Below are 1,009,959 nucleotides of genomic sequence, written 5' to 3'. Positions count from 1 at the left end.
TAAATCCCCAACATCTTTGTCATGAAGGCTGTTGCTAAGCCATGCTATGTCAATAATTAAACAATGGACACTTTTGACCAAAACTGCCTGCACGCAAGTTTGGATCATGTATCTGTCTCTGTCCTTTGCAGCTTTGTGTCAGTTTCAGATTTTATAAAATTATTCTATTATCTTTATCCAAATCACTCCCTCTTATTTATTCTGCCCCCCTTTCTTTCATCTGAGGGTTCTGAGGAAGAAGGCATCTAAGCTGTTCTGTATTTGTATGGCAAGTCGCTCTTACCCATTCCAGGAATCACCTCATTTCCAAAACCCAGTGTCCTCCAGGCACCGCAAAATACCTGAGTTCCTGCCTTGATTCTATTTCCTGCTTCAGGAATTTGCTTACAGCCTCAGTCTTATCCTGCCTCTGTGCCTTGTTGTGATCTTTTCATGGTATTGGAGACTTTCTGTTTATCTTTCTCCTGGCAAAAGAAGACCTAGTACCCAATGGTAAACCATAAGAGACCAACATCTGTTTGCCAAGACTTCTGAACATTAGCTAACCCCAAGGTCCCCCAACTGTCTTCTGCCTCCTATTGGGATACTCACTATTTCTACTGAGAACCATACTCAAAACCATAATCAAACATTATTATTCTCTTTTATTTAGAACATGCCAAATGCATGAATAAGTACAAAAGATCGGGAAGACCCTACCAGAAAGGTAGGAGAAAACAGATATATTAGGACCAAGAAGGAAAACAATTTCAAAGAGAAAAATTGTCAACAATGTCAAATGTTGCAGAGAGGTTGAAAAATTTGAGCTCTAAGCAAAACACTACTGTGTTTAGTAGAGTGTCTGTGATATCTGCAGAGAGGCTTTTAATCCCCATCTTCAGTTCATTAGGGCACAATTACTGCACATCTTGAATACCAATTTAAAGCTGTATCCTTTATTGGATTGAGTGGATATGTGCTTGGTGTACAGCTACATAGACCTATCCCATCACATGCAGGTTTCCTATAGCAGGTGAATAGAATAGAAAACTTGAAATTACTGGCCACCTACAAATGACAGAATGAGTAGCTTCCATTGCTTACAGAAGAAAGGGAAACTCAGAGATCTTTCCTCTTATTTTATAGAATCAGGAAAGCCACAGGATTGTGAGAGATACAAAGGGTCCTTAGGACATCTCAGATCTACATGCAAAGGAAAACGCATAGCAGGAGTTCCTAACTGCAGGATCAGCATCACAGGCTCTGGTCTCTAGAAGATGCCCCCTGGAAACAGTGGCTTCCAGCTGGGTCATTATGGGTTAGAGAGGGAATGTAGCAGATGCTGATCACTTTCCTACTGGGCAGCATCTATTCTCTTCTTTGATGACACCAATCATCTTTTAAATAAAAGTGCCCTGCTCACCTAGCCAAGAGTGAGAAAGTGACTCAAACAGAACTATTGGAGTTTTTCCCAGAATTCTGAATCTTGATGCCAGTGTTGCAAAGACAGGAAAAAAACAACAACAAAAAATACCAGTTGATGTTCAGTCTTTGCTATGCTGGACTCTTGAGGTTGTCCTGGCTCCTTTCTCTTCCTAAAGCTCCCTCTCTACCTCTCTGCTTATTTTAAAAGCTTCCCTCAGTCCTACCAACATATTTCTTTCCTGTGTGATAGTCAGAGTTGGTTCTGTTGCTTGCAATCGGGGAAACCTGATTGACATAAACAACAATCCAAGAACTAGACTAACAACCCCTTTTATTCTCCCAACCCCAAACCCCACTTCCCTTGAGGAAGCCTGGAAAACAGGGACCCTGAGCACGTCCCCCACTTTTTTCCTCTGGTGTTAGGATTAAAGCAACTGCTTCTCCTCTGAAGTTGATTCTTTGCAAGCCACTACTCAGCCTTTTTTTCTCATGCATTATGGCTAAAGCCACAGCAGAAGACGGAAAACCTGAAAATTATTTGAATGTAAATTGAACTGAATTTGTAATGAGACAGAAATAAACACAAACACATGTTATCTGCAAAGGTTGGTAATGAAGTAAAGTTAGACCACACGACACACACACAAAAAAACATAATTTGTTCCAGAGAGAAATGTAGTGACAGATTTGCCAGAAACCCCAACTATAATGATCATGATCATTTTTTCTGGCCATCAGAGAAACAGCAAACTCTGAACAAATGCTGAGATATATTGCATTACTTTCTTTTTGTATCACAGTCAGACATTTCTGTTTATAGTTATATTTTTCAGCAGACCTTATTAATTAGCACTGCCTAAGCCAATCACCTAAACCTAAATCTGATTAACAGTCTGCAACTGTGGTAGGCCTTGGGACATGACAACTTTTCATGAAAGCTTTACCCTAAACTTCAATATCTGTTTGATCAGTGAACATCCAGAAGGCATACCCAGTTCTCAAGTTAATTAAAGGGTGTATGGTTTATCTTCCCAATAAACAAGTAAGCTTTGAGAAGACAGAAACCATGGTGCAGTGAAAAAAGCATAGACTCTGGAGCCAGATAGACCTGAGTATACGTCCGTGATTCACACTCTGCCATTTAACACCTGTATAAATACAGGCAAGTTACCTACCCAGCTATGCCTCTGTTTCTTCATCAGAATGTGGAGAAAACAATCAGTACCTAATTATTGAATATTTTACTCTATATTAGTTCCCATTTTAATTTATTTGGTTTCTTTTTCATAATGCCTGCTGTAGTGTTCTGCACACAATGGACATGACATAAACAGCCGGCACCATCCATTCTATAAGTATTTATTGAATACTATGTGCCAAGGACTGCAGTTGATCATGGGACACACTCATGAAAATAGCAGCTTTCAGTCAGCCTACATTCTCCATCACTGGGAAATATGGCTGTTGCTAGCTCTTCATTCATGGCCTTACATCATATAATACTGTCATCAGAATTAACTGGAACTTGCTCTCCCAGGTGAGATTCAAAGCATTCAAGAAGGACTCCAATTGATCAAATTTGAGTGAGGTCCCCACCCTGTTCCAATCAATTCTAGGAGTTAAACTTTTTTACTGACTGTCTCAACTTGGATCTGGGACAATCAGCAGTCTTTGTAACAGGACACAATTGGAACCACTGGGAATATTACCAATGTTTAGACAGGATTATGATTATCATATGTTCAGATATGACCAGACAACTTTAAGGAACTAAGGTGGACTTTATGGACCCAATAAAGCCCCTTGGAAAAAAATTGGCCTAGTACCTGGCTTTAAGGGTTTCCCAGCCTTACAGATTGAATAAGGAAGAACTAGGAAGATTAAAAATATTTTGAGGACCTCAAGAAGAGAGAAATTCACTCAAATTTATAGGAATTACAGGCAAAGTCTGATAGTAAGTTCTTGGCTTGGCTTCTTAGACTGGAAAGGCATTTAAAAGTTCAATCTGGGATTCCTTATTAAAAGTTCTATCAAAGCATATCTAAAAAAATTCTATACAGTCAATCATTATTTTCACTGTAATTTTGTAAATAATCAGGCCAAGCTTAATGAGACTGGTCCTATTTTGCAAACAAACTGGTTTTATTTTGATTATCTTTGATCGAAATGGGAGGCAGCTGTAGGAGAGAAAATTAATGTTTCAGTGGAAACTATACTGTACCCATTATCAAATTCTAGTCCTGCTCATTGTCTTTGAGACTTGCTATCCATAAACTACTCTGTTCCTGAAGCCCTACAAACTAGTGATAGATATAAATTTCATAAGACAACATCCATAACCTCTTATTTGTGGGCCAATCAGAGAGTTCACTGAAATGCTAGATGCCATAGACAGAGACATTCAGACTGCAAAACAGAAAATATGCTTTTAGCTCAAATCTAGAAGTCTTATCAACTAACTGCCTTCTGGACTTAGACTGAGCTTACAGTTTGTTCTAGCCATTAACCATTATCTTTCTTTGCTTATTTCAGTTCATTTTGTTCATGGGGGCCTTGGCCAAGGAGCGTATTCCAGTCTTCTTGTAATGTCCTCTTGGGTCATCACTGTGATCTCCCTCATGTTCTGTCTTCTCTCAAGGGTCTTAAATGCATGTTCATAGCCACCAACAGTATGCCAGATGGTCTCACTGTGACTAGAGTGACAAAAACAAAATGAACAACAAAAAGAATATTTCTTTAATGAGCCTGACATTGTGAATTATGGGTTCCACCCTCATAATTTAACACTCAGAAACATAATACTCAAAGACATAACACTCAAAGACAAACTAGCTATGATGGTGACAGAGAGTTGTGCTTATGACCAAGTTTTGGTCAATCTCTCATAGATGAGAGGCTGACTAAAAAGGGGAATTGTTAAAAACATTTAATTGGGAGGCCATTAGGATGAAACCACTCCAGTGCCTTGGGTTCCTATGTAAGCAAATGGAACCCCAACATAAACAGTAAAATAAAATTTAATTTTAAACAATGAGAAACTGCTAACTAGTCTCTGAGGACATTCCACCAGATTATATCCAAATAAGGCAAATGCCTAGCTGTAGCCAATCAAATAATTTATTTATTTTGCTTCTGCATTTGGCCTATAAAAGCCTACTGCTCATGCTGCAAAGTGAGGTTTTTCGAACCTTTTCTGATTCTGAGAGCTGCCTGATTCATGAATTATTCTTTGTTCCAAAAAAAACCCTGTTAAATTGAATTTGTCTAAAGTTTTTCCTTTAACAGCCATAACTACAAAGCAAGCGCAGAAAACTAAGGAACAGTGTGGGACTTAGAAAGGTTAGAGAAGAGATAAGACTTTAATTGGACCTCCAAGGATGATTTAAATAAGATTTGATTTAGTGAGAAAAAGAGGAAAAGGCACTTCAGAAACACAGCATGATGGGTGTGTTTATGTGAGAGGGTAGGGAAAAGTGATCCGAGTGCAAACAGACCTTACTGGAACAGTAAGGAAATTGTGGATAGAAAAGATGAAAACACGATTGGAGGCAGACTATGAGAACACTAAGAAACAGGTAGAAGAGTCTGTTCTGAATGTAATAGTGAATAGGGGGCATATAAGTTCTTAAGCAAGGGAGGGACACAAAAATGAATTTGGAAGGATTAATATTTACAATGGTGAAGAAACTGATCATGGAAATGTTATCTAGGAAGTTAGCAATGAGGCCCTGAAACAGTAGATTAGATAACAATTACTGATTTTTTGACAGATTGGATATGGAAGCTCTATTATTTCAGCAAACAGAAATTCAAAAATAGTTTCAGGGTTTCTATAATTAAAGTGATACAACTGGAATGTATTGGATGGAAGGGAATGGAGCCAGTCTGGTTTGGCTTGGTGGGAGTAACAAATTTCACTTTGATGTATTGAATTTGGGGAGATGATTTTGGGAGATGGCAGGCCTTCTGAAGGAAGATGATCAATAGACAGCTGGAAGACAAGCTGAAACTTGAAAGACAAGAGGTATTAGATGAGCTTTCAGGTAAAAGCTTAAAGTTTAATTTTAAGAAGCCAAAAGTCTGTTGATACTTTCATGTAACAAAAATGTATTGAGTCTTTACTAAATGTAAATGTCTGGACTAGGTGTTCTGTCAATACAAAGAAGGGTACAATTCCTGCCTTTCAGCCATTTCCCTTCAGTTGTGGGGATATGACAGGGAAACACATTACTATGATACAAAGCAGCCTAGGGCTTGTTTGTGTTTCTTAATATTTTCTAACTAAATGTGAGATTTACACTAAAGACAACATGAAAAAGTGTTCCCAAATATTATGGGACAGCAAAATTTGTTTTCAAGGGCTGACATGGCAACTGAGTTTGACATTTCCTGGAGAAATGTGCACTCGAGACTCTCTGAGTTTGGGCATTTTTAGGTAGCCTGTGATTGGCTCCAACAGCTTTTCAGATTTGTTATTATCTTTCCCAACATCCATGTGTGTAAGCTTCTTGGATAAAGATAGCTTTCATTTATGATACTTGTAATTTTTAGAATTAAATGTTCTGTGTCATTATCTCTTTTAATTATTGGAATAGCCCACACAAAGCAAGTCTCAAAATGATAAGCAACTAAGTTTAGATTACACAGACAACCTTTTACTCATCTCTCCATTTGACACATACTCATTAAGCACCTACTTCCTTCCAGACACTGTATTAGGCCCTAGAGATAGATAGTCCTTGGCCCTTACAGAACTTACAATCTGAAGGGCAAACACATGAACAAATTAATTACAGTACAGTGTTATACTTGTTATTTTAGGATAGGGAGCCAAGGGAATATGTATCAAGAGGATTCTAATCTGGTGTGTAGAGAAAGCTTCACTGAATAGGTAAGTGACCTTTAAGCCGAAACTTGAAAGACAAGAGGTATTACATGAGCTGTAAGGGGACAGAGTATTCCAGGCAAATAAACTAGAACATGTGTCTGCAAGCCTGGAAGTGAGAGGGGAACTGGCTAATTAAAGGAAATGGAAAAATTCTGTGTATTTGGATCATGGTATTGGCAGAAGAGAGTGGACCAGCTGAGCCCACAGGTTACTGAGCCAGGTTTACAACGTAGGCCTGTTGGATGCCAATGCTGCTCTCAACATCTCTCAGCAATGCCTGTTGAGGCTTGTAAAGAATCCAGACTCAACTGCTATTTTCACATGTCCCAAAAGCCAGAAAGAAATGGATTTCTCATTTCAGGATGATAGTGTAGTTTGACTGCACACGTCTGTAGTTTTGAATAGCAAGAATTAGTGTTTGAATATTGCTAATTCTGGAAATTAGGGCTTTCCATAAGCAACTCTGCTTTAAGATTTAGAGAAGTGAATTCTTGTGGGTTATAGGGGAATTCAGAGAAGATATGTCTGCTGGTTTCTCAAACTGATCATTTGAAACAACTTGCTGCCAGTGTTCTCTGTATAAATGACTATTTTAAGTTGGAAGTTCTAGTTTATATTATCGCTTTGTGAAAATTACTCACACTTTTAGAAGTGGCTTTTTTGAGAGCCGAGATTATCTATCAGTAAGAGAATCATATTCAGTCATTCTGATATCTTTGATCTAAATAGAGGGTTTAATTTGTAATGTTAATCTGATACTTTTTATAAGCTATACCTTGAAAGTATAGGTGTATTAGTCCTTTCTCATACTGCTTTAAAGAACTACCTGAGATTGGGTAATTTATGAAGAAAAGAGGTTTAAAGGTTTAATTGACTCACAGTTCCATAGGCTTAACAAGAAGCATGGATAGGAGGCCTCAGGAAACTTACAATCATGGCATAAGGTGAAGGGGAAGCAAGCACCTTCTTAACATGGTGGCAGGAGAGAAAGAGAGTGAAGGGGGAGATGCTATACACTTTTAAACCATTAGATCTCATGAGAACTCCCTCACTATCATGAAAACAGCAAGGAGAAATCTACCTCCATGATCCAATCACCTCCCACCAGGCCTCTTCTCCAATTTAACGTGAAATTTGGGTGGGGACACAAATCTAAACGATATCAATAGGTAAGAAATGATGCACCATATAGCACTATTCTATGCATTATCATTTAAAAATAATCAATACATAATTAATAGTGAAGATATGAAGATCTGTGCTTTTTTTTTTTTTTTTTTGAGATGGAGTCTCCCTCTGCCACCCAGGCTGGAGTGCAGTGGTGCAATCTCAGCGCACTGCAACCTCCGCCTTCCAGGGTCAAGCGATTCTCTTGCCTCAGCCTCCTGAGTAGCTGGGTTATAGGAGCTCGCCACCACACCAAACTAATTTTTGTATTTTTAGTAGAGACGGGGTTTCACCATGTTGGCCAGGCTGGTCTTGAACTCCTGACCTCAGGTGATCCACCCACCTCAGCCTCCCAAAGGATTACAGGCATGAGCTACCGCACCCAGCTGATCTGTGCATTTTTAAGAGCAATATTTATATTCAAGATTGAATTTTCATTTTACCCTTATAATTAGTGAATGGATCTAACAATGCAAATTCTCAAGGCAACTGTAGGGAAGACAAAGAAATTTCAGTCATTAATCATAATGTGAAACTAGACATAGCACAGAAAAAGAATTGAAATAAAACTCACTGAACCAAAAATAATCCATATTGGAAAATAAAGATTTGCCTAGTCAGATGTGAGATGGAAGTGATATTTGTTTTTCTGAGCTGTATCCTGACCTAAAATAGAAAGTAGTACTGAACAAAATACTATATATTTCCCTTCTGGACCAGTAAGTTGAGAATTAAAAGAATATGCTTCATATATTAGGAGCACTTCTCCAAAAAGTCTTACGTAATTTGAGTTTAAAGTTAAGGTGAAGTGATTATTCCTATTGGCATAGTTAAATAATATATTATGAGGATTAAATACAGGCAAAGATTTATACCCTAAGGGTAAATATAATATAAAATAAAAGGATGGCTATAACCTGAGGTTATTGAAATAATAAAACATATGATAAATGGATTATTCAAAGATTTCCATCATCAATCAGTTCTAGAAATGTTATCTTTGAAAAATCTTTTGTTTCCTAGAAGTGATTTCTAATTAAAAGTTTGGTTTATGATGGAAACATCATAAATGTAGAAGAGCTTGAGAAAATTGGGACTTGCCATAAGTAGATTTCCTCTGAAATTCCTGATAGCTATGGTGCTAAAGGAATAATGCACCAAGATTTATTTGCTTTGTTCCTCCATCTGTGAGGGTCCCTCGAATTCATATATTCATGGTTAATCTTTCCTTATTCGTTTTCCTGTCATTTAGACCTTTCCCAAATGCCTGAATTGTTTCCCCAGATATGTTTCCCAGTTGAAACCTCTGTGTCCAACTGCACAGCTTCCACCCTGTTCTCCATCAACCCCACCCTGGAAGACAGCCACCACCCTCTGTTTCCTGCCCATAGCCAGCACCAACCAACCCCATGCCATTCTGGTCTACAAACAACTTCTGGGACTTCTTTTCCTCAGTTTTTATAATGTCATTTCCTGGCTCGGCTTCCACAATTATTCTCATTCTCATTCTCTCTCTTTCTCTCTCCTCTCTCTCTCTCTCTCTCTCTCCCCCTCTTTCCCCGCCCCCCTTCGCCCTCTCCATCAACAATTGATTCTCCAAATATGGATGAACTCTGCATGACCTTTTGTGTATTCATTAGGTGAATACACCTTTTGTGTATTCAACAGACAAATATTTATGAAGAGATTGACAGCATTAGATTTGTCTTTTGGAAATACCACCCTGGCTACAGTGTGAAAATTGTCTTGGATTGGGTGTGGCAAGAGACCCAGTGGGGTTGTCTGTAGAGCTTGTTAGCTCTAACAGGAGAAAATGATTACTTGAAACAGGGTTCTGGTAGTGGAGATGAGTGAAACAAATGATTTTGCAACCTGTTGAAGGGGTCTATCCCCCATTCCTACCTGAACAGGACTTCCCAGGCTTTCAGTAATTGTCTCCTAAAATTTGGACCTCTAAGGTCCCTGGAGAAAACGTCTCTAAGATATACTATCTTAGAGATATATGACCAACTACTCTAGCTGTGTAACTTGGGGAAAGGACTTAAACCCTCCATGCCTCAGTGTCTTTATATGTAAAGTAAGCCTTCTAATATGACTTGCTACATAGGATTTTTTTAAGGTTTAAGTGAGAGATGCTTTAAAGTGTTAAGCACAGTGCTTGGCCCACAGTCAGAGCACAATAAATGTTAGGCACTGAACTACTGCTACCACCATTCCTACAACCGAATCTTTCTTTCTTTTCTTTTCTTTCTTTTTTTTTTCTTGAGACAGAGTCTCGCTCTGTTGCCCAGGCTGGAATGCAGTGGTATGATCTTGGCTCACTGCAAGCTCCACTTCTCGAGTTCAAGCCATTCTCCTGCCTCAGCCTCCCGAGTAGCTGGGACTACAGACACCCGCCACCATGCCTGGCTTATTTTTTGTATTTTTAGTAGAGACAGGGTGTCACCGTGTTAGCCAGGATGGTCTCGATCTCCTGACCTCGTGATCTGCCCGCCTCAGCCTCCCAAAGTGCTGGGATTACAGGCATGAGCCACCACACCCGGCCAACTGAATCTTTCTTTTTTTTTTTTGTAGTTAAAAAATTTGGAGATAATGGGTATTTTTACCTTTGAGTTGAATACATTTATTTAATTATAAGTTTATATGTAATTTCATTTTTTTTGTTTTTGTTGTTTTTGCTTTCTTTTTTTTATTATACTTTAAGTTCTAGGGTACATGTGCACAACGTGCAGGTTTGTTACATATGTATACATGTGCCATGTTGGTGTGCTGCACCCATTAACTCGTCATTTACATTAGGTATATCTCTTAATGCTATCGCTCCCCCCTCCCCCAACCCCATGACAGGTCCCGGTGTGTATGTTCCCCTTCCTGTGTCCAAGTGTTCTCATTGTTCAATTCCCACCTATGAGTGAGAACGTGCAGTGTTTGGTTTTTTGTCCTTGCGATAGTTTGCTGAGAATGATGGTTTCCAGCTTCATCCATGTCCCTGCAAAGGACATGAACTCATCCTTTTTTATGGCTGCATAGTATTCCATGATGTATATGTGCCACATTTTCTTTTCTTTTTTTTTCTTATACTTTAAGTTCCAGGGTACATGTGCAAAACGTGCAGGTTTGTTACATATGTATACATGTGCCATGTTGGTGTGCTGCACCCATTAACTCGTCATTTACATTAGGTATATCTCCTAATGCTATCCCTCCCCCCTTCCCCTACCCCACAACAGGCCTCAATGTGTGATGTTCTCCTTCCTGTGTCTAAGTGTTCTCATTGTTCAATTCCCACCCATGAGTGAGAACATGCGGTGTTTGGTTTTTTGTCCTTGTGATAGTTTGCTGAGAATGATGGTTTCCAGCTTCATCCATGTCCCTACAAAGGACATGAACTCATCCTTTTTTATGGCTGCATAGTATTCCACAGTGTATATGATGTGCCACATATTCTTAAGCCAGTCTATCATTGTTGGACATTTGGGTTGGTTCCAAGTCTTTGCTATTGGAATAGTGCCACAGTAAACATACATGTGCATATGTCTTCATAGCAGCATGACTTATAATCCTTTAGGTATATAGCCAGTAATGGTATTGCTGGGTCAAGTGATATTTCTGGTTCTAGATCCCTGAGGAATCACCACACTAACTTCCACAACGATTGAACTAGTTTACAGTCCCACCAACAGTGTAAAAGTGTTCCTATTTCTCCACATCCTCTCCAGCATCTGCTGTTTCCTGACTTTTTAATGATTGCCATTCTAACTGGTGTGAGATGGTATCTCATTGTGGTTTTGATTTGCATTTCTGATGGCCAGTGATGATGAGCATTTTTTCATGTATTTCTTGGCTGCATGAATGTCTTCTTTTGAGAAGTGTCTGTTCAGATCCTTTGCCCACTTTTTGATGGGGTTGTTTGTTTTTTTCTTGTAAATTTGTTTGAGTTCTTTGTAGATTCAGGATATTAGCCCTTTGTCAGATGAGTAGATTGCAAAAATTTTCTCCCATTCTGTAGGATGCCTGTTCACTCTGATGGTAGTTTCTTTGCTGTGCAGAAGCTCTTTAGTTTAATTAGATCCCATTTGTCAATTTTGGCTTTTGTTGCCATTGCTTTTGGTGTTTTAGACATGAAGTCCTTGCCCATGCCTATGTCCTGAATGGTATTGCCTAGGTTTTCTTCTAGGGTTTTAATGGTTTTAGGTCTAACATTTAAGTCTTTAAGCCATCTTGAATTAATTTTTGTATAAGGTGTAAGGAAGGGATCCAGTTTCAGCTTTCTACATTTGGCTAGCCAGTTTTCCCAGCACCATTTATTAAATGGGAACCCCTTCCCCATTTCTTGTTTTTGTCAGGTTTGTCAAAGATCAGATGGTTGTAGATGTGTGGTATTATTTCTCAGGGCTCTGTTCTGTTCCATTGGTCTATATCTCTGTTTTGGTACCAGTACCATGCTGTTTTGGTTACTGTAGCCTTGTAGTATAGTTTGAAGTCAGGTAGCGTGATGCCTCCAGCTTTGTTCTTTTGGCTTACGATTGACTTGGCAATGTGGGCTCTTTTTGGGTTCCATATGAACTTTAAAGTAGTTTTTTTTTCCAATTCTGTGAAGAAAGTCATTGGTAGCTTGATGGGGATGGCATTGAATCTATCAATTACCTTGGGCAGTATGGCCATTTTCATGATATTGATTCTTCCTATCCGTGAGCATGGAATGTTCTCCCATTTGTTTGCGTCGTCTTTTATTTTGTTGAGCAGTGGTTTGTAGTTCTCCTTGAAGAGGTCCTTCACATCCCCTGTAAGTTGGATTCCTAGGTATTTTATTCTCTTTGAAGCAATAGTGAATGGGAGTTCACTCATGATTTGGCTTTCTGTTTGTCTGTTATTGGTGTATAAGAGTGCTTGTGATTTTTGCACATTGATTTTGTATGCTGAGTCTTTGCTGAAGTTGCTTATCAGCTTAAGGAAATTTTGGGCTGAGACAATGGGGTTTTCTAAATATACAATCATGTCATCTGCAAACAGGGACAATTTGACTTCCTCTTTTCCTAATTGAATACCCTTTATTTCTTTCTCCTGCCTGATTGCCCTGGCCAGAATTTCCAACACTATGTTAAATTTGAGTGGTGAGAGAGGGCATCCCTGTCTTGTGCCAGTTTTCAAAGGGAATGCTTCCAGTTTTTGCCCATTAAGTATCATATAGGCTGTGGGTTTGTCTTAAATAGCTCTTATTATTTTGAGATACATCCCATCAATACCTAATTTATTGAGAGTTTTTAGCATGAAGGGCTGTTGAATTTTGTCAAAGGCCTTTTCTGCATCTATTGAGATAACCATGTGGTTTTTGTCTTTGGTTCAGTTTATATGCTGGATTACGTTTATTGATTTGCATATGTTGAACCAGCCTTGCATCCCAGGGATGAAGCCCATTTGATTATGGTGGATAAGCTTTTTGATGTGCTGCTGGATTCGGCTTGCCAGTATTTTATCGAGGATTTTTGCATTGATGTTCATCGGGGTATTGGTCTAAATTTCTCTTTTCTTGTTGTATCTCTCTCAGGCTTTGGTATCAGGATAATGCTGCCCTCATAAAATGAGTTAGGGAGGATTCCCTCTTTTTCTATTGATTGGAATAATTTCAGAAGGAATGGTACCAGCTCCTCCTTGTACCTCTTGTAGAATTTGGCTGTGAATCCTTCTGGTCCTAGACTTTTTTTGGTTGGTAGGCTATTAATTATTGCCTCAATTTCAGAGCCTGTTATTGGTCTATTCAGGGATTCAACTTCCTCCTGGTTTAGTCTTGGGAGGGTGTATGTGTCCAGGAATTTATCCATTTCTTCTAGATTTTCTAGTTTTTTCTTTTTTTGTGTGTGTATAGGTGTTTATAGTATTCTCTCATGATAGTTTGTATTTCTATGGGATCGGTGATGATATCCCCTCTATCATTTTTTATTGTGTCTATTTGATTCTTCTCTCTTTTCTTCTTTATTAGTCTTGCTAGCAGTCTATCAGTTTTGTTGATCTTTTCAAAAAACCAGCTCCTGGATTCATTGATTTTTTGAAGGGTTTTTTGTGTCTCTATCTCGTTTAGTTCTGCTCTGATCTTAGTTATTTCTTGCCTTCTGCTAGCTTTTGAATGTGTTTGCTCTTGCTTCTCTAGTTCTTTTAATCGTGATGTTAGGGTGTCAATTTTAGATCTTTCCTGCTTTCTCTTGTGGGCATTTAATGCTATAAATTTCCCTCTACACACTGCTTTGAATGTATCCCAGAGATTCTGGTATGTTGTGTCTTTGTTCTCACTGGTTTTAAAGAACATCTTTATTTTTGCCTTCATTTCGTTATGTACCCAGTAGTCATTCAGGAGCAGGTTGTTCAGTTTCCATGTGGTTGAGCAGTTTTGAGTGAGTTTCTTAATCCTGAGTTGTAGTTTGATTGCACTGTGGTCTGAGAGACAGTTTGTTATAATTTCTGTTCTTTCACATTTGCTGAAGAGTGCTTTACTTCCAACTATGTGGTCAATTTTGGAATAAGTGCAGTGTGGTGCTGAGATGAATGTATATTCTGTTGATTTGGGGTGGAGAGTTCCGTAGACGTCTATTAGGTCTGCTTGGGGCAGAGCTGAGTTCAAGTCCTGAATATCCTTTTTAACTTTGTGTCTTGTTGATCTGTCTAATGTTGACAGTGGGGTGTTAAAGTCTCCCATTATTATTGTGTGGGAGTCTAAGTCTCTTTGTAGGTCTCTAAGGACTTGCTTTATGAATCTGGGTGCTCCTGTATTGGGTGCATATATATTTAGGATAGTTAGCTCTTCTTGTTGAATTGATCCCTTTATCATTATGTAATGGCCTTCTTTGTCTCTTTTGATCTTTGTTGGTTTAAAGTCTGTTTTATCAGAGACTAGGATTGCAACCCCTGCCTTTTTTTGTTTTCCATTTGCTTGGTAGATCTTCCTCCATCCCTTTATTTTGAGCTTATGTATGTCTCTGCACATGAGATGGGTCTCCTGAATACAGCACACTGATGGATCTTGACTCTTTTTCCAATTTGCCAGTCTGTGTCTTTTAATTGGGGCATTTAGCCCATTTACACTTAAGGTTAATATTGTTATGTGTGAATTTGATCCTGTTATTATGATGTTAGCTGGTTATTTTGCCCCTTAGTTGGTGCAGTTTCTTCCTAGCATCGATGTTCTTTACAATTTGGCATGTTTTTGCAGTGGCTGGTACAAGTTGTTCCTTTCCATGTTTAGTGCTTCCTTCAGGAGCTCTTTTAGGGCAGGCCTGGTGGTGACAAAATCTCTTAGCATTTGCTTGTCTGTAAAGGATTTCATTTCTCCTTCACTTATGAAGCTTAGTTTGGCTGGATATGAAATTCTGGGTTGAAAATTCTTTTCCTTAAGAATGTTGAATATTGGCCCCCACTCTCTTCTGGCTTGTAGGGTTTCTGCCGAGAGATCTGCTGTTAGTCTGACGGGCTTCCCTTTGTGAGTAACCCGACCTTTCTCTCTGGCTGCCCTTAACATTTTTTCCTTCATTTCAACTTTGGTGAATCTGACAATTATGTGTCTTGGGGTTGCTCTTCTCAAGGAGTATCTTTGTGGCATTCTATGTATTTCCTGAATTTGAATGTTGGCCTGCCTTGCTAGGTTGGGGAAGTTCTCCTGGATAATATCCTGAAGAGTGTTTTCCAACTTGGTTCCATGCTCCCCGTCACTTTCAGGTACACCGATCATACATAGATTTGGTCATTTCACATAGTCCCATATTTCTTGGAGTCTTTGTCAGTTTCTTTTTACCCTTTTTTCTCTAAACTTCTCTTCTCGCTTCATTTCATTCATTTGATCTTCCATCACTGATAACCTTTCTTCCAGTTGATCGAATTGGCTACTGAAGCTTGTACATTCAACACGTAGTTCTCGTGCCATGGTTTTCAGCTCCATCAGGTCATTTAATGACTTCTCTACACTGGTTATTCTAGTTACCCATTCGTCGATTTTTTTTCAAGGTTTTTAGCTTCTTTGTGATAGGTTCGAAGTTCCTTCTTTAGCTTGGAGAAGTTTGATCATCTGAAGCTTTCTTCTCTCAACTCTTTAAAGTCATTCTCTGTGCAGCTTTGTTCCATTGCTGGTGAGGAGCTGCATTCCTTTGGAGCGGGAGAGGCACTCAATTTTTAGAATTCTCAGGTTTTCTGCTCTGTTTTTTCTCCATCTTTGTGGTTTTATCTACCTTTGGTCTTTGATGATGGTGATGTACAGATGGGGTTTTGGTGTGGATATCCTTTCTGTTTGTTAGTTTTCCTTCCAGTAGTCAGGACCCTCAGCTGCAGGTCTGTTGGAGTTTGCTGGAGGTCCAGTCCAGACCCTGTTTGCCTGGGTATCAGCAGTGGAGGCTGCAGAACAGCGAATATTGCTGAACAGCAAATGTTGCTGCCTTATCGTTCCTTGGGAAGCTTCATCTCAGAGAGGTACCGGCCGTGTGAGGTGTCAGTCTGCCCCTACTGGGGGGTCCCTCCCAGTTAGGCTACTCAGGGGTCGGGGACCCACTTGAGGAGGCAGTCTGTCCGTTCTCAGATCTCAAACTCCATGCTGGGAGAACCACCACTCTCTTCAAAGCTGTCAGACAGGGACATTTAAGTCTGCAGAGATTTCTGCTGCCTTTTGTTTGGCTATGCCCTGCCCCCAGAGGTGGAGTCTACAGAGGCAGTCAGGCCTCCTTGAGCTGAGGTGGCCTCCACCTGGTTCAAACTTCCCGGCCACTTTGTTTACCTACTCAAGACTCAGCAATGGTGGGTGCCCCTCCCACATCCTCGCTGCCACCTTGCAGTTAGATCTCAGACTGCTGTGCTAACAATGAGCGAGGCTCTGTGGGCGTGGGACCCTCTGAGCCAGGCACAGGATATAATCTCCTGGTGTGCCGTTTGCTAAGACCATTGGAAAAGCACAGTATTAGGGTGGGAGGACCCAATTTTCCAGGTGCCATCTGTCCAGCTTCCCTTGGCTAGGAAAGGGAATTCCCTGACCCCTTGTGCTTCCCAGGGGAGGCGATGCCTCGCCCTGCTTTGGCTCACGCTCGGTGGGCTGCACCCGCTGTCCTGCACCCACTGTCCAACAAGCCCCAGTGAGATGAACCTGGTACCTCAGTTGGAAATGCAGAAATCACCCACCTTCTGCATCTCTCATGCTGGGAGCCGTAGAGTGGAGCTGTTTCTATTCGGCCATCTTGGAACCACCCCCAGCTGAATCTTTCTTAAGCCACAATTCTGAACACTGCTTTTTATGCCTTCAGCTAAATTTACTATTTGTTAACTCATATTTAGAAAACAGAATTAAGTAGTTTGGGAGCTAGAAGTTCAGGCTCAAACAATTTATCAGTGCTAGATCCAGAACTAGCACCCTAGGCCTTGACACCCCTGTTTATGGATGTTTTTCTGTTTATGTTTGTTTTATTTGTTCAACCAAAATTTAAACAACTTGAGGGCACAGCCCCTCTCCTTATGATTTCCCATTGCTCAGAAGGAAGCTTTGCACCTAAACGCACACTGGTAATGCAGAAAGGAAATCTGGTGCTTTAGGTTACAAATTAGATTAAATGGATTTATGGGCTAAACATTTTCAATTCTTGCTTGCCATATAATGAGAGAAATTAAAGCCCATTAAATGATTAATACTTTATCTAATGACTATCCTCCCAGGAGTTCAAAGTCTTTTTGAAATAATGCTCTAACATTCAGTATTCAACTATTCCTTGAGCACTTCTGAAAGCAGCAGTAATATAGTTAGGGTACCTCTGAGTGTACTGATATGAGTACTTCCAAATGGGTTCTTCCTGCTTACTGTGACTCCACGAGAGAATCAGGTTCATTTGATTCCTTTGTTCTTACAGTCCCCCTGTGAAACCTGCGTCATCACAATACAGAGGCCTGCATCTTACTGCACAAGTGGAGAGGCCATCTTCTAACATGTTTAACACTGCAGGTTCCCTCAACCCATCAGTGTCATCTCAGAAGGATCCCAGTGGAATTTTGTTACTTCTGGGACTCTTTCTTTTTTCATTTTACATAATGTGTTCTCTTCTGTGCCATTGTCCTTGTTACATAAAACTAAGCATCCCTCCATATATGAAGGAAACAAAACCAGTATCTCAAAGACATATCTGCACTCCCATGTTCAGTGAAGCATTACCCACAATAGACAAGACATGGAAACAATGTAAGTGTCCAAGGACAGATTAATGGATAAAGAAAATGTGATCCACACCCACACCCCCACAACACACACACAATGGAATATAATTCAGCCATAAAAAGAAGGAAATCCTGTCATTTGTAACTACGTGGATGAAACTCGTGGGCATTAAGCTAAGTAAAATAACTCAGAGAGAGTAAGACAAATACTGTATGATTTCATGTACATGTGGAATTCAAAAAGTTGAACTCACTGAAACTGAAAATAAAATGATGTTTTCCCAGGGAAAGGAGGTGGGGAAAATGGGAGCTGTTTATTGAAGGGTACAAACCTTCAGTTATGTGATGAATAAGTTCTAGGGATCTAATGTACAGTATGGTGACTATGGTTAATAATGTTGTATTGTCTACTTGAAATTTACTAAGAGAGTAGATCTTAAATAGTTTTGCCACACACAAAAAAGGTAGCTATGGGAGGTGATGGATGTGTTAACCAACTTAATTGTGACAATCATTTTACCATATATATGTATATCAAATCATCATGTACACTTTAAATTTATATAATTTTATTGTCAATTATACCTCACAAAAGGGAAAAAATGTAAACTTAAAATATTTTTTGAATTAAAAAATTAAGCATTTCTCCTTAGTGGCCTGATTGGAATCTCAGAATGTTTACTTTCCCACTGATCCCAATCAGGCAGGTGAACTTCACTGACTCAGTTGCTTAGGACCCAGCAACTTCGGGGTCATGGTTTTTGAGACTCTCGGTAAGGAAATAAATATATTTACAGTATCTGCTTGGGACACTTGTAGATCACAGTCCACTGCCTTATTTTTAACAATATTATCCATATATCTGTTTTTATACCACTGACCCATCTATCTTTCTTATTCTCATGAACTGAATTTTAAATTTTTTTCTCACCTATTTTTAATAATTTCCCCTGATAAAACTTTGCGGTTAAAAAAAAATTCCTGCAATATCCCCCAAATTAGAATAGCAATGAAAACAAGAAAGTAAAATTACTATCATCTTATTCTTATAATATCTAAGTTGTGGAATACCCTATTTTCTTAGAATCATAAAATTTTAGAATGGGAAATGTCCTTAGAGAATTTGACAGTTACAATACAGTGCGGAGTAACTAGAATGCTTTATGAATGGCTCATTCTAATTCAGTAAGGAAATTTCATTTCATTTGTCAGGAAAGGTATCAACCCCTTGGAAATGGCCAAGAGAGATTGCCAACTGTCCATCAGATTAATATTGCAAATGTCTAGCAGACTCTCCAGGGATTAGCTGATTCTATGGGGTGTGTACCTTTGATTGCTTTTGACAAGGCCATTTTATAAAATCTGTAGTGATATGGTATTACCCTTGTAGAAAACCGGTAAGAATACAAGTATTTCTTGTGTATAGCAAAGCAAATGGTTTCTGTTCATGGTGATTTAATTTCTCCAGTGGAGAATATGAGTATCTGTAAGCCAATTTCTCATTTGAATCTGTCTCAGTATCTTACGGATTTTCTCATTAATCAAAGAATTAAATAGAATCTTTGACAATGTTCATTTTGTATCTGTATGGAAATTATGATTTTGTCATTTTGAAAATTATGCTTTAAAACAACTTTGTTCTGAAAATTTTGTTTAAAATCTATTAACTGAGGCTCATGCCTGTAATCCCACCACTTTGGGAGACTGAGGCAGGTGGATCACGAGGTCAGGAGATCAAGACCATCCTGGCTAACACGGTGAAACCGTCTCTACTAAAAATACAAAAAATTAGCCGGGCATGGTGGCGGGCACCTGTAGTCCCAGCTAGTCAGGAGGCTGAGGCAGGAGAATGGCATGGAACCTGGGAAGCCGAAATTGCAGTGAGCCATGATCACGCCATTGCACTCCAGCCTGGGTGACAGAGCGAGACTCCAAAAAAAAAAAAAAAAATCTATTAACTGATTTTCTGTCTTTAGTAAACAGTATACTTTAATATGGTAAACATTATTATATCTTAAGGAATTTGTAATATTTCAGAGTTTTTATGATAGGCACCAATTTATAGCTATGTAACTATCTCGGAGACGTGGTAGCAAAATGACTAAGCAGATGGGTTTAGAACCAGAGTGCTCAGTAAAAATCCCAGCTCTCCCCTTTATCAGCTGTGAGCTATATAGCCAGTTATTTAAACCCTTTCTGTTTCAGTTTCTTCATCTTTACCATAAGTTTGATGTGAGAATCAAATGAATAAATATATGTAAAGCACTTGGAACAATTGCACAGTGTTTTACTGTGTTTTGTATTGTCATTCTCAAAAGAATCACAGATGAGTTTAACTTCTGAATGCTCAATCTTGCCATGGGGAGAGAGAAAACCTCTCAAGAATGGGGAAATTTTTTGCCTGTCCAGACCTGGGTGAACAAGTCTGTCTAACTTGAGGTTTCATTGAGTAGCCAGTCCCTTGAGGTTCTCACCCTGAGCTAGATTCCAACTTGTCCTCTGTGAGAGTTCTGCATTGTCACCTTGGCTAGTCTGAACTAAAATTTCAATAATTCTCCTTTTTGTATATTTGCAGTTAGGATGGGTCAAAAGGAGACTCTTGCAAAGTTTTTGGAAGGCAGGCAGGAGGCAGCAGACGTTTTGTAGTTGACACATCTGTTGCTAGTCCACTGACTCATCTTGCTGGTGTGGGGCAGCAACTGGGCCTACAGATGCTTTACCTGCCCCTGAATCTTTCCTCAATTTTTCTTGAAGGTTGTATGTTTAGCTCTATAACAAAGTTCCCAGCTTCTGCAGGATACCTTCATCACCAAGAGCAGGTTTCAGTCCATTCCTACGAGGTTCCAGCCTATTAGTGAGCTTTTCTTCCTGTCTGCACTGAGAACTTCATGCTCCAGCATCAGATTTGTAGCCCTCCAAGACGGCTTAACCAGCCCCCGTAATTGTATAAACAAATCCTGCTTTAATAAATCCCTTCATATATATACACATATCTCCTACTGACTCTACTTCTCTTGTTAAACCTGACTGATGCAGAATTTGGTAACAGGAGTGAGGAAGCCAGGAAGAGTGCATTCAACTGTTTATTCATTCACTCAATACAAATGGACCATATTACATATATACAGGTTAAATATCACTTATCAGAAATGCATGGGACAAGAAGAGTTTCGAATCTGGCGGTTTTTCAGATTTTGAAATATTTTCACATGCATAATGAGATATCTTGGGGATGGGACCCAAGGTTAAACTCCAAATTTACTAATGTCTTATACATACCTTGTATACATAGTCTGAAGGTAATTTCATATGGTAGTTTTACCAACTTTGTGCATGAAACAAAGTCTGTATTGTGTAACTAGGTGTGGAATTTTCCATTTTCCACTTGGAATATTATGTCGCTGCTCAAAAAGTCTCTGAGTTTGAAGCATTTTGGATTTCAGATTTTTAGATTAGGAATGCTCAACCTGTAATTATATAATCTGCCTTTATCACCTGAAAACATATCATGAACATTTTGTTCTATGTGAATACTTAATCTATTTTTAATGGGTAGATAGTCCTTTGTAATTATGAACCATAGTTTATTTAATAAAGTACTTAATATGAGCATTCAGATTGCTTCGAATGACAAGCCCACCATAAACATTTCTGTACGTAGGTATTTGCATACTTTTCTGATTATCCTCTTAGGATAAATTCCAGAAGAGAAATTGTTTAGTCAAGTGATATGCTCAATTAAGTTTTTTATTTGTTTGATCAGAATAGGTGTTCCGATTTCCTCCCCTACCAGCTGTGTATGAAATGACTCGATTCTTCAGAACTTCCTTGATATTTTAAATCAAGGCACCCACAATGAATTGCAGTGGTTTGTTCTGTGAATTAAACTGGACTTACTATTGCTTTTAGAGGTCTCTAAATGCTGTCTATTAAGCCAATTGGCTGCTTTCCCCTTCAGGTGACATCTCCATAGCCAGCTTTTAAACTCTTAGGGTCAGTGACTGAAGCCAGAGCCTTTCCAGTTCTAGTTCCGCTGCACACCTCCAAGAACCTCCATCAGGGCCATCCTCCACCATATAAGACTATGCTTAAAGCAAGCAAATAGGCCAATGCTAGCTGAGGAAGTTTTCTGAAAGCAGCTTGCTTGTGGGTAGTGCTGATGTGCTTTCATTCACCACTGTTTGCAAAGTACTAAAGTAATTGGAGATCTTTAGCAGGAAATTCTGCTGACTGAGAGAGGATGAAGTGCTGAAATCCTTTTAACTCCCACAGCACTTACTCAGAACCATCTGAATGCATTTAAAGTATCTGTTAAAAGATGCTAAGAGGAGTTTGAAAGTTATCACCAGAGCCTACCCAGATGGCAATGCTCACATAACTGTTTATTTTTCATCCTGTTTAAAAGAATATTCTCACAATGCAGGTTTAGAGGTGATGAGGAACCTCAGAATGACATAATCCATTTTAACTATAAACCATAAATATCCATTAAAATCTCATCCCACCCATACTCTCTTTTTCTTTTCAAATGTGAAAGAATACAATCCTCCTCTTTTCAAAAAAAATAACTGTGAAAGCTACTTCACTACAAGTATAGCAGTTGAAATGGCTTTGGCCCATAATCCATGGCTTTTTCTGGTTAATCTTTCTTCTCTGCTTTTTGGTTCAGGAGAATAAACTACATCTCCTTTCTGTAGATATTCACATACAAGAGAAGGGGTACAATAGCACTGTTATGGTGAGTAAAGTGTTAAGGAAGTACTGGTTAATCCATGAGGGATGAGCCAACAGTATCAATGCAATAGGTTTGAGAGGTTTTATATCTTCCTTGGAGATCAAAAGAATACTAGAACTGGCGGACTAGGAGATGAAAAAGTAATTAAAAGAATGGATATGTGACAAAGACATAGTAGCATTCAAAGAACTCTATTTCAGAAATGTGAAACAGAAGGAATTTTTGCAAGTAAAATTTATTTAAAAGACTTGAGAAGTGTCCCACTTCTGAGTGGCTTCTTGAGTGTGAGGTTGCTGTCTAATTAGCAAGATAAATTTCAGGGCATATAACTGCATGGGTGTGTTTGTATACTGGTAGCCATTTAGGTGAAAGTGTCCCTTCTTGTTAACAAGCAAAGTTCCTCTGTCATTTGGAATCATCTGAAACATTTTTTTGGTTTCTCTGGAAATTTTATGGTCTCTATTATCCAAATGATTCAGAAATGAAATGTTGTTTGCCCCTGAGAGCTTTCCTACTGAGCAGTGTGTCTACAGATTGCAGTCTGACAACAATATCAACTAGTTTTAAGAGAGAAAAAAATTGAGTCGCTAGAAATAAAGGGAGTCCTTCATCCTCAGACATACTGGGCCAGGCAGTCAGTATTCAGCTCTGGATTCAAAGCCCTTGCTTGGTAACATTGTCCTGGTGTCCTGGTTGTTTATGGCCAATGATCATTTGAATCTTCAGGAGTCTGTAACATTGTTTAAAAAGGCTTGAGGAGAGGAGTGGAGCAAGATGGCCAAATAGAAAGCTCCACCAATCGTCCCCCTACCAAGACACTAGTTTTTGTTTTTGTTTTTGTTTTTTGTTTTTTGTTTTTCCAGATGGCGTCTCACTCTACTGCCCAGGCTAGAGTGCAATGGTGCAATCTCAGCTCACTGCAACCTTCGCCTCCCAGGTTCAAATGATTCTCCCGCCTTAGCCTCCTGAGTAGCTGGGATTATAGGTATCCACCATCAAGCCTGGCTAATTTTAGTATTTTTGTAGAGATGGGGTTTCACTGTGTTGGCCAGACTGGTCTTGAACTCCTGACCTTAGGTGATCTGCCCGCCTTGGTCTCCCAAAGTCCTGGGATTACAGGCATGAACCACCGTGTCTGGCCCAAGGACACCAATTTAACAACTATCTATTAATACATTTAAAAAGCACATTTATATGAACCAAAAATAGGATAAACACTCACAGTTGTTGATTTTAACTTCGTATCACTGAAAGAGGCACTGAAGAAGCCAGGAAAGACAGTCATTAATCAGTAACACCACTCCTCCCCTTTTCCTCAGTAGTGGCTACATGGCACAGAGAAAGAGTCTGTGTGCTTGAGAGAGGGAGGACACAGCAATTGTGAGACATTGCATTGAACTCAGTGCTGCTCTGTCATGGCAGAAACAAAACTGGGCTGAACTCTGCTGATGCCTGTCCACGAAGGGAGTATGTAAACCCGACCTAGCCAGAGGGGTATCACACATCCCAGTAGTCAGAACTTGAGTTCCAGTGAGCCTCACCACCATGGCCTAAAGTGCTCTGAGGCCCTAAATAAACCTGAAAGGCAGTCTAGGCCACAAACACTGCAATTCCTAGGTGAGGCCTAGGGCTGAACTGAGCTTAGAGCCAGTGGACTTAGGGGGCACATGATGTACTAAGACATCCTTGGGGTGCCTATGGGAGTGCTTGCACCACCGTTCCCCCATCCTCAGGCTGCACAGCTTATGGCTCCAAAAGAGACCCCGTCCTTCTGCTTGAGGAGAGGAGAGGGAAAAGTAAAGAGAACTTTGTCTTGAATATTGGATACCTGCTCAGCCACAGTACAATAGGGCATCAGTCAGAGTTGTGAGGTCCCCTTTCCAGGTCCTAGCTCCTGGACAACATTTCTAGACACACTCTGGGCCAGAAGGGAAAAGACTAAACAGCCCTTGGACCCTGAATAACCAGCAGCAACACCCAGGTAGTATGCTGTAGGCCTTGGGTGAGACTCTGAGGCATGGTGGTTTTAGGTGTGACCCACCACATTCCCAGTTGTGGTGGCTATGAGAAGAGACTCTTTCTACTTGAAAAAGGGGAAGGGAAAAGTGAAGGGGACTTTGTCTTGTTCCTTAGGTACTAGCTCAGCCACATGAGAGTAGAGCACCAAGTGGGCTCTTGGGGGCTATGGTTCCAGGCCTTGGTTCTTAGACAGCATTTCTGGACCTGCCCTGAGTTAGAGGTAAGCCCACTGCCTTGAAGGGTGTCATAGGCCTGGAAGCATTCATCACAAGCTAACTAAAGAGATCTTGGGCCTTACACGTACACTGATGGTAGCCTGGCTGTACTCCCCATGGGCCTGTGGTGATGGTGACCAAGGGGAGAGGCTCCTCTGCCTGTGGAAAGGGGAGGGAAGAGTGGGAAGGACTGCGTCTCATGATTTGAGTGTCAGCTCAGTCTCAGTAAAAGAAAACACCAGGTAGGCATCTAAGGGTTTTTAACTCCAGTCCCTGGCTCCTGGACAGCACTTCTGGAGCCTCCTGGGCCCTAGGGAAACTTAATGTCATGAAGGGGAGAACACAACCCTGGCTGGCTTCATCACCTGCTGATTGTAGAGCCCTGGGGCCTTGAGTGAACATTGGCAGTGTCCAAGTGATAGTTACAGTGGGCACTGGGAAGACCCAGTGCTGTGCTGGCTTTAGGTCTGACCCAGCACATTCCCAGTGGTAGTGGTCAAAAGAGTGCTTGGATTACAACATCCATAGTTCTAGGCAGCTCACCACAGAGACAGAGACTCCATTCATCTGGGAGAAAGTAAGGGAAGAGAACAAAGTCTCTGCCTGGTAATCCAAAGATTCTTCTGGATCTTTTCCAAAATAATCAATGTGGTACCTCTAAAAGACTCCAAAAAGTACAACATTGTTGGGCTTGGGGTGGCCCCTAATGCAGATACAGCTTTTATTAAAACACCCAAGTCCTTTTGAATACTTGGAAAGCCTTCCCAAAAAAGGAAGAATACGAAGAAGGCCAGACTGAGAAGACTGCAATAAATACCTAACTCTTCAATGCCTGGACACAGACAAACATCCACAAACATCAAGACCATCCAGAAAAACATGACCTCACCAAATGAACTAAATAAGTCACTAGAGACCAATCTTGGAGAAACAATGATATGTGACCATTCAGACAGGGAATTCAGAATACCTGTTTTGAGAAAACTCAGTGAAATCCAAGATAACATAGAGAAGGAATTCAGAATATTGTTCAGATAAATTCAACAAAGAGATTGAAATAATTTAAAATAATCAAGCAGGAATTCTGGAGTTAAAAATGCAAACGACATACTGAAGAATGCATCAGAGTCTTTTAATAGCAGAATTGATCAAGCAGAAGAAAGAATTAATGAGCTTGAAGGCAGGCTATTTGAAAAAACATAGAGGAGACAAAAGAAAAAAGAATAGAAAACAATGAAGCATACCTACAGGATCTAGAAAATAGCTTTAAATGGGCAAATATAAGAGTTATTGGCCTTACAGAGCAGGTAGAGAAAGAGATAGGGGTAGAAGGCTTATTCAAAGGGATAATAAGAGCTTCCCAAACCTAGAGAAAGATATCAATATTCAAGTACAAGAAGGTTATAGAACACCAAACAGATTTAACCCAAAGAATACTGCCTCAAGACATTTAAAAAACAAACTCCCAAAGATCAAGGATAAAGAAAGGATCATAAAGGCATCAAGATAAAAAGAAACAAATAATATACAATGGAACTCCAATAAGTCTGGTAGCAGATTTTTCAGTGGAAACCTTATAGGCCAGGATAGAATGGCTTGACATATTTACAGTGCTGAAGGAAAATATCTTCAGATATGAAGCAGAAATAAAGACTTTCCCAGAAAAACTAAAACTGAGGGATTTTGATCAATACTAGACCTTTCCTACAAGGAATGCTAAAGGGAGTTCTTCAATCAGAAAGAAAAAACTGTTAATCGGCAGTAATAAATCACCTGAAGATAGAAAACTCTCTGGTAACGGTAAGTACACAGAAAATCAAAGAATATTATAATACTGTAGTTGTGGTTTGTTAACTACTCTTCAGTAGAAAGACTGAAAGTAGAAAGATGCACCAATCAAAAACAATAAATGCAATGACTTTTTAAGACTTAGACAATAAAATAAGATATAAATAGAAACAACAAAAAGGTAAAAAGCAGGGGGATGAAGTTATGGCATAGAGTTTGTATTAGTTTTCTTTTTGCTTGTTGTTTGTTTATGCAAACAGTGTTAACTTGTTATCAACTTAAAATAATGGGTTATATGATTGTATTTGCAAGCCTCATGGTAACCTCAAATCACAACAGATACACAAAAGATAAAACGCAAGAAATTAAATCACACCACCAGAGAAAAAACACCTCCACTAAAAGGAAGACAGGAAGGGAGGAAAGAAGAAAAGAGCAGATCACAAAACAACCAGAAAACAAATAACAAGATGGCAAAACTAATTGGACTAAAGTCTCCAATTTGATTGGAGAGTTTGATTGGACTAAACTCTCCAATCAAAAGATATAGAGTGGCTGAATAGATTAAAAAACAATGATCAATTGCCTATAAGAAACACACTTTACCTATAAAGACAAACACAGACTGAAAATAAAGGGATGGAAAAAGATATTCTATGCCAGCGGAAACCAAAAAAGAGCAGAAGTAGCTATACTTATATCAGACAAAATAGCTTTCAAGACAAAAGCTGTAAGACAAGACAAAGAAGGTCACTATTTAATTATAAAGTGGTCCATTCAGGAAGAGGGTATAATAATTGTAAATACATATGTACCCCACACTGGATCACTCAGATACATATATATATAGCAAATATTTTTAGAGCTAAAGAAAGAGGGAGAGAGACCCCATTAAAATAATAGCTGAAGACTTCAACACCCCACTTTTAGCATTGAACAGATCTTCCAGACAGAAAATCAACAAAGAAGTATGGGACATAATCTGCACTATAGATTAATGGACCTAATAAATATTTACAGAATAGTTCATCCAAAGGCAGCAGAATACACATTCTTTCCCTTAGCACATGGATCATTCTCAAGGATAGACCCACAAAACAAGTCACAAAACAAGTATTAAAACGTTCAAAAAATGAAATAATATCAAATGTCTTCTCTGACTACAGTGTAATAAAACTTGAAATCAATAATAAGAGGAATTTTGGAAACTGTGCAAACACACAAACATTAGACAATATGCTCCTAAATGAGCTGTAGGTCAATGAAGAAGTTAAGAAGGAAATAGAAAAAAAATTTTGAAACAATTGAAAATTGAAATACAACATACTAAATCCTGTGGGATACAGTGAAAGCAGTAATAAGAGGTAAATTTATAGGTATAAGTGCCTACATCAAAAAAGAAAAAATACTTCAACTAAGCAACCTAACAATGTATTTTAAACAACTAGGAAAGCAAGAGTAAAACAAATGCAAAATTATTAGAAGAAAAGAAAAAATAAAAATCATAGGAGAAATAAATTTCAAATAAAGTAAACCACTTAAAAAATCAACAAAACAAAAAGTTGGTGTTTTTTTTTTTTTGTTTTGTTTTTTTTCTGAGACCGAGTCTCACTCTGTCCTCCAGGCTGGAGTGCAGTGGCGGGATCTCTGCTCACTGCAAGCTCCGCCCCCTAGGTTCATGCCATTCTCCTGCCTCAGCCTCCCCAGTAGCTGGGACTACAGGTGCCCGCCACCATGCCTGGCTAATTTTTTGTATTTTTAGTAGAGACAGGGTTTCACCGTGTTAGCCAGGATGGTCTCAATCTCCTGACCTCGTGATCCACCTGCCTTGTCTCCCAAAGTGCTGGGATTACAGGTGTGAGCCACCACGCCTGGTCAAAAGTTGGTCTTTTAAAAAGATAAACAAAATTGACAAAACTATAGCAAGACTAATGGAGAAAAAAAAGGAGAAGACCCAAATATATAAAATCAGAGATGAAAAAGGAGACATTACAACCAAAACCACAGACATTCAAAGGATTATTAGCAGCTGCTATGAGCAACTATATGCCAATAAATTGGAAAATCAAGAAGAAATGGATAAATCCCCAGACACATGTAACCTACCAGGATTGAACCACAAAGAAATCCAAAACCTAAACAGACCAATAACAAGCAAGGAGATTGAAGCTGTAATAAAACATCTCCCAGCAAAGAAAAGCCCAGGACCTGATGGCTTCATGCTGAATTCTACCAAACACTTAAAAAGGAGCTAGTACCAATTCTATTCAAACTATTGCAAAAAATAGAGGAGGAGAGACTACTTCAAAACTCATTCTACGAGGCCAGTATTACCCTGATACCAAAACCAGACAAAATCTATACATCAATTAAAAAAATACATAGGCCAACCACTGATTAATGTTGATACAAAAATCCTCAACAAAATACTAGCAAACTGAATTTAACAACACATTAAAAAGATCATTCATCATGACCAAGTGAGATTTATCCCAGGGAAGCAAGAATGGTTCAACATATTAAAATCAATTGATGGGATACATCAAATAAACAGAATGGAGGACAAAAACCATATGATCATTTCAATTGAGGCTGAAATAGCTTTTGATAAACTTCATCATCCCTTCATGATAAAAGCCCTTAACCAATTGCGTATAGAAGGAACATACCTCAATATAATAAAAGGCATATACAACAGACACATAGTATCATACTGAATGGGAAAAAACTGAAAGTCTTTTCTCTAAGATCAAGAACACAACAAGATTGCCCATCTTCACCACTGTTATTCAACATAGTGCAATCAAGCAAGAGAAAGAAATAAAGGGCATCCAAATTGGAAAGGACAAAGTCAAATTAGCCTTTTTGGCAGATAATATAATCTTACATTTGGACAAACCTAAATACCAGAAAACTTTTAGAACGGATAACAATTCATTACAGTTGCAGGATATCAAATCACCATACAAAAATCAGTACCATTTTTATATGCCAACAGTGAACCATCCGAGGAAGAAATCAAGAAAGTAATCCCATTTATAATAGCTACAAATAAAATGAGAAATACCTAGTAATTAAGGTAACCAAAAAAAATGAAAGACCTCTACAATGAAAACTATAAAACATTGATGCAAGAAATTGAGGAAGACACAAAAAATGGAAAGATGTTCCATGTTCATGGATTGGAAGAATTAATATTGTTAAAATGTTATACTACCCAAAGCAATCTACAGATTCAATACAATCCCTATCAAAATACTAATGCCATTCTTCACAGAAACATAAAAAACAATTCTAAAATCTATATGGGACCACAAAAGGCCCAGAATAGCCAAAGTTATCCAAAGCAAAAGGAACAAAACTGAAGGAGTCGCATTACCTGACTTAAATTTACACTACAGTGCTACAGTAACCAAAATGGCATGACACTAGCATAAAAACAGACACATAGATCAGTGGACTAGAGAACACAGAGATAAATCTATACATTTACCGTGAACTCATTTTTGACAAAGGTGTTAAGAACACACTTGGAGAAAGGACAGTCTCTTCAATAAATGATGCAGGGAAAAGTGGATATCACTATGCAGAAGAATGAAACTAGACCTCTACCTCTCACCGTTTGTAAGAAACCAAATCAAGATGAATTAAAGACATGAATCTATGAAACTACTAAAATAAAACATTAGGGGAAACTCTCCAGTACATTGATCTGGGCAAAGATTTCTTGAGTAATATCCCACAAGCAGAGTCAACCAAAGCAAAAATGGAAAAATGGGATCACATCAAGTCAAAAACCTTCTGCACAGCAAAAGAAACAATCAACAAAGTGAAGAGACAACATACAGAATAGAAGGAAGTATTTGCAGACTACCCATCTGGCAAGGGATTAGTAAACAGAATATATGAGGAGCTTATACAATGCTACAGGAAAAAATCTAATAATCCAATCAAAACTAGGCAAAAGATCTGAATACACATTTCCCAAAAGAAGACATATGAATGGCAAACAGGTATATAAAAAGGTGCTCAACATCACTGATCATCAGAGAAATGCAAATCAAAACTACAATGAGATATGTTCTTTTTTTTTATTATACTTTAAGTTTTAGTGTACATGTGCACATTGTGCAGGTTAGTTACACATGTATACATGTGCCATGCTGGTGTGCTGCACCCACTAACTCGTCATCTAGCATTAGGTATATCTCCCAATGCTATCCCTCCCCCCTCCCCCCACCCCACAACAGTCCCCAGAGTGTGATATTCCCCTTCCTGTGTCCATGTGATCTCATTGTTCAATCCCCACCTATGAGTGAGAATATGCGGTGTTTGGTTTTTTGTTCTTGCGATAGTTTACTGAGAATTATGATTTCCGATTTCATCCATGTCCCTAAAAAGGACATGAATTCATCATTTTTTATGGCTGCATAGTATTCCATGGTGTATATGTGCCACATTTTCTTAATCCAGTCTATCATTGTTGGACATTTGGGTTGGTTCCAAGTCTTTGCTATTGTGAATAATGCTGCAATAAACATACGTGGGCGTGTGTCTTTATAGCAGCATGATTTATAGTCCTTTGGGTATATACCCAGTAATGGGATGGCTGGGTCAAATGGTATTTCCAGTTCTAGATCTCTGAGGAATCGCCACACTGACTTCCACAATGGTTGAACTAGATTACAGTCCCACCAACAGTGTAAAAGTGTTCCTATTTCTCCACATCCTCTCCAGCACCTGTTGTTTCCTGACTTTTTAATGATCGCCATTCTAACTGATGTGAGATGGTATCTCATTGTGGTTTTGATTTGCATTTCTCTGATGGCCAGTGATGATGAGCATTTTTTCATGTGTTTTTTGGCTGCATAAATGTCTTCTTTTGAGAAGTGTCTGTTCATGTCCTTTGCCCACTTTTTGATGGGGTTGTTTTTTTCTTGTAAATTTGTTTGAGTTCATTGTAGATTCTGGATATTAGCCCTTTGTCAGATGAGTAGGTTGCGAAAATGTTCTCCCATTTTGTAGGTTGCCTGTTCACTCTGATGGTAGTTTCTTTTGCTGTGCAGAAGCTCCTTAGTTTAATTAGATCCCATTTGTCAATTTTGGCTTTTGTTGCCATTGCTTTTGGTGTTTTAGACCTGAAGTCCTTGCCCATGCCTATGTCCTGAATGGTAATGCCTAGGTTTTCTTCTAGGGTTTTTATGGTTTTAGGTCTAATGTTTAAGTCTTTAATCCAACTTGAATTGATTTTTGTATAAGGTGTAAGGAAGGGATCCAGTTTCAGCTTTCTACATATGACTAGCCAGTTTTCCCAGCACCATTTATTAAATAGGGAATCCTTTCCCCATTGCTTGTTTTTCTCAGGGTTGTCAAAGATCAGATAGTTGTAGATATGTGGCGTTATTTCTGAGGGCTCTGTTCTGTTCCATTGATCTATATCTCTGTTTTGGTACCAGTACCATGCTGTTTTGCTTACTGTAGCCTTGTAGTATAGTTTGAAGTCAGGTAATGTGATGCCTCCAGCTTTGTTCTTTTGGCTTAGGATTGACTTGGCGATGCGGGCTCTTTTTTGGTTCCATATGAACTTTAAAGTAGTTTTTTCCAATTCTGTGAAGAAGGGCATTGGTAGATTGATGGGGATGGCATTGAATCTGTAAATTAGCTTGGGCAGTATGGCCAGTTAAAATGGCTTTTACCCAAGAGTCTGGCAATAACAAATGCTGGCAAGGATGTGGAGTAAAGAGAACCCTCATACACTGTTGGTGGGAATGTAAATTTGTACAATCACTATGAAGAACAATTTGGAGGTTCCTCAGAAAACTAAAAATAGAGCCACCATATGATCCAGCAATCCCACTCCTAGGTATATACCCAAAAGAAACGAAATTAGTATATCAAAGAGATATCTGTACTCTGATGTTTATTGAAGCATTATTCACAATGGCCAAGATTTGGAAGCAGCCTAAGTGTCCATCAACACAGGAATAGATAAAGAAAATATGGTACTTATACATGATGGAGTACTATTCAGCCATAAAAAAGAATGAGATTCTTGTCATTTGCAACAACGCAGATGGAACTGGAGGTCATTATGTTAAGTAAAATAAGTCAGACACAGAAAGACAAACTTCACATATTCTTATTTATTTGTGGGAGCTAAAAATTAAAATAATTGAACAAATGGAGATAGAGGGTAGAAAGATGGTTACCAGAGGCTGGGAAGGGTGGTGGGGGGTAGGGAGGAAGTGAAGATTGCTAATGGGTACCAAAAAAATAGAAAGAATGAATAAGACCTAGTATTTGCTAGCACAACAGGGTGACTGATATGACTCGGATCTGTGTACCCACCCAAATCTTACGATGAAATGTAATCCCCAATGCTGGAAGTGGGGCATGATGGGAGGTGATTACATCATGGGGGTGGTTTTCTCATGGTTTAACACCATTCTTCGTTAGTGCTGTTGTTGTGATAGTGAGCTCTCATGAGATCCAATTGTTTAAAAGTGAGTGGCACCTCCCCCATCTCTCTTGTTCCTACTTCAGCCATGTAATGTGTATGTTCCTTCTTCACTTTCTGTTATGATTGTAAGTTTCCTGAAGCCTCCCTAGAAGCTGAGCAAAGGCCAGAATCATGCTTCTATACAGCCTGCAGAACCGTGAAGGAATTAAAGCTGTTTTCTTTATATGTTACCTAGTCTCAGGTATTTCTCTATAGTCATCCAAGAATGGACTAATACAGAAAATTGCTACCAGGGGTGAGGCATTGCTATAAAGATACCTGAAAATATGGATCCCAGTTTGGAACTGTGTAAAGGGTAGAGGTTGAAAGAATGTGGTGGGCTCAGAAGATAGAAAGATGAGGGAAAATTTGGAACTTCCTACAGACTTGGTAAATTGTGACAAAAATGCTGATGCTGAGATGGACAATGAAGTCTAGGCTGAGGAGGTCTCAGAAGAAAATGGGGAACTTATTGGGAACTGGAATAAAGGTCACTTTTGTTATCTATTAGCAAAGAACTTGGGGGCATTATGCCTCTGCCCTAGGGATCTGTGGAAATTTTGACTTGAGAGTCATGACTTAGGATATCTGGCAGAAAAAATGACTTAGGATATCTGGTAGAAGAAACAACCTATGCTCATATATGTGAGCAAAGAAATGACATAAAACTGGAACTTATATTTAGAAGGTAAACAAAGCATAAAAGTTTGGAAAACTTGCAGCCTGACCATGTGGTGAGGAATTCAATCAGGCTGCAGAAATTTGCATAAGTAAAGAAGAACCGATAGCCAAGACAATGGGAAAAAGGCCTTGAAGGCACTTCAGAGACCTACACAGCAGCCCCTCCCATCACAGGCCTGGAGGGCTAAGAGGGAAGAATGATTTCATGGGCCACGCCCAAGGCCCTGCCACCCTGCACAGCCTCAGGACATTGCTCTCAGCATCCCTGTCACTTCAGCTCCAGCCTTGGCTCAAAGAGGCCCAGGTACAGCTTGGGCCACTGCTTCAGAGGGTGCAAGCCATAAGCCTTGGCAGCTTCCACGTGGTGTTAAGCCTGTAGGTGCACAGAGTGCATTAGCTGAGGCTCGGTAGCCTCCTCCTAGACTTTAGAGAATGTATGGAAAAGCCTGGATGTTCAGGCAGAGGCCTACTGCAGGGGTGGAACCATCATGGAGAACTTCTACTAGGGCAGTGCAGAGGGTAAATGTGGGTTTGGAGGCCCCACACAGAGTCCCCACTGGGACAGTGCTTAGTGGAGCTATGAGAAGGCCACCATCCTCTGGAACCAGGAATGCTACCAACAGCTTGCACTATGAACCTGGAAAAGCCACAGGCACTCAATACCACCCCTTGAGAGCAACTGTGGGGGCTGTACCCTGGAAAGCCACAGAGGCAGAGTTTCCCAAGACTTTGAGAGCCCACCTCTTGCACCAGTGTACCCTGGATGTGAGACACTGAGTTAAAGGAGATTATTTTGCAGTTTTAAGAGTTAATAACTGCCCTGCTGGGTTTTGGACTTGCATGGGCCCTGTAGCCCCTTTCTTTTGGCCAATTTCTCCCTTACCCAGTGCCATAACCCCATTGTATTTTGGGAGCAACTAACTTGTTTTTCATGTTACAGGCTCGTAGGTGGAAGGAAATTGCCTTATCTCAGATGAGACTTTGGACTTTGGACTTTTGGCTTAATGCTAGAATAAACTAAGACTTTGGGAGACTGTTGGGAAGCCATGATTGTATTTTACAATATAAGAAGGACATGAGATTTTGAGGGGCCAGGGGCAGAATGGGGTTTGGTGTCCTCACTAAATCTCAAGTTGAATTCTAATACCCAGTGTTGGAGTGGGGCCTGGTGGGAGTTGATTGCATCATGGGGGTGGAGTTCTCATGAATGGGTTAGCAAAACCCCCACGGTGCTGTTCTCATGACAGTGAGTGACTTATCATGAGATCTAGTTATTTAAGAGTGTGCTTCCTGTGAACAATTAAATTGTTCTACAGAATATGCAGGTAGCTTCCGCTTTGCCTTCTGCCATGAGTAAAAGCTTCCTGAGGCCCCCTCAGAAGCAGACTCTGACATGTTTCCTGTTTATCCTATAAGGCAATTAAACCTCTTTCTTTTTTTTTTTTTTTTTCAGATGGAGTCTTGCTCTGTTGCCCAAGTTGGAGTACAGTGACGTGATCTCAGTTCACTGCAATTACCACCTCCTGGTTTCAAGGAATTATCCTGCCTCAGCTTCCTGACTAGCTGGGATTACAGGTGTGCACCACCATGCCTGGCTAGTTTTTGTGTTTTTAGTAGAGAAGGGGTTTCACCATGTTGGCCAGGCTGGTCTCAAACTCCTGACCTCAGGCGATCCACCCACTTTGGTCTCCCAAAGTGCTGGGAGTGAGCCACCATGCCAGTCGTCTCTTTTCTTTATAAATTATCCAGTCTCCGGTATTTCTTTATAGCAGTGTGAGAATGGACTAGTACAGTGACTATAGTAAAAAATAATTTAATATTACATTTTAAAATAATTAAAAGAATATAATTGGATTGGGCCAGGCATGGTGGCTTACACCTGTAATCCCAGCACTTTGGGAGGCCGAGATGGGCAGAGCACCTGAAGTCAGGAGTTCAGGACCAACCTGGCCAACGTGGTGAAACCCTGTCTCTACTAAAAGTACAAAAAGTAACTGGGCATTGTGGCATGCACCTGTAATCCCAGCTACTTGGGAGGCTGAGGCAGGAGAATCACTGGAACATGGGACATGAAGGTTGCAGTGAGCCAAGATTGCACCACTGCAGTCCAGCCCAGGCAACAGAGTGAGATTGTCTAAAATAAACAAATAAATAAATAAACAAAAGAATATAATTGGATTGTTTGTTACATAAATTATAAATGCTTGTGGTGATTGATACCCCATTTACCCTGATGTGAATATTATGCATTGCATGCCTATAACAAAATCTCTCATGTAACCATAAATATATGCCTACTACATCTCCACAAAAATTAAAAATTAGAAAAAAGATTTGTAGAGAGAAGAACATGAGTTCAGAGGAAGAGGGCTTTCAATTTTAGGGGCTGAGGGTTGGGGTGGTTTAGCTAACAATCCATCATTGGAAAGCAAGTTAGGATGCCTAGCATGCATTGCTTGATGTAGACCTCTAACTCTGTTAGAGAAATTTTGAAGGGGTATTAGACTTCAATTCCTTCATCTTACAGATAAAGAAAAGGAAGACTTTGACATTTTCTTTACCTGTAAATTTTCTTATGTCTATTTACTCGGTAAGTGTTCAGTGCACATGCAGGGTATGAGGATAAGGATAGAGGGATCAGATGAATGATGGAACAAAAGAAATACTGTAATAATTTGTTGTCAAACCTGGCTGGAGGAAATACTGAAATTAATGAAGTATCTTTTCTAATGGAGTACTGCACTGTTCCAAGAATTCACAAAACTGAGCATGATTGATAGTCTTCTAGGTTGATTGGGAGGCATTGTATTCTTGTATAATCCTTCAGTATCTTTGAGAACATTAGTCACCCCTATACTTTTGGAACTCCAGAGGATCATTTGTACAGGTTTATGCTAGATAGAATGTGAGAGAACAAGTACACTATAAACTACATCACCACCTTTCAGGAGCTTACCAACTAAGTCAAATGACCTCAACAGACCCATTTATTCAGGGTGTGTAATCTCTGTCTTCCAGATCTGATGCCAACAGTGTGGACTCATCGTTTAAGTAGAAGGATGTATGTATTCTAATAAGGCACTTTTTTAAAAAATTATATTTTAAGTTCTGGGATACATGTGCAGAATGTGCAGGTTTGTTACATAGGTATACACGTGACATGGTGGTTTGCTGCACCCATCGACCCATCATCTACATTAGGTATTTCTCCTAATGCTATCCCTCCCCTTGCCCCCCACCCCCCAACAGGCCCCAGTGTGTGATGTTCTCTTTCCTGTGTTCACGTGTTCTCATTGTTCAACTCCCACTTATGAGTGAGAACATGCAGTGTTTGGTTTTCTGTTCCTGTGTTAGTTTGCTGAGAATGACGATTTCCAGCTTTATTCATGTCCCTGCAAAGGACATGAACTCATCCTTTTTTATGGCTGCATAGTATTCCATGGTGTATATGTGCCACATTTTCTTTATCCAGTCTATCAATGATGGGCATTTGGGTTGGTTCCAAGTTTTTGCTATTGTGAATAGTGCTAAAATAAGCATACGTGTGCATGTGTCATTATAGTAGAATGATTTATAATTCTTTGGGTATATACCCAGTAATGGGATTGCTGAGTCAAATGATATTTCTGGTTCTAGATCCTTGAGAAATTCCCATGCTGTCTTCTACAACGGTTTAACAAATTTACACTCCCACCAACAGTGTAAAAGCATTCCTATTTCTCTATATCCTCTCCAGCATCTGTTGTTTCCTGACTTTTTAATGATCACCATTCTAACTGGCATGAGATGGTATCTCATTGTGATTTTGATTTGCATTTCTCTAATGACCAGTGATGATGAGCTTTTTTTCATGTTTGTTGGCCGCATAAATGTCTTCTTTTGAGAAGTGTCTGCTCATATACTTTGCCCACTTTCTGATGGGGTTGTTTATTTTTTTCTTGTAAATTTGTTTAAGTTCCTTGTACATTCTGGATATTAGCTGTTTGTCAGATTGATAGATTGCAAAAATTTTCTCCCATTCTGTAAGTTGCCTGTTCACTCTGATGGTAGTTTCTTTTGCTGTGCAGAAGTTCTTCAGTTTAATTAGATCTCATTTGTCAATTTTGGCTTTTGTTGCCATTGCTTTTGGCGTTTTAGTCATGAATTCTTTGCCCATGCCTATGTCCTGAATAGTATTGCCTAGGTTTTCTTCTAGGGTTTTTATGGTTTTAGGTCTTATGTTTAAGTCTTTAATCCATCTTGAGTTAATTTTTGTATAATGCGTAAGGAAGGGGTCCAGTTTCAATTTTCTGCATATGGCTAGCCAGTTTTCCCAACACCATTTATTAAATAGGGAATCCCTTCCCCATTGCTTGTTTTTGTCAGGTTTGGCAAAGATCAGATGGTTGTAGATGTGTGGCGTTATTTCTGAGGCCTCTGTTCTATTCCATTGGTCTATATATCTGTTTTGGTACCAGTACCATGCTGTTTTGATTACTGTAGCCTTGTAGTATAGTTACTAAGGCACTTTTAATTGCTGACTTGGTGCCATATATTAGATGATACTGAATGGACAAGTGAGCATGGCCTGGGACTTTGGAATAGAATGCCCTCTTTGCAGAAATAAGTAGCTCATTCATAGGAAACAAAACTATATTCCTGACCTCTCCTGTAAGCTATTATGGTTTTTAGCATGCAATCCTGATGTATGTGTATTTACCTATTTATAAATTGTATTATGTTGTACAAATATAATATTTGTACAAAATCAATATTTAAAAGGATAAGATAAAAATAAATCAAATAGATATCTATTTGTTCCTTCCCGCAGAAAATGGGGTGGGTAAAACTCATATGTAAATTATTTCTAGCCATCTCTGAACTATGTTCATTATACCTCACTTTCAATCCCAGCCCCACCTGAATATTCTGTTTCCTAATACTAAATTATACATTAAACCTTACAAAAAACATGTTAAGTAACAAGGGAAAAAAGATGGAAAATAATAAAATAGGTAGCATATACAAACACACCCATACACACACACACACATGAAAAACAGCAGCAGCAAACAAAGAAGAAGCTATGTGCAGCTGCTACGGTATTCATTTCTGTAACCCCTCACAATATTGTGGTTGGTATTCATAACTTCCTTCTTCTATTACACATCCTATGTTTTCTTTCCCATTAGCCAGAATTTTAGCTGGCTAGGGTTCTTACCCAAAAAGTCTAAATCTTCAATTCCTCTTTTTTTTAATTGGTTGCTGTAGCTTTCAGTTAATATTTAGTATTAGAAAAGGAGGTAGTAAGAGTCATCACAGAGAATCTCTTGGGTTCCAGAAACAGTCCTCCCTGTTCACATTTTCTAGCATCAATTCTGTTTCCTCTTGGTTGTCAAGATCAGCCATCAGCCACCCAACCAGAATAACTCTCTCCTTCTTTGCCTGTTAGCTTCCTATTAATGAGGAACTAAAAATGATCAGGTATTCTTGGCTCTGAAAAATGAAAACTTTATTTTTCTGAAGTTTCAAACTTCAGATCCATAGAACCATTGTTGTAAGGATTTCTCTCTTGGGAACCAAGACCTCAGAGTAGCAGGTCTTGTAGATGTAGATTCAAAAATTCTGCAAATGGGTTATTTGGTGTAGTAATGAGAGAAGTCATTCCCACTTCAACTCACTTCTTCCTAGACTCATGTATTCTGGCTTTGGGAGAAACAGCACCCTGTATTGTTCCTCAGTTGAAAGAAATATACTATATCCTATATGATGGCAACATATGTTCTCAGGGTTTTATGTTTTTTGGTGCTATTGCATATGGAAGTTGTAAATTTTCATTTCCGTGTTATTTTCGTGTTACATAAAAATACAACTGATTTTAGTATACTAGCCTTGATCCTGTGATTTTGTTCATTTCATTTATTAGTTCTAGTAGTTTTTTTAATAAATCCCTTAGGAATTTTATGTAAACAATCATGTTATCTACAAAGAGAGAGCTTTACTTCTTCCTTCCTGATCATTTTTTAAATTTCTTTTTTCCTTTTTGCCTTATGGCAATGGCCAAAACCTCCAGGACAATGTTGAAAAGAAGTAGTGAGAGTGGGTATCCTCTAAGGAGGGTGCACCGCACACTGCTTAGCTGGTTCTGGTGTCCTGAATTCAGCAAAGAGGGCTGAGACCCAGACCTCTAAGGAGGGTGGAGTGCTGCTGGCTGGCTGGTGCAGGTATGTCCTGAATCTGGATCTGCAAGTGTTACAAAAATTACAAATTGGATTCAACTGCTGCTACAAGGAAGAACTGTTTCTGCTAAGATGAAGCATTGCTAGAGGGATAGGCACAGGAACAGGAAAAGAGGAAAATGAAATCCTTTCCTCATCCTTAACTGTCCAGTTTCCCTCTGGTGCTTGCATTTAAAAAAACAGAGCCTAATACAGAATTAGTTGGCAGAACAGAGATGTAGTTTGCCGCATTCCAGATGCAGCGTAACAACAGTGAGATACAGTAGAGTGGATTTGGAGCTGAGGGACAACAACTTAATAACAGGCATGCAAGAAGTATGCATTATGGACTTATCAGACCCAGGAATACGTTTTCTTGGCTTCCAGAGTGAGTCCTAGAAGTCATTAGAACTTTACCTCTGTTTTTGTTTTATGCTTTAGTTCTGAGATTTGTTTGGGAAAGACTCATGCTCTAACAGTTTTGCTCTGCTCTGAGATCTGTCTCCTACTGAGATGACGGGAGCTTACCTCTGTGAATTTAAGCTTTTGACCTGAAACCTCTTTCATGTTTCACTCCTAGTCTAAACTCAGCCTATCCCAGCTTTTCTCCCTCATTCTTTCCCCACTTTCCTGACTCATTTGAACTTACCTCCACAAAGGATTTTATTCTTGGCCCTGAAAAATGAAAACTTTATTTTTAGCATCTTGTGTGTTAAATGGTATGCTTCCATTCAATGTACTACTAGAACAGGACTTTTATCTCTCCCTTCCTTTGACATATTCATGCATACACATTTACACACTTTATAAGCATATGCACACCTGGAAATGTCAGTGTATAAAGACTGACATTTTTGCTTAGAGGAGTGAAGGGAATTTCTCACCATTGCACAAGGAGAGAAATGCCATTAATATTCAGCCTTCACATTGGTTGATTCTAAAGATCTTTCTCTTCCCATTTTCCACCCTATTACTCCTCTCTTCTTTTTAATACTAAGAATAATAACTCAACTTACAACACTTCATTTTTCAAAATGTTTTCACATATCTTGCAGTATGTGACAATCACAACTTCTCTGGAAAGAGGACAGATCACATTATTTTCTTTATGTCACAAGAGAGGAAACTTGGCTTAGGACATTTTCCAATGGAAGGAGAAAAATATTGCCAATAGGAAGCATTCAATCAGTGAATCTGTCTCCATTTCAGTGCAATTTTAATTAAAGCTCATTTTCAAAACATTTTAAAATTAATCTTACATCTATAATACCTGCAATCTATTTTACTTCCAGTGCCTGTGTACTATTGAGTAGCACTGTCTGTGCTTTTATAGATTGTTTTATTTGTCAGGGGGCATGTGTAAGGATGCAAATGTCTTTACTGTTCACTTCTAAGTCTGAAACTTATCAGATCCAGGCAAGGTCATTATTGGGAGTAAAGTCAGAATAAAATTTGTGTTGAATTTACTTGTAGGAAACTTTAATGTCTTAAAAGCTTATTCCCCACAGTATTAATCAGTACATTTACATTTTTATTCTAGTTCTCTCTTTTCTCTACTTTTGTTTTTTTTTTTTTTGCGTGGCCAATATCCATAAGTTTATTTTTTTTAAGAGTTTATATGTATAATGTAAGGGATTTATTTATTATATGAAAGATTCCATAAGAATTTCCAATTAAGCTACAAGAATAGCCACCTATAGCACCAAATGAGGGCCACCTGTATTTTAAAATGATGGTAACCAAGATCATGAAGAATAGCAATCAACACCTAAGGACAGTAGAAAACACTATGGTTGTGTGGCCTGAATATAAGAGAGGGAGCACATAGGTACATTTGTAATATGTCTAATATGCCAAGAAGAATGGGAGCAGTCTTAGAGGTGGACCTAGGTTGGTAAACAATAGCTTTTTGCATTTATAACTTTTTTTCTTTTTTTTTTCTTTTATTATTATTATACTTTAAGTTTTAGGGTACATGTGCACAATGTGCAGGTTAGTTACATGTGTATACGTCTGCCATGCTGGTGTGCTGCACCCATTAACTCGTCATTTAGCATTAGGTATATCTCCCAATGCCATCCCTCCACCCTCCCCCCACCCCACAACAGTCCCCAGAGTGTGATGTTCCCCTTCCTGTGTCCATGTGTTCTCATTGTTCAATTCCCACCTATGAGTGAGAATATGCAGTGTTTGGTTTTTTGTTCTTGAGATAGTTTACTGAGAATGATGATTTCCAATTTCATCCATGTCCCTACAAAGGACATGAACTCATCATTTTTTATGGCTGCATAGTATTCCATGGTGTATATGTGCCACATTTTCTTAATCCAGTCTATCATTGTTGGACATTTGGGTTGGTTCCAAGTCTTTGCTATTGTGAATAATGCCACAATAAACATACGTGTGCATGTGTCTTTATAGCAGCATGATTTATAATCCTTTGGGTATACACCCAGTAATGGGATGGCTGGGTCAAATGGTATTTCTAGTTCTAGATCCCTGAGGAATCGCCACACTGACTTCCACAATGGTTGAACTAGTTTACAGTCCCACCAACAGTGTAAAAGTGTTCCTATTTCTCCCCATCCTCTCCAGCACCTGTTGTTTCCTGACTTTTTAAAGATTGCCATTCTAACTGGTGTGAGATGGTATCTCATTGTGGTTTTGATTTGCATTTCTCTGATGGCCAGTGATGGTGAGCATTTTTTCATGTGTTTTTTGGCTACATTAATGTGTTCTTTTGAGAAATGTCTGTTCATGTCCTTTGCCCACTTTTTGATGGGGTTGTTTGTTTTTTTCTTGTAAATTTGTTTGAGTTCATTGTAGATTCTGGATATTAGCCCTTTGTCAGATGAGTAGGTTGCGAGAATTTTCTCCCATTTTGTAGGTTGCCTGTTCACTCTGATGGTAGTTTTGCTGTGCAGAAGCTCTTTAGTTTAATTAGATCCCATTTGTCAATTTTGGCTTTTGTTGCCATTGCTTTTGGTGTTTTAGACATGAAGTCCTTGCCCATGCCTATGTCCTGAATGGTATTGCCTAGGTTTTCTTCTAGGGTTTTTATGGTTTTAGGTCTAACATTTAAGTCTTTAATCCATCTTGAATTAATTTTTGTATAAGGTGTAAGGAAGGGATCATTATTTGGAGGGTGCTGTGGTCTGAATGATCATGTCTCTCCAAAATTCATGTGATAAAACCTGGCCCCCAAGGTGGTGGTATTAAAAAGTGGGGCCTTCAGGAGGTAATTAGATGATGAGGGCAAAGCCTTCATGAAAGAGAAGGTGCTCATTTGAAAGAGGCTCAAGGGAACTCCCTGGGTGCTTCCTTCATGGGAGGACATAGCTAAAGGCACCATCGTGCAAATGGAGAGTAAGTCCACAACAAACAATGAATCTGCTGGCACTTTAATCTTAGATTTCCCAGCTCCCAGAACCATGAGCAGTAAATTTCTATTATTTATAAGTTACCCAGTCTAATGAATTTGTTATAGCAGCCTGAATAGAATAGAATAGAATAAGACAAGCAGGGGGGCATATCATTTAGAATATCTGGTTCTTCACTTAGTGAATGGTTTAGAAGAAAAAATACAAAATGAAGGGTATGCCCTAATTTCTTGCTGCAGTGTTGACTTTGCATTACTCCAGAGCTAAGAGAGTATAGCTAGCGATCACTTATATGAATCCCCCTAAGTATCTTGTCTTCTGTTTCTCAGCAGTGATGTGGGGGTTTCTAACTCCATATCCTTCCAGTGTCTTCTTTTTTCTTTATGAAGTGGAGTAGCCAATTTCCGGGATTACTTACAACTCTAGTCTTGAGGAGTGAATTGGCAATCACACCACCATTTCTTAGCTATAAGCCCGGCAATCCAAATCACAAACTTTCAGCAAAGAAATTCTCTAAAATCCAACAATTTCATCCTCATCCCCTGTGCCTCTGGGATACAGAAACTCATGAGATGATTTTATTGAATGCTTACTACTGTCAGCCTCTCCTGCCTTACAAACCTGACTTCACTGTGATGGTTAACTTATGTCAACCTGGCTACTTGGCTGGGCTATGGTTAAGCAGTTTCTGGATGTTTCTGTGAAGGTTAAATGTTAATTGCATTTAAATCAGTGGACTTCGAGTAAATCAGTTTACCCTCCACGATGTGGGTGGACCTCATCCAATCAATTGGAGGCCTGAAGAGAATAAAGACTGATCTTCCCCAAGAAAGAAGAAATTCTGCCAGCAGACTGCCTTCAGACTCCAACTGCAAAAATTCTGAGTCTCCAGTCTGCCAGTCTACCCTGAAGATTTAGGATTTGCCAGCCTCCACAATCATGTGAGCCAATTCCTTAAAATCTGCACCCCCATATATATTCTCTCTCTCTCTCTCTCTCTGTCACACACACACACACACACACACACACGCACACACACATCCTGTTGCTCCTGTTTCTCTGGAGAACCCTGATTGACTTAACCCTTACAATAATTGTTAAGTAGCATTATCACATTTTCAGAGGGTAAAACTGGAGCTCAGAGAGATTAAATGATATTCCCAAGATCATACAGTTAATATGTAGAAGGACCAGATTTGAAGCTCTGTTGTTTCCAAAGTTAGCGTTCTGACTACTATGCTATATATTTGTTCTGCCATGCTATGCTATGCCACACTATATTACAATGCAAAGTCAAATAACCATCACTAAAACTTAAACGTGCATGCAAAGATCCAGTGGCATCTTACCTTCCTGAATAGTTTTGAGTTATATGCCATAACCCACATGCTGTGTAGCATGAATTGATGAAACGAACATCTGAGATCCTTTTGCCTGGGGAACGTTTAACAGTGTTGCTCAGAAAATGCTACTTCACTCAGCTATTGGGAGATCCATTTTAACTTGGACTCAAGCAGAAAGAAATTGTTTCCCCCAAAGATTTTGAATACTTATTTTCTTAATAGCTTTGAAAAAAAACACTTATAACCTGACTATATAAGAATATACTACAGATTAAATTACTTCAATTGTATTAAACAAGGGTATAATAAAGAATAATGTATCTTCAATTTTACCACTCCAACAAACCAAACATTTCATTTTTTTTAGTTTTCTTTTCAGTTTTGTACAAGTTATAATGATAATAGACATACAATTTTTATTCTCCTTTCACAAAAGAAAAAATTATTTTAATAGAGGGAAGAAAAGTACTTTTTTTTAATTTCAGAAGGAAATTTCACAGCCAAGAAGAAAATATCGGTGTTGAGCTATGCCTGAAACGTGTCACTTTGTGTACCAAGCACTTAGGGCTAAACATAAAAAAAAAATTAAGCTGATCCCAGATCATTTTCTTTGATTCAGTTCACATAATTAGAACCTGATTTGTACCAAGAGTGAGTAAAGAAAAGTCAGGAAAGCCCAGGAGACCCTGTTCTCCAAGCCGTTGAGAACATCATCTATTCTAAACTTAAATTTTAGCCACCTGTGTAAGCTTCCCAGCCATTCAGTAACCTGCTGATTTGTGTAAAGTACCCCAAGAGTAACCAAGAAGATGGACTGTAAGTGAAAGCTTCTGTCAAACAGAAAGGGCAAATCAATAGAAAAGTGTGGTGCTGGAAAAGCATAAAAAGCATAGTGGATTATAGCAGAGGGGTGTAATCCTTCTTTTGTTCTTCTGTAGAAAAAAACGAAAGAATGAATGAGCCTACACTCTGGTTAGTGGAGCCTGGAATTTCATGGCTAGGTATATTACACTATATCATGTGGCCATCTGCTCTGGTCCTATTAAAATTAGGAGTTCCTTGGGAAAACATTAAGTTTTACAACATCCTAAGAAGTGTTTCCTGCAAAATGGGTTAAAATTGGTTTGAGATAATGAAGTCACAGTATGAGACTGATGAATGCCTCCTCCAGGAGCTGTTGGGGCAGCCAGCAATGAGCCATGGGAATTGGTATTAGATCTGGTCAGAATTGGACATCTTCACTAATGATCTGGAAGAGGAAGTCAATGGCTCATTAATGAAATCCACAGATAAAGTGGAATGATGGATTGATTGGATGCAAGAAAGCAAAGAAATTAGTGATATTAGTAAAATGAGATGCAACTTATGGAAATGTTCACTCATCCTCGAAACAGAAAATCACCATCTGGAAGTCATTTAAATGGAGCAATGAGTCCGGAAAGCACCACTGCCAGCAGAGGCCTGGAGATGATGCCAGGAAGGTTAGACAAAGATGGGAGATGGAGCCAGAACAATCAGAGCTTCTCCCTGGAAAGACCTCATGACATTTGGCCAGTGGAGATAAGCTTCCCAAAGCTCCTGACACCCAGCCAGAGCCTCTGAAAAACCACTCTGCCTCTGTGTGGTGGCCAGCCTGTCCTCTGACTTCTAGCTCTGGCTGGAAAGATGGCTCCAGATGGGCTTCTCATTACTGTTTTCAACAAGGCAAGGTTGATGGTGTCCAACATTTTGCTCCTTTGAGGCCAATAATTAGGCCAAGGCCAGAGGTACAGGTCCAGCATCAGTATGAAAGACTGAATAGTGTGTCGATTGGGGTCCTCTCTGGCCCATACTTCCATTCTAAGATAGGTGTGTGCCATAGTCACAGTCCTGCTGCCTGTGGCATCTGCTGCTTCTGTCACCACACGGCTTGACCACTGACCTGCTAAAGCTTTCAAGGCTGTAGCATTTTGAGTTCCTTTTGCTGGCATCCATGTGCCACCCCTTCCATGTCCTATGACCTCCTGACGCACCACGTGGAATTGAAAAAATGTAAGTGTTCACCAGTGAAAACCTGTGACTTAAAAAGGCCTGGTTGCAACCATCTGTTTCCTCCAGTTTCAGGAACATGCAAGTCCCTCCTCTAGGTCTGGCTGAACGTCTCCCTCTCAACCCCTCTCTACTGTGGCAAATTGAGTGTGAGTTTATCAGAGGCTCCTAACCTTCCTCTGATATAAATGGAGCTCAGGCCTCCCAAACTAATGACCTTCTTTCCCTCTTTAGTGATGTCCTCTCCCCTGTAGAGCAATAAGACACAGCCAATTTCTCTATCACATCACAACGTCTTCTAAGTTAGCCTCACGTCAGCTTTCTAAACTCTTGAAAAAATAAGTCATTTCCTTGTGAGAGCCCAAAAGTCCATTAAATGAGATTTTTCCAACATAATTTTCTTGGGCCATCCAGAAAGCTTATTTTAAGTTTATTGTTATTTAACATTTGGAGGAGTTATGGATTACTAGGTGAACCTGGAAGTGAATTGTTACATGATTATTAGATTACCAAATAAATGGCAATAATAGGCAGAATTGTCATGGTCCTAGCATTTTAAATCAGAAGTATCTGATGGACTGTGAATTTGAATGGGACACCCTGAACCTGGGCTTCTTTAAGGTTAAGGTTAATTGATCCCTGTTACAACCCTGAGGTGGAGAGCTAAGGTCCTGCTGGTGCCAGCTCACATCACTTTAGTCCAGACCTCCTTACCCCTGAACTCTCTTTAGGGCACTGAATCCAGCACACACACCCCTTCCTGCTCTGTGACATAAAAAGACCAGTTTCAAGGTACAGTCCTCTGAGAATGCAGTGTTGGGGACTACATCCAACAAGAATTTTAGACAGTCTGGCTCAGTCCTGATGGACCAAACTCAGGTGAAGCCTTCACTTGGCTCATAGCCCCTACTGGAGCTAGAACCATTGCTTGTCAAATGTCAACTGGATGCCACCATCCAGCATTTAAGAGAAAGGCTCTGACATTTCCCAACCCCTGCAATCTTTGCTTCTGTTGTTCCCATCATGAAGACTCCACTTGCTCCACTGGTCTTTCCCTCTGAGCCATTACAGTGGCAGCTGCTGAGATTACCTTTAATGTCACCCTCAATTAACCTGACAGGATACAGTCCTCTCAAACCCCTCTTGGGACTAAGAGAAAATAAGAGACTTAGGGTGGGTAACTGAAAATGCTTTTATATTCCTGGCTCTTCTGCAGGTAAATCTCTCAGAAAATTGCTGCTTTATTGTTTCCAGGCACTGAGCTCACATTACACCAGCCCAAGCCTGGAAGGCTCTGTCAGCCCATCCATCAGCTTTTAAGGGGTGAAAACCTTTGGGAAACATGGAAACCACTCAACTTGGAAACATTAATGAAATGGTTCAAGTAAACACCAAATCTTCATGCCTGGATGTTACCTTCCAATTTCTTCTTTCAGATAAAAACAACATGAAACTATATTGCAATAGAAATAAGCAGGAAAAAAAACCAGAAAGGAAATGTGTGTTTGTGCGTGTATACACAGGACACAGAGCCAAAAGCATGGGGAATTTTCCAAAGGAAATGAAAATGTAGTTCCTGTCAACCTTTCTCAGAGAAGCCATTCTTTCCTCTCTGGAAGCTGGACCGTATACAACCAGAAGCATTACTGTCTTTACCAAAGTAATAGGGTGTTGGATATTTCTCCATATACAAATGAGTTTTATTACTTAATTGCTTATTTTTCAAGTATACAATATTTGAGTAACATTAATTGCTCAGAAAGCAACATTGACAATTTAACCAAAAGACAAGAAAGGAATCTCGCTAGCTAGTTCAATCTTCTTTCAAGTTTGGAACATGTTAAGCAAATTTTATGATACCTAATAGATTATGGACTATTATCTCACTGAATTATATTAATCACTATAAGACCAAGAGATAGTATGTACATATTTAGCTCATGAAAGTATAAGATACCCAGTTAATTTTGGTTTTAAATGAATAACAGGTAATTTTTAGTATAATCAACAAACATTGTGTGGAATATATACTATACAAGAAAAATGTATCTGAAATTCAATTTTAACTGGCCATATTGTATTTTATTTGGCAATCCCACAAAAAGACCAGTTTTACCCAAAATGCTTCTAGTGTCTGTATGCATCAGTACTTACCAAACAACGTGGCTTGCCCTTTAGAAACCAACTGTTTCTTAACAATTGACCTAACCATTTGGATGTCATCGAGGAATATATTTAGAAAAAAATGAGAATGAAGGTTGAATATGTTGTCCTTTCTCATCCAGATGTCGATGTCATAGTTTCCTGCTCTTTAATCCTTATTCTATTTTTCTAATAATAAAGATTAGATAAGTGCTTTTTCCTAGAAGGACCCCTTGACCACAGTCAATTTCTTAATCATTCTGAAATAGAAACTTGAACATGTACTGAAAAAAACAATATGAGAAACAAGAATTTTATGCCGATATTTTGAATTGGCTAATTGTGTCTGGAAATTTATTGATTTTTTTTTTCAAAAATAAGATTTCCAAATTAGGCAAGTGATAGTGTTTCATTTAACGACAAGGAGTTGAAATTGACTTTGATTTTCAAATGCTTTTTCTCACTCTTGTTAAAGTTTTCTAAAGATTGTCTTCATTCTAAGAAATTAATATTTCTAGCTTCCCATTAAAAAGAAAAAACATATTTTTGACTTGTAAAATTATTATCATATTTAAAAACTATCTTCCAAAATATTTCTGAGGACATTATGTTTATTGAGTGAAACTTGTGTTAGGTGGAACTATACCACTCTTCGTTAGAGTTGATCAAATATGATTGAGTACAAAATATCCTAAAACTTACAACAATATAGAATCCAATGATTTTTTTAAAATTTATTATTATTATACTTTAAGTTTTAGGGTACATGTGCACAAAGTGCAGGTTAGTTACATATGTATACATCTGCCTTGCTGGTGCGCTGCACCCACTAACTCGTCATCTAGCATTAGGTATATCTCCCAATGCCATCCCTCCCCCCTCCCCCCACCCCACAACAGTCCCCAGAGTGTGATGTTCCTCTTCCTGTGTCCATGTGTTCTCATTGTTCAATTCCCACCTATGAGTGAGAATATGCAGTGTTTGGTTTTTTGTTCTTGCGATAGTTTACTGAGAATGATGATTTCCAATTTCATCCATGTCCCTACAAAGGACATGAACTCATCGTCTTTTATAGCTGCATAGTATTCCATGGTGTATATGTGCCACATTTTCTTAATCCAGTCTATCATTGTTGGACATTTGGGTTGGTTCCAAGTCTTTGCTATTGTGAATAGTGCCGCAATAAACATACGTGTGCATGTGTCTTTATAGCAGCATGATTTATAGTCCTTTGGGTATATACCCAGTAATGGGATGGCTGGGTCAAATGGTATTTCTAGTTCTAGATCCCTGAGGAATCGCCACACTGACTTCCACAATGGTTGAACTAGTTTACAGTCCCATCAACAGTGTAAAAGTGTTCCTATTTCTCCACATCCTCTCCAGCACCTGTTGCTTCCTGACTTTTTAATGATTGCCTTTCTAACTGGTGTGAGATGGTATCTCATTGTGGTTTTGATTTGCATTCCTGTGATGGCCAGTGATGGTGAGCATTTTTTCATGTGTTTTTTGGCTGCATAAATGTGTTCTTTTGAGAAGTGTCTGTTCATGTCCTTCGCCCACTTTTTGATGGGGTTGTTTGTTTTTTTCTTGTAAATTTGTTTGAGTTCATTGTAGATTCTGGATATTAGCCCTTTGTCAGATGAGTAGGTTGCGAAAATTTTCTCCCATTTTGTGGGTTGCCTGTTCACTCTGATGGTAGTTTCTTTTGCTGTGCAGAAGCTCTTTAGTTTAATTAGATCCCATTTGTCAATTTTGGCTTTTGTTGCCATGGCTTTTGGTGTTTTAGACATGAAGTCCTTGCCCATGCCTATGTCCTGAGTGGTAATGCCTAGGTTTTCTTCTAGGGTTTTTATGGTTTTAGATCTAACGTTTAAGTCTTTAATCCATCTTGAATTGATTTTTGTATAAGGTGTAAGGAAGGGATACAGTTTCAGCTTTCTCCATATGGCTAGCCAGTTTTCCCACCACCATTTATTAAATAGGGGATCCTTTCCCTATTGCTTATTTTTCTCAGGTTTGTCAAAGATCAGATAGTTGTAGATATGCAGCATTATTTCTCAGGGCTCTATTCTGTTCCATTGATCTATATCTCTGTTTTGGTACCAGTACCATGCTGTTTTGGTTACTGTAGCCTTGTAGTATAGTTTGAAGTCAGGTAGTGTGATGCCTCCAGCTTTGTTCTTTTGGCTTAGGATTGACGTGGCGATGCGGGCTCTTTTTTGGTTCCATATGAACTTTAAAGTAGTTTTTTCCAATTCTGTGAAGAAAGTCACTGGTAGCTTGATGGGGATGGCATTGAATCTGTAAATTACCTTGGGCAGTATGGCCATTTTCACGATATTGATTCTTCCTACCCATGAGCATGGAATGTTCTTCCATTTGTTTGTATCCTCTTTTATTTCATTGAGCAGTGGTTTGTAGTTCTCCTTGAAGAGGTCCTTCACATCCCTTGTAAGTTGGATTCCTAGGTATTTTATTCTCTTTGAAGCAATTGTGAATGGGAGTTCACTCATGATTTGGCTCTCTGTTTGTCTGTTGTTGGTGTATAAGAATGCTTGTGATTTTTGTACATTGATTTTGTATCCTGAGACTTTGCTGAAGTTGCTTATCAGCTTAAGGAGATTTTGGGCTGAGACAATGGGGTTTTGTAGACATACAATCATGTCATCTGCAAACAGGGACAATTTGACTTCCTCTTTTCCTAATTGAATACCCTTTATTTCCTTCTCCTGCTTAATTGCCCTGGCCAAAACTTCCAGCACTATGTTGAATAGGAGTGGTGAGAGAGGGCATCCCTGTCTTGTGCCAGTTTTCAAAGGGAATGCTTCCAGTTTTTGCCCATTCAGTATGATATTGGCTGTGGGTTTGTCATAGATAGCTCTTATTATTTTGAAATACGTCCCATCAATACCTAATTTATTGAGAGTTTTTAGCATGAAGAGTTGTTGAATTTTGTCAAAGGCCTTTTCTGCATCTATTGAGATAATCATGTGGTTTTTGTCTTTGGTCTGTTTATATGCTGGATTACATTTATTGATTTGCGTATATTGAACCAGCCTTGCATCCCAGGGATGAAGCCCACTTGATCATGGTGGATAAGCTTTTTGATGTGCTGCTGGATTCAGTTTGCCAGTATTTTATTGAGGATTTTTGCATCAACATTCATCAAGGATATTGGTCTAAAATTCTCTTTTTTGGTTGTGTCTCTGCCCGGCTTTGGTATCAGGATGATGCTGGCCTCATAAAATGAGTTAGGGAGGATTCCCTCTTTTTCTATTGATTGGAATTGTTTCAGAAGGAATGTTACCAGTTCCTCCTTGTACCTCTGGTAGAATTTGGCTGTGAATCCATCTGGTCCTGGACTCTTTTTGGTTGGTAAGCTATTGATTATTGCCACAATTTCAGAGCCTGTTATTGGCCTATTCAGAGATTCAACTTCTTCCTGGTTTAGTCTTGGGAGGGTGTATGTGTCAAGGAATTTATCCATTTCTTCTAGATTTTCTAGTTTATTTGCATAGAGGTGTTTGTAGTATTCTCTGATGGTAGTTTGTATTTCTATGGGATCGGTGGTGATATCCCCTTTATCATTTTTTATTGCATCTATTTGATTCTTCTCTCTTTTTTTCTTTATTAGTCTTGCTAGTGGTCTATCAATTTTGTTGATCCTTTCAAAAAACCAGCTCCTGGATTCATTAATTTTTTGAAGGGTTTTTTGTGTCTCTATTTCCTTCAGTTCTGCTCTGATTTTAGTTATTTCTTGCCTTCTACTAGCTTTTGAATGTGTTTGCTCTTGCTTTTCTAGTTCTTTTAATTGTGATGTTAGGGTGTCAATTTTGAATCTTTCCTGCTTTCTCTTGTGGGCATTTAGTGCTATAAATTTTCCCCTACACACTGCTTTGAATGCATCCCAGAGACTCTGGTATGTTGTGTCTTTGTTCTCGTTGGTTTCAAAGAACATCTTTATTTCTGCCTTCATTTCGTTATGTACCCAGTAGTCATTCAGGAGCAGGTTGTTCAGTTTCCATGTAGTTGAGCAGTTTTGAATGGGATTCTTAATCTTGAGTTCTAGTTTTATTGCACTGTGGTCTGAGAGATAGTTTGTTATAATTTCTGTTCTTTTACATTTGCTGAGGAGAGCTTTACTTCCAAGTATGTGGTCAATTTTGGAATAGGTATGGTGTGGTGCTGAAAACAATGTATATTCTGTTTATTTGGGGTGGAGAGTTCTGTAGATGTCTATTAGGTCTGCTTGGTGCAGAGCTGAGTTCAATTCCTGGGTATCCTTGTTAACTTTCTGTCTCATTGATCTGTCTAATGTTGACAGTGGGATGTTAAAGTCTCCCATTATTAATGTGTGGGAGTCTAAGTCTCTTTGTAGGTCACTCAGGACTTGCTTTATGAATCTGGGTGCTCCTGTATTGGGTGCATATATATTTAGGATAGTTAGCTCTTCTTGCTGAATTGATCCCTTTACCATTAGGTAATGGCCTTCTTTGTCCCTTTTGATCTTTGTTGGTTTAAAGTCTGTTTTATCAGAGACTAGGATTGAAACCCCTGCCTTTTATTGTTTACCATTTGCTTGGTAGATCTTCCTCCATCCTTTTATTTTGAGCCTATGTGTGTCTCTGCACGTGAGATGGGTTTCCTGAATACAGCACACTGATGGGTCTTGACTCTTTATCCAATTTGCCAGTCTGTGTCTTTTAATTGGAGCATTTAGTCCATTTACATTTAAAGGTAATATTGTTATGTGTGAATTTGATCCTGTCATTATGATGTTAGCTGGTTATTTTGCTCGTTAGTTGATGCAGTTTCTTCCTAGTCTCAATGGTCTTTACATTTTGGCATGATTTTGCAGTGGCTGGTAGCAGTTGTTCCTTTCCATGTTTAGCGCTTCCTTCAGGAGCTCTTTTAAGGCAGGGCTGGTGGTGACAAAATCTCTCAGCATTTGCTTATCTGTAAAGTATTTTATTTCTCTTTCACTTATGAAGCTTAATTTGGCTGGATATGAAATTCTGGGTTGAAAATTCTTTTCTTTAAGAATGTTGAATATTGGCCCCTACTTTCTTCTGGCTTGTAGGGTTTCTGCCGAGAGATCCGCTGTTAATCTGATGGGCTTCCCTTTGTAGGTAACCAGACCTTTCTCTCTGGCTGCCCTTAACATTTTTTCCTTCATTTCAACTTTGGTGAATCTGACAATTATGTGTCTTGGAGTTGCTCTTCTCGAGGAGTATCTTTGTGGTGTTCTCTGTATTTCCTGAATCTGAATGTTGGCCTGCCTTGCTAGATTGGGGAAGTTCTCCTGGATAATATCCTGCAGAGTGTTTTCCAACTTGGTTCCATTCTCCCTGTCACTTTCAGGTACACCGATCAGACGTAGATTTGGTCTTTTCACATAGTCCCATATTTCTTGGAGGCTTTGCTCATTTCTTTTTATTCTTTTTTCTGTAAACTTCCCTTCTCGCTTCATTTCATTCATTTCGTCTTCCATCGCTGATACCCTTTCTTCCAGTTGACCACATCAGCTCCTGGGGCTTCTGCATTGTTCACGTAGTTCTCGAGCCTTGGTTTTCAGCTCCATCAGCTCCTTTAAGCACTTCTCTGTATTGGTTATTCTAGTTATACATTCTTCTAAATTTTTTTCGAAGTTTTCAACTTCTTTGCCTTTGGTTTGAATGTCCTCCCGTAGCTCGGAGTAATTTGATCGTCTGAAGCCTTCTTCTCTCAGCTCGTCAAAGTCATTCTCCATCCAGCTTTGTTCCATTGCTGGTGAGGAGCTGCGTTCCTTTGGAGGAGGAGAGGTGCTCTGCTTTTTAGAGTTTCCAGTTTTTCTGCTCTGTTTTTTCCCATCTTTGTGGTTTTATCTACTTTTGGTCTTTGATGATGGTGATGTACAGATGGGTTTTTGGTGTGGATGTCCTTTCTGTTTGTTAGTTTTCCTTCTAACAGACAGGACCCTCAGCTGCAGGTCTGTTGGAATACCCGGCCATGTGAGGTGTCAGTCTGCCCCTGCTGGGGTGCCTCCCAGTTAGGCTGCTCGGGGATCAGGGGTCAGGGACCCACTTGAGGAGGCAGTCTGCCCGTTCTCAGATCTCCAGCTGCGTGCTGGGAGAACCACTGCTCTCTTCAAAGCTGTCAGACAGGGACATTTAAGTCTGTAGAGGTTACTGCTGTCTTTTTGTTTGTCTGTGCCCTGCCCCCAGTGGTGGAGCCTACAGAGGCAGGCAGGCCTCCTTGAGCTGTGGTGGGCTCCACCCAGTTTGAGCTTCCTGGCTGCTTTGTTTACCTAAGCAAGCCTGGGCAATGGCGGGCACCCCTCCCCCAGCCTCGCTGCTGCCTTGCAGTGTGATCTCAGACTGCTGTGCTAGCAATCAGCGAGACTCTGTGGGCATAGGACCCTCTGAGCCAGGTGCAGGATATAATCTCCTGGTGCGCCGTTTTTTAAGCTCGTCGGAAAAGCGCAGTATTCGGGTGGGAGTGACCCGATTTTCCAGGTGCCGCCTGTCACCCCTTTCTTTGACTAGGAAAGGGAACTCCCTGACCCCTTGCGCTTCCCGAGTGAGGCAATGCCTCGCCCTGCTTCGGCTCGCGCATGGTGCACACACCCACTGACCTGCACCCACTGTCTGGCACTCCCTAGTGAGATGAACCCGGTACCTCAGATGGAAATGCGGAAATCACCGGTCTTCTGCATCGCTCATGCTGGGAGCTGTAGACCGGAGCTGTTCCTATTTGGCTATCTTGGCTCCTCCCCGATTTTGTTTTTTTGGACTTACTCTAATTACCTATCAAAAATAGTGGCCTTCTAGCAATGATCCCTAAAGGAGCAAGATGCGGGGATGAGGTGCATATATTTGCCATTTTTTAAAGTCTCCACATTATGATGTAAATATTACTCATGGTAAAACTTCTTTCAAAATTCAATTTGAATTAATTACAGACAATATATCATTCATTCATAAAATATAAAATTAAACCATCTGCAAACCTGATGTTTTTATAGGTCAAAATTGGCTGAATATCTGTAATTTTTCATTAGTTCAGCCAAATAATAGTTTTTAAAACTCAGTTTATTGAGATATGTTACATACTATAAAATGTACTCATTTTAAGAATACAGTTCAAGGAAAAATGGACACGTTTGTGTAACTCCCACCACGATCAAGATATAAAACATTTCACCACCCAAAAAATGTGCTTGGGTCCCTTTCCAGTGAGCTTTTACTTCCCCTCCCTTGCTCTAGGCAATCACTGATTTATTTTTCAATCATTATAAACTAATTTGTCATTGTTATAATTCACAAATTGAATAATAAAGTATGTACTTTGGGTGTTTAGCTCCTTTTATTCAGAATAATATGTTTGACATTCATCCACATTGTTTTATTCATCAGTATTTTAGCATTTCATTCTTTTATTAATTGCTGAGTGGTATTGAATTGTAGGAATATGCCACAATTTTTTTTACCCACTAACTTATTGATAGTCCTCTGGCTGCTTTTAACTTTGGTCTGTTACAAAGCTGCTTGTGTACAACCTTTGTGTAAATATGGATTTTCACGTCCGTTGGGTAAATACCTAGGAGTGGAATTGCTGGGTCATATTTAACTTCTTAAGAAACTGTCAAACTATTTTTCAAAGTGTACCATTTCACCTTCCTATCAGTAATGTATGAGAATTACATGTGCTCTATATTCTCTGCCACGTTCGATAAAAACACTTTTAAATTTTAACCCTTCTCATGAGTGTATTGTGGCATCTCACTGTGGTTTTAATTTGTATTTTCTGATAATTCCAGAATGTTCAGTACCTTTTGATGTGTTTACTGGCCATTCACCAGCCTTCTTTTGTAAAGATTTTGAGCACTTTTTCTAACTCCTAATTAAATTGCTTGTGTTATTATTATAACTTCTTTATATATTTCATAAAGGAGTACTTGGACAATATATAGATTGAAATGTTTTCCTCCAATCTGTAACTGGTCTTTCCCCCTTTTTAAATGGTGTCTTCCAAACAACAGGAGTTCCTAATGTTGATAGAGTCTAATATATCAATTTTTCCTTTTAGGATTCATGCTTTTTTATGTTCAAAAAAATATTTGCAGAGCACAAGTTCACAAAAATATTCTCCTTAGTTTTCTTCTAGATTTACATGGTTTTTGCTTTATTTTTAGGTCTATGATTCATTTGAATTTTTTTTTGTTATGGTATAAAGTAAAGGTTGAGGTCCATTTTTATTCCATATAGATATCAAGTTATTCTAGCATCATTTGGTGAAAAGACTATCCTTTTCCATTAAATAACTTTTGGCTTGTTTGTTAAAGATCAATGAGCCATATATTTGTGGGTCTATTTCTGGACCTTTTTTATTTTGTTCCATTGATTTATAAGTTTATCATTAAGCCAATATCACACTGTATTTTAATAACTGTTGCTCTATGCTGAGTCTTGAATTCAGATAGTAGAATTCCTACAACTTTGTTTATTGTTTTCAAAATTGTTTGATTTCTCTAGGTTATTTATTTATATTTCTATATAAATTTCACAGTGAGTTTGTCAAATCCTACTCTCTCTCCCAAAAATAGAAAGCCTTCCAGTAGTTTAACTGGAGTTATATTGAACCTATTGGTCAATTCGTGAAGAACTAACATCTTAGCAGTATTGAATTTACCAGTCCATGAAAATGATATATGTCTCCCTAAAGGGAGGTATTTAATGTCTCTCAGTGATGTTTTCTGCTTTTTTGTTTTTTTAAGGGGGCAGAGGTTGTTTGTTAGATCTGGAATTTACAATTATGCCTTACTTAAAAACAGGGATATGTTCTGAGAAATGCATTGTTAGGAAATTTTGTTGTTGTGTCAATATCATAGAGTGTATCTACACAAACCCAAAGAATGTAGCCCAATACACACCTAAGTTATATGGTATAGTCTATTGGTTCTAGGCTACAAACCCATACAGTATGTTACTGTACTGAACACTGTAGGCCATTGTAACACAATAGTAACTATTTGTGTATCTAAATGTAGAAACATATCTAAACATAGAAAAGGTACAGTAAAAATACAGTATAAAAGAAAAAAATGGAACACCTGCCTAGGGCACTTACCATGAATAGAGCTTGCAGGACTGAAAGTTGATCTGGGTGAGTCAGTGAGTGGTGAGTAAAGGTCAAGGCCTAGAACATTACAGCACATTACTGTAGACTTTATAAACATGGTACACTTAGGCTATACTAAATTTATTTTAAAAATATAGTTGACCCTTGAACAACAAAAGTTTGAACAGTCTTGGTCCACTTATATGTGATTTTTTTTCAATATATATATTTTAAAATGTTTTGGGGACTTGTGACAATTTGAAAAATCTCACAGATAAACTGCATAGCCTAGAAATATCAAAAAAAAATTTAAATGCCAGGCATGGTGGCTCACACTTGTAATCCCAGTGCTTTGGGAGACCGAGGCAGGTGGATCACGAGGTCAGGAGTTCGAGATCAGCCTGGCCAACATGATGAAACTCTGTCTGTACTAAAAATGCAAAAATTAGCCAGGTGGGGTGGTGGGTGGCTGTAATCCCAGCTACTCGGGAGGCTGAGGCAGGAGAATTGCTTGAACCCGGCAAGCGGAGTTGGCAGTGAGCCGAGATGGTGCCACTGAACTCCAGCCTGGGTGACAGAGCAAGACTCCATCTGGAGAAAAAATAATAATAAAAAATGTAAGTCATGAGTACATAGAATATATGTAGATGTTAATCTATTTTGTAATTTACTTCCATAAAATACATACAAATCTATTATAAAATGTTAAAATTTATCAAAACTTATATACACAAACACAGACTGTATATGGCGCCATTTGCAGTTGAGAGAAATGTAAAAAACGTAAAGATGCCATATTAAATCATAACAGTGGAAAGTTATCTGTAGCACATACTGTACTATTGTAATAACTTTCTAGCTATCTCCTGTTGCTATTGCAGTAAGCTCGAGTGTTGCAAGTATCCTCCTAAAAGTCTATGATGCTAATCATTTCTGCAGTTTGTCTTTCCAGTAAATTACATATTGCAGTAAAAACTGAGCTCTCAAAGTTCTAACATTTCTTTCATCGTAGCTAATGCAATACCATAAACTTTGAATAACACCATGGGACCCGTACAAAGTGCCACTAGTGATGCTGAAAGTGTTCCTAAGAAACAGAGAAAAGTTATGACATTACAAGAAAAAGTTGAATTGCTTCAAATGTACCATAGATCGAGGTCTGCAGCTGCAGTTGTCTGACAATTCAGAAAGACGATTCATTTTGTAAACAGATGATGTAAATTTATGGTATCAAAAAATATAGTACAGTACTATAAATGTATTTTCTCTTCCTCATGATTCCCTTAATAACAAAATGTTATGACTTTATTACAAGAATACGGTATATAATACATATAACATACAATACATATGTGTTCATCAATAAGGTTTCTGATCAGCAGTAGGCTCTTAGTTAAGTTTGGGGAGAATCAAAAGTTATATGAGAATTTTCAACTACTCGAGGGTCAACACCCCTAACCCTCTTATTCAAAGGTCAGCTGTAATTGTACTACAAGGTCACTGGGCAATAGGAATTTTTCAGCTCCATTATAATTGTATGGGACCACCATTCCATAAGCCATTTGTTTTTTGGCCAAAACATTGTTATGCAGAGAATGACTGTATTGTATTAAATTATCACTAAGTTCATGTTTTTTCATGTCATTGAAACTGTTACTTTCTTAATAAATTTTCCAAATTTTTTTGCTAGTAGTTAGAAGTAATATTTTAAAATTGGGTCTGTGATCTCGTTAAATTTTCTTATTATTTCTAGTAGCTTTTTCAAAGGTTCCTAAGGATTTTCTACATACAAGACCATGTAATCTGCTACTAAAGTCACTTTTACTTCATCCTTTCCATTGCATATTCGTGCTATTTCTTTTTCTTGCTGTATTGCACTGATTAGGACAATGTTAAATAGAAGTCATGAGAGACAGCATCCATGATTTGTGCCCAACCTTAGGAAATAAATAATCAATCATTAATCATTTGCTATGATGCTAATAGTAGTTTTTGTACAGGCACACTTTATTGCATTGAAGAAGTTCCTTTCTATTTCTAATTTACTTAAAAATGTTTCTCGAATGGGTGTTAAATTTTTTTTTCTGCATCTCTGACATAATCTTCTTTAGTGAATTGCATTAACTCAATTATTGATTACTATTTATTTATTTTTTTGAGATGGAGCCTCTCTCTGTCACGCAGGCTGGAGTGCAGTGGCGCGATTTTGGCTCACTGCAACCTCCGCCTCCCAGGTTCAAACAATTCTCCTGCCTCAACCTCCCAAATAGCTGGAATTACAGGTGTGTGCCACCACACCCTGCGAAGTTTTTGTATTTTTTGTAGAGATGGGGTTCCAACGTGTTAGCTAGCATGGTCTCAATCTCCTGACCTCGTGATCCACCCTGCCTCGGCCTCCCAAAGTGCTGGGATTACAGTCAATGATTGATTTCTAATGTTAAACCCACTTTGCTTCTGGAATAAACATTAGTTATTCAATTACAACCTCAGAATGTCTTGGGACTCAACTAACATTTCCTTATTCACGCAGCTCCTCGTCTGGTCTACATTGATCCTTGCCTCAAGAAATCATTCAAAATGAAGACTCACACTGTTTCTGCTATCTTGCCCTAAGAACTTTTCGGCCAAACCCATAAGCAAATTAAGCCCTAAATTAGTAGATAGAAATAAATAATAAAAATAAGAACAAAGTGAATGAGGATAGACTGAAATAAATTGAATATATTAAATTGAATTTATAATTTGAAACATTCCCATAAAGAAAATTCCAGGACCAGAGGATGTCACTAGTAAATTCCATCAAATATTTATGGAAGACATAATAACAATGCTGTGTAAAATCTTTCAGAAAATAGAAGAGGAAGGTTCACTTCTCAACTCTTCTCTAAGCCTAGAATTATACTATTAAGAAAATCAGACAAAGATATTCCATGGAAAGAAAACTGAAGACCAAAATCCCATATGCACACAGATGCAAAAAATTCCAAATTAAATATTTAAAAATAAATTTCATCCATATAAAAGAAAGTAAAATATGATCATGGTTTTTTTTAAGGAGAACTTATATTAATACCTTGGGGATGGAAGCAGAGCAGGAGGATGTGTCAGGATGGAGTGCTGGAGAGAATTCAGCTTATAACACAGGAAAGGGAAGAAGGTCTGGAGAGATTGAGAAATGAGAGAAGTTGACAGCTGGGTGGGAGGGAAGTATTCTAAGTAGGAAGAGTCAGAGTGGGACATAAGAAGTTGCCAGGTTTTAGGTGGAATCAGAAGGCCTTAAGTGTTTCCACATTTTTCATTAACATTGAAAACAGACTTTTTTCTTTTTTCTTTTTTTTCTTTTCTTTTTTTTTTTTTTTTTTTGAGACTGAGCTTTACTCTTATCGCCCAGGCTGGAGTGCAATGGCATGATCTTGGCTCACTGCAACCTCTGCCTCCTGGATTCAAGTGATTCTCCTGCCTCAGCCTCCTGAGTAGCTGAGATTACAGGTGCCTGCCCCCACATCCAGCTACTTTTTGTGTTTTTAGTAGAGACGGGGTTTCACCATGTTGGCCAGGCTGGTGTCGAACTCCTGACCTCAGGTGACCCACCCGCCTCAGCCTCCCAAAGTGCTGGGATTACTGGCACGAGCCACCACACCCGGCAGAAAAAAAGAATTTCTTTAATGAAGCTATTCTGATGTCAGAATTTTGGTTAGAATCTTCTTACTAAAAAAAGGACAAACTAGAAAAAGACAAACCCTTGAATATTTTATTTGAATTATCCTTGAATTACCTTGGAATTGACAGTGAATAAATTATCTTGCTCCTTTGCTCCAAGTTATCTTTAAGATGAACAATTTTTAATTGTATCAAAAATTCACCCAGTGGCCACTTACCTCCCAAATTATCTTTAGTGAAATTGTATCATTTGTTAAGATATGCACAAGAATTTAGGTTGTAATGATGTCATCAGGGAAACATGTCTGGCCTAGGAGGCATTAATATGGCAGGAGACAACCCCACCAGAATTAAAAGATCAGTCACATGTGTTATTTTTACACCTCTTGTCACAGGCCCCCAACCAGAATTCAGCCATCTCTGATGACAGACCTGACGATTTTCAGCCTCCATTTTGGAAATTTCGCCTCGCAAAACTCTCAGGAACACAAACACAAAAGGAAAAAAATAGAACATGTAAGGTTTCCAGATGGTGACCCAAAGCAAAATTTATCTATTGGGAGACATTGGCCTGACAAGATCTCAAAATTGTCAGTTGTCAGAGCCTACATTAAGAAATAGTGACTGGTGTTCACATCACTGATTTTAGATTGGGACCAAACTAAAGGGGCTTCTAAGAGTCTTCCCGTTCGTTTATCGTTGATGTAATGATGCTGCTATAAGTAATGTGCTCAGCACACCTATGTAAGCTGGGTTTTAGGGTTGGACTAAAGCAGAATTGGTAAACCTATGGCACTCCTTGTTGACACTACCCTTTTCCTTGCCTATGGCATGCATTGCTAATCAATCACAGTAACATTTTTTCCTGCTCTGCACAGTGTTCCTGGTAGCCCCTATCAATAGATCATATTGCTGCATTGAGCATTTACTATGTGTCAGACTCTCTTCTTAAGCACTTCATAGGAATTAACTCATGTAATCTACACATCAATGCTTTTTATAGATTATATAAACCTCACAAGGTCGCAGAGCTAGTAAAGGACAAGTCTAGGATTCAATCCCTTGCAGTCTGGCTAAAGCCCCACTGTGCTTTCAGACATGTGATCAGAGTTTGCTTGTGAGCTGTAACTATAGCTGATAGTCATCAGTGTGTTTTGCAAAATGGTTGTTAAAATATTGAAAAACTTATGTGTTGGCCGGGCGCGGTGGCTCACACCTGTAATCCCAGCACTTTGGGAGGCCGAGGCGGGCGGATCACGAGGTCAGGAGATCGAGACCATGGTGAAACCCCGTCTCTACTAAAAATACAAAAAATTAGCCGGGCGCAGTGGCGGGCGCCTGTAGTCCCAGCTACTCGGGAGGCTGAGGCAGGAGAATGGCGTGAACCCGGAAGGCGGAGCTTGCAGTGAGCGGAGATCGCGCCACAGCCCTCCCGCCTGGGCGACAGAATGAGACTCCGTCTCAAAAAAAAAAAGAACAGGATAACAGCGATTTTCAGGGAACAAGGGAGATAACCTTAAAGTCTGGCTGCCTGTGGGCCAGGCAGGACAGAGCCATATTTCTCTTATTACCGAAAATGGGTAAGAAAAATATCGCTGAAATCTTTCCCTGGTAAGGAATATTAATAATTAACAGCCCTGGAAAAAGAATGCGTTCCCGGGGGAGGGGGGCCTTTAAAATGGCCGCTCTGGGGGTGTCTGCCTTATGCAGTTGCAGATAAAGGATGAAACATGCCCCGGCCGCCTGCAGCGCCCCCAGGCTTGCTAGGATTAGGAAATTCCAGCCTGGTGAATTCTAGTCAGACCAGTTCTCTGCTCTTGAACCCTGTTAAGATGTTTATCAATGACAATGCCTGCACAGCGGAACATGGAAGCTCATTAGTGATTCTAGTTTTGCCCTGACCTTGGGATCCCGCCCTGACCTTCTGCCTTGTGATCTTTTGTTGCCCTTGAAGCATGTGATCTCTGTGACCCACACCCTATTCGTACACTCCCTCCCCTTTGAAAATTGCTAATAAAAACTTGCTGGTTTTGCAGCTCAGGGGCATCACGGAACCTGCTGACATGTGATGTCTCCCCCCGACACCCAGCTTTAAAATTTCTCTCTTTTGTATTCTTTCCCTTTATTTCTCAGACTGGCCAACACTTAGGGAAATAGAAAAGAACCTATGTTGAAATATCGGGGATGGGTTCCCCTGACACTTATGTAAAATATTGATGAAAAATAAACCTATACTGCCTTAGCCTGTCTCCTTCCTTGGGACCTCTTTTTCTAACTCAGCAGTGAAGGGTTAATGCCCAACATAGTTGGGGGCTTTCAGAAGCTAGCTCCAGAACCAAGGCTGGGCTCATTTCTGATTGGTCAGTGTTGATCGTTGCCCATGGCAAGAGTCATTAGACATGGAATTATGAATATCACCTCTGGATGTGACCCTTTTAGATCTTGGCTCCAGGAATATACAATATCAATATTATTTACATTGAATAAGGTTTGTGTTGTTTTACTGTTGTTTTGGTTGTCTTAGAGATAGGGTCTTGCTGTATTGTCTAGACTGGGGTGTAGTGGCATAATCATAGCTCACAGCAGCATCAAACTCCTGGGCTCAAGCCATCCTCCCACCTCAGCCTCTCAAGTAGCTGGGACTAAAGGCACATGCCACCATGGCCAGCTAATTTTGTTTATTTTCTGTACAGATGAGGTCTCACTATGTTGCCTAGGCTAGTCTCAAACTCGAACTCCTGAACTCAAGTAATCCTCCCACCTCAGCCTCCCAAAGTCCTGAGATTACAGGTGCGAGCCACAGTGCTTGGCCCTGGTTGATTTTTTTTTTTTTTTTTTTTGAGACAGAGTCTCACTGTCTCCCAGGCTGGAGTGCAGTGGCACGATCTCGGCTCACTGCAAGCTCCGCCTCCCGGGTTCACACCATTCTCCTGCCTCAGCCTCCTGAGTAGCTGGGACTACAGGTGCCTGCCACCACACCCAGCTAATTTTTTGTATTTTTAGTAGAGATGGGTTTTCACCATGTTAGCCAGGATGGTCTCAATCTCCTGACCTTGTGATCCACCTGCCTCGGCCTCCCAAAGTGCTGGGATTACAGGCATAAGCCACCCTTCCCGGCTGATTTTTGTATTTTTTATAGAGACAGGGTCTCACCATGTTCCCCAGCTGGTCTTAAACTACTGGACTCAAGCAATCCTTCTGCCTCTATATCAAATAGTCTTTTAAATAACATTAAATCACATTTCATACTATAATAAATAAAGCCATATTAAAATATGGAAAAATACTTTAATGAACTCTTTTTTCTAATGAACTATTACTGTGTTTTTCTGAACCCCTCTTTCATCATTAGCTGAGGCCAGTTTTCCATGGATGATATCATGCTGATATTTCTTTCCTATTCACTTCTCAAGAGTTATAACATTAGGTCTTTCTGCTTATTTTTTTTAAGACCAACTATCTGATTCCAAATTCCTCAGTGGGATGAAATCTCACTTTTAGGACTCTTATTTCTGGTGCAGACCTCCTTGTTTAGAACAATTTCCCCATCCGCCTCTGAGCTGTGTCTTGTTGCTTGCCAGAAGCCGCTGGGCATCTAAGATGTGTGAGCACTAGAGCCTCCTTGCACAGAGCTGGTGGGTCACTGAAGGCTGGCCTCACCACAGCCCCCAGAAGGTGAGTTTTGTCCTAGGGGTAAGTATTACAGTTCCCTCTGCTCTTGTTTATCTCCACAAACACCCAAATCTGCTTCTGTTCCAAGACTGTTTCATTCCAGACTGATTTTCTTTTGTATTTGAATGACCACCAGCATTTTCCCCCCTTGAACTCTGGCTGCTGATCCATTCTTTGTCTTAATTCCTCTATTCCTCTCTCTGCTGCAGTTCTCATCACTGACATAGCCAGGCCATTACTCTGTTTTTGCCAAGCCCTGTGGGGCAGAGCTGGCATTTTCTGAGCTAATTTCTTCTGAGATGTAATTGAGATACTGTAAAGCCTCCACAGAGTTCAGTTAAACTCCTCAAATGGAATCTGGGCAGACAGCTTGGTAAATTGAATTTTAGAAGAGCCAAGCTCATTTTGACATTAAAGAAACACTGTGATATGAAAAGGTAACAATTTAACAATAGTTAGCAAAACAAAAAAAAATTTCTATAAGGAATTGTTCTCTATTTACACCTGAAGAGTAAAGAGAAATGATCTTAAATTATAGCTATTCATTAGTGTTGGATAAAAGACAAACTTAGGAAAGAGAAACTTTAGAGTAAGAAATTGAGAACTGTCTTTAAGAAATTGAGAAGGTTTTAGAAGATTTGCAGTAGTTTTAGATGAGTCTATCTGGAGGAAGAGTACTGACCCGGGAGATGTCTTCCAAAAGGAAAACCAGTGTCAATGGTTCTAAATCAGAAGTCAGGATTATCATCACTCAGTAGAAGGAACAAAGTAGAAAGTAAACTCTATATCTAATGATAACCCTTACATCCTCCAGGGTGTGAATTTATTCCATTTCACCCAGAAATCTATAAAATTCTATAGATGTGTTACTTTATATTTTTGTAAGCTTGGAAGATAATTGTAATACACATTTTAATAGAAAAAGAGAAAAAATGAATTTTTTCTCTTGCCTCCAGGAAATTTGAAACATCCAACTTCTAGAAATCCTGTCTTCTATCCGTTTGTGAATACATACAAACATATATTCATTCCACCAGTGAACAAGTGTCTGATTTCTTACTGTGTGTAGACATTCTGGTCAGTTTGGGGGTAGACAGCAGAGTGTGGATCCTACTTTCGGTAGTGTAAGCACTGGGAAAGTGGTTTACAACAGTTGGCATTTATAAAGCAGAAAAATACTTGTGAGGTCATAGCTTTCCGACTGTAAGTCAGTTGTATTATTTCAAACTTTATATTTTCATTCTTTAAGGTGATTTGTATTCATTGTCTTTACTAAGTGTATTCATATTCTTTATTTCTACTGCCTTACATATTCCAGTGTAGGAAGAAAACATTAGAGAAAAGTATCACCTTTCCACTGTCTGTCTACTTAAAAACTTCATCATTGTTCTATTATGGGTTCGTTAAGAAGGAATTGGCTAGGAAAATGGAGTAGTTGCTAGTAATCGGCCCTTTTGGCTTAGTTGCCTCTCATTCTTTTTCAAAAACTTACGTGTGTGTGTGAAATGCCACACCTGTACGATGTGCATAAAACATAATTGTATAGCATGATGACAAATTCTACATTTTTTCCTTTTTCCAGACAATTCAATGATCTCAGAACACCTCAAGCCTACGTGTCTTCTTTTAATTTACATACTACTGTTGTCCTAAATCTTGCTCTTTTTCTAAAAATACTTCATCAAAAGATGATTTACATGCCATAAAATGCATCCTTTTAAAGTGTACAAGTCAATGGATTTTAGTGTTCTCATAGCATTGTGCAAATATCACCACAATCTAATTTTAAAACACTTCCATCACTCTGAAAAGAAATCCTTTGCTTTTTAACAGTCACCAGCCTCTCTCCTGCCTAGCCCCTGGGAACTGGTAATTTACTTTCTGTCACTACAGATTTGCAAGCAGGGAATTTCCCACTAGATTTAATCATATATTACCATATTTACCACTTACGTTGCATTCTATTACTTCCTCCATTGCTGTGCCTTTCATCACAAATCCTTTTCATTCTATTGGAAGACCACTTTTACAATTTCCTTTAGTACCGGTCTTCTGGTGATAAACTCTTTCCATTTTTTTTACTAAAAGTGTTTCTTTCACATTTGTTAAGATGGTCAAGATCCCTAGAAGCTGAGTTGCAATTGGTGGGAGTGGTGACCAACTTCTAATCCCTCTTCACTTCTAATGCCATTCTTCAGGGCCCCACTCCTATGTACAGGATGGATTACCAGGGTCCCCACACCCTGTGGGCCCTGCTCTCCTTGGAGACTCTCAGTGTTCTCTGCTTAGCCTCTCACTCCTCCCCAGCACAGAAGGGGCCCCAAATTCTGGGCTTGTCCTTTCTCTTTCCCTGGCCTGACACTTCTCTGTTCTTAATGATCTGATGTTATGAGGCAAATAGTGTTGTTGTTTAATCTGGTTTTCTATGGATCTTTAGAGGGAAGGTTAATTGGAATGACCTAGTCTCCCCATGACAGGGAGGAAAAGTCCCTCTCACTCGTTCTGTGCCCAGAACCTTCCTATTTTCTCCAGAGTTAGTACTACAAAGACAACATTTCACTATCACCTACCTTAGTGACTTACTACAAATGGAGCAAAAGAGATTTATCTTCAACCTTGCAACTTTAAAGGAAAAAAAAAAAACAGATTCCCTTGAAAATCCTAGAAAAAGGCTATCTTTGGAAAAATATGTCTTTATTACAGCTTCCTAGTTTTTTGCTAGTTCGTTTTCACCATACGCTCAGCTTCACAATTTTTTTTTAAATGTTAAGCAGATTGAAAAAGGGGATAAACATAAAATAGCTGGATAACTTTGCGAGTAACCGTGGGGAAGTATGAAAATTGTTTATGAAGTAATCATTAAACACTTAAGCCATGAGATGATGAAGATTAACGTTTTGGAAAGAAAAGTTATTAAAGTTTCTTTGAGAAGCAACTTGATCCTGGCAGCCAAATTAGAAACAACAGAGCAGCTGTGTGACTCATTGGCCAGAATTCCTTACGCATTCTCTGGCACCAGGAATTGAGAAGGTTTATAGTCTCAATCCTGCAACTGCAATGAGGCAATCGTGAGTAAAATAAACTGTGGTTGTCCAGAGTAAATGCAGGTTAGGCTGATAACCACATTCTCCTTCAAAGTAAATCAATAAATCAATCAGTAGTCAGGAATTGAAAAGCAGATATTTAATAGTCGCTTAGTAGTAGTTATTCCATGTTACTACAATGGCGAGAAATGGCAGTAGTGAGAAAATTGCTAAGGGAAAAAAGAGAGAAAAATCTTCATCATCACCATCACAATATTTTATCTTAGCTAACGTGTTGAGCACACCTTGCTATGGCACTCTTCAAAGCTCTTGACTTACCTCTTTTAATCTTCACAACTGCCCTCTGGGGTTTGTTCACAGTTTAGAAAACTGGAACCCAGTCTAGCAATGATTGGGAGTGAAAGGCCCAATTCTCTGTACATATCTTGACCAGAAACCATGTAAAGTAAAATAATTCATTCAGGAACTGGTGTGAATAGTTGGAGAATCAAAATTCTGCTAATGTTAGGAAACACAGATTCAATGAAATCTTCCTATCCATAAACAATTTATTTTCAATTTGGAGGCAAATATAACACACAAAACCCCTAATATTGGGTTTAGTGGTGATAAATTATAGCTAAAACTATATTAATTATCGGGGCCCTTATTTTTGCCTATATTTGTTTAAAATGGCTCTCAGGCATATTTTTCATGGATTTCTCACACTTTTAGGCATCAGTATTCATAGAAATACTCTAATATGGCCATATAAGCCTTGTATGGTAATTTTCAATTATCTGGTACTATATTTGCAGAATAGTAAAAATTCTTATAGAAACTTCCTTAAAAGAATCTCAAAGTACAAAAGATGTAATCTTCTTAGTCCTCCTTAAAAATTTATTGGTAATACATTTATTCAAATGGAAGTGATAAAATCTAAAGCTATGGAAACACTTTGTAAGTGCTAGACTTTCATTTATGTGGAAGATGCATTATTATGTTTTAGGACCCGTGCCTCCTTGCAGCCATCTTCCACTGGCTCAGGGACTGTAAAGGGGTTTCCACTCACAGGCCAACCTATTAACAGAGAGTGGCAGTCTGGGAGGCAGTGTTGAGAGCGGTTTTAAGGTTGCATCTGGAGTTAATGTGCAAAACTATCACAATTGGTTAGTCATGTTTTTTATGTGCACAGAGAGTAAGCGGGTTTATGGCATGTTGTATGGGTTTGCTATCACTGTCACTCCTGATAGCACCTTTTGGGAGCTGTTATCTGAATTTTGGGCCAAGTGTGAAGGGAACAGATTAACATTTGAATGTTTCCGTAAATACAAGTAGGTAGCAATGACAGCATTGTCAGGTAACTCCTTTTCTTAGAAGTAGGTGTAATGCTAATTGTCTGAAAAAAAAGTTGTCAGATGAATAAAATGGATTCCTAATCTCTTAAACTACATAATGGAGAAAGAATGAAATCACTGAGCAAATGTGAGATGAAAGAGACAGAGGATGTGAAAGAAACTGTGAAGCCAGAATCTGCTTCTACTTTGTCTTCTGTCTAACTGGAAAGACCACAATATTCAGCTCTTAGCCAAGATGTGCAAAAACTTAAAATTATTTAAAAACAACAATGGCTACAACAAAAACCTGGCTGCCTCATTTACAGTAACATGGCCAAAAAGAAAATCTAAAAGACATTTTAGAAGAATTTTTTTGTAAGGTACTGCGGAGCCTGAAAAGATTCATTCGTATTCCTTTACATTAACTCACACATGGAAAAATAGTCCAAGAAATAAGACTTAGCAGCACAGCTAGGAAAGATGGGAGATTGTAATTTCTCAAGGGAAATTATCTGTCTCTAGATATAATCTTTATTTCTTGGCAAAGAAAAACTAGCATGGTAGATTTCCCAACTTCTTTAATAACATAAGATGCAAGCCATGTCATTGACTTATGGCAAGTATTTTATTAGGTCCTGGGTGCCCTGAGCCCATTAATTTTGGCTGCCCCAAGGCCATTGTTTGCCAGGAGTATTTAAACTAGCTGGAGAGAATTATATGAATAGGATTGCCTGTCAAAACAGGCCTGGCTTCATGGGTGTGCAACTTTTGTAGTCATACAGAACCCTGTACTTAGATGAACTCAGTGTATAGAAGGACTTCACTTTTGGTTTGATGTGCCACTGTCACCATCCTGAAATTCTTAATAACTTTAGAACAAAGGGTCCTTCATTTTCATTTTACATTGGGCCCTACAATTTATGTAGCTAAACCTGCTAAGAATTGGGGTTGGGGCACAGTGGACCTCAACACCATCAGTGAGGTGGTGAATTCCTCAACAAAATCATTTTTGTAATTCAATACAATGCAAGTAAGTATGACCCATTAAATAGAACACATTAAAACAAAGTATTACTGTACAATATGGCAGAGAAAACACTTAATACTGATGACTGTAATAAATATTTTATATAGACTAACCAGAATTTTACATTTTCCTCATTATTTGTTCTCTTTTCTAAAACAGCCATCAGTATTGAGCTTCGTCATCTACAAACTAGCAATTACGTGTGAGTTCTTGATGTTAACTCCCCAGCAGTTCTCCTGCAGTGGCTCTAGGTTTTTGAGGGCTTGCTACTTACTTACATGTTTTTTGGTTTTATTTGTTTGCTCTTGGAGCCTTTTCTTGAAACTTTAAATAGAAGAAAAAAGAGAGCTTAACATAACATTTTTAAAGGTACCTATTGCTCTTCTTGTATTCTTCTTGAGGGGTGGCTGAGCGTGTGTAGCGTGCATGTGGTATGCATGTGGTAACATGTAGTATGCATGCTCATGAATGTTGCACACATGTTGCATGCATGCAGCATGCATGTTCTGGCAAGTCACGTGCATGATGTACAACCGTGGTATGCATATTGTCTGCATGCCTACTCATGAACACATACTGTATGCCTGTAGTATGCATGTTGTATGAATGTTGCACACACCTCACAGAAAGTGGCATGTACGTAGCATGTTGCATGCATGTTATGCGCAAGTAGTGTGCATGTTGAATGCATACTGAATGTGTGTAGCATGAATGCTGTATGCATGTAGCTTGCATGTAGAATAAATGTCCAATGCATGTGCCATGCATGTTGTAGTGTGTAGCATGCTTGTTGCAACTATAGTAAGCATGTAGCATACATGTAGACTGCATATTGTAGCATGCAATGCACATGTTGCAAGAATGTAGTACACATGTTGCACACATGATGCTTGCATAGTGTAGCATGTAGTGCACACGTTACAAGCATGTAGCTTACATGTGCCATGTAGTGCGCACATATCACGAATTCAGCAAACATGCTGTACACATGTCGCTACATGTATGTTGGGACATGCAGCACACATGTTTCAAAGTGCACATGTTGCAGTGTGTATTGTGCATGCTGCATGCATGTTTCACACATGTAGCTTGCATGTTGCAGTATGCAGCAAGCATGTTAAAAGCATGTAGGTTCCATGTGACATATAGTGCACATATTGCAATCATGTAGCTTGCCTGTTGTGGCATGCCACACCCATGTTCTCCTTGTGCAGCATGCAGGCCACACACATGCAGAAAACATGTTCTACACATGTGGCATGTGTGTCACATGCATGTAGCGTGCATGTTTTAGCAAGTAGTGTGCATGTTAAAAGCATGTAGTACACATGTGGCATGCAGCACACGTTACATCCATGCTACAAGAATGTATGCATGTAGCTTGCATGCTGTAGCATGTAGTGTGCAAGTTACAAAAATATAGCTTAGTTGTTGTGGCATGCAGTGTGCATTTATTATTAATGTGGCACATATGCCATGCGGATGTCGCAGCACATAATATGCATGCTGCACGCATGTTATACACATGTTACAGCGTGTAATGTCTGTGTTGCATGCATGCATGCTTCACACATGTTTCAACATGTGGCTTTCATGTAGTATGCAGTGCACATGTTACAAGCATATAGGTTGTATGTTGTGGCATGTTGCAGGCATGTGGCTCGCATGTTGTGGCATGTTGCGAGCATGCAGCTTGCATGTGGCGTGAAGTACACATGTACTACATGTGTAGCATGTAAGCTCAATGCATGTACAATACAGGCCCTACACATGTGGCAACGTGTGCCATGCATGTAGCTTACATGCTGCATCATGCAGTAAGCATGTTATAAGGCTGTAGTGTGCATGCTGCACGCATGTAGGTTGCATGTTGTAGCATGTACTGCACATTTCACAAAATCCAGTGGGCATGTTCTATGTGTGTAGCATGCATGCTCCAAAGAATGTAGAATGCATGTTCTAAGCATGCAGCAGGCATGTAGCTTGCATGTTGTAGCATGCAGCAAGCGTGTAGAATAGAGCTCTATGTTGTGCATATGTGACTTACATGTTGTGGCATGTGGTTTGCATGCTCTACACAGGCCACGACTTGTACCATACCCATTGTGCCCTACTTGCATCATGTAGTGTGCATGCTGCATGCATGCTTCACGCGTGTTGCAGCATGTTCTATGTGTGCTGTGAAAATGCGCACATGCTGCTCGCATGATGTATGCATGTAGCATGAATGTTTAACACATGCTGTACACACGTATGCATGTTCTATGCATCAGGATTGTATGCTGTACACATGTTCGCATGTTTTGCACATGTGGCTTGCTTGTATGCATGTGGCTTGCATGTTGTGCACATGTAGCATGCCAGTTCTATGCATGTAGTGTGTTGTACGCACGTTTTGCACCAGCAGGGATGTTGTGTGCATATTGTATCATGTAGTTTTCATGTTGCACACATGGGCATATATGCTTTACGCATGCAGTGGGCATACTGTTATGTTGTAAGCATGTACGTGTGTGGTATGCAGGCTGTGCACGTGTTGTTCACATGTAGCATGTTGTACATGTGTTCTGTGCATGTAGCAAATGTACACACGTTCTGTGCATGTATCATGCATGTTCTAAGCATGAGGTATGGGTGTTATGCCCATGTTATATGCATGCAGTATGCATTTTGCACGCATATTGTAGCATGTTTTTCACATGTAGGACTTATGTTTGACACATTTTGCATGCATGTACTATGGATGCTATATGCATGCAGCATTCATATAGTTGCATGCATGATGTATGCTGGTAACACACATGTATCGTGTGTAGTATACATGTAGCCTGCATGCAATATTCATGCATACAAGTTGTGCGCATGTTGTGTGCATGTTGAATATGTTGTGCGCATGTAGCATGAATGTTGCACATATGTTGTACACGTGTAGCATGCATGTTGTGCACATGTGGCATGCATGCATTAGGCATGTTGTGCGCATGTTTTGCATGTTGTGTTCATGTAGTATGCATGCTCTCTGTACGCATGTTGTGTGCATGCATTATTTATGTTATGCACATGTAGTTGCATGTTGTATGCATGCAGCAATCATGCTTTACGCATATAGCATGTATGTTGTGTGCATGCTGCACACTTGTACGGATGTAGTGTGAATGTGGTGCTCATGTAGCATGTATGTTGAAAGCATGTGCACATGTAGCATGCATGTAGCATGAATGCATGATGTATACACGTAGTGTGCATGTTTCATGTAGTATGCATGCAGCATGCATATATTTTGGGCGCATGTTGTGTGCATGTTGAATATATGTTTACACATGCATCCTGAATGTTTTACGAATGTAGACATGTAGTATGGATGTTGTTCCCATGTGCTATGCATGCATTAAGCATGTAGCATGCATGCTGTGTGCATGTAGCATGCATGTTGTACACGTGTTGTACACATGTCTGCATGCAGCATGCCTGTTTTGCGCATGTATGCATGTAGTGTGAATGTATATATGTAGCATGCATGTTGAGCACATGTTGTATGCATGTAGTATGGAATTTCTGCACATATAGCCTACGTGCATTATATATGATTGATGTATACATGTAGTGTGCATGTAACGTGTGTGGTATACATGTAGCATGTATGCGGTATGCATGCATACATGTTGTGCACATGTTGTATGCTTGTTGTATATATGTGCCATGTTGATTTGCTGCACTCATCAACTCATCACCTCGGTTTTAAGCAACACATGCATTAGGTATTTGTCCTAAAGCTATCTCTTCCCTTGCCCCCACCCCCTGACAGGCCCTGGTGTGTTATGTTCCCCTCCCTGTGTCCATGTGTTCTCATTGTTCAACTCCCACTTATGAGTGAGAACATGCGGTGTTTGGCTTTCTGTTCCTGTGTTAGTTTGCTGACATTGATGGTTTCCAGCTTCATCCATGTCCCTGAAAAAGACATGAACTCATTCTTTTTTATGACTGCATAGCATTCCATGGTGTATATGTGCCACATTTTCTATATCCAGTCTAACATTGATGAGCATTTGGGTTGGTTCCAAGTCTTTGTAAATAGTGCTACAATAAACATATTTATTTATTTATTGAGATGGAGTCTTGCTCTGTCACCCAGTCTGGATTGCAGTGGTGTGATCTCGGCTCACTGCAATCTCCACCTCCCAGGTTCAAGTAATTCTCCTGCCTTAGCCTTCTGAGTTGCAGCTGGGATTACAGGCATCCACCACCACTCCTGGCTAATTTTTCTATTTTTAGTACAGACAGGGTTTCTCCATGTTGGCCAGGCTGGTCTTGAACTCCTGACCATAGTGTTGGGATTATAGGCATGAGCCACCGCGCCCAGCTGGCAAAACCGATTTAATTACATATACGTGCATGAAAGTTCCCAAAGAATCGTTACTCAAGGAGGCAGTTAGAATTGAGGGCGTATATATCATCTTAGGCTAGACAAAGGAAAAGGGATTCACTTCTGGAGCATAGGGAGAATGTGAGGGCAGGGAGGTGAGGGCAGCATGGGGAGTGAGGAGAGGAAATGTATGGTAAATAAGGGTTGTTTAGTATGTTTGCTACACAGATAAGCATCCTGTCCAGTGCTAAGAGTTGTCTCTGGAGTAGTTCTTTTTCGAGCATGAGAGGAGATACCTTTAAAAATGGAAATTCACGGCCTGCTTTTAGACAGAAAATGGGGGCACCGAGAGTTAATTGCCTTCACCTCAAAACAATCCTGATGCCAAACTGGCATGTTTTGGGGAGACATATTCTGTTCCTCTTCCTACCTTTAGTCTCCAGTTCCCCAGAAGTCAGAACTAATGCTGTGTGGCTCAAGACTCCCACCATAAACCATAGCATTAGACTGTCCAGTGGCCCAAACTTCTAGGAAAACACACATGCCTATGAGGTAGGACATTCTAGGCAGGGGGCCTAGAGGTGATCTTCCAATTGCTGAGGCAAAGGTTGGACCTTTATTTCACTAAGGTTCTTTACTGCATAAATATAATGAGCACACCTCCCATTACTTATCACTCAAATTCAAAATTATAATACAAATAATGACCAAGCATATTTCATTTGATAATGTGCTGGAGTGAACTCACACTGATTCACAAAAATTAATTCTTACATTCTTAGGAATTTTGCAAGCCAGTTGTTAAACACAATTTTATACAAAATTAAATTATATAAACCATTTCTACAAATTAGATTTGAATGAGTATAATAAATGCTCAAAACTCATCATGTTTTAATTATTTCACCGTTAATATACTCTTGGTCTTATTTATACCTGCTGTATCTGTTTGGTAAAAATGCTGTAGAATAACGTTCTACTATATATCTCTTTCCATCTCTGTGTTCAGTGAGGTCACATTGGTTGCATGAAATCAAACATGGTGAAAATATTTTCACCATGGAAATCAGCAAATGCTATGAATCGGGATTTAAAATAAAATATTCTTTGAATTGGAGAAACATCTCTCTGCTCATTCAACTGTGACTAGAGCAGTTAGAGTATTTTATAGGCTATGACAACATTGGAATAAATGTCTGATACTTTATTTTGAAATATAAAGTACATCTAGAGCTCTTGATTCAAATGGAATGATTTTCTTAAAATATTTAACCCTTCGGGCCGGGTGCAGTGGCTCACGCTGGTAATCACAGCACTTTGGGAGGCCGAGGCGGGTGGATCACCTGAGGTCAGGAGTTCAAGACCAACATGGTGAAACCCCGTCTCTACTAAAATCAAAAATTAGCTGGGCGTGGTGGTGGGCGCCTGTAATCCCAGCTACTTGGGAAGCTGAGGCAGAAGAATCACTAGAACCTGGGAGGCGGAGGTTGCTGTGAGCTGAGATTGCGCCATTGCACTCCAGCCAGGGCGACAGAGCGAGACTTCATCTCACACACACACGCACACACACAAAGATTAACTCTTCATTCAAATGTCTTTGGTATAAGTCTGACTTTAATTTAAAATGTAAATTTATACAATGGCATTTTAGTGCTTCCTCTGACATTTCCTATAAGTTGTAGAGGTTGTATAAAACACTAAAAGTAGCTTTTTGATTTATGTATTCAAATGTAAAATAACATGTATGTTATTAAAATTACATTCAGATGAAAATAGTGTTCTTTTCTATTATACACAATAATTTCTAAGACTATGGATATTAGGTTTGCAATGTTGCAGCAGTTTTCAAAGCCAGAGATTCCACTCTTTGAAGAATTCTGGTAAATCCTTGATATTGATGTGGTTCAGGACATGCTGCCCCAAAATATGACACCTTTGACTTAGTGAATATTTTAAGCCAAAGGAATTCAAGAAATGGCAGGTGCAGGAAGGACTTTCTGATCTTCCTATGAAGCAGGTCATAAGACCTTCATGTGAGAGGTGCCCCTCCTATCTTCCAAGGAGATTGTCCTTATTTCCAAAGCTGCAGTGATTCCCAGATAAATATGAACAAACAGGCCTTGCTAAGGTTCCCCCAGTTTACAACTCTTAGTTCATACCCATTTTTATCCTATCATATTTTTCTATGTTTCTTTATTCTTCAGCAAACATACTTTGAAAACAATCAGGTTTAACTACTTCTTCGGGTCTTCAATTCCTTATGAAGTCTCCTGTGTCACGAAAAACTTATACTAAACGAATTTGTATGCATTTCTCTTGATCTGTCTTTTGTTACAGAGATCCAGCCAGGAACCAACAAAGGTAGGAAGAAAAGACAGTGTTCCTCTCCTGCAATATTTTGTATTGCAATGTACCTATGTATACTTTTATCTTGTAGTAATATACTGACAAAGTTTATTGCCTGAGTGCCAGAAAATGCAAGGTCACAAATAATTTTTGATACTCTTAAATTTTATTACCGTGCAGATGCCACAGAGAGACACTTTAGGGATGGAAGGAAAGACAGTTTACCTCCAGGGAGATCCCCTTTTTCCTCCTGGGGCTGCAGCCGGGCTGCCACTGTTGCTTCTGCTGCCACCAGTCTGGGCCCAGGTCTGGGCACAGCCCCAGGCTGTCCGACACCTGCCCTGTCAGGTGTTGGGCCAGCTTCTTAGAGCACATGTTGCCTGCTGTACCACAGGCCCATGGGTTGGGGGGTAATTTAAATTTTTTTGTTCTTCTTTCTACTTTTCTGTATTTTCTTCAAGAGCAGTAATATTTAAACAACTAGACAACAAAAATTTATGTTTTAATGTAAACTATAGTATCATTTCTTTTGTAAACGATATTATCACCTTTGTAATATTGCATTTGGCCATTTATATAGGTTATATTTGAATAAAGGACATCATTAGGCTGAAAAAAAGCACAGGGAGCAGTGTTAAAATAAAAAGATTATTCAACAATACTTGTTAAAGCATGGTAGAATTTATTCAGGACCATCATGATAGTTATAGGGACCACTGCAATGCGGTCCTTCAGTGGGGAAGACAGACTGGACTCAACTTCAAATACAGCAAGAACCCCCTACCCTTGATATCTGATCACTCTCTTGCCAAACTGACTTAGTAGTGTTCTTTGCTAAAACTGGATTTTACAAGGAAGTACAATGATGGTGCTAGGAAGTTTCAGAAGACTAACTAAAGTTTGGTCAAGCAAAGAATTGTTGTTAGCAGTAATTTGAAATTGGTTTTATTACAATAGCTTGCCCTTGATTTATTTTTAGTTGTGTCCTAATCTCTTTCAGAAATATGGTCCATCTTAATTTGCATGAGTGACTTAATCTATATGAGCCTCAGAGAGGTACTTCTACAATAATTCATGTTTTATTATAAATTGCTTTTGAGTGGACACAAGGCGTTTCAGGAGGTAGTATTGCGCTAATTATCAATCCTTTAAAAATAATTAGAGGCTAAGTAACAAGAATTAAATCTAACTTCCTTTTGGGCCCCTTTATTAGTCAAGATGGATGTTTTCCACTTTAAGAGAGAAGCAAATGGCTTGATGGGCTGGCATATCAATGTAAACCTCTCTCTGACATCAGTACTTCTATACTTTTCCTACCACACAGAGCAGTATTGAATCAGGAGGTGATGAGGCTGCAAAGAAACTAATTATTATTATTATTATTATTATTATTATTATTATTTTTAGAGATAGAGTCTCACACGGTCCCCAGGCTGGAGTGCAGTGGCGTGATCTTGGCTCACTGCAACCTCCACCTCCCAGGTTCAAGCCATTCTCCTGCCTTGGCCTCCCAAGTAGCTGGGACTACAGGCGCGTGCCACCACGCCTAGGTTATTTTTGTATTTTTAGTAGAGACAGGGTTTCACCATGTTGACCAGGATGGTCTCGATCTCCTGACCTGATCTGCCCACCTAGGCCTCCCAAAGTGCTGGGATTACAGGGGTGGGCCACCATGCCAGGCCCGAAGGAACTAATTTTTAAAAATATTCACTGATCAGTTGTCCTTGAGAAGACTTGAAGCATTTCACTATTTTAAGTCAATCTCAAATTTGTCATCTGAGCAAAATAGAATAAAGATGCCACTGAACCTAGAGGAAAGATTAGGTAACCAGGAATCCTACTTTCAGGTTTCCTTTATCTCTTCTTTTTATGATCTCTTTGGAGTCTCAGTCCCAAGTCCTGCACTACTCTCCATGGTCATGGAGCACTCTGATACTGTTTCCATCTAAAAAAGAAAACAACTCCGAGAAGAAGGGGGTAGCCAGAGCTCTTCCTTGGAAAAGGATGACTTAAGGATAATTTGAGGAAGGAAAAAAGACTTTCTTTCTATAAAAATCTACTATTAGAGGCCACTCTTTTCTTTTCTTTTTTGAGGCAGGGTCTCACTCTGTAGCCCAGGCCAGTCTTGAACTCCTGGCCTCAAGCAACGCTCCTGCCTTGGCCTCCCAAAGTGCTGGGATTGCGGGTGTGAGCCATTGCACCTGGCCTAGAGTCACTCTTTTGGGTTAAGACGTTCTCTCTAGAAAGCCTCCGTTAATTATAGGTAAGGATTGATACATTGACCTATTACCTCAACTATGATTTCAGCAAAGATAATTTCACTATCCCAATCAGCTGTTAACTTAGAAAGCTAGACTTTTATGGTGTTAACCACACACACATACAGACGCACACACACGAGCAGCTTTGGGTCTTCCAATCCTATACTTAGCACATTGTAGCACAAAGAATCTCCTTAATATATTTTTATTAAGTTAATAGGTGAATAGGAAAGGCTGTAGTGTGTTATACGGGGAAATAGACTCAGGTGTGTCTAGATATTAAAGTCGGTATATTAAGGTTACCAAGCGTGAAAGATTTTGATGGAAGAATGAAAACATCCATGTCCAGGACTTCCAGTTTCATTTCTCAGTCACTAATTTCAAGTCACCAAATAAACAAAGTGAAAATGGGTGAAACGTACTTTGAGTTACAATAAGTTTATCTTAATTCATTGACTTTTCAACTGCTCAGATGTCTTAAAATTTTTTAAAAAGTAAGTTGTTATAGTAAAGAGCCACACAAATACTCATAGCAGAGGAACAATTTCTGGATTATGTCGGTGAGCTTTTTAAGGGTTTGGGGAGGATGAGAATAAAAGGGTGACTTTTTATTTTCAGTTTTTCTATCTGGATGTGTCAAATTCCTGATAACTTCTAACACTCAGCAATGGAAATTTAGAAGGTGCCTGAAAGAACAAATAGAATTTTCAGACCTGGAGAAATTCTAGTAATCATCACTCTGGGACATATTATTAAAATTAGTATTTTAAAAAAGAAAACAATCTTTCAGAAAGACAGGAAGTTTAGGAGCCAAAGCCAGAGGCCCTAATACAAATCGCCCCCACCTCCCCATCCCCCCATCCCCACCTTCTTCCCCGCCCTGTTCAAACACGCCCACAGCCCAGGAAATAATGAGACCCAAGTGATCCAGCTAGATAGAAAAAGTAGTTTGCTTGGCATCTCCCAAATTATCTTGAGCAAACAATAAAATAAGAAATGTTTCAGAAGACAATTCGGCTCCCAGGCCCAAACCAAAACTCGAACCTGGTACTTTTTGTAAGTGCGGGCCAAGAAAGGGGCTGTAAAGTTAAAGAGCCGGTGGCGCCTCTGAACACACCCGGGCAGGGCGAGCAGGATGTCCTTGTCCAGGGAGACCCCTTCTCCTGGCTTTGAGGAAGGTGCTCCCTATCCCCGCGGGTTCCTCCGCCAAGCGGGACGCCGCGCCGGGCGGGTGAGAGAAAGCCCGGGCAGGAGAGCACAGAGCCGGCGACTGGACGCGAGCGCGGGGCGGGTGGAGAGCGTCTCTCCGGGCGCCGCTGCTGTTGTCCCGGGTGCTGAAAAGCCGGGAACTTCCCGGGAAGCAGCGGCACTTTTCTCCCTGGAAGGTGGGTGTGGGGGTTCCAGACTGCGCACCTGCTAAACCCTCCTGGGTCCCCCGGGAGGGGTCCGCCAGATGTGCCCCTTCCCAGCCCCATTCGGGGGAGAAGGATGGGGGCGGGGGCGTGGGGGTGAGCACAGCCGGACACCGCAAGTGGGAACCTGGGGTGTCCTTCCCCGCAGCTCCCGGGCAGCCGCGCGCCGCGAACCCCGGTCCACCTGCAAGCAAGGCGGGCCGGGGGCAGAGGGCGCCGGGCTGTGCGGGGGAACCGGCCCGCGTCCCGGGATTGGGGGGCGGTGGAAGAGAGAGCGAGCGGGCATGCGCAGTGGGGCGGAGGAGGTGGCGATGGCCGGGGGAGGCGGGGGGACTGCTGTTTATTTGCAGCTGGGCCAACTCCGCGGCGCAGGCGGCGGCGGAGCGCGGGGAGCTCGCGGCGGGTCCAGCTGCCGCAGCACCATGCCCGAGCCCCCCTCCGGGCAGACGCCGCGCGCCGCCGGGGCCCCGGTAGGGGAGGATGCCAGACGCCCGGGAGAGGCCAGGGCAGCAGCGGCGGCGGCGGCGCGATGGTGGTGACCACCTCTGCCCGAGGCGGCGGCGGGGACCGCACACCCTCCCGGCGGCGGGGCTGCGGGCTAGCGCCGGCCGGGGCCGCGGCGCTGCTGGCCGGGGCAAGCTGCCTGTGCTACGGCCGCTCCCTGCAGGGCGAGTTCGTGCACGACGACGTGTGGGCGATCGTGAACAACCCCGACGTGCGGCCCGGCGCCCCGCTCCGCTGGGGCATCTTCACCAACGACTTCTGGGGCAAGGGCATGGCCGAGAACACCAGCCACAAGTCCTACCGGCCGCTCTGCGTCCTCACCTTCAAGTGAGTCCCTCACCTCGCGCTAGCCGCCGCTGCCTCCTCTACCCTCCGCCCGTCCCTCGGACCGGGAGAAGTTGCGGGACTGACTTGGGGGCATTTCATTTTTGCCGCCCTTTCCCTCCACGCCTCCCTCCTCTCCAGGATGTGCATGGCACTTTGCTCCGGGATCCACTGCCCGGCTAATCTGGGCTCTCGGGGCGGTTCGGGAGGCGCCGGCTGGGGAGTTGGGATCGAGTTTCTCAACTGTCTGCCCTCTCAGCGGGCTTCTCTCTCGAGGCAGGGCTGGGAGCGGGCTGGTGAAACCGCCTCCGCACCCCTTCGCCTGCCGGATCGTGACCAAGTGGGACTAGCGCGGACCCAGAGGGTTCCGGAGGGGTGGCGGTGGTGGCGATGCTTCCAAGTAGAGAATTTCTCGGAGGCTGTTGGGCAGCTTTGCAGATGAGAAGTGTATCAGCCCCTTAAGGGTTTCGTTCAGATGAGACGAGGCGGGAGCCTTGAGCTGACAGGGCTGCGTGGGTTCAGGAGAGGGAGCAGAAAACTCTCCCGAGCCCCCCAGCCCCCGCCTTGCACCCTTGGCTGCTCCCAGAGGCTCTCCAATCTGCCAGACTTCTCTGGATCTAGACTTTAGAAGGTGCAGAGAGAGGTAACGCAGAGCCTAGGCTTCTCCAGGGACCCTGGGGCCCCAGCCGAAATAGTTTTTCTTTTACAACCTCGGAGTCATGATTCAGCGTTTCTGGTGTGAATAAGCGTAAAGGGAACCGAGAATATGCCAGGTTTTTGAGGGGTGGAGTATTTTCTTTAATTTGAAAAGAAGCCTAGCTTCTGAGGAAAGAAGAGAAGTGCTCATTTAAGGGAAATGCTATCTTACACAATCAGGAGCTTGACTCAACCCTTTATAATGTGGCTCAGCATTGAAGTTCATTTTAACGCGCCGGTCAAAACTGTTGAAATAATATTGGTGCGCTATTATCGGCGTTTTAAGCCTTTTTGCAACGGGTGTAATAGGAACCCGTGTTTATGGTAATGATTATTTGAGACTGGGTTGGCAGCTTGAAAAGCCTGCTCTGGATGAGAGGCTGAGGCCTCTTGACAGGTGTCTCTGATGACTCAGAAAAGGAAACCATAGCAATCGGCAACAATTCATGGGCTTTTGACTTACGTCTTCCACTGAAAGTTTAATGTTTTTAAGGAGAGTGAGAAAATTACATATTTGACTTTGAAGAGAATGTGTTATAGACATTTGTTCTCTTAGAAAGTTGTTCTCGTTTTCTACTGAAAGATAACCTTGGCTAACCTCGCTATTCAGTTTCCCAGATGTTTCTTAAAATCTCCTTGGGACAAATATAAATGTTTCACTTCTAGATTGACCTGCTTTTTCATTATTACAGTCAGGGTTGTTGGTTAATTTAGGATGTGCAAGTTCACAGCATGAGATGTGCTTGCTATCTTTGTAACAGCCATGGAGACCATCCTGGTCACAGGTCTGAGTATTTTTCAATTAAAAAGGGCAGAGTCAAATGCCTGTGCCTACTTGCTGGAGAGTAGGGAAGGGTGTTTTCACTTCTTGACTTTCTAGAAGGTTTTCTTCTTTTTTCTCTGTCTTTTCTCTTTTTTTCTTTTTTGGGATGGGATCTCACTCTGTCCTCCAGCCTGGAGTGCAGTGGCATGATTATTGCTCACTGTAGCCTGAAACTTCTGGGCATAAGCAATTCTCCTGCCTCAGCCTCCCAAGTAGCTGGAACTACTACTGGCACATGCCGTGCATCCAGATATATTTTAAAATTTTTTTTGTAGATATGGGGTCTTCCTATGTTGTCTAGGCTGGTGTTGAACTCCTGGGCTAAGCGATCTTTAAGCCTCAGCCTCCCAGTGTGCTGGACTTGTGGGCATGAGCTACTGTACCTCACCTAAAATGTTTTATTTTTCTTCATAATGGAGACAGCAGGCACATAAGGGAGGGGTGGAGGGAGTAGACAAAGAAGTAAGACCATTGATTAAGAGGAAAATTGGCTAGGAGTTGACAGAACAAGGGCAAAGGAGAGTTGGGGGATTCAGGAGGAAGAGAGCTGAGGGACTCTTGTGGTAATCATTGATTGTAACAAGCAGCTTGGTGTCTAAGAGGCATGGCTTGCTGTATATTATATGCTACTGCCTATGAAAGATACACTCTTTTTTTGAGAAGATTGAGTTGCAAATCTAGAAGAGAAACACAGCACTAATTGGAAAGAGATAACTGCCTCTTCAGAAAGAGAATGTTAAGTAGTCTTTCTGTCCTCACATGCATTGATTTAAATAAGACTGGACAGTTTTCTTTATATTCACCTGAGGTATAGCATGAAGCTGGAGGATATCAGTGATTTTAGAACCATACAACTCTACAGGATGGTACAAGGAAGGACAGAAAGCCGTATTTATTAACTATTCGCTATGAACCAAGCATTGGCCTAGATACTTCACATAGATTACGTCTTTATGATTTTTATTTTAGATAGTGAAAACACAATTGAAGGGGCCCTTTAAATATGTGCAAACCATTTTAACTGTATCTTAAATTATGCTTGTTTGAGCAAAAACTTTGAGATTTCAAACCCGTTTTAAAAACTTTTTTAATGTAATTGTGCATTCCCATGCAGTTTTAAGTAATAATAGAGAGATTCCTTCTACTCTATCCATTTCCCCCAATGGTAACATCCTGTATTATTATGGTATAATATTACAACCAGGAAATTGATATTGATGCAATCTACAGCATTTAGTCAGATTTCACCCATTTTATATGTACTTCTATTTTTTTTATTTTACTAAGTGTGTATTTAGTTTTATGCAGCTTTATCATATGTGTAGATTTCAGAGAGTACCTCCACAGTCAAGATACGGAACAATTCCATCCCAAGGATCCTCAGTACTTCTTTATTGCAATCATGGACACCTAATCTATAACAACTGCCTAATCCATAATCCCCTCACCCAAATCCATAACAACCATGAATCTGTTCTCCATTATCATTTTGCCATTTTAATACTGTTGTATAAATGGAATCACATAGTATGTAACCTGTTGAGATTGGCTTCTTGCACTCAGCATGTCTCTGGATCTTCATTCAGGCTGTTGCATGTATCCATAGTTTGTTCCTTTTTATTGCTGAGTTGTATTCCATTGTATGGATATACCACAGTTTGTATAACCATTCACCTGTTGGGGACATCTAGGTTGTTTCCAACTTTTGGCTGGGATAAAGCTGCTATAAAAATTCACTTACAGGTTTTTATGTAAACATAGATTTTTATTTCTCTGTTCTAAATGCCCAGGAGTCCAATTGCTGGGCCATATGGTGGCTGCATGTTCATATGCTTTATATGAAGCTGCCATACTGTTTTCCAGATGTTCCTAGCCGCAGTGTCTGAGTAATCCAGTTTCTGTGCATTTCTGCCAGCACTTTGTATTGTTGCTGTTTTTTACTGTAGCCATTTTGATAGGTATGTAGTGATATCACACCTATATATGTACCTCATTAATTTACCATTCCCTAATGGGTGAAGCTATTGAACATCTGATATTAAACCAAAGAGTTTGGTAAATGTGCCTTTGTGTCTTTTGTCCATTTTTAAGTGTTTTTTTTAAATGTTGAGTATTGAAGTTCTTTATATATTCTAGATACATGTACTTTGTCAAGTATGTGATTGGTAAATATTTTCTCCCACTCTGTAGCTTGTCTTTTTGTCCTCCTCACAGGACCTTTCTCAGTGCAATACTCCAAACATATTTTTTATTAAAATGTAAGTTGATTTTTGATTCATTGAATGTATCTTACGCATACTGAGAGCTAGAAATTTCCTTAAGAATAAATGTAATTTATAGATGCATAATACTTTTTGCTATAAAGGTGGTTGCTTGTATACTAATAAATAATAAAAGTGCTTGCTTAGGTAGTAAAGATACTAATTATGTATTTTTTCAAGTAAGAAATGAACTAAAATTTGAAATGAGGAAATGGGTTGCAGACCATCTACTTCTACCAGTTTTGAGGGGATGGGACAGTGGAATATGAAAGCAGCTTACCAAGATGTGGTGGCTTTGCACTATGTCACTTTAGCTAAGTTGGGACTATGTTTCTTGGAATTGCCTTTGCAAGATGATCTGGGTTAGGGCTGACCATAAGAAAAATTTCTGCAAGATTTGGAAGGTGAAAGTGAAGTGGCTAAGATCACATTCAGAATGTTGGCATAGGTTTTGTTGCTGCCAGGCCTCTTGCAGTTTGTCACAGAAATGTTGGTGAACATGCTGTTGGTTTGCAGCAGCACCCAGGCCCTCAGCTCCTCCAGTGCTCTCCAGATCTCGTCTTTCAGCTACTTGGAATCATGGTGCAGGTGTGTATGCAGCTCTGCAGGGAAGAGTGCCAGTCTTTTTGCAAGCCTCTTGCATTGTTAAAGTTGGAGCCTTAAAGGCAGTGGAAAACAGACATGTATTTTAGCTCATCCTTGTGGGTTCCATTTTGCCTTTGCTTCCCCCTACTTCAAGTCCATTCACCCTCTCTTCCAGAATGGCCCTGCTGCCCTGCTGGCTTTCAACTTGGATAATAGACACAGAAGCATCACACTTACATAGGCTATTTAACCAGCCCCAGCAATAGTAAAAGGTCAGATCCCCATAGTACATCCCTTCTTCTGAATCACTCATGGTGGCTCTGGTTTTCTAGTCTAACCCTAACTGATACAAATGACCATCTCTTTGTGTTCCTTGAAGTGAATTTAGAATTACAATGAATTTCTGTTTCCAGTCAAATCTCAGATTCAGTCTTTTCATAAGATCATGCCCAAGGGCATGCAAGAATATTTTTGGACCATAGTGGTACAGAATCAAAACATCTGTGACTCTGCAGCAATAACATTTTTTTTTTGCTTCTTTTTCCTTCCCTGGCCATGACCTGTTTGTAAGCCTGAAATCAAGAGAAATGCATTAAGCTACTCTGTAGAGGGTGAATTGACACAGAACCAAACTCTATGATGTCCATAACCCCTCCCTTGAAAAATGGTCCAGAATGGTTTAAAATAAACTTAGCTTTTTAATTTTATCCCAACCCTTCTCTTGGGAAGAAGATACTGCTGAATTGTTCGCAGTGCCATTCCATTCAGTAAGCAGGTGGAAGTCTGCTTCAACAAGCAAGAACCAATGATTTTTTAATGTTAAAGATGGGGAAACTAAGCAAATGAAAGGACTTTAAAATCCTGATTCTTTCTCTGTGTGTTTAGCCTATTAGATTATATTTGCTATAATGCTTTATTTTATTAAGAGCTTCTGATGGTAATATAAACCATAAGAGTGAAAGTGGGTGGTTTAAAATGTCAGAGCCAAAAAATAGACTATCTTAATATGTGCAGCTGTAGGAATTTACAGCATTTTAATGTTTGATCTTGAAGGTTTTTTGCAGTAGTTTGCATCTTTTAGTTACAAATAGTATGCCAACCATGAAAATAAGCACTAGCTAACCTCCATGCCCACAACCTTAAAGAAACGGTGATATGTTTCTTTTGTTTCTATTCCTTTTCATTCAACTTCTGTGGGATTTCATTTTGACACAGCCTGTTGCCACAAGGCTGATAAGTTTGTTTTCTAAGTCTATCATAGGACACAAGTGAAGATTCTCTAGGATGTTTGACTAGATTGTCTAGGATGTTCAGTGACAGAAATAACCAAGGGAAAATGTGATTGGAGGCAAGAAAAATTTTATAAAGAAAAATGAAAAACTGCCTTTGAAAATTTTATGCCACCCTAAGGTTATCTTGGAAGCTCCAAGAGGTGGAGGTTGTGATTATAATCTAGTAGGATATACTTTATAGACTACAGTCTGGTAGTGTAGGAGGGACAGAAAGTGAGAGGAATATATTTTTGGACTCATGAGGGTTTTTATAGGTGAGTCCCTGAATCAAGGCTTGGAAATCACCTTCCGAAGCAGTCTATTATTACCAACCAATGTCTTTTCTGTCTTTCTTTGGAGCTACATTCATATTTTTCCTAACTTTGAGTATGTCATCATCTCACTTAAAGAGAGGGGTAAGGAGGTCGGGCACGGTGGCTCATGCCCTGTAATTCCAGCACTTTGGGAGACTGAGGCGGGCGGATCACTAAGTCAAGAGATCAAACCCATCCTGGCCAACATGGTGAAACCCCATCTCTACTAAAAATACAAAAATTAGCTGGGCATGGTGGTGTGCACCTGTAGTCCCAGCTGCTCGGGAGGCTGAGGCAGGAGAATTGCTCGAACCTGGGAGGCAGAGGTTTCAGTGAGCCGAGATTGCACCACCGCACTCCAGCCTGGCAACAGAGCGAGACTCTGTTAAAAAAAATAAAAAGAGAGAGAGGGGGGTAAGGAATGCCTGATCATGCCCACACAATGGCAGTGTTTCTTTCCCAAATAATAAGATACTGTTTCTTTTCTATGAAGTCCTGTTTGATCTGACCCCTGGCTACCTCTCTGATCCCTAGTCTACCAATCTCCACCTCATTCTCTGCACCAGCATTCCAGAGCCCTTGTTCTTTGCACAGGCCAAACCCACTGCTACCAAAGGCCTTGCATGTATTGGTGGTTCCTCCTGAATGCTTTTCCCCAGATCTGTGCAGGGCTTATGTGCTCACCACCTTTGGTTTCTGCCTAAATGTCACTTCATCCCGGAGGCCTTCCCTGGTGGCCAGGTGATCAAAGTAGCAAACACTCCTCTGTGTTTTTTTACCCTTATTTCCTTACCCTGCTTTGTTGAGTTTTACCTCCCCTCACTACAGTGTAAACTCCATGAGGTTTATCTCTAGCACCTACAACTAAGCCTGGCTTGCAAAGTAGGGACTCAAGATTTATCATTGAAAGAAGGAATATTATTTGTCAATTAAAAATGAATTAATTTTTTAAAGAATGAATAAATCCTTTTTGTGACTGCTCAGATTTTTCAGGTAAATACTAAGGTAAGGCTACATGATTATAATGTAGAGAAAAAGTCTGCTTGGTTTACTTTTTCACTAATTTACCTTTGTTCTTTCTTTCTCAAAGAGAAAAGTGGAGGCAGACTAGGAATTTCCTCAGATGTATACAGAGGATACCAATGGGTTCTGTTTACTGAGAGATTCTGAAAGGGATGACTTTGAATTTCTATTGGAACTTGCTGGAACTGTAACTCTGTGTAGAGAATGAAGATCTGTAGCGCTTTTGGATCTTACTCTTCTTAGGTGGCAGGTTGCAGCACAAATGGTTGGTGGATGCTTGCTGCAAAGTTCAAGGTGAGAAACAGCAGCTGTACCTTCAAAACCCAGAATTATAGGGGGTTCTCACTACACTCCAATCTCAGGTTCCTAAGATTCATCCATGCCTATGCTTTCTATAAGGAATGGCCTTGTTGGATCAAATGGAGTACAAGTACCTGAAAATATGTTATCAGAGAAACTAACATGACAGTGATTTTTTTCTGGTCTTCGTGCTGGATTCTTGGGAGGAAACTTCTGATCCCTTGGAATTTCCCAAGTGAGAGGAGTTTCTTTATTATTCATGATGGACTCCTGGGATCACACCTAAGTTTATGCTAAGGAGGAGTTGACTCATGGTGGGCTCCTAGATGGTTATAGGGTGAGGGCTGGCTGTGGTGTAAAGACCAATTATATGATTAGAGGGTTGGGGCTGTGAGGCATGTGATATCACTCCTATATCTCAACCTCCTAGGAGGGAAGAGGGGCTGAAAATTGAATTGTTGTGTGGTCAGTGATTTCAATCAATTGTGCCTACATACTGGGACCCCCAATAAAAACTCTGGACACTGAAGTTTGCTTGAACTTCCCTGGTAGGTAATCATACCTTGATGTGCTAGGAGGGTGAAGCATCCTGAAGAAATAGAACATTTATGCTCAGGGCCCTCCTGGACCTTGTCCCGTAGGTTTCTTCCTTTGATTGGTCCTGACTTGTATCCTTTATAAGAAAACTATAGCCATAAGTATAGGGGTTACTCGATTTCTCTGAGTTGTTCTAATGAATGATCGAACCTGAGGGAGTTGTGGGAGGCCCTGATTATGTAGCCAGTTGGTCAGAAGTACTGGTGGCCTGAGGAACTTGTGGCTGATGTCTGAAGTGTGAGGAGTTTTGTGGACGACTTTGCCCTCAACTGGGAGTTTTTGTTAATTCTGGGAAGTTGATGTCAGAACTGCATTACAATCAGGCACTCCACCAAACACCAAACACACATTTAAAAAAAAATGCTAAAAATTGACAGCTCAGTTAAAACTAAAATATTTGGCCTTGGTCTGTCATAATTTTTATTATTTGCTGGCTCTCTTTTTGAGGATTTTCTTCCGGGACTTGCTACCTTCCAGATATATTTACTGATCTTCCTGCCTTCAGTTTTCTTACCCTTTCTTTAGTACAGTTATTACTCTAATAACTGTACTATTACTCTAGTACTAATGTAACAGTGACAATAACCTCCCTTCCCATGGGGCAGCTTTCCTGTGGGGCAGCTTCCTCATAGCCAGATAAGGATGTGATGCCTTGAACTCAAATCAAAGCCATGAATTTTGCTTCAGCTGCAGAGTATCAATCTCCCCTCTGGACTGTTGTTTGCATTGGTGCCTGGGAGCTACATCATTTTGTACTTCAGATACATTAAGCAATAATGATTTGCTGATTTATTCCTGGTACTGAAGGGAATGCAGAAGAAGAGCAACCAAAATGATTGAGGGCCAAAGGGATTTTTGCCTTAGAGGAGAAATGAGAAGAACCAGATGTTGTTATTTATTGGTTGAATGATCTAAGAAGACTATGGAAACCTCTTATAAGCATTTGAGATCTGTAATGATGGCAAGAGGTTGGGAAAAAGAAAGATGAACAGTAATAGAGGAATACAGGAGAATGTGCTGTGTGCTTAGCATTGGGCTGTGGAAACCCATGCTGAAAGTGTTGGAGAACCCAACACTGGAGACACCAGAAACAGATAATAAAGGGTTACTTTTAATTTTTGGTTTTCCCTGGTTTGTATTTCTTTGGAAAAGAATGTACTCTATTCTTTGTGTTACTGCTGAGAAATCTGGGCTTTTCTGGAAAGCTGGGCAATACTAGCAGCCTTCCCTTAAGCTTTGAAACCTGTCTCTCATTGTTCTGAGTATCACCTGACTTTGAATCACCTGGGTTGCTTGGGGGCCGATCTCTGGGCCCTAGTTTAGATCTGCTGCCTTGGAATATCTTGGGATGGGATCGGAGAATCAACAATTGTAGCTACCACACCAGATGATTAAGACAGTTGAGAACCACTGGGACTCATGGGGGCCCATGTTTAATGAGGTTGAGATGCTAAAATCTCCCTGGCATAATGTAGAGAAAGGAACGCAAAGGCTTATTGAGATAGGAATGCTGGCATGCGTTTATCACATGCCACCTGCACACACACACACACACACTCATGTCTCCACTGTATTCCCAGAGAGGGCCAGATGACTTTCCCTTTTTTGAGGCATTGAGAATTACATTGGTGAAGGAGCACCTGCAACTTCGAGAAGCTCTTTGGTGGATCTCTTCTGTAGGCCAGGTGTGATGTAGGAGATGCTGCCATTGAGGTGGACTTTCTGACTTCATGGGGTGATAGGTTCCTGGAGTACCAAAGACCAAGTGGCAGAGCTTAGCTGCCAAAGACAAGGTGAATGCCTTGATCATGATGGGCCTCTGGGACACAGTGATAATCAGAATGTTTTGACCTGCAGCGATCATTGGTGGTGGCTTATTAATCATATTGTCCCTAGGAATGAAGTAGATGGGCAGCCCTCTAAAATTTTGCTAAAATTTATTCCAGGAAAACTCCAGCTTCAGGGCCAGGAATCAGGCTTGGGTCACCACATGTAGAGTCATGATGTCTTACCCAGTTTGCAGACCTATGCCAGTTCCTTGAGGTAGAGCCATTTGATTGACATGGAGTTGGGGTCCTTTTGAGGAAGGACTCTAGTCCTTCTCTGCTGTGTGTCTCTGTTTCACAAATACAGACTGTTACTGTTTTGTTTTGTTTTGTTTTTCCTAAATCAGAGCTATTGTCAAAGAAGAAACTTAAAAGACAGTGATGGGGTTTATCTTAAGCTCCAGGCTGTGGGAGTGAGGAAGCAGAGGGCAGCCAACAACTCTTTCTTCTCCCTTTCTCTCCACCCCACAACCCCCTTTGGTGCCAGATTTTGTGACCCCATACCCTTTCCTGGGAAGGGATATGGCATGCTGCAAACCAGCTTATCTGAGAACTCACGGCCTTACATTTCTGGGAAGTTTTACAGGAAGGCAGAGTGAGTTCAGATGGAGAAGGGGCGATTTGGGTTCATATTTGTGGAACTCTGGAAGGTTTTCAGATAGTGAGAGATGGCTATTAAGATTATTTCCAAAAATATTATTTTATTTCCTACTGCTTGGCCTAGTTTTAAATGAAGAATGAAGGCTACACCAAATAAAATGAGAGATTCTTGAAGTCAAAGGGAAAGATGATCTTTTCCAATTGCAACTTAATGTAAGTTCAGTAAATTTTCATTTAGAATCTATTGTATGCTGAGTGAGATGGATACAATGACAAAAAGAAATTAGTTTCCTATAGTGTATGAAAAACGTTTGAGGAATATAGTTAATGAGTTTTTTAAAAAATTGGTTAAATACTTTCAAAGGGGTACATTCAGGGTGATATAGAACCTGAGATGTTCTTTTTAGATGGTATTTCATGTGGGTTGTCATTATACTTCTTTGTGGACATTTCTGGTTATCCAAGCAACTGATATAATTTTAAATCTTTAAATGTGTACTAGCTTCAGTGTTACCTCCTACTTTGAGCTGAAGCCTGCCTCTCAGTACTTTGCATATTAAAAGTTGAAAATTGCTAAAAGGGTCAGGCTGATCTTAGAGTGAGTGAAGTGAGCTGGATGTGAGGTTATGTTGTAATACTTTGCATTTCAGGTACATGGGAATATTCTCCTCTTCCAGAAATATGCTTTCTCCCATTTTTCTTCAAGCAGTCATTTTGACTGTCTTATTGCCCATGTGTGATAGTCATGCAGGCTCAAGAAATATTTCACTTTCCTCTTTACCGTACACAAAAAAAAATTGTGTGCATAATGATAAATGAATGCCTTCAGGTTAGGAATATGATAGGAATTGGTAGAGACTATGGCAAATTGTGAGCCCTTGTCCTCTCGAGATGGGCACACAGATATTTCCATGCAGCCGTGTAGGCCCAGAGTTGTCAGGTCTTCTAATATTTCAAGAGAAGCTGGAAATTTTTATATGAAGCCACCAGTTTTTAAAACCCTGATAAATAAAAAAGAAGTATGAAAGTAAAACAGAACAACCTGCAGGCTAAACCTAGCCTTTGGGAAGACAGTTTGCAACATCTTTATTGGATTGTAGTTTCCCCTTAGGGAGCTACTTAGAATAAATGCATTCCTTTAGTATTGCTTTTCATTCATCCATTCATGTTTATTCATTCATCTGAATGCCTATTGTATGATAATCATGAATGAGGCATTGTGCTAGACACTGTGGATGTAGCCATAAATATGGCAAAGATCTTTTCCCCTGGAGAACTTGGCATTATTTCTGTCATCTTTCTCTAGGCTGAGCATCTTCCATTTCCTCAAAGCTACATTCAAGAGGCATCATTTCTGAGGGTCTTCCCTCCCCCCTTAGCATCCTGAAGTTCTCCTGTGAAGGTGCTCTGTGTTTAAAAAGTCCTCTGACTGTCTGCTGCCCCACTTTGGATACCACCTATCTTGCCTCTCCCATCCTCAGGTAGAATACCTCCCTCTTCCCCATGTCTGCACCTGGTAAGTTCTCCCACTGCCAGAATTCCTTAACATTTAATTCGCTGTTTAATTACCTTGCCTGCTCCTACTATGCTGTTAACTCTTTGGGAACAGATGCCACGTCTTACTTCTCTTTGTATCTCTGGGCCCTGAATCATATCTGACATGTAGTATGTGCTTAATAAATACCTGATTGTGTAAATTGAAATGAAAAATTGTTTGATTTGTGCAGTTCCCTGTCTGTCTGGTTTGGTCTGTTTTGATAACTGACACACGTTAACTCTGTGTACATAGGGCAATGACCTATGTACAGTTTTAATCTAGATTGCAAGTATTTTGTTGTCTTTTATATCCCCATGTGAGCCTTTATTCTTACCACTATTCCGTCTAATCCTGTTAGAATTAGCTAACAATTTCAGCCATTTAAACTCTTTGTGAATGTCAGTTAGTTCTTCTGGTACATTAATTCTCCTTTCCAGATAAAGGCATTTTGTATCTTGATAAGTATACACTGTATAGTTTCATTAAACCTTTGATAAAAATATTGGACAGAACAGAGGTAATATCAGAACCCTGTGACATACACTGGAGATCTCAGTCCAAGGAGACATTGATTTATTATTCACTACTCTTGGTGTTTGCTACAAATCTATCTTAGGCTGTCTTGTTTGCAGGGAGATTTTGAGAGATTTTGATAAACGCCTTTGTTAAAATAAAGATGTGATGCATGCATCACATCCCCTTTTCTATTAAATTATGAGGTTAATCAGTGAACCCCCTTTTTGTGAACCCATATTATCTCCCAGAATCAGAACTTCTTTTCTCTGTGATCACACGTAGAATACGCTAGAAGCTTTCGTTAGCATTTTGTCTCAAGCTTACTTGTCTGTAATTTGGAGAATTCACTCTCCATCTTTTTAGATATTTTAAAAATATTCCTAACTCCAGATTCAGGGTGATTTCTTAAAGCTTAGATTCACCAATGTTAGGTTCCAGGTAAGGGACTTTCACAGCATTATGTCATTACTGCGGGGACTCCTCATTCAGCAATTTATTTTATATTTTGGGATCTAATTGAATTCACTTCATACACCAGGCATTCTTGTGTGTACGTTTTTAAGCTTCTGATGCATGAACGATATCTTGTGCAAGCGTGTTTTTTCTATAACCCCACAGATGGAATTAGGTGCATTAGGGCCTGTTATTAAATTTAAGCCAACCGTCAGAAGTCTCTCTATTCTGCATGTCTGTCTTACAGAAGTATTTTTTCAGATTTTGACTAAGTTCAAGAAATAACATGGATAACGCTTGGACATTTTCAGATATGACACATATGAACCACAAAGGTGATTCATGCCTACCATTTTATACTGTTTTTGGAAGGAGAAAGGAATATATGTTAAATACCTGATAAGAGTATAGGTAACATAGTAATAATGCCATCTTTAATGATGCTTTTCAGTTTTTGAATGGTTGAATAATAAATACTTTGCAAAAATAAGCCTTTTTTTTTCTTTTTAAAGAAATGGTGCTATTATTTGTGATCCAAATTTATTATCTAAATTTTAGGATCCATGGGAGTAGTCAAATTTATCAAGGATTTGGCTTGTTAGATGTCTTGCCTTTCTCACTATTGCCATTTTTACCATTTACACTGTGAGATGCATTCTTGTACATTCACTCTAACATCTTTTATATGTATATGTACATATGTATGTATTTGTATATATACTTATGTATATATAGTTTATATATATTTTATACAAACTTTTCTTGTTACTTCTTTATGGAAAATTCCTGGAAGTGGAATTTTCAGTCAAAAGTGCATACCTTTTAAAGCCTCCAATGCATGTTGCCAACCAAGAGACCTTCCAACTTGGACACCTACCGATCAGATGTGAGATTGCCTGTTTTCTCTCATCCTTGTCAGTGGTGTGAATGAATTTTAAATGAATGGTTTAGTGTGGAAAGCTCAGCCTGCTGAAGTGGAATGCAGTGTAAAATCAGTCTCAGAGGGGTGGACTCTTAGGGAACTGCATCCAAGTTCTCCAAGGACCTGGACTTGGTCTTGACCTTCCTTAACAATTATCCCATCCCAAGCTTTCTGACTTCAAGCAGCTCTGCTGCCTCGTGTGTGTTTCTATACAGGAATGGCATGCTGGTCTCCCCGCTTTGTTGGACCTATGAGTTCTCTAGTTCACTGCCTATTCCTTTTTCCCTCTGGATGGGCAATTTCCCACCAGGCTCCTGTATTGAGGATGCTGGGGTGTGTGCAGACTCATGAGTCTGCCAACATACAGCTGAGTCAAATCTTGCATCAGAGCCCTGGAGTTGGATCCAATTCAACAATTTAGTTTTCTAGGCTTAGTTAAGACTCTGATTACTTCAGTGGGAGTGAAAATGGAGTTTATTAGTAACTATGACATTTGCATTCATATGTCCAAATAAATCTTGAGATGTTTAAAATTCTGTAGGTTAAAGCTGTGCATGAATTACGTCAATTATTTAGAATACGCGTATGTCATCTCTAAAGCTGACTTTTTCATTCTTAGTTGTTTTGGCAAAGAAGAGCTGTTTCTATAAGAGAAGCAGATCAAAGGCCTGAGAATTGAAGACCTGGGATTGCTGTTTTGGTAAAATTGACTAGAATACAGACAACTGTAGGCAGCACCACTTAGGGTATCAGTGCTCCCTGGAAAGAACCATACCTTGTGCAAGTGTATTTTTTCTGTAACCCCACAGAATCAATTGGGTGTATTATGTCCTGTTATTAAATTTAAGGCAACCTTCAGAAGTCTGTCTATTCTGCATTTCTGTCTCATGAAAGTATTTTTTTAAGATGTTGAGCAATTGGTTTTCTTTCCCTTTGTGGTTCTCTTTTAATTGCTTTGTCACAGTCTTAGAAATCAGGTACTGAGATCTGTGGGAATTTATGTTAAAAACATTTAATACACATTGTGGAACATGATGCTTTTGCTCATCTTTTCATTTCAGCTGCAGCTGGTAATAGCCTGTAGGTTCCCTAAAGCTTCCTTTGTGGGGTGGTAATTAGGTGATGCTTCCAGCTGCATAATCTAGAAACCTGGTTCCTGGTGGCACCATGGGTGAGAGAACACATTCATGCTTCATTTGTCCCAACTGTGACTATAATCGTAGTTTCATGGTTTCTGTTCATCTCCGGTGTATGTGGCTCTGACCCATGGCCCTTTGGACTTCCCTTTCAACACTCAGTTGCTTGGGAAGAGCCAGCAGTGAAAATAAGAATATTAAGGGGGCATATTTGCATTAGCCATGGAGTGATGGAAAAACAGGCTCAGCACCTGTTTGCTTGCCTTCTCAGTGAGACCAAAGTTCCCTGAAATAATATTGTATTGTATATGCATGGATTTCTGCACATGGGACAATTCTGAAATAGGAAAAATGTGATACATACCCAAGGCTAAAAAATAACCCAATGTTGGGAATCATTTAAAAATCATTAATCTAATAGCTTATCTTTTTAAATGATGGATTCCGTCTGTGTTCCTTGTGTTTATGTTGAGTTTGTAGCTAATGCAGTTTTTTTCTTTTTTCTTTTGTTTTACAGGCTAAACATATTTTTGACTGGTATGAACCCATTCTACTTTCATGCAGTAAATATAATTTTACACTGCTTAGTGACTCTTGTGCTGATGTACACCTGTGATAAAACTGTCTTCAAGAATCGTGGACTTGCTTTTGTAACGGCATTGCTTTTTGCTGTACATCCTATTCATACTGAGGCGGTAAGTGTAATTGGATCTCAGTGAAATAACGAATATGAATGTGTGTATGTATACGTGTATACGTGTATACACACACATATATATACATGTAAATATGTGTGTATATGTAGATATGTGTGTGTATATAGATATATACATGTAAACTAAGCTGATCTTTTTTCCTTTTCAAAAACATATGAGTTCACTCTATTAAAGTGTTTATGTTTATATATAAAGCATTTTGGTTGACAACTTTTCCTTTTGAATGTTCAAATTGGTTTTCTTGCACCTCCTGGATTTAACTGCTTTTCTAAATAACTGCTGTTATTATTACGGGTAGTAATGAATGGCCACAGTTTGTTCAGTTTTGTATTTGCAGATAATTTAAGTCCTAATGTGTTTTAAGCAGCAAGGGCCATTCGAGACACTTACCATGCTGAGTCATTGTTCCTGCTCCACATTTGTATTTTATCTTTTCTCACCCTGCTATATTTTATAATGTTTATTACGCAGAACTGTAAGTGCTGGGGAAGAACTATAAAAAATTAGACTGACATTCTTCAAGTTAGAAAGACAGACTTAGGAGCCTTACATACTGTTTCCCAAGTTACTTAATAGGAAGGGTAGTTATTGTGTGGGTGATGAAAAATTTATTTAAAAAGTATTGGCTGGGTGTGGTGGCTCACGCCTGTAATCCCAGCACTTTGGGAGGCTGAGACAGGCAGATCACTTGAAGTCAGAAGTTCAAGACCAGCCTGGCCAATGTGGTGAATCCCCATGTCTACTAAAATTACAAAAAAACTTAGCCAGGTGCAGTGGCGGGTGCCTGTAATTCCAGCTACTTGGGAGGCTGAGGCAGGAGAATCACTTGAACCCAGGAGGTGGAGGTTGCAGTGAGCCAAGATTGCACCATTGTACTCCAGCCTGGGCAACAGAGTGAGACTCTATCTCAAAAAAAAAAAAAGTATTGATAGCTATGGCCCTTTTTAAAATATTTATTTAATCATTCCATGAATCAGATGGCATTTTTAAGCTGCTTTGTTTCCCAGCTCAGTAAATACAACTGGTTTGTTTGATGTGCATGGCTAGGGGTAGATGAAAACTTGATGAGAGGTCCATGGGCACCACAGTTTTACAAGACTCTTTTCCAGAGTTTCAGCTTGCATCTCTTTGGACGCTTCCCTGAAGCTGATCTGCCTGAGTACACACCTGCAGTAAAGATGTCATGGTGGTTTCCTTCTCCCTCCTCCATTTCTCAGTTGCCCTCTGCTCATTTTAACAAAGTTAAGGAATACCTTGTGTACACCAGCATCTTACTATGCCCCAGGTGTACAAGCCTCTGAGGTACCTTACAAAGGAATAGTCTGATATATCAGTGTCAGCAAGGCATTCTCCAATTAAGGCATCACAAACCCAAAGGAGGGCTTCACATCTCTCCCTGTCTAACACGTATCTCTATGAAGAATATAACATGGCCTTAGAAGTAAGGTATGGTGGCCTGTGTTGCTGTTCTAAATTCAGAAGTGACATAGTTGTCATGGGGATGCATAATAGTATGTTTATTTGAATGGACACAAGAAGTCTGATCTGACCAGTTGGTTTGATGATGAGGACTGGTTTGCCAGTTAGGCTCTACGATGGGCATTTTCCACCAACAAAATTCTAAATCTGTAAGCTCAAAGTTTTGACAAAAATATATTTTGATTGGGTGATGAAGAAAGATCACTTTATAAAAAAATTACACTGTGAAAGGTCATTTTCCCAACTCTTTGTGAGTATTTTAGACTGAGCAAGGTGCCTTTAAGTGGATGAGTATGAGGCATAAGTAATAGTCCTTTGGTGAGTCTCAGTAAAGCTTTTCTGCTGTACTTAAAAGAAATTGTGACAGTAAATGACTGTAATGACAGGTAACTCTAATGATGGCTATGTTTAAATTCTTTGCTTTCAACCAAATTAAAGGAGGACTTGATTGCACTGTCTGTTGGTAGATCATTAAAAATTATGTAAGGTGATAGATCATTATGTGATATTTGCCAATAACTTGGAGTTCAAAGAATAAAGTCATTGCTGTAACAGGTCTACTTCCATTTTCACTTATTTATGTGAACATCCTATGAAGATGAAAGCTAGGAATAGTTGGTACCTGCTGTCATAGTCTAACAAAAGGTAAGATTCAGCCACAGACAACTGAACTTACTGAAAATAAATCTGTTATACCTAGATTATTAAGAGGTGATTTTTTATATTTATTAATTATTTATCATTTTCTGTTTTATTTATGATATATCAAGTATCTGTGAATTAATAATTGGAATAGTAATACAAAATTTAAATTTTAACACTTAGAGGCTTATGGTCAAAAGAAATTTGAAATATAGATTTAATTGTATATTTTTTATTATAGGGAGAAGGATGATAAATACAATAGTTTTAAGCATAACTATGTAATTTACAAAAATGAGGGGGAAATACAATGAAAGTATGAGTTCAAGGAGAAAGGGTATGAAGTGTCTACCAATTAAAGAAGAGCCTATTCATGTTTAGGTAAATGGAAGATGATGAGCTTCAAGTTGCTGTAGTGTTCAAATGACATTTGGTAAATTTAATACAGGAACATTATGGCCTCATTTTGAAATGTCGATATCTACAATGCATAGGAAGTTAGATCCTTTCAAGTATTTAAAATTATGATGAAAAATTTTTGATATGAATTGAAAAAAATAAGAGAGATACTTAAGTTTTTAATGTTCTTTTTGGATAAAATATGAAGAAAAATAATCAAAGACTACTACTACTAGACATATAGAATATGTGATGCTGGGCCAATGGCATGTTTTACTATAAAACCATAGACAGCATTTTATTTCTGACAAATAATTCTTCTTGTACAATTGGAAATCTGTGCTTAGAGCATATTGGGGACAATTACTGCGTGAAAGAACAAATGAGTAGGGCAATAACAGTTTCAATTCAGAGGTATCAGAGAGAGAGTGCATAAAACACAGGCAGCCTGTGGCAGTATGATCAGGAACTGGTTAAGGTTGGTTCCTAAGAAAAGAGGAAAATCCTATTAGCAAAATGACCTTAAAAAAAGTTGCAGCGAGCTTTTGTACTAATTGAAAAAAATCCATAGTAACACAGTGAAAGGGACAGAGGAGTCTTAGAGCTGGGTAGTTATTTAGGGAAGGATGTTAGGGAGGATGCTTACATTCATAAGGTTCTGAGGGAAGTCTAAGAAGGAGGCAGAGAAATTTAGCCTACAAAACAATTTACATGACAAAGTAAAATTGGGGGACTTATTATTTAGTCATGGATTTCAATTCAAGTTTCTAAGTAGGAGGAGGACAGAGAAATAGAAAAAGAGATGTACTTTCCAGAAGATATAGAGATAAATTATTAATATTACTATTTGAGACAGGGTCTGACCCTGTAGCCCAGACTGGGATGCAATGGCATGATCATAGCTTACTGCAACCCCCATCTCCTGGGCTCAAGCAATCCTCCCACCTCAGTCTCCCCAGTAGCTATGACATTAATGGAACTCATTCTTGCAGATAAAATAAATATCAATAGCCTTATACATATAGTATACTTTATACAAATATTATTGGTGGTATTCCAAAGACAGGTTTCTATAGCAAATTAACTCCTAATTTGAAATTTCTGCCTGTGATATTGTTAACCTTGCTAGAAGATCTGAGGATCTGCTGTTACATTATTTGAATTCTATCCAATTATGTTCACTGATGTTTCTCCTTCCAGTGTTTGAATATTTGTTAGAGGCTGCAGTTCCCAGGTTATAGCCACCATGTTGGTAATGGAAACCTGTAGTTTGAGGCTAAAATACATGCTGGCCATTTGCATATATTTTTCACTAACCATGAACTGACCAGTTGCTTTTGTACTTTCCAGCATCCTACAATTCAGCCTACATTGTCATAAAATCAACTGGCTCCAGTTTAATGTTCCATCTTTGCTTCCCATTGCCCCTCCTCACTTCTTTATTTACTCCATGCTCTTCATCACCTTAGGTCTCCCCTTCCAGAAGCACACCATGTATCTCCAGACCTCTCTTTCTCTGCCATTCTTGTATCCTCCACCTGGAAAGCATTTTTGTTCCTTCCTAGGCCTAGGCTGAGCATTCCCTCACCTTGAGCTTCCTCTCGCCTTGAGCTTCCTGAAATCCTCCTTGTCTATGTTTAAGTCACAGTTTACATGGCCAGACCTGTGAAGCCTTCCTAGATCCTACAGTAAAAATTAATCTCTTCAGTCTTCTCTTGGTAATGGTTTCTCCTCTTATGATGCATGCAGTTTCCTTGTGTGCTATTTAATACCCTCTTTTGACTCCCCACCAGATGTTAAACTCCTTGAGGCTGATTATATGTTTCCAACTGGCACAGGATGTAGCTAAGAGGAAGCACTTGGAAAATGTTTGTTAACTGGAGTTAAACACACACTTACTGAACATGACAATACTGACTAGTTGAATCACAATGAATGGCTGGTCTAGACATACAGTAGTTAATGACTATTATAGCACCTGTTTTTAGATATCTAGGCTTTTGCCCCAAATACCTCAGTTCAACAGGGGTATAGAATAGGTGTTCAGTGCATGCTTAGTGGTTTGGACTGGCAAGAGAGCCTATCAGTGTTACACGAATATTTGAACACCCTCTTTGAGCTTCTCCTGCAAGGGACACTACATTCTTTATATCTGGGCACATCCAGCTGGCACAGTCTGCTGTTGTCTCTTCCAAACTGGCTGCAATGCAAGAAGCCAGGCTGCAGGACGCCTTTAACACATTAGTTAAGCTTGTCTAGCTTGTGATTGCCTCATTCCAACTTGCTACACCCAGTAACAGCTTGCAAGTCTTGCTGTTGGCTACATCAGTTGTGCTGTGATGAGTGCCCTTCTCGGTCCAGATGCTTAGGCTTATCTCAAGACTGTTGCTAGAGAGCTAGGCTCTCTGTTTAACCTTCAGGAAGACTTGCAGGTGATGCTGAGCTAAATGTTCAAGGAGGTGGTAGTGTAGTCTGAGCAGATCTGGGCTTACAGGTGACCTGTATACACTTCGGCTTTACAGCCTGTGAGACTGAGCTGAACCTTGACATTGTGGCGACACCACACTGTCACTGCATTCGTCTCTTGAGTCATGCAGTCTTCCTGATTTGGTACTCAAGTTCCTTATAGATTAATGAATCAATGAACAGCATGTGGTACAAGCAGCCACGTCAGGTAATAGCTTTCAGCTCTGTATTGCCAATGGTATTCTTTGGCCATGTCCAGGTTTCTCTTAATGCAAGAAGGACTGGAATTTTTCTCAATATGTGACTTGCTGTCAGTCCATCTGTGTGTGTATAATTGAGTTATGTTTTATGTAGATTTTAACTAACAGATACATTAGATTATCTAATAAAGTTCACAATTAAGATACCGTACGTGTAAACCTTAAAGTAAAAAGATGATTTCTATAAGCCACACAGGAAAACCTATCTCAGTGTTAAGAGTTCCACCCCCTTTCTCTGAAAAAAAGAAAAAAGAAAGGGGGAGAAAGAAGTGCACCAGCATTTATCCAGCAGGCCCTTTATGTATATATCATCTCATGAATTACAACCACCCTGAGGGAGTGGGTGTTACATGGATTTTAAACATAACAAAACCAAATCTCAGATGGCAAGAGCAGTCTACATTCAGACCTTGAATGGTTTACCTCCATGCTTATTTTGTTTTTAAGTTTTTGAGACAGGTTCTTCCTCTGTCGCCCAGGCTGGGGCGCAGTGATGTGATCTCGGCTCACTGCAGCCTCTACCTCCTGGGCTCAAGCAATCCACTCACCTCAGCCTCCCGAGTAGCTGGGACCACAGGTGCACACCCGGCTAGGCATTTGTATTTTTGGTAGAGACAGGGTTTCTCCTTGTTGCCCAGGCTGGTCTTGAACTCCTGAGCTCAAGGGATCTGTCCACCTCGGTCTCCCAAAGTGCTGGGATGACAGGTGTGACATGAGCCACTGCGTCCGACCACCTCCATGCTTATTCACTGCTTCTCCTTCATGACTGCAAAGCGTGCTCATTGCATCAGGATGCTTATAGGTATATTTCCCAGAAAACTATTTCCTACTATTAATTGTTGATGGATTCTTTAACACACCATAGACCTCGGGTCTTCTGTGACGTGGGTGATACTATTCCTGTGCCTGAAATGTCAGCCCAGTTCATCTCCCTTTTGAGCTGTTCCTCATCATTCAGCTCTTATGGTACCTGTTCTTTGGAGCATTTTTAAAAAGCTATATCCCATTTTTTCCCTTGACTCTCTTATTTCTTGGATTAAAAAAAAAACGAGAAATGCATGGATATGTAGCAAAATAGTGTGAAGATTTGTAAAGAGTCATCTGTTTCCCATCCCTCTTCCATTTCAATCTTCTTCTGAAGTAATGCATTATTTGAAATAATTTCAAACTTAAAAAATATGGAGAATAACTGTATACTTTCTATCCAGAGTCACTAATTTTTCACATTTTCTCACATTTGTTTTATCACCTTCCTCTCTTTCTCTCTCAATATATAAAAATCTTATTTATTTTCTGAAGCATTTGACAGTAGGTTGCACAATTCATACTCCTTTATACTTTAATAATTTAGTTGTACATTTTTGAAAGCTGAAAGCATTAGTCATTTCTCTTCAGTTTTCATTAGTCTCCTTTAGTATGAAACAGTTACCAGTCTTCATTGTCTTTCTATAATATAATTTATAGATTATAATATAATTTAGAATTTATATTAGAACATGTAAAATAAGAAAACATGTTATATTGCAATATATGGTTTAATATATTCTATAACTGTAATATAAACATATAATACTTATTAATATGTTATACAATTTATAACATATACTACATATAATTTATAGATAGAGCATATTATATAAAAAATACATAATATATAAATAATATATGATATATAGTATATATATGCAAATGCAGAATGAATAATAAATATAGAAAATATAATATATGCATATCATATATGTAATACATTATACATATAGTATATAATAAATACAGTATTATAATTGATTATAATGAGTTATATAATTATGAATCATGGTATAATATACATTAGAATAAATTAATATGCAATAAAATGTAACGCTACAAAATATTGCTACACATAAAATTTATAATTTGTTAGCGTAATATATATTCATTTATATTTTTATCAAATGTTCCTCATATTGAGTTTGATGTTTTCTCATGATTATATTCAGGTTATACGTCCCTGCTAGAATACTGCATAAATGATGGTTATGATGGTTCCTTCTCAGGAATGGTGATTTTAATTTGATTCCACAGTTAAGACGTAGTGCAATATAATGCATTTTTTCCATAGTGTTCTTTTTAAGTTTTTTCATTTAATAATTAGTAAATAGACACTTTGAAGTCCTACTAATACTTTGCACCTCAAAAACTTTCATGCCCTAGGTTTAGCATCCATTGATATTTTTGATATTTCTTGCTTGCTCCAGTCTTCACTCTTCTGGAAGCAAAATGGTTATTTCCCAACTCCTCTGCTCCCTCCACATTCATTAACTGGCTTTTTAATGAAGGAAGAGGTCTCCTTTCTTTCCCATTCACTTGCTTGCTGTATATATGTATGTACATTTATATGTATCCATTCATTCATTTATGTATATACAATTATGCATTGCTTAACAATGGGGACATGTTCTGAGAATGAGTGGTTAGGTGATTTTGTCATTGTGCAAACATCATAGAGTATACTTATACAAACCTAGATGCTATGGCCTATTGCTCTTAGGCTACCGTACTGAATACTGTAGGCAACTGTAACACAATGGTAAGTATTTGTGTATCTAAACATATCAAACATAGAAAATATACAATAGAAATATGGTATTATAATCTTGTGGGACCACCATCATATATGTGGCTCGTTGTTGACCTGAAAGTTGTTATTGAATGCATAGCTGTATTTATTATTAGTATGGACTCATGGATTTCATTTTCAATGGTTTATAATATATTATTGTACCATTTATTTTAATATTCAAATTGCCTTAAGTTTGTTCGGTGGGATCCCATTGTCCTGGCTTCTATGACCTTTTGACTGTCATTTTATAAGCATTTTCTTACTTTCTGACACGAGATGATCCAAGCTCCTCTTGGATTTCCCCAGCCTCAGCCCTGGTGTCAGCCAGTTTTCCAAGGAGCTGGTGTTCTCTTTCGTGGGGAAATGGTTTGTGGTTAGTGCCAAGATGGCCCTTTGCTACTGAGGTTTTATATTTATAGGCCCTTTCAGTGATAGAGCTAAGAAAAATATGCACACATGCACATACACATATACTCACATATAGCAATCATGAGTTCAAACTCATTCCCTTTCCTGTTTATTTTTTTATTTTTTGAGACAGGGTCCACTCTGTCACCCAGGCTGAGTGCAGTGGCACGATCACAGCTCACTGCAGCATTGACCTCCAGGGCTCAAGCAGTCCTCCCACCTCAGCCTCCTGAGTAACTGGAACTACAGGCATGTGCCACCATGCGTGGCTAATTTTTGTATATTTTTGTAGACACAGGGTTTTGCCATGTTGTCCAGGCTGGTCTTGAACTCGTTAACTCAAGTGTTCCGCCAGCCTCGGCCTTCCAAAGTGCTGAGATTACAGATGTGAGCCATCCTGCCCGGCCCCATTCTTGTTAAAAGTATTGATTCTCAACTTACTTTTTTCTAGTTCTCTAAAAATATTGTCTGCTCCATTAGCAGCATGGTACACAGAAGGACACAGTGTCTGACTCTCAAGTATTGCTCAAAAATTTTTTTGAATAAGTTAATACATGAATAAATTTTGATGCCGTGAATTGACGCTCTGAGAGCTTAAAAATAAAGTGTGGAAATCTTGCCCCTTCCGTCCATCCTCTTTTTTCCTTACATAAACTCGTTATTAAATATATATGATAATCAGAGGTGCTTAGCCATATATCAGAACTTGAAGAACAGTGAGATTTCTATTTTATTATATCTTCCATTTATCTAACAACAAATACATTTCTGTAATGGATTTGTGTAATAGTTTTCTGAAAGTAATTGTCTGAAGTTTCATTTTTTATTATTTTAACTTCCAAGGTGGCTGGGATCGTTGGCAGAGCGGACGTGTTAGCGTGTCTGCTGTTTCTATTGGCCTTTCTCTCGTACAACAGGTATGTGTAGCTAAGAATGCCCTTCTCTGTGATCGCAACTGTGCCGTGTGTGTAGACTGGGAGCATGTGCCTGAGAGGAGAGAAGCTTCTGGTTGTGAAATGCTAAGCAAGATTTCCAGGGACCAGGAATAGGAAACTCTCTGCTTGTCCAGTGCTGGGCCGTTTTCTCTTCCAACCCCATTCTGAACCACACTGTAGCACCTTAAAGGGATTGCTTTCCCAGTGTTGGGAACCCAAGCACTTGCTTTATCATTCCTTTTACTTGTAGTTTCTTACTGAGAAGTGAATTTGGAATCTTCGCTCTAAGCCAAAATGTATTTGATGCAATGTTCTCTTTTATTTGCCTATAATTTGCTTAATTTTTCCTTTTCATTTTGTTCCTAATACTTTTTCTCTTAGCCTCACCAAAGTAACTCAGAGCTTAAAATGACAAAGCTGAGTATAAAGTAGCATTTCTCGACTGTGGTTTTCCAATTTACATATAGTTTCATCAAAAGACAGAAGTTTTTTGCATTGGGAAACTGAAAAGCCTTAAAATAATTTCCCATTATATTACACCTTTACCCTAAACCAATCAGATTCTCATCTGAGTCATGTCATGTCCATATAGAGAAAGGAGTGGATTAAAAAGAGAATGTGAATGGGGGCAGCTCAGAGCATGTCCTGTGATATGGTTTGGCTGTGTCTCCACCCAAATCTCATCTTGAATTGTAACTCCCAAATCTCATCTTGAATTGTAACTCCCACAATTTCCATGTGTCGTGGAAGGAACCTAGTGGGAGGTAGTTGAATCATGGGGGTGGATCTTTCCTGTGCTGCTCTCATGATAGTGAATAAGTCTCACGAGATCTGATGGTTTTAAAAATGGGAGATTCCCTGCACAAGCTCTCTTTGCCTGCCGCCATCCATGTAAGATGTGACTTGCTTCTCCTTGCCTTCCACCATGATTTTGAGGCCTCCCCAGCCATGTGGAACTGTGAGTTCAATAAACCTCTTTCTTTTGTAAGTGGCCCAGTCTCAGGTATGTCTTTATCAGCAGCGTGAAAACAGACTAATACAACCTGGAAAAGGGGGGCAAGTCAACCATGTTGCCCAGTTTCATGGAGAGATGCCTGATTAAGCATTTGGTGGCCCTGATCTTTGGATCAGTTCATTGACCTATAGTCTTACAAAGCCCAGTGACTGAGGAACACTGTTCTAAACCAGTGGCTCTTAATTAGGGGTGATTTTCCTCCTCGTCCTAGCCACTACCTCCTCTACCTGCAGGAGACATTTGGCAATATCTGCATACGTTTTTGGTTGTCACAACTGAAGTGGTGTTCATGGCATCTAGTGGGTAGAAGCCAAAGATGTTGCAGAAGAGACATTCTGCAATGCACAGGACAGTCCCTACAACAAAGAATTATCTGGCAGAAAATGCCAGTGGGGCTATGATTGAGAAACCTGTTACAAACCAATCTAGACCTTGTGTCAATAATGAAATGAATTAAGTCTTAGGAAGTTTTGTTTTGTTTAAAGGGTGGAACATTTTCTTAGCATAGTGTAAGTCTTCTGCTCCTGGCTTTGTAACTTCCTACTGCATTCTTGATCATATGATGTGGTGTTATGAAATCTGAAAATATAAGCCAAAATTTAACAATTAATTGTTTCTTGTTCATTCTGGCATTAGAATAGAAGTAATAATTGCTTTGGAGTTTAAACTTGTTCTCTAGGCCTGTTCTTTGTGGTTAATATATTTGGGGGCATGATTAGGCCTGCAGTGTATCCATATCTGTATGATAATGAGCCATGTTATTACAGATTGGTTTTGCATGCCATTCTCACTTTCAGAAATTTGAGCTATAGACCAACTCAATAGAAAAAAATGCCTCTCTACTGCAAATTCTGCATATAATGTTATGCAATTGTTCTAAGAACACTAAGGAGAAGGTGTCTCAACTACAGAAACATTGGCCTTTACTTCAATGGAATAGGAGCCAATAGGTGTGGTACCTGTTGAAGGGAACAGTGATGTCTCTTGGTAGGGGGCCCGCTCTGTTTTACAAGGTGAAACAAAAGCTTAACAGCACCGGAGAGATTTTGAAAATCCTTGTTGGAAATTAAACTGAGAAAAAAATAAACTTTACCTAAGATATGCTCATAGAAAATGAATTTAAATATTTTGGCTAAATGAATTTAGCCAAAAGAAAAAAAGGTTAAAATAGTTGTATTTTCATCCCAGAGAGAAATGCTTATTATATTTTGGCATATATATCCACTGGCAACTTTGTTTTATGTATGGAAGCATATAAAACACTTCACTACCATAATGATGATGGTGATACACACTTGATGTGTGACAAGTCATTCGTTTAATCCCCCCTACAACGCTATAATCCCTTTTCACACATAAGGGAACTGAAGCACCAAGAAGTAAAGCAACTTGCCCCATATTATCCTGTTAATTGACGGCTGTGGTTAGCAGGGAACCCAGGGAACCTGGCCCCTGAGCTTATGCATATAGTTTAGTAACTCGATTATTCACTTAGAATGTATTCACTTAAACATCTTTTCATATGACTAAGTATGTCTCTCTGGTAGAATTTTAAATGGCTTTTTGGTGTTCATTTGTTTGTTACATACCGTAGTCTGTGTATATTGCAATTTAAGTACAAAATTCAGTATTGTGGGGATGAAGGCTCTTTAAGAAATCTCTACTTACCTGCTTAATTACTTAGAATGCAATGAAATTGACATTAGATCTTATCTTTAAGAGGTGGCATTTCTTAGCAGACCATATTCTTTCTTAGATTAAAAGAATCTCCAACTTGTTTTTCAGGAGTCTGGATCAGGGCTGTGTTGGGGGAAGTTTCCCTTCCACGGTGTCTCCCTTCTTCTTGCTGCTCAGTTTGTTTCTGGGGACCTGTGCGATGCTGGTGAAAGAGACAGGCATCACGGTGTTTGGAGTGTGCTTGGTTTATGACCTCTTTTCCCTTTCCAACAAGCAAGACAAGTCGTAAGTCATTTTACAGTTTTGATATCAAATGGCATGTCATGGGCAGAGAAAAATTACTTAATAGTTTCCAAACTTCCATTTAAAAAATATAACACTTTATTAAATGTCATCTCACCTTAGACTGTCACGTAATCAACAAGGCTTATTTCATTAAGATAAGCGCATTATATATGTTCAAATGCTTCACACTTTTGTATAAATCAGTGAGGACTATGAAGTTTTTGTGAGCCCCAGATTTGGAATTGAAAAGTATCTGTGTTAATTGCAAGTTTATATTGCTGGTTTGTTTTGGTTGCATGCTGCTGAGAAAATCTTGATTCATAAAAATAGTGATTGCAAATGGTAACAGTTTTTCACAGCTTGCTTTGAATCCCTGCATTTGCATGAGTGTTATCCATCAAAGAGCCCCTTTTCCTGCTCTTCTAATGATGCTGTTACCTAAGAGTTTTAGGAGGCACCCATTGGAATTCCACAAAGAGCCAGTCTACACCATACAGGAGTACGTACACGTCATATTCAAATTAATGAACAAGCTTATTTAGTAGCCTAATTTATTTAAAAAATTTAAGGCACACTCATTTTATGTTGTGGCTTATAGATGATAAGAATCACTAAGGCATATTAAAAGTTCAAGCACATACTATAATTTTCTTCCCCATCAAATCCATAATTACCAGTAATTTTACAAGCAGGCCCCATTTTTCAGTAATTATAAGGTCCTTACTTTTAAACTTTTAAAAGATGTGGCTAATTTATTCCCCTGCCGTATCAAATGAAGAATTTTATCTGAAAAAACAATCCTGCTTTTTAAATCCCATTTCCTACCTCTTTATACTTCTTGACATAAAGATAAGAGCAGTGATATTGAGTGGCAACACGCTGAGATGAGTCAGGAAATTCTGATCACCTTCCTGCCTGGAAGTGTGATAGTTGGGGATAATTTAAAAAGAGTGTAGTGCTCTGTTGGCTCTCGGTAAATCTCAGAGGCTTGTAAAAACTTGGAGCCAAATAATCACTTTGACCCAAACTCGTGCCAAGAAAACCGTGAGCCAGAGGCCCTCCCTTTGGCCTATGTGAGGTTGCCTTTCCTCCGTATCCTCTGACCAGTGGGAGTAATTGCATTGCCCATCTTACTTTTTAGGGAACAACCTGTAAACCCCTTTTCCACTTTCTTCTTGCATCTACCTTGTCTCAACCTCCTAATGTCTTTCTGCTATGCCTCACTGACAGCAAAAAGATAAGACAGCTGACTGCAGATGCGTTCTCTCACGTGGTCCAGTCCAGAGCTATTTTAATGTTGTCATGAAAGTCATGTCTCCTCTGATCTTGGGACTCTCCAGCCCACTGGTGCCTACACCTCTTTCTTTCTTCTTCATGTAGTCACTGTTGAGCCAGGCCTTTTTCAAAAGGGATACTTGTCTCTTTTTTTCTTTACCTTCATCATACTAAATGGCTAGAAATTCTTTGGGAGGATTAATACTGCTGATACAAGTCCCGCAGCTCAGTCTGGGTCTTTTTTTTTTTTTTTTTTAAAGAAACTTTTAGGCTGGGCGTGGTGGCTCACGCCTGTAATCCCAGCACTTTGGGAGGCCAAGGCCGGCAGATCATGAGATCAGGAGATAGAGACCATCCTAGCCAACATGGTAAAACCCCATCTCTACTAAAAATACAAAAATTAGCTGGGCATGGTGGCATGTGCCTGTAATCCCAGCTACTCGGGAGGCTGAGGAAGGAGAATTGCTTGAACCAGGGAGTCGGACATTGCAGTGAGCCAAGACTGCGCTACTGCACTCCAGCCTGGTGACAGAGGGAGACTCAGTCTCAAAACAAAAAGAAAAAGAAACTTCTGGCTTTCATATCCGGTAGTGCTGCTTAAGTGGAGGCATTCATTCTTTTCTTCATGCTTTTGTCCACCCGTTCAACACATACTCATTCTGCCTAGCCAAGAGCAAGACAAATATGGTTCCTTCCCGCAAAGAGCATCTAAGATGTTGGTGGAGACAGACATTATGTAAGTAATTTGACGAGTGATTGATTACAGTTGTAAAAAGTGGTAGGAAGGAACCAGAGGATGTAACACGGAGACCTGGCCAAAGATGGGTGATATCACCTAAGGGCGGGCCCTGTGCTAGGCACTGTGCCATGCCATTTGCTTGCAACAATCTTTATCCTCATTTTACAAAGGAGAAAACAGAGGCACAGAAAGTATCCTCCCCACAGTCAGCCAGCCCAAGAGGAGCCAAGATTTGAACCCATGTCCGCGTGGCTCCAGATTCACAGGGTTAGCCCGGAGCACCATTGCTTCCAGGGAGGAACATATGACAGGGACTCAGGAGACCTCGCAGGACGTCTGCTGCTCAGGCACCATGACAGTTACACAGCTCAAAGGTTCTGAGTATCTGGGGGGTCGTGGACTCTTGAGAATTTCACAAAGTTATGTCCCCAGAGGAATGCACATATACACAGAGTTTTACACAAGCACCTAGGGGTCTACTCCCCAGTCCCTACTTTATCTGCTAATTTAGAATAAACATCTTAGCACTAGGTGGTTCTTGAGATCTTTCATCGTATGATTCAGGAAGCAGGAAAGAAACAGTAATAGAAACAAAATGTTGCAAGTACTTTCCTACAAGTGCAGTTTATTCCTAAATTTTAAGATTGGCCCCACATGGATGGAATGAGATTTCTTCTATTTGACATCATCTTTAGGAGGAAAGATTTTCAGTACAAAATCAGCTCCTGAAAATTATCTTTCTTTTTTAAAAATTCAGGATATAATTTCCAACATCTAGAAAATAACATTCTCTGTCCACAGTCCTTATCCTCTCTCTCCAGAGGGAATCACAATCCTGAATTTGGCACTTTTCATTTCCATGATAGTTTCTAGGACTTTACTTCATATACACACATGCTAGTGAATAGCAAAAGTGTTATTTTACATACTTTCAAACTTTACATAAATGGTATCACTTGCTTTTTTTTTTCATTTACCATTGGGCTTTTGAGATATATCAGTGTTGATATATGTAGCTGTATTTCATTTATCTTAACTGCTGTATAGTATTTAATTATCATTATCCATTTTTCTGGGTTTGGAATTTAGTTTATTTCTACATTTTTGCTATTATAAACTAAGCTGCAGTGAAATTTCTGTGCATATATTCTTGTGCAAATACGTGAAGGTTTCTTTCAGGCGTAGCCATGGAAGTGTAGTTGCTGGGCAAAGGATAGATGCACGTTAACTGCATTACATCCCGAGACATTGCTCCTGAAATGGTTCTAGCAGGAATGAGAATCCTCTTTGTTTCACTTTCTGATCATCCCTTGGTAGTATCAGATGTTTAAATTTTTGCCCATCTAGTGGGTTATGTGAGTTACTCACATAACTGAGTGGTTTCTCAGAGAATTCATAACAGAAAAAAATGTAATTAATTGGATGGTTCAGCTATGAGCAATATCTTACAAGATTATAATAATGTAAATCCTTAATACCACTGCAACCAAATATTCTGAGAGAAACCTATTTGGAGGGTGAGGGGTGAAGAAGTGTGTGTTTGAGTGTGTGTGTGTGTGTGTGTGTTGGTGGCCATCTAACAAAGACTGAGTTACAGTGTTCTATACTAGGTCAATACGATAAGGTCTAAAATTGAAAAAACATTCATAATTATGTTGTTTTAATAATATGGCAGTAAATATCAGAAACACAAGGGCTAAAGACTTGAGAATGGTTGTTTCCAGGAAGCAAGACTTGTGGGTGGGGCAGTTTACTGCTATCGGTTGTTGTAAGCCTTGTCATTCTGGTTGACTTTGTTTTCCCTCAATTCCATGCACAACAGGAGCAATGGGGCCCTCTGTCCACGCAGCCCACAGCAGCCCGGGAGCCCCCAGCCCTCCTCACTGCCAGGCCATCCTCACCGGGAGAATGGGAAGCAGCAGCGGTTCCCTCACAAAGGAGCTTGGGGTGGCTGCCACTCTCCACTGCCACCAGAACCCAAGAGCAGTGGATTCCCAGTGTCCCCACGAGCTGTGTGGTCCATGATGAGGTACTGGGCTGGGTTTCTTGGTCCCTGCATGTTTTCAATGTCCAGCATCACCTAGTGCAGCCTGGGATGCCTGGGGAAGTGAAGCACTGAGTCAGCACACTGTGACCTCCCTCTCTTCATGCTTCCCTCCTTACCCCCTTCTTCCTGTCCCTATTTCCCTCCCTTCCTTCCCTATATTCTAATGGATAAGAAAGGAGTAGTTAGAGGAAGCAAGTGGAAGCCCTGCTGCCTGCCTGTGATGGGGTGTGGGTCCCTGCAGCCTCAGGCATCAGAAGATGGGCGCCCTACGTTTCCTGGGGGAGGAGAACGTTCTCCCTCCCCTTCTCCTGCCTCTCTCTCTCTGCTCTTTGTGTTTGATCTGAATTTATTACAGTCCAAATATGGGAGGAAACCCAGAGGACTCTTCCTTTCTGAAATGTTTTTGAAGATGTATGAAAATCTTTACAGCACATGACTGTCTTTATTTTCTTCCTTTTTTGTGATATTTTGACCTAGCTGTGAAAATTAGCATGGATTTATCAGCACAGGTGTTGCTCCCTAAATTAGGCTGTCTCTAAAATGTTTCAGGCCACAGACAAGTCAGAATATAACAGATATATGTTAAAAGATAAACTGAGGCACATTAAAAAGCTAAAGAGTTTATTTGAGCAGACAGTGAATAATGAATTGGGCAGCTCCAGACTGCCAGTGCTTTGGGGCTCCCCTGCTGGGACAGGGTGTGGGGAAGCTTTTATAGGGCAAACGCAGAAACAGAGCAAAGGAAATATTTGATTGGTTAAAGGGGAGTAGTAGCCCTATGTGGATCATTCCAGTGGAAAGTCCCTAGTTAGAGGTTAGTTAGTGGTTAAGCTTGGTTTCATTTTACCATTTACACTGAGTTGAGTTTCTCTGCTGATGTAGGGATGCAGGGTGCCAGAGTCACCTTAGCCTAATGACCTCTCAATTAGTTTAACATATGGAAATTCCATTCATAAGATTAGCACTTTACCACTTCAGATTGCTGTTGTTACTCTTCTGTGTAGTCCCTTAAAACTCCCTCTTTCTGCAGTCTTTGTTTCCAGTTATTCTTGCCTTTGCCTATGTTTGTTTTTTTATCTTGCCCCATTCATTCATTCTTTTGTTCATTCATCAATAAATATCTGTTGAGGGGCTGACAAGTGCCAGGCATGTTCTAGGCACCAGGAGTGTCCTGGTAAATAAGAAAGACAAGGTCCTTGCTCTTGTGTAGCTTTTCTTCTAGTAGAGGAAGGTAGACAATAAATAATCAACACTGACTGAACAATGTGAGTGCTCAGAAGAGAGTTAGGCAGGGTGTGATGGAGAGTGATGGCTTAGCCTGGGGGCATTTGGGTTGGTTGGCCAGGGAAGGCTTCCAAATCCTCCTGAATGAGGTGAATTGCCAGTGAAGATGTGCAGGGATCTGGCAGAGGGTTCCAGGCTTGAGGATCATAGCAAATTGGGAGGAGAAGGGGTGAGGGCAAGGAGGGGGCAGGGCACAGGTGAAGGGCTGTGCTGGCTGTGGAAGCAGGTTTGGATTTTATTCTGAGGGGAATGGGAAGATACTGGAGTTTGTGTGTGTGTGTGTGTGTGTGTGTGTGTGTGTATAGACAGTTATGATAACATTTCTTTTAAAAACGTTCCCTCTGGCCTCTTCGTGGTGCAGGCTGTTGGGGGCAATCATGAAGGAGGGAAAAGGGTTAGGAGGCTTTCACACAAGCTGAGTGAGGGAAAGGGGGTCTTAGCTGAGAGTCATGGAAACTGCAATGAAGAGATGAGGTGGATTTGAGATACATTTCTGATACAGACCCAATAGGACTCGCTAATTAATGTTTGTGATGATGGGGAGAGGGAAAGGAAGGAAACAAGGATTTCCAAGTTTCTGGCTTAACCAGGTGGGTGGATGGTGGCATTAGTTACTAAGTGGAAAAATTAGGGGAGTAATAGATTTTCTGGGGGTTGGGGAGAGAATAAAATCATAATAATGCATGAAATTCCCAAGGAAAAGGGAAGAGGAATAAAGGGTTAAAACACTGAGAAAATCTGGACATTTTTGTTGAGGGCCATGGAGGGAAAGAAGGTGAAACAATTGGGGAAATCGTGAATTTTTTAAATGGAGGCTAAAGGAGTACAGAGATCACTGGAGATGTTTAAGGTGGGACAGAAGCTAGGCTGCCATGTGACTATGAACTTGGTTAGGGCAGGTTCATGCCAGGGTGTCTCATAGATGTGTTGCCAGCTCCTGTCACAGTGTCTGGCCGATAACAGCTGCTTAAATATTTGTGACATGGATCAGTTGATGAGTGGATGATAAGAAAGTGTTGGAAATTAAGCATAGATGGAACATTTTCAATAAATTTGCCAATGAAGAAATGGGGAAAAGGTTGTTAGTGGGAGGAATGTTCATTTTTCTTTTCAGACGTGTGTGTGTGTGTGTATCCTTAGATAACCTGTAGAGAGGAGAGATGAATGATGCTGGAGCAGAAAGGGTAGGAAGAAATATGAATTCCTCTGGTATGCTGCTAATTGTTTAATAACTGGCTCTCCAAAGAACGGGACTCCTGATTTGTAGTGTTTGCTAATGTAAATACTCCCACTGTGGCTGATTGCAAGCTACGAGTGTGACTTCACTGACCATGGAGTTGTGAGAGCTGTCATAGTCCGCCATGATGCCATGTTTCTACCAGACGGATGCAATAGACATAAATAACCTCAAAAGCATAGATAATAGCAAAGTGAAGCAAAAAGCCAACTCAAGAGTAGTGAGCTTTGAATATGTACTACCTTGTTTAAAATATGACATATTTAATTTTAAGTTTATTTACTTGAATTTTTAATAATGGCTGTTTTTTAAGTAAGCGACTTGTAAAATTCCTAAAACTTTGTCAGCTCTTCCAAACCAGTGTCAGCCAGTTCCAGCACACCAGTGAGAAGGTCCCTCAGTAGGGGGAAGAAAACTTTCTATTATCCAACTACTATGTACCAGAAAGGGGGCTAGCATGTCCCATGTGTTATTCTATCCAACCACTGTGGTATCACTTTTAGGGTAGATGTTGTAACTCCCATTGCTATGAAGAAACTGAGGCTTAGAGGTTAAAAAACCTTGTCCAAGTTCACATAGTAAGTGGTAGGGTCAGGATTGGAACCCAGACTGTTTGACTCCTAAACTTGTGCTTTGACCATTTACTGTGCTCTAAAGCCCAGAGTCCAGAGCGAGGGCTAAGCTTTGGGGAAGAGGCAGGGTGCTTGTTTGATTTCTATGTGGAGCTGGCCTCTCCATTGAACTCTCAGCAGGTACAAAGATTCTTGTAGTCATCTCGGGTTCCACAAATGAGACACCTCTTGACTTGCTTCAGTATGGGGTATTGGTGCTAATACATTGAGCTAGGTGACATGCTTTGTAGATTACTTTTTCATCTTTTTAACCTCAGGTAGCAGGCTATTTTAGAAAGAGTGATGATTGGAGAGCAGCAGATAGCACAGCTGGAATTGGGCCGGATTCTCACTAAGTTAATGTATTTATGGTCCCGGACCATCTTCCCCCAATGGAAAGTTGTCATATATGTTTTCTCTTTGGAAAACAAAAAACAAAAAACAGTGTCATACCTTTGAGTATATATTTGATTACTGTTACAATTACTTTTGAAAATTGTGCTTGTACTTTTGTCAGAAGGTGATCAGGTAAAGCAAATAAAAGTTGGAAGAGGCAACGTTATCATAGTTCTTAAGATCTCTGACTCTGCAGACAGAGTGTTTAAATCATGGCTCTATCACTTACTTGATCCCAGACGAGTTATTTGATCTCTGTGAGCCTCAGTTTTCTCATCTCTCAAAGGGTGAAATGCTGGTTGTCAGGACTAAAAGCATTTGTACATGTATAAGCATGTAATTGGTGCCTGGCATACCATGGCCACTCAGCACATGGAAGCCAGCAGCGTCATTATTATTAGTTTAGTATTCTGAATATTATTTTCCCCGTATGGGTTTCTGAACACCAGGATGCATTATGAAAATGCTGAACCTGCAATATGCAGGCAAGGAATGAGTTTGTGTGCGATTTTTTTGTTGTTGTTCAACTTCAAAACTATTAGGACATAGTCATATGGGATGCATTGGTGTGAGGTTGACAAGAATTGGGCCAAATGTTATCAGGCAAAATATTGTTTTCAGAAGTTATCTAATACAGGGAAAAATCTAAGCCCAGGAAAAAATCCTACTGCAGGTCATTTATTTAGTTTGCCTATTTTTATGTGACTTACTGATTGACTTATGGGTAGAAAGTATAATGAAAAGCCTAGAGTTGAGAGTACCTACTCTAGAATCAGATTACATTTTAGTTGATGCTTCTTTTACTGAATTATTCCATGGGAAATGAGAAATGTTTTGTGTGTAAACATCCCCCAACATCTTAAATACATCAAATTCAGGCACACAGGGAAACACTTTCCCTTTCACATTACAAAGCCCAGTGAATTCTAAATGAAATCTTATCTTCATTCCATATATATATCAAGTATATACACACCTATATATGTATACTCATTCTTCATATATACTTGATTGGTTTCATATTTAAATGACAATGACCACAATAGGCATTGAAGACAGTTCTTGGCTCAATAAATTCTTGGACATTTCCTCTTTCCTCTGCTACCCTTCAGGGTATATTATGGATCATTCATTCATTGAATACTGTTTACTGAGCACCTACTATGTGTCAGGCACTATTTTTGGTGCTGGAAATATGGCAGTGAAAGAAACAAAGTCCTATCCTTATAAAACTTTATGGGATGATGATCATGATATTTCTACATAAAACGAACTCCTTTTCTACTTCTGTGGGCGAGATAATGGTTAGATTTTCATTTCAGTGGCTCTTAAAAGTTTTTTCCTGTAAATACCTTGCACATAGGTGTACAAATAAAAAAACTAAAACAAGTTTAGGACTAGAGAACAGTTTGGCACTAAAGTGAATTATAAGGTAATTAAATTCAAGAGACATAGGGAGGCATATAAATATTTTGACCTTCAATGATAAAATGGGTAGCTGATCTTTTAAGTGTCATTTTTATGTTTTATTGCTGTAGACCTTTCATCGTACTCTTTTTCCCCAAAGTAAGAAATGCTGTGCAAATTAAACTCCTGAGGTAGGCTTTTGAACTTTTATGTCACACGTTATGATTCTATGAGTAGGGAAAATGTGTTCCAGATTATTAACAGCCTCGTACCATCTTTGAGAGAAACCTAGTGAGCTAGTGATATGAGATTTGCAGGTGACAGAACAAATCTATGTTGAAAGCCTGTATTATTGATGAATAATAACTGGGTTCTCTTTCTCCCCTTTATACATCATATTCATTGATTGATCTCAGATGAGCCATTTTCAGTCTCATTCAGCTGCTGCTTTCAAAAATGAAATGACTGAATAAGAGGTGTGGAGTTAACTAATGGGTCCACACAGAAAATACATGTAACAGTTAAAAGTGAAGTTTCTAGGTTCATATTTTTTTAATAAATCCCACATCCCTCATTTTAAAATCTCTTAAAATATAAACCTCAGTGATGCACGTTAGAAACACAAACCACCTCGTGGAAGCAGATATGAACCAATATCTTACTTTAAAGGGTTGTTGCAAATTTTTAATTGCTGCTAATAGCTTTTTCCTTGCTTCCCTTGCTTTGTGTATAAATAAGCTGGTCCACATTTCACTATGGAATTCTCTCTTCAATGGCATGCATAGTTAAGTCTTTAGATGTAGTTTTTAGGTGACCGTATTCAGATCACTGTGAGTTATTTCCAGGAGGTAGGAGCATGATAGTGGTAGACCCAAGAAAGCAATAACTTTTAGGCTGAACTATATAATGACACTGACCAAACTAACCAGTATAATTAAAGTTACGTATTGTTAAACAACTTTATAACTGTTTATACTCAGGGTCCTGTCGTTCAGACACAGTACCCAAATTATATCTTTCCTAATCTTTATCCATATGCATTGCTGAGCTTTTTCCCTTCTTCAGCTTCTTTCTTTTTTTTTTTTTTTTTTTTTGATTGAGTCTCGCTCTGTTGCTCAGGCTGGAGTACAGTGATGTTATCTCGACTCACTGCAACCTCTGCCTTCTGGGTTCAAGTGATTCTCCTGCCTCAGCCTCCCGAGTAGCTGGGATTACAGGTGTGCCACCATGCCTGGCTAATTTTTGTATTTTTAGTAGAGACAGGGTTTCACCATGTTGGCCGGGTTGGTCTTGAACTCTTGACCTTGGGTGATCTGCCCGCCTTGGCCTCCCAAAGTGCTGGAATTAAAGTCGTGAGCCACTGCTCCTGGCCTAGTTTCTTTTTAATGTAGTGAATTGACCATCGTTTTTGCTAAGACCCTGTGCCCTTTGGTGTTCTGGGACTACAGGCACACTTGGTGAATGTTAGGGCACTGCAGAAGGGAGGTGGTTGATTACTGCAGGCAAATGACCTCCTATAGAGAAGGAAACAGTTTATTGAAAAGGGTAAATGAATGGCGGTGTTTTGCTATAGGTGTGACAGAAATGGCAGGAAATGTGTTTTAAAAAATAAAAAAAATTAAAGTTGGGCACTGTGGCTCATGCCTGTAACTCCAGCACTTTGGGAGGCTGAGGTGGGAGGATCGCTTAAGTCCAAGAGTTTGTGGCTGTAGTGAGCCATGATCACACCACTGCACTCCAGCCTGGATGACAAAGCAGGACTCTGCCTCTAAAAAGAAAAAAAAAAGTTAAGTACAAAACTTATTTTCAAAAATAAACTTTGTCAGTTAGTGTTAAAAGGCTTTTTAATTATGAACTGTGTTTATTGGAATAGTGTCATTACTGTGCCTTTAATGTTCTTTGGTGGGTTACTTACTCAAGCTGGTTTCCCAGGTCTCATTAAAGTAGCTTTTTTTCAAATATAGAACTTGCCAGAAAAGTGTTTTCTTTGATGGCTAGAGAATTTGAAGAAAGATTTTTGATTTTTCTGTTACTGTTTCTTAACCATTAATTGAGAAGGATCTTATCCCTTTTTAACCAGACCCAGAGTATGTGGTAAAGCAGGAAGTACCTTTATGAGTTCATCTGAAAGCTTCTTGGAACTCCACATTGGTTCCTGAACTGAGCTCAGCACTAAAGTGGATCATTTCAACAACGTGCTTATTGGCTTCATTCAAAAGTTAGCACTAAAAGCTTCTTCTAAATAAATCACATGCTAAGGAGGCAAAAATTCCTTTTAATTTATGGGTAGCAGTTGATAGTTTCTTTTATTTTATTATACTTTAAGTTTTAGGGTACATGTGTACAATGTGCAGGTTTGTTACATGTGTATACATGTGCCATGTTGGTGTGCTGCACCCATTAACTCATCATTTAGCAGTTGATAGTTTCTAACTGCTGACAGTCCCTGGTTCATTCTGCTTCATCTTGATTGGGTATCGGTTCTTGGCAATATTTGATCCCCTGTGAATTTCAGTCAGTAGATGATAAGCTCTTTCCTTTCTCAGTGTAGAGTAATCAAGCTTAGGCATCTGCCTTCCAACTGGATGCACAGGGACATATGTTGAAAGAGAACGCTGTCAGAACATAGGCATTTCTGGTTGGCATGCAATTCCATCACTGTCACAACAGGCTGTTGAAAGAGGATCTCGGGTCTCATGACTTTCTATCAGCTCAGCAGACACCATATGGAATACTCAACCCCTGGCCTGTGTGGGTAAGAGAGTGGCAGCTGACTCCAAGGCCACAAAACAGCTCTCTTCTTTTGCAGAACACAGCTAGTGCTCTTACCGTGCTGCAGGGAGTTAGCTGCTGATATCTTTGCCCTTTTAGTTCATGCTACTATCAACCAGTTTAATTTTTTTCTCTTTCTCTTTTTTAATGTAACCTACTGATAGATTGTGGAGGGATTGTAATAAAAGCTGTATCAGTTCATCTTAACATTGTAAACACTCAGGGGATATATAAATAATTTTTTCATGAGAACATTATTCTATGCTAGGTAATATATCATTGTGATTTCAGATAATTTGGTGGGCTTTCCAGGTTGTTGCTTGGAAAATTGTCTGGCACATGTTTTGATCTGGTACTATGTATTGTAGACTCAATATGACAGAACCTTAAAAATATACATGCTTAAATGAAATTTTTTTTTTTCAAAAATTGAAGAGGTTTGGAAGGACATTTATCCTCAGAAGAAAACCAGAATTTTAGAAGTGGAAATGATTTGAAAATTCTCTTAAAATTCAGAAGCAAGCATGATGATTGTGATTTTCATCATGATCAACATTATGAGTACCACTGTAGCACTTCCCAATGGCCAGGAACCATGCCTCAAATTTTACAGGTGGCTTACAATTTTGATTCTTGCGAAACGTATGAGGTTGGCAGTGTACATTACCAGTAAAGAACATGGACTCCTGCCAGAGTGCCTGGGCTCCAATTCTGCCCCCACTGCCTACCAGGCATATGATCTTTTACAGATTGCTTACACGCTCTGTGTCTCAGTTTCCTTGTGTGTACCACGGCAGAAGTAATACTAATACCTATCCCATGAGATTATTGTGAAAAACAAATGAGGTAGTACATGAAACAGCTTATGATAGCTCTTAATTGTGGGTTTTCATAAATGGTAGTGCTAGGATTTAACTCCCCTCTCCCATGTTTATTTTATGCGAAAGCCAATGTGGAAGAATTACTGTTTAGAAAGCTTTTCTTTTTACACCATTCACCTTTTCTTTGCTGTGTTAATGAAGGAAAGTTGTATAGTCTTTGTTTGACTTTATGGTATGTGGTTACCTCATTTTATGAGCTTACACTATTTTAGAGGGAAATAGATGATAAGAGAAAAACATTCATGTAGCAATGATGGCCAGTCCATCAAAGTTTAAGAGGATAATAGAATCCTTATGATAACACTTAATTCTTAACTGATGAATGCCATCCTTGTTATGTCTCAAAAGGCATATTTAGAGTTATTCTTAGTTTCTGAGACTAACAGCTGACCTTTTTTAAATTAAAAATTTTTGATGTATTTTGAATATCATCACTTTAATAAACAAATAATTAGGTTGAAAAGCAAATAATAAAGACTTAATTTACTAGCTTTTTAGATAGATGACCTTATAGTCATATGGTAGGATGTGTTTCATTTTGTAGATTTGTGAATTTTTGATACTATTTATATTATTCAAACCATGATGTTTATAACTTTATATATAAGCTTGGAAATGCATATTGACTTTGACGTCACCCTAAGCTACAGTCTTCATGAGCGACCTGTCATTAAAGATTTGCCCTTAGTGATTTAACCTATATAAGTCTTGGTAAAGTGTTTAAAATAAACATAAGTATAGACTTTTAAGAGCTGAAGGCAATTAATATATATAATTTGGAAAAATAAATAAATAATACAATCAAACCCAAACAGCCAGCCAGAGTTGGATGGAAGGAATAATGTTTGTGTCTTTTGTTAAGAGCTAGACATGCTCTAGGTAACTAATCAAAAACCAATATATTTCAGTGTTTGAGTGCTAGAGCTTCTGGTTCCTGACAGTAAAGTCTTTATCAGAGATTTTTTTTTTCATAGTTTTCATTTGGCTTCCTTAAGTAATTTTTCCTTGTGACTATGAAAGGAGTGTGATTTTGTGAAAGGAATGATGATTCACACTGCAATTATGATGGAAAAAAGCTTTGATTTTAAAAAGTGGTCTCTTTCATTATAAAACTTCAGTTTGGCTTGTCATGCAGTCAGGGAGAGGTTGTGCATTTATCCCCAATGTAATTTGTTTCTTCTTTATAACTGCCAAGGTTATAAAGGTAAACCATTCAGATAAGTCGAAATTGGGTGCCGATCTCCAGACTTTTCTAAGCAGGAAATGTAGACGTAATCATGGTTGATGACTAAGAGAACAGAATGTCTTGAGCATTAAAACGCTTTTCATTCTCCCTCATTATTGTTTTTGAAAAACCTGAACAATGGAAAGTCACTGATTAGTTTTGGGGTGTATGTGTTTTCTTTTTTAGAGAATAGCTATTTCTCAGGTTGCGCAAGAGACAAAGAAATGAGAGATAGCACAGGGTAGTGCAAGAAGCCTGGCTAGTGGGTGTTACTTGGATTCTGATTTGCGATGTCCCTTGGGCCAATTACTTTAGTTCCCTAGATCTTGGTTTTTCTTATCCATGAAGTGACACAAGGGAGACAAGCTGGTTGGCCTCACGTCATTTGATACTCTCTGGAAAGTCTGTTATCTTCAAACTCTTAAGAACTGTACTGCCAATTTTCCTCTTTTTACATGACCATACTCCATTGGCCTGTGTAGTTAGAAACTGTGTGAGAGTTAGAGGTTGATCCTAAAATGAGATACCATAATGAGAGACTCTTGTGACTACACAGACTTTGGAGGAAATTTTGCTAGTGTTCATTGTCATTTTTCTCTTTTCCTTTTCCATTGTTAATTTTTGCCTACTTAAGTCTTTGGAACTTAGCTCAAATGCAATGATGGAAAATGTCAATATTTAAAAAAGATTAAGTTTTGTGTTTTATGTATTTTGTCTTCAATAATCATAATGTAGTAAAGTTGCACATTGGCAAACTGATTTTTAAAAGGTATTTAATAAACATTTATTAAAAACTTACTCTATATACAAATGTCTTAGGGATCATTTGCTTGCGAGAGCAAAACTTTTAAAAGTTTGTTTAAACAATTTGCAGTATTTCTTAGAAAAATACACTAGACTCTAACAACACTTGAGGACATGTGTTGAACACGGTTTCTGGACACAGGAACTGGCAAGGTCAAAACATTTATATTTTTGCCTCTCTGGGGCTTCATAGTATCTCTGTCGCTTTTAAAAAAATTAATATTGTTTTCCTTTTTCCTTCTTTGTAAAGACTGACTTGGGCCGGGCATAGTGGCTCATGCATACAATCCTAGCACCATGGAAGGCCGAGGTAAGATCACTTGAGCCTAGGAGTTCAAGGCCTGGCAACATAGAGAGACCCTGTGTTAGTCAGGGTTCTCTTAGAGGGAAAGAACTAATAGGAGATTATATATATGTATCTATATATCTATATCTAAAGGGGAGTTTATTAAGTATTAACTTACATGATCACAAGGTCCCACAATAGGCTGTCTGCAAGCTGAGGAGCAAGGAGTGCCAGTTGGAGTCCCCAGACTGAAGAGCTTGGAGTCTGATGTTCGAGGGCAGGAAGCATCCAGCATGGGAGAAAGATGTAGGCTGAGAGGCTAGGCTTGTCTCTCTTTTTCATGCTTTTCTGCCTGCTTTATATTCACTGGAAACTGATTAGATTGTGCCCACCAGATTAAGGGTGGATCTGCCTTCCCCAGCCCACTGACTCAAATGTTAATCTCTTTTGGCACCACCCACACAGACTCACCCAGGATTAATACTTTGTATCTTTCAATCCAATCAAGTTGACACTCAGTATTAACCATCACAGACCCCATCTCCTCAAAATTTTTTTTAAAAATGAGCTAGGCATGGTGGTGCACACCTGTGGTTTCAGCTACCTGGGAGGCTGGGGCAGGATCACTTGGGCCCAGGAATTCCTGCCTAGAGTAAACTATGATGACACCACTGCACTTCAGCCTGGGCCACAGTGTGAGACCTCATCCCTTTAAAATAAATAGAGAAAGAAAGATGGGGGCTGGGAGCAGTGGCTCACTCCTGTAATCCCAGCACTTCGGGAGGCTGAGGTGGGCGGATCATGAGGTCAAGAGTTCGAGACCTCTTGGCCAACGTGGTGAAACTCTGTCTCTACTAAGAATGCAAAAATTAGCTGGGTATGGTGGTGCATGCCTGTAACCGCAGCTATTCGGTAGGCTGAGGCATGAGAATCTCTTGAACCTGAGAGGCGGAGGTTGCAATGAGCTGGGAGCATGCCACTGCACTCCAGCCTGGGCAACAGAGCAAGACCCCATCTCGGAAAAAAAAACAAAAAAGATTGACTTTTTAAAATTTGACGAGTGCAGGACCACTTCAGTGCCAGTTTCATACAGCCTCTCTGTTCAGTTCTCTGCAAGAAATAGACAGAATTCCTGTGCCCTGACTCAAAATTTTCAAAAAAGAGACTTGTTGGCCCAGCATGGATTAGCTTACATCTTGGTGGGGAAGTCATACAAATAAAAAGATAATTTCACTGAGGATGGCAAGTGCAATGCTTGAAGTATGTACACAGAATTATGAGATCACAGGAGAGGTGACCTTAGCCAGCTTGGGAAGTTTGGCTCAAGCTGAGTCTTAACAGATGAGACAATGATAGTATCTCCAGGCAGAAAGCATAGCTTGGGCAGAGACACAGAGGTGTGCAACTGCAGAATGCCTCTCTCTCTCTGTGTATGTGTGTGTGTGTGTGTACATGAATGCGTGCAACTATGAGCAAGCAGCTCAGGGCATGAGCAGTGGGAGATGAGGTTGGGAAGGGTAGGCAGGAGTCCTGTCATGAAGGAACTTGGGAGTGAAGTCAGAGGACTTTGACCCCTGGAGATGAAGGTTTACAGGGCAGTGGCAAGCTCATCTGAATTAGATTCCTATGTAGGAAAGTCTGATCACGAGGCCTGATGCAACATATGATTTAAGTGTGAAGATAAGAAAATTCAAAGCATTTGATATTGTTATATTTTTGAGAATGATAAAATGATATTTCTGAGATTTTTATCATAATTGAATCCCGCATATTTGTGAAAGCTCAGTATTTTGTTTGTTGAGGTTGTCTCATATAAAAATTTCTTTACCCATTTTTATAGTTTTGTAGAGTGTTCACATTTAAGAAAAGGTAACAGGAGCCTTGAGTGCATTTGTTTTCTTAGCCCATGATAGAGGGAAACTGTGTCATGTATCCATACATGTTAATTGGCTTGAGCCTTCTCAATTGATGATTGTCTTCTAAAGAACAGAAAATAATGGAAACTTCACAGGGTTGACAATCCATTTCTATTATTCATTCAGTTTGCTGAGTTTATCATTTTGATTTCCGGTTTCTGACTAAAATCATCATTTTTTTCTTATGTGTGTTGTGTCCAAGCAGCTGTTGTATTTTGTACTAGAGCAGATAATTGCTTTTCTTCTTGGCAAAGAAAATGAGCAGATGTGAAGTAAATATCTTTTTCTGGCTTGATCAATTGGAAGCTCTGCAGCCTAATATTGACTGCATTTTCCTAAGTGATGTAGCAAGTGCAGCTCAATGTGAGACTATAGCTGTTAACTGCCAGGCATTCACTTTGGCCAGACTCTTAGTTTTAGAGCTTCAATAGTGAGAAACAAAGTTCGGTATTCACGTAAGGAAAATAGTATGTTGACTAGAAGGGCCCTGTTGATGGAATTTTTCCCAAAAAATGATTTTAGAATTTCCTTCCTTGTTTACATTTAACAATAAGGAAGCTGTGGCGTGCTCAGGGATTAGGTACATGGATTCTGGAGTCACATAAAATGGGTTTAAGTCCAAGATTTTTCATTTAGTAGCAGTAAAAAGTTGAATTAACTGATTTCCAGGTCTATAAAATAAGAATAATTAGTAATAATTATTGTAAATGATGTGACATATGTGAAGACTCTAGCATGGGGCCCAGTACAACACAAGCACCCAATTGGCACTTACTGTTGTACCCTAATCTGAAGATAGTCAGTCTTCTACAGTTGGAGAAGAAAGGGAGTGGATAATAAGTTGCCTGTTCAGTAAATCTGTGGTGCTACTTTTCAGTGTCTTGCAAGATTGGCTTCATTATTCATGATCTCTTTCCCATTGGAAAGGAAAAGGGAGTCCCTGTGGAATGCCTATTGTAAGCCAGGAGGTAAACAGCGTGCAGCTCATTAACTGTCACCACGCCCTTGGGAAGTAGGTCTTCCTACATGTGGAAAGCAAGGCTCCGGGAGCTCATATCATTCGCTCAGCAGGACACAGCTGGAGAGTGGAAGACCCAGGATGTGAACCCACATCCATCTGATTCCACCATCTAGGCTGCCCCAGGCTGTAGAGGTCAAGCCCTTATGGTGTTTTCTGGAGACATTTAGGAGCAACTTCTAGAAAGAACTGTTGAGAAAGGCAGAAGTCTCCTGGGAGCAGGAATCTGTTTCCCCTTTTCCCTGAGTGGCTTCCCCCCTCCCGCCGCCCTTTTTTTATTTTTATTTTTTATTTTTTTGACGGAGTTTCACTCTTGTTGCCCAGGCTGGAGTGCAATGGCGCGATCTGGGCTCACCGCAACCCCCGCCTCCCAGGTTCAAGTGATTCTCCTCAGCCTACCAAGTAGCTGGGATTACAGGCATGCGCCACCAGGCCCAGCTAATTTCGTATTTTTAGTAGAGACGGGGTTTCTCCACGTTGGTCAGGCTGGTCTTGAATTCCGGACCTCAAGTGATCCGCCCGCCTCAGCTTCCCAAAGTGCTGGGATTACAGGCGTGAGCCACCATGCCCGGCCACCCCTGTTTTGCATGTTGGGTGCTGCTGCTCTGCCTGGCTCTGAGCCATGGCATCATCGTGTTGGAGAGAAATAGGATGTCTCTGTTCAGAGCACCCGGCTCAGCACTTTTCAGAAAGTCATTCTTCACCTTAAAGTGAAATGTCGGGTGCGACGTGTCACATTTCATCTGTAAGCAGTCTTTAAATACAATTTTTGAAAAGCTCTCTGACGCAGCAGTGAACTAGCTGTTGCGGGATAGAGGCAATCCTGGGCTCCTGATTATTCTGTCTGCTGAATGTTACGTTGGATGGTTGTGCTGCTCTTCGTGGAACTGCTTTACGTGTGGCATTTCTGAGACATGGATTGTGTGTGTTATGTGTGTATCTGGTTAAGTATCACTTTGTGGACATTTCAAAGTTAATGCATCTCTGTGCAAGCTTTTGCTGTGGGCATGCCAGCACAGTGTTGCACGTAGTCATGGTGGCGCACTAGTGAGTCACTAGCTTTTTATTTTTGTTTTTTAAGAGAGAGAATTTAGGCCGGGCCTGGTGGCTTACGCCTGTAATCCCAGCACTTTGGGAGGCCGAGGTGGGCGGATCACAAGGTCAGGAGTTTAAGACCAGCCTGGCCAACATGGCAAAACCCTGTCTCTACTAAAAATACAAAAATTAGCCGGGCGTGGTGGTGGGCACCTGTAATCCCCCCTACTCAGGAGGCTGAGGCAGGAGAATCACTTGAACCTGGGAGACGGAGGTTGCAGTGAGCCCAGATCGCGCCACTGCACTCCAGCCTGGGCGACCAAATAAGACTCTGTCTTAAAAAAAAGAGAGAGAGAGAGAATTTAAGTAAGGAAAAGGTTACTTTTCTTTATTTCTCCTTTTTTTGTTCTGAATAAATTTAAGTTATTCAGGGGAGTATGAAAAAATAATGTGATAAACATCCATATTCCTATTGAGTCATACTTTTTCCGGTCCTTTTTTTTTTTTTTTTTTTGGCTTTACCTAAGGAGTGAAACTACGGGTGGAGCTCAAGTCTACCTTAACATAGCCTTTGGTCCCATTGCCTTTGCTGTCTCCTCAGGGGCAATGCCTGCCCTGGGCTTTCTGTATATTGGCTGCTTTCTGAGCCCATAACGATCTCATGTAAATTATGCTTCACCCTTAGTTAATCTGGTCATACAGTTGATTTCCCCAGAGAGAATGGACTGGACGATCTATGTGGCCAGGAAGAAAATGTACCCACAGGAATCCTCAGGTGTCATCTTGTCTTAATCTCCTCAACCTACAGTCTGTAATAGACCCGAGGAGACTCTACAAATCCGAAGTAACCCAGAGAGAACTACTTTTCCCAAGCCCCAAATTATGCAAGGCTGACTCAGAGATTTGTCTTTTTTGTTCGTACATTGTTTTCACCTACGGCAACACCTGCTACACGGTTGATGCTTAGCTGGAGGTAGGTGGATGTGGCCCTCCCAACCTCCTACTTGGTCCGGAAGCTGCATCTGCACCAACAGTGACTCTTAGCAATACCCAATGTACATTGTGAGGCTTTGAACTCAAGTTAAAAATGCAGTCTTCCTTCCGTGCCTGTCAACATTGATGCTAGAGTATTTTATGAAATGGCCCTGCTTCAGTGAGTATACTTTCACAAGAATTTATTAAACACCTATTACATAATGAGGTAATAGTTTTACTGTATATAATCCTGGATTCCAATAAATAATTCTGCAGAATATATTGAGCATAATTAGTAATACAGCTGACATTTATTGAGTGACTACTATATTTGCCTACTCTTTTCAACACTTTATGTAAATTAACTCACTTAATCCTTATAACGACTCTATGTGCTTGGTGCCATTCTTATCTGCATTTTGCAACTTCAGTAAGGGAGCCATGGGGAGGATAAGTAATTTGCCCTGCAAAAATGCAGCTAATAATGGAGAACCTGGAAATCAGGCCCCTGCAGCATGGCTCCTGAGTCTTAATTCACTCTGTTTTTCCTGTGCAAGCAGAAAGCTTGTTTTGATGGGAAATCTAATAACTTTAAAAAGTGATCAGTTTAAGGATAGCACCTACTTAAAGAATGCAGAGGACTCTGTGTCTTCATGCAGGTCTATATGCTGAATGTGTGTTGCTGTTTTCTTCTATCATGTGCTTTACCTCTGCTCACCTAATCCAGGTTCAGCTTAGTTCTGCGGTTGAATGTGAACACGGTTGGCATATGCTTAGTTGTTTAATGGTTAGATATTTTTAACTAGTGTAGAAGAAGCTAACGCTTGTAACAGAAGCCAGATACTAGTGAGAAGCAGAGTTCACACACACAGATTCAGCACGTTATGTTCTGACTATATTTATACAGAGTTGGAATAGATCCAGCAGTCCCAGGCAATCACTTTAATCAGTTAAAAGTGGCAATAGATGGTCTTGAAGCCGAAGGAGTCATGCCTCCTGGAAATATTTACCGTAACAGCTTCTGTTCCAAAAAGGAAAAGAAGAAAATAAAAACTCTAAATAACCAACTACTGAAATTAAAGCAAAATTAAGTTATTATTTTAAATGAGCTTTTTGAAAAATCGCTAGTGTGGCAGCCCAATAGGAAAGGCATGAGAAATGTGGTATATTCTTAAAGTATTTTGCTCAGGTATTTTAAAAATATGATTCTATATGTGGATCTATCTGTGTCTATATATAGGCATCCTCCGTTTGGTTTGTAGAACTGTCAAAATAACTTATGATCGTCTGGCTTATGGACACAGGTTATCCACCTGCTTACTGCAGCAGCCCAAAGGCAGAGCATGCCAAATGGTGGGACATGCAGGGAGAAGGACTGGTATCCGGGAAGGGTCAGGAGTTCATCCATATTAGGAGTTCTTGTGTCTCCTAGAACCCACTTGAAAAAATCAGAGCATACCAGTTATTCTTCAGGTTAGTAAATGCGTGTGACCTTTATTAGAGACAGGCAAACTCAGCAGGGTATTTCAGGAGAAATAAATTATCCCTGTGAATAATTTGTACTTTCCTGGAAATTAAGAGACATGTGGAAATGTAAGAAGACAAAAGGCAGTATTGAATTAGGAAAAAGAGAATCATAGTTTAAGTAGATACCTTTTGTCTGCTCAGTGGGAAAGCAGTGTGCCAACATCTATTTTAGGACACATTCTGTACCTGGGCAAAGTAAAAGAGAATGGGGAGTATTGCATTATGAAAAGGCACAAAGACCTAAGCAGTAATATCAGAAGCAAGACATTTTCCCCAGTAAAGTCTTGGATGTAGGTCTTCAAAGAAAAACAGATAAACAACTTCAAGTGCATTAATATGTTGTGGAAACTGCAATGAAAAAATAATGGCCTTGCATTGTCAAAGCAAAGACATGGGAAGCTTAGCAAGTAAAACAATAAAATGAGCAGAGCGATATTGAAACAGGTGAAGAAAAGAGCATGATGTGTTGAGTTCAGAAAAATTATTGATGGCACAGAAATGGAGAGAAAGACTGATGAGTGAATAGAGAAGTAGCTCATAAGAGATTCAAGCTCACACTGAGGCATAAAGCCAACCTGACTGCAAATTTTGTCAGGTTGCAGCTAGGAGAGTGACAAGGCAGAATGTGTTCAGAAGATGGAAATTTTTATCAAAAGCTGTTAATTCTAGAAGGAATATTGGAGATAAGAGTGTGGTGAACAGCTGGCACTTTAGCCTGACTTGTATAGCCTCCCTATGTCACTAAAATGGCTGTCAGCTCTTTGGTGTTAGGCATAAAAATAATGTGATAATAAGTGAACAACTTTTTAGAGGATGTTAAGGATTTCCCTTCATTATGGCTTTTATGTTAACCAAGGGCATTCTCATAGGTGATTAAGTCACATCAGGTAGGCCCTAGGCCTGGGTCTGACCCACGCAGTTACCCCCTCAGGATTCTGAGAAGGTGAGAAAGGAGGACGTGAAGGAGGCTCTGTGGAGCCAGACTGCCTACTTCCGCCACCCACACCATCTGTGACTCAGCAAGTTACTCAACCTTTCTAGACCTCAGTTTCCTTATGGGCAAAATGAGACTAATGTAACATCTCTCTCATAGGATTGTTATGATGATTAAAGCAGGTAATGCCCAGGGCTTGACATCTCATGTTCCATATTTTGCATGGGAGAAAATTGAGTTCAGAGAAAAGAACTTGTCAAAAGTAACACATGCAGTCACTATTTGAATCCAGGTCTTTCTTGAGCCAAGTCCACGTTCACTGTACTGGGAAGCTCAGTATATATAGGAGAAGGTACTGGAACATTGTTGGAAACCTACAGCTGAGTATAGAGGTGAGAGGCTTTATCCTGGAGGCCCTCGAGCATAATGAAATTATGTGGATAAGAGACCAGTTCCAATCTGTGTTGTTGGACTGACTTTAAATGGCATGAGAAGCCTGCATAAAGGGGATGTGGGGAGTGGCCTCCTCCCTCTGGACAGGGTGATGGGCGTTGTTTGCCAGAAGAGTGATTTGTTATGTCACTCTGCACCAAGAGCCCTTTAATGATGCCACAAGGACACCCAGACCCCTCAGCATGGCTAATAATAGGGCAGACTGTAATTTTTTTTAAATCCCGTACTATATGCTAATCACTATGATAAATGTTTTGCAGTTTAATACATAAAGAGTCTCTTTTGAGATCAGTGCTGTTATTAACATTTTGTGGATATGGAAATCCAGGCTAGTACATAGCGGGACCAGGTCTACAATGGGATTTCTCTGGCCTTTAAGGCAATCTCTGAACCATGCTTTTATGGTGTCTTTCTCTTGGTGTTCATAAGCTGATTGGCTTCCAGCCCATCTGATTATCCTCATCTCCCAATACTTTCCTACTGGAAGGGCTTACTGTAGCCAAATGTCTCTGCTCACTCCCACTGAAATATACATTGTGTTTCTGGTTGCCATGGTTTTTCCTTTCTTGTCATCTACCTCTGTACTTTCACCTTTTCCACTCACTCAGTAACTTCTTCCTGTGTAAAGTCAGTCCTTTGAGTACTCTTTCCTGAGCACCAGTCTAGTCTGGTATCGCCTTATCCTGTGGCCCAGTGAATTTAGTATTGCTTTACTGATTTTGCAATTATCATTTGCTACCATGTATTGGTAACCTTTATTATGTGTGCCCTTTTCAAAAAGATTTTGAAGTCTTTCTAGGGTCTTTTAAAAAAAAGTTACAACAATGCTTAATACTGTGTATTTTACATAATTTATATGGAATAAATATTTAATTGACTAATTTCAGGAAAAGAATATTCTGATCAAAAGAAATAATCATAATACATATCTTTGTTTATAGGAATGGGAGTAAAGTTGCTTGAATATTATAGGAGAGAAAAAGGAATGAGCAGAAGAAAACAGTAGCCAAGAAAAACTGTATAGTAATGGAAAGAATACAGAACCATATGGGAATTCATATTCTGGCTTGGAAGAATTAGGTCAGTTGCTGCCAAAAATCTTTTAAGTGTGTAATAAAAAGTGGTAGCTACAATAACTGGAAAAATCTGTGTACATTTGGATAGCTGTATCGCAGCATTTCATTTCCTTTTTTTGTATTTAAATGGATCCAAAGTGTAAATTTTTTTATATATTGATCTACTTGCTTATCGAGTTATTTATATCCTACTGCTCATGGTCATTGCCAAGGTCTGATTGCAAAAATTCAAAAAATTGCAACCTCAAGCATAAATGGGATAAAAAGGAGCAGACAGTTCCTGAACAGTTTCTTTTCTTCTAAGAGCTTCAAGTTTACTCTCTACTGCTTTGCTGTTACGTTGTTTAAAATCCAATTTGCGGCCGTGCATTGTGGGCATATAATTCCAGCACTGTGGGAGGCCAAGGCAGGTGAATCACTTGAGAACAGAGTTTGAGATCAGCCTGGCCAATATGATGAAACGCCGTCTCTACTAAAGATACAGAAATTAGCCGGGCATGGTGGCAGACATCTGTAATCCCAGCTCCTCTGGAGGCTGAGGTAGGAGAATCACTTGAATCCAGGAGGCGGAGGTTGCAGTGAGCCTAGATTGCACCACTGCACTCCAGCCTTTTTATATAAATAAATAAACCAAATAAAATCCACTTTGCTAGACTTTTAGATTATTATCAGCCCATTTATTTGCTGAATTAAATTCTCTTTTAGTAAAAACGAGTTCACTGACAGAAAACTGCAGAAAATAGATTTTTGGTTTTTTGTTCATTTGACTGCATGCCTTCCTCCAAGTTCCAATTCATGATGTTCCTCAAGAATATGTAGTACCCACTCCTGTTCAATTTCTTGTTAATGGAATGATCCTTGCAAGGGAACCTGCTGTGACTTGCATAAAACAGGGATTTAAAAAAGTTCCTGCTTCATATTAACAAACACTAACAAAAATACCAACAATGTGAGGGCCTTTTGAACAAATACTGAATGGCATTTCCCATTCTGATTCCTTCCCGTTTTATACCCTAGCTGAATTAGTACTATGTTGAGAGTGAAGACTTTGGAAGCTAACAGCTGTTATTATTACTGGGTTTCCTGGCTTTTATTCTAATTAGGAACAGCTGAAGAAAGAGCAGGTGAAATCTTTGTTGGCCTCAGGAAATAATTAAATTGTCTTAGTGCTCGTAGCCACCATCCTCGCTGCAGATGACAATGCTGTCATCCGGTGATCCTTCTCAGGGATGGTTCTAAATGTAGATTCTCTGCTTGCTTGCAGTAAATCTGACTTTTGGAGAAGGAAAAGCGGGAGAGAAGAATCAATAGCATCTCCTGGTCTCTAGGCATGGGTATTATTTTGATGAAACTTTCAAGCAGGTGTGGAAAGATGACCTTGCAAAGCCCAAACTCAGAATTTTAAGTGACACATATTCCTAATAAGACATTTAGCTTAACCTGTTTGCCTCCTAAGAAATGTGGCTGTTTTCCAGGAAATTCATCTTTTAAAAAAGCACAAGCATGAATATTCACCTGTGGTGTAGTTCTTTGGCAGCTGGTGGGAATTAGGCTGCACGCAGTGGTTTGATCTGTCAGAAAAGCCACAAAGCTCACCTTCCTGTGTTTATTTTTTAAATCTCACTTTGTCAGGTAAAATATTTTCAGAGTCCTTGAGTTTGTTAAATGAAAATGAGTAGATTTGGATCCACATCTATATGCTGCTTGTTTCAACTGCACCCTTCTGCAAAGGCTCAGAGTCACTTGTGTGGCTTACTTCCCCCCATCCCTTGTTCTCGTTGGCATGTCCGCTATATGTAATCAGCAGGCTCTTGCTGAACCCCATAGTAAGCACTTCTGATTCAGGGTTGAGGAAAAGTTTTAATGAGAAGAGGAAATTATATTTATCCCTTTAGAAGGGCATCTGCTCTGTACCACACACAGTGTTAAGTCTGAAGATGAATTCCAAGAGTGCAGGGATCTTGTCCTTTTTATTTTACTTTCGTGTCCTCAGCACCTAGAATAGTATCTGGCACATAGTACACGTGCATAAAATACTTCTTGGGTGAATGGAAGGAGACATAGTGACCCACAAGAGGAAAGAGATGGCACATTCAAATTAGGATCATTGGAGGGGGATTATCTACAAAGGGACTGTTTACACCAGTGAGGCCGTAACCCCATGGAAGTCACAGCAGAGGAACTGTTATCACCCATAACCTGGGAAGCAAGAGTCCTGCAGAAGTCATTGTGATGGGAACCTTTGGTCCAGATGCCCTTGTGAAGGGATAAAGTCACCAGTCAGCCTGAGGTGACCTAGCAGTGAGGGAGTCTGGGTGAGAAACACCCTGAATTCTCTTCCTCCTGTCCTCTGCTCTTGGGCCAGGTTCCCCCTCGTGCATGAAACTAGAAAGCAGAAGGTAGGGAAGTTTATTGATGTGACCACACGGCTGGCCTTCTGATGAGAAGCAGAGTGGAGACTGCATCTGGAGCACAAACTGGAGAGATCCAGAATACACAGGAAATTCTCTGCCTCCAAGGAGCTCCCAATCTAGTAGGGAGACAGTGGAGTTAGCAGATATTCCAACATAATTTGAACAATAGTGACAAATTATTGAGAACGCTCACAAGAACCCTATAAGATAGGTTATTGTGATGATTTTACAGAGGGAAGCTGAGAGACGGAGAGTTTAAGGCATTTGCCTAGGTCACACAGTTGGGAAGTAAAGGGGTCGAGATTTGAACTTGGGAGTTTGTCTCCAGAGTCTGTGCTTTGCTGGATTGGAAGAGTTAACCTGTGGTTTAGAGCAGTGCTTTTTTTTTTTTTTTTTTTGGAGATGGAGTCTTGCACTGTCACCAGGGATGGAGTGCAGTGGTGTGATCTCAGTTCACTGCAACCCCTGCCTCCTGGGTTCAAGTGATTCTCCTGCCTCAGCCTCCCTAGTAGCTGGGGTTACAGGCACCAGCCCCCACACCCAGGTAATTTTTTTTTTTTTTTGTAGGACGGCGGTTTCATTATGTTGGCCAGGCTGGTCTCAAACTCCTGACCTCGTGATCCACCTCCCTTGGCCTCCCAAAGTGCTGAGATTACAGGCGTAAGCCACTGCGCCTTGCCAGAGCAGTGCTTTTTAAGCCTTCACGTTTTTGGGAATTTTCTGGGGATGTTGTTTCAAAATAATTCCTGGTTCAGCGGTCATGAGGCAGGTCTGAGAGTCAGCGTTTCTACCAAATGCTGCTCATCTGCTTTGTGTGACGAGGGATAGAGGACTTAGGTTAGAGACGTGGGGTCTGTGTCCTAAGGATAAGCTTCTGGGTAGTCATTCCTTTCCCTGACTTGTGAAATGAGCAAGTTGGGTGATTTTTAAGGTCTGTTCGAGCTTGTACAACCCTGCACTCCCTGGCTTCCCACATGTGGGCAGTTTGCTTTAGCTGCCATTGGCGTTTCCTTGGCCATGACTGTCCAGGAGGCTCCAGAGAGAGAAGCTGGTTTGCGTGGCCTCCTCCTCCCCACGTTCTGAATTCAGATCACAGCTCCTGAGCCTCTGGACTGACAGGATGTACTCTGCTGTCAGCTGTTTCCTTCCAACTCTGAGATCTCCCAGCATCTGGCTCCGCTCCCTTCTGCCCCATGGATCCTCACTCCCTGTCACAGAGGATTAGGGTGCTGGCTTTAACAACGGAGCCTGATGCTTAAGATACTACATTATGTCATTTATTTTGCAAACTGTAATCTCCGCCAAAAGTTGTAATATTGCTGTGCATCACAATAAAGCTCCTACTTTTTCGAAAGGGGTTTCTACTGCTATTGGGCGCGCAGAAGATACTTAATGTTGTGTGGCCAGTCGTTGCTTCGCTTTAAACTCCTAATTCTTAAATTAGCTGGGCACAGTGGTGCACACTTGTAGTCCCAGCTACTCGGGAAGCTGAGGTGGGAGGATAGCTGAGCTCAGGAGTTCAAGGCTGCAGTGAGCTATGATTGTGGCAGTGCACTCTAGCCTGGTCAATAGTGAGACCCTGTCTTGAAAACAAAACAAAACAAAACAAAAAACTGCTACAAATTCATTATCCTTTTGCAACAACTGCAGAATTGAGTGCCTGTGAATGGGAAGGAAAACAATAAATCCTCTTAATATTTGACATTCAAAATAAATTTCAGGGCCAGGCACGGTGGCTCACGCCTGTAATTCCAGCACTTTGGGAGGCTGAGGCGGGCAGATCACGAGGTCAGGAGATTGAGACCATCCTGGTTAACACAGTGAAAACCCGTCTCTACTGAAAATACAAAAAATTAGCCAGGCGTGGTGGTGGGTGCCTGTAGTCCCAGCTACTTGAGAGGCTGAGGCAGGAGAATGGTGTGAACCCAGGAGGCGGAGCTTGCAGTGAGCCAAGATAGCGCCACTGCACTCCAGCCTGGGCAACAGAGCAAGACTCCGTCTCAAAAAAATAAATAAATAAAAATAAAAATAAATAAATAAATACATTTCAGGGTTTTGGTCCCCCAAGTTCCCACACTTTCTCTCTGTGAGTTGGGGGCTCCTGCATCACTGTAATCCATAGCTGTACCTGCAGTATGCAAAATCTTTGACTCTATTTCAGAAAATCAGTCTGGGACCACAATACTGAGCCTTTCTTTGTCTTTTTCTTTTTGCTTTGATCATACAGTGCTATAGTACAGACTCAATAAATCACACATTGAATCTTACCAAATACAGAGAAGCTGAGACATTGTGTGTTATGGTTTTTATGCTGCATTTTGACATTTTGGGCTATTTATTTAATAATTGCATTTGAAGTTGCTCTCAGCCTCATCAGGACAGAGCAGCAGAGTTATACCCCTGCTGTGCTCAGCAGTGCATCCTGGAAGATTGTGGAGAAGGTTGTTAGCTGTCCTGTTTTCCTGTGTACATAATTCATTATCTCTTAACTACATCTAGTGCTACTTAAAAGTCGTGTAGATATTTGGAAGGGATAATCTTTTATGTTTACATTTAATTTCTTAATCTAAGTAAGTCTTCGGAACTTTAGGATAATCTCTAGATTGATGGTATTGCCTTGGCCTTCTGATTTTTTTCTGGTCTGTTTTCAGTGGCTGGAGAGCACCATGTTGGTATGGCCAGCATTTAACCAGGGATGGAATTTTTGGATTGTTAAAGGGTAAGGGATGCAATAGTGTCAGGTGTTATTATAAAGGTATAATGAGATTGGAGAGAAGACAGATCTAATTCCCAAACAACTGAAGAGAGTCTAGGGTTGGTTGCCCTCCTGGAGAAAGGCAGTCGGTCTGTACCTCTGTTTATATGCTTGTCTTGGCTACATGCCCTGTTTCCTCTTGAGCTCACAGAATCAGACGTAGATTGAAAAGGACTTTACTAAAAATCTAGGGAGAGCTTCTCTGGGGTTATATTAAGATTGGGAGATGGCTTGGAATCTCTGTAACTAACAGAGTAAATATTGTATTTAAATGTCCCCGATGTCTATAAAGAGCAGCTTTCATGTTAATTGCTATTGTCTTAGAGTAAAGAAAGATATCAAATACAGCTAGTGAGCTGGTTTGAGACATTGCACAGGCAGAAACGAGGGCAGAAATCTAGAATGATTTCATGAGACAGGCTGCTTCCCACCCCCCTCCTTAATTCTGTGCATCTCTGGCTCAGTAGCCTAGCAGCGCAGGGTGGTGTCCCCTGGGACTGACTGCATTGTTTTTTCCCAGAGCAATGCTAGATGAACCAGAACACGGTGTATGTTTTTAAATTCTGCTCAGGCCAAATACTTGGCAACCAACTCAGTCAGGCTGTGGAATCCTGGGCTTAGGTGGCTCTGTATATAAAGGCCTGGATCTTTAAACAGTTAGGAGAAGCCGGAATTCTTCTCCTTCCAGCAGGCAGTCTGTCTTTAGGATTAGAATGTACTTCTTTGCAGTAGCATTAGTAGAGAGAAAAAATAAAGTGTTGAATTTGAATATTGAGTTTTAGCAATTAGATGTCTTAAATGTTATTGTTTTTTCTCAGGAAGTCCGCTCCAGTGATGACTGTGAAATCTTATTTATAGAAGATTGAATGTTGTAGCAGATGATAGACCATTGTGAAATAGCAGATCAAATAAACGTTTTTCCTGAAATGTCAAAAACTTCATTACTGGAGCATCTTGTCTCCATAGAGCATGTAATTAATTATGAACCAGGAGTAAATAATATATTTTACAGGACTTTTGTCATTTATCTGGGTGCCATGTTTTATAAACACAATTATTCACTAGTAGTCTTTCAATTCTGCCTTTATTACATGATGATCTGCTAATTCAGAATGAGAAATTTCCACATTAAGTACTTGGCAGGACTGGGTGTGGTAGCTCATGCCTATAATCCCAGCTACTTGGGAGGCTGACACAGGAGAATCACTTGAACCTGGGAGGCTGAGGTTGCAGTGAGCTGAGATGGAGCCATTGCACTCCAGCCTGGGCAAAAAGCGAAATTCCATCCCAAAAAAGAAAAAAAAAGATCTTGGCAGGCCAGGCGTGGTGGCTCATGCCTGTAATCCTAGCACTTTCGGAGGGCAAGGTGGGTGGATCACATGAGGTCACAAGTTCGAGACCAGCCTGGCCAACATGGTGAAACCCCCATCTCTACTAAAAAAAAAACAAAACAAAAATTAGCCAGACATGGTGGCAGGTGCCTGTAATTCCAGCTATTCGGGAGGCTGAGGCAGGAGAATTGCTTGAACCCATGAGGAGGTTACAGTGAGCCGAAATCATGCCACTGCACTCCAGCCTGAGCAACAGAGCGAGACTCCATCTCAAAAAAAAAAAAAAAAAAAAAAAAGAACTTGGCAGATATATAGCTAAACTACGCTGAATTTTTGGTTATCATTTGTAATAAAACATTTGAACTTCGTGCCATTTTAGCTCATGTTCGTTGGTTTACTTTTGTATAATCTATTTATTTTACTTTAAAAGTTAAGCTTTGAGTAGATAGAGAATTTTTTAAAACTGTATGTAAAGTTTAAAAGATCCTTGTGTATTGGGTGTCCTTCTGCCAACCCATTCTCTTCCCAGTATCCTCAGAGGTAACATTATTGTGAATTTTGTGTTTATTTTTCTCTTACTTTATGGTTTCACCACGTTTGTATTCCTATATGATACATATATGTAGATGAATCATAAAATATATGTAATTTGGTGACTTGCTATTTTCATGCAACACTATGTTTCTGAGACCCATCTTTGTTATTGCTGGCGTCTAAATTCCAGTCATTTCCCAGCTGTGTAATACTCTATGTAATGCTGTGTAAGTTGGATAATGGCTGTATCACTTATCATCCAGAATGTGGTGATGGAAAGAAATTTGGGTTTTTACTTTTTTCCTGTCAATAGTGCTTTTGTGAACATTCTTTACATTTCTCATATATATGTACATGGATTTCCTTAGGTTGTATTCTTACAAATGACATTTTTCAGGTCATAGGGCATGTGTATCTTCATCATTATTAATTAGGCCCTATTTCTTCTCCCAAACTGGTTGTAACAATATATACCACACTCAGCAGAGTTTGCGTGTTCATGATGCTCCAGGCTCCTGCCAACGCTGATATATCAGACTTTAACATTTTCAAACTTGTCGTGTATGAAATATTTTCTAACTGTGTTGTAATTTGTTTTTCCCTAATTACTAATGAGATTGATCACATAGTCACATGATTATTATTGGCCACTTGGGATTTTTTTCCTGCGAAGCGCCTTTTCAAGTCTCTTGCTGATTTTTCTTAGGGTCGTTAATGTAGTAGAATTTGTCAGTCTGTTCCTCCAAGATTCACACTATATTCTGGTCTTCTCTATCTTGAGGTCATGAAAATGTTCATATTGTTTTCTAAACATTTCTGAAAACATACTTTTGACTTTTAAGTCTAAGGTCTTCACTTTACCTGAGTCCCCCTTCTTTACTTTTTTCCTTCCATCTTTTCTTTCTTGTTATCCATATGAATAACCAAATGTCTCAGTATGATTCACTGAAGCTCCAGTTCTTTACTACTGATCTACAGGGCCAAAACTGTCACAGATTAAATTTCTACTTACACATATCAGTTTCTGGTTTCCTTCTCTCTCTCTCTCGTTTTTTCCTTACAGACAGTAGAGACAGGGTCTTGCTTTGTTTCCCTGGCTTGTAGTGGCTCCATCTTAGCTCACTGTAGTCTTGAACTCCTGTGCTCCTGCGATCCATCTACCTCAGCTTCCCAAGTAGCTGGGATTACAGACATCTGACTAATTAAAAAAAAAAGAAAAGTACAGATGGGGTCTCACTATGTTGCCCAGGCTGGTCTCTAACTCCTGTGCTCAAGAGATCTTCCTGCCTTGGCCTCCCAAAGTGCTGGGATTACAGGTGTGAGCCACTGCTCCTGGCTTGGTTTCTCTTTTGTGTTCCTCTGTCTTCCATGCTAATACTACCTAGTCTTAATTATTGTAGCCTTAAAACAATTTAAATAACTGTCATAATAACTGCTTTGTAGGTCTTTATAGTTGTCTTCATTATTTTATGAAACTTTGCTGTTTTATTAAAATTTTAGAAGTTTTTATTAGAATTATGTTGAGACTATATAGATCAATGTTGGGAGAATTGACATTAATAATACTGAGTTTTCTTATAATGGATAAGAAACTGGATATACTTTTCTGACTATTGAGCTTCTTTAGTGTCTTTTCGTGTTCTACAGTTTTCTGTGTAAAGCTCAAATCTTCTTAGACTCCTTATTTTTTGAAACTCTTATAAAAGGTACTCTTTATAATTTACATTTTTTAACCTTTTAATGCTAGTGTATAGAAATAAAATTGATTTTTGTGTCTTAATTTTTTTATTTAGCAACATTGCTAAACTTTCTAGTTCTTTTCTTTTTTCTTTCTTTCTTCCTTTTTTTTTTTTTTTGAGACAGAGTCTTGCTCTGTTGCTCAGGCTGAAATGCAATGGTGCGATCTCAGCTCACTGCAACCTCTGCCTCCCGGGTTCAAGTAATTCTTCTGCTTCAGCCTCCCAAATAGCTGGGACTATAGGCGCGTGCCACCACACCCTGCTGTTTTTTTGTATTTGTAGTAGAGATGGGGTTTCTCCATGTTGGCCAGGCTGGTCTTGAACTCCTGACCTCAGGTGTTCTGCCCACCTTGGCCTCCCAAAGTGCTGGGATTACAGGAATGAGCCACTGCGCCCGGCCTAAACTTTCTAGTTCTAACAGTTCATGAATAGAATCTTTTAGATCATCGACATATACAATCATACCATCTTTAAACTACTTCTTTCTTTTTAACCTTTATAATTTTTGCTTATATTTTTGCCTATGGTTCCATCTTAGACCTACAATTAGTGAACAGAAGCAGTGAAAGAAGGCAGCTTTGTCATTACCTGGTCTTTAAGAGATTATATTATTGGTTACCAAGTAATTTCATTGTCATCACAGAGTACGGCTTTTAACATATAAATCTTTAACATGTGTTTAGACTTATTTTATGGCCCAATATGTCATCAAACCCAACTGGGCCATAAAACTCAACAGATCACCACCGCTCTTTTGTGGATGATCAACATTTATAAAAGTTTCATGTATTTTCTGCATTGTAGGTGCAAATTCCTGCACATTATACACTAGCAGTTGTCAATATATCATCTAGGGACCCTGAAGGTTCCCCAAGACCCTTTCAAGGGGTCCATGAGGTCAAAATTATTCTTATAGCAATACTAAGATATTATTTGCCTTTTTCTCATTCTTTCATGAATGCACAATGGAGTTTTCTAGAAGCTACATGACGTGATATTGAAACAAAATGAATATAGAAGCAGATAGTAGAAGGATACAATAGGCATCTATTAAGCCAGATGTTAAGGAGATTTCCAGAACTGAAAAACAAAACCCCTTTATCACTGATTTTTTTTTGTTTTAGAAAATATATTTTATAAAATTTATGTTAATGTGAAATAAGCTTATCATTATTTAAAAATTATTATTAAAGAAATATTTCCTTAAATTATGTTTTAATTTCTTATATGGTAGATATCAACAGAAATAACCTATATACATAAAAGCTTTTTAGGGTTGTCAATAGTTTTTCAGGATGTAAAGGGGCTCTGAAACCAAAATTTTTAAAAAGTGCTGGTGTATAAGAACAAGCTGGTTAATGGTGTTATTTAAATCTTTTATGTTGTTATTGATCTTTTTGATCTCTCAGTTGCTGAAAGGAGTGTGTTAAAATTTTTTCATTAATGTAGATTTGTTTATTTCTCCTTGGAATTCTGTCACTTTTGCTTTATATATATATTTTCAGGCGGTGCTATTGGGAGTAAACAAATTTAGAAATATAATATCTTTTTGGTGATTAGAACCTTTTCTCTAGTCTTTGTATTAGAGTTTATTGTGTGTAAAATAGCTAATTTGTTATAACTATGCTAGATTTCTTTGGGTTAGTGTTTGGCTGATACATTTTTCTATCTTTTCAAACTTACTCCCTTTTCAAACTTTTATCTTTCAGGTCTGACTCTTATAAACAAAGTGGAAAGTTATTCAATGTGTCAGTAAATACAGTAGATCTCTCATGACATATATCCTATTATTATCAAGTAGTTTATTCCCATCTTGTTTTTGTAAATCTCTCTCTCTCAACACACACACATGCATACACATACCTCTTAATAAGCACTTTCTACTAAAAAATATTTCCAAAATTTCCTGAAGTAGGTGTAAGACAGTGATATACCCCTTTAGTTTTGTATATTTAAAATATCATTATTTCAATTTAATTTTTGGAAGATTTTTTTAGGGATGTATTTCTGATTTGACAGTTATTTTTTTCTCAGCTCATTGAAGCCAGTGTTCTGTCTTCTAGCTTCCATTCTTGGCTTCAGTAGGTCACCACTCTGCCACTTTTTTTGTATATAATCAGGGTTTTCTCTTTGACTACTTTTAAGATCTTTTGTCTTTGATCATCTGCATTTTCATGTTGGTAGTTGACATGTGGATATATTTTTATTTATCCTGCTTGGGATATGTTAGGAATCCTGAACCTGTGGAATGGGCTTCTTGCCAATCTGGAAAACTTGTGGCCATTGTCTGTTTTAATACTGCCTCTATTCATTGTTTATCTTTTTCTCTTGATCTCGTATTGAAGCATGTTAAATTTTCTTACTCTCCCCCATTTCTATTAACTCTAGTTTCATATTTCTATCTTTTTGTCCATTTATATTATATTCTCCATAATTTAATTAAGTCTAATTTCACTTTGTTAATTCTTTTATCATTTTGATTTGTTGTGTTCATAAACCTGTCCATAGAATTTAATATTTCAGTTATGCTTTTTATTTCTAGAGGTACTTTTTGTTTATATTCAAATCTTATTGGTCTTTTTTATATTACTTTCCTTCTTATGCATATTTACAGATCTTCTAGACATTATAGAGTGAGAAGATGTGAAATTCCTAAGAGCAAACACACTGGGCCATCTGGCACCATATTTATTGGGAGAAACTCACCGAAACAGGAGGCTGTGCAGATGTGCTCAGCTCCCTTTCCCACTGATTATGGAATATGCTCAGGGATCTAGCTTGGAGAATTGTAAGACACAAGGAGAAAGAGTATGGATTTAGTGTTGTGAAATGTTTAAGCTGGAAGACTGGGATAATACCACTCCTTTCCTAGCACGACACATGAATGGAGTTCAAACATGATAGCATTATGACCTAACAAAACCTTGGCCTCTGTTCTGCCACCTCAGAATTCATGGTCGAGAGAGCACCAGCAGATCCATTTTTAAGTTACTGAGTCCTCAAGATGGGGTTGTTCCTTAAGACATGCAACCCTGGTTCAAAAGTCACTCACTAAGCTGTCAATAAAGAAAACGTAAGGCTCATTCAGTTCACATGATATCCTAGTTAGACACAGGAACAGATAGAGGTGAATTTCTTGTTCTGGCAATACTGCAGCTAGATCCTCCTATGGAAAAGCAATAAAAACTGCCAGATAAAATATTTTCTAAAATCCACTTTGTGAGTATACTGATGAGCTAAGTAGTTCTCAGAAACCAAAAATCAGGTGAAAGCGGGACATTGAAAAGGTAAAAGGACTATGAAAGCATTCATTAAGTAAGGTCGTAGTTGAGCTTTCTAAAAAGTCCGTGGCCTTGCAGGCATTGCAGAATAGAAGAAAAAAGCCCAGTGACCACCCAAGAGGGAGAGTCAATGAGAGACATCCTGTCTCACTGCATAAAGCTGTGATTCTCAAGGGTTACACCCTCGCTGTGAGGTCACCATAAGGAAATTTCACTGACCTAAGCATTGACATTGGCTATGCAGGGGAAAGAGTTCCCTTGAGGATGTATAATCACAAACCAGCCAGCATAAGGTTTTATACCTTGAATTCATACCACCGTATTTTCCAAAAAAACTTCAAGTGGAAATTTAACATACTCCTGGGTTTTGTACTATTCCCAGGCAAATGGAGCAAATCATATAATGCAACCCAGGCATCCAAGTATTCACAAAGAAGAAATTCCAAGAAATAAGAGCTCAGTGCTATAATTTAAAAATGCACGAGTGAACAAAACACCATGAGAAAGCTTAAAGATAAAAACCAGATGCCAAAATTAGACCCACAGACTTTATAAATAGAGATTATCTGAAATAGAATATGAACTTCTGTATTTTGTTAATTCTACAATGCCACCAATTTTCAAATGCACTATTATTTTATTTACCACAAAAAAGAGAGAGAGAAAACACTGACAATTACAATTGTAAGCTGCATTCCAGTCTCGAAGCAAAAATGTGGCTTGTTTATTATTTCTTCAGATCGTATCATTTCTTTTTATTTATCTACAGGTTTACTGACTAATATGCTAAGTCCACTCAGTGAACTTTTTTTTTTTTTTTTTTTGAGATGGAGTCTCGCTCTGTCACCCAGGCTGGAGTGCAGTGGCGCGATCTCAGCTCACTGCAAGCTCCGCCTCCTGGGTTTATGCCATTCTCCTGCCTCAGCCTCCCAAGTATCTGGGACTACAGGCACCCGTCACCACTCGTGGCTAATTTTTTGTATTTTTAGTAGAGACGGGGTTTCACCGTGTTAGCCAGGATGGTCTCGATCTCCTCACCTCATGATCCACCCACCTCAGCCTCCCAAAGTGCTGGAATTACAGGTGTGATAGAGATTCTTAATTATTTTATATTCCTCTCAATATAATTGATTGTGTTTGTTTTAGTAGTCAGTTAATTTGGCTGAACTTGAACTTCCCAACTGTATCTCCTGCAATGGGATGGCATCTGAAATCCCTGTTGAGATCTTACAGCCTTACCAGGGCTATTTGGAGTTCTGCTTCACACATGTAGGCCAGAAGTCGGCCAGATATTTGAGCAGAGATTATGCAGAATTGGGGACAGTCTTCTGTGACTCTCTTCTTTACAGGATTTCCTCTTCGCTTTACAGTTATCAAGGCTGCTCTGGATTCTGTCTTTAAATTTTTCAAACTAATAAAAATAGGAGTTTCTATTAGAATCTTAGCTGCCCTGCACAGTGGTGCCAGCTGTCCCTTCCCCTCAGATGAAAAGCCACAAAAAACAGGAAACTTTTCATACTGTTCCCATCTTCAAAGTATTGGTTCCCTTCTGGTTTCTGCCTGCTTTTGATCACTCTCCAGTACCTTGAAGCACTTATTTTCAATCTTGTGTACAGAGTTTTAAATGGTGGGATTTTTTGTTTGTTTGTTTGTTTTGGTGAGTGTGTTGGTTCAATACAAGATACTTCGCCATTAGCATAAATATTACCTCCCTTTACTTATTTTGACATTTTAACTGATGGATTGTACCTAGGAAAACAGTGTTTATTTTGAGTGGTTTCATTTATTGCATGTGATCTGCATTGTATTGTAGAATTTTTCTTTCTGGTAAGTATCTGTCATCACTTAATCATAAATCACATGCAAGTTCAAAGTACAAGTTTCTTAATTGAAGAGTAATTATTATAATAATCACTTGTAATAATTAGTTATAATGATGTGCATGTCTTTTCATTTGTGGAAGGAATTATAATTCCCAATATGACAAAACTTTGAAATTCCCTTAATAATTACTAAATGATTATGACTCTATCAAGTTGCAAGTGACTGTTTTGGAATAGTATGACCTCATATCTAATATGAGGCATTTAAACTAAATAATACAACTGCTAACTCTCTTCAAACCCTTAGAATTTTCTAAACTAATTTGTTAAACTAAATTGTTAAGCTAATGATTAGTTTTTACTTTGGAACACAGGTTTGTGAAACTGTGCATTAATAAAACCTGATCTTTTTTTTAAGTTAGGAGGAAAGCTACATTTTCAGTGGAACACTGCCTTAGTAAGCAAACCATGATAAGGTTGCAACTGAGGCTGAGCCATTACAGGCAAGTTTCACATGCACCACTCAATTTAGACCGGGTGGATTTCAAGCTGTTCTAGGAAAATTCTTCAGGCTAAGAAGAGGGCTCTTTCTTATAGTCCAGGGCAGTGCTCTTTAAACATTTTGGTCCACTTACTCCGTAAGTTTATTTTGAAATCCCGTGAACGCCTTCTCACATTTATATTGGCACCTAAAATTTTTCGTTGTAAATGCTCAGTATTTACAAAGAGTATAATTTCCCATATGTTGTTGATGTTGATAATTTAATATAAAATTGTTAGATCCTTGTTTTAAATATGTCAAATGGAATATAAATACTAAAAGTGATTTATCTACCATTATATTTTAAAAATATATCAATAAGCTCGTCTTTTATCTCTTGGAATTTTTGTTTGTTTGTTTGTTTGTTTTTTGAGACGGAGTCTTGCTCTGTTGCCCAGGCTGGAGTCTGGAGTGCAGTGGCTCGATCTCGGCTCACTGCAAGCTCCACCTCCCAGGTTCACGCCATTCTCCTGCCTCAGCCTCCCAAGTAGCTGAGACTACAGGTGCCCGCCACCACACCCGGCTAAGTTTTTGTATTTTTAGTAGAGACGGGGTTTCACTGTGTTAGCCAGGATGGTCTCGATCTCCTGACCTCGTGATCTGCCTGCCTCGGCTTCCCAAAGTGCTGGGATTACAGGCGTGAGCCCCTGTGCCCGGCCAGCTCTTGGAATTTTATATTATTCTTTTTCCATTTTGAACTAACGTTTTTATTCCATTTGGCTTGTAGAATTTTATTTTAATTTTATACAATTTTATGTTTTCATTAGTCACTGTATTATATTTCTTTGCAATAAAAAAATCTATAAATAAATTAGTATGATTTTTAAATTTCCCATATCCTTAGGCTCTAAATATTAAAATTTCTTCTGTATTAATTATGAATATTTTTAATAAACAATTTATTAAAACAGTATTAATGTTATTTTTTAATCTTTGAGACAGCATAGTGTAGTAGTTAAAAGCACATACTCTGGAGCCTGAGTAAATGGTTTCAAATCTCACCTCTAACTCTAGTTGCTCTAGACTTTTCGTTGCCTTATCTGTAAAATGGAAGTTCAAAATAATGCTAGTCTCTGGGTGTAGTGGCTCATACCCGTAATCTCAAAGCTTTGGGAACCTGAGGCAGGTGGATCCCTTGAAGCCAGCAGTTCAAGACCAGCCTGGGAAACATAGCAATATTCTATCTCAACAAAACAATCTTTAAAAATTAGCCAGTTGTAGTGGTATGCACCTGTGCTCTTAGCTACTGGGGAGGCTAAGGCAGGAGGTTGGTCTGAGCCTAGGATTTCGAGGCTGCAGGAAGTTATAATCTTGCCACTGGACTCCATTCTGGGTGACAGAGTGAGACCCTGTTTCTAAAATAATAATAATAATAATAATAATAATAATAATAATAATAATAATACTGAGTTTGGCTGTGTCCCAATCCAAATCTCATCTTGAATTATAGTTCCCATAATCCCCACATGTTGTGGGAAGGACCCAATGGAAGGTGATGAATTATGGGTGTGGTTTCCCCCATGCTGTTCTCATAATAGTGAGTGAGTTTTCACAAGATCTGATGGTTTTATAAGAGGCTTTTTCCCCTTTGTTCAGCACTCATTCTCTCTCCTGCCACCCTGTGAAGAGGTGTCTTCCACCACGATTGTAAGTTTCCTGAGGCCTCCCCAGCCATGTGGAACTCTGAGTCAATTAAACCTCTTTTCTTTATAAATTACCCAGTCTTGGGTACTTCTTCATAGCAGCATGAGAATGGACTAATACAAATGCCAAGCTAATATAAATGTTACGAGGTCTAAATCAGTTCATATATATAAAGTGCTTAGAATAGTTCCTGGGCCATAATAAATACAATGTAACTGTTTGCTTTATTTTTATGCCCATAATTATTAAAAGTGAAAAATAAAATGTTATTGAAATGCATGTCACTGAGATGGATAAGTTTTTAAATTAGCTTATGTATTAAATGCTAACTATTATTTATTGCTGGAGTGAATCTGAGTTCCATCATGGCTGTCACACTTTTTCATTTATATACTTATAATGAGAAACCTTTTCATATATAGGGGTAGATGAGAATAGAGTCTTGTTATAGCAAAAATCTCCTAATTCTTTGAACTTTTTTGGATTATGTGCCAAAAAATGACTCATTGGTCTTTCATAAATATCATTTTTAATGATCTTTCAGTGAATGGCTCCATTAAATTCTGCTTCAATTTTGTTGAAAGCATTCAGTTAGAAACCATCTCACTTGCAAAATGATTTTTCTCCAGTATATGTAGTCATTTTCTTTTGCAACACCAATACCAGTGTTTCTAATTATACCATTTCTGGGTGCCCTGAGAGAATTTATCATTCAGGACAGTGTACTATTGTCAAACAGTATGGGTAAAAAGTACTATTTTTTAAAAGAGAAAAAGTAAGGGCTAATGTGAAAGAGAAGGTGGAAACAGAACTAGAAATGGCTCCTGGACTGTACTCCTTCTGAGAGTGCAGCATGATTCTGGGCAGATTCGTTCTGGAAAGTCTTTGTGTGGCCCTGATGCATGTACTCCAGTGTTAAGATCATGACCACTGGGGCCATCCTTTTTCCCTGGGGAGTCTGAGCCAGGGACATATCATGCCCAGCATTTGCTAATTTGAATTTTGACTTCTGATCCTTGTTGGGATGTGCGTTTGGGAGAGAGCCAGTCAGTGCTGTGGTTCTTATACTGTGGTCCACAAATCCAGGGGGGGTACCCCAGATCCTTTTAGGGAGGTTCTGTGAGGTAAAAACTATTTTTATAGTAACACAAAGATGTTTGTGATTTTTACTGTGTGGATAATTTGCCCTGACAGTGCACAAGCAATGGTAGGTAAAACAACTGGCCCTTTATCATGAATTAAAGCAGTGGCACAAATGACCAGGGGTCATTGTATGTTTTGGCTCACATTTGTGGTTTAAAAAAATTCCATTTTCACTTAAGAATATCCTCAATGAAGCAGTAAAAAAAATTTTAAAAGAAATCCCAACACCTGTGTATATGTCTTTTTAATATTCCATGTGATGGAACAGGCAATATGCATAAAGCACTTCTGCTGCACGTCAAAGAACAATGTCATGAGGAAAAGCACTTAAATGATTGTTTGAATTGCAAGCTGCGCTGGCCACTATTTTTCTTTTAACAAAACGTCATTTTTGGTAGAAAGATTTTGCTGACAAACTATTGTCTTAGTCCATTTTGTTCTACTATAACAGAATACCACAGACTGGGTAATTTATAAAGAACAGAAATTAATTCTATCACAGTTCTTCAGGCTGGGAAGTCCAAGATCAAGGTGCTGGTAGATTAGGGCCTGGTCTTTCTGCTTCTACCTTGGTGCATTGAACACTGTGCCCTCCGGTGAGAAAGAATGTTGTGTCCTTACATGAGGAAGAGCAGGAGAGAGAGAGAACCCGCAGCTGCAAGCCCTGCTTATAGCAGCATTAATCCATTCATGAGGGCCCCACCCTCATGACCAACACATCTCTTGTTACACCTCACCTCTCTACACGGTGGCATTGGAAATTATATTTTCAGCACATGAATTTGGGGAGACATTCACACCATAGTAATTATGGTTATTCATACTTTGGTGTTCATAATAGGCATTTTTCTTCAAAATGAGGAATGAGCCTGGTACTTCAGTGAAAATACCTAATAGTATTTATTTCTAATGTTAAAATTCAAGTTTTCAAGGAAACATTTGGATTTTGGTTCAAGCTTGTGACTTCATTGTGAGTTTTACAGCCTACCACTACCAAAAGTCTTTTGATGAGATCGGTGGTGATATGTGATAGTAGCAAATAGGATTTTCAGAATATTGTGTAATGAAATGTGTAAACATTTTGCAAATTTATGTAACTCAGTGACCTCATATTTTTCAAATGGTCAGTGCATGATGTTACAAAATCATGCATCGGTGTGTTAGTGTTCTCCACTAACACAAATGTTCTCCAAACTGATGGAGAACATTAGTTTGTGTTCTCCAGAGAAACTGAAGAAATAGGATCTCTCTCTCTCTCTCTCCCTGTGTGTGTGTGTGTGTGTGTGTGTGTGTGTGTGTGTGTGTATGTGTTTATGTAGAGAGATTTATTTTAAGGAACTGGCTTATTTAGGTGGAGGCTGGCAAGTCTGAAGCCTGCAGGGCAGACTTGCAGGCTGGAAATTCAGGCAGCAGTTGGTGTTGTAATCCTAAGTCTCAAGGGTGGTAGTCAGGCAGCATTTCCACATTTCCACGTTGCAGTCTGGAGACGGAATTCCTTTTTTCTTGGGGGACCTGAGTCTTTTTCTCTTAAGGCCTTCAATTGATTGGATGAGCCTCGCCCACATTATGAAAACAGAACCATTTCACTCCATCTACTGATCTAAATGTTAGTCACGCCTTAAAAAAAATACCTTCATAGCAACGTCTAGCCTGGTGTTTGAACAAACAACTGAACACCGTAGCCTAGACAAATTGGCACATAAAATTAACTATCGCAATGGATAAAAGATTCATTCAAGTTGAAGGTAGACCAGTAGATTCGACATCACCAATAAGCTTCAAGAAACTACCACTTGTTGAATATTGTAGTATCAAAGGATGTCTGCAATTATCTGGAAAGCTGTTAAGATACTCCTCACTTTTCCAACTATAATGCATCTGAGCAAGGATAGATTTTCCTCATATACTTCAACTAGAATAACATATAGCAGCAGATTGAATGTAGAAGGAAATATGGGAATTCAGCTTCTATTCTCCTGGATTAAGCCAGATATTTAAAGAGATTTTCAAAAATATTCTTTAAAATTATATTCTTTTCACTAATTTTCTTCATTTTAAGAAATATAGATTTTTAAAATAAAATGTTTTAATAGACAATAGATTATTTTAATGCATTAATAAATTTTTAAAAACTTTTCTCTTAGATATCATACACTTACAAATTCTTTTCTCAGTAATATTTTAGCGTAAAGGGACCTTTAACACTGTTGTTTGGTAATTGCTGCATTGGTAAATGGAAGGTGATAGATTGGGAAAATAATTAATTCTTATTAAGACAGCACATGTTGTGGTTAGATGTTTTCTTGAGGTGTTAGCCTGTTTGAACATTTGAATATTTTAATGAGTGTTTTACATAAAAAGTGGTTTGCACACATATACGACCACAGTGTTAGTGGTTGTTCAACATAATGTAAGATAAACACCCTGAAGTGAGCAGGCTGGTTAATTTGGGGAACTTTCTTCCACATCGGATGTAGTTGAGGGGAAGTTTGCGTTATATTGGAGAGCTGGAGAGCAGTGTCCCCTGATGAAGAGCTTCCCAAAGATGACCTGCTGATGCTGGGTTGCTCTTTTTTTTTTTTTTTTTTTTTTTTTTTTTGAGATGGAGTCTTGCTCTGTCTCCCAGGCTGGAGTGCAGTGGCACGATCTGGGCTCACTGCAAGCTCTGCCTCCTGGGTTCACGCCATTCTCCTGCCTCAGCCTCCCGAGTAGTTGGGACTACAGGCACTCACCACCATGCTCGGCTAATTTTTTTTGTATTTTTAGTAGAGACGGGGTTTCACTGTGTTAGCCAGGATGGTCTCGATCTCCTGACCTCATGATCTGCCTGCCTTGGCCCCCCAAAGTGCTGGGATTACAGGCATGAGCCACCACACCCAGCCAGGGTTGCTCTTTAAAGTGACTCTCAGAGCTCTTTGCCAATTAATTGGATGAGGAATTTCAGCAGCTTTTTAAAGTCCTGCCTCTGGGCCCCAAATCCCTGAACATCTCCAACATCTGCTTCAACTGTTCAGTCCTCCTCACTTTGTTATAACAATGTTAGAAATGTAGTGCCAGCTGCAGTTTTACGGTCTGAGTTTAACCAATGACACCAACACCCGTCCTAGGTCAGCATCCTTAATTTTTGGTTTTGGCACATGGAGGATAATGTACACAGTATAAATCAATATGTCTAAGAGGAAAGGAAAGCAAAGTGCTAAAAGCAAAATTTGAACTCATAGAGACTGTTTTACTTTAATAATCCCTTATAGTCTCCCTTTCCAAATTATCACATGAAACTTGTTCCTGAATACATTTTCTTTCTTACCTGTTAAAAACATTAACTGTAGCCCTGTGCAGTGGCTCAAGTGGATAATCCCAGTATTTTGGGAATCTGAGGCAGAAGGATTGCTTGAGGCCAGGAGTTTGAGACCAGCCTGGGCACACAGTGAGACCCTGTCTCTACAAAAATAATAAATACCCAGGCATGGTGGTGCATGCCCATAGTCCTAGCTACTTGGGAGGTCGAGACAAGAGGATCGTTTGAACCATGGAGTTTGAGGCTGCAGTGAGCTATGATTGCACCACTGCACTCCAGCCTGGGTGATAGAGTGAGACCCTGCTCTGAGGGGGAAAAAATATATATATATTTATATATTATTAATATATTTATATATATATTTATATATTATTAATATATTTATATATATTTATATATTATTAATATATTTATATATTAATAATATAATTTATAATAATATAATTAATATATTTATATATTATTAATATATTTATATTATATAAACATTATATTATATATAAATACATTATGTATTAATATATTTATTATTAATATAAATATATAATATAAATAGATTATAAATATAAATACGTTTAATAATATATAAAATTATAAATACATATTTATAAATATATAAAATTATAAATATATAAATATAAAAATAATATAAATATAAAAATTATAACATAAATATAAAAATATAAATATAAATATAAAAAATTATAAGTATAATAAATATAAATATATATACATTATATACAATATTTTATATATATTATATATAAGGATATATATATTTTATATATATATATCCTTCTTTAAAAATCATCTTCTAAAGGTTCAGGTAGATCATGACAAGGACATTTGTGATCTAGGTTGATGACAAATACTAGGCATCCGCCTTATTTGGTTTCTCAGCCACATGTTTCCTGAGAGATCCCTGAAATAGGAGTGTGGTTCCAATGGCTGCAAGGAAAGAGCAGCCTGCAGACTAATTGGCATGCAGCTGGGAGCAAGAGCAGCCAAAGTGACTTACAAAAGATCTGCTGTGTCCTAACAGGCCTGGAGATTTCCTGCAGACCCCGGCAAAGTGGTTCAGGCTGTGTTTGGAGTAGCTCAGTCTGAAAGCCAGTTAGATTGTGGCAGCTGCTTGATTAAAGAACGCTGTTCAGTAGAAAAGAGGGAAACAAACGAGAAAACAGAAATAGACTCTACGTACTGATTGTTTGACTAGAGACAGATAGAGACCCATTACCAGTGAGTCTAACAGGGTATAGCAGTATCAGAACAACCTAACTTTGGCTGGTCATTTCACTTTTTGGCAAGGTGTTTGCCTCCCATGTGCTATGGATTTTCTCTCGGCTTTATTTTCTCTCAAATGATGGTGAGACTCATGTTCTGCGATTGGAAAGCACTTTAGGCTTTTCCCTGTTTTCATCTCTATAGTTAAACTCCTATAGCAACCTCAAGAAACCTATCCTACAGGTTAGTGCACAGTAAAGAGTAAGACGAATTATTAAAAGCCTTTTAAAACACCTGTAAATATAAAGGCATTAAACAAATTTTAAACACATTTTGGAAAGCAGAGGCATATCTAGAAAAGTGTTGTCAAGTTGTGATTGGTGCATTACCATCTGGCATCTTGTTCCTACCCAGGAAAGAAGGCCAGAGAAAAGAGAGAGAGGCTTATGGAAGTGGGATTTTTTTCTGATTTCTTTTCCAGTTTTTTCTGTTTATTTAGAAAATCTGTGAATTTTTTTTTTCAAAATTTTTATCTGAATGTACTTGTATTTTAAAAGTGGAACATGGAAATGTATTGTTCTTTCTTATTTGTGTTAATGTGGAAATATTTTTTCTTTTCTTCCTTTTCACTTTCTTACCCAATGTATTGTTTTGTTTTTCTTAGCTCTCTGGGTATTGCTCTGAAGCTTTTTTAAGTGAATTATCTCACTTAATATACACACAGCCCTATGAAGTTGTTGTTAAAATTTTTATTATTTCCATTTTGCAGAAGACTGGCTGAGGCTCTGAGAAGCCAAATGCCATTAGCTTAAGGTCACACCTGGTGATGTCAGCATTTGAATCCAGGCAGTCTGACAACATCACCCCACTGCAACACTGTTGCCAATCTCTGAAACTTTTCTCCAAATATTGAAATTTAATTGCCTCTTATTATACTTGCTTTTTGAGTGTGTTATAGATGGAATAGAGTATTTTGTTTTCTGATATATAGTGCAAAAATAAACAAAAACAGTATTTAAAAATATATTCTTCATCTTGGCATTTGACTCTTGTTCAATATCCTTTCTTGGTGATTTTTCTCTCGTTGTAGAACTAGTCTGAAAGGATATTCTCTTGACAAAACAATATTTTCTTATACTCCTATGTTTAGGAGAATAAGAAATTACTTCATTTTCTCAGAAGAAAATCGAGACGAAATTTTGTTGGGACTTGGCCCTTGATTTTAGATGCTCATTTCAACTGCAAAGCTTCAAACTTTGGGAATCTCTCTTGTTGCAGAGGCTCTATCTCCTATTATATAAAAACAGGTTAGCCTAAGGGCTCAAGACGGTACATTCTAGGTTGATATTTGGGTTTGTGTGTGCTTCTGGCATGGAAAATATCTTGTCTTTAGAATGTATTTAACAAACGCAAGTTTTCCCAAGGACCTGCCAGTCAGCAGTTGGTGTTGACTTTGGGTATCCTGAAGCACTGTTTGGAAATGTGCATTGTGGCTCTGTCCTGAAGTGGGCTTTATGGGTAAAATACTTTAAAACTGGGAGTCAATGGGCTTTAGAGAATTCCATTGTGTGCAATATTGGTTTGTTTTTAGATTTTCAAAGGGGGCTCAGTGGTTAAGAGCTAGTGTTTTGGATGATCTCTGAAGTGACTTCGACAAATTATTTGTTCCTCTGACTTTTGGTGTCTATTATAAGAGACATTTGCTCTGCGCTGTTCATGTGCATTTATTTAATAAATAAAGTGCATTAAGTTTTGTGGTAGCTTTCTTTAATTTATCATTCCCTGGCTGTATTCACTCATTCATTTATTAAAATCTTGTGCCAGGCACAGTACCAGAGTAAAGCAAAGTGAATCAGAGCACCTCATTATATATTCATTCTGCAATTCTGTGCTTTTCTGTTTTAGCTGTTATCACATTTTCTGTATGCATTTGTGTGTTGTATCCTTCTGGAGGTCAAGGCTTGTCTTGTTTCCTTCCCTGACATATCCCACAGTACTGGGCACACTGCCTGGCATATGAAAAGATCTTAAGCAATATTCCTTGAATGAGGACATCTTGTGTCTCCTCAGAGTACCTCGTTTCTCAGCAGGGGTTCACTACATGTCTTCCATGAGTAAGTATTCACCAGAAATTTGAGTGTCTGACTTGGTTCTGTGTGTCAAGGGGCTAGAAACAAAAAACACTGTGGCTCTCCAGCCTCAAAGACCTTGTAGTGTAGAAAAGCGGGAGAGAGGACCGTATTTAAACTTCAGTTTTTAAGTGCTGTGGCAGGTGAAAAATGTGGACAGGTAGTGCACAGCAGACAAGGAAGGGTGGTTCATACGGATGAGACTGCGGGAGGATGTGGAAGAGGGATAAGAGAAAGAGAACATGGTTGAAGAACAGGATCAGTAAGAAAGGACGATGGCCACATGTGCAGAGGCCAACCCAAGGATAATGGAAAAGTCTGCAAAATCCTCCAGGTTTCAGTGCTGTCTTCCACTGCCTTGCTCTTAAAATCAGGACTTCAGTGGGAGAAGGGCTAGTGGCTATCAGAAGAGATCTTCAAAGAGGAGAAAGGATGGTGCTGAGGGTCATTGTAACACTCTGGACTTTGTAGCCTCATAGTAGAGGACGCGATGCCTGGAGCTGAAGAGCAGAGGCGGGGGAGATGCTTGGGGAGTGGATGGACACAAGGGTTGAAGGGGCTGGCAGGGAGCAGGAGTAAAGACAGCTTGAAGGAAGATTCTGCAATAAATTTTATATAGTAGCTAAGCAAGCTTTTTTTCTGGAAGGAAATGCCGAAAATATGTTAGCTAGATCACATTTATGACTTAGGGACTTCATGCGAACCAACATGGTAGTAGTGGGGGCAGAAGCAGATCCAAGGAAGGGGCTTGAGTGAGCCCTCCAGCATGGTTCTAAAACCAGGACAGTCCCCAACCTATTCCCAAGCCACCTCTTGACATCCACGAGGTGAAAAGCAACCATTTTGCAGGGAGTTCATCTTCTGCCTCGTAATTGATTGCCATCAGGTCTGACTGTCCCCATAGGACCCAAGGGCTCCAGGCCAGACCCATTCTGTTCTTCAGGGTTGGAACACTGTTAACTTTCTTCTGTTTTCCACCTATGGGAGAATACGTTTTTCCACTTGCTGCTTTCAATCCTGTCTTTGTACTTCTCCCCTCCCCATGCCAGCTGTTTTTTATATTTGATTTTACCTCATTCTTTTCTCTTTACCCACCGCTGCCCCCAACCAAATCCTTCATCACCCCCAACAAAATGGTGTTCTGGAAAGAGAAATTACAGCATGCAAGTGAAAGCATATCAAAAAATACCCACATTGAATGGCATTGAAAGAATTAACAGTAAACTCCAGGAAGCTGATTCTAGCCCCAGAGTATAAAAATAATTGTTTTTATGGATGTCTGTTCCCAAGTGGTTTAAGATTCCTGGAGTCTGTGTTTCCAGATGAAAGCATCTGCACCAAACCCTGTTAAAATAGTTCCATAATCACCTGGTCACATTCCCACATTTCAGCAAAGAAGCCAAAATGTACATAGAAGTAATTACTTCCCGACTGAATCCTGATGCTAATGGCACTACCTCATTAGCATTGTGGCTCATTCAGGAGCCAGGATATACTTTTAATTACTTTAGATCAAAGATAAAATGAGCGTGCAATGGTTAGGCAGAAGGAAAATGCAATGCCTTTATGTCTCAACACACAGGAAATAGGGATTATATTATTTTTGCTCTTGTCTCTGCCTTTAATGTTCTTGGCTGTGCAAATCCTTGCTCTTAGGAAAACGCACACATCTCTCCCCATCTAAACCTTCCTCTTCCTGCATAGCTGGGTCAGAATTCAGCCTCTCAAGGAAGCTTTTCTTGACCACCCCATTGCAGTTCTGTCTGAACTTGGTAGCCTTGTTTGTGTGCCATTTACTGACAGTGTGCAGCATGGTAAAATTCCGTGCATCCCTTTCAGCCAATATGCCATACACACCAACCCCTAGTAGATTGATTTTATTTCTGGTAAGCTTTGGGAGAACTGTAGGAAACATATCCTGGAGAACTAGTGAAGATGGGATAAGAGAGAAATTATAATTAGAAGTACAGCTTTAAATAGCTTTTTATAGTTTAGATGATGCTTTTTTTTTTCTTCAGCCCGAAGCAGACATTCTTGGGAATTAGACATAATGTAAGCAGTAGAGCACATGATATTTGGGGCTCATTCTGCCCATCCTAAGGTGTCTTTAGGGCAGGCTAGACCTAGTGTAGGGGAGGAAAAAATAATTTTGTTTCTCTATCCTTCATAGTTCTCAGTTGGGACAGAGCCCTGTAACAAAAGACAGATTGACAAGTGAGAAAAAACAGAAGCTTAATAAAATGTGTACCTCATGTGTACACAGGAGAAACACAGAGAAATGAGGAAATCTCAAAGAGATGACTTTGAATTCAGGTTTAAATACCACAGTCCTTTGAAACAAGAAAGAAGGGTGTGGGGAAGCCAGGTAATGGGGAGGTGACCTGGACAAGCAGTGTAAGCAAGGATAAGATTTGCTGTGCAGATTTCAGTGGGTGCCCTCTCCACTGATGCGTCTCCAGTGACTGAGTCCTCCTTTTCCTGGTATAGATGGGGAGACACACTTACAAATGGAGAGTTCCTCTGTGGATGTAAATTTCTCTTACCAAAGAGTGATTTGTATTCTGTTTTCAGAGCTTTTCCTGTATCTGCAGTTTCTCAAAATAATCAGCTCAAAATAATCCTTATGCCAAGGCAGCTTATTTTGGAGTAGCATATTCTAGTCTCTTACACTAGAAACTGATGACTAGAGAAGAGTTCCCCAAGTTTGACCGATGGGCCACCTGTGCACCCGGGATTTGAATGGTGGTATTACACCACGGTGGTGATAGAGTCAGCCCCTCCAGTAGCATCCTCCCCTACAAGGTGCTGTCATCTGTGTTTGGCCTCTGCTCTGAACTCCCATCAGCCTGGTGCTCATGCCTTCTGAGGCTGCTCATTCTTCTGGGGTGAGGACTCTTCTTCCATCAGTAGACCTGTAGGTATTTATCGGCAGCATTTTGTCCTCCTGAATAATTTGTTTTCCAGGATAAACACCCTCACATTTTCTAGCTTTTCTTCATATAACATATAAATAGTTTTAAGTTTTCTTATTATTCTGGTTCTTTTCGTTAGATATGCTGCAATCAAAAGATGTCTCTAAAAGTGAGAGGCCCAGAGTTGAATTCTCCTGGAAGTGGAGTAGAACCAGCACCTTCCTCCTTATAGACTGTGGATCCATTCATCTAGCCTAGTGTCAAGTCTTGTATAACAGACAGGTCATTCTTGGATCATAACACATGTGCTGTCAGCACACTCTTCAAGGTGTTATATTCCTTTTTGGCTTCATTTTCCTCCACTTTTGCCCTCTACCTATGGAGTTATAAAGTCTTAAATTAGAATATCAAAAAAAATTGTCCAATTAAATTTCAGTGTATTAGATTAGGCCTCTAATACACTCACAAGGAAATTAGAGTATATTAGAGGTTTCTGGGTTTTGATTGCCACTCATCATAGTAGCTCTCCCACCTTCAAAGCTGTACCATCTCTGTGAGCTGTGGATGTTGAAGTAACCAGGTAGGCTATTCCCTTGTGAAATGACTTTATCTGCCTATGCCCCCAAGATGCATTCCTTTCCATTCAGACTTTCTATCATTCATCTGTTCATTCATACGTTCATTCATTAGTCCTTATAGGTGCATGACTTGAAATTGAGCCACTTTAGTTTTTGATGATACAAAGCTGGACTTGCAATAACTTTCTATTTTATTGTAATTAGTGTATCACTATTTTCTTGTCAAAATACCATGGTACTACTATGTTTTGAAAACCAAGAATAGATTTACAAATATCAAAGTAGCTATTACTGAAGTTGGTAAAATCTCTGAAATTATTATTTTTAGTTCATATCAGGTACCAATGATAATAACTCAACCTAAGTGTATTTGTACATTTTCATACTGCTATGAAGAAATACCCGGGACTGGGTAATTTATAAAGAAAAAGAGGTTCAATGGACTCACAGTTTCACATGGCTGGGGAGGTCTCATGGGAAAAACCTGACCCCATGATTCAGTTACCTCCCATTACATGGGGATTATGGGAGCTACAATTCAAGATGAGATTTGGGTGGGGACACAGCCAAACCATATCACTAAGTAAAGCCAGAAGACTTGGAAAAAGCAATAGTAATTTTAACTTTGTTTCCCAAGAGGTGTTAAGTGGCAGGAAATATAAAAGGGTTTCAAAGGATTTATACAAATTTATGAGTGAGTCATGAAAGTTTAAAGAGAAGCTGGGCTTAAGGTAACCTTTAAGGTTGACAGCCAGGAGTATAAAACAGTCAGGGGGTGGAACTGGATGATGTCTGCAGTCCTTCTCACTGGAATAAGTTGCTGTAACTTTAGAGATCTCATTGCCTCATTGTGGTTGCTGTTAGCAAAAATGCGTCTTGGCATTAAGCATAATTTAATCCGAGCAAATGGTATCTTGGAAAAAAGCAACCAGTTCTCTATAAAATTATTTTAAATCAATAATGAGTAAAAATAGTAGTATTTCGCAGGTGGTATTAGAGTCTACTGACAATAAATTGCTATAAGAATCTTTACTCGGAAACTAGCAGTGAAATAAGTTGTTGTTTAAACTCTTCTCTTGATAATAACATATACCTCAAGCTTTTTCTGAGCTTCATCAATTCAAAGAAAGTTATTTCCTTTTGAAGAAGATTTTCTAGGTTGATACATGGGAGTAAAGCACTGTTTTACTCTAAGCACCTCCCATGACTCTTTCATGCTTTCAAAAGACAGTTTTCCTTATTTTGTTTTTTTCCTGCCACCCGTTCATGCTGTGTATCCCCAAGCACAAGTCATTTTTTCAGTTCCTTTTTTTTTTTTTTTGAGACTGAGTCTCGCTCTGTCACCCAGACTGGACTGCAATGGAGCAATCTTGGCTCACTGCAACCTCTGCCTCCTGGGCTCAAGCAATTCTTCTGCCTCAGCCTCCCGAGTAGCTGGGATTATAGGCACGCGCCACCGTGCCTAACTAATTTTTATATTTTAGTAGAGACGCAGTTTCACCATGTTGCCCGGTCTGGTCTTGATCTCCTGACCTCAGGTGATCCACCTGCCTCGGCCTCCCAAAGTGCTGGGATTGTAGGCATGAGCCACCGTGCCTGGCCTCAGTTTGTATTTTTTATAAATTAGAAAATATCGCAGTCCTTAGCTGTGTGGTATGATGGACTATTTTTTTCTTATGTCAATGAACCAATCTTTAAGCATTTGAGGAAAACAACTCTGAAATGAGTGTCTACAGTAACGGAGTGGCCGGCATACTCAAGGCTGCCTCCCAATGGCCTGCGCTGCCTCGGATTCACCCGCTTGTGTAGTCTGTTCCCATTGAGTGTGCACTGCGCTTAGTGATGCACTTTTGTGGAAAAGCGGTGGTGGAACGTCATTTCTGAGATTGGGTTGTAAAAGCTGCAACCCCTGTCCTGGGTATTCTTATTCTCTGCTCGCTCACTTTCTCTGAGGATGCCAACAGCTTTACAGAGAGGGCCATGTGCCAGGGAATGAGGGAAACCTCCGGTGAACAGCTGGCAAGGAATGGAGGCCCAAGTCCAACCACCTCAAGGAACTGAACTCAGCCAGTGACCATATGAGTGAGCTTAGGAGTGATCTATCCCCATCTGAGCCCGACAAGTTTTGGAGTAATTTATTAGACAGAGATAACTAATACAAATTTTTCAGTGGACAATATATTCCTGTTTTTGGATATTGCTGTCATTGGAAGACTGTGCCAGAAGGTAAATGAAGGTGGGTGTAATGTTTCATATTAGAAAAATTAAACAGGTAGAATTTATATTAGGAAAAGAAGAAGGCAGTATCATGAAGTTGAGATGGGAAAAGCTTATTAATCAGTCCATAGTTTAATCTGGATTCTTGGCACATCTATCTCCTTTGAAAATAAATTATAGTATATATTCATATTATTCTAGCATATTATTTTCAAAGTGGATTTGACTAAAATAGTTAACTCAGTATTATTATCCTTAACAAAACCTGCAATTGTATTAGGGAAACACATCTTCAATAGGGAAAGTAGCTTAACCAAGTTAGAGAAGTGGTATTGGTTTATTATTTTCATGGACCTACCTTACCTTATTTTTGTTTAAATGCCTTAAGAAAACTTAGGCCTTTTCTTGTCCTGAAATTATTGACATGATGAATTTAATTGGGTAGTGAATCTGTTATAGGCTACTACCTCATACCATGTCTCATACAGTCTGGAAAGAGGTTTCCACATTGACTACTGGCATTGCTGTAGCCTGTAGCTACCTGACAAGGAGTGAAAGCATTTAGTAAGCTATTTCTTTTTAAAGTTTTGTTGTCCAAGAAGCTGACACAAGGTGGGATTAGACATAAAAGAGATTTACTAGGGGAAAGCTAGTGAGGATAAAAGAGGAGTGAAAGGAGGTGGGAAGAACCTTCAGCCTTCTATGCAGGACTATGAAGCAGAGTAGGAAGGAAGGGGGAAGTTAGGAAGAGTCTCAGACTGCAGTGCATGGAGTTCTAGCAGTTTCTGGAGCAGGCTGACATAGAGTCCAGGAGCCAAAATTTCTTGTCAGGGGAGCCCTCCATCTTGCAGGAATGGACCTGCCTTAGTTTCCCAGCCTTGCTCAGTCACTAACTGGGAGCTACCCTCGTGAGTGTAGCCTAAGGCAAAACCGGTGGTGGACTTCGAGGATGCAGGAGCTGGGGCCAAAAGTCAATCTTACTCCCGCAGCAGGAAGCCTCAGTGGCACATTTTATGGTCACCCTGTTCTCTTTGAGTGGATTCCCATGGAGCTCTACTCAATCTTCTGAATTTACTTGTACTTGTGGGCTGGTGTTTCAAACGACTGATCATTTCCACAATAATCTCATTAGTCCTAAGATACAGCTGGCAAAAGCAAGACTCTCAGTCAGCAGAGCAGTGAGAGGACAGAGGGAAGAATCTCAGAAAAAAAAAAAAAAGAAAGAAATTCTGCTGGGAATTGGGAAGTTTGCTTAAAATACTTTAAAGAAAAACAAACCCCCAAACTTGCAAAGTGCCTGAGCCTTACTTAATGCATTTGTATCTAATTTATCACTTTCTTGTCACGACAATGAGTAATGTAAGTTTTCTTTAAAAAACAGCCTTTACAGAGTGCTGATTATATGCCAGGCATTGGCTGTGAGACATCACATATTTTGGTCCAGTAGCTTTAGTCCCATTTTTCAAGTGAGGACATGAAAATGTTATGTGAGTTGTTGAAGCATCTCAGTGGGCTCTGACTGATGATGAATGAGAAATATTCTATTAATACTTAATTTAGTGAGCACTTTTTGAGGAGTTCTATGAATAGGGTGCTATGTTAGTAAGCCATGCTATCATCAAAAATGTACAAGTACAACAAAATTCCAGCTTCTCTCCAGAAAGGTATCACCATCTTCACATTTGTTATTTGACTAGAGGTGTGAGGGGCAAGTTGGATCTTAGGAGACCAGATAAAATACTATCCAAGGCCTGGTGCGGTGGCTCATGCCTATAATTCCAGAACTTTGGGAGATCAAGGTGGGAGGATATTAAGCCAGGAGTTTGAGACCCGCCTGGACAACAAAGTGAGACTCTATCTCTACAAAATATTAAAAGAGCCCAGCTACTCGGGAGGCTGAGGCAGGAGAATGGCGTGAACCCGGGAGGCGGAGCTTGCAGTGAGCCAAGATCACACCACTGCACTCCAGCCTGGGTGACAGAGTGAGACTCTGTCTCAAAAAAAAAAACAAAAAAAAAAAGAAAAACAAAAATTAGCCAGACATGGTGGGGAGTGCCTGTAATCCTAGCTATTTGGGAGGCTGAGGCAGCAGGATCCCTTGAGTGCAGGAGTTTAAGGTTGCAGTGAGCTGTGATCACACCACTGTACTCCAGCTTGGGCAGCAGAACAAGACCCTATCTCTAAAGATAAAATAAAATTTAAATGTAAAATTTTAAAAATTAAAAATACTGTCTGATATTAAAGGGAATCTTACTAAACAACAATATATGTGTCTTGAAGGAGAGGGATCAAAGCTACCAGATGATGGCAAGGCATGGTGGCTTATGCCTGTAATCCCGGCATTTTGGGAGGTTGAGGTGGGAGGATCCCTTGAGTTTAGGAGTTCAAGACCAGCCCTGGCAATGTCGTGAGACCCATCTCTACAAAATAAAAGTAAAAAATTAGCTGGGCTTGTTGGTGTGCGCCTGTAGTCCCAGCTACTCAGGAGGATCGCTTGAGCCCGGGAGGTCGATGCTGCAGCAAGCTGTGGTAGCGCCACAGCACTCCAGCCTGGGTGACAGTGAGACCCTGTCAAAAAAAAAAAAAAAAAAAAAAAAAGCACCAGATGAAGAACTGGATGTATTTTGTGCCAAATAAAGTACTGATTTCTAAAACTATCTTTTGAATACAATTCTGGAAGTTTTCTGCTATATCTTATGTGCAATAGGTTACATGTCGCTAATTTGTATCAATTACATTTGGAGTTCTTAAAAACAATGTGGTATTCAAAGTAGTCATAGAAGATATTTTGTGCCTTCATGGCACTTTTTTCTGTCATATAACGTTGTAATTTTTTGGTAAGACACATGAAAATTTAAGTTGCTTTCACCTTTACTGTTTTCTCAGAGCTTGGTTTCTCATTTTTATGTTATAGATTATTTTAAAATTAGATATGAAATTCATAGAAAGTCATAAAATTGTGACTAGCCATGAAAAAGAATTGTGCATGAGCAAATATTTCCAAGTTGACACATCATGGGTATTCAGAGACCTTCCTCTGCACAACTGTTACCTATCCTCCTATGTAATTCTATTAAAAGAGAGTAATTCCTTAGTCACAAACCTAGTTCCTCCCTCTCCTCCCACTTCTGCCTTGGAACACGATAAGGCATTACTAAGTTGAACATCTTGGGGGGTCCATAATTAAAGATTCAACATGTGCACATAAACCCAGTTGGTCCTCTCCCAGTCTTGATGGTAGATTTATAACCTCACCTATCAAAAAGTCAAAATTCTGTTTCCCATTCATCCTAATAAAGCAGCAGGAGTTTCCTGAAAGGAATGCTGACAGGCCTAATTGTTCACAGCTGGAGAGTATGGGGTTGTTCCAGCAATGCAGTTTTAACCCCCTCTTTCCCCATTTCTCCCTTGACTTTGACAATAAGTGTTGGGCTCCAGGGATCTGTAACACTAATATTTTCATTTTCAAGATAGTGAGCATCTGTTCATACTCTGGCAAGACTTGTGAGATATTGACTTGGATTTGATTATATAGTCATGATTAATATCTGAGGTCCACGTTCCAGGCAAGCATGTAGGTACTGAAGTGTGACTGTTTGGGGGGAATGAGGCAAATAAAACACTGGGGCAGGTGAAGAACAAAGATCCCTTTTTAGTGTTCCATGAAGTTTTCCTCTAACTTAGAAACATAAGACCAAGGGGGACACTTTATTTGTCAACATCTCCAGAGTAGATACGATGGGACACATACACTAGGTGTGATGGTGAACTCTTGTGTTGTAGGAGCCAAAGCCAAGCATTTCCTCCTGGAATGTACTGACAATAGATAGACTAACAGGAGAAAATGGCGTACAAAATTTTATTAACACACACAGGGCAAAAATCACAGAGGAGTGATCACCCATTAACCCAATGGGATCTGGATGGTTATATACACTTCCACATAGGGCAAGGGGAAGTGGGGGATCATGGCAATATGAAAGGTATTAAATGATTTTTAAAGGGAATAAATGGGCGTGGGAGAGGACAATACCTGGTGACGAAATCTGTCCAGATGTGGTTACATTCCTCAGTCTTCTCTCTGCAATATGAGTTTAGTGAATGAAAACTCAGGGAAGGGACAAAAGGCAATTGTTTTCTTCCTTGGTTGGTCCAGTCTTTAGGCAGATAAGGGAAGATCAGAGGAAAGCCTCTTCCAGCACCTCCTGATTTCCAAGGGCCTTTAATTTAAAGAATAATCATACAAGAGTACTCTATTTTGGGGTGACATTTTCTGGATATCAACTTGGCTAGACCACCGGGTGCCTACATATTTGGTCAAAAATTATTCTGAGTGTTTTTCTGAGGGTTTTCTTCTTCTTTTTTTGGTTGGGAGTAACTTTTAACTCAGTGAATTTTGAACAAAGTGGATTGTCCTTGGTAATATGAGTGGACCTCATCCAATCAGTTGAAGGCCTGAATAGAACAAAAAGACTGGCCTCCCCTGAGAAAGAGAGAATTCTCCAGGCTGTCTTTGGACTTCACCTGCAAAATCAGCTCTTCCTGCCTTCACACTCAGACCCTGGGGCATTGACTCTCCTGTGTCTTTGGCCCGCCAGTCCTTGGGCTAGAACCCTGGCTCTCCTGGAGCGAGATCAGCCTGCCAGCCTGCCATGCAGATTTTGAACTTTCTAGCCTCCATAATCACATGAGCCAATTTCTTTTAATAAATCTCTTTCTATACACACACATACATCCTTTGGTTCTGTTTCTCTGGAGAACTCTAATAGACTAGATGATTTGAAAAGATAGTTACTTTAGACATTGTACCCCTTAAGCATCAGAGAAAGCCTTACAATTCTTGATCATTGTGAGCATCCTCAGATTTCTGAGTTGTGAGAGGTTATCATAGTAGACACCGGGAATGAAGAAAGAAGCTTAGAGTATAACCAAGAGAAGCAGGACAGGCTCATATAAAGGTAAAAGACTGTCCCAAGACAGTGCTACACCAAGGGCTAAGTGACAGGTGGAAGAAGTGAAATTCAGCTAGTATGTAGTATGTAGTGGAACCTGTATTCAGACTAGGTCTACATGACTGTGTTCTTGGTTCTTTTCATTTTTTTCCTTCATTCACTTGACGAATACATATTGAGAACCTGTCATATGCCAGGCATTACTCAAAGTTCTGAGAATAAATTGGTAAACAATGCAAGCAAAATCTCCTGCTTTCATGGAACTTATGATTCTAGTTTATACAGTGAATGAGGATGCCGTACACGTAAACTTAAAGTATACTTTTATAGACTTTCCTGGTTTTCAAAATATTTTATATCCTTTTATTTCATGTTTCATCTAATAAGAATAATATTCCTTCTATGTTGTCATAAGTTGCTATAAGTTCAAGTTTTATTATAATGCAAATTATAAATAAGGAAATGAAAAATTTATAAATTTCAGAATAAGTACTGTTAATTTGCACAAAATACCTTCTCCATATATTAGGTTTCTTTCTTCTATTTATTTCCTACCCTACTTCAATAAAACTTAAGTATCTGATGTGACACGTTAATGGTCCTAGGAAAACATAACCATATTAATTCCTTAAACTTTAAAAATTAGAACCGTAGCTTGATAAAACATGAATAAACCTTCACTTTTCATCCTTTTTAATAAGAAAAGAAAGTAAGCAATAACATTGGTATTGTTAATGTTGCCTCAAATCTTTCCAGAGCAAAAGATTTCATTTAATTTTCCTCTGTTTCTCAGTATATATTAAAAATTAACATGAAAATGAGTGACAGTGTCTTACACTCTTGATTAGGTTCCTATTTCAAAGGTGGGGTAGCTGGAGTTGACTGTTTTGGAATTCTTGTCACATCCAGAAGTGAAGTTTCTAAACCTGTTAGTCTTTTCCGTTTATTCTTACTTTTGAAACATTTAATAATACATTATTCTTTTGTTTCCCTTCTTCCCCATTAAAGCAATAGTCTTCTATCCTTGTGTAAACTGCAGTGACTTAGAGCTAGATGTATGTAGCTGGCTACATCTTTTCCCCAAGCACAAACTAATACAGGTGTGCAGGAACGAAATAATAGTGCTTCTGACACTGAAGGCTATAATGTCGAAATAAAGAGCAAAATTTATTTTTATATTGTTTCACAGTTAATTAAAATACTTTGTTCTTGTCCAAGATGTATTTAAATATATCTCCTTTGGAAAAACACCACTGGAAGGTAATAGGAGTCGTGGAAAATAACTGCCATCCATCAAGAGAAAAATTTGGAAAATTCTCAAAGCATAGGAACATAATATGCAGCTGGTTCATGCTTCAGTGAATTGTATTTATTTCAGTCCTGGGAAGGTTGCTTCCTATTTTCTCAATAGGTCCTAGTAAAATCCATCACAAAATCTCCTTCCATAATTTAGGTTGAAGACAGGTTATATATATATATATATATATATATATATATATATAAAAAGGAAGTAGTTTAAAATTTGTGAGAAGTAAATCTTATTGATTTACCTTATTGGTGGCAAAACTTTTTATTTTTATGTGAGTATTGTCAAGTCCTTTAAAATACTTAAACTTTTGGGTTATATCGTAATGTATTAAGTAGTGGCTCCCCAAAAGATCCATATCCAAATCCTTAAAACCTGTGGATGTGGCCTGGCGCGGTGGCTCACGCCTGTAATCCCAGCACTTTGGGAGGCTGAGGCGGCCAGATCACAAGGTCAGGAGATTGAGACCATCCTGGCCAACATGGTGAAACCCCGTCTCTACTAAAAATACAAAAATTAACTGGATGTGGTGGCGTGTGTCTGTAATCCCCGCTACTCAGGAGTCTGAGGCAGGAGAATCGCTTGAACCAGGGAGTGGGAGGTTGCAGTGAGCCGAGATAGCACCACCACACTCCAGCCTGTCAACAAAGTGAGACTGTCTCAAAACAAAAACAAACAAACAAAAACCTGTGGATGTGACCTCATTTCCAAAAAATGGTCTTTGCAGATGTAATTAATTAAGGATCTTGAGATGAGATCATCCTGGATTATCCCATGGCCCCAAATCCAATCAAGAGTGTTGTTATAAGAGACAGAGGAGAGCAAGACAGAGGAGAAGGCAATGTGAAGACAGAGGCAGGGATTGGAGTGATGTGGCTGGAAGTCAAGGAAGCTGAAGTATGCCTGGAGCCACCAGGAGCTGTGCAAAGAGGGATTCCTAGGGCCTTCAGAGGGAGTGTGGCCCTGCCAACAAATTGAACTTCTGGTCTCCAAAAATCTGAGAAAATAGATTGTTGCAGGTTTTTTTGTTTTGTTTTGTTTTGTTTTGTTTTGTTGAGATGGAGTTTCGCTCTTGTTGCCCAGGCTAGAGTGCAATGGCAAGGCTCACTGCAACCTCCGCCTCCCAGGTTCAAGCAATTCTCCTGCCCCAGCCTCCCAAATAGCTGGGATTACAGGCACCCACCATCATGCCTGGCTAATTTTTGTATTCTTAGTAGAGACGGTGTTTCACCATGTTGGCCAGGCTGGTCTCGAGCTCCTGACCTCAGGTGATCTGCCTGCTTCAGCCTCCCAAAGTACTGGGATTACAGGCGTGAGCCACCACACCCAGCCGCTTGTTGCAGTTTTTAACCACCAAGTCTGTGGCCATTTGTTACAGCAGCCACAAGAAACTTTAATGCAGCCAGCCTTCCATATCCGTGGATTTCACAGATTGACAATATTTGAAAAAAAAAAATTAAAAGATAACACAAAATTTAAAAAGCAATACAGTATAACAACTATTTGCATAGCATTTACATTGTATTAGGTATTATAAGTAATCTAGAGATTATGTAAAGTGTATGGGAGGATGTGTGTAGATTACATGCAAATACTGCCCCATTTTATATCAGGGATTTGAATATCTGAGGATTTTGATATCCCCAGGGGGTCCTGGAAGCAATACTCTGAGCGCACTGAGGTATGACTGTACATGTAAGCTTCAGAAAGTTTTGTTGAGTAACAATTATGTGTTAATGATGCAAATCATTGAGGAGATTGCTTCTGCTTTCAAGAAGCATAGGCAAGCGTAGAGAGTCAGATACGGGGATGGATCGTTATAGTACAGTGTGAAAAAGGTTTGTTAAGGACGGTATGTAGAGAGAGAGAGATAACAAATGGGAACATGGAAAGAATGCCAGCCTTTTTCTGAACAATGCCAGTATTAAGCTGCAGCTAATATTTGATCTATCAATTGAAAGCATTTATGTAAAATAATCTATTTTTAATACACCTATTAATATATAAAAAGAATGTAATTAATAACCTAAAGCCTTGAATTTGGTGAATTTTTAAGCTGGAGTATACTACATGAACCAGATATTTCAGTCTGCTCTACAAATACCAAGAGAACTAAATTATAACATCTAACCTGCTGTCAGTCTGCCCGGGCATTTTAGTACCTCTTTTCAACCCTGGCTGTCAGACTTTTCTCTTATGAAAATACATCTCTAATCTTACAAGGGAATACACTGAATAGAGACTTGTCATACTAATATTTATCACTAGTATATAAAAAATGATACTAGTAGAGTGCTTTATTTTTAAGCCTTATTGAGGTATAATTTAAATACTGTGAAATTCACCCATTTTTAGTGCACAGCATTTTAGTTTTTAAAATAAATTTATAGAAGCTAAAATTGATCTCACAGAAGTAGACAGTAGAATAGTAGTTATTAATATTAGAGGCTGGGAACGGGTGGGGAACGAAGGGGATAGAGAAAGGTTGGTTACAAATTTTGGATACAAAATTACAGTTAGGAGGAATAAATTCCAATATTCTATAGAACTATAGACTGACTATAGTTAATAGTAATTTATTATATATTTTCAAATAGCTAGAAGAGAGGATTTTCAATCTACCCAACACAAAGAAAAGATAAATGTTTGAGATGATGGATATGCTAATTATCCTGATTTGATCAGCACACATTGTATGTATTTAAATATCCCTCTGTACCTCATAAATATGTATAATTATTATGTGTCAATTTTAAAAAACAAGAACTTTGAACATTTTCAAAACTTTTACAGCTGATTTGATCAGTACACATCGTATGTATTTAAATATCCCTCTGTACCTCATAAATATTTATAATTATTATGTGTCAATTAAAGAAAACACTTTAAACATTTTCAAAACTTTTAGAGCTGTGCAAACCTTACTACGGTTCACTCTTATAATATTCTCACCCCTCTAAAAAGACCCCTGATGGGCATTTGCAGTCAGTTTTCACTCCTAATCCCAGCCCCAGGCAATCACTCATCTGCTTTCTGTTTTTGTAGATTCGCCTTTTCTAGACATTACATATAAATATAATAATAAAACGTGTTATTTTGTGTCAGGCTTCTTTAATGTAGTATGATGTTTTTAAGGTTTATCTATGTTATAACATGTATTACTACTTTCTTCTATTTTTATTGCTGAATCGTGTTCACTTGTATTTTGTTTATAAATGTTTTGTTTATCCATTCACCTGTAAGTGGACATTTGGATGGTTTTCATTTGGGGCTGTCGTGAATAATACTCTATACATTCACATATAAGTGTTTGTGTGGATATTTATTTTTATATTCTTGGAAAGATGAATACCAAGGAAGGAATTGCCACTTTATATAGTAAAGGAATGTTTTAATTTTTGCTGAACTCTTCCAAACTGCTTGTACCAGTTGACATATCCTACCAGTAATGTATAAAGGTTCCAGTTTCCCCACATTTTCACCAGTACTCCTTATTGTCTACCTCTTTGATTATGGCCACTCTAGTGCGTGGGAAGTGGTATCTCATTTTGACTAATGACTGATGATATTGACTGTGTCCTTTGAAGCTTTCAGGTGAACTTAATTCATTTCGTTGGCCCTCAGAGCACAATTGTGTATTATTTTTTCCTAACCAAGCATGGCATAGAACAAACAATAGAGGAGAGAAAGATTATAAGAAGAATTGAGAAGAAAAGCGAAATAAAGATGATGTTGATGGGAAGCAATGAGAATAAAGTGGTATGATTATGTGAAAGGGAGGAAAAAGAAGAATTATTAAAGAGAATAAATTGTATTGTTTGGAAAGCCAAAGCATATTCTTGTAATGTTATCAGTGGGGAATAAAGACACAAGCACACTGAAAACATTGGTAATAATTTGAACATTCTTTGTTGAGAGTAATGACAATGTCTACTGAGGTCATTCATTTATATCACAATGTGCTCATGAGCTGAGAGTGCTTTTATTATTAATTACACTTGTCTAGTCTCTACAAAGAGAACATTCCTATCTGTTCATAGCTTTTTTCTTCGATTTGTTAAGGTCTTCTATAATGCCTTTTACAGAGGTGATGTGCGACCCTCTGGACACAGCAGTAGCTCCATTGGAGCCTCTTAGTGTTGACTAAATAATCCCGAATTTCATGTTTTTCCTTCCAACACAGTTCTATTTGTACAGCACACTCACTTGTGTCCTCTCTCAGACCTCCAGTACACCATTGTGGGAAGTAGGTTTTTTTTTTTTTTTTTTCCTACTTTTGGGTGTATGAGTTGTTACCGTATGACTTCCTCATCATGTCTTATGAAACATCCTGAGAAGTTTCTCCATCTATTCTAAGATCTGAGTGATTGAGAATTGTTTCCTCAGTTTTGGCTTCCGGTAATGGTCAGTTTGACAGTCACTGTAACCACCCAACGGGTTTCACCTTGCCTGCTGCCTAGACAGAGCTGATTTATCAAGACAGGGGAATTTCAATGGAGGGAGAGTAATTCACACAGAGCCAGCTGTGTGGGAAACCAGTTTTATTATTATTCAAATCAGTCTCCCTTTTGGGGACCTGAGTTTTTAAGGATAATCTGGCGGGTAGGGGCTTGCGAAGTGGGGAGTGCTGATTAGTTGGGTTGGAGATGGAACCACAGGAAGTCGAAGTGAATTTCTCTTGCTGTCTTCTGTTCTTGGGTGGGATCTCAGAACTGGTTGAGCCAGATTGCTGGTCTGGGTGGTGTCAGCTGGTGCATCAAGTGCAAAATATCTCAAGCACTGAGCTTAGGTTTTACAATAGTGATGTTATTCCCAGGAGCAATTTGGGGAGGTTCAGACTCTTGCAGCAAAGGCTGCATGACTCCTAAACCATAATTTCTAATCTTGTAGCTGATCTGTTAGTCCTACAAAGGCAGACTGGTCCCAGGCAAGAAGGGGATCTTTTTGGGAAAGGGCTATTCTCAATTTTGTTTCAGAGTCAAACTATGAACTGAATTCCTTCCCAAAGTTAGTTGGGCTGACACTCAGGAATGAACAAGGACAGCTTAAAAGTTAGAAGCAAGATGGAGTTGGTTATGTCTGATCTCTTTTACTGTCGTAATTTCCTCAGTTATAATTTTTGCAAAGGCAGTTTCATCACTAAAAAGAACCCAAACCTTAGAGTTTTCTTCTTAAATCAATTACTGAATGCTGATATTAAGGGGTAACAAATATTTTCCCAAAATGTCTTAAAACAAAATGTATATTTGTATTTTAAGTTTTTTGTGAAACACAAAGAATAGGGAAAACACAAATATTTGTCAATGTTTAATTCTGTCACCAAATTAATATATTTGTCTATATGAGCTGTGAAGATCAAGTGCTATGACTATAGTTAATAAATTTACATATAAAAATGAGTGTTAGATCTTTTGAAATGGATAATCTCATTTATAAACTTACTCCATTCATTTTGCAAATTCTCCACATTGTTTAGGAACTCTTATTTTGGAATTTCCATTTGCATTAGTCCCAGTTTATGAACCAAACAAAAAAACTGATCTCATTACTTTATTGTCACACTTCATATATAAGGTGCTAAAGCAATATGCCTTAGTAATTGAGATTGTAAATAAATTGAGATTCCCATCTCACATATTGCCTAGTGCTTGGTTTAGCCTGTTTTCAGATGCGAATAGCACATTTTCCTTCCGTCTCATCTCATAAGGAAAGCAATATGTTTAAAACAAAGGATGCACTGATTGCCGCAGTTTCTTCCTCTGAGTCTGTTACTCTAGTTCACTGAATTTACTACCAAGCCCTTCTACCATATTTTACAGCAAATTCTCCAAAAGGCTCTGGGATGAGTCAGTTTTTTTGTGTGATGTAGTTACTTTTGCAAATTATATTATAGCAGGGATTGGTTTCAAAAGGTATTTGAACTGAGTTCCATTTATTTCATTATCTGATTGGGATGCCAAACAGAGTCAGCACAGATACACCTAAGTGTGGGCATGGCTGTTGGGGGTACAATCTTGTTTAAGTAACAGGGCTTGGTCAAATATGCAATGATCTACCTTGTAATAATCAGGAACACACAGTTGTTATAATGCAAGAGAGACGTGAAGATTTAAGCAGCTTAGTCTTACTTACTCTGACAATGAGTGAATGAATGGCTTCTAGAAGAGTGGAATCCTTCACAGGGGATGAGAGAGGAACACAGAAGAATTACAGGTACACAAACAGAAGGGAGCACATTTACTCATTCATTTATTATGACAACCCCACAAAGCCATTGTTATTACTTTTAAAACATCTAGACTCACATAATTAATTTAAATTCTGAATGTTCAGGAAAGTATTAAAAATCTTTGTGCCTCCGCCTTCTCATCTATGTAACTTATAAAAGCAGTAGAAATTAGAGTAAAATTCAGAGCCCAGGGCCTGAGACGGACAGATCACGAGGTCGGGAGTTCGAGACCAGCCTGGCCAACATGGTGAAACCCCCATCTCTACTAAAAATACAAAACTTAGCCAGGTGTGGTGGCGCACGCCTGTAGTCCCAGCTACTCGGGAGGCTGAGGCAGGAGAATCACTTGAACCTGGGAGGTGGAGTTGCAGTGAGCTGATATCATGCCACTGCACTCCAGCCTCGGCAACAGAGTGAGACCACTGCACTCCAGCCTGGGTGACAGAGTGAGACTTTGTCTCAAACAACAACAACAAAGACAAAAAATAAAAAAAAAAAAACCAGTGGCTTAAGCAAAATGGCTTATTTTTCTCTCATTTAAATGAATTCGGGTGGTACACACTCTGAGGTTGGTATGATGGCTCTACAAAGTTGCCTAGTTCTTTGCCAAGTTTCTTCAAGTTCTCTGTTCTGCCAGCCCAAGGTTATGCCCTCATCTGTGTGGCCTAAAATAGTTACCAGTGCTCTAGCCACTACATTCAAGCTCAAGGAGACAGGATTGAAGTAAATAGGGTTGAAGACAGGATTGAGGGCTGCAAATAGGGTTCTTCTCTATCCCTTAAGAAGTCTTCTAGGTTGGCCCACCTGACACTTTTCTTAGATCTCATTGGTCACACAGGGCCACCAGGGAGGACAGGAAATGTTAAACTTTTAGCTGGTCAGCAGTGAGTCCAGCTAAAAATTGGGCTTTGTTCCCAACAAAAAGGTAGGGGAGGGGGTTGGGGGTTGGGTTGTAATATAACTATTATTTTTAAAGTTTTTTACTTAGTAGCTCAAGCAAGTTATTGAGTCTTAGTTTTCTGCTCTATGAAATGGGTACACCCCTAACCTCAAAGGAATATTGTGAATAAATAATAAAAGATTATACATGTGAAACACCCATAGGTAGCTGCTATATCACATAACTCAGGCATTAGACTTTGGGCAGCCCCAGATTAGACATTCCTGACTTTGGAGACATCACTGCGTGGGCAGGGATATGGATACCTGAGACTTGGCTTGTCAGATAGTGGTGGGCATGCACCTCACAGTGATGCCCCATGGTGGCAGAGACAGCATTAGGGGATTGACATATTGCAGAACTCTTCTCTAATGGGGAACAGATGTCTAATAACCTCCTTTCTGGGAGTTGCATAGGATCCAAATTACTTGGTAGAATCACAATGGCAGCAAAGGCATTTGAAGAGTATGGTATGAGATTTCCGACCAATTGTTTTATTTAATTTGAGAAATAAAGATATAAATCATTCTGTAGTTTTTTAGATATTTAGAGAGATGGGAAGGAGTCTAAGAACTTTCTGGATTTTCTGGTTGACCCTTAGGAAAAGCATGGTTACATCCTTCAATAATTCAATCCCTGCTGCTACTTGAGCACATCACAATGACCAGCTCCATCACAAATCAGCACGTGAAACCCAGGGTACCCTGCCTGGAAATGTTTGACTGGGGGCTCTTTTGAATGTTTTAGACATTATACCCCTTTCCTCCTAAATGTTTCAGTGTATGTTTTCTTAAATCAAGTCTTTATAGACTGAATTACGTTCCCCCAAAATTCATACTGAAACCCTGACCTCCAATGTAACTATATTTGGAGACAGGCCCTTTAAGGAAGTATTAGGGTTAAGTGAAGTTGTAAGGGTGGGGCCCTAATCCAATATGACTGGTGTCCTGCTAAGAAGAGGAAGAGATATCATAGTTCTTCCTCTCACCACACATGTGCATGCATGAAAGAAAAACAATGGGAGGACACAGCGAGGAGGTAGTTGTCTGCAAGCCAAGAAGAGATCCCTCACCAGGCACCAACCCTACTGCTCCCTCCAGAACTGTGAGAAAATAAATTTGTGTTGTTTAAACCACCTAGTCAGTAGTATTTTGTAGTGACAGTCCTAGCTAATTAGTACACAAGGACATTCTTTTTGACAACTCCAGGACAATTATCAAAATCAGTCAGTTAACACTGCAACAGTACTACAGATCAATTCAGACTGTGTCCGTTGTTTTAATAATGTCCTTTATAGCAAAAGACATCCCAGATCATGTGTTAACTTCACTGATCATGTCTCTTAGTCTCGTTTAATTTGGAAGAGTTTATCAGTCTTTCTTCCTCTTTATGGCATTGAGACTTTTTATGAGCACAGAGCCAGCAATTCTATAAAATGTTGCTTAGTTTGTGGCTGTCTGGTTATTTACTCATGATTGTATTTGGGTTATGCATTTTGGGCAAGAATACTGCAGAAGTCATAGTGTGCCCTCAAGTGCATCATATGAAGTGTCTGTTTGTCCACTACTCATCATGTTAACTTGACCACTTAAAGTGTATCAGTTTTCTCTACTGTGAAGCTATTTCCTCCTCTTGTAATTAATAAGTATATTGTGGAAATATGGGATATATTATGAAACTATAAATATGCTTCCATTCACTAGTTTTAAAATCCACTATTTTCTTGCGTATTATTGTGGTTGCCAAATGGTGATTTTCTAATCCCAATATCTCTTATACATTTGTTTCTTAGCTTTCTACTATGAAGAAGAGTTTTTCCTTTCACTCATTTTTTTAATAAAAAATAGACTCATATGTATTAAAACATGCTATAATCCATATTCTGATTCCAATCATACTACATAACTCCAAATGTGGTGAAAATACATCACTTGTTCCATGTGATACAGCACTAAGACAAAAAAAACTTCAAATAATTTATATAGAGATGAGATTGTTATAGCTAGAATGGATTTTGTGAATGATAAAAAAGGATAAATCAAAGATGATTGTCTGACTTCTAGGTTGGGTGTAATAGAGAATGTTAGAAAACATTCAGAAAAGATAGTGGTGAGTTGAAATTGAGAAAAGCCCAGTCCAGGGTGAGATAGCTTGATGTGGGAAATGGAAGCTCAAGGATGGTGTCTGTACAGGCAATAGCTATGGGTTGGAGAGCAGCCCTGACAGGAGTGGATTCCTACTGGCTCAGGGAGCCAGGCTGGATGCATCTCTTCCCAGCATCAGCTCCATCTACAGTAATGTCATATGGGTAGCTTGAAGTCAGCCACAGAGGGAGTATGTATACCACAGAAATGAGCAAATAATACAGATCAAATCTTTCCCTCACTCCCTCTTCATGTTATCACCAGAACCAGTTTACCAGCACACTATCCTTTGGGTGCACTGGCATGTAGTATGTGACAGTTAAAATCCTGAAAGTGAATGAGATCATTTATGGATAATGTTTAATATGATAATAAAATATGTTAGTGAAAGAAATCTGGAGTTTCAGTATTAGGGGTAGATGGAAGAAAAGCCACAGAAGAGCTGCAGAAGGGATTGGAGAGAGGTTGAAGGGAAATCAGAGGTGAAGATGTTCAAAGAATCCAGGAGAGTAGAGATTGATGAACAATGTCACATGTAGTCAGATGTCTAGTAAGACCGAATGTGTATTAGGATACTGGATTGGTTGGTGATCTTAGTGAAAGTTTTAGTTCAGTGACTTGAGCAGGTGCTGAATTGGGTTCAGTAGAAATTTAAAAACTGTTGAGTGTGGGAATGGATAATGATGGAGCTTTCAACATCAAGAAAAGTGGCTTTTCCAGGCTCACCTTTTTTTTTTTTTTTTTTTAACAATCTTGCTATAATATAGTCTACAGTTTTAAACCATAGTAAGCATGAGCTAAAGAGTAGTTTGTTTACTTTCTATAAGTGCATTAGCCTATTTTGCTTTTAAATTAGGGAATCTATCTTACAAAATTTGAATTTGATTTATTTTAATCTTGGTATTGAGGCTCTTGGTCAGTTTTGTCAGAATAAATAGCAAATTACATAAAAACAATTTTCAGTAAGTAATTGTACTCATTGAACAGGCTTTTCAATATTACTTGCTGTATTGCAAACCAGGCCTCTTTTTTTTCTGGTTGAAAGTTATGTTTTTTTAATAGAAAATAATGCCTCTTAACAGAGTAATTTGCTTTTTTTAAATTCAGTGGTCAGGTTTGTGAAATTTGTTTTAGAACCATAGGTATATAGAATGAGATATTGTGCCTTTATGTTTTGTCTTTTTAAGCTAAGGTTAATTTTGGTAGCAAAGCAAAACTCAATCTTTTAAGCACTACAATTTTTAATGTATTGTACTTAGTATCAGTTTGTTGGCTATTCTCTGCTTTCCTGGAAAGTTTTTTTTTTTTTATTTTGGAAATAATTTTGGTAACAAAGGATAGTATGCCATTCCATTTGAACAAAGAAAAATGTGAAAATTATGTAAAAATAAATAGGATAGGTTTGAATTCTTACGTGTAGACTGTTTTGTACTGTGCCTGGGAATTTTTTTTTAATCTTTGTGGCAATAATATAGCTCTGGTTAATTTATTTTGCTGCTGCTGAATGATAGTACTTGATATCTAGTTAGGAAAATATTTCCTTAGAGTTGAAATAAATCATTTACAATGTCGGTAAATGCGATTTAGCTGTAAAAATAAAAATGTGTATTGGAAAGATAGGATCTTATCATCCTATGCCCAATTAATCTTTTTAAAAAGTAGTTTCTTAGGTTGGCAATAGAATGCACACTGTTTGAAATAGAAAGGGAAAAAAGGTTTGTAGAATTTTATTAAAAACAACATACCACGTCTGAACAGCAAGAAAACTATGTTTTCAACTTAACTATTGAGTTGGAAAAAATTCTTTGTGTTCACAATAACCAGTCATTTGCAGTTAACAGTGTTAGAAAATAATAATTACAGCCAACTGTGTGTGTGTGTGGCCGGAGAGGGGGAGATCCCATGCCTTATGCTAAGTGTTTTCACTGTATTTTCTTATTTAATCCTCATTACAGCTACAGCTCATAGTAGCACAGTCAATATTTACATCCAGTTCTGAGTCTAGAGAGAGATCTTATACAGAATTACACACCAATGATCAGTGTATTTTCTGAAGAGTGGGAAATAGTGTCAAAAATAGAAATAAAAAGAAATAAAAAGCTCCTGATGACCCTAGTTCTGGTATTTCTTAACATTAGGAAATGAATCAGATATGAATTTGTTTAGAGGAACTTATTACTGTACTAATTTAGGATTAAAAATAAAGAGAAAGCCCTCTTTTTTGCTGTTGTTAAAATTGTCAACTTCAAATGTGATGTATATAGTCAAATGAGATAAACTAAATATATTTCCTCTATGAGAAAATTTTTCTGAAATTATTTACTGTTAGTTTTGCTCAAGCTGTTAGGAGCTCAAAGACATTTGAGGTTCAAATATTCTCTTTAGCCTTCTTTTTCTCTTGTCATTATCAATAAAACTGCTCTGGAAATTCCAGGTTTTAACTGGAGAAAAAGCAAAAATGGAAAATTAATTTTTTTTAACCTCCTGTTCCACCAACACTGGTTTAGTTTTTCCTATTCGAAGTGATAGGAAGGGTTGGACGCAGGGGCTCATGCCTGTAATCGCAGCACTTTGGTCAGCCAAGGCAGGCGGATTGCTTGAACTCAGGAGTTTGAGGCCAGCCTGGCCAAAATGGCGAAACCCTGTCTCTATGAAAATATAAAACATTAGCTGGGCATGGTGGCACACGCCTATAGTCCCAGCTACTTGGAAAGCTAAGATGGGAGGATTGCTTGAGCCTGGGAGACGGAGGTTGCAGTGAGCCGAGATCATACCACTGTACTCCATGGCTAGGTGACAGAGGGAGAACCTGTCTCAAAAAAAAAAAAAAATGATAGGAAATAGACTATCTTTACTAATTTTAGTTTAGGTATAAGCTTGCTTGTTAGTGCAGACATTTCAACTTCTGAATAATTAGGAGAGTCTATTTGCAAGCTTTGCTTCTTTCAGGTATGCTACATTCTTTTTATTTCTCTTCTTGTATGGGATTTTCTGCTTTTTGTGAACTTTTGAATTGTCTAAAAGAGAAAATTATACAGTCGCATTTAGCAGCGCTTTTCAGAACTGCTGTGGCAAGAGAGACCATGATTTAGTGTTTATTTATGTTACACACAATTGACTGCGGGTCCCTTGCGTATACACACGTAGACACACAAAAGCATATTTTGCGTTGAGGCTTATGTAGAATTTGATGAGTATAATTTAGTTCAGATGCTTCAAGATTTTCTTTAAATTACTTCTTTCTGGATTGGAATAATAATGTTTATCCTAACTTCTTTCTTTTTAAATCTTCTTTCTTCTACTTTTTGGGATTCTGTTTCTAGATGCTTTTTTGGGAAGAGTGATGTAAATGAATTTGACTTTGCTTTTTAAAAGTCAGAGTTTCTACTGATTTCAGTTTTAAACCCTCTTGACCTCGTGATTGAATCCTAAACCTGGTATTGTACATTAAAGGAATGAAGCCAGGAGTTCTGGTAATTCATTTGCCGACAAGGGTAACCATCTCCAGCTGCAGATGTTGAATCTATGTTTTAATATCTGTTCATGCTTTGAGTTTACTGTTCTTTAGTAATGAGGTGGCATGGCACAAGGGAAAAGACACAGGCTTTAGAACTAGGTTAGCTTAACTTTTTAAGAAAATTTGTTTATTTTATAACACAGATGCACAGGAAAATCTAGAAATAGTAGAGAGAGATTCTCTATCCCCTTTGTTCAGTTGCTTCCAATGGTTACATTGTACATAGCTATAGTACAATATCATAACCAGGAAATTGACATCCATGCAATATGTGTGTATAGTTCTATGCCATTTTATCATATCTGTGGATTCATGTAAGCACCACCACACTCAAGATATATAGCTACTCTGTCAACCCAAAGATCTCCCTCATGCTGTCTCTTTGTAGTTACACCCACTCTCTACCCCACAACCAACTCTAAGTCCTAGCAACCACTAATCAGTTTTCCATCTCTGTACTTGTGTCACTTTGAGAATGTGATGTAAATGGAATCATACATTATGTGGTCTCTTACAGTTGGCTTTTTTTCACCATAATGTCTTTTAGATTCATCCAAGTTGTTGACTGCATCAATAATTCTTTCCTTTGTATTGCTATGAAGTGTTACATAATACAGATGTACTATAGTTTGTTTAACCATTCACAGACTGTGGTACATTTTGGTTTTTTTTAGTAAATTTTTTTTCTTTCAGTTTTGCGCTATTACAACTAAAGCTGCCATGAGCATTCATGTACAGGTTTTTGTGTGGGCATTTTTTATTTATCTGGGATAAGTGCCCAGGAGTGCAACTGATGGGCTTTATGGTAACTGTATGTTGAGCTTTTTAAGACGCTGCCAAACTATATTCCAGAGTGACTCACGGTAATATAGGAGAGATCCTGTTTCTCTGGACTTCCCCAGTATTTGATATTGCTCTATTTTTCATTTTAGCTGTTCTAGTAGGTGGTTAGTGATACCAGTATTATCTCATTGTGGTTTTATTTTCATTTCCCTAATGGCTAGTGACATTGGCCATCTATTGGCTATTTGTATATATTCTGTAGTGAAACACCACTTCATGTCTTTTATCCATTTTCTAGTTGGATCACCTTTTTTGTTGTTGTTGAGTTTTGGGAGTTCTTAATTTATTATAGATACTAATTCTCTATCAAATAAGTATCCTTAAAAAACACTGTTTTTAGTTAAAATTTCAAACATATACACAATTTTTAAAATAAGTGTAATAAACCCCTCATCTTTCACCTTCAACAATTACTGTCATATGTAAAGGAATTAACACTAAATCCTAATATCATTAAATGGGCAATTACTCATTACATTTCCCTTCATTTCATGTTTTCACTTGTGTATTCTGAACCATATACAAATAATTTCTATACATTGCAATTGGTTGATATGCCTCTAAAGTCTCTATTAATCTGTAGATTCCACCTTCCCATCTCACTCTTTCTCCTCTTTTGCTTTTGCCTTTATTTTTGTGGGGGTGGGAGGGGGAGGGGCCTTGTAACACTTCCCACAATCTGCATTTTGCTGACTGTGCCCTATGATGTCAGTTGATGTGTGCCTCTGTCCACTGAATTTCCTGTAAGTTCACAGCTAGATCTAGAGGCTTGAGTGCATTCAAGGTTTCTCTTTTTGGTTAGAATACTTCATAGATGGTGCTGTGTACTTCTAGGAGGAAGTAAATAATTCTGGTTGTTTTTCTTTTTGTGAAGTGAGTTGCCATATACCTAGGTCCGTTATTTCAGTATTGGTTGAAAAACTGAAATTCTAATTCTAGTATTCTCTCTTAATTTACTAGCCAGAATATCTATCAAGAGAGACATTCCTTCATGAGACATTTGATTACCCTGAGAGGAAGGTACAGTTTATATAGGCAACACAGGACAAATGCTTGATTCTTTCATTTTCTTTACCTGTTTTTATTCTTACTAATGTTCAAATATTCCACCTTGGTCCACAGGAACTACTCTAAGTTACTTTATATGACTTCAGTTGTCATGCTTTATATTCCAGATATTTCATGTTCATCTTGTTTCTTTTTTTTTTTTTTTTTTTGGAGACAGGGTCTTACTCTGTTGCCCAGGCTGGTGTGCGGTGGTGCAATCTGGGCTCACTGCAACCTCTGCCTCCCAGGTTCAAGTGATTCTTCTGCCTCAGCCTCCCAAGTAGCTGGGATTACAGGCATGTGCCACCATGCCCGGCTAATTTTTGTATTTTTTGGTAGAGATGGGGTTTCACCATGTTGGCCAGGCTGGTCTCGAACTCCTGGCCTCAAGTGATCCACCCACCTCGGCCTCCCAAAGTGCTGGGATCAGTTAGACCTTCATTGCTTATTTAGTTTACTTCTCATCTGGCAGTTTCAGGGGTTGCCCCTACTTAAGAGTCTCATGTCCCACAAGGCACCATATCTCTTGTAACAACTCCACAGGCTTCCAGTGTTCACATAAGAGACATACCCAATTACAAGAATTAACACATTCAGGGAAGCCCAAATTACACCACTCTCATCAGGTATTTATGGGACATTTATAATTCCTCCTTGTTTAGTTGCAGTTTATCAATCAGGGATAATATTACCATAGGCAATATTGACTGTAACGTAGTTGGCATTCTATCTTCATCTGATTTCTAGTGGAACAGAGAGAAAATTAACTAAAAGTCACATTCTTATGTATAAAAGGAAAGGGCTTTATTAATTCTTTTCTAACTCTCCCTCTGAGCCACCACACCCAGCCTCATCTTATTTATTTTCTACCTCCGACCTGGAAACAGCCATTTGTTCAAGAGCTTTTGGTTCTTTTTCTTTGGAAATAATTTTAGGACCCAAATCAGGGCATTGTGGTGCTCATTCCTACTGGATAGCTCACTGTTTCTAGGCTTTTTCAGTGGAGACTTCTGTCAAAATCAATTATCTTTTAAAATATGAAAATAGATAACGAGCTCAGTCTGATGTTTTCTATTCAAATTCAGAGCTATAGGGATTTTGCTTAATCTCATTGATGGTACATTTCTGTCTCCCTTGCTGCCACTGAAAACTCTGGTTCCTAACGACACCAGCGTAATTACTTATTTGCTTTATTCCACATTACTCCCAGAAGTCTCAAAATAACAATGCCATCATTACCAGAAACAAAGTGATTATTAAAAATAGTGTGTGGGGTTTTTAATAATTCTTTTTGTTTTTAAGTTATATAGTACTAGGTATATATGGTCAAATTATTGAGATTTAAACCTACTTTATATAGTTTATGATTATGGATCATTTGTTTCATGTTTTTTTCTTTTATTTCATAATAATGTAAACACTGCTTCTAAATCTACAAAACAGGGTACAGTAAAGAGGTCTCTCTAGTCCTGAGGTCTCTCTAGTCCTCTCTATCCTGTTTCATCCCTCTACTTATAGGTTACCCTTTCTTCTTTTTCTCCTTCTTTTCCTCTTTCTTTTTTTATTCTTCTCTTCTTCAGTTTGGTTTAGCTTTAATTTAATGTATATAGCCTCCTACTTAGATAAATGATAGCATGTTGTACACATTTTTCCTTTATCTGCGATCACTCCATAGCAGTATATTAGCATCATCACTATGAATGTTGGTTATAGAGGAATGCTATTAGAATAGCCCATTCCATAAAGGTTTCTGAGCTGGCCTAACATATTTTTGTCTGGTCCTTGATCTTTAGTTCTTATATCTGATTTTAGAGATTCTGTCTTTCCTTATTTTTAATTTGTAAGAAATTTTACAAAATAATAGCGTTTACTGACTTTTGTTCTGACTATAGAAGTATTTCATGTTAATTACTAAAAATTCAGAACTACAGAAAATTATAAAATAAAGATTAAAATACATGAATCATATCAATACCCAGGGGAAACCTCTATTATTGTTTTGCTGCATAGCTCACTAATCTGTTGTTGTACATATATACATTTTAGCAACTGGATGAATATTGAATGTGTTGCTTTGTCATGTATTCTTTTATTTTTTGTTAGTAATATATAATGAGTGTTCCTGCATGTCTTTATTCTTCTAAAGATAATTTTAAAATCATTGAATGATATTGCACTGCATGGTTGTATGAAAATTTATTTAGCTATTCACCTATATTAGATATTTAGGTTGTATCCAGGTTTTTTATTAATAAATATTATGGACATAACTCTTTCTGTGCATTTCGGATTTGAGTGTGATTGCTAATGGTTGGAGAAATGTTTTAGGTTTTGATGTATGTTGCCAAATTGTTATTCAGACAAAATTCTACAGTTGTACAAATTTTTACTCCCATGGGAAGTCCATGATTTTTTTTTCCATTTCATGGTAGCCATATTCACATTGTGTTCTGTTATAGTTTTTTTAATGTAGTGTTTGTAAATACTGAGACACTAATGTTGCTTACCTAAGTTCTTTAGAGCATCTCACATTTGTTTCCAAAAGATGAATTTATAGATTTCTCCTTGCTTTTTGATGCTACTTCTCATTACTATTGGCATCTCCACTAGTTAAGATAACCATAGCCATGAACAGTGGCTCACACACAGTAGAAGCTTATTTCTTGTTCACATCAAGTCTGAAACAAATGTCCCTGATTAGTGGCACCTCATCTCTACACTATGATTCGGAAACCCACTGTCCCTCAATCTTGTGGCTCTGCATCTTCAAACAATGGCTGGAGGTCACCATGCTTGTCTTCATCAAGTAGGAAGAGAATGTTTGGGTGTTTAAATGTTATGGGAAGATTTTAGGGGCCAGACCTGGAATTGTTGCCTGTCACGTCCACTTACCTTCCTTTGGCTAGAATTCAGTCACATGGCCATCTCTAACTGTAAGCAAAGCAGAGAAGTTGTGTGCTCAGGAAGAAGAAGTAATATCTGGAGAACTATAAGCCAATCTCAGCCACCGTATAGCAGCACTTCTCTATGGTTTTATTTTGTTTTAGAAATGAAAGTCAGAAAATTGTGAGTTTGAAATATTAGTTTTGATTGCTCAGAAGTGACTTTTGTTCATCTCTGATTCTTGTATGTATCACCAACAGATGAAGTTGTTCAGTAAATGAGTTTCAGAATGTTGCAGAAATATTAGTTTATTAAATTTCTAAAATAAATTACTTCCCTGTTATCTGTGGGGGATACGTATCAAGAACTCCAGTGAATGCCGGAAACCATGGATAGTACCAAATCCTAGACATACTATTGCTACGTTTTTTCCTATATATACATACCTGTGATGAAGTTTAATTTATAAATTAGGTACAGTAAGAGATTAACAACAATAACATAATAAAATAGAGCAATTATAGCCATATGGCAGCATCGCTGCTTTTGCATGTGTGGGGCATTATTAAGTAAAATAAGGGTTCCTTGAGTACAAGCACTGTGATGCTGCGGCAGTCGATCTGATAACTGAGCTGGCTGCTACATCACTAATGGGTGAACAGAGTGGATATGCCGGACACAGGGAGGATTCACTTCCCAAGTGGGACCAAGTGGGATAATGTGAGATTTCATTATGCTACTCGGAACAACTTAAAAGGCATGTGATTTAAAACTTATGAATTTTTTCTTTCTGGAATTTTCCATTTCCTATTTTTGGACGGCAATTGACTGCAGGTAACTGAAACTGCAGATAAAGGGGGCTACCGCGGTATAACGATGGAATAGTTGTCTTTTGTAAATGAAGAAATTAAATCATTTAGTTGTCTGAGAATGGCTCATACAGTAGGATTAATTCATTTATCTTGTTTGGGTTGCTTGTGCTTCTATGCATATTTTATGGCACATATTTTATGTATGGAAATAACTGCAGGATGTGCTTATTAGTGAGTAGGCCCATTGGTCCTGTTAAGATGTGGTAAGAACAAAAACAAATAAACAACAACAAAAAAATCACAAGGTACTAAACAGACATGCAGATAAAGGGTTATTCATGCTGCAAATCTGATTTTATTTTTATTTGTAATAACCTTGATCCTGAAACCCATTACATTGACTAGATAAAGAAGAGAAACAGCAAAATTAGAGGCCAGTGAATTTATTTATGCTGTTTTCTTGAAGGTGGAACTGAAAATCCTAATGGCTTAAAATGATAAATGCTTTTAGGCAGAGGGATATCTGTGTGCCTGTCAGTACTTTCATTTCCACAGAAGGACCAGACTTGGACCTTGTCTGCATCTCCTCTGGAGGGCCTGATGTGAATTGTATTATTTTGGCCCTCAAATCATATTATAGGAGGACAGGATGTTTTTCTTCTTCACACACTGTGGCATGCCAGCCAGCTCTGTCAAGACTTAATGACTCCCCAACTGCCCACACTGATATGGCCTGGCTTCAGGGTTCATTCCAGCATGCCCACAAAATGCTTCATTTGGCTGCACGAGGGCATCATCTTCTATCAGTTTCTCATAGAGTGCTAGTTAGAAAATTGGTGATCAATCATGATTTTTAATCCCCTGCCTAGTGGAATTAGCACCATTTGCCGTGTCCTCACGTCTTGAAGAGAGACTGTGCCCAGTGCATCGCTCCTGGAGGTGACCTTTCGTTTGAAGGCAGAGTGTAGATGGGATCCCTGGAAATCGATCTCTGACTGACTATGGCAGGAATGCAGGCATCAGGTTTCCTACTTGAGCAAAGGATGTATCAAAATATATGCTCTGGAGTTTGATTCTCTCCTGATTAACATCTATTGCTTTTGTCAGTCTGAAGTATTCGCTTAACTTTTACAGTTTGGTTCTTTTGTCAGAGTAAGAGACCACTGAGTGCTGATAATAGTGATAGGACCCAGAAAATTGGAGTCTTCATATTTAAGGAGAGTGGGAATCATTTTGGATAATCTTATAGTCAATAAAGCTTGCATATACAAGGAAAAGGTAGTAAAAGAAAGTTACATAAAATAGGAAAACTCACAAACTTTTAAATTAAGTCCTAACCAATATTTAAAAATTAAAATGGATATCTGACACACGTAGCAGTGTATGAACAGATAAATGTTTCAAAATTACAAGTGTGAGGTTTTGGAATTTTAGTTTTGTTGAATGTTTAGGTTATTTGCAGCTAAGATTATTTAGGCACTATTGTGTCCATCCTTTATAGATATGGTGTGCTTTAAAATGAAAACCATCAAATTCCTTTTAATTAATGGCGTAAGCTTGATTCAATTTCGTTTTTGAAATATCAGCTTCTGTTAGAATCAACCAGGCAGCTTTATCATCCACTAAACAAAGTCATTATAATTCCATTGATTGCACACAGAGGGGGACTCTGTACAGTCTTAATGGTTATTAAACCCTTGTCTCTTCCTTCCCTCCTTTCCATTTTGTTACTTTCATGGAACAATGCTATTAAGAATACCTTATATTGGCTCATCCAAGTTAGATGAAAAGATTTGTCTGACAGCTGGAAAGCGTGGGTGAGAAAATTCTAGTTCTCATGTTTTCAGAATTAACAAGTTGAACCAATTAGTAGATATCTTCCACCAGAGAAACACTCGTTTTTGATTAAACTCTTATTCACAAGAAACAGAAAGTCATGGAGGGTGTGTGTGTGTGTGTGTGTGTGTGTGTGTGTGTGTGTGTGTATTTGCATGTGTGTCCAGGGCACAGAGAAACCACTTTTTTCTTTGACTTTTGCAGAACTACTCCTTAGCAGTTTATTCTACTGTACTGTACCAGCTTACTAGAGGATGGCACACAGGGTGACCAGGTTTTTCCAGGATTGTCCCAGTTTTAGTACTGAAGGTCCTGTGTCCCACGAAGCTCCTTAGTGCCAGGCAAACTGAATGGGTTGGTCACACTGGATGAAAATCCAGCTTCATGTATGAAAATCTCTATGATCTGGAAACTTTAGACTGGAAAACTTTCAGTGGACGTTCAGTTGGACTTGAGTTAAGTTTAGGACAGGAAAATTGTGTTTGTTAAAATAACAGTCTCAAATTGGGCCCTGATGTTTGTGGGGTTTGTAAATGTGGTGTTAAGACTTGTATGGTTAGGATTTTTTTAAACACAGTTTGATGAATTAAATGACTACTGTACAAAGTACCATGCTGAATCTGCAAGGGAAACTTAGCTGAATTAAGACAGAAACCAATGTTATTCTTCATTTTAACATTAAGTTACTTTGCACATGGTCCGGTGACTGGAAATATAGCAACACTGCTGTAATATGTCAGTGAGAAAATGAAATTGGCTGCAAAGAAAATGGAAACATTAGATTAAACAAGCCCCTGTGAAAATCATTAGGACAATGAAGCTGTCTAGTGGGTATTAAGTAATAATCATAGTAGTAGATCAGGGCTGCTGCTGGCCCATTGGGGATCTTTATGCAAAATAGAAAACACTGTGGGCATGAGGCATGGTGGGTGCGTGATGTTTGAGGTGTGGGCACTTCTTGCTCTTTTGAGTAAATTAGGAAAAGGCCCCCCCTTCTTTACGGCAGGTAAAGCCAGTGCCTGGGCACCACAGGTCGTTGAACAGAGCATGGGCTGGATTTGAGCCCTCACAGGCCACCTCCCTCCCTCCTCCTGAGCTGGCTGCCTTGTGCATGGACAACCTTTACAGCTGAACTAAAGGAGTCCCGTCAGCAAGAAGAGTGTTGAATGCTGAATTATAGCTTTGTCTTCTAGGAAAATATTTCGTTCTTTTTTTCTTTTCCTTCCAGGAAGGAGGGAGCTGACAGAACTTGAGAGAGATTAAATCTTTTCCTCTACTAATCCTAGCTGCATTCCTTTACTCATTTGTTTCTGATTGTTTTTTTCTGGTCTTGAAGGATAGGCCATAGGGTTTTAGTATTTTCAGCTGATTTCTGGTTACTATTCTAATAATGCTACTTTGAGCACCTTTATGTGCTGGGCACTGTGGTGAGACACTTGCATATATCATCTCATAGAAATATTTTTGATGACTTTGTAAGGTGGAAATTATCTTGACCTAGGGAGGCTAAAAGGCCTGCGTAGTCTCCTAGCTTATAACTGAATGAGCTGGAATTCAAACCCAGATCTCTGTGACCCCAGGGCCTGTGGTTGCTTCACCACACCAGCTGCCTCTGTGTTGTCAAGAGTACTGTCCTTCGAGAGCATAACATAAAGGGACCCTGAGAAGTCCCTCTGGCAAGGCTGGGCGTGGTGGCTCACACCTGTAATCCCAGCACTTTGGGAGGCCGAGGCTGGCAGATCACCTGAGATTGGGAGTTCGAGACCAGCCTGACCAACCTGGAGAAACCCTGTCTCTACTAGAAATACAAAATTAGCCAGGCATGGTGGTACATGCCTGAAATCCCAGCTACTTGGGAGGCTGAGGCAGGGGAATCGCTTGAACCTGGGAGGCAGAGGTTGTGGTGAGCCGAGATCTCACCATTGCACCCCAGCCTGGGCAGCAAGAGCAAAATTCCATCTCAAAAAAGAAAAAAAAAAAAAAAAAAAAAAAAAGAAGTCCCTCTGGCAGCCATAGCATCTTACACAGAGATAATGAACACTTAGCAAAATGCAATGTTATAAAATTATCTTCTCAATTTTTTTCTTTGGAAACGATAAGTAAAATATAAATAAATATAATTAAATATGTAAATATACATATATGAATAATTGGACAGAGACTGGAATTTCTAGTTCCTTTGGCAACTTTCCTACTTGGGCTTTTTATGTTATGTTTTAAAATGAGTCACTTAGGTCTAGAAGGAAATTAGAAGAATGTTCGAAAAATTATATGAACATAAGAAGCATGCCTTTAAAAATAATCATGTAGACTTAATTATTATGGATTTCTGATTTTCACAATATTGAAAAGCGTTTTACACAAACATTGACATGCTGACAGTTATCTGAATGACAGTTGTTTGCATGCAATGTATGATCTATGCTAAGAGCGGCTGTGATTCTTATTTCTACTCTGAAATCTTAGCTATAGCTTTCTTCTCAGGAGTTTCAAAGCAAGTGAGTATTGGAATTTGAAAATAAAACCAAATTGACTAGAGTTGAAACCTCACATTTTCACTTTTTTCTTAAAGTATAATGTATCTCCCCTCAATGCAAAAAATAGAGTTCCAAGTGAAATAAAACTGAAATCTTCTCAAAGTAAGATTTTTATAAGAAAGTGAATTTATTTTACAGGTGTTTGCCAATATAGTGCAGCAATGACTGGATTCCCCACTTTCTAGCTCTTGTGGCTCTGACAGTCAACCATCCTATCTTAAATTGAAAGGGCATTAGGGGTGGGGGCCAGAAAAGTCAGCTGTTCTCTGGATAGGTTTGTTTGAACCAGGAAAAGTTTTCTTTTTCTCTACATTGTTTACCTCCTTATAACGGGTGTTGCGTTTTATGAGGCCACCTACTTTACTGCAGGCCTTTGTCTGCAGTGCAGCCAAGTGATCTATTTCAGGAGGAGCTGTGGTCTGCAGAAAAGCCCAGGATGCCAAATGTCCTACTTGGCCCCTGAGAGAACTCAGTGTGTACGTGTGTCTGAGAGCTTCTGGATTTATTGTCGTTGTTATTAGAGTTGCTTCAGAGCATGTGAATGAGGATGGGGTGAGAGGAGGGCTATGGAGGGCCCTAGATTGAAAACTAGATTGGAGAAAGTGAATTTGTAGATGTTTAAATGGGACTTTCTCCTCTCTCTGCCCTAAATTGAAGCTGCCTGGATCTGGAGCACAAACCCCAGCCTATGTTCCAGTATAAAGGTGGGATAGAAAGTGAGGTGGGGGAGAGATTCAAATGGACTGACCTGGCCTGCATTCTACATGGATGCAAGAGATGAAGGAGAGACCAAAGCACTGATCTATAATACAAAATGACCCCTCCCACTAGCAATGGACCCCATCAGTGTCCTGGGTACTGACCCTGTGGTTTGAAACTTTTTGGGAGCAAATTAGAGTTGGAAACATGGCAGGGGGCTGTGGAAACATTTTCTTCTGTGTGTACTCCTGCAGGAACTTGATGAGCCCTAAAGACAGGGATGGCACCAGGTAAGCACTGGGCCAGGATGAAGGGACAGTGAACTGCCTGGGTGAAATCATGGATGGCTGAGCCAAGGGAGATGGAGTCACCATCAATCATGTAGGGATGTCATACTGCTGCTCAAGCTTCCAGGGATTGGAACTTCCACTTCACCATTCTTTTATTCAAATTTTAGACACTTGACTTTGAGACACTTTCAGTAGTGCCCCCATATACAGGAGGAGAGGGCTGCCTATACTGTATGTGCAGAGAGCTGTCATTGCTTCGGAGCAGGCTGTGCTCACTCTAGTCCCTGTGCAGCTGCCTGGGGCACCTCTCCCCTTGGCCCCTCTTGCCTACCCAGACTCTTTCATCTTCTCTGTCTCTTCAGGCCTAGGTCTTTCCCGCAGCTTCCCTTCCTTTTCCAGCCCATGTTGATTTCTTTCTTTAGTACTTGATCACATGCACCCCTCCTGGGTAGTGCAGCAAGTGTAAAAAGGGCCCTATGGTGTAGCATTGAGTGTGAACTCAGGACCAGAATGCATACATTCAAATCCCAGTTCTGCTAATGGCTGGCTTTGTGGTCCTGGGCAAGTGAATTCACTTTTTTACACCTCAGTTTCCCCGTCTATAAAATGAGCATAGCAATAGCACCTGCTTTGTAGTTGTCGTTGTTGTATGCACTTAAAGAATTAGCGTGTTTAGAACAGTGTCTGTCGCACAGTATGCACTCAATACATTTTCTCTGTAATTTACAAGTTAAATGTATGCATGTATGCTTTTTCTATATTGCTTCTAAGACTTAACTCGGTGTTCAACATTTTGGTTGTCAAATTGAATATTGCTGTTTCAATAGTTTGACTTTTTTTGTAGTGATAAAGTTGTAGTAGACTTTTTGTTTATTTCTTTTATTTATTTATTTATTTATTTATTTATTTATTTAAGATGGAGTCTCACTCTGTCGCCCAGGCTGGAGTGCAGTGGTGCAATCGCTGCTCACTGCAACCTCCGGAGGCCTCCCAGGTTCAGGTGATTCTCCTGCCTCAGCCTCCTAAGTAGCTGGGATTACAGGCACATGCCACCACACCCAGCTAATTTTATTTTGTATTTTTAGTAGAGATGGGGTTTCACCATGCTGGTCAGGCTGGTCTCACACCCCTGACCTCGTGATCCGCCCACCTCAGCCTCCCAAAGTGCTGGGATTACAGGCGTAAGCCACTGCGCCTGGCTGACTTTTTGATAATTTCTTAAATGGATCAGGTATATCTTGGTATCCTGAATTCCTATCCTTTTTTTTCTTTTTTTTTGAGACAGAGTCTCGTGCTGTGGCCCAGGCTGGAATGCAGTGGCACGATCTCAGCTAGCTCACTGAAACCTCCACCTTCTGGGCTCAAGCAATCCTCCCACCTCAGTTTCCTGAGTAGCTGGGACTACAGGCATGTGCCACCATGCCAGGCTAATTTTTTTGTATTTTTAATACAGATGAGGTTTTGCAGTGTTACTCAGGCTGGTCTGGAACTCCTAAGCTCAAGCAGTCTGCCTGTCTCAGCCTCCCACAGTGCTGGGATCACAGGCATGAGCCACCACACTGACCCTGAATTCATGTCCTTTCAAATGTATGTCACTGATGTGTACAAACATCTGTGAGAATAGTATTTGAATTTCAAGCATCCTCCTGGGACGGTAAAGACAGAGATTTTGTTGGAAATGCCGTGAGAGGTAGCAGAGCTTTTGTGATTAAGGGCACAGACTGAATTTATGACACCCCTGTCTTACTACCTGTGGAACCTTGGGACAAGTTATTTGACCATTAATGCCTCAGTTTCCCCACTTGCAACATTAAGATATTAATAGTGCCCGTCTGACAGGAATGTGCTAAGGATTACAGGCATTAGAACCATGCCTGGGGCACAGTAGGTATTCATTAAATGGTATTTGCTGCTGTCATTAACAGGAAATGTATTTCACTAGTTTACCCAGACAGTCCCAGTATCAAATACTCTTTTTCACTAGCTTAATTATACTTGAATTTATCCATCCATGTATCCCAGTAAAAGGATCAGAAAATATCATTATAGTACTATTGACTGTTTTAATCTTTTTCTTAGTGCAAACGTCTACTTGTGCACTTACACAAATGTGTATTGCAAGTAGCAGTGATTTTATTGCATGGATTATTTAGTCTTTGGTTTGCAACAAACTTGGATGGATGGAAATAACGGAAAACACAGCAAATGTGTGGTCAGAGAGGAGACCAGTGATGCAGCAAAAAGGCATTGAATTGGCCATCAGGAGACTCAATCCTGGTGCTAGACCCACTGCTCCCTAGGTCTAAATCTGTACAATGGGGCCAGTTCTCTCTGTTCTGCCCACTTCATGAATATATCTCAAAGATTAAATGTTAGAATGAATCGAAAAGCTCTTTGACACATAAATGCCATACAAATACATACTATGTATCCTCTTCTAAAGGGAGTTTATTTGGCAAATTAAATATTCTTCTTAGTAGCAAGTTTTTATATATACCAAATTGATGACCAACTAACAAAAGATTATAGTAGAAACATACTTAACACCTAAATCATACTGCTAAGTAAACGTAACACATGCTTTTCTCACTTATTCTTATGATAAGGTCTCTCTATCTACTTGAACGAGAACCTCTTATTTGTTTCTACATCTGGTATCTCGGAAATTTCCAAAATAGCTGTCTACTTCCTGGTGTTCACCATGTCCCCCTTGAGGCTGCTGGACCTCTTGTTCTTTGTTATGGACTTCAGAGTGGGCACTCTACCAATGTCATGCAATGCTAACACTGCACTATTGGAAATCAGATGGGGTTATCTCTCTGTGTTAAGCCCTTCACTGACTGTCCATTGCCATCAGAATAAAGTCTAAACTCCACAATGGGCCATGAAGTCCCGGAGTGAAAGGGCCCCTGCCTACCACTTTAGTCTCTCTGTTCACCACTGTACCAGTATTAGATCTTCCAGCCATATGGACTTCTTTCACTTTCTCCCTCTGAGCTTGCCCTCTCAATCTTAGGCCTCTGTATATATATCATATTCTATCTCTTTGCACCTAATTCACTTCTCATCTTCCTCAGGTGTCAGCTACATTTGTCACTTGGAGCATCCTCATCTGTCCCACTCCCTGTTTCTGCTGGTTGCTTCTCTCTGTGGGACAGGCTGGTTGGCCATCTCACCACACAGTGACGCCCTCCCAGCTCTGCTCATTCTCCTTCTTACCATTTTTTCTCACTTAGAATTTCTGAGTCCACGGTACATGGATGGCACTTGTGTTTCAACCTGCAGCAATCACTACATGCGTTAACTTTTAAAAGCGTGCTTATTAAAAGGACTTTCAAAAATTGTGCACTGTTAACTTCATTCATTTGTATGAAAAGCCTTCATTGTAGAACTGTATGAACTGAAGAAGATATTGAAATGATCTTTATCACTTTTAATTAATTAGAAGCTGGGGCCAGGAGCAGTGGCTCATGCCTGTAATCCCAGCACTTTGGGAGGCCAAGGTGGGTGGATCACCTGAGGTCAGGAGTTCAAGACCAGCCTGGCCAACATGGCAAAACCCTGTCTCTACTAAAAGTACAAAAATTAGCCAGGCATGGTGGCATGTGCCTGTAATCCCAGCTACTAGAGGGGCTGAGGCAGGAGGATCACTTGAACCTGGGAGTTGGAGGTTGCAGTGAGCTGAGATCGTGCCACTGCACTCCAGCCTGGGTGACAGAGTGGGACTCCATCTCAAAAAAAAAAAAAAAAAAAAAAAAGATAAGTTGGTATGGTTTGAATGTGGAATCCCTTCCAAAATTTGCATTGAAACTTAATCCCCATTGTGGTAGTATTAAGAGTGAGGCCTTCTGGGAGGTGCATTAGTCAACGCCCTTGTAAAAGAGGCTTCAGAGAGAGTTTATGTCTCTTGCTTTTCTGCTCTTCTGCCATGCGAGGATGCAGCAAGAAGGCCTTCACCAGGCCTCCCAGATGCTGGTGCCTTGATCTTGCACTCTCCAGCCTCCAGGACTAGAAGAAATAAATTTCTGTTCTTTGTAAGTTACTCAGTCTGTGGTATTTTATTACAGCACCATGAACAGACTAAGACAGAAGTCATTGTGTTGTTAACATGCAGAAATGCAGTTTAACAATGATCTGTGTTGGAAACATGCTGAATAAACCAGCTCTATTTTACTTCTGTGCTGTACAGAGTAGTGAATGCTTGATTTGGATTTAGATTTGGGTCTCACCTTTGCCTCTTGCCAGCCATGAGATCCCTGAGTAAGTACCTCCTCCGCCTCATTTGCAAGACAGGGACAAGTATGGACTCACAGGGCTAGTATGAAATAAAAATGGTAAGGTGCTTAGCACAGTGATTAGTGCCTATTAAATGGATTCAGTACCTGCCATCACTAATGAATTGAAACTTCCCTGGGACTGTTAATGAGAGACAAGGGTGATGTCTGAAATTTTTGCTATTAGTTGTAGAAGGAATAAAAAACTAGGGCCTCCAACTAAATTAATCATAGAGGGAATAAAAATAAGGTCCTCTAAGTAAATTGATGAAGCTTAAACTCATTGACCTTTGACACTGAAACATCATGACCTTTTTGCAGGCCAAGTAACATTTCTGGGCATCATTTTTTTCCCTCATTATAAAACTACATGAGCTGTTTTGATTCCTTTCACCTCTAACTTTAATTTGCAGAATGGTTAAGAGAACTGAAATTATTTTCTCCTATGGCTTCTTTGTCGTCATTTTCACCGTTTAATATATGATAATTGAAGTAACTGTTTCCTTGGAAGTAACTTGAATTCAGAGTTTAAAATTTCTGGAAGGAAAATTTATCATAGCCTTAGAATGGGGTATTGAAGGTCAGTCTGAGTTTCTGAGTAGATAGAACTGAAATATGCATCATTGTTTTCTTAGAATAGTGAGCTCCTTTCCTTCAGAATCTTTATTTGAATATCAAAGGAGACATCAAAGGTTGTTCGACTCCTCCATGGAATGCCTTTGCCTATTAAGGTTTAGACGAGGCACTTCATGGGTTCAAGGAAAGTACATTAAAGAGAGAACCCATAAACACTTAAGTTTCCTTTATTGTTAAGTGTCAAAAGACACTTAAAATTCTTTTGTTGTTTTTGTTAAGCTTTTGCTTTTTTTCTGATGTGAGCTGTGTCTTTGCTATATTCTGATCAACTGAGAAATCTTTTTTCTTGAGTTTCAAAGAGAAGCAGTAAATCTGCATTTCTGTTGAAAAAGCTCTGATTCCAAAACATTTTTTTGATCTGAATATGTGACTCTTTACTAATTTCCTTTTTGCGTTGAAAGAGCAAAGGAAGTTAAGTCAATTAAGATTGATGTTCTAGAAGAAATTTCATATATCACTGTTTATGATTTGTTGCTATAATGTTAAACAGTTACAATTCATTGTATCTGAGATGTTTGCTACCTGGAGCTGACATTTAGGCAAAAATTATCAGGTGTTTATAGATTCTGAGAACAGCTGGAAAGACTAATTTCATATCTTCATTGAAATCATTAGTATTCCGGGTAAGGGAAATGGCACTATTACCATTTCCAGTGGAAAGTGGTTTTTCTCTTCCAACTTGCTGCCACATTCCAAACTGTGAGCACTTTTATTTTGTACCCTGATCTACCACGAGAGGGTAAGGAAAACACAGAAAAAGAAAAGGGGTAGGCCGGGTGTGGTGGCTCACACCTGTAATCCCAGCACTTTGGGAGGCAGAGGCGGGTGGATCACGAGGTCAGGAGATCGAGACCATCCTGGCTAACACAGTGAAACCCCGTCTCTACTAAAAATACAACAACAACAACAAAAAAAAAATTAGCCAGGCATGGTGGTAGTCCCAGCTACTCAGGAGGCTGAGGCAGGAAAATGGCATGAACCCAGGAAGCGGAGCTTGCAGTGAGCCGAGATTGTGCCACTGCACTCCAGCCTGGGTGACAGAGCGAGACTCCGTCTCCAAAAAAAAAAAAAAAAGAAAAAAGAAAAAAAGAAAGAAAAGAAAAGGGGTAGATGTTTACAATTTGATTTGGCTCAGTAAGCATTTATTGATCATCTTGCTATATGTGTTAAAAATATTCAAATAACACTTGTTAAAGCACTGTAAGGAAAACCTTAAGGTGAGGATGGGTCTGTTGCAATTGATACGGAGACCACTGTGATGGAATTTTGCAGTAGTGGAGAGAGTTGGGGCTTAACTCTGAATATAGCATGGACAAGTGGGAATTTATAGCCAGTGAGCAGGGTGTGGTGGGTTGGGGGGGCATCAGTGGATGGAAAATTACTAAGAGAAAACATCATGAATAAGGGAGAATTCTGGCTAAATAGACCTAACAGGATTATTCCTAAAGATAGGCCAGGGTGATGAGACATCTCCTGGGAGACGGTGGAGGATGAAAAACTTGATTAGATATTGACAGTGATCAGCTCTGATGGTGGGGGTTTCTGGCTAAACTGATTTAGCGGGATTCTCGCTAAGACTGGATTTTACAAGAAAGTACACAGATGGGCCTAGGAGAAGGTTCAGGAACCTGACTAGGTTTTGGTCAAACAAAGAAACTTTGTCATATGATCAATTATTTATTGACGTGATAATTCTGTGTTAACAAAGGTCATTGATTTATAATAAGCATTTATTTAGTTCTCAAGATTATGGGTGGGTAGATGATTATGGTTGGCTGGTTGTTCTGATCTCTGCTAATATCTCTCAATAGGATTTGAGGACCAAGTAACTATGGATGGTAAACTTGACCTTTATTTGAACATGATATACTGGGATGGTGGATGTGAGTAGTCAGAAAATTTGGGTATGTGGGAGCGTAGATTAGGGAATTTACTATGGCTAACCTTAGTCTTTTGCTTTTATTTGGCAAGAATCAGAAGTTGTTACAAATACTGTTTTACAATGCCAATAACCTTGATGCCAATACCCTCGATTAATGTTCAACTGTTTTTTCATATGCAACTTCAAATTTTGAAGGGCCTCCTCCAGGTGAAGGGTCAACTAATATTTGACTTTTCACGAATCCCTTGACATTCCTTTCTCTTTTTTTTTGAAATTGGGTAGTTTCTTCGTTTTTCCTTCGTCAGTTTTGGTGTCATCAGTTGGTGAGAACATCCAAGGATCACAATATTTTAGACCTAAAACTGACCCTGAGACCATTTGGTCTAACATTCATTAATAAAGGAAGGAAGTAAAGCTCAGGTAGATTTATTTTACATCATGTGACAAGTTAGATGGGATCAGAGGAATAGAACCCTGGACCCTTAGTTCTCATTCTGTTGGTTTCATCAGTGGTCTGGTTTTGTTGTTGACATGTTCTCTGGCTTTGCAAGGAAAAGAATGGAGAACTTGACTGGAATTAGAAAAAAATAGTAATAGCATTTACATAGTAAATTGTATTTGAAGACAATTTTAGGTACTTTATCTTATAGTTGCAATGAATAGCTGAGAGAATCTGATGTCATAGTTAAGTATTATTTCCAGTTTTATGTTCTCCTCCTTTAGAAGAAAGAAATTATAATGTTCTTCCTCATGGAATTGTTGTAAGTGGTGAATAAGTTACTACACTCAAATCACTTAGATTAGTGTCTGGGACATATTAGTTGTTGCTATTTTTATTATTGCTGTTAATAGTATTGTTATTGAGTGTTGTTATTTGGTTCTACTTCACAGATCGTGTGTATTGGACTGATGGGGAAAGTTTGTTTATTTTTGGTGTGGGTAGGGGAAGAGGAAAAGATGCAGAGAATTTAGCCCTTAGAGTGCTCCTGTCTGAGCTTAGGGATCTCAGCCTCTGACCTAGTGTTTACCAAAAAAGAGGGCCATGTTATTTTGGGTTACTTTCTCATTTACTATTGGTCAACAACTAGAAATAGAAATCTTGAAGAGGTCATCTTTTTTTTTCGTCCACTGCTCTCTTTACCAATTTAGGCTTTCATTACATTGGGATGCTACATTTTATTTTATTTTATTTTTTTTATTTTTTTATTTTTTTATTTTTTATTTTTATTTTTTTGAGACGGAGTCTCGCTCTGTCGCCCAGGCTGGAGTGCAGTGGCGGGATCTCGGCTCACTGCAAGCTCCGCCTCCCGGGTTCACGCCATTCTCCTTCCTCAGCCTCCCAAGTAGCTGGGACTACAGGCGCCCGCCACTACGCCCGGCTAATTTTTTGTATTTTTAGTAGAGACGGGGTTTCACCGTTTTAGCCGGGATGGTCTCGATCTCCTGACCTCGTGATCCGCCGCTACATTTTAACAATAAATTATTTGGTGCCTTTAGCTTCTTGAGAAATGGACTTTCTCAGGAAACCAGGGGACACTTTACAAATATGACTCAGTGAAATAGCCATCATAGCAAGCTTTCAGAGAAACAAAATATGGAGAATTGGCTGGGTGTGGTGGCTCACGCCTGTAATCCCAGCACTTTGAGAGGCCGAGGTGGGTGGATCACCTGAGGTCAGGAGTTTGAGACCAGCCTGGCCAACATGGCGAAACCCTGTCTCTACTAAAAGTACAAATATTAGCCAGGCATGGTGGCGGGCTCCTGTAATCCTAGCTACTCATGAGGATGAGGCAGGAGAATAGCTTGAACCCGGGAGGCAGAAGTTGCAGTGAGCTGAGATCACGCCACTACACTCTAGCCTGGGCGACAAGAGTAAGACTCTGTTTCAGAAAAAAGAAAAGGAAAATTTACCTAAAAATATCCTAAACTTTGTGGTTTGTTGTTCTATAGAAAGGAAAACCACTGCTAATTTTTCCACTATGTTAAAATAAACAGGCAACAGAGGGAACTTGAGGAAGGACGTTTCCAGAAGCAGATCACCCCAGAAAGTGCCTTTTTATTCAGATGTATTACTTCTCCAGCCCTCCCCAGCACCTTTTCCATTTCCACTGTGTCATTCTCTTTGCCTTTCTGCTGCCATTGATACATCCTGAAAAGGAACAGCAGAAATAACCAGAGTGGTCGTGGTTGAGTTGGCCTGAAAATAATAGTCACAATAGAGGCAGAGCTGAGAGAAGGACGCTGAGCAGGGCTTTACCTTTTAGGCAACGAAGAACCCAGTTGACACTAAAGATCGAAGTCAAGGACTTTGCCTCAGAAAAATACACACAAAATCTTGTGTAAATTTCAGGAAGCAGCGGACCCCCTAAAGCCCATTTTGGGACAGTAGCTATCCCCGTGGGTTGTGAGAGCTGACAGTATCCCTGGTGTTCTTTCTTGTCAAGCTCTCTGTTGGCAGCTAAGGAAGATGAAAGGGATTTAAATGCAGTGCTTGAGGATGGATCCAGTCCAGAGCTTGCTAAAAGCCAACTCTCTTTTGTGTTTTTTGGACTCCTCGTTTTCTCCACTCATTAAATACTTGAACGGCCAGATCTGAGCATGTATCACTTCCACAGCTCTTTATGGACCAGGCAGAGGAAAAGAGAGGTGAGAAGGAAGCGTGAGGCTCTCACCTCCTCACAGTACCATTTGTTACAAAGCAGAGGAGCCACATGTGTTTTGTAAGCAATCCTCTTTTTTTTTTTTTTTTTTTTTGAGACGGAGTCTCGCTCTGTCACCCAAGCTGGACTGTCACCCAAGCTGGAGTGTAGTGGCACGATCTCGGCTCACTGCAACCTCCGCCTCCCGGGTTCAAATGATTCTTCTGTCTCAGCCTTCCGAGTAGCTGGGACTACAGGTGTCTGCCACCACGCCTGGCTAATTTTTGTATTTTTAATAGAGATGGGGTTTCACCATATTGACCAGGCTGGTCTCGAACTCCTGACCTCGTGATCCGCCTGCCTCCGCCTCCCAAAGTGCTGGGATTACAGGCGTGAGCCACCTCACCTGGCCATTGTAAGCAATCCTCAAGGTGGATAGACATTTCTTTGTGAGATATTAACCCACTCTGGTTTTTACAAAAGGATTTCTTACCTTATAGAACATTACCTTTGTGTAAAGAGACCTCATGCAGATTTTAATGCAAATTTTGTTGGGGAAAACCCCTTTGAGGAAAAATTGGATTTAAAAAGGAGAAAAAAACAATGAAAAGGGATAGAGGAAATAAGGATGAGGTGGGAAGTGCTTGCGGTTTATGCTATTTGATTTGACTTTTGTTTTCCCCCTCCATTCTGTATTTTCCGTGTAGAATTTTGCATGTAGGTGAAAATGACTTATGACTTATTTTATGTTTTCATTTGGGGCTTCTTAATACCGTCTCTTGATTCCCTTTCATCATCTTTTTCTAAAACCAGCCAACCACTTGTCTTATATGTAGATATCCAGAACTCCCAATTCCTATAAGTGAGTAAGCTACAGCAGGGCAGGATCCACACAGGTTCCTGCCCCTCTAGAAGCTGACGTTCTTGTAACCTAGTTTGGTTCCAAGAACCACAGGGAGGTGAGAAAATTATTCACTGGATACCAGTGAGCTCTAATCCTAACACAGATACTCATAACTTTGTTGCCTTAAAAAAATTATTTAACTGAGTGGGTGCAGTGGCTCACGCCTGTAATCTCAGCACTTTGGGAGGCTGAGGTGGGTGGATCACCTGAGGTCAGGAGTTCAAGACCAGCCTGGCCAACATGGCAAAACGCCATCTGTACTAAAAATACAAAAATACTAAAAATACAAAAATACTAAAAATACAAAAAGTACCTGTAGTCCCAACTACTCGGGAGGCTGAGGCATGAGAATCGCTTGAACCTGGGAGGTGGAGGTTGCAGTGAGCTGAGATCGCACCACTGCACTCCAGCCTGGGCGACGAGCAAAACTCCGTCTCAAAAAAAAAAAAAAAAAAAAATTACTTAACCTCCTACAACCTTGGCATCTTCTATTTTTAGAGGTAAGAGATCTGTGAGGTATTTTGTGGATGGAAGACATTGGAGCCTTCAAATTATATTAAGTAGGTAAATAAACTCTTATTTTGTTTAAGATTATCCCTGTGACCAGTGTAACTGTATTGTTTTCAAAATGACTGGGTTATTTGGGATTCGATGGGATAGTAATATTTATAGCTAACAGAGCTGAGTCCTGTTCTAGATATTATCTCATTTGTTCCTCCCAACTTTCCTGTGAGGTAGATACTATTATTGTCTCCCTTTTATAAGTGAGTAAAATAGATGTGCAAAGAGGTTCGGAAACTTGCCCGAGGTCTCCTGGGCTCTCAGCAGCAGCAGAACTGGGAACGGAAACCCAGGTGTTCTGGCTCCAGAGGCCCTGCTCTCAGCATTGTTCTCTGCAGCCTTCTTCAGAGCTGCAGCGTCTTCACCTTGAAAGGAGAACATTGTGTCTGGTAGACACACTTATCTAAGATTTTTTTTCTTTCCCGTTTTAGGTATCTGAGAGCAAGCAGCAATAGAAATTTCCTGCTTACCATGAGACCATTTTTAAAAAGGGCCATTTTGGTCCTAAGTTATGTAAGTATATATATATATATATATATACTTTTGAAATATCTGATAAGGAATGTTTCCACTCTATCTCAGCTCAGACATGTAATTCAAATTATTTAATAGAATCAGCAATAGACTCTAACATCATGACATTGGGATCAAACAGTTGGCATGCCGTAATGTTACAAAGCGTCCAAAGGTATATATGAAAGCATTCCAGGGATATGTGGATTTAATGATGTGGACAATGTGAACTGCAGTATTCTATGAGTCCCTTTCAAGATGCTGAGGCTGAGTTGTCTCAAGAGGAGGCAGTGCAATCCTGGCTGTATCAGTTGTCTATTGCTGCATAACAAACCACCCCCAGCTTTAGTGGCTTAAATATAACAACCCTGTATTTGCCCTACCTGCTTTAGTTTGGGCAGCATTCAGCTTTTCGGTTCTTCTGATCATCATGATTTGGGGCTGAGGTTACTCAATGAAGTTTATTCAGCTATCGTCTGAGCCAGTTCATCTCAGTTCTCCTCTACGTGATATCTCATCCCCGAGGGCCTCTCCCTGTTAGTTCTTTTTCCAGAGGGGTAGTCAAGACTTCCTTGCCACATGGCAGCTGGTTTCTAAAAGAATGAACTAAAAGTTGCTGCACCTCCCAAAGATTAGGTCCAGAACAGAGGTAAGGTACCTTCTGCATGTTCTGTTGGTCAGTACAAGCCAGCCACAAGACTAACTCAGATTTAAGGGAAGGGGTGACTGACTTCATTCCCTGTTAGAGGAACAGAATGCACCTGCAAAAAGGGTGGAGATTATTGGTGGCAATCTCACTGAATCTTCTTATTTTCTGAAGGTGCTTGTCATTTTGTACTTCCGTCTGTGGATAATGGGAGGATCTATGCCCCTCTTTTCAGAGCAGGATAATCCAGCTTCATTTTCGCCTTACATTCTTACGAGGTTAGTATAAATAATTTTTTTAAAACTTGGTATTTATTAGATAATTTTGAGTAATCTTAAATTACAGGCTGACTTTGCATATTGAGGATTGGGGTCTATCCTCCATGTGGGGAGAAAAGAAACTATACATTTGAAATTGTTTCCAATAAATAAAGCTGTTTTGGCAGTATTATTGCTATTGTTTCATTTGGTGTATATTTGTTTATTCAACAAATATTTAACTGGATACTGTCTTAGTTCATTTTCTGTTGCTATAAAAAAACTACTGGAGACTAGGTAATTTATAAAGAAAAGCGTTTATTTGGCCTACTATTCTGATGGCTGGAAAGTTAAGATTAGACATCTGGTGAGGGCTCAGGCTGCTTCCATTCATGGCCGAAGATGATGGTGAGCTGACTGTGTGCAGTGATCACATAGAGAGAGAGGAAGCAAGAGAGAGAGCGGAGGTGCCAGGTTCCTTTTTAGCAAATGGCTGTTGTGGGAACCAATAGAGCAAGAACTTACCTCCAAGGAAGGGCATTAATCTACTCATAAGGGTTCTGCCCTCCTCACCCAAACACCTCCCACTAGGCCTCCACACTACCACACTGGAGATTACATTTCGATATGAGATTTTGTGGGGACAAACAAACCATATCCAAACCATAGCAGGCACTTGTCAATAATAACTATCTATTGATTGATACATATGGTGAATGTTACAGAACAGTGTGCAGAGAATTGTGCAGAGGTTGACTGGATATCATAACCATTTGTAAGATAAAATAAGTGGGGTGGTTGGAAGTGACAAATAGAAATGAACAACAGTTTTTGCTAAGATACAGTTAATTATGCCATTTGTCCTTAAGAGTTCTGAGGGATTTGGGTCAAGAAGTAATGCTGATCAGTGGATCTGATTCACTGAATAGGATTTTAAGTCCTTAACTATTTTATTTGCTGTGATGTATAGCTGAGGCTTTCAGATGTAATTATATTTGACAGTTTTAATACCTTCCTTCAGAATATGTTGTTGCTATAATGTTTTAAGAATTGGGATGCCTTTCTTTTGGCTGGAACCACCATCTTCTAATAATTTGCTATGATGAGGAACACAAAGAAAAAGAGGAGAGGCACCCCATAGATGTTCTCTAAGACTTTTAGAAAACATGGAGTTGTTCCTTTGGCCACATACATGCAGATCTATAAGAAAGGTGATATTGTTGACATCAAGGGAATGGTTCCTGTTCGAAAAGGAAGGCCCCACAAATGTTTCCGTGGCAAAACTGGAGGAGTCTACAGTGTTACCCAGCTGCTGTTGGTGTTGTTATAAACAAACAAGTTCAGGGCAAGATTCTTGCTAAGCGATTTAATGTGCGTATTAAGCACTCTAAGAGCGGAGATAGCTTCCTGAAATGCATGAAAGAAAATGATCAGGAGAAGAAGGAAGGCAGAGAAGCACACTCTGTGAACGAGTGGAATGGAGTCTGGCCTACTGGAACCTATCCCCTATGAATTTGTGTCATAATAGATGTCAAAAAATAAATAAAAGACCTGTGGACTGTAAAAAATTAAAAATATAAAAAATTAAGATGCACTCTTCTAAAATGTTCATAGTTTTACATACCTTTAATGTTATCTAATATCATTTTAATGATAGCAACCTTCACTTTTTTTTTGTATTTGCAGAGACGTGATAAATTTTAAATCTTGATCTATGGGGCATTTATATTTTAGTTTATTCATATCTCTTAGGGACAACAGATTGTTAGATTTCGTTTTTTGTTTTTTGTTTTTGTTTTTGTTTTTTTGACATGGAGTCTCACTCTGTCTCCCAGTGTGGAGTGCAGTGGCGTGATCTCGGCTCACTGCAACCTCCGCCTCCCTGGTTCAAGTGATTCTCTTACCTCAGCCTCCCAAGCAGCTGGGACTACAGGCACATGCTAATTTTTTTATTTTTAGCAGAGAGGGGTTTTTGTCATGTTGGCCAGGCTGGCCTCAAACTTCTGACCTCAGGTGACCCACCTGCCTCAGCCTCTCCAAGTGCTGGGATTACAGGTGTGAACCACCGTGCCCAGCCTAGATTTTGTTTTTATGTCTGCCAGTGATCTTTGCTTTATATCATTAATTAACTTCTATGTTGGAATTAATAAATTTCTACTACTTTCTTTGCCTTGTATGCTTTTTAAGTTATTTCTAGTATTTTCTTCTCTTTCTTTGTCTTTATTTCCCATTTAAAAAGGATATATTCCAATTCGATTATCACATTTTTATAATAAAAACTATGTCATGTTTGTCTTCATTACTTCCAACGTGTTTGTATCAAACAAATCTTGAATATGCTCTCAGAAATAATGTGATATCCAACTTCTGGTGTTGGCTTACTTCTTCTCAGCAGTGTAGAACCTGTATAAATTGTTGTTTATATCTTATGTTTTAAAAATTCTTGTTTCATATATCCTTTAATTAAGCTTGACTTCTCTAACCCAGCTTTGTATTAATGTTGCAATCTACTCACCATTTTTAGGTATCTCTCCCTGGCCTTCAAAATCTCCAGGGCTGCTCATCCAGATATTTTTAGCTGTGCCAGCTCACTAATATATTTTCTTGTGTTCTGTAGCTCCTTAAATAACTACCTTTGTCTTTAAGAGAAAAACCAACTTTGCCATATATTCTTGGATAATGGCTCCATTTCCTTTAGCTTTGGGTTGATTTCATTCCAAGACTTCTTGTCTCCTGAATTTGAGCGTTCATTCTTATCTTTGTAGTTAGACATAGCATGTTCCCTGAGCTTACCAGTCTCCAAACACTAAGATGTACGGTTAAAAAGGACAGATGGGGGAGAACAAGAACATACTGCTGTCAACTCACCAACCAATTATTTTATTCCTATCTCATGTCATAAGTAAACAAGTGCTTGTCCCAAGGTCCTTGGTGTTAGGAAAAGGTGTCGCTGATATCTGACTCACAGCTGTCCTAGCTGTAACATCTTAGGGGCCAAGGGCATTAAGTGGTAGGGTTTTCTTATCCCTGCTGGTAGGAAAAAAAACTTCTTTGGTGGAACCTGTGGCAAAATTAGTACCTTGAGCCAACCATTTGCTAGATTCTGCCTTTCACTTCCAAGGCATATATATATACTTTTCAAAGGGATCTGCTAAATATTTTGTCCAGGACTTTCTGTCTGTGAATCAGTCCATCCAAGCGACTGTAACTCAGGCAGTTCAATTAATAAAAAGTGATGGAATAGAATATCCTAATATCCATATCTTTATATTCTTCCTTTCCTTTCTTTTGAGAAACATCTTTCTGTTCTTGTGTTTCAAATATAAAATATCAGCCTGGCCAACATGGTGAAAACCCATCTCTACCAAAAATACAAAAATTAACCAGGCATGGTGGCAGGCGCCTGTAATCCCAGCTACTTGGGAGGCTGAAGCAGGAGAATCGCTTGAACTGGGGAGGCAGAGGTTGCAGTGAGCCGAGATTGCACCACTCCAGCCTGGGTGACAGAGCGAGACTCTGTCTTTAAAAAAAAAAAAAAAAAAAGTATATGTGTATGTGTGTATATATATATATATATATATCCAGGGAAATTTCACTGACATTTGTTATGAATAGCTTTTCTCATTCCTCTGAGGTGGCCACATTAGAATTGACTCTTTTGAGCACCTAGAAAATGGTCTCTAATTCCTTTCCCGAGTAAAGTTCCTACTCAGTTTGCATATTTCTTTGTCCTGTCGTAGGCTGGTGATTCTTAAAGTGGACTGTCTTGGTCTGTTTCCTAGTTCTGTTGGCTTTTCTTTCCTTCTTAGCAGCTGTGCAGTTTAGCTGCGACTTGGCTGGCTCTGCAGTCTGTTGTGAGTAACCAGGGGCTTGCCAGGTGGTTATGGCCGTCTGGCTCCTTGATGCTTCTTCTCTTTTACTGAATTTAGGAACTTTGCGCATCTTTCAGTTGCATTTTTGCTACTGTCTTGCAAGTATTGTTTCTTATTTTAAAGTAGGTATAATAAGTTATTATCGGGTGAGAGTTTTCAGTTTAGCTTTTTTTTCCCCATTTAGTAGCTGTTATGGTTATTAATTACATGTAATTTTTAAAAATCCTAATAACTTTTAAGAGGAGCTTGGTCAAGCCTTCTTTGTTTCAAAGGACTTGACTTGTGAGATTCACTCGTTTACATTATCTATTTCTGTGTGTTTAACTCAGAGGGAATACCCTGTCATTTTCTGCTTACACTGAGCTTCAAATTCATTGTGGTATGCTTATGAAAAACCTTTGTTAAGCAAAATTTCTAAGACATGGGAACAAAACAAAAGATGATTATGTGACATTCACAGTAATGTAGAACATTATGTGACAAACTGAGAGGAATACAACATTGGTAGGCTTATTATTTGCTGCTTACTATATTTTACAACGTTGTCATCTTAGAATTTAATGTACAGAAACATGATAGTTGTGATGATTTCTTTCCTCTCTAGTGGAAAAAATAAAACTTAAAATATTAGTTTTATTGCCTTGCAGTACATTGGAAAAAAAATTGTTACTGATTTGCCAATCTCATTCCCATTCATTGTTTCCTGAAGACTACAAAAATCCCAATTTTTTAAATTCAGCTTGTATATGTGTATATAGTTATTTTATAATAGACCACCAGCCACTGGTCTACTTTCTGTGTCTGTAGATTTACCTATTCTGAACATGTATATAGAAATGGAATCATATGGCCAGGTGCGGTGGCTCACACCTGTAATCCCAGCACTTTGGGAGGCCGAGGCAGGCGGATCACGAGGTCAGGAGATGGAGACCATCCTGCCAACATGGTAAAACCCCATCTCTACTAAAAATACAAAAATTAGCTGGGTGTGGTGGCACGAGCCTGTAATCCAAGCTACTCAGGAGGCTGAGGCAGGAGAATCGCTTGAACCTGGGAGGTGGAGGTTGCAGTAAGCCGAGATCACGCCACTGCACTCTAGCCTGGTGACAGAGCAAGACTCCATTAAAAACAACAACAACAACAAAAAACAGAATCATATAATAGGTGGTATTCTGTGACTGGCTTCTTTCATTTAGCAGGTTATCAAGGTTCATCCATGTTGTAGCATATGTCAATACTTGATTCCTTTTTATTCCCCAGTAGCATTCCATTATATGGCTATACCATACATCTCATTTTTTTTTTTTTGATAAAAATGGACATTTGGGTTGTTTCCTCTTTTTGGCTATTACGAATAATGGTGCTATGAACATTCACATACAAGTTTTTGTGTAGATGTATGTTTTCATTTCTCTTGAGTATGTACCTAGGAGTGGAATTGCTGGATTATAAATGTTAACTTTATGTTTTACTTTTTGAGGAACTGCCAGAATATTTACCAAAGCAACTGCACCATTTTACATTCCTACCAGCAGTATGTGAGGATTCCACATTCTCTCTATTTTCACCAACATTTGTCTTTTTGACAGTGTGTTTTATTATAGCCATACCAATGGGTAGGGAATGGTATGTTATTGTGGTTTTGATGTACCTATATTTCCCTGGTGGCTAATGATGTTGAACATCTCCTTATGTATGTACTGACTCTTTTGCTGTCTTCTTTGGAACTACGTTGATGGAGATCCTTTGTTCACTTTTTAATTGGGTTGTTTGTCTTTTTATTTCCAAGTTGTAACATTTTTCTTAATATATTCTAGATACAAGTCCCTTATCTGACTTATGATTTATAAACACATTTTCTTTCTTTCTGTATATTGTCATTTCACTTACTTGATGATGTCCTTTGAAGCATGTAAGTTTTTTATTTTGATGAAGTCCAATTTATTTTTGTTGTTTCTAAGATACATATCTTCTATATCTAAGAAGGCTTTGCCTAACTCAAATTCTTTTCTGAACTCTCTTGGTCAAGTATCTTTTTCTCACATTTACGAGTTATACAAAACTTTAGTTTGTGCTGTGTATTTGTATGAAGATTATGTTTTTAATATTTAAAACATTGTGCTTTGATACAGTTGATGTTAACAGCAATTTGGAAGCCATTTAGAATTTGACCTTTTATTCTTGACCATTGGGTATATCAAGATGTAAGGTAGATTCCTTACAGAGTTGGATCATCATTATTCCAATGATGGAATTGGAGGTCATCATTATTCAGGATACACTGGTGAGAAGGCCCTTAATCTTTTAACTTTCCTTTTTAACCCAGACATTCAGATGTATTAGCTGTCAGTCAGTTCTTTGTGACTGACCAATAACTTTTCCAACCTGTAATTCATTGAGATTGTGTAGATCCATTTAGTGGCATGAAGTTGAATAGTAAATGCTTCTACTTTCCACTTGAGAAGAACAATATAATTAGAAACTAAAGAACAAAGGAGACATTGTATCTTTATCACACAACTTTCTTTTGATAAGCAAGTTCCCCAAGGCCCAATTGTCCATTTAGTTGTCCATGACACACAACCTGTCAGTCATGATTGCTGATGACTGCTTCCTTTCTTTCATTCCTCTCATCCAAGTAGTCCCCTCGTGCTGTGACTGCTCTTATTATTCGCCGGAATTCATGCAGCTATCTCCATCCCCACTGCCACCATCTTCCTGAAGGCCCTCACGGTTTCTGGCCTGTGTTCCTGAAATAGCTTCCTAATTTGTCTCTGTCCTCACAGTTTACTCTCCTCAGGTCCTCCATGTCATTTTCAAATGATATTTCTAGCTGGCTTGATATTTACAAGGTCAGTGGTTTCCTACACCCGTTAGGATCCACGAAGTGTAAGGGATCTGGCCATTGCCAGATATATAAGTATATATAAATAAAAAATATATATAATATATATTTTTATGAGACACAGTTCACAGTTTCACTCTGTCACCCAGACTGGAGTTCAGTGGCAAGATTTTGGCTCACTGCAACCTCTGTCTTCTGGGTTCAAGCAATTCTCCTGTCTCAGCCTCCTGAATAGCTGGGATTACAGGCGTATACCACCACACCCAGCTAATTTTTGTATTTTTAGTAGAAACGGGGTTTCACCATGTTGGTCAGGCTGGTGTTGAACTCCTGACCTCAGGTGATCCACCCTTCTAGGCTTCCCAAAATGCTGGAATTTCAGGCGTGAGCCACTGTGCCCAGCGAAGATATTTATTCCATCTCATTACACTTTATTGTTATAGACTATTCCCCAATTTTTCCTTCCCATTTAAATGTGAATTTCTCAAGGGCAGAAACCATATCTTATCTTTCTTTGTATCTTTGGCAGGTTTTACAGTGCTGAGCACAGGACAGAGCCATGATAATTGTTTACTGTTTGATGGATGAATGCATGATTGACTCTGCTGTCATAGGCCTGCTGCTTCTATGAACATTACACTACCTTTGCCTTTTTGTTTCTGAAGGCCACTTTGCACTACCACCTCTGGATATATCCTTGTTTTGCTTTTTGTCGTTAAGACATTTTCAACTGCATGTGCTTTTATGCACCCTGGTATAGAGGCGGTAACTCTGCTCTGTCATGAGAATGACCCACACAGTGCAGTGATAGGCTTGAAATGCATGCAGTTATGGAACCCCAATATCATCTTGGGTCTTCCTCTTTGAGATTTAAAGAAAACTGGCTTAAATTCTTTCCCACGTTCTTGAGTGTTCATTGCCCTCCTCAGGATTTATATGCTTCCCTAGAACCTTACATTCTCATGGGACATCTCCCATTGCATTTTCCCTTTCCTGCTAAACTCTACATCTGGTCCCTGTTACACTGCCCATGGCCACTCTTCTTTCCTTTTTTTGTGCCAACCAAGTTACCAGAGGGCATAGACCTTTCACATTCATATCCCCTATAGTACCACTCATAAAAGGCATTTGTGTACAAGGGACTTTACAGAAATCTGGAGACAAAAAGCAGAGTTACATCACAGAACCATGCCACAGGTAACTTACATTAATCATCTTGCACAAAATCTTCCAGCATCTCTTCCACTGGGGAATTCTCAATGGCTAATTTTTTTTTTTTTTGGGCAAGTTTTTTGCTTCAGTTATTTGCTTAGCCCTACCTCTCTCCTTTTTTGTTCTTCATTTTCTGTTCCTCCTTTGTCCAAATTCCTAATAATTTCTTACATAGCCCTAGACTATATAGGCCACCCAAGACTAAATTATCTCTAAAATCTCACACACCTATGCCTCACCTAGGTGAGATGAGGGTATGCTAAGGTAATAGCAAGCTCTGAAATTAAAATGACTGAACATGAAAAGGTTTAATTTTTTGTTCACAGGAGGAGGGCTGTGGGCCCAGTAACTTTCTAGGGATGCTGCCTTCCAGCTGGTGACTCTGTGTTCTGAGCTGCTTGCATTTTATAGTCCTGCCATCTGGAATGGCTAAGTCAGTGTAGCAGAGGGAGAGAAAGTTAGTGGGGCCCTAACTTCTTATATTGAAACTTACAAATACATATTACAAAAGCGGAGAGAACAGTATAATGAACTCCATGTTTGTCCCTATCACTCAGTTTCAGCATTTATCAACTATGCTTAATCTTATTCCATCAATAGCCCCACCCACTAATAGTCCCTCTTGTTTTCCCTGACCCACCACCAACTGTTTGGAAACTAGTCCCAACTATAGTGCCAGTTCAGTCATCATTATTTCAGCATACTATATCTCTAAATGATATGGCTGTCTTTTAAAATATACAGCCACAGTATTCTCATGGTAGCTACAAAAAAATTTCCAACCATTCTTTAATATCATGAAGTATTCATTCCACTACGCAGCTTATAAGTGTTTCAGCCTCAAGGGACCCACATCACCTCTGCTCAGACCTGGAGGCCAGAAGTAGTCATGTGCCCCCTCCAAATGCAAAGGGGCTGGAAAGCGTAGCCCCCCGTGTGCCTCAGAAGAAAATCAAACACACTGGATGAATACATAGTTTTGTGTCTGATACAGCCTACAGTGGTGTTTTCTTTTGAAACAACAACAAGAAATGTTGAAGAAGATCGTTTTCTTTCTGAGGGAAATTCCAGGTCTAGCTTTTTAGATAATATCTTTTTCTCCCCCTCTATTCACATATCAACAAGAGTCCTCAAGCCTGTTTCATGAACCACCAGAACTGAACGCCTCGGAATCCTGGGCCCTTGCAGATCTCCATCCATTCCATTTACCTACAACATCGGTTAGTAGGTCTACGTCCCACCTGTTTGTGAAAGCTCAGATCATGCTGCTTCTTTAGAAAGGTTTCCCTGCTAGAAAACTTACACTGACTGCTTTCTGCTTCTAGTCTGTACACTTAGTTATTTATACCGTCATGTGAATTCCTGAATAAGACCATTGTTTCTTAACATTTCACCATGATCTGGTCACTGAAAGGATGAATGCTTTGACTTTGCCACTGAGAGAGGGAACCTGTTGATTTTGCAGTGTGAGAACCCCTGGAGAGGGTAGGTCTAGGGTAGGTGGCTGGGATGACCTGAGGCCCGGGTGTCTCACCTCAGGAAGAGAGGTGACAGTTCACAGAAGTCAAAATCAGAAAGTTAGGTAGGGGCTGGGCAAGGTGGCTCACACCTGTAATCCCGGCACTTTGGGAGGCTTAGGCGGGCAGATCACTTGAGGTCAGGAGTTTGAGACCAGCCTGGCTAACATGGTGAAACCCCATCTCTACTAAAAATACAAACATTAGCCAGGCATCATGGTGCACGTCTATAATCCCAGCTACTCGGGAGGCTGAGGCAGGAGAATGGCTTGAACCTTGGGAGGCAGAGGTTGCAGTGAGCTGAGATCGTGCCACTGCACTTCAGCCTGGGCAACAGACCGAGACTCCTCAAAGAAAAAAAAAAAAAGAAAAGAAAAGAAAAAAAGAGAAAGTTAAGTAAGAAGATGCTCTAAATGCAGATTGAGGTACTGAATAGTTTTGTTTATAGCCCTATGGATAACAACTACCTGATGGCCCTTAAAATTATCTTATGATCTTACTAGGCTTTGGCTCAGAGCCTGATACAAAAATAAATCCTTAGAACATTGTTGAATAAATAACTGGTGACCTTGGTTATAGTTAGCATCCTTAGAAAACGTTAAGCCTTGTCAAGCCACCCTTCTGAGAAGGTTGTAACACACCTGATATTCCACTCTGGGCACCAGAAAGTTGACTGTAATTATTAATTGCACACTGTCCCACCTCATTCCCCATGCCTTGTCCAATTTTCTGTCTTCAAAACCATCTGCAAGGGTCTGTCTACTTGTAACTTTATAAAAACAGCAAAATGTTTCCTTGGGAATGATGGAATTTATACTGTGAAATATCTGGTTAACTTGCACAATTACATATATGACAAAATAAAAATACAACACAGTGTGATTCTGATATTAATTTCCATTTTCTTCTCTAGAAGGGTGGTGAGGGCGTAAGCCAGGGGTGACTACAGGAACCCTCTCTTCCTGGACCCACCTGTCCGCAGTCCTGTTTTGTCAGCTTGGCTCTCTTACTTACCTCCTCTCTCCTTTAGTTTCTCATAGCTTGAAATCTGAATGACTGTATTTATGTTAGTCACAAAGAATGCTCTATTATCTTCTTTGTAGTTGCTCTAAATTTAGATTTTATTAAATTGCTCATTTTTTAACAACTAAGAAAATTTTGCCCTCATAGATCTAAATCCCTCCATCTGTCCTATCCCACGTGGAATTTCTATAGGAACAAGAGTCAGAAGTTTTCACAAGAGGTAAAAGAGGGTGAGTAGACATAGAGGCCACACAGTAAAACTGATGGACAACAATAACAAGTCAGGATAGTAGTTGGGAATTTTGAGAGTGGAGGGGGGCTGCAGCCAAGGGGAGAGTGGTGGGGTTGGAGTGGGAATCTAGAATGAAAAAGATAAAACCAAGGACAAGTGAATGTGGGCAGAGGTGGAGGATGGATGGGCCTGAAGACAGGTGATTGTCCAGATCCTTGCAGTCCACCAGAGGAGCTGCGGGCCCCATATGGCTACTTAGCACATCAAATGCTAGTTCCAATGGCCATGTGCTGGAAGTGTAAAGGCACACCGCATTTAGAAGACTTAGTAAGAAAAAAATGTAAAAAATCCCATTCATAATTTTTACATTGATTATCTACTGAAATGATAATATTTTGGGTATATTCATTGAAACAAAATATATTTCCGAAACTAATTCATCATGTTTCATTTTATTCTTTTTAATGTAGCTAATAGAAAATTGAAAATTATATATGCTTTCATTCTCTTTCTATTGGATGGCACTGGACTAGAACAAGCACTGTGCTCCTGGCTTGACCCCACGCCAGAAGGAGCTAGAAGGATGAGTGGCTGGTGAGACATGAGTGGTGTGTGCCGTAGATGCAGCACTCTCTGCAGCCTCTGTCTGCCTCTGGTTTGAATGGCCTCTTCCAATCTGCTGTGTTGTGTTTTGCTCAGCTGATTCTGAGTGGTGGGAAGATTTTATTGCACTCTGACTTAGAATTGCGCCAATTTAGAATTTGATTCTCATCTGAAAAAAAGAAAAGAAAAGAAAAGAAAATATTCTTCAAGACCCAAGACCATAGGTGCTTATGATACTTCTTGTAAATTCCCACTCAAAGTTGTTCTGTGAGTAGAGCCATGGAGGGGCCTTAAGAATTTATCTCAGCTAGGTTGTCAAACCTGAATGTGCCTCAAAAACACTAGGGAATCATGTTAAAGTATGAGTTCTGAAGTCCAGATGCCCAGAGTTTCTGCTTCCATGTTTTTTATGGACTTGCATTTGAAAAGTGATGGAATAGATTTTATGTGTAACCTGTCCTGTCAGAAAAGTGTCATTTGCTTCCAGATTTGCTCTTCTGTTTCTGTAAGTATCTTCAGAAATGTGATCCTTTGACCTCCACTCTTGTAAATCTGGGATTAAGGATAAAAACAAAAGCCCAAGTATGGCTTCTGCATAGGACTGGAGCCTTAAATGTCATTTCCACGACCATAGCCATGCTCTGCTGCCTAGAAATTGGTTTTGTCTTACCAGTTTGAAGGGGATAGGACATAAAGCAGCCTACACTTGATGGAAGAAGTATTGCCTTTATCACATTCAAATTGGTTGTCTTTCAAATCCAGAAAGGAGATAACATAGGATTTTCAGTGAAAGGATATGAAGGCTCTCTCTTAGCATCATATTTTTTCATGAGATTTGGTCCTGGATAAACAACTAGAATAGATTTGCTTGAGTGGTAGGTCTGTTTCTGCTGTTAAGAAATACAGGCAAAGGCTTGTATTACTTTGTAGGAAAAGATCAAGATAGGAAATAGCAAGATGAAACTAGAACGCAACATCTTCCACGTTCTAAAGAAGCTTCTTTCTCATCTTTCCATTTCGGTTGATGGTTTTAAAGAGACACAAAACCTTAGATCTTCATTGTTACAGCCTAGGACTCTATGTTGCATCCGTTATAGCCCCTAACATGGGGCTATCTCATAATAACCTCCGAACATTGAATTAAAATGTTTCTTTTGTAAAATAATATATTGTGTGTTTAAAGAGAGCTGTGCAAAATGAACTGCTCTGTTCTTGACTGAGCAACTAACAAAGCCTTCGAAACATGTTTATAGGGGCTCTTAAAACATGTTTTTTGGGGCAGGGCATAGTGGCTCATGCCTGTAATCCTAGCACTTTGGGAGGCTGAAGCAGGTGGATTGCCTGAGGTCAGGAGTTTGAGACCAGCATGACCAATATGGTGAATCTCTGTCTCTACTAAAAATACAAAAATTAGCTAGGCCTGGTGATATGCACCTGTAGTCCCAGCTACTCGGGAGGCTGAGGCAGAATTGCTTGAACCCGGGAGGCAGATGTTGCAGTGAGCCGAGATTGCGCCACTGTACTCCAGCCTGGGTGACAGAGTGACATTCTGTCTCAAAAAGAAACATGTTTTTTCGAAACGAAGCTGAAGCTGTTCTGTATTTTAGAGGTGTGATTACCAGACCTGAGTGAATGTGAGAATCAATCAAGGAAACATGTTTAATATAAAGATTCTCTGATTCATCTGACAGAAATTCTGATTGGGTAAGTCACAAGATTGGATGACAGAATCTTTGTATCAAACAGCAGCCTAATGAATTGGGGAGCCACCTGTTTTGAGAACCCTGGGCAAAAACTGTGTCCCCGGTAGCTGAAGAGTTCTCTGCCGGGGATGCTGCCCCTGTTATGTCTTTGTATTATAATATATTCATAGAAAAATAGCTTTTTGGGGATGAAAGAGATTATCAAGGTCAATGAGCGTAGTTTTCCAAACCAGAACGAAACTACGTCGTCATAATTTATTTAATTTGTCACAAGAAAAGGGAGAGAAGAGGGAGTCACATGAGAGAGCTTGTGGCAGTAGCAATTTTACCTGGGGACTAGGGATGGGTTGCTGAAAAATGCAGATCTGGATCACTTACTGATATTTTATTTGTTGAAGAAAACTATCTCATCCTTTAAATCTACATATTGTATTTCCATTACAATCTTAAATCCCAGAGAAGCTGATGAAAGTTAAAGGAACACTTCTTTTATTTTCTGCTAACATTGAAACATAAAGGCCAATATTGCTTTTCACACTGAAAAAAATGCCAAGCCTGAGCTTTTATTTAAGGATTCTACTTCTTGATGCTCTAACAAACATTTTCAGCAGTGCAATCAGTTTGATGTGTCGTTAGAGGAGATTATATATGGATTTTTAGTTTATGTCAACCCTGCTAGGACTACATGAAAGCTCCAGTTCTTCTGGGCTGCACTGATGAAGGAGTGAGTCAGGGTCTCAGGCGGGTGCTTCTCCATGAGACACCAGCATTTCACCCACCTTATTTCCTTTCACCTCTCCACATTGATAAAGAAATGCTAATGGGAGACCATATGATGCCATGGACAAGTGTATTTGGAGCCAGAAAACTCTGTCATATGTGTGCAAACTCTGCTATATGCTTGCAGTGGGAATTGAATGAATTACAGCCTCTTTTAGGCAATTTTCTTTGATGCAAGAATGAGCGTAATGCCCACTTCATAGAGGATTTGCTGTCAAATAATCCGTATACACAAATGCTTTGTAAACTAGCGAATGTTCTACATGCTAGTAGTATTTTTAATATTGTATGCGGTTCATTAATAGACCAACAGGATTCTTGTATAGAGACCTGGAGACCTGAGCCTGATGCGTGGTCAGCAGTCAGTTCATGCCTCCTCAATGAATGTTGAACCTGTGCTCAATGAGAGAAAGTATATTGGTTTGAAATAAACATGTTAAATCCTTTATAGCGAGAAAGATACCTTAGGCAAAAAAATGAACCCAGTATTTATTTTGCAGAAACTGTATTTCCTTTTTTGCAGATATATGGGTAAGAAGTTGCTAACATTCTCAGACGTTGAACTCCATTTTCCCTGCTCTGATGAAGCTCTCTATTAATAAGATTACTATATTAATGGCACATGTAAAAGGTCAGAAAGACAATGACATTTCAGATTCACTTTATACTTTATCCATGGTAACAAAAATTCTCATTTTAACTATGTTCATTGTAGTTTAATGCAAAATAAGAAAAAATAAGCTGGCATAGCTTCAGGAGGATGTTTCTGAGTGAAGGGAATGCCTGTAGCACTGGGTGCTGAAGAGGGCTACAAAAAGGCAGAATCTTCCATCTTTGCCCCTCAACTATATGCCTGGACAACTGCAAGTCTAGCAGATATCTTTTATTGGGTTGTAGAAAAGTATATGGTTGCCCCAGGCCGAAATGAAAGTATAAATTCAAGTATTTCCAGATTCTAAGGCATTATTTTATTATCAGGCTGATTTCTTAAAACCCATAGAATCCATTTATTTTAAGACCTGAGTGCTAGGGAAATAATTATAGACAGACATAGTCACTGCTCCTGAGGAGCTTCTGTTTTAGTGAGGAGGATGGGCACATTCATGGACAGTTACAGGGCAGTGTGCCAAGCCCCAGTGCAATGGGACACCCACCTGGCCTGGGGAGGGATGATATGGAAGGCTTGTCACAATGAGTGGTGTCTGCTTTGGGACCTGAAGGATCCAGAGGAGTTGGAGTTCAAGGACCTGTGAGAGTTGATTCCAGAAGATGAGGTGAGCTAGTCAGGTGCTGCGGTCAGAAATGTAAAACTTGAGGGTGAGGCAAGTGGTGTGAAGATGATAGAAAAGGAGAGGCTGGGGACAGAACTGCTAACTACACTCAGCCTCCATTATGAACAAGCACAAGAAGCCCCTGAGCAGAGGGTGGAGGTGGAGCAAATGCTAAGAGAAGCAGGGCAGCCAGGAGGAAGGCATGTAGCCTTCATGGAAGGGTGCTGCCTTTCTTTCTTGCAGCTGCTTAGTTTTGTTTCCCTAAGAATCTTAGTTCTATTCTGAGTTTTCTGTCTTTGAATTATTCTGGGAATTTTGTTTTTTTAATTTTCCATAGGTTATTGGTGGTACAGGTGGTATTTGGTTATGTGAGCAAGTTCCTTAGTGGTGATTTGTGAGATTTTGGTGCACCCATTATCCAAGCAGTATACACTGCACCATATTTGTAGTCTTTTATCCCTCGCCCCTCTCACACTCTTCCCCCCAAGTCCCCAAAGTCTGTTGTGTCATTTTTATGCCTTTGTATCCTCACAGCTTAGCTCCCGCATATCGGTGAGAACATACGATGTTTGGTTTTCCATTCCCGAGTTACTTCACTTAGAATAATAGTCTCTAGTCCCATCCAGGTCACTGCAAATGCCATAAATTCATTCCTTTTTATGGCTGTTTAGTATTTCATTATATATATATATACACACACACACACACACACACACACACACACACACACATATATATTTATATATTTATATTTATATTTATATTTATCTATAAATTATATATTTATATTTATATATAAATTATATATTTATATTTATATATAAATTATATATTTATATTTATATATAAATTATATATTTATATATATTTATATGTAAGTATATATAAATATATATTTAAATTTATATATATTTATTTATATATATTTATATATAATTTTATATTTATTTATATATATTTAAATTTATATATAAAAATATATATAAATATATATAAATATATAAATATATATAAATATATAAATATATATAAATATATAAATATGTATATAAATATATATAAATATATAAATATATGTGTATTATAAATATTTATATATATTTATTATAATATATATTTATATATTATATATATAATATATAATATATATAATATATATAATATATAGATATATATTATATATTATATAATATAACATATATATTATATATATAATATATAGATATATATTATATATAATATATAATATATATTTATATATGACATATATTATATATTATAATATATAACATATATGTGATATATATTATATATTTTATATTATATTATATATAAAATATATAATATATAATATTTTTTATATTCCATCATATATATATTCCATCATATATATGTGATATATATATATATATCACAGTTTATCCACTCGTTGATTGATGGGTATTTGGGTTGGTTCACCATAGCATTGTGCTATTGTGAATTGTGCTGCTATAAACATGCATGTGCAAGTATCTTTTTCGAATAATAACTTCTTATGTTCTGGGTAGATACCCAGTGTGGGATTGCTGCATCAAATGGTAGATCTACTTTTAGTTCTTTAAGGAATCTCCACATTGTTTTCCATAGTGGCTGTACTAGTTTACATTCCTACCAGCAGTGTAGAAGTGTTCCCTGTTCACCACATCCATGCCAACATATACTGTTTTTGATTTTTTTGATTATGGCCATTCTCCCAGGAGTAAGGCGGTATCACATTGTGGTTTTGATTTGCATTTCCCCGATCATTAGTGATGTTGAGCATTTTTTCACGTTTGTTGGCCATTTGTATATCTTCTTTTGAGAATTATCTATTCATGTCCTTAACCCACTTTTTGATGGGTTTTTTTGTTTGTTTGTTTGTTTGGGAGTTTTTTTTTTTGAGATGGAGTCTCGCTCTGTCACCCAGGCTGGAGTGCAGTGGCGCGATCTCGGCTCACTGTAAGCTCCGCCTCCTGGGTTCACGCCATTCTCCTGCCTCAGCCTCCTGAATAGCTGGGACCACAGGCGCCCGCCACCACGCCCGGCTAATTTTTCATATTTTTAGTGGAGACGGGGTTTCACCATGTTAGCCAGAATGGTCTTGATCTCCTGACCTCATGATCCACCCACCTCGGCCTCCCAAAGTGCTGGGATTACAGGCGTGAGCCACTGCGCCTGGCCTATTTTTTATTTTTCTTACTGATTTGTTTGAGGATTTGTTTCAAGATTTAGAGCCGCTTTTAGCAGTTCTTGTAGTGATGGCTTGGTAATTGTGAATTCTCTCAGCATTTGTTTGTCTGAAAAAGACTTTTTTTTCTTCATATATGATACTTAGTTTTGCTGGATACAATATTCTTCACTGATAATTGTTTTGTTTGAGGAGGCTGAAGATAAGGCCCCAATCCCTTCTAGCTTGTAGGGTTTCTGCTGAGAAATCTGCTATTAATTTGATAGGTTTTTCCTTAAAGGTTACCTGGTGCTTCTGTGTCTCACAGCTCCTAAGATTCTTTTCTTCGCCTTAACTTTGGATAACCTGATGACAACGTGCCTAGGCAAAGATCTTTTTGTGATGAATTTCCCGGTGTTCTTTGTGCTTCTTGTGTTTGGATGTCTAGATCTCTAGCAAGGACAGGCAAGTTTTCCTCGATTATTCCCCCAAATATGTTTTCCAAGCTTTTAGAATCCTCTTCTTCCTCAGGAACACTGATTATTCTTAGGTTTGGTCATTTAACATAATCCTAGACTTCTTGGAGGCTTTGTTCATATTTTCTTATTCTTTTTTCTTTGTCTTTGTTGGATTGGATTAATTCGAAGACCTTGTCTTTGAGCTCTGAATTTCTTCTTCTACTTGTTCAATTATATTGCTGAGAACTTCCAAGGCATTTCACATTTCTAAACATGTATCCAAAGTTTCCTGAAGTTTTGATTGCTTTTTCTTAAGCTATTTCCTTGAATATTTCTCCCTTCACTTCTTGTATCATATTTTGGATTTCCTTGCATTGGGCTTTGCCTTTCTCTGGTCCCTCCCTGATTAGTTTAATAACTAACCTCCTGAATTCTTCTCCAGGTAAATCAGGGATTTCTTCTTGGTTTGGATCCATTGCTGGTGAACTAGTGTGATTTTTTTGGGGGGGTATTGAAGAGCCTTGTTTTGTCATATTATCAGGGTCGGTTTTCTGGTTCCTTCTCATTTGGGTAGGTGCTGTCAGAGGGAAGGTCTAGGGCTGAAGGCTGTTGTTCAGATTCTTTTGTCCCACGGTGTGTTCCCTTGATGAAGTACTCTCCCCCATTTCCTATGGATGTGGCTTCCTGTGAGCCAAACTGCAGTGATTATTGTCTCTCTTCTGGATCTAGCCACCCATTGAATCTACTGGGCTCTGGGCTAGTACCAGGGGTTGTCTACAGAGTCCTGTGATATGAACCGTCTATGGGTCTCTCAGCCATGGATACTAGTGTCTGTTCCAGTGGAGGTGGCTGGGGTGTGCAATGGACTCCATGAGGGTTCTTAGCTTTGGTGGTTTAATGCTCTATTTTTGTGCTGGTTGGCCTCCTACCAGGAGGTGGTGCTTTCCAGAGAGCTTCATCTGTGCTAGTATAGGGAGGGACCGATGGTGGGCAGGGCCCTAGAACTCCCAAGAGTATATGCCCTTTGTCTTTTGCTACCAGGATGGGTAGGGAAGGACCATCAGGTGGGGGTAGGGCTGGGCATATCTGAGCTCAGACCCTCCTTGGGCGGGTCTTGCTGTGGCTGCTGTGGGGGCTGGGAGTGAGATTCCTAGGTCACTGGAATTGTGTATGTAGGAGGATTACGGCTGCCTCTGCTGAGTCATGCAGGTTGTCAGGGAAGCCGGGGAAAGCCGGCAGTCACAGGCCTCACCCAGCTCCCACACAAACCGAAGGGCTGGTCTCACTCCCACCATGCCCCCCTCAACAACCCCCAGACCGTAAGCGATATGAGGCTGTCTGCCTCCCAGCTGCATAAGAAAAGGGCTTGGTTCTTCCCTAGCCTGTGGAGTCTGCACATCAGATTTGCACCCTCCCCCGAGTTCTGGCCAGGAGGCTTCTCACCCCGTTCAAACTGTTACAAAGTTCAGCTAGAGATTTCCTTCTCTCTGTGTAGTTTTATCCCCTGCTTCTCTCCCATTGGATCCCTGTGGTTCCAGGCAGGAACGGCCTGCCAGGGGAGCCCGCGAGCTCCCAGGGCCTTTCTGCTGCTTCCTCTACCCCAGTATTTCACTTGGCTCTCCAAATTGACTCAGCTCCAGGTAAAGTCAGAAACTTCTCCCACAAACAGACCTTCAGCTTCTCCAGTTGTGGGGGACGTGTTTGGGAGAGGAGGGTCTCCCTTTCCCACTTCCACTGTTGGGGCATTCACAGTTTTGTGGGGGGTCTCCTGGGTCCTTAAGAGGGTCTGTGGGTCCTCTTGGGATTGCTGATTTGTTCTTGCAATCAATCTGGAGCTAAAATTCACAATGTGAGCCCCCCCTCGCTGCTCTGTCCACAGCTGCATCTGTTCCTGCCTCCTGTCTGCCGTGATCTCACCATACGTCTCTTCTGGGAATTTTAAAAATAGTCTCCGCCTTTAATTGAGCTCGGTTAATTGGACCATTCATCCTTGTAAGCCAGAGGAACTTTAACAGAACACAATGAGAAGCTTGTCGGAGTTGCTTGGCTCTCTTTTCTTCTTTCATCGGGTGTTTGGAAATAGTCTCACTATCTCTATGGGTCCCAGGTGCTGAAGCAGCAAGTGTTCAGGACTACTGATGGGTCTCGGCCCCGGAATGCCCCATGGGGGCATAGCACTTATCTAGCACCTTCTACTTTGCTGGCTTTTACATGATCCATTCCACTGGGGGATTGCCTGTGGCTTTCTAGTACCAGCCTTGTTTCCTGGAGCTCAGGTCCTGCTTCCAGTCATATATCGTTGTCTATAGATGGTTTTTCTTGATTTCCTTTTCTTTTGTGTCTTCTGTGCTTGTTCCACATTACCATTGTGAGGTTCCTCCATGTTGTTGCATTCATTCTCATTGCTGAATTGATTTCCATCACATGGATATTCCATAATGTATGTATGCATTTTATTGTAGATGGATATGTGAGTTGTCTCCAGTTTGGCGCTATTAAGAAAAGTCCTGCTATGAACAATCTTCTAAATGTCTTTTGGTAAACACTTGTGTCCAATGCTGTTGGGTGGAATTGCTTAGGAGTGGAATTGCTAGTTCATGAAATATGCATTTATTTTGCTTTCATGAAACTGCCTACAGTTCTGCAAAGTGGTTTAATCAATTTATAGTAGGATTTCAAAGTTCTAATTGCTCATCCTCACTGACATTTGACATGATATTTTATTTTAGACTTTCTACTGGTAGTAATTTTTATCATTTTTATATTATACATGTCTAATCCTGTACTCATAACTGTTCTTTAAAAATGTCATGTTTATTTACAATTTGAAGCTATTACTCTTGGGTGGCCCTGCCTGGACTATCTCCCATCTCTCCACCTACTTAAATTCTGTGGAGATTCTAGGATGTCTTCCCTTCATCTTCCATTTCTCATTAATCTATCATTTCTTAGAACTCCATTGAAGTTTGATATTAATATTACACTGTTCTCAACTATGTAATGTGTGTGTGTTCTCACCAGCAATGCAGCGAAAATGCTGTTGTGGAAGGCAGAGGCTAGATCATACTACCCTTTAGCACCTAGGAAGGCGTACGGGATAATTATTCAATGTTTAATGAATTCAAGTGAAGTTTCCCTGTGTATTGAGGAGGGTAGTGCAGGAAGTAGCTTTCTTTGGATAGTTCTGGAGAAGGTTATGGGCAGGGGAAGAAGATGCTAAAGACAGTAATTACCAGGTAATGCCTGTGTAGGCCTGTCATGGCTGGGGCCCAGTGAGGTGGAGACCCTTTGAAACATCAATGGTAATTCAGGAGTTATGAGGATGAAAACAGGCAGCAGCCTGGGAGGGAGCAGGACAGATCACCAAAACCTAGTGGTGAAACGGGAGGAGTTCCCTTATCCCCCTGGCAGGGTGTGTGATGGGGGAGTGGCTCGATTCTTCGGTGCCCTGCTGCTCAAACCCTTAGCCGAAGCATGCAGACCAGCCGGTCATGGGGAGAGTCTTTGGCTCCAACCCCCTGGCAGCATCTAGGGTTGAGTGTTTACAGCTGCTGAAGCACCAGTGGGTGTGTGTTACCGTGTGCTCTTTCAGCTTTGCCGTCTGCAGGCGGCTTGTGTTAATCAGCTCAATTAGACCCTCAGCCTTATCACCAGGACAGAGGGCTTTCTGTATCCTGAGTTCTTGCCCTAGTGTACCAGAAAAATCAGATCACACGTGGGCTTGGAGGATGGGTGCAAGGTTTTATTGAGTGGTAGAAGTAGCTCTCAGTGAGTTGGATGGGGATCCAGAAGGGAGATGGAGTGGGAAGGTAGTCTTTCCCTAGAGTCCAGCCGATCACCCTCAGCTGAATTCCATGTCATTCAGCCATCAATGTCCTGCCAGTGTCTGCTGGGGTCTGTCGGCGTGCTCTTCAGCTCTTCTGCTCCTCTCGATGTCCAGCCACTTGTATCTGTGCCCGCTAGGGTCTCAGGGTTTTATGGGCACAAGATGGGGGTCATGGTGGGCCAGAGGGGTTTTGGAAAATGCAACATTTGGGCACGAAAACAGGAGTGCCTGTTCTCACTTAGGTCCGTGAGCCCAAGCCTGAGGGTAGAGCCCTAGCCAGGGACCCCGCCCTTCTCTACCCAGCACTTCCCTGCCCGCCTCCCATGTCAGCGGTATCAGTAGAGTCTGGGCCGGGTGGGGTGCTCCTCACCAGTGGCATATTGACAGGTGGCAAATGGCCTTCCTAAGAGGAGGTGAGTGTGTACAGTGGACCCAATGTCCTGTATTTATAAAATGATAAAAGATTTTGTAGGCAAAAGTAAAAGAAAGATCCTATGAGCAATAACTTTTTTATGTAAAGCAAGCAAGAACTATATATTTCTGCTTGCAGTACCTGATTTTTTCATATGTACCTATCATAGACATCTTTCTAGGGCAAAGAAATATGTTAGGCTCATGTCATTTCTTAGCCAGATAGGTTTTTGCTGAGGCAGAGAACAGAATTTATGTATATTCTTGCACTTAAAACACTTTGATTTTTTTCTCGATAAAAATGAAAATTTAGATGTGAAGAGCCACACAGTTTTGTTAGGTGCCATTTGATGAATGCCATTTTCCCCACAGCCTCAGCTCCAGCTTGCCTTTCCCTTTCATGTTTTTCGGCCATGAAACCTCTTTACTCTTTTCTGGCTTATCAATGAAAATGCATGACTAAATTGTTTAAGCTGAATTCCTGGCTTTCTGTGCCATATATTCCATTTTGTTGGCAAGATATTCTTGTGACTTTCCTTCTGTTCACAGAATTTGTGGTAGAAAATTGGTAAATAATTCATTTTGGTTTTGCACTTGCTTTAAAAAAGATAACACAGCGGGGCAGAGATATTTGACAGATTATTTTGCTTCTGAAATTATAGCAGAAATAAACAGGATGATTTGCTTCAATGTAATTCATAGTGAAAGAATTAAAAAGAAATACTGTAGCTGTTGGACAGCTAGCTGAACTATCCCCTCCACCCCCTATCTCCAGTGTAATTAGCTTTTGAAGTGATTCCAAATGGCTTCTTTGTTTTTGTTGTTACTGTTGTTCTTTTGTGTGTGTGTGTGTGTGTGTGTGTGTGTGTGTGTGTGTTTCTCATTTTGTTTCGTTTCATTTTGAAACAGGATCTTGCTCTATTGCTCTAGGCTGCAGTGCAGTGGCACAATCACTGCTCACTCCAGCCTTGACCTCCCTGGCTAAAGTGATCCATCCTCTCAACTCAGCCTCTGGACTAGCTGGGACTACAGGTGTGTGCCACCACACCCAGCTAAGTTTTTTTTTTTTTTTTAATTTTTTGTAGAGATGAGGTCTTGCTGTGTTGCCTAGGCTTATCTCAAACTCTGGGGCTCAAGCAGTCCTCTCAGCTAGGCCTCCCAAGGTGCTCAGATTACAGGCATGAGGTACCATGCCCAGCTTACTGCAACCTCCACCTCCCAGGTTCAAGAGATTCCCCTGCCTCAGCCTCCCAAATAGCTGGGAATACAGGCACGCACCACCACACCCGGCTAATTTTTGTATTTTTAGTAGAGACAGGGTTTCACCATGTTGGACAGGATGGTCTCGATCTCTTGACCTTGTGATCCGCCCGCCTCGGCCTCCCAAAGTGCTGGGATTACAGGCATGAGCCACCGTGAAAGCATTTTTCTTTTGGTAACATGTAAATAACTATGTTGAGATTGTAACTTTAAAAAATTTTTGTTATATTTGTTTTTTGTCAATACAGTATTGCACATCTAGAAGACATAAAGAACTGAGGTCAACTTGCAGAGCAAGGCCAAAACGTAAACTCAAAATTAAATAATACATTCTGCATAGCAGTTCCAGATGTTCCATAGTCAAGCCGTAGGTGGAAATAAGATAAGAAAGTGTTACTATTGCAATTCTATTGCCTTTTTTCCCTAGTTAAAAAGTAGAGAAAGTGGCATAAAGAACCCCACATGCATGCCATCTTCCAGTTTCAATAATAACTCCAGGCCATCTTGTTTCATCCATATCCCACCTACTTTCTTTCCCTTCCTCTTCGTCAATTATTTTAAAGCAAATCCCAGACATCATCTTATTTCATATGTGTGTATGTTAGTATGTATTTCTAAAAGACGAGCACTCTTAAAAAAATTACCACAATACTATTATCACACTTTAACAGTGATTGTCTCTAGCCAATTCTGCCTCTTTCCAATCAGTATTTCAGTTTATTCTGACGGTGTCCTAAGTGGTTATTTTTAATAGTGGTTTCTTTGAATTAGCATCCAAACAAAATCTGTGCTTTGCTTGATATGTCTCTGAAGTTTCTTTTAATTTGCAAATGCCCTCTCCCTCCTTCTCTTCCCATAATTACAACGTACTTGTTTAAGAATCTGGGCCCTTTGTTTCCCACAGTCTGGATTTTGCACACTGCATCCCTGTGGTGTGATGTGGCATGTTCTGTTGTTTCCTGTGTTTGCTATAAACTGATAATTAGATTTAGGACTTGATTAGTTCAGGTTTGATTTTGTTTTTTCTTTTGACCTCATAGGCATGGTGTTTATTTCCATCAGGAGGACATCAGACTGTTTATTTCCCTTTCAGTGATGTTAAAGTTGATTAGTCAGTTCTAGGCACCTGAATTAGCCTGACCTAACTATTATAAATAAAGGACCTCATCGGCTTTTCACCTGATAATTTAAGCAGTCATTGATGATCATGCCTAGATCCATTATTTCCTCAAAAAGGCAATAATAGTTTTAAAGTCATTTTTAAGAGCTGGGATGTGACTGAGAGACAGAGCTACCCAATTTTTTCTTCTAAGTTTGATGGTTCACCACTTACCTGAAAAGCTAAGTCATAGAGAACCTTTAGTGGGCTGAAAGGTAGATGGCATCAGCCTGAAAGGTCTGTGAAAAAAGGAGCCCAAAATGATCCAATCACTTTCCTGTGGAGATGGCATTCTCAGGTGACAATGTCGCAGGCCCAAGCCTGAAAGATAAACGGCATTTTTTTTTTTTTGGCATTTTTTGTTGTTGTTAAATAACAAAGCCTGGACTTTATCAAACTTTCAGTATATACTACTCTATTTGTATATTACCTTTTAGTTAAAAATTACAACAGAGGGGAAAGAGTTGAACATCATTTAAATAGCCATGCCTCTTTCAACCCATGTCTTTGTTGGGGTTTGAGAGTCTGAGCGGTAAATAATCTCCCTCCTGCCCTGCAGCCTGATGGCTGTGGATGATTTTCCTTTCTACCACTGACCTTCAAAGAGTAACAGAGGAGGGGAGGAGAGAACTGAGAAGGTGTTCTAAACCAGTAGCTATTTGTTGACAGGAATTCAGGGTGAACTGACGCTTCACACTGGAAAGTAACTTGGAAATTATCTCATCTAATGTCTTTGCCAATCCAAGATTCCCTCTAAAAGAACCTGACAAATGAGGGAGAAACTTTCTTCACAGTCTGTGCTCTTATGGTGTTCATCTGTTTCCTTCTGCCTTTTTAATTCAGTATGTCCTATTTTCACTATTGGATTATACATTCCTTGAGGACAATGAATTCATCTAATTCTTCTGTTTGATCCCAAATAAGTTGACAAACACAATCAGATATGAGCTGAAGCAGTGAACACCGATTTCACTCCATCACTACTGACAGTAGGGGAAGGAGCAGAGCTTCATTCTGATTTGTGCAGAGGTGACTGGGCCTTTCAAAGGGAGGGTGAGGGAGTGGGTGGAGTGGGGGTTTTCAGTAGTGTCAGAGAGGTGAAGACTTACAGAGCATTGGTCCCTGTAGATGCAATTAGGCCGACTGTGCCCACTGGCTGACAGTTCTCAAAGTTAAAGTTCTGTGCTTCCAGAGATTGGGAGGCAGAGGCTCTGTCCTTCCTGATGATTACATTCCATAGGAATGGCTCTCGGGTCCTTGAGGGAGATGCTTCTGTGTTGTAAGAATTAAGTATTCACAGTCATAAGCACATTTTTGTAAATGCTGTTTAAAAAAAAAGGAGGTTGGGGGCATGTTGTAACGTGTTGACTAGAGCAAATAATAAATTCTCCTGACAGCATTTCTCAGGTAAGCATTTTAATGAGGGGCTGGGGTCATCCCAGGGACACAGCCTTATGCTGAGGCTATGCTAGAGTTTGATTGTCTCCTAATGCAGAGATTTGGACAAAGTTGTTATGTGCAGTTCTCAAGGGTCTAGAACACTGCTTAATAAGTGTGTTGACTGAATGAATTTAAATAAATTCCATTTTCTCTACCCCCAAAGTGAGGGGAACAACTAGAATGCCTTCCACTTTACCTTAGTGCCTAGTGGCAGCCAGGAAACAGGCATAACACCTCCTCCATCCATTGTCCCTGTGTCTACCTGGCTGTCCTTGTCAGCAAGGACACCTGCAGTTTCCCTCCTACCACATATTATCTCCATACCACAAATATTTTGATTTTTTGAAATAACTCAATATAGATCAGTGTAATATAAAAATGATGAAATATTTTCAAATCTACTGCAGAATTCTGGGCACTGTTAAGAAGGGACAGTTCAAATGTCTCTTTTCCTTCCTAGCATTCATTTCCAGTTGTAATATGTTTATTTGTATGATAATTTTAAAATATATGTCATGGAAACTGTATCTGTATTTGTTCACCATTAAAAGGTCAGCACCTCAGAGTGGCTAGAACCTATTAGATATATCCCAAATCTATCAATTTAATGAATAAATGAGTGAATGGCTTTCCATCTTCCCTTGTCTTCTCCTCCAAGATAACATTGACTGGGTAGAAATGCTATTTAATAAAAATATGGTGACTGAACGCTTACAGAATGTCATGGTTCTTGAGCAGTGTTTCAGTGATTCTTCTTCTCTTTATAGATTCCTCACCTATTCCTACCTCTTGGCCTTCAATGTGTGGCTTCTGCTTGCACCCGTGACCCTGTGCTATGACTGGCAGGTCGGCAGTATTCCTCTGGTAGAGACCATATGGGACATGCGGAACTTAGCCACCATCTTTCTGGCGGTTGTGATGGCCTTATTGAGCCTGCACTGCTTAGCAGCCTTTAAGGTAATTTTCTCAAAAGTAGAATGAACTCTGCATTTGAAGACAGATATTCTATGCCTATAATGTTCTTTTTAGTGCGGATGGTCTGGGTGTAAATTGAATCTCCTCTCCTTGTCTATGTAAATTTTTTGTAGCGGGTAATAACATACCATGGCCACCTTATAGATTTTTTGACTGTTTCTACTAACCCTGTATTGAAACTGAAGCTTAATGTTTGTAAATGAGAGGTTACTACTGTGGTTGGCTGATTTTCAAAGTAATTTATTTGACTTAATATAATGATAAATGAAATTGTGGTAAATAACCTATTTATAAATGCTTAAAATATGGTTAAGACTCTACTTTCATGAGTGACTGCCAGGGGTAGTTGGATGATTTCTCCCACTACTTCCCCAAAAAGTATAAAACTGTACAAAATTACTAAAAACAGCTATTTCAAAAATGACCAAAGACCAAAGGCAAATGTACTAGTTCATTATCATACTGCTATAAGGACATACCTGAGACTGGATAATTTATAAATGAAAGAGGTTTAGTTAGCTCACAGGTATGCAGGGCTGGGGAGGCCTTAGGAAACTTACAATCAGGGCAGAAGGGGAAGCAAACATGTCCTTCTTCACAAGGTGGCAGGAAAGAGAATAATGAGTGCCCAGTGAAGGGGAAGGGGAAAGCCCCTTATAAAACCATTATATCTAGTGAGAACTAACTCGCTATCACAGGAGCAGAATGGGGGAAACTGCCCCCATGATTTAACTATCTCCACCTGATCCCCACAACACATGGGGATTATGGGAACTACCATTCAAGATGAGATTTGGGTAGTGACACAGACAAATCATTTCAGCAAAGAACTTGAAAATGTTTGCTTATGAAAAACTGCTACTGCATTGGATAAGATGCTTTTACCTGAAGGTCTTTCCATCCTGTCAGATCTAGCAGTAAAAATTAATAAGTTTACTGGTTGGAATTGGCTGGTAAACTTTGGAAAGTTTTACAATTTTGGAAAAATTTGGTTTGGGAAAGAAACAGAGCAGCAAAAATTTAAGGGGAAAGTTTTGGAAGCAAGAGAAATATGAAAGGGCAGAGGTAATATACTCTCCATGCATTCGTGGCTGTTAAATGACATATGCACAAGCAAAATTAAAAGCCCTGGGAGACTTACTTGCTGCAAGTTTGAATCCATTCTTCAATGCGTGCACGAGTTGAGCAGCAGAGATTGGAAAATTCACTGGCTTGAGTTATCCATGTATAACCTCTGCCCAAATCATTGGCTGATCACAAAGCCATGTTGGCACAAGAGAAATCCCCAGAAATCCAGGCAAAAGAAAAAAGAACTGAGTAATAATTTCAGCATTCTGCAGAGAAACAGATTTTCCAGTTTGAGTCTATGGAAACTCATCAAATGTATTCAAACAGGAAAATCAACAATTTCAGAAGAACAAAATAGAATCCAGGGTCCCTACAATGTGTGGCATGCAACACCCAGTTTAACCAACGATTACTAGATATACGAAGAAACAGGAGTGTGTGATCAAACTCAGTTTTTTAAAAAGTGTCAATAGGAAATGGAATAGAATTGAGAATTCAGGGCTAAATCCACACTAATGGGATCAACTGTTTTTTGACATAGTTGTCAAAGTAATTCAATGGAGAAAGGATGGTCTTTTAAAAATGTAACTGAATATCTGTAAGGAAAAAATATGAATCTTAACCCTTACCTTATACAGTATACAGAAATTAATTCCAAGTGGATCATAGTCCTAAAAATAAAAGCAAATTACACCAAAATTTCTAAAAGAAAAGGAGAAAATCTTTGTGAATTTGACTTAAGCAAATATTTCTTAGAACACAATGTGAAAACTGTAAAAGAAAAAGTTGATAAATTGGACATCATCAAAATTAAATATTTTTTTCATCAAAAGATAATGTGAATTAAATGAAGAGGCAAGCCACAAATTGGGAGAAAATATTTGTAAAACATAAATCTACAAAGGCCTTGTATCTGAATATTAAAAGTGCTCTTAAAACTCAAGATTAACAAGGCAAAAACTAAAATGGAGAAAAGATCCAAGTAGACCCTGCACAGAAGAAGATATGCAAAGTTTTTAATTAATAAATACATGAAAAGATGCTCAGCATCATTAGTCATTAGAGAACTTCAAATTAAATCCACAAAGAGATACCATTATACTCTCACTATAATGACTATCATTAAAAAGATTCCCAACACTGAGCGTTGGCCACTGTGGAGCAACTGGAATCCTTATACATTACTGATGGGAATAAAAAATGATTCAGACATTTTGGAAAAATTTGGAAGTTTCTTAAAAAGTTAAACATAAAATTAAACAGCTCTACCTATCTCCACCTACTGAAAAGAAATGAAAACTTGCCCATATGAATATCGTGTCTGTGAATATTCATACAGCTTTATTTATAATAGCAGACAAAGTGGGAAAAATCTAATGACCTAACATGCAAATGGACGAACTCAGTGTCATCAATTATTCAGAAATTTTAGGGAACAAACTACGAATACATAAAACAATGTGGACAGACATGGATGAACATGGTGCTAAGTGAAAGAAGCCAGACATGTAAGACTGTATGCTATATGACATGGTTTGGCTGTGTCCCCACCCAAATTGAATTGTAGTTCCCATAATCCCCACATGTCATAGGAGGGACCCCATGAGAGGTAATTGACTCATGGGGGCAGTTACCCACATGCTGTTCTTGTGATAGTGAGAGAGTTCTCACGAGATCTGATGGTTTTATTAGGGGTTTTTCTCCCTTTGCTCAGCACTCATTCTGTCTCCTGCTGCCCAAGGTCCCTGCTTCCTCTTTACCTTCCACTATGATTGTAAGTTTCCTGAAGCCTCCCCAGCCATGCAGAACTGTGAGTCAATTAAACCTGTTTTCTTTATAAATTACCTAGTCTTGGGTATTTCTTCATAGCAGCATAAAAACAAACTAAATACCCTATATGATTCCATTCATGTGAAACTCTAAAAAAGGCATAATTATAATGACAGAAAACATGTGGGGTTGGAGGTTGACTATAACTTGAAATAACATTTTATGCTTTTTAAAATATGATTGTGGTAGTGAAACTCACCAAAATATATAACTTAAAATGGGTGAATTTGTTGTATGGGAACTTTACCTCAATAAAGTATAAAAAACGATTAAATATTGCAAATAGGTAAAAGGCTGGAATGAATACAGAACTGAAATTTAAACACAAAACATAAGGCCAATCCTGAAAATTGAATGAAAAAAATTTGAATGATTAAAACATCTTTTTAAAATTGAGGTGAAAGTTATATAACATACAATTAACTATTTTAAAGAGTACAATTTAGTGGTACTTAGTGTATTTACAGTGTTATACAACTGCCAGCACTTTCTAGTTTCAAAGCTTTTTCATTACCCCATAAAATACCCCCATACTTATTAAGTAATCACTCTCAGCTTTCCCCTCCTCCATCCCCTGATAACCTTTAATGTGCTTTCTGTCTCTATGAATTTGCCTATTCTGGGTATAGAATATAAAAGGAGTGTGAGCCCAAAATGTCTGAGACTGGCCTCAGCCAATTTAGAAAGTTTATTTTGCCAAGGTGAAGGACACACCTGTGACACAGCCTCAGGAGGTCCTGACTACAAGTGCCCTCTGTGGTAGGGGTACAGCTTGCTTTTGTACATTTTAGGGAGACATGAGACATCAATCATACATGTAAAACATACATTGGCTCGATATGGGAGGGCAGAACAACTTGAAGGGTGGAGGCACTTCCAGGTCATAGGTAGCTTTTTTTTTTTCTTTTTTTGAGACGGAGTCTCTCTCTGTTGCCCAGGCTGGAGTGCATTGGCGCATCTCCACTAACTGCAAACTCCACCTCCCGGGTTCACGCCATTCTCTTGCCTCAGCCTCCCGTGTAGCAGGGACTACAGGCGCCCGCCACCACGCCCGGCTAATTTTTTGTATTTTTTTAGTAGAGACGGGGTTTCACTGTGTTAGCCAGGATGGTCTCAATCTCCTGACCTCGTGATCCACCTGCCTCGGCCTCCCACAGTGCTGGGATTACAGATGTGAGCCACCGTGCCCGGCCCATCATAGGTAGCTTTAAAAATTTTCTGATTGGCAATTTGTTGAAAGAGTTATTATCAATAGAAAGGAATGCCTGAGGCCGGGCGCAGTCTCTGATGCCTGTAACCCCAGCACTTTGGGAGGCCAAGGCAGGCAGATCACTTGAGGCCAGGAGTTCAAGACCAGCCTGGCCAACATGGTGAAACCCCATCTCTACTAAAAATACAAAAATTAGCTGGGCATAGTGGTGTGCGCCTGTACTTCTAGCTACTTGGCAGGCTGAGGTGGAAGAATCTCTTGAACCCAGGAGGTGGAGGTTGCAGTGAGCCGAGATCGCACCACTTACTCCAGCCTGGGTGACAGAGCGAAGTCTGTCTCAAAAAATAACAATAAAAAATAAAGGAATGCTTGGGTTACAATAAAGGGTTGTAGAGACCTTGGTTTTACCATGCAGATGAAGCCTCCAAGTAGCAGGCTTTAGAGAGAATAGACTGTAAATGTTTCTTATAAAGTCTGTGTTGACGTTAATGCTGGTGGGATATAATGAGGTATGTCCAACCTGCTCTTTCATCATGGCCTGAACTAGATTTTCAGGTAACTCTGGAAAGCTCTCGAGCAAGAGGAGGGGTCCATTCAGATGGCTGGAAGCCTTAGAGTTTTATTTTTTGTTTACAGGAGTAATAAAACATGTAATCTTGTATGTCTGGCTTCTTTCACTTAACACCATATTCTTGATGTTCACTGAAGTTGTACCACGTTGTTCCTTTTCATGGCTGAATAATATTTCATTGTATGTAATGTAGGGGCAGAAAAACTCCACCACCATCCACTTAGGGTCACGCTTCTGTTCACTAATTAAGTTGAGATAAGATAAGTAGGAGAAAACATGCACATTTATGTAATACAAGTTTTACATGTCACAGATGCCCTCATAAAGAATTAAAGAGTCAAAGAAGCAGTTGAAGTCCATTATTTATAAGCTGGATTGGACAAAGAATAGTAAATAGTGAAGGTACAACTAAATTATGTGGGGAAGCTTAGAAGATAAGAGTTACTTTAACAAGGTCTGCACATGATTCTCTCTGGTTATATTTCTCATCCTTGAGGATAAGGAAGCTGCGTCTTTTTGGTATGGGGAGGGCATCTTTCACATGGGAATTGCATTTTCTGTTTTAAGAAATAACAAGAAGGTCAAAGTGATCTTTTTGCACCTGCTGTTTTTCAAATGTTATGAACTTATATTCAAGTAATTTAAGTAAATATGCCAGAATATTTTAATACCTTTAGCATATACCACAGTTTGCTTATCCATTTATTCATTGATGGACATTCAATGTTTTCCTACTTTCGATGGTTTTTTTTTTTTTTTTTGGACTACTAAAAATAATGCTACTGTACATATTTGTGTACAAGTTTCTTTGTGGATATATGTTTTCATTTCTCTATAGCATATAACTAGGAGTGGATTGCTGAGTCATAAAGTAATTAAGTTTTCAACTTTTTGAAGCACTGACAAACTTCCGTAGTGGCTGTACCATGTTGCATTCCCTCCAGCAATGTACAAGAGCTCCTATTTCTCTACATCCCAACCAACACTTGTTATTTATCTTTTGTTATTTTAATTAAAGCTATCCTACTGAGTCTGAAGAGGTGACTTATTGTGGTTGTGATTTGCATTTCCTTAATGATCAATGAAGTTGAGCATCCTTTCATATGTTTATTGGCCATCCTTATATCTTCTCTGGAGAAATGTCTATTTAGGTCTTTGCCCATTTTTTAATTGGATTGTCTTTTTTGTTGTTGAGTTGTAAAGAATTATTTATATATTCAGGATATTAAACCCCTAAAAGATATTTGATTTGCAAATACTGTCTCTCATTCCGTAGGTTGGCCTTTTACATTCCTGATAATGTCCTTTGATGCACAAAAGTTTTTATTTTTTATTTTTTATTTTTTTTGAGATGGAGTTTCGCTCTTGTTACCTAGGCTGGAGTGCAATGGCGCAATCTCGGCTCACTGCAACTCCGCCTCCCGGGCTCAAGCAATTCTCCTGCCTCAGCCTCCCGAGTAGCTGAGATTACAGGCACCCACCACCACGCCCAGCTAATTTTTTGTATTTTTAGTAGAGATGTGGTTTCACTGTGTTGGCCAGGCTGGTCTCGAACTCCAGACCTCAAGTGATCCACCTGCCATGGCCTCCCAAAGTGCTGGGATTACAGGCATGAGCCACCATGCCTGACCAAAAGTTTTTAATTTTTGTGAAGTCCAATTTAGCTATGTTTTTCTTTTTCTATCATGCTCTTATTGTCAAATCTAAAAATACATGGCCAAATCCAAGGTCATGAAGATTTATGACTGTTTTCTTCTAAGAGTTTTGTGGTTTTAGCTCTTATATTTAGGTCATTGATTCATTTTTGAGTTAATCTTTGGGTGTGCAGTGAAGTAGGGATCCAACTTCATTCTTTTGCATGTGCTTATCCAGTTTTCTCTGCATCGTTTTTTGAAGAGGGTATTCTTTCTCCCTAAACACCTTATTTTAAAGTAACCATCTGATACATCTTTTTGTAAATGAATTTTATAAAGCAAGGATCATGTAAATAACCATCCTTAAGAAACTCTGGCATGCCAATTAGTTACATAAACTTGAGCTCAAATTTCACCTTGTTAGTAAGGTCTACTTTAACCATCCTATTTAAAATGTAGTCATATACTCTCTACTCCTTTCTTTATCTCCCTTTTACTTTTTAACTCCCTTCACTTAAACTTCAAGTTCTAAAATACTATATAGTTTGGTTATTTTACTTAATGCCTATTTCTGCCAACCAGAGCATGAGCCCCATGGGGACAAATATTTTTTGCTGTCTTGTTCACTGCCATACTTCTATCACTAAGAACTTGCCCCACTCAATATTTATTACCTAAATTTTATTTATTTATTATCTAAATTTGCCACTCAGTATCTATTATCTAAATGAATAAAACTGCAAAAAGTTAGCAATTCTGTTCAAATAGATTTTAGTCTAGAGAATCTTTTCTTGTAAGACATATATCTAAAGGCTTGAAAAGCACTGTGCTCAACAGCCGCATGAAATATTTAGGGGTGAATATGAGGTTTGTTTTATTATCTGACCTTAGCTCATGGATTGGTGTGCCTGCTCTATTGTAACTGATCTGCAGGAGCACATATAGTGGAGCCTGAATGGGTATGTCAGAAAGGGTTTTTCTTGACTTTCTCCCAGCTAATTAAGGGGACTGGTGATTCCCCACAGGCTGTCATCTCGGTCAAGTGTGTTAAACATAAGCTCTCATGATGGCAGTAGACCCTGCACACAGGCAAGTCTTGGCCCTCCCCAGAGTGTCTTTGATAACATGATGAATGAATGGAAACTTCCTCTGTGAAAGGCTGTTGATCCTTTTCTTTCAGGGAGTTTGTTTCAAAATCACTTTAATGCATCCTAAAAACTTAGCAGAACATTCCAGCTGTGGGGATAGTTAAGATTGAGCTCTTCTGTAGTGGCTTTCATCTTGAACATTCTTTGCAACCGTTTAACTAGAGCCTCTGGCAATTCTTGGCCACTTACACTCTCCAGGTTTTCTTCTTTCAGAGGTTGGAGACAGAGCTTTGCTCATGTTTTTGTGGCCTGGTTTCACTTTTCTTGATCTGCTTACACACCAGAAGGGAGATAGGAATCAGGCCTTACAGTCAGGTTCTCCTACTAGTTAGTAACCTCTCGAAGTGGGAATAATCCTGTTTTGTGTGTGTGTGATGATGAACTTCTAAGGACATGATGGTAAGGGCTTTGAATCTGAGGCAGTAAACAGGAGGATTAAACTTTTATGAACATAGAGGTCATGCTTTATGGACATTGTTCTGTGTTAAAAAGAAACAATAGATGAAATGTTTATAATAATGTCAGCAGAATAAGCACAGGTCGGTCCACCTGGAATATTTCCAAACGAGTTGTGTACTGAATCAGCAAGTATCGAGCTGAAATTATTTTATAATCCCTGATTATATCCATAAATTTTGAGATAGTGAAGCTATATATTACCAAGAAAAAAATACTGAATAAACAAGCGTATGCAGTGAGTCCAGAGATTCATGGAAAGATCTTTCATTTTCACCTTTGATTGATTCTCAATCATAGAAAACAACCTTGGCTTATATTGAAAGGAGAATATGTTCTTTGTAGCTTCACTACTTTTTCCTCTGTCCTTGTCTTAATATTGATTGAGTGCCTTTTGGTTGCTGTGATTAGCACAGTGAACAAAATGAAAGTCCCACCTGCATGGAGCTTACAGTTAAACACTTAAAATATGTCTTGATTTGTCAAATATTAGGTGATGCGAAGAGGTCAGGGCTGGCCTCACAGATAAGGTGACATTAGAGCAGAGACATGAAGGAAGTGCAAGGGTGAGCCATGTGGCTGTTTGGGGAAGAGCATTCCAAGAGCAGGGAAAGCCAGTGCCAAGTCCCTGAGGCAGGAAAGTACTAGACCCATCACAGACAGTAAGGAGGCTGAGATGGCTGGAGCCAAGTGGGCTGGGTACAGCCATATGAGTTGACATCAGTGTGATTAAGGAGCGAGTGTGTGCGATACTGTGTGTGATACCTTGAGCACACACAGTATCAAACCTCTATCTTTTTAAGCCTTCGCCTACTTTCCTTTCCCTTGCCATACTTCTTCCACCTGACCTCTGGCTCTGTTTTGTTTAGTTTTCTTCTTGGTGGGCCCAAGCCAGCGGAGGAAATAAGACTAGAGAAAGGAATTCAGGTCCTTGCTGGGCGCAGTGGCTCACGCCTGTAATCCCAGCACTTTGGGAGGCCAAGGAGGGTGGATCACTTGAGGTCAGGAGTTTGAAGCCAGCCTGGCCAATATGGTGAAACCCTGTCTTTACTAAAAATATAAAAAGTAGCTGGGCGTGATGGTGGGTGCATGTAATCCCAGATACTCAGGAGGCTGAGGCAGGAGAATCACTTGAACCTGGGAGGTAGAAGTTGCAGTGAGCCGAGATTGTGCCACTGTGCTCCAGCCAGGGCAACAGAGACTCCATCTCAAAAAACAAAAACAAAAACAAGACAGAGAATCCAGGTCTTTTAGCTGCTTCTGTGTGTGTCCATGGAGTGCAGGAGGTGGGGACTGAAGGAAAAGGACAGCTTTAGAGTCACTAGAGATTTGTAAGACATGCATATCTTGCTTTTAATTTAATTTAATTTAATTTAATTTAATTTATTTATTTATTTTTGAGCCGGAGTCTTGCTCTGTCGTCCAGGCTAGAGTGCAGTGGCACAATCTTGGCTCACTGCAACCTCCGTCTCCCGGGTTCAAGCGATTCTCCTGTCTCAGCCTCCTGAGTAGATGGAATTACAGGTGACCGCCATTGCGCCTGGCTAATTTTTGTATTTTCAGTAGAGACAGGGTTTCGCCAAGTTGGCCAGGCTTGTCTCAAACTCCTGACCTTGTGATCCACCCGCCTCGGCCTCCCAAAGTGTTGGGATTACAGGCATGAGCCACAGCTCCTGGCCTCTTTTACTAATATTAACCAGTTTTGTTGCATCATTTTGGGCAAGATATATGCTTATAATCTTTGTTTCTTCTCCAATTTACCAAAAACCTTCTTCTTGCTTCCTATTTCATCATCAACCAGGACACCAGATAGGTGGAGGTGGGAGCATACTCTTTCCTAATGCATTTGTATTTTACTTATTTGCATTTTATTAACATTTCAGTAATTAACTTTATAAAACTACAAATTAAGGCATGTAAGACAAATTAAGTCATGTAAAACAGTAGGTGTGTCATCTGTCAAAACCAATCCCCACAGCCTGCTCTTCATAGGCCTCTGTTGAATATCTGTTCCTCTACATTTTTATAACTATGCAAAACAAAAACAAATTCTTTCTTTTTTAGAAGTAAGTTAAGTTAGACACCATTACACATTGCAGACTATTCCAGGCCACTTCCATCTCTAGTTGAACTGTTTCTATGGGTAAGCAACTCAAAGAGTAGATGTTTTACTTTTGACAAGATCTTGTCCAGAATTGAGTGGGAGAGGCAGAATACAGAATCTAAATGCTCCTTTCTCTAGAAATAACCACACAATGAATTTAGAGATTGTTTCTAGTTTGTCTTATTTTCAGGGCATACGAAATTTAAGACCTCATGGAGTAGTTTATTATTTATCACGGAAGAGCTCAGTTGGCATCTTTGAGAATTTAAGAGTAGAATTTATCTCGTTCTGTGCCTCTCCTTCATCTCCTCCTTCTACTCACACACCATTCATTCTCTAGAAAGGCATTTGAATTTATATTACATAATGTAGAGAACAATCTAGAAATTTCTTATTGGATCGAATTGTTTTTAACAATGAATTTTAAAGTGAACTAATGTGCTCTGACCCTTTGTGATGAGGGTAATCACTCTGTGGGAATGCATGTACAGTTAAAGGATATTTAAGCCACAAAGGCTGAATATTCCATTCTTTTCTATGAATAGTGAGTGTGTATGCCCCAGGAGAACCACGGCTGAAAATGCACTTGAGTTTTTCTTTATGGCTCTTATAGACTTTATGTCAGACTGTTGACTTGCAATAAAAAGTGACATATATCAGGAAAGTAGCCAGTCTAATTTGGATTATTTAGAGCAGTTAATACTATTAGTCAGTCCTATTCTTTATAGTTCCCAATTTCCTGTGTTCTCTAATGTGGTTTCCCTGCATTACAGAGGAAACACCATTAAATTATATTTAAGAGTAATTTATTTGGTATTGGTTCTTTATTACATTCTCACAGAGTGTCTTGAGATTTTAAGGTATTTTTATACCTTTTATAATCTTGTAGCATACTTGTAAAAGAAAAACATGAGAGAAAAAGAGGTGGGCTACTGATACCTGACTTTCTTAATAATAGCCTCAGTCATGAGATGTCTTTTGAGAATGAACATTGGGCAGTGGAAGTCCTGTCTCTCCCCTCCCTTCACCTCATAGGTATGGGTTTGAGGGGTTTGGTTTTTATTTGTTTTTTAAATTTTTAGTAGGGTGATAGTTTAGCAACCAACACAAATCACAGGCTGTGGCACCGAGCCCCAGAAAACAAGCCAAATTTTCATGTCCATGTGGGGAAAAATCTGCAACCTGACTGGTAGAGGTGACGACCAGCAACAACTTGGTGGAAATGGAGGGTAGGGGTGGGGTAGGGCTAATGCAGCTCCTCACTCAGGGAGGGCCTTCTCATCTCAGGGATCTCCCTTCATGCCTGTTCTCATCCTCACTTTGGATTTACCTCCATGCTGGTCCATGTCACAGACCCCATCAACCTACTCACCACAACACCACACAGAGCTGATAAACAGAGAATGTCAGCCTGTGAGCTCTCTTTAAATAAAATTCCCACACATCTCAACAAGAAGGTAAGATCAAAACGAAAGCCACTATTGGAAAGTGATTATTTGCATATTGGCATCCTCACCTCATTCCAAAAAGGACTTGGAGAAGCTTATGGGAATAAACACAATACGGTAGGATAGACCAAGAAATGGCAAACTTTTTTTAAAAAAAGAACAAGGTAGTAAATATTTAGAGCTTTGCTGCCCATGCAGTCTTTCACAACTATTCAGTTTCATCATTGTCACATACATTTTTCATTCCCTGGGGTACAACATTGTACTACCATAGATCCATATGGTTGAACTGAACACACTTGCTGATTTCTGGAAATTATTTTGCATTTAGCTCAGCCAAATAATAGGTTATGGTATTATGGCACAAGGATCACTAAATTCCAGAATAGCAGTTATAAACCTGGTAAAATAAGCATCATGTTTTAATATACTGAATGGTAAAATAAAATTGAACTTGGGGAATGAAGGTTGCATTTAATAGTGAATGGCTCTATGCCAACACGGATTTTTCTTTTTTCCTCTGGCCTACATTCCTCTTTTCAGTTCCCATTCTTTGCAAACAGCACATTCTCTATTCTTTTTGTAACCTCAATTCATGAAAATCCTCTTCGTGCTATTATAGATCCAATCTTTCTAGCCCATTTACAACCCATCCATCTTGTTCTGCCTGGAGACCACTGCAGTATTCGATAGATGGACCCTGATGATGCCTTGCCACGGTCCTTCTGACCCCGACCACCAGTGCCATGAGAGTAGCCATTGTATGAGATGCTGTTCTGTCTGAGACTTGACCAGCCCAGTTGATGCAGCCTCTTCTCCCTGCTCTCAGCTGGCTTCTCCACCTGCCACCTTTTTCCTGTGCTGATAATGTTCTGCTATGTGGGTCACAGTTTTCCAGCTCAGTAGTTTTAGTCAACTTTGGCCCATAGGCCATGCTCCAAAGCTGAGATTTTCCTTCATATCATCTTTCTGATGAGAGTTTGAAAATGAGCTCACCACTTCATTTGATGCAGTGTTAGAAAATAGAGAAGTTGGATCTGTACCTCATTATAAAATGGAACATATTTAAAGATCCATTGTACTGACCTTCCCACATACTTTTATGTCATTGCTTTACCATATGTGATACATACTGTATCAGACTTATGATTGTCATTCGATTTCATTTGTTAGTCTCACATGAAATTCAATAATTAATTTAGTTCACTTTAAATTTACCACCAACTTCAAGTGGAAGCCAGTCCCCTCTGTGTTGGGGGTAGCTCCTGCATGCATGTTGAGTTGTGTTGCCCAGATTCCAGATTGAGAGTCCCAAGGCTGGGGGGAGGGAAGGCTGTGGAGGGGAGTGATCAGCACTGAGCTGAGTCTGAGGCCAGACTCTGCCACTGCATAGCTGTGTGGGCCCCTCTCTGATCTTCCCTGCACCAACTGTGGTTGGACCAGGGCAAGCCACATGAAACACTCAGTATGGAGGCTGACACATGAGGAGCCCTGTGTTGTTCCAGCATCATGAAATTCTCACAGCTTAAACCCAGGAGTACAATGAGGGATCCTGTCTCCATTTTGTAGAAATATCAGCCTTTATTAAAAGAAATCCAATTGACTGCCTTTTCTTGAGTCGATGTATTTCAAAGTCCAGGCATGCTTCCATGACCAGAATCTATGTTTGATATTACTATTGCTTATAAAAGTTAATGCTCTCCTCCCCACCTCCCTTCATCCTTTACCTTGAGTGACAGGGAGCTTCTTTAACTTCTTGACATAAGAGGTAATAGTAGTAACACACTTTTAAGTGCAGGTTTTAAGTGCAGAAGCATAGTTCGGGAAGGTAGTATGTTCAAATGTAACAGAAGGGCAGAATATAACATAAAATCACTCTGTTAAGACTGAACGTTTATCAAGGGGAAGGAAGAATGGGAAATTTAGTGACTTATTTACAAATGGCTATTGCAACTATCACCTAAAGCTCCAGACTTTAGAAAGATTATGGATGGCTTTAGTGGTATTTGAAAATTTTGTGAAAATAGTCAGGATTTAAGAAAAAAATCATTTTTGTTGTTGCTGTTCATAAAACATCATGCTACCATCGCTGGATTTCTCCATTCCCCTCAGTATCAGGGGTTGGAACAACGTGGACACTAGAAATGCAACCCTTTGTTCAGCAGCTACCTGAAAATCAGTGGCCCTTGAGCAGTCTTACCAAGACCTGCCTTTTTGTCAATTATTAATATGTCACCTGTAAAATTATTCTCCTTGTTCTGGAGCTGAAACTTTTACAAATCCTCTTTCCTCGTGTCATGTGGAATATACCATTCAGTTGTACCTGGAGTGCTCTGCTTGGCTTTTGATCTAGGCCTGGCAAAAGTTTTACACATCGCTAAATCATTTGTCTTTTTCTTTGCCTTCACAGGCAATTACATTTTTACAAGTCACACTATTTAATAAGAAAATGACTTACCTACCCCTCTTTTATTTACCCCCCAGTTGGAAGACTCACTGAGTTTATTAGTGAGTCTTAGATAGTGGTATAATGGAAAAAGAAGTTATCAGACATCACTAACAGCTTTAGTTTTTTTTTCCCCTGATTTGTATGCTTTGTGATTCTCAGTGAGATTTCATAGTCTATATTATTACTCAGAGCAAGTGCCACCTTTTGAGAAGGAATCTTAATTTTTACATTTGTTATTTCTCATAATGATTCATATTTTCATAAAAACAGCTCATTAACACTTAGCAGACAATGCTTCTGATTGTTTTTAAACTGTGACAAATGTCAGAAGATATTTTTGTAACATCTAGAACCGTTCTGTCCTTTCCATTTCCATCTAGAACCTGAAATTTCTATTTAAAGGAGCACACCATTTTCCATCTTGTTCTGAGAAAACCCTGATATATGTAATTAGGAGTCCCAGAGATAAAAGCAGCTAAAACAAGTCCCTCTAGACAAAAAGCCTACTGGAAACACAGAGGAGACTGTAGTGATTGACTGTCAGATTCTTTAGGTGATTAGCTGTAAGTGCAGTGCCCAAGGAGCCTATAAAGGGAGTGCAAGGGTGATAAATACAACCCTGGGAAGAATCATCCCTCCATCAAAAAAAAAAAAATCTAAAATTCCTTATTTTTACATGTACATTGCCTAAGGAGGAAGCATAGAATATTAGAAAGAAAACAAGTTTGTAATATGAGCTTTAATGTTTATATGTCTACATTATTACATAGCAGAAACATTGGTGAGTATTAAAAAATTTATTTTTCACCTGTAATATAATAAAAATAAGTGAAATAATATATGTAGGACCTAGGGTTGTTCAAGAAGGAAAGTGTCATCTATATACATGCATCTCCACACTGTAGTATCAAATTCAACATTCTGAAATTTAACTTTTGACTTTACCCATTCAGTGTGTTGCCTCAATAGCATTTTTCATCTCAGTGCATTCTGCTAGTTGCCTGAGCCAAAATTTGGGGGATTTCCTTTTTTCTCTTTCTCTGTCTCAAATTTCATATCTCATCCATCAAGAGAATTCTGTCAACCATATTTTCAAAATGCATCTAGACACTGACAGCTTCTCACCACCTTCACTGCTTTTACCCTGTCCAAGCCACCGTCATCTCTCATTTGGATTATTGCCATAGCCTTCTAACCGATCTCCCTGCTTCTACCCTTGCGCCAAGGTCCAGTCTATTCCTCAACACAGTGGTCAGGGTGATTACTTTAAAATGTAAGTCAGATCATGCCCTTCTTGTATTTATAATCTTCTGGTGGCTCCTTATTTCTCTGACAACAATAGTCATCACCTTTATAATGGCCTGACAGGTTCTACATGTGCTGGTCCCATCCAACCCCCACTCCATTATCTCCCTTGCTACTTCCTGAACTCATTTTCTACTATGAAATAAGTATTGTTCATCTCCTCCAAGTCTTGCTTGATTGCCACCTTCTCAGTGCAGCCTACCATTGTGTTTAGAATTGCTCTCCATTTCTTGTCCACCTTAATCTGTGTATTACAGATACCCCTTACCAGCCTCACTGACTCACTTTCTCGTGGTCTCTTTCTCTCTTTTCCTCTCTGGAAAGGCAGGGTTTTTATCTCTCTCTCTCTCTCTCTCTCTCTCTCTCTCTGTTGTCTGTTTTGCTTACTGATGTTTTCCCAAGAGCCTAGACTAGTACCTGGAAAATACAAAAGAGATGGGAGTGATTGATTGCTAAATTCTTTAAGTGTTTGCTTCTAAGTAAGTACAGTGCCCAAAGAGACTATCTTTTTAGATGGCAATGAAACATATCTGTTGAACGAATGAATAATCAATGACCAGGTTTTTCCAAGAGAACCATTGATGAGGATGGGAAATTTTTCAAGAGTGCTTTGACAAAGCACGTAAACTGGGGTGGAGGTGTCTGATGGTTCCCTTCGTCATCTGCCTGCTCCTTGTACTTTGTGTCTCTTGTAGGCAGAGGCATGACTAATTGCATGACTAACTGGAGTGAGCCGTCACATACCCAGTGGTGTGATGGAAATGGAAAATGATCTTAAAAACTGACAAAGTTTTTTGAAACAAGCAGAAGAAATATGTAGGGAATATGTAGGTATAGGACAGTGCATTTGGAGAGGAAAAACATAGTGGTAAACAGTAAGATAAAACATTAGAGATTTAATTGACCACTCATTGGTTCAAACAATATTAAGAGTATAGAGAATAAAGTTATAAGACGACCCAGGGTGCCTTGAAGAGCTTGGTTTTCTCCATTTCCATTGCATCCACCCCACCCATGAGAATGTTATCTCTATAAACACTGATATGGTTTAACGATGCCAAGAAGCCTTCCTGTGCTTAGGATTTATCTCAGCTGGAGCCACCACTATGCAGATAGATGGCTTAACAAAGTTCTCTAAATGTATAGTGATTTTTAGTGTAGAAAATGGCCATCAGTTATTCTTCATCTCTACAAAGGGCTGAACAGCAGAAAATGTTTTTTTTTTTTTTTTTTTTTGAGACCAAGTTTTGCTCTTGTTGCCCAGGCTGGAGTGCAAATGACATGATCTCAGCTCACTGCAACCTCCGCCTCCCGGATTCAAGCGATTCTCCTGCCTCAGCCTCCTGAGTAGCTGGGATTACAGGCGTCCACCACCATGCCTGGCTAATTTTTGTATTTTTAGTAGAGACGGAGTTTCACCATGTTGGTCAGGCCTTGAACTCTTGACCTCAGGTGATCCACCTGCTTCGGCCTCCCAAAGTGCTGGGATTACAGGTGTGAGCCACCGCCTCTGGCCCCAGAAAATGTATTTCAACTGTAGCGTGATGGCTATAGTTGAGATCAGTGAAATTGTGTTTGCCAGAGAGCGCGTTGATTTTTGGGGAGTAGGTTATAGAAACTCCTGAAGTGAGAACTTTTCTTAATTTCATTCTGCTAGAGCAGTTTGTACCAGCATTTCTCAAAATATGTCACAGCATCATACAGACCATTAAGTAAGGTTACTCTAAATAAAGATTCTACAGTTGTGCATTTCACAAGCACTAGGTTTCAAAAAGTTAAACATATTTCTTTACTGGGGGGCTTCACAAAGCCTTTATGTTGCTCTAAGCCTTGTGAGTTTCCAAAAGGGGCGTATCATGAATGGCATTCCTCAAACTTATTTGAATTTGGAACCCCTTTTTAGGGACTTCTTGTGGATAAATGTTCTTGCAACGTGCTTTGGGAAGTATCAACTTTGATATACAAAGGTGCCTGGGTCACTGGACCTTGAGAGTTCATTTTTGGGCAATGTTTAAACATTTCCTTGCTTGCCTTCTTTGTACCTCCAAAAACAACCGCCACCACAGCATCAACAAAAACATTTTCATATTATTACCTTTTTAGCAATACCACCTGAAAAAGGATTCCTTTGAAACCATTCCTTTTATAGTTTTCAACAAGGCAACAGTAACCTAAGACCTTGAAACCAATTATATTTTTCATTCTATGGAGGCTGTAATTAGAAATGTGTATATAGATGTTTGATACAACAGTGTCTGTGACTGCTGGGAGTCCTGATGGATGAGGGACCCTGCAAGGCCATTCATGAAATGTTACAGTTTGGGGAGGCAAGTTTCACCTAGAAGAGCTCATTCATTGGTATATTATTAATAAGTGGCAGTTTCCAAAGCAAGACCAAAGTAGCACCATATATATCTCTCTACAGGTATTTTTTTCTTTTAACTGGAATAAGTTAAAAATTTGTATCTTCACCTGCTTAACATGATTTAAAAGAAGGCACTCGAGGGAGTTTTCTTGGCCTTCTCTAAGTAGAAAGTGAGATGTGGCTGCCTCAAGACATTGTTACATGCACCTCAGCGGGAACCTTTCATGGAAGGTTCTTACAGGAGAGCTGGAGGACAGAGAAAAGACTTCCTGGAGCTTCCTGAGAAGCCAGTGTGTGACTGCTAAAAAATGGCTGCACTTTTAACAGAACTTCTTCTCAGACTTGCTCTCATTTTTGTATCCCATCTGGTTTTAATTGCCACAGGCCACCAGTATTTACAAAAGAACCTGGCAACTTTAAATGGCCAAATTGGCCCTGTTCGCTTATAACCCAGGACTCTGGCATTTGGTATGAAAAAGTGATTAATTGGAAAGAACATTTAGGAATGGCAGCTTCCCTGACATTGGCTGGAAAATTCTCTCCATTCCAGTCCACCACAGTTCCTTCTGATTTGGGTGACTTCGGCCAGTGAACCCTATTTTTCTGCCTGTTACAGATTTTGGTCCTCACAATGACAATGTCTTCACTTGGGGAGTAATTTATTGCCAAGGCTTGTTGAAGAAACAAGTTTGTTCTCTGTTTCTTTGTCTAAAACATTTTATTTTCTACTCCCTTGTAAGACTTTTCCAAGAAAAATATAACTCCCAACTAGTGACTATTGGATTAAGTTCTTACTTTTATCTGTATGTCAAGCCTCATATAGATCATATAAACCTTCTTGTCTTTTATATACACTTGAGATATTTGAGCTGTTGTGCTTTGGTGAAAATCAGTCTTTTTATGCATGCATCTCCCATGCTCTGAAATGATGAAGATAGGTGTGTGCATGTCTGAACTCAGAAAATTACAAGCATTTGATACCATTTCCAAACATAGGGACCTTTGTTTCCATCCTTTGCTACATTTCATTAGTCCATTAAATTCACCCTTTTAAGCCATGGCAGTTAGGCTGTTTGAAAACACAGTTCAAGGTGAAGGAAGAGCGTTATTCCATCATGTCAATTATTTGTGTAAAGAGCCTTTTAACCATCTTTGTGGAAACAAAATGATCCATCAGGATTTTGTGACCATATGTTTCAGAAGTAGGGATGTGGGTCTTGTCCAATGAGATGCAACATGTTTTGATTATAAAAGATATTTTGATTTTGGGTGAGTACATTGACAGATAACAGGAATCAAATCTACCATGAATAGTAATTCCTCTAGAAGTTCAATCATGGAAGCAAATCTCACCTTTTTTTCCTCTTTTACCTCTTAAGAGTTACTACACTTCTTGTTATATTCATGTGTAGTATCCTTAAAGTAAGCCAAACATATCTCCGTAGTTTGATAAAGTAGGATGGATGATTATCTTTTGGAAGTGCTACTCTAAAACATTTAGATCTTCACTAGGAGAGTGAAACTGTGTGAACTTTTTTATGGTTCTTTCTCCTTATTAATTTTAGATTATAGAACAAAGGGACTGTCTTCTGTATGACAATTCCAAGTGGATAGATGAATCATGCATTTTGGTGAGTGTGACTTGCTTTGTGAAAAAGTAAAACATTTTGTCACTTTCTTAACAGAAAAGAAGTGATCATCCTGCTTTGGAAGACTTTGCCCGAGGGATGTCTTCCTAACAGAAACATTTGAGCTATAGTCATAGGTAGAAGACCGCTTCTCCCAGGCATGGATATTTCCTATTTTCGTAGGAACAAAATGGTTTATGAAAATGTATCTGATTTATCCTTTTCCTTTTTTCTTCCATTTCATCAAAGCTAGATTCATTCTTGGCTTTATTGCATGTTTAAATCCATCTTGGTTCTTAATTGAATCCTTAGAGAGGGAATAAAATGATTAAGCGCTCCTATCTCTCTTCCACACTAGGTCCCCTTATTAAGTTAGAGTTCTTGACCTAGGATTCTGTGGCATTACTTGTGCCACAGTCATCTCCATTTTGCCAATCAAAGCTGGATATGGTAAGCATGATGCTTCAAAGCCCTGACACCTATGCAGCTGGCTGTCTCTCTCCACCCCCTCCTCAGACAGGTTCCCAGCACATGGCTGAGCTTTTGCCCAGATGTTCTCTCTTGATTCTCACAGGCACCCATCTAGTGCACCTCAGGCCACAGCCTCCCACTGAAGTCATGGGTGTCAGGTGGGGGTCCTAGGTGTACCTCACTCAAGCCCCCCTTTCTCCTGAGTCACTCCACTAGGTTAGATCTCAATGCACATGGACACATATCTCTTAGAGCAGCATCACTCTTCTGATTTTCCAAATCCATCTGCCTGTGTAAATACTGTGACAGATATGTTACAAGATTCAGTGATGATCACAGTGTTACATTCCTGAAAAATTCATCATAAACAGTGGAATATTATAGAAAGAAGCTTAGAACAATAACAAGTTAAGAATGTGTGTAGATTTAAATTTAGAAGGCCTTTGACCCACTTACCTGTCCACTTAATTTATTCATTGAACCCCTGTGGTCACTAGAATGTGGATGCTCCTTCACTTTCCTTACTAAGAAGGGCAGTTTCATTACAGTATTTGATTTCATATGTCAAAAGTGATTATTATCCACCCCTCAAGCTCTCTCAGATATAATATCGACTTACAAGTCAGTAACTAAGATCAGTCAAATAAATTATGTTTTATCCCACTGTGATCAGAGGATATGTATACGTCCATTCTTTCAGAGGATGGGTGTCAAGATGAGTGGATGAGGCCAGGTACAGTGGCTCATGCCTGTAATCCCAGCACTTTGGGAGGCTGAGGCAGGCAGATCACTTGAGTTCAGGAGTTCAAGACCAGCTTGGCCAACATGGTGGAAACTTGTCTCTACTAAAAAAAATACAAAAATTAGTCAGGCATGATGGCACATGTCTGTAATCCCAACTCAGGTGGCTGAGATGGGAAAATTGCTTGAACCCAGGAGGTGGAGGTTGCAGTGAGCCAAGATTGCACCACTGCACTCCAGCCTGGGCGACAGAGCAAGAGCAAGACCCTGTCTCAAAAAAAAATTTTTTTTTAAAAAGATGAATGGATGAACCATTTCAAACCTTTCACACATGCATTCAGAGTACTTGACAAGAAATATGTGTTGTGTGCCATAGATCCTGTTGCATCCCTGTAGAGTGTAGAATGCAATCTTGTGCTTGCATTTATCTGGCAAAGTAAACCAATAGCACCCTCTGTTAGAGGTCCTCAGCAGTGTCTCATTTGGCCACCTCCAGTTTCTGGGACATATCTGCCGTCAGTGTGTTTCTGCTATGAAGTCAGATGGTAGAGAAGGCTGAAATTCCTCCCCACACTTGGCATTAACTTCGAATACCAAAGCCACGTGGACTGTGGGAAGAGGACAGGCTTTAGAGTGACTCAGACCTCAGTTTGAAGCCCTTGCTTCTTACTGATTGGATCAACTAAGAGAAGTCTCTCATGCTCTCTGGCCCTCAATTTCCTCACTTACAAAAATGGAGATAATTATACCTACTTTGTAATATTATCATGAGGCTTCAGTGGGCCCATTTAAGTCAAGTGTCTGGCATATGGTATGTGCTTGAAAGATATTTGTTTTTCCTCCATCCTCTACCACTTGCAACTTACTGGGTTGCTTTTACTGCGGCCTGCCCCCTGCCCCATCTGTGTGAAACACACATATAATAATTTGTAAGTTAAACCAGACTTTCAAAGATGTCTTCGCTTACAGCTCTCCCCCATCTCTTTAGTCTTCATCATACTTTTTTAAATTCAATACATAGCTTTCTAATGCCTTTTACATTTTTGTTCAGAACCACAAAAATAAAGAAAGTTCATTTCTAACTTTTTCTATGTCATCATAAATTCCTGTAATAGTTGCATTCTAATCAGGAAAATATTTATTCACCAACATTTTTCTAATTTACTTAATTACCTTATCTCCTCACTAGTGCTTGCTTAAAGTGAATAGAAATTTTTGCACTGGACTGATATTTTTCAATAAAGTGCCTTCTAAAAGGTTTTTGCTTTTATTTTTTAAACATTTTAATACACACTTATGCAGAATATAACTTACATTTCCAAGTAAAGTTAGAAATTAGTTTATTCTCAATTAGAGTAAAGCAATCCGGGAGCTTCATGATTCCTCCTCACTTAATTCTGAAAGGTAATTGCTGTTGTGAGAGAAGACGTTTTAATCTCAGGAACTGGTGTTTGCAAGAAGGATCAGACTGTTGATTAAAAACAAATCAAACAAAAGGCTCTGTGCAAAAAAAAAAAAAAAAAGAAGTTCAGAACCAAAGACCAGAAATCTAAAATGTCAGTTTATAAATCCTCTGATTTTAATCGGCCTTCGGTGCTCTGTTCATTAGTACATCTGGCAGTGCCTCTTGGCAAAGAAAGTTTGGCATGGGAAAAAGCAATGTTTAAATTGGCTTAGGGAAGACATCAAGTATACAAGTCTACTTTTGTCTCTGAGGGGGTATAATTTCTTCATTCATTTCCCCTTTTAAAAATTTACTCCCTGTGCATTTATGAGTAAATTTTAGAGCTCATGAAAGTGAGGAAATGATATCACCAGCCTGAGCCAACTAGAGAGTGTGGGTTGGCAGCTCTGCTTTTGAGATCCTGAACCTGAGCCATTTTCTGTCCCAACTCAGTGTTCACATTATTTTCAGACAAGAGGAAAAAAATGTAAATGGCACCTTTCCGTGTCTACATTTGAGATGTGGGTTGTGCTCATGTCACAAGAGGACTGTCCCTAAACATCTCGCAGTGTGACCTTGTGACCACTGGGGCCGGAATCAGGGTCCCTTTCACCAAGGTGTGTGGCAGCTGTAACAGGCTCTGAGAATCGGCTTTAACTTTTCTTACTCTTTTTACCCATAAGACTGCCGCAGGATTCCCTTTGTCCCCACATTACTGTCATGGAGCTAAGATTCTAGATCTTGTTTGAGTCATAAGAAGTGGTCTATTGCATTTAATCATTGTCATAGCAGTAAACGTTCAAAACTTCCTCTTCTCCAGCTATTGAGAAATTGGTTTCAACCCCATTTGCCAGATAACAGAGCTCTCTCAGATTGATGTTGGTCTTTATTATTTCAATATAACATTTTAAATTTCTTATAGCCTCGGTGGCCTTAAACAGGGTGCTTCACTCGAGGGCTGAAACATGATGGAAAGACTGTGATGTACAGGACGAAGCCAGGGATGTGCTGGAGCCAGCTCCTAGTAGCTCACACCAGCCCGAGCTCCGATCCTTTTTTGAGGTCCACATTTCTGCCCTGTCCCCGTGTTTTCACTCGCTGGTCAATCCATCAGATTCCTGGCAGGAAACACATGGTGCGACCAGTGAGGTGATTGAAGAGAGTTTATGAAAGGACCATTTCCGGTGATGTGGGTAGTATTAGAGAAGCCACGGGCAATAGTGACACCTACCAGATGGCTTGAAGGGGCAGAGGGGAGGAACAGCCACCCAGCACCTGCTGAGAGCTGTTGCCATGAAGAGAAATCCAACAGGAGCTGTGCCTGTAGATAGGCGAGACCGGCTACTGCCAGAGTTGGAGGTGGGAGAGGCTGTTAAAACTTAAATGAAAGCAGACACAGCAGTGAAGGCCAGGTAGGCAACAGGGCCGCTTAGGGCTCACTGTAGCTTCCCAGAGAGAGTGAGACAAAGGCACATTTGTGCAGAGCTCAGGCAGAATCCAGTTGCCCAAAACAGTCAGGCACTTTCTGTTCCTCTAGCTTTGCATGGGCCATGCTGGTCTTGAAAGCGTTCTTCTTGGCTTCTGAGTTAGAACGTTGAAGATGAAGTCAGTTCCCCATCCATCAGATGCGGTCTGTATTATCTTCAACTTTGATAGCCTCAGTAGACATAAGGGCTTTTGTGGATTCAAAGTTCACAATATTTTAAATAAACCTGAGACCTGGATTTGCTCAAGTGGAGGCTGACAGTTAACATTTCCTGTAGATAGCAGTAGGGGTGTTGTGCCAGGAATCTAGATAAATTTAAACATTCATTGGTGACTACCATCAAGGAATCCGTAGTCTAACAGAGGAAGTAGACCCAAAAACAGATATAAAAAGGAGAGCCTAAGAAGTGTTCAGCCATACTAGCTGTCAGCCTGGCAAATGCCTTAACCCCGGGGCTGAAGAGGGGAGCTTTACTGTCATCAGCTTCCCTGTGGATTGATAAATTGGAGGCAGACAGCTAGATCCTAGGGCTGCCAAATAAATCCTTAGGATTGAAATATAACTATGCAATACTTAGAATCATGTGAACATACTTGTACCCTAAATGCAATGTACCATTTCTCTGAAACTTGTTTAGAGGTGAGAAAAAAAATAGTAATGATGACAATAATTACTATAATAAGCCTATTTTCCACCTCTCTGGAAGGGAACAGCCTGCGGTGTGTATCATCGGTGTTGAATTGGGCAGGAAGGAGCCCTGTTTTTATTAACACCCACACACTGCTGGCCAGGTGCATACATGTGTATCAAAGTGTGTGTGTGCGTGTCTTTGCCTGTGAATTGCACTTTGAAAGATGAACTGGAAGTATGAAGAGGAGGGGATAAACCAGAAGCTACTAGGCTGGACGGTTTCAGGAGCTGGATTTCCTCTGAGGCAATTTACGGCTCTGAGAAAAGCCCTGCTCTTCCCTTAGCTGCTTGGCCTGATGTGTATTTGTGCCGATGGTGACTGAGCGACCCTCTCAGCACCCCCGTCTGGGTGTTAAGACAGGATTTTCACCTCTTTGCAGCTCAGGGGGATGCTTTTCTCTCTTCTTCCCAACCAGAAAAGAAAAATCAAACCTAACACCTATAATAGCGAATCTATCACACATTTTTCCTACAGATATAACAGGTATATAGGTATCAATTCCTTTTCTTTTGTCTAGTTGATCACCAAATTAAAGCTCAGAGAAGTAAATTATTTTGTCTGAAGTTGCAGTTAATCAAATGTCATGTATTATAATGGCTGTGTTATTAGCTGTCTTAGTTCTCATATCTCTTCTCTCCCTGCTGTCTTTGGGAATAAGTGAATTTCCATTCGTTCTTTGTCCTAAAAATGAATGACCATGTGTACTTTGGAAAATACCATGAATTTCCTCTTTTTTCTCCTCATATTTTGTTAGGGTATTATTGAATCTACTAGGCTAAAAGAAGCTATAAATTATTTAGCCAATTTTGTCACATCAGTGATCCACAGGATACAGAATCGGGTTCCCTCCTAGTCTGTCTCATTCTAGAAAATTTAGCCATGTCCATGATGCACTTTTTTTCCCAACTTTACAAGTCTCTGCTTGGCAGATTGATATGTTTTTCAAATAAGTATGTTGTTCTTGAATATTTTTAATCTCTCTTGACTGAATGGGGATGAGGAAAGACAAAGCGTATTGTCATCCATTTAATTTGAAAATAGAAATTTTTTCATGAGTATTAATTTTCTCAAAATGAAATAAAACAATGAAACTTTATTGAGTTTGGGCACTGTGCCACTGTCTTCCATTTCCTGTTTTAAAAACAAAGGAAAACACCCCACAAGATTAGCAATGTAGGGTGGCGGGCTGTGTGTAAGCTCATAGCTCACAACGCCCAAAAAATGGACTTCAGGTTTTCAAGAAATCTTTGTAATGACCCAACTACATTCAACGCTCAGGCATACTTGCCTCCTTTTATAGTTGAGGCACCTTGAGGATGGAAGGGATAATATTGCCTGTCCAAGTACCAATGGTGTATCGGTGGCAGGGTCACTACCTGAGTCTGGATGTGGACCCTGAACACTCACTCACGTTTCTTTCTATGCATAAGGGACCCTTTAGTCACTGCCATTAGGTGAAGGTCAGTTCCATAGCAAAGTGTGCAAAACGCTCATTATCCACTTGCTGACATGACTAGTCTTATTGCCTGCTTTGTACATTCCATATCTTCTCCCAAGAATGTGCCTAGCTGTGACCACCCCTCATTCCCAAATTTGTCTTCCTTGTAAACGTTTATTGATATTTCAAGCCCAGATGTCACCTCCACCAAAAAGCCCTCTCTGCCTGCTCCCCTTCTTCTACCCAGTTTTTTCCTCTGTATCCTGCCTGATACATTTATTCACTTAATTGATTTATTCAGCAAATATTCACACCGGGCACTGAGCTAAGCAAAAGTCGTTCACCAGTGAACACAAGTCAGGAGCACTCTGTGCTCATGGAGCTCACATTCTAGTGAGGCAGACAGACAATAAAGGCAGTAAACACCCAGATACACACGTAATTACAACTAGAGTGATGTCATGAAGGAAATAAAGACTGTGCTGGTGTCTGAAGAAACTGGTGGAGGAACAGATGAACACGCAGCCCTGTGGCTTTTCCATGTGCACATCAGATTTCTGGGGGAGGCTGATCGCTCCTTGACTCTCCCCCCATCTCCGCATCCCCAACAGCAATCAGTGCCATGGGCATCCTGCTCACTACGGGTGTCCGTGAGTGAGGGGGGGGGGCAGGAAGGTTGGCTGTGCTCCCAACTGACACCCACCACTGAGATGAAGGCACCTCCCAACCTGGTCCAGCCTGGGTGACAGAGCCAGATTCAGTCTCAAAAAAAAAAGAAAGTGAACACCCACCGTAGTGAGGAAGGTGCGTTGGAAGGGTAAGAACGTGTGATGCTGGGGATATAGAGAGAAGCCTCTTTCAGATTCCCAGTGAGGGCTCTTTCCCAATAACCTTGATGAGGGGCCGTGGGGTGGCTCATTGGGTAAAACAGTATCTAGGGACATGGATAACAGCCTGATCATTGTTCTGTTTATACCTGCACTCTTAATTCTTAATTCTTAGGATGAATTACTAGGGTGTATTACATTCTCTTTAGAAACTTCTTTGGGAAGACGTGAATAATTTTGTAAAAAAGTATTTTAGCTTTCGAAGCATGAAAAGAAGTAATCAACTATCTCTATAAAAGTGCACCTATAAAAAGGGAATAGCAACTTACTACCCAATAATAAGCTCAGAGTGAATGAGGAACATTTGACAAGACACTCTTTATTTGGGGTCTGTTTTCAATTGTAAGAAGAAATACTTGCTCTTGATATACAGGATTCTTGTGAAGATTTTTTAAAATTATGTACTTGAAGGTAATGCTTATATAGTGTTGGTGGGAATGCAAATTAGTTCAGCCACTGCAGAAATAAGTTTGGAGATTTTTCATTGAATTAAAAAATAGAACTACCATTCAACCCAGCAATCCCACTACTGGGTGTATGCCCAAAGGAAAATCATTCTACCAAAAAGATGCCTGCACTTATGTGTTTATCACAGCACTTTTCACAATAGCAAAGACATGGAATCAGCCTAGATACTCGTCAACAGTGGATTGGATAAGGAAATTGTAGTACATATACACCATGAAATACTAAGCAGCCATAAGAAAGAACAAAATCATGTCTTTTGCTGCAACATGGAGGCTGTTAAAGGCCATTATCCTGAGCGAATTAACACAGAAACAGAAAACCAAATACCACATATTCTCACTTATAAGTGGGAGCTAAACCTTGGGTACACACAGACGTAAAGACGGGAACAATAGACATTGGAGACTCTGAAAGGAGGGAGGGGAAAGGGAGGCAAGGGCTGAAAAACTTGCTATTGGGTACGATTTTCACTCTCTGGGTGGCAGAAACAATAGAAGCCCAAGCCTCAGCATCACACAATATACCCTTGTAGTAAACCTGCGCATGTACCCCAAATTGAAAATAAAAATTTAAATTTAAACAAATAAATAAACTATACAGTTTAAATTCTCAAATTGAAATGTACTTTCTAAACCCAAAGTATAGTCTAAATTAAAAAGATAGCTTGCAGCTTTTAAATAAAATGAATTTGTTCTTTTTTTTTTTTTTTTTTTTTACCCTTTTTGGTCAGTTTTGGTAGATCATGAGTTGAAGGCTTGTTACATAATCTATTTTTTTCTTCCTTTAAATTCTGGTTCCTTTAGGTCAAAATGAGATCATTACTTATAGATCCATTAATTATTTAAGGGCAACTGTCCAAATCATATGGAATCACTCTCAGAAATTGTATTACCCTATATATTTTAGTCCGTAAAACAAATATTTTAATAACATCAAGGTGACAAGTATCCCAAGATGTTTAAAATCGTTATACTTTGTATAGTTAAAGTATTTGTAGCTTTTATTAGGGAGTTTTATTTACATTTATGAAATTCTTTTACTTATTCTTTTCCAATTATTAAAAATAATAGACTTTAAAATGTTTAAAGGAAACATTAAAAGTTGAAATATGGACAGTCTATTTGGTTTTTTTCTTAAACTTAAAAAATACATATTCTCCAGTACATTAAGTTTTGTTTTAAATATAACTCTCTTCAAATGTGTCTATACCATAAATACACATGGAAATACAAATGAGTTTTTACAATGTCATTGCAACATATTATCAGTAATAAACAGAAGTTTTTTTCTGTTAATTATAAGTGACATAAAAATCTTTGCAAATAAAGATATATAATAACAGAGGAGGTTCTTTGTCAATTTAATGAATTATTATAACGATTTTTTATTCAAAAAATCAATGGAGTAAATACTCGCTTGCCAGCCTAATTTGAGAGGTGTGAAGGTATGCTTCAATTCAAATGATTCTCTCTCCATTGGCATCCCAAATTTTATCATTAGTATTTGATTTTCTTGATGTTAAACTTTGCTTCTCCTGGTGAATTTTTTAAAGAAAATACATTATATTTTGGGAAGATATAATTAAATTCTCTGCAGTGCCTTACTGCATTTGATTTTAGCCAGTTGCTTTGCTCTTTGAGAATGGGGTGTCTGGAAAGACAGGGATTCTGAACGGAGCCAGAACCAAGAAGCAGGGTTGCTGTAAATCCAGCCCTAAACAACAGGTAGCGGTCACTGACTGTAGTGGGCCAATATCCATGTTTCTGGGTGGCAAATGTGTGTCAGGGTACATGTGTATGTTTTGACATGCCAGCCATTTTAGCCCGTCAGCTTTCTCTGTTAAATTCAGCACGCCGGTCAAAAGGTTTATATTGGTCTAATTTATTCATTTCTTCATTGAGAACCTGAAAGTGAAGGAGATGGTTAAATGCTGCCTGAAGTGGAATTCAACAGAAGTTAATGTTTCCTTCACTATTGTGTGTTTCAGAGACTGGAGCACAAGGAGGTTTTAGTCGGCTTGTTGTTCCTGGTGTTCCCGTTCATTCCAGCCAGCAACCTCTTCTTCAGGGTGGGTTTTGTGGTGGCGGAGAGAGTCCTTTACATGCCTAGGTAACTATTGCACGTGACTTCCTCCTACAAGACCTGCCCTCTGTCACCAACATTGATAGTTCCAGAGAGACAGTCTTCTGTGTGTAGACCATTAGATCCTCATGGGACAAGGGATATTATTATTTCAGCTTTAAAAACAGCCACACAGAAGGTTGGATGAGAGCAAATGTCCACACATGTACTCTTGTTTACAGTGGTTTACCTTCAGTTGCAAACTTTATAGTTTAAATGTGAAATATTAACTTGAGTATATTCAGGATTTTAGTAGTAATCATTTATCACTACATCTATGTCTAAATGGGTGTTATTAAACAGAATTATAATACTTTTCTAGAAATGTTTTTTGACTTGCATAAAAGTATTATGTTCAGTAGCATGATTGTAATTAACTTCTTTTGTTCGTTCTTTTTTCTTCAATTTAAAAATGGAAGCAATCTCAAGAAAATTTGTCCTTGGGAAAAGAACAATGATTTAAAAACTAGAAAAGACATTCAAATGTGTGTGATTACATAATGCCACTTAGCTCTGAATGTTTGAACTGTGCTGAAGCTTGTCTGTTCTCTTGTCTTATTCCAATGTCATTGTTCCAAGGCCACTTTTCTTTTCAGATGCTTGAAAATGTCACTGAATCAGGAAACCAAGTCTTGGTTCTGCCATTTATTGGTTGACTGACCTTGAACAAGACACAAAGCTTTTTTTGCCCCCAGATTTTCTCATTTTTACAATAGAGATTTTAGTAAACTCGCTAAAATTAACACTTTGGACTATGATACTGCCTTTTAGGAAAGTTCATTCTTCTTCTATAAGTATGAACTTTCCTAAAAGGCAGTATCATAAACCAAAATGTTAGGAGGAAATGAGTGTTTTTTATTTATGATATTGTACTAGAAATTTTAAAACACTTATAATTAGAAGTGAATTTCATAATCTTTGATTCCTTCAAACCAAATACCTAATAGCTTTCTTAACACTTTGCAGCATGTGGTTTTGACTTGGTTAAGGGGAAAGCAGCCCTTAATTGTTTACTGTGTCTTCAGCCCAATTTGGGAAGGAGATGAGTGCTTGATAAATACTATTCAATAAGGACAGAAATACAACACAATTCTTTATATTCTACGTGGTTTAAGGTAAGAGTCTTGTGAAGGCTTGCCAATAATAGGGAATACACCTGTAGTATAGAAGACCAAAAAGTGGCATCAATCTGTGTTCTAAATATGTTTTTGCTTAGACCAGTTGAATATATCTTAGCTTTTCTTTGTAGTACTGATGATTCCAATGGAATCATTCTTCATTTGATAGATATTCATAGAGCCCCTCTGCCATAAATGCTCTACTAAAATCTAGTGCTACACAAGTAAGTGAATCTCAGTGTCTGCCCTCAAAGAGTTAACTGCCAATTAACAAAATGGAATCTCTCATATTAAGCGTTTAATAGGTCCTAATATTTTATAAATACTATTGTATTCATTAATGCTATTTTGTCATTAATTGCATCAAAATTTTATTGCATTTTTATTATATTTCACTTACTATTATAAGCATGTTATATTCTTTATGTCAAGTAATTCACACTGTAGTAGTGGGTCACAGCCTGCCCCTGAAGTCAGAGGGCCTGCATTCAAACTCTGGCTTAAACATGATCGTGATTCCTCTAAGCTTGTTTTCTCATCTGCATAAAATGGAAATAGTAATAGCACCCAACTCAATGACATATTGTGATCATTAAATGAAACCGTTATAGGGCCAGGTGCAGTGGCTCATGCCCCAGCACTTTGGGAGGCTGATGCATGTATATCACTTGAACCCAGGAGTTTGAGGCCAGCCTGGGCAACATGGTGAGACCCTGCCTCTACAGAAAATAACAAAAACTTAGCCAGATGTTGTGGGATGCACTTGTGGTCCCAGCTACTCAGGAGACTAAGGTGGGGGATCTCTTGAGCCCGGAAGGTTGAGGATGCAGTGAACCATGATCGTGCCCCTGCACTCCAGCCTGGGTGACAGAACCAGACCCTGTCTCAGAAAAAATAAATTTAAAAACATGAGATGCCAGGCGCGGTGGCTCAAGCCTGTAATCTCAGCACTTTGGGAGGCCGAGGCGGGCAGATCACGAGGTCAGGAGATCGAAACCATCCTCGCTAACACAGTGAAACCCCGTCTTTACTAAAAATACAAAAATTAGCCAGGCACGGTGGCGGGCGCCTGTAGTCCTAGCTACTCTGGAGGCTGAGGAAGGAGAATGGTGTGAACCCGGGAGGCGGAACTTGCAGTGAGCTGAGATCGCGCCACTGCACTCCAGCCTGGGAGACTGCAAGACTCCGTCTAAAAAAAAAAAAAAAAAAGAGATGATTATATATAAAACTTAGAAAGTGTTTTGCATTATATATGGTCAATAAATACTAAGTATTTTTATTGTGATATCAGTTCCCTGAGGTAGCTGATAACATTATTGCTATTTTACAAAAATAAAACCTGGGCTCTGAGAGGTTGGTTAACTTGCCCCAAGCGGTATAGCTGGTGAGTGGCAGAGCTGGAAAACACATCCCTGTCTACTACAGATCTCTTACCTTCCAGACTATATTGCTTCCCTGATAGGAACATCTTAGTATTCTTCTCAATTACAAAATAAGAAGAAAATCTACACATAGTAATGGACTTTCGGCTCAACTCATGTGGTGATCAAGCTTCTAAGAGCCCTAATATCTAGTTCTTCAGGAGCTGGGGGTTCTGGGTGACAAAGATTTGTAAGCTCAGCAAAGTGTCATCTAGTTTAGATACAGGAGAATAATTTGTGAGGAAATAAAGGCAGAGTGAAGGGCTGGAATTTTTAACTAGACATTTAAATTTGATTCTTCTGAAAGAGACCTTAGGTAAATGTTACGGAAGCTCATAGTATTGTCGCCAACCCTTTGTGGGGTATCTTATTGTAAGAGGTTCATCTTGCCCGGGCAGGTATATCCTCCAACCCCCAGAATCATGCCAGCTCCGGCTTTTCCCATGCTGCCATATCTTAAATAAACCTTTCTATGACTCCAGTTTATTTTTTCCTAGGAATAAAATGCCCTTTTTCCTCTAGGAATAGGCTGATTTGGGTTAAAATAAAAGTACTGAAAAGAAAGCATCAATATTACCAACAGCAAGTGCCTGCCTCCCGGAACCAACCTCGGTTTTGCTTCATTTGCCAAATTCGGTAAAGAGGCACCCAAAATCAATTTCAGTAAACCAGTTTTCATTAAAAAGATGACTGTCCTTTTCTTTCCAAGTTCCTGCATCTATGCCTTGCAGCATTATCACTAAGTCATCTTTTTCTGAGTGTTTCTCTTTACTGCTTAGTGAATCCTGGACTAACACGTACCATCACCATCCCAGCCAGGCTACTTTCCCCCTCCGGAGATGCCATCTCAGCAGATGCCAGAGCCACCGGAGCAGAGGGTGGAGGTGCTTTCCTGACCCTTAGAGGTGGTCTGGGGGCTGACGAAAGGGTCAGGTCACTCAGCCAGGTTTACAGTCCTGACCTCATTTGAGAGTTTAACTTGGATTTCGGGAAACTGACACGGGAGGAATCTTAGGAATATTTGAATGGGATGCTGTACCTCTAGTGAATCCATCTTTCTTCACAGTCATTATTGTAACTAAAACTGCAAGGGAGCTATGTTCCTTTTGGCCCTGGATTCCCACTGGTATATAGAATTGTGCAATTGAGGTGGTCCAGGATGAGTTGGAAATTAAAGTCTGGGTAAGGAAACTTCTGTGTTGTGGCTTTAGAGAGTCTCTGATGACTTCATCAAAGCCATTTTATAAATATTGACAGTTTTCTTTGAAAATGGGGGACTAGGAAAAGATTTTACCTACCAGTGATGAGCTGTCCCTGTCTTAATGGAGAATAGCAAACAGTTGAGCTAAGAGTTTCTGAAATCTTCCCCAGAGCCACGGAGGATTTTACAGATGCTATAGGCATCCCGTGGATGTGTCAGAGCACTGGATAATGCCTGTTCCATTTAATAAACCTACATATAGGTGTTGAGAATGGTAAGAACATGTTCAAAATGTTTTTTTTTTTTAACCCAGGAATCATATCTTCATGAATCTCCTTCCATCCTGACCTTGACAAGAAACAGCCATTTTCCACAGCATTAGTATCCAGGCTCTTTTGAGGGAAAAAAAAAAAAAAATATATATATATATATGTATATACACACACACACACACACATATATATATACACATATATATACACACACATATATATACACATATATATACACATATATATACACATGTATATATACACATATATATGGTGTACTCAATGACATCCTGAAAATATAGATCATCACTTTTACGCAAAAGCTCTGTGTTGTCTCAGAAACTTTAGTGAACAATAGGAAAATGAAGTCAAAGGCTCAGTTGGTAATCTTTCTAAAGAAGGTGAACTTTCTGCTCATCAAATATTTGTTTCAAGCTATTATGAAGCCAAATCCTAGCTTTAGTTGCTCACACATGAATTTCACAGAAGTCATGTCCAGCCTCACTGAAGCCCGGGTGAATCCCTTCGATCCCAGGGGGCTGATTTGGCCATTTTACAAGAAAAGTGCAGAATGAGTCAGACCAACAGTGCTCTCTCATCCTCCGCCTTTATGCCTAACAATGAACTAGCCACTTAAATCTTGTGGCTTCTGTTCCTGCATCTCAACCCAGAAAAGGTCTGAAATATCACCTTCCTCTCATTTGCACTTTGAAATCTGTGGATAAAAGGGACAGAAATAGGCTATCTGCTTAGCATTGCATTGCTTCAGGGTCAGAGTTTACCACCAAAAGAAATTGGAATAATCTTTTCTTCTGGTGACAAAGCCAGTTTTGCAGATCTCCTTTTTGAACAGGCAAGAGAGTTTGGGGCTGAAATCATTCTTTTATAGAAATTTTGATCTTTTATTTTTTCCCAACAGAAGCATATAATTTTATGGCTATCTTTTTTGTGTTTTATAAAAACCACATTAAATTGCTACAATGAACTAAAATTTCTTAGAATGGATGAAGCAGAAGTAGTTGATGGTAGCTCTCAAATAATGTTACAGAAAGTGACTGAATATTCATTCACATGCCAGATTAAGGATGATTTATTCACTTCAGTGCCAAAGAGCAAATTCCTGTGCTACTTTAGGAAGACTTGAATGAGTAGAGAGAGGAAAAGAATGAATGGGAATAAGTGAGGGCAGAAACAATATTTTGGGATACAACTGATCAAGAATGACTGAGAAAGAAATAAAAGGCATTCACATTAGAAAAGAAGAAGTTAAATTGTCCTTGTTTGCAGACAACATTAAATTTATATACGTAGGAAACTCTGAAAACTCCACTGAAAAACAGAACTAATAAATGAATTCATTAGCGTTGCAGGATACAAAATTAACTTACAAAAATCAGTAGCTATTCTACACATTAACAGCAAACTGTCTAAAAAAGAAAACAATTCCATTTGCAATAGCTACAAAAAAATACTTGGGAATAAATTTAACCAAGGAAGTAAAAGATCTCTACACTGAAAGCTATAAAACATCAATGAAAGAAATGGAAGAAATAAAATTCAATGAAAAAATTCAGTGAGAAACGGAACTTTTTTGAGAAATAAAATTCAATGAAAGAAAAAATTGGAAAGATATCCTGTGTTCATGGATTGGAATAATCAATATTGTTGAAAAGCCCAGAGTGATCTATAGATTCAGTGCGATCTTTATCAGAATGCTGTCTTGAAATCATACCTCTCAATTCAAAATGGAATTTTCAGTCTAACATCGATTGCTATTGAAACAATTCTGTAGGATTTATTTCTCAGAATGCAAAAGGAGAAAAATTACCTCTGAAGTTACACAGCCTCTGTTACCTGATTTTGGGGATCCCTTCTCATGATCCATCTGTGTATTTGTATGCTTCTTTGGAGTTGCTAGAAGAGAGTGAATCCGTTTTGCCAAATATTAATATCAACAGGGAAATCACAGAAATTTGCTTTAGCAAATCTAATAGGAAGAAAGCTGAACTAGGACTCCACGCAGCCCTATCTGTCGCCCACTGGCTAGCCGTCTTGAAAGAATCATTGAATAGGGTCAGATTACTGTTTCTCTGTTTGTAAAACCAGAATGTTGGCCTTGCTCTGTAGTTCCCAAATGGTGGTTTTCACTGGTTTGGAGATAAACTATGGGGTGAAAGGAGAAAGAAAGACAATGTGGTGAATTTTGCATAAAGCTAAACCTATGCAGTTTTATAAAACTATGAAATTTTATCTTTCCTATATTTCTGGTATTCTTGTCATGATGATAAGAGCAGCAGGAGGTAGATGACCCTGCATCAGTTCCTTCTCCCCCATTCACCCCCATTTTTTGGGCGGAAGCTTTACTGGTTTTAGAAATAGAACATTTTTATAACCCCTCTGTTACATGATCTCTAAGGTCCCTTGCCACTCCAAATTTTAACTGTTTTGTGATTCAGCATAGCTCTGTAAAAAGGGTGCTTTTTTCCTCTTAAACTTTAAGCTTTATGCACTGCTTTTTTTTTTTTTCACATTTTATGGCGTGTCTGCCTGTGTCTGGTCAGATTCAGTAGGATGGGCCAGTGGAGAAGGGAAGATGTGTGCCCCAAGGTGAGGCAGGAAAGGGAGGAAGTCCATCTGCCATGGGACAGGCTCTCTGGAGGGCCCGACAGTGGCCCTACAAAAGTGGTCAGGAAGCCTTGGTGTGGAGCCTCCACTGTGAGGTTATGAGCAATCCTCATAAGCAGCAGGAACAGGTGATGCGTAGACGTTCACATGGACTGGCCAGGCATGGTGGCTCACACCTGTCATCTTAGCATTTTGGGAGGCCGAGGCAGGACAATTGCTTGAGCTCAAGAGTTCAAGACCAGCCTGAGCAATATAGTGATACCTTATCTCAAAAAAAAAAAAAAAAGAAAGAAAAGAAAGAAAGAAAAAGAAAAAGAAAAGAAAAGAAAAAAAAAGTTCACATGGACAAGCAGCCACTAGGAACGTCAGGAGGAAATGAGGCCCTGGACACTGAGAGGGCCACACAAGAAATGTCAGATGGCTGTCTTCAAGAGATGATACTGCGGATGGCTTGCCAAGAGAGGCAGCAGTCCCTGAAAACAGGTTAGATATTAGCCTGTACACAGAAAGTCATGAAGCGAGACTTGGGAACTGAGCTGAAGCCTAATATCTAAGCAGGGGCCTCAGACCACAGTCAGACTGTCCCAGAGGGTGAGTGGTGCTGAGTCTTTTGTCTAAAGCCATGACTGGTAAGGATGGGACAAAGCTGACCCACAAATAACAAGTCACTTTAGATTTTGTTGAGGCCAAGTCACAAGAATAGTAGAAAGCCTGGGAGCCAGGCAGAGCCAAATATTCAGTCTTTTTGTTTTATGGCTTCATTCTTTGTTTGAAATTCTCATAGTACAATGCAGTAGAGGGGCAGGAAAAGCAACGTAGGCTTGTCAGTGAGCCACTCAACTCAAAACCTAGGAGAAAGGTTGATGTGCATTTTCAGTTAAAAGCTCAATGCACCAGCTTTGTGAGGATGTGTGTGCTTATGTATAAGTAGACATATGGGTTGGCTAAATAACCCAAGTCCACTCAATTATTCTTTAGTTTCAGCCATGAATCCATTTGTTAATGTATTTTTATTATGGTCATCTTAAAACAACATGATTCTCTTTTCATAGCAGGAGTGATGAAAGGTGAGGGAGAAAGGCTGTGCATTTTTACACTAGGGAACAATGACGTGGGATCACCATGTGATCTGAAGACAAAGAATGAAATAAAACTTAATGATACCATTGGAAGGGAATCTGTGGCAAAATCCAAAGTTTGGGTAACGAAAAGTAAAGACGTCAGCCAGGCACAGTGGGTCACACCTGTAATCCCAGCACTTTGGGAGGCCAAGGGGGGTGGACCACTTGAGGTCAGGAGTTCAAGACCAGTCTGGTCAACATGGTGAAACCCTGTCTCTACTAAAAGTACAAAAATTATCCAGGCGTGGTGGCGCATGCCTGTAATCGCAGCTACTTGGGAGGTTGGGGCAGGAGAAGTGCTTGAACCCAGGAGATGGAGGTTGCAGTGAGCTGAGATGATGCCACTGCACTCCAGCCTGGGCAACAGAGTGAGACTCCGTCTCAAAAAAAAAAAATGAACAACAACAACAATAAAACAGAAAAGTAAATTAAGAAGTCCTTTTTAAATCTCAGTGAAGGATTCTAACGTTCTTAAATATGGTATCTTCCATGTTACTCACCACAGTGTAAAAGAAAGCTGAGTCTGTCAAGCTTTCCTGTTTTCCTCTCATGCTATTCCTTTCCACGTCTTCAGTCCTCAGTGGGACAAAGCCTTAGTGTCCAACAGTCAAAGACTCTCTGCTGGTTTATTAACCTACAAAGGGGTTCAAAAGTTGATTAAAGTTCTACTTCAGAATACTATGGGATAAGATTAGAAAGATTTTAACTTGAATGTGTCTGTGCCTTTGCTCTCGCTGTGCCCTCCTGAACTGCTCCATCCAGCCCTTTGGGTCCTGAAGGCAGAAGAGGATGTGAGAGCTAGGAGTTAAGTCTCATCCAGAGAGAGCTGCTCTTGAGGGCAGTGCCCAGGAAGGGAGGGACCTGGGACTGCACCAGACTGGTGGTCAATCATCAAGGACTGTGGGGCAGTGCTATGGGAAGGTCATGACCAGGAAGGGAAGCAGAAGGACTTTGCTGAGGGATTCTACCAAATGTTTAATAGAAGCAGAGATTGTAGATCACTGACCAATACAATATTAGAACAGAGCAATGGCTAGAATGAAGTGAGCAGAGAGTAGGTCAAGGTGCCTGTGGGCTGGAGATCCACTGGCCAATGTGTTGTGCTCAGTCAGTTGTGCTTGGCCAAGGGTACAAAGTGCAGAGAAGTCTGAACAGTAAATTATTGGACTGGAATTCTGCCCTTAATATTACCAAACTCTGTTAGTTATAAAAGATGAATGTTTGTGTCTGTTAAGCTCTAAATGGTGAATAGCAGATGTCTTGGAAATCAGGATTTGAAAGTAAAATTTAATATAAAGTATAATTTGGATTCAGATGAGACTGAATACAATAATACATGTGAGAAGTGTAAGCTATGCCAGGTAACTAATTGGAAGTCATGATTTCAATCTACCTCGTGCAAATGAGATTGGGTGAATCAAAGTCAAAAGAAATCAAAGAAACATAAATATAGGCCTCTGCTTTTTCTTCCTTCCCTTTCTTCCTCCTTTGGTTCTTCAAACCTCTTCATGTCGTTTCTAACCTTGTGTGCTCAAAAGTGAGCAGCTCAAAAGTGAACAACCCTAGCACTTAGCAAGTTAGCATTCTGCAATGCCATATTGAAGGGGGTTGTGAAATGTGTCTCTGTGGATGGAAGAGAGAGACTCAATTGCAGATGCTACACACCCAGTGCCCTACAAAGTGGGCCGTAACTTTGCGGGGAGGATGTGGGTGGACCTAAGTGTTGCCATTTCAGCCTCTTGTTCATCAAGCTCCTTTGTTGTTATTGGTGAATTTCTTTCTTTCCTTTTCTCTTAGAGAATACATCTCAAACCAGGGACTCCTTATGCAGATTTTAGTAATCTTAACAAATCCTCCTTACTCTTTTAGCAGCCTTCTTTGTCTTGTTTTCATTAGGATTGGGACCACCATTTTGTTTGCCTGTGTTTTCTCTTAATACCCAGCATGATAGATGTTGGTTACAAAAGGAATTGTAGGGAATTAAAGAACGATGGACACATTATGAGGCCTATGCCTATGCAGTCAGGTCTGTATTAATTCATGGGACTAGAGGAGAGGACAGCAACAAATAGTGGATTACCCAGTATGCCTTTGCTTCCAAAGTGAAGTTGCTGGACTCTCAAATATAGTAGTTCGTGGAAGAAGCAATAATAGAACTCAGATTCTCAAGATGACTGTGCTGTAGAAGAGTAGAGAAGGTGGTTTTCCTAATTTTTTGGAGGCAGTTTTAGAGTCACTCAGCTTTGATCAAAGGTCTTCCAAGCCTTGATGGAAAATTTATTAATAATTGAGACCACGCGAACCAGGCTGGGGTGAAGGAAGCCAGTCCTGGAGTAAAGGCACCATCAAGGGGAAACAGCCAGGCCCTGAATATGGACAGTTCCGGTGATAAACAGTCGTGGGTCTTATTATCTTCAAGGTCAACTTGGATTGATGGATTTTTAAGTTCACCTTTGTTTCCATGTCAGTTTCTCACACCTTCAACCACAATGGTTCAACTACGCTTATGAAGCAGCCCCTGCTATGTTTTAGTTGCTTAGGGTTCAGAAATGAATAAAATGTTATTCTATCCTAAAAAGAACCTGCTTGAACTTCCAAACAGTTAATACTTTTATTTCTTATCAGGTTTGAATGCAAAAGCTTCCTCATTATGTATTAATTCACCAAAGAGATTATACTTTACATTGTCTTCATTTTCACAAAAGTGTACATTGAAGAGTAGGGAGAGGTTTGAAATGATTGTAAGGGAGGATTTGCTTAAGCGCTTGTTTGTGTCCCTGGTGTGTGAATGAACATTAACATAAACACGTGACTACAATAGTTCACATACTACCAGTGTATCTTACCTTCTGCAATATCTGTTCTATAAAAATGATGTTTGAATCAAACCTTTTTGAAGCAAATAATAGCGCACAAGGAAATTTGCTCTTAAAAAACTTATAATGAAATTAGATATTTTGGGTCAATCTGGACTTTGATAAACTGAATTTTCTTGAGGTGTTATTTACAGATCTAATCACATATTTTATTAATGTGTAACTGATAGAGTAGTATACTGAAAGCACACATAAACACAAAAACACTGCATTTGGTACCTTTAACTTCACCTTTAGTTTACAGAACACGTTTACATACATTATTTCATTTATTCCACACAACAATTCTTTGATGTGGGTTTGGCAGGAAATATTGAGCCCTTGTCCTATGAATCACAAAGGCTCCATGAGAGATTGTCCTGTGCCCACAGAACTCACGGATGGCAGAGAAGAGCCCAGCTCAGCCAGAGGAGAGCCCAGCTCAACCAGAGAAGGGCCCAGCTCTCTTGACCCATTTCCAGACTCTTTCATTTCCAGTGAATTCCCAGTTCCCTTTTCCTCATTGTGAACCTCCAAACATAAAGTCTGCACTAGAACATTTGTGTTCCACTGTACCTAATAGAGTCCTCTGGGCCTTAGGAAGTTACTATACTTACGGTAACCTGGTTTTGACATGTCTGTTTCTACCTGGAATGCATTCAAACTTTACACATTTCCTGCTTCTTACTCTATTTAGCAGAAAAATAATTGCCTAACAGTAATATCATTATAGTATAATGTTTAATGTTATAATGTATTGTTTTGTGTGTATCAGGCATGGTGCACTACAAACAATTGTTATTCCCCCTCACAGTATAAATAAATTAAGAACTAGAGAACTTAAATAATTTGTCCAGGATCAAACAACAGTGTCAGGGTGGACATGCAAACCGAGGCTTTCCTGATGCCAGAGCCCTGCCTTATTTAATACTAAATGTTTCATAAATTTTGGAGCTGGTAGGTGGACTATGAGGCTGAGAGGAGTAAAAGAAAATTAGGGAAGTTCTCAGAAGGTGAAAGCATTGGCATTTTTCTCCCAATTGTGCCGTAGACATGCTGGAAAACAACAGAAGAAATCTATCTCATGGAGAAATATATATAAAGAATCCTTTCATACTTACCCCAGGATCTCAGCACCTAGCATGGGAGGCTAAGGAAATACACAGAAATGTCTTTGGGGATTCTTTTCTTGGAATATGAATAAACTCTCACTTCCAAATATATTCATTCTTCTGGAAAATTTCTCCAACCATTGAATGTTTGAGATAAAAAACGAGGGGAGAAATGGGGACCCTAATCAGATTGGAATGAAGCTAATTAGGACTAGGTTTCACTTAGATTCTCTAAAATTGGGAATTCTTTAAAAGAGTGTAATGGTAAGATTGCCTCTGTCTTGTATTAATAATGCTATTTATAGATACTCTCAGTGGGCTGTTACAGCTTGTGGACAAATTAAAAGGTAGAATTTCAGTTCTACTTATAGCAGAAAGATACTCTTTGTTGCATATAATTCAACAGAAAGTGAAGCCATAGCAAATATCATAAAATGTCTGAGCCAGAGGTAGAAAGCTGTCATCTTTCCACTTCTGTGAATTCTGCTGTAAATGTGAATGAGAAGTGTTTTGTTTTGTTTTGTTTTGTTTTCACTTAAAAGCTTCTTGGTGAGTTTCAGGAAAGTACATTTGTACTAACTATTACACAACAATTCGCTGCTAACAAGTTCCCAAACAACAGATTTAAAACATTTGTTATTCTAATGCAAAAGGACAAACATTGGTGATTTGCATTTCCTATTAAATTCTCTTCGAATGTGCATCATAAAAGCAGAAAGAGAAATGCCAGTGTTTTTAGTTATTTAAGTGCTGCATGCCTAGCAGTGTGTCAGCAAAATCAAAACTGGAGATACCACCAGCCTGTTATGGAGAGAGGTGTCTCTGAGTGTCAGATCGCTACATTCTCGAAGGCAGCAGTGGTGGTTCTTTCTCAAACGTGCTTTGAAAATGCATCTTAGCACTGAGCTAAACCACACTGTCAGCAGCCTGAGTTTGGCTTTGGGCTCTCCAGGTTTTGATTTTGTGAAGTGTCAGTGTTTGCACTGGCTCTTTTGTGCGTGTAGTGAAGGTCTCTGATCAGCAGCCCAGAACCTCCTTCACCAGTCTGACCAGAGCAAGCCGGACTCTGGTTTCATCTCCCCAAAGGCCAGGAAAGCATGTCGTTTCTCATTGGCTTGACTTCCCACTTTCAAAAGGAGGCCATGTCCTGCCCCTAGCGATGGAGGGAAAGAGTGCGTTTCTCTCCCCTGCTGCTGAGATCTGCATTCAAGCAGATGTTGAAAGATGAAGTTTCATAGTGGAGAAACGTCTTGATCTTTGTGATATTTGTGTCAGACTTTTAAGAATGTGATACTCTCTAAGAAATTTGCAAACCTAAGTAGAGATTATTTTGTATGGCTTAACATTTCTTTAAACCATATGTCAATAATAAGGATATTTGATTTAACATTTTTCATGTTATTTGATACAGGTGCTGACTGAAAAGGAATGTGTTCTCCTTCATTCTGGTTATAGCAGGGATCCACAAACTATTGTCAACCTAAAAGGAAGAAGCTGAGGCAAAATTAATAAAGCAGGGAGTTTATTTGGGCCAAGGCTGAGGATCCCAACCCAGCAGAATAGATTCAAGTTGCCCTGAATTTACACACTCCAATTAGCAGCAGTTACAAGTGGGTTTTGTTTAGTTTGTTTTTGTTTTTTTGTTTTGTTTTGTTTGAGACGGAGTTTCACCCTGTCACCCAGGCTGGAGTTCGGTGGCACAATCTCAGCTCACTGTAACCTCTGCCTCTTGGGTTCAAGCAATTCTCCTGCCTCAGCCTCCCAAGTAGCTGGGATTTCAGGCGTGCACCACCACGCCCAGCTAATTTTGGTATTTTTAGTAGAGACAGGGTTTCACCATGTTGATCAGGCTGGTCTCAAACTCCCGACCTCCTGATCTGCCCGCCTTGGCCTCCCAAAGTGCTGGGATTACAGGCATGAGCCACCATGCCTGGCCACACGTGGATTTTTAAAGGCAAAGGGGGGACAGGGAGTGGGCTGATACAAAGTTGTTTGTCAGGAATTCTCATTGATTTACATTGAATCACGCTGATTAGTGTTGGCTATCCATTGTTAAGCTGCAGGGTGTGGGTTATAGTGTCTTGTGTGGTGTTATTAGGATACTTTATAGCCACTTGTGGCAATAACAATCAGTTTCAAAAGATGAATACATAGCTCAAAGAGCGGAATAGGATGTGATTGCAGTCTCATTTTAATGCTTCTCTGGGCCTGATAATGAAAAGGGCTTCATTCCTCAGATAAAGGTTTTTTTTTTTTTGTTACTGTATATGGCCCATGAGCCAAATGTGGCCTGCTGCCTGTTTTTATAAATAAATTTTACACAGCCATGCTCATTTGTTTACATGGTGTGGATGGCTGTTTTCCTGCTACAAAGACAGAGTTGAATGCTAACGACAAAGACTGCGTGGGCTGAAAAGCCTGAATTATTGCCAACCCCTAGATTATAGCACAGCATTAGGGCACTGAGCTTCCAGATCTAGCCCATTCCTAGCTTCTGGGGCTGTGGGCAAGTTACTCAACTCTTTTAAGCTTTAGTTTCCTCATTTATGAAATGGAGGATAATGAGGTTTAAAATTTTTAATTAGATAATATATTTAAAACCAGTACTGTCCTTGCCCGCATGCCCTGCAAATATTGTGGACAGGCCCATCAAACCACTTAGCACAGTGCCTACCGCACAGGAAGTGCTCACTAGACACGCAAACATATATTGCAGCTAAATGTTTGTGTTGTTAGCTTCCTTATGCTTGTCTTCTGCCACTTTGTGGCCATTGCTCTGGAGTTGTTGGGATCCCAGTGTTCTCCTTCCCCTTTGTTCTACCAGATGGCAGCTCTGTTCCTACAAGGAGGCAGAAAATGACTATTGAGATGTCATGAATGCAGTAGTTGGGAAGAAAGTAGGTGATGTTGTGTGATGAGGTGTTAGGAACACAGGAATCAGCTGGTCAAGTCAAATCCTCTACAGCAGGACAGCACATGGAGTGTGGGCTCTGGAATCTGAAATTCCTGGGTTTATATCTTTGCTCTGTTATTTATTAGATGGATGACCTAGAAACCAAAAAGTATCTGAGCCATGTCTGAATCAGTTTAGAGATTTATTTTGCCAAGATTAAGGACATGCCTGGAAGAAAGGAACACAGAATCACAGAAACAATCTGCAGTCTGTGCCTTTCTCCAAAGGTGATTTTGAGGTCTTTAGTATTTAAAGGGGAAAAGTAGGCTGGAGGGAAAAATGGGAATGTATGGTCACATGACTGAATCCACATGTTGCCAGAGAAAAGGAGCAGATAGGGGAATAGTCAAATATGTATTCTTCTCACGCTCAGTAAATCGGGGCTTTACATAAGATAAGGTGAACCTAGAGTAGCTATCTGTGGAGATAGTTAAGCTTTTATCTGTAGCTAACTGCTTAGGAACAGAAGGAAAGGTAGTTTCTTGCATGATTCAGCTTTCAACTTAATTTTTTTTCCTTTTGGCATAGTCAATTGGGGTCCCAAGAATTTTTTTTCCTTTTGGCATAGTCAATTGGGGTCCCAAGACCTAACACTATCACAAGACTTAATTCAGCAAGTCAGTTAACCTTTTTCTTTAGTGTTTTCATGGGTTAAACATTAATAAAGGTGATCCATAGGGTTTTAAGGATGTATCGGCGTGGCACATTCCCTGTGCATTTCAGGTCTTTCTCAAATGTCAGTGAGGACTTCTGTGACCACCCACATGAAAATCTCAACCTCTTCCTCTTCTTAATTTTTATCCATGTAATGTATCACCATGTACATGCCCTGTGTGTTTTTTACTCATTCGCTAGCTGTTGTTCCCTACCCATGTGAATTCCACAAGGATAAGGATTACTGTCTCTTTGGTTCACTGATATGTTCTTGATATCTGTAATAGTGTTAGGTACATAGTTAAATGTTTGTTAAATATCTGATGAATGAAAGAACGGAGCCCAGAGGGCTTCATAGGATGCCCTGCTCAGTTTGGGTTGGGAGCAGCTGGGGCTAGAGGAACAGGGGGCAAAGCAGGCTTATGAACTTGAGCAGCCACTGTGGTCAGGCACAGCAAATGACACCAGCAAGGTCAGTTGTACAATATAAATAAGATTTATAGAAAAAGCTCCATACCTTTAAGGTTGAACCAGGGAGTTGTGGAAGTGAGAAGAGGTTTTTGGTTTGGGTTTTTGTTTTTACATTAGAGACTCTGTTCTGACAAGTGCAAGGCTCTTGCAAGATACCTGTGGCAATCAAATCCAGTGCTTGTGGTGGGGGTTTGGAGAACATGGGTCTCCTTAGCTCAAATCATCCTCCTCAGTGGGGAGTAGGATGGTGACTCTCTTTGGCCAAACCATGAACCCTAAACTTTATGGAGCTGGACTAACCAACTTATAGGACTTGAAGAAAGAAATGAGAGCTCCAACTTCATTCCCAGGGTCTCCCAAGTCAGAAACCTCAAATGCCTCTCTCTTGTTTTTCTGCTCTTGATACAGAGAACAGAAGATGGAGAAAAAAGTTTTTTAAGGAGGTGTGTTTAGGAATGAGAATATTTAGTTGTTTCTATTAGCTAGAGCAACCTGATTCACTAGACTGGAGTTGTCTGATTGTGGAGCCTGTGTTGTATTATAAATATATGTTTAGTGCCTAGGATATTGCCAGCCACATAAGAGAAAGAATGAATAAAAAAGAGAACAAGTATATGGGCTGTATTTACTTGGGGCTGTATTAATACTTCTGATAGTAATAGTCTCCAATATAGGATGGCTTTACACAAACTTGCTTCTTTCTTAAGATATTCTGTAATAATTTGTAGTTATCAATTTTGGGAAGAATCACACCTGTAATCCCAGTACTTCGGGAGGCCAAGGCAGGTGGATCTTTAGCCCAAGAGTTCAAGACCAGCCTGGGCAACATAGCGAAACCCCATCTCTACAGAAAAATACAAAAATTAGTTGGGTGTAGTGGTGAACACCTAAGTCCCAACTACTGGGGAGGCTGAGGAGGGAGAATCAGTTGAGCCCAGGAGGTTGAGGCTGCAGTGAGCCATGATCATACCACTACAGTCCAGCCTGGGAGACAAAGTGAGTCCCTGTCTAAAAAAAATAAAAAAATAAAGAAGAAAAGAGAGAGGAATAAAATAGATGCAATAAAAAATGATAAAGGGGATATCACCACCGATCTCACAGAAATACAAACTACCATCAGAGAATACTATAAATACCTCTACGCAAGTAAATTAGAAAATCTAGAAGAAATGGATAAATTCCTCGACACTTACACCCTCCCAAGACTAAACCAGGAAGCAGTTGAATCTCTGAATAGACCAATAACAGGCTCTGAAATTGAGGCAATAATTAATAGCTTACCAACCAAAAAAAGTCCAGGGCCAGATGGATTCACAGCCGAATTCTACCAGAGTTACAAGGAGGAGCTGGTACCATTCCTTCTGAAACTATTCCAATCAATAGAAAAAGAGGGAATCCTCCCTAACTCATTTTATGAGGCCAGCATCATCCTGATACCAAAGCCTGGCAGAGACACAACAAAAAAAGAGAATTTTAGACCACTATCCTTGATGAACATTGATGCAAAAATCCTCAATAAAATACTGGCAAACCGAATCCAGCAGCACATCAAAAAGCTTATCCACCATGATCAAGTGGGCTTCATTCCTGGGATGCAAGGCTGGTTTAACATTCGAAAATCAATAAACGTAATCCAGCATGTAAACAGAACCAAAGACAAAAACCACATGATTATCTCAATAGATGCAGAAAAGGCCTTTGACAAAATTCAACAACCCTTCATGCTAAAAACTCTCAATAAATTAGGTATTGATGGGATGTATCTCAAAATAATAAGAGCTATCTATGACAAACCCACGCCAATATCATACTGAATGGACAAAAACTGGAAGCATTCCCTTTGAAAACTGGCACAAGACAGGGATGTCCTCTCTCACCACTCCTATTCAACATAGTGTTGGAAGTTCTGGCCAGGGCAATCAGGCAGGAGAAGGAAATAAAAGATATTCAATTAGGAAAAGAGGAAGTCAAATTGTCCCTGTTTGCAGATGACATGATTGTATATCTAGAAAACCCCATCATCTCAGCCCAAAATCTCCTTAAGCTGATAAGCAACTTCAGCAAAGTCTCAGGATACAAAATCAATGTACAAAAATCACAAGCATTCTTATACACCAATAACAGACAGAGAGCCAAATCATGAGTGAACTCCCATTCACAATTGCTTCAAAGAGAATAAAATACCTAGGAATCCAACTTACAAGGGATGTGAAGGACCTCATCAAGGAGAACTACAAACCACTGCTCAATGAAATAAAAGAGGATACAAAGAAATGGAAGAACATTCCATGCTCATGGGTAGGAAGAATCAATATCGTGAAAATGGCCATACTGCCCAAGGTAATTTATAGATTCAATGCCATCCCCATCAAGCTACCAATGACTTTCTTCACAGAATTGGAAAAAACTCCTTTAAAGTTCATATGGAACCAAAAAAGAGCCCACATTTCCAAGTCAGTCCTAAGCCAAAAGAACAAAGCTGGAGGCATCACGCTACCTGACTTCAAACTATACTACAAGCCTACAGTAACCAAAACAGCATTGTACTGGTACCAAAACAGAGATATAGACCAATGGAACAGAATGGAGCCTTCAGAAATAATGCTGCATATCTACAACTATCTGATCTTTGACAAACCTGACAAAAAGCAATGGGGAAAGGATTCCCTATTTAATAAATGGTGCTGGGAAAACTGGCTAGCCATATGTAGAAAGCTGAAACTGGATCCCTTCCTTACATCTTATACAAAAAATTAATTCAAGATGGATTAAAGACTTACATGTTAGACCTAAAACTATAAAAACCCTAGAAGAAAACCTAGGCAATACCATTCAGGACATAGGCACGGGCAAGGACTTCATGTCTAAAACACCAAAAGCCATGGCAACAAAAGCCAAAATTGACAAATGGGTTCTAATTAAACTAAAGAGCTTCTGCACAGCAAAAGAAACTACCATCAGAGTAAACAGGCAACCTACAGAATGGGAGAAAATTTTTGCAACCTACTCATCTGACAAAGGGCTAATATCCAGAATCTGCAATGAACTCAAACAAATTTACAAGAAAAAAACAAACAACCCCATCAAAAAGTGGGCAAAGGATATGAACAGGTACTTCTCAAAAGAAGACATTTATGCAGCCAAAAAACACATGAAAAAATGCTCATCATCACTGGCCATCAGAGAAATGCAAATCAAAACCACAATGAGATACCATCTCACACCAGTTAGAATGGCGATCATTAAAAAGTCAGGAAACAACAGGTGCTGGAGAGGATGTGGAGAAATAGGAACACTTTTACACTGTTGGTGGGACTGTAAACTAGTTCAACCATTGTGGAAGTCAGCGTGGCGATTCCTCAGGGATCTAGAATTAGAAATACCATTTGACCCAGCCATCCCATTACTGGGTATATACCCAAAGGATTATAAATCATGCTGCTATAAAGACACATGCACACGTATGTTTATTGTGGCACTATTCACAATAGCAAAGACTTGGAACCAACCCAAATGTCCAACAATGATAGACTGGATTAAGAAAATGTGGCACATATACACCATGGAATACTATGCAGCCATAAAAAATGATGAGTTCATGTCCTTTGTAGGGACATGGATGAAGCTGGAAACCATCATTCTCAGCAAACTATCAGAAGGACAAAAAACCAAACACCGCATGTTCTCACTCATAGCTGGGAACTGAACAATGACAACATGGACACAGGAAGGGGAACATCACACACCGGGACTGTTGTGGGGTCGGGGAAGCGGGGCGGGCTAGCATTAGGAGATATACCTAATGCTAAATGACGAGTTAATGGGTGCAGCACACCAACGTGACACATGTATACATATGTAACAAACCTGCACATTGTGCACATGTACCCTAAAACTTAAAGTATAATAATAATAAAATTTAAAAAAAAGAATAAAAGAAGAAGTAAGAAAAAATAAAATAAAATAAAAATAGATTTCAACTAAAATACATACAGCATTAATGGGTACAAACTACAAGTTTATATTCTTCTGTGTCCAAGTGGCAGGCAGAAAGTATCTCTGTTGGTGCATAGATGATGTGAGGGACCATGTAGCACCAAGCCAAAGGCTTTTAGAGACGTAATGCTGATATACAAAGTGCTACTCAGATAACATGTTAACCCTGCACCTACCGGTACAGCTAGGCATATCAATGCATCTTGTCTGTGATGAGCTCCAAGTTGTGAGGCTCAGGAGTCGGCCTGTGGGTAGATTTTCCAAAGTGTAAGGGCTTCAGCTGGCCCTGGAAACAGAGAACAGTCCTCCTTGGTGACCAGCATCCTTCCAGGACCTGACACAGAGCTTTCAGACACTCTCCCTACAAAGCTGTGGTGTGACCTGCTGCAGCATAAACTCCGAATTTAGGCGCATAGTGCCAATAGAGTCATACAATGACAGTGACATGAGGGAGCTTGGGTCAGAGGAGCCATTCAGGACCCAAGAGCTTATATGTGGGACTTCTCATGATGCCTCAGCTGCTGAAATCCAGGGCACTTTAAGCCTACAAGATGACTCTCTCATTCCCTACACTGAAGAAATAGCAAGAAATATTTCTACAAGAAATAGCAAACCTGCTAGTGCAGCACTTTAGAGAACTAACATGTTAATATTGTCCAAGGCAGGGGAGTTTCTATTTGTTTCTCTAGCACAGGACAAGCTTCATTTGAAAGTTAGTTTTGTAGGAGATAATTCTGGGGGGAAGCTATTGCACCCCCAAAGTAATCCCGTTCCTTCCACCCTGTTTTCCAGCATGGGCTACTGCATCCTTTTTGTGCATGGACTGAGCAAGCTCTGCACTTGGCTGAATCGATGTGGGGCCACCACCCTGATTGTGTCCACTGTGTTGCTGCTGTTGCTTTTCTCTTGGAAAACTGTGAAACAGAATGAAATTTGGCTGTCAAGAGAGTCCCTATTCAGGTATGACTAGACAGATAAAAATAAATATCTTCCTGTTTATTTCTTTGCTTACAAATTGTTTCCAAACAAATGAGGTAACATGGGCCTGGCAGTATTTACTAAGGAAAATTATCTTTAATAAAGTTTTAAATGGAAGATGTAATTTTATGTGGGGTTTTAACTTTAGATTTTTAAAATGATATATAAAACTTAACATGAGCTCTTTCTAAGTGAATTTATGAAAATAAGGCTCCTGGGAAAGTTTTTGAGTCTGTGAATTCAGATGGAAACAGTTTTAATGATGAGCAGGGCTGTAAAATCAGCTATAAACAAAATGAAACCAAGAAGTGCATGTGAAAAGTGAGCACACAGCCAGAGGGAAGAGAAATGCAGTATCCTTCTTTAGAATATTCCAGCATGATACGCTGTGATCTGTGACCTAGTTGCTTTATTTTGAACATTAATTTTGAACATTCTTTGAGACTGCCATTCATGATGCTGTGTTTCTGGGGCTTAGTCAGCCTCACTAAATGCCGCAGCCCTGGCGACCTTCGCCTGGCTCTCTTGGCACTGCCACACCTGACACCCAAACAATATTTGCCCAGTCTTCCAGGAATCCCCAGTCTGGGCCTCTTCCAAGCTTCTGTCCTCACTTATGACCTGATTGGTCAATTTAGTCACCATGATTTTTTTCTTGGTTTCCTGATTAGCTGGTACCCAACACTTATTCTTTGGGGGCAAACAATTGAAGCAGAGCTAATATCACTTAAGGAAAGGGGAAACTGTTGGAAGAGGCTAGGAAGGCATACAGAATTAAGGGAAGTGAAGAACCCGGCACACCCAAGACAGGAAACAGGCATCTGGAAAATCCGTCTTGAGCACCCTCTCAGAAACAAACAGGTAAACTTAACACCAGGTTTTTGGATGTACACATCAAAGTCTTAGGAAAAGAAAGCTTTTTGGCTGAACTTAAGATTAGTCACATGCCTGCCCCTTGTCCCTAGCAAGGCACTGAGAGGACTGATCTGACCAAGAAGCCTCCTCTGAGTTCCATGGAGGGAGCTAGGGCAGGCAGAGCCCCTTGGGGTTCCACCCAGACTTCTCAAAGTGAGGCAAGAGGGAAGTTCCCAGCAGGAAATCCAAGCACTGTAAGAAGGGGGAATAATCTCTGGGCTGCCAAATATGAATGAATGAGTGAAAGAACAAATAAGACAAAGGTTCACTGCACTCTTCTACTATTTTAAAATAATGTGTTTGATTTTACTTGGCAATTTGACATTTTTTAAAATATAAAACAAAAAGTCAGTCTGGCATGCATGTCCTATTACTTTATTTATGTATTATTACGTATTACATATCATTGTCATGATCGTCATTATGATCATTTCAGCGGGTACTGTAGGGAGCTCAATGTAGAGTTTTTTGTGTGGATTGTTTTTAATGCATCTTTTTTTTTCCACACAGATCTGCAAAATCACTCTTAGATTCTGTTAAGTCCCTGTCATACCCCTTTCTATTAAACACGATTCTCACAGACCACAACAGACTCATTCCTTCCTTCTGCCTCATGCTAACTAAGGTCATTCGGTAAACACAGGAGTATTTAAGTTCAGTAATATAACTTCCTCCGAGTCTCTGTTGGCATAGTTTTTTCTTCCTTTCTCTTTCACTAGTCAGAGCTTTTACGAGCATCTTTAGAAACAGTTCTGCCCTGTGCTAAACCTTTTGCCTGAATAAAGGTACTAACAGTGGTTGTATTTTCTAATGATGTTGACTGCTTAATCAGAGCAACTTTGGGAATGGATTTTGGCAGACTTAGTACTCAAACCCTTTACAGCTGATGCCAAAGATGTAAAAAAAAAAGAAAAAAAAATAGCTGATTGGCCTTGCATCCAGAAGCTTCTATTGTTTTAGATGGAAGTATGTAGTATCTTCACATCAATTGATTTCTAAAACACAACCATTCCACATTCGTGCTTAAAGAGATTTTGCAACTAAAGAGGCCTTTGGTGGTCCAATCAAATTTTGTGTAATGTGTAAATCAAAGCTATTGATATTTTCTAGAAATCTTTGCCTATTATCATTTATCTATGTCCTGAGAAAACTTTTAAGAATCTGAGACTTTAAAAGACTATTAAGACTGTTCTTTTTCCTTCAAGGCCAGAACAGATGTTTTTATGAATTCATTTGTGCTAAGTAATGTTCAGGTCAGTCAAACAAACATTTACTGAGAATCTATGAGGCACATTAAGGTTAGTGGTTGGGTGCAGGGTATGGAGTTAGACTTTCTGGCTCTACTCCAAGTTCTGCCATTGAATAGCTGTGTGATCTTAGGCAAGTTACTTATCCACTCTGTGCTTTAATTTCTTCATTTTACAATGTAAAATACTCGTGTTTATCTCCTGAGTATAGTGTAAGAATAAAATAGTATGTGAGAGATGCACAGGACAGTTTCTGGCATTTGAGAAACGCTGTGTAAGGTTTTCAGACTATTACTGTGCAGTGTGTTCTAGGATGAGAGAGAGAGAATGTGCATAGAGGAGCTGGGAATCTGCATGGGAAGCAGACACATGAACATATTTCATTATAATATAGTGTTAAACCCAGAACACTATATAAGTACAGGTAGGTGGGTAGGTGACTAAGACCAACTCAGGCTGTCAAGGATCATGCTCTTGTAGGTCTGAGCTGAGTATTAAAAGAGGAGAAAAACCTAAATTAGCCGTAATGGCCCAAAACAGGAGCCAGCTGAGTGGAGTAAGAAAAATGTACAATAATTCTAGAGATGGTGATGCCCTTGGCAGAGACTCCATCTTCCCCTCTGTTCCAAACAATAAACCATAGACCATTCCTAAAACATATAGCCTCACTGAGGCCTCTCTAATTATGTGGGATGATTTTGCCTGACCATTCCATGAGCAATCTTACAGAGTATCTTAAGATAGAACTTTGTGTTGGAGAAAGTACAAATTTTGGTCAAGCTCCAGCCTTTCCAGCTGAGGCCTCCTTTTACACAAAAGATCCCACTGTGTGATGTATTTTTAGGAGATACAGATGCAGGGTTCCTACACAATTTTATTTTATTTTATTTATTCATTTATTTATTTTTGAGACAAAGTCTCACTCTGTCACCCAGGCTGGGGTGTAGTGGCGTGATCATGGCTCACTGCAGCCTTGACCTCTCAGACTCAAGCGATCTTCTCACCTCAGCCTACCGAGGAGATGGGACTATAGGTGTGTGCCACCACACCCGGTTAATATTTTTTTATGTTTTGTAGAGAACAGTTATTACTGTGTTGCCCAGGCTGGTCTCTACTCCTTGGCCTCCCCAAGTGCTGGGATTACAGACATGGGCCAATGTGCCTGGCCAAAACTTTTTCTATCAGCAAGAACCTTACACACAAAAAGCACAAGAACCCAGCACTTGTGTATTATCAGAGGTGTGGACAGGGTAAATTGTCTAAGCTGAAATAACCTTTACAGAAGCCAAGATTTGAACCCAAATCTGGTATAAAAATCAAAAGGTGCATAAACTTTGCCATTCCTATATTTTACATTGTGTTTTAACCTAAGCTAGCTCAAGTATAAGCAGAGAGAGAGATTTATGATCATAGCTGCAAGGCATATTTTCTTTAATTCTTACAGTAAGAAGCTGTTTTATGTGCTGAACTGGTAGGTGGATCACCGCATAGCTCTGGTTGGGCCTAGTGACAGCCCAGAACCCTACATTTGTTTGGAGTAAATAAATACCATAATAGCATAATTTGATTAGATTAAACCCTCTTCCCTCTCCTAATCTTCAAAATACCTAGAAAGGGACAAACATATTTCCTTTCGCATCCAGCTCAGGATCTCTCTAAATCCCATTCCTGAACTGTTTAAGTGATCCACAGACCAGCAATTAACATTTATGGCCTGGATCATCTTCCTACTCTGTAGGAAAAACAGTAGTTCTCTTTCCCCTTCTCTGAATTGCTGAGGCAGAGAATTTAGAATACCTCCCAGGGAAAAGAATATAAACCAGGTACTGACAGATTCTTTTGTAAAGGTCAGATAGCAAATATTTTAAGCTCTGCGGGTCATACAGTCTCTTTTGCAACTATGTAACTCTGATGTTGTCTTGGGGAAAAGACGAAAGACAAAATGTAAACACATGGACACATTAGTGACCCATAGGCTGTAGTTTTGCTTGCCAATCATATATACATTGTGATAGTGAAATTCTAATGTTACTTTGGTCTTATGGTACTGATTTGGTTAAGCATCAAATGTTGATCAACTTCAGGATTGATTCTGACCATTTACTGGCCGTGGCTGAAACATCTGCTCAACGATTTATTGGGTCTGTAACCTTACAAAAAGGTCTTAATCTCTCTGAGCTTCAGTTTCCTCATCTCTAATATGGGAGGCAGCGTAATACTACCTATTTGATAAGTTACAGCAAGGACTAAAGGAAGTGATCCATGGAAACTGGTGCTTAGCCCAGCACTTGATTTAAAGTAAGCATTCCATAAGTACTATCCATCCTGTGTGTGGCATTATAAAATCTCAGGTCAAGGCAGGGGTCAAAATTGAGGAGAATCACAAATTCTTCTTCCTTTCCTTTTTGCTAACCTCTGACTGAACACTACAAGTATTTTTTTCATGTTTGTTCTGCAATTAGGAATTTGGGGATGGTCCTCCTGACCTATTGTCCAATGATGCCAACAAAACAAATTGATGTTCTAAAACCTTGGAGATACACCTGATTAAAGTAGCTTTTTTGTTATTTATCAAGTCTTCCACAATAAAAGGTGTGAGGGAGATACGTGAAATGCGTGGATTTAAAATCCTGAGTTGAAAGGGAGATGTTTATTTATAATCACTGTTGTAATTATTAACAGGGTTTCGCGTTCGGCCATGTAATTTATGAATATTGTATTTCTCTATGGAATAAATATGGGTAAAGCTGGATGTTTCCATGATAATAACTGGAAGTATGAAATTGGAGCATCAAAAAAGCAAACAGGGAGACTATTCCTGGAGGGAAGAGTGACCTGGCCAGTTAAGTTCCAGGGAAAGTGTTGCCTTTGGCTTGTTATTTTCCTTTTTTTCACAAACTGTTCATTGTGAAATGAGAGCCTAGAAAAACATAGCAGAAAAATATCACAGAGAGAACATAAAGGTCAAAACCAACGATGGGAAAAAGCAGTGTGTTCTTAGGATTTTAGTGACTCCACCCACTTCTGCTTGCCTGTTAGGAACATTATTACTTCCTCTTACCATTATGAAACAATGCCCTGATCTCAGCAGAGACCATGTTTCCACAGACCCAATTGTCTATTCCTTGGGTGGGACATAAATTAGAATTACTGTGCTAATCACACAGAGAAAAGGATCAATTTCAATAAATATGCCAGTTGTATTCATTTCTATAATCACAGTTGCCTTCAAAACTTACTGCTACCATGCACTATTTAGTTCTAGATAGAAAAAGTCAGAAATTTTCCTTAATAGAAATTTGATTATTAAAGCCATTACTAATACGCTTACCTGGATTTTGCCAATATGACTAAATTTATGTTGGATACTATCATTTGAAAAATTATATTAAAATCCTAGCAACTTGTCATACATTTTAGTTGCTTTTTAACATTCAAATAAGGATATTTTATAAACCATAAAGGTATCATAAATGAAAGATAGTGTTAGTATTTCAGCACCCACCCCCGAAAAGAACTATCCACAATCTATACAGGAAATGCCTTTGGCTGTTGTAGAAATGCAATACTGTCACTTATGACTGGACCACTGATCCTCTCTAAGGCTTGGCTCTCTCTTGTGTAAAATGAGAGGAAGACAAAGGGAATGAAATGGTCACCAGGGATCCTTTGGGTCCTCCTATTCTGTGTTGTGCGAGGATTCTGATTCCGTGTACCATAGGAGTGACAAGTTCTCATTAGGCCATAAGGAGGATGTTTCCTTCTTGGCTACTGGATGCCTCTTAAAAGCAGAGGAAGGGACCCCATTCTAGTACATGAGAAGCATGAGTATTTTCCTTTGTCTGCAGCAAGTTTTGTTCAGAGAACAGGGCAAATGTAGATCTCATCTCATCTCAGCCCCCAAGGAAGCCAGTTCAGAGATGTGGAACCCCGTCATCAAAGTTTAAGTGAGTGAACACAGAAGAGCTCTTTGTAAATGGTAAAGCACAAGATAGATGCTGATCTCTGTTTTTAGCAAAACCTGGCTCCCCTAACAGGTTAATACATTGCCCTTCACTAGATATGCTAAAAAAGAAAAAAAATTAGCATCTGTACATTTAAAAACATACAACCTTCAGGCTATCTTATCAACCTCAGCTGGTGCCAACATTGGGCATTGCTGGTTCTCCTTAGGTATTCTCCATGCAGCCAGAATTTCATCAACACCATTTATGATATTATTTATCCTTCTTTCAGACAGAAAATAAAATAGAGAAAAAGAAAAAGGAAGCAACCCTCTTTATTCCATGTTCTTTCTTTTTCCTTTTTTTAATTGTATAAAATTAAGGTGTACAACGTGTTTTGATATGCATATCCACAGTGAAATGATTACTGCAGGTAAGCAATTTAACATATCCATTATCTTCCATAGTTACCTGTTTTTTCTTTTTTGTATTAATAGTAAGGGCACCTAAAATCTACTCTCTTTGCAGACTTAAAATATACAATACCATATTCTTAGCTATAGCCCTCTTTTTGTAGATGGGATCTCTAGACTTAGTCATCTACATAACTGCAAATTTGTACCCTTGGACCTATATCTCTTCATTTCCTCTCCTTGCCACACCTACTAACCATTATTCTATTCTCGTTTTCTCTGTGTTCAATTTCATTTATTAAGATTTCACATATAGGTAAGATCATGCAGTATTTTTCTTTCTGCGTCTGGCTTTACTTAGCATAGTGTCCCTCAGGTTCACTCATATTGTTGCAAATGGCAGTATCTCTTTTTTAAGGCTGAATAATGTTTCATTGTGTGTATATACCACAAATGATTTATCCATTCATCTGTCCATAGACACTCAGGTTGTTTCCATATCTTGGCTATTGTGAATAAGGGGAAAGCTCCTTGACATTGGCCTTGGCTATGAATTTTTTGATACAACACTAAGAGCGCAGGCAGCAAAATCACAAATACACAAATGGGACTGCATCAAACTAAAAAACTTCCACACAGCAAAGGAAACAAGCAAAAAAGTGAAAAGACAGCCTGTGGATTGGGATGAAATATTTGCAAACTGTATATCCAATAAGGGGTTAATATCCAAAATATGTAAGCAACCCATACAACTAAATTGCAAAACAGACCCCACAACTAATCTGATTCAAAATGAGCAAAGGACCTGAATGATATCTTTGAAAAGAAGACAAGCAAATGGTCAACAGGTGTATGAAAAGGTGCTCAGCATCACTAATCATCAGGGAAACGCAGATCAAAACCATGATGACGTATTACCCCACAACTGTTACGACGGCTATTGTCATAAACACAAGAGATAACAAGTGTTGGAGTGGATGTGGAGAAAAGGGAACCTTTGTACATTGTTGGTGGGAATGTATGTTGGTCCAGCCATTATGCAAAACAATATGGAGGGTCCTCAAGAAATTAAAAATAGAATTACCATGTGATCCAGCAATCCGTCCTCGGGTATTTACCCAAAGGAAATGAAATCAGTATCTCAAAGAGATATCTGCACTCCCATGTTCACTGTGGTGCGTTTTAAATCTCTGAAGCAGCTGTAAGTGTGGGGTCTGCTGCTTTCAGATGGTCTGTTTCTTTTGGCTGTTCTCTGGCTTCACAGATGCCCATCAGATCCCTCCTCTGGAGAGGTCCTCAAGCTCCCAGCCAGTGGATTTTAGTGGGGCAGTCTTTGCTCAGTTCTCGGGGGCTGTTATTTTAAAAAGCTCAACAAAAGTTGAGGTAGGGGTGGCGCCCATATAAAACGAGGAAGTATGCCTTAACATACTTCCCCAACGGCTTTAACACATTGTATGGAATTCTCCTCTTAATCTGACCTTGAAATTAAAAACTAAATGTAAATATGTAATCTGAGAGAGTTAGTGCATTAAAATACAACTGCCCAGAAACTAGGTTCTCATCCTGAAGTCCTTCCTCTCTCTCATCAGTTGTCTGCCTGTCTCATTTAATCCAAATAAGTTGCAGGAATTTTCTTCCAAATAGCCTTCAAATCCATCTGTCTATATTTTATCATTCCCCCTGCCACCTTCCTTCAGGTGAGGGAACAGAAACTCTAGAACCAAACTCCTCGGGTCCAAGTCCCATCCCTACCACTTGCTAGCTGTGTGATCTTGTGGACATTGTTTCTGAAGCAGCTACAAAGGATAAAACAATCCCTTCCTGCTCCCACCCCTCCTCGTATCATCTTCAAATTGTTGGTATCACCCCAGGCAGATGGGCCCCAGGGTAGACAAGCATCAGGCAGAAAGTAAACCCTGTAGGCACAGCCACTCAGTGGTATTTGGACAGCCTTATTCTTGCTGCTGGCCCTCCCTCATGATTAAGAGCTTGGGCTTTGGTGATTGATAAGGACTGAATGTTTGCATCCCTTCAAATTCATATATTGAAGCTGTAACCTCCAGTTTCACTGTATCTGGATATAGGGCCTGTGAGGAAGTGATGAGGGTTAAATGTGGTCACAAGGGTGAGGCCCTAATCCAGTAGGGGTGGTGCCCGTATAAAACAAGGAAGAGGCACCAGAGCTTTCTCTGTCTGTGTGCACACTCCGAGGAATGCCATATGGGTCATAGCTAGAATGTGACCATCTGCGAGGCAGGAAGAGAACCCTCATCAGAAACCGAATCAGCCATAACTTTGATCTTGAACTTCTAGCCTCCAGAACTGTGAGAAATAAATGTCAATAAATGTCTGTTGTTTAAGCCACCCAGTCTATGGGTTTTGTGTTTTGTTATGGCAGCCTGAGATGACCAGTACAGTGACCATTTAAACAAGGTTTTTAATGTCTCTGAGAAAAGCCTCATTTTCTTATCTGTAGAATAATTATACCTGCATTTGAAAAACAAAAAAAACTGGCCCAGGCTTAGTATAGGGAAAGGTTAATTTCCAACAAAACTTATTGGTAGGGAGGCCAGTCTATAGTGATCCTTTTTGTAATGATTTATTTTGGTAGACAATCTCAATTTTAAAAAAAGAAGAAGAAGGAAATCTATAAGTGAATGAATGAATGGAGGAAGGAAAAAACTGAATCGACATGAACATGCAGGGCTATTCTCCAAAGAATCAGCCATCACCTTGTCCTGCCACCTGCCACCTCTGCTTCCTGGATGTCTCCCGAATCCTTCTGTTCCTCCCTATGGCCCCTGCTGAAATTCTGACTATTATCTTTCTCTCATCTTCTTTCTGCTCCACTCCCATCCCCTCCCTTTCCACTTCCTCCCTTTCCCTCTCCTCTCCTCTCTGAGGTTCCTCAGTAGTCCCCCAGGAGGTCTCCATGCACTGCAGCCAGAAGACTGCTCAGTCCTTCTCTTTTGCTACCCTGTCCCTCACTTTTCTGTTGGAGACTTTGCACTGATTCTCTGCTGCTCTTCAGATAACCCCCTGAGAAGTCTCCAGTGTGACTCACAGGGCCCGTTAGACTCTCTCCACGCTAAGACTTAGCATGATCCAGCGACTCTGAATTTCTTCCAGTCCCTCAAAAGCCCCATGCTCTGTTTTCTTGGGGTCCTCTGCATAGGACCTCCTGCTGCCTCTTCCTCCAGAGGCTAATTTCATTTCTTCTTATCCTTAAAGTCTAAGCTTCACCTTCACTGCCTTCTGGAAGCCTCCTCTTGATCCCATTCTGGGATAAGCATGCTGTGCTTCCTTGATACCCTGCTCACCTATTGTTACATGTCATCTTGTAATCCCCTCCTCCTACTTCTTCACCCTCATAAACTCCCTGAGGGCTGGGACTCTAACCATATTGTATCCCCAGCACCTGGCACAGTGTGTGGTACTGAAGGGACACTATGTAGATGATAAACAACTGTACCATTTACTTCAGCTTAGAGAAATGCTTGCAAACTGATTTCATCAAACGATCTCACTTCTGGAATTGATCCTTTTTAATGATTCTGCTTGGGCCTGCATTAACTTTTGCCTTTTTTCCACCACTTTCATTCATACAGATTATGTGAGGGCCTGGCATGTCATAATCAACTCAAATAAGCCTGACTTTATCACCCTCCATTGTTGAGTAACTAAGGGCCTTTCTGAGTCCCCATGTATACTCCTAGATCTGGAATGTGTTTTCCTTTCAACACAGCACCCCCGAGTACTGTGCAATACCAAGGAGGAAGCGATGACCTTGTAGATGCGAGGGGAGCGAGAGAGAGTCTTTCACACTAACCAGTTGCATGGGTTTCCACATTGAAGGAAACAAGAATGGCAAGAAAGAATAAAGAGAAAGAAGACAGAGAATAGAGGACACTGCATGTTACATCTCATGTTTTGTAGAGCAGGTTGTGGTTATGAGCTATTCTCATTTTATGAAAACCATTAAATCTTTTTTTTCCTCTGGTTCTTTATTGTTCACTCAGAGATCACTTAGGGTATTTCATCAAGTCTCCATGAAAAAGAAGGCTGCTCCAGAGACAGATGCAAAAGGAAGAAACGGCTGGCCCAATGCTGTAATTCTCCCTAGAAGGAAAAGCGTTTGTAATTAGCCTCGGCAGGGCCTATCTGTGCAGCAGCCCCAGTGTGGGTGCATCTGCTCCCTGCACCATAAATTAGGAAAGCCAGATTGGCTTGTTAATTGCAAGGTTGTGTGTGTCTCATGTTGTACAATGTGCTCTCAGATATACCATTGGACCCTCCTATGCTCCCAAAAAAAAGCCTCAGGAAGAGCGACAGAGCCTTACCCAGACTCCAGCTGTGTCTCTGGCACAACAAAGGTCCTATGTTTATATGCTAAGGGCATTTTGTTCATACACAGTTAGCATGCTTGTTCAGCTATACATAACACTATACTGCCTCCATTGTTTTCTATAGAAAGCAACGTTTAGTAAATTATATAATTTGTAAATTTTGGAAGCCTTGTAGGCTACAATGCCTTGTTTTAGAATACAACGGACATTTCAAATACAGGTTCATGAAACTGAGTAAAACATAAAGGAATCTGACAATAATATTCTTTGTCAAATAATTCTTTTTAAAAATTTATTCATTTTAGGTCTGGAGTTCAAACTCTGCCCCACAATGCCAAGGTTCACTACAACTATGCCAATTTCCTGAAGGACCAAGGTCGGAACAAGGAAGCGATCTACCACTACAGAACAGCTCTCAAGTAAGCGCCACACAGGGAGGGTGTTGGCCTTGGTGCTTTAAAGACCGTTGTTTATTTCACTTGGCCCTCCCAGTATATGGAGAGGGAGTTTGTTTGTTTCTCTTGACAGTAAACTGATCCTTGGAGGTGGGGTAGCTCTTGGACTCTGAGTCTTTTGGCTCAGTGTTCAAGTCTGCTATTAATGCAATAACTCTACCTTGCGTGTAAGTCTTGCGTGTTTTCTTGTGAAACTTTTCATTGCTATACATTACACGATGAACTGACAGTTCAATATATACGTGCAAACAAGAGTTGGTTGTCAAAAATATATTGGTAAGTTCTCATGATATTTATTGCAATGAATTTTAATGGTATGCATATAGAAAGCCCTAGACATCCCATGCCTGAAACTATTTCCATGAAGACATTTGAGTATAGAAATTAAATGCCCTGAAAGTTGTATTAAATAGAAAAAAAATGATAAGACAATTGATTACCATGTTGGGGATACGTTAATTGTGTGTGTGTGTGTGTGTGTGTGTATGTGTGTGTGTATTAACATTCTCCTTATAGTCTTCCAATGGAAGAGAGAATACTATACATATCCTTAGATATGGCTTCAAGAGAAACTAAAAATTTAAGTTCTGCCTTACTAGCAGCAATCTGCTAGTATCAGAAGCGGAAGTACCCAACTAGCCAGTCGGAAGTACCCAACCAGCCAGTTATAGTTGCTGGTTGGGTACTTCCGCTTCAGGTACTCTTTTGAATTGCAGCTCTGACTTTCAAGATGGTTTTCTGTGAAACACCCCAGATAATACATGTACTTAACCTTCAACACATGGAGACATAATAACTAAATATAGCCTGGCAATCTCCAATTGTAGGCAAAATAAAGCAAGGTTAATCCTCTCTTTTATTAAATACTATGATGCTCACAGAAGCCTTTGAAGAGGTTTTTATGCCTCCACAGATTGGTTGCCTACATTTGGTTGAATTTCCTGAAACGGTTTCACTTTGGGATATGCTTAAAGTACGTCTACCAACCAAATCATGCATTTCATTAAAGTGTCTACTAGGATTGTCTCAAGGCTTATTTTGATAGTGTCATTGTTACATTTACACAAGAATATTGCTTATCAATCAAAATCTTTTAGACTTTAGGACCTGTTACTTAATATTTAATATGGCAAATATGGCAGAAGTTGGTTTTGTTTTTGTGTGTGTGTTTTGGCGGGGGGGGGGGGTGTTTCTGTTTTTTTTGTTTTGTTTTGTTTTGTTTTGAGACGGAGTCTCTCGCTCTGTCACCCAGGCTGGAGTGCAGTGGCACGATCTTGGTTCACTGAAACCTCTACCTCTAAGGTTCAAGTGATTCTCCTGCCTCAGCCTCCCAAGTAGCTGGGATTACAGGCATGCACCATCATGGTCGTCTAATTTTTGTATTTTTAGCAGAGACCAGGTTTCACCATGTTGACCAGGCTGGCCTTGAACTCCTGACCTCAAGTGATCCACCCACCTCAGCCTCCCAAAGTGCTGAGATTACAGGCATGAGCCACCACACCTGGCCTAATATGGCAGAAGTTTTAAACCGTAGATATCAAGTTTGCTATCAAATATTTTCCCAAATATTACAAGAATTATAAGTTCCAGAGGAATAATTGTATCAAAGCTTTTTGTTGAAGAAGTTTTATATTACAGAATAGAAGATCATTTTTAAGATTTAATCAAGAATTCTATTCTTTCATTGGAAGACAGTTTCCAAAATGTTCATAATGCTTATCTCTGGTGGGTAAGATTATAGATTGATTTTTTCCTTTATAATTTTTTGTGTGTTCCAGGTGTTCCACAATGAACATCTATTCCTTTTGCAATGAGGAAATGTCATTTTTTAAAAGGCATATTCCTTCAAGGGTACATATAAAGTATACTTGGGCTTTAATAATTAATTACTATTTATCAATTTTAGATGGCATTCTTGAAGGGAGAAAAAGGGCAGTAAGTTTGCCTGAAACTTACATGGTTGGTAGGAAATGTATCAGTATCTTTTTAATTGGTTTTATTATAACAGACTATTTTCTGTCAAGTTCAAAAAGAAAAGTAAGGCAGACCCTCAGGCATAACTTGGAGCAAAGGTATAAATTAAACAAAATTCTCTGGCAGTTGATTTTACAGAATTATAGTAGCTGGTTGGGTACTTCCGTTTCTTTGCTGTGAAACAATACAAATAAATGTTTGCTTCAGCAACTGTGCTTCTGGAAGAAATATGTCCCTTGAGACATGGGGAAAAACAATTAAAGCTATAAATATATTACATATAGTAATTAGTGAAAGAGTTTATGCTTTCAGACTAGATTCAAAATACTTCTGGTTAAAAATATCATTTTTGTGTGGATACCTCTGTGGTGAATTTTCAACGGATGTGGGTATTTTTGTTGTTGTTGTTTTTTAAGAAATAGATTGTCACTCTTTGTGTTAGAGGGAAAAGGAAAATACCAGAGCTATTCATCATTTTGATGATTATTTATCCTTGGTAACTGGAAGATTGCCTTTATTTTGATGTTGCTATTTCTTTGTGGAAGTTGCTGAGACAGGGATTCCTCTCCCTCCCAGCTGCTCCACCTCTACTTCAACTTTAGAGTATCTGATGTTTTTCATATTTGCACACAGCAAGAAAGAGAGTGATTAGGGAAATGCAATGTTAAAGGCGCTATTATCTGAAATCAATTCCAGCAATTATCCATTACTGTTGTAATGACTGAATAGATCTCAAAGGCAATGGTGAAATTAATCATAAGGGCTGTACCTATACCAGTCTCTTTTTGGCTGGCTTACAATGCTAAAAATAGCACTATAATAAGTTAGTAATTATGTATGACATGAATATTCTGCTTCTTTTAAATTTTTTTATTTTTTGAATAATGCAGAAGTCACTGACTTCTCCTTCCTCTTTACATCATTTATAATATTTCTGTAGTATAAGGGAAATCTCCCCTGGAAAATATTGCATCTAAGGTCACGTATTCAGTTTAAGATTCAAATCATCAAAGAAAAATGTCAAAACCCTTTTCTTAAATCCTCAACAAACATCAAGTGTTAGCTTTGCTTTGCTGTGAGGGGCAGCTCTCACATTTATTACTCCTGCAGTAATAATAAAGCTTGGGATTATCTATGCTGGAGATTCAGAAAAACACTGACAGATCTGCCATAGACCTCCAGAGCTCTCCGACTGTTCGGTTACCCTGGAGAAGGTTTCTAACATTCTACCTTGTGTGATGGGAGTAGAAAGTCCAGAGACCACCCAACAAGTCAGCCCTTCCTACACAAAAACTCCCAAGAAATGCCTCAGCTAATAAGCCCCGAAAGAGAAATAGTGATTCTCCCTGAATAAAGTCAAGATATTGATGTGTACTTGGCCATGTGTGTACTTTGTCAAATACCTTAAAAAGTCAGTTAAAAATGGAGAATCATAAAACAAATTAAGCAAACGCTTGAGTATTTTATTTTACCCTGAAATTTCAAATGTACATCCATTCACCAATCTTCTGATGTCAAATCAAATCCTTCTCTTTAAGTAAGAATCTTCTGATTAGAATCTGCAAAAGCACCTCCATAATTCATTGCTATGAGTCTCAGTTTTGATATTTAAAACTGGAATGAAAATTTAAAGAGATTTGCAATGTAATTTGAGTAGACTGAGATTTTTCTGATTTTTCTCCTCCAGTCTTTTACAATTATTTCACTCACATCTAATTCAACAGTGATTTTTTTGAACTTCTTTCCTTTTTGAGCATTTTCAGAGCATTTACTTATTTTCCATAGAAATAATTCCTCTTCACACTTAAATTTTATCGCTTTGCAAGACCAGGCTCTTTTCTCCCGGTGTAACTAAATTTTGTATTGTGCTTTTAATGCTCCTATACAAAAGAAATCTCCACTCACTATTTAATTGCCTAACACATGGGAAGGGGTAGAACTAAAATCTTTCTGATTAGAATGTTTAATGCATAACATAGAGACTTGTTATGATAATAGTGCCTACTGATATAATTCTTTGTATTCCCTCCCATATGGATCACAGGAACTTTGTAAGGACATTGCATTAGGCTGCAGTACATGTATGTGGAAAAAGAAAGTAATAAAGGATTGAGTACTGAAGAGACACCATATCATTAGAGTCTAAAGAAATCTAACCATGTTTAATTAACCAATGTTTGCTGATGTCTTGAATATATCAGTAAGACTACTTTATTATAATTCCTTTTAATAATGCTGTTTATAAAACCATTTTCTGTCACGTTCAAACAGAAGAAATAAGGCAGACCCTAAGGCACAGCTTGGGGTGAAGTTTGAACATGTTTTAAAAACCAGGAGTCAATGAGTATTTTAAAAAGTCCTTCACACAGCCTATTTTAAGTGAACATTTAAGATAACTCTCTCATGACTACAGGTGGACTTGGATACCAGCTGCCATGTATTTCTGGGAGGAATTAAAATCTCAATACCATTTGTTAGCCAGGTTTAACAGGTGGAGATGTGTTCTTCAGCTGATGTGGTATTTTCATGTATAAAAGCTCAAATATGCTTTCTAATATCACAAGTAGACACGAAATTATTTTTGTTGCTTCTTGTTGATGAAATTACATTCTCAGTATATATATGCTGTGTTAATTAAATCTGGCAGTTTTATTCATGAGCTCAGGAAATTAAACATTATTTCATTTAGAAAAAAAAAACGAATTTAAGTCACATTGTGGCCATACTTATGAGCTGAATTTCAAAATGAAATCTCCATAATGTATTTTCAGAAAAGTTTCACTTTTTCTGGCTATCTTAGACCACTTTTTCATTTTAAAAACTCTCTTATGCATGGTTCCCCAGAAAACAGAATCCAAGGCAAAGATTTGCAAGCAGGAAGTTTATTAAGGAGCACCCTCGGGAACACCAGGGCAGCAGAAGAAAGGAGATGTTGAGTAGAATGCAGTTCCAGCTGAGGCCTCAGCTGATCCCATGGGGAGCTCTGGAACTGGGATGTCCCCTTAGAGGTGTCATGAATGGAGGCAAGAGATTTACTTTTAAACCCCGCTTTCAACCAATCGCTGCATCCAGGACGGGAGTCTAGCCTTGGGGAGGCAACTCCCTGAGGCTGAGAGCAATTCCCAGAGAGGAGGTGGACTCTGAGCTGCCAGCAGCCAACACTCCTAGCAGCCGGGAGAATATGCACTTCAGCCTTGAAGGGGAACTTTACACCAGCTGTGATTTCTTGTATAAGTAAATATGGCAGGTTTAGCAAAATAGGGTTGAGATTTTCTGTTAAAAATGAGAATAGGGATGCTGCCTACCTCATAGGGTTGGAGGATTACAAGATAATTCATATAAAAGACTTAAAGCAATATCCGTAAGCAATGAGGGCAATGACACGCTCAGTAAATATGACTAACACACACAGAATCTGACCACCTCCCTCCACGTCCACTGTCCCCTCCACCTCTCAGCTAGACCGCAGCAATATGCTCCTAACTGGTGTTGTGGTTTTCACCTTTGCCCTGCTTTCCTTCAGTCTGTTCTCAATACAGCAGCCCCAGGGATCTTCAGTGGGGTGGCCCAGCACTTGTGGAGGTCGAGATGGGTGGATTACATGAGGTCAGGAGTTCAAGACCAGCCCCGCTGGAGCCCCACTCACAGCAATCTGGAGCTCAGAAGGCTCCAGCCACCCCACCTCACTTACGGGGAAAGTGGGCGGCCCTGCAGCAGCCTCCATGCTCGCCCTGCACCACCTGCCCCCTTACTCCCCCTGACACACCTCCTGCTATTCTTCTTGCTTACTTGGCTCCAGACACACTGGGCTGCAGGCACGTGCATGCCAGCCACATCACCTTCCTGTTTCAGGGGTTCTGCGTTCTGTTCTTTCCTCCTAGAACCCTTCCCCCCTTACCTCAATGGCTGCCTCCCTCACACCCTTCAGCACTCCTCATATGTGTCATCGGCTTCTCCATGAGGCCTCCCTGGGCCACCCCACTGAAGACCACAAGCACCACCAGCATCCCCTGTTCCCCCTCTTTGCTTCATTTTTCTCCATTTATCACCCTCCGCTCTACTCACCTATCGTTTTGTTAATTGTGTGTCCCTCCTCTACCCAGTAAACTGCATGAAAGCAGAAATCTTTGTCCTTATCCCCAGCATGAAGGAGAGTGCCAGGAACATGGCACTGAGTAAATATTTGTTGAATGGAACAATGCTACATGTAAACTTCTTTATACTGTGGTTTTTTGTGTTTGTTTTTTGAGACGGAGTCTCACTCCTGTTGCCCAAGCTGGAGTGCGGTGGTGCGATCTCCACTCACTGTGGCCTCTGCCTTCTGGGTACAAGAGATTCTCTTGCCTCAGCCTCCCAAGTAACTGGGATTACAGGCACCTGCCACCACACCTGGCTAATTTTGGAATTTTTAGTAGAGGCGGGGTTTCACCATGTTGGCCAGGCTGGTCTTGAACTCCTGACCTCATGTGATCCACCCATCTTGACCTCCCAAAGTGCTGGGGTTACAGGCGTGAGCCACTCCACCTGGCCTTATACTGTGTTTTTAAAGTATGTGAATTACCTGGAATGTTTTAAAAGGTAACTGAGGTATAATGTAAAACCTAAATGTCGTCAATAGCAGAAGATCCTAAATTACGTCTATCTTTTCCTCTTCCTGAGTGCTAGATTGGCAAGGGGTAGACTTGCGATGGATAATTTCATGTCAGCTTGGATGGGCCATGATACCTAGATATTTGGTAAAACATTATTCTAGATGTTCCTACAAAGGTGCCTCTTGGATGAGATTAACATTTAAATCAGTAGACTTTGAGTAAAGCAGATTATCCTCCAGAATGTGGGTAGGCCTCATCCATCCCGTTGAAGGACTTAACAGAAAAAGACAGACTTCCCTGGAAGGAGAGAAAATCCTACCCACAGACTGCCTTCTGGATTCTAACTGCAGCTCCTCCCTGGGTCCCCAGCCTGCCGCCTACCCTGCAGATTTTGGACTTGCCAGCCCCCACAATCATGAGAGCCAGTTCCTTAGGATAAATGTCTCCCTAAATGTAAATATACACATCCTGTTGCTTCTGTTTCTCTGGAGAACCCTGATTAATTCAGATTTTCCTCTTTTACTACCCTGCTCATTTTTCACGCCTAAGGCTGATCTCTTCTTTTCTGCTCAAGGTTCCATAATTTCCAGTTTCTCAGAGCTTATTTATAATCCTCTGTTTAAATCCTTTGCTTCCTCCCCTTCACCTGGCACTTTCCCATTAATATTTAAATATTCTCTAGTTGCTCCTACCATCAAACAAACAAACAAACAACCGAGCCTGTCTGTATCTCTTGTTTTCCTCCTCCTGCCATTCATCTGTGTGCTTCCTTATCTCCTTCCTACCTTTTAAGTGTCAAAATTTCCCAGAAAGTTGCAATGTCTTCCTTATTTTCTCTCATTACTCAACTACATTCTGGCATCAGCTCCCTCCCCACATGTGAAACTGCTCTCCCCAAGTCACCAGCTACCTCCATGCAGATAATTCCAATGGACCATGCTTGGGCATCAAATTACCTAACTCTCAGCAGCATTTGACTTTGTTGACCACTTCCTCCTCCTTAAAGTAATTCTTTTTTAGCATCTGTGACACCATGCTCTCTTGCTTTTTCTGCTCCTTCTTTAGATTGTCCTGCCTCCACCAACCCTTAATGGAAGAGTTCTCAGGACCCTCTCCTCCTTCCCTACATCTTGTTCTCTTCTCAATCTTTGCTTTTTAAGGGGTTCCTTCAGTCCCAAAGGCTTGTTAGCATCTGTGTATATGCTGGTTGACCCTCAAATCTATGACTCTACCATTATCTTTCCCCTGATGATCAGAGCCATCTACCCAGCTGGACATTTTCACAAATTGCCCTCTGCACCTCAAACTTGACTGGTCATCTTCTCCCCAAAACTTGCTCCTTGTCCTTTATTTTCCTCCTTTCCATTCTCTGCTTCAGCCAGAATAAAATCCTTTCAGTTTCTCAAGTTCTGTTTGGTTTTGCTTTCTCTCCTTGGAACCCTTTCCTTCATCTTCCTGCTCTTACCCCTCCCTCGCACTCCCAGTCCCCTTTGTTGCTGCCCCTCCCAGTAAAGCATCGTCTCTCCTGGAAAAACCTTGGTGAATGTCTCAGGCGCCTCTCATTTGCCCTCGTCCTGTATGCTCCTGTCAGCTCCAGCTCAGCTTTACTGCTCTGTCTGCTCTCCTCACAGTGCATTAGAGTCCGTTGGTTTTCCTGTTTCTCTTCTACCACAGGGCGCTCTTGAGGGCAAGGACAGCTTTCTCTTTAATGCTGTGTGCCCTTAGCAAACGGTCTGGCACATTGTACGTGCTTTATACATGCTTGTGAAAACAAAGTCTGGACGAACATAATGCATAAAATCTCGATCACAGGGCTCTTAGAGTCAGAGGACAACTCCATAAGGACAAACAGTGTTTCTCAATGGCAGAGCTCTTGATATTTTGCAGAACAACTTTTCTTTGTGCAGAACTGTCCTGTGCATTGCAAGATGTTTCACACCCCTAGCTCCTGCCCATTATATATCAGGAGTAATACCCAGTTCCTGCAGTGGGTATTCAAAACATACCCACTCTCCTCCCCACTCCTCATGATCTCCTTACTTGGCAGTTATTAATTAGGAATATGAACATCCTTTTCCTGCCCACCATTGTCTCTTCTCTGAGATAATCCATCAACCAGAGTGCACTCATGCTAGGAAGTGTTAGTGCAACAAGGATCCCAGGTGCACACTGATCTGTCACACAGAAACCACACAGGATTTTGAATGTCCTTATAACCTTGGATATAGCTTTTTCAATTACACGTGTCTGGAATTCCATTTGGTCTTGAGCATATTGGAAAAACTTGGAGAAAATTGCTCTGGTGCCTCTGGGGATCATTTGCTTCAGATGATGAAGGATTGACAGGCTTTGGAGGGAGTGCTGGACAAAGAACATTCCTACATTCTTAAAATGGAGAGGGTTACTTGCCCTTCACATCTGAGAACTCTCAGTATAGGAGAAACAGATGGACACAGAATGACTTGAGTGTTCACTAGGTTAGTGATGAAGAAATAATGGGTGTAATTTTGACTGATGGGAGCAAGTTGAAAGCTATCAGCAACAGTGAAGAGTGTGATTTTTCAGAGGATGAAAAATCCATGTGAGGAAGGAGAACTGGCTGCTTCAGCCTGGCATGGGTTCATCAGGGCTAGAGGGAGCCAGTCAAATCACCCAGAGGTCCTGCAGCTGACCCCAAAATATTAAATGTATGTAGTGTAACAGGTGTGGTGATGGATATTTTTATACCCACCATCTCATTTGTTCATGTAGAAGCCCATTTATTCACAGAGAAGGTCAATATGTTATTAAGCTTACGTTTTTAAAGAAAGCAACTAAAGCACAGACATGAATTCAAACTCACATAGCTGGAATGCCTCTCATGGCTTCTGACTCCAAATCCAGTTATTTTTCCACTCCACCAAAGCAGTTTCCTATCTATTCTGCCACAAAAACCAAAGTTCACCCCAAGCCTCTGAGAAAGGTTAATATGTTCACCATTTCTATTTAAAGGAATAGAGAAATACTTAATTCAGTAAACTTCCCAACCCCTAGCAGTAAATTCTCAGGAATCAGGTTCAGCCATTTAAAATGATTCATTTCCTAAGGGCACTCAAGAGCCATGGCTTTACTCTGCATAGTCTTGGAAAATTGACTGGGAGGAGCCCTTCTGCATCACTGTTGGAGGTCATCCATTGTGCAAGGTCAGATAATTTAGCTGGCCCCTCTTGAAGAGTGCGTCACATTTCCCTGAATTGCAGTTGAGGCTTTTTCCCGAGGCTATCTGTAATGGATCAGAAGGAGTACGGTGCAAGATGAAAGTGGTAAAACTTATTTGCTAGGTGTTAATGGCAATTTCAAACAATTAAACAAGCAGACTAATAAAATGATCAGTTTTACTCAAGTGCAATTTAGTCACATGAGGACTTAAATTTCATAACATGAAGGAATCATGCACTTAAAATATGCCACAGACTAATATGGTTGGAAATAATGCTGTCACCTCCTGAAATGAAGTTTATTTTGTATATTTTTCAGTCCAGTGGAATTCTGGTTTTATGGTGGAATGTTTTTCTCAGTCATGTTTTTCTTTTGGACTCTTATTTTCTCAACAGGAAATAGAAAATAAACATCTGACCTTAGCATGGTTAACCTCAAATAAATTAATGTGTGGTATGAAAATCGGACAAATATACACACCCTGAAAATAAATCAGGGTGTGTATTCTCCGAAAGGAAATTGCAAACTAGAGCACATCATTCAATATTATTTGAACAATGAAATGCCATATACGGCACTCAGATAATGAAAAGTAAACAGCATTCTTAACTCTGGAACAGATTGTACAAAATTTAAAGTAAATAACTGACATAAAATTCAAAACTTGATTTTATTCACATACAGCTTATGTCTATGGATCTTTAGTTGAGGTTAAAGCTGAAGAAGGGTAAATCAGAAAGCACGTATGTAAATCTTACACACTTACTGGGTGTTGTTAATCCCAAATAGCTTTCCATAGTACTGTGCTTTTCAGAGACACCATGATTATTTTGTATGACAGAAGACAAATTTTTGCAGTGAAGATTCTGAGTAGCCAAACTTTCTGGGTATTGAGTTTATTTCACTTCTGCCACTGAGAACTAGTTCCTATAAGAGCATAGTTGAATGATTTAGCCAAAGAAACAACAAGATGAAAAGAATTATTCCAAATGGAAGCTCTAATTTATTTGCTGAACGTTGAATGACGAATGAAGTTTAAAAACAGATTTACAGGAGCCGGCTGCCTTCTTAACATTTAAGAACACAAGTGCTTCTGAGATGTCTTTTTTTTTTTTTCTTTAAAAGATGGGGTTTCACTGTCTCCTGGGCTGGAGTGCAATGATACCATCATAGCGCCCTGCAGCCTCAAACTCCTAGGCTCAAGTGACTTGAGATGTCTTTTTTTATAATCTATTATTTACTTAATTTCTCCCAGTTTCCCTTTCCTCAACTGTAAAATAAATAGTACAATAGTTCTACTTAAGCAGTTTTGAAGGGTAAATGAGACAATGTCTGAGACAGCACTTTAAAAATGTAAAGTACCATTTACACATCCTAGGTCCTCTGGAACTCATTTTCTTTTGTTCCCGCCTTCTATTTTTTGCTTAGACAAGTGTTCCTTCCCAGGGACTTTTTCCTATTAACATGCTGACATTCGTTCTTCAGAGATAAGATGAGAGGAATGATGCCCTTGACTGCCTACTCTATTAATTCTACTTAAGGAAATGTCACTAGCTAAAAATTAAGAACCCCTAAAATGCTTAAATGGATATTGTTTATCCAGTAACTAAAGTACCCAATACTTGAACACAAATTTTTCTTCAGCTCATAGAACCACATCTCTATATGTATGTTTTGTTATTTTTTTTAATCTTTATTTTTATTTTTTTGTAGAGACAGGGTTTCGCCATGTTGTCCAGGCTGGTCTCAAACTGCCGAGTTCAAGCGATCTGCCAGCCTTGACCTCCCAAAGTGCTGGGATTACAGGCATGAGCCACCTCACCCGGCCCCATACATTTCTTTTTTAATGAGGAAATAATAAGCTTATTTGTACCCCAGAATGATTGGACAATATAACTCATTTTCTCTATAATAAATTTTAAAAATGAAATTCATCAAAATAATAATAAATAGCAAAAGAATCTTCATAAACAATTCAAATGTTGAAGAATACTGTGAGAAAGAAAATCCAGTGAGTGCTCTTACAAACAGGCCTGAAAAATCACCACTGCTCCAGTTCAGCAGATCTTTTGTTGAGGTTTTCTGGACGGGGAAGGGAATAACCACTATCAGGACATTTGTAAAACATACCTGTAGAAGGCAAAGTCAAGATGGACTTAATTTATTCCGACAATTGATGTAGCAACAGAGACATCTCTTACATTATTCATCTTTCCAATAGAAAATTCCCTTCCTGGAGAGATCAGGATTGAATTAGGCCCAAGCTAATTCAAACGCAAATTTATTTAAAAAGTAAACACACAAAATAAATTTTGTCCTTGCACAGGTCTGCTGTACAGTGTGTGTTTTAAGAAAATATTTACATCTGTATTTTTCTTTTTTTTAGATATTTTTCCTGACCTGGTTGTTAAGAATCCTTTTCATGAAATTCAGCTTGGTTTCATAAATAATGCAAAGCTTGCTTGTGATTAGGTGAGCCTCCTCAGATACCCAGAGAGAGAAAGGATATTGCTAGCAGGTCCTTAGTATTGCCGGGAATAAGCAATAGCTACACATTTTCCAGGTGGAGGGCTTTGCTTGGTTATAGAATCAGCGAGTCCCTGTAAATATCAGCAATCTCCTTCCTTGAGGAGTTGGGGATCTTTGCCAACATAGAGCCTCTTCCCGGACTATAATTGGTCCCTCCTCCTGAGCATCACGTTTCTGCAGCTCCAAGTTGGTTCTTAGAGCACAAGGCATAGTAAAGGCCTTTTCTCTTATAGCGCTTCTGTTTCTCTTTACTTCTCTTCTTACTATTCGCTTTTGTTTTTAAGAGTTCAGGGTGGACTTGAATTCTGTTTCTGATTTGAAGGAAACAAAAGAGAAAGAGAAAGCCATTTCTGTAGTCAGTGACCTTTGAAATACATGGCTGTTCATTTACATGGCAGTGGGGTCATGAGTGAATATAAAATTCAGGAAGTTGGGCTTAAAACTTGCCGGAGATGACCGGCTGCTTACAGAGCAAACAGGCACCTTACATGGGTGAGCCCATGGTGGAAGGTCTTATTGAATTTAGCCTGTCCTTTCCTTTAGTGTTTTCACCTCAGAAGTTCATTTCAAGGGCTCAGAGCCTTAAATAAATAAGAAAAAGAGAACGTCTTAAGAAATTATTTCCTCTACGAAAAAGGAAGACACATGTCCCAGATAAGCTTTCTGTTACTGCTTGTTGTAAAGGAAATAAGGAATATGGAAATTGGCTTCATCATGTGCATGGGACAACCCTTAAATCTTCTGATGGTTACAGTGCTTTGCTGAACATACAAAGCAAACAAAAGCCAAAGCTTCTTTAGAAGAATTCGAGTCCTGGCTGTGATGTGCTCTGCAACCACTTCCAAAGTAATTCTTAGACACAAGCTTTGCGGGACACTTTCCTGGGCATGGAGTGAAGGGACAGGTACAGAAACATATTTTGCCCTCATCATAGCCTCATATCTTCTAAAGGCATCTCAGAGAGAGCACCAAGCACTTGTCTCCCAGGAACTGAAGTTGGATGTAATGGGGCCAGTATCAGAGACCCTTAAGTTGTCTATGCTAATTAAAAGCGATCAGAGAGAAGCAAACAACAGCGCGTGTGCTGGCTCAGTGTGCTTTCTGCCAGACTTCCTCTAAAGATCTCTCTCCTAACAGCCTCCAAAGCTTCTGTGAATAATTAGGGCTTTCAGGCTTTGGGAGGATGTAATATTCCTTTGAATTGATTCTAGCCCTTGTCAGTCAAGAGGAACATTACAGAGTGCCTTCCTGGAAATATTAGTTCTGAGGGATGTTTATAGCTGTTCTGTAAGGGAGTAGCGAAGGGTCAAATAAACTTAAGAGACTCTGGGTAGAGCAAAGATTAAAAAGCAGTGCAAATTGTCTTCCCTGTCCTTTTAATAGGAACCTCTTCTGTCCCAGAATTAAACTGATCTTCTTAGAAGGTACAGAACAGGGGGCAAGCATGGCATTTTATGGTCAAGGGGCTTGACAAGTACAGATCCCGTTTTTATTACTTGGGCGTTATCTTGGCATTTCTACATTAAAAGCCAGCTCTACCGGCTTATTCAAAGTACTCTGGGTGACAGAGATGGAACAAACCTACCAGACTGCTAACTATGTCCACTCTGAATATATCAAAAACAATTAAATTATGGAGCTGTGTAGATTTGGCTTCTGTATAGTTTTGAGTTTAGGAAATAAATTGGTTCCTTTCTTACCTTAATCAGTATAAATTTGATATACTGATGTCCACCTCATCCTCTTTTACATTTGCTTTTGAACATTAGGAATGCTATTTTTGACTTCATCGTACCTTTGGGTTTTTTTGTCTTTAAGTGTTCTAAGTTCTTAGTATTTTCTGTCTGAGACTGTACTAGGACAGGTGGAACCAAACTGCAGTAGGAGGGGGGAAATGAGATAAAATGGAAAAAAAGAGAAGAGGAGGCATTTTGCAGATTAAGTTTATTTTTATGGGGTGACATTATATATCATCCTTTCTCAGTCATTGCAGTCTTACCAATGCTCTAATCCAAAGATGTTTATGGGCCAGGTGTGGTGGTTCATGCCTGTAATCCCAGCACTTTGGGAGGCTGAGCCAGGTGGATCACCTGAGGTCAGGGGTTCGAGACCGGCCTGGCCAACATGGCGAAACCCAGTCTCTCCTAAAAATATAAAAATTAACTGGGCGTGGTGGCGGACGCCTGTAATTCCAGCTACTTGGGAGGCTGAGCAGGAAAATCGCTTGAACCTGGGAGGCGGGGGTTGCAGTGAGCCAAGATCGTGCCACTGCACTCCAGCCTGGGCAACAAGAGCAAAACTCCGTTTTTTTGTTTTTGTTTTTGTTTTTGTTTTAAAGATGTTTATGAAGATTCCTCCTCAAAGGATCGCTCAGCATCTGGTGTAAATAGTGGACCCTGCACAGGCAGCTGGTCAGAGGCCTCACCAGGCCACAAACTCAGGCTAGAAACTTAGCACCTGAGGCAAGGAGGATTTTCTATCACAAGAAGTGGAAAGTAATCTTATTAAATGTCTTTAACCCTGGTAGATCCACATACTATTTATTCTTGTACTATTTAAGAATTATTTAATTATAAATATGTGCATCCCTGCCCTAATTATATACTTTCAGCTGCAAAAGTCGTTGACCAGTAAGATTGGACACAAACCATTCAAGTACAAGAATAATTCAGTGTTTCATTTTGGCTGTTCATACTTGGGGGAAGAAGAACAAGCAAGTTGTGCCCAACTTAGAAGTTTTTGAACCATCACAGCTTAATATTTTTAACTTTTCAGGTTGTATCCACGCCATGCAAGTGCGCTCAACAACCTTGGAACACTGACGAGAGACACAGCAGAGGCAAAGATGTACTATCAGAGGGCTCTCCAGCTCCATCCACAGCATAACCGGGCTCTTTTCAATCTGGGGAATCTCCTCAAGTAAGTGGGACGTTTACCATCGATCAGGTGGCCTTGCGATTCCAAGAAACTCTTTCCTTCTCAACACTCATTTGATTGTGCTGCACTTGCCTCTCTCTGGAGCTGAATAATTAGGGTTTTCAGACTTTGGGAGGGTGTAACATGCATCTCAATTTCTTTTCCTTATCAGTCAAAAGCTGTATTTCCCAGAGTGTCTTTCTGGAAATAGTAGTTCTGGAAGATTTTCATAGATTGTCTCTAAAGAAGTAAGAATGGAAAAGTGTTACATGGTCAGATAAATTGAGAACATGCTGAGCTAAGCAGATTGTTTATTTATGGCAAGAAGCTTTAATATGCTAATATTCTTTGTGAATCTTCAAGAAGGGACTGTGGGATAGTCATTTTTGTCTTTTCTTTGTGTGTGTGTGGAGGGAAGGCATTTCCAAAGACAAATATTCCATAATATACTTTGGGAAAAGCAGCATTCTCTGAAGGTATAGACAAATGGTTAACCATACTTCTACCCAGTTTGTGTTGTAGGTGAGAAATAAAGTGGTGCTTGCTGGAATTAGTAGTCGGAATTAGTAGTGATGACTTTGGTGCTTAGGAATAATTCTCAGACATAACCTCTAGTGTTTGCTTTTTACTTGCTGCCCTGATAAAGGTTGATAGTGTGATTAAAGTTACTGAAGACTACAGTAAAGGGTGCTTTTGCATCTTGTGTGTTTATTAATATAGTCTAAGCATGTTGGTGATGGTCCAGACAATGATAGTAGTAACGGTGGTGGTAGTTATGGAATTTAGCTTCTAAACTTAAAAAAAAAAGGTTAACAAATATCAGAAATGGAAATTTAAAAGGTAAAAATGACCAGAATTGGAGCGTAATAATATGTTTATCTGTGCTTGTCAGAATGCTGACAATCCACATGGTTGCTGTTGGTGGGAGTGTAAGTTAGTTCAACCATTGTGGAAGACAGTGTGGTGATTCCTCAAGGATCTGGAACCAGAAATACCATTTGACCCAGCAATCCCATTACTGGGTATATACCCAAAGGATTACAAATCATTCTACTGTAAAGACACATGCACACATATGTTTATTGCAGCACTATTCACAATAGCAAAGACTTGGAACCAACCCAAATGCCCATCAGTGATAGACTGGATAAAGAAAATGTGGCACATATACACCATGGAATACTATGCAGCCATAAAAAAGGATGAGTTCATGTCCTTTGCAGGGACATGGATGAAGCTGGAAACCATCATTCTCAGCAAACTAACACAGGAACAGAAAACCAAACACCACACGTTCTCACTCATAATTGGGAGTTGAACAATGAGAACACATGGACACAGGGAGGGGAACATCACACACTGGGGCCTGTCGGGGGGTAGGGGGCAAGAGGAGGGATAGCATTAGGAGAAATACCTAATGTAGATGACGGGTTGATGGGTGCAGCAAACCACCATGACACATGTATAACTATGTAACAAACCTGCATGTTCTGCACAAGTATCCCAGAACTTAAGTATAATTTTAAAAAAATAAATAAATAAAAAATAAAAAAAAATTACCGGGCCTGGTGACTTGTGCCTGTAATCCTGGCTGCTTTGGAGGCTGAGGCACAAGAATCACTTGGGCCTGAGATGCAGAGGTTGCAGTGAGCTGAGATCATGCCACTGTACTCTAGCCTGGGTGACAGAGTGAGACTCTGTCTCAAAAAAAAAAAAAAAAAAAAAGGATGTTGGAACTGAATCCTAAACCCTTTATAGATTGTGAAGCAGTGAAATATAAAATCAATTGATGTAAAATTTTTCTTGAATAAATTTTAGAGCTGATAAATTGGCAACATTTGGATCCTAGTATACTGAAACATAGGTCTTACATTGGATTCCTTTCTGTATGACTAATAAATTGGTCCTATATGGGATAAGAGGAGCCTCTGAAAGACTGAGGAGAATATAGACTAGAAAATAAAACACATTCGGTGTGCTTCTTTATATGTATATTTTATTTCATGTATATATTTGAGACAGAGTCTTGCTCATTCACCCAGGCTAGAGTTCAGTGGTGTTATTATGGCTCGCTGCAACCTCTGCCTCCCAGACTCAAGTAGGTGGGACTATAGGCATGCCCCCCCATGGCTGGCTAAGCTTTTTGTATTTTTTGTAGAAGTGGGGTTTTGCCATGTCACCCAGGCCGGTCTCAAACTCCTGGGCTAAAACAATCCATCTGCCTCAGCCTCCCAAAGTACCGGGATTATAGGCATGAGACACTGTGTCTGGCCTGCTTCTTTGCATATGTATAGCACAATATAGGTTTTAATTATCGTTAAGTCTACAATTTGTAATTTTCTTTGACCCACCTTAATACACTGCTCTGCTTTTTCTTACTTTTAGTCTTGCTAAAGACTCGCTAACGTCTTGCTAAAAGTAAGAACATTCAACAGTCCTTTTCCATGCCCAAATCCCTACTAACAGTGATATTAAAACTAATTGTGTATTAAAAAAAAAACAAGAAAGGAAAAACAACTGATAATGAAGACAAGTGTACAACTGTGGTGGAAAAAATATTTTAGTTCTAAGAGGCTCTTTTTAAAAATAGCAAATCAAACAGTGTGACAAAAATTAGATCTACTTATTGTAGATAGCTAGATACAGATCATTATCATGTTGTTATTTCACTCTGCTACTTTTATGAGCACGTATTTCTTTATGTGAAGTTCTAAGGATTTGTGTTTTAATAAGTCATTGTTGCATCTGTATATGTCCTCCTTAAGAGCCCAAATAACGTACTGGTTATATAAAATCCTGTAAATGTCTTTTGGGGTACCTGGATTATATAGCGCTACATTCAAAAATCATATAGATGAGTATTTTACCCATAGAAGCCAAATATAAAGGCTTGGCTACAAAATGGCGTTTCTTGTTAGGAATGCTATTCTACAGTTATGATCATAATATGGTGCTGAATTTGGCTCTAATTGAAAATAATGGCAGATATTCTTATAAGTTTCATTTTGCTAAGACCTGAGCAAAAGATGGATGCTCTAACTTTCCTTTTTCAATTTTCATCTTATCACTGCTAACATCTTAAATTAGTACATGTGAGTTAAAAATGCATTTTGGAACTTGGCAATGGCTACTTTTCACAGTAAGAGGAGTTATTGGGTAACCAACACAGGATTTTTTACCCCTTCTCTTTTTCAGTAAAAATCAATTCTTGATGATGATCCAAATCAACAACAATGCTTTACATTTGTATAAGACTTTACTGTTTCCTGAGTGCCTTTTTTTTCATGATGCCCTTACAATGAGTCTTTACAGTGAATAGGAAAGAAGAGAAAACAAGCTCCTAAGAAGTTAACAGAGGTCCAAACAAGTTATCCTTGTTTACCTCCTCTTGCCTGTTACACCATAGAGCCAAGTGGCTGTATCTCAGCATAGGTCAGTCATAGAATTCAGTAGATTAAAATAATGATAAGAGCTAACTCTGAAAAGCTTTCCAGTTTACAGATAAGTTTCTTTTAATATTCATTATTTAATCTTTAAAACGATCTATTAGGAGATATATTGCCTTCCTCATCCCCATTTTACCGGTGAGGAAACCAAAGTTCAGAGGTTTTATGTGACCTTGGCTCAGGCCATGGCAGAGCCAGGATTGAATCCCTACCCTTGAACTCCTTTTCCTGTTCACTTTCCATTACCCACGTGCCCAAATAGCTTTCCAATCCAAACATTACATAATATTAGACTGTTTAATGGCATGCAATTGCCTTTTGGGAGAAAGGACCACCCTGCATCTCTCTTAAAGAAACAGCAAATTTGATTTCCATCACCCTGAAGTTATGTTGCTAAGTAACAGAGAGAGATGACCCAGAAAATAGCACTTAGATAACTGAGCTTTATTTCTGCTTACCTTAATACATTTCTGAGCCATAGCAATGGGTCAAAGGCAAGAAGAGGATAAAAACACTTTCAATTTGATTTGACTTAATCTGTTTTACTATTTATTCACTTTAAGATGTACACAATATTGATTTCTCCATTGAGTTAACTTTTGAGTTATTGAGTTAACTTTAAAAAATTGTATCCTTCTTTATAACCTGGAACTTAATGCTCATTCTGAGAATCCAAGTTATCTCTTTAGATGTGAACAGTTTATATTTGATAATCCCTGAGAGGAAGCACTATCATTATTCCTGTTTGATTAATAAGGAAACTAAGATTTGGAGAAAATAAGTAACATGCCAAAGTCCTTTAGTAAGGAAATAGAAGACACAGAATGGAACCTAGACCTGCTCTAGCCCTTCTGCCCCTAACCACCGCACTCTACTGCCTCCTTGTGGCCCACCTGAAAACTGGGCTACAGCCTGCAGCATCACTGCCCAGTAGAAATGAGAGCCATACATGTAATTTACATTTTTTTAGGTAGCCAGATTTTAAAACATTTTAAAAAGTGAAATTATTTTTAATAATATTTATTTAACCCTAATGTATTCAAATTATTTTAGCATGTGATTAATATTAAAACATAATTTTTAAAATTTAATGTGAGAAATTGAAAATATTACTGAGATGGTGTGCATTCTTTTTTTTTTAAATGAAATATTTGGAATGCAATGTGTGCTTTACACTTACAGCACATCTCAGGACAGCCATATTTCAAGTGTTCAGTAGCCACATGTAATTTGTGGCTACTATATTGTACAACACAGATGTTTATTAATAACCTTGACTTCGAAAGAAATATGAGTCTTTGTCCAGGCCAGAAGCTCTAAATAAGACGTGACTCTATCAGAGCATCCAAGGCAATCTTATAGCAACTCATTTGAATTCTTGGAATTATATGACAGACGGCTTCAGACCCATTCATAGCAGCAGACTTCACTGAGTGTTATCCAAATATATCTGGCCCCTTTTATGACCATTTCACTGGACTTTGCAGCTAATATGTCATGATGCTGTGCAGCACATTTACAGTGTGAGAGGTTGATAAGAAGCAGCTTTCCATGCCAGCATTCTTAATTTATATTAATTCTTGTTGGCTTTGGTTAGAATTTAAAATGTCAAAAAAAAAAAAAAAAGAAGAAAGAAAATAGGCAAGATTAGCATGAACTTTTTATGGATGAACAGAGCGGAAGTCCCTGATGGCTCAACAGAATATAATAGAATATTTAAATTCAGGATATGGGAAAAATATTTCTGTGAATGCTCTGTTAAAATAGCTGTTGGTGTTTATTACTGAAATGGAATATAAAAAGAACTTCTTGAAGAACCATGTCATACCTCCCTTATTGCCAAAACTACCTTTTGTTCACATAATAGAATATGAGTGTTAGGTAGGTATTACAATAAATCTTATAATCAAAACTCAGGGGAAAATGTAATGGAATGTCCAATAATTGAACTATATAGCAGATGAATTTGATAACAGGATATATTTGATTTACTTTAGTCTGATCCTTTAGAAAATTGAATATCTAAAAAATATTAGGAGGCAGAAATAAGGGTAACCATTATCTTTTAAGTGCTAGGGATATGTTTCCTAATACCTTTGGCACTAGCCACACAAACTTTTATTTCATAAAAAGGAAGTTGATACATTCAAGATAGTAGTTTTTCTCTACCTTTTAACTGAAGCCCCGGAGAGTAGACAATGCCAGCCACATGGATAAAGAAAACTTTTTAACACCCTTACTACCACATTAGTATACCAGCTTCAGATGAGCATTTTCTGCATCCTCCTCTTAGCATGAAATTCTATCCCCCACTCTGCACCCCTGTGGTAGTGACCTGTTCCCTCCACCTTTAGTTACTTCTAGTCCCAATCCCATTACACTTGCTCCCCTTCATCTTTGTCCAAATCATGTTTGTTTCTCTCTAGCTCTGTCTCCCTGCTCTTTTTTTTTTTTTTTTTTTTTTTTTTTTTTTTTTTTTTGAGATGGAGTCCCACTCTCTCCCCCAGGCTGGAGTGCAGTGATGCAATCTCCCTGCTCTTTTAAAGCCCAGTCCAGCATCTCATAACACCATCCTCATCCCTGCCATTTCACAACTTCTTGTACCTTCTTCCATCATCCTCAGGGACTTGAGCACCAGGGCAGTGACTCTCCATTGCTCACCAAACTATGCTGCGCTCTTCAGCAAGAAGATCCATCACCAAGTTCCTGTGCTTCTGTCCCTTCAGGGCCCCCCATTTATGCTCTACCTTAGCATTTACCAACATGGCCTGGCCACTGGCTTTTTAATTATGCAGACTTTGTCATTCTCTAGCATTTGAACTCCGAAATGCTCCTCTTTGAGCTTAAACTCTTACCTCTGTCCTCCCTTCCCTTTTCCCCACTCTCTCATTCCCGCTGACACTTTAAAGGGATCATGATTATGACCTGCCACCTCCTCGCTCCTCTGTCTGCTCAGTTGCCTTCTATTAAGACCTAAGCATCAGCATAGCTTCCGTGACAGGTGCTATTCTCCTGCTCCCTCTTTCCTGCCGGCCCTGCACTTGATCACTGTTAGAACCTCTCTTCTCCCTGATTTTTGCATTCATAATTTATAACCCTATCTCTAATTTATCTGATGTATTTCAGTAATGCACGTGACATCAACTTAGACTCTTTCACACTTTTACCAACATTTACCTGCCTGACAAGGCCAACCCAAGTTACTTCACTACCTGTATTTTGCTTTCCCTAGACCAATATTTCTCAATTTTTTTTTTCATTATCATACTCACCTCTTTTAAGGAGCTTTTTTAGATATTTTTTCTTATCAGCTTTCTCCCCAATTAAACACTCAAGAATAAGATTTGTTACATAGGATTGAGCTTGGAAAGACCCAAAACCATTGTAATGTCTATGATTATTTTTCACCACCATCATCCCCACCCCAAGAAACAATTTTCACTCCTGTAGAGAATGTAGGACTCTAGACTGTCATCCAATCTATCAAATGATAGAGGAAAAAAATACAAATCTGAGTTGAATGGGATCCCTACATGGAAAACAAAACCATGATTAGGGGTAAGAGCTGTTGAAAATTCATTCCTTATGGTCTTTTATGTTATCTCCTGTTTCCCTAATGCATACATCCTCTGTTCCCCTCCTCAGTGCCCTGTACACACACCCAGAAGACAACCTCATCCCTTACTTTTACTTAGAATATTCAGGTCATTCAAGGTGAAATATTACAGTTTCCTTTCTTTCTATCTCAAAATTTCCTGCATGTTCGTAGACTCCTGCTTGCTTTGCTCTCCCATAGAAGAAAGCCTTATTAATATCTTGCCTCCTTCATGAGGCTAGTGTTTATACCTGTGTTTGTGTGTTTTTTTTTAAATTGAGGCATAACTAACATGTATTAAAATGCACAAATCTTAAGTCTTCAGTGCAATGAGTTTTGACAATTTTATGTGCTCTTATAATTATTCCCAAAATAACGTAGACAATTTCCATCACCCCAGAAAGACCTTCCATACCTCCTTCCAGTAAGTTTCCACCTCCCCTGAGGCAATCACTGTTCTGATTTTATTTTTTTTACGATAAGTTAGTTTGGCCTAGAACTTTATTTTAAAGTGATAATTTGGTATGTATTTTTGGCATCTGGATATTTTCATTTAGCACAATTTTTTAGTCTTATCCATGTTGTTACATATTACTTTTTATTGCTGAGTAGTATTCTATTGAAATTAATCTTAGATAATTTGTTTATCCATTTACTGTGGGTGGATACTTGTTTGTTTACAGGTATGGGTTATTACGAATAAAGCTGTTGTGAATATTCACTTCCCAATCTTTGTATGTTCATTTTTCTTGGGTAAATATATATTTATTTATATAAATAATATATAAATATATAACATATAATATATAATATATAATTTATATATTTAATTTAATTTATATATTTAATTTATTTAAATATGTCATACATATTATATATTATTTACATATTATATAATATGTAAATAAATATATTAATAATTATATATTGTATATTAATTTTATATAATTTATATATTTATATATTATATATTTTAGATAAGTGATATAATCAAGCAATATATAACCTTTATACTTATATATTTATATGTAATATATAAATATATAAATATAGGTGTAGAATTTGGGTGTTTCTTTAATGTTTTCAGAAATTACTGTATTAGTCTGTTCTCATATTGCTAATAAAGACATACCTGAGACTGGGTAATTTATGAAGAAAAAGAGGTTTAATGGATTCACAGTTTCACATGGTTGGGGAGGCCTCACCATTATGGTGCAAGGTGAAGCAGGAGCAAAGACACATCTTACATGGCAGCAGGCAAGAGAGTGTGTGCAGGGGAACTGTACTTTATAAAACCATCAGATCTCCATGAGACTTATTCACTATCAGGGCAACAACATGGGGAAAACCTGCCCCCATGATCCAATTACTTCCCACCGGGTCCCTCTCACAACATGTGGGGATTATGGGAGCTGCAATTCAAGATGAGATTTGGGTGGGGACACAGCCAAACCATATCAATTGACAAACAGTTCTCCAAAATAATTGTGCCATTTTTCACTCCATCAGCAATGGGGAAAGATTCATTTGCTCCATATCCTTTTGAACATTTGGTGCTGTGTTTTAGCCATTAGTGGTCATTAATGTAGAATCCACATGTGTTCCTGATTCTATTTCTCTCCTCTTCTATTACCACAGGCTCTCTCTTAGGTCTTCAAATTCTCTCCAGTCCACAACTTCAGCATGCCCCAGATCCCCCTAGGGAATCTTTCTCAGTTGAGGCGCTCCCTCCAGTTGTTGTCTTCACTCTTTGCTTTTGATCAAATTGGCAAGAAGAATGGTTAGCGCCTGGTGCTTCTCCTTTGCACCTGTTCACACAGCTGTCTAGTGCATTCACTGCTCTGCCAGCTTTTACTCCCTTAGTTTCTCTGCAGTGAAGAATATGACACTGTTGATCTCCTTCTGATTTTGAAGCTCTTTATTTCATTGCTTCTATCACAGTGCATTATTTTGCTCTTCCAAATCCAACATCTGCTCTTCTTCGACCCTTCCTATAAATTTAGGGACAGCTAAGAAATTCACTTCATATCCATTGCGTACACACATAGAGTCCAAATGTCTTAGCATTCAGGGCTTTCCATAATCCTGCCACTTTCCTCCTTATTCTTCACTCCTCTCCCATATTGTGTAAACCCAGACCCCAGCCAGATTGGCCATTTGTCAATGTATGAGAAATACTAACCTGCCAGGTTACATTTTAGAGACTGTGACTGAGGTTTTAAATAGAGAACTTTCCTAGTTCATTTAAAATGTGGTTTCATTTACATTTTTATCATTTCATGGTCAGTGGCTGTCCAAAATTAAGTTACTGGGAAATAACGAGAATGTCTATGTACTTACTCAAGATTTGGCAGTTGTTTGTATGTAAACAGATTGCTAATGATTAAACTATTTTTGTGAGTCCCTCTCCCCTACTGCAACTCCACTCATTTATACTGTGATTACTAATGAGTTGAGGTTGCGTTGTTTTAAATCCATCATGTGCTTTGCAAGGAATCTTCTCTCAATCTTTCCTTTTCCTTTTGTAATGACTGCAGTAAACACCGCGGAGACCTGAAGACAGAGCTGCCCAGGAAGTGCTGGGTGGGAGCAAGCTTTGAGGAATCCCCTGGTTTTTGTTTACATTCTCTTGAAGGAGTTGGAATGTCATCATTTTCCTTCATTGCATAAATATTTCTAACAGAGGATAATTAAACAGGCCAGACTGCTTTGTCAAGTGCAAGAGTTTCAGTAGTCTCCCTTGTCCTGAAAATCATTTTCCCACCCCATTCACCCTTTACAATCTTTCCCGGAATCCTTTGTTATCTTGTCCCCTTGAGCTCCTGTGCTGCCTGAAAGACTTGGGATGACTCAAGATATAGGTGAAAAAGGAATAATTTTTGGAATAACTCAAGGTGAAAGAGGAATTTTTTTTTTAAGAGAAAAGGACTCACTATGTTGCCCAGGCTGGAGTTCAGTGGCTATTCACAGGTGCGATCATAGCACACAACAGCTTCAAACTTCCAAACTCCTGGGCTGAAGCGATCCTCCTGCCTCAGCCTCCCGAGTAGCTGGGACTAGTCTGATTCAATTAAAAGAATAAGAGAAATGTGGATAATCATTGAAAATTTCTTTCTGCATACATTTGTCTTACTTTAGGGTACCAAGTGCCTGAACATTTTTTCTAAAGCCCAGTAGGAGATCAACTTTACCCAGACAATTAAATTTGGCATATAGGCTGTTAGACATAATCAAAAGGCTTTTAAATCTAAAAATGCTCTGTGTAGGCCAGGAAGAGAAATAGGAAGGACAGAAAGAGGAATATGCATGTTCCACCCCTGTCTGTGGCCTGCAGGGTCTGTCCCAGGAAGCATGAAATAAGGCCCCTTCCCTTCTTGGTGACTCCTTAGCAATTCTGCCAACCTCCCTCCCATTTGTACCCTCCTGATATAGGGCCCAGTTCCCTTAGTTTGGTGTTTTCATGCCTTGCCTCTTGTCTGCCGGCCAGCATAGCAGGGCTCTCTTCCCTCAGCTTTCTGGCCACCCTCCTCCTGCAAGTGACAGGGACAACAGTAACTGGCACTTAAATGGCACTCTGCTCAGCACTTCTCATGTCTCATGAGCCTGCCCACACCAGTTGTCTAGGACAAGCCCATCACTCTCCCATTACAGACTGAGAATCACGTGAGGAGAGAGCCCAGGGCCAGGAAACTGATGCCAGTGCTTTCTGCCACATCATGCTGCCTCACTACCACCTCCTGTGTGTTCTCCTCAAGACTAGCAGCTGGGAGAGCTTAGTGAGTTTGAGTCTCAGTTCTACTGCAAAATTACATGTGACCTTGGGAAAAGGATTTTACCTTGCAGTGCCTCCAACTGCTCGTGTATAAAGTGCAAATAATACTAGTAACTACATCTTTCATGAGTACTAAATACAATAATGCGTGTAAGTCCTCAACATAGGCCCTATTACCCAATGAAGATGAAATAAGCTTTAACTATTATTAATTATCATCAGCCCAGGGACATAATTTCTCACTTTCAATTTGAAACTCAGGTCCTTGGTATAAAATATGCAATGAATCAGAAGTAGATAATGCATTTTCTACCCCTGCAGTTGAACAGCTCGGGGAAATTTAAACTTTGCTGAGGCTTAGTTTCTATCCGTGTGTGTGTGTGTGTGTGTGTGTGTGTGTGTGTGTGTGTGTGTGTGACAGAGTCTTGCTCTGTTGCCCAGACTGGAGTGCAGTGGGCTGATCTCAGCTCACTGCAACCTCCAGGTTTTAGTGATTCTCCTGCCTCAGCCTCCTGAGTAGCTGGGACTACAGGCATGAGCCACTATGCTTGGCTAATTTTTGTATTTTTAATAGAGACAGGGTTTCACCATGTTAGCCAGGCTGGTCTCGAACTCCTGACCTCAAATGATCCGTCTTCCTCAGCCTCCCAAAATGCTGGGATTATAGGCGTGAGCCATTGTGCCCGGCCTCCATCTCTTTAAAACAAAGGGTGAGAACAAGTGATCTCATAGAATTATCCAGCTGCAAGAATCTGTGGTTTTAACTACAACTACAGGTTTCTGGTCTTTTAACTGAGAAGTAAAAGAAAAAGAAGACCAGAGAAGAACTTGAAAGTCCCTTTTCTCTCCAGAGGAAGTACTTGCATTGTAATAGCATCCTGCCTCTGCTGAAAAAAAAAAACCCATCTGTGAGGCTTCTGGTAGAAATTTGAGCTGGGAATCTTGCTGGAGAGGAGAAAGGAGCAAGTGGAGTTAGCATTTATTGCCTCCTACTATGTGCCAGACACTCGGCTAAGCATATCACTCATGTTCTTTTACTCCACTCTTACAGGAACCTAGAGAGGTAGAGATTATTTAATAATAAGCACATTTCTCTTTGGCCACTGGGGCTCCTAGAGATGAAGCATCTAACACATCATTCAACTGGTGAGGGCAGAGCTGAGATTTAGACCACCCCAAGCCTGAGCCTAAACCCAGGAACACGCATTAAACTGCATCATCAAAGCATCCTTTTAGCTATGGGGCAAATGAATCCTGACTAAATTAAGTTATTCTCAGCTGCCTTCCCTTTTAGGTCCCTACCTGGGAGCATTGTTTTACACTTTCCCTTAATCTTGAAAGGATTTAGCATATATATTTGCATACACTTTGAAGTGAAACTGGCTTGGGACTAGTTTATCCCAGCCCGCCCCCATGCGCAGAACCAGCCCTGCAGATGCAGAGGAAGGCACAGTGGGGCAGGTGTTCCACTGCCTGGGTGCAGAGCAGTGACCTCATCTGGATGACGATAGACACCAAGAGTCGTTCCAAAGAAACAAAGGAGAGGAACTCAGGACTAACATTTCCTCAGGACCTACTCTGTGCCATCCCCAGTGTGAGGTGTGTGTGTGAGCTGCATCTCCATTTCTGCTGCCCTGTGACTCCATCTTACCATTTCTCAGTTTCCAGGTGGGAGAAGGGTAGGATGGGGGGTGGGAGGGAGGCAAGTGGCCTATTCTCTGAATGTTAACTGTTAGGCCAGTGCCACTTTTGCGCCACTCTGTCTAATGAGTTTGACTGTGAATTGACTTTTTTTTTTTTTTTTGAGATGGAGTTTTGCTTCTGTTGCCCAGGCTGGAGTGCAGTGGCATGATCTCAGCTCACTGCAACCTCTGCCTCTGGGTTCAAGTGATTCTCCTGCCTCAGCCTCCCGAGTAGCTGGGATTACAGGCGCCACCACCACGCCCAGCTAATTTTTGTATTTTTAGTAGAGATGGGGTTTCACCATGTTGGCCAGGCTGGTCTCAAACTCCTGACCTCAGGTGATCTGCCCACCTTGGCCTCCCAAAGTATTGAGATTACAGGCATGAGCCACTGCACCTGGCGAAAATATTTTTTAAAATTCTTTTAACCACATAATATGAATCTGTGTCCTCCACACAGTTCCACGTGGCTTCTGTAGAAAGTCAAGCAGAAAAATTAGGGTGAACCCCTAGTAAACTAGATGCTATATTTCCATTACATTTCCCAGGTGTGCTCAGTAAACTTGAATCTAAAGGAAGCTACATAGAATATAATCTGATTTTCTTTTCTTTCTGTACAGGAAAGATAGTAGAGCTACAGAAACATGTGTGCTCTGTAAAGATCATCTCAGTCAGACGTTTACAATTTGACTTTCACAATTCAGTTTTTTAGAAGAGCTGGTAAAGTCAGTATGCCAAAAAAAACCATGATCTTTTTCATTTGTTGGGAACATCAATTTTGAATCCAACAACAACAGACACCCCGACAAAGGAATAGTAATTAAGAGGTCTGCCCAGCATTCCAAGTTCACACTGTGGTTAATGGGAAATTTTACTGCCACCAAGAGGGTCGCCAAATCCATTTATTTCTGTTACTGGCATTTCCTACGTTCTCCCCAAATGTCAATACTTTTTCAAAGCAAGCATCTACTTTCAGTTTAAATGAATATGTCATGAGACTTTAGACAGGAATCCAAAAAGTTCTCTAAATTGACAAACTTACCCAGTACTTAATTACTAAAAGAAAAATGTGGCGAAACCTTGTTTGCTTTTGCTAAATATCTGTCACTGACATGGAGCCATGAAAGTGACACGATGCAAATGTTTTTACTTAACACACAGGAAAAACAGTCCCAATGCTGTGTAACCAAAGGGAAAATTCCCTGTGAAACTACAAGTGTTTAATGGCAAAATTCGTACATTCTAAACAAGATCTAATTTCTACTTAATGTTTCTCTTATGAAATTAATGATGATGTCACTGGTCCCAGGAACACATTCTCGGGAATTTTTTAGCCTTTTGGAAGCTCCCGGGGGAAACATGAGAGAGTTGAGTTTTGCTGCAAAATATTAGGAGATTTTTATTTTTGTTATGATGGATAACACAGGAGCTAAGACTTGGATATGCAATCAAGGATATTCACAATACAGCCCCTATGAGAGAGAAAACTGCCTCTTTTCATTGCAGTATTACCCCAGAGTTCTACTCTGCCCAACCCCATCCTGCCACATTTCCTGGTATCCAGGAGTATCTTTCATGGGGCAAATTAACCAGCCAGTGCCACCTTTCTCTTTTGGTCAGATTGTCCCAGGGAAGTCTTCTTTATCCTGTCTTTTTAGCTTTCAGCATCCTATTATATTTAGCCTCCTCTGCAGGATCAATTGATCCATGCTAAGCAGAATCACCTGAGAGGCTTAGAATCCTAATGATTCCTGGGCCCCACCAAGACCTGCTGAATCTTATCAGTCCTGGCATTCTGCACTTTACCAAACACCTGGAGAGTTTTACGCACCAGAATTTCAGAAGTGTTGATTTAAGAGAGAAGTAAAGACAAAATATTTTAGATCACGGAGGATTATTATCAGTCGTCAGCTGGTGATGCTGTTTAGCAGTTAAGGAAATTCCAGATGCTGCAGGGCAATAATATTGCCAAATTCTGGAGCAGTTTTACGCTTACCTGCACTTTTTACCTATGCAGGGATCCCCAAGAGTTCCATCAGTGCCGGTTGAACCCTCTACCAGAAGCTCTGAGAGTCCTTGTTGTTCTTGGTGTCTTTAGTATCACATGAGTTCTTAAAGGGATTCAGAGTTTTCTGTGACTCCAAAATCAAAGTGTGTCTGTGCCTGATTGGACAGGATATATACTGATGTTCGATTTTATCTATTTTTCACCAATTATGGGCTAGTTAACTCTGGCCTTTCAATATAACTCAGAGAAATGACCCATGGACTTGGTCAGTTCAGAGAAGAAAAGTTATTTTAATATTTTTCCCCTTTGAAATTGACTTGTCAATTCGGTCTAAATGGCTAAATTAATACAATGCTATGAATTTAGGTATGATAATTATTAGATTAAAAATCTATTGTGGGGCCAGGTGAGGTGGCTCATGCCTGTAATCCCAGTACTTTGGGAGGCCGAGGCAGGCGGATCACGAGGTCAAGAGATTGAGATCATCCTGGCCAACATGGTGAAACACCGTCTCTCCTAAAAATACAAAAGTTAGCTGGGCGTGGTGGTGTGTGCCTGTAATCCCAGCTACTTGGGTGACTGAGGCAGGAGAATTGCTTGAACCTGGGAGGCGGAGGTTGCAGTGAGCTGAGATTGCTCCACTGCACTCCAGCCTGGGCGACAGAGCAAGACTCTGTCTCAAAAAAAAAAAAAAAAAAAAGCAACAGTGAAAAACTATTGTGGTATCAGAAACAAAGAAAAATTTCTCTGATGTGTAACCCAAGCTTTTTATGAATGGTTTGAAATGTGGAAGGATATTATTTAGGAGAGACTATATCAAAAATGGCACATTCTCCTTGGTTTTAAAAATTAAGAAAAGAATAGGTTTCAATGGGTGATTTTTAGAAACATTAAATGAGTTAATAATAAAAGCCAAAACATAGACAGTACCTACCAAGTGCCTGAGATGCATGGGGGTCAGATAATTTGCCTAAGGAAACACAGCTAGTAAGTGGTAGATGTAGAGTGAGACGCCAGTCCTTCTGGTTTTTAAGTCTGTGCTTTTAACTACCATATAGTGGTAAGGTGGATAGGCGGCTTAGCAGTGTGCTTGGTAAGGAACAGATTTTCAAAACGTGGATGCGGTGCCTGTGATTTTCTTATGATTCTAAGTTAGGCTTGGGCTGCTTCTGTCTTCCTTAGGATCACGTCTATAATACTTAAAGAACTGTAGAAACAAAATGTAACATGGGGGAATCATATTGTCACCTTTTGTCAAATTTTATTCAAATATTGGAAAACATTTAAGGAGATTTACAAAGATCTAGAAATAAAGAGTAAAACTATGGCTTTTTGTTTGTTTGTTTGTTTTTATTTTTTTTTGAGACAGAGTCTCACTCTGTCGCCCAGGCTGGAGTGCAGTGGCGTGATCTCGGCTCACTGCAAGCTCCGCCTCCCAGGTTCACGCCATTCTCCTGCCTCAGCCTCCCAAGTAGCTGGGACTACAGGCGCCCGCCACTGTGCCTGGCTAATTTTTGTATTTTTAGTAGAGACAGGGTTTCACTATCTTGGCCAGGCTGGTCTCGAACTCCTCTGACCTCATGATCCACCTGCCTCGGCCTCCGAAAGTGCTGGGATTACATACAGGCGTGAGCCACGATGCCTGGCCAAAACTACGGTGATTTTTTTTTTTTAAACGAATGCAGCAATTATTGAATTTCTACTCTGTGCAAGTCACTTTTCTGAATTGGGGAAAAAAAAGTAACATTAGTAAGATGTAGGTCCCACCTGTGAAGGAACTTAAAACCTGGTGGTCACAGATAAATTGTATAACATTTCAGCGAGTGAACACAGAAATGCCAAGTGTGGCCTCAATGGAACGGTCTAGATTTGAAGTTCTAAATTAGAGTCCAGGTGTTATCGAAGCTGTGTGACTGGGGACAAATCACTTGAGCTCTCTAAACCTTAGTTTTCTATTCATTTGGGATGATGGTGGTCAGTATTTTTGTCTAAATCTTTGAAAGGGAGATAATTATGCCAAATTTATAATGCTGAATGAGAATTAGAGTAAATTACTTAGCATGGTCCTTGGCAGAGAGTAAATGTTTAGGAAACAACTATTGTGAAATATGCAGCTTAAAAAACTTGTCTGCATGGCACATTCACTGTTAGATGGACCTGGATCCCCCCTCGCAAGAGGCAGCAGTAGGTTCCCCACACGTGCTTCACTAGGATCTCAGAGAAGAAAAATATAGATGTCAGAATGGGGCTTCTAGGTAGCATTTTCCTACCATATTTTTCCTATGATGATAGAAAAAAAAACTGAAATATCAGAAAGGTGATACATATGTATACATATGTTCTTCGTTTTCTTAAGTGTTTTTAGGAGCTTTGAGCTGGGCAAGTCAGGGAAGGTGTCTCTGGGAACCAGAGTTGAATAGGAAGGAGAGAAGAGCCATCTGTGAAGTGGTGTGGGAAGAACACCAGGCTGAGAGGCGGAAGACCTAGGGCTAGTCCCTTGTTTTTGCTTAGGAGCAGGGCAAATCATGAAAGCACTCTGAATCTCAGTCTCTAGTACTGTAAATTGAGGTTGGAGTCTATCCATGATTCTCAAATCTGGGTGATTGTCATATTCATACGGAGGGCATCCTACTAAGAGGCCAAGCCTCAGAGCACTAAAGTCTTTTTTAAAGCACACGCAGTGATTTGTAAGGTACAGTGAAGATAATCAATGGAGTAGGTCATTGTTAGGTTCTGCAGAATAGATGCCAAAGGCCACCCAGTTTCGCTGGAGTAGCGGGTACCTGGGTATGTTTGGAATGCTAGTCAGAACCATATTGTAGAGGGTTTTAGCCTAAGAGTCTATCTGTAGGTAGTTGGACATTAATAAAGATTTTTATATATGAAAGCAGAGGTCTAGAAAAAGTTCTTCCCGTTGTCGGCACGTAATAAAAGGAGAAGAATGAGGGAACTAAAATCAGATGTGTGAACCAAGGCATTAGCAAGCGAAACTGAGTAAGTGCTGAGTAAGACTGCAATAATCCAATAGTATTGTAGGACTGATTTTTAATATGGGATAATTATCAGAGAAACGTGCTATAATACAGATATGAAAAAGGGATGCTACTAACATCAGAAACAGTTTGAAATTAAGTTTCAATCTCACATAATAATCATATTACTATATAACCAAGAAAGGTTTTATTTAGATGAATTATCTTCTCTAAGTTATTGTGTCAAAGCCACACCTATTTCATAAGCTCCCACCAAGGGGTGAGCAAGAGAGACTATAGAAGAAATATTCTCTTCATTCCTCTCCCTTTTAGAAACAATAACAAATCACCACTTATCAACTTATTGGGCTTTCTTTAAGAAGAATTTAAAAATCTCTCTCAAGGTGGCATGTGATGTCTGTTAGCCTGACCTGTTGGTGCTTAATGACACTCAGCGGCTCCCAAGCAAAAGGAGAATCCTCCAGGAGTACACAGCCAAAAAGAAATGTCTTCTCTGCCAGAGTCTTTGCATCTTGTAATACTCATATACTAAATTAATTACATGATGAGGTGTTTTTCTTAAAGTCTGTTAGTCTCTCACAGGATTTTTGGAGATGATGTTTTTTATCAAGAATCTGGGTTCTTGGTATATAATTTTGATGATAATCTTTCCATCGTGTCACATGAATGTTCATGGACAAACTCAAGCATTTAGGTTCATAGACTGTACTGAATGGTCATCTTGCTAAGCTCACATGTAAAAGGTCTAAGTTTCCATTCTAACTGATATGAGCCACGACAAAAGAAAACCATTAAGTCATTGCTATGAAGATGTTATGGGTTTTTTTTTCTCTCCTGATTTGAAGAATATCTAAGCTAAATTATATCCCAAGGGACTTAATTTTCAGCCTTAATTTTCAAAGTCCATACCTTCCTTTGGACTTTGAGAGGATTTCCAAATTAATGTTATTAAAGATTTATGCATTTTTGGAGGAAGAGTTCTGCTGACCATAAGATAATAGCCAAATTAGTGGGATACAAAAATACATTTCATTTAAAAAACATGTGCCAATGGAAGAATTACATGAAGGTATATTATAGAATAGAAACTTGAGTGTATGTAAACGTAGTGTGTGTATGGAAGTCATGGAGTCTTGTGGGTACTCTTTAAATGTCCACGAAATGAGTGAATCAATAATAAAGCACTAAGCGAGCTGTAATACAAATTAATTATAACCATGCAACTTGAAAGCCATCCCAAGGACAATCCACTTAAGGACATGGGTGTTATACCTGTTCTCAAGGATGGGACTTTGCATGAACAAGAGCCCATTAGGAGTTAGATAGACCCTAATAAGAAGAGGATAGTGCAGACCACCACCTCTCCTGAGAAACAGCTAAGTGCTTGACATATAATCGATAATGATAAATATTTGCTTCATTGAATTGTTAAATCCAAGGTCTATGTTGGAAGCATGGCGGTTTTTTCCCCAAGGTCTATGATAGTTGAAATTGCCTTATGTAACAAGCTGCTTCTAACACTTAAGAACTCAAACTTATGGAGTGAATATTAGTTTTCCCTCTATGTCACTTCATCCTCAGAAACTGGAGCTGTAGGGCCGGGGCGTGGGAGATGGAGGGGATTGTATCAGGAGCTACGGTCACCTGCCTTTGATACCTCATGGGACAGTTCTGCTGAAATCGCAGCATGCATACAGATCACCTGGGAATCTTTTGAAACTGAAGGATCAGATTCAGTAGGTCTGGATGGGGCCTGAGATATTGTGCATTTCTCACAGGCTCCAAGGTGATGTTGCTGAAACAGGTCTATGAATCACACTTTGAGCAGAAAGGTCATTAGGGGTGGATTCCTAAGAAGTTAGAATCAGCAGATATGGTATGATGGAAGAGCACTCCGAAGACTGTTTATATAAACATGGATGAGTCACTTGACTTCCCTGAATTGAAAATTTCTCATTAGAAAAATGAGTATAATAATAGAACAATAATATCTACCATATGTGATTGTTGTGAGAAATACATTAATAATGTTATGTGAAAGATATGAGGGTATATGGCACATAGTCATTGCTAAATCAGTGCATAGTAAAAACACAAGCACGCAACTCTATATTGGTAACTGTTAAAGAGGAGGGGACCTTTAGGCTGTGTCCTTGGTATAGTGCAAAGGATTCTCTTTTTCATTGCACAATTACAATGTCTAGCACTTAACAAGAGACTAGTGTCTGTGGAATTGTATTAATAGCAAACTTGATCACTTCCAATACTGTACATTTTTGGCCCCAAAGATATTGATATCAGCATAATGACCCAATGTCTCCTCATTGGATTTAACAGGAAAGAGAACTTTTACCCAAGAAAATGGTAATGACTTTTGGGCCTTGAGTCCTCTTTAAAAGGAAGTGTCATCACTGGGGGAAGAACCAAATGAAGAAGACAGAATTAGCCTCAATTTTCAGTAAAAATATGATGATAAAATGTCTCATTATTCTTTACCAGCCAGTGGTCACAGTAGTCTCTAATTTCATAAATTATTTATGGAATATTTTCTCTCTTAAATATAAAACCAAAGATTAAGCAGTTTGGCCTGGTTTGTTCCTGGAAGGTACAGCCACCCTAGGAGCTCAGCCTGCAGTGGTGTGACCAGTACTACAGGGACCCAAATATCTTCACATCATTGTAAATTGGCTCTCATGCCACCCAATTTCCCCCAAATTGTTCCTCTGAAGATCAAAGTTTCTCATTAACAGACCTGCAAAATATTGAATATAACTCTCGAAGAGTGCACAGCAGAAAACAGAAGGTAGAAAAAAGTGGATAACCTGAAGCGTAATTTACATCTTTACATCTCTTTCCATGGAGAATTCAGAGACAGAAAGAAACTGTTAGCACCTTGAGACAATGTAGTTTAATTCATTTGCAATAAATCCAGAGTGAATCAGCTAACCTTTGCTAAAAGAAATGAGATTTTTAGAGTCTAATCAGAGGATTGAAACAAAGTGTTATTAAAAGATGTTCTCCCCCACCCCTTCATTATTATCTATAGGTCCCAGGAGAAAAAGGAAGAAGCTATCACCTTACTGAAGGATTCCATCAAATATGGTCCAGAGTTTGCAGATGCATATTCAAGCTTAGCTTCGTTATTGGCTGAGCAGGTAATTGTTTCACACAGTAGTTTTTTTCAATGTTATTGTTACATGTATAAATTAATGTTACACAGATTTTTGTACTAATGATTTAATTTGTAAACCCATATTGGACAACCAATCTCTATGTCAGTTTCTTTTGGACAGAAATTACAAGCCTAATTTTCTCACTCCAATATTCTCTGTGTATCACAGGTCGCTTTTAGACAAAGATGGTCCGTTATTGGCCATTGATATATTCTCTCTCACTTTGGTACAGAATCTATCAAGAACAATACATGATATTTGATGTTTTTATTACCACTTACTTGTAATATTTTTCTGAGGAATTGCAAGTGGTCTAAGATCGCTGAACTCAACATGGAGCAATTTGATAATCCTACAAATTCTGTTTTAACATCTGTTAGAATATTACAGAGGCTCGTGAGAGAGGCTCCTAAGAGAATAGTTTTTATGGCATAAAACAGAGATGAGTTTTCAATCCCCTCCTTCTTTTCAGTCGTGTCTAAATGATTTGATACCAGTTTTCAGAGTCTTAGATGCATGACCCCTGCTATGGAGAAACAGATATAAGTTGTCTTCTCTCTAAATTGATGATATAGTTTTGTTGACACACATAGTGCCCTTGATAGACAGTAGATTCTGCTACCATAAAATTACCAGATTATCTTTAAAACTCAAACTCAACATCTCTGCAACATGCCCGGCAGCATTCAGTTGGCTTAAGGGTAATAAGTGATTTGATACTGTATGTCAGTTTTGTAGGGAGCGATTTGCATCAGAAATTTTTGGAGGCTCCAGCAAGAAGCAAAATTAGGTCATTCTATGAATATTTAAGTGACAAAGAATATAAACCTAGTTGTTTTGCCCTTTCTCCCTGTAGGATAGGCGGGCTTTAGATTAAAAACCTCTGTCTGTGTTGGATGATTTTAACGCATGCTTTAGTATAAAGTGTGAGCTAAAATGGTGATGGATGTGTCTGTGCTATACACTGGCAGTCCTCAGCTGCCCTTGGCTTGTGTTGAAACAGACACAGAGGCTGGCTTCATCAGTGTTGCTTCATCTCACCTCACCCTGGACCCTTCCTTTTCATAAGCCCCTCCCCCTGCCTCTGACAGGCTGGTTGTTTTGCAGTTACTCAGATGTGCTAAGTGTGCTTCTCTCTCACAGCCTTTGCACTAACTGTTCCTGCAGCACTTCTCTTCCAGATAGTTATCTTAGAGTTTCCAAGATATTTCATATCATGCTGGTTTCTGACCAAATGTTACTATATCAGAGAGGTCTTCTGAGATGACCCTTTGTAAATAGGAACCTTCCGCAGCCCATCATGTTCTCTACTACCATGTCCTGCCTTACTTTCCCTATAGTATTTATCACCATCTAAAACACATTTATTTGTTTATGGACTTTCTGCCACCGTTAGAATATTTGACTCTATGAGAACAGCTATGTGTTTTATTCATCTAAGCTCATTTTAAAAATGATCAAGATTTTAATGATGTTGAACTTTATTTTAGTTCCTTCTGTAGTATCTTTGCATTCAGCCTTACTATTAACAAATTTTGTAGCAGATGGAAGTTTAAACAGGATAACGTATATACTTTTTCCTTACTTGTGTGTAAGAAGTGTCAGATGGCTTATTTAAAATTGATTACTTGATAAATTTAATCTTTTGTGAACTGCAGTGGCAAATTGCTATCAAGTTATTGCATTTTACATAGTTGAAGTTGTGAACAATTGTTAAGAACAACAAATGATGACTAGGATCATTATCTTTTCTTACACACAAAGGTCCCATCTTTTAGCACTTTTCTGTTCTAGATGTGAATGTAAAATGATGTGAGATATAAGAATGGAACTGAAAGATTGAAAAGTTCTTTCTTCTGCCCCTTTGGGCATGAAAACAATGAAGCAGCTGTTGAGCATAACTCAGGACTGCCTTCCCCTCTCTGACTTTCAACATCCTATCTTCATGTTTTTAACTATTTAGTCATAAAAGAGTGCATCAGATGTGCAAGCAAGACACAAACTGTTAGAGAAAAACCCACCTAGCTTAACATTTTTTGGTAGCAAATGAATTCATTTCTTGGTTGCACAACTTTATTTAACAGCATCCTGGCATTTCAAACACCCAGAGTGTATGAAATCAGTATTGACAAACCTTGGGCAACATGTAACACACAGTGAAGCCATCCCCTTAGTCAAGCGACTTGTCCTCCATTGCCACCATCCGTCCACATGCACAGCCCACGCGGACTGTGGTTGTGGGTCAGTGTCATGCCAAAAAGCTCTTTCCTACACTCAGCTGAAATCAGCCATTTTGCAGGCAGTTTTTCAGAAGCTGGATGAAAGGATTCATTCTGTATTTACATCAGCCTGACATATTCTGTATTTATATCAGCCTGACATTTCTGATTTTCTAGGACTTTTTAGTTTTTTTCCTGCCGTACAGTGTATTGACTACCATTTCCAGCTCTTTCAGTTGGCAAACTTGATAATAGTTTTAGTTAAATAACTAGTTTGTGTTTTCGATTTTAAAAAATGTTGTGAAGATCAGTATTAGTTAGGAAGCCCTGCAGCATATCTGTAGAACCTTCTTTCCAGGTTGACCTTTATCTTATGCCAGACTCTTTGGGTAAACTTATTCAAGCATTCGTTAATTTGTTGAATTATATTATCCTCTAGCTCACCTTTCTCAGTCTTGTCTACAGAGATGTTTCGAGACACATTTTCAGACACCTGCCAAAATCCTTCCCCTGATGTAAGGCTGCAAATCTATAATATCAAAAAAGGAAACTAGGTTTATTTGGTATACCTTGCTCTTATTATAAGCATGCTGCTGTCTGTTGACATCATTTCCCATCCTCAGTGCCAATAAAACCATGAATGTAGGATTTGTCGGAAACTAATATTGTGTTCCTTACTCTGTTGTAACCTGAGGGGAGAAATTTAATCTGTTCGCGCAAAGTAGGGGATTTGACAAATTTGAAAAATAGATTAATGAGTTGAAAAGACATTATATGGTAGAACATATTAAGGCCATAATGGAGCCCAAGTTTTACATTGATAGATAATAGGAAGTAACGGTAAATATCTGAGGAGAGCTTTCTAAAACATGTGAGGAAGAAAACCTTGTGGAAAACACATGGTGTATTTTGGAAAAGGCTTTTCTATGCATTCTGGTGTGAGTAGTTGAGAGCCTTGTTTGCAGAAGAAAGTGAGGGAATGGATAGAATATCGTGGAAAAAGAAAGATTTCCATGGTACATAGGGACTGTCAGCATGTAAAGGTTGAATGGAAAAGAAAAATAGAAAATTAAGAACTCCAGGTCAGAACCCCTAAGAAAATGAGAAGATTTATGGCCACTGATAGACGTGGATAAGCCAGACAGAAGCAATATTTTAGGAAAGAAATAAGATGAGTGTCAACATTGTTTCCAGTTAAACAAGTAATATAAATATATAAAGGAAACTGTGAAAACTCAGAGAAAATAACGTATACATCCTTTATTCATAATATAATACCTGGAGACAACAAATATTATCATTCTTTAATATGCATCTCTTTTAAATATATTTATGTGTTCCATACTAATATTTATACACTGTTTGTATCCTGTTTTTTTCACTTGCCATTAAATTATACATACTATTTTGTTTTTTCATGGTGCTAAATGACCTTCATAAATACCACTTAAATGGCTGCTTACTGATTTATCAAAATGATTTGCTGTAATATATGGTTAATAATATTTCAAATGCTGGGACATTTGGATTCCTTTTTATTTTCTTTTGTGGCATTGAGCTTTTTTTTCTTAGGGCTTTTTTAAAACAATATTTTGAATCATTTCCTAATGATAAATTCCAGAATAATTTCCATATCAAAGAATATATTTCATGAGTCTTGAGACGTGTTACCAAATTGCTTTCCGAAAGGGCAGTTCCAATTTACTCTGCCACCAGCAGTGTACAACCTTTAAGTTTTGAATGTTAGTGGAACATTTCAATGAAAATGGCATATGGACCAATGACAGAGAAAGAGATCAGGGCTAGAAAAATAGACCTAGGACTTTAAAAAAATGAAATCATATTATAAGCAGATAATTTCCTCGAGGAGAAAATGAAGAATAGTGTAGGAAAAAGCCCTGAAGAATTTTTTTAACCTTCTCATTTTACATAAAAATATATGGTACACAGAATTAAGTGGCCGCTCATGGTGATTCACTAACTTGCAGCAGGACCTTGACTAAAACCTGGTCTCCAAGCTCCTCACCTGCCACTCTTGCATTAGATGACACTGGGACCCCATGAATAGACTGTGATCATGGGCCATAGTTAATGAGGTTAGGCATGGAATGGAGTGGAAAGGAAGAAGAGATAAAAGAAACCCAGAAGGATGAGTTGTCATAGAAGCTAGGCACATAAAAATGTCCAGAAGAAAGTTGATACCACTCTGTGTCTACTGCATCAAAGAAGTCAAGAAAACTGAGAACAGAAGATAAACTCTTAGCTTTGAAGTCAGGGTGGTCTCTGACTTGCTATACTCTTTGTTCTCCATCAGCATTCAGAACTGGCTGGACTCCAGCTTCACAGATAGGGTAGTAAATATTTATAAGCCCACAATCATTTTTAACCATCCTACTCTTGCATGGATTATATAGCTTTGCATTGCAGTAGCAGTAAAGGAAATAAAATTAACATTGTTTATGACTCTGGCCACTGTAAATTATTACTAGCCCCACGTTGATAGCCTATTGAAAAACAATTAATTAAAATGATAACACTTAAAATAAAATATTTTTCCTTCATGTGCTTTGAAATATGACTTTACCCAATGCAAGAGCAAAAAGAAAATTGGAACAATAAAACATAAATTGGAACTCTGGGTCAAATAAAAAGTCCTGGGTCAGGTAGGTTCTCTCCTACAAATGCTATATTTGAGGTACATTCAGCCACACTGTGTGGGGCTAAGTCAACTTGGACGAAGACCCTAACTTAAGAATTTATTGATTTAATTACTGAGCACATATTTATTGAGCATCTAGATGCCACCAAGCGCCAGAGTGTTGAAGCAGCAAGTTATGTATGTGGTTACCCTCATGGAGTGTAGTATAGAAGGGAAGGCTACCCCTAGGCAAAGATTTATAGCTCCCTCCCCAATGTCTAACACAAGCGTAACAACTGTGCAAAGGGAAAGCACCAGTGAACATGTTAAGGGGACCTAACCTAATGTGGGAGAGGAATATATGGGTAGTGGGGATGGTTGCCAAAGGGTTACCTTTAATCTGATATCTAAAGGACCGATAGATATAAACTGGGTAAAAGTGAAAGGAAAAGCTTTCTAGTCAGAAGGAATAGACCCTCTAAGGGCTCTGAGGTGAGCTTACTTCTAATATGTATTGAGCTTACTTCTAATATGTCAACTTAAAATCATGAGATCTACAAATTTGGAAAGGAGAGCTTTACTTCTTATAATGGGTTGTAGCCTGCAGGCTGGCCACTTGCAGGCTGGGAAGCATAGCCTCCCGCAGAAAGCAAAAGCAGGTGCTTTGAAGGAGGAAGGGCAAGACAGGAATTTATGCTGAACGGGTTGCCTAAGTATACATGTTCAACAGATTAGAGGAGGAACTGTGAATATTTATGAAGGGGTTGCACATGCGTAGTAAGCAAACATGCATGTTACATACATCCCATGTGCACTTTGAGGTGGAGACACAACGTTTAAATGCAGAGGCACCCTATGCACAGTCTCCATGGACCAGCTAGAAGCAGTCCACAGTCCATGGTTTCTTTCCAGGAAGAAATGCTGGTCAGTTGCGTTGAGACCATAAAAGGGGAAGGGAGCTCTGCTGCAGAATGAGGTGGTTGGTTGAAATCAGCAGTGGAGCAAGTCTTTCAAAAGTGCTAGTTTCTGTTCAACTCTTAGGAAAGAGAGTCTAATGGTGGCAAAGGAGTGGGTATAATGATTGAGTGACCTTACCTCTCTGGTCATAGCTGGGAATTGAGTTTTTAAGGTTTCCCTGGGGTCTCCTTGGCCAGGAGGGGGTGTGTTGAGTCAGATTGGGGACTTAGGATTTTATTTCTATTTCTCAAGTAGAAAGAAAGTCATGTACCTGGAAGTATAGAGAATGAAGGCAAAATGGCATGAGAAAAGTCTAAAGTATCAGGAAGCTGCAATTATATGCAAATGTGGTTTTCACCTCTTTTTCTGGTTCCATGACTGCATTATCTGTAGTTGCTCACTTTTGTCACTCTTTCTCTTTAGCATTTATTGTATTGTTCTTGGCATTCCATCTTTAAAGTGGTCACTTCTTGTTTGTGTAAATTGTCAGAGTAGTGTTGATCACATTCTGCTGGTAGATGAGAAAATCTAGGATTAGGAAACACCTTGTATTTCCTTGGTGGGGAAGAATGCCAGATTAATTGATTCATTTTAGTTGGATATGAAAGAGAATTAGACATCAAATATTGATAGCATGTTTCTCATAAATGCTCATACTGATGACATATGGGTGGAGGAACTGTCTCGTAAAGAAAACAAAAGCAAAGAAGAGGGTGAGAAAACAGGTGTCTTTATCTTTTGGGCTGCTGTGTCTTGAATAGTTTCTTGGAGAAGTCGTTGACATGAGTTTAAAGATCTGTTAGTCCTTAATTTCCCAGGTTTGTAATTACTATTACAATATTACTTTTGTAATTACTATTACAATATTACAATGTATTACTATTTACTAATAAAGCCATTTGGCTAATAGGAATATACTTTAAGACTCTGTGGCTTTAAATTATTGATTAGAGTGAAAGCACTTCTAGAAAATCAGCTCAGACACATAGTGACCCCGATGTCAGGGCACTGGAAACATTTTTTTTTCTATTGGCCCTTTACTGCTTTGGAATACCACACTCTACACCTCTATACAGTAGGTACACATTGTTACAGGCCATCTGTTAATCTGTTTGCTAATTGTTGACTGGAGACCCCCAGGGTCCATGAAGGTTTATGCACTTTCCTAATAGTACTAAGAAGTAATTTGCCTTTTCCCTGTCATTATCTCATCAGTATACAGTAGTTTTCTAGCAGCCACATGATATATCCACAGTTATGAAAATGCTATTAAAATACTGTCTCCTTTGCCGACTAAATGTGCGTGTGAGGCCAGATTTTCTTTATATATTCCAACCAAATATATGTACATAAAACAGATTGAACCGACAGAAGCAGGTATGAGAATCCAGCTGTCTGAAGTCAGACATTAAAGAGATTTACAAAAATATAAACTAATGCCACTATTCTCGCTATTTTTTTTGCTTTGAAAATAATTATTTTTATATAAATATATTATTTATGTTTAAGTTTATGATTAAGTAAACTAGCACATATTTTTAAAGTTTCTCAGCTTCTTTTCCAATGTAGTAAATATTGATATATATAGTCCACATAAATGGAAAGTTCTTTGGAATTCTCAGTAACTTTTAGAGTTCAAAGGCATTCTAAAATTAAGAAGGTTGAGAATTTCTGCATTAAGCCAATGTCCATTTGTCATTTGAGTTATTGGAACCTGAACTATAAAGTTTTCCAAACACACGATTTGGCTCAAGACAGTAAATTACAGTCAAGGGTCCTTTTTCAGGACATCTATTTTTCACTTTTCCTTCCTTGAGGTAAAAAGTGTGCTATATTGGGTAATTATAGCATATAAAAAGTGGGGATGTTGACTGTGTTTTATCTCTCTTCCAAGGCCCATTTTATTTCCACACCACTGAAAATGCTTTAAGTCTTGGAGAGGAGCCCATGGCTGCATGCTGCCCATTTTTAACTGCTGCCCTCGAAGGCCAATTTCGCAGGATGGCTGGGGACTCTGGTGTACAGCAGACGGTATTAATATGTCACAACCATTCCCTGGGTCACAAATATTTTTAATTAAAGTTGTCCTATAAATAGCTTACATTCATTTCCTCTGGAACTTACAAGTCAGTAGAGACTAGAAATGATCAGGCTTAGGTCAGGACTTGTAGCCAGTTGAATTAAATGAAAATGAGTGCTCGAAATTGAGCTTCAGAGATTAAATAATAGTGTTATTTAAGATAAATGCATTACCCTTCCAGAGAAGGCGGAATTTACTTTAAACACCCATACAGTATTTTCTTCCTGGAGAAGTGTTTTGTTTTTTGTTTATGAGTAGAGTTGATCATTCCATGAAATTGACAATCAAGTGAAATGAATAGAAAGACAGATCTTAAAGACCTTTTCATAGAGCCTTGAAACTGCCATTGGGGTTACTGAAGGTGTAGGGCTGTGATTCATTGCCCTTGACACACTCAGTCTTTAGATCTCACTATTTCTTTGGATTTTGAAAATATCATTTCTAGTGGAAAATCAGCTCAGCTAATGGATGCAAAAATAAAAGAGAAGATTTAGATGAAAAAGATAATCTCTTTGCCTATTTTGGAGGAGCAAGAAAGTGGGAAAAAAAGTAATATTAGATCCAGTAAAGCAGTAATTGCTCTTAAAAACTGTGGTTAATAGTGGTGTAATTGACTTCAGAAGCTGAGACTGTGAGGACATCAATTGTGTTCCTTTCAGGAAAAACACCTTCTAACTTAACTAGCTTGGTTATAAAGATGTTTTTCAGATCTCACGTAGCCACAGATAGTTTTCAAGCACATCTGTGTTACACAGCCACTGAAGTAAATAGTGACCAATGCCCTTGGGCATTTGGATCATGACAGGTGTACAGTATCTATCCCCAGGTGTGGATGCCACTCTTGGCTGCCCCCCACATACCTTGTGCTTCTCCTCCCACAGCTACATTATTGCCTCCTTCTTGTCTGAATTCCACTCAGTGGTGAAGGTAGGGATTGTGTCTCTCACTCACTGTTCTGTTTCACTGTATACATGCATGGCACATGCATGGTGTTAAGTTTAACTTGACACAGCTTCTGTCTCATGTTGTCTTTCTCAGATCTTTTGATTGAAAAACAGAGCCTCTTCTCCCTCAAGGAATAAATGCTTTTTAAAACCTTTTAATTACCATTTTGGCTAAATGAATTACTATTATTCTACAGTGACCTGTGATCATATTTTAATTAAATGTTTTAAACCTTTGACATATTTGACAGGCTTCTTTCCTTAAATCAAATTTCAAGTTGGAAATGAAGTCTTTTTGACCTCAACTAACTTGAGACACTCTGCAGAGGCCTTCTGCAGCATCCAAAAGAGAGTTTATAGACTTATTTGACATGTTAAACTATGAGAAGCATTGTCAAATAAGTAATGTTTAGCCTTGAGTTATGTTTTTATGAATACATTATTAATATATGTTCCAAAATTATGAGATTCCTAAAATTCTGATATGTCTTGGTATGTTATCCATCATAATTATGGTTATTATATTAAATTATTATAGGCCACAGGAGAAAAAAAACAACTTTTTTGTCAATTACATCTTTAACCATGACCATAGTTAACTTTTCCATAGTTAATTGCTTAATTATGATACATTTTCTAAAAGCTCTTGATAAAGAAGTAAAATCCTAGAATGGCGTATCTTCAAGGAGGTTCACAGAAAGGATGAAAAGAACCCTGACAAGCACTCTTGAAAACAGGTTTCTGATAACTTAAAGATCACATTATTTGGATTAAGAATTCCCAAAACTCTAATGAAGAGACTGACTGGGTTATAAAACTTCTAACCCAAGCAAGACAAGAATTAATTGAATACCAAGAAAACACTTTGCCAGATTTTCATGCTAAATCAGCTCTCACTAAAATGTTTTAAGTATACAATTTAAATAAACTTCTATGGTCCAATTCAAATTACCTATGATGGCCCACCTAATAAACAGTGCTATACATCTGAATTGAAAAACAAAATTGGTTTTTGAGAGGATCTAAATTCAGTATTAAGCATATACTCATGGAGAGCCTAAATGGCCACCTGGTCCTTCCAAAGTCCTTCAAGCTTTCATTGTTAAAAGTTCTGTATGCCATCACTCATCATAGGAGGGATAAACTGATCCAGGTTACATTTTTAAAGTATTTATTGGTATGGTGACTATTCTAAATTGCTAAAATGGTTGACTAATATTTGGGTGGTCAAACTCATAATCCTGGGAAGACAATCAAAACTTCAGGTACATTTCTGCTACCTGATGGGCCATTTAAACATTTATAGAGAAATTTCATTCAACTGTCATTTTTAATGCGTATTTTCTGGTTATATGAAAGCTTTCTCATACAAAAATCTGATGGCTGTAATAGTAGCTAAAACATTATTAGAAAGTGTGTTTCCCTCATGGGACATTCCTAGAAAAATCTCTAGCAATAAAAGGCACTTGATTCACTGGACAAGTTGTAAAACAAATAAGGTATTTCAGATACAATAGCATTAGGCAAAGGTAACTGATTCAACTAGATTGTCTTATTCAAAAGTATTACAGTGGATACAGTGGATAATCAGATCCACTTCCAGGGGAAAACGTAAGTTGGCCTTTCTAAAATAGTCGGTAGAGGGCCCATATCCCTAATAACAAAACCTCATTTACTTTCTGGTCTGAAACTCTGATATGACTAAATGCTACAAGGCTTTAATACATCATGCCAAAGTATACTTTCGCTAGATTTAAAAAAAAAAAAAGGCTTTTCATGATCAGTGACTGTGGACAATCAAACCCTTCATGGTCTAAAACCCAGAGACTGGATATTCTGAAAATGATATCAGAAAAAGACTGCCCTTTGCTGAGCACAGTGGCTCACACCTGCAATCCCAGTATTTTGGGAAGCCAAGGCGGGTGGATCACCTGAGGTCAGGAGTTCGAGACCAGCCTGGCCAACATGGTGAAACCCTGTCTCTACTAAAAATACAAAAATTAGCCACTGGGTGTGGTGATGGGTGCCTGTAATCCCAGCTAATTGGGAGGCTGAGGCAGGAGAATCGCCTGAACCCAGGAGACGGAGGTTGCGGTGAGCTGAGATCCTGCCATTGCACTCCAGCCTGGGTGACAGAGCAAAACTCCATCTCAAAAAAAAAAAAAAAAAAAAAAAAAAAAAAAAAAAAAAAAAAGACTGCCCTTGCCACCCACACTACAGCAAAACTTTGGGACCTCAAAGCTTAGGTTCATAATCTCACAACTGAAAAGGGCCCTCCAGACTCTTTGACCTATACACCCATTTGAAACCTTAAGATAAAGCTAATCAGGAAAGTTTCTCCCCAAAACAAATGGCATCCTAGACATGGACAGCTTTCCCAAGATCACAGATCAAGACTTTTCTGCTATCATCAGACTCTTACCTCTCTTAATTTTTTCCTTGCTTATGCCTCTATAAACAATAAAACTAAAAAGGGAGATTTGTGTACATCATGAGGTATAACTTTATTTGTAGAGGACTTTGCAGCCAGCATTATACATTGACAGTCTTATGCCTGGGTAGAAAAGATTCAGGACCAATGTGAGCAAAAACATTTAATGGCATCTTTATTCTTCCATAATCAGTCAGAACCAGAACATTGGTTCATTCCTTTTAACCTACATCATAGGTTTAAAACAACACTGCCAGGGGCCTTCACTCTTCTAGTGAAGTTTAAACATGGAGTTTCTTTACACTCTTCTAGACATAATTCTTAGGCCCCTTTTCCCATAATTTAAAGGAGATAATGATTACAATTCATCCCTCATAATAGGCTCCATAACAGATTGTACTACAAAGACTGATTACACAAAAGTCATCTTTAAATTCTCTTGCTAAGGTTGTGCTGGATAATAAAATTACTCTAGATTGTCTACTGGATAAACAGAAAAAAATCTGTACCATTACTGACTCTATTTGTTACATGTAAATAAATGCATTGACTATTACAGAGATTTGGTTGTAGGGTATTAATAAACAGACTGCTTGATTAAAACAAGTAGACTCCTTTTCTGGCTCATTCTTTGATCTATTTCATTTTAGTTGGTTTGGTTCATGGAGATGCTGACTAAGGAGCATACTCCAAACTCTTGATTTGATCTTCTTGATCATTATAATTGTCTCTCTGGCACACTATGTTCCCTCAAAAGTTTTCAATGGTTACATACAGCCATTTGTAAAATGTCAAATGGTCTCTCTTTAATTGAGATGACAAAAACTCAAAAAAGAGTGTTCTCATAAAGACATCATAACCAATAAATGATGTACTGAGACCAAAACCCTAAAATAATGGTAACTGAGAATGGCGTTAAAAGCCTAATGGTCACACTCACCTAAGTAAAATCATAACCAAAAGGAAGAAACTGTTAAACAAAATTAGGAGATGCCATTATTTTGGACTGAGTTCATACAATAGGCCCCAGCAGACCAGACCAAACCAAAATAGAGTCACTCATGCTAAGTGTGACATAATCAAATTAAAATTTTTTAAAAAAATCCTAAACAGGTAAGTCCTAAAATAGACGCGAATTTTCTTTCTGCCCTCCAAAAAACAAGAGATTCCAACACAGAGAGGTCCCCTGTACTCTCTTTCAAAAAAATAACCTAAAAAAACCATCTTACAAAGCTCACTGTTCTGCTATTTCCCAGTAAAACTTAAGACCAAATAAGTGCCTTTACGATAGTGGTAGAGTGAAATCAATGCCTACAGTTTTGGTTCACCTCTCAATTTTGAGGGGAGCATTGTTAAATGTAGCCTAAAACTGCCTCCTTACATATTTTAAGCTTGCCCTAAAAGTTTCTCTGTACCTAGTAAACTGTAACCTAACTGGATGCATAAACAGACCACCTTGTGCCTATTTCTCTCCTACCAATCAGCCAATCAAGACAGCCAGCTGTTCAAACTATGTTCAAGTGAGACAAACACTGAGCTGTAACCAATTCAGCCATTTCTGTACCTCACTTCTGTTTTCTGTAAGTCGCTTTCCTTTTTCTGTCTGTAAATCCTCCCTGACCACATGGCAGTGGCAAAGTCTCCTTGAACCTGTTCTGGTTCAGGGGGTTGCCCAATCTGTGAACTCTTTCTTGCTCAAATAAACTTTGTTACATTTAATTTGTCTAAAGTTTTTCTTTTAACAATGGTGTTCGTGAAATATTTGTCAAGGAAAGGGAGGGAGGGACAGGTTGGATGGATGAACAGATGGACAAATACCCAAAAGTGTAACTGTTTATGCCAGTCATGTTTGTTTATTTCCAAAAATACTGCTTTTATTCAGGGCTCCCCAATTCCCCATTGGCCCACTGAAAACCTAGCTTCTATTCTCTGTCCCCATGTAGCTATGAGATTTTGGATAAGTAAGGATAAAGACCAGCATGATAAACCAACGTGCTGACCATGTGCTGAGCATTGTTCTAAGTGTTTCAAATGTTTTAATAGATTTAATCCTCAAAACAACCCTATAAGATAAGTATGATTGTTGTCCCTGATTTACAGTTGGGGCACATGGTGGGTAAGAAAGGTCACACAGACAGTAGATGGTGGGGCTTGGATTTGAATCCACGCAGTCAAATCTTGGGAGCCTCGTTCTTAACCACTATGTCATACTTCTATAGCCATTGCAGTAAATGCATGTGGAATGAATGGATACATGAATATACACCCTATGGTACTCTCTAGATGTTAATTTTCTCAGGTTGTTATATAATTTCTGTTCTGCCTGTCTTCATTACACACACACACACACACACACACACACACACATTGTCAGTCCTTCAATGGACGAGAGCTTCAGAAAGCTTCTCTTCAATAGATTGAAAGGAAATATTTTGAGACTTTAATTCATCTTTAAATTTTTTGAATTTGATAATTTGTTGAGTTTGGCAATTAAAAAACATATATTTAGAGACATGGATCCTTATTTTTGCTGGAGTGTGGATGAAGTTTGACAAACCACACCTTGTTCCCTAATGTTACTTAAATGTAGGAACTCAAATAGATGGCATTGGTCATTCTACAGAGTGTAAAGTATATGTCCCTTTCTGGGTCAAATCAGATTTGGGCTTCTTGGCTTATTGTTCAGCCCTCAATGTAAATATCTAAACACATAATCACAAGCTTAAGGTGCCACGTCTCAGGAAATTGTTGCTCTACATTCCTTTGTCATGTGTCTGGTTGAATGCTTGGTAGGAGTAACTTGAGATAAGGTTTTGGAAAATGTCCATACTCAGGGCATATATGTATTTTTTAAAGCTGGCATGTGCTTTGTGCCAAATCATCTTATTTTACATGACCATCGCAGCTGTACTAGGAAAAGATGACATTTTGTTAACTTGTGGGTAAATAAGTCTTAGTATCTGGGAACCTTTGATTAATTAATTTCACCTTCTGTATAGTAAAAGTAAGTGTGACATAACAGTCTCTAATGGTTGTGAAAAATATGCCTAAAAGGGCCAAGTGCAGTGGTTCATGCCTGTAATCCCAGCACTTTGGTAGGCCAAGACGGGCGGATCACTTGAGGCCAGGAGTTTGAGACCAGCCTGGCCAACATGGGGAAACCCCATCTCTACTAAAAATACAAAAATTAGCTGGGCATGGTGGCACATGCCTGTAATCCCAGCTACTCAGGGAGCTGAGGTGGGAGGATCACTGGAGCCCAGGAGGCAGGAGTTGCAGTGAGCCGAGATCGCCCCATTGCACTCCAGCCAAGGCGACAAAGTGAGACTCTCTGTCTCAAAAAAAAAAAAAAAAAGAAAGAAAGAAAAAGAAAAATGTACCTAAAAAGTAACTCAGAATTACTAAAGTTTGCTAAAGTGAATCTTTAGACAAAGAGAACACAAGGGCAATTAGAATTGGAGCCCTAGAATGAGAGATGTGGTGATCGACCTGAACCTTGCCACACAGGTTGGAGGTACACCCTTGAGGGGACATATAAACCTGTTGGAGGGAGCAGCTCAGAGGTGGAAAGCATGGACTGAGTATGGGAAGTAGCCACCAGTCTGGTGGGCTGTAGACATACTTCAAGTAATGAAAGGATAGGGCAGAGCCCTCCCCAACATCTGCATCTGCCTCCCCTCTCTACTTCCCTCAAAAACTTCCCAAAACAAGCAGTACAGTATATAGATAAAAAGAGAGTCATCTATCCAAATGCAGCTAGAAAACAAATTCCCCAGACTGCCCTGCCTCCCAACCACATTGCCACCTCTGAAAACATTCCACCATTTTTGCATCCCCCGTTTTCGTATGGAGAGTCACCGGGGTGAAGGGCATCCTATTCGAACAACTATTTTCAGTCCTTTTTCCCCGGTAGGCGTGCATGTTGTACAGGTCCATATCCTTCCAAAGGTCCCATTTGAGAAAACATCATCTTTTTCGCCCTAAGGGAACTAAATACAGATATGAATTTTGGGTATTTTGTACACAGTTAATATTGCCTTTAATTCAAACAAAGTTCATAGTGCCTTATCTCAGTAGCCTGTTGTATATTAGGTGCTTAGTAAGATTTATTTTTTTTTTGCTTTTCCTGCTCCTAATATTCAGTTATTGTTGGTTTTAGAAAGCTTTCTCACTTATTTTGTTTGTTTCTTTCTTTTTAAAGGAGCGGTTTAAAGAAGCTGAAGAAATATACCAAACTGGAATAAAGAACTGTCCAGACAGCTCAGATTTACACAACAACTATGGGGTTTTCTTAGTTGATACTGGTAAGTGAAATTAAAGAGAAACTGTACTGCTGAGATTAGCTAATACAATTTATCAAGCAAAATGGAAGGCAAATAATCCTCAGAAGTAAAATTCACTGGGCTTGGCAGGAAGCTCACACTATTGACAGTCATTATACCTCGGGGCTGTCATTTCTCTAGATCTTCAAGCTCGATTCAGTAAAATCTGGCCATTCTCATACTCATTTCTCTATGGAAAACTCCCCAGGGGACAGGAAGTAGCCTTATGATTTAATAAGTCCCAATCTTCTTTGAATATTATTTATATATATTTATAAATCCATGATGATGAAATGTTTCTCTACAATGATGCAAAACCTGCCTCTGAAAGCAGTTACTGGCAGATGGTAAATACTTTTCTATAACATATTTTTTAAAAGCCTCCAGAATTGTTCCATCATTCCTTCCTTGATGTACATTAGAAACTGCATTATTAAAATTGATACAATGCTCTTATATGACAGGTGCTATATAAAATACACTTACTTTATCTTACTTAATGCAAAACATTACTGGGCATGAATTCTCTTTTCTTTATGACTTATGTAGTGCCTCTGTACTGTTGGCATGCAATGTAAGTAATGAAATTATATTTAAATGTAAGGCCAAAGCACCACTTTGTTCTTGTTGATTACTAGACTAGCTGCCCTGCAGCAAAATTTAGTTTAATTAGTTTTTCAATATGAAATGCTTAAAGGGGTTTTATTTTCAAGGATATTTGGAGCTCTCTTGTTTTACAGAATATAAAATTTACATTCTGATACATCTAAGAAACTTACCTTATTTTTGCCTGTGTAAAATTGTTGTGTAGTGCCACCTGCTGGTTCATTGGCCACATAATAATAAACTGTCTTAAAAATATAAAAACTAGAAGAAACCTCTAGTTGGGCAGGTCTAACCCTCCTCCTTTTACTTCAACAACAGTCCCACCCCACCACACCCCTAAAAATGATAACTCTGTGACCACCCTATGACATTGAGCCTCTGCCTCCAGAGACAGAGGCTCCTAGGGACCTCCTAGTCAAACTTGTATTCAAACAGATACGCTTGAAAAGATTTCTGTGTAGATAATAGACATTCCATTCTATTTAGAATTTCACAGTGTTCTAAAGTGTAGTTACTGAATATAGTTTCACCAGGAAGCTACTTTGAAGAAACCTATCAGAGTAGAGGGCCTTCATTCTGCTTCTGGCCTTACTCTCACTTGCCTTGGGATCTTTATCAAGTCTGTTGAATATCTTTGCACTTTAGTGTCTATATCTGTAAAGTGGAAAATTTTTGTGTGTGGTTTTTTAAATATCTCTTAAATCCTGATAAACAGCTAAACAGTATCAAAAGGCAGCTAAATTGTATAAAAAAATACCTGCAAAAACCATACAAATGTAAGTATTTAAAAATATATAATGCATTGGACAAGTGCATGGTGGCATTATTATGTTGTAAGTCTTATTAATTAAGTGCCATTCAAATGAAAGTGCATGATTTTAAAAGAGATTTTCACTATAGAGCTGATATGTGTTATTTAAAGTAATGCTTCAATTGCTATGTTGAAGTATAGTTCATTGAGACAGACCCTTAGAAATTGCTTCTGGACAGTTTTATTTCTACAGTAGCCTGTTCTATTTTTTATATAATGAGAGCCAGTTATATCTTGGATAAATAACAATCACTAATAATCTGAAGGCATCCTATTAGCAAGAGCGATGACCAGAAAAATTTCGACTAAAATAATATATATAATTAAAACAATAGGTTTTAGTTTTTACTGCTTTTTTGTTAATTTTTTTGGAAGTATGAATGAACAGTGAAATTGTTCAAAGTTAGGCAATGGCCAGGATGAGAAGCTGAAATGCAAGCTAATTTGCATATTGAATAATTTTGGTATAACTCTGTAATAATGAGAAAGAATTATAAGTCAGAAGAGAAAGTGAAATGTTCATGTCTTTTATAAAAAGGCATGTTCTGCTCTTACCAACCTGTCACTGGTTACAGGCTTACCAGAAAAGGCAGTGGCCCATTACCAGCAGGCCATCAAACTTAGCCCCAGTCATCACGTGGCCATGGTGAACTTGGGAAGACTCTACAGGTCACTGGGAGAGAACAGCATGGCTGAAGAATGGTACAAGCGGTAAAGTTCCCTTTCTTTTCTTTATAAGTTGCCCAGGAACCTCAGCAATCACTCATCAGCTTCTTAGTTAATCAGAATAGGTGTGCTCTCAGAATACTAGCAAATTTTGCCAATTCAGGTGATACAAATTTTTATCTCCAAAGAAAGCAACCACAATATAAATGGGATCATAATTCATGACTTTGGCTTGCTGGTTAGACTATAGTGCTGAACCAAGGTTGAAATTTAATTCCCACTTTAGTCAGTTTGTTGTTTTCTGAAGCCATGGATTGCAACCCCAATCATAAACAGCAATTTAAAAAATGAGGATACATGAAAAACTATGCACACATGAGAACAAATTCATCATAATTAATGAGAAAGACCCTTGGGGCTCAGTTTCCATATTGATAGGTCAATAAGACATTCTTACGTTCCAACTATGGCATCATGATCATTTTGTAAAAACCTTGTTCTTGGCCAGGTGCGGTGGCTCATGCCTGTAATCCCAGCACTTTGGGAGGCCAAGATGGTCGAATCACCTGAGGTCAGATGTTCAAGACCAACTTGGCCAACATGGTGAAACCTCGTCTCTACTAAAAGTACAAAAATTAGCCGGGCATGATGGCGGGCACCTGTAATCCCTGCTACTCAGGAGGCTGAGGCAGGAGAATCACTTGAACCTGGGAGGTGGAGGTTGCATGAGCCAAGATTGTGCCACTGCACTCCAGCCTGGGTGACAGAGTGAGACTCTGTCTCAAAAAAAAAGAAAAAGCCAAAAACCTTGTTATTGATATAAAAACAAAGACCGTATTGGAGCAGAGGTTCAAACCATGGACCGTCTTCCCTAAATCTAAGCCTAGACATTTGGAAATGTACCTATTAGAAGAGAAATGTCATTTAGATTTTCTCCAAACTCAGCGCCCTGCAGGTGGCACACAAAGCTGAGATATTGTCACCTTTGGGAGCACTGTATTACAACACTGGCCGATACGAAGAGGCTTTGCAGATTTACCAGGAAGCTGCAGCACTTCAGCCTTCTCAGAGGGAGCTCCGCTTGGCACTGGTGAGTAGGATGAAAGAAAATGAAGCTGGCAACCTAAGCACAGGCAGCCATAGAGAGAGCTGTAGTCCTCACGCCTCAAAACTGGAGCTGGAATGCCGTAATATATCCACTGTATGAATATTCATACAGCTAATGTTAGAGCCATTCTCTAAAGACATGGACACCAAAAATACTGCATTTTTGTTTTGAAATAACTTCAAACTTATGAAAGTGTTGCAAGAATAGTAAAAAATTTACATATACCCTTTCATCCAGCTCCAATGATTTGTAACATTTTGATTCATTTATCACTCCATTGTGTATGCATATGTAGATGTATATGTACCTACATGTATATGTGTGCATATTTAGATATGTATGTTTGTATATACCTATTATTAGTGTGTGTTATTTTTTTCCTGAACCATGTGGGAATTAGTTGTATATATCATTCCCCTTTATCTCTAAATACCTTTGCAAATAGTTTCTAAGAAGGACATTCTCTAACATAACCACAGTGTATTTATTAGACTCAGGAAAATTAACATTCATACCAACAAAATTTTTATTTCAGTGTTTGGAACTTCACTCATCCTTTTCCTTAGATGTGCAATAAATCAAATTTGTTATCTTGCTGTAAACACACTGTTCTGATGAAATCAGAGGAAATTCTTTCTCTTCTGACTTATTTGGTCAACCTTTTTTAAAAGCCACAAGCCATTTCACTGGATATATTTAGTGTTTCTGCCACTCACTCACAAATGCATGCACAAAACTAAATAAAGAAACAAACAGCAAAAAGTCAAAACCTGAAAACTGGTGATTCAGCCTTCTCTATGAGTCACTAAATTGATGCTGAGCATGTTTGTCAGGAGTGCGTTCTGAATGCTTCTATTCAGGGATGCTTTATTTGATAAGGTAATGAAGTCTCTGCTAAGCCAAGGTCCATGTGGTTTTGTAGGCTCAGGTTTTGGCCGTGATGGGTCAGACAAAAGAAGCTGAAAAGATGACCAATCACATTGTGTCAGAGGAGACCGGATGCCTTGAATGCTATCGCCTCTTGTCAGCCATCTATAGCAAGCAGGAGAACCACGACAAGGTAAAGAAGGACATTGTTTAGAGTTCTTTGGATTCATAGGTTAAACATGGGGTGCACCTAAGTGATTCTCCAGTTTGCGTGTTTATAAGCCTGGGAAATCTTAAATCTTATCCGTCAGCATATCCTATCTCTTGGAAACTTTTCACAGATATCCCCTTAACACCTAAGATGTCCCCTTGTAATAATATTTTTCTTGGCTTATCTTTGGTGTAAAGCTTTTATGTGGTATTGTCTTAGTTTGTTTTCAGCTAAGTCTATAAAGATCAAGACCAACATTTATATGCTTTATTATTTTGTATTTTCCTTCTTATATATTGTTTTATGTAATCCTCATAACAACCATGCTTTACAGGGTTGTTATGAGGATTACATAAAACAATATAGAAGAGGAATATATAGGAAGATTACATGAAACAATATATAAGAAGGAAACACAGGGTGACCCAATGTCACAACTGTTATTATCTCCATTTTAAAAGTCACATAATCAGTAAATTTATAAACTGACTCAATGAAGTAATTGTTGAAGGCCCACTATGTCCTGGCCACTGTAGTAGGCATCAGAAATAAAGTGGTATGAAAAAAAAAAAAAAAAGTCACTGCCCTTGTCTTCATGGAGCTAACCCATAGAGAAGGAGATTAAACAGGTACTCACAAAACAAATGTAGAGTGATAGCTGTGCCCAGGAATATCATGAAGCGCTACCTCTCCCAAAGAGCATATAATCAGGGGACCCGATGAGTCTGGGAGGCCAGGTCTCCCTGTAAAGTGATGTGGAGGTGAGGGCTGGATGAAGAATAAGAGTTGTTAGGCAGAGGAAGAAGCAAGGAGGATTCTGGGCAGGGAAACGCACATGCAAAGCCCTGTGGCAGCAGTGAGGGGCCTCTCTGAGGAATGGGAGTGAGGGAGCAGGAGCACCGTAGGAACGCAAGCACAGGCTGCTGGGAGGAGACTCCTTGGGGCCAGGCCAAGGGTTTTGTTCCTTACCATGGGAGAAGCTTTGGGTTTTTGTGGAGAGGAGGAACATGATCAGATATTTGCTTTGAAGGGATCTTTGGCTGCAGTGGGGTCAGTGGGTGCTGGGGGCAGAATGGTCACTAGGACCTGAGAGGGGCTGGTGGGGTGGTCCAGATGAACACATGGTCAGGGAAAACGTCTGATGCCAAATCTTGTTTTCTTTCAACTGTATCACACCACCTCCCTGTAAAGTAATCAAGGATATTTTATTGCCACTCATCGATACGTGGGAAAACTGGAGTGTAAGAAAGTTATTTTGTCAGGGCCACTAATTCCCAGTGAGAAAATCAAAGATAATGAAGAATGTATATATATTTGAGACAAGGTCTTCCTCTGTTGCCCAGGCTGGAGTGCAGTGGCATGATCTCACCTCACTACAAGGTCCACCTCCCAGGGCTCAAGAGATCCTCCCATCTCAGCCCCCCCAGTAGCCGGGATTACAGGTGTGCACCACCACACCTGGCTAATTTTTGTATTTTTTTGTAGAGACAGGGTTTCACCATGTTGCCCAGACTGATCTCGAGCTACTGGGCAATCTGCCCACTTCAACCTCCCAAAGTACTAGGATTACAGCCATTAGCCACTACGCCTGACCAAGAATTGTACTTTGATTGTCACATACCATACCTGCTGACACATAGGAACAAAAAGTATAAATTTGATCAGTTAAATAAGTTTTTCTTTACCTAATCTGCATTTATTCTGTCTTAATTTCCAACCTCTGCAGGCACTTGATGCTATAGACAAGGCTCTCCAGCTGAAACCAAAGGACCCAAAAGTCATTTCTGAACTTTTTTTCACAAAAGGAAACCAATTAAGAGAGCAGAACCTTCTCGACAAAGCTTTTGAGGTATAAACTCATCATAAAATTATATCATCAAATTCACAGATTAAAATTAATTGTCTTTTGATCTTTAAGGAAACATGTACAGTAAGATCTAAGATCACTGGCATGTATGTTTATGGAGTGAGTGAGTTTTTTTTAACTAATTGACGAAGTTTTGTTTATTTTTTATCATTGAGCATCTGGCCCTTGACTGAATCAGAGTTGCGCATTTATTTTTCTGAATAATCATGTTTAATTTGATGTTGACAGCATTCCACATTTTGGCCTCAAACTAGCTTCTCTCTGTCTGTGTCTCTGCCTGCAAGACCTTCTATTCCAGCTGGACTAGTACCTGAAAAGCCTTGGACATTCCCACATGTCCTTGAAATGCCCTCTCTTGACTTGGAGGATGAGATTTCCACTCATCCACCAAGATACAGTCTTTGTCCTCCTGCCTTAGGAAGCCCTCCCTAACCGTCCTTATTCCCTGTGACCTTACTTCTTCTGAACTCTTAAAAAGCATGGACTGTCTCATGAAGGTACCAGTCGTTTGAAAGTGTCACATATTACATTGTATTATTAGGTCCGTCCCCTAACCCCCGTATGTGTGTGTGTGTGTCTCTGTGTGTGCAGGCACGCACAAATCCTTGCATAGTTTATCTCCCCAGTTAGATTGGACTTTCCTTGTAGAGAGGGACTGCATCCTTCTCTGTTCTAAAACAATGTTTTGCATCTTACAAGGTGTTCAGTATCTATGGTTTTGGAATAAAACTTATTCACAGGTTGAACTCAAGAAGACATAAGTAGAAATAGAAATGTTACAATGTTACATACTTTCTCCTTATATCTGGTAAAGCCACAAATTATTGAAGTCATAAAATTATACTAAATATATTATAGGAAAAGTAAAATCTCAAATGATACAATTGTGTTGGGAAATAAGTGAGTGGATTTTTAAATATTATTGGAAAACACATGGAAAGATATTTGGGAAAGCTCATTTGAATGTGAATCCTTTAATCAAAAACAGAAATTGTGGCATTTTTCTCAGAATTTGTAGGATTTTCTCTGCCTTTTCAACATTTTCAATATCGTCATTCTTAAGTTATTTATAACGAATGTGAACATTATTAATAACTTAATTGTGAATATGTATGTGTGTGTGTGTATATATATATATATATGGCCATTGATTCATAATAACAGCTGAAATGTATTATCACTCTGTGCATGATTCATATGTATTATGTAACTTAATCTTCACAAGAATCCTATAAGAAAGGCATGGTCATTATCATCATTTTATAGTTTTGTAAACTCAGGCTTAAAGGTCATATCTTGCTCAAAGTCACAGAAGTGGGTAAGAGACGGTGTCAGGGTTTGAATCCAGGTCTCCTACACTACATTCCCATCTTCACTGATATAAATTAATCCAAGAGACACACCCTTTTGGTTTATTTTAGCAGCTTTTTGAAGGTATAGTTTCATAACATTTCTTTCTTTCCCCTAAAACTGAAGTAGAGGAGAATGGACCAGATTTTATTTGATGGACCTGTTTGGTCATATTCTTGCTAATGAAAATAGCAAGGAACATTAAAATATGTGCACAAATACTTAGCTTTGTAATTAAAGGCAATACCCTTAACCTGTGGCTTTATTTCAGGTGACCACTTGAGACTCAGTGGTGAGCACACCTTTGATACAAAACATGCATAATGTTAAAAATATACCACACATCACTGATACTACATTTAATAGGATACATGTTATTCAGACCAAAGAAAGTGCTTGAGGGATAAGTAACTCTCTTTAAACATTTGAAGACTTTTCATGTGGCAGGGGAAAAAAGACTGTCTAATGAATAAAACTATCCCCTAGTAAAGTAGATGTTCTTAAAGAGGCGGTGATCCACTTTAAGAATTTCAGCATAGGCTGAACGACTAGGTCAGTTATATTGTAAAAGGGGATACTGCATTAGGGTTAAACTGTTCAGAAGACTACTCCAAAATTCTGTTATTATAAAAAGAATTTTCTTACCAATTCCATTTGCAGTGAAAAAAGGCCAGAAAGTACAATTTTCTTGCAGGTCAAGGCCAGTTAAAAATGATGTGATATAATAGAAATCACCTGAATTCCCTGCAGGCATCCTCAGTCTCTCTAAGTCCAAAGGTCAGCTCTGCAGGGAAATTATACATTTCAGTTTCCTCCACTTTAGAATCATCAACTTTGAAAAATAATAGAAATAAGCAGGGTCTCCTGTGAACTAGTAGCGGCTGGTTTCATTGTATTACTACTTTAAATTTTCACACGTGAAGAAAGTGGTTTCTGCAATCCTGGAGTTTGGAGGTTTGTTTCCTAACCTGAGGATATTTCTTATTTATTTAGAGCTATAGAGTGGCTGTGCAACTAAACCCAGACCAAGCACAGGCCTGGATGAACATGGGTGGCATCCAACACATCAAGGTAGGAGAATAATTCACTCCCATGTGGACCGGGCTTTCCCCCTGTGTTTTCTCTCTCTGTCTTCTTTCTTAAAGGATTGAGGAACTATTGTTAATTTCCTTTTTGAAATCATTTGAATATCAAAAGTATGGCAGTTTAAAAGTGAAATAGCTCAGTTTATGTTCATTTTGCATTATCTAGATACTGAATATCCTGAAGCTATTTTAAAAATAAATCTGTATAAATTAGATTTTATGATTTTTCTAACCATGAAGAAAATCATATGTACCTAATGGAAGTATCCCACAGCAGGTAAAATCTGTTTATGGGAACTAAATCGTTGTTCAAGCTCAGTAGCTCAGTATAGCTTAATTTCTTCCCAGTTTAACTCACTGTCAAGATTAAAGTGTTACTTAGAATATTACTTCCTATTTCTTATGTCTAATATACCTTTTCTCCCTAATTTTTTACTGGAAAGCAAACTTGTTTGTTTTGCTTTGTTTTGTTTTTCCAAAGGAAAAACACTACCTTTGGGTGAGTCTTCCCAAAGATTGAAAATGACCTTTGGGGGACTATTATCTGTAACTAATGCAATGAACGATTCGCCATCATTCATTTATTCATTCATCCATTCATTTTATAAGCATTTATGGCGAACATCCTATGTGTCATATCCCCTGCTAGGCACTGGGAATACAGTAATGAACCAAGAAGACAAAAATTCCTGTTCTTATGGTGCTAGTAGGAGGAGATATATTAATACAAGGAGGAGGAGGAGGAGATATATTAATACAAGGAGGAGGAGGAGTTGATATATTAATACAAACATACATACATGAATGTTTAATGCATGCATATGTGCATATGTATATGTATAAAATATATTAGCTGGTGATAAGTGCTAAGGAGAAAAAAGAGAAAGAAGATTGGAATGCCAGGCAATAAGGGCTAAAGTTTTAAATTCAGGTGGTTAGGAAAGGCCTCAGTTACAAAGTAGTATTTGAGAAGAGACCTGAAGGAGTGAGCCATGTGGCGAAATAGGGAAAGAGCACAAGCACGTGCAGAGGCCCTAAGGTTTGAGCACGCCTGTTGTTTAAAGTGAGGAGGCAGCGTGGCAAGGAGAGAGCAAAGAAAAGGAAATGGGAGAAGCTAGGGTCAGAGAGGGTGCAGGGTCAGATCATGCAGCCTTCAAGGAGTTTGTAGGGACTTGGGCTTTTATGCCAAATGAGTCAGGGTTTTTGGAGGACTTTGAGCAGAGAAATGCCATGATCCAACATGTTTTTAAAGAACCACCCTTGCTTAGCTAACTGATTTTCAGTCTCTGCACTGATAAAATAGCAGTGTAGTGATTAAAATTTGAACAAAGTCCTAACGGGTTTTACTGTTAAGTGGAAACTGATCACTCTTGGAAACACACACAAAAAAGATGACCTACGATTACACAAATGGGAGGGGTTAATGGGATAATTACCCTGCAGCTGACAGCTTTGATCTGGTAGGTGGTGAATTCAAGCACGATATTTTTCAGAGCCAAATTGCCCAAGCTCTGATCTTAATGATATTCTAGGGTGTCCAGTAGTATCTAGCTGGGAAACATAGAATGAACTTACTTTAAAAGAGTAAAACGATAATTTTAAATATTTTTAATCATATGTTAAATAGTTACATTTTCAAATACAGTCATGTGCCACATGACATCATTTTGGTCCAAGATGGATCATATATATGATGATGTCTCATGGTCTCATAAGATTATAATACCGTGTTTTTACTACATCTTTTTTGTGTTTCAGTATGTCTAGATACACAAATACCACTGCGTTACCATTGCCTACAGTATTCAGTACACTAATATGCTGTACAGGTTTGTGGTCTCGAATCCATAGGCTATATCATATAGTCTAGGTGTGTAGTAGTAAACTATTTCATCTAGGTTTATGTGGCTATATCCTATGATGTTTGCCAAAAGGAAAATCACCTAATGACGCCTTTCTCAGAAGGTATCTTTGTCATTAAGTGACAAACAACTGCAATGTGCTCAATATGTTTTCAGATGGAGTATATCTGCAGCTAAAATAATGGGTATAGTTGTTAATTAGAAAAAGTACAACAAATATACTCAAAAGTGTCCAAGAAGTCTGGAAATAGAGAAAATAGTATGTCTACTGCACTCTTTACCAGGTGAACCCATTGCTTTAAATTAGGAAGTACTTCCCTTGGGAAAGTGTCTAGAGATTAAAGAAGGATCTATTGACTACATTATTTTAAAATATAATTAGTGCTGAGTAAAAATTAGTTTATCCTGTTTTTTGTCTTTGTGGACATCATGTACTAGGCTGACCAATATAAAATTGCCACCTTTGCAGTTTTAAAGTGGTCAAATATCAGTTAATTTATGTGATTCAATCTAATGTAAATATATAAACAGGCACATGGCTCAGATGTGGTCATTTTGATGCCACTATTAGAATGCAGAGTTGTCCTTATGAAGCCTAAAAGATAATTATGAACTTTCTGTGTCTTTTCCATTGCCAGGTCATGTGTGCATCGGGCATTGTTACCCATTCCTAGGCCTCGCTCCTTCCCCAAACCTGGGGGAAGCTTAGGCAGGCCTGAGAGCTCCAGCAAGGTTGAGAGTTAGAATAGTACTTTGCAAGGAGGTTGCAGAAAGAGATGGGGGAGAGAGGAGCAAATGTCATAGTTGTCTCTTGCTCATGACACTTGGTTATAAAAAGTAACGCTTCTTATGAAGTTTTACATATAAGATGAAGTGAGTGGACCAAGAAATTATAATACATTTTTTATCATCAAAGAGTTGCATCAACCAGGCTATAGCACAAAGTCTGATTTTCAGTACTGCCTCATGACAGTAAATATGCATTTTCTAGAATGGTGCTGTCCAGCAGAACTTTTGTGACAATGGAAATATTCAGTAGCTGCCCTGTCCGAGGCAGTAGCCACTAGCTACACATGGCTACTGAGCACTTGAAATATGGCTGGTGCAACTGAGAAACTGAATTTTTAATTAATTGTAACTAATTTAAATTGGAAAAGCCACTTGTGACTAGTGGCCATCAAGTGAACACAGTTCTGGAAACTGGATAATTCAGATTTTTTTACCTAGCATCTAGGGAATTGGAGATACTGACTTAAAGGATATAATTATTTTTTAAAATAGGGCTTCTAGGCTGGGCACGGTGGCTCATACCTGTAATCCCAGCCCTTTGGGATTCCGAGGCAGGCAGATCACCTGAGGTCGGGGGTTTGAGAACAGCCTGGCCAACATGGTGAAACCCTTTGTCTACTACAAAAATACAAAAATTAGCCGGGCATGTTGTGGTGCACGCCTGTAGTCCCAGCTACTCGGGAGGCTGAGGCACGAGAACTGTTTGAACCCGGGAGGCAGAGGTTACAGTGAACTGACATTGCACCACTGCACTCCAGCCTGGGCTACAGAGAAAAAAAAAATACAGCTTCTAGTTTAGTGAAGAAAAGGGCAATTTGAGGGAGAGAAAAGGAACTGCGTTCTGTGTGAAAGGACAGAGAAGCCTGGTGATCAGAGAATAAGATCCCAAGGCACTTCACTGGGGCTGACATTCAGGGAGCCTCCTGGAAGAATCATTTCAAAAGCAATTGCAGTCAAAACAGATTTTGAGAGCACTCTTAGACCCAGAAATGTATAGTTGTCTGCATGTAAGTGCTAAGGCTAATAAAAATCAGAAGACATTTGGAAGACATATCCTTGAATTGAAAAAAATAATAATTGAATATAGCAAATGCAAGTTCCCACTTGTTCAGCAATCTGTTTAACTTCTTATCAGAGTCATTGTTAATACTTCCTTTTGTTGTACATGCCAGTGCCTGGATATCTAACGTACAATTTCTTGTGCTGTCATTTCCACTTTCCTTTTCACCAATATGACCAGTAAATACAGTAAGAAATAGACACTATTGATACAGAGCCTGGATAGTCATTAATAACAGTAATGTTAGTATCGTATTGAGCACTCACTATGTGTCTAAGCTTTTGACAGGTATTTGGAAGATAGGTAAGCACTGGATAAGTATTAGTTGTTTGTTGCTACATGGTGTCTTCACTCTAAGAGATACAATTTTTAATTGTGATGGAAATGTAGAGGGTCACTGGTGTTTATCCACATGGGAGCTATAACTAAGAATAGATGGAACAAATTCATACTTTTTCTAATGGGGGAACTCCAACAATCTTAGCTCTGAGAATTTGCAGAATACAGATCTAAAAGAGGGTGGAACGAATAAGGGAGGTAATACATCCAGAAGCAGAAAAAATGCTGAAAAAAGCTAATAGCTGTGACTGAGTTGCCAGGGACCCCTTCTGGGACCAGGCACACATGGTTGCTAGTTGAAGAATCAAACAAAACAGTTGGAAGCCAACAGAGGGTGGGGACAGTTGTGTTTAGTAGGTCAGGAGTCACATACCATACTGCACTAAAAGTATATAGCTAATGCATACTGCTGCAAACCTGCAGTAGTAAAAAATTTGACTTCACATTCTTATCAAGTCTTTTCATTGCAAAAAACTTTATTAGGCAAAAGTTACTTTTACGTTTTAAGCTGAAGACTAGAATAACTGCTATCACTAAACAGAGAGAGTGGATACATAAACTATTTAATCATTCTTCTTGCAGTTTTAAAAACATTTTCTCATCTCTCATTCTCCCATCCCCTCCACCCCATTCCCCTAACATGAATTTTGTGCCATGGTTCCATTTTACAAGGAACAGTACTAGCCCCCTGAGGACACCAGGAAATGGTAACCTCACACCCTGCATTAGTAGAATTGAAAATCTGTTTTTCTGCCATTTATCCTTACAGTATAACTCTCCTCTTTCACATTCTGCAACTGATCTAGTGCTTAAAACAAATGGAGTCTTCAAAAGCACCAATAGACAAGGATAAAATTACACATACAGACAGAGTTTCCATATGAGAACATTAATGTAAAACTGGGCAGAGGGTCAGTTTCTTAGTCTCTTCATTCTCTGAGAGAGTTTTGTGATGGATCAGAATGTAATTGCTCCCTCTTTCCCACCCCCAGGGAAAATATGTGTCTGCAAGAGCTTATTATGAGAGAGCCTTACAGCTGGTTCCAGACAGCAAACTGCTGAAGGAAAATCTTGCCAAATTGGATCGCCTAGAAAAACGATTACAAGAAGTTCGAGAAAAGGATCAAACATAGCACCACCGTCTGACCCAACCTCATAGGATAATGTGGTGCCTCTGAAAGGGGAGTGATGGAAGCCTTGCTTTCACATCAGCAGGGGCACAACTAATGAGATTTTCTCTCATTCCGAGTTCAGGGTGACACATTTTGGGACATCTGCTGGTAGCCCAGTGCTGAAGGACTTGCTTTTCCATGAAGAAGACGAAAACAGCAAACAAGGGCAAGAAGGTCTGAGAGGGAAGGAGAATGACATTTACACATTTTACAGATTTTTGTTTGGTTTAACTCCAGATTTCTCTTGATATATCTCTGTGCTTTTGAGACCTGGAGATCTAATTCTGTTTAGACATTTTTTGTCCCAGAAATACAGAAGCTTGAAATGCTATGAAGGCAGAGCTTCTATTCTTTATGGGATGAAATATTTCAAAAGAGGATAAATCCTCTGTGGTAAGCCATTTGGAAAATCCTACCAAGAATTGGCTTATTTAATTTTCCAGAACCAGGAATGAGTATCTAATAGCTTTTGTAGAACCTTCCAGAATATGTGGGGAAAAAGGGCTATTGCTAAGTGAGCTTTATCTAATATCCTCCTAAGAGTTTTACTAGTGCTTTTTTGAGGAATTACAGGGAAGCTCCTGGAATTGTACATGGATATCTTTATCCCTAGGGGGAAATCAAGGAGCTGGGCACCCCTAATTCTTTATGGAAGTGTTTAAAACTATTTTAATTTTATTACAAGTATTACTAGAGTGGTGGTTCTACTCTAAGATTTCAAAAGTGCATTTAAAATCATACATGTTCCCGCCTGCAAATATATTGTTATTTTGGTGGAGAAAAAAATAGTATATTCTACATAAAAAATTAAAGATATTAACTAAGAGAAATGTCCTACTTTATTATCTTAATGTTCAGACATCATGAGATTTATTATTTTTTTGAAAAATATATTGAACCATTGAGGAACCTTTATGATGTATCACAGAAATCTTCATAGATTCTAACTAGATGGAAAAAGAGCTCTATTTATTTGTGTTCCTAGGCTTAATGAGAATTCTGGGCTTAGAACATCAACGATTAATACCCAGAATTCTTTGTTTTGAGAATATTATGGAGAATGCTCTAAAAATCTAGGGTAAAGATCTAAATTCAAATTTTAAATATATATTTATATTTAAGAAATAGGAAAGGCAAAGTTGAACTCACAATTTGACATTTATTTTTAGTGTTATTTATTTCATAACTTATAAAATATTTAATATATACATACACACTCTTCTTTTTTCTCTGTACAAAGTGGTTTTAATATCAGCTTTCAAAACTGATCTTATAAAATGTAAATCTAAATTGTAAAATAGTTAAGTTTTAACAGTCCCTCCCAAACTTTGTGTTGATTATTCACTTGCTAAAGAGATGTGAGGAATCAGCCTTCAGTTTTTTGGCAGTAGTATATTTTGGAAGTGAAGAAATTGGAACACCTGTTTCTAATTTGGTCTTCATCATTAGAGACAAAACCAAAACACTCCAGGCAGTACTGTTTATAGTGCTGAGCCAGGTAGCACACAGACATAGTAGCCTAAAGGCTCACATAATTCGCATGCTCAGGCCAGGGCAGGGTAAAAATAGCCTTCTGCTTCTTTCAACCCAGTATCAGGAAGCACTACCCCAGTGTTATTATTTGTTTTGTCAAGGTAAGTCTAAATAAACAAGAAAAACTTCTTCGGAAGGCATGGCGAAGGGAGTATTTTAAATGAAAATGATTACAGAATTTGAATTAGCATGCATCTCTTTGTGTGCAACAGTAATCCAAGAATGTATATGTTACCACTACAACCATTTGTTTCTAATAGTTTTTTCATGTTATATAACATAAATGTATCCACAACCTTAATTAAGAACTATTCTTCCCCCAAAATCATAGTCCTAGTGTCAAGAAACATACTCCAGTGTTTATTGTAAAATAACAACCACACCCTCAAATTGAAAAAAGTGAATGTCTAGGACTTTATTACAACTTTTCAGAATAATCTGTAATGAAAACTCATGCTTAAAAATTTAATGGAAAAGACTGAGCCCCAAATTTTGAATAGTGATTACGCCTTACTTGAAGTGCTAATAAAGGTAGGAGAGTACATTTGTTGGAATAACAGAAATGGTGATTTCAGCCTAAAAGTTTCTGAGGGTAAAGGATCACATGACCTTCAGGAAACTCTCTGCCTCCTGTAGGTGCTTTCCTATCTCCCCCATCCTTCCCTACCCCTTTTCCCTTTTCCTTCCTCTCTTTTTCTCTCACTGTCACTCTGTCTACACACACTGGCATCTTTTGAACACTAAAAGTAAGCACTGTTTTTTAAAAAAGTAATTATTTGTTGGATCAGATACTTTTATCCCAAGTGAATACCTTCACTGAGATGTGGCCAATGCAATAGTTTCACAGTAAAAACAGTGCCTATAAGAAAATAGATCACATACTATTTTTCAATGATATTAAGTGTATTTTGTAACTATTTTCATTTGGTCCTTGTAACATGAAATAATACATGGAACTTACCTTTATAATAAAAATGGAGTGCCCTGGTTCATCATAGAGGTGCATCTAGTTTGCCCTTAATGGAAGTATACTTGCTGTGTGGATTGATAGCACCTTCTTGAAATGGAGGAGCTCAGCTGGCCTCATGGATGTGCAATTTTTGCAGTCCCACAGGGCCTTGCATACAGAAGCACCCCGAGCTCAGTTGAATGTCTGTTTGATTTTTTCTTATTTATTTTTTTGAGACACAGTTCCACTTTGTCTTTTTGTCACCCAGGATGGAGTTCAGTGGCACAAACATGGCTCACTGTAGCCTCGACCTCCCTGGCTGAAGGGATCCTCCCACCTCAGCCTCCCAAGTAACCGAGACTACAGGCATATGCCAGCATGTCCAGCTAATTTTTGTATTTTTTGTAGAGACAGGGTTTCACCATGTTGCCCAGGCTGGTCTCAAACTCCTGGGCTCAAGCGATCTGCCCACCTCTGCCTCCCAAAGTGCTGGGATTAAAGGCATAAGCCACCATGTCCAACTGAAATTCTTAATAATTAATAATTTTTGAGCAAGAGGTCCACACTTTCATTTTGCACTGGGTTCCCAAACAGGTCCTGGGTAGGAAGGATGGCTGAGGATAAAACAGGAGTTGCTTTGGCCTGGCTGAACATTTGAACCAATGATCAGAGTTTCATTTTATGATTGTGTTACTCTGAACAGATTTGCTATTTTTTTCCAGCTACATTTAGAGTTCCTCATGTATATATCACCCCTCTTTTTCCAGTCCATCTAACCTCTCCTTTTTTTTGTGCCTAGAATCAGTTCTCCTTGCCTTCAAAATCCCTGATAAGTGTCCATTTCTTTTTGTATCCTTTGATGTAGAAGCCACAAGAATGGCTTTAGCAGCTTATTTTAATCTTATGAATTATTCATTCAGGATTTTTTAAATGATTCAGATGCTTTCAATCTGTTAACAGTATTTATAAAACATGTTTCAGTGATACAACATAGGTGAACTAAACCAAAGATGCAAATGCCTTGGAGGAAAAGAAATTGTATTATAGAGAATCCTGAGATATATCCTTTTGGGTTGTTTAATTTAAAGCCTATCACAAAACAAAGAGAATTGTCGCACTTTAATTCCAACCTCCTGCAGTACTTCACAACCCTTAGCATAAGATTCTGAAATTTGTAATAGGTGGTACCTAGTTTGATGCAGGGTTTTGCAGCAGTTGTGCGAATGCCTCTGCGCAACGGCCTTTCAGTCAGACTAAATGAGAAAATCCAAACTGTCCTATCAAAACTGACCCACAATAACTGTACTCTGAGGCGAAACAGAGCAAATGTGGGTTTCCTGTTTTCATTGTAAAACATTCCAGGTTCTCAGATTGAAGAGCTACATTCAGCTGATAGTTGACATCTGTTCCCTCACACGTAGTGGCTCTCAACACGGGCTGCACTTTGGAATCACCTGAGGACCTTTCGGAATCTTCGGTTGAATCATCCTGGCTGTCCTGGTGATGCTTCTTATGTGCAGCTAGGCTGGAGAACCACTACAGGGCTGACACCTGGAATGGGAGCTTGTAACTTTTACAAAATAATAGATGTTTATCATCTTTTGCAATTTTTACTTTTAAGTCTATACTAAAATGAGCCAAAGAAGTCTTAACAATGATGTATGGCACAATTGGTTGGTTGAGGCTATCATTCCATGATTACAAATAGGTGGTTATGTGGGGTGGTTTTGCACTTGTGGCAATTGGACTGCAATTTGGCCTTAAAATGACACAATTCCTCGTTCTCAGATGGAGAGGAATTGCCTTGAAATTTGCATGTACCAGACTAAGTGCCAGTATATATATGACTGATATTTTCGTGACTCATAGAAGGTGTCCATGGTATAGAGTTTATGCCTACATCTCTATCTTTATTTTGGGCACACATGAGCTTTTGTTAATTATTTCTTTGTACTTGTTAGAATCTGTTTTTGAAAAAAAAAAAAACTTTTGCTTTGATTTGTGGTGGATTCACCTTCTTAAAATAATAAATTTAGAGGATATTAGGAATGACATTCAAAACAAATATAGTGAGAGGTGATTTTTTAAAAATTTTTGTTCCTGGTTTCCAAATTATGTTTACTTTGATTTGATTATATGTTGGTATCTCCCAAATATAGGTTAACTTAGCTATTTAAATGGTATCTTTTGACATTTAAAAAGAATTAAGTACCTGTCAAATCTAGCATTGAGGTTGCAGTTGAATAAGATAAAAGCTTAGGATGTCAAAAAATAATATAGAGAAATATTATAAGATTTTATGATTATTCTTGACGTTTTTGATGCAAAAGGAAAATATGCTGAATAGTTCTTCCAAAAAATATTATTTCCCTCAATATTTTATTTGTAGCCATGTAATTTAAAGAGAACAGAAAATAACTGCAATCAAAAGTATGGTTTAATATCAATCAAAGTGGCACAACAGAATTGATAAGATCTTTATAACAATCAATTGGCTGATATTAAAATATTGATTTTAATTGATCTTTTCAATTAAAATCTTTAGGGCCTGTAACTCATAAAATCAGCATCCACCACAATATATGGTCATTATTGGTTTGTAAGCATAGATCACCATTGACTCCTACCTGGAGAGACATGTCTATTTCTAAAAATCCAGTAGTTTCTTTGCATTCTCAGTAGTACACGTTGTATATATATATATGTAACAAATTTGGTAGTTTTCAGTATGTGTGATGTCCTTTGGGGGTTATTTATCTTGCTGGTCCATAGGAGGGGTACACTACCCCAAGAATCAAGACATCTGAGTTCTAGTTCTAGTTCTAGCTCTGCCACTGAAGAGCCACCTTACCTGGGGCAAGTTAGCCATTGTCTCCCAGTCATGTTTACCACCCATGAAAGGACTCGTCGGTTTGATGTTTCCATTAAGCTCAATGAGTAACTCTAATAGTTACTCTTGAATCTGGATTGAAAAACACCATGCATCTGATGAGATAATTCATAAATGTTGCCCCTTTTTTAAATGATACAACCCTAAAAGTGACTGAATTGCCCAAGTGCTTGAACATGGCAGAGGTAGTTACTCCTATTTTGCAGTTTGTGCACTTAAAAATTCCTACAGTGATTGTTACTTTACTGGGGAAAAAAGATGAGGTGAAACTTCCTCCCAAGGAATTAAAATATCTGTAGAAGCCATGGCTTGCTTTTATAATGTGGAAATCATTTGATTTGCTGTAATTCACGCAGATCCCTCCTTTTGTCAGGGGGAAATGATTTGCATCATGTTCTTTTTTCATAATGCTTTTACTTCCTGTTTGGATCAGTTGTATGTAAATGTACATTTTTGTTACTTTGGCTGTGCCCGTTAGAATTTATCTTCCATAAAGTATTTCTCCCATTGAGTCTAATGATGTATACTTTGCCTAGGTCTTTCCAAAATTAAATTTATGTAAATGTCTATTTTATATAAAATATGATTAAAATAAGTATGTCTGGTTTCAATCTCTCAAGTACTTCATGGTTAGTACCTACTGATGTCCATGTCACCAGGAGTGTCTGTTTTAACAATGTTTTAAAAAGGACCATCTTCCTTCCTTCATTCTTTCATTTACTCATTTCATTGCATTATTCTGTGTGCTTCCTGTCTGCTCTCTTTCCCTTCCTCCGCACAGTGCCAATTCAGTACTCACCCACTCCAGATCCGCTCCCCTATCATGCTTAGATGCTGTCACCTCTCTCTTCACAGAGTAAATAAAAGGTAGAAAGCAGCTGTCCCCCAATGCCCTGCACTTCATCTATACATTTACCTGCACCTAATTCTATCCTTTCTTTTCTCCTGTTATCGTAATGGAAGAAGAGGACCCTAGGTTCTGCATTTTGCCTCTTATGGAACTTCATTCCATGCCTTAACTTCTCCTTCATCTTTTTACTTCTTCCTTTTGCTGGCTCTTGTCAATTTGTCAGTTCTACTCTTCTTAAAGCACATACACAGGCAATCAACACCGAAACAATTTGAAAAAAAAAATCCTCTGTTTCATTTTATCTGTAGCTGCTATCACATCTCCGTCTGCCCTTCACAGCCAAGCTTTTCGAATAGCAGATCACAGTTGTCCTATACTAGTGAAGATGTCCAAATTAAAGACAGATTTGCTGTACATCACAAGTCACCACTGTCTGGGGGTAGTCCAGTCCACTCCTCTCCTTGGTATCCTTTCCTTTTCTGAAGTTATTTTAAACATAAAAAGAGGATTCTTCCATTTGGATGTTTTAATATAACTACAAACTCAATTTATATTGAAACCATTACTTTTTTAGAAAATTTGAGTCTAAAACTAAAACTAATGGCCTGGCTTTTTTTGTTTGTTTGTTTGTTTTTGAGATGGAGTCTCACTCTGTCACCCAGGCTGGAGTGCAGTGGTACGATATTGGCTCACTGCAACCTCCGCCTTCTAGTTCAAGCGATTCTCATGCCTCAGCCTCCCGAGTAGCTGGGATTACAGGCATGTGCCACCACACCCGGCTATTTTTTTTATTTCTAGTAGAGATGGGGTTTCACCATGTTGGCCGCCAGGCTGGTCTCGAACTCTTGACCTCAGGTGATCCGCCTGCCTCACCCTCCCAAAGTGCTGGGATTACAGGCGTGAGCCACTGCGCCTGGCCTATGGCCTGGCTATTAATGGTGTGTAATTCTTATTGAATGGCTCTTTTTCCACTTAATGGAAAGGCATTATTATGTGAGGCCTGTAAGGGACTAAACCTTTGTATATAAGAATAGGGTCTCAGTTGAAGCTGTGGGTTTTGAACTCTGGAAACAAAGGGAGTTGTTCTGTAACAGGAAATGAGACAGTGCCCCACCGCATGGAGATTCCCAGGTTTGAAACAAAGAAACCACAGAGTATGCTGCAAAGCTGTGTGCCATGGGCAGAAGAGTGAAAGGGGACAGCACCTGTGAGCCTCACGGAAGGGCTGGCCATGGTTTGACCAGCAACTTGAATATTGCTGGCCTGACCGTTCTTGCACAGCACATGTTCACCTTCTAGTCCTTACCCTTTTGTTTAGTAAAGGCTTTTTGGTGGGTTTCATCTTACCTCTTGCTAAAAAGAAAGAGGGCTTTGGGTCCATGTGGGGGCTCTGAGCTTTTATTGGAGAACGGTGTGGCCCTGGAGCTGGCATGGTGGTTCAAATGGTCACCCCTGTGTGATGACTACAGGGAGGAAAGTGGTGAGGGCCACTGTTCAGGTAGCCACACATCTGGACATTCCCTGGACAGTACTGAAGCCTGGAGGTTCAATGTTTTATTTTCACAGAAGAGCTGCTTACCTTAAGAGCATGCTGGACACCCCCTATCCCCTAGACACCCAGGCATGAAACTAAGGAGTCATCTACTCAAACTGTCATCCGAGGTGTCTTTCCTTGAAATAAATACTCAAAAGAAAATAGTGCTACTCTCAAGAACAGCACAGTCCCATAAAACTATTGGTGATGACAGAATGTTCTGTATTTGTGCTGTTCAATATGGTAGCCACTAGCCACAGAGGGTAAATGGACACCTTTTGAAGATGCCACAGCGACAGGCATCATTCACTTTTTTTAGTCTTTTCTTCAAATGGTGTCCATTTACCCTCTGCTCTCTCCTGCAGTCACAGAGGTCATTGTCCCCAGTAGATTGTCACCTGCTTGTACCTGTGCCTGCATTCTCTCCACCTTGACTGCCTTCTGTTTTCCCATCTACCTGCTCATCTCCCACCTGCCCCCATTAGTTTATGTACCCTCCTACCTCAAGAAGCTTTTATTTCTATTTTACATGAAAGTAAAATAGAGCACTTGAACGTAAAATCCTCCAACTGGTGCTGAAGGACTGGTGGCCAGGTTATTTGATATATATGGAATGTCCACTTAGCCTTGCCTTAATTTTCTGACAAAATATAAGACCATTACAAATTCTGGCTTTGTCTTCTAACTTCAGCTTAACTTATTACAAAATAATATTCATGGGAAAAAAAGTGATATCTCACCACTAGATTAATTTTAATCATCTTAAATGATGGATCCTACAGTTTTGGGGCCATTCTGCTGAAATGGAGGACAGTACTGCCACCCAGAAAATGATGTCAGCTCAAGCCTGATCTTTCCTATTCACTCTTTGAAAACTCTAGAGGGTCAAGGGCAACAAGCTTCTTAGAAGGGGCAGTATTGTACTAAGCTTCCTGACCCTCCGCCTTTCAGAAGTCCTGCCTGTGTTTCGTGTGGGGGACCAGCTTCATTGCCCCTGAGCTTGGACCGCACTCCCCAGTCTGGGAATTCGCAGGGCTAAGCGTTCCAGGCCACTGATTGGCTTGCTGTGGATCTGCTAGCAGGAACCTCTGCACACGTGTGAGCACCACTGTCACCCCTTGGGCCACCTCGTGCCAGTCTCTAAGGCTGGGTGGCGGGGCACTGTGACACCAGGGGTGACCAGAGAGCGGCGGCAGCTCACAATGATCAAATGATCGTGAAGAGGGACACCTGCGAACCAAGGCGCCACGGCAGGTGCTGCCCATAGGCACCGCAGGAGGGGATAAAGGGCGAGACCCCCGCCTTCACCACAGTTTTCTCAGCCTGCAGGGAGGGAGGACGTGCGAGGCCGGTGCGTGGAGGCTATGGGCCTGCTGGCCAGTGCTGGTTTGTTGCTGTTGCTGGTCATCGGCCACCCCAGAAGCCTAGGTGAGCCTAGGGACCTGGGCACCAGGACTGCGGAGGAGGCTGAGCGTGCTGGAGAGGGAAGACTTCATTACTCCTTGCCTCAGGAAGTCGGGGTGGTATAGCCACACCTGAGGCATTTGGGAAGAAAGGGTGAGGGGGTGGTGCATGCTCAGATGTCCCCAAAGGAAGGTCTGGGCCAGACTGCCTTTTTGAAATTTTTTGCATTTTAGAGTTCGTTTGTAGGCACACCTGCTAATCATGTGTGTACTAAGGAGCCTCCTCCAAGGAAACCTAACCAAGTAGAAGTAACTTAAAGACAAATATCTCCCTTCCGGAGTAGTATAGGTCATTCCTCAGTATCTTTTGTTTTGTTTGTTTGTTTGAGACAGGGTCTGGCTCTGTCACCCAGGCTGGACTGCAGTGATGCGATCACGGCTCCCTCAAACTCCAGGGCTAATGTGATCCTCCTGCCTCTGCCTCCTGAGTAGCTGGGACCATAGGCACGTACCACCACACTTGGCTAATTTTTACATTTTTTTGTAGAGATGGGGTCTTGTCATGTTGCCCATGGTTCTGACCTCCTGGGTTCAAGTGATCAGCCTACCTGGGCCTCCCAAAGTGCTGGGATTACAGGCGGGAACCACTGCATGTGGCTCCTGGTATCTTTAACACAACCTAAATTTGCATCTTCCCAGAGTAAGCCCCAAGTCACCTACCAGAGGCAGCGCTGGCTCCTTCCTGCCCAGTGGTAACACAGGCTGAAAGGGAGCAGACAGGAGGCAAATTCCGGTCAACCCAGGTGACTGTGGGATATTCTGAAGAAAATATTGAGAGAAGAATGTGGTAGTCTGCAGCTAAGTGCTATCAGAATGTCTGTGCCAGGCCAGGAAAATCCAAATGGGAAATCTTGGTAAAGTGAACTCTTACATAAGGCTCTGTGTGTGCACACACACATGCTCTTCTACACAGGACTGAAGTGTGGAATTCGCATGGTCAACATGAAAAGTAAGGAACCTGCCGTGGGATCTAGATTCTTCTCTAGAATTAGTAGTTGGAGAAATTCAACAGTGACTGGACATCCATGGCAGGTCAGTGCAACAAAGGCATTGATTTCTTAATGAGAAAACAGTGAAATATTTCCTTTGTTTCGAAAGCAAGAATGCACGTTGATATGTAGTTTTTCTCCTGAACCCCTCTAGCTCTCTACCAAAAAGTTTACTTCGTAGGAACTATCTTACTATCCAATTTATGTCGGTATTTTAAGAATATTATGTCAGATTAGAAAAGTTGATCTCCAGTGTTTCCGATGGAGATACATATGTGGGGAGACATATTAGCTGCATTTGTAACTTTCTTCTTGGGTAGGTCTCCCTAAAATCAGATGAGCACCACTTCTGTGGAGGAAGCTTGATTCAAGAAGATCGGGTTGTTACAGCAGCACACTGCCTGGACAGCCTCAGTGAGTAAGTTGTGGATTTCCATTACTTGTCAGGCCTTGATTCCTGGCTATGCGACTGGCAGATTTGTTGCTCTAAATAGCAGGTTCATTCTCAGTCCCTTTCTTACTTTTGCCTCCCAGTGTACCCACCCACTGATCTTCCTGATTCCCAGAAATGTGTGTCTGTCCCAAGATTCCCAGTGCTTCCTGTTCTACTGAATTAAACAATCCCAGACATCATCTATAATTTATGGATTTAGTGCTTGGGTAGAGGTGGTGGTTACTTACTGTAATAAAGCATTAACAAGAAATGTTAAATGGATGCTCCAAAGTTTTAATCATCTGGGTTTAAATCATTAGGAGGGAAAAAACTGCAGAAATTACAAATATTTGACCAGATTAAAAGAGGGTACTAATAAGAGAAAAGAAGGAACAGTTCTAGAAAAAAACTTCTGTATCCTGTTACAAATGGCATTGCATGTGTGAACTATGGTTTGTATATCAAAGAAGAAAAGGATGCAATATTTAAATACTTGACTCAGAAAAATGGAAACATGACTGAAAACTACGATTTTTTCTAGATTAAAAAAAATATGACCATTGGTAATACTCAATAATAAGGAAAACCTTCTTCAAAGACTCAGGGATGCTTAAAGATACATTAATCACTTTTCATTTAATTACATCAAACCAAGAAGACTTGCGTAGGGGAAACAACTACTTATGAAACATTTTTCTTTGGTTTTAGGAAGCAGCTGAAGAATATAACTGTGACTTCTGGGGAGTACAGCCTCTTTCAGAAGGATAAGCAAGAACAGAATATTCCTGTCTCAAAAATTATTACCCATCCTGAATACAACAGCCGTGAATATATGAGTCCTGATATTGCACTGCTGTATCTAAAACACAAAGTCAAGTTTGGTGAGTATGGAGAGTTAGAATATTAAAAATGCAGTGGAGGAAAACTGCTAATTATGTACAAGTTAACTTTAATGTCTGTGTGGCTGTCTAGTAATAGAATAGCTAAGCTTTGTTTCTTTTTAAAATAATTTTGTTCGGTCTATAACCTATTGAGAAAATACTGTATAGGCTACATGTCCCAGCCACAAATTATTTATGCTTAACCTAACAATCAACATTTTTTCCCTTTCATTTATTTCCATTGATACATATTAGAAGTACATATTTTCAGGGTACATGTGATAATTTGATACATTCATATAATCAAATCAGGGTAATTAGGATATCTATTACCTTAAATATTTATCTTTTTGTATATGCTAGGAACACTTGAATTATTTCTCTGATCTATCAAACATCAGGTCTTACCTCTTCTAAGTGTATATTTGTATCCGTTAATCAACCCCACTTCATCCTCCCCTCCTCCCTACCCTTTCCTGCCTCTCATAGCCACAGGTTTACCCTCTATCTTCATGAGATTCAGCATTTTAGCTCACACATGAGGGAGAATATGTGATATTTGTTTTTCTCTGCTTGGCTTATTTCACTTAATATCCATGTTCAGTTTCATCTGTGTTGTTACAAATGACAAGATTTCATTCTTTTTGTGGCTGAATAATAGTCCGTTGTGTATATATACTACATTTTCTTCATTCATTCATTGATGAACAACTTAAGTCCATATTTTGGCCAACTGGTATTTTAAGGACTCCTGTGTCTTGGCTGGGCTACATTCTAACTACCTACCTATATTCATCTCTAACAAAAAAGCTCGAAACATTTGAAAATATTTTCAGAGACTTCTTTCTGTCATTACTGTGAACAAGATCTCCAACACTCTCTCAACACAGGTAATATAAACATTCTGGGTAAAATACTAAAAGCCCCCTTTTTTTTAAATGCAAGAAAAGGAAGTGTTAAGTGGCCAAAAACAAAGCACAAGTCCAGAGTAGTTAGCCAGGCCACTGCCCTTAAGGGATCAAATTGATCTTTAAGATCCTAGAGATTGACCTGGCCATGAGAGGAGCTGTAAAGAACCTGGAACTTTCTGAAAGGTGATGCTTTGAAAGATAGGGAGAGGGAGTTGTGTGTGTTATGCTACATAAAGTGAGGGAATAAGGACACTTACTTGTCTCAACCTTGGCTCTGGACAGAGGGTTCTCAGAAGAATCTGTAATCATGAGCCAGGCCTCACTCAGGTTTGATGCTGGAATTGACATCACCTGTGTGGCACAAAAAACTCCAAGGCAAAATTTTAAAGTGGTTCCAGGTGAGTAATCAGCCTCTGGCAAAAGCAAAATAAATTCTCTGAGAGAATGAAATTTAAATCCCAGGTTTAATATATTCCCATAAAGTTTTAATGAATTCGAGCACAGAAACATGCAGAGAAATTTGCCATCAAAGAGAGTCTGAAGAATTAACAATCAGAATCAGACCTTCAAAGGTTACAAATTTCAAGATAGAGAATAGAAAATTAGTATATTAAAGTTTAAAGCAGTGAAAGTTACTGAAAATGATTGAACCACAAGAAACTATTAGATGGAAGGGAAATTTGAAAATAAGCCAGTAAAACATGAAAATATAAAAATGTAATTGGAATTAGAAACTCAATAGAATATTTATCTACCAGGTTAGATTAGGTGTATGGAACTAGACAATCTGAAATAATTACCCGGAGAAGACAGTGACGATAAGAGACAGAGAAGATAGAGTGTAGTAAACATCCAATTTGAAGTTTAGAAAGAGTATGGATATTGGTAGAGAGAGACTGTAATTCAAGAGAAAGTGGCTGAGGATTGATCATAATTGATATCCAAATCTTTAGATTTAAAAAGCTTAGTAACTCCAACTATGATACAAAAAATAATTATATATCTAGACATGTGCTGAAAATGTAGCACACTAAAAGAATGGATCCCAAAAGAATCTAGAAGGAAAAAGACACATTACCAAAAACGGAATGTTATTGACTTCTCAACAGCAGTAAGTGAATGTCAGAAGACAGTAGGCGATCAAAATACTGAGAATAACTCGAAGTGTATATAAGAGGAAACTATTGCCCCATTTTTTCTTTCCTTTACAGAAAACATCTATTAAAAGCCATCTATACTAGTTATGTCAATTTCGTTTCCTCAATTCTCATAGCTGGGTGTATTAGGTTAAGATGTCTGTTCCACATTTAAGTGGATCAGACTTTCTCTCCACTGTTCCATAAATTTGGTCTTGTCACAGTCACTAATGACCTCTATGTTGCTAAATTCAAAGTAACTTCGCAATTCCCATCTTTCTGGGTAAGAGTTTTTAGCAGAATTGCTCATATGTTCTTGGAAATATTTTCTTCACTTGAATTCCGGGAATCCATTAGTTATTCTCCTACCCTATTGTACCCTTTCTTAGTCTTCTATGATGATTCTTCCTCTTCTCCTTGACTTCATATTGTTGGAGTGCCCCAGGCTCAGCCCTGGACATCTTATTCTCTAGTTGTGCTCATTCTCTTTGTGACCTCATCCAGGATCAATAATTTAAACATCTAAATCTAAAAAACTCTGGATTCATCCTTGATTCTTCTCTTGGACACTGTACATCCAATGAGTCAGAAAATCCTGTTGGCTTCTGCTTCACTCACTTCACACTTTTGCCATCTTGTTCCAGGCAATACTACCATCATGTCTTGCCTGGGTTAATTTTAATGGTCTCTGAAATTTTCTCAAGCTGCTTCTTCTGTCTTCCTAATGTTTGTTATTAACCCAGTGGCCAGAATAGTACTTTTTAATACGTAAATCAGGTTATGTCACCCTATTCAAACCACTTCAATGGTTCTCCACTACATTTAGATGAAAATCAATGTCATTATTATCTGACATACCCTCTTTTCTAGTCCTATATCTAACCTCTGATTTGTTTATTTTTTTTTTTTATGAAACTAACTTAATCTGCTCCAGTCATCCTGGCCTCCCACTGTCCCCTAAACATATATGCATGATCCTGCAGCAAGGATTGTTTCTTCATCAAATGACTTCCACCCAGATAACTACATGATTCCTTTCCTCAGCTTCAAGACTTTGCTCAGATGTCACCTGCTCAATGAGACTTTCCATGACCATCATATTTAAAATGACATCTTCCATGCCATTCTCCCTAATCTCCAGACTTATCTCCTTTATCCTATTATTTTTCCATAGCATGTATTTACCACTGAACAATGTATTATATTTGCTGTTTGTTTCTTCTCCTCTCACCCAACACACAAACACAAATATATACACTCATGAGGTTCTACCAAGACAGAGATATTTTTCTTTCTGTTCATTCGTTGAGATCTAAAAGAGTGCTTGCCACGTGATAATTTGATCATCTTGTTCTACTGTCTTCTAACATTCGCTTACTGCTGTTGAGAAATCAAGAACATTCCATTTTTGGTAATATGTTTTTTTCCTTCTAGATTTTTTTGAGATCCATTCTTTGTTTTTAGTGTGCTACATTTTCAGCAATGTCTAGATACAAAATTATTTTTTGCATCATAGTTGGAGTTACTGGGCTTTTTTCTAAAGATTTGGATATCAATTGTGATCAGTCCTCAGCCACTTTCTCTTGAATTACAGTCTCTTCCCACCATTATCCATATTTTTTCTAAGCTTCCCAGGTTCTTTACAGCTCCTCTCATGGCCAGTTAAATTTCTAGGATCTTAAAGATCAATTCAATCTCTCAAAGGCAGTGGCCTGGCTAATTCCTCTGGATTTGTGTTCAATAACTGTCAAGTGAAAAACTACCCTTTCAAAACACAGGCATAGTCTAAAATGTTAGTACATTAGGGGGCTCGTGGTGTGCGGAACAATTGGCCTTATGTTTATCCTTGTTTTACTTTTTCTGCATTTCTCAAAATTTCTATAAATACAAAACGGTTTTATATGGAGGGGCCAAAACTTAAAATATGTCACCATTACATTTAGGAAGAAAGTGTAGAAGCCATGAAATCAAGAGATTTCACTTTTCCAAATATATTCAACATGGCGTATTTATCCATGAACCTCATGCCTTTGTTGTTTTCTCAGGAAATGCTGTTCAGCCAATCTGTCTTCCTGACAGCGATGATAAAGTTGAACCAGGAATTCTTTGCTTATCCAGTGGATGGGGCAAGATTTCCAAAAGTAAGAGACACCAAAATGACTTAATACTTCTTCCAGCTCTCTGTATGTCCAGGGGAAGCAGAAATAATTTTGTTGACCATGAGTAGTACATTTATCATTTTTTATAACTAATTTCTGACACAACGAAGATTTCTGGTAGTCCTCAGCATTGAAAGGCTTATACTTTTAAAAAGGCTATTCATATCACTCCTGCTGCTGCCAATTTGGTATGGCAGATAAAGGAAGCTGGATAGAGCTGTGACAGATGAGGAGGAATAAGGCAAAAGGATGATCAGGAAATAGCAACAATAGTTAAGCTTCTTTGTCTTTAATATTGTGACTTTTTTGAAAAGTCAGACTCGGAAACAAAAAGTAGAAGGGTGATTACCTGGAATTTGAGAATGAGAGAAACGGGAAGATGTGGTTCAAAGGGTGTAAATGTGGAATTGTATGACAAGTAAGTTCTGGAAATCCAATATACTGCATGGGAACTATAGTTAATATATTGAATACTTGAAATTTGCCAAGAGAGTAAATGTTAAGTATTCTCACTACAAAAAAGTTAACTCTGTGGGGTGATGTAATGTTAATTACCATGATTATGGTAATCATTTTGCAATGTATACATATATTAAAACATCACTTTGTACTCCTTGAATAAATACAATTTTTATTTGTCAACTATACCTAAAGCTTGACAACAATACATTGTGATTTTTTATTTTATAAATAATTTTAGGCAGGGCGCAGTGGCTCACGCCTGTAATCTTAGCACTTTGGGAGGCCAAGGCAGGAAGATGGGAGCCCAGCAGTTCCAGACCAGCCTGGATAACATAGGAAGACCTTGTCTCCACAAAAATAAATAAATAAATAAATAAAAAATAAAAAATTAGCAAATCACGGTGGCATGCCTGTAGTCCCAGCTACTTGGGAAACTGAGGTGGGAGAATCACTTGCTCCCAGGAGGTTGAGGCTACAGTGAGCCTTGATTGTACCATTGCACTCCAGCCTGAGTGACAGAGGGACACCTTGTCTTAAAAAAATCATTTTTATAAAACATTGCCATATTGACCAAAGTTTTCCTCTTTTGGGGAAACATTTAAGCATTTGTTTAGAGCAGCCACAATTGTACAATTGCCTATGTTACCTTAAAAATCTGCTGAATTTTCAAAAAATGTCCTCTGCCACATATCTGATTTTTAGAAGTGAATATGATTCACACCTAAAAACAATTACTTCTACATGTGGTTAAAAATCTGTTTGAAATAGTTCCAAACTTGTAGACTTCCCATTAATTTGTTTCCATGAGGATATTGTGTGCTAACTTATCTGTCCTCTCTCTACAGCATCAGAATATTCAAATGTCCTACAAGAAATGGAACTTCCCATCATGGATGACAGAGCGTGTAATACTGTGCTCAAGAGCATGAACCTCCCTCCCCTGGGAAGGACCATGCTGTGTGCTGGCTTCCCTGATTGGGGAATGGACGCCTGCCAGGTACAAAAGTGTAAACCAGCCTAGCTGTTCAGTAACATGTGGGTGAAAGTAGATTCTGCCTTTCCCCAAAAGAAGCTCATGTTTCTTCTATTACTGTGTCAAAATTCTTTTTCCCTTCATCTTTTCCTCTGATTTCTACTGAAAAAGTGTACTTGACCTGAGCAGAAAGAATTATTTCCTGTCTCCACGTCCATTCCTACCCCTACACTTCTTTTATTTCGGTGGGTTGGCAAAAGGGGTTAGTTTCAACGTGTGCAACCTAATGGAATCAAGCAAGATGACCACTTTCACAATCTTATTAGGCCTAGCTATGAATTCTTCATTTCACATATTGTTAAGCATTGTGGATTTTTTTTCCTTTGGTGCAGAATATATTTGCACAAAGTTTGACTGAAGATACATAGCTTTAGTCACTGTTGTGTAAGAGATATTGGGAATAACTACAATCTCCCAAGACTGACACAACTTCACAATGAATACCAATCTTCACAAGATATTTAGAGAGGACAAGGAGACCAATTTGTGAAACACATGAGTTTTAAGTTTTAGATAGGTCTTCCAAGTAAATTATCTTCTCTTTTAAGGTGGAGCAGTAAGGAGTCATTATTCTTGGCCAAAAAGCAGCTTGAAAATGTGAGGGAAGCTCTCTGAAATTATCTGTTGGAAGGATTTTTGAGTTTTTCTTCGAGGCGATGACAGGAGTTTGGGAGGGAGGAGATTGAAACGTACACTTATGCCGCTTTCTAAATTGGAAAACAGATAGGCTAAAGGTGCTTTTTCCTATCTGCATTCATTACAGGCAATCCTTTTTTGGATGAAGCCCTCTACACCTTTTGAGAAGAGTTTAATCTGACACAATGTTGTCTGAAACATAGTCTTAAAGCAGCATAGATTCTGGAATGTTATTGAAGATGCAATCCTAAAATCTTGGGTTCTTTATTCTGTAGCATAAGAGCCAATGTGGTCCTTTCCTTTCTTTTTTTTTTTTTTTTTTTTTTTGAGATGGAGTCTCACTCTGTTGCCCAGACTGGAGTGTGCAATGGCGCAATCTTGGCTCACGGCAACCTCTGCCTCCCAGGTTCAAGCAATTCTCCTGCCTCAGCCTCCTGAGTAGTTGGGATTATAGGCACCCACCACCATGCCCAGCTAATTTTTTTGTATTTTTAATAGAGACAGGGTTTCACCATGTTGGTCAGGCTGGTCTCGAACTCGTGACCTCAGGTGATACACCAGCCCCGCCTCCCAAAGTGCTGGGATTACAGGTGTGAACCATGTGCCCTGCCCAGGCTTTCTGTTTTTAAAGCTTTGAGGCCTTGAACTATCTTGAGGGGTCTATTCACTGATGCTCCATAGGTTTGGAAGATGACCTAGTCTTTCCTAGCAATTCCAGGTGACAAGCTATAGTAGAAACATCTATCTGTAACTACCTCCCTTCCAACGATTTTTAGAATGTACATGGTAGTTTAAAAAAAAAAGAGGAGGAAGAGAAATTGTTAACCTGACAAGATTGCAGCCAATAGGTATAAAGAGATTTTATCTTCATGAAAAGATTTTGCCTTGAAACTAATGATAAGGACACAAGAAAATGGATAAACAAAAAGCTGATGGACGATGACTAGTGGACTTCTTTGCCTCTACCTCTTTTCACTTTGTGATGAGTGCTGATGTTTACAGAAATGATGAAATATTTTACACTGTGGCTATTTTCAAATTTTCTCTTTTTTTGTACCATGAAAGGGGGACTCTGGAGGACCACTGGTTTGTAGAAGAGGTGGTGGAATCTGGATTCTTGCTGGGATAACTTCCTGGGTAGCTGGTTGTGCTGGAGGTTCAGTTCCCGTAAGAAACAACCATGTGAAGGCATCACTTGGCATTTTCTCCAAAGTGTCTGAGTTGATGGATTTTATCACTCAAAACCTGTTCACAGGTAGGTGAATTCTTTCTTCCTCATCTCATCCTAACTCAAGGGTAGTTACTCTGCTATGTTGCGATATTATCAGAACTAAGCTTTAGAACAAAGCAAGAATGAGGCTGGTTTTAAATTCTTAGTCCAGTGTAGATACTTGTCTCTGAAACCCTGAGTACAGAAATCTGTCAATATAACTTGAACAAACCAAATCCCTGTATAAAATTTTCATGAGATGCCTTTTTGCATTTACGAGATTTTATTAATAGACCTTGAGAATAGACTCATCAGGGGATTCTTTCTTCATTTTTTCAGTTGGCATGATTTTTCTCTGTACTACTTAAGAATACCAAAAATAAATCACTCATCTCCCACTTTGCCTGTTCAACCTTGTTAACTTCCTTGGCAACAGTGAAAAAATGAGGGAGGCCTTGGAGAGTTAATTTGGCTCTGTGACACTAAAATCTAGATTAGGAAAATGTGGGCCTGGAGATACCAAACCTGTCGTCTGCAGAATGAAAGAAGCCTGAGAGAACACAGCTTTCAGGAACAAGCAGTTGAATGCAGAAACCACACATTTTTTAAAATGACAAGACCCAGAGCCCCAGAACATAGTGCTCTCTCCATCCTCCATCGCTTTCTCATGGCAGTCCAAGGGCAGCCACCTGACAGGGCTTTTAGAAGTGGTGCTGTGGATCCTACCACAGGCCAGCACTTCCTCAGACTGCCACAGACTCTCCTTTGGTCTTAGATGTAAAAGGCCTCTTCACTGCTCCACTGCAGGGGAGCAGTTCTCTTCTGGTAGCAATTGTGTTCCATTTTGATCACCTGGAAGGGAAAGTTGACAAGGTTTAAAAGCCCTGAACAAATGTAAATGGTAACAATGAGATTTTACAAGAGCAATGAAATCAGACATTAATGGTTCATTTCAGTGAAATGAACACCAGAACATGATAAGTGATTTATTTAAATAATGCTTCCTTAGGATAATCTTCTAAGCTTCTCATCTTCTATTTGCCTATTTTTTCTAGTTCATCTTCCCCTATCTCTTTCCAGAACTGGCTATGCTTTGGAAATAGGGTTAAATTGAGTTTTCTTAACTCTTAAAAATCAGAGAATTGAATATTTCACATCTTATTTTTAAAACCACACTAACCAGCAAATCAAATCAATTCCTGCTTCCACGTAGTCCTTTAGCCTTTTTTAAAAGACATAGTGGGTTACTGACTCTGAGAAAAGATTCCCTCTGCATTGATTTTAGTAGAAGTTATAATTCTTCATATTCTTTTAACTTCACATTGTTAAAAATGTTTTATTTAAATGATTATTATTGGGAAAGGCACTAACTCCTTATACCTTTTACAGGTTTGGATCGGGGCCAACCCCTCTCAAAAGTGGGCTCAAGGTATATAACAAAGGCCCTGAGTTCTGTCCAAGAAGTGAATGGAAGCCAGAGAGGAAAGGGTATGTGTGGTTCTAATTAGAGAAGGAAGCTGACTTGAAGAAAGTCATCAGAGGAAAGCAAACAGGAGGATTGTACCATATTCACAATCTGAGTTTTATTTAAATTTTTGAATGTAAACTTTAAAAGCCCTGCTCATATTCATACATAGGCTCCAACATTTAAAACCTGACCCTGGCATCTAAAACTTTTGAGTGAATGAGGGAGACTTTCCATGCCATTGCTAAAAGCTGTATCCATTTATTTATTTATTTATTTATTTATTTATTTATTTATTTATTTTATTTTATTTTATTTTATTTATTTTGAGATGGAGTCTCACTCTGTCATCCAGGCTGGAGTGCGGTGGCAAGCAGTCTCTGCTCACTGCAACCTCTGCCTCCTGGGTTCAAGCGATTCTCCTGCCTTAGCCTCCCAAGTAGCTAGGACTACAGGCACCCCCCACCACACCCAGCTAATTTTTTTTTTCTTTTTGAGACAGAGTCTCATGCTGTGTCCCCCAGGCTGGAGTGCAGTGGCACAATCTCGGCTCACTGCAACCTCCGCCTTCCGGGTTAACGCCATTCTCCTGCCTCAGCCTCCCGAGTAGCTGGGTACAGGCAGGCACATGCCACCACGCCCGGCTAATTTTTTGCATTTTTAGTAGAGACGTGTTTTCACCGTGTTAGCCAGGATGGTCTCGATCTCCTGACCTCGTAATCCGCCCGCCTCGGCCTCCCAAAGTGCTGGTATTACAGGAGTGAGCCACTGTGCCCGGCAATTTTTGTATTTTTAGTAGAGACAGGATTTCACCATGTTGGCCAGGCTGGTCTCGAACTCCTGACCTCAGATGATCCACCCGCCTCGGCCTCCCAAAGTGCTGGTGCTGGGATTACAGGCGTGAACCACTGCACCCAGCTTATTTGACATCTTTTTTTTTTTTTTTTTTTTTTTTAAAGACTGGGTCTTGTTCTCCACCCAGGCTGGAGTGCAGTGGCATGCACTCTGCCTCCTGGGTTCAAGCAATTCTCCTGCCTCAGTCTCCTGAGTAGGACTACAGGCATGGACCACCACACCTGACTAATGTTGGCCAGGCTTGGTCTCAAACTCCCGACCTCAAGTGATGCAACCGCCTCAGCTTCTCAAATTGTACGTTAGCATCTTTATACAAAGGTATTTAACCTTACCCAAGACAGCCTAGAAAGAGATGGGAAAGTTGGATAAATGTTAAATCTGAAGAAGTGTTTTTAAAAGTTTTGATTTTGATTCAAATTATGGTGAATTCAGAAATGTTTTTAAAGTCTGTTTGCAAATACAATGTCTAAATCATAGCTTCTAAAAATATTTGCATTCCCATAAATATCGATGAAATGACTAATATAAATCGTACAGCTTCAGACTGGCCTCTGTATCATTTTGAAATGTTGTCTATGGGTGAGGCAAATGATCGGCTTTTTCCCATGTTTTTGAAGATTGTAAACCTCAGGGGACAGTGTTATTTGGAGAAAGTGGGAAGATTTGTTACCCCCATTCCAAAGGAGACTACTATTCTCATAATTGGTATGTATACTACATAGGAATGATTTCTGGGGCTTTTCCTCCCACAAAATGGGGCAGTTTAAAACACTCTACTTCAGCAATTTTTTTTTGAGACAAGGTCTCCCTACGTTGCCCAGGCTGGGCTCAAACTCCTGGGCTCAAGGGATCTTCCCACCCCAGCGTACTAAGTAGTAGGGATTACACGGGCATGCCACCACAACTTGGCTTATTTTGGCATTTTTATCTGGTATCTCCAGTTCTAATATAAAAGTATCTATTTTATCTGATATTTTTTGATTGGTGAATATTTACTCACTCATGTAAATCATCAACCTGAATAGTTATTAAACTAAAGTTTACTTGAACGGATGTGTTCAAATACTTAATACTAACAGCGTCTGGTAATGAGATTGCTGTGGGATTTAGTGATTAATTCTGTCACATTTATTTCTATGATCATGGTAATACTTTGCTTAGCATCACCTACAAGATGGAAAATAGTTCATGTCCTATAAGCTTCAGTCTCATTTTACGAATTTTCTACATACCCTGTCCTCTGAAATATATCTAAATGTAGCTAAAAATATCTTTAAGCTTTAGAAAATCTTTCTGCAAGTATCTCATTTTCTTAAGTGATCTAAATTCATTTTTAAAATCGTACTGAGACTTGAATAGTGTACTACAAAGATAACAGTTCTACAAGTTTATAATCTGGTAGAAAGAGCTAGACAAAAATAACTATACTACAAGAGGAAATAAGCTTTATAATCCATACCATCCAAGAAAGTGCACACTATAAAAGATAGAGACTAATTCTCTTTGGTGTGGTTTTTAAGGTATGTGTGGAGTGGTTAGAAGTGTGGGGAGAGATATAAATGTTATAGTGGAAAAGATGGCATTGAAATGAGGCGTTGAAGGATAGTTATGATTTTATAGCTCATGAGGTCTTTGGTAGCTCTAATACTGAAGATTTCAACAGATGGAGAGGCAGGAAGAGGTCATTCTATGCCAAGGGAATTAGATATAAGCAATGTCAAGGAGGTGGGGAAGATTGGGGTTTTTTGGGTTTTGAGTATCCCACTGTGACTGGACAACAATGTGAATGGGAACTGGGGTAGCAGTGGATGATGAGAATAGAAAGGATGATCGGGACTTAATTGCAGAGGACCTTGAGTTCCATGCAGAGAGATTAGACCTTATGCTACAACCAATGGGTATGCTAAAACTAAAATGATGGAAAGATTATAACTTTCAAAACTAATGTAAAATGAATATAAATATTTATTTCAAGTACAGATAGAAAAGATGTGGCTTAATTTCAGCTCATAATTTAAAACGCTTAATGGTCTAAACTGACTTTGTCTCAGGCAAACTTGTGATGATAGAATGCCAATAAAGCTTTTGCCACCTTTGCTTAAGCTGTTAGAAGGATATTTAGAACAAGAGTTTAAGAAACTCCTTTATTAGAGTCTCAGGGACCTCTAGGACCTCTAGGGTACAATGTTTAGACAGGGAGATTGATAAGCCAGAATTTGTCTGAAGGAAAATGACCAAGATGGGAAAAATTCAGAACAATGTTTTGAGAGGTATGGTTATAGGAACCATAATATTTTTTGATCCAAAGAAGACTGAAGAGGAGGAGGGAAGTGTCTTGATTTATCTTAGAGGCTACTAAAGAAACAGAGTTAGACTTGTTCTGAATAATTGCAGAGCTGAAAACTAAGACCACTGGGTAGAAGTTAGAAGGCAGAGTTCAATTCAATATTAAGTCATTTCTTGTTTGAATGATTTCTGAAATTAACTAGCCTGCTTCAGGAAGTAATCAATGCTCTTGATAAGTGGATATTTGAGCAAAGTATTTGTATATTGGGTAAGAGACATGCAGATGGCAGCCTACTTACCCTCAAACACAGTGACCCAACTTAGACAGTTAAGCATTTCAGAGATCTCTGCAAGAAAAAGTTTCAAGAGAAGAAGGGTTATTTTAGAAGTAAAAATCAGATCAAATGCCATCGCATATAGAAACTCAAACTTCTTGAACTGAGCAGAACTGTAGGATCAGAAGCCACATTCATAGTGGGTTAAGTGACTGTTGAAAATTTAGTATCCCAAATAATCAACAAATTTCTATTGAACCCTCAGGATGTGTAAGACACTGTCTTAGGTGCTAGAGATACAGCAGTGAATGAAACACACAAAAATGTTTGCCTTTGTGGGGCAAGTTAGAAGGTGGAAATGGGATAATTTTTAAAGATTACATATAATAGTAGAAGGTAGTAAATGCTATATCAAAAAATAAGGCAAGAAAGGGGGGTGGAGAATGAAAGTATACAATATCAGAGAGGGTGGTTAGGGAAGACCACGTTATAAAGATGATACTTGAAAAAAAGGACTTGGATAAAGCAAGGGAGGGAATTATATGATCATTTTGGAAAGGAACATTAAGGCAGAAGGAATGGTATGTGTGAGACAAGAATACACTTGGTATATTTGGGGAATAGCAAATTGACCAGAGAGCCAGAGTTGAGTGGCTGGAGAGGGGCAATGTGGCCAAATTCTTTAGGACTTGCGGGGCATGAAAAGAACTTTGGATTTTACCGTAAAGGAGCTAGAGAGCCATTGGAGGATTTTGAATGAGGAAGATCATGATCTGACACATTTTTAAAAGATCACTTTTATTACTGGGTTGCAGATAGACTGTAGGCAGGCAAGACCACAAGCTGGGAGACCAACTACTGCAATAGTCCAGGTAAAAGATGATGCAGTCATCCAGGTAAAAGTCTAGCTTTGACCACATTTGTAGAGGTGGTGAAGAGTGGTAGGGCCGTAGGATTTGCTGATGAGTTGACAGTTTGGGTTTTGAGGGAGAATGAGATCCCCATATGAGTAACCTAACAGTTTTTAACCTGAGCTATTGGAAGAATAGAACTGTTGTCTGAGATGGAAACATTGGGGTGGTGGCTTTTAGACAGTAGGGTCAAGAGAGGCACTTTGTTTTGATAAAGTAGACTCAACTGTGCTTATGGACAGAGAGAGAGTGAGAGTCAACAGTCATAGGAAACACATAGAAATGTGAAGTAAGCTTTCTGAGAACACAACAAATAAAGAAGGTTTGGCATTGAAAAGAGGGCAGAATAATTCCTTTTCTGGGAAAGCAACAAAGAAGGTAATCTGTAGGAAAGTTGAAGGAATTTACACTGGATGTCTTAGTTATCACATGAGATTTTAATTGCTTCAACTTTAGTAGATGAAGTAGAGATAAAATAGTTAAGATATAAATAGTTTATAGGGACTAAAGTAAGGAGTCAACCAGAGATTAATAAGACTTTCAGTAGCAGTAAAACCCAATGAGTATTAGCATCTATTTGTACTATATTTCAATAAATCAAGACAAAAAAATTCATTGTAAAATACTGCTTCAATAGGAGAAAACAAAATTCCTAAGATAGGTTCATATAAGGCTGAGTCACCAAACACTGTCTTTAGCGTAAGGCTAAACAAAGTGTAAACCCACCCACATGGAAAGTTACATGCCTCAACCTTGGCAGTAGATGTAGGGAGAGGTAAAAAATTATTTGAGAATTTGAACTACAGGTTAATACTCGTGCAGATCTACCATCTAAATTCACACCTCAAGTATAGGCCAAAACATGTCAAGCAGAAAATTCGGCACTGTGAAGTTGACAGTGAGCAACATGACTGACAGAAGTGTATACAGATTCTGCCAGGAAGAACTCTTTCAATTCAGGTCTACAGAAATCGTAAGATTCCTTTGTAAGATGCATTCTAATTTTAGAATGTGCAAATGTGAAAAAATTGTGCTTTAGAAACGAGTATAGGGCCAATTTGCACAGTCAGTGACTTCTTCAGCATGCTGAGTAGCCTTAGATAGTGAAAGGGTTTTGTGAATTCCAACTGGAGCTAACTAGGAAATCATAAGGGAGACAGAGATAATATAAAGAAGGAGGAGAGAGTTACACAGTCCCTCCAAGCCTCTCTGTATTCTGGTAGGTGGTAGCTGGATTCTCAGAAATGACAGATACCACCCAGGTTGCCCTCCTTCCTTTCATATCCATGAGAGACATTGCATTTCTCAGAGCCTAGATCAGTGCCTGGCACATAATAAATGCTCCATAGATTATTTGAATTAATAGATCAATGGTTAGTTTGGGGACCCCTCTCTCACTTAGCTTGACCAGACTTCAAAATCCTCTTAAAACAGCAATCACTAATAATAAATCAAAGTTGGCATAGATTTGAAACCTATTTTTCATCTTTCAGCTAGAGATTTTGAGGACGAAAATAATTAGATGATGGAACAATTTGAGAAAGTACTGGCCTTTGAAGTCATAAAGCCTAAACTACAGTTCCACTTATACAAGAGATGTGATGAATCTTTTGTTATCAATGCCAATTTTCCCATTTGGAAATGGGTAATTTCTCTCCTGCCTACCTCAGAGAGATGTAATTAATCTCAAAAAGGATGATGGATGTGGAGTGCTTTTTTCCATTGAAGTGCTTAGCAAGTGAACTTTATAATATTTTAGACAGCTTATATTTACATCTATATTCAGGATGATGGACTTGAATAGAAAAACACTAAAGAGTTTCCGGCTGGGCATGGTGGCTCACACCTGTAATCCCAGCACTTTGGGAAGCTGAGGTGGGCAGGTCATGAGGTCAGGAGTTCAAGACCAGCCTGGCCAATATGGTGAAACCCTGTCTCTACTAAAAATACATAAGTTAGCTGGGCATGGTGGTGCATGCCTGCAGTCCCAGCTACTTGGGAGGCTGAGGCAGAAGAATCGCTTGAACCTGGGAGGTGTAGGTTGCAGTGAGCTGAGATTGCGCCACTGCACTCCAGCCTGGGTGACAGAGTGAGACTCAGTCTCAAAAAAAAAAAAAAAAAGAAAAAAAAGAGTTGCCAATTAAGATGTCCGGTTAAAAAAAAAATTATTAGTGTTTGCTTTTTGGAAACTGGGCATAAAATACTTGACTAATTCCGAAAGTCCTTAATATTTGTAAAGGGTAGTGAGGCTGTTAATAGGTCTAAGGTAAAGACTGCTGAATTTTGGAAAGAGTTAATTCCAACATGTTAGATTCTAGGTAAGATTGCTTTGCATTCAGGTGAAGGTGAGACATGGAAGAAGCTAGGATTTATGGCCCACTAGGATTTATTTTCTTGAATAATAAATTTATGTATGAAAATGAAGGTAAGGGATTATGTGTCAAATTACATAAGACTACTATCTCAAGTTGAGATATGCTTTTAAAAATGTTAGCAAAAAGTCACAGCTGACCTTACTGGGAGTTAGAGAGATGACATTTTAACCCAGAGACTGTGACTTAGGATGACCTTGGAATATGTGGCTGTTTAAGGTTAGCATACGCTGTATGGTCCATTCATAATTCATGAGAACCATAATTCAACCTCTGGGTGAATAGTATGAATTTTAATTAGGTGAATAACTCACATGAATCTTAGGTTTCTTCAATTTATACATCAAAATTCTAGCATTTTATAACTAAATGAAATTTAAGGGGTGGTTTCTGGTCATTCTCCAATTAATACTCATCTATTTGTCAGATAAATGTTATTAATTTGAGCACGAATTTTTCTCACAATGTTCTATTGCCTTTTATCTTCTCGTATTCTATAAAATTGTATGGTTGTTGAGTTGTGAGCTAAAGCACAGGTATTAGATTTTATTTAGCAAATCTGACTCTTCCATTTATTACATTTTCTTCACCTTCCCCTACCCCAGCTTATATGTTTGGAAAATAATGGTACCAGAAGATAAAATAATCCTGATAAAATTTACAAGTTTAGACATGGAAAAGCAAGTTGGATGTGATCATGACTATGTATCTTTACGATCAAGCAGTGGAGTGCTTTTTAGTAAGTATGTTACATTTGTTTTTATTTGTCATTTTAGAGTATCTGAAAGACCAAAGAGATGCTAAAGGATCTAAAATAAAATTTCTGGCTGCTCTGCCTATGGAGTAGCCATTATTTATTCCTTTACTTTCCTAATAAACTTGCTTTCACTTTACTCAAAAAAACAAAAATAAAAAAATAAAATTTCTTTTATTCTACCAAGGGCAATGATCTTATCTTACAGACTTTTCCCTTCTAGAAGGGTTAAGGGGAGGGAGTAAGAGTGGAGACAGTGATCAACACACTGACCATTCTTTTCAGTGTTTTTCTAAGTTAGGAACCAGATCCCACATTCCTTTCTCAAGTTCACTAACAGTATTGAATGCAATTGATGTCACAGTTGTCAGAAAACTTCCTTTTGAGGCAGTTTTTTTTATTATTTTTATCACAAAAGTGGGTACATGTTTACCAAATTTGGTAAATACAGATGAGCCAAAGGAAGAAAGTAGAAACCATTCATAACCCTGTCACCTAGAGATAATCTCTACCAGCACTTACAGGTGTATCTATTTACACATACACTTTGAACTTTACATTGTTTGATGTAATTTCCTTCTCATAACACAATTGATCATTTCATGTCATTCAATTTATTTTATTGAATACCTCTTATAAGCTACATAAACATAACCAATATATCTAATTTTGTTGAAATACTCTGTGTTAACCATGATAGAAGCTCTCCACAGCTGGTATAGACCTGGATCTCTAGTTCTCTATAAGGCCAATGGTTAGGACAAATGTCTCTTCACACATATTTGACAGGAAGTTATAGACAAAGTATTGTACTAGGGGTTATAATATTTATTGTCTAAATTATTTCATGCTCAGGCCTGCTATTTACACAGTAATTATTCTTTCAACCAATCATTTGTTAAAAATTAACTGTATATATCATAGCAGGTACTGGACGTTTTTTGAGAAAAAGCACTCTGCCCAAATAAATTTGTAGTTTGAGGTAATCAAAGGTGTAAAACAAAGTAGGAAATGCCATTAGAACAGGGAAGTGCTGCGCTGATTCAAAAAAGGTAGCTCTTATTTCCAGTGGTTGTCTGGTAGAGTTTATCAGAGAGCTGAATTTTGAGTTAGGCCCTGAAGAATAAGTAGAATTTGGACATGTGAGACTGGGGGGTTGAGAAGGAGACTGGAATAGCAAAGTCACTGAAGCAGGGAATGTTGAATGATCAAAGGACCATTAAATAGTTTAGTGTGTTTAGATCAGAGATCTCTCATGGAAGACGATGGAAAACAAAACAAACGTGTAAGTTTCCACCACTTTTTAGTAATGTTATTTCACTTTCCTTCTCTTCTTTTAAGGTAAGGTCTGTGGAAAAATATTGCCTTCACCATTGCTGGCAGAGACCAGTGAGGCCATGGTTCCATTTGTTTCTGATACAGAAGACAGTGGCAGTGGCTTTGAGCTTACCGTTACTGCTGTACAGAAGTCAGAAGCAGGTGAGTGTTTCAGGTATTTAATTCCTTGCCATTTTCCCTTGATGTGGGTGGGGAAGAGGAGAAAATGTCTTTGGCCATTCACTTTGAATTTCCCCAATGCTTCCACAGGGTCAGGTTGTGGGAGTCTGGCTATATTGGTAGAAGAAGGGACAAATCACTCTGCCAAGTATCCTGATTTGTATCCCAGTAACACAAGGTGTCATTGGTTCATTTGTGCTCCAGAGAAGCACATTATAAAGGTAGGCAACTGAGGAATCGCTCTACCTCATAAAGAATAGAGTTACGTTAGTTAGGCAGAACTTAATTCATCTGGATTGTTAAATTGCCATTATGACTAGGAGCTTCTTTTAGCCATTTGCCATTTTTTTTTACTCTGAAAAGAAATCTCTGTGAGTGGTTTTGAAAACTTTCAGTGGTTTAAAAGTGTATCCAATGAAAAGTAAGGCTCCTCATCAGATTCCCATTCTACCCCTGGAGGCAAACACTGATAACTTACTAGTGTCCTTGGGAGGTATTTTGAGCATTTACTAACCTGTGTGTGTGTGTGTGTGTGTGTGTGTGTGTGTGTGTGTGTGTGTGTGTGTGCGCGCGTGTGTACTTATGCTGCTTGGCAATGCCTTGGTCACTGAAAAATATCTCAAAGATCTTTCCAGATGAGCCCACAGAGCTCTTCTTAATAACTGCATAAAATATTGTATGATATTTCAGAACACATTAAACCAGTTCCCTATTAGCAGGTGTTTACTGAGCTTCCAGTCTTTGGTCATGCCAGCCATGGTGCCATGAATATCTGCCAGTGCCTTTGGATACATGTGGATATGTATAATTCCCAGAATTAGATTCGCTGGGTCAAAGGGTTTGCACATTTAAACCTGGTAGTCGTTGCCAAATTGCCCTTCAAAGAGACTGCAATTATTTACACTTCTATGTGAAGGCATATGAGGATGTGACAAAGAGCCTTTAAATACACAGAGGAAAACCCTTTAAGCTTCTCTCTTCTCTTCTTTGACCATTTCCCTGGTTATGTTTCCATTTGCACAGTTGACATTTGAGGACTTTGCTGTCAAATTTAGTCCAAACTGTATTTATGATGCTGTTGTGATTTACGGTGATTCTGAAGAAAAGCACAAGTTAGGTAGGTAGACTTCACCCTTTAAATATGAAAGTGTTAGACGAATCAGAGTAGTGGCAACATGGGCTGGCTTCCTTGGGTACCAGAACGTAGAGTGGGAATGTGAATTTCTTGCTTTGGAAACTCAGAATGCCATACAACTTTAGCTTTAAAACCTATGAGCCAGCAACTAATTCGCCAGTAAAGTTTTTAATGGAAATGTGCAAAATGTAAAGATTGTTTCAGACTGCATGTAAGGTGAAAAGGCAGTCGCCAGAGAAACTGCAATTATTTAAGGTAAATTTTACAGCTTCCTGCTTTCTGTATTAATTCCTTCTGTTGCTGATATTTTGGTATTTGTGTCCAGGAAAAGTAACCAAAAGCTATAATTTCTACGTGGGTCTGACAATTAATTTTAAGACTTTTAAAACTTCAAATATACTTTTAATCGTGACCTAACAATTTACTGAGTTTGAAGATTTAACTTCCAGCCCTCTAACCACTTTTTCAGGACCTAGTATCTGTCCCTCAGCTGGATGTTTTTGTGGGTTAGAGGCTAGGATTATAGATTGGTTTGGAATATTTATTTAGACATTAAGGGCAGGTTAGTGAGAGCACAATGCCATAATTCTGCATAACAGTGCATGTATAGTGTGAGGTTTTCATGAAAGTGACTTCGAGTGTTACCTCTCTTATAAAGTATGCTTATGTCCTCTTTGGAAGAAGGAATACACCAACTTGGGTGTTTTTTTTTTTAAACCTACCTCTTCTTATTGTCTACAAAGTAATAACCAGTTGAGTTTCCGGGCGTACTGGAAATCAAATGTCCTTATTTTAGAGCTTTTTCTGTGCAATTAAAATTACAGCGCATTGTTATTGTGAAACTAACATTTAATTCTCACATGAGATGTAAGGGTGCATACAAATCAAAGTTGGAGAAAACTAAAGTAGTTGATTAGAAAATTGGGTGATTATTTTACTGTGTGTTCTGATTTTTTAAAAATATAACTATAAATCAAACTTTCCTAAAATTTTTTCAGCTAAACTTTGTGGAATGTTGACCATCACTTCAATATTCAGTTCTAGTAACATGACGGTGATATACTTTAAAAGTGATGGTAAAAATCGTTTACAAGGCTTCAAGGCCAGATTTACCATTTTGCCCTCAGGTGAGTATAAACATTTGTGTAATAAGGACTTTTGTTTATGCAAATGGTTACAGGGAAGATAATTTAGCCATGTTTACCTCAATGTAGTATAGCAATCCCCTTGGTAAGCATAACAAAAATGCAGATTTCTGGATCCACCCCTAGAAACCTAGATTCTGTAGATCTGGGATGGGGCCCAGGAATCTGTGCTTTAGGAAGCACCTCAGTTAATGCTCAAGAAATGGCATCCACTGGAACATAAAGATTCCACACGCCACATACAGAAACAATAGAATTAGGATTAAAGAAGGTAATTCAGAAATGAGATTGACTGACTCTATTTTACCAAGTTAGGGGGCTTTGAAGAATTAATAGGTATCCTGGCACTCTGGAAGATAAAGTACGTGCTACTCAGACAAAAAGAATATCATATGCAGAAACCCTCACAAAAGAGAATGGACAACGTATAAGAAAACTACAAATAACTCTACATGTTTTGAGTTTTGGAGGGAATAATAGAAAAGGCAGGAGTGAGATCATGTTGAACATGAGGCATTAAATTATAAGTGCCAGAGTGATAGGATAGCTAGCTAACTTTTGATTACTTGCCCTGTAGCAGGTATTCACTAAGCATTTCACATGCATTATCTCATTTATTCCTCCTTACATACATAGGAGTTATGTGCATTGCTCTCCTCTCACCAGTGAGGGAAGTGAGGCTTTGAGAAGTTAAGTAACGTTCCCAAAGATACACAGCTGGCAAGAGGTGGAGTCAGAACTTGGCCTCTCTGACTCCAGAGTAACCTGGAAGATTATGAATGAACTTACATGCAAGAAAAGTACTGAGAAAATCATTGTAAAGAATTTATTCTATACGTATTGTTTTATTATATATATAGTAGGGATGGAATATATGAAGGAAGACAAGTCCAGTGTTGTATTAGTCAGGGTTCTCTTAGAGGGACAGATATATATATGTGTGTGTGTGTGTGTGTGTGTGTGTGTGTATGTGTGTGTGTGTTTATTAAGTATTAACTTACATGATCACAAGGTCCCACAGTAGGCTGTCTGCAAGCTGAGGAGCAAGGAAAGCCAGTCCGAGTCCCAAAACTGAAGAACTTGGAGTCCAGTGTTCTAGGGCAGGAAGCATCCAGCATGGAAGAAAGATGTAGGCTGGGAGGCTAGGCCCATCTCTGTTTACATGTTTTTCTGCCTGCTTTATGTTAGCTGGAAGCTGATTAGATTGTGCCCACCAGATTAAGGGTGGATCTGCCTTCCCCAGCCCACTAACTCAAATGTTAAATTCTTTTGGCAACACCCACACAGACACACCCAGGATTAATACTTTGTGTCCCTCAATCCAATCAAGTTGACACTCAGTATTAACCATCACAAATATGATTTTCAAGATCCTAGCTTGAATGGCGAGGTGAGTGGTAGAAGCCACTAGATGATAGAGAAATGTAAGAACAAGACTGTATTGACTCTTAAAATCATTTGGTTCAATTTAAGACATGTAGATATTAGCTTGTGGGAAATCCAAGTGGGGATATCTAAAAGTCTTAGGTCTAGGATTCAGGAAAGAGATTTAGATTGAAGAGAGAAATTTGGAAGTCATCTACATGTAGATGAATAAAAATAGAGTAATGAACATTACCTTGGCAATATCTTTTCAGGCTAAACAATGAGATCCTGAAAAAAAGACTGATATTGAAAACAGCCATCAATGTATAAGGAAAACCATGAGATTAATATCAAGAAACCAAGGAAGGAAGAAGTGCTTAAAAGAGCCAGATGGAACAGGGATATTAACGGATATACAAGAAATCACATTTCTGGGATCTGGCATCTAGTGTATGAATGGTAGTGTTAGTGAGATCTACAGTAGAGTAGTTTTATGATTTACCAGGGTAAGCAAGTGGGGTCAGTTAGTGCAACTTCTCTAATTACTTTCAATTAATTTTTTTTTCTTCTACAGAGTCTTTAAACAAATTTGAACCAAAGTTACCTCCCCAAAACAATCCTGTATCTACCGTAAAAGCTATTCTGCATGGTGAGTTGGTGACATGTTATTACTATCTGTTTAATCTTGTTTCTTCATTAACTAGATGTCTCTTTTGGAAGCCCTTATCTTACATTGGCTATAACTCCACAGTGAAGAAGAATGAGTCTTATATTTAGGTCCATAAAACGTCCAGAGTCATATTTGGATTTATAGTTAGACTCATAAATAGAGGGAAGAACAAATGAGCTTTAGGTTAGGAAGAAAAGGGTATAAAGCAATGTTTTGTCCTCATTCATTCCTCTACAAACTTAATATTTAAAATGACTTCTATAGTCAGTGTGGGGCAAAGAGAGAAAACAAAGGTTTTTTATTTTAAATTCACACTGGCATCTTTTAATTTCCTTATGCTCTAAGGCATCTGGGTAAATACTATGATCCCTCATTGTTCCACATACATGTATTGAATATGTTCAAGTTGATGGACTGGAATAGAAAGTTGCACAAGGAGCTATTAGAGAAGAAAATATCTGCCTGTTGCTGGAGGGTTGGAGAAGGCTTCCTAGAGATTAGTGCTTGGGCTATGGGTCTCATCAATTCCTGATAAGAGAACAGCATTTAGATGCCTGAGCAAATTTGATATGTTTGAGGATTGATACATGGATTCATACAGTGAGAACAAGAACTAAAACAAGAAGATATAATGAAGAACCTTATGTACTCTGCTAACAAACTTGAAATTTTCCTACTAGAATGTAAGTTCCATGGGGGCCAGTATTTTTATCATCTATTCTATTCCACCAATAATATATCACCAATGTCTGGAACAGTGCCTAGCAAATGGCAAGCACTAAATAAATATTTGCTAAATGAATAAATAAAATTCTGTAGGCCAGTCCCTAAAATTCTGGTTGCCTAGCATAGTCTGGGAAGGCTTCTTAAAATCAGATTTTTCAGAGGTGAGTTTTGGGAGTCAATATTATTATAAAGCCTATCTGATGTTTGAGAATCACTACTGTTAACTATGGCAAGCTATTGGAGGAGTATGTTCTAAATTACTGCAACCTTATGGGTCATTGGTTTCATCTTTACTGTAGATGTCTGTGGCATCCCTCCATTTAGTCCCCAGTGGCTTTCCAGAAGAATCGCAGGAGGGGAAGAAGCCTGCCCCCACTGTTGGCCATGGCAGGTGGGTCTGAGGTTTCTAGGCGATTACCAATGTGGAGGTGCCATCATCAACCCAGTGTGGATTCTGACCGCAGCCCACTGTGTGCAATTGTGAGTGAAACTGGTATTTTACCAACCTATTTAGCACATGCATTTGTAAGTAATGCCTAGGACACAAGGCTGACTACTAAGATCATCCAGACTAATTCTAGAGCAAGAATCTTCTTTTAGTGTTTCTTCTGCATAGCCATCTAGCTACTATTTAAACAATGTCAGTGAAGGAAAAGTTAATCAAATCTTGACTGCTTATCCCGTTTAAATAGATCTCTTATTTTGTTTTGCTTCCCAATTGCAGAAATCCACTGGTCTAAATGTACTGTAGTTCCAAAACTAAGTCAGGTTCTTCTTTCTATATTTGAAGACTCCTCTCATGTTCCCCTTTAGTTTAATCTTTAAGCTAAGTGCTCATAGTTCCACTGTTGGTTGTTAGTAATTCCAGACGCCTTACCACACAAGCCACCTTCCACCAGATTGGTTTAGGATTGTTCCTTTGCAAATATGGATCATGTCAGTGGAGACCACAATAGAATAACCTACCGCCTTGATTATTGCACTACTGGGGAAATAAAATTTTGGTTAAGTTTTAAATGTTCTTAAATTGTGAAGTCTTCCATTATATGAAATAATATACATAATATATTTGTAGTTTAAAGAATAGATATTAATGTTAAATGAGCATTTGTATTCCCAGCATCCAGTTTAGGAAGAATCTTTATACTCACCTTTCGAGACCCCTTAGAATCCCTCTTAAGAAATACTATGCTAAATTTACAAGGAAAAAAACTAACAACCCCATCAAAAAGTGGGCAAAGGATATGAACAGACACTTCTCAAAAAAGACATTTATGTGGCCAACAAATATATGAAAAAAAGCTCAATATCACTGGTCATTAGAGAAATGCAAATCAAAACCACAATGAGATACCATCTCACACCCATCAGAATGGTGATTATTAAAAAGTCAGGAAACAACAGATGCTGGAGTGGATGTAGAGAAATAGGAACGCTTTTACACTGTTGGTGGGAATGTAAATTAGTTCAACCATTGTGGAAGACAGTGTGGCGATTCCTCAAGGACCTAGAACCAGAAATACCAATTGACCTAGCAATCACATTACTGGGTATATACCCAAAAGATTATAAATAATTCTACTATAAAGACACATGCACACATATGTTTATTGCAGCACTATTCACAATAGCAAAGACTTGGAACCAACTCAAACGCCCATCAATGATAGATTGGTTAAAGAAAATGTGGCACATATATACCATGGAATACTATGCAATCATAAAAAAGAATGAGATCATCTCCTTTGCAGGGACATGGATAAAGCTGGAAGCCATCATTCTCAGCGAACTAACACAGGAACAGAAAACCAAACAATGCATGTTCTCACTCATAAGTGGGAGTTGAACAATGAGAACACATGGACACAGGGAGGGGAAAAACACAGGGGTTGGGAGACAAGGGGAGGGAGAGCATTAGGACAAATACCTAATGCATGTGGGGCTTAAAACCTAGACGACAGGTTGATAAGTGCAGCAAACCACTGTGGCAGATGTATACCTATATAACAAACCTGCAGATTCTGCACATGTATCCCAGAACTTAAAATTTTTAAAAAATCAAAAGAGAAAAAAATACTATGCTAAATTTCTTAAATGCTATATTCATACCATTGCTTTTGGGGGATTTTAACATATATGTATCCCTAAAGCAGTATATCATTTGGTTTTTCTTGGTTTTGATCTTTATGTAACAATTGTAGTTTATATTCTTGTGTCTTACTTCATCTCCGTAATACCTTGTGTAGAGTAAGCCATGTGGCTGTGTATAACTGTAATTTGTTTTCGATCCAGACTAAAGCAATCCCTTGTGAGTAGGTTCTGGGGCATTGATATTTTTGAAAAGCTTCCCAAATGATTCTAATGTGCAGAGGGTCAAGAACCACTCCCTGCCTCCCTGACCCCATCTTGTTTTGAGAACCAGTCTCTCTGTCACAGACTGGAATGCAGTGGCATGATCATAGCTCACTTTAGTCTTACCTGTGGGGCTCAAGGGATCCTCCCACCTCAACCTTCTGAGCAGCTGGGACTACAGATACATGCCACCATGCCCGACTTTTTTTTTTTTAAGACACGGGGTCTTGCTATGTTGCACAGACTGGTCTTGAACTCTTGAACTCAAGCAATCCTCCCACCTTGGCTTCCCAAAGTGCTGGGATTACAGGCGTGACCCACAGTGCCCCACTTTCCTGACCCCTTCTTGATCATTTCCCTGCTTGCTCCCAGCAGGCCAGCCTCATGGGTCTTTCTGTTGCTCAGATGTGCTGAGCTTGTTCCTGTCTCAAGGTCATTGTAGTTGCTGCTTCAGGGCAGCTCATTATGTTTAGTTGTCAAGTCTCCTCAGGCTCTTCTTGGCTGTAAACTTCTAAGACTTCCCTTGGTCATTTTGAGGAGACCTCATCTGTTTTTTTTGTAGAACATCCCTATGTCCCTCAGTTTAGTTTGTCTGACATTTTTGTCAAGGTTTTACTGAGGTTATGGATTTGGGGAAGAAAGACCACAGAAGTAGCATACTATTCTTATTATATATCAAGGGTTCATACAGTCAACATGACTTATCACTGATGTTAACCTTGACCATCTGGCTGAGATAGTGTTTACCAGGTTTCTCTAATGTAAAGTTACATTTTTCCCCCTTTCCATACTTACTTTTGGGAAACAAGTCAGTAAAGGTAGCCCACATTCAAATTGTTCCAGCTTTGGCCATTGTGAGCTCTTTCAGAGCTTGAGACCAGTCCTTTGTTTTCTGTGTCTCTTTGACACTCCCTCATCCTTTTGTAACACTGCAAGATACTCTAGGTCTATCATGTGTATTTCCTTCTCAGTTCTAGCACCAGCCATTTCTCCAAGGAGCCCTGGTTCATTTTTTTGGAGAATGGTATGATAAATCATGATCTGATGCTGGGTATAGTAGTTGCTAGTAGCACATTGTTGATCCTAGGCCCTCTCAGCTGACAGAGCTAGAAAATATAGGTATGTATACTCACCCATGTATATAAATATATCTATCTGTATCTACATCAAGCTAAACATGAGTTCATACAATATTTTCAATGCTAATTCAGTACCACCTGGTTCTGTCTAGGCCTTCTCTCCCTTACAAAAACCTATTTTTATAAGAATTCTATCAAAGTGCATTGAACGTACCATGGAAAAGATGCCTCAAGAGTAGCCGATTAATTTGTGAAAATTAATGTATTAGAAAAGAAAATATTAGTATTGAGTACAGAGACGCAGAAAAAGCTTTGGTAGATTCCCTTTTCAAATTACATGGTCTATTCTGAAATTTATGTGATGAGCCATGACGCCTTACAGCAAGATACAGAATATAACAAACCTATTCTTCCCAAGATAGATATTCCACTTGATGAATCAATTGAAATTAATAAACAGCTGTAAATGCTTGTGAGCCACTTGTTAGTCACAAAAAGAATTTGTATTTAATTTCATTTTTGACTTCTTAATTTCTTTAAAAATATGTATTATAATAGTAATGCTTTTGGGGAAAAAGGCAGTTAGAGAAGGTTATCAAGCAAGAGCTTAAACTACCCTCTCCATTTCTCTAACACACTATTTTTCTCTAGAAGTCATCAATATTAAGAATGTTTCAGCTGTCTGATTTTCCACTAATATTTAAACGTACATGCATATATTTTATAGTACTTGTATATATCACTTTTTTTGCACATAACATTATATCTTATAATTATAGTGGTATGGTAAATGTCTATGTGCCACATTTTTTAATACTTCACAGTTGCCTAAGTTATTTGACCAGTGAAATGTCTTTTTAAATCTAATCCTTGAAGTGTGTGGATCTTTACACCAGGAGTGTGCTCATACGCTGGTGTAACAAAAACCCTATGTCCTACACGTGCCCTGCCTTTTAGCTTCCCTGGCACTGGTTGACTCCAGTATTAATTCTCAAACTTCAGCATACTCCAGAATCACCTGGAGAGCTTCTGATTCTTTAAGTCTGGTGTGGGGCCTGAGAATTTCCTGATGGTGGTGTTCCACACTTAGGAAAATCTGGTGTTCTCATCTTGTTAATTCCACACAGGATTTTGTGCTCATTGGGACTTTTATCTTACTTTTGGAGACCAAGCTCACTTTGCAATTATATATGTGAATCTTTTGTCTAAAATTTAAATCAGCTACTGAAACTTCAGTGACTTTCTTTCTGTGATAAAGTCAGGTGGCTCTCTCTTCTTCCATAGCAATAAGTGACACATGCTCCACTGTTGGGTTGGGTATAAGATCCTAAGACTATAAGAAATGAAATTTTATATGGGAGAGGGGGAAGAAAAGGTGAAGAAATCCATCAATTGATACCTTGAGCTATGTTCCTACTATTGGAAAAATCTTAAGCTTTGTGGTATCATAAAGTGCATGTGGCTTTGTCGTGTTTGTGCAGTGTTCTCCATTAAACTGAAGGATATTTGCTGACTGTACATGTAAAACATCATGAGAAACTGTGGACTACATTGTCAATTCTACCATCATTCTTATTACTTCATTGTATTGTATACACTCTCTTCTATATAAAGATGTGGAGTAGATTTAAGAAGTTTCTTCACTACTAAGTAATTATTTAGAGGGTGACTTTGAAAAAGTTTAATCCTTCCAGTAGCGTGCATGGCAGATAATAAGAATGATAATGGCTACCATTATGGAGTCATTATCATCTACCAGGTACTTGCCAAGTGCTTCACTTGAGTTAGCTCCGTTAATAAAGGCATATTGAAACACATGAGTAAGTCAAACCCATTATGCAAGGAATTGAAATGAGCATGGTTATGACTGTGGAGAAAATGCCTACATGCATTAAGAATCTTCACCTTTAAATAAGGTATATTGAAAAATAATTTGAGTAACTTTACTTTTCCTGAAGAAACAGTGTTTAAAGAAATGGAAGAATTAAATGGAAGAATTAGTCTCCAAGTAGAAGTGACAGTGTATTGGTTCCAGTAGAGGGACTCTTTCCTCAGACACTTTTTCAGCTGGAGATCTTGATACGAGAAATTAATGGATATTGATTCAAACTTCTTAACATCATTTTGAGGTGTATCAGAAGTAGGCAGAACTTTTCACAAAATGAACACCCATGTAACCAACACCCAGATCAAGAAACAAAATACTGCATTACTAGTACCCAGCAGCCGCCCTTGTGCCTCTTCCAGTCATCACTCCCCTAAAAGTAATCAGCATTCTGATTTCTAACGCAATAGTTGAGTTTTGCCAATTTTTAAACTGATAAATTCCTTTGAACTTTAGTTTCATAACTCTGATTTAACAAAAGATGACGATCTGAGATATGACCCAGTGAGATCATAATTCGGCAATGTTGAACAGTAAAATATAGACCAGAAGCTACCTTGTCACAGATATAATTTTTTAAACATATTCTTTTTTTCTTGCAAAGATTTTTATTATTTATTAAACAAATTTAAGATATTGATAAATACAGTACTGAGATAAATACAGTATTAAGAGAAACGTATTTTCTCTTCCTTATGATTTTTTTGTATATATTTTTTATTATACTTTAAGTTCTAGGGTACATGTGCACAACGTGCAGGTTTGTTACATATGCATACATGTGCCATGTTGGTGTGCTGCACCCATTAACTTATCATTTACATTAGGTATATCTCCTAATGCTATCCCTCCCCCCTCCCCCCACCCCACAACAGTCCCCGGTGTGTGATCTTCCCCTTCCTGTGTCTAGGTGTTCTCATTATTCAATTCCCACCTACGAGTGAGAACATGCGGTGTCTGGTTTTTTGCCCTTGCGATAGTTTGCTGAGAATGTTGGTTTCCAGCTTCATCCGTGTCCCTACAAAGGACATGAACTCATCCTTTTTTATGGCTGTGTAGTATTCCATGGTGTATGTGTGCCACATTTTCTTAATCCAGTCTATCATTGATGGATGTTTGGGTTGGTTCCAAGTCTTTTTTAAACATATTCTTAACATCACTGTGAAATTAAGCTTTAATTATTTTCATTTTTCCTCCTCGACCTAAAAAAAGCCTTTGGTGATATTTGGCAAGGTTTCCAATGATACTTTATGGTCAAAAGAAAGGGGCAGGATACATGATCAAGAGCTCCTTTTCACATAGATCAGAAGGCATGATGTGGCTTCCCTGGGAGGGAGATCGCAGAGGCAATGGGACAGGGGACTGTTGCCTCGCTGAACTGAGCAGTGCATGTTAGTAGAGCCAGATGATGGTAGGGTGGTTTCCCTCCCTACCTGTTCACCTGATAGTGAGTTCTTGCAAGATCTGATGGTTCAAAAGTGTGTGGCTTCCTTTGCTCTCTCTCTTCTGCTTTGCTGTGATAAGATGTGCTTGCTTCCCCTTTGCCTTCAGCCATGATTGTAAGTTTCCTGAGGCCTCCCCAGCCATGCAGAATTGTAAGTCAATTAAACCTCTTCTTCATAAACCTCTTTTCCTCAGAACGTCTTCAGAAAGACTTTATAGTCTCAGAGTCCTTTATAGCAGTGTGAGAACAAACTAATACAAATGTGTTTTCATGTCAAACTTTCACTGTTCTTCTGTCTCCAGGAAGAATAATCCACTCTCCTGGACTATTATTGCTGGGGACCATGACAGAAACCTGAAGGAATCAACAGAGCAGGTGAAAAAATGTTTTTACAGGTCATTCTGCCTGTAATCTAAATGTTGTCACATGCCAAGGAATACCTTTAGCTAAAATATGTAATTAGTTATTAATCTCCTAGGGCCCTTTCACACTTATTATTTATACCCACATTTAAAAATGCAATTTGAGATTACATTTTCACTTGAGAATTGCAGGAAGTAGGTCAGAATTGCAAATTTAGGCCCATGGACACAGGTTTTCAAAGCTTTATTTCTCCAGCACCACCTTTATCCAGAAGGTGGTTCATAGCCCCCTGCAAATTGTAAACCAATATTGCTCTTTTAAATTTAATAGAAAGTCTTCTGCATTGTTTATGTATGTAAGTGCAGAAATTTAGGATTATTTTGGACCATCAACAAGGAAGTTGCTGGATTCTTTGACTTTCTTACGTTGTAATTTGCTTACTTGCCACCGATACAGGTGAGAAGGGCCAAACACATAATAGTGCATGAAGACTTTAACACACTAAGTTATGACTCTGACATTGCCCTAATACAACTAAGCTCTCCTCTGGAGTACAACTCGGTGGTGAGGCCAGTATGTCTCCCACACAGCGCAGAGCCTCTATTTTCCTCGGAGATCTGTGCTGTGACCGGATGGGGAAGCATCAGTGCAGGTAAGCATATTTTTGTTGCATAAACATTAATGCCAGTTGTTATTTTTGAAAATAGGTCATGTAAATGATATCAAGCAGCATCCGCTTCAGCCCCTCTTCTTTCTAAAAGATAGAAACCATGTTTTATTTAGCTGTAACAGATCAGCAAGTAAATAGAGAATGAGCTATTTAAAACTTTTCCTTCAGGGTAACTTAGATTATAAGTAGGCTAGATGAGCAGTCAACAAACCTTTACTGTAATGGGCCAGATAATAATCCTTTTAGGCTTTGCAGGTCATCTGGTCTCTATCACAACTATTTAAGTCTACTGTTATAGCATAAAGCAGCCATTGGCATTATGTAACAGAATGGGTTCCAACAGAACTTAATTTATAAAATTTAAATTTCATTTAATGTGCACGTGTCATGAAATATCATTCTTTGGATTTTCTTCAACCACCTAAAAATGTACAAACCATTCTTATTTAATGGCTTGTGCCCGTGTTTGGGGGTGGCACAGAATTTATCCACTGGCTGTCATGTGCTCACCCCTGGCTATGGTATAGAACTCTTAAAGGCTTAGTAAAACAGTGAAAGATCTGAATGGGTTGATATTTGTTTTGTGCTTCTTATACCATACAAGATCATTTTCTTTGTATATTTCCTTTCTATATGTCATTTATTTGGAATCTGTGAGCTTGAAGGAGGAGGGAATTTATATTTGACTGCTTACAGTGTTGATATTGACAGCTTACTGTGCTACCTGAAGCCAAATTGCACTTTCGTAAAAATCTTCACACCCAACACATGAGGAGCTTTTATCATCCCCATTTTACAAATGGAGAGGTTGTAACCCAAAGATTTAAGTAACTTGCTGAGATCCCATAACTAATAAATATCAAATTGAGGATTTAAGATCAGTGTGGCTCAGCTTATAATCTTAATGGCTTCTCATTACACATACAATCAAATCTGAACTTCTTAGCCTAGCTTGGAAAGCTCTGTGTGATTGGGCCTCCCCACTTAACCTCTTCCACATAATTTCCCTCTATTTTTCTTGTGGTTAACCTTCAGATACCGTGGCCTTTCTTCTTTCTCTTAAACACCAAGCTTGCTCTGCTTTCTGAAGTTCCCCATTTTGTGTCCTCCTACTTGGAACACTCTTATTACAATCTTGTCACAGCTGCCTGCTCATTATTGCATTTTCAACCAAAATATCACTTCCTTTCGTGGCCCACATTGCTGCAGCAGGACGGGCCTCCCATCACATTCCGCACTACCTGGTTTTATCCTCTCACTGCATGTTAATGTAGTTGGCATGATTTTATGCAGTCATCTTCTACATCTAACCCACTAGACTGAGAACCTCTTGGAGGCAGATCTGTCTTGACTCCTCTCTCCCCAAGGCTAGAAGCATACATGGCATTCAGTAAATATTTCTTGGCTTACCAGCTTCAAAGCCCTTGAATAAATGTGCCTGCTCTCTAATACCTTTGACTTTTACCAATTCCATGACTACCAGGCAACTGAGAGGTAGTCTTATAAAAGACGAATTCATTCTTTCCAGCTAGGAGAGGAAATGAATCTTGATTTCTGGGATATGGTCAGTAACACTAAGGGAGATGGTCCCCAAGAAGAGGAGTTTTAGTATATTAAGAAGAATGCAAGATTTAGAGTTGAACTTAGGCTTGATCCTAGTTCTGTCCCGTAAGAGCTGTGAGATCAAATTTTCAGAGGTCTGGCTTTTTCATATGTGAGATCAGTGTGATTAACCTGATCTCACATATGAAAAATGTTGTTGTATTATTAGGTTGGAATAAAACTCTTTACAAATATTAAGATACTATATAAATGTAAAGTACTTGTTATTAATATTGCCCCAAAAGGTATAGGGCTATAAAATATTAAACTTAAAAAAATTGGTCATAAATCTAAAATGATAGGATGAGTCATGCAAAATACATGTTAACACAGGCCTGCCTAAGGATCAAATATGAAAATAAATTATTCAGTGTTATCTTTAATTGGAGATGCGATTAGGCTTCAATGACAGTAGATGAAGAACAGGATTATGATTTTTGTTTATATTAGGAAATCATATAAGCATATTATTTGTAAGCAATTATATATTTATGTATATAAATATATAACCATATATATTTATAATTGTATAAGTTATATGTGACACCAATTCATATCATGCTGAATTTTTCTTCCTGAATTCTTATGCAGAAATATTTGATACACTAACATTTAAATTGAAAATAAGCTAGAAAAAAAGTGTTTCTGGTTTTATTCTCCTGCCAGTGGCCTCTCTTTACAAAAATGCCAAATTGGGAAATGAAGACATGTTACATGAAACACTTGTATTTTTTAAATTCAGAATTCTACATCAGCTCAGGCCAAACTGAATGACTTCAGCTATGTTGGTACAGAGCTACATCTGAACTTAAATACATTTCTAACAACACTTTCTGCTTACTTCATCATCGAGCTCTCTCTGAATGTTTCTTCATTAGATGGTGGCCTAGCAAGTCGCCTACAGCAGATTCAAGTGCATGTGTTAGAAAGAGAGGTCTGTGAACACACTTACTATTCTGCCCATCCAGGAGGGATCACAGAGAAGATGATCTGTGCTGGCTTTGCAGCATCTGGAGAGAAAGATTTCTGCCAGGTGAGAGGATTCTGGTTTTATACAGGAAGGTGGAAAATTGCCATCTGCTGAAGAGTTTCTATAGACAGGAGAAACCATTGCTGAAATCACCAACTTGTCACGTGCTTCAATATCATATCCCTGCATGAAGACCAGTGGGGCAACAGAAGTAATAAGTTAATTAATCCGAATTTGCTGAGATGTCAGAGAGTGGCCGGAAGCAGCTGTACAGCGACAAAGGCCGGTGGGTTCATAGAGGAGCTGGTGAGAAGGCAGGAAATGGCAGAGCTTCTAAGCAGGCCTGAGCAAGGGAAGATGTGTTCAGGTACAAATAAGGCTTTGGGAAAAGGAATAACAAAGAAAGGTTCTAAACTTATGTGTCCTACTTATGACTTAAAAGTTTTATTGTTTTAAATTATCATTAATCTCTGTACTCTCACTTAATTTTCCACAAGTTAAAATAATCACAAAGATGTCTATTGTACAAGCTTGATATTGGCAAGATCATAATTAACCAAGAAAAAGACAGAATATGAATAAACAGATTGTAGAATGCCAGCTTTAACCTTCACAAAGTCAATGGAAGAATGTGACTTTAGATATACATACAACCTAAGACTTCCTAACACTCCGTGTGCCTACCTCCAATCCCTGGTTTGGATGTGGGGCTACCCAAGTAAGGGAAAGTTTGGGTCCATAGGGGAGCCCAAATTCTCCAGACTTATCACTCCTGCTGGTCTGGTGTAGAGAGGAAAGAAAGAATGAATCTTGTTTCTGCAGCTCTTTGATAGTTTTCCCCACCACTCAGTCAAGAAACATGCAGCAATAGATTTCACCTCCATGAGGGAGACACAACTGGGCATTAATCTAGGTGGACGTCCTTCCATGTGAAAATATGAGAGAGGCAATGAAGTCCCCTTTAACACTGAATATAAGTTTATTGTCATTAACGCCTTCCTTTTATAATGTCAAGCCTTGCTTAAATTCTGTTTGAATTTTGCATATCTTTATTTGCATTCCCCAGAAGCAGACCCTGAGATAAGGATTCTGGTACAATGGTCTGTTTTAGGAATCATAGATATCACCAGTAGGAAAGGGAGGAGATGGTACAGGGAAGGGAAGGCAGCCAATCTAGGATGCATTATTAAGCCATCTGCCATAGTGAGGGCCTAATGCTTAATCCTGCAGGAAACTCAGGGCAGTGATGCTAAATACACGTGGTGAATTTATCCATCTGAGGAGCGAGGGAGCTGGGATATTTATGTACTACTTTCCCTTGAGCCATAGTTTGAGGGCTGCTGTGGGAAATGGCTGTTAATCCCTCAGCATTTCCGATACTTTAGGGTTGCCTCCTGGGTGTAGTGGAGAGTGGGGAAGACCCCAGGCACAGAGCCAGGACATGGGCTGGAAGATGTGAGGAATACGGAAAGTGCACTCCTGCTGTCTGCTAGAGTACATAAATGTTATCTGATAAAAATCACAAAAGTACTCTGAATTAATGTGTTCATTCTTCCCCTCAGTCTATTGTAGGATTTGAGGGATGGCTTTTCTTTCTTCAACAAGAAAATCACAACTAATTATGTTGTCTTTTACATATTTGACAGCATCTAACATTACAAGGTGAGCTTATTTTGTGCGGAAAGAAAAGAACTAGAGAGGGTCTTAGAAAGATCCATGTCACAGGTGACCTAAATATCATGATCTCAGTTGGCACTTATCTTTTCAGTTATATACAACTGTCACTTTGGCTGCAGCATGACCAAATGTACTGCCCATATATGGGAGGAAAACTGGAAGTTGAGATTTTAATAAATATGGCTAGCTTTCTATTACAAAGAACACTGAGTTACTAGAAGGGTGACTTTAGAAACTTGCTTTGATAAAATAGTCTCTAATACTTCTATCAGGTAATTGATTTTTATTCTCCTGTGTATACTTAGAGGTAATAGACCTGATAATGTGCTTTCTCATCCAGGAAGGTGGGAATAATAATATTGGAATGCAGAGACATGGGGTTTTCAGATACGCAACGTAGTATCCTGTTATTCTTTGCTAACTGGCTTTCAGATTTTTTATTCTAAGTTCTTTTTTAATTTTTAATTTTGTGGGTATATAGTAGGCATATATATTTATGGGGGACATGAGATTTTGATACAGGGATACAAGGAATAATCACATCAGGGTAAATTGGGTATACACATCACTTCAAGCATTTATAATTTGTGTTACAAACAATCCAATCATATCGTTTTAGTGATTTTTAAATGCAGAATTAAATTATTATTGACTGTAGTTACCCTGTTGTGCTATCAAATACTATTTTTTTCATTCTATTTTTTTGTACCCATTAATTATTCCCACTTCCCCTATACTCACCCACTACACTTCCCAGCCTCTGGTAATCATCCTTCTATACTCTATCCCCATGAGTTATGTTGTTTTGATTTTTAGCTCCTACAAATAAATGAGAACAGGTGAAGTTTGTCTTTCTGTGCCTGGCTTATTTAACTTCACATAATGACCTCCAGCTCCATACACATTGTTGCAAATGGTAGGATCTCAGTCTTTTGTATGGCTGAGTAGTACTCCATTGTGTATATGAACCACATTTTCTTTATCCATTCATCTGTTGATGGATACTTAGGCTGCTTCCAAATCTTGGTCATTGTGAATAGTGTTGCAATAGACATGGGAGTGCAGATAACTTTTCAATATCTTGATTTCCTTTCTTTTGGATGTATACCTAGGAGTGGGATTGCTAGATCAATGGTATTTGTATTATTTTTTTGAGGAATGTCCACACTATTCTGTATAGTGGTTGTACTAATTGATATTCTCATCAATAATGTACATGGGTTCCCTTTTTCTCCACCTCCCTATAAGCATTTGTTATTGCCTGTCTTTTGGATAAAAGCCATTTTAACTAGGGTGAGATGATATCTCATTGTAGTTTTGATTTGCATTTCTCTGATCAATGATGTTGAGCACCTTTTCATATACCTGTTTGCCATTTGTATGTCTTCTTTTGAGAAATATCTATTCAGATCTTTTGTCCATTTTTAAAATCAGATTATTAGATTTTTTCTATAGAGTTATTTGAGCTCCTTAAATATTCTGGTTATTAATCTCACATCAGATGGGTAGTTTGCAGAAATTTTTCCCATTCTGTGAGTTGTCTCTTGGCTTTGTTTCCTTTGCAGTGCAGAAGATTTTTAACATGATATGATCTTATGTGTCCATTTTTGCTTTGGTTACCTGAGCTTGTGGGGTATTACTAAAGAAATCTTTGTCCAGTCCAGAATCCTGGAAAGTTTCCTCAATGTTGTTTTTTATTAATTTTATAGTTTGAGGTCTTAGATTTGAGTCTTTAATCCATTTTGATTTGACTTTTGCAAATGGTGAGGAATAGGGAACTACTTTCATTCTTCTGTATTAAGGACATCCAATTTTCCCAGCACCATTTATCAAAGTGACTGTCCTTTCCCCAATGTATTTTTTTTTTTGCACCTTTGTCAAAAATGAGTTCAATGTAGATGTATGGATTTTTTTTCTGGGTTTTCTATTCTGTTCCATTGTTCTATGAGTCTGTTTTTATGCCAGTACTGTGCTGTTTTGGTTACTATAGCTTTGTAATATAATTCGAAGTCAGGTAATGTGATCATTCCAATTCTGTTCTTTTTGCTCAGGATTGCTTGGCTGTTCTGAGTCTTTTGTGGTTCCATATACATTTTATGATTATTTTTCTATTTCTGTGAAAAATGTCATTGGTATTTTTTCTAACTTCTTTTCATCTACAAAGTCATAGATCTCTATCTTCACAGAATAATATATGTCCTCAGCCACATTGATTTGCCTTCTAGCCTTCCAACTGACCATATCTTGCCTTAGAGCCTAAGCCCAGATATATCTTTTGCATAAAATGTTGTTCCTCCAGGTTTTTGGAAAGCTGGCTCCTTCTCATCCTTTATGCATCAGCTCAAATGTTATTGAAACTGTATACACATACATGCACATGTAAGCAAACATATAACTACCTTTATTCTTTACTATTCACTCTGAGTATTTCCTTTATAGCTACTATTAGCATCTTATTTGTTTATACTCTGTCTTACTCGGTATGTCTGGCTCACAGTAGGCATTGAATAATTTTTTAATAAAAAATATTCATTTGTGGCCAGGTGCAGTGGCTCACACCTGTAATCCCAGCACTTTGGGAGGCCAAGGCAGGCGGATCATGAGGTCAGCAGATCGAGACCATCCTGGCCAACATGGTGAAACCCTGTCTCTACTAAAAATACAAAAAATTAGCCGGGCTTGACGGTGCGCGTCTGTAGTCCCAGCTACTCGGGAGGCTAAGGCAGGAAAATCGCTTGAAACCAGGAGGCGGGGCTTGCAGTGAGCCGAGATCACACCACTGCACTCCAGCCTGGGAGACAGAGCAAGACTCTGTCTCACCAAAAAAAAAAAAAAAAAAAAAAAAAAAAAAATTCATTTGTTTGCTGAATATTTACTATGGACTGGACCATATGATAGGCACTGGCAAAAAGAGATAAATTGAACAGGTTCCCTGTATCATGGAATGTTTGTAATTGCCTGAAAAATGATGTATTGGCTATGCATTGGTACTGAAAAAAATCAATGATTTAAAATAAAACACTTGACTGGATACATCAGACCATTGTCCAACTGGAAACAACTGGAAGAGGGTTTTAAGTATAATTGTTATGTGAAAAAATTAGGCCCAGAGGAAAGGTTAATTGTTCTACATTACAGACTAGCAACTGTATCTCTTTTTTCCCTACTTAAGGTTTCTTCTGTTAAATTCTTTATATAAAGTAGATATTTCAAATATGTACCAGCAATTTATGTGCTATCAAATATGTACACAATTTATCTTACAAGAAGACAAATAAAGGACTTAGTTTGGTCCTAAATACATTTGTGTTCATCCACTTCCTGCAAAAGACCTGATTAAAAATTGGAAAGCCTAACCTAAAACGATGAAAATCCTATGTATTAAGGCTTGGTTTGATACAACTGGTTTATAAAATTTCACCGTAAATTAGGCAAACATTTATTTAGCATGTGTTAGTGCTGGATATTGTGGTAGGTTTCCTAGGGTACAAAGTTGAATCAGATGCAGTGCTTACCCTCAAATGGGGCACATGTTGTAAATACAGACATAAACAAGGGCATGTATTTGGTGCTGCCATTGATTTTCACATTGAACCTCAAGAGACATGTAGAAGATGTTAGTGCTAATTAATAGATAAATGTGTGTGATGTACATATTTTGGTTCCCTTAATAACAATACCACTGTTTGTTTTCTTCAAAATCTCTTTCTGCTTATAATTTGTCAATTTAAACAATGCAAATATTGAGAGAAATATTCAAGAGAGACGCTTCCATCTACGAGAGCTTCTTAGTGCTTGTGGGTAGTATTTTTGCCTTTTGAAATGTGTTTCATCATGACCAAATTAGCCATATCTAAGAGAGTACAAAAAATTAACTATAAGTTAAATTTCCATGTGTCTTTCCTTGAATTCAATAATTATGTAAGCCAGATACTAGAGCAGTTTAAGGTAGGTCCATTAATGAACATTTATCAGTTTGGTGGAAGGGAAAGAGCACTGAACTTTGGCAGGTGACATGGACTCAGATTTTACTGCTGCTACTACCTATGTGTGTGAAATGGGACAGGTCACTTATTTCTCTAATTGTAACTTTTCACATCTAATATCCTAGTAAGTTAAATTAGTTTGGCCCTTAAAGTCTTTGAAATTGTGCAACTTTGGTATCTGCAGGTAAGCCAAAATAAAATTGGAATACTAGAATTAGAATGAATACATTTTAATAGATTTAAGTCAGCCTTTAACTTTTCTTCACCTCACCACCAACACCCTAATTTCTCTGTGTATGTCATAACTCTACTCTTTGATCTGATTAGATTGTGTCAAGAGTGACCAGTGATAGGGAAAACACTACATATAGAGGTTACCACCCAATGACCCTAACCCGATTTCCTTAAAAAAATTTAAAAAAAGAAAAAAACAGGCAGCACATTTCTTGTGATGGATCCATCTGAGCCACTGTGCAGTTTTCTGATTAAATTTTTGTTTTAAAAAGATGCTTGAAATCTTAAATATTACAGTTTTACTAATTGATATAATTTAAAGACTATCTCCCTCCGATGGGGCTGGGAAGATTTAGTAATGTAATTGTTTTCTTTTTATGTGAACTAAGCTTTATCTTCACCCTGGAATCAAATTACCATCTGATTGTTCATAAATTTTGTTTCCTTTTGCAAAACAGTGAATAGATAGTATGTAAAGATGGAAATTGACAAAACAAATCTTTAAGGAATTAAACACATTACAAATACATTATTGGTCATTCTTGTTCTAAAAACTGAAAGCAGGAGCTTCAGATTAAAGCAGTTTTCTAAAACATGTTTTCTTGGTGTTTCAGGGAGACTCTGGTGGGCCACTAGTATGTAGACATGAAAATGGTCCCTTTGTCCTCTATGGCATTGTCAGCTGGGGAGCTGGCTGTGTCCAGCCATGGAAGCCGGGTGTATTTGCCAGAGTGATGATCTTCTTGGACTGGATCCAATCAAAAATCAATGGTAAATTGTTTTCAAATGTTATTAAAACAATAACCTCTTTCTTTAGAGTGGGTTTGGGAACAGTGAGTGTGGTATAAATTAGCATGAAAGAGAAAACCATAGAGTAGAATTTCATTTAGTTACTAAACACACTAAAATGCAAGATTCTGCAAAATAAGTTCTCCCATGTGTAGAGTTAAACTGACTTTTCCTTAGGCTGCTTTAATCCTGGATTTGTTTCTTTTTTGTTTCTTTTGATAGTGGCTGCTTTAGTGCCCACTATATTTTGTTCTCAGGCTTTCATCTTTATTTTTAACATGTTCTCCCCAAATACAGGTCCTGCTTCACTTCAGACAAATAATAAATGCAAAACCTTAAAACAACAATTGCCACCACCCACACCTTCACCAGACAGTGCATCTTGGCCAGGTAATAAATGTTTACATTATCCCATTAATACTTTCAGCCAGAATTTGGCAAGAAGCATTGTCTGTCTAGCTTTGCTAAATTTTCTATGGAACACTATAACCTCTGTGTTTTCCTTCTGGTTGGTAGTTTTAGCTGAAAGTGGGGAGAGTTGTTATTAAGATTGTTGGAGATCATTCCTACCCCAAAGCTAGACCTGTTGCAGATTTTTAAAAAAATCTTGTGGTTGTGAACCAGTGCTTGAATATTGGAGAATTACATAGAATTATTTTAAGCTCTGAATCTGAATAAAAGTCCTTCTATATGCAAGTATCTTGCCTAGGTAAAGACCCTGGGTATGAGATGACCAAGACTAGCGCCAGCATTAGTATTTCTCTTCATTCTTCCACAGTTGCCACTCTCTGTTTGATAAAAGAGGATTTTGATTTTTAGTCAAAACTAACAGCAATGGAGGATTTGAAATCTCTAATAGACTTGTAGGAAGATGGAAGTTCTATTTTATTATCACTCTTGGTTTCCAAATGGTCAGTCTTTCTTTTGTTGCCCACATCTTCCCCAATACATTCAACCCCAGTAAACAACTAGTAAGAGTTTAAAGAAAATGTAAGATATAGAAGGTAGAATTGCAAGAGTGATGACTTTGAGTAGAAGAAAGAAGATGAGATCTAGTACCCAAAAGGAGGCGATGGTCTTAGGAGCAAAGTACATATCATCTATAGTTAACTGATGGAAGGCAGGATCTTGAGGCACCGGTGCAGGTATGAGGTGTTTGGGAATAGATGGAGATCGGAGCCTGTGGAATTTCTCTTCTGATGGCTTCTTTTTCTTAGCAGATGAACAAAAAGAAGCGGTTGTTCAAGAAAGTTTGATTTTTAAGAGAAAAAAGGATGACATATTTCTCGAGAAAATGACATAGTGAACTAGAAAGATATAGTAGGATTGCTGGGTAGCATAAAGGCCCCCTGAGATGAATGATCATAAATTGAGAGAGCAAAATGCCCCCAGTTAGCTTAGTTGTATGTTTTCCTCTGGATGCACTGAGGTAGATGCAGAGTAGGTAGAGGGTAGACTTAATCAAAGTGGAGTATCCCCAAGTATGTGAAGGGTATAAGGGAATTCAGAGTGTATGTGAAAAAGTGGTTAAAATGATGGATCATTGGAATTTAGGATGGGTAAGGAGTGAAATAAGGATGAGAGATTTGTTTGGGACAAAAATAAGGTAGGATAGATAAATTATGAGTCCCAAAAGGTGGAAGGAGTATTAAGGGAGGCTGAAAAGATGGAAGGTTGTGGTTGGAGAAAATGGTTCCTGAAACCGAGATTACAGAAGGCTTGGAGTTATTGCTACTGATCAAGTGTCTAGGGGCTGACCATAAGGATAAGTGGCTGAGGTCAGGTGGAATACAAGATCACTGGAGGAAAATTGAGGAGCTGGGAAACTTCAGTGCTGGAATCATCATGTATATAGTGATTGAATTCAGAAAGAATTATGACAGGAAAAGTGTTGGAGAAAATGACCGCTAAAATCTTCCAGGAATAAGGAGTGGACCCAGGACCATTTGTCTGGCAACATGAGTCAAAGAGTCAAAGCTGGGGATACATAGAGTTAGGTTAAAAGTAAATCTGGACTTGGGATTGAGACAGAGAGCAGACTTGGGTCCAAGATCCTATAAACTATTGATTTCAATGGACTGAGTTAAATGAATGAATTCAGTGAGTGCCTAAATAGGTTAATCCATGTAAGGCATTTATAACAGGAAGGGTCTGACCTGAGATAAGGGTCCATAAATGGTGGTGACAGTGCCATCTAATGTATTTTTTGAATGACCTTATTCAGACCATTAGAAAATGAACATTGTTAAAATGTAAAGAAAATGTTTCTCTTTTAAATATGTTCAGAAATGGTTATGCACGCCAAAAACTTTGAAAGTTTTATATACGGAAAGGTGTTGCTTTGTTTTTATTCTATGATTATTTTCGGAGACAAAATGTTAGGACCATGCCATATTTAACACCCACCCACTCCCGCTACTAACTTTTTACACTAGGGAATTAATGAATCTTAGCAATGGTTTCTTTCAATTGTTACTCCCATTTATAAAAAGTCTTGACTTGTTGGTAATTCATGGCTGTATGTGATTTCTGGTCAGATTTTTCACAGAGGATTCATATAGAGAGGGAGAAAAACTAAAAAGATTAGAAAGACAGGCTGAGGCCAGACTCTGAAAGATCTTGCAAGCTGAACTACTTCAGTTGCTTTCAGCAGGAAAACAATTTGATTTTTTTTGTTTTATACACCATTCCCAGATGGTAGGGCAAGGCGAGGGAAGATTATAGACTGAAAAATCATTTAGTTTACTATTAAATCAAAATGTTAAATATCTGATTGGTTCTTGTAGCTGTACAGATAAAAAAAGAGGACTAACAAAGAAATGACAGAGAACCAAACAATAGAATAGAATCCTAAGTTTTTGTAGCACTTCATTTCCCTTATTCTACTTTTCACCTCTACTGTGAATAAAAGCATGTTTACGTACCTCCTCCTCAGGTACAGTATTAATTTCTCTAGGGCAGAGCATGCATAATTATGTATTCACTAACACATACATTAAAATATGAATATAGAATATTTCATTTTTTAATTGCTTAGAAAGTTTTTGTCAAAGGAATAGACATAAAGGAAGAAGAGAGAGTTAAGGACGAAGCCCTGATGAGGACATAAGAGAAGCTGATTGCTGAGTCAGCGGGCCATGGAAAAACTGGCACCCAAACTGCAGGAGGTATCCCAAAGGTCCAAAGGTGCCCTTGGACTTAGCAAGCTGAAGAAGTGAGACATCTCAGTATATCCAGCAAGTTATCTTTTTCATGACCTCAGTCACAAGCTCAAATGAATGTAATCATTTGTCCCAGCAAGTTCAGCTAATTTAGTGAAGCTTTGAGGAACAGGTCTTCAGCTGCATCTCAAAGGAGGAAGAAAATGAAAATCTGCTGGGTATAGAGAATGCAACCTACTGTCTATTTTCTAAGAAACTTTAAAAATTCATTTAAAACTGATTCAAAATAATTGTGATTTAAATTCTACCTCTATAATATCATTTCAAGAAAATAAGACACATTAAATAGAATGGTTTTCTAACAGAATAATTTGTAACTGACAGTAACAAAGTCTTAATTTTCTCCTTGCAAGCCTAGATTTTTCAGTCTTGTGATAGAATCTGGTTTTTCTTTGCTTTATTTATGTTGGTCCCTGGTGTCTGTGTGTTCTGAATTGCAGGTTGTTGCTCTGAAGCAGAGCTAGAAAAGCCTAGAGGCTTTTTTCCCACACCACGGTATCTACTGGATTATAGAGGAAGACTGGAATGTTCTTGGGTGCTCAGAGTTTCAGCAAGCAGTATGGCAAAATTTACCATTGAGTATCTGTCACTCCTGGGGTCTCCTGTGTGTCAAGACTCAGTTCTAATTATTTATGAAGAAAGACACAGTAAGAGAAAGACGGCAGGTAATCCTTCCTGGCATATAAACTTCGTGCTAGGAGTCTTGGTCCATGTAGGCAGCTTATGATCAGGAATGAGTCTGACTTGGTAATAATGTTACCAAAATGTTGATCCATGTAATAGGAATGCTTTTTCCCTTGTAAACACACTTAACATTTTCTTTATTATTATTATTATTATTATGATTATACTTTAAGTTCTGGGTTACATGTGCAGAACATGCAGGTTTGTTACAAAGGTATACACGTGCCGTGGTGGTTTGCTGCAACTATAAGCCTGTCATCTACATTAGTTACTTCTCCTAGTGCTATCCCTCCCCTAGCCCCCCACCCCCCAACAGGCCCCAGTGTGTGATGTTCCCCTCCCTGTGTCCATGTGTTCTCGTTGTTCAACTCCCACTTATGAGTGAGAACATGCGGTGTTTGGTTTTCTGTTCTTGTGTTAGCTTGCTGAGAATTATGGTTTCCGGCTTCATCCATGTCCCTGTAAAGGACATAAACTTATCCTTTTTTATGGCTGTATAGTATAACATGGTGTATATGTGCCACATTTTCTTTAACCAGTCTATCATTGATGGGCATTTGGGTTGATTCCAAGTGTTTGCTATTGTGAAGAGTGCTGCAATAAACATACATGTGCATGTGTCTTTATAGCAGAATGATTTATAATCCTTTGGGTATATACCCAGGAATGGGATCGCTGGGTCAAAAGGTATTTCTGGTTCTAGATCCTTGAGGAATCGCGACACTGTATTCTACAATGGTTGAACGAATTTACACTCCTACCAACAGTGTAAAAGCATTTCTATTTTTCCACATCCTCTCCAGCATCTGTTGTTTCCTGACTTTTTAATAATCGCCATTCTAACTGGAGTGAGATGGTATCTTATTGTGGTTTTAATTTGCATTTCTCTAATGACTAGCGATGTTGAGCTTTTTTTCAAATGTTTGTTGGCCACATAAATGTCTTCTTTTGAGAAATGTCTGTTCATATCCTTTGCCCACTTTTTGATGGGATTATTTATTTTTTTCTTGTGAATTTGTTTAAGTTCCTTGTAGATTCTGGATATTAGCCCTTTGTCAGATGGGTAGATTGCAAAAATTTTCTCCCATTCTGTAGGTTGCCTGTTCACTCTGATGAGTTTCTTTTGCTGTACGGAAGCTCTTTAGTTTAATTAGATCCTATTTGTCAATTTTGACTTTTGTTGCCATTGCTTTTGGTGTTTCAGTCATGAAGTCTTTGCCCATGCCTATGTTCTGAATGGTATTGCCTAGGTTTTCTTCTAGGGTTTTTAGGGTTTTAGGTCTTACGTTTAAGTCTTTAATCCATCTTGCGTTAATTTTTGTATAAGATGTAAGGAGGAAGGGGTCCAGTTTCAGTTTTCTGCATATGGCTAGCCAGTTTTCCCAGCACCATTTATTAAATAGGGAATCCTTTCCTCATTGCTTGTTTTTGTCAGGTTTGTCAAAGATCAGATGGTTGTAGATGTGTGGCATTATTTCTGAGGCCTCTGTTCTCTTCCATTGGTCTATATATCTGTTTTGGTACCAGTACCATGCTGTTTTGGTTACTGTAGCCTTGCAGTATAGTTTGAAATCAGGTAGTGTGATGCCTCCAGCTTTGTTCCTTTTGCTTAGGATTGTCTTGGCTATACAGGCTTATTTTTCAAAAGCATTTCTATACACCAATATAACAGCCAAATCATGAGTGAACTCCCATTCACAATTGCTATAAAGATAATAAAATACCTAGGAATACAAGTTACAAGGGATGTGAAGGACCTCTTCAAGGAGAACTACAAACCACTGCTCAAGGAAATGAGAGAGGACACAAACAAGTGGAAAAACATTCCATGGTCATGGATAGAAAGCAACAATATTGTGAAAATGGCCATACTGCCCAAAGTAATTTATAGATTCAATGCTATCCCCATCAAGCTACCATCGGCTTTCTTCACAGAATTAGAAAAAAAAAATCCTTAACATTTTCAAGTACTTTGAATTGAGAAAGCGAATATACTTAAGGTTGAGTGTGTGTGTGTGTGTGTGTGTGTGTGTGTGTGTGTGTGTGTGTAGGGAGGGGGGAAAAAGGCAAGAGGGCTCAACTTCTTCAAACATAGTGGAACCATGCCAGAATGCTGGAAGAATATATATTGTAAAAGAGCAAGTCAGAAGATGGTTAAAAATAGAGCAGGGGAGGAAGGTGAATGAAAAAATAAAGCAAAATACATTAAAGGCTTTTAAAGTGGCAGGATTGAAAAGATTTGGTGAAAACATGCCAGCCCTCATTTTTAATTTCATGTACAGAGAAACCTCTTTTTGTTCAACAGAACAAACTTGCTTCCTCCTGTTTGCACAGGTGTAATGAAAGCTTTTTGGCTTGCAGTAAGGAGGGATGTGGGAGGTGATTGAAATAATTTGGTTAATGGGGAAATCTGGAAAGAAAATAAATTTGTGTATGTCATTGTCCATGTGTGTGGTATATATTTATGCTTGATTCTGAAGTGCATAGAGGTCAGAGAAACTGCTCTGAGGGTGGGGTTGTTTTCTTAGGATAAACTCTGAGAGATTAAATCACTGGGTTAGAAAGCAAAAATGTTTGCTTAAAGAATCTTTCTTTATGATTACAACCTAATTTAGACTACAGTGACACAATTAATTAGCCTAACTGCTTGGCACATTTTCCCCCTAGAATCAGATCACCTCCTCCATCCCCTTTGATTACAACTGCTCCAGGGCTTCTTGCAGCTAGAATAAAATTCACACTCCCTGGAAGACTGCCTCTCCATCAGCTCATGGGTTCCCAATACCTCTCATTCTTACCTCGGGGCCATTGTCTATTCCCAGCACTTTGAAGAGCTCCTTCTCATCCTTGTGCCTCATGTCCTTCAATTCTTGATGGAATGTCACCTTCTTAATGAGACCAACCTTGACTGATGTAAGTTGTATCACGCCCCTGCCTCCAGACTTCTCAGTTCCCTTTTCTTAGAGCACTTATTATCTTCTAACACATGGGTCCCCAACCCCCGGGCCGCAGACCACTACCAACTCATGGCCTGTTAGGAACTAGGCCACACAGCAGGAGGTGAACAACTGGCAAGCATTACCACCTGAGCTCTGCCTCTTGTTAGATCAGTGGCAGCATTAGATTCTCATAGGAATGTGAATTGCACATGCCAAGGATCTAGGATGCCTGCTCCTTATGATAATCTAGTGCCTGATGATCTGAGATGGAACAGTTTTCATCCCAAAACCATCCCTCCCACTGTTTGTGGAAAAATTGTCTCCCACGAAGCCAGGTGCCAAAAAGTTTGAAGTCCAGGGTTAAAAGATTAGAATCTAACACATTATGATTTTTTCATGATTATGGCTTATCTGTGGCTTCCCTATTGAGTATGAGTTTCATGAGAGCTGGAATTTTTGCCTGTTTGTATCAAGAAGCCTCAGTGCCTAGAACAGTGCCCAACACATAGAAGGCACTTCACAAATAAATGAACAAGAGAATAGTCACCTCCTGAAAGAGGGCCTCTCAGTCTAAAGCAGCATCATCCATTCCTTCCCACAGTCATTGTCTATTACATTGGCTTTCATTTCATTAGTAGCTTTGATCTCTCTATGAAACCATCTTCATTTACCTGACTAAAATGAAAGCAGCATCATCCATTCCTTCCCACAGTCATTGTCTGTTACATTGGCTTTCATTTCATCAGTAACTTTGACCTCTCTATGAAACCATCTTCATTTACCTGACTAAAATGAAAGCTTCATGAGAGCAGAGACCTTTCTCTCTGTTCCCTTCTGTATACTTCCAAATGAGGTCAACACCTAGGGACTCGGACCGTTTTCTTTTTCATGAATTTTTGCTGAGTTTGTTTTTTGCATGAAGTTAAATTACTCTTCAGAAAGGCTAACTTAATTTTCACTGCCATTAGCAGTGCCTAGGATCTTCTTTCACCATGCCCAGAACCTAATATGTCAATTTAATAGGCAATTTTCCTTTAAAAATAATCATTAATGGAGATAATTTCTTTTTTGCTTTTATTTTTTTGTTTGTTTGTTTTAAGACTGTGTCTCCCTATTTTGCCCAGGCTGGTCTCAAACTCCTGGGCTCAAAAGATCCTCCTAGTTCAGCCTCCCAAATTCCTGGCATGTGCTACTGTACCCAGCTTGTTTTTTTAAAACTAATTGCCATTATCTTTTGTCCAGTTTTTAAATTTGAGTATTATTCTTTTTATTGCTTTATGAGCTTTATATACAAAGATATTTTCCTTTGTCATGTTTATTCTTAATGCTTATTCTTAATGTTGTTATAAGTTTATTCTTAATGCTTTCCTTTGTCATTTATTCCTAATGCTTATTCTTAGTATTGTCATTTGCTTTTGTGTTGTTTATTATGTTAATGTAAAAATTTTTTAATTTAGTTGTTTAAATGTATCCGTACATGTCTTTGATCTTTGATTTTTAATTCATTGCTTTCATGCTTAAAAATTTATTCCGCATTCTGAGGTCAGAATCTTTAATAAAAAAAAAACTTTAAAAATCATGCTGAAATATATTTTCTCATATGGCAAAGTGACTCTATACCTGCTTCCTTTAAAAGAAAAAAGTCTTTTTCTTCCCAATTGATAGCACTATTTCAATAATATACTATATTATTATACAGAGAGACACATTTTCTGGGGAAACTTGCCTTTATCATTATTACCTATTGAAAACCATGCTTAACTTCATTGTAGATTACCTGAGGAATCCCTATAATTTTCCAACCTAGCATTTCTTTAATTTTTGAAATTGTCAGCTTGAACTTTGTGGAATTGTTCTGTCCCTTCAGATTATATCTAGGATAAGAGCAAGACTGTAATAGAAATATTATTCTTTACTTAAGTTGTATAGCATTCTTTACTATAAAATGCTATATTTCTTCCTGTTAAAGGTAGCAATTCATTTAAAAGTTACATTCACTTCTATTTGCTACAAATAAATATTAGGTCATTCTTCAAATAGTATTTCACCATTGTATACTTTAAAATGCCAACGAATGCTTTTTCTTCTTTTCTCTTTCTTGGCTCTAATCTCCTCCTTCCTTTCATCCCTACAAGTATTTGTGAAGAACCTACTATGGACCACGGACTGAGTCATCTTGGTTCTGAGGATTCAGTAGTGAAAAAAATAAAATTTTCTGCCCTTACCAAGCTTATATTCTAGCAGGGAGAAAACACATAATAAGATAAAATATATGCTATCTTAAATGGAAGAACTAAGGAAGAAAAAATGAAATGGGAAAGGAGAAAAGAAGTATCTGGGATGTCAGTGCCACATAGTTGTATGTAGTACAATCAGCAGGTATCTCTCTGAGCAGGTGACATTTAAATAAATGTTAAAAAATGATACTGAATTATTCTTAGTTTAGAAGAGTTTGATCCTAAGAAACTCACAGGTTCTTTCCACACATGCTTAATCAGCCCTCTGAATCATTTTAGAATTATGATTATAATTTTCCCTTCTATCTTTGACTTAGGTTCTCAAAGCAATCAATAAAAAACTGACTATAGGGAAATAATAAATTTTCAGGTAGGAAATGTTTTCCATCATAGATCTTCATGGTGAGGTATTTTTAATAAGTAGGTTACTTTTCTAGGAGAAAAAGGTCACATCAGTCATTTTAAACATAAAATAATTTGCTACCTACTGTCCTTCAGGAAGCACTGCAACATAGTAGATAATGATGGATATTGGATACATGGACCCAAGTTGAAGATCCTAGCTTCCCACCCGGCTAGTTTGTGGCATTGAGTGAGTCACTTATGTTCTGGAGTCCTGTTTCATCATTTTACAGAATGGAATCAATTCCTACCTCGTGGGTTAAATTAATTGCTCGGCCTAAAATACAGAAACTGCTGTCAAATTTTCATTCTTATTTTTTACTAGAGTTCACTTTTTAACCTAGGTGGATTACATGGAAGAAGACTTTACTCAATGACTTTCATGAGTCCTGGACCGCTGGTGAGGGTGACATTCCATGCCCTTGTACGAGGTGCATTTGGTATAAGCTATATTGTCTTGAAAGTCCTAGGTATGTTTGGTTATTTTATAAACTTGTAAAGGCTAAAGAAATCAATATTACTCTATTTAGGAATATTTCCAAACATATACAACATTTTGAAAGAAATTATGTTTCTGTGGGGAAATGAGTATATGTTTGAAAGGAAAATCTACTTAAGTCACCTAAGATTTGATCAGGTCCAAAAGGGAAACTGCTCAATGGATAACTTGATTGAATTGTATATGATTTCTGAAAATGGCTAAGATATGTTCATTGCAAGATAACTTTTTTCTGTGGTTGCAATTTTATACCACAAAGAATGTTTTCTGTAGCTGTAAATTCTTGTGGCTCAGAAGATTTGGGTTCTAAATCTTAGCTGGCTGATTAGCTCTGGACAATTTATTATCTCTGATTAGAATTTTCTTTTAGTGATGTAATAAAAGATTAGAGTAAGTTTTGAAAACAAACTACACAAATATTAGATTCTAGTATTATAAATGTAAACAATGTAATTCAGAGTTGTCAGATTGAACTTTAGAATATGTAATTAGTGAGATTTTTTTTTATTCTTGATGTAGACAACTGAAAGCTAGTTTCCCCCCTTGGCACCTAAAAGCATTGCTGAGAATATGTTATTCTAGACCTGTGTATACTGTATATTTGGAAAAAGTTAATTAAGTAATAAAGCATTTATATCATATGAAAGTTTTCTCTTGGAAGAATATATTAAGAATACTGCTTTCAGATGGAATTAGGCAGTTAACAGGTATTATCTATAGCTGTGTCCTATAATCTTCCATAGACCCTAGGCTATGTCAGAGATCATCTGAGAGATGTGTTTGTTTCCTATACCTTTTGAATATTTAAGACGGAGAAAATTTTCAGTGAAACCAACCACCTCCTAATAATTACTTGTTTTCCCAGGACAATTAGGGAAGAGAGCTGTTTACCTTGATCTGAAAAGGCATATAGGAAGCCTGTTAAAAATTGGTTTTATTCTCATTTTCTCTGCTTCCTGTTCTTTTAGGTCCAAAGGACAGTAAAATAACCAGACTTTCCCAAAGTTCAAACAGAGAGCACTTGGTCCCTTGTGAGGATGTTCTTCTGACCAAGCCAGAAGGGATCATGCAGATCCCAAGAAATTCTCACAGAACTACTATGGGGTAAGGAAGTCATGATTATTATAATGGAAGAAGTGTGTGGAAAAAATTGCTTGACTGACATCAACACTTGGTACTTGCTTAAAACATTATTCTTCACCTTTTTTCCAAAAAGAATAGACTCTTAGGTAACCCCTAATCTATGGCTTTTAATATGGAAACAAAACAAAACAATATAAGAATGTCCTTGTTTATCAATTGTACTTTCTCAACAAAATAGACCATGTATTAGCAAAGTGAAAAGTCAAATCTTTACAAAGAATGTTGGAGGCTGATATAATGTATGTAAAATATTTGGGTACATAGTAGATACTTAATAAATGATGTGTGGGAGTTTGGGGCAAATTCTGGCACATATAGGTCCTTCAGATCTTATAAATTTTCAATCAGAATTTAAAACAATACACACAATTGGTCAGCCATTCATAATGTATGAACTTTATAAATTTTGGCAAATTACGTATTAGATAATAAAGTTGATATAATTTAAAGTACAAATCTTTCTCTCTCACAACCATAAGGAAACAGACACAAAAAATAAGGCTCACTGGGGGTCAATAACATTGATGCATTAATTTCTGAGCAAAATAACTAACAATATATTCTGTTTAGAAATAATTTCTGACTTTGTTTCATCTATGCCATAGTTGCCAATGGAGATTAGTAGCCCCTTTAAATCACATCATTCAGCTTAATATTATTAACTTCCCGATGAAGCCAACAACTTTTGTCTGTCATGGTCATCTGCGTGTTTACGAAGGATTTGGACCAGGAAAAAAATTAATAGGTAACTGATTTCCCATGAATCTCTATGCTACTGATTTTTCTCTGATGAAACATGTTTAGATTGTTTCATATTCAGTATGTGGCTTACATGTGACATACACTAGTCTCTTCTTATAGGATGTTGAAATAGACTTACTGTTAAACTTGTGTCAGATTTAAAATTAAGATATAAAATCTCCTCAGGTTTAGTTAAAAACAAAGTCCAACAACGTTTCTTACATGGATCATACCTAGATTAAAATTGCTCAGAAATACTAAAAATAAAGAATGAATGAAGCAGTTTTAGACAAAAACACAAGAAAATTAAGACTATAAAATTAATAAGGCAAAATAATCACAGCAAAAGGCATTACATGAGTTTATCAATTGGTAGGAGTTAGAAGCCTGGTTACTTTAATTTAAACTCATTATTTTCTTTTTTTTTGGCACAAATCGTTGTTTTTATTTAATTTGGGAAAAACATCTTTACAAGTTGATAAATACTAGAATTGTCAATGAGAAAAATGCTACTGAAATACCTATTTTTCTCTTTGATGGCAGAATTTCCTAAATATTTGCATTTTAACATATTTTATCTCATACTTTAGCTGACATTACTTAGTTGTATATGGATCTATTCTTAATAAAATAAAGAGAAAAACATAAAGAGAGGAAAAGGATTATTAAATTTGGTATTACAATTGTGTAGAAGTTTCCCCATCATAAAATTTCTTTTTTTTATTTTTTTTTATTTTATTATTATTATACTTCAAGTTTTAGGGTACAAGTGCACAATGTGCAGTTAGTTACATATGTATACATGTGCCATGCTGGTGTGCTGCACCCATTAACTCGTCATTTAGCATTAGGTATATCTCCTAAAGCTATCCCTCCCCCCTCCCCCCACCCCACAACAGTCCACAGAGTGTGATGTTCCCCTTCCTGTGTCCATGTGTTCTCATTGTTCAGTTCCCACCTAAGAGTGAGAATATGCGGTGTTTGGTTTTTTGTTCTTGAGATAGTTTACTGAGAATGATGATTTCCAATTTCATCCATGTCCCTACAAAGGACATGAACTCATCATTTTTTATGGCTGCATAATATTCCATGGTGTATATGTGCCACATTTTCTTGATCCGGTCTATCATTGTTGGACATTTGGCTTGGTTCCAAGTCTTTGCTATTGTGAATAGTGCCGCAATAAACATACGTGTGCATGTGTCTTTGTAGCAGCATGATTTATAGTCCTTTGGGTATATACCCAGTAATGGGATGGCTGGGTCAAATGGTATTTCTAGTTCTAGATCCCTGAGGAATCGCCACACTGACTTCCACAATGGTTGAACTAGTTTACAGTCCCACCAACAGTGTAAAAGTGTTCCTATTTCTCCACATCCTCTCCAGCACCTGTTGTTTCCTGACTTTTTAATGATCGCCATTCTGACTGGTGTGAGATGGTATCTCATTGTGGTTTTGATTTGCATTTCTCTGATGGCCAGTGACGGTGAGCATTTTTTCATGTGTTTTTTGGCTGCATAAATGTCTTCTTTTGAGAAGTGTCTGTTCATGTCCTTTGCCCATTTTTTGATGGGGTTCTTTGTTTTTTTCTTGTAAATTTGTTTGAGTTCATTGTATATTCTGGATATTAGCCCTTTGTCAGATGAGTAGGTTGCGAAAATTTTCTCCCATTTTGTAGGTTGCCTGTTCAATCTGATGTTAGTTTCTTTTGCTGTGCAGAAGCTCTTTAGTTTAATTAGATCCCATTTGTCAATTTTGGCTTTTGTTGCCATTGCTTTTGGTGTTTTAGACATGAAGTCCTTGCCCATGTCTATGTCCTGAATGGTAATGCCTAGGTTTTGTTCTAGGGTTTTTTATGGTTTTAGGTCTAACATGTAAGTCTTTAATCCATCTTGAATTATTTTTTGTATAAGGTGTAAGGAAGGGATCCAGTTTCAGCTTTCTCCATATGGCTAGCCAGTTTTCCCAGCACCATTTATTAAATAGGGAATCCTTTCCCCATTGCTTGTTTTTGTCAGGTTTGTCAAAGATCAGATAGTTGTAGATATGTGGCGTTATTTCTGAGGGCTCTGTTCTGTTCCATTGATCTATATCTCTGTTTTGGTACCAGTGCCATGCTGTTTTGGTTACTGTAGCCTTGTAGTATAGTTTGAAGTCAGGTAGTGTGATGCCTCCAGCTTTGTTCTTTTGGCTTAGGATTGACTTGGCAATGCGGGTTGTCAACCCACAAGGATTTTGGGTGGTCAACCAACATTTCTGGACACCATGGGATATATGGGACTTTGGGAATTATCTCAAATCTTTCTAAGACTCAGTTTCCTCATTTGTGAGAGGAAACACCCCACCACCATGCACACTATGGTCTATGAATTCCCAGTTTACTTAATCAAGGATACCAATGCGTAATGAAGTAAAAGCCCAGAGAAAGAGGATGTATGGCTTTTTGCTGGCCTTTGCCTTCCTAAGAAGGGCCCAGATACAAGTGTCACTCTCCATGCAGGTAGGGTCCTCTCAGAGTGGGTAAAAAATCCAATTGCTAAACTGCTGTCTTTTTTATTCTTCAGATTTACAATACCATCCTAGAAGTAAGTGCATTAAGAATATTTGTGTTTCTATTTAGGAGAATGTTGATGAGCACTGAGCTTTCTTGGTTCCTAAGCCAATTCAGCACCAAGAAGACCACAGCTTCTTGTGGGGAGACTGCAGTATCTATGAAAATGATGTATACTTCTATCTTTCTTGCCCTACAGAACACCTGTTACCATGCACTGCCTCATGAGGTTGTTTTGAGAATTAAATAAGAGAAGGCATGTTAATCAATACTAAGAAACCAAGCTTGCATTTTATTTGGATTAGAAATATCTATTATGATTCCTATTCTTAAAATTGTGCTGCTTGGAGGAGTTTAGACTGTCACCCTATTGCCTCTTCTATGGGTGAAAGGGCACACAAAGATTGGAAAAACAAAGAAATAAAGAAGGGGACAGAGAAGGAAGAGTACATTAGCAATATCAATTATTACTTATAATGTTAATCAACTGTATATCTGTTCTTTACTTAGAATTAATTCATAAAACCTACTGTTTTCTATTTCCTTCTCCCCAAAAGTTTTATGACTCTATTTCAATTTCTCTAAATAAGGTTTACAAGCTCTGGGGTATAGGAAAGGTAAAAAAATATTTCTCTTCTACCCATCTATCCAGAGGAACAAATCCTGTGATCAGAAGTTTAGAACTTATAGCCCAACCTCTGGGTAGGGGAGAGGGACTGGAAATTGACTTAATCAGCAATTGCCAATGATGTGATTGATCATGTCTATGTAATGAAGCCCTCATAAAACCCCAAAAGGAGAGTTCATAAAGTTGGGTTGGTGAACACACGGAGGGTGCTGGGAGGATGGTGTACCCAGAAAGAACATTGAAGCTCTGTGCCCAGTCTCCATATCTTGCCCTATACATCTTTCATTGGACTGTTCCTGAATTATATCCTTTGTAATAAATAGGTAAACACAAGTAAAGTGTTTCCCTGAATTTTGTGAGTTGTTTTAGTAAATTATCAAACCTGAGGAGGGGATCGTGGGAACCTCTGATTTATTGCTGGGCAGTCAGTAGCACATGTGACAACCTGGACTTGCAATTGGCATCTGAAGTGGGGAGTGAGAGCAGTCTTGTGAAACCGAGCTCTTAACCTGTGCAGTCCGTGCTAACCCAAGGTAGATAATGTCAGAATGGAATTGAATTGTAAGATACCCAATTGTTGTGGAGGGAAAAAATCCCATACATCTGGTGTGAGAGGTAAAGTACCGAGAGTAGCAGTAGTTGTAGTAGAGATAGAGATTTTTCCTTTAGTTGGTGTAGAGAAGTTTGTTTTTTGTTTTTTGCTTTTTGTTTTTTGTTTGTTTGTTTGTTTGTTTTTCTCAGACCATCTTAGCTTCATTCGCTGGAACTCTGGCAATGATACTGACAAAAGACATATTAAAAAGAGAAAAACTGAATTTTATTAACACATATATCATGCATATATGGGAAAATTCAGTGGTGAGTAACTCAAAGAGGTGATTAGAACTTGGGCTTATATAACATCTTAACAAAAAGAACAATAAATAAGAGAAGTGACAAAATAAAGGAAAAGGACTTTGAGCTTCTAAAGGCAAAGGACTTTGAGCTTCTAGGGGTGGCATATTGTAGGAAGGTGAATATATTGGGGACAGTTGTAGAAAATAAAAGTTACTTTAGAAAGATTTGTTATGTAGATTCTTCTGGTGCCATCTCTGGGCTGATAAGAGTCGAGATTTGTCTCTAATTAAGAATTGTTCTGCCCTCCTAGTGGAGATAGTGGGAGGGCAGAGAGTTTTTCTTCTGTCTACATTTTATTTTCAATTGCTTTCTGCTGAAAATAACCCTTGTACCAGGATGGTATACTCTCAACCACCTCAGGGTTAAGTCAATGCTTGACCTCAGCAGATTATTTGATGAACATTTGACAGAACCAAATAGGATTTATCCCAAGAACACAAGGAAAATTGAATATTAAAATGTATTATATATTAAGATTTTCTACTGTAAATGAGAAAAAATAGATACAAATTATATAGCAATTGTAATCTTAAAACCATAGCAGTAAAATGTAGAAGATATAATGGAAAAATTACTTCAATTACATTTAGTAATAAAAGCCATACAATAACTAGGAATAACCCTAAAATTTGAGATTTATTATTCAAACTATGAAACTTTATTAAGGTGCCTGTGTGGCACACAAATACATACAAACACACAAAGATTTGCATAGATAAAAGTACCATGTTCCAAAACTGAAAGATATAACTCATATTAATTCAACACAAATTAATTTAAAAATATATTTTCCAACTAAATCCCAATGGAATTTTTTTTTTTCTGGAGGGATGAAGAGGAAATTAACTCCGAAGTTTATCTTGTAAAGTAAATAGCACTAGTTGAAAATCTCTTGGGGAAAGAATGGCCAAATGGTTAAGGTAGAATTGCTCTATCAGATATTAAAGTATACTCTAAAACCATGGTAATTAAAACTATCAGAAGAAACATGTGATTGAAAATAGATTAGAAGGGGCCCTAGAAAATTTAAGACCATTTTATGTGGTTAATTTGGCATTACCACTCAGAAAATGTATAAAATTATTCTTCACATCATACAGTAGCTGATAAAGGAGTTAGTTTACCTAAGGCATTAAAAGTGGAAAATATTGGTAGTTAACCATATGGAGAAGGACTTTCTCATATAAAAGTAGTAGAAGAAAACAAATTAATAAGTTCCTGTGTAATTAAAAACTCTTCTGCATCCACAGAAACAAAACTAAAAAGCAAATACATGGGATTTTCAACTATGCTGAGAAAAGTCTGAAGTAATTAATATAAGAAGTGTTTACAGATCAATAATAGAAAAGCTAAAATCTGTAAAATAAATTTATAGAACCTAGATACCTTTGACTTAGTCTTGATTAAAGTTAAACCAGAGGTCCTGTGCCTTCTGTTTTCCACTTATTTTTCAAAAGAATGACACACTGTTGACCCAAGTGCTTTTGAGAACACAAAACACAGGATTAACCATTAGCCTCTTTTGATAGATAAGAAAGGTTACTGAATATTTACATACCAGTTACTACACAATCTAAATTAAATCTCTTGTTTCTTGTCACAATGAAATTGATCCTCTGGCCATCTCTTTACTAAAGAGGGCAGAGTTTTCCTGTAATCATGGAAAGCATACTAGTTCTTAGGATCCTTGATTTGAAACCTTGAAAACTATGAGTGTTACAGCAAACTACATTTACTAGAATGTTTGTTTCAGAACATATTGTGTATGATCAGTTAAACTTAGAGATAGTTTTGAAGCAAATTATCACCCTTATGATAATTCACCCATGACTATGACCATCTTGATCTACCTCTAGTTAACTCGAGTATAAAACACTGAGGGATTTTCTTTAGAATTAGGGGATTCATAATATGAAAAAATTATTAAGTACAATAAATAAGGGTCTAACCAATTCCATATTACAATTCAGAATCACTGTTGTCCATGACATACCCTACTTTTAAAAATGACAAATTAAGAGGTGAAGCCAGCTGGGCTTCTGGATTGGGTGGGGACTTGGAGAACTTTTCTGTCTAGCTAAAGGATTCTAAACACACCAGTTGGCGTTCTGTGTCTAGCTAAAGGTTTGTAAATGCACCAATCAGCACACTGTGTCTAGCTAAAGGTTTGTAAACGCACCAATGAGCACTCTGTAAAAATGCACCAATCAGCGCTCTGTATCGAGCTAAAGGTTTGTAAATGCACCAATCAGCACTCTGTAAAAACGGACCAGTCAGCACTCTGTAAAATGGACCAATCAGCAGGATGTGGGCGGGGCCAGATAAGGGAATAAAAGCTGGCCACCGGGGCCAGCAGCAGCAACCCGCTTGGGTCCCTTTCCATGCTGTGGAAGCTTTGTTCTTTCGCTCTTCACAATAAATCTTGCTGCTGCTCACTCTTTGGGTCCGCACTACCTCTATGAGCTGTAACACTCACCACGAGGGTCTGCAGCTTCACTCCTGAAGTCAGTGAGACCACAAACCCACCCGGAGGAACAAACAACTCTGGATGCGCCACTTTTAAGAGCTGTAACACTCAACTGTGAAGGTCTGCGGCTTCACTCCTGAAGTCAGCAAGACCATGAACCCACCGGAAGGAAGAAACTCTGGACACATCTGAAGGAACAAACTCTAGACACGCCATCTTTAAGAGCTGTAACACTCGCCGCAAATGTCTGCGGCTTCATTCTTGAAGTCAGCAAGACCAAGAACCCACTAGAAGGAATAAATTCTGGACACAAAATGAGCTGAGTGAGAAATTTATAGACAAATACATAAAAAATATAATATTTGGCCTTTTTAAAACAAATGAGAAAATTTAACTGCTAAATTGACAACAATTTTGAAGAATGATTATACTTGTCAAATGTTATATAACATGTATTTTCATCTCACTGAGGTATAACTTGGAGTATGTTTTCTAGAGAAATATTTTTCAAAACTAAGTTCATAAAGTACTGGGTGTCTCAACTTTTAGCTATACTTATATTATTAAAATAAGCTTTATGTATGTGCAGAGATGTTAACACACTAGATTCATTCAGCATTTTTATAGTGGCCAAAATGGAAAATAGTCTAAATCTTAGTCTAAATAATTAACAAAAATATAATATAAATTATAAATTTATGCAGCCATTAAATAAAATATTGTCACATAATTTTTAAAATAAAACACCTGTCATATTGAGTGAGAAAATCAGGATGAACTATATAATTCAAATTTGTTTAAAAAGTAAATGAAATACAGGTCTAAAAAGATCAATATGTTTAATTGGACATCTTTATAAGATTATGAGTAATTTTTTTTGAAATTCTCTAAATTTTTCCCAGTGAATAAATAAACATTTCTAATTTTAAGGCTATAAATAGGGAAAAGAAGGAGGAAAAATATGTCTTGTTCTACAAGCTGAAATGGATTCATAGTGGAGCAGTTACAGGGAGCTTCATGACAGTATTCAAACCATTTAGCAGCCTGCCTCACAAGAAAGGGAACCAGATGAGATTACATCATCTTCTGAGGGGTGCTTTAGAAATCTTAGGGTAGTGGGAGGTTGAAGGAAACTGCTATTACCAATACCCTTTTTAAGTCACGGGGCCTCCGGGTGCGGTAGCTCATGCCTGTAATCCCAGCACTTTGGGAGGCCGAGGTGGGCGGATCACGGGGTCAGGAGATCAAGACCATCCTGGCTAACACAGTGAAACCCTGTCTCTACTAAAAATACAAAAAATTAGGCGGGCGCCTGTAGTCCCAGCTGCTCGGGAGGCTGAGGCAGGAGAATGGCGTGAACCCAGAAGGAGGAGCTTGTGGTGAGCCGAGATCGCGCCACTGCACTCCAGCCTGGACGACAGAGCGAGACTCCGTCTCAAAAAAAAAGTGGTTTTTAAGAGACAGGTTCTCGCTATGTTGTCTAGGCTCAAGTGCAGTGACTATTCATAGATATGATCGTAGTGTATTCAGCCTTGAACTCCTGGGCTCAAGCAATCCTGTTCCTCAGCCTCCCCAGTAGCTGGGACTACAGGCTCACGCCACGGGTCTGGCTGTTCTAAGAAATACTGTCTAAAATGTTTCATTTTGACCAACTAATGGGTTTGACTTGTGTGGCAATTACTGCAACTTGCCTGTTATAAATTTGGCCACTGTGGATAAATGAAGGTTATATGTAGCTAAAGCTCAAATATACTTGCTAAAAATATTATATTTCAGTTTGGTGACAGCAATAACTTTTTAGTTCCCTGAGGACCCAGTCTTAGACCATGTCACCTTTTCTTACAACATATAGTTTTTAAAAGATGTACCTAAGTTATTCCGACATCATAAGAACTGGGCATTATGTCCTAGTTGATTTAGAACTACTGTCTTAAAACTGCTTAGACTCAGGAATAGGGAACATCCAGCTCTCTATTCTAATTGGCTTTTATTCAGTTATTTTTCCCATTTTTATATTGATATAGCAGAAATTTATAATTTCAAACATAAGAATTTTTTACTTTGCTCAATAATCTTTGTCTTGATGAATAGTAAGGTTTTTTTTTGTTGTTGGGGACAAGGTAAATTATGTGAAAGAGATTCACTTTTATGAAAATCTCTTACGATTTTCACATATAATGTCATTTTGGCCATGAAGAGTTTTCTCTGAGAGACTCTTTTTGTATTTCTGGTAAGTCCATTTTTTCCCTATTTGTTGTTTTTGTTCAATTTCTTGTGCTTCTTTTGTTCCATATGTATGTTTTTGTTCAATTTATTGTGCTTTATTGGGAAAATTTTGTTATCGAATAAGTAAATTAATAGATTGTAATTCTTTGTTTCATTTGTCAGCTTTAGGAAAGGACAAAAATATAATATTTAAAATTCTGACTTCTGTAATCTGTGGAGGCCTCATGCTAAACCTGTATGAAGTACAAGATTGAGCAGATTTTTTTTAACACCTAAGCATACTCTTTATTTTTCTGGATACTTGGAATATTGCGACAATACAGTCAGAAATTTTTATCCCTAGCAAAGAAGTTTCAAGTAGCTTTTCTCTTTTGGAATTCACTTCCTGAATGTACTAATATCAAGAATAATTTGTCCTTTTTTTCTTTACTTGTTTGATTAGTTCATATGTGTTAGTTGTAACCAGATTTTTGAAAGATACGCTTTGTCCGTCATCCTGTGGTTTGAGCAAAGGCACTAATAGCATTATGAAAACGGGTAACTATTGCAAATTATAGAAATCGGATATCATAGAGAAACATTTGCCATTATATTTAATTCTGAATATTTATTAGAATTCCCTCAGTACTTAAGATTAATCCATTCACACTCATTTTTTTTTAATCAGCCAGCAGGCTTTGCTTTACTGCCCATTTTACCTTTTGTTTCTTTTTTTTTTGGACATGTTAATTGAAATACAGTTTGGGAGGCATTTCCATTAAAAACATTTTACTTAATTTTAGTATGATAATGTAAGAAGTGTTGGAAAAAGAAAACAGAAGAAATTTGCATCAAATTTAAGTTATGTAAGTATATCATAAGGGACTAACATAAAATAGAAAAAAATCTCACATTTAAACCGAGAATTATTCAGACCACCAACAAATTGTTGTAGGAATATGCCAGGCACTATTCAAAGAAATGAAGATTGAGCAATGAACAAGACAGTCCCTGCCATAGTAGCACTTACAGTCTAGTAATGGAGATCGTCAATAATCATATAAAAATATATAGTATATTAAGTTACTGTATTAGTCCATTTTCATACTGCTATGAAGAAATACCTGAGACTGGGTAATTTATAAAGAAAAAGAGGGTTAATGGACTCACAGTTCCACACAGCTTGAGAGGCCTCATAATCATGGCGGAAGGTGAAAGAGGAGTAAAGGCACGTCTTATGTGGCAGCAGGCAAGAGAGCGTGTGCTGGGGAACTGCCTTTTATAAAACCATCAGATCTTGTGAGACTTATTCATAATCACGAGAACAACATGGGAAAAGCCCACCCCCATGATTCAATTACCTCCTACCGGGTCCCTCCCCAGACACATGAGGATTATGGAAGCTACAATTCAAGGTGAGATTTGGGTGTGGACACAGCAAAACCATATCAGTTATAAAGAAAAAAATACAGTGTGCAACAAAAATATATAACAGAGGAAGCTTGTTTACTTCGATGGAGGACAGGGAAGGGAATCAAGGAAAACTTGGATTTCTCTTTTTTTTAGCAAGACTCCATGGAAGTTATTTATACTCACTGTCTCCCCTTTTGCCCTCTCGTTTTTCTTGAATTTATCCTCATATGGCTTTATTTTTTTCCTACCATTTCATGGACACTGTTCTTGCTGAAGCTATCAATGACTTCCACAAGTCCAGATTTGGTAGTCCCTTCTCAGTCATGACACAGACGAGCTCTCCCTCCTCAAATCTCACTTGTTTTGGTCTCCAAAAAAGGAGAGCTCACTGGTCTCCTTCAGAGTCTTGGCTGGTTTTTCCTCATTTTCTCTATCACTGTCAGTTGAGGTATCCCAGGACCCAGTCTTTGACTCTCTTCCTTTCTTTACCTATACTCCTTCCTTAGTGATCTCACCCATTCTCTAGCTTTAAATACCATCTATACAGTGATAACTTCCAAATTTATATATCCAGTCCCAGCTTCTTTATTGAACACTAGCACTGTATATCCAAGTGTCTCCCCTTCCACTTGGCTATCTAATAAGAATCTCAAACTTAACATGACCAAAATTGAACCCTTGATTTCCTACCCCTGCCTCCAAGCTCTTCCTCCACCAATCTTTCCCACCTTAGTAGATAGCAACTCCATTTTGCTAATTAATTACTCAGGCCATTAAACTTGGTCCACCTTGATTTCTCACATTCCACATCAAGTATAGCTCATCAGTAGGTCTTTCAGTAAAATAGAGCTAGAATGCTACTACTTCTGAACAATTCCACCATAATATTTTGGTACAGCCTTCCTTTAGCCAGTTTTATGTGTAATAGCCAAAGTGATCATTTTAAAATGAGTAATTGAGATCATGTTTATAATCCAATGTTTTCCTAACTCATTCATAGTAAAAGTCCTTATAGTGCCTACAAGATGCTATAGGATCTGGCTCTTGACTATCCCTTTGATGTCTTCCCCTGCTACTTTTCCCAGTGCTCACTTCATACCCAGCCATGCCAACCTTGCTGCTGTTCCTCAGCAAGCATGCCCTCTGCTATATCCCTGAAACCTATAACTATGCGTGGTAAATAGTACTCAAGAATTGTTTATTTGAATAAAGGTAATGACATTTCAGCTAAGGCAGAGTAGGAGTGGAAAATAAGGAGGTAGCTCCTTAGCTGATGAATGGGTTAACAAACGTGTCTATTTTGCTTAGGCGAATCCTCCTGCCTGAGAGCTAATGTATGAGTAGGGGTTAACTCAGGTAAGAGACTCTTATTACATATATTCATTCTGTTTTTCAGATAAACATAGAAAACCTTTAATGTAGACATGTTTTTCGTGACAGAAGAATTATAATAGATTTATATACCCCATGTGTGAGGTTTATTCAAGATCTGACTCATTTTGTGTTCTTAAGATTGCAGATAAAACACGCTATGAGAAATTATGATATGTCTATGTGAATAAGAAATATAGAGCCATTATAATTTATATGAGGTAGTTAGTAGCATGGAAAAATGGTCACAATAAATTAAATAGGGGGAAAATGTTGTAATGGTATAAAATGGAATACAATTTTTTAAACATATACAGCATAGAAAGACTTTGCAAGATTTACATTAAAACATGAATATTGGTTGCTTAAAGGAGGGACTATAGGAGGATTTTTTTTTTGAGACAGGGTCTTGCTCTGTTCAGGCTGCAGTGCAGTGGTGTGATCATGGTTCACCGCAGCTTCAACCTCCCAGGCTCAAGTGAACCTCCCACCTCAGCCTCCCAAGTAGCTGGGATCACAAGTACACACCACCATACCTGGCTAGCACTTTTGTTTTTTTTGGTAGAGACGAGGTCTTGCTGTTACCCAGGTTGGTCTCAACCTCCTGGGCTCAAGCAATCTTCCTGCCATGGACTCCCAAAGTGCTGGAATTACAGGCGTGAACCACCATACCCAACACAACTTTTTATCTCCTCCTTTGGACTCTATTTTTGAAACTTTCTATAATGAGCATATATGCATTGCTTTTATAATCAGAATAAAGAAATATGTTATAAAAGTTTAATTGGGTGTATTGACCCTGAATGTTCTTATTCTATATTCCATGAGAGGAAAAATTAAATACAATCATAGCCTTGGGAGATTGCTTGGTGCCTTAGCAAACCGTTTCTGCCTGGACTCACAGGGGTACTCTGGGAGGGCAGCTAGAGGTACTGGGAAAAGGCCACATGGAGAAGGAACTCTCCAACTGAACTTTGTAACAATTTGAACTGATCAAGAAGCCTCCTGGCCAGAACTCAAGGGAGGGTGTTAATCTGGTGTGCAGACTCCACAGGCAGGAATAGAAGGAAAGCCATACTTGATTTCGCAGCTGGGAGGTGGGTAGCCTGGGACAAATTCTCCAGCTCTGCTCACCCACTGCCTGGAAACAGACTCAGTGCTTTTGGAGAGGGCATGGTGGAAGTGAGACAAGCCCTTTGGATTGTGTGGAGCTGGGTGAGGTCTGTGACTGTCAGCTCTCCCCCAGTTTCCCTGAAAACCTGCATGACACAGCAGAGACAGTCATAATCCTCCTAGGAATGTAACTCCATTGACCTGGGAACCTCACCCCAATCTCCCACAGCAGCTGTAGCAAGACCTGGCCAAGGAGAGTCTGAGCTCAGACACACTTAGCCCTGCCCCCACCTAATGGTCCTTCCCTACCCACCTTGGTCACTGCAGAGGGCATATACTCTTGGGAGTTCTAGGGGCCCGCCTATCACCTGTTCCTCCCCATTCGACCACAGCTGGTGCTCTCTGGAAAATGCCACCTCCTGGCAGGGGGCCAACCAGCACAAAAATAGTGCTAATGCTATTTCATAAATGATATTGAAGTTATGTTTTATGCAGTTATGGGGGAAGTGAAATATTACTATGGCATTTGCAAATTTAGAGAAGTCCTAAAGATCTTAGGTCACATCTCTTGAATATCAAGTGTCAATTCACACACCTCTAGACTGAAGATAATAATACCTGTATCTTATGATTGTGAAACCTAAATAAGATCATGTATGAAATAGGAGTGACAAAAATAAATTGAAATGTAGACGTGGTGTGACTTAATGGATTTACAGTTTGTGATTTAAGGTCAAATAATTCAGGCTGTTTGCTTTTGAAGTGGGGGTCCGTTTTTCCAAACAGAAGTCATTTAAACATAAGTAAGGATCTGTGGATACCAAGAAGCAATGATAGGAATTAATAAAGTATGCTACAGTTTAGGTTTTAATGACCTACTTGTAGACATTCCAATTAGATTCAAGTAACTTCTCTTTTTGATTATTGTATATTTTTTCTCTTTGTCTCAAGGATGTCCAGTATTGGATTTGATTCCAGTGACTTCTGTTGAGATCACATCTCTTGATTATCCTAACAGTTAACTCAACATGCTGAATTACACTTGGACTTTTTATTCCACAACAGTAAATAAAATGAAGGCCATGATTAAAGACTTTATAACAGAAGAATCTTTGAACTGTGATTGGGATTATATAATATTTATGATAGACCATATCAGCAATCAATTCTACTTTGTAAATTTATCTTTCTTAAATGGCCTACACTAACTGGCACCAAGTATTTATATAATGAATATACATGTAAAACATGACCTACATTGGCCTTGGGAACAATAGCATTTGTTGTCAGTGATTTCTCATCAGATCCTTCATTAGAATCCTATAGCATTATTGAGCACAGTTGGATGAGTATGAGATCACACTCACTGGATCTTTATTCCTTCCCAATCCTGGCTTGTCTTGACTTTTTAGTACAAAAATTCCTATCTCATTTAACCATTAGTTGGCACTCTTGGTTTTGTCCAGATGCCATATGTTTTAAAGGATTTTATTTCCTAAATGGCATTTTTAGATGGTAACTTTTTTGAAAATGTATTTACTCAGTGTTACCAGTATCAGGTTTTATACTCATAATATAGATGGCCCTTTTTAGACCTCAGATAAATTAAAGTGGAGAAAAGTTCCATTAGCCAGAATAATCTTTACCGATGAGTGGTGCTGAGGACTAAGAAATTAATGGTTGGAGGTGCTGGGAGTCAAACTCAGGGCCTTGTACATGAGAGGCACCTGTCTACCAGTGAGCTACACTCACTTACCAAGCTTGAATAATCTTTAGAAATGTATTGGTCACATAGTGTCTGTCATGCTTGAGCATTTGGCAGTATTCCATCATGAGACTGACTCATAGAGGGAAACTTTTTGAAACATTTTGTAATTGAGTATTGCATCAACTTCTCTAGTTTCCTCTTAGTTCTGCCACTTAGGACACCATTAAAATCCATTTATTGCACAGGTCAAGAGGAGGATTTTGATGCTTTCTTTTTCCAGGGACCTTGACCCCTCCTATGATAGTTCCAGATTTATAACACCATTAAGTTCAGAATTTTGCTTTGAAGTTCCAAAGTTGCCTAACTTTCCTATCAGTAAGTATGGCTCTTATTAGATTATAAAGCAATTGGGGTATGGAGGAGGGGAAGATTTATAAGTTCAAGCTATTGGTTTTCCTTAAGATGAACCATGGGTCTCCATAGCACCATACTCTTCAACCCTAATTCCTGTCAATACCCTTTCACCAAAGACCCTAGAAATGTACCTGTAGTTGAACAAATTGCATTTTGCACTCATTGCAGAGAGGGAGTATACACACCATGGAAAACCATGGGGTATCTCAGTAAGAAGGTGTTAGAAAAACCTATAATAGAGGTAGAGCTTTGGGTAATTTTGGAGAGGGTCTAAGGAAATGGACTTTGTTCTGAATTGGTTTCTGTCAGGAAGTAGAGCAATTTTACGATGGCTATCTCAGTCAAAAGGAGGCCTGGCTAGAGTAAGGATAAAACTGTAACTGGTAAAGCAGTAGCAGTTCCTCATTTTAGCCAAGAGAGGGAGGAGAGTGGTATTTTGGTGGTTGCACACAGCCGTTTTTTGTCTTACCTTATCATAGACTAGCACCGCCCTGTCTGCTGTTGATGTCCTGTGAGACAGTGTATGTCCAACAGGAAAATAACATGGTCCAGCTGCGAGCATCAGACCAGGTTCTCTGTATGTCAGGGACTGCTTTTCTCTTTCTCACTCTTTAATATTCTCCAAACTGGTAACATCATTCCTCTTTAAAAGCTCAGATTAATCAAAATTTCAGAGGTGTCAAATGATTACAAATGAGACAACCTGAATTTCTGTAATGAGCCTGTGTAATTCTATATAACAGTGAAGGGATTTGCATTTATTTGTGAGCTCGCACAATTTTACTTCAATGAACCATGCAATTTCTGTAAAGATTTTGGACCTAATGAATATAGACCCCTGTTGCTACTCTCCTGGCTTCCCCGTTAGCTAGGCTATCACCCCATTCAAGCTGCTATAACAAATACCATAGACTGAGTGGTTTCCAAACAACAAATATTTATTTCTCACAGTATGGAGGCTGAGAAGTCCAGGATCCAGGTGCCAGCAGATTTGGTGCCTGCTAAGGGCTCACTTTCTGGTTCTTAGGCACAGCCCATTCTCACTGGGTCCTCACATGGAGGAAGAGGCCTCTAACCAAGCACATTCTGTCTCAAGTTTCACGTCCTCAATCATTCAAATGCTACCTTACCTGAGACCTCCTCTATCATACAATCTAAATAGCCTTCCTTAACCTTTTCTTCTAGGGATTGATCATGGCCTGATGGAGTATTATCTTTCATTCATTTATAATTTGTCTCTTCTACCAGAATTAAAATTTCCTGGCAACAGAACTTTGTCTCTTTTGTTCTTGCTGTATCCTCAATGTCTAAAGCACTGCTTGACAGAAAATATTTGATTTTTAAAAGAAAAAGTGGAAAAAATGGCCCTGAATGAGGGAAGAGCTTGGTAACTTAGGGAACTGTCAGAGGTCAGAGTGACTAGAGAGAGATTGAGCAAGGACAGACTAGAATGAAGTGGGGTGGTGGAGCAGAGAGGCTTTCTCCAATTGTGCAGCTCAGGCTATGATAGTGACTTTGGATTTTATTCCAGTTCAATAGGAGGTCATCATAAGTTTTGACAGGGGAGTAATTTGAAGGCTGATCTGGAGTGACAAAGTGAATTGTGTCTATAGTTATGAGGCTCTTGTCTACACCTGCACTGTCCAATCCATGTTGCTATTTAAATGTAAATTAGTTAAAATGAAGTAAAATGTGACAATACCAACATTTCAAGTGCTCAGTAGCTACATGTAGCGAGTGACTACCATATTGGACAGCAAAGATATAGAAAGCTCCATCATTGCAGAAAGTTCTATTGCACTGTTTTAGACAATAGATGATGTTGCTTTAGAGGAGGATAACAATAATGGAATGCGAGTGAAGTAGACAGATCTGGAGATAGAATGGAGAGGATTTCCTGATGGATTGAATATGGAATTCAGTATGCAAATCAAGAATGACTCTTAGGTTTATGATGTGAGACACTGGAGAAAGCATTTATGGAGATGGAAAATATGACAGGGAGAAAAAGATTTATAGAGAGATATCTGTTTGGGCCATGCTAAAAACATTGCTCTGATATATCCAGATTGAGTTGCCACTAGTTAGCTAGAGATAGAACTCTTGAGCTAGTGGAGGATTTGGAGCTATAGATATCAATTTGGGACTTTTCAGTTTCTCACTAATTTAGTTATCCTTTCTCCTACATCGTCTATCTTCTCTATCATTCTCATCAGTTTCAAACATGTTCTAATATTATCTATCATTTAAAACAAACTAAAACTAATGTAAGTCAGCAATTATCCCATTTCTCTGCTTCCTTTTAAAGCAAAATTTCTCACTTTTTAAAGGGTTGATGGATTTAGGAAGTTTATGGGATCAATGGCTTAGAAGGTCATGGTGAGATTAAATAATTGTAGCAAAGAAATATTAATATACTTAGGAGGTGGTGATTTAGAAAGTGGGATGTTTGAACTAATTCCAGAGGTGTCAAATGATTACAAATTCAGAGCAGCGATAGTAAAGAATTAAAAGATAAAGGGAATCATAGTACCATAGTACTAGCTGAGTCTCACAAGTTCTTTACTTGTTGGTGTGCAATCTGGTTACTAAATATTTTGAATATCCCCCTTGGTCAAACACAAATTTAAGGAACGTTGGCAAACTGGAGTGCATCCAAAGAGCATAATGAGCAGGATGTAGAAGGGTGTGGACATCCTGGGCATGTTTACCTTGGAGAAGAGAGAAGACAGAAGGATCATAATTCTTTTTAAATATACATGGAATTCTCATGGAGAGGTTCTCAGGCCATGTACAAAACTTGTTCTGCTTAATATTATCTAATAACTTATTAAATATTTACCATTATCCAGGCATTGTTGAGCTAAGACCCAATCTCATGAAGATGAAAACTCTTAATCTTTTAACAATCTTATGTAGGTAGGTTACATTATCTTCATTTTAAATATGAGACAAGCAAGTCACAAAACTGTTAAATAAATTGCCTCCAGTGACATCGCTAATAAGTAGAAAACGTGGGACTCAACTGAAGCACTCTGTGTTCTTGGCCACTATTCTAACCACGTGGTAGTCATCACATTGATGCCTTTTGACACAAGGAGAGGAAGAACAGTCTAGAAATTAGATCAGTTTAAAAGGAGAAAATGCTGATAAGTTCCAGGTCATATCTTCAAGGCGAGCATTATATGTTTTGGATTATTTTAGAGTAAACTCTGTATTAGGTGTAATGTTCAACTTAATAATCTAGGAGCCTGTATTTAAACTAGCCCCTTTTCCAGCCACCTATCTTCAACCTACAGGCTTTATAAATGTGTTTTCTGTATTTCTGTCTAAGTCATCAATGAAATACCGTACTCGGTGGAACCAAAGACAGAATCATTTCCATACCATTTAGACCTTCCCTCCAGGTTAACATTTCTTGTATGGTTATTTAATCACCTGTGGAACTTCCTAGCCACATAATTATCTACGTACCATTTGCTGTCTGTTCACAGGGACATCACAGGCACTTTATTAAGTGCTTCATTGAAGTCAAGGTTCATTAAGTTCATCCCATTCCCCCTAGCCACCATCTAATTAGCTCTTTTAAAAAATGAAATTAGGTTAATTTAATGTGGCGTGTTAAGGATCCCATGTTGCCTTCTCATGACCACTGATTCCTCCTCCAAGTGTTCAAAAACCATCTGTCTAATAATTTGCTGTAAAAATTTTGCTGAGGTTTATTTTCGTTTAACAAATATGTATAATACTTTGTAAATACCAACTGATTTAATCCTAAGAAAATATTGTTTTTATCTACATTTTGCAGATGAGAATACTGAGGCACAGACAGAGATTGAATAACTTGCCATATAGTTAATATGGCAGGTTATTATGGAGTTATTATCTCCATTTTGCAGATGAGATTATCGAGGCACAGAGAGAGGTTGAGTAGCTTGCCATATAGTTAATAAGGGATAGAGTTGGTTCAAACCAGCAGTTTGGTTTTAGAATCTGTGCCTGTAAGCACTAAGCTATGTCCCTTCACTGACAGGACTTTGGAAACCCCTACACCTCTCTGTTTTTCTCTGTCTCCTACCTACCGCCTTATGCTCCCAAACATCCTTTTTGAAAAACAGAGTAACAGTTTCCTGTTGGGAACAGGCCCCCCAAAATCTGGCCATGAACTGGCCCCAAAACAAAATCTCTGCAACACTGTGACATCTTCATGATGGCCATGATGCCCATGCTGGAAGGTTGTGAGTTTACTGGAATGAGGGCAAGGAACACCTGGCCCACCCAGGATGGAAAACTGCTTAAAGGCGTTCTTAAACCACAAACAATAGCATAAGCGATCTGTGCCTTAAGGACACACTCCTGCTGCAGATACTAGCCAAACCCATCCCTTTATTTCGGCCCATCCCTTTGTTTCCTACAAGGAATACTTTTAGTTAATCTATAATCTATAGAAACAATGCTTATCACTGGCTTGCTGTTAATAAATACGTGAGTAAATCTCTGTTTGAGGCTCTCAGCTCTGAAGGCTGTGAGACCCCTGATTTCCCACGCCACACCTCTATATTTCTGTGTGTGTGTGTCTTTAATTCCTCTAGCGCTGCTGGGTTAGGGTCTCCCCGACCGAGCTGGTCTCGGCATTTTCCCATTTCCATTATTTTAAAACTTCCAGGTTATTTGTTGGTTCTACCCAGAACCCCTTTACTTGACATGAAAGCATCTCCAAGGTTCCCCATCACTTCCATTCCACCAGATAGAGCTGCTTTGAGGATAAGGACGATGTAGAGATTAACTACTCCCCTCCTTTCTTTCTCGGATTTCTGAGATACCGTTATCATGAAGACAAATCAATAGTGTTTCATTGTTTTATTTTAGGAGAACTTAAATGTACAGCAAATGTCCTGTTACTATCAGGACCACCTTTGTGCCAACTTCTGTGTTTCTGAATTTTAAAAGAATCATTATTGTGTTTTAGAGCAGATTGTCCCATTACTTTTGTGTCTCTGTCTAGTTATCTTCGCGCAAATGCCCTTTTTTCCTCCCATCCTTAGGATAACAGATTGCCATACAAGTGTGTACCATTTTTTCTATCAGGTCTTTCCCTTTGATCTTTTAAAAGCTATACTCTTCCATTGTGGCACTCAAATCATGAGTTCCATCCTACAAATCTTGATCTTGTATTCCTGACAATCATTCTTTTGTTAATATCAACAGTTTGGAATTTAATGTTACCTCTTTGTCCTCTTTCAGTTATGTCATTGCACAGAAAAAGTACTTTAATTATCGAATATGTCTTTCATTGCAGCTCATTTACATGGCTCCAAGAAAGAGTTTATCTTGATATCCAGTGCTGCTTACCTGACTGTGCATTTTAAGACTGATGAGTCTGAGAGAAAGAGGTTTTAAGCTTATTTTAGAAGAGATGATTCAGGAGCAATCACAGAAGAGCAATATTGAGACCCAATTTCCTATCAGTGGTAAGTAATTGCATTAAAATGTTTATTAAAGCAGATACTGCATAAGCTTTGAAGTAGAACCTGCAGCCCATTGGTTTAAGGGTCACTAGTAGTCTCCCTACTAAAAAAAGAAAAGGATATCTTCATTTCAAACCATTCCTTAAGGCATAATACTGGTAGTTCCAAATGAATCATCTGAGGTAATAAAGTTAATTTGTGTATGTGCGTTTATTATTTTTAAGAAATAATGATAAACACGAAAGTCAGTCATTTGCTATTTAAATGACCCAGTGGGGACATTCAAGCCAAAACAGAGTTCATTGTATTTCCATGTCTCTCTTACCATATCTCTTCTACCAAGTAGCTACCCCTCACCCTCATAAAGTTCCCAGAAGAGAATAGATTAGCTGAACATGTACTAACTTCTCTGAATAAAATAGAAACAAACTTAATGATTTTCTACTTATCCAATCTACTTTTAAGCCATAATTTCATCAGTTGTGCTTAAGATTTAAAAACCTAATTAATTTGTTAGTTTATGCTCCCACTGATATAGTCTTCATCTTGCAAATGAATGAACATATTAGGTGAATGAAACTTTCTGTCCTTCAACAATACACATACCATCAATTAAAAACCTAATTAATTTGTTAGTAGGAGGTCCTCTTGATTAGAGTGTAATTCAGGTGGAATTCTAATGACCAACCTTCAGTGAAATGTCCTTCTTGACATCACTTTGTCTTTTTTAAGACAGGGGAATGAATGGGCTCTTTGAAGAGTCCTTGATTTGAGCCTCATCATTCTGTAGGTGAGACTTTGAATAGTTTAAGGGATGCTCATCTAATTGACCTTTCTGTCTCCATTGCTTTTATCCTTCCATATTTCATCTCTAAATTGACCCTTCATTCTCACAGTAAAAATATTTCTATTGCCTCATTTCTTTAAGTCTTCCTTTTTTGCAGGTTGGATACTAATAAAATATTGCTGTTACACATGTGTACAAACAGCCCAAAGGTCTAAGACTGAGCATATAATGTGGATTAAAATCCACCCTTAAACCTTAATGCAGTGAAAACAGTTTTGAGTAAACAACTTTTTTTCCTAAGATCTTGGATAGTCTTTTGAGGAGTTTGCATGATTTTGGCATATATATTTAAAAGGAGAAGAGAATTGATGTTTTATACATATCTGAAAAGGAAGTAGAAATGAGTTTTAACATAATATTGAATAAACAACACAAATCCACTGTGCTAGAAACTTTTTGTTTTAAATACATGTCTGGTATGAAATAGAAATCTCCAGTAAATAATTATATAAATAAGCACATATCCTAATTCTCAAATTTTTGTGTATATTTAAGAAAATTCATACTTAAAAACATCTCTTGGTTTTTAGTTACTAAAATTATTTCCTGGAGAATTTCTTTTTAAATTTGAGAATGGAATAAACACAGTGCTGGAAATTTTCCTTATATGTGTTCTTTATATATATGTTGTATTTTGAATACGTGTAGTGTAAAGTGTTTTGATAAGTCTAGATATCTGTTACACTGGAATAACACAAATAATGCCACAGAAAGAACAATGACCAATAATTTCATGATTAGATGCAATATTTTTATTTTAAAAATCAGTTTTATGTTTTGAGTATCCTAAAGATGCATATATTAATATTTTAGTTAACTTTATTGATCTTCTTATTTTAAAAGCAGTGCAAGAAAAGGTAAGTCTCATCTCTTGATCAGAATCCTAGTTTTGAACCTAAGAAATGCCTCCATTCTGAAATTTTAATAGACTTTTATAATTACTTTTATATAATGTTTTGTTATTACTTTTCTAAGGGATAACAATAGAAAACAATACAGGAAGTTGGCCAACCCAAGACAAACGTAGCATTCCAGCTGTTGACCAATTTCGAATGGAAAATTCGGACAGAAATACAAATGTGCTGCCAGCCATGCTTGGAGAGCCTAGGTTGGTTGGTAGCTGTGCTGCATCTGCAATGTCATGGCCCTGGCTAGTTAGTCTGCAGCACCCAGACAACATTATTATAGAGGCTCCCTGGCCACAAAACAGTGGGTCCTGGCAGCAGTGCATTCTAACTTTAGGTCTGTGCCTGTGCCTGTGGTGCAGGGTCTCTGAGACTGCTTGTTCAAGGGCTCACAATGGGTGTACCCATCTGCTCTCCCTATGTCACAAGAAACATTAAAGTTTATGCTCCCGCTGATATAGTCTTCACCTTGCAAATCAATGAACATATTAGGTGAATGAAACTTTCTGTCCTTCAACAATACACATACCACTAATAGTTTTTCATTTTAAAAGCTGCTTTTGGCCGGGCGCGGTGGCTCACGCCTGTAATCCCAGCACTTTGGGAGGCCGAGGCGGGTGGATCATGAGGTCAGGAGATCGAGACCATCCTGGCTAACAAGGTGAAACCCGTCTCTACTAAAAATACAAAAAATTAGCCGGGCGCGGTGGCGGGCGCCTGTAGTCCCAGCTACTCGGGAGGCTGAGGCAGGAGAATGGCGTGAACCCGGGAAGCGGAGCTTGCAGTGAGCCGAGATTGCGCCACTGCAGTCCGCAGTCCGGCCTGGGCGACAGAGCGAGACTCCGTCTCAAAAAAAAAAAAAAAAAAAAAAAAAAAAAAAAAAAAAAAAAAAAAGCTGCTTTTTCCTTCCAGCTCTTTTTAAAATAAGTGACTAACAATGCTGCCCTCTCTTTCCTCATCTATAAAATGGAGATAATGATGTCTTAACATGTGTGCATCAGCTTCTGAACATATCACCTAGAGCACTGGAGTTGCTAAACGGTGGGTCTCCTTCCTCCTTGCTCTCCTCTACTGACTGATCATCATACCTGCTCCCAAAATAAATATAGAAAGTTCTGAAAAATTTTAAAGAATGCTCTTGGAAAGAAAATTTTTTCTTTGATTTCATCTGAATCTTGTTTCCATGTGATATTGAGACATTATCTGAAAATTCCTTCCTCAGTTTAAAGGTTGCTCAGTACTAAAATTCTGATATTTCTAATATTGGTCTCCCAGAAGTAGTGAGATGGTTGAGAACATCACATGATGTCCCATAGCCAAATGATTAAATATAATGTTTTCAGTGTCTTCAAAGTAGCAGTTCCTTCTATCTGCTCAAATAACTTGGTGAGCAGGACCCTTCAGTGAATCAAAACCTCATTTTCTTTATCATCCCCCAACTTTACTCTTGAATAGGTAAATCTCAAGAAGTCATCCTTATAAGGCAATTTTCAGACTTTCATGTGTTCAAAACTGTTTGGGGAGTTTGCAATCAAATTTTAGAATCATAATTTTGAGTTTTGATTTGATGAGTTACATCAGATTCTAAATTTTTAAGGCAATGCCAGACTTAATGCATAGTTCCTAGACACTTCTTTGAAAACCATTTTACAGGGAGTAAATATAACTTTCAGAATATCTTTCAGAGGCCATTATATAAGTGTATAACATCTATTATTATAATTGTAATAATGCACAGAATCATTATCTTGAGGCATCATGCATCTTAAAAATCATATTTCGTTGGCCAGGCGCAGTGGCTCATGCCTGTAATCCCAGCACTTCGAGAGGCCAAGGCAGGTGGATCATGAGGTCAGGAGATCGAGACCATCCTGGCTAACACGGTGAAACCCTGTCTCTACTAAAAATTAAAAAAAAAAAAAATTAGCCGGGCATGGTGGCGGGCACCTGTAGTCCCAGCTACTCGGGAGGCTGAGGCAGGAGAATGGCATGAACCTGGGAGGCGGAGCTTGCAGTGATCCCAAATTGTGCCACTGCACTCCAGCCTGGGTGACAGAATGAGATTCCATCTCAAAAAAAAAAAATCATACTTTGTTTAGTATTATGGAGGAAAGAAAATATATACATTAAAATTTTTCTCAGGGATTAAAGTTATTAAGAGAAATCCCTATTTTCCAAGAATTCAAGACAATAAAATTTTTAATATAGATTAGAAATGTAGACTGGGCATGGTGGTTCACACCTGTAATCCTAGCACTTTGGGAAATGAAGACATGAGGATCACTTTGGGCTGGGAGTTTGAGATCAGCCTGGGCAACATAGTAAGACCTCCATCTCTACAAAAAACTAAAAAAAATTAGCTGGGCATAGTGGTGTGGGCTTGTAGTCCCAGCAAATCAGGAGGCTGAAGACAGAATCACGTGAGCCCAGAGTTTGAGGCTGCAGTGAGCTATGATTATACCTGTGTACTCCAGATTGGTGATAGTGCAATACCATATCTCTAATTCTAAAAAGAACAAAGAGAAATGTAAAATAATATATTTTTAGTAATTATGAAAAATGACTATGACCTCATTAAAAGAAATGTCTATTTCCTCACTCCCTTATGACAAATACTGTCACAGACAACCTGGTAACAGAAAGAAGTTACCTCTGGAACATGGGAAGCAGTGATTTGATACCAGTGAAACCTCTCTATACTCACCTTGGCTTTTCACAGTTTTGTCCTCATGATGATCTATACTGTTGCATCTGGAAAAACGTATTGAATTTGGTCTGTATGGGTAACTCTTCTATATTTTGAACCTTTGCCATACAGCTTAATATCTTTCATCTTGCTGAGAAGTGCTACACATACTTCTGAAGTTAAATAATTATTTCAAAACTTCCTTATATTTATGCCACTTTCTCTAAAAGTTGAAGTATCTGTATAAACACATACTTTCATGGGTTTTTAATTGATGGAGGTCTACAGAAGATTTCAAAGAAATTAATTTTTAATTTTGATTCTTTTCCTATGAAGTTACTCCAAATACTTAGGAATTTGAAGCATGAGATGTTCAATTTTCTATACTTTCATGACCTAGTAAAATCCTCTTCTTGCTTAATGGTTACTGAAACTAAAGCTAATGTGAAAACTGGGTGAGGAATTGTTACTCTGGCTCTGTCATGTAGTAGTCATGCAATCTTGGGCAGGTTATTTAGCTTTCCTGTGCCTCAGCTTTATTATTAATAGAAAGGAATAACAGTACCCTGCCCACCTACTTAGCACAGGTGAACATTCAGTGAGAAAACATACTGCGGGAACTGTAACTAAGACTTCTCCACTCTCAAGCCCATGCCTTTCCATGGACACACAGGGGTCTGTAACCAGTTTCTACATTCTTTAACTGTTCCTCTGCCAGTAGCTTCACCTCCCTTTTGCTGTCTTTTCAATGCTTCCATCCTGCAAACCATTAATCATAGCCCATCATTTGCTTTCTGTTCTTTTATAACCAAGTCAGCAAGAACGTTTAGAACAGTGCTTCTTAATCTTGGCTGTACAGTGTAATCTCTGGGTTGCTTAAAACACACACAGACACAGACACACACACACACACACACACACACACACACACTTGTAGGCCAGGTTGCATTTTGGACAAATTAAGTCACAATCTCAGGGATAGAGAGTTGGCATCAGCATTTACCCCCTCCTTATCTTGCTTTATGCATTTGATGTTAATTAAACTTATATTGAAATAATTTTAGATTTACATGCAGTTTAAGAAATAGTACAGGCACCCAATATACTCTTTACCTAGTTTCCCCCACTGATAATATCTTATAGGATATTGATACAATCAAGATATAGAACATTTCTATCAATCACCCCAAGGATTCCTAGTGTTGCCTTTTTTTTTTTTTTTTTTTTTTTTGAGACGGAGTGTTTCTGTCACCCAGGCTGGAGTGCAGTGGCACAATCTTGGCTCACTGCAACCTCTACCTCCAGGGTTCAAGCAATTCTCCTGTCTCAGCCTCCCGAGTAGCTGAGACTACAGGTGCATGCCACCATGCCTGGCTAAGTTTTTGTATTTTTAGTAGAGATGGGGTTTCACCATATTGGTCAGGTTTGTCAGGTTGGTCTCGAACTCCTGACCTCAGGTGATCCACCCGCCTTGGCCTCTCAAAGTGTTGCTCTTTTATAGCAAAACCCACTTCACCCTTTCCCAGATCCCTGGCAACCACTAATCTATTCTCTATTTCTAGAATTTTGTTATTTCAAGAGTATTTAATCAATGGAGCTGCATAGTATGTAACCTTTTGGGATTGACTTTTTCCACTCAGCACAGTCCCCTGGAGATTTATCCAAGTTGTACTGTGCTTGTTCAATAGTTCTTTCCTTTTGATAGTTCATTCCTTTTAATACATGAATAGCATTCCATGGTATGAATGTACCACAGTTTGTTTAATGGTTCTTCTGTCAAAGCATATCTAGGTTGTTTCCAGCTCTGGGCTATTACAAATACAGCTCCTGTGGAAATTTGTGTACAAGTTTTTGTGTGGACATGTGTTTTCATTTTGGTGGGATAAATGTCCAAGAGTGTAATTTCTGGGTTATATGGAAATTGCATGTTTAGTTTTGTAATAAACTAAGCTGTTTTTCCATGGTAGTTTTACCATTTTATATTCCCACCAGCAATGTGTGAGTGACCTAGTTTTTCTGCATCCTCACTAGCATTTGCCATTGTCATTCTTTTTTAAAAAAATGTTAGCCATTCTGATAGGTGTGTAGTGGTAGTGATATCTTATTGTATTTGCCTAATGGCTAATGGTATCTAACAATGTTTCATTTACTTACTTAATATTTTTTAACCTCTTCAGTGACAAGCCCCTTCATATCTTTAGCCTATTTTCCAATTGAATTGTTTTCTTACTGTGCGGAGTTTGAGGATTCTTTATATATTCTAGCCACTAATCCTTTGTCAAATACATGGTTTGCAGATGTTCCTCCCAGTCTTAGCTTGTCTCTTCATCCTCTTAACAGAGTCTTTCACAAGGCAAAACTTTTAATTTAGATGAAGTCCAATTGCTCCGTTCAAAAAAAAAAGCTTCTCCTTTTGGTGTCAAGTCTAAGTATTCTTTGTCCATCCCTAGATTTTTTCCTTTGCTCTTCCTAAAAGTTCTATAGCCTTAGCCTTACACTTTTACATTTAATTTCATGATCCTTTCCAGTTAATTTTTGTATAATGTGTAAGGTTTAGGTTGAAGTTCCTTTCTCTCTTTTTCTCTCTATCCTTTCCTTTTTCCTTTTTTTTTTGCTTTTTTTGTGGTCTAAGGGATAGCCAGTTGCTCTAACACCATCTGTTGAATTGCTTTTGTGCCTTTGCCATAAATAAAGTGAGCATATTTGTGTAGGTTTATTTCTGGGATCTTTTTTTTTGTTGAGCTATGTTTCTATCCTTTCACATACTACTACATATTATTGTACCTACATAGTAGGCTTTATATGGAAAAGTGATTTCTTCCAATTTATTCTTGGTGAAGATTGTTTTAGATATGCTAAGGTCTGTGCTTTCTCGTATAAATTTTAAAATAAGCTTGCTATGTCTACAACAGCCCTTGCTGTGATTTTGATAGAAATTGCATTAAAGCTATAGCTCAGTTTGGGGAGAATTCACATATTTACTATATGAGTCTTCCAATCCATGAACAATATGTCTCTCCACTTATTTAGATCTTCTTTGATTTCCATCTCCAGAATTTTGCAATTTTCAGCATACAGATCTTGTACCTGTTTTGCTAAGTGTATACCTAAGTATTGCATTGTCTTCATTGTGGTTGTAAATGGTATTTTGTTAGGGTTCAACATGAAATGTGATTGACTTCTTTGTGTTGACCTTATATCCTGGTCCTTCCTGAACCTAGCAGTGGTATTTTATAAATTTCTCGTGGAAATTTTAATGTGCAGCCAAGGTTAAGAAGCATTCTTTTAGACAAAGACCAGTGGTGATATTTAGTGCCCTTAAAATCTTGTGGTTTCCAATTTCAATACCATTTAGCAATCCTTGGGTGTATGCCTGCATGATTCTGTCTTCTAATATCCACAGTCGTCATTACAAACGTTCCCCCTTCTTTTCAGCCCTTCTTTCCTTACTTTCTTATCTTGATCCTTTTTCCTGTTCTCCGAGGACTGTGCTTCCTACTTAACACCACCTGATACCAACAGTAACATAAGATTTTGTTTCTCTTCCCTCTAAGAATTTAGTAACTTATCTATAACTGTACCTATTCATTTCTTTCCACTGGGAAGAGTGAGAGATGACTTTTTTCCCATTAAAGACAAGACACTTCCCACCTGTAATTTCCAGCATCATTACCTTTATGTGAATATTTGGGCATACTTCTTTCATGTATTTCCTGTACTAGTCGTTTGTATTTAAGTAGTTGTAATAATATACCTATTGTAAGTTTTATTTTATTGTATATTTTCATTTATGATTGTCAGCATTGCTTCATAATATTAAAGACTTTTAAAATATAATTAATTTTAATGGATACATGGTAGCCTTTCCACAATTCATATGAAAATGGATTGTTTCCTTTTTAAAAAAATTTTAATAATGCTGGATTGACTATCCTTGTATATATATTTTTTTTTTCCAGGTCTAGGATTGCCTTAAAATAAACTTCCCAGAAGTAGAATTGCTAGATTTAGGGTAAAAATATTTTAAAGATTCTTGACATAGTTCTAAATTATAAACATAGTTGGGTGGACTGTAAGTTGATACATCCTTTTTTGTCTTTTCAAAAGTCAGGCAATGTAGCAATAGTTGCTAGTTTTTAAAGTACATGCTTCATGGCCCAGCAATTCTACTTTCCAGGAATAATGGCACAACTGCACAGATTTATTTTCTGGAATGCTTGCTGCAGCTCTTAAGCAAAAAACAGAAAATAGTCTAAATGTTCATCAGTGGGATTTAATCAATTGTGATACATTCATTAACTGAATGATATGAGTTGATGTGATCATAATCTGGTAAATGAAAAAAATCAGAATAAGAAAAGCAGTTGGCAGGCTGGACACTCTTATGCCTGTAATCCCAGCACTTTGGGAGGCTGAGGGGGGTGGATCACCTGAGGTCAGGAGTTCAAGACCAGCCTGGCCAACATGGTGAAACACCATCTATACTAAAAATACAAAAATTAGCAGGGCATAATGGTGGGCTCCTGTAATCCCAGCTACTCGGGAGACTGAGGCAGGAGAATCACTTGAACCTGGAAGGTGGAGGTAGAGGTTGCAGTCAGCCGAGATTGTGCCACTACACTCCAGCCTGGGTGACAGAGCAATACTCCAAAAAAAAAAAAAAAAAAAAAAGAGAGAGAGAGAGGAGAAAAGCCAGCTGCTGGTTAAAAAACATATGTTGGCAGAGGGAAAACGGTTTAGCTCAAGAAAATTTGGCAGAAAGTGAAATGATAGAGCAATGATTATCTGCAAAGGCAGCATAACGTAAAAGATTTGGATGTGCATAGGCAGGTGAGAAGGAAAATAATTTATACTTCAAAGAGTTTATACAATTTTTTTAAGAACAGTAAAAATAAAAGAACAAATCATTGAAATAAATGATCCAGGATAGCAGATAGGCTGAAGCATTAAAGTATGTAAACGTCTAAATCAAAATATAATAAAACAGCATGGGAAAACCAATGTGTGTGTGTGTGTGTGTGTATGTGTGTAATACACACAGACACATACATAAATGCACATTGTTTATATATAAACACATTTTGGTGATAAGATAAAAATGTGAATGTTTAAATACATAATATATCAATATATTTTATGATACATCTGGGAAGAAAGAATAAATATAAAAATATGTATTAGATATAAAAATACTTGAAAAGTTTAAAGTACTGCAAATGTGATTCTTCCCCATTCCTCACATGATGAAGTCAAAGAAGGAAGAGAGTTATATTTTCTCCACTGTCATTTCAGATTCAACAAGGTGATGTCCTAGAGGCACATGGAAAAAGGGCAGATGTATTTTTAAAAAATGATTATGGATGAGAAACCAAGAGCTTCACATCTGAGTGTAGGGCATATGTTCCTATTGTCGTGGGAGGATATGGTAATACCTGGAGCAAACTGGTAACATATAAATTGGGCTGATCCCTTTTGAGTAATAGATAGTATTTTCTGGAAGACTTAATCACAGCATTTAAAAAAGTAATGTTTGCCAGGTGCAGGGCTCACACCTATAATCTCAACACTTTGGGAGGCTGAGGCAAAAGGATCATTTGAGGCCAGGAGTTTGAGACCAGCTCAGGCAAAATGGCAAGATCTCATCTCCAAAAGAAAAAAAAAAAAAAAGAATTAGCTGGATGTGATAGTGCATGCCAGTAGTATTATACTAGTTAGTTAGTAGGCTTAGGAGGAGGCAGGATCATTTGAGCCAGGAGTTAGAGTCTACAGTGAGCTACTACTGCACTACTGCACTCTAGTCTGGATGACAGCGTGAGACTTTGTTTCCAAAAGAGTAGGGGTTACTGTTAAGTCAAAGTAGCTATTTCTAGAGCTGTCACTGAAGAGCAAACAACATAGACAATATTAACATCAATCCTATAGATTAAATGATATTTACCTTTTTCTTTAACGTCCTTTTTAATTAGGAGAGTTTTCACTACTAATCTGGTGCCAGAGGAAGATGATAAAATAAATTGACTTTACATGTATGACTGCTGGATGGGGAACAACTGAACTTCACAGTGAGTATATGTACCACCTCCTCCAATGTTAGAATCCAAACAAATATATGTGACATCTAAGTGTACTCTGTTTGTTCACTTTCAGTTTTTCTCTATTTTTAATACGAATAATGGTGGGAAAAGTCTTTTAAAATAATGGATCTAAAGGTGACTTCCTGGGGAGGAGCCAAGATGGCCGAATAGGAACAGCTCCAGTCTACAGCTCCCAGCGTGAGTGACGCAGAAGACGGGTGATTTCTGCATTTCCATCTGAGGTACCGGGTTCATCTCACTAGGGAGTGCCAGACAGTGGGCGCGGGTCAGTGGGTGCAGCTCACCGTGCGCAGCTCACCGTGCGTGAGCCGAAGCAGAGTGAGGCATTGCCTCACTCGGGAAGTGCAAGGAGTCAGGGAGTTCCCTTTTCTAGTCAAAGAAAGGGGTGAAAGAAGGCACCTGGAAAATCGGGTCACTCCTGCCCAAGTACTGCGCTTTTCCAACGGGCTTAAAAAACGGCGCACCAGGAGATTATATCCCGCACCTGGCTCAGAGGGTCCTACGCCCATGGAGTCTCGCTGATTGCTAGCACAGCAGTCTGAGATCAAACAGCAAGGCGGCAGAGAGGCTGGGGGAGGGGTGCCCGCCATTGCCCAGGCTTGCTTAGGTAAATAAAGCAGCGGGGAAGCTTGAACTGGGTGGAGCCCAACACAGCTCAAGGAGGCCTGCCTGCCTCTGTAGGCTCCACCTCTGGGGGCAGGGCACAGACAAACAAAAAGACAGCAGTAACCTCTGCAGACTGAAATGTCCCTGTCTGGCAGCTTTGAAGAGAGCAGTGGTTCTCCCAGCATGCAGCTGGATATCTGAGAACAGGCAGACTGCCTCCTCAAGTGGGTCCCTGACCTCTGACCCCTGAGCAGCCTAACTAGGAGGCACCCCCCAGTAGGGGCAGACTGACACTTCACACGGCCGGGTACTCCTCTGAGACAAAACTTCCAGAGGAACGATCAGACAGCAGAATTTACGGTTCACGAAAAACCGCTGTTCTGCAAACACCGCTGCTGATACCCAGGCAAACAGGGTCTGGAGTGGACCTCTAGCAAGCTCCAACAGACCTGCAGCTGAGAGTCCTGTCTGTTAGAAGGAAAACTAACAAACGGAAAGGACATCCACACCAAAAACCCATCTGTACATCCCCATCATCAAAGACCAAAAGTAGATAAAACCACAAAGATGGGGAAAAAACAGAGCAGAAAAACTGGAAACTCTAAAAAGCAGAGCACCTCTCCTCCTCCAAAGGAACGCAGTTCCTCACCAGCAATGGAACGAAGCTGGATGGAGAATGACTTTGACGAGTTGAGAGTAGAAGGCTTCAGATGCTCAAACTACGAGCTACAGGAGGAAATTCAAACCAAAGGCAAAGAAGTTAAAAACTTTGAAAAAAATTTAGACGAATGTATAACTAGAATAACCAATACAGAGAATTGCTTAAAGGAGCTGACGGAGCTGAAAGCCAAGGCTCGAGAACTACGGGAAGAATGCAGAAGCCTCAGGAGCTGATGCGATCAACTGGAAGAAAGGGTATCAGCGATGGAAGATGAAATGAATGAAATGAAGTGAGACGGGAAGTTTAGAGAAAAAAGAATAAAAAAAACTAAGCCTCCAAGAAATATGGGACTATGTGAAAAGACCAAATCTATGTCTGATTGGTGTACCTGAAGGTGACGGGGAGAATGGAACCAAGATGGAAAACACTCTGCAGGATATTATCCAGGAGAACTTCCCCAATCTAGCAACGCAGGCCAACATTCAGATTCAGGAAATACAGAGAACACCACAAAGATACTCCTCAAGAAGAGCAACTCCAAGAAACATAATTGTCAGATTCACCAAAGTTGGAATGAAGGAAAAAATGTTAAGGGCAGCCAGAGAGAAAGGTCGGGTTACCCACAAAGGGAAGCCCATCAGACTAACAGATGATCTCTCGGCAGAAACTCTACAAGCCAGAAGAGAGTGGGGGCCAATATTCAACATTCTTAAAGAAAAGAACTTTCAACCCAGAAATTTCATATCCAGCCAAACTAAGCTTCATGAGTGAAGGAGAAATAAAATACTTTACAGACAAGCAAATGCTGACAGATTTTGTCACCACCAGCCCTGACCTAAAAGAGCTCCTGAAGGAAGCACTAAACATGGAAAGGAACAACCGGTATCAGCCGCTGCAAAATCATGCCAAAATGTAAAGACCATCAAGACTAGGAAGAAACTGCATCAACTAACGAGCAAAATAACCAGCTAACATCATAATGACAGGATCAAATTCACACATAAAAATATTAACTTTAAATATAAATGGACTAAATGCTCCAATTAAAAGACAAAGACTGGCAAATTGGATAAAGAGTCAAGACCCATCAGTGTGCTGTATTCAGGAAACCCATCTCACACGCAGAGACACACATAGGCTCAAAAATAAAGGGATGGAGGAAGATCTACCAAGCAAATGGAAAACAAAAAAAGGCAGGGGTTGCAATCCTAGTCTCTGATAAAACAGACTTTAAACCAACAAAGATCAAAAGAGACAAAAAAGGCCATTACATAATGGTAAAGGGATCAATTCAACAAGAAGAGCTAATTGCCCTAAATATATACGCACCCAATACAGGAGCACCCAGATTCATAAAGCAAGTCCTGAGTGACCTACAAAGAAACTTAGACTCCCACACACCAATAATGGGAGACTTTAACACCCCACTGTCAACAGTAGACAGATCGATGAGACAGAAAGTTGACAAGGATACCCAGGAATTGAACTCAGCTCTGCACCAAGCAGACCTCATAGACATCTACAGAACTCTCCACCCCAAATCAACAGAATATACATTTTTTTCAGCACCACACCACACCTATTCCAAAATTGACAACATAATTGGAAGTAAAGCTCTCCTCAGCAAATGTAAAGGAACAGAAATTATAACAAACTCTCTCTCAGACCACAGTGCAATCAAACTAGAACTCAGGATTAAGAAACTCACTCAAAACCACTCAACTACAGAGAAACTGAACAACCTGCTCCTGAATGACTACTGGGTACATAACGAAATGAAGGCAGAAATAAAGATGTTCTCTGAAACCAATGAGAACAAAGACACAACATACCAGAATCTCTGGGACACATTCAAAGCAGTGTGTAGAGGGAAATTTATAGCACTAAATGCCCACAAGAGAAAGCAGGAAAGATCCAAAATTGACACCCTAACATCACAATTAAAAGAACTAGAAAAGTAAGAGCAAATACATTCAAAAGCTAGCAGAAGGCAAGAAATAACTAAAAATAGAGCAGAACTGAAGGAAATAGAAACACAAAAAACCCTTCAAAACATTAATGAATCCAGGAGCTGGTTTTTTGAAAGGATCAACAAATTTGATAGACCGCTAGCAAGACTAATAAAGAAAAAAGAGAGAAGAATCAAATAGACGCAATAAAAAATGATAAAGGGGATATCACCACGGATCCCACAGAAATACAAACTACCATCAGAGATTACTACAAACACCTCTACGCAAATAAACTAGAAAATTTAGAAGAAATGGATAAATTCCTCGACACATACACTCTCCCAAGACTAAACCAGGAAGAAGTTGAATCTCTGAATAGACCAATAACAGGAGCTGAAATTGTGGCAATAATCAATAGCTTACCAACCAAAAAGAGTCCAGGACCAGATGGATTCACAGCCAAATTCTACTGGAGGTACAAGGAGGAACTGGTACCATTCCTTCTGAAACTATTCCAATCAATAGAAAAAGAGGGAATCCTCCCTAACTCATGTTATGAGGCCAGCATCATCCTGATACCAAAGCCTGGCAGAGACACAACAAAAAAAGAGAATTTTAGACCAATATCCTTGATGAACATTGATGCAAAAATCCTCAATAAAATACTGGCAAACCGAATCCAGCAGCACATCAAAAAGCTTATCCACCATGATCAAGTGGGCTTCATCCCTGGGATGCAAGGCTGGTTCAATATATGCAAATCAATAAATGTAATCCAGCATATAAACAGAACCAAAGACAAAAACCACATGATTATCTCAATAGATGCAGAAAAGGCCTTTGACAAAATTCAACAACCCTTCATGCTAAAAACTCTCAATAAATTAGGTATTGATGGGATGTATCTCAAAATAATAAGAGCTATCTATGACAAACCCACAGCCAATATCATACTGAATGGGCAAAAACTGGAAGCATTCCCTTTGAAAACTGGCACAAGACAGGGATGTCCTCTCTCACCACTCCTATTCAACACAGTGTTGGAAGTTCTGGCCAGGGCAATTAGGTAGGAGAAGGAAATAAAGGGTATTCAATTAGGAAAAGAGGAAGTCAAATTGTCCCTGTTTGCAGACAACATGATTGTATATCTAGAAAACCCCATTGTCTCAGCCCAAAATCTCCTTAAGCTGATAAGCAACTTCAGCAAAGTCTCAGGATACAAAATCAATGTACAAAAATCACAAGCATTCTTATACACCAATAACAGACAAACAGAGAGCCAAATCATGAGTGAACTCCCATTCACAACTGCTTTAAAGAGAATAAAATACCTAGGAATCCAACTTACAAGGGATGTGAAGGACCTCTTCAAGGAGAACTACAAACCACTGCTCAAGGAAATAAAAGAGGATACAAACAAATGGAAGAACATTCCATGCTCATGGGTAGGAAGAATCAATATCTTGAAAATGGCCACACTGCCCAAGGTAATTTATAGATTCAATGCCATCCCCATCAAGCTACTAATGACTTTCTTCACAGAATTGGAAAAAACTACTTTAAAGTTCATATGGAACCAAAAAAGAGCCCGCATAGCCAAGTCAATCCTAAACCAAAAGAACAAAGCTGGAGGCATCACACTACCTGACTTCAAACTATACTACAAGGCTACAGTAACCAAAACAGCATGGTACTGGCACCAAAACAGAGATAGAGACCAATGGAACAGAACAGAGCCCTCAGAAACAATGCTGCATATCTACAACTATCTGATCTTTGACAAACCTGACAAAAACAAGCAATGGGGAACGGATTCCCTATTTAATAAATGGTGCTGGGAAAACTGGCTAGCCATATGGAGAAAGCTGAAACTGGATCCCTTCCTTACACCTTATACAAAAATTAATTCAAGATGGATTAAAGACTTACACATTAGAGCTAAAACCATAAAAACCCTAGAAGAAAACCTAGGCAATACCATTCAGTACATAGGCATGGGCAAGGACTTCATGTCTGAAACACCAAAAGCAATGGCAACAAAAGCCAAAATTGACGAATGGGATCTAATTAAACTAAAGAGCTTCTGCACAGCGAAAGAAACTACCATCAGAGTGAACAGGCAACCCACAAAATGGGAGAAAATTTTCGCAACCTACTCATCTGACAAAGGGCTAATATCCAGAATCTACAATGAACTCAAACAAATTTACAAGAAAAAAACAAACAACCCCATCAAGAAGTGGGCGAAGGACATGAACAGACACTTCTCAAAAGAAGACATTTATGCAGCCAAAAAACACATGAAAAAATACTCATCATCACTGGCCATCAGAGAAACGCAAATCAAAACCACAACGAGATACCATCTCACACCAGTTAGAATGGCAATCATTAAAAAGTCAGGAAACAACAGGTGCTGGAGAGGATGTGGAGAAATAGGAACACTTTTACACTGTTGGTGGGACTGTAAACTAGTTCAACCATTGTGGAAGTCAGTGTGGCGATTCCTCAGGGATCTAGAACTAGAAATACCATTTGACCCAGCCATCCCATTACTGGGTATATACCCAAAGGACTATAAATCATGCTGCTATAAAGACACATGCACACGTATGTTTATTGCGGCACTATTCACAATAGCAAAGACTTGGAACCAACCCAAATGTCCAACAATGATAGACTGGATTAAGAAAATGTGGCACATATACACCATGGAATACTATGCAGCCATAAAAAATGATGAGTTCATGTCCTTTGTAGGGACATGGATGAAACTGGAAATCATCATTCTCAGTAAACTATCACAAGAACAAAAAACCAAACACCGTATATTCTCACTCATAGGTGGGAACTGAACAATGAGAACATATGGACACAGGAAGGGGAACATCACACTCTGGGGACTGTTGTGGGGTTGGAGGGGAGGGATAGCATTGGGAGATATACCTAATGCTAGATGACAAGTTAGTGGGTGCAGCGCAGCAGCATGGCACATGTATACGTATGTAATTAACCTGCACATTGTGCACATGTACCCTAAAACTTAAAGTATAATAATAAAAATAAATAAATAAATAAAATAAAGGTGACTTCCTGGGTTTTAGGTCATTATATTCATGAATACCAGTTTATTGATACTTATAAAAACATGTATTGAAGAATATCTAGTGATTTTATTACCTAATATTTGTAAGTCTCATTTCTATGTAATTACTCTCCAATTGTACTCTAAACATACACAAACTCAGACACACATACACAATTGTTTTTATAACAGTGAAAACTCATACTTGAAGGTATCAGCCAATTTCTAATGATGTGAGGCATTTTTCTGAAATGATGGATTGGTATGAATGGTAAATGGGTGGAAAAGATTATGTGAAAATAACTAGCCCATGTGAAGGTCAACCCATGAGTTTGGTTTCACTCCTACTGTATTGTACAACTGAGTTAACAAGTTACAAATATCCAATAGACTAGAGTAAATCAGAATGTCGTTTCCATTGTCAACCTCTAAACATTATGTTTATTCGGCAAAGTCAAGTCAAAAGAATGAGATCACAATGAAACCAAGGGAATCAAGTATAGGCTTAACATTTAAAAATGAATTGTACTGATTGCATCATCAAAAACTGATTTGGTTCTAAACTTTTTCCTTCTATGAAGTGATATTATTTTTCTCTCATCCTAGAACCGTAGTGAAGATAAAAAGAATCCATACAAAATAGTTTTTGGAGTTTCTGTTGTATAAGCTAAAGTAGAATAATATTAGGTCTTTACAAATCACCTAACAACATCATTACAGCGTCAGAGAGAAAAATGGTGGGATTTACCCCTAAGAGTCTGCAATCCGTGTTTTAGCCTTTAAAAGCATTTGCCTAGGTTTATATGTATTTTTATTCTTTTTGTGCTAGAGGATGAATTTTCTAACATGGTATAACAGGCAAAGGTACCTCTTGGCAAAGCTACCAGGGTATGGATATTTAAAAACACCAATATATTCAGAAGAGCTGCAGGATCATCTTCCTGCATGGTAATTCAAGGATTGCATTGATGAGTCTGGGAGTTTTCTTTTTAGTATGTCTCACAAACTGGCATTTGCTGATTCATAAAGAGGTATAGATGCATGGTAGTTTTAAAAAGAAAGGCAAGAAGAATAAATACATTGTTAAGTTACCTTAAAAACAAATGAACCGTAATTAGTAATTTGATAGTTGAAGTGAACTCAGTTCTCAAAAGGAATTAGTCAATACTTGGATGAATTATGTGTAATTGCTGATATTCAATGGTTTTTGACCTACAAACATGATCATTTCTTTTGTTTTTTTTTTTTTTTTTTTTTTTTTTTTTTTTTTTGAGGTGGAGTGTTGCACTATCTCCTGGGCTGGAGTACAATGGTGCCATCTCAGCTCACTGCAACCTCCGCCTCCTGGGTTCACGTGATTCTCCTGCCTCAGCGTCCCGAGTAGCTGGAATTACAGGCACACACCACCACACCCAGCTAATTTTTTGCATTTTTAGTAGCAACGGGGTTTCCCTATGTTGGCCAGACTGGTCTCGAACTTCTGACCTCGTGGTTCGCCTGCCTCAGCCTCCCAAAGTGCTGGAATTACAGGCGTGACCCACCGCGCCCGGCTGATCATTTCTTATGATTCAGCTGCATAGCTGAATTAGGTGGCTTAATGCACCTACTTCTAGTAACACTGAAAACATAAAGGAGTTTTCATGTCACTGAAAACCATCACCTGGCCATTTATATAGATGCTTGAAAGTTTCTTCATGGCAGAGTCTACAGTCAGCATTAAGTGAATTTACACTAACTTATCTTTCAGTCTCTCCTTGAAGGTATAGATTTTAATCCAGTTCAGAGATCTGTTGCATCAGCCCACTACCTGAGTGGCCATAGTTTTCTATTAGGTTGTGAGCAGAAATCAGCGAGATAAAGAGAACAACCTGTGCCCTGCCTGACCATCCTCTGCAGTTGGGGTTAATGTCGGCCAGGAATCAGGCATTTGGGAGAACTTCTCTTTTTGCTGGTTGCAGGGAGATTCTGGAAGACCACCGCAATGTGCCCGGCATGGGAAGTACAAGCTTGTTGACATTGTGAGCTGAGGCAGCAGTCACTGCCATCCCACTGCACCACCTTCACAAGAATTTCTGCCTGCAGGGATTGGATCACATCTGCCACTAGAGGAGAAGTGAGATCACTGAAAGAGCAGTGTGGTACAACTGTGATTACAAATGGGAAAAGAAATGCATAACAGTACACCTGAAAAATGAATGTCTTTTCAGTGCTGAAATATTCAGTGTCACTTCCGCCCATCATTATCATTGCAGAGGTTGGTGTTGGTGTGTTTGTACATTCAATATTAAACATTGGTCACAGAAAGTTAATGTTGTTTCATGCCTCCTGGGAACTTACAGTTTGAATCATTCAATTCATATCTTGCATACCATGTGTATGCTGTATATTTTGAATACCATTATATACAATTGTACTGTTTTTTTCTACTTTGGCAAACACTGGAAGATCAGAAGGGCAATATTATTAAATCCATATAATTCTTAACTTTACTCACAGGGATACAGGCCAGAAACTGCTGTGAGCACAAATAGATAGGAAAGGTCCCTGCCAGTTTCACAATTGTGATGAGCAGTGGACATTTAAGAGATTATTTATCAGGCACGTCAATTGACCTTAACATTTTAGGATATTTCATTTGTTTATAAGGTATTTAATTTATCTGAGACTCAGGTTGTCTCAATCCCCCTACCCCTCTAAGCTGTAGCCAAGAATCAGGGAGGAACTGAGGAAGGTCCCTGAGCCAGAAGTCTAGATGCCAAAGTCTGTCACAGAAATCTGCAATATAAAATGAATAGGAGCCTGAGGCAACTTTTTTTTCTTATTTTACACATTGCACCAAAATGTATCATTTGGTTTCTAAGAATGCAGCATTCCAAAAGGGCGTATGGTTCAGCTTTAGGTAAACACATTGATTATCAAATGACACAGCAATTCATAAGGAAATAGAAAATTTACATATATATATTCAAACAACTTTGAAAAGCATAATATTCAGGATTTCTTTCCTATAGAACTCAATATTGTGATTAAATTATAAAAGTTTGAATTATTAAGCTGCCATTTCTGTAGATTAAAAAGTTTGAAAATTAGCTACTTTATATGATTCAGCCTAATAATTGTAATTACAATAATACATCAAGATGTTAGCTTTAGTACATCCACATTATGAAAATTTTGCTCTTCAAAATTAAAGTCAAAAAGCTTATATACTTAAATTAGGAATCCTTAACTCTCGAACAAAATGGTATGTTTCCCAAATATTTCTGTCTGTATTTAAGGCTGGAGGTAACTGAGGCTTCATTGAAACTGGTTAATAATCTTTGTCTAATGAACCTTGATTTAAAAGTTGGAAGTCAAATATGAGCACAAAATATTTCTGTAATGGTATTAGAAAATAAAACTTCCCTCTTTTCTCACTCTCTTTCTCTTTTAACCTCTCTTCCTTTCCTTCAACCTCTTTTCTCTCTCTTCCCCACCTCCTGTTCCCTTTTACATTCCCCCTCCCTAACCCCATCTCTCTGGACTTCTTACACTCTTTCAACTTCTCAATCCATCTCTCCCTTTTCACCTCTGTTAATCACTTTTTCTTTCTCAATCCCTCTACTTTTTTTTCAATTAACAACCTCCCTCTTCTCCTTTCTTTTCTCCCTCTCCCCAATCTCTTATACTCTTCCAAATTCTCATCCTCCTTCCCTCTCTCAATCCTTCTTTCTCAATGCCCTCCATCTTTCTCTTTCAACCAACCTCCCTTCCCCTTCCCTTTCCTTTTCTTACCAACCTTTTCTGTCTTTCTCTTTTCCCTCTTTCTCTCAACCCTCTGCCCAACTCCTCTCTTTTTCTCTCAACCTTTCCTTTCCTTTGCAAATGCTACAATGAGAAAGTATTATAAATGTCCTAGTATTTACTAAAAACCCTCACATGAATATTGGTCTAAAGGTTCTGCTTTCATTAAGTTATACTTTTGGATAGGAACACTGAGGAAAAATGAAAGATGAGATTTGCAATAGGGATTCTCTAATTCTCATGTTAATCTGTTTTGTACCATTTTTACTTTGTCTTTTGTGGATCTCTTCTTTTTATTAGATGATATTAAAGGGGATTAAAGTTGTATTGTATGAAATGTCAGGCCTGTCTAAAGCTTTTTTTTTCTTTTTTTTCCCCTCACACTTTGATCTGCTGGCCATTAATTTTGTTGCTGACACAATCGCTATTGTGACTTCCCTGGGTGGTGATTTGGGTGTAGTAGGGGCCAAGTCTGAAGGTTTACTGAAAAATGGACCCTAAAAGGCAGATTAATTGCAGAAATGTCATACAAATTTGTTTAACATGTATACACATGAGACGATACAGGAGAAATTGTCCATTTTTATGCTTAGTACAGAGAGCCATGTAGAGATATGATTTGACAAAAAGTGTATGATTTAATGCTGGCAGACTGAGTGGGGAAACCCAGTGAGGCTTGTCTGTCTCTATTCTCTTGGCTCTCTAAGCATGCATTTTTTCCTACTGGTATGAGGCAGTTCTCTCTCTGAAATGGGGGTCTGATGACCTACAGTCAAACAAGGTAAGTCAGATAATTTCTTTATGGCAAGTTTTTACACAGAAAGGCTGGAGCAGCAGGAAGTTAGAGTAATATTTTTAGGTTTTATGGCTGACTTTGGCAAAATGGGTTCTGATTTCTATGACCTACCCTGGGGAAGAGGGATCCTAGTTTCTATGGCTATCTATGGGGGAGAATGGGACTGAAAAATTGGAGAGCAGGACAAGGTCAGGAAATGTTTGCTTCTGAGGCCTTCATTTTGGGGCATTGTTTTCTGAGCCCCTAGAGGATGATGCTCTCAAGGTCCTTCAGCAAAGGGTGCAAGGTTAGCACCCCCTGTTTGACCCAGAGTAGCCACCTGATTTCCCTAAGAGAGTCACAGGCTATTTGGTGTTCTGTTTTTGGCTTCTGTTTGGCTATAATTTTAGAGTTCTTCCATATTCAATCTTTAATAGGACCTACTGTGTTAGAGCTGTTTTACTTTTCCTCTAGTTGAAAGCCAATTTAATTGAGGAGGGCGCATAAGCTTTCTTTCTTTCTTTGGCCTTCTTTCCAAGAACCACTCTCTCTTTTGTAATTCTTTTTTTTTTTTTTTTTTTTTTGAGACAGAGTCTTGCCCTGTCGCCCAGGCTGGAGTGCAATGGCATGATCTCAGCTCACTGCAACCTCCGCCTCCTGGGTTCAAACGATTCTCCTGCCTCAGCCTCCTGAGTAGCTGGGGTTACAGGCACCCGCTACTATGCCCAGCTAATTTTGTATTTTTAGTAGAGATGGGGTTTCTCCATGTTGGCCAGGCTGGTCTCGAACTCCTGACCTCGTGATCTGTCCACCTCAGCCTCCCAAAGTGAGCCACCATGCCTGGCTCCGTTTTGTGTTTCAATGTGAAGCTCTCTATGTATTTCGTTGCCATCAACTGTGTAAATTTATCTATGATGTAAGGGTTACATGGCCAAATTTAAAGAACTTAGAGAACTCATAACCTGATTTTTATTCATGTATTTTTAAAAATCCTTCTTGACCACCTACTGTGTGCCAGACAGAGACACCTAGAAAGAGAAAGCTTTCATCTGTAGAATCTCATTATAATAGAGAAAAACAATACATGAAGATAACTACTATTCAACATGCTATAGAAGCCAGCAGCCTAGGCAGGAACAACTACTGTTTTCTGCAGGAATAAGTGAATGTAATATTTGAGCTGAGTTTTAAGGTTTAAATAATAGTTGACTTGGTTTAGTTTAGTATTTATGTTTTATACACCATCTCTTATGTAACAAGCTATTTCCCTATCAACAACTCCACATAGTGTGAGTTTCTCCTGTCACATGGATCATTGGAAAATTTTTTTGTTCATTCTTAAGTCATAAATTACATTACTTCATTTCCTCTAACCCTTCACCTTTTCTTTCTGATATGTGTTTCAATGATGTAGTGCCAACATTTCACACTTTCCTTGTCAATTTAACAAACAGTCAACAACTTAAGTCTAGTAAGTATCTTATTCTCGCTGAAGATTAACAATGTTGGCCCATCTCTTGATTGCATCTTTGTCTCAACTTTATTATTCATAATATTAGCACTTGTGTTTTTCTATTTCCCACTGGTATGTATGAGAGTAAATTTTAACCAAATTATTAAATAATGGCAACAAAAACAACTGCTAGGTCCAAAGTTACTAAGAAACTCTGACAGAGGCAGAAGAAAATAGAAGGATTATAATAAAAGAAAGTAAAACTACAGTGATTAAGAAAGGGTGGGGCTGGGCATGGTGGCTCACACCTGTAATCTCAGCGCTTTGGGAGACCGAGGCAGGTGGATCACGAGGTCAGGAGATCGAGACCATCCTGGCTAGGACGGTGAAACCCCGTCTCTACTAAAAATACAAAAATTTAGCCGGGAGTGGTTGTGGGCCCCTGTAGTCCCAGCTACTTGGGAGGCTGAGGTGGGAGAATGGCGCGAACCCGGGAGGTGGAGCTTGCAGTGAGCGGAGATCGTGCCACTGCACTCCAGCCTGGCTGACAGAGCAAGACTCTGTCTCAAAAAAAAAAAAAAAAAAAAGAAAAAAAAGAAAGGGTGGTATTGCTGCAGAGAAAAATAAACAGACCAATAAAACAATACCGAAGGAGTCAGCAATGCCATTTTAATTGTTTAACTTGGCAAACAAAATGCATAGGGTGACAATATCAACAGATAATGAGAATATGGAGTAAGAGGAACTCTTCTCACTGCTGGTGGGAAAGTATAATTAGGTACTCCAGCTTTGGAAAACTCAGACAATATCAGTAAAGTTGAAAATAACAGTGTCTTCTCAGTCAACAAGTTCATCTCTAGGTATATACCCTACAGCATTGTCTTCAGCCATGGATAAAATCAAATGTATGTATCTGGGGCATGAAGAATAATTTAACAAACTCCTTATGTGATTCTAATATGCAGCCAGGTTTGAGACCTGTGTCCCACAGGAAAGTGATGTAACCGTGGACCATTGGATATGTACAGGCATGTTTACAGAAACACCAACAAAAAGTTGGAATTACAAATGTCTATTACAGGAGATGGTATAAACAAAATAGTATAATGCTTGCATGGCAGTAAAATACAACAGTCCACAGGCTCTTTAGTGAATCTTAGAAACAATGTTGAGTTTAAAAACCAACAACGTTGAGTTTAAAAACCAAGTTTAGAAAATTAGGCACCACATGAAGCTCAGAAACAGGTAAAATTAAATCGTTTGTTTAGGTTTAAAAAGGCAAGGCAATGCTATCACACCAGAGCTGTGGGGAGGTAGTGGAATAAGCTGGAAGAGTCACACAGGAGCCATTGCAATGCTATCCACTTCTAGTTACGCTGGATGGTGGTCTCACAGATATTTATTATCTTGTTCCATAATTTACATATATTTGCAAATATAAAATACTACACGATATGAAATACTTAAAGCCCCTTTTAACAACACTAGCTCCTCAGGTTGGAAACTGTTCTCCTCCTGTCTAGGTATTTAGAAGTTCCTCAGTAAGCCCTTACATTCTTTTCAGTTCCCTATGCCTAGAAAGCCCACAGTGTCACTGTGACTTGTGGTTACTGATGTCATTTGTAACAATGAGCCTAGTTGTTAACATTAGCAGTTACACTTTCTACCATCTACTTTCTTGTATGAGAAAACAGTTTTAAATGTGTTTGTATGTCTTCCAGGAGTGAGATATTACTTGACCTTTCCATTTAGCTCATTTATTCATTAAAACTAATCTCATTCAAATATTTTGAATATGCCGTTAATAACCTTGGGACACAGGGATTATGAGTATTGGGTTCTGAAGTCAGAGTCCTTGGGTTCAGATCCCAGTTCCACCATTAAGTAGTGTTATAACTTTGGGAAAATTAGCCTCATTGTACTTCTGTTTCTTCATCTATAAAGTGGAGGTAATACATCTACTCATAGGGATATTCTGAAGATAAAGGAGTTTCTACATTTAAATCACATAAATGATAGTTGGCACCTAGTAAACTTCCAATAAATTGTATCTATTATCTTATGTATTTTCCTAAAATGAAGCTTTTAAAGAGGTTCTTCTTCCCGTTTGAGTCCTTTAAAATGTTTCTGAACAAAAAAAAAAAAAAATAGTTAAGGCTGGACGCGGTGGCTCATGCTTATAATCCCGGGCGAGGTGGCTCACCCTTATAATCCCAGCACTTTGGGAGGCCGACGCGGGTGGATCACTTGGGGTCAGGAGTTCGAGACCAGCCTGGCTAACATGGTGAAACCCTGTTTCTACTAAAAATCAAAAGTTAGCCTGGCGTGGTGGTAGGTGCCTGTAATCCCACCTACTCAGGAGGCTGAGGCAGGAGAGTGGCTTGCACCTGGGAGGCAGAGGTTGCAGTGAGCTGAGATCATGCCACTGCACTCCAGCCTGGGAAACAGAGTGAGACTGCGTCTCAATTTAAAAAAAAAAAAGTTAAAAAATCTTTACAAAATATAAATGTGCCACAAAATTATGTCAAGTGAAAGAAGCCTACAAATATTGATTCCACTTAAATGTATAAAAAGAAAAATTTACAAAGAAAGCAGAATAGTAATTACTTAGGGTTTCAGTGAGAGCAGGAAATAAAATGGGGGTGATAGAAATGTTCTAAATTTGAATTATGGTGACTGCATAACTATAAATTTACTAAAAATCATTGAATTGAAGACTTACAATGGGAGAATCTTATAGGTATGAAATTTATTAATCAGTAAAGGTTTTTAAAGGAATAGGTATAGAATTTTTACTTAGTTTCACTCTAACAGAAGTTTTTATTAACATGAGTAACTTCTGATTAGACTATGATATTTGAAGGTAGTCAAAACCTGGCAATAAACCTGTATGGGAAGCAGAGGCTGTGTCTGTCTTATGTTACTTGGAGAAAGATTTATTGTAATATATTAAGCTTTGCTATACAAGCATATAGTATTTCTTTCCAATTCTTTCTTATGTCTCCAATTTTTACAAAATAATTGTTCTCATAATTCCAATTAAGGATTTAATTGGGGAGTGAGGATCTTCCATTTGGCTATCCCATAGCTTTCAATGTGCCGACTACTTTACAAATATTAATTCCAAGCACAACTGTATGAGAAAGTCATTATCATTTTTATTTTACCAATGAGGAGATAGAAGCTCAGAGAGGTTGAGTGACTTGTTTGATATCAAACAGCTGGTTTCAGAGCAGAATTAGCACATAGGTTTGTTTGACTGCTGATGTTAGTCACCATACCACGCTGCTGATAAAAGTTCTCAGAGGATGACACAGGAAACAAAGTATGGAGTTTTGACTGGGGAGACAGGACTAGAGGCATGCAAAGATTGTAATTGGGCGGGGTTCATTCACACACTTAAAACATGTGAATGAAAATGTACGGAGGTAAAAATAAGATGTGTATGTAACAAGGAGATTCTGTTTTCAGAGAGCTTTAAAATTGTACAAATTTCCTTGACTCCATTAAGAACTGGCTGCTGATGGCTGGTTAACTCTTTAACTGACTACAATAGCTTGAAGGATTTAGGAGGTAATTCTCTTACCTAAACTAAGTCTAGCTGCCGGAAATTTAGGGCTGGTAGACAGTTCTACATTATCCAGAGGGCCTAAGGCTTTTTCTGTCTTTCTCCTCCACCATCTTCAATGTATGAGTTCAATTCTCAAATCATAAAATTGCTACTGGGCTCAAGTCATCACATCATATTCCAAGCAGGGAGAAGAGGAAGGTCAAGGAGAAAAGGGGACAAATGGCTTTGCCAAGTCTGGGAATCCCAAGTTCTTCATTTGGGTTTAATCTCTAGGATTCTGGTGTTCAAAAAAGAGAGGAGAGTTTTTTTTATATGCAACCAGAAGTCTCTACCACATTTCTAATTATTATATCTTGCTTTTTTTTTTTTTTTTTTAATTTGAGACAGAGTTTCACTCTTCTTGCCCAGGCTGGAGTACAACGGCGTCATCTCAGCTCGCTGCAGTCCCAACCTCCCGGGTTCAAGCAATTCTCCTGCCTCAGCCTCCTGAGTAGCTGGGATTACAGGCATCCACCACCACGCCCAGCTAATTTTTGTATTTTTAATAGAGATGGTGTTTTGCCATGTTGACCAGGCTAGTCTTGAACTCCTGACCTCAGGTGATATGCCCGCCTCGGCCTCCCAAAGTGCTGGGATTACAGGCATGAGCCACCGTGCCTGGCCATACCTTGCTTTTAATTTTACTTTTGTCATCTATTCTAGAAATAAAAGAAGAAATAGTGTTAATTAAAAACAATATCATAGTTGTATAAAGGAAAAAGGATAATTATGTCACTGCTGTCCTTTTTCCATTTCTTCCAGTTAACATTGTATAACAATAATAGCAGTTTCAATTATGAGATAGGCCTAGAAAGTGGAGGGGAGAAAAGTATCAAGAAAACAAATTAGGACAATTTCCTAGAACCAAAGGACATGAGTTGCCATACCAAGGAGCCATTTGATGCCCAGCACAACAATGAAGACAGACCCATGTCAGAGACATTGTAAAACTTAAGAACACCAGGGACAAAGTTGTACAAAATTCCAGAGGAAAAGAAATCTCATCTTATGGGGCAGGAATCTCAGTGACTTTATACTTTGCATCAGGAATGTTTGAAGCAAAAAGATACATTGCCATGTGGGCCTCTCCACTGGACTTAAGTGTGCTTACGCTAGAACAGCTGGATTTCCACAAGAGATGACCCAGGGGAGGGCAAGCAGAAGCCACAATGTTATTTATGGCCTTTGCTAGCACTAGCACCTTTTAAACTTTAACAATCTTTTTAATTCTTCCCAAACAAATCACAGTTCAATGGAATTAAGCCTACTTGCTTAGCATATAGACAAAAAGAAAAATGTAGAAAAGGTACTAATTTCCTAGCCTCATATTTTTCCATAACTTGCCCCAGAATGGAAGATTCTAATGGTTTCCTATGTGTAACTTAAATTAAGCACGGACTTGGCTTATGATAGGCATGATATTAGTGGCTTCTCCTGATGAAGGCTCAGCTGTCCTCGCCTACTGTTATGAGAGGGACAAAGGGGATCAAATGTGTTACAGAGTATCACCATTGTAAGATAAATGTGATACCAAAGCTGAAGTCCCAATCTGTGTAAAGGACTCAGATCTTTAATGGGGTTCCCCCAACCTAACTACCCTCCATTAGAGGAAAATCAATTTCTGACCAAATCTACTCTCCCAAAGTCTAGTTCATGAAAAAGTGTATGTAAGGCAAGGGGGAATGTCTATCTCTCACTAGCTTCTTTCCCTTCAAGACCCAGAGAGAGACGGGGAACTTCATGTTTGCTGTCTCAATATTTATCTTTTACTTTGAAAAACAACTTTAGAAAAAAAGCATATGTGTCAAGTTAGGTCCTGTAAATAGTAACAGTATGGTATATATTTATTCATAATTTTTAGTCAAAATGTTTGACCTCTGAGGGCCTATTATTTATGTTATTTAGCTGCTTGTGTATTTTTTTACAAGATATAAAAATTGCTTTTGGGACATATCACATGTCTGGGATGGAAATTATTTCACTTTTTTAGTTCAACACTGAAGTTAGATTTTTTTTTCAGCCTTTTAAAATAACCTTTATTTTTTAAAAGTTAATATGTCCATTATAGGAAACCAAAAAACACAAGAAGCAAAGAACAAAGTCATTCACAATCACAAGCAGTTTATAGTTTGACATATGCTTCTAGATCCTGTGAGTAGGCACAACATCCAATTTCATGGGACTGAGATTGTACAGTATGTATCATGATTTTTCACACATCATGAATATTTACCAATTCAAAATCCCAAAGCTATATGAGTATTTTGATAACCAAGAATACACTACACCAACTCAAACTGCTAAAAAAAAAAAAAAAAAGTAATCCTGCCTTTCTTGGGACAAACATCTCATAGAAGACAAAAATGGCAACACGCCTCTAGATAAAAGCATTGGCAGAGTTCCGATTTAAATGCTGCATTCCCTTAATGCTCAATTTAAAATGAAACACACAGCAACAGAATACACTAAGTATGTTTTTAAGAGAATGCATTAGCAGAGCTACACCATTAAAATATTAGCAAAGTGTATTTCCCTTGAATTACTTAATGTGTTCTTATAGTACAGCCAAAAGAGATGCATACATCAATGGCTATCAAAATGTAAATATGGACATATATGGACACATCTGCATACATCTCTGCCTGTATAATTCCTTCTGCCCCTCTGCTGCCAACCTAATGAACAAGTCCTGACATATACTGCTCAGAGGTGGCTTAACAATTCCATGTCCAAGATGCATCTTTTCTATCAATTATATTTACAAATAGGCTAATTACATAATTTGTAATTATATTACAAATAGGCTAGGTATTTACAAATAGGCTAATTAACTAGCTCTAGTTTTTATCGTAAGTTGTCACCCCATTCGTAAAGCTTAGATGTTGCAAAACAATAACTTTGTCCACAATGAACAGAGGCACTTTATTAAAAATGCTCATATAGACCTGTGGTTATCATCTAAAACCATCGTCTAGATATGGAGATACTAGCAAAGAGCCCTTCCCTTCACCCTTCCTCTTCTCCCTCTTCCACCATCCCAGTGACTAAGTATAGGATGTCTAGCTCCAAGAGGTGGACTAATAAAGGTCACTCCCAGAAGACAGGCCTTCCTAAAAACTAACAAAAGGACATTCACAAAGGGACTGATTTACTACATCTATTTTTAACATACTTTGAGCATTAAGACTTATCCTTTAATACACAATATTAACTAAAATGCACATATAGAACAATGTTTAGACCATCTGAACTAATCTCAGGAGCACAGAACCCTTCTCCCTGCATACCTCCTCTGCCCACCCCCGCTTCCCCCGCCCCAACCACCTAATGAATAGTCTGCATTCGCTCCTAAGCATCACCTTTTAACAATTCCATTCCCAAATGCAACCACTCCTAGGAAGTACTGAAAACAAATGCTTAGAGGGGTGTTACTTAAGCCCTCTACTTTTAACCTACATTGTGCACTTTTTTTTTTTGAAACGGAGTCTCGCTCTGTCGCCAGGCTGGAGTGCAGTGGTGCGATCTCGGCTCACTGCAACCTCCACCTCCCAAGTTCAAGCGATTCTCCTGCCTCAGCCTCCCGAGTAACTGGGGCTACAGGTGGACACCACCACGACCAGCTAATTTTTGTATTTTTAATAGAGATGGGGTTTCACTATGTTGGCCAAGATGGTCTCGATCTCTTGACCCCGTGATCCGCCTGCCTCGGCCTCCCAAAGTGCTGGGATTACAGGTATGAGCCACTGCAACAGGCCGTTGTACACTTTTAAACACCTAGAAAGACTAGATGTTTCAAACTGGACTTAAGTTTTTCATTATATACACAGTAGCATTGAATAAATGGTATACATACATAACACAGACTGTAATTTGAGTGTCTTCTAAATAGGAACATTCTGGCCTAGAACCCTTCCCTTTCCCACCTCTACCAACCCCGTGGACAGCTATAAGCCATCTGTAATGCTTAGGGGGGATTTTAACAATCTCACTTCTGTTTTTAAGAAGTCTTTCCTATGAATTTTAACACAAAGTGTACTCAATGTAGTAGTTTACTAATTCTACTTTTGTCATATACTGGCAACCTTTTTAACGTCGACTGGATGTAAATTAGGACTCCTTTGTCCACTTATATACACTATATACACAGCACAGTAAATGAAAATGCAGACATAAGGGACAATGGTCAATGTGCCTCCTCATAAACACACTGGACACTGGTAGAAAGCCCTTTGCACTTTGTGCTCCTCCTTCCCCCTGAACCAGCACAAATATCAAAATGTGTACTGCTCAGAGAATTGATCAATTTCCAAGACAATATTTCATATCAAAAGGATAGCTACAAAATGTGTTATTTACTACCTCTACTTTTAACATACTTTGTGCACTTCTAAACATCTAGAAAGACTAGATGTTTCAAATAAGGACTTAAGTTTGTCCGCTATATACACAGTAGTGTTGAATAAACTACACACATGTAACAATGGGTATATCTGAAAGTGTCTTCTAAATAGGAACATTCTGGTCTAGAACCCTTCATTCCTTCCAACTCCTCTCCACCACCAACCTGGTGGATATAGGCACGTGTCACTTAGAGCTGATGTTATCTCACTTCCAAAAGTCCTTTTCACAAGACAGCTTTTCTACAAATTTTAACAAAGTGTACAAAATGTGTTAGTTTACTAACTCTACTTCTGTCATACATTGGCAACCTCTTTAGTATCTAGAGACTAGATATTATAAAATCGGGACTCATTTGTCCATTATATACACAGTATAGCAAAGTTAAATGAAATGCATGTAACATATAGGCAATGGATTAAGCTGAAATTTGTTAATAAACAATGTCAAAACACCATTTGCAATTTCTTCCCTCCCACCTCCCAGGTGGTTCAACAATTCCACTTCCAAACAGCATTTCCCATCAGTTTTTAAAAGCTATTTACAAAGTGTTATTCTACTACCACTTTTAAATACATCAAGCACTTCCAAATATCTAGAAAGACTAGATATTTCATATAACTTGTCCACCACGTACACAGCACTGTTAAATAAAATTGCACACACATAACAATGGTTATCATCTGAGGTATCTTCTAAATGTGGCCATTTTGGCCTTGAATCATTCCCCCCTCCCTTCCTTCTCTGCCTTCAATCCAGTGGACAAGTACAGGCACATGTAATGCTTAGAGATGGTTGACCAAATTCCTATGCAAAAGTCATTTACAGAAGACAAGTTTTCGTATGAATTTCAACACAAAGAGTACAAAATATGCTAATTTTACTACATTGTCATACACTGGCAACCTCTTTAACATCTAGAGACTAGATGTTGAAAAATTAGGACTATTTGTCCATTATATACACTATATACAGAGCAAAACAAAATGCACAAAACATATAGAAAAATGGTGTCTGAAAACGTCCAAGTATGAACACACTAGTATATTACCTTTTGCAATTTCTTCCCTCCCACTTCCTCTAAACCATTGAACAAGTATAGACATTACTATACTGCTCACAAAGGTGGCTTCACAATTCAATTTCCAGAAGTATTTCCTATGAATTTTAGCAAAAAGATATTTACAAAGTGGTATTTTACTACCTCTACATTTAACATACATTGGGCACTTCTAAACATCTAGATAGACTAGATGTTTCAAGTAAGGAGTTAATTTGTCTACTATGTATACAGCAGTCTTGAATAAACTGCAAACATGTAAAAACAGTTATAATTTGAAAGAGTCTTCCAAATGTGAACATTCTGGCCTAGAACCCTTCCCATTTCCATCAACCCAGAATACATCAAATTTTCAGAAGACAATCTTTCCTAGGACTTGTAAAACAAAATGTACAAAATATATTAGTTTACTAACTCTACTTTTGTCATACACTGGCAACCTCTTTAACATCCAGAAAGACTAGATGTTGTCAATTAGGATTCGTCTGTCCTTTATGTACACTATATACACAGATAAGTAAAACAAAACGCACAGAGATAATGATTCATCTTGCCTCGCTGTAAACAGGATGTCATAGAGCTCTCTGCACCTCCCCCTCCTCTCTCTTCCCCTGAACCACACTGCACAATGAGCATTACTCAACAGGTGATTTGGCCATTCCCCCCAAAAAACATTTCCTATGATTTGTAACAAAAAGGTATTTACAAAATGTGATTTTGCTACCTCTAATTTTAACATATCAGGCACTTCAGAACATCTAAAAAGAATAGACATTTCAAAAAAGCTTAGCATTGTCAACTATATACACAGTAGTGAAGAATAAAATGCACACAAAACAATGGATAGAATATGAAAATGTCTTCTAAATATGACCAGTCTAGCACAGAACCTTCTTCTCTTCCTTCTCAGGTCTTCCACCTCCATGTCATCTAACCCACTTAACAAACGTGGACGTATCGCTTCCAGAGGCCGTCTTAACAACTCCATTTCTAAAAGTCATCTCCAGAAGACATGTGTTTTCTATGATTTCTTTTAAACAAATGAGAATTTACAAGATGTGTGACTTTCTATTTTATCATATGTCGGCAACCTCTTTCCATCTAGAAGGGCTAGATGTGACAAATGTTTTCTATTAAAAGGTTGGGGTGAAGTTGAGAGCAGCTTTTTCATATTATATACACAGGCCTTACATAAACGGCCAGTAAATCTTCCCAGAGGGTGGTGGGCATTTCCAACGGGCCAAACGTGGCCTGTCATTCTACCATTTCTCTCTTCTGACAGCAAAGTCTGGTAGAACAAAGACCAACCGCCCGATAGCCGCTAACCGTTCCACCCGTCGTCTTTCGGGACTTCACTCACCTTCCAGGCCCCTGAAGGCCTTTGTCCGTTGTCGTCAGGACTAGGTCGGTCTCGCCCAATGGCGACAGAGTGGTCACCCGGGAACCGGATCTGCGCGGCTCCGTGGCCTAAAGAGGTGGCCGAGCCTGCTTGCGTCCCTAGGCCGCCTTCCCGGGCCCTCCACGCCTTAATGGCCTCCGCCGCGCGGCGTTCAAGCGGCCGCCATACTTTCCGGCCCACCACGCCCGGCGCCGCCCAAAGGCGCTGCGTCCCAGCGACTCTGCGGGGGTTTCGTCGAGGCCCGGCAGGCTTGGGTCGGGAGACGCGGCGGCCGGCGGGGTCCCGTCGGGGAGACGCAGCCGCCGCCATCAGTCATCCAGGTGGGGTGGGAAAGAGAGGTTCGCTGCGGCTTCAAGGCCTGGGCACAGCCAGTGGGCAGCCACAGCAGAGGCCTCCGGTATCTGCAGGGCAGAGGCCTCGGCCTGTCCCGGGGCCCCCCAGTTCACCCGCCGGCCCGGGTCCGGAGGGCCTGGAGGGCCCTGGAGGAGCTGGCTGCGTTCTGCGTCTCTCCGCGCTCTCTGCCAGACCGGAACTGAAGTTAGATTTTTGTATCAGGAAATATAAAAATATCTTCTGCTCTGCTCAGTTGAATGTTCATTTTTTTCTCATAGCATCATGTTTTTTTCCTTTTCTTTATAATTAAGACAGTTCATCATGTACATAAAAATCACATACATGAAGGCACACACATACACAAATGTACTTGTCTTAGATATTCTCTTAGGTTCAGTTGGGTTTATTAATATATAAATATTAACAGGTAAAAATAAAGTAGTAATTGTTACAAGGATTGTTATAAGGCCTGTCACTCTGGAAGGCCACATTTGTGTCTCCAAAGTCCAGCACAACATTTTAAAGAAGGATGAATTTGAAAGTCATTGGATGAGACAAGTATGCTATCTTCATGACCCCTGAAAACATTTGAGTTTCACAGGTGATAAGATTTGTCAGCATTTCTGAGTATTTATTTGTGTCATATTATTGAAATTAAAATTTGACCATAGCATGTGAATTAAATAGGTTACCACTTTTTAATGTAATAGAGAACAATAAAATATTTATATTATGTCTTAGGCACTTAGTTTTAAAACCTCACCCACTTTTAGCATACAATTATGCTTTTAAAAGGTTTAAGAAATATAAAAAGAGCTGAAATGACTTAAAATATAGATTATAGAAAATACTAATAGATGAAATAAATACATTTATGATGAAAAGAAGAACAGATAATATTGATGAAAGAATATTTGGAAATGGAAAGTAAAACACTAAATTAGAATGTTGTAATCAATATAGATAAGTATTTGAAATGAAAAACGTATTTCAGCTGAGTATTTTTGCACTGAAAGATATTGGGCCTACGGTACAATATGTTAAATACATATAGTAATATATTATTGATAATTATTAAGACTATGTACTAACACCTATCAAGATAAATAACACCAGCCATATATTTTTGGGGAGTTTATTTATTGGATCCCTTTTTACCCACAATATATAGTACAAATTCCATGAGGGTAAGAGTGTCTGCTTTGTCACTATGACAAAGTACTTGGTACTTAGCACATCATTTGTCATATTAAAGGTGCTTAATGAAATGAATATTTGTTACAAGAGTGGCCAGACTGCAAGTTCAGTTGACAGATCTGTGGTTCATTTGAGCCTATTAATCCTATTAAAATATTGCACAAACAATGCTTTATAGATAGAAGTGATTACCTTGCTGAAACAGAGGTATCAGATGGCACAGACTGTGCATGGACTGAAAGTATTTATTCATCAGCTGATTATGAAATCTAAACTTGTCATGTGAAAAAGTGATATAAGACTTTTAAGGTCAGGCGCCATGGCTCACTCCTATAATCCCAGCATTTGGGAGGCCAAGGTGGGTGGATTATTTGAGGTCAGGAGTTCGAAACCAGCCTGATCAATACGGTGAAACCCCGCCTCTACTAAAAGTACAAAAATTAGCCTGATGGGGTGGTGGGTGCCTGTACTCCCAGCTACTTGGGAGGCTGAGGCGGGAGAATCGCTTGAACCCAGGAGGTGAAGGTGAAGGTTGCAGTGAGCCGAGATTGTGTCACTGCACTCCAGCCTGGGGGACAGAGTGAGACTCTGTCAAAAAAAAAAGACTTTCAAGTCCCAACTTGGCATATGAAAAAAAAAATGATTTGAAAGAGTAAACTACAATGTTTGAAAATGTAAATTTAAAATCAGACTATATCACTGAGGATCACCTGTGGTTGAAGCAAGTGATAATGAAGGCCTGGTGTATAGCATGAGATCGGGAATAGCCTCATGAATAAAACTGATGGGTCACTGGGATTGGCAGCTAGAGAAAAGGTGGAGGAGACACAAAAATTCTAACCTGGTTAAGTTTGAGGTTAATGGTGCCATTGACTTTTCTAGGCACAGAGGAGAAGAAATAGATTTGGAGATAAATTATGAAATCCACTTGGGTACTGGGCACGGTGGCTTACACCTGTAATCCCAGGACTTAAGGAGGCCATGGTGGGGACAGATCACTTGAGGGCAGGAGTTCCAGACCAGCCTGGGCAACATGATGAAACCCCATCTCTACTGAAAATACACACACACACACACACACACACACACACACACACACACACACACAATTAACCAGGCATGGCGGCTCATGCCAGTAGTCCCAGCTACTCAGGAGGCTGAGGCACCAGAATTGCTTGAGGTGGAGGTTGCAGTGAGCCGAGATCGCGCCACTGCACTCCAGCCTGAGCAACTGAGTTAGACTCTGTCTCAAAAAAAAGACAAAAAAAAATCCATTTTGGATGTGCTGACTTTGAGGTGCTTATGGGCATTCCATTGTAAAAATTATTCATTTATTAGTTTATCTAAATTTTGCTGCTCACTTGCTGAAACTTTTACTCAAACTAGAGAAAGAAAAAAATGGCACAAAAGCACCTTTTGATCATCTTTACTAAATACAGGTTGTTATGGAACAATTATTAATCTCAGTCTGAAACCTATTGAGAGGTGACAGCGTGCCGGCAGTCCTCACAGCCCTCGCTCGCTCTTGGCGCCTCCTCTGCCTGGGCTCCCACTCTGGCGGCACTTGAGGAGCCCTTCAGCCCACCGCTGCACTGTGGGAGCCCCTTTCTGGGCTGGCCAAGGCCAGAGCCGGCTCCCTCAGCTTGCAGGGACGTGTGGAGGGAGAGGCCCCAGCGGGAACCGAGGCTGCGCGCGGCGCTTGCGGGCCAGCTGGAGTTCCCGGTGGGCATGGGCTTGGCAGGCCCCACACTTGGAGCAGCCGGCCGGCCCTGCCGGCCCCGGGCAGTGAGGGGCTTAGCACCCGGGCCAGTGGTTGCGGAGGGTGTACTGGGTCCCCCAGCAGTGCCAGCCCACCGGTGCTGTGCTGATTTCTCGCCGGGCCTTAGCCGCCCTCCCGCGGGGCAGGGCTCGGGACCAGCAGCCCGCCATGCCTGAGCCTCCCACCCCCTCCGTGGGCTCCTGTGCGGCCCGAGCCTCCCAGATTAGCGCGGCCCCCTGCTCCACGGCGCCCAGTCCCATCGACCACCCAAGGGCTGAGGAGTGCCGGCGCACCGTGTGGGACTGGCAGGCAGCTCCACCTGCAGCCCAGGTGCGGGATCCATTGGGTGAAGCCAGCTGGGCTCCTGAGTCTGGTGGAGATGTGGAGAACCTTTATGTCTTGCTCAGGGATTGTAAATACACCAGTCAGCACCCTGTGTCTAGCTCAGGGTCTGTGAATGCACCAATCGACACTCTGTATCTAGCTACTCTGGTGGGCCTTGGAGAACCTTCATGTCTAGCTCAGGGATTGTAAATACACCAATCGGCACTCTGTATCTAGCTCAAGGTTTGTAAACACACCAATCAGCACCGTGTCTAGCTCAGAGTTTGCGAATGCACCAATCGACACTCTGCATCTAGCTACTCTGGTGGGGCCTTGGAGAACCTTTGTGTGGACACTCTGTATCTAGCTAATCTGGTGGGGATGTGGAGAACCTTTGTGTCTAGCTCAGGGATTGTAGGTGCACCAATCAGTGCCCTGTCAAAACAGACCACTTGGCTCTACTAATCAGCAGGATGTAGGTGGGGACTTATAAGAGAATAAAAGCAGGCTGCCTGAGCCAGCAGTGGCAACCTGCTCGGGTCCCCTTCCACACTGTGGAAGCTTTGTTCTTTCGCTCTTTGCAATAAATCTTGCTACTGCTCACTCTTTGGGTCCACACTGCCTTTAAGAGCTGTAACACTCACCGCAAAGGTCTGCAGCTTCACTCCCGAGCCAGCGAGACCATGAACCCACCAGAAGGAAGAAACTCCGAACACATCTGAACATCAGAAGGAACAAACTCCGGACATGCCGCCTTTAAGAACTGTAACAGTCACGGCGAGGGTCCGCGGCTTCATTCTTGACGTCAGTGAGACCAAGAACCCACCAATTCCAGACACATTTTGGCGACCCAGATGGGACCTTCGCCAATCACCAAGCAGTAAGACCATCGCCTATTGCTGAGCGGTGAGACAATCACCTATTGCCAAGCAGTGAGTACCATCGGACCCCTTTAGCTTGCTATTCTGTCCTATCTTTCCTTAGAATTTGGGGGCTAAATACCGGGCACCTGTTGGCCAGTTAAAAGCGACTAGCGTGGCCACCGGACTAAAGACACGGGTGTCAGGTTTTCTGGGAAAGGGCTCTATAACAACCCCCGACTCTTCGGAGTTGGGACCATTGTTTTCCCTAGAACCAGCTTCTGCTTTTCCAGTACTTCTGGGCTGAGCCGAGGGTCGACAGAGAGGAAAGCCATGCAGCTCTGGGGTCCCGACAACAAGTTGGTTGACCCTGCGGCCATGAGCAGAACTCTCAAAAGCATGTCGCCCAAGCGAGACTCGCCCATCTATCCTATCTATCCTGACCCTTGCCCCCTGGGTCCTAATGCCTGTCAGACAAACTTCCTCTTGCCTCTCTTCTCTGAGGTTAGTCCCGCTTCTAAAAATTGCTACCGTCTCTGGTGCTTTTCTAGTTTCTCCTATAAGAATGATTTCTAGTATAAACTCCAGGACTCTGTTACCTTCTTTAGGCACCCGGGCTCACCAATCAGAAAGACATAATTTTTGCCCAAAGCCCCATCGTAGTGGGGACTACCTGGAATTTTAGGATCCCTCCTCAGACTAACAGGCCTAACAAAAGCTATTCCTGAAGCTAGGATATGGGGAGCCTCAGAAATTATATCCTTCCTATTCATATAAGTGAGGACAAAAGGTGTCACTCTTCCAAACCTGGAGATCCCTTCCCTCCCTCAGGGTATGGCCCTCCACTTCATTTTTGGGGCATAACATCTTTATAGGACAGGGGTAAAGTCCCAGTACTAACAGGAGAATGCTTAGGACTCTAACAGCTTTTCGAGAATGCGTCGGTAAGGGCCACTAAATCGATTTTTCTCAGTTGGTCCCCCTTGTGGCCTAGGAGGACAGGCAAGGGTGCAGGTTTTCGAGAATGCGTCGGTAAGGACCGCTAAATCTGACTTTCCTTGGTCCTCCATGTGGTCTGGGAGGAAAACTAGTGTTTCTGCTGCTGCGTTGGTGAGCGCAACTATTCCGATCAGCAGGGTCCAGGGACTGTTGCGGGTTCTTGGGCAGGGGTTGTTTCTGCTGCTGTGTTGGTGAGCGCAACTATTCTGATCAGCAGGGTCCAGGGACCGTTGTAGGTTCTTGGGCAGGGGGAGAAACAAAATAAACCAAAACGCGGCAGTTTTGTCTTTCAGATGGGAAACACTCAGGCATCAACAGGCTCACCCTTGAAATGCATCCTAAGCCATTGGGACCAATTTGACCCACAAACCCTGAAAAAGAGGCGGCTCATTTTTTTCTGCACTACGGCTTGGCCCCAATATTCTCTCTCTGATGGGGAAAAATGGCCACCTGAGGGAAGTACAAATTACAATACTATCCTGCAGCTTGATCTTTTCTGTAAGAGGGAAGGCAAATGGAGTGAAATACCTCATGTCCAAGCTTTATTTTCATTGAGGGAGAATACACAACTATGCAAAGCTTACAATTTATATCCCACAGGAGGATCTCTCAGCTTATCCCCATATCCTAGCCTCCCTATAGCTCCCCTTCCTATTAATGATAATCCTCCTCTAATCTCCCCTGGCCAGAAGGAAACAAGCAAGGAAATCTCCAAAGGACCACAAAAAACCCCGGGCTATTGGTTATGTCCCCTTCAAGCTATAGCGGGAGGGGTATTTGGCCCAACCCGGGTACATGTCCCCTTCTCCCTCTCTGATTTAAAGCAGATCAAGGCAGACCTGGGGAAGTTTTCAGATGATCCTGATAGGTACACAGATGTCCTACAGGGTCTAGGCAAACCTTTGACCTCACTTGGAGAGATGTCATGCTACTGTTAGATCAAACCCTGGCGTTTAATGAAAAGAATGCGGCTTTAGCTGCAGCCCAAGAGTTTGGAGATACCTGGTATCTTAGTCAAGTAAATGACAGAATGACAGCCGAAGAAAGGGACAAATTCCCGACTGGTCAGCAAGCCATCCCCAGTATGGATCCCCACTGGGACCTTGACTCAGATCATGGGGACTGAAGTCATAAACATCTGTTGACCTGTGTTCTAGAAGGACTAAGGAGAATTAGAAAAAAGCCCATGAATTATTCAATCGAACTAGAGAAAGAAAAAAATGGCACAAAAACACCTTTTGATCATCTTTACTAAATACAGGTTGTTATGGAACAATTATTAATCTCAGTCTAAAACCTATCTTATGCGGGTAATACATAATGGACTTTTTAAAGCAAATTGTTTTTCAGACATAACGCCACTGATAACACAAGATTAAGTATCTATCTCTTTTTAAAGATGATCCTGATAGGTACATAGATGTCCTACAGGGTCTAGGGCAAACCTTTGACCTCGCTTGCAGAGATGTCGTGCTACTGTTAGATCAAACCCTGGCCTTTAATGAAAAGAATGCGGCTTTAGCTGCAGCCCGAGAGTTTCAATCTTCAGGGGAAATTAAGTTCCCTCTTCACTGGGTAGATTAGAAAATGGTGAGTTGTTTTCTAAATAAGAAGGATCAAATTAGTCAGTTTTGCTACACTGGGAAATCCAACTCTCATGGGATAGTTGTTACCCTGAAAGTAGGTTATCCAGGAGATGAGGGATCAGATGTAACTAAGTGAACAACAGCCAGCCTCCATCCAAGCAAGAGCCCATATTCACAAAGAAGGAAGAGTTGCTGATGCCTTTACGGCAAAGATTAAAAAAAGGCATTTTAGATGTATATTAATTTACTTAATCCTCGTAACAACTCTGAGATATTATCATGCCCATTTTACAGATGAGCAAATGGAGACACAAAGAGATGAAATAATGTGGTCAAGGTTACATGCTAGTAAGTTGCTGATCTGGAATTCTAACCCAGGAAGTCCTGTCTCCAGTGTCTATGATTTCACCCACTACACTATACTTCTTAAGCATGTCAAGAAAGTGAGAACTTTAAATTGATTTAATTAGACTAACTCTGAAAGTCTGAAAATAAAATTGATTCATTGGAAACTTTTCATCAGTCCTTATTTTGGGGGATATTCAATTTAGTGAAATTTAGTATTTCAGTAAAGGTTAATTCACTACATAAAACAATGTGATTTTTTTCCTTTGAGGCACAGTTTAGTATTGTGATCAAGATTTCCCTGACTCTCCCAGCGGTCTGAATTTGGGTAAATCACTTCACTACCCCTTGACTCAAATTCCGTATTTATAAAACAGGTAAATACTGGTATTATCTTCTAAGAGTGTTGTGAGGATACGCAGATTTTTTAAAAAAGCAGTTAAAGCCTTTAAACAGTAATTATAAGCAGTTGTCATAATTATGCCGTTGTTAGACTTCTAGGTCAATGAATCAGAAAATTTAAATCTCAATGTTTGATTATAAAATCTGGTAACAGATGGGTGAAAAGGAACCTGGAATGGGTTTACTCTCCAGGAGTTCACATTTAACTTTTCTTTCCGAAGTTCCGTCTATTAACTCCTGTTCTATGAAGTGGTAGAAAAAGATGAGGTATTAATTTTCTTTCTTAACAAATATTTGAAGGCATAGTTGGTGTTGGCGAAGGGAGATGAGGAAGACATATGTGCTTTCTTATGATATTAAAACCTGGAAGACAATAAAAACGCTGATCAAATAATAAAAAGCGTTACCTATGGCGGAAAAGGAAGCTCAAATGTTCTTGTCAGGGGAAAACGACACAAAAACTGAAAGAGGGAAACAAAACAATTGCACAGGTGATATGCATTAGGGTTGTTAGGGATAATTTCTGCGCCCAAGGCTCTTATTAGTAATGAAATACGGTGTGAGGAGCTGAGATTCGTTCTGCAGTCTCAGTGTTAGTCGGAAAGTAACCCCTCCCTTCCCATAGAAACAGAACCGGACTGGCGGCGCGATTACACCTAAAACAAGTTGCAACCTCATTTCCCTGTAGGCACGCCTCTTTTATCTTAACCACGCCTCTTCATTCCCTAAGCACGTCGTAAGCAAAGGGAATATCGCGAGATCTGTACATTGTCTCTTTTCTGACGTTTTCAGCTGTGATAGTCGCTTTTGTTCTCGCGATATTTCCGGGTACGCGGGAGCCCCGGCGACCCGGGCTTCTGTGAAACATGGCGGTAGGCTGGGACCATAACACAAGGTAAAATACTGAAACACCGCTGGGTGCTGTTCCCTCGGTTGTTCCAGGGCTGTTTAGGGCGTAAATGCAATTGAGGGAACTGGGAGCCTGTCATGGGCTTGGCTTCCTGTCTTCATTGATCTCTAGAGAGCCGGTCGGACGGAGAAGCCGCTCCACCTCCCACGGGGGCGTTACTGGCAGGACCCTAGGCAACGATGCTACTGGGAGCTTCCCTTTGCCAGGTCCGGGTGCTTGTGTGCTATCCTGCAACTCGAAGGAGTTCAGGTGCTTCCTCGATCGCACCTGATTCTGACCCTTTGCTTGTCACAGTGCCCGGTTCCCAGGTGGTTTCTCCAGTCCGCAGGCGAGTAGGATCCCAATCGGTCGAGTCCCAGTCCTCCCGGATGTCAGACTCCCTACCCCCATTCAGACAAATGCCACATTCGTGGCAGCACGTTGCCCTCTGTCTCTTTAAGAGTCTTGGCCTTGCCCGGAAGGAGTTTCGCACAGTGCTTCGGAAAATGAGAAGGGGGCGGGGGAGGGCGAGATGCTGAGAGACAGGTTCGACTGTCACTACTTTTCCTCGGCGCAGGAAACCTTCCGAAGGCAACGTGTCAACTCGTGGTGGAGAATAGCCTTGTTTATCTGTAGTATATAGAGTTGACAGGTCATTGTTTGAGAAAACACGTTTAAATAACTTTTATATTTTAGTGCCCCCGAGACTTAAAGACAAAGTGGCATAATAGCTGTTAAAATGTTGCCAGACTGGTTTTCAGAAGCAATGAAAGTTACAGTTAAAAACAGGATTTATTCATTTGAAGTTGTAATTCAGTATTTCAGTTAATTGCCTAGCCTGATACATTGGACTCCAGTATACAGCAATTATAAAGAATGAGCCTGGCTTGTTCACTGAAAAAAGACATGGTTATTTACCTAATTTGTTTGTTGATATCTTTAAGTTGTTGTAATTATGCCAGTTCTAGTGGAAAACATGAGGAAAAAAATTCTGATTTTTTGGGAGGGTGGGGGTTGGCGGTGCAGGGATGGATAGAGAGAGGAGGATTTTTTTTTTTTTTTTAAATGATGGTGAACTTTAGTATACAGTTGCGTGTTATAATGGCTTCCTGGTACAAATCATAAAAATATATCAAGTTTGAAAGATCTCTCAAAGGAAATCAGGCCTAGTCTGGAACAACGAGAGTTAGGGAAACAACAACAACCACCCACACATTTTCTTTCTTTGGGGATTGATGATTTAAGTGAAAGAAATGGCTATTTTTTTTTTCTTTACCAGAAGTTACTTTTAGGCAGTCAGTGCCTGCTAAAAATCCTATTTAATAGTTTCCCAATATTTATTGTAATTCTGCCTCTTAATGTCATAGTGGTCAAATTATTTAACCTCTCTGTGCCTTAGTTCCTTCATCGGCCAAATGAAATAATGATACTTAACTCATAGGAAGGTTGTGAGGATTGAATGTGTTGAAACATACAAAGCATTTAGAACAATACCTGGCACACAGTAAACACTCAATGCATGTTAGCTCTTGTTATTTTTTATTTTCATTTTCTAACATCTGTAGTTACAAATGTTGCCTTGTTACTTAGTCAAAATGTAGACTGAAGAAGATATTGTTTAAAATAATATCTTTCTGAACTCCAGATTGATTAAACACTCTGATTGGTGTGGTTAATGTGTCCTTAAACTCCCATTATCCAGTTGCTTGTTTTCTTAAATTATTATCCTCTTTTAATGACTAAAGCATAAGTTCTTCCTTTCTATTGCTCTATATAGTCACGTTGTAGTGTGGCTCAGATCTACCCTCTGAGTGCCTTATTAACCCCCATACTCTTTGCTTTTGAGAACATTCATTCTATTGTAAATATATTTCATGTGTCCCTGACCTTTTCCTTAATACTTTTTAACTTTAATTTTCTATACTTTTATTGAGAGCTACTATAGTCTAGTTGTTCTTTGAGGAGGATTATACTTGTCCTTGCTTCACATTGCTACTAGGCACTTTTAAGGTTATTCTGTTATCACTCTATAGTCTCTCTTAACTTTTAGTCTTATCAGTTTATGCCATCCTAACTTCAGGAGATTGTCAACTAACCTCACATACTCTCCCACTTTCCTCAAAGACTTTAACAACTAAATCTCAAATATCCTACAAATCTTTGCTTTTTTTCAGAGAATTAGAAATAGATATTACATGCCTCATTTTTATCTTAACACTGTGAGGTAGCCATTATGTCCTGCTGCCCATCTTTTAAAATAAAATTATGGAGAGAGGATTCTAAGAAGTTGAGTATCTTTCCACACTTGTCACACAACTAGTAAGTGCCTAGGTAATCAGGGTTTTCTGATTATAAACTCACATTTATATTGTCTTCCTTGGCTTCCAAGTAAACCTTTCTGTCACTTAGAATGTCATTAGGTTTATTTGAATTATGTTGGGGTAAACAAACATAATATTTAACTCTGTTGTAAAAGGTCCAAATTTTAAGGTAAAAATAAGTACAATTGAGGGGGTTGGGGGGTTGCTATCTAGTATTTGCAAAGTAAAGCTAAGCTATCTTATAAAATGTTTTTTATTGTAAAGTATTCTAATGCAATATAATCAAGTAATTTAAAATTACAGATAGGTTGTAGTTTTACCTTTTATTTCTGATATTCAGCGATGGCCTGAATTATATTGCCTGTATTAGTTGCCTGGGGCTGCTGTAACAACTTACTATAAGCTGGGAGGCTTAAAACAAAAGAAATTTATTCTCTCACAGTTCTGGAGGCTAGAAGTCTGAAATCAAGGTGTCAGCAAGACTTGAAGACTCTAGGAAAGAATCCTTCTTTGACTCTTCCTGGCTTCTGGGCAATCCTTGCTATGCCTGGGTTTGTAGACACATCACTGTAGTCTCTGCCTTTGTTTTCACATGGCATTTTCCCTTGTGTTTCTCTGTGTCTTCACATGGCCTTCTTAAAAGGACACCAGTCTCAGATTTTGGAGCACCCTGATCCAGTATGATCTCATCTTAATTAGTTATATCTGAAAGACTCAAATATTTCCAAATAAGGCCCATTCATAGATACCAGAGGTTGAGACTTCAACATATCTTGTTCAACGTATCAAATTGTGAGTTGACACAGTTCAGACTGCAACTTGGCCATATGTATTAACCAATTAAATTTTTCTCATATTGCCAAATATGTATTAAAAATAGAAGTTAACTCAAAACTTGGGTAGCAGGAAATAACTTTTGTCTTCATTTTTCTTTGGAGAATTAAACTTAACTGAGCAGACTATAAAAAGTTCATGAATTCTGTATTTTAATTTTGGTAAAGCATTTAATAGTCTCATTATATTCAGATGGATACAATGATGAAATATAGGCTGTGTGACTTTACTTACAGTGAGTGTTGATAATGTCTGTGTTCCAACCTGAAAGGGAGTCTCTTATGTCTTAGGAAGTTTTTCAAAATACAGTCACCCCTCCATATCTGTGGATTCTGCATCTGTGGACTCAACCAGTTGCAGATTGAAAATATTCAAGAAGGAAAAATTGCATGCCTACTGAACAAGTATTGTGTCTGTACTGAATACTTACAGACTTCTTTCTTTTCATTATTTCCTAAACAGTACAACTATTTACATAGCATTTACATTATATTAGGTTTTATAAGTAGTCTAAAGATCATTTAAAGTATACAAGAGGATGTGCATAGGTTATATGCAAAAACTACACCATTTTATGTCAGTGACTTGAGCATCTGAGAATTTTGATATCCAAGGGAGGTCCTGGAACCAATACCCCATGGATACTGAGGGACAACTGTCTTGTCTTAGCTCCAGCTGTTATCAGTGACTTTCTGGAGTTTATTTATGTTTGTTTTGTTTTTTAATATTCAAGACAGTTTAAGGAGAGACATCAAAGAAAACAGACATAGTACTGGAGATTGTCAAGGTATGAATAGCAGCACCAACCAGTGGGCAAAGGAATCTTGTGTAACGGCTTCTAACTAGATTTTGTGGACCAATACAAGAAAATGTATATCTATTTGAGAGGGGCGGGCCGTGTGGACAGGGAAAAGGGCTGGGTATAAAAACTGACCTAGAATTACATTTTTTAATTTTGCTGAATAAAGACATCCAAAAACAAAACAACCTCTGTTATATCTGTTTTTATCATTTCATAAAGGAAAGGCTGTTTTGACAAAATGGAATAAAATAATCTCAGAATAAAGGACACATTTTAAAATGGAATAAATTTAGCTTTAAAAGTTCTTTTCTACGTTGTCCATGACTAGAAAATTTTGTCACAGAATAGCAATGACTTCTGGCAAGCATTGATGATCTGAGGTATTTCCAAACACATTTTTGAAAATGGCTTACCACACTGAGTAGAGAGGCAAATAGAGTGGGAATGGAGCAATGAAATTGGGTATCTGGTAGGATTTAAAGGATTTGAGAACACCAGTGAAAATGAAGAGCAGATTTATCTTAGGAAAGAGCTTGAAGGGTAGTTCCTACTTGGGGAGGTAAATGTGTTTTGGATTTTAGAGGTGGAACAGTTTTAAGGGTTGACCTTGCTCATGGGTGGCTTTCCATAGAATTAAGATGGAGGTCACAGGAGGAGAAGCGCTGTTAAGCTTACATGGTAAAAAGGTTTTATTGTGAATGAATGCTATAGGATAAATGCCATCAGAGCATGAATTCCAAAGGATGATAATGGAGTGGGGGAGAAGCATATTGAATGATCTGGGTGCTGAAGTCATTAAGCAAATTATGAATATATTCAGATGTTAGTGGAATATAGCAACAAGTACGGAAGTGAGAATCAGTGTGTACTGTGGTTTGGAGCATAGTTTCAAGTTCTACCACCTGCTATGTAGCCTGGGAAAATTATTTGACAGTTCTGTGCCTCATTTCCTCATCAAAAAGTAGGATTAAAAATAGTACCTGCTGCTTCATAGAGTCATTTACAAGATTAAATGAATTAATGTTTAAAGAGCTTCAAATAATACATAGCACAAAACATGAGAGATGGTTGAGAAATATGGTAAAACATGATACTTCTGTAACCTGTGAGTCTCAGAAATGACTAAGGATTGGAATGGAACTGCTGCCAATAGAAAGTCAGGTTTTATAAAGAGAGCAGACAGCAATTTCTTTTAGAAAAGCTAGAAGTTATTGGATACCTTGTTTATGCCAGACAGTGACTTTTACAGTAGGTTGGCAAGTATGCAAAATGGAATGAATTTCTTGGAGGTAGGTTAGTGCTGAGCTTTCAGGAATGGGACTGGTGGAGTAGCTGAGGGGCGAGGTGCTCCATTCTAGAGTGATATCCCCTGGAAAACAGGGATGGAGGAAGCTAGAGATGGGTAGGGAGCCACATGATATATTCCAGCTAGACTTTCAAGGGAGGAGTGTTGAATAGGTTGTATGTATTATTAGGAGATTTGTAAAACTAACTGCTTGCCGTATCTTTATGCTTATATATAAATTAAAAGAGCATTTAGAAAGCTCATTATACAAATATAACATTTATATAAACTTTTAGAAATGTAATTCACTGTTTTATTCATTTGTTTAACAGTGCTATACTGACTATGTGATGGCCACTGTTCTAGGTCCTGGGACAGTAGACAACAGGAAAATCCTTCTTGTGGATCTTATTTTTATATATTTACTTACCTAAGTATGACATACTGCTGTGATTTGAAAGATGTGCTACTGTGGTGTTTCTGGGAAAATTTCCTTCCTTCCTTTTCTCAATAAATATTGAATACCTGTTCGCTAGGCATTGGAGATACAAAGATCAAGTTAGACATGGTTCCTGCTCTAACAATCCGGTGGAGGAAACAGAAAAAGAGGCAATTAGAAATAGTGTGATAAAGGTACAACGTTCTAGAAGCAGATAGACTTTGAAGGCCATGGAAAGTTTTTTTGTTCCCCCTGCTTGCTCAAGGTAGAGATGAGTAGACTGGACCTTGAAGAGTAAGTAGGAGTTAGTCAAATGTAGAGATGCGGTAGGGGGAAGAAAAAATATTTCTGGCAAAGAGAATAGGATATTTAAGGAATTGAAAGTGATTTAATATGGTTGGAACGTAGACTGTGAGTGATTGGGTTTGAAGAGAGGTTAGCAGGACCTGGTTTTTGAAGGGCTTTGTAAAACATGTTAGGATAGAATCCAAGCTCTTAAGTGTAGTGGGAAGGGAAGTTTTACAAAGATTTGAAGAGAAATATCAGATTTATGTATTAAAAAGATAATTTATTATTACAGTATAGAGAGAGAATTGGAAGGTTGAAGATTAGAGGTTGTTGAAGCAATGTAGTGATAGATTGTGGCAGTTGGGACTAGGAACATACTTGGACATAAGGAATTTCTCAGTAGGCCTGAAGAAGAGAAGACAGGCAGATTTAAGAGAAATTTAGAAATAGCTTAAGTCTAAAGATATAACCCATGTTTCTGGCTTGTGTAGTTGGGCTTATGGTGTTATCATTAAGATAGATACAGGAGGAACAATTTTTACAGGGTGAAGTATTCATTTTTGGACTTGTTGAGTCTGAATTGTGTTTGGAATGTCCAAATGAAAAGGTAACAGAAGGCAAGGGGTTATACATATCTGCAGAGAGATCTGGGCAGAGAATCAAGATTTGGGATAAATCAACATGCAGATTGAAATGGAAGGAGTGGGCGATCATTTGGGGAAGGTGTGGAGGTTAAGGGGGAGACCTAGTGCAGAATCTTGAGAGAAAGATGAATTTGCACAGTAAGCCAAAGAGGGTTTTCCAGGTAGAATGAAAATTGGGGATGTGATATCACTTAAGTCAAGGTAAGAGAATGTTTCGAGAAGAAAAAGAAGTGATAAGCAGTGTGTTTTCTCAGAGGTGCAGTTAGATAAGGACTGAGGAGTGTCTGTCAGTACTAAGGAAGTTAATTACCTTGCTCAGAGCAAATTTAGTTAAGAGGTGAGAGTTGGGTGAGGAAGTAGTCACAGTAGATGAATGGGGACAACTCATTCTTTTAAGTTGGCTGTAGGTGTGCTGCGAGAGATGTATTGTTGGAGTTGGACTTGAGTTTAAGGGAGAGTTCTGTTTTAAAGAGAAGAGACATACAGATATTTAATATTTTACTCAAATCAGAAAGAGTAGAAATTGAAAGATTGAAAAAGGGTCAGTTTTTGTGCAGTTACTACTAAAAAGGTACAGAAAATAAATTTGATTATCAGAGCTAAACAAGTTTAGCGGGCATGGCATATACATAACAAACATTCAGAAGCTTAATTTATCGATGGGAATACCAGTTTTATAACTGACGTGGGGGTCAGAAAACTGTCATCTGTTTTGTCTATGACATCTATTTTTTTCTTTCGAATACTAAGTGCATGGGAAAAAAATCATAATTCGAAGGCTGCTTTGTGAGTGTGGAACCAGCAAGGGAAGTTTAGTTGGTTGATTTTAATGGCAGAGGAAATCAATGTATTAATGCTTTCAACTCTACTGTAGAGTAGTAGCTCCCTGCTGGACTGATAAATAGTGCTCCTGGTCAGAGCTTCTTTCCTTTAGACAGTATTCATGTTTACTGCCAGTTTTTCATTCTCTGGCCCTTCTTTTTCTTTATGAATCTTCTTTCTTTTGCCTATTCTTTGTATATTAATCCTCCCCATTAGATTTCAGACCCAAAGTCTGTCTGCTCTCTTCCAGAGACATTATTTCTCTTATAGTGACTTCTGCAACTGTACGATTTATTCTATTATGTGTTGATTTTATTAATAAAGCCTTGATTACTGGGAATTCTTTATAATATTACCTATAGTATTATTTATAAATCAGTCATAAAAATTATGTAAATATCTAAGAATTCAGTTATTTGATTGGCTTTATAACATTTTTAGATGTAGATGACGTGCTGATAAATAGCAAGCAGCCAATTTTTAAATGTTTTGATTATAAAAATAGATAACATGGGAAATCTGAAGTTATATGTAAAGGCAATTAAAATTCATGATCTACTTTTAACATTTTTGTGTGTAGATGTTCAGTTTTGTTTCTTATGTATCTTTTCCTGTCTCCCATAAAGTTAGGATCCATGTGACCTTCTAGTCTTTTCTTATTGTATCAGTATCATGACTATTTTCTTATGTCATTAATTTTTTTTTTTTTAAATAAAAGAGTTTCAGGCCAGGTGTGGTGGTTCACATCTATAATCCCAGCACTTTTTTTGAGAGGCCGAGGTGGGTGGAAGGCTTCAGCCCAGGAGTTTGAGACCCAGCCTGGGCAACAAGGTGAAACTCCGTCTCTACAAAAAATACAAAAATTAGCTGGGGGTGGAGGTGCATGCCTATAGTCCTAGCTATTTGGGAGGCTGAGGCGAGGAGGATCGCTTGAGCCAGGGAGGCTGAGATTGTGGTGAGTTGAGATCACGCCACTGCACTCCAGCCTGGGTGACAGAGCAAGATCCTGTCTCAAAAAAAGAAAAAAAAAAGATTTTCAATGGCTACGTAAAGATGCTTCACCTTAATTTGTACATTGGATACAATGGATTTGTTTCTGTCTTCAGTATTTAAAAATAACACTGTGAGAAATATCCTCGTAATCAAATTTTGGTTAAAACCGCAGGTTATTGTCATAGGATAAATTCCTCAATGGGCATTTACTTAGAAGAGGAGTGGTGTGGTAAATGTCTTCTTCTTCTTTTTCTTCTTCTCCCTTCTCCCGCCTTTTCCCGCTTTCTCCCACCTTCTTTCTTCTTCTTCTTCTTCCATTATTATTATTATTATTATTTTTATTTTTATTTGAGATGGAGTCTCACTCTGTAACCCAGACTGCAGTGCAGTGGCATGATCTTGGCTTACTGCAACCTCCACCTTCCAGGTTCAAGCGATTCTCCTGCCTCAGCCTCCTAGGTAGCTGGGACTACAGGCACGTGCCACCACACCTGGCTAATTTTTTGTATTTTTAGTAGAGATGGGGTTTTCCCATGTTGGCCAGACTGGTTTCTCAAACTCCTGACCTCAGATGATCCACCCGCCTCGGCCTCCCAAAGTACTGGGATTACAGGCGTGAGCGACCGTGCCTGGCCTATATTCTTGTTAGTAATGTATGAGCAGGCCATTTTACTTCACTGTCATTCATTATTGGAAGTGTATTATTTTTATATAGTTTTCAATTTAATAGAAAACATTATCTTAATTTTTATATTTAGACATTATTCATGTGATTGAATTACTTTTCACTTTTTTTCTTGCTATATAATGTGTTTTTGTATTTAAATTGCCTTCCATTAGTAGTTTTTGTCAGGGCATGAATGGGGAAAGGAGTAGTGTGGATAAATACTATGCTTTTTATTTTTAAGGGGGGATGAGAATGTTAAGTTGTTTTAAGGACATTTGTCAGTTATCCTAAATTTAAAGAAACCTTTTTATCTCTTTAAAGGATTCATTTATTCATTAATTTATTTATTCCTTAGCATGACTATATGAAGGAAGAGGAAGGTTTTCCTGAAGATGAGGCGACTGAATCGGAAAAAAACTTTAAGTTTGGTAAAAGAGTTGGATGCCTTTCCGAAGGTTCCTGAGAGCTATGTAGAGACTTCAGCCAGTGGAGGTACAGGTGAGTATCAGTTAACATTAAAAGTTCTGTAGTAAGTACAACTTCTGCGTGATCCAGTCAACAACATATAGAAATGTAGCCATGAGGAAGAATTTATCAATGAATTCTGCCGTAACTTCGTAACTTGTCTGTCTTCATGCCACTCTGTTGGCTGTAATTCTTATTAATATTCTCTATAGCCTCCAACACAGTGCCATCTGTGCCTTTGGCAGTGTTTATTAAAACATTAATACATTAAACCAATGTTTCTGCTTTGCTGCCCTTTCCTAAATATGTGACCTTGAGGAAGTTATTCAAATCTATCTGTCTTAGTTTCTTCCATGAAATAGGGATCATACTAGTATTTACCTCCTAGGGGTTACTATACTATTAATATTTTCATAAAATGCTTAGACCCAGTGCCTGGTACAGATAAAAGTATCAGTTAAGTAAAATAAATAATGAAATATATAAGAAAAATGTGTGACTATAACAATATTCAGTATAATTTCTTTCCCTATGAAAAGGTAGTAAAATAATGTATTTCACTTAAGGTTGACATTTTATTTGGTAAAATGGGTAATAAGTTGCTTACTATTTCTGATCCACTTGTGATTAAGTTTTGTTAATGAAAATAGTGCAAGTTCTTGCAAAATCTATTTTAAGTATTTTGCTTTAGTATATAATAGATTTTCTTTTTGTCAGATCTTTTACTCAGTTCTGTGAATGAGGTGATATATTTAGGAGATTGCCAAGTAGAGGAGAGTTTTGTTAGCTATTTAGAGATGTTATTTGAGTTTCTGGCACACAGATTATTGTGGTTTCTCAGGATCTAAGAAATTAGGCTACCTTTTTGTTTGTTTTAAATTGGGCTTATAGCCCAATTTATATACATTTATATACAAATTATATTTATAGACATGGATGCATTTTTAATAATGAAGCAACTGTTTTCAAATTTGTGCTATAAGGCATGCTTACTTTCATCATTTATCCTATCTGTGACACTGTTTTATATAAGAAATACAAATTTTGTCAACTCTACTTAGTGAGAGATGCCCTTAAAATTGGAGAAATAAAATGCTTTCTTAGTAATGCAAGTGTTTATGTTCATATTTGTATATATTAAACCTTAACTTTTGAGCTGTATTAGAAAAAATGCATAATAAACATTTTGAATAAAAACCTTCTATAGTATGCATTCAAATGGAAGTTACATTATTAGGCTTTTTCTTTTGAAAATTTAATCTCACTTAAATTAGTTTCCTATTCTTTGCTTTTTTTATTGTTTTAATTCTGTTTTTCTTTTGTTGTTGGATTTCCCAGTTTCTCTAATAGCATTTACAACTATGGCTTTATTAACCATAATGGAATTCTCAGTATATCAAGATACATGGATGAAGTATGAATACGAAGTAGACAAGGATTTTTCTAGGTAATCATTTTTTTTCTTCTTGGAATACCTTTAGATTCAAATTGTTTTAAAAAGAGCATACCTTTTAAAAAAGAAAAAGTCTAACCTTCTAGATTTGGTTTGTTTTAGTTCTGAAGAAATAGTCCTGAAAAATTCTCATTAATTGCATGCATTAAGTGAAACCTTTTAGAATCATTTAAATAGTGGTTGAATTCTAAAACTGAGGTTCTTTGATTTAGCATGCTTTGTTTCAAAAAGTTAGGGGAATATTTTTCCTTAGATATGTATATTGTGGAAATTGTTTAATATTTGAAACTGGTTGAAATACCTCACTGATCTGTGTGAGCTGGAAAATAAGTTGTCTAAGGATACATTGTATACCCTTATGACTTGATGTCTATAAATTATACCTAAGCTAAATCTTTATGTAAATAAGATTACTTTTAAACTTTTGAAAATATAGTACCTTAATTATACACTTTACATCTATTCGTTTGTATTATTTGGATTTCTTCAATGGAATGAAGATAATAGGTTTATAATATTAAGATTGCACCAAATAGGAAGACACATTTAGTTTTCAATTACAATCCAGGTTTGCCATTTACATAATTTTAGGGAATTTACTAAATCTGCACCTGTATATGCTTCAGTTTCCTTTTTTGTAAAGTACAGACAGCAATTATAGTATCTTCCTCAAGAGGTTTATGAGAATTAAATTAGTCAACATTTGTAAATTGCTGTGTAACCTTGGGCAGGTCACACCACTGACTTCTTTTGGACTTCAGTTTCTTCATCTCTAATGTACTATTCAGGATAGTATTGGTTTTCAAAGAATTTGTTGTTGTTTTCAGCACCAATGCAATACTTCATTTTTTTCCAAATGAAGTCTTATGTATTACATAGTTCGCCACATAAGCATGGTGAGGATATGCAGAAGTTTGTCTACTTGGCCTACTCCTGGTTCCTATCTCCTGAGCCTAAACTCCTGGGTTATTTGGAACACAGTTTGAACTCTAGATGACTTTAAGACTTCATGAAGGTCTAAAAATCTGTAATTCCTATTTTAAATCAGATGAAAATTATTACACAGAAAAAAGTTATCATAGAAAGCACAGGACTGAATTTGATCATAGCCAGTCTATTATTCGCAATGCTTCATTCTGGTATTCGAAAATTGCTTTGATCTAATCATTTGAAAATGAAAGGCCATGAAAAATTTTAAGCATCAGGTGATTTACTTTTGGTAGTTTGGTTGCATTTATCCTGAGTTACATAGACCTAGTTTCCAGTATGCCACTTTAATGGTGATGTGATCTTAAGCCAGGTATTTACACTACCGTGAACACCAGTGGTTTACTTGAAAATCTGTGAAGCCATCCATTTATAGCTCCATGATATAGAATAAAGGAGATAATATTTGTAGAACATCTAGCATCATGCTTAATATATGGTGTTTGATAAACAGAGAAGAAAGACAATTCCTAATTCTTGATTTTGAGAGTTTTACATTCTTAAAAGAACATTCTATCAAAAGTTTATGTAAATAGAGATTAAGAGGTTAAGACTTTTTCTGAGTTGCTTAGAGTTATTGATTATAGAGTTGCCATTATTAAAGGATACTGTGTTCAAAAACCTGTGAAGTCAGAAAGGCTTTTGGAATAAGGGCAAAATAGAACTTGTAATTTAAAGAGCCTTTGTTTTGGCCATGAGAAATGCAATTCAAGTTCTAATCGACATAATTTATTCTGCTTGAAATCCAAGTTTTTAATAGGTCAGTTGATTTATATTTCTCATGTTTTGCTAATTAATTGGTAGGTACTAATGTTTAATATTTTGTCTTTCAGCAAATTAAGAATTAATATAGATATTACTGTTGCCATGAAGTGTCAATGTAAGTACACCTTCAACTTGCTGAATCCACATGTAGGTTATGGTTCAAACAATTGCCAAGCAAAAATAAAAATCACTGGTTGTACTTTATTTTTCCTTTATAATATTTTAAAGTTTTACTGTGGTATTATTTAATAATACAAATTGTTTTACTCCTCAGCTTATATTCTTCAAGTTTCTTTTCCATAAAGAGAAGAGATAAAACTTTCACATTAGTATAATTAAAAGAAAGTTGGAGGAAATGTTTGTGAATCAGCATTCTAGTTTATGTACATCCTTTCTGTCTTTTTTTGTTTGGAGTACTAGCTTTTATACCCATGTTTCACAAGCATATCCTTGTGTCACTGTTTCAGTTTACCACCTTTTATGTTTACTCTTGCGTTTAAAAATACAGATCCAGTTATTTTAAGTTAATGGTGATAGGTTACCCTTTTCTTTTTTCGTCACTGGACTCACTTGGTTATACTAATAGAAGTGGAAAAATGCTAATATGCCAGATAGTGAATGTTTGAATCAATACTGTTTTCAAAAATAAGAATGCTTTTGCATGAAAAATATTTTATGAGTTACTGCTTAAAAATTACAGACCAAGAACTCAGAGAAAATTTTTACATTTTTAAAAGTATGAAATAATTTTACCCAATTAATTAGAGGTTATTTTCTGTGAGATTCTATCTCAGAACGACCTTGAATCTCTTTCTTTTCAATATGTTTTTCCTTATGTTGGTGGTTTTAAGAGATAAAAAAATACTTTATTTTTAAACTTGTAGTTAGTGGTAATTCTGAATATATGATATTCTGCCTTATTTTGGATGTTTAAATACTGTTAAATTTTAGCCTTTTCCGAATAAAATTTCCTATTTGTTGATTTGTAGCATAGCTTTACGATTTCTTTTAATCTCTAAAAATATTTCTTGGAATTAATATTTTGTTCAGCAGCCACTTAGTACTTGTGATTAGGTTCTTGCCGATATTTGCAAAGCTCTTCAATTCAGTGACGCTTATCCTTTTTAAATGAGATCTTGAATTATCTTTTTTTTTTTATTGGGTAAGAAGTTTTTTACTGGGTAAGAAAAAACATTATTACATTTTGGAATAATCTCCACCTAAGCTATATAAGGCTACTGTTTTAGCTTTTGGACAAATATATCGGAAATTATTCTACATAGTTGGTGAGGTTTTTTTTTTTTTTTTGCTTGGTGAGTTTTCTGTTAGTTGGCTTAATTTGTTTATATTGGGGATGGTTTGCCTCCAAGCATAGAATGTAAAACTTCTAATTCTTTTTTCTATGCAGATGTTGGAGCGGATGTATTGGATTTAGCAGAAACAATGGTTGCATCTGCAGATGGTTTAGTTTATGAACCAGTAAGTTTGATTCACATGGTTTTTTGAAATACACGGGTTGAGGAATCGTACGCTTGAAGACAGATAGTTGCTTTTAGTTTTGTCTGAAATAGTTTTTAGTATAATTCTTTTATTTCAAAAGTAATCCATATTCTTTGTAATAAATTTAGGGGGAAAAACAGAAAAGTTATATTATATACCAAAATCTTGAGGTGACCATTATTAACATTTTGGATGTATTTTGGATGTGTCTAAAGTCTGTTTTATAACCTTTTTTAATATTTTTGTTATTACTTTCCAGTAGTTTCCTTTTCACTTTTCTTCTAGTTATAGTGATGAGTTTTTTTCTTTTTCTCTAGTAATTTGGAAACTTTTATGTCCTGTTTGTATTCTACTATGACCAAATTTAAGTATTTAAAATATTTGAACTGTATTTCTCTTACAATCAAGAATAAAGTAGTATCTTTCTAAGAGGAGAAATGTCATGGGCATTACTACTTCCTTCCTCCTTTACGCCTCTATTTCCCTCAGCGTGTGAAATGCTGACATTTTCTTATTATCTTCAGAGCACAAGTTGAATATAACATCGTAGATTTATCAGAAAATATTGTCACATTTCAGTGGCAGATACAGTGATAACGAGTCATGATCAGAACTAGCCCTAAATAAGCTTTCGAGAATAAGCATGAGGCCCTCAGCAGCTAAAAGTTGCTCTGTTGGCATGGTGGTACTTAAATTTACGCATGCGTTCTTGAGTTCCTTTTCTTAATCATTGACAATTGTGAACCTTTCTTTTAGCAAATTTGCAAAGTGAAGAGTGAAGGTGAAGGAGGGGGAGTAGAAGTGACTGAATGTATGGGGTTAAAGGAAAGAAAATGAAGTCCTTGGCCAGTTTTGATTATTGAATTAATTTTAGTTTACAGCTACAAACTTGATATGTGCCTTTTGACATATACATTTTAAATAGAAATTTCTACAGAAACAGTAACTTTTGTTATTGCCACTCTGACTCTACTTTCTGACTCGTTTTCCCACTCAAAAAATCGATTTTGAAGTAATTTTTTATGAGCTTAGTTACCTTACAGATTCATATATGACAGCATATTACACTATTATCTGCTCATTTTGATCTAAGTGATTATTATTAGATATTTTAATATTTGTATTACATTTTATACTATCTTAAGAATACTTATTTAACTTTAACTTTGTTTTTTTTTTTTTAATTTTCTGCCATTCTTACCTTATTTTTGTTTATCATTTTGAAGAGGGACTGTTTTTTCAACTTTTAGTTTAGATTCATGGAGTACATGTGAAGGTTTGTTACCTGAGTATATTGTGTAATGCTGAGGTTTTCAGGTTATGATTGATCCCATCACCCAGGTACTGGGCATAATAACTAGTAGTTTTTCAATCCTTTTCCTTCTCCCTCCCTCCCCTCTCTAATAGTCCCCACTTTCTGTTGTTGCCATTTTTATGTCTATGAGTACCCAGCGTTTAGCTCCCACTTATAAATGAGAACATATGGTGTATGGTTTTCTGTCCTGCCATTTATTTGCTTAGGATTATTGCCTCCAGCTGCATTCATGTTGCTGCAAAGGATAAAAGTTTCTTCTTTTTTATGGCTGCATAGTATTCCCTGGTGCATGTATACCACATTTTGTTTATCCCATGTACCACTGATGAGTACCTAGGTTGATTCCATGTATTCGCTATTGTGAATGGTGCTGCAATAAAGATCAGAGTGCATGTGTCTTTTGCATACAATGATTTATTTTCCTTTGAGTATATACCCAGTAATGGGATTGCTGGGTTAAATAATACTCTACGTTCTTTGAGAACTCTCCAAATTGCTTTCCACAGTGGCTGAACTAATTTCCATTTTTACCAGCAGCATATAAGTGTTCCCTTTTCTCCACAGCCTCTCCAACATCTTTTTTTTTTTTTTCTTTTTGACTTTTTAGTAATAGCCATTCTGACTGGTGTGAGATGGCCTCTCATTGTGGTTTTGATTTGCATTTCTCTTATGATTACTGATATGGAGCATTTCTTCATGTTTGTTGACCACTTGTATATCTTTTGAGAAGTGTGTGTTCATGTCCTTTGCCGACTTTTTAATGGGGTTGTTTTTTACATGTTCAATTTATTTAAATTCCTTATAGATTCTGGATATTAGACCTTTATCAGATGCATAGTTTGTGAATATTTTCTCACATTCTGTAGGTTGTCTGTTTACTCTGTTGGTAGTTTTTGTTTTTGTTTTCTGTGCAGAAGCTCTTTAGTTTAATTAGCTCCCACTTTTCAATTTTTGTTTTTGTTGCAATTGCTTGTGGGGACATAGTCATAAATTCTTTCCCAAGGGTGATGCCCACAATGGTGTTTTCTAGGTTTTCTTCTAGGATTCTTATAGTTTAAGGTCATTTAAATCTTTACCCATCTTGAGTTAATTTTTGTATATGGTGAAAGATCTGGGCCCAGTTTCATTCTTCTGCATATGGCTAGCCAGCTCTCCCAGCACCATTTATTGAATAGAGAGTCCTTTCTCCATTGCTTATTTTTGTTGATTTTGTCAAAGATCAAATGGCTGCAGGTGTGCAGCTTGATTTCTGGATTCTCCATTCTGTTGAGGGGGGACTTTTTGAGATTTATTTTACAGCAAGAATGTGTAGGTATGTTTTATGGATTCTAGCATGACTGCCTGTATCTTCTGCTATTATCTTTTATTACCCATTTTCTCTGTTGCTCTGAACTGGGAAAATCCCTTTCACATGGGTTTTTCTATCCTATGAAATAAACTTATTTTGTGCTCTTTCTCAATTTGGTTTCATTTGTATGTTGTCTTGTATAAATTCATGAAAGTTTACAGCATATGAATATTAATTTAAAATGATTTAAGATGATAATAAAGGTTGCATCCTCATTTTTATGTTTCTTTTGGATGCTGAGAATTATTGTTTATGTATTATAATCTTGAATGTATCCTCTAAAAGTCACTTACACTGTTTCTCTAGCATTCTGTCCATATTCTAACTGTTGTGGTCACTCTCTTTTTTTTTTTTTTTCACATTTATGAGATGCCTGATGCTATCTTTTTTTTTCCCCCTACATCTCTTATCTTTCTAGCTGGATTTTAAGCTCTTGAGAATCATTAATTTCATTCTTTCATCTTTGTAGTTCTCAAAATGCATTGCAAAATGCTTTGCAGATTTTAGGCAATAGTGATATGTTAGAATTAAGCAGTTGGGACAGTATTGTTGACTGTTTTCATTGTAAACAGTTTCTGCCATCTCTTCTAGTAGTTTATGGAGCAGGAAAATTTTATTTAAATTGTTATAATTAAAAATTGTATCTTAATGAGAAAGTTAAGAACTTCAAAATATTTAATTGTATACTTTTCATTAGTAATATTTAAAGTGTTTAACCATGCTTTTAGGAAACTATTCATTCCTTTGTGCTAATTTATATAAAAGTGTTTAAGAATTATTTTTAATATAAAATTATTAAAAATATCATTTTAACTTAAAAATTTTTCACTCATTATTTTAATATGCACTCTGAATATTAAAAACCTAGCCCTGATAACTTTACTAGTTTACAAGCCATGATCATACAATATGCTATGATAGTTACTATTCTGCTATTTCTATTGCATTTAGTTACTATTTAAAGACAAGAAGAATTTTTAAAAGGTGGGAAAGTAAGAAATCTGACAGAGCTGAATTTGTGTATTGGTTGTTACTTACTATCTGTGATTTTGGAAAGTTTGTAACTTTTTGAGCTCCTGCTTCCTCATGTGCAAAAAGGGAAGAGGAGTAAAAAATTCACGAGGTGGTTAGGAAGGTTAAGTGAGATAATGAATTAGCATAGGGCCTACAAAGTAGTTTCTTTATACCTTTGTGCTAAGTAAACATTGTACAAAGAAGGTTTTGGAATTCAAAGGAAAAATCATATAGTCGCCACTGTCAATCATTTTATTTATACATTAGCTGGAGAGTAACTGCCAACAGCCTTATTGGTTTGCTGTGTTGTGTTTTATAGATGTTAGCATTTTCCTTATATGCTATAATGTGAAAAAGGTTTGGTAGCATGCTTTAGGCAAATTCATCAGGAGGTGTAATCAAAGGAAACATCAGAAAGATTGGGACAATTTAACTTGAAGCATATAGTTATATAAAACTTAGACATGAGGCTCTCACAGTTACCGGAGAGGCATGTTCCAGATTGATGTAATTAAATTAAAAAATCAAATCACAGAAGTAGAGCTGTGAACTAGGACTAGTAAAGTGGATTTTTTTTTTTTTTGAAACGGAGTTTCACTTTGTGTCCCAGACTGAGTGCATTGGCAAGATCTCTGCTCACTGCAACTTCCACCTCCCGGGTTCAAGCAATTCTCGTGCTTCAGCCTCTTGAGTAGCTGGGATTACAGGTGCCTACCACCAGCTGATTTTTTGTATTTTAGTACAGACAGGGTTTTTTTGTATTTTAGTAGAGGCAGGGTTTCACCATGTTGCCCAGGCTGGTCTTGAACTCCTGAGCTCAGGCAATCCGCCTGTCTTGGCCTCCCAAAGTGTTAGAATTACAGGCTTGAGCCACCATGCCCGGCCGAAAAGTGGATTATTGTTGCAAAATTAAATTGTGGATATAGCTACTATGAGAAGTTTGCATATTTTTCTCTGACTCTGCAAGTAGCCAAGTCTAACTTTGATCATGCCTAGATAAAATTTCTTAAGTAGTTCTTTGTTGATCAATGCATTTGGGAATTAACTGTGCTATTTTTAAACTCATTTCAAAAATTGTTGATTTTATTATTGTATTTTACCAGCAAGAATTTGGGCTTTGGATGCTTGAATATAACTCTGTATTTTTGTACCCTAATACTTGTGAATTTCATGCTAGCATCATTTAAATGATTTTAAGCCCTAGGATACCATTTTGTACATATGATAAATTGTCAACTTGCATATATTCCTGTAAATGTCGATAACTGTAACAGGAAAGTATTTGTGATTAGAAAATTTCTTTATGCTATTTTTCAGTAAAGATAGCACATTAAAATTTTAATTTGACTTATAGAAGTTGAATGTAAACCATGAATACTTGTTTTTAACAACACTTAAGTTTATGTTTCCTGCTCAAAGAAAAAATTTTAAATTATGATGTAAAAGCCAAGAGAATTTGACAATGCTAGTGATTATGTTTTCTTTCATTTCAGACAGTATTTGATCTTTCACCACAGCAGAAAGAGTGGCAGAGGTAATAAGAGAACAAAGTATTGTGGTCCATAGAAATCTAAGTCATATTTTGTCTATTGTAAACTATTTATAGATTAACACATTTCTCTAGGGATTTCTTTGGATGAATTCTTAGCAGAATTTGGTATATAATATAATCCTTACAATTTCAAAAACCATCAGATCTTAAGAAAGTCATGCATAATCTTTTCTCTGGTAAACTTTGATTCATAAGTTTTAGTTTTTATTTAAAATGGTATCAACTATTTACATTTTTTGATTACAAAAGTAATATATGATCATTTTAAAAATTCAATTTGAATAGAAATGATATAAAGCAAGATTGTCCAGACTGCGGCCCCACAGGAAGGCTTTGAATGTAGCTTAACACAAATTTGTAAACTTCTTTTTTTTTTGAGACAGAGTCTCACTCTGTTGCCAGGCTGGAGTACAGTGGCGCAATCTTGGCTCACTGCAACCCCCACCTCACAGGTTGAAGCGATTCTCCTGCCTCAGCCTCCTGAGTAGCTGGCGCACACTACAGGCACACACCACCATGCCCAGCTAATTTTTTGTATTTTTAGTAGAGATAGGGTTTCACCATGTTGACTAGGCTGGTCTTGAACTCCTGAACTGAAGTGATCCGCCCATGTTGGCCTCCCAGAGGGCTGGGATTACAGGCATGAGCCACTGTGCCCGGCCACAAATTTGTAAACTTTCTGAAAAAGTTATGAGATTTTTTTGTGATTTTCTTTTTTTTTTAACTGATCAGCTATAGTTAGTGTGTTTTATGTGTGGCCCAAGATAATTCTTCTTACAGTGTGGCCCAGGGAAGCCAAAAGATTGGGCACCCAGATACAAAGTAAATGTAAAAGCCCCCTTCTCTTTCTGTAAACTAATGCCACTGACTAGCAGTAATAACCAGTGATAAGTTTCTTGGGTAGCCTTCTAGACAGACATTTTCTGTGTATGTATATAATATGTATATTATATATATTTCTGTGTATATATATACAAAATTATGATAATTCTTACATATAATCTATATAATATATAGTACATAATTGTATATATAGTTCTTGTATATCATATATGAGTATATTATATATTTATAATATATAAAAGTTTATATATTCATTATATATTTTATAATATATCATATTTATATATTTTTATAATGTGTTATATTTAAAAACATATAATTATTTCTATACAGAAATATATATACAGAAATAAGTTGCTTTTTTCCACCTAACATGATATTTTGGATTCATTTCTATATATATAATGGTCTATTTTATGGATAGATTGTAGTTTATTTAATTGGATCCTTATTGATGCATATTTAGATTGCTTTTAGAATTCTAATATTAAAAACAATACTCAATGAACATTCTTGAACCTAATTCTGTACATGTTTGTGTGTGTGTGTATTTCTAGAAATAGAATTTCTTTCTCTGAGGATATTTAACATTTTGATAGTGCCTATATCCTCCCAAATTATTATTTCACTTATACTCCAAAAGGCTATATTAGAGTACTTGTTTCTGTACAACCTCACCAACAACAGGAATGCCTAGAATTTTTTTAAATGTATGCCAGTTTGATGGGTGAAAATTGGTACTATGCTTTTATTAATTAACATTTCTTTATGAATCAGTTGTGAGGTTTTTTTCCTTATTTGTATTTTTTTGTGAAAATGTTTGCCTATGTGCCTATTTTGCTTGGTTAGTTTTCTTAGAAGAATTATTTTTAAATTAAAGAAAATAGTACTTTGTTATAAGTGCTTCCGTCTCCCACCCCCATATATTGCTTTTTATTTTCTAGGTTATGTCTTGCACTTATAAAGGCTTTATATAGTTTAAGATTATTCCAAAAAATTTTTCTTTACCCGTTTTTTTTTCCCTAGTCCCTAAGTATATTCCAAGAGTCTTTCTCTTTTAATTTCCAGTTTCACCACTTGAATGTGGGTGAACAAAAGCACTGAATATTAGCTGTCTCTGGGCTCTTAGAATTTTTAGTAGAAAGCCATCCACAGATGAAATACTTTACTTTGATCCAGAAACATTAAAGTGAGATTTCTCCTTTCATTTAGAATTTTTTTCAATGCTCGAAACTAGTAATAAGTGGGAGAAGAGATTGTATTTTTACTATTAAGATGATATAAATTTGCCATCATAGTAGTTTTCTGCATACTTTCATGTGTGGAATATAGGCTGGGATATTTATTGGCACAGTGAAGGCAGAAATTTTTTTCATAAACACACATAATATATACATACATATACACGTATGTATAGTTTGTTGTCATCAAACCCCTTGATCACTGCCATGCTTCAAAAGTTGATCTCTCGAATTACAAGACACAAAAAAAGTGAAGATTTCCATTTCTGCTGGCATTGAATCCAAAGATTCAATGTCAAAGATTCAATGTCTTTAAATGTCTGAATCTGAAGATGGGATCTGGCTTCTTGAAGCATCCTAGATTATCACGTTCTGATTCTAAACATTATTAAATAGCTCTTGAATGGCCTAGAGATACCCAAGGTAGATATCTTCCTAACTAATGTGCATACCAAAATGTTCTTTACTTCTAGAATTTTCTAAGAGATTTAAATTTTCTCTCAGTTGGTGTTCTATAATACTTTCCTAAAATATTTAGGATCACAATTAATCTCTCTTTAACTGTAAATTTCAAACCCTGGACAGAACCTTTCTGGTTTCTACTTTTTATGTCGAGATTTCAGATTTATTTTATTCCAAACTATACAGTATAAATATGAGTTGTTATTTTACATAGGCCTGTTATACTAATTTTCTAGATAGATGATGCATAAGTTTTTAATCTTCTGCTTGCACATCTAGAAAGTACTTATTTTATCATTATGGTGGGATGGTAAAGTATTATGAGATTCACATTTGCTTTCTTTTTGTGAGTACCTATGTTTATAACTTTTTTCCAAGTTACATGTATGTATTTTTCTTTTAGAGTAGTTAGGCTCACAGCAAAATTGAGCAGAAAGTAGTGTTCCTATATACCCGTCCCGCTACAGGTTCCCCCATTATCAACAACTTGCATCAGATTGGATATAGTTGTTATAATCAGTGAACCTATGTTGACACATCATCATCACCATAGTTTACATTAGAGTTCGTTCTTGGTGTTGAACGTACATTCTGTGAGTTCTGACAAATGTATAAGGACATGTATCTACCATACTGCCATACAGAATGATTTCACTGCTGTAAAAATTATCTGTGCTCTGCCTGTTTATTCTTCCCTTCCCACTGTGTATAACATTTGTACTTACCAAGTTTGAACTTTACTACAGATGATTTGGAATATTAGTTATTTGAAGAAATAGAATTAAAAGAGATAAAATAGGACTACATCTAATGACACAAAGTTATTGCTGAAAATTGTAGGAGTTAACATGGCTCAATGGTAGAAGTATTGTAGAGAGAAAAATTTTTGTAGTGAAAATCAGTTACTTGTGGTATGAGTTTATACTGAGTAATGTACCATTTCAAGTCCATCAAGTCCATTGTGTAGCCCCTTATTTGTCCTACTCTTTGTATCTACAATATTTCATTCAGTGTCTGACAAAGATAAGAATTTTGTTAATTGTGCATGTATGCATGAAAGATGAATTGAGATACTTAAGTGAGTAGAAGCCCTACTTTGGTGGTCCTGATGGCACATCCATTACTGATGGAATCAAACAAGCTTATGGAGCTCAGCTATTAGACCTCTTAGCCACCCTGCCTCATTTGCTTTCAAGGAAATGACCAAAGAAAACTTGGTATGTTATTTTAGAATATGAAATCCTGTAATAATAAATGTATGATTTAACTAAGTCAGCTAAACATTGTCATTTTTGAATAAGTGTCAGCTCTCTTTGTGTACCTTTCTGTAGTTCTAAATTATTGCTTCTTATTTAGGATGCTGCAGCTGATTCAGAGTAGGCTACAAGAAGAGCATTCACTTCAAGATGTGATATTTAAAAGTGCTTTTAAAAGTACATCAACAGCTCTTCCACCAAGGTGAGATCTGTATTTTAAATGTGCAACTGTTTATTATGAATTTACTTTGACATAGTTAAAACTAAAGTGTTGGTTTAGTTTTCTGAATCTTATTTTTCTTAGGAAGGGAAAATAGAATCATTCTGTACTATAAAGACGCCTTTTGCTCTTAAATTTATAGCCTGTGATTTTGATCAGAATTATCACAAATATTTATTTGCATTTAATTTTCTTTTTTATGCGTGGTATACCCCCACATAAAATTATATTGAGTTTTAAGAAAAATTAGTTTCATTTACTATTTTGAGGATATATAAGCTTTGGTTAGAAATTTTGTTTTATTTCCCGTTTTTGTATTTTAATTAAAGATTAGAGGCTGGGCGCAGTGGCTCACGTCTGTAATCCCAGCACTTTTGGAGGCCAAGGTGGGCGGATCATTTGAGGTCAGGAGTTCGAGACCAGCCTGACCAACATGGTGAAACTCCGTCCCTACGAAAAATACAAAAAAATTAGCTGGGTGTGGTGGGTGCATGTATGCAGTCCCAGCTACTTGGGAGGCTGAGGCAGGAGAATAGCTTGAACCCAGGAGGCGGGGTTACAGTGAGCCAAGATTGCACCACTACACTCCAGCCTGGGTAGCAGAGCAAGACTGTGTCTCAAAAGAAAAAAAAAAAAGATTCGTGGATATTTGGAAATGCTATAATCATAAACATAATAAAAATATACAAGATTTTACATTTGCTTAGGAAGAAAATGTCACTGTCTCTTTGAATTTAGGTGGCATGCCTTTCCTTTACCTCAATCATGTTTCTGCCCTCCCTCCCTCTCCCTGCTACAGTACCAGAAATAAATGAAAAAAATATGTCTTTTTGGACTAATTATTTTGTTTTAGTCTTCTGTCACTGGACTTAGTCCTCTGGTTAGAGTTGAAGAACCATGGAATTTCAAATTTATGTAAATGTAATAGATATTAAATACTTTTTTCCCATTTTATAGATGTATAATTTTTATAAATGTCTAGACTTCAGGAAACTATTCTATTTTTAACATTTAGAATATTACCTAAAAAATGATCTTTAGGGATTTTTTTTTCTATACACATTTTTCTCATCATAAAATGGTAACTGTATTGAATGTGCTTTAAATAATATATCTTATTTTAACAGAGAAGATGATTCATCACAGTCTCCAAATGCATGCAGAATTCATGGCCATCTATATGTCAATAAAGTAGCAGGGAATTTTCACATAACAGTGGGCAAGTATGTTCTTTTCACTTACTGAAAATACTTTAGACAAAGTTGGAGCTTGGTTAAAAGTAAATTCTGGCCGATGGCTCGCGCCTGTAATCCCAGCACTTTGGGAGGCTGAGGCGGGTGGATCACCTGAGGTCAGGAGTTCAAGAACTGCCTTCCCAACATGTTGAAACCTCATCTCTACTAAAAATACAAAAAATTAGCTGGATGTGGTGGCAGGCACCTGTAATCCCAGATACTCGAGGGGCTGAGGCAGGAGAATCGCTTGAACCCAGGAGGCGGAGGTTGTAGTGAGCCGAGATCGCGCCACTGCACTACAGCCTGGGCGATGAGCAAAACTCTGTATCCAAAAAAAAAAAAGTAAATACTTTGCTAATCAAATAAATACAGCTAACTACTAAAGGCTTGCTTAAAATATTGTGTACATATATTTTTAATGTCTTGAGATTGTTGTCTGGGGCTTCAGTCTCAGGATAGAGAAGACTACTAACTTTAAAAACTACTTCAAAACAAAAGTAAAACAGTCATCTCATGTTTTGTATATTAAAGTAACTGAACTGTAGGTAAATATCAATTACAGCCTTCTACTTGCCAGGTTTTAGTGGCCAGAGAGCTCTTACCTAGACATTTCATTAATTTGTTCATTTTTTTTGGTATGTTATTAGGTTTTTGTCTTAATGTTTTGGTGGTCCTCATCAAAATGTAATTCCTGACTAATCCTAGATAAGTGTTTTGATAAAGTTAGAAATTAGCAGTGTCTAGAATAAAGTTAAATTAGGTAAAAGTTAAGGAAAAATATGAGCAGCACTCAGCACAGAAATTGTCATAAACACTTGTGAAATTTTTGAATGAATAAATAGATCCATCCATCTTTCCCTCCCTTCTTTTCCATATAGAGTGCTGAACTGAACAATTCTTTATTGTACAAGACATTTTTTGAGTACTTGCTATGTGCAAAGTACTGTGCTAGAAACTAAGGATAAACAGTGAAGAAAAAAATAAAGGGTTTTTGCCCTTTTTAATTTATTTTATTCCAAACTATACAGTATAAATATGACTTGTTATTTTAAATAGGCCTGACATTCTATAAGAAAATCCACACTTAAGCAGTGAATACATTAATAATTATTTAATTATAGTTGTATTGAGCCTGTAAAGGAGAAGTATGGCTGATAAGAGACTATTTAACAAGGTATTAAATGTACGCTGCAAGTCAGTGGAGACTTTATTGAGGAAGACCTTTGAACACTAGGAGAAGAGGAGGAATTTAATATATAAAGGAGGGAAGGGCATACAGCAGGAAAGAGCATGGCTGGAAGTTTATAAAATACATATAGAGATAACATTAGATTTCTATGAAAAAGTATTTCAGTATTTACAATACTCAGATCAAACATTTGTTTTTTTCCTCATTATCTCTTGAAATTTATGTTTTGTTGTTTTGTTACCATTACCCATCTCCAACCCAACCTGTTGCTGGGAACCTTGGAATGTCTTGAAATCTTAGCTTAAAGAAATTTAGCAGATTTTATTGCACCTTTGGATACAAACAATATTCTAGTCCACAACCAACTCAAAGAGGGAAATTTTGACAAATATTATAATCAGACTCTATATTATGTCCCTTTTTAAAATTTGTTTTTGGTCTTTTCACAATTTCACTTTCCTTCCCAGGTGGTAACTCACACTATCAGAGAGGCCAAATAGAAAAGCATTTGGTTCATATCTTGTCATCTCAGGGATATCCTGTAAACCCACTCCTAATTTTTAGTGTTACATTTGTCAAGTTCAATATTGATCTTTTTGAAGGTCTCATATTACCTCTCAGACACAATGTCAGTCTCAACTGTAATTTAAAAGAGTAATAAAAGGAACATAATTTGTAACACAATATGTATTTCAATATGCTTGAGCGTGAATACACTAGAAGACATAATGAAGTAGGCAGATGCTTGCCACTTATATGTAGAATTTTTAAGTGTATAATTGCTACAAATGCAGACTGAAACAGATGTATTGGCTACTCAGATATCATGAGTGACATTTCCGTTGATGAGATGATATTCAGAAATAGGAATACCTCTTTGTAATATTAAACAAAACAGAATATAAGCTTCCCTTAGTTTTCTGGGAAATTTAGTGTATATTAAAACTACAACTTTATATAGCTAAATGGGGTTCAGTTCTAGACTCAGATTATTATAATAGGCTTTTCATGTACATGAGTATCTCTTAGAACATTTGAAAGTCAGGCAAATCCTGGAATGATTCTTTTTTGTGTGAGACTGTCAATTTCATTGCAGGATGCCTTGTTTCTGTGGCTGTTGTCCAGTAAATCCCAATAGCAACCCCTTCCCAATAATTCTGACAACTCAAAATGCCTCTCTTCACCCCCCACCAATTTTCAGAACAACTTTTCCTCCACTGAAAGTCATTCAGGCTAGATTCTTGTCTGATAGGGTAGAAAATATCCCAGAAAAGAAACAGGTAAATTCTGAATATCCATCCTCCCTATGCAGAGTTTTAACAAGTGTCAGATAACTACAGTCATCTGTACTAGGGTGATTTAATTTGATTTTTAAATTTAATTTTTTGAAGAAGATGCTCACTTATGCTGTTACTTCATAAAATGAATACACCTGTTAACAAAAAAAAAAAGAAGGAAATATTATTTAAAACAGCTCTCTGTTCCTCTCAGAGTAAAATCCTGGGTGGTGAGAGAGATCATTGAAGTAAAATGTATAGGTTGAGCATCCCTTATCTGAAAATCTGAAATTCAAAATGCTCCAAATTTGGAGCATTCAAAATACTCCAAATTTGAGCATTGTCAACACGATGCTCAAAGGAAATGCTTAAGAGTGTTTCAGATTTCAGGTTAGGGAGGCCTCCCTGGCAAATAAAATGTACATATTCTAAAATCTAAAATTTGAAACTTCTGATCCCAAGCATTTTGGATAAGGGATATTCAACGTGTAGTATTGTAATTTGGTTATTCAGAAAAACTTTGTTGTTTGTTTGAAAATAATAGTAGGAACACTGTTAGACTGACAATATGATTGGAGCTAGTAATAATTTATGACAGTAGACTTTCTTTTTAGTAGTAAGCTTGAGGTAATACACTTGACTGTGAACACAGAAGAATTTACGAGACCAAACTACCAATCATTCCAGTGCATCAGGAAATGCTTTATTGAGCAAGGTTTTAGTATACTTTATGTTGAATGTCAGTTAATACATTTCCCTAATCATTGTATTGCCTTTTTTAAAGTGCCTGGTGTTTTGCTAGGTAACACATAGAACAAATTAAACAATGTTTAGACCTACTAGGGCATATTCTGAAACTTGACAATGGTAACAGACAGTTAATTGGTTATAAAGAAAGAAGGCTCCTTTATGGAGAGTTTCTATTTTCAGTTTTTTAGTTAATTGCTAGAATTAGTAACTGGGTAAAGCAGGATTGTGATAAAGGAGATCTTCAAGGTGATTTTTTAATTTTTTTTAACCAGGAACAGGGAAGGATAGTACTTATTTGTAGAAGTGTAAAGGTGCTAAAAGAACAGGTTAAATTTGAAAGATAACAGTGTATAACAGAACAAAGGTTTACTGCAGTGGTAGGCAAACTACAGTTTATATACCAAATCCAGCCTACTACCTGTTTTTGTATGGTTCATGAGCTAAGAAGGGCTTTTAAATTTTGTTTATTTATTTGTTTGTTTATTTTTTTGAGACAGAGTCTCGCTCTGTTGCTCATGCTGGAGTACAGTGACGTGATCTGGGCTCACTGCAATCTCTGCCTCCCAGGTTCAAGTGATTCTCCTGCCTCAGCCTCCTGAGTAGCTGGGATTACAGGTAGCCCACCACCACGCCCGGCTAATTTTTGTATTTTTAGTAGAGACAGGGTTTCACCATGTTGGCCAGGCTGGTCTCGAACTCCTGACCTCAGGTGATCCACTCACCTTGGCCTCCCAAAGTGCTAGGATTACAGGTGTGAGCCACCTTGCCCAGACATGGTTTTTACATTTTTAAATATTTGAAAATAAATCAGAAGGGGAGTAATATAATACATGAGAAATATATGAAATTTAAATTCGTGTCCAAAAATAAAGTTTTATTGGCATATAGCCATGCTCATTTGTTTATATATGGCTGCTTTTGTATTACAGTACCACAGTTGAGTAATTATGGCAGAGACCATATATGACTCTCTCATTACTTTGTACTTTGGTGTACTATGAATTGTAGTGATGCAGTTATAATTTGACAGCATTAAAAGTGCTGTGTGTATTCCTGTCCTGCAACATTTTATTTATTTATTGTATTACTATGTTAAAAAAAAGAAATATGGACTTCAAATGTTGCATTTTTAAAGCACAGTGTACCATGGATTATTTGATCAAATTTGGCTGCAGAACATCCTGCGTATTAAGCAATGACACTATTTAATTGTGCTAAAAAGAATACAGTATCTGTTGATGGTGCCAGATTGAGCATTCATCACAATATTACCAACCTATAAAAAAGCAATGATCAGAAAAATTAGAAAATTAAAAATGGAATATCCAAACACTGTAGAATTTTATCATAAAACGTGAAAATGAAGCTGTAATCTTTAAGTGCCTCATTGTTTAGCAAGTAAGGAAAGCCATCCAAGTATTGATAAGTCTGTGAAGCAATGTTTGACTGCCAAAGCTAAAGAAATGACTCCAGAAAAAATAAATTTGCTTTAGACAATCAGATGACTAGCCTTCTTCAAGAAGAGTGTTCTGGTAGATGAGGACATTGAGAGCAGTATCTAATAGCCAGTTAAAAAACAAGCCAGGAGATTTTGAGTAGTTCCTAAACTCTTGATAAGTGGACAGATGTTACTAGAACTGCTTATTGTTTATTTGAGGAATCAATGCTGAATTTGAAGTGATTGCAGAATTAGTATCTATGAATCGCCTGCTTTCAACAAAAACTATAGGCAAGAATATTTTTATAGAAGTTGAGAGAACACAAATTCAGTACATCCTAAAGTGGAATCTGGTATATGTTACAAATGTATTATAACTGATGGTGGTGTGTGGAGCAGAAAAAGGCTTACTTGAATGCATTTCAAACCTTGTGAAAATGTAGTGTTTAATGCCTATTGCTTTGCAGAAAATATTTGAATTGATTTTGTATTTTAAACTGGTGTGTCAGTGGTAAACTTCATTTGCTCTCCTGAACCTAAATATTGACATTTCCATGGTTTTTTTTTGTCAGATATAAAAACTGAATATTCCATCTTGCCCTACTACATAGCAGTTTGATGGCTTAGCAGTATATTTTTTGAGCTCAGTGCCAAGATTGAATTTTTTCTGAGTGAGAGAACTTCCATCAGTTACAATTATTGAGCAATGAATATTTTTGGAAATTAAGTTTCATGCAGACTTAATAATGTTTAATGAATTTAGCCTAAAAGTATAAGGGAAAACCAATATTTATGAAATTTATATTGTAGTAAAGTTGTTTCAATGACTAGTGATTTTGAGTGGTTTCTTTTAATTTTCATGCCTTGATAGCGTTTGCTGTCAAAAGTTAAAGCAAGGATCTGGACTCATTCTCATACTTGAATATATTTTCTGACCTTTCAAACTATAGTTCCAGAACTTCAGACATTGATGCAAATACAAAGGAAATTTCCATGTTTCAAATTCATTTCACTGCACAATTGAAATTTTGCTTTAATTTAGATTGGAAGTTATTAATCTGCAATATAATAACATGTTTATAAGTAAATAAGTATTAGGAGAATAATCTACTGGAATTCTATAAATGTCTTTCAAGCAATGAATATGCTCAACACATACTCGTGGATTAATATTTTCAAAGATGAAATATTTAAAATTTCATTACAGATCATCATCATCAGATAAAGATTTATGGTCAGTTTTGAAAATAGGGAACATTCCAAACCCCAATTAAACAAAGTGTAATCTCCCTGCAAAACAGTTGTATTACAAAAAAAAGGACTCATTACTATTATATCAATGAAAAGTTTGTGAAAATTTGCTTTTTCTCATTATGTAACTACATAATATACTTGATTTTGCATCATGGTCCACAAAGCCTAAAGTATTTACTATCTGGCTCTTTGCCAAAAATGTTTGCCAACCTCCAGCAGTTTATTGCATTGCTGAGATGAGTAGACTTGTCTGCTCAGTCAATAGGCCAAATGCATTCTTATGTTATTTTGTACTAAGAAAAATTATATAACTTAGGGAAGATCCAGTTTCTGATTTTAATTAATTATACATATAAATGGTACTACTTTAATAATTGTTTTTTCTCCTTTCAGGGCAATTCCACATCCTCGTGGTCATGCACATTTGGCAGCACTTGTCAACCATGAATGTAAGCAGATTCTGACTTTTTTTCAGTAAAGATGTACTTGAAAAAATATTATTTTTAAAAGTGCAGATATAGTGTAGTTGAAAGTGAGCTGTTTTGAAAACATATTCATCCAAAGGAAAAAATAAATTTTTAAATTGATTTACTTTAATCTGCATTTGTATTTGGTCATGGCTCTGAGTTGCTGAGGTTAGGGAGGAAAGCCTAGTGTACTTTCTATAACTTTGTACACATTTCTGCTAATTTTTAGGGATAAAGAAAATAATATATTTGCAGTTTATTTCAATTTGCAAATTGAAATATGGATGTATAGACATGTATAAAGTATTCAGGTTAGTTTGGTATCATGATTGTCTTAAGACTTAAGTTCTTAAAGTCTGCTTTAGAGGACAAAACAAGTAATGGATTCCACAGAAAATTAGTTTGGTCACATTTAGCAATAGTGTATTAAAAATATATCTGATCAGTTTTATTATATGGCCACATGGCCATCATTCCAATTCTAACAATACCGTCCTGTTAACTATATGATGATTTGGAAAAGGAAAGATGTATATTTTTGGCTTTCATTATATATTAATATTTTCTAGACGTTAAATTGTATATAATTATTAAATTTGAGATATAGCATTTTGTCAGAATTTATTTTATACATTTAATTCGCATATATTTACATTTATTTTTCTCAAAGTATTGTGGCTTAAAATACTGTATTATTATCCTTGAAGATTTTAAACATTTTCATTTGAGAATAGATAAGGATGTAAACCAGTCTGTACCAAGTAATTTTGAATAATATAATTTCTCTGCTAAGTTGTTTTTATTTTTTGCCTTTTAGCTTACAATTTTTCTCATAGAATAGATCATTTGTCTTTTGGAGAGCTTGTTCCAGCAATTATTAATCCTTTAGATGGAACTGAAAAAATTGCTATAGATCGTAAGTATTTAATAATTATTGTTGGATTTTACATGTAGAAAATTTTGCTTATAACCTGAATATTAATACATTTTTAATGTCTTCCTAACTACTGTGTAAAGATAATCTTTAAGTGGTTGGTGATTGAGATGTATGTGAAGAGAATTTGTCCTAGTAGTGGATGAAATTTGAATATTCAAAAATGAGCCATAGAACAGAATAAAGAAATTCAAGTTAAAAGATGAAGGAATTAAAAGGCAGAAGGAGTTCAATTTAAACAGTAGAAATAGATGAAAGGTTAATACATTAACAGGGCATAACTGCACTTTTTTGTATTCACCAAAGAATAAGAATGAAAAAAAGGTTCAACATTATGAGAAGAATTTTCTTCTTTGTATAATATAGGTTCAAAGTTTTAAAATGCATATATATCATTTCAGAAACCTCTCTGGAGAATTTTACAAACACCAGAAACCTAGTTATTCTGGAATGGTTTGGTTATTAACATAGAAGGAGTACATTATAGCACAGATAACCTTTTTAAAATGTTCTATTTAACCTTCTGCTCCATTTAAAGTATCAAGTCTATCCAAATATGGAAAGATCATTTTCTTAGTTTTTTAGAAAGTAGTCTGTTCTCATGTTTTCTGCAGGTTTTTGATTGCCTCTTTCTAAAATAGTCATATTATATACCATGTTCCAGCTATTGGACATTTTAAGGACTTCTGAAGCTTGTTCAGCTAGTAGGAATTCTATCCTTTGTAAAATTGTAATTAAGGATTTAGTTTTTTATTAATTTAAGTAGATTTATTAATATCCTATTCAGATTTATTCATATTCTTTACTTTTTAGCAGTGTTATAATCATATATTAAAGATGTTTAGAATTTAGAATACTGATTTACATTCATGAATATTTTATGTTCATGTGGGAATGTTTCACTTCAGGAAACCTGAGTGTACTAAATTTAGAAATGTGTGGATGGAAACATTTTGAGATTTATAAGCTTTAGTCAGTATAATCTAATCTGTAATCTAAGCATATGTTAATTCTCCTCTGAAATGCATTGCATGTTACCTGAGAGATGCTCATTTGGAAACATACTGGTCGATGCTTTGTTTCAAGATGCTAAAATGAACTACAAATTTTTGCACAGAAGCTCTTCTAAATATAAACAGGTCAATTTTCAAAAAGCTGTTTTTAAGTGTACTTCTTTATAAATTCAGAGAAACTAAGAGGTATTTAGAGTCATATTCTGAAATGCCGTTAGGTGAGTATCATCAGGTTTTTCAAAGCTTTAAAGCAGTTTGTATACTTTTCTCCTTCGTAATATATGTTTTTTTCAGCCTCTTTTTCCAAAAAGAAAAAAATCAACATTACATATCTGCTATGTCAGGTAGCTATCCCTTTCCTGATGTTCTCCAGAAGTATTGCAGGAGTTACTTAACAATTAACATCTTTAATGCAGTACAGATTTGGATAAACAAGGTAGACATAGTCCCTGCCCTTCATAGAGCGCACGTTCCTATAGGGAATTAGATCTTTAGGTAATAAGTGTTAGGGCAAACGGCTCTGAACAAAATAAAGGAGATTGCCTATGATATGAGAAAGGGCATGGAAGAGGCTGTGGTATTTGAAAAAAACTTGAGTGAAGTAAATAAGTGAGCTAAGCGATTATCTTTTTGAGAGCATTGCAGGCAGCTTTATTATTAATGAAGCCGGTAGAAATAAAACAACCTATATGTGCTGCCACAAACTGGACAACCTAACTCCATACTCCTCCTACCCTGCTGACTTCTCAAATGGCAGGGATGGCTCACTTTCCTAATGGTAGAAGGTGGTTATGTATGTCTTGAAGACAGAGCTGTTTAAGAGAGAGAATGCCTATACTATCTAATTGAGTGGCTTAGCCACACATGATTACTTTTTGCAGATGAATCATTCCTTCCATGAGTGAGAGAGAAGTGGAGAGGAAGGTCAAAGCTTTTACTCTTTTATGTACAAAGGGGTGCAAGCTTCTATTTAAATCTGGGAGAATTTTTTCTGCTTAAATTTAAGACCATATTCCCCTTGAGTGGAACCGCCTGGGTTCAAGTTCTCACTCTGCCACTTAATAACTTGGACTTTGGCCTGTTTCTTAACATCCCTGTACTTGAGTTGCTTCATCTCTAACAAAAGGATAATAAAAACATTTACTTGCTTCTCTAGTTGAATCTATGGATAGGTGTATCTAATTATACTTTTTCTAGAGAATTCTCTAGACCCGGAGAATTAACATGTTTTATATTATGTGAATGGGTAATTGTTTACAGTTAATTAGTAATTGGTAATATTCTGGTATTTAAAACTTGTGTCAAACTTAGAGATGCCTAATGACTGTATAAAAATGATCCTTTTGATTATACAGTAACCCCAGGCCATCATTGAGTAGTTTCTTTAGTTTTCTTCCTACTGTAATATCAGTTCCTTGTATTTATTCAAAGGCTAGCTAATTTGATTTTGGTTTAGTGTATATCTTAAGATATTAGTAGAAACTGAAAATATGTCTTGTGGTGGTTATTCTCTTATAATTTTATTTTATTCTTAGTTTCTGTACTATAAAGAAATGCTGGCTGGGTGCAGTGGCTCACACCTATAATCCCAGCGCTTTGGGAGACTGAGGCAGGAGGATCACTTGAGCCCAGGAGTTTGAGACCAGCCTGGGCGACATGGCAAAACCCTGTCTCTACTAAAAATGAAAAAAATTTAGTTGGGCTTGGTGGCGTGCATTGTAGTCCCAGCTACGCAGGAGGCTGAGGCGGGAGGATTGCTGGAGCCCAGGAAGTCAAGGCTGCAGTGAGCCGTGATTGCGCCACTGCACTCCAGCCTGGGCGATGGAGTGAGACCCTATCTCAAAAAAAAAAAAAGGAAAAAGAAAAATGCTACTTTTCCATAATTGATAAAAGGATGTTAACGATTTTAAGGAATATTTAACTAAGTCACCAATTCATTTTTTTAAACATCTGTGTTGCCCATCTTATGCTTGCTGAGAACTTGTTTTACCGAGTATAAATATGTTGCTTTCATTGGTTCTTTTAAAAATTTTTTTTGTTAGACATTAAGTTGTATGTAACATTACATTTCAGATTAAATGTTTTTATTTTTTATTTGTTTGAGACAGGTTCTTGCTCTGTTGCCCAGGCTGGAGTGCAGTAGCACAATCATGGCTCACTGCAGCCTTGACTTCCTGGGCTCATATGATCCTCCTGCCTCAGCCTCCTGAACAGCTGGGACCCACAGGTGCATACCACCATGCCCAGTTAATTTTTAAATTTTTTGTAGAGACAGGGTCTGGCTCTCTTGACCAGACTGGTCGCGAACTCCCAGACTCAAGTTCGAGACTGTTCTTGAACTCCCACACTCAAGCAGTCCTCCTTCGTCAGCCTCCCAAAGTGCTGAGATTACAGGTGTGAGCCACCACATCCAGCTAAATTTCAGGTTAAATGTGTTTAATAGAAGAATATATTTGGCAGTAGTTTTGTTGCTACTGAATTGATAAAAAGTTTTTTTTGTATTCTAGACAACCAGATGTTCCAATATTTTATTACAGTTGTGCCAACAAAACTACATACATATAAAATATCAGCAGACACCCATCAGTTTTCTGTGACAGAAAGGGTAAGTTGAATCCAACCGGTAAAATAATTTGGTGATTTTTTTAAAAAAGCATTTTAAAGTTTCCTGGCTACAAAATAAGGTGGTGTTTTACTTGGTGTCTTCCCTCATTTAAAAATCTGTGGAAGTTTTGAAATGAATTAACATTTTATTTTAAATCAGAAATATGTCAGAAATGAATATTAGTATATTCTAAAGCAATAAAAGTAGATATTTAAAAAATCTGAAAGGTTTTCTATTGCATTAAGACTTAAAATTGTTAAATTGTGATGGCCTTAATTATTTTATTCTTAATGTCTTAATTTTATAAATGTTTTCTCATAAATTGATATAAGCAGTTCTTGATCTGGCAGCAGATTCTTTGAATTCTGTTACTTATTTATTAATAAATGTACTACCTTCTCTGGGCATACATGGTTATCATGGATTAGATAGCAAATTTAGAGGGTTTGCCTTCCTAAATTAATGCTTTGTATTCATCTGATTGTGATGAAGAACATTCCACTACCTCAGGGTGGTATGGCCATATAAGTAAATACTGACAGTGATGAGCAAAGTTTTGGAATTGGACAGTTTAATAGATTTCTTATCTACTTTGGGGTCATGTTTTCTTATTTTTGTGTTTGAATGGTGAATTCAAACACTTGTATCCAGAAGAATTCTAAGGCAAAATTTAAGTGCTTTAAAAATTTTGCTTTCCTTTATATAGTGTTTTCTTTTACTAGCCTTATAACTCATGATGACCATGCCCTCAATAATTGTGGAATTTTTTTTTTTGTTCTTATGAGATTAGGTATTGGAGTTTTTAGGGGTGAAGTGTCATGTGTCTATAGCTTTTCACTTGGCTTGGGAGAAAGTACAAGTTCATATAACTGCATATATATGTATAGGTATGTGTGTATATACACTCACACAAAGAAACTAGGTAAAGTTTATACCAGAACATATTGTGCTTTTCAACATTTCTTTAAGGAGTAGGGAGATTCCATTTCTCACCTGTAAGATTGGCAAACACCTCAAGGCAATACATACAGTTGAGAAGACTTTGGGGAAAATAGGCAAACATGCAGTGCTATGGGGATGCAAAGTGGCATAATCTTTGAGGAAGGTAGTTTAGCAGTATCTGCAAAAGGACCTATGCATTTATCCTTTGACTCAGCAATTGCACTTCGAGAAAGCTATTCCAAAGATACGGTGGGCAAAAATATAAAAATGTGTGTTTCAGGCTATTCGTTGCATTGTTATCTGTAATAGTAGAAGATTAGAAACAACCCAGATGGTACATCTACACACACTGGAGGAAGATGCAATTGTTAAAAATCAAATGAGAAGGATTTCTATATACTGATAGGAAAATATCTCCAGGGTATATTTTTAAAATAACAAAGCCAAAAATACATATGTAATAGAATCCCAGGGCATTTGACTGTTGAAGGATGTGTTTATACTGATAGGGTGACTAAAATAGTTTTTTAACTTAAAAAAGAATGGAGTAACTGGGGTTGGTAAAATGCAGGATAGGGGGTGGGAGGGAGAGGGCTGACATTCATTAGTCCTGGAACCCAAAGTGAATCATTATTAGTCTTTCATTATGTATATGCCCTGATCCCTAAAACAGTTTCTACCCTTATAGGTAGTGACAATATATTTATAACTCAGCATGATATTGAGCATTTTAGAGCTTTAAGATGTAGTCACTTTATTGGAAACTTGATCAGTTGGCTTATAAGGCTGTATTGTGCTAGTAATAGGGAAAGAGTTTTGTAATGCCCTACGTAAAACTGTTTTAATTTCCCTTGGTAGTAGTTAACCTCATTATTTGTATTCCTAAAGCTTGCAGTTTAGTTATAGCATGAGGAACATGCCATACATATTTGTAAGCTCTTGAGCTCAGTAGAAAACTTGTATCTAAGGTGACCTTTTTGAGAAAAAAAGAATGATTCTGCTCTTTTGATAGTTTCAAAAGCTAACCACACAAAGAATACAAAATAATTTGTCTCTGAAGAGCTTAGTCTAGTAGGACAGTTCATAAGGAAATGTGGATGTCCTTCTTTTACAGTAGGGCTTCAGGGCTTAATATTGAATGTATGTAAGTAACCAGATGACATGAATTCTGTTTCTCTCTTCCTCCTATTTCTCCCCTTCCTTTTGCCTCCCTTTTAGGAACGTATCATTAACCATGCTGCAGGCAGCCATGGAGTCTCTGGGATATTTATGAAATATGATCTCAGTTCTCTTATGGTGACAGTTACTGAGGAGCACATGCCATTCTGGCAGTTTTTTGTAAGACTCTGTGGTATTGTTGGAGGAATCTTTTCAACAACAGGTTAACAACCATTTCCTTTTTGTCTAATTTCTGAAAGTGTTGCTTATACTTAAGTTGCTTCTTCTCAAAGGGGCAAGAAGTATACAGATTTTCATGTTTCGGTGTTTAAATAGCTTTTGCTTTAATTACAAAACTCCAAAATTATATTGACTAACCAGTAAACATAACTAATTTCATTGTATTCAATGATGTAAGGTAGATTATATAATGGTGAGTTGGAAAGATCCTGGGTGTTAACATCAGATTGAAGTAGAATTGAATGTAAGTTCTGTCATTTACTTGGTGGTAGCTTGGAATAGATCACCTACCTTTTCTGAGGTTTTCTAATCAGTAAAAATAGCAATAATAATACCTAATTTGCAAGTGTGCTATAGGATTAAATATGAAAATGCCTAGAAGGCATTTAAGACATTTTTAACTGTACAGTATGTAAAATCATATGTTATAGTACTTTGAATTATGCAATACATGAAACTAGATTTGTAATCAGTAACATGTTTATGATTTTTGTCCTGAGATCCTGGAATTCGCTAAGATTATTTGTCGAATTGTAATGATGAAAATTGGGAGTTAAGTACAATAGAGAAAAAGGAAACAATTCTATTTTCATCTTCAGTCCTTATTCAGTATTAGATGGAGCTGGGTAGTTTATTATACTTAGAATCATATTTTTAAATGAATGAATAGCTTTTCTTTCGAAATTCTTTGTTAGTGCTTCATTTCAATCTATTTAAATTTGTGTTGTTGACATCATTTATTTTCCAAAATTGTATTGGTGTGGGAAAACCTTGAAAAGATTGTGTTTAGGCCCGGTGCAGTGGCTCATGCCTATAATCCCAACACTTTGGGAGGCCAAGGCTGGCGGATCAACTTGAGGCCAGAAGTTCCAGATCAGCCTGGCCAACATGGCTAAACCCCGTCTCTACTGAAAATATAAAAAATTAGCCGGGCATGGTGGTACATGCCTGTAATCCCAGCTAATTGGGAGGCTGAAGCACAAGAATTGCTTGAGCTGGGAGGTGGAGGTTGCAGTGAGCCAAGATTGCACCACTGCACTCCAGCCTGGGCAACAGAGTGAGACGTCTCAAAAAAAAAAAGATTGTGCTGAGATCGTGAATTATGTGGCCTTGTGACTTTGAAAAGAAATCCATTTGTTTTAAAATCTTTCTTGATTATTTTTAACCATGGAAGTGAATAATGCAAACTGCTTTGTTTTCTTCCGTAATCTATTCCATTATAGTTATTTATTCTTAAATAACAGTTTAGGAAATAATTAAAAGCATAAACTTATTGTTTATTACAGGCATGTTACATGGAATTGGAAAATTTATAGTTGAAATAATTTGCTGTCGTTTCAGACTTGGATCCTATAAACCTGTCAATTCTGTAAGTGGTGTAGTATACATGGTGCTGATCTCTAAATCTTAGAATCATTGTTAAGTCTATGAGCCAGTCATGGTGGCTCACACCTGTAATCCCAAGACTTTGGGAGGCTAAGGCGGGAGGATCGCTTGAGCCCAGGAGTTTGAGACCAGTCAAGGCAACATAGTGAGAGCCCCATTTCTACAAAAGATAGAAAAAATTAGCTAGGCAAGGTGGTGCAAGCCTGTAGTCCCAGCTACTTGGGAGGGCACAGTGGGAGGATCACTTGAGCCCAGGAAGTTGAGGTTGTAGTGAGCTATGATCGTACGTACCACTGCACTCCAGCCTGGGTGACAGAGCAGACCCTGCCTCAAAAAAGATAGAGATAGAGAGATAGAGAAATAGGGGGAGAGAGAGAGAGAAATAGTAGCTTTTGGTTACTAGAAAGGATTGCCCAAAATAAAACCTTGTGTTTAGAGGAAAGAGTATAAGGAATAAAACTAATTCTTTGGTCTTTTTTTCCCTCCTTTTCTCCTTAGGTTCCTTTTGAGGATGGCCACACAGACAACCACTTACCTCTTTTAGAAAATAATACACATTAACACCTCCCGATTGAAGGAGAAAAACTTTTTGCCTGAGACATAAAACCTTTTTTTAATAATAAAATATTGTGCAATATATTCAAAGAAAAGAAAACACAAATAAGCAGAAAACATACTTATTTTAAAAAAGAAAAAAAAGGATAAAAAAACCCAAACTGAAATTCTATATACGTTGTGTCTGTTACAAATGTCGTAGAAGAAATCATGCAGCTAAACGATGAAGAAGCCCAACTGGAGTGTTGCTTTGAAGATGACGCCTTCTTATATTTTCATAGCAAATGGGTGGTATCAAAATCAGACATTGCTTCTTGCTGATAAAAAGCCTGAAGGAAATAAGTGAAACTACATCTATGGGAAAAAAAAAAACATTGAGAAGTGCAAATGTTCGCATCCTTTTGTTTTTAAAAGATATGATGTCAGAATAAAATGTGGAAAACATACGGAAAACTAGTCTAGACTTTAAAGAATTGTGATCAGGTCACATTGTTAATAAAAAAAAAAAACGGGCTAGTCCCTATGTTATAGCCATATTAATGTTAAGCCATATTGACAAGACCAGTTATCCAATAATTTGGTCTTAAAAAGTAACTACTTTTCTTTGAACTCTGGTTATTGACTTATCTAACTGTTGAAGATAGAGTCTTAGAAGACTAAGGTAAATTCTCACAGGGGCAGATATGTAGGTGTTATGTAACTAGGGTGTCATTCACAAATGGTATAGTAGAATCTTATACACGGAAAAGAAAGCACATTTTTTTAAAAAAGATGCCAAGTTTTTTAATCTAATCATTATATTATTGGTGTATTTTGGGCAACATAGGGTGAGTTATAAAAAGATCCGCTACTGATAGTGAAAATTACCGGTTTGTAAAACATTAAGAGAAAAAATAGGATATTTTATACATGTGGTGAGTGGAGAACAGGGTAACTTTAAATGAAAGTGTAAGGCAAATTGTAAGCACCACAAGATATATCAGATTTGAGAGGTGCCATGTTAAACATTGTCCATTAAACTATAAAACTGTATTATGAAGTATTTGCATTCAGGGTGTCCTGAATATGATTGATTCTGTATTAGATTGTGTTCTAACTTTCTTACTATTTAAGGATTGGTTCTAAATCTTCACATTATAAAAGATTAAAAACAGTGAGAGGGAGCTATCACACAGGTACTATTAAAAGCTGTATTTGGAATATGTGTACCAATATCAGTTTTCCTTTTGTAGTACTGAATGGCAGTAGAAGAATCAGCAGCCAATCCTCAAAGTTTAAATCATTTAAGGAAATGGGGAAACAAAATTCCAGGTAAATAACAAGACTGAAAAACTAGATTTAAAATAGTGGTTTTAGAAAACAGGATATCACAAGTAACAGTTTTTCAAATGGATTTTTTTAAAGATAAATTTATGAAAACAGGATAAACAATATAATGGAGAGAAGGAGAAATAGTGATGGGTCTGTTTTGCAGTAAAGTTTATGCAGAATGACGTTTTGCAGAAAATAACAGAAGCATCACTTTAAAAAATATATCATTAAGAGCCATGACGTTAACTGATGAAAATAAGTGATATAACATACTTTGAAAGATTTTTAAACAGAAAATTCTGAATCGTGAATGAGCCTTCTCTAGGTTTTAATTTTTTTTCTTCAAATTATTTCCAACAAAGTTTGGCTATAAACTAACACCATCTATCCACAGGAATTTTAATAGGAAAGGATTAGAATTGTAGACTGATTGTTGGTCCTTTAAGTATGCTTGGAAGAAAATTCAATCGAGTTTCAAGGCTTTTTCTAAATGGGAGGGAGAACAATATTGATTTAGGATTATTTTCTTTCATTTAGGATTAGAACAGTTAAGTGCCTTTAAAAAGGACTTTAAAAATTATTTTGATACTTATATATGATTTTTAATTGTTTTCGTATTTTCCAAATACCATATTAAAATTTTAATGAAATTTATCTCCTATGAAAGGAATTTCTTTAAAGCAAAATTCTGCTTTGCCTTTGATTTCCATTTTAAAAGTTAAAGGCTTCCATCTGAAACTCCTCAAATAGAGTCAGATTTTTGGCAATGGAAGTATTAAAATTCCGATCAGCCCTTTGGACGATGAAGTTTACCTGCATATTAGGATTTGTTAGGAGTTTTTGGCCTCACCAAGTGATTCTTTTCTATTGCAGAGAGCACTTTACTCACCTACCTGTTATGCAACTTTCCCTATGCCTGGAGGTGCCTCCAGCCAGGATACCCTACTTTGTTACCCAATTCTCCTTTTTGTTTTACAAGAGTATTCATAATATCTATATGTTTATATTCCAGACTACATATTTAAAAATGAGATCTCAAATTATATGAAATGGATTTTTAAATACTGTGTTTGCATACATTGACCTATAAAGAAGATTAAATATTTAGGTGAATAATTCCCTGCTGCAGTATTTGTACACTTCAGACTACCTCTTAGGAAAAGCTTAACTTAGTATTGCAAAATTCCCTTTCTCTTTTTTTTTTTAAGAGATGGGGTCTCGCACTGTTGCCCAGGCTGAAGTGCAGTGGCATGATTGTAACTCACTGCATCCTCGAACTCCTGGGTTCAAGCAATCCTCCTGCTTCCATCTGCTGAGTAGGTAGGACTACAGCCATGCACCAACAAACCTGGCTAATTCTTTTTCATTTATATAGTTAGTATCTTGCTGTGTTGTTCAAGCTGGACTCCAACTCCCGGACTCAAGTAATCCTCCCACCTTAGTCTCCTGCATTGCTGGAATTATAGGCACGAGCCACTGCACCTGGCACCCAAATTACTTCTAGTTCTCAAGTTAGATGATTAATATCACACTTTTCTCATGTATGTTTTATGATAGCATTGAATTTTTATAATTAAAAATTTACTAATGCAAACAAGATTTACAGTCTTTAATACAATCTTAATTTTGGAATTCATGAAGGAATGACTAAGTTCTAATTTTTTTTTTTTTTTTTTTGAAACTGAGTCTCGCTCTGTCGCCTAGGCTGGAGTGCAGTGGTGCAATCTCAGCTCACTGCAACCTCCGTCTCCCGGGTTCAAGTGATTCTCCTGCCTCAGCCTGTTGAGTAGCTGGGACTACAGGTGCGTACCACCAAGCCCAGCTAATTTTTTTATATTTTTAGTAGAGACGGGGTTTCACTGTGTTAGCCAGGATGGTCTCAATCTCCTGACCTCATGATCCGCCCACCTTGGCCTCCCAAAGTGTTGGGATTACAGGCATGAGCCACTGCCCCTGGACAGATCTAATTTTTTAATAGTGTAAGAGAGATACACTGTGCATTCCATCTATGTCCTGAGTTAGTAATTCAAGTACCAAAAAGTAATTTAATATGAAACTCCTTGAAAATTCAGAGCTTACACTTGAATTCAAAATGCCTATTTTTGATTGTTTAAAAGTTACTTAAACCTGAGCTTTAGGACCTTTAAAATCTCAGCATGCCTTTTAAGCTAGTACTTTTCCTGTTTTGAGCTCTAGCAAACCTTCAGCAAGCCAAGGTGGTAGCCCTTTTTCAACACAATCAAAATAGAGAGGTCACCAGTTGTTTACTACCTTATGGTAAAATGCCCGGATCAAGATCCATGTATCCCCCCCATATTGTGATGATGCAATCAAAGCATAGTTTTTTTCTACTTTCTGAAATATTACTGATGAAATCACTTTACATTTAAGAGGAGAAAACAGACTGCCTTGGATTTTTTTTTTGTCTTGAGAGAAAAAACAAAATATTTAGTATTGCAAGCATAAACATTTGGACTCAATAAATGACAAATTATGAAACTTTTTTTGTCTTTTTAATACTAGGAGAAAATTAAAATCATGTACCCCCAAATAAGCCTCAGTTCCCATATTTAAACTTTTTTCTCATAGGAAAGCTACAGGAATTTTAAGATATCACATGGTTACATTTGCTTTTCTTCCAGATGGAGCTAAATTGCTATATGATACAGGGTTTATTTTATATTTCTCATATTAAAGATGAAAAAGTGAAAATTGAGTAGTTGACTCAAAATTATATGTATATATATATATATGTTAACAGTTGAATACAAACAAGATTACAAGCAGTGAAACATTCAAATAGTTTTGGCAACTCCAAATATTTTGTGTTTCACAAAAGGAGTTAGGTTAACTTTTCCAAATATAACTCATTTTATACTATTTTAATAAGGAGAAACTTAAGGATGAGAAGGCATGAGGAAAAGTATACATTAGTGAAAGCTATATACTAAAGCAGACCTTCAACAACAGCTCATAACTAATAAATGCTTTGTATTTTGTTTTCAAGCAGTTATGTAAATCAATTTGGTGATTTCTTACACTGTACTTACATTTACTTGACCCAAATTGCCGTATCAATCACATCTCCTATCCCTTTTGCAGTTCCAGGTTGGAATCAGTATTTCAAATAAAGTAGGGACACATCTAAAATATTTGTGTATCGGTAAAGGTGTTTCTGGCTATTTAAACTCAAGCATCCTTTGCCACAGTAGTATCTCCGTTTTGCACGGTACTACTGTCTCTCAAACCAGTTACATCTGAAAACCAGCAATTACTAGTCTTAGTTAATTACAAAAAAAAAAAAAAATTAAGCGATCTAGGCAGTGAGCATTTTTCCATACCTTTATGTGGGCATATGAGAATCATTACTTCTTACTATAGGCAGTTGCTTATGTTCCCAGACATTATTAGAATAGCAGTTCTAGAAGAGTAGCCATGTGGAAATTTACAAGTGATTCTTGTAAACTTTGAAAATTATTGATGTTTTTGGAAACTAGGCTGATCTACTTTAATTGTTTATGTTTATTGTAAGATAACATGCTCTTTGGGCATTATTAGACCAGTCTCTACCTTGAGATACTAAGTTAATTACATGAGGTGTTAAATGGAAGTAATGATGTTAGTTGAAAATCGCAAGAAGTGTTTTTCTGAATTGTGTGCCCATTTGCCTTAACTTTTTCTAGTATTAGTTGCCTCAGGCCGTGACTCTTCAACTCTGTAATACTTGATACTGTATCAGGTATCTTGTGGGTAGAGAATATAGGGATTGCCAAAACTTTTGAAACATAGGTACCTTTTCTTTGTACTTTCCATCTTCTTTTCCCCTAAGTAGAAGGTTCTTTCCCATTGCTTTGTTTATATTAGGCATTCAAGTAATTGCTAATTGGTCTTGATGTGAAATAGTTATATGCTAGAGATTTCCCTTCATACAGATACCTGTTTTTACTGCCTAATCATCACAAGAGAACTTTGTGTCATTTATCTGATGCCACAAATAGAAGACTACTCATGTCAAAATAGCCGTATTAATGGTGTTAGAAAAAGTGAAGCATTATGTAGCTAAAGGTTAATTTATATTCATCTGATAGTTATTCCTGTGATGTGATTTGGTGGAAAGAGTTCTTTGGAAGTTATTTCCTTTTTCTGGGGGCTTGGGGGGTGGGGTGCAGGGGGTGTAAAGGAGGGAGAAGTGCTGCGGTAGTCAACGGTTAAAGACAACACTAGAAGAGGGGAATAATTTTAATTCAAATTTTTATTTAATCAAAAGTCAAAATGTGAATACTTGATTAGTGGAATTATTGAATTGGTAAAACATACAATCAAAAGTGAATTCTTAGAACTATTATTATGTCTTAATCCAATCCCACTGAGCTATATCTTGATTTCATATTTTTATCATGTCTATAGCTTGTATCTTAATTGATATAACTCAAAAGTACCATATAGACATCTCAAACTAAAGATCACCAGGTGCTTAGTTTCAGAGCTGGGTTGTCTGCTATGGAAAATATTTCCCAGAATTTAGATGAGATTGGGAAAGATATTGCCCAGAAGAGTTCCTCCAAAATGCCCTTTATATAGAGCTCAGGAGAATCTGGAATAATACTGGGCTAGATACTGCCCTAAGGCCTTGTACACTTAAACTACCACGATGTGCCTTTCTGAATATTACCCAATTACTCCAGGAAGTGAGCATAAATATAACTGCCATTCTTTATTAACATTTTATGCCTATGCCATTTTCAACTAGTTATGCGGTGACTAATTTTAGTTGTTTAGGCCCCAAGTACTATATTTGAATAATATTCCATGTTTTTAACATGAAGAAATGCTGCAATCCAACATGTACTCATCTCTCAAATATGAGGAAAGTTGGTGTAACAGTTACATTATTATTACTATAGGAATTGGAGAATATGTATAGTTTTCATTAGTTTGTATTATACACAAAATTTTTTAAGAAAACAAAACCTATTTTCTAAACTTAGAATCCCTTAGTGAAGTCTATTCACTTTTCTGCTGTGTGTTGTACAGTTAACATTGTGCAATTGGAATGACCAAGATACTAGTAAATCCTTTGGTGATCACATAAGTGTAATCTTCCCCACTTTATACCAGAAGACTAAAGCTACAGTTTAAAAGTTCATTTGAAGTTTTGTTTTGCTCAGTGGCAAAGATCAAATGGGACCATCCCTCTCCCTGTTGACCACTCTAATTGAGTCCTGAGTGGAAAAAGCTTAAATATAAAGGGTTTGGCAACTTTTAGAAGAAGGAGACTCTTGAAAGAAGGTTACCAGGAAAATTGAGGATTAAAAAGATTTAGAAATAATAGCTATCAAATTCGAATTTGAGAATATTAATTTTGACTTAAAAGCATAATACACGAGTCCCCAATGCAAATATGCTTAATCCCTCACTCTATACATACTTATTTACACTTCTTGTTCCTTTTTAAGAAGTGAATGTAGTTAAGAAAAATGTTAAATGTAAACCTACTTTTCTGATTCCCCCACCCCTCAACCAGGACTCCAGGGTATAACATAGAAAGAAAGAGAGACATTTTCAGTGGGGAATTACTTCTCTTACTGCATTTTTGAGGATATTGAGACCATTCTCCTTTTACTCATCTTGATTTTAAATTTTTCTTTTGGGTACCCAGAATGGTTCCAAGGTTAGTACTGCTTGAGCTCATTTCAGCTTCTGCCATGCATCTTTCCATATTTACTGAGTTTAAATGAATCATCTCAGAGAGAAAAGAAAAACTAAATATAGAAAAGTGGGAGTACTTTCACGTTTAATACGCAAGGGCATAAAATAGAATGTTAGGAAACAATTTGGATTTTTTTCCCTAAAATATAGGTGACTATGGGCTAGTTTACAACTTTCCTTCTCTCACTGAAATAAAAATACATAGTTAAGGAATAGGGACGAATACATAACAGGTGACATTTGACAGTTTGGGCATATTCCTTGTTACTTTCTAATCTTGAGAATCACAGTTTGCTGTTTTAGAGGTATCTGAGAGGTTCCAGATAAAAAGCGATGGCTAAATGCTCTTAAACTTTGAGCGTGCTGGATGCTCTAAAGTAGGAGAGGAATTTATAACAGAAGCTTACAATGAAGAACCAGACATTCCGAGCCATCTGAGATCTTGCAATGAGAAGGCGCCAGGCGATAAGGAAGAGGGCAGTATTAAAGAGGTAGTGAATATTTCGGAGCCTAGGGAACAGACAGACATAACCAAAGTTAAAACTACCAGATACCCAACCACATTATCTGAAGATAAATATGTGTTTTCCTGGATATGACTGGCAAGTATTTATGAAGTGCTCAGAGTATTTGATATAACTTGGCCAATTGGTTTCTGCGTCTTTCATTTCCACAGCATTCTTGCTGAATAGTCAGATTTCTACCATATTTCCCTAATTTCTCTTATACCTCTCTCCACTTGAAACTATTTACAAGCATGACTAGCATAATCTTGTAAATATACTTTGGTCATGTTACCACATCATAAATCTTCACTGGTTCTTGTTCATTAGAAGGTAAATTCTAAAGTTCTTGGCTTGCTATTCAAGGTTCCTCCTTCCTGTTTTGCAAGCTACTTTTTTATCCTTATCATCTCTGCACTACAGATCCTCTGCTTCTACCAGGATTATACCAGAGTGCTAGAATTCCTTGTCCCTCAGGGATTACGACTGAAAGAAATTTAAGAAAGTTGAAAAAATTGAGGAGTGACTTTTTTCTAGGTTAAATAGCATAATCAGGTCTCCTGCCTGTTGGGTATTTATATCCCATTATGACAGAGTGTGGTAGAAGAAACAAATTTGGGTTCAAATCTGGCTCTTAGACTTACTATGCAATTACCATGGGCAAGTTATTTGCTGTGTTTAAATCTAGATATCTGCCTCATAAAAATGGGGTAACAAAAGTAATACTTGCCTCATAGAGGTGTGGTGAAGTCTAAATGAAACTGTGTTACAGGGTAGAGTATGGAGTGCAGGACCTGTAATGTAGTAAATGCTCAAGAAATGTTCATTCTCCTCTGCACAAATGTTATGTCTGGTATAAAGTCGATGCACAGTAGGTGCTCAATAAATATTAACTGACTGATTATACTTACCTTTTTAAGCGTTGCTTTGCTTTTGGGATCCCAGCCATATCCTCTTTCAATAAGTATTTTTTAACTCCCAAAACATAATTTTCAATGTATTCCAACCAGTTCAACTGGCGCACGTCAAAGTTGAATACCTGAGAGGCAAGAGAGATTATAGATTGCCAGAATTGCAGTGCTGGACAGTCACTTTGTCCACTTGAGGTTTCTTCTACATAGACGAGTGACCTTCAATTTGGGAGACATAGGTTGGACCCTCTCCAAAGGAGAGATTATTTGAGTCATTATTTCAAAGGTACTGATAATATGGATTACTATTTACATAGGAATATTTAAACATGGATCAAACACAAACACTTCACATTTCTTGTGAGGGAGATTTAAAGGAAATAGTATTACATAGTCTGGTGAAAACTTATGGTTGGCTTGGTATATATTTCAGCTAACCGAGGAGTAATTATTTTTAAAAGTGATAGAATAATATGTTAGTGACCAAAACATAAATGATGCAACTTTCCCTTTCCTCTTAAATTTTGGTGTTATCCCTTTGTTCTACCATCCTTTCCTACAGCATTACCATTTCATTATGCAGATTAAACTTTGGGAAGCAAAGCCTTAAGGAATAAGTTACCAGAATTTATATTTAAGAAGAGAGTGATTGGTAGTGAAAGAAAAAAGGAGTGATCACAACATGGGGGAGGAGTAGGGAAGAAGGAGAAGGAAGAGATTGATCTGTTTAGGGAGAGAAGTTGTGCCACATAGAAGACAGATACAGAGAGTGACAATAAAGAAAAATGATTAAAAAATTTTTAAGGTATCTTTGAGGAAGAGAAAAGAAAAACACTTGCATAACCAAAAATGTATTCTTTTTTTGGTTTGTTATGGAAAAGCTGGAGTAAAGATTTGAATTGCATTCCATAGATTTTATTTTTTGTGTACTTTGAAAATGATGCTGAGCTGACACAGGATCAGGAGGTGGCCCAGATTTATATGGATTACAAATGGAGATAGGATGAGTTAGGAAGAGAAACCTGATAGGTCATTCTTGAGCCATCCAGGGATCTTTTCAAAATCTCCATATAAAGGGCCTAATTGGAGAAAGAAAGGGAGGGAAATGATCTTCAAATATATTAGAAAAAATAGTTTTGATTGAATATAAAGAACTTAGGGCACTAAAACTTGTTAGTAGAAAGAGTGTCAAGAAGATTCTGGTATCATCTCTGGAAATATTTCAAGTATTAGGTATTCTTGGAGAGTTTGGTATGACCCTGTTATCAAATAAAAGATTGCATCAGTGAGTGGATTTGGTTCAATAGAGTTTTATTTCATGTATTTGGAGAGAATGGCCTGGAAAATGGACTTGTGCTAGCATTTAAAAAGTCTAATATTTATAAATCTTAGCAAGTGGAGGGTGTGTTTAAGGTGCTTTTGTCCTTCCAATTGGGCACTCTTCTCTCTCCTTGGACATACAGCACTCTCAGATCACTTTTTGTCTATTCATCCCTGGACATTAAAAAAAAAAAAAAGCCTATCTTTAGTGGAGAGTTTCACGTACAGTGAAAGAAAGTTGCTCGTTACTCTTAACTTACTTAACTTCTGGTGAGGCCTCACTAGGAAGGACTTTAATAGCTAAAATGGCTTAATTCAAATAAATGATATTCCTAGAACAACAAGAATGATGTTCCTTTGAATGGCACAAAGTAGACATTCAATAAATACTTGCTATTAATGAATTATAGAATTTAGGTCAAATTAATTTAAATATTAATTTTGAACACCAAAAGTGTTTCTTTTTTGTTACACAACAATTTATTCTATTTAGTCTGTATATAAGCTTTACATGAATATGACCAAAGTAAACTCTTAGTTTCCTTTTTTCAGACAATCAGTCTTTGATCGAGGCTTAGATGGTACCAAATAAAAGGCATATATTATCAAAACCAAAAAGCCAATCACCACTAAAGGTCAAGTTTGTTAACTTTAAAATGGCTACACGATTTTCTGAGAATCTCTTGGGTTTAATTCATAAATTGCATCTTTCCTCCAGAGTCTATATTTAGCTCTTTTTCTCTTCAGGAAATATTACACTTCTAAAGAATGTAATTGAATTTGACATCTTAAAGATTTAGTAGTTCTCTAAGGCTACTCGATTCTTTCTCCTTTATATGCAAATTAAATGTTATATTTTAATCACAGAAAACCATCTTAGAACTCGGAGGAAAGTAACTAAATATTATTATCCCTATTTAACATTCTAGGCATTCAGTAAACATTTAATAATGAGCCCTTTGCTGATTCATTGTGCATATTGCTTTTGCTTTATCCTCTCAACTTGCATGGAGAAACATGACAAGAAATAACTTTTTAAAAATCATAAATGGGCCAGGCGTGGTGGCTCATGCCTGTAATCTCAACACTTTGGGAGGTCGAGGCGGGCAGATCACCTGAGGTCAGGAGTTCAAGACCCGCCTGACCAATATCGTGATACCCCGTCTGTACTAAAAATACAAAAATTAGCCAGGCGTCGTGGCATGCGCCTGTAGTCGCAGCTACTTGGGAGGTTGAGACAGGAGACGCGCTTGAACCCGGGAGGCGGAGGTTGCAGTGAGCCAAGATCTTGCCACTGCACTCCAGCCTGGGCAACAGAGCAAGACATGGTCTCAAAAAAAAAAAAAAAAAAGTCATAAATGTATTTGCTTTAGATAACTTTTTCTAATTCATTCTTCCTTTTGAACAACGAGTCCTATGAAACTATATTTTCCTTTTCACTTTACTACCAGAAAGCTCAAGAACAAATTCACTGCTTAAATTAACTACAGCAACTTAGTAGGATCTTGTAGATTATGTATGGGCATTCTCTTTTTAAATTTTTAGCTGTGACTTCATATTCTGATTCATATTTTCCTTGGTTTTGCATTTTATTTTATTTCTATTTTGTTCTTTCATTATATGTATTTTTTTGCAAGATACCTCAAACCTTTGTGAGATTTGGAGTATTAATAAAGAGAGCAGATGCGATTGTTCCAGAGAGCTTCAAAGACTTGTCCAAAAGCTGAATTGCTTTTTGAAAGAAATTCCATTATCACTTTGATTGGATATGGTTTTCATAGTATCATTAATATTGCTTAGTCATTCATATAAGCAGAGGCTTTTATTTTTATAGTGTTTAACATTTCTAAGTTTGATTTCAAAGTGGCCCTGTTCAGAATCCTGATTCCATATGGCAATTCAAACTGAATTTTGAGCCACACCAGAATTTGGTAATTACATTTAGTACTATTACTTTTGCTAAGATATTTTTGAGAGCATATGTTAAATCCACTGAAGCTTTGATTCTTTTTCATAAAATTTTGAAAGGTTAAAATAGTAAAATGTCAGAAATGAAACCAAGCTCATTACCTTTTGAGTTATTTCGGCAGGAAAATTCCATGGAGAAAATACATAAGGATAAGCCTACATAGAGTTTAAAGCTAAATTTTAAAAGAACTTACAATAGCTTGAATTTGTTGATTTGTTTTTGATTTATAAACTGGCTTAATCATCATTTCAAACACTAGTTTGAAGAATTTTGTCTATATGTGATATGTAAACATTTCTGAATAACTATTTCATGTCACTTTGAGAGGGAGCAATGATTTCAGATAAAATATCCCTCTAAATCTTGCCTTTTGTGCCTAATATAATATTTATTGTATTTGACATGGATAATGCTTAGGAAATAATTCTAGGGCTTGGATTTGAATCACACTCAGTAAGTTTGGTATGTAGAAGTGAAACCCTTAGCTGGCAAGCAAGGTCAGTTAGCCATCTGATATATTGTTTTTTTTTCTTTTTTTTAATTATTATTATATTTTAAGTTTTAGGATACGTGTGCATAACGTGCAGGCTTGTTACATATGTATACATGTGCCATGTTGGTGTGCTGCACGCATTAACTCGTCATTTAGCATTACGTATATCTCCTAATGCTATCCCTCCCCCCTCCCCCCACTCCACAACAGGCCCCGGTGTGTGATGTTCCCCTTCCTGTGTCCATGTGTTCTCATTGTTCAATTCCCACCTATGAGTGAGAACATGCGGTGTTTGGTTTTTTGTCCTTGCGATAGTTTGCTGAGAATGATGGTTTCCAGCTTCATCCATGTCCCTACAAAGGACATGAACTCATTTTTTATGGTTGCATAGTATTCCATGGTGTATATGTGCCACATTTTCTTTATCCAGTCCATCATTGTTGGACATTTGGGTTGGTTCCAAGTCTTTGCCATTGTGACTAGTGCCACAATAAACATATGTCTTTATAGCAGCATGATTTATAATCCTTTGGGTATATACCCAGTAATGGGATGGCTGGGTCAAATGGTATTTCTAGCTCTAGATCCCTGAGGAATCGCCACACCAACTTCCACAATGGTTGAACTAGTTTACAGTCCCACCAACAGTGTAAAAGTGTTCCTATTTCTCCACATCCTCTCCAGCATCTGTTGTTTCCTGACTTTTTAATGATTGCCATTCTAACTGGTGTGAGATGGTATCTCATTGTGGTTTTGATTTGCATTTCTCTGATGGCCAGTGATGATGAGCATTTTTTCATGTGTTTTTTGGCTGCATAAATGTCTTCTTTTGAGAAGTGTCTGTTCATATCCTTAGCCCACTTTTTGATGGGGTTGTTTGTTTTTTTCTTGTAAATTTGTTTGAGTTCATTGTAGATTCTGGATATTAGCCCTTTGTCAGATGAGTAGGTTGCAAAAATTTTCTCCCATTCTGTAGGTTGCCTGTTTACTCTGATGGTGGTTTCTTTTGCTGTGCAGAAGCTCTTTAGTTTAATTAGATCCCATTTGTCAATTTTGGCTTTTGTTGCCATTGCTTTTGGTGTTTTAGACATGAAGTCCTTCCCCATGCCTGTGTCCTGAATGGTATTGCCTAGGTTTTCTTCTAGGGTTTTTATGGTTTTAGGTCTAACGTGTAAGTCTTTAATCCATCTTGAATTGATTTTTGTATAAGGTGTAAGGAAGGGATCCAGTTTCAGCTTTCTCCATATGGCTAGCCAGTTTTCCCAGCACCATTTATTAAATAGGGAATCCTTTCCCCATTTCTTGTTTTTGTCAGGTTTGTCAAAGATCAGATAGTTGTAGATATGCAGCATTGTTTCTGAGGGCTCTGTTCTGTTCCATTGGTCTCTATCTCTGTTTTGGTGCCAGTACCATGCTGTTTTGGTTACTGTAGCCTTGTAGTATAGTTTGAAGTCAGGTAGCCTGATGCCTCCAGTTTTGTTCTTTTGGTTTAGGATTGACTTGGCAATGCGGGCTCTTTTTTGGTTCCATATGAACTTTAAAGTAGTTTTTTCCAATTCTGTGAAGAAAGTCTTTGGTAGCTTGATGGGGATGGCATTGAATCTATAAATTACCTTGGGCAGTATGGCCATTTTCACGATATTGATTCTTCCTACCCATGAGCATGGAATGTTCTTCCATTTGTTTGTATCTTCTTTTATTTCATTGAGCAGTGGTTTGTAGTTTTCCTTGAAGAGGTCCTTCATATCCCTTGTAAGTTGGATTCCTAGGTATTTTATTCTCTTTGTAGCAATTATGAATGGGTGTTTACTCATGATTTGGCTCTCCATTTGTCTGTCATTGGTGTATAGGTATACTTGTGATTTTTGCACATTGAGTTTTTATCCTGAGACTTTGCTGAAGTTGCTTATCAGCTTAAGGAGATTTTGGGCTGAGATGATGGGGTTTTCTAGATAAACAATCATGTCATCTGCAAACAGGGACAATTTGACTTCCTCTTTTCCTAATTGAATGCCCTTTATTTCCTTCTCCTGCCTGATTGCCCTGGCCAGAACTTCCAACACTATGTTGAATAGGAGTGGTGAGAGAGGGCATCCCTGTCTTGTGCCAGTTTTCAAAGGGAATGCTTCCAGTTTTTGTCCATTCAGTATGATATTGGCTGTGGGTTTTTCATAGATAGCTCTTATTATTTTGAGATACGTCCCATCAATACCTAATTTATTGAGAGTTTTTAGCATGAAGTGTTGTTGAATTTTGTCAAAGGCCTTTTCTCCGTCTATTGAGCTAATCATGTGGTTTATGTCTTTGGTTCAGTTTATATGCAGGATTACGTTTATTGATTTTCATATGTTGAACCAGCCTTGCATCCCAGGGATGAAGCCCACTTGATCATGGTGGATAAGCTTTTTGATGTGTTGCTGGATTTGGTTTGCCAGTATTTTATTGAGGATTTTTGCATCAATGTTCATCAAGGATATTGGTCTAAAATTCTCTTTTTTTGTTGTGTCTCTGCCAGGCTTTGGTATCAGGATGATGCTGGCCTCATAAAATGAGTTAGGGAGGATTCCCTCTTTTTCTATTGATTGGAATAGTTTCAGAAGGAATGGTACCAGGTCCTCCTCGTAACTCTGGTAGAATTCGGCTGTGAATCCATCTGGTCCTGGACTTTTTTTGGTTGGTAAGCTATTAATTATTGCCTCAATTTCAGAGCCTGTTATTGGTCTATTCAGAGATTCAGCTTCTTCCTGGTTTAGTCTTGGGAGGGTGTATGTGTCGAGGAATTTATCCATTTCTTCTAGATTTTCTAGTTTATTTGCATAGAGGTGTTTATAGTATTCTCTGATGGTAGTTTGTATTTCTGTGGGATCGGTGGTGATATCCCCTTTGTCATTTTTTATTGCGTCTATTTGATTCTTCTCTCTTTTCTTCTTTATTAGTCTTGCTAGCAGTCTATCAATTTTGTTGATCTTTTCAAAAAACCAGCTCCTGGATTCACTGATTTTTTGAAGGGTTTTTTTGGGTCTCTATTTCCTTCAGTTCTGCTCTGCTCTTAGTTGTTTCTTGCCTTCTGCTAGCTTTTGAATGTGTTTGCTCTTGCTTCTCTAGTTCTTTTAATTGTGATGTTAGGGTGTCAATTTTAGATCTTTCTTGCTTTCTCTTGTGGGCATTTAGTGCTATAAATTTCCCTCTACACACTGCTTTGAATGTGTCCCAGAAATTCTGGTATGTTGTGTCTTTGTTCTCGTTGGTTTCAAAGAATGTCTTTATTTCTGCCTTCATTTCGTTATGTACCCAGTAGTCACTGAGGAGCAGGTTGTTCAGTTCCCATGTAGTTGAGTGGTTTTGAGTGAGTTTCCTAATCCTGAGTTCTAGTTTGATTGCACTATGGTCTGAGAGACAGTTCATTATAATTTCTGTTCTTTTACATTTGCTGAGGAGTGTTTTACTTCCAACTATGTGGTCAATTTTGGAATAGGTGTGGTGTGGTGCTGGAAATAATGTATATTCTGTTGATTTGGGGTGGAGAGTTCTGTAGATGTCTATTAGGTCTGCTTGGTGCAGAGCTGAGTTCAATTCCTGGATATCCTTGTTAACTTTCTGTGTCATTGATCTGTCTAATGTTGACAGTGGGGTGTTAAAGTCCCCCATTATTATTGTATGGGAGTCTAAGTCTCTTTGTAGGTCACTAAGGGCTTGCTTTATGAATCTGGGTGCTCCTGTATTGGGTGCATATATATTTAGGATAGTTAGCTCTTCTTGCTGAATTGATCCCTTTACCATTATGTAATGGCCTTCTTTGTCTCTTTTGATCTTTGTTGGTTTAAAGTCTGTTTTATCAGAGACTAGGATTGCAACCCCTGCCTTTTTTTGTTTTCCATTTGCTTGGTAGATCTTCCTCCATCCCTTTATTTTGAGCCTATGTGTGTCTCTGCACATGAGATGGGTTTCCTGAATACAGCACACTGATGGTTCTTGACTCTTTATCCAATTTGCCAGTCTGTGCCTTTTAATTGGAGCATTTAGCCCATTTACATTTAAGGTTAGTATTGTTATGTGTGAATTTGAGCCTGTCATCATGATGTTAGCTGGTTATTTTGCTCGTTAGTTGATGCAGTTTCTTCCTAGCCTTGATGATCCTTACAATTTGGCATGTTTTTGCAGTGGCTGGTATCAGTTGTTCCTTTCCATGTTTAGTGCTTCCTTCAGGAGCTCTTTTAGGGCAGGCCTGGTGGTGACAAAATCTCTCAGCATTTGCTTGTCTGTAAAGTATTTTATTTCTCCTTCACTTATGAAGCTTAGTTTGGCTGGATATGAAATTCTGGGTTGAAAATTCTTTTCTTTAAGAATGTTGAATGTCGGCCCCCACTCTCTTCTGGCTTGTAGAGTTTCTGCCGAGAGATCATCTGTTAGTCTGATGGGCTTCCCTTTGTGGGTAACCCGACCTTTCTCTCTGGCTGCTCTTAACACTTTTTTCCTTCATTTCAACTTTGGTGAATCTGACAATTATGTGTTTTGGAGTTGCTCTTCTCGAGGAGTATCTTTGTGGCATTCTCTGTATTTCCTGAATTTGAATGTTGGCCTGCCTTGCTAGATTGGGGAAGTTCTCCTGGATAATACCCTGCAGAGTGTTTTCCATCTTGGTTCCATTCTCCCCGTCACTTTCAGGTACACCAATCAGACGTAGATTTGGTCTTTTCACATAGTCCCATATTTCTTGGAGGCTTTGGTCGTTTCTTTTTATTCTTTTTTCTCTAAACTTCTCTTCACGCTTCATTTCATTCATTTCGTCTTCCATCGCTGACACCCTTTCTTCCAGTTGATCGCATCGGTTACTGAGGCTTGTGCATTCGTCACGTAGTTCTCGAGCCTTGGCTTTCAGCTCCATCAGCTCCTTTAAGGACTTGTCTGCATTGGGTATTCTAGTTATCCATTCGTCTAATTTTTTTTTCAAAGTTTTTAACTTCTTTGCCATTGGTTCGAACTTCCTCCTTTAGCTCAGAGTAATTTGATCTTCTGAAGCCTTCCTCTCTCAACTCGTCAAAGTCATTCTCTGTCCAGCTTTGTTCCGTTGCCGGTGAGGAGCTGCGTTCCTTTGGAGGAAGAGAGGCACTCTGATTTTTAGCGTTTCCGGTTTTTCTACTCTGTTTTTTCCCCATCTTTGTGGTTTTATCTACCTTTGGTCTTTGATGATGGTGACATACAGATGGGTTTTTGGTGTGGATGTCCTTTCTGTTTGTTAGTTTTCCTTCTAACAGTCAGGACCCTCAGCTGCAGGTCTGTTGGAGTTTACTGGAGGTCCACTCCAGACCCTGTTTGCCTGGGTATCAGCAGCGGTGGCTGCAGAACAGCGGATATTGGTGAACCGTAAATTCTGCTGCCTGATCATTCCTCTGGAAGTTTTGTCTCAGAGGAGTACCTGGCCGTGTGATGTGTCAGTCCGCCCCTACTGGGGGGTGCCTCCCAGTTAGGCTACTTGGGGGTCAGGGACCCACTTGAGGAGGCAGTCTGCCCATTCTCAGATCTCAAGCTGCGTGCTGGAGGAACCACTACTCTCTTCAAAGCTGTCAGACAGGGACATTTAAGACTGCAGAGGTTATTGCTGTCTTTTGTTTGTCTGTGCCCTGCCCCCAGAGGTGGAGCCTACAGAGGCAGGCGGGCCTCCTTGATCTGTGGTGGGCTCCACCCAGTTTGAGCTTCCAGGCCGCTTTGTTTACCTACTCAGGCCTGAGCAATGGCGGGCGTGCCTCCCCCAGCCTCACTGCTGCCTTGCAGTTTGATCTCAGACTGCTGTGCTAGCAATGAGTGAGGCTCCATGGGCATAGGACCCTCCAAGCCATGTGCTCCCGCACATGGTGTGCCATTTGTTAAGCCCGTTGGAAGAGCGAATAGGAACAGCTCCAGTCTACAGCTACCAGCGTGAGCGACGCAGAAGACGGGTGATTTCTGCATTTCCAACTGAGGTACCGGGTTCATCTCACTGGGGAGTGCCGGACAGTGGGTGCAGGACAGTGGGTGAAGTGCACCGTGCGTGAGCCGAAGCAGGGCAAGGCGTCGCCTCACCCAGGAAGTGCAAGGGGTCAGGGAATTCCCTTTCCTAGTCAAAGAAAGGGGTGACAGATGACACCTGGAAAATACAGCCATCTGATATTTACTCCCCAGTGTGACTTGGTTTCTTCTACATGCTGTCAGGTACAAAATAAAACAAAAGATACATTTTAGAAAATTGTTTCTTAGTGGGAAATGTCAATCAATATGGAGTGAAAACCTTAAAATTTAGTTAAAAACGGGATACATGACTGAGAAAAAGGCTAGGAACATGTATAATATACAAAAGAATTTCAGAATATGCAAAGATTTTAGGACTTATCCTTTGTGACTGCCAAGAAGTTAAAGAAATAAGTGGTGCTGGTGCTAAGGAATTAAACTGAAGACCTGTCTTGAGAAATGAAAGTCTGAACTGTTGTAGAGAAATCCTATAGAGAGGGAGATCGACGATGCAGCACTGATGAAGGGAGGTCTGAGGTGAGGCAGAGTGCATAGGTGTAGGGATTAGCTTTAACAAGGTAAGGAAGGAACTGTAGCTGGGAGAGGCAGAACAATTTTGATTGGACAAGAATAGTGGATGATTGAGTTTATAAGCAATAAAATCATTATTTTTCATTGAAGTCATATGCTGTGGCAGATAAGGGAAGAACACAGCCACCCAGAGGTACTGAGGGTTTGTAGAAATGATAACTATCAAGGAGTGACAAAACGATTGAAGTGCAGTAGATAAAACATGTTGGCAGATCAGCAGTTAAAGATTTAACCAAAGTCCAAGAACCTACATTTCTTACTTACATTAAACTTGTTTCCTACGGTGGTGTTGATAGCATTGACTGATTTTCTTAGAAAAACAAAGCAAAACAAAATCTGTGTCTATAACCAAACGTCTTATTCATTCATCAGCTTTCCAAATCAAATAATTCTAAATTCCAAGTGAGTAGCATTTTCCTGGTGCTTAAGTCAGTGCTCTACTTACTCTCTGGTCTTCAGGACTCAGCTCAGACATCAGCATTTCTGTATTGTACGTGCTCCATTCCCAACTCCGGTTGATGAAATACTCCAACATGGAAACAGTTCTTAAAAGCCGATTCATGAGCTTTGTCATCCTGAGATAACCATCAGATAGGAGTAAATATCAGCGCACCACTTCCCTGTCACTCTACAGGGATGTATGAGAAATTATTTTTAAGAAAATACAAAAATTATCCCTGTCTACCACTCCTCATTAAAATTCTTCTTCTTTTTTCTCCTTCCACATTAACTCTCTATTCATTCAACAGAAAAAGAAAAGGGCTGGATCTAAAGGAGCTTGTTCTGTTAGGCATTTAATACCAGACTCCTTTTCTAACACCTATTTCTCAAGAATAGCAAACCTATTTTAAAAGTGAGCCAACTATTCAGCTTGAATGACATACTGTTCATTTTTTGAATTCTGATGTAGACAATTAGAAAACTTTCTCATCTTTCTTTTTGAGACAGGGTCTTACTCTGTCACCCAGGCTGGAGCGCAGTGGGGCCCAGCTAATTTTTTGTATATTTTGTAGATAGGGTTTTGCCATGTTGCCCAGGCTGGTCTTGAACTCCTGGGCTCAAGGGAGCCAGCTGCCTTGGCCTCCCAAAGTGTTGGGATTGCAGGCATGAGCCACTGCACCTGGCCTTATTTCTCATTTTTATTGTACTTTCTTGTATTTTAAGAAGTTGATAGGATCTGAGGTCTTAGTATGTAACTTTTGGGCAGAAGTGTTGACTGTATTAGTGTTTGTTGAATCAAAAGCAGTTGTCAATCATAGTGGAGATTAAAAAAAAAAAAAACTTCTTGTTGATAACCTATTCTGTGTTAGGCACAGTCCTGATACTTTCACAAAGTATTCTCTCTGCTAATTTTGATATCATCTTTGTTAGGTAAGTCTGCAGTTTTACAAATGAGTAACATAAGCTTAAGATAAAAAGTGTCAAAGTCAAATTCCAACCCAGTTTTAACTGACCTCAAAAAACCTGCGCTGTGTAATCTCACTACCCTGTGTCCCATTACACAAGATGAACCACACTGTCCAATCTTGTGGTCAGGACTTGGACCAGATCTTCTTTGTGCACCTCCCAACTTTATAACAATTTACAAAAAACTTTCATATACAATCTTACTTGATCCTAACAATATGGCTGTAAGATAGTCAGGATGTATATTATGTATCTCCATTTTACAGAGAGATTATGCTCAAGGTCCCATAGCTAATCCCCAACCTAGGTCTTTTAGCTACAAGTCACTTTTGGCCTGTAAAGCACTTGATTTGTAGTTAACCAGTCTTGGCAGTAGTGATTACTATAGTTGGCTCAGTAATTATGATGCTATTGTGGGGATTTGGTCTTACTTCTGGTCAAAGTTAATGCCCATGTACTTAATGACTCATGAGGTATTTCTCTTACTGTATCATAGGAAATTTCTTAGGCATGAGGTAGACATCATTGTGCCTGATATAAGCACCATAATAGGGTTCCACTTTACTATTATCTAAATCTTTAGTCATTCTCCAACTCTGATGCAATTGATATGATTTCAATACATTTATTTTAATTGTTAAAAATAACGGTTGGACATGATATCATTGGATGTACAGAACTATATCAACCTAATGATATGTTTTAGAAAATATACTTGTATTACTCCCAGATAGAGAAGGTCTTTATTGTTTGTCTGAGACAGGGTCTCGCTTTATTGCCCAGGCTGTAGTGCAGTGGCTCAATCATGACTCACTGCAGCCTTGACCTCCTGGGTTCAAGCAATCTTCTGCCTCAGACTCCTGAGTAGCTGGGACTACAGGCACATGCCACCATGCCTGGACAACGTTTTTAAATTTTATTTTTGTAGTGATGGGGTCTCACTATGTTGCCTAGTCTGGTCTTGAAGTCCTGGGCTTAAGTGATACTCCTTCCTCAGCCTCCAAAATTGCTGGGGTTACAGGTGTGAGCCACCACACCCAGCCAAGAAGGTCTTCTTAATACCCAAAATGCAAAAGCTGAAGGAAAACAATGATTGATTCATTTTACCACATAAAAATTTTAAACATCTTTAGTATTAATAGGGATTATTATATTCTAAGCACTCATATTAAACTATATAAAATAGGTTACGATTACTGTGCCCATTTTACAGAATAGGAAGTTAGGATTTAGAGAGATGAAGTAATTTAGGGCTCTAATGGCTAAATTGGTGAAGCCAGGATTTAAATCCTATAAGCCTGACTCCAAACTCCATGTTCCTAAGCCCTGCATTATATGTATCTTCACTCATATTACAAAAAGCTTTATAGTCAAAGCTAAAAAGAAACAGACCTGGAGAAAATATATGAAATATGTATTCACACACACATGTTCCCATACATTAATAAGGACAACCCAATAGGAAAATAGGGAGCAGAAGCAGGCAGCACACAGAGGGGAAAACTTAAATGTCCAATAAATGAATGAAAGTCCAGCCCCTCCAGCAATCATGAATGCAAATCAAAAAAACAAAAAGATGTCATTCCTTATGAGTTTGACAATTCAGAAGTTGATTTTTACAAAGTATTCTTACCCCCATTAAGAGGGTAAGACATACTGTTTTGTACCCCTTGGCCGGGCGCGGTGGCTCATGCCTGTAATCCCAGCACTTTGGGAGGCCGAGGCGGGTGACTTGCTTGAGGTCAGGAGTTCGAGACCAGCCTGGTCAAGATCGTGAAACCCCATCTCTGCTAAAAATACAAAAATTAGCCAGGCACAGTGGCGGGCGCCTGTAATCCCAGCTACTCGAGAGGCTGAGGCAGGAGAATCGCTTGAACCCAGGAGGCAGAGGTTGCAGTGCGCTGAGATCTCGCCACTGCACTCTAGCCTAGGTGACAAAGCAAGACTCCATCTCAAAAAAAAAAGAAAAAAGAAAAAGAAAAAAAAAAGACTTTTGTACCCTTCATACACTGTTGTGGTAGTGCCAATTGACAGTCTCTTCCTTAGGGAGGGTCACCTGGCACTAGTCACAAACTCCACATACTCTTCAATCCAGCAGTCTCCCTCCTCAGCATCCTCTCCTGACACAGGCACATTCTACAAAGAGGCATGCACACTGATATTCATTGCCCTATTTGCAGTAGAAAAAAAAGACAACACCGGGCAGAATGACTTAGATTTTCATGGAAAATTAGTGGAAAAAGTTGTAAAATATGTACAATTGATTTATATACACACATACCCCCCTACTGCAAAGCAAACTATGTACGTCCATATATGGATGTAAAAGCATAGGAGAGTATACACAAGCACACCTGGAGCAGGAAAGGGTCTAGAAGGATTTCAGCTTTTTCTGCCATAAAGATTATTGCTAAAATACATACCACACAACAAACCAACCCATTTCCCACAAATATTACTGTTTGACTTCTCACAAGATACATATAGATTTTTATTGTGTCTCTTCCTTCTGTGTTTCTCTTTTTTCCTAACTGAACTTTGTTCTTTATGCAGGCCCTCTTCCAATCCTGATATATTTTAAAACCTTTAGCATTTCTGCCTACAATATTTGGGTTTTCTTCTTTTCCTGTCTTTATTTAATAAGCCCCATACAAATATTTTCCCCATAATCACAATGTTTCCTTTTCACCTTGCTCAAGAACTGAGTTATGAGCTCCAAATGAGGTCTTTAAAAATTTAGATAAACTCTACATTGGCTAAGTTTTAGTCATTTGCACTGCTAATAAAGATGACAAACACGCTGAAGAAGACTTCCTCCCTTATAAAGGGGCTAGCACAGAAGGCAATACTGTTCATACTTCTGATTCTTGATCACGAGAATTGCCTTAGGCAATTATAACAATGACTCCTCTGACACATAATATTATTCAAGCGAGACAGATAAAGGCGTATGTCCTGTGTCACACAGCTAGGTGGTGACAGCTGCCTTAGCATCAGCACACTGTGTTCCCTCTAATTTCTTCACTCATCTCTAGGTGGCAGTAAATCTGGTTCCGAATACTGACTTTGAGACTCGGCTTTCTCCACATCCTTCCTGTCACTTCCTTTGAGACTAATTCAGATTCTTTCCTTAGCTTCTATTTCCCCATTTGTAAAATTGGGATGATGAGGACATCTTCCTTGGGTAGCTGTGACAATGAAAATGGGATCATCATGCATCAGCCTTAGCCCCACGAGTGCCACAGTAAACTCTCAGTAAGTGAGGTTGTCATCATTATTGTATATTTAAGATTATCTACCTATTCAGAAAACCCTAGTGACAGAGTCTCAATTGCTTTTCTTTTCGCATGAATGATTACTTGCTGAATTCATCAACCTCTTTAACATTTACCTTCCTTTATTGTGCTGGAACATTTTTAATGTCTTTTGTGGCTTCTCACTATGACTGCTTTGTTCAAAACTTATACAGGTCGAGTATCCTTTATGTGAAATACTTGGGCCAGAAGTGTTTTGGGTTTTGATTGTTTTCAGATTTTGGAATATTTGCATATATGTAATGAGCTATCTTGGGGATGGGACCCATGTCTAAACACAAAATTCATTTCTGTTTCATACACACTTAGCCATATACACAGAGCCTGAAGGTAATCTTACATAATATTTTAAATAATTTTATGTATGAAACAGTTTTGAATGTCTTTTGACTGTGACCCATCACATGAGGTAAGGTATGTGGAATTTTCCACTTGTGGCATCATGTCAGCACTCAAAACGTTTTGGATTTTGGAGAATTTCAGATTTTGGATTTTCAGATTAGGTGTGTTCAATCTGTATATATGGGTAAGATTCAGTTGTCTCCTTTAATCCTCGGCTGAAGGAAGCACTAAAGATTTTGGGGCCTTAATCTCCCATGCAGTGACACTCTCAAAGCCATTGACTCAGCTTCTCACCTGGGCTTCCTTCCAGTGAGCCGCAGATAGCAGTCATAGATAATGGCAGGGGCCCGGTGGCTGACCGCATTCCAGTACTGTGATGTGAAGCTGTTGCTGGTAAAATTAGCATTTGGCCTCCTGAAAGGTCTCTCAAATGGGATTTTTTCAAAGGTTGCCAAGACTTGGACTCCTGGGGAAAAAAGAAAGTAAGTGCTAGAGGAGAAAAGGAGAATATAAGTCCATCATAGTGGAAAGCATTTGTAATGGGTCAAAACAATAAAGACGAAGGATTTGCTGTGTAGAGTCAAGAATCAATTTCTGAGAACAATATAAAGATTTTTGTGCTGGGCAAATGGTTATCTGCAAACTGAAACAGTGTGAATGGGTTAATAATTGGATTCTTTAGTTGAAGCATTTACTGTAAAACAAACTATTGGGGAAACACTTGTCAATACAAGGAGGTACTGTTCAGAAAAACATGAATCTGCCTTTAATTCTAAGGTCATCCAGTCTATTCTGAAAGCCCCAAGACAGAGGCGAGAGACCTTATTTCCCTGGCTGGACCATTACTTTCAGAACCATTTAGAAAGTTTCTTAACATTTTATTTGAATCTTTATTAAAGGTTTAAGTAAAAGATTGTAAAGATTCTCAAGGCAAGATTTCTTTGTGTTAGTCTACTTCAAATACTTCTCTGGGAATATGTTAGACTCAATTGTCCACTCTGGTATCCAGAGTTTTATTCATAATAGTATTTTTCTTTTTATATTATTACTTAGATTAAGCTTAAGAACTTTTTATGTACATTTGTGAATTCAGTAGTTGTTTCCAAAAGATATTCATTTGAATTCAATTTTATTTAATGTATGTAGGTTTTTTTTCAAAGCATATGCCTAAGCTCATTATTCAATTATGATGATATCACTTATTATGGTAATATGATTATTGCCCTCCTTAAAAAAATACCAGCTAAAATCTGTCTGAAAATATAAATCCTATACAAAGAAGAGTCTCAAGAATCACCTGGTTCATAGGCATTTATTGAAACATTTGTGGCATTATTAAAACATTTGGTTCTGATAGCGTAAGAGATTCTGATCTCAACACTGACATTCTGATGTATATATCCATATACCTGTTCAACATTTCCATCTGGATGTGTAATAGACATTCACATTTAACAGCTCTAAAATTGGCCTCCTGATACTCCCACTACCAACCACCCCCTTCCCAATGCATACACAAACTTGCTTCTTCACTAATCTTCTACCTCTAACCAAATGGTAATTCAGTTTTTTTAGTAGTTCAGCCAAAAACTTTGGGGTCATCCTTGATTCTTCTCTTTAACAACCCACACACAATTCAACAAAATCTATCAGCCTTCTGTTTGAAAAATACCCAGAATCATAATTTCCACCTTCTGTGTCTCTGATCCAAACCACTACTGTAGCCTGGAGTGTTGCAGTACTGTCCTAAATGGTCTCTGCCACTACCCTTGTACTCCTACAGTCTGACCTCCATGTGGCAGCCGGAGTGATTCTTGTAAAATGTAACTCAGAATATATTACAGATACTTCTCCATTCAGAGCCCTTCAGTGGAATCTCATCTCATTTGGAGGCAAAGCCATGGTCTGGAAGGCTTTGCACACTCTGCATCCTCACTCTCTCTGCCCACCACTCTGACTTTATCTCCTACCATCCTCCCCCTCAGTGCTTCTGCTGCAGCCATACTGGCCTCCTTGCTGTCCTTGAATATGATTAAAGAGCTGTAGCACTTATTGTTTCTTCAACTTGGAATATCTCCTCCACATGTCCCTCTGATTTGCCCCCTCACTTCTTTCAGGTCTCTGCTAAGATGACACCTTATCAGGGAGACTTTCCTTGGCCATCACATATAAAATAGCAGCCTTCCCACATCACTATTTACTTCTTTAGTCTGTTTTATTTTTTTGCAGTCTCTCAACCATATCTGATGTATATTTCTCCTTTTTAAGATTTAAGTACCATAACAAAATTTTGTCTGTTTTGTTTCAACCTATATAGTACCTTGAAAGTGGCTGGCAGGTAATCAGTGCCCAATAAATATTTTTTGAGTAAATGAATGAATAAATAGCTCAGCAACATACAATTACTTTCCATTTCCTAAATCCATACCAATCCTTCTTTTAGTCATTACAAATACATTTATTTAGCATTTAACACTTGCTAGGCATTGTGGTAGGTGCTGAGGTAAAAAAATAATAATAATATATATGATATATTCCCTGTCTTTAAGGAATTGGCAATTTGGTGGGAGGTGTGGACAGTTTATGATTGCAATATTTTGCCTGAGTATTCTGCTAGAGATCAGTGCAGAGTATTCTGCTCTGGAGGAAGACAAAAGAAGCCTCTAGCTCTGTCTGGGTGCCAGGAAGGGGAGGGGTGAGGCTGGGTTAGGAAAGGCTTTCTGAGAAAGCTGTCCAAATGGTAATAGCAAGCGTTTACTGAAATGTTCACCGTTCTAATCACTGTGCTAAGCACTTTATCTCATTAAATCCTCCCAAGAGCTCCCTGGAATAGAATAATTATTATTCTCATTGACAGATAAAAAAAAAAAAAAAGATCTACAGGGAGAAACTGAGTGACTTTTTCAAGTTGATACAACTAGTAAGTAGTGGAGTCTACTAAATGGTAGGACCCATACCAGCATATAACATCTGTGTGGGCATGGATTTCTGTTTAGTGATGTATCCATAGCCCAAGAATAATGCCTATTTAATGAATACAGGAGTGAATGAATGAGCTAAGATTTGAATCCAAGTCTATTAGATCTTAAAGCCCAAGACTTTTAACCATTAAGCTACTGTCTTTCTGATCTGAAGGACAAGTAGAAATTCATGCACATGTAGAAAGTTTAATTTGGCAATTGAAAACTGCACTTCTACATCCTCATAGGTCAAAGAAGAATTTAAATGAAAAATGCTTAATGCTTAGAGAGTAATAACATAAACATCATACAACTAAATGTGTGGGATACAGCCAAAGTGGCATTTGAGCGAAATATAAAGCCATAAATGCATGTATTAGAAAAGCCGAATATTCGTGAGCTATATTTCTAAGTTAAAGAGAAGAAAGAAATAATCAAAGAAAACAGGAGGAAGGAGAAAATAGAGATAAGGCAATATATCAATGCAGTAGAAAATGAAGCAACATAATAAAGAATCAATAAAGCCAGAAGTTGGTTCTTTGAAAAAAATAATAAACCCTTTGGAGAAGACACACAACTATTATGAATTAAAAGAGAAACATAATTATAAATACAGTTTAGGACAAAAAAATTGATGTAATGTGAAAAATTTTATGTGAATACATTTTAAAACAAATTATTAGAAAAAGAGACAAATATAATTTACTAAAACTGATTCCAGTAGAAACTGAAAGCCTGCAAAATTCTTTAACTATTGAAGCAATACAGAATCCTTTCACAACAAAATTACAAATCCAGATAATTTATAGGTAATTTTACCAAGTTTCCAAGGAATAGATTGCTCCAATATTACACAAACACTTTCAGACAATAGAAAACAACAAGGGAAATATTAGCAAACTGAATTAAACAGAATATAAAAAAGATAATATGCTATGACCAACTTGGGTTTATCCTAAAAATGGCAGGATAGTTTAAAATTTGAAGAGTCTCAAGAATCACCGGTTCATAGGCATTTATTAAAACATATGTGGCATTATTAAAACATTTGGTTCTGTGCATAACCAAAAGTTATGCACAGGTTGATAGCATAAGAGATTCTGATATCCCATGTTCACCGACCCAGCTGTCTGTCACTCCTTGTAATGTCACCTGAGGCTATGTATGTTCAACCTCCTATGGCATGGCTACTGCTCCTAGTAGGAAGCATTTTGATCCCTCTTAACCCTGGTAGGAAACACAAACTAATTTAATTTGAATGCAACATCAGATTAATTAGTAATATCTTCCAGAAATGCTATATTAGATGGGAATCTAGAACAGAGCCTTGGCACAGGAAGAAACAATGTTGTATCAGCCAACAATGTTTGCTATAGGTGTAAGAGGAGGAGAGAAAAATACCTGCATGCCAGGTATTTTCCATTCTTGGAAAAGCATTTTTCAATTCAAAGCCTATTATAAAATGAGCCACAGTGTCTAGCTGCCCTGCAATAGAACTCTCAGTGTGGCACCATGGCTTACCACTGGAATGTGTAGAGGTAGTGTTACCTATGTAACAGGGAAAGAAAGTGTGCATTAGTAGGTAGTAAGAAATCCTACAGAATAGCCAAACTCCCTACTTTAACTTTCTACCATCATTAGATGTTTAAGTTGTACTCAACTCTATTTCCATGGTTTTATACATTGAACAGATCCAATCCTTTACATTCAGACAGATCAATCATTTGTATAGTACAGGGTTTCTCTGTTTCACCAAGCATCAAGAATCATCTAGATGCTTATTAAACATATAGTTTCCTCAGCACCACCCAAGACCTTGGTCCCAGGGTTCAAGGAATCTGGGTGTTGTTTTTATTTCTCCCATAGTGCTTCCTATTCACTTTTACAAATCGCTAGTGGAGTGGTTATTGCACACCTGAGAGGCAAGCTGCATAAATTAATGATCAGTATGATGGACTCAATAACAAAGGATTAATATCACCTAACTTTTCTATCTCATTGGTCATTGATGATGTCGCATTCTCAGTGACATATCAAGAAGGGAAGGGGTGTGTGTAGGAGCCATTGCTCCAACAGGGAGGAGTATTTCAGTATTTTATCACTGACATTCTTTATAACTGCCAACTTTTGCTTTGTTTCATCATTTTTAAAATCGCTATAGCCAATGGACCCCTTACTGCTTACAATCTTGTACATGTTGCCACTGACTCCTTTCTTTGGTAACCACAGTACATTCTAGTTAACTATCACACATTTACAATTTCTCATTATTTTGTCTCTTTACTTACTTTTTGTCTTTCTCCCCATATAAGCTCTAAGCTCCATGACACACTTTGTCAACTTTTTCTCTGTGCCAGACACTAGTAATTATAGAGTTACATAGCTAAAGTACTTACCCATTTTGTGCCAATTGCAGGGATTCATGTTACCAGATGTAATGTGGTAGACTAATGTTGACTTAGGTCTGGAAAATGAAATAAAAATTAGATAAGTACAACAAAATAGAAAACTAATGAGAGAAAAATAAGGAAAAATAATATTTAGACAGAGTGGTTTCAGTAATTCATCTGATTAAGGCAACCTATGAAAGGCTTCCATCGTTCATTCTTTCTCTGGGTTAATAAGCAAAATGGAAGAAGACTAGGAAAAGCATGTGTGTGTGTGTGTGTGTGTGTGTGTGAAAGAGATGTTAAATAGGAGTGACATATTATGGAGTACATATATGTGAGTTCACATAAGAAAAATTTAATTTACTAACAGACCCAAATATATGAACAACCTATTTTTTTTCCTTTGTACCAGGAAGCTTCCCCACACATCGTGACTGAACTTTTGGCATTTACCAGAGTTCAATTAAAAAAAAATTCTGTCATTTCATCAGCTTCTATCTCCTTTGCCCTAAAAGAGAAAGCTGAATTTTAGACTACTGAATAGAAAGAAAAGCCTTTTGGTTATCAAGAATTTTATGGTTAAGTGATTTAAAGGTTTTATTACTTTATGAGTAGCCAAGTACTAAACTGTATTTATAAAACAACTCAATGCATATATGATGGCATATTAGGAACTCTATAAAATATTGAAATACGCACTTTCACACATTTGGGGTCTTGTACAATGAAATGCCTATATTTGGAAAATGGGCCTAATATATTCACTCTGCCCCTCATGAAGTCTTTGAAAGCCCACTTGAGCATCCACACCTGTGAACTGCAGTATACCATCCTACAGCTAGCATGAGATTGACGACTGTATCAACTGGAATTACGTCTGCCACAGCCATTGGAGTAGCTTTTATGGCCCGAAGAAACCCTTTCCCAGTCTGCATAGGAAAAAGAACATAAAATATTAAACCAGGTCTTAAATAATAGCTGGGGCTAAAGTATGTATCATCAAACTGGTTATACTAGTGCAATAAGTGAAAACAGCTAACATTGATCCACTGCTTACCAGGTTCTTATGCTAAGTCTGACTTCCTCAGCCTATCCTACCTTCCCAGCCAAGTGCATGCGTCTCCAGCATTTTCATGAACTACTAGTGTTCCTCACGTTCCTTTAGGGAATAAAATTCCTCAAATTTGTGAGAGGTTAATAAACTCAATTAACAAACACCAAGAATAAACTTTTACATCTTAAAAATTAATTCATAAGACATGTTAAGAATTAAGGTTATACAAATTTCCCATTAATTTTCCCATTAATATTTGTTTACCATTTCCTTGATGATTTTGTTTTCTGCTAGGGTTTATTAACTTACAAGCAATAGTAGGCACTAAAAGTTTAAGAAATACTTATTTGAAAAACATTAATTGGTGAAATTCCACCATTAATAAAAGAAAACTTTTTTTTTGGCTTGGAAAAATTGCCTTATTATTTACTTTTTATTCAGTATCTTAGTTCACCTCACAGATCACTGATGTTATATAGATGCAAGAATTAGGAATTATTCATGTTAATAATTGGTTGAGTTTATGAAATTGATTCTTTGTGCTTTGCATGTTTCCAACATTGATTTGCAACGATTAGCACTTTCTTATGTTACTCAGTTCTGTTTTCTTATAACTAGCTCCCCTTCTTTTGGACATAAGAAACCAATTTAGAACATTTTAGAAAATGTAAATAAATATGTAGCTTTGCATGTAATGAAAGCCGTTTTGGGATCACGTTAAAATAATGATGTTCTAAGTCACTAAACGTTCACCCCAACTGAACTTTTGTAGAAGAAAGAGTTGAAGGCAGGTGGGAAGCAGAAAGAAAGGGGCTGCTAGAAAAATCAGAAATCGGAAGGAAGATCTTTGTCACTGTTATAATTCACTGTCTCATATCTGTATTGCAATTCATGTTGAACCTAGTTCTGGGAGGAACAGAGTCAGAGTCTGAATCGCAGTCTAAATCCCTAATAAAATTTAAACTCATTTAGATCACTGATTTCCTATTCATTGTACAGAAGAATGAAGTGGGGTTTAGACCCTAAATGCTTCAGTGTGAGCTGTGAAGCCCCACAGCTTGGCTGGATCAATCTGGACTTCGGGCAGATGCGCACTAAGGGCTGCTTACCTAGAGGAGCCACGTTTCTCCTGGTAAGATATTATTGAAAAGATGTTGCCTATATTCATGGATTTTTGTATTTGAAAAATTTGCTCCAATTGGTAGTTCTCTTTCTTGTATTCATTAAAAATTATTGATGTATATCTCTTTTCTACACACGCACATAAACTCTTACATGTGTTTTATAATCAAGAATTTAATAATCTTTGAAGATATTTTTACTGCATCCTCAATTCACTGCACTAATTCATGAGATTATAAACTGCAAAAAGGAGGAAATACCCCCATCTTGTGGTAACTAAAGAAAAGTCCTTGATGCTCAAAGACTTCAAAAATAAAACTCCTAAATAGTAACTGATAGCACATTACCTCTGTTTTTCTGATAAAAAATTCTCAAAGAATAATTTCATCCTGCCTGTATATTACAATCAGAACAATTAAAATAATATGCCTCAGTTATTAGTAAAGTAACATTTATGTTTTTGGATCAATGAAGCTAAGCCAGCACTAAGAATTTTGTTACTATTTCTCTACTACATTTCAGGGAGTTATTTCTTCATCATTATACATACCGCAATAATGATTCCATTAGGTCCATTTATATTATCAACCCAACCCTAAAAGAAAGAAGATTTCTATTGGTTACACATTTCAGAAAATTGTTTTATCTTTGGAACATCTGCAGTCTAATCTTAATAAATTTCAAACAAGAGCACTGAGATCCCAGCCAATAGAACTATCTAATTCAGTATTATTAAGATCTCAAAAGATAATGGCAAAGCATTGGCCATTTTCTGTACTTTATTTGACTGTGCAAAAATTAGAATTTTGCCAGGATTGTTTTTCTTAGCAGGAATCATGAATGGTTTTGTGGTGTTTTATGACCTCTTATGGACTAAATTGGACCTTGTCCTTATATCATGATCTGCTAAGCAATTCACCAACCATACTTCTCCACCTTAGTCCTGATTTCAGCCTCCTTAGGAGAACATTGAAAACATGATTTGTGTTAATGGCCCATTTCTTAACATTTTTTACCAGCTATAGAGTCCATGCCAGATATATATACATATATATATATATGTGTGTGTGTGTGTGTGTGTGTGTGTGTGTCTGTGTGTCTGTGTGTATATTGACTTACTTAAAGATGTTACAGAGATTATATTTAAGAGCAGCTAGAGGGAAATGTGTTTTTAAGTTTGTTTCTTAAGACCTAAGCCATTCAGCTGACCTTATTATGTCTCTTTACGTTACAGTATAAAAGTCAAATGTGTGAGTATAACAGGAGAGGAGAGAGAAGAGAGGAGAAGATGAAGGGATTAATATTTGTTGAGCCTTTTAGTAGGGACCACTCCTCATACATTGTCTCATCAAATCAACTCTCCATAGTATCTGTCCTGTTTTATGGAAGGGACAACTCAAAAATGTTGCATTACCAGTAAGTAGTGGAGCTGGAATTTATCTACCCCAAAGCTTCACAGACTTGCTTTCAAGAAGATGGTATAATTCAAAGTACTTTCAAAAGGTCATGACAGTATACTGAGGTTTAAAAAAAATTAGTATTCCTAAACTGAGATCCTTCTGTGAGCTTTGAAACTCTTGTTTACCCTGGCAGTTGTAATACTACCAATTTGGCCATCAAGGACATTCTGGTATGCTTAAACTATAGTAGGAAAGCCAAGATATGAAACCATCACCCATGTGAATTTTGAGACTAGAGTAGTTAGAAGCTAATTTAAGCTCTCCGTCCAACTCTAGGGCAGTCAAGATAACTGCCAGAGGAGCCACATGCTGGGTAAATCCTGAACCCAAAGTGGAATTTTGCCCTAGTATAATGGGTTCATATTCGATTGGCTGCACTTAGCTATAAATCCTGAGGAGGAGAAGAAGAAAGACATCAGAAAGTAATTGGACTAGAAGAACCTTAGTTTGGAAGCAAAACACAGAATCCAGGTAAGTGGGCTTACTGGGAAAGGCTCCTGCCAAGTTGCTCCCACAATGGAGGGCCTTATGATGGCAATGTTCAGGTTCCTGCTCTCTTGCTGCACCACCATTTCTCCCAAGGCCTTGGTGTAGGTATAAATATTGGGCCAATCTCTGATCAGCTTGGGTGTAATCTCGTCAATAATAGCATCGTCTAACCACCTAAAAGGTAGAGTAAAGAGAATTCTAGTAACATATGTTAGACAATAAACCAAAAGGAAAATGTGAGACACAATCAAACAAAACTTCCACCTTTTAGCCTCGGTTCTGGAATTCAGAACAGTCACATGATACCAAGTTTGAGTGTGTACCTGCTCAAAGCATGCATGAGCTTTTTGCTCTTCACTGCTAAGCCCAATCTTATCCTATGCCCTCCCATCCAAACAGATAGGTAGGTAGGTAGGTAGGTAGGCAGGCAGGTAGGTAGATAGACCGATAGAATCAATAGCAATACTACTTTATTACGAATGATAGCATAGGACTATTAGTACTACTTTATTAGTATTACTTTAGCACTACTGCTACTTTATCAGTACTGATTACTACTTTATTGTAGTAGTACTAAATTAGAACTTTAGTACTATATTAGAGATTATTATTACTTTACTTCCTCTCTAGCAAGCTCATAAGTACACTCATTGAACACATATTTGAGTCCCAGTCATTCTCCCAGTAGTGTGCTGCATGCTGTGTTCAGGGAGTTAGAGGCTGTCATCCAAGGTGCTTCAGTGGCAGCCCTACTCAGTGTTGTCCGATAAAAATCCAGTGCAGTAATCCTGAAGCCTTTAGCTTTAAATTTTAAAAATTCCACTCAATGCAAATCAAATCAAAGTGACTACTTTTGGCACTTACAGTCTGTTTTAGCAAACCTATGTAATGCATTTTGAAGGTCTGTTTAGAGTCTATGCTAATAACTTGAAAATTATCTCCAGAGATTTCCAGTGAATTCTGAAGTCTGTCAAGTGGGGTGATTATAGTGCTCTGAAATAGCTTCAAAATCACGATTATTGACTACTCCTACTTACAAGATAATGTATCATGAATAACCAAGTTACCATAGCATCAGCCTAATCTTTCTTAAAAATATGTCAGAACCACTTGATAACCCCAAAGTCTATCTACACCTCTCTAAGAAAGCAACAAAAGTATTGTCAATTATATATTTAACATTCTTCTAGCTGACAGATCTATGTGGTTAAATCATTGATATAACATAGCTTTTTAAAAATTAAGCTGCCGAAATATGCTAGTGTGATTTTTCTAATCAATGTGGTATATTTATTTCTATTTTATAGAACAGAACAGAACTATACTATTTTGATTGTAGAAAATCTTCACTGTTACCACTTTGCTGACATGACAAATTTTTGAGCAGCTAAGATGTGCATGATGTTAAGACTTATTCAGAATCACAACTTTCAATTTTAATGCCTCATTTGATCCTGAGGTAGAACATGGGCATCGACTATAATGTTTCCACTTTTCTTGCTTTGCTTCTATTAGTGCTGAGTGTGTTCTGGATACTCAAATGTCTTTTTATTTGAATTGAATAGAGAAAGATTGAGGGGTTCTAGAATTAAAAACAACTTCAACTACATAGAAATATCTAGGATATTTTAATTATATGGTCACCTGGGGGCTGGGAAAGAATATAGGATGATGCAGACACCTCTCCATCTTAACAGTCCTACCACTATCTCATTTCATTTGGTGGGTCAACAGTGGATTGACTGACCTGAGACCATTTTCTCTCACCTGCAAAAATATATAGTTTATGAAAACCAGGTCTTGAGGGAATAAAGCTTAATTTCAATAAAGCTGTAAAAAAAAAAAAACCTAGGAAACATCAGAGCCCAATAATGTGCAGGGATTGTATGTCACATGGCTAGTACCAGTTGCTGTCATTAATGTTGGGGTACATGGAAAGGATAATATTTGGGGGGATAGGGGCCTTATAAAGCTTGGTGAGTTTGCTTGTCTTAGAAAATTTTGGTTTCGTAGATTTCTGACAGCACGCATGCAAGAAATTTTAATATTCTATAGATGACTTGCCTCTGCTACTCTCAGCTACACCTGTATTCCACTGTTTTATCTTTTCATTCCAATTGTACTTGTGAAAATGGCAATAATTATACTGATTCTAAATTCTCATAAGAGTAAACAGGAATATAAATTACCTAGTTCCAATTGTACTTGTGAAAATGGCAATAATTATACTCATTCTAAATTATCATAAGGGTAAACAGGAATATTCACAACTGCATTTAAGCTCTTTGATAAAACAAAATGAGCCAATAAACCTAAGGCATTGTTATTTTTTAATAAAACAACCAGTGAGCATGCATCTTTGTAGGTAATAGTTAGTTTTAAAGTGTCATTTCTGGCCAAGTGCGGTGACTCAAACCTGTAATCTCAGCACTTTGGGAGGCTGAGGAAGGAGGATCGTTTGAGTCCAGGAGTTTGAGACCAGCCTGGGCAACATAATAACACCCTGCCTCTACAAAAAAAATGTAAAAAAATTAATGGGGCATGGTGGTGTGCACCTGCAGTTCCAGCTACTCAGGAGGCTGAGGCAGGAGGATTGCTTGAGCTTGGGAGTTGGAGGCTCCAATGAGCCATAATTGTGCCACCATACTCCAGCTTGGGTGACAGAGACCCTGTCTCAAAAAAATAAAATAAATAAAAATAAAAATAAACAAATAAAACAAATAAAAATAAAATATCACTTATAATACAGCCAAACAGACCATCTGAAGCTCATCCAGCCACTTCCTAGGTTCAGAGGAGATTAGTGTAATAAACATGCACATCCACTGGTTGGGCCAAGCCATTCTTAGGACTTAAACACTCAATTCAGGGTTGCTGCTGCTGTTTGTTCTCAATTTGTTTTTAAAACAGTAAATAAGTTAGCATAGATAAAAAACACATATAAACCAAAATACATGTCTGAAATTAATCTAAATGTCCTCCAGTATACTCAAGAAGATGTTTTGAACCCATGGGTCTCAAATTCTAAACTTGAATTGCTTCAGAAGAAGCATAAAGTCATTGAAAATTTCAGAAAGCAGTATGTATATGTCTATGTGTGTTCACATATACACACATACACAATTTCTTCTAAATATTATCAATTTTGGTTTCAAACTTATTGAATCAACATGATTATATCATTAATGGTTTATTTATGTATTTACTGAATGAATTACCAAGAGGCATATGTATTTCCCCTCCCCTGATACCCTCAATTTTCTTATGCAACAAGTGGGCAAGCCTAGTAGTTTATCAGGAAATCTGTTAGAGAGTAAGTAGTGGACACACTGTCTTATGATAATGTTTGCTCTCTCTTTCTCCAGGGTAGATTATGTCATTCTCTTGATTGTTGTAGTTATCAAGTTGTATTTGCTTATGTGTCTGTCTCCCCACTGGACAGACAGTGAGTCCAGAAGATCAGGGATTATGATTTTTATCACTGTGTCTAATCACCTTTCTGCCCCCAGGAGCCAGCTGCCTTATTCAGTAAATGCATGTTCTTCCACATGATAATCTTGATTGGCCAATTTCTATACTATGTAAGGTTTTGGGAAGCAGAGATGGACAATGATGAGAGAAAGTGGATGAACTCAAAAGAAGACGAGGTTGTAGGGAGAATGTGGGAAAGGAAGGAAGGGGTTATCTTTTAGAGCAGGAAGCAAAATTGGAAGTAAAGTGTCCAGTGGCAATGGTGAAAAGTGTTGACCAACCTCGTTTTGGTGAAGGTGGCTTCAAGGTCAACTTAAACTTTCCAGTGGGAAGCAGGGTATTTCTGAGCCTAATGCTTATGGAGAATTGGCCTCTGTATTTCCCTCAAGACTTTTACGGAGCACCTAGCCAGGCTCAAACATGAGCCAGATGCTGAATACCCTGCCAATGGCCTGCCATTTGAAAATTACTCAGTTTGGTTAAGAAACAATTTAATCTTATTCTGGTTTGTAATTTAAAGCCTGCTAATATCAAAGTACACAGAATTCTCATTTTTACTTAGCTACATAGATGTCATTTTGAAGCTGTGCCATCCTGAAATTAAAAGCACAAGTGCTAGAATCAGCTTTCACCGTTCCCCTAGAAGAGGTCAGCTTTTTTAGTGTTAACAATGTGTTCTATAGCACGAAGGCAAAAAAGACTACTTTCTAACATCTGACCTCCTTTCATATCTCCCAGAGGACTGTGATAAGGGCCACTGCTGCTGGCTGTGGGGGCCTCCATTCCCCTGCCTCTCACACCTGCACCCTCAGTGCACACGCCACCTTTCCTTTTTCACATGGCAGCTTAGCTGTGTCTTCTGGTGACTGTGTAGCCTCAGAAGCATGGTTTTTAGTAGGTACAGATCTACTAGGAACTTTCCATTAAAGCTTCTAAGAACTGAAAGACAACAGGAGGCAAGGAGAGCAGGAGAAAGAGGGAGCATAGAGATAAAGAAGATAAATGATCCTCATTTCAAATGAAGACTGCTCAGTGAAAAACCTCCTTAAGGTAGTCTTTCCCAAACTTGCCTGCTCATAAATATGAATTACACAGGGCCCCTGGGAAAAATCCAGATTCCTGGGTACCATTTTAGAATCACTAAATACATCTGCAGAGTTAAGAGTCTGATAATCTGTATTTTCAACATGCCCTGGAAATTCCAACAGTCGGGCAAATCAGGGAATCACTAATTTAAAAGAAGTCCACTCCATAAACTTAAGTCATTGAGATTTGAATATATCAGGATTAGCTCTCAAAAACGCATTGCTTCATGGAGTAAAATTTCAACAGAATTGAATTTTAAAAGAATTAAATCCCTGGTACTAGAAATGCAAAACATGACAAGTATGCATGTTCTAATCTGGAGTTAATTTGATAGGTGCAACCCCATATGCAAAGCAGTAGCCATGTCCTATTGTTTTTTTCTTTCCCAAAACATGGAGATGTTTTTTATACCTGTTGCCTCACCCTCATTCTAGTCTTCCATACTACTCCTCTCTGGTAATGGGTCTCGCTTCCTCCGTCTACTCCCTATGCTAATCCACTGCCTCCCCCGGCCCCTGGCTATATTAATATTCCTGAAGCCCACTTTCATCAGTATTTTTCCATGATGAAAACAAATGAGCAAACAACCCCAAATTACACACAAAAATGCATGCGCACACATGGCCCTCCTTCAATGGATCTCTACTGCATAGAGAATTAAATACAATTCCTCTGCATGGTATGCAAAATCTCCACAGTATGGCCCATCCTCCCCTCCAGCTTGATCTCTAACTTCTTCCCTACACGTAACACATGCGCTGCCAAGATGGACTACTGGCTGTGTCCCAAACACGCCTGGGTTTCCCAGCTCCAGCTGCCCTGCCAGGCACGTGTGCACATCTCACCTATCCACACTCTATCCACTCTTCCAAGTCTTCTCATATGCCTCCCTCCACTCCACCAGACTTAATATGACCTGTTTCCCCACCACCACACGTGTATAATTCTGCCGTGTTCTATTTGTCTTGGATACGAGCTCTTTGGAACATAGTCTATATCTTAAGAAAGCACCTTTTTTTTTTTTTTTTTTTTTTTTTTCCTTTGAGATGGAGTCTCGCTCTGTCGCCCAGGCTGGAGGGCAGTGGCACAATCTCTCGGCTCACTTCAAGCTCTGCCTCCCGGGTTCACGCCATTCTCCTGCCTCAGCCTCCCGAGTAGCTGGGAGTACAGGCGCCCACCACCACGCCCGGCTAATTTTTTGTATTTTTAGTAGAGACGGGGTTTCACCGCGTTAGCCAGGATGGTCTCGATCTGACCTCGTAATCCGCCCAACCCAGCCTCCCAAAGTGCTGGGATTACAGGCTTGAGCCACTGCACGCAGCGAGAAAGCACCTTTTAATCTCTACCACTGCCAAGTACGTGAGTAGACTGGAAAGACCATGGGCTTCAGAATCAAGTGGCCATGGATAAAAATTGTGTCTGAGAGACTTTCAAGGAGTTACTTAGCCATTTTGAGCTTTTTGCTCCGTGATTAGTATAGCAGTGATAATAATATCAACCTTACAATATTACGTTATGGAATTAAATGTCTGTGGAAGTGTCTTCCTCACAGTAATTGCTCAATAATGATTCATGTCCTCCCTTCCCTTCTTAATTCAGATTTATTTACATATGCTCAATAGAGCAATAAATATTTGTGATTCCATTTTTCTAGTACCTGCTTCCAGTTATTTCAGGTTTTTATACAGGCACAAAAGCCCTTTTCTTCTACACTGCTTTCCCTAAGAGGAGTTACCTTGACCTAAAAAATAAGGAAAGCACCAACCATAAAACCCTGCCTTTCTTGGTCAGTTATGTGCATTTTAAAAAATAAACATTCTACATAAGCTGTTATTCTGGAAAACTGGAATTTCACTGGCAATCCCTGATCCATTTATGCACATAAATTTCCAAAGGTAAATATACCAACTAGGCAGAAGCTGGCAATATGAAGGTAGAGCTGAGTCAGAATGGGAACCGGTGGCTGGGATGAGGGGCAGAAGACAACTACAGATATAAGAGCCAGGAAAATGAGTCGCTAAACACTGATTAACGGCCAGGCTTGTCATACTCATTAAAAGCATTAACTCCTGATTTAAGTTATTTTTAAAATATATTTCTGCTAATGTGCTAAAGTTTTTGTACTAACTTCATCTTTCTGGAATATTTCAGGGCCAAGGTAATGCTAAAAGTTTTTAGATAGGGGCTAAAGAAAGGGAGCTCAGGCCTGACAGTCTCAGCATACAGGATGGATAGAAAATGGGGGGAGCTGAATGAGCAGAGACTTTAGGCCTGCAAAGGTTGGGACCAGGATGTAAGCATGGGGTTCAAGTTCACAGTCCCATTATTAACAACACTGAGCAGTACCACTGCTGCCCAAGCAAACAGGAAAGGTCCGGGCCAAAAATGCATATCCTTCTTTATTTCCCAGAACTGGAATTCCCATTCAACTGATTTTCTGGAAAAATAAAGTTTCATTTTACGTCGTCATGGTGATTTTCTTGAGAATATAATGCCAAGAGTACAGCTTCAAGATCATCTTGTTGTCTAACGCCTGGTTCCTTATAAATAAATAAATAAGAACTGCTGAATTACTAAGAGCAATGGCAGCCACTAGACCCCTTGAAGTTACTGTTAACAACAACAACAACAACAACAACAACAACTTTCCCCCAGGCATTTCTCTGTTGCACTGAAAGAAAGGAAAACTCCCAGGGGAAATAGAAACCTAAAAACCTTGGAAAATAATTCCATTTTAACACAGACCAATTACTAAATAGAGAATTACTCAAAGAAACAAAGTATTTTCCTAAAACAAAGAAACTAAACCTGGATTTAGGTGAATTGATATTTATTCAGAATGATTTTTAATGTTGTTATTCTAAAACTTCCAAAAATTCCATCTGGTATAGGAGTCGTTGAAATAGTCGTAGATCATGGTATAGTTGGTGAGGGGTTGCTGGGTTTTATTTAAAGTGCTATTCAAAAGTTAACATACAGGTTTCATTCAAAGTTTAAGAAGAAAAAAATGAACAACCAGAAACAAGGGTAAGATGTGGGGATATGGATAGATATTTTATACATAAGACTTCTGCATCCCAAAATATCAGCTTGTTACAGAATTCTGTCATCTATTCTTGCTTCAGTCAAAACAAACAAACAAAAACAGTCAAAACAGTATGAACAATAATCGTCTATGCCACCAAAAGCTTTTCATTCATTCAGTGAGCATTGAGTCCCTAGCTGGAGATGCAAAGAGGAGCAAGAAATATTCTCTTCTGTTGAGAAGCTCATTGTCTAATGTAGAATGTAGATAAGCAACCAGACATTCAGAATGACCTGTGTTACAAGCAATAATACAGCTGAACACTGGGTACTATGGGAGCACTTGGGAAGGGTGCCTAAGCCAGAGAGCTTCGCTGGGGAGCCTTGATATCTGAGTAAGAATTAACCAGGTGAAGCAGAAGGGGAACTAAGCTCTAGGGACAAACAGAGTTTCGAGTGCAAAGGCAGGCAGAGTATGAGGAGGGAAGGCCTTACTTCTTTGTGACTGCAGCATGAAAGTAAGGGGAGGACTGAGAGAGATGAGGCTGGATAGGTGGTCCTGGATGTCCTAATTAATTCTGAATTAGCAAATAATAAGTATGACTTTTCCCTGTTTTTTAAAAAAACTTAGTTCCTTAATTGCACCCAGAATTTATCTGTTGAGATAAAATAATTTCATTCCTAGTTCTAATTAGTTGCTTAAATAATTGTTATCCTTGGAGAGCAGTAAATGACAGATGGAGGTTAAAAATTTTGTACAAATGTCAGTTACAGTTTGTTCATAAATCATGTAGCAATTACCTGCCTTGTCTGGTTGACATATACTTGAGGGAGGATGGAAAGTGCTGAATGCCTGAAGATAAATCAGCTCTTCCTCTGGGAGGTGAGTTTATTCTTCTTTGAAACCTAGGGGTATTTAGTGTCTGGATATAGTTTGGGAGGAAGTGGTATGGAGTACCTAGAGAAGCCCTTCACTATGGGTGAACTCTTACTTCTTTTCTTTTCTTTTTCTTTCTTTTTTTTTTTTTTTTTTTTTTGAGACAAAGTTTTGCTCTTGTTGACCAGGCTGGGGTGCAATGGTGCAATCTCAGCTCACTGCAACCTCCACCTCCTGGATTCAAGCAATTCTACTGCCTCAGCCTCCCAAGTAGCTGAGATTACAGGCATGTGCCACCACACCTAGCTAATTTTTTGTATTTAGTAGAGACAGGGTTTCACCATGTTGGTCAGGCTGGTCTCGAACTCCTGACCTCGGGTGATCCACCCACCTCGGCCTCCCAAAGTGCTGGGATTACAGGCATAAGCCAACACACCTGGCCTCTTACTTCTTTTCTCTGATGAACTCTCAGGCTCTTTTGCTACCTCAAATTGCACTATGACCTGTCAGGTGTTAGAGAGATCAGCAGTGGAGAAAGTCCCAGGAAACAATCTGGAATCAAAAGGGGTCTGCCCCTCTCCTGGACATATCAAATATGAAAACATCACATTTACCAAGAGACAACACCATAAGAGGGTAACTGACAGAAACCAATTCCATCCTGAAAATGCTCTGAGGCTTTAAACATACTTTATTGTCTAGACTTTGGGCCTCAGAATACACCTGCTTTTTCTCCCACTATCCTGATGAACTCTGCACTCTAAAATTTTTCTCTGTACCAATTTAGCAAACCTCCATTTATTAGCAACTTTAACCTCCAGATCCTTTAGATGACTTTCATTCTTCTTTGTCCTGGATATTTTTACATGACAGACAAAAATATCTATTCTCAGAGCTGGAGGAGATAAAAATGTTTGCCCTGAAGGTAATGAACTCTTGATTTAGCTAAAACTTTTTAAAGAGTATATATTAAATATAAATACAGTATTATATAAAATTATAATGTGACAAATTCATTGTGAAATAGTCCATTTTTCTGCTATAATACTTTTTATATAGTTTTTTACAAAAAAAAAAAACAAGGTAAACTTAGTAAAATGGAGCAGAAGAATAAAGAAGCAGAAAACAAACTTATTCTAAGACCTGAGCTGTGTTTTAAGATGAAAGTGGTTTCTGCTCATTGGCAAGAAGAGAAAAATCCTAGACATTATTTCTCTTGCATCCTAGGACAGTAAAGAAAGTGTGTCTCAGCCAAATAAGTCAAGAGACTGTCACCTTCTGCCAGATCTTGGAGCAATTCTTATTCTTCATTAGTTCTTTTTTTTTTTTTTTTTTTTGAGACGGAGTTTCACTCTTGTTGCCCAGGCTGGAGTGCAACGGCACAATCTCGGCTCATTGCAACCTCTGCCTCCCAGGTTCAAGCGATTCTCCCCAGGTTCAAGTGATTCTCCTGCCTCAGCCTCCCAAGTACCTGGGATTACAGGCGCCTGCCACCACATCCAGCTAATTTTTGTATTTTAGGCTGGTCTTGAACTCTTGGACTCAGGTGATCCACCCGCCTCAGCCTCCCAAAGTGCTGGGATTACAGGCGTGAGCCACCACCCCCAGCCTCTAGTTCTTTTTTATGAATTATTTGATTAAGTGCTGTTAAACACTCCCTAGCACTGCAATAAGTGTTTTATATAACTTTTTTCAACCTCACAACTATAAAATGGGCCCATTTTACAAATGAAGGACTTGGGGCTCAGAGAGGGCAAGGAATTTGCTCAGTCACACAGGTAGTTACTGGTGGAGCTATGCCAAACTCACGTCAGTCTGAATCAGACATTTTTCTTCTGAACTTTTATACTATACATTATACTTGCTTTATCCAGTGACAATGCTAAGTTCATTAAGAAGTGAGAAACAACTTCTATGTATAGTATTCCCAAGTACCTCATGCAATCCTACGCAATTCCACAAAATGTTTAAGAATTTTCTATCCCCCTTCTCTTTTAGCAGTATATTCCCCACCAGAACTAGCAGGGACAAGGTAGCTAAGGCTAGCACCGTTTCAAAACATTTTGCTTCAAAAGTGTTTGACTTCATCATCTCATTAATAGCTACAAAGAATCAAAGAGAACAAAGGAACTTATTCTACCCGCCCCTTGATCCTTTTATTAGACCAACTTACTCAAGGGAATCAATGATTTTTTTTGGCTCCACAGGGCACGGATAGATAACTTCATCGATGTGCTTCAGGTTACAATTTGAATAGGCAGTAGAGATATGTATAAAGGCTTCCAGCTTTGGCATCTGACTAGCCATAAGCAAGAGCTGCCGGGTGGCAGTGACGTTAAGTTGCACAGCATGTCTAGAGAAGATTAAGCAGAAGGAAATACAATGAAGTAAGTCAGTATCATGCCTTGCTATAACTGCACCTACTCCAATAACTGGCATACCTATCAGATTTTGGTGGCCGCACCAAAACACCAGGAAGAGAAGGATGGGTCATGGCTACACAGTTATGTGATACTCGGAATGTTTTATGTAGTGATGATGTGTTTTGTGCACATAAATCCTATTCACTGACACACTGTACATATATCTAGAGGACAATTGGTTCTAATCAACCGGAAAAAGAATTACAATACTCTGAATTTATAAAGGTGCTTCTATAGGCAGCCATTAAAAGAACACAAACATGTAAATTAAGCATCTAACTGAAGAAGTTGGAAAATGTAAATAAACTGGAGGGGAGCAACAGTACATTTTTTAAAGGAGCAATGTAAGTTGCTCTTGTAAAGATCCAGGCAAGACATGAAAATTGATGTCAAAATCTAAAATTGCAGCTAGTAGAATGCAAAGCTATATAAACAGTATGTGATAACAATGAAATAGTTCATTCCAGGAATACATGGTTTATCAAATACCAGGAAACTTACTAATTTAATTTAACTCAAATGAGAAAAACTATATAAGAATCTATATGTATTTTGAAAAGTTTAAAATGACATTTAATTTCCATTTCCAATTTAGTTAAACAAATTCACTAGAACTGGTGAAAAGCTAGGAGCACTGCTTGTAACGTCAGTGGTAGGAATAATGCCTACAATCACACTACTACTTAACATTGTTCTGAAGTCCTAGCCTTGGAATTAATTAGAAAAATAAAATTAAAGAACAGATATAGATACTAAAAAGACAGCCACAAAAATTACTGTCGGATTATATAATTGCATACATGGAAAACAGAAGCAGCTTTTTAAAAAAACTGAAATGTACTATAATTCAGTAAGGTGTCCACTGATAAAAATTACGTTAAAAGGCCGGGCGCGGTGGCTCACGCCTGTAATCCCAGCACTTTGGGAGGCCGAGGCGGGTGGATCATGAGGTCAGGAGATCGAGACCATCCTGGCTAACAAGGTGAAACCCCGTCTCTACTAAAAATACAAAAAATTAGCCGGGCGCGGTGGCGGGCGCCTGTAGTCCCAGCTACTCGGGAGGCTGAGGCAGGAGAATGGCGTGAACCCGGGAAGCGGAGCTTGCAGTGAGCCGAGATTGCGCCACTGCAGTCCGCAGTCCGGCCTGGGCGACAGAGCGAGACTCCGTCTCAAAAAAAAAAAAAAAAAAAAAAATTACGTAAAAAATCACTAGCTGCTTGTATATAAACAAAAATTAGAGAAGAAAAGGGAAGAAATGTCCAAAGTTGAACGTTTAAAATATATCAAATTCATCATAAATGAATATATAATAACAAAAAACAAATAAAAAATTGAATAAAATGGGAAAACATATTGTTCTTGGATGGGAAGAATGAATATTTTAAATATACTAAATGTTTTTAAAGTATTCTACATATACAAGGTAATTCTAATCAAACTCCCAAGTATTCTACATATGCAAGGTAATTCTAATCAAACTCCCAAGATTTTTAAAAACCTGGCAAAATTATCTTAAATTTAATCAGGAAGTATATGCAAAGAGAACAGTAAGGAAAATTCTATAAAAATGGAAGTGTGGCTGGGCACGGTGGCTCACGCCTGTAATCCCAGCACTTTAGGAGGCCGAGGCGGGCGGATCACCTGAGGTCAGGAGTTCAAGACCAGCCTGGCCATGATTGTGAAACCCCGTCTCTACCAAAAATACAAAAATTAGCTAGGCATGGTGGTGGGTGCCTGTAGTCCCAGCTACATGGGGAGGCTGAGGCAAAAGAATCACTTGAACCCAGGAGGTGGAGGTTGCAGTGAGCCAAGATCACGCCAATGCACTCCAGCCTGGGCAACAGAGCGAAACTCCATCTCAAAAGAAAAAAATACAGTGCTGTGAGTATGCTTGCTCTAATATAATAGAAATTACAGTAATTAAAATGATACAGTACTGGAAGTGAAAGCCTGATTTAATGTAACAAAATAGTTTAAAAACTGAAATTTAGTTTAAGAGCTTTATATCAGATAAAGAGTAAAAATAAAATATTTAACAAATATTGTTCAAAAACTAACCATGTGGCAGAAAAAAAAAATAAAGCTGCTTTACTTTCACATCTGCATCACTCTTCTTACAGAATTGGCCCGTACTCCTCTTTCTAGGTAAATACTTTATAAATGGATCAAAAATCTAAATGTAAAAATGAAACCATAAAAATACTAGGAGAAATTATAAATAACTGCATAAATAATTGACTTGAAAGACATTTGATAAATTGTTAAAATAGTTTCAGCCTTATAAAAGATGAAGAATTTAATGGCCAGGCACAGTGGCTCACGCCTGTAATCCCAGCACTTTGGGAGGCCAAGGCGGGTGGATCACCTGAGGTCAGGAGTTTGAGACCAGCCTGGCCAACATGATGAAACTCCGTCTCTACTAAAAATACAAAAATATTAGCCGAGCGTGGTGGCAGGCACCCGTAATCCCAACTACTTGGGAGGCTGAGGCAGGAGAATCGCTTGAACCCAGGAGGCGGAGGTTGCAGTGAGCCAAGATCCTGCCATTGCACTCCAACTTGGGCAACAAGAACGAAACTGTCTCAACAACAAAAAAAAAATTAAGAATTACTGTGCTGAAACTTTCAAGAAGTCTTAATAAGAAAAAAATGTTTCAATAGAAAAATAGGCAAAGAACATCAATAGGCATTTCACAAAGAACAAAATGCCAATAAGCATTTAAATATCATTAGCCTTTGTAATCATCAAAGAAATACAAATCAGAACATGTGCTACCATTTCCATTATCCTATTAGCAACATTAAAATAATTTAAAAATTATAGTATTATTTTGTGACTGTAAAAATGAGCATTCATGTGCACAGAGACAGTGTAAGTGGACACCACATTTTTGGAGAGCAATTTAGCATTATGTGTGAAAATGCAAACTGTTCATAACCTGGGTAACATCTGATATGTATCTGATAATTGTACTTCTAGGAATTTATCTCAAGAAGAGCACACAAAGGGGTGAAAAATACACATGCACACAGATGTTCATTGCAGTGTTGTTAATAGTGAAAAATTAAAACAATCCAAATGTCCACCGACATAGAACTGGTTTAATATATTATATATATATGTACAATGGAATGTCATGTAATCATTACAAATTATAATAGAATATTTATTGACAATGATAGATATCAAAAAATATAATTGAGCAGGTTGCAAAACATCATTCTCGCTAGGATGCCATTTTCTTCCAGTAAAATTGAACATACACCTATGTAATCATAGATACATAAAGAAAAATTGGAGTGAATATTCTCCACAATAGTAAATGGTTGTTTCTAGATGGTGGGATTTTGGAGGAGTTTTGCTTCTTTGTATGTCTTTTTTGTTTAGAGTGTATTTCTTTTTTTTTACAGAAACTATGAAGAAATTTACATGCACACATATGTATACAAGCCATGAGAGGGAAATGGGAATGTACCTGAGAGTGTCGTCAAAGCGTACAGTGGCTGCACAGTGAAATATTATGTTTGTACAGGAGAGAAGCTCCTGCATGTCCTCTTTGCTGATGGCAAAGTCATTCTGATTGAGATCTGCATAAATAGCTCTGATCTTCTCATGCACATTTGGACAAACTTCTTTGACTTTCTCAAATAGCTGAAACATAAATATAGATCAATATACAAAAAATAGCACCATCATTATCACATTGTTCTTGTTTATAACAACCTGCTTAATTATACTCAAAAACTGGTTTTAGTTGTAATAACATTACTTAAAGAAGACATCTGGCTGGGCATGGTGGCATATGCCTGTAATCTCAGCACTTTGGGAAGCCAAAGCAGGGAGATCACTTGAGCCCAGGAGTTCGACACCAGCCTGCGCAACATGGTAAAAACCTGTCTCTACTAAAAATACAAAAAATTAGCCAGGCATGGTGGTGTGTGCCTGTAGTCCCAACTGCTTGGGAGGCTGAGATGGGAGGATCCCTTGATTGATTAATATTAGAAAAACTGTTAAAGATCTTTCTGGAAGAGTCAGAATGACCTCTTTGTTGAGAATGTGCCCAGGACACTTTATCAACCTTATCAATCCCAGATGTCAAAAGCATTGAGGACTGACCTAACTTCCAAATGATCTTCAGAATTGCAGTAACACACCACTGAAAAGGCTGGCCCTACAGTGCAGAAAAATGGTAGACAGAATTGAAATATGTTAACTTGCCAGATCAATATGTGGATTTCTTCCCTTTCCTAGTCATCTTCATTAAATCCTCAGAATGGCTTCTGAACATGCTCTTGCCTGATACAAATGAGACATGATTTCTCTGACTACTTGAGATCAACTTTTTATTACCCAATAAAAACACCCTGGGGTACATCTCTTCCAGAAAGATCTTTAACAGTTTTTCTAATATTAATCAATCATAAGCATGCTAAATGTTTTCTTCTAGAGTCAGATGTTTTCCCTCTTGATAGTTAATGTTAATTGTACAACAAACATATGTTGAATATTTTTGGGTAAGCTTATCTAAAATTTGTATAATTTTCTCTTTTTTGGTAACTGAATTTGGAGAAGACTCTTTTTGAGTCTACATGATATATTTTATTCACTAGAAATTTACTTAGGGTTCTGTGGACTCTTTCACTTTGGCCTGTGAAGACTTCTGACTACTGGAAAGCAAGAAGTAGGAGATGGTTTCAGCATCCACCCTTCTCACGATGGGGTTCCTTACATATGATGTAAGTAGTCATATTTAGATTTTCTTTTGCCTTTGGTTTTTATGACTTTAAAAGACAGAAGTTACTGCTATTCCATATTATACTTTCAGACAACCTGTGCAACGTTGAACAGCACCAAGATCCCATATTTGCATTACTTTTCAGGAGATCATTACAATTTTAGGAAATAATGTTCCAATCTGTGTTGTATCTGTTGCATTGTATTTTCAATCAAGAATGCATATCTGAATGAACATAGTACAATTTTTTAAAAGTCTGAGTTTTCTGATTTAGATAGTAGTTGATAATGTTCCACTGAAATAAATCAATGAATTGGCTGCATCAATTCAAACCACAGTACTAAATGAGGATTCCATTTTACTACATTAGCCTTGCTTAATAATAGGACTTGCCCTGTCAGGAATCTCACCATACCCCTATAGCTTCTAAAATAATACTCTTTAATAGTGCCATGTCCTGAATAGAGTGACAGAGATGGCAGCCAACTGGAATCCAACAGGTCAGTGGTTTTGGTCTTTTCATAACGCTGTCCACAAAGTGAACTGCATTGGAATCACTAGTAGCATAATTAAAATGTATATTCCTGGGTCCTATCCCATACCCACTAAATAAGAAATTACTAGGGCACACCCAGGAATCTGTATTTCACACCAAGTCCCCCAATTGATTTTAAGGCATGCAAATGATGAGAATTTCTCCATTTAGAGTGCAAACACGGACCATTGCAGATGAATAACTGCATACAACTCATTTCCCTTTATAACTGCCCAGAGCAATCTTCGCATCAGTAGCTTTCAAACTGTAGGCATGAAAAATCAAAGAACCTGGTTAAAAATTATTTCTTTATTCCACCCTCAGAGACCCTGGCTCAGTAGTTTTGTGTGTAACCTAGGAAATTGTATTTCTTAACCGCCTCTGCAGGTGGATCTGATGGTCCAGGTACCATAATTGGGAAACACTGACTCTGAAAAATTCATGTCTGTTCTTAAATTCAGGGCTTATATTTCCCCCTCTAGTTTGTAAACTCCTTGATTCTTTTTTTCTTTTGTAGGGAAACTCTTTCTATTTTTCTTTAATTTCTGTGGGTACATAGTAGGTATATATATTTATGGGGTACATGAGATGTTTTTATACAGGTATGCTATATGAAATAAGCACATCATGGAGAAGGGGTATCTATCCCTTCAAGCATTTATCCTTTGAGTTACAAGCAATCCAATTATACTCTTTAAATTATTTTAAAATGTACCATTATTATTGACTATAGTCACCCTATTGTGCTATCAAATAGTAGGTCTTATTAATTCTTCTATTGTTTGCCACCCTTTACCATTCCCATCCACCCCCTCCCACTTGCCTTCCCAGCCTCTGGTAACCATCCTTCTACTCTTTATGTCCATGAGTTCAATTGTTTTGATTTTTGTACCTGACAAATAAGTGAAAACATGCAATGTTTGTCTTTCTGTGCCTGGTTCATTTCACTTAGCATAATGACCTCCATTTCCATCCATGTTGTTGCAAATGACTGAATCCCATTCTTTTTGATGGCTGAGTAGTACTCCATTGTGTATATGTACCACATTTTCTTTATCCATTCATCTATTGATGGACACTTAGGTGGCTTCCAAATCTTAGCTAGTGTGAGCAGTACTGCAACAAATATGGGAGTGCAGATACCTCTTTGAGATACTGATTTCCTTTTTGTTGGGTATATACCTTGCAGTGGGACTGCTGGATCATATGGTATTTCTTTCTTTTTTTTTTTTTCTCAGACAGAGTCTCACTCTGTCACCCAGGCTGGAGTGCAGTGGCACAATCTTGGCTCACTACAACCTTCACCTTCTGAGTTCAAGTGATTCTCTTGCCTCAGCCTCCTGAGTAGCTGGGATTACAAGTATGCACCACCATGTCTGGCCAATTTTTGTATTTTTAGTAGAGATGGGGTTTCGCTACGTTGGCCAGGCTGATCTTGAACTCCCGACCTCCAGTGATCCACCCGTCTCAGCCTCCCAAAGTGCTGGGATTACAGGCATGAGCCACCACACCTGGCCCATATGGTATTTCTATTGTTTTTTGAGGAACATGCAAACTGTTCTCCGTAGTGGTTGTACTAATTTACATTCCTACCAACAGCATATGAGGGTTCCTTTTGCTCCACATCATTGACAACATTTTTTATTGCCTATCTTTTGGATATAAGCCATTTTAACTGGGGTGAAATAATATCTCATTGTAGTTTTGATTTGCATGTCTAATGATCAGTGATGTTGAGCACCTTTTTATATGCCTGTTTGTCTTTTGTATGTCTTCTTTTGAGAAATGGTTATTCAAATATTTTGCTCATTTTTTGATCGGATTATTATACTTTTTACTGTATAGTTGTTTGAGCTCCTTATGTATTCTGGTTATTAATCCTTTATCAGATAGGTTGTTTGCAAATATTTTCCCCCATTCTGTGGCTTGTCTCTTCACTTTGTTGATTGTATCCTTTGCTGTGTAGAAGCTTTTTAACTTGATGTGATCCCATTTGTCCATTCTTGCTTTGGTTGCCTGTGCTTGTGGGGTATTGCTCAATAAATTTTTGCCCAGACCAACGTCCTGGAGATTTTCCCAAATGTTTTCTTGTAGTAGTTTCATAGTTTGAAGTCTTAGATCTAAGTCTTTAATCCATTTTGATTTGATTTTTGTATATGGAGAGAGATAGAGGTCTAGTTTCATTCTGCTGTATCTGGATATCGTTTTCCCAACACCATTTATTGAAGAGGCTGTCTTTTCTGCAGTGTATATTCTTGGCACCTTTGTCAAAAGAGTTCACTGTAGGTGTGTGGATTTTTTTCTGAGTTCTCTATTCTGTTCTATTGGTCTGTGTGTCTGTTTTTATGCTGGTACCATGCTATTTTGGTTACCATAGCTTTGTAGTATAATTTGAAGTCAAGTAATGTGATTCCTCCAGTTTTATTCTTTTTTGCTCAGGTTAGCTTTGGCTATTCTCAGTCTTTTGCGGTTCCAAATAAATTTTAGGATTGTTTTTTTCTATTTCTATGAATAATGTTACTGATATTTTGATAAGGATTGCACTGAATCTGTACACTGCTTTGGATGGTAGTATGGACATTTTAACAATATTGATTCTTCTAATCCATGAACATGGAATACTTTTCTAGTTTTTGGTGTCCTCTTCAATTTCATTCATCAGTGTTTTATAGTTTTCATTATAGAGATCTTTCACTTCTCTGGTCAAGTTAATTCCTAGGTATTTAATTTTATGTGTGGCTATTTTAAAGGCTTTTTAAAAAATTTCTTTGTAAACTCCTTGATTCTTATTCATCTCTTTATGCCTGACAGTATGCCATTCATTGAAAAGACTCAAATTTTGCTTATTGAATTAAAATTAATTCCTGTAAGATCAGTAATAGAACTATTACTACAATAGAATGGAAGCCTGATTCCTGAAGTTTGTATGACTGTGATGAGAGATAGCAGATAGCGACTGCTAAACGAGGACACAAGTGTTTCCTGAGTCCTCTATATTAACTGCCAGTGGGAGCTTGAAGTAATGTAATTTCTCCAGTCTTTATAGCAGACCTTCTATTTTTATAATAATGACAAGACTGAAGGGACAAGATGAAATGGTGCAAATGGAACCTGGATAAGCACCAGCTCTTCTAAAAAAAATTTTCTTTTTGGTGTGTTTGTTGCTAATGTGAGAGATTAAAGTAAGAAAAATAGATGAAATCAAAATGAGTAAAGAAAAAACAGAATTTCAGAAATTTCATTGAAAGCCCACCAATAAAGAACAATATAATTATTTTAAATTCTAAGAGCTTATCCTGTTTCTTCTCATTGCATAAACTCATATTCTCTACTTGATGGCACAAGACTGAGAGGTAAATAGTTGGAAAGCTGCTCACCATCATCAAAACTCAAGCAGAGGGATTGCTGTTGATCCATTTTAGGAAACCTTGTTCTTTACAAGAGTAGGACACATTTCTGTGGTCACTGAAAGATACAGCTGAAAGGTGATCTAAGCATTTCAGATTGGAAACTTTGGGAGTGTTCCATTGACTTGCCATTACACAGGCAAGTATTTCTCTCCTTAATTTGTTTTTAAACATAAGATACTCTTCTAATTATATGAATAGTTACTTGTAGCCCAGAGGCAACAGAGAAACTGCAAACTCTTAAGTAAGAAAATTCAGCAGAAAGAGAAAACCAGAAAAAAAAATTTGTCTGGTTTAAATAAACTCCTTGGGTATGACTTCTGTAGTCAGACATCAAGACTGCATTTTTATTAGAAGTAGGAATTGGGGTGGGGGCATTACATTTATATAATGCTTTTGAAACAATCCAGAGGCCTTTAACATGGTCTCTTACAATGAACTAGTTAGCCACATGACCTCATTTTGTAAGTATCCACAGGAGATTTGCCCTCTACTTCCTGGGGCTCATTGAAGGTAATCTAATCTTTTCTAATCATGAGAATCTTTGATCTTTAATCATTTTACTACGTCTTTCTCTTCAAAAAGTCTTTCTCTTCAAAAATAACTACATTATGTAGTCCCAATAACCCACCAAAATTTGCTTAATTTTTTTTGGAAAATAAATGAGTAAGGTTGCTTAAACTAAGGGGCAATCTCTGTGGAATATTTGGTGTCCCAAGGTGAAAGAGACACTGTAATTTTTTTTAGAGAATTTTTAGAGTGCTGAGTAAAAACAAATCAATGAATTCTGCAAATTAGCTTTAAGTTGAAAACAAACACAAATAAGTTCGTTAATTTAAGCAAAAACCATTATACCCAATGTACAGATTAACAAAAATTCACAAAATGTTAAAATTGTTGCTAGTTCACTAGTAACTCTCATAAGATGTAAAGGATTAATCTAGACGTTTTTAGTGCTTTAGCGAAGACCGTTTCTATAACTCCATAAGGCAGCATGGTGTAGTAGTATGGCTGTCAACTTTCGGCATATAGCAGGGTTGCCCAGGAAGTTGCTCAAACAAACAAACCTATGTCCTGACCCTGAAGATTCTCATTCAACAGTTATTAGTCCAAGCTTGGGCATCTATCTTTTCTTTGAACATGGTCTCTAGTAATTCTGATATACCCTGAAGTTGAGAACCATTGGTGTATTGGAAAGAGCTCAGGCCCTTAGGAGTCATGAAATATTATATTTGAATTCTGATTCTGCCATTGATTTGCTATGTGACTGGGGGAAGTTACTTACCTCTCTGGGTCATTGTGTTTTTGCATATTTATCTAAAATGCCAACCACCTGACTATCGTATTCTGTGACCTCAGAGAATTAAGCATATATTATGCTGTTCTTAAAGACAATTTTGCATTTAAAATCGTATTCTGTGACCTCAGAGAATTAAGCATATATTTTGCTGTTCTTAAAGACAATTTTGCACTTAAAATCGTATTCTGTGACCTCAGAGATTTAAGCATATATTATGCTATTCTTAAAGACAATTTTGTATTTAACAAAATTTTAGTTCACTTTACATAATATTCTACAATAAATGCTAAAGGCAACACAGTGCTTGATTCATCATCTGGTTATGTTTTCTTTTCCCCACACCAAAGATCAATTTCACAGTCCTTTGAGAATTGTTTCTTGCATCTGGGCAGGAAAAGAGCTAGGGTGGCTAGGAAGATGGAGACCAAACTTAAGATTATTTCTACTCTCCAACAGAACTGGTGGCATCTCTGCATTATCCATGCTAGAGGATGGAAAAAACACTGATATTAACTCAGAAATGGCAAGCAATAGTTTCACTTTCCTCATGATATTGTCATCGAGGAAGAAATTTCCTAGGGGAGGCAATGCAGTACAATAGGGAAAGTATGGACTTAGAGATTAGAGACCTGCATTCCAATTTTGCTGTATCACTTGGCACAAATTACATAACCTTGGAGAGATGACAACTGTATCTCATCTGTGATGTAGGAATAGGCATACTGCAGAGATTTCTGAGGATTCGTGTAATGAAAGTCAGATGTTTGTCATAGTGCCCACCGCTTTGTAGTTCCCTAATAATAGGAAAATTCCCTTTCTACTTCCACAGCAATACTCCATTTCCAAAAACTGCTGATCAGAAAGCTGTGTTGTGTGTGTGTGTATGTGTGTGTGTGTGTGTGTGTGTGTCTGTGTGTGTGTTGGGTCATGCCAACGTTTCTGATTTTATCCTGTGATCCAGATACTTCTAAGAACAAAATGTATGCCAAAATCATGTTGAACCTCATGGCTTGGTAACTTTTTTTAATGAAATTAGTATGGGCAATTTGAAGCTTTTTTTAAGACTGAAGCTCTGTCACCAGGCTGGAGTGCAGTGGTGTGATCTCGGCTCACTCCAACCTCCACCTCCCAGGTTCAAGTGATTCTCCTGCGTCAGCCTCCCAAGTAGCTGGGACTACAGGCACGTGCCACTACACCCAGCTAATTTTTGTATTTTTAGTAGAGACGGGGTTTCATTATGTTGGCCAGAATGGTCTCGATCTCCTCACCTTGTGATCTGTCTGCCTCGACCTCCCAAAGTGCTGGGATTACAGGCATGAGCCACCAAGCCCGGCCAATTTGAAGCTTTTAAGAAAAAGACTTAATGTGATTGGAAGAGATTTTTTTCCTTCCTTCCTTCCCTCCTTCCCTCCCTTCCTTCTTCCCTTCCTCCCTTCCTTCCTTCCTTAAAGTAAATGGCCTGCAGGGGAGAGGTTGAACATCCTTCAGCTGATCTGACTTGAGTAACAGGAAAACTGAAAACTGCTTACACTAGAGGCCTCTTGCTTTTTGTGGGATAGTTTCTTAGTCCTTTGGAGGGGCGGGGCGTAAAACAGTAATGGAACACAACTGGCTTTGGAAGTTTAAATGCAAATATTTCCAATTTTGGAAGTTTTAATGCAAATGTTTCCAATTGCCTTTGCCTTATGTAGAGATTTAACAGAATCATTAATGTCAATCAGAAATTCATTTTTGGAAGTTGAGAACAAGCAGCTTTTATACAGCGAAGCATGAACACACTTTTTTTTCCCTACAAAAGAGTCTGAAAATTAACAAGAAACTTAGCAGTAATGCGGCCGGGCGCGGTGGCTCACGCCTGTAATCCCAGCACTTTGGGAGGCAGAGGCAGGCAGATCATGAGGTCAGGAGATCGAGACCATCCTGGCTAACACAGTGAAACCCCGCCTCTACTAAAAATACAAAAAATTAGCCGGGCGTGGTGGCGGGCGCCTGTAGTCCCAGCTACTCGGGAGGCTAAGGCAGGAGAATGGCGTGAACCCGGGAGGTGGAGCTTGCAGTGAGCCGAGATCGCGCCACTGCACTCCAGCCTGGGCGACAGAGCGAGACTCCATCTCAAAACAAACAAACAAACAAACAAACAAAACAGTAATGCTTCTACTGTGTGCTTCTTTCATTGGTGGGCTTTTCTTTGAAGATGTTTTCTAATTCAAAGTTTTTTGTTTTGTTTTTGTTTTCTTAGTTCGAAGTTAATTTGTTTACCTCTTAAAGATTAATTTATCTAAGCCTTCTGGGAACTGCCAGTGATAGTCTCAAAAGGATTCAATAAACTAGTTCATAAAATGTCCCTGTCTTCTATTGTCTTAAATCTAATCATGTTCTGTGAACTGTGGACCCAGTGTGTAACCCTGCGTGATTTATCACCCAGAGTTCTCTACTGTATTTCAAAGTTGATTTACCTCAGGGGCAACTGAGGGTTTACTGAGTAATTCAGATTTTTCCAGAGAAACTGGTTTGAAGGATCCAGTGCAACCTGCCTAGCTCTGTCTTTGTTTATAAACCCACTTACTGGTGATATCATTCAAGATAGTCCCTCTCTAAAAACCTTGAATTTTGTCTGGTCTTCTCGGATGAGGAATTCTCAACCTGGTACAATCTCATTCTAACTCTTCTCTTATATACTAAGTACTCAAACTATATACTTTACTATAACTTAACAGGAAAAGGTTGACCATTTTTGGTATTATCTCAATGATACATTTTTCAGTGTCTGAGCTCACACTCATTCCTAAGTAGCTACATCACTTTTAATAATTTCTACTACTTAGGGTTTTATTCCCTTGGTATAGATACTGTCCTTTCAATGTTTTCTTAAGGAATTATTGAGAGTAGATTATTAGCAACTTAAGATCCTAAACAGATAGACGTGGGACATGGTTGTTGTAAAAAGAAACATATCGGTAAGACACTAGGAAACTCGAAATGCTTTCAACATTTCTTTGAACTTTACTACTGAATGATTTATTTGCAACTCATTATCTGGTATAGTGGGGAAAAGCCATCCATGTCTTTTTAAGCCAAGACATATTTAAGACAATAATAAAGCTAAAATATCAATTGCACTATCTACATTTGCTTTTGACACAATGAAAAGCTGATTGGTTCATAATTACATGAGCATATTTTCCATAAGTAAGAGATGAAACAGCAGCTCGGAAACCCTTGGTCTGTGGTGAGCATGTTCACATTTCAACACACGAAATTTGGTGTGCGAAATTTACCTAGCAGCTCCTCAGATTTTATGAAAAACTAGATGATAATTTTTTAAAAAGCAATGTTGAATACTTAGAATCATATTTCTAATAAAAATAAGTCAAACTATTTAATTTTGATAAACAGTTTCAAAACTAAAAATGAACTGAACTTATACTTGATGACATAATTTTGTAAATTCATGATTGATTTCTGCCTTATTCTGATTTATTTACTACTTTACAAGATAGGTGTTTCTTTTCTTCCACTGTAAAAGTGTAATGTGTTCATCGTATTTGGAAAATGTGGAAGATAGAAGATTACTGTTCTTATTTTTTCACTATTATAAAGGGTAATTTTTCCTCACCATAGAAGTAGCATAATCATAATTCTAATTTGAAAATTTGAAAATGCAAAAAAATTGTAATCCAAGATCACAACAACATTTAGGGCTAATAGTTGAGATTATACTGAATATAGTTTTGCATCTGTTTTTGCACCAATATATTACAAGGCTTTTTGTGTCATTTACTATTTTATAAAACATGATTCTTAATGCCTGGATACTTGTCTAACACTTGTATATATTGTTTATTTAGTCATTCCTCTATTGTGGAACATTTAAATTGGATCCAAGTTTACTATAAGTAATACTACAATAAAAATATCTATACATTATTTGTGGTGTCTCTGGCTGTTGTCTTGGAGTGACACCTTAATTATCTTTGTGAGAAAGTCCTCAAGAATCCTGCCATTAATTCATATACTTTCCCCCCACTGGTATGTCCCTTTAAGTGCTCTGAAAATACTTAAGAAACTTAGTAATAAGAAAGAAAATTAATCTTCTTTTTCGATTCTTCACTTCTAGTTCTCTGTGGCCAATGGATTTTTTAAAATCCCTTTGTCTAGAGCATCTCCCATTTAATAGTTTCTCTTTGACAGCAGGGAAACTGGAAGTCAGATGTGATATCTATGCATACCATAAAAGGAAAAGAAGGAAGCAGATGTCTGAATTTTGATACATAGAACAGATGTCCTTTTGATCACATTTCCTGGGGGATGTAGTTGTAATCAAAGGCCAACTGGTAACATTTTTGGTTACTATGTTTTAAAAAAAAATTTCCAAGCCTCACATAGCTGACATGGTTTATTACCTTCAGGAACACTGTAGTACTTGCAGTGAGTTAGAATTCATTCATTATTATGTGTGACTGGAGAGATGTATTGCTTAAAAGCTATACCAGGCCCTACTTAGGAATAAGTTACAACTGCATTAAATCACTCTGTTTGTGTCAAACTCGTTAAAGTTAAATGGCAGAATCTAGAGGGGGACTTGATTAACATGAGATAATAAATATTTGCAGAATCTGATGCCTACCAGAAGAAACTCTGACCCAGACAGGATCATTGCATAAGAGGTTGGTTTTAGAAGTAGAGTTGGCTGAAATTAAAGTCTCGAGTGACATGAAGACAGTGTTAAAGATAAATCCAAACTCTTCTTTATTGCTTGACACTTTTCCAATCAGCATTGACTTCATTCCTGGCAAGCTGATGTAACATGGTGAGTTCTACCTCATTTTATACTTTATTTGGTTAGGATATGGGGGAGGGGGTAAAGGTGCAGGTTGGTTATTTAAAATGTGCAGTCACCTCCACCAACTTTCCAATATAGGGCTATTACTTAAGGGAATACACCCATAAAACTTTGATTTTCTAGTAATTCTGCTTTTGTGCATTCCTAATTTAAGACTCAGTGAGGGTGAAAGAGTTTTAGATTTGGCAAACACTGCACTATTTTCTTGAATTTTTTGGATTTGCTAAAACCAATAACAAATTTATTACCCAATTTTTTTTTCCTTTAACTTTTCCGTGTGTTGCCACTGAATCCTCCACATCTGGTTCAGTGCTTGACACTTAGTAGGCACTCAGCCAACACTTATTGAATGAACAAGTTTAATGCATTCCAGTTTTTTTTTTTTTTTAGGTGATGTTGTGCCTAATGTATACACCTTCTTTCTTTCACTTCTTCATTAATCCTTTTGTTCATGTCTTTTACTTATGCCAAGCTGTCACATTGTGTGCATGAACCAAACGATTTATTTTTTCTCCCACAGCCCCAGAGTCCGCAAATGACAGACCTTAAACCTAAAACACCCATTAGTTTCCGTCTTTACTCTTGCAGAATGAGTTATGAAGCCAAAGATCGCAAGAAGAGCACACTTCTTAACAGCCACTTCAGAGGTGACAGCCAGGGAATAAGAAATAAGGAAGAACTTTCCAGAGGATGGAGCCACCACAAATAATAATGGAAAAGAAGGTTCCTCCCAGAGATTAGATTTAGAGGCTATTTAAGGAATTTCCCCACTCCCAGTGTAGGAAGCTTCTCAATACTCGCTAATCAGGATTTCCTTATGGTTATATTCTAGGGACTGCTGCTTGCCTGCCTGTCTTCTCTTTTTTGAATAGAAGGTGTCTTTGTTTGTTTGATTTTATTTTTTCTTCAACTTCGCTGTTCTACAATGACAAGAGATAGAACAGAGACATTTTCTACCTCAACATTGGGAGGCAGAAAATTCACCTTTTTATCCAAGAATACCAAACCAGAAGCTGAAATATCTGGATCTGATAGAGAGGATAGTCTATTCCCCCTTGGACTTTGGACTGGATGCAATAATGGTATGAGACCCTGGGGTAGGAATGAGTGTCTTCTATGTGTGGGAAAGAGAGGAAAGCAGATATTTGGCGACCTAAAAAGAAGGCCATGGCAGAACCTCATTAGTTGTTCAACAATCCTATTTTCCTTTTCTCCTGGACACACAGCTATGCATTTTCCAGCCATCCTTGTGGTTAGATGCCCAGTGACAGTTCTGAGAATGGAATATGGACAGATGTGATAGGCACTTCTGGGCCTGGGCCACAAAAACCTTCCACATGATGTCCAGTGCCTCTTTTACCCCACTGACAGTTTTTTATTGTCATCCAGAGAGACCTTGGATGGTTTAGAAGCCATGTGTAGAAGATGGCAACCTTCCCTTAGCATGGATCCTTGAATGACTGTGGAGTGCAATGCCTTCTACCAATTACACCTACTGTGTTTGAGAATCAAATTTCATTTGTATTAAGCTACTGATTTGGGGGGTTTATCTCCTTCAGCACCCACATTAGTACAACTCATGCAGAATGGAGAGTTAATGTGAACACATATGGCACAGACTGGTGAAACCTAGGACTTTAAGATGATAGATGAATTTCTGATTATACTTTCCTTTCCCGCAAAAAGTTTTTTTCAAATTAAATGTTGTAATATAAATGTGAATTCTTAAATATCTTTCTAATGAAATGATGACTAACTATAGAAAAGAGAATGCAGGAATATATACATCCTTGATAAGAGTGTGAAACTGTTACAGGCAATCTAGAGGGTCTTGCCTAGGGATAACGAACAAAATAACATACCTGGGTAAAAGAAATGAGAGGTTACTGATAAAAAACTAACATTTAGCCGGGAGTAGTGGCTCATGCCTGTAATCCCAATACTTTGGGAGGCCGAGGCAGGCAGATCGCCTGAGGTCAGGAGTTTGAGACAAGCCTGGCCAACATGGTGAAACCCCATCTCTATCAGAAATACAAAAATTAGCTAGGCATGGTGGCGGGTGCCTGTAATCCCAGCTACTTGGGAGGCTGAGGCAGGAGAATCACTTGAACCCGGGTGGTGGAGGTTGCAGTGAGCAGAGATTGTGCCACTCCACTCCAGCCTGGGTGACAGAGCTAGACTTCATCTCAAAAAAAAAAAAAATTATATTGCACAATATAAAACATTATTTTATACTTAGGATCACATTTGATCTTTGCAAATCCATATGAAATAGCTATTATTATCAGATACAGTTTATGAATAATAAAAACAAGACTCATATGGGTTAGGTAACTAGGCCATGGTCTCTCTACCAAGCTCTATCTCTCTGATTGAGGAGAGAGTATCTAGAGCATCAGTGTTCTTTTTACTGCCTTATGCTACCTCCCAGTACAGGTATAACAACTAAACCTACAAGTAACCTGCAATTGAGGGTTTAGACTTTTAGCATCTTTAACCATCCAAAACATAGCTGTGGGACCAAAAAGCAAAAAACAGTTTACAAAAGCCCATATTTATTGCACCAAGAAAAAGCCATGTCTGTGAAATATTGCTTAGAATTTGTGTACTAAACTCAGCATAATGAATTAACAAACTCAGTGACCTCATTTTCTCCTAGATTACAATAAATGGAAGACTTAAAATGATGAGAAAAATAAACACAGAAAACCTCAATTAACAGGGTAGAGGATGACCTATTGAAAGATTGGGCATTCATGTGTGGGAGGTAAAGGCAAGTCCTGTGAGTGGTAGGCAGTCCGAGGCAAGTGTTCTCTCTTTTTGTTGTTTGATTCTAAATTTATGACAACTGAAGAAAGGGCCTTGGCCTGGTCTGGATCAACTTGGTATGGAGCCCATGAGAAATGAAAGATGATTCATAAACATACCTAATTCATCCCAGGCAACAGCAGAAATGACCATGAAAAATGAGCCATCTGAGAATTCTCAACGATTCTTGGAGAATGTCATTAATTACATTTTTATTACAGGGCAGGGATGCCCAAGCTGACATATGGGTTACAAAGGCAAAGTAGAATTTCCCTCTATGGGTTTTGTTAATGTAAAATATAAATTAATAAGCTTTTTGCTTTTACTAATATGAAACATACCCATCAATTAGTTGTCTTCAATTCAGAAAGAACTAAACTAGAGTTCGATAGTATCTTAAATCCAAAAAATAAAAATAAAAACCCAACCAGCAGCCATTTGCTGAATTCCTGAGTGCTTAGGAGTCTCCATTTCTAGTCTAGCAAATGTCTTCCAGTTGCAATTTTAAACATTTTTCCCAGATCTTTCAAGAAACCTGTAATAGTATCAAGTCCAGCACACAAAGCTAGCTTTCTGTAAGCAATCAGTCTCATCTACCCACCTTTACTTTATACAGCCTCCTAAATTCAACCTTAGAATAAAAAGTACTTTTTTGTTGTTAAAAGTCTGTTCTCTAGCCAGGTGTGGTGGCTCATGCCTGTAGTCCCAGCACTTTGGGAGGCTGAGACCAGAAGATTGCTTGAAACCAGGAGTTTGAGATCAGCCTGTACAATGTAGTGAGACCACCATGTCTTAAAAAAAAAAAAATTAAAAACAATAGCTGGGCATGGTGTCACATATTTGTGGTCCCAGCTACTTGGGAGGCTGAGGTGGGTGGATCACGTGAGCCCGGGAGGTTGAGGCTGCAGTGAACAATGATCATGCAGTGCCCTCCAGCCTTAGTGATAAGAGTGAGACCATGTCTCAGAAATTTAAAAAAAGTCTATCCTCTGCCTCTAAGGGACTTTGTTGTTATAAAACTACTGAAAATTTGTATAAATATATCTTATTAAATATAAACATATTTTATTAAAACTATTGAAAATATATATAAACCAGGTGTGGTGGCTCACACTTGTAATCCTAGCACTTTGGGAGACTGAGGCAGGAGGACTGTTTGAGGCCACAAGTTCAAGACCAGCCTAAGCAACATAGTGAGATCCCATCTGTACAAAAATTTGAAAATTAGCCAGCTTTGGCAGTGTGTGCCTGTATTCCCAGCAACTCAGGAGGTTGAGGCAAGAGAATCCTTTGAACCCAGGAGTTTAAGGTTACAGTGAGCTGATTGTGAACTGTACTCCAACCTGGGCAACAGAGTGAGACCCTATCTCAAAAAAAAAAAAAAAAAAAAGAAAGAAAATATGTACAAATGAATGTTTTAAATTGAAACAATTACTATAGCACCAAAATGCTCATTCGATGAGATGGAAATTTCTTCTTAAATGTCTATTTCTCATTTTGCAGCAAAGGCATGATTATACTTCTATAAATTTTTGCCTTACATAGTCAGATAGAAGCATGCAAAGTAGGCAGAGCCTAGGCATCTACCTGAAAGAAATGCCCTCCTGCATTTTCTTGAACATATTAACTCTTCCTGAGCTCCAGTGGCACTATCTCTGGAGTCCTTTTCCGGCAGATAATTTTAAAGCAGGCGTCACTTGTTATTTTCTCTCTCAAATTGCCGTGTTCTTTGTCTTCACAGTACTTTTGAAAATACTTAAATATACATGTGTTTCTTATGAAACTCGTTTGCCTCACTGGACTTTAAGATCTGTGAGGCCAATTCCATGCCTGTTTTATTTTCTACTTTATTGCCCCTGTTCCCCAGGCACAAAGCAATAAGTGCCTGACATACATTTGGCTCTCAATAAATACTTGTCATATTTGTGTGCTTGTTCAACTTTTCTCACTCTTTTTGTGTGTAGGTGTGTACTTTCTTGTTATTTCTGGACACTTACGGATTTCCTTATTTTGCCTCAAGGTCAGCTATGCATTAAAACTATTTTATGGCCAGGCGTGATGGCTCATGCCTGTAATCCCAGCACTTTGGGAGGCTGAGGTGGGTGGATCACGAGGTCAGGAGTTCAAGACCAGCCTGGCCACGATGGTGAAACCCCGTCTCTACTAAAACTACAAAAATTAGCCAGGCGCGGTGGCAGATGCCTGTAATCCCAGCTACTCGGGAGGCTGAGGCAGGAGAATCGCTTGAACCCAGGTGGCAGAGGTTGCAGTGAGCTGAGATAGAGCCACTGCACTCTAGCAGCTGGGTGACAGAGTGAGACTCCGTCTCAAAATAAATAAATATTTTATAAAAAACGTATTTTATCTATTTTTTTTTTTGAGACAGAGTTTCACTCTGTTGCCCAGGCTGGAGTGCAGTGGCACATACACACACATATATATATATAATCTAGAGATTTTACATATATATATATATAAAATCTAGAGGTTTCTTTCACCTTTCAAACATAGCTCATCCCCATAACTTAAAAAATATAAAAAAATACAATTTTATCTGTCTTGTCTTTATTTTGAATTTTCAATTTCAAAGGGAATACAAGCAATAATATCTTGAATCTCATAGATGGCCAGTAACTACTTCTTGCATAATTCCTTATTTGCACAGAGCTTTATCCACAGCCAATCAGCGATAGCATTCTTATATTCTGAAGCATACACAATTTTGTAGCAAAAACTTTTCAGTTTTGGGATACGCAGCAATAAAATCAAGCACATATTTTTTTCCATGGAAAATCTCTTTACAGGTATCAGATTCCATATAGTGACAAGAAAGTAGATATTTGCATAGCTAATGGCTTGTGCATTAATAATCAGGTGATAGAATCTGTTCTTGTTACCCACAAAATGGCCATGTAGACATGGTTTGTGATCTACCGTAGATGTGTTTTTCAACTATATTATACACATCAGATTCCCTTCCTCCCACAACTCTTTGAGGGAAAAATTTATGGGAAAAAAAACACTTCTTTTTTTGGCATAACTTAGTATACAGCCTAACTTAGTAAAAAGTGAGGCCCTAGGAAATAGTGGTAAAAGCCATACCTTAAATCCAGAAAGGCTTGAGGGCAAGAGAGAAAGACGCAGAGACTCCCTGGGTAAGCAAGGTATTATTACAGCATTTTACAGATAAAGAAACCAAGGCTCAGCAAAGTATATATCTAGTCCACTATCACACAACTCACAATTGGTCGTATGGAGATTCACACCCAGGTCTGTCTGCCTCTGAAGCCCAGGCTGTTAAGTACCATCTGATCACAACAGATAGTTCTCAGGTGATCTTGAATGCTGCTGATATTGGGACCACACTTTGAGAACCACTGTTCATAAAAGTCAACAGCTGACAGTAAATAGCCCAATAGTGAAAACAGGTGCTGAGATTTGCAAGGCAGTTTCACAGATAAGTTACATAGAGTATAATCACGATTTCCAGAACAAAAGCAATGTTGCCGTGTTATAAAAAACACTGCATTGAAAGAAGCAGTAGGTAAAGATTGGGTTGACCACAAGACTCTCTGCCACAATATTTATCTAGAAATGCATAGTTGGCAACAAAGCTCCCAGACTAACACGAAACGTCTACTATGTGAGGAAAACAAAGTCCAGAGGTGCGACCAAGATGGCCTACTAGAAGCAGGGGTGATTGGAGGCTCCCATCGAAAAACAAACATAACACTTTTACACTGTTGGTGGGACTGTAAACTAGTTCAACCATTGTGGAAGTCAGTGTGGCGATTCCTCAGGGATCTAGAACTAGAAATACCATTTGACCCAGCCATCCCATTACTGGGTATATACCTGTCAGGCCTCTGACCCCAAGCTAGGCCATCATATCCCCAGTGACCTGCACGTACACATCCAGATGGCCGGTTCCTGCCTTAACTGATGACATTCCACCACAAAAGAAGTGAAAATGGCCTGTTCCTGCCTTAACTGATGACATCGTCTTGTGAAATTCCTTCTCCTGGCTCATCCTGGCTCAAAAGCTCCCCCATTGAGTACCTTGTGACCCCCACTCCTGCCTGCCAGAGAACAACCCACCTTTTTCCTTTACCTACCCAAATCCTATAAAACGGCCCCACCCCTGTCTCCCTTCGCTGACTCTCTTTTCGGACTCAGCCCGCCTGCACCCAGATGATTAAAAGCTTTATTGCTCACACAAAGCCTGTTTGGTGGTCTCTTCACATGGACGCGCATGAAATTTGGTGCCAACCTGAGGTCATAGGTGGATCTTTCTCATGGAGCAAAGAGCAGGAGGACGGGATTGATCTCCCAGGGAGGTCCCCCGATCCGAGTCACGGCACCAAATTTCATGCGCGTCCATTTGAGGAGACCACCAAACAGGCTTTGTGTGAGCAACAAGGCTGTTTATTTCACCTGGGTGCAGGCGGGCTGAGTCCGAAAAGAGAGTCAGCGAAGGGAGATAGGGGTGGGGGCCGTTTTATAGGATTTGGGTAGGTAAAGGAAAAAGGGGGATTGTTCTCTGGCGGGCAGGAGTGGGGGTCACAAGGTACTCAGTGGCGGAGATTTTGAGCCAGAATGAGCCAGGAGAAGGAATTTCACAAGACAATGTCATCAGTTAAGGCAGGAACAGGCCATTTTCACATCTTTTGTGGTGGAATGTCATCAGTTAAGGCAGGAACCGGCCAGCTGGATGTGTACGTGCAGGTCACAGGGGATATGATGGCTTAGCTTGGGCTCAGAGGCCTGACAATACCCAAAGGATTATAAGTCATGCTGCTATAAAGACACATGCACATGTATGTTTATTGCGGCACTATTCACAATAGCAAAGACTTGGAACCAACCCAAATGTCCAATAATGATAGACTGGATTAAGAAAATGTGGCACATATACATCATGGAATACTAGGCAGCCATAAAAAATGATGAGTTCATGTCCTTTGTAGGGACACGGATGAAGCTGGAAACCATCATTCTCAGCAAACTATCACAAGGACAAAAAACCAAACACCACATGTTCTCACTCAGAGGTGGGAACTGAACAATGAGAACACATGGACACAGGAAGGGGAACATCACATACCGGGGCCTGTTGTGGGGTGGGGGGAGGGGGGAGGGATAGCATTAGGAGATATACCTAATGTTAAATGACGAGTTAATGGGTGCAGCACACCAACATGGCACACGTATACATATGTAACAAACCTGCACACACGTACCCTAAAACTTAAAGTATAATTAAAAAAAAGAAAAAGAAAAACAAACACAATAACCGTGTGAATCCTTCGCCAGCAACAGAGTTATCCAGGTTCTCTCATCAAAATTGACTAGAAGGCTGGTGTGACCCACCAAGAGAAGGAAGAGCAGTGTGGTGCGGTGGCCCACCTGAGAGCCACACGGCGAAGGGGAGTCCCCTCTCCCCAGCCAAGGGAGGTGGTGAGTGAGCATGCTACCCGGCCCGGGGAACTGCTTTTTCCATGGAACAGTGCAACCTATGGGTCAGAAGAGCCCACTCCGGAACCCAGGCCACCAGGGCCTACCATCCCAACCTGAGAAAGTGCAGATTCTTACAGCCTCTCAGCTAAAATCTGCTTAAGCCTACTGAACTCCTGGGGGCAGAGGGGCGACGAGCCCTGGCTGCCATCACCTGCTGTCTAAGCCATTTGAGCTCCTTGGGGGAGGGGCAGCAGCCAGCACTGGGACTGGCAACTGCCTAACAGGCTAAGCTCCCTGGGCAGGGGAAGGGTGGCACCCATTTCTATAGCTCCAGGCTGTGCTTTTCCCCTGCTAGTGCCAGGAAGGCTGGATGGCTTGGTCCCAAGACTTGTCCCCACAGCCCTACACACCGTGGCAGCCACACACACACTGTGGCAGTCTGCGGCCAGAGTGCCTCTTCAGGCCTAACCCCCACCCATCCTTCCTCGTTGGTGGGGGAGGGGCTTCCCTGCAGGATCTCCAATAACTCTAGCCAGAGGCTTAGGAACAGAATTCTGATCTCCCTGGTCCTGAGCCCCTAAGGGGAGAGGTGGCTGCAGTCTCTGTGGACCAGCAGACTTAGCCTCTCCTCCTGGTAGTTCTGAGGAATCAGGGCAACCCAGACAAGTGGGTTTCCCCCCAGTGAAACACACCCTCTCCACCAAGGGACAAAGTGGTTCGTTAAACGGTCCTACTCCCAATGCCACAACAGGGTGAGACCTTCCTACAGGGGTTGTCAGACACTCTATACAGGAGCAATCCTACTGGCATCAGGCTGGTGCCCCTCGAGGTCAGAGGTCCCAGGAGAAGGAGCAGGGACCCATCTTTGCTGCTCTCCAGCCTCTTTGAGTGACATCTCCAGGCACAGCAGAAAATCAGATGAATAAGGCCTGAAGCGAATGCCCAGCAAACTGCAGCAGCCCTGCAGAAGAGGAACCTGACCATTGAAAGAAAAACAAGCAGAAAGCGACAACAACATCAAGAACAACAACAACAAAAAGGCCCACACAAAAACCCTATCCAAGGGTCAGCAGCCTCAAAGACTGAAACTAGACAAACTCACAAAGATAAGAAAGAATCAATGGAAAAAATGCCAAAAACCCAAAAGGCCAGAGTGCCTCTTCTCCTCCAAATGATCACAACATCTCTCCATCAAGGATGCAGAACTGGACGGAGGATCAGATGGACAAATTGACAGAAGTAGGCTTCAGAAGATGAGTAATATAAAACTATGATGAGCTAAAGGAGCATGTTCTAACCTAAAGCAAAGAAGCTAAGAATCTTGATAAAAAGTTAGAGGAATTGCTAACTAGAATAACCAGTTTAGAGAGGAACGTGAAGGACCAGATGGTGCTGAAAAACACAGCACAACAATGTCGTAAGGCATACACAGTTATCAGCAGCTGAATCAACTGAGTGGAAGAAAGGATATCAGAGTTTAAAGACCACCTTACTGAAATAAGATGCCGACAAGAATAGAGAAAAAGGAATGAAAAGGAATGAACAAAGCCTCCAAGAAATATGGGACTTCATAAAAAGACCAAACCTACAATTGATTGCAGTACCAGAAGGAGACGGGGAGAATGGAAACAAGCTGGAAAACACATTTTAGGATATTATCCAGGAAAACCTCCCCAACCTAGCAAGACAGGCCAACACGCAAATTCAGGAAAAACAGAGAACACCATTAAGATACTCCATGAGAAGATCAACCCCAAGAAAACAAAGTGCATTAGGGGTAGATAACTGAGAAAAACTGCCTGAAGAGGGATCTGGGAATTTATTCTAGGTTTTGGTTCTATGTCATATCAGCCTTTTAAGAACCATTAGTTATCCCGAAGGCAGTGTGGGGCAGGAGCAAGTGTGCTGGCCTTAGAGTCAGGCTGTAGGGTTGGAAATCCAATTTTTCCTCTACTAGGTAGAAGACCTTTGGTAAGTTAAAGCTTCAGGCCTCAGTTTCCCCATCTATAAAATGAGAATAGTAATGGTTCTTACTTCACAGGGTTATTGCAAAGATACATGAAGTAAGGTGTGAAAAGACCTTTGGATAGTAGGTGCCATGTACTAAGTATCCAGTAAATGTTAGCTGTTAGGATTATTTTGTCCCACTGCTGAGTCAAGCCATGAGATGTGAGGCTTTTCCAATTTGCTTGATGATGGTTTGTAACAAAATCGTATTCTGTTGCAAGCAGATAAATTTGATCATCAGTGTTTCTGGGCAGTCTACAATGTGCTGTGCTAACAGATACATGTGCATCATAGATGTTAACATTCCTACACACTGGAAAGGAGATTGTAAAAAAAGGAACTCTGAATTTTCTTATTGCCAATCTTATGTCACCCCCTATATTCCAAAGTGCATTATGAACAACATATGTACATTTTCTCATTTAGTTCCTATGAAATTAGTTGTTGTTTTTATTTAAAACATTGGAAAGTTTGAAAATCTAAAATCTGAAGGTTAAGAGGTGATATGACAACAAATTCATAAGCCAGAATTTGAACCCAGATATGTTTGAGACCCAAGGTTATACTGCCTTGAAATTTATAAATTAAAACATGAGAGAATATGCATAATGTCTTTTTTTTCCGAGAGGAGAGAGGGTTTGATATCCAAATGCTCATTCACAGATGTAATATTTTATTTCCAATGTTTTTACCTTAGAAGAACTTATTGGATAATAGAAATATCAAAAGTTCCCATAAATAAAATATATAACAGCTAAACCTTGTAGAGTTTAGACAACTGAAAGTATCACTGCATGGCTACTTAGTAGTCACATCTGCTCCCTAAGCAATAGAATAGAACAGAATAGAAGAATATCCAAAAAATTTGGGGAGGAAATCAACCTTAAATTTAAAAGAAAATTAGTGAAGAATTCAGATGAACTTGCAGCAGATATTAAGGCTGAAGCATCCACTCAGGGAGTTTGAGTATTTTGATAATTAGTAGTTTCCAGACATAGACAATCTCACCTGCCCTGGACTGAAACTAAGCACTCTTTTCCCTCCTTTGGGAAAACACCGATTTCCACCAGCAGCTTGTTGCTGTCTTGTTTTGTCTGCCTTCCTCTACCTGTGCAGGTAGCCTGGTCCCCACTTGCAATATGAGACTATAAGAGAACATTGTAGTGAATCATCTTGCCCTAAGGCATTGCCCATCACACACGCTTTCCTATAAGGCATACCTTACTGTCTAGGATCTGGAAAACCCTCTGCTGCAGTGTCTGGCCAGCCTTGGGCCTCACAAGGATGTAAATGACTTTCAGGTCTGGGCTGGTGCGAAACAGCTTCTCCATCAGCACTTTGCCCAGAAAGCCTGTGGCCCCCGTGATGAGAATGGACTTGCCGCCATAGAAAGCTGCAATTGTGGACATGATTCCTCCCTTTCTTTTATAGCTCCTGAAAGAGGTTCCTGAAAAGGAAGAGAAATAACAAAAGATTACATCTTCAGAAGTTCTCATATTCAAAGTCACTTAAAATGTTTCTGTTGCTTCCAAGAGCTTTGAATGCAGAAAAAAATAGGTCAGACAGTGAGAGCATCGTGGCTTTTAAGCAATACGACTCATTCCAATCAATATTTATTGAGTTCTCTCTACATGCTAGACTTTATGCCAGGAACTGTGAGCAAGAAATGAGAAAGACATGATTCCTGCTTTCAAGGAATTGCTTGCAGTCTAATGGAGGAGGCAGACAATAAAGAGACTGTTAAATACAATATAGTAAGTGCTAAAACAAAGGGAGACCTGAGAGGGGTACATAGAAGCATCTGGAAATTTCAAAGTGTCTGTGACATCTGAGCTGAAGCTTGGAAGGCAGAGAAGGGCTGGGGTCATGGTGTCCCAGGCCAAGGAAAGAGCAAGGGCAAAGGTGCAGTGGTGTGGCACAGCGTGCTTAGGGGAAATAAAGGGATGCAGTGTTACAGGACATAAATGAGAAGGTTAGGACTGGCCCAGCAGTTTGTGAAACCAAAGCTTAGAACAGCTATCAGGTTTTTTAAAATTATGATGTAATTAGAGTTTGAGTTTCAGATTTATTTAGAGAAAATACTGGAATAAATAATTGTTGCGGGAAGTCAAGGACCTTAAACAGAGGGACCGGCTGAAGCCATGGCAGAAGAACGTGGATTGTGAAGATTTCATAGACATTTATTAGTTTCTCAAATTAATACTTTTATAATTTATTATGCCTGTCTTTACTGCAATCTCTAAACATAAATTGTAAAGATTTCATGGACACTTATCACTTCCCCAGTCAATACCCTGGTGATTTCCTATGCCTGTCTTTACTTTAATCTCTTAATCCTGTCAGCTGAGGAGGATGTATGTCGCCTCAGGACCCTGTAATAATTGCATTAACTGCACAAATTGTACAGCATGTGTGTTTGAGCAATATGAAATCTAGGCACCTTGAAAAAAGAACAGGATAACAGAAATTGTTCAGGGAATAAGAGAAATAACCTTAAACTCTGACTGCCAGTGAGCTGGGAGGAACAGAGCCATATTTCTCTTCTTTCAAAAGCAAATGGGAGAAATATTGCTGAATTCTTTTTCTCAGCAAAGAACATCCCTGAGAAGGAGAATACGCGCCTGGAGGTATAGGCCTATGAACGGCCCCCCCAAGGTGCACCTGTCTTTTATGGTCAAGACTCTAGGGGTGAAATAGACCCCAGTCTCCTATAGCACTCCCAGGCTTATTAGGAAGAGGAAATTCCCGCCTAATAATTTTGGTCAGACCGGTTGCTGTCAAAATCCTGTCTCCTGATAAGATGTTATCAATGACAATGGTGCCCGAAACTTCATTAGAAATTTTAATTTCACCTTGGTCCTGTGGTCCTGAGATCTTGCCCTGCCTCCACTTGCCTTGTGATATTCTATTACCTTGTAAAGGACTTGATGTCTGTGACCCACACCTATTTGCACACTCCCTCCCCTTTTGAAAATCCCTAATAAAAACTTGCTGGTTTTTGCGGCTTGTGGGGCATCATGGAACCTACCGACATGTGATGTCTCCCCCGGATGCCCAGCTTTAAAATTTCTCTCTTTTGTACTCTGTCCCTTTATTTCTCAAGCTGGCTGATGCTTAAGGAAAATAGAAAAGAACCTACGGGGCAGGTTCCCCAATAAATAATATAGTTTTGTTAATCTCTTCCTTGAGTTGAAAATGTGTCTAGGTCAAGTGCCACCTTTTTCCCCCTTATATGCTGCTCAGGGGGTAGAGACACTGAAAAGCAAAGGTAGAGGAGGCTGAAAAGGGAGGCCACCGACCACAGGTTTTGGTGTGCCCTGAAATAGCTTGGGCTGCAATGCAAGGCTTGGTTTGTCCACATAAGTCCTGTGTTTCCAGAAGTGCTGAGAAAAAATGAATCTGGTAGCAGGAAGCCAGATGCAACTCTTGCTGCAGAAACGCACCATGAAGTGTTTTGTCTTTCAGTTCTGGTTGGAGATAATTGATTGGAGACAGCAGCAGAGAGCTTTGAACTAAACAGTGCTGGAGGTGTGGGGAAGATCTTCCTTTCTGTCCACTCACTTTGTCAACTGTAGAAAGGCCTCAACTGCCTATGTGGACAGGGTTTGGATGGATCCTGCAGAACAGCTCCAGGGACTGGCCCTGACATCAGGGCTTATAAAGAAGAAAAAAACAACTAGAAGTGTCAACACCCTGCTCTCCAACTCTGGTCCAGAATGCTCTGCTAGTAACTCCTTAAGCAACAATGACTCTTCGTAGTCATAATTTATATTTGAAGATCTTGAGTCCATGTTCTTAGACAGAATTCTTTGCCTTTGGGGAATTATTTACTAAAAAAATTTTTCAGCACCTACCATTCCAGACTCTATGCTAAGTTCTGAAGACACGCAGATGAACAAAGCAGACTGTTCCTTGCTGTCACTCTAGCAGGGGAGGCCAGCAATGCAAAGTCAAATAAACATATAAACAAGATCATAGACTGCTGCACATGCTATGAAGTAAGTAAAACAGGGGTCAATGACAGAAATCACACCCAATCATCAATGCTATTCATTTTAGGAAATCTGGATTTCAAATCACATTAGCTGTGTTCACTGAGTTACTGTTTGAGCTCCCTTTGTTGAGGGTGGATAAGAGAAATACTATGAAGAACACTTTTGGATCTTGTTTTTGTCATGTTACATAATGTTACATGAGTATATTACAATTCACCCAGTGACTTCCTCAAGAATTTAGCACTTGGAAACAGTATTAAACATTCTTGCCTTGCCTGCTTTGGAGCTCAGAAAAGTAGTGTCCCCAAGTTAGGAGGGCAGAATAGCACCCAAGATTAGCATTCAAGTTCTAAGCAAGACTGTTTGAAGTAAAATCCCAGTTCTACCACTTATTAGCTGTGTGACCTCAGGAAATTACTAATCTCTCTGTGCCTCAGTTACTTATCAGGAAAATGTAGAAAACAAAAGTATCCACTTAATAGTGCTGTGGTAAGGATGGAATGAGTGAATACATGCAAAACTCTTAGCAATATACATTGCCTATAGCATAGACTCAAATATTGGCTATTAGCATAGTCACTGGTTTTACATTTTTTCTTCTTAATGGTTTCTAGCTTTTCTTTTTGGCATTTATTTTAAATGTCCTGTCTCGTACATTTTGTATACCCATTTTCTTTTGTAAATAAAAGGAGACAATTTAACACTCAATAAATCATAACAGCCAAGTATTTTCACCAAATATAACTATACTTCATGATAAATTTTGCCTATTTCTTTAAAAATGTTGAGGTACCCTACTTCTTTAATAGGATATTAGGCATAAATAAATGTGGTTGGCACAAAAACAGAAGGAAAGTTGAGTTTGGAGAGGGTGACTTCCCAACCCCATTTGTTCTGAAGATGTCACATGCTTCTCTTATCATACACTCTAGTGGAGTCATATTTTCTAGAAATGCAAATATACTGTTAGGATATTTTGACCCCAGACACAGTTTTGCAAGGTATGATCTAAAATTTTAGAGATTTCTTTCTAAAGTAAGATATATCAATGAGCCTGTAGTGTTTACATTTTTGCTGGTACATAGTAGGTATATATATTTATAAGGCACATGAGATATTTTGATACAGGCATGCAATGTGTAATAATCACATTAGAGTAAGTGGAGTACCCATCACCTCAAGCATTTATCCATTCTTTGTGTTACAAACAACCCAATTATATTCTTTCAGTTATTTTTAAAATTGCAATAAATTATTGTTGACTTAGTCACCCTGTTTTGATATCAAATACTAGATCCTATTCATTCTGCTTAATTGTATTTTTGTTCCCATTACCCACTCCCTTCAACACTATCCCTCTCAGCCACTGCTAACCATCCTTTTATTCTCTTTGTCCATGAGTTCAATTGTTTTAATTTTTAGTTCCTACAAATAAGTGAGAACATGTCAAGTTTGTCTTTCTGTACCTGGTTTACTTCACTTAATATAATGTCCTCCATCTATATTGTTGCAAATAACAGGATCTCATTCTTTTTATGGCTGAATAGTACTCCATTGTGTATATTTACCACATTTTCTTTATCCATTCATCTATTGATGGACACTTGGATTGTTTTCAAATCTTGGCTATTGTGATTAACACTGCAATAAATATGGGAGTGCAGATATCTCTTTGATACACTGATTTCCTTTCATCGGGGTATATACCTAGCTGTGGGATTGCTGGATATGTTACATTTTTTGTTTTTTGAGGAACCTCCAAACTGTTATCTGTAGTGATTGTACTAATGTACATGCCTACCAACAGTATATGAGGGTTCATTTTTATCCACATCCTCATCAGCATTTGTTATTGCCTGTCTTTGGATAAAAGCCATTTTAACTGGAGTGAGATAATATCTCACTGTAGTTTTGATTTGCATTTCTCTAATGATCAGTGATGTTGAGCACCTTTTCATAAACCTGTTGTCCATTTGTATGTCTTCTTTTGGGAAATGTCTATTCTGATCTTTTACCCATTTTTAAGTAGGATTATTAGATTTTGTTCTATAGACTTGTTTGTGTTCCTTATATATTCTGGTTCTTAATCCCTTGTCAGATGGATAGTTTACAAATATTTTCTCTCATTCTGTGGGTGGCCTCTTTACTTTGTTGTTTGTTTCCTTTGCTGTACAGAAGCATTTAAACTTGTAATCCCATTTGTGCATTTTTGCTTCTGTTTGTGGGTATTACTCAAGAAATCTTTGCCCAGACCCATGTACTGGAGACTTTCCCTGATGTTTTCTTACAGTAGTTTCATAGTTCGAGATCTTATATTTAAGTTTTTAATCCAATTTGTTTTGATTTTTGCAAATGGCAAGAGATAGGGGTCTAGTTTCATTCTTCTGCATATAGATATCCAGTTTTCCTAGCACCATTTATAGAAGAGATTGTCCTTTCCCCAATGTATGTTCTCGGCACCTTTGCCAAAAATGAATTTACTGTAGGTGTGTGGATTTGTTTCTAGATTCTCTGCTCTGTTCTACTGGTCTATGTTTCAGTTTTTATGCCAGTAGCATGTTGTGTTGCTTACAGTAGTTCTGTAGTATAATTTGAAGTCAGGCAATGTGATTCCTCCAGTTTTATTCTTTTTGCCCAGGATAGCTTTGGCAGATCTGGGTCTTTTGTGGTTCCATATAAATTTTAGGGTTACTTTTTCTATTTCTGTGAGAAATGTCATTGGTATTTTGATAAGGATGGCATTGAATCTGTAGATTGCTTTGCATAGTATAGGCATTTTAACAATATTGACTCTTCCAACACATGAACATGGAATATCTTTCCATTTTTGTGTGTGTTCTTGTCAATTTCTTCCATCAATGTTTTATAGGTTTTATTGTAGAGATCTTTTATTTCATTGGTTAATTTGTAGGTATTTAATTTTTTATTTGTAGCTACTGTAAATGGGATTACCTTCTGGACTTCTTTTTCAGAGTGTCCACTGTGGGCATATAGAAATACTACTGATTTTTATATGTTGACTTGGTATCTTGCAACTTTACTGAATTTGTTTATCAGTTCTAACAGTTTCTTGGTGGAGTGTTTAGCTTTTCAAGATATAAGATCATATCATATGCAAACAAGGCTGATTTAACTTCTTCCTTTCCAATTTAGCTGCCTTTTCTCTCTTTCTCCCTCTCCCTCTCCTCCTCTCTCTCTCTCTCCTTTATTTATTTATTTATTTATTTATTTATTTATTTATTTATTTTGAGACAGGATCCCACTATGTTGCCCACACTGCACACTGGTCTCAAACTGCTGAGGTCAAGCAATGCTCCCACCTTGACCTCCCAAAGTGCTAGGATTACAGGCAAGAGCCAATGCACCTGGCCTATTTCTCTTGTCTGATTACTCTAGTTAGGACTTTCAGTACTATGTTGAATAACATTGGTGACAGTGGTCATCCTTGTTGTGTTCCAGATCTTAGAGGAAAGGCTTTTCGTTTTTCCCCATTCAGTATGATACTAGCTGTGGGTCTCATATACAGCCTTTATTGTGTTGAGGTATGTTCCTTCTATACCCAGTTTTTTGAGTGTTTTTATCACAAAGGGATGTTGAATTTTATCAAATGCTTTTTTCAGCATTAACTGAAATGATCATATGGTTTTTGTCCTTCATTCTGTTGGTATGATGTATCATATTGACTGATTTGCACATGTTGAGCCATCCTTGCCTCCCTTGGATAAATTCCATGTGATCATGGTGAATGATCTTTTTAATGTGTTCTTGATTTCAGTTTGCTAGTATTTTGTTGGGGATTTTTGCCTCAGTGTTCATCAGGGATATTGGCATATAGTTTTCCTACTTTCCTTTTATTCCTTTGATGTGTCTTTATCTGGTTTTGGTATCAGGGTAATACTGGTATTATAAAATGAGTTTGGAAGTATTCCTTCCTCCTCTATTTTTTGGAATACTTTGAGTAGGATTAGTATTTGTTCTTCTTTAGATGTCTGGTAAAATTCAGCAGTGAAGCCATCAAATAATGAGCTTTTCTTTGCTGGGAGAGTTTTTAATGTGGCTTTGGCCTCATTACTTGTTATTGGTCTATGCAGGTTTTGAATTTGTTCATGGCTCAATCTACTGGATTGAACCAGTTCTCTCAGCTGGACTGAGAGAAATTTATTCTTAGTACGTTGTACATGTTTAGGAATGTACAACCTACCAAGAATAAATTTCTCTCAGTCCAGCTTTCACTGTATCCCATAGGTTTCGGTATGCTGTGTTTCCATTTTCATTTGTTTCATGTAAATTTTCAATTTCTTCATTGACCCACTGGTCATTCAGGAGCATATTGTTTAATTTCTATGTGTTTGTATAGTTTCCAAAATTGGTCTTGTTGTTGACTTCTACTTTTACTCCATTGTGGCCAGAGAAGATGCTTGATATTATTTCCATTTTTTAAAATGTTTTAAGACCTGTTTTGTGACCTAATATATGGTCTATCCTTGAGAATGATCCATGTTCTGAGGAGAAGAATGTGTATTCTGTAGCTGTTGGATGAAGTGTTCTGTAAATATCTATTAGGACTATTTGATCTACAGTGCAGATTAAGTTCAATGTTTCTTTATTGAGTTTCTGTCTGAGAGGTCTGTCCAATGCTGAAGGTGGGGTGTTGAAGCCTCTGCTATTATTGTATTGAGGGCTATATTTCTCTTTAGCTCTAATAATATTTGCTTTATATATCTGGGGGGCTCCAGTGTTGGGTGCATATATATTTACAATTATTATATCCTATTGCTGGTTCAACATCTTTATCATTATATAATGACATTCTTTGTCTCTTCTCATAGTTTTTGTCTTGAAATCTATTTTGTCTGGTATAAATATAGCTATAAGTGTTATTTTTTGGTTTCCATTAGCATGAAATATCTTTTTCCATCCCTTTATTTTCAGTTTATGTGTATCTTTATAGGTGAAGTGTGTTTATTGTAGGCAACAGATCATGAGGTCTTGTTTTTTCACCCATTCAGTCACTCTATAACTTTTGATTAGAGAGCATAGTCCATTTACATTCAATGTTATTATTGATAAGTAATGACTTCCCTCTGCCATTTTGTTATTTAGTTTCTGGTTGTTTTGTGGTCTTCTCTTCCTTCCTTCCTTCCTGTCTTCCTTTTAGTGAAGGTGGTTTTCTCTGGTTGTATGATTTAATTTCTTGCTTTATTTATTTATTTATTTACTTACTTATTTTTTGAAGATGGAATTTTGCTCTTGTTGCCCAGGCTGGTGTGCAGTGGCACAATCTTGGCTCACCACAACCTCTGCTTCCCGGGTTCAAGTGATTCTCTTGTCTCAGCCTCCTGAGTAGCTGGGATTACAGGCGTGCGCCACCATGCCTGACTAATTTTGTATTTTTAGTAGAAACGGGGTTTATCTATGTTGGTCAGGCTGGTCTCGAACTCCTGATCTCAGGTGATCTGCCTGCCTGGGTCTCTCAAAGTGCTGGGATTACAGGCATGAGCCACCACGCCAAGCCTTAATTTCTTGCTTTTTATTTTTAAGGTATCCATTGTATGTTTTTCAATTTGCAGTTAATGTGAGGCTTGCAAATGCTATCTTATAACCCATTATTTTAAACCCATGACAACTTAACACTGATTGCATAAACAAAAAAAAACACACAAAAAGAAAACTAATAAAAACTCTACACTTTAACTTCATCTTGCCACTTTTTAACTTTTTCTTTTTATGTATTATTGTATTGGCTATGTCTTGAAAAATTGTTGGAGTTATTATTTGTGATTGGTTCATCATTTAGTCTTTCTACTTAAGTGTAGTTTACACACTACAATTACAGTGTTGTAATATTCTGTGTTTGTGTACTTATTACCAGTGAGCTTTCAGTACCTTCAGATGATTTCTTCTTGCTCATTAACATCCTTTTCTCTCAGATTGAAGAACTGCCTTTAGCATTTTTATAGGACAGGTCTGGTGTTGATGAAATCCCTCAGCTTTTGTTTGTCTGGGAAGGTCTTTATTTCTCCTTTGTGCTTGAAGAATATTTTTGCCAGATATTCTATTCTAGGGTAAAAGATTTTTTTCTTCAGCACTTGAAATATGTCATGCCACTCTTTCCTGGCCTGTAAGGTTTTCACTGAAAAGCCTGCTACCAGATGTATTGGAACTCCATTGTATGTTGTTTGTTTCTTTTCTCTTGCTGCTTTTAGGATCCTTTATCTTTGACCTTTGGGAGTTTGATTATTATATGTCTTGAGATAATCTTCTTTGGGCTAAAGCTACTTGGTGTTCTATAACCTCCTTATACTTGGATATTGGTATCTTTCTTTAGGTTTGGGAATTTCTCTGTTATTATCCCTTTGAGTAAACTTTCTACCTGATCTCTCTCTACCTCCTCTTTAAGGCCAATGACTCTTACATTTGCTCTTTTGAGATCTTGTAGGCATGCTTCATTCTTTTTTTCTTCTTTTATCTTTTGTCTTCTCTGTGTATTTCCAAATAAACTGTCTTCAAGCTCTCTAGTTCTTTCTTCTGCTGGATCAACTCTCATGTTAAGAGACTCTGATGCATTCTTCAGTATGTCAACTACATTTTTCAGCTCCAGAATTTCTGCTTGATTCTTTAATTATTTCGATCTCTTTGTTAAATGTATCTGATAGTATTCTAAATTCCTTCTCTGTGTTACCTTGGATTGGTCACTGGTGCCTTATTTAGTTCGTTTAGTGAGGTTATGTTTTCCTGGGTGGTCTTGATGCTTGTGGATGTTCTTTGGTATCTGGATGTTTAAGCATCAGGTATTTATTGTAATAGTTGCAGTTTGGGCACATTTGCATCAATCCTTCTTGGGAAGGCTTTCCAAGTATTCAGAGGGACCTAGGTGTTGTGATCTATGTCTTTTGTCACTGCAGCCTTACTGCATTAGGGAGTACCCCAAACCCAGCAACACTGTGGCTGTTGCACAGTCATGAAGGTACTGCCTTGGTGGCCTTGGGGGCCTTGGGTAAGATCCAAGAGAATTCCCTGGATTACCAGGCAGAGACTCTTGTTTTCTTCCCTTACTTTGCCCCAAACAAACTGAGCCTGTCTCCCTTCAGGGTGGTGAGCTTTTCCTGGACCCAGGTAGGTCCACAGATGCCTTCCTGGAGCCAGGGCCTGGAGACAGGAACCTTAAGAATTTAACTTGATGCTCTTTTCTACATTGGCTGAGCTGGCACTGAAGCCACAAGACAAAGTCCTTCCTACTCTTCACTCCCCTGTCCTCAAGCAGAAGGAGTCTGTCCCCACAGCTGTCACAGCCAGAAATGCACTGGGTCACACCTGAAGCCAGCACAGCTCTGAATCTCACCTAAGGCCCAGAGTCCAAATATTTCCCAAACACAATAAATCCTGTGGCAGAGTACACTGAGTGCTTTGACAGGAAAACAAAACATAAGCCAGTATCTTCTGGCCCTCATTACCCAATTGTCATGAGGAGGTGGCAGAGGAGTTGTGTCCATGATTTTAATCAATTTAAGTCATTCTGAAAAATGTCAAAAGGAATTCCTCCCCTCAGGACAAAGCTGCATCAGAGATGTTTCTTCTACCTCTTGCCTCCACATTCAAGATATGGCTTGATTCCTCGTTGCAGAAAAGCCTATATATCAAGTTGGCACAAAAATAATTGCAGTGTTTGCCATTACTTTCAATGGCAAAAATTTGGCTCCCTGAAATCCAATTTCATATGTTACAACTTTGTTAAGTCTAGGAATTGTTAACTCATAATATAACTCAATAAAATAATTACATTAATTATTTTTTAAACTAAAATAGTTTTACAGTCAATAATAGCACATATGCAACTCTAGAAGGTCCCCCTTCTACTTTACAACAGCTCACTGGGTCATGGCCTCCTTTCATATTTTCTCAGACTACTAATGCAGAGAGCAGAGGATAATTTCCTACCCCTCATGCTCATGATATGGTTTGTGAGAAGTCTAAGTCACTTTGACAATCTCCAGAATACTAACACACCCAAGCATCCTATATAATGTATGGTATCGGATGGCTGAATGAAAAAAAGAAAAAAGAGAGTGAGTCTGCGTATTTTTACTGAATGCTTACATGTGTCAGGCACTGTCTAGGCATGGGGGTTAGCAATGAACAGGCTTTATGCAGGTTAGATTTTTCATTTCTCTTCTGGTGTAAAGATCACCAATTTTCCATGGTTATGAATAGAGAGAGTTTTGTCTCCTTTTGGTGATAAAATGAGCCTGTTCTAATTCCTAGAGAACAAATGTTAAAATATTAAATCATTATAGGTGTGTTAGGTTATACATTTGTTGCAGGTTTCAGCATATGGGAACTTTATTCTTTAGGTGGTTCTTATGGAAAATAAAAAAATTAAGATTCAAACGCATAAGAAAGACAAATTTATCCAAATGTCTTCGTAGTCCACTGGAGAGAAACATTTTTGAAAAGAAACAAGATGATTTTCCTCTCAGGAATGTTACTCTTGACCAAGGATTTTTTATCTTGGCACTATTGACATTTTGGGCCAGATCATTCTCTGTTGTGAAGGTTGTCCAGTGCAACGTAGGATGCTTAGCAGCATCCCCGGCCTTCCTTCATTAGATGCGAAAAATTACTACACCCACCTGACCCTATCTGCCAGGCGTGATGACCAAAAATTTCTCCAGGCTTTGCTAAAGGTGATCCAGTGGGAAAAATTCCTTCTGTCAATGAACCATTTTTCTAGAACCTTCTTTAATTTTCATTTCATACCAGCACATTCTTTAACAAGTCCAAATTCAAGACTTAAATTTCTGCCTATGAAGCTAAGTACAAACATGACCTCCTACCAATCTCTACTTTATGATAAATCATTCATAACTAATTACATAGACCCAAGCAAATTACACGTATGGAAAATCTTGATAATATTCAAAGTGGAGATGAAGGAAGATTTTTCAAGAGAGAAACTTCCCACTTTTCATTTTCACCAAGTTTTTTTCAGTGTCTGTGCTATAAATGCATCCATAATCCCAGCTCTCACAAAACTTAAGCTTCTCAATTTCATTCAACCAAATCTATTATGGACAAATTCAAAAAAGAATGACGATTGAGCCAGCATAGGGTCAGCTGAGAAAAAAGCCATTTAGCATTAGTTGCTGTATATGGATGACTCTATACATAATCAAGTCAATTTCATTTTCAGATAATTCTGTTGGCTTTTTTAAGGCTCAAAGAAAATACTGTGTGTTGAGAGACATCTCATACAGAAAAATGGAGTTTTGGCTGGCAATAGGCATGATAATATGAGTTGATTATATCAAACAAAGTCATTGCTATTTTGTGAAAATCAGTAAATGGAAGTTGTTCTGTTCATCAAAATTAAACATTGAAATTCTTTCAATAATTATGTTAGGAGAAGCATTTACAAAATAATATTCAAAATAATGTCAATGAAAAAAATTTATACATATATTTATGTAATGTCTATTACATATCCCTGCGATTTTTTTGTTTCGTTTTTTGAGATGGAGTCTCGCTCTGTCACCCAGACTGGAGTGCAGTGGTGCGATCTCGGCTCACTGCAATCTCTGCCTCCAGGGTTCAAGCAATTCTCCTGTCTCAGCCTCCCGAGTAGCTGGGACTACAGGCACCTGCCACTACGCCTGGCTAATTTTTGCATTTTTTTTTTTTTTTAAGTAAAGACAAGGTTTAACCTTGTTGGTCAGGCTAGTCTCGAATTCCTGACCTCAGGTGATCCACCCGCCTCAGCCTCCCAAAGTGCTGGAATTACATGCGTGAGCCACTGTGCCCAGCCCCTGTGATTTTTATCGGTGGAAAAGATTGGAGAGGAGTGAAATAAATGAGAGTAGTTGTATAACACTGTGGTAGGATTAAGGCTATAGAGCTTTGCTTCCTGTCTCTACTATGTTTTCATGATTTTCAAAAGGCAATTTAGGTAGGGTGTGATGTCTCACGTCTGTAATCCTGTGGCCGGAATTGGTGGGTTCTTGGTCTCACTGACTTCAAGAATGAAGCCCCGGACCCTCGTGGTGAGTGTTACAGTTCTTAAAGGTGGCGTGTCCGGAGTTTGTTCCTTCTGATGTTCAGATGTGTTCGGAGTTTCTTCCTTCTGGTGGGTTCGTGGTCTCGCTGGCTCAGGAGTGAAGCTGCAGACCTTCGAGGTGAGTGTTACAGCTCTTAAGGCGGCGCGTCTGGAGTTGTTCATTCCTCCCGGTGGGCTCGTGGTCTCGCTGGCTTCAGGAGTGAAGCTGCAGACCTTCGCAGTGAGTGTTACAGCTCATAAAGGCAGTGTGGACCCAAAGAGTGAGCAGTAGCAAGATTTATTGCAAAGAGCGAAAGAACAAAGCTTCCACAGCGTGGAAGAGGACCCCAGCGGGTTGCCACTGCTGGCTTGGGCAGCCTGCTTTTATTCTCTTATCTGGCCCCACCCACATCCTGCTGATTGGTGGAGCCCAGTGGTCTGTTTTGACAGGGCGCTGATTGGTGCATTTACAATCCCTGAGCTAGACACAAAGGTTCTCCACGTCCCCACCAGATTAGCTAGATACAGAGTGTCCACACAAAGGTTCTCCAAGGCCCCACCAGAGTAGCTAGATACAGTGTGTCAATTGGTGCATTCACAAACCCTGAGCTAGACACAGGGTGCTGATTGGTGTGTTTACAAACCTTGAGCTAGATACAGAGTGCCTATTGGTGTATTTACAATCCCTGAGCTAGACACAAAGGTTCTCCACGTCCCCACCAGACTCAGGAGCCCAGCTGGCTTCACCCAGTGGATCCCGCACTCGGTCTACAGATGGAGCTACCTGCCAGTCCCGCGCCGTGCACCCGCACTCCTCAGTCCTTGGGTGGTCGATGGGACTGGGTGCCCTGGAGCAGGGGGTGGCGCTCGTCGAGGAGGCTGGGGCCCCACAGGAGACCACGGAGGAGGTGGGAGGCTTAGGCATGGCAGGCTGCAGGTCCCGAGCCCTGTCCCACAGGAAGGCAGCTAAGGCCCGGTGAGAAATCCAGTGCAGCGCCGTTGGGCTGGCACTGCTGGGGGACCCAGTACACCCTCCTCGGCAGCTGGCCTGGGTGCTAAGCCCTTCATTGCCGGGGCTGGCAGGGCCGGCCGAGTGCTCCGAGTGCAGGGCCCGCCAAGCCCACGCCCACCCGGAACTCCAGCTGGCCCGCAAGTGCCACGCACAGCCTCTGTTCCCGCCCGCGCCTCTCCCTCCACACCTCCCTGCAAGGTGAGGGAGTGGGCTCTGGCCTTGGCCAGCCCAGAAAGGGGCTCCCACAGTGCAGCGGTGGGCTGAAGGGCTCCTCAAGTGCCGCCAAAGTGGGAGCCCAGGCAGAGGAAGTGCTGAGAGTGAGCGAGGGCTGTGAGGACTGCCAGCAGGCTGTCACCTCTAAATCCTAGCACTTTGGGAGGCTGAGGCACAAGGATCGCTTGATGCCAGGAGTTTGAGACCAGACTAGGCATTATAGTGAGACCCCGTCTCTACTAAAAATGAAAAGCTTAGTAGGGCATGGTAGCACATGCCTGTAATCTCAGCTACTAGGAAGGCTGAGCCGGGAGGATTCCTTGGGCCCAGGAGTTCAAGGCTGCAGTGAGCTATGATGGCGCCACTGCCCTCTAGCCTGGGTGACAAAGCAGGACCCCATGTTTTAAAAAAAACAATAATAATTTTAGATATAATAAGGCCGGGTGCAGTGGCTCACGCTTGTAATCCTAGCACTCTGGGAGGCCGAGGTGGGTGGATCACCTGAGGTCAGGAGTTTATGACTAGCCTGGCTAACATGATGAAACCCTGTCTCTACTAAAAAATACAAAAAATTAGCCAGGCATGGTGGTGGGCACCTGTAATCCCAGCAACTCAGGAGGCTGAGTGGGTAGAATTGCTTGAACCCAGGAGTCAGAGGTTGAAGTGAGCTGAGACTGTGCCACCGCACTCAAGCCTGGGTGACACAGTGAGACTCCATCTCAAAAAAAGAAATAAATAAAATAAAAATAATAAGATAAACTGAAAAGGCAATTTAATAATACTTACTTTAAAAAGAATTTCTTAGAAAGTAGTAAAATTAGCCAGACATGGTGGTGCATGCCTGTAATCCGAGCTACTTGGGAGGCTGAGACAGGAGAATCGCATGTACCTGGGAGGCAGAAGTTGCAGTGAGCTGAGATTGTGCTATTGCACACCAGCCTGGGCAACAAGAACGAAACTCCATCTCAAAAAAGAAAAAGAAAAAAAAAGAAAAAAGAAAGTAGTGATAGCCAGTATTTTATAGTCTCTACTTTTGCTGTGGGCACTAGGAGTATAAAAAAATTTGCAAAACATGCTTCCTTAGTTTAAGATATATTTAAGTTATTTTTAAAAGTGTGGCCCAACTGACATTACTAAACATTGTCATGGGCTTAACTGTGTCTCCCTAAAATTCATGTGTTGAAGCCCTAGCCTACAGTGTGATAGTATTTGGAAAAAGGAACTTTAGAAGGTTATTAAGGTTAAATGAGGTCACCAGGGTGGGTCCCTAATCTCATAGGACTGATGTCCTCATAAGCAGAGGGAGGGACACCAGAGAGCTCTCTAGGCAGACACAGAGAAAGGCTATGTGAGGACACAGGGAGAATAATAGGCAATAGTCTGCAAGCCAGGAAGAAAGGCCTTACCAGAAACTAATTTTATCACCACCTTGATCTTGAATTCTAGCCTCCAGAACTGTGAGAATATAAGGGTCTGTTGATTAAGCAACCCATTCTGGTATAGTCTGGTATTCTGTTATGGAAGTCCAAGCAAAGTAATACACACACAAATGCATCTGAATAGAGATGTAAATTTTTTTGACTAGTGAGTCAAATAATGCATCACAATCATTGATATCAACTATTTAATTTCTGGAGTAAACTTTTTTTTTTTTTTTTGAGACAGTCTTGCTCTTTCACCCAGGCTGGAGTGCAGTGGTGCAATCTCTACTCACTGCAACCTCCGCCTCCTGGGTTCAAGTGATTCTCATGCCTCAGCCTCCCAAGTAGCTGGGATTAGAGGTGCCCACCACCATGCCAGGCTAATATTTTGTATTTTTAGTAGAGATGGGGTTTCACCATGTTGGCCACGCTAGTCTCGAACTCCTGACCTCAAGTGATCTGCCTGCCTCGGCCTCCCAAAGTGCTGGGATTACAGGCATGAGCTACCATGGCCAGCCTGGAGTAAACTTTTATAATGAAGCAAATGTAGCTGTTTCATGTTCCCATTTTGTAGCATAATAGTGTGATCTTAGTTCTTGGTTTTCACACACTTGTGACAATACGGCCAGGTATTTTATGATGAAATACAAAGACCTAATTGATCCAAGCCTTGAAAATGTATATATCAGGCTGGGCACAATGGCACACTCCTGTAATCCCAGCTACTCAAGAGACTGAAGCATGAGGATTGCTTGAGCTCAGGAGTTTGGGACCGCCCTAAAATAGCAAGATCCCCTTGCTTAAAGCAAACAAAAACAATTGTATATCAGTCACATATCTGTTTGTCAAACACTTAATGAAAAAATGTTTTAATCTAGATTTCTTTCTTTTTTTGCTTTAATTTCCTGAGTATACCCCAAATTATTCAATTCAGCAATTAACTTAGGTACTTTTCACTGTGGGCTTGTTATATATAGTTTTTCCAGGAGAATTTTTAAGTTCCTGGTAAAGGAATATTAACTCCCAGGGGAATTGTGGACAGCTGTTGGGAACAGCCCTCACTAATTGGATTAGCAATACTCCATAGTCAAGAAAAACCAATTTGGAAATGGTCCCAGCTGGGGAGAGATAGTCAAAGCTGGTCTTAAGAACACCAAATTTAGCAATCACCTCAATACATTCTTCTTAGATTGCTTCTGCTTAGCACATTAATAAGTCTTTTTTAAAAAAATCAAGTTTAAGAGAAATGAAGAAGAAAAGAATATAACCTAAATCCACCATTTCAATATAATAGATTAAACACATGTATTGAATGTCTACTATGTGCTACACACTATGTTAAGCGTAGCCAATGAATGTCTAAACATCCTTGCTAAATGTAAAGCATTATAAAAATGCAAGCTGTTGTTAATATTGTTTGTAAAAGGTAAGTCAAACAGCATTAGCCTATGAAGATGATAAAATGATATTGAGAACCACAGTTAAATGTAAATTTTGATGCTTTTTATTTGCTCTGGGTGATTTATAAATTGGATCAGCTTACAAATAAAAGATTGGTTGATCTATTAAAACCCAATGAGAACAGGAGTTCAACTGAATGGATAGTAAGCCAACACATTTTTTTATGCTTTGCTTAGAATTAAAGGCTTTTTCAAATAGATTATCATTGTATTAGTTTAGAGTTCTCCAGAGAAATGACCAATACATATACATAGATATATGTATCTATATATATAGGTGTATGTGTATATACATACATATCTATCTATCTATCTATCTGTCCATCTATCTAGATATCTATCTATCTATCTAGATAGATAGATATCTGTATAGATAGATATAGATATATAGATATCTATCTAGATAGATATAGATATATAGATATCTATCTAGATAGATATAGATATCGATATATAGATATCTATCTAGATAGATATCGATATATAGATATCTATCTAGATAGATATCGATATATAGATACCTATCTAGATAGATAGATAGAGAGAGAGATAGGGAGAGAAAGAATCATTTACTTTAAGAAGTCGTCTCACACAGTTGTGGAGGCTTGGCAAGTTTAAAATCTGCAGGTTAGGCTAGCAGGGTGGAGACCCAGGGAAGAGTTGCAGTTTGAATCCAAAGGACATCTGTTGGTATAATTTCTTTTGGCTCTGGGAAGATGAGTCTTTGTTCCATACGGCTTTCAACAGATTGGATGAGGCCCACCCACATAATGAAGGGTAACCTGCTTCACTCAAAGTTCACCAATTTAAATGTTAGTCTCATCCAGAAGCACCTTCACAGAAATATCCAGAATAACTTTGACCAAATACCTGGGCACTACTGCCCAGCCAAGTTGACACATAAAATTAACCATCACAAGTCCACCCCGTGTCAACTTGGCAACCATTTGCCTCTCTTTAAACCATACTTAATGTCAATAACAAGGTTATAATTCCATCTAACATAAATACAACTATCCTGCATACAACCAAAAACGCACTAACCCTTTCCCCAGAAGAGGATGCAAAGCTCTTGGTTGATGTTTACTTTTTTTCGTGATATCTGTAACTTAAATCCTATGATGGAAAGTTAATAATCCTCAAATACTACAATAAAAAGTCGACACATGTTGCATGATAAGCGGACAAAAGAGGAAAGAAAGAAATATTTGCTATATACACACATATTCATAACAAAGTAAGGAAGAAATATTCATGATTATGACAGTCCTCATTTCTGTAACTGGTCTCATGGTCATAGCTGGTATTTATAGCTACCTTCTTCCACTATTCATTCCATGTTCCCTTTTCCTTCAGTAAGCACTCCAGGTAGTCATAATTCTTTACCTCGTGGGATGACCCAAACCTTCATTCCTGAAAGGTCTGGCCCATAATAGTCCTGCCTGGGTTGGGTCATTGCAATTTTCCATTGACCTTAATTACAGGGCATGATAATACCAAGAAACACCCTAAAGGATCTCCTGTATTTCAGACAGACTCTTCCTTACCTCCACTGTGGAGTAGCAGTTCCATTTTCCCCTAGTAGTCATGGTTGACCACCCCAACCCAGTAATAGTAACTCCCTTCTTTGCTTGTTCATCCAGAGTCATGAGGATCTCAAAGTTTCCAGTGGCAGTGCTAACTTCCAGTTCAGTGGAATTATTGTTAGGTCTCTTTGTGGCAGCATTTCTCCCTCTCGAACTAAGACCTTCAAGCTAGCAGAGCATAATGTCATAGGGACAGGAAAAAATTTTCTAGTGGGTCACTAGGGGTAATAAATAGTGAGTGATGCCACTCTGACATTCACCCCTTGATCTTGGACCCATGAATCCTGGCTCTGGGAGAAACAGCACCATATATTAGACACTGATTCAGAGCATGTGCAGCTTTCTGGAGAGCCTTGCACAATCCGTGATGGTGGTATTGGTCTCTAATCTTTCCAAGAATGTGGTATTGCTTTTGGTTTACTATTTTTCTAGATAGAGGCAGTTCTAGTTGTTTCTTCTTAGCCTTTCCCACCATAATGCCCTCACTCCACAAGTCAGGGAACTAATGTATGGATTCTGCCAGTTGCTCAGGATATCTTTTCCAGTTATGCATTCTGGAACTAGAGAAAAGACCACAGTACAGGTTAGGGGTCTCACTGGGTCTACTGTGAGACAGATCTAAACTAAAACTGCATTGATCACCTGACCTCCTATTCTGAGTGGAGGGCCACAATGATGTTTAGGGTTTCCTAGAATTAGTGTCAGTTCAGACCAGTCTCCAGTTATCCCTCAAAAGTCTGGTTATTTCCTTTTTTCCCAACTCACAGTCTCCCTAGTAAAGGGCCAAGGGTGCCTTTGGGGAAGTCTGGGAGAAAGATTAAGTTTAAATTTTTTGGCAGTGTATCAGGGTCCTTCCTCAAGGGACCTGGCCCCAACTTCATTCAAAAGGTTCTAGGTCTGTAAACTGGCTCAAGTCTGGGAATTGATCAGTGGCGCCATGATTATCTGTTTTGATGAGTCAAGCTACACTTTTTGTTCAGTTGACCTTGAACTTTTCTGTTTATACAGATCAAGTAAGATTAATAGACTTCTCTATCCACTTCACTTCTAGGAACATCCTAATCAACTAGCCAATGCCACAGGTCTCTTCAAGTCAGACTCTTCTGATTGCTGTTTTGACTCTGCTGTTCATTACAGTAACATGCCCACCTCCTCTTTGAAAATTGAGTGCCACTACTTGGCCCCTGCCACCCTAGGATCCAATTACTCCCATTGCAGTTAGGTTTTCCAATTCAGTGACAGGAGCTTCCACTGTAAATTCTGTTTTTCAGGAAGGGTGATCACAGAGCTCCTCTAGGATGCTGGGGCTCCCCGCACAAATTTATTTCTGTGGCCCAGCCAAGTTTACACAAAATTAATCCATTATATTTTCTCCTAACACATTCACTATATGTAGGACTTCTCTCACATTTTTAGTGAACAGAATTCTTGCTTGATGGCTTGGCAGCTAAATGTAAAATACTTATTGATGGAAAGGGAGTTGTATTGATTTGATTTGAAATTATTTCTTTTGTCTATTTTTCACCTAAACTGTTCATTACTGAAATAATGCCATCTTTCAAAAATTATTCTATTTCTAGACCGTCTCAGTGTAACTAACAAAATAAATAATATGAGGTATAAGATAGGTGTAATGATAAGAATACTGTGCTAGAAACCAGAAAACTTGGACATTCAATCTGATCTATTACTAACTCTTCATGTAAATCTGAATCTTGAATCTCTAAAGATCTGAGATTCAGTTTTCTCTTCTATTAAATAAAATTCTAACTATCCCACAGAGCTGCCTTAATAATCAAATAAAGTAATAACCAGGAGAGATTGGTTGGACCAATGGATCCAACTGGTCTGACCAGAACAGAATCTGGTCAGATCCAGCTATTTTGCTCCTGGATCTAACTACCTAGTGGTTATGTATTAATACATACATAGTGAAGACACATCTTGTTACCCTGACCAACTAAACACTTGAAACAGAGACTGTATTTTTGTTTCATATTAGCCGTCACACACTAACCAGCACAGAACAATGCAAAGTAGCTCAATAACTATTGTTGAATCAATGAATGAATGAATCAAGACTGAAAGTACAGAAAGGAGGTGGTGCACAAATGCTAGTGAGCATTCGAGTCACTTGGAAAACTTTCTAAAGATCACTCTTTACTAGATCTCATTTTCTGAGATTTTAATTAAGGAAGGCTGAGATAAGGCCCAGGTAGATGCATTTTAATGAACATTCCCACTGATTCGGAAGTAAGAGGTAAGAGAAATTGGTGTAGGGAATTTGACTGAGTCTGTTCTCATTCCAGATCATGTCTTGTACCTTAGAATATATCCTTAATATAAGCCTGTGTTGCCCCTATGATTTGGAGTTTTTTACCCTTAAAACTAATAATAATAAAATAATCTGCTTACTTGATAATTTACATTTCTAATGATAGTAGCAAATGGATACTATCAGAAGCAGCAGAGCATGACTCCAGTTCAGGCCACATTCTAAGTCTAAGTTTCTAGTTGCACTAAAGTAATTGTGATGGAAAGAAACTTCTACCTATTTACTATGAACATCAAAGATCACAGATGTCACACATAACAATACATGTATTAGAAGAGGTGGAATGTAGAGATACCCTTTCAAATGAATAACTCAAAGTTTTAAAAAGTATTTTCCCTTTGGGTTCTTACTTCCTGATGTTAAAAGTTGAAACAAATGGCTATTTAATGATGTTGAAAAATGTAGTGTAAATGCATGCACAGATAATAGAATAGCATACCAACGATTAATAAACTTATTGTACTACTATTGCATGAAAAACTGTTGCGGGAAGTCAGGGACCCCAAACGGAGGGACCGGCTGAAGCCATGGCAGAAGAACGTGGATTGTGAAGATTTTATGGACATTTATTAGTTGCCCAAATTAATACTTTTATAATTTCTTATGCCTGTCTTTACTGCAATCTCTAAACATAAATTGTAAAGATTTCATGGACACTTATCACTTCCCCAATCAATACCCTGGTGATTTCCTATGCCTGTCTTTACTTTAATCTCTTAATCCTGTCAGCTGAGGAGGATATATGTCATCTCAGGACCCTGTAATAATTGCACTAACTGCACAAATTGTACAGCATGTGTGTTTGAGCAATATGAAATCTGGGCACCTTGAAAAAAGAACAGGATAACAGAAATTGTTCAGGGAATAGCAGAGATACCCTTAAACTCTGACCGCCGGTGAGCCGGGCGGAACAGAGCCATATATCTCTTCTTTCAAAAGCAAATGGGAGAAATATTGCTGAATTCTTTTTCTCAGCAAGGAACATCCCTGGGAAAGAGAATACACACCTGGGGGTGGGTCTCTAAACTGGCCCCGCTGGGCGTGGCCATCTTTTATGGTCGAGACTGCAGGGGTGAAATAGATCCCAGTCTCCCATAGTGCTCCCAGGCTTATTAGGAAGAGGAAATTCCCGCCTAATAATTTTGGTCAGACCAGTTGCTGTCAAAACCCTGTCTCCTGATAAGATGTTATCAATGACAATGGTGCCCGAAACTTCATTAGCAATTTTAATTTTGCCCTGGTCTTGTGGTCCTGTGGTCCTGTGATCTCGCCCTGCCTCCACTTGCCTTGTGGTATTCTATTACCTTGTAAAGTACTTGATGTCTGTGACCCACATCTATTTGCACACTCCCTCCCCTTTTGAAAATCCCTAATAAAAACTTGCTGGTTTTTGTGGCTTGTGGGGCATCACGGAACCTACCGACATGTGATGTCTCCCCTGGACGCCCAGCTTAAAAATTTCTCTCTTTTGTACTCTGTCCCTTTATTTCTCAAGCTGGCCGATGCTTAAGGAAAATAGAAAAGAACTTATGTGAATATTGGGGCAGGTTCCCCGATATACCCTTAAAAGTAATAATAATAAAATAATCTGGTTACTTGATAATTTACATTTCTAATGATAGTAGCAAATGGATAATATCAGAAGCAGCAGAGCTTCACTCCAGTTCAGGCCACATTCTAAGTTTCTAGTTGCACTAAAGTAATTGTGATTCAAAGAAATTTCTACCTATTTACTATGAACATCAAAGGTCACAGATGTCACACATAACAATACATGTATTAGAAGAGGTGGAATGTAGAGATATCCTTTCAAATGAATAACTCAAAGTTTTAAAAAGTATTTTCCCTTTGGGTTCTTACTTCCTGATGTTAAAAGTTGAAACAAATGGCTACTTAATGATGTTGAAAAATGTAGTGTAAATGCATGCACAGATAATAGAATAGCATACCAACGATTAATAAACTTATTGTACTACTATGGCATGAAAAATATCTTAATTTCTTCTCACAAGATACGGTCATTTCTTCTGCCACTCCTATGGGTTAAGAGACTTATACAGGTTTATCCATGCAGAGTTTAGAAATAAAGTTGGAAATTTCTATTTCCCAGTTCTTACAACTGTATCTCAATGTGTTATTCAACCAAGGAAATAAAGTTGGTAATTTCTGTTTCCTAGTTCTTACAACCGTATCTCAATGTGTTATTCAACCAAGGAAATGAAGTGGAAACAAAATAGTTTAAATGTGTGAAGACCTTTAACAAGGCCTTGCTTAAAAGGAGATTGATTCAGCACCATAAACTAAGTCCACCAAGAAGACTATTGATTCATGGAATAACACTGAAAAACTGCTACAACATCATTGCACAAATTACTGTTTGCAACCAAAAGATGATAGTGGCCTAGATATAAAAACACATTGTTCTTTTGCAGATATGTGGATTAAGAGAATTTGTTAATGTCAATGATTAGACACAGTATTTATTAACTGTATCTGTCAGAAGAAAAGGCACAGCATTAGTTGCTTCATACAGTGAGACTCCAGGAGCTTAGTCACTGCCACATATCAAGTAATTATTTCTTGAACCATGTGGAAAGTTACATTTCCTAAAAAAGTTAATATGAAGGTTAATTATGTGCAAATCAATATAATATAGTAAACTGGAAATCCTTATTTCCTAATGGAAGTTACTGATCGTAACCTGTGCCAATAAATTGGCAGTCTCTTAGGAAATATGTGAGTAAATGTAAATACATGATTTGGAAATATGCAGTTAGTTCTGTATGTTAGTTATTAGTTATTATGAAATATTATGAAATATTATGAATTATGAAATAACTAATAAAGTTATTAGTTCTTTATGAAGAACAAATGATGAATTAAAGCTAATAATTTCCCTACCAAAATTGTCTCCATAGGAACTTGTTCCATGTTAGAAGAACAATAAACTTCAAATAGTATACTTATTTTTCTCTGGTAATATGCAATTCTATTTAAAAATCAGCAAAAGTTTTAGGCATTTGTCTTTAAGAGAAGGTACTCACAGATCTGCAAAAATTACTTCTTAATAGTGTTAAACTGTGAGTAGTAGCTACAGTACATAAGACTAAAAATACAAGAATTTAATTTTTTCATATTATTAAGTCTGCTGTTTTATGGTCTACACTCTGCGATATAGTTCTTAATTTGACCCTTTATTTTAGAATTTATATGCTGATGCAATTTATTATTGACCTGTTTTGTATATAGGGCAAATATCTGTGTTTATTTTGTTTATCGATCTAAAGTGAATTTTGATTTCCTTTTGATTTCTGTGTATCTCACTCTAAGCTATTGTAAAGGTGTGGAGCTAAGGGAAAGACAGAAGAATTCCAAGTCTAAATTCCTGCCTATTTTCTGAGGGCCTGCCTCCAGTCAGAAAGAGGTGAAATTAGAAGAGGTGAAATGTTGAGATATCTTTTCAAATCAATAACTGAAAGTTTTTAAAACTTGATCTTTTTTTTTCTCTGAGTTCTTGCTTTCCAGTGTTAAAAGTTGAAACAAATGGCTTTTTAAATGATGTTTAAAAATATAGTGCAAATGCATGCACAGATAATAGAATAGCATACCAATGATTAATAAACTTATTGTATTACCCTGGCATGAAAGGGTTAGATCTCAAAGCATCCTAATTTCCATGTACCATGATAGTAAAAAGGAAAATTTGATGTATATATTAAAAAAATATAAAACTATAACTATATATACCTAGCTATACTTATATAATTATATATAGCATATTATGTATAACAATATCATATAATATTAAAATAGTAAGGTGACTATAGGAAGGAATTTTAGCTCCTTTTAGTGATGAATAGTAAATCATTTGTGTATTGTGAAGCTGGTTTTGAATAAGAAGTATTATTGGAGATGTGGGAATGCAAGAAGGTATTTGGGGTAGTGATGTTGGGAAAGCAAGGGGAGATGAGAAAGTCCGATGTGTATTCTAAGTGCAAAGTATGGCTGTAGAAATTAGTTCCTGGGAGGAAAGCAAAGAATCCCAGGCTAGAAGAATAGATGACAACAGAAGATGGAAATCCAATGCCAGCATAAAGAGGTAGATTTTTATAGGGACTGGATATTTCTGAGCAATAAAATTATAATGACCAGAAGAGGCTGAGAATGAGACAAGAAACACATCTGGAGTCTATTTCAATGATCCAGGCCAGAGGTATTGAGGAGTTGAACTGGGGCAAGGAGTAGTGGTTCTCATACTTTAACGCAAATCAGAAAGAACCATCTGGGAAGTTTACTTATTAAACTTGCAGATTTGGAGACCCCCCAAGCCCAACCCCATTCTGATTCAGGGGATGACTAATTTAATGAGTACTGACACATAAATAAAGCAGATGTGGGTTTGAATTTTAGCTCTACCACTTACTAGCTATGATCTTAGGCAAATGACAGGCCATACCAGTTGCTATTTCCTCATTTGTAAAGTAAGAACAATATTATTGGGAAGACTTACTTTAAAAGGGCAGACAGGGCCAGGCGCAGTGGCTCACGCCTGTAATCCCAGCACTTTTGGAGGCTGAGGTGGGCGGATCACGAGGTCAAGAGATTGAGACCATCCTGGCCAACGTGGTGAAACCCCGTCTCTTACTAAAAATACAAAAATCAGCTGGGACTGGTGGCGCATGCCTGTAGTCCCAGCTACTCGGGAGGCTGAGGCAGGAAAATCGCTTGAACCCGGGAGACGGAGGTTGCAGTGAGCCAAGATCATGCCACTGCACTCCAGCATGGCCGTAGAGTGAGACTCCATCTCAAAAAAAAAAAAAAGTGCGGACAGAAACTGGCGTGTTTTACAGTTGAGTCAATGAGGCTGGAATGGAAGGGATGGGTGGTAGAAACACTGGAAGGACAATGTGCTTTTTCTCTTAAACTCTTATCATATTTGATCTTGTATATTTGTGTCCATGATTTTCTGCTGTACAAGTTCTTTAAGGGTAGAGACTTTAGTCATTGTTGTATAGCCTAGATAGTGTAATTGAATGAATAAGTTCTGTCAGATCTTGTCTCTAGCTGCATTTGTGTTCATCATCGATTTCATATCATATGCTTGGGTTCTTTAGGGTGGGAACAATAGATTCACTTTGCATCTCTAGTGCCTGGGAAGCTCTCAGTGTCCAATCAATGCTGTTTAAGAGAATGAATAAACGAGGAAATGGATGGATAAATGGATGTTTGGAGGATGAAGTGCACACTAGTAATGGCTGAATGCTAGGCCGGGTCTCTTTTCTCTGAAATCCTGGTCTCCAGGGTCTCTGCTACACAAAATGCAAGAAGCTCTGCCTGTCACTTTGAGATATACAGTTCCTAAGAGGTTGTGTGAACCAACTGGCTTGGAACATATTTCTGTTAAATCACTGGAAGAAATTTAGCATTTAGAGTTCAAAGTTGGCACCACTTCACACTGACACTAATAAGAAGCTACTTTATGTCACCATGTCACCTTTCTTTCCTGTTCACTGAACAAGGCTTTAAAATTGTATTTAATGTGTTCATTGGCACATTCTTTCCTGAATTCAGCATTTTTGGAGCATGAAGTGACCAAAATAGTCATTTTTGATTTTGTATAAGTTCTATGATGAATCATTTGATTATTTTTAACTCAATCAGATATTGGGAGCACTGGTGAAAAAAGAACATACAGGAATATCCAAATGACATAGCAGATAATAGGAAAGGTAATGTCTACTATCACCACAATAGCTATTTGATATAAGTTGGGAAATTCATTCATTCATTCATTCATTCATTCAACTGCTGATTAAATGTACACTATGTTCCAGGGATTGTGCTACATGCTGGGGATACTATGATGAACGAGACACCACCTGTTCAGTATGAGGTGCTTTGTCTCTCATCTTTTAAAGGTTCTTATTATTGAGTTTTTAACAACTGCAGATGCCTTTAAACTCATTGATATTCCAAGAAGAATACATCCTGAACTCAACATGATGTTAAAGACTTACTAGAGCCCTGGAGTTTCTTTTGGACTTTAACAGTTCCTAGAAGAGAAATGAATGGGATGGCAGTTTCAGACTTTCCTAAGGAATTCAGAGGTATTAGGCCTATAACTGCTACACCATTCCAACGCTGGCATAATTCCACAGAAAATGACCAGGATATATCAACATAACCTGAGCTTCTCCACATCTGCCCATTTCTAATCCAAGACTCCAACACTGAGATCAAGAAAAACATACCAGATAGCAGTGGTTTCAAACACTTGATGAGTTATATTATTTACTGAGCACCTGCTACATGACTGCTCTCTGATGAATGCTTCATTGAAACTGAATTTACAAATGAGAAATAAAAATGAAAATAATAAAATAGAACTTTGACCTACAACCGGTAGCAACTTGCCCAGGAAACCAACCCCTTATCTGTAATAAACAATCCAGGAAGCCAGCCTGCTATAAGTCAGACTTGCAGGAAACCAGATTGCTATCTCCAGTGACAATCCAGGAAGATAAATGATCATTTCTGTAACAACTGGCCCCAAACTGACAAGACTTAATTACTGACAGCTTCCCTAATTTTGGCCCCACTTCCAAGTTAACACCAACCACAGAAAATCAAAAATACATCCCCTAACCAATCACGCAGGGTGCCCCACCTCTAGCTGGCCTGCTTATAGCTTCCCCATGCAACAGCCTCCAATCAGGGCAGAGCTGAAGCCTTCCCGTTTTCCACTATAATGCTTTCCCACTCTCCTGCGTGCCTTTGAGTCTCTGCTAAAATGTTAAGTGATGGTGGCTGACTCCCTTGCTGTAGCAAGCTTGGAACAACTAGCCTTTCTTTTTCTCATTTGGTAGATTTTCATTTAGTTCCACATAACTATTATACCCATTTTTACAGATAAGGGGATTTATAAAGATTAGCTTTTAAATGGGCCACACAAGAAGCAGAGCAAGAGTTGGAACCTGATCTCCCTCATTCCAAAGTTATCCTATTAACTAGTATCCAAATGTAGAAAAGAAAAGAGAGGTTTTTCCTTTACTGTCCTCTGCCATACCTACTCTGTCATTTTGAGTACTTTCCTCTTTCCTTGAAAGAAAGTGACTCTAATATCGGCCTGCAGGCCTGCTGGTTTTGCAGACAAATGCAATTCAGATACACTGGTAAGAGTTTAAGGCGATACTGAGGATGATAATGGCAATCCTACTTCTGTATTTCTTTACCATAGGTTGAATATATGAACAGTTGGGAGCCCAGCAGGTGGTGAGACTTGAGTTGCTCCTGGGGAAACAGTTCTCTGTACTGTCACTGTGTCACAGGACCACAGTGCTGCTCACTTCTGCTGCTTCCCAGTGACTCAATTAGGGAATTGCACTTAGTAAGTGTGGGCGTTTATGTAACTTGAAAGCATTTCAACATAACATGCCAGCTTGAGAACACAGGATTTCAGCACAAGCTTATTCACTGAGAGGACTGGGTAAACTCCCTAGTATAATGCTGTTCAGAGGTCAAAAAGAGAAGTGGATTAACAATAATTTTTTTAAAGAAGCTTTTTGTCTTCATTACTACACCTTATTTGTCATTTTGAGTCACCCAGTTCTAAATGGAGTGAAGCCAAGGGAAAGGCCTCAAATACATAAACTTCCTTTCTAGCTCCTCAGAAGTCTTGAAGTCGTGTGTCACACTGGTGTGACTCCTTCGGTGTAAAGTGGCGTGCTGAGCATTAACACGGATGTTTGCAAACATTTGAGGCAAGGCCTATGCTCTGTGTTCAGACTTAGCACCAGGAGAAGCCCACATTGCTCCCACATTTGCCATCCTCAGCTGTCACAGAATACATGGGCTGAGGTGATTTCTCTGTAGAGACTCTAGTGAGGAAAGGGGGGATTTGTTCACAGCTTCGATGCACGCACCCAGGGGGTGCTACACCCATCAGCAATTCTCTCTGGAATCAACAATTCCCTGGAGCATCTGAGGTGCTCCTGCCTCCTCGGAAATGAAAAGCAGGAAAAACGGCAAGCAACCCAAGTCCTGCTGCTGGAATAGGCAACAGGAAACAGGAGACTTTTCGTTTTGAAGGTGTTTGCCCTGCTTTTTATTTCAAATATTGATCTGGGAAAGGAAGGGAGATTTTACATTTCATACGTCTTTTAAAAAGAACTCAGCATCAAAGGAAACATTGAGAACATTGTCAGGTTGTGATAAAGTCTGCAAAAAACACCTCAGTGTGAGAGAATAAAAAAAGAAATAAGAGAATTAGCTGGAGAGATAAGAGGAAGGAGAGGGAGAACAAACTCATTTTTTTTCCTGCAGAGAAGGGAAAAATACTGAGTAGTATATACACACTAAAACAGAAACCATGATGTACAGAATAACTAGATCAATCTAAATAAATAAAGAAGATCAATCTAAATTTACAGAAATTCCTCTTTCACTTTCTTGAGAAAGTCTTTCCAGATTTCCATCAGATACAAAATAGAAAGCCACAGCAATATTAGAAGAAGAAAAAAAAAGATGAAGTGGAGACATGTATACATACACATTTTGGCATATGTGTACATACATACAAAAGCATCCACACATTATATTTGTACACACACATACATTATATGTGTAGCATGTGCATAGCTTAATCTTTCTTTAGTACACATTCAGAGTGGCACTTTCAATACTAGCTTTTAAATACACAATGAGGCCGGGTGCGTGGCTTATGCCTGTAATCCCAGCACTTTGGGAGGCTGAGGTGGGTGGATCACTTGAGGTCAGAAGTTCGAGACCAGCCTGGTCAACATGGTGAAACCCCGTCTCTACTAAAAATACAAAAACTAGCTGGATGTGGTAGTGCATGTCTGTAATTCCAGCTACTCAGGAGGCTGAGGCAGGAGAATCACTTGAACCCAGGAAGCGGAGGCTGCAGTGAGCTGAGATCGTGTCACTGCACTCTAGCCTGGGTGATGGAATGAGACTCAGTCTCAAAAAAAATATATAAAAAAAAATATACATACACACACACACACAATGACATTCCTAGTGCTTTAGAGAAACGTACATATATTTTTAAGATGTATACCTTGTGCCTGTGATTAATTACAAAGTTCAGTTACCTTTTTCAATGACTTCATCTCTGGATATAGTTACTAAACGCTGCCTGACTACATTCCAGAGAGGAGTAAGAGAGCTTGAGTGCCTGGTGGGAGAGGGAATGCCCATGAAGCAAACTGGGCTGTGGATGATGAGACAAGGCAGTAAATTCACATTTTCAAATTAAAAAAAAAACAACCCATTTTGTGCCATGATTTCTCTGTGTCACCTCACCCCTTCTGGGAGTGCTTGCTACACAGTTATATTGGTGGTACTTTTGGAAAGTGGAGCAGCGTCGGCCATTGGAAGTCATATGGAAGGAGGAGTCCTGACAGGTAGTGAGCCAATTAGCAGGGAGAGGAAGAATTGCACGGAAGCAGGACTTCAGAGTGGGAGTTGATGGTGAAACTACAAATTGGCCAGGAATCCCTGGAAATGCAGGTGTAAGCTCTGACTTCCAGAATGCTTGGAATCTGGCATGAGTTATGTTTTTGCTTACTAAAGGGAAGGTTGACTCCAACCTGTCATTAAAATATCTGAAATTATACTATTTTGTATAAACAGTGGTAAGTGAATCTTATGAGCCACGCTGTCGACAGCTGGAGTCAGGAGAATATAAACATTTGTCTTTTTGATAGAGAAAGAGATTTTGGAAGCTCTTGGAACGATGGAAGATGTGAAGGCTAGAAAATTGGGGCAGCAGATACCATCTCAAACATAGGATAAAAGTAATGTGGAAAGTAAGAGCCAGATGACTGGATAGTGGTTCTCTGAAAAGGACTAATATAGGGGCAAAGAATACCTAAATCATCTTTCTGTTTTAAAACATGGAAAGCTATCTGTCCTTCTTGTGTAGCAACAATAAATAAAATACAACAATAAGATTTCTGTCATTAATAAAGCCAGAGGATATATATTAATCATCTACTTAGAAGAATTTTCAAAACCTGAGTTCATATATATAAAGGATTTGCCAGATTTTAAATTATTATTACATTGTTGAAGGATAATATTTCTCTGCCTTTGCACTTTGAAAAAATATAAAATCTTTGGTTATGATGACTTTGGGGGACATTTGTTTTGTGGCTTTCCAGCATTTTCCTCTACTGGTCATCACCTCACATCATCTCTTCCCACGTGGGTAGTCTTTTGGGAGCTGTTACTCAAGATGCTCTGCCCTCTTAGCCAAGGGATAAAATTTTTAACTTTGAGTAAAAGGACACAAAGTTTTATACACACACACACACACACACACACACACACAGTTGATTCATTTAGCTGTGGCACATTGGCCAGATAATCTAGTCAATTAATACTTTTCTAGATACAAAAAAACAGGACTTTGATAGCTCTTAGGAAATGGAAAGGGTTTCCTGCCCTTTCTCATGCCAGTTCTCTAGCCATTCCATTGATTGTGTGGCTATCCCCTTTACTTCCAGTAAATTCCCTATTTGTTTAGTTTGCTAAGGAAGGTAGAATTCTAAGATGAACCCTAGTGACTCACTCCGTGTGTAATCCCCTCTCCTTGTGAACAGGCAGGTCCTATAACTTGCTTCTAACAACAATACAGCAAAGCTGATGGACCATACTTCCATGAGTGTTACTTATTATGTCAAAAGTGAAGAGATTTCACAGATGCAATTAAGCTCCTTAACTGCCTTTAAGTAATTTAAAGGGGAGATTGTCTTTGGCTGGCCTGACCTAATCAGGTGACCCCTTCAAAATAAGTGACAGGCTTTCTGAAGAAAGAGATTATTTTACTGGCTTTGAAGAAGCAAGCTTCCATGACTTCTACAACTCACGGAAGCATGGAAACTGTGAGATCATAATTACATGTTGTTTTAAGCCACTAAAGTTTGGGTCATTTGTTATAAAACAATAGAAAACTAATACAGTTTCCTTAGTTGGCTTATTTTGCTTTCAATCAAAGAACTCTGATAAAATGTGGGATCCCTGGAAAAGTTCCTTGGTTGAAATATATAAAGCATATTTTGATCAATAAACAACAAAATAAATTACATTTTTCTCGGGATTAAATGTCACAAATGTTGGTTTTTACTTATGTACAGTTTAGCATAAGTAAAATAGCCCTTCCCTCACTATGATCAGCTAAACTAGCTGTTTCCAAACATTTTGTCTCAGGATTTCTCTATACTCTTAAAATGTATTAAGTACCCTCAAAGAGCTTTTATGTAGTTCCAGCCACCAATATTTAGCATATTAGAAAATAAAACAGAGATATTTTTAAAATATTTATTTATTATTTAAAACATTGATAAACTTATTGAATGTTAAAATAAATAACATATTTTCCAAGATAAAATACATATATACAGAGAGAGAGAAAATTGGCACTGTTTTATATTTTTGCAAATATCTTTAATTGGGTATCTTAGTGTTAAAATAATTTAACATCTTCATTGAAACAATTAGATTTCCATATCTGTTTCTGTAATCAGTGTGTTGCTCTATATTGTTTGGGTTGAATGCAGGAAAAAAATCTGGCCTTACGCATATATGTAGTGGGAAAAGGGAGGAGTATTTTAAAAAGCCTTTTTTAGATAATTGTGGATATTCTCCTTTGATAATATACCCAAAACTTGGCAAATTATGGTTTCTTAAACTGCAGTGCAATGTAGAATCTAAAACCATATCAGTGAACTTTTCATATTCTGTTACATTAAAATCCAGTGGCCTATCTTGCTCATTAGATGAATATTTTACCCATGCATAATGTTTTAACATCGTGCATTGGTCACTTGGAAAATAATGGTTCCCTGAGTTATGCAGCTCTTCCGAATATTGACACATCTCATCATGTAATATAAAAAATGATATTTTTAATACCATCACCAATCTCATCTTTTAAATGTTGGAAAGATGTCAGATTCAGAGTGACTGACTGAAGTCCTCCAAAACTCTAATTTTCATTTGAAAATTCAAAGTTTATCATTGGCAAAAATGCTGTCTGTTATTTTCCTAAGTGACAGGTTCGCATACTTTATTTTGAGAAAATGTCTGCCAAATACCCAGATCTGAACAATAGTTTGTTTACCAGTCATTCTGTCAGATAAAAAATGATATTCCATGAAAAGATTCACCTAGTTCAGCTGACAGCTCAATCACACAAGTGTTTTCTTTGAGACAACCATCCTACTTAGGAATGCAGCAGCAGTTCTTAATACATACTTTCTATTTCATCACACAAAATATTAAAGACATGTGCACAAGGGCTGAAATCTAACTATTTTCAAATACTCCTTCAAGGACATCTTAAGTAAAACCAGCAATTTTGCTTTTTTAACTCTGAGTGCCTGATAAAGAATACAATTACCGCTGTCCCAATTCATGGTATTTTGACCCACCATTGCTTTTGCACCAGTAGTGAAAATATCAACACAGTAAAAAAGGCAAATAACATCTTGGTATTTTTATGAAAATGATTTTGATCCTGTAGACCCTGGAAAGTGCCTTAGGTACCTCCAAAAGTCCGCGGACCACACTTCAAGAACTGCTGATCTAAACTATCACTTGAGGGCAGTATTCCAATCACTTTGCACTTAACTCAAGGGGAATCTAACAATGCGTTTCAGTTTGGGTGTAGAACTCATTAGATATTTTCAAGCTGAAAAAAATATTTTCAAGTTGATACTGTTTATAAGCTTGGAAGTCTTTATCTTTAACTGATTACACAAATTTGCCAAAATAAGGCAGGAAAAAGTTTCTTTATATTTTAGGTTGGGCTAGTGATGATCAAGAATTAGAAATATCTTCTATAATGACCAAGCCACCTTGCTTTAACTAGCTAGTTAACGATGACAACACAGCTTCACTTTAGTGGGGTTGATGCTCTGTTGCTCTGGTTTTCTTATATTTCAAAATTTTAGGCATTTTCAATTTCCTGTCCCACAAACAAGATACTAAGGCCCATAGTTACCAAAGGAAATGATATAATTTTGCTCTGTGTCCCCACCCAAATCTCATCTGGAATTGTAATCCCCAGGTGTCGAGGGAGGGACCTATAATCCCCACACCAAGGCAGGGAAGTGATTGGATTGTGGAGTAGTTTCCCTCGTGCTGTTCTCGTGATAGTGAGTGAATTCTCATGAGATCTGATGGTTTTATAAATAGTAGTTTTTCCTGCACTATCACTCTCTTTCTCTCCCACCTGCTGCCAGGTAAGATGTGCCTGCTTCCCCTTTCACCATGATTGTAAGTGCCCTGAGGCCTCCCCAGCCATGCGGAACCATGAGTCAATCAAACGTCTTTCCTTTATAAATTACCCAGTCTTGGGTATTTCTTTATAGCAGTGTGAAAATGGACTAATGAAGCAGGATCCTTCCTTTTCTCAGCCACATCCTGGTTCCCCTTCTTTGGCTTAGGGTGTAATTTGCTGCTTCAAATGGTTGAGGGTAATTCTTGCCGAATATTAAAGTTTAGTAACAAAAGCGCATCTGTTTCTACTAGCCATGTCTCTTAATTGGCAGATTTATTCTACAAAAGAAGATTTCCTATTATTTTGTTTTGTTTTTATTGACACATAATTGTGCATTTTTATAGGGTACAGTGTGATAGTTCTATATATGTATACAATGTATAATGATCAAATCAGTGTTTTTAGCATTTCCATCACCTCTTACATTTATCATTTCTTTGCAGTGAGAACATTCAAAGTACTCTCTTCTAGCTATTTTGGAATATGCTTTACAATATTGTTAATCATACTCACCCTACTGTGCAATAGAACACCAGAACTCATTCCTTGTACCTGTTTGTACCTGTTGACCAGTCTCTCCTTATTTCTTCCCCCCTCCTCCCCTAGGTTTTGTATTTTTTAATTCAACCTAGAGTTTACTGAAATTATTGGAAAAGCAATATGGTAGTGACCAGCAGCACCTTATTTTCTGACAAAAGTCTAACTCTTATCTCATTTGCTCCCATCACTCACTACCTTTTTTTCCCCAGAGCTGGGCACAGCCTCAAATAAAGCACAATGTCTGTGCACTGTAGGTGATCAGTAATGCTGGTGGAACTGACTACATGGGCCAGGGCACACTCTAAAAAAGATAACATGCAGTGAAAAGTTCTTGCATGGCTTATAGGTTTACCACAGGAGAAAAAAGCTCAGCCATTGGTAAATCTATATTTGCTATAGATTTATCTTCTTGCCATGGCTTGGAATTCTCAGTGTGCCTCTTTATTGTCCACTCACTTCAGGACTTATTACAGGAAGTGCTCACTAATAGCCAATTTTCAAGTGAATGAAATTGTGGAGAAATACCAAGAGATACATAAGAGGATTTTTCCACCACACACAAAGCTGCTAAAATTGCAACCCCAGCATGGACTGCAGCGAAAATATGATGGGATTTTCTAATTGGCACTTATTAAATCCCAGCTATTGTTTGGAATGTCATTCTGCCTAGAAACAGGGTCTTTATTTTCATTCTAGTACATTAATCATACCCAGTTTTTCTATGAACATCTGTCCCACTGCTAAACACTATAGAATGACTCATTCAGGCCTTCATTCAACAAGCATTTATTAAGTACCTGTTATGTAGCCAGCAAGGGGTGATAGTGAATAAGAAGGATGTGATCTCTGCTTTGTAAAATGGAAATAACGGTTGCTATGAGGACAAAATGAGTCAATACAAGTACAACACTTAGATCAAACTTGGCACATAGTAAACATACATAAGTGTTGTTTTTATTGTTCAGTTCACATTCAAAGAGAGAAACATACACTCTCCAAGATATTGTAATAAAATGTGATATATGCGTGATGAATAACTACAATTGCTAAGGTGAGTAATTGAAATAAATAATAAATAAAATACATAAGCTATGAGGACACCTTGGATGGGCATTTAACAGATATTGAAGGCAGAATCATGAAATGGTTTTCTGAGGAGAGAGTATCTGAACTGCATTTGACAGTATAAGTAGGCATTACTGTAGTCAGGAGAAGAAGAGTGAAGGGAGGTGTTCTAGGCAGAGATAATAGCTGTAATCATGAGCTATACCATAAAGGGATAAGTTTTATCCTGAAGGTTAAGAGTACCACTGAAGAACTTTGAGGAGGGAAGTGACATGAACAGATCTGCAATTTAGAAAGTTGACCAGTTGCAGTGTGGAGAGTGAATTAGACAAATAGCAACTCGAAGCAGGGGAACTGGATAACAGACTATGTGTAGTAATTTAACAGAGAAATATAGAGAGCCTGAATCAAAATATAGCTGTGAAAAGGGTGAAAGAAGGGACAGAAATTTAATAAGAAGAAGGCAAAAACATCAGGACTTTGTGACTACTGGATGTAGAAGGTGAGGCTGAAGAGGGATGACTTCCTGGTTTCTGCTTAAGATAAGTACACAGGTGCTGATGATATTGACTAGGAAAGGGGAAAAAAGAGAACTATCGGGTCTGCTGAAAAAGATTATGAGAGAAGCTTTATGCAAAATTTCTGTTGCTTTTGCATATCTAATAAAGCAACTAGATATTCCAACAAGCTTGGGTTGGAAATTCTAGTTTGGAGGGTCAGCACATCAGTGGTAACTCTAACCATGGGACTAGATGAGTTCATCCAGTGGTGTCATACCAATATTTAAGGGACAGATCGAAGAGGAAGAGCCTACAAGGAGCGTGAGAAAGACTGAACATAGAGGAGAAAGCAAGGACACTGAAGACAAATGAGATTTCTCATCAGTGTCAAATGGGGCAGAAGAACTAAGTGAAATAAGAATAGGGCAATGTCCATCAGTTTCAACAACTGGGACATAATTAGCAGTCATTGAAGGAGGAGCTTCATTGAACTGGGGAGGGCAGAAATTAGACTGCAGTCAGTAAGATTAAAAGCAAGTGAAGCTGTGGAAGCTCTATAACAGGATAACTTGTTCCAGAAGCCTAGCTCTGGAGGGAAGAAGGAGCTAGAATGGCCAGAGGAGGTTTGTTTATTTTTATGCTTTGAAATATGAGAAAGACTTAAATGTATTTTACATTGATCTAAAAACAAAATTAATAATGAAGAATAGGCTCTTGATACAGTAAAGACTTAGAAGCATTGATTAGCAAGAAGAGAAACATGCAAATGCAATCCAGAGCCAAGTTCAAGCATTAACCTATGACACGAGGAGAGACATCTACTAATTTGGTGTAAATACAAATAAATGCATGCAGGCAAGGAAGTTGACAGATGGTACAATTTATCCCTGGGAGCTCTGGATAGATTTCTTGTATTAAGGCTACTATTTTCTTTTGAGGTAGCAATGGATGTCATGTGCTGAAAATGGTATGGAAATTGTGGGTTAGAGGGCTTGAGGAGGATAGTGAAGAGTGAAGGAGTGAGGACTGTGAAAAGATGACCAGGGCAGACAGAAGTATTAAGATTCAGAGTCTATCCAAAAATTGGAGATCATTATTGGCATCAATCTGCATGAGCATGTAATCTTCCACAGCTGTGCCTGGTGTGCATAATCAGGTGCAGAGAAGCTGGACATTGGAGTCCTTCCAAAGTTTGGATTCTGGAGGTAAAATAGGGACGGTAGCAAGAAAATGGAGTGTATGGTTTAAGAAAATGGTTTAGGAGAATGATTAAAAATTATGTCACCTGGGCCAGTTAGAAATGGTATTGAAGCCAAGAGGGGACTGATAGATTGAGAGAAAATGAACAGGGGCAAGAGACTGGAGCACTGAATAAGGTCAGAGAATAAGTATGGTGATCACAACACAGAAAGCTCTTTTCAGAAGCAGATCATTGCTTGAGAATGAGATATTGAAATTCAAGATTCCAGAGTTGAAGCAACTCTGGGTGACAAGGTCCATAGTGTGGCCAAGGGAATAATTTTCCCATGAAGAGTGGGAAGGGCACTCTGTGTGTGTGTGTGTGTGTGTGTGTGCGCGAGCGCGTATGTGTGTGTGTGTGTGTTTGTTGGGTCACCTGAATCAGTGTGGCAGGATTTGCAATGAAGAGGAAGATAGGGACTCAGGTGCCAAAACTATGAAAGACTATACAGAGAAATAACCATGATGTTGATGGATGACAGTGATGCTAAGTAGACTAATAATCAGATGGCCTGACCAAAAAAGATGGCTGGAGGTATAATGTTCAGGATGCAAGAAAATGCTGAACACCCTCTTGACAATGAAAAACAATGAACAACCTCTATTTGATATAGCTGTAGTGGGAAGTCGTGTCCTAATGGATAGTCAATTTTCAGTTAAGGTAAGGAGGTAAAAGATCTAAGGGACTTCCAAGAGCATGATGGAAAGATTAGCAGGAAGAGAAGCAATGGGGTGAATATAACATGAGGAAGGGAAGAAAATTAAAAAAGAACATGAAGATGCGAGTGGGGGAAGGACAGATGACTAAAGAAGTTTGTAATTTGGATATTGGCCAAGGGTGCAAAGGATGTGAGACAGGAAAGAACCAGGATAAAGCTGTTTCAGGGTCAACGCAGACCTCAGGAGGTGTTAGATGCTGACGATATGCACAGGCTGAGGCCTTTGCTCTAGTTTTCAAGGGGAAAGTTGGTGAGAAAATGTCTCTGAAGAAATGTTAGTCTGGGATTGCTACCAAATAGTTCAGTCTTGGGACCCTCATCTTATATTGGAAACTGCACTTGTTCTCTCCTAGGGATCAATTACACAATCCAAATTCTGTCCTTGAGAGACTCCCAACCCCTTTGAGATATGTTCTTTTTCAATTTCATAGGCCATAATATCATGCTTATCTATTCTCCAAACATTTGAAAATCTACATTGCAAAAGTTTCGGGATGTGCATCTAACTGTGCCCAGTGTTCCCACAAATACTGTCCTGTTGCAACCTCTCTTATATGACAGTGAGATTCTTGATGGTGAGGATTGTTTCTTTTTTGTTTCTGTATCCCCAGAACTTCAGGATGTCCATAGTGCATGGTAGGTGTACATTATGTTTGCCAAATGAATGAAGCATACAAATAAATATACTAGTATCTGCACGCATCATTTTCAACAGAGGGAAAAGCTGTTCCTCTTCGTATAGAAGGCTTATGCCCCCACTTACATTTGAATTCCATTCTCTCCAGTCTTCTCAGAGAGCTACATGATTAACTATCCTTTCCCTCTTGCATGTATCAATCTTCCCTTCTAAAAACTATTTTTTCTTTAAGTTTCAGAATGTCTCTCACAAATTAATGTCTCCTGCCTTGACCTTACCTCTGCATTTCAGACCATGATGGGTGCACAATTGCTTATTGACATTTCTACTTGGATTTTACATAGGCATCTTAATCTTATGACCTTTCCCCTGGTCCTATTCCAGTTTTTCCTGTCTCTATGAATGAAATCACTGCCCATCTTGTTGTACAAGCTAGAAAGCTGAGTCACCTTTGACACCTCCCTCTCTTTCACCTCCATATTGACCCACTATGGAGTCCTGGCATTTGCCTCCTGAATAGCTTCTAATCTTCTGCCTGGTCACGTCTACCACCACCACATGACCTAAGCCACCACAGTGTCTTGTCTGGACTGTTGTATTTCCTAACAAATATTCCTGCATCCACTCTTACTCCTATCAATCCCCAACTCCAAACTCGTTGCCAGACTGCAGCCAGTCCCAGTTTGGAACTCTTAATCTGATACCCCAAACTCATGGATTCCTGTTGCTTTTAGGATGAGGGCTGAAATCTCCAAAGTGCTCCCCAAGGCCAGTGTAGTCTGGCCCAAGCCTGTCTCTTCAGCACATTGGACAGCATGGTCTCCTATGCTTGCTTTGGTCAGATATTGACTTCTATAAGTTCATCAAATATGACAAACTCTACCCACCACAGTACTTGGGATATCTAAAAGGCATCTCTGACTTTACTTGACTCAAAACAATCTCCTGAACTACCCCTCACAGTCTCTTCCCTTCACCATTCTCCCTATCTCAGTGAGTAAGGCTCTATTCTATGAGTTCTTTAATCCAAAGATGTTGAGGCCACCCTTGACTCTCTTTTTCTCACACTCAATTTCCATTCCTTTGGCAAATCCCATCAGCTCTACCTTCAAAGTATATCCAACCACATCTCTGATCACATCTCACCATCTCTGCTTGTACCAAACTGGTCCAAACCATTATTGTAAATGCCTCTAAGTGTTTCTTGCTGCCCTCACCTTTGCAGCACTAACAGTCTATTTTTCATATGTCAGACCCGGTGATCCACTTCTTTGCTAAAACTCTCCAAGGGTTGCCTGGCTCACATGCAAGGCACTGGACAATGTGGCCCCATGACCTCTCTGATTGCATTTCCTATCACTGCTCCTTTTCCCTCTCCCATCACAACACATACTCAGACACAGTGCTGTCTGTTCCCAGAACATGCCCAAGGATGCTCTACTGCAGCTCTCAGCCCTCACTCCTCCCCCTACCCAGAGGCCTCCCTCACTCACAGTTGCATGATCTGCTGCCTCAGCTGAAAGGCTGATCCCTGTAATACCCACCTCACCTGCACACTCTGGACTCCTGTTTAGCTCATCCTTTCCATTTCTTCACAGCACTTAACACCACCTGATGTAGTTTACGTCATCTGTTTCTAGTCATCTGTTTATAGTTTATCTGTCATCTGTTTATTCAGATGACATCTGTGTATGTCATCTGTTTATGACATCTGTTTATTCGGTCATCTGTTTATAGTCTGTTTTTCCTTCAACTAAAACATAAGCTCTCTGTGGGCAAGGAATTTGTTTTGTTCACTGCTGTATCCTCAGCACCAGCACAGTGCCTGAAGTTGTTGAAAGGCTGCAGGAAGAATGAATGCCGTTCCCTTTATCTAGAATGTTCTCCAGCTCTTCTGTGTTTTATCAGCTCCCAGTCATCCTTCAGATGTCAGTCTAAGAGTCACTTCCACAGAGAAGCTTTCCCTGACCTTCAGTATTCTGTCTAATCTGTCATTTAAGCCCTTTCCATATACTCTTTTTTTGTGACCACTTACCACAGTTGTAATGTTATGCTTATCTGTATGATACAATTGATTATGATTATTCTCTTACTGGACTTTAAACTCCATGAGGGCAGGAGTTTTAATTCATCTATCTGCTTTTGCTCATCATGGTTTCCTCTGAAAGTAGTGCAGAGCCCAGCATTTGGTAGACAATAAAGATTCCTTGAGTAAATGAAAAAATGGAGTGAATTAATAAATAAATGAGTTAAGTAACAAATAGATTTGGTCTTTTTTTTTCTTTAGTTTCTTTTTTAAAAACAGACCTAAAGCTTACAATTCTTTGAGTTTCTGACACCTTTATTTCGCCAACCAATTTATTTTTGTTCCTCAACACCACTTAACTTTTCATTTTATTTTCTTTAAATTGAGAGATGAAGTTGTCAGCAGGTAGGTCATGAATTTAAAGCAGGAGTGCTAGAATAATGATTCCCATCTCAGTCACCTGCAGAGCTTGTTTAACAATCAGACTTCCAAGCCTCAGGCCTCAGTTTTTCGTAAGGATCTATTAAGAAAGACCAGATAACTTTCAGGAGCCTCATACCTTATCTTATGTTGTTTCTTTATCCTTAGAAGAATTAAAAGGAGACCATAACTCAGAAATATATCAATTATCAAACAACAGGTGAACTGCAAATTGAAGCTCAGCTTGCCATACTCAGCGGGGAAGACAGGCTTTAGAATACACTCTTTCTTGCATTAAAATGCTTTTAAAAACAAGCATTGTTGACCTAACTGCAAAGAATGTCAAAACTGAGTAACTACAGGAAGAACATTGCTGGGTTTCTGCACGTGAAGAAAATGAAAAACAAAAAGGCCCCCAAAACCTTAAGTCTCCGTGTTTTTCTTCTGCTCAAGATAAAGACATTTTTGGCTGGGCACGGCAACTCATGCCTGTAATCCCAGCACTTTGGGAGGGCAAGGCCAGCGGATCACTTGAGGTCAGGAGTTTGAGACCAGCCTGGCCAACATGGCAAAACCTTTTCTCTACTGAAAACACAAAAATTAGCCAGGCATGGTGGCGGGCACCTGTGGTCCCAGCTACTCAGGAGTATGAGGTGGGAGAATGGCTTGAACCCAGGAGGCAGAGACTGCAGTGAGTCGAGACTGCGCCACTGCACTGCAACCTGGCTGATAGAGCCAGACTCGACTGTAAAAACAAACAAACACAAAAAAGACTGAGTTTCACTAATATACAGAAGGTCAGTAAGGGACATCTGTACTTCAGAGATTATTAAGATCTGCCAGAATATGATGAAAGCAAATTTGAATGAATCATTACAAAAATAATCAATCTTATGACAAGTTTTCTAAATGAAGTTTTAAAAATAATAAAATACTTTAAAATAATAACTTGTTTAAAATTTAAATCTTTAAAGTGACTTTAATTCTAAGAAAGAGTGCCATTTTCCAGATGAAAAAACAGAGGTATCACCCCAATATTGTAAAATAAAAAATCCTGACTTTTTGTTGTTGTTGTTCATTTGTTTCATTTGGAAACAAAGCAACCAACATCAAAGGCTGCAATGTAGGACTATTAGAACATTTTGCTGAGGAGAAGGTAAATTGATTAGTAAAGATAATGAAGTTTGAAGAACCTACTTCTTTTTTTTTTTTTCCTTTTTTTTATTATACTCTAAGTTCTAGGGTACATGTGCACAATATGCAGGTTTGTTACATATGTATACATGTGCCATGTTGGTGTGCTGCACCCATTAACTCATCATTTACATTAGGTATATCTCCTAATGCTATCTCTCCCCACCTACCCCCACCCCACGATAGGCCCCAGTGTGTGATGTTCCCCTTCCTGTGTCCAAGTGTTCTCATTAGAACTTACTTCTTAAAAGGAGAAAAATGGAAGCCAATTTTTTTTTTTTTACCTTAGCAAAGTATACCAATGAAATGTGCAGTTTTTGGTAAGTATTTTGGTTCTAGTGTTAAGTCTAAAACAAGGAAGGCTTTAATTACCCTAAGAAACTAAATGCAACAAAAAAAATCTTAGGAGAAAAAATTTTTCCTGCAGTCAAGAGAATGCTGCTTTTACCGACATTTTCTTATCTCTTATTTCAGTATTCTTGAAAAATTGATTGATTAATAAGGCAATTCTGTCTAGGTAAAACTGCCTGGAGACAATCAGTTGTTATATTCCTGTGTACAGGGCAAAATGACAAAAAGGATAACGCAGGAAACCTTGGGGCAAGTACTGTAAATTACAGAGTATCTGGTCGATGGAGAAGCAATTATGAAAGAAAAAGGACCTACTTCTTCCTCATAACTGAAATCACCCATTCATTGTTATTGACCCTAAGAAAGATGAAAGGGAGGAACGCCTGTTGTTAGGAGTCAAAGAGATAATAAGAAACCATTGAATCAGGAATAGGGGATGAACCATTATTTATCTATATTGACAATGTTTTGCTTCAGATATGTTGATTGTAATGTTTCTATTTTCTCTCAAATTCTTTCTCACAATGTTCTAATAACTTCTTTTAAAATTGCTAGTCAAAATGCCTTAAATAAAATGTTTTACCAGCTCTCAGCATCAAAGGGGTCAAATCTGGTGACAAACACCAGAATCATAAATATAACAATTATAGGCACGTAAGGTGCCCTGCGGAAAACAGAGCATCTCCACACTCTAAGAAATCTCTCATTCCTCCCAAAGATAGAACAAATAATCCCCTTAAAAAGGGGGAAAGTGACATTTGTTTTACATTTTATTTTCTAATCCCATTATTTTTTAAAAGATCTAAGTAAAGCAAGTCTTCTAAAAGTATGATATTCCACCTTCTTCCTTCTCATTGTGTTTTATGTAATGCTCCACCAGGTTATGCTTACCATCTTACAAATGGCTCTAGGTTTTGCTCTAAAAGAATTCAGTGGTGAATTCTTTTTGTGTAATACCATTACACACACAAAAAATGTGTAACACATTGGTAAACATTGGGTAATACCAATTCTTTTCATGTAATATCATCACACAAAAAAGCATGGTTAGAGGAATTTAGAGACACACAGGCTTTAAACCAGGATGGGACTAGGACTAAAGTGATTCCAAGGTGGAATGAAAAAAGTACAAAAATTAAATATCTAAACTCTCTGATAAGATGGGCAGAAGGTTATAAAATATATGACCACCCCACAAGACTCAATCAAATGTATTAGAATTTCATTTTGGAAGTGATTCACCACCATAAAAAAAGTTTGTTTCCCATAGTTTGAAAGAAACTCTTATAATTTAAACCTTTTTTTCTCCCCAGAGCAAATCTGCATATGAATTTTTGCTGTTTAACTGCTTAGAGGTACTTTATTAACAAAGATCTTGTCCCAGGGCTTTGTGAGCCTTCACTATTAAATGAAAAGTACAAGAGTTCAAATTTGAAGACAATTCTCACATCCTATGTTATTAATAAATAAAGCAAGAACACAGCCTGGGCTATAGGTGTGAAGAAGAAAGCCTTCTAATTCTCCTTGCTCACAATTTTTTTACTCTGAGTCAAATACAATCATAAACTAAACTGTATAATAGAACCGGAATGATATCTAACTTTTCAGTGCAAATATCATCCAACAAAATAGATAAGAATCACTAACATTTATTGGGCACTTACTATGTTGCAGACAATGTCCCACACATCATGCAATTATTTTATCATATAATCTTTACAATAACTCCATGAGGTAACATATAAAAATGCTCAGGGCAGAGAGCTTAAGTAATTTGTACGAGTCTGATTGACATCTGATTGCTGGGAGAAAGAGCAAGAACTGTCACCCAGGATCTCTATCTCCAGAGCCATATAGTCTCCTTTCCTGTAAGAAACTAGTAAGATATTTCTGGCTAAGTATTCTCTAGGGTAAAGAGCATGCACTTTCACCTTCACATGTGTGTTATTTCCAAACCATAGTCCTTTGTTTGGAAATGAAGAAAGCTGCAATCATTTTTGAAATTGAAAAAAGGTGAGGCTTTGTGAAGGTGCACTAATGTGATAAACAAAGCTGTGGCAGCTCCAGTGGAGACAGAAAATCATTCTCTTCATTTACCTTCGCTGCTTGTTTATTTTGGAATTTCCAAGTAAGCATTTGCCCCATTGTCTTAGGGCAGCGGAAAGGCTAGGTTCTATATGAGTTCTGATCCTTCTTTGAGGTGTACTCTGACTAGAAATAGTATTACAGAGCTTATTCCAGAGCACCTTCATCCAATTTTCCCACTGGAAAAAAATATGCGAATTTTTTAGAGCATTATGTAATTGGTACTGTCTTGTAACTGTAAGCTTTGATCAACAACAACAACAATAATAATATAGTAATAGTAACAACAATAGCTAACACTTTTTGTGCCAGGCCTTCTGCTAGGGGCTTCACATGTATTATCCCATTTAACCTTTACAATAATCTTAAAAGGCAGACCTCATTATTACAGATAAGACAACTGAGGCTCAAAGAAGTTAAACAAATTGTCTAAACGTTCTTTATTTACAAAGTTAACTAACTGCTTTTCATATTATTTATTTATTTATTGAGACAGGGTCTCACTCTGCCACCCAGATTGGAGTACAGTGGCACCATTACAGGTCACTGGAGCCTCGACCTCCCAGGCTCAAGTGATCCTCTCACCTCAGTCTCCCAAGTAGCTAGGACTACGAGAGTGCACCACCACACCTGGCTAATTCTTTTACTTTTTGCAGAGATGGCATCTTGCTATGTTGCCAAGGCTGGTCTCAAACTTGTGGCCTCAAGTTTGGAGGCCTCAAGTGGGAGGCACCTGTCTTGGCCTCCCAAGGTGTTAGGATTACAGGTCTGAGTCACTACACTCGGCTCTAACTACTTGTGAATTCATGTTATTTTTATATGCCTTTGCCTCAAGGAAGGATACAAGGCAATTAATATTCACTTGGGAACTCTTCAACTGTTCCATATAATCATGCATATTTCATATTATTGCAGTAATTCCATTTGCAATTTAAATACACTATTATCTTTTTAAAACATTACATACGTCTAATAAGTCACTGCTTTGGTATGTATAGAATTTGAACATGTCCCATAGAGAAGCCAGATGAAGAAAAAGAAACAAGTAAAATGTTTGTGGAATGAAGGCCCTGTTCCAGTTCGCCCATACCCAGCAGAATAGAACCATCGGCCTTCTGAGTACTTTGAAGTTGATTATTTAATGAAAAGCAAAAGGCAAAAATCTATAGTCAGGGACAAGATGGAATGTATAATCTCTGCTGTAAGTACAAAAATTAAGTTTTGTGTTTTAATTGATTTTCCTAGGCAAATTCAATAAAATGATCAAATGCAATTAAAGTATCATATTCTTCCCTGGAGCTCTCAAGTTCCCTGCTACTTTAATCTATGTTTGAATCCTATATGAAAAGCCTTAGACTATAAATATGCACGAGGTATGCCAAAGTGACACTTGGTGATACAGAAACTTACTGCAGAATTGAATTTCAGAGACTGGAAACAACTGTCTTCCTCCATCCATCCTTCCAACCCCCTCAACCCCAAAAAGTTCAGCATTTCATTTCATGCAGTCATAGTGAACTTGGTCAGTTTTTCTTCACTCAAATGCTTCAACAACTTGCAACAATTATTTGGCTTGGACTTCACAGCACAAGGTGAACCAAGTACTTATTTTTAACCAATGTAGACCAGATTTCTTGATTCTGCTTCACAGAAAATTAGTCATCGATTTCTTAGGATAAATGAGTTCTGCTGATCTACAGTGCAGACCAAGGAAAAGTGTAAATGAGGTAAAAAGACCAGTCTCTCACCCTAAGATTCATTCAGTTTGTCACTCCTGTGAATAACGTTAGCAACAGCTGAGACTGCATTTGTTGCTTGGTTTTCTCTTACCTTTTTGTCTAGTTTCTCTGGCTTCAGGTTCCTCTATGACCAGAATACGAGCTGAGCAGACAATGTAGCAGAAAAATTTAAATTACTTCTAAAGAGCAATGAGAGGGGCTCTCACAGTATCCCAAGACCAGCAGCTTTTCAGAAGAACCTTCAGAAGAATGGTTCATCACACTATTATATCCCCATGCCTGAAGTGCAGCTCACCCCAAGCTGAATTGAAAGGCTCTGTGGGCTGAGCTTACCAGGGACAACTGCAATCATCTTTGTATTGTGAAATCCAAGTAATGTGTTCTAGTCCTAAAATGTTGTCACTGCAGCCCTCAGCATGACAGAGTTTGAGAAACGTAATTTGGTTATCTCTATGGTGATCAGAAATGGAGTATCCAGTCCTTTTGTTAATTCATTCGATCAGCCATTTACCCAACAACAAAAATTATTGATGACCTGCTAAATACTGCACTATGTTTTAGAGATTAAAAGTGCTGAAGATGAAGAATATGACACAGTATATGGACTTCCACAAATGAATGTCATCCCAATTCTCCTACCTACCTCCCAGTTTTATGTGTTTGCTCAGAGAAAGGAAGGAGAAGAGATTTACAGAAGTAGGAATGCACTGTAGTAAACACATCATCTCAAAAGTTATAGTGCTAGGTTCCAATCACAAACCTGACATATTATAATTGAGTAACTTCAGACAAGCTTTGAAACTGCTATGTGTCTCAGTTTCTCTGTCTGTAATCCTGGGATGGGGCTAGTAATAGTACTTCCCTACAGACTGTTAGTAATACCTCCCAATAGACTGTTGGGAGGACTAAGAGATTAAACCATGCAAATGATTCAGGACAGTACCTGGCAAATACTAAGCACAATATAAATACTACAAATATTTTCATTACCCTCTGAGTTTAATCAGATTTCCTAGAATTCATTTGGACCAAATTGTCAGTGTGTGTGCAATTCTGCTAGATAATTTTGTTCTTATGAAGACAGCTGGCGTCAGTTACCTATAATGTCATTATGAGTAATGATGGAGCTTATTTTCCAGGTCTAGAAAAGAACTTGTAAAGTACATATAGCATTCTAAATTGGTCCTTATTAGTGGGTGAATTCAAATTTGAAAGATTAACAAAGACAAAGACTTCCTCTTTGACCCAACTTTAGTCAGGCTCCTCTTCTGAACTAAGCCTTGACATTGACCTCCTGAACCCTGCTTTAGCAAAGAATCCTATTAAGCCAGTTTATTGAGAATTCTCCTCACTCTTGATATCTAGAGTGATATCAAGGTGTCCCATGAAGAATCCAGATGAAGAAAAAGAAACAGGTAAAATATCACTCTAGATATCAAGAGTGAGGAGAATTCCTCTCCTCCTACCCCCTTCCTTGATACCTTAAGCAAGTTCCTCATAGTAACTGTCCATTTTCTCTCCTACTCTAAATCCCCACTTGTCCCTATTTGTATTTGGAGTTGAATTCACTCTCTCTCCCCTAGTGCAATAGTCTTGACCCCTATTGCAATAGTCTTGAATAAAATCTTTCTTGACACTTAAAAAATGTGTTTGAATAATTTCTCTTTAACAATCAAAACAATGAAATATCACTATGATTGAAACATTAGTAAGTCTCTACACAAGGCAATGGGGACAAGTTCAAATAGATTGGAAGAGTATGTAATGCTCAGAGACCGATTTTCTTATAACAGTGAGTGATGAATGTGAAGAGTGGTCGATCATAAAAGAAAATTTGGGCCAGGCACAGTGGCTCATGCCTGTAATCCTAGCACTTTGGGAGGCCGAGGCGGGCAGATCACTCGAGGTCAGGAGTTTGAAACCAGCCTGCCCAACATGGTGAAACCCGTCTCTACTAAAAATACAAAAAAATTAGCTGGGTGTGGTAGTGGGCACCTGTAATCCCAGCTACTTGGGAGGCTGAGACAGGAGAATTGCTTGAACCTGGGAGGCGGAGGTTGTAGTGGGCCAAGATCATGCCACTGTATTCCAGTCTGGGTGACAGAGCGAGACTCCGTCTCAAAAAAAAAAGCAAGTTTGGAAAATTTGAAGCAATTCTCTGAGCAGCATCTGTAATTGTATTTCCCATTAAAAATAAAAGGTTTAAAGTCAACTCAGGATGACCCTAAAGCGAGCTCATTTTCTAAAATTGGTGGTAATAATAATGATATATCATTCTTACGTATATAGCATCATGCCTGGCTGCAGGATTAAATTGGGGGAGAAAACTGGCTTTGAGATAGACCATTTAGCAGGAAATAAAGTGTCTAAAATAATTTGACAAACTTGAAAGACAAAAGAGAAATCGAATAGATGGGGTATTTAAAGTAGTTAAATTTCATTCAGTCTGAATATGTGTGTACTAGAAGGAATTAATAGTTATGATATTTGCATTTTCCAATTGAAAACAATCCTTTAGTTTTCCAAATATATCAGTCAGATTGCAGAAACCCTAACTGGGAGACAGGGAAGAGGTTATGTTACAGTAGGTAGCTGGTCAGGCAAGAGCAGGGTGGGAAAAGGCTCCCCGCCCCGACCAGGAATGTCAGGCAACCATCAGATGATGGTCAGGTGGTTATTACACTTTCTCTAAAATAATAATTGGTCCTAGTCGGCATCAGGGAAAGGCAGTTCTCCCAATAAGTAGAAAAACCTGAAACTGGTGATTAGCTTCCAGATAAGATCTCTGGAGTTGGGCAAGTGGGCTTGAGCATGCGCACTAAGAGGTAAAGCGGCTGATTTTACGGGTATATGACCTTACAGGAATACGCCCCTGGTAAGGGAGTGTTGTTACCAGTTATTGGAGTTGTACGCACGCTCACTTCATGCCTCAAGTGAGCATGCGCACAACTCCAGTAAACACACTGCGCCAGTAGCCCCTCCCAAGCGCTGGCAGCCCAATGTGGATAAGGACAGCCTGCCCCAAGGGAAGAATCGGGGAGAAGGGACACAAGACCCCAGAAGTATGCCAACATATAAAACCCTAAGTCGAAGGTCAAACCATGCACTTGATCTCTCACGTCGCCTGCTTGGCCCTCTTCCAAGTGTACTTTACTTCCTTTGATTCCTGTTCTAAAGCTTTTTAAATAAACGTTCACTCTTGCCTCGGACTCTCACTGTGCCTTTTGTCCCTTGGTCAAATTCTTTCTTCTGAGGAGGCAAGAATTGAGGTTGCTACAGAATCGTATGGATATCCCACTGGTAACATACTTTGGTGCCGTGTGACTGGGATGTTACACTGCTAACAATGAGAGAAAATGTTGATGAATGGAGAAAAAAATGGGCATTTACACTAAATATCATAAACAATTTTTTGTCAGTTACTTTTTAAATAGGTAACCACCATATTTTCTTGAAGTATAAATAGTAAAAAGGCCTTGATTTTAAAGCTCAAATTGTAGATTTCTGCATACTCATCCATTAAATTAATAGAGAAACGTAGCAAGTCATTTAAGAGCACAAATTCCACCTCTCTTAAGGATTACTACAAATTAAAATCTTTCCTATATGCTCAAAGACATTAACCCATAGGATTCCCTATACCTTTTGATTTATGGAAAGAAACTAGACTAAGTCTTGCACTGTACTCCGGGAAAGAGCTTTGAGTGGGTGATGCTCTAAATCTATATCTGACATTCATCATCAGGGAAAATGTAACCAAGAAAGGGTCTGCATGGAGGAAGTGAAAGAGGTCTTAACGAAAAATTGACACAGCCAGAGTCCATTAAAAATTCACCTTGAACGTCAAAGCAAAGCCCTGGGTTCTAGTGCCAGCTCTGTTTCTAATTAGTACTGTGACTACTGCCAGGACTCAACTGGATCATTTGTAATGTGCAGGGATCATAATATCTAAGTACCCCACTAGCTCTAAAATTCCTTGATTTGTAATGGGTAATCAAATACAAAATAAAATAATTGATTTTAAGCACAATAATAAAAGATTGGCTCCAAAACACTTCAGATTCTGGGTTTCTAAATCTGGCTTGAATGTTTCTCTTTTTCATTCAATTTTTCATCCTCAAAAAGGAAAAGAAAAGTTTTCTTTATTTGAGTTCTTAAAAAAACATAGCTTTTAGGATAAAGGAAAACGATGATATCACTTTCCTCCTTTGGGGGTCTTCTGGAAATGAAAGAGCTGCTGTCAGCATCACAGATATGGGCATTGGCAGAATGACTTATATGTATGTAACCAAGCCAGTTTCAGTTTTTAAGCATTTAAATATATCTAAATTTCAATGGTTCCTTCTCTTTTTTTTTTCTTGTCTACTCAGAGTTAAAACACATTTACTATAAATTATTATCAGAAGGTTTTCTCATATCCATGATGCAGATTCCCTAGGTACTCATCTAGGTGCTGATGTACAGCAGTGAACTAAACAAAGTCCCTGTTCTCATGGAGTGTGTCCTCTATCAGACCTGTCCTGCTTTAACAATATTGAAAGTTCCTGTTTATGTAAAAGTATGAGGAAAATAAATACCACCTATGTTATGTTATGATATTGTTCCACTTGCTTCAGGTATTCTTTTCCCCAAGAGAGATTATAGCAATTTACAATCCCAGCAGCAGAGTAATTTTTATTTTACGTATTGAACATTACTTTAGTGTTTACTATGGGCCAGGCTGTTTGATCCTCATATAAATAAATCCTGTGAGGTAGGTAATAATAGTACCTATCTGGGGTATAGAATTCTAACGTGGGCTGGGCACAGTGGCTTATGCTTGTAATCCCAGCACTTTGGGAGGCAAAGGTGGGTGGATCACTTAAGCCCAGGAGTTCAAGACCAGCCTGGGCAACATGGTAAAACCCTGTCTGTACCAAAAATGCAAAAATTAACCAGGCATGGTCTCATGTGCTTGTAGTCCCAGCTACTCAAGACGCTGAGGAAAGGGGATTGCTTGATCCCAGGCAGAGGTTGCAGTGAGCTGAGATGGCACCACTGCACTCCAGCCTGGGCGACAGAGCAAGACCCTGTCTCTAAATAAATAAATAAATAAATAAATAAAATTCTAACACGGAAGGTTTCTATTTTCAGCATTTAAAATATATCATTCCATTATCTTCTGATTTTCATGGTTTCTGAGAAGTTTGCCGTTATGCTCACTGTGCTTTTCCTAAATATAACTTTTTCCCCTTCTAGCTGCTTTTAAGATTTTTCTCTGTATTTTTGTTTTACAGTCATTTTCTAGGTGTTATTTTCTTTGTGTTCATCCTGACTGGCATAACCTAAGATTTTTTACCATGTGAGTTAACATTTTAAAAACCAATTTTGTAAAACTCTTAGTGATTCTTTTCAAATATTTCTTCTGCCCTATTCTTTTTCCTGTCTTTCTGGAACTTCAGTTACACATATATTTGACTGTTTGAGATTGTCCATGTGCTTTTTCATTCCCTGTTCAGTTTTAGCTTTCATTCCTTTCTTTTCTCCTTGCTTCAGTTGGGATCATTTCTATTAATACACCTTCAAGTTCACAGATTCTTTCTCTCTTCTGTGAATATTATATAATCAAGCCCATCTTTTTTTTTTTTGAGACGGAGTCTTGCTCTGTCACCCAGACTGGAGTGCAGTGGCATGATCTCGGCTCACTGCAAGCTCCACCTCCCAGGTTCACGCCATTCTTCTGCCTCAGCCTCCTCAGTAGCTGGGACTACAGGTGCCCGCCATCATACCTGGTTAATTTTTTTTGTATTTTTTAGTAGAGACAAGGTTTTACCGTGTTAGCCAGGATGGTCTGGATCTCCTGACCTTGTGATCCTCCCGCCTTGGCCTCCCAAACTGCTGGGATTACAGGCGTGAGCCACCACACCCGGCCAATCAAGCCCATCTTAATTTTAGATATTTATCATTCAGTTCTACAGTATCATTTTATTATTTATTCTTCCTCCTCCTCCTCCTCCTCCTCTTTGTCTTCTTCTTCAGAATTCCATTTCTTTTTTGGAATTCTACATTTCTTAGTTCATTTTATGTTTCTTTTCTATTAATTTCTTTAACACGTTTGCAATAGTTATTTTAAAGAGCTTTCCTGTGAATTCCAACATTTGTGTCCTCTATGTGCTATTTCTATTGACTAGCTTTTTTCTCTTGACTATGGGTCACAGTTTCCTGTCATAATTATTTATTTTATGCTGGAACATTGTATTTTAAAAAACCATATAAAGGGGAGTAAATATATTTTTCTCCAGAGAGGCATACTGTTTTCTCTGTTAGACAGCTAGGGAGAGTTTAATTACTTCAATCCAATCAGGAACTGAGTTGGGTTGAAGCTGAATTTAAATTTTGGTAAGTTCCAGCTCACATCTGATTTTGAATATCTTTAGGATGAGATGTGTCCTGTGTGTATTATAGGCTTTTTCTTCTAGCTTGACTTTGGATTTTAAGCACCAGGAGTTAATGGAAATCTCTCTCTGCCTTTCTAACCCCACCTCCAGCTTCCTGTACTGCTTCTTCTGGAAACTCAGCAAAAGTCCCATGGGGACAATCAGCAGCTAGGAAGAATCAGCTCTATGTTTTGGGTTCAGTTTTTACTGTTGCAATCTGTCATGCCAGCTAAGATTCTTGGTGTAATACTTGTTTCTCCTTTCTTCAGAAAGGTCTCAAGCCAGATTCTCCACCTTCCCATACCCGGACTGAGCAGATGCCTCCAGGAAAGTGACCTCTAGCATTCACCCATCTAGAAAGGACTTCTCTAAATTTTCATTTCTTTAGACCATTTTTATTTGTAGTTTTTTGAAGTTTTTTAAAAAGTGTATGATAACTTATCTATTTTTCCTACATTCTAGTCAGAATATCCTAATCTCCTACATTTTAACCATGTGCCTGGTAGGGGTAAGTTATACTAAAGAGCCAAAATATTTTTTAAATGTGTCATTTTCTTTTAGTCTTTAAATGCCAGCGATTAGAGAGCCTTACCTTATGACGGATAGCTCTGGTGTTGCATTATTGTTATTCGTTTAGTTTCTTTGGCAAAGTACTGTGAATATCTGAGCACACATCTACCATTGTACACCAAAGTGCTTTGTAGCTCTTTTGATAAAATCTAGTTTCTCCTACGTGATATGAAAAGTTTAATAATTTGACATTATGGAAGCAAAATGCTGGACTTATATTTTGGTATATTTTTGGAAGTCTAAAATATTGAAATGCCTGAAATTAACTCAAAATGCTATATGTTCTGGGCTGTCAGAAAGAAAAATAAAACCCCTGAAAAGGCTAACAGCAGCCTTTTTTTTCAGCTGTTTCTTATTAGCTGCAGGTTGTTATGATGTGAAGGCATAAAGTGCAGTTGATGGGGTTAGGAGATTTGAAAGGTTTTATAATCAGTGGGCGCTCACATGTAAAATTTTGTAGAAGTTTCCCTTTCTGAATCAGGCTTAAAATGACATAGATCCTTATCTCATTGCAGCATCTGCTGTACACATGAGAGCAATAAGAGATTCCCAGAGTCAATGAACCCAAGATCCCCAATCCCCATCAACTCCATGAACTGTGTGTGACCAAAGCCCTAAAGGACAACAACCAAAGGGGAGGAAATTCCTGGTAACATAAAAACATAACAGTATTGGGCAGTATCATTGAAGATACCAGTGAAATAGAGCAGTCATTGGGTGGGACGTTGTAAATAAGACTGCTGAAGGACAGGGCTTTCTAAAAAGGCTTCCCTGAAGAAAATTACCATGGAGGAGCCTGGAGGTAGATAGTGTCAGATGAGAACTGTTTCTAGATTAATTAATTTAAGGTAGTTCCTAACACTCTGGAAATTGTCACAGTCCCATGAGGTTTCAGAGACCAGCTGAAGATCTGGGTAATATCTTGCTTAATCAGAAGGGCAAGGGATTCAGTTAGGGATATAAGTTTACTTCAGCCTGTGGCACAATTTGGGGTGCCCTAACTCAGCCCAGAGAGCTGAGGTAGAGTTATGTTGACCATGAGGATGCAGAAGGGTGAACCCTAGGAGGAGAAGGATTCATAGGGCCATGGTTATATATTTAAAGCTCTCCTTGGACCTCAAACTCAATGAGAGTAAGGGAAATCGTTCTTATACTCTTTTAAAAATAATTTGTGCATATCACATATTCATTCCATTTAATGACTATTTTTGTTTATATATTGATATATTAATTTTATTTATAAACTATAACCACAGTGTGTCTAAGATAGGCCTTGGTGACAGTGGAACCAACATAGAATCTGTGGTTTGGATTCTAAAATATTTAATGATAATTACCTCAAAGTTAAGATTTTGTTAATATGAAGCTATTACAGACATCCTCAAAGACACTGAATTTACCTAAAAGTGCATATTGATAACAGATTTGATTTTTTCCTAACATCTAAATTACTGTTTCCAAGAAAGTGGGATTTTTCTTTATTTAACAGATACGTTTCTTAATTATTTGATCAGTTTCCATGTCAAAAATAATGTACAAATGAAAGATGCCTGTGACTACGGGAGCTTAACCAAAACAACAGACCAAACATAACATCAATATACAGCTTAAGCTCATTCACTCATCTTCTTACAAACATTTCTACATCTTTTATTTTTCTTTCCCTTTCTTTGTTTCTACCTCTTTGTTGGACATACAAGACAAAAGCATGAGGTTTCTTGTTTTTTAAATTTAATAAAGCTTTATGTACTATGGTCTTCATATTTAGCTCAGAAGTATGTATCTATTTTTGTTAATCAAATGAAATGTAAACTCTTCATTATACATCAAGATCCTACATGAGCTGTCTCTCATTACATATCCATTTCTCTCTCATGACTACACTGTAGGTCCTTTAATAATTTTTCTGATTCTTGAACATGCCACAGTCATTTCTGCCTCAGAGATTTTGCCTTCGCTCTTCTTTGAATATTATACTCTTGCACTAGATCTTAGCATGACTGCTTCTTTTATTACATTCAGGTCTCAGCTCACAATTTCAATTTCTCAAGAATGCCTTTCTCACCTTTCTCTAGCCACCCACTAATCTAATTCTCTCTTTCCCTGTCGTCAGTCATATCACCTATGTTCACGTTCTTTATTTTTTTAATTATTATTATTATTATTATCATTTTATTTTCAGATGGAGTTTCTCTCTGTTGCCCAGGCTGGAATGCAATGGTGCAATCTTGGCTCACTGCAACTTCCACCTCCCTGGTTCAAGCCATTCTCCTGCCTCAGCCTCCTGAGTAGCTGGGATTACAGGCACCCACCCCCACGCCTAGCTAATTTTTTTATTTTTAGTAGAGATGGATTTTACCATGTTGGTCAGGCTGGTCTCGAACTCCTGACCTCAGATGATCCACCCACCTCAGTCTCCCAAAGTGCTGGGATTACAGGCATGAGCCACTGTGCCCAGTCCCATGTTCCTGTTCTTATTCATGTTCATGTTCTTGTGTTCTAGGTTCATGTTCTCATTTATTTATTTGCTAAACCAGCTTTCCTTAAATAATGTAAGTTCCACGAGGACAGAAACATCGTCTGTCTCATTACTTCTGTTTCACCAGCAATTAGAACACTTTCTGGCACATGATAGGCAACAAACATGAAGAAATGAGTGAATAATTTTTTTCTCTTCATTTAGAGTGTGTAATGTGCTCCTAGTAAGGCCTACTTTATATGCCTGAAGTCTGGTTAGGAAAAATATTGCATCAACATTTAATCAGCAAGTGGTATTCTCAAATACCATGCATAAAATCACTAAGCAAATCAGAAGAGCAATATTCTTTCAGTATTATTGGAATAACGCATCCAAGCTAAAAGCTTCTTGAAAGACAGGTTGACAAATTAAATGAAAATTGATGACTTGGATGACGAAATGTGCTTAAATTTGCAAGTGTGCTCAAATGTGATGGCATTTCTGAAGGCAAAATAAGAAACTTTGAGGTGTGGATTTGGGGTAACTCTGGAGTGGAACTTCAGATTATATTTATTATTAATCCAAAGCTCTCTGGTGTTTTCTTATACAAATTATTGGTTCTAATCAGACTCCTTCCATTAACTGCCACAAAGTTTGCCATCTTGGGGTTGAGTGGAGCTGGGTAAATTCATTTAAAGGGAAGTTTACTTAAAGGAGGTCAAAGCATGAAGGATGGAGATGGTTTAGGTTGACTGCGGCACACATTTTGTAGAAGGCAACAAAGGGGATAGGGCAAGAAGAATAAGTTGGAAACCAATTACAGATAGACTTAATCTTTTTTTTTTTTTTTTTGAGACAGAGTCTCCTTCTGTCACCCAGGCTGGAGTGCAGTGGCACGATCTCAGCTCACTGCAACCTCCGTCTCCCGGATTCAAGCGATTCCCCTGCCTCAGCCGCCTGAGTAGCTGGGATTACAGGCGTACACCACTACACCCGGTTAATTTTTGTATTTTTAGTAGAGACAGGGTTTCACCATGTTGACCAGGCTGGTCTCAAATTCCTGGCCTCAGGTGATCTACCCGCCTTGGCCTCCCAAAGTGCTGGAATGACAGGCGTGAGCCACCGCGTCCGGCTGATAGACTTAATTTTATTGTACTCATATATGGCAGGGGCCTTTATGATTCAGTGCTCATATGTGCCCTCATTTTGTATTTCTATTAATGTTCTATGGCCTCTGCAGTGAATTTGTGTAGGTTTTACCCATAGTAATTTTATTCCAGTAAGGGCTATTATTAGAGTCCTACTCATCTTCTGCTTGTTGCTACAATAAAACACATGCTAAGGGAGCTGAACTTTGTCACTTTGAAGGAGGAAATGGTGAGACGCCAAATGCTTCTGAATAGGAGACTTACAAGGCAGAGATATTCTGTAGGGATAAATTTGATGGACTACACACTATATATGGGAAGGAAGTTTGAAGAAGGAAAGACCAATTATTATGCTATTGTAATTTTTAGATAAGAGACAACAAAACCTATCCTGTGACTTAGTGGAATGAAGAAGGGATGAATGACACTACAAAGGAAAAATGATAATAATTATTTAGCCCTTATTTTGTGCAAGTTACTCAGCTAAGTATTTTACACGTTATCTTGTTTGATGTTAAGAAACATGCCCAAGGGCATTCAGCTATTAATAGCAGGATAATTCAAACCCAAGTTTGGCTCCTGCAAAAACGATTCTGCTAACCATGAGACTATAGCAACTGGTTATAATTATGGAGAAAGAAGAAGTAGTTAAAAAGAAGTTTAGGTAATAAAACTTGGTAATGCCGTTTTATGGGGGAAAAGGATGAATATCATTTGGATATCTCAAGTTTGCAGTATTGGCTGGGAATGTAGGAGGGCAATTTCAGGAGATGGTGGAAACTCAGGTCTGGGGACCTGGCAAGAATTCAAAGCTGGACACAAATTTGGGGGTCATCTATATATGGAATAGAATATAAATTATGAGTAATTATGCCAAATGATAGGAAAAGAAGACATAAGAAAAGGAGATAAAAGATAGCATTCTGAGTTATTGTAAGTATAGAAGATTTAAAACAGGACAGAGAAGAGCAGTTAGAGCAGTAAAAGTGAAACCAAGGATGGAGGTCACAATCATGGAGTGGAACTACCAAGGACAGTTAGTGGTTAGGGGTAAATGGAATAGAATGGTCAGCAAGAATAAAGACCTAAAATGGGTCACTAGATTCAGCAATTATTTTTTTCTAAAAGAACATATTCATTTTAATTTTAAGGCAGAGGTAGAAGTGGAAGCCAGATTTTTAAGTATTTGCTTTAAGTTGTCTCAGGATTAGATTCATATAATTTTATTGGTAGTAGCTTGATGAATAGGTATTTGTTCTCAAAAAATAGGATAAAATATTTCTGAACGTACTTTGAGAATTTGTCTTTTATTTATTTATTTTGAGACAGAGTCTTGCTCTGTCACCCAGGCTGATCCCTCTGAAGGCACTAGGGAAGGATCTGTTCCAGGCCTCTCTCTCCTAGCTTCTGGTATTTTGTTGGCTCATGACAGCAAAACTTCGTTATTCACATGGTTTTCTCCCTGTGTGTGTGTGTGTCTCTGTGTCCAAATTTTCCCTTTTCATAAGAATACCAGTCATACTAGATTAGGAGTCCACTCTGCTTTGGGATGACCTCGGCTTAAGTAATTATATCTGTGACAACAGTTATTTCCAAATAAAGTCACATTCTGAGCTACTGGGATTAAGACTTCACCATATGAATTTTGGTAGAACATGATGCCACTCACATAGCACCATCTTTTTCAATCTATTTTTTCTGCAGCTATGATTTTTCTACAGCTATGAAGTTACAGGGAGTTGATTCTCTCGTAAGTCACCATTGCAGCTCAGTAACTTAAAGGGTCAGTTGCTCGCTTATGATGGCACAACTACTGCAATAGGAGCAGAAAAACCTGCATTCTGACCCTGAGCCAACCAGTTACTAGACATGCACTGAATTTTTCTGAATATAGTTTTCTAAACTTGTTGATATACTTAACTTGCTAGGATAGACTTATGTGACAACATTATGATCGGTCAAATATAATAATGTATATGCATTTCATAAATGTAAAGCACTCTTTAAAGTCTTAGAAAGAGGCTAGGAGGAGCTTATCTGTCTTTTTGACTGGGTTATGTAAGAACACCCACAAGATATTCAAGATATTCTTTTTTTCTTTTTGAGACGGAGTATTGCTCCATTGCCCAGGCCGGAGTGCAGTGGCGTGATCTCCGGTCACTACAACCTCCGCTTCCCAGGTTCAAGCAATTCTCCTGTCTCAGCCTCCCAAGTAGTTGGGATTATAGGTGTGAGCCACCGCACCTGGTCCACAAGATATTCTTAAGAAGAAGAATGCAACTCAGCAGAAGCCAGACTAAAAATCAACCCTACAGAGATCAGTTTCATGAAAACCTACATATGGCTAATATATATATATGCACACACACACACATACACACACACACTATAGGCATGAAAGTAGTAAATGACTCTCCCACTTATAAGAATGATATAGTTTTTTTTTTGTTTTTAAGACGGAGTCTCACTCTGTCACACCCAGTACAGTGGCACAATCTTGGCTCACTGCAGCCTCCGCATCCCGGGTTCAAGTGATTCTTCTGCCTCCAGAGTAGCTGGGACTACAGGCCCATGCCACCGCACCCGATTAAGTTTTCTATTTTTAGTAGAGACGGGGTTCCAGCATATTGGCCAGGCTGGTCTCAAACTTCTGACCTCATGATCTGCCCACCTTGGCCTCCCAAAGTGCTGGGATTACAGGCATGAGCCCAGCCAATACAGTTTTACAAGAGTTAAAAAAGAAATCATATTTGGAATGGCCAGCTTAGTCCTCTGCCAACTGGCATCACAATGAATATGTAACAGAAAGCCTAAGTCACTGCGGAATATTCATCTATTCTTATTGCCAGAATCTCTACTGTTTTTATATACATAAATATATTTTTACATACAATAAGGCCAAACCACTAGCAACTGAAGACATGGCTGGCCACTTATGGCATAGCTCTTCCTGACGACATGCACCTCTGGTGTGAGGTGGCACAAAGAACCTGGGCTTGGAAATCAGTCTTGAAATAGACACTTGCAAGGTCCCGACTTTGGATAGTATTTTTGAGTTTCTGTTACCTTGATTAGAGTATCTTAGAGTAAACACTGATAAACTGTCTAGCTTGTGATAATAATTGCTTTTTTTCTAAAACAGAATTAATTTAACTAATTAACTAATAAATATTTAATTAATTTATTTTGAGAGAGGTTCTCACTCTGTCACCCAGGCTGGAGTGCAGTGGCATGATCCTAGCTCTGTAGCATTGACCTCCGGGGCTCAATTGATCTTCCCACTTTCAGCCTCCAAGTAGCTGGGACTACAGGTGCACGCCACCACACCCGGTTGATTATTTTTATTTTTATAGAGACAGAGGTCTCCTTATATTGCCCAGGCTGGTCTTGAACTCCTGGGCTCAAGCAATCTTCCTGCCTCAGCTTCCCAAAGTGCTAGAATTACAGGTCTGGGTCACTGTACCCTGCCTAATAACAATTGTTATGATGCTGATGAGATGAAGTAAGAAAAGCATAAGAAACCATAAGAAATTAAATGAATTGCCAAAGTCACAAAATTAGTGTATGTAAATGAGTATTGTGAGGCAGGGCTGAAATTAAAATCAGCTCATCTGCTTTTTAGTTCACTATTCTTTCTTTTACGCATTCTTTTATTCTTTCTTTTACACACACAGACACACACACACACACACACACACACAGAGCAGACATCCTTCTTTGTAGCAGAAAAGAGTTGACATATTCTTACAAACTAGTGGCAAGGAAGCAAGCCCACAATATTCATTTCTACACAGCCAGCCTAGCAAACCCATCTTCCAGTTTTCCTCCAGCAGAACTGGAATTTCAAGGGCCAGCAGTAACTTCTTCCCAGGGTCAGAGGCAGTGAAATCACCACTCCTACTACTGACCCAACCTGACCTTTGAAAACTATTAAATGCTATCTGTCCTAAAGGAAGACACCACTTTATGAGCTGAACAGGTTCAGTTCTAGAAGACTTGGAGCCCAAGATAGTCCAACCTCAAAATCAATACATTGACGATTGACCTGATGCATCTTATCTAAGGTAAGAAAGAAGATAGTGAGAGAAGACTTTAAGCATAGGAATACACTTGTAAAATCAAAAGCATCTCTAAAGGCAATAACTGCTGAAAACACTGATGCCAGGGGACAGCATTTTGTTACTCATTAAAGTATATGATCTCTCACCTTCCTCTTTAGCTGGAAACATTATATGACCCTTGGACTCTTCCAGTGAAATTCCCCGTGGGTCTTCTTATTGCTTTTCCTGTGTAGTACTTTTTTTTTTTTTTAAGATTAGTTCAGGTCTGAATTACCTCCTGCCTGAATTTCTGCAATAGCCTCTGAGCCTGTCTTCTGACTTGCCTCGTTCTCCCTTTTGAGTAGTCTGTGTGTCTTCATCAGACTAAACCACCTAAAGCAGGTTGGTTTCCTCACATTAGCTTCTATTTTGCCACACCGAGGTTGCATTTTGCCATTGGAACATTCTCCCATGATTTTGCTCATTTTCCCCGCACTACTAAGAAATAAAATCCTACTCATTAGTCCAATTCTAGGTTTCAGATAAACACTCCAGTGCACACAATGATTTCCTTTTCAGAATGTGTCCTGCAGCTGTTGTAAACATCTCTCACTTTAGCATTCATTTACTCTCTAATTAGCTCATATTTTATAATTTTGTCTCCAGAGCTAGACTGGCCAACAGGTGGGCATTTTTTTTTTCTCTCTGGCACTCAGCTCAAGACCAGAGTTTTAATAAACACTTCCTGATACCTGAATAACGCAGAATTACACTTCTTGTGAAGCCAACCACAGTAAACCTTTGAGTAAAATCTGATGATAGAAATATAAATGATGTATAAACAATATAACAATTGTGATCATTACATAGTTGCATGCCACACCTTAAGAAAGGTTACACGGTAAAATTAAGAGGGAACATTTTCTGCCTCTTGGCCTCCTCTTTCAATGGACCAAGTAGTAGGACTGCAGTTCCCACCTCACCACAGTCTGGGCTGCAGACTGCCCTGTCTAGCCTGTGTCTGTTCAGTGATGCTGAGTGGGAGTAGAGGGTAGGAACTGAAACACTCTGTGGAGGTCACCAGCAGTGCCCATGGTCTTTAAACTTCAGTTCAGAGGAAGAAGGGCAGCAGGAGGATTTCCGTTGCTTTTAGAATGTAGTTTTTCTGCAGAGATGCTGCAATCATGCTCAAAGCTCTTGCCCAGCTAGGAAATGCTGAGCTTCTAGTCAGCTGCAAAGCAACACACTTCTTTTAATACTAATACACAAACTGACTTGAAATACTATTTTATATAAGTTTTTAAAACATATTTCATAGGGATGGGGATCTCGGTCTGTTGACTAGGCTGGGCTTGAGCTTCTGGACCCAAGTAATCCTCCTGTCCTGGCCTCCCAAAATGCTGGGACCACAGGTGTGAGCCACCATGCCTGGCCTAAATAAGTCTCACCATATGAATAAGCAAAGACTTACAGTTAATGTGCTGTGTTCAAGTTCCTGCATTAGGACAGTAGTGTGAAATTTATTTTCTTTAAAGGTCTAACAGAATTTTATCTGCAAAGAGTCTTATAAAGTGCCAGCTGTAAGCTGAAATATTTCCTTTTAGTTAGGCAGTCCTCTTCACAAATAATCTATCCCTATGTATCATCTGTCTATCTATCCATCCATCCATCCAGTCTGTTTCAGCCCAATATTAGCCATAATATGATCATAACTTTACCCAGGTCCATTCTTCAAAAAAGGGAAAAAGAGAAAAAAAAATCAGAGAAACGAGAACAAACCATAGTAGCAAGTAAATGGAAACTGTAGTGAAAGCATCCGTAATTCTGGAGGTGATAGTGCCGACTCCCTTTGTCCTTGTAAATGGGATGAGAACCCAGGGTGGCCTGCTTTACCTTGTTGGAGAGACTAAATTTGCTGCCTCTTGGTGACCCCTCCTGGCTACTACTCAGGGGAATTCTACATAGTACTTGTACTTTCTGAATCACATTCCCATAGTATCAGCCAGGATCCTGTATTTGAGAGAATGAGGAACTGGTGAAGTATTAGCATGTGTCTACACTTATTTCCTGTTAAACCGAAGTTTCTAAGCAGGGGGCCAGAGTGGGAAGTGAGGAAATACATGATACGGAGGAAAGCAAATATTTCTCCAGCTGAAAAAGTCAGGCGTTGTGGCTAAATTTACTCCATTGTCCTCAACAGAAGAAAGATTGTCAAATACGTTTCCAAATTCCTTGGCCTGGTATGCAAGACCATTTAAGAGTCAGATGCAACCTGACTTTTCTGCCTTCTCTCTTTTTTTCTCTCACACCAACTTTCTCCTACAACCAAACAAGCTTTGGTTGGCAGACCAAAGCTTGTTTGCTGAAACCTTTATGTCCTTCTTCAGACATTCCCACTCCTCTTCTGTGCCCGGCTGGTGGCATCCTATTTGGCATTTTTTGAAATCTTTCCAGATGGCCCTTATGTCCAGGGTGGGTTGAGAATCACTGACCTATCCGATGCTCACACCAAATCTGACTTCATCCCTGATGCCTGCCCACGCTACTCTGGGATGCCAGGTGTGTCTCTCTCCACCAAGCCCACTGTAGTTACATCAGTCCTTTGGCAAGTAAACATGAACTGCCTTATGTCATTTCATATTATCATCTTCTTTTATTCCTATTTAACACTTAGCCTATTCTTTCCCTTCCTTAAATGTCTGTGTGTCTTAATTCCCCAATTAGAGGCAGAAATTGTGAGAATTGAGTCCCACTGTGCCTTCCATTTAGTTAGGGGTCAATAAATATTTTTGATTGCCTGAAAGGGGCCAGAGGCACTAAAGCAAAGCCAAACCATTATTTTATCCATGACAGCCACAGATGAACTTTGTGGGAAAGTTGTGTGCCCTGTGGTACCATGGGGCAGGGCTCTCAGGGTCTGAGGCCTTGTGCCAGGTTAAATATATGCCAGCATCTGGAACATTTCAGTACATTTTCTCAATCAGTCTTAGCACAGATGAGCCAAGTATTTGTATCAGGTAAACTCTGGCGTCACCTTTGGAATATACTGGCTTAATTGCTCCTGGTACCAAATCTCGAAGGAATGTTGCAACAATCTGAAAAAGTTCAATAGGCAATAGAAGTCACTGTGATCCAATATGCAAAACCTGATGAAAGACAAGCTGCTTGGTTCAATTCTGCACAAGGGTGAGGACTGCTGGATCTTTGGGTGGTCCTCATCCATTCCCTTGGGAAACAAGTCAGACAAATAAGTGGTATAGAACCATTCTCACTGGCTGAATATGCTTCCCAGCAATGACTAGTGAGTATCTGAGAGTAAATGAAAGGGAAACACTATTTAATAAATTGCATCTTTATTATGCTTCTACTCCTGGGAGATAGCTACCATTAAGACATAATTCCTAGCCTCTAGTCAAAGTAGAGGGATTGGTTTTTTTAAAAATCAGCTTTTCATAATGAGCATCTAATCCCCACAATCCAGAAAAATAAAATACAGCTAATTAAAAAAAAAAAGCAAAAACAAGAATAAGTTCCGGACCTCTTTAATATTAAACATCTGCAGCCTCCTTTAACATTCAGCTGTGTGACATAGTTGCTATTTCCTAGAAATGGAGATTTCTGAATCACTGAGACCCTTTCAGACATCAAGGATGCTTCTTGTTTTCCCTCTATGTGAGAACCTTTGAGTTTGGGTAGTACTATTATTTCATCCAGATTTAAAGGACCATGAAGCTTTTTTTCCATTTCATTGGCCTCCTTGTCTTCAGAACCTGTTCTGTAGCCTCTGGTAGCATTTGGCTGCACTATCACCACATACCTACCAAAACAGCAGGAGCTTAAAGTGTGGAATAGATTTTAGTATCCACATGTCATTCATTTTTTTCTTCTCTTTTAACCATTCAACAAACACTATGATGTGGAAATTTTGTGCTTCAGATCAGCAGAACACGTAGGGTAAGAGAACAAATTTTGGTATAACACATCAAGAACACTGGAAATTATCAGACATGTTCTTTGCTGAGACTAGATAAAATAATGCTTTATCCCTGTTTGACAGACCTCTATCCATACCTCTGAAAATCTCTGTAATAATTCAGATCTGGTAAGCGACAAACAAGTACTATTTCCTGGACACAGTAAAATGCATAAACTTGTAGTAACATACCCAGTCACAGCAACAAGGGTGATTTGCATATGGTGGGTTCCACTGTATAAGTCAATGGAGAACCTCAAATTTCTCCATGAAAGCAACAATGTAAAAAGTTTTGTAATTATTTTGATATCATAAATGGACCATCACTAAGATTCCATCAAGAAAAAGATCTTGTAAGAGCACATGGCAGCTGAGCAGGTATAGAGCTTGATATGGTTTGGATCTGTGTCTCCACCAAATCTCATGTTGAATTATAATCTCCATTGTTGGAGGTGGGGCCTGGTGGGAGGTGATGGGATCATGGGAGTGAAGTTCTCATGAATGGGTTAGCACCATCTCCTTGGTGCTGTTCCCGTGATAGTGAATGAGTGAGTTATTCTGAGATCCGGTTGTTTAAAAGTGTGTAGCACCTCCCCGCTTCCACCCATTTCCTCCTGCTCTGGCCATGTAAGATGTGCCTGCTTCCTCTTCCCCTTCCGCCATGATTGTTACCTAAGGCCTTTCTAGAAGCAGAAGCCAATATGCTTCCTGCACATCCTGCAGAACCGTGAGCCAATCAAACCTATTTCCTGTGTAAATTACCCAGTCTCTCGTATTTCTTTATAGCAGTGCAAGATTGGACTAAGATGGAGCCCAATCTCACCCCAGGGCCTTTGCACAGGCCTTCTGTGGAGACCACACCTTACAAAGATAGTTTCTGCTTTACACTTAAAGTCTAAGCTTTAAATGCCTCATCCCCATAGAGGCCCTCTTAAACACCCTATGTAGAGTAAATGAGTCCTCATGTTACTATCTGTCAGATTCATGTTAATTATCTTCCCTATGGCAATTTGGCATTGTTTCATTTTATATGTACCTCTTGATATCACCCCATTAGAATATCATCCCTGTGAAGACAGGGGCCGTGTCTTCACTGTCTCTTCAGGGCCAACATAGTCCTGGTTTAGAGGAGGTACTTGAAAAAAAAATGTGAAAAAATCTGCATCTGTCTGGAGAACAAATTTATTTCCATTTTGTACGCAGACATCTTTCCCACTTGCTGCTATACTCAAATAGCAGAAAAAAGTTGCTGCAAGTTGACTGTGCTACTTGCCAAGTTATTGATTACAAAATCATGCTGGGTTTTACCACTTTGGATTCTACTGAAAGGCTACACTTTACCTCTGACATAATTTTCTTTTTTTTTTTTTTTTTTTTTTTTGAGATGGAATCTCACTCTCTCTCCCAGGCTGGAGTGTGGTGGCGCAATCTCGGCTCACTGCAAGCTCCGCCTCCCAGGTTCACGCCATTCTCCTGCCTCAGCCTCCCGAGTAGCTGGGACTACAGGCGCCCGCCACCACGCCCGGCTAATTTTTTTGTATTTTTAGTAGAGACGGGGTTTCACTGTGTTAGCCAGGATGGTCTCGATCTCCTGACCTCGTGATCCACCCTCCTCTGTCTCCCAAAGTGCTGGGATTACAGGCGTGAGCCACCGCCCCCGGCCGACATAATTTTCATCTACCTGAGAATCTTCTACCATTTATGAGCTTCTGGTGGTTCTCACACACCATGCCCAATTGTATCCTTCACTCCTACACCAAAATATAGTTTTTCATTCAGGTAAAACAATATTGTGGGGAATGAAATGGATTCAGTCACCTCAGAGGTGGATGACCATACAGGCCTAATACAATTGCTGTGACTTAGAGATTTTCTTGGGCCCAAGTATAAGTATGTAGACCATTCCCACTAATTACATTTCACACCAGGAACTCATCTTGGATGATTCTATCATGTGTACCAAAAACCAAGAATTATTACCTCTCAACTAGGTAATACTTCTTTGCAAAGGAGGGTAGGTGTGCAGCATAAATCGCTTTCCTGCAAAAACGATAAATGCAAAGCAGTTACACTGTGGTAGGAGAATTACTTTATTTTAATTTTCATGTGTGTGGCTTAAGGAAGAGAGTCCTGGCTTGTTAGAATGTCACATAAACCAAAGACCACAACTTTAAGATAAAAATTTAACAAAATGAAATTTTATAAAGTGCTCCTCTTCTCTGTAAAATACAAAATATCAGTTCTTTCTTTAGAAGTCATCTTTAAGGTAAACTATAAAACCACTTCTAATGTCGTTTCCATAAATTCTCAGGGTCTTATGTATAAGTTGACCAAAATAGCATCCATCTTCTAGAAAAAGATTACTGAGACTAATTTCTTTTATGATTCTCAGATTTTCTATGAAGATATTTCTAGAATGAATTTGGGATCATTGTTTCACTGGAATGTCCTGTGTGTTAGTTTGCATTGCTATAAAGTGATACCCGAGACTGGGTAATTTACAAAGAAAAGAGGTTTATTTGGCTCACGGTTTTGCAGGCCAAACAGGAAGCATAGTGCCAGCATCTGCTTCTGAGGAAGCCTCAGGAAGTTTACAAGCATGGTGGAAGGTGAAGGAGAGCCAGTGTCTCACATGGAGAGAGAGGGAGCAAAAGAGAGGGAAGGAGGTTCCAGGCTTCTTTAAACAACCAGCTTTGGTGTGAACTAAAAACAAGAACTCCTCTCATTACTGCAAGGATGGCATCAAGCCATTTATGAGGGATCCGCCCCCATGACCCAAACACCTCTTACCAGGCCCGACCTCCAACACTGGGGATTACATTTTACCATGAGATTTGGAAGGGACAAATATGCAAACTAGATCTTACTGCTAGTGCCTGTCAGACTTGTTTTTTAATAGCAAGGAAATAAATGACTCTATCAGTACGTTCTTAAAAGTTGGTAGTGATGACTGCCACCATGTTGATCTGTTAAATAAATGTCCATTTGAGAATACAAACAGCTTTTTGAGGAGTCTAGAAGTTTCTGCCATTATCTTCTGGGTATACCCCAATGATCATGTACTATATTTTACTTGCAAAAAAGAAAATATAACCATGTGGTGATTTTTGGAAAGCAGCTTTGAACAGGTAGATTTTGGACCAGATAGATGTGAGTTTGTGTCACTTGTCCTCTCCTAACCCTATTTTCCTGCTTTGTAAAATGATGGTGACAACATAAGATAATTAATAGAAAATAATAATAATAATAAATTAGCAATAAGTATAACTAATATAAAGCACTTAGAGCACTGAAGATGCTGACTGAAAGTTAATTACCTCTTTTTAAAAATTATATCAAATACACAAAAAAATCCTCTATGTGGTATAATATAAATTGTGCACTATTGCAGAGGAACTCACTTATTTCCTGAGAGTCATCATCCAAAGCCGAGAACTAACAGAAACAATCAACAGTCTTCTGGTGCAGTGCTGTCCAATAAAACTTTCTGTAGTGGTGGAAATCTGCACTGTCCAATACAGTAACCACTAGCCAAACGACTTAGCACTTAAAAGGTGGCTAGTGTGACTGGAAAATTGAGTTTTTATTTTTATTTAATTTTAATTAATTACATTTCAATTTTATATAGTGACATGTGGCTAATGGCTATTATACTAAACAGTGCAGTTCTAGTGAAATAATGGGCTCAGGTTTGACCCAGGTATAGCAAAGTCATCAGTCACAATTCAAAACATGAATAATGCCATTATACACATTATGGTGAATTCATCTTATAAGTTTCACTGTAATACACAATAGGAAGTAAAGTTCTTCCCTTGATGAGTCTATTACTTGACCTCCATTTATGCCCCGGACTCAAGTCTACATATAGAGGAAGAAGGCACTTGAGTTAAGGGGCCAGATGGTTTGGTATAACTGTCTGAAATCAGGCTGGTAACATTTTCCTTGTCCAAAATGATGACAGCGTATATGAAGGAGACCTCAAACTCCCTTTCATATCTTGTTCAGAAGGTATCTGTATTCAAATACAAATATATGCTCACACGTATGTAAAGGGCAGTAGATGTCTATAAGAATTGTGTTTAAAACAAACATGTCTTGTGAAGACCTAAAGAAAAGACTGTAATTCTAAGAGGGCAGGCTCAGGTGCAAATAATGGCAGCATCTGTGAAACAGTAAGAGGAATGAGAAACAAACCAAAATGTATCCAGATTCAAAACAGGAGGAGAGAGAGGAAACCTTCAAGCAAAAGGAAGACGGAAAGGAAGATGATGTATAGGGCATCCAAATGCTAGACAGGGTGGAAGGGATAGTTGCGGCAGCACTCCTCTCAAGGGGGCACCAGCTGCAGGGAGTCTGTCCCTTGCAGACCCCTGACCTGGTGACGGATGAATAAAGTACACTGACACACAGATATTCTCCTCTGCCAGTCCAGCTGTGTTCGAGCCGCTTATAGACTCCCTGCTGAGTCCTGTAAACAGTTGCGACTGGCCCTGATCAGCTAGTCAGACTCACATTTATTCAGTAAGATTAATTAACAAAAGCTTGAGTCAACACCATTAGAGGGTAATTGACATTGTGGGCTTCCTGAGTAAAACGCACTTAAGCACCCACGGTACATCAAAGGTTAGTCTTAAGATTATATGAGTAAACAAGTTAGCTAGGTAAACTACTCTTCCTTTATTGCTATTTTAATTTGTTTAACTAAAGGTAAAGGGATCAGGCTGCCTCCAGCCAGATCTATTACCAAAGTTATGCAAACTTCTCAGCCTTCCAACAAGATTTGTGTCTATTTCTATAACTATCTCTAATATTTTTCCCACCAGCCTGATTGAACCCCAACAGACAGTGGCTGGGGTCAAGCACCTTCAAGAGGTAGGAGAGAGAGAGCATCCCAAATTTAGAAGAAGACTGATTGTCGAATACTTTCAGATCCCATGTACCTTACTTCTGAGTCATAGTTGACAGCCGTGCCACTCTTTCGGCTTTGAAACTCTATTCTCTTCGTTTCTACACCACTTGATTTCTTCTTATCTGCCTGGTGGCTCCTTCTTAGTCTCCTTGCCAGCTGATTTTTCACTGCTGGCCTCATGGCATGGTTTGGGGAGGCTGTGTACTGCCCAGCACCAGGGAGTACCATTCACACTGTAATCTTCATAAATTCATTATAATGACTTTCTGGCCGATAGCAATAAAGGTGCTTTCTAATTCACATAAAGGCACCATATGGCCTAGAAGTCCCCCAGTTTGGTCCTTAAGAAGGCCTTCCCTTAAGTGCCACCCTTAACCCTTGTTTGTTTTCATTTTTAATGAAACTACTGATGATGTCACTCATAGAGCTTCAACTATGATGACTCTTAAATCGATATATTATCATAGCCCATACTTCTCTCCTGAGCCTTAAACTCACATCTAATTGGGTTTTCTACTACTCTATTCAGATGTCTCAGTGGCACTACCAATACAACATATTTTAAAAAATGAATCAATCTCTAATCCTGATTAATGCCACCATCTTACTCCTGGTCACTCTAGCCAGAAACACGAGACTTATCTCCATCTCACTTACTCCTCACATAAGATCAATCTATAAAGTCTGGAGAACCTGCCTCAGTCAACCTCTTTCACGTGTGTCGCTTCCACATTCTTACCGCAAGTGCTTGAGACCTCTGCCTGCCATCTTTTATGTGAATATGTGAATCTTGTCCATTCTGCCTCCACACTGCTGCCAGTGAGATCTTTTGTTTGTTTGTTTCTTTTCTTTCTTTTTTTTTTTTTTTTGAGACGGGGTCTCGCTCTGTCCCCCAGGCTGGAGCGCAGTGGAGCGATCTCGGCTCACTGCAAGCTCCGCCTCCCGGGTTCACGCCATTCTCCTGCCTCAGCCTCCAGAGTAGCTGGGACTACAGGCACCCGCCACCACGCCCGGCTAATTTTTTTGTATTTTTAGTAGAGACGGGGCTTCACCATGTTGGCCAGGATGGTCTCAAACTCCTGACCTCGTGATCCACCCGCCTCGGCCTCCCAAAGTGCTGGGATTACAGGCGTGAGCCACCGCGCCCGGCTGAGATCTTTTCAAAATGCATATATGTTCATTTCATTCTCTTGCTGACAGTTCTTTAATTTTTATGCCTTGTTAATATGATTCACGATAAAATTTGAATTCCTGATTGTGTCATACACTATGGCATATGTGAGCTGGCCTGCATGCATTTCCATTTTCAGCTTCTACCCTTTCTCCTAACATATGCCCACACTTGAGTCATACCTATTACCTTTGGCTTCCTTAACAGGCCCAGCTCAACCACTAAGACTGAGCTGATGTCCTTTACCTTTACAGTGGTTACTGCAATTGTTTGCACATCTGTCTTCTCCTTTAGACTTTAAGTACATTGAGAACAGGAATATGATTTTTATCTTTGTATCTCTGCCACTTGCCTAGCACCTGGCACACAGAATAAATGATTGACAAGAAGATAGATAAATGCAGAGGTCAAATAGAAGAGAAAAGGAGGAAATTAATGAACTTCAAATGCCTCTGGATGATCATGAGAGGCAGGGGGTGCGATGAGGGGGCATAGGAAAGAAAATAGTGGTTATGACGCAGAAAGTATCTTTAAATCTAAAAATAATTGTGGTCTTTTCCTACCTTTCTAGGTAGAAATATAGAGTTGATTGTAGCATTGTTTCACAGAGATCTAAAATTTTTATGCTTCAGTTTTTAAAAAAATGTTCAAAAGGAAAAAAAATCAAAACATGAATGCTCTAAAGCCTTTGTCTTCTAACAAAGCTATGAACATTACTGATAAACATAAAGGGAAGATGGTATGATTTAAATGTAAAAGAATAATGGGAGAGGCCAGGCGCGGTGGCTCACACCTGATATCCCAGCACTTTGGGAGGCCGAGGCAGGCGGATCAAGAGGTCAAGAGATTGAGACCATCCTGGCCAACGTGGTGAAACCCTGTCTCTACTAAAAATACAAAAATTAGCTGGGCATGGTGGCAGGTGCCTGTAGTCCCAGCTACTCCGGAGGCTGAGGCAGGAGAATGGCATGAACCTGGGAGGTGGGGCTTGCAGTGAGCAGAGATCATGCCCGGCTGCACTCCAGCCCGGCAACAAAGTGAGACTCAGTCTCAAAATAAAATAAAATTAAGTTAAAATTAAAATAAAAAACAGAATAATGGAGAGAATATAAATATATCACCTATGCGCAAAACTGTGTCAAAACAGTAAGCATAAAAAGAAACTCTCCAAGCATGTTTTTTGCTTTTCTTTTTTCTCATTAAAAATTTGTTATTTTGAAAGTACACAGCTGTTCGCAGCTATAAATAAAGAGGCAGCAATGTCACATCTACTTGAAATACATTTAATGTCACCATTACACTTAATATAATCATTACATTTAATATCACCATTAAGCTATGTTGATCATTTGCTCTATGTTCAATCCATAGAGATGAGTTTTGGTTCATACAAATGGTCTTATATTAAGTCTGAGATTTTGCTTTTTCTTGAGTTCAAATATCTGAGGTATGTCTACTTGCTTGATAGCCATGATCAACAGAGCCTCTGATACAATACTTCATTTCTTAAATGAATACTCAGAGAGTTTTGAAAGAAGTCAATGCTCCACATCATTAGTTTAAGGTATAATGAAACCATAGGCTAGAAACTGCCTTTCATAATTTCAATTATAGATATTTAAAAAATATATTAATTAAACTTTTTGTTAAGTTTAAAAAGTTTTACTGGATCCATATTTTGCTTCATTTGTATCCTTCTCTATAGTATCAAACATTCAGGAAGTGCTCAACAAATACTTGGGCAAATTATCTAATCTTTCTGAGCCTCAGTTTACTCATCAACGAAATGGGATTAATACCCCTATCATAAGTTGTTGGAAGATTAAATGAGATAGTGCTTTGTACTGTTCCTGGAACATGGCAAACCACCCAATCAAAGGTTGCTATTATTATTTGCATACCTGATCCTTGTAAGCCTTGCCTAAGTAGCCTTTTAATTCTCAACATATTCCTGTAAGTGTAAGACTGTACATCTCTTTAACAGGGTGGTATTAGCTGAGTTACAAAATACAACGACAGATTCTCTTGGAAACTCTAAATGAACATAGCCAGTCAATAATGAGAAACTGCTCTAGTAAGGACTAAGTAGCTTATGAAACAAACTTTCCCTTTTGAAATAATGTTTACCTGCCAAACAGGCTAAAGTTAGTATTGAATAGCATAATACCGTTATGCTATTCATACATTATAGGTCAAATGCAAATGTTGCTTCATGCCTATTTTCTCTCCACCAAGGATTTTCGTCAATTCTCACACAAATGTATGACTTCAAATAGATTAAGAAGCACTAGACTGCTGGAGGCAAGAATCTACTTTGTTCTTTTACTTATAAGCATATTTAAAAATATACAGTTTACTTTTTAATGAGATGGTTTTTCTGGTTGTTGTTCTTGAGCTGTCTGTGTCCCTTGTAGATTCTAGATATTAGTCCCCTGTTACATGCATAGTTTAAATACTTTTTCCCATTCTGCAGGTTGTCTGTTCACTCTGTTATTTCTTTTGCTGTGCAGAAGCTTTTTAGTTTAATCAAATCCAATTTGTCTATTTTTGTTTTCATTGATTGTGCTTTTGAGATCTTACTCATGATTTTTTTTGCCTAGGCCAATGTCCAGAAGTTTTTCCTAAGTTTTCTTCTAGTATTTTTGTAGTTTCATGTCTTACATGTAGGTCTTTAATCCACCTTGAGTTGCTTTTTTTATATGGTGAGAAATAGGAGTCCAGTTTCATTCTTCTGCATAAGGAAATTCAATTTTCCTGGAACCAACTCCATTAAAAAGTAGGCAAAGGACATGAACAGATATTTTTCAAAAGAAGACATACACATGGCCAACAAGCATATGAAAAAATACTCACATCACTACTTATCAGAGAAATGCAAATTAAAAGCACAATGAGACATCACCAGGTGCCAGTCAGAATGGCTACTATTTAAAAAGTCAAAAAATAACAGATGCTGGTGAGGATGCAGAGAAAAGAGAATGCTTATATACTGTTGATGGAAATGTAAATTAGTACAACCTCTATGGAAAACAGTAGGCAGATTTCTCAAATAACTAAACATAGAAATCCAGCAATCCACTACCGAGTATCTACCCAAAAGAAAAGAAGTCATTCTATAAAAAAAGGCACCTGCACTTGTATGTTTATCACAAAACTATTCATAATAGCAAAGATATGCAATCAACCTAAGTGATCATCAATGGATAATTAGATAAAGAAAATATGTCATGTACACAATGGAATACTATTTGGCCATAAAAAAATGAAATCATGTCTTTTGCAGCAACATGAATGAAACTGTAGGCCATTATCTTAAGTGAAACAGCAGAAACAGAAAGTCAAATACAGCATGTTCTCACTTATAAGTGGGAAGTAAATAATGTGTACACATGGACATACAGAGTGGAATGATAGACAATGGGGACTCAGAAGGACGAGGGGAAGGTAAGGGATGAGAAATTACTTAACGGATAAAATGTACATTATTTGAGTGATAGTTACACTAAAAGCCCAGACCTCACTGCTATGCAATATATCCATGTAATACTTGAAAGGAGTGCACTGGCACTCCTTAAATATATGAGAATAAAAAACAATAAAAAATAAACAGTTTTAAATAAATCCTTTAAGAAGAGGTTTTTCTCTGAATCTCCACTATTTTTGCAGTTGTTTTTCAAATGTATTCTGAATATTTTCTATTTCTCTTTGAGTATATTCTTTTGTTCTCAGCATAGATATAGGACCATCAGCCACAGTCCTTCAGAATTGATCTCATCTTTACTACTTTACTCTTTATGCATCACATAATTATTACTAGGAATTTTCTCTGCTGTTACCAATATTCCACAATATATACATTTTTATCCTTTTAAATGGTGACATGGAAGAGTAGGGTCAGTGTTTTGTAATAACATTCAGGATGAGACTTCATAAGCAACAGAAAGAAGACACTGTCATCCAGTTTGTTAAAATACTGAAAGTAATTGTAGATGGTAGATAGTAGTTTCCTTGGAACACTATGAGTTAAAATAGTCTTATTCTACCCATAACAGATGAGATTTACTAACCTGAAGAAATTACCAAAAAAGATGTATTGACACCCAGTTTAAAGTGCAAGAAGGACTGCGTCAGAAAATGTATTGACATCTCCAACATCAAATAATGTTTTGAAGAAAAATGTATAAACAGAAGTAAATAGCAAGAATTTATAGGGCTTCTCTTTCCTAACAGTGATCAAAAGGTAGAGACACAAAAGCCTCATATGCTGGAATCCAAAAAGGCTTACATTGTTGTGAGACAGAGATGCCACTTAGACTTAACCATTCATAGTATGGACCATTTCAAGAGGGGTCACCATACTTTGCTTCAATTCCATGTTAACTAAACAATCTTTTTCTTGCTAATCTGAACACCCTGTGCAATAGAGTCTGACTCCATTTTTTGACGTTTGACTGCAGACATCTTTTCAGCCTAACCCTTCCATCTTCTCTTTCTGTCCAACACTGGGGCAAGCTGACAAAAATCCTCAGGTGCTCCTCTTCTGTAACCAGCAGTAAGTTCGAATCATACACTGCCACCCTCACCCCAACCCTGTCCCTTAACCACATTAAAACCCAAAGCCAGTCTCCTTTAATTTTATCCCAGCTCTCTCAAGACATTTTCAACTTGAGATGCCTATCCTGCTTTCTCCAGAAAGCATCATTATGGGAGTAATAAACCTCTTCATACCCTCCTGTGGTGTGTGTGTGTGTGTGTGTGTGTGTGTGTGTGTGTGTGGCATCACTAGCCTGGAAACCTAAATCAAATTTTGGATGGAGGTCTGTTCCAACTTTATGGACTAGCCACAATACCCAGTCAACATGATCTTAGAAAGTGGGTCTCATGGAATGCAGGCACAATCATATCAGTACCTAGGAAGAAATGCGCATTTAGCTTAAACATCAATTTTTCACGAGTTCACATACTGGGAATCCATTCCATTGAATCTAGTCAATGCTAACATGATGCTGAGACTGAATTTCAGAACCTGAGAAGTTGAAGATTCGTTCTGAAATTTGGTAACCTGTCCAATGGACTACTAGAAGACATCTTGACTTTTTGTTTCTATTAACTATAAAGGAAACACAGTTTTATTCCTCTAGGAAATAATATATACTCCATTTGAAGGAACAGTTCTACATTAGGATGAGCAAGCTTAAATGTCTGCAGGGGTCAATGGTTAACCTACGGAGAGAGCAAGAGAAAATTGACATGCCAAGATTTTGTATTATAACTTAGAATAACATGTCTCTAGTACATTGCCTATTGAAATACTATATTGTGCTTAAAAAGGCAATGTAACAACTCCACACCAATTAGAACCCCAAATCCCAAACACATACAACACCAAATGATGGTGAGAATGTGGAGCGATAGGAACTCTCATTCATTAATGGTGGGAATACAAAATGGTACAGCTACTTTGGAATACAGTTTGGCAGTTTCTTACAAAAGTAAACATGCTCATACCATATGATTCAGCAATTATGCTCCTTGGTATTTACCCAAAAGAGGTGAAAATTTATGTCCACACAAAAACCTGCACACAAATGTTGATAGCAACTTGATTCATAATTGCCAAAATTTGAAAGCAACTAATATGTCCTTCAGTAGGTGAGTGAATAAACAAACTGTAGTATCTTTAGACAATGGAATATAATTCAGGGCTAAATGGAAATGAGCTATCAAGCCATGAGAAGACATGGAGGAAACTTAAAAGCATATTACTGAGTGAAAGAAGCCATTCTGAAAAGGCTACATACTGTCTGATTCCACTTACATGACACTCTGTAAAAGGCAGAACTATCGAGGCAGTAAAAATGATCAGTGGTTGCTAGGGGTTAGGGAGAGGGAGGAATGGATAGATGGAGCACAGAGGATTTTTAGGGCAGTGAAACAGCTCTGTAAGATACTATAATGGTGGAAACATGTTATTAAACATTTGCCCAAACCTATAGAAAGAACACCACCAAAAGTGAACCCTAATGTAAACTATGGATTTTGGGTGATAATGATGTGTCCATACAGGTTCACCAGTATAACAAATATACCACTCTTGTGTAGGATATTGATAATGGGGAGGCTGTGCATGTGTAGGGGCACAGGGGATATGGGAACTCGCTGAACTTTCCATTTAATTTTGCTGTGAACCAAAAACTGCTAAAAAAAAATAAAAGCTTTAAAAAAATGGTATTTCAAGGTCAGCTTTTGACCCTCTGCTATAAATGCTAGGGTAGAAAAGTTGCTAGCTAAAAATTTAAGAATCTTAATCACGTTGTTAACAAATGAAAAAGACATCTCTTAATATGTACGGTGTGGATGATAATTACACATTTGTATATAAATACAAAAATTGTCACTAAAGAAACCGAAGCATTTGTTTTGAGTCTCTTGCTTTCCATTTCCCTTTCATTTTTATTTATGCCAACCAGACTCCTGTGCTTCATGAACTGTTATAAAAGCTGATGCTCAATTAATCGACCTCATCCCTTACACAGACAAATTAGTTGATGTTGGTATTTCATGCACAAATGCAATGTTTTATGGAATGTTGAGCTACTTTGTAAACATATAACAAATATCACTTGTCATATGTTTATATATAATATAACAAATATTATTTGCTGTATAGAAATCTGCAAATATACAGATACTGTTTAAAGAACTCAGGGGTTTAGAGTTACCCAAAACTAGGTTCAAATACTGATTTCACCAGTAGGTAACCACGTAAATTGGGAAAGTTGGTTCACAACATCTGCCATATGGAGAATCCTAAAGATGAAAAGAAGATTGCATATATAAAGCATCCATCATAGTGCCCAGGACACAGGAGGTGCTTAATAAATATAACCTCTTTCCTTTCCAAGGTAGTCTTCTTGGCTTCTTTGGGTTTTAGTACTCTGAAACCTTGTAGGGGCTTCATGCGTCCAATTGTTCACATTTACTCAGAATATTCACATTTGCAAAATCATAAAATGTGCATAAATCAAATTTGCATCCGTTTAATTTATTTAATTTGTGGAAATGCAATAACAAAACAATGGAGAGAATTATTCACTGTGGTGTGCAATTCACTTATTTTTTAATTTCATGTGATTTGAATTCGGTGAGATAATTAATGATGGTTATTTCTCACACATGGCTACTCACTGGGCCATAGCTATTTTTCTCCTACTACTTTCTGAAAGTCACTGGAAAGCTAACTGTTTAGAGGCCCTAGCCAAAAGTCCTAATCAACCAATACAAATAGTCAGGCAACTGACTTTCTGATAAGTAAGAGTCCACTATTTATTTTAAAGGAGTAGTAGTCTCTATACAAGAATTTGTTACCTTGCCTTGAAAAGCATTGTTACAAGACAATTTTGAAGAAGTGAGCTCTGATGCTAGGAGTGGATGAGATTTTGAAAGGAATCAAGCTTTCTTCATTCTCCTTCTTAAACAATTTTTAGTTCAAGTTACTCTCCCTGAAAGCCTGAAGCAAAGCCGCATACACCAGGTAAATGCAAGAGCCTGTTAATGCAATGTTATGGCTGAACATGTAAGTGTATCAAAGGTCAAGTTTCACTTACAGTTCCCATAGCAATTATAATTTAGCCACTTAACACTTCAGTGGTAACCATCCTCAGAGTATACACAAACAGAGAAAGCATTCCTGCAGTAGCTCTAGGTGTTTCTGTCAAGTACAAGTTTTGGCTATTATGTTGCATTTGTTTTTAGTGTCTTTACACACATCGGTGTTTCAAAAGCATCATATTTAACTTCTGTCACTGAAAGCTCGTCTAACCGGCCTTACTGTCTCAATGGTGATGTCTTCAGCCACACATAATCTTGCGATTGTCCATTTCAGTTCATATATGGCATTACAAGTTTTCTCCTTACACTTTTATGGAGAATCACCTGTGACAAATCCTCCTAAGCATATTGAAAGGCTGTTTTACTCCCTTTTCCCTTGCGGGGCTGGTAGGAGCCTGGCTCAGGGTAGAGATGGGGGAAATGCAGACAGGACTGGAGAAATGCGCAAGACTTGGAGATCTGGCCTGTTTATCTGAGACTTTGTTTTCTATTTTGGTTAGGAAGGGAAAGAAGTCCCTGATCATAAATGTGTCTGCAGATTTTCTACAGGTCCTTTTCAGCTAGGTATGGAAAGCACTGTAGTGCTCTTCCACTGCCTACTCCCAGAGCTAGCTCACTTCTCTCTGTCTCTTCAGAAAGCTGTTCACAGACCCAGGGAGGGAAATGAGGACAGGGGCAGGAATGAGTTTTCAATTGGAGCCTCATGAAAACAGAACAGAACATTGTATTTCAGAAGAAGAGAACACCCATTAATCCCAAAGAGTTGATTTAATAAATGTTGAATCATCTCCAGTTGCCTCCCCAAAGCAGTAACAAAACAAAATTAATGTAAAAATTGAAATTCTTCTGATTGTCAGTGGAACCTCAAGAGCAGTGAGGAAATGTGTGATGCGGACATCTCAGATAAAAACCACCGTGAATTTTGGCCGGGCGCGGTGGCTCATGCCTGTAATCCCAGCACTTTGGGAGGCCGAGGTGGGTGGATCACCAGGTCAGGAGATGGAGACCATCCTGGCTAACACAGTGAAAACCCGTCTCTACTAAACTACAAAAAATTAGCCGGGTGTGGTGGTGTGCGCCTATACTCCCAGCTACTCAGGAGGCTGAGGCAGGAGAATCCCTCTAACCCGGGAGTCGGAGATTTCAGTGAGCTGAGATTGCACCACTGCACTCCAGCATGGGCAACAAGAGGGAAACTCCGTCTCAATAAATAAATAAATTAATTAATTAATTAAAAATAAAACTACTATGAATCTTGAACTCTAGCAGAGAAGTGAAATCACCTCTGCTGGCTCCTCCTCTGCTCAGCCTCTAAATGCTGAAGTGTCTTGTCTTGGGACTCAGTGCTGATCCTTTTTTTTTTTCTGTCATCACTCTTGCCTTCTCCCTGGGTTATCCCATCTAGCCCCCTGGCTTCAATTACCATCTGTATGCTGATAACACTATAATTTATATCTCTAGTCCAGACTCCTCGCAGGAGCTCCACACTCCTAGGTGTGCCCGCTCATTTGACTTGTCACCTTGTCTAAAGAGCTTCTCAAACTTAGCAAGATAAAAACAGAACTTTTGATGTCTGTATCCTCCCCTCCAAAGCTGCGCCTTCCCTAGTATTCCCCACCTCAGCAAATGGCATCACAGTGCACACATTTCCTTCAGACCTCCAATCCATGAGTTGTCCTTCATCCTTCTATTTCCCCTCATTCTCCTACCCCTACTTCATATCCAAACTACCATCAAATCCTACCAGCTGTATCTTCAAAGTCTGTCTGGAATCAGCTCCATCTCCTCCTTGTTGTTTGTTACCATCCTAATTCAAACCTATATCATCTCTTGCCTAGATGACAACAGCCTAAACTGGTCTCACTGCCTCCACTCTTGGAACAGTTAGTTATCCCTTTTTGTTGCTGTTGTTTTATAAAATATTTTTGGAGCGATCTTTTAAAAATGTGACTCAGTGAGCCCTGTGGCAGTGTATTAGTACAAACTCATGTTTAGTTTAATGTAGATACAGATGGATAGATATATAAATATTTATAGATATGTGTATATATATTGGTTAGTTCACACAAATCATGCATTTCTTAGCTATGTTAACTGAGAGGGCCTAGAGTCAATGACACCTTGCTAGCAATTAGAACACTCAGGGCACAAATCTTGGTTTCTAATATCATTCTCCAACAAGAGGAGCCAGAGTCCTTGGAGAAATGGCTGATTCTAGCACTGGGGAAGGAAAAATACAAGGTGAGCGTACAGCATCTTGTAGTGGCAGAGAGTAAGATAGTGCTCAAAAAAAGGATACGGGTATATCAAAGGAATATAGGAGCCAACCTGAAAGAGCTCCCACCAGCCAAAGCTGGAACAAATTGAACAATAAAATAAATAACGTAGTATTTGGATTATTACACAAAGTATGATATAATTATCCATGAGTTTGTACTGATATAAATAAATAAATGTTTGAATAAAGAGATAAGTGAGGAATAATGGGCAAATCTTCCATACAGGAGAATTTCAAATAATAAATGTGGCTGTTCCCCTTTCCGGGAGATGCGGCTGAGTTCCCTTTCCCCCTTCTCCTTGAAGGTTGGGTAGACTTAGTGCTCTGCTTCTAAAGCATAAAATATGAAGAAGGAAAAATAGTAACTTTATAGGGGAGAAATTAAGCAAGCACTACCGGAACTAAGTGATGAAGGTTAACATCTCCAGTAATGGCATGTGGCTACCTATCAAAAACCCCTGATATGATATGATAAGAAGGACACATCACCTCTAGGGTAGTCTTTCAAAACACCCCTAATTTGAGCCTAATTATGAGGGGAAAACATCAGATAAACCTCAGACTGGGAAAATTTTTACAGGGTACCTGACCAGACTCTTCAAAACTGTCAGGGTCATGAAAAAAAAAAAACAAAAAACAAACAATCAAACAAACAAAAAAACAAGAAAAGACTGAGGAAATATCAGAGACCAGAGAAAACTAGGGTGATTTGATGACTAAATGCAGTGTGGTAGCTGGGATTTGATCCTGGAACAGAAAAAGGAGATTAATGGAAAAACTGGTGAAATTCAAATAAAGCCTTGAGTTCAGCTAGTATTCATGTACCATGGTATATTAAGATGCTAACAATGGTGGGAACTGGGTGAAAGTGTGCAGAAACCCTCTGTACTATCTTTAAACTTTTCTGTAAATCTAAAATTATCCCCAAATTATCAAATTATCCCCAAATTATCAAATTATCCCTAAGTTCATCTTAAAAACTTTTAAAAAAAGGCTGCTTTTACACTGTAGGGTAAAAGTTGGAAAATTTAGCAGAGTGTTCACTCTACAGCAAATGAACATAAAATGAGAAATAAATGAAAATTAAGGGCAGAAAAGCTGGGTGGTGATAGACCCGAAGCTAAAGGTGAGGTTTTATGGACCTCACTAAAATACTAAAAGAAAACAACAGTGGAAAAATTGGGAAATTGTGTTTTAAAAGCAGAAGCATAAATATTTTTTATAATATACTTAGTGGGTGAACTAGAAGAAAAATATAGTTTCATAGTGATACAATAATTAGTAATCCCTAAATCTGTCTTTTTTGAATTTAAAGTCATTATAACAACTCAACATCATGAGGCCAGCATGAGGATGGGAGATGGGATGAGCAGTCTATACAGTCATAGTGAAGGTAGTGATTCTGAAATAGCCAGAACAAGGGCCAGCAAATTATGGTCCATGTGCCAAGTCCAGCCCACAGCCTGTTTTCGTAAATGTAGTTTTACGAAATGAAACTGGCTGATTGGAACACAATCAGTCCCAGTAGTTTACATATTGGCTACTGCTGCTTTCATGCTACAATGGGAAGCAGAGTTGAGTAGTTCTGACAGAAACCATTAAGTTGGTAAAGCATAAAATATTTATAATCTGGACTTTACAGAAAATTCAGCCAGAAAGTATAGACAAAAGCAGACATACAGATCCATTGTCCAGATTACACAACTCTCTATTTTGGTGGAGGAAAAATAGACCCACAAAAATATATGTAGACTAGAAAAGACCATTTATTTTATTCTCTTTTTAGGGCACAAAGGTATCAAATCCCAGCTAAATTATGAATAAATCATTCCCTTAAATCTTTTCAGACAAGATGACATGATTGCCTCTTTCTCATGATCTAAACCTGACATGTACAGGCTCAATATACTTTAAAATCTATGGTTTGCTGTGTTTAAAGACTTAAAAATTAAAAGGTTTGTATCTGAAATCCAAATAAAAAATTATATATATATACGCTTCTTACTTCAGGGTTATTTCAATTGAAAGTCAAGCAGAAATAAAAAGATTTATGAAAAATAATTATATAATACTCCAAGCAAAACGTTATTTAATAACTGAGCTCTAGAGAAATGAAGAAAAATTGACAAAATAGTTACATTCAATACAGCAAGAAAGAATGCCAGAAGGAGCTTAGTAACACATAAAATTGATATTGTAAAAAAAAGGGTTAAGACATAAATACTTTATTAGCTGGAGGAAATACAGGAATGTTTATGGAAGTTTCAGCAAGAAAAATTACGCAAATACTACTACCAAGAACAGTTATAAGAACTAAGCCGGGCCGGGCGCAGTGGCTCACACCTGTAATCCCAGCACTTTGGGAGGCCGAGGTGGGCGGATCACGAGGCCAGGAGATCGAGACCATCCTGGCTAACACGGTGAAACCCCGTCTCTACTAAAAATACAAAAAATTAGCCGGTTGTGGTGGCGGGCGCCTGTAGTCCCAGCTACTTGGAAGGCTGAGGCAGGAGAATGGCGTGAACCCGGGAGGCGGAGCTTACAGTGAGCCGAGATTGCGCCACTGCACTCCAGCCTGGGCGACAGAGCGAGACTCCGTCTCAAAATAAATAAATAAATAAATAAATAAATAAATAAATAAATAAATAAATAATAAATAAAGAACTAAGCTGTATAATTCTAACAAGAAGGGCTAGAAACTTGTGCTCAGGTACTATCCTACATAAATAATGAAAGCAATTAGGGCAAATGGTAAAGATATTGCATATTTTTCAGAAAAAGAATATGTCCAGCCTGGAATTATCAAATGGGCCATTTAGCTTCAGACCTAAAAAAAATACTCAAGTGACTCATCCAGAAATCAATTCGCAACTCCTTAAAGATCAGAGAACACAAAATAATCTCAAGCGATTATTTGCAATTTGCAACTCCTTAAAAGATCAGAGGAGACAAAATAATGATGAACATGGATTTGGCTTTCTGTAAAACAGTCTATCAGACCAATCTCCTGTCTCTATGACACAGTGACAGGAACAGTAGACGGAGTCAGCTGAAGTCCTGCACTCGGGTGCTTATGACACTAATTTGTGAGAAAGACACACAGGATCTCCTAGAGCTGCAATATGGGGGCCACACCTAGGCACATGTGGCTACTGGGCACCTGCACTGTGGCTAGTCTGAATTGAGATGTACTGTTAAGTATAAATATATAACAGATTTTGAAAACTTAGCACAAAAAATATCTCATTAATAATTTTATATTGATTACATATTGAAATGATAAAGGTTTATGTAGACAGGGTTAAAGAAAATATACTATCAAAATTAATTTCACTAGTTTTTAAATATTTTAATGTGACAGCAAATTTAATATTACAGGTGGCTTGCATTTACGCCTCACATGATGTTGCTGTTTAATAGCACTGTCTGAAATATAGACTAATGCTAAGCCCAGAACATCATGGAAAAATCTCGTATCATATGTGAACATCAGTTTTTCCTTCTGTCTATGGGGCAGGGGGAGGTTGAGAGGTTGGCGCGTAGGATGGGGGCAGGATAATTATTTGTTGAATGGGCGTGTCCCTTGTATTGCAGTATGTTTGGTATTTCTAGGTCCCACCCACTCATGCTCTGCCACCTCTAGTCATGACAACCAAAAAACACTCTTCTCGTGTTACCAAATGCTCCTGGGGTACAGTGGGGCAATATTATCCCATGTCAAAGGCAGATGAGCTAGGAGATAGCAAAGATTCTTTCCACTGCTGAATTTTTATGATTCTACAGTGTGATTTTTATAAAACTCCCTTTTTTGTCTTGATTTTATAAAAATTGCTTTTTTATTAATATATTTACCTAATGTCTAATGATGGCTTATTGAGGGCTGAACTACAAAATCATTCTTGTTGTTCACCCGGTATAATGTTCTAAGTTTGTATGAAGTTTATTTTTCTGGTGCTTGTTTCCTCCTGCTTTTTATTTTATTCATTTGTATACATGTTTTGTGCTGTAAGCAGGATCATAAGCTCTGATGGAAGAAACAATAAACTTTCTCTCTCATAACAAATGAACAATAGATACCAATGAAGTAAAGGGATCCAGAGGACAGGATAGTTTTCTAGATTGACTTAGAATCTGGTGTTATTTAATATTTTCAGTGGGACTAGGGTAGTGTAATATATCATTAATTTGAAATTTAACCATATGCTGCCTTTTGTAGTAAAAAACTGACATAGATTTAAAATTATCTATGAATTATCCACATGAAATAAAATTAGAATAGGGCAGAGAATTATGTCTTACTGAGGTAATAAATTACATTTAAAAATAACTATATGATATCATATACATTTTCTAATTTAGGAATTGAAAGAACCCTATGAAACAGACATTATCACTTCCATTTTATTAAGAGGAAACTGAGGTTTAAGGTTAGCAACCTGATGATAAAAATGTCAGAATTTGAACCGAGAACTTGAACTTAGGTCATCTGATGACTAGGCTGATGATATTTTTACCTATTCCTACTGAGAATTCAACACAGAAGAAATAGATTCTTAAAAATGAAGGAGAGATTTAACTAAGCCTCACAAATTTTGAGGGTTGGGGTGAGACACCAGAATATGCTACTAAAGATTTTAAAAACTCCCTCTTTAGGGACCTTTAAGAATGAAGGGGCCGGGCTCAGTGGCTCACGCCTGTAATCCCAGTACCTTAGGAGGCTAAGGTGGGTGGATCGCTTGATGTCAGGAGTTTGAGACCAGCCTGGTCAACATGGTGAAACCCTGTCTCTACTAAAAATAGAAAAAAATTAGCTGGGCATGGTGGTGGGCACCAGTAATCCCAGCTACTCGGGAGGTTGAGGCAGGAGAATCATTTGAACCTGGGAAGCGGAGGTTGCAGTGAGCTGAGATCGCGCCACTGCACTCCAGCCTGGGCGACAGGGCGAGACTCCATCTCAAAAAAAAAAAAAAAAAAAAAAAAAAAAAAGATGCTAGATTGGCCTTTACAATGGTTCTTAGGAACCAGCCCATATAATTGTTCACAGTGAAAGAGTGGAAGTAATTCAAAAGAAGTACAGTCTTGAACTCTGAGTGGTATTTAAGAATTCAGTGACAATTTACCTTGCCTACACCTCTTTATTTAAAGCCTGACCTAATCTTTCCCAGAACTGCAGATTCAAATTGATTTCTGTGGCTTGGATAGACAATTATCCCAGTGGAGTTATGTAAGGTCCTTTATAGAGGAGAAAAATCAGCCTCTCAGAAATTTTCTGCCTTTGTGCTGATACTTGTTTTTATTGAGGTAAAATTCACATAACACAAAATAAATAATTTTAAAGGGTACCACTCTTTAATATAATTTTTTGTTATGTGTTGCCACTTAGTAATTCACAATGGTACACAGCCATAACCCTTATCAAGTTCCAAATCTGTGTTGATATTTGCAGTTAAGAAAATTTTAGCATTTTTAAAGGTTTCCTAATAAAATAATGAGGTGGTATAGATTCTGAAAATCTGAAGGCATCTAGTAAATGTTCATTTGGAATTAAACTAGCCATTTAATACATGAATGATACATGATTGTGCTTGATAAATGAATGATAATAAAAGTTAAAGTGCTGTTAAAAACCAAGGTAAAATGCTAGCTAGAGACTGTCTTATGGAAAAGTCCTACTTCTCCATTTTATCTTCAGTACGAACATAAAAGCTGTACTACAAAACACTATAGCCATATTTCAAATGAAATTTGATTGCTGTTAACTGTAGAAAATTCCATATTTATTGGAAAAAGATGCATTCCAGATGCATTTAGAAAGTATAATTAACAGAACAGATGGTGAGATGAATATGGCAGTGAAGGAGAGAATGTTGTCAAAAATCTCCCTTAAGATTCAGACTTCATTCATATAGGCCAGGAAGACTTAGAAGAAACCTAGTTTGGAAGGAAGATCTTGAGTTCGAATTGGGCTAGGATCAATTTCTAGTCTCTTCGAGACAATCAAATGAGTTAGGAATAGAGAGGAGTTGTTTGGATTGGAGATTATGTTTGTGAGTCATTGATATGTAGGTGATAATAATTGAAAGGGGAGGAATGAATGAAACTGCTAAGGGAATTGGAAAAGGAGGCCAAGGAAAGAATGTTGAGGAATCTTAAAAGAGTGAATTGTCAGGATGGGACAACTGAAGACCTTGAGAATGAGCAACTGCAGAGGTAGGAGGAAAACCAGGAGAGTGTATTGTCATAAAGGCCAAAAAGAAGGGGTATTTCTAAAACGATATACTGACAAGAGTTGAATACCACTGAGACTTCCGCTTTAATGAGGACTGGAATGCAATTGGCCTTAGGGATGTGATGGTTACTGAGATTTTACTGTAGCAAGAGTTGTTTAGTGGAGTGATGGAGGAACAGGATTACAGGTCAGATTGGAATGGACTATGGAGTCAATGGAAAGTAAAAAAAAAAAAAAAAAAGACAATGAGTAAAGATAATTCCCTCTGAAAATTCCTCCTGAAGGGGCAGAGATGAGCAATAGCTCTGGAAGGAATAGGTGTGAATGGGAAAATGAAGAGATACGTAGATAACCCTTATGCTGCTCAGGGTCTCATCCCCTAAACGGCCCTCTCCCAGTAAAACCCTCCATCTACATCCTTGATGTTGAGGGAATTCACTTCATTTATCCATCCACTCTTGGCCCAACTAAACCAATCTCTTAAACTAGTAGAAAGATATGACCCCTTCCAGGCACATACTTACATTTTAACCAGAAACTCATTGTCTTATGATAGTGAGAGGTGAAGCCAGCTGGACTTCTGGGTTGGGTGGGGACTTGGAGAACTTTTCTGTCTTACAAGAGGATTGTAAAAGCACCAATCAGCACTCTGTAAAAATGCACCAATCAGCGCTCTGTGTCTAGCTAAAGGATTGTAAACGCACCAATCAGCACTCTGTGTCTAGCTAAAAGACTGTAAATGCACCAACCAGCACTGTGTAAAAATGCTCCAATCAGCACTCTGTGTCTAGCTAAAGGATTGTAAATGCACCAGTCAGCACTCTATAAAATGGACCAATCAGCAGGATGTGGAAGGGGACAAATAAGGGAATAAAAGCTGGCCACTGCAGCCAGCAGCTGCAACCCACTCGGGTCCCCTTCCATACGTGGAAGCTGTGTTCTTTCACTCTTCACAGTAAATCTTGCTGCTGCTCACTCTTTGGGTCTACACCACCTTTAAGGGCTGTAACACCTGCTGTGAAGGTCTGTGGCTTCATTCTTGAAGTCAGCGAGACCAAGAACCCACCAGAAGGAACCAACTCTGCACACAATAGTAGTGTTAGTACCCAAGGATGGCTTCTATGGGAGAGATACTTGGTCTGGGAATCTTTCCTCTCTTCAAATCACATACATTTTCCTAAGATTACATGTATTGTTCAATGAACTATCTAGGTATAATCTGTCTATCTATCTATCTGTCTATCCTCTATCTGTAAAATCATCTTTAACCTCCATTTATACTCAAAAAAATACAAAGGCCTAAAAATCTCCAGATTGCCTTTTATTTTCTTTTGTGTTTGCTTTTAAGATGGGATATTCTTGAATATTCTTAAATGCCAATAGGTAGAATCAAGTATTGGGGGAAATGTTGAGATTAAAGCACAGAAAAAATAATTAGGGTGTGAATTGCCTGAAAGGCAGAAGGGTATCCAACTTAGAGCCCAGATGGGCAGATTTACCCTAGATTGGAAGAGGAACAGCTCCTCTGTACAGCAGTAGGGAAAGAGGAGCTGATGGGTGTCACTGAATTTAGGTCTGTTATTCTGGTGGGAGGCAGGTTCTTTCTACTGTCTTGCATCTTCTCTGTGAAGTGAGTTATGTGGTGAGAGTGGAGTGGAGGAGAGGCACTGAAAGTTTCCGGAAGCAGTGAAAACACAAGCTGACCAGAGAAGCCATTGTTGTCATTGCTGTTGTTTTGATAATTTTATAAGTTAGAGATTTGAGCTAGGAGTCTATTTTCCATAGAACATGTTCTCCTAAAAAAATTGGCTAGTTTTTCATGAAACTCACAAAAATCTTCTTAATTCTTAATGAAGTAGTAGTAATATAATATTAATGATACTATTTTAGCCTTAATGACTCAAAGGAGGTGTTTAATAAGTGCTTTTATTAAAAAAGAAAAAACATTCAACCTTTAGTGTGTAATTCTACGGGTGAACGTCAGGAAAACTAATCTAAAAATTTATCTCTCTGTTTCTCAATTGTTACAAGATGTATTTGAAAGATTCTAAGCATAATAACAAGATAAACACTGGTTATTGAGTCAAGTAGAAAAACATGCAATTCTATATTTTGCAGATAAGTACATAGGAATTAATGAATATTTAAGGGTAATAAAACTAGATACAACATATATTGATTATGTAAAAATATATGTGCTTGGAAAAGATAAAAAAAGAAGCTGCCATCCTCCTACCACACCAAAAATGTAAGAAGATATATCACAAACTGATATTCTTTCTGTACACAGAAGGATTATGAGAAGAAAATGAGAAAACCAAATGATTTCTCAGGCAATCTGGAGGTTTTCAGGCTTTTATATTTTGTGAGTATGAATGGAAGTCAAAGGCGATTTTACAGATAGAGAATAGATAGATAGATAGATAGATAGATAGATAGATAGATAGATAGATAGATAAACAATGAATAATACATGTGATCTTAGGAAAATACATACAATTTGAAAAGAGAAAAGATTCCCCAGACCAAGTATCTCTCCCATAAAAGTCATCCTTGGGGCCTAAAAGTACTATCAGAAGACAATGAAATTTCTGGTTAAAATGTAAATATGTGTCTGGAAGGGATCATATCTTTCTAACTAGTTTAAGAGGTTGGTTTAGTTGAGCCACAAGTGAATGGACAAATTAAGTGAACTCCCTAAACATGAAGGATGTGGATGGAGGGTTTCATTGGGAGAGGGCAGTTTGGGACCCTGAGCAGCATAAGGGAACTGGAAACTCATGTTGGAAGAAGCAAAGAACTCAGAGGCATTTTGCGCACCCTTGAGTATCTTTATGATACTGGGCTTCTCAAGATAATCATTGAGTCATTACTACTCTGCAAGAACAGGGCATAATGAGAAGTGATATCTTGCTTTGTTTTGGTTTTTTGATCAAGAAAAGCAATATCTTTTGCTTCATATAAGCATTCTTTTATTATTTTACCCACCGTGAATTTGCTTTTAGATTAGCTCCACACATCACACCTTCTGCTGGTAAGAGTGAGTGAGCCTTTGAGGGAAGTTTTTGTTGAATTTGGCTCTCCTGGGGATGGTTGATTTTAGCTTTCCTTGACTGATTTTGTGAACTATTGAATTGTCTCAAGGTTGCTCTTAAAGAGGATTTTCCATTGCAAATATGAGATAAACACCCAAGTCTGTAATATCCATACTCCTCAGCCCAGCTACTTTGAAAGGCAAGGTTTTTTTGTTTGTTTGCTTTTTTCATCAGCCACTTTTCTCCTCTTGGAAGTAGTCATAGAAGAGTTTTATATTTTATAGAGAAAATGGCCCATATTATTCCCATCAACGGTGGTCCCTTCTATAATACCTGACTAGTAGAATCACAGCTTACAACTGATTACTTGATTCAGACACTGGATCACTAAAGTAGAGGAGACAGATGGGGCCAGGCAGAGTTTGATTCTCTCCATGCCTCAGTTTTTCCACTCATCATAGGAAAAGTATTCCTGAAATTAGATCATACAAGATAGAATGGCCATGGACTGCCTGACAAGGTCGGAGTAGGTAGGTGTCTCTCTGATGTTGTGGAAAGTGAACAAAGGAGTCTTAGTATGATAGGTCGGGGTGTGAATGCCAGCTTTGAAAAGAATTTTCACCTTTGCATTTCAGTTCTGTCTTCTGTTGAATGGGGCTCATGCCTGGCTTGTTGCTTTGTTGTGAGGCTTAATGGGAATGTATGTAAAGAACCTGGCATAGGGTAAGTACACAGCAAGTGGCTATGAATGGAAATAAAATCTCTGAACTACCTAGCCCAATGTTCCAGGCACAGGAGAAGCCTGCTACATATAAGTGTCCTTGCTCTTTCCTCCTCCCATGATGTATATCAGCAACTTTCTGAATATTGACATCAGGAGTCACACACAATGCAATTAAGAGATTGTTATGGGCTGAATTTTGTCCCCCTCAAATTAATATGTTGAAGTTCTAACCTTGATAACCTCAGAATGTGACCATATTTGGAGATAAGGACCTTATAGAGGTAATTCAGTTAAAATGAGGTCTTTAGAGTGGGCCCTAAACTGACCTGACTGGTGTCCTTATAAGTAGAGGAAACCTGCACACAAACACATACAGAGAGAAAATGTTCTGAAGACACAGGAAAAAGATGGCCATCTACCAGCCAAAGAGAGAGAGAGGCCAGGAACAGCTCCTTCCCGATGGCCCTCAGAAGGAACCAACCCTGCCAGCATCTTGATCTCAGATATCTAGCCTCCAGAACTGTGAGAAAATGCATGTCTGCTGTTTCAGCCATCCAGTCAGTGGTATCTTGCTGTAGCAGCCCTAGCAAATTCATCCAGTGAAATTAAGACAGAACATTCAATAAACACGTAAATTAAGCCATATATTGTCAGCAAAGGAAGATATTTTTTGAATAAGTTCTCTAATGTAGTTTCTCTAGTTTCCATATCCTATACTACAAGAAGCAATATCAAAGAACATGGGCCTTACCATATTAGAAAAACAAGGCTGTCCCCCGTCCTGGGCCCCTTTTTGAAAAAAAAATTGAGACAAGATCTTGCTGTTTCACCCAGGTGGAGTACAGTGGCACTATTGTGGCTCACTGCCACAATGTGCCTGCCACTGTGACTCGACGTCCCAGGCTCAAGCAATACTCCCACCGCAGCCTCCCAGGTAGCTGGAACTACAGACAGGCACCATCATGCCTGAACTAATTTTTGTATTTTCTTGTAGAGATGGGGCTTGGCCATGTTACCCAGGCTAGTCTCCAACTCCTGGGCTCAAGCAATCTGCCCACCTCAGCCTCCCAAAGTGCTGGAATTACAGGTATGAGCCACCACACCCTCCTTTTTCTTAAAACAAAATTATTTATGGGCATATGCTTTTTAAAACATTATCACTTAATGTAAGTTTTAAGAACATAAAATAGTGGTGGTACTGGGAATGAATTTTACTCCAATTTCTTTTTTTTTTTTTATTGTTATAATGGTTACAACTAATCTCATCCATTTAGGCCACTATTTCTGAGGACTATTAATTTTACAGTGACCACCAGATGAAAATCATTAGTTTATTCTTCATGTAGCAGACCAGGAGTGTGTGTCTCACATGAGATGCCATGAATTGCATTTGAAATTTTAGAGGCACAGCATAGACTATCCACCATCTTGTCACTGAGCTCCTTCCCATTAGCAGAACAGATAATGGAAATTTTCCTTACTTCTTTTTGCATGATTCTTCCCATAATGGTAATTTGCCTTCTGGACAGAATATACAGTGGCTGAGGTTTTTTGTTGTTGTTGTATGTTTTTTGTTTGTTTTTTTTGTGCTTATACTACAATAGCTATTTAATTATAAAGTTAATAATTACATGTAATCTCAGGAAAATCTTGGAACGCATCTGTGAAATGGGGATAAAAATACCATCTAGAGCCCAGAGTAAATGCCCCACTCTAGGATTTTGTCCAGTTCTGAGATCTGTGAATGTGTGAATTTGACTACAGTTCAGGTACTGTGTCAGAGTAATGTAATTTCAATGCTTTTTTTCAACCCACTACCCATTTTTATCATTTGCAAGTACCTTATTACTTCTCCATCTGTCGGAGAAAACCCTAGGATAGCCCTTGTTAGTTAGCCACAGGAAATCTGGTTATACCCCAATTTTTAGTTGAAATTTCTGCCACTGGCAGAGTTCTCAGTGACATCATTCTTCTATCCACACTTTTTTCACAGAAGTATTTTTATAATAATACTTTCTAGTAAAAACACAAATAGAAGCAGAAAAGAGCACCTCTTAAAAATCTCTAATCAAACCTGGAGCCAGCTCTGTTTTTTGCCCTGTACATTATTTGGAAACTACAGATCCCCCCCGCCATTGCTATCCTGGATCCATTGCAGCTGGAATAGACTGGAATAAGACTGATGAAATTCGGGTCAAGTGTCTGAAAATCTGGGTGTTTGTTTGAAGGCACTCAAATATCATCTCTAAAAGATTTGGCTCCATTTCCTGTTGCATCATTCATAAACTTCCTCAGGCTCGTAATCGGGTTATTTATTTAAATCGAATGCATTTCAGAAAGTTCCTTGGCTTGAGACAATATTGACTATTGCTTCATTTTGTGACATAAGCACTCGGTGTTGATCAGTCTTGTTTAACCCAGTTGATGATGGACAGGAGGTCAGCATGGCTAAATTAAATTTATTGGTAGTTTGTTAAAGAATACTAATTTAACCTATAATTTCTGCCTTCTCCACAACCAAGCCATCACTTCTTCTTTGAAAAAGTATTCAGTTAATCTATCTCAAGTTTCCTTTTTTTCCCTTTTCTCCATTACATTGACATGTGTCCACATTGCCCATATGAACACAGAGTAGCTAAGGCAGAATCAAAATGGTCAGGGGCACAGCCTAAATGTTTACACACTGAATTCAAGATCTTAGGCAAGTTTAACACATTCACATTTTCTTTATACTATATTTATAGCATCATTTCCTCAGCCTGTGTTATAAGCCACTGAGTAATTTTGACTTTTTGTTCAAATATCATAAAAGTTGTTAATATAAGCATGACAGTTTTAGCTATCATTCTTATTTCCTTTTTTCTAGATCATCTTTCAACTAGTTAATATAAACAATTTTCTCAAATAAAAATGAGCTTTCCTTTTCTGAAAGAGCTGTCTCTTTTCCCAGTTGAAAAAAAAATGCAAACTAAAGATGTTCAAAACGTTGTCTTTGAGACTGACAGATGACCTGCCTGCTTTCACTGTTCTCATTCAAACTCAGCTGGAATTCTGATGACCAGACATCACAGAGCTTCATGACAGGCCAGTGGCTCTGATGACGGCAAAGCACACCACAGGCAGTAAATTGACTCAGAAAAGCAAATGAACAATTATTTCAATTACTGAAAAATAAATATCTTATATCCATTAGAAATTAAATCTTTTCTTTAAATAAAGCTGCTAAGCATTTCCCCAAAACTTTCATATGAGGAATCTGGGGAGCATAAAATTAAATGATGATAATGATGATCTTAAAATACTTCCTGCTATGTTTAGTGCTTTTGAAAATTTAATTACTATGTACGTATCTTATAAAACTACAGAAGTGCAAATTTAAAATTTCCAACCTTTTAAATTTCATAAACTGAGGTCACCTAGCTTTTACTTTTGATATTAAATTTTGGTATTTTGCTTTATTTTTCAATTTTTACTCTAGCATTTTATAAGATTGAGAGATGAAGCCAGCTGGACTTCCTGGGTCGAGTGGGGACTTGAAGAACTTTTCTGTCTAGCTAGAAGATTGTAAACGCACCAATCAGTGCTCTGTGTCTAGCTAAAGGATTGTAAATGCACCAATCAACACTCTGTAAAAATGCACCAATCAGCGCTCTGGGTCTCGCTAAAGGATTGTAAACGCACCAATCAGCACTCTGTAAAAACGCACCAAATCAGCACTCTGTGTCTAGCTAAAGGATTGTAAATACACCAATCAGCATTCTGCAAAATGGACCAAACAGCACTCTGTAAAACGGACCAATCAACGCTCTGTAAAATGGATCAATCAGCAGGACGTGGGCAGGGACAAATAAGGGAATAAAAGCTGGCCACCCCAGCCAGCAACTGCAACACGCTCAGGTCCCCTTTCACATTGAGGAAGCTTTGTTCTTAAGCTCTTCACAATAAATCTTGCTGCTGCTCACTCTTTGGGTCCACACCACCTTTAAGAGCTGTAACACTTGCCGTGAAGGTCTGCAGCTTCATTCTTGAAGTCAGCAAGACCATGAACCCAGCAGAAGGAAGAAACTCAGGACACATCTGAAGGAACAGACTCCAGACCCACCACCTTTAAGAGCTGTAACACTCACCACGAAGGTCCGCGGCTTCATTCTTGCAGTCAGCGAGACCAAGAACCCACTGGAAGGAACCAATTCTGGACACACTTTGGTGACCCAGATGGGGCAATCAGCTATCGCCAAGTGGGGAGTACCATCGGATCCCTTTCACTTGCTATTCTGTCCTACTTTTCCTTAGAATTTGGGGGCTAAATACTGGGCACCTGTCAGCCAGTTGAAAGTGACTAGTGCAGCTGCCAGACTAAAGACATGAGTGTCAGGCTTTCTGGGAAAGGGCTCTCTAACAACCCCCAACTCTTTGGAGTTGGAAGCGTTGGTTTGCCTGGAACCAGGTTCCACATCTCCTGTACTTCTGGGCTGAGCCGAGGGTCACCAGAGAGGAAAGCCATTCAGCTTCGGGGTCCCAACAACAAGTTGGTTGACCTTGTGGCCATGAGTGGAACTCTCAAAGTCACATCGCCCAAGTGAGACTTGCCCTTCTATCCTATCTATCCTGACCCTTGCCTCCTGGGTCCTAACGCCTGTCAGACAAACTTCTTCTCGCCTCTCTTCTCCGAGGCTAGTTCCACTTCTAAAAGCCACTCCTGGCCGGGTGCGTTGGCTCATGCCTGTAATCCCAGCACTTTGAGAGGCCAAGGTGGGTGGATCATGAGGTCAGGAGATCGAGACCATCCTGGCTAACACAGTGAAACCTTGTCTCTACTAAAAATACAAAAAATTAGCCGGGCGTGGTGGTGGGCCCCTGTAGTGCCAGCTACTTGGGAGGCTGAGACAGGAGAATGGCATGAACTGGGGAGGCCGAGATTGTGCCACTGCACTCTAGCCTGGGTGACACAGCAAGACTCCATCTCACAAAAAAAAAAAAAAAAAAAAAAAAAAAAAGAATAAAAACCACTCCCTGTCTCTGGTGCTTTTCCAGTTTCTCCTATAAGAATAATTTCTAGTATAAACTCCAGGACTCCATTCCCTTCTTTAGGCACCCGGGCTCATCAATCAGAAAGACATATTTTTTGCCCAAAGCCCCATCGTGGTGGGGGAGGGGCAGACTATCTTCTCTGAAATGTTAGGATCCCTCCTCAGACTAGCAGGCCTAACAAAAGCTATTCCTGAAGCTAGGATATGGGGAGCTTCAGAAATGATATCCTTCCTATTCAGGTGAGGACAAAAGGCATCACTCCTCCAACCCTGGAGATCACTTCCCTCCCTCGGGGTATGGCCCTCCACTTCATTTTTGGGGCATAACATCTTTACAGGACAGGGGTAAAGTCCCAATACTAACAGGAGAATGCTTAGGACTCCAACAGGTTTTCGAGAATGTGTCAGTAAGGGCCACTAAATCTGACCTTCCTCAGTCCTCTTTGTGGTCTAAGAGGACAGGCAAGGGTGCAGGTTTTTGAGAATGTGTTAGTAAGGGCCACTAAATCCAACCTTCCTCAGTCCTCCTTGTGGTCTAGGAGGAAAACTAGTGTTTCTGCTGCTGCGTAGGTGAGTGCAACTATTCTGATCAGCAGGGTCTAGGGACTGTCGCGGGTTCTTGGGTAGGGGGGGTGTGGGGAAACAAACAAACCAAAACTGCGGACGGTTTTGTCTTTCAGGTGGGAAACACTCAGGTATCAACCGGCTTACCCTTGAAATGCATCCTAAGCTATTGGGACCAATTTGACCCGCAAACCCTGAAAAAGAGGCAACACATTTTTTTCTGCACTATGGCCTGGCCCCAGTATTCTCTCTCTGATGGAGAAAAATGGTCACCTGAGGGAAGTATAAATTACAATACTATCCTGCAGCTTGATCTTTTCTGTAAGAGGGAAGGTAAATGGAGTGAAATACCTTATGTCCAAGCTTTCCTTTCATTGAAGGAGAATCCACAACTATGCAAAGCTTGCAATTTACATCCCACTAGACGACCTCTCAGCTTATCCCCATATCCTAGCCTCCCTATTGCTCCCCTTCCTATTAATGATAAGCCTCCTCTAATCTCCCCTGGCCAGAAGGAAACAAGCAAGGAAATCTCCAAAGGACCACAAAAACCCCCGGGCTATCGGTTATGTTCCCTTCAAGCTGTAGGGGAAGGGGAATTTGGCCCAACCCGGGTACACGTCCCCTTCTCCCTCTCTGATATAAAGCAGATCAAAGCAGACCCATGGAAGTTTTCAGATGATCCTGATAGGTACACAGATGTCCTACAGGATCTAGGGCAAACCTTTGACCTCACTTGGAGAGAAGTCATGCTACTGTTAGATCAAAACCTGGCCTTTAGTTAAAAGAATGCAGCTTTAGCTGCAGCCTGAGAGTTTGGAGATACCTGGTATCTTAGTCAAGTAAATGATAGAATGACAGCCAAAGAAAGGGACAAATTCCCTACCAGTCAGCAAGCCATCCCCAGTATGGAGCCCCACTGGGACCTCAACTCAGATCATGGGGACTGGAGTCAAAAACATCTGTTGACCTGTGTTCTAGAAGGACTAAGAATTAGGAAAAAGTCCGTGAATTATTAAATGATGTCCACCGTAACTCAGGGAAAGGAAGAAAATCCTTCTGCCTTCCTCGAGCGGCTACGGGAGGCCTTAAGAAAATATACTCCCCTGTCACCTGACTCACTCAAGGGTCAATTGGTCCTAAAAGATAAGTTTATTACCCAATCAGCTGCATATATCAGGAGAAAGCTCCAAAAGTGAGCCCTGGGTCCTGAACAAAATCTGGAGGCATTATTAAACCTGGCAACCTCAGCGTTCTATAATAGGGACCAGGGGAACAGGCCGAAAAGGAAAAGCGAGATCAGAGGAAGGCTGCAGCCTTAGTCATGGCCCTCAGACAAACAAACCTCAGTGGTTCAGAGAGGACAGAAAATGGAGCAGGCCAATCACCGGGTAGGGCTTGTTATCAGTGTGGTTTGCAAGGACACTTTATTTTTTTTTTAAACTTTTAATTAAAAAGTAAACTTTAATGTCGAAAATGCAAACTTGGGGAAGACAGAAAAGATCACACACAAGGCTGTCACTTAACACTTGGAAGGTTGCACAGTGGCTGGGCAGAGGTGCTCCTCACTTCCCAGATGGGGCAGCGACCAGGCAGAGACACTTCTCACTTCCCAGACGGTGGGGCGGCCGGGCAGAGGCACTCCTCCCTTCTCAGACAGTTGGTGGCCGGGCAGAGGGCATTCCTCACATCCCAGATGGTTGGTGGCCAGGCAGAGGCGCTCCTCACTTCCCAGACAGTTGGTGGCTGGGCAGAGGCGCTCCTCACTTCCCAGACAGTTGGTGGCCGGGCAGAGGTGCTCCTCACTTCCCAGATGAGGCAGCGGCCAGACAGAGGCGCTCCTCACTTCCCAGACTGGGCGGCAGCCAGGCAGAGGTGCTCCTTACTTCCCAGATGGTTGGCGGCCGGGCAGAGGCACTCCTCACTTACCAGTCAGTTGGGCGGCAGGGCAGAGACGCTCCTCACTTCCCAGATGGGGTGGCGGCCAGGCAGAGACACTCTTCACTTACTAGACAGGGCAGCGGCCGGGCAGAGGTGCTCCTCAGTTCCCAGACAGTGGGCAGCTGGGCAGAGGCACTTCTCACTTCCTGGATGGTGGGCAGTCAGTCCGAGGTGCTCCTCACATGCCAGATGGGGCAGCAGCTGGGCAGAGGCCCTCATCACTTCCCACATGGTTGGCGGCCAGGCAGAGGTGCTCCTCACTTCACAGGCGGTTGGCAGGCCGGCAAAGGCACTCCTCACTTGCCAGATGGGGCGGCAGCTGGGCAGAGGCACTCCTCACATCCCAGACAGTGGGCAGCTGGGCAGAGGCGCTCCACACTTCCCAGATGGTTGGGCAGCCGGGCAGAGGCGCTCCTCACATCCCAGATGGGGTGGCAGCTGGGCAGAGGTGCTCCTCACTTCCCAGATGGGGCAGCAGCCGGGCAGAGGCACTCCTCATGCAAGGACACTTTAAAAAAGATTGTCCTATGAGAAACAAGCTGCCCCCTCGCCCATGTCCACTATGCCGAGGCAATCACTGGACAGCACACTGCCCCAGAGGACAAAGGTTCTCTGGGCCAGAAGCCCCCAACCAGATGATCCAACAACAGGACTGAGGGTGCCTGGGGCAAGCACCAGCTCATTGATGGCCAGGAAATTGACTTCCTCCTGGACACTGGCATGGCTTTCTCATTGTTAATCTCCTGTCCTGGACAGCTGTCCTCAAGGTCTGTTACCATCTGAGGAATCCTGGAACAGCCTGTAATCAGGTATTTCTTCCACCTCCTCAGTTGTCACTGGGAGACTTCGCTACAGATAGTAAGTATGCTTATCTAATCCCACATGCCCATACTGCAATATGGAAAGAAAGGGAGTTCCTAACCTCTGGGGGAACCCCCATTAAATACCACAAGGAAATCATGGAGTTGTTGCACGCAGTGCAAAAACCCAAGGAGGTGGCAGTCTTACACTGTCGAAGCCATCGAAAAGGGGAAGGTGAGGGGAGAACAGCAGCATAAGCGGCTAGCAGAGGCAGGGAAAGACCAGCAGAAAGGAAAGAGAGAAAGAGAAAGTCAGAGAGAGAGAGAGAGAGAGAGGAAGAGACAGAGACAAAGAGGAGTCAGAGAGACAGAGAAAGAGACAGAAAGTCAAAGAGAGAGAGGAAGAGACAGAGAAAAAGAGGGAGTCAGAGAGAGAGAGAAAGAGAGAGACAGAAAGTCAAAGAGAGAAAGGAAGAAACAGACAAAGAGGGAGTCAGAAAGAGAGAGACAAAGAAGAAAAAGAAAAAGAAAGAGAGATGAAAATACTAAAGAAAACACAGTGTATCCTATTCCTTTAAAAGCCAGGGTAAATTTAAAACCTATAATTGATAATTGAAGGTCTTCTCCGTGGTACTCCAGTACCACCTTGTTGTCAGTGTAAACAAGGGCATAGCCCGAAAGCACTGAGGCCACTGACAACCCATAGCCTTCCTAACAAAAATCCTTAACCCAGCAGGTTTCCTAACAGGGGATCTAAATCTTAATTACCATACAAAGGTCTGACCAGACCAAGGAGGAACTCCCTTCAGGACAGGAGATAGATGTTTCCTCCCAGGCGATTAAGGGAAAAAGACACAATGGGTATTCAGTAAATGATAAGGAAACTCTTGCAGAAGCAGGGTTAGGAAAATTGCCTAACAACTGGTCTGCTCAAACGTGCCAGCTGTTTGCACTCAGCCAAACCTTAAAGTACTTACAGAATCAGGAAGGAGCCATCTATACCAATTCTAAGTTAATATGGGCTGAATGAGGTCTTATTAATAGCAAAGAATAATTGAAATCCCAAACTTACAAGGTTTTCAACAAAAGTAAAGTTTGCTAAAAAAGTTAACAGTGTAACTTGTATTATCCTAACTTCTAATCTTACGGAAATCATACCCTATCTGTGCCCCTCAAAGCTCAAGTCCAAGAGTGCAGGGCCATACAACTAATACCCCTACTTATACGGTTAGGAATGGCTGCTGCTACAGAAACTAGAATAGCAGGTATATCTACTACATTATCCTACTACTACAAACTCTCAAAGGATTTCTCAGACAGTTTGCAAGAAATAACAAAATCTATCCTTACTCTACAATCCCAAATAGACTCTTTGGCAGCAGTGACTCTCCAAAACCGCCAAGGCCTAGACCTCCTCAATGCTGAGAAAGGAGGACTCTGCACCTTCTTAGGGGAAGAGTGTTGTTTTTACACTAACCAGTCAGGGATAGTAGGAAACGCTGCCCGGCATTTACAGGAAAAGGCTTCTGAAATCAGACAATGCCTTTCAAATTCTTATACCAACCTCTGGAGTTGCACAACATGGCTTCTCCCCTTTCTAGGTCCCGTGACTGCCATCTTGCTATTACTCGCCTTCAGGCCCTGTATTTTTAACCTCCTTGTCAAATTTGTTTCCTCTAGGATCAAGGCCATCGAGCTACAGGTGGTCTTACAAATGGAACCCCAAATGAGCTCAACTAACAACTTCTACCAAGGACCTCTGGACTGACCCACTGACCCTTTCACTGGCCTAAAGAGTTCACCTCTGGAGGACACTACAACTGCAGGGCTGCTACTTTGCCCCTATCCAGCAGGAAGTAGCTACAGTGGTCATTGCCCAATTCCCAACAGCAGTTGGGGTGTCCTGTTTAGAGGGGGGATTGAGAGGTGAAGCCAGCTGGACTTCCTGGGTCGAGTGGGGACTTGGAGAACTTTTCTGTCTAGCTAGAGGATTGGAAACGCACCAATCAGTGCTCTGTGTCTAGCTAAAGGATTGTAAATGCACCAATCAGCACTCTGTAAAAACGCACCAAATCAGTGCTCTGTGTCTAGCTAAAGGATTGTAAACACATCAATCAGCACTCTGTAAAATGGACCAATCAGCACTCTGTAAAATGGACCAATCAACGCTCTGTAAAATGGATCAATCAGCAGGACATGGGAGGGGACAAATAAGGGAAGAAAAGCTTGCCACCCCAGCCAGCAGCAGCAACCCACTTGGGTCCCCTTCCACGCTGTGAAAGTTTTGTTCTTTTGCTCTTCACAGTAAATCTTGCTGTTGCTCACTCTTTGGGTCCACACCACCTTTAAGAGCTGTGACACTCATCACGAACGTCCACGGCTTCATTCTTGAAGTCAGCGAGACCACAAACCCACCAAAAGGAAGAAACTCTGGACACATCTGAAGGAACAAACTCCAGACACACCATCCTTAAGAGCTGTAACACTCACCGCGAAGGTCCGCGGCTTCATTCTTGAAGTCAGCAAAACCAAGAACCCACTGGAAGGAACCAATTCTGGACACAAGATGAATACTAAATTATGATTATTGGTAGTTTGAATTACTTTCTGTTCATTTCTTTCTGAGCCTGTTCTTTAGAAATGAGCTTTTGAAACATCTGAACATGCACCAAATGAGGATGCCTCACAGGGCCTAGTCTGTCAGTAAGCACACTGCTCTCCATCCCCAGAAATGAGCTGACCAGAAATATCATCAGGGTAATTTGACATTTGCTAAGAATATAAGGTCCCCCACGTACCCTCACAGTATCATAAATCTCAGTAATTTCTGTCAGCAAAGGCAAAGGTTCATCTAATTGCAGGCTTCCCTTTTATGGAGCGAGAACCAAAGTTCAGCAACTCCCAGCTGGCCTCTGGTTTCAAGCGGGATAAACTAACTGTGCAGGAAAGACTTCCCTGGCATCTGTGTTTACTCTTGACTGACACGTTATCAAGATCCCACCCTCTGCTACTTTCTGGAATCCTGCGTAAAAAAACTATTTGTATTTCATCTATGAGGGTATGCACATTTATTTTGACGACACTGTTTATTTGGGAAGCACCATCTCTCCAAGAATGTCACATTAGTAACTGGTAATGAGGAATTTTTTTCCCACAATTCCCATCACTATCCTTAAAGTTCTTGTTTCTTACACGAGGTGTAATAGTTAATGCTTTGATACTCTCTCTAGTCATTGGTCAAAGCTGCAATTTACCGTCATATATTTATCTAAAGCAAACTTCCTTACTGAATAAGGCAAAATGTCAACATAGAAGTGACTAAATAAAGCACCAAATTGTCAGGATAATTCTTGAACTGTTGTTGGATTGTAGTATTTATATGACAACTCCGTGGAGGCATTACTTAATCAGAAGAGCTAATGTAAAGTACCTCTGGGTGACATTCAACCACAAGAGGAAAAGTGATATAGGATAATGACGTAACAATTGAAGAATAGAAGGATGTAAAAATAAGGGTGTGTGTGGAATGCTCATTTATTTGTTAGTGAAATGAAATGTTTGAGCATCTACATGCTCTGAGAGACTGAAAAGGAGAGAACGAAAATAAGTGGAAGTAAGCCTCTGGAGAAGTTCAGAGGGAATAAAATTTGTAGAAAAACGTAGGTCAGACTTGAATAGGGGAATGTCATGTCATCCTCTAAAAAGAAGGAAAAGAGGGAGGTTGGAGCAGAACCAGAGACAGATCTTTGGTTATTTTTCTTTTCTCTGTGGAGTGTGAGGCAAGATCATATAATGTTAATTTAAAAGTTGCAAGTAAAGGAAAAAGCTCCTGGAAAGGGGTAAATATTTATAACAACTCCTTCAGATAGAATAGAAAACACACCAGAAACCAGCAAAGAAGCTGAAAGCAGCAGAGTATCCAATGGGGATAGCGATGGATTTGTACCATCTCCATTTCATACACATACTTACCTGGTTTTTCTCCAGCAACGCCTGACTGCTGGTGGTTGGAGCAGGAAAAATCGATTATTGGCAAGATCCAAATTGGGAGTAACAAATAAAAAGGGTAGGAATAGAAGCAGTTGGCAAGGGTACTCTTAAAGTAATTGACCTAGGCTACACAGAGAAGGAAGCAAGATCCAGAGGAAGCTCATTGACTATGAGAAAGTGCATATGTTTATCTGTATCAGGGGCAGGGATCGTGGGGAGTTTAAAGAATGAAAGTCCTGCTGAACTGGAACCATAGCTATAGGGGGAGAAAGAAACTAAGAGAGCTGGAAGTAAAGAAGGTCACTGTCCAAGAGTGAACTGTCAGATTTAGAGATTTCAGATATAGCTGTCTGGAGCAATGTCAAAGCCTGAGGACTTGCCTTGGAAGTAGGTTTCTAAAAATCGGGTGCTTTAGTGCTTAAAATGAAAACTGATGAAAGTGTGAGGTCAAAGCATCAGAGTGCTGAATGTTCATCCACATGGACTTCAATGTTAAGAATACTCTCAGAAGTAGGAAAGGAGAGGACATATGTGAGCCACATATTTGATAAATATCAGGGAATAATCTGGAGGTGACGGGCAACAGCAACAAGGACTGACAGAAGCTATGGAAATTGCCAAAGAGGAGAGGCTTTCCTTTTGGTCAGAAAGCAGAGATCTGCATTATCAACATGGAAAGATAAGACAACACTTGGTCCACCTCACAAGGTTACTCAGGGACTCACATAAAATAATGGACATAATAAGTCCTCCAAGGAGTGTTAAATGTAATTTAAATGAAAATTACTATTATCATGTATAAAATTATGTATAGATATAGATATTAAAGTCTGTACACACACACACAAAAGACCTTATCAGTCTTAGATACTGTCAATACCATTTACTATTAATATATCAGCAACTCTTATAATTTACATCTTAGACTTTATATTAACAATTCTCAAAGCATTTCATGCACATATTTCAGTATCTTCTCACAAAAACCTTGGGAGATAAATAGTGTAGATGTTGTTATTCACAGATGAGGAAACTGAGGATCAGAGACAAGTAGTGATTTGGCTAAGGCCGCTGTTAGTGACAGAGCCAAGACTGAAATTTTGATGAAAGAAATTTACAACTTCTAACTGCTATAGGACAGGAGAAAGCTTTTTACCAGGTGTTTATTTGCTTCCTGTTTTTCCTATACAACAACATCTAGGACATTTGGACACCTGATAACTCTGTTCTATATTTTTTTTCTTAATTACCATGTATTAGAATATTAGAACTCTGTGAACTTAAATGTATTGAATTTGCAAGGAAACTCTAACCTCAACAGCTAATTTCCTCTTCAAGGCTCCAAATGTTTACCTATTTGGTACAACTGCTTTCCAAACTGTCCTTGATAACAAAGACACTCTGTTCTTGAAAAATTTGATCATCGAAAAAGAAGAAAATCATTTTTCATTGATTTTCAGGCAAATATGATGCTACTTTTAATAGAAATGTGTCTACTACATTCAAACAAAATGGGAATATTTCAACACCCAAAGCATTCTTTAGGTTAGTTCTCAAAGGAGATTTTTGAGTTGGAACTCTCTCCTAACCAAAATTATGCTTTCAATAATAACTATATTTTTATGTTAATTGCTTGCTTAATGATTACATTTTAAACTTTGTGGGCCTAATTTTCCTCGTCTGTGATCCCTGGGATTGATGCGACAAACTTTTTGTAAAGTGTCTTGCACTTGTGAAACATTCAGTAATTAGTAAGGGTGATTTTAATCAGCCATAATTTGTAATTCTGAATTTCATCCTTAGAGTATTTCCTTCTTTTGTGTAAAATGTATCACTAGGGTGACACCAACAAGAGAAAATAAACTATTGCAAACTTGAATGGTTGCAAACTTGAAACCACAGCCTAACGTAGGAGAGGTTTACATACTAATTACTTAAAATGTGAAGCAGATAGGGAATCATCTCCTTAAGCAAGATACAAATACCTGAAAACAAAGAGAAAATATTCAGCAACTTCAGCTACATTAATAGTAAGAACTTCTGTGCTTCAAAAACACACAAAAAAGGAAGTGAAAAGACAATTCACAAACTGGAACATATATTATAAACCAACAGTATGAGTCATCGTTAATCTGTTTATGACACCAGGCAACAGCAAGTAAATAGTTCTGTAAGGAACTCCACTCATACTGCTTTTACTGCTAGGGTGTCCAGCTTGCTACTGTGTCCCTGTGATTTAAAAGACACAGGAAAGATACATCTTTAGTTTAGTTTTGTTTTTCCTGCTTCTTTAACATCTCTCTGCATCTTGGTTCATGCACAATTGGAGACTCATCACACGAACAGTCTAAGACTCGTCAAAGTCATGCAACTAGAACAGGGTTCTTCAGTAGCCTCTGTGTCTGTCCTACTCCTCAGTTCATGGCTCAGAGCTGGAGCTCCCTTCACTCTCCCCTCCGTTCTTCCCTCTTCTTAGCCTTAGATATGCCCTTCTCCTTTTCCCGTCTCTGCAGGGCCAGCCGGGGTGTCCAGAATACCAAGGGCCTTCAGATGTTGGATGACCAGTATGTCACCAATATCACACCCTGTGAGGGAGATGGAAACTAGGCCTGCTGGTACCAAGAGTTGGGCTAGGGAGGGAGTGAGGGTGGAGGACAAAAGAACAGGGAGAGGAAGCTAGCTCATCCGAGAACTTTGATGCTAAATTTCCTTTTGGAGCAGAAGCCAATTCCTGTCTAGATGCAGGCATGAGAAACAAGCAAAATGGCAGCAGCCGCGTCGGCAAAAGTAAACCCAGCTGTATTCCTAGGGACTAACTGCCTCATCAAGGCCTCGTGCCTGCATAAGTGAAGAATGGGAAAGAGACCTAAATAGGTGTACTATGCAATTCCTGATTGTTCTTCCTAAATGAAGCTTGGTGCAATCGATTTTGAAAAAGCTAAATGGCCTTAATAATAAGGGAAACACTTCCATAGTACTGTATTACGTGTTGAGCTCTGTCCTAAGCAGGTAACACACACGAACTCATTTACTTCTCAGTACAGCCCCTTAGAGGGTATCTATTATTAGGTCAAACCATATGAAATTGCCAACACTCAACCATTTTGACCTACAAAGGGCAATTGTGCATGGTTCAATCTGCATTTCACCTGCATTTTACAGATGAAGAAAGCCAAATGCAGAACATTCAAGTAACTTGCTAGTAAGTGACAAACCCTGATCTAGGCAATAGGGCTCCTGTTTCTGTGGCCGTGATTAACTGTGGAAATATCTGCCTCTCTACCACACTGAAATAAAATGATGGAAATGGTTTCTTCCAACCTAAAAATTCTATCCACGAATCTGTCTCCCAGTCTCCACACACCTATCTCTTCTTGACTTGCCTGTTTCTTTTGAAATGATATCACTGCTCACTCAGTCACTCAGCTGGAAATCTAAGAATGGATTTTGATTTCTTTATTTCTCTACCACCAGAATTCAAATCATATTTATTAAGTCTATCTCAGCAGAAGCTGCAGAATCATAGGACATGAGAGTGGAAAGGAACTTTAAAGATAATCTAGTCGTTTATCTGATGTAGACATAGAGCACAATCAGGACAATAGTCTGAACTCCTGGGTTCTGGTCACTGCTCTTCTCTGTCTACTACAGTTGTCACAATGGACAAATGCTGTGGATAATACCTCTTTGCTTCTCCAGAACTTCGGGACCAACTGTAATGCTGTAACTCTCACATATGACAATAGCTTGACTCACTAAACACATACTCAGTGTCAATCACTCTTCTAACGGAAGAATGAATTAGCAGATCAACTCTATGGTGGTTACTATTATAAACCCCATTTAACAAATAGAAAACTAAGGCACAGAGAAATAAAGTGATTTGTCCACGGTCACACATCTTGTAGACTAGCTCTAGAGGCTATGTCCTCCATTCATCCTTCATCCTGTCCTATCCTTCAGTGGGCAAACCTCAGACTTTGAGAAGGGGTTCCCAGGTCTCCCCTCACTCTGGGCTGAGTTGAATGTCCTATCTGCCAAACTCTCACAGCCTCTATTCATTATCACATTTATGTAAGTGACTACTTAGTTGTCTATTTTCTCCACTGGATTGCAAATGCCTTCAGGGCAATGACTGTGTTTTACTCTTCTTAATATTCACAGAATTTAATACAATACTTGGTACAATAATCATTGAATAAATACTCGTTGAATGAATGCGTCAAAGAATGAATGGCCACCTAGCTAATCTTTCTGCCTTCAATCTCTCCTTATTCCATGTCTTCCACCTTGATGAGAGTTGGGGGAACTAATGAGACAGTAAATGTGTGAGTATAATGAAGACAAGTGGGCCTTGTCTTCATTTGCCTTCCTTAATAATAAAAGATAAGCCTTTTGGTTATTTCTCCCCAAATGTTTGGTCAAGACCTTTCCACACTATTAATTTTTTTCACCAATAACCCTTATGTCTAGGATCCAAATTAATTTTAAATTGTATACTTTGATTTTTTAGAGTGATCTATTTCCAAGGGGATGCATTTATTTGTTTTATTTTACTTAATCTATTAGACCAGAAATTAGGTTCCTGCAAGCAGATTAAATGAGCATTTGACCTTAACACTGAACAGCCTAGGCTATTCACAGTCAAAATGGGCTGCAGAAGTCATTATAGTGAGATATGTTTTAAATGACTTGATCCTTAAATGTGTTCATTCTGAGGCATCCAGACTGCTACTGTGTGCCCGTGATTTAAAATGAAATGCAGAATTCTAATGATTAATGTAGAGTCAATTGAATATCCACATGGAAAAACATGTATTTTATTTCTCACATCACACAAAAAATTAATTTCAGATGGATAGTATAACTTTTAGTGTAAAAGGCAAAACAACACAATTTTTAGAAAAGAACATCTTGCTTCATGAGTAGGCAAAAAATACTATGAAGAACACCACTAATAAATTGAACTCTATTAAGATTAAGAATTTGTGTTCATTAAAAGATAAAAAAGAGCAAAAAGGCCAGGCATAGATTGGGAGAAGACATTGACAAAGCACATATCTAACAAAGGAATTGTATCCAGAACATATAACGTATACCCACAAATAACTATGAAAAAGATAGATAACCCAATAGACAAATGAGCAAAGACTTGGGGGACATCACAAGAGAAGATATCCAAGTGGCCAAAAAATATATAGAAAGGTGCTCAATCTTTTCACTCACCAGAGAAATACAAATAAAACTACCATGCCTCACAACTACTCTCTCACCCAAATGGTTAAAATGAAAATGACAGAAAATAAGAAGTGTTGACAAGAATGTGGAACAAGGGAAATTCTTGACTACCACTGCTGGGAGTATTACTTGAACGATCACTTTGGAAAACGCTTTGGCAGATTTATTAAAGCTCTTTGCATAAAGCAATTTCACACCTAAGTATACCCCAAAGAAATGTGTACGTATGTTTAACAAAAGACATTCTCAAGAATGCTCATAGCAGCTCTAGTCCTAAGAAACTCACAATGGAAACTACTAAAGTCTTCATCAACAGAATGCATAAAGTATGGCATATTCACAGTATGGAGTATTACACAGCAATGTGAATGAATAATCTACAAATACACACAATAATTTGAAAGATCTCACAAACATAATATTGAGTAAATAAGCCAGATGTAAAAAAAAGTATTACTATATAATTTCATTTATACAAACTCCAAAAACTGGTAAAGCTAATCTATGTTTGAACTTGGCTAATCTGTGACTTAGAAGTCAAGACAGTGGATAATCTGGGAGGCACTAGGTACTGACTGCCCAGGAGTATGAGGGGAGCTTATAGGATGCTGATAAATGTTTTTCTGCTTTTCTTTTTTAACTTGGAAGATAGAATCTGGGAGGTGTCTGTGTGTGTTAAATGCATTTGTGATATATTCACTTTTCCACACAGATGTTATACCTAAAAAATAATAAAGATCATGTGGAGAAGAAACTCTTGGTGAAGTCAGTAGTCATTACTTATGTTCACTATTAATCCATACCAAAAATATATGTACTTTTTTTTAGTACACAGAAAGTGGTTTGCAGATAGTTTCATCTCATTTTCCATTGTGATAATAAGAAGTCAAGTAATAATTTCCTGGGTGTTATGGGTTGAATTGTTTTATATGTTGAAGTCCTAAACCTCAGTACCTTAGAATGTGACCTTATTTGGAAATATGATCACTGCAAATACAATTAGTTAAGATGAGGTCATACTGGAGTGGGGGGGGGTCCCTAATCCCATATGATGGATGTCTTTATAAAAAGACAGATATACGCATAGAAAGAAGAGGATGTGAGACACAAGGAGAAGACAGCCATCTATTAGCAAAGAGAGGTCTGGAACAGATCCTTCCCTCACAGCTCTCAGAAGCCAACCCCGCTGACACCTGGATCTCAGACATCTAGCCTCCAAAACTGTGAGACAATACACTTCTTTTGGTTAAGCCGCCCAGTTTGTGGTACTTTGTTACAGCAGCCCTAGCAAATGAATACATTGGGAAGACTGAAAGGTTAAGTAACTTGCCTTTGAATACAGCCATATAGCAGGAAGTTAAGTAACTTGCCTTTTGATACGCAGCCATATAGCAGGAAGTGAAGGTGATATCAAGGGTTCTTCTGCACCGGAAACACCCACCTCCCACAGTCTACCTCAATTAGCATCTCATACACTTGGCAAGGCTACTGTAGGGAATGGAGAGCCATGGAAGGTGTTATGCAGGGGAATGACATAATCCTTTCTCTGTTTTGGAACAATGTAATGCTCATGAATCACTGAAGATGAAATATAAAATCCTATGTATCCCAAACAGCTGTACAGTCTCTGTGAGGAATCTTCAGAAGGCATCTTTCCTGAACTGACAGTGGCCAAAGTCTAGAGGACTTCAAGGAACTAAAATGGCCCACTTAATGGCTCCTAAAGCAGTCATTACCCCATGTTGTTCTGGTCATGAATTCTGTGAGAATCTGTTGAAAGCTAGAAATCCTCTCATCAGACAATGCCTGTACTCATCTAGTTCAGGAGAATAAGTAAGGACTTATAGGGCAGATGGTTGGTTTTTGATCTTGCCTCCAGAAATAAAGACAGATAGCTGAAGATAATGGGGTTTTTCCACTTATCTTAGAGGAAGTAAGCAACTAACTACTGATCCTATGCCAAGATTCAACGGTATCATTCTGGAAACTTCATAACTTCTTCACATTGGTTATTTTTGCTCTTCCCCTCTCACTTTCCCCACAAGGATTAGCACTTAAGTACTTAAAACACCAAGAGTTTGTGTCTATCTTTAGATACAGAAGGAAAGTAAAGCTAGAGGATGCAAGCTACGTCTCAGCCAGTTTGAGGAAAGAGAGGACCTGGTGACACAGTGAGTAAACGAGAGGAGAGACACACAAGCTAATAACCCCCAAGCCTTGCGGTGGTGAATCAAGAACATTGTTTTCTGGGGAAGAATTTTCATGATCTTCCCTATGGAATTTTTCATAATTCATTTCAACTCTATTTCCCATCATACCCTCTTTTTTTTTTTTTTCCGAGACAGAGTCTCACACACAGTGGCGCAATCTTGGCTCATTGTAAGCTCTGCCTCCTGGATTCACACCATTCTCCTGCCTCAGCCTCCCGAGTAGCTGGGACTACAGGCACCTGCCAACATGCCCAGCTAATTTTTTGTATTTTTCGTAGAGATGGGGTTTCACCATGTTAGCCTGGATGGTCTCGATCTCCTGACCTCATGATCCGCCCGCCTTGGCCTCCCAAAGTGCTAGGATTACAGGCATGAGCCACCGTGCCCGGCCTCCCATCTTACTCTTATTGGTGTTAAGTGCTTGGTGCTATGGGAAGTCAAGTCATTGACTGGGGCTAGTTAGAAGAGGGAAGAAGGGAAAATAAAGATATATGAGCATTGTATATTTACACATTGGGTATCATTACTGAAAAATTGCACAAACTCCAAGTTGCAACCGGCCAAATATTGCTCAAAGAGTAGGGAGTACTAAAATTTGAGGGCTGGTACTATAACTTGTTTTGCATTCTATTTGCAAAGCTAAACACCCTGCCTGGCACATAGTAGGTACTCAGTAAATAGTACAAATGAATAAATGAATGAATGGAATGGAATTGTCATGGGATTTGCAGTCATAAGATGTGGATACTAGCCTTGATGCACCCACTAACTAGATGTGTGACAAGCCACTTTACGTCTTCAGGACTGGCTTTTATTTTCTTTAAGAGAATTGAACCAAATATAGATATGGTACTTGAACATTCTACAATTTCCAGTGTGAATATACTTAGTTAAGACAAAGCTATTTGCACTCACTACTATGTACTGTAGACAAGATGGTGTGATATGTGCCAACATATAGTATGTCTAGGAGTTCAAGGAAGTCTAATTTGGGAAAAGTTTGTTCTGTCCTAAAAGAAACTGAGACCTAAATTTATCTAAGTGTCATCCTGTGATCAGCAATGCATTCAGCGGCACTTGCATAACCATTGCCTCCGGCAGGACTGCACCAAAATAGCAGAAGGAAAAGAAGGAAGAGGCAATGTCACACTTCTGCTAAGAAGAGAGTTATGGCAAGTACAAGTTGCTGAGAAAGAAGCAAACTGCTCATTTGGATGAAGGAAATTAATTCTTTGAAGCCATCAAAGATTCCTGCAGCTTTGAGAATAGTTTGGTAAGTGGATCTCAATCCCCAGAAAACTCTTTGGTAAAAGAACAAGTGCCCATCTTTTAGATCATGTGCTTAGCTTCAGGGCAGATATGTCCTGAAGGTCTTGTGTAAACAAAACACAAGTGAAATAATATTCAATTCAAAATGAGACAATAGTTACAGTGAAATAGAGAAATACAAAGTTGGTTTTTTTACTTATTATTATTTACTGACATCAAGTTGGTTTCATTAATATTTACTTAATATCTATCAGAAACAAATATTATTTTAAGTAAACAGTTTCTCTTAAGTTTTAGGCAAATTGCTCTATGATTTCACTAACTGAATACCATCCATCTTTAAGATGCTAAAACTATGTTACTTCTATCCATACAACTTTCAGTATTAAATATCCTTTATTGAAAATAATAAGCAAAAATCTTTAATACATGCACAAACACTGACTTGTTACAGTTTCTTTTACTCAGTTTATCCATTTCTTCTGGGCAGATTCTTTTGGTTTCTTGACAATACTGTGCACTGGTGAATCTAACTCTGCTGGAAGTGCTTAAGTGGTTTCAAATATGTTGGGACCAGACACATAACTTAATTGCCATCCTAATTTCCAAGGATCTTGCTTTCAAGGATACCTGGGATTTTTGCTCACTTCTGTGGAATGTGCCCTCACAATGACCTGTGATAAATAGTGCACGATTTTTAAAAAATGATCTAAAATGTGGGGTGTTTTTATAACTATTTCTCATTTCTTGGCTCAGGAAATATTATTCTTGCCTCCTATGGTCATCCTGTTATTCATCAGCAGATGCTACTGATCCAACAGCTTCCCAGCTAAGATGGAAGGATGAGTAAGTGGTTGGAGAAGCCATATTTTTGTCTTTTCTACACAAATTCACAGGGAGGAGTGTTTGCTTTCTCTTCCTCCCTTCAGGTGTGGGCTTCAATGTTTTGGGGCTGTCTCTGGAGAAGCCTGGGAAGTTAAAATGCCTTAAAAGCAAGATGTCCAAAAGCCATAGGGGATACATATTATCAACTGCAGGATGAAAAATGCTTTTGCAAACCTGCAGCAGTTAAGGATACAAAATGATCTAGGACTTCGAAATAATACAGCTAAATCAACAAGCAAATGTTATTCTTAGTGTCTGGCAATTACAGTAAGGCTTTTTTTTCATTGTTTAACCACATTGTTTAATCAATTTTCATTGTTTAATTGCATTGTTTAATCACATTGATACATATATATATATATATATATATATATATATATATATATAAAATGTTCTTTGCTTTAATACTGGTGTTGATTAAAGTGGGAAAATGTCTATTGAATGAAGATGTCACCTGAAACCAGTCCTCTTTATAAAGTTAGATATCTCACAGAAATCTTCCAATCAATATGGCTGGCAATGAGACCCATAATCCAAACTCTGTGATCACACAGCACACCCTCGTCTGAAAATATTTTATGACAGCAGTAACAGAGCCAAGCACCAGGTCTCGAAGGTCTTATTTTCTGACTCTACGTTCCATGGAAATACCTGGACTAGCTATTCCAAAATCTCCCCCTATGCTGTGGCAGCTACTTATGAAAGCCCTGGGGATCCTCACGCCAAAGATTCTGATTCAGTAGGTTTAAGGTGGGGACAGAGAAATTTGTATTTCTGTCACCCAAAATTGAGGCTGTCACCCCTAAACTACCACTATTCATATAAAAGTGTGCATTAATAATAAAAAAAGATTGGCTTCATTATTGAAATAAAAATCAGAGGCGACTACTCATAGGAAATCCAATCTGCTCAGAGGTAATAAAATAAAACAGTTAAGTTATATTAGATTTAATTTCCCCCTTACCTCTGGATGCCGTAGTTTTATTTATCTGAGTGCCTATCCTGTATATATGAGTTCAAATGTTTGAATAAAATTTACAAGTGATCACCTTTGCGACTGTCTTCTGCTCTTTACATGGGCATGTAGCGTTAGCAACACCAGCCATCAACAAAAACTGGCATTGTCACGACTCCAATGCCAAAAATAGTTTGTTTCATTTTTAAAATTAATATTATTTTAAATTTACAAGTTATAATTTCATACATTCAGAGGATACAGTAGCCATCACTTATCTTTTTTTTGGTGAGACATTTGAAATTTACTTAGTTATTTTTAAATGTACATTATCATTGACTATAGTCATTCCGCTGTGCAGTAGATCTCAAAACGAATGCCTCCTGCCTAACTGAAAATTTGAACCCTTTGACCAGTAACTTCCCCCCACCTCCCCACACCCTGCACCCCTACCACTTTTTGCCTTCAACCTCTAGTAACCACCATTCTTCTCTCTACTTTTATTTATGAGTTCAATATGTTTAGATTCCACCTAAAAATGAGATGATGCAGTATTTCTCTTTCTGTGCCTGAATGCCAATAATGTTTGAGGACCTACTAGGAAGTCAATTTAACTATTTTATTTCTATCCCCTCATAAATTAAATAAATGAAAAACAAAACAATTAAGATTACCTATGGCAGGTGAGTTTCATAGCCTTAGAGCAGGGGTCAACAAACATTTTCTGTAAAGGACCACAAGGTAAATATATTAGGATTTAAAGGTCATAATAATTGATTGGTTAGGGCACTAAAGCAGTCATAGCCAATAGGGATGACTAGACGAATGATACAAGCTGTTTTCTGATAAAACTTTATTTATAGACACTGAAGGTTAAATTTCATATACGTTAAATTTCCTATAATTTTTCCCATGTCACAGAATATTATTCTTTTGATTTTTTCTAAGTTTTAAAAATATAAGAACCATTCTTAGTTCAAAGAATAAACAAAAAGGCAGGGGCCAGATTTCAGCCTTGGGCCAAAGCTGCTGACCCCTGGGCTGGAACACAGAGCTGATGAAGCCAAGGAAGAATTCTACAGCTGTGTGAACCTGTTTCTTCCATTATGCTCTGCTGCACTGTTCTTTGGCCATAAGTTGCATTTCTGCTTCCAGCCTACCACCATGCAAATGCATGGGGATCCAGGAAGTGGATATATGAGACTCAAAAACCAATGTTCCTACAGATGCCCTATGTAGTCACACTGTATTGCCCTGCAGGGGATGGCTTACAAAGATCAGATAAGGCCCAGGCCTACCACGGGACCTAAGAGGCCCTGGGGAGTCTTCCCCATTGTTTATGCCTCAGGTCACATGTATGAAACAGAGACTTCACAAAATGTATCTTGATGAGGTCCTGCAGAACCTTGCCAAAGAAGTAGAAATGAAAAACAATTTTGCTTTTAATCAGACTGCAGATCCTGTTTCTGAATATCATCCACAGAGCAGGGTTGTTTTCATCATCAACTTAATGCCTATTAACAGAGTCAATTCCAGTCTCCCGCTTTCCACCAACTAAGTAGGATTAAAGAGATGAGAGAAGCTTATGGTTAATAGAGAACTGTAGATGTTAAAAGGTTTAATCTATTAATATAGGACAGCATTTCCCAAAGCGTGTTATGCTGAATGCTGGCTCTCTTAGATGTTCTGCTGGAAAAGCATTTCAACGTCAAGTTTAGGAAATGTAGCATAAAAGATCTCTCTTTTCTTGATTATTAACATGCATTAGGACATGCATGCTCTGAGGATTCCTGCAATAAAACTGGTTAAGTAGGGGCCCAGTGCGGTGGCTCACGCCTGTAATCCCAGCACTTTGAGGCAGGCGGATCACAAGGTCAGGAGATCGAGACCATCCTGGCTAACACGGTGAAACCCCGTCTCTACTAAAAATACAAAAATTAGCCAGGCGTGGTGGTGGGCGCCTATAGTCCCAGCTACTCAGGAGGCTGAGGCAGGAGGATGGCATGAACCTGGGAGGCGGAGCTTGCAGTGAGCTGAGATCACACCACTGCACTCCAGCCTGGGCAAGAGAGAGAGACTCTGTCTCAAAAAACAAAACAAAACAAAACAAAACAAAAAAAAAAACAAAAACAAAACCACAACTGGTTAAGTAGGTTAAATCAAGAGTTTCTCAAAGTCATATCATCAGGGAAGCTTTTCTTCCTTTACTTAACTGTTAATATCCCAAGAAAATAATAATTCATAGACTGCAGTTTAGGAAAAACTGCTATAGACAAGGCAGAGGAATGACAGGGTTTTAAGCAGGGGAGTAAATTATGTTTTGGAATAATTATTTCGGAGAGGATCAGATCTTTCTTCCCTAATTTTTCTCATTTTAGGAAATTACACCATATTCCATCTATGTGCTCAAGTCAGAAAGACAGGAGCTATATCTGTCATGCTGATAACTTTTTAAAAAATTATAAAATGCAAGCATGATTTTAAAAATCATTCAAACAGTAGAGAGGATAGTATGAAAAGCAAAAATCTCCTCCCTCCTTTCTCTCACCCCATCCCAGCAGCCAGTATACTTTTCCAGAGGTAATAACCAGGGCGATCAGTTTTTGTTTTATTTTTCAGTTCTTCTTACGGCATCTCTAAATCATATGCATCTGAGCCTACTGTTTTGGATTATAAGCATTTAGCAGTATCTATTAAATGAATTCATTCCCACTCTTCTTTCTGCCTCTCCCACCTCCCATATCCAATCTATCACCAAGACATGTCAATCCAACTCTCAAAACACACCTCAAGTCTGTGCACTTCTCTCCCTCCTCCCTGACAGTACTCTCACCTGCGCTCTGTCCTCCCTGGTCTTCCTACCTCCAATCCTTTATCCCTCCAGTTCACTCTCCTTATTGTCTACATAAAGAGTTCCTCAAAATAGAAATTAGAACAGTCTCTGGCTTAAAAGTCTTCAATGGCAACCCACTCAAATTAAATTCAAGATCTTTATCAACACCTGTGAATTTGGGCATGACCAGCCACCTGCTCCCCTCTCCAACTGGTGTCCTGCCTCTCAGCAGCGCCCTCACCTAAGTGCAGTCACAAGGCCTGCCTTCTCTCTGTCCCCTGAATGCTGCAAGCGTTTTCTCTTAAGACCTTCCCATTTGCAATTTCCTGTGCCCAGATTGCTTTTTCTCTTTGTTGATTTTTTTTTTAGTCAAGTTAACCCCTATGCTTCTTTCCAATAGCAATTGAAATCTTTCTTTGTCAAAGAGCAAGCCTTCTCAGAACACCAAAACGGAGTCAGTGCCCCTGATTTTTTTCTTACAGCATTCTGTTCTTCTCCACGCTACTTCCCACAATGTATTCCTACATGTTTATTTTGTAAATGTCTGTAGGTTCCAAAAAAATAGGGAACACATCTGCTTTGTTCAACACCAAATGTGGAAAAGCTGGCACAGTGTCTGGTCACAGAATGGGCCTAATTATTTATTACATGAATGAAGCTAGCTAGAGGGAATTTCTGTTACAGACTTATCTCCAGCCTTTTCCTTACATAAAACTTCAGCTGCATCCAGATATTCCTTTTCTGCACACTTCCCACCCCAAAGTGCCACTGTGGTCCCTGGGCACCCAAAAGTCTTGTTTGTTCATCTCTGTTGCAGAACTTTAAGGGCTATCTCTAAGGGCCTTTCCTCTTATGCTTCCCTCAGCATTTCAGCTTATTTTATTCTCTTCTTGGGAATTAATTGCACTTATTTTCTGCACCACTCATTTGGTGCCAAATCTTCTATTGCCTTGTAACTACTTATTTGCTATTTTAAATTAATACCTTATATTGACATATTTGTCTTACTAATGATGTCATAAGTTTACTGAATACAGGAACTGTTACTTTGTATCCTAAAGTACACTGCATGCCCCTGCACAGAGTAATTGCATGAAGAACGAATCTCCATTCATCCCTTCTAGTGCCATTAGAAGACCTTAATAAAGGAGTTTGATCAATTCCCTTTCACACTATTTTATTCCTCAGTGGTTCTGAGTGTATTGCCATCATGCTAACAAGGACAGCTGGAATAAAGATAAGTTTTGAGGTCAGAGAGTAGTTAAGGGAGGAGTCTGGGGACAGAGGACTTGCCTGTTTTCTCAGTTCCTCTTTAAGAGGCACCAGAGTTACAAAAGGTCACTAGGTGTATTTGGCAAGAGACTAGGTGTACTTTAAATTGATTTGGCATTTCCTAGGATATTTTAAAGGATGACTTGATCAAACTTTTGAACTTACAGATTTTTTAAATTAAATGAAACAAAAAGGATTACCCCCTCAAAAAATTTCAGTCATTGGCTCATTTTCTCACCGTTCGACGTTTGGATGAATTAGACCCAAACATTAATTTAATTCAATAACTACCTTTGGGATCCAAGAAGTTATTCTGCACCTTTAGTTGAAAATTCTAATTTTGTCCAAATAATGATATTTCAGGAGTATTTAACACACTGAATACTTGCCTACTTTTTGTTTTATTTTCCACCAAACTATAAGGGTCAGAAAGGTTCTACAGTCTTTTCAGTGTGCTCAATCAACCTTCCTCAAGCTACTTCTGAAAAATGGAGGGCAAAGTTTAACCCTTCAACAACAGCATATTTTTTAGAAAAGAACTATTCAAAGCAAGTAGACATTTTTTACAATTATTACCTCTTTTTACTTAGAGATAGTACAACCTTGAAAATAAAGAAAGTAGAAGGTGTCATCTGTTGTCTTTATTTTGTCAATGAGGAAACTGAAATGTAGGAAGACTGAATGACATGTCCAAGAGCACCTAAGTGAGCAGCAGATAAATTTCAGGTTTGTACTGGAGAACTCACCGTAAATGTGGGATTGCTGTTCAAACACTGTTATTTGGTTAGTTTTAGACCAAGTTTGTCAGCCTGGGGTCAGGATATAATTTGTAGGACCCAGTTCAAAATGAAGATCCAGAGCCTCTTTGAAAATTATTAAGCCAGCAGACGGTGATAGCAGAACATTACCAAACGCAGGGCCCTTCCAAGTGCAAGGCCCTGTGCGGTTGCAGTTTTGTATTTCCATGAAGCTGGCCCTGCCTGGAGCCTCTGGACATCTAGAATGTAGGAGGCTGGGCATCAAGGAGGCCATGAACTCCTGAAATTGTAGGTGGAATTTTGTGTTAATATGTATGCATTTGTCTTTCATATTCCATAGCTTTCATCAGATTCTCAAATTGGTCTGTTACCCTCTTCAAAGGTAATACATGTTCCAACAGAGCCTACAATGTCAGAATATATTGGTAGGGACAAGCATGCTGGTGGTCACTGTGCATGATCCTTCACAAGGCTATATTTGTGAATAAGTAAGTTTTCATGAGTGCATGGGAATTAATGCAAAATCAAGGAATTCTTAACACTGATGAGACGTTGCCAGAAACAAATGCACTCAAGAATGCTTCTTCCTCAGGAGATAGGAAAGCAGATGGTGAGATGGTCAAGATGATCATATGCTTTATAAACCCCAAAGTGATACCCTAATATAAGCCATTTTATTTATTTTCAACCTCTCCCTCTTCCTCTGTAACTGGATGTCACATTTTAGCTTCCTTTAAGGAAAGCATATTTTCATTTACTTTAATTTCTCTAATAGCTGTATGATTTACCAACTCATGGTGATTTACATCTCTTTTATAGATAATTATAGCCCAATGTTAGAAATAGGAGTAAGTGAGGAATTTGTTAATACAGCAGGGGCAGAAGCAGCCCTCAGAATTAGGAAAAGAGTACTGTAAAGACGTGGATCCTGAGAAATACTACCGATGAAATATTGACACACGCGTCGGCCTGGTAAAAACCTCATGCCCATCTCCTAGAAGTCTCACACACAAATATCCCTTCTGCGGAAATGCCTGCTCTTGCAGTTTAGGTGGCTGCCTTAAGTTTTTATTTAGTCCCTTGCCCCCCTTTCTAAATTTTGGACTAACTACACCTGTCAGTCAAATCTCCAGCTCTTATAAATGGGAATATACAGAGATGGGTAATTGAAACCACGGGGTAATTCTCAAATTTCCATTTGCCCAGTGTCAAATTTCTCTCAACCTAGCAAACAGAAAAGCACGATCTACCTGAATTCCCTGGTCACTTTTCTGACCCTACTCTGTCCTTGCTCATCACATAATGGGGGCACTTTACGTGATTCAACGAGTGGCCAAACTCTTGCAGATCCAGCGATAACCTTGGTTGCTCACACCACATAACTCAACCGTGGAAGAAATGGTGCCACCGCTGGCAGGTGAGACGCCTTCCTCTGGTTTGTAGGATACGATTGGGCATGAATTGTTTTAATAGACTGAGACTGCCCCGCGGGTAATTCTACTTGCTAGGAGTGTTGAGCAGCCTTCCTGCAAGCCATCTACTCCAGTTGGGAGTCTGCTGGCACCTGCTCCCCTGCACACCCCCAGGATGCCCAGGCCGCAGGAAGATGTCTAAAACTTCCTACAGGGGCAAAGCCCGCCCTGGCCTCACCAGTCGCCCCAGCGCGCGTCAGCCACGACCCCGGCGAGGCCCAGGTGGGAGGGTAGGGACGTGCGCAGCCTGGGGTGGGGCTGGGGGCTGGCGAGGACCTGCTCCGGGGACCAGGACTGGGCGCCCTGGCGGTCCCAGGCACCGGGAGGGGACCTAGGACCGCTGCCGTTTCACACGTGGCCCCGGCATTTTCGCGCTCTCTCCAGGAATAGCCCCAAGGGCCCAGGAGGCCTGGGTGGGACTCGGCCCCGCGCCTCTCTTCCCGGGTCCCCAGTCCCCAAGGCGCGGCCCCCCACATTAACCTTGCTGGGTCCTTCCCGGCTTTCTGCCCTTTGCAACCCCCGCGCGCCCCACCTTGGCGGGCTCCGCCGACGCCAACCGCGCGTAAACGGCCGGTGACGATTGGGGTGCAGCCGGGGGCAGCTTCAGGGGGCAGAGCCTCCGCAAATGCTTCTCTCCTCCCACCCGGCCTCACACCCACCCTCCTCGAGGTCCCGCCGGGAACCGCCCCGCCCTGCGAACCCAGCCGAGCCCTCCCTCCTGGGCCACCCCCAGTCCGGTCTCTGCTTTTGGAGCGCGTGGGCTCTGCGAGCGCCAGGGCTGGGGACCCTGGAATACCTGTTCCTCCAGCACGAGGATGGGGTCCAACTAGTGGTCCTCTAAATCCTGCTCCTTCCCCGAGGCTACGGGAAGCGCTCCAGCCACAAGGAAACGGCTCCAGTCTTTCGGCTCCCAAACGTGACACTCTATATATCCGGCTCGGAGACTGGGTGTGGGGCGGGAGGAAACCACCCTCCCTCCGACCTTCCCCGGCTCCGCCGCTGCCTCGGCACTGGGCGCGAAACCGGCGGCAGCCTCAGCCCGGGGCGGGAGGAGGGTGAGGGGCCAGCGAAGGCCCTACAGGTCGCGGGGGCGACAGCATCGTGGGCAGGGCGGCCGCGCGCGCAGGCCCGCCCCGCGCTTCCATTCGTTCAGCACCAGCGGATCCACTGGCTATGACTCCCGCATTTGTGTGGTTTGGGGGAGGGGAGTTGGTTTTGGTTTCGGTGGGTTTGGTTTGTTTGTTTGTTTGGGGCTTTTGTTTTGTTTTGTTTTGGGTTTTGGGGTTGGTTTTTTTCTCCATTTTTTAATCAGTGGGCGAGGGGACAAGGAAGCTAGAAAGGCGCCCCTCTCTGGTGTGGGAAAGGAGAACTCCCACACCGTGAAAGGTGGCGGGGTAGGGGGGTGGAGGGAGAGACCGAGACAGGAGAGAGATTCAAAGGTTCTAGTCTGAACTGAACGCTTGGGGGACATACCTTTCCCCACCCACCCTAGCAGAAAAGGCAGCCAAAAATCCCAGTTTACTCAGCTTGACTACACTGCACATCCCGTGGGAGGGATGCTCTTGTATCTGCTAAAGACATTGCGGAGGCGCCCTGCAGTGACCCACGAACGCAGTGGCTTTTTAAAACCCAAGGGCGTGAGGGTGGAGGGTGATGCGAGGACTTCAGGTGAGGCTTCCTCACACTCGGGGTTTGAAGGGCAGAAATCCGGCTCTGCCTGCCTATGGTGGGGTGGGGGTGGGTAGGAGACTAGAAAGGATCAGAGATGGGGGCCGCAGAAACAGCAGTGAGCCAGCTGTGCTCAGCAGCACTTCTCCGGACTTAAAAGAAAAAAAGATGTTTCATTTCTTAGCCTGGTAGCTTTTTTGGGATTTGGTCATTGTTAAATTTTAAACGGAAAAACAAGCTGCCAGGGAAGCCTTGTAGAGGGATGGACAGGCACGTGAGTGGAGCCCTTGGCCTCAACCAGGAAGTGCTGAAAAACGGCCAACGCCCATCCTAATTCCCTGGACAATGTAGGAGGTAAATTTCCAAATAAATATGGTGTGTTAAGAAAAATAGAAAAGAAATATTGTCCTATAAGCTGTTCTGATTCTCCTCATTATAACAATCCACATGCAATTAAAGAAATAAAATTTGACTTTTGAAAGTTAGAATTAAGGAGTGATTTCATGAAATTAAAATAATAACACCCATCTTGAATTCTCTACTACTGGGCTCTTTAATGAAATGTGTTAAGCTAAGTGTAGCCTAAAGGCACTGACTAATTTCCTCTGGTGACCGCCTGAATGCAAGAGACAGAAAAAAAGTTACAACCAAATTTATAGTATTTTTCGTTACCCCTCCCCTCCTCAAGAATAAATTTGAATGTATCTTCAAAATGTGTGTGACAGCACTTCAAATGATAATGTCAAATGCTGGTGAAAACGTATAGAAATCACTTAACAGATAGCAGATGGAAGGTAAATTGTAATCACGCTTTTGTTGGAAAGCAATTTAGCAACACATTCCCAAGGTGTTCAGTAACGAAATTTTTTCTTGTTCTGGACCTAGATTCCCATGTCTTACAATGTATTCAAAGGAGATAATCCATAAAAGAGAAATGCCGCATGTACATAGTTGCATATTTATTACCGAGTTGTTTATAAAGTAGGAAATTAAAAGCATACTTTCAGTGGGATGTTCATAGATAAAATACAACATTAATTATAGATTACAAAACCACAATTTGATTATCACCATTTAAAACGCTATTCATATATGTAGAATGTATTAGTTTGCTAAGGCTGTCATAAGGATGCACATAAACTGGGTGGATTAAACTATAGAAATGTATTATTTCATAATTCTGGAGGCTAGAAGACCAAGATCAAGATGTCTGCAGGGTTGGTTCCTTATGAGGGCTTTGAGAGAGAATTTTCCATGATGCTTACCTACTTCCAGTGGTTTCTTGTTGGCTTGTAGACACATGACCCCTGTCTCCTATAATCTTCATATGGCATTCTCCCTATGTTCATGTCTGTGTCAAAATTTATCCTTTATAAAGATACCAGTCATATATGATTTAGAGCTCACCTTAATGGCCTCATTTTAACTTTACTAATTAAATTTGCAACAACCCTATTTCCCAATAAGGTCACATTCTAGAGTACTGGGAGTTAGGACTTCAATATGTGAAACTGGCAGGGGCGGAGAAGAACGCAGTTCCACCCATAACAGATAATAACAAAAAGAGGCAATGTAGTGGGTTGAATAGTGGCCCCAAAAGATATGTCCTGAGGCAAATCCCCAGAATCTGTGAATGTGACCTTATTTGAAAAAAAGACTCTATATTTAACTAAGTTAAATATGTTGAGATGAGATCATCCTGGGTTATCCAGATGAGTCCTAAACCCAATGGCAAATATACTCACATGATAAAAACAGAGGGAGATTTGAGATACACACACACTGGAGAAGGTGATGTGAATATAAGGCGGAGACAAACTGGAGCCACGTGGAAGCCAGAGAAGCCAAGAAATGCCAACAGCCACTAGCAGCTGGAAGGGGCAAAGAAGGATTCTCCCCCGGAACCCCTACAGGGAGCATGGCCTCAATCTTAATTTCAGTTTGCTAACCTCCAAAATCATGAGAGAATAAATTTCTGTGTTTTAAGCCACCCAATTGATGTTAACTTTGAAAGGAGTTAGCCAGCTTGCTTTAGGCAGACAGTAAGGAAGGGTCCCCAGAGAACCTCCAACCCATGTTTTGTGCAGATAAGGGAACTTGCATAGAGGACTTACCTAAACATGCCTTCAGAGGACTAAGGACCCACATGCACACTGGAAGAATGGGGTGGAGCTACCAGGAATTTGTGCCTTATACAAATAGGGAACTCAGCCTTATCAGCTTGTATGTAAAACCCCTTGTATTCAACTGTAAAGGGGGCAACTAGGAACCTGCTTTCAGGACCCCCTCTTTGCTTAGAGCTTTCCTTTTACTTAATAAATTCTACACCACTCACTCTTTGAGTGTCTGCATGCCTAATTTTTCCTGGTTATGAGACAAGAACACAGATCTAGCTGAGCTAAGGACAAAAAAATCCTGCATCAGTTTGCGTGCTCGCCTGGGATACCTGGAGAAAGAGTAAACAAAGACTGTCCCAAACCTTTCTCTTTCCTTTCTGTGCCTTCTTGTCCTCAGACTTTTTCTGAAGGCAGATGCAGCACGGAACCTCTGGTGAGCCAATTAAGAATGAATGGCACAGCTACAGAGGACAGGATGCTGGAGAGGAACCCGACACCACCCCTCCATCATTCTTGGGGGTTGGGAATGTCGGCCTCGTTCCAATCCAATCTTTTCTATGGCATTTTCCTTCTTTTTTGGGGGATTGTCACGGTGCCTATCTCTTCTTTTATAATGTTAAGGGTATTATTACACGCTGCACAGATATTACTAGGTAGAGTGAGCCTTTGGCCCAGTCATCAGATATGCAATTCAGAACAACGTGATTTCTGTTCGTTCTTACAGGCATTCCACACCCCCACCTCAATGGTTAGGGGTGTACATATGGGACACACAGGCAAGCAATGACTCCCTGACCACCCCCCCCATGCCCCCTGCTGGGGCACATGGCCAAGTTGGCCACATGCGCATGCTCTGTCCAATGGCCAGGCAGGGCAGGAATGAGCCTTGGGTCCCAAGGCAGTCTCGGAGGCCAAAGTCCCCACACAGCTGGCTGGAGAGCTGGCCAGCGTTTCCCATTCACTGCCCCCTCCCGCCACATGAAGTCTTCCTCCCCTGGCTGAGCCAAGAAGAGGGTTCAACAATTAAGAGTTTTTCTCCCTGTTAGAAGAACCCATTTGCATAAAGCAAGAGGTTTTTTTCTTCCTTTTTTTCCCCTGCCCCAAACCATCCTCCCCACCCTACACTTAAGCTATTTTATTTTCCCCCTTTTCTCCACCATGTCAGGAGGTAGGTTTCTTTTCCTTTCGGACGACATCTTATTAGGCCCAGACCCCTAAACACGAGACACTCTTTTCTCTCCCTCGTTTGAGGAGGAAGCAGCTCCACAGCTTTTCCTTAGCATGATGAATTCCTGCCAATTAGGCCCCCTATCATTTCATGGATGGAGGTCATGCTAGTATCCATGGCATAAATGAGGTCTAGGGAACTCAAAGCTTACCAAAAACAGGGAGGAGGCAGCACATGGCTAAATGCAGGTAATTATCACCACCTAGGCCTCCCTGTTAATATGGGGGGAAAAGCAGCATTGGCACCCATGGGCAGCACCCTGTTGAGGTTACTGGGACTTGGGGATATGAAGATGGAAGAAGGAAGGGGGGCCTCTTCTCTCTCTCCCTCACATACCCTGGATATTTCGCAGAAAGAAAAAAGGACTAGGGACGCCTTGTTCCCCTCTTCCTAGATGGGTAACCAATAGTTTTCAATCTATCAGGAGTCTTGAATACCTCCTGAATCACTGGGACTCCTCTGGAAAAAAAAAAAAAAGAGATAACTTCTTTTTTCTTTTTCCTCCTCTGTCCTCTCTTCACAGATGGGTAATTGTGTCCCTGTAACACAGGACGCTTTCCTCGGATGCATCCCCCAAACTGGGAAAAATTAGTTTCCTCAAACCTTAAACTGCTTGGCTTAAAATTGATCTTGGAGGAGGGGAACCCAGAAGGCTGACATGCTGGCAAAAAGTAAAAGTTCTTACCAGTCAGACTTTTGGCCTGTCTCTCCCTGTGCAAACTGGTAACATAAATGGTAAAGGTCACTGTTTACATCCTCTGTAACATTTTGATTAATGGAAAAAAGGATTTATGAGGCCAGTCTTGGGCTATAGGCAATCTGGTGAGCGTTGTGTGTGTCTTTCTGTATGGTTTTGTCACATGGAGGAATGCCTTAGGATAGAATGCAGGCCTAGGACCCCAAAAAGCCCGCTGTTCAAGCCAGCCCAGCAAACTGGTCAGTAACGAGCTTTGGTGCAGGTCTCCATCTTGTTTTACATCCTTGGGAGCTTGATCTTGTAACCACATGGTAGTACTTTCTTTTGGCCTTTGCCATTTTACAATGGCAGTGCAGGTTCAATCCTGGCTTAGGGGATGGATACTTTCTGGTTAATATCTGTGTTACTTTGGCCATTTGCTGATTCTTTTTCTCTCCATGAATAACTTCTGGCTTCCTTTGTTGAATCATTCTTTCTCTCAGCTACCTTTAAAGATTCTAGATTTTGTAGAAACTGCTTACCACCTCTTTGAAAATACTTTGTACACTCACGGTCAAGTCATAACCTTAATTGAGGCTTGTTATTTTCACCTGTTTCACTTTTGGTAAAGTTCAAAAGCTAGAAATATTGGCTACTTGGCATGGCTAAAGTTGGGTACTAAGGAATTTAAAAGGATTTTCTTAAAGGATGCTCAGCTTAATTGAAAGTGGATATCAAAGTTATAGGTATATTTTAAAGGCCTTTTTGTTTTTCTCTTCCTGGATCTTGTTTTTCTGGAAAAAGGTGTTTTTCTGTCAACTGAATTATTTTTCCCCATTTTGTCTTGCCACTATTTATGCATGCAGGAGAGGCCCTAAGGTAACTTCTGAGGGCATGGGACTTGGCGGTAAAAACAGAGAAGGTGCTGTGGACCCCATTTTCGGAAGAAAACTGTTTTCCTCACAGAATCCCAGGAATTGAAAGCTGATGGATACCTCTCAAAATCTGTTTTTGTCTTCTGGCTATGCCTGTTTATTAGGCTGTAGAAATTGCATGCTCTCCTAGCGGTGCTTTTGAAAGCCTCCATCCTGAGGCCAATAATCCAATTATGAGATTGGCAAATGAAAAATCTTACAATTACTGTATCTTCTTCTATCTGTCTGTATAGTTATATATGTGTTATATGTGTGATATTTATAAAAAAGAGCTCTAATTGATTAGCCTAAAGAAAAACAAGTGCTTAGACCAAATATTTTGAAGGAAAAATAAAAGCTGTAATGCCTTTTAGTTCACGTGACTTTAATCTTTGAGAAATAAAAACAGTTTTAAAGATAATTGGTAAAATACAAATGTCTTCAGAATGTAAACAAGTGGTCTAAATTATGTGGGTTAGATACTAGGTTTGCGAAATGTTTTAAGGTTATAAACTACTTCTTTGTTATTTGAGAACTTTTTGACCTGCCTGCTTTACAATTTGGTAAGGCTGAGGACATATGGAATTAACCACACCCTTAACTATACTGGAAAGAGTCAGATCTTATCTGTGCCTACTACATAATTTAAATAACCAAGTTTTACACTAAAATTAAAAATTGCTAAGAGTTGCTGTTATAACATGTAATTGAGACTACTGAAAATAGACTTACATGCAATGTGTGTAAACAAAGTAAAATATGTTTTTAGTAAAAGATAAGAAGACAAGGGAATGTAAATTTTTGCCTAGGGTTAAAGGATTGTTTTGAATTAGACAAGATAAAACTGAAGGTTTAAACAAGTGGAGAAAGGTTTATAAAAATGATCTTATAAAAGAAGCTCTATGTGTAACATATTGACTAACTTCAAAAGGGTATTATTTGGTTTTTCTGTAAATTAAGCATTGAAATAAAAGCACAACAAGGTTTTCTTGAGGCACTGACCTGCTCTTTCACAAAAATTTGTAGAGTTATAAAAGGATTACAAGAATTTCATCTGATGGTCAAACTGGTTAAGATTGAATAGAATTATCTATAAGGTTTCATTTAAAAATGGAGTTGATATTAATAGTAGACTAATGCAAGAGTAAAATTTGGCTTTCTCTCTTGAACAAGATTTTCATGTAATAGTAAAAGATAATGAAAAGTTTTTGCCTTTTTAAAAATTTCTGAGTCATCATTTTGGCTAAATAAATAACTTATGGTAATCTGCTATTCTATTTCATAATATCAGGTGTTTTGAACCTTCAACACATTTAACAGACTTCCTAAAGTCAAACTTCAGCTTCAAAAATTGTCTTTCCTAACCTCTAGCTTTTGGATGCTACAGAGGGCTCTTGGAGTATTCAAAAGAAAGGTAAACAGGATTATTTCACATGTTTAGTTACATGGGATTGCCAAAATAATGTTTAATCTTCTTCAGGTTATATTTCAGTGAATAATATTAATATATGTTCCAAAATTGTATGGGATTTTAAAAATTCTAATGTCTGAATATATGCTATCAATCATAATTAAGTTTATTATGTCAAGTTATTGTAAACCACAGAAATAACTACATTTCTTTGTCAATTGTGTTTTTGACTGTAACTACCCTGGATATTTTGTCATTCACAGATAAGTGTTGCCTTGCTTTAATCCTTTTCAAAAGATGGTTTATAATCAGCTATAGGACTTTGACAGGTGCTGTTAAATGTAGGTTTCTGATATCTCTGAAGATTGTAATATTGGAACAAAGGAAAAATGTACAGGACACCTGAAGAGTTGAAATGTTCATGGATATCAAACAGAATAAAAGTTAACAGAATGGACTGAACTAACAGAAAACTGAAGTAATCTTTTTAACCTTTGTGCTTAAATCCTTGCTGATACTTGTTTTGTTTCTCAGAATCAAGGAAACTTATTTTGAGCTATTTACAGTGTTTAATAATTGAGTAAAATATATACCTGTGAACAAAATTTCAAACATATTTGTTGCTCTCTGCCTGGCTTCTCCAGAATTTGAAAACTATTTGTGAGTATTCTTAGCTTATGGCAATATACTTATTTGCATTAGTGCAATAAGAATCCATTTTCTTTTGCAACAGGACACAATTGGAGAAACTGGATGTTTTACCAAGGCTTTGGCTGGAAGGATATGCTTCCCTTTAAGGAATCAAGTTTGACTTGCAGAGGCAATAAAAGCCCCCTGGGAAAACTGGCCTCATACTTTGTTTACACAGCCCCCATACAGGGTTTCTAAACTGTGGTGAGTAAAGAATGTCACTTTTTTTTTTTTTTTTTTTTGAGATGGAGTCTTGCTCTGTTGCCCAGGCTGGAGTGCAGTGGCATGATCTCGGCTCACTGCAAACTCCACCTCCTGGGTTCACGCCATTCTCCTGACTCAGCCTCCCAAGTAGCTGGGACTACAGGCACCCACCACCACACCCGGCTAAGTTTTTGTATTTTTAGTAGAGACGGAGTTTCACCATGTTAGCCAGGATGGTCTCGGTCTCCTGACCTTGTGATCTGCCCTCTGCAGCCTCCCAAAGTGCTGGGATTACAGGTGTGAGCCATTGCGCCTGGCCAAGTATGTCACTTTCTATCAGGCCCAGGAGCCCCATGCTTTTGCCACCTTAAGAAGAGAGGAATTTACCTAACTCATAGGTATTTGAGGGTACAAACCCATTGTTAAGCTCAGCTTTAAAAGGTCTTATCTGAAATTCCTTGTGGAAGAGAGTTCCATCAAAGCCAATTTAAAAGTGTCAGGCCTCTGAGCCCAAGCTAAGCCATCATATCCCCTGTGACCTGCACGTATACATCCAGATGGCCTGAAGTAACTGAAGAATCAGAAAAGAAGTAATATTTAAATGGCCTGTTCCTGCCTTAACTGATGACATTCCACCACAAAAGAAGTGAAAATGGCTGGTCCTTGCCTTAACTGATGACATTACCTTGTGAAATTCCTTCTCCTGGCTCATCCTGGCCTAAAAAGCTCCCTGACTGAGCACTTTGTGACCCCCACTCCTGCCTGCCAGAGAACAACCCCTCTTTTTCCTTTACCTACCCAAATCTTATAAAACAGCCCCACCCCTATCTCCCTTTGCTGACTCTCTTTTTGGACTCAGCCTGCCTGCACCCAGGTGAAATAAACAGCCTTGTTGCTCACACAAAGCCTGTTTGGTGGTCTCTTCACATGGATGCGAGTTAAATTTTGGTGCTGTGACTCAGATCAGGGGACCTCCCTTGGCAGATCAATCCCCTGTCCTCCTGCTCTTTGCTCCGTGAGAAAGATCCACCTACAACCTCAGATCCTCAGACTGACCTGCCCAAGGAACACCACACCCATTTTAAATCAGGTAAGCGGCCTCTTTTTACTCTCTTCTCCAACCTCTCTCACTATCCCTCAACCTCTTTCTCCTTTCAATCTTGGCGCCACACTTCAGTCTCTCCCTTCTCTTAATTTCAGTTCCTTTCCTTTTCTCATAGAGACAGGAGACGCATTTTATCCGGACCCAAAACTCCGGCGCCAGTCACGGACTCAGGAAGACAGTCTTCCCTTGGTGTTTAATCACATGGGGATGCCTGCCTGATTATTCATCCACGTTTCAGAGGTGTCTGACCACGCGAGGAAGCCTGCCTTGGTCCTTCACCCTTAGTGGCAAGTACCACTTTTCTGGGGGGCAAGAACCCCCCGACCCCTTCTCTCCATGTCTCTATCCCTTCTCTGCTTTTCTAGGGGGCAAGAACCCCCTGACTCCTTCTCTCCATGTCTCTACCCCTTCTCTGCTTTTCTGGAAGGCAAGAACCCCCCAGCCCCTTCTCCTTCACCCTTAGCAGCAAGTACTGCTTTTCTAGGGGGCAACAACCCCCCCAACCCCTTCTCTCCGTGTCTCTACTGCTTCTCCACTTTTGTGGGGGGCAAGAACCCCCCAACCCCTCCTCTCCGTGTCTCTACCCCTTTTCCACTTTCCTGGGGGCAAGCACCCCCCACCCCTTCTCTCCGTGTCTCTACTCTCTCTTTTCTCTGGGCTTGCCTCCTTCACTATGGGCAGCCTTCCACCCTCCATTCCTCCTTCTTCTCCCTTAGCCTGTGTTCTCAAGAACTTAAAACCTCTTCAACTCACACCTGACCTAAACCTAAATGCCTTATTTTTCTTCTACAATGCCGCTTGACCCCAATATAAACTCGATAGTTGTTCCAAATAGCCAGAAAACAGCACTTTCAATTTTTCCATCCTACAAGATCTAGATAATTCTTATTGTAAAATAGGCAAATAGTCTGAGGTGCCTGACGTCCAGGCATTCTTTTACACATTGTTCCCTCCCTAGTCTCTGTTCCCAATGTGACTCATCCCAAATCCTCCTTCTTTCCCTCCCGCCTGTCTTCCCAGTCCCAACCCCAAGCGTCGCTGAGTCTTTCTAATCTTCCTTTTCTACAGACCCATCTGACTTCTCCCCTTCTCCCCAGGCTGCTCCTAGCCAGGCTGAGCCAAGTCCCAATTCTTCCTCAGCCTCTGATCCCCCACACTATAATCCTTTTATCACCTCCCTTCCTCACACCGGGTCCAGCTTACAGTTTCCTTCCACAACTAGCCCTCCCCCACCTGCCCAGCAATTTCCTCTTAAAAAGGTGGCTGGAGCTAGAGGCATAGTCAAGGTTAATGCTCCTTTTTCTTTATCAGACCTCTCCCAAAATCAGTTAGCATTTAGGCTCTTTTTCATCAAATATGAAAAACCCAGCCCAGTTCATGGCTTGTTCGGCAGCAACCCTGAGACGCTTTACAGCCCTAGACCCTAAAAGGTCAAAAGGCCATCTTATTCTCAATATACATTGTATTACCCAATCTGCTCCTGACATTAAATAAAACTCCAAAAATTAAGTTCCAGCCCTCAAACCCCACAACAGGACTTAATTAACCTCACCTTCAAGGTGTACAATAATAGAGTAGAGGTAGCCAAGTAGCAATGTATTTCTGAGTTGCAATTCCTTGCCTCCACTGTGAGACAAACCCCAGCCATATCTCCAGCCCACAACTCCAAATGCCTGAACTGCAGCTGCCGGGGGTTCCTCCAGAACCTCCTCCCCCAGGAGCTTGCTACACATGCCAGAAATCTGGCCACTGGGCCAAGGAATGCCCACAGCCCGGGATTCCTCGTAAGCCATGACCCATCTGTGTGGGACCCCACTGAAAATTGGACTGTTCAACTCACCTGGCAGCCATTTCCAGAGACCCTGGAACTCTGGCCCAAGGCTCTCTGACTCCTTCCCCAATCTTCTCAGCTTAGTGGCTGAAGACTGACACTGCCCGATCGCCTCAGAAGCCCCCTAAACCATCACGGATGCTGAGCTTCAGGTAACTCTCACAATGGAAGGTAAGTCCGTCCCATTCTTAATCAATACGGACGCTACCCACTCCACATTACCTTCTTTTCAAGGGCCTGTTTCCCTTGCCTCCATAACTGTTGTAGGTATTGATGGCCAGGCTTCTAAACCTCTTAAAACTCCCCAACTCTGGTGCTAACTTAGACAATACTCTTTTAAGCACTCCTTTTTAGTTAACCCCACCTGTTCAGTTCCCTTATTAGGCTGAGACACTTTAACTAAATTATCTGCTTCCCTGACTATTCCTGGGCTACAGCCACACCTCATTGCCATCTTTTCCCCCAGTTCAAAGCCTCCTTCACATCCTCCCCTTGTATCTCCCCACCTTAACCCACAAGTATAAGACACCTCTACTCCCTCCTTAGTGACCGATCATGCACCCCTTACCATCCCATTAAAACCTAATCACCCTTACCCTGCTCAATGCCAATATCCCATCCCACAGCATGCTTTAAAAGGATTAAAGTCTGTTATCACTCACCTGCTACAGCATGGCCTTTTAAAGCCTATAACCTCCCCTTACAATTCCCCCATTTTACCTGTCCTAAAACCAGACAAGGCTTACAGGTTAGTTCAGGATCTGCGCCTTATCAACCAAATTGTTTTGCCTATCCACACTGTGGTGCCAAACCTATATACTCTCCTATCCTCAATACCCATTATTAATACCCTCAATACCCTCCACAACCCATTATTCTGTTCCAGATCTCAAACTTGCTTTCTTTACTATTCCTTTGCACCCTTCATCCCAGCCTCTCTTCCCTTTCACTTGGACTGACCCTGACACCCATCAGGCTCAGCAAATTACCTGGGCTGTACTGCTGCAAGGCTTCACAGACAGCCCCCATTACTTCAGTCAAGCCCAAATTTCTTCCTTATCTGTTACCTATGATGGCATAATTCTCATAAAAACACACGTGCTCTCCCTGCTGGTCATGTCTGACTGATCTCTCAAACCCCAGCACCTTCTACAAAACAACTCCTTTCCTTCCCAGGCATGGTTAGATACTTTCAACTTTAGATACCTGGTTTTCCCATTATAACAAAACCATTATATAAACTCACAAAAGGAAACCTAGCTGACTCCATAGATCCTAAATCCTTTCCCCACTCCTCTTTCCATTCCTTGAAGACAACTTTAGAGACTGCCCCCACTCTAGCTCTCCCTGACTCATCCCAACCCTTTTCATTACCCACAGCTGAAGTGCAGGGCTGTGCAGTCAGAATTCTTACACAAGGACCAGGATCGCATCCTGTAGCCTTTTTATCCAAACAACTTGACCTTACTGTTTTGTCTAGCCCTCAAGTCTGCGTGCAGCAGCTACCACCACCCTAATACTTTTAGAGGCCCTTAAAATCACAAACTATGCTCAACTCACTCTCTACAGTTCTCTTAACTTCCAAAACCTATTTTCTTCCTCACACCTGACACGTATACTTTCTGCTCCCTGGCTCCTTCAGCTGTACTCACTCTTTGTTGAGTCTCCCACAATTACCATTGTTCCTGGCCTGGACTTCAATCCGGCCTCCCACATTATTCCTGATACCACACCTGACCGCCATGACTGTATCTCTCTGATCCACCTGACATTCACCCCATTTCCCCATATTTCCTTCTTTCCTGTTCCTCACCCTGATCACAGTTGGTTTATTGATGGCAGTTCCACCAGGCCTAATTGCCACACACCAGCAAAGGCAGGCTATGCTATAGCACAAGCCACTAGCCAACCTCTAAGAACCTCTCATTTCTTTTCCATCGTGGAAATCTATCCTCAAAGAAATAACTTCTCAGTGTTCCATCTGCTATTCTACTACTCCTCAGGGATTGCTCAGGCCTCCCTTCCTTTCCCTACACATCAAGCTCAGGGATTTGCCCCTGCCCAGGACTGGCAAATTAGCTTTACTCAACATGCCCCAAGTCAGGAAACTAAAATACCTCTTGGTCAGGGTAGACACTTTCACTGGATAGGTAGAGGCCTTTCCCACAGGGTCTAAGAAGGCCACCACAGTCATTTCTTCCCTTCTGTCAGACATAATTCCTCAGTTTGGCCTTCCCACCTCTATACAGTCCTATAACAGACCAGCCTTTATTAGTCAAATCACCCAAGCAGTTTTTCAGGCTCTTAGTATTCAGTGAAACCTTTATGTCCTTTACAGTCCTCAATCTTCAGGAAAGGTAGAACGGACTAATGGTCTTTTAAAAACACACCTCACCAAGCTCAGCCACCAACTTAAAAAGGACTGGACTGGCCGGGCACCGTGGCTCATGCCTGTAATCCCAGTACTTTGGGAGGCTGAGGCAGGCAGATCACGAGGTCAGGAGATCGAGACCATTCTGGCTAACACGGTGAAAACCTGTCTCTACTAAAAATACAAAAAATTAGCCAGGTGTGGTGGCAGGTGCCTGTAGTCCCAGCTACTCCGGAGGCTGAGGCAGGAGAATGGCATGAACCCAGGAGGCGGAGCTTGCAGTGAGCCAAGATCGTGCCACTGCACTCCAGACAGAGTGCAGTGCAAGACTCCATCTCAACAAAAAAAAAAAAGGACTGGACAATACTTTTACCACTTTCCCTTCGCAGAATTCAGGCCTGTCCTCAGAATGCTATAGGTTACAGCCCATTTGAGCTCCTGTATAGACACTCCTTTTTATTAGGTCCCAGTCTCATTCCAGACACCAGCCCAACTTGAACTGCACCCCAAAAACTTGGATAGAGCCTAAAAATTCACCAACCAAGCAAGTAATTACGCTGAACCCCCTTGGGCACTCTCTAATTAGATGTCCTGGGTCCTCCCAATTCTTAGTCTAATATCTGTTTTTCTCCTTCTCTTATTCCATTTAGTTTTTCAATTCACACAAAACAGTATCCAGGCCATCACCAATAATTCTATACAACAAATGTTTCTTCTAACAACCCCATAATATCGCCCCTTACCATAAAATCTTCCTTCAGCTTAATCTCTCCCACTCTAGGTTCCCACGCCGCCCCTAATCCCGCTCGAAGCAGCCCTGAGAAACATCGCCCATTATCAATCCATGCCACCCCCCAAAAAAATTTTCTCCCCACCCCAACACTTCAACACTATTATGTTTTATTTTTCTTATTAATACAAGAAGAGAGGAATGTCAGGCCTCTGAGCCCAAGCTAAGCCATCACATCCCCTGTGACCTGCACATCTACATCCAGATGGCCTGAAGTAACTGAAGAATCACAAAAGAAGTGATATTTAAATGGCCTGTTCCTGCCTTAACTGATGACATTCCACCACAAAAGAAGTGAAAATGGCTGGTCCTTGCCTTAACTGATGACATTACCTTGTGAAATTCCTTCTCCTGGCTCATCCTGGCCTAAAAAGCTCCCTGACTGAGCACCTTGTGACCCCCCACTCCTGCCTGCCAGAGAACAACCCCCTTTTTTCCTTTACCTACCCAAATCTTATAAAATGGCCCCACCCCTATCTCCCTTCGCTGACTCTCTTTTTGGACTCAGCCCGCCTGCACCCAGGTGATTAAAAGCTTTATTGCTCACACAAAGCCTGTTTGGTGGTCTCTTCACACAGAGTGAAAAAAGGCCTATGTGAAAAATGATTATTCTTGCTATACTTTATGCAAATAACCAGGCCAACCATGAGACTAAAGTTTATTTTGCAAACAACTCAGTCCTATCATGATTTGTTTTTGACAAAAATGAGGACTGGAGAGAGAAAACTTATGTTTCAAAACTTACACACTTGTCATTAAATTCTAATCTCATCGTTTTTTTTTTTTAAGTTTCTGCCTACATTTTAGACTAACTCTGCTTATTCCTGTGAACCAACCAGTGGTCTCTGGCTGCAGCTCAGAAAAAACAAAAGGGATGGGTAATGTAAAAATCTGGATGAGTATTCTAGTTCTGGGCAATTATCCTGCAAATCCTGCCAGGTGGTATGAGTAAATAGGATGCCTATAACCAGGAGGTTTCTCTGTTAGGAAAATAAGATCAAGGGAGCTAACCAAAGCCGAGCCCCATGTACCGAAATCTTAGCAGGCATAACTATAGTCACCAGTTATCAGGTTGTGTTGACAGCCTAGGGATTTTTGAGCTGCCCTTACCCACCTTTGTTTCGTTTTGATACATGTCTTCTAATAAGCTAAATTGTTTCTTCTTACTTAGAGGCCATTAAACTTCAAATGGTGATGCAAATGGAACCACACATGGATGTGCCATTCTTCTGGGGACCCTTAAACAGACTCAGGAGGAGCCTGAGATTAACAATTTGTTTAAAACCCTGTCAGCAGGAAGCAGTTAAGAGCAGTCATCGCCCACTTTCCCCAACAGCGGCCTGAGTCTCCACTTCTGATGGGGGGAATGAAAGGAGTTAGCCAGCCTGCTTTAGGCAGACAGTAAGGGAAGAGTCCCCAGAGAACCTCCAACCCATATTTTGAGCAGATAAAGGAACTTGTACAGGGGGCTTGCCTAAACATGCCCACATGCGCACTGGGGGAATGGGATGGAGCCAACAGGAATTTGTGTCTTATACAAATAAGGAATCCAGTTCCATCAGCTTGTATGTAAAAGCTCTTATATTCAACTGTGAAGGGGGCAACTGGGAACCTGTTTTCAGGATCCCTCTTTTTGCTGAGAGCTTTCCTTTCGCTTAATAAATTGCATTCCACTCACTCTTCAAGTGTCCACATGCCTAATTTTTCCTGGTCATGAGAAAAGAACCCAGACCTAGCTGAGCTAAGGAGAAAAAACTCCTGCACCAGTTTGTTATGGCAGTCCTACAGGAAATTTGTCTTGGGTGGAATTTCATGTATTTACTTTTTTTTTTTTTTGTAGGAGAGTGATGTATGATTTCATACCATTTCAAGTAGGTATTTTGATAGCATTCTCTTAACATTCTTAGCCACTTTTGAAGGGATGAGCAACGGACATGCTAAAGATTTTATCATCTTCAAAACCAAACTCTCCAATAGGCCCAAATGCAGCTAAAACTGCAACAAGTTCTGATCTTTCTCAATGAGATCCATTGTTCTGGACCCTCATACATGGTGTGCATGCAACTCCTGTTAATATGAATTCAGTTTCACATTGGTTTGATTAAAGTCCGAAGGTTTGTTATCTCAAAAACAATGTTGCTGGCCGGGCGAGGTGGCTCATGCCTGTAATCCCAGCACTTTGGGAGGCCGAGGCAGGTGGATTGCCTGAGTTCAGGAGTTTGAGACCAGCCTGGGCAACACGGTGAAACCCTGTCTCTACTAAAATACAAAAAATTATCCGTGTGTGGTGGCATGCGCCTGTAATCCCAGCTACTCAGGAGGCTGAGGCAGGAGAATTGCTTGAACCCGGGAGGCAGAGGTTGCAGTGAGCCAAGATCATGCCACTGCACTCCAGCCTGGGCGACAGAATGAGACTGTCTCGAAACAAACAAACAACAACAACAAAAACACAATGTTGCTTGTGGTCAATGTTGAGAAGCAGATTATGATAACTGTCTTCTACTTTCAGTGTTCTCTCTCCCTCACTATTGCTCATTCAACCCCGTTAAACAAACGTTTCTTCGTAAATCTGCCTAGAGGTTCTCATTTAAGATGCAACATGCCTACAAAACATGCCATACCTCAAATAATATGTCAGATCATTCTAATGACACCCTAAAAAAAAAAGTGAATCTAGTGATACAAAGGAATGCTATCCTTCCCCAGTGCTATTTTTGGTTTTGTTTTGTTTTTTAAGATGGAGTCTTGCTGTGTCACTCAGGCTGGAATGCAGTGTTGCGATCTCAGCTCACTGCAACCTCCACCTCCCAGGTTCAAGTGATTCTCTTGCCTCAGTCTCCTGAGTAGCTGGGATTACAGGCGCCCACCATCACGCCAGGCTAATTTTTGTATTTTTAGTAGAGATGGGGTTTCACCATATTGGCCAGGTTGGTTTCATCAAAATCCTGACCTCGTGATCTGCCTACCTTGGCCTCCCAAAGTGCTGGGATTAGAGGTGTGAGCCACCACACCTGGCCCCCAGTGCTATTTATTTTAAAATAAGTACTGGTTCTGTTAATTGAAACAAAGCTTTGACTTTGATCTACAGTAGAATTCTAAAAATATGCTATTCTAGAACCAGAAAGCTCATGCTTTGGACTACTATTTTTCTTTATAGTGTTGGAGATTGTACATTATATATCTCATGTAAGGTCACCACGTTAGTTTTCTGTTGCTCTCTAATCACTTACCACAAACCTAGTGTTTTATAACAATTTCCTTTAATTATCTCAAAGTTCTGTTGGTCAGCTGTCCGGACATGGCACAACTGGTTTCTTTGCTTACAATGTGGCAATCACAATGTCAGCCCAAGGTTGTGTGATCTCTTTTGTGACTCTGGCTCTTCTTCCAGGCTCTTCATTGGTTGTTGGCAGCATTCAGTTCCTTGCAACTTTAAGGCTGATGTCCTCATTTCCTTGCTGGCTGTTGGCCAGAGGTTTCTTCCAGCTCTCAGAGACCATCCTCAGATGCTAACCATGTGCCATCTCACAATGTGGTTTCTTGTTTCTTTAAAGCTAGCAGAAGAAATTCTCACTTTTTCTCTTTAAATCTCTGACCCTCCCTGTTTAAGGGCTGACATCCAATTAAATGAGGCCTGCCTAGGATGATCTCCCTTTTAATTAACTCAAAATTAGCTGATTTGGAGCCTTTACTGTCATCATATAACATATGATCACAGCAGTGCAATCCATCATATTCACAGTGTCACCCCCTTTCAAGAAGGGACTAGACAGGACATATAAATTAGAGTGTGGTAATCTTAGAATTCTGCCTGCCATAGTCAGTTAGATGGGGGGATAGTAGCATCAGGAATACAGCAGAGTCTTACTTTGTGCTTTACTGAGGAGTTTTTTGCATAAGGAAAATTATTTTTCATTGGCCATTTTGTGAAGCAGGTAGTTATGGATTTTTACAGATTTTTTTCTTGTCTTTTATTCCCGTCTAGAGATATACATATCTTTGAAAGTAACACAATTTGTTTTCTGACAATTATAAAAGCATAACAGGTGAAGACTAAACCCAGGTTTCCTGATCCCGTGTGTGGTGCACTCTTAAGTTGGTGGTTTTTTAAACCTTGGGTTATAAACACCAAAGGTCTTTTGAGAATGCTCTTGAGAACATTAGGAGAATCCATACTGAGAATACAACATGGTTACCACTGAATTGACTAAAGGCATATTCTCTCTATTGCCTATTATGCAGACCTTAAAATGAATTAATTATAACTTTGTCAGTTGGATTGCACTAATTTCCATGAGGTTTAGCTTGCGAAGAAAGTAACAATATGAAAGACATTTATAATATGACCTTGTTGCCTTTAAACCATTGTCAAAAAACTTTCAATATGTTTATATATAGAGAGAAATATAGGTCTATCCCAGCACTTTGGGAGGCCGAGACGGGTGGATCACGAGGTCAGGAGATCGAGACCATCCTGGCTAACACGGTGAAACCCCATCTCTACTAAAAATACAAAAAAATTAGCCGGGCTTGGTGGTGGGCGCCTGTAGTCCCAGCTACTTGGGAGGCTGAGGCAGGAGAATGGCGTGAACTTGGGAGGTGGAGCTTGCAGTGAGCCGAGATCGCGCCACTGCCCTCCAGCCTGGGCGACAGAGCGAGACTCCGTCTGAAAAAAAAAAAAAAAAAAAGAAATATAGGTCTATAAAAGCATACAGAAAATCAGAAGGATACATACTTGATTATTAACATTATTTTGGTTGTTGGAAAAGAGGCACTAATGCATGGGGGTGGGGGAGTGAGAGAGGACTACCAGGCAAGGAAGAACAAAGAAAAAGACTGAAACACAATTCGAGGTATCATCTAGTTGTATTTATGCACATATGCAAAATTATATTTAAAAATTTTAATTAAAAAGTATGTTGGGAGGCACCACTTCATCCTAACCAGTATATAGCTGAACAAACTGAAAAATCAATCACTTTTCTTAGATATGTCAGAGAAGTGAGGTCACAGGGCAAACTGCTACCCTCAAAATTGGAGAGACAGATGGGCAGATAAGAGAATCACAACTTACCAGAGCAGAAACCTGTGTGGGAACCAGTGTCAGGGTAGGAAAACCTAAACCATAAATGATGAATTGCTGGAGGCTTGGTATTGACAAGTGTAAGAGCTAAAAGCTCCAGGGAGAAGACACCCCCAGAAACACAATTTTGTGAGTTCTACCTTAAGGACCTCTTTTCATATCCTCCTAGTAAATATTAAGGAAAAAATCCTCTCTTACTTAAAGCGCTGAAAGAAAAGACACACCAACTTCACATCCTGTGCCCTGTGATATAATCCTTCTAAAAAAGAAGGAAAAACGAAGACTTTCTCAGACAAATAAAAAAATGAGGGATTTGTTGCCAGTAGAACTGCCTTGAGGGGAATGTTAAAAGAAGTTCTTCAGAGAGAAGGAAAATGATATGGATCAGAAACTCACATCCACATGAAGAAAGGAAGAGCATCGGTGAATGAATAAGTGAAAATAAAACAAAACCTTTCATTTTCCTAGTCTTAACTGATCTAACAGATAACAATTTGTTTAAAATAATAGCAATCATGTATTCAATTTATATGCATATATATGCTTGCGTGTGCTTCTGTATACATGAAACAAATGACAGCAAAGATATAAGGGATGGGAGAGAGGAATTGAGAATATTTTGTTATTATAAGGTACTTACACTACCTGTGAAATAGTATAGTGATATTTGAAAGTGGATTTGGATTAGTTGTAAGCATATGTTGTAGACTCTAGGGCAATCACCAAAAAAAGTTAAAAAGGGAATATAAAGATAGGAAAAAACCTAGTGCATTTTCTGTGTTCACACACTGAGCACAAACCTTCTAATACCAGATGTGAGGGGGATATTCCCCATACACCAAGCAACTCTCCAGCAGACACCAACTGGGTGTCCTATAATTCAATTAAATTCTGACATGATCTCCCTGGAGTTAGAGTCATAGCCCATAAAGTTTCTGTGCCGCATACTGCCTCCCACTCCTAGATGCTAACAGTAGGTTGTCACCTCTACTTCTCACTGACTGGCTATAAATTGGGAGTTCCCAGGACACCCTCCTCTGGTTCAATTAATTTGTTAGGGAAGCTCATAGAACTAGGGGAAACACTTTCACTTTATTTATGTTTACTGGTTTTACTAATAAAGGATTTAATCAAGGACACAGATGAACAGCCAGATGAAGGGATGCATAGCGAGAGATCTGGAAGGGCCCCAATGCAGGAGGGAGCTCCTGTCTCCATGCAGTTGGGATGCATCACCCTCCAGCTCATAGATGTGTTTGACAACCCAGAAGCTCTCTGAACCTCATAGTTCAGGGATTTTTATAGGGGTTTTATCATGTAGGCATGATTGATTTTTAATTCCATGTCTGGCCTCTCTCTCCTTTCTGGGGTATGGAGAATGAAGCTGAAAGCTCTAAGCTAATCATGGTTTGGTCTTCCTAGTGACCAGCACCCATCCAGGAGCACACCAAGAGTTACCTCATTAAAACAAAAGATGCTCCTGTCACCCAAGAATTTCAAAAGAATTTAGGAGCTCTGTGTCCTATGCTTCGATTACTCAGGATATTATAGAAGTTTTAGGAGCTTTATGTCAGGAAACAAGATCAAATACCAAATATTAGAACAAAAAATTATCCTAGCACCCCTACGTACATATTAGAAACTCTATCTCAGGAATTGGGCAGAGACCAAACATTAGAAAAAAAAATTATCCTAGCATCTCTATTGCTCAGGAAATTACAAGGGTTTTTGGAGCTCTGTGCCAGGGACAGTAAACAGACCAATATATACATTTATTATTTCACAGGAGGTATAATTGATATACTAATAAGGGAGAGAAAATAGAATCATATAAAATGCTCGATTAAAACCAAAAAAGGCAGAAAAAGTATAGAAGACAAAAATAGGAACAAAGCACAAGGGTAACAAGTATAAAACAGTAACAAATATGATATATCAATATGCAGCTATATTAATAATAATCTTAAACATCAATGGTCTAAAAGTATCAATTAAAAGAGATTACCAGAGCAGATCAAACAAAAACCCAAATATATGTTGTATAGACAATCCATTTTAAATATAAAGACATATATAAGTCAAAGGGATGGAGAAATATATACCATGCAAACACTAATCAAAAGAAAGGGTATTAGCTTTATTAACTTCAGATAAAGCAGACTTCAGATCAAGGAAAGTTAATCAGGAACAGAGAGGGATATTAGATAATAATAATAATGTCACTACTACAAAAAGACATGACAATCCTTAACATGTTTGTGCCTAACAACATAGTGTAAAAATACATGAGGCAAAAACTGATAGAACTGCAAAGAGAAATGGAGGACTCTCCTATTGTAGTTAAGAGATTTTGACACTCCTCTATCAGAAATAGACAGATTTGGCAGGCAGAAAATAAATAAGAACATATCTGAACTCAGTAGCACCATCGATGAAATAAATATAATTGATATCTATGGACAACTTTATCCAACAACAGTACAATACATGTTCTTCTTTTTTTTTTTTTTTTTTTTTTGAGGCGGAGTTTCGCTCTGTCGCCCAGGCTGGAGTGCAGTGGCGCGATCTCGACTCACTGCAAGCTCCGCCTCCCGGGTTCACGCCATTCTCCTGCCTCAGCCTCCCGTGTAGCTGGGACTACAGGCGCGCGCCACCATGCCCGGCTAATTTTTGTATTTTTAGTAGAGATGGGGTTTCACCGTGTTAGCCAGGATGGTCTCGATCTCCTGACCTCGTGATCCGCCCGTCTCGGCCTCCCAAAGTGCTGGGATTACAGGCGTGAGCCACCGCGCCCGGCCAATACATGTTCTTCTTAAGGTCATATGGAACATTCACCAAGATAGAACACATTCTGGGCCATAAAATACACTCAACAAATATCAAGGTACAGAAATCATACAATGTCTGCTCTCTGACCATAGTAGAATTAAACTAGAAATGAATAATAGAAAGGTAGCTGGAAAATGCCAAGATACCCGGAGATTAAACAACACACTTCTAAATAACACATGGCTCAAAGAAGAAACCTGAAGAGAAATTTAACATTATTTCGAACTAAATGAATAAAAATACAACTGGGTAAAGTTTGTGGCATGCAGCAAAAGCAGTGCTTACAGGCAAATTTATGGCATTGAATGCATATTTTAGGAAAGAAGAAAGATCTAAAATCCCCAATATAAGCTTCTAGATTAGGAAAATAGAAAAAGAAGAGCAAATTAAATTCAAAATAAGCAGAAGAAAAAAAGGAATAAAAATTAGAGCAGAAATTAATAAAATTGAAACAGGAAATTAATAGATAAAAATCAACAAAACCAAAAGTTGTTTTTTGAAAATTGATATGCCACTAGCCAGGCTAAGAAAAGAAGAGCGCAGTTACAAATTATTTATATTGAAGAAGAAAAAGGTGTTACAATTACAGATCTTGTGGACATTAAAAGGATAATAAAGGAATATTATAAACAACTCTATGCCTATAAATTTCATAATCTTGGATCAATTCCTTGAAAGACAAACTTTGCTAAAATTCAAATAGAAAAATACAATCTGATAAGTCCTATCTATTAATGAAAATGAATTGATAATTAATAACCTTCCCAAACAAGAAGAACCAGGCCGAAATTGGTTCACCAGGGAATTCTACCAAACAGTTAATGAAGAAATTATATCCATTCTCAAAAGTATCTTTCAGATGATAGAAGCAACAGGAATAATACTTCCTAACTTATTCTATGAGGCCAGTATTACACTAATGCCAAAACCAGACAAAGGCATTACAAGAAAAGAGAACTACAGACCAATACTTCTCATGAACATGGATGCACAAGTTGTCAACAAAATATTAGCAAGTCAAATTCCACAATATATAAAAATAATTGTATATCATGACCAAGTAGGATTTATCCGAGGCACACAAGACTGATTCAACATTTGAAAATCAATTAATGTAATTCATCATATCAAAAGGCTAAAGAAGAAAAATCACATGATTATATCAATAGATGCAGAAAAAGCATCTGATGAAACCCAACACCCATTTATGATAAAAATTCTCATAAAACTAGGAATAAAGGAGATCTTCCTCAAACTGTTAAAGAACAGCTATCAAAAATCCTGTAGCTAACATCATACTTAATGGTGAGATACTTGGAACGTTCCCTCTAAGATCAGGAACAAGGCAAAGATATCCCCTCTCACCACTTCTTTTGAACATCATACTGGAAATCCTATCTAATACAATAAAATAAGAAAATAAAAGGTACACAGATAGGGAAGGAAGAAATAAAACTGTTCAATCAGATGGCATGATTGTCTGTGTAAAAAATTCAAAAGAATCTATTAAAAAATCTTTTGGAACTAATAAGCAATTATAACAAGGTTGCACCATACGTAGTTAATAGTCAAAAGTCTATCACTTTTCTATATACCACAAATGAACAAGTGGAATTTAAAAACACAGTAACAGTTACAATAGCAATCCTCCCCCTCACCAAAAAAGAAATACTTAGGTAGATGTCTAACAGATTATATACAAGATCTATATGAGGAAAATTACAAAACTCTATAAAAGAAATCAAAGAAGAACGAAATCAACAGAGAGATATTCTATGTTCATGGATAGGAAACTTAATTTGTCAAGAAGTCATTTTTTTCCAATTCGATGTATAGATTCAATGCAATCCAAATAAAAATTCCGGAAAGTTACCTTGTGGATTTTGACAAACTGAAGTTTATATGAAAAGGCAAATGACCCAGAAGAGCCAACTCAATTCTAAAGAAAAACAAAATTGGAAGAGTGACACTACTCAACTTCAAGACTTACTATAAACCTATAGTAATCAAGATAGTGTGGTACTGACAAAAGAAAAGACAACTAGATCAATGGAACAGAATAGAAAGCCCAGAAATAGACCATTATAAATATATCCAACTAATCTTTGACAAAGCAGCAAAGGCAATACAATGAAGCAGAGACAGTTTTTTTCAACAAATGGTGCTGGAACAGCTGGACATACACATGCAAAAACAAAACAAAACAAAACAAAACAAAAAACAAACCTAGACACACACCTACATCTTCACAAAAATTAACTCAAAATGAATTATAGACCTAAATGTGAAGTGCAAGGCTATAAATCTCCTAAAAGATAATGTAGGAGAAAACCTAGATGATCTTGAGTATGGTGATAACTTTTTAGAAACCACACTGAAAATGTGATTGCTGAAAGAAATAATGATAAGATGGACTTTATTAAAATTAAAAATTTCTGCTTTGCAAAATTTAATGTCAAGAGAGTGAGAAAACAAGCTTTGGGCCAACAGAAAATATTTAGAAAAGACAGGACTGTTATCCAAAATATAAAAAGAATTCTTAGAACTCAATAATAAGAAAATGAACAACCCAACTAAAACGTCCAAAGACCTGAACAGACACTTCATCAAATAATATATACAAATATCATGTAAGCATATGAAAACATGTTTGATATGATATGCTATTAAAGAATTTCAAATTAAAATGACAATCAAAAAATTACTATGCACCTATTAGAATGGTCTAAATCCAAAATCAGAAACCCTGACAACACTAAATGCTGGTGAAGATGTGTGGCAACAGGAAATCTTATTCACTGTAGATGGGAATGTAAAATGATACAGCCACTATGGAAGACTGTTTGGCATTTTCTTATAAGACTAAACACACTCTTACCGTATGACCTAGCAATCACACTCTGCTATTTCCCTAAACAAATTTAAAACATGTTTACTCAAAAACCTGCAGCCTATTCATAATGGCCCAAACTTGGAAGAAACCAACATGTCCTTCAGTAGGTGAGTGTATAAATAAGCTGTGGTACTCAAACTACATCAGACAATAGAACATTATTCAGTGCTGATGAGAAGAAATGAGCTATGAGAAGATATGAAGGAAACTTAAATGCATATTACTAAGTAAAATAAGCCAATCTGAAAAGATTATGAACTGTATGATTCCAAATATATGACATTCTGGGAAAGGTAAAAAAGTTGGAAATAGTAAAAAGATTAGTGGTTGCCAGGATCTGGGCTGCAGGGGGTTTGGGGGTCAATGAATAGACAGAGCAAAGAAGATTTTACGGCAGTGAAACTATTCTGTAAAATACTACCATAGTGGCTACATGCCATTATACATTTATCAAAACCCACAGAAGGTACAACACCAAGAGTGATCTCTGATGCGAACTATGGACTTTGGGTAATAACAATGAATCAACGTAGGCTCATTGATTATAAGACATGCAGCACTTTGGTACAGGATGTTGATAGCTGGAAAGGTTGTGGGTGGGAACAGTGAGTATATGGGGAACCCTCTGCTCAATTTCTCTGGTGCATGATGGTGATAAGCTGTGTGCTTTGGGGACAATGAGTATACAGGAACTCTGTACTTTCTGCTCAATTTGCTGTGAACCTAAAATTACTCTAAAAATGAAGTTTATTAATTAAAAAATAGAATGCTGCTGGAGAGGTATCAGATATGAAGAAGATATAAATGAAATCAAAGATGGTTAAAAAATGCATGAGTTCTAGAAATGAACATCAAGAAAAGAGACTATAGAATTCTCTAGAAAGAAGATTGGTGGCTCTTATTTCATTCTCCCCAAATAAAAAAAGTCCTTTCATTTCTAGGAGAAGGATCTTGTAATAGTAACTAGAATTAGGTTATGGAGCCACAGGAGAAATCTCCTTTATATGTCACTGGGTAAAAGAGTATGAGAGTGCCTATACTCCAAAGAACAAATAAATATGTACATGTTTTGCATCTCTATGAAGCCTTAAATCAGCAATGTTCCCTGTGTCCACACTGTAAACAAGAATATCATCTACCAGTAGAGAGAGTTTCTCCAAGTGTTGGAATCATAACCCAGTACATTTTGACTTTATTCTGATGGTTTGTCTATATCTGCTAGCAAGGTTTATGACTAGTCTAGATGTTTTAAAAGCCACAACACAAGCTAACAAACTACTATATAAAATACGCTCTACCCTTCTACCTTGACAAATGTATATTTAAATGACAAAATAAAAATATATGTATAAAGCCATGATGTTTATATGGCTAAAGTAGCCAAGGTTTCAGGATGACTGAATTTAATTATTATTGGGTGTATGTGAATGTTAATTTGATGGGCTGGCAGTGTTTGGGTGAAGAACAAAATAAAGATACACATAATTCACAAATTATTTCTTATTTATTCTAAGAAATCGATTTTTCTTGGCTACATTTAAACAAATCACTAATTTTATTATTAAAGCCAAGATAACATCATTATTTGTATTCTATTTGAAGTAAATGACCTAAAGGATTAAAGAATAAAGTAATATTTAAGAGGGGATAAAGTTTGAAATTATTTTCCCACAAATGTGGATTAAATTAAATGCAAAATTTGGAAAAATACAGATTTTAAATGTTTTAAATAATACATTTAAATTACATATTTGAATCAAAGGCCCAACTGCAAATTAAATTATTGAATATTGAAGTTTTAAATAAAACTTATTTATGTATGTGTTTATTTTTAAAGACAGTGCTTCATTCTGTTGCCCAGGCTGGAGTACAGTGGTGTGATCACAGCTCACTGCAGCCTTGAAATCCTGGGCTCAAGGGGTCCTCCCACCTCAGCCTCCCCAGTAGCTGAGACTGCAGGTGCACACCACCATTCCAGGGTGAATTATTTTATAAAAAATTTTGTAGAGACAAGGTCTTGCTATGTTTCCCAGGCTGGTCTCAAACTACTGGCCTCAAGGGATCCTCCTCCCTTGGCCTCCCACAGTGTTGGGATTACAGACAAGAGTCACTGTGCTGGGCCAAAATTATTTAAATAAAGCTAATTATATTTTATTGTTTTGAAATATCTAATAAATCTCATTAAGAAGTTTTATACAAATAAAAGTATTCTCAATTCTAGTGTTGAACTTTCTCTAGTTGCCAAGGCAAGAAAAAAAATCAAACCAGTAACATGCTTCAGTGTTACACTGAGATGTACATATATACAAATTTAAGAGTAATGTGGATTTCATAATATGAGCAATTTTCCTCAGCCATGAAAAGCAACTGTTGCAAATACTACACTGATATGGAACCAGAAATTAGAGCATAAAGGGAAAGGAAACATTTACCTTTCAGCACTTCAAAGAAAAGACACTTCATGCGTAGTTTACTGCGTTCATGGTCTGTGAGAGTCAGGATTTGATAATTATTTTATCTTTTCTGTTATCTAAGTGCTTCTGTGACTTAAATCCTCATCACATTTCAAAGCAGTGTCCCTCTCTGATGCAATGGCACAACCCAGAACCTTCACGTCATTCAGATGTAGTTGTATTGTGTTTTGAAGATGAATGGTAAGAGATATGTGGACAGTATTTTCTGGGACCTGAGTGGTATTTACCATGAGAGTGGATGTTTGGGATTATACGTCAGTAAAGTGCCAGCAATGAATGCTGGATTCTCAGTGACCTTGCATCCTTTAATAATTGTTTTTTGTGTGTGCAATTGTGATATGTAGAACCCTCTGGAAGGCAAATCCTAAGGAAGAAAACCCTTGCTTGGGTTCAAGATCACTCTTAGATTGTATAAGCAAAAGACCAATGAAGAGAAGTGCTAAGCATCAATACAAGATTTTCAACCATTACCCTGAACCTAAGAATTGGTAGAAGGGGCAGAGGACCAGGTAAGGAGGTGGGATGCTCAGCAGGTGTCTGACCTGGCTCAAGGAAGAGCATGAGTCCAATAGAATTTGGCCATAAGTATTGGGCCCAAATCATTACACAAGGACTGATAGGCACAACAGAATGGATATAAGAATTTTTTTTCTTTTAGAGGCAGGGTCTTGTTCTGTTGCCCAGGCTGGAATGCAGTGGCATGGTCATAGCTTACTGCATCATTGAACTCATGTGCTTGTCATCCTTCCACATCAACCTCCCAAGTAGCTGGGACTAGTGGCATGCACCACCACACCCAGCTAAGTTTTATTATTTTTTTTTGTACAGATGGGTTCTCACTATATTGTCCAGGCTGGTCTCAAACTCCTGGCCTCAAGGGATCCTCCTGTCTTTGTCTCCCAATGCACAGGGATTACAGGTGTGAGCCACTGCAGCCACTGCACGTGGCCAAGAATGGGTATAATATTAACTCAGGTTTTACTCTTCTTTTTGCTGTGGTCACAAGCAATGTGGCTTCCCCCCATGACCCATGATGGTGCAATGTGTTAAACTGGTGCAAAAGTAATTGCAGCTTTTGCCATTAAATGTAAATGGCAAAAACCGCAATTACTTTTGCACTACCACCTAATAGGTTTTGGTGAAAGAAGACCATTGGGTCATTCTTGTAAATGTATGATGGCTTGGATGACTGTAGTCATTCCACAGCACAAATTCTACTTAACAAATGACCCACTACACAATCTCATTCCCTTGGAATGGGGTACAGCTGGGATTCAGAAATCCCTCTCCTAATCACCTTCTATAATTATTTGGAATTTGAAAATAGGCGTTAAGGAGAAAGGGTGAAAGGGCTGGTTTCCCATCAACACGTGATTTTCAAGATATCTACATGTCACAATTAATATATTCTGGCTTGGGCCTGCATTTTCCAGGCCTAGAATTCCATTAGACAACTGGGTGCCAATACAAATTGTCATTTTTTTTGTTCTCCATTACTTAGGTCAGGACCAAATCTGCTATTAAATACATAATCACACAATTTTCTACAGTCTTCCCTTCATACATTTTCCAAGCAGAAAAAGTGAAGTTTTCAGCTTTGTTCTTAATAATTACTGTTTCATACTCTTCTGAATTTCATGTCTCAAAGGCATGTTATACCTCAGTAATCTTCTTTATCTCCATACATCATTACAAAAGCTATCTAACTCTAGTGTTTCACATATGTAAGTCAAAAGAAATCCTCTCCCTACCTACATCTCTCCAAATAAATACTATCAAGTTTGACTAAAAAATAGCTGTATTTAGCTGTATTTGTAAAATATTGAATATTAATCATCTTTGGGTAAAGATTCTGCCAATTCCCTCTTCAAACTTTCAATTCGTGAGTTAGATGTCTTCCTGTTCATGTGCTAGATATCATGAAATGTGATCCTCAATTTCCCTCTTTGAGAACTGCCCTGATACATACGGATGATCCTCTGTCATTACTCATTTATTTATTTATTCAGAGCAAATATTCATGGACCTTTTGCCACGTGCCAGGCAGGGTACCAGTTTTGAAACCAAGACAAAATAATTGAAATCCCTACCCTCTTACAGATTGTAGAGAGAGACGACAGACATTAAAGAACTAACCTCTCCTCCTCCCCACTGGCAAATAAACATCTGATAACCAATTGTGATAAGTCTTATGAAGGAAAACAACAGGATTCTATGAGAGAGAATAAAAGGGAAACTCAGTTTAGATCTGGGGCTTCAAATAACACCTCTGTGGAATGACATTTTGGTTGGTATTTAAAGGATGAGAAAAAGATTGAGTAAGCTCTAGGCAAGGAGAACAAGTCCAAAGGGGTACCTGGGTCTGTGGTTTGAGATGAGTTTGGACAGCAGACTGGCATCAGATGATCTAAGTCCTCATAGGTTTGGGTAGGATATGTGGACTTGATAAGAAGTAGGGCAGTACAAGGAAGGATTTTAAGCAGGATGTTAAGACCCTACCCTTGTGATCAGAGCTGACTGATCCAAGAGTGATCACCTGATTTTAGCTAGACCAATTAGATTTTTCCCTTCCAGAAATTTGGATTTCTGAACCAAAAGACACAGGCTCTGAAAGTTTCTGGAAGCTCAGTGTATTAGTCTGTTCTCACACTGCAGTGAGGAAATACCCGAGACTGGGTAATTTATAAAGAAAAGAGGTTTAATTGGCTCACAGTTCTGCATGGCTGGGAAACCTCATGAAACTTACAATTGTAGCGGAAGGCACCTCTTCACAGGGTGGCAGGCGAGAAAACGAGTTTAGAGCAAAGGGCGAAGCCCCTTATAAAAACATCAGATCCTGTGAGAACTCACTCACTATCATGAGAACAGCATGGGGGGGAATCGCCTCCATGATTGAATTACTTCCCACCAGTTCCCTCTCATGACATGTGGGGATTATGGGATACAATTCAAGATGACATTTAGGTGGGGGCACAAAGCCAAACCATATCACTCAGCAACTCTAGAGAATATTCTAGAAAATCCATTAATTTCTGTTACTAGTTGTCCGGAGCTTCCTAGGTTCTTACTCTTTCCTTAGGTTTTTTATTCTTTCCTGAATTCTAATAAATACATCAGTATTCCCATAAAAGTATTTCTTATTATTGTTTTTATTTTGCATAAATTAGGTAGATTTCATTTTTTAAATTTCAACAAAAACAATATAATTATCAGTTGAAAATTGTATGTAGTAGCTTTTATATTTTGTTAGTGCTTTTAAATGGCTAAACCAAAGGACAAATATATAAGAAAGAGGAGCTAAGATATAATAATTTTGACATTTCTGATCACCAGTTTTGCTTTGTTGAACTAAGAAGTTTTGGAGTTTTTTTTTTCACTGAGTGCACTGGGTAAAAGAGCAGCTCCTCTCAATTCATACACTTAGATCCTTAAAAACAAGGATACAACTCAACTAAATCTGGAAAGTTAAAAAAAGGTCAAAAATGGATAACTTTTCCTTTTCCCCTTTTTGTTTGCTTCAGTAAAATTTCTGATTGTATCAGAACAGTGGCATTATCAAAAGCCCCGAGTGTTTTTAAACAAGAAGTCACATGTCCTACAAGGACCTTCTGTTAACCCTAAATTGATAGGCTCTAAATTGGTTAGAATTAAGTTATCTTCAAATACAGCACTAAATCTTTGTTCTAGAGCAATTCTGTGCCCTCATTCTTGAAGAAATTTGAGCGTAGTGGGAGGAAAAGATGTCAAAAATCAAGCTTTTACCACTGTTAGGCTGAGTGAATTCTCCCTGGGAGATTATAGAAGACAAGTGTCTAGAATCAAAAAATAAATGTGAAGTGCAAAACAAAACACCACATTATCTCAGTTATTTCACCTTTAATTTAAACTTCATAATTTATGAAAATGTGTAAAAAAAAGTTTTCAAATTTAATATGATCTTGATGCAATATTATAAGAGAAGTAAAAAAATTCTAATTTATCTTTTTCTCTTTCCCTCTTGCTTGCTTGCTTTTAACCCTTGCTCTCATTATCTCTCTTTTCTCATCTCTAAAAATGGGAATGATAATGCTAACTTTCTAAACTTGCAATGAATATGAAATGACAAAAATGTAAGTAACAGTGAATAGCATAGTGGATAAAGTATAGTCATGTCTCAATGGACTTTTTCCTTTTTCTTTCTGATCAAACAAAAATTGTATCAAATAAATTGTGTATACATTAATTAGAAGAAATAATTTAGAATCAGAAACCACATGGCTTATAAAAAGAATCAAAGAGGATGTATTATCAAACACAAAACTAGTCTATAGTAATAAAACACAATAAACACACTGCAATTAATTTTGCTAATACAGTCATGTGTCACTTAATGATGGGAATATATTCTGAGAAATGTGTTTTTATGCATTTTTTTGTGTGTGTATGTGAACATCACGGAGTGTACTTACACAAACCTAGATGGAATAGCCTACTATACACCTAGGCTATATGGTATAGCCTACTATACACCTAGGCTATATGGTATAGCCTATTGCTCTTATGTTATAAACCTATAAAGCAGGTTACTGTACTGAATACTGTAGGCAATTATATCACAATGGTAAGTATTTGAATGTCTAAACATAGAAAAAGTGCGGTAAAAATGTGATATTTTAATCTTATGGGACCACCATCATATGTGCAGTATGTTGTTGATTGAAATGTCATGTGGTACATAACTGTAGTTGTTTCTTCACTTTGAGATATGTTCTGTAACTGATGATTGCTGTCTTTATTAGAAACTATACCAGCCCGGAATGATATTTATCTCCCTACAGGTAATCTTAAGAAGCAAAGATTCAGTGGAGGCACAACTTGTTTTTTGTCCAGGTTCACCAAATCCAGAATGTATGTGTTGGCAGTCCTGAGTATCACTGTTAAATAAACCAAATTGAGAAAGCCTAACTATAGGGTCAATTGAACAATTTTCTAGTCTAGGTGTATAGTCGGCAATCAGCTAACTTTAGCTATGATGTGTGTCTGAAACAACACAGTACCTCAGACTCCTCTAAAGGGGGAAATGGGCCAATACAAGTCAATAAAAAAGCCAACTCCTGTTTTATTTTTAATAGATCCTTACATAATGTTTACTTTGTCCCTGCCTCTAAAGACATTATATATATTAATTTATTTAATCCTCGTAACAATGCTATACAGAAGGTACTGTTGTGGCATGCCAGGTCTCACCAACGCAGGCCTCCATAACAACTGTTTCAGTACTGAGTGGTTAAGTTAAATATTAAAAGCCAGTGCCCTTATACAAAGGCTGAGGTGTAACAAAAGCCCACCAAGAATTTTGCCTAGGCTGTTTCCTGGGAAGGAATTATTAACAGGACCCATGTAGGATTAAACAAGTTTTATTGTGGGTCTGTAGAAAGTCCCTAGGCCTCTACAAACAAGTTTATTGGGGGTCTGAAGGAACTCCCCAAACCTCCGTGATTTGGAGACAATCATACAAGGAGGCAAGATAAGGGTAATCACCCCAGCATCTGAACTCATTTTAATTAAGTAAATTTACTGAGGCTCCAGAGGAAGCTCTTTAGGACTGAGACCTTAGTTATAGATTAAAAGAAGTTAATCACCCATGTCTTTTGATGAATGCACACTTACACATAGACTTAGAAAGTATATAAGCTCTGAAAAACTTTGTAATTTTGAGTTGGTCTGATGATAATTTCCAGGCCTTCTCCCTGTAACTGGTTGGAGAAATAAAAACTCTCTTCCTCCGCAGTTCATCTGCATCTCATCATTGGGCCACAAGAAATAGCAGCCTGACTCTCATTTTGGTCTGGGAAAACTATGATTATCCTGATTTTGTAGGTTACAAAAATGAGGCACAGAGAAGTGACTTAAGTCATTGTTGGATGAATTTTGTCTGTGCTGGTTTCTGACGCTAACCTGCCCCTCCGACTTTGGCCTTCTGACTTCTCCTGTAAAATGGTGCTTACATAACCTGTAGTCTTTCAGGGTGAAAGGAAGAGACCTGCCCAAGCTATATGAAATGGTGGGGATTTATGAGAATTACCAAGAAGTGAGAAACCACCAAAATCTATTTTAGCACTATGGAGTTAGGCTGGGTCCTGAGGCTTCCGAGGCCGGTGGGTACCTACAGCAGGCATCAGGGAGAACTGAATCAATAGCTCATTGCTAATCAAAATACAATAGCTCCCTAAGTGCCCTAGTTATTTTATTGTTTCATAAGAATGGTTAATGTCATTAATCCCTGTTGCCTTTTTTGTGTGCAATTTAATTCCAGGACATCTGACTAGGGGCATTTTGTCACTGTCTCACATTAAAAAGAACTTTCAGGGAGGAGTTTGGTACCAAAGTACCTCTCTGATAATTGACCTCTCTCACCAGTATCCACAGTTGTTTCAGCTTTGGGCACCAAAACCGGGTTCCTTCAGTCATGATGGAAGTGGCAGTATCACATTATCTAAGGCTTTGCAACTTTACAAAGACTCACCTAGGGCAACTGTTATCCAAAGGGAGCCCTGGCGCTAGTAGACACTCGGAGGTTTACAGTCTCTTGTACCATGCAGGTTTCCAAAGCTTCACATTGATCTCATTGCCCAACCTGACTCCTTCGAGATGAAAGACTGAGTTTGCTGCCTGGCCATATTGAGAGGAGAAGCAGAGGGGCTTCTCCGTCCGGTGGGGACTTGGAGAACTTTTCTGTCTAGCTAAAGGTTTGTAAACGCACCAATCAGCACTCTGTAAAAACGGACCAATCAGCACTCTGTAAAATGGACCAATCAGCAAGATGTGGGTGGGGCCAAATAAGGGAATAAAAGCTGGCCACTGGAGCCAGCAGCTGCAACCCACTGGGGTCCCGTTCCACACACTCTGGGAGCTTTGTTCTTTCACTCTTCGCAATAAATCTTGCTGCTCACTCTTTGGGTCCGCACCACCTTTAGGAGCTGTGACACTTGCTGAGAAGGTCCACGGCTTCACTCCTGAAGTCAGTGAGACCACGAACCCACTGGAAGGAATAAACTCTGGACACACCTGAACATGGGAAGGAAGAAACTCTGGACATACCATCTGTAAGAACTGTTCACTCATAGTGAAGGTCCACAGCTTCATTCTTGAAGTCAGCAAGACCAAGAACCCACCAGAAGGAACAAATTACGGACACGGTATCATCTCTATCATTCCAACAGATTTTTGGACTTTCTCTCCATGATTGTAGTAATCCTTTGATGATATCCCTATGTATACCTCTTGTCTGAACTTTACATTTCCCATGTCCACCCTGAACTCATCAATATCTTCCCCAGACCTGTTCTTCTTCCTGTGTAACGTGTTGGTGAATGTAGTTACTATCTTTCCTATAGAGAAGGAAAAGAAAACTATAGATTAGTTATCAATATTCATTCAGCTTTCCTCCATCTTCTAAATGCCCATCAAATAAGCCCTTTTCTTTCTTTTTCTTTTTTTTTTTTGTGAGACAGAGTCTCGCTCTGTCACCCAGGCTGGAGTGCAGTGGCACGATCTCGGCTCACTGCAAGCTCTGCCTCCCGGGTTCACACCATTCTCCTCCTGCCTCAGCCTCCTGAGTAGCTGGGACTACAGGCGCCTGCCACCGTGCCCGACTAATTTTTGTATTTTTAGTAGAGACGGGGTTTGCCTGTGGTCTCGATGTCCTGACCTCGTGATCCGCCTGCCTCGGCCTCCCAAAGTGCTGGGATTACAGGCGTGAGCCACTGTGCCTGGCCCAAATAAGCCCTTTTCTTTCTATTCCCACTATCTTCTTCTCTTTAGTTCACATCACCACATAAATAATTTCTAGACTGTGATTGCAATAGTTTCTTAAATACCTGAATATCAACTCTTTCCAGAGTTATATTTTTTTTCTCAACAAAAATATTATCCCATCAACCTTCTAATGAAAAATTTTAATGCATTTCCAGAATTTTAGTGATTTTAGGCTTGGACATGTAGTTCAAGATCTGACTCCAAGTTGCTTCTCTGTGTCTCCTGCCATTTTCCCTCCTGTTCCCTTTGATGCCTTGGAGTCATCTTTGCATTTCCTTTGAACAAAGCATTCCATGACATGCAGTGATCTTTCAAATATGCTGCTCTGTCTTTCTAGAATGTCTGCCTTAACTTCTGGGTCCTTTTCTCCACCTTGTTAACCAAGGTAAGGCACTCATCTCAGGTGCAAAATTTAAGAGGGTACTAAAATTCAGAAATCAAGATAACTGGCACATTTAATGCAATATTTTAAGAGGTTAACTTAAAAATTCATGATGAACAAATACTGTAATACAGATGGAATCTGATCCCACATTTCCATGATCCTGCCTCACCCTAATCGTGGCCCTTGTTCCAATAAAACGTTACTAAAACAAGTGGTCAACCTGAAGACTATAGTTTGCCATGCAACTTTTAAAAAATATGGCATTGAAATATCATTTATATTGATTACTGAGTATTTTGGCACTCCTTAAGTTATGTGCCTGAGGCAAGTGCCTAACTCACTCCTACTTTCCCTTCAGATTCAGCTCAGGGAAGGCTTCAAAGTGGGTGACTAACTGCATCTGGTATCTGCCTTCTCCGCAAAGAAGAACCAAAATAGCAAGTAGATACTCACATATTGAATAGATCACCTAAGGCAGAATGCTGGAATTCAACAGAGAAGTGATAGGAAACACCTAAAGCAAGGGAGGAGAGGGAAGTGAAGCAGCCTGCATGGCCAGGATTGGCTGGGAGCCTGGAGAGACTCCCCAGTGTGGGGAAAGAGTAAGTGAGTGATCTCTAGCCGTTCACATCCTCACCATAGACTTCTGCAATCCTGGCCATGGGAGAGCCCCTCAACCCAAATGGACCCTAAGACTAGCATAGAGAGCTGCCTGGACACTGTGTGATGGCATTGCTCTAGAGGAAGCTCATGTCAGGTCCTATATACCTTCCAGGTTCTAAGCAACTCCACAAAGTCACTATTTTGAGAGCTTATCAACCACCAGACTGCATTCTGTCTTGGGGATCAATGACTCCTTTGTCTTTATATCCCAGAAGCCCCATGTTCATTTCCTGCATGCAGCTGGGCACTGCTGCTGGCTGCTGCCACCAGGGACAAAATGTGAGCCATTGGCAGCAAACCCACTGCTCCCAGTCACAGGGCTGCCATATATTTAAAGGTGCCCCAAGGAAAGGCTACCCTACTTATAGCCACCACCTGGGGCTGAAGCATGTGCTCCCCAGCCTCCTGTTTATAGCTGCTGCCACCAAAAGCAACCCTATCATCCCCAGGAGCAAGACTGCAGCACCACTGCTGCTGTTCCTGTCTCCCAAGCATTCCATCAGGGCTTGGGGATCACACTGCCCCTGCCTGCCACAGCCAGAACCTGTACGCACTACTAGGGGACTTGAGGACTGGCCTTCTTAGTCTAGCTCCACCCCCTCCCCAAGTACCCAAGCATGATACTAGAAAACTAACAAAGAAACATTAGATGTTCCTACCACTGATGCCAGCAAATACGGCCCTGGGGCCCAAGGACAGGTAGGCTCAGTCTGCTGCTGCCACCACTGGGCTCAAGGACTGGCCTACCTAATGTCCTCATCCCTGGCAAAACTTCATCACAGCCTCTGCTAACAACTGCATCCTAAGCAACCAAAGAAATCATAAATGCTACTGACACTGCATATAGCCAAAGAAATCATATGGAGACTACAATACTGCATACACCCAGAATCAAAGCCAAAGTTCCTTGTCCAATCAACACCATAGAAACACCTTCAAGAAAAATTCCTTCTCTATGAAAGCAAATGTTAAAAATTGGAAGAGGTGATGGTTACACCAGATGTGCAGGTGTCAGTGTAAGGATATAAAAAATTTGAAAAAGCAAGGAAAAATGACACCTCCAAAGGAATACAGTCATTATCAAGCAACAGATGCCAATGAACAAAAAATTTATGAAAATTTAGATAAAGAATTCAATATAATGTCATTAAAGAAGCTCAGAATAACAGAAGATACAAGAAAGGTAACTCAGAAAAACAGTTTAAATAAATAAATAAAAAACAAGATATGAAGGAGAAATTTCCCAAAAAGATCCATGTCATAAAAAAGAACCAAACAGAAATTCTGGAACTGAAGAATTCATTAACTGAAATGCAAAATATATTTCAAAGTTTAAACAATCTAGAGTAGCAGAAGAAAGAATTTTAGAACTTGAAGACAGGCCTTTTGAAATAACCCAGTCACACAAAAATTTAAACAAAGAATAAAAAAGAATGAACAAAGCCTTCTTTGTAAAATGGAACACCATAAAGTAACCAAATATTCACATTGTTGGTGTCCCAGAAGCCAAAGGAAAAGACAAAAAGGGAGAGAAGACCTACCTAACAAAATAATAGCTGAATTATTGCTCCTAAGTCTAGCAAGAGATTTAGACATCCAGATACAGGAAGCTCATAGATCCCAAGACAGATAAAGTACAAAAAGGTCTTATCACTATATTGGACAATATACCCAAACTGTTAAATGAAAAGACAAAGAGAGAATTATAAAAATGGCAAGAGAAAAGCACCTAGTCATTTGTTAAGAAAACCCATATAAGACTAACAGCAGGTTTTTCAGCAGAAACCTTACAGGACAGAAGATCATGGAACGATATATTCAAAGTGCTGAAAGAAAAAAAAAAAACTGTCAGTCAAGAATACTATACCCATCAAAGCTATCCTTGTTGGGTACAGGGAGAAATACAGTCTTTTCCAGATAAGCAAAAGCTAAGGGAATTCATCACCACTTGAGTGACCTTGCAAGAAATGCTTAAAGGAGTCCTAAACATGGAAGTGAAAGGACACTATCTACCATCATGAAAACCCATAAAAATATAAAACACTCTGGTAAAGCAAACACAAGAATGAGGAAGAGAAAGGACTTAATGTTACCACTACAGCAAACCACTAAACCACAATGATAAACAAGCAGAACCAAAGGAACAAAGAATAAACAAAACAACTAGAAATCAATATTCATTCTTAATAAAATAAAGAAATAAGCCCTCAGATATAAATAATAACCTTCAACGTAAATGAAGTAAACTTTCCGCTCAAAAGATATACACTGACTGAATGGATAAAGAACCATGACCCCAACTATATGCTGCATAAAAGAAACTAATCTCACGTGTAAAGAAACATAGAGACTGAAAGTTAAGGGTTGGAAAAAAAAGATACCCCATGCATACAGAAACCAAAAATAAGCAGGAGTAGCTATGTCTATGTCAAATAAAACAGACTTTAAGTAAAAATAGTAAGAGATAAAGAAGGCCATTGTATAATGATAAAGAAATCAGTTCAGCAAGAGAATATAACAATTTTAAACACGTGTACCCACCATTGGAGCACTGATATAAATGAAGCAAATATTATTAAATCTAAAGAGAAGGATAGACTCCAAAACAATCATAATTGGAGACTTCAACACTCCACTCTTAACATTAGGCAAATCATCTAGAACGATAATTAACAATGAAACATTGGATTTAAACTTCATGTTAGACAAAATGAATCTAACACATATTCACGGAACATTTCATCCTACAGCTGGAGAACACACATTGTTCTCATCAGCACATGGGACATTCTCCAGGATACACTATGTATTAGACACCAAACAAGTCTCAACATATTTTTTTTTTAAATTGACACTATGTCAAGTATCTTCTGAGACTTTAATGGAATACAACTAGAAATCAATAAAAGAGAAACTTTGGAACTTTACAAATACATGGAAATTAACAAGATGCTCCACAGTGACCATCTGGTAAAGAAAGATGTTAAGGAAGAAATAAAATAATGTATTGAAACAAATAACAACTGAAACTTAACATACCAAAATATATGGGATACAGCAAAAGAAGTGACAAGAGGAAAGTTTACAGCAATAAACACACACATCAAAAAAGTAGAAATAGTTAAAAAAAACTAACAAGTCACCTCAAGGAACTAGAAAAACAAGAACAAACTAAATCCCAAATCAGTAGACACAAAGAAGTAGTAAAGACCAAAGCAGAACTAAAAAATAATACAAACTAAAAAAATTCAAAAAATCAATGCAATGAAATGTTGGTTTTTGAAAAGACGATAAACTATTAGCTAGACTAACAAAGATGAAAAGAGACAAGACTCAAATAAATAACATGAGAAATAAAAAGGAGACATTACAACGAATACTACAGAAACAAAAAAGTTCATCAGAAAGAAGTAGAAACCTGAACAGACTGATAACTAATAATGAAATTGAATCAGTAATAAAAAGTCTCCAAACAAAGAGAAGTCCAGGACTGGATGGCTTCATTGCAGAATTCTACCAAATTTACAAGAAAAACTAACACTAATTATCCTCAAACTATACAAAAAATTAAAGAAGAGAGAATTTTCCTTAGCTCATTCTATGAGGCCAGAATTACCCTGATACCAAAACCTAAATAAGCAAGAAAAAAAGAAAATTACAAGCCAATATCCCTGATGAACATAGATGCCAAAATCTCTAATGAAATACTAGTAAACTAAATCCAACAGCACATCAAAAAGATAATGCATCATGATTAAGTGGACTTTATCCCAGAGATGCAAGGATGGTTCGGTATACACAAATCAATATACCTGACACATTATATGAACAGAATGAAGGACAAAAACCGTATGATCATTTCAAAAAAAACGGAAAAGGCATTTGAAAAAATTCAACATCCATACATGATAAAAATTCTCAACAAGCTAGGCATAGAAGGAACAGATCTTAACACAATAAAGTTTATATGCAAAAAATCTGTAGATAAGAGCATATTGAATGGAAAAACGAAAGCCTTTTCTCTAAGAACAGCAACAAGAAAAGGATGCCCACTTTCCCCACTCCTATTCAACAAAGCCTTAGAGCATTCAGGCAAGATCAAGAAAGAAAGAGCATAAAAATTGGAAAGGAAAAATCAAGTTAGCCTTGTTTGCATATGAGATGATCTTGTATTTAGAAAAACCTAAAGAATCTACCAAAACACCCTTAGATCTCATAAATAAGTTTCAGGAAACAAATTTAACATACAAAAAACCAGTAGTGTTTCTACATATCAACAGTGAGCTGGCTGAAAGAGAAATCAGAAGGTAATCCCACTTAAAATAGCTACAAAACATGTAAAATACCTAGGAATAAAGCCAAAATAGACAAATGGGATCTAATTGAACTAAAGAGCTTCTGCCCAGCAAAAGAAATGACCATCAGAGTGAACAGGCAACCTACAGAATGGGAGAAAATTTTTGCAATCTACCCATCTGACAAAGGGCTAAAATCCAGAATCTACAAAGAACTTAAACAAATTTACAAGAAAAAAAGCAAACAGCCCCATCAAAAAGTGGGTAAAGGATATGAACAGATACTTCTCAAAAGAAGATGTTTATGCATCCAACAGACACATGAAAAAATGCTCCTCATCACTGGTTATCAGAGAAATGCAAATCAAAACCACAATGAGATACCATCTCACTCCAGTTAGAATGGTGATCATTAAAAAGTCAGGAATCAACAGATGCTGGAGAGGATGTGGAGAAATAGGAACACTCTTACACTGTTGGTGGGAATGTAAACTAGTTCAACCATTGAGGAAGATGGTGTGGCGATTCCTCAAGGATCTAGAACTAGAAATATCATTTAATCCAGCAATCCCATTACTGGGTATATACCCAAAGGTTTATAAATCATGCCACTACAAAGACACATGCACACGTATGTTTATTGCAGCACTATTCACAATAGCAAAGACTTGGAACCAACCCAAATGTCCATCAATGAGAGACTGAATTAAGGAAATGTGGCACATATATACCATGGAATACTATGCAGCCATAAAAAGGATGAGTTCACGTCCTTTGCAGAGACACCGATGAAGCTGGAAACCATCATTCAAGCAAACTATCACAAGGACAGAAAACCACACATGACATGTTCTCACTCATAGGTGGGAATTGAACAATGAGAACACTTGGACACAGGGCAGGGAACATCACACATGGGGGCCTGTCGTGGGGTGGGGGACAGGGGGAGGGATTGCATGGAGAAGTACCTAATGTAAATGACGAGTTAATGGGTGCAGCAAACCAACATGGCACATGTATACCCATGTAACAAACCTGCATGTTGTGCACATGTACCCTAGAACTTAAAGTGTGTGTGTATATATATATATATATATATGCTTTATATATATATTTAATATATAATATATATTAAATATTAAATATATATAAAGCATATATATACATATTTAAAAAAAAGACAATGGTCAAATGATGGGCAGCACTTTTACAGTGTGTGGGGGCAGGAGCTACAGTGTGTGAGCAGAGCAGTACAAGTGTATCCCAGGGAGCAGCATTCTCAGCTGCTTTCAAGTGGCCTCTGAGTTTGGTTATTTTAGTTTATTTGGTTTCATTGTTTTTGGAAAACGCTTTTTTTAAATTATAAAAATCTAACATGCTCACCAAAAACCTTAGAAAATACAATGCATTTTAGCAAAATAAAAATAAAGATTGATCCTACCACCCTGACATAAATTCTATGAATACTTGCTATACATCCATCTCAACATCTGTTTGTTTCTTAGTTTAGCATTGCTTTCAGGGTACAGGCTGTGTCCTCACTCCTTCGCCATAACGGCTTGCTCCTGATTCTTCTCTGCCTTTCTCTGGCTTGAGACATCACCTTGCATTACAGCCCCCTTCTGTCCTAGGTGCACTGCTGGACTCTGTTTCGGCCAGCTTCCATTAAATAAGGTGCAAAGATGATTTTGATGTACAATTATATTTTGTTGTTATGTGTGAGTGTTATGGCATAAAATAGATACTATTAGAAGAGTTTTATATGTTCAAGTTTTATATAGTTCAGGCAATTTTATCATGCTGAAAATCTTGGAATGACTCCATTGGGGGTACCAGGACTGCTCAGATATGATTTAAATAATCCCTTCTGTTCTCCTCTTTATTCTGCCTCCAAGGTAAAGCCTGTTCTTAGCCTGTGTGAATTTAGATCCCACTCTTACACTTTCCATGTCTCCATCCTTCCTTCTACTTGTCATCCGCAGGTTCTGTTCTTCCTCTATCCTTCAGTTTTTAGTCTATTTCCTTTTTCTCCTTTTTGATAATTTGCTATTCCCCTTCCACGACATCACCACTACACATCTCTGCTCAGCTAACTATTTTCAGTTCTTCTCCCTTTGGCTTGCTTTATGCTTTATCAGCTCTGTGTCCATTCCTCATCCTCCAGTCCCTTTACAGGCCTGCAACTGGCCTAATTGAATCCATGTCACTATGGCTTCAGAATACCATCTTCCTAATACACATCTTCATTTGCAAAGCAACACAAAACAGATTTTTGCTACTACCAAAAGTAAGATTACTCCTCACACACGTGAAAAATTCAACACAGACAACTCTAACCTTCTTACATAATCATCATTTTATGGAGATGAACTTCTTTTCTATACTACTTGTACTTACTTGTACTTCTGTTTGTTATCGTTGCTTGTAAGGTTGTTTTGGTTTCCTACAGCCTAGGCTTTCATGTCATCTGAATTGTGGATGTAAATTGGAGGAAATGTTTCATTTCTAAAAATATCATAGCTTTTGGATACATAGTAATTGCTAACTCTCTCTCTCTTTTTTTTTTTTTAAATGGAATCTCGCTCTGTTGCCCAGGCTGGAGTGCAATGGCATGATCTCAGCTCACTGCAACCTCCAACATCAGGGTTCAGGCAATTCTCCTGCCTCAGCCCCCCGAGTAGTTGGGATTACAGGTGTGCAACACCACGCCCAGCTAATTTTTTATTTTTAGTAGAGACAGAGTTTCACCATGTTGATCAGGCTGGTCTTGAACTCCTGACCTCAGGTGATCTGCCTACCTTGGCCTCCCAAAGTGCTGGGATTACAGGCATGAGCCGCCCCACCAGGCCATAATAGCTAACTCTTAAATGATACTTGCTATGTGCTGCAATATTATAAATGCTTTTCATATATTTGCTCATTTAATTCTCATAACAGTCTTATGAAGGAGGCAATACTACTATCCCCACTTTACAGCTGAAATGATTTTAAAAATTAGCTGGAGAACATTGCATTTAGGAAAAAATAATTCAAAATTGATGGCAGTGGAGAATGGTTGTAGTATCTTAACTTGAAATTATGTTTGTGTATGTGTGTGTGTGTGTGTGAATTTGTGTGTAAATGTGATCAAAACTGCATTTATACACCCATGGTTTTGAAATACTTGATCTCTTGGAAAATGATGTAACAATTTTTCTTATTCCATGAATGAGATATATAGAGGCGTATAATCTAAAAGAGCAGTTCATTTTAAAATCAATATACTCAGAATATACTTAAATACCGGGCTATTAAATTCTTTTTTCCATGGATGTTTCACATCTGGAACTTCCTGTAACAAAATAGAAATGCTTACTAAACAATCTAGCCCTCTTTTGCTTATACATTAGATCTTTGGCATGAGATCAGGGAAGATCTGGGTGTGAGGCTTCAGACTTCAGATCTTGAGGATGGCTGAGATTGTGTGGTCCTATTGCCCTTTCTATTATTTTACACTTTGTGATTTTTCCCCCTCTTGAAGGTTGATTTTTTTTATTTCTTGACAGATAAAGAAGAAGATAAGTAAACACTTCAGTTCTAAGAATTACTTTTATTTAACATAAATCAGGAGTTACTCATGTTAACAAGCTTAGAAGGTTATTTAGCAGGTTCCTTGGCAACAAACCTTTCAATGCATTTTAAAGTAATATCATAAATTCCATACTTGCTTGTTGAATGAATGAATTGAAATTGAAGTCAGGTAGGTTAATGTCAATAGGCATAATTTGGCCTCAACATCTACAAAGAGCTTAAAACAGCAGGGTTTTATTTTAAAAATTGCTTTCCTGTCTTTTAAGTAACCACAACAGTTCTATTATGGGCAGCCTTCTACCTGAGGAAACTGACACACTGAAGCAAGTGACTTAGTGAGACCAAAAAATAAATGAACAGTGTGAGGTCTGCAAAAGGGGAGACAGTGGCATTAGATCACACTTCATTGTAAAAATAATTGGAGGGAGAAATAATTCTGTATCTTACAAGACATGACTGTTTTGTTCTTTACCAGACTACTTCGAATTGAAACAGGAAGCCTGTTGTATTGAGATCTATGTCTTGGCAACTATGAGCAAAGCCATGGGTGTGAAATAAAACATGGGCATTTTCAATTCACATTTTTCTTAAAAAGTCATGATGCAATTGAAGGTTTTTAGTAACACTGATTCACTGCCTCGATCAACATGTTTCCTAACTCCTGGTTCTATTTTGAGACTAGATGGAACATTAATACACTTAACACGATTCTTTTAGGATCTGTCCCACCTACAGCAAACTGTTCAGGAGCTGAAAACACAAAAGAACCTTGGTAATGTCTCAGGAATTGCAGACCTCAAACTAGGCTCAGGTGAGAAGTGGAGCCACTGCGCTTCCCTCTTTCTACTCCTTGGTTTTCTTGGTAGCAAACCAAAAGCACCTAAAGTGATACATGGTAATGGAGAACCATCCAAAGGTAGGGCTAATAACTCGATCATTCTCCTAGCTCTCAGCACTGGCCTTCTTTCTTCATCATCCAAGATCTATACATAGTTAAAAGTGAGTGAGGTCTATCCTGCCTTTGAAGAACCCATAGTCTAGTGGGAGATGCTGACATTAGTATTATTACTGTAATATAGTGTCATAAATAAAATTCTAGGGGATATTCTGCTAGTGCAGAGGGGAAAGCATCAACCAATGAAGTGTAGAGGGCAAGGGAATGTTTGGTAAGAGAAGGATTCTTGGAGACAAATAGGAAATGTTTCCCTGATGGAAAGAGGCTTTGGTGTAGTGTGGGGAAGAACCATGCATGCAGAAAACAATAGCTTGTGTGATTCAGAAACAAGGTAAAAGACTGTGGAGTGTGTGTGAGGAGGCACAAGATGTTCCCTATGGTGACAATGTAAATGTGGGAAGGGGGAACTGAGGGATGTGAAGCAGGGGCCTGCACAGAGAGGCTCTTGGATGCTGTGCTAAGGATCTTAGATCTTATTCTGTAGAACATGGAGAAGCCTCGAAATGTGTGAGGCAGGAAATGACATGAGTAGGTTTCATTTTCGATAAACCGCAGTGGTAGCTGTGCATGGGATAAACTTGAGAGGAACAACCCTGAAAGCAAGAAACCGGTTAGAAATTTGGAGATATTGGTGATAATCACTGAGTTTCAGTTTCAATTTCATAACACTCATAAGAAAATATTGCAATGAGACAGCGTAAGGCATGGGGTTTGAAGCCAGAGGGCCTGGGTTTGAATTTGCCTGTGTTACTCCAGGCAAATCATTAAAGTCCAAGACTCATGTGTAGAGTCTTCCTTCATGTGTAGAATGGGAATAAAAATAAAGCTGTCTTATCAGTTAGTATGAAAATTAACAAGATGATCAATGCAAATTGCATAGCACAGTGCTTGGTATTATATAGCCCTTGATAAATATTAACCACTATCATCACATAATAAACAGCAAAATAAAGAAATGTAGTAAGAAATATCAATGAAATTTCTGAAAAATATAACCACTCATTCCAATCTAATACTGTAAAAAAATGATCGTTTTTATTCCAGCAAGGACTCAGGAAAAAAACCTATCAAAATGAAAACAGCAAAGGGAACTTAGTTGTTTTCTGCAAAAGAAATCCTGCCCTTGTTGACATGTACCCTGGTTTCCAAAATGCAAAGTTGTATAGTTTTCATGACCTTGTGTTAAGTTACACATAGGGAAAATGCAAAGTAGGTATCATTATTTCTGCAGTGTGTTAACTGATGATAAAAAATATTTGATGTAGTCAGTAGCTACAGATCCTATCAGTACTTGAAAGGCTTCACTGCCCAGAGTTGATGAATAAAACCGCAGTTCTTTTTGGCTGGCTTCATAAGATCTCACAGTATCTTTCCTTGACTGGCTGATGACAATGGAATGAAGTACAGGTGTGAGTTTCATTGTATTCAACCTATTTTTAACGTATTTAGTAGTTTTCTTTTTCTATCATTTTGATGTATTTAAATTTTGTAATTTTATTTGTTTGTTTTATATTTAAAAATTGATTTATTTGCAAATGTTTCAAAATATGGGAGTTTAAAACAACATTTAAAAACCCCCTCCACTTTACTACTCTATATTCTTCTACCCAACCTAGTGGTCTGTCCTAACCTTGAAGATGAGACCTGAGCAATTATAGGCTTCTTGATAGAATCAATCCCTTAGTCATTCTAAAGATGACTACGATTACAGGGCAAATTTTACCAGGAAGCACTTCTATTATTATTATGAAGATAACAGTTCTCTTTATCTTTAGCTCATCTGCAGTCTATTTGTAAACTATGCATTTAGCCAAAAGCACATAAAAATTGTTTCAAGGGAAAATACTCATTTTTATAAGCTAGTAGACTAAAACGATTTAAATCCATAGAAGAAGTAGAAAATAACTAGTCAGAAAAGACTTTTTATTTTTTGTGGGGAATTTTTGGATATCACGACAAATATAGTAGAAAACACTATTTTTTTTAATGAAGTGCCAAACACCAAACTATAAAACTCCCAGCAGACAGCAGAAAAACAGGTAGATTAACTACGGTTTGGCCATGAATTCTTAGATACTGCATGAAAAACACAATCCATTAAAGAAGAAATTAGTATACTAGATTTTTTAAATTAAAAACTGCTTTACATAGATAATGTTAAGAGAATAAAGCAAGCCACAGACTGGGGGAAAACCTTTGAAAAATACACATCTAGAAGAACTGGTATTCAAAATATGCAAAGAATTCTTAAAACTCAAAGGTAAGAAAGCAAACAACCCAATTAAAAATAAGCAAAATATCTCAACAGACAATCAAAGAAGATATCAAATGGCAAATGAGAAAATGCTCAGTATCATATGTCAGTAGGGATTTAAATTAAAACAACAACGAGATGCCACTATATAACTATTAGAATGGCAGATATCCAAAATACTGACAACACTAAATTCTGCTAAGGATGTGGAGTAATAGGCACTTTCATTCATTGCTGGTAGAAGTGCAAAATGGTACAGCCACTTTGGAAGACTATTTAGCAGTTTCTTGTAGAACTAAACACACTCTTACCATATGATCCAGCAATATGCTCCTTGGTATTTACCCAAAGGAGTTAAAATCTTATGTCCACACAAAAACCTGCACATGAATGTTTATAGCAGCTTTATTCATAGTTACTAAAACCTGGAAGCAACCAAGATGTCCTTTAACAGGTGAATGAATAAATAAATGGTGGTACATGCAGACTATCAAATATTATTCAGTGATAAAAAAGAATAAGCTTTCAAATCATGACATACATAGAGAAAACTTAAATGCATTTTACTAAGTGAAAGAAGCCAATCTGAAAAAGCAATGTGTTGTATGATTTCAACTATATGATGTTCTGAAAAAGGCAAAACTATGGAGACACTAAAAAGATAAGTGGTTGCCAGGAGCTCAAGCGGAAGGAAGGAGGGATGAATAGGTGTAGCACAGGGGATATTTAGGTCAGTGAAACTAGTAGTCTGTAGTATTCTGTAATGGTGAATATATATCATTATACGTTTGTCAAAATCCATAGAATATACAGCACAAAGAGTAAACTCTAATGTTAACTATGTACATTAGTTGATGATAACACATCAATATCGGCTCATTATTTATAACAGGAACACAGCTAGTTGTAACCACATCTTTAGTGATTTTCAGGCAAAGTGTGACACTTGGTTAGAGAGACAGAGAATTTCATAGTTTAGTTCACTGAACTCCTGGAGTTTTATGGCAAAGAATCAGAACCACCAGCTTTTTCTGTTCATTTATTTCTGTCTCTGGGTTCATAAATATACATATATCCCTCTTCCCCCCAACAAAGGAGGGCAAATTAGGGTGATCCAGGCAGGATACAAAAAAATGTATGCATTGGACAGCCTAATTTCAGGCAAGAGAAGGATCATGTAAGGCTTAAAATTTGAGAAAATCATTTTTTTGTTCATTACCATGTATATTAAGTTTAAAACTAAAATACACATACACGAAGTTATAATATGGTGTGATATGAACCACAATGAAGATATTTAAAAATCCAGTAATTCTGAATACGACTTTCGCATTAGACCCTGGTTCTAATCTTCACTCTGCCACTAGCTACTGATGTCGGGCAAATTGCTTAACGTTCTTTAGCTTCAGTTTATTTGTCTGGAGAAAACTCATAGCAATATTTACCTAATAGAATCATTGTCAAGATTAAATGTGATGTTTATGAAATGTTTAGCACAGTGCCTGTCATACAATAAAAACATAATAAATAGTGGTAAATAATGTGTGCTCTCTATTCTCAGTGTATCATGTACATATCATGCTTATATGTACTACAATTTTTCCTATACATGCATACATATGATAATGTTTAACTTATAAATTAGGCACAGTAAGAGATGAACAACAACTGATAATAAAATATAAACATTACAACAATATGCAGGCATCATTTCTCTTGCACTTGGGGCTCTTATTAATTAAAATATGAATTCCTTGAACACAAGCACCCTGATATCATACCAGTCAATCTGATAACTGAGATAGCTACTAAGTGCCTAATGAGCAGGTAGTATATACATCATGAATCTGCTGGGCAAAGGGATGATTCACATCCCAGGCAGAACAGATGGGACTGTGTGAGGCTTCATCATGGTACTCAGAACAGTGCACAATTTAAAACTTAGGAATAGTTTATTTTTGCAGATTTCCATTTAATATTTTCAGACCATGGCTGTCATTCCATTTTCTGTAGCTATGACAGAACAATTGAGATTGGGTAATTTATAAAGAAAAGTGATTTGTTTAGCTCATGATTCTGGAGACTGGGAGGTTAATGATCATGTGACCACATCTGGTGAGGACTTTGTGTTGCAACGTAGCATGGTGGGTGGCATCGCATGGTGGGAGAGCATGCAAGAGCAGCTAGAGGGTGTGTGCAAAAGGGACAAAGTGAGAGTGGCCACCATGTTGTATAAGAACGCGCTCTTGAGGTACCTAATCCAGTTCCACGAAAACAATAATTCACTCCTACTGATATCAAGCCTTTTATGAGGGAAGAGTCCTCGATTTAAATGCCTCTTATGGATCCCACCACCTTTCAACATTATTACATTGAAGACCAAGCCTCCATGTGAGTTTTGGTGAGGACAAGCCATATTCAAACTATAGCAGTTGTTGACCAAGAGTAATTGAAACTTCAGAAGGAGAAACTGTGGGTAAGTGAGAACTCCTCTATAACTTTATCCTAAGTCTTATAAATACTACTGTGAACTCAGTCCTTTCAGGACCAACTTGAATTGTGTCGCACAGTATGATCTGTATTGAATTTTCTACCTTTAAACTATGAAGCATGAGAAAAGAGCTGTCCAGTGATGGAAGACATTTTTTTTTTTGAGATTTTTAAATTTCAATTTTGAATTTCTTTGTAAAAGGAAAGCTGTTGGTATTTATTTATTTATTTATTTTATTTATTTTTGAGGCGAAGTCTCGCTCTGTCACCCAGGCTGGAGTGCCGTGGCGCCATCTCGGCTCACTGCAAGCTCCACCTCCGGGGTTCACGCCATTCTCCTGCCTCAGCCTCCCGAGTAGCTGGGACTACCGGTGCCCACCACCACGCCCAGCTAATTGTTTTTGTATTTTTAGTAGAGATGGGGTTTCACTGTGTTAGCCAGGATGGTCTCGATCTCCTAACCTCGTGATCCGCCCACCTCGGCCTTCCAAAGTGCTGGGAGCTGTTGATATTTACATAGTTATCTTGTATCTGCCATCTTATTGTATTGTCTTGTTAGTGCTGATAGATTTTTAATAATGTTTCCTGGATTTTTTTAAAAATGTAGATTCTATTTTTATTCAGGTATGATGAAGCCACAGATTGGCGGACAATTGCTATTTAAAAGTTTATTTCTGCTCGTGCCCAAGAGGAGGGGTCACACTGCACAGCTGCGGGAGAGAACACCGAGGTTGGTCACAGGCAGAGGACAGGGGAACTGTGGTTTTCGAGGGAAGGAATGGATGAGGCAGGGTAAGGCGGCTAAGCAGGTGGAGCACTAGCTAGTTGGAATAGCGTCAGCTGATTCCTGATTGTAGACTGCCCTCAGTTTTCTGATACATGACCTCAGGGTGGTTATTTTCCAACTTTTCCTGATCACAAATTATATAGTAATAAAAATCCTTTTATATATTTTTGCATGGGTATGTAATTCTGTAAGATACTTAGAAGTATAATTTCTGGATTAAAGAGTTTACATATTTTAAATATGTAATTTAATAAATTACAATTAAAATTTAATTTAATTCCCAAAAAGTGAAACATTTTAATGATCTCACCGATAGTATATGGAGAGGGTCCTTTTTCTCATACTCTCAATAATACAGGATTTTTTTTTGTTGTTGTTGTTGTTTCAAGGTATTATTTTATTAAATTTTTTAAAATTATACTTTAAGTTCTAAGGTACATGTGCACAACGTGCAGGTTCGTTACATAGGTATACATGTGCCATGTTGCTTTGCTGCACCCATTAACTCATCATTTACATTAGGTACTTCTCCTAATGCAATCCCTCCTCCTGTCCCCAACTCCATGACAGGCCCCCAGGTGTGATGTTCCCTGCCCTGTGTCCAAGTGTTCAAATTGTTCGGTTCCCACCTATGAGTGAGAACATGTGGTGTTTGGTTTTCTGTCCTTGTGATAGTTTGCTCGGAGTGATGGTTTCCAGCTTCATCCATGTCCCTGCAAAGGACATGAACTTATCCTTTTTTATGGCTGACTAGTATTCCATGGTGTATATATGCCACATTTTCTTAATCCAGTCTATCATTGATGGACATATATGTTGGTTCCAAGTTTTTGCTATTGTGAATAGTGCTGCAATAAACATACATGTGCATGTGTCTTTATAGTAGCATAATTTATAATCCTTTGGGTATATATATACCCAGTAATGGGATCGCTGGGTCAAATGGTATTTCTAGTTCTAGATCCTTGAAGAATCACCACGCTGTCTTCCACAATGGTTGAACTAGTTTACATTCCCACCAACAGTGTAAAAGTGTTCCTCTTTCTCCACATCCTCTCTAGCATCTGTTGATTCCTCATTTTTTAATGATGGCCATTCTAACTGGAGTGAGATGGTATCTCATTGTGGTTTTGATTTGTATTTCTCTGATGACCAGTGATGATGAGCATTTTTTCATGTGTCTGTTGGATGCATAAATGTCTTCTTTTGAGAAGTGTCTGTTCATATCCTTTGCCCACTTTTTGATAGGGTTGTTTTTTTTTTCTTGTAAATTAGTTTAAGTTCTTTGTAGATTCTGGATATTAGCCCTTTGTCAGATGGGTAGATTGCAAAAATTTTCTCCCATTCTATAGGTTGCCTGTTCACTATGATGGTCGTTTCTTTTGCTGTGCAGAAGCTCTTTAGTTTTATTAGATCCCATTTGTCTATTTTGGCTTTTGTTGCCATTGCTTTTGGTGTTTTAGTCATGAAGTCCTTGCCCATGCCTATGTCCTGAATGGTATTGCCTAGGCTTTCTTCTAGGGTTTTTATGGTTTTAGGTCAAACATTTAAGTCTTTAATCCATCTTGAATTAATTTTTGTATAAGGTGTAAGGAAGGGATCCAATTTCAGCTTTCTACATATAGCTAGCCAGTTTTCCCAGCACCATTTATTAAATAGGGAATCCTTTCCGCATTTCTTGTTTTTGTCAGGTTTGTCAAAGATCAGATGGTTGTAGACGTGTGGTGTTATTTCTGAGACCTGTGTTCTGTTCCATTGGTTTATCTCTCTGTTTTGGTACCAGTACGATGCTGTTTTGTTTACTGTAGCCTTGTGGTATAGTTTGAAGTCAGGTAGCATGATGTCTCCAGCTTTGCTCTTTTGGCTTAGGATTGCCTTGGCAATGTGGGCTCTTTTTTGGTTCCATATGAACTTTAAAGTAGTTTTTTCCAATTCTGTGAAGAAAGTCATTGGCAGCTTGATGGGGATGGCATTGAATGTATAAATTACCTTGGGCAGTGTGGCCATTTTCACGATATTGATTCTTCCTAACCGTGAGCATGGAATGTCCTTCCATTTGTTTGCATCCTCTTTGAGCAGTGGTTTGTAGTTCTCTTTAAAGAGATCATTCACATCCCTTGTAAGTTGGATTCCTAGGTATTTTATTCTCTTTGTAGCAATTATGAATGGGTGTTTACTCATGATTTGGCTCTCCATTTGTCTGTCATTGGTATATAGGTATACTTGTGATTTTTGCACATTGATTTTTTATCCTGAGACTTTGCTGAAGTTGCTTATCAGCTCAAGGAGATTTGGGGCTGAGATGATGGGGTTTTCTAAATATACAGTCATGTCATCTGCAAACAGGGACAGTTTGACTTCCTCTTTTCCTGATTGAATACCCTTTGTTTCTTTCTCTTGCCTGATTGCCCTGGCCAGAACTTCCACACTATGTTGAATAGGAGTGGTGAGAGTGGGCCTCCCAGTCTTGTGCCAGTTTTCAAAGGGAATGCTTGCAGTTTTTGCCCATTCAGTATGATATTGGCTGTGGGTTTGTCGTAAATAACTCTTATTATTTTGAGATACATTCCACCAATACCTAGTTTATTGAGAGTTTTTAGAATGAAGGGCTGTAGAATTTCGTCAAAGGCCTTTTCTGCATCTATTGAGATAATCATGTGGTTTTTGTCATTGGTTCTGTTTATGTGATGGATTATGTTTATTGATTTGCATAAGTTAAACCAGCCTTGCATCCCAGGGATGAAGCTGACTTGATCATGGTGGATAAGCGTTTTGATGTGCTGCTGGATTCGATTTGCCAGTATTTTATTGAGGATTTTTGCATCGATGTTCATCAGGGATATTGGTCTAAAATTCTCTTTTTTTGTTGTGTCTCTGCCAGGCTTTGGTATCAGGATGATGCTGGCCTGATAAAATGAGTTAGGGAGGATTTCCTCTTTTTCTATTGATTGGAAGAGTTTCAGAAGGAATGGTACCAGCTCCTCTTTGTAACTCTGGTAGAATTTGGCTGTGAATATTTCTGGTTCTGGACTTTTTTTAGTTGGTAGGCTATTAACTATTGCCTCAATTTCAGAGCCTGTTATTGGTCTATTCAGAGATTCAACTTCTTCCTGGTTTAGTCTTAGGAGGGGGTAGGTGTCCAGGAATCATTCCATTTCTTCTAGATTTTCTATTTTATTTCCATAGAGGTGTTTATAGTATTCTCTGATGTTAGTTTGTATTCCTGTGGGATCAGTGGTGATATCCCCTTTATCATTTTTTATTGCATCTATTTGATTCTTCTCTCTTCTCTTCTTTATTAGTCTTGCTAGTGGTCTATCAATTTTGTTGATCTTTTCAAAAAACCAGCTCCTGGATTCACTGATTTTTTGAAGATTTTTTTGTGTCTCTATCTCCTTCAGTTCTGCTCTGATCTTGGTTATTTCTTGCCTTCTGCTAGCTTTGGAATTTGTTTGCTCTTGCTTCTCTAGTTCTTTTCATTGTGACGTTAGGGTGTCTATTTTATATCTTTCCTGCTTTCTCTTGTGGGCATTTAGTGCTATAAATTTCCCTCTACATACTGCTTTAAATGTGTCCCAGAGATTCTGGTACATTGTGTCTTTGTTCTCATTCGTTTCAAAGAACATCTTTATTTCTGCCTTCATTTCCTTATTTACCCAGTAGTCGTACAGGAGCAGGTTTTTCAGTTTCCATGTACTTGTGTGGTTTTGAGCAAGTTTCTTAATCCTGAGTACTAAGTTGATTGCACTGTGGTCTGAGAGACAGTTAGTTGTGATTTGTGTTCTTTTACATTTGCTGAGGAGTACTTTACTTCCAACTATGTGGTCAGTTTTGGAATAAGTGCGATGTGGTGCTGAGAATAATGTGTATTCTGTTGATTTGGGGTGGAGAGTTCTGTAGATGTCTATTAGATCTGCTTGGTGCAGAGCTGAGTTCAAGTCCTGGATATCCTTGTTACACTTCTGTCTCGTTGATCTGTCTAATATTGACAGTGGGGTGTTAAAGTCTCCCATTATTATTGTGTGGGAGTCTAAGTCTCTTTGTAGGTCTCTAAGGACTTGCTTTATGAATCTGGGTCCTCCTATATTGGGTGCATATATATTTAGGATAGTTAGCTCTTCTTGTTGAATTGATCCCTTTACCATTATGTAATGGCCTTCTTTGTCTCTTTTGATCTTTGTTGGTTTAAAGTCTGTTTTATCAGAGTGTAGGATTTCAACCCCTGCTTTTTTTTGCTTTCCATTTGCTTGGTAGATCTTCCTCTATTTTGCCCATTAGTTGATGCAGTTTCTTCCTAGCATAAATGGTCTTTACAATTTGGCATGTTTTTGCAGTGGGTGGTACTGGTTGTTCCTTTCCATGTTTAGTGCTTCCTTCAGGAGCTCTTGTAAGGCAGGCCTGGTGGTGACAAAATCTCTCAGCATTTGCTTGTCAGTAAAGGATTTTATTTCTCCTTCACTTATGAATCTTAGTTTGGCTGGATATGAAATTCTGGGTTGAAAATTCTTTTCTTTAAGAATGTTGAATATTGGCCCCCACTCTCTTCTAATTGTAGGGTTTCTGCTGAGAGATCCGCTGTTAGTCTGATGGACTTCCCTTTGTGGGTAACCTGACCTTTCTCTCTGGCTGCCCTTAACATTTTTTCCTTCATTTCAACCTTGGTGAATCTGAAAATTACGTGTCTTGGGGTTGCTCTTCTCGAGGAGTATCTTTGTGGTATTCTCTGTATTTCCTGAATTTGAATGTTGGCCTGCCTTGCTAGGTTGGGGAAGTTCTCCTGGATAGTATCCTGAAGAGTGTTTTCCAACTTGGTTCCATTCTCCCCGTCACTTTCAGGTACACCAATCAAATGTAGATTTGATCTTTTCACATAGCCCCATATTTCTTGCTTTGTTCATTCCTTTTTACTCTTTTTTCTCTAAACTTCTCCTCTCGCTTTATTTCATTAATTTGATCTTCAATCACTGATATCCTTTCTTCCACTTGATCCAATTGGCTATTGCAGCTTATGCATGCATCACATAGTTCTCACGCCACAGTTTTCAGCTCCATCAGGTCATTTAAGGTCTTCTCTACACTGTTTATTCTAGTTAGCCATTCGTCTAATCTTTTTTCAAGGTTTTTAGTTTCTTTGCAATGGGTTCGAACATCCTCCTTTAGCTCAGGGAAGTTTGTTATTATTGACCTTCTGAAGCCTACTTCTGTCAGCTCATCAAAATGATTCTCCATTCAGCTTTGTTCTGTTGCTGGTGAGGAGCTGCGATCCTTTGGAGAAGAAGAGGTGCTCTGGTTTTTAGAATTTTCAGCTTTCTGCTTTGGTTTCTCCCCATCTTGTGTTTTTTTTTCTACCTTTGGTCTTTGATGCTGGTGACCTACAGTTGGGGTTTTGGTGTGGATGTTCTTTTTGTTGATGTTGATGCTTTTCCTTTCTGTTTGTTAGTTTTCCTTCTATCAGTCAGGTCCCTCAGCTGCAGATCTGTTGGAGGTTGCTGGAGGTCCACTCCAGACCCTATTTGCCTGGGTATCACCAACAGAGGCTGCAGAACAGCACATGTTGCTGCTTGATCCTTCCCCTGGAAGCTTCATCCCTGAAGGGCACCTGCCTGTATGAGCTGTCAGTCAGCCCCTACTGAATGGTGTCTCAGAGTTAGGCTACACGGGGGTCAGGGACCACTTGAGGAGGCAGTCTGTCCATTCTCAGAGCTCAAACACCATGCCGGGAGAACCACTGCTCTCTTCAGAGCTGTCAGACAGGGACGTTTAAGTCTGCAGAAGTTTCTGCTGCCTTTTGTTCAGCTATGCCCTGCCCCCAGAGGTGGAGTCTACAAAGGCAGGTGGGCCTAGTTGAGCTGTGGTGGGCTCTGCCCAATTCGAGCTTTCCCAGCCGCTTTGTTTACCTACTCAAGCCTCAGCAATGGTGGACACCCCTCCCCCTGCCAGGCTGCTGCCCTGCATGTCGATCTGAGACTGCTGCGCTAGCAGTGAGCAAGGTTCCGTGGGCATGGGACGTGCCGAGCCAGGTGCGGGATATAATCTCCTGGTGTGCGGTTCGCTAAGACCATTGGAAGAGCACAGTATTTAGGCGGGAGTGTCCAGATTTTCCAGGTACAGTCTGTAACGGCTTCTTTTGGCTAGGAAAGGGAAATCCCCTGACCCCTTGTGCTTCCTGGTGAGGTGAAGCCCCACCCTGCTTCAGCTCACTCTCCATGGGGTGCACCCACTGTCCAACCAGTCCCAATGAGATGAACTAGGTACCTCAGTTGGAAATGCAGAAATCACCATCTTCTGCATCAATCATGCTGGGAGCTGCAGACTGGAGCTGTTCCTATTTGGCCATTTTGGAATGGAAAACCTGGAAGACATTTTATGTAGAATTTTACATCTTTGAATAAGGAGAGTCTAAGAAAAAGAGAAAGTCCAGTTATTTTCCAAATCTTAAGTCAGATACAATGAAAATACTGGTGTATCAGGACCATTTGCATTGTTCAACTTAGTTATGAGGTGATTTCACTGGAAACAGATAAATCTAAAAATATGAAACAAAGATTTTCTCATACTTGCTTGTTTAAAAAATTGTGGTAAATATATATAACATAAACTTTACCATTTTAACCTATTTAAATTACAACTCAGTTGTAGTAAGTGCTTTCACATTATTGTACAACCGTCACCAACATTCATCACTGGAACTTCCCCCCCATTTAGTTGACACATGATTGACAAAAAAATTGTATATATTTAGGGCTTAAAGCATGATTTTTTTCATTTATCTATACATCTGTGAAATGATTACTATGATTAAGCTAATTAAGATATCCATTATCTCACATAGTTACCATTTGTGTGTGTGTGTGTGTGTAGTGAGAACACTTGAGATCTGTCTTGGAAAATTTCAAGAATCCAACACATTACTATTAACTATAATCACCATGCTGTACATTAGGTCTCTAGTTCTTATTTATTTTATAAATGAAGGTTTGTACACTTTGACTAATATCTTTGCTTTTTTTTCTCACCTCCAGGTAACCATCATTTTACTCTGTTATTATGAGTTAGACTATTTTTTTTTTTAGATTGCACATATAGGTGAGATAATACAGTATTTGTTATCTTATGTCTGGTTTGTTTCACTTAGCTTAATGTTCTCCAGGTTAATCCATATTGTCACAAGTGGCAGGATTTTCTTCTTTTTAAAGGCTGAATTTAATTTCCATATCTTAGCTCTTGTGAATAATGCTGCAATGAATATAGGACTGAAAATGTTTTTGTTTTTTGATAATAAGTTGTATGAGTTTCTTATATATTTGGGTGTCACCCCTTTACCACATATATGGTTTACAAATATTTCTCTTATTCATAGGATGTCTTTTCATTTTGTTGTTTCCTTTGCTGGACAGAAGGCTTTTATTTTCATATAGTCCTACTTGTTTATTTTTGCTTTTTTTTGCTCATGCTTTTGGTGTCAAATTGAAAAGACCATTGCCAAGGCCAAATACAAGTAGTTTCCCTCTATGCTTTGTCAAGGAGTTTTATAGTTTAAGCTCTTACATTTAAGTTATTAATCCATTTTGAACCCCTTTTTGTGTGTGCTGTAGGTCTTCCTTTCCTTTCTTTCTTTCTTTCCTTTCCTTTCCTTTCCTTTCCCTTTCTTTCTTTCTTTCTTTCTTTCTTTCTTTCTTTCTTTCTTTCTTTCTCTCTCTCTCTCTCTCTCTCTCTCTCTCTCTCTCTCTCTCTCTCTCTCTTTCTTTCTTTCTTTCTTTCTTTCTTTCTTTCTTTCTTTCTTTCTTTCTTTCTTTCTTTCTTTCTTTCTTTCTTTCGAGTCTCACTCCTGTTGCCCAGGTTGGAGTGCAATGGGGTGATCTCAGCTCACCACAACCTCTGCCTCCTGGATTCAAGCAATTCTCCTGCCTCAGCCTCCCAAGTAGCTAGGGCTACAGGTATGCACCACCTCACCCAGCTAATTTTGTATTTTTAGTAGAGATGGGGTTTCTCCATGTTGGTCAGGCTGGTCTCAAACTCCTGACCTCAGGGGATCTGGCCACCTCAGCCTCCCAAAGTGCTGGGATTACAGGCATGAGCCACCATGCCTGGCCCAGATTCTTTCTTTTCTTTTGTTTTAAACTGTGGCTTTTCAAGTTTCCTCACATTATTTATTCAAGAAACTGTTCTTTCCCCCATAGTGTATTTTTGGTGTCTTTGTCAAAAATTAGTTGACTGTCTATGCTTGGGTTTATTTATGGGTTTTCTATTCTGTTTTATTGGTCTATGTGTCTGTTTTTAATCCAAGTACCACACTTTTTTTGATTATTATAGCTTTATAATATGGTTTAAAATCAAGAAGTGTGATGTTTACAGCTTTGTTCTTCTTGCTCAAGATTGCTTTTGCTATTTGGGGTCTTTCATGGTTCAATACAAATTTTAGAATTTTTTTCCAATACTATAAAAAAAGTCATTGGAATTTTGATAAGGACTGCATTGAATCTATAGATTACTTTGGGTAGTAGGAGCATTTTAACAATATTGATTCTTTCAATATATGAATATAGTACATCTTTTTATTTATTTGTGTTTTCTTCAATTTCTTTGATCAATGTTTTGTAGTTTTCAGTGTAGAAATCCTTCACCTCTTTGGTTAAGTTTGCTCCTAAGTAATCCAGTCTTTTTGATGCTATTGTAAATGGGATTGCTTTCTTGATTTCATGGTTGGACAGTTGGGTGTTAGTATATAAAAGTACAACTGCTTTTTATATGTTGATTTTTGTGTCCTCCAACTTTACTTAATTTGCCTACTAGTTCTAAGAGTTTTCTGATGGAGTCCTTAAGATTTTTTTTTACGTAAGACTAAGTTATTTGCAAATAGAGAACATTTAACTGCTTCCTTTCTGATGTGGATATTTTTATTACTTTCTCTTGCCTAATTGCTCTTGCTAGGGCTTCCACACTATGTAAAGTAGGAATGGTGACTATGGACAACCTTGTTTTGTTCTTAAACTTAAAGGAAAAACTTTTAGCTTTTCACCATCAAATATAATGTTAGCTGTGGGCTTGTCATATATGGCTGTTATTATATTGAGGTACATTTGCTCTTTACATAATTTGTTGAGATCTTTCTTCTAATCCAGGAACAAATCCCACTTGATCATGGTGTATGATCTTTTTAATATGCTGTTGAATCTGGTTTGCTAGTGTTTTGTTGAGGATTTTTGCATTTATGTTAATCAGGGATACTAGCTTGAAAAGTAATTTTCTTTTCTTGTAGTGTTCTTGTCTGGCTTGGTATCAGGGAAATGCTGGCTTTGTAAAATGAGTTACAGAGTGTTCTCTCATCTTCAGTTTTTGGAAGAGTTTAACAAGGGTTGGTACCAATTCTTTTTTATGTACTTGGTAGAATTCACCAGTGAAGCCATCTGTTCCTGGACTTTTCTTTGTTAAGGAATTTTTTATTAATAATTCAATCTCTTTACTCATTATTGGTATATTCAGGTTTTCTATTTTTTCCTGATAATTTTTTGTAGGTTGAATGCTTTTAGGAATTTATTTCTTTTCTTCTAGATTATTCAATTGGTTGCTATATAATTGTTCATGGTAGACTCTTATCATCTTTTGTATTTCTGTAGTATCAGTTGCAATGTCTCCTTCATTTCTGATTTTGAGTCTTCCTTTTTTTGTCTAGCTAAAGGTTTCTCAATTTTATCTTTTTAAAAAAAAAAAGTCTTAGTTTTACCAATTTTTCCCAGTGGTTTTCTAATTTCTATTACATTTATCTCTGCTCTGATCTTTTTTATTTTCTCACTTTTGTTAAATTTGGGCCCAATTTGTTTTTCATCTAGTTCCTTGAAGTGTAAAGTTAGAAATTTTACTAAGTTTTACCAGTGAGTTTTACACTTTCATATATTTTTGTGTTGCTAATTAGTATTTTTTTCTTTCTGCTTAAGCACTCCCTCTAGTGTTTTTTATAAGGAAAGTCTAGTGGTGATGAACTCCCTCCCCTTTTGTTGGTTTGGGAGTCATTATTATCTCTCCCATTTCTGAAGGACAGCTTTGCCAAGGAAAGTATTCTTGGTTGGTAGTTTTTTTCTTTCAGCACTTTGAATATATCATCTTGCTCCCTCTTGGTCTTCAAGGTTTCTGATAGCCTTATTGAGGTTCCCTTGTGTGTAATACGCTTCATTTCTTTTCAAAGCTGTTTTCAAACTCTATTTGTCTTTGATTTTGCTTGATTATAATGATTCTTAAGGAAATCTTTGTGTTGAATCGATTTGAAATCTTTGAGTTTCATATACCTGGACATTCATAGATCTCCTCAGATTTGAAAATTATTCTGCCTGCATTTATTTAAACAAGCATTGTGCTTTTCTCTATTCTTCTGAAACTCTAATAATGGAAATATTAGGTCTCTTCATGGTGTCCCATAAATCATATAGGACTTTTTTCTAATTTTTTTATTCCTCTTTCTCCTCTGACTGGATAATTTTAAATAACGCATCTGTGAATTTGTTTATTCTTTCTTCCGTTCAGTTAAGTCTGCTGTTAAACTTCTTAATTGCATGTTTTAGTTGTCATTGTATTCTTCAGCTCAAAAATTTGTTTTTTTTTTAAAATATCTTCTATCTTGTTGAACTTTCAATTTTGTTTTTGCATTTTTCCTGATTTCATTAAATTATCTGCTTTATCATGTAGCTCACTCAGGCTTTTTAGAATAATTATTTTAAATTCTTTGATAGGCAGTTTGTGGATCTCCATTTCTTTGGGCTCAGTTAGTTGAAGTTTACTGTGTACTTTTGTTGTGCCATGTTTACCTGATTCTTTGTGATCCTTATAGCCTTGAGTAGGTGTCTGCACATTTGAAGAAGCAGTCAACTTTTTCAGATTTTATGGACTGGCTTCCCTAAGAAAAGTCTTTCATTTGAAGGAGTGGGGTGGGGCATGCTGGAGTCTGTTCTGGCACTGGATCTAGTAGTGTGCTGTGCCAAGTGTGGAGCTTGTGGTGGCTCCAGGTTTGGAGGGGATGTTTTGTGTCTCATCAGCTCAGACAGCTAGGATTCATGACATTAGCAACTGTGTGATCCTAGGCAGCAATAGCTGTAGGAGTTTCATGGTGGCAGCTAGGATTGTTGGGGACCTCAGTAGCTTCTCCAGGTTCAGCAATAAGGGATGGGAGCAGGCAGCAGGAATGGGGGCTTGGGCTGGCAGTATGCATGTGCTTGGCTTTAGAAGTTGGGTGCAGACTTGTGCATAGTGACAGAAGCTAGCTGTGGACACACATGTGTCACATGTGTGTCAGGGCTAGGGGAGGGGCTGGGGCCAACTGTGGACACATTCATTACTGGGAGTTGACAGTGTATGTCATACAGTTATAGGAGTTAGAGTTGGTGGTGTCTATGTGTGTGGCTGCAGGGCTAATTGCAGATTTGCTCACAGCAGTGAAGGCTGGTGACAGGTGTCAGGCTGCAGGGGTCCACCATGGGTGCAAGCACAGTGGTGAGTGCAGGCAATGGGGGGCAGGATCAGCTGTAAGTGCACATGCAGTGGCAACCAGTGAGACTGGCAGTAAGCAAGTATGTGGCTACATGGGCCAGCTATGGGCACATGCGTGGATGTGTGAGGCCTGGCAAGGGGGGTTGAGGCTGGCTGCACACGTGCACACGGCTGCACATGTGGCAATGGGAACTGGGGCCTGTGGTAGGGGCCCAGGCTACTTGTGGGCACGTACACTGCAGCTGTGCTATGTATCCAGGCCAGGGATTCCCCAGTAGTAGTGGCTGGGGGTGGCTCCAGGGAGAAGGGAGGAGAGGAATAGCAGCTCAGGCAGCTAGATAATGCAAAGGTGATAAACTTCAAGGCCCTTGGTGTTGAAAGCTAAAGGGGTCCCCTGTGGCTTTTCTGGCTGTTGCTTTCCTAGGCAGCAAAAGCTGCTGGAGTCCTCTGCAGAACAGACCACCGGGGTTTGTGATGGTGAACAGTGCAGCGTTCTCAGGAGTGAAATCTGTGGGGCATGCATGGTGGCCACCAGGGCTCTGGACGTCCTCAGTGGAAAAGGCTGCTGGTGTCCTGTGCAGAAAAAGTCCCTGGGACCCTGGCGGTTCCTGCAGCTTAACTGATAATGGTAACTCCCACCTTTTTGTGTCCCTAGTCATCACCGGATGTCTCAACAATGTTGGTCTCACCAGCAATCTGGGTGAGGTGAAACTGAGGTGGGTCACTTAGGCAGGGTCCTGAAAGGCTGGGGTAGCTGGTTGTTCACCTCACTGTGCTTTTTCCTGTGAGGGGAACTCCAGAGCTGGGGAGTTTCCATGTTGAGCAGTTCTGACCTAGTGAATGGGATGCTGTAGGCAAAATAAAACCATTTTTTTGTGCAGTTATTCTCAAGGTTTTGTGTGTTTTTTTTTTCTTTTTTTGCTTTACTGTGTTTCTATAGCTTTTTAAGTAGGCTCCTGGCTTTTCTATAGTGAATTTTATTCATGGATAGCTGTCCAATTGTTGTTCTTTATGGGGGAGAGGAGGGGTCGAGACAAAGACGGGGACCTCCCCTTCTGCTATCATGCTGACTTCTAGAACTTTTTCATCAACCCAAACCAAAACTTTGTATCCATTAAACAATTTCCTATTACCCCCTCCTCCCAACCACTAGTAACCACTATTCTACTTTCTGTCCCGATAAATGTGCTTATTTTAGCTATTTCATATGAGTAGAATCATATAATATTTGTCATTTTGTCTCTGGTTTATTTCATTTAGCATAATGTTTTAAAGTTTATCTATGTCATAGCATGTATCAATTTTTTTTAAATAGATTTTTAAAAAAGAAGTTTCAGACCTTTATTTGAAACCAGGATTTATCCTTTCAATTGCGAATTACGGGACATCTTTTTTGTGTTTAAAGGTATTTTATAAATTGCCAATTGCTTCTATTCACTTCACTTTCCCTTCAGGCCAAGCAAAGTAATCTCTGTACTTTCCATTCAGTTTCAGAAAATTCAGTGTCAGAAAACTGAATGGAAAGTATAGATACTTCCCATATTCCCTCTGCTTGCCCCTTCCAGAGCCTCCCCAACTATGAACATTCCACACCAGAGCAGTCCATTTGTTACAACTGATACATCTACAATGACACAACATTATCACCCAAAGTTCATAGTTTACCTTAAGGTTCACTCTCGGTGGTGTGCATCCTATGGCTTTTGACAAATGTATAGTGACATGTAGCCACCATTGTAGTATTGTACAGAATAGTTTCACTGTCCTAAAATTCTCTGCGCTGCACTTGTTCACTCCTCTTTCTCCACTAATATTTGGCAACCACCAATATTTTACTGTCTCCATAGTACTGACTATTCAAAAATGTCATATAGTTGGAATCCTATAGTATGTAGCCTTTTCAGATTGGCTTATTTCACATAGTAATATGCTTTTAAGTTTCTTCCATGTCTTTGTGGCTTCGTAGCTCATATATTTTTATCACTGAGGAATATTCCACTGTCTGAATGTACCACAATTTATTTATTCATTCACCTCTTGAAGGACATCTTAATTGCTTTCAACTCTTGGCAATTATGAGTAAAGCTGCTATAATCATTTAGGCAGATTTTTTGTATGGATGTCAGTTTTTAACTTTGTGGGTAAATACCAATGAGTGTGATTGTTAGATCGTGTGGTAAGAGTGTGTTTAGTTTTGTAAGAAACTGTCAAATTTTTTTCCAAAGTGGCTGTACCATTTTGCATTTGTGCCAGCAGTAAATGACAGTGCCTATTGCTCCATGTCTTTGGAAGTATTTGATGTTGTCAGTGTTTTGAATGTCTGCCATTCTAGTAGGTATACTGTGGTATCTCATTGCAGTTTTAATTTGCAAGTCCCTAGTGACACAGGATGTTGTACATCTTCTCATATGCTTATTTGCCATCTAGATATCGTCTTTGGTGAGGTGTATGTTCAGATATTTTGCTTGTTTTCTAATTTAATTGTTTGCTTTCCTATTGTTGAGTATAAAGAATTCTTTGTATATTTTATATACCAGTTATTTCAGATGTGTGTTTTGCAATTTTTTCTAGTCTGTGGCTTATCTTTTTATTCTCTTGATGCATCAGAATTTTATTTCTTTTTAGGGGTGAATAATTTTCTAATGCATGTTTATACCACACTTTGTTTATCCATTGATAGACATTTAGAATATTTTCACCTTTTTCTGCGAATAATACTGCTATAAATTTTGTTGTAAAAATGTCTGTTAAAGTCCCTGCTTTCAATTCTTTTGGGTATATAACCAGAAGTGGAATTGCTGGACATCTTTTTGCTTTTAAAAATTCTTCAGTAGTGTAACTAAGCAATTATTCTCAGTTTTTATTTCTGTGAGCAAAGTAGTCAGGTAGCATTCACAAAAAGACACTATTATAACAATCTTTGTTCTTCATGTAGCTTTATCATTTCTTGTTAGTAAGTGAAGAATTAATCAGCAGTCTGCCAGATTCAGGCAAGTAATTATGATTCTTGACTGCAAATGGCTTTGCCTGCATGGAAAGTGAAGTGAATTGAAGCAAATGACAATTTATAGAATACCTTTAAAAATAAAAGAGATGGCCCATAATTCCCATTTGAAAGGATAAATCCTGGTTTCAAATAGAGTGCTGATAAAATAGATTAGAATAAAAAGACCTGCAAAAGCACCACAGAGAATCCAGATGGAATCTCATCCCTTGCTTCTTTATAATCTACAAATACCTAACAGCAGTAGGACAGTATCATTGTATTTTCTATGCAAAAAGTATAATTTTCTATTTTATTCTCAAAATGTCAGGAAACAGGCAGAGGAACTCATGGAGATTTGCAATCTCAATATATGAAAAAAGACAATTATTATAGATATGCAGCCTTCAACCAGGGTAACATTTCATCAGGTGTGCATGGATACTGGATTAAGTGAGTTTATGATCTGAATGTAAAGCATGTATTTTGCATATGGGGTCTAGAAAAGAGTTATGACATTCCCACTTAATATCTTCTAAAAATGAAATATGCTTAAGCATATTTAGTTAAGCAATATAACTAAAGTTTATATTGAAAATATCATTCTTGTCAGATTCTTGACTATTATCTTAGTTTAACTATGGTTAAATGCTTACCTTCAACAAATACTTCGAGGTCTTTTGGCTTTATTGCTAAATTCCTTTAAACTCTTAAAGAGTATATATTCTCTATAATATAAAATATGTTTCATGTTATAGAAAAAGATAAGAAAAATGAACTAAATTAAACTGAGCATTCACTTGATATTGAAACCTGACAAAGGTGTTCTGCAATGGGATATCATGCTTGTGAGCATAAAGTCTGGAGTTTACTCAGCAAATGAAAGTAGTGTGAAAGAATAGTCCAATACAATGAGGTGGATTTTATCCCAGAAATGGTTTAACTTATGAAAAGTTATTGGCTAAGCATGGTGGCTCACACCTATAATCCCAACAATTTGGGAGGCCAAAGTGGGAGAATTGCTTGAGGCCAGGAGTTTGAGACCAGCCTGGGCAACATAGTGAGACTCTGTCTCTACAACAACAACAAAAAATTAGCCAAGTGTGGTGGCTCACTCTTATAGTTCCAGCCACCTGGGAGGCTGAGGGAGGAAGATCTTCTGAGCCCAGGAGTTTGAGGCTTCAGTGAGCTGTGATTATACCACTGCACTCCAGCCTGGGAATGGAGCAAGACCTTGTCTTAGGAAAAAAAAAAATTCCTTTGGATGACTGAAAATAAAAAAGAAAAAGTTACTAATATTTTATGTTGCTGTAATAGGTCAACCCACAAAACAATAAATAAATAATATTTTCAGCATCTGCTAGAAAAAGCATATGATAAAATTCAATCTCCATTCCTTGTTTAAAAACATTTTTGAGTAACTCAGATTTTCTGTCCCCATTCTTAATACTTGTTTAAACAAGAAACGTTTTGATGACACATATTAAGAAATTTAAAACCGCAGCGAAGTGTTCATTGCTGTCCTATGACTTCCATAGTTTTCTCATTCAGAAAGCTAGAACGTGTCTGGGGCAGATCAGTAAATCTCATTTTGAAATTAGCTCACAAAGTTCTTCTCTCATCTCTCCTCTGTTAGTCAGGTTCTCAGACTGAGCAGAAGGTTCAGAGAGAATGGATTGAAAACATTATTCACTTCTGATCTACAGTTCTTCTGACTGGTTTTCAAGATTTGAAATTTGTTGTTATCCTTTCTTACTCTCAAGCCCAAGCAGCAGTGAAAACATTTAAGAATTTAATTTTGTAACATGATTTTCCTAAAGATTGAGTTTCCTTTTAAGTCCAAGAATCATGTCATGTAAGGTCAAAACATTTTCTTTAGACTTTGCAGGGACTTGTTTAATTGGTTTATGTGATAAAAATGCCTGCCAGGGAGGCTGGTTTCTGCAGCCATTTTTCATCTTTAAGGCATGCAAAAAAACTCTGGGCTACTATCTTCTTAAAACTGCCTTTGTAATTTAACTTTCAACTCAAACAACTTGTTTAAAAACACTCTTTAAGCTAAGCCAACAGATTTCTCTATGTAGCAGATTTATGTGTTTTTAGTTTATGTGTTCACACTGTTTTTCTTTTCTTTAACCAAACTGGTCTTTGTTTAATAAAGTTACAATCATCCAGATCATTTTTCATTTCATTTCTGAGAATCTTTTTTAGATTCAGAGGATATATGTGAAGAGGGTACATTGCTACATGAGTATATTATTTGATACTGAGGTCTGGGATACAAATGGTCCCATCACCCAGGCAGTGAGCATAGTACCTAATAGGTAGTTTTCAACCTTGCCCTGCTCTTTCCCCAACTCTGACAGTCCCCTGTGTCTATTGTTCCCAACTTTATGTCCATTTGTACCCAAAATTTAGCTCCCACTTATAAATGAAAACATGCAGTATTTGGTTTGCTGTTCCTGCATTAATTTGTTTAGGATAATGGCCTTCAGCTGCATCCATGTTGCTGCAAAGGACATGATTTTGTTTTTCCTTATGACTGCATAGTATTCCATAGTACACACACACACACACACACACACACACACACACACACACACACCTATCAATCACATTTTCTTTATCCAGTCAACTGTTGACAGGTACCTAGGTTGAATCCATGTCTTTGCTATGGTGAATAGTGCTGTGATGAATATATGAATGCAAGTGTGTTTTCAGTAGAATGATTTATATTCCTTTGGGTATATACCCAGTAATGAAATTGCTGGGTCAAATGGTAGTTCTATTTTTAGTTCTTTGAGAAATCTCCAAACTGCTTTCCATGGTGGCTGAACTAATTTACATTCCCATCAACAATGTATAAGCCTTCCCTTTTCTCCACAGCTTCACCAACATCTGTTATTTTTTGATTTTTTAATAACAGCCATTCTGTCTCATGTGAGATAGTATCTCATTGTGATTTTAATTTGCATTTCTTTGGTGATTAGTCATGTGGGACATTTTTTTCATGTTTGTTGGCTGCTTGTATGTCTTTTTTTTGGAGAAATATCTGTTTATGTCCTTTGCCTACTTTTTTTTTCATCAACTTTTATTTTAAGTTCTGGGGTACATGTGCAGATGTGCAGGTTTGTAATATAGGTAAACATGTGCCATGGTGATTTGCTGCACAGATCAACCCATCACCTAAGTATTATCGCCTAAGTATTAAGCGCAGCGTTCATTAGATATTCTTCCTGATGCTCTCCCTCTCCCCTCGCCCGCTGAACAGGCCCCAGTGTATGTTGTTCCCCACCATGTGTCCATGTATTCTCATCGTTCAGCTCCCACTTATAAGTGACAACCTGCAGTGTTTGGTTTTCTGCTCCTGTGTTAGTTTGCTGAAGATAAAAACTTTCAGTTCCATCCATGTCCTTGCAAAGGACATGAACGAATTCCTTTTTATGGCTTCATAGTATTCCATGATGTATATGTACCACATTTTCTTTATCCAGTCTATCATTGATGTCTTTGTTCATTTTTTTTTAATGGGGCTATTTATTTTTAGCTTGTTGAACTCTGTAAGTTCATTATAGAGTCTGGATATTTGACCTCTTTTGGATGGCATAGTTTACAAATATTTCTCCCATTCTGTAGTCTGTCTGTTTACTCTATTGACAGTTTCTTTTGCTTTGCAGAAGCTTTTTAGTTTAAGTAGATCCCACTTGTCAATTTTTGTTTTTGTTGCAATTGCTTTTGAGGAATTAGTCACAAATTCTTTGCCAAGGCTGATGTTCAGGGAGCTATTTCCTAGGTTTTCTTCTAGAATTTTTATAGTTTTTAGGTGTTACATTTAAGTCTTCAATCTATCTTGAGTTAACTTGTGTATATGATGATAGGGAGATGTCCAGTTTTATTCTTCTGCAAATGGCTAGTCAGTTATCTCAGGACTATTTCCAAGACTACTTAACACCAGAATACCTCTGTGAAGAAAGAAGTATGTTGCGACAAATAATTTTCATGTTTTTTACAAGAGAGACAAAACAGCAAACGGATATGGATATATAATTAATTGAAGAAACAACATCAGTACAGATGTCAATACAGATGATTTATTTCTAGATATAAAGACAAAACATTAAATATCTCTTGGGCATTGCTTGTTTCAGACAGCTCTTGCAGCAGAAATAATTTCTTGGGTTTCATGAGTGTACACAATATTTTACAAATGCTGTACACCATGGCATTTACTAGTTAAATCTGTTGATTTACCAAATTAGCTGGCAAAGCCACACCTTTTTGGTTTATTACACAAAATCTCTTGAAGTTTGTGTAACGTGTGATCAATATGTTGACTTATTTGAGATTGGAGCTTTTTCAATTTCTCCAAATGTTTCACCAACATTGCCATCACCCCAAAAAGTTTTCTCATGCCCCTTTGCAATTAATCCCTTTCCCTCATCTCAGGCTCCTCGCAATCTGTTTTCTTTCACTCTAGATTTCACTCAAAATTCCATATAAATGGACTTACAGAGTATGCAGTCTTCTATGTCTGTTTCTTTCACTTGGTATATATAATAATTTTTAGATTCATCTATGTTTTTATGTGTACAGAAGTACCTTCTTTTTTATTGTGGAGTAGCATTTCATTTTATAAATATGCCACACTTTGCTTATCTATTTGCTAATTGATTGACATTTCGATCGTTTCTAGTTTTCGTCCTTCCAATTTCTATATACATTTTGTAGACGTAATGCATTTTTTCCTCTGGATAAATATTTAGGTAGGGATTTCTATGTTTTATTGGAAGTGCATGTATATGTTAAGAAACTTGCAAACTATTTTCTAAAGTGTCTTTATCATTTTGCATTCCCATCAACAATCTATGAGTGGGTTTAGTTTCTTCATATGTTTGCCAACACTTAGTGTTGTCAATGTGTTCAATTTTTAGCATTTTAATGGTTATATAGTGATACTTCATTTTGGTTTTAAATTTTTATTTCCCTAAAGATAACATTAATCATTGTCTCATGTGCTTATATGTTACTTATATATGTATTTGACCATGTGTTTGTTCAAATATTTTTCCTATTAAAAACACTAGGTTGTTTGTCTTTTCATTATTGAATGGTATGGATTTTTTATATTTTCTGTATACCTGTCAATTTTCCAATATATGCATTGTAATAGTTTCCTCCAATTTGAGTTGTCTCTTTATTTCTTAATATTATTTTTTAGAGGGCTAAAATTTTAGCTTTAATGAAGTCTATTGTATCATTTTTTCTTATAGTTTATTATTTTTGTGTGCTTTAATGTAAGAAAATTTGCCTAATTCAAGATCGCAAGGATTTTCTCTTGCATTTTCTTCTAGAAGTTTTATAGTTTTAGCTCTTACATTTGGTAGTATGATCTAATTCATATGAATTTCTGTATGTAGTCCAAGGTTAGAGTTGAGATTCATTTGATTGCATATATATATGGAATTATTCTTAACAGCTTGCTGAAAAGATCATTCTTTCCGCAGTTGAATTCCTTGGCACTTTTGCTGAAAATAAACTTATTTTGTATATGTAGTTTTCTTCCTGGACCTATGTTTTTGTTACATTGGTTTATATTTACCTATATGTCAGGATTTCACTTATGTTCATTATAGCTTTATAGTAAATCTTGAAGCTAGTTAGTATAAGTCTTCCAATTTTGCTTTTTGTTTTGAAGCTGTTTGGATACTTTAAGTCCTTTGCATTTCCATATACACTTACAACATGCTAGTCAGTTTCTAAAAAAAAGTCTTCTGGAATTTTGATTGGAATTGTGCAAATCTGTATTTCCATTTAAGGGGAATAAATACCCTAACACTATTGAATATTATAACCCATGAATACAGAATATATCTATATTTTGGAGTTCTTTAATTTCTCTCAGCAATGCTTTGTAGTGTTCAGTGAATAGGTATTACACATATTTCATTTAGTTTATTTGTAATTATTTCATACTTTTGATGATGTAGATGGCATTGCCTTTCAAATTTCAACTTCCAAATGTTCACTGTTAGTATATAAAAATACAGTTGATTGATGTCGATCAACCATGTATCTAGGATAACTCAAAGTCAGGATCTAAACAGGTTACTAAACTCACTAATTGATTCTAGTAGCTTTTTCATAGATTCCTCAGCATTTTGTACAAAGGTGATCATATCATCTGCAAATAAAGACAAGGGAGATGAAAAGCCAGAAAATGTAAAAATAAACAGAAAATGTTACAGAACAATCAAAATGGGAATAAACCTAATAAATGTCACTGAAATACACTGAAAACATTGAATAAATCTCATGAAATTAATTGGAAAAGAATATGAATAGAAACATGATTATAAAAAAAGTGATAAATATGGAAAGTGATAAGAAGATCCAACTTCCATATAAGCAGTATTCAAAGAGAATCAAGCCAATGGAATAGAAAAAGGTTTATATAGTTTACTATGTTCCACTTTATGTACATCTACTTAATTCATCTTCTTATGTTGTTTAAATGACCTTTTATTGAAGAAACTCTAGCTTCTGTTTAAGTATAGCTTTGGAGTTAGGATCACTTGGTTCAAATTGTTGCTCATTTTTGTTACCAGCTCTGTGTCTTTGGGAACATTATCTCATCTGGGTCACTTAGTTGTCTTATTTGTCAAGAGAAGAAAATAAAATACCTATCTATAGGCTTGCTCTGATTATTATTATTATTATTATTATACTTTAAGTTCTGGGATACATGTGCAGAATGTGCAGGTTTGTTACAGAGGTACATTGAAAACATTGTACTAAACAAGCCAGCTTAGTCAATTCACTTGAGGAATGTCCATCAAAACATATGCTTGACACTGATTTTAGTGATTTCACTTTTGTTTTTTTTTAAAGTATATTTTAAGTTCCAGGATGCATGTGAGGAATGTCGAGGTTTGTTACATAGGTATACATGTGTCATCGTGGTTTGTTGCACCCATCAACCCATCATCCACATTAGGTATTTCTCCTAATGTTATCCCTCCCCTCCCCTAGCTCCCCAACACCCTGACAGGCCCCAGTGTGTGATGTTCCCCTCCCTGTGTCCATGTGTTCTCATTGATCAACTCCCACTTATGAGTGAGAACATGTGGTATTTGGTTTTCTGTTCTTGTGTTAGTTTGCTGAGAATGATGGTTTCCAGCTTCATCCATGTCCCTGCAAAGGACATGAATGCATCCTTTTTATGGCTACATAGTATTTCATTGTGTATGTATGCTGCGTTTTCTTTTTCCAGTCTATCACTGATGGTCATTGGGGTTGGTTCCAAGTCTTTGCTATTGTGAACAGTGCTGCAATAAACATACGTGTGCATGTTTAAATAAAATACTTCACATGAAGTGCTTAGTATTGTGCTTGACACAAAAGAAGAATACAATCAATACTATACTATGAAGTATCTTTTCTTGGTCTCTTGTATTTTAGTTAGGAACATTTCTGAAAATGGCAGCAAATAACCTTACTCAAGTGGCTTAAATAATAATGGAAAATTGATTGGATCTTGAAGAGAATAGGGAATGAGTTTAGCCAGGGTGAAAACTATGAGTTCAGGACTTTTTTTTTTTTTCTCTCTCTCTCTCCTTTTTGAATGAGCTCCTTTGGTGTTGGTTCTGTTTTGGGCAGAAGTTCCCCTGATGGTAGTAAAATTGTTATCAGCAGCTTCCCAAATTTCTCATTCACATGGAAATAAAAGAGTAAATTTTTTTTTCTAATCTAAATGTTGCACAGAAATAACAGCTTCCTTATGCATTGATCAATTCAGGTCACAAGTCCATCCCTGAACTAATCACTATGAATGAAACATGACCCATAGATATTAAGGTAGAATAATTTTCTTTGAAAGGATTTGGTTGTGTGAGGGCAGACAATAAATTCTGTTACTATTACTAAGAGAAGCAGCAGCCCAGAACAGCAATTATCTATGACAAATTTTATCCCATTCATGTTGTCTCTTCTAAATTGAGATCACAAGATTTCCTTATCATGCAGAGAACTACTCTTTATCTATATTCTGGGTAATTCCTCTCTTTCCTTTGGGTGAAGTATGTTTTTTTATCTGCCTTTTGCATATATGTTTTGTTTTCCTTTTTTTCGGCACAGCTTTTATGTATTAGTCCCATGCTGGTTTCTTTCTTTTTCTTTCTTTCTTTCCCTCTTTCTTTCTTTCTTTCTTTCTTTCTTTCTTTCTTTCTTTCTTTCTTTCTTTCTTTCTTTCTTTTCTTTCTTTCTTTCTTTCCTTCTTTTTTTTTTGAGACGGAGTCTCATTCTATCACCTAGGCTGGAGTGCAGTGGCACAATCTCGGCTCACTGCAACCTCTGCCTCCCAGGTTCAAGTGATTCTCCTGCCTCAGCTACCCATGTAGCTGGGATTACAGGCACGCGCTGCCACACTCAGCTAATTTTTTTGTATTGTTAGTGGAGACGGGGCTTCACCATGTTAGCCAGGCTGGTCTTGAACTCTTGATCTCAAGTGAGCCGCCTGCCTTGGGCTCCCAAAGTGCTGGGATTACAGGCATGAGCCACAGTGCCTGGCTGGTTTTTTTTTTTTATAGTTATTACTCATCCTCAAATGGATGCCAGAAACATGCTAATACATACATACACATGTACATACATACATACATACATACATATTGTAGTTAGGAATGGTTGAGGATGACAGCAAAGTATTTAAATCATCAGCTCTGTGTTGCAGTTTGACTATAACCGTTTCCCCTCCCTCTTTCACCCCACTTCACCTCCAGAGGTCTCCCTTAGCTAGAACACCACATTGTGAATCTCTTCTTTCTCTCTCTCTCTCTCTCTCTCTCTCACACACACACACACACACACACACACTCCTCACCTACTCTTCCCCTACTTCTCACAGCATGATTTGACTTTCTACTGCATTTTTCCTGCATTCCGAGTCATTATCCTGGGTCTCCCTAAGGACACCCCCCTCTCACCATTCTCAAAGCCTCTTTATACCCAAAGAGCTCAACACTCTAATCAAAGGAATTTTTAGGCTACTGGTGACATAAACTTCTTGGGAAACTAGTTGTCTTGGTCTAGCTCTTAGGAGTCTCTCTTCTCTCATCTTCGTCTAGACTTCCCAGTGCTTGGCAGATATGCCTCCTAGTTTGTGGCTTGTGGTTGTGTCCTGTTCCAGGTCTCACTGAAGATAGATTATTTTTCCTCTACTTTTTTTGTTTGCTTTTGGTGGAGTTTGAGGGAGTGGAGAAGAGTAAAACATCTTCTACTTCCCTTTCTTTAACCAAAAATCTTCAGAATTCTTTCAGTCAATTTGAGATGTTCACTTGGATGTCCCCCAGACACATCAAAACTAACATGTTAAAAAATGTAAACATATTCCTTTCTGCCTTGTACCACAAGCCTTTTCCTTCTTCAGTTTTTCTTATCTCAGTCAGAAGAACCACCATGCCCCTGTTGCCTTGATCCGGGAATGCTGGAGATTTTCCGGACTTCTTTCTCTTTCATACTTACAACACCTAATGGTTGTCACGTCTTGTATATTTTATCTCTTCTATACCTTTCAAGCTCATCCCTCTCTCTCAGTGCCCACTGCCATTTCTGTTTTTTTTGTTTGTTTGTTTTGTTTTGCTTTGTTTTTTGTTGAGACAGAGTTTCGCTCTTGTCACCCAGGCTGGAGTGCAATGGCCTGATCTCGGCTCACCACAACCTCCACCTCCCGGGTTCAAGCGATTCTCCTGCCTCAGCCTCCCGAGTAGCTGGGATTACAGGCATGCGCCACCACAGCCGGCTAATTTTGTATTTTTAGTAGAGATGGGGTTTCACCATGTTGGTCGGGCTGGTCTTGAACTCCCGACCTCAGGTGATCCGCCCTCCTTGGCCTCCCAAAGTGCTGGGATTACAGGCATGAGCCACCATGCCCGGCCTGCCCACTGCCTTTTCTAAGATGCCACCTCTTTGTATTAGGTTGGTGCCATTACTTTTAATGGCAGAAACCGCGATTACTTTTGCACCAACATAATAATTATCGCAATTACTGCTCTCCTCCAGGACTGGCTGGCCTTGATGTTGTTTGACCATTTTTCTGCTGTGTTAGAATGCTAAAGAATAGATAGGAGAGAAATGGGAGAGGTATACAGTATAAATTGTCTCTTCCAAATCTGTTCTTGAGCAACTTTCAGAAAAATCACAAATGTGTCTCTGATAGTGGGTTCTTTATAACATGATAAAGTCTACACTTTTGTTCTTAAGAAGAATGATATACTTAACTACGTTCTTAAAAACAACAAAAGGTTCTCATTTTTCTGGTATGTTAGCAGTGATGGCAGGAGGGTGGAGTCCTGGGGACCAATTCAGCAGTACAGCCAAGGGAAAAAATAAAGCTTCAGTCAGTCTTTCAGCAGGCCAGGGAAAATTATTGCTAGAGGACACCTAGTGGCGCTTTGTAGTAATTCACTTACACTAACAAATTGTACATTTGAATATTAAGAGCACTCACTATACCAGGAACTTGTCAACAAATATAACACAACCATGATAAAACAGCAAAGTACAAACCAAGCCTGGTGTTAAATCTAGTTGTATTGGTTGGTATGGGCTAACTGCTGTAACAAACAACCTCCAAACTTAAGGTGCTTAACTTAATAGAGTTTATTTTGTGTCCTCACACAGTACGGATGCTCAGCTGGTGACCTTCCATACAATAACACAGAAAAAACACTTGATCGCATGGAAAACAATGTACCTTATACTTGTATAGGAATATTTAACATCATAAATACATCACTTCTCAAAACAGAACAAATAAAACAAAATACAACATTGTATGTAGAAATGGGCATGGAAAATTGGCAAGACTCATTGAACTACATTTAAGAGCTATGTAATTCACTATACATAAATTTTACCTCAATTTAAAAATGAATTTTTTTTTCCAAAAGAACATCCAGTAGAAAGCTGACAAAAAATAGCAATAAAGGTTAAGGGTAGGGGACACACCATATGTTAAAACTCATGAAATCCCAATAATTAAAAGAGAGTGGTACTATAATTTTAAAAAATTACTAAAAAGGAGAGAGATTGGTATGGGCATGAGAGTAGGCAGGTTAACGAGCTAGAACAGAAAACCCAGATATGCCCAAGTGCATACAGAAATGTAATAAAAAATAAAGTAGTCATCAGAAATCCAGTCACCTATTCAATGAATGTATTTGGGATAACTGTAAATATCTGTATTCTGCTTGGAGAAAGGAAGAAAAGAAGGAAAGAGAAACAAAAGTTATTCATGCTTGAGAAAAATCCCCTCAAGCATTGTATTAGTCAGGGTTCTTCAGAGAACAGAACCAATAGGATGTGTGTGCATATATGTAAGGAATTTATTATGAGGAGCAGCTCATGAAATTATGGAGGCTAAGTCCCAAGGTCTGCAGGGTGACTCAGGAAGCTGGAGACCTAGGAGAGCTAATGATACAATTTCAGTGTTAAGGCTGGCAGGCTAGACACCCAGGAAGAGCTGATTTTTCAGTTCAACTCTGAAAGCAGGAAAAAGCTTACATCCCAGTTTAAGGCAGTCAGGCAGAAAGAATGCTCTCTTATTGGGGGCGGGTCAGCCTTTTCTTCTATGCAGGCCTTCAGTTGATGGGATAAGGTCTTCCCTCATTAGGGAGTATACTCTGCTATACTCAGTCTACCGATTAATCTCATGCAAACACCTTCACAGATACACCCAGAATAGTGTTTAACTAAATATCCAGGCATCCTATGGCCCACTGAAGTTGACACATAAAATTAACCATCACAGTCATCATAAAAGATTTACATTCTCTGACATTTTATTCTCTTTCCTGAAATCTTGCTGTCACAAAGGATCATAATATTTGACCTGAAAAGGATGATAGAAGAGATATTTATTGCAGAATTTTGCAGCTATATTTTTAACATACACATGGAATTTCTCCTCTACTTCTTGCTGAATACAGGTAAGCCTCAAATCTATGACATAATATTTTTTAAATGAAAAAACATAGAGAAACTCTTGCTCTTTTCATCTGACAGAAAGGCATCAAATCATGTCACCTCTGGTTGCCCACTAAATTAAAAAGACCACTTGCCATTGATTGTTGCATTTTAGGATCCTATCTATTCCTGTGTTAGCACACTCCTGACCAAAAGGACACACACTGTTCCTCATTCTCTTTTTTCTATAATGGGTTTGCATTTGATCTATGCTTTGGGTGATTAATGGTGGTTAGTTAACTTTGATATTTAGCTTGATATTGATATTATGTATTGATATTATATCAATATCTGATATTGAGCTTACTCTGATATTTCAGTGAGTGCAACAGAAATCACTCCAAGGTAGGTGAAAGTATGGAATCATAAATATATTCTTGAGCTTAATATGACATTCATGTTTGAATCCTGCATGGTCCAAAATTGTCCAAATGATCTCACAATTGGAAAGGCTCTTCAAGAGGTAGAATTTGAACAGAAGGCTTTCTGAGTATGTCAACCAGTGTCACTTTTAAACCTAAGGGCACCTTTCTGCAGAGCATTGTAGTCCTGGGGAAAGGAAGAACTTAACTGCTAACAGGGATCACCTCGGCATGGTTTAGCTAATTGATATCAATGGCTCACATGATTCACTGATTTTACATCTGCTTTTTTCCTTTGAAGCAATTCAAAACCATATTATTTGGTGTCTTAATTGAATCAAGCTAAAAGAAAGTCTTTCTGATTTTTACAGAAAAAAATCAATAACCAAAGATAACTGCTGAGTTAAGGCAGCATTCCATCCTCCATGTCTCATAATGAGAATACATTAGCAAATAAAATGATCAAGAATGAGCCTTTTAAATGACAAATGGCTTTGTAATACTAAGTCTTAATTACCATGACTAAGACACATGCCCATTACACCAGAAACATTCTTTGTTCTTCCAGTTTTCTCACAGTGCAAATTGTGTGTATTTATATGTGAACTGGAGAAATTAATCACTGCCTTTCTTCACTGGCAACTGTTTTCTCTCCCTATCCAGCAACCATCATTGGAAGATTGGAGATAAAATAATGAGTCCTTATAAGAACAGTGAAACTGGAGTCTCTCTTGTGCTTACCCAAGAAGCAGCTGTTGAAAGGTAATGTAGTTCCTCTGTTTTTCTGGTAGGTCCCAGGTGGGGAATAGAACTAACCCCTGCTCTGCAGGGCAATGGATCTTGATGTTTCCAGGAAGGAAAACTAAGTAGTTATTAGGCAATAAAGAAAAATATTTCCTTCCTGAGTATAGGTTTACATTGCTCTGTCCCTGAAAATTGATATCACCACAAGATAGGACTGTATATATTTGATTTAAAAGGTTCAATAGTTAAGGAAGTAGGAATGTCTGCATTTCACATTTCTCTATATTGTTTACTGTTATAATTCAAGTCTCCAGAACAGAATAATGTCCAGTAGGTGTAAAATATTTTTTGTTATGTAAATGAACACTTTATTTTGTAGATGAAGATTCATACCTGATACAAACTACAATTCATATATACATTAAATAAAACATTCATATTGAATGCACCCATGTAAATGTTTTGGTAAATTAATCAAAGTTAATTTCACACTGTGAATTATTATTGTTTTTTTCTGGAGTTTTCGTTTGCCTCCAGCAGAGTGACTTAGAGTCTCCCCTTCACCAACCCTGCCCTCCCCACCATGAAATTCATTTCACAGGCAGGAGGTGATGCTGTGATTGAAGAGAATTTCCCATCTGCATATGTTGGGGTTAGCATAAGAATGCTGCAGTTAGAGGATGCTTATAGATGCCCTAAAAGCCTCTGTCATAGCAGTGGCCAAGAGGTAGGTTGTGGTCTGTTTTGGTGGTCAAAAGTATTATATTATTGACCTTGTTTAGAACTGCCAGCACATGGTGATGATAAAAATCAGGCCAACTTTTAATCAGTTTTATTATGGTTTTAAAATTATCTGTAGACTGCCCCTCCTTACTGTCAGCTCCCAGGCTGGATGGTCACTGTTTTATAAGTTCCTATTTCTAAGCCTTTTGATGTGTTCCTATGAGTCAAGTGCACTGTAAACTCTCAGAAGAGCTCAGGGGAGCATCGATCTATCTCAGTCTCACTCCACTCCCTAGATGGGGTTCTGATATGGAATACAACGTGGGACCACTGAAATAGAGGCAGAAATTACAGTGTGAGGAATAAAGGTTAAAGTGGAACTGGATACAGGCAACAGTTTCAACCATCTTTCTCTGACCTCTCTGCTTTTATATCTATTAGGATCTTTTCATAAAAAGATACTTTGGATCTCTGTATTTGCTGCCTGGGCATTGAAAAGCCAGTGGACCTTGGGTGCTACCTGTATCTAACTCTACTAAAGCAGGAAGGCCCAGGGCAGCTTGCCAAGAGTGATGGTTAATTTTAGTTGTCAAATTGGCTGGACCACAGTGCCCATATGTTTGGTCAAACATTATTCTGGATGTTTCTGTGAGGATGTTTTTAGATGAGTAACATTTATATCATTAAAGTTAATGTTAATTGTTGGATTAACATTTAAATCAGAGCAGAGCAGATTGTCTTTTAGAATGTGGATCTATTCCACATGTGCCTCATCTATTCAGTTGAAGGACTGAATAGAACACAAGACTGATCTCTCCCCAGCTAGAAGAATTTCTGCCAGCAGAAGACCTTTGGAGTTGAATGGTAGCATTGACTTTTCCCTGGGTCTCCAGCCTGATGGCCTGCCTGGCATATTTTGGATTTGCCAGCCTCCATTACTATGAGAACCAATTCCTTAAACTCTGTCTCTTTCTCTCGGTATATAGATACATATATACATATGGTTCTGTTTCTTTGGAGGACCCAGACTAATATACCAGGTATGAGACTACATAGAGGTTGGAGAGAAAGTATCAGCTGGTAATAAAGAGTATGCTTCTTTCTGGAGGATCTTCTGTGCACATATTCTTCAGGAATTTAGCTGGGTTCTGGGGACAATGGGAAGTGGATGGTCAATGATTCAGAATCCCCAATTCCGAATATCTCTTTTACCAGGAGATGTTATTAGCCATTGCGTACCCTATAACTGTCTTTGGAAAAAATCTTGCACTTTAAAACAATGGTTGTTTTGGTTTAAATAACACAGTCTTAAACTACTAGTCCAACAGTATGCTTTCTGTGGATATTAATTAGTAGATTATTTTCTTCTTCAATCAATTATAACAGACAAGGAAATAATACATATAAATTGCAGTTGCTTAGAATGGATGCAGAGCTACCAAAAGCTAGATAAATAAGAGTTCTGTACAATGTGGCTGTTTTGAAACAGATTTGCAGAAGGCGTAGAACATTTAGAGGGCAGATATGGATTTTTTTAGTGAGAAATATAAGGAAAGGCAGATAATATTTTACATAAGACCTCATGAACATTATGTTATTCATCAATCAAAATAATGATTCTTGGAGATAACTTTCTCTGATAACCAAGAAAGAAAAGGTACCATTATGGTCTCAGTTTCAGTTTAAGTTCTTAGATGTAAACAATAGAAGCTGTGTATGGGAAATGCATGTGGAACAATAAGTTATTTTATTAGTAAATGGATGTAGGATTTGGAGAAGATAATTACAATGTCTAAAGTTGGTATAGAATTAATGTCTGGAAAGAACCCTTATAAATTCACAAGTAAAAGGTAGTGAAACAAAAAGAAAAATGGACACAGGATATGTCACGAAAGGAGAAACTCAAATAGCTAACAAATACATATATAACAAGTAAATAAACAACTGGTAATCAGGGAAACAACAGCACTTCGCATCAGTCAGAGTATGAAAAATAAGAAAGTAGGATGATGCCAAGTGCTGGCAAGAGTGCGGGGAAGTAGGAAACCACGCATACCTGATGAGAGTAGAGACGGATATACACATTTTGCATATGTCCTATCTAGTAATCCTCCTCATAACATAGACTCCAGAGAAATGAATATATATGTCCATGAAGGGGTATGCTTGAAGATGTTTATTGTGGCATTGTTACAGCAGGGAGCTGGAGGCAACAACCAAATTTGCCATCATTAGGAGAAGAGATAAACTAAATACGATAACGATTATTATGTATTACTGTGTGGCAGAGGCAATGAATTACAGTACCTACAAAAACACAGATAGATCTTATTATCAGAGTGTTCAGTGAAAAAAAATAGAATGATATGCAGCTTAGCACCACTTATGTAAATTTAAAAATCACATGATACCCAAAACGATGACATAGGTTTTCAAAGAAATACACACACACACACACACACACACCCACATATCCCTGTACATATACCAACACATTACAGTAGGTATCCTTGCTGGTGGTAGAATGAAAGAATCAAAAGGTGAAACAATGGAAGAAATAATGAGATAAAGCAGGAAAATAGTCTTCTAGCAAGACAGCATAGGAGTACAATTAAATCAATTTCTGTTTGGATTTGAGTTCCAAAAGAAAAAAAAGGAAATTAAAAAGAGGATGCTGGGTAAATTTATAAATTTCTAGGAGAAATAGAGAACCATGTGCTTGGTGGCTGTGTGACCTGGAAAAATACTCACAGTCTTGTCACAGACTGGTTCAGTGAGGAAGCTGCAGTAACTTCCTCTGAGCACTGGACACTTTAGCTTGCAGTGCCAATCCCGCTGGCACTGACTGTTGGATGCTGCCACCCAGACCTCTGCACTGTTGGCCCAAGAACTTTGTCTTCCTGCTTCAGAGAGAATCCTTTTCAGTTACTTACTACCTCCCAGTTCAGAGTCAGGGATGAGAGTTACCAGTTTAATGGTGCCCATGTCATGTGTCCATAAAAGAAATGGCAGATATCCACCATGGACCCCAAAACATTGAAGTCAAGTTTTCAAAAACAAGTAGACATTCAAACATGAAATGGATGCTGATTGAGTATTAGAATTAGAACAAGAAAAGGAGATGTCTTTTACTACCCTCTTTGCAGATGAAGTTAATGTGAATGATGATGAACAGACTTTCCTCAGAAGACTGTTTCTTCTTGTGATTTCCAGAGGGATATATTGATGTGGGGGATAAATATGAAATGAAGAGTGGGCTTGTGAACCTGTGCCATCACCAAACTTTGTTAAACACCATAATCGTTTGTGATTTAGTCTTAGGGATAAACAAAGTCATATTAAGGCATGCTTAGCTCCCTTCATAATATATCATGAAATAAGCATTTTAAAATTAAGTATAAACTGGCATTTCAATTTTGTCATACCAGCTACTGTGCCCATGTGTCCTGCAATGTATATAAATTATGTAATTTAGGAGTATGGGACCCCAATATAAAGAGATAAATGAAAGGGTACACTAGGAACATGGACAGGCAGGAAAGATGGTGAAAGAAACAAGTGTCGTGCAAGGATTTACCTAGAGAAAAGAAGGTGAAGGAGAAGAATAGTATTGGAAAAGGATAGTTTTAAAGTCTAATTGGAATTATCCAGTAGCTTATTGGACTTACATCTCACATTTTCTACCTTCTATTATTTTATAGCCACTATATAATTTTTATTCTCTCTGTAAAGGAGGCCTAGAAAAGAGAAAGATGTGACTCTCAAAATAATAAAATGTTTGCTATCGCTATAAAACTTTTTAATGGAATAGGAGATTTGATTTAAACATGATTTAAAATGGCTAGCAGCTTTTATTAAAATAAATTGTAAATTGTCCTAGTTCCTCATTGTCTTTTCCTCTTTTGTTCTTATGACATATTTAACTACTATTATTCTTCATAGAATGAGTCATAGATGAGTCATCTTCATTGAAATGAGAGTGTTCTGTGTCTTGGCATCTGTGTGTGTCTGTGTGTGTGCACATGCGCATGTGTGAAAACAAGTGTGTGTGTAAATCAGCCAGGGTCTTGGCAAAAACCAGAGTTCATTCATAGAACTCAAATGAAGAGACTTCAATAGTATAAGGGGAAGCAGGCTTAAGAGGACAAACAAGGCACAATTTGTCACTTAGACTAGTAACAATGAGAAGCAATTGTTTCTTTGGGAACAGAGGAGGACATAGAGTGACCAGATCCCAGTGGGAGTTGTGATTGGAAGGGACACAGCTGCCACCAGAGATAATAGTGCCAAGCAGAGAGAGGTCAGGAAAGAAATGTCCCAACATTTTTCTTCTTCTGCCTTCCAATCCCCTGCTGGCCCATCTGCTTGTCAAATCCAACTGGAAGTCAGCCATTAGGGAGTTCTCAAAGTGCAATTCATTAAGAGCAGCCTACTTAATACAGAGAGGGGAAGAAAAGAGTGGAGAATGGATCTAAGTGAGGAAATAGATAGAGACTGGCACATTCCATTGCTTTGTCCACAAAGCATCTATTCTTGCCCATTATTTAGAAGATGAAGATGTTGTCATTCCTAACACCAAGGAGACACAAAATCCCTACCAGATAGTGATGGAATGATGTCAGTCACACATTAACTTCAACTGGAACTTAAATTGTAGCATTCTCCCCCATCACACAAACCTCTCACACAAAGTATCAGGGAGAGGGGAGAAAAATAATCAATCAACACAAAATATGCATAATGACTACAGTTTCTAGAACTGTATCCTGTTATTAGACCAAGGCTTATCATCATATTTTTTTCTTCCATCATCCATTCAACATTTCCCTTATACTCTGCTTATATATTCCACTTAGGCAGAGGTCTTTATCAGGTAGGCAACAGATTTCATTTCTGAAAAATCTGTTATCATAGTCCTGTCTCTATTGAGTTGCTGCAATTTCCTATTGAGAAATGGCTTACATGCAGGTGGCTTAAATTGGGAAGTGATCAAAGGAAGCAGTAATGAGAAACAAGGGAAGAAAAACAGGGAAGAGATGAAGCCATTACAGGGTAGGGGGTGCATTGTCAAGTTGGCTATGCTATGGGTGACTGGTACTCAGTTCTGCAGGTCCATCTGAGGAGCCTTTAGAATTGCATCTTAGAACTGGCTTTTCAGGGTATGAAAAGCTAAGAATGTATTATTTGACTCTTTTGCCAGTCTGTCAAAGCATTTTCTCATATGTGTTAATTTCCATAGGTTAGATGTGAAAAAGTACTGAGTAGATTCCCATAGGTGACCCATGCTGTGTGTCAAAGACACACAGGACAGGAAGCAAAAGATACACAGCAAAGGAATGAGCTGAGGTGCTGGCAAATTTGCAGTTGCATAAAGCTAGTCTGTGACTTGTGGAAATAGCCACAGTAGCAGTGGCTGGAGTTAAGGGTGGAGCTGTGCGGAAAAGAGGTAGGATACAAGATATATCTGATGCGTTACATAATATAATGCAAACACCAAGTGTGGAAGTAATAATGACTAACAAGGTTGAGAGTGGAGTCCAGAAAACCATGGAAGAGACATTTAACTTGAATATAATTTTGAAATACGATTATCAGTCTTGGAGGGGGCGGGCATTTTAGAGGGGCCAGTATGTGCAAAGGCCCATGTAGTATGCAAAAACTAAATCAAAGTGCTGGTTTTCTCAGCATCCCAGATCTACCTGTTCTTTTTTATTTCATGATCTTTTAATTGTATGTTAAGATATTTGAAAAGTGAGCATATCCTCAGATGATGTGATTTTATCATCCATTTCCTGATCTATACAAAAAGCACATTAGACCATGTAACCTCTCAGGCCTTTTCTGGCTCCTCAGTCTTATGCTTTCTGCACATTATCTTGAACATATTGACAGCATGATACATAGGCAGGTAAAATGAGTAGCTGCTGTAAATCAGTCTATATGGATGTGTAAGCAGTTTGTTTATACAGTGATAATTACCTGTAGAATAGCCTAAAAATAGGTTCTGGAAGAATAAATGTGGAAAAATGTGCAGGCTACATTATTCCTTGTGCTTACACACTCATAATAACTGACAGTAGAAAACTCACCACTTGTAGTGCGTAAGCAGTCTTGGTCAAGCAGCAACATAAATATAACCTGGATAAAAATATTTTGTTTTAAAATATCTTCATCTTAAAATGTTGTTTGCTTGATCAGGTAAAGGGTGGATTAGCAAGAATAATATGAACTGGGAAGGTTTGATACTATTTTTAAGATTATGGTACTCTCTGCTGACTAGTTCTCTTGTCATGGGGAGAACAGTAAGATAAATAAGCTGCTTATAAAAACTAAATATTCTTCACACTGAATAATAAAAATTGTATGTTTGTTAGCTTTTTCAGCTAGCAATTAATAGAAATTGTTTTGGATAAAGCTAAAGAGCGTAAACAAAAGCACTTATATACATAAATGAACATTTATACAATACACCAAATATGATAAGTGCAAGGTACTACTTGCTCTGAATTCTATAAAACTGTGATCCACTTCAGTTTTTCTCAGATCCATTAAATTATAGAAGAAAACAATTATATTGTAATTAGAAACACTTCTGAATAATTTCCAAATCTGTCAGCTAGTAATAGACACAGCTCTTTTATTCAAGGTGATCTAAACATTGACACACTATCATAATTCATGTTAGCATATCTCATAAATTCATCTTCAGAGCTTTTCAAACTCATAGTCTCTGTAAAGAAATATACGGAGTAAGACTAAACTCTCTAGGTACATCTAAAGCAAAGGCCGTCTCTCCTGCTTTTCTGGATGCTCCAGGCCAAATATCAGTGGTTTTGTTAAGCAGCATTAACAAAACCTTTAAAAATGTTATTGTACCAATGAATAAGTAGAATTTGAAATACAAAGAATTATCATTTAAATTAGTGCTCCTAAAAATGAAATATTTATGTAATAACAAAATATGTACAAGATCTATTTATGAGGAAAAGTACAAAGCTCTAATGAAAAATATCAAAGAACAAAAGACATGGAAAGATATTCCACGACCTTGAATAGGAAGACTCAACATTGCCATGATGTCAGGTCTTCTCATTTTGATGTATAGATTCAATGCAATCCTGATAAAAATTCCAGCAAGTCATTTTGCAGATATTGATAAACTGATTCTAGAGTTTATAAGGAGGGGCAAAAGACCCAGAATAGCCAAACCAATGCTGAAGGAGAAGAACAAAGTTGGAGGACTAACACTGCTTGGCTTCAAGATTTACTATAAAGCTACATGCTATGAACTGAATGCATTCCCTTCAAATGTATATGTAGAAATCTTAATCCCCAATGTATGGTATTTAAAGGTGAGGCCTTTGGAAGGTAACTTGATTGTGTGTAGAGCCCTCCCAATGAGATTAGTGCCCTTATTAGAAGATACACAAGAAAGATGATCTTTCTCTCTAGCATGTGAGGACATAGCAAAAAGGTGGCCGCTTGCAAACCAGAAAGAGGGCCTCACTAGATATTACATCTGCAGATGTCGAATTTTGGACTTCTAAGCCTCCAAAAGTGTGAGAAACAAATGTTTTTTGTTTAAGCCACTCAGTCTATGGTAATTTGTTATACCAGCCCCAGCTGACTAAGGCACTGCAGTAATGAAGGCAGTGTAGTATTGACAAATAGATCAATAGAACAGGATAGAAAGCCCAGAAATAGACCCACATAGATATAGTCAATTGACCTTTAATAAAGAAGCAAAGACAATACAATGGAGAAAATATAGTCTTTTCAACAAATCGTGCTAGAACAACTGAACATTCACATGCAAAAAATGAATGTAGACACAGACTTACATCTTTCACAAAAATTATCCCAAAAGGGATCATAGACCTAAATGCAAAGTACATAACTATACAATTTCTAATAGGTAACATAGGAGAAAACCTAGGTGACCCTAGATATGGTGATGACTTTTTAGATACAGCACCAAAGGTATGATCCATGAAATAAATAATTAATAAGCTAGACTTTATTAAAATGACAAACTTTTGGTCTGTGAAGAACAATGTCAAGAGAATAAGAAGACAAGCCACGGACAGGGAGAAAATATTTGTGAAAGACACATCTGATCAAGAATTGTTATCCAAAATATACAAATAACTCATAAAACTGAACAATAAAGAAAGAAACAACCTGATTTAAAAAACGAACAGGCCGGGCACGGTGGCTCACACCTGTAATCTCAGCACTTTGGGAGGCCGAGGCAGGCAGGTCACAAGGTCAGGAGATATAGACCCAACATGGTGAAACCCAATCTCTACTAAAAATACAAAAATTAGCTGGACCTGGTGGCGCACGCCTGTAGTCCTAGCTACTCAGGGGGCTGAGGCAGGAAAATCACTTGAACCCGGGAGTCGGAGGTTGCAGTGAACCGAGATTGCGCCACTCTAGCCTGGCAACAGAGAGAGACTCCGTCTCAAAAAAAAAAAAAAAAAAAAAGAAACAAAAGCTCTGCACAGCTCACTAAAGAAGATATACAAATAGCAAATAAGCATATGTAAAGATGTTCAGTATGATTCAACATTAGGGAATTGCAAAGCAAAACACACCTATTAGAATGGCCAAAATTCAGAACACTGACACCACAAAATGCTAGTGAGGATGTGGAGCAACAGGAACTCATTCATTGCTTGTGGGAATGCAAACTGGTACAGCCACGTTGAAAGGCAGTTTGGCAATTTCTTACAAAAGGTAAACATATTCTTTCCATATGATCCAGCAATTGTACTCCTTGATATTTATCCAAATGAGTTGAAAACACACAAAAACCTGCACACAAACATTTTTAGCATCTTTATTCATAGTTGCCTAAACTTGGAAACAATCAAGATCTCCTTCAGTAGGTAAGTGGATAAACTGTGGTTTATCCAGACCATGGGATATTCTTCATCACTACAAAAATAAATGAACTATCAAGTCATGAAAAGATGGGAGGAACCTTAAATACATATTACTAAGTGGAAAAAGCCAAACTGGAAAGGCTACCTACTGTATAATTCCAACTATATAGCAGCCTGGAAAAGGCAAAACTATGGAGACAGTACAAAGATCAATGCTTGCCAGGGTAAGGGGGAGGAAGAGATTAATAGACGGAACACAGAGGATTTTTAGGGCATCGAACTATTCTGAAGGATAATGTCATGGTGGATACATGTCATTTTACATTTGGCAAAACCTGCAGAATCTACAACACCAAGAGTGAATCCTAATGAGAACTAAGGACTTTGGGTGATAATGATGTGTCAATGTAAGTTCATCGATTATAATAATGTACCACTGTGATGTGGGATGGTGATAGTATGAAAGGTTGTACATTTGAGGGGACAGGTAATATATGAAAACTCTCTGTACTTTCTAGTCAATTTTAAAAAATGAAGCTTACTGCTTAATACAAATTTTTGTTGTGATGATACTGAGGTCGAATTAATACTTCCTCTAAACAGTAATTACTAGATACTTATTTCTCATATTTTCCATATTTCTGGGTTTCACATACTTTCTTATTACCATCATAGTCTCCAGATGAATTCTAATAGGAAAGAGTATTGTACATTTAAGGAGAAGAGAAAAAATGTATTTAAGTTTGTGCATATTTAGCTAAAAGCTTTTAATTTTCTCATTATTTCGATTGTAAACTCCTTTAGAAGAAACTCCATGTCTTATACATGTTTCATTTCTTTCTGATGTTGCTTAAGTTTTATCTACTCATATCTTAAGCATTTAGAGGGAGTATTAAATAGAACACAAACCATACCTAAGACAACAAAGTATTGGTAGCTCCAAACTAATTGTCACTAGACAGTTCAACTATACCAACTATAGTTTAGAGAAATGAATCTATAAGTGACTCAATGTCTCAAAACTATTGAAAATCAAAGTCAAGATGCAAATTTGGGGCTTCAGTAAAAGAAATACATAATATTTGTGAACTTATTTTCTCACTACATTAATGGTGAGTTATTTCATTCATGGGCAAATATTTGTGGTGTTTAGGGGTAAAGTGAAGGTTAAGAGAAGATTGTACAAGTTGCTGTCATTTATCTGCATGCATCAAAATCACTTCATGCTGTTTCTTTTTATTAACAGAGTCTAAAGTGATTCTCTTGCCAGAGATATCTTTATCACTGGCTTTCAACATACTGGGGATTTTCATTATACATTATGATTTTACCCTATTTTAAAAGCATATTTATGTTATCTTAGACTGTGATCTTCTATTAGCACATTTGCGTGTATTTAGATTGATTAGCGATTTTAGTCACTGAATTACTTTCAGAGTCTGAAGAGAAATATTACAAATGCCAATGATGTTTTTCTGTGCTCATGTCCCCTTGTTAGAGAATCTGTATCATATAGTTCCACCTGCCCTGGACCATGTGGCCTTTCTCTCATAACCCACAACCCTTACAGTTTATTGAATCAGTCATTGGTGTAATACGAAAAAGCTAACCTAAGTGTTGGGCTTATTGGATCAATTTTTTCTCTCGAGAATGTCAAGTACAGCCATGGCAAATGAAGTTGTTTCTTTTAAGCACTTGAACTGGTAGGTGACAAAAAGTCAGGTAGTTGATGTAAACCCAAGTTTGAGTTAAGTGAGAGTAAAGGAGAAAGAGCTGGTCAGTAGGGAAAAGGAGGATGAAACAGACATCCAAAAAGAGGATAAGATGAGGGACCACACAGTCAGAAACAGAGACAGAGAGATGCATATTGCCTTGGCTTTTTAGGATCTTTTGGTTAATGGCCCTGGTTGGCAATGAGGACTCTGACATCAGAGTTCTGTGATATATTTATATTTTCTTCTAACTAAGTCACTCTTTTTGTAAATCTTTAATAAGATCTTGCAGGAGGTTATCTCTAAGTCAGGAATACATGTCTGAAGAGTGATTTTTTTTCTCAAGGTCAAGTGCACAAAGAGAACAAAAGAAAGAGAAGATGAGAAAGTAAAAAATTCAGAGAGCAGGGTAGTATGAGGTCTTATACAAATATGGAGTCCATATACTGTATCTTTCAAACTAGGACAACAATGGAAGTGAAATGGAGGACTTTCAATAGTTATGTTGATCCAATGGACTTAAACCAGACTGTCCTCTGTAGCCATGGTGTGTATGTGGTCATCCAAGGCATAAAAGAATCTTGTATAGCTAAAGGCAACGAAGGCAATGGTGGCAGGAAGGAGACTAATATCCAGAGGGAGAAGAGGCACCTGGAGACTTCCTACTCATGGGAAATCACTAAAGATAGCCATTAAAACATCATTGCTAATTAAGTGTTAACTTTTTTTTTTTTGAGATAATCTTGTTCTGTCATTCATGCTGGAGTGCAGTGGCATGGTCTCGGCTCACTGCACTGCAGCCTTTGCCTCCCGAGGTTCAAGCGATTCTCCTGCCTCAGCCTTTCCAGTAGCTGGGATTACAGGCACCTGCCACCACGTCTGACTAATTTTTTTTTTGGTATCTTTAGTAGGGATGGGGTTTTGCCATATTGGCCAGACTGGTCTCAAACTCCTGCCCTCAAGTAATACCCGCGCCTCAGCTTCCCAAAATGCTGGGATTACAGGTGTGAGCCACCACACCTAGCCTGTTAAAGTCTTAATTTCTGTTTAATTCATTTTGAATTTAAGGTTTCATGTTTTTGTTCCCTGCTAAAAGAATACAACAATTAAGATTGATTTGTCATTGTACAAAAATACGTTGAAGAATACAGACGCATTCTAAAGTAACAGAAGTTTTAGAAATTAGATATGTTAGAATTGCAATGGATTAATTAGTTCATACAGGAGGTGAAATTGGGAAATTGGGAAAATCCACAACCAACTTAGACATTTTATATTAACTTAAAACATATAAATGGATCTTCATGCACAGTTTTTTTTTCCTTTGGTAGATTAAGTATAGGTCCACTGTTGGAAGCTCAATGTTATTTTTCTTCCATTAAGCATTGATGCATCACCTTCAATGCCCAAGTTCAATTTCTTCACTGTGAAAGAAGAAATTTAAAGAGGAAAAACGGTCAAAGGGCAGAATCCTAGATTTTTATTGCTGTTTCCCTTAATTTGTTTATGTTTGTCTGCCTCTACCTAATTGGTTGTGGTTTTTATATGTCATTTACATTCATTGAGACTTTCCAAAGTTTTCCACTCAATTTTCATAGAAAAATTTTCTCACTCATAGTTGATAGCTTTTTGTAATATTTAATTAAATTGTGAAATCATCATAATAAATTTAAGCAGCATAAACATGTTTGGGAGAAATGCAACTGAGTCTTGGTACATGTGCAGCACGTGAGCGTAGGGGTGGGCAGGCTTCCGAAGCATTTGGTGAGACTTCATTGCCAGTCAACATGTGTTGTAGTGGGAATGAAGAGCTTGAGTAATCTGGTGAATTGGTTAAGGGCAAGTCTGAGGTTAAGTTTCTACCACATTATGTTAGAAAAATTACTTCATGTGAAGAAGATGGAAACATTTGGACATTCAGAATCCTGTGTTTTTGATTTTAAATGTTTATTAGAGTTTTAAAAATATATTTGTGAAAATAAGTAAGAAATAAAACAAACCATGTTTGGTGGAACAATGCATATCACTATGCAGAGCAAACAACACTGGGCCATTCGTGAATCCTCTGGAAAAGATCGCTTCAAATTCGATTATGAGGAAGATTCCTTTCACCAGCACCGTTTTCAGTATTTTTTGTTGTTGTTCCAGAAGGTGAAAAATGTCTCTAAGTTTGTATCTAAAGCGCATTACCAGCCATCAGGCAATGCAATTGTGATTCCCAGTCCAGTGGGAGTTAACACTTCAAGTAGTGAAAGGAGGTACAAAGGCCTCAGCCATGTTTGCACTGGCTCAGAGCTGGAGAAACTGTACATAAATCAACCTAGAACACACATGCAACCCTGGAAATAGGTTGTTAGAGTGAGTTACCATTTTAGAGACGTGAACATTGATTACTATCAATTTCAGAAAAAAAGTGTCTCCCAGAATGCTTGCTTGTGTGGGTTCTCTGCAGCAACTTTATAGACTTCATGTCACCCAATCCTCTTATCACAACTATGTGATAGGCACTTTGATCTCTACTTCACATTCAAGAAAACTGAGGCTCAGAAAATTTAGGTTAATTGCTAGGGGTCAAACAGCTAGTGAGTGACTGATACAAGGTCAAGCTTTTTTCTTTCCACACAGCTTGTTCCCTTCCTGGCATTAAGTGTCCATATGTGCAGGCCTGGAAGATGTAAATACGCTGAAACTAACTGGGCATTGCCCTTTAAATTTTGAATGAACCTTTTCTTTATAAAGGTTCTACATGCTATGATTTGTGTAAATCTTCAGTGTTAGTAATAATACCAATAATGATAATCATCCTTTCAAAACTGATTTCTCATATTCATGTATTAGCTTAAAGGTAAAGGCTTCCTAATCCTTGTCATGTAAATAGAAAATCTCTGCCTAAATTATTATAACTTAATGAGCTCAGTTAACTTCAAGTTATTATGTTAAGACCAGATTATTCAAAGTTGTTATTCATTTATAAGACTACTAATTATCAGTAGTATTATGTTGTTTATGAAATATTAATACAATAAGTGCACTAATGCCTGGAAACAAGTGCGTTGCTTAGATAATCCCTGGAGATTGTTTTGGGACTGCGGTTGTGAATAGTGTTTTTCTCTTTATTAAAGAAACAAAACAAAGAGGTTACTAACATCAGAGGAAAGGTATAGATTTTAATTTAATTTCAGTGAGGAGAAGACAAACAAAACAAAACTAGGGCCTGTTTGCCTCAAGTGTATTTGCTATTTCTAAAATGTAACTCAAACATGACATATGAATTAGTAGACCAAGGCTCCCAAGAGTTTTCAAGTCTTACATGAAAAGTAATAGAATGAAGAATAATACAGGGACTTCTAGCTTGTGACAGAGTTGCTGATTCAGAAAACAGAAAATAATAAAAAGCAGTTTTCTTGACTGTTTTGCAGAAGCCCAAGGTAAGTTGACACACCCTGAGGTGATCACTCATGTAAGAATTGGTGATGCCCATTCTTCACACTTGCATTTCCTCCACACGTTTGCTTGTGCCATTTTCCCCTCCGAGACTGTCTTCCTTATCCCCAGTTTCATGAGTTCAATCTTTCATGAACAGCTCATTATCAAACCTCTTCCCTGAAGCATTCTACGAACATCTTAGAAGTTTTCTCTTCATTCTCTAAATTTCTGGGGAATATAGGATTTTAAAAAATGATATATCTATATCAGGCACTGACTTAATGTATAGTTATTTATCTATATATCTTAACTCCCCTGTTTGTAAATAAAATCTGGAGCAAAAGAAATTTAACTTATATTTTATTGTATTTTCATTGTAACTTACAAAAGGAAGATGTTCAAAAAGGTGATATTAATGGCTATCGTATGAATAAATGACTGTGGAATGAATATATGTTTTCCCTCTGATATCTTTCCAACTAGTGGCTGATACCTGAAATCCAACTATTAGTGATACATTTCACTGGCGTAAACACTAGGTTTTTCCATAAAGAAAAATAATTCAACATTAGTCAGTGATCACTAATTGGTGGGAATGAATTTATAGATATAATCTATGTCTGAGCCATTATGGGAGGATGATGCTTTTGGGTAGTGGGAAGGGAAGGGCTACTAAAAGAGAGGAAGATTTACAGAAAAAGAGACACAAAGCCTTCTAGGCAAGGCAGAGGTAGATTTATGTCTATGCTTTCTCTAAACCCTGCCAGGTATAGATAGTCTCATGGGTGAGCTCATCTAAGAAAACATTTTTTAAAAAAGGTTTTTGTTCTTAAACTTAATTCCAACATGAATTACTCAAATCTAAGTCCTTCCTGGAACTTGGTACATATTGGCAAGTTTGATTCCTTCCAACTTTTTCAAACTGACCAGATCATTTGTTTGGAAGCAGCTAGATTTGTCTTCACCACATTAAAACATTTGTCTTCCTTCCGTCAATCTGTGGCAGGACACAGTTGTTATGGCTGTCTTGTCGATTAAGCCCATTTGGGGCTTTCTAATTGAAGCTTCAAATAGTGGCATCTGTTCTTCATCATCTTAATCTGTGGTCATTTTCCTGAAAGGCCAAAGATGGCCATTTCATCCTGAGACTGAAAATCAATATGCCTCTAACCTTATGTGGCCCAGATTTTATGAATAACATCCATGGTTTCATTCTGAAATGTTCCACCTTGCTTTGATTCTTGGAAAAATAGAGATCATTCTAATACCCTGCTTTCCAGATGGCTCTGTCTTTAGCCAACATTTAAGCAATGAGCCAGAGCCTGTTTACTAGAACAGTCCTGGGGAAATGCTCTCACGAGTATGCTACTGGGGATGCTGACTTTCCCATCAGATGCCACTGCAAATGACCCTGTGGTCAAATGGAGATTCTGACAGGTTGAGCACTGACAGGCATTTCCTGGCTTGCACAGCCTCAGATAATTTTTCACTGAAGACAGTTTGAATGATGAGCTAATTAATGCTTTCTGATGCTGGTTTATCTTCAGGTTAGACACATGAGATGCTGCAACAAGTCTGTAAATTCAAAGGAATAAAATCATACAACTTCTTATCCCTTTTTCCATGCTTGAATTGTACAATTTGTGAGATTTTTTTCAGGTAGAAGGAGTATATTATGATCACAGATAATCATCATAAGGTACCTTAACTATGCATGAATTACCCTTTTTTAACCTATATAAAGCATTTCATATTTATAGTATTGTTTAATCTTCTCAACAAATGTATGAGAAGAACAACTAAATTCAGAACAACTAAAATTAATCAAATGATTAAGAAATACAATTTATTCTCTCATATAAATAGGAAGATGGAGATAGGACAAATTTTAACTTGGATAATCCCATGGCTTAGCCAAATCAGGTTATATATTTTTACCTTCTTTTTTTCTACTCATCTTCTTGCCTTTGGACTCAGGGTTCCAAGATGGTAGTGGCAGTTCCAAGTGACACAAACAATCACTCTCCAGATATTTATTGGAAATCTGATTTGTGCTGGGCACTGTTCTGGATATTCAGGATATGATGATGGATAAAGTGAATAAAATATCATGTATTTATCTAATTTCTATTTAATGAGGAAAATTTAACCTTGTCCAACAGAAGAAGAGGAATCTCCTGTACTTTATATTTTTAAAAAACATCAGTAAGGAAAGTTGAAGTATAATTTAAATACAATGAAATGTAAAAATCATAAGGATTGACCAGAACTGAAAAATGCATACACATGTAACTACACTGCTATTAAGAGAGAGACCATTTCCATCACTCAAGAAAGTTTCCTCGTTCTCTCAAAACAGTTAATTCTCCACCCTCTCCCTGAAACAGTTATGTTCTTGTTTTTATCACCATAGAATAGTTTTGCCTCTTCTAGAATTTTACATAAATGGAGTCTTTCTGAGATTCATTATGTTGTTCAGTACTTCATTTTTCATTGCTGAATAGTATTCCATTTCATAAATATTTATCCTGATGCTGGACAGTTGGACTGTTTCCAGGTTAGGGCTATTATGATTGAAGCTGCTGTAAATACTCAGGTACAAGTCTCTGGATTTTAGCCATTTTGTAATTATTTCCCTGGTGATTGATGACGTAGAACATTTTCCATGTGCCTATTGGCCATTTGTACATCTCTTTAAATTGAAGTTTCTACTCAAGGTAGACTCACTTAAAAATTGAATGGTTTGTCTTTTTACTATTATGTTACAGAAACACTTTATATTTTAATTATTAATCTTTTGCTTGGCAAACATATTATGGATGTTTTCTTTCAGTTTGAGGCTCACATAATCATGGTCTTAATGATATCTTTAAATAAGAAGAAATACACATTTTAATGAAGTCCAGTATATTATACTTTAAAGGTTATTGCTACCTAGGCCTAAAGAAATCTTTGCCTACCCCAAAGTTTCAGAGGTATTCTCCTATCTTTCTTCCAGGAGCTTCATAGCTTTAGCTTAGTTTTAGTTTTATAACATATAATTTACCTAGAGTAAAATTCACTTTTTTTTTAGTACACAGCTCTGTCAGCTGTAATGGGTACATTAATTGTGTAACCAGCACCAAAATCACAATATAGAACAGTTTCATTACCCAAAAAAAATTCCCAATGCCCCTTTGAGATCAGCTCCTCCCTCCATTCATGGTCCCTGATAACTGCTGATCTGTTTTCAAATATTTGTGACCCTAAAGTTTTGCATTTCTCCAGAATTTCATATAAATGGAACCACACAGGATCCAGCCTTTGGAGCCTAGCTTATTTCACAGAGCATAATATATTTGGACATCACCCATCTTCTATCTTTATCAATAATCAGTTGTCTTTTATTCCTGTGTAATATTCCATTGTATGGATAAAGAGCTTCTCGGTCTTAAGTTGAAGGACAATTGGATTGTTTCTGGCTTTTGATGATTATGAATGCAGTTGCTATAAATATATGCATGCAGGTTTTTGTGTGAACGTAAGTTTTTGTTTCTCTTAGCAGTCAGATCGTTGGGTTATATATGGTAAGTGTAAATTTACCTTTATAGGAAACAAACTAGAAGACATCAGCAACATGGCAGAACAGGAGAGTCTTGACTCTTCTTCCACCCACAGATGCACTGAATAAACATTAACATGCTGATAAATTCCCTCTGAGAGAAAGTCAGAAATGAGTTCAGAGATTCTATGCACTGGGCAACTGAGAAAATACCCACATCGAACAGATAGAAACAGCTGAGGCACACATGGGCTCAAATCCCTCCCTGGATACTGTGCCATATGATGAGGAAGGCATTTCCAACATCCAACTTCTCCCTGAGATTTACAGTCAATTGATTTTTGAGGAAGGTTCCAAGTACCCACAATGAAGAAAGGATGGTCTCTTCAATAGATGCCATTGGGAAAACTGAATATTCACATGGCAAAGAATAAATTTGGAAACTTATCTAAGCCTATACACAAGAATCAACTCAAAATGAATTACATACTTAAACATAAGGCTTGAAATCATAAAACTATTAGAAGAAAAGATAGGGGAAAAGAATTATTATGTTGGTTTGGCCAATGATTTCTTAGATATGACCCAAAACCACATGTATCAAAGAAAAATAGACAAATGGGATTACATCAAACTAAAAAGCTTCTGCACAGCAAAGGAAACAATGAGCAGAGTGAAGAGAAACCCACAGATTGGAAGAAAGTATTTGCAAATCATAGATCTGAAAAGGGGCTAATGTCCAAATTATACAAATAAACAACTCAATAACAAGAAAACAAATAACCTTACTGAAAATGGGCAGGCCGGGCGCAGCGGCTCACCCCTGTAATCCCAGCACTTTGGGAGGCCGAGGCGGGCGGATCACGAGGTCAGGAAATCGAGACCATCCTGGTCAACATGGTGAAACCCCGTCTCCACTAAAATACAAAAAATTAGCCCTGCGCGCTGGGGTGCGCCTGTAGTCCCAGCTACTCGGGAGGATGAGGCAGGAGAATTGCTTGAACCCGGGAGGCAGAGGTTGCAGTGAGCCGAGATTGTGCCACTGCACTCCAGCCTGGAGACAAGCAAGGCTCTGTCAAAAAAAAAAAAAAAAAAAAAAAAGGCAAGGGATATGAGTAGACACTTCTCAAAAGAAGACATAAAAATGACCAACAGATATATAAAAATGCTCAATAGCATTAATTATCAAGGAAATGTGAATTAAAAACACAGTGAGTTATCACCTCACACATGTTAGAATGGCTATTAACAAAAAAATGAATGATAAGTGTTGGTGAGATGTGGAGAAAAGGGAACCCTTGTACACTATTGGAGAGAATGTAAATTAGCACAGCCATTTTAGAAAACAGTATAAAAGTTCCTCAAAAAAAAAAAAAAGAGATAGAACTCTTATATGATTCACCAATCCCACTTCTGGGCATATATCCAAACAAATTGAAATCACTATGTTGACGAGATATCTGCATTCCCGTATTCATTGAAACATTGAATAATGCTTCAATAGTCAAGATATGGAAACAGTCTAAGTGCCTATCAGCACATGAACAGGTAAAGAAAATGTGGTAAATATACACAATAGAACACTATTCATCCTTTAAAAAAAAGAAAATTCTGTCATTTGTGACATTGATCAATCTAGAAGACAATGTGCTAAGTGAAATAAGCCACGCACAGAAAGCCAAATATTATATAATCTTACCTATATGTTAAATCTAAAAGTGTCCGACTCATAGAAGTGGAGAGTAGAATAGTCACTACCAGAGGCTGGGGGCAGGGAGTGGGAAGGCAGAAAAGGAAAAGGGAAAGGTCAGTCAAGGGATACAAAGCTCAGTTAGGCAGAATAAATTCTAGTTATCCATTGCACTGCATGGTGACTATAGTTAAAAATAATATATTGTACATTACAAAATTGCTAAAAGATTAGATTTTAAGTGTTCTCACCACAAAGATACGATAAGTATGTGAGGTGAAAGATATGTTAATTGGCCTAATTTAATAATTCACATTATTCATAGTATCACATTGCGCTCCACAAATGTATACTTTTTTGTAAGTAAAAAATAAAATAAAATTTAAAAGGAGTCTGTCAATTGGTTTTCAAAGGAAACTGTACTAAGATACAGTCCCATGTGCAAAGTATGAGAGTTTCAGTTCCTCTATCTCTTCACCATGACTTGGTATTTTCAATTGTTTCTAAAAGCATTTTTGAAATGTTGATTATATAGATTAACTTTTAAGTGGATTTATTTACCATCTGTATACCCGATTTGATAGTTTTTATTTGGATCTTTTGCTCATGTCTTTACTGATTTCATTTTTATTATTGAGTTTTTACAGTTCTTTTTATATTCTGGATACAGTCTTTTAAAAAATTAATAGGTAACAGTTGTACATATTTTTGGGGTACATGTGTTATCCCGATGCCTCTATAAAATGTGTAATGATCAAATCAGGGTAATTGGGATATCTGTCACCTCAAACATTTATCTTTTGTGTTGGGAACATTACAGTTCTCTCCTACTTATTTTGAAATATACAATAAGTTATTAACCATAATTTCCCTACTGCATCAAATACTAGAACTCATTCCTTCTGTCTCTCTGTATTTTTGTACCATTTAACCAACTTCTCTTCACCCTGCCCCCCACTCTCTTCCCAGGCTCTAGTAACCACCATTCTACTCTCTATCTCCTTGAGATCCATTATTTTAGCTCCCACATATGAATGAGAAGATGTAATATTAGTCTTTTTGAGCTTGGCTTATTTCTCTTAACATAATCACATAATGACCCGCAGTTCTATCCATGTTGCTGCAAATAACAGGATTTTATTTTTTAAATGGCTGAATACTATTTTGTTGTTTGTATATACCACATTTTCTTTATCCATTCATCTGTTGTTGGATGCTTAGGCCGATTTCATATATGGCTATTATGAATAGTGCTGTAATAAACATGAAAGTGCAGAAATATCTTTGATATACTTACTGATTTCCTTTGCTCTGGATATGTACCCAACAGTGGAATTGCTGGATCTTATGGTAGTTCTGTTTTTTGAGGAATCTCCACACTGTATTCCATAATGGCTATAATTTACATTCCCACCAATAGTGTACAAGTGGTACATCCTCACCAGCATTTGTCAGTTTTTTTTTTGTCTTTTTGGTAACAGTCATTCTAGCTAGTTGTGGTGAGAGGGAATCTCATTGTGATTTTGATTTACATTTCTCTGATAATTACTGATGTCTAGCACTTTTTCATATCCTTATTGACCATTTGTATGTCTTCTTTTGAAAAATGTGTATCCAGATTGTTTCCCCCATTTAAAAGTCAGATTATTATTTTTTTGCTACTGAGTTCTTTATATATTCTGATTATTAATTTCTTGTTGGATGGTTGGTTTGTAAATATTTCCTCTCATTCTGTAGGTTGTCTCTTCATTTTTTTGGCTATTTCATTTGCTTTCAGAAACTTTTTAGCTTGATGTAATACCATTTGTCTAATGTTGCTTTTGTTGCCTGTGCTTTTAAGGTCTTACTCAAAAAAATCTTTGCCCAGACCAATGTCTGTAGTTTTCTTCTAGTAGTTTTATGATTTCAGACCTTACATTTAAGCCTTTAAGCCATTTTGAGTTGATTTTTTTTTTAATTTGGTGGAACAGAGGGATCTACTTTCATTCTTCTGCACATAGATAATCAAGTTTCTCCAGTACCATTTATTTAAGATACTGTCTTTTACCCAATATATGTTCTTGGTACCTGATATGGTTTGGCTGTGTCTCCACCCAAATATCATCTTGAATTGCAGTTCCCATAAGCTCCACATGTCGTGGGAGGGACCCGGTGGGAGGTGATTGAATCACGGGGGTGGTTACTCTCATGCTGTTCTCATGATAGTGAGTGAGTTCTTATGAGATCTGATACTTTTCTAAGGGACTTTTCCCTCTTTTCTCAGCATTTCTCTCACCTGCCACCATGTAAGATATGCCTATTTTTCCTTCTGCCATGATAGTAAGTTTCCTGGGGCGTCCCCAGCCTTGTGGAACTGTGAGTCAGTTAAACCTCTTTTCTTTCTAAATTATCCAGTCTCAGATATGTCTTCATAGCAGTGTGAGAACAGATTAACATAGCACCTTTGTTGAAAATAAGTTGGCTGTAGGTGTGTGGATTTATTTTTGGTTTCTCTGTTCTTTTCCATTGGCCTGTGTGTCTGCTTCTTGCCAGTATCATGTACTTTTGGTTACTATAGCTTTGCAACATAATTTGAAATCAGGTAGTGTGATGCCTCCAGTCTTGTTCTTCTTGCTTAGGATTGCTTTAGCTATTTGGGGTATTTTTTTGTTTCCATATGAATTTTATAATTGTTTCTTCTATTTCTGTGAAGAATATTATTGGTATTTTGATAGGGATTGCTCTGAATCTGTAGGCTGCTTTGAGTACTATATACATTTTAACAATATTAATTCTTCCAATCCATGACCACGGAATATTCTTCCATTTTATTGTGTCCTCTTCAATTTGTTTCAACAGTGATTTATAGTTTTTCCTGTAGAGATCTGTTACCTCCTTGGTTAAATGTATTCCTAAGTATTTTGTTTTTGTAGCTATTATAAATGGGATTGCTTTCCTGTTTATTTTCAGATTGATTGCTCTTAGCATATATAAATGTTACTGGTTTCTGTTTGTTGATTTTGTATCTTATAACTTTGATAAATTCATTTATTAGTTCTAAGATTTTTTTTGTGGAGTCCTTAGGTTTTCATAAAGATTAGATCATATTATCTGCAAATAAGGCCAGTTTGACTTCTTCCTTTCCAATTTGGATGCCTTTTGTTTTTTTCTCTTGCCTAATTTTTCTGTCTAAAACTTCCAGTACTATGTTGAATAAAAGTGGTGAAAGTGAACATCCTTGCCTTATTCCAGATCTTAGTGGAAAGGTTTTTAATTTTTCCTTGTTCATTTTATTAGCTGTGGGTTTGTTATAATGGCCTTTATTGTGTTGAGGTATTCTCCTTTGATACCCAATTTTTTGAGTTTTTATCATGAAGAGAGGTTGAACTTTATTGAATGCCTTTTCAGAATCCACTGAGATTATTATATGGTTTTTGTCTTCAATTCTGTTGAAGTAACATATCACATTGATTGATTTGTGTTGTTGAACCATCCTTGCATCCCTGGAATGAATCCCACTTGATTGTGGTGAATGAACTTTTAACTGTGTTGTTGTAGTTGGTTTGCTATTATTTTATGGATGATTTTGCATTTATTTTCATCAGATGTATACAAAATCTTTAGCAGATATGTTATTTACAAATTGTTTCCAGTCTATAAGTTACTCTTAACAGAAGAGTAAAAGCTCTTAATTTGATGGAGTTCAGTTACTCAATTTTTATGGATCATACTTTTGGTATCATATCTAAGAAAACTTTTTCTAATTCTAACTTAGATTTTCCTTTATATTCCCTTCAAATAGCCCAACTTACTCAATTGTGTTTGGATCCTTGTCAAAAATCAGCTGACCAAATAGATGTGGGCCTGTTTCTGGATGTTAAAATCTGTTCCATTGATCTACATGTCTACCTTTATGCTGAGATTATACTTTCTTGATAACTTCAGCTTGATAGCAAATCTAAAATTAGATATTGTGAGTCATCCAATTAAAAAAAAGTTTTGGAAATTCAACTGCCTTTTTCTTTATACAAATTTAGAATCAGCATGTTCATTACTGCACAACAATTTGCTGGGATTTTACTTTTAAATATTATTGAATCTATACATCAGTTTAGGGAAAATTAAAATCTTTATAACTTTGAGTTCTCCAATCAGTAAACATGGTATTTATTTCCACTCACCTGTGTCTTTTTAATTTGTTTTTTAGTTTTCAGCAGGCAGATTGCACATATTTTGTTAAATTTATACTCAAGTATTTAATGTTTTTCAGTGCTATTGTAAAATGGTACTTTAAAACATTTTATTTTCCAATTGTTTTTGCTATAATATAGAAATATGATTTATGTTTGTATATTGGCCTCATGTCCTCCAAACTTTCTAAACTCACATAATAGTTCTAGTAGCTTTTTAAAATAAATTCTTTGGAATTATTTATGTGAATATTTATGTTAACTACAAGTAGAGACAGTTTTATTTTTCCTTTTTAAAATAAATGTCTTTTATTTTTTCTTTCCAGATTCTATTATCTTAGGATGTTGAATAGGAATCATGAGAGAAGACATCCTTGCCTCATTATTTATCACAGAGAAAGCATTGTTTTTCAACATCAGATATCATGCCAACTGTGGGTTTTTGGTAGGTGCTTTTGTTATTAATATATTGGAGAAGTCTCCCTTTATTTCTAGTGTGCTGAATTTTTATAATGAATAGATGTGAAATTTTGTCAAATGTTTATTGTGTACTTATTGAGATAATCCTATAATCCATTGCTACTCTTTTTGTGTAGACATTCAGTTTGCCTCCAACTTCGTTTTTCTTTCTCAGAGTTGCTTTGCCTTTTCAGAGTCTTCTGTGGTTCCATTTGATTTCAAGATATTTTATTTCAATTTCTGTAAAGAATGCCATTGGAATTTGGATAGGTATTGTACTGGGTCTGTAGATTGCTTTTGGTAGTATGGCCATTGATTATTTATTCCTAAGCATGGGATTTTTCCCAAGTATTTGTGTTTTCTTTAATTTTTTGTATCAGCGTTTTGTAGTTTTTATTTCTATAGTGTACAAGTCTTTCACTTCCTTGGTTAAATTTATTCCCAAGTACAGTCATGTACCACATAATAATGTTTTGGTCAACAACAAACTGCATATACAATGGCGGTCTCATAAAATTATAATGGAGCTGAGAAATTTCTGTTGCCTAGTAATGTTGTAGACATCATAATGACATCATGCAAGGCACTACCCACACCTTTGAGGTGATGCTGGTGTAAACAAACCTACTGCACTGCCAATTGTTTAAAAGAATATGGTAATGTGCTTGGCCTTTATATTCACTCACTTCACTTCTCTTACTCATGGCTCACCCAGATCAAGTTCCAATCCTGCAAGCTCCATTCATGGGAAGTATCCTATACAGATATACTGCTTTTAATCTTTTGTAACATAGAAAAGGAGGTACAGTATATACAGCAGGAGTCCCATAAGATTATAATACCATATTTTTACTGTACCTATTCTATGTTTGGATACACAAATACTTACCATTGTATTATAATTGCCTACAGTATTCAGTACAGTAACATGCTGTACAGATTCGTAGCCTAGGAGCAATAGGCTGTCCTATATAGCCTAGGTGTGCAGCAGACTATACCATCTAGGTTTGTGTAAGTACATTCTATGATGTTTGCAAAATGATGAAATTGTCTAATTACACATTTGTCTGAATGTATCCTCATTGTTAAGTGATACATGACTGTATTCTTTTTGATGTTATTTTAAATGAAATTGCTTTATTGATTTATTTTTCAGCAAGGTCATTATTCGTGTATAAAAATACCACTGATTTTTGTGTATTGATTCTGTATCTTAAAAATTTCCTAAATCCATTTATGAGTTCTAACTTTTTTTGTGTGTTGTGGAATGATTAGGGTTTTCTACATATAGACTTATGTCACCTGCAAATTAGAGACAATTTTACTTTTTTCTTTCTAGTTTGAATGCCTTTTATTTCCTTGATTGTCTGATTGCTCTTGCTGGTACTTACAGCAGTATGTTGAATAGAAGTGACAAGAGTGGACATCCTTGTCTTGTACTGGATTTTAGTGGACTTTCTGTTTTCCCTCATTAATTATAATGTTAGCTGTAAGATATCAATAAACTCTATCTGTCCCTTTTATCAGTGAAGCATATGTTTTCCAGAAGGTCCCCCAGCAGACCTCTGCTTCAGTCTCTGTGGCCAGAAGTATGTGACATAGTCATCTGTATTTGCAAGGGAGGCTAGATAAAAAGTGTAGGCACTCCGGCTTCTATGGAAGAAACAAACAGAGAGATGAGTTCATAATGGATGTTGCCTAAATAACCAGCATCGAATGCTCTAGTACCCCTCACCACATGCTTAGAACTACTTCTTTAGTGGAATTTTTCACGTTCTGCAGCATTAGAAGTTTTACTCCCAGGATCTGTATAGCTGTGGAAGAAAAATAAATTCTACCTGAAAGTTCAAGGGCTCAGATAACATTTAGATGGAGCTTTAATTCTACAGGTGGTAACTGATTTTAGAAACTTGCAGAAGATAGTTAATACTGTCCCCAATTTTTCTTTATGCACCGATTTATGCTTGAAATTCTAGTTTTACCCTTAAAAAGCTTTTTATTCTCTTAAAAATTTTGATTTTATTTTATTTTTTCTTTTTCAACTTTCATTTTAGGGTCAGTGGATACATGTGCAGGTACGTGTGTCTTATGGGTGTCTATTTTTCCCATGATAAGTCTTTTATTCTAATTAAAATACATAGAACATCTCTGAGGTAACAGTTGAAGATGTTAACCAGAATTTTACAATTTCCTATAAAGTAAGGAGCTGCAAGTAAATTTTTAAAGAAAGCATTACCACACTGAAGGGAGTACAATATGAGAATCAAAGACTAATTTCATCCCCTTCACAAGTTTGTCTGGAATGAATCCTTTTATGTAATTCATCATGCTGGTTTATACAGTATGTATTCCTGTGATAGTCAGAGGTTTAATTGGACTCTTTGCTTCCTTTATCCAGAGAGTAGACACCAGCTAATATTTGTCCCTAGTTTTTTCCTGTTACTCTCCTATAGAAACCAAAGTAGTCACCTTGCTGGTTTCAAAATGTACTGTGCACTTTCCTGCTTCTTGACTGCTCAGTGAACGTCCCACCAGCAATGCCTTCCCTGTCCACTGAAATCTTGCTCGTGGTCCAGTGCCATTTTCAAATACTCCCTTCTTTGTTCATTCCTCTCAGAGTATTTCATCAGAATTTCTCTTTGAGACACTGATCATATGCTGACTATTGTGGCAATTATTGTATTACATCCCATAATGTCCTTTATTTTTGAGAGTGATAATTAGCCATCTCTGTAGTGCCAGACAAGGCAACTATCACACTATAGGCACTTAATTTTTACTCTATTTGTAGAATAATTTTCTGTAATAAATGAATAAATAGAGTCATACTGTGGCTTCAGTGATCATTGGCCTGAACAGATTGAAAATCTCCTAAATCTCCACTGGGACTAGCACCAAATATCCTGTGCATGTTTTTTTTTTAATGAAGAGCTCACTTTTGACACTGTGTTTTAGTTGTTCCTGTTGTTATATTTTAGAGACATAATTGAAAATAATAAATGAAGGACAATAATCACTAGAATATATAAGAAACAAGATTTCTTAGCATTTTGCACAAAAATGTATGATGACCAGTAATTTATTTAGATAACTTTTCAGAGAACTAAGTTGCTCATCTTGGTTACTTGCAATGACTAGATTGTTTGTCTTATTGTAGCAACCATTCCATCTGGTGATAGTCAGTAGTTAAACTGAATTCTCCTTTATTTGTCGAAAGAGTACATGACTTAATAAAACTGCAGGATTATGAATAACATGTCATGTTTTGGGGGAGGGTAGGTCATTTGATCCAGGAAAGAAGATTCATAGTTAAAATTGCCTGCCTTTCACTGAAAATTAACTCAAAACAGACCTATAGTAAGCAGTAGAGCAACTGTGTTGAAAGATGAGAGATGATTATTGACTGGAGAAAAAAATTGTTTATTTTATGGGTAGCACAAAAACATGTTACTCCTGAGTCTTGCTGATGTCTAAAGATGTTGCCAGTACACTAAATAGAGACGAAACTGATCAAATCATTATAAACAAACGATCACTGGGAGAATATATATTTTAAAACATTAGTATAAATAAATAGTAATTTCCCATTTTCTTTCCCTTAGGAGTGTGTCTATTATGATACTTCAAAAATTTCAAGAACTTAAAGTATAATAAAAAAAATTTCAAGTGACAAACTTTTCTTCCTTTTTTTTTTTTTTTTTTTTTGAGACTGTGTCTCATTCTGTCACCCAGGCTGGAGTGCAGTAGTGGCCAGATCTTGGCTCACTGCAACCTCTGCCTTAAGTGATCCTCCCATCTCAGCCTCCTGAGTAGTTAGGACTACAGACACATGCTACCATGCCCAGCTAATTTTTTGCATTTTTGGTAGAGACAGGGTTTCACCATGTTGCGCAGGCTGTTCTCGAACTCCTGAGCTCAAGCCATCCATTCATCTAGGCCTCCCAGAGTGCTGGGATTACAGGCAGGAGTCACAGTGACCAACCCAGACTTTGCATTTTCAAAACATTGATTGTTTTTTATTGTGTCTCTGATGAAGTGATTTCTCACCCACAGAATCTGGGAATTCTATGATTTTCAGGAGCAGAAACAGTCCTAAGCTAGGAATAAAACGATTGCAAAAAATTCACTAAAGTTCAGAATTGTTTCTGAATTAAAGAGATGGCAGGTATAACTAAAGGAAAGGAGAATTTCGATCCAATAATTTCAAAGACATGGGGCTGCTGACTTACCCCTTTCTGTCATTGTAGGTGCTCATGAGACTATGTGGGGGTTTCCAAGAAGAAACCTGGAAAAGGCAAAGTAAGGAAACACATTTCAGATCTCTATAAGAATGCAAAATGACACTGAATGCTGCCTGCCCCACAGCCCTCCACACATGGTAACCTTCTAATTACAGAATTTCCATCCAATCTCCTTTGAAAGCTTACGAATAGTCTTTTCCTTTCTTCCTCTTTTTCAGGCTTTGTTTCCCCTTAGATCTGTGATGCTGTCCTTATTTCATGAAATCAGGATTCCTTACCTTCCGGAGACTCAGTTACTGATTTAGAGAATTATTTTTCTTTTGTGAAGATGTCAACAAATTGTTCAAGACCGCGTTCTTGAAACAGCCTGTCTTTGGTCTTTTGAAGGTCAAAGTCCATGGACATTAAATTTTATTACTCTAGAAAGAACCACAAGACATTAGTCACTGCTAGTTGCATTCTTATGCTATGAAAGACTTTTATTACTCCTGTTTCTATATATAGAACAGTTCCTCCGTTTTCCCACTGTTTTTAGAACAAACTTTTATGCCCCTATACTGTCACCCATTCTGCAGCAGAAACTCTGCTAAGCTCAGCAGACACTTCAGAAGTGCTTGGTTCTGAGACATCTGAGGCATTGTTTGAACTTTACCTCTGATTTGTGGTCATGGCAAGGGCAAGATGTTTAAGTTCTTCAATCTCGGATGCATATAAGTCTGGGAATCCATCAGCAAGGGCCTTGGGCTCAGTCTTCTGTAAGTGATCATTCTTGTGAACAATCTCTTTCCACTTCATCATGGTGCTCTTGGATGGCCCTCAACAGGAAGATCAAGACTGCAGTGAAAAGAAAATACACCACCTTACTCATATAAACTGAAAACTCACTGATAATGTTTGTGCATTTTTTACACTTGACTTTATAATATGATAATTTTTAATGTCCTTAGATAATTTTAAAATATGAGTTATGAGTTGAATAGTATGTAATGTGTTAACATATAAGTGTATAAGTATATACATATGTATATGAGTAACATGTGCATGTTAACATATGAGTGTATAACAGTTTATGTTAACTATGTAACAATTTACTTAATTTTTGAACAGATTTGTTAAATATATAAATTTTTTATTTTTAAAACATTGAATTGTACTAAGGATCTTATTCTTAATGATTTTTGTTTGTTTGTTGATTTAGTTTGATTTTTTGTTGTTGTTGTTGTTGTTTTGAGACAGGGTCTTGCTCTGTCACCCAGGCTATGTTTTGCAGGAGAGCAAACCTGACTCACTGCAGACTCAACTCCTGGGCTCAAGTGATCCTCCTGCCTCAGCCTCCAATATATCCGAGACCACAGGTGCATGCTGCCACACCTGGTTAATTTTTAAAATTTTACCTTGGGTTTGAACATCAGAATGCTAACAGAAGTTTCTTAACTTTCCCTTTATCTCCTCTCATATTTATGCTGAGGCTCTTAGGGAGTAGAACTGAAAACAAAATAGAGGCAAGGCCTTCTGGTTTTTCGAAGCAGCAGTTTATCAGTTCCAGGGAACAAAGCAGGAGAAAGATGACTTGGCATGAACTCTCAGGGCTGGCTCCCTTGGTGTTGGTAAAGGTGAGTCCCTCCAGGTAGTAGCATCAGTTACTTGGGCATTTATGTCTCCATGGAGACCGGGGAGAGAATAATAGGGCACTCCTCATTTTGAACTCAGAGGGAGGAGCTGCTCTGAATCTACTTTGTCTTAAAGTGACTGAAAACTTCAGACCACACAACTGGATGTAAGATGGGCAGTAAAAAACAGACACTTGGACACTTGGTTTTAGTTTGGGCCCCCTGTCCAGTGTACGGTGGCTTTTCGACTCTGTGCATGAGGCCACCCCACTCCTCTTCTCAGTACTTTGAAGCTTCTGTTTATTTGGATGATTCTTTCTTAGTACTAAAATACATTTTCCTCTATGTGCTCCCTCACTGTTTTACTGTTACCTCTAACGCCCTGAGTAATTTCCCCTGGCCCACCTCTGATTTCAGCCATAACTGTGATGATAGTTCAGCGCAACCTTAGAATCACCTTGTACTGACAGGTGCACCGTGCATCTTTTCACTTTCTGTTCTAGGGCTATCTCACACTCTGCAGAAGCCTGGAAGATCCTGCTTAGCCCATGCGCAAATTCAGTCTAGAATTTCAGGGTAGTAAATAACCATCCATAAATAGGATGAGAGCCAGTGTATAAGGACTACAGGCTTCCATTCTTTGGACTGTTAAGTTATAATTCTAGGAAATATTTTGCATGCTTTTCTTGAGGTTCTCATTGTCCACAGCAGATATTTTGATGTTTCCTTATATTTTCCTCTCTTCCTTCCTTGTTTCACTCCTTTCATTACTTCACTCCTGTGTCCTGGGATTATATCCCAAATATAATAAAATATCCTCACCCATGTCCTTGTCCTATCCACTGCTTTCAGAGAACCCAAACTAAGACAGTTGGCATACAAGTGGTCCTTAGAAGCCAATTCTCAGAATTGGATTGTAGAACTGGTATACTAACCAGTTAGAAGAAGTAAGGATGGCATTGCTGGTATGAGTAGAGAGGTGATAAACTCCAGGGTGGTCATAACTGTGTTGCAGCATTACAGTTACTAGGATGCTCACCAGTGCTGGATTTGGAGAAGGTACAGATATAAGGAGAAGCAATGGTGTGTAGCAGGGATTGGACTATTAGAAGTTGTGGGCCAAATATGATTCATTGCCTAATTTTATACATAAAATCTTACTGAAACACAGCCATGACCCTTCACTTATGCATTGTCTATGGCTGATTGCATGCTGCTAAAGCAGAGTTTAGTATTTTCAACACAGACCCTATGGCCAAAAACATAAAAGAAAATATTTACTATCTAGCCTCTTACAGAAAAAGATTTCTGACTCTTAGTGTACAGCGTGGGTTAATCTCAGCCAGACTGGATTTGTTGGTTGCATACTTATCTCTGAAGTTGCCAGAAGCACAGTACTCATCATCCTTGTCCAATGCACTAACTGAGATAAACCGTGTTTTGCAACCAAGGGTCTGTGAGTTGTTTGGGAACAAACGTAATTACCAGTTAGTATTGCTTAGTAATGTAACATGTGTTACATATGTTTTGGATTTGACTTGCAGCTGGTTTCAGTAGAACCCATGGGGTTTTAATGCTTGAGGCTGGTCACATGGCTGGAATATGCTTACATAAACAACTCATTATAAAAGACTCCTGCCATAAAGACAAATTAGCACTGTTGGTATTCTAAGTGGGACTGCTGAAGACACCCCTGACTCACTCTGTAGAGAAGTGGCTAAGATGGTCTTGAGGAAAGAGAGAAGAAAAGAAAAAAACATTAAAATGAACTTTTCATGGCTGAAATGGTTACCAAATCACCCTTGGTTTGAAGTGGCAAAAACTTGGTGTTCTGTGATGGAAAACTTATTAATGGCGTTTAGAGATGGTAGATATGGAGCCTAGAGAAATAGAAAATGGATTAAAAGAAATGTGCAGGCTGATAACAAAGTGCCAGAGCCTTTGTTTATTCACTTGTTTCCTTGTTCACTTGTTTGCTTGTTTATTCACTTGTTTGCTTGTTCACTTGTTTGCTTGTTTATTCACTTGTTTGCTTGTTCACTATAGCAAAATTAAAAGGAAAAACTGATCAAGAGACAAATGAGATTAAGTTTTTTTGCACTTTGGCCATCAAGTGAAGCTCCAACCAAAGGGATTTGAGCAGATGTAATATTTGAGAGAAAAGCTAGTCTTGTTTTACCTTTAATTACAATAAGCACAATTAAAAAAATACATGAGAAATGCTGTAGGACAAGAGAACGTGCAACTACAGGAAATACATTTAAGAAATTGAGGCCGGGCACGGTGGCTCACGCCTGTAATCCCAGCACTTTGGGAGGCCAACGTGAGTGGATCACGAGGTCAAGAGATCGAGGCCATCCTGGCCAACATGGTGAAACCCTGTCTCTACTAAAAATACAAAAATTAGCTGGGCATGGTGGCATGCGCCTGTGGTCCCAGCTACTTGGAAAGCTGAGACAGGAGAATCGCTTGAACCAGGGAGGTGGAGAGGTTGCAGTGAGCCAAGATCACGCCACTGCACTCCAGCTTGGTGACAGAGCAAGACTCCGTCTCAAAAAAAAAAAAAAAAAAAAAAGAAAGAAAGAAAAAGAAATTGAGCCCACTTTACGGACAGGTATAAGCAGTTCCTTAGGAAGTCACTTTTAAGACAGTTATTTAGAGTTAGTTATCTCTGATGATTTTTTAGGCCCTGGATAGAGCTGAATGTAAGAGTGTGTTTGGGTTAATGCAAGACCTACAATTAGTAGCCATTTTTGCAGAAATGAAACCCTCATAGGAAGAAAAAACATTTGACCTGTTGGTTTGGATTAAAGGAACATACCTTACCTATGAGGAAAAGTAGAGCTGCCCTGCCCCGTCTGGCTAAACTTAGCTACATAATGGCAAATAACTTACTACCTGATGGACAAGACAGCCCCATGTCTTTATCTTTCACACCCTATCCCTTATAAATGAGAATGGGGAAAGCGGGAGGCACTACCAAGACCAGTATTACTTCCAGCAATATGGGTCAGCTTTATGTACTTATTTAGAGGTGAAGATGTTTGATTTAAAATAAATTATGGTCTGAAAGAAGGTAAAATAATTGCAGCCACTACATTTTGGGGTATTTTTATGTAGCAATATGCAGCAAACATATACACTATCCCGTGGTAAATAAACATGTGGAGTCTTTGTCCAGCATAAGCTGGATAGAATCAGACCCATCAAACTGCAAGACTGGATGGGCAAAGCAGCAATTCCCTGTACACATCTGAGACAGAGCCTCAGCAGGTCTATGAACCACAGGTAAATTTTTTGAACTGCTATTCCAGATTCCCATTACACCTACCTTTATTGTACAAATACTGCTTCCTCAGCCAATGCTTCTATTGATTGGCTTCCTAAGACCAATTTATAAAACAGAGAGAAACTTGGGACTGGTTCACAGATGGGCTTATAAAACTATTCTAGAATAGTTCTAGAATGCTGTGGAACTATAGCCCCAGTCAAGGATGTCCTGCAAGACAGTGCTGAGGAAAATCCACCAAATTGGAAAAGTTTTGGATGGTACACCTGGTATCTTTTTTGTATGGGATAAAAGTGTCTCATGGTAAGGACGTACATGTTCTAATAGGCAGCTTTCCTTTCATTTCACTTTTTTAAAATTATGTTTTGTTATTTCCCAAGTGAAGCCACATCGTATTAGCCAGTCTTCAGATGTCCCATCTTCTACTGGCCTATCTATCTAATGTCCAGTGGTAAGAATGCTAGCCAGTGGTTTGGAAGAGCAAAATCTAGGACAAGAAGGTCTGGGAAAGTGGAATGAAAATAGGTAGTTTGGGAATGGGCACAAAGTATGAAGGCTTTGTATTAACATCAATCCCCATCAAGAACACCCACTAGAAAGAAGACAATCAACAATCAGGCAGACAAATCCAGCAGATGTCAACCAGGCTATATCCCCAGCCACTCCATTATGTTCACAGAGGACCCATGAAAGTAGCTGTGGTGACAGCAATGGCGGTTAAATACAGACTCCCTCTAAACAAACCTTTCTTAACTACTGCCATTGGCGAATGTCCAATTTTTCAGCAAAGAGCCCAACACTGGGTTCTTAATGTGTCACAATTAACCTTATACTTGAAAGCAAATTGATTGTATCAGAACCCTTTACCCTACAAAGGGTACTGGTTTATCATTAACAAAACTTATCTATTCTGGACTTGGGTTTACTTTGGTTCCTCATGGTGCCTTGGCAAGCACCATCATCTGAGAGCTTATAGAAAAACTCGTCTATCAGCATGATAACCCATACATCTTGTTTCAGACCAAGTGAGACCTGTTTTATGGTAAAAGAAGTGCAATACTGAATGAATGGTAGTGGACTTTTTTTGGTCTTATTACATACCTTACTATATTGAGGCAGACGGCATATTAGAATGGTGGGATGGCTAGATAAAAGCTTAACGAAAGTTCCAGCTTGAGGTTAACACTGTGTTGAGTTGGAGTGTTGGCCTCCAGAATACAGTATATGTGTTGAACCAACAGTAAGTATATGGGGCTATATCCGCAACAGGTAGAATAGATGGGTCAATCAACTAAGGAATGGGAGTAGGATTGGCCCCCCTCACCATCGCTTTCAGACACCCCCTTGTAGAATTTGTGTTATCTTGATAACCATAACCTATGTTGAATCAGAGGCCCTAGTTCTCCAGGAAGAAAGGCTTTTCCTCAGAATACAGTAGGAATTTCATTGGTTGTGCATGCTATCAGGTCAAAATGCAAAGAAAAATATGAGTAAAAAGGTGGGAGTGAGTAACTTGATTTCTAAAGAGAGCTATGGTTGCTACCATACAGTGCAGGTAGGGAGAAGTACGTCTGGAACTCAGGAAATTCACTAGGTTTATCTCTTGCTGTTTCTATGCCCTGAGTTAATAATGAATAGGCAATTATATCAATCACTTCCTTAAAAGTTAAAGATAATTAAGGACTTAGTGTCTCAGGGGCGAAGAACTACATCACCTCTCCAGAAATTATAAATAATTTGGAATGCTAACAAAAGTGAGAAAAGTCTAATGTGGATAGAGCAAGAGAGAGATAATACAAATTAATTACTGCCTTGGGGCCAATTGAAACAGCAAGGACTTCAGTTTGTTTACCTAATCCCTTTGTATTAAGTCTTTAAATATATTGTGGTTGGCCACTACCTTGAAGCAGGCAGTGTGACAGCTTAGATTTAACGGATAGTTTGAGTAGGTTGGAGGGATGAAAAATTGGATTGTATTAGACAACACTTCTGCATAATATCATATGTCCTAAGCCCCACACCTTACACCCACCATTGTAGCAGTGACTAGATCTGCTCAGATTTTGACAAGCTACATCAAGTTGTGACTTGACAGTGCCACACCTTTGGCCTCATGATATGTACCTTTTGTTTTGAGATCTATGGTTTCTCTGATGTCAGAATAAGGAATATCTGTGAATATTAGTTCAATACCCACAGAAATTAGAAAGTGTAGGAGAGCTAAGGTTGGTAGGGCCACACTTGACCAATGGAAGTTAGGAGCTGATGGATAAATGTGCCCTTCTTTTCTCTCTTGAACAGATAGCTCTGAGACATTATTTCATAAGTTTCCTTTAGTAATCCTATAAAATCAAGCTCCAGTTGCCTGAAGCAGTGGCCAACTTTAAAACATATTCTTCATTTTTTTCTCTTTCTCTGTCCTTCACACCTTATTCATATTTTCCCATTGCTTCTTTATTCACATTTTCAATAAACTGCCTGCCTTTGGGATAAGGCTCTATCTCACACTCAGCCTCAAGGGAAAAATATATGATTTCTACCCTGCTGGAATTATTTGTTAACATAACTTTCTCTCTATTGGACTGTAAGTTCCTTGAAAGAAGAAAGTGCTAAGTGCCCAGTGAATATTTATTGAATTAAATTAAAAAATTTAATATGTATAAATATTTTCTAGGTATGACATTGGCATGATGTGTTCTTATGATGAAGTAAAGCACACATCTCCAGGGAAACTGAATTTATTTAAAAAATAATTGTTTTTATTATTGTGAAAACAAAGTTGACTGTCTTTACCATTACGAACTGTCTTAAGTTTATTTTCCTAAAAAGCAAGAGACAGTTAGATAGATCAGGCAATAGAAGAAGTACTTTCTGAAGACTGGCTGCCACAATGTGAGCTTGCTTGGGAAATAATAAACCATAATTAAAATAATTAAAATGAAAGGAAAGCTGCCCACTACTAGAGTTTGGTGAGTTTGTCACACATGAGGGAAAGAGCTACTGTAACTAATTTAATTGCAACAATTATAGTAATAGGTGCCATTTCCTGGGAATCAAGTATGTGATGGGTGCTTTTCTAAGTGCTTTGCATGCATTCTCTCAGTTAATCCTTATAATATCATACAGTAGAGACTTAGACTTTTTATACATGTGGAAACTGAGGTATGTAGAAATTAAGTAATTTGCCCAAGTTCACTTAGAAAAAATGATTCAGAACATAAATTCAGACTCCGTGCCTCTAGGACATGTGTCCTCTACCATAGTATACCTCAAAGACCCACATGAGTGGTCTATTTTCTCTGCACATGGGTTCACGATTATCTCTAAAATGCTGAATTAATACCACTTTAAAATCTTTGACCCAGGGTTCCCGATCAAGCAAAATAACACTTCACACAAATTAAAAGGCAATAGGAATGCACCTAGAAATGGTAAGCAGAAAAGCTCTAGCGTATGCTTTATTTTTTACTAGGATGTCTAATATTGATGGTACAAATGAATAGTATGCAAAAAGATTTGTGACTACATATGTCTGACTTCTGAGCCTGTGCTTTAGTTGACTCTACCACATGAGTGTAATTTAATGGGATGAATACCGTCTGGGAATTCAGAGACCTTGCTAGGTTAAAATGAATATGGTTTGAGAAAGTTAAGTGCTATTTAATTGTTTAGCACTATTAATCATCAATGTATTATTCATCTGCTACATGACCCAGTACTATTTACAATATAAGATCATCTTTCTTATAATTAAAATAATCCTTAAAGCAAAAGCGTTATTACCCTTGGGGTTAATGCACTATTTTCAGAGATGACACAGTGAAAGAATGTTTAAACCTCTGGGAAAGCATAAATGTTTACTTTTCCTCTCTTTTAATATTAAAGAAGCCACTGAATGTTCTGGACAAATGCTCCTTTTGGGCAAGGTTTATAGCCTCATAGGTTCAGTTTCTCTTCCCTTGGAAACTTTCTGATGGTTTTTCCTCAGAACACTTGTTCACGGTGTAGGAATAATGTCAAGTATAGCTGTTGGTCAAATTTCTATTGGTCTTCCAACCCAATTTAGCTGCCACAAGAATGGTTAGACTTTCATTTAACTGAAACATGGGTAATTTCCATACCAAGCAAGAAGGGTCCTGTGCCTCTGTGCTCCCTTCACACCAGCGAAGAATGGGGAAAGGAAGAAATCACCTCAGTGGGGAGAAAAATGGAGACTTATCTGGAATCAAACTGAAGCCAACATACCAGTAAACTGTGAACTCTAAAGAAGACCGACTGAGTCTTCTTTATTTCTTGATTCCCAGGACCTAGCAAAGGACATTTTAAGCATTTTAGCAAGTGATTTTGAAGGAAAGAATAAGCAAAAATTTAGCCCAAGAAAACATATTCCTTTCACTTAATAAAAGGAATAATTGCAATGTTGAAGTTAGAAAATCAGGATTCTGGCTTCTTCTTCTTCTTATAATCTATTTATTGACTTTATTAAGACTGAAATTTCTCATCTGTAAAATGGGAAATAAACTGTCTTCCATATGAGTGGCAGATCTATCCAAAATGCAAATCTAACTAAGACACTCTTTCTTAAAACCTTATAGTCTCCTGGATCAAGTCCAGGTTCCCTTGTGAAGCACAAAACTCCTCCATGATCTAACCTCTGGCTTTCTCTTAGAAAAGCTTTTTGGACAAATAACTCTCAGAGTTGCAAAGTGAAGTGGCTAGATGATTTATGAGTTGTAAGAGTCAGCTGAAAGAATAGTCATGAAAATGTAGGACAGCGTCATTCTTATAACATCAGGTCAGCAATGGAGCTCCAGATGTTAGGAATACATCCCTGCAAATCACAGAAACCCCTACTGCAGTGATGGAAATAGATGGGAGGGAACATCAAGCACAAAATCCCTGAAAAGGGAAGAAGACTGGTATGTTCCGTGAAGAGAGGCTACAAGTAAGGGGTATGAACCAAGTCTGAAGAAGAAGGGAAATCACATAAAGCCTTAAATGCTCGTAATAATCAGTTTGCATTTTATGCTAGATGCAAAGGGATCAGGTTGAAGGGTTTTTAAGCCTATCAGAATAAATACTAGGTAAGAGACAAACGAATCAGGAGTTTGGCTTCATAGCTAAAGGAATGGTGGGGAAATTTGCTACATGGGAAGGAAGAGAGAAATGGATTTTGTTGGTTGTGGGGGCAAATGGAAGAAAATAATAAGTTTAATTTAATTTTATTTATTAATTAATTCATTTATTTATTTTTTTGAGACCCAGTCTTGCTCTGTCACCCAGGCTGGAGTGAAGTGGCGCGATGTCGGCTCACTGCAACCTTTGCCTCCCAGGTTCAAGCAATTTGCCTGCCTCAGCCTCCATAGTAGCTGGGACTACAGCTGCATACCACCACGCCCAACTAATTTTTGTATTTTCAATAGAGACAGGGTTTCACCATGTTGGCCAGGTTGGTCTTGAACTCCTGGCCTCAAGCAATCCACCTGCTTCAGCCTCCCAAAGTGCTGGGATTACAGGCGTGAGCCACCGTGCTTGGCCAGTTTTATTTTAGACATGCCTGTTAAATAGGCAGTGCCATACATAGGTTAAGTAATTACTAACATTGGAGTCTGGATCGCAGGAGACAGAACTACGCTGGAGAAAGCCTTCGTCACCTTGAGTTAGGAGCTTCTTTCCAGTGTTTACAATGGAAGATTTCAAACTCTTCTACTGGAGTCTTGGGGCTCCCAGAAAACACCACAGGGGCAACTCAACAAATTGAAGGAAGGTCAGAGAGTTGGGACTCTTTAACAAAGTAGCTTCTGTTTATTTATTTGCTTTGTAAATCTGCTTCCTACATATGGATTCCATGTGATATTTCATTTTAAAAAGTATTTGAAAGTCACATCATAATAATAGCTATCATGTCCATAGTGCCAGATGCTGTTCTAATGTACACATATATACATAAATGAACATACATATGGATATATATAAACTAATTTAAACATCACACCAGCTGTGTACAGTGGATACCATAATTAGCCCTATTTTATTATGGGACACTGAGGCAGAAAAGTTAAATGACTTACCTAAAGTCACAAAGCTAGGAAGAGGTGAAGTCAGAGTTAGGTTGGCATTCCTAACAACTATTGCAAAAGAGTGCTGAAAATTTTTAACATGGTATACAAGACTTTAAACTATTTAACTGCCCCATGGCTTATAAAGATATCCCAAGCAAGCCATGCTCCAGCTAGTCTCGATTGTATAGTATTCCCCCAAGTCATTCACACCCTTGCCTCTATGCTTTTGTTCATTCTGTCTTTCACAATGCAGCTAAATGAACACATTTTCCTAAAGGCTTGCGTGACTCCTCATCTTCTGAAGGCAGAATGTATCATGAACTCCTCTGGACTTTTAGAATGCTCTGTTCACAGTTCAGTGAAATTAATTATGATTTGTGTGTGCATGTGTGTGTGTGTGAATGTGTCTATCCCCTTCCTCTCCCACATCTACACAGAGATTGTAAAAACCTCAAGGGCATCAGCACTTTTCTTTGTCTGACTGAGCTCCACAGGGCCTTTTTACTTCTGGAAGGCTAGAGTTGGTGAGAGAATTATGAGTTCAGTTTTGGATATAATTAATTTTGGTCGCTTATTGTAGTCTAGAAATAAATATAGATACAAAAGCAATATATAGCACAATAAAACAATTGCTGTAAAGCAGTGGTATTTCACAGATTCTTGAGTCGGACTGCTTAGGTTCAAATCATGGTCCTGCAACTTGCTTCCTAAACTTAGAGAAGTTATTTAGCCTCCCTTTGCCTCAGTTTGTGCATATATATTATCCAAATAATAATCCTACCTATTTCATAGTGCTGTTTCCAGGATTACAGAAGACATAACGCACTTGGAACAGTGATTGGAACGTAGTATGTATCTGATAAATGTTTATCATTATTTTGTTACCTTTATTTTGGAAACATATTCCAATGTGTCCCAGGTTCTTGAATTTTGTATTTACAGCACTTGTGACTATAAAGACAATACATGTTTTTTAAATGACTGATTCAATTAATGAATAGACTACACCTGTTGATTCATTAGTTGATACAATAGATACTTATTGTGTATCTACAATGTTCTATTGCTATGCTAGTTTCTGAGGTTTTCTTGGTGACTCAGATGAGGATTCAGCCCTTTCAGAGATAATTGTCTCACTGGAAAGAGTGAGACTACAATTGTGGAGCAAACACATAAACGGGCAACTATCTCAAAGGATAATCATAAGGAATATAATAAGGGAAGTACCAAGTGCTATGGGAACAGAGGAGAGACCCTTTCTCAGATTTGGGAAATTTTAACATTATCTAAGCCAAGTCCAGCAGCTACCTAGGTCACTGGATTGGTGGAAAAGAGAATACAAGATAATGTTTAAGCAGAGTACACACAAAAAGTTTTGGAAGTCAGGAAGAGCAGGGCCTATTGGAGGAACTTAAAAAGAGCAGTGTGACTAGATGTGAGGCAGCAAAAAGGGACAGACTCAGATTAGAAAAGATCTTATGAGTATTTTAGTTAGTTTGGACTTTATTACAAGAGAAAAGGTTCGTTATTGAAGGTCTCGATTAGAAGAGTACCTTGATCAGAACTGTGTTTTAACAATATAATTCTGGCTGAAGTATAAGAATAAACTGGATGGCCGGTCGCGGTGGCTCATGCCTCTAATCCCAACACTTTGGGAGCCCGAGGCAGGCAGATCACCTGAGGTCAGGAGTTTGAGACCCGCCTGACCAACATGGAGAAACCCTGTCTCTACTAGAAGTAGAAAATTAGCCGGGCATGGTGGCACTTGCCTGTAATCCCAGCTACTCAGGGGGCTGAGGCAGGAGAATCACATGGACCCAGGAGGCAGAAGTTGCAGTGAGCCAAGATCTCACCATTGCACTCCAGCCTGGGCAACAAGAATGAAACTCCATCTAAATAAATAAATAAATTGGACAAGGCCTAAACTGAGTGCAGGGAGACCAGTTTAGAAGCATTGCAGAAGTCGAGGAGATTGAGAGAGACAGGACTAAGTAAGTGGAAGTGAGGGTGAAGAAATGAGGACTGGAGACAAATCATCAAAGCCTGATGATAGATTGGAAGTCCAGAAAGTCTCACTTTCTGAGAGACAGTTGAATAGATAGCAGTACTGGGTATGGGGGTAGGAAAATTAGTACGCTAGAGTTGGTGAGAAAATTATAAGTTCAGATTTGGATATACTTAGTTTCAGTTGCTTATGACATTCAAAAAGAGAAAACAGCTAGATGAATTAATCCAGGGTTTGGGTTTGCCAGCCAGTAATTGCATGAATAAGCATCAAAATGTCTGAGGATATTGTCAATGGTCTCATTGAAGTGATGGCTTCTGGAATCTAAATAGAAAAGGAAGGGAAAAGAGAAAGTCTAGATAAACGTGAGAAAATAGATAGGTGACTGAAAAACAAAGAGGTATTGCCAAAGAGCAGGCACAATGACAATAAGTAGGCAGAATGGAAGAACTGAAGTTAGGGTTACATTACTGGAATTTATCATTTCAGGGATGAATCCTTCCAGAATGATAACAAGGACCAAATTGTGGTCGTGAGAATGGGCAACAGAAATGGAGTAAAGGCAAAAGTCAACAGAGATAACTAAATCAAGAAACCAAGGGGTCAGAGTGTTGTATATAACCTATAAGTGCATTTCACATTATTCAAGATGGTGGCAGAACTCTGGAAGGAAAGGAACTCTAAAAATGGCAATGCAGCCCTTCAATCAATATGATGTAGCACCTGGAATGTTAGTAGATGACACCAGGGAGGGTATATTGAGATAAAGAATAACAGAAAACTCTCCGGGTTTTAGACTTTCTGGGGGTCTCTGGAGAAGCCTAGATATGCCCAAAATTTAAAGTATTCTTTTAGAAAAAATATGGGCAGGGCAGATAATCAAGCCATGCAACAGAATTCATAGTGGGCTACATTCCCAGGAATGAAGTGAAAACAGACTCGTTATCAGTACATGCAGGTTATATCCACCTGGGAGCCCCAAGCATCTCATGCAGTTCATTTCTTCCCTGGTTTTGAAAAATTGGCACTGAAAGTAGAAACAGTGAATGTAAGAAAACAGGAAACTCCTAATGGGAATTTATTCTTTCTGAAAGGCTATTTTTAAAGCAAGACTTTTTTATTTTTTAAGAAAAAAAATGGTTCAAGGCATTTTCCCCCTTCAGAATCCAGGTGGAAGAAAATGCAAAAACAAATCAGTAAAAAGAACTGGAAATTCTCCACTCTCCTGGCATGTTCCAGTACAAACATCATGGGAGGTGTGGAAAACTTCACAAGGCAACATTTCATAGGATCATGGGCTTTTTGAGCTGGAAGGGACCCTGGATCAAATGGACCGATGCTTCATTTTGAATGAGAGTGCCCTGAAGAGGTCAACAGAATGGAAGATAGTCAGTCTGAAACATTGCCAATTAGAAAAATCATTCCTTATTTTTCACAAATAACCTTTTCAATTTCATTAAAAAATGAAATTCTAATAATTTTAATGAAAATCTTAGATAAATTTTATTTTGGGAATATAACTATGCAAGTTATATATTATGGCAATATAACTCTAATCAGAATTTTAACAACAATTTTACTCCTAATAAGACCTTGTTCATTTAATAGCTTATATAAAGTTGTTATGTAATCTTGACTCTGAACTTTTGAAATAGTTCTATAACTTTGTGGAATGACACATATCTTTACTGAAAACTCACTTCCCTGTTAATGCAATTAGCAAATCAGAAGTAATGCCAATTAGGAAGCTTAAAGTGATTTGTTCTATTGGTGTTATAATTTACAATTTTTCTCACAGTAATCATGCAATAGTCTAGCTTTTCCTTCTTTCACTTAAATCTTCATCCATATATACTCGACGTGTACCTAACATGATAAAGTAGAAAGAAGGGAACATTTTCTTGATTATTGGAAGGCAGGTAAATACCCAATCTAACATGCTCTTCTCTTCACCATCTGATAATAGGACATAACTTGCTTAATTTTATCTCCAGGAAAATCTCACTTTGGCTTTGTTCTAGTATCCTAAGACAGTTCAAATTTTTTAAATGAGCAGAACTCTTTATTCAAATGAAATCTTACCAGGTATGGAAAATAGATAAAAGCTGAAGTTTCAGTTAAGGTAGACATGGCACATGGTCCACAGCTCAGCCCACATACCTTTCCGGTCCCCAAGTCTCCATCTCTCATAGCTCTAAAATATTTTGTGGAGCTGGGTTTGAAAACAAGTGTCATAATAGGATCTACAAAAATCCGAGGCAAATAAATATCTTAGATTAGTTTATTTGCACACTCACAGACACCTCCTCCACTCACATGTGTACACACGATATATATATATATATATGTATATATATATGTATATAAGTTATGCATAAAGAAAGACCTGGCTATTTAAAAATAGCACTATAGAAACCAAATAGAAAATATTATTTCTGATGCATTTGGAAATGTTAATGGAGAATAAATTTCAATGGTTTACGAGGTTTATGGTACATAGCATGGTCTGGTTTACACAAATTGACACTGGCTTCTTTTGACCAAGAGCTGGATTTTATTTATATTCTGGTTGGAACCTTTGACTCATATGATCAGACACCCACATTACCCCTTTAGTCTAAAAAAAATCCACTTGGATACACAAGAGTGAAGAAGGTAGCATGTTGCTGTCTCCTTTGTGGATTGTGGTTAGTGTAACACGATCGTGAACAAAAGGATCATGAAACCACACGGTGTGGGCATGGAATACTTCAAAGTAGCAGCTGCTTTCAAACCCAAAAGGTTTACACAGGCAAATTGAGCGTGTGGCTAGTTAGTGTCCTAAGATGACTTGAGTGGAGATTGAACCCAAGGGAAAGGTGAAGGGCACTAAAAGAAAGATGCCATCTTTGGCTGAACACCTACTGTATGCAAGAGACTTACCATGTATAGTCCCTTTTTATTCATAGTACAATCCTACTAGGTTAACTTCTGTTTACAAAAGAGGACACTATAGTTGGGAAAGGTTGATTTAGTTTATCTAAATATCATACTATCTCCTTGCTCTTCCCCAAACTTGCCAAGCATGCTCCCACCTCAAGGCCTTTGGTATTTGCTTTTATTTCTGCATAGGATTCCCTTCCAACAGATAGTCTCATATCTCAGTTTCTTATACCACACTGTTTCCGCTCAACTTTATCTTCTTAGTGGGGCTTTCTTTGATCACCTTTCATAAGATATCTCTCTTTGACACTTGCTATTCACTTCCTGTGCTTTATGTTTAATGGCATCTATTGCTACCTGGCATTATATAAACGCATATTCTTCAGTTTTTCATTTGTTTTTCACAGTGGAATATAAACTCTATTAGAATAGGGACCTTGTTCATATAGTTTACTGCTTTGGCACCAATACCTGGCAAAGCATGTGTCTGGAACATAGCAGATGATCAATAAATATTTGCTAATAAACAAAGGAATACATGTGTACCAAGAAATTAAATAAAAGGCAGAGGAGCAGGGCATTTTATTCCAATTTTAGTCTTTTAAGAACTGAACATTTTAATCTTTTGCTTATGCCCTGTGAGTCCCTTGACCTCCCTGGACTCAAATTGTCACTTGGAAGATTCTGTCTTACAGGTTGAGTAGCAAAGTGGATAGCTGTTGGAGATACTAATACACATATCTCTTCTTTCATGGTAAGTGTATCAGAATATTCTTTGGGAGAACTATCTCTTTCATATCTTAGCAAATTAAGTGGATTCTTCTCATCCCCAGCTCCATGGATGAGTCTTGACTGGCTAAAGTCAATTAGTGAAGACCATAATTTTGGCCAATGTAATTGAGTCAGGGGTGGTCACATGTCTGATACAAGCCAATGAGATCAAGGAGTCATTTTTTTCTGCCTTCTAGCAAACATGCATCCTCATACTTCAGAAAATGTTCTAATAGAGATGATCATTTTTTTCTTTTGGGGCACAAAAAAGTGATTGTGAAGATGTCAAGTAGGAAAATTCTGAGTTGTAGCTAGGGTTTATTTAACGAATACTGAATCTCTACTATGTGAGAGCTGTCAGGTACTATTTTAGACATTGAAGATATGATGGTTAACAGTAGAGATAAGGTCTTTGTTCTTATGGAGGTAATATTTTATGGGGAAGACAACAAAATAAGTAATCCAATGGATATGATAACTTCAGCTAGTGATACACGTTGTGAAGAAAATTAAAATACATTACCTAATGGGGAATAAATGAGGGGCTTTACATTGCGCTAACAGGTGGGGCCTTTCTGGGGAGAATTTCCAGCTCTCCATATACCTGCCCCTTTCATCAAAAGAATATAATGATTTGACTTTTTAAATAAATAAATTATATTACTTTGAGTGATTTTTGGTCATAAGCAAGTAACAGCTATTGTAAAATTGTAAAATAAAAATTATAATATATTATGGTCAATAACATTACCATATGACCATCCTGTATATTTTAAAATTTTTTATCAAATATGTCAGAAAATACCTTCTTTCATCTCATTGACCTCTACTGAGTGAATGCGATCATCTCTAAGCCAATCACCTTGTCCAGGATTATGGGCCTCACTAATTGGCTTAAGCCTACCCATGGACTTGAGACAACCCTATGACTGCAGTCAGGGAGGCTAAGAAATGTTACAAAGGAAGTGTCATGAGAACAGCCAGAAAAATGGGGGGATTGGAATAAAATAGACAATGAAATCTATAATCTCTTCTTTCTGCCCCATGCTACAAACACACTAAATATCTGGACAAGTATTAACACAACTCTAAGAAAAAAATGTGACATCCCAGGGTGTCAGAACTTAGGAGAAGCTCAAGGCACAGGAATAATCAGAAGCTGAGAGCACAGCAGTGTAAAAGAGAACAAGTCCCAAACACAAAATATAGGGCAGAAGATACAGTCTTTACTCCGTGAAAGAAGGAATGCTGAAATTAAGCTCCTGTATAAATCTGGATTTAATTATGAAAAAAGGTCTAGAAAAACTCCACCTACAGGCCAGACAATAGAAAACAACAATAAAAATGCTTGTCATTCACCTGGGAATGTGCATAGGAGAAAGGTCACCCCAGTCTTCAACAATCCAGGCTGACAAATTGTCATTAAAACTGGTCAGAAGAAGTTAAACCCTTGGAGATCTAATCATTCAGAAGGGGACACTTTCATAGCCTCAGGCACATAAAACTTTCATAAGAGGAGAAGAAACATTGAAGATAAATTGACAATTCAAATTTAAATAACCCACAAGGAAATAAACCACAGAGGAAACATCATTAAAGTCAGCTACTACTTAAAAATGACAGTTACAAAAACAACCTGGATTTTCTAGGGGACAGGGCCTGGCTTCTTATGGTCAGGAGCTGAGGTGGGAATATTTGGAAGCAGTGCCAGTGTGGAATGAAGTCAAAGCCCCAGAGGCTTGGAACAATGGCTGGAGCAGCTAAGAGTGAGGATTGCTAAACCAGAGTGGCAGGAACTCTGTTGAGGCCAACAGGCTGTGGGAATTTCCCTAAAGCCAGCCAGGTTCCTATAACATTAAGGTTGAGGGGATATTGATTTTCAAAATGGCAAAGAGAAGGGAAGCTGAGTCTGAGACACCTGCTCTAAGCCAAAATAAGTGAAGCATCTGAGATTGTGCCTGGAGAGGGGAACACATGGCTGACAGCATGTGGAGAGTTGCTCAGAATTGACTCCGAAAGCCGAAAATAAGCATGACTTCAGAAACCAGATGGCCAAAAAGTGAGAAGTCAAGCAATTGTAGTGCATGATTGTCAAAAGAAACAATATATAAAACATTTAAACACCAAAAGACTGACAATATAAAATTTGGCAGATATAAGACTATGTATAAAAATACTTTTAAAAATAAAGTATGCAATTACAAATGGTGAATATACCAAAAATATCAAGCATAAACACTTTTTAATTTTATTTTTTCCAGCTTTATTGAGATATAGTTAACAAATACTGTGTATATTTAACTTTATGTGTGTATATATAGAGAGAGAGAAAGAGAGAGAGACATACACACACACACACACACACACACACACATTGTGAAATAACCACCAGAATTAAGCTAGTTAACATAGCCATCGCTTCTTGTAGTTACCATTTTCTTTCTTATTTTATTGTGGTGAGAATACTAAAGATCTACTCTTTTTTATTTTTTATTTTTTTTAAAGGCAGAGTCTCACTCTGTCACCTGGGCTGGAGTGCAGTGGCGCAATCTCGGTTCACTGCAACCTCCGCCTCCTGGGTTCAAGCGATTCTCCTGCCTCAGCCTCTCGAGTAGCTGGGATTACAGGTACCCACCACTATGCCCAGCTAATTTTTTGGATTTTCAGCAGAAACGGGATTTCACCATGTTGGCCAGGCTGGTCTCGAGCTCCTGACCTCATGATTTGCCCACCTTGGCCTTCCAAAGTGCTGGGATTACAGGTGTGAGCCACCGCGCCCAACCCTAAAGCTCTACTCTCTTAGCAGTTTTCAAGTATACAATACAATATTGTTAACTATAGCACATTGCTGTACATTAGATTTCCAGAACTTATCCATCTTGCATAACTGAAATTCTATAGTCTTTGACCAATATCTCCCCATTTTCCCCTTCCTCCAACCCCTGGAAACCACCATTCTACTCTCTGATTCTATAAGGTTGACTATTTTAAATGCCACAGAGACTTTTCAAAAACAGATAGAAACTCTAAAAGCTATTGTGGATATGTTTCAGGTGAAATTATAATAAGTTACAGAAAGAACAACAGAATACACTCCATGTGGTTAAGCCCATTAGAGAAATATACTCTTCTCGTGGAGAGAAGGTGGTGAGCAGGTTGGGGAAAGCTTCGGATTGCCTGTGACTCTGTCTTTAGTAAATCACCTCCAGATGAAGTAGGAAGCAAAATGCATATCTATCTATCTAACTATCTATCTATCTATCTATCTATCTATCTATCTATCTATCTATCTATTTATCTATCTTTTAACCTTCATGGTTTCCAATCCAGTTTTACCAGTAATAATGCTGATATATTTAATCTGAGTCTTGTATATATTTTTTAGGTTTACTTTTTAGTTCTGTTATTCTTTCAACTTATTTTTCCATGTTTTATTTTGAAAAATTTTAAACTACATACAATTGCAAGAATAAGGCAATGAGTACCCATATACTCTTTATCTAGAATCACCAATTGTTAGTATTTTTCACATACACTCTATTTCTCTTTATAAATATTTGCATATTCTCAGAATCTTTTGAGAGTACGTTGAAGATATCATGAATCTTTGCTCCTAAATTCTTCTGTATATGTATACTAACAACAAAGACCTTCTCTTACATAATCACAGTATTGCTATCAACTTCAAGAAATTTAGTACTGACACAATACTATTACCTAATATACAGTCCATATTCTAACTTTGCCAATTGTTGCAGAAATGCTATTTATAACCATTGTTTTTCCTGATCCAGGGTCCAATCCAGGATTATAGCTTGCATTGGATTGTGACATCTCTTTAGTCTTCTTTAATCTGGAACAACTGAACAACTCCTCAGTCTTTCTTTGGCTTTCATGACATGAACATTTCTGAAGACCACCATTCAGTTGTTCTGTGAATGCCCTCTTCGTGTGAGTCATCTGATTGTCTTCTCATTATTGGATTTAGGTTTTGTGTCTTGGTCAGAAATACTGCACAGATTATGGGTACTTCTCTCAGTTAATCACATCAGGAAGTGCATGATGTTAGTTTGTCCCATTACAGATAATGTTAACTTCACTTGGTTAATGTGATTTCTCTATAGTAAAACAACAATTTTTCCTTTGTAATTAATACATAATCTGTACGTAGATAGCTTTAACCTGTTTAACAACAAACTCTGACACATTGGTTGTAGCTTCCTCTGATGATTCTTGAATAAACCAATTATTGTTATATTGATGGCTAAATGTTTTGTGTCTTTTGCTTTGACTGGATTCTAATCTGAAAGGACAAGGATGTCGTTTCTCACCCTCAAACCCAACGCCTGATGCTTAAGCCTGGTAACTTCAAGAAATCCATATGCAGGGTAGAAAGGCAAGAAAAGGTGTCTTGGAGTAGCTCGGGTAAACAGTTTTATTATTATTATTTTTTAGAAACAGGATCTTGTTCCCAGCCTGGAGTGCAATGGTGCGATCATAGCTTACTGCAGCCTCAAATTCCTGGGCTCAAGTGATCCTCCAGCCTCAGACTCTCAGGTAGCTGGATTTACAGACCTGGGACACCACAACTGGCAGTGAACAGGTTTAAAAGAAAAAAAGGTCTAGCCAGTATTTCAATTTGTGGGCTGCCGCAGTTTTTATTGTGACTGGCGTCTGCAGGGGTTTCATTAGGTTTAAAAAACATGGCCAGATTTGGAGGTTAACCCAATTTTTTGTCTAGTGTCTTCAAGTGTGGAATTGTATTTGTGTTTAGTAAATAAAGGAATTGAGTTTAAGGATTAAGATAATTAGGGCCTTCACTTAAGCAAGCATATTCTGGATTCAGGGAGAGTGAGATTCCTTCCCATCAGTAAAAAGACTCTCGTGGCTCTAGAAAACCAGGCTTATCTTCTGACAGTTTCAAAGTCTGTCCAGGATAAATGCCCTTACAGATCTAGGACACTCTTATCTCAAAAGATGCAGTGTCTTTTTAAAGCACCTCTGCCAGGAGAGGGCACTGAGCTATGGGGGGCACGCTCTGATTGCTACCATTCATTATCTTTGGAGTGTTGACATGAAGACATGAGATTGCAATTGATTTTTTGCTTTTAATCTCCCTACCCTATGTATCTTGTTTCTCAACTTGTGCTAAGATGCAAGCCTTTAAGAAATTCTGGTTCTGTTGCAAGGGGCAATAGGTGGTAGAAAGGGAGTTTCAGACTGCCACTGGGAAGTTATTCAACAGCTGGAGATTAAAAGCTGAAAAAACGAGGTTTGAGGAAAGTTATGGGTCCTAGGCCTCTAATTCTCATGGAATTTTAAGGGAAACTCCAGGAACAGCAATAGGATGAGTAGACACGAGTTCTACAAAACTGGTGCAGCCTGGTTAGCAAGACTGCACACAAACGACATACCTTTGCTATCAAATTATTATCTATCTTACTATTCCAACGGATTATAAAGCTATGAATTACTTATTATGACCCTTTTCTGCTCTCCTAGAGGTATCAAAGGTGACTATTTGACAGCAAAAATGGTCCAAAAAGGAATTCTAGAGGAGTCAGCATAGCAAGCCCTGTTACTTCTAACATACACATATGTGAAGGTGATATTACCTTCTGAAGAGCAGAGTTTGTGAAGTACTGTCTTATGCGGAAGAGTGCCAGGGGAGACCCAAGAATCTGGCTCGTGCTGAGCAAAAGGACATGGATACCCATGTAAGCGTCACAGCAAAGGGGAAGACCCTTGAAGAGAGAGAATGGAATGGCCACCCTTATCCTGCCCAAGTCTCCAAAGGATGATGTTCCACCCTGTGTCCACAGGTCCTGATTTAGGAATACAGCTGACAGGTGAAATTAGCACTCTTCAGGCTTGCCAGAAATTGCCAGAGCATGGGGGAATAAGCATATAAAACAAGGGAATATAGTTAATGCCTCCGTCTGGTGACAACGTAGAACCTCTAACCAAATCTTTCAGGAGGATCACCCATAACAAGAAACCTTTGAGAAACTGGGTCCCTCAACCAGCCAGACAGATTAAACCCCGCTCCCTAACCTATATGAATAGAATTCACAGAATGAGCCAGATGAGCAGTGATTCATTCTCTCAAGAAAATATTTACTGAGTATCTAGTATTTGACAAGAACTGTTATTGGCAAAGGGATAGAACAGGAAACTAGACACAGGTTCTGCTTTTCATTCATCAAGAAAGACAGGTAATAAATGAAAAAATAGATACACAAAATGAGACGAAATGTATTTTAAAATAACACAGGACAGCAAACTTACTTCAACAGGGAATTATAAAAAAAATGGCTTCCCTTAAGATGGCCCACCCCTCCCAAGAGTAAGTCCACAGAAGAAGCAAAAGAGAGGCAAAGAAGATGAGAGAGAAAGTTATAATCCAAAACAAAAGTTCTGTGGCTCAATATAGCCTGGAATGGAGGAGGAAGAAAGAGTCTATAGGGATGGGATAGAGTAAGGGGATTTTGAACCAAAATGAGACTGAGATAACTTTTTAAAAAGTTATCATATTGGACTGATGTTAAGCATAAGAAACAGCTAGTTGAAAAGCCTAAGCTGCCTTATTACCTGTTAGGGTCAGATCTCCACAAATCAAAGATGGTGGTGATCACTGCAAATATGCAAATTCATTTTGTTCTGCAGATTGATGAGTGGAAACTGCTTGACCACACCTGTCTCCTTTAGAATTTAACAAGTCTGTGCTATGTGCAATGTTTGGCATCTCTCATGTGGCTAAAGATTGCGCTATATGTGGTTTGGGGAACGTTTTGCTAGAATGAGTACTTGTTATACTTTTTAGATTCTTTTGGTGTAGCTTAAATAATCTTATATATCTGATTTAATCTTTAGCTTAGAAAGGGTTGAAGGGCTTGATCAATTTCCCTTTAGAGATACCAAGATAATTACCTGCTTTGGTGAAATACCTTAGGCTGTAGCTATGGAAAGAAACCCAATTCTACCCAGATATTTAGAGGAAATTGCTCTGGCTGAGCTTGAGCAGAGGTAATGGAGAAAGGAATTTTTTTTTTAAGTTTTTGTGCTTTAATATATATGAAGAGGAAGGAGATTTAATATTTGGCTTTTATTTCTCTTGAGAAATTTATTCCTGGTAGGATGTTCATATTCAAATTTGGAGGCATTTTAATATTGCTGGCACTATGTTATTATGGAGTAATTTAGGCAGTCATTTGAGTTCATTACATGATTTCTACTGAGCTATAATAATGGAGAATGTGCCTGGACAGAATTTGCGATGGAGATATCTGAGAGAATATTTGGCCTCTCATGCCGAGTGGCTTTGTGGGTACCTCGATATGTGCATTTTTAAAAGTCATTTCATTGTGGTTTTGATTTGCATTTCTCTGATGGCCAGTGATGATGAACATTTTTTCATGTGTTTTTTGGCTGCATAAATGTCTTCTTTTGAGAAGTGTCTGTTCATGTCCTTTGCCCACTTTTTGATGGGGTTGCTTGTTTTTTTCTTGTAAATTTGTTTGAGTTCATTGTAGATTCTGGATATTAGCCCTTTGTCAGATGAGTAGGTTGCAAAAATTTTCTCCCATTTTGTAGGTTGCCTGTTCACTCTGATGGTAGTTTCTTTTGCTGTACAGAAGCTCTTTAGTTTAATTAGATCCCATTTTGTCAATTTTGTCTTTTGTTGCCATTGCTTTTGGTGTTTTAGACATGAAGTCCTTGCCCATGCCTATGTCCTGAATGGTATTGCCTAGGTTTTCTTCTAGGATTTTTATGGTTTTAGGTCTACCGTTTTAAGTCTTTAATCCATCTTGAATTGATTTTTGTATGAGGTGTAAGGAAGGGATCCAGTTTCAGCTTTCTACATATGGCTAGCCAGTTTCCCCAGCAACAAAACCACAATGAGATTCCATCTCACACCAGTTAGAATGGCAATCATTATAAGTCAGGAAACAACAGGTGCTGGAGAGGATGTGGAGAAACAGGAACACTTTTACACTGTTGGTGGGACTGTAAACTAGTTCAACCATTGTGGAAGTCAGTGTGGCGATTCCTCAGGGATCTAGAACTAGAAATACCATTTGACCCAGCCATCCCATTACTGGGTATATACCCAAAGGAGTATAAATCATGCTGCTATAAAGACACATGCACACGTATGTTTATTGCGGCACTATTCACAATAGCAAAGACTTGGAACCAACCCAAATGTCCAACAATGATAGACTGGATTAAGAAAATGTGGCACATATACACCATGGAATACTATGCAGCCATAAAAAATGATGAGTCCATGTCCTTTGTAGGGACATGAATGAAATTGGAAAGCATCATTCTCAGTAAACTATCACAAGAACAAAAAACCAAACACCACATATTCTCACTCATAGGTGGGAGTTGAACAATGAGATCACATGGACACAGGAAGGGGAATATCACACTCTGGGGACTGTGGTGGGGTGGGGGGAGGGGGGAGGGATAGCATTGGGAGATATACCTAATGCTAGATGACGAGTTAGTGGGTGCAGCGCACCAGCATGGCACATGTATACATATGTAACTAACCTGCACAATGTGCACATGTACCCTAAAACTTAAAGTATAATTAAAAAAAAAAGTCGTTTCATAGAAAATTAATATTGCCTATCCTGGGTCTCAGGATGGTCAATAAAGGAGTGGGCATTGGAACTTGAAGAATAGCCACAGGAACGGCAGGAACAGTAACTGACTGATAAATTGTGGGACCTGTTCTTTAGGGACCAGCCATATACAGCAGTTTTGAATGTTTAAAGAATAAGAATTATATGAGGACAGGAAGGCACATTCTCTCTCTTTCCCTCTTTCTCTCTGTCTCCTTGTTTCTATCTGTCCAGGGTCTTCATGGCTATCTCTTTAGATCTGTGATCTGCAGGTGCCTGCATCCCCTTTCCCCTACATGGAAAGCCCTCTGGGCCAGGCCTGGTGAGGCAAGACCAAAGCTGATCAGAGGCTCTGCCAGGTGTCAGAGAAACTGATTAAAAACAGTAAACCAACATGAAAGTAATGGTCAAGCCTTTAACCACTCACTGAGATGGTACAACCAATGTCTAAAATTGGAGAAAGCACTAGCTCTCAGCATTCCTTTTTCACCATGAAATGATGTGCTTGTTGAGGGCAAGGCCATCTCACTGCTGAAGGACCCCTGAACAAAAAGCTTCTGCAGTTATATGGACTCAGGTGTTGTGGGGAGGGAAAGGGAAAGGTCTGGACATATAAAAGTATTCTGTACTGATCTGAAGTAGTGAAAAGTGTCTTCAAGGTTGTCCCTCCCTTCCCTTGATAAAAAAACTCCAGCCGAGATGCCTGAAGAAGGCCTAGGCTGAAGGCCCCAAATAAAGAGGACTCCAAATGAATGGTTTGAATGTGTCCCCCACTGTTAATGTGTTGGAAACTTAATCCCCAGTGCAACAGTATTGGAAAATGAGGCCTATTAAGGGGCGATAAGGTCATGAGGGCTCTGCCCTAATCAATGACTTAATGTCACTATTGTAGGAGTGGGTTAGATATCTCAAGAGTAGGCTTGTTATAAAAGCAAGTTCGGCCCCTTCTTACTCTCTGGCTCTCTTGCCTTTCTCTCTTCTGCCATGGGATGACGCAGCAAGAAGGCCCTTGCCAAATGCCAGCTTCTTGATATTAGACTCCCCAGCCTCTAGAACTGTGAGAAACAAGTTTATTTTCCTTATAAATTACCCAGTGTTTGGCATTTTGTTATAGCAACACAAAATGGATGAAGAGAGGTGCTTGGCTTAGAAATACAAATACGAGTGAGAGCAGAAGGACCTGAGTCCTTGACTGCAACTCCCTTGAAAGACTGCAATTCACTGGCTGTGGCCAAATTTAATGGAGAAGGCAGCTTTTCCCCAGGAGGTCTCCCAGGTAAGGCCTTTGTAATTGCCTAGGATTTGGCTTGATAAATCATTTACATAGGAGTTTGGCCAGGAATCAGATTCCTTATACTGAGCTCTGTATCTGGCAAAAATACCTTCTCCATAAGGTCACTATGAGAATAAAATAAAATAAATTAAAATTAACACAGCAATTATAATAGTGCCTAGCACAAAGTTAACGCTATATTTATTTATTTATTTTTAACTAAGCAAATGCAATAGCAAGTGCTCAATAAATGTTAGCTATTTGGGAATTATCCAGAATCTGACTATGTATCTCTACCCTTCCACTCTGGTCCAAACTATCCCTAGATGATTGCAATAGGGGTAGAAAATACACAAGAATATTCACCACTGAGTACATGAAAAAAGAAAGGTGATTTTTTTTCTCCTTGAAATTCAGTAATTTTCTCAACAAATAAAGGATAATTGAATTCAAATGTTACCATTTTGCAGCTCCGATAATTAATGGAAACTACTCATTGATCATCAACAGCTGCTAACATCACAAAAAGAAAGGTAAACAGAAGTTATGTAACTCCTGAAGGAAAAACACATCACCTGCTACCTTGCCAAAAAAATTAAACCTGTATCTTATCAGGTATCTAGAACTAATAATTAATTTACAGGGAATGCAGAGAAGAGAGGAACCCACTAATTGACATCATGGAGAGGCAATTAACAAAATCTAGACCTTGGGAAACTCACAGGACAAACAATCTAGTTTCTGCAATATGCATTTTAAGGTCAGTTATGGAGTGGGAACCTGCAGATTAAAATAGATTTAAGACATAAATAACTAATTATATTACATAATTCTAATTTGGATAGTTATATAAACAAGCTGTGACAAAGAAAAAATGTATTTACAACACACACATACACACACACACAATTTCAGCAACCTAGGCATAGAATATTAACTTCCCCAGTCAACGGCCCCACAATATAACCACTATTCTAACCTCTATCACCATAGTGCTTTGCCTCTTCTTGACCATTTTATGGACGAAATGATATATGTGTATGGTTTCTTTTTGCTTAACAGTATGTCTGTGACGTTCAGTTGTATTATTGGCATGTAACAGCAGTTCATTTAAAGCAATATATTTTGAAAATCTGTATGAACATAAGGTGTTACCCATTAGAGAAATGATGTATTTAGCATTTAAAAAATCACTCAACACATATGCAATAACTTATAAAACTTGGTCCTTGCAAGAGATGTAAAATTTAATGATATGGAGCTCCTCCTTATGCAAAGCATTTTTCTAGGTTTAATATATAAATAACTACATTACATAACTTACTTGGATAATTATACAAACAAGCTGTAACAAAGAAAAAATGCATTTAACTCACACACACTCAAACAATTTCACATAAGAAATGCGGGATAAAAAATGCGACCTTAACTCTCCAGAAATTTATAATCTAACTGGGGAGACAATCCATAGGCAAGAAAAACACCCGACATTTAATAATTCAAAGGATCAATAGAAGAATGTCACAGGTAAAATGTGATTCATTCACATACTGTACAGTTCATCATCGTTACTAGATTTCAGGCCGGGCGCGGCGGCTCACGCCTGTAATCCTAGCACTTTGGGAGGCCGAGGAGGGTGGATCACTTGAAGTCAGCCTGGCCAACATGGTGAAACCTGTCTCTACTAAAAATACAAAAAAATTAACCGTGAGTGGTGGCAGGCACCTGTAATCCCAGCTACTCACGAGGCTGAGGCAGGGGAATCCCTTGAACCCGGGAGGAGGAGGTTGCAGTGAGCAGAAATCGCGCCACTGCACTCCATCCAGCCTGGGAGACAGAGTGAGACTCCGTCTCAAAAAAAAAAAAAAAAAAAAAAAAAAGAGTTCACAAAAGGAATAAATCAATGTAGCTGCTGTGGGCCAAATTTATGGAGAAAATGGAATTTAGGCTCGATCTTGGAAGAAGAATTAAATCCAGAAAAGCAAAAGAAGAAGGATAGTCCAGGTGGGAGAATGGTGCATAAAAGCTTTGATAAATTTTAGAGAAAGTAATTAAATCAACTTAGCTGTGTTGAGGGGGGCAGTATTTGTGCATTTATTTCCAGTTTTGCTACAGTATAATTGATATAAAATACATTTTACATATTTAAAGTAATACAATTTAATATATAAATATGTGTATTTCTGTGAAACCACTACCACAATCAAGATAATATTTATCACCATCAAAAGTTTTCTCACATCCCATAGCAACGCCTCACTTTCACTCTCTCTTCATCTTGGTTGCTTCTCTAAGTATAACTGTTAGAGATGCATATGTGTTGCTGCAAGTATCAATTGGTTATTATTTTTATTGCCAGCTACAATTGTAATGTTTGGATATACCACAATTTGTTTATCCATTCACCTGTTGATGAACCTTTGGGTTATTTCTAGTTTTGGGGTAATACAAATAGATTTGTTATAAGCATTCATGTGCAAATCTTTGTAGAAAAATATATTTTCATTTATCTTAGGTAAATATCACAAAGTGGAATAGCTGGATTTTATGTTTTTTTTTTTTTTAAAGAAGCTACCATGCTGGGGGCCAGTGGCTCACACCTGTAATCCTATCACTTTGGGAGGCGAATCTTTTGAGCCCAGGAGTTCAAGAGCAACCTGGACAACATACAGAGACCCCATCTCTACAAAAAAATACAAAAATTAGCCAGATGAGCTGGCGTGTGTGTGTAGCTACTTTGGAGGTTGAAGTGGGAGGATTGCTTGAGCCTGGGAGGCCAAGGCTGCAGTGAGCTGTGATTGCACCACTCCACTCCAGCCTCTACAGTCTAGGCAACAGAGACCCTGTCTCAAAACGAAACAAAACAAGCAAAAAAGAAACTGTCAAATGGGGTTTCAAAGTTGTACTATTTTACATTCACACCAGCAGTGAACTAAAGAACTAAACGTTCCACATCCTCGTTCATATTTGGTAAGGTAAGTCTATTATTTTAACATTTTTAGGAGATGTGTAGTAGTATCTTATTGTGCTCATAATTTGCTTTTCCTTAATGAGTAGGGATATTGAGCATTCCTTCATGTACTTATTTGTCATCCATAAATCTTATTTGGTGAAATATTTGCTCAAATCTTTTTTCCTTTTTGAAAAATTAGGTTGTCTTCTCATTAAGTTGTAAGAAATCTTTATATGTTCTAAGTACAAATTCTTTGTTTAATATATGTTTTGAAAATATTTTTCTCTGGCTTTCTTTTTCATTTTTTTTGATGTTTTGTTTTTTGAGATGGGGTCTTGCTCTGTCATCCTGGCTGGAGAGTAACTGCTGCCCTGAACTCCTGGGCTCAATTGATCCTTCCACCTCAGCCTCCCGAGTAATTGGGACTACAGGCACAAGCCACCATGCCTGGCTCTTTTTCATTTTCTTAAAAGTTTCTTTTGAAAAGCAAAAGCTTCGAATTTATTGATTTGCTATTTTAAAGTCTGTGCTTTCTATCATATTAAAGAAATATTTGCCAAACCCTAGGTCACTAGAATTTTCTCCTATGTTTGCTTCTAGAGGGTTTATAGTTTTAGCTTATATATTTAGTTTTGTTAAAGAAAAATCTGAGACACAATAAATTTTAAAGAGTTTATTTGAGTAAGAAGCAACTCATGAAATGTGGAACATCAGACCACAAAATGTTCAGCGTTCCAATGACAAAATATCAGAGGCAAGTATTTATTGGGAAAACGCTAAAGCAAAATAAAGAAATTATTTTACAAAACTGCCTTTTAAAGGTACCTTATTGGGAAGTTCCTTATTTTAAAGATACTTTATTGGAAAGTTCCTTATCACATAATCATATATTAGTTGGTTGTTTATGATTGACTGGGGTTAAGTTTTAGTTCTGTCTAACACAAACTTTTATCAGAAATGACTCAAGTTAACTTTTGTTTATACTTAGAATTTAATCAGTTAAGGCTTTGATAAAAGCAAAGTTAAGATCTTTAAAACATAGTATTATTTGCTCAGGATTTTTTTAGGCTCAGTTTCTATTTTATTTTGCTTTAACAGGTGTATCCATTTCGAGTTAATTTTTGTACATTGATGAAGGTAAGAATGTAGGCTGATTGTTTGCATGCGGTTAGCTCATTGTTACAGCACAGTTTGCTGAAAGATTGCCCTGGGCCCATTGAATTGCCTAGTATCTTTTGTCCTAAATCAATTGACCATATATGTATGAGTCCCTTTCTGAATGATTTTTCATTCTATGGATCTATTTGTCTGTTTTTATACCAATGCCACATTATCTTGATGGCTATAGCTTTGAAATAAGTCTTGGAATCAAGAGGTGTAAGTCTTCCAAAACTGTTTTTCTTTTTAAAGTTATTTAGGAAAGTCTACCTCTTTTGCATTCCCATATAAATTTAAGAATCAACTTTTAAATTTCTACAAAAAATGTCTGCTTGGATTTCATGAACAGAATACATTTATCCATTTACTTAGGTCTTTTAAATTTTTTCGTACAAATATATTACAGTTTTCAATGTAGAAGTCTTACACAACTTATGTCAAATCTATTCCACAATATGTTATGTTTTGATGCCATTCTAAATGATATGTTTCTTAAAAAATAAATTTCCAATTTTTTTTGCAGCTATGTAGTATAGTAATTTTAAAATATTGATTCTGTATCTTGCAACCTTGCTAAACTCAATCATTAGATTTAGAAATATTTTTGTTGATTTTGTAGAATGTTCTACTTTAATAATCCTTCATAAGAAACAGATTTTTAAGAAAATTGTCCATTTCCTAAAATTTATCAAATTTATTGGCATAAATTAATCATATTTCCTTAATATCCTTTTAATATCTGAAGAATCTGTAGCATTGTCAACTGTCTCATTCCACATGTTAGTAATATGTGTCTTCTCTTGTTATGAACTAAATTGTACCCCCTGAATTCATATTTTGATGCCTTAACCCCCAATGTGACTATATTCAGAGATAGGGGCTTTAAGGAGATACTTAAATGAGGACATAAGGGTGAGACTCTAATGAAATAAGACCTTTTTTTTTTTTTGAGACAGAGTCTTGCTCTGTTGCCCAGGCTGGAGTGCAGTGGCATGATCTCAGCTCAATTTCTGCCTCCTGGGTTCAAGCTATTCTCATCCCTCAGCCTCCCAAGTAGCTGAGACTACAGGCATGCACCACCATGCCTGGGTAATTTTTATATTTTTATTAGAGATTAGGGTTTTGCTATGTTGGCCAGGCTGGTCTCAAACTTCTGGCCTCAGGTGATCTGCCTGCCTCGGCCTTCCAAAATGCTGGGATTACAGGAGTGAGCCATCGTGCCCGGCCTGCAATGGACCTTTTAAGAAGAGAAAGAGATACCAAATCTCTCTCTCTCTCTCTCTCTTCACAAATAAAAGGATATGTGAGGACATAGAGAAAAGACAGCCATCTGAAAACCAAGGAGAGAGACATCACCAGAAACCAACCTTGCTGCCACCTTGATCTTTGACTTCTAGCCTCCACAACTGTGAGAAAATTAATTTCTGTTGTTTGTTTAAGCCACCCAGTCTATGGAATTCTGGATGGCAGCCTGCGCAGATTAATAGAGATTTGGCACCTGGTGTGGAGTGTTGCTGTGAAAGTGGCTTTGGAACTGAGCATTGGGTAAAAGCTAGAAGAGTCTTAAGATGCATGCTAGAAAAATCCCAAGTCACCTTGAAGGGACTGTTACTAGAAATGCAGACGTTAAAGATGATTGTGGTGAGGGCTCAGAGTGCAAACAAGAAGGCTCTGGAGAAAGCTTCTATCATCTTAGAGAATACACATATCATCATGAACAAAGCACTGGTAGGAATATGAACATTAAAGGTCTTTCTGGTAAGGATTCAGACAGGAATTAGGAGATGAGAATTGGAGGAAAAGGCAGTCTTTGTTACAAAGTAGCAAATAACTTGAAATTATGAATTAGTGTGTTTGGGAAAATGGAATTTGACGAACTTGGATATTTAGTTAAGGAGATTTTTCAGCAAAGTGTTGAAGAAGCAGTCTGACTTCTTTTTACTGCTTACAGTAAAATGTCAGAGAAGAGCGAGAATTGAAGAAGAAATTGTTAAGCAAAAGTAAATCGGATCCTAAATATTTAAAAATTCTTACTCTCTGCTGCAAAAAAATGAGAAAGTATGTTCTGAGGAGAACACCAAGGGTATAATTGTACAATCACTGTATAAAGAGATGACCCATGGATTTAATCAGCCATCTCAGCAGAAGCCAGAGTGGAACAACAGAGCTATCTGGCTGTGAACATGCCTTACCCTTCCAGAAAAGGGAAGAATGACCTCAAAGGCAATTCAGAGATTGGCAGCACTGCCACTGTTACCACAGGCCCGGAGCACACACTCCTTGTTGGTTTCAGAGGGTATGGCCTCTTCCTTGGTTTCAGTGGGTCAGGTTGCTCCTATGTGAGGCTTCAGAGGCAAGATCACCACTCATGTCCAAGAAAGTGAGGCCACTGCCCCCGTGGGCCCAGAAAATGAGGCTGTCACCCCGGTGGTCCCATAGGGCAGAACATCCAGCTGAAGAAGATTATTCTCAGGCCTTAGAGCCCATGAAATTTGCCTTGTTAGGTTTTGGACTCACTCAAGACTCATCACCCTTTCTTCTTTCTCATTTCTGCCTTTTGGAATAGTAATGCCTATCCTATGCCTGCCCCACCATTGCAAAAATAGGAATCACAGGTTCAGAGCTAGAGAGGAATTTTGACTCAGGATGAATCATACCTTGAGTCTCACCCATACCTGATTTAGATGATATTTAGATGAGACTTTGGACTTAGAATGGATACTGGAATGAGTTAAGATTCAGGGCTCTTGGAATGGGGTAAACATATTTTGGATGTCAGAAGGACTTGAATTTGGGGTGGGGACAGAGGGTGGAATGTTGTAGATTAAATTGTGTCCCTCCTCCCCATTACATGTTGAAGCCCCAACGCCCAATGTGAATGTAATTGAAGATAAAGCCTTTAAGGAGGTAATTAAAATTAAATGAAGATGTAAGAGTGGAACTCTAATCTGATAAAACTGGTGTCCTTGTAAGAAAAGGAAGAGACTCCAAATCTCTCTCTCTCTCTCTGTCTCTCTCTGTGTCTCTGTATGTATTTAAGTAGATAAATGGCCATATGAGGATACAGTGAGAGGGTGGCCATCTGAAAACCAAAGGGAGAGGACTTAACAGAAAATAATATTGCTGGCACTTTGATCTTGATCACTTTGATCTTAGTTTCCGGAGTTAAGGTGATAAATTTCTGTTGTTTAAGACATCCAATCTATAATATTCTGTTATGAAAGCCCAAGCACAACAATATATCCTTTTTTGTTTGTTTCTTGATCATACTAGCTAGAGGCTTATATTTGACAGTTTTTCAGAAAAAGAGAACCTAAAGGATATACACATATGGGTAAATCACAAAGTTAATCATATGTTTCCTTAATATAGTTTTATTGCCTAAATAATCTGTAGTGTTGTCAACTCTCTTATTACAAATACAGTAATATGTTTTTTTCTCTTGTTATGGCCAAAATTGTACCTCCTCACCCCCAATTTGTATGTTGAAGCCCTAACTCCCAATGTAACCGTATTCAGAGATAGGGCCAAGAAGTCACACAATCTGCCATCAGCAAGCTAGAGACCCAGTAAAGCCAGTGGTGTAATTCAGTCCAAGTTTGAAGACCTGAGAACCAGGGAAGCCACTGGTATAAAATCCCAGCCTAAGCACAGAAGATGAGATGAGATGTCCCAGCTCAAGCAGTGAGGCAGGAAAAAATAAGTCAGTTCCTTCTTCTTCCACTTTTTGTTATATACAGACCTTTAACAGATTGGATGATGCTCCCTCACATTGGGGAGGACAATCTACTTTACTGAGTCCACTGATTTAAATGCAAATCTCATCCTGAAACATTCTTACAGACATACCCAGAATAATGTTTTATCTGGGCACCCCATGGCCCAGTCAGTTTGATGCATAAAATTAATTATTACAACATTTATCAATTTAATTGATCCCCAAACAGATTTTGTTTTCATTACATTTTTCTATTGTTTTTCTGTTTTCTATCCCACTTACCTCTGTCTGCTTTTACTGTTATTTTTTCTTTTAATTATTTCATGTTTAATTTTTTTTCCCAAAGTTTCTTAAGGTAGAGGTGAAATTATTGAATTAAAACTTGGGGTTCATTTTTGAGATAGGATCCTGTGTCTATGGGTTTGTTACCCATTTTCATTTCAGACGCTGTATTTTTCATCATTAGAGATAGATTTTTGGTATTATATTCTCCAGGTCTCTAGTTAACAAGCTTAGTACTTCCTCTACCTGCTTGAACTTTTGGAGTAGAGTTATAAGTATCCTTGTTATCCTTGTCCACTATTTTATCATCTGTCTGATTTCTGAGACTCTGCATGATTGATTTTAGTCCTCATTATGGGTTGCATTTTCTTCTTTGCATGTCTGCTATTTATAAAACAGATTTATTTTGTAGGGCATCTTCAAATTACGGAAAATTTGTCCAGATAATACGGAGAGCTCCCATATGATCCCTCTCCCTCAGCACAGTTATTTCTATTACTAACTTCTTGCTTTAGTGTGGCACATTTGTTACAATTGATGAACCAATATCAATACATGATTGTTCACTGAAGTTCATACTTTACATTATTGTTCATCTTAGTGTTGTATAGTTTGACAAATGCATAATGTCATGCAGCCACCATTACAGTATCATGTAGAATGGTTTCATTGGCTTAAAAATGTCCTGTGCTTTACATATTTACCTCTCCCTCCTCCCTTGGAGGCCTGGAAATCAGGGATCTTTTTACTCCTTCCATTGTTTTGCCTTTTCCAGAATGTCATGTAATTGGAATCATAAAACTGTGTAAGATTTTCCCTCTGGTTTTTAGGTAATTCTTTCCCCAGCTTGGGCAGTTTCTTCACATGCATATCATGCTCAGTACTCAGCTGAAGAAATGAGGGTGGGATTCTGTTGCTTTGGGGGACTTCTTGTCTGTGCAGGCCTCTCCTTTCTGACTCTTTGCCTGAATACTCTAGCCTCTTGGACATTTCCAAAGTCACAAATCTTGTCTGTTCTACTTTGGGAGATAACTGGGCAATTCCTGCATTTTCCTTCCCTGTGCAGAGGCCTGGAAACCTTTGCTGGGGTAATCATGGGGATCATCTAATTTTGTATCCATTCTCTTGGAGATCACTGCACTGTTTGATGTCTAATGTCTGAAAACTATTGTTCATTATATTTTATCTTTTTTAAAAGGCAGTTTTTTAGGTGGGAGGGTAAATATAGTCCTAGTTTCTACATCTCTGTGAAAATGAAAATCATGTTAATTTTTAATAGAGAAAAGATTCTTCAATTTTAGATAATTAAACATTATTTGGAGGGAGGGCTTTTAACTCCTGGTCTCTACTTCATAGAGATCTACTTAATCAGGCTGTCTGGCAAAATTTGGGTATTGGCATTTTTACATGACTTCCTGAAGTCCTGGTGCAGATTGTCAAAGTATTAAAATTTAAGAAACACCTATATCTTAGTCTGTTTGTGTTGCTATAAAGGAATGCCCAAGGCTGGATAATTAATAAAGAAATGAGGTTTATTTGTCTCGTGGTTCTGCAGGATGTACAAGAAGCATGGCGCCAACACCTACTTCTGACAAGGGCCTCAGGAAGCTTCCACTCAGGGGGGCAGCCAAGGGGAGCCAGCATGTGTAGATCACATGGTGAGATAGGAAGCAAGACGGGGAGGAAGTAGCCAGGTTCTTTTTAACAATCAAGTCTCAGGGGAACTCTCACAGGAAATAATAGAGCGAGAACTCACTCACTACCACGAGGATGGCACCAAGCCGTTCATGAGGCATCGGCCTCCATGACCCAAACACTTTCCATTAGGCACCCCCACTCCAACATTGAGGATAAAATTTCAATATGAGGTTTGGAGGGGCAAATATCCAAATTATAACAACAAAGACAAGTAACTTAAAAGGAAGTTGGACTGAAAAATCAGAATCCCTTTGTGGAAGCTTTTATATAAATAATGAGAAACTATTTTAGGTTTTCATAACGTCCAAGAGAAGTTTTATAAGACTATTCTGTCAGCTTTTCAAATTAAGGCCAATATTACCCAAGTGTATACTCTTTAGCCGTAGATGAAAAGAAACCCCTAGGAACAAATGAAAGTTTAAATGAAACTGCTCATTTAAATTAAGAATGTTAGTGGCACTTTGATTACATGTGTTGCTCAATCAAAATGGAAGGCTATTTTTTTTTAGCTTCATTTAAAAAACTGCCAGGACAATATAGCTGCCTTTAATTACACTCTTCTTTTGATGGGCTTTTATATATTTAATTCTACTTCTCTATTACCAGTGCTTAAAAGAAGAAAAAAGCTTTAAAACCTTTCTGATGAAAGACAGCTAAGATAAAAGATTTCATCAACAATCAACTATAAAAATTATTAACATGAGCCCATTCAGTTATGAAATAATGAAAATACATAGATCACAGTTTGTTTCATGGCTCATGTCAGTGAGTGAATACATTGCACAGACAGGAATATTAAGAAACTCAGACAGAGGCTCTGATAACACTCATTAATTAAATGAAAGGTCTCTGCTTCAACTCGGTTGCTCGACATTTTCCTCTCCTCTGTCAGCATGTTTGTTTCAAAATAACTTTTCACAGACTTGATAGATTCTGACAAAACTTGGAACACTCCAAGATTTACCCATAATCTCAAGTCTGAATTCTCATTCAATCGTGAAACAAAAATTGTTTCTGTTTTATTTACAGAATGGAGAAAACCATCACCATAAGATATTACTATGAAGTTATGTAGTTTTGTAGAAAACAGAGATAAAGATGCTGTAATAATTTCAAGTCTATAATTTGTGGCATCAGCAGTATTTCAAACAACACCGCAATTTTTCTTCTGCCCAAATGAATATGGTCTTTCATCTTGCTCATGCAGCTCATCTGTATACCACCAATCAGTTTGCTAGACCCTTGATAACTTTTTAAGAAGACTGACCAAGTGTGTTAAACTTCCCGGAGGTATCAAATTTAATCTGAGTTGAATCTGTGGCTCACTCCATTTTTTTATTTAAAATTGTAATCAATATAATTTGTCAAAGCTTGTCATTTATACTTTCAAATACATTTTTGTTAAATTTGATATATGATCAGAGTGACTAGATTATAAATGAATTTATCAAGAAAAAAGCTGAATCTGCAAATATTAACAATTATATATACATTGGCCCTAGGCAAAAAATCACCACTAATGAACATCATGAAACAATTTATTATTACTCAAAAGACTTCTGTGAGGCAGATTAAAGCCTTGGCATCATAGAAGGTCAGAATCAAAAGAACCCCAAAGGGTATTGTGAAATCACATATCTGATCTTTGGATTCCTTGCACTGCATCTCTGACAAACTCAACTTGGGCTTTAATGTCTCAGTGACTTGCACCTCACTTCTTTTGAAGCAATTTATTCTGTCTTTAGCGAGTTTGAACTAACGTTGATCTTAAGTCGTTTCTCTGTATCTTTCATACATTGATCTCACTTTTCCAATGGAGCCATCAAAAACAAGTCTCATCCTGTTCCACATGAAAGTCCTTCTCACGTTTGGAGAAAGCGCTGTGCTCCCTGAGGACTCTTATTGCAGGAGAAAATATTCCCATTTCTTTCAATTGCTTCCACTTACCATGGTTTCCTTATCCTGGCTGTTCTCTTTTGAACTGGCAAAATTTGAAAAAAGAAATTTTTGTTTTAAAAAGTCTTACAAATAATTCTTCAAACATTCATTGAGTGAGTATTAGGTTGGTGCGAACTAATTGCGGGTTTTGCCATAATGGAGATTGATACAAAGATACTTTGGAAAGTATCTTTGTGTCAGTCTCCATTATCTTTGCCATAATGGCAAAAACGGCAGTTTTGTTAGCACCAACCTAATAAATGAATAAATAAAATTTATTGGTGAAGAAAGGTGAACTGCAAAAGAAGGCAAACAACTGGGTCTATATATTGAATATTAGTGCTAATTTTAGAAAAAAACAATTACTGTCTTTCAATTTTTTACTTGTTTTCTGGGCAGATTTAGGGGAAGTTATGAACAAATACTCATCTCATATATGTGAAATAAAATTATAATTTCTAAATGCCCTCCAAATTCAAAACTGGCCTATTGACTTAGCAGTTTATTTGGATATTCATTCACAAACCAAAAATTGATGAAAATTTTCAAAACAAATAAAAGATTACAGTCACACTTCAAACTTATCAACCCCTCTGCCAAAGTTAATATAAAATAAGGACTTTCTTGTGGCATTTACATGCCCCACCCTCCACAGCAAATAAATAGTGCATTGTAATTCAGGAATTATTAGATTCTTTCTATTTCAAACCATTCCCACACTCTGCCTCAAGATTGACCAAGGGAAATAGCTATATTTCTAGAGAAGTGCTGTCCAATAGAATTTTCTGTGGAGATGGAAATATTTGATACGTACCTTATCTAATATGGTAACCAATAGCTACCTGTGGCTATTCAGTACTTGAAGTGGGCTAGTGAAATGGAGAAACTAAATTTTTAATTTTATTTAATTTAAATTAATTTAAATAACCATATGTGGCTAGTAGCTACCAAATTGAACAGAATAGCTTCAGTTGGTGAATTTTCAGATAACTTTGCCTCTTAGGGTAGTGTTTTCCAAGACATATCAGCTGTATTTAGATTTTTTTCCTCCCCAGTTAAATGTATTTTCTTCCAAGTTACTGTCATTATATAAAAGAGCAGTTTCAGCTATAACACTGGCATTATAAGTCATGGTATCTAAACAATTTTTTTCATTAGTGATCTTCACTTATTTTTCATGCATTTTACAATGCTGTTTTGTAATGTTTCTTTTGATACTTTAAAATAAAATGCTTCCTTGATTATCCTGATCAAGTTATCAGCTGCTATCAGCTGAATCAAGTTACCACTATAAGCTGATAATTAGTAAAGTGGGAATTTTCAAGGGAGAGAAGGAAAAAGGAAAGAAAAGTAATTACTTTTCAAAGTTAAAATGCCACATACGCAACAGAGATTGCCTTGAATTTTAAAACCACTATCTTAAAAACCAAAACCAAAACAACAATTGGGACATCTCAGATATCAAGTCCTGGGATATAAATAATATTTGCCATTGATTCCAGTTTGATTTATGCTACATTGTAAATAAGCACTTAGCATATAAAATACCAAACATAAAATAGAAATGAGAATTTTTTAGCTTTTTTTTTGAGCGTTCTAAGGAGAGTTGCAAATACTTTTCAAAGAATTCATACTGCAGATCTTTTTTTAAAACCCTAGAAATCTCAGACTTGGAGATGTTGCAAGGGGAGCATCCCTTGGTAGTTGTGGGCATTTTCAAAGACTTGTTGCTCTTCCTTGTGGAATTGTTCAGCTGGTCTGCTGATGGTCAGCTTGACTTTAGATGATAGTAAGCAATGAATGACCAGAGAGGCTGATAATCAGTTGCCTAAAGACTTCACTGTCACAAACAAAACAAAACAAAACAAAACAAAAAAAAAAACAAAAAAAAACCACTTCCTAGTTCCATCTGTGTTTCTTTATGACACTTATTCTTCAAAACAAAATCCATCCTATTGTTCAAAGTCAAGCTCAAATGTCACCACCTAATCTGGAGCCTTCTCTAGTCATGTGAATTACAGCCCTCTTTTTCTCCTGACCCCTATACTACGATCCTCCTCACACACTGTCCTCACCCACAAGTGATCTTTGTAGTCCAGGAGGTCATTTAAGCAGGACTTACATATCAAAGCACCTTTGTATAAATCTCGAGAACTTAACACTATCCAAGCCCACTCTCATCTTTAAAATGGGAATGATAGCTCACCAGCTTCACATATTATAATGAATACTATTGCAGCATAACAAGTTTCCCAAAACTTAGCAGTTTAAAACAACCATTTTATTCTGCTCCTGATTTGTGGGCCAGGAATTTAGGCAGGATTTTTCTTTTTGTTGTTGTTGTTGTTTATAATTTTTTAATTTTATTTTAAATTCCAGGATACATGTGCAGCTTTGTTACATAGATATACATGTGCCATGGTGGCTTGCTGCACCTATCAACCTGTCATCTAAGTTTTAAGCCCCATATTCATTAGGTATTTGTCCTAATGCTCTCCCTCCTCTTGCCCTCCATCTCCTGGGTTGTTCCCCTCCCTGTGTCCTGGTGTGTGTTGTTTCCTTCCCTTTGTCTATGTGTTCTCATTGTTCAACTGAAAAGACTTGGAAGCAACCAAAATGCCCAACAATGATAGACTGGATAAAGAAAATGTGGCACATATACATCATGGAATACTATGCAGCCATAAAAAAGAATAAGATCATGTCCTTTGCAGGGACGTGGATAAAGCTGGAAGCCATCATTCTCAGCAAACTAACACAGGAACAGAAAACCAAACACCACATGCTCTGACTCATAAGCAGGCAGGGTTTTTCTAGGTAGTTCTCACTGAGGGTCACTCATGCGGATGTTGTCAGATGTTGGTTGGAGCTGCAATTATCTGAAAGCTCAATTGTCTTGTTGTCCAAAATGGGTCACTCACATGGCTGCAGTTCATCAGAGCACTGACAGGCAGCCTCTCCAGTATGGCAGTGTCAGGGTGATCAGATTTCCCACATGGAAGTTTAAGGGCTCCCAGTGCAAGAGTTCTAGCAAACAAGGTGGAAGCTGCATTCCCTTTTATGACCTGGCCTTGGATGTTCACCATGTCACTTTTAATGTACTGTATTACTAGAAGTGGTCATAAGCCCATCCAGATTCAATGGGAGGGGAATTTTTGACTCCACCTCTTTTTTTTTTTTTTTTTGAGACAGTCTCACTCTGTCACCAGGCTGGAGTGCAGTGGTGCGATCTCAGCTCACTGCAACATCCGCCTCCCGGGTTCAAGCGATTCTCCTGCCTCAGCCTCCTGAGTAGCTGGGACTATAGGCACGTGCCACCACACCCAGCTAGCTTTTTGTATTATTTTAGTAAAGACGGGGTTTCACCATGTTGGCCAAGATGGTCTCGATTTCCTGACCTCGTGATCTGCCCACCTCGGCCTCCCAAAGTGCTGGAATTACAGGCGTGAGCCCGGCTTTGACTCCACCTCTTATTGGGAGATGACAAGGTCATATTGTAGAAGATTAGTCGAGATGGGTGATAGTGCCATGACCATCGTTGGAAAATACAATCTGCCACTTTTCAATAATACATATGAAGACGTTCTGGACCCCATAGCATTCTAGCCACAATTGCTTGTATCTTTTCTTCTTTTTCATCCTACAGCCTCTGAACTTGGATCTGTTTCATGCTATGCCAGGCCTGATACTCACCCAATGAGTTCAACTCAAGGTCTCTAGCATCAAATGCTTAATATGCAGGGATTGGGCAGTAACCTTCAGAACTGCTTTGTGTTTTCCATCTTGCTACTTTATATCTTTCTTTCCTCTTCATATCTTTTCACTGCTTTTACCTATTCCGTTGACCTTTTATCAAGATAGTTGTGTGTGCCCTATTTCTACTCATTGGTATTCTCAGAGTGTCCTCATCTTATCTCACCACTGCTAGGAAACAATAGAAAAGACTTAAGAAATGGAAATATTTGAAACATAATTTTGAGCTTAAAAAACTCATAACAGCTCCTCATAGTATCTAGTGATAAATATGAAGCAAGGGAGTTTTCATGAGTAGAAACATTTCAGCATTCATAGCAGAAGGTTAATTTTAGTTCTTTAATGTCCACTGGTTCTTATAAAGAGTGTGGAATTATTATCTTAGGCCAGATCTCCCTAGGTGAGATAGGTAATGTTATTATTTTTATTTTTATTTTTGTTTATTTATTTATTTTTGTTAAATGGGGAGTTGAGTGGGGAGAGAAAGAGAGAGAAACTCTTAATCTTTTTGCTCAGGATGCAAGTGAATTCCAATCAAAGTATCTGAGAAACATTAGACCCTAAGGAAATACTTGTTTAAAAACTAGCTGAATATAATCAATATTTACCAGTGTTAACCATGTAAATAAGTAGACATCAGTTAGTGAATTCAAAGAAGTGCAAAACTCAGTCATGGAACAAACTGGAATACAACATTTAATTACAAAAGTAAACAACAACTCAATTCTGTTTTTTGTAAGGTCCAAAGCATGGTACAACTAAAAATTATGATCTTAGGAAAGGTGGATGGAACTAGCATTCTTAGGACACATTCTGTGTGTGAGTTGGCCAGCTCCCATATCTCATTACATCCTCATGACAGTGCTGCAGCAGAGGAACAGAGAAGGGAACTGAGAGGACAGAGTGGGCAGGAAGGGTCCAAGGTTTCGTACCTTGCCTTGCAAGTGTCAGAGCCAGAACCAACCCAGAAGTCCAACAGCAACACCAACTTTCTATCCTTGGTTGTGACTCAAAGTCTCAGGATAGAAAGATTCCCTTTCCCACTTTTCGGGATACTTTCCAGCTTAAGCTTAGATGCTATCTCATGATTGGGTATTATTAATAGGTAATTCTGTGATGTTGGTTGTACCTTTTCTAAGAGACTAACTGGTGCCCAAACTGATCAGAGTTCAATTTTTCCAGTTGCCACTGGAGGGCTCCCCACTGTAAGTTTTATTGACAATCACCAGGTATTACTTAAACACTTTCTTTTTTCGGTCTCTTTCTGAAGTTTGATTAACTCCAGGCCTTTGGGAGTTTGTGAGTAACTATGTCACTCCTACAAATGAAGGATGAATAACATTTGGTTGGAACAGATTGAGTCAACTTTGGGCAGGGGTCATATAAGGATCTTGCCACACAGTTCTTTATGTACCCCTGAGGCCAGGCCGCCCACACGTGGCTTCTCATGTCCTGAGCCCACACATAATTCAGTCAATCTACCTGCACTTCTGACCTAGAGCACTGCATTTGCATTATGCCCTGTTTGCTCACTGCCCTCTATCTTCGACTTTGATCTAGGAGCCGAGGCCTTAGCCAGAGCAAGGACCTGACTTGTTCACTGATGGAGCCTCGGGATATCCCTCAAAGTGGGTGTCTTGGCTTTTCACCCCAATGCAGAGGAAGGCCCACCAGGGTGATCAAGGAGGTTTCAGTTTGCTCTCAGCCAAAATGGGTTCTCAGCTTGCTACAACTTTTCCCTGCTGGATACTATGTTTCCCTGCCTGATACATTAACAGCTTAAAATACAGAGAGATGGGGAAATGTTGAATACAGTGGAATAAACTGTGAAGGGCAGAATTTCCTATCTCAGCAAGATGAGATTTTTTGGATGAAGTCTGAGCCTTCCAAAATGTACCAAAAAGCATGACAGAATGTGGTGTTAGATTGGTCATAAGTACTTGAGCTTTAGAATAATGAATTCAGAAGGTTTATCTTGCTAGAAAGTTGTTTGGAAACTAAAGTGGAGCTTTAAACAGGGTCTCCTCAATGAAAAATCCTGCTAAAGTTTAAACAAGAATTATTTCATTAAAAAGTAAGTCACTCCAACTCTGGAATGATCTTCAACAGGATACTTATCTTCATCAGAAGAAATCAAGAGAGGGTAATGTCCTTCAGGACAAAATCAGGTAAACGCAAGAACTAGTCACCTGCTTCCCTGTTGTGTACAATCAGGAACAAAGGAAAAAAATTGACAATAATGGGATGCTGAATATCAGGTTCAGTACTATGCTTTTAAGACCAGAGCGCTAACGGAAAGCACATCGTCAAGGTGACCAATCAAATTCAGTCTTTTCACTTGGAGGTTCTTGGTCTGCTTAACCATTTGGCACTCCTTTGAGTAGAAATCATTGTTTTCAATGTAGAGACTGAAGTACAACAGCATAGAGTAGGCAAGCAATGGACTCAGGTTTGCCAAGTGAGTGGTTGATGGTAATGCAAATAGATCCATTCACATTTTTTCCTTATGTGTACTTATCATTAAGTAACTAGGTCCCACCGATATTGTAATTTTTATTTTCACTCACTCCAGCATTGGCTTTAGATGCTTGAGGTCTTTTGGCAGGAAATCTGTATGGGTCTTGCTAGATTAGCTGGTAGGCTTTTCAAGGAATCATGTCCCCCCAGCCCCAAGTGGTTTAATGTTATGAATTTCAAAAGTCAGGAACAAGACCACAAGCCAAATCCTGGGAGTAGAGCAGACACTCCTACTGGCTCAGGTTTGACTAGTTCAGTCAGAAGTCAATTAAATACCCACCAACCTATAGGCCTGACAGCAATTTTCCACCCCAGTGGGAGAGAAGTAGGCAGCAATGTCTGTCTCTGTGGTTTGGTTCTAATGACATTAAATTGCCAACACCAGTCTCTGCTGCTTTTATCTCAGAAAACCCCACCCTCGGAAGTTCATGTTCTGGAGTTCCACCCATGGCCTGGATTCTGGGACTCTGCTTGGGTGGTATGTAGAGTAAGTCTTTTTGGCTAGATTTCAACTACTGCATGAGCCATCATCATGGCTAAATAACTGTAGGTGGGAAGGCCTTTAAGACGTGGGCTACTAAGAGTCGAGGCAACCGCGTCTGCACCACTCTATTAATTATTTAATTGACTAACCAAGGAAATGGATATGTAATACTCGGAGAGCTTAGCCTTATCCTCTGTTCAATTTAAGCTAATTGTCAGTATTTCTGGAAAATGCCTATGTGGGTTTTTCTCAGTAAGTGCAGTCAGCAAGTCTGAACCGAACCCTCCTATGTCGTCTGACACAACTAGGTTTGGACTCATGCTTTGTGACATTGCATCACCAGGAGGACTTCGGTGGTGCTCTGGGCCAAGTGAAATCGGCTAAATGGCAAACACATGCCTTTATGAAATGAAATAGAAACTTCTCAGATGAAAATGAGCCTGAAAGAATTGGGTACTCTATCTTGAAATTTGAAATAGATTAAGCACAGAAAACTTAAACTTCTCAATCATCAGAGGCACAGAATAAGGAAAATTGTTTAAATGGAGATATAAGTGACAGTGACAAGAGGAACTATCTCTATGCATGGCTTATACACATTTAGACAAGCCAGAGAACAATTTCTGTTCATTCTTGGCACTGCTTTATCATAACATGGTTAGATAGTTTTCTGGATATGGAAGCTTGAATAGCATAGAACACCAGAATAACCTTGAAGAGTCTCTGGGCACACAGCTTATAACATCCAGGACCTGAGCTAGAAAAGCAATAATCATTTAAAGAGTTCACCCTTTTAGAATCATACAGAAAATAACTGTTAACTCTGAGCTCAAGATCTAAAATTTGGAACAGAGATATTGCCAATTAGATTGAAATAAGGGACCAGGTAGAATAAAGAAGTTTGTAAATTATAAAGTATCCTTTGTATTTCCATTAAAGAGCATTCTTGCTTCACAAATTTCTGGATTTTCTTGTCATCAGAGAGCCTTTTCTTCCGAGGCAGGTCTGCATGATAGGTGGTCTAAACTAGCCGACTCTATGCCAAGCAAGGTAAGAGAAGTTGAGAGGAAACAATATGGCATTTCTTTTTTCCGACTTTCAAATCAGAAGAGCATACCCAAGGTTAACAGAAAGCAGCTTGGGCCAAAGCTGTTTTCTTGTGAATTTTTTCATTTCACAGACCTTGTACACAGTACTCCCATGGACTGCTGGAGCCTTCCCCCAGGGAGGCTGAAAGGGAGACCGTTGATTTTTCAGAAAGATTGTGAAAATGCAGCCAAGCAAACAGGAAGGTGCCTCGAGTCTTAGAAGGGGGCCTTTCCTCTCCATCTGCAGTCACTGGGGCCCTGTGTGTGGGGAGTGAAGCCAAGAGAGAAAACTGAGCACCGTCTTTAGCATTCCCCATTACTAGTGCTGCCTCCCCAGCCAGTGGCTTCCGCAATGTGGATGTGGTGATATAAGATATATGTTTATGTATATATATGTGTGGCATGTGTGTCAAGTTATATACATATGCACATCCCTAAATAAGTACTCAGAGCATGCATGTAGTCCTGGGGTTGTTTTAGAGCATTCAAGTTTTGGAGGACATGAGGAATGATGTTGACAAAGAGGTTGATGCTGTCCCTGGCCACGAAGGAAGGCGCCCATCACTCATGCTCTGAATAGGAGGATGCACATGGAAATTTATGGTTTCTGATGGATGGAGAAGCACCCTGTGGACAATACATATATTTCTGAGCACCCACGTGAGGATGAGACACAGCAAAGGGGAAGTTGCTTCCTGTCATAGGAGGTACCGGTAGCACTGTATCCTAAAAATAAAGGATAGTTCCTTGCTGCCTGGGGAAGAGCTACCTCTAAAGCTGCAGGAGTAATCAGTGGAGTGAGCTCTAAGAAACTTCAGAGCCCTCACTGGTCACCTTAGGTAGCTCATTCCAGGTCTCTGTCCACCTTTCATGGGTTCATCATAGACATGAAGATGAAGTTGGAGTGAGGATTTCTGCTCAAGTCATTGGGTTGAGAAGCCAGGGCACATGAGATATAGATTCTCCTTCATTTTGGGCCTAAGAGGAGAGTAGATTTCCCAAGGCTTGAAAATAAAAACATGGTTGTGTTGTATCATTATGAAAAATGTTTAATTTTGAGTGACTGTAGAAGTCATATTTATACAGTAAAAGGAAGGTAGCTTTTATGAGATTCTTAAAGTACAATGCTGGCAGAGGACTGATGAATCTTGGGAGAAATCAGATGACTAAACTTGGCTGTAATGCACTTAAGTTAGAGACCCTGGGCAGAAAAATAAAGCATTCAGTAAGAGGGCAAGAAGGCCGGGCCTGGGAGCAGTACCGTTGGCAAGACCCTAATGTAAAGTAATAGTAATTATAGTCCTGGGAGGAAAAAGCCTGTTCTTCCCCCTTGCAGCCATAAACCCCAGGTTTTGCAACTGAAGCTCCTGGCCTTGGTTTTCATTTTGAGCTCTGCAGCAACAAAACACCTTTGGCCCAAATCTCTCACATTCTATTTTCAAAAAGTCAGGACTTAGAGTACTGGGGAGCCTATAATTTACTTAGTACCTGAAACAGTCAAATCTACCCCAAGGCATGGATGAAACTCAGATCTTCCTGCACAGGTTTTGATGGTCCCACCAAAGCACTTAAGGTTTTCTTTTATGTGCAGCATAATCATTATAATTCCCTCACTGAGTGCATTTTATATCTCTCGTAATGTAAGATAGAAGAGGGTGTGCTCACAGCTTGAATGTGGAGCCTAACGCTTGATTCTGTTTATAGGCCTTCTGCTTGCAAAACATGAAATGGTTTGCCAAGTTTAGAACCCCCTGGAAATCTCTGGATTTGGAACTCCTGATAGAATTCCAAATTTTTTTTTAAGGTTTGGGTTCTTTTAACTTTCGGCACAAATGTGACTTCCTGTTTCTAAGAAAAAAAAAAAAAAAAAAGCTTGAAAAAGTTCCATGAAAAGAACTCTTAAAGAGCCCTGGACATCCAGTGGTTTCATAAAACAATGTTTTGGTGAATTAAGTGTAAATGTGTCAGAAACATATGGGTTAAATTTCCCTTGAAAAAGGAGACAGAAAAGCAGACCAAACATACTTTAGGGTTTTGCCGAACCCAGCGCCATTTGAAACATACTTTGAGGTGTTTGGGTAAGTCCAAACTGACAGTGCTGCCTCCCTCCCCACACTGTGAATTTGCCATCCACAAATTCACAAGTAGGCAGATACCCATTTTTCAAACGGTTGTGGTGTTTGTACAGACAAGGAAGCACAAAGATCAGGGTGCAGCGCCACAGCCTGGAAACAAAGCAGGAGTCATCCAGACCCTGGACAGAGCACAGGCCTCACCTCCCTGCTCAAGTATTTCAGCTCTGAGCAGTGCACCAGGGAATAGCTGGCTGTACTTTTCAGGGCCCGATTACAAAGTACAGTTCCTGATATATGATATTGCAATAGAATGGTTTCAGATTCAACCTGAACCAACTGAAGCCTCTACTCCAGATATTAATTGGATCAATGACTAAGAATGGAAACGTTCCCCCAACTGCATGTTCCTCTCCTTTCCTCTTCAATCGAGTTCCTGCTTTTATCTCTTCTGGTGGCTGAGACCAGAAGCAAGAAGTCTCAAAAATAACCTCCAGGAAACATGTTCTCACGAGATTTCCAGCTCCATTCATGAAAGGCAGAAGTTTGAATACAGTTCACAGAAGCACCAAGATTTTGAGGGATTTGGGGGGAACAATAACCTTTCTTGGGTATCATCCACTTGCTGAGGTTGACTTAGGGGGCCTGCAGATTATGCTGCAGAGAACAATTGCCTTGGAGAGAGAATAAGAGGCCCAAAGCAGTGCGGCCACCTAGCAATTCAATTCTTCCAGTAATCAAAGAATCCCCAGAGAGAATAAAGACACTTCTCTTTTTCCATCCTGTTAGTTTTCTTAGATGACAATGTAGGTCTTGTCCCTTCACTTCTCAAAGATTCATTTTTCCAGCTGTATAGTAAGCTCCGACCACCTTCTTACGCTTTGGCCACCTTCTTATGAATAAATAGGGAAATGAAAGACTGAGAATGCTTCTGATTTATGTCAAGAGGATTGATTTTGTTCAGGCCCTCCTAGCCACACACAAGCTTCCTTCAACTCTTTTTAAGTGTTTTTGGCGATTTCCAGTAGTGGGAATGAATGTTTATTGGTGGCCACATCCAAAAGATGGAAAAGCTGAAAACCGAAGGTTCTCAGAACTTCCGAGGTCAAAACAGATTAGAACTAGTTTTAAAGAAGTGTATTTTAGTTGAAAGAACATTTGGCTTAGCGTCAAAAGAGTTGGGCAGAAGGCTTGGCATTTTTTGCCCCATAATTAAGTCAGATATACTGTTAGTTCCTCAGTTTCTCCATATTCCAGAAAGGGTGAATGCATATATTACCAGAATAACTGCTGGGGGGATAATTAAAATTCTTCAAACTCCTTGAGGGCAAGAATGTCAAATTTAAAAAAAAGTAAAGTAGATTACACAAAGCCTAGAATTATGGTGAAAGCAAGGATAGTATTGAGTATGTTAGGAAAATTGTTCATTTTTACCACCTGGTAGACTACATCTAATAATAGTGATTATTTATATGGTGCTTGCTATATGTTAAGTATTTTAAGGTGTTTTGTGCATATTAACTCAATCTTCATGACAACACTAATAAGTAGTTTTTTAAAAATTATTCTGATGGGGAAACCAAGGCACAGATAAGTCATTTGCCCAATTTGCCAACATAGTTTTGGTGAAGGCAGGCTTTGAACCAAGGCAGTAAACTCTGGAAGCCGTATTTCTAACCTTCATATGGTTAAGAACTTTTATCTTCAGGCGAGATGATCCCAATCCTACTTCTGAGTTAGTTCTCTGATCTTGAAAATATCCTCATGAATTTTTCTTCCTCTCATGTATTTTACAAGCAAATCATTATGTTGAAATAAAGTAGAACATACTCAAATCATTTCTTTGTAATTTGCCATCTCAATAGGCACAACCAGCAGAGACTTCTTCAAACAAACAAGCCTTGTCTTCATGTGGAAAAACTACTGTGTAGGTTGATGTAAAAGCCTATTTTCTTTTAAAAACAAACGTTCAAAAGAGGAAAATGGTCTGTCACCTTTCATTAAAAGTAGATCTGTTAAGTATCTGGAAAAGCAAGGAAAGTGTATAGACACTTATTTAAGTTGGTGTAAAAATCAATTCTGAGGAAAATCTCAAGGTAAGCTCAGAGTCTCGGAGGGAAAAAGGAGAGACAGCATGTCTAGTTTCATCAGAGAATCTTGGTGCCCACTGGATGGGTGAATTGTAAAGAGGAGGCCTTCTTTTATGATAGGGGTTGTATCAAAAAGCTAATTGTCTCACTATCAAAGGCCCAGCAGAAACAGGAGGGAGCATTTAAGATATTTGAAGTGCTGTGAGTGTACAATGAATGGTTTGCACGTAGGTATTGCTTTAAAGTAGAAGAAAGTGGTCTGCCAAATTGTGCTTAAGCTTCAAAATGCTGCTGAAGTCCTATATCCCTGTAAGGCTATTTTGACTTTAAGGAAAGGCTTGTGGTAAGTTTTGTTTCTATGGATATAAAGCAATTAGATTAAACAGCAATTGAAAACTATTTAGTGAAAAAGATACCAAAAGGTATTTCTTTTTCATTTTACACTAAATTGTGCATTGTTGTTTCAATTAGCAACTAGAGAACATTGTGTATTTATGGTTATGCTTATTTTTAATAAAAAGTTTATTTTATTTTTAGAAAAACAGCACTGATTGGACCGGATACCATAATGTGAGACCCAGTTATACTGCCTGAGGAAAACCTTCCTGGGTGATTTTTACAGTTGTGTGTAAAATACCATAATTCTGCTGGAGGCACCCATTTGAGTTTCAGATAGAATTTCTAAGATGCCTTAAAAACAACAAAGTGCAGTGTGTTGATTATTGTCCTACTTTACAACTTTTTAAAGGAAGAGTTGGTCTGCTTGACATAGGCTGAAAACAGGGATCGGAAATGCACTTCAGCATTCACCTTTCTCTTCCCAATTATATGCCTTCCTTCTCTCCCATTAGATTTTGCTCCCTCTGCTCCTTTTAGGAATGGCTAGAGGACAGTGCTTCAACAACTCACCCAGGCCTCATGCTAAAATGCAGATTGTGAGCCTATAAGTCTAAGGTGGAGCTCAAGATTCTACATTTCTAACAAGTTTCCAATTGAGGTCCATGCTTCTGGTCCAGAGATGATCACACTATGAATAAATAGCAAGTAGAGTCTGATCAACCTCTGTGTGTGTGTGCGTGTGTGCGTGTGTGTGTGGTTAGTGATGTACTACTTGCCTAATTTTTCCTTTTTTCTTAAATATTCAAATGTAAAAGCTCAAATTAAATAACAAAACAAAAGAAAAAACTCATTTCTCACTTTTAATCCATAAACATCCACTTGATTAAGTCAGTCAATCCAAGCAGCTATAAAGAAGAGGATCTGAAGGGAATTAGAGTTCAATTCTCATTGCCATTGATCAATGGGTAATTGTGCTTTCACCTCTATTTAATAAATCGTGCTAAGAAAGTAACAGATCTAGCAGAGATACCAAGGGCATTTGCAGCACAGAACCGGGATGCTTTGCTGATATTTTTCTTCGGATCCCATCATTAATTGTGTTAGCTTTCACTTTCTCAGATCTTCCAAACATATCTCTCAGTAAATTAGGCATTGGGATAGATGACCATCTTTGTAATCAGAGGCTATCATGTCCTGACTCTATTCTCACATAAGAGTTATATTGCCTTAGTGCTACCCAATAACCCAATAAGCAATGAGTTCACTCTCATCCAATTATGTGAGGACTTTTTATGCCAAGCAAATTCAGGGATTCAGGTAAAGGATGAGTTATACTTTTCTGTGGGGGGGATGGTGAGGGGAAATAGTCTCACTCTGACACCCAGGCTAGAGTGCAGTGGTGCCATCTCGGCTCACTGCAACCTCTGCTTACCAGGTTCAAGCAATTCTCGTGTCTCAGCCTCCCCAGTAACTGGGATTACAAGAGTGTGCCACCACGCCCAGCTCATTTTTTTTTTTTTTTTTTGTATATTTAGTAGCGACAGGGTTTTGCCATGTTGTCCAGGCTGATCTGGAATCCCTGATCTCAGGCAATCTGCCTACCTTGGCCTCCCAAAGTGCTGGGATTACAGGCGTGAGCCACCGTGCCTGGCTGTGGTTCAGCTTCTCTTAATTTGTTCAAAGATGACCTGAGAATACGTCTACTCAATTTTTCTATCGTCACCTTTTTTCTCTTATTCTCAATTTTCTGTCCTTTTTTATTGTTAATAAAAACAAGTGAGAGCAATAAAAAATCTGTGCAGGCAAATTTATTATTGTATCAACTGTTGTTGAGGGAGGAGACAAGCAGACCATATGCTGTACCTGATGACTCAGGACTAGAGCAATTGAGGCCCGGAGCAGGTAAATTTCCCCTGAAATTCCTAAGGCTTGCTGTATACTGGTACTTTACTAAATATCTTCTGACAAACGGTCAAAGGACAGTAAGGCCATAGAAATGGGGCAAAGGGAGAGAATACAAAGATGGATGAAGTGCTTGACATTGGGGGAGGATTGGAGGCGAGTCCTCAGGGAGGACTGGGGCAATTTGTCAACAGGAAAAGATGGCTCAGAGAATAGAAAAGGAAACAGGGACAAGTAAGAAGAAGGAAGAATTACAACTTGTCCCCTAAATAAAGCTGAATCTAGATATACGATTTTGGACAAAGATTAATTAGCTAAAGAGATAAGTCTCTATTGCTACTGAGGCCACAGTGAAACAACGAATTTTCCGGTACGAAAAGAGTTTGACCAAGAGTTTCTTAAGTGCTCATGGGGTATAAAAGAGAAAAGTGTTTCTTAAAGGCAGTACACAGGTGACTTGCTGGGGGCCTGGAAAGGAAGGGAGAGTGAGAGAGAAAGTGGTAGTGAGTGTGCTGCTTTTTGGAAGCCAGTTTCTGCCCAAAGTTTCTGCAAGAATTCAGACTCATAAAGGGCATCCTACTTTCTAAACTTACTGTTTGCTTTCCAGCATCTCACTCCATAAATGACACTAACGTAACCGAGCTCCAAAAGCTGAAGCATAAAAGGAAAGTCCATTCTTTTAAAATTCCAAGTCCTCCTCCCAGGGTCAGGTTGAGGGCATCTTGGCAAATCAGAAAAAGGGGGGAGTCATTTTTCCACAGGCTTTGCTTAAAATAAATAGTTATTTTAAGTTCTTTTATAAGTTGGAGAAATAGAAAACACCTTAGGGGCAATATGCTCTTATTTTGTAGGAGAGTGAGGGAGGTAACGTGCCCCTGGTTACATAGCTAATGAGTGATTTGATAGGAACTTGGTTATTATCCATTTTTTAAAACTCCCAGCATAGTATTCATTTTCATTTGCTTTAAAGTCATGCATCAGTTTTCTTTCAGTAATGTTTTTCATGGAGTATAGAATGAAGGCTTCTTTCAAACAAGAACAGGATTAAAGACAGAAGATGGATGTAAAAGATGTTTCCATATGTTGATGATGTTCTTCCAATAGTGATGATTTTAGGGTATACTCAGGGACCTCTAGTATATTTCAGCACTCCAACTGGCTGACTGTTCTGCCTCAGAGATTAATTAGGAAGTGATGGAGAAAGAACCACGGCATTAGTTTTGGCATATTTCCTCATCACTCAAACCCTCTGCATGTATCATGACATTCCCCTTGGTCATATCTGACTTCAGAAAAGATATAAGCTTGTGTGCTTTTTTTTTAAAACCCGTTTGGATTTTCATTCTCAGCCAGTTTGCCTGTAAAAGCCTCTGTGGGAATTACTCCTGATTAGGACAACATCCATTAGGGAAGAACTGATAAATTACAGAAATACTGTCCTCTGCACAGAGCAATGAGGCCCTTGGGACCCCAGTTAATGCTCCAGATTTGTGGTCACTTTGCTGTTTCCCCACAAGCAGATTTCAGCAGCAGATACAGTCTAAAGCCTCAAAAGTCAGCGCTAGAAAGTCAACGACAACTTGCCTGTCAGTATTCTGAGCTTAAACCTGCTTTGGCATGGGGTGGAGAAGATGACCTCATAGGTCTTTTTAATCTCCAATTTCTATGAACCATTGTTCTTGGGAATAGATGATTTAATAGGTTTGCCCATTCTGCTGTTCCTTCTGTTTGTTATATTTCACTTGGTTACCCTGGGAAGAACAAATACATTATGTAAGTTCAGAGATACTCAGAGGTCAAAATCTGCAAAGGGCAGAGTTTGAAGCAATGCGGTGGAGAAAGAGAGAGAATGGTGGTGAATAGGGAACCTGAGCTTACAAGTGCTTCCTAGATGTTTCCAGAGCAAAGTTTGAGGAAAAGTACCAGGACGTTACTTATTCTGGTGCAGTGAAAATAATACAAATATGGAAACAGAAGACCTAGTCTGAACTCTGACTTACTGGCTTCTGATGATCTCATATTCCACATAGATAATGGTTTAGTAATACTTACCCTGCTTATTTCAAGAGGGTTGGTTTGAGAATCACATGAGAGGGTACGTTTTTATGCATTGTAAGTGTAAAGTGATATATAAATTGGGGATATTATCATTATTATTATTTAATGAAGTAATTGGTATACTTAGAGCTGAACAGAAAAGTTCTGTGTACCAAGAACCATGCCAAAAACATCTACATTTTCTGAAAGCAATTTTGGGAGAAAGGACAAGAAATTGACAATAGGAAATTAGTTAATCAGTACACAGGAAGAAAGAGTAGTGAAACCTCAAATGTGCTCGTCTTCTGGTTTGCCCAGCATGTAAGCCAAAGCACTTTCCAAACTCTGGGAAATATTGAAAACAACCATTGATTTTTTTCTTACGATGAATTTCATTCATCATAAGAAAGTTTCGATAATATTCTAAACAGGCTAATATCCAAGAAGATGATTAAAATAATTTAATTCAGTAGAGATTTTTCTAAGCAGCTTCTAATGTGCAAAATCAAGACTTAGAAGGGAAAAACATTAATAAGATTTGCTTCTTATCTTCAAGAATTGCAATTTTATCGGAAAAATCAATTTAAACATATACACAGTATTTTCTGGGAGTTGAAATAGGATCAAAATGATTCTCATAAAGGAGTTTTTCTTTGGCTTTCTTTCCTTTTAAATTACTCATTGGTACCCAGAAGATGTCTTATGAGTGACTATCATTGGCTGCCATATTGCCAACACCATTTACCATTTTCTTCTCTCCTATTTCAATCTGCTGTGTTAGTGCCTCACGGCTTTGTCAAAATTTGCTGACGCTTTTGTCACCGCTGAGCCACAGGGGACCTCATCCACAGGTCTCTGGCTTGAGGTGCCACTAGTGCCCATGAGTGTCCCTACTGCACTAGTTGCACAAGTAACATTAAATATACAAGTAAGACAGGTATATAAACAAAGTGTAATAGGATTGCCTAGTAGAAACCTGTTAGTTCTGCTCAGCGAGGAAAAATTGGAAGGGTCACAGAGTGCTCTCTCTAAAAGGACACATTTATTTTTCAGTATAAATTACAAGTAGGATGTCAACAAATAGAAAGGGGAGAAAGGCATCCCAGGACTGTGGAAGTATATGGACAGAAGCACAGAGATGTAAGATGTCATAACATAGTCTAGGAAAAGAAAATGAGGCCCCCTCTCAAAAGTAACATCAAAGTGTTGAGAATAACAAAAGAATTTAGTACAAGGCCATATGATGTCTATAAAAGATGGGGTATGCATATTCACTTTTCTACAATTCTACTTTCCTACAGTAAAATGAGAGGTGGAGTTGATGGTATTTCTCTTCTCGTTAAACAATAAAAAGGATTTAAATTAAAATCCCTTTTACATTAAAATAGAATTTGAATTAAAATCCTTCTGAGTGAAGTCCTGGATTGGAGATGGTGGGGCGGGGTTTAGAGAGTAACGGAGCACATTAACCAAACGCCTGAACAAGTAACCTCTAAGGGCTCCAAAACCATAACTACCATAAGCAAACTTCACCTGGTGATAGTAAGAAAAAAATTTTTTTGAGGCAGGGTCTCACTCTGTTGCCCAGGCTGGAGTACAGTGGTGATCACAGCTCATTGCAGCCCTGACCTCCTGGGCTCAAGTGATCCTCCTGCCTCAGCCTCTCAAGTACCTGGGACTACAGGCATGTGCCACCATGCCCAGCTAATTTTTGTATTTTTGGAGAGATGGGGTTTTGCCATGTTGCCCAGGCTGGTCTCAAACTCCTGAGCTCAAACCGCCTGCCTGCCTCAGCCTCCCACAGTGCTGGGATTACAGGCGTGAGCCACCATGCCTGACCAAGTAAATATTATCTAAGTTCAGTTGTCTGAGAATTTACCTTGAAGAGTCTCTGCCATGACCAAAGAATGTTTTTTATAGTAATTAGTATATTTGTTAAATTGGATTCGAAATACCACTATGTTTTCCAAAATGGTAAGTAGTTTTGGTTGGAGATTCTGATTAAATTCACAAAAACCACTCGGGCTTCATTCTAAGGGATAACAATTTGTGTTGAGATTCATGCTCCTGCACACACACAGCCTTTACCTAATGTTGATGGTGCCAGGAAATCACATGCTTACATTAAGTAAAGGCTGTGCATGAGCAGGAGCATGGGCAACATGGTGAAATCCTATCTCTCCAAAAATACAAAAATTAGCTAGTATGAAGGAGGACAACTCGATTGTCACCTTTTTAAAATATTTTATGTCAAAAAGATAGTTTGCTTTATTGAACTATAGATTCTTATGGGTATCTTTGTTTATACTTCCTCCACTACCTCCCCAAACCACTCAAGAGGAGCATGCACACTGTTTTATAATCTCCGCCAACTACTCCAGCAATGTTGTTCTTGTTTGGGTTTTTCTCTTTTTCTTTTTAGTGTAGATCAGTTGTGCTCTATATTAAAGCTCTCAGAGGGTAGAGTCTAGCATGCCACTATTTGAAAATAGACCATGAATTAATGCTTTTAAATGATGATGATCATAACAATGCTGTCTCGTGTTCCACATACTGACTTTGGTTAGGCAGTGTAAAAAAAAAAAAAAAACAAATGCACCTTTTGGAGCAGCAGAGGACTTGAAAACCTCCCAGAAATTTCAGAGACAGACTTCTCTGCTCATGTGTCCCAGAGAATTTCTCATTGCTATTAAGTCATGCCTCTGGTTGAATAAAGGGATTTTCTATACGCTAAATATCAGTGTGTAGGAAGACTGCCCCTGGAGACACACTGGGAATTGCTGCATGTCAGTTTCATTCTCTTTCAGCCTTACCTTTCTCAAGCCCTCCTCTCTGACAGACCTACAGATTCTCACAACATAACACTTTGCACAACAAAAAGAAGACAATAAATAACAAAAATAGGGTTGAAGACTACTATGTATTAGGGTCTTCACTAAACAGTTTCCATAGAGATGACATTTGTTCATCACAGTAACTCAGCAATCCCTAAGTTAAAGACACAGAAACAGGCTTTGAACAGGTTAAGGAAATTTCCCAAGGTCACAGGACAAATATGCAGTAGGACTGAGATTCAAACCAGGTTGACTGGCTTCAAAATCCATGCTCTTCAGCATAACACTCTTAGTTTCCTTCATTTAACAAAGATGGTCTGTGACTGGGGAAGATGGAACAGGGGCTTATCACTGTGGACCTTAGGGGCTGTTGTTATTCCATATTCTTTCCAGTGACATGAATAATGAACATAGAGATTAGCTCAAAAGACATCTGGATCATGCTGTATTAAGACAATTATCATAATATCTTGAAAGATTGTTTTTTAAAAAAGAGAAATACATGGTTAATAGTGGAATGATGGTTAATAGGAAAAAATACAAGAACTTAACCCAAGGAATAAACTGTAAAATAAGTAAAGACCAATTGACACAAGCTAACTGAAAAATGTCTTGGTAAGTAAAGCATATGTTGTATTACCTTTTCAAAAAAGACAGGAAAAGAAAAAGGAAACAGTGAGATAGCTGATCGCATAGGATTGAACTGAGAGAGATGAAAAAAATGGACTCTTTAAAAATTTACTCAGAAATAGCCAGTGCTTTACTAATGTAGTAAGTGCAGATTTGATTTCCACTTAAAGATGGAGAAGTTAAAGATGACTTAGAGGAAAACTACCAAAAGACAGAAGAAATCAAAGATAAGAATTATGGGTAAATGCTTATGGCAATTGAGTTGTTCAGTTTAGAGAAAAAGATCAAAAGTAGCACCACACGTTATACCTAATATCATTATAAAAATTGCATTTTTTTGTTGGCTTCTACTTTTACAGAGGCAAAAGAATCCATTTGTGTTTCAGATTTACCTCATTTTAGGCAAAGACATTTTCTTTTATGAAAGATTACATGTAAATCAAGAGTTTTAGCCAAAATAAAACTATGAACTAAAGAGCAGGAGGAATTCCATTAATAGATTCAAGCCTAAAAGAAATTAAACCCCTAAATTGTTCTTTTCTATGGCACTGTGAACAAACCACAGGTCTCCCCAAGTCTCAACCACCCTCCCTCCAAAAAGCCTCTGTGAGTCAGTTTAAGCTGTGACTGACATTATAAATTTTTCTAAAGCAATTGAAATGGAACAAAACCAGAACATCAAAATGCTCTCCAAACCCAACCTGACCTGACTTGATATTTCGCTTGGTTTGACTTTCTAGTGTAAAAAAAAAATTTGTTTGAGTCATACTTAAAATGCACCAGAGAGCTCTGCTGTTTCACAAAGAAATCCTAAGGTGGATGCTTTAGAAAAACAAAAACTTTTGTGAAATAAATAATTATCCACTGACCTATTTATTTTGAAAATGTCATATTCTGGGGTCTACTTTGTTTAAGCTACCTGAATATCTACAGGTTTTGATTATGATGATGTGGCAAAGCAAGGTAGAGCTAATACTAATTTGGTCCCCAGCATCTTCAACTATATCAAGACAACCTTGCTGATTATTTTAAGTTAAAAAGTAATTATGGAATTTGGGTGATAAATGGCATAATATATCCAATTTTGCAGAGACTGAAAGCTAGAGAGGTGGACATCTCACACTTTCCACACTCAGAAATTTTAGGAACTTCAAGAAGCCAAAATTAGGGCATTCATTTTTACAGCTCTGCGTCAGTCTCCACTAGGGTTATGCTTGTAAGATATGAGCGCTCACTCCTCCTTTCTCTCTCCACAGGAGGACCGGGCAGCCTTTTCTGGAGAGCAACCTCAGCCAAGGAGCGGATGCCATAATTGCTTTCCCTTTTACCTCACCACTGGGACAGCTCTGAACACTTTATAGAGTTTGCTCCCTCAAGCTTGCATTCCTTACTTCTCATAGAAGCAAAATACTGCATTTCTTTTGATCTCATAGAAATGAAAAGGACTCTCTACGCCATGGCTTTTGGTCTTGGTTTCTGTTTCTTTGAATTTGGCTCCTTGGTGGGGTCCTGGGGATACTTGCACTTCACTATTGTTCAAGCTTTCAACTGAACTTAGAGGTGAATTTAAATCAATCCCCTAACAACAAAGAGATGTGTGTCAGGAGGGGTAGTGGTGACTCAGGGACAGATAAATGTAACTTCTCTAAGGTGTAAAGCCATATACCCTCATTCCCTAGAGGGGAACATATAAAAAGCCACTAGTAGAATGTCTTCTTCTATCAATTTCACCTGTTGATCTAATTGTAGGTAGAGATCCATAAGGAACTCATTGAGGGTTAGGGAGAGATTCGCTACTCAGATACTGATTAGGCAAGAAATGTAACACCAAGTGAAGAAATGGAGTCCAAGAATTTTCCTAATCCTGAAAAAAGTAGGGAGTGTGGAGAGAGGAGTTGATTATATAAAACAGAAGGGCAGATACATTGCAAAAAATGTTAAATTTTACTGCCATATATGTGACATTCAAATTATTTATAGCAGGGAGACCTTTATTTCAAAACTAGCTGTCTGATCTTGAGCAAATTACTTAACCTGGCCAACATATGCTTCTCTAATATGATCAATTAGGAATTATCTGTACTGAACAGTGTTATTTTGTGGATTAAATGGAAATGTAAAAACTGGTTGACATAGTATCTGAAGCATAATGGACTCAGAGAATATTAGTTCTCTTCCTTTCCATGAACTCAACTGTTAAAACACACAAGTGTATATAACAGTTCTATCACTTTATTTATTTATTTATTTTTCAGATGGAGTCTCACTCTGTTGCCTAGGTTGGAGTGCAGTGGCTCAATCTTGGCTCACTGTAACATCCACCTCCCGGGTTCAAGCAATTCTCCTGCTTCAGCTCCCCCAAGTAGCTGGGACTACAGGCGCCTGCCACCACACCTGGCTAATTTTTTTTTTTGTATTTTTAGTAGAGATGGGGTTTCACTGTGTTGGCCAGGCTGAGTCTCAAGCACCTGACCTCGTGATCCGTCTGCCTTGGCTTCCCAAAGTGCTGGGATTACAGGCATGAGCCACCACACCTGGCCCTATCACTTACTTTTGAAGTACCTATTAAATCCTAGGTGCTTCACAGATTTTGCCTACATTTCATCATTTAATTTACTGTATAAATTAATTCATCTTTGTCTTATTCTGTCAGGTTAATGTTATCATTCTCTTTTTACAGATTTATTGAGACACAGAGAAAGCCAAGTAACTTGCTCATAATTTCACAGCTAGTAAAAGGTAGAATCAAGAATTGGAGCCATATACTTTGATACAAAAGTATTATCACACTCTTTTCTTTTCCTAAGCCTGCTGACCAAGCTTGCACAGTTCCCTCTGGGGAAAAGATCTATCGACCTACTTTAGATTTTATCAAAGTGAAAGAGTATTTTTTATTCATTCAATGATCAAGATTGATTTATTTTTCTGAATTACTTCAAGAAACCTTGAGATATCTGATAATCTAGAAAACATCTGGTCATTTCTTCTGTGAGTATCCTGACTACTAAAACTACGTTACTCATTTAGTTTTGCCTGGTTTTAATATATATATGTCTATAAATTAATATATAGATATTATATAATAATATATATACATGCACATATATACACCATGTGATACAGTATATATTCTTTCATATCTGACTTTTTCTACTCAACAATATATTTGTTAAGATCATTTACTCTGTGTGTGAAGCTGTAGTTCATTTGTTTTCAAAGATGACTAGATTTCTCTGGGATGAATATACCATAATGGGACATTGAACAGTTTTTATTTGGGGGCTGTGATGAATAGTGCTGTGATCAATATTCTTGTACTTGTATTTTAGTTCATAAGTCCTTGCATTTCTGTTGGAGTGGAATTACTGGATTATGAGGTATGAACATGCTCAGTTTTAGCAGATACTGCCAGTTTTCCAAAGTGGTTATATGCTTCACACTTCCACCAGCAATGAGTTCCAGTTGTTCCACATCCTCATCAGCAATGTTATTGTGAGTCTTTTTCATTTTAGCCATTCTGGCAAGTGTGTAATGGTATCGCATTGTGGTTTTAATTTGCATTTCCCTGATGACAGTGACGTTGAGCTTTTTTTCTTATGTTTATTGGCCCTTTGTATAACCTCCTTTGTGAAGTATGACTTTGGCTGTTTTTCATCAAATAGGCTATCTTACTGATGCGTAAAACTTCTCTGTACCTTCCGGATAGGAGCCCTTTGTCAGTTTTAAGGATTGTAAATGTCTTCTCTCTCTTAGTGTCTTGCCTTTCCCACTTTCTTAATGGTGTCATTTGAGAAATAGAATTTTTCGTTCTAATATAGTACAATTTATTAATAATTTCTTTCAAGGATAATGATTTTTATGTCCTGATTATGAAATCTTTCCTTCCCTTAGGTAATGAATATACTCTCCAGTAGAAACGTTATTGTTTTGCCTTTCACAAAGATCTACAATCCACCTGAAATACATATTTGCATGTACTCTGACGTAGAGAATGTTTCATTTTGTCCACGTGTATCCAATTGTCCCAGCAGTACTTATTAAAAAGATTATCGTTTTTCCATGGTTGTATAGTGCCACCTTTGTCTTAACTCTATAGTCCACATATGTAGACTCTACTTTTTTTCCCTTGGTTATCTTTGATTCCTTGAGAAAATATCATGCTGTCTTAATTACTATTACTATTTAATGTCCTTAATTATTATTATTATTATTATTATTATTATTTTTTTTTTTTTTGAGAGAGGTTCTCTGTTTCCCAGCCTGCAGTGCAGTGACATGATCACAGCTCACTGCAGCCTCGATCCGGGCTTAAGCGATCTTCCAGGCTTAGGCGACCTTCTGGGCTTAAGAGATCTTCCCAACTCAGCCTACTGAGTAGCTGAGATTACAAACACATGCCACTACACCTGGTTGATTTTTTTGGATGAGGTCTTGCTATGTTGTCCAGGCTGGCCTTGAACTTCTGAGCTCATGCAATCCTCTTGCCTAGGCCTTGTATAGCCCTGGCTTTCTTAAACTTTTGATATAAATTTTAGCAACTTGTCAAGATCCACCAAAATTATTCAAAAAACTCCTTTAGGATGTTGGGGGAATTCCACTAAATCATTAAGATCAATTTGGGGAGAATTGACATGCAACATTATTCATCCTTTTGTTTCTATTTATTTATGCTTACTTTAATGTTTGTGCTATTCCTTGATACATTTCTGTGTAGAGGTCTTATGAGGCTTTATTTAGATTTATTCCTAGGAATTTGGTATTTTGAAAATAACAAATGCCATCTTTAAAATTTAATTTCCGTTTTTATTTGTAGCAATTGAATGCAATATAATTTATATTTTATGTTACTCCTCATTTCAATCAATTTTTCTTAATTTTCCATATGTGCACAAAAATATGTGTATTCAGTAGTGGTTGGACACAATGTTCTAGTGAATTAGTTAAACTGGTTAATCATGTTATCCATACATTCTACACCTTTTCATTTGTTTGTTTGCTTCCAAACAAGCTTTTTATTTACAGATACAAAACAAGACTCTGGCCACAGGTGGCAAGGGCATCCCAGGCTCACCTGCACCAATGCCTTCCTGGCCAGAAAGGGCCTATAGGACCAGAAATGTCAACTCTCCCCCATCCCCTAGTCAAAAATAATTGGAACTCCTACCAGAAGGGTTACCCCAGTTAAAACCTACTGAACCAAGAAGAATGAGACAAACCAAGGGAGATGCCAATGAAAAACCAGTGGCAATCAGGCATGAAGGTGGCAGCTAGCCACTCATACCCCAATGACAGGTCACCTTGGAAAAACTGTCCCCTGTAGGGTTTCCAAGGATGACATCTTGTCCTCCCCCTTGGGTTGGTCCCACTCTTGAAACAAGATAAAACCCTAGAATCTAAAAAATACCCTCATGCCCCCAGAATTCCAAAGCAAACTAAACCCACCCCACCCCATTCTACCCTTGCCCAGAGCATTTTGCTGAAATTAACTTACACATGCCCATCTAACAGGATCCTGTTCTCAGGAGTGAGCCAGTATGTCACATCCTCATATGCTCACCGTACTCCTCTCAGGTCACCCACTCACACGTATAGGTAGAAAGGTGAGCCACCACAGATGCTCCTAGCCAGATGCTAAAGTTTCTTTACTGGCTTTTTTTGCTTGCTATATTTATTTACAGTGTTTATTTATTTAATATTTATTGTGTTATTCACTAATCCACTAATGGATTCTAATGGATTATTTGCTGAGAGTAGTGTGTTAAAATCTCCCCACTATAATTATGAACTCATCTATTTCACTTTCTGTTAAGTGTTTAAAATATATTTTGAGGCTATGTTCCTTGGTGCATAAAACTTATAATTGATATATACATTCCTTGTGAATTAAACATTTTATCATAAGAACATTATCTTTTATAGTACTTTTTTCTTATATAACCTACATTTTTTGATATTGAATAAATTTGTCTGATATATCACCTTTCTTTTGGCTAGTATTTATATGACATAATCTCCCCATTCTTATAGTTGCAACCATTCTGGCGTTTATAATATGCATTTAATGATTTAAATGCATTGAATATTAATTTACATGTACCTCTTTTCCCTTAAACCATAGTGATTTTCTTTAATTTTCCTCACTATTGACTTGCATGCCTTTATTAGTATGTATATTATATGTATTTATAGTTTACATGTCTTCACCCACATGAAACATTATTATAATTAGATAGTCAAATAAGTTATGTTGATCACTGTATTTACTACTAACTTTGCTACCTTTCCTTCTTCCTTCTTTGAGCTTCCTTTGGAAATTGGTTTCCCTCTAAGAAACCCTTTAGTGTGTGTGAGCAAGAGACAATTATTTTTGTCTGAAATGGCTTTATTTTATTTTAGTCTTAAAGGCTATTTTCTCTGGGTATAGAATTTTAGGTTGGCAACTATTTCTTTATTATTTCACACTCTTCTGGTTTCTATGTTTTCAATTGAGAAGTGTAATTATTGCACCTTGAAGAACCACCTTATTAGCACTTTGATACTTTCAGGCAAACTTTTATAACACATTTGTTGTACAGCTTTTCCAGTTGTCACCAGTGGAAAGATTGAGCTGAATTCTCTACTACTTTATTAATTGAAGAGTTTATTATATTTTTGCCAAGTATGAATGAACCAATGAGTATCAAAAAAAGATCAACTTTGTCTGAAATATCTTTCTTCAGTCATCTTCTTCAAAGGAACTAATGATATAAGTGTCCAACCTTCAGTCTTAATCAGGTTTCTTGATGGGATTCAGATGCATCTAATCATGTGTAGCAGATACATGACTATATTACAGATATCAGTTGCAAAGACTATATTGCAGGTATGCATGAGGACCCTCTTGGAAAAGAGCTTTAATGGAAAGAGTGTCAGCTAAGGCTGATGGAATAACAGGGCCTTCATGGTGAGAGTGGTAGTGACAGTGATAATTTCTTTTCTGTTCTCTTGGATTAGCATTTCCTTCCTTAATCAATCTGAACCTCTACCAAACTTTTGCTTGAGTCCAATGCAATGGGCATATGAAGTGAAATCAATAAGCACTGTTTTCACCAAAATATCTGTTCAATATTAGGTGATAAGCTGGAGTTGTTTTGGAACCCATTTCATAGCTAAATCCAAAAGGGGCAAAGAGATGTTCACTTTGTTTTGACAGGAAATATGGAGCATTTAATGCTCCATGACATGAAAAAAATAACTATGGTAGTGAATACATCCAAGGATGGGTAGCAGCACTACTTCCATGAAAGCACTGGTGATTAGCAAGGATTAGCTGTAATCAGTACTTGTGATTTTGTGGACTATTCAAGCTTTAAAAATACAAACCCTTGAGGGATCTGGAGCTGATGAGAAAAGTGTTGGATGCCACATTATAACTTCAACTGTGGTTCTTAAATGCATCCATACAACCTGGAAAACAGGAATAATGCTGATTTCTGGGGTACATTGATGACGTTCTGGGTTAGTAAGCAAGGCTTTCCAATGAGCTCAGCTAGCTTTTCATGTGAAGTTATAGAAACAATGAAATAGAACCCCCGATGTTCACTACTGGGATGCCAGTATGCTTAGTACATTATGATGACTGTGGTATTTTACCATTAACCAAATAGTCACCACTGTAGGTACTGTCTTCATTCAAAAAAATACTTCTTGTATGGAGTAAGGCCTTCCAAAGCCAGAGCCTATAATCAAAATAATGAAAATAATTCAGCTAAGATTGAAATCAAGACCCTATCTCTTGAAGTTAACCTGTAGAAGTTGTGCTATTTAAGTTAGCATGACCTGTTTTCATGTTGCTCTTTACCATCAATGAAAAAAAAATTTCCATCATATTTCAGCTCCATAAAGCACATAGTCTGTAACAGGCATTGTATTGACACTGCACATGCAATTTCTCATTAATCTTCACCACAGTATTAGAGGATAGGCATTAGAAGAAAACTGAGGCAAAGAGAAATGATCTCAACCATGATTTCAGAGTTGGTAAGTAGCAGTGCCAATGTTTGAAGTCTAGTCTGTCTATACCAAAGACTATGATTCATCCAACCCTCAACACTGCCTCCTCTGATCATGAATACTCGTGTTGGAAAGGAAACACTGTGGTAGGGGATTTCTTTACAGATTAAACTAGGTACATTCACCTCTAACTTTTCCTTGCCTGTATTATCCTTCAGGGCTGGACCATGGCTGTTACAAAAGATGGCTTTTAGGATAGACAAAATTTCATCATAAAAGCACAGGGGAAATTTGAGAAATTCTAACTACGTTTCTGAACACTATGCACATTTCTTCATAACTGTAGGATACATAAATCGAGCATATTTCTTGTCTGTAACAGTAAATATATTTTAAGTTTACAAAGAAAGCTCTTTATCTCAAGAATATAATGTACACAGAGACAAGAGAAGCATTGTTATTGAGGGCAGAAAAATAGAAGCCAATAAAACTATGCCCTAGAGCCAAAAGATATGGATTTATGGGAGTAGAGAAGGAGAAGAAAAGAGGGAGGAATATACAGAGAAAAAGTCACAGAGAGAAAGAGGCAAAAGTGAGTACAGCAAGGAAATGCAATGCAGCCTATGCCTATGGAAGAAGAAGCAGGGATTTAAATATTTGCTCCCTTCTTAGAAGTTAGTGACATGTCAATTAATTTTTCCCATTTATAAGAAGAAGGGAAAATCCTAAGTATTATGTGGGGTTTTCTGTTTGTTCATTTTGAGGATATGTCCTTATATAATTACCATTATATAAGCATTAACCTTTATTTTGGGTGTTCTTTTAAGGCCCAAATAATAAAACTGTCCAATTCTTAGTGGATTTATGATGTCATACGGACATAATTAGAGCTGGATTTCACACAGTGCAAAAAAACTGGAGTCTTCTTTCTTACATCAAAAATGTAAAACAAAAGAAAGAAAACATTAAAAATGTAAGAGAAACCTGGAGTTAAATGTTAACTGAAGTCACCAGCTAATAAACTTGGTCAAGAAATGAGTAGATATTTCTTCTCTTTTTCTAGCCTTATTATGCATTTACTAAAATGACAGTTAGAAGTCTCTATGTTCCTTGACCCTTCCTTTTATGCTGAAGCATATCTTGATGATGCAATATTGATATGATAAATCAACTATGGAATTCAATTTGTTGTTGCGAAAAATCAGAGTGGTAGGTACTTCAAGCTAGGCAAGTGGACTGTTTCCAGAAGTATGTACAGTAAAAGAAATGAAGAGACTAGGTAAAAACCAGGGAAGGCATAATTCTCAGGCTGATTAGAGGCTACAGGTCAAGCTGACACTGTCAACTGTCATGGCCTAACCTTGTTTCATTCTGGTTTTAGTGTTCAAGAAGCGTTACTTGTTTATTTCTTCATTCGCTCCAAGCTACTCACCCCACTGAAATTGGATTAAGTTAAAACTGTGGGGTTTCTCTTGGAGGCCTCAAAAAACTATGCCCCACAGCTTTTCATCAGTGTCTCAACTGTGTCTGCCAACAGTGAAGGTCTCTCAGGGAGAAACATGTCATCAAAAATTGCAAGTTCTCAGTCACACCTTTTGATGAAAAAAAAAAAAAAAAAGTTTCTCCTCCCCACCCCACCCCACCCCGGCCTCTGCTCTTACAGGGAACTCCTTAAATAAAACAAACAAGCTCTACACCTCTCCAGGGTCACTCTTAACCTTGTCAAGACTGTTTTTTCCCCAGTAACCTGGTGGTCTTGGCAAAACTTCATGCAGGTTCCCATGCTACACATCCAGAGATTGTGGGGTTTGGTGGTTACAGGGAATGAGCCAGAGAGTCTTGCATTTTAGTCTTGCCGAGCAACTCAACTCTCTGACCTTGCAGATGAGTCATTTGGATACCATTGACTGAAAGGGAGAATTGGGGGCAAATATAGGAATCTCTGAAATCCAGATGCTGTTTGTGAGTTATGTCTTCCCAGATCAAATAAACAAGCTCAAAAAGCAGTCACCCTGGCCACCATGGAAAAATATTATGTGCCCCAGATACTTCTGTGGCTGGTGGGTGGCTAAATTAGGTTCTTGTTTTGTCTAAAGGCATTTGAGTATATGTAAAAAATTATACAGCAAAAATCTGGTGTCTTGAATCTCTCTAATCATGAACACTACTAGTCTTAAAATAAGTCATTGACAAAGCATAAACATAAATTAAAATACAATTTACCAGTAAAACACATTGCTTGCCTATTGCAGAAAAGCTAAAAGCACCGAGTTAAAACATTTAGATGTCCTAGATCGTTACTTACAGTTATGCTATTCTGGAATCACATGGAAACCATTATTAACTGTTGTAACGAAAACCTGAAGACCCACAGGTTTCTCAGAACAAAGCTATATATGACTTGACATTTCTTGTATGACATCCAATCTTGCTGAGAGAAAGAAAAAAAGTTTCACTAAGATCCAATTTCCATCAAGAGGGTAGCCAACATTTAAATTCTTTATCTAGTTATGGTATGCTTCAGAGCATTCATTGGTTTTGGGTGTTTACTTCTCTCCATCTGTAAAGTTCTAGAATAGATGGTCTGGAATTCCTGCTTCTTTCGTTTTTATCCTTTCAACCAAACACCCAAGGAATGCAATGAGCCACTCCATCTGGCACCTCATACCTTTTCACATGATGGAAGAAAACTTCTGAGTTACCCAAATTTTGCCCTTTTTCTCCTCCTTCCCATCTCCTCTTTTATTATCTGGGGTGCTCCTTGGTTAAAAAATGTTTTGCTGTTCCTTGGATGCCAGAAAGGGTGTTCTCTACTTTTCTTCAGCTATCTAGGGTCTTCTCTTGAGGCCTTTGAGCAACCAGCCAATTAATGAACTGCTACCTTAGCAATTATATTAATGGAAGAAGGTTTGATGGAAAAGTAAAACAATCAAAAAGATTTGGGAGGTAGAAACTTTTGGGTCCACACTAAACTTTGAGAGGTTATTTTCTCTTCTCTAGACCCTGCTTTCTTCATTGGTAAAATGATGGGGTTGGATAAGATGCTCAGACCTTTCTAAGCCCACAATTTAATAATTTAATAATTTTTTCCCTTTTCACATAATTTATGTGCATTATAAGAGTGGCTCTTTGGAAATCTTTCTTTAGAGTGTTGCCTCTTTTTGACTTAAATTTTCTAAGATGAGAATTTTGGGATATACAGGAGCTAAGAGTAATCCATGGCAGAGATTTCTGGATTGGTAGGGCCATTTAAAGTTCCATAAACCAGGTAATAAAATAACAAGTTAACATTTATTAAGCACTTTATGTGTATGAAAATCATCATGTTATTTTAATGCGTGTTAACTAATTTCATCTTTGGTATAACAGGTAAATATGATTATCATTGTTTTACACATAAGAAATATGACGAATAGAGAGGCTGCCCACAATGTGTTGCCCCAGGGTACACAGCTGGTAAGTGACACAGCTGAGATGTGAGCCCAGGCAGTCTGGCCAGGAAGCCATGATCTTTAAAAATGAATGCTATGCTGAGGAGGTTCTTACACAGGATTCATACTTTTTGCTGGCCTTGCCTACATAATTTTACAAACCTCATTTTAGAACCAGCTTCTTCATCCATAGACTCCACAACATCACCATTGGCCCTAAAATTCCAGCACAAACTATGGTCTCATTGATCACTTTAATAAAAGCAAGCAAACCCTCCATCCAGTTTTCTATCATTCTGTGTGCACAACTAACAACTTAGCTATGAAAATCTACTTATCACCCAAGGTTGAAAGCCCCAAGTCCTCGATTTAACGTCTTGCCCTGCATTTTTTCCTAAACTTATAACCACTTTCCCTGGTATATCTGCCAGGCTGAAACTCTACCTTCTTCATGGCCATTTCTGATTAAAGTTGGTAGCTCTCTTATCTATTCATTTAAAAATAGTTCTTAATGATTTACCATGAACTCAATATCATGCTAAGACATAGGATAACCATGTAAAGTAGGAAATACAGTCCTTGAGCTGATTTGAGTTTAAAGTCAAGACTGAAAAAATGCCCAAGAAGTTATTACAACAAAAAATAACCAACTCCCCGTGTGCTAGGGATACAATAAAATTAAATTATATAAACTCTTCAGATTAAAATGTATGTATTTTTCAAAAAAGCAAGTGTAAAAATGATATTTCTAATTCCAATTTTTTACATTCCTATAATTTTGTATTTTTTTATAGAACAAGTAATCCTAAACTTAGAGACATGATAATATACATATCCATGTGTGTACCAATGCTAAGGAAAAATAATTACTGTTACCCATATCTTGATAATAGAAAAATGGCAGTTCTAATCTTCCCCTGTCTTGCATGCTGTCCTTCACTACCTTGCCTTGATTGACATCTCTGATGCACCTGCACTGTACCACAGGCCAGATGTGCACTGATTAATTCATCCTGTAACTTCTGTAAACTTCCATAAATTTCTTACTCCGGGATCTTTTAGGCTGAAAATAATATCAAAATACTTTATAAACTTTCCTGGAATTTTAGGATATTAGGAACAAGAGAGAAGTGTTGGATGAACTCTAGAAAAACCCCTTACATTTTTCGGATATTGGCTTTAGCTTCACAAATTCAGACAGCAATGGCTCTCCAAGTCTTACTAGATAATTGAGTCACGTATCTACTTTTAGACCTTCTCAGCATGTCTCGTATCTAAGGGCTGTTTCCCTATAGTGCTTCTGGTAGTCTTTTCTCTTTACCTTTTTATCAGGCTAATTCAAATTTCTTCTTCAAATCTTGGTTTAGATGTATGTTTTCTTCAGGATGCCTTTTCTGACTCTCTCTGCCTTAGCTGCTTCTCCTCTGTGTCTCCACAGCATCTCATAACAGCACCCTTATCACCATCAGTCTCTCCCAGTGGACTGTGAGTACCACTGACTGCCAATGCCACCAGGAACAGATACAATTTCAATCTTTAGCCCATTGCAGGCTCAGAGTGAGTGCTCATATTTAAGTACAAAGGAATGAATAAAATACATGTTCTTTTTGAGTTCTCCTTGAGGAAAGGAGGGCATATTCCTGGAAAGGGTCTAAATGGAAGACAGTGTGTCCTAAAGAGTACTACCTCTTAAAGATAGGGTAGATTCATTTAACAAAATATGGCTTTTCAGGAAAAACAAACATAAAATGTAGGGGAGAAAAAGTAATATATTTTCCTCATCCATCACAAGACTTATGGTTGACACCTCTATAACAAATAAAAGACTAACAAGAGAAAAACATAACAAGTTTATTTGACCAAGGTTTTCTGTGACATGACAATATTCAGAAATGAAGACCAAAGATTCAGAGAAAACTGTGTATTTTTTATGCTCAGGTTTGATGAAGAATGGATAGCTGTGTAGAAGTAAAATTAGACAAAGAGGGGATATGACCTAATGGTAATAAACTGGGAGGAACTTAGCATGGCTTATTCGGGTTTCTTTGTGAATTCTCTCTGTAACCATCCTTCTTTCCAGGTATAGGGCAAGACACTTGTCACATGAGGGAAGTGCTAAAGAAAATCAGAGAAACTTTTCTGCTTTTGCAGTTTTCCCAATTTTCTTCAGCTTAAAATATACTCTGCATGCTAAAGTGCCATATTTTGGGGTAGTATTTCCAGCCCCCATATTTGGGGGTGGTATTACCATGACAACCCCCCAGTTATTTGCGTGTTTGTTTTATGAGTAGTACTCATGTCTTTGTATCCCATACTTAGTACAAAATCCTGCCAATAGTAGGTTACTAGATAAAAAGTTTGCAAGGCAGGCGTATATCAGAGAGAGAATAGGGGTCACGTGGAGGATTAAATGGGAAAAGAAACCCTAAGGGAGGGCCGGGCGCGGTGGCTCACGCCTGTAATCCCAGCACTTTGGGAGGCCGAGGCGGGCGGATCATGAGGTCGGGAGATCGAGACCATCCTGGCTAACACGGTGAAACCCCGTCTCTACTAAAAATACAAAAAAATTAGGGGGGCGTGATGGCGGGCGCCTGTAATCCCAGCTACTCGGGAGGCTGAGCCAGGAGAATGGCGTGAACCCGGGAGGCGGAGCTTGCAGTGAGCTGAGATCGAGCCACTGCACTCCAGCCTGGGCGACACAGCGAGACTCCGTGTCAAAAAAAAACAAACAACAACAACAACAACAACAAAACAGAAAAGAAAAGAAAAGAAACCCTAAGGGAGACTGAAAAGGGCTATTGGTCCAGAAAAAAAAAATGTTTAGTTGAGTGTTGAGACATCAGAAGAGAAACATTGACATGCTGTTATCAAGGGTGGAGCTATAACAAAGTTACCTTGGACTTGGGGGTAATAGTTTGACCAATATTTTTGTGGCCACCCAAAGAATAGCCAAAGTTATCTGTGTCTTGTCAATGTCAAGCATCTCAGATTAAAGCAATTCTGGGGCCTAGGAGCCAGATGATGGGTTTCTTGTCTCTATCATTGTATTTGTCTAGGCTTGTTAATCCATTTCCCTTGATGGAACATGGGCTACTAAGAGCACCCTGCCCAGTGCCTGGTACATGGCATGAAAGTGAATGAATGCTTGAACAAATGAATCGAATGAATACATCGCTGAAAAATAAATCGCTAAATGGATCCTTCACATTTAAAGAAGGATTCTGGTTTATTTCCCAATTAGTTTTTCGGGTAAGCATCCTGATGTCCTGGAGAACAGATGTGCAATGATGAGAGCTTCTCTCCCAGCATCGATAGAAGCAAATATGACACATTTTAAGTCCAGCTGGGCCTCAAAGCCAAGGAAGGGCACAGATAAGCTTGAATGTCAGCCAGCCGTATTCATTTATCTTTCATCCTACAAATGTCTGCTGATCAATCACTCTGCACAGAACTCAAATAAGCTCTGAGAACATATAGACTAATAAGAAAAAAATTCTGTCTGTAAGGAGTTTATGATGCAGGGGAGGGATGATGGTATACAGAAATCAAATATCACTTAATTTCAGCAAGTAGTGACAGATCATCTTACTCTCTTGAATCTCTAACCTCTGGAAAATGGTTTTGTTTACTGAGCAGAGAATGATTGAAACATAAGGATTTTGGCAGAGGACCACCTGCTGAAAAAACAATTTGAGCTTATGTACTTATTTGGCTGCTATGAATTTTCATCAAAAAGCAAGTATAGATTTCTCTTGATGTGATTATTTAGCTGCATAAAGTTTAATAAAAAGGCACCATTAGAAGGTTTTCTTCCTGTTTGAAGTTTTAGCTAAGATAAATTTTTATCCTTCTAAATCATCAGTGTAGTCTTCCATTTCTGGTAGCTTTCATTATCTGTGATGGGACAAGATGGGGGATCACAAGCAGAAGTATAAATATAAATACCAGTCATGTCTTGGGACTGAAAACAAGTCCATGCACCTGCACCCTCAGCCTTTTCCTTTATTTCGCAATTAAAGAGGGGAACCACACTGATTCTCTTCCTACAAATTTTGTTTTACTCTCAAATGATAGTAGGAGAAGAGAAAATAAATAAAAATTGTATGTGTAAGTTCAGGTTCCATAGTTCACCAGCTGTGTGTCCTCAGGCAAGTCACATCTGCAAGACCTCAGTTTCCCCGTTTATCGCTTGAGTCAAGCAGCGTGGCCCTGCTGGTGTAGGTGCAAATGACTATCAAGATTTCCTGGAGCATAATCAATCTCTGATTTGAGGGAGACACATACGGAGCAGTCAGGTTAAAAATCTCATCTTCCAGGGCACAGAATTTCAGGGCTTTTAGAGGCAGGAAGCTTAGAGGCAATAACCTGGACTTTGGGTTTGAATCCTTGCATTAGAACTTACAAGACTGCTGTCCTTAGGGATGTTATATACCTAGAATCTGTCATTGCCTCTATAAAACAAAAATACTCTTTGTACCTCACGAAGGTGTCATGGCAACTAACAGAAAAAAAAAGAACAAATATCTTTGTTCTCAATAAATGATTGTATATATCCCACCCCTGCCCCACTTCACACACACACACACACACACACACACACACACACACACACACGCAAACACATCCCTCCGCCAGTACACCACAATTCAGATGAGCGTGTGGCAGGGCCAGAGGCATGTTTCACAGAAAACTCACAGGTTTTCTATGCCCCAGATCACCAGAAAGTATGCGTGACTAGGAAAAGTTATTCTCATTGACTCTGGCAAATCAAAGGTAGGCTTCCCCGAAGCGGGCTTAGATGAACAAAAGCCTCGGACAGAGGGATCCTGGTTGGAAATATCCATTTCTAAGCATTTATGATGACAGCCATAGCTGGCAAGGCTGTCTTTTCCAAAAGGGGAGCTCCCTCCATGATGGCTTAGGGAAGAATTCCAGACTTCACCCTGTCCCTTACCAGAAAACAAGAACCTCTTAGTTTGTGTTTACGAGAAGATTGTTAGTTTCACTCCAGCTGGAGGTGAAAAGAATGTGGAGTGGAGTCTGCAGAATTTGCTGAGGGTGTGCAGGAGTTGTGTGTGTGTGTGTGTGTGTGTTTGCATGGGGGCGGGATGCAAGGCAAGAGACCTATTGGAATAACGGCCTTGGAGCTGAGGGCTGAGGTTCACCTCTCGCACTCGTACACTGTGTATGTTGTGCACAAGGTGTTGGAAGAACTGCCAGAAATAATTCCCTCTTGAGACGGAGCAGGGCAGTTCCTACTGGCTTGGCCGGAGGAGGCTGTCCCTTCATCTGTCCAGGAGGAGCTGCTGTTGACAGATTGCTGGGGGCCTTTCAGCTCAGACCTCCATCTCGGGAGTGTGGAGAAAAATGAGGGAGGGGCACACTGCCTCCGTGGGTGGGACACACCTGCTGCTGCTGCTTGGAGCCTTTGTCGCCACCCAGGACCATCATGCTAAGATGGGGAGGGGGTGACATTGGTGTAATCTCAGGGACTGACTGAGTCAGGCCACAATGGCAGCCTTTCTTGCAGCCACATATATATGCCAAGCGAGGACTCAATGGGCCATACCATAACCCAGGAATCTGGCCAATTCCTGATGCTTTTATCCCAATAGCAATATGGCTGAACAACCCAACTGTAGACAATGGAGTTGTGGAGGAGGATAATAGGGCTTATCTTGATACACCTGTTCATAGCTTCCATTCCTAACTTTTGAGAAAGTGGACGAAGGAAGAAGTCATGGAAAGAGTAAGTCAAAGCGAAGACTTTTCCACTCCCTAGGAAAAACTATTTTGACTCCCTGGACATGGTTCTAATATGGGATTCTGGGGCAAAAGGTGTGGATTTGGTGTTCTACATTCAACTCTCCCTGTTGTTTTGCAGCACTTGTAGGGCTGAGGGGCCCACCTGTATTCCCTACTCCTCCACCTCCCAGCCCACTGGGTCTCTGCTCAGTCTTGCTGGGCCAAACTGAACCTATAAAGCAAGCAAACTTCCTTGTTGTCATTATTAGTGAAGATATATTTTACTGAACTTGAAAGTAGTGAGAGTATCATTTGAGGGGGAGAGACAATGGAAATTTATTTTAAAAACAACAACAGCATAATAATAACGATAACACCCCTCAAGAGTGGGACTCTCACTTCTCATTTCCATGCTACTGTAGCTCTGGTTTGGCCAGCCTCCTTGGCTTGGCAAGCGTGATCCACTTCATCTCCCACTTTTCCTGTTGGCTGAGGTCCCATTCTCCTCTTGGCTCCTGTAGCTCAATTCCTGGCTGGCTACACTAATCCTACATAGTATTTTACGCAAATTTATATGAACCCCATTACAAAGCTTAGCAAGGAGGCCCTGTTTCTTTTCCTTGATAGAATTAATCATTTATAACTTGGCTGTAAGAAGCCAGTCCAACTTGTGGGTCCTTAGATTTTGCTCATAAGAAACATTCCTGGCTCCACCCAGGAAGAAAAAGATTTCTTATTCCTCTGCCCTGCCCCAGCCCCCTGAGGTGCTGTCTACTTTGGAAATTCCCACCAGTCTTATTTAGAACCACACTCACAAGTTGCCTGGGAATTTCTCCCAGAAAGCTTCATTTTCCCCCCTGCCCCTGGGGCTTCATTTCCCACAGACCCCTGGGAGGTTTAGACTGTTGTCTGTATCAACAACATGATAAACTTATTGTGGCTGCCAAGGCTTCTCCAAAGAGTTGTGGGAATCATTTGTGAATTACTTCTTTGATTTTTCTTAAATGAAATTCTGTTTCCACTCATGTTAAATGACTATTCCCAGAGTACAGTTTCTTTAGTGGCATTGTGACATTAAGGAGGAAGACATACCTCCCATGGTGACAAATCAAAGAAGGCACCAAGCTATGAATTTTCAATTAGGATAATTGAAGGTCAGCCAAACAGCACCTCTATCTGCCCCTGATGCCTCATTAATAAGGCAGTCATTTCCCGCTGCAACTTTTATTTTAACCACTAAAGAGAAAATCTAAGGACTAGGGTATATGTTTCTGCATATATGCCTCCATACATAGATTATTCTAAGAAAACAGAAGAGAATTTCTTTGCACTTGTTTCCTTTAAGCCAAAACTCATGTTAGATTGTAGCATCTAGCACGTCAAACTTTTCAACAAGTCACAAGGCATGGAAAAGAGCATCTGTGGGTCAGGTCACTTTTCTCAGGCAGTGTGGGTGGTGGTGTTTTGGTTTTTTTTTTCCTCTTGTCTGGTGTTAGTGAGGGCTTAGTTGACTATGCTTGTAGCTCCAGCTTTGGGAATATAATTTTTGCCTTCCATCTAAACACTCCACTTTCCATTTTTGTAGGAAGGAAGGAAGCCTTCTCAAGTGACAGCAAGCATAATTGGGATAAACACCGATAAGCATATCTTCCCAGATTAATAATCAGAATTCCAATTTCCCATTTAAAAAAAAATCTAAATTTCAGGGATGTGGTCAGATTTGCCCAAGTCATCAGCAATTTAGCAGCAGAGATATGAATATGGTCTAATTCTTCAGATTGCTAATCTGTGTTTAACTTCATTTACTATGATTCTATATCCAAAATGCTTCTAACAGCACTCTGGGTGCTAGAGTTACATATTAGAATTTTTGCTTAGGAGAATTGCATATCATATTGCACTCAGTATATTCATAATATTCACTAAATGGGAAGGGGGTACGTGATGGTTAATACTGAGTGTTAACTTGATTGGATTGAAGGATACAATGTATTGATACTGGGTGTGTCTGTGAGGGTGTTACCGAAGGAGATTAACATTTGAGTCAGTGGGTTGGGAAAGGCAGGCCTACCCTTAATCTGGGTGGGCACAATCTAATCAGCTGCCAGCATGGCTAGAATAAAAGCAAGCAGAAAAACGTGTAAAGAGAGACTGGCCTAGCCTCCCAGCCTACATCTTTCTCCTGTGCTGGATGCTTCCTGCCCTCGAACACTGGACTCTAGGTTCTTTGGTTTTGGAACTTGGACTGGCTCTCCTTGCTCCTCAGCCTGCAAACAGCCTATTGTGGGACCTTATGATCACGTAAGTTAATAAACTCCCCTTTATATATGCATCTATTCCATTAGTCCTGTCCCTCTAGAGAACCCTGACTAATACAGGGTAACTATATGTCTAAACTGGCATCTGACAAGCAGCCTTGCTTTAGTTCAGCTATATGAAGCTCAGTAACTACTCTCTGTATAAAACAAAGTATACACACACACACACACACACACACCCCCAAGAATCACAACTCAGGCTCAGTTACTCAAAAAGAAAGGGTCCAGGTGGTCAGATCCTACAAATGGTAGGCAGAGAAAAGGGGGACTTTATATAAAATTCACTTGAGAAGGATCATGCTGTTGCTTTTTTTAAATGAATCTTTTATTTTAAAAATAGGTTTTGATTTACAGAAATTTAGCAAATATAGTACAGAGAGCTCCCCTTTGCCCAGCATCCAATCTGCTCAGTTGTTAAGATGTTACATTAATATGGTAAACTTTTCACAAGTAATGAACCAATATTTATACATGGTTATTATTATACATGGATAATTTTATACATGGTTATTCAGATTTCTTTTGTTTTTACCTCTTGTGTTTTTTAAATCCCAGATTCCCATCCTGGGTACCACATGACCAGTCATATCCTCTTAAAATCCTCAACAATGTGACAGTTTCTCAGACTTTCCTTGTTTTTGACGACCTTGACAGTTTTGAGGTAAACTACTCAGGTGTTTTGTAGAATGTCCTCCAGTTTGGGATGTTTGATTTTTTTCATGATTAGACTGGAATTATAGGTTTTGGGGAAAAAGATCACAAAGCTGGTGTCATTCTCATCAGGTGATATCAATGGTACACTCTATCAACACATCTGGCCACTGTTGATGTTAACTTTGGTCACCTGGTGAGGTAGACCACAAGGTCAGACTTTTCCACTGAAAAGTTAACCTTTTTCACCCTTTTCAGAATGTGGCTTTTGGAAAGAAGTCACTCTGCAAAGCCCAGACTTAAGAGGTGGATGTTATGCTGCATCTCCTTGAGGGGGCAGTATCCACATATGTTTCTTTTTAAATCACGTGTGCAATCACAATGTTTATGTAATCACAAGAAACAACGGACAAAAAGGTAAGAAGTGAAAAAGTCTCAGAGAATACCTAGCTCTGTGTTTCTGATTTAGTGAAGACTGTATTTAATAATACCCATGGGTGGTCAGATTTAATGGTCAACATTCATTATTCACTTGGCAAATTTTTTTTGCTGTCTATTCTTCGTTAAATGCTGGGTTCCATCATTTGATCTTCAAATGTGTGGCAGGTAAGAAAAGTGCCACCACTGTCACTCAGATTTCCTATGAAAAGGCCAGGCAGAATGTTGATCCTGGCTGTTACAGATTTAGCTGTAAAGAATACCCGGGATTCTGGACAACAAGTCCAATACTCAATACTGTGGTCACCCTAACACCACTAAGAAGAACAGAACAGGCTGCTTTTGTTAAATATTTGCAAGGGTAATCTTTATTTGCTGAGCTATACCTGCCACTGAGAAATCAAGGATTCAGCTAAAGTTTTATTTGGGTCATCCTAGTGTTCCAGCTCCTCCAGACACAACTTCCTCTCCTACCCTTGACTCTCCTAGCCTCTGTAAACTATTACACTGGTGATATCTAGTTTCCTGCTACTGGAAATAAGCACTGTATGGACTGGTCTTGAATGCCTACTGTCTAATTGTATTATCAATGTGTTTACATGGAATTATTGCTTTAGAACTTTGATGTTCTTTTAAGAGCTCAAATTATTTTGGCATTTTACAGATCAGCCTAGTGGTCTTTGAGAAAATAATGAATATCTACTAAGTGCATAGCATTGTATTAGACATCGTAGAAAATGCCTTCAAAACAGAAAGAGATTACAACAGAATAATTGGTACTGGGAGTTATCATCTAAAAATTGCCAAAGAATATGAAAATCTCATGACTTGGGCATGTAATTCTCATAAGAAAGAGAAAGACAGAGTTGGTCAAGAGAGGTGAGGTCTGGAGAGGGAGACTTTGGGGTGAAATGAAGAAGTTGGGTTGGAATGAACTGGGAAAAGGCGAATCCTCAAAGATTAGACTCAACAGCTTTACCTATAGTCACAATATTCATTGTCACAATCAGATTTTTTCCCTCCGCTTCCCTAAGATTTCTCTTGAGTTTTCCTTTGTAGCACCAGGGATAGTGATGGTCTCATGTTCCTCTTGAGAGTGGTTTACGGTAAAACTCAAAATCTATATTTCTCAAAGTTTTAGGAGCAGAAACTATCTAAATTCAAAGAGATTCATTATACGTTTATTTCTAATATAGTGCATGTTCAAATTTTGTAGGTCAGGCATAGAGCATGTTATTCTTTTCTTTAGCCCTCCCAATATTGGTTATTTTGGCTGTTTTTGGTCAGATAGGATCCCCTGAGCAAGTTTACTCAGTATGCAAATATCCATTGTAACAACATTTCCGTTATTCTGTAATCAGCCTTTTTTTCTCCCTCTGGGTATTGAGTTCATTGACCTCAAAGGTAACTAGTTTCAGAAGATTTAAGACAGAAAAATTTCCATTAAGTTTTTGGGTTCTTGCCCACATGCTGTACAGCAGGAAAAGGAAAGCAATATAATCCAACTTCAGAGCCTGGAAACACTGGACTGAACTTGCCCCTACCACACAGCATTGGGATGGCATGAATGGGATCATTTAAAGATTTGGCAGTCAAACTGGAGGTCTTAATGTCACCATGACTCAAGTTTAGGAAGAGATAAAAGAGGTTTTAGTAAAGGAAAAAGACAATGAAACAAAACAGTGTGTGTCATCTCTCTTTTGACCAATAAATCAGTTTTTTTCCTACTGTTACCGTGAAGTCTATCTTCTGGCCGATACATAGTAATATCTGACTCTCATTTTGGCAAAGTAAGTAAGCAGATTTCCCCCTTCTTTTGTTTTCAGATATGTTAGAAAAGCCAAGAAATTTCAAAAGAAATAGTGGTCTCCCTCCTTATGACGGACAAAGAAAAGAGTAAATTACAGCCCAGGGCTTTCTGATCTCCTCAGCAAACAATATTAGAGAGACAAAAGTACATTTCTCAAAGAAGTACAAACCTCAATCCCTCTATCTGTATTATGAGAAGTGCTTTTAAAATAAACTCTTATTACCATCTAGAATGTATAGTTATTTGAAAAAAAATCATCTTTAAGACACATTCACAAATAAAAAAGATAAAATCTAACTTGCAAACATACAATGTATATGCATGATAAACTTGTAAATATAATTTATCCCAAATGAGAAAGATCATCATGATACAAAGATTTTTCAAGTTATTTCATATTGTAATATTTCATCATGATATAGATTTATATAATTACCCACATCTTCCTCCACTCTCTTCCTCTGTGTATAGGGGATGGAGAGAAGAAATAAGGACTAATAAACTCTAAATGTTAAAGACTTATTTATTTATGTTTTTAATTTTTAATTTTTGTGGGTACATAGTAAGTGTATATATTATAAGGTACATGAGATGTTTTGATACAGGCATGCAATGTGAAATAAGCACATCATGGAGAATGGGGTATCCATCCCCTCAAGTATTTATCCATTGAGTTGCAAACAATCCAATTACACTATTTAAGTTACTTTAAAATGTATAATTATTATTGACTACAGTTACCCTGTTGTGCTATCAAATAATTATTTTATTTTTTAAAAAAGTTATTTCAAAAGATTCTTATTTATTGAAGTTCTTAGGTTTATTAAAAGGCTACATATATCAGTTTGATTAATGACTAGAAGAAATGTATTACAGCATCTGGGGTGTGGGGATAGAACAGTAGAAAAGGCGATAACAAATGCAAAATACTTTTGTACAATAATCAAAAGCTGGGAGACTAATAAGCTACCTCTATCATGTATCTATCCTTTAGGCCATTGTTCTGCCCAAGTACATAGTTTACTCTTGGCAACAACATAACACACTACTAATTTTTCCTGGTTTGTCCTACTCTGGCTCCACTATACCAGACTAATTTCATTTTGTCTTCTGGTTGGCCCATATGTTCATTCTTACAGATTTATCTTTCCAACGTCTTTGCATAAGTCATGCCTTTCCTCCTCCAGTGGGCTTCACTGATGTTACTCACAACCAACCTGGAACACCCCTCCTTCAACCTTCTATCTTAGCTTTACAGATATTTAAACATTCAACCCAAGTTTCTTCTTGAAAGCTTCTTCAGTTTTTATACCACTTGGATTACCTAATTTTTATTGAATTTCAAAGTGTCTGGATTGCACAATTTGTTCCTTAGCTATTTTCTAATTCTTTCAAAGTGTGTTAGCTAGTTTGACTTCTAGGCTATACTATTAAATTGCCAAAATAAGAAAATATGCCTCGAATTTCTACTGTAATTAACATGGCTCTTTGTAGTTCTGTACTAAATTTGATGTTGCATAAATGTTGGAAGGTAATTGACTTAACTTCACCTATCTGAGAAAGATGCATGTAAAATCTCCAAACTATTTCAGACATCTTCATGAAATGGTCTTATTGCATCAGAACAGAAGGAATAATATTAAATGGTTGGGGTGGGCTGGGGGTAAATGAACCTAGAGAGGAAGGGATAGAGAGCATATACTATACCTCATCTTATTTAATCTTTCCTCTGAATCTGGTATTATAGCCACCATTTTAAGGATGAAGAAACTGACATTCAGACAGGTTATATAGCTTGCTCGAGTTTATAAGGCAAGCAAGGGGCAGAAGCAAGATTTGAACCACAGTTTTTTGACTCAAAGCCCAGGTTCTTTCTATCACCTCTATAAACAGCTTCCTCAATAGGGTGTCATAATATAGACCTTTAAGGAAATATGCATCAATTATATAATTAAAACTGAAATAATTTGGAAAGAAAATACAAGGTATTTCTTTCCATCTATATTAAGCCCAAGGGAATATTGAGAGAGTGTAAAAAGTCAAAGAAAGCTTTATGTATAGATGGGAGCTTGATCTAGAATTTATAAAGTTAGAGGAGGGAAAGGAAATAGGAAGAATAAGTGAGGAAGGGAAATGTTGGTATATGTGGAGATGATAGAATGGAAGATAGAATCTAAGGTGAAGAACAGAGTTTGAAGTTGGTGTATCAGTCAGTTTTGCTACAATGTTGCTGTGTACCAAACAAGCCCTAGATCTTAGCGGCTTATACCAATAAACATGTATTTCTTGCTCATGAGTCTGCAGTTTAGGAATGTTTCTCCTGGATTTTGGCTAAGCTTTCCTGGGTTTAGCTGGATTTGGCTCTAGACTACAGTCCACGTTTTCTCATTCTAGGGCCCAGTCCACAGGATCTATGCCTACCTGGGGCATACTTACTAATGGAAGATGTCAGAAACTCAAGAGGGCTGGCAGAATCTTGCCATGTCTTTTAAGACCTTCACTCTGAACTAACACCTTGACACCTTCATTCACTACATTTGGCAAAACCAAGTAATATATCCAGGTCCAATTTCAGTGCGGTAGGGAAATACACTCTATCCAGAGGGAAGTCATGGTAAGGATTGGGAAGGGAGGAAGAATTATGAACAAATCAAAACAAACTATTTGACTGGATATGTCTTGCATAGAGGAGTAGGCAGGTGAAAGAAAACCATACAAATTTAAAAGGAGTTCACATGATTGTAGGGAGCTCTACATTCTCTTCAGCTTGGAAATGACAAAATAAAATTAGTGTTTCAGGAAGTTCAGAATTACAATATGATAAAGTGGAACAAAGGGGAAAAAGAATGACTCACCACAGAGAACAGTGCTTGCTATGGTAACACTGGCCTAATGCCTGTTCAATGGTACAATCAGAATAGAGGAAAAAATAAATTAAGGATATGCTTAGAAGGTAGTAATGATAGAAAACATTTAAAAAACAGCCCCAATACTTTACTCCTGTGTCTTGGAAGGATTGTGTTACCACGAGGAGGAAAAAAAGGAGATAGGCTGAAGCTGGGATCATGAGTCCCTTTAGGAATTGCTGATTTGAAATGATGATAGGCTGTCTAAATGGATCTATGTTGCAAGCAGTAATTACATAAGGAAAGAATCCAGATGAGAAAGCAAAGTAAAAAAATAGATCTTAGAATCATCTGTGTAGAGATGATAATTTTAGTCATCAAACTCAATTAGGTCACTTAAAAGAGTAGTGAGAGACGGGTTAGTTCATGAAGAAAAGGCTTCAAATCATGAGAATTATATGAATAATATATTTTTTGTATTTCTCACCATCTTTATGGTCAAAAAGTATGCAGATCAGCTAATGCTTTCAATGTCAGATTGCCATTTTTCTTTTGATTACCACCAGATATATTAAGCAAAATAAGGTATTTTCCTTGAGCCTTCAAAGGATTCTGGTGTGACTGGATGCAGATCTTCAAGAGCCTAGGCCTTTCTGGCATCCGTAGAGAACATGGTAATTGCTACATCAACTGTGCCAGATAAAGGAGAATAAAGGCCTTCAAGAAAACTTTACCAGAACACCAGCCTACATGTCAAAGTCCTCAGTTACCACCACCAAGACCCAGTAACATAAGATGAAAATCCTGCTGGACAAAGATTCCAGGGTTGGGAAGTTTTTTTGACTTCATTAGCAGTGAAAGCTTAGGGAATAGTTCGGGGCCTTACTCAAAGCAGGAGTCACTTTAATAGCAGTGAGACAGAAGTTTCAGGGTACCAAGAGACCATGCACCAGGAGACCAGCCCTTGACACTTTATTCTGTACCCACTTGGATGTTAACCATACAGATTTCACCCCTCTGCTGTTAATATTTTTTCCATACAAGTCTGTGAAGCTCTAGTCTTTTCACTATTCTTTTCTTCTGGTGGTTGGATAACTAGGATAACTGGATGATGTCTTCAAAGTGGGGTAGGAGTTTGATCAGGTTCTGAATTCTTTGATTATATCTCCTTTGAAAGAAATGGAGGGCCGTGAGTGAGAACATCCACTCATGGTTCTATTACGTATTTGAGGCAGATTCCATGAGTCGGTTATGCTCCTGTCTCCATTAGCAACATCAAAAGAGTAGAAGAAGTATTACAGTTTTTATTTGTTACAATATGTAGAATTGTTCCTTCTGGAAAAACCACATAGATGCTACTGTACCTTGCTTTCTGGGTGGGAATGGGCTGAATTTCAGACCCTGTACAAGAGAATTTGTCCAAGAATCTCCGAGAACAGTGTGCCAAATCAGTAGTTCCGACATGTTCCGTGAGACAGGCCTACCCACTGCCGGGGTTCTGCTGTTACAAAATAACAATTTCAAAAGCAGTACAAAACGATGTATATGTAAGTGTGTATATAAACATATATTTATAAATATACATATTATCAAGTAAATAAAAATTATATATATATATGCCTTTGTATAATTTTGAAGTCTTTTTGGGAGGAGGGCTATTTTTTATTCTAACAGTATTCTATCTAACTTTTGGAGTCAAAAATGCTTTTCAAAAAACTAAAATTGAAAGGTAAGTATTGCGTGTCCCCTAAGTGCATAGCCTCCAGACTCATACTTTTTGGTTAGAGCATCATATTTGCCAACCGTTAGCTATGTAGCTTTTGGCAACCCAGTTAACCTTGCTACCCACCTTTTAGGGTTGTTGTGAGGATTAAATGAGATTATTTGTTTATTTCACAAATGGCCCTAGTGCTTATTCTGAGCCAGACATTGCTCTGAGCACTTGAGATATATTAATGTCCTTAATGTTCAAAGTGAACTTATGAGACAGGCACTCCTATTTTTATCTTATAGGAGAGGAAACTGAAGTACCAAGATCCTAATTGACTTGTCCAGGGCACATGGATGCTAAGTGGCAGAACTAACATTCTCACCAAGGAACTCTGACTTCAAAGCCGAGAGTAAAGTGCATAGTACAGTGTATGGCATTGATCATCATCATCGTTAGTGATAAGCACTGTTTTACTTAATGCCCTTATTTGGAAAAATATTAATTTCATTATTCTAAAACGGCCCCCTTCATTAGTCTTAAAATTTTTAGTAGTCCATGAAATTGAAAATCCAGGAATTACTCAATTTTACATTTCTGAGTCTCTACATTTCCTCATCTCTGAGTTGAAAATACTGTACATTCTGGCTTCTCTATTGCTCTTGATTTTTGCAAAAATTCAATGAGATAATTTAAGTAAAGATATTTAAAAAATCATCATTCCAATCTAAGTGTTTTTAACCATATTAATAAATAGTTTTTATTTTTTTACAATGTAGAGAACAGTGAGGTGGATGAGAGGAAAGTCTCCCAAGTCTGCATCTGCATGTGTGCACACACACATCACACACACTCACAGAATGATGAAAAGCCCTTCAGTGTGTTGGTTTAATGACATAGTAGGGTTTCATGCTGTTTTACAAAATACAGCACAGGTTTAAAAATCTTTGGACATTAGAAGGTACATGACTGCCACCTTTTAAACTGGGGGTTAAAAAGTGGGCATAAGAACCAAGGAATCTTGAGTCACTATGTGCAAGACAGTCAAGCTGTGGTGAGCAAAGCATCCAAGCTGCAGATATTTGCACAATTTTACTAGCACAAACACCCTAGGTACTGATGCTTTCATGGAAATTCTGGCTGTGTAACTGTGTTAACTCTGGCTTAGGCTTGAAGCTATTTTCAGAACCCTTCACAAACTTACAGGAAGTACCTTCCCTTTTTATTGACATTTGGTATTGTTATGTTGAAATATTGCACATGCAGGACAACTTTTTTCCTTTGCCTCTACTCATAGTCAGGTTTTAAAAATCATACATGTATGAATATCCATGAAAACATATAAACACACCTTTCTGGCTGAGCTCATCAAAAAAAAAATAATTTAAAATAAATATCCCAGCTCTAGCCTGATAGAGATGCTAGACCCAGTGGCTCTTTCTAGCAAAGCGTGAGGGTTTTAGACTTGGTCAAAAAGACTGAGCCTCCCCGGGCTCCAGCATGAGCTGTGGCAAAATCAATAAACAAATAAATAAAGTAAAGTAAAGACCAGAGGCTCCATGGAGAGTTGGGGCTCCCTGTCTCTTTCATGAGTAATGAATGTGGCAACCACAGAGACTTGGAAAGAGCTGGGATTCTCACATCTGCAAGCTGACTTTCAAGTAGGTCAGGGAACTATTTCAGGGACTTGCTGGGGGGAATCAAGGGCTAACTTAAAAGAGGGGGTTCAGATAGCACAGAAAGAACCTGAAAGGAAGATACAAGAGAGATTGCTAGAAGTCTACCCTCCCTGCCTTCTGAAATTTGTGTGTATTAAAGTTTCAATCTCCAGGACCTGTTGTGCAATGTGACCAAATTTCCCAGCCAGTTTCTAGAGAAGGCAATTTGTGCCCAAAGAGGCCCACCTGAGGAGACCATCTGTCTCAAGGCTGTTTCACTGTCCTGGGTGGTCTCAGGCTCTTGAAAGGGAACATCTTTCTCTCGAGAAATACACATGAAGTAAATAGGACAGAAGCTGGCTCTTACACATTGGCCTTCTCACTGCATCCCAAATCCTTCATGTTTTCTTTCATACAGGGGGGCTTTCATGGGTGTTTCTTATATACCTACTTTTAAATGCCAGTAAGGAAAAATGTCAAGAGAAAAGAAAGAAGACACAGAGAGGCCCAGAGAGCACTTGTAGATCCAGACATGAGCAAAACAACTGCCATCATCTTGGTGACTATGACCTCTCCCCTGCTCCGCAACTCAAAGGTCAATTTTCAAGGTCATGGAAGGCCAGAAAGATAGAAATCTGGCACTTCGTTCCATGCAAAACAGCTGCTTTTCCATAATGCAACACAATACAACCAATTTGTGTACTGTTTACATAAAAAAATCCCTGAAGCAATAATACAGACCCTAATTTGCATGAGAATTGCTTTTCACTTACGTATTCATAGGAATCAAGAAGATGCAGATTTACTTTCACATTTGTAGACTGCATTTCCCATCCACTTCTATGTAGAATGCATGATTGCATATGTAACAGGTCACTTTACCTGCTCTTCGTATATTTAAGGTATCTTATAATTCAAAGAAGCTATTAATAATTCTTCCAAGAATTAAGCAATGTAGCTGAGGGAGCTGCTTCTTTAAAAGAAAGTCAGAAGTAGAATTTGGCATAAGAGGGAGCCAACATGAAGCTGTAAGGATAGTTCCCCTTATCTCTTCTGAAATAACCAGAACTTATCAGGCAACTTTGCTCTGTTCTGGAAGCCTGCTGTTCTATGGAAAAAAGGAATCTCTGCTTAGCTGCACTAGTCATCAAAATGTTTATCACTTACTCATCTAATAAGAGGAGTTCTGGGAGCTTAAGCCTTAAAGAAAAAAGATGGAAAAGAAAAAAGAATTGTAAAAACTTTCCAGTTATGTGATTAGCAAGGATACATGAATATTGGAAACTGAAGAAGAAATGAAATGAAAACCAATCACAATACATTGACTCACCTGGATTTGCTTTTTTTTTTTTCATTTAAAAATATCAGGATACAAGTACATTTCAACCTCTGCCACATTAGAAAAAAAATGACTCTTTGTTTGGCAACTACTTTCATTTCCTAAGACACCAATTTTTTTCAACATATAAAAGGTGAAATTCACTTCTTAAAAATGAAGTATTTCCATCCTACATTTGGGACAGTATTCTCTTTCATTCTTTGAAGGGTGGCTAAAAAGAGAGACCATATTTGCCTATAAGAAGCAACATAGATATCTCCCACCAAAGGGCCTTTCAACTTCAGGGATCACAGTGAAGTAAGTGGAGTTATTAGGCCCACCTATTCACCGAGGAGAATAGGTGTCTGTATCACTCCTGAAAAAGACATGGTCTTAGAGAGCCTGGAGTACAATATTATAAAAGATAGCAAGATCTCATTCTATGGAAGGTTCACAGCATCTGCATAAATTCATAAATCTGCATCAACACTCTTAAAGAGAGGATAGGGGAGGGAGAGACAATGAGTAAGAGAGAGCAAGACAGGCAGAGAGAGAGAGAGAAATAGAGAACGAAAACAAATTACTAATAACAGGAAGGAAAATGTCATCAAATCAAGTGCTATAAACATTACAAAGAAAATAATAAGATATCAACTTTATGCCAAGGAATTTGAAAAGGTAGAGTAAATGGACAAATTCTTAACAAAACTTGATTTTTTTAAAAAAAGGAATAAATACAAAATGTAAATAACTATACTAAACTATTAAGTTGAAGGCATAATTCAAACTCTTTTCAAAAACTAATTCCATGCTCACTTAGATGGTTCCACCGATAAATTCCATTCAGTATTTAAGAAGGAATTAACACCAATTTTGCACAAGTACTTCCAGATTTCAAGCAGTGAGAACACTTTTTATTTTATTTTATGATGTCAACATAAGCTTGATCCCAATACATGACAATGATATTACAAGAAAGAAAGCTTATAATTCAATCTCTCAGAAACATAGATGCAAACAATTTAAATGAATTATAAGCAATGAAATATAAAAATGATAATACTTTATAACATGATTTGACTTATTCTGGGAATGCAGGGTCATTTAATATTGTTAATTAATCAATAAATTTTATTTCATTAAGAGAACAAAAAGGATATCATGTAATCATCTTAAAAGTTCAGAAAAAACATTTACTATAATTCAATGGCAGGTCCAAAATTTCTCAGGCAACCAGGAGTAGGTGGGAACTTCAATATATGATAAAACAAAACTATAAAAATTATATAGCAAACACTTATATATTTAATAGTGAAAATAATGAAAGTTTAGCCTTGAAATTGGGAGTGAAACATGGATGCCTACTAGCATCACTTATATTTCGCACTGCACTGAATAAATCTCAAGATAGTTCAGTAAGCAAAAGCAAAATATTAAAATGTATAAAAAAGAAAGCAATAGAATTTTTCAGAAATGACACAATTGTGTATATAAAAATTCAAAAGTATCCATTGAGAAACTACAGAAGAGCAAGTTTGGCAAAGCTGCTGGATATAGTTTGCAAAAATCAATTGGACTTTTATATATTAGTAACAAATAAGTAGAAAATGAAAGTAATATCTTAATATTGAAACTATAAAAACACTATTAACATTAAAAAAGAACAAAATAAATAAAGGGATATACAATGTTCATGAATTTTAAGATTCAATATTTGAGAGATGCTCATACTTTCAATAGTATTGCATAGATTTAACAAAATTTGAATCAAAATATTAGCATATTTTGTTATGAACATCAATAAAATGGTTTTTAAATTAGTATGGAAATGCAAAGAACCCAGAATAATAGCCGTGATAATCTTGAAGAAGAAAAAGAGCAAATGTGAAGAAATTATATTACTAGGTAGCTAGACCGATTATAGAACTATAGTAACTACGACAGTGTCGTATTAGTGCAAGGATAAGTATATTGACCAATGGAATAGAGTCTAGAAAAAGATTCACTCATTAGATTAATAGCAGAGGTGACAATGAAGTGTGATGGGGAATAGAATTTTTTTTTCAATATTGGATATTGGGAAATGGACACACACAGAGAGGGAAAAAGAGAAAGAGAAGTGGTTACTTTGGGGGATGAGGCAGAAGGGAGCAAAGTCCTCTGGAGTGCTGGTCATGTTTTCTTTCAGGATTTGGATAGAGGTTACAAGGGCGTGTTCACCTATGAATGTACACTGAGCTGAATGCTTATGATTTCTGCACTTTTCTGCATGCATATCATTAAATCAGTGAGTGATTTATAGTTAATTCTAAACTCTAACAAAGTTTTTTCATAGAAGTGTTTTTGGCTAAGTTAATTAAAATAAAAGTTGACTGATTTATGCTTTAATTTACAAAACCTTTTTGCCACACCTTTAACGATGAAACTTATTTCTTCTTTTCTGCCAAAGCAGGATTTTCCATTACTGCCTGCTGCTATTGCATTAGAAAGTTGCCATTTCAAACACCTCTGGAAGGTTCCATTTCTGCTTGGAGCCTATTTAAGTTGGAGCCATTTAGAACTTTTTAATTTGCAAAAAGTCTCCATGCACCCTTTATAGGCATTTGTCAGTTCTCACTTACCAACTTTACACGGAGGTAAAGTTGCATCTAAAAGTTACTTTGCTGGAAAGCAGGCATAAAACTCTGGGGTAAGAAGCTCACTCATATGAGCTCACTTCATTTGCACTCACTTATATGAGTTGGTATTCCCTAGCAGGAATTGTTTAATGGAATTATGTATTCTAAATGAAATTGGGAGAGCCGAGAGAACAGGTTGGAGAAAATGGAGATTCATTTTCTATGGCACCCCTTCATGTGTAGACACATAATGAAAAATTGGTGCTCTCTGGAGGCTGAATTTGGTGAAACAAAGCAGAGTTTAGCGAACACGCTGGGAAACTTCTTTCTGACCCTCCAAAAGCCACTGCACCAAGGCTACTCCCATCCAAGAGGCAGTCAGCAGAGAAAGGTCGAATGTGGCTGAAAAGCCACCACCATGATGAAGCATTTCCTGATTTCTCTACTCATAATTTCTCCCTCTACTTTGGTTCACTATACTTTGTTTATATTCATTTTTATCTTTATATTCAACAAAATGATATTGGCCTTGCTTAAAGAAAATGGTCTCATTTTCTCTTTTTATAACTGAGTGAGTTGCTGCAAGGATTGTAATATTAAACTATTACATTTTATCTAATGTTACCCACATCTTCTTTAACCAGCATATTATTTCAACTTCCTCCTCACAATGCTGATGAAGAATTTCTTAGACGAGAACAGATATTGATACACTTATTTTCATAACGGTATCATTCATGATAGACAAAATGTGAAGGCAACTCAAGTGTCCATCAGCAGATAAATGGGTAAACACGATGTGGTTTATACATACAATGGAATATTATTCAGCCTTAAATAGGAAGATAATTTGACACATACCACAACAGGATGAATCTTGAAGACATTACTCTAAGTAAAATAAGCCAGACACAAAAGACAAACATTGTCTGATTCCACTTATATGAGGTTCCTAGAGAAGTCAAATTCATAGACACAGAGAGTAGAATGGTGGTTGTCAGTGGCTGCAGGCAGGGAGGAATGGGGAGTTAGTGTTTAATGAGCACAGTTTCATGTGGGGAAGATGAACTAGTTCTGGAGCTACATGGTGATAATGGTGATATAACAATGTGAATGTACTTAATGCTTTCAGGACTGTACTCTTAAAAATGGTTAAAATGATAAATTTTATATTATGTGTCTTTTACTGTATGTAGTAAAACCATTTTAAAATTAAAAAATGATTCTTATTTTCCCCCAGAAATTCCTGGGTTTTATCATTTTGTTCCTGATTTTTTATTCTGCTTGTCCCTAACTTTTCTGTCTCATGTACCAACACATGCCCTGTATTTGACTTTGGACAATGTTTCAGTATATTCTCACATACAAAATGCTAAACACATTACCTAAGGGATCTGGAAAGGCAGTTTGTTGTTGTTTAGCTGCAATACCTCAGAGCAGAGAAATTTAGTTATGAATTACTCTTGAGGTTTTTGGACAATGGGACAGAATGTGCTGAAACAAAGAAATAATAATAATATTATTAGAGTCAGAGAAGGCCACTCAGCTTCCTGTTTCAGACTCCAGAGAAAATATGTCTTTAGTAATTAAAAGATATCTCATGGAGAAGCTTCTTAATTTAAAACAATTCAAATTGAAAAGAAAAAAATAATTTCCAATGATTATTATATTTTCCAGTTTGTCTTTTAGTTTTCTATAAGAAAGAAAGCACCATCTACCTTTTCCCAGCCAATTGCTTACTTAATTTTGGTTTCTCTCTTCCTCTCACTCTCTCCTTTTCACATATAAAGCTCCTTCGAACTTACAGAATGAAATCCAAACTCCTTGTCATTGAATATAAAGTCTATTACAATCTGGCCTCATACCATTTTTCATGCCTTATCTCCTAACACTGCCCAACAGCCTTAGATTTGCTCCAGGCATACCCCACCACCCACCTTTCAGAATGGGCCACGGTGCATCATTTTTTCCTTTCTTTACATATGCTATGTCCTCTGCTCATAATACTTTCCCACCCTTCTTCATGTGACACCTTTCTGTTCATCTTTGAAACAATTCAATTATCACCCTCTCTGTGAGTCAATCTGTACTTACTTTCCCTTCTCTGCCCATTGGTTGCCTACCCCTCTGAAATGACTTGTCAGTGATTCAAAGACATTGTGTCTAGTTCTGCTATGGTACTCATACCACATGGTCACCATTGGTGTACGTGTTTCAGCTTTTAGGCTAGAAGATTCTCCAAAGTGGTGTCATAATTATATTCCAGCAGCTGGCACAGTGTCTTAGAGTAGCCTCTCAGGGCCTTGTTTGACTACATAGATGAATAATGAATGGAAATGAATGAATGCAAATTAAGACATAAACATTCATTATGGATTTCACAGATAGAACACAGAAACTTATTGCTCAGAAGCAGGAGTGAAGGAATGAAGGTACAGATTGTGTCTAACAGAAAGGGCAGAGTTTTTGTAGTTACTTTGAATTTCTACCCTACTTAAAAATTCAAAATGACTTTATGATTTTGAAAATCAATTTATATCAGTTAACTGCTTCAAAGTTGAAAAGTAATAAATTGTCTTCATTATATAAAATTAAAGTAATGCTTCTACTAGCAATTATTAATAGAAAAGAATCCCTTTCTACACAGAAAATGTGTGATAGGAAAGTACATAGAATTGTTTCCACATACAATACTTTTAAGTTATATCCCTGGAGCCATTTGGCCTGGGATATGAAGGTGGAAAGAAACTTAGTTTTATGCATATGCACGCTCACACACAGTACACTCTCTTATGTAAACCAGGCAGTGACAAGTTACTTGGATGGCTAAATCAGAACTGGTCCACCAAACAAAATTGTGCACTGTGTGGAAGAGCATTAGGGCTGCTGGGTTTTAAGGTTTGCCTTGGCTTGAATTCATTGTAACACCACCCACCTCTCTCCAGTTGGAATATTCTAACCAGGTCACCTAGATGCTGTGAAACAGATGTTCATTGAAGGGAAAAGGAAATAGGTGGTGTCCATTGAAAAGTGATAGCCGTGGCAGAGGGGAAAGTATATTTTTACCTGCAACGCAAACTGAATATTATGGAAAGTTATTGGTAGGGCAGAAATTCCTAGCTCTCCAGGAATCTGCAGCACTTAGTAAGCACTTCAGTGTACTGAGACACAAGAAAGCAGAGTGGTGGGGTGCTTGGGCTCTGAGGACAGACTCTTTGGCTTTGACTTCCAGCTCTGCATTACTAGCCATGTGACCTTGGGCAAATCACTTAATCTTTCTTTTCAGTTTCTTATCTATAAAACTGGGATAATAATAATGCCTACTTCATAGAGTTCTTGTAGTGATTACATAAATTGATACATGTAAAATATTTCCAATAGTGCATGGGACTGCTAATTATTATTATGACAATGATTGTCTCTGTGTCGTGGGACACCATTGCTGATTTGGGTTGGCAGTGATTTAATGCAGAGTTCTAACAAGGGAAGAACTCTTCATCAGGCTCCATCAATGAACTAGAAAACCCAGTACATTCTCCATGCTAAGAACATTTGTGTTTACAAAAGCCAGGAAGGGAGATGGCAAAAACAAGAAACTACAGGCCTTCAAACCATCCTTTTACATTCCTAAAACTGCACTTTACAAAGAGCATGCACAGGCTGTGGGCTGGTTTCAGCTCTTCTCCTGCGAACTAGCTAGGCAGCCTGTCAGCAGATTGATGGAGCTATTACTTGGGAACACTTAGGTTCAGCTTTGGGACTCCAGATTCCTTCCTTGAATCTTTCTCCCCTACACCTTCATGATCTTTCCAGACTTTCACTCAATGTCTCTTTTCTTATACAGGAATTTATACTAGTGAGGGTTTTCTTACCTGATTAAGTTATACATCTGTTTTGCTATTTAAGATGTATGTTACAAACAGACTTCTGACATTGTAATAAAAACTAAACGAAGTCACTGATTGACAGCAGTAGCATCTTAGCTTGGATCTAAAACCAAAGCCCAAATAAACAAGCAAATATTTAAGCATCTGTATGGTTAATGACAAATAATGTCATGTCCTCACTATGAAATATGTAGATGTTAGGAATTTATATACTGTATTTGCACACACGCATGACTAATACATACAAAATAGGGGAGTTTATGTATGTACATCTATCTATTATCTGTCTATCTGTCTATCTATCTTGTAAGTTGCAAAACAGCATGAAAATATGGTTTCATTCGGTAAAAAGTTTGAATACAGTATATGTATTCTAAATGTTTATACAGGCATAAAAAACATCTGAAGATATACATATTTCTTTTAGGGAGTAGAATTTGGAGGGTAGGTGAAGGGTGAAGAGGTTTTATTTTTTATGATTCTGAACTGTTTGAAATTTTACAACAAACATGTATTGCTTATAATAAAATGTTTTAAACAGTTATTCATATATATCATACTCAAATAACAAATTGTCAAATATAAACAAAAAGTGCATTATTCTCTGCCAATAATTACTGGCCATTTCTTGAATAATTCAAAAGGATTTTCAAGGTTTTCTGTGGCTCAAGAGTAATAACTTTCCATAATTGTGTAAAAATACAGAATTAAGAGATTAGGCTCTATCAGAACTGTTATGACTGAGGAATAAAGAGTATAATTGGGAAAGTTATGAGAAATGAGGTTGCAGAGGAAAGCAGGTATGGTATACTAAGGCATTAGACATTGATACATAAAGCAACAGAAACGCTTTAAGTAGGTAGAGTAACATAAAAGTTGCATTTCCAACAGACTACTGGGTGAAAGTTGGAAAAAGAAGTGAGCGATGCAAGAGTGGAAGCAGAACTTATGATTTAAGACTGATAATCTTAAAGTTTCTGCCTCAGTTGAGGAATAAGGCTTATAAATCAAACAGCTAGAGAACAAAATGTTAGCTTTTTGACCGAGGAAGTTCAATCAGCTGCTTGTGTCCAATGGCTGGGCTTCCTCATTTCTTCTTTCTCAATTCCAAGTCAAGACTTTGGACTGACCCATTCAAGTGACGATTTCAGCCTGCAGAGTTAGTTATTTGTTCCTTGCAATCCCTAGGGACTAAAGCGGGAAACGAGGCACAGGTTCTCAGACGTGTCTTTGGAGGCAGCTTTGGATCAAGACCAAGACCTAATTATCTTGGTCTGAAGAGCAGAGAAGAATGTGTCCTTTCTTTGGGCAGGCAGATACCACAGGACAAAACCTAAAAGGATTGAACCATGAATGCTTGTGTCTCTTCTTTAGGGGGTGGGGCCATAAGTGAGAAAACGAGGAGACGGAATTGTTGCTGGAATACTTTCCTCTTTTTTCACAAAGAATTTGATGGTTAGGGAATAAGTGTGACCCTGGAGCAGAGGGGTCAGGCAGAGTGAGCTTCAATCACTTTAGAAGTTGCAATGTCCTGAGATAAGGGACAGATTCCCTGAGGTGGGATGGAGCATCTCGGAGTCAGCTGGAGTACAATGGTGTGCTTCTTCAGCATAGATGAGTTCCTGTAGAACCATGAAGAGTTGGCTCAGCAGAATGGGAACATGAATTTATGAAACTAAAACTTGGGGGCTTTTTTAAAGAAATTGAAATGAGCTATTTTCATCTTAGAGGAATAAGCTAATAGTTTAAAGATACATTTGCAAGTTTCTCTGGTTGTGTTTTGAGGTTTTCCATTTAGAAGAGGAATTCCATCATGTTCTGTGTCCTCTCTCTCTCTCTCTCTGCAGGCATAAAATAATACCCCCTTCCAAGCTTTAAGCTGCGTACTATTTCATGGGTAGGCTGAAAACAAGTCTGCAGAAAGATTTGTGCATGAATGTTCACAGTAGCTTTGTTCATAATGGCCTCTAACAGGAAAACTAAAAATATACTTATCAGCAAGTAAATGGATAAGCAAATTGCTACTCAGTAATGTGAACAAACTATTAACACACAACAGCATGTATGATCCAAAAAATATTACGCTGAGTAAAAGAAGGCTACAGAGTACTTACTCTAGATTTCCATTTATATGAAACTCTAGGAAAAATGAACATAATGCATAGTGACAGAGAGATCAGTGGTGGCCTGCAGCCAGTGTTGGGGTGTCAATTTACTGGAAAAGGGCACCAAAAAACCTTTGAAAGTGATGGAAGTTTTTGTAAATTAATTGTACTACTCTTTACAAAGATGTACGATTTTGTCAATCAATGTGCAAAAATCACTAACATTCCTACACATCAACAACAGTCAAGCCAAGAGCCAAATAATGAACGCAGTCGCATTCACAATAGCCACAAAAAGAACAAAAATAGCTAGGAATACAGCTAACCATGGAGGTGAAAGATCTCTACAAGGAGAACTACAAAACACTGCTCAAAAGAAATCAGAAATGACAAACACAAACGCAAAACATTTCATGATATTGGATAGGAAAAATCAATGTTGTTAAAATGGCCATAGAGTCCAAAGCAATTTATAGATTCAGTGCTATTCCTATTAAACTACCATTGACATTCTTCACAGAACTAGGAAAAACTATTTTAAAATTTTTATTATATGGAACCAAAAAAGAGCCTGACTAGCCAAGGCAATCCTAAGCAAAATGAACAAAGCTGGAGGCATCATTCTATCTGACTTCAAACTATACCACAAGGGCTACAGTAACTAAAATAGCATGGTACTGGTACAAAAACAGACACATAGATGAATGGAACAGAATAGAGAACCCAGAACTAAGACCACACAAATACAACTACCTGATTTTCAACAAACCTGACCAAAAAAAAGCAATGGGGAAAGGATTTCCTATTCAATAAATGGACCTGAGAGAACAGGCCAGCCATATGCAGAAGATTGAAACTAGACCCCTTCCTTATACTATCTACAAAAATTAACTAAAGATTTATTAAAGACTTAAGTGTAAAACCTAAAGCTATAAAAACTCCAGAAGACAACCTAGGCAACATCATTCTGGACTTAGGAATGGGCTAAGATTTCATGATGAAGATGTCAAAAGCAATCACAAGAACAAAACTTGACAGATGGGATCTAATTAAACTAAAGAGCTTCTGCACAACAAAGGAATCTATCAACAGAGTAAACAGACAGCCTACAGAATAGGAAAAAATTTTTGTGAACTATACATCTGACAAAGGTCTAATATCCAGCATCTATAAATAAACAAATTATCAAGCAAAAACCAACCCCATTAAAAAGTAGACAAAGGACATGAACAGATACTTTTCAAAAGAAGACATAGATGTGGCCAATAAGCACATGAGAAAAAGCTCAACATCACTGATCATTAGAGAAATGCAGATCAAAACCACAGTGAGATACCATCTCACGCCAGTCAGAATGGCTATTACTAAAAAGTCAAAAAATAACAGACACTGGTAAGGTTGCAGAAGAAAAGGAACACTTATACACTGTTGGTGAGATTGTAAATTAGTACAACCATTGTGGAAGACACTGCGGTGGTTCCTCAAAGACCTAAAAACAGAAATACCATTTGACCCAGCAATCCCATTACTCAAAGGAATATAAATCATTCTACCATAAAGATACATAAACGTGAATGTTCATTGCAGCACTGTTCACAATAGCAAAGGCGTGGAATCAACTAAATTCCCATCAGTGGTAGACTGGATAAAGAAAATGTGGTACATATACACCATGGAATACTATGCAGCCATAAAAAGAATGAGATCATGTCCTTTGCAGGGACATGGATGGAGCAGGAGGCCATTATCCTCAGCAAACTAATGCAAGAACAGAAAACCAAACATTGCAATGTTCTCACTTATGAGTGGGAGCTAAATGATGAGAACACATGGACACATAGAGGGAAACAACACACACTGGGGCCTATCAGAGGGTGGAGGGCAGGAGGTGGGAGAGGATCAGAAAAGATAACTAATGAATACTAGGTTTAATACTTGGGTGTAGAAATAATCTGTACAATAAACCCCCATGACACAGGTTATCTATATAACAAATCTGTACATGTACCCCAACCTTAAAATAAAAGTTAAAAAAATAAATAAAAAAAACAAAGATGTATGATTTCATCAAACTTACTAGACTCTAAAGTGGGTACATTTTATTGCTTATATGCCTCAATAAGACTTAATTTTAAAAGTTCTCCATAAAATCAAGTAGGGGAGGATGTGGATCAGGGGAAACTCTCTTCCCCTGTTCTTGGAAGCATGCATTTTTACAACCATGATTGAAAATGATTTGACATCATCTTATACATTTAAAGACACACTGTCCTAAAATTCATAAGGAAGTCAAGAATGAAGAAAAATCAAAGTAATTTTGAAGGAAATGAGTAAGAATTTGCCTTACCAGGTAACATGACATTTATAAAGAATCATATAGATAGATGGATAAATTAAAATATTGTGATATTTGTACAGAAATAAAAGGCAGGATAGAGGAGTTACATACAGATTCCTGTATATATAGGAAATGGTTATGCCATGCCAGGGGTAATTAGTTGTTTGTGGAGAAATAATAATTGTTCTATACAACACACTCATCTCGTGTGTGTATTACACTTATTTAGATCTTACTATTTGTCAGGCACAGATATAAACACTTTTATATATTAAGACATAGTCCTCCTAACAAACCTATGAAAGCAGACTACTCAAAAAATGGTGACTTCAGGGAGTCTTTTGAGAGACTCAAGATAATTTACTAGGTTATTTAAGTACAATGTTGAATATTTGTGGTTCATGAAAAAGCTTAGTGAAAAATTATATTTATGATTCCCTCAAAAAAGAAAAAAAGACCTAAAGAAGTCTTTAAAATAAATACCTTTTCCGCTATAAAAATTATTTCTTCCCTCACCCCCCACATGCACACACACACACTCAAGTGCATGTGCATACACACACACACACAGACAACTTAGTCAACTTTTGTCCAGAATTTTAACATAATATATATAATTCTGTTGAAAATAGGTAAGCAAATGGGAAATTAAGATACCCTTGCAAGTAGGCAAAATTCTGACAATAAACCTTTTGTTTTTTTTTGCTTTTTATGCCAGGTATTTCCTGTAAGTTATCTCAATGTCTGTTCTATTAACATTATCTTGAATCTGTGTTACTTTAAATTAATAAATTCCAGAAACTCTATCATCAGCAATTCACAATCTATTAAAAATAATATAAACAAAATGGGTATAATAAAAATGAATTATCTATGTATATTTTATCATTAATAAGAATCAGAGAGAGGTATTTGGAAGTCAAAGATGGTATGGTGTAAATGGATCCAAATCAGTCAAAGAGAATGTCCTTAGGGAGATACATTTTGATGATTTCTTAAGTGTTTTGGTTGGAATAATCAGCCTGTTTTAAGCAGATGTTAACACTTTAGTAAGGGATCAGATATGAAAAAATCATCTTCCTGGCTAGATTGTGTATGCAAGCAATATTGACTAGGAGTAACTATAGTTATATAGTTAACCAGTGTAGTATAAGATAATAGAGTTCCTTAGTTGCGTTCAAAGAATTGAAATTAAGGTTTTGTATTTCCGCCAGTAGACAAATCTTGTGTTTTCAGGAATCAGATGAGAATTAAATAGGTGCAACCAGGAAGAAGTACATGGGAATTTTCTAAGAAAGAAGCTGGACATGAGGCAAAGATAGAGCATAGTGGTTATAAGAGCACAGGCTCTCAAGACAAATACCTGAACTCAAATCCTGACTACTATTTACTAGATGTGTGACTGAGGGTAAGATTCTTAACCTCCATATCTCAGTTTGCTTAGCAGCAAAAGAGAGAGAGTACTAATAACTATTTCATACTGTTCTTGTGAAAATTAAATGACATAATCTATGTTAAACAATTACAACAATGCTTAGCACATCCTAAGCACTCCACGAATGTTCATTTTTATCATTACTAGCATTTTAGTTCTCCAACGAGTAATGCTGATGAAGGCGGAGACAAAATGATTGCTTTCGCTTGTGAGTATAATCTAACTATAATTCCAGTGAAACACCAACTTTAATGTACACACAAACACACACACACACAAATGCAAGCCAGGAAGAAGTGACAGTCATACAAACGCAGCTGTAAGATCTTAGTAAACATCTTGCCCATAGAAACAGAATGGTAAGGACCAGTTACAGAGGCATAGTTAGCCAAGGACAGTGTTGGGACTTGTCCATGAACCAGAATTATAAGAATTTGGAAGATAATGTTATGAATATTTTTTAAACATATAACAATTTCTGAATTACAATTCCAGTGAGTCATGCTGCACTTATTGCACAGGGGAGTGTAGGGTGTGACACCCATTCACATTCTTGCACATACTCGCTTGCTCACTCACAGGGGATGGGGTGTTTATGGACATAACCTCACTCAAGTCTGTGCTCCTTTTTACAGATTTTTAAACATTATGCAAATGGTCTTCAACTTACCTCAAACTGTGTATTTCACACACTTTCTCTAACCTTCATGTGGCTTCAAGCCCTTCGTCATTATCCCATATTGAACTTGTAGTCAATTAAAGACACTCAATATTTTTCATATGAGCTAGTTGGTCATATCTTCTTCATCTTCAGCTTATAGCTTGAGGGCTTTAGGAAAGGACTTTAAATTTCCCCTTACTATATTTTAGCTTAATGGATTTGATCTATCAGTCTCCAATGTCTGTTGAGACCACACTTTGTCATTGTATTAGTCCATTCTCATGCTGCTAATAAAGTCATACCTGAGAATGGGTAATTTATAAAGGAAAGAGGTTTAATGGACTCAGTTCCATATGGCTGGGGAAGCCTCACAATCATGGCGGAACATGAAGGAAGCGCAAAGAGATGCTTTACATGGCGGCAGGCAGGAGATAGCTTGTGTAGAGGAACTCCCATTTATAAAACCATCAGATCTTGTGAGAATTATTCACTACCATGAGAACAGTATGGGGGAAACTGACCCCATGATTCAATTATCTCCACCTGGCCCTGCCCTTGACAAGTGGGGTTTATTACAGTTCAAGGTGAGGTTTGGGCGGGGACACAGCCAAACCATATCAGTCATCCAACAAAATTTTTATCTGCCTTGGTTTTGGGTCCTCAGTATATCTGGTAATCATGCATTCTACCACTTCATTAAAGCCACTGATGAAAACACTGAAAAGAAAAAGATTGAGGACAGAGCTCTGATGCAAGTCATGACATTAATTAAACAATTAGCATGCTTCAGGTATATACTGTATATCAATAGATAGCAAACTATATTATTCAGCCATGCCAACAGAGTATATAATTAAGGGACCACATATAGTCAGGGAATTCAGAGCATATCCTTTGAACTAAAATGTGAAGATCTGGCTGTAATAGTTCACATTCACTGTAATTGTTCAAATCCAACAGAGCTATAACTTCCTCTGATCATAATATTGTATTTTTAGAGAGCAGACAGGAGTTCTCATAATTGCTTTCTTATACATGTTTCTCATAGCTCTAGTCCTGGCAGATTTGGGGTTATCATGACAGTACTATTTCATGGTCAAATATATTCTGGAAATGCTACCTACTGAGGAATTCAGTTTTGCATTGCATGTTAGCATCACAAAGATTTAGAAAAGTCCTTCAGTGAAGAAGGACTTGTTTGACTATGAAACGCTTGTTCATGAGATACCACTTAACATTCCAGGGAATTGCAGTTGTACAGCATGGAGAGTTAGGGTCTTGTGAAACAAGGTCTAAGACCCAGGGGAGAAGCCCTCAACATTATCGGGCTTAGAACACCATTGTGTATAGGAGCCTAAATCATAGGGGAGAAGAAAGAGAGGCTCAGGCTTCTGTGATGAGCCCTTCTATTGGTTCTCTTCCTCTGAGCTTTGAGTCTCCAGCAGTCCAGTGACCCTCCTCACTGGCTCTCCTGGTCCCTGCAGAAGAGTGTGGAGGACAAGGGGTTCTGGAAAGACAGTAGAGGAATTGTAGTTAGTCCTGGCCCAAACGGAAATTTTCCTGAGTTGAGGCCTCTGGATAGTTCTTCATGACAGAGGACAACAATTAGCTGTGACACACAATGTTTCTAAAAGGTGTGACTCATATAACTTGCTTCTTATTCCCATGGCTGACTGTGGATTATTCGGAAAGGTGAAGCCAAGGTCACATCATCTATGTTATAGAATGGAATGAAAGAAAGATATCACTCTTACTTTCTGTACTTTCCCTCACTCACTGAAAGTCTTTTTTTCTTTCAGAGTGTTAGAGACAAGGAGAAAGAGAAAAATTGTCTGTATTTTGTTTGTTGGTTTTGCGGCAGAAGGAGCCACTGGGAAGAAACCCAGTGGGTAGAGAGAAACGAGGCTGGCCTCTGCTGTACATAAGCCCAGGCTGATAACTGCACCTTCATTCCCCTCTCCCTGCGTATTCTGGGACTGTGAGATGATGAGAATGTCAAGGCATGATTTCAGTTTTCTGATTACCCAGGGGTTATGTCAGTCAGCCAAACTACAGGCTCTGCCCTGGCCTTCTTGCCCGATAGCTGACCCCGACTTAGCAAGACCACCCTCCTTCCAGCATAAAATCAAATCCTCCGATTTGCTCATCCGTGACTTCTCCCACACACGAAAGAGGCCAAATGTGTTTAATTACCAGAGATTATGTTGTAGTCCAGTGGGCTACCACCCTACAGAGACTCCCGCTGAGATCACAATGTTAATTTCCCTGTCAGAAGTCTGTCCTGATTTTAAGCCATGTTGTCTCGGAATTGAGGAGTTCAAGGTTTTCCCCTTAGCTCAGATATTCGATCTTAGGTCGCTGACGAGACACTTCTGGCAAAAGCAGGAATCATGATTCCAGACTCCCAAACAATAACTTTCATTAAAAGCTCTTCCAATCTCTAAACACATGCGTCCCCCCACCCACTTCTTTGCCTTTCTGTGTTTCCTTCTGTTTTTCTTGGCAGATGTTGGTGTTGGGTAAATATTCCTTTAATGGAGGTGCTTGTCTGTCAGGTCCCATCAAGAGCAAAGGAAATGGCAAGTTAATGAATTCAGGATTGTGTCTGGCAGAAGGTGTGTTCCAGTCCCATGTGGCACCTCTGGCAACAGGTTAAAACAAAACAAAACAAAACATAACAATGGAGTAAAAATGCAGCACTCAGAAACCTGATTTGAAAATGGAATTAAATAATTGTCCAAAATGTAAATGTCCCTAAAGCCATGAGCAAGTGATGAAAGCAGAAGGGAGAGGACCAGAAAGGAGCAATTTCAAAGCAGTCATAGGACAATTAAAAAAAAAAATTTAAAGCAGCAATAAGAGTTTTCCAGAATGAAATTAGTTCAAAACAGTAAAAACATGTTTTTAAGATCTTGCCGTCCATGTGTTGTCTGATGAAGGCGGTAGCAATGAACTGCCTGTAGCAGGGGTATCTTCCCTATACTGCCAGAGCAGCTCCACGCAGGTCCAGGCAAGTCTCCCCTCTGGAGTGTCTCATTCTCTCTAATGCAAAGGCCTGATCATTAAAGAAAATGCAGGATTGTTGGTTGTGTTATTTCAAGTAAGTTTGAACAATTAGTATTTTTCAAATTAAATTATGACCAGTATCCGTGGTCACAATATCCACTTATTTAATGCGGAGGGAAGGCAGGGATATATTATTATATTCTGTTTGTGCAGAAGCAGAATTCAGTATGCACTATAGCAGAGGATAGCATTATGGAGAAGAAAATAAGATTTACTTGGATATTCTTTACTTTATAAACAAAGGAAAAGAGGGAAACTTTGAAATGATATAAAAACTGGAGAAGGAACTAACTCCTTGAACAACGAAAAGGCTATTGATAATGGAACACACATATCAAACATTTGTATAAAAAAATACCCTCAAGGAAGAACAAGTAGAAAGTTATAAAATTGAAAACTGTTGGAGAGTAGAGCTAAGTCAGGGATCTGTTTAGCAGAAAACCTTTCTTTGGAAAAACAGAAAACATTTGAGCACCTTAGTAGAATGGCATGTTGGTCTCCTTGTAAAAAGCAAAAGCATCACTTTCTATCTTAACTCTTCAGGCTGACGGATTAATCATACCTAAAGATGCTGCTGATCAAATATGAGAACCATTTTATTCTTTGTATTTCTACAGAGTGGTAGAAGGTTTTATTGCCTAAGTCATTATCAACAGGTTTTTCTTTGCAAAAGCAATACAATAACAGCAAAAACTACAGATGGGCACAGATCCTCAGTGGTGCAATTAACCTGGATGAGTCCATGTGTTTATCAGGCACTCTCTCGTCTCTGACTTCTCAGCTTACATTCGCAGACACGCTCTCATCCCTGACTTCTCAGCTTACATTTGCACCTCATTCTTCACCACATTCCTCAGTACAGAGTCACTTTAATAAATACTTGCTTAATGAACAATGACTGGGTGAAAAACAGATATTAAATAAAAGTATAATAATATGTAAAGTATCATATTGCTCCAAAATCTTCATCTTCTTTGAAGACTTGAAGGTAAGAAACTGAAGGTAAAATCTCCAAAGAAAGACAATTTGACAATTTGGTTTATTCTCCAAGACATTTCAGAATACTGTCTTTTGAAATGTTGGAGGGAGTCACGTAGAGGATACAGGAGAATCCCTAGGTGCCAATAATAAACTGATGTCAAGACTCACCAATCCAGAGACCAAGACTTTTCCAAGGCCACAGCAAATAGGGTTGACACTGAACATGTATTATGAAAGGATGCCAGAGTCTTGGCATAAGCTCCTCTATCTCGAAGACAAGAAGGATGGGCCTGCCCAAGAATTTTTTCGGAAAGGTTGCCAGGGAACAGCATGGGTGAGGAGAACCCTGACCCTGGAAACAGAAGGGGACTCACTGGGAAACATTATTCCAGGGACAATAAACAACTAGTGAGATTAAAAGGAGAATTTTGAGAACAGAAGAATATCTGTTACTCTTTTTTTCCAAAATCTCACAACCTCTGACCCAAGGACTTAGGGAGAGGGCCTATAACAGGTAGGACTGTATGTAAAAATTGCTGCAAAACATTGGAGTGTAAGGGGATGCTCCTTATGTGCTATTGTAACAAAATAAGTATAAAGGATTTTTTATCCTCCCTTCACTAAAAGGATTATTGGATCATACTGGAAGAAATAATGGTAGAATGGATGGTTATAATGAGAAGTGACAGAAGGCTTCAAGCCACAACTGGCTCTATGAAGACCACATTATTCCACTCTTCAGAATCCTCTGGCCGATTTCCACTGTTCTCCAAATAAGGCTGAAATTCTGCCAAGGGAACAAAAGCCTACACAAAGTGCTCTCCTTCCTCACCAACTCCATCTCCTCCTGCTCTGTCTCCCCCTTTCTGCTCCAGCTACTGTGACCTTCTTGCTGTTTCTCTAGCAAACCAAACCTACCACAGCCTCTGGGCCTCTGCACTGGCTTTCCCTGCTGTCTGGCAGGCTCTGCCCTAGATATGCACCTGGCTTCCTTCCTCATTTCATCCAAGTTTCTGCTTAAATGTTACGTCCTTATAGAGGCCTTTCCTGATTCACCTTATCCAAAATAATTTCCCACTTTTACTCTCCCACACCAGATAGTCTCTATTGCTTTAGTTTTATTCAAAATATTTATTATTACCTAAATCATAACGGTGTGTTTATTTACTTATTGCTTACTTCCTACGAGAACGTAATATCCATGAAACAGGTTTCATGCTTTTCTTTTCTATGCTGAATATTTAGACCCCTAGAACAATGGCTTGCTCATAGTAGTGTCTCAATAAATATTTGTTGAACAAATTGATGAATATCCCAAAATAAGACCTATAAAGACAATGTCCAGATTGGGCTCTACATCACAGAGCCAATATTAGCAGCCAAAGAGTATCTTGACAAAACAACAGTGAGAAGGGAGGGGCGGGGGCATCTAGGGAGCAAGGTCTGGGTATACAAACAACCCAGGCCAGAAACAGAAGAAGGCTCTCCCAGGGGAGAAGAAATGCAGGTTGTGAAAGCAGAAATCTAAGACATTCATTTCAAGAGTGGAAAAAGAGAAGACTATTGACTGGTGATTGTGAGAATAATATTAGGATGACAAGCAACCCAGCTTAGGGCATTCTGGGACCCATGAGGAAGAATTAGAGTTGGGTTAGGTTTCCCTATTTTTTTTTTAAAGAAATGGGGTCTTGCTCTGTCATCCAGGCTGGAGTGAGGGGTACCATCGTAGCTCACTGCAGCCTAGAACTCCTGGGCTCAAATGATCCTTCCACCTCAGCCACCTGAGTAGCTAGGACTTCAGGCATGTGCCACCACACCTGGATAACTTATAATTTTTTTTTTTTTGGTAGAAACATGGTCTTACCATGTTTCCCAGGCCTGCCTTAAACTCCTGGGGCTCAAGTGAACCTCCTGCCTCAGCCTCCCAAGGTGCTGGGATTACAGGTATATGCCACCGTTGCTGCTCCTGGCCTAGGCTTCCCCTCTTCTGACGGTGGGGGCTGAATCAGAATTATGTTGATTGGTTAATAATAGCCCCACTCTGTGCTGAAACCAGTGTGGTCAGGAAGACATGGTCCCTCACAGAAAAATCTCAGGTCCCAACTGTGACACCTTTTTTATTACAATATAGTTCAACAGCGTGATTTGAAGGTTCTTTGAACTACTGTGATTTTATGTCAAGCCGAATGCTGGAAGTTAGTCTATTAAAGCTCTTTACATCGTATTCTAAACATCAAAACATGGTAACCACATTCTAAAAATTTGTTTTTGAGAAATGAGAACCCCTACTGAGCCACATAAGAACATCTACTAGTCTTACTAGCTTGTGGAATCACCTTTGCATACATACTTTAAGACAGCAGAGTAGGGATGGGTCTTCTTGATGTTATTTATCAAACAGCCATCAACAGTGAAGACTCAGGGCACAGCTAAAAATATAAATAAGTTACTTGACACCCCAAATTTGAGACACAAGCAACTAGATATAAATCTCTTTTCTCTATGAAATAAAGTACTGATAAAACCAACAAAAAGGGGACCTGAGAATGAATATTTTCAACCCCATATATTTTCAAATACAATGAATGCATATTTACTCAGAAGAAATTACCTACAGACAAAAGAGCATCTAATTAGCAAATTTTAGTTTTAAAAACATGTTTTAACTTTGGGATGTTTATAGGCAAGTTTGTTTATCTAAAATAAAACACACCGCATTGAATGTCCTAAAGTTACTACAATGTTAATTCATTTAGTACTCGGCCTGACTAACGCGTATCAGTTGAATAAGTCTTGGCAGTATGCAAGTGGAAGAGATTGAAATAGATACTATCATGATTTATAAACAAAAAGGAGACTGACTAATGTTACATGAATCTATTCACACTTGAGAGTGCCAAGGTTTTTAAGTTACAGTGCCAATCTCCATGATAGTGAAATAATAGACACAAACTGCCCTGGGTTTCATTCACCCATATAAATGAGGTGGGATCTCTGCAGGTGCAGGTGTGCGCGGCAGGAGTACACATATGCCCACAATATCAGATTCTCACTCCGCCCATGCAGGTGAGGTGTGGAACGACAGAAATATTTTGGATGCTCTCCTCAAAACTGATGGAACACAGACCCAGGAAAAGGCCTCCATCACCACAATGTAACCATTCCATGTAGAGGCATGTAATTGGGATGGGCTCTGGAAGTGGATTTGAAGTAAATGTTAGTGATTCATCCAGGACTGTAATTTCTAATTTAGGAGAAACACAGGTGCCTGAGTTTATAACAGATCTCTCTTCTGAAACCTCCAGCTATGCACTGCTGATTTGTTACAATGGTAGAGGTCCTGAAATGTTCTCTTTAAAATATAGATGACTTGGAGAAGGGGCTGATTCTAAAATTGGGGCAGGAAAAATCCAAGATGAGCTCAGATCATCTTGTATCACAAGTACGTAAGGTAGTACACAAGTATTGGATCATCTATATTATTAATAAGTGTCCCAGGTGATGCTAAGCTCATCAGTTCTGAACCCTATTTTGACAAGACTGCCTTAGAAAAACCACCACAACATTTTATCTTTCAGTAAATGGTTGAGGGATATGAAATGGTGGTGTTTCCCAGGTTAAAGTCAGATTAACTGCACTACCAAGCAGTTTCTAAAGTACATCTGCCCTTAAGTTGAGTTGACTTGCATTATTTATGGACCATTTAGACAAAATTGATGTTTCTTATAGTTTATCAAACTACTGAGTGTTTCTCAGGGTAAGGAATGTGCTACCAAGATAAATAATGGAGGCCACAGAGCATTAGCTATGGTCTATATAGAAGCATAACCCAACCTCCCTGACAGCTATAACCCTACCCTATAAAGCAAAGGGAGCGAGTGAGCTCACCCAGCCTTTCCTTCCCTCTATTGTTGAATTTCCTCTTTTGCTGGTTCTGATATTTTCCTTTTTCATGGATTATTCTTTCATTTTAGTAAAGCATATCCACTAAAAGTCTCTTGAGAAAAAAAATGCATGGGAGGTAAGTAATTTGCAAACTTCCATGTCTGAAAATGATTTCACTTGTATCCACATATTTGATTGATAGTTGAAGTATCAAATATTTTAAGATAAAATAATTTAACTAAAGTTTAAAACTTTCCCGACAATGTTTAGTGCCTTGCCTTGCCATCTTTCATCTATCAGTTTTGCTGGACAATAAGCCATGCTTATTTTCTACTTTCTCCTTTCTTTATAGCTCATTCCTTTCTCTGAAAGTCTTTAGGATCTTCTTTTTGTCCCAGGTATTCTATAATGCATGTTGTTATGTGCTTGGCTGTTGGTATTTTCCACTCATTTAGCTGGAATCTCATGTTATTTTGTTCTGGGAAGCTTTCTCCTATTTTTAAAACATAATTTACTGTCTTCTATTTTTCTGGTCCTTTTTTGGGATTCCTGGTCATTAGATATTGAGTCTCTTGATTTGATGATACAGGAGTTCTCATAGCTTATCTCATGGGACACATATGGTTCCTGTCTATAAGGAGTTCACATATGTTCAATTTTTTTTTCTCTGTCACCCAGGCTGCAGTGCAATGGTAATGGTGTGGTCTCGGCTCACTGCAACCTCTACCTCCCTGGTTCAAGCGATTCTCCTGCCTCAGCCTCCTGAGTAGCTGAGACTACAGGTGCATGCCACCACACTTGGCCAATTTTTGTATTTTTAGTAGAGAGGGGATTTCACTATTTTGGCCAGGCTGGTCTTGAACTCCTGACCTCGTGATCTGACCGCCTCGGCCACCCAAAGTGCTGGGATTTTATAGGCGTGAACCACTGCACCTGGCCAGTCATCTTTTCTATTATTATATTTATGAGTCTTCTTAGAAATTTATGTCCTTGATAGTTGTCCAACAAATGTTAACCTTAGTTCAGCTTTAGTCAATGTGGATTGTTTTTTCTTTCTTTCTTTCTTCTTCTTTTTTTTTTTTTTAACCAGGAAACTGATGTTGGAGAGAAAAAGAATGTTTGACTTAATGATCTTGGTGGGGTCCTTTTCATAGCAATTCAATTGTTAGAGTTCATCTAGATGTAATCTTAGTCTTAAATCAGTTTCCTGGTAACTGGGTGAAGACTCATTTAGTGTCAACAGCATGCTTAAATGATCCTAGCGGCATTATTTCAAGCTCTCATGTATTTCACTTGGTAACCATTAGAAGAATCAATCAGTCCTTGGCTTATCAAATGAGATTAATTATGGCCAAAAATGAGACCACAGTGAAGTCAACTAAGCATCAGCTTTAAAAGTGTTGTTTCTAAAGGCAATAGCTAGCTTTGCTCTTTGAATATTGGACAACTTCAGAGTCAGGCATTTGAAATGCCAAATTTTAAATACATGTGTGTAGTGGTGTTGACTTCCCAACATAATGCTAAATATGGTTCATTTTCACTTTCTTGATATTTTGACCTCTAGTGTAGACTACACCATCTTCCTGTGTTACACATAGACTAGGCTAGGGTTTGCCTTCAACCGTTCATTATCTTGATGTCTTCTTGGGAAACTTTGGGATATTAAGCCACTTCAGATGGGTTTGACTATATTTGCTATAGCATCAGAAGGTGCTATTACCTATCATTCTTTTTTTTTTTTTTTTTTTTGAGACAAAGTCTTGCTTTGTCACCCAGGCTGGAGTGCAGTGGCCCGATCTTGGCTCACTGCACCCTGTGCCTCCCAGGTTCAAGCGATTCTCCTGCCTCAGCCTCCCAAGTAGCTGGGATTACAGGTGTACACCACTACTCCTGGCTAATTTTTGAATTGTTAGTAAAGACGGGGTTTTGCCATGTTGACTAGGCTGGTCTCAAACTCCTGAACTCAGGGGACCCACCCACCTCGGCCTCCCAAAGTGCTGGGATTAGAGACATGAGCTGCCACACCCGGTCCTACCTATCATTCTTTTTTGATTTTTTAACATATCTTTCATGATTACTATCATGCCTAAAATCATCTTCTCTGGATATCTCATATGTTCCTTTCTTCCTAAATGTTGATTATTTTAGGTATCCCTGGGCCTAAGTTGCAATAAAATTTTCTGGAAGGCAGGCAATATGTACTATTGTTATAATGCCATTCAGTAATATCTGCTTTATCATTTATTTTCATTTCATTTTCATTCCTTTTTTCTTTTTTTGTCTTCTTGTAATACGGCCTAGTGGAACTAGCACGGACTTGAGAATCAGACAGACTTGGATTCATGAATCTACCACTTGTCCTGGCTTTGTGACCTTGATTGGGCTAACTAATCTTTCTAAGCTTAAAGCTTTAAAAGTGACCAAATATGCTGATTTTGCAAAACTGTTACCATGATTACATAATAAAATGAATCTCATCTTACTAATATGTAATTAACATGTGTAATTTTGAATAACATGATTCTACTAATTAGGGTGTTTTTCAAACCTTGTTGTTCACCAAAATCACCTGAGACACTTACAAAAAAATACAAATGCCCAAGCCTCAGTGATTCTGACTTGATCAATCTGGGATAGGGCCCAGACAGTTGTAATTTTTAAAGGTCGTAGGTAATCCTAATGTATAGCCAGCACTGAAAACTATCTGATGAGAATTCAGTGAATGACAGCAATCATCATTCTAAGATGATGATGAAAAACTTCTTAGGAAACATACAATGGTGACAATTCTTAAGCCACCACAGGGAAGATGAGAATCTATGGGCTACAAAAATAATCACCTTATTTTCACATACCTGTATGATTTGCAGTGCTAGAGAAAGAGTCATATGGGGTTTTCCTTGTTTCCTCTATACCTACAAAGACCCTTGAACATGGCTTTATAGATCCTGGAGAATAAGTAGACACCAGTTGTCTTAATACCAGCAAGATTTAAAAGAAACATATATTTTAAAGTAGTTATTACTCAGGCATACTCCACCTATCCTCATATATAAAATTTGATGTGAAATTAAAGAAAAAAATCCCTTGAAATAAGTCAAATAACTATTAAATGTAAATGTACAGATATGCTGAAATTTTTTAAAAAATTATTTCTTTATAAAATTTCAAAAGGGAAACAAGTTTGGAAAACTTTAATATGGGTACTAAAGAAAGTTTTAACCTATTTTAAGATAAACAAAAGTCAAAAGTTTTTCATCATCTTATTTGGAAGAACATGCACAATTATGGTTTTTGCTTTCAGTCTAAAACAACCCATAAATCTCATAGCAGTTTGTTACTAGTATTGAGGGATCCATAATTAAGTTATTCCACACTTAAAAGGTAACTCTAGAAAGTAAGTCAAAATAAACATTTTAGCATGCTAACAAAACCAGAATAGGGGTAAGGCCACCAGGGAAGAATAATGGCCTGACTTCTTTTGCAGCTTGTCCAGAGGTCTGAATACAAGGAACATTAATATACCCTATTATGTCAAAAGTAAATAACATTATTATTCTATTACTGATCATAATTTTTCATTGCACTGGAAGAGGCTGTATAAACAACAAAAATAACCACTTAAAGGAAATAGTGCAATGTTTGGAAATGTAAGATAGAAAATTTGCAATAGAATATTTGTTCCAGAATATTTATATAAAGACGCATCAAAGGATAATGGTATATCCTGGTGGTTTTTCCCATGAAACGGAACTAACATGGTATTAACATATTTTATACTATTACAGAACACCAAACAGTTGCTAGGCACTGTGATAAGTGCATCATCTTATTCAATTTAATTTTGACTCATAATAACTTAAACATTATTATCTTTGTTTTACCATTGAGGAAACTGAGCTCAAAGAGATTAGGTCCTTGCTATTCAAAGTGTGGTCCACCACCAGCAGCAGCAACAGCAAAGGCATTGCCTGGGTACCTAAAAGAAATGGTGCAAGGATAGGCTTTTCCCCAGAACTCTTGGTTGGCATTAACAGTTTAAGGAGATCTCCAAGTGATTCTTATGTGAGAGTAGCACTGGTATAAGTGAGTTGCCCAAGGTCATGCAATTAGCTGCCTCTGAATTTAGCTTAGTCACTGTTGATATAAGGCAGGCTCTAAAATGTGTACCCTAGGAAGTAAATGATACGTGCTATTTTTTATGAAGGTAAGGCTGTGAAAATGAGTATCGTGCAGGGCACTCATAGGTCAACCCAGAATGAAGGAGGATAACAAGGGTTGTGTACTCCACAGGTATGAGTGTGAGATGCATCCCTCTGCATTCACAGCAATGGGGGTCTTCTGCCCTGACTCTAAGGAACAAATTCCATCAGCTTCTCCAACTACCCAAAGTGTCCACGCCTCAAAGTTTCCATCCCCTCTCCACTCCATACACAGGCATAAGAGCATTATCTTTGATGGGGTCAGGGGAGGAAATGCTCCACTTTCCCCTTGCTGTCATTGTCATCACCATCTCTGACTGTCCTCTGAGCGTGGGAGTTAGCTCACGTTCCTATAATGAAGTCCCTCATAGAACAGCAACACTTGTGGGATTCCCTAACAATTGAAGATATTTCTTATTATAGTTCTCCAACTTTTTGTAGAGGTAAAGCCCCCTCATTTATGTCTGGGAATCCCTATGGGTATCTCATGTGTGTTCAGTTAAGTCCTGTCAGCTACCACTTGGTACCCTCTGTTTTTCTCTCCCACCTCTGCCTGCACAATTTTCCTATTTCCAAATCCCTTCACTGTATCCACAGACACTGCTCTTCAGGCACTCACAACTGTGGCTTTTCCTGAGAACTTCTCTGCCACCAGGCAGCCACCAACACAGTAATCCTGGAAGTGCTTTGGAGATCAAGGCTGCTATAACTTGTGCAGCATGCAGGAAGAAAGGCACTGTCCCTTCGGGGACATCACTGGGGAACTCATAGCAAAGCCCAATTCACATGACCAACTCAGCCCTCTCATCTCTCAACTAAGTCTTCACTACTGGGCCAGGCTCCTCTGCCCAGTGCTCTCTTGTGCTACACTGTCTGTCTACATCTCTGTATATGGTGGCTTTGTGCAGTACTTAGTTCAGAGATGCCCAATGAACACTGACTGTTTTGAATGGATGAACAATTTCTCTCCATAGTTACTCATACAAATTCTGGCAGGCCTGGCCACCAAGTCACCAGACACACTGAGGCATGTCTTAGCTACCTCAGTGAAGACAGCTCTCACTGAGGAGCCCTTCCGTTAATAAAAAGGATGGATTCTGAAGAGATTGGTGCTGTTAAAAATTAGAAAGGAGACACTACTGCAGTCATTATTCTCTCTGAATGCCCGTGTGACAATGGGGTGTTCTCTTCCTCTCTCACCTGCAGGCCTTGTAACCTGAACTCCTTCGTCTCATTTCCAAAGGCTGCCTCTTCTCCTGAGTGGCTTCACTTGGGATTTAAAACCTGCATGAAGTCAAGGCTCAGACCTGGCTTCCTTGGCTCCCACTCAGATCATATGGCCAAGTGGGAGTGATCAAGACTGTGGGCTCCTCACCTGAGGCCTGTTTCTGTTGCATCCCAGCCATCTCCTTGTTGCAGCTGCCCATTACCCAATACCAAGAAGAGAGGACTTCTCCCAGTGACACTCACCCAGTGTCACCTTTGTCCACAAATATCTAGTCTTGTGGAACATGTGGATTAAAATACCAATGAATTCTTGTCTGTTTGGGTTCATGTTTTTCTATTAGGACAAGGAATATATAACCAGAGACTAAAACTAAGTGCTGTAAAATTAGTGGTAACATTTTGTTTAATCCCGAGAGACACTTTGTGAGTAAAAACGTTTGTTAGGTGAAGAAACTGAGAATGAGCCAAATTTGTTAATAAGTTAGCTTGCTAAGAAGTAACACAGTTAATAAGGGTTATAGGCTGATTAAAATTCCTATCTGGCTGCCTCCTCCATATGTGCTCAGAGTCTTTGGACAAGTGTGGATGCTGAGTTAAGGGAGTGAGGATCTCTATTCCCAGTGAAGCATCCTTGTGAGAGCATACACGCATCCTCAGCCAAGACAGAATCAGTGGCTCTAGGGTTAAATGGCCTTAAGTGAGGGAAACAATGGATGTGGTGTTACTTAGGTTTGTCCCTCATTGCATTGATAGAAGCTGTTAAGCACGTTCAGTTACAGATTGATGTACAGTAATTCCGACAAAAATGCTCAACAGCATCGACTGTGGACAGTAGTCCAAGATGGTGTTCAACTGTCTCTACATAACTGTCAGCAAGAGACTCAGAAAAATAATGTGGGCCCTGGTGTCCCTCTACACACTGCTGATTAAGCGATACCTGAGACTGGGAAGAAAAAAGAGGTTTAATTGAACTTACAGTTCCACATGGCTGGGGAGGCCTCAGAATCACGGCGGTTGGCAAAAGGCACTACTTACATGACGGTGGCAAGAGAAAATGAGGGAGAAGCAAAAGCAGAAACCCTTGATAAACCCATCAGATCTCATGAGACTTATTCGCTATCATGAGAATAGCATGGGAAAGAACTGCCCCCATGATTCAATTACCTCCCCCTGGGTCCCTCCCACAACACAGGGTAATTCTGGGAGATACAATTCAAGTCGAGATTTGGGTGGGGACACAGCCAAACCGTATCACCTGGGAATGGTGATGTCAGGAAAATGTGCTGCCACTGCCAGTGGGAGGCCATGCCAACAAAGGCCACCATCATTGTGACCCAGTGTTGAGACTTGCACTGGAATCTATTTCCAACAATAGTTATTTCCACCAAGAACCATTTCTTCTCTAGAGGTTACATGGAGGCCACCCACTGGCACAACTCTGGAAGAAAGTCCAAGGCCACTCTTGGGAACCCAGATAACATGTAGCCTGGGGAGACCTGGCTCCCTTCACTATTCCCAGGCTGGGTCACATTTGCCAGGATAGAGTTTGTTGATCTTTGAGGAAACTCTTCACTGAGGATGAATAACAAATTCCCCCATGAAAACCTGGCAGGATTAGAGGCAATGAAACTTGATGTTTGGGGAGCCTTCTGCAGAGAATTACAGTTATGACTGGGTTCCTTGGCTGGGAAGCGCTTGGAGAGGGAGGGTTACATGTTATCATTTACCATTTGCTTTGGGACATCTGGTCAGCAGCTGTTGACAGAAGACTCTCTGAAACTTTGAAGGTCATCACCATCACTGAGCAATGATTTTTTTTTTTTCTCTAAAGCTGATCTTATTCTTCTGGCATTTCCACTTTTCTCACTCCTATTTTTGAGGTTTAACCTAATTTCCTCCTGAAATTTCTGGATGTTTCTCTGAGGCTCTCGCCTTGCTCTTTATTTCCAAACACTTTTTTGGGAGTTCTATTTACATGACTTTGCTTAAACGTTTCCAGACTCCTCTCAATCAACTGTGTCTGCCCATCAGCACAGGCCATTCTTTCATCATTTCATTCCTGTTGGGTCTTGTCTTGCAGTCCCCTAAATGTTCCCTTCCTGCCCCTACCACCAAAACATGTCACTCTTCACTCTCACACAAAAACACCCTTAGCAATGTTTACATATAATAAGCTACCTTTTTCCAGTGCTTGAGAAATTCTCAAGGAAAAACTTTGTCACTTGTGGAGGCTTCTTTAAACTCTATCATTCTGCTGATTTTCCAGGTAATTACTGCTAACTGCAATGCCTGTGGGCTAAGAGCAGCCTTGGATTACCTTGTCTTTACCTTCTCCAAGCAAGCCAAGAACACTCCCATGGCACTAGTCAGAGTTTCTGAGGGTGGGAGGTCACTGCTAATTCTTCCCTCACTGAAAATGTCCCACAAAGTGTTGTTTGTCCCACAGGCTTGGTGTGAAGACTAAATGACATAATGATATAATAAATACAGTGCTTTACTCAACCCAACACAACTTCTGGCCATCATCCTTCCATTCGCATTATATGTCTTTGATGCAAAGGATTTTGGAATTCCTTTCAAGTCATCATTTTCATTCTCACATACTTCTCTTGTGATCAAGTGGCCCCACACAGCTGATTCTTAGGAAATTTGTGAACTTGGAGTCTTTGCAAAGGCTTTACCTTATGTGTATAGATTATTTTTTTCTAATGAATTGTGTTTCTTTACTGGTATGAATAGTATTAAAGTTGCTGAAGTTTTCTTTTCCTAGTTCCTTTTTCCTTTTCTTACACAGAGAATTTGCTTGAAATACATAATAAATTCTCAATATGGGGCACACTTCTCCACTACATTCTCAGATGAAGATGATGTGAGAACTTTCGTTAATTTTTTTTGGTAAAATAGTCTCAGTGATTTCTTTTTAACCTAAAAGTCTTTTCTCATTACTATTGATGAAATGTTGTAAACATCATTTCCTATCTTGTTCAGCCTCGCCTTCTTAGGTAAGAGTAAAAAGGCTATAGTCATTCATGTTTAATGCTGACATGTTTTATTGAAGATAATCTACACCAACATGTATTAATTCTTCTTTTTTTCCTCATTTTAAAGTTAGAAATGGAAAATATCCTCTAAACTTAATCAGCAACTGAAGATACACCATAAAAAGATGTATAGATAGCTTTTATTACCTTGAGGTATGTCCCTTGTATGCCGATTTTGCTGAGGGTTTTAATCATAAAGGGATGCTGGACTTTATGAAATGCTTTTTCTGTGACTATTGAAATGACCATGCGATTTTGGTTTTTAATTCTGTTTATGTGGTGTATCACATTTATTGATTTGCATATGTTAAACCATCCCTGCATCCCTGGTATGAAACGCACTTGATCATGGTGGATTATCTTTTCTATATGCTGTTGGATTTGGTTAGCTAGTATTTTGTTGAGGATTTATGAATCTATGTTCATTAGTGATATTGGTCTGTAGTTTTATTTTTTGTTATGTCCTTTTGGTTTTGGTTTTAGGGTGACACTGGTTTTATAGTATGATTTAGGGAAGATTTCCTCTTTCTCTATCCTGTGGAATAGTGTCAACAGAATTGGTACCAATTCTTCTTTGAATGTCTGATAGAATTCAGTGGTGAATCGGTCTGGTCCTGGATTTTTTTTTGTTGTTGGCAATTTTTTTATCACCATTTCAATCTCGCTGGTTATTATTGGTCTGTTCAGTTTCTGTATCTTCGTGGTTTAATCTAAGAGGGTTGTATCTTTCCAGGAATTTATCCATCTCTTCTAGGTTTTCTAGTTTATGCACATAAAGGTGTTCATAGCAGCCTTGAATAATCTTTTGTATTTCTGTGGTATCAGTAGTAATATCTCCCATTTCATTTCTAATTCAGCTTACTTGGATCTTCTGTCTTCTTTTCTTGGCTAATCTCACTAATGGTCTATCAATTTTATTTATCTTTTCAATGAATGAGTTTTTGTTTCATTTATCTTTTGTATTTTTGTTGTTGTTGTTTCAATTTCATTTAGTTCTTCTCTGATCTTCATTATTTCTTTTCTTCTGCTGGGTTTGGGTTTGGATTGTTTTTGTTTCTTCAGTTCCATGAGGTGTGACCTTAGATTGTCTATTCATGCTCTTTCAGACTTTTTGATGTAGGCATTTAATGCTATGAACTTTCTACTTAGCACCATTTTGCTATATCCCAGAGGTTGTGATAGGTTGTATCACTATTATTGTTCAGTTCAAATATTTTTTTAATTTCCATCTTGATTTTATTGTTGACCCAGTGATCATTCAGGAGCAGGTTATTTAATTTCCATGTATTTGCATGGTTTTGAGGGTTCCTTTTGGTGTTGATTTCCAATTTTATTCCACTGTGGTCTGAGAGAGTACTTGATATAATTTCAGTTTTCTTAAATTTACTAAGACTTGTTTTGTGGTCTGTCATATGGTCTATCTTGGAGAATGTTCCATGTGCTGATGAATAGAATGTATATTCTGCAGTTGTTGGGTAGAATATTCTGTAAATATCTGTTAAGTCCATTTGTTGTAGGGTACAGTTTAAGTCCATTGTTTCTTTGTTGACTTTCTGTCTTGATGACCTGTCTAGTGCTGTCAGTGGTGTATTGAAGTCCCCCACTACTATTGTGTTTCTATCTCATTTCTTAGGTCTAGTAGTAATTGTTTTATAAATTTGGGAGCTCCAGTGTTAGGTGCATATATATATATATGTATATGATTGTGATATTTTCCTGTTGGACCAGTCCTTTTATCATTATATAATGTCCCTCTATGTCTTTTTAAATGGCTGTTGCTTTAAAGTTTGTTTTGTCTGATATAAGAATAGCTACTCCTGCTCACTTTTGGTGTCCATTTGCATGGAATATCTTTTTCCATCACTTTATCTTAAGTTTATGGGGATCATTATGTGTTAGGTGAGTCCCCTGAAGACAGTAGAAACTTGGTTGGTGAATTCTTGTCCATTCTGCTATTTAGTCTCTCTCTCTTTTTTTTTTTTTCGAGATGGAATCTCGGTCTCTGGTCAGGCTGGACTGCAGTGGCGCGATCTTGGCTCACTACAACCTCTGCCTCCTGGGTTCAAGTGATTCTCCTGCCTCAGCCTCCTGAGTATCTGGGACTACAGGCACGCACCACCACGTCCAGCTCATTTTTGTATTTTGAGTAGAGACAGGGTTTCACCATGTTGGCCAGAATGGTCTCCATCTCTTGACCTCATGGTCCTCTCGCCTCGGCCTCCCAAAGAGCTGGGATTACAGGTGTGAGTCTCCACACCCAGCCTATTCCATATCTTTTAAGTGGAACATTTAGGTCATTTACATTCAATGTTAGTATTGAAATGTGAGGTGTTATTCTATTTATCATGCTCTTTGTTGCCTGAATAACTTGGTTTTTTCATTGTGTTATTGTTATGTAGGTCCTGTGACATTTATGCTTTAAGGGGGTTCCATTTTGGTGTATGTTGAGGATTTGTTTCAAGATTTTGGGCTCTTTTTAGCAGTTTTTGTAGTGCTGACTTGATAGTGGCAAATTCTCTCAGTATTTGTTTTTCTAGAAAAGACCATATCTTTTCTTTATGTATTAAGCTTAGTTTTGCTGGATTCACAATTCTTGGCTAATAATTGTTTTGTTTAAGGAAGCTAAAAATAGAACCCCAATTCCTTCTAGCTTGTAGGGTTTCTGCTGAGAAGTCTTCTGTTAATCTGATTAAGTTTTCCTTTATAGGTTACCTGACGCTTTTGCCTCACAGCTCTTAAGATTCTTTCCTTCATGTTGACTTTAGATAACCTGATGACTATGTGCCTAGGCTATAATCTTTTTGTGATGAATTTCCCAGGTGTTCTTTGAGCTTCTTGTATTTGGATGCCCTAGATCTCTAGCAAGGCTGGGAAAATTTTGAATTATTCCCTCAAATATTTTTTCCAAACTTTTAAATTTCTCTTCCTCCTCAGGAACACCAATTATTCTTAGATTTGGATGCTTAACATAGTTCCAAACTTTTTGAAGGCTTTGTTCATTTTTAAAAATTCTTTTTGCTTTGTCTTCGATGGATTGTGTTAATTCAAAAGCTTTGTCTTCAACTCTGAAGTTCTTTCTTCTGTTTGTTTGATTTTGTTGCTGAGACATTCCAGTGAATTTTGCATTTCTCTAAGTGTGTCTTTGATTTCCAGAAGTTGTGATAATTTTTATTTATGCTATCTCTTTCACTGAAGAATTTTCCTTTCATATTGTGTATCATGTTTTGATTTCTTTAAGTCAGACTTCACCTTACATCTTGTAGTCCCCAGTGCTTATTGTTCCCATCTTTATATCCATGTGTACCTGATGTTTAGCCCTCACTTATAAGTGAGAACACGTGGTATTTAGTTTAATGTTTCTGTGCACAGTAACTTAAGAAAATGGCCTCCAGCTGCATCCATGTTACTGTAAAGTACATTATTTCATTCTTTTTTATGGCTGTATAGTATTCCACGGTGTATATGCGCCACATTTTCTTTATCCAATCCACTGTTGATGAGCACCTAAGTTGATTCCATGTCTTTGATATTATGAATAGCACTGTGGTAAACATATGGATGCATGTGTCTTTTGGGTGGAATGATTTATTTTCCTTTGGGTATATACTGAGTAATAGGATTGCTGAGTCAAAAGGTAGTTCTATTTTCAGTTCTTTGAGAAATCTTCAAACTGCTTTCCACACTGGCTGAACTAATTTATATTCCCACCAGCAGTGTATAAGTGTTCCCTTTTCAATGCAACCAGGCCAGCATCTGTTATTTTTTGACTGTTTAGTAAAGCCTTTCTGACTGGTGTGAGATGAGATCTCATTGTGGTCTTGATTTGCATTTCTCTGATGATTAGTGACGTGGAACATTTTTTCCTGTATTTGTTGGTTGCTTGTATGTCTTCTTTTGAGAAGTATCCGTTTGTGTCCTTTGCTCATATTTCAGTGGTGTTGTTTTCTGCTAGTTCATTTATTTAAGTTTTTTACAGATTTTGTGTATTAGACATTTGTTGAATGCATAGTTTGTATTTTATTCCATTCTGTATGTTGTCTATTGATTGATAGTTTCTTTTGCTGTGCAGAAGCTCTTTAGTTTAATTAGGTCCACTTGTGAATTTTTGTTTTTGTTGCAATTGCTTTTGAGGACTTAGCCATAAATTCTTTGCCAAGACCAATGTTGAGAAGGGTATTTCCTAGGTTTCCTTCTAGAATTTCTGTAGTTTGAGGTCTTACATTTAAATCTTTAATTCATCTTGAGCTAATTTTTGTGTATGGTGATAGGTAGTGGTCCAGTTTCATTCTTCAATACATGGATAATCACTTCTCACAGCACTATTTATTGAATAGGGAATCTTTTTCCCATTGCTTATTTTTGTCAGCTTTGTCAAAGATCAGATTGTTGTAGGTATATGGCTTTATTTCTGAGTTCTCTGTTCTGTTTTATTCGTCTATGTGTCTGGTTTTGTACCAATACCATGCTATTTTGGTGACTGTAGCCTTGTGGTATAGTTTGAAGTTGGGTAATGGGATTGCTCTGACTTTGTTCTTTTTGTTTAGGATTCTTTGGGCTATAAGCTCTTTTTTGGTTCATGTGAATTTTAGAATAATTTTTTTCTGAATCTGTGAAAAATGACATTTGTAGTTTGATAGGAATAGGGCCGAATCTGTAGATTGCTTTTAACAGTATGACCATTTTAATGATATTGATTGATATGGTTAGGCTTTGTGTGCCCACCCAAATCTCATCTTGAATTATAATCCTCATAATCTCCATAATCGCCATGTGTCAAGGGAGAGATTGGGTGGAGGTAATTGAATCATGGAGGTGGCTCCCCCATGCTATTCTCATGATAGTGAGTAAATTCTCATGAGATCTGATGGTTTTATAAGAGGCTCTTCTCCCTTCACTCAGCACTTCTCCTTCCTGCTGCCTTGTGAAGAAGGTGCCTTGCTTCCCCTTTGGCTTCTGCCATAATTGTAAGTTTCCTGAGGCCTCCCCAGCCATGCTGAACTGTTAGTCAATTAAACCTCTTTCCTTTATAAATTACCCAGTCTCAGGCAGTTCTTTATAGCAATATAAAAACAGACTAATACATCGATTCTTCCAATCCATGAGAATGGAATGTTTTTCCATTTGGTTGTGTCATTTCTGATTTCCTTCAGCAGTATTTTGTAGTTCTTCTTGTAGAGACCTTTTAACTCCTTAGTTAGACGTATTTATAGGTACTTTTAGGCTATTGTAAATAGGATTGCACTGTTTATTTGGATCTCAGCTTGAACGCAATTGGTATCTAGAAATGCTACCAATTTTTGTACATCAATCTTGTATCCTGAAACTTTACTGTAGTCTTTTATCAGTTCTTGGAGACTTTCAGTGGAGACTTTAGGCTTGTCTATGTATAGAATCATATTAGTGAAGAGAGATGGTTTGACTTCTCCTTTTCCATTTGAATGACTTTTATTTATTTCTCTTGCCTAATTTCTCTTGCTAGAACTTCCAGTACTACCTTGAATAGGAATTTTGAGAGTGGGATTATTGTCCAGGTCCAGTTCTCAAGGGGAATGCTTTCAGCTTTTGCCCATTCAGTATAATGTTGGTTGTGGTTTGTCACAGATGGCTCTAATTATTTTGGGGTATTTTCTTTGTATGCTGAATTTGGTGAGGATTTTTATTATTAAGGTATGTTGGCTTTTATCTAAAGCTTTTCTGTATCTATTGAGATGATGATGTAGTTTTTGTTTTTGATTCTGTTTATTTGGTGAGTCACATATTGATTTGCATATATTGAACCAAATTTGCATCCCAGGAATAAAACCTACTTGATTGTGATGAATTAACTTTTTGATCTGCTGCTGGATATAGTTTGCTAGTATTTTGTTGAAGGATTTTTTTATGTCTGTGTTCATCAGAGATATTGGCCTGTAATTTTCTTTTTTGTATCTTTGCCAGATTTTGGTATCAGAGTGATGCTGGCTTCATACAATGAGTTAGGGAGGGGTCCTTTCTCCTCAATTTTTTAGGTTTCAGTAGGATTGGTACCAGCTCCTCTTTGCAGATATGGTAGAATTGGGCTATGAATCCATCTGATCTAGGGCTTTTTTGGTTGGTGTTTTTATTTATTTATTTATTTATTTATTTATTTATTGAGATGGAACCTCACTTTGTCACCCAGAATGGAGTAGAGTGGCATCATCTTGGCTCACTGCAACCTCCACCTCCTGGGTTCAAGTGATTCTCCTGCCTCAGCCTCCTGAGTAGTTGGGATTACAGGAATGCACCACCATGGCTGGCTAATTTTTAGTATTTTTAGTAGAGATAGAGTTTCACCTTATTGACCAGGTTAGTCTCGAACTCCTGACCTCGTGATCCACCCATCTCAGCCTTCTGAAGTGCTGGGATTACAGGCATGAGCCACAACAAGCAGCCGTTGGTATGTTTTTTATGACTGATTCAATTTTGGAGCTAATTAATGATTTATTCATGATTTCAATTTCTTCCTTTCTCAATCTTGAAAGATTCTGTGTTTCCAGGAAATTATTCATTTCCTCTAGATTTTCTAGTTTGTATGCATAGAGGTATTCATAATAGTCTCTGGGGATATTTTGTATTTCTGTGAGGTCAGTTGTAACATCGCCCTTGTCATTTCTGATTGTGCTTATTTGGATCTTCTCTCTTTATTTGTTCATCTAGTTAGCGATATATTAACCTATTTTATCCTTTAAAAGAACCAACTTTAGGTTCCGTTGATCATTTGTATGAATTTTGGGGTTCGAATTTTTTTCATTTCTGCTCTAATTTTAGGTATTTCTTCTCTTCTATTATGTTTGGGGTTAGTTTTTCTTGTTCTAGTTCCCCTAGGTGTTATATTAGATTGTTAATTTGATATCTTTCTAACTTTTGATTTAGGTAATTAGTACTATAAGCTTTCCTCTTAACACTGTTTTTTTTTTCTGCATCCCAGAGATGTTAGTATATTGTATCTCCGTTTTCATTTATTTCGAACATTTTTCAAATTTCTGCCTTAATTTCGTTGTTTACCCAAAAGTCATCCAGGAGCAAGTTGTTTAATTTCCATGTAATTGTGTGGTTTTTACAGATCATCTTGGTATTGGTCTTTGTTATTATTCTACTGTGGTCTGAGTGTATGCTTGGTATAATTTCGATTTTTTTGAACGTATTGAGACTTGCTTTATGGCTGAGCATGTGGTCAATCTTACAGATTGTTCCATTCGTAGATGAAAATAATGTATATTCTATGGTTGTTGGGTGGATTACTCTGTAGATATTTAGTTTAATTTTTCTGCTACAACAATCTATCTTATGCTGTCAGATGGGTATTGAAGTCCCCCACCAATATTGTGTGGCTGTCTAAACCTTTTCATAGGTCTAGATACTTGTTTTATTAATCTGAGTGCTCCATTGTTGGGTGCATATACATGTGGGATATTTATGTCTTCTTGTTGAATTGAACACTTTATCATTATGTAATTTCCCTTCTTTACCCGTTTTTACTGTTGTTGGTTTAAAGTATTTTTTTCCCCGATATAAGAATAGCAACCTCTGCTCGTTTTTGTTTTTTGTTTTCACATGTTACAACACCCATAGTGTCAAAGTAAAGTCTCCCCTTACTTTGAGGATATGGGTGTTGTAACGTGTGAGATAGGTCTCTTGAAGACAGCAGAGGATTGGGTCTCATTTATTCATTCAATTTGCCACTCCGTGTCTTTTAATTGGGGTGTTTAGACCATTTACCCTCAAGGTTAATATTGATATGTAAGGTTTTGCTCCTGACATGATGTTGTTAGCTGGTTGCTTTGTAATCCTGAATGTGTAGTTGCTTTATAGGGTCTATGAGTTGTGTATTCAAGTATGTTTTTGTGGTAGTAGGTATTGTTCGTTTTCATGTTAGAACTTTCTTAAGAATCTCTCATAAGGCTGATCTCATGGTAATAAATTCTCTTATTGTTTGCTTGTATGGAAAAGATTTATTACTCTTTAACTTATGAAGCTTAGTTTGGGATAATATGAAAATTCTTTATTGGAATTTCTTTTATTTAAAGACGCTGAAAGTAGGCCCCCAGTCTCTTCTGTCTTGTAGTGTTTCTGCTAAGACTGCTATTAGCCTGATGGGGTTCCCTTTGCCCTTTATAAGTAATATGACTGTTTTCTTTAGTTGCCTTTAAGGTTTTTTTCTTTCATGTTGACCTTGGAAAGTCTGAGGACTTTGTTTCTTGGGGCAGTCATCTTGTATAGTACAAGGATTCTCTGAATTCCTTCAATTTTCTTGTCAACCTCTCTAGTGATATTGGGGCAACTTTTGTGGACTATATTCTCAAGTATGTTTTCCAATTTGCTTACTCTCTCTTCTTCTTTCTTAGGAATGCCAATGGGCACAGGTTCGGTCTCTTTATATAATCCCACATTTCTCTAAAGTTTTGCTCATTAAAAACTTTGTTTTCAATACTTTTGTCTGACTGAGTGACTGGAAGGACCAATCTTCGAGCTCTGAAATTCTTTCTGCAGCTTGGTCTAGTCTGCTGCTATGACTTCTAACTATTTTGAAATTCCTGTAGTAAATTTTTTCATTCCAGAAGTTCAGTTTGGGTTTTCCTAAAATGACTATTCCATCTTACAGCTATTGGATTGTTTTACTGGCTTCATTGAATTCATTGATTTCAACTTTTTCTTGAATCTTGTTGAACTTTCTTGTCATCTAGATTCTGAATTCTATGTCTGTCATTTCAGACATTTCAATCTGCTTAAGATCCATTTTTTTTTTGGAAACTAGTGTGATCCTTGGGAGGTAAGGAAACTCTGTCTTTTTGAATTGCTGCAGTTCTTCTGCTAATTCCTTTTCATCTCAGAGGGCTGGTGTTTCTTTATCTTTTTGAAGTTGCTGCCATTTGGATGAAGCTTTTTGTTTTCATTTTATTTTATCCCTTGAGCGTTTGACTATGGTGTATACTGTAGATAGTCACTTGGCTTTGTTTCTGGGTGCTTTGAGAGAACCAAGTCTCTGTAGTTTCCTTAATTGTGGTTAGTTTCCTGCACTGGTTTTCACATGTGATAAGTGCTGAATGAATTTATTTCTGTTTGGTGGTGTCATTCAGGCTGCAATCCAGTAGATGGTGATTAAGAGTAAGAGCCAACAGATAAGCTTTTACTCAGTTGCACACCTCTTTTGTATTTTATTTTGTTTGCAACAATACCATGTGGAGGGGAGATGGGGAGGCAAGAGACAACTCCCTCACCAATCTGTTCCCAGGTGGGCTTTGTGGGACATCCCTGTAATCACTGGTGTTGCACCCACATTTTCTTAGCCCCAAGAGGTGCCCTTGAAGACTGCACTCTCCTTTCTCTTATGGCTGGCCCAAGCCAATGTTCAGGTCACCAGGAGACCCACAATACCCAAGGACCTGCTGGTCCTCTGTGCTTGGCAGAGTTGAAGCATGTTGCGGGGTGTGTCTGCAGATAGTCTGGTGATAGAGTGGGTCAAGAGTAGAGGATTCCCTGGGCAGAGTGGTGGCGCTGCAGGTGTGCAGCTAGTGTGGCAACTGTGGCCCAGCTTTTTTTCTCTCAGTAGATGGCTGTGGGAACTGCCCAGCTTATACTCCCACACTAAGTCTGCCTCCAGTGTCTGCCCTGGGAGCAGGTCTAACCAGCTAGTTTTGTCCCAAACCTTCTGCTCCCAGATCACTGGGCTGTTTCTCGTGTTGTGAGCCATGAGGCTCCCTCAGGCAGAAGCTGCAGCTGGCAACAGGCTACACTCTTTCTGGACCAGACTTGCAGAGGTATGGATGCCTAGCTTCTGCACTGGTATATGAACCCATGCCTCACTCTTCCTCATGTTCTAAGATGGGGGTTGCTGTCCTGATCTATCTCAAACCACAGATCTCAGCTCAATTCCCTTAGGCAGTGTGCTCAGCTCCTATGAGGTTGGGACCAGGTCTGCATCTTTGTTCTTTGGCGCCTTGGGGTTAAGCATTGCCTATGCTGGAGGAGTCAAACTGCTCCCAGGCTGTTGGTAAATTAATTAGGCAGGTCAGTGGAGGCTGTGCTGTGTGCACCCTCTTGCAGGAGCAGCCAGGCAAGGGCCTTGGGAGGAGCTGACAAACGAGGGGGAATGCAGATCAGATTTTCCCCCATCCTGTGGGAAAGGCATCCCTGCCAGGAAGTTAGCAGAGGCTAGAGTCACTCAGAGCAAGATGGAGAGCCTCGGGGGATGGGTTCCTATGATTGTGTTTCACTGTACCTGCCTCACATGTTAAATCTTCTGGGCTCTGTGGGAGTTGAAGTTCTGCCTCTGCCTACTCTCTGGGCAGTTCCCCTTGCCAATTCAAATGTGTATGGTGGTTGTAGGATTTGTGATATTCAGGATTCCAGAGATCCATATCAGGAGCGTTGTGCCCTGGAGTTTCTTCACTCACCCTTAGGACTTGTTTAAGACTGAGAGCCAGTCCTCGCACTCAGTCACTCTGTATAGGCTTCCCAGCTTCCTCCCTCTTTAACTTTGGTGTCTGTGTTGTCTCTTACTGCCTTTCAGTGTTTTTCTCAAAAGATCTGTTCAAAGTGTGGTGATTTACTTGATATTTTGGTTTCTGCTGGTGGAAGAAGCTTTTCCTGCCTTTGTCTAGTTGGTCAATCCCCGCGTCATTTGTTTTTTTGAAAATTAGCTTTGCTGGTTATAGTATTCTTGACTGACAGGTTTTTTTTTTTTTTTATCTGTCAGCACTTTAAATATATCATCCCATTCACTCCTAACCTGGAAGGTTTCTGCTGAGAAATCTGCTATTAGTGATGAGGATTCTTTTATATGTGACTTGACTTCTTTTAGAATTCTCTGGTTGTCTTTGACTTTTGACAGTTTGACCATAATGTGGCTCAGAAAGGACCTTTTGGGGTTGAATCTACTTGGAAATCTTTCAGCTTCCTGGATCTGAATGCACTTGTAGCTTCCAAGACATGGGAAGTTTTAAGCTACTATTTCATTAAATAGGTTTTCTATGCCTTTCCTCATATCTTCTTCTTTTATAAATCCCATAAGGAAAACATATTTTCACTTAATCATGTTCCATACATGATGTAGGTTTTCTTCCTTTTTACAATTCTGTTTCTTCCTTTCATCTGAATGAGTTATTTCAAAAGACTTGTCTTAAATTCACACATTCTTTCTTCTACTTAATCTAGGCTATGGTTGAAACACTCCATTGTACTTTTTATTTCATTTATTGAATTTTTTACTTCCAATGTTTCTTCTTGTTTTTAAAATATCTATCTCTTTGTTGAATTTCTTATTTACATTATGAATTGTTTTCATGATTCCATTGAATTGTCTACATGTGTTCTCCTGTATCTCACTGAGTTTCCTTAAGATTATTATTTTGTATTTTCTCTGAGACATTTTATAGATATCCTTTACTTGGAGATCTGTTACTAAAGAATTATTGGGATACATTGGAGGTCTTATGTTTCTCTTTCTTTGCTTTTTCATATTTCTAGTGTCCCTGTGTTGATATCTGCACATATGGTGGAACACTCATTTTTTCAAAGTTTATAAAGTAGCTTTCATAGGAAAAGCCTTTTTCCTGTAGTTATAGTTGAGTAGGGTATTTTGACTTTGGTTTAGAGTAGGTACAGTAATGTAGTCTTATTTTATTTCTTTGGCTATAAGTAATGTCAGTGGTGTCTGCAAGTGCCTCAGTGGCCTAGGTTGGGTGTTTTGAGGCTGAGGCATGGCTTTTCTGGCAGTAGGAGCCATCAGGCAGGTCAGTTCTCAGGCCCTGAAAGGGTATGTGTGGGTGTGTGGCAGCTCTGATTGTCAGGGGGCAGGGTTTCCAGTGGTGTTGGCCTCTGAGTAGGCCAATCTTCAGGCCCTTGGCTGGATCATGCAGTGCTTCTTCCACTAGAGTGGGCAGACCCACTCACAGTGGTGTCTTCACATCTTAGGGTAAGGGGTATGTGGCAGCTTCATTTCTGGAGTGGATTTTTTCCCACCACTACATAATAAGCATGAATACTTGACAGTCATGATTAAAGATGAGCAAAAATAAGGTTGAAAATGAAGAGTGCAGCTGGGGCTTGTTTCTGGTACTGTGATAAGACTGGTCATCTTTTCCTCACCAATAAAAATCAAAACCAAAAACCAAAAAAACCAAATTGGACAAAATTGGCAAAACCAATATTCATTGTTGATTATAGACAGACAATAAACTGAGAATAATTTATTGTTGAAACATTCTTAGAGTATCAGGTAAAAATATGGTAGTCTGTGGCCTATTTGCTGGGGGGCTGTGGGGTTGTTCATACTTCTCCTCTATAATTTAGTTGGTGATGACTATAATTTTAATAGCTTGTAATTGACCTCAAAACCTGCAGTTTTGCCACCAGAGGAGGCAGACTTGATTTTAGGCAAGGGATGGAAATTTGCAACTTTAGAACACTGCTATATTCACTAAAATCAAGTCAATATTAACCTGAATTTGATTATGATAAAATTGCAATAAGTTAAAGATTTATTTGCATTTCTTAGAGCAAAGAAACCCCTCAAAAATGTGGTTAACAAAAGAAATGTGAATTAAAATTATATACTAAAAAATATCTGTTTAACCTAAGAAAAGGCAGTAAGAAAGGGATAGAGGAACAAAAGAGAAGTGAGACATGAAGAATATAAGTACTTAAATGTAAATGAACTAGACACTTCAGTTAAAAGGCATACCAGGGTAACACTGGATAACAAATGATATATTATATGCTGCCTACAACAGAAACACTTCAGATTCAAAGATACAAGTAAGTTCAAAGTAAAAAAATTAAAGAAGATATACTATGCAAGCAGTAGCCCAAACCATAATCATAAGAGAGCTGCAGGAGCTATATGAATATCCTGCACATGTATTATTTCAGGTTGTGGTAGGTCAAGAATCTGGGCATGTCCCAGCTAGGTCCACTGCTTAGGATCTCACAAGACTGCAGTCCAGGTGTTAGTCAGTTGCAGTCTCATCTGAGGCTCAAGTGAGCCTACTTCCAAGCTCCCTTGGGTTGTTAGCAGAATTTACTTCCTTGCAGTTATTGAACTGGGAGCTCAGTTTCTTGTGAACTGTTGGCCAAAAGTTATCCTTAATTCTCCAATATGCCCACTTACTTTCTCAAAACCAGAAGGGAAGAAAGGATGAGAGACTCCAGTAAGACTACCAACCAATTTGACCTCTCTGACATATGTAGAAAACTCCACTCAGCAACAGCATGATACATATTCTTTTCAAGAGCACATTGGCAATTCTCCAGATAATAAATATGTGTTGTTTTAAGGTCCTAAGTTTTTGGAAATTTGTTATGAAGCAATAGGTAATTCACACAGAGGGAAACTTTTTTGACTTGATAAAAGGTATCAGATTTTGAAAAAATGTTGAAAGTCTGAATGTTTTTTCTCTATGCCTGTGAATAAGGCAAGGATGTTCACTGTCACCACTTCTAATCAACATCGTACTGGAGGTGCTAGCAAGGATAGCAAAGCAAGGAGAAGTTGAAGACATATTAGGGGACATCAAAAAGTTTGTGGAAAAAAATGAATTAAAAATAAAAATATATATATGCACATATATATATATATAAACTTTATTTCTCAACATAAGCTCCATCGAGTTCAAGACTTCTTTGTCAGCAATGATAACAGCCATTTATTCCATCCCTAAAAAACTCAGGGTCCTGAGAATTTAACCATGTTAATGCTGTCTTTTTTACATTATTAACTGAAGAAAAATAAGTGCCCTTTAAATATTTTTTAAGACTAGTAAACAAACAAAAGAGCCAGATGAAGCCAAATCATGACTTTAAAGTGGATGCCTAATGATTTCCCATCAAAATTCTCACAAAATTACCCTTGTTTGACAACGGGAATGAGCAGGAACATTGTCCTGGTGGAGGACCCTCTGGTGAAGTTCACCTGGGCATTGTTCTGTTAAAGCTTTGGCTATCTTTCTCAAAACACTCTCTTATTATAAGCAGGTGTTATCATTCATTTGCTTTCCAGAAAGTTAACAAGAAAAAGCCTTGAGAACTCCAAAAAACTGTTGTCATGACCTTTGCTCTTGGCTGGTTCACCTCCACCTCTTGGCAGCCAGTGCTTCGTGCTTTGTCTTTGGGATTGACTGGTAAAGCCATGTTTCATATTCTGTTATAATACATCAAAGAAATGCTTCAGGATCTTGGTGCCACCTGTTTAAAATTTTCATTGAAAGCTCTGCTCTTGTTTGCAACTCATCTGGACACAATTTTAGCACTCATTGAGTGTAAAGTTTGCTCAACTTTAATTTTTCAGTTAGAATTGTGGAAGATCAACAAATTAAGATGTCTACAATGTTGGTTATTGTTTATGCTGTTAATCATTGGTCCTCTTCAATTAGGACTTGAACAAGATAATTTTTTCCTCAAAAACTGATGTGGATGGTCTGCCACTGCAGGCTTCATCTTCAACATCATTTTTTCCCTTCTTAACAAGTTATCTATTTGTAAACTTCTGATTTTGGTGGGGCATTATTCCCATAAACTTTCCATAAAGTATCAATAATTTCACCATTCTTTCATTTAAGCTTCACCATAAATTTTGTTTGTTCCTGCGTCCATTATAGCAGAATTCATGTTGCTCTGTTAAGGGCTGTTTTCAAAGTGATATCTTATCCTCTTTAATGCCTAAAACTAGATCCTGTTCAGACATGTTATAACAAGTTAGTATGAATTTATTTTCATACAAAAAACCCATGCATAGTTTTTCATAATACACACTTTCATAAACTTTTTGAAGACCTCTTATAGGATTAGAAAGGAATATATGTAACACTATCTTTATTCACAAATGATAATTTTTTCTATGTAGAAAACACTATGGAATTTATGAACTTATTTGAACTATTATGCAGGGGTTCAGGATAGAAGATCAATGATCAATGTAAACTCGATTGTATTTTTATATGTTGGTAATGAACAACTCAATAATAAAATTATGAAAATGATTTAACTTATAAATAATATTTCTGTTAGGAAGTGAGAGAGACAGAGGGTGGGAAAAGAGATTGATTGTGAGTCACAATAGTCTCTTAGGAAGTAAAAGAAGTTTAGGAGAGTAGTTCGAAATAAAGCTATAAAGGGCACAGGAGAAGTCATGAAGATGTCTGCAGTCCATATTAAGAAACTTGGACTTTAGGCTGAGAACTAGTAGAAAATATTTGAGGATTTTATGTTTTTAAATAAGGAAAACCACATGATATTTCTATTTCAGAAAGCTTATTCTAACTGCAATGTGAATTGGAGAAGAATACAACTGGAATAAGACAGGATGCTGTTGCAGTAATCTAGGCAGGATGGAGTTAGCAAAACTGGAAAGAAGTGGTCATATTTGAGGTATTTGAAAGGCAAATAATCTGAAAATGATTCAATACATAAAGCAAAAGTATGACTCAAATATTTTCCGTGCTTTCTAATGATTACAGACTTTCCAAAAAACATTGCCTAGATGGCTATGAAAGTTGGTTCTGAGCAAGTTCAAATTTCCTCATGAAAATCTTTTCAATTTTACCTGGTAGATCACTGGGTGGTCTTCAAATGTGGCAAGTGACCTAGATGAACTGAAATGTCTTTTTAGATCCTAATATTCTATGAACAATAAAATTGGACAAAAATGCTTAGAGGATAAGTGAAATCAATAAAAAAGGAACATCTTGGAAATTAGCAATGGATATAAAACTATTCTATCAACGGATAAAGAAATTTAAGATCTAGGTCAATAAAACTGGACCATGTGCTTTTTATTCTTATTTAGTCATGTATTAATTAAAGAAATATTTATTGTGTATTTACTGTGTGTCAAAATTGTTTTAGGCATTTAGGACATAATGAAAAGGACAATGAAGTCTACTTTAATGAAATTGATATGCTAATGGGGAGAGAAGCACATAAACGGATAATAAATGAGTAAGATTATTTTACAGATTCTGAATTGCTTCAAAGGATACAGCTTGAAGATGTAGTACTGAGAATGACTCAGAAAGGAGTTCCTTAAATAGTTTAATAAGCAAAGACTACTCTGAGTAAATAGCATCTAACTAAGAAAAGGTAATTCTTAAGATATCATTATATATTATGGCTGTAACAAATAAAAGATTAAAAATAGTAAAGATGTGCTCATGTTCTGTCTAAAATAATATTATGGATAGAACAAGCAAGTCATTTGATAAATGGAAGTAAGCAACCTGATGCATTTTTTTGCTTTCTTAAATATTTTTCTAAAATCCTAAAGCTAGAAATAATAGAAAATAAGTACAGAAAAATTCTTAAAACTGGTTCTGGCCACATTCAATTTATGATCAATCTCCATCACTTAGCTCCAGTCTATATGAAAAGAAGACCAGTTAGTTGAAGGAATGACTTGAGAGTGCCATTGTAGGTCAAGGGAAGAATACCTCTCTCCTCCTTATAGAGTCAGCCAGACAAGCCTATGGCTTTTGTTGACAAAAGGGCAATGCAGAGGTTCCTGCAACTAATTCTTCAGAAGCAACTTGTAATCTTTTGTGTCTCTAGAGTCTGGAACTAAAAATGTTGGGGTATATGAGGATTTACTTTCTGGTAAACGCCCACCAGAACTGATACGTGGGAAAATGAAACATGAGGCATATGAACTTATTTGCAGCTCCACAGTGTTGGAGTTCGGTGCTGTACAGTGATTTCTCAGGAAGAGAGAGTCATGTGACCAAAACCATCCCTTCTCCAACCTTCTCAGTTTTCGTATTATTTCCTGAACTCCATTGGCTCTTCTTAGCTCTGGAGTGTTACCCTATTTTCTACCTCTTCAGCAATTTGTCTCTAGCACCTCTCTGATACCCTTTACCAGCCTGAGGCCTAGGGTGACTGTTTTCCAAAATGACTCAACCATTTTACATGCCACCAGAAGTATATAAAGTTTCTCATTTCTTCATATTCTTACCAACACTTGTAGTTGTCTGTCTTTTTTATTATAGCCATTCAAGTGAGAAGTGTTACCTAATTGTGGTTTTGATTTGCACTCCTTAATGACTAATGATGTTAGGTATCTTTTCACATGCTTTTTGTCCATTTGTATTTCTTCTTTTGAGGAATATTTGTTCAGATCCTTTGCCCATTTTAAAATTAAATTATCTTGTGAAGAAAGTATATTCTGTTGTTGTTTGGTGTAGTGTTCTATAGATATCTATTGGGTTTAGTTGTTTTATGGTGTTTAAATATTCTATTTACTTATTGGTGTTTGTCTATTTCCACCCATTATTAAAAATGGGGTACACGGCCAGGTGCGATGGCTCACACCTGTAATTCCAACAATTTGGCAGGCTGAGGCAGGTGGATCACTTGAGGTCAGGGGTTCCAGACCAGCCTGGCCAACCTGGTGAAATCCCGTCTCTCCTAAAAATACAAAAAAATTAGCCAGATGTGGTGGTGGGCACCTGTAATCACAGCTACTCAGGAGGCTGAGGCAGGAGAATCACTTGAACCTGAAAGTCGGAGGTTGCAGAGAGCCAAGAGCACATCATTTCACTACAGGCTGGGTGACAGAACGAGACTCTGTCTCAAAAAAAAAATGGGGTACTGAAGTCTCCAATTATTATTATTGAATTATCCTTTTCTTCCTCCGTTTCCGTCAGTCTTGGATACGTGTAATTTGAGGCACTCTTGTTAGATACATATGTTTGTAATTGTTATTTTTTTAATGTACTGAACCTTTACCATTATAAAATGTTCCTCTTTGTTTCTTGTAACAATTTTGTTCTAAAGTTTGTTTTCAATATTGGTATTATAGCTACTCCAGTTTCCTTTAGGTCAGTTTACATGGTATATATTTTTCATCATTTCACTTTCAACTTATTTTTAGTTTTGAGTATAAATTGTATCTCTTATAGATGGCATACATTTGGAACATTTTATCCTCTCTGCTGATCTCTGCCTTTTGATTTGAGAATTTAATTTATTTATATTTAATGTAATCGTTTGATAAGGTAGAAGTAATGTCTGCCATTTTGCCATTTTTCTATATGTCACATCTTTTTTGTTCTTCAATTTCTCTATTTCTGCCTCTCTGTACTAAATATGTATTTTCTAGTGTACCATTTCCATACCTTTGTCATTTCTTTACTATATTATTTTGCATTATTTTTTATTGGTGCCCTGGGGATTGCAATTAACATTTCAATTTTTAATGATCTAGTTTAGTTTAATACCAATTTAATTTCAATTATATACAAAACTTTGTTCTTGTAGAGCTTTGTTTCTCCTTCCTCCTTTGAGTTATTATTATCATACAAATGACATCTTTCAACATTCTGTGCCCATCAACTTAGAGTTATAATTATTGCTTGTAATTGCATTTTAAATCAGATAAGAAAAAAAGGGTTACAAAAATAAATGTATTCAAGTTGTTTTTATGTTTATCTATGGAGTTAACTTTATTGGTCTTCATGTTTCTCCATGTGTAAAGTTCCTGTCTTGTGTCCTTTTATTTCAGCCTGAAATAATATAATATTAACTCCTTAGTATTTCTTGTAAGGTAGGTTTGATAGTAACACATTTTCTCGGTTTTGTTTTATATTGGAATGTCTTAATTTCTCCATCATTTTTGAAGGATAATTTTGCTGGAAATAGAATTCTTGGTTGATGAGGAATTGGTTGTCAATCTTATTAAAGATGTTTTGCACGTGATGAATCACTTATTTTGCTCCATTAAAAATTGTTTTTGTATTCATCTTTGACAGTTTGGTTATGAAGTGTCTAATTGTGAATCTCTAAAGTTTATCCTACTTAGAATTAGAATTCATTGAGTCTGAGATCTATAGATTAATATTTTTCAATAAGTTTTGGAAGGTTTCAGCCATTTAAAAAAATAAAATAGCTCCACTTTGTGGTTTCACTTTTCATGATTTCACGTAAAGTGATCAACTGCAGTCCAAAATACTGAATAAAGAATTCCAGAAATAAATAATTTATAAGTTTAAAATTGCATGCCATTCAGAGTAGTGTGATAAAATATTGTGCTGTCCCACTCTTTCCTGCCTGGGATGTGAATCATTTCTGTGTTCACCATATCCATGCCATATAGAGCACCCATCTATTAGTCACTTAGTAGCTGTCTTGGTTATTAGATTGACTATTGCAGTATTGCAGTGCTTGTGTTAAGGTAACCCTTGCTTTATTTAATAAAGGCCCCAAAGTGTAATGGTAGTGATGATGGCAATTTAGATATGCCTTTTCTTTTCTGGATTTTGGATGATGTTTCTGTGCTGAGGATAATAGGTGTCAAAACCCTGCACATTCTAAAATAGGTGTTTGGACTCACAATGGGCTACCAGCTTGGCCACTATTAGTCTTTGTGGTGAGATTATTAGTGGTATTTTCCTCCCTAGACATTGAAAAGACACATATCTCAGATGTGTCATACTCATACATCATATTCAGATATGTCATACTCAGAGTATGAGTAGTTCTTGTCAATGAACTGTGATCAGAAGAAAAAGAGACATTTGTCACTTCCTGATTAAGGCAATGGGGTACTTTATGTCTTTTCCTGCTGTAGAGAATCTGCAGACACATTTTGAAATGAAAGAGCCACCAAGTGGTTAAATCTCTATCTGCTTGGGTCTTGGAGTAGCTGTGTAGGTCAGGGTCTCCAGCTGATTGGTATTAGACATAAATCATAAGTGAGAGATGCATTTGTTCTATTAAGCTTCTGAGTCTTCAGGATGGATTTGTTAGTATGTCAGACATAGACTGACATAGCTTCTCATTCTCCTCCAAACTATACAATGGGAATCAAAACTTTATTAAGAGGTTGGTAGAATAGAATAAATGTTTTTGGAAAATGTTACATCTATGCTTTTCAGTTTCTTCATTTTAACACTAGGGCTGGAATATAGAGTAGGAAATCTATCCCCAGACCCCAGTTAAGTAGGTAGTTTTCCTACCATTTTCTTCAGAAAACCATTCGAAATCTCAAGAGGTGTTCCCTAGCATTTGAGTAACATAAGGACTGGAACCTAACTCATACTGAAAATAAAAATATTTAAAGGCAAGAAGCTGGCTGAAGATGTGCCCAGTTGTAGAGTGGGAGGAAAGAATTACAGAGGAAATAAACATCTCCTTCACCACACCTGGGGAAAAGTCAAGTATATCCCATGGAGTAGAGATACAAAACCTACAGAAGAGAGCCAAAATTGAGTCTTGAAATTGGTCCTACCCCAGTGGTCCAGTTGGGGTTGAGAGATAATCCTAACAGAAATAATTTCTGAGGTAGAAGTGTGGGATTTAGTGATCAAGAACCATGTTGCAAGGGCTATCCATGGGAGACATATCCTGAATCAAAAAACTGTAAATATTTATCCTTCATAGTGTAGGTAGAGTTGGTCTAACAATAATCACAAAACTCCTTACTGGAAAAAGAATAAGCTTTAAAATTTGAATTCAAGATTAAAACTGTTATACAGATTGGATTGCAATTTTAAATATCTGAAACTTGAGAATATTTGTTGATTTAAGAATAGCCTGGAAAAATTGAGTCAGCTCAAGATTTTATCTAAGTGCATTTAAGAACAACTCAATAGAATGGGTATAAAAAGGAAATAGTGGCAAAGAACAAATGTACTTTCTGCTTATAATTTACTGAGTCAATGCCTTTAATCAACTACTTACAGTGACACGGGAGCATTTGGTATGCATAAAAATTGCAAATATTTTGTAAGACTGAAAATAGCCATATAAAAGCTATATGTATATATGTATACATACTTGCTAAGGAGTATATAGGTGGAAGTGGAGCACATGACCAGATTTGCCTTTTAGAATATCATTCCTTAAGAAGTATGAGGTAAAATTGAAAGAAGTTATGTCTCAGAGTAGAATGACCAGTCAGAAGGCTGTTGCAATTTTCTAAGCAAGAGCTACAAGAGCCAAAACTAAGTTAAAAAATTTTGAATTAGAAAGAAAGAGAAAATTCAGGCAATATTTGGGAGGCAGAAGACATGGCTTGATTATCAATTAAATATAGTGTGTGGAAAGAAGATTTGAGCTCATACCAAGAATTCTGTCTTAAGATGTTTACTAGATTGCAGAACATCTAAGGAGAAGAAATGTGGATAGAAGGAGAATTCAGTTTGTATTAGATTTGTGGTGCTGGAGTTGCCCCTGGGATATTCAGGTGGAGCTAGCTATACAGATTAGAAGTCCAAGGGAAAATTCAAGACAGTGATAAAAGTTGAAAATATAATTGCATTTGCTTTTACCTACCAAAGCTATGGATGTCATAGGACATAGTCCTAATGAGATGTAATTGGAAATTCGCTGGGTAAGGGATTCAGGAAAGTGTAATTGATTGAGAAAGATGGTTGTCATTTCCTTTGTCCTTCTGCCCTTTGCTACTTCCCCTTTCCTTCTCCTACCTGGAATGAGATCATAAGATCTGCAGATTCAGCAGCTATTTTGTATCCATTGGCAAGAGAAGAAGGACAATAGCCTGCAAGCTGGGCTTAGAAGAAAAGAAAAATGGAAAGAGACATAATCTCTGTTGATATCACTAAAACACCCTAAATTGATTAACTCAGTGTTTCTTCTTTACAGGATAAATAAATCCATAAGTAATTAATCCATTATTGATGAGATTATTGATGAGATAAATAAATCTATAAGTACTTAATCCATTATTTACAATATTTTATATTGTTGAGAGAGGAATATAGTCAAAACTAATATACAAGTTATTAGCTCTTAGATGGTAGTTGAACAAGATCATGACTGTAAATGCCCAAGGCACTGAACCAAATATTTGGGAGATATTAACTTACTTGTGACATTCTACATATGTTGAGTTGCCATATGTGTTGGTCTATAGCCTTCTGACTGGTCATTCTACTTTGAGATATAACTTCTTTCAATTTTACTTCATACTTCTTAAGGAATGATATTCTAAAAGGCAAATCTGATCATATGCTCCACCTCCACCTATATATTCCTTAGCAAGTATGTATACATATATAATATAGCTTTTATATGGCTATTTTCAGTCTTACAAAATATTTGCAATTTTTATGCATACCAAATGCTCCCGTGTCACTGTAAGTAGTTGATTAAAGGCATTGACTCAGTAAATTATAAGCAGAAAATACATTTGTTCTTTGCTACTATTTCCTTTTTATACCCATTCTATTGAGTTGTTCTTAAATGCACTTAGATAAAATCTTGAGCTGACTCAATTTTTCCAGGCTATTCTTAAATCAACAAATATTCTCAAGTTTCAGATATTTAAAATTGCAATCCAATCTGTATAACAGTTTTAATCTTGAATTCAAATTTTATAGCTTATTCTATAACAGTCTCACCTTGCTATAAAAACACATCTGAGAATGGGTAATTTATAAAGAAAAGAGGTTTTATTGTCTCACAGTTCTATGGGCTGTAGAGGCTTCTGCTTCTGGGGAGGCCTCAGGAAACTTATAATCATGATGGAAGGTGAAGGGGAAACAATCACATCTTCAAATTGCCAGCAAGAGAGGGAGAGAGCAAAAGGCGGGGGGCGGGGAGGTGGCAGGAAATACTACATACTTTCAAACAACTGCATCTCATGAATGATAACTCACTATCCTGAGAACAATAAGTGGGAAATCCACCTCCATGATCTAATCACTTCCCACCAGGTCCCTTTCCCAACATTAGGGATTACAATTCAATATGAGATTTGGGTGGGGACACAGAGCTAAACCATATCATTCCACCCCGGCCTCTCCCAAATCTCATGTCCTTATCACATTTCAAAACACAATCATGCCTTTCCAACAGTCCCCCAAAATCTGAACTCATTCCAGAATTAACTCAAAAGTCTGAATCCAAAGTCTCATCTGAGACAGGGCAAGTCCCTTCTGCCTATGAGCCTGTGAATTCAAAACCAAATTACTTACTTCCAAGATACAATGGGGGTACAGGCATTGGGTAAATATTACATTTCTCAAACAGAGAAATTTGCCAAAACAAAGGGGCTACAGGCCCCATGCTAGTTTGAAACCCAAGAAGACAGTTATTAAATCTTAAAGCTCCAAAATAATCTCTTTTGACTCCATGTCTCACATCCATGCAACACTGATGCAAGGGATGGGCTCCCAAAGCCAGGTGCTGCTCCACCCCTGTGGCTCTGCAGGTTGCAGCCCTCCTGGCTGCTTTCACAGGCTGGTGTTGAGTGCCTGTGGCTTTTCCAGGCACATGGTACAAGCTGTTAGTGGATCTACCATTCTGGGGTCTAGAGGAAAGTGGCTGTCTTCTCACAGCTTCACTACGCAGTGCCCCAGTGGAGATTTTATGTGGGGGCTCCAACTCCACATTTCCCCTCCTCACTGCCCTAGTAGAGGTTCTCCACGAGGGCTCCAGTCCTGCAGAAGACTTCTGCCTGGACATCCATATGTTTTCACACATCCTCTGAAATCTAGGCAAAGCCTGCCAAGCCTCAACTCTTGCCCTCTGTGCACCCACATGCTTAACACCATGTGGAAGCTGCCAAGGTTTTTGGCTTGCACCATCTGGAGCAGTGGCCTGAGACATATCTGGGGCCTTTTTAGCTACAGCTGGAGCTGGAAGGGCTGGGATGCAGGGCTCCACGTTTTGAGACTATACAGAACAGCAAGGCGCTGGGCCTGGCCCACAAAACCATTTTCCCCCAATTTCCTCCCCAGAAAATAGGTTATTCTTTTCTACCATGAGGTCAGGCTGAAAATTTTCCAAACTTGTATGCTTTGCTTTCCTTTTAAATATAAGTTCTAGTCTCAGATAATCTATCTATACACACATATGAATGCATGCTGTTAGAAGCATCCAGGCCAAATCTTGAAAGATTTGCGGCTTAGAATTTTCTTCTTCCTGATACCCTCATTCATCTCTCTGAAGTTTAAACTTCCACAGATCCCTAGAGCAGGGGGAAAATCTGCAAGTCTTTTTGCTAAAGTATAGCAACAGTGACCTTACTCCAGTTTTCAATAAGTTTCTCATCTCCATCTGAGACCTCCTCAGCCTGGACTTCACTGTCCAAATCACTATCAGCATTTGGTCACTACTATTCTACAAGTCTCTAGGAAGTTCCAAACTTGCCCTCATCTTCCTTTCTTCTTCTGAGCTCTTCAAACTGTTCAACCTCTGCCTATTACTCAGTTCCACAGTTGCTTCTATATTTTCAGGTATCTTTATAGCAATGCCCCACTTCTCTGGTATCAGTTTTCTGTATGAGTTTATTCTCATATTGCTCTAAAAACATACCTGAGAATGGGTAATTTATAAAGAAAAGAAGTTTAATTGGCTTATGCTTCTATGGGCTGTATAGGCTTCTGCTTCTGGGGAGGCCTTAGGAAACTTATAATCATGGTTGAAGGTGAACAGGAAGAAAGTACATCTTCACATGGCTGGCAGGAGAGAGAGAGCAAAGATGGGGAAGTGCTACACACTTTCAAACAACCAGATCTCTTGAGAACTCACTATCACCAGAAAAACAATCAGAAATTTGACCCCAAGATTCATCATCTCCCACCTGGTCCCTCCCCGAACATTGGAGATTACAATTCATCCTGGAATTTGGGTGGGGACAGAGTCAAACCATATTACCATGTAAGCCAAAAAATATCAGTGTTGTGTCATGATGGAGCAAATGAACAATTAAAGCAAATAAGCCTGAGAGGTCAAGCAAGATTGCCCTAGTCATTCATTAGTTTACTAAATTCATTCCACAGTAGTGTGTCAGGCACTCAAAGCTCAGTGAGTGGACCCCTTGGGGGCAGCTGCAAGTGGCAAAAATTCTTCTACATGGATTCTCTTAGTCATTGTGGTTGTCTTCTTTGTAAGCTTGTTAAAATATACTCCTACTCTCTTTGTTTTTATGTCATATTCTCTTAACTTCTTAACTTCTGGGGATTTCTTAGTCTTGAACTGAAGCCTCCTTGCCATATGTGTTTCAATGTCACAGAAGCAACAGAAGCTGTCTCTGTTTGTAAGAGAAAAGGTAGCTGTGGGAGTATTTAACCATCTTATGGGTAAACTTTGTCCTCCCCAAATTCATATGTTAAAGTCCTAATCCCCAGCACCTCAGAATGTGACCTTATTTAAAATAGGGTAATTGAAAATTTAATAAGTTAAGTGTGGATGAGTCATGCTGGAGTGGAATGGACCTCTAATCCATTATCACTGGTGTCCTTATAAAAGGGAGAAATTTGGACATGGACACACATGCACACACACACACACACACACACACACACACACACACAGAAAGCCATGTAAGAATAAAGGCAGAGACTAGGACGATGTTCATTTATGCCAAGTGTATTAGTCCATTTTCACACTGCTGATAAAGACATATCTGAGACTGGGCAATATATAAAAGAAAGAGGTTTACTGTACTTACAGTTCCATGTGGCTGGGGAGGCCTTACAGTCATGGTGGAAGGTGAAAGGCATGTCTCACATGGTGGCAGACAAGAGAAGACAGCTTGTGCAGGGAAACTCTCCTTTTTGAAACCATCAGATCTCATGAGACTTATTCAATATCATGAGAACATCATGGGAAAGACGTGCCCCCATTATTCAATAAATTCCCACTGGGTCCCTCCCATAACATGTGGGAACTCAAGATGAGATTTGGGTGGGGGACACAGCCAAACCATATCATTTTATCACTGGCTCCTCCCAAATCTCATGTCCTCACATTTCCAAACCAATCAGGCCTTCCCATCAATAACTCAGAAGTCCACAGTCCAAAGTCTCATCTGAGACAAGGCAAGTCCCTTCTGCCTATGAGCCTGTAAAACAAAAGCAAGTTAGTTACTTCCTAGATACAACGGGGGTATAGGCATTTGGTAAATGCAGCTGTTCCAAATGGGAAAGATTGGCCAAAACAAAGGGGCAACAGGTCCCATGCAAATTTGAAATCCAGCGGGGTACCCAAATCTTAAAGCTCTAAAATGATCTATTTTGATTCCATGTCTCACATCCAGGTCACACTGATGCAACAGGTGGGCTCCCATGGTTTTGGGCAGCTCCACCCCTCTGGCTTTGCAGGGTACAACCTCTTTCCTGGCTGCTTTCATGGGCTGCCATTGAGTGTCTGTAGCTTTTCCAGGTGCGTGGTGCAAGCTGTCAGTGGATCTACAATTCTGGGGTCTGGAGGACAGTGGCCCCCTTATCACAGCTCCACTAGGTGGTGCCCCAGTAGGGACTCTGTGTGGGGGCTTTGACCCCACATTTCCCTTCTGCACTGCCCTAGCAGAGGTTCTCCATGAGGGGTCTGCAGCAAACTTCTGCCTGGGAATCTAGGCATTTTCATATATCTTCTGAAATCTAGGCAGGGGTTGCCAAGTCTCAATTCTTAACTTCTGTGCACTCACAGGCTCAACACCATGTGGAAGCTGCCAAGGCATGGGGCTTGCACCCTCTTAAGCAAGAGCCAGAGCTGTACCTTGGCCCTTTTTAGTCATGACTGGAGCAGCTGGGATGCAGGGTACCAAGTCCCTAGACTGTACACAGCAGAGGGACCATGGGCCTGGCACATGAAACCATTTTTCCCTCCTAAACCTCGGGGTGTTTGATGAGAGGGCCTGCCACAAAGATCTCTAACATGTCCTGGAGATATTTTTCCCGTTGTCTTGGTGACTGACATTTGGTTTCTCATTACTTATGCAAATTTCTGCAGCTGGCTTGAATTTCTCCTCAGAAAATGGGATTTTCTTTTCTATCACATTGTTGGGCTGCAAATTTTCCAAACTTTTATGCCCTGTTTCTCTTTTAGAATGAATGCCTTTAACAGCACTAAAGTCACCTCTTGAATGCTGTGCTGCTTAGAAATTTCTTCTGCCAGATACCCTAAATCATCTCTCTCAAGTTCAAAGTTCCACAAATCTCTAAGGCAGGGGCAAAATGCTGACAGCCTCTTCATTAAACATAACAAGAATCACCTTTTCTCCAGTTCCCAACAAGTTCCTTATCTCCATCTAAGATCACCTCAGCCTGGACCTTATTGTTCATATCACTATCAGCATTTTTGTCAAAGCCATTCAACAAGTCTCTAGGAAGTTTCCAACTTTCCCACATTTTCCTGTCTTCTTCAGAGCCCTCCAAACTGTTCCAACCTCTGCCTGATACTCAGTTCCAACGTTGCTTCCACATTTTCTTTTCAGTTATGCTCCAGTCCTGGTACCAATTTACTGTATTAGTCCATTTTCACGCTGCTGATAAAGACATACCCAAGTCTGGGCAATTTGCAAAAGAAAGAGGTTTCTTAGACTTACAGTTCCACATGGCTGAGGAGGTCTCACAGTTGAAGTGGAAGGTGAAAGGCACACCTCACATGGCAGCAGACAAGAGAAGAGAGCTTGTGCAGGGAAAGACCCCTTTTTAAAACCATCAGATCTCATGAGACTTGTTCATTATCACATTAACAGCACAGGAAAGACCTGCTCCCATGACTCAGTTACCTCCCACCGGGTCACTGTCCCACAACACGTGGGAATTCAAGATGAGATTTGGGTGGGGACACAGCCAAACCATATCACCAAGGAATGTAATAGAATTCCAGAAAAACACCAGGAGCTAGGGGAGAGACATGAAAAAACTTCCCCTCACAGCCCTCAGAAGGAAGCTACCTGTAGATACTATGATCATAGGCTTCTGGTCTCCATATCCATGAGCAAATAAATTTCTGTCGTCCAAGCCATTCAGTTTGTGATACTTTGTTATAGCAACTCTAACAAACTAATAATTAGGGGCCCATGTTGCATTGCGTTTATATTTCAAAACTGAAATCATTAATGGTTTTCCTCTTGATGACTGGGTTGGAAAGGTTGATTTAATCCTTTCTTTAAAGTGTAGTTCAACATTCATTTATCTCTTTACTCATTCTACTGGATTCTCAGAGTGTGTGAAAATGAACTGCTGTAGAGGTTGCATGGTTTTGATGAAACATTTATGCTCAGAATTAAAAAGGACTGTTTCAATACTATCTCTTTCCTATTTAAAGCAAATAATAGGGTTTAGTTATCATCAACTTAAATTGAGCAGAGGGTACATTCTAGAAGAAGCCTGGTAGAGGGGTGTGGGAGAGGAAGTTTGTGTTGTATTTTGGAGTTTATGATGAGTATTGATTTAGGTCATAGAGAGCTAGATACAATTTGGAAAGGATGAGAACAGAAGTTTAAGACTGTGATATCACTGTACTTTATGCCAAGTAAGGATATTCTGTCCTCTTTAGAGAACAGTATGACTGAAAGAGGGGTTCAGCCAGTGGTCATCTGCATCAGAGCAATACCAAAAACAACCTGGATTTAAACACACTGTACAGGGCCCAGCCAGACCACAGAACCATCTTCGCCTGTTTTCATATGGATGCCTACACCATGCACAGAGCCATATTAAAGAAAAATAAATGACAATCTATCTCTGCTGTAATTTAACACAATTCAAGCCACATTTATTAATGCTTCCGTATGGCATGTATGGTGCCAGTTGTATGAATATGAATAAGTCTTGGGCCATGCTTTATTCGGTTCACAGTCTGGTTAGGAAGATCAAAAAGTCTTCATGAAATATGTCAGACTTGACAATATATCAAGAACATGAATCAAATCTTATTGGTCTTTATATTCCCAATACTTACAATAATGCTGTGGGGGGAGTATTATTACGCCAAGTACTCAGATGAGAACATAAGGGTCACACAGCTGCCAAATGTCAGAGATGAGATTTGAGCTATTGGCCCATCACTATATAATCTTCCTTGTAACTGAAATGGGGGGAGTCTGATGGTTTGTAGCCAGGGAAATGGTGTGTTCTGGCTTGTTTTCAGCTAGGTGGAAAAAAGATTGGAGGGTGGCAACTTTCTACCAAGACTATCTAAGCCAAATTCACAATCAACTCAGAAAACACACATCTCTGATACTCTAATTCTATTAAATTGGTTTGAAGAAAGGCATTTGGTTTATAAATGCTGAACATATAAACTTTTGGTATCATTGAATGTAGAAATAATCCACATAGAAAATGCATGTATTCGTAAGTATTTTAAGTTAATATAGGCCCATGGACATATATCTGGAAGTAAGATTTTTTTTACAATTCACCTTGTTTTGTGCCTTTATCCCATAGGGCTTAATTCCAAAATCAGGCTACAAAAACACAGGATTGAAGTATCATTTTTTAATGGAGGTTCTAACAAAAAAGTAGGACTTTTAAAGTCTGTATCCTCAAACACAACATTTTACCTTCTAAAAGAGCCCTAGACTTTAATGTCTTAAGTCTCATTTTGAAATAATTACTGTCCTGTGCTTTTATTCACAGATCAGAATGCTCATATTGATAAGTGGTAATTCAAGAGGACATTTGGCTTCTGGATGTCAAAAGCTGCAAAAGGAACATATTTTGAAGTGCTTTCAAAATGTTAGTAATGAAACTCTCTGCCTTTCACCTTCAGCTTGCCACGAAGCCAACTGTATTATTCCAACTAACCAACTTCCTACAAGTCTTCACAGCTCACCCACACCCTCAACAATCATAAGAACACAACAGGTATTGGAAATAATTAGAGGTGAAGAAAATGAGAAATCTTTTTAAATGTACTTGTAGCAACACTACAACCTGAGTGGTGACTAGACCTTTCCCAACAGGCAAACTTTATTATTCTAGTTACTTCTTTCAGAAATTATGTTCACATTCTGTTTTGTCTTTATTGTTCCCAGGGAAAGGAAAAAATACTATATATGGATACTTTTTCACATATCCTCCTTTTCCCCTAAAAGACAGTTGATTTTAAAGTTGTATTATTATTTCTTATATTGTTGCTGTTACTATTGTTATTGGTAATGAAACACACCGTTAATCTGACACCCTTTAAAGTCACGCCTGGTAAGGATTTGCAGACACACATGGAAAGACACAGTGGCTCCAAAGTTCTATGACTACACAGTAAGCACTAGTAATCTCTAGTCAGGGGACTGGTGGGTGAAAGGAAGAACTTAGAATGAAATCTGTGTTATCAGTCACTTTTTTCCTTAAGAGAAAGAAACAAATGAAACCATGAAAAGAATGACAGCAATGTGTTATTATTTTGTGCCAGTTTAATAGTATTTTGGCCGTATAAAGAAAACTGTGGCCACTTATGTTTCATTTCCACAAAGAGAAAGACAGCATTTCCTGGGACACGAATCCTGGAGAAATAGTTCCTTGGGATAATAATAGGTATTATAATGAAAAAACATATGAGAAGTTATTGTAAAGGTTTCAACAAAATTAAATGGATCTCATTGGGACAGAACTTCTCGGAGTTTTTAATATACTAATATGCATTATGACACTACAAGAAAAGGGTTTAGTATATAGCATTTCCAAAATTCATCTTTTTTATGGAGCATGCTTCAAGACCAGTGTTCTTCAAAATATGTTAGTGCTCATAACAGAAGATATTTCATTTTGGTATAAGAAATGACTTTACACTATCTCTTGAATCAAAGATGTTACACCATTGATATAATTGAGATTTACTTTGGCTGTTAGCATATCAAATTTTTTCATGTTCTTTTCATAATCTCTATAGACTAATGTCTCATTCAAATGCAGAGGGTAGAAGACATAGCAGCTGGTTGTGTCTTTATTTAGCTGGCTGCACCATAAGTTTTATTATATCTACAAACAGAGTTTATAAATATCTAAAAGGTTGCTATGGTCTTTCGCTAGCAATGGCCCCTGAGGGAAGGACAAGAAATAATTAAAGCAGGAGGTTTAGGAAAAATCATTTTAAAAGGCAGATCAGTTTACTGAAGGACCATGTGCACTCTGCCAGTAAGGGAGGGTTGTAGTTCCATGTAACTTGCTTTGACATCTTAAGAGTGACTTTACACTATATTTTTAGATGAAAGTTCTGTGTTGGGTGATGTGTTCAAACAAAAAATATGGAACACATGGCAATTGGTAAAAATTTGTGAACAGGAAGGTTGACATTTTTAAAGAGGTCCTACCAACAGATTGGAACCCCAACCATTCCAAAGAATTGTGGCAAAATAAAAGGAAGACTCTTGTTATACGATGACCTTCTCTCTTAAAACCTCATTAAGAATATATCTTCTTCTTTCAGCTTTCCAGGAGATGGTATGTATGCTAACAAAAACATTAGGAATTCAAAAGTTGATGTGTTCCCAAGTAGTAACAATTTCCCAAGGAAATATTCCCAGAGTAAACATTTCCTTTCCCAATGCATTCCACAAAGCATCTTTAGAGGCTTTTAAAATTGTATTCCAAGGTTTTTGATTAAATGGTCATGCAGAGTGTTGAAATCAGTTTAGGAGAGTGAGAGGCTAAAGAATAATTTCGTAACTTAGAATCTAGGCCTCCTGGGAATTAATGTTTCCGTGATACAGTCTTCATTCTTCTAAAGGGATCTATTGCTTTTAGTGTATCTTGAAAAGCATATGAAATATTTAAACCAGTTTTACAGTATATTAATACTCTTCTTTCATACTCCATGCATTTGAGAAGAAAGACACTCAATATTTTAATTTTTTTTTTGCTTCTCTTGTTCATGAGGCTTATTTCAGAGGCTTTTTCCCCCAGAATCTTTACTATTGACAGACAGATCTGCTCAATATTTTATGCTCAACAATATATGGTCACTGGCTCCCAATCTGTAATAAATCATTTTTCCTAAGCATAGAATACAAGAAAATTATAAAAAAATATATCATGAACTTACTGGGTAGAATACCAGTAAAACTCAACAATGACAAAAAAAATCAGGCTTAGATTTTTAGAATATGAGAATTAGAAAGGAAATTTGGTATTAGGTAGTTCAACTATCATTATACAGCAAGAAAACTGAACTTTCCTGAGATTAAATGAGTCTTCAGCAAAAATTAGTTAGTTTCAGAGCTCTCTTGTTTTTCAGGCTAGTGGATTTTTGATAGCTCATTTGACTTCGATTTTGACTTTGACTTTAATAGACTTTGACCTATAGTATGTTTGCTCTAAACCTACTTTAGCTATAATTCTTCACTCCACTCCCAAATTCTCAGAATGCTTAAATAAAATTATTCAATTATTTTATTAAAACTACAGTATTGGGTCTACTGGCATAAACCTGTGTTCTGCTTATATTATCCTAATTAAGCTTGGAGGGATCAGCCTGCTCAAAATAATACCCATACACAGGCCCTTTTTACAAATTATTATAAGAAGAGTTCTTCCTCTGTCTTTATATTCTGGCCAACAGAATCCTAAGAAAAGTGTTATTTGATTCACTCAGGTTCAGATACTAGTGACTAAAAACAAGTGTACTTAGTCTCTCAAGACTTTATGTAAATTTTAAAAAGACTAAAGCAATATTGTGGAATATTTTACTTTAGTTTAAACATACATGCATAGTACATACAATAACTGTGAATGTCAAGAACTATCAAATCCCCTCACTAGGGGAAGATTAGACATTTAACTAGGAATGGGAAAATGTCTCTCCCAGTTTGTCTCTGCATCTTCTCTATCATCTCTCATATTGATTCTTTATTCTCTACCGATTCTTTTTTGTTGTGACATATTTTAGCCAAAGACTCATACTGAGTCACAGTGTTGCATATCAGGTCCTCCATCATTCTTTCATTCAAAGATGTAATGAGTGCCTATATGGACTAGGTAGTGGGGATAATAAGGTGAACAATTTACACATAGTCCTTAATCTCAAGGCATTCACATTGTAGTGAAGTATAGAACTTGAACAACTCAAAATGTATAGATTTTCCCACTGAGATCAGTTTCATTAACTTCTGCATTTTTAGTGGTCTGTTAGGGACTTGAAACTCCATCTAAAACACACATTTATGGTTCTATCTCTCCACTAGGGAGATCTAATAAATGAAATGACTAAAACAAAAATGAATTCCTTTTTTTTGAGTTTGGAGGAAATATTTTGAGCTCACTTTTTCATTTTCAAGACTTACTGTTAAGTTCATTGAAAGCCTTCATTTGCAAATAATTACATAAAGTGAAAGGTAAAGGAGTAAATCAGTCCTCTCACTTTTAAGCTGCCTCCTATTAAAATTTACCTTTCAAAATGGTTGACCTTATGGACATAAAATTAAGCCTCATTTATTCAAAGATTACTTAGAAAACTCTGCTAACTGATTTCCAAGTACCTGGAAGAATGCCTACTAACAGACAAAACTGATTTTGTGGTCTCTGTGCCAAAGGTCACGCATGATACCCATAAAAGAGATTGTCTGACAATCCATCAAAGTCCATCATACTTATATTTTGCCTTTGATTTTAATATATTCAATTAGTTTGTTTCCCAATTGACACCAGCTTGTATGTAACAATTCAGGAGAAGCAGTTTTGTAGCCAGGTCCCAGGGAAGCAGTGAGATTTAACCATCTGATAATACAATGGGAAAGGAAGAACAAACAAACAAAATCTGGCTTAAAAGCATCAGTCTGAGGAGATTTGTTGCTATGTGGCCAAAAGCCTGTATTCACTTCAACTGCCCATGAGATTATCATGACCTTTTATTGCATAATAAAGAAATGGATCAATTCATTCAACACACATTTTTAGAGCCTAATACAGGCCTGGAATTGGGGAAGCAAAGAGAAGTGAAAAGTCCTTAATGCTCTTGAAAATTTTACAGTCCAATAGAGAACTCAGAAACAAATCCACACACCTACAGTGAACTCAATTTCAGCAAAGGTGCCAAGAATATCTACTGGGGAAAAGACAGTCTCTCTAATAAATGGTGCAGGGAAAACTGGATATTCATATGCAGAAGAATGAAACTAGATCCCTATCTCTAGCCATTTACAAACATTAAATCAAAATGGACCAAAGACTTAAATCTAAGACCTCAAACTATGAAGCTACTACAAGAAAATAGGGAAAGTCTCCAGGACATTTGGCTGGGCAAAAATTTCTTGAGTAGTACATCACAAGCAAAGACAACCAAAAGCGAAAATAATGCAACCAAAGCAAAAATGGACAAATGGGATCACATAGCGTTAAAAAGCTTCGGCCCAGCAAAGGAAACAATCAACAAAGCGAAAAGCCAATCCACAGAATGGGAGAAAATATCTGTGAACTACCCATCTGACAAGGGATTAATAATCAGAATATATAAGGAGCTCAAACAACTCTATAGGAGAAAATCTATTAGGTTGTTGCAAAAGTAATTGCGGTTTTTGCCATTACTTTTAGATTACTTTCACACCAATTTAATAGTAATCTAATTTAAATAATAGGCAAAATATCGGAATAGACATTTCTCAAAAGAAGTCATACAAATGACAAACAGACATATGCAAAAGTGCTCAACATCATTGATCATCACAGAAATGCACATCAAAACTACAATGAGATATCATCTCACCCCAGTTAAAATGGCTTATATCCAAAAGACAGGCAATAACAAATGCTGGTGAAAATGTGGTGAAAAGGGAACCCTCGTACACTATTAGTGAGAATGTAAATTAGCACAACTACAATGGAGAATACTTTGACAGTTCCTCAAAAACCTAAAAATACACCTGTGATATGATGCAGCAATCCCACTGCTGGGTATATACCCAAAAGAAAGGAATTCAGTGTATCAAAGAGATATCTACACTCTCAGGTTTGTCGCAGCCACTATTCCCAACAGCCAAAATTTGGAAGCAACCCAAGTGTCCATCAACAGATGAAAGGATAAAGAAAATATGGTACTTATACACAATGGAGTACTATTCAGCCATAAAAAGAATGAAATCTTGTCATTTGCAACGACATGGATAGAACTGGAAGTCATTATGCTAAGTGAAATAAACCAGCACAGAAAGACAAACATAGACGTTCTCATTTATTTGTGAGATCTAAAAATCAAAACAATTGAACTCATGAAAATAGAGACTGGAAGGATTGTTACCAGAGGCTGGAAATTGTAGCGTGTGGTGTGTGTTTGTGTGGCAGGGGGCAGGGGAGGTGCTGGGGATGTTAATGGGCCCAAAAAATAGAAAGAATGAATAAGACCTAGTATTTGCTAGCACAACAGAGTGAGAATGGTCAAAAATAATTTAATTGTACATTTTAAATTAATTGAAAGTATAATTGAGTTGTTTATAACACAGATGATAAATTCTTGAAGGGATGAACACCCCATTTTACATGATGTGATTATTATGCATTGTATGCTTGTATCAAAACATTTCATATACCCCATCAATGTATGCACCTACTATGTACCCACAAAAATTAAAATAAAAACACTTAAAACAAAGAAAATTTTACAGTCCAGCTGGGATGGCAAAAACCTAAGCAAATATAATAGAAAAAGATAGAAAGTAGAATGGGTGTACAAAGAGGGAAGAAACTGATTTGTCTTGAAGACTTAATTGATAACTACTATTTGAACTTGGTCTTAAAAGCCAGTTGGGGACTTTCCCAATTGACAGTAGAGGAATGGATATAATAGGAAGAAGATATGGTCTATGAGAAGGCATAGAGTCATGACAGAGCATGTTATGTGTGGTAGGCAGAATTCTAAGATGGCCCCCAAGATTCCCACCCTTGCTGGATGTGCCCTGTATAGTCCCTTCCTCTTGAGTGTGAGCAGGATGTGCCTATGAATATGATGGGATACCAGTCACATGACTATGTTGTATTATCTATCAAAAGGAATTTTACAGTTGCGATTAAGATTCCCAATCAGTTACCTTGGAACTAATAAAAATGAAGTTTGTCATGGGAGAGTCTAACCTAATCAAATAAGCCCTTAACAGAAGTCAAAAAGAGAGAGAGATTCTCCTGATGGCCTTTTTTTTTTTTTTTTTAGACGGAGTCTCACTCTGTTGCCCAGGCTAGAGTGCAATGGCGTGATCTCGGCTCACTGCAACCTCTGCCTCCCAGGTTCAAGTGATTCTCCTGTCTCAGCCTCCTGAGTAGCTGGAACTACAGGCGCCCACCACCATGCCCGGCTAATTTTTTGTATTTTTAATAGAGACAGGATTTCACCATGTTAACCAGGATGGTCTCAATCTCCTGACCTCGTGATCCACCTGCCTCAGCCTCCCAAAGTTCTGGGACTACAGGCATGAGCCACCGCGCCCCGCCCTGTTGGCCTTTAAAGAGCAAAATGTCACATTATGTGTGGGGCCTCTGACACACTATGTGTCAGAGACCTGACAGCTGCCTCTGGGAGATGAGAGTGACCCCCAGTCAACTGTTAGCAATAAAACAGGTACCTCAGTCATACAATGGCAAGAACATAGATTCGACAAACAACCTGAAGGAATTTGGAACCAAATCATTCCCTAGTTCATTTTCCATATGAAAAGACAGCTGCCCCAGGTTTCCATTTCACTTTTGTGAGACTTTGAGTGGAGAATCCAGCTAAAATGCATCAGACTCCTGACCTATAGAAACTATGGAATAATACATTTGTGTCATATGAAGCTGCTAAATTTCTGAAAATTTGTTATGCACCAATAGAAAAATGAATACAGCATTCTTGGGGAACAGAAAGTCAGTTAAAATTTCTGGATTGGGGGCAGGTAGACAACACAACAGGAGGAATACAGATGAGGACAAATAATTAAGGGTCTGAGGCATCATGGAAAGATTTGTTCTGTGGGCCACAGGGAGCTGTTTAAGGTAGTCATTGTAAAGGTAAAGGGTCCCAATAACAAGTTTGTGTTTTAGAAGGTTAATGCTGGCCAGAGTGACAAAGATGGATTGGATAAGAGAGATGATGGAAGAAGGGAACTGAGGTGGGCTGTGCTAAAATAATCCTAATAAATCATTAGGAAAGTTTATTGAAAGGTAATGACAGCAGTGAGGAAGAAAGGAAGATTAGAAAGATATTTAGAAGGTAAGATCAACCTGATGACTGACAGGAGACCAGCATGAAAGAGGAAGATTAGTGAAGAATGATTCAAACATCCTTGCCTCAATGATATGAGAATAAGAAAAGATAAACAATTAGAGAGAGAACTTACTTTCTATTTTGAAAATGTCATGTTTTAATTGATTGCAGTAATTCTAAGTGGTTAAGAAGGAACTGCTAGGCAGTTAAAAATGTAGTTCTGGACTCTGGAACAAGGTGAAGGCTGGAGATTTGTTTGGATAGTTATCAGTAGAGTTTAAAGCACAGGAATAAATGAGATAATTCATGTAGAAGATGTACTTGGAAAATATGATGACAGAGTGAACTTGGAGGGACATCAACATTTAAGTGTACAAATAAGAGGAGCAGGGGAGGAAAATAAGAAATTCTTTTTACAATAAGAATAAAATCTAGAGAAAATCATATATTGAAAGCTAAGGGAGGATAAATTTTCAAAGAAATAAAGGTTGAAGATTGCCATATGTTAATTAGTAAGTAGAGTAAGCATTAAAGGAAAGCATTTGGGTTTAACAATAAGAAAATCCTTGGCCCTATTAAGAACAGTGTTACCTTAGTAAGAGAGTTGCAAAGCAATTGTGGATGTTAAAGTTATAGTGCAGTGGATTTTAAGAACGAATGGGGAGAGATACATAGTGGAATAAAAGGACTACGGTGACTTCCTTTTAAATAGCTGGGCAACAAGGGATTCTTCTCAGTGGAAACTAAGGGAAAGGACAGCATTTTTATAAGTACAAAGATAATCCATAGAATGGGAGAAATTATTCACAAATCATATACCTAGTAATGGCTTGTGTCTAGAATATATAAAAAACCCTCACCACTCAGTAATAAAAAGACAACCACAATGTTTTTCAGATCTTTTTGGATTCCAAATTTGTATATCTTTCCAAAGATATACAAATGGCCAATGAGCACACACACAAAATGCTCGACATCATTACTCATCAGAGAGATGCAAATCAAAATCACAATGGATGACTATAATTAAACAGGTTAACAAGAGTTGACAAGGATGTGGAGAAATTAGAACCCTCATATACTACTGGTGGGGATGTAAAATGGTACAGCCACTTTGAAAAGCAGTCTGGCAGTTCTTTAAATGATTAAACACAGAATCATCATATGACCTAGCAATTTCGTTCCTAGGTGTATATCAAAAGGGAATGAAAATTTATGTCCACACTTGTGGATACAAAACATATACACAAATGTTTATAGCAGCATTATTTAAAAGAGCCAAAGGCAGAAACAACCCAAATTAATGGAGAAATGGATTTTAAATTTGTGGTGTATTCACACAATGCAATTTTATGTAGCCTTAAAGAGGAACAATATCCAGATACATGCAACAAATGATGAACCTTGAAAATATTATGCTGAGTCAAAAAAGCCTGCCACAAAAGACTATGTATTGTTTGATTCTGTTCATATGGAAGTACAGAATGGGGAGATTTATTGAGTCAGAAAGTAGATTGGTGTTGCTTTAAGCTGGGATAGGGAAGTGCAGGAGTGCAGTGCCAAAGTATAAGCAGGGAAAATAGCGAATGGGTATATATTTCTTTCTGAAAGTGTTCTAAAATTGACTATGATGATGGTTGCACAAAAATGTGAATATTCTAAAAAATCATTGAATTGTATTATTTAAATGGGTGAATTGTACTACATTAAAGCTGTTTTTAAAAAATAAATTTAAAAGAGAGATTCAAGATAGATAGGGTTGAAAGGAACATTTCTTTTAGCTTGTGAGAGATTCCAGTATGTTTGCATTTGGAAGGGAAAGAGTTGGTGGCTATTCATGGAGATTGATGGCCATGATGATAACTCTGAATCATCAGAAAAGGTCAAATCCTGTTCAATATGTAATATCTTTTAGAAAGAGTTCCAGTAAAAACATCTAGATGAAATTGACTACTTTGAACACGAAACTTGCTTTCTTTTACAGGAAAATTAATTTGTGAGGAACATGCGTTCCCTCAATGATGATGGACAAATGAGGTGTTACTCTAACTAGGGGAATAATGGTTACCAAAAAAGTGTCTTTCTGCAAAATTATTTTTTATTTCTAAAGTTTTGAGGAAATTTTATGGATTATAAAGAAAGAAAAGGAAAAATGTACCAAATGTCATGCTTCTCATACGGTTGTTAATTAGATCTGGGTTAACATTTAGCTGCCTGGCTCATTAGATGTAAATGTTATATGGTTAGGCTACAAACCTGTTCCACTACTAGATCAAGAATGGAAGGCCTACAGTAGCCACCTATCCAGCTGATATATTTTAACCAGGATACGTTCTGGTATTCCTTGTGTTTCAGCCAAAATCTTTTCTGTCACCATTGTGTTTCTCTTTTGAAATTGTGTTCAGCATTATTATTGCTTTTATTTATTTTTTACAAAGTACTTCATTACTGTTCAATGCCTGCAGTTGCAGCACATTGCCTGGATATTAAAAACAGATTGTTAAACACTTGCTGGCAAAATCCCAGAGGATCTATGTGGATGTATTTGTTTTAAAATTTATTAAAATTCTCTGGCTACAGATTAATTTTGCTTGTTCAATATTTTTTATTGTTTCACCTGCTGTTGAGTAGAAGCTGCAACTGGAAAAGTTTTTGTTTCATTTAAGTTACCAAGTTCTATCAAAATTGTTTGAAAGTTCCTAAACATTTTTTTTTTATTGGAATGATTTGCTTTGAAATAACCCACCACCCTCAGGAGGGGGTTACTCACACAAGGTATCCAGATGTCTTGGGTAAGGAGCAAATATTCAGCATCCTTAAGGAAGGGCAAGAGCACTTGGAACTTGGCAGGAGCTCAGCCCATTAAGAGAAGAGACTCCACTCCTCTGTTGATGACCAAGGAAAATGGTCTGCTGGATTCCGAGTGTGAGAAAAGGCAGCTGAGCCTTGTATTTGATGGAATAAGCCAGGCAAAACAATTTGCCTAGTGCTGTAAGGGCGAGCCAGATCAGAGCATCCTGTGAAAGGAAGTCTGAGAGGGACAGGGATTCATTCCTGGGAAAGAGCATCATCACAGCAAACTGCTTAATAAATAAGCACTGTTTTTTTTCTTGATTTGGATTTGAGTTTCAATGTAGAGGTCAAATGATTTTTAAAAACCAACAAATAAACAAATAGAAGAAGGGGTTCTGGTTTATATAAAAATGATGAGCTTCAATTTGGTACCTATTCAGAGAAGAAAGCATCTGAGAGAGGAAAAAAATTATTAGGGACTTTGGGGGGAGTTTTTTTTAATGCCAAATATGAAAATGGGCCTATCCTGCTCTTCCTCTAAGATTTACCACATAATTCTCCTGCTTTTCTATTATGAGACCAGAAATTCTAAATAAGCCCCTTCTAGTGTGCTCAGAGGTTGGATCAATAGACACGAACTAAAAGAAGCCTGAATTCTATAAAGCATTTTGTTATCCAACGGCACAGATCCATTGATATGAATCTATATGTTGCCAATATATTAATATGAGAATGGAAAAGCCACAGAATTAGGGCTACAAAACTTTAGTTGGAATCACTGTTCCTCAGTTAATAGCTGAGTGACCATTAGTCTCTTTAAGCCTCAATTGCTTTATTTTTACCTCTGTTTCCTCATCTGCAAATTGGGGATAAAATATTATCTGATGTAGTTCAACAATCAACTGAGACATATGAATATATCATATATATGCTACAATGTGTCACATATATATACATATATATATATGAAAGCTCTTCATAGGTAACAAAACATAAAATATTAATACTTACATTAACTAGAAAATATCCTTAAACATTTTTAATCCAAATTTACAAAGCCAGGATTTGAACATAGGGCCACATGACTTCACAGTTTTTTTTTCCCCAAATTTCCTTGTTAGTTAATCAGCTTTCAATGAATATTTACAACACACAAGACTTTTTTTTTTTGAGGGCTACCAAATGGAAGCAGATGTAGATAATGTTTTCAAGGAGCTGATAGTTTATTCTAGAGAATAAGACATGGGTACAAATTATCTACCCCCATGAGTCAGAAAATAATCGAGTCTTAAGAGATGTCAATTCAACTGATTATTTGATAATTACCTACTCTACATCTGCAATGTGACAGATACTGTGTTGCCTGGGGACACAATGATAAGCAGAAACAGACATGTTTAATTTTCTTGCCAGTTTGGAGCTGATAGTCTAGAGGAAGAAGACAGATGTTGATCAAATAAACGCAAAATCACAACATTTATAAGGGCTTAAAAGCAAAGATACTTGGAAAGTGGTGGATGACTCAGAGAAGAAAGACTACCTCCAACAGATAATAAAGAAGAATGCTTTATAGAATAGAGCTCATCAGAGCTCAGCTTTTGAAGATAGGTAAGATTCAGATTTACAGAGTAGAAGGGAAAGTTGTCTCAGAGGGTACATGCAGTATGAGACAAAGAATAGGTTTAGTCAAGAAATGAGTCTTTAAAAGTGTTTGAAGGAATTGAAAGTAAATCCATTTGTCTAAGAGGTTTAGAAAACTAAAAATTGACAAGTATGTTGCAACCAAATTGTGAGGGTTTTGAATGCCTGGGAGGCAGAGGTTGCAGTGAGCCGAGATCACGCCATTGCACTCTAGCCTGGGCGACAGAGTGAGACTCCGTCTAAAAAAAAAAAAAAAAAAAAAAAAAAAAAAAAAAAAATGGCCAACAGGAGAATCTCTCTCTCTTTTTGACTTCTGTTAAGGGCTTACTTGATTAGGTTAGACTGTCCCATGACAAACTTCATTTTTATTAGTTCCAAGGCAGCTGATTGGGAATCTTAATCGCAACTGTAAAATTCCTTTTGATAGATAATACAACATAGTCATGTGACTGGTATCCCATCATATTCATAGGCACATCCTGCTATGCCAGTGAATTTTGTCGGCACCCAAAAGGGGGGATTTATTATATGGAATTTTTCATTTAACTCAGGTGTTTCACAGAATACAAATTGGGGGAAATCTGTTTATAGTATTATTTGGATTTCTAAGCATGCTAATGGATTCATTTAGGTTGCTTTTTTTTTAAAAAAAAAAGTAAGTATTTATTAGCCTGAGTCATGCCTACTAATGAATATATTTGAATGATGAGAATTTTGACTGCCTTTGTTCATAATGGTGAATTGGAATACACTGATATTTTTAAACTGTTATTACTTTTTCAAGGGTTGACTCAAGAATTCAGGGGTGTGTATAGGAGGGGAAGTGGTTTCTCTATCAGTGTTGGCAAAACTTGGCTTGAAGCTTAAGATAAGACAATAAACAGATACTGCATTCCTCCTCTGGGAACATTTGGATTGCGCATTTTGAGTTTCTTAGAAACTGAGTGACTCATTACCATCCATCAATGTGTACTCCACCTTTAATGAAGGTATAATACATTTCCAGCATAGGTGTAGAGTAGATATCCTAATCATCTCTATGAAAAACGTATGTAATTGTAGCAAGCCCTGGGAGCATCCATTTGTACAGCATGACTCTGGGCCCTTAGACACAGTTGATTGGTCTGGGATATGGATCCATGACTTCAGCTAAGCCAATGAGAATCTCTTCTCCAGAAGTTTCAAACTGGAATAAGATTCTGGATTTGGTTATGGTTTATCTCTTCATTGCTGTCACCCAGGCATAGTAAACAGGTCTATTTACCACCAAATGGACTAGCATGCGGAGAAAGTTTGTCTGCAGAGCATGAGAAAGGAGAAGCTTATATACAAGAGAGGAAGAGTTGAGAAGTAGAGAGAGGCCTTGGCTTTCCAATCTCTGGTTCTCACTCCTGCTGGTTCCCACGACATTTTGACCCCAAATGTGTACTGTAGGACATCTGTGTATCCTATTATTCCCCTCTACCTCCAAAAAAACTTGAGTTTGTTTTTTATCTTTCCAAACAATTCCCCTCTAACCCAAACAGAGGGAATGGTATTGTTCCAAACACTGGAAGTGTGTGGTTGGTAAAACAGAAAAGTCAATTAGAGACAAAATATAACACAATGGAAAATTCATGGCCTTGGGTAGCAGACACGTCGGGGTTAGAATCCTGGCTCTTCCGATTGCAGAAGTCCACTGACGGTGGGAAGTGATACACTCTATAGACCTCAGTTTTCTCATCAGTAAAATGAGTATAATAAAAATGGTCACCTGAGAGAGTTTGGGTAAGGATTTAATGAGATGATGTATAAAATACTGAAAAATCCCATGGCACATAATGAGAATTCAATACATCTTAATAACCACGATTGTTGATTCTTTCGTGGAAATAACTTTAATAAAGTATGTCATCTTCACAATCGTCAAAGATCAGATTTTTGATGATGAGGTTGTTGTTCGTGTTTGTTTGTTTTATTGTGTTTTGTTTTTGAGGTTTGTGACACTGAAGAGGATTGGACAGAAAGGCCTGGGCTGGACTCTGGAGGGGACTATGGACAGCCACAAGGCAGATAGCCCTGGCTATAGGAATCAAGAAGGCAGCCGGGGTCGGGGGAGGAATACAGAAAGCAGAGGGTTGGTTGCGGGGGGCAGCGCAGGGGCCGGGGGATTCAGAAGGATGGTCCTGGAAAAGATACTCTGGTGTGCTGAATGTCCCTGAAAATCTCCTTCTAGATCAGGAGCACCTTCCACACATCTACACTAAGGAGTCCGATCATCACTTCCACTCAATTCTCCAGCATAAGTAAGCTCTATCTTCATGATGACTGAGTGACCACCCCTTCCAATTTCATAAGGGCAAGATACATGTGAATCACCCTAGGATAAAATCAGCCTCATGGAAAGGTACCCAGCAGCCCTCCTGCAGGCAAGGATCTCCAGAACTTAAGAAGAGGGCAGGAAAAGCTTTAGGTTCCAGTCCAAATGCTCAGGATTTGGGGGTGAAACCAGCTCAGGTCATGCCCTCTAATGTGCAGGCTTCCACTTTCCTGACCAATAAGATTCAGTAACCCTCTTCTTGCCTTGGCTCTGTTGGGTGCTTGAGAAGCAAAGTAAACATTGTTGACATGACTGTAAGGAATACAATTTTATTTTTGACAGTGTTCTAACAGGAAAATGGACTGTTGTCAACACATGGTTTTCTTTTGTATTGGTCATTTTCTGTGGATTTCTCTCTGCATCCTTTTTCATATTGCCTTTTTGCTGTCTGTAAGATTCGATGTTCTATTGGCAAAGATAATAACAGAGATAAGAATGTTTTTATTTCTGCAGGAACAAAAGAACTTAAGTGAACCTGTTTTGAGGTAGTGCTTAAGGTGGAGAAAATTCTCTAGATTAAAAAGCTGGAGAGTGAGGAAAGGAAAACAAAATAGGGGCTCAGAATTGGATAAATGAGCAGAGGGGTTTGACTCACGCTCTGAAGGAGGAGAGAATTATAGACTGACCTGTGTGTGTCCCCTTCTCTCAGTGAGGGCAGCTGGTAAAGACTGCAGCCCAGAACATTCTTTTATTGAATTCTGTTGTTTTTCTGGGTTGGCACAGAAAAATATGTCTCCTGGTTACCATGATTTTGTTCTTTTGCCTAGGACATCCAGATACTTCTTTTAGAGATGCCACGGGTTACATTCCCTGGCAGGATATTAGTTCCTGTTAAGAAACAAAAATATGCCCCAATTCTTGATTAAAAGCATGAATTATTTTTTGATAATATATTTTAATGTGACCTCTCATTTTTTCTGGCTCATTCTCTAAATTTACACATCGGTCTCTGGAGGTTTCCTTGCCATAACTCTCACCTTACTGTTTTATTAGTGTTGTTAGGTGTTTTGCTTTTTTTTTTTTTTCATTTGTCAAGACCATTTAAAGATGGTAATAAGTGCTGGTCAATAATTCAGCTCTGGGTCTTTTCAGTTGCTTTCTCAGCTCTGCAATTTAGAACCAAATGGAATTAGAATCCATAAGCTGTGTGGCTGCTTTATCAATGGCACAGGATTTAGCTCATAAGATTAGGGGGAAAAGAAAAACCTAACAAAATAAAGGAAATTTTTTTCCTAACTTATTTTACATATTGAATGGTAACCCCATGCTACCCATTAGGTGAAAAAACACATTGTATGTAAAAATGGACTTTGAAAATATCAATAAAATGATTGATTAATAAGTGACCTCATGAATCAAGCAAATAAACATGGGAATGAATTCAAGTAGGTGAGAAAAAGAAATGTGATATAAAGAAAGTGGGCTTATGAAAAGGATGGAAGATGATAGTGTGGAGAAAGGCAGTGCATCCACACAGTCTTCTGATTCCTTCTCATGACTTCTGAATAGGCCTTGGGTCTGAAACACTTCTTTACCAAGAGATAGAGTCCTCACTGCCTGTGCAAGATTCATCACCTTGAGTGGAAGTATCATTTCCTGTTTCAGACTCAATGCATACTCCTTCTTTCTGAACAAGTGTGTGTCCTATGTCACCTGACCAACCTTACTAGCATATCTGCCTCTGGCAGGAAGGGGATCGAGTCCTTCTGACACAGCACAAGAGGGTATGTGCAGGCCAGTTGCCTCATGTTGGCTACTGGGAGGGGGCCCGCTGGCCATGGAAGACTCACCACTGATTCTGTTTTTCTTTTCTTTTTTTTCTTTTCTTTTCTTTTCTTTTCTTTTCTTTTCCTTTCCTTTCCTTTTCTTTCTCTTTCTTTCTTTCTTTCTTTCTCTTTCTCTTTCTCTCTCTCTCTTTCTTTTTTTTTCTTTCTTTCTTTTTTTCTTTTTTTGGAGACAGAGTCTCACTCTGTCACTCAGGCTGGAGTGCAGTGGCACAATCTCGGCTCACTGTACCCTCCGCCTCCCAGGTTCAAAGTGATTCTCCTGCCTCAGCCTCCTGAATAGGTGGGACTACAGGCACATGCCACCACACCTTGCTAATTGTTGTATTTTTTAGTAGAGATGGGATTTTACCATGTTGGTCAGGCTGGTCTCGAACTCCTGACCTCAAGTGATCCACCTGCCTTGGCCTCCCAGAGTGCTGGGATTACAGGCGTGAGCCACCAAGCCTGGTTGCTCTGTCTCTTTTCTAGGTGAGTAAAGTGTTCTTCCATCCAGTGCTTGACTGCATTGTGTTTTCCTTGGTGACTCCAAAACCAATATGCAGTGAGTGGAAGTACTCAGACTTCTACCCCTGATAATAGGTGACAGATGGTACTTGCTCGACTGATAGAAAAGGTTTGAGCTGGCAGAGCAGCCATGGTGGGAAATGTATCTCAAACAAAGGGCTGAGGGAGCTTAATTCCATCTTCTCTTGGAACATTCCCAAGTAATTGTCTCTTTTCATCTATGTAATATTATTTCCCATTATACTCTCCTGGAATTGTAGAACACAGAAATCTGGTCCACTATCTATATAAAGATAAATAAATAGATTAAATAAGATGCTACAAAGTTGTCATTTGCATGATTAGAGAAAGAAAAAGTCACTGGAGAAGTCCATTCCAAAAGAGACAGAATGAAGACTTAGGAATTGGAATGCTAGAAAAGTCTTGGTTTTTATTTTATTTTTTTAGATAAGCCTAACTATTGTAAGTGTTGCAATTTTATAGAATACATTCATTCATCCCACAGGCTCACCAACTCCCAGATGACAGGCATATGTTAAGTGCTAAAGGTATTTCATTTCAAGGATTTAATGGTTTTAGGTGGGGTGGAGATTTATATGTAAACAACTTACACAACAACCTTATGTCAAGGATTGCTAATAGTAGCACAGAAAATTGCAATGGAAATTCAAAGGAAGTCACTATCAATTCAGCTTGGAGGTTGTCAATATCACTTCATAGAGGGGCCAACAGGTAACTTACAATTTGAAAGACGAGCAGGAGTTCACCAGGTGACTGAGGGAGGGTGCCTTTTCTGGTGAAAGGAAAGGCTTAAAGAAGGCAACTACATGCATGACTAATGTGATATGGCAAAGGTGTGGCTGAGGTATGGAGTGCATGGATATGTAAATGGAGGGTAACAACATGGAGTAGATGCATAGGGTAGAGTCAGCTGAAGAAGAGATTCTTCTGCTGTGTTCTCTAGATTCAGAATTTTGGACTCTGTCTTAGGCATTAAGGATCTACTGTCTGGTTTTTATTTGTATACTTCTTTGTAGTGAGAAACATGAAAAAAATGTGTCTCAAAGGGTGGATTCTTCTATGGTTTATAGAAAGGTTAGAAAGTGATAGAAAAAGACCAGCTCAACGTATAATCTGGTAATAGATGAGAAGTAATTAAACTTGAACTAAGCTTGTGGCAGAACAGATGAAGAAAAGACGAAGGATTCAAGGCATATTGATGAGGTACAGTTAATAGGACTTGGTGACAGGTTGAATTGGAATGTTGGAAGAAAAAATGAGAAATAACCCAAACATCTCAAGCTTAAGCAACTGGGTGTTGTCATTCATTGCTTCAGTATATAGAAAGGGGGCAAGTTTGTGAGAGAATGTAGTGAATTTGTTTTGAGCAGGTCAAATTGAGGTCTCTGTGGAGCAGCCAGGATGACCTTGTCTTCTATTCAAGTGGGAATACAGGACTGGGGTTTAGGAAAGCTAAGGGGACTAGGAATATTGCTTTGGTGGTCACTGGACTATAAGGGAAAATGGAAGTCATGAATGTGGATAAGATCACCCAGCAAGGGCACAGAGAGTAGGAAGAATGATGTCTGTGGTTGTGAGGGGGAAATCAGCAAAGGAGATGGAGGAGAAGGAAGGAGTCACAGTGGTAGAAGAACAAGAAAAGAGCAGAGGGGAAAATAGTTTGAAGGCAGAAGCCAGATGGTAGTGGGTTGAACACTGAAGGGAGGGTGCAGAAATGCAAGAATCAGTGATTTGCAGATTATTGGAAAGAGTACATTAAAAGGAGAGATAGGCACGTGTATAGATGAGGGAGGGGGTCCAGGGGAGAGAGGACCGTCGAAGATTCAGCAGACGGCAGAGATAACAGAGGAAGAGTCCTTTCTGTTGCCACATGCTTTAAGATTACATGTCCCAGTCTCAACTGCAGCTTTGTGGGGAACGGAATAGTAGCCAATTAAAAGTGGAATTAATCTATAGCAAGATCTACCTGGGTGGGGATAGTGTATTTTGTTTTTAAAACCAAAACAAAAAGAATTGCAAACTTATGAACCATTTATAGTTCTTTTTTTCTCCATAAACTATTCAAGTTAACAGGGGAAAAATAAAGTTTCTAAATAAAGTCTTTCCCTAGGATTGCATTTTTGACTTGCCAAGCCAAACGAACCAAATCTTTTGTTTCTCTAGCAATCTTGCTTCCCAAGAAAAATACACCTGCAAGTATCAGGGGCCAGGTTCTTCCCACCCTCAGCCAATATTTTTTTTTCTTTTGCCCCTAAATCAACGTTAGAGGGCACTTCTACATTGTGCTATGTTATCCTTCAGCCAAGAAGGTTAAGCAAGTATAAGTTAAAGCAATCAAGTCATTCTCTTTATTTTGGAGGTGAAGTAATTCTTCACTCATTTGCTCCTGCAGATGCTCAGGCTATGAAGTGATCTCTTCAATATATTCCAGCAGTATACGGAGTTGGAGGATTCCTGACAGTTCTGGCACAGTAGACTGCAAGTAACCATGTGTTAGTGCTTGTGATAATAGCTATTGTCTGTACCATCTAATTATCTCGTCTGGCATTCTATAATTAGTCATTCTTCTATGGCTTGATGAGAAGCAAACTCTTCATATTTTTATGTGCATCATGGAGACATGGATTCCCTAAGTGCAGAATCCAGACACTCTCTATGTAAAGCCCTGGCATGTAGAGAGGCTTTGTAAAATTCAAAACTATGGAAACTTTACCCAGTGTATTTGACTCTGGAAGTTTGGGTTTTTTTAAAAAATAGAACTAAAGGGATAATTCTTGAGATAAGTCTGGTTTCTAGAAGTTCCTATACACCTAGATGTGGTTACTTAGTGGTTAGTTTTTCTACTTATTAAAGGAAAATAAAACCAGTTAACAATTGTTGAATGCTTACTCTGTGTTAGGTGCCAGGAGAAGTGCATCATTCACCTTACCACTTTACTTTTCACAACAGACCTGAGAGATATGTTCATGCTGTGCCTATTACATACACCTAGAATCTGGGACTTAAGGGTTAGTGAATACTACTTATCACAACTAGTGAAGGGTGGAGCTGACAGCTGATTCCATATCTGTCTGACATTTCCTAGTGCCCTCTTCTGCTTTCATTTTAAGGTATTTCTTTATGTACATATCCACAAGGAACCAAAATACTGGATCTATATGGACATAGAGAGTAGTAGCAAGAAAGAACCATCAATGGATTTTACTCCTCACCCTATGAAGGACAAATGCCTCAAAGAGGCTACCTAGATCTTCATCAGTGTGATTTTTCATTCATCTCTCAGACCATCTTCAACTCCCACGTAACAGATACCTTCACTGACTCTGACATAAGCAATATACATAGGCACATTTGGAATGCCTTCTCTTCTTTCCTTCTACCCAAATCTCCCCTCTGAACCTAGTTAGTATTTCTCCTTTTCCAATGAAGCCAACAGTAAGTGCACAAGCCTTAATGAGCTTTTCCTTCTCTGCTCTTTTGTTTCACTTACAGAGAGTTTTGGATAATTTAATTTAATTTATACTGCAATATGCTTTTACCCAGCTCTTCCTATTTACCTTGTGTCCTTTCAATCCTTTTATTCTTTAATGCTGTCTGGTTTTTGACATGAATTTGAGGCCTCTAGTAAGGAGGAGGAAAGTGCTCAACAGTATTTTTGGATGAGAAGATGCCCATTTGATTTTGTTGAAGTAATTGTGATGGGGAAAGGGAGAGAGAAAAACTATGTAGGAAAAATGTTAACTTTTGAATTGTGAAGCCAAGGCAAGACTACATGATGCTGCTTGATGGCAATACAAAGATAACGTTTTTTGACATGCTAAGCCTGCTCTTGATCACAGGAAACAAAGCAATCTCACCGGCTCCCTCAGTGTGTGTAGAAACCCAGCACAGGCCAAGATACCAGCCAACTGTGAACATGCAGTTCAACCCAGAAGGTAAACACCCCAGAGGAGTGTTTCCTGTATGTCGACTGTTGTCATTTAGCTCCCACTCCACCCTGTTCTATAATCTCTCTTATATCATAGGGAATGGAAGAAATACAGTTAGAAATACATTCTACTACACTCTCTCACTCACAGACTTTTGTTACCATTTAACATTAACAAATCTTTGAACAAGATGTGAAGGCTGGCCAGGCACGGTGCCTCCCACCTATGATCCCCACACTTTGGGAAGCCGAGGCGGGTGGATCACCTGAGGTCAGGAGTTTGAGACCAGCCTGGCCAACATTGTGAAACCCAATCTCTACTAAAAATACAAAATTAGCCGGATGTGGTGGCGCATGCCTGTAATCCCAGCTACTAGGGAGGCTGACGCAGGAGAATCACTTGAACCTGGGAGGCGAAGGTGGCGGTGAGCTGAGATCGCGCCACTGCACTCTAGCCTTTCATCCAGTTTCCTGGTCTTTTGCCCTACGGTGTGGCAGCATTTTCCGGTTGTTTTGCCAAAGAGGCAGGAATGTTAGTGGACCCTCTCTCAATCTTTGCTTTTTTAGCCCTTCTAACAGTTTGCTAAGCACATTTCCCTTTATTGTACCCTTTTTTTTATTTGAAACACCTAGAATGAGTTCTATTTTCTTGATTTACACAGAAAAGGACTTAAGCTAGGACTAGAATCCAAACTCCAGCCACAGGGAGAAAGGTCAGAGAACAGGGAGCAGTTATGACTAAAATGTCTGGTTTCGATAATAAGCCAAATTCTTCTCTCCTTGTCCTCTCCAGGCTGTGCACTTTCTCTGTACACAGACTATAATTTGGAACGGATGACACCTATGTCCCTGCTGTCCCCCTCTTAGCTTCTACTATTGCTGTTGGAGCTGTTGACACCTGGCCTTTATTACTCACAAGAGCAATACTAGAACTGTCTTACTAGACCAGAACAGCCACCAAGAGTAGTCTTTGCTTCCATAACATGTGGATTTGAGTTATGACTTAGTGACTTGAGGGATCCCAGAGTTTGACTTTGGCGGGCCTGCTGCATCATTCATAGATGGTGAGAAAGATTGCTTGGCATTTGTCCTGATACTAGGAATAACTAAAAACCTGTTCTCAAGTGAATGTTATTTTGTCCCATCCTCTAATTCTTCTCGAGCTTGGGCTAAGGGTGGACATCATTCCTGAGGATGTCACAGAGAGTAATGACTCCTGTAAATATCCCCTTTTATTTTGAAGGGCAAGTAGATCATCAAAACTAGAAAGAAATCTCCTGTACCTTGGAAATGAAGTAACCTGGGACTCCCATACTTCCTAGAAAATTAGAGTTTAGGTCAAACGAGGACTTTTCAGTAGACTGAAAGCTCTGAAAGAATCTCATGTTTCCCTACTCAGTCCCTTTCATCCCATCCCTTAGATTTTTCACTTAAGCCCCAGGGAAAACACTGCATATATTTATTTCTTGTGGCCACCCTTAAACTTGAAGAATCAGGAGGAGTTCCTTCACCTTAGAAATCCAAAATTTCTGTGGAGGAGAAAAGTAAAGTTTTCTTTTGGAAAATATGGGGAAAGCTAATTGATAGAGTGTTGGAAAAAAAATTAGAAGTGTTACACTCATCTCTTCTTCAGCTCCGAAGATGGAAATTCTCCCTCTTGATGGGGATAAGTTTCTGGTCATGTCTGGCATGTAACTGGTATTAAAACCTTCATGAATTTATCAATAAGATGGAGACAAGCTGATGGAGGCCACACTGCTATAATCTTTCGGGAACTGAAACCTATTGAAAATATAAACAGTTGAGTAGCCTCAAACAAAACTATTGAGTAGCCTCAACTACTTCTACAGGGGTCCCAAAGACATTTCCTGTATTGCTGAATATAGCCTTATGCTGATTAGCAGCACTATATCACAAATGCATCGTTAGCCCTCGTATCCCTTTTTCATAGAATAGCTTAATGGCGGGGTGAGGATGAAGGTTAGAGCTGGAAGTGCTAACGCATAGTACATGTTTTGAAGAAATGCTGCTCCCAAGACAGGCAAGACCCTATTCAAAATTCATGATACCAACTCTGCCTTGCCAGTAGGGGTAGCTGCTGAGCTGCCAAAAGTTGACCTTCTATTAGAGAGTCAGCCCAGGTGGGAGCTTGGAGAACTGGTCCAAGTTTTCCAGTTTATTTCCAACCACTCCACCTAAAATACGGTATCTTCCAGCCATGCAGAAGATACCATACTTTACCACATTACTCACCATTACTTTACCGCACCCAAGTTGCTTTTGCTCACATTGTTCTCTTTCTGCCAGGAATATTATTTCCTTCCTACTCTTCAAAGCCCAGATCAGATATGACCCTTTGTGAACCAACCACCCAGGAACCCCTACATGAAACAAATCTTCCCCTAAACAATGTGCCTGTCCATTCTTTCTTTCTATCATCTACCTATCTATATCTATCTCTATTATCTATCTAATATCTATCTATCATCTCTATAGCTCACACTGTGTTGCAGGTGGTTGTTTACCTATCTGTTTCTCCATCTGGAATGTGAAGTTTCTGAGGGCAAATTCATGTGGCATTTACCTTTATATCCCAGAACCTAGTACAATTGCTGCCATATACACACTCCTCTGGACAAGGAAGTGGTCACTATCAAGAAATCATATCAGGATTGCTTAAAGAGTTTATATTCCAAAAGATACCATGATATTTTGGGGCCAATAGGATTTTTAGGTCTAGCTATTCATCCAAGGAGTAAGAAACATACTTCTCATTGAACTCCGTAGGCAACATATTGGTACGTGTGAGCTGAGTGATTCCTGGCTGAGGCAGCTTCCTCACTTTAAGGGGTTGCATTTTTTATAGGATAGCAAAGGGAGCGGAAATTGAACAGTTAAAGTTATTAGAAACCCGGAGAAGAGAGGTACTGAAGATACCCACAACATGCCCTGGATAGACAGCGCATGCATGTCTGGAGTCAATGAGAATTGCCATCCCTGGTAGAGAGGGTCTGAGCCTCCATCTGGGTCATAAAACCAGCAGAGTAGATTTTTCTTGCAGGCCAATCATAATGCTTAAGAAATGATTCCCCACTGACTTCTTTCACCACCAGGTAGTTTTAGGAGATGAGAGTGGGGTGGGAAAGGGAGGATTTCAAGAATCAGAATTCTTATAACAAGGAAGAATTTCCACATCAAAACCTGGATTTGTAGATCTGTTTTATGCCAAGTGTGAAAAGGCACGAAATAGCTAGGCATGAGCTATTCCCCAAAGACTTGTCCTTTACTAGAAAGAACTTTATAAATGTTAATAGGTACTAGACTAGCTGGAAGCAGATTTGCTCTGGGCCCAAAAACGTAAAATAATCATCACTTTGTTTGTCTGATTCTAAACGGACTTAGTATTGATTTGCATTATAAGAATTCCAAATTCCCACCACTCTGGGAAAGTCATCCAAACCCACTACTTTTCATTCCTGGTAGTTTTCTGCACATGAAACTTCCTTTTCAATTTTGTACCAAGTCTGGAGAAGAATACACATGAGAGAAAGTCTGACCATTGCATCTGCTCTCTTTCCATGGTTCCAGCCCAAACACTTGAGAATGGGTTCCATTTCAACTGGTTTCAAGGGTGTGGCTCAAGTTCAGTCTGTGTACAAAGGAAGGAGTTCAAATTAGTCATAGACCCTAAGAAAGCCTGAGAACAAAAAGTAGGTATAGTATGTACCAGAGGGTTTGCCTCTATTACATGGGACTTAGAAACACACATTATCACTGCATTTCCTGTCATAAAAATATAAGTTCAGAATTTTAGAGTGAAAGAGACTTTAGAAATTATCTCCCTTACTTTACAGTTAAGGATAGACCATACAGTGAGTCAGCAGTGCTGAGGCCAGACACTTCATCTTCTAACTTCCTCAGCACACCTCTTCCTCTCTACTGCAAACTCTCTCCATTACAGAACATTTAATTTTTTTTTTTTTTTTTTTGACAGAGTCTTGCTCTGTCACCCAGGCTGGAGTGCAATGGCGCAATCTCAGCTCACTGCAACCTCCGCTACCCAGGTTCAAGCTATTCTTCTGCCTCAGCCTCCTGAGTAGCTAGGATTACAGGTGCGTGCCACCACACCTTACTAATTTTTGTATTTTTAGTAGAGATGGGGTTTCACCATGTTGGCCAGGCTGGTCTCAAACTCCTGACCTCAGATGATCCATCGGCCTCAGCTTCCCAAAGTGCTGGGATTACAGGCATGAGCCACTGCGCCTGGCCAGAACATTTTAACTTTTAGATCTTTTCATGCATAATATAAACTTAATGCATGTAGCAAGCCTATTTATTCATTTATGAATTTAATACATATTAATTGCCTACTATGTGCCAACATTGTTCTGGCTGCTTTGGAATATTTTAGTGAGCAAAATACACTAACATCCCTATACTTGCAGAGTTTATATATTCTAGTGGGATAGTTAAGACATACATACTCATGCCCATTTGACAGATCAAAAAATGAAGACTCATAAAAAAGTAGCTTGGAAAACAAGTTAACTAATAACAGATTTGGCACTGTGATTTAGAATTATTGCCCCAGACCTGGCCTGGAATGAATACACAAATTCATGGTTCTATCTTGAAATATATTCAGAGCCTCAGGAGGTAGAAAATTCTGTTCACACACAGTCCTTATTTAAGTCGGGCACAAGTCAGTCTAAGGACTGAAGCTGTGTGAGGAGGAAGAGCCACAAGGCTTTTATTTAAAGAATGCAGATTTATTAGGTTTGCTTCTAAGTCTGCATGTCACTTCACTTTCTTGGTGATTGCTGTGGGTTGAATTATCTTTCCCAAAGATACGTTGAAGTGCCCAGTAGTTCAGAATGTGACCTTATGTGGAAACAGGGTCTTTATATGGGTAATCAAGTTAAAATGAGAGCATTAGGGTGGGCCTAATCCAATATGACTGGTGTCTTTATAAAAAGGAGAAATTTGGACATGGAGACAGATATATATAGAGGGAAGATAATGTGAAAATGCAGAGAGAATGCCATCTACAAGCCAACGAATGCCTGATGCTACCAAAAGCCAGGAGACAGGTGTGGAACAGATTCTCCCTCAGTGCCCTCAGAAACAACCAGTCCTGCTGATATCTTGAGTTTGGATTTTTAGCCTCCAGAACTGTGAGACAATACATTTCTGTTGTTTCAGCCACCTGGTATGTAGTACCTTTTTAATGGCAGCCCCAGGAAATGAATGTAGAAATGATTACCACATTCAATTTCCCCTTTTCCACATAAGGTCACATTCAAAGACCCTGTTTCCACATAAGGTCACATTCTGAACTACTGGGCACTTCAACAGAGCATGTCAGTTTCTTTCATGTTCTTATAAAACGAAATCATCTTTTTATTTTTATGCCCCCTTGAGTTCTCCCACATTTCCCTAGTCACGGACACAGATTTGCTGAGGTTAGAGATGGAAGATAAACAGGTCTCAGGCAAGTATTATACAGACACAGACGGAGTGAATGTCTGCTCCAAACACCTCCCCTAGTTGGTCACTCACACACTCAGCATTTCATAGCTCTGGGCAACTGTCTATAAATGACGGAATACCCAGCTCCAGAGATAAAGGAGATCTGTTCTCTTACTGTTTATTGTTAAGTCTGAAATTTTCAAAAGTTGTAGCCATATGACTCATGCAGTTAACAAACCCACATAATGTGAGAGATACAAGGGAATAAAGCACTCTGACTCCATTTGTACCAAAAAAACCCTCCAAATTGACGATTTACAGAAGAAAAAAACATGAAGTTTTTTCCTAGTGCACTCCCTTTGAAATTCACAGAGAAAGAGCTTGTCTTGCATGCACTTAGACACCACCAGTCAAAATAAAGGATGAAATTGGGAGAAATTGGGATAATCTGAATTTCAGATGATTCTTTTAGTATCTATGGTAGTCAATTTATTTATCATTATAAGTCAGTGTCAAATTTAGGAATGAATAAGTGTGACCATTAAAAGAATGAAAAATATGCCAACCTGTTGGACCGAGTAAGCTTCTTGATTACAAGAAATCCCCAGTATATAGTATATAGTAAATGCTCATCGTAATGTTTGTTTCATTGTAATGAACTAAGAACTGATGAAAAAGTAAAATAGAGACCTTCTTACATACTTCAAAAAGGGAGCATGGACGTAAGGAGGAGAACGGGAGAGATGAGATGTACTAAACTTACTGTGCCTGTCTCATGGTAATTAGTTTGCATTATGATGAGTTTCACAGCACAGGGTGGTTTACAATAATCTCAATGTAAGTGAATGTTTACACTGACCATGCTGAGACGCCCCCAGGAGAGCACTTGAAAACTTCCAGTTACGTGGTGGTATCTGGCAGGCTCAGTTTTATTAATAAAACTTTCAAGTTACCGCATTTGAACTATAACATTTCATTCCCCTTGTGTATATGATAATTGCCACAAAACTGGTTTTGATACCTGCAGTATCAGTCTTTTCTACCACTTCACTCACCAAAGCATTTAAGGTCAATTTAAGGGTCTTAAGTTAATAAACTGTAGGCTTGCAATGGGCTCTTTTATTTAACACTTTGTTATTGAGAACTTGCTAGGTGAACTTGCTAGCTATTCTGTAGGTGCTACAGGGACACAAAGAAAATTGAAATAAGGAAATGGGTAATGTTTTATTCTGAACCAAGTTGTCTCTGGTGTACTTTCCTAGGAAGAGTTGACCTGGGGCTGGATGCAGAGACTCACATCTGTAATCTCAGCACCTTAAGAAGCCAAGGCCGGAGGATTGTTTGAGTCCCTGAGTTTCAGAACAGCCTGAGCAACAGAACGAGACTCCATCTTTACAAAAAAATTGTTTTTTAAAAAAGAGTTGACCTAGAGGTCTATTCAAAAGCTTGCCATGTCTTGGTGTCATCACTGTGGCACCATCTTTTTACTTGGTTTCCATCTTTTTTCTTTCTCAGAACATGATGGTTAAGAGTACAAATTTTGGAGCCAGACTGCCCAAATTCAAATCCCAGCTCTGTTGCCCACTAGCTCTATGACCTGAGAAACGCTCTTTAAACTCTTTATATTCTATTTCTTTGGGTGTTAAAGAGGCACAATAACAATACCTATGCCACGCAGTTTTGTAAACATTAAATGTGATAATATACATGAAGTGCTTAGAATAGTTTTAGGCAAATAATAAGCACTGCGTAAGAATTTGCTATAGTTATTACTCTCCTAGGTCACTAGACAATACACAAAAGGTGAAAGAAGATCAGCAATGAAGAACAGTATTAAAACAGAGTTACAGGGATCCCCAATGTCAATTAAAGGGAGAAGAAAAGTGACAGCTGTTGACAGATCTATTCTCATAATGAAGATTTCAGAAAAGAAGGTGTTTTCTAGCAAAATATGCTCTTCTTTTCCCAGGAAAAGGGGGGAAAGTGTTTGTATTATTTTAAATAGCAGGCTGTCGCTGAACGTGGTTCCACAGTTCAGCACTTGAGGCAGATGGTTAAAAGCCACATGCTTGCGGATTTTCCCACTTTTTCCACACTCACAGACTCACAACCACTTTTGGTGCCCGTGGTTTAACCTCTGTTTCTCTAACTCCTGTTTATGAGTCAAGCGGTTTCATGTCATCAGATTGATGGGGAAAGTGTGAACAAGGATAAGGATGTGGAAGGAGTTTCCGCACTGGGAAGCACCACAGTGTGCCAATGCTAAAAAGGAAAAAAAGAATTCAAAGTATTTGGGCTTTGAGGGATTGTATTTAGTTAACTTTGAAAGTTTGAATGCGATCAAAGTAGCTATCTGAATGTTTAAAAGACATTATTTACTGGAATATATATAAAAATCTGTGTTGAAACAGACTGAGGTGATGGTGCAGAGAAGCAGGGTGGGTCTGGGGTCAGAGACAAACAAGAAGATTGATAATCTCTCTCCCTTTCTCCTTGGAAAAAGCATAGGTCAAAGTTTACCAATGATGCCAACATCCTGTCTGGCCAAGACAAAGCTCAGTAATGAGGGCAGTGAGGACACTGTGAGCCATACAAAGCTGTTTGTTTCTGCTGGCATGCTAATGCAACAAGTTGCTGATGAAAGTGCCTGGAAAAAAAAAATCCTATTCCTTATTCTTTGCTCTTGCTTGACCCCAGTAATCTTAAATCTCAGAATTCCATAGAACCATAGCTAATCAAAACTCTGAAAGCCCTCAGAGATTTCCCTCCACCCCCAACTCATTTCAGAGACAAAGAAACAAAGCTTACAGGTTATTTGACTAACCACAAGCTACTGAAAGAGCTGGGTCTGGGATCCAGTTTTTCCGTCCAATGAGGAGCACTCTCCCATGTATACCTCACTGAATTTCAGTGGGCATCTTCTGGGAACTTCTTGGAAGAATATAATATTTTTAGCCTTTAAATGATCCACAAAGATGGTTGGAGCAATTCCAGGTTCAAAGACATAGTTCCTCCAAGAGGATGTGGGAGGTTCTTTCTCATTGACCCTATTATTGCTGTTACTAAAGAAAAATGACTGAACTTTCTTTGTCAGGAAGACTGATGAGCAAAGCAGGACTGAGGGAAACAGTGGCTTATGCGAGTTCTACGTTTAGAAAAATGTTCTTAACCTCCTTGTCAAAATCCTCTCAACATTTAAGTGAAATAATGGTTCTTTCAAAAAGTCCAATCTTCTCTTACTATAGTTAAAAAGTATTTCGCTCATTTCGTCTTCTTCTTAACCTGGCTCAATTTCCCCTTTTGCTTAATTAGTCTAATGTTTCCATCCATTTCCCTTACAAACCATGGTTTCTGGACTTCTAATTGTTTTAAATGGTTTCCATTGTAACCTTTCCAGTATATCCACATCTTTCTTAAATTGTGTTACTCGTAACCAGACATAAAATTCCATTTGAAGAGTTCCGAGGAAGGTGGTAAGGGAGTTATTCATGTACATTACACAGCATACAAATGAAAACAGAATACATTTGGCAATTTTCTACTTATGAGTCAGGGCTGTTTTGGAACTTCTGTTCAACTCAGTTCTGAACTGATTCTGTAATTTTCCTCCTCACAGCTCAAATACTATTAATGAATTCATTCAATCGTCTACTTGCTAATACCTTAATTTAAAAAAATTCGAGGGAACTTTATGATAGTGATAACATTTGCAAAGGGATTCAAAATTCAATAGATGAAAGACTGAGATAATTATTTGCAAACCTTAGATAATAATACAATTGGACATAAAATTTGCCTCCTAATTTCCTGGAAACAAGGCAACAAGGGAAAATTTTCTATTTTAAGAAATTTTAAAGATAATTTTGCTTCTGAAGAACAAACAAAATAAAAGTATCTCTGCTCATAGGTCTTTGCTTGAATTTCTCAGCCAGTGATTCAACACTTAAGTTCTTCTCCTCAATGCCTATGGGATCCTTGAAGATAGGCATCATTTCTTGTAACATAGTTGTGACTTGATTAACGCATGTTGAATGAATGATTTCCCAGAAATCCTTTATTAGGTTTTCACATTGCCCTAAAACATTGACTATATTAATGTGTTTACGCTGTTTTGACTTCTTAGAATTGAGTGTTAGACATTCTCGGTTCACCAAGTGGGTTTTGACTATATTTGTATATTTTTCAATTTTATTTAGTAAAGGGGTCAGTAAAGACACTTGCTTTGGGTAACTGATCTATAGGTCACACATAACTCTACCCTGAGCTGCACCACATCTTCCATAATAGGTGAGACTCAGGATGGAGCAGAACAAGGCTACTGGGCAGCCCCAGAGATGAGGAGATGACATTTTATTTATTACTGCTATATGCATCTGAAGAGCAAAGAACTAGACTGATTAGAAGACTTAAGGTCAATTTATCATTTTAAAAATAAAGCGAGATTTTAAACATTTATGTAAAATGAACATATGGATTTTTAAGTATTTTTTCATATTAGGATTATTAAGGGTGTTTGAAGTTTTCTCTTGGATATCAAAGTTTTTGTAAAGGGCATATTGCCTTGGCCTATAAAACAAAGCCATTAAACATCAAGATTCTTTTTAATGAACAAATAGTATGCAGTAATAAATAAAATGTTTTAAAAGATGTAACCAGACAGGCTGCTCAAAAGCAAAGTAAACAGTTTAGTAGATAAGAAATAGAACTGAAATATAAGCAGTAAGTATTGTGGAAGCAACAGTTCTGGAGATCTTCATGCCCAATAATAGGCATAGTAACTGAGTCTTGTTTCCTCAAAGGAAACCAATACTAAAAGTTTTCCATGCATGGTAGGGCACTAGATCTAGCCTTACTTCTTGGAGTCAGTAGCCAGAGAAAGGCCCCCTATATGTAAAGGTAGAATTTGAAAACAGTTGTCAACTTATTGCTTGAAGCTGTGGCTTTAAAAGCTGTTGTAGGTCTAGAATACAGAAATACTAAGACATAGGCTCATGACCAGGAACTAAGCCAACGAGCTCCATGAATGTATTTGGAATAGTTCAATGTCACTGCTGAACAGGAACCCCTAAACATCGTTATAAAACCTGGTTCTAGACAGGGAGCCCAAAAGGTTTGCCACACATACACAGAATATGGGAAAGCTGCTAAGATGAGAGGAAAGAAAGAGAATTTTAACAAGAAAAAGAAAGAAAGGAAGAAAAGACAGACCAAAAAAAATTCTCATTGAAAATGATTTTGCAAATTAAAAATCTGAAATCTAACACTAATAAAACCAATGAGATGATAAAGGGAAGCGGTAAAGAGATATTGACTGAGAATTATCCTACGCTGAAGAAACGTAATCTTCAAATTGAAAGAGTGTTCCTGGTGCTGAGAGGAAACATTTAAAATAAACTCACGCCAACACACATTTTTGTGAAACTACAGAATATGAGCTACAAAGATAAAATTGTAAATGCTACCAGAGAGAGAAGACTGACAAAAGAAGAATGACTGAGAGTGTTGGCAGAAAGAAAAAGAAGGAAGGAAGGAAGGAAGGAAGGGAGGGAGGGAGAGAGAGAGAGAGAGAGAGAGAGAGAGAGAGAGAGAGAGAGAGAGAGAAAGAAAGAAAGAAAGAAAGAAAGAAAGAAAGAAAGAAAGAGAAAGAAAGAAAGAAGGGAGGGAGGGAGGGGAGGGAGGAAGGAAGGAAGGGATGAAGGAGGAAGGAAAGAAGGTGAAAGAAAGAAAAAGAAGAAAGAAAGAGAGAAAGAAAAAGGAAGGAAGGAAGGAAGGAAAAAGAAAGAAAGAAAGAAAGAAAGAAAAAAGAAAGAAAGGAAAGAAAGAAAGAAAGAAGGAAAGAAAGAAAGGAGGGAGGGGAGGGAGGGAGGGAGGAAGGAAGGGAGGAAGGGAGAAAGGAAAGAAGGAGAAAGAAAGAGAAAGAAAAAGAAAGGAAGGAAGGAAGGAAGAGGGGAAGGGAAAGGAAGGAAGCTGGAAATAAATAAGGGCTTAAATTAAGAAATTGTAAAAAAAGAAGCACAACTTAACTATGAAAACTAGATGGAAAGAAATAAAGGCAGATATTAGATGAATTAGAAAACAAGATACAGTAGGTAAGATCAATAAAAATCAACAAATGGTTATGTGAAAACATTGATAAATAAAACTAAACAGTACTACAGATAAAAAAGAAAAGAAAGTCATAAATAAATGATACTAGGACCACAAAAGAATGTTATCTAAAAATAATTTGAGATTTTAAAAATAACAAATTATTATTAACAACTCTGTCAATAAATTTGCAGTTGCAGTTTATGTGAATATTATTAAATTAGTCATTAAGTAAATCAAAACAATAATCAAAAGTCTCCCCCCTTCAAATATAATAGGTTCAGATCAATTTACAGGTGAATATTACCAAGCTATCATAAAATTAATAATTTCTATCCTGTATACTTTCAAATTCAGAAAAAAAGGAAAGTGACAGTTAAGGGATAGAAGAAAACCAAAATAACTTCCCTAGTCTTACACACCACTCAACACATTTCTGACACTAGATTCTCTGGTGTCAATTCAATCCTCACTCTATCTGGAGATAGTGTCAGATCCCACAAGTTCAGGGCTTGGTCCCACAAGACTGTCCCCCACTTCAGATGCCAATTGCAAGTCTTAGGTTGTGACCTGTACTTCTGACTGACCAGCTATGACTTGAGGCTTTCATGATTCCTTCCTTAGTTTGACTAATTTGCTAGAGTGGCTCATAAAACTCAGGGAAACATTTTACTTATATTTACCCACTTATTACAAAGAATATTTCAAAGGATACAGATAAACAGCCAGATGAAGAGATGCATTTGGCAATGTATGGGAGAAGGGACGTGGAGCTTCCATGCCCTCTTCAGGCACACCACCCTCCAGGAAACTTCATGTGTTTAGCCACCCAGAAATTCTACAAACTCAATCATTTTGGATTTTTATGGAAGCTTTATTACATATGCATGATTGATTAAACCATTGGCCATTGGTGATCAACTCAACCTTCATCCTCTCTTCCCTCCCTAGAGTTAATCGGGCAGTGAAGAGAGGCTGATGGTTGAGTTGATCACCAATGGCCAATGGTATCTGGTTCCTCTGGCAACCAGACTCTACCCTGATGCTGTCCAGGAGTCCCCAACCATCAGTCATCTTGTTAGCATACAAAAAGACACCTACTTATCACTTAAGAGATTCCAAGTGTTTTAGGAGCTGTACTCCAGGAAACAGGGATGAAGGCCAAATACAGTATATATTTTATAATAGCACAGGTATATATAGCATTTTATATTATTAATATGATTTTGATATGAAAATTAGAAAAGGAAAGTAGAAGAAAATAAAATTATAGATCTATTTCATTTACAATATATCTGCAAAAATTTCAAATAAAATATTAGTAAGTAGAATTCATCAGAGAATATAAAAACATCACATCATATCCTAATAGTGTTATTCGCAGAAATCCAGGATGGTCAAACATCAACAAATCTATTAATGAAATAAACCACAATTTCAAATTAGGAAAGGGAAAAAAAATTATACCTTCAATAAGTCAAACATGATATTTCAATAAACATGTGTAATAGAAGCACTTAACCCACTTAGTATAGAAATAAATTCTCATCTGATAAAACTCTCATCTGTCTATTAAAGATCTGCAATGAAAACTATATTTAATGTTGAAATTTTGGAGCATTCACATAAAATGAGAAACAAAATAGGATGTTCTATGTCATCACTTATATTCAACATTCTACTGCAGATCTTAACCATGCAGGAAGATTTTTAAAAAGCCATAAAATGAATAAAAATTAGAAATGAAAAGTCAAGATATATTTATTTGTAGCTACAATGATTTTCTGTGTAGTATATACAAGACAATCCACAAATGAATTTTTAAGAACTAATAAAAGAATTCCACACTACTACTCATTAAAAGGTAAACAACCAAAATGGAAAAATTCAATGGGAAAATACATTTCATTCACAATTGCAACAAAAACTTAAGATACCTAAACATAAATAATGAGAAACATACAAGACCTTTATAGGAAAAAAATGTAACAACATTACTAAAGAAAGTAAAAAGAGGCCAGGTGTGGTGGTTCATGCTTGTAATCCCAGCACTTTGGGTGAGGCTGAGGTGGGCGTATCACTTGAGCCCAGGAGTTTGAGACCAGCCTGAGCAATATGAGAAAAAATCATCTCTATAAAAATACAAAAATTATCTGGGTGTGGTGGTGTGCACCTATAGTTCCAGCTACTTGGGAAGCTAAGGTGGGAGAATTGCTTGAGCCCAGGAGACGGAGGTTGCAGTGAGCTGAGATCACACCTCTTTACTCCAGCCTGAGCGACAGAGCAAGACCCTGCCTCAAAAAAAACGGAAGAAATGAAGAAATAGACACATGTAATATTTCCATGAATGGGAAAACTCAGGATTGTAAAGATGTAATTTTGACATTTTCAATTAAGAACCAAAGGACAGGATTTACCCTAAAATCCACACTCGGTATAAACAACAGTATGAAAACATGCTATCAGCCCAAGTACAGACAGACAGTTGGATCAGAATAAAATTCCCAGAAAAAGACACACATAAAAAATGATTTTGGATAAGAAAAAAAATAGCACTCCAGGTTCTCCAATCTCAGATTCTCTATAACATGAATAAAATGTCAAAATTCATGGTTTGACAAACAGAAGAAATCTAGCTTCTTGATTTCTTTGGAGGACCTCAGAGAAATAAGAACCTCTTTCCTGTTCTACTCAAGCTTAACTTCTCTGAATTATTTTGACACCAGTAAGTACCTCTCTGTTTGAAACCTTCTCTTTTCCTTTGACTTCCATGGCACTGTATGTTCCTGGTTTCTAGTTCCAGGAGTATGAAGGAGTGAAGGATGTGCCATCCCCAAATATGCTGAATTGGTATATTCATTATTTTTAGTTGAAAACACTGGAGAAATTAATTTCAAAAACAACTAGTTATCTGTCTCTTGCATGCAGCAAGCCATAAAGATTTTCTGGAAGTACTAACATCTCTGAACCAAGGTGAGAAATCCCTTCTCACCAGAGACTGGGAATTGGAGGCAGCAATGGATCTGAGTAGATAAACTGTCTGAAGGAACCCATATCTTCCACTAGTTTTACACTCCCCCGTGTATCTCCTAGTGACTCCCGTAGAAATTTACTGCCCCTAGGCAGATCCCTCTTCTTCTGTCGTTCCTTCTCAAATTCTTCATCCTTTGTCAAACAATTATGAAAATATCTTTATAGCAGCATGATTTATAGTGCATATTCTCACTCATAGGTGGGAATTGGACAATGAGAACACATGGACACAGGAAGGGGAACATCACACTCTGGGGACTGTTGTGGGGTGGGGGGAGGGGGGAGGGATAGCATTGGGAGATATACCTAATGCTAGATGACGAGTTAGTGGGTGCAGCGCACAAGCATGGCACATGTATACATGTGTAACTAACCTGCACATTGTGCACATGTACCCTAAAACTTGAAGTATAATAATAATAATAAAAAAAAAGAAAGAAAGAATAAAACTTTAAAAAAAAAAAGAAAACATCTTGCTTGGTCACTTTGGATTTCACTGTTTTGTGAAAATGCTCATGTTCATATAAAAATGATAAAATTTGTATGCTTTTCTTTTGTTAATCTGCCTTATGTCAATGTGGTTTCTAGATCCAGCCACAGAGCCCACATAAGACCTTGTGGAGGCACAGAAATTGGAGATGACGTCTTCCTCCCATAAACCTTCTTGACTTCTTTCACTGGCTACTTTTGATCAACTACCTTCTCAAAATAAGTACTTCTCAGCACTCTAGCATCAACTCAGAGGTACAAAATGAGTGATGTCGCTATAATAAAAATCATTCATTTGCTTTTTTTTATCAGAACAATATTTATCAGCATTTATGGGTACAATAATAAACATAAATAGGAATAGAAGTGATACTGAACAGTGCTCATGTCAGCATACATAATGACTAGACACAGGACTTACTGGAAAAACAGAAAGCCCTTCCTATCTCAAATAAAAATGCATTTCCCAACAAATTTGACTTTAGTATTTAATAATATTTTTCCAAAATTTGTACAATATTTTTAGTTTGATGAATTGTATAGGAATAATAATTGTTATAACTCCATCCAAAAGAAACTATTTTGAATTTATTTTGAAATGTTTTGAAAATATTTTGTATTTTAATCAGATAAAAATCTTTAAAATAGATTTATATTTTTTTGGTTGCAGAGGAATATTTTTAGGGTGCGAAATAAAGTAATTTCAATCCTAGAAATATATTACATTGGAAAACAATTATTGTGGGAAAGAATAGAAATATAATTTCAAGAAAAAACATCTCCACTATTGAGAAGCAGCTTATACATTAAAAAAGAAAATAATTAACGGACGATAGTGTTTATCAACCTACTGTGACATTTCAATTCTATTTGCTTTATTTAAAAGAGGTCTAAAACATCAATGTTATAAACTATCATAAACAACATTCTTTGAAACTATTTAAACTTATGCTGAAATTTTTTAGATGTCAACTTGAAAATGTGCCAGAGGGCACATGGTTTTTCAAATTTCCTGGAATTTTTTAGGGAGTACATGGGGAAAATGCTTTGAGGACCACTGCTTTAGCGCACATGCCCAACCTACTATGAGTATACCTAGTCTTAAAATGCATCCTTAGTAGTTTAAAATCTGTATTATAAAGGTTTGTTACATTATAATTTTAAGTTCTTTCCAACGTGGATTTAAATTATTCTCTTGAAGCCAAAAAAATATGCACATCATATTTCTCCTGTAATTAATTCCAGCTTCCCATATTTTATTCCCCTTTTAAGTGTATATTCATATTTGAAATTGCAAGACTGCACTTTTGTAGAAAACAGGTATGTCCATCAAAACACACCCTTGTAAGCTCTGTCTGTGTGAGGATTCATAATGAGCAAATGCTGGTTCATCAACTACAGTATCTCAGCTTCTGGTTTCTGCAGCCTCAACCAGTTCTTCATGTTATTCCTCATGAAGTCTTTTCCCTTGCTCTCAGGCAGAGTCGGTCAGAGTTGGTCACTTCCTCCAAGGGGCTTCCACAGTACATGAACCCCTCCTCCATTACACTCAGGTCAGTGAATTGAAATCACTGTAACTGTGAGTTGAAAGTCAGTTGGAAACCTAAATTGGAGGAAAGAGCCTGAGAGGCAAAGGCAACATTCCTGGACACAACACGACAAAGAGTGGCTGTAACATAGCCTCAGTTGAGCAGGCCGTGGAATGGTCACACCAGACTTTTCCCTTTGCGATAAAATCTAGAGAGAGGTTGAAGCTAAGAGAGAAGAGTAATGAGGTACAAGGAATAGGAGCTGAACAAAGTAAAGGGTCAGTCGTTTTCCATCCAGGGCAATCCCACAGATGCTGGAGCGGCCATTAGCATACTTCATCTTGTAAAGCTCTGTTTATTTACTCAGACCTGGCACCTTTCAATGCTTGCCGAGGCCGAAGCCTGGTTTAGAAAGGCAAACGCATAGAGAAACTTTCCATCTTGTTACACTTCCCATCGTAAGACTGACATTTTCTGTTCTGTTTGCTATGGGCTGGTGGGCAGCTTTAATTTGGTTTTCCCTCCAGTTCTCAAGTCTCAATCTTTGCCAAATCAAGAAGCAGGCAGGAAGGGGAAAAAGAGGGGAAATACATATGCACTTGCATTCCCCAAGTCATCTCAGAAGTAACTTAATACTGATTCAGGTCATCCATGTCTTACAAATCAGTTTTATTCTGTGGATTGTTTACACACCACTTCTAGTATGTCTCTAATAAATTAAAATTTGCTGAAGTGGTAAAATATACTGAAGATATAGTAAATGGTCTACAGGCTACACAGAGAGGCCATTATTCTTTGAGGAAGTAGGAAAAGCAATCATAAAATTTTGAAAAATGATGCAATAACTTTGTACTTATTGCCCATCTATATTCATTACAATGATCTACTTCATAGACACATAAATAGAATGAGAAAGTAACAGATCTGCTGTGTGTTCTAGACTTCAGTCAATGAAATTCAATTAGAGTCTTCAATAAATAAAACCTCCACAAATGTCAAGCATTTGTCTGCATATTTCTTTATGCTGTCCTGAAGTTATGCATTTAGTTTCTTTCCAGTTCTTGACCTTTTTGTTTTCTTTTCAGAAAGTCTCTTTGTAGAGAGATGAGAAGATATCATGCTTGGGTTTGCTGAGGGGTGGGGGTGCTTGGTGGCATTATTCTTGAGGGGCATTAAACTCTATATTACACCCTCCATAAGCACTTGGTTGAGCTCTAGTGGGACAACATCATGCTGAATGTTTTCTAAAAAAAAAAAGGACCACACAGATAAGACCATAAAATTGCCAGGGACTCAGAACAGGTTTTACGACACGCACGCTGATCAAAAGGGCTTAACCAAGATGGTTTTTAATCATATTTGGGCATTGGAGAGTTCTCAGGTTCAAAGAAATGGTTCTGTGTTTTGTTTTGTTTTGTTTTGTTTTGTTTTGGCAAAGCTCTCTTTTCTTCAATAACCTCAGAAAAACAACGCCAACATAGTAAGGCTGTGCTCAATTTTGTTTCTGTGTTCAAGCAAAATATACCACCTTGAGGAGGTCTTTTACTTACAATCAGATCTGTATATTTTTAAGAATATTTTGAATTGGACATGCTCATTTGAACATTCACCCTTTTGAAACTAAGCCACTTTAAATTGTGCTGGGAATCATACAAATGAACTGTTGTGAGAAAAGAATGTTCTAGCTGTGTCTGTTATTATTTTGCAAAGCTTGATGTCAAATATTTAGCATCACTTTTTAAAAATTCAAAATACAAAGTATTAGGTATAATGTGAAGTGACATTGTAGCCTAGAGCAAGATAGGAAATTAACCACCTTTGCAACCCAGGGCTCAAAATGTGAAGAAAGATCCTAGGTTAGACAAACTAGTCCCATTTGATACACAACTGCTCTCTTTTCTCCTCCTCCTCCTCCTCTTCTTCTCCTTTCCCTTCTCTTTTTCTTTGTTCTTCTCCCCACCCCCCTTCCCCAATTCCTCCTCTCCACCTCCCTTCCCCATTTCTTGCAGGTCAGAAACACATGTGAACTTTGGAAACAGCATGATTCCCGGTAGAGTGGGTGTAGGATGACTTTGCTATAGAAAGATAATTTCCCTTTGTTTACCTACAGAAGTACTGACATCTCAGAAAATATCTTGCCAAGCATTTCTTCTAAGAGTTCGCCAAATCTTAAAGGAAGACAGAAGGAAAGGAAGAACAAATCTCTGCTTTTGGAATACATCTTTCCTCTTTTTTTGCAGAAAAATAATGAGTGTATAAAAATAGTAAAAATATGTTAGGCAGTTGGAGTTGCAAGAACATCAGTTAATCACATAAACCACAATGCAGGTGGAAAAACTCTAGCTGGAAAATGCTATTTAGTAATGACTGAGGGTCAGAAAGAATCACAAACATCCCAGAATCTGTGTCCTTAGCTTGCCTCAGATTATGAAGCGGGTGGGGAGGTAATGGGACTAGACAGACTTTGTGCTACCAGCTTTAAGCAGCAGCTTCCTTGTGTTGTTTCTACGTCATAGCCCTCCTAGCTCTCACCCTCCCTGTTCCCAGTTCACTATATAATCTGCAGGATTATGTTCTACAAACACTATTTTGAAAGTTTCCTCTTTTTCTTTATTCAAATTCTTCCTCGAGACTTCCCTCTTCCCAAGACTAGCTATCAGAGTTTGGGTAAAGTAAAGCAAAACAAAGCTAAACAAAAAACAGCCATCCAGAGCCTACTGAAAATCTATCAATCTAGGAAAGGGGTCAAGACTCCTACTCCTTCCTTAATTGGCTTTGTGGCTAAATGCTGGGCAGAAATCTCTAAACAGCAATTAGGAATGCATACTGTATTTCCTCTCCCAAGAAACCTTTGAAGAGGAGTGAGGAAGAACTATCCAAGAAAGGAGGCTCAGAACTCTTATGAAAATGAGAGAGATATGAGTGGGGAGTGTTTGGGAGGTGGTAAACATAGCAAATGCAAACCAGGAAGAGAAGGCAGCAGGGCTTGGATGAGCTTCATGGGCTCCAGCTTAAGTAGATGAAGTTTTGAGTGTCAGTGGGACATGCATGTGGAGATGCCTACAGCCCTTGGGCCATAGGATATGTTTAATGTGCTCAAGTCAAAATTCAAAAGTCTCTAGGTTTATCACATAAAAACACATTTGAGGAAAACACAATAATATTCCATAT

General features: G+C 38.5%; 4 protein-coding genes, 6 long non-coding RNA genes and 1 pseudogene across 41 annotated transcripts, besides 19 other annotated features; 6 read left to right on the top strand and 5 right to left on the bottom strand.

Annotated features, from left to right (window-relative positions):
* Positions 54,477–55,022: an enhancer, noted in NCBI's record as "H3K4me1 hESC enhancer chr12:29963051-29963596 (GRCh37/hg19 assembly coordinates)". NCBI's record gives its function as "activates a minimal SCP1, AML or CMV promoter by ChIP-STARR-seq in naive H9 embryonic stem cells {active_cell/tissue: H9 hESC(naive)}" and the evidence as "EXISTENCE:reporter gene assay evidence [ECO:0000049][PMID:30033119]".
* Positions 55,023–55,569: an enhancer, noted in NCBI's record as "H3K4me1 hESC enhancer chr12:29962504-29963050 (GRCh37/hg19 assembly coordinates)". NCBI's record gives its function as "activates a minimal SCP1, AML or CMV promoter by ChIP-STARR-seq in naive H9 embryonic stem cells {active_cell/tissue: H9 hESC(naive)}" and the evidence as "EXISTENCE:reporter gene assay evidence [ECO:0000049][PMID:30033119]".
* Positions 69,193–69,694: an enhancer, noted in NCBI's record as "NANOG hESC enhancer chr12:29948379-29948880 (GRCh37/hg19 assembly coordinates)". NCBI's record gives its function as "activates a minimal SCP1, AML or CMV promoter by ChIP-STARR-seq in naive H9 embryonic stem cells {active_cell/tissue: H9 hESC(naive)}" and the evidence as "EXISTENCE:reporter gene assay evidence [ECO:0000049][PMID:30033119]".
* On the top strand, positions 80,381–364,327 carry TMTC1 (transmembrane O-mannosyltransferase targeting cadherins 1). Of its 10 annotated transcripts, none has more exons than XM_047429634.1 (20): positions 80,381–80,832; positions 97,065–97,242; positions 106,363–106,436; positions 109,255–109,431; positions 113,268–113,474; positions 204,255–204,336; positions 205,157–205,260; positions 231,804–231,993; positions 260,841–260,962; positions 281,566–281,733; positions 292,922–293,035; positions 308,140–308,283; positions 328,823–328,931; positions 344,420–344,522; positions 346,533–346,668; positions 347,569–347,713; positions 348,654–348,791; positions 350,536–350,658; positions 353,020–353,097; positions 358,154–364,327. In XM_047429634.1, exons 2-20 carry the CDS (start codon positions 97,087–97,089, stop codon positions 358,292–358,294), a joined length of 2,511 nt encoding a protein of 836 aa, XP_047285590.1. In that variant the 5' UTR covers positions 80,381–80,832; positions 97,065–97,086; the 3' UTR covers positions 358,295–364,327. The 10 variants fall into 10 exon arrangements, with proteins under 10 accessions (XP_047285590.1, NP_787057.2, NP_001354804.1 ...); NM_001367875.2 differs by lacking the exon at positions 80,381–80,832 and adding an exon at positions 81,198–81,690 and having other exon boundaries at positions 358,154–364,300; XM_017020004.2 differs by lacking the exons at positions 80,381–80,832; positions 113,268–113,474 and adding an exon at positions 81,198–81,690.
* Positions 131,252–132,451: an enhancer, noted in NCBI's record as "CDK7 strongly-dependent group 2 enhancer chr12:29885622-29886821 (GRCh37/hg19 assembly coordinates)". NCBI's record gives its function as "activates an origin of replication core promoter dependent on BRD2, BRD4, P300/CBP, MED14 and CDK7 cofactors, with strong dependence on CDK7, by STARR-seq in HCT116 cells {active_cell/tissue: HCT116}" and the evidence as "EXISTENCE:reporter gene assay evidence [ECO:0000049][PMID:35650434]".
* Positions 154,567–155,111: an enhancer, noted in NCBI's record as "OCT4-NANOG hESC enhancer chr12:29862962-29863506 (GRCh37/hg19 assembly coordinates)". NCBI's record gives its function as "activates a minimal SCP1, AML or CMV promoter by ChIP-STARR-seq in naive H9 embryonic stem cells {active_cell/tissue: H9 hESC(naive)}" and the evidence as "EXISTENCE:reporter gene assay evidence [ECO:0000049][PMID:30033119]".
* Positions 201,928–202,429: an enhancer, noted in NCBI's record as "NANOG hESC enhancer chr12:29815644-29816145 (GRCh37/hg19 assembly coordinates)". NCBI's record gives its function as "activates a minimal SCP1, AML or CMV promoter by ChIP-STARR-seq in naive H9 embryonic stem cells {active_cell/tissue: H9 hESC(naive)}" and the evidence as "EXISTENCE:reporter gene assay evidence [ECO:0000049][PMID:30033119]".
* On the top strand, positions 206,300–206,799 carry RPL21P99 (ribosomal protein L21 pseudogene 99; annotated as a pseudogene).
* Positions 224,427–224,977: an enhancer, noted in NCBI's record as "H3K27ac-H3K4me1 hESC enhancer chr12:29793096-29793646 (GRCh37/hg19 assembly coordinates)". NCBI's record gives its function as "activates a minimal SCP1, AML or CMV promoter by ChIP-STARR-seq in primed H9 embryonic stem cells {active_cell/tissue: H9 hESC(primed)}" and the evidence as "EXISTENCE:reporter gene assay evidence [ECO:0000049][PMID:30033119]".
* Positions 302,834–305,025, bottom strand: LOC124902909 (uncharacterized). The gene is made up of 3 exons (XR_007063259.1): positions 304,966–305,025; positions 303,602–303,762; positions 302,834–302,899 (listed from the first exon to the last, which is right to left on the bottom strand). It is a non-coding gene; the product is annotated as an uncharacterized LOC124902909 (long non-coding RNA).
* Positions 308,470–345,409, bottom strand: LOC105369714 (uncharacterized). The gene is made up of 6 exons (XR_007063258.1): positions 345,320–345,409; positions 344,077–344,207; positions 335,122–335,271; positions 334,902–335,034; positions 331,613–331,697; positions 308,470–308,520 (listed from the first exon to the last, which is right to left on the bottom strand). It is a non-coding gene; the product is annotated as an uncharacterized LOC105369714 (long non-coding RNA).
* Positions 361,385–361,554: an enhancer, noted in NCBI's record as "experimental_27770 CRE fragment used in MPRA reporter constructs". NCBI's record gives its function as "activates a minimal promoter by MPRAs in K562 erythroleukemia cells, with activity observed for both the introgressed and non-introgressed 12:29656604 variant alleles {active_cell/tissue: K562}" and the evidence as "EXISTENCE:reporter gene assay evidence [ECO:0000049][PMID:34662402]".
* A 3,126-nt stretch (positions 364,328–367,453) lies between the features above and the next one.
* Positions 367,454–462,972, top strand: OVCH1 (ovochymase 1). Of its 13 annotated transcripts, XM_024448968.2 has the most exons (29): positions 367,454–367,517; positions 368,466–368,584; positions 368,862–368,959; positions 369,683–369,855; positions 373,948–374,043; positions 375,369–375,520; positions 377,258–377,447; positions 378,792–378,890; positions 380,340–380,427; positions 386,172–386,305; positions 387,662–387,799; positions 387,908–388,038; positions 388,841–388,934; positions 389,951–390,079; positions 392,037–392,111; positions 393,158–393,338; positions 399,921–399,993; positions 400,438–400,633; positions 403,132–403,286; positions 409,735–409,891; positions 410,207–410,299; positions 413,571–413,795; positions 419,737–419,862; positions 420,860–420,995; positions 421,640–421,779; positions 441,842–442,013; positions 452,415–452,510; positions 452,596–452,764; positions 460,806–462,972. In XM_024448968.2, the coding sequence occupies exons 1-26, from the start codon at positions 367,454–367,456 to the stop codon at positions 441,940–441,942; spliced, it is 3,363 nt and encodes a 1,120-aa protein (XP_024304736.1). In that variant the 3' UTR covers positions 441,943–442,013; positions 452,415–452,510; positions 452,596–452,764; positions 460,806–462,972. The 13 variants fall into 13 exon arrangements, with proteins under 13 accessions (XP_024304736.1, NP_001340108.1, XP_011518940.1 ...); NM_001353179.2 differs by lacking the exons at positions 441,842–442,013; positions 452,415–452,510; positions 452,596–452,764; positions 460,806–462,972 and adding an exon at positions 424,396–425,287; XM_011520638.3 differs by lacking the exons at positions 421,640–421,779; positions 441,842–442,013; positions 452,415–452,510; positions 452,596–452,764; positions 460,806–462,972 and adding an exon at positions 424,396–425,287.
* On the bottom strand, positions 377,816–475,846 carry OVCH1-AS1 (OVCH1 antisense RNA 1). Of its 3 annotated transcripts, none has more exons than NR_073170.1 (3): positions 475,287–475,846; positions 403,206–403,406; positions 400,210–400,735 (listed from the first exon to the last, which is right to left on the bottom strand). It is a non-coding gene; the product is annotated as an OVCH1 antisense RNA 1 (long non-coding RNA). The 3 variants fall into 3 exon arrangements; NR_073171.1 differs by having other exon boundaries at positions 403,206–403,344; NR_073172.1 differs by lacking the exons at positions 400,210–400,735; positions 403,206–403,406 and adding an exon at positions 377,816–378,254.
* Positions 475,847–483,967: 8,121 nt separating this feature from the next.
* ERGIC2 (ERGIC and golgi 2) lies at positions 483,968–527,788 on the top strand. Of its 3 annotated transcripts, XR_001748741.3 has the most exons (15): positions 483,968–484,025; positions 493,470–493,612; positions 494,918–495,026; positions 496,853–496,899; positions 498,193–498,263; positions 503,455–503,495; positions 507,416–507,517; positions 508,663–508,758; positions 515,072–515,127; positions 515,963–516,061; positions 519,600–519,697; positions 521,858–522,020; positions 523,324–523,406; positions 523,922–524,367; positions 525,211–527,788. XR_001748741.3 is itself a non-coding variant. In NM_016570.3 (14 exons), exons 2-14 carry the CDS (start codon positions 493,507–493,509, stop codon positions 523,982–523,984), a joined length of 1,134 nt encoding a protein of 377 aa, NP_057654.2. In that variant the 5' UTR covers positions 483,968–484,025; positions 493,470–493,506; the 3' UTR covers positions 523,985–527,788. The 3 variants fall into 3 exon arrangements, 2 of the variants coding, with proteins under 2 accessions (NP_057654.2, XP_024304777.1); NM_016570.3 differs by having other exon boundaries at positions 523,922–527,788; XM_024449009.2 differs by having other exon boundaries at positions 483,968–484,671; positions 523,922–527,788.
* Positions 484,236–484,405: an enhancer, noted in NCBI's record as "active region_6157". NCBI's record gives its function as "activates an Ori minimal core promoter by ATAC-STARR-seq in GM12878 lymphoblastoid cells {active_cell/tissue: GM12878}" and the evidence as "EXISTENCE:reporter gene assay evidence [ECO:0000049][PMID:35858748]".
* Positions 527,789–529,523: 1,735 nt separating the features above from the next.
* FAR2 (fatty acyl-CoA reductase 2) lies at positions 529,524–715,862 on the bottom strand. Of its 5 annotated transcripts, none has more exons than NM_001271783.2 (12): positions 715,733–715,862; positions 594,502–594,728; positions 571,665–571,840; positions 567,940–568,119; positions 557,305–557,482; positions 555,910–555,954; positions 553,994–554,112; positions 553,190–553,257; positions 548,128–548,299; positions 543,216–543,345; positions 532,413–532,540; positions 529,524–531,508 (listed from the first exon to the last, which is right to left on the bottom strand). In NM_001271783.2, the coding sequence occupies exons 2-12, from the start codon at positions 594,688–594,690 to the stop codon at positions 531,346–531,348; spliced, it is 1,548 nt and encodes a 515-aa protein (NP_001258712.1). In that variant the 5' UTR covers positions 594,691–594,728; positions 715,733–715,862; the 3' UTR covers positions 529,524–531,345. The 5 variants fall into 5 exon arrangements, with proteins under 5 accessions (NP_001258712.1, XP_011519050.1, XP_011519049.1 ...); XM_011520748.4 differs by lacking the exon at positions 715,733–715,862 and adding an exon at positions 655,954–666,572 and having other exon boundaries at positions 529,524–532,295; XM_011520747.3 differs by lacking the exon at positions 715,733–715,862 and adding an exon at positions 655,954–666,569.
* On the top strand, positions 547,292–584,725 carry FAR2-AS1 (FAR2 antisense RNA 1). Its single transcript, NR_103860.1, has 7 exons — positions 547,292–547,432; positions 555,237–555,369; positions 557,096–557,290; positions 571,600–572,074; positions 572,812–572,925; positions 582,780–582,976; positions 583,598–584,725. It is a non-coding gene; the product is annotated as an FAR2 antisense RNA 1 (long non-coding RNA).
* Positions 635,600–636,245: an enhancer, noted in NCBI's record as "OCT4-NANOG-H3K27ac hESC enhancer chr12:29381828-29382473 (GRCh37/hg19 assembly coordinates)". NCBI's record gives its function as "activates a minimal SCP1, AML or CMV promoter by ChIP-STARR-seq in primed H9 embryonic stem cells {active_cell/tissue: H9 hESC(primed)}" and the evidence as "EXISTENCE:reporter gene assay evidence [ECO:0000049][PMID:30033119]".
* Positions 678,193–678,694: an enhancer, noted in NCBI's record as "H3K4me1 hESC enhancer chr12:29339379-29339880 (GRCh37/hg19 assembly coordinates)". NCBI's record gives its function as "activates a minimal SCP1, AML or CMV promoter by ChIP-STARR-seq in naive H9 embryonic stem cells {active_cell/tissue: H9 hESC(naive)}" and the evidence as "EXISTENCE:reporter gene assay evidence [ECO:0000049][PMID:30033119]".
* Positions 715,495–715,644: a silencer, noted in NCBI's record as "silent region_4320". NCBI's record gives its function as "represses an Ori minimal core promoter by ATAC-STARR-seq in GM12878 lymphoblastoid cells {active_cell/tissue: GM12878}" and the evidence as "EXISTENCE:reporter gene assay evidence [ECO:0000049][PMID:35858748]".
* Positions 715,955–716,014: a silencer, noted in NCBI's record as "silent region_4319". NCBI's record gives its function as "represses an Ori minimal core promoter by ATAC-STARR-seq in GM12878 lymphoblastoid cells {active_cell/tissue: GM12878}" and the evidence as "EXISTENCE:reporter gene assay evidence [ECO:0000049][PMID:35858748]".
* Positions 718,936–719,437: an enhancer, noted in NCBI's record as "NANOG hESC enhancer chr12:29298636-29299137 (GRCh37/hg19 assembly coordinates)". NCBI's record gives its function as "activates a minimal SCP1, AML or CMV promoter by ChIP-STARR-seq in primed H9 embryonic stem cells {active_cell/tissue: H9 hESC(primed)}" and the evidence as "EXISTENCE:reporter gene assay evidence [ECO:0000049][PMID:30033119]".
* LOC124902908 (uncharacterized) lies at positions 723,566–730,489 on the top strand. The gene is made up of 2 exons (XR_007063257.1): positions 723,566–724,934; positions 725,065–730,489. It is a non-coding gene; the product is annotated as an uncharacterized LOC124902908 (long non-coding RNA).
* Positions 778,710–778,759: an enhancer, noted in NCBI's record as "active region_6156". NCBI's record gives its function as "activates an Ori minimal core promoter by ATAC-STARR-seq in GM12878 lymphoblastoid cells {active_cell/tissue: GM12878}" and the evidence as "EXISTENCE:reporter gene assay evidence [ECO:0000049][PMID:35858748]".
* Positions 807,306–824,524, bottom strand: LOC101928735 (uncharacterized). Of its 3 annotated transcripts, XR_001749059.1 has the most exons (7): positions 824,248–824,524; positions 823,506–823,687; positions 823,132–823,272; positions 822,842–822,897; positions 812,336–812,448; positions 810,692–810,819; positions 809,007–810,328 (listed from the first exon to the last, which is right to left on the bottom strand). It is a non-coding gene; the product is annotated as an uncharacterized LOC101928735 (long non-coding RNA). The 3 variants fall into 3 exon arrangements; XR_242930.3 differs by lacking the exons at positions 809,007–810,328; positions 810,692–810,819; positions 812,336–812,448 and adding an exon at positions 807,306–808,981; XR_931469.2 differs by lacking the exons at positions 809,007–810,328; positions 810,692–810,819; positions 812,336–812,448 and adding an exon at positions 820,010–820,265.
* Positions 822,549–823,748: an enhancer, noted in NCBI's record as "CDK7 strongly-dependent group 2 enhancer chr12:29194325-29195524 (GRCh37/hg19 assembly coordinates)". NCBI's record gives its function as "activates an origin of replication core promoter dependent on BRD2, BRD4, P300/CBP, MED14 and CDK7 cofactors, with strong dependence on CDK7, by STARR-seq in HCT116 cells {active_cell/tissue: HCT116}" and the evidence as "EXISTENCE:reporter gene assay evidence [ECO:0000049][PMID:35650434]".
* Positions 825,838–826,038: a silencer, noted in NCBI's record as "peak1642 fragment used in MPRA reporter construct". NCBI's record gives its function as "represses an SCP1 promoter by STARR-seq MPRAs in K562 erythroleukemia cells {active_cell/tissue: K562}" and the evidence as "EXISTENCE:reporter gene assay evidence [ECO:0000049][PMID:32103011]".
* Positions 925,159–926,358: an enhancer, noted in NCBI's record as "BRD4-independent group 4 enhancer chr12:29091715-29092914 (GRCh37/hg19 assembly coordinates)". NCBI's record gives its function as "activates an origin of replication core promoter dependent on BRD2, P300/CBP, MED14 and CDK7 cofactors, and independent of BRD4, by STARR-seq in HCT116 cells {active_cell/tissue: HCT116}" and the evidence as "EXISTENCE:reporter gene assay evidence [ECO:0000049][PMID:35650434]".
* Positions 985,493–985,552: a silencer, noted in NCBI's record as "silent region_4318". NCBI's record gives its function as "represses an Ori minimal core promoter by ATAC-STARR-seq in GM12878 lymphoblastoid cells {active_cell/tissue: GM12878}" and the evidence as "EXISTENCE:reporter gene assay evidence [ECO:0000049][PMID:35858748]".

The sequence above is a fragment of the Homo sapiens genome, chromosome 12 (genome assembly GCF_000001405.40).
Source record: "Homo sapiens chromosome 12, GRCh38.p14 Primary Assembly".
In the NCBI taxonomy this organism is placed as follows: Eukaryota; Metazoa; Chordata; class Mammalia; order Primates; family Hominidae; genus Homo; species Homo sapiens.
This window is presented reverse-complemented; position numbering and strand designations above follow the sequence as displayed.

Bases quoted from the DNA above. Each gene is read 5' to 3' on its own strand.
- FAR2 (XM_011520747.3), bottom strand. From the start codon at position 655,975: ATGTTTCCAGCTAAAGAGGAAG. The intron at 548,300-553,189 runs GTAAGTACTTTA...TTTTTTCCCCAG, and splicing joins CTGCAATTGGCACAAAATGG to GAGTCCAAGTCTTGGCAACC. The intron at 543,346-548,127 runs GTGAGAAGCTGA...TGGTTATCTCAG, and splicing joins CTCACTGGAAGGAAGCCCAG to GATGACAAAGCTCATGAATC.
- ERGIC2 (NM_016570.3), top strand. From the start codon at position 493,507: ATGAGGCGACTGAATCGGAAAAAAACTTTAAGTTTGGTAAAAGAGTTG. The intron at 496,900-498,192 runs GTAAGTACACCT...TTTTCTATGCAG, and splicing joins TGTTGCCATGAAGTGTCAAT to ATGTTGGAGCGGATGTATTG. The intron at 519,698-521,857 runs GTAAGTTGAATC...CCTCCCTTTTAG, and splicing joins AGTTTTCTGTGACAGAAAGG to GAACGTATCATTAACCATGC.
- OVCH1 (XM_024448968.2), top strand. From the start codon at position 367,454: ATGGGCCTGCTGGCCAGTGCTGGTTTGTTGCTGTTGCTGGTCATCGGC. The intron at 375,521-377,257 runs GTACAAAAGTGT...GTACCATGAAAG, and splicing joins GGGGAATGGACGCCTGCCAG to GGGGACTCTGGAGGACCACT. The intron at 400,634-403,131 runs GTAAGCATATTT...TTTCTTCATTAG, and splicing joins ATGGGGAAGCATCAGTGCAG to ATGGTGGCCTAGCAAGTCGC.
- TMTC1 (NM_001367875.2), top strand. From the start codon at position 81,389: ATGGTGGTGACCACCTCTGCCCGAGGCGGCGGCGGGGACCGCACACCC. The intron at 97,243-106,362 runs GTAAGTGTAATT...TTAACTTCCAAG, and splicing joins ATCCTATTCATACTGAGGCG to GTGGCTGGGATCGTTGGCAG. The intron at 348,792-350,535 runs GTAAAGAAGGAC...CAACCTCTGCAG, and splicing joins AGCAGGAGAACCACGACAAG to GCACTTGATGCTATAGACAA.